Source organism: Felis catus, chromosome E3 (assembly GCF_018350175.1).
Source record: "Felis catus isolate Fca126 chromosome E3, F.catus_Fca126_mat1.0, whole genome shotgun sequence".
In the NCBI taxonomy this organism is placed as follows: domain Eukaryota; kingdom Metazoa; phylum Chordata; class Mammalia; order Carnivora; family Felidae; genus Felis; species Felis catus.
This window is the reverse complement of record NC_058383.1, coordinates 3,006,371-4,145,809: the sequence shown is the minus strand read 5'-3', so window position 1 is coordinate 4,145,809 and position 1,139,439 is coordinate 3,006,371. Positions and strand designations below refer to the sequence as shown.

At 51.1% G+C, this 1,139,439-nt stretch overlaps 9 protein-coding genes, 13 long non-coding RNA genes and 1 pseudogene across 37 annotated transcripts; 11 read left to right on the top strand and 12 right to left on the bottom strand.

The window, feature by feature from the left end:
- Nucleotides 1-2,124: 2,124 nt before the first annotated feature.
- On the bottom strand, nucleotides 2,125-30,215 carry SLC29A4 (solute carrier family 29 member 4). 5 transcript variants are annotated; one of them, XM_045047427.1, is made up of 11 exons: nucleotides 29,872-30,215; nucleotides 14,245-14,429; nucleotides 11,092-11,223; nucleotides 10,695-10,808; nucleotides 10,095-10,223; nucleotides 8,333-8,407; nucleotides 6,710-6,957; nucleotides 6,002-6,143; nucleotides 5,596-5,783; nucleotides 4,529-4,769; nucleotides 2,125-3,327 (listed from the first exon to the last, which is right to left on the bottom strand). In XM_045047427.1, exons 2-11 carry the CDS (start codon nucleotides 14,417-14,419, stop codon nucleotides 3,170-3,172), a joined length of 1,602 nt encoding a protein of 533 aa, XP_044903362.1. In that variant the 5' UTR covers nucleotides 14,420-14,429; nucleotides 29,872-30,215; the 3' UTR covers nucleotides 2,125-3,169. The 5 variants fall into 5 exon arrangements, with proteins under 5 accessions (XP_044903362.1, XP_023102590.2, XP_023102591.2 ...); XM_023246822.2 differs by lacking the exon at nucleotides 29,872-30,215 and adding an exon at nucleotides 18,106-18,154; XM_023246823.2 differs by lacking the exon at nucleotides 29,872-30,215 and adding an exon at nucleotides 18,106-18,150 and having other exon boundaries at nucleotides 2,125-3,309.
- A 458-nt stretch (nucleotides 30,216-30,673) lies between these two features.
- LOC102902601 lies at nucleotides 30,674-37,534 on the bottom strand. The gene is made up of 4 exons (XR_442113.5): nucleotides 35,089-37,534; nucleotides 33,642-34,660; nucleotides 31,992-32,118; nucleotides 30,674-31,031 (listed from the first exon to the last, which is right to left on the bottom strand). It is a non-coding gene; the product is annotated as an uncharacterized LOC102902601 (long non-coding RNA).
- Nucleotides 37,535-52,398: 14,864 nt separating this feature from the next.
- WIPI2 (WD repeat domain, phosphoinositide interacting 2) lies at nucleotides 52,399-91,862 on the bottom strand. Of its 3 annotated transcripts, none has more exons than XM_023247106.2 (12): nucleotides 91,607-91,862; nucleotides 84,509-84,591; nucleotides 65,789-65,958; nucleotides 63,390-63,486; nucleotides 62,648-62,745; nucleotides 62,127-62,219; nucleotides 59,389-59,459; nucleotides 56,999-57,106; nucleotides 55,894-56,058; nucleotides 54,929-55,036; nucleotides 54,010-54,107; nucleotides 52,399-53,098 (listed from the first exon to the last, which is right to left on the bottom strand). In XM_023247106.2, exons 1-12 carry the CDS (start codon nucleotides 91,678-91,680, stop codon nucleotides 52,986-52,988), a joined length of 1,278 nt encoding a protein of 425 aa, XP_023102874.1. In that variant the 5' UTR covers nucleotides 91,681-91,862; the 3' UTR covers nucleotides 52,399-52,985. The 3 variants fall into 3 exon arrangements, with proteins under 3 accessions (XP_023102874.1, XP_023102873.1, XP_023102875.1); XM_023247105.2 differs by having other exon boundaries at nucleotides 53,977-54,107; nucleotides 91,607-91,859; XM_023247107.2 differs by lacking the exon at nucleotides 84,509-84,591 and having other exon boundaries at nucleotides 53,977-54,107; nucleotides 91,607-91,623.
- Nucleotides 91,863-91,960: 98 nt separating this feature from the next.
- LOC123382496 lies at nucleotides 91,961-107,151 on the top strand. Its single transcript, XR_006590937.1, has 4 exons — nucleotides 91,961-92,061; nucleotides 92,827-92,897; nucleotides 95,056-95,139; nucleotides 106,650-107,151. It is a non-coding gene; the product is annotated as an uncharacterized LOC123382496 (long non-coding RNA).
- Nucleotides 93,585-94,176, bottom strand: LOC123382495 (NADH dehydrogenase [ubiquinone] 1 beta subcomplex subunit 1-like). Its single transcript, XM_045047412.1, has one exon. The coding sequence runs from the start codon at nucleotides 93,847-93,849 to the stop codon at nucleotides 93,598-93,600; it is 252 nt and encodes an 83-aa protein (XP_044903347.1). The 5' UTR covers nucleotides 93,850-94,176; the 3' UTR covers nucleotides 93,585-93,597.
- A 902-nt stretch (nucleotides 107,152-108,053) lies between the features above and the next one.
- LOC109495095 lies at nucleotides 108,054-112,858 on the bottom strand. The gene is made up of 2 exons (XR_006590902.1): nucleotides 111,962-112,858; nucleotides 108,054-111,385 (listed from the first exon to the last, which is right to left on the bottom strand). It is a non-coding gene; the product is annotated as an uncharacterized LOC109495095 (long non-coding RNA).
- Nucleotides 112,859-112,928: 70 nt separating this feature from the next.
- Nucleotides 112,929-240,258, top strand: RADIL (Rap associating with DIL domain). The gene is given in 20 exon segments (XM_023246444.2): nucleotides 112,929-113,110; nucleotides 123,425-123,542; nucleotides 140,787-140,868; nucleotides 142,219-142,379; nucleotides 145,232-145,306; nucleotides 176,703-177,301; nucleotides 215,515-215,747; nucleotides 217,388-218,026; nucleotides 219,991-220,028; nucleotides 226,222-226,382; nucleotides 230,670-230,782; nucleotides 231,904-232,141; nucleotides 232,687-232,859; nucleotides 236,322-236,472; nucleotides 237,387-237,577; nucleotides 237,753-237,959; nucleotides 237,961-238,078; nucleotides 239,074-239,213; nucleotides 239,553-239,692; nucleotides 239,962-240,258. Coding segments are annotated over 20 exon segments (3,744 nt in total). The 5' UTR covers nucleotides 112,929-113,049; the 3' UTR covers nucleotides 240,068-240,258.
- MMD2 (monocyte to macrophage differentiation associated 2) lies at nucleotides 151,489-162,189 on the top strand. The gene is made up of 4 exons (XM_045047349.1): nucleotides 151,489-152,343; nucleotides 152,554-152,655; nucleotides 153,337-153,406; nucleotides 157,801-162,189. Exons 1-4 carry the CDS (start codon nucleotides 152,225-152,227, stop codon nucleotides 158,002-158,004), a joined length of 495 nt encoding a protein of 164 aa, XP_044903284.1. The 5' UTR covers nucleotides 151,489-152,224; the 3' UTR covers nucleotides 158,005-162,189.
- Nucleotides 171,301-172,844, bottom strand: LOC111558230. The gene is made up of 2 exons (XR_002738849.2): nucleotides 172,479-172,844; nucleotides 171,301-171,608 (listed from the first exon to the last, which is right to left on the bottom strand). It is a non-coding gene; the product is annotated as an uncharacterized LOC111558230 (long non-coding RNA).
- Nucleotides 188,981-191,747, top strand: PAPOLB (poly(A) polymerase beta). The gene has a single exon (XM_011290434.4). It carries the CDS (start codon nucleotides 189,180-189,182, stop codon nucleotides 191,103-191,105), a length of 1,926 nt encoding a protein of 641 aa, XP_011288736.2. The 5' UTR covers nucleotides 188,981-189,179; the 3' UTR covers nucleotides 191,106-191,747.
- On the top strand, nucleotides 198,929-201,113 carry LOC123382480. The gene is made up of 2 exons (XR_006590903.1): nucleotides 198,929-199,062; nucleotides 199,143-201,113. It is a non-coding gene; the product is annotated as an uncharacterized LOC123382480 (long non-coding RNA).
- Nucleotides 233,814-241,227, bottom strand: LOC109495094. Its single transcript, XR_002150298.3, has 6 exons — nucleotides 240,683-241,227; nucleotides 239,902-240,116; nucleotides 239,066-239,443; nucleotides 236,634-238,603; nucleotides 235,463-235,759; nucleotides 233,814-235,199 (listed from the first exon to the last, which is right to left on the bottom strand). It is a non-coding gene; the product is annotated as an uncharacterized LOC109495094 (long non-coding RNA).
- A 2,134-nt stretch (nucleotides 241,228-243,361) lies between these two features.
- AP5Z1 (adaptor related protein complex 5 subunit zeta 1) lies at nucleotides 243,362-256,757 on the bottom strand. 2 transcript variants are annotated; one of them, XM_045047348.1, is made up of 17 exons: nucleotides 256,405-256,757; nucleotides 251,876-252,013; nucleotides 251,425-251,611; nucleotides 249,862-250,006; nucleotides 249,551-249,663; nucleotides 248,977-249,145; nucleotides 248,495-248,635; nucleotides 248,176-248,213; nucleotides 247,936-248,098; nucleotides 247,278-247,456; nucleotides 246,506-246,648; nucleotides 246,087-246,227; nucleotides 245,367-245,478; nucleotides 244,990-245,087; nucleotides 244,411-244,543; nucleotides 244,118-244,332; nucleotides 243,362-243,908 (listed from the first exon to the last, which is right to left on the bottom strand). In XM_045047348.1, exons 1-17 carry the CDS (start codon nucleotides 256,566-256,568, stop codon nucleotides 243,638-243,640), a joined length of 2,550 nt encoding a protein of 849 aa, XP_044903283.1. In that variant the 5' UTR covers nucleotides 256,569-256,757; the 3' UTR covers nucleotides 243,362-243,637. The 2 variants fall into 2 exon arrangements, with proteins under 2 accessions (XP_044903283.1, XP_023102218.1); XM_023246450.2 differs by lacking the exon at nucleotides 256,405-256,757 and adding an exon at nucleotides 254,887-255,043.
- LOC123382481 lies at nucleotides 255,160-259,838 on the top strand. The gene is made up of 2 exons (XR_006590904.1): nucleotides 255,160-255,566; nucleotides 256,111-259,838. It is a non-coding gene; the product is annotated as an uncharacterized LOC123382481 (long non-coding RNA).
- On the bottom strand, nucleotides 259,739-329,747 carry FOXK1 (forkhead box K1). The gene is made up of 9 exons (XM_023246698.2): nucleotides 329,088-329,747; nucleotides 282,582-282,767; nucleotides 272,522-272,678; nucleotides 271,834-271,980; nucleotides 270,983-271,176; nucleotides 268,874-269,040; nucleotides 268,502-268,786; nucleotides 267,456-267,680; nucleotides 259,739-266,994 (listed from the first exon to the last, which is right to left on the bottom strand). Exons 1-9 carry the CDS (start codon nucleotides 329,717-329,719, stop codon nucleotides 266,726-266,728), a joined length of 2,262 nt encoding a protein of 753 aa, XP_023102466.2. The 5' UTR covers nucleotides 329,720-329,747; the 3' UTR covers nucleotides 259,739-266,725.
- Nucleotides 329,748-330,683: 936 nt separating this feature from the next.
- On the top strand, nucleotides 330,684-330,868 carry LOC111558297 (annotated as a pseudogene).
- A 7,640-nt stretch (nucleotides 330,869-338,508) lies between these two features.
- Nucleotides 338,509-351,469, bottom strand: LOC109495093. 2 transcript variants are annotated; one of them, XR_002150294.2, is made up of 5 exons: nucleotides 349,922-351,469; nucleotides 345,521-345,804; nucleotides 344,390-344,491; nucleotides 340,310-340,680; nucleotides 338,509-339,180 (listed from the first exon to the last, which is right to left on the bottom strand). It is a non-coding gene; the product is annotated as an uncharacterized LOC109495093 (long non-coding RNA). The 2 variants fall into 2 exon arrangements; XR_002150293.3 differs by lacking the exon at nucleotides 338,509-339,180 and having other exon boundaries at nucleotides 339,433-340,430; nucleotides 340,633-340,680.
- A 15,210-nt stretch (nucleotides 351,470-366,679) lies between these two features.
- LOC111558256 lies at nucleotides 366,680-478,371 on the bottom strand. 5 transcript variants are annotated; one of them, XR_006591021.1, is made up of 9 exons: nucleotides 478,208-478,370; nucleotides 477,531-477,679; nucleotides 470,619-470,750; nucleotides 450,007-450,131; nucleotides 405,817-405,891; nucleotides 384,150-384,375; nucleotides 376,656-376,745; nucleotides 376,158-376,306; nucleotides 366,680-368,136 (listed from the first exon to the last, which is right to left on the bottom strand). It is a non-coding gene; the product is annotated as an uncharacterized LOC111558256 (long non-coding RNA). The 5 variants fall into 5 exon arrangements; XR_006591019.1 differs by having other exon boundaries at nucleotides 376,158-376,745; nucleotides 478,208-478,371; XR_006591020.1 differs by lacking the exon at nucleotides 376,656-376,745 and having other exon boundaries at nucleotides 478,208-478,369.
- On the top strand, nucleotides 369,570-374,299 carry LOC102902364. Of its 3 annotated transcripts, none has more exons than XR_006591018.1 (2): nucleotides 369,570-372,037; nucleotides 373,297-374,299. It is a non-coding gene; the product is annotated as an uncharacterized LOC102902364 (long non-coding RNA). The 3 variants fall into 3 exon arrangements; XR_006591017.1 differs by having other exon boundaries at nucleotides 369,570-372,910; XR_006591016.1 differs by having other exon boundaries at nucleotides 369,570-373,209.
- Nucleotides 475,061-476,996, top strand: LOC102902335. The gene is made up of 3 exons (XR_442111.4): nucleotides 475,061-475,501; nucleotides 475,822-475,985; nucleotides 476,755-476,996. It is a non-coding gene; the product is annotated as an uncharacterized LOC102902335 (long non-coding RNA).
- A 54,739-nt stretch (nucleotides 478,372-533,110) lies between the features above and the next one.
- On the bottom strand, nucleotides 533,111-1,086,343 carry SDK1 (sidekick cell adhesion molecule 1). 2 transcript variants are annotated; one of them, XM_045047350.1, is made up of 45 exons: nucleotides 1,086,319-1,086,343; nucleotides 1,061,617-1,061,776; nucleotides 1,050,516-1,050,622; nucleotides 1,048,166-1,048,313; nucleotides 887,807-887,940; nucleotides 770,775-770,886; nucleotides 769,865-770,055; nucleotides 761,472-761,555; nucleotides 757,606-757,800; nucleotides 753,997-754,113; nucleotides 752,311-752,478; nucleotides 750,347-750,449; nucleotides 747,814-747,990; nucleotides 738,217-738,353; nucleotides 715,529-715,676; nucleotides 714,430-714,570; nucleotides 709,868-710,049; nucleotides 687,933-688,048; nucleotides 685,979-686,171; nucleotides 679,119-679,217; nucleotides 673,123-673,314; nucleotides 670,268-670,389; nucleotides 645,999-646,108; nucleotides 644,205-644,355; nucleotides 643,365-643,602; nucleotides 635,910-636,025; nucleotides 634,424-634,613; nucleotides 631,596-631,694; nucleotides 617,447-617,641; nucleotides 614,771-614,972; nucleotides 608,096-608,199; nucleotides 605,825-605,895; nucleotides 598,222-598,357; nucleotides 596,655-596,714; nucleotides 594,662-594,763; nucleotides 573,422-573,537; nucleotides 571,688-571,874; nucleotides 570,130-570,267; nucleotides 564,495-564,656; nucleotides 563,463-563,588; nucleotides 554,152-554,316; nucleotides 551,118-551,255; nucleotides 548,195-548,315; nucleotides 547,659-547,788; nucleotides 533,111-535,504 (listed from the first exon to the last, which is right to left on the bottom strand). In XM_045047350.1, exons 2-45 carry the CDS (start codon nucleotides 1,061,658-1,061,660, stop codon nucleotides 535,253-535,255), a joined length of 6,219 nt encoding a protein of 2,072 aa, XP_044903285.1. In that variant the 5' UTR covers nucleotides 1,061,661-1,061,776; nucleotides 1,086,319-1,086,343; the 3' UTR covers nucleotides 533,111-535,252. The 2 variants fall into 2 exon arrangements, with proteins under 2 accessions (XP_044903285.1, XP_044903286.1); XM_045047351.1 differs by lacking the exon at nucleotides 596,655-596,714.
- LOC123382482 lies at nucleotides 642,243-644,286 on the top strand. The gene is made up of 3 exons (XR_006590905.1): nucleotides 642,243-642,616; nucleotides 642,835-643,002; nucleotides 644,149-644,286. It is a non-coding gene; the product is annotated as an uncharacterized LOC123382482 (long non-coding RNA).
- A 34,728-nt stretch (nucleotides 1,086,344-1,121,071) lies between the features above and the next one.
- Nucleotides 1,121,072-1,136,087, top strand: LOC123382483. Its single transcript, XR_006590906.1, has 2 exons — nucleotides 1,121,072-1,121,804; nucleotides 1,133,770-1,136,087. It is a non-coding gene; the product is annotated as an uncharacterized LOC123382483 (long non-coding RNA).
- The last annotated feature ends 3,352 nt before the right edge of the window (nucleotides 1,136,088-1,139,439 follow it).

Genomic DNA, 1,139,439 nt, shown 5'->3' with positions numbered 1-1,139,439 from the left:
CTCTGAGCACCGGCCGGGGTTGGGGGGGGGGGCCTGGCCTCCGCCCACTCAGGACGGCCTGGACGGGGCGAGACAGCCAGGTGCCAGGCGGGGGGTGGGGGGGCTGCCCTGAGGGCCCCTCCTCCTGGTCCAGCCCCTCACACTACAGACAACCCCAATGGTGCTGACATCCTCGTCCCGGCCACACCCGGCCCTCCTGCCCAGGCCTCGGCCAGCCCAGAGGGCGGCGGTAGTGGGTCACCTGTACAGTTTTATTGTACCAAGAGACTCTCCTCGCCCCTGTATCATACGCCTTTAAATGGAGTCCACTTTTTAATTATATATATAAAGATAAATATATATAAATATATATAAATATAAACTTTTTAAAACTGTGAAAAAATAGCTATGAAATTATAAAAAAAAAAAGCAAACATTCTGACGTGCAGAATATTATTTTTTATTTCCTATTAGATTGTGTCTAGCACCCAGCTTCACGCCCCCCCCTTTGTCCCAAGCACACCCCACCTGCCCACCCCGCCCGGCCCAGGTGTACTGTACTCGCCCCCAGAACGGAGAAGCGGTTAGGGAGAGCAGAGGCCAAGGGAGGGAGGGAGGGAGGGAGGGGGCCGGCAGGGCGCAGTGACCCTGCTCCCGCGGTCGGCCCCGGCCCCGGAAAGCACTTACCAGCCCCCGCGCCTTCCAGGGGGACGGGAGGCCTCGTCCAGACAATCTTAAGGGAAGGAAAAGCCAGACTTCGGTTTTGTTTTTTGGGGGAATTATTGGTTTGGTTTTTTTTTAAGTTTCTTTTGGAATTTTGTTTGTTGGCGAATTCTGTGTGATCTTTTTCATAAAAAAAGGAAAAAAGAAAAAGCTATAATCGGAGAAATACCGTTGTCTGGAGTGGTTCATTTCAAGGGCCGTGGGGGTGGCGGTGCTGACCTTTCAGGGCCGCGAGCTGGGTGTCCCCCTGTACAACGGCCACTGGGCACATGGGGCTGTTTACATCCACGCTAACTGAAGGGAAATGAAAAGTTTCTTGGTTGCCCCGGCTGCATTTCCAGTGGTCAACAGCCAGAAGTGGCCAGTGGCTACCGCAGGGTGGCTGGGATACAGAACGTGTCCATCAGGGCGGAAAGTTCTCTAGGCCGGTGAGAGGCTAGAGGGCTTGCACCGCCTGTTTCTTCCTTAAAAATGCCAAGATGAGCACTCCCGGCCGCACCCCTACCTGAAGACCACAGAACGAGGACGACGCTGAGGGTCTGAGTGGCCCTGAGCAGGTGTGGAGACGCAGGCACGGCAGGGGCTGGGGGGAGGCTGGGCCCTGCTCCTGGTGCTGCTACCCACTCCTGCCCTGAGGTGAACTTTCAGCTTGACCCCACGGGTACCTGCCCAACCACCCACCAGAGGAAAGGTTCTGATGGTTCTCCTGCTTCAGAGAAACGGAGTCACACAACAGGAGGAACAGTGAACTGGCGCCACCTGGCGGTCCCTGTGGTATCGCCTGGGGTCTCGGCTCTCCCCACAGCTGCCCAGGACGCCCACCTGGTTCCCAGAGTGACGGCTGCCCACTGGGCCCAGCGGGTGGGTCCCGGAGGCTGCAGGGCTGGAGAACAGCCCCTCGGAAAGCCAGCTCCCCTGCCCCAACCCTCCTCCAAGGGACCTGCATCAAAGAGTGGACCAGCTCCGCTCCTTGGGGGAAACTAAGGCACCAAACGGTACAGGAAGTGGTTCACATCACACGGATCGGCTGCACGGCTAGGACTTCGGCCCAGAACACGCAGCCCCCAGGTCCCAGCTCTGAGTCCCTGCAGGCAGGGGGCAAGCTGCCCCCCCGCCCCTGCCATGCAAATGGGTGGGATGCCGCCTTTTTCCCTGACCTGACCACCAAGGCGTCAAAGCCCAAATGCTTCCGGGTCCCGTGCCGCCGTTCACCCCTACCAGGTGCATGGAGACCCGGCTACGAGACTGACCCACCCCCATCCATCCCCTACGATCTCCCCCCCCCCCCAAGCCCAGGCAGACAGGGCCACTTTCCAGGTAAGAAGAGGGACGTCCCAGCCGCCAGGACCCCTTCCCCCACGATGGACGAGCAAGGTCGGGAGGCAGCCCCCACCCACACAGACACTACTCTGAGGCAGCAGCTGGGGAGTTTCTGCCTTCATCTTTTAATGGCCAGTGCGGTACAGTTAGTGGACAGACCGGGGGGTGAGGGGGAGACAGGACACAGGGGCGGGTGGTCACAGCTGTGCCGTGGGGGTGGCAGGGCAGACTCCTCTCCCCTGAGAAGCCTGACTTTGTCAAGACACTCCAGAAATCCCTCCGCTCAGGGCACCGGGCCAGCCTGGGGCTTGAGGGTCCCGGCTGAGGAGGGACCCCCACACCTCCCTACTTGCCAGGGACTCACGTCCCTCCTTGGGCCTCCCTGGGTGAGGATCAGTGTCTGAGAGAGAGACTTCAACCAGAGCGTGCCCCCTTCCGGCGTCACAGACAGACGGGGTGGCCAGAGAAGCAGACGGGGTCTCGGGGCAGACACAGACTGCCAGGCCTGTGGCATCAGGTGGGCGCCAGGGTGCACAGAGGGGGATTTCGGCGTGGGGTGGGTGCACCCAGACCGGCGCGGAAGCTGTGGTCATAGACCGGCGTGGACCGTGGCCTGAAACCATTCAGACCCAGGGCTACGATTTCCTCCCGGCAGATGCGTTTTGTTCGAAAGAAGCAGTGTTTACGAACAGACGGAGGGGGACAGGCCCTCTCCACTGAGGACCTCTCGTGTTCATGAGGAGGGCCCCTGGTGGAGGAGGGCTGGGGCCCGGGTCCGTGGGTGAGGGTCACCAGGAGGGGATACCGGCTGGCAGTCTGCTCTCCTGGCCGGGAACGGCTGTGACCCCAGAGAGGGCACTCATCTGGCGACAGCTGGGGCCACCGGACACAGACAGAGGGTGAAGGACAGGCCGGAGACACGACACAGAGCACAGTGCTGGGTGGCTCTGGGGGGCCGGAGGGCTCGGCAGAACCCTGGGGCCGGCGTGACGGCCGGCCGGACCCGGAGGGTGGCGTTACTGGCACGGGGGGGGGAGGGGGGGGAGGCCGGGGCCCCGCAGGCACTGCAGGCAGGGGCGGGGAGGGGGCCTCGGGCCTCGGGGCCCCTAGTCCAGGCCAGAGTGGGGGGGGAGGGCCCGGGCCCGGCTCAGAGGCCGGCGGGGGCGGAGGTGTTGGCGGAGGAGCGGAAGCAAGTACTGTAGGCGTCCCGGGTGAGGCTGTAGGTGCAGTAGGCCACGGCGGAGCCCAGCGTCAGCCCCGTCATGTAGGACACGGTCATGGTGTTCCCTGCGGACGAGACTGGACCTGAGGGAGCAGGTGGGGGCGGGGCAGCAAGGGGCGCTCAGAGGACCGCGGTGGCCAGACCCATGCGGACCAACCCGGTGGTCTCGACAAAGGGCTGCTGGGCAGCAGCCCCGGCTTCTTGGGTCCGAGGCAGAGACCGGCACCCGCTCCCAAAGAGGCGGCCGTCTCAGGGCTGTGAGACACCCCGATGGGAGCACGTCGGGTGCCCGGGGCCTTGCCTGCTTCTCCACCTCCAGCCCCCTGTCTCCACGTGCTTCCTGGTCACGGACCGTCCAGGGTCTAACGGCGTTTCTGGGACCACTGTGCACAGAACAGACTCCAGGGCCCCTTCCCCCACAAGCCCCCACCGTCTCAAGAGACGGCAACCCAAGCTTCTTGCAACAGCCCCAAAGTGGGGGCTCCTGCTGGACTCCCGTCCCCTTCTCACACCTGCTCTCCCAATCCATCAGCTGGCCCCGTGGGCTCTACCATCAAAACAGATCCAGAAACCACCATTGTCCTCCAGAGACAAGGCAACCTCCTCTTGTTGTCAGGGTCCCCGCCCCTCACGCTGTCGACGGACGGGCGCGGGACCCGTCACTCCTTTCCTGCCCCCGTCTGTTCCCTCCCCGCTGTCCAAGCAGCACCAGAAGGGGTCTTAAGACACATTAAGGTCCAGTCTGTCCTCGGGCCTCCCACTGCCTGCCCTGGCGCCCCCCCCCCCCCCCCCCCCCGCCAGCTCTGCCTCTGGGCTTTCCCACCGGCTAGTCCCTAGCACTGTCACGTGTCCCTCACCGCTCTCTCCAGGTCGGCTGTCAAAAGTCACCTCCTCAGGGAGCCTTCCCAGACTGCTCTGCTTACATGGCAAGCTCCCATCCCAACTCCCACATGCCCCTTCTCTGGTTTACTTTTCTCTGTCGTACTTACCACTCAACGTATTACATGCCCTGTCACCCGTCACCTCTGCACTGTCAGCCCCACGAGCGCAGGAAGTGCTGTTTCGTGGCCGCCGAGTCCCCAGCACCTAGAACGGCGCCTGGCCCACGGTAGGGGCTCCCCACGTAGTTGTGGAACGAAGGAACAAACGACCGACAAACACGCTCGCACTACAAACTCCCTGAGATCGATCTGATCCCGGAGCCCAAATGCACCTTCTCGCCGCGTGGCAGGGATTTCTGCGGGCCTCGATTTCCCTGCCGGGCAGAGGGGTGCCGGGCCTTACCCGCCAGCTCCCGCTGCTTGGGGCTCACTTTGCCCGCCGCCAGGATCATGGGCACGCTGCCAAAGTAGCCGTTGCTGATGCCCATGAGCAGGGAGAAGACGCAGGGCCAGGCCGGGTGGCGCAGGGCGGGCGTGCCGCTGGGGTAGACGCACAGGATGAAGAGGGGGATGAAGACCACACGCAGGCAGGAGCAGGCCAGCAGGTGGGTGCCCCTCCAGTCCACGGGCAGAGCTGCCAGGATCTGCGGGGAGCGAAGCACGTCGGCCCCCTCCCTCCACTGACGCCACCACCCCGCCGTCTCCACCGCGGCCCCCACACGCGGCCCCTGTCTCCACACGCTCCGGCTCAGGCTGCGTCCCTGTCCTCACCCAGCCGGGACCACCAAATCCACAAATCCCGTGTCACAGTGACATGCGGTCCTCGCCGTGTGTCCGGAATCCTTCCAAACACCGCACAGATCCCTCCTGCTCAATCCTCACCGTACCCTCGCAGGACGGGCTCTTGACCCCGCTTGAAAATGACACCCGAGGCGCCGAGGGTCACCTGCCACGACTCCCACAGCAGGAAGTCGCAAGATCTGGAGCTGAGCCCGCTAACTAAACCTCGTTCCCTCAAGAACCAGACTCCCTGCTGTGTGACCTCGAGCAAACGGCTTTCCCTCTCTGAGCCTCAAGTTCCCCCACGTCAGTCCTGTCCCAGAAAGGGGAGCCTTGATCTGACTCCAGCCCTGACCCCCCAACCCTGTCCTGCACCCGCAGCACAGAGCACTCTGCCCAGATTCTCCTCCCCCCGGAAGTACTTCCTGTGCCGTCTTTGGAGGCCTGACCCGGGGCCCTGCGGGCTGAGCACAGACACAGAACGACGGTGCCGGACTTTGTGCGCACGGCCGACAGGCAGTTCGGAGCCGCCCTGCAAGGTCGCGGGGCCGCGTCATTGCTTGGCCAGCGCCCTCCCCACTCGGGAGACACGGGCGTGCTCGGCTCGGGGCCTGCCCCTCCCCCGGGCCTCCCGGCTCTCGCGCCCCCACCGCCTCTCCCCCAGACGCAGGGAAGGGGCTCCGGGCCTACCTTGCCCACGAAGTCGGAGAGGTTGAACACGGCCATGATGAGGATGGGCAGCCACTCGCCCAAGACGCAGTGGCGGACCTCGGACTCGAGACCCGGGAACAGGCACAGCGTGATGAAGTAGGTGACGGCGATGGACAGCATGTCGGCCCAGATGGCGCGGGCCACGGCGTAGCGGTGCAGCAGCAGGGCTGCGGGGGACGCGCCAGGGGTCAGGGCGCAGCGTCCGCGCCGGCACCGCACGTGCGCGCAATGAGACCCACGGCGCCGGGGCGTCACCGGACATGCGCAGAGCACGGCCCGACCGCCCCCGCCCCGCCCCGCCCCACGGAGCCGCGCGCCAGGCCCACGGGGCCGGGACATGCGCGGAGCACCGCCCTGGCCGCCCCTGCCCCGCCCCCACCCCCACCTCTGAAGGAGGGCCAGCTGCGCGCGACTCCCAGCTGAGGCACATCGAAGCGCGTGTAGGCCCCCCCGCCGTGGCTGGTCACCTCGTGGGCCGGGCTGTCCTTCGGGGACCCGCTGTTGGCCAGGCCTGGGCCTTGGTGTTCCTGGAGGGAGGACGAAGCAGCGGCCGGTGGGGTTTGGGTGGGGGCCCCTCGAACACACCGAGCCCCATCCGCCTCTGAGCCCCTGCAGACGCATTTCCCTCTGTCCCCAATGCCCTTCCTGTGGGTCTTCCCGTCTCCCCTCCCCCACGGGCCAGGTTTCAGCCCAGAAGCCACTTCTTGGGGAACCTCCTTGGCCACCGGGGGGCCTCGTTCCCACTGTGGGTCTTATCCCAGCACCGTGACACGGCATGTGGCCTGGTGGTCCCCGTCCGGAGCTCACGGCAGCGATTCCCACGCAGAGCCGGGGGTGACCCTCTGGACCCCGTCTGGGGGGACTCCGCGCCTCCGCCCCACCGGCCCCGCTGCCGCCACCAGAGGGCGCCCCGCCCCCCAGCATGGCTCCGGGCGGCCTGCCCGCGGGGACTCAGGCCACAGACACGCGGTGCCCCGGAGGGACGCAACCTGGGTCCGCAGAACGAAGGAGGCCCCGCGGGACGCAGCCCGAGGCCACGGCGTGGCGGAGACCGCAAGCGGGACTGGGCGGGGGCGGCGCCCGGCAGACTCACGAAGTGGACGTCCCCCGCGGCGACGTCGTGGTGCACCCGGTAGCCGGCCCTGCAGCCGGGGCGGCTGTCGCGGGGCCGCGCCGTGTGGTAGAGCACGAAGCGGCTACGCCGCACCAGCAGGTGCAGCAGGAAGCAGAGCAGCTCCAGGCCCGCGGACACCAGGAAGAAGATGAGCGTGCTGGCCCGCTCGTCCGGCAGCAGCAGCTTGGTGAGGATGCGGCTCAGGGACACCATGACGCCCGCCGTGCCTGGAGCCGAGAGGGCGCCGTGCTGGGCCCAGGCCTCGGCCCCCGCTCAGCGCCCCCAGCTCTGCCCTGGCCCTGCCCGGCCCGGCCCTGGCCCGCTCTGCCCCTAGCCACGCACCTGCCCCGGCCCTGCCTGGCCCTGCCCCCACTCTGCCCCTGGCCCTGCACCCGCGCCTGCCCCCGGCCCTGGGCCTGGCCTGGCTCGGTCTTCAGACATGCAGGTAGCGGTTCACAAAATGCAACCACTCAGAACATCCCTCCCTGGCACTGCATAGTCACACGCAGGGGCATTTCTAGAACGCTTGCTGTGTATCTGACACCATCCCGCCCTGAGGACACAGTGGGGACAGAGGGGACATAGGCCCAGCCCTCCCGGGGCTCGGTGGGGAAGGCGGCAGAGAAGTCGCAGAAAAATGCCAACACCCGCGCACGATTCTGCGGGTAGGCGACGGCCGGGGGCGGTGTCCCCGGCAGTGTGGCTGTGCTCGTGAGGTCACGAGGGAGGGCAACGGGGTCATGGCAGGCAGGAGGCCTCAGGCAGGATGTGGGTGTGGGCTGCTCCCAGAGCGTGGGGCTCCTGACTGCGTAAACCACCCCAAATCCGCACCGCTCCGGCAGGTGCCTTGCTCATCTCCGCGGCAAAATATCCAGAAGTGATCTGCTTGTCCAGTGCTTCCTGGAACCAAACCCCACAGACCTGAGGCCTGGCGCCCTGGGGCCATGCGGTCACCACACGGGAGGGGGCGCAGAGTACCTCGAAGACGAGAAGTGGGCCCAGCTTCCTGCCTGGACCTCGGCCCGTCCAGGTGCAGAAGGAAGACTGGGAGCATCTGGAGGAAGGTGCTTCAGAGGGGGTCCTGACGTGTGGGCAGGGGCGGCAGGGCAAGAGGGGAGCTGGCCCCCCCGGACCAGGGCTGGAGTGCGGGGCAAGTCTAGGTGCTGCGTAAGTGCCCGGTGTGAGCAAGGGGGGGCCATTCGCTGACCAGGGGCGGGAGGACAGGGCAGATGGGCTTGGGAAAGCGGGTCTGAGAAGCCAAGCGGGGGTGCCGGGCGGGGGTTAGCTCAGGGGTCTGGGGCTCCGAGGACGGCATGATGCTGGATGTCACGGTTTGGACAGGCTTACCCCCACACATACACGCACACACAGACACACGGGCACTCCAAGCCACCACAGACCCCCGCTGGGAGACGTGTATGCTTCTCGCGCAAAGGACTGCATGCTTGGAGAGATGTGCACACATCAAAGCCACGTCCCTTCCCGCCAGGAGTCCCTGCCCCCCACCAGCCAGGCACGGGGAGACGGCGGTCAGGGTCCCCAGCGCCGGGTCCATGGCATGTCGTGGGGGGGGTCCCCTCCAGGGGGCCTGCTGCTACTTACTCTCCCCGGTCATCACGCCCTGCGTGTACCTCTTGGGCAGCATCCCCGTGTAGCCATAGAAGCTGGATTGCTGCACTTGGGGGGACAGAGGAGTAACCGTGAGATGCCACCCATCACCTGTCAGCTTGGAACCAAATTCACAAGTCCGAGAGCACACATTGGTGAGGGTGCGGGGAAACAGACGTGAACATCGCGGGCAGCACAGAGATTTGGTCCCAGCGCCCTGTCCCCCAAACCGAGCGTGCGCGGCCAGCCGGACCCCGTGACTGGCTCCGGCCAATGAAACACATGCAGCGACAACGTGCCCCGCGTCTGGCCGAGGCAGTGAAAAGCCCACGTGGACTGGGGGTGTGTCTTTCCCCCAGCAGCAGTGACCACAGGGAACCCGTGTTACAGTTACCGCTGCGGCCCGACTCCCAGTGACTGTGGAGCACCGCCCGCATCCGCGTGTCAAACGCGTGGCAAGAACCAGAAATAAGTCTCGCTCTACAAAGGCACCGAGATCTCGGAGCCAGCTGGTTTCTAGAGCCTCACTGCTCTCGTCCCAACCAGCACCGGGTCTAAGGGGGTTAAAGACACTGGCTCGGACCCTGCAGGTTGGCGCATCCGTGGTCTACACGGACACCCTGGAGCGGTCACACTGGGAAAACATCTGCTTTTTAACCAAATGGAACAGAACAAAACAGACCCGAGGACACTGCCTGGAATGAGAACACTTTCCAGAAGCCTTGATTTCACTGATAAACAGGTAACTCACACTGGCTTGTAACAGGAAGTGTGTTTCTTCCCGCTCAAGAAGAACTTAAAGAGCACAAAACAACAGGCCTGGACCTTTCCAAACGTCACGGCCGGCCGTGGAAACCTGAGGACCCTTGGGGATTAAAGGGGATTAACGACGAACGCAGGACACGATCCTGGATCGGATCCTGGATCAGAAAAAGAAAACGCTAAAGACGTTCCCAAGGCGATTGGTAACACGCGCATATGGGTTGTAGATAAGGTACCGTGGGGATCAGTGTTCAGTTCTCGGACGTGGGCAGCGTTCAATTCCCAGACTCGGGCAGTTGTAACCCGGTTACAGATGAAACGTCTCGGCTTTTAGAAAATACACCCTCCGGTGATAGTACGCAGGCTAGACACGTAATGACGTCTGCGCGTAACCCCCGAACGGTTTAAAGGGAAAACGTAGCGTATTTTATGTTGATGTGCATTCGGGGGCAAAATTTATACGCACCTATGTACGTAAACGGGGGGGACAGTGGGAAAGCCTATCCGACAAAACATTAGCAACTGGGGGTCGGTGTATGGGAATTTATTATACTATTTTTGCAACCTTCCCGTGGGTTTGAAATAGTTCTAAAATTAAAAGTCAGAAATACAACTTTGAAAGCCAGTCTCCAAGAGAAACACAGTGGCGTGGTCACGTGGGCAAGATAGTTCCTGAAATGCAGTCTCCATCTGAGAAAGCCAGGGAACTGCCTCCACGTCCACAGGGCATGCAGGGGTGTGCAAACGTGTGCCCAGCCTGTGTGTGCGTGTGCGGAGCGTGCACGGGGATGTGGCAGGCGCTGTGCGTGTGCACTGTGTGAGCACCCGCATGGGGCACGCACGGGGGTAGGTGCCAGCACTGAGTCCTTGTCACCTCGCGTCGTTACGCTCCCAGCAGGCGGACGGGGTGGGGGTGGCATGGCCAGCAGTGGGTACTCAGGGGCTCGGCCCCCGCCCTGCCCGCCTCCCCCCCACCCCCGGCCCGGGCTCCTACCTGTGCAGCCTAAGGCCACGGTGCCCACAGCGGCCAGGTTGATGGCGTAAGCCTGGTCGTGAGAGAAGAGCTGCAGCCACACGTCACAGATGCTGATAAAGAGGAGGGGGCCCAAGGCCAAGAGGTAGCCTGAGGGACGAGAGGCCAGAGACGTGGGCACATGAGGCTGGGGGCTCCCCCCGTGCCACCCCTCCTGCAGAGCCAGGTCAGAGGTGCCCTCTCTGTCTGCCTTTTCCCCTTTATGCTGGGAGGGCCGAGGGCACCTTAGAGGGCTCAGGAAGGGTGCCTGGAAGGCTTCCTGGAGGAGGCCCCATTTGAGCTGGGCCTTGACACCGGATGTTGCCATGAAGAGGAAAGGGACAGGAAGAAGAGATTAGGCCCCAGGACGCCATGTGGGGCGCACAGAGCCTCCCCAGGTGCAGGTGTCACGCTAGCACGTGGTGCACCCGCCACAGGCCTGACCCTACTTTCATACGCTGAACTCTGTAACAGTCCTAGGACATGTGCCCACTTCATAGATGGGGAGAGTGAGTCGCAGGGAAATTGGGGTGAGTGGCAGGCCGGATGCGTGAGAGCTGGGAGCCCCGGTGGGCAGCGTACCCGCGGTAATCCTGGTGTGAAGGTTCAGTCTCTCCACCAGCACGTTGTTCAGGAGCACGGCCACCAGTGCCACCAGGATGTAGGTGAGGCTCATGTCGAACACGATTGAGGTCCCTGCAGGGGGCCAGCCAGCAGCAGGTGCTCGGGGGGAACCCCGCTCCCTGCACCCACCCTCCCTAGGGGCCGCTTCCTTGCGCCGCCCGAGACTGGCTGACAGCCCAGAGAGGGTGAGCGGGCGCTTGGAGTCGCTCCGCGTTCGGCAGCCGAGTGAGGATCTGAATAAAATGGGCTTCCCCGAAACCGAGGCCCGCTTGCGGGGGTCTCCGGAGGGTGGCGGGCCAGAGCTGAGTGCGCCGGCCGGCCTGTGGCGGGCGGGACACGACCGCGGGGGACCCACCTGGGTACTTGTGGTGCAGGTAATCCACGTCGGTGATGAAGCTGTTGTAGGGCAGCAGGAAGCCCACGCCGGCCAGCAGCATCGCAAAGTAGATGGCGTGGTAGCGGTCGTCGGGCACGGGCTCCCCTACCGCTAAACCCAGAGGCGGCAGGTTAGAGGCGGACAAGCCCCTCGGAGCCATGGCCGCCGTGCCAGGACCACAGTCTACCGTAGCACCGCCACCCCCACATCCACGGGCCATCGACACCGTGGTCACCGCCCCCACATCCACCAGCATCGCGGCCACCATCCACCTTCGTGGCCAGAGCTGCCCCAGTCATGGCAACCACCCACGGCCATCACCATCACGGCCACCAAGCAGCTGGCTTGACGGGATGGAGGAAGGGCCGTCGGAAGACTCAGCCAAGGTGGAACCCTCCAGAAGGCTGTGTATACTCTAACTCAGTGTCTAATACATGGGGTGATCTTCCCTTCGGCACCCAGGTGTCCGGGGAGCATGGGCGGCCGTGGGAGTAGCACCACTCACGATGACCTTCAAAAGCCCACGAGCAACATGTCTGCTCCCCACCCCTGTGCCTCGAGGCTGCCGGCCCAAGGGGACGGTCCTGGTTGCGACAGGAGAAGTGCTTCTACGCAGAGACACAATGATCCCATTGACCTGGGAGCGAGACGGCCACCAGGCACTCTGGACACCTCCCGGCCCTGAATCAACGGGCAGAGGAGAGGGCTGCCTTCCTGGCTGGGGTGGGTCAACCCGACTACCAAGGGGAAATCAGCTTGCTGCTGCCCGTGGGGACAGAACAGAATAGAACGGAAGATGACAATGTCCGGATTGCAAGAGGTTCCTTATGGCATCTCTTAGGACTTCCAGTCCCCGGGACTGAAGTCAACGGAAAACAACAACAATCCAACTGTAGCCTTTAGAAGTGAAGGTCTGGGGGCGCCTGGGTGGCTCACTCGGTTTGACTTCGGCTCAGGTCATGATCGCGTGGTCTGTGGGTTCGAGCCCCGCATCGGGCTCTGTGCTGACAGCTCAGAGCCTGGAGCCTGTTTCAGATTCTATGTCTCCCTCTTCCTCTGACCTTCCCCTGTTCATGCTCTTGTCTCTCTCTGTCTCAAAAATAAATAAATGTTAAAAAAAAAAAAAAAAAGTGAAGGTCTGGGTCAGCCCACCAAGCAAAGAACCAAGGCCAGCTAGGTGCTGAGGGTGGAGAGCACGAGGAATGGGTAGTGGGGAAAGGGGGTCATAAGTGCCAGCTAGGACCACGTGGCCCGCCTCAGAACCGACAAATGCCATTGTCACGCATGTTTCTTCCTTGTCTTGACATGAATGTTTGCATATGTGTATTAACCGGGAACTCGTGTTTTGTCTGCTTTGTGACCTTAGTGTCAAACTTAAGACACGTTCACGTGTTAACCTCCCATCTCAGTATTTATGTTACGAGCTATCAAAGGAGAGGTGGGAACGTGGGAACGTGGGCTTTGCATCTTCCTGGGAAAGGATCAGCGTGTTTTTGGTTAGCTGTGTCACCCCAGGCAGCGGTATGACTTTGTTGGTGTCTTTATTTGGAGATTAAGTGTGGTTTACAGAGCCGTGTATGGGAGCCAAGTGGGCAAGGGGTGGACTGTGGTGGTCAATTTTATGGGCCAATGTGGCAGGCTAAAACAGTCCCTCGTTGTTCAATCAGACACTGACTGAGGTGCTGTTGTGAAGGGATTTTGTGGATTAAAGTCCCTCCTGAGTGGACTCTAAGTTAATCAAAAAAAATTACCCTGGGTGGGCCTGGCCGAATCAGGCAAGACATGTAGGTCTTCCCAGAGCTGAGACCCTAAACAGCTCATGCCCCTGGGGTTTCCTGAGCACCTACCTTATGGACTTCAGACTGCTGTAGCTAGGCTCCACTGTGGATACTTATTTCCTGTAATAAATCCATACACGTGTGTATATATCTACACCTACATACCTACATCTCTCTGTCTGCTCTCTCTCTATGTGTCTGCTACTGGCTCTGTTTCTTGGCTGAACCCTGACTGACCCAGCCACCGTCACCAAAGCTACTATAGTCAATTTTTTTTAACGTGTGTTTATTTTTGAGAGAGAGAGAGAGAGAGAGAGAGAGAGAGAGACAGAGCAGGGGAGGGGCAGAAAGAGAGGGAGACACAGAATCCAAAGCAGGCTCCAGGCTCCGAGCCGTCAGCACAGAGCCTGGGCCGCCATCCACGTCTCTGGCCACATGCTATCTACCCGGCTGGCGGAAGTCTGGCACCTGGGGGATGGGCCGGGAGCTGGCCCTGCCTAGGCACAGGGGAGCAGCGAGGTTACTCCAACCCACTGCAGGGCTCGGCCAGCAGGACCTCTGCTTCCCATCTGCAGACAGAGCGGACGGAACCAGAGAATAAGCCCCTATTTCCGAGCCTGGGCTGGTGCCAGCATAAACTACAGCCACCCCAAACGAACTATCACAGGGGCCTCCTGAGCGCGGGGACAGCCCTAAGCGATGTTCTGGGGCTTCCACTGCAGCCACACGGAGGGTGGTACCAGTCCCCTTCCTCTTCCCTAGAGGACATAACCCAAGCGCAGACAATGGAAACTTGCCCACGGTCCCCCAGCTGGCAGAGAGACGGGGGGCTGGGGCTGAACCCAAACCTGTCCAGGGGCAGCCCTCTACCCTGCAAGTCTGATCTCAGAGGCAGCCGGCCTGGTTCCTCCATGTGGGGAAACAAGCTCAGAGAGGTTTAGGCCCTTGCCCAAGGTCACACAGCCAGGATGAAAATCAAGTCTTTGAACCTCACATCAGTCCTTCTTCCAGGCTCTTTCCCATCTCCACTGAAGGGAGGCCACTGAACGTGACCCAGGCGACCCATGTCACTTCCAGGCGGAAGCCCTACGGGGCAGACTCACCTTGCGCCCCCTGCAGCCGCCCAGGGGTCAGGAAAGCCCATGTTAAGACGAAGCCTCCTCAGCCTGGCTCCCTGACCTGCGCTGGATGCAGCGTCGGGGCGTGGGCCCTGCGACAGCGGGCTTGCGTGTCCCCGTGGCAGGCGTGACCCATCCCAACACCCCCTGGGGCCTGCGCTCGGAGACCCCCCCGCCAAGGCGCCCCTCCCCCAGGGCTCCGGTCCCCGCGGGGCCAGGCTGGCACCCTCACTCACCAGAGTCCGTGAAAAGCGGGGCGCCCCCGGGCCCGCCATCCTGGCCCCCAGCTGTCCGCACGGCCACCTCCTCCTCCAGCTGGCAGCCGTCGAAGCCGAAGCTGGTCACCACGGCCCTGTCCGGCGTGCCCGCCACGCTGGGCTCCTTGAGGCGCTGGCTGCCCACGGAGCCCATGGCAGCCGCGCTGCGGGGAGAGGCGGGGAGGCCGGCTGAGCCAGGGGGGCGCCCCCGCCCCCGCCGCGCCCCTGGGTCCTCGCTGCCACTCTCCCAGCCGCTCTGCAGCAGCACGGCGGGGTCCGCGCCCCTGCGCGCCTCGGGGAGCCCGGGACAGGGGCCCGAGTGCAGCTGGCAGCAGCGCGATGGGAGGGGAATCGACGGCGAAGCAACGGTCCGGGGCTGGAGCGCCGGGTGGAACAGCCAACGCGGCCCAACGCTGTGCCCCGTGTCCCACGCACGGCTTCCCTCCGCGAGGGGGCGCCCGACGCAACTCATCCAGGGCGGTGTGCGGTCAGAGGGGGACACCTGCCCCACCCCCACTTGCACTCTCTCTCAAAAGTAAATAAACCTTTAAAAGTTTAAAAAAAAAAAAAAGAAGCATGGGGCGCCTGGGTGGCTCAGTCGGTTAAGCGTCCGACTCCGGCTCAGGTCACGATCTCTCAGTTCGTGGGTTCCAGCCCCGCGTCGGGCTGTGTGCTGACAGCTCGGAGCCTGGAGCCCGCTTCGGATCCTGTGTCTCCCTCTCTCCCTGCCCCTCCCCTGTTCGCGTTCTGTCTCTGTCTCTCAAACCAAGGATTAGAAAAAATTTTTCAAAAATGAATAAACATTAAAAAAATTCTACAAGAAAGGAAGAAGCCAGTTGATCCATGACGGAGAGGCACCCCCTGTGTAGGTAACGCTGTGGGCGCAGCTGGGTGGGGGGAGTCTTGTTTTCTTTCCCTAAGAGAGTTACCAAGTTTTCCTTCTTTTTCATTTTTAAGATTTTTTTTTTTTTAAAGTAATCGCTACACCCAGCGAGGGGCCCGAACTCACAACCCTGAGATCAAGGCTTTCATCCTCCCCTGACGGAGCCAGGCAGGCGCCCCAGCAATTTGGTTTTGTAACAACTGTTACTCATTTATCTGATCGCAAGCTCGCCTCAGAGAATCTGACACAGAGGTGGGGCCGGAGCATCGGGCACTGAGCGCGGCATCTCGGCCCGCACCAGCGTGTGGGAGAGCCCCCAGAAGCAGCCAGGGGAAGGCCCCCTTCCCGAGGGATCCCACGTGCCGGGGACTACTCCAGGCTGCTCTGAGGTTGGCCTGTCACCACCCTCCACCTCTACCTGCCCTCGTTTCGTCTCGCTTCCGCCCGCTCTCCCGCCTCAGTTTACCAGCTCTCAGCCTCCAGTCACCGAGCGCCTCCTGCTGGCCCCATGTTTCCACCTTTCCCAGCTCTCCATAGAGTTTCTACTGGGGCCTTGGAGCCCGGAGCCATCCTGCCTCCAGGCTGCTCCGGGGACTGGGGAAACTGCCGGGCTGATGGGCACCCAGGAGTATGGAGGAGAGGGTCACCGGCTTCTCCGTCCGGAGGCCAGAAGCAGGTATAACCTCCCTACAGGCTCGGTGCTTTTCCTGAGTGCCCCCCAAGTCCCGGGCCTCTGGCCACATCTGGAGCCGGGAAGCCCAGTAAGATTTAGGACAGAGTTGGGCCTGGTGTGAATGACCATGGCCTCGCTCCGTGGCCTTGGGCAGGATTCTGCACAGGAGGCTCGAGACCCTGGGCTCCGCCTTCCCAGCCTCCCTGGATAGGGAGGCCAGGGAAGGGGCCAGCGGCAGAGCGATGGAACACTCAGGATGGGAGCCCATCCCCAGAGGACACCCGAACCCCGAACTCCTGACCTGTGTTCTGCAAAGCTTCCCAAGACGCAGCGCCCTGGCCACGCCTGGCCACGCCACCCGGGAGGGCGGACGTGCTCAGCATCAAGCCGGGAGGTGGCCCCACTGCTCCCTCTGGCTCCTTGGTGAGGCAGGCAGCTGCCACCCACGATGCCTGCCTCAGCCACCGTCCCCATGTGCTCCTCCAGGCCCCTCTTGTGGGATCCCCCTGTGGCGGCCCCATGGCCCCTGGGCATGACCTCACCGGCCTGGGCACGGGCCAGGCCTCACCGGGTGACAGAGTGGGGGGGGGGTGCAATGAGATGGCTCATCTCCACCTCTCCTGGCCTACGTCTCCAACTCGTCCCTCCCTGGCCCCCTCACCCACACCAACAGCCTTGGAGCCTCGGATCGTCTCCGACCCATCCCTCCTCTTCTCCTGTCCCTCTTTAGTTAAAATTTAAGGACACGCATGTGGATTTAAAAATCTGAGACTGCCCGGGTTCTTCTCTGCTCCCACCGCACCCCCCCCCCCACTCCTGTCAGAAGCCCTTGATGTCCACCCCTGGGGAGTTGAGAAGACACGGTTCATTTCTTTGGCCATCAGGTCACTAGTCACTGCTCAGTGGGCCACCCTGGGCCTCAGTTTCCCTACCTCCCTATTGTGGATGAGGATGGGGAGAAAGAACTTCATAAACTGTGGGGGGGGGGGTGGCGGCTGGATTGTCAAAGGCTTGGTGGCACACGGGAGGTGCTCAGAAATCACACAAGCCCCCGCATCAGGACACTGCGGCAGGCTGAGAGGGATCTTGACCCCAGCGGTCCAGAAAGCCTGGCTCATGCCCCTGCTTGGCACAGAGAGCCAAGGCCAGAGGCCACGAGGGTCGGATCCGAGCCCCGGCAGGGCTGACCACCTTTGGCGCCCTCATTTCAGCTGTGACTGAGCGGACACGGGTTCTGAATGGGCTCCCCGGGTGCTGTGAGGCACTGGGTGTCTGGACCCCAGGGCCAGGCTGACCCTTCCCTCCCAAGGGCTGTGCTCGGCCTCCAGAGGCGACGAGGAACCTAAATTCTATTGGGAAAGCCAGCCTGCTGGCCCTCTCAGGCCTCACGCTGGTCTGGGCCAGAAGCCCCAGCTGGCTGGCCACCCTCGGACGGCCCCGGCCCCCTGTGCCCGGGCCCGCTTGAGTTCTCTGCTGCTCCTCCACAGGCTTCCAGACTGCCCCAACTCCTCCCTGTTGGTTCTGCCCACAGAAAAGTGGGCTTCAAGGCTCCCCGGCCGCCCCCTTCCTACAGCGGCTGTTGGAGAGGTGAAGGCACTGGCCGCGGCGCTGGCTGGTGACTCGCTCAGCCCAGACCCACCTTCTCCTCCCTGGCCTTGGTTTCTGCAGGTCTCAGGGCTGACAGCACCCTGCACCCCCCAGGCTCCTTCTGCCAGGCCAGCCCTATCAGCAACAAAGTTGGCTCCCAGGCCTGTGCCCCCCAGGCAAAGGGCAGACTCCGCAGGCTACCACGAGGTGACCCCCCCGGCTCAGGCCCTGCCTCTTACAGCAGCTTTTCCAAGAACTAGGAGGCAGCTGGCTGGGGGAAGAGGTGTGATGGGGCAGAGGGGGTCCAGGGAGGAACTTCAGGTGGAGGGACCCTTTGGGCCTGCCGGGGAGGCAGGGAGGTGGCTCCCAGATCTGGGCACGGCCTGGGGCCACCGGCCACTCTCCCCTTTCCCGGGTCTGGGTCCTACGCTCGCGGCGGGGGAGCCGGCCCGGTCCAGACGCTGGATGGGGCAGGGCAGGAGTACCCTCTTCCTAGGATGAGGGGGGGGGGTGGGAGATTCGGGGTCCCCAGCGCCACGTGCCCCCGCCCCTGGACTCAGCCGCCCGAGCCGGCGCGGAGGGGGAGGGGGCGCGGAGTGGGGCCGCGCGCGCCGCAGACAAAGGCTCCGACAGGTCTCTGCGCCCCAGCCCATCGCCGTCCCCGTCCCCGCCCGCCACCTCCGCGGTGACCGCTTACCTCGGCACTGCCCCGGCCCGGGGGTCCTCGGCGCGCCCGGCCCCGCCTGTGCCCGCCGCCCCCGCGCCGGGACCCCTGGGCGCCCGCGCCCCACGCCCCGCGCTTCGGGCCCGGCGCAGCCGGCGTCCTCCGCGGGTCCGCGGTCCGCGGGCCCCGGGTCGGCGAGCGCGTCCGGGGGGCGCAGCGGCGGCGGCGGCGGCGAGCGCGGCGGGGGCCACCGCGCTCCGCCCCGGCCCGCCCCCCTCCCCCCCTCCCTCTCGGAGCCCCGCCCTCCCCTCCCCTCCCCCTGCCTGTCTGCCCCGCCCCCGCCCTCCCCAACCCACGGCGACCGCAGAGGCGGGACCGGGGCCGAGGCTGAGGTCGTCTCCCCGGACACCCCGGGGAGGGGCGTGGTGGCACCGGGCCACACCCCGGGTGACCTGAGGTTGACCTAGCCCGCCACCCCCAAGCCCACCTCCCCGCGTGGATGCCCAGGCTCACTCATCCCCTTCCCCACTCCTCTGCCCTGAGTCGGCCGGGGAGGGGAGGGGGGGCAGGCCTAAGGTGCCCAGGTCAGTGGGTGGGCCAGCTCACGGGGTGGCCAGACTCAAAGTTTTGAAGGATGAGTAGGAGTCCGTGGGCTGGAGACCTTGAGGTGCGCGGATTCCAGCCAGGTCTAAGGATGGCTGCTGCCCCCTGTGTTGCTCCCTCGCTGGGTCCCCACCTCGGTCCCGTCTCTCCTACCCCCCAGCTTGGGAGCAGCCCCTGACTAGGTAGATGGAATTATAACCTTCTCTCAGGGCTGAGGGCCCCAGCTCCTGTGCCTCTGTCTGAGCCTCGGTTTATTCTTCTGTAACGTGGTTTTAAGAGAGACCGTGGAAGCTCAGGGGACCTTACAGAGGGGAGCCCGCTGGGGCCCTGGCACAAGAAATGAGCCAGCGATGGGGCGGTTCCACATGCAGGGAAAGGGGTCCTGCCTCAAGGTGACAACAGGAACCGGCTGGGAGGTGGTCCTTCCAGGGCTGGGATCTGTGTCCTTGGGAAGTAGGTGACCCCCTCCCCACCTGGGAACCAGCCACCAGGATGGGATCAGAATACAGCACCTGCCAGAGCACCAGCCACGCCCCTACCCGGATCCCTTTCCACCAGACTCGCTGCTCCTCCCCCTGCCCTGAGACCCACCTCTGCCGTCCCACAGGAAGCCCAGAGCCCACACTGTGGTTGGCACCTGTTCTCAAAGCCTTGTCTCCCTCTAAAAGACTAGAAGTCCCCTGGGAGAAGGCCCTGCTTGATTTCTGTTTGGATCGTCAGTGCCCGGAGGAGTGCATGGCGTGGGGTGAGAACCAGATATTTGTTTGAAGGGTGGACTGAACTGAGCGCTGAATAAGGCTGCACTGAGTGAAGTGACAGCGTGCGCTGAGGGTGGACGCTCCCCCTGCCCTTCGTCCGGTGCCGTTTGGACCAGGGGAGATGGCCAGCTGCTCTAAGAAACTGACCTTAGAGGAAATGAGCCTCGTACTTCCCATGGGTCTGGAGCTTTGAAAGCTCTCCTCCTGGGGGGAAATAAAACTTATTCGGGGTGGGGGGCACCTGGGCGGCTCAGTCGGTAAAGTGTCCGAATCTTGGTTTCGGCTTGGGGCATGATGTCACAGTCCAAGAGTGCGAGCCCCATATCAGGCTCTGTGCTGACAGCACGGAGCCGGCCTGGAATTCTCTCTCTCCCTCTCTCTCTGCCCCTCCCCTGCTCTCTCTCTCTCAAAATAAATAAATACACTTTAAAATTTTTTTACAAAATTACTCGGTGTGTGTGAGACGCTGTTCTAGATACAGAGGACACGTCAGGGTCCCTGCCCCCGTGGGGTGTCAGTCCCCAGCAAGCAAGCAGTCACTTCAGGAAGTGTCAAATGCCTGCAAGACAACAGGACAGAAGGATGGAATAGCGTGTGACTGCGGGGATGGGGTGGGCATCATCGTCTAGTGGTCAGGGAGGGCCATTCTGGGAAGGTGACGCTTGAATTGACTGATGGGAAGGAGCCCATGTGGGGAGGTTTGTGGTTAAGGGTGTTTTGGACAGAGGGAACAGCAAAGTCCCGGAGCCAGAAAAAGCTCATTATATTCAAGACCAGAAAGAAGGTCAGTGTAGCGGGAACAGGGGAGGAAGAACCTTCCGGTGGGAGACGGGAGGTGAAGTCAGGGCAGAAAGCAGCCTGAGGGGGGCCTTGTTGGCAGGGGGAAGGTCGGGGAGCCCCAGAGGTGTTTCGGTTGGAGGAAAAAGCGTGAGGTGATCTATGTTTTTAAAATCCTCCGTCGCTGGTGGGAGTGCAGATTGGAACACCCTTCTGGAAAGTAAATGGGCCCCCAAAACGTGCCTACCCTTTGGTCCGGAAAACCGAGCCCAAGGCAGTCATTCTAAATACAGAAGAGGCTTGTAGAGGAAGAGGTGCATTGCACCATTGTTACACTTGAAAAACTCAGAAAGGCCAGTGAAGGACCACGTAACCACACAGAGAAATCCTGTCACCACTAGACGGTATGGTTCTGGGGTACTTCCAATATCATGGAACCGCCAAGGTCAAAGTGGTAAGTGACACAGAAACAGGAAACGGGAAGGAATACAGAAGACATTTTGCATCGAGGCCCCAACGTTAAAAAGACAAAACAAACCCAGAAAACGGGTAAAATGATTCTCTGGGAACCTATAAATGAGCAGACCACCTGCTATCAGAAGAGAAAGGAATCTAAATAGAACAATCACTCGACGGAAGATAGAGAGTTCCTGGGTTTGTTCGTTTTTTTTAATGTTTTATTTATTTTTGAGAGAGAGAGAGCCAGAACACGAGTGGGGGAGGAGCAGACAGAGAGGGAGACACAGAATCTCCCAGCACAGAGCCAGACACGGGGCTCGAACTCACAAGCTGTGAGATCATGACCTAAGCTGAAGTCGGACGCTTAACCAACTGAGCCACCCGGGTGCCCCAAGGGATCCTGTTAAAGAACAATATATTACCCCTGTGCTCAAAAACCCAGGCTTGGTTGGGCAGGTTCACAGAATTTCAGAATGTTACCAAACTTATATAGAAGTTACTTACAGTAAACTTCACTGTTCCGGGGCACAGGAAAAAAATACAGAAAGAAAGAGCTTCCTAAACCTGACAGATTTCTCTAAGAAAAGAACACATCAGTCTCACCTCTGAATATCAATATAAAATCCTCAATAAAATAGTAGCCAACGAAATCCAGCAGCACATTGAAATCAGCAAGCTCTACAACAGGGAATACAGGGCAGGTCTGATGGAAACTATGCTATTAACATCGTGGCTCGTAGTTAACAGCTCAAAGAGGAAAACACGGTCATTGATACAGATACGAAAATGGCAAAATAGGGCACCTGATTGGCTCGGTTGGTTGGGTGTTAAACTCTTGATTTCGGCTTGAGTCGTGATCTCACGGTTTGTGGGTTCAAGCCCCATGTCAGGCTCTGTGCTGCCAGCACGGATTCTCTCTCACCACCCACCCCCCGCCCCTCCCCTGCTTATGTGCTCTCCCTCTCTTAAAATATATAAATACAAAATTAAAAAAAAAATAATAAAATGGGTGAAATACATTTGGTTGGCACTTGGTAAAATGCAACCTCTGTTCCCAATGACTTGCAAAGTTTAATAAAATAGGAATCAGTGGATTTTTATGTGGACAGCAAGTCGAAGGCACATCTCTTTATTTTTTTTTTTTAATTTTTAAATGTTTATTATTTTTTTTGAGAGAGACCACAAGCAAGTAAGGGGCAGAGAGAGAATGAGACACAGAATCCGAAGCAGGCTCCCGGCTCTGAGCTGTCAGCACAGAGCCTGATGTGGGGCTCCAACTCACAAGCTGTGAGATCATGACCCGAGCTGAAGTCGGACGCTTACGTGACTGACCCTTAAATTTTTAACATTTATTTATTTATCTTGGGGGGCGGGGAGGGGCAGAGGATCTGAAGCAGGCTCTGCCCTGACAGCAGAGACCCGGATGCCGGCTGGAAACCACGAGCCCTGAGGTCACGACCTGAGCCAAAGTCAGATGCTTAACCCACTGAGCCACCCAGGTGTCCGTCTGGAATAATCTTAATTAGAAATGTTCAACACCTATACAAAAAACTTGTAAAGGGACATTAAAAAAAGAAGAAGAAAGAAAAGAAAGGAAAATCTTTGCGAGGAAGATAAATAACCCAGAGGAAGATAAATAAACAGAAAGGCCTGCCCCGTTCTTCGGCAGGAAGACTAAAAGTGTGACCAAGATGTCATTTCTCTAAATCGATCCTCTGATCTCACATCATCCCAGTAGAAATAACAGCAAGATGTCCTTCCTCTGGAATCAGACAAACTGATTCTGCAATTCATATGGGCAAATGTAGTCGCGAGAAGGATCCCAGAAAAGACCGAAGAAGAAGGAGAAGGAGTCGAGACGAACTTGCCGGACACCAAGGCTGAAACCAAGCTCCTGTACCGAGAGTGGTGTGGGCTAGACTCTGATGAGACGAACCAATCATGGGGACAGAGCGTAGTTCCGGAAGTCACCCGAATGTGTGCACCGATGAAGGTGGCCTGACGTGTCGACGGGAGGAAGATAGATTATTGTGTAAGTGTTGCTTGCGCTGGGGGGGGGGGGGGCAATCTGAAAACAAAATAAAATAAAATAAAATTGGGTTCCTATCTCACGCCATATACCCAAGCGGAAACCAAACCCTACCACCAACAGAATAACAAGAAAACACTCCAGATTTTTGGGTTTTAATCATCTTATAGGAAGAATGTTCTAAGGAAGGCCCAAAAACTCAGAAGCCATTAATGAAAAGACCACTAAAAATAAAATGTGTGCGTGGAAAAACCCATTATAAAAAAATGGAACAGTGGGGGAAATATTTGCGACACATATGACAGGTATTACTTCCTTAATATATAAAAAGCACCTGCAAATCAAAGTGGAAAAGATCAAATAACCAATAGAAAAGATGGGTAAAGTCCATGAACTGACAATTTACAAAAGAAAAAACAACAACAACAAAACCAAAACCACAGTGGCTCCGACATATGAAAAATTGCCCCAGTCTACACCTACTAAGAGAAACACAAATTAAAGCTATGATGAGAGGCTGTTTTTCTCTTATCAAATAGGCCAAAACCAAAGTTTGAGGCAAGAGGCCCTCACACCCATGAGGGTAGACCGTAGACTTGTACGTCTCTGGAAGGAAATCCGCACCTCGGTCAAAATCTTTTTTTTTTTTTTTAAATCTTTTTTTTTTTTAACGTTTATTTATTTTTGAGACAGAGAGACAGAGCATGAACGGGGGAGGGGCAGAGAGAGAGGGAGACACAGAATCGGAAGCAGGCTCCAGGCTCTGAGCCATCAGCCCAGAGCCCGACGCGGGGCTCGAACTCACGGACCGCGAGATCGTGACCTGAGCTGAAGTCAGAGGCTTAACTGACTGAGCCACCCAGGCGCCCCCCTCGGTCAAAATCTTGAATGCAGAAACCATTTGATCCATTAACTATCTTTTAAGAATGTGTACGTGATACTTGCATATCTGGTCAAAGCTATGTATTCAAGCGATATTTGTTGCTGTTTGCTAACACCAGAAGATTAGAAGCAACCTAAATGCACAACAATATGATGGTATACTATGCAATCGCTAAGAAGAATGAGGCAGGTCTACTTGTATTGATGTGGATCCGTTTACAAGATACACTGTTTAGTTAGGCAAAAACAACACCAACCAACCAGATAAAAAGTTGCCGAAAACTATGATGGCTAATTGTATGCATCAACTTTAGGCTGGCCCATGGTGCCCAGGTATGGGTCAAACGTTGTTCTGTATATTTCTGTGAGAGTGGTTTTGGATGAGGTTTACATTTAAATCGGTGGACTCTGAGGGAAGCAGATTGCCCTCCGTAGTGTGGGTGGGCCCCGTCCAATCAGTTGAAGGCTGAATGGAAGGGGAAGCTGATCAGCCCTGAGCAAGAGGGAGTTCTGCCAGCAGACAGCCTTTGGACTTCAGCCACGACGTCAGCTCTTCCTGGGTCTCCAGGGAGCCGACCCACCCTGCAGATTCGGGGCTTGCCAGCCTCCATAATTGTGTGTCAATTCCTTAAACTAAATCCCTGTGCACGCACACGCACACGCATCCTGTTTCTCGGGAGACCCTGACTAATACAGTGTGCAGAATATGAAACCGTTTGTGTTTAAAAGGGAGAGCATAGGGCCCCTGGGTGGCTCAGTCGGTTGGGCATCTGACTTCGGCTCAGGTCATGATCTCAGGGTTTGTGGCTTCAAGCCCCACATCGGGCTCTGTGCTGACAGCTCAGAGCCTGGAGCCTGCTTCAGATTCTGCGTCTCCCTCTCTCTCTCTCTGCCCTCTCTCCCTTGCTTGCACTCTGTCTCTGTCTCTCTCGAAAATAAACATTAAAAATAAAAGAAAAAGAAAAAAAGGGAGAGCATAGCTGGGAGTGCTCACCGGCCCATAGGTTGTTCTGGAAGGATGCACCATAGGCAGGTGATAGTGATTGCCTTGGAGAAAGGGGCCTGTGGGGCTGGGGTCAGAGAAGGGACACTTATTTCTACTGTGGCCTTTTGCACAAGTGGAATTTTTAAAGGGGCGCACGCAAGATACACAATTGTGCACACGGTATATCCACTCCACACAGAGAAATGATTATAACGAAAACAACATTGGTCGTCACTGAATATTCCTCTGTGCGTCTCCACCTTTTCCACGGTAAGCCACGGTCATCTGTAACGCTTTTTGCCACACACATGCTTATCATGGAAAACAAAACGTGTTTATGTGCAGGGACGCCTGGGTGACTCAGTCGGTTAAGCGCCTGACTTCGGCTCGGGTCCTGGTCTCACCACTCGTGGGTTCGAGCCCCGCGTGGGGCCCTGTGCTGACAGCTCGGAGCCTGGACCCTGCTTCGGATTCTGTGTCTCCTTCGACGCACAGCCTGCCCCCCAGAGATGCCCGCTCGCGGGAGGTGAACGCCGGGCCCCGTCCCGTCTTCAGCGCAGCGTCTCCCGCGAAGGGCCGGCAGACTCCTCACCGCGGCACTCTGCACGTGTACTGGGGACTCGGTGACTCACGCTGGCCACGGGGATGTCGCTGGTGGTACGGAAGCGTTTTCACCTCAGCACCGCCGCGGAGACACGGCCGGCCGGTCCCCCGAGAGACAGGAGACGGGTGACGCGCAGCCACGCGGCCGAGGCTGCCCCCGGAGCCCCCGACGGCCTGTGGGCAAGCCGGTCAGGGCGAGCAGAGCCACCTGGCCTGCCACCCTGTTGCGTGCCGCTGGCCCGTCCGTTACGTGGCAGCATTGCGGCCATGGAGAGTGGAGACGCCGACTCATCGATGTTAGCCGTGGCTTTGAGGGCTACGCTGTCCTGTGCCTGGGGACAGATGTGTGCGCCCCGCCTTGCCCCATGCCGGGGGAGGGACTTAACTGCACTCCTGTTCCGTCACCTGGGCCCGGGGAAGTGTATCCAGCTTGGTGCAGGGGGAGGCCGTGGCGGGGTCCGCCTCGTGGACAGAGTGAGCAGGGGCCTCGCTTGGCAAGTTCCAAGTGCTGTTGTAAATGGCCTCAGATGCTCCCCCCCCCAAAAAAAACAGGTCATCTTTCAGTAGGATGGCTACCAAGTCCTCCTCCGTGGCCTCTCGGCTTTTGACTCTGCCCTCCAGCCCACCTTCCCCGACATAGTGAGCTTTCGAAAAGGCGTCCTTCTGCTAATTCTCTCCCGTGCTTCCTCAGCGCGGCAGGGATTGAAACCCAAAGCCCGAAGTGTTCTGACCCGGCTGACTGCTTCCGACTGTTTCCTTCCACTTGCTGACCCTCGAGGAGAGGCTGAGAAGGGGGCGTGGGCTCCGGGTGGGCTCGCTGTGCCTCGGGGCCCCCCGGCAGGGGGGTTCCGCTCAGCTCCGCTCAGTCCAAGCTGGTGTGATTCCTTTGCAAACTTTGTGGGCTTCCTGCGTACCTGACTGCGCTATGCTCCGTCGGGCAAAAGCCACACACGCGCGTCTGTCGGAGACATCTGTTTGGGGCCATGCGACAGGCACTTCAGAGTTTGAGGAGCCTGCTCGTCGAGCAGAGAGAGGCTAAGTCTCCAGATTCCCAGAAGCCTTTCCATCTATCGAGAGTTTCGAGAGTTTCAAGCATGGCCTGGAGTGTTTCTTAGCCACGACTTTTACTGTGGACAGTGGCACCTTTGAGATTTTGCTCGACCTGACACTGTGTTACGTCAGCAATACTCTACATTTGATCTTTGCCTCAGGTGAATCCTTTCCCTGGGGCCCTGGGGTCTTTCTTCTTCTTCTTTTTTTTTTAATTTGTTTAATGTTTATTTATTTCTGAGAGAGAGAGAGAGAGAGCAGGGGAGGGGCAGAGAGAGAGGGAGACACAGAATCCAAAGCAGCTCCGGGCTCTGAGCTGTTAGCACAGAGCCCAAAGTGGGGCTTGAACCCACGAACTGCGAGATCATGACCTGAGCTGGAGTCAGATGCTTCACCGACTGAGCCGTCCAGGTGCCCTGGGTCCGTCATTTCTAGTGGCCCATCCAACCCACCCTCCAGGTGCGAGTCCTTGTGCAGGAACCTCGAGGGAGACACTGGCCCAAGCTAGACTTTCTAGAATAACTCTCACTGTTGCAGTGACGACAGCCTCCAGCCTGGCCATCCATCGTCCATCCTTCCCAAGAGGCAGGGGCCACCGCAGACCTGACACTCAGTCTGGGTGATGCGCCTCACCAAAGACCAGCGGGCGACTCAAAGCATCATCCTACCTCCTCCAGCCACAGAGTGGGCTTGTCTCGTTTTGGGGGAGAGAGGGACTCAGGATGAGCTTTAAAGTAAACTTAACGCCTGGGTGCCCGAGTGGCTCAGTCGGTTAAGTGTCCGACTCTTGGTTTTGGCTCAGGTCACGATCTCACGGGGCATGAGTTTGAGCCCCGTGTTGGGCTCCGCGCTGACAGCATGAAGCCTGCTTGGGATTCTCTCTCTTTCCTTCTCTCTCTGGGCCTCGCCTGCTCGCATTCTCTCTCTCTCTCTCAAGATAAATAAATAAATGAACAAACTAACTTAATGTCCGCAAGAAGATCCATAAGACTTGTATTCATAAGGGTAAAAACCCGGCCACAGCCCAGGCATCCATCCATCCAGCAGGAGACGAGTCAACAGACCGGCTCCTTCCGCACCACGGCGATCTACGCAGCAATAGAAAGGAACATACCACTGATACCCCAGTAACTGTGAGGAATGTCAAGGGCGTTGCACCCACCGTGAAAAAGGCCGACCCCAGAGGGACTCCTATCCACTCGCACGAAGTTCTAGTCTAGGCAACACGGATCTAAGGTAATTAACATGGTGACCACCGTCGGGGAGGGCAGGGGCACAGGGCACTCTCCGGGGCCAGCGCAAAGCTCTCTATCTCGGCGGAGCTCCGGCTGCTGCTGCAACGTGTGCATCTGTCACAACTCCCCAGGTGTCCGTTTTAGATTTGTGCCTTTCACTCTTTGTGAGTTTTGCCTAAAAACAAAAACCAAATAGCAAAACAAAAACAACCCCCTCCCCCCCCAAAAAGAACAAAAAGCAAAAAAAAAAAAAAAAAAACCACAGAAAACAAAGCCAAACCCGATACTGACCTCTAGCTAATGACCTGCATGTTGAGGGGTGAAGTTCACTGATGTCTGCCACCGACTCTGAATGCACTAAAAACAACGTGACGGGTTGGTGGCTGGCGAGGGGGACGCGGGGACGGGCAGCTGTCCCAGAAAGCCAACAGAGCAAATACAGACAGTGAGCATATGGGTGATCGCTGCACAATTCCTTCGGATCTCCTTTATGTTGAAAACTTTCATAATAAAATGTCGGAGGAGAGAGAAGGATCAAGAGAGCCCAGCGGCGCCCCCCGCCTGGCCGTCGCTGCTCCACGGGGGCTGTTTCAGGCCACGGTGGCTGTGCCATCTGCTTCCTACGGAGCTCAAACCTAATTTAGTCCCAACTTATTAACTTAAAGCCCATTAGAATCTTCCCATCAACTGGTATTTGCAGCCAACAGCCAGACAGAGAGAGAAGCGCGGGGCCTGCCCAGGACACACGCGGCCAGGGAGGGAGAGGGAGCCTCCCGGGGGCAGAGGGAGGGACGCCGCCTGGGCTGCCGTCCAGGGCCAGCCAGCTGGACGCGCCGGGCACGGCCGGGCTCCGCAGATCGCCGAGGGGCGGGGGTCTCCACCCCTCAGTATCGCCCCTGGTGCAGGGACGGCCTTCACCTCTGTCGCCTTCTCTAATTCTTGCGGGGACTGGGGCACCCCCACCCCCGCCGAGCCCCTTTTAGGGATGAAGAAGCCAGCAGGTGTGTGGTGGGGTGGGAATCCCCCAGGGATGCTGGGTCGTAGTCATACATGCACCGTTCTTCGCGCTCACAGCCACCCCCGGGGACGCAGGGATTATTGAGTCACCTTAGGGCAGGTCCCAGGGACCAAGGCATCAAAGCCTGTTTCTGACCGTGGGCAGAAAAGGCCCCTGGGACTGCCAGGCCCAGAGAGGAGAAGGCCCTTGCCCCGCGTGGCCCGCCAGGACGCAGAGTCAGCCCCGCCTCTGCCCCCCCCCCCCACCCCACAGTGACTCCGGGAGGGGAGGCTGAGGCTCGGAGAGGCGGGAGGGCTTGGCCCAGCCACACAGCGAGGCCAGGCAGACACTCGTCCCTCGCTTGTCCCTCCCCCGTCTGCCTGCCCTGGGTTATGCCACGCCCTGGAACGCCACACCCTTAGACCTGGAGATCAAAGGAGTGGCCCTGGCCAGGGCTGTAAGCGGCCTCCTGGGTCTCCCCGACTCGATGCCCCAGGCCAGCCAGCAGGGTCCCAGGGCTCCCAGGGCTGCTGGGTCTGGCCCCGCTCCAGGAGCTTTTAGTAGGAAGAGCTCTTTATTACGGCTGCTGTGGATGAGGCTGGGGGGGAGCCTTGGAGGGAGCCTGGGACCTGCTGGGAGCCCTGACTCCCCCTTCCCTGCCATCCCCGCCCGCCTAGACCCTGCACAGCCTCTGCGACTCCCCAGCCACATCCAGCCTCCTGTGGCTCCCCCTCCCCCACGGTCCGTCCCAATCTCCTACCCACGTGGCTCCCTCCACCTGCAGGGACTGCCCGTCCACACACACTCGCCACTACCCTTCGGCTTCTATTCCTCTGTCCGCAAAGCCTCGGGGAGCCTCCCCTGACTTTGGCGAGGTAGGAATGACCCTGAGCACTCACTGGGTTGTCAGGCATCGGGGAATCTTTACCTGGACCACAGCCCGAGTTACAGAGGGGGCTGAGGCCCAGAGAGGTGAAGCCACTTGTCCAGCACCACACAGCTCAGAATCTTGAGGACTTAGCTCCTCCCTGGGTCTCAGGGCAGGGCTGGGTCTCGAGGAGGGCTCCGTAAGTGAAAGGGAGGATTACCGTCAGGAGGGTGGGGGGCGCAGAGTGATGCCAGCCCAGCGTCACCAGATGAAGGTGACCAGATTCTCGTAGACACCTCCGTTCCCAGAGCACCTACACGATGTCTCACGTTCTGCTCTGGAATCAGCACGCCCATTTCACAGATGAGAGGATGCCAGAGAGTCACAGAGGCTGGCCCAGGCTCTCCCGGCAGCCTCTGCGGGAGGGGAGGGGAGGAGCAGGTCCGGGACGGGAGCGGGTGTCCCGCTGGAGATCGGCCGGCCGCACCTGAGCCGCACCTGAACCGAACCTGAGCCGCACCTGAACCGAACCTGAGCCGCACCTGGGCCTTACCTGGGGCTTGTCTTGCTCAGTCGGAAGCCTTACCGGTGCAGTTAGAAATTGCTCGTCAGACACGCTGTTCGCCGGAGGCTTTGTACTCTCTATTTACAAGAGGAGGCTTGTGAGCAAATTAGCAGGGTAACCAGGGAAAATGTTTGGCTTCCGTGGGTGGGAGTTGGAGCCATCTGTTCCCGAGTGCTGAGCAAACACTGGAGCCGTCGCGGGAGCCGGAGCGCCCGGCAGAGCCGCGGAGAGAGCCACCTGGCCCCGGTGGGCTGTGTGACCCAGGGCGGGGTGCTCACCCTCTCTGGACCTCAGGGTCTGCCTCGGTGGGGCCGAGGGGCTGCGGCTCCACAACGCGCCCTGCCTGCCTCCCTTCTCCTCCTGCACACCCCCCCGCCCACTGTGGTGTAGACGAAGCCCCTCCCAGGCGGAGGAAGCCTGCCGACACACAGCTCTCTGGGCCTTCCCAGCACCGGCCTTTGAGGTTTTAGTTGCCATTGGATTTGTTTTGTTCCCAAGCTGCCGAAAATAGCTTTATTGTTTCCTCTGAATATAAGGACGATATTTCGCCAGCCCAGAAATGTAGGACATAAACCAAGCGAGAGCCCCCCCCCCCACCTTGGACGGACACATCCGTTGAGCAGAACGTCTCTGTGAGCAGTCTGGGGTCCACGTGTGCGGTGGGATCGCTGGCGAGAGATTGCAGAGACCGGGACGGAGGACGGCCACCCCCGGCCCGCACCCTTTCATCCTCCCCTCCCCTCCCCCCCCATCCCCGTCAAGGTCCCTGGAGCCCGCCTCCCCTCCCCTGGTCCTTTCCCCCACTCGAGAGAGCCTGGCCGCCGGGCAAACCTGAGCTCCCCCCGAGCCTCTGCCTCCGAGCTGTGTGCTGCTGACTGAGCTCACTTGTCTCATCTGTAGAAATGGGGTCACAATGGTAGCAACGGTGTCACGGGATGGCCGCTAATTACATCAACAGCGTGTGACAATCGCCGGGCCCGCGGGCACCGAATCGGTGCCCAGCGGCTGTCAGCGGCCATCAGCAGGATCAACAATCAAGTGTCCGGGGCGTCTTGCCAGTCGGTGACAGTCGATCCCGCAGGGTCCCCGCCAGGTATGCAAGGCTTTGTGGTGAGGCTGGACCGTCCAGGCCGCTTCCTGCCGGCTGCCTGGTGGAAGGGACCAGCTCGGGCTGCAGAGGGGCCTGGATGCCAGGCCAGCGCCTAGGAAAGTCTCAGCCAGGGACGCACCCTCAGCCCGCTCACGACCAGCGCGTCTGCGGGCGTGGTGGGCATCTGGGGGTCAGGCTGTCCCTCAGGCTGGGAAGGGGGCTGGATGTGGCCCTTGGGGTGGGGGTCAGTGGGCACCGTCCTCATCTCCCTCCACCCCGTGGGATTTAATGAGGGAACGTTCTAGATGCCTCAGCTCTGCCTTCCTAGGGCTGTGCCGGAGAACACAGCTACCTCTGGAGAGCTGGTTGTTACATTCTGAGGAAATTCTGCAAGACGGGAACTCAGCCATTATGAAAAATTAAATGAACATACAAGTCTGCTTGGGATTCTCCCCCTTTCTCTCTGCCCCTCCCCTGCTCATGCTCCCTCCCTCTCTCTCAAAATAAATAAGCCTAAAGAAAATTGAATAAACATACAAAAACAATACATTTAAAAACTCATCGCTTCTAGGGGTGCCTGGGGGGCTCCTTCGGTTAAGAGTCTGGCTCCTGATTTCAGCTCAGGTCTTGATCTCCTGGTGGGGGATCGAGCCCTGTGTCGGGCTGTGCACTGGGAGTGGAACCTGCTTGGGATCCTCTCTCTCCCTCTCCTTCCGCCCCTCCCCTGCGTGTGCTTGCTCTCCCCTCTCTCAAGAAAACCAAAACACAGGGGCGCCTGGGTGGCTCACTCAGTTAAGCATCCGACTTCGGCTCAGGTCACCATCTCACAGTTTGCGAGTTCAAGCCCCACGTCGGGTTCTGTGCTGACAGCTCAGGGCCTGTAGCGTGTCTTGGATTCTGTGTCTCCCTCTCTCTCTGCTCCTTCCCTGCTCTCTCTCTCTCTCTCTCTCTCTCTCAAAAATAAATAAATACTAAAATTAAAAAAACAAAACAAAACACCTCATCGGTTCCTGATTACCTTGCTTTTTTAATCTCTGCTCTGGAGGTTGTGTCCGCTCTATCCAGCTGGTGCCACGTGGTGATGTGCTATGGCGTTTCTCTTCCCAACTCTGTTCCCTGACATCCTGTTGGCATCCGGACATCGGCTACAGTGGGAATATTTACACCATGGAAACTGGTCACTGCTTCAAATCAGGGCTTTTCCCACGTGAGAGCCGGTGGTTACAGCACTTACCCCCGCACACTGCCACTTTTCCTCACCCCTGCTCCACACGGAGCGGGGGCAATCCTCCCCTCTGGGGGGTCCCTCAAACGCATCCCAGACAGTCCGTGCCCTGGACTCCAGCCTGGGGACACCGCTGTCACGGATCCTGCTTGGCCGCTCAGCACGTCTGTGCCCCCTCAACTGCCTGCCCGCGGTATCCGGAGCCCCGTCTCCCAGCACAGAGCTGCCCGTGTGCCCGCGGCACCCAGTCCCCTCAAGGCACCACCCCCGAGCTTCCCAGCCAGGTTGTGAGGGTCCTGTGGGACTGGCCAGGTCTGTCTACTTCACCGATCACCCCCAGGTCCTGCCAAACGCACCGCGGCCTGGGGCCCCTCTGGTCCCCTGTCGGAGCGGCCCTGACCCCCTTCTGGGGTCTCTGGGGACTTTTCTCCTGATGTGTGGATTAGTGTGTGCGTGGCCCTAGACCAAGGGTGACCAAGGGGAGTGTCAAGGGTGCATGTGTGGGGAGTGAACCCACGGCAGGTGGGCCTTTGGCCACTGGACCCTTGCCCCAGGCTCTGCAATTTTAGGGGCAGGGCTGACCCCAAGGCCCAGCCTCGACACCTTCACTCGTGTGGCTTCATCCACCCAGAACACCCATCTGTGCCTCTGGAAGGCTTCCTGAGCTGTGAGACGACACCAGTGTTTGTGGTCATTATGATCAGGGGCTGCGGTGCTATGAGGTGGGGAGGGGTCCTGAGGCCCGAGGGCGTTTGCCGAAGGGGCTGCTGTCTGCCCTCCAGGGGCTGCTGCGGGCTCAGGAGAAGCACAGTGCTGGGGGCAGGCGGCTGTTTCGTCCCGGGAAGGAGTTTAGCTCGGCTGCATTTTCCTAATCCCCATGGAGGATTATGGAAACTCAGTGCATGTCCCTTGATAATGCCATTTAAGGATTTAATAGGCTTCAGGCTCTCTGAGAGAAAGCCCAGACGGCTTTGTTCCCGACTCACTGGGTGACCTTGATCTATGGCTCTGTTCCTCTTTCTGTAAAGGAAAGAGGTTGGCGGTGGTCAGCGGTCCCTGAAATGTCATGTGTCCAAGGGCGTGGACTGTGGTCACCACAGTTAGTGTTGGTTTGAAAAGCTTCCTCACCCAATCTCCCTCTCCCATGGGGGAGGCGGGGCTGTCAGTCGCCGAGCAGGAGGCCAGCCACGAGACAGGACCCACGGGGACACAAGTGGTTGGTGAGGGATGGGCGTGTGGCTCACATGTGCCCCCCCCCCCAGAACTTTCCTCAGAACCTCCGCTGGGTGTAGCTGGTGGGTTTCTTCCTTGAGGCTTCCTAACTTGGGGGCATAAGCTCAGGCTGCTGTAGCCAAGCACTGACGTGTTGAGATGACAAGCAGAACACAGAGACGGAGAGAGAGCCAACCCCCAGCGGTGTTGGGACCCTGGATCTACCCTTACCTGACACCCGCTCTGTGAGACGGTCAATTCCCTTTCTGGCAGAAAGCTGTTTCAAGTGGTGTTTGTGCTGCTGGGAACTGGAGGCCATGGGAGCTGGAGGAACAGGGGTTCCTCCCCGATTGCTGCGAGGAAACCCTGGATTTTATCAGATCTTCGGTGGGGCCCCTGCTTCCTCCCCAAGACTAAGAAGCCTCGGGGGAGGTTTCTTCCAGCCCTAGATGCCCAGATTATCTCAGCAGCCGCTGACAGGATGACCTTGGCGGGTTCATCGTCAGACTTCCCTGGACGTCTCCCCGGGCTTGTCCCTCTGCCCCTCCTGTCTGCCTCGCGCCCTGGGAGCTGCCCCGTATGGGCCACATCCGTGGGGTCTCTGCCTCTGGCTCCCGGTTGGGTTTGCTGGATGGAAGGCCCCGATTCTCTCTCTCTCCGCCCCTCCCCTGCTGGCTCTCGTTCTCTCTCAAAATGAATAAATAAGCCTAAAAAAAATGTCGCGCGTGGTACCGCTCAGTCGATGCGGAGGGTGAGGCAGGACGGAAGAGGCGACCCCGGACTTGGCTGGGGGAACGGACAGCCGGTGGCCTTTGTGGAAAGCGGGACAGGGCGTGCGTTACCCGGTGCCCCCCAAACCGGTGGTTCGCGCAACAGCGTGGCTCCTTCTGCTTGCGGGTCTGGAGGTGAAGCGGGATCCGCTGGCAGTTCCCGGGCGGCGTGTCGAGCGCGGTCACGGGCGGGTGGTGGCTCCTCCCCCCGCCCCGCCCCGTCCGTCTGCTGCCTGGGCCAAGGCTCCAAGTGCGGCGGATGGAGCTGCCGGGCCTCTGCCCCACGTGGCGGCCTCACGGGAGCCGGACTACGTGGGTGGCGGCATGGTGTGGCTTCGACGGTGTCCAAGGCCCAAGCCCCAGTACCTGTGAACATGACCTTGTTTGGAAATAGGGTCTCCGCACAGGTTCAGAGGAGGTCCGAATGGATTCCAGGGGGTCCTAGCCCAATGGCCGGTGTCCTTAGAAGCAGAAGGAGACCTGGACAAGGACATATCATGTGACAATGGAGGCAGAGACTGGGGACATGTGTCTACAAGCCCAGGAATGCCCCAGGGTTGCGGTCATTCAGCAGAAGGCGGGAGAGTGGCCCGGGACAGACCCCCACAACCCCCCCCCCGGCCCCCACTCGCCCCTGCTCCTGCAGAGGGAGCCAGGATCAAGGTGTGGGCAGGGCCGTCTGGTCCTGTGTCCACCCCCATGTGGTCATTCCTCTGTGAGTGTCTGTGCCCTGAAATCCTCCTCTTGGAAGGACCCCAGGCCTCTCGGATTGGGGCCCACCCTTGTGACCTCATTTGACCATAATTACCCCCTTAAAGACCCTGTCACATTTTGAGACGCTGGGGGTTCAGAACACAAGGTGAATTTTGGGGTCACAATTCAGCCCACATGACGATGCTCTGAGTTACCCGGTTGTGGACTTTGTTGCAGTGGCCACGGGAGACGGGGACATAACTCAGGGCTCATGGAGCAGTTTTCCCAAGAGACACCGTGGCCTTTCTCGACACGGTCACTGCGTCCTCGTCCGCCCGTGGTGGTGGTCACGAAGGTCTGCCCGGGCAGAGCAGCTAAGGGTTTGCAGACGCCCACCGAGGGGGGCCTGGGCTGGGAGGAAAGGTGGGTGGTGAGAAAGAAAAGAGGGACAAGGGAAGTTACTAGAAATAAAGATTGTAGTCAGTGGAACCATATGCACAATATGACGTTCGGGGGGGACGTGCAGGATGTGCGTTGCTGGATAAAATGCACGCGGGCCAGGTTTCTGGGGGGTAACATGTTCACGGGGAGAAGAGCTCAGTCCTCAGCCAAAGGTTCGCCCCCGGGTTCTCCAACATTTGTCTATAGAGCCCCGAGACGTGCAGGATTCGGGGGTGCTGCTGATACCCGGGAAAGCACTCCCACGCCCCGGCCCCCAGGATGTCACAGGGGCGACACCTGCCTGGTTTGCAAAGTCCTGTCCCCAGAAGGGCTGTCATTCTCCCGGGGAGGCTCCAACACGGGGAGATCTCGGCCTCTGGGGCCCGCGGTTAACCCTGCCCCCACACATCTAATTGTCCCTTTTTAGCCAAAGGCTGTGAGGAGCCCGATGGCTTCCCCATCTCAGCTTTCCTGGGCTTGGAAGGGACATTTAATGATAACTGCGGCTGCCTTGTTGAGCCACTGGTTGCTGCGGGCGACTGGGATTTTTCCGTTTTGACCCAAGGAAGGAGGGAAGCTTCTCTGGGACTCTGTGTCCCTGCGCCCCAGCTGCGTGGCCGTGGGTAGGTCGCGCCTCCCTCCTGGGCCTCTGTCATCACGTCCACGAGATGGGGATGCTGCTGGGTCAGAGCAGGGGGCAGTCCTGGTTCTGGCACGGGGTCGCCCACCTGGGACGCGCCTGCCGGCCAGGCCCATGTGTGCGTTTGGCGGAAGGCCCTGGGACCGGCTGCAGTTAGCGACCTCGCTTCCCCAGCCACCAGGCCCCCCGAGTGCCCGAGGGCCCTCCAAGCCACCGCCCCCTCCCCCGAGGGCCCCGCCTGGGCCTCCCTCTGCAAAGCACACTCAGGACCCCCTCTCTGTTCCCCCGGCCCCACCTGAGCTCTGCCCCAGACGCTGCCCTGGGGCCTGGCCTGGGACTGTCTTCTGCGTGCCTGTTGCACGTGTCCCTTGGATGCCGGCAGCTCCAGACCAGAGCTCCAGCCCCGCTTTCTTCTCGGCTCCAGGGACACAGAGCCAGATGCCTCGTGGCTGGGAGAGCATGTGAGGAAGTGGGCCTGGGGGCGGGGGGGGGGTCAGGGATCCCTCCGGGCCTTACTTTCTGCTGGAGGGACCCCGTGGGGCTGGTGGAGGGACGAGTCACAGAGGCCCGGTGACATCTCCGATGCCTCACTCTGGTCCGGACGCCCCAGGTACGCCGGCTGTACGTTCGGATTGGGTTTCTGAAACTTGACCCTGAAAGGGTCCTGACTGATCCAGCCGTATGGGTCCCTGCCGGCCGGTCGTTTGCAGTCATGGGGGGCGGGGGGCGGTGATGACAGGTGAGATGCCCTCCCCACGTACGTCACCGTTTGTGACAAATGCGAACGAGGGGAAAAACGAGGGGCCGGCTAGAGAATAACAGGGGTTCACGTAGGGGGTGGTCGGGGCAGGTCTCTGAAGAGGTGATGTTTAAGCGGAGACGCGGTCGAGTGGCGGGGAGGCAGGTGGTCCGTCCGTGGAAGGGGCCTCCTCACCTCGGGCCGCACCAGGAGCAGGGCAGGGTGGGGTGTGGCGGGTGAGCTCGGGGCCTGGATGAGGACTTGGAAATGGCAGGGGCCCCAGCTCGTGTAACCACACAGGGGCTCCAGCCAGGGTGGGGCAGGGGCCCGGAGGCACTGGAGCCAGAGACCAGGTCGCAGAGGGGGCCTTTGGTCTTTGTCTCTGGTCGCCCCCAGCTCCTGGCTCACAGCGCCCCACCCCCGCCTCCCGAGAGGGCCTGACCCTCTTCTCTCCATCCCCGTGGGAAGAATTCTGATTGGCCCAGCGTGGGTCACATGACCACCTGCTGGTGAGGAGCGTGGGTGGTCGGATGGTCCCTGCATGGCTGGGGGAGGGGGAGAGGGGGGCTTATCCCAGGAAGGGGGTGCTGTTCCAGGACAGCAGAGGATGTGGCATTCAGAATGACGGGCGGTGGCCACATGACAGCATCTAGAATGTTCTTCAGGAGAGAGCCAGAAATTTAGAAGAGAAAGAGATTCTAAGAGTTAAGTGGGAACCAGCCCCTCGCATCTATTCTGGTCCCTTTGATCCTTATCAGTATTGTCAATTCCATGACAACGAGGGACGAGCGCTTTTAGGCTGCGAGCGATTTTTGTAAGCAACCAAGCTGATATTTTTATCACTACAAACTCTCCCAACGGCTGCTTTCTCGAGGGCTGCGGTCAGGGCGCGGAAGGGGCTCTGGGGCCCGTGGTGCCGCAGGGCTGGGGACGCTCCGCGTGGGCCTCAAGCGGGGGGGTCCTGTGACTTCATCCCTGCCGCTGGGCCCTGTCTGGCTCCTCCGGCTACCAGGCCCCCTCCCCTCTCTCCCCTGCAGCCCGTGTCCTTTGCCTCCTCAAGGACATTTGCAACCAGAGAGTGTCATCCGTTCACTCAGTCTGCATTTCCCTCGAAAACACAATCTTCAGCTTGAGAGGCCGCGCGCGCACGCGCACACACACACACACACACACACACACACACACACCCTCCCTGTGCCGACCAGTCTCTCTCCATGCCAGTGTCAAGATGGGCCTGGATTGAAACCTCACTCTGCTGTGTGTCTCTGGTCACATTTGTCAACCTCTCTGAGCCTCGGGTTTCTTATAAAATGGGAAGAGCCATCCAGAGCGGACGTAAAGGCCAGGGCTCACCTGGGAAGGCCCCGCAGGGAGCCTGGTGCCTGGTGGTCCAGTGGCCAGAGGCCCAGGGCCGTGCCTGGCACATGGTGGACCTCGGCTGTTCTTGAGCGGGACTGGGGCCACCTCGGGCCAGCGGCACAATTTGGGGCAGTGTCAGCCTCTGCAGCCCGGTCTCCTCCCTCACGGCCCCTCACGCTCCCCCGGTGGCCCCAACACACCAGCGATTTGCACCTGTCTGCCTGCTCACCCCCTCCCGGACGTCAAAGTCCTGTCGCCTGCAGCTCCCCGTGGGGATGTCCCCTGATGTCGCCTGCTAACCTCAAAGCAGGCCCTCGGCACAGGTTCATGTGTCTTGCCCGTCTTCCCGAGAAACGCCAACTCCGGGGGACAGAGGCTGCTCCCGGCTCTCATCCCCGAGCCCCGGCAGGACCACGGTACTGTCAGGTTGGACCGAAGGGGTCCAGAGGCTCTGTGAGCCTTAGGACAGCAGCGCGTGGCTCCGAACCGCCAGCCACAAACAGCGGCCAAGCCTCGTCCTCCAGTCGCGGACGTGAGGACACAGGGCGTCCCGGGCTCGAAGGGTCCCGGTGCGTCGGCCAGAGGAGTCGTTTGCTCGAAACTGTGCTCCGCGGGCCGAAGGCCCAGGATTCCGGAGAGCCCTGCCCCAGGTCCGCAAGTGTTCCAGACGTGTTACTAGTGTGCATCTCTAGCGCTCGCCGCAAGACCCCGGGGCCGGGTTTCGGCAGCGCCTCCAGCCGCCGAGCTCGCACAGCGCAGCCTCATTCCCCCGAACCTCACGGCCACTCGCCCAGACCGACTTGAGTTCCTGCCAGCCTGGCCGGGGGCCGAGGCGTTAAGGGCGGGAGTGACCAACCTGCGTCAAGATGAATAACGTTGGCGTTTTCTGACCAGGAGAAAAACAAGAAAGGTCAGTAGGCTGGATGTAAAATGCTGTCACTTTGGAAGAGGGTTTGGCTGGTCCCTAGGAAGACGCACCATCTTTCTACCGTACAATCCAGAAATTGTGCCCCTTTAGCCCCCAAAGGAGGGAAAAACTTAGGTCCCCACGAAAACCTGTACACAGGGGCGCCTGGGTGGTTCAGTCGGTTAAGCGTCGGACTTTGGGCTCAGGTCATGATCTCACGGTTTGTGGGTTCGAGCCCCACGTCGGGCTCTGTGCCGACGGCTCGGAGTCTGGAGCCTGCCTCGGATTCTGTGTCTCCCTCTCTCTCTGCCCCTCCCTTGCTCATGCTCTCTCAAAAATAAATAAATAAATGTTAAGGAAAAAAAAAAAGAAAAGAAAATCTGTGCACAGATGTTTACAGCAGCTTCATCCATAGTTGCCCAAACTTGGGAGCCACCAAGATGTCCTTCACCAGGCGATGGATAAATAACACCGTGGTCCATCCAGACAGCGGGATATTATTCAGCCCTAAAAAGGAATGGCCCATCAAAATGTGGAAAGACATGAAGGGGCCTTAAATGTGGATGTTTACGCGAGAGGAGAAGAGCCAGTCGGAAAAGGCTGCATACTATATGCACATAGTCCCAAGTATATGACGATCCGGAAAAGGCAATTAGAGGCAGCACCAGATCAGTGGTTGCCAGGGGCTGGGGGCAGGAGGGGTGCAGAAGATGTGCAGGGCAGTGAACTTGGTCTGTATGACATTATAATGATGGCTGGGGCTCATCATACATCGGTCCAAACCCCCAGAATGTGCACCAAGAGCGAACACTCACGTCAGCTGTGGATTTTGGCCGATTATGTTGTGTCCACATAGTTTCAGGGATTGTAACAACATGCACCACCCTGGTGGCGGATGTGGGAAATCTCTGTATCTTCCTCCCAGTTTTGCTGGGAGCATAAAACTGCTGTAAAAAATTTAAGTCTTGGGGCGCCTGGGTGGCTCAGTTGGTTAAGCGTCCGACTCTTTTTAAAAAAAAAAATTTAATGTGGCTCAGTCAGTTAAGTGTCTGACTTCAGCTCAGGTCGTGATCTTGGGGTTTGTGAGTTGCAGCCTTGCATCAGGCTCTGTGCTGACAGCTCAGAACCTGGTCCCTGGACTCTTGATTGCGGCTCAGGTCACGACCTCATGGTTTGTGGGATCGAGCCCTGAGTCAGGCTCTGCACTGATGGTTCTGAGCCTAGTTGGGATTCTCTCTCTCTCTCTCTCTCTCTCTCTCTCTCTCTCTTTCTCTCTCTGCCCCTTCCCTGGCTCTTTCTCTCTCAAAAACAAAACAAAACAAAAGACTTAAGTCTTAGAAACCACTGGGAAGCCAGGCTTTCTGCTGCTCCGACGACCAAGCAAGTATTTGTTGAGGGGTTCAGGCAAAGCCTCTGTGGAGGTTTAAGACACTGCCTCAAGTTCTCCGACCCCCTGCCACCGAGAGGAAGGTCCATGTCCCCTCATCTTGCGTGTGCATGGGTCAGGGGAGTCGGGGGGCGAGACACTGGGTCACGGAAACTTCTGGTGCTTCTCACTGGGACATCGGCTCCTTGGGAGACGCCCCACCGCCCTGCAGGGCACTCGGTCACAGCCCTGCCCCCTGCCGATCTCCTGCAGGCTCTCGGAGCCCTCAGGTGACCCCTCAGGTGACGGCAGCGCCTGGGGACATCTGACTGCAGCCTCAGGGGAGACCCCAGCAGGGGACGGCCCAGCAGAGCTGAGGACCTGCAGACGGAATCCTGAGCGAAACAAAAGATGTTTCAAGTATGTTCTGTGCAACTGTAACCAGAGTGGGGAGGAAGCATTTAGCCAGCTGGGCCCCTGCCAGGTCCTGGCGCCCTCTGAGATAGGTAGGATTAGTACCCCATTTCACAGATGGGACAAGTGAGGTGCGGGGAGGTTGGACACCACGACCAAGGCCACACAGAGAGGGGATGTGAGCCCAGGGCCGTCTGATTCTGAAGCTGGGGCCCTAGGCAGAGCTGCCTCTGTGAATGAGCCTGCGATGGTCAGCACTGTCCCTCCCCCCAAGCTGGCCAGCATGCTGATGTGGGCCCTGGGACCTGCGGCACTGGGACCTGCGGAGGGTCCCTGGCAGTGTCCCCTGAGGACGCCTGTGTCTAGCCTTCACCCACTGCTCTGGAGACCCCGGGTGGAAGCCAGGGAGGATCGTCCTGCCCCGTCCCGCCAGGGTCCTAGAGGACCACAGCCTGAGGGACAAGGCCGCCGGCTCAGAGATGCCAGCTGGGATCTTACCACCCACCGGCTGGAGCCATCTGTCCACCTGCTGCGCCCCTACGTGCTTTGTGAGCGGTTCCTGGCTCCCCCCAAGTTCATCTCCCGGGGGAGAGAAGAAGCCTCAGGCAGGTGGAGGCGCACCCTCCTCCCTCAGGGCCCCGTGCTCCCCGCGTGGGTTTTGAAGGGTCTGTGCGTGTGGTCTCCACGACAGCGGCCTCCAGCCTGGTATCAACCCCGAGTCTTTGGGTCGTTCTGGTTCACACGGTCCTGGCAGGCGTGTGGCAGCCTCCGGGGGTCGGTGATCCCCAAGGGCAATCGTGGGGGGCAAACCAGCGGGCTTGGCCGCTGAGCGTCCTCCCTCCCTCCCCCAGGTCGTACCCCACCCCCACCCATCTCCTGCCAAGTGGCCTCACCCCTGCTGGCACCTGCGGACTCAGGAGCCTGTGGTGCCCAGAACAAGAACCGTTTTAATAAATGGAAGGGTCTGGACGTAAACCAGGCACAGAGAGCAGCGGGTGCTGAGTCAGGAGAGCCAACACATGCCAGCCCCGAGGCCCAAATCCAGCCACTCCCAGGCCCCACGCGCCATGCAGGGCGACATCCCAGGGCCCTCCCGGCAGGTGAAGGGGCTCACATGGGTGCTTTAAAGTGGATCGTTCAAGTTGTAGAAATGATGCAAGCCAGCGGTTAAAGTCGCCATTAAGAATTAAATGACATAGGCGTATGATTAAATAAATAATACTCAAAATGATGGTTAGTTAGGTTTGGTGAGGCCACAGTTAGGAGACGCCTTTTGGTGGTTTCACACAGCTTGTTCGTGGGCTCGCCCAACCCGTGGGGGCCTCCTGGGTGCCAGCTGGTTCTCCTCCCGGCCGGCCTCGGGCCCGGGGCGGGGGCTCTGGGTGCGCCCAGTGGCCTTGGCCTCCTTCACAGTTTCCAGATACTCAGCAGGCAGAAATGCTGGAGCGGAAGTGATTTCTTCTGAGATGTCAGAGGCGAAGAGAATTCTCACCTTCCAGAGGGCCTCGTGGAGGAAGGCGGGAGGGAACGGGCATCTCAGGCCCGGGAGGCCTAGTTGGAGGCACACGATGTGAGCCCCAGCTTCCCCAGTGACGGGTCCCCGGGGGTGGGGCGCTCAGGGGAGGGGGTGTGGCCCCCCCCCCCCACCGCCTTGGGCAGCTCCTCCCCCACAGCCCCTCTGGGGCAGCTCCCGTGATGAGGAACCACCGTTCGGCTTTGCCCCCTGGAGAAGCCGAGAGGCTAATAATCTTTCTCCAAACACTTCACGCATGATGCAATCCTAGACTCTCCGAGTGCAGGCCTCACAGCCGGGCGAGCGTGAGGTTCCTTGGCAAGTGCTCTTTGTAGACTCTGGAAGAGGTCCCTGGCTTCAAGGAGAGCTTCTTGAGCTCTGCCTTGGAGGAAGAAAATGTACGCGTGCCGTGTTTGCAAATGGCCTCTGCTCTCAGCGCCTGTCCGGGGTGCGGCCTGGGAGCGCAGGGGTGAGAGGCCGGGCCCCCGCTTTGCCATTATTCGCCCAGCGGACGTAGGCTGTGGCTCAGCTCTGCAGGGGAGGTTGGACTAGGCCAGACTGGATGTGATGAGGTGGGTTAACGAGGCTGGTGCGGGTGTTTGCTACCTCTAGGTCCTTGGCTCACTGGAGGGCAGGAGGCGTTCAGCTGTGCCCGGGGGCCCAGGGAGAGAACAGCAGGTTGGGGAGGAGGGGTCGGGGTCGTTGGGGGCTCTGGCTAGCCCGACTCCAGAAAGCAGCACTTTGTCGTGGGGTTTGGGTGATGAGGGAAAAGGGCAGGACCGCGGGCGCTGGGCTGGGGCGCGGGCGAGGGTGCACTGTTTCGTAGGGCAGACTGACAACCTGTGCTCCCCTTCTTTCTCTGTCCCTCGTCCCCCTGCTTACCCCGCTTCCTCTCCGCCACCCACCCTGACCCCTGCAGCTGGGGCACAGCCGGCCTCTAGGTGCCGGCGACCTCCACCGGCGACCTCCACCGGGAGGGCCAAGCAGTGCTCGAATTTGCCGAATTCCTTCAACTTCCCAACTTTTTATGATGAAAAGGGTCGATCTTACAAAGTGGTTGAAAGATCAGTAGAAACAGACCGTCTCCTGGATTCACTCTGCCCTCCTTCCTTGCTGACGCCCAGCGTTTTCGTAATACGTATACGTCACTTTAGCATCCCAGACGGGTCATTATTACTGTCCTTACTTTTTGGTAATAGCCTGCATGTCTTTGCTCATCATTGCTTCTCCCCCCCCCCCCAACCCCCGAACAGGATACATCTTTTCTTTTATTCGTCTATCCCTCTGCGCAACGGGTAATTATTCATTCATTGCACAAGTGTCACGGGCAGCTCGGACAGTGGAGCTCTTCACGGAGCCTGGTCGCTTGGTCAAGTGCCGTTACTCAGGTCTTAGCGACGACCCTGAGCGACCTCCTTCACCTCTGTATTCTCTAAGCTCTGCTGGCACAGAGGACTAGTGACTTGTGTTGCCTTCACAACCAGGCACCGAACTGAACATTCTTTTGTGATCCGAACACATCTGCATGGGTTTTCTTGGGCTTTCCAGGGAGACAATCAGATTATTTGCAGACACCGGAATCCTGCCTCCTTCTTTCCAGGATTTTTTAAATTTTGCTTTTAATTGTGTACATAGGTACACCATAAAATTTCCTGTTTTAACTGGTTTTGAGTGTAGAGTTCAGTGGCATTAGGTACACGCCCAATGCTGCATAGCCTTCACCACTATTTCCAAAGAGAAACTCTGTTCCCATCCCCCAAGCCCTCTCCACGCCCCTCCCGGGCCCTGAGCTCGGCAAGTGTCCTGGGTCTCCTTCAGGGCTGGTGGCCAGGGCCATCCTGTCCCTTTTCACTGGGCAGCTCTTCTGTGACTTATGTTTGGAACGTCTCTGTCCTGATGCCATCTCAGATTCAGGGTCCCACCCGAGGCTGCCGTCTGGATCTGGGGTCCCCACGCCAGGCACCTGGGCCGTGAGCCTGAGCTCACTGGTTTGCTTTTTGTTTCTCAACCTGGGGATTTCTCCGTCTTTCTTTGGAGCATTTATAGCTGGAGTGGGGGTGGTTCTGCGTCCGCCAGGTTCATTCCTGTTGCTAAAACCCTCCACGTTTCCCTACCAACCCACACAGACTCCCATGGCAATCCTTCCGTTTATGGAGCAGAAACCACGGTGCCTGCCTCCCCCGTGGGCTCCCGGGTGTCTCCTTTGAAAAGTGAATACTGGATCTATCCAACGATCAGTTGAAACATAAAGTCAGGCAAACACTGCAGAGGATTTGAGGGCTGAACAGGAGTTTGAAATGACAGCTGGGTAATCACATCTTCTCTTAACTGGCCTGTTTCTTTACCAGGTTTTATTTTAAACGCCTCCAGCATTTGTGTGGCTATTGCGAACCTCTGCTCAGAGCTCTTTGGCAGCCAAGCTCTCCCCCGGCTTATGCAAATAGAAACCCCCCAGAAGGCAGCCCCCCACGCACACTGCGCAGCTCTGGGTTTCTCAGGCAGTGGAGGGACCGGGCCTGGGCATCGGGCCAGCAGCCTCTCCACCGCCCGCAGGGCCCCCAGTTCAGCTCTCCTGCCGTGGAGCTGGTGCATCCCTGTGGACACGAGGTGCTGGGAGCGCCCTTTCCCTTGGTTTTAAAGACACAAATGCAGGGGCACCTGGGTGGCTCCGTCGGTTGAGTGTGTCCGGCTCTTGATTTTGGCTCAGGTCATGATCTCGTGGTTTGTGGGTTCAAGCCCAGCATCAGGCTCCGCGCTGGGGGTCCTTGCTCTTCCTCTCCCTGCGCCACCACTCCCCCCTCCCCCCGCCCCGCCTCTTAAAAATAGACAAAACTTTAAAGACACAAGTTGGAAAAAAAGACATTCAGTGTCCCATGGGGCTGGGGAGGGCGTGAACTGACTGAAATGCTCACAGGCTGCCAGTGGAAGTGAAAACCGGTACAATCTCGGGCAGTCTCCGAGGATGGCCGTCCCCCCTCTCTTCCCACTGCTCCACATGCAGAGGTAGAGCTGGTCTCCCCCTCCCTTAGACCTGCCCTGATCTTCTGACTCGTCCGGGTCAAAGGAACGAAGTCAACAGGACAGCATACCAGTTTTTATTTTGAAAAGAAAGCCAGCAGCCTCCACGTTCACTCTTTGCAAGTCGGCCACCGTGTAAGAGGACTGACCACCAGCAAGCCACCATGCTGCAAGGAAGCCCAAGCAGCCACCTGGGGACGCGGCTGCCCGCGCAGCTGGTAACAACTCCAGCCACGTGAGTACAGAGGCCTTTTGGGGGTTCGAGCTGATGGAGAGCGGCTGGGTCCAGCCAGATTGCAGTCGTGATGAACAAATGTTTCAGGCCGAGTTGTGGGTGATGTGCTCTGCAGCAGGATCTCTGTTCCGCCATAACCATCTTGGAAGGCTGGTGCCATCTTCTGAGGCTGCACATTGGTATACCTCATGCTCCGGCCACCCCGCTTCTAGGGAATAACCCCACAGGAGTGTCCCCAAATACGTATACGAGAATGTTTGTAGCGACGATGTTCGGACAGCCCCAACCTGGAGACGTCCAGTAAGACCCACACGTCCAGTAAGAGAAGTACGTGTAAACAAGTGATGTCAATGTCACTTCCACACAACGGAAAACTACACGGCCACGATGACACGTGGGAATTTCCTGAAAAGCCAAGAGAAAAATGTACGTAGATGTCCTCTTGTAAATATATCCTCTGGGACAGTGGGGCTGTCTATAAAACCCAACAGAAAGTCTTTTCATTTCTTCCTCCATTCATGGGTCTGTCGAGTCTTCATGGATCCTAAGTGAAATGCTCCGTACTAAAGGAAGTTGCAGGCTGCAAGTGAGGTCACCCGGCAGGAGGGGGCTGTGGGTGTGCAGCAGGGGTGCCCAGGGAGGGGAGACCTCCCGCCAGGCCTGAGGACCTGCCTGACGTCACATCCGGCTGCCCACGGGAACCCGGAAGAGAGTCCTGGTGGCTGGGACATCGGAGGTGACCTTTCCCCTGCTGTAGGCTGAATGTGCCCCAAATCCATAGGTCAGATCCTAACTTCGGGGTGCAGCCCTCGCGAATGGGATTAGTGTTCTTATAAAAGAGACACCCGCGGAGCTCCCTTGCCCGTCCCGCCTTGCGAGGCCGCAGTGAGAAGACGTGGTCTGCGAGCCAGGAAGCAGCTCCCTCCAGACACAGAACCCGTCAGCCCCTCGGTCTGGGAAACCCCGCCTCCTGAGCTTCGAGACACGCACACGCCACGCACGCACGCAACGTCACGCCCCTGCCGTCTGACACTTCCTGGCCGTCTTCTGGTTGCGACCGTAAACCTTCGCTCGGGCGGCCTCTGTGCCACACACACAAATCCCTTCTTAGAGAGCAGATTCCAGTGTGGGGACTGGAAAGATAAGACCCCCGTTAATAGTTGAGGGAGAACACGGTGTCGCGGCAGAGCTACGTAATCATGTAAAGAGATCAACTTCTAAAATGCCGTCAGAAAAGCAGCTGGAAGGAAACACACCAAAACGTTAACCCTGCATCAGCTCAGGGTAGGGGTGGAGGTGGCCTCGGTCCTCTTTATCCATCCCTATTTTTTTGGAATCGTCCGCACGGACCCTCTGCGTTTATGATCGGAAAACCGTTACCAATGTTTATGTTGAACACAGAGCGGGTGGGAGGGGCTTCAACCTGGAGGACCCCACCCCTGTGTGCCAGGACCACCGCACGCCGGCTTCCCAGGCGGGAGGCAGAGGGAGCTCCCCCTCCCACACCGGCCCGCAGGCCTCCTGCGTGCTGCGCCCAGGAAACGGGGCCTCTAGGCCCGCACCGCACAGATGCCTGCACGGCCCCGCAGCTAAGACAAAGAGGAAGACGGCCGAGGGCCCCCTCTGTGGGCCTGCTCCCCACGTGTCACGCGCTGTGGGGCGGCTGGGAGAGTGGCCCAACCTCACTGAAGGGCCGAGGAGAGGGACCCACAGTGTCAGGGCGAGGTGGCATGTCCGGGTGAGGCGGGACAGCCGTCCACCCCATTATGAAAACCTTACCTCGAGGGATTCCAAACAGTCTGCCGCTGGAGCGTAATCGCAAACAGACCATGTTTTATTTGCATTTTTTATTCAGAGAGGAGCCCAGCAACCGTGGCTCTCACCCGCCACTGCAGTCGGTGAGCGTTAACAGAGTAAGCCGGAAGGTCTAAGCCCCGGAGGCACAACAGGGTAGCTACCTTTAAGTTCAAATCCAGCAAGTTAATGACGGCGTGTTCCCGCCTGTCACAACCGCGCGGACGGAACGGATGAGAAGGCAGGTCCCCTTGGAGCGCACGGCCAGCAGCGACAGAGCCCCGTGTGGTCTGTCCCTATGACCTCCCAAACCCCGTTCCCTCTGAAGAGCCTAGCTAGTGACACAGCCAACGTGGCCTGGCATTTCCTTCCCCGAGAGGCTATGCGATGAGCATGACCAGCCCGGGGGGAGCCGGTGACCGGCCGCAGCTGGGAAGTCATGTAAATGGAAGGGAGCGCTCCATTTAGAAGCCACCTAACATCATCATCCCCCATTACTACAGGTACTGCAGTGGTGACCAGGGCAGGCAGGGCGAGACTTCTAAGGGCTTCTCTTTAGAAACTCACTTTATCTTACTTAGGAGCTAGCTTGTTCATGGGGCTGGCTCTCTGGAAAGCTGGTTTGAACAGGGCATCCCAAGGGCATCATTTGAAAAGGTGGTTGGAGTTTGTAACGTTCCCCATTTAATATGCACCCTGCCTTCTTGTTTCAAGGGCTTCAATCCCTACAGGACCCGCGTGCCTTCGCGCGACGCCCGTCTCGGCGTTCCCGCCGCGTGGACACGTCTGAGCCCGCTCGTGTCCTGGGCCCGACAGACTCCGACTAGACTGGGGAAGGTCAAGGGGTGTCCTCCGGGGAGAAAAGGGGCAGCAAAGAGCCCCAGCGCTCTGCCCCAGCCACCCCGCCTCATGCTCCCTTGAGACAAAAGGCCCAGACGCTTCTAAAGATACATCTTTGTGTCAATCCGCTGAAATAAGCACAGGAGGAAAAAAAATTACAAATGTTCTCTGTAAAAAAAAACCACGACGACCGTGGGCGCGTGCAAAGACTCACGGGGTCTCGTGTGCCTCCCCGCAAACCGAACTGCTGCGTCGGCGCCCTCACACAGGACGGTGGCTGCCAGACCGACGGCATGCGGTCCCAGCAGGGACGCGGCCCCCACGGCTTCGGGCAGTCGCCCCCTCAGAATCTCACCTGCTGGGGTCCCGGCACGCCTTTTCAGGACATTAGACGTGTCTCCGCCTTCGACGTAAAAAGGAACAAGTCCTCCAGCCTGGAGGGAGGTCTGTGACACAGCAAACCGGTGCCCAGGAGGAGGCGCTGCCGACAGAAGCCTCCAGACTAGCGCTGCGCCCCGGTGACAGCGGGGCCCAGGCAGGGGTGCGGGCGGAGCTCCTCCCGCCACAGCCTCCTCCCCAAACAGAACCCCACGGCCTCGGGGGCGGGTCGAGCGCACCGCACCTGCTCAGCCCTGCCCAGCCCGCGAGGGGCGGCGTCCTGGGAACACCCGGCAGATGAGGCCGAGAACACTAGTGGACAGGAGCGTGTCGTCTGTTCCACAGAGGACAGGAATCAGCTCCGGAGGAAAACCTTTATGAGATGTCACCTGGGCTTCAGGACTCTGATATTCTGCCCAAGTGCTCGAGGCAGAAGGACAGCGCATTGAAACACGAGACAGATGAGATGGAGGGCCAGTGAGGCGGCAACGAGGCCGCGAAGAAAAGGACATCGCAGCTTCTAATTTCTTAATGCAGTTATAAACGCTAACAGCAAGGGGCCTTCCGCTCGGATGTGGAATCGGTAAGTACGTTTCCCCACGGCGTGCGCGTGCGCACACGCACACACACACCTTCCCCCCTCGGCCCCCTCATGCGCACGTGCACCACACACCCACCCCCCCACACACACACACCCTCCCTCCCTCCCCCCCCACCCATATACACTGGCAGCACATACAACGGCTTCACCTACAAAGGAAATGTAAGAAGGAACAGAAATTACAACTCAGTAAAGAATGATACAACATAGGAGTGAGGAATCGAAACAGTTCCTTTAAATTCTGAGCTTTAAAAAGATTTAATTTTTCCAAATTAAAGACTTTCCTGGTCAGATATCGGGGAAGGATAAGAAGGGTTGGCCACGCCTCAAAATCCAATTTTTTTTGTGCTTCACAAAATCCACAGAATGAAAAGGTACAATACGGGCCAAGGGTCAGGACCTGGTAGGAGCCCAGATATACATCGGTGAGACCGGCTTGGCAATGAGCTGTCATTGTACGTTCTCAGTAAGAAAGCAGTCATTCGCAAAAGAGAAGTCTATAGAAAGCGCTCCTCCCACACAGAATACCAATGGCTTGAACGCACTCTTTTTCGTCTGACACCACAGAACCCGATCCAAAACCTTTCCGCCCGTCCACCGTCAGTTTAAGAATTAAGTACACTTGTAAAGTAACATATTTGGATTTTCAGCTGCACTAGCTACAGAGTCATACACGCATGTTAGCCGAGGGCTCCTGTCATTCCCCGCATGCACAAGACAGGACCTACAGACACACAGGGCAGGGGACAAACAAAACCAAACCAGCAGGGCCCACGCACACCCCGCAGACGGCCGCACAAAACCTCGGACGACAGCGGGAATGAGCCCGGAACTCAGCTCCCACCACTGACTGGCCTGTGACCTGAGCACATCTAGTCTTTTCTGTACGTGACTCACCATCTTCCCCATGGCTCCCCTAATGGATCTGAGTAGGCAGCGCCCAGGAGCCCCTCCTTGGCGAGCGGGGGGGGGGGGGGGGGGGGGGCGGCGGCTGCAGGGGAGTGGGACGGACGAGGCGCGAGCTTGTGGCCTGTGCCGGCGGAAGGGAGTCTGCTCTGGGGTGACCGTGGAGTCTCCCCCAGCAACCCTCCTGCCCAAGACCCACTCCCGCAGCTGCTCAGGGTCCTGGAATCCGGGAGTGGGAAAGGCAGGGACGACAGGGAGCCACGTGACCTTGACTGGGCCTTATACTCACACTGTTCTCGTTTCACCTTTCCCACCGGCTCAGTATTCAAACGAGAACCGAAGAAGAACCATCGGTTGCATTTGGTCAGACGAATTTCTGTTTCAAAGGTTAACCGGGCATTTGCAGCATGCATGTCGCGTTTAGGCAGCGGCCCCTCGGGGCAGGGACAGGAGGAGACCGAGGCCCCAGGCCCACCCAGGCCAGCTGACAGTACGGTGCCAGGATCGGGGGCTGCCGCAGGCGTCTTCAGCTCCAGCTTCCACCTGACTGTGGCTTCCGCTGCTTTAGGAAACACAAAGGGTTTGGTCCCAGTCCACACCGCTCTATGAAGCAGGCTTCCAGGTTTTGTTTCCTACCCCGTGATTCTTTCGGAAGTTTGGAAAGTGAGGACATAATAAAGTTACTATCTGCGTACGGCTTGGAGTTCAGCACGTCAGTGCCCCGTCTGGGTCGGCTGGGGTCCCGTCTTGTTTAAGCCTCGGGTGTGGCAGCAAGAGTCCTGCTAATGTGCGTCTCAGCGGCTTCTCCCAGATTTGTCCTCTCCAGCGCCCCCCGCATGCGCCTCCGGCCTGCTGATGCCCAGGCACAAAGAAGCACCTGGCCAGCCCTGTCGTTGCCCCTTGGGACAGGGCAGGCAGTGACAGTCACAGCGACTCAGGCCACCTTTTCTAAGCGTCCGTCCCCCCATCGAGGAGATGGCGGCTGACAGGGCCACCAATCCCAAAGACAGACAAAGCCACGCACTCCCGGCCAGGAGGAACCACAGAGCAGACGTGACTCCTCACGTCGCCACAAGCGTGCAGGCCGACGCAAAGGTACCCAGCTCGGCAATACTGAACACACAACAGGAAAGGCAGTTTCTCTCTTTGGTAGTCAGGAGACCCTAGCTGAGGGCCCCACGTCCGCTACGCAGCCTCTGACACTAGTTTTCCCGTGAACACTCACCCTGGCCAAAGGCACCACCAAAGACATGGAGTGCAACGCCTTGCTCCGGAGGGAACAGCGAGTGGGCCTTCCGGGTCTGACTCGGGCAGGCCGTGTCCTGCGCGGGGCCTCAGCAGACGCACACCCTATCACCCCCGTGACTGCGGGTCACGCTGGCAGGCGTGCCCGCCTCCAGCCTCCAGAGGAAAGTAGAGTATATTCTGCCCTCACCTTTGACTAATACGGCACGTCCACTCGTTGCCACAACCGGCGTTTCTGGAGATTTCTGCCACAGTCAGAGCTTACTCTGGGTGCCCCCTGCACCTAGGCTTTCTACCTGAACCGCCGGGCACACAGCCGCAGGCACTTGGAGCAGGTGCCTCTCCCCCTTCTCCAGGCCGCACGACTGCCGAGACCTGACAAATACAACCCGGAGCAGATGCCTCTGCTCCTCTCCCGCCTCGGTTCAAATGCCCGACAAAGGGAAAAGGGAGGGCAGACACATTTTTGCTTTTTCACTTCTATCCTTAACTGTCACCATTCCACAGAATCCACCACGATCCTTTATGCCGCTAACTCCGTTTGAACGGCCTCAAAGCTTTACCTGCTAGGTGTCTTGGTTTGGAATGCAGAGTTTGAGGTATCTGCGGTTGTTTCAGGCTGTGAAAACGAAAAGGGAAGCTGGGCAAACACTGGGACCTGTGACCACAGCCCCGCGTCACTCTGCCGGACAATTCCTAAGACTAAATGGAAAAGGCACGTATCACACTGGAAGGCAGGCGCTCAGAGCCAACCTCCCCGTTTCTAGCTCTCTCTACCACTTCTGACGCAGGTGAGGAGAGCCCCTGACAGTCAGCGGGGCTCAAGGTCAGAGGACAACTCGGGTAGCCACCACGCTGTAATTCTGTGCTCTGTGGGTCCAGGGAGCCGCTACTAAATTCCCTAAAAACAAACAAACCCCCCACACAGTTATTCAACAGGAAAATTAAAGACCAGATAATTTAATCACACAAACCAGACCACTTTCCTCGGCGCTGGCCTTTCCGGGTGCTCTTTCAAGTTCACGCGCTGTCCGAATACAAGGTTTTTAATGCCAGAAAGAATCGCTCTCCTCCAATACCCACGTGGAAAATAAGGCCAGAAACAAAATAAAAGTCCAACAAGCAAGAATTCCCAGAGTAATCCAATCTGGAAAGAATTTAATTAACAAAATAAAACGGGGAAAAGGGCCCGGGAGGGGCTCCGGGGAGTGAGCACTCCTCCCCACGGCTGACGCCCCAGCCTGGCGAGCCCACAGAGGGCTCTTGGACCCGCCGAGCAGGTCCGCCTGGACACCCACAACCACTGCGCGATGCTGCCGTCCCCCGAAGACGCTCCTCACTATATACAGATTTTAAAAACCAGACAACTGCGGGTGTCGTAAAGTGGCTTCTAGCTCTCCTCTCCTCTGCTGGCTTGGCACATTAATGCATGCAAAGCAAGGAGGTTTCAAGGGCTTCACTGAACAGTTAATTTTGGCAAAAAGAGAAAACAAACGAAAAGCTAAGATTCCTAAGCGGGATTAAAAGCCACTGAAGTGAAAACAATGTATTTCTCGACAGTATGGAATGACACTACGGCTACAATCTTTTTTTTTTTTCTTTTGAAGTCTCTGCCGTCCTCTCCCCAACTCAGGTCAAAGTTCATAGCAGCATAACACAAAGTCCTCTGTCAAGCCAGTGTCCTCTGCTTCAGGGGTCAGAGTTCACAGGTCAAGTTCAGTCCGTCCGAAGAATCATAGGGGGGTGCTCGCTGTCTTCCTCCAGCCGCAGAGCGCTGGCCTCCTCCTCCAGACATGCGCCGCCCGCGGCTCCCAGCTCGTCGGCGTAGGCTGCAAAGAGACAGCGCGGCCACGCTCAGGGGCTGCGAGGCAGGACGGCGGCAGCCGGCGGCCACGGAGGCCGCGCGGGGACACGGCCGTCGGCGTGTTTACAGGCCGCGGCGCACACTAAGTCTGAACTGTCCTCCCTCTCTGACTACCAGCCTTTCGCGGCCTTGGGCAGCCCCAGGTGAATCAGGTATTTTCCAAAATTCATAAACGTCAAACGAGATGGCTACACAGTAAACGGGGCTTCCCGACAGCCAGGCCGCAAATTTTCCTCCACAGACAGAGTGGGAACAGTTCTCGAACTGGTGATGCGGGGTGCTCGTCACCAGACACCCAGGGCCTTACCCAACAGAAAGGGCCGCTTCACCGCAGAGAGCAATGGTGACACCTACAGTCTCCCGTGGGAGCAAAATGACAGGATCGCCCCCCTGAGGTCAAGGTGGTTTTGGGGGTGGGGGGTGGGGTGGACGCCTGCATGGCCTCCCCTGTGTCTGTCCCGCAGCAGGAGGGGCCCCGAAGGCAGGCCGACAATACCATCCTCCCAGGGCCCCAGTGCCTCCCAGTGCCAAGGGGGTGCCGCACGCTCGCCCGGTGAGCGATCACACAGGACCAAGGGCGCCCCCTTGGCAACGTCAAAATTGAGGGTAATATTTTAGCAGCAAGCCAGGAACAATTCACACGCACCCAAAGCAGCCTGAGCCATCATGACTACTCCTTCGAAAACGAATACAAGTAGTTCAGCCTCGAACCACCCCCCCCTTGCCAACAGCTTGCCTCAGGGCACCGCCTGTCCCGGCCCAGGGGAAAGGGCGGGGGGGGGGGGGGAAGGCAGCAGCACGGGCCGCACACATCTACCTACGTGCCTGTGGCACAGCCCTTACCAAGTCTGGTCGGAGACGAAGGCACGTGAGTACCTGTGGCGACAGCTGTGCCGTAGGTCTGCGTCACTAGGGGGCAGTCGTGAGAGGCCGAGTCCAAGATTTCATTGGTGGTCTCCATGCTGCCGTCCAACCTGGAGGGAGGGAGGAAAACAGACGGCGAGGCCGTCAGGAATCCTCACAACTCAGCCTCGTGGGCCTGTGGGGCCAGAAGTGCCCAGAAAACCCAACAGGCTCACCCAAAATGGACACACGTGTGCGCTCCCTCCACTGTGCTGACTAGAAGCTCATTCCCTGTGTTCACTCGGATTTCTCACCAAGATTTCTACCTGGGAAATCTGGTGAAAGTTACACCCACTGAGATAATCTCCCATTTTTAAGACTGAGGATCATAAGTAGAATCTGCTATAAAAAAAAAAAAAGACCCCAGTTATAACGTTACAGTATTATAGTATCATTGTTAGGGGAATTCCTGCGTAATTCAGAAAAAGCAAAAGCAACAGCAAACTGCACTCTTCCCAATGAACAAATATGAATTTCTTCTTTTCGAAGAGAACACCTGTGTCCCACGTTGAGGCAGCAGGCGCTCCAAGAACGCTCAGTGTACCGTGGACGACACCAAGAGCGTCATCCCTTTCCTGGAAAAGGCTAAGTTCCCGCCTCAGTCGGCCCGGCCCGGCCCGGGGACGGACGAGCACAGCGCCGGCCGCCTGTCCGATCTCTACACAGTCACCGCACTGGGCCACCAGCAGAGCAGCGCCGAGAGCCGGGGCCCGCGCCCTCACCCAGTTCTGTCTGCGCAAGGGAGTCTCCTCAGCGGCACAGGCCAGCCCCGCGGGCACATGCCCGTCTGTGTCACTGGCTTTGGGGAACCGGGCAAACGCACGGCGGTGGGGGGGGTGCCTGACATCACAGTACCCGCGCTGGCGGTGCTGGCCGGCTGAGGCCCACTTACTTGTGCTGCTTCATCAGGGTGCACTCGCCTCCCTCCTGGGGGTCCAGGTTGTACATGTACAAGTACCCGTCGGAAGCTCCCACCAGTAGCCGGGGAATCTTCTGAATTCTAGGAAGAATCAGAAGGAGCCCGATTCTAGGACCTCCGCTTTCATACAACATTCTTGGTAAACCAGGAGCCTCGCCTGTGGCACAGCCAGGAAGGCCTCTCGCCCCCCGCCCCAAAGGAGCAGAGTTAGTTTCGTGTGCTCCACTGGTGAGAAGAGAGATGCTGCCCGCCCGCCGCCTGAGGCCACAGCACGGGGGCTGCGGGTGCACTTCGTGCGAATCGACACCCAAGCCCACAGAAGAGCCGGGAACAAAACCACTTCCGTGGCTTCTCTGAATGCTAAGCGTAGATATTTCAACTACGTTAGTTGGACAAAGAGGAGGTCAAGTAATGTTTGTTCCGCGCACGGAACCACGAAGACGTGCTATCGCGGAATTTTCAAGACAGTATCTCCCTGCGTGGCTACACTCTGGACAATCCGACGAAGCTCACCAGGCGCCTTGTGCATTCTGAAGCCCCACTCCAGAGCGACACAGACAGCCCTGGACTAGGTCACACTGCAGGTTCTGTAGGTCCCAAGAGGTTAACTATTGGCGGCCTCCCATAGTTCAGATTTAGGCGGTTTCTTTAGTAACACGACCAATATTCCCAAAGAAACAGAAAGAGGAAGAATTTTTGGATCAGAACAACGCAGGGGAAGCATTTCAGTCCAGTAACGGTGAAGAGGCACTTGGGGGTTCCCTCCACTTCCACCTAGCTCTTGACCAAGCTTTGCAAAGGCCTAAGTTCCGGGCTGTTCCCGGGCCGGGAGCAACTTAACGGGGCCACACCTCCACCGTCTGCAGTGATCCGAGACCAGGCTCCTGACTGGATGTACCCTGGCAGGAGAGCGAGAGGTGACCCCTGTCCCTACTCACGTGGCCAGCGAGCAGATGTTCTTGTGGCCACAGAAAGGCAGGCGGACTGTGGCAAAGGCTCTGCCCTGGTTGAACATTTCTGTTACTTGGGAGGGCAAGTAGCTGGTGGACGCCATGAGCACTTTCCCGAAGTACCCGGTCCAGGTGGTGGGCTCCTCCTGAGGTCTAGAAGGAAGAACCATTATCAGATACACAAAGGCGGACTCTCCGCCAGGACAATGACCAGGTCCCACTCACAGAAGCAAGTATCAGCCCTGAAACCGGAAGAAGGGTTCCCCACACCTCGGTAAAAAGGGGCGTAGAGAACGACGAAGTCTCAAGAGACTGGGGACGCTGTGGGCGCATCTCCTGAAAAGGGTCAGAGGAGGCCTGTCAAGTTTCAGAACCTAGAAGAGCTTTGCTCCTCCCAGGGGGCCACATGAGACGGTGGCAGACGGGCAGGCTCCCCACTTTGCAGAAGTGAAAATGCACGGGGCCAGATTCACGACCCGCCCTCCGCCCCAGAACTTTTCAACAGTAAGTCTACTGAAACCTCATGAGCACACATCTCAATTATTTCCCCAGGGCCCGATTTTGTTGTTGTTCACCTGGATGTATTTGTTAACTTATCGTAAATATTCCTTTGAGTAAGACAGCACGTGAACTAACAACACTCAACCTTGCGGGTGTCTTTTTAAAAGTTAAGAAAAGAACCTCTCCTTCGCTGCGCACACCCGTCAGAGTAACGCGGAATTTAAATCAATTGCTTTAAATGCAGAAACCACCTGTGGGCAGGCTGGAGCCAGCGCGCACTCCCACGTCTTGTGTGGGTAAAGGCAGTGGTACGAGGGGACGTGTGCACAGACCCCAGGACGTCCCTCTTCACACCACCCCCGTCCCCCAACCTCCTGTCCTGCCTCACTGCCTCATCTTTCAGGGAAGTCATTTCACCACTGAGCCCACATCTGGTGACACTTACACGAGAGGCAGCTCCGGGGTGTTTACTGGCAAAAATGTCTCAAGGCAGGACAACATCCGTGCTGGAATTTCCACCCAGTCAGTGGAAAAAGGGCTTTGTATTTTTTTTTTTTTTTTTAAACAAACGTGCCTCTGCAACTCAACTCACTTTTCTTTCACAGTCTCAAGTTTGAAGATGTGCACAGTCTCAGTGTTGCTGGACGCGGACAGGAACAGGCTGTCCATGCTGAAGGCCAAGGAGCAGATGCTCACACACCTGCGGGTGAGCAAAAGAGGCCTGAGTGACGCGGTCGCCCGCAAACCTCCAAGGGGCGATTAGCAACCTTTCTCCAGGGACTTTAAAGTCAGAGGAGAAAAGTTCTCGGAATTGGCATACTTGAGTCTACGGACATCTTTCTTATTCCTCTCCAGACGCTTTTTCAAAAACTTTTCTGAAGAAAAGAAAATGTTTTAAAGATAATAAATTAAGAGCAATTCTTTACCATACTGCTGGCTAGTTTTCTTTGAAATTCCAAATAACAAAGGGATTCAGGGCTTCACTAAACCAGTTTTAGCTGAATCAGGCAGGATTTACAGCACTCAGGTTAATAAAACAAAGTCCAATAATTCAAATCCTCGCAATTCTTAACGTGCAAGGCAGACTGGCAACCTTGGTGGTATCTAAGAGGAAAGCAGAACTTTCAACACGCTCAGACTCTCCAGTTTATCTTAAAAACCGCTGTAAAAATCCCAAAGCCTCAAATGAACCTGCACTTGCTCCTGATACTGAGAAGTACAAGATGCGTGTGCCCCGTCAGGTCAGTACGTGTTTAACGGGTGCCTGTGAAGTGCCGGTGTTGGGCCAAGCTCTGGGGATGAAGCGGGGAAATTGGGAAGGGCTCTTGCTTTCACGGAGCTTCGGTGAGCCGAGTTCGCGGACAGTAATCTGCCGCAAGAAAGGAGAGCCGGAAAGTACGAGTGGGCGGCGCTAGAGACCCGTGGAGGGAAGGGTTGTTGCCACGCGAGGGTCAGCAGTCGGCCGGGTCACAGACTGACACCCAGCACAGGAGACCGCACAGGCGAGACCCGGTGCAGAGAGTTCCCTCTGAGGAGCGGGCGTTCAGTGTGGCCGGAGCTGGGAGTCACGGGGCCAGGGCAGCCGAGCTGGAAAAGCAGGAACGGCAGGCCTCACGCACCACGGCTGGGGGGTCGGCCCTGCCGGCAGGAGGCACGCCTGGAACTCCCCCAACGGGCGTGTGCTTTACTGACACTGACACCCTCAAAGAGCAACCTGGGCCACAGTCTGAAGAATGGACCGAAGGGGCCGACGACAGAGACCGAGGCACACAAGAGGTCAGACGGCAGTGATTCGAAGTGGGAGGGCAGAGGCGGAGGGGACAGGGGGTTGGTGGGACTGAACCAGGGTGCCGACACCCCTGCCACCTGACTGAATGGGAGAAAGGAGCCAGTGTGGAGCCCCTCTGACCCAGGCACCAGGTCGATGATGGCGGTGTTCACCAAGATCAGGCACGTGAACGATGAAGGGCAGATGGGGGGCACCTTCTGGTGGGTCACCGGGGGTCCCAGCATCCAGCAGGCAGGAGAAATACAGGTGCGTGTCAGGAGAGCAGCCTGGGCCACACACACAGGTGGACCCACCAGCACACAGACAACCCGGTTTAGGAGCCTGTGGGAACCTGTGGAGCCGCACAGCACAGGAGGAGAGGCTCCAGGGCAGAAGTGAGACACAGGGAGAGGAAATGGAGAAGCAGTAGCAGTAGAAAAATCGAGAAAGGTGAATGTAAGGAAAACCAAGAGAAAAAAGGCAAGAAACCTAGGAAGCAGTAATGGGGAGGGACTGAGGCATCTGGCTTTGGAGATGGGACCCTAAAGCACAGGTGTGCCGTCTCTGGGAAGGACCCCAGGGATGAGAGGGAGCGCTGATGCCCAACGCAAGGTTCCCAGAAGTGGGGGTGGCCAACAGCTGCAGGTTCTGGAAAACCTCCCGGCCCAGTTCCCGCCCTGGAGTGGGCACTATCGGTGGCCCCTTCAGGACAGGGACCAGAGCCCTAGAGCCAGTCCTGTGGAAGAGGACCCAGGGGGTGCCAAGTACAGACCCGGCAAGGTGTGCAGACGGACAGGGAGATTAGTGGAGGGAGCACCAAACGCTGAGGGGTTTTCTGAGTAGAGGAGCAGGACAGGAGCGTGATGAGCAGGTCGGGAACTCACGGGCCTGCCACCTCAGAGCAGGCCGAGGAAGCCACATGGCTCCAAGGGGTCCAGTCAGGCCGCTTCCTCCTCATTCTTGGGCTGCCTGGCCATTGCCCTCCGTTCTGGGGGGGTGGCAGACAGAAGAAAGCCAGCTGGCGTTATAAACGTGCTCCTTTACCCGTCAGGACGACTCCCAAGTCCCCTCTGACCGTCTGGCTGGGTTGAGAAACACTTGTGCATTGAAATGGGGCTCTCAGGGCTGCTTTAAGTTTCCACTCGATCCAGAGAACACACACCCAAAATCCAAATGTCAACTCCAAAACCAGTTCTGGGACTTCTGTATCTTACCTCTTAACTCCTCTCCGGAACTCAAAGAGTTTCTGTCCCTCTGGAATGGAAAACACCCTAATCACGGTCCCCTGTGACAGGTGAAAAAGGAAAGAAAAAGGGATTTTAACCGAGTAAGCCCAGCCTTCTGTCTCCTTCACATCAGACTGTGAAGGAGACACAAGGGGCGCCACTCACCAGCAGCTTCCACACGCCCCCCGCAAGCCAGCAGCACCCCACTCTGCCCACGGGAACATTTCCCGCTTCTACTGCGTACTCAACGTTTACGCTTCTCTTCAAATGCGGCCGCTGTAACTCCCTGCTTGCTCTAAACCCCGATACCCTTGGAGTCAAGTGTGCAACAGTTCTGGTCCTTCTACGTGACGTGAAGTTTAAACTCTTACGGGCCGACCCTGCTGCACATTAGGAAGCATCACCTCACTCGGTGGTCTGAGAGGTTCAAGGACCGCCCCCCAGCCGGACAGCCTCTCTTGCTGCTTCAGGTTGAGTTACTGATCAAGGGAACCACTGGCTGGAAATGCTACTTAATGGCCTAAAAACAAGTAAGTCCCAACTTATACATGGTAGGACCAACACTAAGAAAACCCATATGACTCAGACAAAGGAGCGTATGAACGAGCAGTGAGCGGCCCTACTTCCCCGTGTGGGGATGAGCCATTCTCAAGATGCCAGTTTCCCGCCGCTGCCCTGGAGAACGGGGACGTGTGCCTGGAAGGACAGGACTTGAACATCTGAGAGAGTAAGACAGAACATCCAAGAGAGTGAGCACGAGTAGTGCTTTTGACATCCAGATGTTAAAAGAATACTAACAAGCTACGGTCATAAAACACACAGGGAAGAGACTCCTAGGAAAACCTCAAAACAGGTAGTATCTCAAATGTGCGAGGGCAGGAAGAATTACTCAGAGGGTCACCTGACACCAAATGCGTTTTGGAAGGTTCAAACTCTTTAGTGTGAAAACCATTCTATGATATCTGACGTGTTTATAAATAGTAAAAATAAATAAATAAATAAGCTATAAGCAACCTCATTACAGAACACCAGGAATCGTTTCCTTCTGGAAAACGTTCTTTAAATATAGTGATTCTCTCTGGATAAAAAGATACCAAACGAGTTTGCCATTCTTGAGACTTGAAAAGGATAAAATAGCACACTCATCTACAACAACAACCACAGCAAAGGTTTTGTCCTCTGTAGTCTAAATTTTCGGATGTAGAAATTTATTTTAATGGCATACCTATTGCACAATACTAATTAACGGTGAGCTGGTAAGGAGCCTCGCTGTGCCCACTGAATGCAGGATCAAGCATATAGCTGGACACGGCCCAGCGCCCCGCGGGACGGGATGCCGCCAAGGGCTAACCCCACGCACCAAGAGTATTCGGGCTAAAAGCAAATCAGAAGATTGCTCTTCATTGTCCAGAAAGCTCCAGTTCTGTTTTTACCGGCCTTGAGGCTCCACAAAATGCTTTAGGGTGCTTCTCTGACCCGATGAGAACTACGGAGACGAGACTTTATTATCCAAGGGGTGACAGAAGCTCACCGCCACTGCCCTAGAAGCGAACAAGGTGACGACGCAATCGTCCAGTGGTGTTTAAAAGCAAAGCCAGGCTTGGAGTCCGAACCTCTGCTGCCACCCAGCTTGGTGACCCCGAGCAAATGATTAATCTCTCTGAACCCTCGATATGAAATGAGAATATGTGTACCTTGCTGGGGGATGGGATGGAGTCATGAACATAAAAGACCTGTGTCCTCAGTGACTAAGGGAGCCACAGATGGCAGCGCTGTTGTTACTGAAACTGGGGGACCCTTGCGGCAGAGTTCAAGCGGACTTTTCTCAAATCTTACATGGTTGGCTGGCTCAAGGGGAGAGGAGACAGGAGGCAGGCTACCTAGGTTGTCGGTGAGCAAGCATCAAAGCACAGCTAGGCAGCAGGGAACTGCACAGAAGAAGCCGGAACAGAGGAGAACGAGATTAAGGAGACCAGAGGAGCCGCAAAGGAACAAGACATAGCAGCCAAGCTGGGAAGACAGTGACGCCCCTCCGGTGTCAAGAAGGGGGGGGAGGGGGGAGGCCCAAGCAGGAGTCGCCCTGTGCTGTGTGGGGAGAACCTTACAACAACCACATCCTTTGAACCCAGAAAGTCTGCTCATTGGAATCTCTTAAGTGAACCGAGAGGCACAAAAAAGATCTGTATGTAAGACACACTATTATCTATATTCCAAATGTGATCATTCCAATCTAAACAGTAGGAAGAACATAAACGTCCCCACAGGGTGACGTCTCGGTAAAGCACAACCAAGTGCCGTACGGCCGTTAGAAGGGTTTTTAACTCTGCGAAATACGACACACACAGGGCGAAAAAGGATGTAGGTGATACATTCGGCATGGTCACTGTCTTAAGTGAGCAGACACAGAAGGAAAGGAAAGAGCGTGCACCGAAATGTGTTCAGACCCGCCCTGGGCGGAACATCGTCCACTCCTCACTGCCATTCGAGTTCCCTGGCACCGCGCCCGCCAGCACCGTCTCAGAGGAGGACGTGGGGCGTGTCGCCCACACGCTCCCACCGCAGTCCGGGCAGCTCGTCCCACAGCCGCCGCGGGGGCCGCTGTCCGTGCTGGTCTGGGAGCCGGTCGACCCAGAAACCCATCTGGTCGCTTGACTGTGTGAGCGGAACCGAGAAAGTGTGCCAAAGCCCCCAGACCGGGTTCCCGTAGGGCCACGCGGCAGACGTACCTTCTCCGAGGCGGTGGCCAGCTTGGTTCCACTGGCGTCAAATGCCAGCGCTGCCAAAGGGCTGTCGTGAGCCGGGATCATGTTCGCAGCTCTCTGGAAGGCAAGACCGACGTGCCGTGGCCGCCGTGCGGCGAGACCACACTCCCCGCCACCCCCCGTCACGAGGCTGAAGCGCTGACTGGCTGGGCCTCCGACACCACGCCAGCTGACACCAAGGCCATGTCCACCTGATTTACTGGGGGTGGGGCCCGAGGCAAGGTTGCTCCAAGCAGGCCGTCCACGAAGTGGCTACAGTTCCCTCCGGCCCTTCCAGCGGCCAGTCTGCCCGAGCTCAGCACTGCGGGCGAGACCACGGGGATCCATCTGCAGGGAGAGGTCACCCGGACCTGCTGTGCCCCCAGGAAGGCGGCAGTGAAACCGCAGGGCCGAGCCACAGAAACGAGGAGGCTGAAGGCTCCCCGGCACCCGGTTCGGGGACGAGGACGTTCGAGCGAGTGACCCCGGCACAAAAGGAGCCTCACCAAGTTGATGGTGTCGAAGACCTGCACCTCTCCGATGGTCGCACTGCCCGGGTACGCCAAGTAACAGTTGTCGTTGTTTATCGACAACGCACACAAGCCTGTGGAAACACACGGAGGCCCAGGAGAGTTAGGACGAGAGGGTTTTCTGTTCCGCTGTTAGACAGAAGCTGGCATTTACGTAACAAAGAACGCAGACAGCAAAGGGGACCCTGAGCCAGCCCTGGCGGCTGCCGAGCGGGCTTGCTTCTAGCGCCATAGCCCCAACCACCTCCTTCAGTGACAAGATTATAAAAACAGACTGCAGGCCTTTGCTTGAAACCGATCAGTAACCTCAGAACTGGAAGCCGACGAAACCAATGGTTTACGTGGTCACAAGCCCGGCAGCAGAGGGAAAGCAGCTTGGTTTAAGATCACTACTTTCCAAAGCGGTCTATCCGGGTAGAAGCTATATGGACAAAACCGCTAATCTTTAAAAGGCAGAACCGAGGGCACTTGGGTGGCTCAGCCGGTTGGGCGTCCGACTCTTGATTTCAGCTCAGGTCGTGATCCCAGGGTTGTGGGACCAAGTCCCGCATGGGACTCGGCACTGAGCGCGGAGCCGGCTTAGGAGTCTCTCCCTCTTTCCCTCTGCCCACCACCCGCCCCCCCACCCCCACGTGCACACACACTCTCTCTAAAATAAAATCAAAATAAGTGAGAGGCAGAATCAGGCAATGACACTTTCTTCCCGCAACTCGTTTACCTGCAGGGTTCGGAGGGGTCTCCCTGATTGTGTGCAGTACCTTCATGTCCCGGATGTTGTGTATGTAGAGAGATTCCTCCAGGCACACTATCAGCCGCTAGGGAAGGGACGCAACAGAAAATCAAAAATAAAGACACAACACAGTGCTTGCTCCCCAGTCTTAACCGCCTCCTGGATACGGAGGCTCCCTGTTCCTTCCGGAACACCAGGCGGACTGGATGCTCGCGGCACAGAGGACGTTGGCCGTGACCGGGCGGCTTTGTTCCTCATTTACCACTCGTGTGACGTCCAAAGCCAGCAGTGCCTGCTCCCGTGACCATTTCTGCCGACTGTACCAGGACCTCTAACCGTGACATTTAATTCACTATTACAGTCACTGGTGAACTACAGCTAAGAAGAGTTCATTTTGTGTTTTTGGTTTGTTTTTGTTTGGCTCACTCCTCCCCTCATGAAAAGCAGAGCAGGTGCCTTGGACAGGTCTGGTAAAGGTCAGCTGCTTTCAAAAACCCATGCTGGGGGGTGCCTGGATGGCTCAGTCAGTTGAGCGGCCAACACCTGATTTCGGAACAGGTCGTGGATCAAGCCCCGTGTCAGGCTCTGTGCCGAGCATGGAGCATGCGTGAGATTCTCTCCCCAACCCCCTTTTGCCCCTTTCCCTGGCTCGTGTGTGTGCACATGTTCTCTTAAAAAAAAACAAAAAAAAACCAAAACAGAAATAAAGCATGAATAAACGAATAAAGCATGGCAAAACAAGAATAAAAGCCTAGGGTTCTGTTTTTTTTGTTTTTTTTTTTTTTTTTTAACGTTTGAGAGATGAGGAGCAAGAGTGAGAGAAAGAGAGAAAGAGCACACTCGTATGGGAGGGACAGAGAGAGAGGGAGGGAGAGAGAGAGAGGGAGACACAGAGAATCCCAAGCAGGTTCCATGCTACCATCAAAGAGCCCGACACGGGGCTCAAAGTGACGAACCGTGAGATAATGACCTGAGTTGTAATCAAGAGTTGCTTAACTAAGTAAGCCACCCAGGTGCCATATCTATCGATCTATCTGGAGCAGGGGTGGGGGCGGAGGGCAGGGATAGAGACACAGAGGGAATTCCAAGCAGGCTCCGCCCTGTCAGTGCAGAGCCCCACACCGGGCTCGATCCCTTGAGATCAAGACTTGAGCAGAAACCGGGGCGCCTGGGTGGCGTAGTCGGTTAAGCGTCCGACTTCAGCCAGGTCACGATCTCGCGGTCCGGGAGTTCGAGCCCCGCGTGGGGCTCTGGGCTGATGGCTCGGAGCCTGGAGCCTGTTTCCGATTCTGTGACTCCCTCTCTCTCTGCCCCTCCCCCGTTCATGCTCTGTCTCTCTCTGTCCCAAAAATAAAAAAAAAAAAAAAAAAAAAAAAGACTTGAGCAGAAACCAAGAGTTGGAGGCTTAACCGACCGAGCCACTCAGGTGCCCCAAAAGCCTAGGGGTTTTTAAAAGCATGAAAACTCACTCTGCGCCCTCATTATTTTGCAGGTGCAGTTCACACCCCGCTCTGAGGAGAATGACTGCTTGCAGCTGATGCGCCAAGGGACGATTCACGCAAGGAAGACGGCCCGGCTCGCACAGTAGCTGGTGCGTGCACGTAAACTTGTATGTTTTAGGTTCAAAAGCGTTCAACAGGTCACGCCTTACAATCCCCCGCTCCGACCCACTTCCGCAGATCACAGCCCCCCTCCTCCCAGTCTGAATCGCACCAGCGCGCCCCCAGTGCGACCACTCCACCCGGTCGGACGCTGCAGACCCCAGCGCGGCGACGTGCGCTCTGCACCCGGCAACATCGACAGCTTTCCCTGCGAGGAATACGTGGTTGTCGCGGAAAAGCTGAAGGATCTTCAGGACGGTGCTGCGTTTTGTAGGGAAGCGAAAGCCGTGAGGTGGTCTCACGAAATAAGCTCCGGTGCCAGCCACCAAGCGCACACTCTGGGCCAGATGTTTTTGGGAGTGTGGGGAAGACAGTAAGTTTAAAAGAGAAAAAAGAAGAAAAAAGGAAGAAGACGCCCACAGATGTATTTTTTAAGTAGCATCTATGAAAGTGAAAGGAGGGACGAAAACCCTGACGCCACTCGACGGCCGAGTGCGCGTTCCGGGGAGCGCTAGGCTTGTGTCTTGACGAGAGTAGAAGTTAACCCGGCGGAGCCCAAGAACGTGCGCAGGGACAGTGTGCTTGGAGCAGAACCGTCGAGGCGACGGAGCTGCATCGGGGAGGCGGCCCGGGGCGAGCAGGGCCAGGGCCCGGGGCTGGGGCCCGGGAGCGCCAGCTCTCCCAGGCCCCGGGGGAGACCAGGTGGCGGCAGGGCCGGCTGGAAGCTGCGCGGGAGCGGCGGGGCGGGGACGGGGCGCCTGGCGGCCTGGGCGCGGTGTCGCTCACCTGCCTGTTGAGTTTCACGGCCAGTATGGTGTTCGAGTAGCTGTAGTTGCAGATCTCGGTGCCTTTCTTGAAGTGGCAGACTTTCAGCTTCCTCGGGGCTTTGAGGCTGACGATGGCCACTAGGCTGCTGGAGAACAATCTTTCTACGATGCACACATCTTCGGTATCAGCTGAAAGTACAAAACACACACACGTACGTATTCGTCGCGACGGGCGCGGTCTGCTCACACACGCGGATGCACGTCAAAGTGCACACGCACGACCAGTGGAGCAGCGCGGGCTCACAACGGTGGTCGTGTGGCGATGGGACGGGACTGCGGGGACAGTCCCAGAACACAGCGGAGTGGGAAGATGAGCTCGGGGACAGACTACCCCCCGGGTCCGCCCCCCTCCTCCCAGGAGGCCCTTCTCTCTCCTCTCTGACACCATCCTGCTCACTCCCGCCCCACAGCGGCTCACAGCCGGCTCCCCGGGCACACCCCGGACACACCCCGGAACGTGAGCTCCCATGAGGACAGAGGCTTCACGTCCCCGCTCGCAGCTGTGGTCCTGGAACTTCCCCATCAGTGCCTGACAGGCGATGGGCCCCGAATAACCGACCTCTAGAGGACTCGATCTTTCTAAGTCTCATCTCCTCACACATAGGCTGGGGACCACGGCTCCTCTGTGGAACTGTCGGGGGGCAGGGGGCCTGCAGATACCGGCCCGCAGCTGGCGCTCTACACCGTTATCTGCCTGCGCCCACTTCAAGTGGGGATACCCCCCACCCACAAGGTGATGTTAAAAGTAAGCACACACGTCCTGCACAGAAAGCAGCAGATGCAACGGACCCTCCACAGATACTACCTCACACCCACCCCATCTCCGCTAACGCCCACATGGACCCCAGTCTCTATTTCTGCGCTTGTGTTCTTAGTAGATCCCCGGGTCGGTTCAGATCTAGGAGCAAAGAGAATCCTGAACCGTAGAAAAATCACAGAAGCAGCAATCCCCACTATTTCCAGGGGCGGCCTGTCTGTGTCTGTCGGGATGCGGCTGCGGTGGGTGCTTCGAGCTCGTACCCGTCCATCAAGCCAGCAGCGACCCGGGACCTACCTCTCTGGACCTGAGCCGGGCACACAGAACAGAGATAACCTGACAGGCGCGGCCCGGGGGACCCGGAAGTCCTGACTATCTGAAGCCTCAGCGATGTTTCCACTGTAACTAAGATGCCCTTGGGCGAAAATTCACACAGAACACAAAATACAAAGTTACCCCAAAGGACTCCTCTCCATTAGCTCTGACGCTGGATTTAAATGGTGTAACAAAGGCACACTTAAGTTTAGAAACCCAACTACTAGAAAAAATGAAAGAATAAGTTCCAAGGGCCCCTTTATGAAGACACACTATTTCCAGGAAAGCGCTTGGAATCAATCATTTCCATACGGATGCGACGGCCCAACGTGCTCAGCACGACCAGGCGCTAACAGACCCGGCCGGCGGCAGCCAGAGCCATGTGTGTGCAAAGTGACGTCGTACATGCCTGTGGGGGGAACTACAGGCTCTTATGACTTAGAACAGGCAGTGAAATCAAGTGCCCGATTCGCAGTCCCTTTTTTACCCAGAACATCACTTCTTCCCCACAGCAGCGGGCTAACCTTTATGCAAACAGAGCAGGGGTCCGTCCGCAGCTCGGAGAAGCTGCTGATCCCGTCCAGGACCCGACTCTCACCTGGCCGACCAAACTCAGACGAGACCCATCCGAAGCCAGAATGCTGATCGTGTGCAGCAAGAACTTCCTTCAGGGCCCAACACTTGAGTTCTCTGACCGGCCCCTTCCCTCTGGAAATTGGTGGGGACGCCGCGTTAGGACCACAAGCCTGCTTGGTGAGCAGACGGTCCGCTGGGCCAGGAGGAGCTGGGAGGGCGCCTGGCGCCACACTTGCTGTGCAAGGTGTTCCGGCCCGGGGGCCAAGGGTGCTCCCTCCATCACTGTCCAACGTCTCCCTCTCCAGGCTCCCCCCACCAGTTACCCTGCTCCTTCTTCGGGATTGAGGGACTGTCTGGGGCGCATCTAATTGCGTTCTCTACTTCTCCCTTTGGCGGTTATCACGTTACCACTGGCCATCTGGTGGTGTCCCCCGCCAGCTCGGGCAGTACCCCCAGGTCTGGCACCGCCCGGCACAAGTGCAGCCGGTTTTACATTTGTTGGATGATTGAGAATAGGCCTAGGATTAGATTTTGGGGTGTTTCTCAAACCTTTCAAAACACCACCAAACAAAACACAAAAATCTCTCGAATTGGGTCATATCTAAAAAATGGGCTAATCTTACCCGTGACATCTGCTTCAGTGGTGAAGTGGTCCACCCACAAGAGCTACCTCTAAGGGGCAAAACTCCTTGGTAATGTCCAAGCGCATTCACGCTAACCTAGGCACAGGGCGATTGCTCCCCCTCAGTACGTACCGGGGGTGGATGCCAGGGACCGGGAGAGGCAGGCCCCTCAGGAAAATCAGACTGTAGTCTCGATTCTGTTGTTTACTAGTTACAAGACCTGGTACCCATTTCTTCCATGATGAAGTTAAAAGCTGGAGCCTCAGCTTTATTAATCGTAGGACAGGGAAATAGTGAAGAGAAGTTGGCATACGCAACACCAGCTTCTTATCAAACAAGTAAATATTGAGGCACCTGGGAGGCTCAGTCAGTTAAGCGTCCGACTCTAGATTTCAGCTCAGGTCATGATCTCAGGGTTGTGGGATCGAGCCCCGTGTCGGGCTCTGCGCTGAGCCTGGATGGAGCCTGCTTGGGATTCTCTCTCTCTCCCCCTCTCCCTCTGCCCCTCCCCTTGCTCGTGCACTCTTTCTCTTTAAGATGAAACAAACAAAAAACCCCCACAAAACTTACTATTAACTATTATTCTGTGTTTGTAAATTTGCCTGGTTGCTCAAGTTTCTGCGTCACCACCCCCCTGCCAAGTGAATACTCGTGGTCCCTGCACAGCCATCCTAGACATGCACAGAGGGGCCAGAAAACGTGGACGTGACTGACCCAACACCCCCAGCGGAGGCTGGACGAGGTGACACACTGCCTTCTTGTTTTCAGCTCATTCTGTGAACCATCATCCTTCTCATGGTCTATGTTCTCGTATTTTGTGCTTTTGGTTGGTGATGTCACTGTTTAAAATGGTCCCCAGCCACAGTGCTGGCTGGTGCTCCCAAGGGCAAGGAGACTGTGATTGCCTTCCGGAGAATCATGTTTGTCAGATAAGCTTTGTTTAGCACGAGTTACAGTGTTGTTTGTTGTGAGTTCACTGTTGACAAATCAACAATACGTATTAAGGTAAGATGCCTTTAAACAGAACCTCCCATAAAGCAAGATCGTGTGTTCATTAGCCGATGACAACATGGTGACCAGAGCCGCACGGGAGCCTAGCCCCGGGAGTGATCGCTGGGTATTCACAGCGTGTTTCCAGAACATGACCACAACGGGAACTGACTGTACTTCCCTTCGAAGAATGGATTTTCACTCCTGTCTGACACAACCTCACTGACTTCACCCATTCCACACGCACGATGAGATGCGGGCCACAAGCTGTCCAAGGCCCCGAGGACGGAGCAGGGAACAGGAGCAGGCAGCACCCCACGTGGCACGGAGGCCGAGGAGAGGCAGGCCCAGGGCCCCGGGCGGCACGGAGACAGCTGAAAGTCAGGCAGAGGAAGAGAGCCAGTGAAGGAGACCAAGTGAGACAGTGGCAGCGGCTGTACGACCCGGGGGACGAGGCCGCGGGAAAGCGGCAGCAACCGCGGGCCGGCCGGCACTACCAGAGGCGGAGGTGAAATGAGAAATAGTCACTCGCTCTGGGCCCAGGGATGTTATTTGGTGATCGTGACCGATTTTGATGGGGAAGTGGAGGCAGCAGGAAACGTGGAAGGGAGGGAGGAGGCGGAGGAGCGCAGGGAGGACAGTGGCTGCAGGCTCACCCGCAGGGGCCTAGCGGTCAGGCCACGCCTCTGTTTTGAAATAAAGGAGCCACGGGATCTATTAACAGAGAGACTGAGGACGCAGTCAAGCCAGGATAAACGGAGAAAAGAACTACTTAAAACCTGGGAGGTGGGCCGTGACAGAAGAGAGGTCACACAAGACAGACCCAGAGCTAACACCACACTCAAAGGTCAAAAACCGAAAGCTTTTTCCTCCAAGTTCAGGAACGAGACAGCGACGTCCTTTCTCACCACTTTTCTTCAACAGGGCGTTGGAAGTCCCAGCCACGGCCACAGGAAAGAAGAAATAAAAGGAAGCAAGAATATCCAATGGAGGAAAAGAGCCTCTTCAATAAACGTGTTGGGAGAACCGGACGGCAACATGTGAAAGAATGAAACTGGACCAAGTCCTCACACCATACACAAAAATAAACTCGAAACAGATCAAAGATCGAAATGTGAGACCTGAAAGCATAAAGCTCCTTAAAGAAAACACAAGCAGTGAGCTCTTCTGACCTCAACTTTGGCAACATGTTTCTACACGTGTCTCCTCAGGGAAGCAAGACAAAAGCACAAATAAACTACTGGAACTGCTCCGAAATAAAAAGCTTCTGCACGGCAAAGGACATCATCAACAATATGAAACGGCAACCTACTGAATGGGGGAAGATATTGGCAAATGAGATACCCGATAACAAGTTAATATCCAAAATATGTATAAATAAAAAAACTCAGCTAAACACCAAAAAACCCTAATAATCTGACTTTTAAATGGGCAAAGGACCTGAATAAACATATTTCCAAAGAAGGCAGACAGATGGCCAACAGACACATGAAAAGATGCTCGACATCACTCATCATCAAGGCAATCCAAATTAAAACCACAAGGAGATATCCTCTCACACGAGTCAGAATGGCTAGTACCAAAAAGAAATAACAAATGTTGGCCAGGCTGCGGAGGAAAGGGAACCCTGGGGCACTGGTGGTGGGAGTGGAAACTGGTACAGCCATTTGGAAAACAGTAAGGAGGCTCCTCACAAAATTAAAAATGGAAATACCACCCGATCCAGGAATCCCACTACTGGCTATTTACCCAAAGAAAATGAAGACACTACTTTGAAAAGATGCACGCATCCCTAGGCTTACTGCAGCACTGTTTACAAAAGCCAAGATATGGAAGCAATCCAAGCATCCGTTGATGAATGAATGGATGGATAAAGAAGACATGTACACACATACGTACATATGTGTACACACACACACACACACAGAGGAATATTATTCAGCCGTGAAAAAAAGTATGAGATCTTGCCATTTGCAACAACATGGATGCACCTAGAAAGTTTTGTCCTAAATGAACTAAAGACAGAGAAATATGAATACCACGGGGTTCCAGTTCCTATGTGGAATCTAAAAGAAACACACACAGAAACAGACTCCTAAATACAGAGAACAAAGTGGTGGCCGACAAAGGGGAGAGAGGTGGGAGGATGGGCAAAGGTGGGTGGAGGGGAGTAGGAGGCACCGGCTACTAGTTGTGGAGTAAGTCACGAGGATGGAAGGAACAGCACGGCGAACGTAGTCCGTGGTGCTGCCGCAACACCGTATGGTGACAGATGGCAGCCACACTTGCGGTGAGCACAGCACCATGCAGAGGTGCTGAATCCCTAGGTTTTACGCCTGCAACGAACGTAATGTTGTGTCAACTATACTTCAACTGGAAAAAAAAAGGTAGGTCAGGAGATAGATAAAAACAAAGATACGCAGGTATAAATCATTGCCATGCTAGCAGCATTTCCCAGTTTGGAAAGAAAAGTCTGTCCTGGTTGTCCAGGAGACTGCCTACTGACACAATCTCCCTGGGATCTGTTAAGAGCTCCACTGGCCTTGTGCAGAGCAACGGTACTCATGGGATTCTAACACAAGGGGTCCTCATGCTTCTCCATGTGACCAAGTGTTTTCTGAAGGCCTTAGGAAAAGGGGAAGGGAAGACACATCCAAACTGGAAAGGAAGAAGTAAAATTGTCACTCCTTGCAGATGACATGATACTGTGAATGGAAAAACCTGAAGACTCCACCAAACCACTATTGGAACTTATAAGCGAACTCCGGAGTCACAGGAGACAAAATGAACATTCGGAAATCAGTTATGTTTTATACACTAATAATGAGCTATCAGAAAAAGAAATTAAGAAAACAATCCCGTTTATGATTGCATCAAAGACTATCAAAATACCTAGGATTTTTTTTTTTTTTTTTTTTACACAGAGAGTGAGAGAGCATGAGCAGGGAAGGGGGCAGAGGGAGAGAGAGAGAGAATATTAAGCTGAGTGTGGAGCCTGACACAGGGCTCGATCCCACGACCCCTGGGATTGTGAATTAACTAGGAATAAATTTATCCAACATGGTGAAAGAACTGTACTCTGAAAACTGTAATGATGAGAGAAATTGGAGAAGACACAAATAAGTGGAAAGATATTCCATGTTCACAGATTGGAAGAATTAATATTGTTAAAAGGTCCATACTATCTAATGCAATCGAGAGTGTCAACTTAATCCCTATCAAAGTATCAACGGCATTTTTCACAAAACTAAAGAATCCTAAAATTTGAACAGAACCACAAAAGATTCTGCACGGCCAAAGCAATCTTCAGAAAGGACAAGTAGGCTGGAATTATGCTCTCTGATTTTGAACTACGCTACAAGACTACAGGAAAACAGTATGACACTGGCACGAAAACAGACACACACATCAATAGAATAGACCCTGAGAAAAATCTCATGCATGTACGGTCAACCGATCTATGACAAAGGAGGCAAGATATACAGTGGGGAAATGACAGTCTCTCCAATAAACGGTGCTGGGAAAACTGGACAGATACATGCGAAAGAATGAAACTGGATCACTTTCTCACACCATACAGGAAAGAATTAAAAATGGATTATGGGGCGCCTGGGTGGCGCAGTCGGTTAAGCGTCCGACTTCAGCCAGGTCACGATCTCGCAGTCCGTGAGTTCGAGCCCCGCGTCAGGCTCTGGGCTGATGGCTCGGAGCCTGGAGCCTGTTTCCGATTCTGTGTCTCCCTCTCTCTCTGCCCCTCCCCTGTTCATGCTCTGTCTCTCTCTGTCCCAAAAATAAATAAAAAACGTTGAAAAAAAAATTTTAAAAAAAATGGATTAAAGAATGTAACAGTGGAAACCATGAAACTCCTAGAAGACACCGCAGGCAGTAAACACGTTGACATAGGTTTCAGCAACATTTTCCCGGACCAGTCTCCTCACGCGAGGGAAACAAAAGCCAAAATAAACACCCGGGATTATAGCAAACTAAAATGCTTTTGCACAGCAAATGAAATCATTGACAAAATGAAAATGCTACTTACTAAATGGGAGAAGACATGTGTAAATCATATATCAGGTAACGGGTCAATATCCAAAGTCCATTTAAAAAACTTACATAACAACACCAAAAAACCAAATACCCCAATTAAAAAATGGGTAGAAGACTAGAACAGACATTTTTCCAAAGACATACAGATGGCCCACAGGCACACGAAGATGCTCAGCATTACTAATCAGTAGGGAAATCCAAATCAAAACACAGGGAGGTATCTGTCAGATTTACTATTAACAAAAACACAAAAAATAACAAAGCGTGGGCAAGGATGTGGAAAAAAGAGAACCTTCGTACACTGTTGGTGGGAATGTAAATCAGAGCAGCCACTCTGGAAAGTATGGTGGTTCTGCAAAAGATTAAAACAGGACCACCGTATGACCCAGCAATTCCAAGTGTGGATATTTATCTTCAAACAAACAAACACACAAAAACAACCAAAAACACCAATCCACACAGATGTATGCACTCCTATGTTCACTGCAGCACTGTTTGCAATAGCCACGATCTGAAAGCAGCCTAAGTGTCCATCAATGGATGAAGGCATAAAGATGTGCATACACGCACGGACAGGTGAGTATTAGCCACAAAAACAAATGAAATCTTACCACCTGTGACACGAATGGACCTAGAGAATATCAGGCTAAATGAAATAGGTCAGAGAAAGACAAATACCGTATGATTTCACTTGTATGTAGAATTAAAAAACAAAAACAAAAAACAGAACAAACAAAACAGAAACAGACTCACAGATACAGGAAATAAATTGATAGTTACCAGAGGGGGAAGGAGTGGGTGGGCAAAATAGGTGAAGGGGATTAAGAGGTACAAACTTCCAGTTACAAAATAAATAAGTCATGGGGACGTGACGTACAGCACAGGGAATACGGTCGGTAATACCGTAATAACTCTGCACGGTGACAGATGGCAAATGGACTTACCGTGGGGATCATTTCATAATGTATACAAATGCTGCCCCGCTATGATGTGCAGCTGAAGGTAATACGATATCGTACGTCAATTATACCTCAAAAAAAAACTGGCAGGGGCGCAAGGGTGGCTCAGTTGAGCATCTGACTTGGGCTCTGTCCCCACTCTGTCAGCGCAGAGCTCGTGTCAGATCCTCTGTTCCCCCCCACCCTCTCTGCACCTCCCCCACTCACATTCTCTCTCTCTCTCACAAATAAAGAAAACACGAAATAAACTTGGAAGGTGGTGAGATCCATTAAGAGGGCTGGTTTTAACAAGACGGGAATCCCTGCTTTGCCATCTGAACAGGCGGGAGATGGGAAGATGGGAGGGTTGCAGGTAGACAGACCATCAGCTGAAGGTCAGATGAGGGAAGTCCGTGCTCAAAGTACCGGTTTATCTCTGAAGCGTGAGCAGTGGTTAGGAGCTTTGAGGGCCATAGTGGTGGGAGGTTTAATGAGTGAAAACAGCCGGAAACAACCATCTCAGAGGGCAAGCAAATACAGTTATTAGAAAAATGCAGGACCATCAGTCTCCACCTGAGGCTGTGATAATAAATGCAAGTTCAACTAGTCAGAGGAAAAGTACATCAATTCAATAGATGCAGGAAAAGCGTGACAAAATTCAATGCTTATTCATGGTAAAAACTTAGAAACTTGAGACAAGGAAGAAACTTTTTCAATCAATAAAGGACATTTATGAAAAATCTACAGCCATACTTAATGGTGAAAATACTGAATTCTTCCTTTTAAATCTGGAAACATGGCAAGAATGCCAATTCTCCTCACTTTGTACTAGAGATTTTACACATTGCAATAAGGCAAGAAAATGAAGGGGAAAAAAAAGGCAAAAGGACCAGAAAGACGTCAAACTATCTCTACTGCAATTGTAAGGCATCTACAAAGCAACTATTAGAACTAATGAGTAAATTCAGCAAAGTCACAGGATACAAGGTTAAAATACAAAAGTCAACTGTATTTTTACAGACTAGCAGCAAACAAATGAAAAAATGAAAAAAATCCATTTACAACATTGTCAAAACCCAAAATATGAGTAATAAATTTTAAAAAAGATACATGACCTCCATGCTAAAACCCACAGAACATCACTGAGAAAAGATAAAGAAAATTAAGAAAATTAAAAATAAATGAAAATCTATATAAATGGAGAGCTACACCATGTTTATGGATTGGAATACTCAATATTATTAAGATACCAATTATCCTCAAATTGACCTCTAGGTCCAATGCAGTCCCAAGCATGATCCCAGGTGACTTTTTTGTAGACAATGACCAACTGACTTTAAACCAGAAAGGCAAACTATCTAGAATACGCAAGTCTACCTTGAAAAAGAACAAAGTTGAAGGCTTACACTGTGGTACTTCAAAATTTTGTATATAAAGTTATAGTAAACCAAGCAGCGTTACTGATACAAAGACTCACAAACAGATCAATGGGAGAGAATAAAGAGCAGAAAATAGATCCACACTTACAGGGTTGTTTTTAGGCACCAAAACAATCCAATGAGGGAAGAAAAATCTTTTTGACAAATGGTGGAAGCTACAGGAATCCATCAGCGGGGTAAAAAAAAAAAAAAAAAAAAAAAAAGGAGCCTCGACTCACACCACACACCAAAAGTAATAGATGGACCATGGAACTAAACATAAAAGCTGAAACTATAAAGCTTTCATAGAAAATGTGGAAAATATGGAAAAACATCTTCATGACCTGATGGTAGCCAAAATTTGTTCAGGAAGAACAGAGAAAAAATCATAAATTAAAAAAAAAGAGGGTAAATCAGATCTTACCAAAATTCAGAATATTTGCTCAAAAGATAAGACAAGCCCTAGACAGAGAAAAAAAATTCATAAAACGTGACAAAAAATATCCAGAAATTTAAGAACTCTGACAACACAATAATGAAAAGACAAACAATGCAATTGAAAAGGGACAAAATATCTGAACACACATTTCACAAGAGATAAGCAAATGGCCAGAGTACCAGTTTGCCTCAGTCAGGTAAGCGTCTGACTCTTGATTTTGGCTCAGGTCATGATCTCACGGCTTCGTGAGTTCGAGCCCCGTGTCAGGCTCTGCATAGGCAGCGTGGAGCCTACTAGGGATTCTCTCTCCCTCTCTTTCCCTGCCCCTTCCCCACTTGCACAGTCTCTGTCTCTCTCAAACAATAAAGAAAAACAAACTTAAAAAAAAAGATGCAAATGGCCAACAAGGGCACGCAGGTGCCCAACGTGATGAATTATCGGGAAAATTCAGATCAAAACCACAATGAGATCTCACATCACATCAGCATGGCTAAAGTGAAAAAAGACTAGTTAACACCAAATGGTGGTGAGGACGCAGAGCCACCAGACTCTCACACAGCACTGAGGGGGGGGGGGGCGGGGGCGGGGCAGCGGATACAAAATGGGACAGCCTCGTAGGAGAATCTGGTGGTTTCTCATAAAACAAAACACTCTTTCCATCCCTAGATATTTAGTTAAGATAAATGAAAACGTACGTTCACAAAAGGATTTGTACAACAATGTCAGTAACGATTATATTCGTAATTAAAAACTGGGGAAATTGTGGATGTTCGTCAATAAAACAATGGACAAATTCACATATTTATATACTGGGCAACAGAGATGCGTTAACAGTATGGATAAACCCCAGGAACATGACGCCGAGTATAAGAAACCTTAGCGAAAGCACGTGCCGCGTTCCCACAATGTCTGTTCTATTACAGGCAAGTCTAATGTATAGCAGAAAACCCCAGAACACTGCTCACCTCTCAGAGGGTGAAAGGGAGTTGGAATGGATCGGAGGGAGGAAGTAGAGTAAGAGGGAACTTTCTGGAGTGATGGTAAACCTTGATCGGAGATGTCCGATTTGTCAAAACACAGAATGTTTACTTTAGATTTATACATTCCACTGTATGTAAATATTATCTCAGAATAAAAGAGCAAAAGCAGTAAACTCTAGTTAGTAACATCCATGCTTAAGTATTTAAGCAAGTACATACTGATGCCTGAAACGTGCCTTGAAATGCACACAGGTAAGGTGGATCGAGGGCTAGATGCGTGACAGCATGAACACAGTACAGTGTTAACAACAGACTCCCAAGCGGTGTATGTACACGTGCAGCTGTAAAATACTTTCAACTTGTCTGTGTTTGAAAATTTCCATTAACAAATGGTGGGAAGCAGACATGGTATGTTGTGCGTTCGCCTAAATGCAAGAGCAGGAAAGCGTGCGGCTAGTGCGCTGGGGTGTTTGCTTGTTTCTTCCATCAACTACAAGCTTGGAACTTTTGGGGAATTTTAAGAAAAAAATGCAGGTATGATTTTAGAATTTTTTTGGTGGTGGGAGGCCATAAAGCTATTTTAAAGAAGAACAATTTTAGGTTCATTTATTTATTTTTGAGAGGGGTAGGGATGAGCAGAGAGGGAGACGGAGAATCCCAAGCAGGCTCCATGCTCTCAGCCCAGAGCCGGACACGGGGCTTGAACTCATGAACTGCAAGATCGTGACCGGAGCTGAAGCTGGATGCTAAACGGACTGAACCACCCAGGTGCCCAGTACTATCTTTTTTAAGGGCAACTTGGCAATATCTACCCACTTAAAAATGTTCTTCTGTTGAGTCTATCTTCCCGACTCCAGGAATTTACCTTATACCCTAACTCACAAGTACGACAAAGATGCTCACTCGGCAATTCCACTCCTACAGGTAACCATCTACTCAAGAGAAATGAAAACCTATGTCCATACAACAACCTGCACACCAATGAACGCAACAGCACTATTTACAACAGACAAAAGTAGGAGGGACCCAAGTGTCCACCCACAAAACACGGCGGAGCCACGTAAGGGAATACTACCGAGCAATAAAAAGAAATGAAGTGTTGGCACGCTCTCCCGCACGGATGAACTCTGCAAACGTTCTGAGTGAAAGAAGCCAGTGGCATCCGATTCCATTTATCTGAACTGTCCAGAGCTGCCGACGTGCAGAGGCAGAGAGTAGATTAGCGCTTGCCCAGGGCTGAGGCGGGTGGAGGGAAATGGGCAGTGACTGCTAATGGACTCAGGGTTTCTTTTGGGGATAAAAATGCTTTAAAATTAGATTATGGCAGGTTGTCCACCTTAGCAAATACACGAAAATCCACTGACTTGTACACTTTAAACCAGTGATTTGTATGGCACAGAAATTACATCTCAAAAAAGCTGTTAAGCCACACAGACTATGGGCGAATTGGCATCCTAAGATGTTAAGAGCCGATGTAAGAAGCGTAGGGCATCAGGGACGGAGGGTGGACACGAGTTGTCAGGCGGAGCCTCTGAGGAGGGGGGTCTTCTGGGAGACCCCGGCGCCCTGAATCCTGCCACGCTCACGCGGGCCTCGAGGTCTCTCAAACCACCCGCTCACATACGAACTACTGGGTTTTCTGGGGGAAACCGCTGCAACTCATCAGACTACCAAAGGAGCCAGGAACTAGGAACGGCCGAGGCCCCGCGTGCAGGGCTGACGCACCAGGTCACCCCGCAGCTAACGCGTGTCTGGCACCACAGAGGAAGCGGCAACACCCCCAAAAGATCCGCTTCAGGGTCAGAGTTCCTTTACGTCCACGGCACCGACGGCCTGCATCTTGTTGGGAACGCAGCCACCGGTCTTCACGGACTGTCGGGTGGTTTGGGTCTGTTAATTTTCTACCGTGCGGTTTCAAGAAGCTCTTTGCCATTTTCACATGACACCACACTCCCTAGAGCACGTTTCAACGCGGAAAGATGCTCAGAGTGCACGTGCCCAGTGCGGTCACCTCCCGGCAAACTCAAGTCCACACAGCTCGGCCCTCCACGAAACCAGGGTGCACACGCGTAGGGCCGGTTACAGGGCGCTGCAACTGAATGAAAAGCAAGAGAAACAAGGCCAAACGAGGCTGAACATTTGTAATTATTGGAGGTGGCCTGTTAAGGAGACAATGGCACCGATGAGCACTCGAGCCACCACTAAGAAAGTGTGAACTCGATGACCTCAAGGGTCACGGAAAGCTTTGCTCTCAAGGACCATTCTAGGTGGCCTTGGCCACAGTTTTTGACAAACATTCTTCCTAGAGATACCCTGTACAAAATTTAAGAAACAAATTCCTTGATTTAAATTTTTTCTTAATGTTTATTTTTTTTAATGTTTGTTTATTTTTTAGAGGGACAGAGACAGAATATGAGCGGGGATGGGACAGAAAGAGAGGGAGACACAGAATCTGAAGCAGGCTCCAGGCTCCGAGCCGTCAGCACAGATCCTGACATGGGACTCGAACTCACGAACCGTGAGATCATGACCTGAGCCAAAGTCAAACACTTAATCGACAGAGCCATACAGGTGCCCCTTTTTCTTAATGTTTATTTTATTTTTTGAGACACAGAGTGTGAGCAGGGGAGGGGCAGAGAGGGAGGGAGACACAGAACTTGAAGCAGGCTCCAGGCTCTGAGCTGTCAGCACAGAGCCCAACGTGGGGCTCGAACCCACAAACCATGAGATCACGACCTGAGCTGAAATGAGATGCTTAACTGACCGAGCCACCCAGGCGCCCCTAGAATTACTTGATGTGAAAAAGAACGCTAGGGACATCCGATTCTTGACTTCCGTTCTGGTCATGATCCCAGGGTCATGGGATCGACACCCTGTTGGGCTCCATGTGGGGCATGGAGTCTGCTTAAGATTCTCTCTTCCATCTGCCCCTTCCCCTGCTGGTGAGCTACCCCCCCCCCCCCCAAAGAATGCTGTTTGCTTCTGCTGGCACTACTTAGAACTGGCAATGAGAACACCTCTAAAGCACTAAGAAGCGAAGAAGAAACCATGAAACAAGTGACATAACACACTTGTAAACGAGGCGTGTCTGTCGGATGCCTGCAGCTCTCAAGAGAGGCAAGAGCCCAAACCTCATCACGGCAGATTTACGCAGAGAGGCTACTGGACCTCTCCCCTTAAGATCCAAAGCTATACGGCCCACTGAAATTGACACTCGAACCAGCTGTGTGTCAAATCAGAACGATCTCAAAAAGCACCGTTTCTCAACCCGTAGGACGCAGATGATGCCTGTCCGGTCAAGAAGGGTTGGCCTCCCGAGGAGACGCGCTCTAGGTCTGTGGAGGCGCCGCGGATGTCGAATCAGGCTCTGGTCACTTTCGCTGCTTATGTTCGATTTCACAACCGAGTGCCTCCTGACGCATGTTTTCCTAGCTCAGAAACTTACAAATGCAAACACGCACAATATAGAATGTAAAAGAGCCAACTTTTCCTCCCAACCTAAGTGATATTTTACAAGTAACGACCACACACCCTTCACAGGGAAGGCAGACCACACATGTGCACATTATGCATCTTCACACACACAAAGGACAGAGAGAAAGAGAATGACAAAACAAACAGGCAGGCACAGACAGCGGGCAAGGCGTACACGGGAGCTCTTGCAACTCCAGAGATTACAATAGTACGATAGGAAAATATCTTCCACTGATTCTGGGCAAAAGGCTTTCTGTTGCTGTTGTTTGAACAAACAGAGAAACAAGCAGTTGTCCATCTTGCTCTTCCCAAGACCAGTTCTGGCTCATTTTTTCTGTAACAGCAACAGCGACCGAGAGCAAAGATCTGAGTTTGTGATGCATGCTTGAGATTATGAGGGAAAGGCCAACGCTGGGCCTGCAGCAAACAGCGAGGCCAGGCATCAAGTGTGTTCTTTGCTCTGGGTCTATTTGTGGAAAAACTCCAGAGAACAATCTCGGTTCAGCAGTTAACCTGTTTTTGAAGGGACGTTCTTTTATCTACTCCATAAAAGTGTATGTGAGGGGGGAAAGGCGCAGAAGGCTCCAGGAGCAAAAGAATTCAATCACTTCCAGTTTAAAGTATTAACCCTCGAAAAATTCTTTGTCCATTTCATCATCTATTTCTAAGGGTCCAAGTTCACTAAGAACAAAGGAGCCTATGTTCCACCTCACGGTGTTGGTCAGTAAATACCCACTCTTTGCACAGTATTATCAAGACATCACGTTTTGTTTTTGTTCCACCAAAAACCTTTAAAAAACAAGACACCAAAAAATCAGTAAATAAACTTCAAGGAATCAGGTGACTCATTAAACTGATTCAATTTGAGAAGTAAAGACCAGGTTTTGGTCTTCTTACCCCCTTTCTAAGCACTGGGTTCCAAATGGCGGCGTGGCGGGGGGTGGATTCTGTGGATTTCAAAGCAGATGGCCCTACTCATCACAGCAACCAGGTCATAGCACAACTCGGGCTCCCCTGGGTACGGTGTCAGTAAAGGTTTCAGTCATTCACAAAGGCCCAATGGAATCCAGAGACCGGCTACCCTTCTTTGAAGAAGCCCTATCGGGAACAATCCTGCGTGGGGCCACGGGGAAGTGGGGAGGTGGCCAGTCTGGAGATCTGCACAACTCCTGGCCCCACTCGAGACAAGCAAGCACACTAGCTCACAGCTATCTTATCACCCACATCACATCTTCTGGCTCCATACTAGAAAGAAAAGCTTTCTGGAAGGAAGATTTAGTGAACATCAGCAGGCCAAGTCTGAGGACAGAGGAGGAGCAAAATCTAAGGCAGCCCACAGGAAGCGTGGAGTCAGGGCCGCTGATTACGTCCCTAGGAAGGGCCTGGCTGTTGGCCTTTGGGCAGTAACAAACAGCGGACTTGCAGGGGGTGGGGGTGGGGGTGGGGGTGGGGGACACACCCTCCCGATGGAGGCGAGGGGGCACCCGAAGGCTTACCTGCCTGCCGGGAGGAGGCCGAAGCCTGGGAGGGGCCAGGGAAGCCTCTGACCTCCCAGGGGACCACGAGAACTTCCTATTGCAAGCAATTGGCAGAAGAAACGAGATCGTCCCCCCAACATCTTCATCTTAAGTTAGCAGGGGCGGTATCTGGGTCTGTGCCGGCTGCCATGTGCCCGGCAGAACGCTGGACACGAATGTATTTACTCGTTCTTGGTCTTCCTCCATTTCAGCGCGAGCGGCAGGAGAGCAGGGGCTGCTAGCGCATCGCCACGGGCGGGGCAGGCTGGCACAGAGCAGGCCCTCTGCAAGCGCCCCCGGAGTGGACGGACCCAAGGGTGAAGGACACGCCTATCCCGCTACTCGATGAACCGCCCTCCTTCAGAGATCTGGAAGGCGAAGCGGAATTCCAAAGTGGAACGCTCACTCCGGAGGGAGCAAAGCGGACGACGCGGGGCCAGTCGCTCGGAACGGAGGTGCCGACGCCGTTCGGAGGGAGGAGACCCCGCTCCCCACAACTGTCCGCTCACTCAGGTACGTGAAACGGCACGTGTTACATCTCTCCCCGAATCCAAACCCCAGTGTGACTCATTACAAGCAGGTCGTGAGTACGGAAGCCCTAATTCTCCCACAAAGATTCTTAACTGAGGTCAGGCCACGGGCAGCCTTCAGGGCTGCTCGTTACATACAGAGAAAATATTTACAAACCACATATCTGACAAAGGACTAGTACACGGAATATTTAAAGAACTCTGAAAACCTTACATTAAAAAACCCCAAATCTGCCTATTAGAACACAGGCAAAAACACGGACGTGTCACTGAAGAGAACATACACGTGGCAAATAAGCCCACGAAAAGATGCTCATCATCAGCCACTGAGGAAATGCAAATCAGAACCACGATGAGACAACACTGTTCATATCGACCAAGGTGGTACAATGAAAAACAGCGGTAACATCCACCGCCAGCGAAGATACAGAGGAACCAGATTCCTCAGACATCACTGGTGGGAATGTAAGATGGTACAGCCACCTGGAAAATACTTTGGCAGTTTCTTTAAAAAAAAAAAAAGGGGGGGGGGGTCTACCATATGACCCGACAATTGTATTCTTAGACATTTATCCCAGGGAGGTAACAACTTATGTTCACACAATCATCTCTATACATGACTGTTCACAGCAGCTTTATCTGTAATAACAGTCACAAACTGGAATCAGCCCAGATGCTCTTTAACAGGTAACTGACGATACACTATGGTCCATCCACACCCCAGAATATTTCTCAGTAATAAAAACGAACTACTGACACATCCAACCGTTCAGATGAATTTCCAAGGAATGATGCTGAGTAAAAACAACAAAACAAAACAAAACAGAACAAAACAAAAAACAAAACAAAACCCAGTCCCAAAAGGTTACATATTTCCATTTCCATGTCATTTTTGGAATGACAACATTTTGGAGAGGATAGATTAATGGCTACTAGGGATTAGGGCTGGGAGGTAGAGACAGGTGTGGTTATAAAAGGGCAGCGGGAAGGACCCTGTGTTGTTAGAACCAACCAGCATCTTGGCCGTGTGTGGGGGAAACAGGAATCTGCAAGGGCGTTAAGACCATACAGAACTTAGGAAACACAAACGCATACAGGTAAAACTGGGAAAACCTGATCAGGAGCAATCAACTTTGCTATCCTGGTTGTGGTATTATACTGTGGTTTTGCAAAATGTTACCATTGGGGGAAACCGGGAGAAGGGTATATGGGGTCTGTATTATTTCTTACAACTGCGTGTGTATCTACAATCACCTCAATTTAAAGTTATGTTTTTAAAAACAAAAATAAAAAGCAAAACATTACAAGCTCACTTATATAAAACAAAACCACACACAAACACAAAAGTATATCTTTATGTGTATAACTACATACATGCACAGAAAACAAGTTATGTATGCAGGAAGAGCCCAAAGCTTTCTAGCAAATTCTCTCTGGGGAGGAGGACTCTAAGCTTACCGTTTACTTAGCAAGTCCTACTGCACACACACATACACACACACACACACACACACACACACACACACACACACAAGAAAACCAAAGAAACTGAGATCCAAGATGAAGTAATCTATCTGAAGTCACAAATAAGTGACCGAACAAGAAGTCAAAGCTCATATGACCCTTCTACAAGTCCATATTGCCTCTGACATGTAGGCCACTCGAATGCCATAAGATGTCAAATAAATCATTCCTATGGGGGCTGTGAAGTTTTCAGTTTTCTGGAAGTGGTTTATAACAGAAAGATAAATGGTTTCACTGGCATTTAAAATGGGGAGAAATTACAGAACACTACACACAGCATGATATCGTGTATTGAAAGACAACCCATAAAACAAGCGTCTCCGCAGTACATTTATAAACACGCAAACACGCACACCTTGGAGAACACGTACCACCCGTTCACAGCTGTCATCCCAGGAAGCCCAAGGTCAAGGAAGAGTACTGGTCAAGGGGTGTCTGGACTTTAATCACAGTGTTAGAATTTGAGAATGCATTCCAATTCAAGTATACTTTGTCTATTTTTTTGTTTTGTTTTGTTTTTAAGAAGGGGGAAAAATAAAGCAAACACTTACTGCATTCATAGATCTGTTCCAGCTTATCCACAGAAGAAAGGGAGAAAAATTTATAACCGGACTTACTACCAACAGCTAGGGACCTGCAAAAAAGCCAAATCAGAAATAAGAGCTGATACGTGTAGACAATGATAATGCAAAAACAAGCTCCATGTTACCAACTAGTAACCATCACCTCTACTGAAAATTAGCACGAGTAATTTCACAGTTTGTAGTGGGTGAGCGCTGGCTGAGCAGAAAAGAGGCAAGGGGCAGAGCCAGGTGCCCCAGCTCGCAGCCAGGAAAAGGTGAAGGTCAATAAAATACAGACCTTATTCTTACTGAAAACCTACAAAACCTTAAAGATTACTTTGACAAATAAATGGAAATAATCAGCCCTTAATTAACGATCCCCTCAAAACAAAGTGGGGCTCCTCAGGTGATCTGCTCTATGTGTGAGTCCAAAAGCGAAGAAGGCGGATGCTCCGAATTTTAAACAAAGACATTTACGATGGTGGACGATGACATCCTTCTGCCTCGGCAGGGCCACGGCAAGCGCAGCTCAATCACCTATGTGAAACTATAGCTGAGCAGTGGCGTGGAAATAAAACAGACGGAAAAGATAACTTGGAAGCTGGCATGAGAAGACTGCACAGCTGACCTACAAGGAAAAGATAAAATCACTCACACCTGACGCCAAAGCCACGGCTTTCGCCAGGAGGCCTGAAGGGAGCTCACGGGCTCCCCAGCTGCCACCCCCGACCCTGTACAGGTGCAGTGGCCACTGAGTGAAGCAGTTCCCCACCGGAAGATTACTACTCTCCAGAAAGTGACTGACCGCAGGGGGGCTGGGAGGGAACAAAAGGAAGTCCAGCTCTGAGAAACAGAGGACGAGCCAATCAAGCAGGATGCGTGGGGCGTATGAGGAAGCAGCGACTGGATGGTTCTGAATCTAGTGTCTGGAAAAACGTGCAGACAAGTGGAGGCAGAAGACAAACCAGAAGACTAGAAAGACTGAACACCGACGTTTCCTAGCGGGAGTATCTGCACACCAAGACAAAACTTAGGGCTACTTCAACGGCTATTTCATCTATTAAAAACTTGAGATTTCCAACCCTTCTCTTGCCCATAGGTAGAAGAAATGTATTCCAAGAATGGAGCTACTGTAAGCACTATGAAATTTTTAAGTTGTAATTGGTTCATCTTAGAAGTATAAACAAAAGCAAAACTCTTTGGGGCACCTGGGTGGCTCAGCCGGTTAAGCGTCTGACTTGATTTCGGCTCAGGTCATGATCTCATGGTTCGTGAGATCGAGTCCTGTGTTGGGCTCGGCGCTGAGAGCGTGGAGCCTGCTTGGGAATCTCTCCCCCCCGACCCCAAAATATGTAACTAAACTAAAAAAAAAAAAAAAAAAAAAAAGCAAAATTCTTTCTACCTTTTTTTTTGCAAAAATACTTCACTGTTTTGAATTAATTGTATCAATGAGGTAATTAGATATTTTTACCTGTAAATAATTTGAAAAGCAATAAAGAAGCCAACAAAAACATAAATATCCAGGAGAACTAAAAATAAGACAAAAATCTCAGCAGTCTATAACTTTTGGGAAATGTTTTCCAGATAACTAATGGTTGCTATTTTAAGCACCGATATTCTTTCTCACTATTTTTGCTTAAAAAATGAAAAAGGTGTTCTTGTATATGCTTTCCTGTATGCCTATCACAAGGGGGTGGGAGATTCTTAACATTTTCCTGGAGTCCTATGGGAGTGATCATTAAACCTACTGTACTATTACGATACGGTGACCCTCTCAGACCCTACCAAGGAGATGAGGGTTTTGTGTGTGTGACCACAAATGGTCAGACTGTAGTGTTGAGCTGCTAAAAATATTTTCCATTTATTCTTTCGCAGAGAGGTGTCACTTCCTTGTGACCCTCTCCCCAGGATTAACAGCTCCTCTCCCTTTCTAATTTGTTGACTTAGAAACCCAATCGCCAACCTTATTGACACTATATATAAAACAAGCTTAGGGAGGGCTTCTTTCATGGGCAAACTTAATGAGCTTTAACTGGTTTATGAGAAACTAGATTTTGATTCTATGCTCCGGACAAAAGAATCTGTCAAAACTGGACTTTGGTGATCAAACATCAGAACTTTGATGTCCTTACAAATATTCAGAAACTGCTTTAGGATATTAAATACCTTAGCTACAATTTTAATTGCGTGGTTTGTAAAACTGCTGTGCACCTCCATCAATAAGAAATACAAGCACAAATATTTCAATTATTTTTCCCTATATATCCATGGCATAGTTCGAGTATGTATTTTATCAGTAAAAATGGATGTTTTTATTTTTATTTATTTTTGAGAGAGAGAGAGAGGGGGGGGGGGAGGGGCAGAAAGAGAGGGAGACACAGAATCCAAATCAGGCTCCAGGCTCTGAGCTGTCAGCACAGAGCCTGACACGGGGCTCGAACTCAGGAACAGTGAGATCACGACCCAAGCCGAAGTTGGACGCCCAACCGACTGAGCCACTCAGGCACCCCCTAAAAGTGGATGTTTATAAAGGGTGGTAACACCAATGATCAGGTTCATACATCCCTCTTTGGGACTGATCCTGCTTTTAATAATTTCTCATGATTTGCCTGACCATACAATGGCAGACATATTAATGGGAGAGGCACAGTAACAAGGAAGTTTGAAATTCCCTTATTAAATAACCTTATCCCCCAATAAATGTTTGTGTAGTTTTGTTTTTTTTTTTAAGGTAACACAATGAGATCTTTTACTGCCGAAGGAAAAAAACCAGCTTACTATCCTAGAAAAAAGGTTATATTTACTCAGTCCCACGTTTCAACACCACAGCCCGGCCTTCAACCGTGCCTGGTGTCAAAATCCAGAGACCCTGTTATATAGTCTTGAGACGAGGCCTAAGTCCTTTGCCAGGATGGGAGAGTGAGTGCTTGTGAGACATGCTGAGGGCCAATCCTCTTTATTTTCACCACACCCCCCTTTATTCCACTTCTAGAGCTTCCCTAGGCTGCCAATCCTGAGCCTTTTGGGGATTCTGCAGTTTATGCCAGGTTGGCTCTCTGCTTTCTCCACCAGCAATCCGGGATCACCTTCCTGTACTACTTGCTAGCTTCTAGAATGTTGCTAGTGACTCCTTCCTCATTCTCCCTATCCTATGGCTTTCAGTCTCTTAAAATATTTTTTGAGGGGCGCCTGGATGGCTGTCAGGCTCAGTCGGTTGAGCGACTGGCCAACTCCTGATCTTGGCTCAGGTCATGATCTCAAGGTTCCGGAGGTGGAGCCCCTCGTCAGGCCGGTGTGGACAGCCTGCTTGGGAAGCTCTCTCCGCTCCTTCCTTGCTTCCCCCTCTCCCCACGGTAAATAAATAAGCTTAAATATATATCTTTGGGTAATTCGTTGACTGACATTTCAGTAGGGTTTTGGGAGGGGCCAAAACAAATGCCTCGTGTGATGCACCATCTTTAACTGCAAGTCTATCACTGAATTGAAACTTGAGCGCTCAATATCTACAAGATAGTGAATTTCCACTAAACAAAGCGTGAATCAGATCTTTCTCTTAACTCCTTTTTCTTTCGTAAACTCTTACCAATAGTTAGTCCCGAAAGGCTTTCCCTTCCTACTATCTTACTTGATTAGAGTGAGGTGGCAACAGTCCACACGCATAAAAAGGAACCCAAGGAGGACACCTCGTAGACCCTGGGGCCCTACTTAGTAAGTCTGCTCCACAGCAGGCTCTTCCCGCAGCTCCCAGCATTTCCACCGCAGGCCTCCAGCTGGTTCGCCCTGATGCCTTGACAACTCAATAGCAGCCGAGCAGAATTCATCTTTTGCCCCAAACCGAGTCCCCATAATGGAATCACTGTTCACACTAGACCCAAACCAGAGACTTGGGAGTAACCTGAACTTCCCTGCACCATGCCTCTCCCACGGGTCACACCAAGTCCTGATGGCTGACTAGTCTTTTCTCCACGGGCCACTGCTGTTGGACAATATCCTCCTGGGTGACTGTCCTGCCCTCCTCCAACACTCCCTCTAGCTGACAGAATGGCCTAAAACTTTAAGGTTGAAGGATCCTTAAAGACCATCTACAATCAAGCCTCTCGATTTACTGATGAGAAAAAAGTGGAGAGAAGTGACTTTCCCAGAATAACAACTGTAACTGTAGGAGAAACTCAGTTAAACAAGCATCTCTATAATTTTCTGGACACTAACAACTTCAATCCTGTCAACAGGAGACTGGGAGAATCAAGTCCCTTTCTTTCTTCTACCCCTTTTTGAAGTGTAGTTTAAAAAGGACATCGCCAAATCACAGATTTCCCACTAGACGAGCGGCATCCACTGGAGGAATTTAGTCCTTGACATTTCCATTTCAGGGATACTCTTACTAGTTTGTTAACTTCAATTTCAAAAGCCAAAAATTCCTCCAAAGTAAACCGTTCAAACGGTTACTTTCAGAAACCAGCATTGGAACTAACCAGTTAATAGCGAGATGACTGAAAACAACTGTTCTCAGTGCCTCTTTCACTGCTCTAAGTAAAAAATAAACAAACAAATAGTAAAAAAACAAAAACAAAAACAAAAACAAAGCACTTCTTCATACTTTTAGGATGAGAATCCTAGGAAAATTAACACAATATTTGAAACCATATTACTAGTACAAAAAGCAGGACAGATAGTTTGGTGTACAGGGAATATTCTTTTGTTAAGCATTATTGTGTAACATACATGTATTCTATTAAGTGAAATTGCTTCCAGATTTTCTCACTGAACACAGTGAATGTGGATCCTAGACCGACAACCTTTGTCTTGTGAAAAACTGTGTTCTTCTATTAAATTCTGGAGACGGGTAAAGGAGACAAAGGGGTAAACTGTACAGCCTTTCCTCATAAACATGTCTGTTTCTTCAAGACAAATTAGTCATTTTAATCAATGATTAAATCCTATCTTCCCATTTCTTAATAATTTACTATAATCCTATCCTACTATTTCTCAACAGTTTACATTCATAGTATATCAAGGTTTCTGGCAAATCCAAATTATGACACAGAAACCTCCTGAACTTTCAGACTCACTGAGGAGTGAGGAAGCACGTGACTTCCAAGTGTGAAAAGGTCTAACTTCAGGCCAGACTGACATTTTCTATTGTGTATGTAATTTGAAAGCCCATTTGAAATAACAGCCAAAGAGAATATGTTCTCATATTTGATTTCCTTTCAGCATAAATGATAAATAGTGAAAAGCTGGAAAAAAAAAATGGTAGAAAACGTTTTGGAAATTCTCTAACTTATACAAGACATAAAAACCCAGAAAGCTACCGTTTCTTAACCGATCTCAAAACACTAAGGGCTTGGGGCACCTGGGTGGCTCAGTCGGTTGAGCGTCCGACTTCGGCTCCGGTCATGATCTCACAGTCTGTGAGTTCGAGCCCCGCACTGGGCTCTGTGCTGACAGCTCAGAGCCTGGAGCCTGCTTTGGATTCTGTGTCTCCCTCTCTCTCTGCTCCTCCCCCACTTGCGATCTGTCTGTCTCTGTCTCAAAAATAAAAACATTAAAAAAAAATTTAAAAACAAAAAACACTAAGGGCTTAACAATCAATCTCAGTTTGAAATGTTCTATTCGCTTCCTGGGTTCACATAACATAGTCTATCCCGGTCACAACCACTGGCAACAGGTTATTCAAAATGCTTTTGCTGTGCTGGTTTTTACTCACGTGGAACACTAAGCGTTTGGCAGTTTTAATCTTTAAAGACTGCTACAGTATGATGCCTAGATTCACCATCCTCAAAATCCTACTTTTTAGGTAGAGAAGACAGTGGCAGAGTGGGAAGGGCAGGGGAAGACACTCGGGCCTGCCCACACTCCACAGTAACCAACTCTAGGATCCAGGCACAGCTCTGAGCCTTTGTGAACTTCAGTTTCCTCATCTGCACGTGGGAAAAGGTGATCTGCTTCCTTCTAACCTCAGCGCAGTCCCACTGCCGGGCCACCCGGCACTAACCTCACAATTCTGGGGAGGCGCTACCGAGTACCCGCTGCATGCCACGGACTTGATGCCTGCTTGCCATTCTACAATGAACTCTTCCATTAAAAAAAAATAAAAAATATCTCATTTTCTACTTTGCTGACTCCATTCCGCCAGCAACAACTCGACCAACTACTTACTATGAAGCCAATGACCCATTCCTCCTCACTTACATCACTTCCTCTTACTCACTTCCCAAGATGGCTCTCCTCCCTTCCACAGCTCCTTCCTTCTCCAGAAACTTCATCTAGTAACTATCCTCACAGGTCACCGAGACAGCCTCTGAAGAATCAGCTTCAAACCCATAGGCGTTTGGACAAACAGCGTTCCAAATCCATGGGTTGGCATCAGTGGGCCTCTCTTTCCCTAAGGATGGGCCCGTTCCCTGAAGCACCAAGACTCCTCAGGTATTTCTCTGCCACATCCCCCTTGACTCAGTTTCTCCCCAGATCAGAGGCCAGGATTAAGGCTAAGTTTGTTTCTTGCTCGGGCAGGACATCGAAGTTACCTAAAAAAAGAACAACGAGACAAGAAGAAAGGGAAAGAAAGGAAAAGGGCACTAAGATAATGAAGAGACAAGGAGAAGGGCCTGAAGAGACAAGAAGGACCTGAAGAGGGGAAAGAGTGGGGGGAAGAGGGCCGAGGGAGAAGGGCAGGTGGGATACGAGGAAGAAACCCACGCTCACTGCTCCAGAAGCGGCTGGGACAACAAGTCAAGGCACAAAGTTCTGCCCCAACTTTGTGAGAAGGGAGGTCCCAAAAGGTAAAGCAACCTATCCGTCGGTGGGTGAAAAGCCTCCTTATCTCCATCACTTTCCCCGCCCAGGGATCGCAGCTCCAGCGCAGAGCCCGGAGGGTCCCCGAGGGCAGCGCCCCTCCCTCCACGCTCCAGGCCCGCCCCCGGGGACGCCCCCGCCCGCCCCGGCCTCCACCCCGAACCTCCAGGCCGAATCTCCGGCCCTGAACCCGGCCTCAGGCTCCCGCCCGCCCCGGCCCCGGCCCCGGCCCTCGGACCCGGCCCCCCGCCCGGCCCCAGGCCTCGGGCCCCAACCCCCGCCCGGCCTTACGTGTTGTCCTGGTTGAAGTTGGCGAAGAGCAGCTGGCCGGCGCCGGCCTCGCCGCTCTGACTCGCCAGGTTCATGGTGGGCGCGCGGCGGGCGGGCGGGAGGGTGGCCCCGGCCGAGGGCTCGCGCGCGGGAGGGCGAGTCGGGTGCGCTCAGGGTCGGCGCCTGGCCCCGCTCGCCGCCTCGCTGGCCGCAGCTGGCTGCCCGGGGATCAACCGCCGCCTCATCCCGTGCCCGCTCTTGTTTATGCTCAGGAGCCGGGACGCCCTGCGCGCCGGCGCGGCCCCGCCTCCTCGGCGCACGGCCTCTCAGGGCGCAGGCGTATTGCGGAGGTCCCGCCCCTTCATCTCCGGCCAGGGCTGGGGTTCCGGTCGAACACGCGCACGCGTGGGGACGCGCAGGGGCGCGCCGGGCAGGGCTAGCTGGCGTACGGAGGACGGCGCATGCGTAAGGGAAAAGTGAGTCCCTATGGTTTTATTAATATTAAAAGTGTCCGCTGTGCGCCTGTCCTTGCGCTAAGGATTTATGTGCAGCATCTTATTTGATGCTTCTGGCAGGCCTACATAGAGACTATTGCGTCCCCACTTTACAGATTTGAAAACTGAGGCTCAGAAGTGTTAACCTATTCGCCAAGTGTTCAATCTGAGAATTGTAACCCCGTTCTTTCCCTGAGGCGCCCGCTTTCTGGATCCGTGACGGGTTCAATCATATTTACGAGACACCTTCCATGTAAACTAAATGGGCCTCCCTCCCCTCAGAGAAGTTACCCCGGAACACAATTACAAGCCGGAGTACAAGAGAGCACATGATGAGGTCACTCAACCTAGACTTAAGGGACAGGGAATGTGCAGTCAGAGAAGGCTTCCTGGAGGAGGTACGACCTGAAGTTTGAATAGTAGGTAACCTACAGAAGCATTCTGTATGGCAAAGGTTCAGAGGTGAGAGTGTGTCCAAGGGAACGCTCTGCTCAGCGTGTCTAAGCTTAGAGTGGGGTGATGGACACAAGATTGGGCTTGTGAAACTGGAAGTGGCCAAATCGAGCGGGGTGTTGTTAAGATACATTAAGCAAGAGCCTGAACATTATCTAAACAACGGGTTGCCATTGAAAACACTTAGGCAGGAGAATGGCACAATTCAATCTGTGCGCAGGGAAGCTAATTTTTAGCCCAGAGTCAAGAATGCGTTGCAAATCCTTGAGGAAACAATGGTCCTTTCCTTTAAAGGTGCTGGCTCTCCTACCTCCCACCGAACTCAAAAACTAGTTTGAGATGGATTGTGGACGTACTCGTGAAAGGTAAAACAGTCAAGTTTCTGGAAGAAAACGTAGGAGAATGCCTTGATGGCTCTGGAGTAAATGAAGTCTCCCAAATGAGTACTTTAAAAAGTACTAACCACAAAATAAAACGTTAATCTTCATCAAAACGGAGAGCAACTGCTCAGGGCGCCTGGGGGGCTCGTCAGTTAAGTGCCTGACTCTTGGTTTCGGCTCAGGTGGTGATCTCACGTTATTGAGATCTAGCCACCCTGCTTGGGTTTCTCTCTCTCTCTCTCTCTCTCTCTCTACCCCTCCCCAGCTCACTCGTGCTCTCTTTCTCTCTCTCTCAAAAATAAATAAACTTTATGGGGCACCTGGCTGCTCAGTCGGTTAAGCAGCCAACTTCAGCTCAGGTCATGATCTCGCCGGCCGTGAGTTCCAGCCCCGCGTCCGGCTCTGTGCTGTCAGCTTGGAGCCTGGAGCCTGCTTTGGATTCTGGGTCTCCCTCTCTCTCTGCCCCTGTCCCACTCATGGTCTGTCTCTCTCGCTCTCAAAAATAAAGAAACAAATAAATAAACTTTAAAAACAACTTCTCGTCAAGACAGGTCAAGAAGGCAAGCCTCAGAATGAGTGGGGTACATAAGCTTTCAATACATACACTTGAAATACATTTTGAAAATAGTGTGTTTTTATTTCCTAATTTTTTTAAGATAAACATTCTTTATTTCAGTCACAGCCTTTATTTCCAGGTGACTTCTTCACTGGGTCTCAATTCCCTTTTAAGCAACACACTCTTGTTCTGGAAGGCAGTTAGTTTTTCATCATTCTTTTTGTCTAGATAACATCCAAGGACAAATCCCACGGGTACAAGTGTATGTACCCAGTGGTCACAAACAATCTGAATTACGTTCATCACGGATGCTGCGCCCTTGGTGCCAAAAAACGGCTCCACGGCCAAGGGCAACGGCGAGCTCAGCCCTGTTGTACACATTGTTGACAAAGGACTTCTTTCCAGAACGTTAGAAGAATTTCTACAAATCAATGAGGAAAATACCAACTCATTTTTGGGTACTTGAGCATGGTACTTCAGAAAATATCAAAACGGCTAATGAGCACCTGAGAAGGTGATCATCGTTAATACTCATCAAGAAAATGCAAATTAAGAGCAAATGAGATACTACAAGCATCCACCTGTTAAAATCAAATACAAATGGAGACCAGACTCGAAAATTCTGAGTTGACAACGCCAGTGTCGTCATACAAGCAAAGCTTAATTTAGCTTATTTTGCAAGACTAGCAAAAGCTAACTTGACCTTGCTTGTGCCTCTGAAAATCACAAGCGAAACCAAAGTAGTTCCCCAAAGTTGATGTGAGGCGACCACCAGCAAATTTCCTTTTAGTTCAGAAGATTCTAATACTGTACCCAATCGCTAAAGAGCAGTCATTGCTTCCACGCTCCACACTCTAGCAGCTGCTCTATGATGCTATACCTCCGAGCCTCATTCTGTGTTTTGGTGTGAGTGCTCCTCGTTTGCAAACTGTCTTTTTGGTGGGTGCACCATAAACTTCTAACTATTACTTCAGCAATTCACTGATTTTCTTTTTTTAAGTTTATTTATTTTTGAGGGAGAGAGACAGAATGCGAGCAGGGGAGGGGCAGAGAGAGAGGGAGACCCAGGATCCGAGGCAGGCTCCAGGCTCTGAGCTGTCAGCACAGAGCCCGACGTGCTAGAACTCACAAACCCCAAGATCATGGCCTGAGCCGAAGTTGGACGCTTAACCCACCCTGAGCCACCCAGGCACCCCGATTTTCTTTTTTGGTTCTGAACTTTTGACATAATGTGTCGGCTAAAATTAAAATGATCGACAATGCAAAGTGTAGACAATAATTGCAGAGCAACTGGAACTCTCATAACACTGTGAGGAAAAGTCTTAAATGGCTAGACTCCGCGCCCCTGGCTGGCTCAGGCGGCAGAGCAGTGACTCTTGATCTTGGGGTTGTAAGTTCGAGCCCCACGTTGACTGTAGAGATCACTTCAATATAAAATCTTTTTTAAAAAATGAATTGTTAGAATCACCTTGGAAACCCCATTTGACAGTATTTACTAAAGTTAAACATACATATTCCCTGTGACTCAGACAGTTCACTTCTAGGTATATGTACTCAGTGGTAACTAATGCATATTTTCCCCAAAAGGCAGGTATAGGAACGCTCACAGCTGCTTTACTCGTCATAATCGCAAACTGGAGATAACCCAAACATTCATCTACAGCAGAATGAGTAAGTAAATGGTGGTACATTCATACAGAAGAATACTACAGACCAATTAAAAGGCCATACGCATATGAGTGAATCTCACAGATACAATACTGAGTTTAAAAAGCCAGATGCAAAAGAATATATGAGGCCCTGTGTGGCTCAGTCAGTTAAGCGTCCGACTCTTGATTTCGGCTTAGGTTATGATCTCATGGTTCATAGGATTGAGCCCACATCAGCCTTCATGCTGACAGTATGGAGCCTGCTTGGGATTCTCTCTCTCTCTCTCTCTCTCTCTCTCTCTCTCTCCCCCTCCGCTGCTTGTGCTTTGTCTCTGAGAATAAATAAACTTAAAAAAAAGGGGGCACCTGGGTGGCTCAATCATTTAAGCATTCAACTTCGGTTCAGGTCACAATCTCACGGTTTGTGAGTTCGAGCCCCACGTCAGGCTCAGTGCTGACGGCCCAGAGCCTGGAGCCTGCTTTGGATTCTGTGTCTTCCTCTTCTCTTTGCCCCTCCCCTGCTCGCATTCTGTCTTTCTCTCTCTCTCAAAAATAAACATTAAAAAAAAAAGGATATATACTGTATGAGTCCATTTATATGAAGTCAAAAATAGGCAGAGTAGTGGTTACCTCTGGCGGGGGATTGGGTCGGAGGGGACATGAGGGGAACCAGCTGGAGTGCTGGAGCTGCCCTATGTCTTGATTTCGGTGGTTGGCTACATGGGCATGGACATGTGTAAATGTATAAATACACGTATGTGAATGCCCATATAGCCGATCGCCAATCACCAGAAGTCAAGATGTAACACAGGAGCGATGTCTTTAGTGGTGTATCTATCAGTTGGCACAGTTTCCTACGGACCATTATTTTTGAACAGAGCCACATAAAGAGGTGCCTGAAGAAATCTCCTGGGTTCTCGACACAGTTCTTGGCTTCATTTGGAAAAGCCACCCGGTTTCCCCTCGTTCATCGGAATCTATCACTTCATCCAGGATAGTAACTTCTATCGGTTCAGCAAGTGAGGATTTCCAAATGGCCAGAGGGTCGACTCAGTTTCCAATCTACCTGAACCATGAGTCTGTTCCCTGGAGTAGTAGCGGTCCTTTGGGTACTACAACCTCAAAATCCAGTGAGCCCAGGGGTGTGTGGATGGAAACAAAACATTTTCAGTGGATTATTCTTTGTCACATGCAAGAAGACCCTACCACCTCCACTCCCAGTTTGCAGGCATGTATTGCCTACTGTGGAATGACAACCCAACCCCACAGGGTGTGGTCTCTTAGCTGGTGCCACAACTAAACCTTCAGTAAGCCATTCTGCCATCTCTCTAGGCAATAGGGCACATGATAAGGACGGTGAATTCCAAGGGCATGAGCACACTGTCAAAGCTTCCTCACCACCGTGTGAACTTCCGGTCAGAAGAGATGGGGTACGAACTGGATAACCCTCTTAAAAATGGTCACCTCCCTACTTTCTTCTATTCCCCATCCCTCTCCTTGCTCTCTGTCTCTAATAGTACTTATCACTTTCCGATGGACCACAAAACGCCCCCTCCTGACCAGAACATAATCCTCCACTGAGGGAGGATTTTTGTCTGTATCGGTCACTGTGCGATCCCATTCCCTAGAATGCTAGAACTTGGTCCTTGAACAACTCAGCTCTGGGCTTCCGTTCCTGCGGGCCAGAATGGGCTGGCGCTCAGGGCTGCTACCCACCCGCCCAGATTTTGATTCCCTGCTCTATGATCTGGGAGATGTTGGGAACCACGGACAAGCGTTGCTGGGGAGCAGACTGGGATTGCGCCAAAGAGCTTGACCTGCGTGTGACTCAGAAATGCACCCTCGTGTCCCAGCTCTCCTGGGGAGGACATGAGCTGACATTCCTGATGGCAGACAGAGCAGGAAGGATGCTCTCCTGAGCTTCTGTCATCGCTGCTTCCCTCCCTCCTGTCAACCTTAGAACAGAACCATCATCTGCCGGTGCTCAAAAAACTCCCCAAGTATTCTTCTTATGTGCAACGTTCAGAGATGAGCAATCCTCCCACAGGCGAGTTCCTAAATAAACCCGTGGGTTAAACAGCTGGCACGGAGGAGGGAACTAAGGGCTGAGTGAAAGGGTGCTGGAGCGCACCTTGCATGAGGTGAGGCAGTGGGAGAGAGGTCGGGATACGCACCACACCGAAATCGCACAGGCATACCGAGATTCGGATCCTGGTTCCGATTCTCACGAGCTGCGCCTCATCAGGTGAGCCACGTAACCTCTCCGAGCATGTTTCCTCAACAATAACAAGGGCTAGAATAATTCACCTCTGGAGAATGCTGTGGGGGTTGAATGGGTGGGAAGGAAGCCCTTCCAGAATAGTGGAGCAAGAATCTCTGAAAACCATTCCTCCATGAAGGCAAAGAGAACGCTGGCAAAAATGATCAAAATCAACCTTTTCGGAACTCTGGAAATTAACAGCAAAAGGCTTGCAACCATCTAAGAAGCTTTCGTTCAAACAAAACAGCCGCGTCTCAGCGACAGCAGTGAGATTTGTGGCTTTTTAATTTTCCCTAATCTCATCTCTCTATCCAAGATCCATGGTAGCCTTAAAGATCAGCAGCCTTACAACTGTGATGGATGTAAAAACAAACAGCCTAGTGGTCACTGGAGGCGGGCAGAAAGGGCTTGGAGCTCCCCCAAAAGCCCCATCCCCAGAGAATGGTCACTATTTGACCTGCCTGATAGTTTGCTGAAAAAGTCCCTTTCAGAGCTTGTCTTCATTTGATCCAAGAGTTTGCCAGCTCATCCCCAAGACATTTGACCGAAACAATCATTGGCAATTGTATTCTATTGTATTGCAACTGCCTTGAGGTTACCAGTTAGGGCGAACAAGGGACTAAGCAAAACCAAAACTGAAACACACAAAAAACAAATCCTTGAAAGGAACGTCTGGGGGATGAGATGTCCATAAGAAGCTTTGAAATGCTCCTGGCATATTCCTGAGAGTCCACAAAAAACTGTGAGATGCACAAAGAAACGGGAAAGTATGGCCCCCGAACAGGGGGAAAAGTTATTGCCTTTGAAGGGACCCAGAGGGTAGGTTTAGTGAACAAAGATTTGAAAGCATCTATTACAAATAAATTCAAAAAACCGAAAGAAACCATACTTGAAGAATTATGAGACGGGTATGATGACCGTGTCTCACCAAAGAGAATCTCAATAAAGAGACAGAAATCATAGAAATCTGTTCAGAAAATACTAGAGGCCGTCAGGCTGAAGTGAAGCCATGGAGGACAGTAACTCAAAACCACATGAAGAAATACAGAGCACTTGTAAAGCTACAACGGAGGTAAATACAGAGATAGCCTGAATGTATTGCGCTGGTAACTCTTCTTCTATTTGACTTGAAAAACAATGGCATAAAAATAATTAGAATGTTGTATTGATGGACTTCACCTGTATAAAGATGTATGAAGATGATGATTCAGTAAAAAGGTCTTTTTCTTTTAGCACTGCTCAACAGTTTTCCATATAGAGGCCTTGCAGTTCGTTGGTTAAACTCATTCCTTAGTATTTTATTCTTTTTGATGCAAGCATAAATGGATTTTTTGTTAGTTTCATTTCAGGTTACTCATTGCTAGCATAGAAAAACTCTTGATTTTCATATATTGTTCTGGTATTACCCCAATAGTTTTGTTTCAGCGGATTCCTTAAAATTTTCTGTATACACTAGCACATTATCTGCAAATAGGTTTTACTCCTTCCTTTCTAATATGGAGGCCTTTTATTTCTTTTACCTTGGCACACGTCTCTGGCCAGTTGTCCCAGCTAAAACCCTTAGCAGAGTGTTGAAGAAAAGTGGCAAGAGCAGACATCTTTGCTTATTCCTGATCCTGGAGGGAAAACGTTGCGTCTTCCACCATTAAGTATGAGGTTAGCTCATGAGTTTTTTGTAGATGCTCTTTATCATGTGGGTGAAATTTCCTTCTATTCCTAGCGGTTGAGTTTTATCACGAAAGGTGGTTAGGTTTTGTTAAAAGCATTTCTGCAGCTATAGGATGATCATGTGGTTTCTGTTCTTTATTCTATTAACATAGTATATTACATTGATCAGTTATCTTTCTTCCTTTCTTCCTTTCTTTCTTTCTTTCTGAGAGAGAGAGAGAGAAAGAGAAAAAGAGAGAATGTGTGCACAAGGGGAGGAGAGGGGCAGAGGGGGAGAGAGAGAATCTTAATCAGGCTCCTCATAGGGTCACCCAGGAGCCCTGACCAAATGGAATTTATCCCTGGAATGCAACATAAGAAAACTGATCAGGGGCACATAGGTAACTCAGTCAGTTAAGCATCCAACTCTTGATTTGGGCTCAGGTCATGATCTCACGATTGTAGGATCAAACCCTGAGTTGGGCTCCAAGCTAGATGTGTAGCCTGCTTGGGATTCTCTCCCTCTCTCTCTCTTTCTCTCTCTGCCCCTCCCCTACGTGAGCACCCTCTCTCTCTCTCTCTCTCTCTCTCTCTCTCTCTCTCTCTCTCTCAAATAAAAAAAAAATATGTTAAATTCCATTTGGTCATGGTATATAATTATTTTAATTTTCTGTCAGATACGGTTTGCTAGTATTCTCTTTTTTTTGAGAATTGTATACTAGGAATATTTTTTTTGTAGGGTTTTCTCTCCTTTTGGTATTTTTCTCTAGCTTTGTGGTAAGATAATGCTAGTCTCATAAAATGAGTTAGTAAATGTTCCCTCCTTTTCTATTTTTTGGAAGAGTTTGAGAAGAATTGATGTTAATTTGTCTGTCAATGTTTAGTAGAATTTTCCAGTGAAGCCTGTGTATAGGTCATGCTGTCTTGTTTCTTTTCATGTCTCACAATTTTTCTCGAAAACTAGACATTTTAAATAATATATTGTAGTAACTTTGGATACTGGTCCTCTGCTCCTGCCTCGGGAGATGTTATTGTTGTTGGCTTGGTAATTTGTGTATTTGTTCGGTGACTTGGTTGAACCAATTCTGAGAAGTCAATCCCACCCCTGCATCCCTCAACTCTCGGTACGCAATTTCTGATCTCCCCACTCAGATTTTTTTCCTCTCATTTTTGCCTTAAAGTTTTTTTTAAAACGTTTATTCATTTTTGAGAGACAGAGAGAGACAGAGCTTGAGCAGGGGAGGGGCAGAGAGAGAGGGACACATAGAATTGGAAGCAGGCTCCAGGTTCTGAGCTGTCAGCACAGAGCCCAACACGGGGCTCAAACCCGTGAACTGCGAGATCATGACCTGAGCAGAAGTCAGAGGCTTATCTTTCTGAGCCACCCAGGCGCCCCTTATTTTTGCTTTTTAACCTGCCTACCTGGGGACATCTCTGGCTCCGCTTAAGCGACCGATGGGTCAAAGGTTCTGTAAGGCCCTAGGTCAGTTAGATTTTTACCTGCTACTGTTGTACGTGTGGCCTAGAAGCTACTATCACAGTTCAGAGAGTTTGTTTCTGCCTTCTGTTCGGCCGGAAACTAGTAGCTCAGAGTTCTTTCTATGGTCTCTCCCAATGGGGTGGAGCCCTGGGCTTGCACACAGTCTTTCAGATGGCCAGAGTTGACTTGGATAGCATTTCAACCCCTATGGCTTGCTTGGAGCCACCACTGAGGAATAGTAGCTACTGTCCAGTATGTGTGGGTCCGAAGTTCTGGTAAGTTCCTTGTGCCATTGAGGCATCCACCTGTTTCAGCGAGAGCTGGGTGCGGCATGGGGAATGCCTTGGAGTTTACCCTGAGTGCTGTTCTGAATGCCTTGGAGTGGGTACAGTCTTCCTGATTCCCAGAGCTGTCTGCCATCCCGGGAAGGCCGTGGGAATCTGCCAGATCTCCCTCCAAGCTTGGAGTTTTCAACTCTACATGACACCAGTCTTCTCCAGCATAGCTGCTCAGCTCCTCCTCCTGGAGCCTGCCACTTCCTCTGGGCAGGACCCTGGGCCACTTCACCTGAGCCGGGTGGGGACCAGATTTTCTGGGAGTGATGCTCTTGCCCTATGAGTGAGCAGCGGGGCAGGGTGGGGTGGCCGGCCTGGTCTTCGCAGCTTCCACTGCTGTGAGTGCAGAGTGAGCTGGGATGGGGGCGACTGGGGCCCCAGTGTTCTCAGCTGTGCCCCAGAGTGAGGGCTGGGCGGAACAGGGACTGGGGACTCCAGGCCAGTCACATGGCCTGGACCAGAGTTTCTGCAGTGCGGTTGGGTCGGAGAGTGAATCTGGAGCCCTGGACTGAACTGGGGGGTGGGGGGGAGGAGAGGGAGCCCCTTTCCTTGGCTGCACCAGCCCTGGGAGGGGCTTCCGGAGCTCCATGGCTCCAGGGTGGGTGAGCCAGGGGGCGTGGCTTTTACAGAGATTTAGTAGATTTTCTTGAATGAAAGTTTCTCTATTTGCCATATGCCCTTACAAGCATTTCCAGAGGCTTTGAATGATTGGTTTTGAATATTGTCATCAGATGAATTGCTGTTTTGCTGGGGAGAGGGTCTACAAGTCCCCTTCCTCCAACATCATAGAGTTCTACAACATACCTGGGAGATATGTCCAACTTCTCCAGGGTGACAGCCTCCAATCAGGCCACCGAAGACTTTCCTCCCGTCACTGTTGAGCTCTCCCACCCTCCTGCCTGCCTTCCAGTCCATCAAACAAGTGACAGTGGCCGACCTCCTTGTTGTGGAAGCACCGAATAGCCTCTGCCTGCCTGCCCGGTGGTGGTCTCGCTCACTCCCATGGAGAGAGCATGAAAGAGAAACAAAGGACCGCCCGCCGAGGTGGGAAGGCCTTGGAAGGGAGTGGTTCCCTGACCTGCTTTGGGTTTTTCCATCACAGGAATAGTTGACCCTAACCATCTGGAACTCAGGGGAGAGGTCTAGACAGAAGAAATAAATCTAGGAGTAAAAAATGTGATGGGAAGAGAGAAGCCACAAAGTGGGACATTCTAGATACCCATCAACTGGGAAATGCTGTTTTAAAGATGGTAGGATGGCCATACAGTGGAATCCAGTAGCAAAGTGCCTTCAATCCCAGGGCCTGGAAATGTCCCCAGGGTATGCATGGTGTTAAGTGAAAACGCCAGGCTCACTTTGTGACTGGTGAGGGGAGCATCACCGGTTTTCTCTGATTGGTTCCAAGTTGGAAGTGGGGACAAACAGGAAGGAAGCTGTCAGTTATCGATGGATCCAGTGTGGCATTTGGGGCCAATGGCTACTGGGGAGGTTGTCTGACATCCTGGACTGGTTGCTGTGGGTGGTAGGTCAGAGTTCGATCCTCATTTGTGGACTGGCCACTGCCCGTTTGTATATTCAGTCTCCCACATCCTCAATGAACAGCGTAGATGCTATCTCCAAAATACAGTTAGGAACTAACCACTCCCCCTCCCCATCCCCATCAACGTCTCAGGCACCATCATCTCTGACCTTGCGGTGAGAAAAGACTTCCTTCTGGTTTCCACGCTTTCACCCTCGCCCCCTTTCAACCAATGGGAAGCACTGCTCAGAGGAACCCTAAAGGCAATGGGGTCATGGACACCCTCTCCACCCCAATACCCAATCAAATCCAATTTCTTCACCACGGTCTACAATCACCTGTTCTGTGCAATCTCTGCACCTGCTTCCATTTCACCCGGGACCACCTTCCTTCTACCAGCCCCGTCATGCTTCTTCTAATCTCTCTCTTCTCTCTTTCCCACCTTGAAGACTTTCCCTTTGCTTCCACTCTGCCCCCACCCCTGCCTCCCATCTTTCAGGTCTGAACGGAACTCAGACCAGTGCTGACCAACATCCCTGACCATCCTGGCAGCCAAATGGCCTTAATGCCATTATCCCCCTTCACAAAATGAGCAGTCATCCCTTTGTATCATGTATTCCGCTGCCGGGAATCCGTTTCCCATGATTATCTCATAGACGTCTTTTTACCATGGTTTCCTTTGAGCCAGGATCCAAACTACAGCTCTATATTATATTGGATGTATAATACATTGGATTATATTGGCTATATTATATATCCTCTGATCTTGGAAATCTCTTTTTTATCAGAACAGTCTCCCCGCTCCCAGTTTTTATGCCAGGCCATTTTTTTTGCAGGGACAGGATCTGTTGTCCTACAGATGGCCCCACATTTTGGATTCGGCTGATTACCTTCCTGTGGTTTCATGTAACACGAGGATGAGAATGTTCCTCTTATCTCTTGTACTTAGAACTAGAGGAAACACATTTTGGCAAGAGGGTATCATCTGTGATTTCCAGAGCTGGGGTCAATGGGTCAAAGCTCCGTGCATTCTACATGTTGACATGTATTGCTGAAAAGGTCGCTCTAAGTTATACCCCCAGGAAAGTGGGTGAGCAAGCTGGTTCTCTGCCCCCAGCTACTTCAAGATTGAGCCCACTCCCAGATTTGTCATTTTTAATGTGTCATGATGTGATAATTCTGCTTCTGGCCACAAGAGGCCAGCAAGGCCCAGCCATTGGACCCAAAGGGACCCTCCAAGGCCGGATCCCGGGCTTTGAACCCTCTTGGGAGGCCTGGGATCAGGGGTGCCCGGTCATCAGGGGCTGGGTAAGTGGGACAGGGATGGACGACAGCCTGGGCATGTTAGAGAAGCCCCAATGAGAGAGGGGCTGAACGTCAGAGCTGGTGATCAGCTCCTAGAAATTTGAACACTGGGTGTGCCTGGGTAACTAGGTCGGTTAAGCATCGGACTTCGGCTCAGGTCATGATCTTGTGGTTCCTGGGTTCAGGCCCCGTGTCGGGCTCTGTGTTGACAGCTCAGAGCCTGGAGCCTGCTTCAGATTCTGTGTCTTCCTCTCTCTCTGTTCCTCCCTCACTCATGCTCTGTCTCTCTCTCTCTCTAAAATGGATAAACATTAAAAAAATTAAAAAAAAGAAAATTTGAACACCGAACATTTCTAGTGTTAGTTAAAGCTTATAATCCTCACCTCTAGCAATAACTGGGCCTACGCACACCACACGCTTGTTCTTTCTCTCTCCTCCATATACGCACCCAGGTACAAACGATAGAGCCTTTTAAAAAAATTGTTATGTATATTGTAGGTCTTTTCAATTTAACTGGAAATGTAATATATTATTTAAAAAATGTTTGTAATATTTATTTATTTTTGAGAGATAGAGGGCAAGCAGGGGAGGGAGACACAGAATCCGAAGCAGGCTTCAGGCTCCGAGCTGTCAGCACAGAGCCCGACGCGGGGCTCGAGCTCACGAGTCGTGAGATCACGACCTGAGCTGAAGTCAGACGCTTAAACCGACCGAGCCACCCGGGCGCCCCCAAAATGTAATTTAAATATAGCAAAATTCACTCTTACTGAGTGTACAGTTGTGTGAGGTTTTTTTTTTAATGTTTATTTATTTATTTTTTTGGGGGGTAGCATAATTGGGGGAGGGGCAGAGAAAGAGGGAGGGGGAGAGAGAAAGAGAGAGAGAGGGAGAGAGAGAGAATCCCAAGCAGGCTCCACACTGTCAGTGCAGAGCCTGACGTGGGGCTCAAACTCACAAAGTATGAGATCGTGACCTGAGCTGAGATCAAGAGTTGGACACTTAACTGACTGAACGGCCAGGCGCCCCAGGTGTATGAGTTTTAACCGATTTATACAGCCATGGAACTACCCTTCCAAGCAGGATATAGACGTTTCATCATCCCCCCAAATTCCTTGTGTCCCTTTGTGGCCAGCTTCTGCCCACCCCTGCCTCCCAGCCCCTGGAAACCACTGAAGCCTGTACAGGGTGTGAGAAAGGAAAAGAACAATTTTCTGTGGCATATGAATTTCAGATTTCTCCAGCACCATGTGTTGAAAAGACTGTCTTTTTCTCCATTAAATTATCTTGACGTCTTTGTCAAAAATCGAAGGGCCTATTTTTAGACTCTTTACATTTTCTGCAGCTAATCTATGTGTTGCTTCTTTCCCAACGTCCGTAATGTCTTGATTACGGCAGCTTTATAGTCAATTTTGAAATCATGTAGTGTGATTTTTCCAACTTTGTTCTTCTTTCGGTATTGTGATATATATTTTTTAAAAGTTTATTTATTAAAAAAATGTTTTTAAGATTTATTCATTTTTGAGAAAGACAGAGACAGAGGGGGAGGAGCAGAGAGAGAGGGAGACACAGACTCCGAAGCAGGCTTCAGGCTCTGAGCTGTCAGCCCAGAGCAGAGGGAGACAGAATCCCGAGCAGGCTCCACCCGGTCAACACAGAGCTCCATGTGGGGCTCAAACCCACAAACCGTGAGATCATGATCTGAGCCAAAGTCGGCCGCTTAACCGACTAAGCCACCCAGGCACCCCTTGGGTTTATTTTTATTTATCTATCTATCTATTTATTTTTGAGAGAGAGAGAGAGAGCAGGGGAGGGACAGAAAGAGAGGGAGAGAGAGAATCCCAAGCAGGTTCTGCACGGTCAGTGCAGAGCCCAATGCGGGACTTGAACCCACGAACCGTTGAGATCAAGACCTGAGCAGAAATCACGAGTCGGATGTTCAGCCGACTGAGCCACCCGGCGCCCCGTTATTGTGATATCTTAATTTACAGCTTTAGAGCTGGAATCCCTGTCTTTTAGAGGTGAAAAACCTGAGGCTCAGGTAGAGGGTGTGAGTTGAGGTAACACACCTGACAGAAGCAGGAGCAGGCCTGGGCCCCCAGCCTCCTCCTTCCCCATCCAGGTGCTCTGTGAGTTGGCGACATTTAGATCAGTTGTTCCAAAGTCATAAGCCCTGGGGAAAGCACAAGCAGTACCTGTCTAGAGTTACATAACAAAAATTCAACGGAGTAAAATTCAAACATCTAGTTGGCTTTCAGAATCGATTCATGTCTCAGGCAGTATCCCCTCCAGCAAGTAGAGGGGGGCTCCGAAAGGCTCCAGGAAAGGAAAGGCGTTTAAAGACAGGGGGTAGAAAAAGGAAATTATTAGCAAAGAATCCTTTGTTTTCGGCAAGGTCACCTGGATGGGGTCTGTTCAGTAAATTTCCTAGCGCTGACTGAGAAACTCGCCACGTTTGAAAGGGTTAAAGGTTACAATTCTGGAGATTTGAAAATGCAGTTGGATATTAGGTACTAAGTCTTGGTTTACTCACTTGAGGCTCTTAACCTAAGTGATGCCATTTTTGGTCCCCTGTCTTTTTAACATTAGATTAAGTTTTGTGTTTCTTGCACTTATAAAACAAAGACAGAGTTTTGAAATCTACTTACTACATCACACCAGATTTTGCAAATATTTTGAAAATGATATTTTCTCCTTGGTGCCCCAGGGAAACTTTTTAAATGAAAAGCCGGAGGACAGTAACCTAACGTGGGGGAGTCACCTCATCCTCTAGGAAAACATTTGGTATTCCACTGATTCTTCTCCTGCTGACTTAGATTATCAGTACTGAGATTACCTGCTTGGTTGTTTTTTGTGTGTGTTTGTTTTCGCTCTGGGCTCTCCAAGTCAGTGGAGGGCCTGGATTTGAATCTGGCTTCATCCTTTAAGAGACTCTTTCCAGCCCTAACCAGTCCTTTGAACGATGCCCTTGGGCCTTCTGCAAATGCAGGTGTAACTTGGGAGCCTTTCCTCCTCCTCCGGGATTTGGACAGTCACTCCTGGGCATGCAGTGCTGAGATGAGGGGTGTCTGCAAGGCAAAGAACAGACGACCCGTGATCTGGCCCCCGCACACCTCCTTCTGCAGTCAGCTTCCTGCTCTCACCTCTGCTGCTTTGGAAGCTCAGGATGTCGATTCCTCGCTAAGTCATGAGTGGAGCAGACGAAAGCAGGGTTCGCTTGGAGGAGGTGAGAGGCTGGGACCAGAGTGCAGGGGACCCAGGGAGAGCCCGGACAGTTCAGAGCAGTGAGGCCTGGTCAGAGGAGGCGCTGGCCTCGCCCACGCCGCACCCCTTTCCCGCAGCTGTGCCCGCTGACCGGTGAATGGGACTCCCCTCTGCATCTGCTGAAGCCACTGTCCAGAGAGGCAGGGAGGGGCCCAGGGACAGGCTGGGCCCCTCGCCGCTTCTTCCCTCCCTGCCGCTGCTGTCCACCCCAAGGATAGTCACCTAATCAATCTCCTTGCGCTTAAACTCCTCTCAGAGCCTGCTTCCCGGGAACTCAAGCTGGAACAGGCTGGTTCCTGGGAACTGCTCCTTTCCTTCCCGGGAACACGCGAAGCTGGCTCGGGGGCAGCAAAGCTGGAAAGGAGCCTCCCTGGCTGAGCAGTGACCAGGACAAGTCCTGTATCCCCCAGGCCCAGGCACACCGCAGGCTGAACGAAGAATGGATGGTCAGAGTCCCAGCTCTGAGGGAGGACAGGGCACAGGGGACCCTGGTGGGACAAACTCCCCAGCAGCTACACGTACCTTGTTAAAAAGAAAACCACAGGCCCCAAATGGCGTCATTTATGTGAAGAGCCCCAGGTCAGCACGCCAGGACTTAATACCTAACCTGACTGCAGTTCTATTCTCTCAACTGCCTCCCCGCCCCCCCCTCCCCGAAGTAACCTTTAACCCGTCAACCTGGAATTTCCTGGTCAGCACTAGGAAATCTACTGATAGACATTTTCCATTCCCCTGAGGAGGGCAAACTTGTCTAAAATAATGCATTCTTGGCTAATAATGTCCTTTTTTCCATTCTCTCTCTGCCTGTAAAAACCTTTCCTGCAGCCCAGCGGAGCCTCCCTCAGCTTGCCGGATAGAATGCTGCCCGGTCCGTGAATTGATTAGTGAAACCAATTATATCTTTAAATTTTACTAGGTTTTGGGGCGCCTGGGTGGCGCAGTCGGTTAAGCGTCCGACTTCAGCCAGGTCACGATCTCGCGGTCCATGAGTTTGAGCCCCGCGTCGGGCTCTGGGCTGATGGCTCGGAGCCTGGAGCCTGTTTCCGATTCTGTCTCCCCCTCTCTCTGCCCCTCCCCCGTTCATGCTCTGTCTCTCTCTGTCCCAAAAATAAATAAACGTTGAAAAAAATATATATATAAATTTTACTAGGTTTGAAGTTTTGTTATTTAACACCATACATCACATGTAATCTGGAATATACATTATAAAATCTGAGATATACACGTGTATATAGAATACACAAGTGTCTGCATATACACATACACGTATATGTGTATATATACACGTGCATATATGTATGGATAGATTACAGCTAAGCTACAGATACAGGTACTATTTGAAGGTACAGGGAGTGGCGAGAGCCCAAAGAAAGTGGAGGGCGCCTTGAAAGAGTGACGTTTGCAAACTGGTGGCCCCGTGCCTGAAGACGGCTTCAATGTGGAGATCTGAGCTTTCATCATGTTTCCATTTCAGAGAGTTGCCCCATCCCTAGTGGCACAAGGGACTGATGGAGGATTTAAAAATTGTTCCTGCCTGTCTGCAGAGTGCACTCCACTTTCATATTGACCCCTAAGGTCTTTTTCCTTTTTTTTTTTTTAAAGTTTTATTTATTTTTGAAAGAAAGAGACAGTGCTAGTGGGGGAGGGGCAGAGAGAGAGGGAGACACAGAATCCGAAGCCGCTTCAGGCTCCCAGCTGTCAGCACAGAGCCCGATGTGGGGTTTGAACCCACAAACTGCGAGATCATGACCTGAGCCGAAGTCAGACGCCTAAGTGACCGAGCCACCCAGGCGCCCCCTGAGTGTCCAATAAAAAGGAGGGCCTCAGTAAAGTGACGCTACCTTGAACTTCCCTAAGTACCTAAGGCAAGTACAAATTCTGCCGAAAGTCCTTCCTAACGGCCCTCATGGAGACCCCTCCAGTTCCCCACATTGGGCCCTCCCCCTGATTGCAGCCGATTGATAAACCTTACCACAGGCACCGGTCCTGGTAGTCCTTGGCTGGTGGGTACCTACGAGATGATCCCGTGGGGCCCGGACGCTGGTTCAAAGGTGGCATAAAAGGGGGGAGAAGCCATTTCCCCTAAAGGTCCAACAAAGGAGAACTTTAAACTGGGTCTGGAAGAATAAATAGAGATCTGCCAGGCAAACTAAGGAGGAAAGGCCTTCCAGGCAGAGGGAACAGCATCTGTGTAGCCACAGAGCACGAGAAAGCCATGCATGTTTGGGGGGAGTTTGGATTCATTTACTGCGTGTGCACAGTGGGTGAGGTCGTTTTTCTATCCTGACTCCATCCTGAAGGCAGTGGGAGCCACTGAAGGGTTTTAGGGAGAGGGGCTTCGTCAGACTTGCGTTTCAGAAAGTCACTCTGGTAGGGAAGATTTGTGGCTTTGCCAGAGACAACGAGGACTTTGCAGGCAGACACTGCTAGGCGTATATAGGGGCCCATGTCGTAGGTACTGATCGGGGATGGAAGTCGCTAGGAGGGAGGAGAAGGATCACATCAGAGGGTGCCATTGGGTCCTGGGGACAGGTGGCAGAGGTCGGTCGTGTGGGAGGAGACTGGTGACGTGGTCAGGGCTCTAGGGAAGGGATGAAAAGCGCTGGTGGTTGGCGGGCGTGTGGTGGTGGGGGGTGTTATCTCCCTACCTGCTTGCCACTCTGCGCATCTGATGAGCCGGGAACACGGTAGGTGTTTAATCCGTGCCCATGCAGTGCAGGGCACTTCAGCACAGACAGATGTGCTGTGTGGCTTGTTGTGGGACTTGGCCTGCCTGAGCACGGCTCCTTGTCCGCAAATTAGGAACGGCACCTCCTACCATGTAGTGCTACAGAGGGGACTGAATGGGGAGACACATTGCCAGTAATAACATCGGGCCCAGGTGGCCTTTGTTCCTTCAGTAATCCTGCAGGGTGGGTGCTGTTAACTTCCACTTTACAAGTGGGGAAACTGAGCCTCGAATGGGAAGCACCTGGGTTCAGGGCACAAAGCTAGGTGGAGGTGGAGGCCGGCCTCGGATCCTGGGAAGGCCGCGTTCAGAGCTTCCAGCCACGGCCAACCGGGCCCAGGGGGTGGTGTGGGGCCGCCTTCTGGAGAGGGGGCTGGAAGAGGAACGGCAGAGGGAAGAATTGGGTTTTGGCCAGCAGGGCTCGTGGGGCTGATCGCTCAGATGCCCGTGGTGCTCACTGTGGCGGGGGTCGAAAGCTGCATGTGGAGATGAGGGCACAATGACCCCCCCCCCCCCAGGAGCAGTGAAGGACAGGCTCGGCGACAAGGCCGGGGGAGCCCGAGACCACACAGCCAGCAGGAGATGGTGGGCTTGCACCAAAGGGAGAAGTTGCCAGGGGCCACTGGCCAGTGTTATATGGGCACAGGTGGCCTTTCGTCACGGCGGGGGGGGGGGGGGGGCGCAGAGCCAGGGGCAGGGGTGCCAGAAATCCCACAGTCGGTAGGTAGTCCAAGGCTCGTCCGGTGGCTGCCACCGCTGCCCCTGGAACCCACCTCATCTCCTTCACTGGCGGGCCAACCCTGACTCCCTCGAGGCCCTCAGTTACCATAACAACCGGATCCCAGCAGTAAAAATAGTAACTTATTTCTTATTCAACTTTTTTTTGCTCGTGGAGAAAAAGAAAATCCATTTCGAGGTTTGTGTTTCCCTTCGGGGGTCTCCTCTGGGGCCTTGCTGAGTGCCTTGCCAAGACCCGCTGAAGGTCAACAGCAGGCTGGGGCCGGAGGAGGCCAGCGGGCCTGCAGCCTGGGGAGGTCTGGTCCCACACCTGTGGCTCCCCTCAGCCTCAGGGCAGCTGCAGTCAACAGCTGATGCCCCAGGCCAGGGAGGAGGGGGCCACGGGGAGGTCAGGCCTCTGGGGCTTTCTCTTTTATAAAGACTGAAGGGACCTTTTTGGGAATTGAGGTTGAGGACTGAGGAGGAGGTATGGCTGACCCGGGGACAGGTGTGCCCTGGTGGGGCTGACCACAAGGCAGTCCTTTATTGTATGTGTGTGTGTGTGTGTGTGGGGGGGTCATAACAATGGTGATAGAGGTCAAGGTCAGGGAAGAAGCCATGAAATGCAGGCTCAGAACTCAGAGCCTGGGAAGCTGGGCTCCAGAACAGCTCCTCTGGCTGTGTGACTTGTGGGTGGGTCCCCTGGTCCCTCTCAGCCTCTTTCCCTCCTCCACCAAGGAGACAGGAGACTCTGGTCACTATAGCCTCGAGCCTCGCCCATTCCTCACCGTGACTCCCAGTAAGAATACATTTTCATGCCAACCAGGACACAAAATGTACTCAAACAACTGAGACAAAAGTTGCCTGAACGTGAGTTAGTCTTCCCAGCACAATGCACTCCGGACCAGACGTCTCTTCTCTTTCTGCTCGCTGCCCACCTGGGGTGACTTCCTGGTCTTCTGGGACTTGCTTCCATTTGGAAGTGGTCTGATACGGCAGCCACTGGTCACATGTAGCTGTTGAGCATTGGAAATGTGGCTCACGTGAGTAAAGAACCGCGTTTCAAATTGCATTTCATTGTATTTAATGTAGAAATAAACAGATGCAGGAGGCTGGTGGCTGGTAGGTTGAGATGAGCGATTCGAAATCTGCAGATCCAAGGGGCCTTCCAGCTTTGCCCTCCCAGCTCCTCCTCGCCGGGTGGGCTTGCCGCCCTACTGGACCCTCTGGCTCACCAATCTAGCCCTTGACCTTATACTCATGCCCACCTTGACCTCAAACTCACCTGGCCAAAACTGAGGTCACATCTTCCTTCACCTCCCTTCCCTGCTGCTTCTCCTCTGGTCTCCTCCCCCTGCCCCCACACCCTTAATGTCATCAGTACCCACTCAGCAGGGCCAGCCAGAAGCCCACTAGTCGCCCTCCACTTCTAATCCATCAACAGGGCCTGGTGGATAAAATCCATCTAGGTCTCATAAACATCCCTATACCCCTTCTCTGGTCCCCACCTGCAGCCCTGCCTGCCCAGCCACACTCACTGCCCTCCCCCCCCCCCCCCCCCGCAGCCCTGCTGCCCCCTGTGAATGCATCACCTGTAACCCTTCTTGTCCTCACCAACACTGGGTATCTGAGCCCGTCTCGCGCCCAGCATTTGGAGTGCAGAAATGAATTCCGTAGGGTGGGATTGTTTTCTGGATGTGTAGCAGGATCTCGAATAAAGCGTTATAAAAAGTAGCAGGGAGCTGGGGTTTGTGAGCATAAGGGAAGGGCGAGGAGGGGGAGAAGGAGATGCCTGCCCTTCAGTTTGGGCACGGGTCCTTTCAGGTTGAGGGCTGTTCCGCCTCCAGCAGTCCCTTCCTGTAGGTGGTTCCCCACAACCCATCACCCGGGCCAAGGTCTCCTAAAGGAGAACACTGGATTTTGTAGAAGAACCGAGGCGGGTGGGCAGATTCCGGGTACGCTGGAATCCGACAACCAAATGCATGTACCCCTGTCTGGGGGATCGTGAGGGTCCCCAGAATCACAGTCTCTGGGAGTGGAGAGCTTCCCCAGAGACTGCGGCCATTCCCGGGCGGATCCCTTGGGGCCGTCGCGCCTCGCAGGCGCTCAAAGAAAGGCAGGAGGCGCTGGCCGCGGGGGAAGCGTGAGGTACAAGTATACTCCGGGGCTAGCGACGCCAGGGGCCTGAACGGCTGGCGCGCCATCAGTGTCCTCGCTCCCTTTCCAGCCCAGCCCCGGCCGGGAGGAGCGGGGGAGACAGCGGGGCTCCGTCTAGCAGGCCGTCACCTCGTTCTGAAAACTACCGGCGGAGGGGACACCGGGACAGGGAGAGAGAGAGAGAGAAGGGGCTGCAATCGAAGCCCCCATCCTTCCCCATCTCTCCTCCTTCCCCCAGCGAAGGCCGGAGGGGTCCGCAGGGCACGGGGAGGGGGCCGAGGCCGCGGGGACTAAGGCGATTGGCCCGGAGCCCCCCCGCCCCGCCCCCCCCCCACCATCTGCTCGGGATTTGGCGTCGGCGTCTCGGGCTCGGGCTCGGCTCGGCTCCAGCTCGGGCTCCGCGCGCCCCCCGGCCGCCCCCGCCCTGCGCCCGCCTACCTGCTGCTCCCGCGCCCCGCGCCTCCTTCCCTCCCTCCCGCGCTCCGTCCCAGCGCCGGTTGTCGGAGCCCCGGGCTGGGTGCCGATGGAACCGCCGCGATGTTCGCTCCTCGGCTCCTGGATTTCCAGAAGACGAAGTACGCGAGGTGAGGGCGGGAGCGCGCGGGGAGGGGGCGCGAGGGAGGGGGGCGCGTGGGGGATGGCAGGGAGAGGGGGGCACGTGGGGAGGGGGCGCTCCGGAAGGGGGCGTTCGAGGAGGGGGCGCACGCGGAGGGGGCGCGCGCGGGGAGAGGGGCGCGCGCGGAGGGGGCGCGCGCGGGGAGGGGTGGCCAAGGGTCTCTCCCGGCTCCGCGCCGCCGGGCTGGCTCCCCGCGCCGCCCGGAGAATTGGAGTTGATAGATGCACCCTAAGCTCGGCCGGAAGAAACCAGAAAGGAGACTTCGTGGTCTTTGTGAGCTTCTCGGCGCCCAGCTGTGCGCCCCGCACCCGGGAGCCGCGCGGCTTCCCGGCGGCGCCTCCTCTCCTGGCCGCGAGTCCTGAGGCGAGTCGCTTCACCTCCCTGAACCTCAATCTCCAGGTCTCCAAAACGGGGATAATGAACGTCCCATCCCTGGGGACCACGTGAGGATTAGTGACAGGCGCTCTCGAGAGCACTTTGAATGGCGCCCGGAGCAGAGTAATCGCTCAATTTCTCTCCGGCGTTTTTGTTAATGTGAAAGGTGCTGGCGCGCACCACCCGTGTTCCCCCACTACCCCCTGCACTGCCCTTGTCCCCCGCACCCCGCCGCCGTACCGTTCCTGTCAACCCCCCTCCACCGCCGCATCACACCTTCCCCCCCCCCCCCCCACGCTCGTAGCAAGCGGGAGGAATGAATTAACTGCTCTTTTTAGGTGGGGAAACTGAGGCCTAGGACCCGGGAAGAGCTGCTTGTACATCTTGGCCTTTTCCCGGTGTGAGGTTTGTGGTCACCCCTGAGCCTCAGTTTCTCCTACAATGGCGAGGACAGATACTCCCACCCAGTTGCTGAGTGGGAGTCAAGCTCCTGTTGGACTAAGTACGCATTGAATGGGGAGGTTCATAATTCTTAAGTTGCTCTAAGATCTTGTGGGGTCCACTCGCCTTAAAGCTGGCGCGAAAACCCTTTCCTGCAGTTGCCTTCCGCCCCTGGGGGTCTTGAGGAAGGGCAGGCAGTTCTGGGATCGCAGCCCCCAAGGCTTTTGCCTCCTGCCTGGGCACCAAGAGGGCGCCCACCTGATGTGTTGCCCTCCCCCTCAGGTGTCCTGCTTCTGGGTGGAGGGGAAGGTGGTGAATTTGAGACGGGTTGGCGTCAGTTTTGATACCCACATCCACGTGGCTCGTCGTCTCCTGGCACTTACCGAGGGTCCTCGTCCCCATGAGGTCTGTACCCATTCTGGTCAGACAGCAGAGCGTGATCACAGATGTCCAGGCTGAGCATGGCATCGGAGGTGGGGAGGCAGGACTAGGGCTTTTCCCGCTCAGTCTCACCCTCCATTTCCTGGGGGGGGGGGGCGTTCCTTTTCTCCTTCATAAAGTTGGGGAGTCCTACTAGGAAAGACGGATGCACGGGGGAGTTCCTGTGGGGTTGGTTTTTGGGTTTTGGTTTCTTTTGGCTGGAAGGTGGGAGGCACTGGCTGCTCAAATCCATGGGATCTTCTCTGATACGGACGCTTGGACTTTCAAAGGCTTGTTCTCGAGGGTCCTTTTTTGCTATGGTGAGGTCTAAATTGGTGGAGGGTTCCTCGAAAGGGAAGGGGGAAGCCTGGGACAGGAGGCCACATTGGCAAACATGCAGGGAGGGAGCTGTAAAGCCCGTACTGTGGGCCTTCACCTGTCGTGCAGCTGCTGTGTGGTCTTGGGTAGGTGTCTGAACCTCTCTGGTTGATTTGTGAGAGGAAGGGAGGCTTGGTCGGAGATGTCTGGATTTGGACACTGGTGCAGCCCTCCCTAACTGGGATAGAGCTCTCCAGCTGGGTCAGGGGCTGGACCATGAGCTTTGTTCCTTTCATGCTTGGGCTGATGCCATTTCTACGGGTGAGGAGTCCAGTGGGGAAGTAGAGCACATCAGTTAGAACTATTTCTGTTCCCTTCCTCATTGCATGGCCCTTACTGTGGTGCCGCCTGCAAGTTAAATCCCTAATGCAGGCTTCTTGATTGAGCAAATTTAATAGCGTGACCCAGTGCTATTCAGGAGAAACGTCATACAAGCCACGTATATAGTTCTACAGTTTTTAGTAGCTGTTCCGTTGAGTGTGTGGCTGATTTTCTATCTCGCTGTCATAGAAAGGTAGAAGACAGGTGAGATGAGTTCTTAGAATATGTTGTTGTTAATCCTTGATACGCAAAATGTTATCATTTCAACATATAATCAATGTAAGTGAATTATTCATGAGACTTTTTACATTCTGTTCTCACCGCAAGTCTGTGACATCTGTTTGTGTCTTTTATACTTAGGACCCACCTCACTTCGGACTAGCTATATTTCAAGGGCTCAATAGCCACATATGCCTGGTGGCTGCCATATTAAATAGCACAGGAATATCTTCCAGGGTGAGAGATGGGTGTTTGTCTTAGTCATTTTGGGCTGCTGTAACAAAGTACCGTAGACTGGGTTGCTTATAAACAATAGAAACTTACATCTTATAGTTCCGGAGACTAGACGTTCGAGATCAGGTGCCCGCGTGGTTGGGTTCTGGTGAGGTCCATCTTCTGGGTTATAGACTACAGACTTACTGTATTTTTATGTGATAGAGAAGGAGCTAGCTCTCCGGTTGCCTCTTATAAAGGCACTAATCTCATTCAGAAGGGCTTCTACCCGCTGGACCTGATTATGCCCTAAGGGTCCCGCCTCCAGATGCCATCACACTGAAAGTTAGGTTTCAACATACACATTTTTTTAGGGGGGGACACAGACATTCAGCCCTTAACAGGGTCCCTAGTTATATGCTGTGTGATACTGTAAAAGATGCTTTCCCCCTTTGAGCCTTTGTTTTTCAGTGGATGGTTGGACCAGCTGATCTTTAAATTTCTAACCTGGAATCCTTAAATGGTTTATCTAGATCAAGAAATATATTTATCATATAGCTATAAGAATTAAAGGCTGTGTAGTATTGGTGCAGGGCTAGGGAAATTGACCAATGAAACATAATAGAGAGGCCAGAAGCAGATTGATGCATATAAAGACATTTGATTTTTTTTTTTTTGAGAGAAAAGAGAGAGAGAAAGAGAGAGAGAGAGAGAGAGAGGGCATGCGATTGAGTGGGGGAGGGATGGAAGAAGAGGGAGAGAGAGAATCCTAAGCAGACTCCATGCCTAGCGTGGAACCTGACAGGGGGCTCGATCTCACAACCTTGAGATCGTGACCTGAGCAGAAATGGAGAGTCAGATGCTTAACTGACTGAGCCACCTAGTCACGCCAAAGACCTTTGATTTTTGAGAAAGGTGGTGTTGCTGATCACCGGAGGCAAGGATGGTCTATTGAATAAATGGTACCGAAACAATTGGCTATCTAGATGGAAACAATGAAACCGGAGCCCTACCTCACACCATACAGAAAAAAGCATTTCTAGATGGATTAAAATTTATAAGTGAAGTTAAAAAGAAAAAAACACTTGAAAACTTTTAGAAAATAGAAAAGAATATCTTTTGGATTTCAGGGTGGGTAAAGATTTCTGACAGCATGGAAAGTTAAAACCATTAAAGAAAAGGTGGATAAACGAGACTACATTAAAAACTATGAGTTTCTATTCATCAGAGAAATGCCATGAAGGAAATAGAAGAGGTGCTGCAACCTTGAAGGACATATCTGCAACACATTTAACCACCCCATTAATTAATATCCAGGGTGTATAAAGCCCTACCGTAAGAAAAGGACAGATAAGAGAACAGAAAATACAGAAATGCAAATCGTCTTGCAGATGCACACAGAGAAGGGAGAACACAAATGAGCTAAAGGCTGCTCATTTTCACTGGGCATCTGCCCTGGAGAAAGTGGTGTGCACGTGCATCAGAGGACGCGGACATCTTAGCATCTTAGTTGTTCATGATGAGCAAGACATCCCAAGTGTCAATGGTAGAATTCATATGCTGGAATAATATCCTTTCGTGAGAAATGACCTCCGCTTTCAGGCAACAGAATGGATAAATCTAGACGTCGAGAGTGGTCGCAAAACACGAAGTATGAATGCAATCGTTTAATGCTCAAAAACAGGCAAACCAACTGTGTCGTTTAGGAGTGCAGAGGAAGGTATGTGGAAAGCCAGAAAATGATTATTGCAAAATCAGCTTACTGGCTACCTCTAAGAGAGGTGGGGTACACAGGGTGTTTCTGGGTCCTGGCAGTGTTGTAATTAGTGACTTGGGAAGAAAAACAAGCCGGATTCTATGTGCCCTATAAGATAGCTCCCATTCCCATGGGGAGACTCACCCATGTGGCCACGCCTCACTGCAGGGGAGGCTGGGAAGTGTAGTCCAGCTGTCTGTGTCCATTGCTGCCTCCCTGGGGCTCAGAACAGCACCTGGCATCTGAGAAGGTACCACTCAAATCTGTTGAATTAGTGGCGGTGTGACTTTGGACAAGCAAATTAACCTCCCAAGACGTTGGTCTACTCTCTTGCTTTAAAAATCTGACGTTAAAAGGGGGTCCTTATAAAGCAACATGATGGTTATAAACGGAGCATGTGCTCCTTAAAGAACAGTTTTAAATCATGGGGAGTAGGTATAAAAATGAAAGCAGTCGGGACACCTGGGTGGCTCAGTCGGTTAAGCGTCTGACTTCAGCTCAGGTCATGAGCTCATGGCTTGTGAGTTCGAGCCCTGTGTCGCGCTCTCCACTGACAGCTCAGAGCCTGGAGCCTGCTTCTGATTCTGTGTCTCTGTCTCTCTCTGCCCCTCCCCACTCTCTCTCTCTCTCTCTCTCTCTCTCTCTCTCTCTCTTTCTCTCAAAAATAAATAAACATTAAAAAAAAAAAAAGAAAGCAATGGGTGCCTGGATGGCTCAGTTGGTTTAAGCATCCAACTCAGGTCGTGATCTCACAGTTTGTGAGATTGAGCCCCACATTGGGCTCTGTGCTGATGGTGTGGAGCCTGCTTGGGATTCTCTTTCTCTCTCTCTCTCTCTCTCTCTCTCTCTCTCTCTCTCCCCCCCCCTCTTTGTGTCTCTCTCAAAGTAAATAAACATTACACAAAATGAAAGCAACGGTCACCCTTCATCCTGCCATCTTGAGATCATCGCTGTGAAATGTGTTTTTTGTTTATTTGCAGTCTTTTTTCTGCAGATACCGTACCTATAGCTAGCATTGTATCCTAATTTTAAAAGTGAGACCTTCTGCAGTTCTGTGTCCTTGTCTTTAACGATTATTCACCAGCTCAGTTTAATGTGTGCCTAACACTCCATCTCATCATCGCACCCTGCTTTATTTTATTATTTCCCACCTTCGGGTGCTTAAGTTGCTTCCTGGAATCCACTTCTGTAAGTAACGCTGCTGGGGACGTCTCTGCAGCGGGGTCCCGGTGTTCAGGAGACTTAACTGATCCGTTGTCAAACCTGGGCACTGGCCACGTCCCGTGGGTCCCAAGTTCCAGGTGATGTGCATTGCCCAGTTTACAGTGACCAGGTCATGGGCCGCCCCCAGGAATGGCCCCTGTAATGCAATTCTTACCGTGGGTCTTGAAGTTGCTCCTAAGGCCCCACAAAGGTCAGGGCCCTGCTCTTCCTACAGCGGTGTTCTTGGAGAGTGGAAGGAGCTTGTGTTGTGATTCTGCTCATCTCTTTGCTGGCTTCTCTGGAGCAGGCTACTTATTCATTAAGCCTTGCTAGCCTCTCGTACCTGAGGCTAATGTGGGGTTGGTTAAGGATACGGTGACCCCGGTAGGCTCTCTGTAGGTTTAGATCCTGACGTCCTACTACTACCCAGCGTCCCTGCAAGGCCATTTAGGACGAGCCGAGAAATTCTGAAGGTTATGGGTTTCGTAAACATTTTTTGTGGTTGTTCTTGAGGCGATCAAGATATGTATGAGAAGCATCCAGTACAGGTATACAGTTGGCGCTCCAAAGTGGTGGTTATTTGTGTAAGTGATTGTTACTTACAATCTCTTTCTGGGGAGGGTTTGAAGCACTCTGTAGGAATCAAGCTTCTCAGGAGCCATGGGACTGCCCCGGAGAACCCTTCCCTCTTGGCAAGGCTTGCTCTGATGTCAGCAGGTCTCTGTGCCTGGAGAAGGGATGGCGAGGAGGGGCTTCCGGGTCCTCTGTCTTGCTGGGCGGCCGTGGGCGGGCCAGTCCTGGGCTTCGTGGAGTGGGAACCACATGCCAGGCTCGTGACAAGCATCTTCCATTCACCATCTCATCTAGTCCTTAGCTGGATCTTATTTATTGTTGAGAGAGAGAGAGAGAGAGAGAGAGAGAGAGCAGGCATGAGCAGGGGAGGGGCAGAGAGAGAGGGAAACAGAGAATCCCAAGCAGGCTCCAAGCTCTCAGCACAGAGCCCAACGTGGGGCTCGAACCCACGAACCGTGAGATCGTGACCTGAGCCGAACTCAAGAGTCAAGACGCTCAACCGACCGGGCCACCCAGGTGCCCCCAAGGTACCATATTCTGTCCCTGTTTGGTTTGCTCTCCGTCACGGAGCCCACAGTGAGGTTCACATCTGGACTGTCCTTGGCTTTTTTGCCTCCCACACCACGATGGGGATAATAATCCTCAAAGTCAGGTGATTTTCCAGTCCCCGCTGGACCCAGAGGCTAGAATCCGGAGTCCTCCCCGCTGCACGTGCCGTTGCACGGCCTGGCAGGGCTCTCAGAAGACACCGCCTCCTTCATTCATTCATGGACAGGCCTGCCCCAAGCATCTGTGGGGACGGACCGAGTGTCCCAGTGGAAGCCCACACACCATATGTCTGAATGTTTAAAGTTAAAAATTTAGCTAACAAGCTTTTCAACGAAACGCGTTCCGTCCTCCTCGGCAAATACGCTTCTACGATGACACGGGTTGAACACTCTGTAGAATGGTGGCCGTCATATGAATGAAGACTGGCCACTGTCAAGTAAGGAAGTTGAGTTTAGTTATTTTTACATGTGCCGCGGCCTTTGTGGCCAGGCCGGCGATGCCTGGGTGAGCAAATAAAATAAAGGCGTGCATAACTTAGTAGTTTATAGATTTCATACGATTTATTTTTGTCTTCGCTGCAGCAAAATCATTAATTATGTTATTTTCAAGATTTTCATGGAGATTGCATTCTCTTCACAGTGATCATCTAAAGTTGTGCAGTCCAGTTTAGCACTAACCACCTGTGGCTATTTAAATTCAAGTCTAAATTCATTAAAATTAAGTAAAATTAAAAAGCTAGTCCCCCAGTTGCAGAGGCCACATTTAAGGGCTCAGGAGCCCCAGGTGGCCAGTGGCCACCATATTGGACAACACAGACCTACAACATTTCTGTCACTGTGGAAATTTCTCTCAGAGAGCACTAGTCTAAAGGATGAAAACGCAAAATGTAATTTAAAAAATATCCCGCAAAGGTAAATTAAACGAGATGTAAAAAACTACCTAAAATTATTTGTATTCTAGGATATCCGAAATTCTCTTAAATTTGAAAGGCAAAATACAAATGAAGATTGATAAGTATAAAACTTAAAAAGTATTTACGTAGGGGCGCCTGGGTGGCTCAGTCGGTTAAGCATCTAACTCTTGATTTCAGCTCAAGTCAGGATCTCACGGTTCGTGGGATTGAGCCCCAAGTCGGGCTCTGTGCTGACAGCACACAGTCTGCTTGGGATTCTCTCTCCCGCTCTCTCTCTGTCGCTCCCCTGCTCATGCTCTCTCTCAAGATAAATAAATAAACTTTAAAAAGGAGGATGAGGACAAGAAGGAAAGGAGGGAAAAGGAGGAGAAGTAAGGGAAAACCAGAGAAAATAAACTTGTTAGTGTTCAGAACTGAAATGTCCAGGCATGTCTGAATTCAGGTACAGCTGGATCCAGGGTCTCAAAGGAGTCCCATGCCGTCTCTCTTTGTCTTCGGGCTTTGTTTCTTCTGCTGGCTGCACATCTGGACTGCTCACAGCCCTTGTGGACAGGGAGTTTCTCTTTCCTGGCAGGATCACCACTGTCCTGGAATCGAGTCTCTGTGTCCTGACTTGGATTGCATGCATACCCTTGAACCAGTCACCAGGGTCAGGGGAAGGGCTATGCCAGTCTGGATCTTTTGGAGCATGGAGTTTGGGAGTCAGGCATGGCTGGGGGGTGGAAGGGTGTGGCTCCAGGTGAGCCCAATGGAACGAGAAGGGGAATGTGTGGCCAAAAACGAAAGTGATTTACATTTTATACGTGATCGAGGGGGGTAGATGCTGGATGGGACAGAAGCCTCGGAGACCTTGCGGCTTTGGGGTGGGTCGTTCAGGGTGAACGGGAGTTCTGCAGAGGCTGGAAGCGGGAAGGGCACCGGAGAGGGCTGCAGGGGAAGCACAGGAAGACAGGGAAGAGTCTGAGGCTGGACTCAGACTCTCTGGAGGGGAGGATGTGGAGTCAGGTCCCCAACTCCCCGGGCGCGCCCAGCAGCTGGCCTTTGTCCCATGGGCTCCGGGGTGCCATTGAGGCTTTTAGGCTAAGTAGCAAGGTTTCGTTTCCCAAAGGGTGGTTGCCATCCAGATACCACAGCAGCAGTGGGGGGGGGGTGGGTTCCTGGGGCCCCCAGGGGCTGGGGAGCTGCAGCGGGTGGGGTCTGCCTGTTCATCTCCTGGCAGTGGGATTGGCCACTGTCAATTGATTGGTCAGTTACTTGTCAGTATGTCCCTTTACCCCAAAGCCTTCAGTGCGTGTGTATATAGCACCAAGTACTCTCTTATGGAATGACATTTAAGAACAGAGACTGACCCTTAAAAAGGAAGGGGGCGCCTGGGTGGCTCAGTCAGTTAAGCATTCAACTCTCGATTTTGGCTTGGGTCACCGTCTCGTGGTTTGTGAGTTCGAGCTCCGTGTCAGGCTCTGCCCTGATGGTGTGGAGCCTGCTCAGGGTTCTCCCTCCCTCTCCGCCCCTCCCCCCCCCAAAAAAGAAAAAAGATGTAAAAGGAAGGAGACGCTGATACGTGCTGCACTGTGCACGAACTGTATGAGGACAGTATGCTAATAAGCCGACGGACAAAAGGACAAATGTGTGATTCCGCTTCTGTGGGGTCCCCAGAGTTGTCAGACTCAGAGACAAAGAGCAGACAGTGGAGCCAGGGGCTGGGGCGGGTGTGGGTCAGTGTGTAATGGGGACAGAGTCTCCGTGTGGGAAGATGGAAAGTTCTGGAGACTACAGCGGTCACGGTTGCACAGCCGTGTGAATGTGCTCAGTGCCCTAGAACGGGACACCGAAAAGCGGTTGAAACAGTGAATTCTGTGTTGAGAGTATTTCACCACAATTTTAAAAAATATGAAAAAAATAAAGTCGAGCTGAAAACGGTAACAGAAGCGGGTCGTTGATTAAATGTGAGAGGCAAGACAAGAAAAAGGGACTTTAGTGTTGAGGCACTATTATCTCACAGTGAGTCCGTATGCAGATTTTACCAACTGCCCCCTCACTGCCCCGGCTGCCAGGATCCGCTTTGGGGTGCACCACGGTTTCCTTAGCCTCCTCGAGTCCAGAATTCATCTCTTGTCTTTTTCTATCAGGCATCGGTGTTTTTGAGGTGTCCGGGCCAGTTCTGTAGGCTGGTTCGTGTGGGGTCCCTGGGCTCGGTTTGGGGTCTCACAGTTAGATTGAGGCTTTGTGTTTTCTTTCTTTTTCTTTCTTTTCTTTTCTTTCTTTCTTTCTTTCTTTCTTTCTTTCTTTCTTTCTTTCTTTCTTTCTTTCTTTCTTTCTTTCTTTCTTCCTTCCTTTCTTTCTTTCTCTCTTTCTCTCTTTCTCTCTTTTTTTTTTTTTTAGTATTTTTGAGAGAAACAGAGACAGAGAGCGAGCAGGGGAGGGGCAGAGAGGGAGGGAGACACGGAATCCGAAGCATCTCCAGACTCTGAGCTGCCAGCATAGAGCCCGATGTGGGGCTCGAACTCACGAACCGCGAGATCGTGACCTGAGCCGAAGTCGGATGCTTAGCCTAGTGAGCTGCCCGGGGCCCCCCGCCCCTGCCCCGTTTTGGTAGAAGCGATGCTGCTTTTTTTAGGCTCCTTGAAACCGACAACACGTGTCAGTCTGTCCTTCGGTGTGATGTCTTCCGTGATCGCTCGCTCACGTGGGGGTCTTCCTGCTTTTCTCTCTGTAAAAGTATTATTCGTTTTGGTAATCAGTTAGCATTTGTGGGGAGGGAGTGTTTTGAGCGCATGTGCGTATTCCAGTCCTCATACTATGAAAACTTTATCTTATAGAAGTAGAGAGAATAGCGTAATGAACTTACGATTAGCTTCAACTTAACAATTAGTAACGTTTTGCCAAATTTGCTTCGTCTCTGCTTTTTCTCTGTCCTAAAGTATTTGAGGACAAATCGCTCGGTGGTATGGGTGATATGACTTCAGTGCGCATCTCTGCCTGGCGAGGACTTTCTTCCTTAACCACACTAGACCCCCAGCCCACCCATCAGCATCGGCAGTAAGTCCTAGCGCTATTGAGCACTTGAATTGTAAGTTCTATTTAGTTTAAAAAAAAATTTTTTTTAATGTTTTATGTATTTTTGAGAGAGAGAGCATGAGCGGGAGTGGGGGAGGGACAGAGAGAGGGGGGAACAGAAGATCCGAAGTGGGCTCTGCGCTGAGAGCAAGGAGCCTGACGCGGGGCTGGAACTCGCAAATCGTGAGATCATGACCTGAGAGGAAGTCGGATGCTTAACCGACTGAGCCACCCAGGCGCCCCCGGGTTTGTTTTATTTGAGAGAAAGCCCGTTTACTGGACCACATGTAGCTGTCGGTTGCCATATTAGATAGCACAGCTGTAGAGGCCGGATTTGATTCAGGACCCACGTTCCAGGCAGGAAAGGCCAGAAACTTCTCGTTGCATCTCTCCAGGGGGCACGGAGGTCCTGTTTCCGGTGATGCGAGATGGATCTTGGGACTCTCAGCTCCTTTTATAGGAGCCGGTTGCTCGGCAACCTGTCATCAACCGTCTTAGTGTTTGTTGGTTACTGTTGTCGGAATGAATGATTTCATCAAGTCTTGGGTTTTCAGAATTCCCTCTTAGTGAAGAAGAGAGACCCCGCCCCCAAACTTCTCTGCACTTAGCGCACCAAAGTGGTGGGATCTTTGTTATTATCCGACATAAAGCCGGGGTTCATTTCTTTCCAAGAAAGGCCTTGCGGGAAAGGACTGGATGAGTCTGTGTAGACATTCTTAGGATGTGTGGACGATGTTTCGGGCTCTGTGAACCCTTGGGATGGCGTGTTCAGTGTGTGCGTGCGTGTGTGTGTGCACATGCATGTGCATTTGGCCCTAGAGAGGTATAGATCTTCCATCAGGCAGCCACTTTGCCGCAATCCTGGTTGTAGGGGACGGAGTTGGGCCCAAATCTGGCTTCAGCATATCCAGTAACCCTCTGCTGTGGAGTTTCTGTGGCTCTACCTGTCTCGGGATGTACTCTGGACCCTTGGCCGTTGGCGGAGCTGGGCTTTGCCAGGGCACGTGGCGCTGTGTTGGGAGGGATGGTCGTTCAAGGCCTCTGCCGTGTTGCACGGCCAGGGAATAGCACGAGCCTGGAGGACACTGTTCCCTGGGAAAGGGTGGGCCACTTGTGGTGGCGCACAGCCTGGCAGGACGTGGGCTGTGAGGGTGGCCCCTCATCCTGTATCAGAGCCCCCCGGCCTCTGTGTCAGAGTCAGGGGCCAAGGGCTCCCGGGGGCAGGGGAGATATTAGCTGATTTTCTTCACAAATTCCTCCCAGTGGATTCCGGTTTGGGACACGCCTCTGAAAAGGTGTGGATTTGGGAGGAGTGCTCTCCGCGCCGTCGCAGTGAGGAGGAGGTTTTCCGTGAGCTCCCCGGAAATGTTCTGGAATTGTGATCCCGTCATGACATCGGGGAGGGTAAAACAGCAGAGATGGGGATGTGGCAGGGAGGCCAGGGCGCATGGGCGGTGGCCTGTCCTTCTAGAGGTGGCTGGGAGGATGACAGACCCCAGTGCCTGGGGTGGTCTTGTCTGGGCGGGGGGCTGTGGGTCATTCATTTTAGCGGTGGATCCCAAGAGCAGTGGTCCCCGAGGAAGCCCTGTGCCCCCGCATCCCTGAGTCAGGGGCTGGCTGTACTCAGCTGGCTACCTTTAGGTGCCTCATTTCCCCATCTGAAAAATGGGCTAGTCAGCCCGCAAGCTTCCGAGGGCTTTGGAGGGGAGCTGGGGAGTGACTTCAGATTCATTTCAGGGCCTGCGCCAGGGAGAGCTTTGGCGAACGGAGCAGATGTGGGTCCCAGGCTCAGCGAACTGCAGCCCCGAGTGGCCCGGGAGTGTGAATGAGCCTTGCAAACTGTGAAGTGCTGTACAAAGAAGCCTTTGATATCAGCACTGTGCCCAGATGGGATAGAGGCATTCAGAATCGTGCCGCTTGCTTGCCCAGGGGCCTTGTGGCTGCTGTCTTCGGAGGCCAGCTCGTACTTGGAGATAATCTGCCTTAGTTTGGGTTTCCCCAGAAGCAGACCCCGAGACAAGGACCCAAGGGCAAGCGGTGGGGAATGAGCACAGGGAAGGACACGCAGCCACCAAAGGGTGTGTTAAGAGGCGAGCTGGGGGCGCCCGGGTGGCTCAGTCGGTTGAGCGTCCGACTTCAGCTCAGGTCGTGATCTCATGGTTCATGAGTTCAGGCCCCGCATCGGCCTCTGTGCTGACAGCTCAGAGCCCACTTCAGATCCTCTGTTCCCTTCTCTCTCTGCCCCTTCCCCGCCGGCTCTCTCGCTCTCTCTCAAAAGTCAATAAATGAGCTTTAGAAAGAGGCAAGCTGGTTCTGCTTGGGAGACAGTGTGGAGCGCGTGTTGGGCTCTCCCTGCCGGGCCCAGGGGCCTGGCTGATTCCGCAGCTCGCCGTGTCCTGGCAGAGGCTGATTGCCGTGAGCGTTAACTCTCAGAGCCTTAACTTGGGTGGGGGATGGGCTTGCCCCCCCCCCCCCCCCCCCCGTTGCAAGGGTTGCTGAGATGCTGGCCCCCCGCCTCCCAGGATTTCTGGTTCAGAAGGTCTCTCGCCGGTGGTCTTCCAGTAGCTTCGGTGAGGCAGGGGGCAGGGTGGTCACTGCTTCAGAGATGGGGATTCTCATTACCTCAGAGGGGAGGAGGTTCCCCGGGGAGCCACAGGGAGGGTGCAGAACGGGGGGCTGGGGTCTGCCCAGGTCTGCCCGGCCTGCACTACCAGATGCACACCTCCCGGGGGCACCGTCCCCGTGGAATGCCATGTGAAGCGAGGCCGTGGCCCATCTTCCCTCCAGACTTCCTCGGACCTGGCACGGGGTCCAATCTCTGTCCTTCCCACCCCTTCGTCAGTTTCCCCTTCCTGTTTCCGGCCCTCTCCCTGCTGGGATTTTGATCTCCAGACCATCGTGGAGTGGCACCAGCCCAAAAACTGCTTCCCAAAGCCTGAGCCAAGATGCTGTCTGCACCCGGGAGGAGCCTGAATTCATGAATGGACACAAAGAAGTATCCTGGGGCCAAGCTGGAGGAGGGGGAGGCTCTCAGGGCCCGGGGCCAGCTTGGCCCTGCCTGGGCTGTGCTGGCCTCTGCGGGACAGACAGACAGACTCCCTTTGTGTGGAAGCCAGGACAAATCTCTTTAGTCCTCTGTCCTGGGGACCCAGGGCCGCCACTGCCAGGCACGGCCCAGTCGGGGAGGGGCGGCCGCTCTCGTTGTCCTGGGTCTGGGCTTATTTGGAAGAGGAGCACTTCTCTCTGGGGGCTACCGCCCTGGGTCCAGGCTCGGAGGACGGAGGAACCGCAGAAGCCCGAAGGCTGGGCCTGGCCCCTCCAGCGTGAAGGGAGGGAGCGGGAGGGGAGGCGAGCAGCTGGGATGTGTTGGGGGCCAAGGCGGTGGGGACCCGGCAGGTCAGCCACTTTAGACCCTGCCTGGGGCAGCCGTGTTGCACCTGCTGCCTGTAGACCCCAGGGCAGGTGTGATGTAGAAAGCATACCCTTTTAAAAGTTCTTTTTAAAGATTTTAATTAATTAATTAGTTAATTTATGTTTATTTATTTTTGATGGGGGGGCAGAGCGGGAGCAGGTGAGGGGCAGAGAAGGAGGGGTTGACCTAGAATCCGAAGCAGGCTCCAGCCTCCCAGCTGTCAGCACAGAGTCCGATATGGGGCTCGAACTCACGGACCTTGAGATCATGACCTGAGCCGAAGTCAGATGCTTACTGACTGAGCCACCCAGGTGCCCCTTAAAGATTTTATTTTATTTTTTTTTTCAACGTTTATTTATTTTTGGGACAGAGAGAGACAGAGCATGAACGGGGGAGGGGCAGAGAGAGAGGGAGACACAGAATCGGAAAGAGGCTCCAGGCTCTGAGCCATCAGCCCAGAGCCTGACGCGGGGCTCAAACTCACGGACTGTGAGATCATGACCTGGCTGAAGTCGTACGCTTAACTGACTGCGCCACCCAGGCGCCCCTAAAGATTTTATTTTTAAGTAATGTCTACACTTGACGTGGGGCTTGAACCCACAACCCCTGAGATCGAGAGTTACATGCTCCACCAACTGAGCCAGCCAGGTGTCCCCCCACCCCCCCCCAAAGCATACCTTTGCAGACCCCACCCAGACCCAGCCCTTAGGAGCATGGCTGCTCTGTTTGTTAGCCTTTTACTTAAGTCTAATGTACAGGAGAGCCTGCCTTTCGATTTCAGCTCAAAAACTGGGGAGCCAGCACCCTAATCAAGATGCTAAACATTGCCAGTTACCAGAAACCTCCTAAATACCCCTTCTAGTCGCTGTCTCCCAGTCCCAAGGGTGTCCCCTGTCCTGGATTTTATCATCAAAGACTCGCATTGCTGATTCTTGAAGTTGATATAAACAGAGCCAGAGAGCGCGTCCCGTCATTCGGCGCCGTGTCTGAGATGCATCCCGGTTTCTGTGCTTGTGTGTGGCCAGTGTGGTGTTATGAGGCGTGGCTCTTTCGTGGTGTATTCCCATCCTGCGCTGAATGGGCATTTGGGTAGTTTCCAGCGCTCCTGTTGGGACCAGCCCCCCTCCCTCTCCCAACTCCAATGCGGCAGGTTTGAGAACGCCTGGTCTCAAGTTCAAACATGGACATTGGTTAGAGTTTTACAATTGACTAACGTAGCAAATGACCGTCGCAGTCAGTGAAACGCTGCAGAAATCTCAAGAAAACAATGGCGCGTCCCACCCTTGTCCGCAGTCTCTCCTCTGGTGCCCCCCTTTCCTACCTTCTGCTTTTCCAGGTCAGCTCACTGGCCCTGCCTCTTGGGTGACCTTGGGCAAGCCCCTTATCCTGGCTGGATTGACTCATGTCTCAGGAGACTGTCTGCTCCAGAATTTTTGTAAGATCTTAAAAGGCTGGGACCGTTCCAGACTTATTATCTCAAGTCTGAACGACTTCATAAACGCTGTGAGTTGATGGATTAATCAGTTATTTGTCAGGCATTACCTGTCGCACGCCTGGCTCTGCATTGGTACCGAGAAGACAAAGACGAATCGGGGCCAGCGTGCAGTCTGGGGGCCAAGACGGACCCAGAAACACCCAAATACGTGTTGCGTGCCCTGTGATAGGGGCTCCACAGGCAGTTGTGGGAGTCCAAACACTCCCTGCCTAGGAGTGCTCCAGAAAGAGAAAGACGGAAGGCGGTCCACATAAGCAACCGCTCGTGCGTTGGCCTAGAGGTGAGAGAAGGCTTTTGCTCTGCAGTCTGGTTGGGACTGTGAGGATCAAGCAAAGCTCTTCAGAGGGGCCTTTTCACCTGGGCTTTGAAGGCTGAATAGGAGTTTTCCAGCTGGGGAAGAGGGAAAGGGATTTTTAAGCCGAAGAAAAGGTATGTGGAAGGCCCACAGCCGTGATGACTGTGGGCCATGAGGAGAGCGTTCGTGGGGTGAGGAGAAATTGCAGGGTTTGAGTCAGGGATAGGAAACAAAAGAAGCAGGTTCCCCTGGAACACAGGCTCTTCTTTTTTTTAGTTTGAGAGAGAGAGAGAGAGATCAAAAGCAGGGGAGAGGGGCAGAGGAAGATAGAGAATCTTAAGCAGGCTCCACAAATGGCCTGGAGCCCGAGGCACGGCTGGATCCCACGACCCTGGGACCATGACCTGAGCTGAAATCAAGAGTTGGACGCTCAACTGACTGAGCCACCCAAGGCGCCCCTGTTCTTTTTTTTTATTCTCAGTTTGACACGGGCTCTTGTGCTCTGGGTCTGCCAGAGGTTTTCCCTGACCCCATGAGACCTGAGAGTCTTGGTGTAGGCTTTCTAAGATGGGAGGGACTGACTAATTTGGGGCTCAGGGGGACTGGGGATCACGGGCCACTTGTGGCCAGGGCTGCTCTGACCACTGGCCAACGAGGCAGTGATTTCATGAGCTGCGAGAGGGCTCTGTCCCTTCCCTTCTTTGCCTCCCGATTCTCCATCCTGGAGAGGATGCCCAGATACATTACGCTATAGTGTAAAAGATAGCAGAGCCTTTCCCATCAGAACCACAGACAGGGATGAAAGGGGAAGTGAGTGCAGTGGAAAGAATAAACCAGGAATCAGAAGGTCTGGGGTCATATCTCAGCTGTGCCACTTCCTAGCTTGTGGCTTAACTTCTGTGAATCCCTGTATAAAATCACAGTCATCATCTCCGCCTTGCTCACTTTGCAGCAAGGTTCAGAGAAGAGGAGGGAAGTGAAAGCATTGGGTACCTTTTTTTTTTTTTAATTTGTGGGTACCACTTAATCTCACCTATATTTTGTTTTGCTTCTAAATGTTCACAAACTTTTTAATTTTTGTAAGCTTATTTATTTGTCTTGAGAGAGAGAGAGAGGGAGAATCCCAGGCAGGCTCTGCGCTGCCGGCAAAGAGCCAGACACGGGGCTCGAACTCAGGAAACCGTGAGATCATGACCTGAGCTGAAACCGAGAGTCAGATGCTTAACCCACTGAGCCGCCCAGGCGCCCCTCGTTGGGCAACTCTTAAGCCTGGGATGGCTGCCTCTGGCCTGCCCAGTGCCTGTGGCTGACACTGCCAGTTCATCGCCGCCCCCCTTCCTGCCACGCGTAGACTCACGCTCCGGGGCCTTCGAGATACGACGCTCCAGGCAGCCAGCACGAGCCCATGGACTTGGTGTGGGGGCTGAAGCCTGTTTGCTGTCTGTGCTGAGCCGGGTGTCTGTTCTGTGGTCCTGGGCCCCTGTGGCATCCATGTGTGGCACCTGGTATGGTCCCTTCTCCATGAGGCTCTTCCTCCGGCCCGCTGCTAATCCCCTGGGAAGTTTTCAAAAATTCCAATGCTTGGGTCCCTCGCCTGGCAGTCCCATTGTAATTGTTGGGGATGAGGCCTGGGCATCGGCATTTTCTCCGTCTCCCCCGGTGATTCTCACGCGCAGCAACATTTGCTCTGGCTCCTTCCTCCGACCTGCCAGGTGGTGATACGGCTGCGTCCCCGGTGGCCCAGGGTTTCGGGGAGGGGGTGACGATGGCACAGCCCAGACCCAACTCCTGTCCCTTCCCTGCTGGCATGATAGTAAGTCTTCCTATGTACCTAGATGTGCCAGTGGCCTCGTTTTTTTGGGGTTTTTTTTGTTTTTTTTTTGTAAAATACAGACATAAAACTTACCGTTTTAACCACTTTTTAAAAAATGTTTATTTTTGGGGCGCCTGGGTGGCTCAGTCGGTTGAGCGTCCGACTTCGGCTCAGGTCACGATCTTGCGGTCCGCGAGTTCGAGCCCCGCGTCGGGCTCTGGGCTGATGGCTCAGAGCCTGGAGCCTGCTTCCGATTCTGTGTCTCCCTCTCTCTCTGCCCCTCTCCCGTTCATGCTGTGTCTCTCTCTGTCTCAAAAATAAATAAACGTTAAAAAAAAAATTAAAAAATAAATAAATAAATAAATAAAAATGTTTATTTTTGAAGGAGAGAGAGAGAGAGAGCGCACGAGCAAGCATGAGTGGGGGAGGCACACACAGAATCCAAAGCAGGCTCTGGGCTCCGAGCTATTAGCACAGAGCCTGATGGTGGGGCTCGAACTCACAAACTATGAGATCATGACCTGAGCTGAAGTCGGACGCTTAACCGACTGAGCCGCCCAGGCACCCAGTGTTAACCATTCTCAAGTGTATGCTTCAGCGGCATTAAGCATATTCACATTGCTGTCACCACTGCCTGTCTCCAGGCTGACTTCCGTTGTCTCAGACTAAGACGCTGTCCCCGTTCACGCCGTCCCCTCCCCCAGCCCCAGATACCACCACCTTCTCTCTGGCTCCATGGAGTTGGTGACCCTGGGGATCTCCTTCCTATACGTGGAACCCTACGTTATTTGCCCTTTTGTATCTGGCTTGTTTCATTGAGCGTAACGTCCTCAAAGTCCGTCCACATGGTAGCAGGTGTCATAGTTTCCTTCCTTTTTAGGGCTGAATAATATCCTCCCGTTGTGTGGCCGGACCACCTTTTGTTACCCGTCCATCTGTGACGGACACTTCGCTTCCACCTGTGGCCTCGTGTGGACCGTGCTGCTGTGGGTGTGCAGGTGCAATTCTTGTCCCAGAAGCGGAGCGCCTGGATCGGATGGTAGTTCTTCGTGTGGTTTCCGGGGGAGCCTCCATCTGGTGTTCCGCGGCGGCTGCACCATTTACGTTGCCGCCAACTTCTCGTCCTCGCCAACGCCGGTTTTCTGGTTTTGGGGGGAATGGGTGTGGAGTGGGGAGGCCTGACGTTTGAAAGCAAGCCTTCTTGCCTCATTTCAGCACGTCACGGCACCTGTTCTGGGGGTGCTGTGGGAGGCAGACAGGGATCAGCTTGTACTGAGTGCCTACTGTGTGCAGGGAGCTCACGCGGCACGAGTCGTCCTCTGTGAGGCAGGCGCCGTTACTCTCCTAGAGCGCAGACGATCCTGGGCAGAAATACCGGCCCTGTCTTTATCTAGCTGTCATGCCTTAGACATTTGGGGATTTGCTTTTTCTGGGCCTCAGTTTCCCCAGCTATGAAATGGGGCCAGCAGTAGGGCGTGCCTCATCGATGGTGAGGATTCACAGTAACAGAATCATTCATGTCGGTCACGCGCCTACAGATGCTGAGTTGCTGTGCACAGATTAGCCCGGTTCATCCTTTTATTATCCTCTGTGGGGGGTGCTGGGGTTAATCCCACTGCTCAGATGAGAAAACCGAGGACAGCTTTAGCAGCTTGCACATGGACTCGTGGCTAGAGGGGAGTGGTGCCAGGATTGAATCTGACCCCCGAACTCCCAATCTTAATTATAAACTCTGTTGTGTGCTAGGTAGGTGATGAAGGAGGGTGTAAACCAAAGCAGAGGCGTAGGCAGGAGATGAGGAGACCCCCAGGCCTGGCTCCACCCCATCTGAGAAGAGCAGGGGGCGAATGGTACCTTACAGTGTGGAACACACTCCCTTGCGTGCTGTGAGTGTGGGCTGGTCTCCTAGCAGCCCCCCAGCAGGCGGGTACCTCACACGTGACCAGTTCCACGGACGGCCCCGTGACTGCACGTAGGATAGAGGGGGCAGGATGGGGCTCTGATAGAGGAGCTCTCTCCCAGTTGCTTGGAGACCGTTGTTGGAATCAGTGGGTCGTAACAGCGCCTGCGTTTGGAGTGTTTGCCGAGTCTGATCTGAATTGCGTCCAAAGGCTGTCCTCTTTCCACTGTGCCCCACTGCCTGTCCAAACCCTAGAAACCCAAGCATTTGCCACTTTGATAAAGGACTGGGACAGGCATCTCCCAGATGCCAGTGCTGTATTAGCCAGGCCACCGAGCTTCAGCAAAGCATAATTTACTTGAAAGTGTTCTGGTATTCATCTTGGGAGGAGGAAAGGAAAACAAATTTCTGCCATCAATCCTTCCATCCATTCAGACTTCTATTTATCCACTTACCTCTTTATGTTTCTACCAACCTACGTGCCTATCTCTCTACTCACATACTCATCCACCTACCCCTTCATCCATCCCACCCATCCATCCCATCCATCCATCCCCCTGTCCATCCATCCATTCCATCCATCCATCCATCCATCCATCCATCCATCCATCCATCCTATCCATCCATACATCCCCCCATCCACCCCTCCCCCTGTCCGTCTGTCCATCCATCCATCCATCCATCCCATCCATCCATACATCCCCCCATCCACCCCTCCCCCTGTCCATCCATCCATCCATCCATCCATCCATCCATCCATCCCATCCTTCCATCCATCTGTCCATCCTTCCATCCATCTCTCCATCCGTCCATCCATCCATCCTTCCATCCATCCAGACATCTATTTTCCACTTATCTATTTATGTTTCTACCAAGCTACGTGCCTATCTCTCCTAGTCACATACTCATCCACCTACCCCTTCATTCATCCATCCCATCCATCCATCCCCCTCTCCATCCATCCATCCCTCCATCCATCCATCCATCCATCCATCCCATCCCATCCATCCATACATCCCCCCATCCCCCTGTCCGTCCGTCCATCCATCCATCCATCCCATTCTTCCACCCATCTGCCCATCCTTCCTTCCATCCATCTCTCCATCCATCCATCCATCTATCCATCCATCCTTCCATCCATCCAGACATCTATTTTCCATTTATCTATTTATGTTTCTACCAAGCTACGTGCCTATCTCTCCTAGTCACATACTCATCCACCTACCCCTTCATTCATCCATCCCATGCATCCATCCCCTTGTCCATCCATCCCTCCATCCATCATTCATATGCCACCCATCCAACCAGCCATCCAATAGCTCATCCATCCATCCATCCATCCATCCATCCATCTATCCATCCTTCGCCTCTGTCCATCCATCCCCCATCCATCCATCCCCTCCACCCATCCTCCAGACTTCCCATTTATCCATTCATCCATCCATCCTTCCAGACAAATATTTACCTAACTAGTTATTTGTCTGAGAAGGCATTTTCTTCTCTTTGGTCTGCTTACCTACCCACCTACCCACCAGCTAGTTCCACAGTCAGTTAATTGGAAATGTACTGGAAAGGATCGCTGTTGTCCTGTGGACAGTGGGAGAGCCAATGAGAAGATTTCATAAAGTCACATTATCTTCTGCTTTTCACGATCAGTTAAAAGTGGCCAAATTTGGGGAAAGAATGTTCAGATTTGGGGTCTGTAATACCAAGGTACATCCATAATGTCTTTAGGGAGCTGTGGGCATAAGGCAACGTTTCGCAGGTGCCGAGACAGCTCTTCCAGCTCTGTGATAGTTGGGTGATGTGGGAAGACAGCCGAAGTCCACACACCGTCCTTCAGTGCGTTCCTTTGCTCTGGGCAGCCATGTGCTGAGTGAAGGGTCAGGGCTCCCGGAGAATGAGGTGGGGATGGTTCTGGAGGATGGCAATGACTCGGTTCACCTGCGAGACACAGAGAATGCTGGAACACTAGGGATCACCTCATGACCCCTGCCCCGGCTCAGCTCCTACTCCAGCCGGGTGGGCTCCCTGCCTCTGAACACCCCTCCTCCTTCCTGCTCCTCCTCTCCTCGTGTGCTTCCGTCTCCAGAAATTCCCTCTGCTGTCTCTGGTGTGACAATCATGGGTGTGAGATCACGCCCTGGCAGAGGACTGGTCTTCGTTGTTTAAGTCTTTACATCATAAAAGCATTGGCATCAGAGAATTTCCTTCCAACCTTTTATTTTGAAAAGTTTCAAACTTGTAGTCAAAAGTTGCAAGAAACGTTCCATGAACTTGCCCGAGTGCCATTCACTTAGAGTCACCGGCTGTTAACCTTTTGCTGTGTTGGCTTTATCACTTCCTCTTGGCGCTGAAGCTTTTGAGGCTAAACTGCAGACATTCGGACACTTCATCCTCAAGCACATCGGCATGTATCTCAGGACACCCTTATCTCGCCCAGAAATCCAGCCCTTGGTACAATGCTGGGGTCTGACAGGCAGTCAGTCCATCTTTATCTTCCCTCAAGACCCTTAAAAGAATTAAACAAAAAACGTTTTAAGTTTATTGTTCTTGAGAGAGAGAGAGAGAAAGAGAGAGAGAGAGAGACAGAGAGCATGAGTGGGGAAGGAGCAAAGAGAGAGGGAGACACAGAACCTGAAGCAGGCTCTGGGCTCCGAGCTGTCAGCACAGAGCCCGACGTGGGGCTCAAACCCACAAACTGTGGAATCATGACCTGAGCTAAAGTCGGATGCTCAACTGACTGAGCCACCTAGGCGCCCCTGTAATAGGTGATTTTTTGTATCTGGCTTCTTTCACTCAGCATCATGTAGTTGAGGTTTGTATGCGTAGCAGGTATCAATATGTCCTTCCTTTTTATGGCTGAGTAATATCCTGTCATATGCATGGATCTACCCATCCATGTGCAGCCAAGATTGAGAGCCACTGACCTAGAATAAAAAAAAAATAGAGGCCAAGATGGCGGAGCAGCACGGAAATTCTCTGCTGCTTTTATCCCTGAAATGCAGCTAGATCGGCCCCAAACCGTTTTGCGCACCTAGAAAATTGATCTGAGGACTAACACAATAATCTGCATAACTGGAGCCACAGAACTTGGCAGGTACGCAGCGTGGAGAGGTGAACTGGGGGAGAGAGAAGCCGTGGAGGGTGGGCAGCTGTTTTGTTGGCTGAGGACAACTGGCCTAACCTCTTATAGCTTCATCTCCGAATTGGAATAATCGTATCTACTTTGCAAGGGTGTGGTGGGCTTTAATGTGAGGTACTGGGACGGGTCAGCTGCCAGTAAGAAAATGGTACCTGGGCTTTCTGGGGGCTTTCCAGGAGGAGGCAAAAAGAATGTCCATTCCTCGAGCACCGGTACGTGTCAGGCACTCCCGCGTGGGCTCTTGAGCCGTATTATCTCATGGTATCTGTAGGATAGGTAGTAGTTTCTCTTTATACATGCAAGGGAGCTGCAGCCTAGAGACATTAGGTAACTTCTCCTAGGCCTCAGAGCACCTCAGTGACTGTGCAGAGATTTTCCACCCAGCTGTGCCAAGCTCCAAAGTCCCTGCTGTGTCCTGTTCAGGATGGGAATTCAGCCTGTGCCCTTGCCTCCCTGCCAGCTCTGACTCGGGGAGCTTTCCTCCCCACACCCCACCCTCCCCACACCCTCCACCAATGTGGAGGATTTGCCCTCCCCACACTCCACCAATGCCATGCCCACATGGTTATCTAAGCAGTAGGGCTGGCCGCAGAATGGGGATTGTGTTCTCCAGAGGGGAGGAAGAAAGGCCTCTTTCCCTCCATTAGTTTAACTAGTGACAGCCTGCTGGGGATATCAACTCTTTTAAGAGAAACTTCCCCCAATCTTGAAGGTTGCTATCTGACTGTCAGCTCTGTTCTAGAACATTCTATATTTTATCTGTGTTTCCTCTGTTAAAAATGACTCCCTTATCCCTCTCCTGGGGAACGGATAAACAAGCTGTTGTACGTCCAGACAGTGGAATAGTGCTCAGCAGTGAAAAGTCTATACAGAAGGAAAAAGAAAAAAAGGATGGAAGTTTTGAAAATAATTTGCCAAGAATGGGAATACACCATCTAGGAGGGTCTGTTTTCTTCTTGTATAAAATGTGTTTGTCTTAGACACATTTTATTTATTTATTTATTTTTTTAATTTTTTTTTTCGACATTTTTATTTATTTTTGGGACAGAGAGAGACAGAGCATGAACAGGGGAGGGGCAGAGAGAGAGGGAGACACAGAATCAGAAACAGGCTCCAGGCTCCAAGCCATCAGCCCAGAGCCTGACGTGGGGCTCGAACTCACGGACCGCGAGATCGTGACCTGGCTGAAGTCGGACGCTTAACCGACTGCGCCACCCAGGCGCCCCTGTCTTAGACACATTTTAAATAAATAAGTAAATCCCTGCTTGTCATGGAAAGTTTCCTTCCATCTGGGAATGTGCTTTGACTTTCTAAAATAAATTCTTTCTGGGGTGCCTGGGTGGCTCAGTCGGTTGAGCGTCCGTCTTCGGCTCAGGTCATGATCTCATGGTTCATGGGTTCAAAAACCAGATCGGGCTCTGTGCTGACAGCTCGGAGCCTGGAACCTGCTTTGGATTCTGTGTCTCTCTCTGCCTCTCCCCCACTCATGCTCTGATACTCTATCAAAAAAAAATTTTTTTTAATTAAAATAAATTCTTTTTAGATATTAAAGTAAAAAACATAACAACACGCTGTGGTATGACCGTGTTGCTACATTTACACGACATTCTGGAAAGGCAAAGCTGTTGGGGCAGAGAGCAGAGCAGCAGTAATGGGGCCGGGAACAGGTGTTGGGTCCCCGGGGCGTATGAGTATTTTGAGAGGGACGAAGGGGTCTGTTCTTAATCTTGATTGTGGTGGTGGTCACACGGCCATCTACATTTGCCCAAAATCATAACACAGAGTAGCAAAAAAAAAAAAAAAAAAAAAAAGGGAAAGGAAAGAAAGAAAAAAATTAGGCCACAAGGAGGGTAAAGAAAAAGTTCTTGGTTCTGGAGGGTTGTGGGAACTGTTTCTTGGGTGTTTGCCCCCGGCCCCGGGGCCTGGTCTGCCGGCCTTTTTCTCTGTCCGCCTTTCTCCCCATTCAGTGGCTGCAGCGCGGGGCAGAGACAAGGAGGGTTTTGTGGAACCCAGAAACAAATAAGGGATTGCCCATCATGGGTCACCGCGGCAACGCAATGTCGCTCTTGGACCCGTGAGGCTGGCACTGTGGGCGGCTTATTGGTGTTTGTTAAAGTCGGCGACAGGTGGACGGGAACTTCCTCAGCCCCAGACCTGGTTTCCCACCTTGGAGAAAGGCGTCAGCTGTGTCCCTGCCCGGTTGACCTCTGCCCGCCCCCTCGCCCAGTTGGCACAGCGCCGTGGGGGGCTTTGGGGCAGAATCTATCAAAATTAACACCGTGCAAAATTAACACCGTGTTCGTGTCTCTGGGGCTATAGTAAATGACCATGCGCTTTGTGGCCTTAAACGTATAGAAATCTGGTCTCCCAGCTCTGGAAGCCAGAAGTCCAAAATCGGGGTGTCAGGAGGGTGGATTCCTTCTGGAGGCTCTGAAGGAGGAGCCTCTGTGTCTGGCTCCCAGCTTCTGGTAGCTTCAGCAACCCTCAGTGTCCCTTGGCATGTGGACACGTCACTGCAGTCTCTGCCATCACCGTCACGTGGGCTTCCACTCTGTGTCACCCCTCCTCCCACGGGGACCCTAGTTGTAACAGACCGGGGGATCGCCCTCCTCCAGGGGAACCTAATCTTAACTGATAATATCTGCAATGGCTCTGTTGCCAAATGCGGTCACTTTCTGGGGTGCTGGGGGTTAGAATCATCAACGTAGGAATTTGGGGGAGACACAGTCCAGCCCGTAACACTGCTTTTGTTGTCCTATTAAGTATCCCTTCTTGACCCACTCTTGGCCACTGACAGCTTCTTCCTGGAGAAGGTGAGCTGATGGGCTGGTTGTTTCGGCCACCTGGGGAGGCTGTGCTTTTTGGGGGGTCCCCAGCTGCAGGGGTGAGTCCACCCTTTTCTCTGTGACCCTGAGCCCAGAGACTCAGCTCCGGGGTCGAGTCTGCCCCTGCATGGGTGTCAGACCCTGTGGGGGTTGGCGCCCTGGAGCACCGAGCTCTGCTCAGATGCCTGGCCCCGGGGCTTGCTGTGTAAGGTCTTGGTTTTCTCATCTGTGTAATGGGCTCAGCAGGACGCTGGCCTTGTCACAGGTGGAGTGACCGCTGGCTGATGCAGGTGGAGAACAGCTGTCAGGGCAGATGGGTGGGGGGCGCAGCCGTGGACCCCCAGACTTGTCCAGGCACCGAGGGGCCAGCACGGGAAAACCAGACGCGGTGCGTGTCAGGCAGATGGCAGCGTATGGCAGTGTCAGCCCCTGGGAGACACCCCAGCCTTCCAGCCTCCACACCCGCTCTGCACACTCCCGTCTGCCAGTCCCCGGGCCAGGAGCACCCTTTCCCCTCCGCCTAGTGAACTCCTCCGTCATCCTCAACATCTGTTTGCGGTGTGCGCTGCGGAGGCAGGTGCCTCGGGCGTCGTGCTGAGCCTGTGCCCTGGGAGCCCTCTCCCCTCTCCGCAGCCTTCACCCTGTGCTGTGCTGCTCCTCTAATCCCAGCCAGCACGTAGTAGGTGTTCTCCAGTGTTTCCCGAAAGGACGAGAAGCATTAATCACGCGGTGTCAGGATTTCTGCCTGGATCCCGTGCCTTCTGGACCGTGAGCTCCTTGAGGAGCTCATCTCAACCCTCTGTCCCGTGTTCTGAGTGTAGACCCGGCATACAGAAGGTGCTTAATAGGTGCTCTGTGGTCCGTATGGCGGAGGAGGCGCTGGCACATCCTCAGTGAAGTGTACTTAGCGTGGGTCCAGCCTATGGAACGTGCTCCATAAATGCCCTGTGAACTTCACTGGCATAGGTCCAGCCCCCAGAAGGCATTCGATAAATGCTCTGTGATCCGCACTGGTGTGGTACCGGCATGTAGAAAGTGCTCGGTAAAGTCTCGGTGAGCTGTGCTAGCACGACAGCTGCATACAGAAGCTCGGTGCGTGAGTCTGAGACGAACGGGGGAACTGCCCGTTTTCCTGATCCTGAGCCCGTGTGGGCCAAGGAGGTGACCCCTGCCAGGCTGGTCCAGCTTGCCAGCCAGGTGCTTGCAGACCTCACCCCCCGGCTCTCGGACGCTCCTTCCCCGCCCTGCCAGGCCTGCCTTCCCAGCCTGATTTGGATACCCCGGTGCGGAGTCCTGCCTGCGGGACCCAGGCTGAGTGCCGGACCCCCTGGGGGTGTCGCTCCCTACCCTCATCGCGGTAGCTTTCCCTCCGTGAAATGGGCCCCTTTTGTGCTTTCGGAGCCCAGTGCGGAACAAAGGAGAGACTGGAGGGGCCGAGGAGTCTCCCCAAGGACTCTGGAACACCAGGAGTGCATATTGCTTAAGACAGTCAACTGGCTGTTCCACGTGTGCATCTGCGTCCGGCAGAAGTGAGGGCAGATGGTCACTGAGGATGTGCACACGGATGGTCACGAGGCAGAGTTCCCCACGATGGCCCCAAACTGGAAAGTCCACGTCCAGTAGATGGGGGGCATAACTGTGTGTGGAATTCCGTACGGCGATGAGCACGGTCCATCACCGCGTCCAGCGACATGAATGAGTCTCGCAGCCAAAGCAGCCAGACAAAGAAGGGTCTGTGCTCTGTGATCCCATTGATGGGAAGTTCAAGAGCAGGCCAAGCTAATCTATGAGGACAGTGTCAGAGGGCGGTTTCCTTGAGGGAAGAGAGTCACTGGGAGGGGGCCTAAGGGCGCTTTCTGAGCTCGGCCCCCTCCCGGGTGGTGGTTATTCTGGTGGGTGTGCGAGTAAGAATGGGTTGGGCTGTGCCCATGGGGAGCTGTCTGTGTGTCAGTAAGGAAAATGAGCAACAGGAAATGGAGAGAACGCTGTATTTAGCAAAGTTGTGCACCAAATGCCACACTGGGGATTAGGCACAAAGTATTGGGTAGTCCAAACAAAGTGTAAGAGGAAGGGAGGGGGAGGGGGAGGAGGGAGATGGGAAGGCGAAGAGGGAGGGGGAGGGGAGGAGGAAGATAGGAAAGAGGGGGAGCAGGGGGAGGAAGGTGGGAGGGAAAAGGGGGTGGGAAAGAAGGGAGGGAGAGGCAGAGGAGGGGCGATGGGGAGGGGAGGGATCTTTTTTCCCACTAGAGGGACCTGGTCTTCAGGCCTCCTGGGGATCCTGTGACCACAGCTGCTCCCGGCTTCCTGGCCCAGCTTCCAAGAATTATGTCTCTCCTTCCAGGTTCATGAACCACCGAGTCCCCGCCCACAAGAGGTACCAGCCCACCGAGTACGAACATGCAGCCAACTGTGCCACCCATGCTGTGAGTTGGCTTTTGGGGGGCCGAGAGCTGAGAGGGGGACGCTTCCAGGTGCAGGGGGAGGCAGGCTCTTTGCCCTTGGCGAGACTCAACATCTCCATTCCACGGTGATGTCCCCGCTGACATCAAGTCCTCTGTGGCCCTTGGAAGAGTGAGTGGGATCTCGAGGGAAGGCCATTTGGGGAAATTGGACTGTGGTGCTGAGCAGGCCTCCCTTTTTGCTCTTCAAACCTTCAGTGGCTCCCTAGTACCTGTACGGCATCTGGACTCCGTTACGAGCTCCCGGGCAGGTCTTAGCTCATGTGTTGGCCCACCTCCCACTGCCACGCTCTTCCCCTCAGGTTCCAGCACCTGAATGCGCTGTTTCCTGGATAGAAGGTACACCTCCATGCCTTTGCAAACGATGTTCCGTCTGCTTGGAATATTCACCGACTCCACCCCAGCCTCGCCTAAGAAACCCTCTGGGCAGTGGATGCCTTTGAGAATAACGAAAGACCTAGACCTCCCCTGTCCAGCTCGGTAGCCACTGGCCCCGTGTGGCTGTTGCGCGCTTGACGTGCAGCTCGTCTGATTGGAGACGTGCTGTGCGTGCGACATACGCACCGACTCGGGAAGACCTGGCAGGAAAGACAGGATGTAAAATGTCTCCTCAAAATGTGTATGTTAATTACGTGGTCTTGTGGACCTGTCGGGCTGAACAGATAAAGTATTGACATTAACTCGACCTGTTTTTCCTTTTAAAAACGTGGCTTGCCAGAACGTCTCAAATGACCTCTGGGACTGGTGTTATCCTTCTGTTGACTGGTGTTGCCAGAGACCCTTTCTTTAGAAACAGTGCTCCCGGCACACAGAATTGGGCGCACGTTCTGGGACTCCCCGCCCCCAGTGCTTCGGAGAGTTCTAGACTTCTCTTGGGAAGTGATCGATAAACCCGGATGTGACGAGTGAGGGGTTTTCCAGGCGGACCTGGTGGGGAGGGACGTTTTCTTCAGGAGGCGGGGACTACGTGTGTACCGTGACCTTCTCTAGGGCTGTGCTGCCCCATGTGGTGGCCGCCGGCTCCGTGGGCTGCTGAAACAAACTGAGATCGATCGCCACGAAATAGAATTAAAAATTCGCTACCTCACTGCTGCAGTCACGGTTCAAGTGCTCAGTGGCCACTGGTGCCTGGTGGCTCCCGTATCGGATGGTGGGGGTCTGGGACGTTACCACCACGGAGGGAGGTTCCGATGGGCGGTGTGGATCTAGAGGAAAGGGTGGGCGGCGTGCCCGAGGAGGTTCGGGGTCTCCGTCCCTCCCCGGATTCCACACGGGAGGCTGTTCCTGCAACACCTGTTTCCACTCTGCTTCCAGCTCTGGATCATTCCCAGCATCCTTGGCAGCTCCAACCTCTACTTCCTGTCGGATGACGATTGGGAGACCATCTCTGCCTGGATCTATGGCCTCGGCCTCTGTGGGCTGTTCGTGGTGTCCACTGTGTTCCACACGATCTCCTGGAAGAAGAGACACCTCAGGTGCGTTCCACCTGGCCCACGGGAGGGGTGTGTGCCAGGTGGGGTGGCCAGGGCAGGGGGCGCGGCTGGCTGAGCCAGGAGGGGCCCGGGGCGGTGATCTTTGCCTCTGTGGGCTGGGTCCGGATCCCACCTGGGCAGATCACCTCACCCACATGAGGCTCGTTTGCTCCCCTGTGGGCACCTCGGAGAGCCAGCCCCCCGGCTCCCAGGGTCGTTCCAAGAGATCCTCGGACCATCAGAATGACCTTTGACTCTTGTGGGCACCACCCCGGGTTCTGGGTCCTGTGCAGACATCACCCCTGATCTCTTCAGTAGTTCTGTGGTGTAGGCGTTAGTCTGGGGTTTGTATTTATTTTTATTTGTTACTCTTATTTTTTCTTCTTCTTCTTTTTAATTTTGGAGAGAGAGAGCGCGAGTGAGCAGGGAGAGGGACAAAGAGAATGTTAAGCAGGCTCCAAGCTCAGCGCAGAGTCCGATGTGGGGCTCAATCCCCTGAACCGTGAGATCATGACCTGAGCTGAAGTCACAAGTCAGATGCTCAATCGACTGAGCCACCCAGGCACCCCTCTTTTTTTTAATGTTCATTTTTGAGGGACAGAGAGCACATGTGGGGAGTGGCAGAGAGAGAGGGGGACAGAGGACCCCAAGAGGGTTCTGTGATGACAGCAGAGAGCCCGATGCGGGGCCTGAGCTCACGAACCGCGAGATCATGACCTGAGCTGAAGTCGGACACTTCACCGACTGACCCACCCAGGTGCCCCTCTTTGCTTTTAATTTTTAAAAACACTGTGGTGAATATACATAATGTAAATTGACTGTCTTGACCAGGCTTAGGTGTCCCTCTCAGGGGCATTAAACACAGTCACATGGTTGTGCAGTCACCACCAGCATCTCCAGAACTTTCTTCATCTTCCGGAACTGAAGCTCTGTCCCCTTTAAACACTCATTCCCCACCCCTCCGCCAGCCCCTGGCACCCCCCATCCTGCCTTCTGTCTCTGTGAATCTGACTCCTCTGGGGACCTCATATAACGCAGCCATACTGTGTGTCCTCTTGTGTGTTGAAGTTACTGCCCGCATAACCAGTGGTGTCACTGTGTTGCCCGTGGCTGTCCACGTCTGTCACGGAGTGGATGAACATAATAGTACCTATCTTCTAGGCGGGATTAAAGAGTTATTGGTCATAAATTGCTCAGACCAGTGCTCTGCTTATGGTCCCTGCCCTATACGGACTAGCTGTTGTTACCGCTTTTATTTCTAGGGAGACGTGAAGTTAAACCATATATATATATAGAATCACTGGTCGGATTTATTGAGAGCTAAAGTTTGCTGGACAGAACCACGCCTTGTATTAGTTACCTATCGCTCTGTAACGCATGACCCTAAATCACAGAGGTTTTGAGTAACTGGAAACCTTGGCTATCTCTCAAAGCTTCGGAGTCAGGATTTCAGGAGCTTAACTGCCTGCCTGTGGTTCTCGATCTCTGGGGGAGTCAAGGTGCTGGGCTTCGGGGCTGCTCTCATCTGAAGGCTTGACTGGGGCTGGAGCCGCTTGCAAGGTGGCTCCCTCACCTGGTTGGCAGGTTGCTGCTGGATGTATACGGGGTGTTCAGTGCTTCCCACATGGGCCTCTCCACAGACATGTGGCTCATTTCTCCCAAAGTTAGTGTTCCAAGAGGACAAGGCAGAGGCGATAATATCTTTTAGGATCTAGACTCAGAAATCACACGCCATCCTTTCCGCAGCCCCCTGTTGGTTACATGTGTTTGCCTTATTCATTGTGGGAGGGGGCTACACATGGGTTGGCTTACCAGAAGGTGGGGCTCTTCGGGCACCATTTTGGAGGTTGGTTACCACACCGGGCAAACATATGGAGGACTCCAGTTTGCTCCTCAACGTGAGGTCACAACAAAAACAGCCAGTGTTTGTTGAGTACTTCTTCTTAGGCGTGCAAAGTACCAACTCACTTAACCCTCACGGCCAGCCCGTGACAGGCTGCGGGTATCCTCCCTGCTTGACAGATGAGAGAGCCGAGGCTGAGAGATGGTGAGGAGCTAGGTCAAGGTCATACAGTCCATAAGTGGTAAGGTTGGGACTCGAACCCAGGCCTTCTGGCTCCAGAGCCTGGATCTGAACCAGGATGCCAGGACCCAGAGGGTCTTTGAGGTTGGAGGGAGCACATAGTTTTCGGCGGGGGGCACGTGGTTTTGTTGGTGTTGCATTTTGTTTTAACCACCAAATTCGTTCATCATTTGAAATCTTTTGAAAAGCCCAGTGTATAAAGCCAAAATGCAGGGGCGCCTGAGTGCCTCAGTCAGTTAAGGGTCTGACTCTTGATTTTGGCTCAGGTCATGATCTCGTGGTTCATGAGTTCGAGCCCCACATCCGGCTCTGTGCTGATGAACCCAGAGCCTGTTTGGAATTCTCTCCCCCCCCCCCCGCCTCTCTCTGCCCCTCCCCTGCTCACCTCTCTTTCTCTTTTTTATGTGAACACACGTGTGTGTGTCTCTCTCAAAATAAATAAACTAAAAAAAAAAAAAAAAAAAGCCAAAATGCAGAGTTGCCATGATTCAAGTGCAGGTGAGGGGGTCCATCCTTACCCTTCAGGAGAAGGGGGGGGTCCACCGAGAGACCTGCAGGGGTTCTCCATTCAACCCCCAGGGTCATGGGGAGCCTGGTTTGAAAACCTCTGGTCACTCACAGATGGGGAACCGGAAGCCCAAGGGTCGTGGCTGGGTAGAGGTGAGCCTGCCCCCAGCCGGGACTCTTCCCCACCTGCAGGGAAGCATGTTTGTCCAGGGCGTGGCTCTGGGGCCCTGACCCTGACCCTGACCCTGACCCTTCTCTGCTCCAGGATGGTGGAACGTTGCCTGCACATGTTCGACCGCATGGTCATCTACTTCTTCATAGCGGCCTCCTACGCGCCCTGGTGAGCATCTGTGTGCCGTTCCCGGGAAGGGCTGGCTTCTTCTCTTTTCTCTGAATTTCTTTTTGTATTTGGATGGGTGACATGCTGGCTCGGCACAAAAGGGTGTGGGTAAAAAGATGCCCTCTGCCCATTCTTCTTCTAGAAGCAACTATGTATTACCAGTTTCTTGTGTGTGTTTCCAGAGTTACTTTGTGCTAAAAGAGCAAATGTGTGCACACGTACATACGTGCGTAGTGATATTGTAAATTTATATGTTTATACTTCTATTTTTCCTCCAACTTTTAGAACAAAAGGGAAGGATACCATACAAACTGCAAATTGCATTTGTTCTCGGTAATGTTGCCAGGGACACCTCTCTACATTAGTACATTGAAGTGCGGCCTTTTTTTTTTTTAACGTTGATTTATTTTTGAGAGAGAGGGAGAGAGAGAGAGTGAGAGTGTGCGAGCGTGAGAGGGCCAGAAAGAGGGAGACAGAGGATCCAAAGCAGGCTCTGTGCTGTGATCGCAGAGCCAGACGTGGGGCTCGAACTCATGAACCGCGAGATCATGACCTGAGCCGAAGTCAAGAGTCGGCTGCTTAACTGACTATGCCACCCAGGTGCCCCAAGATTTTCCCAATCTTTTCTTTTTTCTTTGTTTTTTTTTTTTAAGTTTTTAAAAATGTTTATTTATTCTTGAGAGAGAGGGAGACAAAGCGTGAGTTGGGGGGGGGGGCAGAGAGAGGAAGACACAGAATCGGAAACAGGCTCCAGGCTCTGAGCTGTCAGCACAGAGCCCGACGTGGGGCTCGAACTCACAAACCGTGAGGTCATCACCTGAGCCGAAGTTGGAGGACGCTTAACTGACTTGAACCACCCAGGCGCCCCTTCCCAATCTTTTATTTCTTTCTACAGCAGCATACTGTTTCCTGGCCGTCCCCTGTATGTGGGTATTTATGGCAGGGAGACGGTCCACCCCTTTGCCAAGAGAGACAGAACCTCAGTGAATCTTGTTGTTTGTGTATCATTTAGCACACACGCATGGATATGTTGGCTCAAATCATATGAATTGCTGAGACGCGGCCTTTTCTGACCTACAAAAACAGCAGCTTTGTGTGGTCAAGCCTGATCTTTGTCTGATAAATGCGAGACTTGGACTCCTGGCCAGCAGGGAGTGAACCTTTGTAATTTGGTTAACTATTGCCAGATCACCACACATTGTATCAGTTTTAAACTCCCCCAGCGAGTGACCCGGGGTTTTCCACCTTGATTTAGTAGTAAATCCGGAAAGTTCTGAAATAAACACTAAGCTTCAGGCCACACCCGGGGCGCCTGAGTGGCTCAGTCAGGCTAAGCAGCCAGTTCTTGATTTCCACTCAGGTCATGATCTCATGGTTGGTGAGTCTGAGGCCCACACTGGGCTGTGCGCTCATAGCGTGGGCTTTGGATCCTCTGTCTTCCTATCTCTGCCCCTCCCCTGCACACTCTCCCCCCTCCCCCCCACCTTCTCTCTCAAAAATAAGTAGACATTTAAAAATTTGGGGAAAAAGCTTCAGGCCATGCTCTACAAGTCTGGGGAGGCGGCTGAGCCATTGCACTCATGGTTGGTGAATGCGTACTGTGTGGCCGGGTGACGGTGGGCGTTTGGACCCCGAGGGTCTGGCAGGTGGATGGACATCTGGGACAGGACAGTGATGGCGTGGTAAGACAGCCCTGTGTGTGTGCAGCTGTGGGAGCTCAGAGGAGGTGTTGCTGTGGCGTGGGGGCCTTGGGAGGGCTGCCTGGAGGAGGTGTGCCACTCTGAGAACGTGCGTGTGGGCTTCTGAAGGGTGGGGAGCCACGGGAATGTTCGTTCTGTTTTCACCTGGGAAATTTCTTTCTTTCTTTTAAAAAAAAATTTTTTTTAACGTTTATTTATTTTTGAGACAGAGAGAGACAGAGCATGAATGGGGGGGGGGGGGCAGAGAGAGAGAGAGACACAGAATCGGAAGCAGGCTCCAGGCTCTGAGCCATCAGCCCAGAGCCCGACGTGGGGCTTGAACTCACGGACTGTGAGATCGTGACCTGAGCCAAAGTCGGACGCTTAACCGACTGAGCCACCCAGGCGCCCCTCTTTCTTTTTTTTAAATGTTTATTTTTTTTTTTATTCTGAGAGGCAGAGACAGAGCACAAGCAGGGGAGGGGCAGAGAGAGGGAGACAACGAATCTGAAGCAGGCTCCGGGCTCTGAGCTGTCAGCACAGAGTCCCACGCGGGGCTCGAACCCACGAACCGTGAGATAGATTGTGACCTGAGCTGAAGTCAGATGCTTAACCTACTGAGCTCCGCTTGCCTAGGAAACTTCTATTTTTTGGCCGTCATAATGAGGCGCTCTCTTTCGTTATGTGTGCTGATGAGTGGGTTTTGTGTGTGTACGCAAAGGCTGTTGCTTTAGGAAACACGTCTCGTGCAGGTGCCGTGCCTGCAGAGTGTGCACCCGTGTCCCTGTGCAAAATAAGCCGATTTTCACACACAGCGGCCCGCACCCAGCTGAAGCAGACCACGTCCAGCGCCCTCGTCCCCTTCCAGGTTACCACAGCCCCGACACCTGTTGCCATACGATAGTTTTGCCTGATTGCTTATTTCGCGTCAGTGGCATCCTCGTCCTTTCGGATCCTGCTTCTTCCACGGAGCACGTGCCTGGTGAGACCCACGGAGTCACGGTTGCCGCCCACCCGCTACTCTCCCTGCCGGACAGGGTTCTGGGGGCCGCACCTCAGGTGTCCATGCTCCTGTGGCAGGCTTTGCGTGGTGCCCAGGTTTTGGGGAGATTACGGAACCATGGTTTTCTGGCTGTTCTCATACCAGTGTGGAGGCAAACGGAGTGTAGATGGGAGGCTGCTCGGGCTATTCTCCGGGGTGATGGGGGTTTGAAGCAGGGCTTCGATGTGGTCTTATCATTTGGACCGAAGGGTCGCTGTCTTGGGAGCGTGGAGGTGCAGGGGAGGCTGACCCAAGGACCTAGGGGAGAAGCGGGGGTGGCCTGGACCCCAGGCGTGGCCATGGGGGTCGAGTGGAGAGGACGGACAGATTGAAAAGACGCTTGCAGGGCACTGAGTAGACAGACTCGCCGAAGGTGGGTGGGGGTGCAAGTGCCAAGGTTTCCTGGGCTGGTCTCCCCGCCCCCCCCAGCTGCCCCAGCAACCAGCCCCGCTGCTGCCTGCCTGGGGACAGCGCAGACGGTGCCCCATGACCAGCTGGGCTTCAGGACAGGAGGGGACCTGCTTCTCTCCCCAAAACCAGTATGCTTCTGACCGTCGGATGCTCAGGTGGGCAGGCATATGTCTGGAGGCTTCTAGAATAGGCACAGGTCCTGGGGGAGGGGCAGCCTGCTGGAGCAGGCCAGGAGCAGGAGAGAGACCCCAGGAGCCACAGGAGGAGGGAGCTCATTCCACACAGCCAGCTGTGGTCAGCCCCGGTGTGCCCGGCGCACCACCTGCGGTTGCCGGGAACCAGGCGATGTCAGGTTTCCTTTTGGATGCGGCCGAGTGGAGCGGAGCTAAGTTTGGTGCTCGGCCGCAGCAACTATCTTTGACGTGGATTTCTAGAACGATCCGTGGACTGTCCTCCCCTCTGCTGATTTAATCCCTGCGTTTCTCTTCTTTACCCCCGGCTGCGGCTGACTGGGCCCGGGCTCTGTCCCGGTCCTGTGCCGGCGGCTGAGGATAAGGCCGTAAGCCAAGGTACCGGCTCTCTCCCCTTATGGGGCTTAGGGTCTCACAGAGAACACAGACGTGGGCTGTCCCAATACCGAGCCAGGAGATGAAGCACAACGGTGGTTAAGTGCCACGGACGAGGGGAGCGGGTAACGTGCCTTGGGTCTGCGAGCCGTTCGGGAGGAAGAATGAGCAGAACGCGGGGGTCGATTGGATGGGAGCGGGGAGATAGAGAAGGTTGGTGACCAGTTTCCCGGCTGGAAAACTGACCACCCGGGTGCCTGGTGAAAAGGGGACGTGGGGCAGGTGGTGTACATTCCTTTGGTGGGAACTTTTTTTTTTTTAATTAAAAGAAAAAATTAAGTTTACTTATTTTTGAGAGAGACAGAAACAGTATGGGGGGGGGGGGAAGGGCAGCTAGAAAGGCAGAGAGAGAATCCCAAGCAGGCTACGCGGTGCCCGCACAGAGCCTGATGTGGGGCTTGAACCCGAGAAGCCGCGAGATCATGACCTGAGCCGAAATCAAGAGTCAGTCGCTTAACCGACTGAGCCACCCAGGCGCCCCTGGTGGGTACTTTTCTTTGAATTGCTCTGGTTCTCAAACTGTTTTCTGCGGAGGCCTGGAGGTACCCAGAGGACCGCGGGGGGTGGGGGTGTGAATGACCGTGGGTTCCCCCCATCCTTGCCTCAGTCAGGAAACCCCATTTTTTTTGTGTTTGTTTTTGATAGCTTGGATGTAGGTCCACATGTGAGATTCCTGCACACAGTCTTTACTTAAATAAAGGTTGTAGAAGATGGTTGAAGGGCTCTGGCATGGCGGAAAGAGAAAAGCAGAAATATTTGTTGGAAGTTCAGCACATTTTTTTTTAGGCGGGGGAAGGGTTCATTTTCTTCTGTTAAAGTCAAGTTGAAATTCTCTGTGATATTTTAGTAAAAAAATGTGGTTGATGCTCACTCCTTCCTTGCCCTCGACCTCCATACTAGCCCATTCTCCTTCTATCCCTTCCTCCGCCCACGCCCTCCATCCCATCTCTGCTCATTCTCCTACCCATTGGCCTATGTTGTGTCTGTTTGGAGATCTAGAAAGATCTTCACTGACGGTTCTTTTGGGTAATGAGTCCAGTTATTTATTTATTTTTACCTTTAAGGTTTTTAGTATAACTTCTTTTTTGCTGTTGTTTATTTATTTGAGAGAGAGGGTAAGCGGTAGAGGGAGAGAAAGAATCTAAAGCAGACTCCGTGCCCAGTGTGGAGCCCGACTGGGGGCTCAATCTCACGACCCCGAGATGGTGACCTGAGTCGAAGCCAAGAGTCGGATGTTTAACTGACTGAGCCACCCAAGGTGCCCCGACTTAACTTTTTTTTTTTTTTAATTTAAATGTAAGTTAATATGTAGTGTAGTAAGATTTCAGGAATAGAATTTAATGATGTGTCACTTACATACAACCCCTGGTGCTGATTCCAACAAGTGCCCTCCTTGATGCCCCTTGCCCATTTAGCCCATCCCCCACCCCTCTCCCCTCCATCAACCCTCAGTTTGTTCTCTGTATTTAAGAGTCTCTTGTGGTTTGTCCCCCTCCCTGTGTTTATCTTATTTTTCCTTCCCTTGCCCTGTGTTCCTCTGTTTTGTCTCTTAAATTCCACATGTGAGTGAAATCGCGCATGTGTCTTTGTCTGTTTCGCTAAACATAATACATACACTCTAGTTCCATCCACGTTGTTGCAGATGGTAAGATTTCAGTCTTTTGGATCTCTGGGTAATGTTCTTGTGTATTTACCACCTTTTCTTTATCCATTTGTCAGTCGATGGACATCCAACTTAACTTCTTTATAATGACAAATGGACTCTGAGCCACTTGCTTTTTTGTGGGGACAGGGAGGGCAGAGGTTTTACATAAGGTATTCTCACTCAAGAAATTCACTCGAGAAAAAAGTGAAAGGACCCCTCCGCACCTCCCCCCCTCCACCCCCCCCCCCCCCCCCCCCCCCCCCCCGCCAAATCACAACAATCATTGACTGCCCCTTTCTAGATGGAGCTCCCGCGTCCCCGTCGACAAGGGACTCGGGTCAGTGTCTGTGCATTTACAGGTCTGTCTTCACATGTGCAGATAATACAGCCCTGCTGTTCTCCACTCGCTCCCCGCCCCAACACCTGCCGGCATGCCTTGGAGATGTATGCACCTAGTTGCAGATGGTTCTATTTTCAAACCGCTCTGACGGATAATTTGGTATAAAGAATTAATAATAGGAGATTGGAATAGTGGAGAATTGGTTAACCAGCGTCAGTGACAAATCCAGAGAAGCCAGGAGCGGCAGATACAAGGGACAACTATGGACCTGTCCCTCCGTCCAGGGCAGACCTCCCACCTCATTGGAAAGGGTCTGGTCTTTTTTTTTTTTTTTAATGTTTATTTGTTTTTGAGAGAGAGAGAGAGAGAGTGAGCGAGAGCACAGGCAGAGGAAGGGCAGAGAGAAAGAGGGAGGCACAGAATCCGAAGCAGGCTCCGGGTTCTGAGCTATCAGCACAGAGCCCGACGCAGGGCTTGAACTCACGAACCATGAGATCATGACCTGAGCTGAAGTCGCTTAACCAACTGAGCCACCCAGGCGCCCCAAAAAGGGTCCGGTCTTTGCGCACGGGATGGCAGAGAAGCTCCTGAGGGGCCTGTGGGTGCAGCTTGCTGGAAATCAGCCCTCTGGGGTGCCGGGGGAGGCCAGCTACAGGAGGTACCGAGCTTTAGCACTTGCTCCGTGCTGGGGAAGCTGCTGTTTGCTGGGTGCTCCTGGAACCAGCAGCTAGAGAGGCCCCTGCAGGAACCTAGAGCGTTTCGGTGCGGTTCAGTCGTGCAGACAGCTGCTCAGGGTGAAGGTCAGACTGCTGGACGGGAGTCCCTGACGGGGGAGGGGGCCCCGTGTGCAGGTGTGTGGGGCTGAAGACAGGGTGCAGGGAGCAGCCCCCTGGCCTGGGCCGCGGGCCTGCAGCATCTGGGACCTGCCGCTGTACCGCCGGCACCCAGGTCAACACCTGGAGAACAGCTGAGGCCAAGTGCTGGAGAAAGCCGTGCCCCGCCAGGCAGCTAGCCCCGGGGAAACAGCCTGGCCGAGCAGTGGAGAGAAAAGCCTGCTCCCCAGGGAATGTGGTGGGAGGACCGCAGGGGTCCGGAAGGAAGAGCCTTTCCTCCTGCGAAGCGTCTTCACTGCACTCCCCGACAAAGCCCAACATCGTGCCTGCGGCCGGGGAAGAATGGACTCGGTCCGGCTCCCTTGTCTCCGTTATCTCGGAGCAGGCAGAAAGCGGGGGTTTGGAGCTGAGAGGCAGGAAGTTGATAACCAGTCCCCCTTCCCCTCCTGGCAGACATTTGGGTACCTTCTGGCTCTTCCTGTGTGGTCCGTGCTGTGATGAATGTCCTTTCTGAGCCGTGTGCACGTACCAAACAGCGTTTCTCGGGTTTTTCCATGACAGCCCATGGCCCTTCTGGGGAGCCTTAGGGCACAGGCTTTCTCCGGGGTCAGCCTTCCTGTGGCAGGGAAGGGAGCAACCCCCCTCAGGCTGTGCCCTCGGCTCTCTCCCAGGTTGAACCTTCGGGAGCTGGGCCCCTGGGCCTCGCATATGCGTTGGCTGGTCTGGATCATGGCCTCTGTGGGCACCGTCTATGTTTTCTTCTTCCATGAGCGGTAAGCCAGGGCTGGGGGGGTGGGGGCGGGGGTGGGAGTGGGAGCCCAGGGGAGGCGGGGCCTCCTCTCTGCCCCTGGGGAGATGAGACCCCCCAAGATGACTCCGAAGCGTGACGGCACTGCTCTGCCTGACATCCTGGGGCTCGGGCCCGTGGATGGCCCCAAGGCCACAGCCTGTAGGCTCAATCTGAAGAGGTTTTTAAGGCCCTGTGGGTCACGTGTTACCCACCTTCCCTAAACCTGGTTAGCAGATGACGGGGACTCCCTTTACTTCCGTCCTGTTGTCGGGTGAGGAAAGAAACAGAGAAGCAAAAGGGAACAGCTGACTTCCTGGCACGCAGGTGTCAGTCGATGTGGCCACTCGGGTGGATGGAAGGCGGCTGCTTGGGCCCAGCGGGAGGAGGTGCTCAGATGACATGGTAATGACCGTCCGGGCTGGAGCGTGGCAAGCGCCCACACGCGTGCCACACTCAGCATTGGCAATCCTGGCCTGTCCTCGTGAGGGCGGAAACCAGGACCACCCAGTTCCGCCAGCACCTGCTGCGTGTAGCTGGGTGGCATCTGAGCCGAGGGGTGCTGGGCAGAGAGTGGAGTCCTCCTCACTCGGTCAGGGGTCCCCTCCTACCCAGCACGGGGAGCCTTACGCTGTCCCGAGGCCCAGATGGCTTGTCTTCCCGCCAGGTACAAGCTCGTGGAGCTGCTCTGCTATGTTATCATGGGCTTCTTCCCCGCCCTGGTCATCCTCTCAATGGTAAGTACCACCCACCCGGCCTGGGGGCTCCCGGCTGGCCGGAGGGACCCGGGGTGACTCTCGGGGTTGTCCAGTCGGAGCCCCTCCTCTGGCACACGGGCAGAGTGAGGTCTAGAGGGGCCGTAGAGCATGTAGCTTAATCCTGGTGGGGGGCTCGACTCCTCGGCTCTGCAGCACCGACTCTGCCCAACCTCCAGTGAGCTGTGACCCTCCACGCTTCAGCCCTGCTGTGTGTTTAAGGATTAAATCCCACAGAGAGGGATTAGAATGGTGCGTGGGACGTAGTACCCAGTTGCTAAATTAAATCTGTATAATAACATCCCTGGGCACGGAGGCAGAGCCGAGGCTCAGGACTTAATGATTACTCCCTTTGGTGTTGCCACATCCTAAGCTCCCAAACCAAGCCCAGAAAGGGCGACCAGGTTCCTTCACTGCACACTCTCTGAGCCCATATGGAGCGCGGGAGGCATACCCACAGGATCCAGCGTCCTTGCCCCGGGCGTCACTGGAGATGGACACCGAGAGGGGATGCAGCCGGCAGCGCTTTTGTGGCCCCTGAGTGGCCAGGCCAGGGTTTACCCCCATAACCTCAGACTGTGGGGCATAGGATCTCCGGGTAGCTTTGCCCAGCCTGTGAGGGGCAGAGCCTTGCAGGGAGAGGACTGAGGCCCCCGCCCAGGAAGAGAAGAAGCTGGTGGCCGTGCATGGACCCTGTCTCCTCCCTGACCCTCAGTTGCCCCATCTGTGAGGTGGGCACAGTAAATTCAGCCTGCCCGGTACCCTCCCTAGGCCAAGTAACAGTTTATTATTTTTATACTGTTATTGTTGGTTGATGTCAAAAGGATATTCCGTGAAATCTCACAGGTTGGTTTGTTTGTTTTTTAAGTTGTATGGGTTTTATCCTAAGCGTTACGGTTAGGAAGGTCTTCCTTTCCCCAAGTTGAGGGATAACAGTCACCCGTATTTTCTCCTGTTTCTTTTGTGGTTTAACCTTTAATAGGTAACTTTTCTTCTAACTCTTGTTTCTCCTGTACGTGGTGATTCCTCCCCGAATACTTAGCCAGTGACGTCCATTATCTGCCGTCGAAAACCACTGTGTGAAACTGTTAAATTCACGCATATGTGTGCGTCTGCTTCCGAGATTTCAATTCTGTTTCATCAAGGGGACTGTCTCTATCCTGGCCCCAGACCATTTTACTTAGTGTAGCTTAATTGCGTTTTAATCCGTGGCCCCATTAGTCCTCCTGCTCAGCATTTTCCCGATGATTTGTATTTATTCTTACAGGTTGCTTTTTCCCCCCTCCAAGTTTATTTTCATTTAAGTACGTATGTTTAAGTTATCTATTAAATATTAAATTATGTGATTCATATTAAATATTTTTAAGTTTCTAAAGTTAAATTATTTAAATTGCTTTTTAAATTTAAAATAAGTTTATGAAGTGTATTAAATTAAATATTACACTATATAATTTATATTAAATAAATATTTTTAAAGTTTTAAAAATCTTAAACGTACTTTAAATGTATTCTTAAATTTTTAAAAATCTTATGAAATATATTAAGTATTACACTGTGTATTTTATATTAAATATTTTAAAATAAAAAAATTTAGTATTTAAACTTATTTAAAAAATTTTATGAATTAGGGGTGACGGGGTGGCTCAGTCCGACTCTTGATTTAGGCTCGGGTCATGATCTCCTGGTTGGTGAGTTTGAGCCCTGCATCTGAGGCTGTCAGCACAGAGCCTGCTTGGGATTCTCTCTTCTCCCTCTGTCTGCTGTTCCCCTGCTCATGCTCTCTCTCTCTCTCAAAATAAATAAAAGTTAAAAAAAAGTATGAATTATATTAAACTAAATATTACACTGTATAATTTATATTACCAAAAAAGTTTTTGAATTAAAGAAATTTAAATTTATGTTTAAAAAATGGGTGATGGGCATTGAGGAGGGCACGTGTCGGGATGAGCATTGGGTGTTTGTTGTATGTAAGCAATGAATCGTGAGAATCTATTCCTGAAGCCAAGAGCGTGCTGTATACACTGTATGTCAGCTAACTTGACAATGAATTATATTAAAAAAATAAAGAAAAATTTAAATTTACTTTTTAAAATTTTTAAAAATTTATGAAGTATATTAAACATTACATTTTTATAATTTCTATGAAGTGTCTTTTAATTTAAAGCTACTAAATTTCTTTCAAAATTTTAATGAATTTTATTAGATTGCATTGTATAATTTATATTCAGTAAGTATTTTCAAAATCAAAACGTTAAAAAATTGTATTTGAATTTATTTTCAAATTCTTACAAATTTTATGAAATATATTAAATATTACATGATATAATGTATATTAAATACATATTTTCAAATTTTTAAAGACTCATTTAAATTTATTAAAAATGTTTTAAATTTTATGAATGACGTGGGATAAAAAATTATACGGTATCCATCAACTTATGTATTGCATATTTAAGTACATGTATACTTGCATACATTTAAGTACTTATATACTTGTATATGGTAAGCATATATTTAAACACATAGTCACTGCAAAAAATGAGTCTGAAAGTATGTGGACGAGCCAAAGCCGCCTTCTGCCTTCTCCCAATATCCCGCCCCAGCTGCAACCCCCATTCTGGTTGCTGTGTGTCCTTTCTATTTATTTACATGCAAGCCCACGTGGCTTTGCAGACACGCTGACTTGGCTTTCTTCTAAAAAGACGAGGTGACACGAAATGTGCTGCTCTGCAGCGTGCTTTGCTCGCTTACCACGTGTCGTGGGCGTGTTTCCGTGACCGCCGTATAGAGTGACACCCGCCTCATGAGGACGTTGTGAAGGTGGCGTCAGATAACCCACCGAGGCCGTTCGTGCAGTGCCCCGCACGTGGCAAGTACTGGGAGGCACCACACGCTCGAGGACTGAGCACGTACGTTGGCGGACGTGCATCCCCCGGGATGCTCCGCAGCGGCTGAAAAGAATGGAGATGGCTCCCGCTGTGGGAATGCAGACCGATCCCCAGCAGAGGAGTGAATCCAGCATGGAGTCACAGCATGGTGGGGATGGCATGAGCCCGTTTATCTGGAATGATCGAGAAAGATCCGTTCCTGTGCATAGTACATACGTATGAAGTGCATGTTGCGTATTGCACGTGGAGAGAACGTTTCTGGAAGGATACCGTAAAGCACTGTTAACAGCGGTAGCCTGTAATGCGTGTAAAAGTGGACCCAGGGGCCTGGGGGGTGGCGTGGCAAGTTCTCACGCAGTCTCTGCTGTTCCTTTAACCACGAACGACTCCATTGTTAACAGTGCTCATCTCTGAAGGCTGGGACTACTACTTTTCTTTTTCAGTTTATTTATTTTGAGAGAGCGAGAGAGAGAGCACACGCTCTCTGGGGTAGGGGCAGAGAGAGAGAGAGGGAGACAGAATCCCAAGCAGGCCCCGTGCTGTCCGTGCAGAGCCCGGCACGGGGCTCGATCCCATGGACCGTGAGATTATGACCCGAGCCGAAATCAAGAGTCAGACGCTTAACCCACTAAGCCGCCCAGGTGCCCTCACTACTTTTCTCTTCGTATTTCTGGTTTGGTTTCTCTAAAATGTTTCACCATGGACATGTATTACTTTTAAAAAAATTGTGATAAAATATACATAAAATTTATGATTTTAGCCATTTTAAGTATACAGTTCAGTGGTGTTAAGCACATTCACGTTATTGTGGATCTGTCGCCACCGTCCATGTCCAGAACCTTCTCATCTTCCCTAACTGAACCTCTGTCCCCGTTAGACACTGACTCCCTGTTCCTCCTCCCCAGCCCCTGGTCACCTCCATTCTACTTCTTGCCTCCATGCATTTGATGAAGTCCTGGGACCTTATATGCGTGGCATCCTGCAGTGTTCGTCCTTCTGTGTCTGGCTTATGCCACTCGGCATCACGTCCCCCAGGTTCATCCATGCGATAGCAGCTGTCAGAGTTTCCTTCCTTGTTAGCTCGGAGTGAGATAGTCCATTGCATGAACTGACAAGAACAGTGGTTCCTTTATCCATTCATCCGTGGATGGACGTGTGGTTGCTTCCACGCTTTGCCTGTTGTGAACCTGGCTGTACACGTATCTGTTCAAGTCCTTGCCTTCACTTCTTTTGGGTGTATACCCAGATGTGTTAATTTTTAGAAAAGATAGACTGTAGAATATTCTTTGGGATTTTGATAGAACAGAGTGACATTTGAGAATTAATCTGGGGGGAATTGACAGCACATGTGGGGACACCCTTCCCGGGAATCTGGGGAGGCTCACCATGCACGTCTCTTTTCGTTGGGTGGGAGGGGGGATGGTGGGGTGCTCCCGGCCCTGCTGCCTGCTCTTCTGACCTGCGCCCCACCCTTGTTCTTGCCGACAGCCCAACACCGAGGGCATTTGGGAGCTGATGACCGGAGGGGTCTTCTACTGCTTGGGCATGGTGTTCTTCAAGAGTGACGGGAGGATCCCCTTTGCCCACGCCATCTGGCATCTCTTTGTGGCATTTGGTGCTGGCACCCACTACTATGCCATCTGGAGGTACCTCTATCTGCCCAGCACCCTGCAGACCAAGGTGTCCAAATGAGGTGGCCCAGACTGCACGGGGCAGAGCATCATGGGAAGTGTTTCTGTGAACGTTGGTCCAGAGCACAGCGCCCAGGCCCGTCTGCGTGTCCACGGGCAGAGCTTTTGATGGGTCTGAGGCTACTTCTGGTTGGTAACAGCCAGAACGTCCTTAGGGTCCCAGGTGAGAAAGAACACATTTAGTCATATTTACAGAGGAGAAGTTAACCCTGTAATGTGTTTCTATTCTAGGCAAGCGTTTCCTAATACAGACAACATTAATGTCTTCAGAAAAGGGAGCAGACATTGTCCTGGCAAACTGGGGGGGACCCTGGGCCAATATGTGCTCCTTACGGTCCTCAGAAATCTGTTAGGGAGTCAGTGGGTTGTTTGTACCCGGCCGGCCAGGGCCTCCTCTGCTACCAAAATCCTGGCTGGGGAATCGCGCCCTGTTCAGGGAGTCACCCAGCTTTAGATCAGGGATGGTGAATACCTGTGACCACAGCAGACATTACCAATCAACTGCGGCATGGTGCGGCATCAGAATTCTCCTCCAGGCGGTGCTCAGGGCAGCTCAGCACTCATGATGGCGCCTCTTAGCCTTTCTCGCCTGGCGTGCTCTGCACTGGGGTCTTGGCCAGACCAGTTAAATGTCTGTCTCCAGGCGGGGGAGCGTGCTTGCCTCCTGCACTCCTTTTCCCTTGTCCCTTTCGGGGAAGCCCCTGGAGTGGGCGGTCTGGGGGCAGTAAGGGGAAACTAAGGCACGCAACCTGAGCATACCTGACCTTGTGCTCCCCTGTAGCTGGTTCTCGGTGCAGAGAACCTCAGGGCAGGCGTTCTCTTCTTATGCTGACAAACCCAGAGAAGTTATCAGCCATTCGTTGGGGGGTGGGGGGGGGGCGGTACGGCGGGCCTGGAACTTGCTGGCCTGCTCCATGTTTAGGGCTCGTGATGCCAACATTCGGTGATTCTTGCTTGTTGCCAATCAGTGGCCCTGAGAGGCTCCTCCCATGAGCCCCAGAGGGAAGGTTCCATAGGGATCTGGGCAGAGTGTCTCCAGTGTTGGGATACTCCCACCTCTGAAGCCCCCAGCAGCCCAATGTCAAGGCCTCCAGGGACCTGTCCTCACAGCGTCCTCTAGGGGCTGGGCTGGCCGCTCTGACCTGGCGCGTGGACATTTACTCCGGAGGGGATCCAGGCCCAGCCCCCGATCTGAATGGGAATCTCAGAATCTCTGGATCAAACCTCTGTCTCAAGGTAGACAGGCCTCAGTCTGCGACTCCCAACCAGAGTTGGGTGGGCAAAAAGACAGGATGCCTTATGCTTCGTTCTAGTACATTCCAGGATACTTCAGGGTCCCAGCATCTGGAATCCCCGTGTACCGAAGCCAGTTTTAAATCATCCAACACATTCCTGAGATAGGCGGGTTCTGAGCCAGCAGATGCTTTGGGGATTTTTTTCCTCTCGGGCCTGTGCGTGGGTGTGTGCGGGTGTGCACACATGCGTGCATGTCTGTGTGTCTCCGCTGGCACTCCCAGCCTCTGGAAGCTGCCTTCATCTGGTCTGCTCGCCATCAGTTGGGGTCAGGGTTGGAGGTTGGGGATGAGGAGAGGAAGCTTTGTGGGGGCGGGGCCCTGGGGAGGCCCTCTTCCCTGAATGGGGGCAGGGACGCAGTGCTGTGATCTCTGCCTGGGCCTGAGGCAGGGGGAGGGGCTCGCGTTAGCTCTGGGAAGCCCATCAGGAAACCTCCCAAAGCAAGGCCCCAGCCCCGGGCCAAGCTGACGTGAAAGTCCTGTCACAGCCAAAGCCCCGTTACGGGACCAGGCCTGGGTGCCTGGGACCTGGGACCTCAGTGGCTCTGCAGCTGAGCTCTTTATGTGATACCTTCATTTCCTGCCCCCTCCTCCTGCCGTTTTGGTCTTGCATCATTCCCCCCCCCCCCCGAGGCAGCCTGCCCCTTCGTGCCCCACACCTTTTGAGGCGCGGGTTCACCCCTCCATCCACCCGTCTCATCCCCACTCCTCCTTCAAAGCCCTGCTCGGGCGTCAGTATCGAGGGACTTCCGGCCTTCCTCTGATGTGGGGGGCTCCCTCCTGCTTCCCAACACCCCCCGTGCTCACCTGCACCACAGCTTTGATCTCTGTCCTTTGTCACCCTGGTCCTTGCACCTGCTCCCCAACCCGGGAGCTCTTTGAGAGAGGCACTGTGTCCTGCTGGGTCTGACATCAAATGTGGCATCTTCTGTTAGTAAGGGCTTGGGCCAGTTCCTTAACCTCTCTGTGCCTCAGTGTCCTCAGCTATAAAATGGGTATAGTAAGGCGGCACTTTGCAGCGTTGCTTGAAGGTTCAGTAGGATAACGAATTAAACTCCCAGCCTCGTATCCTCATAGCTCTCTTAGTGGTCCACGTGGGAACCAACCTCTGATAATGAAGGTGACACCCTTCTAGGCGAGTCAGCGGTACTAGCCAGAGGAATGAATCACTAATGGTGGAATTTCAGACTGTGGACAGGCTGGTGAGGACACCGCTCTGTAGGGCCTTGACCACATTCCTTCCCCTTATTCCACTTCAGGGTGTTTCCTGTGAACCCTTTCTCTCCCTCAGCATCGTTGTGAAAGTGAGTTTCCCAGCATTCCATTTCATCTAAACCCAGACCCTGGACCTCTTCCAAAATGTGTCACAAACAGTGCAGGAAAGGACAAGATGTTGCTCAGGCCATCCCCTCCTGTGGGTAAGCATTCTAGTCTGTGCATTGGACATGCAGGGGTGGAGAGGGCGGGACACTGGGAATTCAGAAGCCAGCCCCCTCTTCCTGGCCACCTTTGAGGCTGTCGTATGCCAGGACGACCCAGCAAAGTGACCATCGTGCCCCAAGGAGCCAGGGAGGCGGTTTGCAGACCTCTTTGACGTTCTGGGTGCTTCAGCAGCTGTTCCTGAGTTAGGCGGACACTGCTGGGGTGGGTGAGGGGTGGGAGTCGATGAGCAGGGAGGGATGAAGGCCGGTTGGGGAGGCTCCCGCCGCTTGGCCGGGCTGGGGGACAGGCCTGGAGGTGACAGCCTGCTGACTGAGTCCACTGGCGGTCGTCTGGGCAAGCCAGAGCAGGTGCGCTTGCTGGTGAGGCCTGCCTGCCAGCCGGTGGGACCCCCCTGATGGGTCCTGGGCAGAACTTGCCGAGGGTAGTCCCCGGGGCCAGCAGTCTCTCGGGCCAGGGGTCTTTAAGCCAACGCCACATACCAGACCTGCCTTTCTTGACTGGAAATTGCACGTGTGGTGGGAACAGGACGGAGCGTCCCTTCTCCCCGTCAGCATCGGGCTCAGGCTGGCAGCACCCTAGGAGGGCACCGGTCACCGGTGGGTGCGGGATGGGAGTCCCAAGTGGGTCTAGACTGACGGTGGGGGTGGGGGCCCCGCACAGTGGGGTGATGTAGAGGTCTTCCCCAGAACGTGGCATTCCTAGGTTTTCTGGGGTTTTCCGCACACCAAGCTCTATTTTCCATTTCGTCTGCAAAAGCTGAAGCGCTGGGAATGTTTTCCCAGCTCAGGCCTCCTTTGGGAAGCAGGGGCGGGGACAGCTCAGGGGCTAAGAGGGGCAGGGAGAGCTCAGAGGTCTGAGAAGTGAGTCTAGTGACTTAGTGAGAAAGGCACCGCCTACCGTGCAACCCGATGGCGCAGGGGGTGCTCTGGGGACCTCATCGTGGGGTCCTGAAAGGATAGGTCCGGCAGCCGTTTCCACGTGAGTATGTGACAGCTACACTCACAGGCGTGGTGCACAGCGGGTCTGAGGGGAAGGAGCAGGAAGCTGGGAGGCAGAGGCCTCCCCAGATGGCACCCCTCTTGGGGGCCAGCCTTTGTGCTAGTGGCTTCATAGACGCTCTTCCATTGACTGACACAGTCCCCTCTGTGGGATGAAGCTCGATCTTACAGAGCAGGAAGCCAAAGCACAGAGAGGTTTGGCAGCTTCCCCAAGGGCACCCAGCATCTCACCAGCAGAGCAAAGCTTTGAAGCCAGGACTGTCTAACCTCCAAATGTCAGGGCCCTTGGCCAGATCTCCTATTTCCAAGGAAATGCACTACCCCCAAGTCTGGGCTGAGCATTTAAAAAAAAAAAATTTTTTTTTTGATGTTTACTTAGTTTTGAGAGAGAGAGAGAGAGAGACAGTGCAAGTGGGGGAGAGGCAGAGAGAAAGGAAGACAGAATCCGAAGCAGGCTCCAGGCTCTGAGCTGTCAGCACAGAGCCCGCTGCAGGGCTAGAACTCACGGACCATGAGATCATGACCTGAGCTGAAGTCGGACGCTCAACTGACTGAGCCACGCAGGCGCCCCTGGGCTGAGCATTTTTAATGATTGAGAAAGCAAAACAAAGCACTAGTGTGTAGCATTTGCTAATTTCCCTGGTGTAAATGCTCCCATGGCCAATTTCCAGCTACCACAGTGACACCACCGAAGATGCCTGGGGAGGGGATGAGCGTCTTTGACCCTCACAAGCCCGCCCAGCACGCCGCTGCCCCACCGCTTCCTGACTGTGCCCCCTCACGCACGGAGCTGGGCCGGCCCGGGATGCCAAGTTGTGAGAACAAACCAGCTCTGAAGGGTCCCCGTGCGGGGTCAGGCATGGCATTGAGATGCTCAGAAACTCCCCCTCGGGAGTCTGGAACCGGGAGCCGGTGGGACCTGATCCAGGTCCGGCCCTACGCTGGCTGGCACCCAAGACTTTCAGCCACGTCCGGCATCTCACGTGCGGGATGGAGATTGCGGTCAGCACACGGAACCGCTTTCTCTTGTGAACCGGGGGGGCAAAGGCCATGCCTCTGCTGGAGGAAGTCAGAGCAGTGATCATGACCCCAGGGCTTGGCCAGGGAACCTCCACAGGGCTTAGCTGAACCACAGATCCAGCCCCCCCCCACCCCGGGGACCGCTGAGCCAGTAGGTCAGGACGGCACTCTGGAGTCTGCACTCTTCTGGGTGGTCTGGACACTGTTTCTGGAAGCCCTGCTCTGGAGCCCATCCCCTTTGAGGCCGTGCCCTGCACGTTAGTGATGGGGTCATAGAGTCAGTCTCCAGAGGACAGACACGTGTCCGGGGTGGGGGGCACCGAACCACTGCTCTTGCTTTGGGTTCTTTTTCACTTAGTTTCCCAGATTCGCGGCATTAATGCCCCTCAGCAGCCTGTGTTTATGCACAGGCCATTCCTGAAATTGGGCTCTGTCACTGACGTTTTGTATGCTTTGTCCCAAGCCCTGTGATTTATGTCGTTTTTACAAGCACTCTAAGAGGTGGGTATGAGCCCATTTTACTGATTTGGAGACTAAGGCTCAGAGACGTTAAGTAACTTGTCCAAGGGCACACTGCCAGTATGTGGCAGCCATGGGCTCTCCCCCACTCCACTGTCTGCTCCCTAAAACACTGGCAACCCCATTTTTGGGTTCCCAGCCCGTGGATAGGAGCACTTGAAATCGTGGTAGGCTCCGTGTTTCTGTTTCAGCCGGTTCACGTGCTCTGAACGGTTATTGCAAAGGTGTGAGGCTTCATTCAGTAGCCCCGTATTCAGGCCAGTGTGGGAGACACGGGCAGAAACTCCCAACCAGTCTTTGAAAGGACGCTCATTTGGGGGAGCGTGCAGCCATCTGGCTCCTAGTGGCCGGGTGGCTGGAAGGGGCCGTGCTGTGTCTCTCCCTAGACTTACTCTGAAGACACTCTGGCCGGATGCCGGCGCTCACCGCAGCAGCCGGATTCCCTGCGAGGGCTCCGAGCCCCAGGCCCCGATGGGACACCTGCCTACGCACAGGTGGCTGGCAGGAAATGTGTGGATCCCAGACCCATCGGCCTTTCTGATTGCCTTACCTGAGGTGAGATGAGCAAGTCTGGGAGCCTGAGCAACGCTGACCTTGAACATGAGCCAGAAGGGGTGGCACAGCTCGGTTTTGTCCCCGGAGAGTGAGGATGAGAGCGGGGCAGTGATAGGCCCGAGGCACAGAGCCAGGTTGGGCTGGGGCCAGTGCCTTTCCATCCCATACTTTTCTTTTCTTCCCTGGGTCCCGCAGCCCATGCTCTGGGTAGAAGGCTGTGGCGAATCCTGAGCCGTCCGGTGACTGGATGTGCAGCCCTCTGCTGCCTCTCTCACAGCCTGGTGGCTCAGGCGGCGTGGCTCCCCCCGGTCTGGCAGGGAGGAAGCACCAGCCCTCCCCCGTGGCCTTGCTTTCCGTGCGTGGATGTGAAGCTTCCCGCTTGCTGTGTGACTTTCGGCAGATTACTTGCCCTCTCTGGGCTTTCGTCTGGTCTGCTGTTAAAAAGAGCTGGTTGGTCCTACTCAGCTGATTGTAAGCTGCTGCCGGTCCGTTTCCAAACTGTGCACGTCAGGGATGAGCACAGAGCCCAAACTGGCGGGCTGGCTGGCTTGACTCCGCATGGCAGACCCTTCCCCAGATTGAGGAGAGGTCCCCTGGGGGAGCAGAGGGCTGTGGACCCAGCTCCTCCCGGGAGTAACACTGAGACCCTCCTCTGTGCCCAGACGCCTCTGATAGATACCGCGCAGGGAAAATAAAGGGAACCCCAGGGGACGGAGAAACACCATACATCACGTAGAGAAGCTCTGTGCAGTCTGGTGTCGACACGGGTGGCTGTTTACGCGTAAGTCCACTAAAATTAAATAAAAACAGAAATTCAGTGCCGCAGGGGTACTAACCACATTTGAAGTGCTTACTGAGTAGCCACGTCTGGCTAGTTGCTCCCAGCGCAGGTAAAGACAATCTTCATCATCCCAGAAGGTCCCGTTGGACAACACTAGTACGTCAGTGGTTCTCAAACTTTTTGGAAGCCCTTTGTGCCCTTAAAAATCGTTGAGGACACCAAAGAACCTGTGTTGATGGGCTATCTCTAATATTGACATTCATCACCCTAGAAGTTAAAAGGGACAATATTTGAAAATACCTATTCGCGTAAAGATAACCTCATTTCACATTAACCTAAGTAACATATTTTTCTACTCAAAGTAACTATTTTTTCCAAACAAAAGAGATTCGGGTCGAGGCGTGGCATTCTCACGTTCTTGCAAATTTCTTGAAATGTCTGGCTTAACAGAAGACAACTGGATTCTCGTGCTTGCTTTGACACGAGCTTGTGACCATTGCCTGTGATGTAGCCTCGGGAAACCTTTGCATGAAGGACGCGGAGGGACAGATAAATAATGTAGCGGTAGTATGAAAACAGCTTGACCTCGGGCCTTGGGAGACTTTCCCCTTTGTGGTACAGTTGGTAACAAATGTTGCACACACCAACACTCTCCCAGAGCTGGAGCTGGAGAGGTGGGCGGGACTGGGAAGCAGAGGGGTTGTGAGCAACCGTCAGGGACACTGGGTTGAGGGCAGGCCCTGCATCTTTACCGATCATGCCCAGTGCCCAGCACAGCACATGGCACTTAGCAGGTGCTCGGCGCACATTTGTGGGGTGAGCGGGGTGAGCTCATTCTGTGTCTCCTCCTCCTCTTCTGAGGTTGGGAAGGTGAGGCTTTGGAGCCTCCTGTAGGCGTCGGCCCTTCGCATCCAGGCTGCAGACCTGAGCTTGGTATTTTTGGAGAGCTGGTTTAGCAGCTTCCACTGCCTGCGGCAGCGTTCACCTTTCTCGGTTCCATCCCCCTCTTTATCAGCGTAACAGGCCATATACACCCAGCTCTAGACATGTACACATTTTGTTCTTGTATCTTTCTTGTATGTTTCTCCCGGCAGCACCTGGCAGGAGGGAATTACCGTTTCCTTATTACATGGGGAGCCTGAGGCTGTTGGGAGAGGCCGCCTGACTTGCCCAAGGTCATCCGGTGGTGCAGGGCAGGGCTGGAACCCAAGTCATGGCCCTGGGGTGTCACACCCTCCTCCTTCCGCTGGCTTGCTCCCTGTGAGCTGAGCTCTGGGGCAGCGGATGAAGGCCTCTCCTTGAGGTCCTCGTGGGGCCTCGTTCTCCTGTCTTTAGCAACGCCATCCCTTGGCTGCTCAGTTCCTGAGCGGAGTCCGTTTTACCTGAGCCCCGAGAGGCTTGAGGATGCTCCTGCATTCTCTGCTCCTGCCTTTGGGAACTGGCAAGGGCTGGGACTCTCTGCAGGGGGCACGGACACTGGAGCCCAAAGTCTCTCACAGGGCCTGGCAGCCAGTGAGCCCCCTGAGTTGTGGGACTGCTGTTCGTTACCGGGGCGCGGTGGGCGGTGGGCGGCGGGCGCAGCCCTGATTGGTTATCCCGGGTCTATGTGGAGTCCCTGTGCCCATCCAACCTCCTGTCTCCTGACAGCCTTCTCTGTGCAAGCTGGCCTTGTGATGGGCTCTCAGGACCGGCCTGCGCCCTCGTAGTGGTGTTAGGAGGGGAGATGCATCACTCCGGCTGTGGCCCGTATCAGGAGGGTCACCTGTGCGTCATGGGATCTGCCTGGCGTGGGTCAGCGGTCCTCCTCCGTTTATTCCCAGATACCCGTCTCCCAAACCTTTTTGATTACTACCCATCAGGAGAAATGCATTCCACTTTACACATCCGTCGCCGACGCAGCCCCAGCTTGTGTGATGCGCTACCTGCCCTGTCGGTCCTACCCCTAGTCATTGATTCAGGTTGCTGGTTGTAACCCACCAAGTGACTTTTTACGCCGCACAGTGGGTCTGAACCATCAGCTCTGGGAATCGTTCTGGGTGGTACTGTCCTGCAAAGCCGTGGGCATTGGTACTGGGTGCTTAGTGCCTGTTCTGCCGTGATTGGTGGGGATCAGCGCGGTGCCATACCTCGGGAACGTGCGTGCCCAAGGCCAGATGGGGACAGTTAAAGAGAAAGAATTTAGGAGCCTCAGAGGATCTGGCAGCTCAGAACCCTGACCCCACTGAGAGGAATGCAAGACCAGATTTTTGGGTCTTTTATCCTGGTGATGATGGCCCCACGTTCTGGGGGGCCCTGGGGCTGGATGGGTCATAGAAATCTCCGGCGGGCTGAATGCGTGTCCGCCTGGATTCAGGCAGGGCTGGGAAGGGAGACAGTGAATCTGTTTGAAACGTGAGGGGACCCAATTTTGCAAGGGCTGTTTTGCCTCCATAAGCAATTTCAAATTTCGGGCCCTGACCCCGCTGAATGAATCGCCCGCCAGTCCTGTTTACATTGCCGGGTTTCACTACGAATCTGTCCGCTTCTGCGCAGGAATGGTTCCTGTTGCTTGTTAAGGCCTTTCTTGGGGGGGCGGGGAGGGGGGAGCGGGAGCTCTGACTGTCTTTTACACTCGTCTTTCTAGACCTAGAGTGTCTACGGCGTCGGGGACTGGCATCTGTGGCATGACTTTTTTAAAATGTCCTGCTGGTATTGGGCCCTCTCTGTGTTTGTGAAATTGCTATTTTGTATTAACACAACGTTTGATAAACATTTGTAGGAAGAGGAATAATCCTGTCTGTGAATGTTCTTGTTCCCAGTGGAGTAGAAAGAATTTAAAAAAAATAAAAATTCAAGATGCCTCACTCTGGCCCAGTTGTCTTCTTACAAATAACATCTGTCCATTCTTTTTATAAAAGCAGTCTCTGTTCACTATAGAAAACTTGGAATATTTAGAAAAGCATGAAGTAAACTAAAAAGCTTGCATTAGCTGTCTGTTGCTGTAAAACAAATTATCCTAAAATATAGTGGCTTAAAACATCCATAATCATCAACATCTCTCATGGCTACCCCTGGAAAAGACAGTCTTTTTCCATGGTCGGTAAGGTTCCAGCTGTGAAAACATCAAAAGCAAAGACATCTTTTGTTTTCTTTTTCATTGTTTTTAATGTTTATTTTTTATTTTTCTTTTTAATTTTTTAAAAATGTTTATTTTTGAGAGAGAGAGAGACAGAGTGCAAGCAGGGGAGGGGCAGAGAGAGAGGGAGACACAGAATTCAAAGGCTCCAGGCTCTGAGCTGTCAGCACAGATCCTGATGTAGGGCTGGAACCCACGAACACTGAGATCATGACCTGAGCTGAAGTCGGATGCTTAACTGACTGAGCCGCCCAAGTGCCCCCAAAGACATCTTTCTTTTTCTTTTTTGTCTTTTTGCTTTTTTTCCCCTCCCCTCCCCTTCCCTTTCTTTTGTTAGACAGCACGAGTAGGGGAGGTACAGAGGGAGAGAGAGAATCTTAAGCAGGCTGCATACCCAGCACTGAGTTCAAGGCGGGGCTTGATCTCACAACCAGGAGATCATGACCTGAGACAAAATCAAGAGTCACATTGCTTAACCAGCTGAGCCACCCAGGTGCCCCAAGCAAAGATATTTTCATCCATACCCACAAGTGACTTCCCTGTTGGTCTGGGTTTCCCTTTACAATGTGGCAGCTGGGTCCCAAGGGAAAGCGCCAGGCAGGAGACATAATGTTGTTCACGACCTAGCCTTGGAAGTCGTGTAACTTCACTTCTGCCTGCCGTGTTCTACTGTTGGACACTGGTAAAAAGTCCTCACAGGGGGGGACAAAAAAGCCCTCCCAAGATCAAGGGGAGTGTGTTTTCTCGAGACCACATGTGGTCATGTTTGTGATTTTATGTTGTGATCATATCACAGGGTGATATTTTTGGCTGATGAAATTGATTCTAACTCCTACTTGGGATTGAAAAACAACTTTTCAACATGTTCCCTAGTCCCAAGACCGGGACTAGAATTTCCAGAGGCTTCACTACCTGAATAGTTGATTGATTAACTGGGGGGGGTAGATTATTTAAGTCCCACCCAGACTAAAATCTTTAACAGTCAAGTAAATGTTCAAGTTCTGTTAAACACTCAAGAGTAAAGTGACTTGACATCACTTATTTTAATGGCACTGAACCCTTTGAGCTGAACACATCTATGACCTCTGGCTTCATTTCCCATATATATGACTTGAATTCCTGTTTTCCAGTTAAATATCTTACCTGAGCTACATCAGGTAAGCTTACTAGAGCTTACTGAGCTTACTAGAAATCTACATCAGAATAGACGTATCAACTTTAAATTGAATAATTTCAAATATCATGTGCTTTCCCAGGGCATACATTGTTGACTGGAAGTTGCTCAGCATATGATGTGCCAAGAAAAATAACAATCGCTGAGTTTTGACTGATGAGTGTACAAGGAATGGCCCAACCCAGAGCACTGCTATTTATGGGTTGTGGCAGTGAGTTCATCAGGAATGGGATCCCGGGATTAAGTGTGGCCAACCCCTTCTAGTGATGCATCCAGAAAGAAGGGCCGGGATCTAAGGTTCTCCATGTGCCTGCTGCCACCTGTCCTTGTCTTCTGGTCCCCTCAAGAGCCCTGGCTTTCTGCCTCTAGACCCATCACCCCTGGAAACCTGCACTTTGACCTTAACCAGATGCTTTTTCTTTGGGCTCCTTTGCCCCTTTGGTTGATTGAGTCCCGGGACTCTGGTGCCCTCTGGTGGCCACAGAGGGCAGCTCAACACTCCATTTCATTTGTGGATTTCCAAAGGCCTTCAACCCTTTATAGTTTAGACTTGTTTTGCTCACCTGCCCATGGGCCTGGAGCAGGTATACAAAGATGAATAAAACTCAGTTCTTGTCCTTGATAAGCTTCCAGTTGAGGGGATGCAAAGGAGATGGTGGGAATCTCTTCATCCCTTTTGTTTACTCATTTAACCGCTACTGAGCACCTACCTAGTAGGTACTGAGTATAGCAGTAAAGAAGGCAGTTGGAGTCCCTCCCTTTACAGAACACAGACGCCCGTGGGCGTTAAATACTCCAGAAAATACATTTAGATAGTATACATGCCTATGAATGAAATAAAACAGGTAATGAGACAGAGAGTGACCACAGGGATGACCGTCAAGAGAATGGTCTGGAGACAGTAATGGAGCTGAGTTTTAATGAGAGGAAGGTGCCAGCATTCAGACACAAAAGGAGGAGCATTTTAGGAAGAGGAGACAGCAAAGGGAAGAAGGCTTCAGAGGAGGGAATGAGCTTAGAGCGTTTGAAAGCAGGAGTTTGGTATGGCTGGAGCCCTGTGGTGGAGGGAGCAGTGGGCCGGTCAGCAGGGCCAGCTGGGATAGGGTTTGAGCCCTGCCTGAGTCTCTGCAAAGGGGAGTCATGGGGGAGCGTGGGCCGAGGAGTAACATCTCATTTGTCTTTAAGAAACATAGTTTGATATGATGTGAACCCACGGGAGCCCAGGGGAGGCGTCTAGACCCAACTCCGGCAGTCAGGGAGGCCTTCCTGGATAAAGCGTATTAGTTACCCATTCCTGCATAGCAAACTGTCCCCAAACTCAGTGGCTTAAATTAATAAGAAACATTTGTCATCGCACAGTTTCGGGGAATTGGGGCATAGCTTTGCTGGGCGGTTCCGGCTCGGGGTCCCTCACGAGGTGCCGTCAGCGTCTTGGTGAGGGCTGCATTCATCTGAAGGTTGTTGAGGCTGGAGGGCTCACATCCAAGATGGCGCACTCATGTGGCTGGCAGGCTGGTGCTGGCTGCCGGTTTCTCACCATGTGGATCTCTCTAGGGCTGCTAGCGTGTTCTCTCAACACAACCGGCAGCTTCCCCCAGAGCGAGGGATCCCAGAGAAAGCAAGGAAGCCACGCCTTTTATGGTTTAGCTCCAGAAGTCACGATGTCATTTTGGCAGATCTCGTTGATTACATAGGTCGGGCGCTATTCAGCACGGGAGGGGTGTGGACGCCAGAGGGTGTGAATTGTTGGGGATCTCCTTGGAGGTCGGCTGCCTAATCTGAGTCCTCAAGGAAGAGTGCCAGTTGGCCAGGTGATGACGATTAAGGTTCGGGGCTGAACTGTGTCTCCTTGAAATTCTTAGGTTGAAGCCCTGATTCCCTCTGCCTCAGAATGCAACTGTCTTTGCAGTTAGGACCTTTAAGAGGTGATTAAGGTAAAACGAGGTCATCGGGATGGGCCCTAATCCAGTGTGACTGGCGTCCTTGTAAGAGAAGATTAGGACACAGAGGGGCACACAGGGAGACATCCATGTGAGGGCGCAAGGAGAAGACAGCCATCTGCAAGACAAAGACAGAGGCCTCAGGAGAAGCCAAGCCTGCGGACGCCTTGATCTTGGCCCTCTAGTCTCCAGAACTGTGAGCAAATAAATATTTGCAGTTGAAGCCGCCCAGTTTGTGGTATTTGGTTATGGCGGCCCCAGCAAACTAACAGAGTGGAGGAAAGGTGTTCCAAGGCCTGAGCCAAATAGTTGGCATTGCTAGATCCTGAAGAGCGGGGGGCCGGCAAACTCTTTCTGCACAGAACCAGAGAGTAGTATTCATTCTCAGTTATTCCAGGCCTTAAGGTCTCTGTTGCAAGAAAACAGTTATAGACAATACATAAACAAATGGGTGTAGCTCTGTTCCAATAAAACTTTATTTATCAAAGCAGCAGCCCAGAGGCCATCGTTTGGCAACCCCTGCTGAAGAGGGGTGCAGGGAGGAGTGGGAGATGAGCCTGGGTCATGGTGAGAACCAGGCTCTGCTTTCAGCCCTGATACCTGCCTCTTGAGGGTCAAGGTTGAGCGTGTGTATATGTATATGGGGAGTCCTATAAAGGTTCTTACATGTATGGGGGGAGTCCTGTAAAGGGGATTGTTCGATCACATGGTCTCAGGCTCAGTTCTTGGCTCCACCTGTCCGGCCTCTCTGAACCTTTATTTCGTCATCTGCAAAGTGAGAGCGACAACATCTGAGTCACAAGAGTCGATGTGAGCTCTGGGGCCTTGCTAGAGCCCCTCACATAGGGTCTGGCACACTGTAGGTAGGTGGTCTTATAAATATCCGTTCCCAGCCTCCACTTTCCTCCTGCATATATGCAATCGTTACTATAAGAATTTATACCCCAATAGCAAGATGGCAGCAAAAAGCTTCACTCCCAGGGGTAGAATTATGCATCGACACCCAAGACCACATGAATCCCCCATGTGACAAAGGGGCAGTCTTTCACCAAGTGGAAGTCTTTCCCCCAGCCGGAGGGCTGTTGCCAAAGCGAGTTTTAAGGACATGAGCTTCTTTTAAAACACCTTATCCAACGAGGTTGTTGGGCCAGAGCCCTGGAGCTGACCTGGCCCCGTTTTGCATCGTTTTAAGCAGAGGCGTCATGTTTTGATTTGTCATTTAAAACTCTGGCTGCGGGGTAGGGGACAGATTATAGGGGAGATGGAACCTGCCACCCTTGTCTCCTCTCAGTGTCTTAGATGCTCATATATTGGGGCCGCCCCACTTTTGGTAAGCGTTTGCTTTACCCTTGTCCCTCCTTTTCTTGGTCCTGTCCATTGGGGGACTACAAAGTGGGGACACAACAGCCCACCGGTCTCCCAGAGCCTTAGATGAGCAAGTGGCCTCTGAGCTTAGTGTGGCCCCGCCTCTCCTGCAGAGGCCCCACCTCTTGAGCTGGAGACAGGGGTGGGCCGCCTAGTCCTGTCTCTCCGCAGCCAGCCCGCCCTCATCTGGAGACCCCGCCCCGATCTTGGAGGCCACGCCCACACCCATTAATTGGCCGGCAGGTGGCGCTGGCGCCCCGCCCAATATCTCACCAGCTCCGCCCCCCCTTGAGGCCCCGCCTTCTCAGGGTCTCGTCCTCGTCCATTGGGTGGCCGGCGGGAGGAGACACCGCCCCGCCCGTCGGGCCCCGCCCCAAAAGGCCTCGCCCCGCCCTAAGGTCCCGCCCCGTCCGTTGGGCGGCCGGCAGGAGGCGCCGCGCCACGCGCGGGCGCGGGGCGAGGGTCGAGGGCGCGGGCCGACGTTGGTGTGGGAGCCGCGCGGGAACGCAGCGGCGGCGGACTGTGTCGGAGGTGAGTGCGGGGTGCGCGAGGAGCGGCGGCCGGGGCGCCGGGGCGCGGAGCCGGCCGGCGGGGAGGCCGCGGGGCGCGTGCTGGGGCAACGGGGCCCTCACGGGGCATCTCTTGGGCAGTTCTGGCCAGGCTTGTCCGGTTGCCATGGAGACCGGCTACGGTCGGGCTCCCGGGCGCCGTCCCGGGGGAGGGGGGGTGGGACCCGAAGCGGGGCGAGCGCGGGTTCCAGGGTTCGCCTGAGGCCACTATCCCCTGAGACCCGGGAATCTGGCCCCCCCACTGCAGGGGACCCTGGGCCTCAGCCTCCCTGGTGCTCCCTTACAGGGGGGTCTGGCATTGCGGGCGTCGCGGGGGAGCAGGGCGCGGGGGTCCGCGCCCTCCCTCCAGGGTCGGGTGACATTCTCCCCCGCCCCCCCCGCCCCCGCCCACAGCCCGTCCCGGTTTTCCTGTTCACGCAGCAGCGCGTTCCCCACTCGTGTGCCAGCCGAAAGCATTGTCTCCCAGCTATTTCTGTACCACCTCCGGCCCCTCGACAAATACTGCATCTAAGAAAACAGATGCTGAGCTGGAGCTCCTGGGGGCCCCGCGGAAGAAACTGGTTTATTTCCCGTCAGGGAGCCGGTTGGTGGGACCGCGGGGGGAGCTGCAGACGCGCCGGCTCAGCGCACAGGCCCCCCCCCCCCCGCCCTCAAGTGTTTGCTTAATCTGAATTGCCCGAAAGAATTTTGTCAGTCGCCAGTGATTACAGGTGTCTCCAGTTAGCACGGGGCCACCTCTCGTGCATTCCAGAGAGGAGCCAGTCCTTAATCCCACTGGTGGAAAAAGCCCCCTCTGAGGCGGGTAGCATGTCAGAATCGCATCTGATTAAATTCTTTTTGTATTTGAGAGCCTTGCTTCGGCTGGAGCTGTCAAGGTAGGGTTTATGGATGGTGGGGATAAAGCAGAGCCTGAGTCTGCCCTCTTCCTTCCCTGTCCTGGTGGAAATTCTAATGGGTTCCACATTGTGTTGTTGGGCCGGCCGTGCGCCTCCACCCATTTCGTCAGCCCGGCACTGACCTCGCTGGCTTCACTCGCTGGTGTGACTTACGCTTGTTTTCATCAGAAATCGGATTCTTCCTTGAGAACAAGAGAAAAACATTCTCTAAGAGAAGCAACAGCAGGTGTCCTGCACCCTTGGGCCCGCGTTTCCCCAAACATTTGTATGGAAGAGAAAGAGTAGAGCACGGGGCAGAAAAGGGTAAGGCAGGTCACGCCTCCCCAACCCAGGTTGGGTTACCCCGGGGGGCGCCTGCCCTCCTGCCCTTGCTAGAAACGGGTCCGGCACAGTGTGACAGACAGGCTGTCCTCCGCGTTCTGTCTGTGAAGGACGCTGGCGAGGGAACACGTGGCCGCCACCAGTGGCTGCTCTCTGAAGATGGCCACCAAGGGAATGCCCGCGAGGAGAAGAAGGCTTCCTTGACAACACAGACCACACAGTCCGGGGTCTGTGTTCGCCGGGGCTCCTTGGGGCTTAAGGAGGGGCTCTTGAAGAGAGCAGATCACACCCTCTCTTGCATTTTCTCTCGTCTTGATGTGATTTTGCTGACTTTGCTTTGGAATCCTGCTGAGGAGAAGGGAGGGGAGCTCACTTCTGAGGCCCTGGGAGGGGACCTAGCAGTGTTGTAAGTTGTTTTTTTTTTTTTTTTTTTTTTTAAGTTTATTTATTTTGAGGCAGAGAGCATGAGTGAGCAGGGCAGGGGCAGAGAGAGAGGGAGAGAGAATCCCCAGCAGGCTCTGAGCTGCGAATGCAGAGCCCGATGTGGGGCTCGATCCCACAACCTGAGAGATCGTGACTGGAGCCAAAATCAAGAGTCAGACGCTTAACCGACCGAGCCACCCAGGGGTCACTCTAGTTCGTTCTTTCTTTCTTTCTTTCTTTCTTTCTTTCTTTCTTTCTTTCTTTCTTTCTTTCTTTCTTTCTTTCTTTATTTTTATTAAAGTAGAGTTGTATATGCTTCAGACCTTGCAGAACCCGGACCCACTGCCAGACGCACAATAGCCGTTGCCTTCTCCGCAGTATCTGGGCGTCTTTCCCGTAGTTTACGGCGTGATATTCAAGTTTACGTTCAGACATCTTGAAAGGCAGAGGCTTCCAAGCCCCTGGGCCACTTTGGGTTTGGGCCGAGGCCCTGGGGCCTGTGCTTGAAGGAGGAGGCCGGCTAAGCCAAGTGTCCGTGGAGGGTTCAGGTCCTTTGAGAAGGTGCTGGCCCAGAGGCTTCTGAGCCGGGGTGTCCTGAGAGGCAAGCTGTGTACGTAACTCGCGAGCTCCAGTCTTCAGAAAGCTACTGCATAAAAAAACAGCTTTGCGGTGGTAAAGCATAAATGACAGGCTGTACAACACGAGGAGGGTCCCCCACCCGCCCCCCCAAAGGGCAGACGTTAGTGTTCGGAACCTAGTCTTTGGCGCGTGAAGCTGTCAGCAGCAGCTTGAAGACTTCAGGCTTTTCTGAGGGTTGTATGATGGCGGACAGATCCCGGATGGTTCTAGAGGACTTGAGCGGAGGGTCTGCTCCTGAGCTTCCTTCACAGCAGCCCTGGAGGGAGGGACACACTTAGCGCATGTGACCGAAGCCGGGGTGCACGACTAGCAAGAGGCCCAAGCACAGTGTCAGTGTCGCAAGCACCTTACGCTTTGAGTTCCCTGGGCGGGGGGGGGGGGGGGGGGGGGGGGTTGCAGTGTGGGTTCTTTTGTTCACGAGGCTCCCTGGTGACTCTCTCCTGCCCTAGGCGGACAGCCTCACTTCCTGAAAGCCTTTTCCAGAGCTGCTGGAGCCAGAGGTGGGTCAGGACTGGGGACGCTGACTTCAGCTGAATGCGTGCTGATGTTTGTCACAGTGGAGGTGGGACCCAGGCCCCTGTTTCCAGAGCCTTGGGAGAGTAGACTTTTCTTGGTTAGCCTGTCTGGTTTTGTCTTTGGCGAGGGCAGCAGCATAGAAGTGGGGTGCAGCAGTTAGGTGATGGGTCTGATTTTCCAGTGTCCCCCACTTGCTGCAAAGCCTTGGTGTTTATGAAGCAGAGACCCTTCTTTTTCTCGTGCCTTCCTGCTCCCTACAGTGCTTGCGGGAGAGCCTGGCAAATATCTCTTTAGAATTCTCAGACCCTTCGAGCTCTAGGGGCTTTGGATGGAGGATTTTTAGACACACCGAAGTGTCCCAGAGCTGTTTTCTAATTTCCCCAGCAAGATTGCATCTGTGGCCTGGACAGGGCCTGAATACCAGGCTGGATGCGGTGGGTGGAATGCATACATTCCAGTCATGCCTCCCCTGGTTCTGGAAGAGCCCTTTTGTGTCCCCTGTGGTCGTGTGGACGTTGTAGGGCCAGGCAAGGGCCAGTGAGGGACAGCATTTTGGGGGGGGGGTGTCTGTGTTTTGCATGTCTGATCACTTACCACTCTGTTAACGTGCCTGCGACTTTGCCTGTTTTCCCATATCCACGTGCTTGCGATGAATTTCCCGTGTTAGACGCTGCGGTGGCGGAGAGGCTGGGCTTGGGAGATCAGGCTTGCTGCCCTCCGTGGGCTGCCTCCCACGAGACCTGGCCAGCCCTGTGGCGATTCTGCCAGGCAAGCAAGCGCTCTCATCCCCACGCCCGCTGCCCCTCTTTCTTGGCTGCCTACCGTGCAGGACGCATGTGCCCAGAACCCTGCAGCCGAGTGTGTCTTACCTTTTGGTGACCTCATCGTGCTTCCTGGAAACGGCTTTCCTTGAAGGGTGCTTCGGGCCATTCAGACCTGCTTAGTTCCTTGCAGTCCCTGCTGGTTGTGGTCATATTCTGCCTCAGGTGCTTGGTGGGGGGGTGAGGGGGAGACTTGGCCGAAGGTAGCATGCCCTCGGCTCCGTTGCGGCCCCGGGCCCCGGGTGGCCGAGCCTCGCTCCCTCTTGTCGCTCATGATGGTTGATGCTAACCCGCCTTACGTTTTTCTCTCAGGACACGGCCTTTACCCTGCCATCGGCCAGAGCCGTCGGTCCTTGTCCATGAAGGCTGGCCCACCATGTTTTATGGGACCCACTTCATCATGTCTCCACCCACCAAGAGCAAGCTAAAGCGGCAGAGCCAGCTGCTGTCCAGCGTGCTGTCCCGGACGCTGAGCTACAAGTACCGCGACCTGGACACCACCTTTTCCAGCCTGGGCGCCAGCGACGACCCCGCGGAGCTCTCCACCCAGCTCTCGGCCCCCGGGGTCCTGAAGGTGTTCGGGGACAGCGTCTGCTCGGGCACCCACTACAAAAGCGTCCTGGCCACGGGCACGTCCAGCGCCCAGGAGCTGGTGAAGGAGGCCCTGGAGCGCTATGCCCTGAGCCCCGAGTGCGCCAGCCAGTACGTGCTGTGCGACGTGGTGGGCCAGGCCGGCGACTCTGGGCAGCAGTGGCGGGCCGAAGGCTTTCGGGTGTTTGGGGACAACGAGAAGCCCCTCCTGATCCAGGAATTATGGAAACCCCGCGAGGGCTTGTCCCGGAGGTTTGAGCTGAGAAAGAGGTCAGACGTGGAAGAGCTGGCAGCCAAGGACGTGGACACCATGACGGCAGGTGAGAAGGAGAGAAGGTTCAGGAAGAGCAGGGGCTGGTCAGGGGAGAATGAAAAGGCAGAGGCTCAGGATCCATTTGGGGGAAAACTCGTCTGTCGTGGCGTCTGAGGACTTTTTTTTTTTTTTTTTTAATGTTTACTTTATTTTTGAGAGAGAGACAGAGTGCGAGCAGGGGAGGGGCAGAGAGAGGGGGAGACACAGACTCTGAACCAGGCCCCAGGCTCTGAGCTGTCAGCACAGAGCCTGACGCGAGGCTCGAACTCACGAACCGTGAGATCATGACCTGAGCGGAAGTCGGACACCCACCGACTGAGCCACCCAGGCGCCCCTTGAGGACTTCTTAATCAAAGTTGCTGTGGAGACTGCAGTTGGTCTATACTGCGGGACACGTGCGCGTGCTGTGGTGGCTCCTGATGGAGTCTTGCAGTGTCATAGGGCAGGTCCCTCCTTTGTTCCAGCTCCCCAGTCATGTCCTTTGGTGCAGACAGCCGTGCACAGCTGCGCAGGTGGCCGAAGGGTTATGGGAAGTCCCACGGTGCCCGAGGTGTGGGGTGAGTCTTTGGAACAGTCCAGTGAAGGGACAAGGAGGTGTGAAGGGTCTCCAGAGGTGACGGGGTGCCTGGGGCACTTGGAGGCCTGTGGGCCAGGGCTCTGCGTCTGTGTTTGGCTGGTTCAGCTGGTGGAGAGGAACTGATTATCTTAATAGGTAAACGCCATAAAAAATCATTTTCTTCCAAAGCCAGAAGACTCTTCGGTGTATCTCAGATCATAGTTGGCTTTTTCTTAATTTCTTGTAGAAAATGGTGGCTTTATGCAGAAAAGGGGCTTGTCTTCTGTGGTCCTCAGCGGAAGGATGTTTAAGGGCCTTAGGAGACTTGTCATTTGATTTCACAATATCCCAGGATCGAAAGAGGCCTTGAGCACTCCTGACCTGTTGTGTGTGCCCCCGAGGGGTTGCAAATGCTCCTTTTCTCTAGTTCTGCTTCTGGCGTGGGGCCTGCTCTGTGCCTTCAGTGTGGAGATGAGCCGTGGAACTCCAGGGACCGGGGTCACTCAGGCCTGATGGGGACCTCCGTGTCCCACAGTCCAGGGCTGTGCCGCGGTTGGCATTCAGCAGCAGCGGTCCTCTGTTACCTCGGGCAGATCACTTCACCCGTGTGGCCTCAGTTTCCTGATCTGGACAATGGGGGCGTGACTTCCCAGTCACGGGCGTTAGCGATGTACGCAAAGCACTTAGCATGGTGCTTGGCAGACGCTCAGGGAGTTAGAGTTGTGTATTATTGTTGACGTTTCCTGTACGTGGTAAGCAGTTTGTCCTGTGCGCTTATAGGCAGAAGTTGGGGGTCCTACTGACAGGGGGGACATCTGATCGCTGATGCCATTTGGAGTTGCTGGCACGGGGCGGCAGTAAAAAGCTCGCCAACTGGAGTTGACATTTTTGCAGTCAACTCTCCCTGGCCCGGCACCCTGACGTCCCCACCCTGTGGGCCCAGGGCCTGGCGTTCCATCCGGCCCTGCCTTGCCTCGATCCAGCGCACTCTGGCCCCGTCATTCAGAAGATGCCCCAGGAGGCCAGGCAGACCTGCTGAGAGGCCGCTGGTGTTCAGCTCGTGGTCATTGTCCTGCTCGGTGTTTGTTCTGCGGGAAGGAGGGCAAAAGCGCGTGGGTCTCTGGGCCCCGGGTGTCGGCTAGGACGTTGGAAAGCTTGCTCTGTATTGCACAGGTGAGGGGACCAGGGGCCAGAGGCCATCTGTAGGAAGGGGGTCTTTATCTCCTGTTCACCAACCCCTTACGGACGGTGTTCCTTTTACATCAGTCGAGGCAAGAGAAGGCCGCATTGCCCACGGCCTATTCAACTTGGCATTGGTTTTGCAAAACCTTTCAAATAAAGAGTCCATTGAATGGGACCGGTCTCACGGACACACTTGGCCGGGCCGGAGGCGGGTTGTGTTACCTGCCTGAAGCAGGCCTCCTGGACCCCAGGGAATCACCCTTTGCTGCTGGCTTTCCCTTGGGGCGTGGTCCGGGACTGCGGGGCCTCCTGACCGTGCTGTCCCCCTGCCAGCGACGGTAGAGATGGTGCGGTGAGGCCTGCAGAGGCTGAGCTGTCCGAGCGGACCCCGAGGAGCTGAAGGGGGAGTTTGGTGTTGACCTGGTGTTCCTGTGTCAAGTCTGATAACGAGAAAGAATCTCCAGCTTGTGGGTCTGCCCTGCTCGGGAGACGCCCCCAGCGCCTGGCCGTCCTCTGGGAGCCCGGCTGGCCTGTGTGCCGCGCCGAGGCTGTGTGGTGGCATTTGCAGTGGTGAAATCAACGCCCACAGAGGTGGAGCGTTTTAGGGCCTGGGACGGTGGTGATTCCACCGCAGAGCAGCGCTCCAGGGCTTCTCTGTGCGTCTTTTCCCCCAAAGAGCGGGGGAGGTTGACCCTACAATTCTAGTGAGCCATCTGGAAAGAGTGGTGGTAAAGGCAAGGGACTGCCTGTGTGTGTGCGCACGTGTGCAGGCGTGTGCGTGTCTGTGTGCAGGTGTGTGTGTACGTGCGTGCGCGGGAGTTAACGCTGGCCTTCTCTGGCTTCAGGTGACCGAGCACTGTCGCAGTGAAGGACTCCTCCGGTCGCTAGTGAGCCAGGGCTCCCTAGTCCTGGTTCGGAGTAAGCCGGAGCCGACGCCCCCTCCGGGCTGCTCTTTGGAGCTGAGGAGCTGCTGGGAGCGGGTGCGGGGTGCTGGGGACCCCCCACGGGCCCCTCTCCTGCAGGCTCGCTGGGGTCCGCTCACAATCCCGGGGCGAAGGAGGGTGTGCCAGAGGTTTCCCCGTGGCGCCGGAACGAGGATCCACGGGCTCTCCTTCCCCGTTCGGACCCTTGTCACGCACCCGTAGTCACGCAGTCGGACACTTTGGGTTTCGTTTTCCATAAATACTGTCTTTTTGCAGCTGCCGGCTCCCCTGATTTCCAGAGTCTCAAAATACTGTGTGTCTGCTCTGGGAGGGGGCGGCTGGCGTGGGGGGCGCCGCGAGGCCCCTCTTGTGTGCGTTTTCCCGGAAGGCTGGTGTCCAGGGCCGGGAGCACTGACAGGCCTCTGTGTCTCGTCACCGACAGAGACAACAATCCCTTCTGTGCGCTTCGGGGTGGGGTGACAGCCGGGCCACGTGGTCTTCGTCAGTGGCGTGGGGAGGGCGAGAGAGAAGGTGCGTTTGCGTCCCCAGGGCGGAAGTGTGTGTTCAGCTTCGATTTCTCAACCTTGGCCTCAGGGACAAGTTAGTTCAGTAGTTTGCTGTGCGGGCCAACCTGTGCGCGTCGGCGGGGATTCGGCGACGTTCCAGGCCTCTGCCCGCTGGATGCTAGCAGCACCCCTGCCGACCGTGACAACCAAACGTGTCTCTGGGCATTGCCAGGTGGCCCGGGGGGGCAAACTTGCCGGGACACAGAGCCACTGAACCGGACGGAGCGGCTGCACCGAGCGCCTCACCGTTGGGGCCAGCGGCCACGTGCCTTTGTGACCCTCAGGCCGCACTCTCCCTCCCGGGGCTCCCTGAGGACTCAGCGCCCTGAAAGCCCAGTGTCTTGAGGGTGACATATGGAGCTTCTTTTTCTGTCTGTGGATGCCTTTTCTGTGTGGCCTGCGTGGCCCTCAGAGGCTTGGCATTGTTCTGTCCCCTGCAGGCGGTGTCTCCTTCTCTTCTTTGGGTGTCCTCTTAGAAGAAGGCCAGCTTGGAGCATTTCTGAAGCCACTGTGACTCGAGGTGTGCAGGCCACGCCATTCCAGGCATCTCTGCCTCTGTCACTGGGCTTGTGACTAACCGTCTACACGGTATGGGGGCATACAGTAGGTGCTCATTAAAAGCCCACTGAAGTACTAACGCACGGAAGGAGAGCCAGCTCCCAAGTTTCACTTTCCACGTGCATTCAAGACTCCAGAGTTTGGCTCCATTTTCTTTTCTTTTTAAAATTTTTTTAGTGTGTGTTTTTGAGAGAGAGTGAGCGAGCCAGTGCGAGCAGGGGAGGGGCAGAGAGAGAGAGGGAGATGCAGAATCCGAAGCGGGCCCCAGGCTCCGAGCTGTCAGCACAGAGCCTGACATGGGGCTCGAACCCATGAACCGTGAGATCGTGACTTGAGCCGAAGTCGGACGCCCAACCGACTGAGCCAGCCGGGCGCCCCATCCGTTTTCTTTGCTAGGGGTTGGAGACGGGGCGGCGAGAGGGTGGTGTTCCGACGGCGTGGCAGTCCACTAGTGCCAGCTGTGGCTTCGAGCGACTGGGAGTGTGTCCCTCGGGTACCTGAGCGTGCAGCCCGCCACACTCCTTTCTCCTTTAGGCCCAGCTGGAGTGGCCGGGGGTGGTGGAGAGGTCGTCTCTGAGCACCTGACTCTGAGTATGTGGTTCCTCCCACCTTCTCCTCCATGGATGGGCAGGCAGGGCCTCGGCTCCGGTGACAGACAGGGATGTTGAGGCTTCAGGGGGGCCCTCTGCTGTCTCCACCCACCGATTGTGCACTGTGAATTCTGTCCTCACACGTCCCCCGACCTCTCTGTGCTTTTGACGTTTTTTCTTTCGCCGTGGATCTGATCTTTAATAACTTCTCTCAGGATGAAGGAGGCGATCTGGATTTTCTTCTCCTTTTATTTTAGGAGGAATCGCCTTGTGGGTCTTGAGTGAGACTCTTTGAGCGTATTTGAGGTGATGGACTCATTGTGGGCAGCATTTATCTTATGTGGTTTGGTAGAAAGCGAGACAACCCCTAACTTTCCTCATCAATCTAAAAGTAGAAAAGTAATTGAGCTTAAAAGACATTTTTGAGGATTTTTAATTCAGAGAGAACATAAAATTGAATGGTTAGCTGCTCACAGCCCATCTTATCCTTTAATTCACTGCATAGATTTTTTTTTGTTTTTAAGTTAAGTCTTCAGCATCACAGAGAAGCGCAGCGGCAGAGGCAGCTTCCCGGCCCTGTTCCAGGAAACTGGGTGGCGCCCCCCCCCCCCCCCCCCCCCCCCCCCCCCCGGGGCCTGGCTAGCGGCACCACCCCCTTCCCCGGGACTTGCCACCTCGTCCTACGAGGAGCCTCCCAAGTCAGGTGCTCCGTGCTTCCCACAGCAAACACAGGGGGAGGGCAGAGCAGGCATAAAACATTCGGAAGATGTGACGCGTAAGAGGAACCGGCTGGGGAGGGCCGGTGTGGACGGGGCAGGGAAGGGATTTAGCCAATGAGGGAAGTGCGTGCCTGTGGGGGGTGCAGGCCCTCCTGGGGGGTTGGGCCGGAAGGGATTAGGTGTCAGGTTGAGGGGATGAGAGAGAATACCAGACACCTGTCAGCCCCTCGGAGCCACAGGCCTCCACCTTTCTTCACATTTGGCCCCCAGACGGGATGCTCCCAAGGTGAGAGCGGATGTTTATTGGTTGGCACGAATAACTAGCGATTCCGTGAACTGAACAGCACTGAACTCAGATTTCCTAAAACCTCTTCATAGTTTTGGTGAAACTGATTTTAAAAGTCTAGAAGTAGATTTAAAACCACTCATTTAGGGGGCGCCTGGGTGGCGCAGTCGGTTAAGCGTCCGACTTCAGCCAGGTCACGATCTCGCGCTCCGTGAGTTCGAGCCCCGCGTCGGGCTCTGGGCTGATGGCTGGGAGCCTGGAGCCTGGAGCCTGTTTCCGATTCTGTGTCTCCCTCTCTCTCTGCCCCTCCCCCGTTCGTGCTCTGTCTCTCTCTGTCCCAAAAATAAATAAACGTTGAAAAAAAAAATTTAAAAAGAAAAAAAAAAAAATAAAACCACTCATTTAGCCAGCATTTGCTGTCTAACTAGTACAACAAATCCACCTGGTTCTTGAGGCCCTTCTGTGTTGTACCAAACCGCAGTAAAATGAATCAGCCTCTTGAAAGTGGTCTTGAAGGAGGCAGGTATAAAAGCAAAATTTTGCATTTGGTTACACGGCAAGAGAGACCTCACTTGGGTTAACCGTGTGAAGCATTTCCAAGAAGTATTAACATATTAACCACTATGTTTTATTACCACTTAAACCGTGTTCGTATCTGTTGGTTCCCAAAAGTGACTTATAATTTTGGGGAAAGATTTTGGGGGATATATTTAAATCACATATATTTATATCACATATCTCATGGATTTATTTATTTGTTTGTTTGTTTAGGGAGAGAGTAAGCGCAGTTGCAGGAGGGGCAGAGGGAGAGGGAGAGAGAGACTCTTAGGCAGCCTCCACACTCAGCATGGAGCCTGACAGGGTGGAGGGAGGGCCTGAACTCACGAACCGTGAGATCGTGACCTGAGCCGAAATCAAGTGTTAGACGCTTAACCCACTGGGCCACCCAGGCGCCCCCTCTCAGGGTTTTAGATGATATACTCACGTAAACAGAGAATGCTAGCCAACTATCTTTTCTTCCTTCTGAAGGTTGACGTGGCAGAAATGTTCGCTGAGGTCTGGGACACACATTCAGATGTGTCCAGAGTGACAGCAGTAAATGAGGCCCAAGTCCACCTTCTTTGCTGTGCTGTCCTTGCAGAGACTGAGTCCATCTTTGTGAAAGAATACCGGTTCTCGAATGCCCGAGATAGGTCTGAACAGGATGAGCAGGGTAGGGGGTATTGATCTCCTAAGCTCTGAGATAGGTGATAAAGTCGTGGTAACTGAAGGCATGTGGTCTGTGGACAGGAACATCCAAGCCGACGGAAGGAACAGAGTAGAGAAGGCAGAGGCAGACCTGTGTTGACTGACCCGGTGGGAATTTGGCACAGTGTAGATCGCGTCACAGATTGTGGGGAAAGGGTTTTATAAACGGTGTTGGGATGACTGGCTTCAGCCAAAAGAAGAAAGATTTCATAGAGAAGGCTTAAAAGGCACAAACCATAAGGGGAAGAGGTAGATGGATTTGACTGTATCAGAGCTTAAACTTTCTCTTCAACTGAGGACCGTGTATAATAAGATTAAGGTCTACCTGTGGTGCTGTAAATTTCACTCAGACCTGGTTTTCCATCGCCTACATAAGCCACCTTATCCACTCCCCTAATCACGGGCACTCAGGTCACATCCAGCTTCTTCCCACTACAAACACTGGCGCTCCCACCCTGTTGAGGGTCTGTGCAGAGTCCTCGGAGGGCATTCTCCCGGGAATGGAATTTCTGGATTACAGATGTATCCACTAAGCGCTGACGGACAGCAGCTTCTCCAGAAAGGCTGCCATGACGATGGTGTGCTCTCTTGTGTGGTCCTTCCGCATCCTTAGGCACGGAGTATGAGCCCCCGGCCCACAGAAATCTCCCTTGGAATCGCTCTTAAGTCAAAAGGTGCTGTAGTGTTAATGTAGCAAGGGTCCTCGAGTCACACAGCTGTAGAAAGTCCCTGTAGCCAACTGGTCTGAGTAACTGTGAACTGAGTCGCACGATGATTTCCCAGTGTGTACGTTTGAAACCGGCCTCTACCTAATCAAAATTCAAGAACTGCGTCTTCTGGATATTGATCAGCCAGTGACTCGAAGGAGAAAGAATTTTATTTTTTGTGCTCATTCACTAATTTGTCAGCACATATTTGTTGGGCGCTACTCTGTTAGGTGCTGGATATATAGCAGTTGACAAAACAGAGAGGTTGTGTTCTCATGGAGCTTAAGAGTCTAGTGGGAAGTAAAGACCAAGAAATAATCACACGAAAACCATACTTACACACTGTGGTATGTGCTACGGAACAAAAGCACATGAGCTAATTTCGCACGAAGGTTAGGGAAATTCTCACTGAGGAGGTAAAATGTAAGCCAGTCTTAAAGATGACGACACATTAACCGGGTGAAGGGCAGCAGATACCTGGTGGGGCGGGAAGAGCTCTCTGGGCAGAGGGAACAGCTGTGTACAGACTCCAGGAGGAGAGAGAATGAAGCAAATTCACGGCACTGAAAGGAGGCCCGTGTGGCCGGAGCGTGGGGGGAGCCGTGGGCAGTGGGGCTGGGGAGATGGTCAGGGGAAAGACAGACAAGCTTGGGTCGTTGGGTATTTTAGATTTAGACTAGGTATAATGGGAGGCCCCGAAGGGGTTAAAATACCACTCTGGCTCCCAGGCAGAAAATACTTGAGGGGCGCCTGGGTGGCTCAGTCAGTGGGGCAACTGACTTCGGCTCGGGTCACGATCTCACAGTTCGGGAGTTTGAGCCCCGCGTCGGGCTCTGTGCGGACAGCTCGGAGCCTGGGGCCTGCTTCGGATTCTGTGTCTCCCTCTCTCTCTGCCCCTACCCCGCTGGCACTCAGTCTGTCTCTCTCTCAAAACGAAATAAATACTAAAAAAATATTTAAAAAAAGAAAATACCTGAAAAGGTCAGTAATAGGAGATGATTAGATTATTGTAGGAACCTAGATGAGAGTTGGTGGTAGCCTCCAGTAGAGTTCGGAGGGAACACGTAGAGAGAAGTGTATGAATTGCAGATATATTCTGGAGGCAGAATCACTAATATTTGTAAAGAACTAGATGTTGAGTGTGAGAAAGAGGGAGATGTTGAGAATGACTGCCAGGTTTCTGGTATGCCCAGTTGGGTGGATGGAGATGCCATGCCCTAAACGGTGACTACTGAGAGAGAAACAAATTATGGAGGGAGGACTAAGAGGTCTCTTTGGACTATGTTAAGTTTGAGACATTCAATGGAGGTGGTAGACAGGAAGTCAGATAATATGCATCTGCAGCTTAGAAGAGAGTCTGTTACAAAAACTTGAATTAAGCCGTAAATAGTTGATATTTAAAGCTGTGAAAACTGAGATCATCTAGGCAGCGAATGTATATGCGATAAGGAGAAACGAGGGCTTGATACGGAAACTGGAGTGACACCAACTCTAGAGGCTAAGTCATAGCCTTATAGGCTGAGGAGAGGCCAGAGATGCACAAGGCGGGACAAAGAGTGTGGTGCCATGGAGGCCAAGAAGAGGCCACCATAGACCAAAAGAATGTAGACCATTGGATTCAACGACATGGCCGTCACCAAAGACCTTACTGAGAGCTGTGCTGCTGGAATGTGGAGCATGCAAGCCGTATTGAAGTGGGCTGAAAACCAGGTACTTCTATTCTTGTAATACGTGGGATTACTTACCCTAGAAAATCTTTCTGTATAGAGTACCTGGAAGGGTTGGTTGAAACATAAAAAAAAAATTCTCCTTTAAGATGCCAAGCCGAGTGCCTAAGAAAATAAGGTAGGTCAGCAGGGTTGAAAGAACCCCCAAAGAGGTACTTTGAAACCTCAGAAACTTAACTGATTCTAAAGCTCTCATGGCTCTGGAGGCATTTGCCAGTCCTTGTAACCAAGAACCTTTATTTTAGCAGCTGCCCAGGAAAGAGGCAGAGCTTCGGGACCTACAGAGGTAGAGAAATGGAACTGAAACCCCCAGATATGGTTGCAACTCTCAAAGGGTGACACGCTGAATGAAAAGATGGGGTAGGAAGAACCTGCTACCTGGTGAAAGGAGATGACAAAGTGTTATCTTCCTTCCTCCCTCCTTCCTTCCTTCCTTTCCTCCTTCCTTTCTTCCTTCCCTCCCTTCCTCTCCTCCTTCCTTACTTCCCTCCCTTCCTTCCTCCCCTCCTTCCTTCCTTCCTCCCTCCCCTCCTTCCTTCTTCCTTCCTCCCTTCCTTCCCTCCCTGCCTCCTTCTTCCCTTCCTTCCCTTTCTTCCTTCCCTCCCTCCTTCCTTCCTCCCCTCCTTCCTTCCCTCCCTTCCCCTTCCTTCCCTCCTTCCCTTCCTCCCTCCCCTCCCTCCTTCCTTCCTTCTTTCCCTTCCTTCCTTCCTTCTTTCCCTTCCTTCCTCCCTCCCTCCCCTCCTTCCTTCCTTCTCTCTCTGTCTCCTTCTTCCCTTCCTTCCCTCCCTCCTTCCTTCCCTCCATTCTTCCACCCCTCCCTCCCTCCTTCCTCCCCTCCTTCCTTCCTTCCCTTCCTCCCTCCTTCCTTCCTCCCCTCCTTCCTTCCTTCCTTCCTCCTTCCCTCCCTCCTTCATTCCCTATTTATTTATTTATTTATTTCTTTATTTATTTATTTACTATTTTAGAGGGAGACAGAGAGCACACAATGGGGGAGAGGGGCAGAGGGAGAAAGAGAGAAAGAGAATCTTAAGCAGGATCCATTCTCAGTATGGAGCCCAACACGTGGCTCAAGCCCACGACCCTGGGATCATGACCTGAGCTGAAATCGAGTCGGACGTTCAACCGAATGGGCCACCCAGGCGCCCCTAGAGTTCTCTTTCTTGACCTGGTGTCTGGGTGGGGAAAACTCCCCTAGAATGGAAAAATACTTTTCCTCTCACATGTGTTCGGGGTTCAAAATCGCACTACTCTGGTAATCTGGCTAGTCCTTGGAAGAGGAATTAAATTACACTGTACAATTTGATAACGTACAAAGACATCTGATAGAAACAAAGCAAATCCTCTTTGAGAGGACATCCACACAGGCATCCCAAGCCTCACCAGAGATGAGCTCACAGTCCCAAAATTACAAGACACGTGAAATGATGTTGGCCTGAGTTGGTAGAAAACAAGCTAGAATCAGATTATCAGGAATATTAAGAGTAGGAACCGTTAGTTATAGAATATTAAGTAAGGTTAGTGTTCAATGAATAAAAGGTAGGAAGAGAACGGGAAAGAACAGAATGTCTTCCAAAGAGGCTGGAAAGATTTGGAAAAGAACAAGATAATGCTTCTGGTGATTAAAGATGTTAAGTATTGAGGGGGACCTGGGTGGCTCAGTTGGTCAAGCACTGGCCTCTTGGCTTCGGCTCAGGTCATGATCTCTCGATTCATGGGTTTGAGCACCACATGGGGCTCCATGCCATCAGCCCAGAGCCTGCTTGGGATTCTGTCTCTCTCCCTCCGCCCCTCTCCCACTCGTGTGTGCGCACTCCCCCCCCCCCCCCAAAGTAAATAAACTATAAAAAAGTATTGAAATGGATACTTCAGGGACGGCTTAAACAGCAGACTAACTGCAACTCAATCAGAGAACTGAGAGGTAGACCCGGCATCGCCCGGGAAGAAAGGGGAGGCGGGAGACATGGAGAGCCCAATGAGAGAGTCCATCACGTGTCCGCATGAAGCGCATCGGTGGTGGGGAGGGCATACTCCAAGGACATGCCTGAGAATCTTCCTGGGGTCATGAGACGAAAACCGCGCATCTTACGGTTCGGATATCACCGTGTACGATAAGATAAGGGAAAAGTTTATCCCCCGACACCCGGTGGCGGTATCGCAGGACGTGGAGGGCAGGGAAGATCTGTATCGCTGCCAGAAAGACAGGTGAGCGGGTCGGCCGGACTGCAGACTTCTCAACAGAAGCCGTGGAAAGCAGAGGCGGCGCGGAGGACCTTCAAGGCTGGAAAGAACAGAACCGTCGACCCCGAGGTGCCGACACCGCTAAGCCCCCAGGCAGGCACCTGGCCAGGGAGGACGCAAAGGGACGCTTGGCAGCAGCAGACCCTGACCGCGAGGCGTTTCCGAAGGACGTGCGTTAGGGCGGAGGCCCCCCGGAAGCTGCTCCTGGAGAGGAAGTAGATCTGAGGTGCGAGGCACTGGAGATTCGGGCGGTAGGTGGTAGGTGTGCGTAAACGGTACTGACGAGGCGCTGCCACCCCCCCCCCCCCCGCGAAACTACAACTCCCGTGGGGCTCTGCGCGCGGCGCAGGCGCCATGGCGTGCGTGGCCTGCGCGGCCGTTCTAGAACGCCGCGCCGAGGGCCCCGGCGCCATGTTGGGGCTGAGGGGAAGGCAGAGAAGCGCTTGAAGCGGCGGGAGCGGAGAGGGAGCGGGAGCGGGTTGGACCCGGGCCGGCAGGAGCCCCGCCCCTCCCGCCTCAGCGGATCATGACCCGGGCGGAGGTCGCGGTGGCGGGGGAAGTGGCGTGGCGGGGCCGGCGCTAGAGATGATGCCGTTTCCGGTGACGACCCCTGGATCACAACAGACCCCGCCGCCGCCCAAGCGCTGTGGCATCTCCTCCCCCATCAGTTTAGCAGCCCCCAAGGAGACTGACTGCGTACTTACCCAGAAGCTAATCGAAACCCTGAAGCCCTTCGGGGTTTTTGAAGAGGAAGAGGAACTGCAGCGCAGGATTTTAATTTTGGAAAAATTAAATAATCTGGTGAAGGAATGGATACGGGAGATCAGTGAAAGCAAGAGCCTTCCACAAGCTGTGATTGAAAATGTTGGCGGGAAAATCTTTACGTTCGGCTCTTACAGGTTAGGAGTACACACGAAAGGTGCCGATATCGATGCGTTGTGCGTTGCTCCAAGACATGTTGACCGAAGCGACTTTTTCACCTCGTTCTATGATAAATTGAAACTACACGAAGAAGTGAAAGATTTAAGGGCTGTTGAGGAGGCGTTTGTGCCAGTTATTAAACTGTGTTTTGATGGGATAGAGATTGATATTTTGTTTGCAAGGTTGGCGCTGCAGACCATTCCAGAAGATTTGGACCTAAGAGATGACAGCCTGCTTAAAAATTTAGATATTAGATGCATAAGAAGCCTTAACGGTTGCCGGGTGACAGATGAAATTTTACATCTGGTACCCGACATTGACAACTTCAGGTTAACTCTGAGAGCTATCAAATTGTGGGCCAAATGCCACAATATCTATTCCAATATATTAGGTTTCCTGGGAGGTGTTTCCTGGGCCATGCTAGTGGCAAGAACTTGCCAGCTCTATCCAAATGCAATAGCATCGACTCTTGTACGTAAGTTTTTCTTGGTGTTTTCTGAATGGGAGTGGCCAAATCCAGTGCTACTGAAAGAGCCTGAAGAACAGAACCTTAATTTGCCTGTATGGGACCCAAGAGTAAATCCCAGTGATAGGTACCATCTTATGCCCATAATCACACCAGCGTACCCACAGCAGAACTCCACATACAATGTGTCTGTTTCAACAAGGATGGTCATGATTGAGGAGTTTAAACAAGGGCTGGCCATTACACATGAAATTTTGCTGAGTAAGGCAGAGTGGTCCAAGCTTTTTGAAGCTCCAAGCTTCTTTCAAAAGTACAAGCATTATATTGTACTTCTAGCAAGTGCACCAACAGAAAAACAACATCTAGAGTGGGTGGGCTTGGTGGAATCAAAAATCCGAATCCTGGTTGGGAGCTTGGAGAAGAATGAATTTATTACTCTGGCGCATGTGAATCCTCAGTCATTTCCAGCTCCTAAAGAAAATCCGGACAGGGAGGAATTTCGCACGATGTGGGTGATTGGGTTAGTGTTAAAAAAGCCGGAAAACTCTGACGTTCTCAGTATTGATCTCACCTATGATATCCAGTCTTTCACGGATACGGTTTATAGGCAAGCAATAAATACTAAGATGTTTGAGGTAGATATGAAAATTGCTGCAATGCATTTAAGAAGAAAGGAACTTCATCAACTACTACCTAATCAAGTGCTTCAGAAAAAGAAAGCACATTCAGCGGAAGGTGTCACTTTGACAGCTTTGAATGACAACAGCCTCGACTTCTCTGTAGACAGTGAAGACGGCATGTCTGTGCCTTCGCCTACTAGCATTATGAAGACCGGCCCGACGACTGGCAGCTGTCAGGGCAGAAACAGTCCTGCTCCTGCCATAATGGTGGCATCTGTGACCAATGTGCAAGTTACTGAAGTTTCCTTGCAGCAAGCGAATCCCAGTGAAAGCCTGGGTGCGTCGGGGGAAAGCATTCCTCAGGCTGCCTCACAACCAGCCCTTTGTCCACCACCAAAGCCCACAGTTGCCAGAGTTGTTTCTTCTACACGTCTGGTAAATCATCCGCCCAGGCCTTCAGGGAGCACTGCAACAAACATAGCTAATCCTCTAGTGGGAGTCTAGCAGACGTTCTCACCTCAGAAAGGACCAAAGCGACTAAAAGAAGAGGAACAGTCTCCTAAAGAGACAGTATAACTCCACTAGAAACCATTCAGATAGTGGCTGGCCATCTGGAAAACATCCAGTACAGAACTTTTCAGTATCTCTGCTCTTCCTGCAAATCCTGCTCCTGTTACCAAGAATTCAGTAAGACGGACTGAACTGACAAAAACAACCTCCAGGGTCCGTAAACAATATCTGCCAACTCAACCTGTTGTCTTCAAAGGCCACAGGAAGAGAATGAAGGGTACCAAACGAGATTTGACTCAAAATAGATTTAGCCTTATTTGGTAACTTCCTTTACTTGGCTAATCTTGATCAGAAGTCCAGGTTAGTAGGTGAAGCTAGAACTGTTATTAATGTGTCAGCAGCAGTTGTAGCAACTACTTTAAAGGACTAGTGCCCATAAAGAGAAAAAAAAAAACAAAAAACAAAAAACCCCTTCAGCTGGCAACCCCGTGCCTCACATCTGGACTGGATTTATGTTTGATGCATTGTTGGGGAAAAGTTGCAATACAAATTGGTATCAGAATTCCTTATACTGATGATGCACTGTATGTATATTTCTATTAGAAAGTAGAACTAATTTTAAGTTTTCCAGCTTGATGAATTCTAGTTTTTTCCTGAAGAGTTTTCTTCATTATTAATCGTCAGATGGGATGCCGTGGTGCAGTGTGTACTAAACTTCAGAAAAAGTGTAAAAGTACATCTAATTCGGTCTCTGTGAGGTAGCCATAACCCTTTAAAAGTGAAATGTCAACGCACAGGGTATATATTTGACGTTGAAGCAGTAGATAGTCTTTGGTTTTGCTGGGACACAATCAAGAAATGATATATTGGTTTTATCTGTACAATTGTTTTAGAGTGCATACAATCAGCAAACGGCAAATACAGTCTCAGAGCTAACAAAGCTCCCTAGTCTCTTGCCCTTAATCATTTTTCCTCAAACAGAAAAGTTTTTTGCCTCTCCCCTCACCCTGCCTCTGTTCTCTTTGCTTGTATGCACAAAGCATGCTTGTATGCAGATTAATGAAAATACCTGGAATGCTAGTATATTCTTAGCCGTGATATGAAGCCAACAGTCCTGTGCCCTCGTGGCACAAAACACTGGATTTTGGCTCCATGGCTAATATTTTACTAAAACTTTCCTAAAAGTAGCGAATTGGGAGACACGTTATTGGCCCTGGATGGCTCAAACGAGCTCTACGTATGGGAAATTTTCTTTGCTCCACAGACTATCTGTTTGTGCTAAAGTTAATTTCCAATTTTAACATGTAAGCGAAAAGCCATTTCCCCCAAATATTTAAACCAATTTTTATTTTTAAAGGACTCACTAAAATTCATCAGTTAATTTTTACATGTTAAGATGTAAAAAATAATTTCTAGCAAGCACTTGACATCTAGTCAGCTTTCTGTTTTCGTTTTATCCTATAAGAGATTAGGAATACCTTCCTTAAATTAAAAAAAAAAAAAAAGACCACTCATAATTAAGCAGCAGAACATCCATGTTTGGGAAACATGAACAGGCCAGATGTAGATGAATGGAAACGTAGTCTGCCTTAATCTGGACACAGTGAGCCTGACAGGTTTTCCAGTTAGCCTGTCCTGATTCCGGCCTCCCCCAGCCATGTCCCTTTCTACCACACGTGCATTTTTCATACTCAACTATAATTTCTTACGCCCTTCCCCTGTCCTTCTAGATTCACTTTCCAAGGTTGGATTAGTCTTCCCTTTAGGCTCTGCAGTAACTGAGGATTTCTTTTCACCCTTACTTTGTGATGTCAAGTACACAGCGTTCCTGGTTTCCACGTCTGCCCTGTCAAGTCCTTTACCCTTCCGGCACCCTAGGTCAGGTGGAGTGTGCACAGTAACTCTGTATTTCAGGTAGCTGTGGGGTCAGGTTGGAACTGCCAGGCGCGAATTTTGTCTTGTCATTTCGTTAACACATAGGGGAAAAGTAGTTTATTAAGTGTTTCACGTAACTATAATTAACCAAGCTGGAAACTGGGAACTTTCTAGTTTTCATTACCTGAATATTGGACTAGTTTTTTTTTTTTTTTTTCTTCACATGATGTACGTAGTGTCTCACGATGGGAGTTTGCTTTGTTTTATAGCACCTGTACCCCTTGTATTTTTCGAGCACTATTTTGAAAACAGATGATGTATTTCTCCATTAAAAACAATAAAAATAAATAGCAAAGAAGCAAGCAGAGGGGTTGAAATCTGACAGAGTTCAGATGCTCTTACATCGTTGCGGAGGAGGGTAAAGACACTGAGGAGATTTTTTTACTTTATTAAGGCTAGAATTGATGTTACAACGTGAGGGGAACATTTGAAAGAGTTAAAACTTCAGTCAGGTAAAAAACGGAGTGAAAAAACTCTAATCAAAAACAGGCAGGAAAGGGGCGCCTGGTTGGCTCAGGCTCTTGATAATAGGCTCCGGTTGTGATCTCACGGTTGTGAGATTGAGCCCCGCATCGGGCTCTGAGTGGGGCCTACTTGGGATTCTCTGTCTCCTTCTCTCTCTGCCCCTCCTCTGCTCTCTCTGTCTCCCTCTCTCTCAAAATAAACTTCAGAAAAAAAAGGGGGACAGGGGAAAGAAGCGGGGAGGAGAAGTATAGAAAAAGATAGGTAAAAAGAACATACTGTATCGTCTAAGGTGGTAGAAATGTAACCAAATCCACATCGCCGTATATAACAAATGGACCAGACTTTCTGACTAAAAAGGTCAGGATGCATGGGAAAACCGAGTGCAGCCGTGTGCTAGTTATGGGAGACACATCCAAAATATAAGACATAAAAGAACGGGAAACAGATATGCTAACAACAAGAAACTGTTGTAGTGATGAGATCATCCACACCGATTTCAGAGAAGTAATTACTAGGGACAAAAGTGACCACTGCTTTAATGATGCTGATACACTTAATTAATAAGTCATGTACCAGGAAAATAGAGCAATTTAAAACTCATTTGCGTCTAATAAATTCGCCTTAACGTAAAGTAACATCACAAGCGAGGATTGGGAGAAATTGCCAAAAGTGTTGTTGTCTTAGATTTAAAAATGGCTCTTTCATCAATTGATACCAAGCAGACCAAAAAAGAAAACAAAAACAAAAAAAAAAGAACTAGGGAAACCGTTCTGAACACAACAGAGGCTGGCAAGCTTTTCCTGTAAAGGGCCAGAGAGTAAATATTTTCAGCTTTGGGAGGCCATATGGTCTCTGTCTCACCTACTTAACTCCGCCGTTGTGGTGTGAAAGCAGCCAGAGACAATATGTAAACAGATGGCCGGGGCTTGGATTTGTTACCCATCCCCCTGGCCGGCGTCTGTCATTCCTTATCTGTTGGACATTTATTCCAGCACCCTCCACCCAACAATTGGAAAGTGCATCTTACTCTCAAATAAACACTGGGATGTGTAAAAGTTACCCTCCTACTGGATCAGAAAGTAAGATTCAGCATATTGCAAATTACCTGATTCATAGAGCATGTTCTCTGACTACAAAACCGGTTTTTTTTTATTCAATAACAAAAAGCCTAGAGAAGAACTTCCTGAGGAAGGCACACAAAAAGCTCAAACCACGAAGAGACGGATGGATCTCTTTAATTGTATCAAATAATGAACAGTGAAAAGTGAAAAATAGGCTAACGTGGGAAGATTTTATAATATATACAACTGACAAATGATTACTGTCTGGAATAGATCAAGGATGCCAGGAACAAGCTGTTTAAGAAAATCAGCTCGATAAAACACGGGCAAAAGAGGCGCATAGCCGCCTCAGAAGAGGAGGTAGGAATAGACAGGAAGTACAAGATACCCCATCGCATTAGCAGTGAGGAAACGTGAATTAAGAGCATAGAAGGTAGGTCTAGGGGCACCCGGGTGGCTCAGTTGGTTCAGCTTGGGTTCAGCTCAGGTCACGATCTCTCGGTTCGTGAGTTTGAGCCTTGAGTCGGGCTCTGTGCTGACAGCTCAGAGGCTGGAGCCTGCTTCGGATTCTGTGTCTCCCTCTCTCTGCCCCTGCCGCCCCCCCCCCCCGAAATAAACAACAAAAAAAGAGAGTCTAACAACATCCAGGTTGTGGAGGAGGAGGAGGGGGGTGCTCCAAGAGCACCGTGAGAGCCGGAAGTACCTTGTCCCCCTTGGGAGCCGTGGGAGACCATTTGGACTCATCTGGCACCATTGTCCGGCTTGCGTGCCTCTGCCACCATACTGTGGGGCACCAATGTGCTTCATTTTACTGGTCCCCCGAGCCTTCGAGGAGCCATGCTCTGGGCCCCCTCTGCAGCTGCATGCAGAACTGTGCACCCCTCCACGTTACCTCCGGTGTGCACGTAAATGTCACGGTCTGCGTATGTCATGGTGTCAGAGGAAGCCTTCTCCTGAAGACTCTGTCCCATGGGTCACCAGGAAACGAGTACAGGGGTGTCGGGATCAGCATTTTGTAATAGCTTAGAGCTTGAAATAACCCAAAAACCAAAAACGGAGGGACGGATAGTGTTGTGTTTGTGCAATAAACGGTACGGAGCTGCGAGATTAAATGAACCACAGCTACGAACATCAACATGGGTGTGTCTCGTACGGTTGAGGAAAAAAGCAAACAGCAGAGAAATAGTGTGATATAAGCAAAACAGAGCAGTGTAACTTGGGGTTACCAAAATGTGTGGTCTAACCACCAATGAAAAATAAGGGAATGTTGAACACAGAATCCAGAACAGGGGTTCCTTTTGGCGGGGTGAGAGCTGGGGAGCAGGCGGGGAGGCGTAGTTTCGAGAACACAGGGAGCCCGGAAGGGTTCCGCCTTTTTCAAGTTGGATGGTGGATGAAGTGGGGTGCATTTTATTATTAGTCTAAGTTATAAATGCTTTCGTATAGGTGAAATCTTCCACGATCAAAAAACCGGTCCCAAGTGGGGTCTTGGCAGCCTCTGTATTAATTAGGAACTGCATTTGGCCAGGTAACCGACGCTGAACCCAATGCAGGTTTCTTTTCTTTGGCGATACAGCAGTGGTAGGTTCAGGGCCCATAGGGTGGCTTTCCAGGTCACCGGGGACCCGTGACTCCTTCCGTGGCCAGCCCTCCCCGCCATTCCAGTTCACGCCTTCAGGCCGGAAGATCCCCTCAAATGCAGGATGCTTGCGGGGCCGCTGCCATCACATCTGCCTTTAGGGCAGGAAGGCAGGAAGAGGGGGCCAGGCAAAGGTGTCCCCGCAAACCGTGTGCTCCTTCCGCGGCGCTTTCCTAGAAGTCCCAGCGGGAACACTCCCTCATCTCTCGCTGACTGCGCCTTAGCCGCATGGCCACGCCAGTCTGCAAGAGAGACCCGGAAAGGTGGTTTTTGTGACTGGGCACATTGCCTCGTCGTTCCTCACGTCATGCCGTTAGGAAGGCGGAAAGAATGGATACTGACAGGCAGTGATAGCCGACTCTTACACAGCCCTCAGATACATACAACTTCAAACAAGTCCAAGCAACTCAGGGATCCAAGACTTGAATGTGAACCAGAACTTGGGGGAGGCAGCTGATCTGGGATTTAGAGGAGGGCTGAAGCTTTAAATGCTCATACGAGAAAATAAAGACTGAAAACCAATGAGCTACCTGCCTACTTGATTAGGTCAAAATATATAGCTAATGAACTCCATGAGAGAAGACAGGAAACAATATAGAGCAGAACACATGCAGGAGACAGGATCAATAAAATGAAAAGTGGTATCTTTGAAAGGACTACCCAAAACTGGCAAGACTGAGGAGGAAAAGTCAAGATGGTACATGAACAATCTCAGGTGTAAGAGGGGATAGCGACAATTACACTAGGGGTATTTAAAAAAGGGGGTGCCTGGGTGGCTCAGGTCATGATTTGTGGGTTCAAGTCCTGCATTGGGCTCTGTGCTGACAGCTTGGAGCCTGGAACCTGCTTTGGATTCTGTGTGTGTGTCTCTCTCAAAAATATATTTGTTTTAAAAAAGGATCTTACAGATAGCTTTTTGCTAGTAAATTAAAAAACTTAACATGCAACGGGCAATCTCCTAGCAAGGATACAGCCTACCAGAACGCACTCAAGAAAGGCCAAAACTTGAACAGTCTCCTCGACAGTGTGTGTGAGCCATTCAAGCATGCACCCAAACCAGACAGAACCGTGAAAACACCAGCCCCGAAGGCTGTCCAGGCCAGTTCTTCCTCATGCTCAAGGACAGATTATTCCAACACTGCACCTCAGACTATTCCAGAGAACAGAAAAAGCAGCAGCAGTTTATGAAACCAAGAAAACTTCGTATCAGAACCAGAGAAGGGAAGGACGGGAAACGAGGGAGGGCCTCCCGTAGGCTCTCGTGCGTGGCGAGCCCAGGGCTTTGATTTCTCGCGGTACCACGGTTCTCTTTCCCCGGAACCAGCTAGGGTTTTCCCAGACAAGCACAACTCCTACCTCTGGGTTCTCTCCTTTCAGATTTTGGCCTAATGGTTTCTTTCGCTGTCGTTTATGCCTCATACGGCCAGTGTTGGTTGTTTTCAGTGGGAATGTTCAGCTGACTAATCCTGATTAGACTGCTGGATTTTAGGGAACGAGCACTTCTCTTAACCTAACAATACACTTGCATTTAACTTTACGCAAATGAGTTCATATGATGCAAACATTTTTTTCTTTACCACGGCGTTCGGCTCTCTGCCATATCAGTGCCTCTGCCATTCTGACCCCTCCTGATTTCGTGTTGACATCCTAGTACGTGCGTGTATTAGTTTCCTCTTGCCATGTGATAAATGACCGCAAACACAGCAGCTTTAAACGACACACACTGCTCAGCTCACGGGTCGAGTCCGCGTGGCCTGGCTGGAGTCTCCGGGTATCCCAAGGTTGAATCCGAGGTGTCAGCCAGGCCGAGTTCTTGTCAGGAGGCTCAGCCTTACTGTTGGCAGAGTTCAGCTCCTCGTGGTTAGAGGACTGAGGTTCTTGTCCCCCTGCTGGAAACCCTAACCACCCCCCGCCCTTTCAGGCCAACAGCGTGGCATTGGCTACTCCCTTCCGCGAGTCTTTGACTTCCTCACCACTCGTAAAGGCTCATGTGCTTAAAGTAAGCCCACCTGGGTAATCTCCCTTTGACCCCAAAGCGAACTGATTAATGAAACGAGTTACATCTGCAAAAACCTCTTTTGCCATAGAAAAACAAAGCCTCAACAGCGGCACAATGGCTTCCACCTTGACAGGTCCCTCCCACGCCCTGAGGAGGTGATTACATGAGGGCCCGGTCACGGGGGCTGGCTCATCCTGGGCCGGGCTGGCCGAGATCCACAGCTACGTCCGTGGGCAAAAGGCTCCAGCCATCTCCAGGCCCCGCAGTCTCGTGCCGTTACGTATCCGTTCACGTCCAGATGCTCGTCATGTACAGAATCCGAGTCAGGTGTGGGGCGGGCGCCTGCGTATATCCATTAAGTGCAGCTCAGCTCTACCGCCGGAGGGCACAGTGCTCCCCACCCGCGGGCCGGTGGGACGGTTGGCTCCCCGCATGCGGCGGCCGGCCAGGTGCAGGACAAGAGTCGTGGCGTTCGGGGTCAGAAAGGGGGCAGTGGACGGCGAGAAGGAGTCGCTGGTGCAGGTGGATTTTGAAATGCGGCCAGGCGAGCCTGGCTGGGGGCCGTGGTGAGATTTCCAGGCCTGGGAACACTCTGCTGGCCGTCCTCTGGGCCCTGAGCCACTCTTTGCTTTTCCCGAAAGACGGGACTCTTCTGAGTGGCTTCTTCTGCCTGCTGCCTGTGGAGAGCCTCTCTCCGTGCCGGGCTCCCTCTGTCCCTGCTCCGAGCTGTTCCCTTCCGAGAACCTGCCGGCTGGGCCAGGTGTGGATTCCAGGGGCGGCCGGCCGTCAGACACGCCGCACCCAGGGACGCTCCTGAGATGGCCCTTCTCTATTTGCGGCTTCTGCTGAGAGGTGAGGATGCCCTTAAGCTTCTCCAGGGCCCCTGATTTGGTTAAGAGAACCGACGAGCAGCACCCTTGGTCTCTTGAAAGGGTCTTTGGCCCGGCGCTCTGGCCTTCGGATCTTTCTGAGGCACTAGGAGAGGGTTGAGCAGGACACCGGCCCCTCTCTGCGCCACCCTCCGACTCTTGGCCTCCTTTGTCGTCCGGAGACTGAGGATCTTCAGTCATCAGTCCCGGTTCCGTTCTGATTCACAGCTCCTGGTGTTTCTCTCCCTCTTTGCCTCCTGGGACAGGTAACGGGAAAGCGGGTGGCATCTCCTGAGGGGTGTGCTCAGGCACATCAGTCACAAGTCCTGCTCCCGCACGACGGGCCCCCTTCCCGGGGTTTCCAGAAACACGCCCCCGTGTCCTCCTGAGCCTTTGCCGCAGCACCCTCGAAGTCCACACTCCCGTGACACACGATCCTGGTGTCTTCAAGGCGAGGTGCTCCTCGCCTTTTTCTGGGCCCTGCCAACAGGCACACGTGTCGTGGCTTCAAACCACACCCTTTCAGTGTCTCACGGATTGAGCGTGTCGGGAGTCTGGCATGCGGTGGCTGGGCCCTCCGCTCACTGGGTGGCTGTGGTCCCTACGGGAGCACGGGGCCCCTCAATCCCACATGATATTGGCAGCGTTTGGATCCTTGGGGTTGCAGGACTGAAGTCTCCATCTTGTCTCTGCCTTTCCTTCTTGTTCCGCTGTATGTGGACCGCGGGCCCCTCCCAGCTCTGCAGCGTTCAGACCCTTGTCACACATCAAATCTCTCTGATTTCTGTGACCAGCTGGAGAAAACTCTCTGCTTTGATGGCACTCGTGTGATTAGGTTGGGCCCCCTGGATTGTCTCCGTATGGTAAGATCAACCCCTCAGGAACCTTAATTACATCTGGAAAATCTCTTTGCCCTTGAACATAGTCATGGGAGTAATCCCAGGAAGCGGAGATTGTGGGGTGGGGGTGGGGCGGTCATTTGAGAATTCTGCCTACCATAGTGACCTTGTCTAGTTTGCCTGCGCTTGGGTAAGCCTGGACACACCTCAAACGTGTACTCACACAGGCTTTGATCAAAGTTTGTTGTTTTAGAAATGGGGCCACATACTTCGTGTTCCTACCAAGCTCCTTTGGGAGATCTCTCCACATCTGTCAGAGTTCCCATTCACTCGTTTTAGGGATTATGGAATATTCCATGGTGTGGATGGAGCACCATGTATATTTTGGGATCATTAAGAACACTTTTGCAAAACCTATTGCCATATATAATGTATTAACGCCGAATGTGTTAATAATCGCAAGATGGCCAGTACCTACTTTCGACTAACGTAAAAATCAGTGTTAAATTGAACACCGTGCCTTAATAATTACTTAGGATTCTTAGTTTTGTACTTCCCTGAAGAGCTCTCATAAATGGAAGGGTTTATTTAATCACGGACTTTCATCTCTGTTAGTTTCATGCATACATGAAAAGACAAACACCAGTGAAATAAATCCAGTGTCTAATTCCCCTTCTCCACTCCGGGCTGTCCGCGCCCACGTGCCCTCGGGAACACCCGGACGCACCCTTTCTGAGGAGAAGCCTCCGCTGTTAGCTCTGCCATTTTCTTCCCAGCCCGTGGGCATGAAATTCTGCGAGTTCGCACAGAGCAGCCAGAAGTTACGTTCGCTCTTCAAGTAATCCTTAAGTGACTGAAAGACTGTAGCGCCGCCCCCTGCCACCCCCTGCCCCGCCCCCGGAGGGAATAACAATCCAGTTTCCACCTCACGGCCGCCACCCGGCTGGCATCCATATGAATGTGGGATGCTTTCCAGTTTGAAAGATGCAAATAACGTCGGGTATTTAAAATGTAGAGGACGGATGACGTATCCCCCCTGCGTGTGCGTGTTCATTCATTCCTTCCTTTAGTAGCTGGAACAGGATGCACATTGAACGTTTACTTTTCACCAAAGTCACATGGGTGCACAGCTTCCCGTCACTAATTAAAAACAGCCAAGCCTCACGCCGGGCCCCAGCCTGCGCTTCTTCCCGATTTTTGCGATCCTCCGAGGGAATCGTTTTCATCTGTGAATGATTTTTTTTTTTTTTTTTGCCATTGATTTCCAAAGCTTAAAATAAGAAGCTTACCCTACAACGACTTGATTTGGTAAATTTCGGGCGGAGCTAGTGATGTCCCACCATGGGGATGGGAATGGCCCTCGTTAAACCATCCAGCTGTGGTGGCCCGTGCTCTCCGTGAGCTTGGGGCTGGGGCTGGATTAGGCAGGGGGTGTACGTTGTTTCAGCCAGATGTGGCTTTTCACAGCTGAAGGTGGGTCTGTACAAGGGTTACTTTTCCTAGCGGTCCGACCTTTAGTTTCTTGGGAGTGAATTACTGTTATCATTGTTTTCTCTTTCTGTCGGTGCTTCTCACGAATCCAGTCTTCCCCAGCCCTCTGCCAATTGTCCTGCTTCAGGATGCTCAGCTATATGGTGTATTTTATCAATTCCAGTGTTTTTGGGGTCCGCTGCCTCGCTTCAGTCTGGGCTGGCTGCCCCTGAATACTGCTCTTAGCTGTCATTCCCTTGGCGTCTCTCTGGGGAAGGAGCCCCTGGTTTTCGCTGTCCCTTCCTCGTTCTAGGTTCCCCCCCCTACCTCCCATCCTGGTGGAGTCTCTCCCTGGTGGCTTCCTGAGAAAGTGCACCTGGGAATTAAAATTGCTCAAGACCCTGTATGTCTAAAAAGATCTTTATCCTACTTTAACGCGTGATTAATAGTTGATCTGGGTGTGGAGTTTTAGAAGAAAGCAACTTTCTTGTTAGAATTTTGAAGGCGTTGGTCCGTTTCCAGTAACTTCCAGCGCCCCCCCCCCCCCCCCCGGGGGAGCTGCTAGATGTTGTGCTTCCTCACCCCTCATGTTCAGTCGCTTTCTTCTCCTTCTGGAAACATCTCATTTCTCTGTGCTGCTCCCTCCCAGCCTCGCTGTGAAGAGCCAGGCTGTGTGCCTTGGAAGGGGTGTGTTTCCACTCTGGTGTGAGTCTTGCCTTCTTATTTAAAAAAAATTATGGTCGTATCCGTTACCATATTTATTCAAATTATACCCAATTGCATATTTTGACCCTTCATGCGTTTTTAAACTCTCTTGTGTGTTGGACTTTTAATGGGCCATTTTAATCTAAAAACTCAGGATCTGAAAAATTTAGAACTCTGTTCTGAAAAATTGTTATTCCTTTGACGATTTCTTCGGGCTCTTCTGTTATTCAGGTTCTGGATCTATTTTTCTGATTTTTCGGTCTCCTAGTTTCTCTTCTTTGTCGTTTTGGTCAACTTGCAAAGCAGTTTCCTCAACTGCCTGTTCCAACCTGCGGGGTCAGCGTGGGGACCTGATTCCAGAGCAGTGGCGGGGGAGGGGGGTGAGCCCTTCTCTGGGGTCAGGATTCCTAATGGAAGGTTAAACCTGAGACCGCTCAGCTCTGGCACGAGGATCGCCTTCTCCGGCTGGACCCAGGGGATGCCCACCTGGCGGGCCTAGAGCAGAAAGTGGTCCCCGGGTCTTTCTTGTCTCTGTGTGCTGTCTGTCACTGTGCGTGCCACGCGGTCCTCCCTGCAAAAGGGCTCAGCGCCATCTCGTCGTGTCGGGGGAGCCAGATAGGGCCTGGGGTTCAGAAAGTTCTTACTTCTGCTGCCACACTGCTCTGGCTTTGCTGCAGTCCTGGGGGCTCTGTTTCTTTCTGTGACTAACAAATGGCTTAACCATTTTATCCACTCAGTTACCCGTTATCTTAATGAGGCGATTCCTTCTAGAGAGGGGATGTTCTTTCCTGACCGAGGCTCGAATTAACGTGAGAAGGTCCAAGGTTTACCACAGAAACAATCCTGTCAGTGCTTTAAAATGTCATTTCTCTCCACTTAGAAAAACGACATTCCCATTGTTGAAAATTTGGAAATAGGGAAAGTATAAAGAAGAGAACAGAAATCACCTAAAATGTCCCCTTACTATTCCAGTCTCTTCTTCTTATTGGATTTCCTACGCAATTTAAATCAACCTACATCCACGTCCTCCGTTTTCTTTAACTTAGTATATTTATTCATATTAGGAATATAATTTTTTCTTTTTTTAAGGTTTATTAGAGTGCAAGTGGGGGAGGGGCAGAAAGGGAGAAGGGAGGAGAGAGAGAGAGAGAGAGAGAGAGAGAGAGAGAGAGAGAGAGAGAATGAATCCCAAGCAGGCTCTGCACTATCCATACAAAGCTTGATGCAGGACTTGAACCCATGAACTTTGAGATCATGACCTGAGCTGAAACCAAGAGTCGGACGCTTAACCGACTAAGCCACCCAGATGCCCCTATAAACATAATTTCTTTTAATGTTTATTTATTTTGAAAGAGGGAGTACACACACGTGAGTGGAGGAGGGACAGAGGGAGAGGAAGAGAGAATCCCAAGCAGGCTCCACACTGTCAGTGTCTCGGGGTTTGAATCCACGAACCAGGAGATCATGACCTGAGCCAAAACCAGGAGTCGGACACTTAACCATCTGAGCCACCCAGGCTCCCCTATGAACGTAATTTTTAATGCCATTTGATCATTTCCCTATTGGATTTTAAGAATATTTCCCATTTTTTGGTGTATAAATAATGCTTATGTAAATAAACATCCTTGTACCTAAATGTTTGATTCCTTTTTTGATTATTTCTGTAGGACAGCAACTTAACAGTAGCATTCCTTTCTGGAAGAATGGGGACATTTTAGATACTGATATATCTTTATCCAATACTTGTGTAGATGGCCTATCTCGATAGATTTTTTTATTTTTATTTTTTTCTTAAAAATAATTTTTTAAGGGTTTTATTTATTTTTGAGAGAGAGAGAGAGAGATAGAGACAGCAAGCAAGCAGGGGAAGGACCAAGAGAGCGAGACACAGAAACTGAAGCAGGCTCCAGGCTCTGAGCTGTCAGCACAGAGCCCAACGTGGGGCTCCAACCCACGAACTGTGAGATCATGACCTGAGGCGAAGTTGGACGCTTAACTGACTGAGCCACCCAGACGCCCCTCGCTAACTGTTTTTAAAACTGGGGGCAGATTGGTGCCACTTTCCGTCCCACCAGCAGGATGTCCATTTCCGTATCTTAGCCGTCACCCGATTCCATCATTTGAAATACTGACTTGAAAGAGGGACGTCGTCTCTCCCTCCTGTAGGTTGTTTCCTGTAGTATTTGTGAGGTCGAACGGGTTTTAGGATGTTTGTGAATGTTTAGATTTCTCATTCTGTACCGGTCTCTGCTTTCCTCTTGATCGTGAAATACTTGAAGCCCACGAAAAGCAGATACAGAATAATACCGTGAACTATTTGTGTACCCGCGACCCAGCTTAAGGAATAGGCTGCTCCGGACAGAGCCCCCCGGGGGGGACGTTCTTCCCTTTGAAGTTTTCCTGGGTACCTGGGGAGAAAGCTGGGGAGCTCAGGACATTTGCATTTTGCGTGGGAACCGAATCCCCGGGTCGCTTTCAGGAAGGAAGCCGTTCGGCAGCTCCTTGGGCGGAGCTAAGGGGTGTGCTGTGGAGACGGCGCAGGGGCAAGTGGAGGCTGCAGGGCCGGCGGTGGGTGCGGGTGGCGCTTGCCCGCCTCGGACAGCCTTCGAGTGACCAGGAAGGAGCCAGCAAGACTCCACTTGCCCCGGCAGCGCCCGGCTTTCAGAACCGCTGGTGTAGATGGTTACCATGCGTGGTCTCTGCGCCGTGTTCCTGGTTCCTGGTGTCCCCAGTGTCTCCGGCCGGCCTCTCTGCCGGCCAAGCCGCGTCCCCTGCGCCCTAGAAACGCAAGGCGGTGTGGTCGTGAGGCTGCGGCCGGGTGCGTGGAGCTGCCGCTGTGAAAGGGGCTGCGTGCGGGAAAGGGCGTGGAGCGCCAGTGCTGTAGGGTCAGTGGGAGGGAGATCGCGAAGCGAGCTCGGCCCGCTGAGCTATGCTCCTAGCGCCTGTGCTTCCCGCTTGCTTTTCTTGGGTGGACACGGATGGTCGCCTGCCCCAGGTCGCCCTGCCCCAGCCCCCCCACCCCCTCCCCGCAAGCCACCACTGTCCTGATTTCCTAATGCTCATCTCGTCCCTTTTCTCTGAGTGATAACACCCGCGTGTTTGCTCCTACACGACGGTTTCATTTCACCTGTTTGGAGTATCGTTGGTCTTTGGGAAAAGGATTCCCTGAGACCCTTCCTCAGCTCTCGCACGCGTCCTGAGCTCTCTACTGTGTCCGCTGAGATGCTCGTGTGGTTTGGTGTCTTATTCTACTGATTTGCTGTATTACAGTGATTGATTAACGTAGGTGAAATCAACCTTGTGTTCCTGGGATAAATCCCACGTGCTCTTGGTGTATCATCCTTTTCCTGTCTTGCTGGATTTGGTTTGCCTGTGTCTTGTTGGAGACTTTCATGTGTTTTCTTGTGATGTCTTTCTTCATTCTTTTATTGGACGTCACGAATCTGTGAACTGGATTCTTCAGTCAGTCCTAGAAAATTCTCAGCTCTTTTCTTGTCAGATGTTGCCTTTGCGCCATTCTTACACCTCTCTTCCTGGAGCTGTCTTTAAACCCGTCAGACCTTCTCACTCTGTCTCTTAGCCCCTTTCATATATTTTCTCTTTCTTGTCTCTTTGCACCACTTCCTGGGTAATTTTTTCCGACTGGTCTTTGGGTTCATCGGTTCTCCTTTCTGATATGTTTCGTGTGTCTGATACATTACATGGAAGCGATAGTTTCTGTTACTGAATTTTTCATTTCTAGAACTTGCAGTTTGTTCTTTTTGAAATCTGGCGTCACTGTTTATAATTTACTGTTCTCTCCACATATTTCAAGGTGTGTTTTACGTTTTTACACAGGGCAGGCGTGGTTGTATATTTTGTGTATGATAATCTCAACATCTGGGCTCCTTTTCTTGGAAGGACACTTGTCATTGAAATAGAGCACACAGACAGAAAAGTGCACAGATTGTAAGTGTGCAGCTCAGTGAATCTTCAAAAAGTGAGTGGACCGTGCAGCAGGCACCCAGGTCAGGACACGGGGCGCTCCTGGGACTCTAGCAGGGCTCCCTCCTGGTCCCTCCCGACCGTGAGGCACCGACCCAACTGTCTTGACTCCTAACACCAAAGTTGGGCTTTTCTTCTTTTTGTATTTCCTACAAATGGAATCCTGTAATATCTACCTTCTTGTGCTTGGCCTTAATATCACCTTTGAAAGATTCCCTGATCTTGTTGGTTATGGAAGAGTTCATGATCATTGCTGTATGCTATTGTGTAGTCACATGAATACACTCCAACTTGTGTCTCCATTCAGTTTTTTTTTTTTTCAATGTTTATTTATTTTTGGGACAGAGAGAGACAGAGCATGAACGGGGGAGGGGCAGAGAGAGAGGGAGACACAGAATCGGAAACAGGCTCCAGGCTCTGAGCCATCAGCCCAGAGCCCGACGCGGGGCCCGAACTCACAGACCGCGAGATCGTGACCTGGCTGAAGTCGGACGCTTAACCGACTGCGCCACCCAGGCGCCCCTCCATTCAGTTTTTGACGGACACTTGGGTGGGTTCCAGTTGGGGCTCAGTAGGAATCACGCTGCCGTGAACGTACTTGGGTCTGTCTTGTGGTGACGCGTGCATTTCTGTCAAGCGCACAACTGGGGGGTACAGTCGATGGGCCAGTGAGTGTGCGTATGTGCTCGTGTAGCAGATCCTGCTAACCGTTTCTCCCCTAAGTGCGTGTGCCTGTTGACACGCCCACCACCAGTGTGTAAGAGTTGTGACTTCCGTTTTCGCTCTCACACTTGGTGCTGCCTGTCTTTTCACTGTGGCTCTTCTGACGGTTGTGTAGCAGTTATTTGTGGTTTTAGTTTGCGTATCTGATGATGAGTGAGGCGAATCACGTTCTCGTATGTTTAAACACCATTTCGGACGTTCTTTGCGGCATCTGTTCAAAGCCCTCGCGTGCTTCTCTGCTGGGTCGTCTGCCCCGTTCCTAGTGATTTTGGGGACGGGCCCTTTTCCTGAGGGCTGTACCACAAATATCCCCTCCTATGCTGCAATTGGCCTTCACACGTTTTGAAGAGAAGTTCCCAGTCAGGGAAGCAGAAACCACACCCGTGGGTGACGGGAACTCAGGCTGCGCCGTCCTGTGATGTCACCTCCAGTTCCCACCGGGCCCCAGTGACGGGTCAGGAGATGTTTCTAAAGGAAAGGGGAAGGTGCGCTCCAAACCGCTGAGGCTGGCCCCGGGCCCGTTGGCGCAGCTCTCCGGGGGTCTCGGCTCCCCGGGGCCGGAGCAGCGTGCCCGCAGCCCAGACTTGCTGCCCATCTTACTCTTGCTCTGGTTGCCACTCAAATTTGGCACCCGTGGGCTCAGTAGTGCCCTGCGGGGTCACCAGGGTAGGGGTTCAGGGAAAGAGGCCCCCAGGTGAAGCTCGTAGGTTCTTAGAGCCGGGGAAAGCGAGTCCCTTCAGACACAGCAGGACAGGCTGCTCCTCTTGGCAGGTAAGGCTCAGCTTGGATCAGGGGTTCAAGTGGCACGGCTTTGTCGGAGCCCATCCTGATGGCACTGTTCCAGGGTTTAGGGTCCTGCTCTTTCCCCATCAGGGCAAGTTTTTCCCAAACTTTCACCTGGGGAACTTGCTGAGGCTGTGAATTCAGTTTTCACTGTTATTCAGCAAACCACACAGTTAAATTTTAGACCTAATTGTTAGGTTGACCACGTGTATGCAAGAGTCAAATTATTTTAGGGTCCCTCTAGACACTTCCTTGTTCTCTGACCAGTGCAAGTATCACACTTGAAGAGTTGCACTTGTCAGTGTCAGTAACCTCTGCAGTGCACCCAGAAGCATCTGTGGGAGGTCTTCCCTTTGTGAGCAGCACCTTCCCCCCACGTAAGAAATCTCTGTGTGCCCGAGGCCATGAAGATCTGTTCCTGTGTTTTCTTTTAAATTCTTTATTGTTTTATCTCCACGGCTAGATCTATAGTCCATCTGGAGTTAATTATTGTGAATGGCGTGAGGTAGGGGTCATGATTTTTTTTTTTTTTTTTCCATATGGAGATGCATTTGACCCGGTATCATTTACTGAGAAGACCATCCTTTCTGCGTATGTGAGATTCGGTTCCAGGACTCTCGTTTCTGTTCCAATGGTCTACTGTCCTTATAGCACCACCACATTCTCTCAGTTACTGTAGCTTAGGATAGGCTGTTATCTGATAGTTCGAGTCTTCCAGCATCACAATTGATCTTCAAGGTTACCTTATACCCTTTGCATTGCCATATACACTTATCAATTTGTACACACACATCTGCTGAGACCCTTCCAATGTGGGATCGCATTGAGTTTATACATCAGTTTAGAGAGGACGGATACCTTTACAATCCATCAACCTGGTGTATCCTTCTATTCGTTAGGTCTTTAATTTCTGTCCATGGCGTTTTGTAGTTATCAGCGTTGGGGTCCTGCACATCTTGGGTAGACTTGTTCCTTAGCTGTTTCGTGTTTCTTGACACGATTATAAATGGCACCATTATTTTTACCCTTTTCTCACTGTTTCTCCCACACGAAAATGGTGAATGTGCACACTTGCCATGTCTAGTCACCTTGCTAAATTCACTAGTTAGTTCTGATTGCTTGTTCATAGATTGTTTTGCAGTGTCTTTTATTTATTTAATGTTTATTTAGTTTTGAGAGAGAGAGAGAGAGAGAGAGAGAGAGACCGACCCACACAGAGTATGAGTTGGGAAGGGGCAGGGAGAGAGGGAGACACAGAATCTGAAGCAGGCTCCAGGCTCTGAGCTGATAGCACAGAGCCCAGTGCAGGGCTTGAACTCACGAACTGCAAGATCATGACCTGAGCCAAAGTCGGACACTTAACCGACTGAGCCATCCAGGTGCCCCTCTTTTGAGATCTCTATAAACACAGTCAAATTGTCTGCAAAATAATTATAATTTCTTTCTTTTCAATTCTTAGACTTTCATTTGTTTTTCTTGCCTTAATTGTACTGGCCAGGACCTCCAGTGCAACGTTGAATGGAGGTGGTCATAGCAAGCATCCCCGTCTTATTCCCAAGGGGGTGATGCTCCATATAGACTTGGTTTTGAATTTTCTTCGCCAGTAGTCAGACTGGTCCTGTAAAGCTAGGCTAACATATTCCCATCCACCCGCAGTCCCTTTATAGGGTTTGATGTGAAAATGAAGTGGAATTAAATGCAAAATGCCCAGAGTAAGGCTGGCCAGGCAGTAGACAGGTGCTCACCAAATTATCTGTAAGTAGTTCCTTTTTGTGCATTTCGAATACAAAAAAGTTCACGTTAACTTCAAGGATTGCTTGGTAACTCAGAGCACTCCATTCTGTGTCTTTGCTAAAGTAGAAAAGGGTGTTGCAGTTAAAACGGACTTGCTCGAGGCAGGTGTCCCTCTGCATTTTGCAGCAGCTACTGGAGAGTGTATTCAGCAGTGTATGCCCAACTTACTAGAGATCACTTAAAAGTAGTCAAATTCCCCCAATTCTAATAAAATTCCCTCACGCAGGACCATCCGTTGCCCCATCAGTCTTTAGTCATCAATCAAAACCACATCTGAGAGACCACCAGCCCTGCACACGTGCGGAGGGTGTAGGCAACACAGATTTTCCAAGTTGTACGTATTGTTTCAAACTCTGAATCCCGGAGGGAAGAGCAAACAGGATTCTGAGGTAAAAAGCTACAGGTTAAATTTGTTGTCCTAAACTTAGTGACGTTCAGGAAAGAGCTGTGTTTTTCTTTCCAGTGCTGTCCTGGAGCCAGCATCCAGCCCATGACCGGAGCTCCGGTGACAGCTACCAACTGTTTTCAAAATTAATTTTGCCACCCCTGGTATGCACAGAGTCCTGCCCTCTCCACCAGCAGAGGGGACGTCTGCACCAACCCGATGTGGAGGGAAGAGGGGCTGCATTTAAAAGAGTTTGTGGCCCAGGGTGTACCCCATACCCCTTCTTCCCCTGCCCAGATGGCTGCCTCACCCAGGAACGTCTGATCCAGGGGATAAGGAAACCACGGATTCCTGTACTGCAGAGCCACCTGCTTGTGGGTTTAGTTCTGGGCAGGCGAGGGAGCTAGCTAGGGCCAGCGGCCAGGAAAGGGACGCGCCGAGCTCCTTTCTGTCACCGCGTCCACTGTGGCCGATCTCTGCCTTCTCTCACTGTCCCTATCACGGCCACACCTCCTGCAGGTTAGGAGCCCCTTCCCGGTTCCCGGGTCAGAGCAAAGGGTGCAGGAGACGCACAGGGGACTCTGTGTGTCCCATCAGGGCCTGCGATTGACTTGTGATTCCGGTCGTTTCAGAATGTCCTTGAGTTGATTTATCCTCTTAAAATGAGGAAAGTAATCGCTTGGCTTCTGAGTCTGGTGCCTGTGTGCATTAACAAGTGTTGGGAGGCACCATGGTTCCCGCGTGTGTCCTGGGGAGGGGGGCGGGGCAAGGTGGTCCTGCGTGTGTCCGGCAGAGGTACAGGAGGCCTCCGCAGGCGGGTTACCCAGACCCCGGCTTCCACTTCTCTTGGGCCGTGTTTCTGCTTTTTCACCAGAGCAGCTATGTAAGGGTGGAACAGGGAGCCCCGTATCTGCCACCTTTCTGGGAGCTGACAAACACTTACCTAGAGAAAAGAATTAGAAATCCAAAACTCAAGTTAAATGGGTAGGTACTCAAGTAAGTTTAGCAAGTGCTCGGCGCATTTCTGCACCAGGGGCTTTGTCTGGGGACGGTGGAGGGGGAGTGCCTTGGCAGCAGTGGCCAGAACCTTCTGGGCGCTTTTACAAAGTACAGACTCCTGGGTGTCCCACAGACCTCTGGAATCAGGCCAGAACCTCTGGCCCCACTGAGCTCAGTTGCACCGTAGCAGGAACAAGTGTGGATCGGCACACCCGACCCATCGTGGGGGGAGTGTGGTGGCAGACGGGGTCTTTTCTGGCCCGCCAGCCTTGAAGGGCATCTCCTTCACCCGTGGGCAAGGCCTGGCACTCTTGTGGGATGAATAGCTTCCACCTAGAGTACCGTGCTGTGACGGGCGTGCACCCCATTGCCCATCTATTTCATTAGATCTCCTCTGTTGAGTGAAATCCCCGCCTGGGGGTGGTGGGGCTGCTGGGATGGCCTTGCTGGTGGCAGAGACCCCAGCCATCCCCCACCCCCACCCCACCCCCCATCAGGCTGCAGACCCGGCCGGCCTCTGCACCGCAGGCTCCTTCCTCTCTGCTTCTCGGCCACATCACACCTGGCCCGGGCCCCTGATCCTGCAAACGCCCACGCTGTGCAGGCCAGATCCACGCCACGCGTGCCTTTGAAGGTTTCTGGGGTATGTTTGCAAGGACTCTGCCCAGCTGTGTGCCACCTGTCACCCTCCACCCAGAAGTGAGGGCCTTCTTTCCAAGTTGGGCAGATCTGTCCCGGTTTTGCATAGTGCTCAGATGCCTGGATCTGATGATGGCAAAGCTGAACTAAAATCAGCTGGCAGCAGGGGAAGGTGACTGTCCTTGTGAGCACTCTGGGAGCCACAGGCCTCCTCGGAGCCTCTCGCTGGGGACGGTGCTGGGCTTCACCTCTAGCGGCCTCGTGAGGATGGGGCCAAGCCTGGAACTGCACCTAGGGCCACAGGGGGGCCGTGGTCACGTGCCTGGTGGTGGTGGGGGTGCCTGCAAGGTGTTTATGATTTTAAAAGTATAAAGAATGATGTAACTGACGCCCAGAATTGACGTACAATTTATTCATGTTGACTTGGAGTTTTCTTATATAAAAGACACGGCATATATACAAAGTTACATATAAAAATACACTCTGAGCCATTATGTTCTTTGTATTATATATATCCCCAGGCTCATTCCGTCCCCACCTATGACAGCCATTTCTCGACTTGACTGTGGGTCTTTTCTTTAAAAAAAATTTTTTTTAACGTTTATTTATTTTTGAGAGAGAGAGAGAGACACAGCAGGAGTCGGGAAGGGGCAGAGAGAGAGGGAGGCACAGAACCCGAAGTAGGTTCCAGGCTCTGAGCTGTCAGCACAGAGCCCGACGCAGGGCTTGAACTCCGAAATCGTGAGATCATGACCTGAGCCGAAGTCAGATGCTTAAGTGACTGAGCCACCCAGGCGCCCCCACCCCCCATTTTTTTCTGAAGTTTATTTTGAGACAGCAAGTGGGGAGCAGAGAGAGGAAGAGGGAGAATCCCAAGCAGGCTCCAGTCTGTTCTCGCAGAGCTGGTTGTGGGGCTCAGTCTTATGAACCCAGACATCGTGACCTAAACCGAAGTTGGGCGCTCAGTGGACCTAGCTGCTCAGGTGTCCCTTCAATGATGTTTTATGTGCTTTTTAAGTGTGTAAAGAAATGGCCTCATACCTCAAGTGTTAAACTCCAGTCTGCTTTTTCCACCCACCTCGGGTGCATACTTGGCTCCCACTTTTCCCCCGTGGCACCTTCGTCCTGTGAACACATAGCTCCCACGGAGGTCGTGTGGCCTGTCCAGTGGCCGTCCTTGCACAGATGTCGATGCACGTGCGAGGGTTCTCCTGGTCTTGCTGTGAGCACGGCGTGTGTGGGGTCGTGTCGGGGTCGTGTCCGTGCAGGTGCGAGGGTCCTCCTGGCCAGGGGCGCTTCACCCCTGACAGACTCCGAGCCAGCGTTCCTCAGCCCCCACCCTTCAACACTCCTGTGGCCGCCCCCGGACCCAGTGAAGAGACCCGGAGGCCAGACCACGCTGCAGTATTTGAAACTCCCCAGGAGGGTCTGTGTGTAGGCGGACAGTGGAGGGGGACTGCCTTGGCAGCAGTGGTCCAGAACCTTGTGGGCGCTTTTACGAAGTACAGACTCCTGGGTGTCCCTCAGACCTCTGGAATCAGGCCAGAACCTCTGGCCCCACTGAGCTCAGTTGCACTGTAGCAGGAACCGCTACCTTCTGCAGCGAGGCCAGAGAAGCCGGCCCTGGGCACTGGGGTGTGGTGAGGCGAGTCTTGTGCTATGGCTCCATCCTGGATGGAGGAAAAGCTTGGCGGCTACATCATTTTGGATTGGTTTTTAAACGTTTCTCCTTCCGAGTGTGGCCCGTGGTTGTGCGAGTGCTGCCACAAGCCCTGGGGTCTGTGGTGCTAAGAGCAGCAGGGGGGCAGGGCAGGTGGGGGGAGGAGCTGGCTTCCACCGGTGCCCACCAGCCCCCCGCCTCTGTGCTCCCTGCCCCTCCTGGCCCCCAGGTCCTTCTGCCTCTCGTACCCCCCTGGCTCCCCACCCTTCCTCCACCCCCCCTTCCTCCCCCCCCCCCCCCCCCCCGCCTGTTCCCCCTTGCCCCCCTCCCCCTCTGCCCTGTCTCCTCTGGCCTGCTCTCCTCATCCCCCCTGCCCCCTGCCCCGCTGCTCCCCCGCTCCCCCGCCCCACCTCCCCCTCTGCCCGACCGCTCTTGCCTGCCAGTCGCTGGCTCCGCAGCAGGCACGGAGGAGCAGCGGGCGCCGGGCGGACAGCCTCGCACTGCGGCGCCGGCTGCACCGCCAGCCTGGCCTCCCGCAGACCCGGCCTCTTGCGGGCTGCAGAGAAGCAGGCTTCGTCCTGGAAGGGCTGCTCTCGGGTAAGGCGGCACCCTCGCTCCAGCCGGCCTGCCTCACTTCCTCGGGCTGCTCCGTCTGGTGTGCCTGGAACGGTTGTAGGAAGGCAGGCTCCAAGTGGGGGCGGGTGGGCTGTGTGTGTGTGTGTGGGGGGGGGAGTCGGGAGAGGGCTCAGAAAGAAAGCGCCGGGGTCAGCTCTGCTCACTGGCCTCCTGGGCTCCAGTTGGCTTCTCAGCTTTCCAGCAGCGTTGGTGGCGGAGTGCCTCCTGTGTGTAGAAGAGTCTTTGGTGGCGGAGGGGGCGCAGGTGCACGAGTGAGTGTGTGGGCACGTGCGTGTGTTTGCACGCGTGTTTGTGTGCATGTGTGTGCTTTCGGACCTGGCCGTGTCGGGGGCGGGGGTAGCCTCGGAAAGGAGCAGCCATGCTGCTCTACACAGAGACCAGCCAGCTCAGGGGACTGGAGGTCGAGGGCACACGGACTGCTTCCTCCTTGTAAACGGGGGGGGGGAGGGGGGGGAGGCTGTGAATATTTCTTGTCTCATCTAATCACAGCACACACTGCGGTACACATGCACCGTCCCCTCGCGCACGTAGGCAGCCCCCGCGCACGCAACCACCCCCAGCGCCCTCCCCCCCTCCGCACACACGCATGCTCCCTCCCCCCTCCGCACACACGCACGCGCCCTCCCCCCCCCCCCGCACACGCCCTCCCCCCCGCACACGCCCTCCCCCCCACACGCACACTCCCTCCCTGCCCTGCACACATGCATGCGCCCTCCCCACACACAGGCGCACACACCCTCCCCCCCCCCGCACACGCGCCCTCCCCCCCCCCCGCACACACGCACGAGCCCTCCCCAAGGCCCTCCCCCCACGCACACGCACGCGCCCTCCCCCCCACACGCATGCGCCCTCACCCCCCCCGCACGCACGCGCCTTCACCCCCTGCATGCGCCCTTCCCCTACCGCACGCACGCGTTTTGTCCCCCTCACACATGCACGCCTCTCCCCCCGCACACCCACGCACGCGCCCTCCCTCCGTACACACACGCGCGAGCCCTCCCCCCCAACGCCCTCCTCCCCCCACGCACGCGCCCTCCCCCCACGCACGCGCCCTCCCCCCACGCACGCGCCCTCCCCCCACGCACGCGCCCTCCCCCCACGCACGCTCCCACTCCTACCGCACGCACAAGCTCTCCTTTCCCCGCACACATGCACGTGCCCTCTGTCCCCTGCACGCGCACTCCCCCCCCCCCCGCACACACTCCGCTCCTGCACACGCACCCTCCTCTCCCGAACACCCACGCACCTTCTGCCCTGCACGCGCCCTCCCCGCCCCGCACGCGCCCCCCCTTGTACACATGCACACACGCCCTCCCCCTCGCACACGCCCTCCCCCTCCCCGCACACATGTGCCCTCACTCCCCCGCACGCACGCGCCCTACCCCCCCCCATACACACACAGAGGCATTCCCCCTATACACACGCACCCGCAGGAGCCTGGCTGTACATACACACACACACACACACACACACACACACACACACACACACACGGGTGGCCTGGCAGGGCTTTAGGGACAAGCCCCTCAGTGGCCCAGGGGAAGTGAAGGTGGCAGTGGGTTTGGCGTCCTGAGGGGAGGACTGCCGGGTGGCTGGTCCAGGTGGGTCACTGGATTCCCATGGGCGTCTCTGGACATGGACGGCTGGCCCGTCTCCTCTCGGGGAGCCTCGGAGGTGCCCCGGCCTCACGAGTCTCGCGGTCTCCTCTATAGCAGTTGACAAAACAGCGACTGACCGGCGTTAGAAGGGGACCCAGGAGGTCTCATTTCAGAAGGCCCCGGAGGCTCTGTTTACCTAACCGTGCTGCTTCCGTTTCAGGGATAAACGCCCAAGCCCGGAGGCTGCAGCGGAGCCGCGCCAAGGGGACCCCGGCCCTGGCTTCGGGCGCCGCCCAGAGCCCCCCCACATCCCGGCTGCGCCGCACCGTCAGCGAGACCAGCCTGAGCTCGGCCACCGCCCAGGGCGCCGAGGACCGTGGCCCGGACGCCATGCGCTACTCCCTGTACGAGTCGCCCCACCTGCTGCTTCTGCAGGGCTACAGCCAGCAGCATGTGAGCCGCCCCCCGCAGCCCTGCCGCCCTGAGCTGACCGAGCGCCCGCCGGGCGTTGTCGCGGCGGACGGCCTTCTCGCACGTTAGCCGCGTCGGCTGGGAGCTCCTGCGGCTACGGGCGCTCGCGTGATGAGGCTGGAGAAACGGGGTGGTGGGGACCACCACGCAGGGCCGTCCTGGATTCTGGGGGAAGCAGAGGCTTCCTCTGTGCTGTGTTTCCAGAGCATTCTATGTCCGGGCTCCAGGAGGAAGCGGCGGGGGAGAGGGTTCACCCGGTGCCGGGCCTCTCGGTACTGCTTGTCTGCCTCCTTCCGTGTGTGTCTCGGGCCGTGCCCTGCCGTGCCTTTGGGGTCTCCGACACAGGTCTGCCCACCTGTCCAGACGACGGTGGCTGCCTGGCCAACAGCTGTTGTGTCGTACAGCCTCGACTGTACCGCGAGCAGCTTTCCCCGAGGAGGCAGGGAGATGAGCCACCCGGCCCCGGCCCGCATGTCCCACCACTTCTGCGGGAGCCCTCGGCCGGAGGGGTGTGGCCCTCCGAGGTTCCTCGTCTGCTCCGCACCGCACCGTAGGCTCTCCCTTCCTGCTCTCTGGCTCGTGCCGATTTGCCCGGCTCCCTCCCGGCTCCATCCGGGTGCCCGCCGTGCAGCGGTGGGGCTGGCGGCACTCAGGTCTTAGCGACGCCAAACCGGGCCTCGCGCTGTGCGAGCAATAGGAATTGACGAGAGGCCAGACGAGGGTTCCGGGCGAGGCTTTCCCGGGGCGTGTGCTCCAGCACGAGGGCGGCAGCTCAGAGGAAGGAGTCCTCTGCCGACTCTGCACCTAGAGGTCCGGGAAAAGTTTCCTCGAGAAACAGGTGGGGAGAGGGTGGCGGCGAAGCTTTAGAGGCGAGGGTTTTCTTGGCACCCGTGTACTTCGCGGTCGTGTTAAGTGTCCGTCCCGGCTGTGATTTTCAGCTTGTGAACGAGGGGAAGGTAAGTTGGGGGCACGCCTGGTGGGCCCCGCGCACACGCAGGCCAGCGTCGGGGGCCCATCGTGGCACACACCAGCACGGGCCGGATGTCGCGAGTGCCTTCGGGCGCCGGCCCCTCCTTGAGGTTGGTGTCCTCCGTTCTGCACTCCTGTAGGGCACGTTGCTCTAGGAGACAGACTCCTGCGTCTTCTCTTGGGGAGGTTTTCTTACGGCAGCGTCGCATCCTGTTCCGGGAGAGGCTACAGTCCTGTCCCTGTTCCGTCTCGTGAGAAGTCGTCGGCCCTCGCGAAGCCGGGGCCGCAGAGGAGGGTGCTGGCGCACGGCTCGGCACAGGTCACGCCGGGGCCTGGCGGCACGTGGCTGTGCCTGTAAGCCACCGTCAGTGCCCAGCTCGGCCCCGTCTGGCCTCTGGCGTCTCGCATCTGGAGTCCTCCCGGGGTGTCCGGTGTGCCCTGGAGGCAGCCCCGGAAGCCCTCCTCCCGCGGGGACCGTGGGTGCCCAGCGGGGGGCGGGCGGGTGGCAGGCAGCAGGTTAGGAAGGGCTCCGGGGCAGGGGGGGCCCAGGATGGCTAGCGGCCACCTGGAGCCGGGCCACCTTTTCGTTTCTTCCCCCTGAGGGGTTTGCCCGAGGTGTGTCCCGCCCTTGAAGTCTTGCCTTTGCGTTTCAGGACAGCCTGGTGTACCTGCTCAACCGGGAGCAGCACACGGTGGGCCAGAGGACCCCTTCCAGCAAGCCCAGCGTCAGCCTCTCGGCCCCGGACATCCTGCCCTTGCACTGCACCATCCGCAGGCACCGGCCTCCGGGCCCAGAGAGGCCAGGGAACAGGCTGGTCCTGGAGCCCGTCCCCGGGGCGCCCGTGTCCGTCAACTTCTCGGAGGTGGGGGGCCGGGCCGTGGTGCTGCGCCACGGGGACCTGCTCTCCCTCGGCCTCTACTACTTGCTGCTGTTCAAGGACCCGGCGCAAGCCCAGCCCCTGCCCGCCCAGGCCCTGGCCCGGCTGCGGGCTGGGCCGCGAAGCTGCAGGATGTGCGGGGCCGCGCTCCGGGCCCGGGGCACCCCCCGCTCCGGCTCCACGCGCGCCGCCTTCCCCCGGCCGAGGCCGCTGCACCTGGAGTTCGAGCCCGAGGTGGAGGACGCGCTGCTGCAGAGGATCATGACGCTGGTAGAGCCTGGCGGTGACGGCCACAAGCTGGCCCCCGCCTTCCTCCTCTGCCTCTGCGTCCAGCACTCGGCCACCCGCCTGGAGCCTGGCTCATTTGGGCCGCTCCTGCTCAAGATGGCCAAGGCAATCCGAGAGACAGTCTGGGTCAGTCACGGGGCTGCTGTTTGCTGGGGGGGGGGGGGGGGGCGTTGGCTGGGGGCGGAGCTGGGTGAGGGCTCTGGGTGCCTGGGGGATGTCACGAGTCCCTCCTCTGACCGAAGGCCAGCTTTACTGTCTGTCCACACCTAGGGAACCCGGAGCATCCCACTGTGGCATTTTGTCCTCAGGGTTGGGGGGGGAGGGCGGCTGGGGGCTGGCCACGGCATCATGCGCTCCGGTCCCACGTCCGTCCCCCAGGCCCAGCCCAGCCGTGATGTGCCCCCTGAGCCCTAACCCATTAGGACTGAGTGCCCTGTGCTGTCTGCCTGGGGCAGTTCGGGCCTTGGCCAGCACTCGGCTATGGAGCCCTTGTCAGCTCAGGGCTGGGGGCCCCGGGCGGGTCGACTCTTGTACACCGAAAAGCGTGACTCCCTTAGGGTCTCGAGACCACCCACCTTTGGGCAGAGGTGTGGGGCCAGCCTGTGCCCTGTCAGAGGCTGGTTCACATCCCTGGGCTCTGCCCGCCGCCTGCCAGTGGCTCCCCTGCCCTCACAGAGGCGGCTCCGGGCACTGCCAGGCGTCCCTGCAGGGCCAGGGCAAGCGCTGCTGCGGGCGGCCTGGGTCCAGAACTCAGGGCCCCTCGCCTCTTCCTGCCCCTCCAGGACCCAAAGCCTGACCGGTAGTTACACACAGTCTCCCAAAGAGATGCCCGTATATCTGGGCCCAGCTCACTCTGGCTTTGCAGAAACTGGATAGATTTTTCAGATTAAGATGCACGTTTAAAATAATTGAAACCTTTTAAAAGCAAAAGCCAACATGGGCTGTCACCTCCCAAGGTTTGTACAAGTAATCCACGTGCATTGTGGCTATCCGAGGCCACCTCTGACGGTTCCCATGTGGATTGATGTTGGTATGGCCCTGGTTTGGTCGCTTCCCTCCGTGCGGTCAAGTGCATGGTCAAGTGCAGTCTGTGCGGGCCAGGTGAAGTCCACGAGGTACATCAGCCTGAGCACACTAGGGCCTGTGGTGACTGGGGGTCTGAGGTCATGGGTTGTGAGTTTCTACACAGCTCGCTGTCCTGTCCTAAGCCTGCTCTGGGCCAGACACTAGTAAGTCAGACGCTACAACGCCGTATCCCACGCACCGCTGAGGAAACCGAGGCCAGGAGGGTGTAACTTGGCTTGTGATGGAGCATAGAGGCGGGCGGGGAGCCGTCTGCCAGCCTGAGCCCGAGTGCTGCCCGTGGCTGTCGGAGGTGCTCCTGGGATTAGCCTTGTCCCCCACCGTACGGGCGTGGAAGCAGAGGCTCGTGGAGGTGAACTACCTTATCCGGGGTCGGGGGCTCACGAAGGAGTCAGAATCCGGGCTACACCCTGCCTGCTTCCCCCGTCTGTCCACACACCTCAGCCCTGGTCTGGCGAGAGCCCCGTACGTTTTCGTTGTTCATTTGTCTGTCGGGCAGCAAGAACCGTCTGTCCTCCGCCACTAGAGGTGGCGAGCACGTCTTGGAACACGTGGACCTCCGCTCTGTCAGATGACAGCTTGCTACTAAAGCAAGAGTAACTTGTCAGTTAAAAGTGATGGAGGATGTTGGCTAACCCGTGGCCGACGTCGAAAAGCGTATGTGTTAGGCTGGACGGTACGAGTGCGCACAGAGTCTTCATTCTGGCGTTTGTAAGATGCCTGAGCTGCTTTACTGTTTCTGAAAGGGCCGCGTGTTAAGTCAGCTAGATGGTTGTAAATGATCTCTGTTGCAGGAAGCACGCAGGTCATATCCGGCAATGGAACGAAGAGCTGTCACATCCGATGGAAAACCAGCCTTTCCGGCACGGCTTCGAGTAAACAGTCCACACAGTAGTGCCGTGTTTTTACGCGGACGGTGTGCTGGGCGTTTAGTGGCGTTCTCGCTGAGCACATCCTGTGCTGTCCTGTCTTTTCTCATGCTTGATTTTTTTTGTCTCTGATTGTAGGAGAAAACCAAAGAACTGGCGGAGAAGCAGGCGCACCTGTAAGTATGGCCCAGCCGTTGCACCTGTCCCGTAGGGAGCTAGTTCCCCAGCAGACTTGCACCTCCCTGTGGAGCCTGGGGGGCCCCTGACGTCTCCGGGGTCAGCTGTGTGCTGCTGTCCAACTGTCCTTCCGCCTCAGAGTGGCTGTTTCCATTTCTGCGCTCACCACCCCAGGAAGCACTGTATTCGGGGAGTTTCTCCACAGCACCTGTAAGACCGAGGGGGCGAGGTCCCCTCTGCAGCCTTGTCGTCCCCTCACTTCCCTGACGACTGTGCCAAAGCGAACCTGCCGCTTCAGGAAGTTGTGCAAACCTGATTTTGAGAGAAGGCGGCACGTTTCTATTCTCCCACGTGTGTTTTCCCAAAGAGCGCTGTTTATGCTCACAGCACTGCTGGGACTTGGGAAGCTATTTGGCATTAACAGCGAAGACGTGTATATGCTGCGACCCAATAAAGCATATTGGGTCTCCCAAGCGGGCACCACGGAGAAGGCTTCCCACGCAGGGCAGGAGGTGTGCTCTCAAGGCCTTGTTTGTAAGTGACCAGGTGGGCAGAGGGCCGTGTATTTGTACGGCGGACGCTTGGCGACGGTGAGAGCGAACGCACTATGTGCTCCGTCCGTGTGTCGGAATCTGAAAACCGTGTGGAGCAGACAGGGCACCCGCACGTAAAGTCCACGGCGAAGCCGTCTGGCCAAGGAACGGACACGTGTGGTAACACCCCAAAGGAGAGCCACGTTGAGGGGGCTGGTCACTGCCCGTCGTCAGGGAAGGGCACACGGGACCTTAAGTCACACGTCGGTCCGCTCCCGTTGATGCCTCTGCTATAAAGACCATCTGTCAAGCATGCCGTTGGCGGTACATGTCAGCTCAGGCGTCCTCCGTGGTCCCCGGAAGGGAAAGGAGCAATCGTCACCGCCCCCCTTTCGAAGGGAGGGATGCAAGCCTGGGTCAGGAGCGGCATAGGTCTGGAGTGGCCCGGCGGTCCCACCCGAGCCGGAAGTTGAGCACAGGGTTCCTGGCGCTCGGCGGCGTGCGCTCTCTGGCTCCCGTTGACATCGGGAAGCTGGAGCGACTTCTGCGGAAGTGTTTGCTGATGAGCGATGTGCCTCTGAGGCGTGAGGCGGCACGGGGTGCCTCGGCCCGGCCCTGCCACCCAGCTCACCAGGGCAGCGCTCAGCATGGCCCGGGCCCCACGGGGGAGTCCGGCAACAGAGGGTGGCGGCTGGCTCACCCGCGCCGGAGGGAACGGCACAGGCCTAGTGCACTGGGCGGCCCGTGTCGCGTAGGTTTCCCGTGCGAGGGGCTGGCCTTGGGGGCCCGGTGACAGGTGTGGCGGCCTCACCCCCAGCCCCTTGCTTTGCTCCGGGACAGCCGGGCTTCCGGGGCAGGGGTGGGGTGTGGAGGTGATGGAGCTGAGGTTTCAGGGGCTCGTGCTGCCCCTTCCCTCCTCAGTGCCGCCTCCCACATGGGTGCCTGTGCTGTGGCACCCTGCTCACGGGGGAACCAAGGCCTTCCCTGCAGCAGCTCGTGCCCATTTTGGGTTCCAGAACTTGTGTTGTTAGGGCCTAAAAATGCCTGTGTCCATCGGCAGGGATTGCTCCTTCTCCCTCCTTTTTAAAAAATTACGAATCAGGGCACCTGGGTGGCTCAGTTGGTTGAGCGTCCGACTTCGGCTCAGGTCATGATCTCGTGGTCCGTGAGTTCAGGCCCCGCATCGGGCTCTTGTGCTGACAGCTTGGAGGCTGGAACCTGCTTCGGATTCTGTGTGTGTGTCTCTCTCTCCGCTGCTTCCCTAGTCACGCTCTGTTTCTCTGTCAAAAATAAACATTAAAAAAAATTAAAATTAGGAATCTCCTCCAAAATACAGAAAAGCACAGACTATTAACCACCCAAGAATCCATACCTGAATTTCACATTAACATTTTGCCTCGCGGGTGTCAGAGCTTTGTGCGGGCTGGTTCTGTTTAAATTTCGAACGACTGTGGACTTTCACTACACGCTTTTGCTGCCCCCGTGATCACGCCTTTTTTTCTGGGAATGCACAAATGTGGGTGCTGCGTTACCAAGTTTTCTGGACCACGACTGAATCCCTGGGAGTAAACCCTTTGTGATGGCTGACTTTTTAGGAGGGCGAGGTTCAGTTGGTTGATGTTTTAATGAGGGTTTTCCCATCTGAATTCACAGGTCACGTTAATCTGTGATTTTTTATTCGTGGCCTTTGTCTGTAATAACAGGGTTCGCAGAGACTGAACCGGGCCACCCTGTGTGTTTTCAGTTCCCTGCATTGGTTTGTCTGAGGTGTGGACTCAGCTCTCACAGGTTTGCTCCAAGTACGAAGTACTTCCCTGTAAAAGTGTCTGGACGGCCTGGTTTTGCTGAACCCATTTCTTCGGTGATTATTGGCGTATCTAGTTTTCTGGTTCTGCTTACACTGATTTCGGTAATTTTTACTTTCGTTTTCAAAGTTATTGGAATAAAGTTGTTCGTTCTGTTCTCTTTGGAGTTTTCACGTCTCATGTATCTCCTTCCTCTTCCATCCCTTTGAATTATCTTCCCAGGGATTCGTCTGTTGTCGTGTGTTTAAAAGGGCCAATTTTGTCGTTTCTGCTTAGGTTTTCCTCGATTTCTATTCCGTGAAGGTCTTTATCGTTTCCTATTCTTGCATAATTTCTGTTTTAATTTTCTCTTTGATTCGTTAATTATTCAGAACAATATTTGAATTTCTTAAATTTGTATTAACAAAAACGCTTTCGATTTTGTTGCCAAGTAATAATTTCCCTTCGATATGCTTCCCATATGGATTAAAAAAAATTAGATCGCGGGCGCCTGGCTGGCTCCGTTAGGTGGAGCATGTGACTCTTGATCCCAAGGTTGTGAATTCAAGCCCCATGTTGGGCGTGGAGCCTACTTTAAAAAAAATTGTATCAGAGCAGTGATTGATTTGATCCGGTTTGGTTTACTTTTATTGTGGTAAGAACACTTGACATGAGCGTAGTACCCCTTAGCGTTTTGAGGTGTCGGTTAGCCATTTCTGGTTTCTCCGTCCCCGCCCCAGCCCCTGGCAGCCGCTATTCTGCCCTCTGGGTCCATGAGTTGGACTGTTGACAAATGTCATCTGAGCGACATCATGCAGTATTTTTCCTTTCGTGATTGGCTTATTTTGCTTAGCATAATGTCTTCAAGGTTCATCCGTGCTGTCGCGTTATTGCAGGATTTCCTTTATTTTTCAGTAATTTTTTTTTTAACGTTTATTTATTTTTGAGGCAGAGAGAGACAGAGCATGAACGGGGGAGGGGCAGAGAGAGGGAGACACAGAATCTGAAACAGGCTCCAGGCTCTGAGCTGTCAGCACAGAGCCTGACGCGGGGCTCAAACTCACATACCGTGAGATCACGACCTGAGCTGAAGTCGGCCGCCCAACAAACTGAGCCACCCAGGCGCCCCTCCTTTATTTTTTAAAAGCTGAATACCATTTCATTGTGTCCCGTACCAGATTTTCTTTGCCCCTCCCTCCCTCGGTGGACGTTTCGTGTGGCTCTGTGTCGTCCTTCTTGCGCCTGGTGCTGTGCTGAGCAGCGGGGTGCAAATACCTCTTGGAGATGCTGATTTTAGTTCTTGCGGGGAAGGAGGCAGGAGCGGAACTGCCGGGTCCTCAGGCCGATTTTGAGGAGCCTCCACACTGTTCTCCACAGCGGCCGCGCCGTTCCTGGTCTGCACTCCCGCCGACAACGCAGGAGGGTTCCACCTTCTCCACACCCTCACTGACGCTTGTTACCTCTTGTCCTTCTCACGATGGCCATTCCAACGGGGGTGAGGTGACAGCTCATCGTGGTTTTGGTTTGCGTTCACCGGGTGGTGAGCGACGGTGAGCGCCTTTTCACGAGCCTGTCGGCCACCTGGATGTCTTTTTTGGAGACCTGTCTGTTCGAGTCTTAAACCTTTTCTTGAATCGGGTCGTGAGTTTTTTTACTTTCGAGTTCCAGGGTTTCCTTACGTGTTTTGGAAATTAACCACTTAGCAGATGGATGGTTTACAAATCTCTCTCCCACGCTGTAGGTTGCTTTTTCACCCTGTTGGAGGTTTTCTCTGCTGTGCTGAAGCTTTTCAGTTGGACGTAGGCCCACTTGTCTATTTTTGCTTTCGGTGCCTGTGTCTTTGGAGTCCTATCCGTGAAATCGCTCCCACTCGGTGCTCACCTGAAGGGATAGGCCGGACCCGTTGCCCGGTGTTTGTGCCCCAAGCGTGTGGCCTGCGGCTGGCAGGTGCCGTGCCTTCGGGGCCACCTCGCCGGGGTTCGACACCGAAACTCCAGCTGCCAATACCTGGTGGTTTATTTTTCGGTAGAGCCCGTCCGTCCTTTAGAGTTCTGAGAAGGTGACATCGAGAGGGGCAGTGAACGTGGAAAACAAAATGGAATCAGGCTCTGAAGCCCCAGCTTAATCCTTTTCTAACAACCCCAAACTCTTTGCGCTACGCGCCTGCCTGCGTATGCAAATGGGCGCGGAGCACAAATGTGGAGGAAGAGCATGGGGAGCACGGGGAGCACGAGCGTGCGGAGCACAGACGCGGAGGAACAGCGCGAGGAGCTGTGCAGGAGCCACGGCAGCCACAGCCCCGAGCAGTGAAAACGAGGAGACGGAAGAGAGGTCGCACCGTCGGGGGCACAAGCGGAGTTGTGTCGGAACAACAAAACCAAAACCGCAGGCACGAGAGGAAGCGCGACAGGGAGCCCGAGGCCCCGCCGCCTGGACCCGTGGTGGCTGCCCCAGGGGACGACGCAGCCTCGTCAGCCCGCCACCCGTAGGGCCCCGTGGCTTTGCCCGTGAGCCTCGTTGGCCGGACCCCGGACGCCACCCTCATGAACGCGCGCAGCTGCTCCGGCCCTGCCCCTGGGACTGCGGGTCAGCTTGCCCCGTGTCACCCCTACCCAAGCCCGAGTCACAGCTGGGCGGGGCGATTTGCCGGCGAACGGATCTCTGCTCACCCGTCAGAACAGTCCAGCGGGTGTGGTGGCGGCACCAGCGCGATATCCTGGCTGCGGGCGCCTCGGGGGTGTCCTCACAGGCCGTCACAGGACAACCCGCGGAACCTCTTCCGCACAGCGGGTGGGGCGACACGAGGGACTGTGCCCAGGAGGATGGCCGTCGACCTCTGAAACGGGAAATTTCCCGAGCTCGGCACAGCCTCGCCCCGTCCACCCCTCAGAGTCCTCAACCGGTGGTTGAGTGGGGCCGGTGCTGGGGAGCTTCCTGTCCCAGCCGGTGCCCCCAGACACAAGGCCCTGCATCCTAGGGGCCGCGGTGGATCTGCGCTTGGCGGGAGCCCACCGGACCCCGGGGGCGAGTGGCCCGGAGGAGCCTCTGGGTGCCGGCCTGGGAGAGGAGCGCCTCTGGGGCCACCTCCGCCCCAGGCTGGCCGTCCCCAGGCTCGTAAGGGGAGCAGAGGGACGAGGAGCTTCTCGCCCCGTGCCTGGCGCCTGGCGGCTTCTGTTGGGACCGCCGCAGGGACACGTGCTTGGCCCTGGCGGAAGAGGCCGTGCGACGAGCGTGTGGCGGCTCCGGGAGCCGCGGCCATCGTGGAGTCCTTTTTCTAACAATTCCCTCTCAATCTTCAAATGACACGCTCTGATGGCTGCTTTTGGATGCACAGACTTCAGGCATCGTCGGGCTTTTAACAAGGTAGTTCCCAGCTAGTCTCGCCCGTGCGCCTCCCGGAATAGAGGCGTTACCGTTCGTTCAGTTCGTCACGTGAACTTAACACGCGAAAAGTCCCGTCTCTCGTACACGAACGACACACTCGTGCTGCTCATCCTGACAGCCGTGTGCCCCATCTCTCCGAGCACATGCGCTTGCACGCGCCCCCCCCCCTCCCCCCACCACTGAGCTCCTTCATTATCTCCTCTGGAAACCAAAGATGTGAAAACAGTTTTGTTGACGAGAGTCACTGGCACCGGCCGTGGGTGCTGGTGTCCTTCCTGCGAGGTCGGAGGTTTGTAGACGGGCCTCTGGCTGTCACGGGTCGAACTGCTTCTATTTGTACCTCATTTCCCAGCGTGACGCCGGGAGGCCGACGGGTCACGGCTGGTTGGGGTGGCGTCCCGCTGAGCAGAACACCCTTCCGTGCAGAGTGTAGCGCGTTCGGCCTCCCTGGGTGGCGGCCACGAGTAACCGTTCGTCTTGTGTCTTGGCAGCCAGGAGCCCATCTCTCTGGCCGGCTTTACCATGGCTGGCCTGGTTCCAGACCTGCAGCACATCCTCTTCTGGATGTCTAACTCGGTCGAGCTTCTGTACTTCATCCAGCAGAAGTGCCCGCTCTACATGCAGACCTGGGAGGAGGAGCTGGATGTCACAGGTACCGCCGGGGAGCGGGGCGCGCGCCCCGTCGCCTTGCCGTCCGGCCGCTAGAGCAGAGGTGGCCTCGTGTCAGGGCTCCCCAGGCGAGGGGGTGACGCTGGCGGTCGGGCCAACCCGGCTCTTCGCGTCGTCCCTTCACGCACGGCGTGCTGCCTGGGGGGCGGTGGACACAGGCCTCCCGTGTGCCCCTGCGGGAAGAGGACGGTGCGTCGGCCCTGGGCCGTCCCTTACGGGTGCACCCGTTTCAGAGAGCAGACACACTGCCGTTGGGGGCCGCGACTGTGACCGTGACTTGCTGGCTTTGGGGCCTCACCTGCCCGGGGAGCCCGCGTTAGGTTGTGTGAGCCACAGCCTGAGGTGCTGAAAACAGAGACCGAAGGGGGCAGTCCTGGCGGGCTTCACAAAGAAGGTGGCATGGGCCGGGCCCCGAGGCCGGGTGGGATTTCAGCGGCTGTGTGTCTGCACAGCGGGTGGTGGAACGAGTCGCAGGGCCGTCCCAGGGGCTGGACCACAGCCTCAAGTGCGGGAGCCTGGTTTCGCCCCACACTCGCTCGCTCGCTCCTGTGTGGCAGAAACAGAGCCGCTCCCTTCCCCGTATCCCTGTCGTGGGGCTTCGGCAGCAGAAGCTGCAGGGGATCCCGGGTAGGCGTGGTTGGCAGCCGGCCTCTGGAGGCTGCACCCAGAGCTGGGAAGGAAGCCAGGCAGGCAGGCGGGCCGGGGCCTGGCCAAGGCTCCCCCGTGGGGTCGGTCTGCCAGGCCCTGCACGGTGTCCGTGTGCTCGGCTGTGTCTCCAAGGAGGTGGCCGCGGGTTCCCGGTGAGAGGGCCCCGAACCCCGCTCAGGTGGCACGGGTTCCTGCCGTGCCCCTGCCAGGAGGGGCTCCTGGAGGTGACGGTGAGAGGCCGCGGTCTGTGTGGCACGGGCTGTCCTACCCCGTGCCAGGCTGGTGTCTGGCCTCGCGAGCCAGGTGAGGAGGCCGGGCTGGCAGGTGGGGGCCGAGGGGAGGCCGAGCCAGCGGGCGTGTCTACGTGTCTTCTTGTTAGATGTGGTTTCTTAGTGTTTTCTGGTCCCCCGCTTCACAGTGTAGGGGACACCGGGAACGTTCTTGGGCTTCCGTGGGTATGCGGAGGGAAGCACCGGATCCTTCTGCGTCCCAGTGGGCATTCGGGCCCGCTGGCCTGTGGCCTGCAACCCTCGTTGCCCTTGGGCGGACGTTGCGCCAGATGCGCACCTTGACCTCCCAGGGTGGGCTGCTCTCTGTGCCCAAACCTGTGGCAGCTGCTGACCCGGCTTTTCCCCCGAGCGTCAGGTGAACAGCCGCCTCTGTGTGTCCCCAAGGCCAGGGCAGTCGCTCTGCTCCGGCGGCCCGGGCCGTCCCGAGCTCAGTGCTCCCGGGACCCAGGCCCCTCTCTCTCCAGAGCCTGCTTGTCGTCCTTGGGGGCCCCAGCTTTTCCGAGCAGAGGGGCCTCTCTTCTGGACATGGCCCCGGCCAGTGAGCACCCGGGCCTCCGGCTCGTCTGTAAGCGCCTGTGGTCCTTCTGTACCGGAGGTTAGGCGGTCGGGGTGCAGCCGGGGCGCCCTTCCTGCTCTGGCTCCAGCCGCCCCCTCCACGGCTCTCTGGCACAGCGTTCGTGGGCGGGTCCCGCTCACGCCCCTTCTCATCTGGCCTAATCTCAGACGCTGTGGTCTTTGGGCCCCACCGGGCCTGCCTCCCCAGGCCAGGGACCCCGCATCGGGCTGATTTTCATGAAAAAAGCTATTTGGGGTTGATGGGGGCTCTGCTTCCTCAGCTGCCGCCTCTGCTCTCAGAGGAAGTTATTTTTGGTCCCGGGCCTGGGTGTCCTGTAGCCCAGTCGATGCTGGGAGAGCAAGGACAGGACAGGGATGGCCGGGGTCCCGCCTCCACCCGCCCCTGGGACCGCTCGGGGCCGGGGGAGCCACGGCAGGATCTGAACGTCCCATAAACAGCGTCCTGTGTGGTGCAGGCGCTGGAGAGCGCTGAGGAAAAAATAACATCACCAGAGGGCAAAGGCAAGGTTAGAGCCGCGTCTCGGCCTCCTGACCTGCAGCGGGAAATTTCTGTGGGAAGAATTCTGAAAACAGATGTCACGTCCTGAACGCTGGAAAATCGCCTTTTCGTTCCGCAAACAGTCTTTGTTGTCTGAAGCTCTTACCCAGGACGCCTCGCTCACGCAGGCACACAGAAGGTGGGCCCCTCGGGAGGGGATGTTTTGAGAGTCCTTGGCGAGCCCTTGCGGCTCTGCCTCAGCACCTACAGATTTGGGGGCGTCGAGGCGTGGGCCCCGTCCCCTAAAAGGCTGAGGGGGGCCTCTGCTTAGCCTGTAGTGTTTCTGCTGGCTTTCCAGTGATGTGGGAGGGACGGTGGCGTCATCTGTGTCTCCCTGTGGCCGCCGAGTCCTGGCTTCCTCTTCCCGTCATCCCTCCTCCTGCCAGAGCCCCCACACCCACACGGGAACAGGCCGGGACAGGATCGTAGCCTGCAGGGTGGCGCCCAGGCCCAGCTATGGTGGAAGGGTCTGGAACTGGTTTCTTGGCCTCGTTCCTACTGGCTTTGAGTGGCTGTGAGTGGCGGATGGTCTGCGGGTCTCGGGGGCAGCAGTGGGCAGCCTTGCGTGTTCCTCTCGGCCTGGGAGGCTGCAGTGGGTCGGGGAGCACCCGGGGACCCTCGCGGTGTCTGGGTTGCCTCTCCTCTGAAGGCCAGTGAGGCCGCAGGAGCATCCAGATCCCGTGGGGGTGGGTCTCACGAGACCCCACAGGCTGGGCTCTAGGGAAGACCCCCGGCAGGCGAGGCAGGCGTCTGGCTTCCCAATCCAGACGGGTTCCTGGGGCGTGAGCCCTTGGGATGTGTTCTGTGGGTCCAGGGGCGGGAGAGCCCCGAGTCCTAGGAGAAGTGTCTCGAACAGTGGTGCATCCAGGTGTTTTAGGGATGGGGTCTCTGACGGACTTGTACGCCGTTTCCATTCTGTTTGTGCAGCTGTGGGCGGCCTGGGCCCCCGTGCTCCCGGGAGGGCCGCTTCAGTGCTCGGAGCGATTCTGGGCCCCATCGGGCCCAGCACCTCCCTCCCTGCTCTGAGAAGAGGTTCCTTTAATGGAAAGGCTGTAGCAGGGGCACCTGGGTGGTTCTGTCGGCTGAACATCTGACTCTCGATTTGGGCTCAGGTCACGGTCTCACGGTTTGTGGGTTTGAGCCCGGGGTTGGGCTCTGCCCTGACAGTGTAGAGCGTACTTGGGATTCTCTCTCTCCTCCCATCTCTCACTGCTTCTCCCCTGCTCATGCCCTTTCTCAAAATACATAATAAACGTTAAAAAAAGAAGAGGCTGTAGCAGAATGAACAGTGGCCGAGAGCCGCGGGTCTGCACTGGACATACCAGTCCAAGCTGCCCGGCTGCAGCTCCTGTAAAGAAGTGAGGATCTGAGGGCGGCGGAGGCAGAGGCGGGGCCTCCAGGCCCCGGGCAGTGCTGCTCGGCGCTGGTGGGACATGGGGTGCCTCCTGCATTTGGAGGCCCTTCGGGACGGTTCTGCCCTGTTGGGGTTCTCTGGCGTTGGCGTCCCTGTGGCCGATCTGGCGTCTTGACTTCACGGGAACCTCCAGAAGCAAGGAATCACCTGGCACCCGCGGAGCCCCTCCTGCCACGCTGGGCGGGCCCCCTGCCGGCCCCCGGGGCTCAGCTCCAGCTACGGTCTGGGGAGGCCCACCCGCTGGGGCCGCCTGGAGCCGGGCTGCCTCCCTCCGTGGGGCTGTCCAGCAGCCGGGCCTCGGCTGCGTCTTCTCTGTGGTCTCTCCGGGATGCTGGGGCGGGGGGGGGGGGGGGGGGGGGGGGAGAATGGGGCTCGTAGGCCATTTGGATTTCTTTCTTCTTGGAAAAACGTCACAATTCCGTGGAGTGCTGGTCTCCTTAGGAGCTTTGGCCAGGTGTTCCTTTGACCTGTGGCCGGAGTGGGAAGTGACCGCAGGCCCTTGGGTCAGAATCCGTATTGCTGGGGCCGCTGGTTCTACCAGGAAACGTGTCTGGGATCTCTCCGTCAATGGGCTTCAGAATCCCTTCGCGTGACGCTGCAGCACCGATGGGCTCGGAGTCACGGTGCCCGGACCCCTCGGCCACCTGGGCCGGCGTCTCATCCCTGGGCGCCCCGGGGAGGGGTGGCAGTCGGGCCGGGGGTCAGCCGGCGGCGCGAGGCGGCCTCCCAGACCCGAGATGGGACGGGGGCGAGTGCGGTCCGGAGGTAAGCACGCGGTGACCGTGCCCCGCTGTCTCCTCGCAGGCTCCAGGGAGTCCCTGCTCTCCTGCACGCTGACGGCCAGCGAGGAGGCCATGGCGGTGCTGGAGGAGGTCATCCTGTACGCCTTCCAGCAGTGCGTGTACTACGTCTCGAAGGTATGGCGTGGCCAGGGTGTGCGCCTCACACTCCCCTGGGCGGGGAGGGCTGGGGCCCTGGGAAGGACGGAGGTGCTTTTGCCACCGTCACCCGAGGGTTTCGAGCTCCGACTGCCACCTCGGCACACCTGAGCCCAGCTTCCGGGTCCTCTCCCTCCTGGCCCGCGTCCCTCTCATCCTGGGAGCCGGTGGCTGCGCAAGCGCCAACAACGTCAGGGAGCAGGAGGGGCGGCTGCTCGGGGACGCGGACGTTGGTGCTCATTGTGGCGACCAGAGGTGGTGTTAGTCTCCGGGTCCGGAGGAGTCACTTACCCTGTCCCAGCACACAGAGCAGGGTGCAGGGGGGAGTGGAGAGAGCAGCAGCCCCTGGGGCAGGTGGCCCCAGCTGGGGGATCCAAGGGGACTTGCCGAGACCGAGCTTTGACTTGGATTCTGTGGGGGACGTGTCCGCGGAAAGCGAGAGGGGCCCGTTGGACAGGGCACTCTGGGGACAGTTCCCCGTTTGTTCTGCGTGGAGACCCGACACCCGAGTCCGCCAGCTCCATGGTCAGTTGGCGGCGGCTTGGGACCCTGTGTGAAGGGTGTGAGCTCGTGTCCTGGCCCAACAGGAACGAGCCCCTGCCCATGTACTCACATCTGCCCCAGGGGTCTGAGCAGGGCTGCGTCCCGCCCTTAACCGGTCTGTCATCCCAGGATCCCCTTGAGGGGTGGTGGCTGCGAGGACCCCCCCTCCCCCCGGAGGGGATGCCTTCGCTCGTGTCTGGGGAGCAGCTGTTGATGTTGCCCCGCCCCACCACCCCCCCCCCGGCCCTCGATGAGTGTGGGCGCCCGCAGTGCTGCCCCCCAGGCCTTCAACCAGGACCCTGGCCGTAGCCCCCAGGCTGTTGCCCCTGGCTCAGCTCCCCGGGAGGGGGTGCTCCTGGTGCGGGGGGTGGGGCGGTGGTCCTGGGCCAGCCAGCAGACCCCCCGGCCCGTTCTGTCTGACGGATCAGGACCCGTGGGCTGTGCCAGCAGTCCTGTCAGGCTCCCTGCACCTGTGAGTGTCACCTGCCCCTGGTGCCCAGAGCTGGAACCGTGTGCCCGGGGGCCAGACGTGCTTGGTGTTTCCCTCTTGCCCCCAGTCGCTGTACGTCTGCCTCCCGGCCCTGCTGGAGTGCCCCCCTTTCCAGACGGAGTGCCGGGAGAGCTGGTGCTCGGCGTCCCCGCTGCCGGAGGAGACGCGCCGGGTGGTGTCCGTCTACCAGGCCACCCTGGATCTCCTGCGACAGTTCCAGGTGCACCCCGAGATCGCCTCCCAGGTGCTGGCCTACCTCTTCTTCTTCTCCGGCACGCTGCTCTTCAACCAGCTCCTGGACAAGGGTGAGGCTGGGGGGTGGGGGCCCGCACAGGCCTTGCCTGGTCCTTTCTACCCCCGAGCCCCGTGGCTGGGAGCGGAGGGAGGGGCTCAGAGAAGCGACGTGGTCCGTGACCCTGCCTGCTGCCCCCCAGACTCTCCTCGCTTCTGGTGCCAGCTCCTTCCGGCCGGGGGCCCTGCCCGGACTCGGGGAGATGAGAGTGGTGTGAACTTGTGGCCCTCGTGTGTCGCCCGTGTGGCTTTCTCGGGCTGGTCGGGGTCCACAGGCGGGCTCTAGGCCTGACCGGGCCTCGCCGTAGGGGTGCACTCCTCTCTGCTTTCGGGACTCAGTGGCTGTCACAACCCCTCTCTGTTCCCCCCCCCCCCTTCACCACCCCGCCCCCTCCCAGGCCCACCCCGCCCTACCCAAAGAGGGGCCCAGAAGCGGGCCAGTTGCCTTGGAAACCAACAGCAGGTGCCGAGGCCCGTTGTCAGAGGCTCGCAGGTGGAGAGGACAGGCCCTCCCTGGGAGAAGGTGGCCAGCACGGCGTCACCTTCCCGCCCCCTGCAGGCCCCTCTCTGAGTTGCTTCCACTGGCCCAGAGGTGTCCAGGCCTGTGCCCGCTTGCAGCAGCTCCTGGAGTGGATGAGGAGCACCGGCTGTGGGGAGGCCGGGGAACACTTCTTCCGGAAGCTTTCCTGCACGCTCAACCTGCTGGCCACTCCCCGAGCCCAGCTCATCCAGGTAGGAGGAGCGCACGAGGTGTCACTTCTGGGGTCGCCAGCTCACAGACCAGGCGTGGGCCATGGATGTGGCTTCGGGGCTTCTGAGACCCTGCAGTGTTGCTTCCGTTCCGCTTCTGGTCCCACCTGCAGGCAGGATGAGGCCCCCGGAGGTCTGTGTCCCCAGTCCCCGACCCCACACGGCACGGGGGATCTGCACGGACCCCGAGATGGGGAGATCACCCTGTCCGGTGGGCCCGGGCTAACCACGCCAGTGCTTAAAAGGGCAGACAGATGGGTCAGATTGAGCACAGGAGGTGGGCCCCGACCACCTGGCTGCCTCTGAAGATGGACCGTGGGGCATCGTGGCCTCCGCAAGCTGGGAACAGCCCTCAGCTGCGGGCCAGTGCCGAAAGGGGAACTTCCGTCGAATGGTCACAAGGAACTGAATTCGCACGACCCACACCAGCCTTGCTGAGTCCCAGGTGTGGGCCCGACACCGGCTCGGGGTCTGAGCCCTCCAGAACCGCAGAGGATGCGCGCACAGTCATTTGTGGGAAGAATGACAGGAAGCGAGTACGGCACGGTGCCCTCCCTCGGGAGCTACCGGACGGTTGTCACCGATGCTCCATGAAACCAGTGTGTCCTTCCCTGCCTGCAGGACGCCGCGTGTGCCGAGGGGTGATGTGAGTCTGGGGGGACGGTGGACCTTCCCGTCTGCTGTAAAACCGGAGCGCCTCCCTTCCACTCAAGGACGCAGCACAGAAATCTGGGTGTCGTCACTGTCGCTCTTAGTAATGGTGGCCGCGGCTGCCTTGCCGAGCACTTCCGAGGTGTGACCCGCGTAGCGCGTCGTCTCATTTCAACCTCCCGTGACCGCTGCTTCCTGCTGGCTAAGCCCCGGTCCCACGGCCGGTGATGGTTCGGCAGAGACAGAACCTGCCACGTGCTGGATGCCACGGCTTGTTCCAGTGTCTTTTGAGTTACTTGATTTTGTTCTTTTAATTCTAAAAGTGCAGCAGGAACTCACTAGAGACAATGCAGAAAACGGGGACCTCTGCATACAGATTGCAACCTGAACCTGTGCTTTTGGCCTCCTCCCCAAATACCACCCCACAAAAGCAAAGCGTAAGCCCACAGGGACCGAGCAGGCCCGGGGAGGAGAAACACCGCGGGGGCCGGTAAGCGGAGGCCGGGGGGTGACTGCCCACGGAAGACGCGGAGCCTCGAGAACAGGGCCGGCGGCGACTGAAGGTCCGTGGAGCGTGCGGCTCTTGATCCTGGGGTTGTGAGTTCGAGCCTTCGGCCCGCGTATAGTAAATACTTGAAATCTTGAAAAAATCGAGAAAATTCCTTGCAGCGCAATTCCACACAGCAGCGTGAAGGCCCAGGCCAACGTTAAATACGAGGCTGAGCCACAGTCGGGCCCAGAGGGGCACAGGTGGTGATTCCCGGGGTCTGGAACGCAAGAGCGGGCCGAGCGGGGCCGCGGCGGGGGACAGGCCTGCCCGGCAGGGGCCTCCTCGCGCGGCCACACGCTCCCCGCTCTTGCCCTGCGCTGGGAACACAGGCTGTCGTGCTTCACGTCTGTGCGGTTTCTGTGTGCGCTTCGGATCTCAGCGGCCCCTTCCCGCACGGCCGGGCCGGCCCTCCCCCTGCGCTGGCCGAACACCTGTGCTTACTGCTGGAACATTTAAGACAGGGTGTCATCCTGACACCAGAAGTGTCATCCTGAAAAGGAGGGCTTCTGAGGGAGGACAGAGAGCCTGCTGCGTGCGGGAGGCCCCGTGCTCTTTGTCAGAGGGGGCTGACCGGACAACGCTGGCGTCAGTGACACCCAGGCAGAGGCCGGAGGACGTGGCCCTCTGTCCCACCACGAGCCAGCCTGGCAGACTGAGCACCCGCTCGCTTCCCGCACGAGAGCCGGATGTTGGAGGACGCAGATCCTGGGGGGACAGACTTCCCTGTAAAGGGCCAGGGGGTAGATAATGTAGCCTTTGTGGGGCACGTACAGTTGCCGTCCAGAATTATTCTTCGTTGTGTTAAGCCCTTTAAAAAATGTGAACACCACTCTGAGCGTGCAAAACTTTTCCGGGAGAAAAAACTTAAAAATGTATATTCTCCTAAAAATAAGAGAACCAAAAGGATTTTTGGAAATTCGAACCCTGAGAGTAAAGAGAAAGGGTCCAGTGGCAAGACTGGAAGACCGTCCGGGAAACTCCCAGACAGCAGACAGATGGTATGAAGGACAGGGGAGGGTGCTGGGTCCCTGCCGGTGGCTTCTGGGCCTGATGGCTGGCTCCCTCCTGACACCAGCCCCAGACAAGGAACAGCCCTGGGAAGGAAGTCTGGATTCTAGGACCTGGGAGAACCAGAAGGAACGGAGCCGGTGTGGGGGGATGGGGCTCCCAGCCGTGGCCCTACGTTCCCCCCCCCCCCAAAGTAGCCTTAGGAAACGGTTGTTCCTCTGCCGGAGGCGCTTGCCCCCCACGGCCCAGGCCTCGTGACCTTGGCAGTAAAGTGAAGCTAGAGGGAAGCCGAGGAGAGGAGGCCAGACGGGAGGGGAAAGAGCGGGGACCTGGCAGCCAGGGAGTCCGAGATGGCCGCGCCCACCCCCAGACCCACCTGCCCCGAGGTGCTGGCAAGCGTGGCCGATGGCTGAGCAGTTCCGTGGCTGCACTTGCACAGAGAAGCCCAGGGCTGCCGTGTGGAGACCGTGGGCCAGAGGAGCCCGTGAAATTCCCACAAGAATAAAGAGTGGATGCGTCCCGAAGACTAGCCCTCAGCGTGGTTTCCGACTTTCAAGAGCAACGCCAGAAGCCGGGGATACCCGCCGTGGAGGGCGACGGCGTGGGCCGGCCCGCCGACTGCGGGGTCCGCAGTGGTCCTCGGGAAACCTTGGTCAGGAAGCTGCTGGAGCGTCTGTGTCACAGAAATGGGGATTAGCTCAGAGAATTGGAGAGAAGTTTCCAGAAGACAAGGGAGGAGGGGCATCCCTGGCCAATGGAGAGCAGGGTCACGGGTAACCGTGCCCATTTTCTTTTGTGGAGCACGAGTCCACCCTTCTCCTCCCCTCCTCCCTTGTGGGCTGCTCGTCCCCCTCCAGGAGGCCTCCCCGTCCTGGAAGGCTTTGCCTTCCCGTGCGTCTTCGGCTCTAGGGGTCGGATCTCTTCATACTGTGAGGCCGGAATCCCCAAATCCCCGGGCTCTTTTCCTGGCGTCTCAGCCCCACACGGTGCCGTGGGGGGAGGCACGCTCAGGGGACCCAGCCCTCGGGGTGGTGCCTGCTGGCCGCTCCCCAGAACGGCCGTCCCACCTGGCACTCCCCCGGCCACCCACCCCTGGCCCTTCAGGGGCCACGGCCCGGGGTGTGCCCGTTGGGAGCTTGGACCCTGTACCCTGGCCCCCAGGAAGAAGATCCTCCCTGGGCGGGGGGGGGGTGCCGCGTGGGGCCTCTGACCACACGCTCCTTCTTGTCCCCCAGATGAGCTGGGCCAGCCTGAGGGCTGCGTTCCCCGCCCTGAGCCCAGCGCAGCTGCACCGGCTGCTGACACAATACCAGCTGGCCTCCGCCATGGGCCCCATGAGCGCCTGGGAGCCCGATGCCCGGGACAGCCCCGAGGCCTTCAAGTCAGGTGAGCCTGATCAGAGGCGGGAGCAGGGGAGAGCCTCCTGGGGGGACTTCCAGAAGAGCTTACAGAGCCTGTCTCCTCCACCCTGGTGGCTATCACAGCTGGAGGTCAGGGAGCCCACAGCCCGGTTCCGACTTTGGGGTCAGGTCCAAGGTCCTACCTACCCAACGTGGGGACTGATGGCAGGGCCTTGCTTGGCACACACAGCCCACCAGGAGGAGAACAGGGTCTCGGCGTGGAGTGCCAAGATGGTGGGCAGGCCCCGCACCCATGTCTGTTCACACGCAGCGTACGTGTACGTGCACGTAATGTTACTCACGAACAGATGCACGTCTCGTCGTTAGCATGATGCACGTAATGACAATTAACAGAAGATAGAAGATACGGCTAGAAACAGGGCCTCGGGCTCGGTTCTCCCGTGCCCCGTCGCCCAGGGCATGGCCGGTGGAAGGGACCACTTGGAGCAGGACTCTGGGCCCCGCTGGCCCCTAGCGCCCCTCCTCACTACCCCTGGGGGCCTGTCCCCGGGTGGGCTCTCTGCTCAGAGCTGGTGCAGGTGTTGGCCTTCCCGCCGTCTGAGCATGCCCATGTTCTGGGACTCAGGGTCCTGGGGACCGTGCGGGATGCAGTCACCACGGGCCTTGGGAGCACCAGAAGGACAGGGGGGGGGGTACAGAGGCAGGGGGAGTTGGGGGCGGGGCAGTGGGGGTGAGGCAGCTCGGGCCTCTTCCTGGGTAATCACTGGGACGCAGAAGGGCCCAGAGTGTGGTTGGGGCGGGTTGCCTTCTCCCGAGTCCCACGCTCGCGTGTCCCCGGTACCTGCAGTGTCAGGAGGGGGGGTGGCTGGTGGGCCCGGGGAGGGGCCGGGCGTTTCTTCTTGGCCAGCGCGGTCACACCGTCCTCCCCGCCGTCGGCAGAGGACGTCCTGGAGTCCTACGAGAACCCCCCGCCCATCGTTTTGCCGAGCGAGGGCTTCCAGGTGAATCTGGAAGCGGACTGCCCGGACGCCGGCGTCTACCAGCAGCTTCTGTACCTGCGCCACTTCCTGTGGAGCCTGCGGAGCAAACCCAGCCCTGGTGCCGGGCCTTCCCAGCCGGGGTGCCTTGAGGTACCCGGGCTGCTCTGGCTTTGACAACGGGGCTGGTGAGGGCAGCCAACACGGGGCCTGGCTGCTGCCTCTGCGGCGCCTGGGGGTCCCCAGAGGCGGGGGTGGCCCCTGGGGTCTCCTACTGTGGCGGGCTGCTGGGAATCTGAGGCCTTCGTCCCTGTACCCCCACCCCCAGGGCCCACAGCACACCCCCGAAGGGCCCCCGGGGGGCCACAGCTGCCCGCTGGTTTCCAGGGGAGCTCGTGAAGCCGGCCAGGTGCGCCCTCCTCCTCCTGCGGGGGCTCCCCGCGCACAGGGCCCTCCAGGAAGGCAGAGCCGCGGGGGCCCCCAGGCTGGCGTCCTGCACGTGGACTCCTCGTGCCTGCTCACGCCTCCCGGCACCCCCGCTCGGCCTCGAGCCCGCTGTCCCCGACTGGCCAGAGCCCGGCGGCACCTGTGGGAAAGCGCTCCCGGAAGGGAGGCCGAGCGGGCAGAGTGGCCCCCGAGGTGCAGCTGGGGAAGGTAAGACCTGTCCCCAGGCTCGAAACAGCCCCCAGTCCCCCCTCCTCCGCCCCCCCCAGCACCTGGGCGGGGCCCCTTTGGGTCACTGCAACCGTGTGGCCCTAGGGGCACGTTGGGCCTGGGCTTCTGGTACCTGTCCACGAACACCCGTAGCCCGTGCTGGGCAGGCTCCAGGGGCCACGTGAGGCGGGCGCAGGGTGGTTCAGGGCCCCGTCGAAGGGCACAGGGTGCACGCACAGCCGTCTGTGGGACGAAGTCCCTCCCCCCAGGGTGGAGGAAGGGACGGCTCAGGTGGTGTGCACCAGGTAGGAGGCTGGGGGGAGGGCCGGGGGGGCCATGAAGTGCAGGGCAGAGCAGCCCCCGGCAGTGCCGCCCCCGGCAGTGCCGCCCCCGGCAGTGCCCCTGCAGACTCTGGGTGTGCCCCAAGGCCAGGGGTCACCTGGGCAGATCCGGGCCTGAGGCAGGGCACCTGCTTGCTGGTGAGGGGACTGCAGCCACATGCTCTGCCTGAAGGCCTGATCTGACCTGTGGGGAGAGAAGGCACAGGACCCTGGGTGGGGGGACGCAGAGCTGAAGAGTCCCAGCTCCGACGGGGGCGGGGGGAACAGAGGCGGAGTCACCGTTTAATGGGTAGAGGGAGGGGAAGCCGTGGGGGGACCTGGAGCAGAGCCCACCGTTCAGCCTCTAGAAACAGCCAGGCTCTGGGAGGGGCTGCCGTCCCAGGGCCGTCACGTCAGGAGGTTGGAGGACGCACACCCTTTACAGGCACGTGGGGGTGTGGCCCACAGGCGGGGCCGGGATCCATCCCCCCCCCCGGGGGTTGGAGGGGACTTGCCCCCCTTGTGCCCAGATGGGCATCTTGTCGGAGCCGCGGGAGCATTTCCCTGTGGAGGAACAGCGGAACCCGCTGGGTGGGGACAGGGCGGGACAGTACAGTGGGGACGGCACGAGCCACCCTCCCCTTCCACCCGTGGCGTCTCTTCTCACCTGCCCAGGAGACGGCGTGGCTCCGGCAGATGAGCCCCCGCCAGCCCTCTCCAGCCGCAGCTCCAGCGCCGAGGACTTCTGCTACGTGTTCGTGGTAGAGCTGGAGCGGGGTCCCTCTGGCCTGGGGATGGGCCTGATCGACGGGATGGTGAGCGGCCCCCTGGGCTCCTCCTGCTCAGGACCGCCCCACGCAGGCCCACGGCTTGCACGGTCACTGGGAGACCACGGGTGGGCGGGACAGGGCAGGGCAGGGCCGGCCACGAGCTCGGGACCGGGCTCAGTGGGGCAGCTCGGTGGCCCTTGAGAGAAGGGCCCGTGCGGCAGCCGGTTCCCTGGCCGGCCATGTACCCTCTGTCTTCAGACGTCAGGGTACCGGGCCTGTGGGGGGGGGGGGGGGAATGCTGTCCGTACGGACACGCCGGAGGCCACGAGAACGACCCCCCACCCCCGGGGCCCGCCCAGCCCTGAGCTGCTACTTGGCCCGCAGCACACGCCGCTGGGCGCCCCCGGGCTCTACATCCAGACGCTGCTCCCGGGCAGCCCCGCGGCAGCCGACGGCCGGCTGGCCCTGGGCGACCGCATCCTCGAGGTGAACGGCAGCAGCCTGATGGGCGTCGGCTACCTGAGGTACGCCTGCCCTCGGGCCCGGACCGGACCGCCCAGCCGTTAGGGGAGCCCGGGCCCCTTAGCCCCGGCCCCCATCTTAGACGAGAGAGCGCGCGGGCTCGGCCCCCAGCCCACTCTTCGGCCTCTGACAACACGGCAGCCCCAGCGGGGCCCCTCGGGGCCGCGGGGGGGGGGGTCCCCAACCCAGGCGCCCCGGGAGCCCCACGCACCCCGCGGCTAGACCCGTGGCGAGTCGGCCACACCACGCGTCTCCCCTGGCCGGCTTTCAGGGCTGTGGACCTGATCCGACACGGAGGAAAGAAGATGCGCTTTCTGGTTGCCAAATCTGACGTGGAGACGGCCAAGAAGATCCGCTTCCGCACCCCACCTCCCTAGGGCGGGCTGGAGGGACAGCTGTGGCGGCCGTGCCGTGTGGTCGCGTCCCCTGCCGTGGATAATGTACATCTTAGTGTATATTTTATTTATATGACAGACGATACGAAGTTGTGACGTTTGTTACAGAGCTTTTATGTTTGAAAATTTTAACGGAAACGTATAGATTCAATAAACTATCTTTCGTACTCTGAGAGGCTGGTGCTGGGTGCAGCCGGGGGGGGGTGCCGTGCCGTGGTCCCCAGGGCCTTCCCCCTCCCCGCCAGCTTGGGAGAGACCCTGGGAGGACACGGGATCCCGGTTTTAAGGGAGTCTATCTGCCCCCGACCCTGCCCAGAAACGAGCAGAGGGGAGGGGCAGTGGGCACGCCGGGGCGGGGCCCTCCTCGTAATCACAGGCCCGGCACCCGTCCAGGAAATGGTCTAGAACCTCCCTGAGAAGGTTACAGTGAGGGGCTTTACCCACCCTGAGTACCCGGATCTCCTCCCCGCAACTCACGACCCCTCCCAGTTTCTCCTCGGATTGTGGAAGCTGAGGCTCGACCCTCGTACCAAGCTCTTAATCTGCCGTGGGGCTGGTGTCCACTTGGTCACCGTCCCTTCCCGACAGGAAACTCACCTCCTTGGCTACCAGGCGGCCGAGCGCGTGCGGGGGTGAGGCCGGGTTCGCGTCGCGGTAACAGCGCGGCTCCGACACGTCCACGCCGGGCGTCTTTAGCAGGGTCCTGCGGCCAATGTACCCATGGCTCCCGTGTCGTCCTCACCAGTCAAGGCTGGGCTCTGGGTCCGGGTCCTCATCTTTGACAGGAACAGACACCTGAGGGAGAAGGGGTTCCCGGTGGGTCAGTGGCAGACCCGCCCCTCACGTGGAAAGGGGTCTCCTGGAAGGTGCACGGCCACCCGAGTGGTGTCCTAGGTCTGGCGCGGCTCCCTGCTGCCCTCTGGTGGGTGCAGAAGACAGGCGCGCTTGCGTCTGCCCCGGGCCCTTTCAGTGAGGCTTCGAGATTCCGCCTGGTTGGAAGCACCACCCTCTCCTGAGTGCCCCAGACGCCGGGTAAGACGTACTTGCACGAGTTTCATCTTAGGGGCACCCGGGTGGCTCCATCGCTTTCGTGTCCAACTCGTTTTCGGCTCAGGTGGTGATCCCAGGGTCAGGGGATCAGGCCCCACATTGGACTCTGTGCTACACATGGAGCCTGCCTAAAATTCTGCCTTTCTACCCCGCTTGCGTGCTCTCTCTCTAGACAAAAAACACTTGAAACGTATGATTGAACCCAAGAGATCAATTCTGAGAGCCCCGAATTGCAACAAGGGCACCAGTTCAGAGAGGCCAGCGGCAGCCTACGACCGGCAGGATTACAGGTCTCGGTTCCTCACTGCTCTGTGCAGAGGAGGTGACGGAACGTGGAGCCACGTGGCTGTGGGTCCACATACCTCAAGGCCCCCAGGGGCCGGTGCCCGGGGAGAGGTGACGAAAGCAGAGCTCACGGCAGGCTGAGCTCCCCGGGCCCCTTACACACAATAGCTCACAAACTGCTCCCAGCCACACCGCGGTGGGACGATCAACACGTTTTCCAGACGAAGAAACGTGTGCAGGAAGACCGATTTTCTCTGTCTCTAGCCGTTACCCCAATAACGCTCTGGGGGAACAAATGACAGAGCTCCGTGTCTCCAAACAACGGCACCGACTCTCAGCTCAGCCGGAGGTACTTCCCCACTCCAGGTGGGGTCCAGGTCTGCCCCATGCTTCTCCCGCCCTTAGACCGACAGACCAGCCAGGAACGTTCTCCTTGCAAAGCAAAAGCCAAGAGGCCGAGCCCAGCTCCCAAGCACATTTCAACCCCCATCACTCCTGCCCACAGTCTGCCAAAGCAGGTGGGACCGCCAAGCCCACAATCAGCGGGCCACCCGCGGCCCACCCCCCACTCCCAATCAGGCCACAGCAAGGGTGTGGCCACCGAGTCAGCGTGCCCCTCCAGAGCCAGCCGGGATAGGTACTCGGGTAGTTTGTCTCCAGACGCTTAGGCACCGCAACAGTTCACCCGGCCGAGAACACGCGAAAGCAATGTCTGGGTTGCCTGAGCTCTGTGTGCAGCAGGGAACCCATCTCCTCCAAGTCTGCACTCACCAACTAGTTAGTACGCAGGTTTGGGACCCACACTGTGTGCGGACGAGCTGCGCGCTGACGATGGCACCGCAGGCACCTTGCAAAAATAATACTTTTCTCTAAAACATATATTCTCAACCCTGGCCTTCTGGCCTGGAGCTCAAGGCCCACGTGGGGTCGGCGCGGGACGGGGAGAGGTCCGCGGACCCCGGCCTGGAGCTCGCGGCTCACGCAGGGTCGGTGAGGGGTGCGGGGAGCAGCAAAGCCGGGTCTGCCCCATCCCGGGAGGATCAGGGTGCCCCTTGGTGCGCCCCGCCCCATACCCGGCGCTCTGCTCCGAGGGCGCGTCACCTGTCGCCTGCCGGAAGTCATCCTGAGGCCGACTGTCGGAGCAGAAGCGGGCACCCCTTGCCCGGCCAGTCCCGGGTCCGAGACACCCCACCCCAGCATCCACCCACCTCCGCGGCTGCCGTTTCTACAGGTGCCCGAGCGGCCAACCGGCAGGGTCCGGGCCTGGGGGCGTGGTGAAGGCGGAGCCGGAGCCGGAGCCGGGCCTGGGGGCGTGGCCGGAGTCGGGGGCGGGGCTGGCCCGGAGACTCGCGCAGCAGCAGCACCACCTGGTGGCCCAGGGGCCCCCTCGCACCGGGTGGAGCCGGGGAGCAGCCTAGGGAGCTGGTGTGCGAGGTGGGAAGCTGACCTCAGTGGCGCGGGGGCAGGAGGCGCCGAGGCTGGGGGCAGTTTCTCGCCCCACCACACCCAGCGTGTCTCCCCCACTTGCTCTAAGGCTCCGAGCAGCAGGCGGGCGTCAGGGTCCCCGGGAACCACGGCCGGAGCCCCCTCTTAACGGCAGGAGGCTGTAGGCCTGAAGTCGCAGCACCTGCAGCCCACCTGGCAGGGGCCCCAGGGCCCATGTAGCAGGAGGAGGGGGAGAAAGGACGCCGAGCCGAGGCCCTTCCGGGGGCAGCTGCACTTCTGGGTCACCCTGCTTCCTCCCTGCCGGTATTCGGGCGGTTCTTTCTGGGACCTCCGGGACGCTGTGGGGACGAAGCAGGCAGGAACGGCCTCCGGTGTCTGGTGTAGCTGCACGAGGGTCCCCAGGGCCAGGTCTCGCAGACCAGCAGTGCACCCCCACTTCTGGCCCTGCCCCCCTGGGTGGAGGAAAGCGCACAGCCCCTGCCTTGTGCACACAGATACTTGCGGAAAGAGGTTTATTTTTGCTGTACCTTTTCTTGCCCGAAACCAGGAACAGCCCGAAACAGACCAAGCAGATGCCATCCAGCCCCAAATCATACCTGTGTTACCACACGGCCCACCAGGGTTGGAGAGAGACACAAAGAGCCACCGACTGAGGACGTGACGGTCCTGGCAAGCACTGAGGGACCCAGACCCACCCGGGCCTCCTCACGTCCCCTCTGATCACGGAAGCCGAGGCCCGACCCTCACGCCGGGCTCTTCGTCACCGTCCTTTCACCCCGGCAGGAGGCCCGTCTCCTTCTCCACCAGGCGGCTGACGGTGCGCAGGGCCAGGGGCAGGGCCGTGTTGGCGTCGCGGTGGTAGCGGGGCTCGGACACCTCCGTGCTGGGCGTGAGCACGAACTGGGCCACGCTGGGCATCTTCAGCAGGGTCAGCAGCTCAGCGGCCCGCGTGCGCACGGCTCCCGCGTCCTCCTCGCAGCTCGTGGAGCTCGGGGCTGGGCTCTGGGCCGGGGTCCTCATCTTCGACAGGAACAGAGAGACCCTGAGGATGAAGGGACCCGGGTCCGCTGCAGACGTGCCCCGCACGTGGAACGGGGCCCCCAGCTCGTGGGGCTCGAGCTGGAGAAGCGAGGCGGCGACGCCAGCAGCCTTCCCCCCGCGGAGCGGACATCAGGGACCGGGCAGGCATCCGGGGCCCATTCCCTTACCCACGGGAAGCCTGCGGGTTTCCCTGTCCGGCCGCGACCGTACCTGGGAATCAGGTCTTGGCTCCGGGAGGCCAGCTTGGTCAGCGTGGTCATGAGCACGGTGACGACCTGCGGGGGACACCTGGGGAGGGCGGCCGACGGGCGGGACTGGGTGACCTCGAACAGCACGGCCTCCAGGGCCTCGAAGAACCTGTTGATCTGCTCCACGGTGCACCGCCGGTCCCACGACACGGACAGATACTCGCCGATGGCCCACACCTGGGTAGGGACAGACCTCAGCCCCCTGCGGGCCGCCCGCCTCGGGAGCGGGGGTGCTGGCAGGGAGGCCGGCCTTACCACGGAGGCGAGCATGGCCCCTCGGCCCTGGATCCCGCTCACGCTCCCCACGAACTCCAGCAGCTCCTTCGCCAGCTCCACCACCAGTGACGGGTGCAGCGCGCACAGGGCCAGGAACCGCGAGCTCAGCACCCTGCCCGGGGAGGACCCAGGTGGGCCGTGGCCGCCCCCAGGCCCCGGCCCCTCACCCAGAACCACAGCCAGGGGACAAAACGGAAGGCTCTGAGCACCAGGTCGGGGTGCAGATAGTCCCGGCCCCTAAAGGAACCCGCAGCCCCTCCACCCCCGGGGAGGAGGCCGGGGCTGGCGAGCGGCCTGGGCACAAGCCCGTGTGCATCGGGCCCTCCGAACGGAGAACGGGCAGCCCAGAGGGCTCCATGGAGAGGGACCTGGGCCAGCACGCAGATCACAGACCTGGGGGGAGGGGCGGACACAGGGACGGAGCGCTGGCCCGGTAGCTGGGCCTGGGGGTGACGCTAGGTGGCAGCTGGAAGGAGGTCAGCCACAGGGGGAGCGGGGACCCGGAGCTGGGACCTGAGAGGGGACACTGAAGCCGTGGGGTGCGGGGTGCGGACCCACCTGTGCACGTGGGCCTCGTACTGCGGCACCTGAAAGAGGGAGTCGCTTCTCTCCAGGAGCAGCAGCGCCAGCTGTTTGGTCAGGGCCCCGTCGGCAAACTGGGGGTCAGGAGGGAGAGACCGACTCAGTCCCAGTCCCGGTGACATCACCTCACGCCACGCTCTGCTCCGGTCCCAGCCGTGTGCGCCAGTCCCGGGCAGGTCCCAGGGCCCCCGTTCTGGGGAGGAGGACGGGCCCCACCGCGGCTCCCACCCTTCCCCGTGACTCTGGCTGAGGCAGGCTCTGCAGAAGTCCATTGCGAGGATGCCATCCCTGGGCGCGTGTGCAGCCCGTCCTCCCTCCGGGCTGCCCCGGGGCCGCGGGTGTGCGAGCCTCACCTGGGTCACCGCTGAGAAGAAGGCCTCAAGCAAGGTGGGCACGGCCTGGGCGCACTGGACCACACGGGCGCAGCTGGCCAGGGGCTGCAGCAGCCGGTGGAGTGGCCCCAACCTGGAGGACACAGCGTGGTCCATTGAGTCTCCGCCCACACGCTCCCCAGAGCCCACACACACGCCCTCAACACATGAACGGTGGGCCGGGGCCTGAGGGAAGAGACGGCGGTCAGAGCGCCACGGCCCGGGCCACGTTCTGTGACACCGGCCTCCTCGGAGCAGGGCACGTGTCACCACGAGCGTCTTCTACCGCAGCTCTGCCCCCGTCACCAGGATGGAACACAGGGAGGGCTGGACTGGGGCCAAGCTGCGAGGGATCTGCAGTCAGGATGCCCTGTTCTGGTCCCCAGGCTCCTCCTCCTGGGGCGTGCTACGCCTCAGTTTCTCCATCTGTGCAATGGAATCTCCACGGCACGTACCTCACAGGGTCACGAAGACTGACCCAGGGAGCCGGCAGGGAGCTGAGCACGAGGCCCACGTCCAGGGAGCACCCATGATGTGGCCACTGCAGGGTGGCGGGGCAGGGGGGGTCGGCCGCGCCTGCCTCTTCGCGTCAGGAGGCACAAGGCCCAGGGGCAGAAGCAGGGTCCCACCATCCCTGGAGCAGGCTCTGGCCACACACAGCAGGTCCCAAGGCCTCGGTGCCGCACCCCAGAGTCCCCCCACCTCTCCGTGGTCCCGCTGGCCGTGGCACGCAACAGGTACTGGAGAAGACCCTGGAACTGGGGGTCCCGGGAGGCCTCCAGGCAGCTGGGGATCTTGAGGGAGGGGTCCCACAGCGGCCTCTCGGATGTGGCTGGCGACAACCTGTGAACAAGCAGGTGCCTGAGGCCGGGCTTAGCTCGTGGAAAAACAGAGCAGACGTCTCCGGGATATCACCGCACCCGAGCCAGCGGGCCTCAGGGTGACGGGAGCAGGCCGGGGGCACGGTGTCTGCAGGGCGAGGCTCCACCTGCGAGAAACGGGCTGGGGGCTCCAGGGCCCGGGGATGGCGCCGACGGGAGGCAAAGAGCCAGAGGGAGGCGCTGTCATCGGGGCAGAGCAGCGGGGGCGGGGAGGGGCCGAGGCACGCCCCCGGGGCTCACCTGAGCTGAAGGTCCAAGGCCGCAGTCAGACAGGGCAGGTCCAGCAGCGCATGAAGCACCTCCACGGCTGTGTCCGCGTCCACCAGCGACGGCAGCAGAGCCACAAACTCGGCCGTGAGCGGCGGGCTGTTCCAGGCCAGGAGCTGCAGGGACAAGCGAGGCGGCTCGATGGGAACGGGAGGGCCCGTGTGGGGTGCACAGCCCAGCAGCAGGGCCGTCGTCTGGGAGCCCACGGGCCGCCGTAGAGGGAGGGCGCCTGGGTCCCGGGTTGCCCATCGGCAGGGGTGAGGGTCCCTCCTGTGATCCTGGAGCCTGAGACGCTCCGGCCTGTTTGCCCTCTGTCCCTGCTCTGATTCTGCGTTCGCTTTCTCCCGACAATCAACGTCATCTCTTTCCACCTGCCGTGTTCTTTTTTTCCCCTCTGATGAAAGGACGGTGTCTCTAGCTGAATTTGCAAAGACCACGCAGTGACCACGACCGGTCACAAAAGACATCGGAAGTCAACAGCACCAAAGGGCTGGGCACAGCAGGCAAGGCTCCTGGATGAAGGGCTGACCGGATGTGACCATCTGGACAAACCCGTGAGAATAAACCGCCGTCAGGCCCCCCGTTCCTCTGAAGGGGGTCAGCACAGGGCTCTCCCCCCTGGCGTAGGTGCTGTTTCCATGTGACGCACGGACCCCCAGGCCGCCCCACGGTTCACCCTCCGTCCTATACACCCCCCCCCCCCGGCCCCCAGCCCCCGGCTCTGGCCGAGGACGACAACACGTGCCTTGAAGAGGTTGGGGAAGCTCCGTTTGAGAATGTCCAGGTTCCTGCCAAACAGGGGAAGGTTGTCTCTGCAGAAGCACGTGAGCTCGAAGGCCAGCATGGGGCTGTGGAAGAACTCGGAGGGGGTCCTGGTGAGCAGGTGCCGGAGGACGGCTTCCGAGTCCACCGCGGCCGCCTCCCCTGAAAGGCACCAGCAAGGTCAGGGCCGGGGCCCCGGCAGGTGCGTCCCCACCTCTGCTGCTGGCTGGGGTCCCTCGGGGTCACGGGCCAAGCCTCCGAGGCCACACGTGTCTCCAGGACACCAGGGGCTCTGGGGTGTCCACCCCGCACGAGAAAAACCGGCTGAACTACGTTCAGCTCTTCCCGAGAGTTTCTGGTTACAGACCGATCCTTCTGAGGGACGTGATGCGGAACGTTCTTTGGAAGGTACTGGGTTCCACGGCCCCTTCCACGAAACTCCGGTGAACCCTCACGGCCAGGAGTTCTGAGGTCAGCGTAAAGTCGCTACCTTTTCATTCGCTACATCGACCCGCCGAAAAACGACACTACCTGCTGCTCACAGTCCCTCAGAGCGCGAGAAGAGACAGGCTGTCCCAGGCCGGGAACCGGAAGGTTCTCCGGGCAGCCCCCGGGAGCCCAGGCTCAAGGCGGAGGCTCACCGTGGTTCAGAAAGAACTGCGCGATGGGCAGCAGCGTCCGCACCCGGGCCGGGTCCCCGCAGAGGCGCGCGTGCAGGGCCTTCAGGCAGGACAGGGTGCGGTACAGGAAGGAGGGGTCCTGCCTGCAGAGCACGTCCAGCACCAGCACAGCCTCCACCAGGCACTGCGGGGACGCGGGGACACGGGGTGGGCTCGGGTGGAGCCGGGGAGCCCCGCGTGCCCCGCCCGTCCTGCACTTACAGCTTTCTGTAGGTCTGAGTCCCCCTTCCTCAGGGCTCCTGCAGAAGGAAGACGGTCCCCCGATCTGTGTCAGTGTCACAACAGTGAACGAGGGGTACACTGTTCTGGAAGCTCGAGGAGAGGGCGGGGAGCCATCCGGGAGCAGAGAGCGGCCCCCGGGGCGGACGAGACATTGGGACAGATGCCCGGGAGGGCCGGGGACAGCTTCTGTCCACTGCCCGGCTCCCCGGGGTCTACGTCTGGAACACAAAGCCCCCAGGGAAAAAGAGGCTGCCCCACGTGCCCCACGGGCAGCCTGGGATGCGGCCCTGGGACTCACGCCGGGTGCTCTGCTCCGCCAGGCGCTGACAGTACTCGAAGGCTTTCTCCCGCAGCCGCTCCCGCGGGGGCAGCAGGCGGCCGGCAGTGGAGCCGGCCGACAGCACGGACAGCGTGGAGCCCTCCAGCTCCGACCTGTCGTCTGGAAAAGACAACGAGGCACTCGAAGGGCGCCCAGGCCAGCCCGTCCGGGGGCGTGAAAGTCACCGGGGCCGGTCTCAAGCTCAGCAGACGCTCCCGTGGAGCGGAGGTGTCCCCGCCCGCAAGTCCAGCCGGTCTACACCGCCGGTCAGACCGCAGAGGAGAAGGGGCTCAGGGGAGCTCTCCGGACACCCTGATGACGCCCGCCCTCCGTGATCACTCCGGATCCCGCCCCAGACCGGGCAGGGCCTCTCGGTGCCGCTGAGGCTCGGCCGGGGCTGCCGGCGCCGCCTGGAGCCTCCCCCAGGCCCCCCTTCCCGTGGCTCCCCCACCACGTCCCACCTGCGTCCGGGGCGCTGGGCCCCTCGGGGTCGCTGTGCAGCAGCCAGGCCCGCAGCATGGAGAAGGCCTGCACGTTCAGCCACTGGTCCTCTGTGAAGTGCTGGCCCGTGGACAGCACCGTGAAGAAATCCGTGGCCACCGCCCCATCCACCTCGGTGACAGGGCCAGGCTGCGGGAGGCAAGGAAGGATGGGCAGCGCTGTGGGGACCCGGGCTGGGGAGGGCGGAGACCATGCGGGAGCGGGAGGGAGCCCCGCCTTCACACCGGGTGTGGCCGTCCACGCTCGAGAAGCGGGGGTGGCCCCCGGAGATGCATAAACGCTAGCGCCCGAGTGGACGCGGCCCCGGCAGGTAAGCGATGCTCGCCAGCGCGTTTGGCACACGACGTCCCGGGCTGGGGGGCCGTGACCCTGCGAGACCCAAAACTCCCTCACCCAAGTGGAGACACAGAGGGATCATTCTGGAACCAAGGCGGGTGGAAAGATGGGAGGAGCTGAAGGGACCCCGCGGGCGAGGCCGGCCAACGTGGCCCGGGGCCGCCCAGGGACAGGAACGGTGGGAGTCCCTAGGCTCACCTGCCGGGCTCTGGGTGTGGAGAAGAAGCCTCCGGAAGTGTGCGCGACCCCTTGCTGGACGCTGGCGTAGCGGAGCCAGTCCACCAGCCGCTTGCTGAGCTGGTTGGTCTGGTCTATGGGTCGGTGGGGGGCGGGGGGGGAGCGGGGATAACAGGTGGGAAATACGTAAATCCCCAGATGCGGGCTGCAAGGGCACTCGTAGGTCTTTCTCGAAAACAAGCAGCTGCTCCCGAGAGGGTGCTGTGCCCCAGGCCGCCCCGGACCGCCTCCCTCTGCGCCGCCCGCACGGGCCTCTCCCGGAGGACGAATACCTTCGTGGAGGGTGTGCGGGGCGAGGTGGGTGATCTTGGACACGACTGGGAGCAGGTGCCTGGGACTGGGCCCCTCGGGCTGCCGGCTCTCGAGGATCCTGAAGACACGCTGGCCCACGCTCCTGACCTCCCCCTTCGGGTCACCCTTCAAACAGAACACAGGTGGACCGGAAAGCGGTGACTTACGTCGGCGTGAGAGCGACAAGTCATTTTGGTCTGAAAACTTCTGGAAAAGGACCGTCTGGTTCTGAAGGCTGCTGCTCTACTAGCATCGTTCTTTCGGTGACGTCACCTTTTACCCGTGTCCAGGACTGGGGCCTGGATTGGCCTTCACAGAGCTCTGCTGCTTCCCCAGAGACGAGAGGAGACAGGAGGAGATGGGGGTAGATAGGAATGGGGGCGGGGAGGCAAGAGAAAGCGGTAGGTGGGGGGGTGGGGAGGCAGTGGTGGGGGGAAGCAGGAGGCCGTGGGGGGGAGGCAGGGGAGCAGGGGGGTGGGGAGGCAGGAGGGGGAGGCAGGGGGAGGCGATGAGGAGAGGCAGGGGGAGGCGGTAGGGGGGGTGGGTGGGGAGGCAGGAGGGGGAGGCAGGAGGAGGCAGTAGGTGGGTGGGTGGGTGGGGAGGCAGCAGTGGGGGGAAGCAGGAGGTGGTGGGGGGAGGCAGGGGGAGGCGATGGGGAGAGGCAGGGGGAGGCGATGGGGAGAGGCAGGGGGAGGCGGTAGGTGGGTGGGTGGGGAGACAGGAGGGGGAGGCAAGAGGAGGCAGTAGGTGGGGGGTTGGGAGGCAGTGGTGGGGGGAAGCAGGAAGCGGGGGGGGAGGCAGGGGGAGCAGGGGGGTGGGGAGGCAGGAGGGGGAGGCAGGGGGAGGTGATGGGGAGAGGCAGGGGGAGGCGATAGGTGGGTGGGTGGGGAGGCAGCGGTGGGGGGAAGCAGGAGGTGGGGTAGGAGGCAGGGGGAGCAGGGGGGTGGGGAGGCAGGAGGGGGAGGCAGGGGGAGGCGATGGGGAGAGGCAGGGGGAGGCGGTAGGTGGGTGGGTGGGTGGGGAGGCAGCGGTGGGGGGAAGCAGGAGGTGGCGGGGGGAGGCAGGGGGAGGCGGTAGGTGGGTGGGTGGGTGGGGAGGCAGCGGTGGGGGGAAGCAGGAGGTGGCGGGGGGAGGCAGGGGGAGGCGGTAGGTGGGTGGGTGGGGAGACAGGAGGGGGAGGCAAGAGGAGGCGGTAGGTGGGGGGGTTGGGAGGCAGCAGTGGGGGGAAGCAGGAGGTGGCGGGGAGGGTAGGCAGGAGGAGGCGGTGGGGAGAGGCAGGGGGAGGCGGTAGGTGGGTGGGGAGGCAGGAGGAGTGGAGGGAGGCAGGGTGGGTGGGGAGAGGTTAGTGTTTCTGTCGCTTCTACAAGCACACAGGTGTCGGAGAACTGGTACAAGAGCGACAGCCGGAAACATGGCCAAATGGAGGGGGAGGCCAAGCCGAGCCCGCCTGTGCCGCAGGTCGGTGCCCGCACAGGGGCCGTGCGCCGGCACCCCAGGGTGACCTAGGGCAGGGAGGCCCACTTAAGCAGGGACGGCCACATTACCTGGGCCAAGAGCACAGAGGCCACCAGACTCAGCTGCCGGGTGCTCTGGATGTGGTCACAGGACAGGGTCAGGTCGTCGCGGGGCGACGTCTCTCTCAGGATGGAAGCGCACAGGAGCTGGAGCTGCTCGGGGCACTTGGGCGAGCACAGGGTGGCCTGCAGCAGGTGCACGCAGGTGTCCTCCAGCCTGGGGGGGGGGGCAAGGCCGTGTGAGCAGGGGCCATGTCCCAACAGAAGCCCCCCTGGGGCCACCGCCCCGGACCGTCCGGCAGGCAGAGAGAACGTTCTGGATCCGAGGGCCTTCAGCACTGGCTCAAGTGGACATAAGACTCAAGCGCCAAACGCGTACGTTTGCGCCAAGCTGCCCCGCGCTGACGGGTATCCGCCTCCGGCCTCTCGTGTCGGGTGCCTGGCCCGGGGCCCGCAGCACCCCAGAGACCATCACACTCACTTCCTCTTGTATTTTGTGGCTGACACGATGAGGAAGAGCCTCTGCAGGGCGTCCACGGCGTCGGGCCCCAGCTCGTCCTTCTGCAGCAGGTTAACGACCCGGGAACAGAACTTCTTCAGCTCTTCGTCCCGGATGTCCCTGAGCAGAGAGCGAGGTCAGCCACCTGGTGTCCTGGCAGAGAGCCATGGACAGAGCAGCTCTCGCACGGGAGGAAAGGCCCATCGAGCAGGGTAGGCCGGGTGTGGGCGGGAGAGCGATTCTACCATCCCGTGGCACCTCTGCCTCTCGTGGGGACCCACCTGATTACCCGGCCTGGTTCCTCCCTCCCTCCCTGGGGCCCAGCCATCACCGGGTCTCCTCCCCCCTCCCCTGGCGGGCAGGGCCGTGGGGAGACCACCAATCCCGACAGCAAGCCCCGATAGAGACCACACGCATTCGGATTTGGTTGTCCCAGGAGCGGAAGAACTAAAACCGATTGGTTTTAGGAGTCTGTATTAAGGGAGGTTTAGTTTGAAGTAAGTTGCTTTTCAAAAGATCCGCTCAACGAGCCTTGACCTTCTGGGACAAGAGCAGAATCTCATGTATTAAAGGACAAGTGTAGTGACACGTAAGGTGTGACTACCACACACAGCTTCTTATTCCAGGGTTTAATCTGCCTGGTTAAAAATAGTATCTGTTGAGCGTTGACAACTGGTAAGACATTGAACAAAGTCTCAAAATGGAAAGCCGGTTTTAAGTTCTGTTTCATTCCAGAAGCTAAGAGAAGATAACATGCCAAGGAGACGCGGTCCTAGGGACCTCCGGGGTGGCTGGGGGGGGGGGGTCTCGGAGAAGGCCCCCATCTTTCCCCGAGCCATGACTGAAGGCCACCGAATCCCCACTGGACCCATGAGATGCTCGAACTCGGGAGAGTCTGGAAATTTGAACCACTACAGATGGGGCATCTCCAGACTTGGGCTGATGAGAAGGTTAAGCAGACATCGGGAGCTGGGGTCCTGGGGTCCTGGGGCTGCATCTCGTCTTTCCTGTTCTTACTTGGAGGCTGGCGGATAAATCTCAATGAATCTGCCACCACTTCAGGTCTCCCTCTCCCCTCCCAGCCCATTTTCATTTTTGTTTCCCTTTGACGTAGCCAGAGTCGGATTCGGTGACCTACCACGTAACCGGCGCTGTGGGGGGAGGACACAGAAAGACAAGAGGCCAGGCCAGGTCGTTTCTAACCGGGTTAATGGGACTGAAGCTACCAGACCGTCTCAAAATAATATGGGAGGCTCCTCCTCCCAAATGAATCCTTTCCAGCATGTTCCCCATGTGGCAGGATGCTTTCTAAAACCCAGTCTGCTCCAACCCCTCAGTGGCTCCCCAGGGCCATCAGAGCCAAGCTCCTACCGACCCTAACAATGAGTAGAGGGTCCCTGGCCTTCCTTAGTTGGTCTAAGAATCCCACAGTTCTGTTTCCCCTGCTCTTGCCCCCGCCCGGGCATGGACCTTCTGCCTGAAATACCCCTGACTTTATCCCTTGCTGGTTATCTCCTCATGCCGAGCCTCCGGTTGGCTGGAGCTTCTGGAACCGCCCCCTGACTTGCTGCACTCTGCACACCCGTTCTCAGAGCCCCTGTCCTTCACTCAGTCTTCAGCTCACAAGCGACGCTCCTGGCCGCTTTGTCCACCCTTGCCTTCCAGCTCTGAAGAATTCAGAAACAAAAACTCACTCCAAATCCTAACTCCCGGACATCGGCAACTTAAAGTGCTCCCCCAAATCACCGGCTTCATTAGAGCCAAACAGAGTGAAAACCAGTGACACCTGATAGGGACTAGCTTTCCTCAAACGCTGAGAGAGAGGAATTGCATCACACGTGTATTTCACTTTTGGATATCGAACCGCACTCTACCTTCAAACCACCCACACTCACCCGCCAAGTCAGCGCGAGAGAAATATTTAGATGGTGAGGGCTAGTCATCCTGCCTTTCATTCCACGAAATTTATGACCAGGAGCAGAGGGGAGTTGGGAGAAGTAAACCCACTGAAGTTCTGAGTGGGTGTCTGCTCTTAGTGTCGTCTGGCAAGAACGTGGGCGTGGCCATGTTGCATCTTGAGGGAGAGGCTAGTATTTAAAGATACCTATTTTCACTTCCTACAACCCCTAAATTCAAGTGAGCAAGAACCATAACATTGGAACTTGAATATTGGAGTATCTGCCCAACAGTGATGGAGACATAGACGGGGCCACAAATCGATGAGGCACTTTCCCAGCAGGGTCATTTTGGCCACATATTTTTGCCCCGTTCACAGCCTTTGGAACCTAATATACATTCAAGATCTCACTTCACTAAATTACAGCGGCTTCAGCGATCCTAATCCTTCCCACCAATCGGTCCAGCGCCAGATCGAGTTTGGGGTTTTTTTAAAAAAAAGTTGACCACGGGCGGTTTTTTGGATACAAGTAGCTTCAAGTCTTACACCATCTGATGACGGTGGCGTTTTAGCCCTGGCCCCCTTTCTGCTTTGTCTCATGACTGGTTAGTTGGCGGGCAAAGGGCTACCGATGAGTTAGTGGCGATCCAGGGCCAGCTGGGGGCCAGAAGCAGGTGGGTAATTTCTCCACTTATCTAATCCCTCCGCAGGAAGGCGTCTTTCTAAATCGCAAAATCCTCCCTTGGCTCCCCCACCCCTCGGATGGTATCAAACTCCTGAGCCTGGCGCTGTGCTCGCTGCTGTGGCTCAGTTCCACCAGGCTCTCCAGCCTCTGGGTGGCTCTGTGCTGCTGACCCCAAAGCATGTGGGAGCTTCTGGCGTGGGGCGGGGGTGGCTCTCACCCACAAGCCTTCGCCAGTCCGCGGGGCCCCATCCCGGGCCCCCAACCCCAGACTTGGACGGCGTGGCCTCCCCGTCCCCCTGGTCGCTAGAGCGGGTCCAGGAGGGCTGCTTAGAGTCGTCACGCACGGGTCGCCTGAGACAACCTCCCCCCCCCCACCCCCCGCCAAGAGCCCCCAGGGAAAGGTCGGGGCACCTGGCCTGGTGGAGCAGACTCTCGGCCCCCGCCGTGAACATGTCGCCGCCGCCGCCAACACCGGCGACTCCGGGAGTCCCGCCCGCAGCCCGGCCCGCGGCCCGCCACTTCCGGGTCGCGTCACGTGTCGCGTCACGTGGGCGGGGCGGACAGGCCGCCGACCAATGGGCTTTGGTGGAGCAAGTCCGAGGGGGCGGGGCCGTCAGCGCTCGCCCACGGGCCCAGGTGGGTTCGCGGTTGCCTCAGTGGGCTGCGGACCCCGGAACCTTGCGACCTGGGGCCCCGAGACCCCGGAACCTCGCCCCTCCCCCGCGACCCCGCAACCCCCAGCACCCCGTGACTTCAGCACCTCAAGGCCCCAGGTCCTCCCCGATGGATTCCGGGTGCCCGGTGCCCTTAGGAGGCGGCCTGCCTCCGGCCGCAGCGCCGTTGTCCCACTTGTAGGCGGTTACCTGACCACAGACGACACCGCCTTCCGCGGGTCCGCTGCTCACTAGGACCTGAAACGTGAAACAAACTGCGGCGTGTGGCAGTTTGCAGGGAACAGCCGAACGCCTCAGCAGTGTTTTCTTCTGAGGCTCCCCTCTGTGTGGCACCGATCTAGGCTCTCATGGTGCTTTAGAAAGTCTTGCTCGATGCCCACCACAGCCCCGGGCTGCGGGCAGCAGGCCTAGAGAGGAGTAGTTCTGGGGGAGGTGTGGCCACAGTATTCCCACCTGCAGACTGGGTGGAGGCTCAGGGCGATGCCCCGGGCGGTGACCATGGTGGGTGGGAAATGCTGGGCTGGGCAGGCAGGGTGCTGGCGGAAAGGGTTTCCAGAGGGACTGGAGCCCAACGTGATCCCAGAGGCCCTCGGGCCTAGGGGTGGGGAGGGGCAGGCCTACTTCCTGGGGCTTGCTGCACCTGAGGGGGGACTGATGTCGGGCAGCAGGATAGAGAGTGGATGGGGTGGCCCAGGAGACAGGGAGGTCGCCCCAGTGAGGCAAAGGCCACCAGGATGGCAAGTAGGCCGTTTCAGCAACCGTTCACGGGGAGGATTTGTAGGACCTGGGGGCGGATTTGGGGACAGGAGGGCGAACAGGGAAAAATCATGGCAACAGCAGGATTCTGGCTTTCCGGGAGGTGCCATTCCCTTGGGATTGGGGCAGAAGAGGTGGAGTTTGGGGAGTCATTCATTCAATGAGCGAGCGAGCGAGCAATGACTGAGTCCCTTCACTGTGCTAGTGTTTCAGGTTCTGGAGAACAAGGGAGCAGGGGAGGGGGGGCCTTACCCCCCCCCCCCCCCCCCCCCCCCGGAGCTTACAGTCAGCAGGTGGTCAATGATCGACTATGCAAATGCACAGCTGCCTAGCAGTGGTAAGTGCTATGGAGGGAAGATAAAGCTGAGTGAAAGCAGGGCGCTGTGGGAAGTCGGGTATCTGGGCAGCGTGGTGGGGCAGGGGGGCCTCTGAGGGATGAGCAGTAAGGACACACCTGATGCCGGAGAGGGGGCGGAGGGAGGACCAGCCAGGCACTCACCTGCCAGAATCCCGGACGTGGAGGTCTGAGATGCCGCGCCGGCACCCAGGAGGTGCTGAGGGCGGCTGGTGCCGGGGACCTGGAGACGGGGCCGCAGAGTGACGAGGAAGGGAGCTGGCGGAGGGAGTCTGTCCTGGGCGGTCTTTACGGGAGGCCTGCTCCATGCCCAGCACCGCAGGTCAATGATCTCCTCGAACCGGGGGACAGCTCGAGTGGTTTTATTACCACCATTTGAAGGATGGGTGGACTGAAACTGGGGAAGGCACCCAAGGTCACACACCTGTCAGTGGAGAGGCGCTCGGAACCGGGGGGGGGGGTCCCCGGGGCAGCCACACTGTGCGCTGCCTGCAGAGGAATGGCCAGAGAAGTAGCGTCTGGGAGAAGGCGGGGCCGTGGAGGTCAAGTCCTGAGAGCCGCTGAGCCTGCGCGCGGGGCAGGCACGGACTCGGCCCAGCTGGCACAGGTCGGGGCCAGTCGGGCGAGAAGCACCTGGCTGTTCTGTTCGATCCCGTAGGCACGGGGAGTCGCAGCTGCTGCCGGGAGTGGGGAATGGGCAGCAGGTGGGGCGGGGGGGGGGGTGGTCCCAGAGCCTGGAGGGGAGGAGGCACCTGCGGGCGGCTGGCCCCGGGCCGGGCTGCAAAATCTAACTGCAATCCACTGCCCTGCCGTTGCTGGAGCGTTTGCTGCAGGAAGCGGCCAGGAGCAGGAAGCACCCTCCCGCCTTGCGGGAGCACCCGTGTTCCGTGTTGAAGGGAGAGGCTGGCGCCGCGGGGCCGGGTCTGCAGAGCCCCAGCCCTGGAATCACGAACACACACGAAGTTGGGTGTGAAAATACCGGCGGATAGCTCACTAATGACCCGTGGTTTTGGTGCGAGTTTACTGGCTCATTGGGCCACCGCATAGACATCAGGCCCAAAGGTTAATGGCATTGGGGAGCCTGGGTGGTTCGGGCAGTTAAATGTCTGACTTCGGCTCAGGTCGTGATCTCGTGGTCCATGGTTCAAGTCCCCACGTCGGGCTCTGTGCTGACAGCTCGGAGCCTGGAGCCCGCTTCCGATTCTGTCTCCCTCTCTCTCTGCCCCTCCCCTGCTCGCACTTTCTCTGTCTCTCAAAACATGAATAAACGTGAAAAAAATTTAAAATTCAAAGGTTAACGGCATTTAGACCTACAAAATTGGAGACCTAGAAAGGAGTTCAAGTACTAATTTCATAGCTTAAAAAAGTGTTTATTGAGGTAAAACATGAGGAACACCAATTCTGAGTGAACTCAACGAGCTCTCTCATTTCTATTATTCAGTGGCACGAAAGTAAACGTTCAGCTAGCTCGTTGGGGGGCACAAGGGCTGGCTCGTAGCGTTTGATAATTTCCGTGGTGTAAATACTCCCCAAACGGTGGAATTCCAAGCTGCCAACGCGACGTCACTGGGCAGCCGGGGGAGCCAGTTACGGTCGGACGGTCCACCCGCTGTACAGACGCCATGGGTGGGGGTGGCCCAGGTAGCAGCGAGTGACGAGTCGAGTACTCACTACCTTTGTTTCCAATGTAATTTAGAGAATTAAAATTTTTACCGATGGCTTTAGCAACGGGCTCACAAAATTCCTGGAGGTGTGGCAGGCGGCTCTCACGAGCGGACCCCGCACACCAATGTGAGGCCACACGGCCGCCGCCCCACTGGCTCGCGGTGCCTCGCTTTTGTCACTGTGCCTTAGTGCTGCCTGCTCACGCTTCCTACACGTGCCAGCCGACGGCGTTTAGCCTTTGCCGTGGCTCAGCCCGACGCCCCGAGAGGCGTCCGTGTGGCGGTCTCGAGCCGTGTTGTGTTCGGCGTGTGACTGCAGGGCGGGTCGCCGCTCGCCATTCTACCGTCGGCGAAGAATGACTCGGTTGGTTTCCGGATTCTGGCAGTTGTGCACGCAGCCGGGACGCAGTCTGTCGTCTGCGGGGGGTGCGCCCGCTGGCTTTGGCACGCACCCCGCTTCACGAAGCGGCTTCGCCTGCACCGAGAGCTTGGCCGTGTGCCGGGGCCATTCCCTCCCTCTCCGCGCACACACACCCCAAGCACCTTCCCAAGGGTGATATTTGACTGCTTCTTACAACAACGTTTCCATTTGTGTAAACTGGCATCTTAGGGTCTTACTAGTGAGAAATGGTCGTCTTGATCAAAACTGAAACTTGGGGCGCCTGGGTGGATCAGTCGGTTAAGCGTCTGACTATTGATTTTGACTCAGGTCACGATCTCATAGTTTGGGAGTTCGAGCCCCACATGGGGCTCTGCACGGACGGTGCAGTGCCTGCTTAGGATTTACTCTCTCTCCCCCTCTCCCCTTCTATTTCCCCAAATAAATCAATTTTAAAAAACTTAAAGAAAAACAAACTGAGACTTAAAAAGCTACACGTTTCAGAAGGACGCTAACTAGCCAGCGGAGCTCACAGAGCTTATTCTCACTCTTGCTCGTCATTCGGCTAAAATCCTGAAATGTCCCGACTCTGTTAAGGTTGAGCTCAGGCTTACAGTTAGCATCTTGCGGTGGCGGTGGGGTAAGGTGAAGGAAAGCAGGGTTCAAGCTTCAGTTACAACCGCAGGCAACCGCAAAACCCGAGAGAGGCCAGTTGTTTGGCTCCACGAGGGGACGGGGTCACGTGCCCAAACGCTGGAGAACCTTGACCAAAGATGCGTCTGTGACAAATGCACGTTTCTATGAAACCCCAAGTCAGGACTGGCACCCTTCTTACGACGGCTGAAATCGTAAACCCGGCCGGGCTCTGCAAAGGCGGGGGGGGGCTCTCACCGCAGCTGACGTGCACGATGGCCTTTAATGCACAGAACACTGTGAGGCAGGGGCCCCCATTTTGCAGATGAAGAAACAGGGCTTCTTGGAGGCGGAAGCCCCCCCCTGCTGAACTGTGAACCCAAGTCTGTCCAGGCTCCGCCCCTGGTGGGTGCGAGGGCCCACCCGCGAGGTGGCTACGGGCGTCGGTGGGCTTCCCCAGCTTCGCGGTCGGTGCCTGGGAGCCGGTGGAGGCTCCGCCGGCCCCTCTCCGTCCAGGGGCAGATGTGACTCGTCCTCCCGTCCCTGGAGCTGCAAACACGCACACTCAGGGAACTCCCCGGGGCCCAGGCCAGGCCAGGAAATCACAGGCACCGGTCCATTGGCTTCTTCCCGGGAAAGGGCTACCGGGCACAGTGGGAGAAAACACACCTTCCCCAGGAACGGCCCCCTGGGGTCAGGCACCCCCCCCCCCCTCCGCCCCGTGCCAGGGAGCAGACAGTGGCTGGGTGTCCACCCGTCTGTCCCTCAGCAGTCACTCACAAGGACCACACAGAGCCCCGGGTCACTTCTGTAATACATAATTTTATTTCTGGTTATAGAAACAAATGCTAAGAGGAGAACCAGAACTTCCCCATCCACATACAACAATTTAATAGATAAAAGGACAGTTAAAATAAATGGAAAACAAAAAGTAGAAATTTGCAACTTTGTTATAGCTTTAAAACATTAACGTCTGATACAATTAGAAATCACATTCAGATCTCAAACTTTAAAAAAAAAAAGTATGGCTCCTTATTAAAAAAATACTGTATCCCATTTGAAACGAAAACGCAGGCAGGCCCAGCGAGGTGGGCCTCTCGTCTTTCCGAGGACGGGAGCGGACGGGACCGCGGGCCGTCTGCCACCTGCCACCTGCCGGGGCATCTGGGTCCCTCCCGGGAGGGCTTCCCGCAGACGGACGCCCGCCGCGGGCCCAGGGAGCCGAGCCCTGCAGCACAAGCCACTTTCCCGTCCAGCGTGCCAGAACCCAAGTCTCCACTGCGTGGGCAACCACCGCTTTTCAAGCACTGATGATGAAACATACGGTGAAAAGATACTTCAGACAGCCACTGTACAAACACGCTCACGCGTGCACTCACCCCCAACACCCGCCCCCCCCCAAGTCACTTTACAGGGAAGGTAACAAGCCTCTGTACTGGTTTAATCCCTCATCATGCGGGCCGTGCTGCGGGCACGGGGTTTGCGGGGCTGATCCGGGCGAGAGTCTGGGCCCCACTTTTGTCTCATTCCTCCTTCACCCCATCCTGAAATACAGACTGAGCCGCGTAAATTAAGTATCCGGGTATCCAGAAAGCCTTCCGGGCAGGGAGCTGGGAGGGAAGCAGGGAAGGGCCAAATTTAAAATGCTTGATTTTAAATCCCATATTTGTGGATTAAAAAAGGAGAGGAGGAGGAATGTGGGTCAGTTAACACAGAAACTTAGACGTGATGAGCTTAAGAGGCAGCAGGCACAGGTTGACATCCTTCACGCCAGTTAACTTTGTGCGGGGAAAACCCACCCGAGTCAAGGCCCTTTTGCAGTGCGGCCAGCTGGCTCAGGGCGACAGGTCACTGGGTGCCTCGGGACTCTGGGAGACAGCTCAGAGGAACGGCCCTGCCACTGCAGCTAAGGAAAACATTGTGCAACGTGCCAGACGATGTAACAGCAACCCAGGGCATGTGGCCTGTCTACACGGCCACATCCCTCCCGGGCCTGGCCTCCCCAGCACTTTCTACTGTTTCTGACGCGGAGTAAACCACCAATAAATATTTAGATGAATCAAATGAGCAAACTATTCCAGAAGAGATTCCCGAAGAGAATAAGCCAGAATTCTTCCAATCATCATCTGAGTCCTAAAATACCTGGGTTGGAGCAAAGAGGAGAGAGCCGCCTGGAGACTCGCCGGCCCGCCTGGGACGAGACCAGAACCTGCGGAGGGAGCGGCGGACGCAGCTCCGCCTCCCGCCGACCCCCGGGGCCTGCCCCTCATGTTCCCCAGTGCACCCAGATGCCAGCAGGTGCCAGGAACGGGGACAGACATGCCCAGAAATGAAGTCACTGCTCCGTTCACTCTTTGCTGAATCCTCACGGCCAAAACCAGCGGTTAGGAGAACTGAAAGAGACGGGGTCCCCAAGCCTCACTAATGCAAAGAATTTCCTCCCAATCCTGTGTAGCAATGCAGTGCAGCCTCAGCCCCGGGCGGCGGGCAAAGCTTCAGAGGAAGCCCCGATTGGGAGCGACCGGCAGGAGGGCCTCCAACCACTAGCTGGCTGCGCTCCAGCGTCCCGGGGACCAGGCGTGTCTGGGGGTGGAGGCAGGGGTCGTTTTCTAGACGGGAGCCGGGCCTCCCGCAAGCAGCCGGCACGGACACTCGCTCTTATGCGGCGGAGGCACCGTGGGGTCCGTCAGGCTCGCGGAAGTGATCCTGCGGATGTCTGACCTCCGTTTAGCTGTCCTGTGTCCCCCCTCCTGGGGGGAGCAGGCGCAGGCAGCACCCTATTTTCTTCCTGGGGCCCTGGGGCCTCTGCGAGGACCTCCTAGGACACGGTGGAGAGGCAGGTCGTGGAGCGAACCTCCAAGTGGCCGCAGGGCCGAGCCGGGGTTGCCGAGCGCCTTGGCAGAGACGGCCCCACACGGCTTGGGGCCCCTGAGCACCCTGCGGGACAGGCGGTAGCCTCGCTCAATGCAGGAGGAAAACGATTTTCCTTAAACGCAGTCGGGCAAGCGGGCCTGTGTTATTTCAGTTTGGAGAACGCGCCTGTGGCTGCGTCACAAAGTCCCGTCCTGGAGCCGGCACCGGGGACAACAGTGGAGATCTCGGCCAGCTCCTGGGGCTGCCGAGGACCCACCCGGCCGGGTCCTGAGCATTTAAAACCTAACGCGGGAGGCGAGGCCTCGGGACAGAATGCATAAAAGGAAAGGACCGTATAAAACTGGAAAACAAGCTGAAAACGAGGGACAGACACCCTGCAAGAGACTGCGGGCGCGGCCACCCCTGTGGAGGCCCGTCTGGAGGGCGGCCCCACACGGGCATGCGGACAAACTTACATTCTTCTCAGAAAATATTGCTTCGAGGCTGAGGTATCACAAAGGCGGCTTGCGGGGGGGCTGGGAGGAGACGTTCTTTGCTTTAAGCCAAGCTAGCAGTGGGGCTGTGGGTCGGGGGGACCCGGCGGGGACTGTGGGTCGGGGGGCCTAGTGGGGACTGGCGGCCACGTGGCCGGGCTTCCTCTTAGCAGCTCTGCCTCTTGGGACCCGCAGAGAGTCGCGGTGCCTAAAATAAGCAGCTCACGATCCCCTCAGCATCTGTGAGCACAGCTGCCCTTGACCCCTTTTCTGGGGGAGCTACCGCCTCTCAGGGGCGCGGGGGGCGGCGCTGTGTGACCCCGAGATGGCCCTGCGTCCCGCACGCAGTCGCTCGAGGGCAAAGCGGAACGTGAGGCGTTTGGAGAAACACACACCCACGGGACTCACTTCTGGGCTCTAAGAGCTCGGGGAACATTGTTTCTTCCCTGACGCTTTCTCACGTTCAACCACACGTTCAACTAAGCATCTTTTTTCAAAGGAGGCCTGTTTTTGTCTCTATAACGAAACTGACCCCAAGACCGAAGGCCCGCCTTCTTCTCCTGAACTCTGAATGGAGCGACCTTGTGCGCTCCCTCTGGACGCTCCGCGGAGACCCAGTCGCAGAGGAAAGAAGGGCACTGATCGAATCATGCCCGCGGCCCCAAACTGGTCTTCCGCCAGCCCCGGTGAGGAGCAGGACAGGGACCGGGAGGTCCCCGCTGAACCCATCGGGGCGCGGCGGGGCCCCCACCCCCCGGCCGTGGCAGCACGCCCACCCCGCCAGCTCGAGAATCACAGAATAGTCATTTTAGTGACTCAGAAATCCCTCGTCACCTTCGCGGTTTGGCCCGGCTGTTAAACAGAGAACAAAGGGAAGACCTCAAGCCTTGAACGTGAACCCACCAGACCGAGAGTGGGGAGTTGACGGGAGCGGCTGTAAGCACGCAGACCTGTTCCCCCCACCCGGCGCGGGGCTCAGTGCACCCGGCCATCGGTCCTGCGGTCCCCAGGGCGTGGGCCGAGGCCGAGAGGGCTGTGTCCCAGGACAGGGGTGGGGGCAGTTCTGGCAGGTGTCTAACCTCACCGGGGGATGTGAGCCCTGTCGCCTTTACGACTTTACAGAGAAGGCGGAAAAGGACATCTGCCGGAGCCCCTGACGCTCTGCCTCAGCCCGTCCTTGCACCACTCGGGACAGTGTCCGCGGCAAGAAAGACGCTGACCGCTCGTGAGGTCCACCCTACGGTGGCAGGGACCGTGCCTCTGTGGCCTTCTGTGCCCCGCACCGTGGCACTCACTGGGCCCTGTGACACGGCCCGTGAGCTCTGGGTACAGGCCTTTTCCTTCCATTGCCCACCAGACCGTCCAGGTGGGAAACGCTCAGCTACTGAGTAGTTACTTCTGTGACTTCCTTCCTGTGCAGAGAGGGTGTTTTCCTGCATCTGGTGCCGGTCGATGGGGCGACAGGTCAAGCAGCAGACAGAAGGGAAGCCGGGTACCAGGGGGAGAGGGCCCGAGTGCCCTGTGTCACGACGCAGGGGAGGCGGGCCCTTCCCAAAGCCCGCACACCTGCCTGGCCGCCCCCTTCACACGCACCTGGGCCCCCGGGTGACCAAAGAGAAGGTTCTGAGACCCCTGAGACCACACTGACACCAGGATGGTGCCGGGATCGAGCTGTTTCCGCTTCTCCCCCACTGGTGGGGGCTGGCCCACCCTCTACAACCCACACCTGTGGCGGGTCACACGTGGCCAAGATTCTGAGGGTCGCGGTTCCTTGGTCATTTATAGCCTGGCACTCTTGCTTCCGGCGTGGGGGGGAGACCATCACTCGGTCGGCTCTGGGGGCACCGAACGACCTTTTCGCTCTAAGGTGCATCTGGTCCCCAGGTGCAGGCTGCCCTCAGCCTTCTGGCCACCAGTCCCAGGCCAAGGGTGGGCAGGAGCAGGCCCGCTCTTGGGTCAGAGGACCGTGAACCCACCCAGACGCCCACCGTCCGTGAGCCCGGACGGGCAGCTCCCCCAAGGCCTAGCCCTGCCCCTCTCAGTCCCGTGAGCTCCCCACGAGGCAGAACCCACCGATGGACACCCTGCCCTCTCTCGTCTTCCCTCTCCTGGAACCACTGCCCGAACATGGGGTGGGTCATCACCAAAAATGAACGGAAACCAAAGCGTCTCCAAAGCCGGGCAGGCAAAAGGTCGGTGCCAGACTCACCAGACCCGGCGAAGGCCCGACGCTCTTCCGTGCCCACACTGTCCCGTGTCCGCGCCCACGCTGTCCTGCGTGTCCCGTGCAGGCTGCCGGCCCAGCGTTCCCACGGGGGCAAACCTGGGGCCGTCCTGCCGGCCGGTGAGCAGATACAGTCCCCTCGGCAGGACCTCCTGACAGCCGACCTGAAGGCAGGCCCTGGGTTCGGATCCTCCCAGGTGAGGCCCTCGCAAGGGGCAGACTGCCTGTGCAACGCCCACCACCCCACCTGCCCTCTCACGCACACACCAGACGCTGCGGCAAAGGACAGAGTTTATGAAACAGAAATCGCCAACGCGGAACAGAGTGCGGTTTCCCACCACCGAGGATGGCACGCCCGGCCACTTCCACCCCAGTGTCACCGGAGGCAGTGGGTGGGGACTTCACAGAAGAGCTTCTCTCCCAGTTGAAGCTGGCGCCACAGACACGAGCGGTTTGGGGCTTGAAGAACGTCGGACCAGGTGTCACAGGCCGGACGGACGGGAGGACGCTCTGTATTTGTCCTCGGCGACTGACGACCACGGCAGTGAGACAGAGCCCGTCCGCCCGCCCCGGCCACGGCCCGGCCACGCTCGGCACATAAGCCCGTCTTGCCTGAACGGCCTCGAGACTGTTCTGCGGTTTCTCCTTCGCTCCGAGCTGGCGCCTGACCCGGCCCACCAGGCCCGCTCCTTCTCTCGGGGGCTTTAGGGGCCGAGCTCGCTCCCTGTCGCTGCCGCTGGGGTGGCTGGGGGCCTGGGGAGGCAGCTTTGCTGGTTGGAGACCGATGCTGAGGACAGGCGACTTCCAGGAAGAAAAACTGTTCCTGCTGGACTTCTGTGCAGGGCCCGGTGTCCACTGTCAGAAAAACCAGTGCTGGGGCGGCCGGCCGAGTTCAGAGTCGCTTTTCACAGACCACTTGACGTTTCCTGAGAAATGTTCTCCGAGAGGAGCTGAAGAGCTAGAACGCGGCCCCCAAACTGGGCTATAAACCAGGAGTGCGGCGGCCTCACCTCCGGCTGTGGTGACGGCTCCGGGAGGCACGGGGCGTCTGTGAGCGCAGGGCCTCAGTCCCGGGGAGCCTGGCGTCACTCGCTGGTCACGCGGCCAGGTCGCAGGCAAGACCGATGGAGGCAGCAGGAGCCGAGCACAGGGGCGGTGCGGCCCCGGCGCTGCGGGCACAGGACACGGCCTGACTTACAGCAGGAGGTACGTGTCGAGTGGTAAAGCGACCGCCACTTGCGGACGGTATCCGAGAGGCGCCCGCCAGCGCTGTGCGTCCCACGGCGTCCAGGCACCGGGGCCTCAGGCCCGCGGAGGACACAGGGCTCGCCGGTTCCCGGTTCCGGGGCCTCTGGACGAGGACCCTCGGCCGCTCCCGCCCACACGGCTTTCGGCCCTGAACGCCAGTCTGGGAGGCCGTCGATCTTTCTTGAAGTTAGCAGACAGAGCGGCAGGACTGACTCGTCACAGGATTGATGCCAGTAGGAAGCCCAGGCCTACGGCCGTCACGCTGTCCACAGACGCAGACCTCGCAGACACCTGCTTCCTTTCGTGCTTATGTCAGATTTGAGACGAAGCCTGAATCCCACCGTTTCAACAAAATAGGAAAGCCGAGCCTGAGCCCCGCACCCCAGATTAATGCCAATGCTTTCTGTGTCGCTACTTTAGGGAGAAAACCCCACGGGACGCTCCGGGCTCCGGCAGCGCCTGCCTCTCTCCTGCGCGCTCCCAATCCGCCGCAGAGAGGACCCGTGCCGCTGCCGTCCCCTCCCTCGCACGACGGCCTCCGTCTGGGCCTCCGGGGGCCACGGGTGCTCCGGCAGCCTCGCCTCTGCTCGCGGCTAAGTCTGCCCGTGATCCGTTCCTCCAGGCGCCGGGCCGCGGCCTCGTCCCCCACGCCCTCGGCCACGGGCCCAGGAGAGAAGACGGTGCAGGAGAGAAGGAAATAAAAACAAAGAATTCCCGAATCATACAATCAGCGGTCTGAACTTGTTTATGTGTTTTGTTTTAAACCACAGCAGGGGCAGGAGACAGAACAGGGAGGACGAGTGCATCCAGGTGCGGGTGGAGGCCGAGACCGTCCTGTCCGTTTGGCACGTGCGCAGGTCACCGTGGAGCCTTCTTGTCGCGGTCCGCAAGCGGCAGGGGGTCGGCGGTCAGGGCCTGGCTCCAGAATCCCTTATGGCGAGCGTCCCACTCGGCCCGTAGGCAGGCATCTTCACTCCCCGGTTCCGGGTCCCTGCGGGCCGGCGGCCGTGATCACCCCGGCCTGCGCGGTCACAGTCCCACTGGGCTCCTCTACGCGCGACCTTTTGACCTCGGGCTCCCCGGTGGAAGAGGCGGCGGAGGCAGCGGTGGCCGGGGCGGTGGCGGTGGTGGCCGCGGCCGCCGCCGGCTCCTCGGGCCCCACCTCGCACACCCGCGTGACCACCACCGGCGTGGATGAGCTCGCCTGGGCCGCCAGGAGTTGTAGGGGGCTGGTGAGGGCTGGGAGCGGAGGAAAGAGAGGTGCGCGTTGGCGAACGGCCGAGAGCGGCACACGGGGAGCCGCTGCGGGAGGGCCGGGCCGACCACGCGGGCACCCGGATCCCGGCCCCTCGCCGGCTGGGCCTCGAGGGCCGCGCCCTCCCCGACCTGACCCTGCTCTCGCCTGGGGGCCCTCCTCTTGCTGATCTCTGCGGACGCCCGGGGCCCCCGTCCCCTCCCTGCAGCTGCACCCCTGCTTCAGTTCCCGCCGGGACTCGCCGCCCACCTCCATCTATTTTCCGACCCCATGGGTGTGAGCGCTGGGCCGTGAGGACTCTGCCTTCGGCAGGGCGCCGGCCCCGGCCTGACCGGCAAGCCCCCCGCGCCGAGGGCACAGAGGGATCGAACGGACGTTCTCGCACGGCAGGCGCTCCGCGCAGAGCGACCGGGCGCAGAGGGGCAGGGGCCGGGCAGGGCCTCACCGTAAGTGCTGCCGGCTAAACTGTTGGTGGGGACCGCGTGCTTCCCGTTCTGAGTGACGGCCCGGACCGGTAGGTGGTGCTGCCCGATGGTCACCGGAGTGGCTGGCTGCAGGATGGTGACCGTGTGGCCGGGGACCCCCGGGGCCATCTGACTGGCTACCGTCTGGATGACGCGGCTAGCGGCGGGGATGGTGGCGAAGGCGATGGTGGGCTTCTCCTCCAGGCCTGCAGGAATACAGTGTGTGCGAACCCCGCGGGCCCGCCACGGCGGCCCACACCCATGCCCACGCGAGCCGCGGCAGGAAGTCTGTTTACGGGGGGGAGTGGACTGCGGCTTTAAGGCATCGGCGCTGGGGAAAACACTTTTCTCAAAAGAAAAATCCTACTGACGAAATACGTTTGAAACGAGAAAAACGATGAATAGGGTTTTAGAAAAACACTGCCGGAGCCTGAACTTTAAGCAACCCGAAACATAAAAAAGACGAAGAGACGGTATCATCTGGAACGAAAAGGTTTGCATCTGGAGTCACAGACTTCCTTCCCCAAACGCCTTTGTCGTTAGGATGCGATCAACAGGCGTGGGGGCCGCGAGGAGGCGGCCCCGGAGTCAGGCTCCCTCCAGCATCTTCCGTGCCACGGGCTGCATTCGCGAGCACCCGTTATTCCTTGGGCCCAACGTGCCTCCCGTAGGAACCTGTAGCGGTTTTTAAGCGACTTCCAAGGACTCCCCACCGGGGGCCCCAGAGCAATGCTCCCCCCCACCCCCCCCACCCCAGCCACGGCCTCAAGCCCCACAGCCCCGCACCGTTTCCTCGGGGTCACGTACACCCGAAGGCACGACCGCCGAGTAGGGTAAACAGCACGGATTTACAAGGACGCGCTCCCCAGGAAACCCGCAGCAGGGAGACAAGGAGGAGCAGCCTGAGAACCCTCGGCCCCCGGAGGGAGCGCGTGACCCCAGCACGCGGGCCTTCAGCCTCGTAGCCCGGGCTGACGGGCGACCTTCCGGGCACCAGCCCGGCCCGGGGACCACATCACTGCCTCACCTCTTGTCTCGCTTCCCAGGTCCAGCACGGCTGTGCCCGCCGCTTCGTGGGCGGCTCCCGCCGAGGCCTGGCTGGCGAGGATGTACCCGTTGGCGGAGCTGGCGGACGTGGTGACCACCCTGAGCATGGTGACAGGGGGAGCCTGCTGCACGACGTGGATGGCGTGGCCGGAGGGCTGCTGCGCCGTCACTATGGACGCGGGCATGTAGGCGACGGGCTTGGCAACCAGGCTGGGCGGTCGGGGAGGCACGGTCATGATCACCGGCTGGGCGCTGACGGGAGAACCTGCGCGGAGGAGGAGCACGGCCGCTGAGCCTGCGCACGCGAGGCCCACTTGCGCCACGTCGCGTAAAGGCCCCAAACCACTCTTACCGGGTGCGCTTTGGGAATACCGATACTCTGGAACAGAAGCTAACTTTGACCCGAAGTCAGGGTCGTGTGGAACGGGCGAGCCCTCTCGAGACAGGCACTCTGGGGTCTGCAGGCCGCTAGAGCGAGGGGACATCAGCCCAGGGTGGGTGGGCGAGGCTGGAGCACTCCTACGGAAGCAACGAGAGAACGGAGCACGGCGGTAAGCACGCGGGGCGAGGAACGAAGACGGCATCTGAACGTGAACGTCGGCGCATCCGCGTCTCACACGTCACCTGCGCCAGCTTTTCCTGACGCTCTTCTGTTCTCGCGGAGAGTTTCCAACACCAACAACGATGCTGTCCGATACACGGAAAGGCAACCGGGCCCTGAACCCAGCGAACGGGAGGACGCCGCGTTATTCGTGGCTTCCCAGCAAAAGCCACGCTCCAGAGCATTTACTTCCTGAAAGGGACCCGCCAGGCTTCCGCAAAAGTGGCTCAGTGTTCCGTGTTAAAATCACGAGCTCTGCTGGGATGGGCACAAAGCCCCCACCAGGACAGAGGACACACCTACAGGCTATTCATCTCGCAGGAAAGGCTGCTCCCTCCGCCACCGTTCTCTTGGTTCGAAAACGGCGATCCCGTCCGGCTCCTGCCAGTGAGGCTGGCCCAGGACCGGCTACGCAGCACGGGGACTCACGTCCCGCTAGCTGAGTCACAGGGTCAACACAGACCCTCAGAGGCAGGACGACGGGACTGCCTGGGTGCAGCTGGGGGACACAGTGGCCTTCACTCTGCATTCGTTTATCACCATAAACTCCCTCGTGAGCGGCACCCTGGTCTCCCCGGGCACGGACCTGGCACCCTGTCCCCCGCCCCCGGGCCCCCAGTCTTCCTTGCTTCTCCCATCTGCCAGCTGGCTCGTCTGACTCCAACCCAGGCCTGGACCCTGTCTGCTCATTCCCATGCTCCAACTGGTAGTCGGCCTGGGTCCCTCCCAGTCCCCGAGCCTGTGACGGTCATCAGCCCTCTCTAGCAGGACCTTACCCTGCACCAAGCGCACCCTGCTTCCTGCCCGCCTCCCACCCAGTACAAACACACCCGCTGCCTCCCTCCTCGGCCACCCGGGCTCTGCAGCCACGAGAGGCCCCCCTCTCCGTAACACACAGCTCACGCGGAAGCCGTGCTGGGCTGCCCTCCCGGCCTGAGGGTTTCCCGCCTGCCACTCCCCTGTGCCGTGTCACGAGATGGCGTCCCTAACTCCCAGGGTGACCCTGGGGCAGGCCCGCCCCACGCCCTCCCACAGACACTCCTTATCGGGGTTTCCGGGCAGTGCTGGGCGCAAAAGGCCAGCCCCGTAACCACTGCCCCAGCTGGCGGACAGGCTCATCTACAAGTGAAACGTAGCGCTGGTCACCGCTAGGGTTTGAACTGTGTCCCCAGAAACCACCGGTGCCTCAGAAGGGGGCCTTGCTTGGAGTCAACTCTCTACGAAAGTGACGGAGTTGGATGAAGTCACTAGGATGGTCCCCAGCTCAGTGACCGGAGCCCTCCAAGGGGCAGTCTAGACGCACGCGCCCGGGGAGAACAGGGCGGGATGATGCAGGCGGAGGTCGGGGTGATGCTCCCACAAGCCTGGGGGGCACCGGTCGTGGCCAACAAGCCCCGGAAGCCGGGACAGGCCTGGAGGAGAGGACGCGCCCAGCCGCCCCTGTGGCCTCTGGCCGCGGAAGCGTGGGACAAGGGCGGCTGACGTTTCCGTGGCCGGGCCTGTGGTACTCTCCCCACAAACTAACCCTTGTCACTCTCACAGAATTTCTCTCCACGTTCCTACCAAGCAACGTGGGATCCGGAAAATCTAAGCTCCGTTCAAACGTCCCGAATTCCGACCTCACCAACGTGACCATCGCCTTTGTTCCAATTTCTACTTCGGTCACAGTGTTGGCTGCTGAGAGCTGACAGGTCAGAGGGGCAGCGAGCTGTCCACTCACTCTGCTGTTACAGACCTCACCGGTCCTCAGACGGTCTCGCTCGAGAAATACAGGTGACAAGTTTAAAGTACCCAAAACGCTACTGTGACGAGCCGTCTGTGGAAGCTGGCCTCTGACCGAGGGGCAGCCCAGAGGCTTACCTGGACGACAGCGGCCCGAAGGGGGTGCGGAAGCAGGAGACGCCCCTCTGCCTCCGTTTCCGGAATGCCTGTTCCACGAGCTTCGCTTCTGAGGCGGGGTCTATCCGCCAAAAAGACCCCTTCCCAGGCTCCTCCTGGGAACGAGGGACTTTAATAAAGTAGCGGTTCAAAGAGAGGTTGTGTCGGATTGAATTCTGTGGACAAGCAGAGACATTTGCCAGTTAGCACGCGGCAAAACAAACTCTGTATGTGAACGCAACAGGCACGAGACCAAAGATGACGGGGCGGCCCGGAGGTGATGCCAGCGAGGGAGCTCCACAGGCCGGCAAGGTAACTGTGTTTTACTGGCAAGTGCAAAGGCACGGTGGTAGTTTTTTTTCTATCAAAATCGAGCACAGCATTCTTTCCAGAAAAAGTGGAACAGAGAGACAAGCCATAGGCCAGGCGTATGTCAAGTTTGAAACCCGTGCTAAATCAAGTAGCCAGCGGGAAACAGCGACCGTGGGCAAAACAAGTGAGACACAGCTAAGTTAGGTCTGACAGTCCCCGTGCACGCGGGCTGCCGTCTGGGCCCATGTGTGCGCCCATTTCCAAAGTAGCTCGGGACTACCAGGGACGGTCAGCGTGAAAATGTAACAAGGCATACGTATCGCCCCTCCCTGCTCTGGCCGTTGGAGGGACAGAAGACTATTTCGACTCCCAGGGGCTGTGGCTCTTTGGAGACAGACCACAGGTCACCGACGAGGACACCCCTGTACCGCTTTCGGGCGCTCAGAACACGACCCGCCCGTGGGCGCCCTTGTTCCGGGGCAGCGGACCCAGAGCCCGGCTTCTCGGGCTCGAGGCCTCACCTGCCAGCCTTTGTCAGCCGTCCGGTAGTAAGGGTAATGCTTGGTGATGTGGGCGTAGATGCCGCTTAGTGTTAGCTGCCTGTCCTGCGCGGACGAGATGGCCTGCACGATCAGCTGAGCGTAGGAGTACGGCGGCTTCGACTCGTCCTGAGGAGACAGGCAGCACGTGGTCAGCGCGTCGGCGGCTCCAGAAGGGCGTCCACGCCCCGGCCGCCCATGGCCCCTCCGGCAGGGCGCCCTTCCCACACGGACCGACGGCTACGGCGTGCCCGCCTAGCCCCGTCCCAGCGACCGCCACCCGCTTCCCCGACGAGCGAGCAGTGCCCCGCGCCTGCCCCACACAGGGAAGACGCAGAAATCTCTCACTTCCTCTACAAAAGGATTTCAAAACAGGTATCAGACGGGAATGAGCCAAGATACACAGCTGTAAGGAAAAACTTGTCATTTTTCCTCAAAGACTAATTAAGTTAACACCCCAAAGCCATCCCATCACGGGCAGACGGGACGAGGGTGAACAGTAAGGGGGTGCAGGGCGGGAGAGAGCAGCTCCCACGGTGCCCAAACGTGCCGCCAGCAAGCGGGCTATTCCCGCAGCGTCCCGTCCCCCCCGGGGGCGCCTCGCTTTCACGCCCGCTCCGTGCCCCGCGCCCGGCCGCCGCGCGGCCACATGCGCCGTGAGTCCCGAGACCTTAGGGCTGTCCCCTCCGGACGCGTCCGCCTGCTGCTCTGAGGCGGCCTTCGCGGCAAACTCTGCGGCCAGCTGCAGGTCTGAGGTCACGTTCTGAACAAAGCGGTAGCCGGAGGACCCCGCTCCGCGTGGACTGGCCGGGCAGGAGTTGGGAACGCTGCGGAGAGAAATGACACGTCCTAAGTTCTTGACCCCGAAAAGGACGGCTGGCGGTGCAGGATCTCAGGACCTACCTGGGTGATGCAGGGGGACAGAAACTCTGACCCCCTTCTTCTCTATGTCATGTGACACAGCACCTCCCCTTTGATAAAGGCTGGACCAAGTGTGACCAGAGACAGTTCGTGTCCACGCACAGTCAGCGTAGCAGTAGTTTCTGCTTGCGGTGGGCAGCTGTGGGCCCTGATGGGCAGGTTTCCAGGACGGCCACCGGGTGGCCCCCGTCCCCACTGCAGACAGCTGGGCTGACCCTGCCCGTGGTTGCTGTCGGGCGCTCACGGGCCCACACGAGGGCGCTGTGGGCAAAGGCTGGGGAGCTGTGGCGTTCAGAGAGGGCGTGAGCACCTCTCGGTCGGGCCCTCCCCAGTTCCTCCGGAGCCACGGCCACGGCTTCGACCTCTGTCACTCACGTTGGCTGTGAGTGGAACCACCTATGGTCCAAGGCCACTCTCGTTCCTGGCGGGTCCCGAGTGGCTTGCAGGGCCCCCGGCCGCTTCCTTGCTGGAGCCCGTCCGGCCCGGCTCACCGGCGGGCTCTGGTCTAGTGCTCTCATGAACAAGGTGGACTTTGGTTATCAAACTACAACAACATTCTCATTTTGAAAACCAGTTCTGTTATAAAATTTTCAGAGGCAACAAATGACACTGGGAGTGGGTGACAAGCCCAGGTAAAGGTGCCCCTGCTGGGACCTGACCAGACCACGGACGGGCCCCCGGCTTCAGGAGAGCTCCTGCAAAGCCAGTACCCCAGTAGGAACCATCCAGGAGGCCCCAGTTTTCTGAACACACACCATGTGCTCTGCCCCATTTCCCTGCCCGAGTGTCCTGCCCCTCAGTGTCCAGAACCTTCCTCCTCCCCCCGGCCCAGGACAGCAACCACTGGCTTACGGGTCTGTCTCCCTTTGGTAAAGGCAGGAAACAATTAAAAAAAAGCAACTTTTTCTTAATTGAATTTGGAACCAAATACACAAACCCCAAACTTACAACATGAGGCGTGAGGGGAAGACAAAGGATGTCACTGGTGCCACGTTCACATACTCGAAACCCAGCTGCTCAAATACAGTCACCCCATGTGGCACCAGGCGGTGGTTCAGCGGTCACGCAACCCCGACGTGAGGACTTTTCCCGAAGGTTCTGCCCTGCACTCTGCCAAACGGTGCGGCAGCACAGAAGGCACCCGCCAAAGGCAGCCCCATCAACCCTGCCTGCGTCATTCCCAGACACACTCCACGCCCCGTCTGGACCTGAACGCAAATAAAGCCAAACGGTGCATCTTCCTCCAGAGCACGAGGGACGAGACCCGGAAACATACCTCCCGGACACAGATTCACACCCGACCGGGTGGCTGGTGGACCCATAACCGCGTGCCGCCCTCACAGCGGAGAGGACACACAGTGGCCCGTGGGCTTAGGCACACGGGCTCCCGCCGCCCGTCCCAAGTCACCGTTTTGTGAAAGACTATGGAAAACTTGCATTGAACTCACTGAACTCAGAGAAAAGGCTGGCTGTCGTTCACCAAAGAATGACTGCATATGGAAGTGACGTATAGGGTAGCAAAAGCAGGCTCACGGAAAGGAGAAGTGGGGGTGGCCCCGTAGCACTTTCTACGGCGCCCGGCGGCTCGTGCTGGCCAGCGCTCCTGGGGGCACGCAGAGGGGCAGGTTTTGGCCCGGAGCTGCCCAGCAGGCCCGTCCCAGGCGGACGTGTGTTTGTGTGCACAGCCCTGCGGCCTCAGAGCAGCTAGCTTCTCCGTGAGCCCCAATCAGCTGTCCCCGCAGGCCGCCTCGGCCGAAAGGGCTGTGCCTGGTACCCGGCCGCCCTGATCTCACACCGCCATCTGAAGGGAAGGACGACAGAGAGAGGCCACGTGAGCCTAGGGAGGCCTCAGGCAGAGCAAAGTTCAGTTCAAGGATAGGTCTCAGAGGGGCAGGTGTGGGGTGGGGGCCTGGGGGCCTGGGCTTAAAGCAAGGCTCCCGCCCTGGGGAAACCCACCCAGACATTCAGAGCCCCATACCAGAGCTGGAGCCTACCCCACTGAAAATCTCCCTGACTACTAGCAAAATCTGGAAAGCATTCTTCTTCTTCTTCTTCTTCTTCTTCTTTTTTAAGTAGGCTCCGGGCCCAACATGGGACTTGAACTCATGACCCCCAGATCAAGAGTCGTGTGCTCTACGACTGAGCCAGCCAGGGGCCCTGGAAAAAGTTCTTAAAGTATAAACACACTTGTGTATCTCTAGAGGGGACGGGACAGAGAGGACACGGTGGGGCCCTCCTCGGATGCCAGACTTCAGCAAAGAACTGCTCCCTTGGTGGGGTGGGGGGGTGTCCCCAACTGCCCAGGAACCTGGGACATCTGAATTTGAGCACCAGAGAGCAGCAGCGGAGTCCCAGCAGCCGTGACCTACCAGGCGTCACGTAAAACAAGTGTCTGTTGGTCCCGAGATTAAAGGTGGAAATGAAGCTGAACGTCCATTTCAGTCCACTGCTCATCGACCCCCCTCTTATGGGAAAAGTGCTCCCGAGTCACATTTTTGTCTCAGGCGAGAGAGACTTAAGGTGCTGAGTGGCGGCCACCCTGGACTGGGGCCACTGTCTCGCCAGGGCAAACCCAGACTGGCTCTGACAGCCCAGGCCTGGAACGGGACCTCTGTGACCACGCAGGTCACAGCTGCCGGTGACACTGCGTCCTATGTTTACAAATACTGGAAAAGAAGGAACAGCCTGATGGGAAAATACATCTTACTGTGGCGATAAGAATTCAAGCTGAGAAAGACCAATCGGACAGGAGGTCAGCCCAGGATGTCCGCACATGGAAGGATGTGGAGTGTGGCCTTGACCTCATCCCCAGAAAGGCACAGACCGCATTTACGAGTGGTGGGAAGGCTGCTAAGGCACTTTCGAGGGGCAAGGAAACGCTCTTAAAATCTTAAAAAGAGGATAAAAGGAAGTTCAATAAAGGATGGGAGGGGAGAGCCTTCCAGGAAGCTGGCGGGAGAGGCGGGAGAGGGGGTAAGGACACAAGCGGAGGCCCCCTGGAAACAGTAAGGTCGTCACGGACCCAGGGACTCTTGCGCTCAGAGGGCAAACGTCAGGTCTAAAAGGGTCAGCATCCAGAGGGGCACCGGACTCGTTAACAGCGACACTCAAGGCCAGAAAATGACTTTAAATTCCGAGGGAAGAATGTGTCCCACTGAGAATTCTCCACGTAGCGCAACCAAGAAAAACGATGATTTCCTACATTTACTTGTCCTGTACCCCTTCCCAGGAAGCAACCGGGGGACGTTCTCCACTAAAACCAAGGAGCAGGTTGGGGAGAACTGCTGGGCACAGGGAGTCAAGGTCAGAGGTGCCCCAGGCTGGGTCCAGGCGGAGGGAGCCCGGGCTCCCGAGGAACAACCCGGCAGGTGTGAGGGCCGCGCGGGGCAGAGGGTGGCCGTGCTGGGCACAGGGACGTGGAGACAGCACCAGACACAAACTCCCGGCAGAACCGCCAACGCCCAGACAGGGCACGGTGGGGGCTGGAGCCGCCACCGGCCCACTCGGAAAGCACCGCTGCCCACTGCACCCACAGCCCTGGTGTCATCTTCTCGGGAGCACGGGGCGGGCAGGCACGACAGAACCCCGATTTCCAGCTAGGAGGTCAACGCGGCACACGCCGAAACCCGAGAAGCCAAGAGAGCCGCGTCGCGGACCACGCAGAGGTAAGCAAACCGGCAGGGCGCTCGGGGTGGGGGCAGGACGGCCACGACGGTGCCACCGCGGTGGGCCAGGCCAGGCCAGTGCTCCTGTCACCACGTGCGGAACGCTTCAGCTCGTCTGCCACCTCAAGTCCTCCCCGGATAAAAACCGGCTTTTTGAAAGCTTAACGGAAACCAGTTAGTGCCGGCACCATCCCTGCGGGCACCAGCCAAACACCATGCTCGCCCGCCGTACACAGTCTGCTGGGCCTCGGTTTCCGATCGGTGAGCGGGGACGGCAGCGCCTGGGTCTCCCAGCGTCATGGTGGACACGAAGGGCAGACGCGCGTCCAGCCCTCAGACGCCTGGCGTGAGCGTCGGTAACAGTTCCTGTTTTCATTACTGTTCTTAAAATCTCGTGGCTCGTGACTCTTAAAGAGCCTATTTTATTTCACTTTTTTTTTTAGAGAGAGAGATGGTGTGCACTCAAGCAGGAGAGGAGCAGAGAGAGAGGCAGAGAGGGAATCTTAGGCAGGTTCCACGCTCAGCACGGGGCCTGACGTGGGGCTCGATCTCACGACCCTGGGATCATGACCTGAGCTGAAATCAAGAGTCAGATGCTCAACCGGGGCACTGGACGACTGAGTCAGGGAAGCGTCTGACTTCGGCTCCGGTTCACGAGTTCGAGTCCTGCATCAGACTCCGTGCCGACAGTGTGGAGCCTGCTTGGGGTTCCATCCCTCTGCCCCACCCTCCCCCACCCTCTCAGAAATGAATAAACATAAAAAAAAAAGTCAGATGCTCAACCAACTGAGCCCCCCAGGCACCCCGAACAGCGTACCTTAAACAAAATAACCAAATCTGAGAAAGTCACTGCCTCAGCGTAAGATGCGCAGATGACTCGGAACGCGAGACCACTGCGGTGCGGCCCCTGAGAGGAGGACACCGGAAAGGGCTCGGATGCCGCCCAGGAGGGAACTCACAAAACAGTCGTGCGGCCACGGCGGCGTGGCGACGCGGAAAGGCTCCCAAGACCCGGCGCGAGAGGGGAAAAGGTCGCGCGGAGGACACTGGGCCGCACGGGGCCTTCGTGGGGAGGACCGACCGACAGCAGCCCCCGTGAGACCGACAGCAGCCCCCATGAGACCGTCTGGAGCAGGTGCACGCCGCGCCCCCGTCCTGGGAGCGCCGGTGCGGGGAAGCTGCGCTCCCTGAGATGTCTGAGCTCCGCGTGACGCTTACACGGCATTGCCGTGATCTGCAAGAAGCGAAAGAACCGGCGAAGAAAATCCACAGAGGCCAGCTTCTGAGACCTGTCTCAGCCATTAAGGTAAACGCAACGCTGTGAAGTCCTGGGAGGCGACTTCAAGGGCCCGCCTGGTTTCTGCGGTGCGTTTTGCCCTGGTGCCCAGTCAGCGAACCGGCTTGAGTTGCTCCTCGGCCGGGACTTAACCAGGTGTGCACGTCCCAGGGGCGGCCCGGTTCGAGCGGACCTTGCAGGGAGGCCACCCCCACGTCCCCCTCAGCTCCAGGCCTCCAGGTCCTTCCCGCTTCCTGCTTCCCAGCATGTGAGGCCTGGGCAGGGCCCTGTCCCCAGGTCACGTGCCTGCGGGAGCAGCAGCGCAGCAGGCGCTTATGCACACGGCCCTTATGCACACAGCCAGCCTTTATGCACACAGCCGGCTGGGGCCGGGATTAATGTGAACCTTCAAAGGGCCCCCCCCCCGAGAACCGGGAAACGGCCACCCTGGGAAAGACAAGAACTTTCTCTCGACATGTTGGAGCCCAAACACACCCTGGCCCGGATTTCGGCAAGAGGGAAAACATAAAGTACGGGGAGGGCCCACCTTTCTGTGTGGATGAACCGGTTTTATTTCCCTGGAGTTTTCAGACAGGGAAAGGTGGGGGTGTGAGGTCCACAGGTACAGGTGCTCGGAGGTCAAGTGGCCTCCAGATGGGCCACAGAGGACAGGGCTCCCCGACCGGCGGGCCGGGATCCCTGCTGGCCTGAGTGGAGAGCCACACTCATCCGCAGGTCGTGCCGGAGCACGTGCAAAGGCTGTGGCGACAAGCCGTGACCGACTGTGACCCTGACGCAGGAAACGTCACCCCAAGGAAGGGCCCGAGTCTGCCTCTCTGCCGGGGACGGAGAGCGGCCGAGCTCTATCCAGTGACGAGGTGGACTGGCGATCGAAGACCACGGTTAAAGGTGGTTTCGTTCTGAAAGCAGCAGCGCAGACTCCACCAGACTCCGCAAAACAAACTGCTCTGGTTTCCGTCTCGACCTTGAAAAAGTTCAAGAAGCGCCTTCTTAAAGGGACAGCTCCTGAGGCCGGCTCTCGGCGAAGACTAGCCCCTCTCCTCCTGCGCTGCCTTTTCTCTGGCTTCTGGTGGGCACGTTCCCCAAAACTCAACTCTGAGAGCCTTTTTTAGATTGGTCTCTCGCTTCGTAAAACCCAGAAAATGATTAACCAATTTCTCCTGAAAACACCACTTCTTTGCAAAGCAGAAAAAAAAGTCAATAAAATGTTGCTGAAGACAGCAGAATTTATTTCAAAGAGCTTCATTCATTTTCTGGGTGGAGTACATCAGCACAAAAAAAAAAAAAAAAAGCCACCCCACACAACACAAACAAACGCCCAAAAACAAAGCAAAAACCCAACCACAGGCGCACCACACCCCCTAGCCAGCAGGGGGGTGGGGAGGGAAGCAGAAAAAGGCCAAACAGAAAGGAAGGCAGGCGGGGTCCAGAGGGCGGGGCGGGGGCTGTTTATTAGCAAGAATCGAGAACGTTCCTACAGGGACTGCCTCTCGCCACTCCACTCGGAAAACCCTGGAGGAGACAGGGGCTCTGGCTGGGCAGGGTGCTGGAAAACCAGGTCCAGGGAGGAAAGCAACCCAAACAGAGGCCCCCAGGCGGCCCGGGCGGGCGGGGATCCAGGCACACAGGCCAATGGCGCGAGCGGGACACAGGCACACCAAACTAGGAGAAGAGGAACCTCTCCTCCCGCTGTGCTGTCAGGAGGGACGGGGGAGGGGGGGGGCTGCTCACTCGGGGCCCCAGGCTGACAGCCCCCAGCCTCGTCCCCTCCCCCTCACCCCCCCCCCCGCAGCTGCAGGGAGGGGGCGTCCCAGGGAGGAGGGGAAGGGTGGCTGGTGTTTGTAAACATGAGGCTCCACCCCGGCACTGGCCAAAGTTGAACAGGATCTTGGCTAGCAAAACCACAAGGGCCCCAAGGTTTCTAAACACTCCATTGGATTCCGCGGCGCTGAGATAAATGAATGTAAACAGAAATCCTTTGTGTGATACTTCATAGGCCAAAAACGGAGAGGGCCAGTCCCAAAGTGACTACTTTCTCCCCCAAATATCCTGCCAGATGAAAAAGAGAAGCAGTCTCTCCTGGGGGGTGGGGACACAGCCACCGGGGCCCAGCCCAGGACCGGCCCCTCAGGAGCCTGTCTTAACCGCTCCACTGCTCCGGGAGGGACCACCTCCCTTCTGACACAGAAGCAAAGTCAGTGCACGGGTTTGAACAGCTTCCCCGGGTGGCTACTGCGTTCATGTGGAACGCTACTGGAAAATACATCTATTTTCTGAAGCCCTCCAGGTACAAACCAGCACATTTTTCTTCCTTCGAAAGCATCCATTTGGCTGGCTTATGAACCGATTATCAACAACCCCACGCCCACCGCCTGCTCTGGTTTTGCCGGACGCCCAAGGCCCTCCGCGGCCCGACCCCACGGCGGGACCAGCCTTCAGCTGCCAGCAGCGTGGGCGCGAAACACCCTCGGCCGCCGTGCCCACTGCTGCGTCAGGGGCAGCTGGGTGGAGGTGTCAGCCCGTGTCACGTCCCCGTATCAGCGTCAGGGAGACGTAATTCACCCGTCCGGAGCGTACAATTCAGTGGTTTGCGGCGCTGTTCCCACGCTGCGCAATCCTCACCTTTCTCCGATTCCAAAGCACCTCTGTCACCCCACAAAGGACCCCCGGGACGGGTGGCAGGCCCCCGGCAGCCCCCCGTTTTCTCCAGATCCGTCCGTGCCAGACGTCTCCTGCCAATGTTGCATCTGCCTGTTTTCGCGGGCCACCCGCGTCATACCAGCCTATCGGTCCTTCGCTCCTTGTTTGCGGCCAAGCAACGCTCCGCGGTAAGGACCCTCCTCGTTGTACTTGTCCACTCCGTAGCTGACAGACAGCTGCGTCGTCTTCCCGTTGGGGCTATTATGACTCACGGTGCCCTGAGCCCTCGTGTGCAGTGTCTGCCCGGACCTCACGCTCCACCGAGTCGCCGGGTCACGTGGTACGTTGTGAGGCGGAGCCAGTCTGTTTCCCAAAGTGGCCACGTCACTTCACGGCCCGTGACCTTTTCAAATCTCGGTATGAACTACACACGTACGAGCAAGCGTAGGAACGTTTTCGTAGTGGGAGCATAAAACTCACATTCTAGGGGCGCCCGGGGGGCTCAGTCAGTTAAGTGTCCGACTTCGGATCAGGTCATGACCTCACGGTCCGAAAGTTCAAGCCTCACATCGGGCTCGCTGCTGTCAGCACAGAGCCCGCTTTGGATCCTCTGTCCTCCCCCGTTGGCTGTCTCACTTTCTCTCTTTCTCCCTCTCTCTCTGCCCCTCCCCTGCTCATACACTCTCTCTCTCTCCCAAAAATAAAACAACTTTAAAGAAAAAAAGCCCACGTTCTAGGTTAAATTCAAGTGAGCTGTCTGAAAGAGCAACGAGATCACGCGCTCAATGGTGGGTTTTAGAACGGGGCCATAGGGCCATTCTAGAAAGCTGGAAGGAGAGGAAGAAGAGGCAGCCTCCTTGTAGAGCTGCAGGACGAGGCTGAGACGGGGCAGGTGTGGACGGAGCTAAACACAGGACCCGACACACACGTGGTTCTCCCGAGCCTGCAGATCTGGCCTCAGCGACTCCCCCCTCCCGCTGCTCCCGCTGACTGGATACATGGCCAGAAGCAGAACTCAGGTCCCAGCCTTGGGTTCTAGGCCAGGCCAGGTTCAACGCTGCCCCTACCATCCTCTCTGTAAGAGAAAGACACACCTGCTAGCTGGCCCTGCAGGCAACGCACTCGACGCCAGCTCAGTGCAAACGGTTCCCAGCTTACGACCGACACGTCCCAGCAGGAAGACAGAAGGCGCGAGAGGGGCATGATTCTTACACGAAGGCCGAGTGGCACACGGCTCCAGAACCCAGGCCCCCCAGAGTGTGGCTGCGTGGTGAGGGAAGGCTGCCGGGACGGCAGAGCGCCCGCCCGTGCCGTGGCGGTTTGCAAAGCGTGGCTCAGAGGCACCCCTGAGGATCCGAGACCCCGCCGGGAGGCCCGTGAAAGCAAAACCATCTTCGCGGCAAGACGAAGCCACAACCTGCCTCTCCCAGGGCTGACACAGTCACCGAGGCGGCAGCCGCAGGGGAAGGTACCGGTGCGGGAGCCGAGGCACGGCACCGAGGACACGGGGGTCACTGCACCCCTGGGGCCACACACGCAGCGAAGAAGAAAAAGAAAGCGAGTTTCGCTGAAAATGTCCCTAATGAAGCAGCAAAGTACTTCATTCAACCTGTGTTAAACGGTGACCCTCAGACACGTCTTTCACTGGGCTTTGCGACGACACAGCAGAGGGCAGGACCTGAGTGGCACGGGGAGTCGAGAGCCCAACCCGCCCCCCTGTGCGTGATCCCCCACGGCCTCCCCCCGAGGGTCCTCTGTGCGCCGCGCCAAGGACGAGAATCCTGAAACCTCACCAATAAAATTGAGAAACACAAAGTTCCAATCCTGGTACGCACAGGCGACTTCGCAACGTTTTCAGTCTTTAAAGAACTCACACCTGTGCCTGTTTTCACGCAAGCCCCGAGTCCACACGGCTGCCGCCTGAAAGAGTGAGTCAAGAGGCAGTGACTCCTCCCTCACCAGACGAGAGAATTCTCCAGAGGGTTCTGTGAGGAGTCAGGTCCCTTGGACGCACTTAAAATACTTTCAAAATTTCCATCCACGCCCCGCTTTCCAGAGAGACACAGGATGCTGTAGGAGACCTGGGTGACCCGCGTCACCTTGCTCTTTCCCAGACAGACTGTCAGGGCGCAGGGACCCTGGTTCTGTGGCGGGGACCGCGTGGCAAGGGCTCACGGCCCGCGGACAGGCCAGGGCAGGCCGCTCACCTGATGGTGCCGGTCGGGGAAGGGACGGGGCTGACCAGGCTGCGGAGATCCGGCTCCGGAATGTGAATCTTCAGAGGGGAGATCTGCGGGTAGAGGGGCCGGAGGGGAGACGCCGGGGCCTCCTCCTGACGGTACAGCGACGTGAACTGGATCTTGATGGCCGTGCTAGGGAACCGAAGGGTGCACCTGCAAGGGAAGGGGGAGCACACGTCAGCGCGGGAGAGATGCAGAGGAGGGCGGAGAGTCGGGGGGGGGGGGAGGGTTCTGGATCGCCAAGCAACGGAGCCCCCACCGTCGGTCACTCTGGGTTCACAGAGCGAACCAGAAATCCTCTTTCTGTCGCGGTCACGGACACGGGTTCTTCTTTCCCTGCACGTGTGAAGAGAGACACAGACCCCGACGGGTCCCCAGCAGAGCTTCAGACACACAGAGCCACCTCCCGTCCCCCGGATGGCCGCGGGGGACCTGAGGGGGGTTCACTGGCTCGCAGACGACGCCCGTCTGCAAACTGAGAAGCCATGGTCACCGTTCACACGGCAAGCTGACACACAGACGCCCATGCTGCGGCTGCGAGACGCTACGAAGCGTGACAGAAGAGGCAGGGCCCCCTCCCCAGGCTGGCGGGAGCCTCACGGAGAAACGGGACCGTGGGCCGGACTTTGGGCCCTGGATCTCCTGCGGGCAGGTGACTGCGCGCAAGCAAACCCAGCCTCGTGCGTCCCAGTCAAACCCCGCGTGTCCCCGCACGTGTGTGTGTCACAGGAACCCAGGGTGGCCTCCTTCCGAGAAACGTCTGCCTTTAAAATCCGGACATCACTCATCCAGCGCGCCCTCTGCCTTCTAGACGGACGGGCCCTCAACAGGTCACAAACAGAAGCGAAGACCCAAAGGGCCAAAGGAGAGCAGGCTGCCCGCACACCCCCGCGGCAGTCTCGCCGGTGGCAACGGCTTAGAAAAGGCTCTTTGGGAAAAGTGGGGGGTGCGGCGGGGGGCTGGAGGCGGCACACGTGAGCTCCCACCCCCGACGCGCGCGCCACAGTCTCAGAAAGGCGCTCCCGTCGCGCCAAGCGAGTCACAGCTCGGGCGCGGGTCAGGGTCGCCCCGGGGGGCAACGGTGCCGGGCCACCGCCAGCCGGCTGCTGGCCCCCTCCTGCCGTACTTCCGACTCGGTACCGGTGTTTACCCAGCAAATACACCTCCAAACTGCCATGGATGCGGCCAACGCCCCCTTTTCCTCTCAGTCAAGTAGTTTTTAAAAAGCGAGATTTAAGAACAGGTCAACATAGGTCCTGAGACCACGCGAGGCCGTGAACGGCCCGCTGCGAGCCCACAGGTACTCCTGAGCCTTGCAGCGGGAGGACGGCTTCTCGTGAAACGACTCGGCTACGTAGGCAGGCATCTGCTCCGACGGCCAAGCTGCCTGCGCCTCACGGGGAGACCGGCAGCAAACCGGCCTGACCGGCCAGGACCCATTCTTCCAGAGACACCTGAGCGCAGGGGCTGGGAGTCTCGGCCAAGGCGGGGGAGACCCCGCAGCCAGGCCGCAGACTCCCAAGGCTCTGACCCACAGGCGCCAGGTCTGTATTTCCGAACCTAAAACCAGACGAGGGGATTCTGACGCTGTTTCCCACTCCCGGGCTGATCGTGGGGGATGCGGTCTAAACGCCAGCACGTCAGGGTGGGGGTGGGGGCGGTCTGTCCCGTCACGTCAACATCGCCCCCGCGGTTCTGCCTAAGGCCACCCGCGGCCATTTCAAAATATTCTGTAATCTTCTCCTTGCAAAAGCCACGGTTTGAACCGTTTGATGTCGCTTCCACGTCCCTTAGCTCTCCCACAACCCAACAGACGTTTCCTTCGTCGGTATTTTGGCCAGGAAGGTACGTCACGCATTTTTCTATGACGATGAGGTCCGTGGTGTCTCCAGACCTGGAGGCCTGTCGGCCTCTGAGGGCACAGAGCCCACATCCGTCCCAGCTCATGCCCGAGGGTGGGCCGCCGTCCCCGAATCAGAGGGGGGAGGAAGGAGCTGGAACCGGGGATGTGGCCGAGGGCTCCACACGCGCACACCCCTGTCCTGCAGGGTTGGCAACGGAAGCGATGATGAGGAGCGTTTGCAGACAGCTTCTCCGTCCTCTCCTGTCCCTTCCTTCGGCAGCTGCACATCCTCACAGCGAGGGGCTGCCACCCGCCAGCAGGGCGCGCGGACGGAGTTCCGTGCCCCGCGCTGCGAAAGCCCCCACGCTAACAGGAGATCAGAGCGAGATCAGAGTGTACTAGAGTCGTCCAGGCAGCCAGAGGGAGGATGTGGCTTTGGCCCATGACAGAGGTCACAAGGCAGAGGGCGATGTCAGAAACAGGGCTTCGGGTGAACACAAGAGCTGGGGGTGCGGGATCCCTGGACCCGGAATAGGAAAACCAGGCTCCGGGGAAAAGCCAGGCTCCGGGCGGGAGGGTCTGGCCCGGGGCTACATCACTGCAGGACCAGCGGGCGAGTCTCAGCAGGTGATGGAGGCGCCCAGGGAGGGCACCGCTTCCGGTCCGGTGCAGGAGAGGTGTCGGGTGGTGGGCTGACACGCAGGGGGCCAACGCGAAGGAAGAGGGTGATTTAGGGCCTCACCTCACCTCCAGGGAGCTCAGTGCCCTAAACTCTACGGGGTTCGGTGTTCTTGGCTAACAAAAGCGGACGCTTCGAACAGAAGAGATGATCTCTTAGGCACTTTCCAGTTCAAAAACCAAAGATTCCAGATAACGACACGCACACGGGTGGACTTCTCAGTAAAACAAAACACAACATTTCGTGGGTCAGGGATTTCGGTCAGCAAATTCGTAGCGAAATCGAACACCATCCAGAACTGATTCAAACAGGGCAATTTCCTACCGGAAGAGTCATTTCTAATTAGAGTTTAACAATAAACATTTTCATATTATTTGCTGTAACAGCTATTTCAAAAGCAGCTCCTGACTCACTCTTCCAAAAATTATCCCGAGGCAGACTGTCTCCTACCTGGGAGAAACACCAGGAAGCTACATAATTTTAAACAGACATCTCCCCAGGGTGCTCCCGGGTTCGCCAATTACTTCTCTCCCTACAAAACTTTCATTCTGGGTTAGGGCCCTAGTTGGAGTTTTAATGAGCATGTTTTGTAATTAAAGCTATTCTCTTGGAGCTGTTTCCCTTTCGGTCTCACCCCAACCATACGCTGCACACCTGCCTTCAGTGTCCGGGACCCCGAATGCAGGTAAGCCTGTGTGTCTAGAACTCACTAGAAATCACCGCCCTGGCCTGCAGCACAGCTCTGCCAGGGAAGCGCCTACCTGGGAGGGCCAGCCCCTCAGATCTCCCCATAGCATCCTTGTCCTGATGGACAGAGACAACGTGGGTGGGTGGCGGCCTAGGGCTGGGGGGAGGGGTGGGGCGGGGAAGCTGGCTTGCAGGGGTGGTATTGATTATGGCAGGAGCTGCCCACCAGACTAACAACCACTGAACCGGACAATTTAAGCGGGTTAGTTGCGTGCTATGTGAATTGTATCTCATTTGAGCTCTTCTGAAAAGATGTTCTTGCCCTCGAGCCCTCAGGCTTAGGGTCTGCCCCAGGCTTGCAAAGGTCCTGGGGCCATCTGGATGCCAAAGGCTCCTGGGTGAGGCCTTGGTTCCCCGGAAGCGGCCCTATTCAGCATCAGGTCAAAGATCACAGCATGGAAGTCTGGCTCTGCTGCTGCTCAAGCTCGAATGAGCCTAAGTGATTTGGGGGGCCCGGGGTGCTGACTTACCCTCACTTCCGCCTGGGCCTTAAGTGGGAATCCCACTGCTTGCCCTAACAGCCAGGAAATTGTTGCAGATAAAAATGGCTCATTTAATCCTTACCGATACAAATGTAAGTACCATGGTCTTCATTTTAGACCCAAGAAATAATCAGAAAGAGAAGGAAGTACAGGCGAAAGCTTCCAGAAAAGGTTTGTTTTTTTTTTAATTTTTTTAAAGGCAATAGAGATTTCATCTCCAGAGCTGTTACTGCCCCCACTCCCCGGGGCCCGCCTCTCGCCCCACCGCGTCCCCGCAGAGAGGGTGACCCACAGAAACACTCCTGGGCATCTCACAACGAGCAGGCAAGGACATCCCACACTGAAAATGAATGACTGAAATTCTGCACGCCAACCAGGGCACCCCCAACCTTTCTCACATCCCCCAGCGGATGGCACAGGGGGCAGACCCGGCGTCTGTGGCCCTCGTGAAGCCCATCGGACAAGGAACCTGCCAGCCGACCAACCCGGCACTCGCGGCAGTGGTCAGCGGTCAGCGTGAGCACCTCGCTCTAAACGTGGACAGGGAAGGACAGACATCTGGGAAGCATCTGCAACAGGAAGCCCGGGACCAGACAACTGGGGGGCCCAGAGGAAGCAGATAACTCAGGAGCAGGGGGGAAGGCAGACCACCTGTGTCTCCCAGCTGCCCAAGGGCTGAGGGCCCCAAAAGGCACCTCCTGGACAACCAGACGTACACAGAAAATAAATCTTGGGAAGTAAGGCTGGATGAGACAGGAAGTCACCTCCCGAAAAGACAAAGAAAACTGGTGGTTCAGGCCGGGAGGTTCACATCTGGACAAGACCCACTCCTCAGAGAAGCCCTTTCAGGAAGCTACGGGGAGGAAGGCTCCGGATCCCACAACACAGACCGTGGCCTTCGAACCACACCTTGCTTCCCGGCCATCACGGAACCCAGAGCTTGCTGCAAGGCAGCTGGGGACGGCCCCAAGTTTAATTCCAAACACAGGCGCTGTTTCACCAGCAGGAAGTGAGGACATGAATGTCAGAAGCTGGAGGCTGTGCACCTTCCCCCGCGGCAGCGGACAGCGGGCCCCGTGCGACGGAGCCTGCCACCGTGACCGGACATGTGGGGATGTGCAGTGTCGGTGTCCACGGGGACGCCCAACGTACGGGCTGCAGCACTGGGAAGGGCCCAGGCTTTCTCACCGGGCTAGAGAATGGGGAACCAGGCTGCTGAGCCTCGAGCTTCGGGGGCCCCGGGATGGAGCAGATAGGCCCACGCCTGATACCAGTAACTGAAAGACCCATTTTCCAGGATGAAACCTGGCACCGGAGACCCCTGCCGTGGTTCCTGGACGCGGACAGGACCCTGAGCAAGCAGCCGGGGCGCCTACCGGGCTTCTGCGGAAACTGCAGCCCAACAAGCCACAAACCCGGTCGGCAAGGTGTGACCTTCCCACCCCGCCCTGCATCAGGTGGGACGGGCCACTAGGAAGCGCATCAGCTCCCGGGCCCGCTGCAGACGAGGCCAGGGAGGCTAGTGGGCAGAGATCCTTCCAGAATGCAGATGGAGGGATGGGCCCTGTGGGGCACAGGCTTGGAGAACGTCCGTGACCAGTGAGTGGGTTTCCTGCTCTTCTCTTTCCCAAATAAGAGCTGGGATCACCTGCCCCTGCTTCTGCTGGGCTCAGCATTGCAGCAGGACCACCTGGAGCGCCCTGACAGAGGGACGCGCTTGTCACCAAAGATCCTGGATTTTACGGGCTGCAGTCACCGAGGGGGGCTTGGGGTTGCCTCCTGTAACGATGGGGATGAGTGTTTTTATGTTGGAAGAAGGGACACAAGCATGTGGGTGGTCAAAAGGCGGACTATGACAGCGACAGCCAGTCCCCTGGACACACGTCCTCTCTTGCTCTTACGGTGAACTAGCTGGACAGCTGTGCACACTTCTCTGCCTCTCCTGCAACCAAGGGACCGTGCTGGTCAGTGGGATGTGAAGACTTAGGCCCTGAATAGGAATAGTGTCGCCACTTCTTTCTTTCCCCTTGGCCACAATGCCAGTGTGATGGCAGGAGCTGCGGCAGCCGTAATGGGCCATAAAGTAAATGGACATCGGGTAACAGGACAACATAACGGAAAAGAGCCTGGAGCTGCTGTGTCAGCTTAGATTAAGACTGTTACGTGCAAAAAATAACCAGCTTCACCCTGGGTTTTTTTTCAATGTTTAGTTTTGAGAGAGAGAGAGAGAGAGAGAGAGAGCACAAGCAGGGGAAGGGCAGAGAGAGAGAGAGAGAGAGAGAGAGAGAGAGAGAGCACAAGCACGGGAAGGGCAGAGAGAGAGAGAGAGAGAGAGAGAGAGAGAGAGAGAGAGAATGAATCTGAAGCAGGCTCCGGCTCTGACCTGTCAATACTGAGCCTACCGCAGGGCTCGAACCCAAGAGCCCAGAGATCATGACCAGAGCTGAGGTCGGATGCTTAACTGACTGAGCCACCCAGGTGCCCCAACGTAAGTTTAATTTTAAACTAGCTTATTTATTCACTCTTTTAAAAAGTAATTTTTAAGAGATTTTATTAAAATATTTAAGTTTATTTACTTTGAGAGACAGAGAGAGAGAGTGAGCGAGCATGGGGTAGGGGCAGAGAGAGAGGGAGAGACAGAATCCCCAGCAGACTTTGCACTCAGAGCCTGATGTGGGGCTCAAATTCACAAACCATGAGATCATGACCTGAGCCGAAGTCAGATGCTTAACGGACTGAGCCACCCAGGCGCCCCAGCTTCACCCTGGTTTTTTGACCTTAGTTAAAAAAGCCAAAACTACACCCTAACTCTAAACAGCTAAAGAGCTCTCTAATAGGAACCACTGTGCAAACTATGCTGTGTACTCATGGACGAACGTCACGCGGTCATTTAAAAGGACGCTTTTCATCACTGCGCACCTCTGGACAAATCTCGAATGCATCCGCCTGTTTTCCCCATCGAGGAGAACGGGGTAACTACAGAAAATCCTTCGTAGGGTTCTTTGGAGTATTAAGCAGAACGGTCCAAGCGCCCACAAAGCACTGGCCCATTGTGAGACGCGGTGATAGGTCAAAGCGCAGAGACCAGCGGCTCAGAGTGGTGGCGAAAGGTGTGGGATCCGAAATCAGAGAGGCCTGGGTTGAGAATGGGCTGCGGGGATGGCGTCGGGGGGCCGGGGAGGTCTCCGCGCAGCGGCAGCCCGGACGCAGGAACGACACAGAGCATGAGGCCCGGCACGCGGCCAGCCGCCAGCGGCACGGCATGTAGGTGGTGGTGCTATCAGAAGGGCCGGCCGAGAGGGGAAGAAGCAGCCCTGGGTGGGGGCGGCCTCCCAGGACCCCCCCCCCCCCCCCCGCCACCCGGTTTCGAATTTTCCTTCAGTGTTACCGTGTCCTTTCAGAAATGAGACATTCAAGAATCTGGGGGTGGAGGGAAAGTAATACTTGATAACCAGCCCTTCGGGATGTTGCGAGGTGTGACGGGTCTTCTGGAAAATTCACAGGGGACCGACCCCGGCCCAGTTCTGCTGTGCGGTCTGGCTCCGGGGGCGGGGGTGGGGGGGAAGGTGGACACACGGCCGGGCCTCGAGGTCTGAAGGGGAGGCCGGGAGGCCGGCCGAACGTGACTCCACAGACAGGCCCCTCCCTTCCCGCCCTGCCCCAGTGCCGCGGGGCCGGCAGACGCGATGAGACAATGCTCATGGGGTGGCCGCGGTCTGCGGCGGTCCCCACGTGCCTCTGTCTGCAGTGACGATGCCAGAGGAGCTGGATCGTTGGAGAAACACAAGACCGTTCGGGAAACGGTTTTGAGACACTTTTACGTATAAAATCCCCATATCAAAGGATTCTGGCAATCTTATTTTTTTCAACCTAAAACATCTGTTTTTCCTAAAAACGAAGCACATTTTGCTAGAATACCCAGAAGCGCAGAAGGGAGGCTGTGGGACACCCTCGTGGCTAAGCTGGGGCCGTCGGTGGGGGCTGCAGAGCGCAGGCGGGTCGGCAGGGCAGGAGCGACAGGGCAAGCCCGGGCCAGGAAAAGCAAAGGGGAGCCGATGGCCGAGGCCTCGGGAAGGCGGGAGGACCGCGGTCCCTGACCGGGCGCCGGCTCTCTAAGGCCCCCGACGCAGCGCCCAAAACTCCAAGCCCGACCCCCTGTGTTCAGTCTTGGTCCCTCTTCCACGAATCAGGGCTGCAATCTCCACTCTGCACCAGCCTGCCCCACCTTCGAAGTGACCCCTCAGCCTTGCTTTCTTGGGCTGGCCCGGCCACACGGCTGTGCCCTTGGCCGGCTGCTCCCGGGGAAACAGGTGGCTACCGACCCGGCTCCGATCCGGGTCCCTGTCTGCGCAGCAACAATGCAGGTGTGGGAATGAAATACGGCGGATTTAAGCATTCTGGTTTAGAAGGAGCTTTGTTTTCTTCTTTGTTTTCTTCTTCTTTATATGTTTTCCTATGATCTATATATTTTTTTAAATAAGGACAATATATTTTTATAATCAGGTCAAAAAAAATCTACTTTTATAGGGAAAAAAAAGAAAAAAAAGATAGGATATTTAAGCCTCTGTGGTAAATCAAAAACGCAGTAACAAATGCAGCCAAAGGCCTGGTGAAAGCCAGGGCTCCTTGGTACAAATGGAGGCTCAGCCCCCATGTGAGGAGCCCCCCGAGGAGAGAAGGGGCAGGGGACCCCCGAACTAGACGGGAGCCCCTGGAGGCCCACCCTCGCCTCCCACGTCCTGCCAGGTGGGCTCACGGCAGTCCCGGGGACCCCCTGCAGGAGGCGGCTAGGGAGGCCCACCTGGGGTTCATTTCACCCACGCTTCTGGGGAACAACGTCCTGCTCCCAGGAGACCCCTAGCAAATCGGGACGGGTTCTCTGGCATCACTCGGAGGATTCCTGCTCACTTCGACAGTGTGACTTGAAGAGTGTGTGGCCATGTGTACAGTGTCACTCGGCTGAGGCCCACTGAGTCATCTGGGAGGGCGAGGGCCCCGGGATCCGGGCTCTCAGCGGGCGCCCCCCCGGGGGAATCTTACTCCCAGGGAAGCCTGGTGCTCAGGCGTGTTTGGGAAACTACCTAAGACCCCAGTGAATGCAAGGTGAGGGGCCAGGCACGCCTGCTCTGTCCCCTGGCCCCAGGGGAAGCCCCCGAAGCGACCCACCCCCACGTGGCCATTTCTATCGCGCCACAGAGAAGGGGCCTTAGACACAGACCTGCCGGCAGCGGAGGCTCAGGGTCCCTGGGGGAGGACCCCGGCCATCTTCTCAGGGGCATTCTTAGCCCTTGGTGGGGATGTGTGGGATTTAACACAAATCAGAAAAATCACCGTGTAAGGCGAGCTCCCAAGCTTTATAGTTTGGAAAATCAACGGGACAGAAAGTCCAATATACCTCCCAGACCTGCCTAAAAATCACCGAAGACCCTCCAGCTGGGTGAATGGAGGAGCCACAAAGGTCAGAACTAGCACCTCCACTGTCCCGGCTTCTTAAAGGTCAGTGCCAGACCGAAGAGGCCGCGGAGGGGCCGTCCCGTGCCGCAGGCCACAGGACCGGACCGCACGCACGGCAGTCACGGAAACAGCACCGCGGCTCCCTGGGGGCGACGCGGGACACAACGGGGCCGTGGGCACGAGCACTTCGAGTTCCCTCTTCCCTTTCCCTCCGCGCGGATCCAAAGAAACGACTCCAGAAGTTTAAGTGGCTTGACCTACGGATCTTGCAACGCAGCCACAGTATCTCCACGCCACCACTCTTTCCCGGGGGCCTGTGTTCTTCCAGATTCTGTCCCCTCGGTGCCCGTGCCGCGGCCGGTCTGCTCTCCTGCCACACACAGAGCACACACCCGTCAGAGCGCACGACAAGTTCCCCACGATGTATTTCTGGAATCGAAAGTCCATCAAGAGGTAAAGGTATATAAGGCGGAGACAGGAGAAGAGAATTCTCATCGGGGCGCCGCACGAGCCACAACACGGAGGGCAGCGGCTACATCTCGGCCCCGGTGGAGTCGCCGAACCACAGGGAAAGGACTAGAATTTTCTGGTCCTAGATTAACGTCGCAATGATATGGACAACACACCTTCACTGTGCTCAGTGGAGTCAACTGGCGAGAGAATCAGACGAGGTTCGGGGCAGCGGGGGGCCATCGCTTCACCCCCGGCCGAGGGACTGGGGCCGCCCCAATCCGCACGCACACTTTCCTGAGAGAGTCAGGTGGATATGGCAGTGCTCGCGGCGGCCCCGAGTCCTCTGGCCGGGATGCCACGGAGATGGGGGGAGGGGGGAAGTCTGCACAGCCACCAGCACCTGCCTGACCTACACCCATGTGACCAAGGGACGCACGCCCGAGGGCCCTCTGTACGCACAGCGTCTCCGCTGCTGGAGCACAGGGCACTTGTGCAGGAAAGTGAGGACCCCCGGGAGGCCCAGGAAAGCATCATAAATCACCAAAAAGTAAGTAATCATCACATTTACGCTTTGAAATGCGTTTCAGAGAGCACCAGTAACGCCCCCTCCTCGGGTCACGGACCCCCACCCCACGGGGCACGACATCCAGGTGACATTCAGAGTTTAGGACCAGTCGGGTAGGACACTGCCGGCCGCTGGGACGCTGCCGAAGGAGAGACGTTCCGCGTGAGAATAACGTGAAAAATCAAAGGTCTTTTGCCTAAGGCTTAATTAGCGTGAAGTTCCCTAATGATACAATAACAGTTAAAACAGTGTGCCAGGTATCGGCACGTCGAAGGCTCTAAACACGTTAACGGCCCAAACACCCTGCTTTTCTGGACACTTTAGTTTTATTTAAATCTGCGTATTTTGAGAATATTACAAAAAAGCCGCCGCGTTATCATTGCCCCCCCCCCCCCCCCCCCCCGCACTCCCAGAACAGAGGAGCGAAGGGAAAGATCCCGGGCCGCAGCCGCCGTCGAGCTGTGGAAGGAAGGGGAGGAGAGACCGACAACGGGGCAGAAATCAACTCTGTGTGTTTATTTTCTGGATTCTGGAAACTCAAAAAGGCCCAAGTTCAGTTTGGTTAAACTTGGCAGAGGAAATGCCTTCAGAAGCTGCAGGCAGAGCTGGGAGGGCCGGCCAGAACGGCGTCACCACCACGACCGCCCGAACGGAAGGTCTGTAGCAAGGCCCGTCCTTCCGCAGAGAAGCGTGAGTTCGCCCAGAACAGGGCCGGCCCAGGCGAACCCGCGAGGCCCCGCGCCCCCGCCTCCCACTGGCAACCCTGTCCCAGTCGAAAGTGATGTTTCAAGGCCCTCCCTTCTGGTCCCGTCCCCAAGGACAGCAGCAGAGCTCAAGAGAGAGCCTGAAAACATAACTCCAAGTTCGCCTCCACCGAGAGCAAAGAGTCTGCGCCGGGCTTTTATTTTTTTAAAGTTCCATTTGTCAAAACACCACAGGGAGAGCAGAGCGCCCCGGGTGCCCGAATGCTGTGACAAATCACGTCCTTGCTTTATCGAGGCCCAGCTCAGCTTACTTTCCTAATTTGGAAAACGCAACAGGCGCAAACCGAAACCTGCACGGAGCTGTGAGGGAGGGACCGTGGGGCGTGTGCGGCTCTGCCCCTGCTATCTGGGAACCGCGCTGGCGTCCGGCCACTTTCCCGGGGAACTGAAGGCCTGTGACAGGGCCCGGGAAGCGCTCACGGTTGGCAGACGGGGCGCTGCGCCGACGTCTGAGCCCGGGCGGAGTCTGCTCCCAGCCCCGCGCCCCGCAGCCCGTAGCACGGGACAGGGCGCGCTGGCACCCGGCCGCCCGGCCCCCAGGGACAGGGAAGGCGCTCTCCTGCTCTCCTGCGGTGACACCCCGCTGATACCTTACAGAGCAGCACCCTCTAGTTGACCTACAGGGACCCTGCAAGCTTGCTTCTGTCCTCTGCTGTGGCAAGAGGGACACGGGGTGGCGACCTCTGGGTGTTCCTGTGAGCAGAGCTGAGGACTGTCACCCTCAAGCGGCAGCCCCCAGCCTCCAGCGGCCTTCAACGGAGCCCAGTCACAGAAGGAGCCCGCACGGGCAAAGCTAGTGTAGGAGGTTCCGCGGGGGCGGCAGGGGGAAGGGTTGTGCTGGGTGGGGGTGCGCACGACGGCCGCCCAGGCAGGTTTCTCCCGGGGAAAGTGCAGAAGGCGGGGCGCCCACTTCCCTTATTCCTCCCCCAACTTTTTCCTCCGTGCCCAGGCTCCACCTAAAAGCCTATTTCCCAGCCATCTCCACAGTGGGGGATGACCCAACGAAAAGTGAGCGGAACCTCATGGGCAGGCCACGCAGAAAGTCCCCGAAGAGGAGGACACACAGCTACCGAGTGAGCACTAAGTGCCCATCATCTCTTCCTCCACTTCTCGCCTAGGACAAAACTGTGATGACCGGTGTACCAGCAACCACCCTGCACAAGGAGGTCACTTGAATTTTTTTTTTTTTTTCAACGTCTTTTTATTTTTGGGACAGAGAGAGACAGAGAATGAACGGGGGAGGGGCAGAGAGAGAGGGAGACACAGAATCGGAAACAGGCTCCAGGGTCCGAGCCATCAGCCCAGAGCCCGACGCGGGGCTCGAACTCCCGGACCGTGAGATTGTGACCTGGCTGAAGTCGGACGCTTAACCGACTGCGCCACCCAGGCGCCCCAACACAAGGAGGTCACTTGAAAATGAAAGCCTCTTGCTAAGAATGGTGAGACAGAAAAACAGAAGCAGCCTTGATATGTGCTGAGCCCAGCCCGGGCCTCGACTGCAGTCTGTGATGGAGGCAGCAGAGCTACCCTGAAAACACACACACACACACACACACACACACAGCAAAGCACCAACCTCTCATCCTCTGCACATCCTTTATACAAAACAAAAGCGCTTGGCTTTAGAAAGGAAAAGAAGCCAGGGCTTTCTGCTGAAGAAAAGACTGAACTATTGTCCACACAGCAGACCCCAGGAGGGTGGGCCACGTTTCAAAAGCAGTTTACTGCACAGCACGGCTCTGGTGAACACACCAGGAGCTCCTTTTGCAACACCATTATCATCTGGGCTCACACAAATTAAGAAGCCAAAATGCCAAGGGCCCTCGAAAACCTAAGAAGCAGAAAGACACAAGGTCACTTAAATTTCTTAAAAATTAAAGGTAATTATTTTGAATGATTATCTGCCCGAAAGAGAGAAGGGGAGGAAGAGCGTGCTTCCCGAATTCCTACAAGCACCCACTCTTTACGCCGTAGCCATGGCGACCCTGCCATGGCAACCAGGAAGCTTGTCTGCAGGGAGCAGGGGCAGATCTAGGGACACCAGACAGGGAGAGGGAGGTTCAGGCCCGCCCGGCACAGCACGGCACAAGCTTTACCTTCGCGTTCAGTATGCTTCTGACCAGCGACATTATTCAAAGGCGGTCCTGGAAAGAAGTCAGCTTGGCACATTCAAAGATAAACAAAGCGAAACAGCTTTGAGAAGACGAACTAGGCCCACGTTTTCAGGCGTCTGCCGAACAACAGGCTCTCCCACATTTACTGCGTTCGCCTCTCGGGGGTGGGGGGCGGGCAGCACCCACGTCCTGCAGGAACGGGGGCCACGGCCAGTGCCGGCTGGCGCTTCCAAGCACCAGACACGAACTCCCACGGCACCATTTAAGACAGGCCCACCGCTGTCGTCCTCGTTGGGACAGACGAGAGAACCGGGCTCAGGGTCACCAAGGTGAAAAACGGCGGGTGCGGAGGGCACCCGGGGGTTCCTGACGCAGACTGCCGTGCTTTTGACCGCACACCTCCAACAGAGAGCGCCGCGCACGAGGCTTCGGGACAAGACGCTGGCGTTTTGGGGGCTGGACCCAAACCCAGCAGAGAATGGAGGAGGAGCGGGGACACGGTGGGGGGCTGGGCAAGGGGGGCCGCCTTGCCCTCCTGGCTTTCCCGGGGGCCAGCTGTGGCTGCGTAACATTCTTGTAGATCATGCTCCTGAGAGAAAGCCCACTGGAGACCCCCCACGATGTACACGAGAGCTTACCTGCCGCGTAACAAGTGAGCCCTGCCTGTCTCTGTGGCGGCGAAGCCAGCCACGCCCGGCAGCGCAGCAGGACCCCCGCTCACCTGGCACCATCACCAGTGGGGGCTCCGGACGGCCCCCCGGCCAGATGTGCGACGCCCGTTCACAGAACGCTTCTTTAACTAAGGAAATGCCGCCAACAAGCATCAGAAGCGCAGGAGAGATCTGGGCAGCACCCTGGAGACGTTCTAGACGAGAGAGTGTGGACGGTTCCCGGGGCAGCAACACCTGGGAAGGCAGCAGGGGAAGGAACAGCGAACATTCACCGAGACACCGCCCCCCTCAGTTCCCTCAAGTACTTGGGGCAGGACACGACCCCTGCCTCCGGGCGGGCGGGCGCGAGCACAGGACGTGGGGCAGGACCCCCCGGGTGCAGGGCCGCCACTCCGGGGCATGGCAGGGGGTGCTGTGCCTGGCTCCTGAAGGACACAGGCTGCCCTGAAATTTAAGAAGCCCAATTGTGAAATGAAAGCAGTATGGATGTCTCCTGTTTCCCCTATTAAAAAAATTTTTTTTAATTTTTTATTAAAATTTATTTATTTTTTACTTTACATCCATGTTAGTTAGCATGTGGTGCAACAATGATTTCGGGAGTAGATTCCTTAACGCCCCTTAGCCAGTTGGCCCATCCCCCCCCCAGCCCCTCCAGGAACCCTCTGTTTGTTCTCCATATTTATGAGTCTCTTCTGTTTTGTCCCCCTCCCTGGTTTTATATTATTTTTGTTTCCCTTCCCTTATGTTCCTCTGTTTTGTCTCTTAAAGTCCTCATATGAGTGAAGTCGTATGATTTTTGTCTTTCTCTGACTGACTCATTTCACCTAGCGTGATACCCTCCAGCTCCATCCACATGGTTGGAAATGGCAAGATTTCATTCTTTTTGATGGCCAAGTAATACTCCATCGTATATATCTGCCACATCTTCTTTATCCGTTCACCCACCGATGGACATTTGGGCTCTTTCCATACTTTGGCTATTGTCGATAGTGCTGCCATAAACATTGGGGTGCATGTGCCCCTTCAAAACAGCACACCTGTATCCCGTGGATAAGTGCTCAGTAGTACAATTGCTGAGTCATAGGGTAGTTCTATTTTTAGTTTTTTGAGGACCCTCCATACTGTTTTCCAGAGTGGCTGCACCAGCTTGCATTCCCACCAGCAGTGCAAAAGAGATCCCCTTTCCCTGCATCCTCGCCAATATCTGTCGTGGCCGGAGTTGTTAACTTTAGCCATTCTGATTGGTGTGAGGTGGTATTCGTTGTGGTTTTCATTTGTATTTCCCTGATGATGAGTGATGTTGAGCATCTTTTCATGTGCCTGTTGGCCATCTGGATGTCTTCTTTGGAGAAGTGTTTATTCGTGTCTTTTGCCCGTTTCTTCACCGGATTATTTTTTAGAAAAACATTTTAATGTTTATTTTTGAGAGAGAGACAGAGTATGAGCGGGGGAGGGGCAGAGAGAGAGGGAGACACGGAATCCGAAGCAGGCTCCAGCCTCTGAGCTGTCAGCACAGAGCCCGACGCGGGGCTCGAACTCATGGACCGCAAGATCATGACCTGAGCCGCAGTCAGACGCCGAACCGACTGAGCCCCCCAGGCGCCCACTTTCCCTATTTTTCATTTGTTCCGCATTTTCCTGTGCTTCTCACTGGAAATCTAGGGGATCATCTAACTAACTTTCCACACAGTGCAACACGGGGTGCCGTCATCACGCGTCTTAAACTGTGTCATGTGGGGTACCTTGAGCCGCGGTCACCAATCGGAGGAGGAAATACCGCATGACACGTGGAACCCACTCCAGGTTCGCTGAGAACACACCATTGAAGGAGCAAAGCCAACCCTCGACAACCTCATGAGACACCTAAGTCGGTGCTGAGCAAGTTTTCTTTTTTTCAGGGTTAATTCGGGGAAATTTTAAGTACTTCCAGGCCAGTTTTTAGTTAAAAATTAAATTAGCATGAACTTCCACCAAAGCCTGAACATTCATCAGATGCCAGGCTGGAGCAGGCAGGCCTGCCCGTGGGTTCTCATCACCGAGCTTCCTGGAGTCTCCTCCCACACCCTGCCCTGTTCCGTGGGTGGCTGGATGGCCCCCAGGGCTCCCTGTGCCCTGCCCTCTCCATCCCATCCCCTGCCCTCCACATGCCAGCGGGACCGTCTTCCTGAAGCCCCTCGTCAAGTCAGGTCCTTCCAAAGCTTAGAAACTGTTCACAGCTCTCGGAAGACAATGCAAACTTCTGGGCCCTGCAGGACCGGCCCCACCAGCCTCCCCGATGCCATCCATGCCATTCGGGGCCCTCCCTCGGCCTCCCTGCCCCGGGGCCGCCCTTCTGGGCACGCTTGCACCCGCCCCTGCCCTGAGGCGGCGCTCGGCAGGGTGGCCGCGCTCAGTGAGGACACTTTGGTCGTGCACGGCAGCCCCACACCCTCCCTCCTCTGCAAGCACTTGGCTCTTGTCCCCCCAGCACACGCTGCGCTTTGTGAGAACACGAGAGCTGGGTCCGTCTCTCTCCCCTCTGTCCTGCCCGCTGGCCGGCCGCCTCCCCAGGACAGAGCCGGGCCTTGCCCATTCACCGTGGTATCCGGGGCTTGGCACGCACGACAGGTGCGCCAACGCTCGGCGAAATGGAAGGAAAGGAAACTGTCCCTGAGCTGTCAGCCCAGGATTCTCCTGGGTGGAAGGCTGGAACCATTCTCATTCCCAAAGTTTAGGAAAACTCTTGCTGTAATTTGGCTTAATGACTGCCGACAGCTTCAAGATTAGAATTAAGACCGTTTTCTAGAACTACCACCTGCCTACAGGAAACAGGCCTGGTTGTCACAGGGAATGCCACCTTCTCACCAAGGCCATGGGCGGGGGGAGGGGTGTTACATCATCCTCAGAGGCCGCAAGGCCACAGGAGCCGGCTGGGAAATTCTGGGGGGTTTCCATCCACTTTGACTAGAACACACAGTGCAAGGCCCCCAAAGCCCCAGACCCTGCGTGAGTCTGCACTCCTGTGTAATAAGCCACAACCAGATCTGGACGAAAACGGGCCGTGAGGAGCGGCACCCGAAGGTTCACGGCAGAAAGTTAATCACGTGGAAGGTCCCAACAGCAATGGTAACAACAATTACACACATGAACCGAAAGTCAGAGACGTGCGAGACTTTCATGGAGAAAAATTACAAAGCGTATTTGAAGGACACACAAGACCTACACGTGAGTTTGTACAACACGTCTGAGTCTAAGGAAGCGTTTGGCTATAGGGGAGGAAGGACAGACACTGAGCCAAGAGGCAAGGAAGAGACAGCATCACAGAGAGACAGACGGTGAGGCTGGGGACACACGAGGCCTCGCTCTGCTGAGGCCCAGAAGCAGCCACAGACCCACGGTGGACGCGAGTCCCTGCAAAAAAAGCTACGTGCACTAGGGCCAGGGACACGAGCCATCCCCACCATGGACAGGGGTACACACCGTCCCCTGAGGACTTGGGGACAACAGGCCAGGGCAGAGCTCGTGAGGCAGGCCGGCCCGGGCTGGGAGCGGCGCATGCGCACAGGGCACGCCCTCAGTGTCCATGCAGGGGCGATCCCCACTGCGCCCACCAGCGTGGTATCGGAGGCCTGATAAAACACAGGATTAGGATGAGACCCCGAAGTCTTCGAACATCACACGCCAAACGTCCTGTTTCCGTAAAGACCACCTGTCATACCAAGAATGGGGAAGATTGCAAATGAGAACAGACACCAGCACAGGACGACACTCATGCCAGGATCCCGTGACGAGGATTTTAAAGCAGCCACCGCGAGAACTTCATGCAATTACAGACGCGTATAGTCATGCTGACACAAAGAAAGACCCAGAGAATCTCAGGAGAGAAGGCGGATGTGGAAGAGCCGGTGGGATTTCTGAACAAAAGCAAACCAGTAGCTGAGGTCAGGGCTTGGTGGAGAGCTTCCCGCAGAATGAAAAGAGCAGAGAAAGGAATCGACAACCTGATGCTAGAAGGACAATCACCCCCGAAGAACAAAGAGGAGAGGGGCAGAAAATCGGCGACTGGAGTCTCAGGGACACATGGCACTTTGAGTAAGATCGAACGTTCAGGGGCGCCCGGGGGGCTCAGTCGGTTGAGCGTCCAACGTTGGCTCAGGTCACGATCTCATGGTTTGTGGTTCAAGGCCCGCGTCGGGCTCTGTGCTGACGGCTCGGAGCCTGGAGGCGCTTCGGATTCTGTGTCTCCCTCTCTCTCTCTGCCCCTCCCCTGCTCACGGTGTCTCTCTCTGTCTCTCAATAATAAATTAACGTTAAAAAAATTTAAAAAAAGAAAAAAAAAGATCGAACACCCACGTCGTGCAAGGCCCCAGAAGAAGAGAACATTGGGGAATAGTCAACAAATGGCTGACATTTCCCCCCAAAAGAGGTAAACCTACATATTCAAGAACGCGAATGAATCCTAAGCGGGATAAACCCAAAGAAATCCATGCCGACCTTTTAAACACTGATCTGTCTTGAAAACAGTCACTGGGAAACAACACATTCTCTACGGGGGGAGAAAGTCAAAATTCAAAAAAGTTTTGGGAGCTAGAGCTTGGACTTCTTAGACACAACACCAAAAGCACGGTCCGGAAAAGAAAAAAAAAAAAATCAACAAACCGGATTTCATCACCGAAACCATCGGCGTGCGTCTGCTGGAGCCGGCAGAAGGTCCCCAGCACCGCACGCGGGGCAGAGGCTCACACCTACGAGCGTCACAAGTCTCAAAGCTCAGCGGTAAAAAGCAAACCACTCAGTCAGAAGGTGGACAGGAAGCACGAAGAGGCACGTTGGTTGAAGGGGGACCACGGACGGCAGACGAGCCCACAGGAGGCGAGCACCGATGCCGATGCCGTCAGCGACTGCAAAGCAGGGACCCCGCCCGGCCGTCGCCGTGCACCCGGCGGAACGGCTGCGATACGAGCCGGCGCCCCCCAGAGGCCGGCGGGATGGCGAGCAGCGGGGTGTCTTCCGCACTGTTGGTGGCATGAACGGAAAGTGGCCGTGTCTTCACCTAAACACACGCCGACCGGTTCGCAGTTACAGCCCGGGCCCCCGTCCAGTCCAGCCCGCGCCACAGCCTTACTGGCGACCCCCACGCTGCAGACGTCCCTCAGCGGGTGAGGGTTAAGCAGAGGGGGGAGCCGCTCGGCGGGACTCAGACCCTCGGCGGCAGGGGCCACGGGCTGCTGGGACACGTGACAGCTGCACAGAAGGCGTGATGTGGTGTCGGAAAACGGCCTAACCCTAAATGACAAACGCCGGCGCCGGAGAGCGGACGTGTGGCTGCAGGGGCGGCACCAGGGACGGCCGTGTGGTGCTGGGACAGTCGTGCGTCTCGTGGAGGTGGCGGTCCCACAGATCTACGTGTGTGGCCACGCGGCACAGCCACGCGCACGCCGTGACACATCCGCTTCCTGGCTCTGATTCTGTCCCATGACCACATACGACCTAACAGGTGGGGGCAACCGGGTGACGTACACAGGGGACCCCCCGAAAGCACTCACGATTTCCCGTGAACCTACTTCAAAAGCCAAAGCGAGCCCGCGGAGCCGGGACCCGCTGTGGAAGGCCACGCCCCGCTGCCGACGGGGTCTCCCCGGGGGCAGGACCCTCAGTCTCCTTCACTGCGAGACCGGAACACCACGCAGAGGGACGTGAAGCACGTACAGCGGCACGTCCACGCACGACGGTCCGCACGCGTCAGCAGGAAGAGGCGGTGAGGAGGCGCAGATGCCTCTCGCTCCACGGCTCTTACGACAGAAGCGGCAAGCCCGAGACCAGAACTCAAGCACGGCACCAGCTCGAGGGCCGCGCCCTCCACGACCTGCGCAGGCTCCGATCACTCTCGAAGGGAGCGTCGCCCCGCTAAAGCGAGAGCCACGGAGGCGCAGTAACACGTTAGAGCGGGACTCGGAGACACGGCTCCAGCTCTGCCGGTCCCAGACGAACACACAGATGCCGGGGCGACAAAGGGGCGCCGGCGGGTGTGGGGGGCAGGTGCAGGTGCAAGATGGTCCCGTGCCCCACGCAGCGCACGCCCCCCTCTTGCCCGGAGATCCGCGTCACCTGGAAAACCGGACACAAACCAACAACTGGTTTCAACTTCCATTAAAAAAAAAAAAAAGACTCGAGCCATCAGCTTAAAATAACTCACGAGACCACAACGTGCCCTCGTTGCTATGCGTCCTCACCTGTGTCAGCCAGCTCCGGGTCTGTAAAGTGGGTGCTGAGGCGCTCGTGGGCTGCTGGCGGGCTAAGCCCGCCCGCGTGGCGTGCCCGACCCGAGCCCGGCTGGCGGCGGCCGTGCCCCGAGGACACGTGGGCTCTCGTGGGGGGAGGGGCGGCTCCCCTTCTCCTTCCCTCCGGGCGGACCGGCCTGGCCCGCGTCTGTGCTTTCTTACGACGTGGACGGCCTCGGCGCCCCGTTCCACTGGGGACACGGCCGCCCGCAGACTCTCAAGAGAGGCACCCGATTTCCCGGCCCTTATTTCTGGTCCTTTACTGACAGATTCCGGGGGGCGGGGACCAGGGTGAAGTCCGGCAACTCCCCTTCTGGGAACAGCCTCGGAAGGGCTGTTTTTGCCTGCTGTTGTCGTTGTTGTTTTCCCCTCCGTGAGCCCTCCTGTCGGAGACCCCTGCGGGGCCGGGCCGCGAGCTGTCCCAAGACGCACAGGTTACTACCAGGCCCCCCGAAGCCGCCTGGCCAGACCCAGCTCCTGTCGGTCGGTTACAGAGAGAAAAAAAGAACTTGCGAAGTTTCGTGTTTCACAACACCAGAGTGTTTCAAAATATCCTATTCATTCATTCCAAACTTGGCTCTCTCTGCCCGAGCCCAGAGCCGACTTGATAAACAGAAGGCTTCTCATAGGTTAGGCATTTCAGCCTCTGCCACCGGCCAGAGGGCCCGAGTCCCAGCCGGTCCGCGGGAAAGCAGGACGGCGGGGCAGAGTGGGGTGCGTGGACTGCGTCACCGCGAACTGTGCCCGGGCCTCGGCCGGTGCCTCCACGTCTGGGCCCCACGCCACGCCTAACCCTGACCCTGAAACAGCAGCGTCCCTCGGACATGCGCTTTGCCATCAAATGGAAGCTACCGTTAGGATCGCGCCTCGAAATGAAACGGCCACACGCTATGGCACAATTCCACCTACGATCCCTTTGGGGATTCTCATACAGAGACATAGACAAAGTCGAGAAACTCAGTTGACCCGAAGAGCGACCTTTTCACCCCTAGGCAGAACCCGATTTTTGTTGTTGTGATTTGGTTCCCGCAGCCGGGAAGAAAGACGCGGGACAGTGCTGTGCGCCCCGCACAATTCCACGTGCACACAGACTTTCTGAAAGCGCGCATGAAAACATTATGCTAATCATGGCTCCGTGGAGAAAAGGAAGTCAGGGTGGAAGGGACACCTACTCACGAAGAACCAGAAACGGATTATCTGGGAGGGAAGCCAGGATGAAAGAGAAAAAGATTGTGGACTGTGTACTCTCTGAGTTTTTTATTAAAAAAAATTTTTTTTAATGTTTACTTATTTTTGAGAGAGAGAGAGCAAGCAAGCAGGGGAGGGGCAGAGAGAGCGAGGGGGGACACAGAATCTGAAGCAGGCTCCAGGCTCCGAGCTGTCAGCGCAGAGCCACACATGGGGCTTGAACCCACAAACCCTGAGATCGTGATGTGAGCCTAAGTCGGATGCTCAACAGACTGAGCCACACTGGCGCCCCTGTTTGTTTGTTTTTAAGAGTTTACTTATTTTTGAGAGAGAGACAAAGAGGGAGAGAGCACGTACAGGGGAGACACAGAGAGAGAGAGAGGGAGACAGAGACTCCCAAGCAGGCTCTGCACTGTGAGCACAGAGCCTGATTCAGGGCTCAAACTCACAAACCATGAGATCATGAAGAGCCAGACGCTCGACTGACTGAGCCCCCAGGCGCCCCTGCCTTTGAGTTTTGAACTGCGGGAACATATCACCTTTCAGAAAACCTTTAAATCAACATTGGTAAAATGTTCCTTTTTGCAAAAGCGAAGCAAGCAAAAAAGCAGCCTACTTTTAGACACAAATGTAAGACCTGGATCTTATCTTGACACCCGGGCCGTGTCTGGCGGACAGCGGAGGCCAGGGGAAGGTCCGCACCAAACTCCACGCGTCTCCTCTGTCCGCGTCCTGTCTGTGTGAAAGTGACGAGACCCGGGAGCCACAAAGCAAGCGCCTGTCAGTATTCAAAATTGGACAACTGCAGAAACCTCTTGCAGATGAGCAAGAAATCAAACGGACGGTGGCTATCAGACTGGAATCTTCTGTCTGGGAAGCCGCCCCCTCACGGGCTCTCCCGGAACAAGCGGCCACATGGGCCACATGGCCTGGTTCTCTCCCCCGTGGTCTTCCCACGGCCGAGCTTGGTCAAGGCAGGAGCCCAGACAGCCTGCACCCCCTGGGCCTAGCTCAGGGCCTGGCACACAATCACCCCGAAATTATTATGTAAAACAGTTGCTTTTCACCACTTGAAGCTCATACGATGGGCTGTGAACAGTTAATAACTTTCTCTGCTGACTATTTAACAAAAGTAAGTAACTAGAGAATTAATAGGACAGGAAGAGAATTTTATTTTTAAGTCACAAATTCACTTGGATAAATTACCTAAACCAAGGTTATCTGATTGTGAACCTGGATGTACAGTTCACGAACCGATGGGGACCAGGGAGAGCCCCACCCCTCAGAAGTACCGACTATTATCCTTTTTTTTTTTTTTTTTACCATATTTTATTCTTTTAAAGTTTATTCATTTATTATTCCTGAGAGAGAGAGAGAGAGAAAGAGAGAGAGAGAGAGAGAGAGAGCATGCACAAGCAGGCAGAGAGAGAGGGAGACACAGAACCTGAAGCAGCTCCAGGCTCTGAGCTGTCAGCACAGAGCCTGACGTAGGGCTCGAACTCATGAACTCTGAGATCATGACCTGAGCCGAATTCAGACGCTTAACTGACTGAGCCACCCAGGCGCCCCCCCCCGCCCCATTTTTATGTTTTTTAAAGTTTATTTTGAGACAGAGAGGGTGGGGAGGGGCAGAGAGAGAGAGGAAAAGAGAGAGAATCCCAGGCAGGCTCTTCACTGTCCGTGCAGAGCCCAGCAGCACATGGCTCAAACCACGAACTTTGAGATGATGACCAGAGCTGAAATCAAGAGTCAGCCGCTCAACCGACTGAGCCACCCAGGCGCCCCTCTTACCATAATTTTAAAATGAAATCTCGTTTGGAGTTCTACAGAAGTCACAGAGCTATGAGCACCGTGTAAAAATAAACGCCATGTCTTGTCAACTGGAAATACACAGAACAGAGAAATGACTCTCCTTCCCCCTCCCCGAGCACTCCATCCACATCAACCCTGCTCTGTGTCAATAAATCTCACCCTGGCTGTTTGAGCAGTGTTTAATCATAAATGGCTCCGAATGCACTCACAAGTATAAACAGAACTAAATGTCACCTATCGGAGTAGCAGATTAGCAAGGAAGAAGACGGAGAGCCCGAGCCGTGTGTACAGAGGAAGCCAGATGGCCGGGACGTTTAAACTGCAGACAGACAGGGCCATTTTCAAGGTTACAAGAATAAATCCAGAATTCAGAGAGCAGTGGCTTGATTTTGTCAACTCTTAGCACTCCTTCCGAGGAAGTCTGAGGCGCCAGGGTGCTCAGTGGCTCGTTAGAAATGCGAATTCCTCCTCCTCCGCGATGCCCGTCAACAGCATTCCGCCTCCCCCGTCTGCAGAGATCATTCTGTCAGGTGAAAGGCGCCGGGGAAGATTCGGAAACAGTAGCCTCCGCTCGTCAGAGGAGCGGGCTGTCCTCAGGGGGGGACCACGCACTCCACACCACCCGCAGGGCCGACGGCGGTTTACGGCGCTCGGCTGGCTCCTGTCTGGAGAGCCCGTCTCCGCAGGTCTGCGGACGGACCCGACGGCACAGCGGCGGGTCCCCGGTGGGCGCTCTCGCTGCGTCGCACTTCAGATGCCGCGCTCGCACCTCATCGGCACTCTCCGCGTCGGTCTGCGCGAAAGGGCAAACGGACCCAGGAACTAATAACAGGCGCGTACGATCCACCTTAAACATCAAGCCTAGTTTGGGACCTGGTAGGAAAGGACTCCTGAGGCACCCCGATCACCCGCCACCCTCCCTCCGCGCACGGCGCGCACACCGCCCAGCGTGTCTCGCCCTCCTGCCTCCCTCCAAACGCGCACCTCCTTTCCCGGCCTGGGGGTCGGTCGCCCGCTGCCTGGAGGCCCTGCCCCGCTCCCAGGCTCGGTTCCTCTCAAACCCAACTTGACCTCGCTCAAGGCCGCCTCGTGTCTTGGCATCCCCGGCGTGCTTCTCCCGGAGGCTGCGGCCCTCCGAGGTCATCTGCACATCTGAACGCTCCCTTCCTGTGGCCGTGCACGGGACCTGGCCCGGCGGGCTGTGTGCCCCCGGGGAGGGACTCCACGTCTCGAAACCGGGCCCCTCCTTCGTAAAGCGTGGGGGCACTCACCCGCCGCACGAGATTAAGCCGAGAGCTGTCGGTCGGCCAGCGTGCCCGCCACGGGCGTCATGTCTGCTCTGCTGCAGGCCTGTGGCCACCTCACCCCAATCCCCCCGCGGCCGCTGCCGACTCGGGTTCCTAAACGTGCTGCGAACCAACATCACGTGCCTCCTTGAAAAGCCTCCAACAGGCACCCGCGGCCACAGAATTTTCAGCACCTTCCCAGCCGCTCCACTTGCCAACGTGTCTGAGGTCCACTAAAAGCACCACACCTTTCGGCACTCCGCATCCAGATGGGCTCTCTCGCGCTGGACGGACCGCTGGCTGCTTGCCGAAACCGCCTCTGCCATTGGGGCCGCAGCTAAGCGACACTTCCGGCAGCCCGTGTGGTCACGTGCGCCCCCGGCCCAGCACTCCTGGGCCAACCCTGTGCAGACAGGGGTACGCCTGCTCCCTGCCGCGACCCCTCCCGCGGGCTGGGTGAGCGGCCTCTGTGGCCCCCGGGGAGAGGCTGTCCTCACCGCCTCCGGGAGGGGCTGGCTGCTGCTACTTCCTCTGTTTCGGTCGCCGCCGTGCACCGGTCATCGGGTGTGCCCGCTACTCTGCCCCAGCCCCTCTGACTGACACATCACGCACGAGCGCATGAGCGCTTGGCTGGTGCGCCTGCTTTGCCGGGGCTGCCCTACGGAGGAAACCTTCCCGGCGCAGGAGCTTCCCGTCCTTGCGTTTCTGGTGGCCCCGGCGGGACAAACATCAGCGCAATGCTTCTGAAGCCGAACCAGAATGAACCCTGCCCCGGGCCGGGGCCTTGCGGAAGCGTCTGTTTCAGGAGCAAAAGCAGGTGCCGATCAGGGATCAGGAGAGGCGGGACCGAGTACCAGCTTCGCCGCACGCCAGGTTCTCCGTGCCCGTCCCGGCTCGGAGCCCCTCTCGAGGCTGTGACTCATGGTCTGGTTTCCCTGAGCACCTAGCGGCCGGGACGGAGTCTCACAAGTGCGCCAGAGGCCACACTGACGGAGGCCACGTCTGTACTGAGGAGGAACCACGCTGAGCAGGGGGAGGAGCACGGAGGACAAGCACGGTGACGAGAACCAGCAGCAACACCGTGGCGACCACGAAGCAGGACAAGCCAGGACGTGCAGCGCCTAGCTGCACGCGGAGCAGCCCGGGGTTCCATCTGAGCTCAGTCTCCATTAAAAGAGTCTCAACCTGCACAGAGTGTGGGGACAGGCCTGTATTACACTGCCGGGCGGCCAGCCCGCCCCCGGATGTGGCCCTCTCTCTGGAGCACGGGACACACGTCCTGCTTAGCGGGAGTCAGACCTGGTGGCACAGCTTCTCTGGAGTCCACGTGATGTGGTAATTAAAGTCTAAAACAGTCCCCTGGTTCAAATCCCCAGTTCAGATGTCAGTTAAAACACGGACCAACACCACTGGTCCTGAAGCCAACGTGTACGGGTCTCTGTCGACGAAGCCGGTCGAGTGTGAAGATCCTGAGGTAGGAAACTCAGTCGTCCAGGACTTTCCAAGGCTTCCACCGTCCCGGGAAGGAAGGTGGCATCTGCACTGGTTTACAGATGAGGAAACTGAGGCCTAGGGGGGATAAGTCACTTGTCCAAAGCCATCCAGTCACCAAGGCAGCAACCGAGAGCTTCTAGTTAAACCCTGGCTTTCCAGCTCCTCAGATGCAGAAATGGAGAAACCGAGTTTTGTTAAAAATGTCAACAGCGAAAACCACCAGAACTGCCGCTGAGTCAGCCGAGCGCCTGGCAACTCGATCTCACACGGCCGCTTTCTCTCGCCTGCTGGTCTCTCTCTCCTCCAGCTTCAGCGTGACATGGGGGGCACCGGGCACCGGTCCGCGCACCTCCCTGCAGGAGCCCACGCAAGCCCCCCGCTGCGGGGACACGGTCCCGCCAGTCCCGCCACCATGCAGACCAGGGGCCGCAAGCTGTCAGCGAGCCGTGACGGGGCGCGAGGGCCGCACCAGGCCACTCAAGCCGGGAGCCGTCACTACGTGTGGAAGCTCACGCCTCAGAAGTTCAAGCCGACGGCACGATACGCAGTTTGGACTTTTTATTACGTGAATGAAGCTTCACCTTTCCCTGCCGGCCGACCACACACGCCTGCCACGAAACTACCAACCGTGCCCACGTGTGGGGAAGACACGGTCTGTGTTCCCGGATGACAGCCCGAGTTCCAGGGTAAAGCCCCATGTTGGCAGAAAGGGCCGCACTCACCAGGTCCCCTTGGGAGTCACCACGGCCCGCCCAGAGATGGCCCAGGCCGTGGCACACCCCTTCAGGCTGTGATTCACCCACAAACACTCGTTAGGTGTTTGTTAAGCACCCGGCTCTGTGCAGGCCCCAAGAAGAAACATAAATGACGGTTTCTCCTGGGAGGCAGGGCCTGTGACCTAGTCAGGGGGGCAGATAAACAGCCGTGTGACAGGTGCTGCATTAGAGCGACAAAGACAGGAGCCACGGTGAAGGGCTGCACCCCACCCTGGTACACAACACGGGGAGGCAAGGTGTGCATGGCCAGAAGGGGGGGGATGTCCGGGATACGGGTGGAAATGGCACTCGAGGCCGTGAACAGCACGGAGAAGACACCAGGGGACGTGGGGATGGGGCTGCTGGGTTCACAGCCACCCGGTGCTCGACTGGCCACATTCACAAGAGACGTTTCCCACGAGCCTCCTCAGGAGGCGGCCTCCGATGCCACCCCTGCCCACCAGCCCTCGAGCCCACGGGGCAGCCGAGGCCAGACCACACCCCACTGTTCGCGACACTGTGGCTTCGCTGCAGAAACATTCAGAGCAAAGTCCTTCCCAGGGCACACAAAAGAAGTTGAAGCTTCCATCATTTGGGGCAAATCGCTATACTTTTATCACACAGGTTTGTTGCACCCCAGGCCCCTCGTCCTCGCTCTGCCACGTCAAATCCCCTACTAAACCGAGAAAATCACGTTGGGTAATATAAGGTCGAGTTAGATTTCAACATTTCCAACCTTTCCTAAGGGAATGGTCTCCCCCGCCCCCCCCAACCCCCAACGTTCCCCCGACCTCCCCCCACCTCCGCAGCCCAGATCCAATTCCGATTTACCCAAGGCAGCAGCCGCTGATGACCCAGCAGCCTGATCAAAGAGTCAGGAAGCACATCCGTTTTCCGAAAGGAGGCTGGGATCCTCTCCAGCAACCAGATGATGCTTACAAAGCAACCAGCCTCGTTTTAGAGACCTCCACACCGGCCGTCCTGCATAGAGCCCCAAACAAAACGGGGGAGTGGTATCCTCACCAAACAGAACCTGAAAAGGCCTTTATTCCTTTATTCTGCTCGGGGCGGCCCTTGACAGGCCCTTCAAAGGGCACATTCCTACCGCCCGGAAAAGCCGGCCTTGTCCTTGCAAACCGGTCCTGACCCAGGGGCCTGTGCAGGGCAGCCCGTTCTTCGCCCCTGTGTTTACTCAGAACCGGGAGAGCGTGTGAAAATCCGAGGATCGCTAACAAAATAAGCTTCCACACTCGTGAGTCAGAAGGACCGTGTGGCACCAGGGGACGTATGGATGGGAAAGACGAGTGACGACGGGCCCTTCCCAGACGGAGGGGTGCTGGCGGGGCGCAGGCGGGGCGCGGAGGTCATCCCGTGGGCCGCTCTTGCCGCCACCCGCCCGCTAGGGCAGACCCCGTGTCTCTGAACACGTTTAGTGCTGTGAAGAGAAGAGATGCGCCTGGGGAAGTGGGTCATAAAGCAGATTAGCACCGTGGAATAAGGAATCACCCCGCCGAGAGAGGCCCGGTTTCAGCCCAGGGTCTACTGAACTGGCTTCATTGTTATGTAAATCACACCCGAGGTCACGTCCATTTATCCCCACGGTCTGGTCTACTCATCCGCAGTGTTCTCTGAAATAAAAACTGAGCAGACCCTCTTTCCCCGCCCAGCACGGCTTGCCTCCGGGTCCTAACTTCCAGACGTTTCTTTCCTTGAGAGTCTGTGCGGCACCTGCCCCCACCCTCCTGCCCGGGCGCCCGACACATGAATGGACACACGTAGCATCACAGGAAACGGGAGGAGGGAAAGGCATCGTTCTTTCCCTGCCGGCCGGCCGCTGGTCGGGCCCTGCCTGGGCTGCTGGAGCCTCTTCTCTCTCCCGCGAAGGCAGCAGATGCACAGGCTTGAGTCTGCACTTTTACAAAGAAACCGCAATGGAGTTCAGTCAGGGTGTAAAGCAGCTGAGCCGTTTCCAGGGCAGAGCTTTTCGTGAGCCGCCTTATCCGTTCGTTTTCCATAAAATGATCTGCCGGCCCTGCAAATCCAAAGTGCTGGGGAAAAACGGCAAGTCTCTGCAGACCCTGGAGAGCCAGCAGCCCCTCCTGCCCTGGGCTCCAGGGGGACTCGGCCGGGCCGGCTCTCGCTGCGGAGGACACAGCCCCTCGCTCGCCCCCCAAACACAGCTCTCTCGTGAGAAGTCTGCAGCCCGGAGCTCCAGGCCCTCTTCTGCACCACCCCCGACTCTGAAAACTTTCCAGAAAAAACTAGCAATCACATTTTGCGTTGGGTTACCGCAAGCGTTATCTGGTCCAGTCCGACGAGGACGGTGGGGAGGCCCCTTCCTGATAAGAGGGAGGCACAGGAAGCAGGACCAGGAGCCAGGAGGCGCCCGACACGGCCTCCTCTGGGGCCGCCCCCGCCAGCCTGGCCGGCGGACTCCCCCCACCTCCCCCTCAAGCGTCAGGCCACAGGGACAGGCGAAGAGGCCAGAGGCGGACTCCTAGCTTGGGGGCGGGGGGGGGGGGGCAAAGCGGCCCTAACCTCCTCGGTTAAACAGACATTAACATAAAAAAGGCGTCTTAAGGTCTGACCGGTGGGATTGGGATCCCCAGCGACAGTGAAATTGCAAATCTGCAATTTCAGCAAAGCTCCTGCTAAGGCTCTTTAAAAAGGAAGCAAGGAAAATCGGCCTTAGCCGGTGTCTCTGTGGAGAGCTCTTCACGGCTTCTTTCCACGTTTCCACATTTTCCAAGTTTTCTATAAGCATGGATTGCATATTTAACACCAAAACGTCTGAAATAGTAAAGGTACGGAACATAAAAGCTAAAAAAGGCACTTTTCTTTGGCTTTCTGGACAGAACGCAGGCTTCTAAAACAAACTCCCAAATAAACTTTAGTATTAAAGATTTTTAGCTTTCTGTTTATTACCATATCAGCAGTCTGGACTCCTCCGGAGAAAAATCACTTTGGATAGATGAATTCTCTGAAGAGACAATCATCTGCTCCTTTAAAAAGTTACCGACTTGAAAATTTTTGCCCATTTTTTTTTTTTTTAGTTATCTTGTTAAAAATACATCTTACCTCCCTGGCTTCGTAGGTGACAGTGAACAAAATGAAATTAACATTCTGAAAGCCATAAAAGATGAAGGCTACACGGAGTTATAATTTTTTAAAAATGACAAAATTACGATGAGAAGAAGTAAATTTGAGTAAGCGCAGCAAATCCCCACACGTCAGAATTCCAGTTCAATCCCTTAAAGGCTAGAAGGCAAGAAACTTGAAAGATTAATTATCCCCGAACATGGGCTGCACGCATCGCTAGAGCTCCCTGTACGGCCGCGCACATAGAAGGTGCCGGAACCGGAGAGCACAGAGACGCTAAGCCACGCATGCACAGGGAGGAGGGAACCAGGGCACGCCTGTAGGAGCCATCCTGGCAACGACTATCCAAAGTGGGGCTGACCAAGTTCTGAGAGCCTCCCCACATCACCTCCGGGTCAACAGAGGCGGGGGGGGGGGGGGGTTACTCAGGTTCTCCTCTGCCACCACACGTTCACCAGCAAAGAGGCCCACATGAACCTTACGACCTGGTGAGCCACAGCAGAAACACCTGCGTGCATGGTCCTCACCGTCCCAGACCTTCCAGCTTAACGGGGCAGGCAGGGGGAGGGGCGGAGGGGAACGTGTCCTATAAAATATGTGCCCAATTGTAAACAACAACAACACCCTGAAGAAATGCAGACCGCAAACAATGCGTGCCCTGCACGGAAGAAGGTGGACGGTGCTCCAGGCAGGGGACAGAGGGGGCTGAGGAAAGGCCGGCAGGACAGGAGGGCGGCGGGGACGCGTGCATGAACACGTACGGTAAGGGGCGCACGTGCTTGGACTGGCAGCCGAGTGAAGATGACAGACGCGGAAGGGGGCGCGGGAATAGGCCGCTCCAGAGACAGAGTGGAAGGGGAGCGCCCGGGGGGGACACAGCTGCGGTTGGGGAAGACGCACGCGGTCGGCGGCTGGCCGCTGGTGACAGCAGCGTGAGCGTACCGGATGCCCCCGAACCGGACACAGAGATGGGGACAGCGGCGGGTTTTACTTTATGTGTCACCACGATTTAATGATGAGCTGGAGGGAGGGGCTCCGGCAGTAGCTGACTTGGGGCGAGTGGCTCCTGGGCCCGGGGTGCTGACAGGGGCACCTGTCCCGGCCGGACACGGGACGGGGCAACTGCCTCCCGGGCCCACTCGGCGGCCCAGGCTGGGCTCCCACTCCCGCTTGACACCGCCCGGGAAGGCCCATCTCAATCTCACCGGCATTTAAAAAACCAAACCGATCTACTTTAGAAAAATTCAATTCACTGGACACAGGGTCATAAGTCGAAATAAGTATCAGGGAGAATCTTACAAGAAAGGGCAACACGTAACGCAGACAAGCTGTTCCGCCTCCGCCTGGCCCCCTGCCCTCCCCGAGGCACGAAGCCGGACGGCTCCCTGGGACAATGTGTGGCACGTCGGCGGCTCAGTGAAGCGTACCCCTCGTGTGTTAGCGGAAGCGCCCCTCCGGCCGTGGACACTCGGCCTTGAAGAGGAGGGGGCAGGGCGCCCCGCACAGGGCACACCTGCGGGGGCCCACGGAGCCCCCGAGAACCTGAGGGCGCAGCAGGGGGAGCCGGGACAGCCCCTCCCTCCTTCCCCACATCCTGGGCCCGTCCCCAGACATGCTAGTCTGGCCCTGTCCTACCGGCTGTTCCCGTGGCATTGGTCTTGCCGCCGGTCACCCTCAGAGGGCCCCACGAGTGCCACCCTTTGTGTGACTCCAGCCTTCAAGCCCCTTTAGCCTACGTACCCTCCCGTCCCGGTGGCTGTCCGCCTGTCTTAGCAGACGGTGACCGGGGCTGAGGACAGCCCGGGTACACAGAGGGCTCTCAGCAGCTGGCGATACGTTCTTCGGGCTCCATCTGGAAGTGGTGCGATGGGCCAGCGCCCAGGTCCCCCGGGTGCAAGAGGGGTCGGCAAGGAGACGTTCAGCTTGTCCGAGGTCACCCTGTGTCTCCAGGGCCCTCGGGCACGCAAGCCGGGCCAGGGAAACAGCACGCACGCCCTCCCCAGCAAGCCTTCTTCTGGCCTCTCCTCCGCCTTTCACAGGTCCGGGGAGCAGAAGAAAACGCGGACCAGGGTGTGGGCTGAAGATAAGCAGGTGCTGGCCCCGGACGGTTCCACCGTGGCGTGTGCCTCGGCTTCTCGGTCTCCCATCAGGGACGGGGTACTCACAAAGTACTCGGGAATCTGTGCTTTCGCCAGGGCTCCAAGGGCAGGGTCCCAAGCAGGCACCTCGAGCTGTCCGAGTAATTGTTCCCACGCTATTTTATCAAGCAAGCAGTAGCCAACCTTCCAAGCATACGGACGCATACTCTCAAAACAACAGGCGCACGCACACATTCTCCCGCACCGTTAGGTGTTCTGCACTCACGGAGACGGGCAGGGATTAGCGCACAGACGTGACGTCCGTGACTCTCACCTCCCCAGATGAAGGCGTGGCTGGGGTGGTCCCTCTAGCGTTTCCAGCAGGCCGTGGCTCCATCTGCAATGTTACCCTGAAGCAGTCACAGCACAGTCAGCAAGATGAGCTGGAAACGCGGCCAGAGTCCGGAAGGGCCTTCCCGCTGTCCAAACAGCATTCTGAGTCTCAGGGAGGAGCCAGCCCCTGCCTGGAGCTTCCCTCAGGTCGTGTGGTTTCATGACTGAAGCTTTTCGTTTTGCCACACAGAAGGAAACCATCGTTCTCAGCGACATTCTGTCCCCAGCACGCGGGTGGATAAAATCCACCCTAGCCCCCCGGGCTCCGGAACTTTCGCGCACGCTTCCTTCCTTCCGCACCATGAGGCCAGGCAGCGCTGGGGACACCTGGGGGAGGTGAGGACTCCAGGCCCTGGACAGGTGGCTCCTCCTGGGTGCTTTAGGGACCTGTCCACACGCACACGCACGCACATACACGCACGCACCGCTCCCACGTCCTCAGAGCCAGCCCAGCACTCGGCCCTACAGACCCTACTGACCGCTGCCACGGTGGCCCTGCTGGGAATGTCACCGCCCCCTGGAACCTTCCAGGGGCCTTGGGCCCTTCCGTCTCTGGCCTCCTCTGTGGGTGCACCGTCCGCCCCCACCCCAGCCACTGCACCCACAGGTCCCACCGCTGGGAAGTCTCTGCCCTCGATGCTTCCAGTCAGCAGCTTCTGCTCGTAACGGAGATGCCAAAATATCACTTCCCCACCCACCTGACAGTCTCCGTTTGGCTTCGTCACTGCACCCCGCACCCCCCAAAATGGTACCACACGCTCACGCTTCACGACCGTGAGGTCTCCCTCCTGACCCGGCCCGCACCGCGAGCACCCACGTGTGGACGCGGGTAGAAGCGAAGGCCTCAGTAACCACCTGGCAGGGGGCATGCGGGCCGGGGGGGCTGAGGGCGGTCTTCCCAATGCCGTCTGCTTTCAACGTGGAGATAATGGGGCCACCGCGCAGGGCTGCAGATGAGCCCGGGGACAGGGCAGGAGCCCAGAGCCACCCCGGAGCAGGTGCGAGCAGAGCAGGCACAGGTGCTCGAGCCGAGACACGGAGGGGCTCCCGGTAGCCAGGCGCAGGCGGGAGCGCTGGACGTGCTGGACGTGCTGCACGGGAGCCACCCTGGCCAGAGCCGAGAGAATGGGGGACAGGTGGGACAGCAGGCTGCAGGACGGGAAGGACGGGGGCCCGAGCAGCAGGGCTGTGAAGAAACAGGAGGCCTCTGTGTCTGATGGTGTCACCGACGAACCAGTCTTCTGGAGAAGCGGAAAATACACGTAGCGTAACGGGCAGATTTGTGAGGCCACTTCTATACGTCTGCCCCCATCCCCTGCAACAACTGAAACAGGGGGAGTGAGACAGATCCGGAGCTAAACTCCGGAGGGTGGCTGCCTCCGGAGAAGGGACAGAAACGTGGTAGGAAGGGGGACTCGGGGCCTGCTGTCATCTGCAGGGTGTTGTTTCTCTATTCAAAACAAGGCCTGGGGCGCCTGACCGGCTCAGCTGGACGAGCGGCCACCGATCTCGGGGTTGTGAGTTCGAGCCCCCATGCTGGATGGAGAGATTACTTAATAAACGCAACTAAAAAATATATATATAGGGGCGCCTGGGTGGCTCAGTCGGTTAAGCCTCGGACCCTTGATCGCAGCTCAGGTCTTGATCTCTCAGGGTCACAAGTTCAAGCCCTACGTTGGGCAAAAGTAAGCAAAGAAAAGAAAAAGAAAACAAAACTCTACAAAGCCCTGAAAGCACGTGACACGATGTGGACGAGTGCCAATTCTTCGTGGGTCACAAGCACACGTTCCGTCATCTTCCATACTTGTCCGTATTCGTAAATGCCTTGACGTGCAGACCAATCACCGGATCAGATCTGGGCTTCCGTCCCCAGCTGCCCGCTGGTCCTCTGCCGAGCGCCCTGTGTCCCAGCCAGGGGCCGTCAGACCGCTGCACTGAGGCTGGCTTTGCTCTCAGCGTCCCGCCCCAGGGCGGGCCGGTCTCTGAGCCCCACGAAGGCGGTTCAGCTGATCCACGGGAAAACCCGAGTCTGTCTTTTCAAATCCCCACCCTCTGCGCAAGCAGCTCAGAGAAACACAAGAAACAAACCCTAGTTTGCTCTGATTGTACCGCCTTGGGAGCCGCGAGGGATCCCGGCCCACCCAAGCCCAGTCTCCAGCCAGCACAGACCGGAGGCCATGCTCCGTGACACCCTGCCAGTGACTGGCACCTTTGCTGGAGGGCGGGGGCCAGACTACCCCACCGAGACGGGCTCCAGGCCCTGCAACAGCTCTCCCACCACAAAGGAGATCTCGCTTCGGACACCTGGACGCCTCACAGAGCAACAAAGCCTCTCTTACACGGTCACAGTGACAGCAGCGATGGCAACGGCCTAGGCACGTGGAGAGGGCACCCGTACACCAGACACTGAGGTGAGCACTTTGGCCCACCGCTTGTAGTTCTCGTAATTCCCCAGCAAGTGGGGAGTGTGCCCATCTTACAGATGGAGCTTGAGGTCAGGGCACCTGCCCAAGGGCACCCAGCTGGGGGGTGACGATGCAGACCTTTTAGATGCTAAGCTCCTGTCACCTCTGGTCACCGTCTTCTGCCAGGTTATTTCTGCAGTCACACCTTTCCTGTTTGCTTTTTTATTCATTCTGCCAACAACTTACAAAGCGCCAACTATGTGCCCAGCCCGGGGTCACTGGTTGGTACTGGGACGACAGCAGTAGATGAGGAAAGCACAAACCAGCGCACCCCCCACCCCCACCAGATCATGTCAGATAAACACACTACCGACCCTACAGTAACAGCGGGATGGCCAGACCAGGGGTGCCGTGGGTGCGCAGCCCTGGGCTCACCTCAGCGAGGTACCAGGAAGACTGCCTTCGGGAAGCAGCTTCGGAGCAGCGAGGCTGAGCAGCGAGGCTACATTTACTCTGAAAGGCCCCATAAGCCTTCCTGGTCCGGCTCCAAACGAGAATGGAGCCCACCATCAGGGTACACATTCTGTGTTATCTGGAGGTTCTAGCAAACTCGACAAGATGCAAGAAGAAAGGAGATAAAAGGTAGTGGAAGAAAGACACAAAATAATCATCATTTGCGGATGAAAATTTGACCTAGAAAACGCACGCAAAACGTGAATTTAAAAACTGTTACAAGGAACGGTAACAGCGACTAGATACAAAATAAGCATTTTATTCCAGCACTGAAGGGCAAAAATTACTTGTTAACTACAAAAGGAAAAACAGTAACTATCGGGCAGAGAAGCGCAGTCAACACTTCTACCAAGGGATCCTCGTCACCTCCACCAGGAGGGACGCTAGCACTGGAGTCGCCCTGGAGAAGGGGAGTGCTCTCGCTCGGGCTGTGGAGATGCCTGACCCGAATCTCATCAGGACTTGGTCTTAACCAGTCAAATCTAATTTGAGAGGCATCCGATAAGATGACTGTCCTATTTTTTTTTTCTTTTTTTTTTTTATGTCAAGGTCAACACAAAGAAGGCCAAGGAGCTGTCACAGAGCAAGGAGGCCAGAGAGACAGGGCACCCAAACACAGGGCTCCACACTGGACAGGACCCGGGACACCGTAAAGCGTGCTACTGGGGCACCTGATGGCGCGGGCGCACGGGCCGTGGACTGGAGGGCGGGCCACGAGGTCCCCAACTCGGCGACCAGACTGCGGCTACGGAAGATACCCCTGCTCCAAGGGAAAAGGAGGCGTCGTATGCGTAACCTGCCCTCAAGCAGCACCGACACATGTAGAGAAAATACTAAAAGCAAACATGGCAGAAAGTTAAACATTGAATCTGGGCAGAGGACAGGAGTTATTTGGACCGGTCTTAAAGCTTTTCTGGAAGCTTGTTTTTAAAATGTAGAAATCTAAAAATAAATTATTATAAAGTTCGTACCAAAACAACAAGAAAACACGCACAGAGCCCTCCTTTCCTACATGTCAGCACTCACCCTTTCGAAAATAATCAGGGAAAAAAGATCCCATTGTTGACAGTGACCATCCCCAAGACAAATATACAAAACACCCAGAATTAAACATAACACCTCAAGAGACACAGGGGCTCCACGTAGAGAAAACCGGTAACGATCTCGGCAAAACGTATCACTGAACGGACCGGGCTGCCGAGTGTGTGCGCTGTTTCCGGAAAGGGCCAGACGCCGAATCTGTTAGGTTTTCGGGCCACCCCACCTCCGCCTCAAGCAAGCAGCCGCAGAAACCACGTCAAGGAACGGGCACGGCCGTGCCCCCGTAAGACTTCATTTACAAAGACAGGCGTCTGGCGGGACTTGCCCACGGGCTGCGGTCTGCTGCCAGGGTCCCGAGGCGCTGAGACCGGCTGACCGGCCACCGGGGCGCTTCCTCTTCTTCCCGGACACACACACGGCCCTCCCGCGGAGCGGCCCTGGGCCGAGCTCTGGTCGCTGGCCGAAAGCCGGGTGCAGACACCGCCACGGCCCAGAGAGCCGAGCCGACGACGGCGGGTCCCCGATTTCCCACGTGGAGCACGGGGCTCCTGACCATGAGTCAGAAACACCAATTCCGGGCTTTCCGTGAGCCAGACGTTGGAATTTGTCCTGTACGACAAGCAGCAGGCCACAGAAGGTTACGTACGTAAGTAGGTGTTTCGTGTTTCGTGGCCTCCAAGCGCTAAGTGCAACGCTAAGTGCAGGGAGCTCAGCCCTGCCCTCGTGGGCTCGCGGCTCCCTGCGGGGCCGGCGGGGGCGGGGGGGGTCCACGACCAACAGTCACACCAGAGAATGACCAGCCATACTGGTCATGGGCGTGAGCAGGCGTCCGTGCAGGCGGCACGCACACTCATTTGTTCACAAAGGAACTTCAAAATCTGTGAGCGTGTAATGTTCACATCTGGCACTGGACTCACAAGCACTCTGTCGACGACCAACGGGCACAGGAAAGCCAGGGCCGGAAAGGGCCACGGAGTTTCAGGAACGCTGCTTCCCACACCAGCAACCGTGTGTCTTCTCTCTATTACCCACAGGCATCAACTTTGGGTCCCTCGCTTCTCTGCTCGGCCCTCGGGCTTCGAGAACGCGGGCAACAGGCGAAAACGGACACCGTCCACGCTCACGTGTCTGCGGAGCCGAGGAGCAGAAGCCGACGAGGATGTCCGGCCTGTGCAGCCACAAGACGTTTCAACGTCCTTCCGGAAGGCCACGGCTGGCGGCCGCCTCGCCTCACCCCCTGGAGCCGCAGGGAGTCCGCCTGAGCCCCAGGCCCGGGCCACACCTGTGGGGCTCTCTCACCTCGAGCACCCTGCAGAAAACAATACGCGCACCTCGGGGGTGACGGGTAAACTGAGGCAGCGGCCACGCCCGCCCCGGGGACCCACAGACCGGCCACCTCTCCAGGCCAGCGGCACGTGCGGCTTTGTAAACGTGAACGAACTTAAAGACCAAACAACTGAAACCTGAGTTCTCCACTCACTTCGGCCACATTTCAGACGCTCACCAGCCACACACGCCTCGTGCTGCCATCTTGGATGGCGCAGACACAAAACATTTCTATCACTGCAGAAAGTTCTAGACTCTCCGTGAGACCTCCTGTGGGCTAACCCAAGGGGTCAGCAGGTCTGGAAAACCTGCTCACACCAGTCTGCAGAGAAAAACACAACCGCTAAGAAAGCCCAACATTCAGCAGTGTCCTCGCATGCTAGCAGCCAAGGCAGGGCTATAAATGTTCGCAGTTGATACGGAATCCGACCAGAGGGAGGTGGCTATTCTTGAGGGAAAGATGTTTTCCTCAAGCTGTGATGAGTCACTGTTCCCAGCTTCAGGGGTGTACCAGCCAAGCAGAACGGATATATTTATGTCCCCAAGGGTGGAGGCAGACAGACACAAACTTCTGTTCACGGAGCTTTGCAGCCTCCAAGCTGCCTGCTTTGCCACCGGGACCATCAGACTCCACTGTCACGCTCTTTCTGAATCAGCTCCGGAGGGTTCCTAGGCTTACAAGCTATTTTTCACTGCCTGTGCTCCCCCCATGGCTCCACGGTAGCATAGAGAAGGATCCTTAATTTCACCGGTAAACTGTAACCAAATCATGTGATAGGAGGGAGCTTTTCTGGGCAGGTTTCTGATGGACAGCTGGCCCCAGCCACTGCCCGTGCACGTGCCTGAGCCCAAATCACTCACGTGGCTCAGCAGTGTCGGGCGGGAGGGGTCCTGGTGGACATCTTCCCGAGCAGCTCGCTAGGCCACCGATCGGCTCGGGCGTCAAAGGCACAACCACCACATGACCCCAAACCCCACAACTATGAAGTTTATAAAACCCAGAATAGCTGTGAAAGGGGGCAGTGCGAGTCTGTGGGAAGGGCCCGGGAGGGGTCAGAACGCACTCGGCGTTTCTGCTGGTCCGTCTGGAAAAACAGTGAGTACCTTTTGTTCTTGTGCTACAAACCCCAGAAAGCAGAGTCTCTTCTGAGCAGACAGAAGGTCAGTGCTGGGCCCTAGGACACTGATTTACTGCGAGGAGGGAAGAGAGATCTAGGGGGGAAAATACGAAATCAGGGAGGGAGGGAATGCCGGTGTTTATCGAAAGTTGGCACAGTTTTTTAGAAGTGTGCTCAGAAGGGTTTCGAAAGAAATCCCAAACGGGGAGTTATTTCCATAAAAACACACCTCCTCTGTCACTGACACCCCGTGAGGACTCTCACAGTTCTGTGTCCAGACCCTTCTCCCTGACTTCTCCTGGTGGCCCCACTCCCGTGGCTGAGGGGGGACAGCAGGACCACCACCCGGGAACCAGGAAGAAGGGCGAGGGCCCCCATGCCCTGCCTGGTTATGGGAAGACAACAGAAATAACTGACAAGATGGGAGAGCCCCAAATGAAATCATCAAGAATTGACTGTCCATACAAGGGGAAAAAAAAAAAAAAGCCACCTAAATTTAAGCCTAATTAGGGCATGAGGTGCTAACAAGGCCAATGACTAAATTATATGACTTTTTTTATTTCTATAAAAATACACTGTGTCGCTCAACTTTTAAAGCAAATTTTACAATTAAACTACATCAAAATGTCTGATCCTTTGGAAGATTTCTATTTTCCAAACATATGACCTGCTGGGTTCAAGGGGGCTCAAATTTACCGACCCAACTTAAGACAAAATATGCTTTTATGTGATAAGACATACTGACATCAGAAGATCTGCACAATTCAATCGATACTTCCCCCAATAATCAACCAATGCATGAGGTCACAAAACCAAGCCGGGTAATGAGAGATTTATTCTAGATGTGAGACAGAGCAACAGGTTTTAATGTAACGGAGAGAGGACACGGCCACCGATGATGTGTCAGACTCCATACTGCAAGTGACCCTGAAGAAACTACCACCCGTCAGGTTCTGCGGAGGCGTCGAGGAACGACGTCCACAATCATCTGAAAGGCGCTAGGATACCCCTCCCTCGTCCAGCCCCCTCTCTGCGTGAGGCTGAATTTCCTTCCCAGCCTGAACCAAAGCCACCTACCCCCACAGACGAGAGGCACGGCAGCCAGGACATTCCAGCCGTCTTCGATCAAGCCAGACCTTAAGCCTTTTCCAAACACCAAACACCCTACTCTAAATGTCTGTGTTTGGGGAAATAGAGTGGTTTTGTCATGAACAGCGATTCTTGAGATACATTTATCACTGCTCTTTCTGAGCAGGTCAATAAACACGTGTATTTGAACTTCTCACTTCAATCGCTAATACGCCGAGGGTGACGGACAGTCCCACGTGAACGAAAGCTCTCCGGGGTCCCCAGCGACGTGTGAGGGTGTGGAAGGGCCCTTGGACGCAACATCTTGAGTCCTGCTGGAGAGGACGAGGCAGGGGGAGGGGGGTGCCCTGGGGAAGAGGGGCAGGCCAGGGGAAGCCCTTCAGCAGCGCCGGGCCGGGGCTCAGGGGCAGGGCGCCGGGCGGCCGCTGTGGCTTCCAGCAGGAAGGTGACGCGGTCACAGCCCCGCTCTGCGCGCACACGCAGAAGAACCAGAGCCCCGCTTGCCGAGGAAACAAACACAAGACACGTGTGGGCCTTTCTGGGCACGGCGGAACACGTGACAGATGACGAAGGGGAAAAGGCGTCTTCTTAAGCAGAGCACGTAAAAATAGCCATTTCTTCTCTGCGTGCCTCCCGGAAAGTATTCGTAGGAGAGAGGATGCCACACATTTGCAATCGGCTCACGATGTAAGGCTGGAACCGTTGTGTCCGAGGAAAGCAAAACCCGCGCTAACACATCTTCGGCCTGTCATCGGGCTCCTGGAAGGGGGTCTGGTGAGGCCCCAGGGGCACGGTGGCAGGACCAGTCAGCACGAGGCCGGCGGGGACCCGCTGTGCTCACGGCCTCTGTCCAAGACTCCTGGGCAGTGCACAGCACACCCTCACGGCTTCCCTTTCTACGTTTATGAAATACACGTACAGCCAGAGATTCCATCTGCTTTCCTTTAAATCCACCAGGAACCTTTGCCCAGAAAACCGGAAACTTGTGAAAAGCGACAGCGGCGGCGAACATTGCCCACAAAACCTCCTTGCAAGTCACGATGCAAGGGCCCATTTCCAGGAAATCAAAGTAAAAGCATTTATATAATCCTCTCCTGTTAATATGAAATGCTTTAAATGCAGGGTAATTATGGAAATGAGGCATTGCTGTAATTTGAGTTGTCATTAATTTACCAAGTTTATCCCCTGACATTCACAAGATGCAAAAACAGCAAACGGTAAATTGCTGTATCTCCAAATCAAAAGCTTTCGTTTCATTTCAGCTCATAATTGTAAACATAGCTGTCTTTTTCGAAAGCACTGACTATGAACGTCATTAAAACTCTACACAATACCCTTTGGGCGCCCACCAACCCTCTCCCTCTCCCAGTGACAAAGGCTTTTGTAAAGTTATTATAGATTCGATTTCAGCACACGCTCCATGATAAGGAATATCCTTCTCACAGGCTCACTGCTAAAATACTACATACGTCCTCCTATGTGGGTGACAGGCCCAAAAAAGTCAGCGTGAACTGGAATGCTGGAAAGGGGCACACGTTTTCATTAGCAGGGATTCCGCGTCCCGGCTCCCAGTGGGTTACGCTCCCAGAAACAAGCCCTTTCCAAGCGAACGTTTAACAAGACGACAGCGCAACTTTGAACAAACACCCACAGCAACCGCCCAGGGCAAGAAAACCAGAGCGAGGGGCGTATCAGAGAAAATTCCGGCCCACGCCGTGCGGACACCATGCGGCCGAACCCACAGCTTGGTCTCCTGAGCGGCTCCTCCTTCCACGGGCACGTCTGAGTCCGGCAGCCTCCACACCCACACCGTCTCTTCCCTCCTGGGCGGCCCCGGACGGGGACGTGTCTTCCTCAGAGGCCCTTCTGGCCACCTGTCTTCTCTCCAGTCCCAGGCGCGCAGTCTCCCTTCGCGGCGGCTGGGAGATGAGCTGACACCCTCTCCCGTCCCGAACCCCACGCAGCACACAGTTCCGGCCACGACCCAGGCTCCGGCTCGCGAGGGGATCCTGCGGCCGCAGCGGACAGGGAGGCGCGGCGTCGAGAGTGAGGGAGAAAAGCAGTTTCTGCTGCCTGGGATGCTGCTGTCTGCAGCACATCTGGGGCATTTTCCGACTACTTTCAAAATGACTTCAATCTGATAACTACTGCTATGACGGTTAGTGACTGATTCCATACTTTTCGAGGGACCACGGCGGAACAGCCCTGGGAAGCTACAGGAAACGATCTCGTACGTGCTAAAATGCTCTGCTGGTCACAGTCAGTCACCTTCCATCACGGTCCGTGTGCGGAAGCTGAGAGCCCTCCCACGGGCCGCTCACAGCATGTCCTTCAGAGGGGGGCGCACGCCGGCACGGCCAGGCGCTGAGATCACCGGCCACGGAACAGGCGGTAACCAGTCTACGGGCCTAGGCAAGGACCATCCAAAGGCGCGAGGGGAGACAGACAGACATCTCTGCTTCCTGACAGACACACGCCCTACCGCCTAAGAGGCAGCTCAGGCAAAGCAGCATCAAACCCGCGTCCGATCAGATCTTAGCCCCACTACTAACCTACGTAAGGGGAACCATGGGAATCCAGTCCACAAACGCAGGCTGTGGAAACGATATGGGACAAATGAGCCCATCTCTTCAGCGAGGGAGACAGAGACGGATGGAGCCTACAGGTGACAAGAGATGTGAGTGACACCAGCCAAACAGGCTGTCTGCACCTGATTTAGTTCCTGATCCAAATAAGCACAGTGTAAGAACAGAAATTCACGAGACAGCAAGGGGAACGCATACAGTGGCCGGAAGTTTAATGACCGTGAAGAAATTATCATTAATTTTTAAGGTGTGATAACATTGTGCTGAAGCTTTTTAAAAAAGGATCTTTGGGGTGCCAGGGTGGCTCAGTCGGTTGGGCGGCCGACTTCGGCTCAGGTCATGATCTCGCGGTCCGTGAGTTCGAGCCCCGCGTCGGGCTCTGTGCTGACAGCTCAGAGCCTGGAGCCTGCTTCACATTCTGTGTCTCCCTCTCTCTCTGACCTTCCCCCATTCATGCTCTGTCTCTCTCTGTCTCAAAAATGAATAAACGTTAAAAAAAAATTTTTTTTGAAAGGATCTTTATCTTTACTGAAGCATTGACACACAGAAGGAGATGACATTTGTGATTTCCGTCCAGATAAGTGGGGGCCGCAGGAAAGCTGAGTGGGGACGAAGGAAAAGTAAGCCAGGTCACGGCAGGCTACCCCCGACGCTGGTGACGGGTGCATAGAAGTTCACCGCTCTATTTCCAAGTTTGAAATGTTCTGTCATAAAAAGTGTCAGGGGAAGAAAAAAAGACCCCTGCTCGTCCCCAAAAGGTTGGAAAACACGGGAAAGGAAAAAGGGAAAAAAGGACCCTGTGATCTTACCACTCCCAGAGGCCATCGCAAACAGAAGTCTTGTTTGTACTGTAATTAATCAAGTAGCCCATGTTTATTACAAACCTGTTTTTTAAAGAAAAGAAGGCTGGAAAAGAGGGGGCAAGAGCACGTGGGGGGCTGCGTACGGGCCTTTCTCTGTGTGGCTCACACATAACGTCAACGTCAAGTTCCAAATCTGAGGGCGTAAAGAACTAGTCACACGCACACCGTACCCACCCGCAAAACCAGGGAACGGGGTCCACGCGGCCCCGGGGCAAGTTGACTCTCCACCTCAGAAAACCGCGTGAAATCAGTGCCAGTGCTTTCCCCACGGACGCTGCAAATCCCTCCAGTTACTCATGAGTTCATTCAACAAACACAACTCAGCTCTGTGCACGCACTGCCCGCCAGTTCCTGCGCTGCGTCTCCAGGGAGGGAGAACCGCGTCCGACCCAGTCGTGGGGAGAAATGCTGGACCCGCGGCTCGGGAGGCCCGGCAGAGTCCAGCGAGGTGCGCGCTAACTTAGGGGCGTGTATAACTTAGCACAAGTCATAACGGACGCGCTTCCCTCCCTGTGCGTCCCCGCGCACTCATCGCGGTGGAGCCCCGCAGCCGCAGGCAGGGCCAGCTCTCAGTGTGTCACAAGGAACTGTTTTCCCACCAGTCATTCAAAAACATGGAAGTTTTGGGAAAACGTACCTCCAGAAATAAACTGGGGTACATTCTGGTATTCCTCTTAGCCACATGCTTTCTTGAGTGGGGAAGAAGAGTGAGGAATGCGCAGCGGAACCTGTCCCCGGGATGGGAGGTGCGTGTGACATCCCCCATCGGGAAAGGGTGTGTCTATGACCACAGCGCAAAAACAACAACAACAACAACAAAAAAACAAAAACAAGGTCCCAAGGCTCATGCACCTGCACTCCATGAAATCCAAGCATCGCCAAATCAACGAAATGCCAACACGATAGGAATTTTAAATTTATGGTAAAGAAATTCATAGCTTCAAATACTAAAAAAAAAAAACCACACTGTTTTAATACTTAATTATTTTTGAGACAGAGAGAGAGCAGGGGAAGGGCAGAAAGAGGGGGATACAGAATCGGAAGCAGGCTCCAGGCTCCGAGCTGTCAGCACAGAGCCCGACGCGGGGCTGGAACTCACAAACCGTGAGATCATGACCTGAGCGGAAGTCGGACGCTTAACCGACGGAGCCACCCAGGCGCCCCCAGAGCTTCAATGTTAATGGCAGAACCATGTACCAATGCCTGAGAGGAAACAGACATTAATTACTACCTTTCTTTAAAAATAACGAATTTCCTATTTTGGGAGTGACAAAAACGTACACATTCAACTTCCTTGCACCGAATTCATTAAAATTTCCTGAGTGCTTTCGGTGGGACAGGCCAGAGAGCCTAGCTCTGAGAAGCTGACAACAGCCATTTCATACGCGGGATTACGGAGTTAGTTTACGATCTCTAAAACAGAAAAAAACAAAACAAAACACAAAACAAAACATAAACCCACTCAAACTGCCAAACACGTCAGTCAACAGGCTTTGTCGGTTTTCAGAAGCAAACGGGAGGGGAGACACGGACGTCCACTTAATGTTTCTCCTTCTGCCCGTTTGTTCTGTTCTTGTGATTTTTACATCACTGCCTACGTGGAGATTGCTCAGAAGCTCGTCTCGAGTCAGACCCAGGCACAGCGGGGCAGAGAGCCTGGTCAGCCACAGCACAGCGCTCCAGACGCGCCCACCAAGGAGGCAGGCCCCTCGAGGGCAGACCTGAGATGCACCACGAACACCCACCGCGCGTTACAGGCCACAGACCTGGGAATGGCCCATCCTGAGGCTGGTCTGAGGACTCGGCGGGCTAACACTCCGTCCCTTCGAGTTCCAGAAGATACCGTGGGCTCTAGATTCAGTAAGCTAAGCCCTAGTTAGTGTACCTATTGAACAACTGGGCAGGGCGCTCTGAAAATCAGCCTCCAGTATACAGACGGGCATTAGCAGAAACAGGCCTCTAAGAGCCCCAGGGCGGGGAGGGGAAGGCGCTGTTCTGCCTGTCACTCTCCCAGGCCCTGAAATGTACTGAATGGCCCAGAACAGAGAGAACAAAGTGGTAACAAACACAGGATAGAATAACTTTGTGACTCGCCAAGCCCTGATTTTACCCAAATACATACCTTTCAAGTTTGCAAAATAAAGGTCTGTTCTCACACCCTAAGCAGGAATGAGTCACTGCTGGTGTTGCACTGGGAAACTATTCAGTGCAATATTTACAAGCCAGCACGCCAAGACCCTGGGGAGGGGAGAAGTTTACAGAAACAAGCTTTGGGTGCCGGGGATCACCCCAGCAAAAATCCCCTGAACTCTCTCTTAAAGAACACTTAGCCCATCAGAGACGACTGTGCAACAGGAAGCCGGTTGGAGAAATATAAACACTCCGTGAGGAGTTAAAGGCAATTACTACACAGAAACAGAAAGTGCCCTGAAGAGGAAGCGGGGCAGGTAAATAGGCTTTCTCCTCATCAACAGACCTTGAGAAAGCAGGGATCGCAGGAGCAGAGCCCATGGGGGAAAAAGTGGACGTGGGAGCCAGAAGACAAGGGAAAGTGAGTGAATGTCGCTAAAAGCACGCTTGTGACAGTGGCCGTGCCACCCCTGGAACCGCCTTCTCCCTGCCCTGCCCCCCCCCCCTGCTGTTTCCCCTTTGGGCTCAGGAATCCCAGGCTGTGCTACAAATGCTCTAAGTGCTGGGTACCACTGCCCCACCCAGGAGCAGCGCATTCAGGGGCACTGAGGACCCAGCACTTCCTGCCCTGTCCCTCCGCCCTGGGAATGGGAACGTCCCTCACACGCCCAAAGTCACTGCCATTGACTCGGCCCCTAGCGCGAGGGGGTGAGGGGCGCACCTCCCCGACCAACACCTCCCGATGCAATCCTTTTCAGGAGTGCGTGCAGGGGCGACCCCCGGACTCAGGCTGGGCGGGGGTCAGGGTGTCCTCCGGTCCAGGCCTGGCAGAGGCAAGGGCGACCCTTACGGTTCAGGCTCGGTGGGGGCGGGGCGACCCTCGGAGCCCAAGGCCCAAGCAGGGTGGGGGGGGGGGGGGAGGGTCAGGAGTGGACCTTGTGTCCCGGTTGAGCACAGATCGGACCTGGGTTGGAGAACGTCCCTGAGGCCCAGGCTGGGCGGGGTCGGAGGCGTCTCCGGTGTCGGGCAGGGCGGGGTCAGGGCAAGGTTTGGGGTGACCCCAGGATCTAAGTCAGGCTGCGGATCCGGGGCGGTGGTCGGGAGTGACCCCGGGACGAGGCTCGGGCCCCGGGTCAGGGTGACCTCTGGGTCCGGGCCGGGCCAAAGGCCGAAGGTGACCACGAGTCGGGAGTCGGGCCGAGGGTCCGGGTGACCCCGGGGTCCAGGCCGGGCGGGGTGGGGGGGAGCGGGGGCGCGGCAACTCACTGTTTGGGCAGCTGCAGGGCGGGCGCGCCGCGCCGCTGGAAGGCCCCGTCCACGAAGACGCCGTTCTTGCCGAGGCAGCGCAGGTAGAAGTGCGGCTCCTGGAAGCTGAGCTGCAGGTGGCGCCGCGAGATGAAGCTCGACAGGCCCATGCTCAGGTCCACGGAGCCCTGCGACGAGTTGCGGCCGATGGTGACGCTGGGCTGCCGCATGAGGAACTCGAACTCGCGGCCCTCGAGGCGCGCCAGCGCGGGCCCGGGGCTCCTGCGCACCGAGGCGGCCGCCGCGGCCACCAGGGCCTCGCCCGACGCGGCCCCCGCGCCCGGGCCCGTCGCGCCGCCCGCGCCGCCCGCGATCGCGGTCCCCGCGCCGCCCGCGCCCCCCGCGCCCGCGCCCCCCGCGCCCCCCGCGATCGCGCCCGGCGGCGGCGGCGGCGGCGGCGGTGGCGGCGGCGGCGGGGGCTGGGCGGGCGGCGGCGGCGACGGGGCGGCGGGCCCGGGCGCGGGGGCCGCGGGGGCCGCGGCGGCGGGGAAGGCGGCGGCGGCGGCGGCGGCGGCGCACAGCACGGGGCTGCAGGGCGCCGAGCGCAGCGCCAGCAGGGCGCGGGCCCCGCTGTCCTCGCCGACTTCGGCCATGTTCGCGCAGCTCCGAGCGGCCTCCGGCGGCGGCGCGGCGGCGGGGGGCGGGGCTCCGCGGGGCGCGGGCGGGCGCGGCATCCCGGGCCGGATCGCGGGCGGAGCGGAGCCGGAGGCCGCGCGCGCTCCCGGGGCGGGCCGGGGCGGTGTCCACGCCGGCGGCGCGCTGCCCTCCCCCCGCCGGTCTTCGGGTGGGGTGGGGTGGGGTGGGGTGGGGTGGAGGGCCTAGCGAGGGAGCGCTGCCTTCCCCGCGCTCGCGTCCTGGGGGCGGGGGCGGGGGACGGGGACAGGGGAGGAGGGGACAAATGCCCTCCCACTCCTGGGGTGGGGGTGGGAGAAGACCGGGGAGGGGGGACGGCTGTCCTGCCCCAGTTCCTGTCCTTGGGTGGGGTGGGGGGTGCCGGGAAGGTGGGGACCGTCCTGGGGAGGGGGGAGGGACGACTGCCCTCCCCCCCCCAGTCCTCCCTTGGGGTGGGAGGGCTGAGGAGGGGAACCCCTAAAAGTCTAGCTGGAGAGTTTTGCTCCTGGGTCACTGGGCAAAGGGACAAATGAGCTCAGCAGTCTCTGGGGCCCACACGCTCCACCCCCCTAGCCTAAACTGCCTTCACACTTAAGCACCTGAATTAAGGGTTTTCTACTGTAAATGGAGTTTGCCTAAAGATGCTTGCGATCACTGATGTCTGTGTTCCTTTTTGGAATCATTTATTCAATCAACTAACAGCTAGATCAAATATCCTGGGACCCAGGCTAGGCACCGGCTTCAGGAAGGCAGACACAGCTTTGCCCTTCAAGCTGTTTACCTGCTCATCCGGGAAGAACATGCCTGGCCAGTGGGGCACTAGGGGTCAGACCCCTCTAGTACCCCTCTAGTACTACGGAGGACCCCCATATGCCTTCCTAATTCAGCCAGGCCCCCTAAAAAGGTGGCAACGTTCCCACATTTCCATCATTTAATAATTGTCGATTACTTACCTGGCCTGGGAGATACCATGATCATGAAGGTGGTTTTCCTAGGATGAGGCTGGTCCATTGCACTCCAGATGTGCTGACCCCTGCGACCTCCCCAACTGCAGAAACCTCCACTGCATAATTTGGGATAGTGGGGGAGGAAAAAAAAATGATTGTCAAGTGTCAGAACACAGACCCTCCCTGGTGGAGCTAACAATTCAGTGGGAGATGCAGACGTGGGTCAAATGCATGTGCTAATAAATACAAAATCACCACCATCAAAAATCCTGTGAGGCATTGCTGGGTGGTGACCTGAGAATGTCTGGGGAGAAGGGGCCCCCCAGGGTGAGAAGTTTGCCTGTTTACTCACTTTCCAGCCTGGACGTGCAGGACGTATTAACCAATCATCGTCTGAGCAAATACAGAGGTACAAATGGAGATAGAGAAGTTTGTGGTGCTGGCGGGGTGCGGCGGGGGCGGGGGGGGAGGGTTGTAAAACATTTTTATGAAAAGCTGTCACAAGAAAACATACTTGGCAGAGGGAAGAGGACAGTAAAAACAGGGTCAGGGATCTCTTCCCTAAGGAATGACAGTTGATCTGAAGTCCAAAGATGATTTGGGGTGTGGGGGGGGGGTGGGAGTCTGGGGGATGGGATTCTAGCCAAGGAACAGCATGTGTTAAGGGAGCGTGGCACCTTCAAGGGACTGACAGGTCACGAGGATGGAAGAGAGAGTGACCACGTCAGCTGGGCCCAATTAGGCAAAAAAGCCTAACGGGCCATGTTGGGTCATGTAAGGATTTAGGTCTTATCCCACCGGCCATGGAAACCACTGAGGGGTTTTCGGCAGAAAGGCACACGTATTTGACCCACGTATTTGAAATAGAACCACTGGCTGTTGTGTGGAGCTCGAGTCCGAAAGGGGTCAGTGACTGTGGGAGGCCAGTAAGGAAGCTGGTAAGTCAGGCGAGGGGGCAGGGCGGGGGCCGAAGGAGAGAGGTGGACAGAAGTTGGGGCAATTCGATTTCTAGGTATAAACCCCAAAGAATTGAAAGCAGGGTCTTGAAAAGATGTTTGTCCATCCATGTTCACAGCAGCACCAAAAGGTGGGAGCCAGAGTTCCACCCACATGTGTGGCCAGACAGCCAATGGGGTATCAGTCACTCGGCCTGAAAAAGGAAGGAGGGGCGCCTGGGGCGGGGGGGGGGGCTCAGTGGGATCAGCGTCTGACTTCCACTCAGGTCACCATCTCTTGGTTCACGCATTCGAGCCCCGATTTGGGGTCTGTGCTGACAGCTCAGAGCCTGGAGCCTGCTTCGGATCCCGTGCCTTTCTCTGTGCCCCTCCTTCTCTCTCTCTTTCAAAAATAAACATTAAAAAAATTTTTTTTACATTTATTTAAAAAAAAGGAAGGGAATTCTGACACCTCCTCCCCCATGGGTGAATCTCGAGGACACTGTGCTAAGAGAAACCAGTTGGTCACAGAAAGTCAAGTATTGTATAATTCCCCTTATATAAGGTCCCCAGGGTCGTCAGGTTCTTAGATACAGAGAGTACAAGGGTGCGTGCCAGGGGCTGGCGGAGAGAGAGGTAATGGGGACACAGTTTCAGTTTTGCAAGATGAAGAAGTTTTGAACACGGATGGTCGGGATGCCCGCACAGTAAGGTGGATGAACTCAGTGCTACCAAGCTGAAGGTGTTTAAGATGGTAAAATTCACGTGGTGTATTTTACCACGATTTTTTTTTTTTTTTAAGAGTGAGAGATTTACATACAACCTCCAAGATTCTTTCTTCTGGGTCATCTGAGGTGACTTCTCGCTTTTCGATGCCTGGTGTGTTGGATGACAAGAGGCACGTTGTGTATATCCAGGCCCCTCCGGCTGAACTTACCGTCCAACGTGAAGGCTCAGGCCCAGACCGACAGAGCTCCACGAGTCTTTTCCCAAGGAGCAAGGCCACGCGTGTTGGTAACACCAGCAGCTCGTGGGCTGCGTCACGGTGACCCTGCCAAGTCCAGACACCCACTGCATTCCTTCCTCCAACAGCAAGCCACTGGATATCCTGACAGCTTCAACAGACGGCGCGAGCAAAGGGCCAGTAAAAGGCCATTAAAGAAGCAAAATGCAAGACGCTGACTTCTTCTCGCTCCGTCCAGGTCTGGAGGGCACGGAGAAGCTCCCTCACGAATCGGGCACTCGGAAAAGGAGCAATAAACAGCTTGCAAGGGCGAACCTTGTCAACCTTTCGGACCCTGTGACCGTCAGCCTCTTACCCTGATAGAAGCTCCTGGAGCTGGTTGCAGAAACAGAAAGAAATAGAACTAATACCAAGACACTAAACCATCAAGAAGAAAAGTGGGCTTTAGTGGGCTTTATTGGGAGGGGACAAGACCGTGTTAAAAAGAGGCAGTGCACAGGGGCACCTGGGTGGCTCAGTCAGTTAAGTGGCCGACTTCGGCTCAGGTCACGATCTCACGGTTCGTGGGTTCGAGCCCCGCGTCGGGCTCTGTGCTGACAGCTCAGAACCTGGAACCTGCTTTGGGTCCCGTGTCTCCCCTTCTCTGCCCCTCCCCCGCTCACGCTCTGTCTCTTTCTCTCTCAAAAATGAGTAAAAAACGCTAAATTTTTTTAAAAAAGAACAAAAGAGGCAGTGAACTATCCGGAGAAACACCCCATTTAAGAAAAAAAAATAAAAGAAAACACAAGACAAAACATGAACAGATTATTTATCAAAGAAGATATATATGGATGACAGACAAGCACAGGAAAAGAGTCTCGACATCACCCCTTGTTGGGAGTGAGTTGAAACAACGAGACATCGGTAGACACCTACTGAAGTTACTTAAGGAAAATGACGATACCAACTGTTGTTGCAAACGTGGAGCGGCCGGGGGCTCGCTGACCTAGCTGGCGGGATGTGCACGACGACGCCACCGCTTGAGAAGACAGTTGGCGGTTTCTTATGAAGTTCAGCAAACTCACCTTCTGGCTGGCGGCCCCATTACGTGGCTTTAACCCAAGTGTAATGAAAACTTGCGTTGGTACAAAAAACCTGTATGCAAATAACCACCAAAAAGTGGAAACGCCCCAACGATCCCAATGCACCCCAACTGGGGACCGATTAACAAATTGCCGTACAGCCACGCGGTGGAATACAACGTGGCAACGAAAAAGAGCCAAGTGCGAATCTGCAGAAGACGGGTGAACCCCAAAATGCCCCGGGTAGGCTTTCATCTGCAGGACGTTCCGGGAAAAGCAAAACTATAGAGACAGAAACAGGTGAGCGGTTGCCAGGGGCTGGAGGTCTGGGGAGAGGCTGACCGCAAAATGACATGTGGGAATTTGGGGGGCGGGGGAGGGGATGATCGTGGTGGCGATTGCGTGACTCTGTGTATCTGTCAAAAGTAGCAAAACTGTGCACTAAAAAAAGCAAATTTTCGGGGCGTCTGGGTGGCTCAGTTGGTAGAGCGTCTGGCTTCGGCTCAGGTCCTGATCTCACGGTTCGTGGGTTCGAGCCCCGCGTCGGGCTCTGTGCTGACAGCTTGAAGCCTGGAGCCTGCTTCGGATTCTGTCTCCCTCGCTTGCTGCCCCTCCCCCACTCAGGCTCTTTCTTCTCTCTCAAAAGTGAATAAACGGTAAAAAAAAAAAAAAAAAGGTTTAAAGCAAAATTTCCTCTATGTAAATAGTGCTTTAATTTACAAATTAAAAAATAAAAATACAACTCTACAGAGCCTGCGTTAGAGACCCCGAACGTGGATAAGAGCCATGCCGCCCAATTCAGAAGCCACTAGCCACAGCTGGCTATTTGCATGTATGTTCTAATTAAAGTGAAGTAACATTAAGCATTCCATTCCTCAGTGGCATGAGCCACATTTCGAGTGCTGGATGTGGAGGTCCTTATCCTGTGGCTACTGTCCTGATCGCTGCAGATAAAGAACATGCCCATCATTGCGGAAAGTTCTCCCGGCCCAGCCGCTCTGAGGGTGGGGTGTGGCCGGGCTCCTGCCTCCGCTCTCTCCTGTCTTTACCTGCCAAAGTCGGGAACCGTGCCAGGCACACGGTGGCTGTACCAGACCTGCAAAGAAGCGATGCCTTGGGCCCCCGACGGCCCTCAGGGGTTTTCACCCTCGGGCCGGGGTGGGTACGTGCAAAGCAGTAGAACAGAGCCCCAGCAACAAGAAAGGGTGCTTCTGGAACCCTCAGCGTTAGAGCTGGCTGAGTCTGAAGGCAGGTAGATGGGGCCGAGGAGGAGAAGCCTCAAAGTTCGGAAGCTCCTGGTCCCTACCTGCATCCTCAAAGGGTTGGAACTCACTTAATATCTGTCAAATGCCTGCAGAACCCAGACCTCTGTGTTTGTATCGTCTTCCCTTTCCTGTCTGCTGAGTGTTACTTCCTGCTGCTGCCCTATCCTTCTGGGATGCTTCCTGTGGCCCCAGGACTGCTTCCTGCCTGTTCGCGGCGTCCTGAGGGCTTCCTGTCATGCAGCCACGGGAACTCTGACCACTGTGGAGCAGGACTGCACTTTTGTACAGCTGCAAAAGACAGCCAGAGAGAGAGAGAGAGAGAGAGAGAGAGAGAGAGAGAGAGAGAGAGAGGCTGTGTTGCTCATCTGTTGCTGGGCGGTAAATGGCTCCAACATGCTGAAAACACAAGAACACGTATCACCTCAGTTTCTGTGGGCCTGGAATTGGGGAAGGAACGACTCAGCTGGGTCGTTCTTGCACGGGGTGTCTCAGGAGGTTGTGTCAATGGGTGGGTCGGGGCCGCATCTCCTGGAAGTTTACCTGAGCCTGGAGGGTCTACCTCCCAGGTGACGAGCTCCGGCGAGAGCACACGAGGAAGCCCCACCCTGCCGTTTCTACAGTGTCCCTGTGGTTACGCGGTCACCCAGTTCAGCACGGGAGGGGCCTCCGCAGGAGTGTGGCCACCAGCAGGGGAGTTGGAAGGAGTGGGGGGTGGCGCCTGGGTGGCTCGGTCGGTTGAGCGTCTGACTTCGGCTCAGGTCATGATCTCACGGTTCGGGAGTTTGAGCCCCGCGTCTGGCTCTGTGCGGACGGATCAGAACCTGCTTCGGATCCTCTGTCCCCCTCGCTCTCCACCCCTCCCCCATTTAGCAGCCAGACAATATGCTGGTGATGATATGCCGGCTGGCGACGTAGGACAGAGCGAACTGCGTTGAGTCGCCACAGTGAAGTCAAAGCGGCAGGAAGGTGTGCTGGAGGGGACACAGGCTGTGGAGCCCGCGCCTCTGTTACCCAGTCACGTGACCTTGGGCGAGTTATTTGGCCTCTCCGGGCTTCAGAGTCCTCGGCTATAACGCGGACTTAGAAGGGTGTTGGAGGGCTTAAAAGAAATAATGTCGATGGGGCTCCAAGACACTCGGAACCTCATTCACATTGCTTCCGGAAACGCAGAGCGCTTTACAAGAACAGGCTGGGAGATGAGGAGAGCCAGACTCTTAGCCCAAAGCCCACCCCGCCCGGCAGGCCTTGCAAAGCAGAGCCCCCTGGACGTGTTGCAAGACAGGCTGCTTCCCCTCGCCCGATGGACACCCCAGGGGATGTTTTTCCCTCCTCTGTTAAGACCTGATGGAGACTCGGGGCAAAGCTCACGGAAATGTGGGGCGGACCCCTAGGGCTGAGAGGTTTTCGTTCTCACAGCTTGTCCTCGTCGCGAGGCCAGCATCCACCGCGTCCACCCTGGGGGGGCTTCTCTGGCCCCCGCTGGGTCTCCCGGTGCCTCCTGCTCTCGGACTTCTGTTCTGGAAAGCTGTCTCCCCCACTTGGGCACCGAGGTTTGCCCCGTGGCCTCCCTTTTCTGGCCGATCTAGGAGTTGTTGATTTTCAGCGTGTTCGTTCGGCTTCTATCGTGTGGCGTGGATCGGGGGGCAACGTGTAAGCTCCGGGCACGAGGGACCGGGCGCGGGAGGTAATCGTACGTCTCCCAGTAGCCGTTTCTGCTTCTTGGTGAAGCTCCGTGCATCCTCTCCCACCACTAACTGCTCAATGCCCCTCTTCCTCTGCCCCTCCCCTGCTGGCGAGGTCTCTCCTCTCTCTCTCAAAAATAAATAAACATTAAAAAATATTATTAATATAGTAATAGTTTCCACAGGGGTTACAGTTTGAAATGATAATATTTGGGATATATTGGCTTAAATAAAGTGTATCACTGAAATTAATTTCACCTATTTCTTTTTACCACTTTAATGCAGCGCCTGGAAAATTTAGAACTTACATCTGTGCCTCTCATCTGCGCTTCATATATTTCTGCCCCACGGTGCGTTAGAGGCCAGTGAAACTTTTCTGGTCCGGTCAATGTTTCTGTCTTCATGACGATGCTTTCCATTTGTGTTAGAGCAGGGCGAGGGCTCCTAGCTATCAATTCGGTGCCTCTGTGTGGTGTGTTTTCCTTCCTGTTTTAGTTGCCAGGTCGCCTTGTGCAACTCGTAGCGTCCGAGGGGGTCTGCGCCTGTAGCTGAATCTGCCCGAAGGAGGTGCAGAGACGGAAGGAACGTGCAGACTGTCCGGGAAGCTGTGCCGTGTCTGCCCCGGGGTGTTTTGGTTTTCGGCCAAGGAAAGCGACACTGGCCAACTTAAACAAGAAGGGAATTTATCGGCGTGATGCTGGACGGTTCACAGAACCAAAGAAAGCTGAGATCCGGGTTCCCGAAAAGGGTGGGAGTCAGCTGCCGTGGGGATTAATAGCAGCAGCACCCCAAGGCTGCTCTCTCGGGTGGGGGGGGGGAGATCAGCTCTGGCTTCTCCCCTTTTCACACCATCCCACATGAGCTGAGCGAGAATGTCCAGGAGACAGCGGCTGACTGGCTCCCCGAGGCTCCGGGCCCGGGGCCTGGATCGAAGGTGGGCAGACCACGGAAGACGCAAGCAGAGGCTGGCCCTTAAAGCAAAGTCTGGCCACTGTTAGTAGAAGGGGGAGGGTGTGCCGAGCAGGCAGAGACAACAGACGTTCACTGCCTCACTCCTGCCTAGTGTTGTCAGTGGCCACTGCGGGACGTGGCCAATTCGGCTTTTTTTCTTTCTTTCTTTTGAGACTCTTAAGTTCATCTTTTCAAACTTTAAAATATGGAAGCATGTACCAAAGAGGACAGAATAATAAAATAAATCTCCGTGTATCCATCCATCCCCCGGCTTCCACAACGATCAACTTATTGGCAGGCTTGTTTCATCTATAAGCCCACCCAGATCCTCCTGTATTATTTCGAAGCAAATCTCAGGCATTATATCATTTCCTGTAACTCCGTATGTATCTCTAAAAGACAAGAGTTTGTTTTAAAGAAAACATAACCGTGGGGCACCTGGGTGGCTTAGTCGGTTAAGCGTCCAACTTCGGCTCAGGTCATGATCTCACAGTCCGTGAGTTCGAGCCCCGCGTCGGGCTCTGTGCTGACAGCTCAGAGCCTGGAGCCTGTTTCAGATTCTGTGTCTCCCTCTCTCTCTGCCCCTCCCCTGTTCATGCTCTGTCTCTCTCTGTCTCAAAAATAAATAAACGTTAAAAAAAAATAAAAATAAAAAAAATAAAGAAAACATAACCGTGATATTATCACCGGTAAAAGACTCCCAACAATGTCTTAATATTATCAGATTTCTGGCCAGTGTTCAGATTCTGATTTTTTTTTTTTAACGTTTATTTATTTTTGAGAAAGAGAGAGACAGAGCATGAGTCGGGGAGGGGCAGAGACAGAGGGAGGCACAGAATCCGAAGCAGGCTCCAGGCTCTGAGCTGTCAGCACAGAGCCCGTTGTGGGGCCTGAACCCACGAACCCCGAGATCATGACCTAAGCCGAAGTCAGACACTTACTGTCTGAGCCGTACCCCTAGCGTCTCCTTTTTTAACAACTTTATTGAGGCCTGACGTTTTCCATATTAAATTCACACAGTTAGTGTATGGTCTGATGACTTTTAGTCCTGTCCAGTTTTCAAATGTCTTAGAACGTTTCCGTCACCAAAAATGCTCCCTTACCACTCTTGCAGCCAAGTCCTCACAATCTTTTCACAATCTAGCGAAAAGTTAAACATACACTCAGCGTGCAATGCAACGCATCCACCCCTAGGAATCTGCTCGAGAGAAGTGAAAACACATGTCAAGGACTACTCCGTGAATGTTTAGAGCAGAATTATTCATAAAACCCAAGCTGGAAACGATCCGTATGTCTATCATCTAGTGGGCTCATTGAAAAGAAAACGGTATTTTCGTACAATCAAGTATGCTCCGCACGAGCAGGGATGGGTAGAGGATACGTGCAACAATACAGATGAACCCCAAACCTTGTGCTCAGTGAGAGAAGCAGACAGTGGACCACACGAGGAGTGACTCCAGGCGTAGGAAAGGGGTAGAAAGAGGAAATTTTAGAGGAGAAGGCGTATCGGGGCTGGCTGGGCCGCCCCTCCTGGGAACTCTTCTCTCTCTCTGTCCTTCTCGGAGGCTCTCACTGGAAACTGGTGCTTTCAGTTCTGCAATCCCAGCTGCCCTAAAACAGGGGCACACGAGGCCCGGCTACTTCCAGAAATAAACGCAGAGAGAACAAGATACAAATTTAGATATCGGGAAACGTCCTGCCATGTGCACTTTAAGCATCATGCCTTTATGTCTTGAAACAGTGATACTTTGGGGGCGCCTGGGGGGCTCAGTCGGCCAAGCGTCCGACTTCAGCTCAGGTCATGATCTCGCGGTCCGTGAGTTCCACCCCGCGTCGGGCTCTGTGCTGACAGCTCGGAGCCTGGAGCCTGCTTCAGATTCTGTGTCTTCCTCTCTCTCTTTGCCCCTCCCCCCACCTCAAGAAAAAAAGTAAATAAAAACTTAAAAAAAAATAAAATCAAGTAAAATAAAATACAGGAGCAAAAGCTCTCACTTAGTCCTTCCTACAAAACGCTTTGTCACCCACACAGATGACAATATGCTTCCGCCCCTAGGTTAGCAGAGCCGACGGCACACGGGCGCCGTGGGTGTGGGGACAGGCACTGGAACCAGACCCCCTTAGGCTTCAGGTGTGACTCCAGCACTAACTACCTGTGTGACCGTGGGGCTCCCCATGCCTCAGTTTCCCCACTTCCTGTAAACCTCCGGACTAAATGAGGGTCATGTGTGTAAAGGGCTCCGGGCAGCGCCCGGCAGGAAAGCGACATCCCAGTCACGCTATTCAGCATTGGGTTGACGCGCCCTACTGCCCCTCAAGAATCGTCAAATCTGCTCAACGGCCACTAATTTCTCCTGTTTCAACCTAAAATTATAACCGGGACTCAAGTTTAAAAACACAGGCCCAAGTGTGGGAGCGCAACCAGAGATCCCCGGAGGTCTGCTCGCGGGAAGACTCGGAACCAAAGGCCGTGAGACTAAATGAAACTGGTCTTTACCAACTCCACGCCACGGGGGCGGGGGCTGCTGGTCTCATCCTCCCCCCACGCACAGCACCGCGTCCCCGTTGCGAAGCGGGAGAAAAGGGAGAAACAAACGCAGCTTCCCACATCTGTGAAGACGTTTGTATCTTAGAGAAGGAAATGGAATTCGAGAAGTCTAACTTCTGGCCTAACTCCCAGCCATTTACAAAAAAGCGTGGCTGTGCTAGACACAGTTGGTGCTCCGGTAATTGGAAGCAGCTGAAATGCAGCCTCTCTTGTGCGTGTACCTTGCGGATGACGTGGTGTGGGGAGGCCACGAGATGCGTGTGAAAAGTGCACGGCCCGGCGTCCCTCGGCTGTGCAATACCTGCCGATCGGATCTCCCCTCTACGGTTTATCCTGTTAAGGCTTCAAAGGAAAAAAACAAGCTGGCTGAGAGAGTCTGACGAAGTTTACGGTGATCGAAGAGATGAAATCTATAAGACATAATGCTGCTCATGCTTTTACGTCTATCACTGCCATAGAGAATGAGCAACCAGCTGTGGAGTTTGAAGTGAGCTGACACATTCGCTTCCAGGTTTGAAATCCTCCCTGGCAAGCGTTTTCTTACCGTGCCAACAGCAGCAAATATAGGCCCTGAAGGAGATTTACAACCCACCTAGAATAAGAAAATAAGTAACGTCTGAGAAAAGGATCAAATAAATATAAGGTTAAAAAAAAAAAAAAGAGTACAGGACCCCCAAGATTCCTGAACCTCTCTCGAAACCAAAAACCCCTGATTCCCTTGGAATCATGACTTGGAAACAGTCATGCTTGCCCCTAAGCACAGAAAGACAATGGCAGTTCCTGTAACACCTCCGTGTTTCCCTTTGGTGACGGTGGTCACCCAGCAGCGACCCGCTACGGGCGGGCCAGATTCACCACCCAGTCCCTCCCCTACAGAATGTAATTAGCCATCGAAGATTCAAAACGTGACAAGATGGAGAACATTCTCCTCTGTAGGATGCCGGAGGTGAAGCCGTGTTCGAGCGAGGAAGGCGGGGGCGCTTGTCCTGCAGGTGACCGCCGTCAGGAGTCCTGGCTTCTGGTGGGTGTGACCCAGGCGGTGTCACAGGGTGGTTAATGATTATCGTCTGCAGTTAAAAGGGCAGAGCCTCCTAGCAGCCTCCTCCATATCCATTCTGCACTTCCTCTGGTTAGTACAACTCCGGTTTTGCCCAGGAGGGTACGGAGCCCAGCTAAAACACAGCGTGTCTCAGCCTGCCTTGAGGCCAGGGGTGGCCACGCAACGTTCTGTGGCTGACGTGCTCAAACAGAGGTCACAGAGCTCAGGATGACAGACTCGCTTACCCTTAGAGTTTTATCACGTTATGTGTGCAACCTTGAATAATGGGTTGCATTTATTTGTTTTTACGCTTTTTATGATTGGAATGATACTGCATAGGCCTTCTTGTTTATTTTGAGTCGGGGGAGAAGATGCAGAGAGAGAGAGGGAGAGAATACCAAGCAGGCTCTGTGCTGTCAGCACGAACTGCGAGATCACGACCTGACTCACGATCAAGTCGGATGCTTAACCCACTGAGACACTCAGGCACCCCTGTGTAAGGTTTTCCTTCTGTGTCTGGCATTTTACAATCAAATTGTTTGGACCATGTGTCCATAGTTTGCAAGTGGTCCATTCATTTCCAATGCTTTCTAGCATTTCCCCTGTATGAATATGCCATACTTTGTTCATTCAACTGTAGATGGACATTTTCAGCAATTACTCTAAGAACACTTCCTGTCTGTATATCCCGGAGCACAGGAACGCACATCTCTCCAGGTGCTTCTCAAAGTGTGGTTCCCGGATCAGCAGTGTCAGCATTACCTGTGGACTTGTTAGAATGCAGATCTGGGGGTCCACCCAGACCCTCAGACTCACATTCTGGGAATGGGGCCCAGAAGCCCCCCAGGAGATTTGGACACATGAGAACCTCTGTTCTCGGTTATATATCTAGAAGTACACTTGGAGTCACAGGATAGGCAAACTTCAGATCTCCTAGATAATGTCAAACTATTTTCCAAAGCCTTTGTCCCAATCTGCACTTCTGCTTACGGTGTATTTCAGCCCCCCTTGCTCCATATTTTTGCCATCACTTGGCTCGGTCAGACTCTTAAATTGTCAGCCTGGAAGCTATGAAGCTGCCTCATCATAGTTTTAATAGTGTGTGACATAGTTTTAATAGTTTTGTGTGACTTCTGATGAGGTTGAACCTTTCCTGGCCATCCAGATAGGCCCTTCCATGCAGTGCCTGTTTCAGTTTTTTACCCATTTCTCTCTTGGGTCATCTGTTTTTGTTTTGTTTTGTTTGTTTGTTTTGTTTTTTCCTCATTGGTTTGAAGATCTTTAAATATTTGGAAAATGGGTCTTGGTTGGTTATTCCTGTGCAGGTTATCTCCTTCCAGTCTGAGCAAAGCTGTTGCTACACTTTGAGGAACAGCTTCTTGATTTTAATTTAGTCCGGCTTGCCCCTGTTTTCATTTATGATTGGTGCTTTCAATGACTTGTTCAAGAAGTTATTCCCTACCCCTCAGTCATGAAGATGTTCTCCTACAGTGTCTTCTAAAAGATTGTAGCTCTGCCTTTCACATTTAATTCTTTGATCCACCTGGAATTGACTTTTTGCATACGATGTGAGGTAGGGGTTCCATTTCTTTGACAGATGTGTACGTACATAATTTTCTTGGTATCATTGGTTGAAAACTACGTCTTTCCCCCAACAGCTCTGCAGGGCCACTCTGTCACACACTGAGTGCTCACATGTACACAGATCTGTTGCTGAGCATTCTGGTGTCTCCTCTATGTATTTGTGTATACTTAGATCAAGACTACACAGTATGGGATGCCATCCCTCCTCTGCTGCTTCCCTATAGCAGAATTCCTCCTCTCAGAGAAGCTTTAGGTGCCTTGGGTCGGACTGTTCCCTTGCCCCCATTTCATAGGGTCAGGATGCCTTAAGAGTTGTCTGTAATTTTGCCCTGGCTCACACATTTCATGCCCCCTCTCCACACACCATCCCTGCCTGTTGACATCTCACGTTTCCTGCAAGGCTGCCCTCAAATGCCGACACCTCAGATCACTGGCAGCCAGAGTGATTCCTTCCTCTTCAGACAGAGCCAGTGGGTAGGATGACTGCATGAGAACGCTGGGGTTGCTGTAACAAAGTACCACAAACCAAGTGGCTTAATCCACAGAAATGCATCGTCTCTCAGTCTGGAGGCCAGAAGTCTGAGATCGAGGTATCAGCAGGGCCATCCCCCTTTTTATGAGAACCCCAGTCACTTTGGATTAGTGGCCACCTACTCCAGTATGGTTTCACTTTAATGAATGACATCTGCAATGACCCTATTTTCAAGTAAGGTCACATTTGGAGGGACTAGGGGCAGGGTTTCAACATGTGACTACTGCAGGGACACAGGCTGACCCAGAACAATGACCATATAATTGATCATCTGAAACTGGGACATTTTGGAGAGTAAAATAGGGCAGTAGTAACTGTACCAGGCTCAGTGTAAACTGTGAGTTCTCTGGATAATCCACAACACGAGGGCCACCCTACGGAGACGAGGGGGAGGTTCACATCATGCAAACACGTCTAACTTCGGCACTGGCTCAGTTAGCAGGTTTTAACTGCAAATAACAGAGAAGCCAACCCAGTGTGGCTCTGACACAGAGGGGATTTATGACCTCACGTGTAAGAACTTAGGAGAAAGGACAGGCCTAGGATGTGTGGATTCAGTGACTCCGTGGTGCCATCAAGGACTCCATTTCTCTCCACCATGTGGCACCTGTGTCCTTGAGGTATTGATTCTTGCACTTTCGAGTGCCTGAAGGGGCCTTGGGCCCCGTCTTCCCAAACCAGGATCCAGAGACCATTTTTGCTTCATGCGTCTCTCTTTAGGAACAAAGACTCCAGCCCACTTCCCTTCATGTCTTGTCGGCCCAAATTACACTCCCCACCTGTGCCTAAGCCATGGGGGACGTGGGACCACCACACCCTTCCTAGCTTAGTCGTGATCCTCTCTTAAGAGCTGGGCCCCACTTCTCCTGCAGCAGATAGCAAGTATGTATCTGGACAAAATCTGGGATCTCTCTGCAGGAAGAGAAGGGTGGGCGGGGGCTTCTAGCTAGGCAGCAAAAATGCACCTGCCACAACAGGGCACAGGGCCGACGGTGAGGACCGGCAGCGTGGAAGGACAGGTAAAAGGAGAGATTCTCACAGCTGCGTGTGGAAGCAAAAAGTAGGCCCCTCGAATCTTCACCATGTTAATTCTTTCTGGGACATTTATGAAACCCAACGTTTTGGGGAGCCGGCAGTGGTACTCACGTCTCGTAAGGTGGAAGGTGTGATGATTAAGGTTAGATGGTTTTGTTTTGTGGCCCTGGACGGAAGTCACTTCACAGGGGATCGCTCCGCAATGTGGCATCACTAGAGAGTACCAATGAGAAACAGGCAATCAGTGAAAATGATGGTTACCAAGCAACAAACTAGCACAGCAAGAATGGAATAAAGGGGACTTAAAAGGGCCACAGAAATCAATCAGCAGAAAAAGGCGGCATACGCGAGAAAAAGCACATCGGAGAGCCAATCCAGTTTCTGCTAAATTTCATTTTTAAAAATGACACTTTCCCTGATTTGAAATGCAATATATGTTCATTGTAGAAAATCAGGAAATACTTATAAAAAAGAAACTAGTCGTGTGCCTAATCTCACCACTGACTACTTTCAATAGTTTGGGGCATTTCCCTGAGAACATAGGCACACACGCACACACACGCTCACACTCTATCTCGTATCTTACCTTTTTCATGTCACGTTACTTTGTATGGTATTTCCCCGTTCTTAAAAGTCCTCAGTCGACATCATTTTAATAACTGCCTAGCACACACACTGATCAATCACTCTGCAAAACACCATCACTTTGTGCTTTGGAATGACTATCACAGGGGTGTGGGTGGTGGGGAGGAAACGGGGAGATGAGAAGCTAAGTGCCAGCATTACTCACGTATCCACTTGTTGGATTGTGAAGTTAAGCCAAAGGCTTAGCCTCCTTCTGATCTCTTCTTCAGTTTGGGGAAAAGAAAGCCTGTGTCAAGGACGGGGTGGGAGGAACGTCTCTGATATGTGTGTGTGTGTGTGTGTGTGTGTGTGTGTGTGTGTGTGTGTGTGTGACAGGGGAACCCTGTGTGTTGATGTGTGCTGTAAACCATAAAGCAAAACACAAAACTTTCCGATTATTAGTGACATTTTTCAAAAAGATAAGCCATTGAGCGCCTGAGCCCTTCCTGGAATAATAGTGAGCTAATAGTAAGGTACAGTAAGGTACCCAGCTGTACCTTAAATTTCCTCCCTTCACTGGTGTGATGGATCCTTAGGAAGCACTGAAGAACCATTATCCTAATCATCTCTCCTATTAAGAGTGTCAATTTTTTAATAAAAAAACCCAACCAAACTCACAATGGCAAGGCTGCAGAAGTATTTTTTTTTCACTGTCCTCGTAGGATTTCCCTGCTATTTGACAGTATGTATTAGGCCAAATGACTAATTTCCAGTCATTTTATTCTGTTAACCTTCGAGGAGTGATCAGGCCTGGTTGGTCACAGATCAAGCCACATCATCTGTTTCTCAGGTTTATTATTTCGGCAAGAAGAGCATCTGCCCTCTTGGGTTGAGACGTCATATTGATCTCCCAGTGTGATGATGCTATGTGTCTCCCATCCTTCCCGTTGTCTGCGCCATACCTGTTAAAAAAATTTTTTTAATGTTTATTTTTTGAGAGAGAGAGAGAGAAAGCAAGCAGGGGAGGGGCAGAGAGAGAGGAGACACAGAATCCGAAGCAGGCTGCAGGCTCTGAGCTGTCAGCACAGAGCCCGATGTGGGGCTCGAACTCACGGACCGTGAGATCATGACCTGAGCTGAAGTCGGACGCTTAACCGACCGAGCCCCCCAGGTGCCCCATGCCATACCTGTTTTAGATTCATGGGACTAATGCTGTATCCAAAACATGCCAGATTTTGTGTTTTGAAGTATACCTCCCGTGTTGAGGCCTTTACAATGAATTGCATCTTTATCCATCTGACTTCCCAAGCTAAGAGGATGTGATTGTTTTGATACACTTCTGCCCTCATGGGAACGGATGGCCCTCAAATGTTCTCCGAGCCAGCTTTTTCCCCCTTTTTTTTAAATTAAATCTTTATGGAAAGGAATGTGCTTCCGTTCAGAGGCATAGAGGCCGCTCCCCATCCTGATAGGGGCCACAATATCGGGACAAAGAGGCTGTTTCTCTCTGCAACAGGACAGTCCAAAAGGCAGGCCCGCGGATATCAGGCTTGGTCCCCAGGAAATGAGGGCTTGTCTTGGGGAATGATGGCTTGGTGTTTCTGTTCAAAAAAACAAGCCAAACTCACACTTACAGAATGATGCTTAAATGCAAGATTAGTTATTGGTTAATGCAGAGTGGCAACATCAGAAAAAAAGAGAGACACAGGAGTTAAGAGTCAAGGTTGTGTCAGAGGCTGGAGTAAAATGGGATTTTTTTTCTCTTTCTCATCTTTTTCGTATGTGTCTGCTTTCAAAAAAAATCATTTAATTGGGTCTTTTTTGCTTTTTAAAATAAACAAGGAAGGGGCGCCTGGGTGGCTCAGTCGGTTAAGCGTCTGACTTCCACTCAGGTCATGATCTCATGGTTCATGGGTTCGAGCCCCGCGTCGGGCTCTGTGCTGACAGCTCAGAGCCTGGAGCCTGCTTCGGGTTCTGTGTCTCCCTCTCTCTCTCTGCCTCTCCCCCACTCGTGGTCTGTCTCTGTCTTTCAAAAATAAATACATGTTAAAAAATTTTTTGGGGGTGCCTGGGTGGCGCAGTCGGTTAAGCGTCCGACTTCAGCCAGGTCACGATCTCGCGGTCCATGAGTTCGAGCCCCGCGTCAGGCTCTGGGCTGATGGCTCAGAGCCTGGAGCCTGTTTCTGATTCTGTGTCTCCCTCTCTCTCTGCCCCTCCCCCGTTCATGCTCTGTCTCTCTCTGTCCCAAAAATAAATAAACGTTGAAAAAAAAAATAAAAAAAATTTTTTTTTTAAGTAATAAAAAAGTAAATAAAACAAGGAAGGGGCCATATGCGGGCGAGACCCCTTACTCACCACCCCTGCCTTGTCTGTGGAGCACACAGACGGACTGGTCACATTCCAAATCCGCCCCCCGCCCAGCTATTCTTGTTTGTGTGAGTCCCAGAGGCCCCAGCATCTTGTTAGTGTCATACTGGAGAGGAGTTGGGGAATCTTTCTGCTCAGGCCTCTGGAAAGCTCCTCCTGCTTAGAAAAGAGGTTTTGTTTGAGTCTTTTTGGCCTCTGAGGCACCAGAGGGAGTGATTAATAGGGAACCACCTCGAGATTTCAATAGAGCGGCAGCGTGGGCTCCCAGGGCGGGCAGGGCCTTTGTTTGGCAGAAAAAGCGGCCGATAAAGCCGAGAACGGCTGTCCGCCGGGAGTCCGGTCCTCAGGCCTGCTCGGTTTTGTCCCTGCCAGGCCAACCTCGAGCCCCCACGCCGGTCTGGGAAGATTCATCTGTCTGCGTCCTGGGCAGGGTGATTAGTAGGAGCTTTCTCCTCTGGGGAGGGGGGTCAAGTCTGGCAGGCAAAGGGGGGACCCGGGCCTCACGAAGCGCTCAGGCTGGGCCGGGGCCCAGAGACCCTGCTCTCTTTTGTGAGCTCCCGCAGGCAAGAGAAGGGCAAAGGCACAAGGGCGGTGATGGTGATGGTGGCACGCAGGCTCGCGGGGCAGGGGTGCGGGAGGGCTCCTCGGCGGAGGCGGCAAGATGGCCGGGCCTTTGGGCGTCTGTGGCTGGGGGAAGTGTGCGGGCCTGGGACTGGGGACCAGCCTCCTCTGACTGTAGGAGAAGTGGGAGGACGGGGACGAGGCCCAGCGGAATTAAAGCAGGAAGCGGAGCAACAGCCGGGAGGCCCAGGCCCGGAAACCGTGGCCGGTGCGGGTCCCACGCTGGCTCGATGCTTCCTTGTGTGCGTTTGCCCGTGAGCGTGAACGGGGGCATGAGCGGGTAGTTGTGGTCACATCGGAGTGAGGGGCAACGGGGTTGTCAGAGCCCAGAATCCCCACCTTCGTTCTAACAACTGCCGAGGGGTGGGCAGGACGGCAGCATCCCGTGCGGATCCCAGAGTCAGGCGCTCAGCATTCGAGAAGCCTCTGCCAGCTCTGAGCAGGTGGGGCCCCCACCCCGCGCAGGCCGCCGATGCTAGCGTGCCCGACGGCGGCTTCTCTTTAGCACAAAAGTGCCTCCCGACGAGGCCTCAGAGGCCAGGGAGCGTGCGGGCAGGTGTGGGGAGTGTGTTCGTCAGCTCAGCTGCCGTAACGAGCACACCACAGCCCGGACCACTGACAGACAACAGACGCTGATTTCTCACGGTTCTGGAGGCTGGGAGTCCAAGGTCAAGGTGCTGGCAGATGGTAGCCAGCACGCAGAACGCCTCACGGGGATTTAGCTATGACAAAATGGGAGCCAACGGGCCCCGCCCACCTTGCCCGACTCCAGGAGAGCTGCAGACACAGAACCCAGCATCCACTGTCCGTTGTCCCTCGTGTCCACAACCCCCCCCCCCCATCAATGCAACAGCTTTTACATGACAACCTAATCAGGAGGCGAGCTCAGCCGTCAACTACCAGAAAGCTCAACTCAGAATGGTCTGAACGATGCCCAGTGTGTCCGTCCACATGACCAGGATCTGGATATAGGGGGAATTTCGGGGTGGCTCGACCCCATGGTTCCAGCCGCCTCAGACAATGCTATCTGTGCTCCTCCTGTGGCAAGTCCCACGGCCGCCACAGCTCACGCTCTCCCGTGGCGTCTGGAGAGGGAAAGGCCTTCCCTTCTCGAGGCTGTAGCTTAGGAGGTAAGAACCCTTTTGGGGAAACTCCTATCAGACAGACACCTGACCTCTCCCGGAAGGCTTGGGGGATGGTAGACAGTGACTGACTTGGGTTCCTGAATCACTCACTATGCATGGTGTAGACCCATCCGTGCCCAGCTGGAGTCGGTCCCCCTCCCTGCCCCCTGACGGCTCCGTAGTGGGTGAGGGCAGCAAGGGATGATGGCCACTTAACACGGTCCACTGAAAATGGCGGCCTCACCGAGACCTGTGCAGCTGTGCCATGAGGCAGGTACTGTGGTCACCTCCACTTGAAAGGAGAGGACAGGGAGGCCTGTTGGGACACACAGGTAGGCAGGAAGCTCTGGCACAGAGGTGAAAACGAGGCACAGGAGGGGCGCCTGGGTGGCTCAGTCGGCTGAGTGTCCGACTTTGGCTCAGGTCATGATCTCTCAGTCCGTGGGTTCGAGCCCCGCGTTGGGCTCTGTGCTGACAGCTCGGAGCCTGGAGCCTGCTTCACATTCTGGGTCTCTTTCTCTCTCTCTGCCCCTCCCCTGCTCACATTCTGCCTCTCTCTCTCTCAAAAAATAAATAAAAACATTAAACAATTTTTTAAAAAGAAAATGAGGCACAGGAGTCTAGCTCCCGACCTCACACCCACCGCACAGCTCGTGGACTCAGGACAGAGTCATTGCGGGGTGCGGGGGTCGGGGGGTGAACCCATCCCAAACGGAAACCCACCTCGAGTTTCCTCACAGTGACACCACCTGAGAGCATTCTGGGCCAACACGGAGTACAGTACTTGCCTGCTACTTTCATTGTGCAATGTTTACATTTCTCCCCAAGTTTTTAAAATGGGGAAATGTAACATTTCACACATACACAAAAAGGTGCATAAATGTAGCGAATGATGACATAGTCACTTTCTGATGCAGTGTAACAAACGAGCACACATTTAGTAACTGACAAAGCACAGGTTGGTTACCTCAGGTTCCCCAGGGCAGGAGTCAGGGGTGGGCAGAGCCGACGGCTCAGGGTCTCCCGCGTAATCCAGGTGGGGGCTGGGCTTTGCTCTCGTCTGGAGGCTCCACTCTTTCCGGCTCATTCAGGCTGCTGGCACACGCGTGTCCTCGTGAGCACACGACCGAGGGCCCCAGCTTCTTTGTGGCGATTGGCTGGAGGCCACCCTCAGGTCCTGGAGGCGGCCCACCGTCACCTGCCACGGGGCCTTCTCCAAGGGCTGTTCACGTGGCTGTGGCTCCTGCAAGGCCGGCAGGAGACTGTGTCTCCAGACATCATGGGATCGTGGGCGTGATGGGTGTGACATCCATCATCCTTCACATGTGAAGGGACACAGTCAAGGGAACGAGGGCTTACCCCACTCAGCAAACTCTGCTGGTCAGAAGCACATGATGGGTCGGGCTCAGACTCAGGGGGAGGGGATGATACAGGGCACTGACTCGCCGGGGGTCACCTTGGGGGCGTCTAAGTGGAACCCGGGGGAAGAAACTGAACATCCAGGACCAACCCAGAAGCCTAGCTTACACAACCCCATCTCCACTTGGAGGTGACACCCGTGCGAGCCGGAGCTGGGGCAAGAGAATCAAATGTTAAATTTTCAGGAATTCTGTGGGCTTGCGGTTAAACAGACATTATCAAAAATTAAATTATAGAAGTTTACAGTGAAACCAGTACTCTTGATAACAAGGCCTCAAAACACGTTACTTCTCAATTATTCTACCGTGACCTACGTGCCTTGGGTTACTTCCATTTATTGGATCCATATGCTGGAAAGAGGGTTCCCAAGCCTCATTCTGACACTCCATGTTGGTTCAGGCACCCCACATTGGCCGCTTGAAATCAGCCATCAGAGAAACATTTATATTGTGGAAATCTGAACATGCTACAGTTCAGAGCTGGAAGGTTGAATCTGCCCTTTGCTGGAGCTAAGAACAACTTTCATGTTTTGAAAGGGTGGTAAAAAAACAAAACAAAAGAAAAAATATGTGACAGACACTACATGTGTCTGGCAAAGCCTAAAATATTTCCCATTTGACCCTTCCGGGAAAAATCTCCCAACCTCTAGTCTAGACTTAAGAAAGTAATGGAGAAAATTAACAATGTAGTTTAATTTAAAATGTTGCCAAGATTTTGACCAAAATGTGTCAACTCTGTATCCTTTACATTGTAACCGGCAGAAAACACGGAGGAAAAACTGTATTTGTGCCCTATGGGAAAACCATGATCCAATTTGGCCAAGAAGTTGCTCATGTCATTGATGAAATTCTTTTTGGCTTCAAAGTTCGTATCACATATTAATTACATTTAATGACAAGTTTTTTGGGAAGCAACTCAGTTTGACAGATCATGGGTGAATTTCAACTAGAGACTGGCTTTGGGTTTGAGAATTACTGGGGGGGGGCACCTGGGTAGCTTCGCTGGTGGGGCATCTGACTTGGGCTCAGGTCATGTTCTCTGAGTTCGTGCGTTCGAGCCCTATGTCCGGCTCTGTGCTGACAGCTCTGAGCCGGACCGGCTTCAGATTCTGTGTCTCCCTCTCTCTGCTCCTCCCCCACTCACCTGTTTTCTCTCTCTCAAAAAAAAATATATATTTTTTTAAAAAAATTACTCAGGGAAGAGAGGGGCACCTGCCTGGCTCAGTCAGTTAAGCATGGGATCCTTGACTTCAGCTTGGGTCATGATTCCAGGGCGATGGAATAGAGCCCCACGTCCAGCTCCATGGGTGTGGAGAGATTCTCTCTCTCTGACCTTCTCCTCCGCTCACGCTCTCTAAAATAATAATAAAAGAATTCAGCAAAAATAAACAAAAGCATTCTCTGAGCATCAGTGGGCTCTAAGAGATTTACAAGAAAGAATACTGTTTGTTTTATCATTCTTTGTGGAGGGGGCGCTGCCCATGCTTGGTTTCAGCTAAATTTGAAATAAACTCATGTTTCTGCACATGAACCCCGCCCCAACCACTTGTTACAGTATCATCAGCCTGAGCTTCAGGGTAAGTACTTCCTGCCTTTCCCTGATAACTTAACCAGCTTTAGAGCTGCCTCTTCCCTACACGTGACCCAGGCACCTTAAAGGCTGCAGCAACGTCCAGCACACAGTAGGCATCGAATAGATGTTGCTCAAGTGGGCAAACTAATTTTGACAGAGCAACCAGCAGCGGCAATGCAATGGTGAGCCTTTCCGATAAAATGGCAAAAAAAAAGTAAGTCGGGGGAAGTCGGCTTTCTAACCTCTGCAAGCCTCCTCAAATCTTTTTTTTGAAGCAACAGGGCATAAAATCAAAGGCGGGCGGGGAAGCGACCGCTCTAACAACAGCACAGCCTGGGGGCTCCGCGAGCTCCCAGCCAGGTGACGGGAGAGGCCAGGCGCGTCGCCTCTCGTTTGCGCGGCCCCCTCGCATTAAGCGCGCACGGGGCACCCGGAGAGCGTCCGCGGGGCCGCCGCGCACGAGCACGAGCGCAAACTCGGGCTGGGCAGGCAGCGGCGGGGGCCGAGCGCTCCGCCACCGGGGCCACGTGGACGCCGCAGGCCCCGCCCCCGCACGGCGCGGGGTCTTGGGGCCGCCCCGGCGCCGCGCGTGTGACCTTGGGCGGGCCGCCCCCAGCTTCCCCTCGCCGAGACCCCGGGCGGGCGGGAGGACGCGCGGTTGTCGCAAGGACGCAACCGACCCACGCCCGGTCGCGCGCAGACCGGAAGGCGCGTCGTGACGCTTGGTGCGCAGGCGCGACGAGCGGTGCGGCGCGCGGGGCCGCCACCAGGGGGCGCTGCGGGCCGTGGGGGGAAGGGAGGGTCCGCGCCGGGACCGGACCACGTGCGCACCACGTGGCGCACCCGGCAGCCCCGGACCGCGGTCGGACGGCCGGGCCGGCCACGCCGCGCCGCGCCGCCAGCAGCCGGCAAAGGCTAAGGGATCGGTCTGCCCCTGGCGCCCCTGCTGACCTCTGACCTCCGACCCCACTACCTTTCGGGTTGCCCCTCGCGGGTGGCCGCGCGGTGTGTTTATAAACAGAGCTCTCGGCGGCGCCCAAACCCCGGATCGCGGATCGACTCCCGGGGAGCGGAGCCTCCTGCGCATGCGCCCCGCGTCTTCCGCGGGGCTCTTCCTGCGCAAGCGCCTTGCCGGGCGGAGGGCGCCGCTGCGCCGGGCGGGGGACCCGTCGGGAGCGGGAGGGCGGCGGCCGGGACAAGCTGGGTTCCGCGGTTGCGGCGGCCCGGCTGGGCCCCGCCCGCTCCTTCCCGGGCTGCGTTCCGCGGTTGCAGCCCGGTGTCCTGAGGCCGGGCCCCGTGTGGGAAGTAGGGTACAGGCGGCAGGTCGGGCAGATGAGCTCCTGATCTGCCCCCCCCCCCCCCCCGGCTGCCCTACATGGCCCACGTGGCCCTGGGGCCGGTCCCCACCCAAGAGAGCCTTTAAACCCAGCAGCCCCCAGCCTCCCCCCCCCCCCCCCGTGCTGATGAATGGGTGCTCATAAGGTGTTTACACACAGTGGGATACTGCTGAGCCTCAAAAAGCAAGAAAGATACTGTGTTAGCTGTATCTTGTCTCGATGAACAAGGAAGACAGCTCTGACCCAAGCCACGAGGGCCACGAACCTGAGGCTGAGTGACAGAAGCCAGACACGGAAGGACCACTACTGCATGATTCCACTCACAGGAGGGCAAATTCGTAACGACAGAGAGAATAGAGGTGCCCAGGGGATGGGAATTCTTTGATGGGGACGCAGTCTGAGTTTGCGAAGATGAAAAAAAGTTCTGGAGACGGATGGTGTCAGCGGCTGCACAGCGATGTGAATGTGCTTAATGCCCCTGAATCCTGCACTTGAGAATGGTTAAAATGGCAAAGGGTGTGCGGTGTGTGTGCTTTACCACATCCTCCCCAGTCAGTATCACATCAAGTTCTGCCAGGCAAGATCCTTTCTATGTTCTAAAAGGCCCCGACCTCTCTCGTCCCTGCCCACCTCATCTCGAACCCCTCCGGCCCCAACCGGTCGCCTTTCTTGCCTAGAACGCACCATTTTTGCTGCTCCTTGCTGTTCTTGCTGAGCGAAATGCTTGTCCCTCTCATCTTCGCACGGCTGTTCCCTTCTCGTGGACTTGTCCATCTCATACACATGCTTATTTTCTGCCAGGCATCATACAAGACCGGGCGATGCACAGGTGATCAAAACAGGTTAGGACTCTCCTCTCATGGACTTTATAATCTGGCAGAGGGTATAAACGCAGAAAAACGTCAGACGGTGTAAGTACCGTTAAACAAAAGGCATGAGGCAACTGTGGACCGGGGATCTAAGCTAGATGGGGTAGGCCTGAGCGACTCACTGAGAGCTGGTGGCCTGAGCTGAGACCCTGCAAGATTGGGAGAGGGGGAGAGAGGGGTTTCTCGGAGAGAGAGGGCAGCTGGGGCAAAAACCCTAGAGGCCAGAACCATTTTCGTGTGTTTGGGGAGCAGAGAAAAGACCAGGTGGGAGGAGTATGCGAGTGAGAGAGAGGTTTAAGAAATGAAGGCAGACCCGGGGCACCTGGGTGGCTCAGTTGGTTAAGCGTCCTACTCTTGACTTTGGCTCAGGTCGTGATCTTGGGGTTCGTGAGTTCGAGCCCCACGTCAGGCTCTGCACTCGTGGTGTGAAACCTGCTTGGGATCTGCTCTCTCTCCCCCTCTCTCTGCCCCTCCTCTGTGTGCACAGTCTCTGTCTCTCTCTCTCTCTCTCAAAATAAATAAACTTAAAAACAAAAAAGAAATGGAGGCAGACAGGTAAGTGCTCCTGTTACTTTCTGGGAGGGAAGGACCGTCACACTCGCTTGGGAAAAGCAATTATTTTGTTTGGCCCGCAGTGTGCTAGGTCAAGAGTTCACTTAGGGCTTAGCTATTCTGGTGTTCGCTTGGGGGTCTCAGGCAGTTACCATCAGGTATTGGTGGGGGTATGGACATCTCTTTTTTTCTGATTTTAGACATAAAAAAATCTATTTTACGGGCATGCGCACACATGAGCGTGCATACACACACACACACCAGGTGCTATGTAACTTATTGAGCCACGTTCCTGTGTTTCCCATAATCACTGCTGGTGACTTTGCAGTAATAAACAGAATTTGGTAACTGGGCACAGAGAAGGTCCTAGAGGTGTGGAATTGCCACATCTAAAAATGTTAGAAAAGAGGTCTAGGGCGCCTGGGTGGCGCAGTCGGTTGGGCGTCCGACTTCAGCCAGGTCACGATCTCGCGGTCTGTGAGTTCGAGCCCCGCGTCGGGCTCTGGGCTGATGGCTCAGAGCCCGGAGCCTGTTTCCGATTCTGTGTCTCCCTCTCTCTCTGCCCCTCCCCCGTTCATGCTCTGTCTCTCTCTGTCCCAAAAATAAATAAACGTTGAAAAAAAAAAATTTTAAAGAAAAGAGGTCTAAACCAGTGATATTTGAAGTGAGGTTGTAGACCACTCCTGATCTGCCCACTGTTTCCTGGTCTGTGACAAGAAAGTGCAGACATTGGAAATAAACATTTAGAAAGTTCTTTAGGGGGCGCCCGGGTGACTCAGTCAGTTGAGCGTCCCACTTCGGTTCAGGTTGTTATCTCGCAGTCTGTGAGTTCAAGCCCTGTGTCGGGCTCTGTGCTGACAGCTCAGAGCCTGGAGCCTGCTTCAGATCCTGTCTCTCTCTCAAAAATAAATAAGCATTACAAAAAAATTAAAAAAAAAAAAAGTTCTTTAGGAATTTGACTCTTTTTTTAAAAAAAGTGTTTATTTATTTTGAGCAAAAGAGAGCGACCAAGCACACTCGATCAGGGGAAGGGTGGAGAGAGAGAGGGAGAGAGAGAGACAATCCTGAATCCCAAGCAGGCTCCAAGCTGTCCGCACGGAACCCGACACGGGGCTTGATCCCACAAGTCGTGAAATCATCACCTGAGTCAGAATCAAGAGTCAGATGCCCTTACTGACTGAGCCACCCAGGCGCCCCTAGGAATTTGACATTTAAAAATTTTTTTTTTCAACGTTTATTTATTTTTGCGACAGAGAGAGACAGAGCATGAACGGGGGATGGGCAGAGAGAGAGGGAGACACAGAATCGGAAACAGGCTCCAGGCTCTGAGCCATCAGCCCAGAGCCTGACGCAGGGCTCGAACTCACGGACCGCGAGATCGTGACCTGGCTGAAGTCGGACGCTTAACCGACTGCGCCACCCAGGCGCCCCAAGGAATTTGACATTTTAATGACATCCGAGAGTGGATCCCATGGACTCATCATCTATTTTGTAAAACACATTGAGAAGAAGACCACAGTCTGGCCCTTCACTGCACATGGTTTGGGGAGGACTGGAATCAGTAAGTCGCCTAAAGTGTGCACGGCATGAGCCGTATCTAGAAACACAAGACAACTGGAAAACTAAGATGAGTGGATATGAAAAAAAATCAATAGTATTTCTATGTACAAATAGCAGCTCCTCAGAAAATACAGTGGAAGAAAAGATCCCTTTTCCAGTGCAAAATAAATGGAGACACCCAGAAATAAAGCAAAAATGTGCAATGTCTGTATGAATGATTTGCTCCCTTTGAGAGCTGGAAGACGCAAGAGGTTTTCTGGACAAAATTGAGGTTAAGAAGGACCTTCACTCACTTTGCAATAGGCCTAGAACACATCCAAGGAAGCCACGGTGTGGTTCTGGAAACTTCATGGTTTCTCGAAGGCACGGGCGAACCCACGTCTGTCTCCTTGAACCTGCCTCGTCTAGATACTTCACGTAAATGGAACCACACGGTATTCTTTTCTGTTTGTCTGGCTCCTTTCACCGGGTGTCGTGGTTTCAAGGCTCGCCCACATCGTAGCAGGTGTCAGCCTTTCGTTCTCTTTTACAGCCGAATAATATTCCATTGTGCGGACAGACCACGTTTTGTTTCTCCACGCATCTATTGACAAGCACTTGTTGATGAACATATTCCTTTCGGCTCTTGTGAGTGATGCCGCTGTGAACGTGTACCTACAGGTATCTGAGGCCCTGTTTTCAATTCTTTCGAGTATACAGCTGGGACTGCCACTTGCTGGGTCGCGTGGTGATTTCCGTTTTACTTTCTGAGGCACCGCCGGCCTGTTTCGCACGGCAGCCGCACCTTTCTGCGTCCCCACCGGCAACGCGTGAGGGTTCCAATTTCTGCACATCGTCACCTGCCCTTGTGAATTTCCGTTGTAAACATTACATCCATCCATGCAAGGTGGTGTCTCACTGCATTTTGATTTGCACTTCCCTAGCGATTAATGATGTTGAGCATCTTTTCACGTGCTGGCTGGACATTTGTGTTTTCCCTGGAGAAAGAAATGCCGGTAAATATTAAGAAGTATATTAGTTAAATTCAAGAAAATATTTTTTCTGTGTTTTTCAGTGACACCCCAACAAACGTAATTCAACACGTATTTCAGCAAACTTTATGAGCAAGATCGAAAGAGAACAGGAACCTAGACAAATGATGGTTAACACGCAACACAAAGAAGGGCCTAGAATCTACAACTCTCCAGTAATACCATATCTAGCACCCAGAACTTGATCTCTTTTTAAACAAAATATTGAGAAAATATTCTTTAAAATTTTTTTTAATGTTTATTTATTTTAGAGAGAGAGAGGGCATGAGCGCGCATCAGTGGGGGAGGGGCAGAGAGCGAGAGGGAGACACAGAATCTGAAACAGGCTCCAGGCTCCCAGCTGTCAGCACAGAGCCCAATGCGGGGCTTGAACTCCCGCCTGCGAGATCACGACCTGAGCCGAGGTTGGACGCTCAACCGACTGAGCCATGCAGGCACCCTGAGAAAATATTCTAATATAAAGCAAAAGCCCTCAAGCTTGGTTTTATGTTGGAATAACGGGGAAGTTTAAAAAGAAATTAAACTGGGGTCTCTAGGAATGCTCACATCAGTATTTTTTTTACAGCCCCACAGGTGGTTTATTTCAACATGCAGATGGCCTTAAGACCGGCATTCTAGAACAGAGCATCTCAGACTTGACCGTGTCTGTCTGTGAATCACCTGGGGGACGGGTTCAAATGTGGATTCTGATCCAGGAAGTCTGGCGTGGGGCCGAGCTCTGGGGTATTGCGGATGGAGTCAAATGAGGACCACATTTTGAGTCGCAGAAATCTCCCAGGTGCTGCTGATGCGGATGCTGTTGGTCGCTGGACCACGTTTTGAACATCAAGGATCGACTGGGGCCTAAGAGCAGCGGCCGCTGGGGCTTGCTAGAAATGCAGGCTCTCAGGCACCACCCCCGCCCGCTGCCTCGGATGCTGCATCTGACGAGGTCCCAGGTGCCTGCTAGGCATGTAACCCTGGGATGAGCCCCGGTCGAGGGTCCTCCCTGTCTTGGCCCTGTGGTCTCACCAGCTCATAGCGGAGGGGACGGGCCGTGAGTGTCTGGGCTTCTGGCTTCTGTCCCTGGAGAGCTCTGAACAACTCCCTGCCCCCCACCTCCGCCCAACCAAGGGAGAATAGTGATAAGTGACTGTTTCTCAAGTGCCCCGACCTTTCTTGGATGGAAAGCCCCCGGTTAGGAGGAGGATTTCGTGTTTGCGGGCCGAGTTGGCCGCGCCTCTTGTCATCCTGGAGAGGGCAGTGCAGGACGGCAGTTGAACAAGGCCGTGGCCGCAAACCCGCAGCAGCTCCTCCCAGACGCTGCCATCATCCCTCCCACTGTGGTCGCCAGAACTGGCCCCGGTTCTCCCCCGGGGTCCCAGCCCTGAGCTCTGGTTTCCCCACGGCGGGGGGGTGTGAGGCAGGCGCCCCGCCCCGAGCCTGGTGGGGGTGGGCGGGGTTCGAGTATATCTGCCGCAACAGGAGAGCGTTGGATATTCCACCGGCATTTCATTGACTGCCTACTGTGTGACATGCAGCCTGCTACGTGCCGGGGACCCAGAAGGCAAAGCGAGCCCACAGTGCTGGAGCCTGCCCAAAGCCACGAGCCAGCGCTGCCGCGGACAGCTGCCCGGTGCTCGGGGCGGGTATAAGGAGGGTGGTGACCTCATCTGGGAGGTGAGATCTAAGGGACGGACAAGGAGCCAGGCAGGAAGCACACGTAGCGACTTTGAGGCAGAAACCGCATGCGTGTCAGCACATCCGTATAGTTTCCAAAGATCACTGGTACAAACTGGTCCCAGGCAGTCAAAGCTGGGATTTACGGGCCATCCTGTTACTCAGAAAGGGCACGCGCTTTTCGGCAGGAATGGCCCCAAACGGTGAGGAAATACCTGTCCTCAAAATAATGAGCGCGTGTTCCCAGAGTGGGGGCCGTGAGCAAGATGTGGCCCTCGGTCACGCGGAGAAGCGACGGCCCGGCTCTTGTCTGCAGAGGACTGCTGGTTTTACTGAAAAGGTTGGAAACCGCACGTGTAAAGGAAAAAACAAAACAGGAGGCCAGCGTGGTTTATGAAATGGCAGACGGGTGATGGAGGGTGTTGGGGTTGCGTGATGGGGGTGGAGCGGAGAAAGTGGGTGCAGGGGGAGGACGGGGGCGGTCTAGGCGGGTGAGAGGCGGGGGGTGCAGGTGAGGCCAGTGTGGGTGAGTTCTGAGGGCCGGGCTGGGGGGGAGCCCAAGCCTGATGCTGTAAGTCGGGGCCGTTTATCCCGGGCTCGTCCAGCCCGGTACCCGGTACTCGGAGGAAGAGAAAGAAGTCTTCTAGGGCTCGTCCTGCTGAAACTCCCCGGAAGCATCCGCTTTATCTTGCAAAATGCTCATACATTTTGGATTTGACTCTGTGACAGAGGCAGGTTTAGCATAAAAATAATGTTTTGAATTACTAGCTACAAGATTTGTATTTTCTTCCTTAACACTTCCCGACAGTCTGAGGTTTTAGGAAGGCAGGTGCTTCCCTGTTTCCCCGACCCACTCCTCAGCAGGACACAGGGGCTGTCGAGGAGGCTTCTTCCCCGGGAGGGCATCAGGGTCTGATGGCCTGGGGTCAAATCCCGGCATGGCCTCCCCATGTGACCTGGTGGGGGAGACCCTTCTCTGGTGGGTGCCTGGGCTCCCTGAGAGGGGAGGAGTCTCAGGACCCACCTCACAGGTTTGGGTGAGTACTGAATGAGTGAGTACCCATAAAATACTTAGCACAGCACATAGCAAACAGTTGATCAACGTCAGATGGTAAGATACTACGTTAGTCAGTAAATGGGAGATGTTATGGTCACCAGCATCACTGACAGGTCACGGGCATCTTGAATGGTTCCCACTTCAAAAAGTGTGTCCAGGTCTGGAGCGGGCAGTCGAGGTCCTACGAGTTAAATTGTGATTTTGGGGGCCGGTGGGGGTGGGGGGGCACAGTCTGATGCATGAGGACCTGGCTGCCTTTGGCTCTTGGAGAAACCACACCGCACCACCAAGTTCACCAGCTAGAAAGACCGGGGAGGGGCCCTGGCGAAGGGGGCAGGTTGCCCACATGTCCTGGAAATCAATACGGGAATTGGATCTGGATGAATCTTTGCCCACCTGCCCGTTGGGTCTGGATGAATCCTTGTGTCCCTCTGAAATTCATCTGCTGAACCTGGGCCCTCGGGTGTGGCTGCATTTGGAGGCAGGGCCTCTGAGGAAGTAATTCAAGTTAACTGAGGTCCCGAGGGTGGGGCCCTGCTCCCACAGGATTAGCGTCCTTATTAGAGAGCTCGCTGTGGTCTCTGTCACGTAAGGTCACGGCGAGGAGGTGGCTGTCCGCAAACCAGGAAGAGAGGTCTCACCAGAAACGGCCTGTGCGGGACTTGACCTCGGACTTCCAGCCTCCAGAACGGGGAGAAAGTATATTTCTGTGGTTTAAGCCGCCCAGTCTGTGGTACTTTGTGACGGCAGTTGGAGCATAGCTGGTGCAGGGAAAGAGGCCATCATTTATTAGACACCTACTGTGTGCCATGCCCAGAAGGCTCTGCACAGATGATATTTTTAGGCTCAGAGAAGTGTGTTCTCACCCCTTTCTCCAGCTCTCTCCCTCACTTTGTAATTATGCCTTCTTCAGCCTCTTTCCTCATTTTAATGGTCTGTATGTGTGTGGGCCTTCTGCCGGACTCCCAGCCTCTCACGGAATACTTGGAATGAGCAGGTGGTGGATGGAGGCACCTGAGGTACACAGTGGGTCCTCACGGAGCCCTCGAAACAGGCAGGGGTGGGGTGCCTTGTGACAAATGCACACATTTGGACAGTTGTGGCTGCGGACGGGAACCGGGTTTGACTGGCTGCCAAGATCCCGGGCCCCCCACAAGACCCAGCCGCCTTCAGTGAGCTCGCGTGTAGACCTGGTGAGCTTCCCAAGACGGCGGGGGTCGGGGGGTGCCGCCCTGGGGTCCCGAGGCTGCTCGTGGACGGGAAGGACGCTCGGTTTGGGAGGGACATCACCGCGCCCTTCCTCCAAGACTGCGCTCTGGTCTTCACGGTCACGGAAGGCGGTCACCGGGGGCTGCGCCCACGTACCTGCTGATGGGACCCCCCGCCACAAAGGGTCTACTGGACCTTTTTTCGGATCGTTTAAGTTCTTCCTCGTCCTGAACTGATATCTATTTCCCTTGTTTTTTTTTTTTTTTTTTTTTAAAGGTACACAGGACAGAGCCGTGAGGAGAACCTTGAGGTCTCGAGACCTTTCTCTTGCTTGAACAGCAGCCCATTAATCAAAGCTTTGCATTTAGTTTTTCGCCTCTCCTGAATCTGTCTCACTCCACTGCCCTCAGCCGGTATTTGTGGAACCCGCCCACGGAAGCCGCCTGAGGACCTCCGCCAAATGTCTGGCTGCACCCCAGACGCATCGTCTCTGGAGTCTCCCCTCTCAGGAAGGGAGAGCTTCCTCTCGCACGAGTGGTCTCTGGATCCAGGCGGTCCCCAGAGGACCCTCCGCTCCTGCCTTGTTCTCCCGGGGTTTACGAGACTTCAGGACTGTTGCCCAGCCAGACGTGGAGTTCTGAAGCTTCTGGAATCTGCCTTTTTTGGCAAAGAGGCACAGACGTTCGTCTCTCCTCCGCTGGCACCTTCCCACTGCTCGGGGCTCTGTGAGGGCGGGGGCTACATCTGTCACGGTCACCGTCCCGCTGGCCCGCCGCGCCCCCAGAGCCTGGCAAAGAGGACGTGTGTCCTCGGTAGCTGTGTCGATCTGCCCCGAGCTGAGCTGACGCCGGTCCGACAGTCTCGCTCGTAGGCTCTGTCGTGTCCGTGATCCTTCCGGCTTCCCAGCTCTTCTCAAAACACGAAGGTCACGAGTACCAACGGTTCCGACTGTGGCATCCACTCACCTACTGCATGTTTCTGCCAGGGTGTCTCTAACGCATCTCAAACCCTACCTGACCCCAGTCGGCCTTCCCGTCTTCCCCTTCACACTGCTCCCGAGTTCCCAGATTGGTTCACAGCATCGCAATTCACCGCATTGCCCAAGACAGAAGTCTTACGTTACTTTCCACTTCACCCCCAACATCCCATTATTCATCAAGGCTCGCCCAGTCTTGCTCCCCGGAATGCGGCTTCTCATCATTACCGCAGCTTCCCCGGACTCTAAAACAGCCCCTCATCACTGCTCATCTGAATCATCGCAGCCGCACGCTTACTGGTCTCCCGACCTCTCCGGCCGGGGCGACCTAATCTCTCCAGTGCTGCTGGGATAAGACCATATTATCCCTCTGCTCAAAAAACGTCAGAGGCGCACCGTTTTCCACCGAAAAATCCAGCATGACATTCAAAGCTGTGTCTTCATCTCCTATCTACTCAAGTGTCACCTCCTCCAGGAAGTCTCCTCTGATCTTCAGGACCAAAATTAACAACCCCATTTCCCTGTTCTCCCATGGTGCTTTCGCTGGGTGCCTTTAACAGGTCTTACCCATCATTTCATGGTTTGTCACATAAATCTCTTGCTCCCTCTCTGGACTCAGGAGCTCATCAGTACCAGGGACCACTCCACTCACCGTCGTGTGACCCGAGAGAATCACAGTATTGCTCGGGTGGATTTCAGCACAGAATTCACCTGGACATAGAAACTGGAACTTGAAAAGCACAGATATGCAATCTGAGTATCACCTTAGTTCCCTGGCACTTGTGTTTTCTAAGAGTTTTCAGTTAAAGCGTTACATGGATTTTTGTCTTTCAAAAATTTTTTTTTAATGTTTATTTATTTTTGAGAGAGATAGAACAGGGGGGGTGGGCAGAGAGAGAGGGAGACACAGAATCCGAAGCAGGCTCCGGGCTATGAGCCATCAGCACAGAGCCCCATGCAGGGCTTGAACTCATGAACTGTGAGATCATGACCTGAGCCAAAGTTGGACACTTAACTGACTGAACCACCCAGGCTTCCCTGGATTTTTGTCTTTTAAACACTGAATTTAGATTTTCTCTATTTAAAGTTAAAATACATGTATTTCCCAGTTACCCATTTCCTCTGATTTTGCTTGAGGAATCCCCTGTCCCTTTCCCATTGGGTACAGTTCAATGGCAGTGAGTGGGGTTTATAATCAGGAGGGAATCTGCCCTCCACCCAGCACACAAGGCATCACACGGCCCAAGCTAGACCCAACTGGATGCTTCTTCCTCTGGAGCTGAGTCCTGGGCAAAAGAACAAAGGGGCTACAAAATGAATGGAATTTTTTTCCACGCCCCAACTTGTGGGATGTGCCACAATCAGGGCCTCGCCCCTTGTGGGCTTAGGTGACACTTACATTTTTGACAATTACAATGAGATGGAACTTTCAGGGCTCCAAAGGGTTTTGCCAATAATCTTCTTCCTGGTACTCCCAGCTCTCTGTTGGAGGCAGGTCTCATCACTTCCTGGACCTCTGAGCTGGCAGGGCTTACCTGGCGTGAGGGGTGGATGCAGGCAGCCCCCCCCCACCCATGCTTTACAGCTTGCCGTGGTGGGGAAGTCTTTTGTGACGGAGAAATGTGGGCACAGATATTCATGACTTATGTTTTATTTGAGACACTGAGAAGGTAAGTTTCTCCCCGGAAATAGATAAGAATAAACCAGCAGGATCTCCAAAGAGGGACTTCTAGAAGGCAAATGGATAGACTTCTCTGTTTTTTTTCTTTTCCCAACCTAACGCTTGGCTTCCAGGAAAGGATGTGGTTTGCTTTCAGACACAGGTGACTGTTTACTAACCCAGCTGCTGCTCTCTCGAGAAGGAGGATTACCACACGCGGGTGAGGAGGTCACCCATAACTTTGTGGGTGTGGTTCTTGCTTCTTAACCCTCCAGCTGCCTCCATTCTTGCCCGTTTTTAAGCCAGGTTCTCCAGTTTCTTGTTGGTCCTGTGAGCCCTGGATGGCTCAGGGATGAGTTTGCAGGCAGTGGAAAAAGAGTGACTTAAATATCAGGCAGCTGGTCCGGTCTGTGGCTCCAGAGAGTCCCTAATGTCACAGACTATTCTTGTCTCTCTGCTCTAACCATCCTCAGCATGGCGCTTCGATCGTTAAGGTCACGTAACGTCATCATTGCTGCTGCGGCACCAGCCATCATGTTGATATTCCATACAGGAGGAATGAGGAAGGAGGAGGGTCAAAAGGGCATTGCAAGCGCAGTCAGCCACTTAAAAGCAAACAGACAAACAAGCCAAAAAAAACCCTTTCCCAGGATTCCAACCCATTGGACTTCCATTTATATCTTGTCTGCTGTAATAATGTCACACAGCCACACCGAGTTTTAAGGGAAGCTGGGCAGTGGGGTTTAAATGGACATGTTCCCACTGTGACAAAGATCAGGCTTCTTTTAGAAAGGGAGAGAGAGAGAGAGAGAGAGCGAGAGAGAGAGAGAATGTTGGGTGGGCAAGTCTCACTCTTTGTTTTGCCTCAGCCCCCAACATCCTTCCTAGGACTTGTTTTTGATTAGGTTAATTTGAGTTGCTTTCTGTGACTTGCAACCAAAGAAGACTGAAGCCGTAACTTATTTATCTAGATCTGTCGTGGGGGAAAAGGGAAAATACATGAAAGAAAAAAAAATTAAAATCACCTGTAATGCTACTATCCAGGGATAAATATCGTCAATAATATATTAATAACAGTAAATATTCTACTAACTTGTGGTTTTTCTTTTTCTTTTTTAACATTTATTCATTTTTGAGAGATAGAGAGGGACAGAGTGCAAAGCAGGGGTGGGGTAGAGAGAGAGGCAGACACAGAATCCGAAGCAGGCGCCAGGCGCTGAGCTGTCACACAGAGCTCGACACGGGGCTCGAACCCACGTATTGTGAGATCATGACCTGAGCCGAAGTCGGATGCTTAACCGACTGAGCCACCCAGGTGCCCCCCAAATAAACACAATCTTAAAGAAATGCGGCCTTCCCCGCCACATTCAGCACCTCGTTTTTTCGGTTTCACCCTGGGGTTTGTGTGCAGCTGACGGGCCACCGTTATGGGGCTGGCCACGCTGGTTGCTCGTGGCCGGGCTCTGTTCCGACCGGCTCGTGCCAGGCCGTACTGACCGTTCAACATTTTTTGTGAATAAATGACCTATTTTTAAAACGCTTTATTTGGAACAAATTCTAGATTCTCAAGAAGTTGCAAACAAATATATATGGGGAGGTCCCCTGAACTGTACCCAGTTTTCCTCAATGGTAACGTCTTGCATAATTATAGTACAATATCATACCCAGGAAAGTGACGTTTGTATAATCTGTAGAATCTACTCGGATTTCACCAGTTGTGTGTGTGCGTGTGTGTCCGCGTGTGTGCACATGCAGTTTTGTGTCATTTTTTTTTTAATTTTTTTTTTCAACGTTTATTTATTTTTGGGACAGAGAGAGACAGAGCATGAACGGGGGAGGGGCAGAGAGAGAGGGAGACACAGAATCGGAAACAGGCTCCAGGCTCTGAGCCATCAGCCCAGAGCCCGACGCGGGGCTCGAACTCACGGAGCGCGAGATCGTGACCTGGCTGAAGTCGGACGCTTAACCGACTGCGCCACCCAGGCGCCCCTGGTTTTGTGTCATTTTATCTCATGAGTAGATCTGTTAACCAGCACCACAATCCACACACAAGGAGCCCCCTTAGGCTGTGTCTTTACTCTGTCACACCCACAGATTGGCTTTTTTCCTCCACTCAGCGTGATTCCCTTGAGATTCGTAAAAGTTACTATGTGTATCCACGGTTTGTTCCTTTGTATGGCTAAGTAGTATCCGCGGTGTGGATGTAACGCTTTCCTTGAAGGGTACTGGCTGTTTCCAGTTTGGGGCCATTATGAAGAAAGCCACTATGAACAGTCGTGCACAGGTTTTTGTGTGCACGTAAGTTTTTATTTCTGGGCGAATATGATAAGTGCATAGTTTTGTAAGAAATCGCCAATTTTCTAGACGGCTGCGTCATTTTACATTTCTGTCAGCGACGTAGGCGGGATCTAGTTTCTACGCGTCCTCACCGGCACAGGGTGTTGTCTGTTTCTTTTTGTTTTAGCCACCTTGGTAGGCGTGTAGCGATAGTTCACTGTGGTTTCAATTTGTGGCTAATATTGTCGAACTCTCTTCATGTGTTTAATTCCTGTCTGTTTATCTTTTTCAGTGAAAGGTCTTTTTATTCCTTTTCCCCATTTTCCAACTCGATTTTATTTCTGCTATGGATTTTTGAATGTTCTTTTTAATACGTATGTATTCTAAATGTAAATCCTTTGCAAAATAAGTGGTTTGTAGAGGTGCCTGGGTGGCTCAGTCGTTAGATGTCTGACTCTGGATTTCGGCTCACGTCGCGATTTCGCGGTCATGAGATCAAGCCCAGCGTCGGGCTCTGTGCTGGGCCTGGAGTCTGCTTGAGAGTCTCTCTCTCTCCAAAAAAAAAAAAAAAAAAAAAAAAAGTGGTTTGCAAATATTTTCTCTCCGTCTGTAACTTGTTTTTCATCCCATTAACAGTCTTTTTTTTTTTTTTTTCCCTATTGAGATATAAATGACACACTGTAATTTCATGCTTTTAAAGTGCACGGTCCACTAGTGTTTAGTGTGTGCATAATTTTGTACAACAGTTAATCACTATAAAATTCCTGAGCATTTCCATCACTCCAGAAATAAACTCCAGACCCATTAGGCAGCCCCTCCTCATTCTTTCCCTCCCTCCAGCCTTCACATCCACTTTGTCTCCGGATTCGCCTGCTCTGGGTGTTTTGCACAAGTGGAATCACACCACACGGGATCTTGTGGGTCCGGCTTCTTTCTCTGAGCAGCATGTTTGCAGGCCTTACGTTTTGCAGGCTTTCCATTCCTTTTATGGCTGGACAGCATTCCCTTGTACGGACAGACCGCATGGCGTCGGTCCATTGTTCGGAGCTGATTGTGTCCTCCAAAAAGGAAATGTTGAGATCCCAGCCCTCCGTACCTCAGAACCTGACCTTATTTGGATACAGGGTGGTTGCCCATGTAACTAGTGAAATACAGTCATACTGAGGATCAAGCCCTTGATGACTCGCGTCCTAGTAAGATACACAGAAGACGGCCACGTGACAACAGAGGCAGAAATTGAAGTGACACAGTCACAGCCCAGGAAATGCCGAGCTTGGCAAGAGAGGAGCCCCCTGCAGCTCCCGGAGGGGCGAGGCACCTCCGACACCTTGGTTTCAGTCGTCTGGTCTCCAGAGCTGGGAGACCGTACATTTCTGTGGTTTGAAATCACCTGGTTTGTGGCCGTGCCTTTCGGCAGCCGGAGGAAACTCACGCATCCACTCATTAGGGCCGTTTGGATCGTCTCCACCCGTTGGCTGTTGTGAATCATGCCGCTGTGAACGGTCCTGGACAGGTTTCTGTGTGGATATTTGCTTTCAATTCTCTTGGCTCTGTACTTCGCAGGGGAACTGCTGAGTCATATGGTTACTCTGTATTTAATTTTCTGTGTGTGTGTGTGTGTGTGTGTGTGTGTGTGTGTGTGTGAGAAAAATACACGTAACATGAAATCTATCATTTTAACCATTTTAAAGTGTAGGATTCAGGGGCACTAAGGAATCTGCAAATTGCGCAACCATCACCATGATCTAGGTCCAGAACTTTCCCCCCACAAACTGAAACCCTGTAACCAATCCCCCTCCCCCCTCCCCCAGCCCCTGAAAATCACTACGCGGCTTTCTGTCCCTATGGATTTCCCATCCCTAGTATCTCATCTAAACGGAGTTAGACCATACGTGTCCTCTCGTGTCTCGTCCTCTCGTGTGTGGCTTCCTTCACTTCCACCTTCCAGTTCAGCCACGTTCTGGCCTGTGGCAGTACTTCCTTCCTTCTGTGGAGGAGTGGTACCTTTGAGAGAGAGAGAGAGACAGAGCACGGATAGGGGAGGCGTAGAGAGAGAGCGAGGCACAGAATCCGAAGCAGGCTCCAGGCTCCCAGCTATCAGCACAGAGCCCGACGCGGGGCTTGAACTCACAGACCGCGAGATCGTGACCTGAGCCGAAGTCGGACGCTTAACCGACTGAGCCCCCCAGGCGCCCTGAGGGTTCTGTTGTTTATAAGCCACCCAGGCTGTGGAACTTTGTTGCAGCAGCCGGAACAGACTGAGACAGTTTTGCCCCGTTTTAGAACATAACTGGGCTCCCGTGCTCAGCATAGCGTCTCCCAGACTCCCAGATACTATGTTGCCAGAGACGGGACTTGTTTCTTCTCACTGCTGTACCAGGTTCCATCACCAGAACAGACCACAAGCGACCACCCACTCACTGTCGGGGGACATCCGGGTGGTGTCCGGCTTTTGCCTGCCACAGATAAGGCCGCAGGGGACATTCTGGAACGCGTCTTCGGGTGCGTCCGGGCTCTTGTTTGTCTTGGGGGACGTCATGGGGCACGTACGTAGCTCTAGCAGGTGCTGGCAGATGTATTTCCGAGGTAGGCGTACCATGGGGTGCTCCCGTGTAAAGGAGGAGACTTTGCTTTTGCCCAGCCTCTTATGGAGTTGCCGTTTTTCTTTGCATTTCTTCGATGGGTAATAATGTGCAACAACTCCTGGGGCACCTAGGGGGCTCCGTCGGGTAAGCATCCGACTTCGGCTCAGGTCATGATCGCCTGTGACTTCGAGCCCCGCGTTGGGCTGTGTGCTGACAGCTTGGAACCTGGAGCCTGCTTCGGATTCTGTCTCCCCCCCCCCCCCCCCTCTCTCTCTCTCTCTCTCTGCCCCTCCCCACTTATGCTCCCTCTCTCTCCCTCGCTCTCAAAATAAATAAATATTAAAAAAACATTTTAGGGATGCCTGGGTGGCTCAGTCGGTTGAGTGTCCGACTTCGGCTCAGATCATGATCTCATGGTTTCTGAGTTCAAGCCCTGCGTCGGGCTCTATGCTGACCGCTCAGACTCTGGAACCTGCTTCGGATTCTGTCTCCTGCTCTCTCTCTCTCTCTCTCTCTGTGCCCCTCCCCACTTATGGTCTCTCTCTCTCGCTCTCAAAATAAATAAATATTAAAAAAATATTTTAGGGGTGCCTGGGTGGCTCAGTGGGTTAAGCGTCCGACTTCGGCTCAGGTCATGGTCTCGTGGTCCGTGGGTTCGAGCCCCGCTTCGGGCTCCGTGCTGACAGCTCAGAGCCCGGAGCCTGTTTCGGATTCTGTGTCTCCCTCTCTCTCTGCCCCTTCCCCGCTCATGCTTGCTCTCTCTTTCTCTCACTCTCTCTCAAAATATAAATAAACATAAAAAAAAATAATGTGGGACGCCTTTTCATATTCCAACTCCCCACTTAATGCTGTGTTTGAACAGCACTCGCTATAATCCTGAGAGGGTGGCGTTCTTGTGTCGTTGACGGATGGGGACATTTGGAGGGCAGAAGGGGCCGGCGGCTTGCCTGAAGAGGAACAGCTGGTACATGGTAGATCCCGGAGAAACTCGGACGACAGGGCGTGAGCTCCTACCCGCTGAACTGCAGAGAAGCCTCGTCCTAGGACGGGAACGAGCTCTTCTCCCTCTCGAACTGGAGGAAGACGGGCAGAACTCAGATCAGCCCTTTATTTATTTTCTTCAGATCAGCACGTGAATCACTGGAGCCCGGCAACACACGGGTTAAGAAGGCTCTTTGGGGAACAGGCTTTGCTCTCCCCCGCGTTAGCCCCTGCTGTTATTTTTACGGGAAAGCACATTCTGAGTTTCAAGCCCGGACGCCAGAGGGAGGCCCGGTGCCTGGCCCGTGGGAGCCTGTCTGTGTTCCCAACGAACCCATCACGACTTGAGTAATAGCGAGTCCTGGAAATGATGACGGCCGCTTCCAAGCTTGTTGCTGGCCTTTGCAGAAACCTGAGACGCAGGCATGTGTGTAGGGGTGGCGGGAGGCGGGAGTCCCCGCCAAGGAGTCTCAGGTTGCGCAATCTCCACGTCGCTAGAATCCGTTTTCCCCTCCCGTCTCGGTCAGGCTGCCCGGGAGCAAACCTGGAGACGGAGATTGGTGTGCAAGCCGTCCGCTGAGGTCACGGTCCCAGGGTGGTCTGCAAGGGGGGGGGGGGGAGGAGACCAAGAAGCCAAGGGGGGTCGGGGTTTTCTTCGGCGAAGTCTCCCCGAGGGTTTGTCCAGGCTCGGGCGGAGGAGCTGGGCCTTCATATCCAAGTACCTGCGTGTCAGTGACCAAGGGTTCACCTGGGGACAGAAGCCCCGGGCAGCTCTCAGCATCCGCGTGTGCACGCGAAGTAACTGCAGGTGCACGCCGTGTGAAGCAAAGCACCCCAAAGACCAAGGAGGCTGGAAAGAATCACAAGGCTTCAGGGGAGCTCCCAGAGCACACTGGGGGCCGCCCGTCTTGCTGGACTCACACCAATCAATCTCATCGGGCTCCAGCCGTGTGATAAGTTGTTCAGTGAGGTGCCGATACCTTGTAACATTTTCGTTGCTTCCAGAAAACAAGAGGCCAGTGATACTTGCCAATGGCAAATGCCAGAAACAATGTGAGCCGCAGCCAGAGGCAAGGATTCCTGCTCACCAATCCGGGAGGTCAGCCTGTTGACACAGCCGATCCAAGGAAGCTGGCCTCCTTCTGCAACCACACACCGTCTGCGATTCCCGGCAGCCCGGGAAAGAACGTTACTCCCAGAGGCTGGGACGGCGGCCCGGCGGTTTTCCCTCCCCGTCTCCTCCGAAGCCTTTCCCTGCCCGGCGACGCGTGGGACCATCTACGGTGACACCGTTGATCGAAACTCAGCATGCTGATGGAAAAGTGCAAACGCGTGAGTGTGTACAGACGGGTGGATTTTCCCAACGTGAACTCATCCGTGTGACCCCCTCCCAGGAGCCCCTCAGGACATCGGGAGATCCCCCGGGCGCCCTTTCGCTCCCCTCCCTCCCAGGGAAGGTGCCATCCCGACGTCCGACCCCAGAGGCTCGCTCTGCCCGCCACGGACATTCTATACGAGTGACATCACGCGGGGTGTGCTCTTTCGCGGCCGGATGCGTTCACGCAGCCCCACCTTTGGGAGGTTCGTCTCTATGACGGTTTGCAACGGTGGCTTGCTCCTGTTCCATCGTCGTCTACTGTGCCGCAACTTCTGGATCCTTCCCATCGCTGACGGGCATCAGAGCTCGCTCCCATTGGGGCCGTTGGAAACGGTGTGCCTGTGAGTGTTCTAGAACGTGCTTCTGGGTGCGCGTATGTGTGCATACTCTTGGGCGCACACCCAGGGGAATGCCTGGCTGTCCGGTATTTGCATGTGCAGCTTGATGAGGTGCAGCCTGTTTGCAAAGTGCACTGATTTACACACTCGGAAAAGTGCAGCCGTTCTGGGGCCTGCACCACCTCGCCAGCACTTGGTATTTGGAACTTCCGTTTTGCTTGCCACCCGGTCATAATGCAGGGAATGACACACGTTGATATTCTCCACCCTTACGACTGCGGCTGGTTTTTATAACATCTTTGTGGGAATCGCAAAAGGACCCTCCTGCCTTAAGACCCTTCCGCCGGATGAAAATGTGATGGAAGCTGGTTTTGTCAGAGCATGGCATGTGACTGCCCTCTGCTGGAAGACTGCTGAAATTCATAGTACGGAGCCTGGATGCCGGCGATGGAAATGGCAGCCTCTTAGGTGTGGTAGCCTTGGGCAGTGCACACCCTGGACAACCACACATGGTGACCCTGCCACTCTTCACTCTTGTTCACACACACTGGAGGTGACGGTCAGGACTGGGCAGAGGCGGCCCAATGAAAGCTCACAGAATGATGGCCTGGGGACTGAACCTGGTCTGCTGTTTTTATTCGACCCGCAGAGGGGGGAAAAAAAATGGAGCTAATATTTTAAAATTTGGCAGATTGTGTCTAATGATCTGGAAAAATCTGAGAAATCAGAGAAAGTAGAGAAACTGGGCCCTCACTCCCAAATTATAACACAGAGGCTGCTCTCCATGTGTCTCCAGTTAGCCTTCGTCTCCGCCAGGCCCGATTGTCCCTCAAGCCTTAGTCAATGGCTATAGCGACATGAAACTATACTAATGCAGCGTCAGATGCCTTCCCCAAGTGTCTTCCCTTATGTATCAGCAGTCTTCACTGCTGCTGGAGGCCTATAAATTTGTGACCACTGGTCTTGACACTGATGAAAAAAACCCCACCCCAAGCTGATCCTTAGATCGTAAGATCAAGTAACCCCTATATTCTTTGTGCTCTAGTGAAAATCCCATCGGACAAGGTTTCGGTGGAATCATAGGGTCGAAGGGCTGGAGTTTGCCGGCCCCAACCCCTGCCCCAAGGGGTTGGTGCTTCACCAGCTGGTGGCCCGGGAAGGGGGGAGGTGGGGGAATGTGGCGGGAGGGCTGGGTGAGCAGGTGAGGGTGAGGCGGCTGCATCTAGAACTTGCTCGGAGGGAATCCGGTGTCCCAGGGATTTTGAGGGAGAGAGAGAGAAAGAGAGAGATAGTGTGGGGGAGGGGGAGAGAGAGGGAGACACAGAATCCGAAGCAGGCTCCAGGCTCTGAGCCGTCAGCATAGAGCCTGACGTGGTGCTCGAACTCATGAGCTGTGAGATCGTGACCTGAGCCGAAGTCAGATGCTGAACCGGCTGAGCCACCCGGGCGCCCCATTATTGGGCACTCACTATGTTCCAGGAACTGCGTCACGTCAGGTAGCCTTCACGACGATGCTGTCTGCCCTACTGTGTGTCCTCTGATAAGCCCTGTTTTGTAGACAAACCGAAGCCCGAGGCCCAGATCACACTCAGGGGTGGCGGGAGGGCGGGTTTGAACCCAGACCTTCCTGATTGCGGGGCTCCAGCTTCAGACGCCTTTTCTCTTCTGCTCAGAGAGTGTCTGATTTAGAAGCAGAACCTCTTAACTTGTGGCACCAGGTGGAATCTAGGCGGGAAGACAGAACTTTGTAATAATCACAGATGTGTTGGTCTGGTTTTGCTGCTCTCTGGGAGATGTGAGTCCTTTTGATTTTCGATGTCACGAACTCTGAGCGCCCACAGGCTGAAAACCACTGATGTCCTACCTTATCTTTCTCTTGCAGGGCCTCCCAGAGTGACCTGACGCTTTGCACAAGGTCACACGTCCCGTCTGTGCCACAACCGGAATCGGGAGCCCGGGTCCTGACTCACTGATTTTTCTCCACCCGACGTGCAGTCTGAGTTTCCAAATCCGGCAGGCATCAGAGCACGCTGCTCTTTAGAAAGATGAGCCAATTTACATTCTTCACCGGCAGGCCGCGGGCTGCCCCCTCTCCCGGAGAGGCCTTTTTCAAACTGACATCTGTCAGCAGCCTTGATCCGTGCGTGGCTTTTTCCAAGCGGTGGTCCTGCTCGGGGACCTCAGCTCAACTTTGATTCCAGCCGCGGCACACGGGCAGCCCCTCCCGGCTCCAGTAAGATGGGTCGTGCCCTGGCTGCGAGGGACAGCGTGGGGGCAACCGGGCCCGCGTTGTGCCCTTGCAGGGGTGGGGGGAGGCTCCCATGAGATGCGGGCGCGCAAGTGTTTGGAAGAATCATGCGATGTTGGGCAAAGGCAGAGCGTTAGGATTGCGGTGGGTGGGGGAGCGGGCCGGAGGAGGAGGCAGATGGGTGGGTGCCGCGTCCTCTTCTGGAGTCGGGCCCGGAGCCCAGGGCTCCCCTCCCTTCCCTCTGACAGTGCAGGGCTCGCCAGGTTCTGTGCCGGCAATCGAGGGAGCGCCGGAGCTCTCTGACGCTGTGGCTCGGCACTGGAGCCTTCCTTTGGAGACATCTGCCAGCGAGATTGGAGCAAAGCTTCTTTGAGGCCACGAAGAGGTGATTGTTTTGCATGGTGTAGGAGGAGCCATCCAGGGAAGGAGAAATTTCCCTCCGAGAAATTCAAGAGGCGATGCCGGAATCCTGTCAATTCCACGACTCACGGAGCGGGGTCTTCGCCTTTGTAGGGACGGGTGCGGAAGATGGGCAGGGGGCCGAGACGTGTGTGGGGTCCTTCCTTAGCGGGCAGAAGTCAAAACGGGTGGGATGTGTTCATTCACGTACTTCCTCATTAAAAAATAATTTACTGGATACATGCCTCGCCTTCTGTATGGACCCAGCCCTCGGGGCCCAAAGTGCAGGCAGAAATGGATACCCACACGAGTGACTTAGGAGGCCACCGAGGCGGGAAGCTGCTGGGGAGGTGGGTGTCAGGGGATCTTCTGGAAATGTGGTGACATTAGCATCTTAAAGGATGCATAAGATTTTCCCAATTAGACAAAGAAGGGAAAGGCATTTAAGGTGGAGGAATGGCACGAGCAAAGGCCCTGTGGCTGGAAGGAGCAGGGAGGTTTTGAGCATAAGGGATCACCTGGGGTGGCTGGAGCATGAGGCGCTTGTAGAGGAGGGGGAAGCCCAAATCAGGCTGTGGAGACCCTCTGATACTGTGGTGGGGGGCTGTTATCACTCCTTGCCTCATATTTCCACGGGACGGAGGCTGTCTCTAGGAAGGAAAAGCACCGTTGGAGGACTTTGTCTGCCTGTCTGTCGCCAGAGTGACACAGTGTGCTCAGAGGCACAGCAGACCTGTGGCCCTGGGTCCCCTCTCCCACCGTGTCCCATGCGGACGGCCGGGGAGGTGTGCCTGTTGAGATCCAGACCCGTCCACGGCAGCTAAGCTCCCGGGGAGGCTGGATCCTGGAACGTCTGGGTGGAGGACAGCCCCCAGCCCATCAGGAACGGCCCTGCCCGGGTCTGGTCCAGGGATGAGAAGGGCATTCTTGCTGCTTTAAGCCCCAGCACATCTGGGGTTGGTTACAGCAGGTAGCCCGAGTCTGATACATCAGGTGTCGGGAGAAGAAAGGGCAGGAGGAGAGGAGCGGAAGTGACCCACGAGAGGGACTCCTTCCTTGGGGTGCCTGCAGGGTAGCCATGAACATGCAAGCACGCAGCAACATACTCACCACTAGGGGGCGCTGATTCACCCTGGGCACCAAGAGCGGCTGAAACTAAGCTTTAGGTAAAAACAAAGTGCACACACACATACACACACACACACACACACATCGTGGAAAATGAATTCCAGTACTGCCTGTAATCTACAAGTTTTGTATTTTTCAAAGAAGGTAACAGCCAATGATTTACTGCCCTAAAACTTGAAAATAGATTATTTGGGCTTTGGGCATGCTGACACACACCGAGTTGTCTCTCCTATTTGCATAAAATATGTGATTTCCTTGTCAGTGGTTGCGTTCCGTCTCCAGACAAAACTCTGAACGTGCCAAAGTGATCTTACACACCACACCACACACGCTCTGGATAAACCGCTTGTACTCAAATCTACATCTCAGCCCTGCCTCTGGGAGGACCCAGATGAAGACAGCCAGCTATGATCGCCAATTACATAGAAAATGGTGATAAGAAAACCCTTGACATTGGGGCTTTAGTTAAAATTGCGTTTCCAGGTCTGGGGCTGTACGTCCACCATAGACCTTGAAACGTGTGGATGTCTGATCTTATCTACTCAGGCTTCCGTGGAAACTGCCCCTTCTCACTCAGCCCGCCCCTCCAACAGCCGTCTGATGGTCGCAGTGGGAACCGCCATGTTTGTTCGGCGTCTGCTGTTGACAAAGTCCCTTGCTCTGGAGGCGGCTTCACCACAGCTGATCCAGGCAGAGACTTTCCTGGTGCTAAGAGACTCCAGGTTGGCTGGAATTGGGCACAACTCTCTCGACCCCAGGTAGAGAAACCCTGAGTGCCTTTGGCAAAGACCATCTTCTCCCCGGTTGGCCGGGCATGCCAAGAAGGCAGAACGGATGCCTGGGTTCCCTCAGGTGCTCGGGTTCCTGGCTGTGGTCCATTCTGGAGCCGACACTCACATTCTTACATCCCTAGTCTGAAACTCCCATCTGGTTTTGGTGGCGACCCAAAGAAGCCAACGAAGTCCTACCTCACATGGAAACGGAGGCTCCCAGGTGTCCACAGAGGCTTGTCATCAACGTGGGATCCAAGTGTGTTTCGTAGCGGATACTAACGGAGTCTGCAGAGTAGAAAGCTGTACAACAGCAACAGTCAGAGCAGCATGGCTTCGGCTCGACTCTGTCAACCAGAAACGCAATTAATCAAAGCCGTGCATTTCCCAAGCTCCCCGTCGGCCTGACGCGTTACTGTGTTGGGAGATGATTTAAGAGGGAGCCGATGCTACAGAGGAAGGGGACAGGCGTGCATTAAATACAAGCAAACAAACAAACAAACAAACAAGGGAGGAGAATGGCTGGTCACTCTGATTGCCCCAGGCTCCGTGTATGGTTCCGAGAGTGACATCGGATCTCCTATAACCCGATGGGGAGTCTAACGTGGGACGATTCCTTCCTGCTGCAGCATCGACACAGCACAGAGTCACAGGGAAGGGGGCAAGGACGGGGCATGAATTCAGTGCTGGGTCCACCTGGCACCTTGCGAGGCACCCCACTGGGTGTTCATAGGCGGCTTCTTCAAAGCAAACCAGGGAGCAGCTGTCGAGAGAGGAATTTCTCTCCTAGAAGGCAAAGGTGGAGTCTTAAGTATTTACAGTCTGAGCGAGGATCTGGGCCCATGGGCGGTGCTCAATACATACCTATAAAATAACGAATGAGTCCGTGAAGTCTAGTCTTCCCAAAATGCCCAAGTTCAAGGGGAGGGGACACAGGTCCCATCCCTCCACGGGAGGGGTGTCAAGCTAGAGCAGGTGGGATGGGAGATGATGTCTGTGGTCCCTTTTGGAAAACACAACCTGCCTTAAGACTAGAGGGAGACATGGGGCGCCTGGGTGGCGCAGTCGGTTAAGCGTCCGACTTCAGCCAGGTCACGATCTCGCGATCCGTGAGGTCGAGCCCCGCGTCGGGCTCTGTGCTGACAGCTCAGAGCCTGGAGCCTGTTTCAGATTCTGTGTCTCCCTCTCTCTGACCCTCCCCCGTTCATGCTCTGTCTCTCTCTGTCTCAAAAACAAATAAACATTAAAAAAAAAAAAAGACTAGAGGGAGACAGTGGCACAAGGGAACCAAAAGATTTGCAAGAACCTTCCGCCAATCCCACCGAGGATCCATGTTCCTGGTTTAGATAAAGGAAATGGGGTAGAGGGAGCGTGGTCTGTGGTCCAACCTCGGCCCATCCACTTATTCCCAGAGTGACCTTTGACCTGCACCTCCCTGCACCTGTAAGAGCTGGCGCATGTGATGAGCGGTGGCTGGGATGCCTGTTGGCGTCACCGCTACCGGTTACAGCGGGTCGGATCTGTTGCAAGGCCCTTTGCCCTCTTAGTCACTGGGCATATGGTCTGTGTGTGACATGCCCTACATCGTTATGAAGACTGACACGATCTGGCCCTGACTTTGTGTGTTGGGACAAGGCGGATTCTGTGTGGGGGAGGAGTACCGCCAGACGAGGAACATCTGGGGAGTCCAACGACACAGAGGTCCGGTGTTTGTCGAGAGAATGGCATGGACCCAGGGAGCCTGGGGAACAAGGCTGGAGGGCAGCCTAGTGGGTTGCGTCTTGGCTGGGGACCTGCCCCGGGGGGGCTGTGTGCTTGCAAAATCGGAGTTAGGGGGATTTAGCGGGGGCGGCCTCTGGACTCAGAGAGATTCCACGATTCTCTCCAGGTGGGCATTGCAGGGCTCTCGTCTTCATTTTTTATTGTCTTCCCATCCCAACCTCCAGTAAGAGTCTCTGGGTCAGGGTCGGGGTCAGGGTCAGGGTCAGGGTCAGGGTCAGGAGAGGGCAGATTTTGTGTCCCGCCTTCTAAAGGGAGGTGTCCAGACTTGGCCTCCACCCAGAGGCTGGGCTTGGGCTGACTCTAGATTCCCCCAGGCAGTGGGGTGGGGACCCCTGCCCCTCTCTTGGGAGACGAAGCTCTGCAGTGAACTTTGGCCAACGCTCAGCGCCGTCTTGTGTGAGCAGCACACCCCACACACGTCTTGTGCCTGCCTGTTTCCATCCGCAGTCTGTCTTCCTTCCCTAACTCCCTCACAGGGATACAAAGTGCCTGCAAAGTACTTTTTTGTTCGTCAGACAAAAAGAAAAAAAAAGGCACTACCGAAATAGAAGATATTATTAATACCTCACGATTGTAAAAATGGTGATCAGGGAATTGAATTAAGGCATTATGGGAGAGCTGTGGTAGTGAATATTTTAGAAATAAAACACACATGATAAAAGAATTATCAGAGCTACTAATTATAGAGCGGGGACTATTAAGGGAACAGAGGAAAGTCTGCGCTGAGGGGAAAACGGGAAGAAAATTGGTGAACGGAGAAATGGAACAGAAGCAGGAGAGGAATATTTACGTGCGTTGCCTTTTCTGTTAGCGTCATCTGAGATGTGATGTGCAGAATCGAAAGGAGTCGTTTAAAGAGGAAAGCGGTCATTTGTTAAGAACGATTTATTTTATATTTTTACGCTGACGTCAGTTTCATTGAGGTATAATTTACACCCAGTGAAATGTCCCTTTTCAGTGTGTGGTTCTATGAATTTTGACAAAGATATTGTCATGGACGTTCCCCTGCAATGAAGATCTAGAATATTCCATCGCCCCACTCAGTCTCCCACAGTCTGCCTTATGCCACCGTCTCATGCCCGGAGATGTCCTGCTCCAAGCCAGGAAGGACTTCTTGATGACTGAATCCAGCAGACATCTTTGAGATGGTTCAGATGTTCATTCAACTGAGTGGGGCCGGGACGAGGGTGTTCACAGAATGGAGGCACGGGTGTGTGGGGGGAGTAGAGGGGACATGGAGGAACCGAGACCACAGGGTCTTAATCCTCTCGAAGGGAGAGGCCAGACTGCCCCATCAGAGTGTTGAGGTTGGGACACTGGATAAGGTGTGAGGGGGGCCAGGAAAGCCGGGAAGCATCTGGAGGAAGAGGAGGAATGAAGAATGTCCTGCTTCCTTGTCATCAAGGGGACGGGAAGGTGAAGGGAAGGAGTGAGGCAGGGCTGGGTGTTGGGACAGAGGCAGGGGACAGGTGACGAAGACGCGGCTCTGTGTCAGCCTCGCCTACCAGATCCTGGGTCGTCGGGGACTTTCTCAGTGCAGCGAGGAGCTTCAGGGACAGGACTTCCAAAACACCTGGCTACAACCTCTTTCGTTTCAAGATGAACTTGAGCAGATGGTCCAGTTAGATTCCCTCCGCACCTGTCTCCTGCCACTGTAGGATGGGGTGGATGTGGGCAGCCAGCTCGGACTAGAAGCCTTCTAGTATATCCTGTCTCCAGAGCTGAGTGTGACCTTGCACTCCAGGACAGCTCAGATGGCGAGACTGAGTGGCAGAAGCCAGCCTTCTGCCCTGATGTCCTCAAGAGTCAAAGAGGACACTTCTCAGGGCTCAGTCCTCGTTTCTTCCTGACATGCTCTCACTTCCTTGGTGACCTTGGCTGGACTCAGAGCAGATGTCCAGCTGGAGCTCTGTCCCACGCAGCTCCTGGGACCATCCTCTGAGAGTCTGCCTGGTACTCTGCTCCCACCGTGCCCTGGCTCCCCTCCGTGTCGCTGTCACACCTGTCCACCCCCCGCCTGGGCACAGGCCCCTCTCCAGGAACACTGTCCCCTTCAGGCAGATCTTTGTTGACATCGGCACCTTCCTCAGCTATCGGGCGCCCTCCCGGCCACCTGAGCAGAGAGAGCTCACCAAGTGTCCAGGGGCTGGTGGGGTCACAGACCCAAGGTCAAGACAGAGCTGGCTCTCCGGGCCTCATCCAAACCAGGTCAGGCCAAACAGAGCCAAACTGACGAGCCAAACAAAGCCACTTCCTGTAATTCAGACTCCGTGGCAACTGGCTTGTGCACGTCTCTAAGGGTGTCTGTTTCGTTCAGCCATTGTCACGGCCAAATGACTTAATCTAGAACATTTTCTCGTTCGGTTTAAAACAGATCGCTCAGTTTCTTTAGAATTCAGAATACGAAACTCAAAAGTAGTTTCCACAGACTCAGGAATGCTGTACCAACGGTCCTCGAATCTCACAGAGGGCGACCTCGCCTTCTGACTGCAAACAGTTCACACCCCAATGCAAAGCACTTGAAAAAACAAAACAAGCCAAACAAAACCCCTAGACCAGCCCACAGAAAAAAACCAAAGATTAAGGATCTTTCATGCATCCTGCCACCCGGAGATAACTGCTACTTCTATTCCACTAGTTTTTATTTCCACTGTGGCTTTTAAGTACATGCCTACACCCGCACATACACACATACCTCACACAGACTTACAGGCTGTCCGTGATCTATGGATGATGAAGTTCTATATTTGTGTAAAAGCACGAGTACGCGTGTTTCCGAAGCTAATTGCATCGTCGGCAGCACATCTGAATGTCTCCCTTTTCCCTTCTGCAAGGGGTTATGAATTTCTTTTTGCATTGTAAGTATTCTTTCCTCAGTATCCGTTTCTATAGCCCTATGGTATTAATTGTCCAGGTAACTATTATTTTTTTCATGTTTATTTATTTTTGAGAGAAAGAGACAGAGCACGAGCAGGGGAGGGGCAGAGAGACACGGAATCCGAAGCAGCTCCAGGCTCCGAGCTGTCAGCACAGAGCCCGACGCGGGGCTCGAACCCACGAACCGCGAGATCATGACCTGAGCCGAAGTCAGATGCTTAACCGACTGAGCCACCCGGGTGCTCCAATGATTTTTAAAGGAGAAGTTTCTTGTGCATACTTTCGATCCTTGGGCACGTTCCCAGTTTCCATCTCATTTAGCTCTCCAGGCCACTGGAAGGGAAGTCTTTGGGCCGTTTTGTGGGAAACTGGGCCAACGGAGGCTCAGAGACGCTGTATGGTTTTTTGTTTCTTGTTTGTACCTGGAGTTAGAATTCCTCACCAGGTCCTCTTTAACCAGCAGCCTCTTTCACTGTATCTCAGCTGCCTTTAACTCAGAGATAAATTAAAATTCTCCAGAAGTTATCTCTAAGGCGATTTTCACTTCTAAAATGATCTTTTAATAACTTTGAAGGGCCTAAGCGATCTCTCCAGACTTTAATGTACATTTTATATGCAAACGATGCTGGGATTCATAAAGAAGCCTGATGTGTTGTTATGACTTAAATCACTGGTTCTCAAACTTTGTTCCTTGGAGCTGGGGTGCCCTGGGGCCATCACAGCGCAGAGCACAGGGTGAAGGGGGCACGTGGGAGTGTCCTCTGCCCATGTGGGCTTGGACCATCCCAGCTCTGACTGCCTGTGACTGTTCGTACTGGGGGGGGGGGGGGGCGGTCTCTGACTGTATGTGCAGGGACGGCCTTTTTGAGAGAAGCATTTTGCTGCTAATAAATCAAATATAACAGACTAAGATGTTCTCTGGGAGTTTAGGACAGAATTGAAGACCTCAGATTCTATAATGAGATGATTGCAAAGGCGTGATCCTGTGGTCTAGCCGTACAGCCAGGCTCTGCTATTCAAAGGAATGAAGCAGAGAATTTGGCCCACGTACGATTTTAGGTGGCTTAGAAGAAGAATGTGTGTTAAAAATAGGAAAACACACATAGATTAAAATCCGCCTCAGGGGACAGCAGAGGAGAGTGTGGCCCTGGTGAAGGGCTGCCCCGGGAGGGAAGAAAGAGCAGAGAGGGCAACATGGGGACAGGGGCATCCACTCTAGCAGCCACTGGCCACACGTGGCTCATGAGCACAGGGAAGTGGCAAGTGTCAGCAGGGAACCTCCGTGGGGGCTGGGGACGGGGAGACAGGGGTGAAGCTGGAGGGGGTGGTGCTGCTCAGAGGGGTGGGGCTTGGTAGCCACGGTTAGGATTTTGGACTTTGTCTTAAGAGAGATGGAAGCCACGGGCGGTAATAAGAGGACAGCCAGAAGGACGCAGTGGGAACAGAATGTGCATGCAGAGAGCAGTGCAGAGGGCGCAGGGGGCCAGGAGGGAGAGGAGGAGGAGGCGGACAGCTCGGGCTCAGGCACGGCTGGGGAGGCAGAGGGACGTGGATGGAGTCTGGAGGTCTTTGGGAGGTGACGCTGGCAGGTCTCGGGTTGGGTCTGGTTACCCCGATTAAGGGACACAGCCTCAACCAACAGCATTGGGCAGAGAGGCTGCTGTGTGAGTCTGGAACCAGGGCAAAGAAACACGTGCACTCCCACCTGGTTCTTGTGTGACACTCGCTCTCGGATACGGCCACCGCGCTGCAAGGAGGCCCAAGCACCCCACAGAGACCACGCGGGGATGCCAAGTGTAGGTGCCCGGGCGCCCTGGTGAGGTTGGGGCCTGTGGGCCAAGTGCCAGACATTTGAGCAAAGAGCTCCCCTCCCAAGTCACCTCTCCCTCCTTCCGCAATGCCAGCCCCTGGCCTCCAGACGAGGGCCCCAGGTGGGAGGGCAGCAGACCCTTCTGTCCCCGCTGCGCCCGGCCCAATTCCAGACTCACAGAATCCACGCACAGAACGACGCCATGTGGGCTCTCGGGTCTGGGGGGGCGGCGCCTCCTAGGATGCCCCTGACCTCTCGGCCTCTGACGCACAGCCTCACCTCCTGGGTGGAGGCCTCCCTTGGGCCAGGGAGCCTGTGCGGGCGGCTGCCGGGAACGGCTTGCTTTGGTTAGGCCGAGCCTTCCCGTGTTTTTATCCCGAGAGGGTCTTTGGGACCGTTGCACACCCTCTAAAACTCAAACTAATTAAGCTTCAAATTAATTAAAAACGTAAGGCAATTGATCTGAAAAGCCGTATACTGAGAGCAGAAAGGAGGTGGAACCCGAGCCTTAGACGGAGGGCTGGAGGCTGCTCTGCCCACCAAGTGGCTCCTGTGGGGGATGCGGCCGTTTCCAGTCAGGGCCCCTGCTGCTTTCCTCTGCGTCAAGGGGGCCTCGGTTCTGGAATGTTCCGCCGCACCACCGTGTGCATGAGGTCCCCGCTGCTGCTTCTCGGAGCCTGACAACCAGCCCATCTGTTAGATGAAGGCAAAGCCGGCCCAGACGAGGCCCCGGGAGTGACCCTTGCCCCGATGCAGTTGGAAAAGGTCCTGATAAGGAGCGCCGCTCCTACGTCTGCAGGCCCCCGTGTTCCCGACCCATCACATGTGTGAGCTCGTTCTGCTGTCAGAGCGACTCCGTGCCGGGGAAGGTGCTGGGGGTGGGGGACTCACCCCTGGAAGGGCACTCAGTGCCCCTGAATGGGTCAACTTAAAACAGTTCACTTTATGTGACGCGAATCTCACCTCCATAAATGATGGACACATCAACAAAACAAACGCCTCCACGGAGCTGACTGTCACAAGCCATTGGACGAGGAAGGACTTTGGGCCCGGAGGTGACTGGCTTGGCTCCCAGCAAGTTCATGGGGGACCCGGGACCTAAATCCAGGTTTTAGCTCAGAGTCTGAGCTTTTTTTTTTTTTTTTAAAGTTTATTTATTTATTCTGAGAGAGAGAGAGAGAGAGAGAGAGAGAGAGAGAGAGAGAGAGAACGCCAGAGAATGGAATCAAGGCAGGGGCAGAGGGAGGAGACAGAATGCCAAGCAGGCTCCATGCTGTCAGCGCAGAGCCTGATGCAGGGCTTGAACCCATGAATTGTGAGATCACTACCCGAGCGGAAACCAAGAATCACTTAACTGACTGAACCACCCAGGTGCCCCAGCTTTTGGTTTTCTTTTAAAGGTTCCCCCACCTCTGCCTGTCCTGATCATTTCCACACTACCTCAGTTACAGTCGCTGTATGATAGGCCCCATCGCGGGTCTTACTCGGTAGCACAGACCCTCCGACTTTCTCCTCCTCCTGAGTCTTTCCCCTTCTCCACCATCGCCCTGTCCATGTCCAGCCTTCTGCATTTCCCTGTGAATTTTGGTGAAACTCCCCTAGAAGACCGTTTGGCAGGACCTCCCGGAGCTGAACCTGTTCGCACCCCACAGCCCGGAAGTCCCACTCGGGGCCACACCCTCGAATGAAACGCAAGCGCAGGTTCACCAAAAGACACGTACCGGCACGTTCCTGTTCAGCGGCACAGCTCAGGGAGGCCCCAAGCCGGAAACTGCGTGGCCGCCGGTAGGGGGACGGTTGAGTGCGTTGTGCACAGTCACACCTTGGAATGCTGCCCGGTGGTGAAAATGAAGGAGTTACCGCCACACGTGGATGAATGTCACAAACGTAATGTTCAGGGGGTGAACGAAGGCAGACAGAGGAGGAGTCATCCGTGTGATTGCATTTCTGCAAAACACAAAACCAGCCTCAGCTCATCTGTGCTGTGGGAAATCGAGAGAGAGAGGGTAGCATTTGGGGGCATAGTTGACCGGAAGGGGGCCCGGGAGGCTTCTGGGGTTCCCGTCACGTTCTCCTCCTGGATCTGGGTCCACGGCCGGATGGGGTTTGGGAAAATACACTGAGCTTCACGCTTGTCTTCTGTTTACATCTGCACGTAGGTGACGCCTCGGTAAAAGGTTTTTAAAAATAGGGGTGGGGGTAGGGGGGGCGTTTCGCTGCTTTCCAAAGGAAGGACGGCTAGTGAACTGTCCCTTAGAAGCCTCCTGAACGGTACAGACTGGCGGCCCTGGGGGTGGACATTCTCTGGTCCATGTGGCTCCTCCAGGTCCTCGCCCTTAATGCCCTCTTCTCTCCACCTCCTCCCAGCCGGGAGTACCCTATTCATCTGTTTCTCCAATCTCATCCACGTGTGAGAGAACATTCTAGTTCTCGGGGCCCAGGCTTTTGAAACTCAAAAAGCCAAGAAATGACTGTCTCAGTCTGTTCAGATACCACAACAGGGAGGGGGTGGGGTAGCTTTTCTCACTGTCCTGCAGGCTGGACGTCCAGGTTCAAGCCACCTGCACGGTCATGTTCTGGTGAAGGCCTTCCTGGTTCATAGATGGCGGCCCGTCCCGCTGTGTCCTTATGGGGGGGGGCGGGGCGGGGAGCTCTGTGGGGCCTCTTGACGTGAATCCCGTGTTGTAAGAACCCTCCACCTTCACAACCCGAGCACCTCCCAAACGCCCAACTTCCTAACACCATCACCTTTGGGGGTTAGGACTTGAACACGCGAATTTTGGGGGGCCAGTCTCTCAGAGGGTCGCTATGACTCACTTTCTTTCCACATTTCTGCTTTGCCATTTATTTACTGAAGCACGACCGGCAAGGTCGAAGGAACTATCAGGCACGAAAAGGTAACCAGTGAGGTTCTGAAATCAGGCGGAGGTGATGGCTCGATCCCATTGTGAATGTGCCAAATTCCACCAGACTTCACCCTCTAAAAAAGCTCGTCTTATGTATGTGAATTTCAGCCCAATAAGAAAAAGAAAGGCATTCGTTAATAATTCAAAGACGGTATCGCATCGCATTACGGCATATTCTCTGAGCCAGGTGGAGGGGTGAACCCTGCACCTTTAAATCTATCCTTGTTAATTGCGGTGAGCTGAAGCTTCTGGCTGTAGCAAAGCGACTTTATGTGATTAATTTAGCAAATGTCATGGTCAAGAGGACAAGCTGTGGGGCAGGCTGAATGGGGTCGAGGCTCGGCTCTGCCACTTACGAGTTCTGTGACCTTGGCAAGATTTTTGATTAAAACAAAATTGTTCAATTATTATCAACGGCCCGAGAGGAAATGCCTGACTATTCTCCCACAGCCTGTGTTTAACTTGTAACGTCTGATGAACTTTCACCCGAAGAAATGGCGAGTCCAGCCACGAAACATCCAAGAAGGAAGAGGGTAATCACAAGTCATAACGTCCCCCGCATGGTTCCAAACGTTAAAAAAATTAACCACCGGCCGACGAAGAACGCTTCTGGGAGTCACAGATCCTGAAATTCTTTGTGCTTCTGTCTCTTTATCAGTGAATCGGGAAGTGATAACCCACCCCGTCTCGGGGCAGGGACAAGGGGGTTCGGCGCCCGTCTCGGCAGAGGGGAGCTTTGCTGCTATTGTTGTGACGATTATTACTATTAATTCATCTGTTGGTTTTGAGCGAGCTCTGTGAGGGCAGGAAACTTGCTGGTTTTCTAGAACTGGAGACTCCGCTTTTTTTTTTTTTTTTTTTTTTTTTTTTGGGACAGAGAGAGACAGAGCATGAACGGGGGAGGGGCAGAGAGAGAGGGAGACACAGAATCGGAAGCAGGCTCCAGGCTCTGAGCTGTCAGCCCAGAGCCTGACGCGGGGCTCGAACTCCCGGACCGCGAGATCGTGACCTGGCTGAAGTCGGACGCTTAACCGACTGCGCCACCCAGGCGCCCCGAGACTCCGCTTTTAATAGAGTGCCCAGCACTTGATAAATAGTTCAGTGAGTAAGTGGATGAATTATGTTAATGTTAAAATCCCCCAAAGTCTACGCTTTTATCTCTGAGGTTGGAGACTGAACACTTCCGTCTGCTATGCCAGTTCTCAAATTCTTTGTGGCCCCCTCGTGGTGCCCAGCAGGGTGCCCAGGAGGCTCTAAGAACACGTTCGTTGAATGAATGGTCACATCACGATGCACACTTTTTTTTTTTTTAAAGTTTATTCATTTTTGAGAGACAGAGAGAGACAGAGCATGAACGGGGAAGGGGCAGAGAGAGAGGGAGACACAGGATCCGAAGCAGGCTCCAGGCTCCGAGCTGTCGGCACAGAGCCCGACGCGGGGCTCAACTCACAAACTGCGAGATCATGACCTGAGCCGAAGTCGGACGCTTAACCCACTGAGCCACCCAGGCGCCCCAACGACGGACACTCTTACGGCTCTTTGCATACAGAGATTTTGATGAGCGTTACTTTGTGGTTGGAGAGAAGTATCCCTTGGGAGTCGAGCCTGGTGCGTAGAGCCCCTGATGCTCTGGGTGAGTCTGGGGAGTGTCAGCTGGTGGCACCGGCCAGCTTCGTCCCCGGCAGCTGGGGGAACCACGCAGCTCCGACCGGCTCCCGTGTCGTGGACCCACCAGCAGGGCTGGCTGAGCTCAAGAGACGGCCTGCGTGTCTTTTCCGTGGACGGCTCATCCCTGCAGCGGGAGTCACTCCTTACACGTGGAATCCTGCCAGGACTGGAGGGCCGGCCTCGGGGTGGGCAGTGATTGCTGTCCGGGGGCCCCCTGGGACTGCAGAGCTCTGCGGGGTTGGCGTGGGCCAGTGTGCGTGGCTGAGGCTGCAGCAGACCGTGGCTGTGAGCGTCTGAGGCCGGAGAAGCTCCCGAGAAGACGAAGCCGGCGATCCAGCAGGACCGGCACGGGGAAGCGGCCAGGGTGGTGGACACAGGCTGTCACCTTCTGCTTGTTGACAATGCTCTACCCCTGGCTTCTCCTGCCATTTCCGTAAGGGACGCTGGCTTTTGCAGAACCCCACTTTGGTGCACGACTCACTGGCGGCCCTGATGGCCCTCCTCTGTTTCCTGAGAGGGAGAGAGGGAGAGAGGGAGAGAGGGAGAGAGGGACAGAGGGACAGAGGGACAGAGGGAGAGAGGGAGAGAGGGAGAGAGGGAGAGAGGGACAGAGGGACAGAGGGAGAGAGGGAGAGAGGGAGAGAGGGACAGAGGGACAGAGGGACAGAGGGACAGAGGGACAGAGGGAGAGAGGGAATCCCAAGAGGGGCACAGGGGCAGAGAGAGAGAGAGAAGCGGGGTTCACCCGAAGCAGGGCTCAAGCTCACCCAATGTGGGACTTGAACTCAGACAGTGAGATCATGACCTGAGTCCGGGTCAGATGCTCAACAAATGGGCCACCCAGGCGCCATGTCCTCCTCCTTTATGGTGACCCATCTGTTCCCCAGTAGAAGGATGCTTCGACCTCCTGGGTGCCAGGGCCCGGCCAGGTCACCATGGGGAGCCCCACGCCACCCTCACGTTCTGATGAGCAAGTCTTGTCTGCCCAGTTACCTGAACGCTTGACTGCATTTTGCCTTCGTCTTTCAAAATAATACTCTTACAAATGACCTACTGCTAAAGCTGGGAGCTGGGGGGCTTCAAACAGAAACGTGTTCTCCCGCAGTTTCAAAATCCAGGCGTCCACAGGCCCATGTTCCCCTGAGGGCTCCAGGGGAGGATCCTTTCCTGCCTCCTCCAGCTTCCGGGGGCTCCTGGGCTTCCTTAGCTTGTGGCCGCGTCACTCTGATCTCTGCCCTCCATCTTCACACAACCTTCATCCGTGTGGCGCCCCCTGTCTCCAATCTCGCTTCCTTCTCTTACAAGGACACTGGCCATCGGGTACGAGACCCAGACGCAGGATGAGCTCATCTCAAGATTCTTCATCACGGCCTCAAGGACACGGTCTCCAAGTAAGGTCACATTCGCGGGGGCCTGCAGTGCGGGCTGGGGCGAATCTTCACGAGCGACACTGTGGCCGCCGAGGACGAGGAAAGCGCTTGAACGGATTCTTCTCTCAGTGCCTGGCAGACAGCGGGGTCACGTAGCCTGGAGAAGGAGGTCAACTATTCCCACTTAGGATTATGCCGGTAATTTCCGTCTGCTAATGTGTTTTCCTCCCAACCTGGGTCGTCCTATTTTTGAACTTACACACACCTTTACAGAGAAACTTCTCAAGCGTTAGCTCTGGGCTCCCAGCTGCAGATCCGGGGGTTGGAGGTCCGATCGACTGGCCGCTATCCTGGGTGGGGGGAACGGGAAGGGACAGTTGGGTTGCGTCCAGCGCCTGGAACTGAAGGAGGCCTCGTATGCAGTAGACAGGTACTAAATTCTTAGCGACGGCTATTAAAATGATATGAAAAACACAACCGCACCGGGAGGTTTGGGATTCCTGTCATCCACGCGTGAATTACCATCTGGCAGGTAGAGGGCGGTATCCAGGAATGAGAGGGAGCCCGGGGGACAGATGTTGCAAGGAGAGATATTTATACATTCCCTTCTTTCGGCTAAAAGGTCGTTGGAAACCCGGAGGTCCCCTCCCTCCCTCCCCTGCTTCTAAATTGGGCGGACTCTCCTATTTAAATCTCAGCGAAAGTTTTGATTCTTTATGATAACATCATCCCTTACGGAAGGCCTGATTTGGACATCTAGGGATGGCCGCCACCTGCCTTGTAATTTATCCGCCTTCGCATTTCATTTGGGATTTGGAAGGCCGAGATAGGTCAGAAGCTACACGCTTCTGCCTTTTTCGGTTTGGATTTACTGTCAGATGCAGCAACAGAGAATGAAGGCTGCGAATCCCCGCTCTCACCCCTCGGGCCCTGCAGAAGACTTTGGAAAATTCCTTATCAAAAATCAGATGCAGACATCCCTTCTCCATATTCAAGGACAGAGGCCTCGGGCAGGCCCATCATCTGCTTTCACAAGGCTTTATCGAGCCCTCAGACTCGGAATATTTTTCAGGTTGTAAACCTAACACTAGGCCTAGTATGAAAATACTATGTCCCTTGCATCAAAACATCATTCGTGTTTATAATTAGCTTCCTACCTGCACCCCTTTGTTCCCACTTTCCTGAGACGCCCTTATTTCCCAGGACCGCACGGGTGGACCTCACGTTGTGTTTCCCACTTTCCCCCTCCTCCCTTCCTGTTTCTCGTAGTGTGGCCTTGATCACGTTGGTTCTCCTCTTGAATGTCTCACAGGCCACGTCGTGGCCACGATGCTCTGAGCATCTGACTCCCCTTCTTCTCCCGGTTCCCCGTAAATGAGGCTCCCGAAACCGTTTCTCCAGACATGCCTTGATGGCTCTCTTTCGTGCAAATTTTACTAACTGGCTCCCAAAACCGTCCGTCGTGAGGTGTTTGTGGGCCCGGCTTGGAGACTCCCAGGGAGATAGTAAGACCGCTTTGAATAAGAGACAAGTCCAATAAGATTATGGGAAAAGAAAAACGAATCAAAGCCATGAAAAGGAACAAGTAAGATTCCTCAAGGACTAAGCTACTGTGATTACATTTTAAAACTTGCACCGGAAATGGGGCGCCTGGGTGGCACAGTCGGTTAAGCGTCCGACTTCAGCCAGGTCACGATCTCGCGGTCTGTGAGTTCGAGCCCCGCGTCAGGCTCTGGGCTGATGGCTCGGAGCCTGGAGCCTGTTTCCGATTCTGTGTCTCCCTCTCTCTCTGCCCCTCCCCCTTTCATGCTCTGTCTCTCTCTGTCCCAAAAATAAATAAAAACGTTGAAAAAAAAAATTAAAAAAAAAAAAATAAAACTTGCACCGGAAAGCCTAGTGGTCTGGGCAGTGAGGGAAATAGCACTGCCCGAGTCACGTTATTTAGTGGGGAATAAAGCTGCTCGTTTGTCATTTTCTGGTTTTAAACTATAAAAAGACTTTCTCGGTGGATGTCATACAAGGGACGATGCTGAGTAACACAAAATGCAAGACAGAGACGATCTTGACCTGAAAGATTCCTGCCCACCCCCCCACCCCCCGGGACCCGAGACATCCCTCTTTGGGGACACTGCTGTGTGCCTGAACTACAATGCCCCCCGCCATGGGACTGAACGGGCCGACCACCCGAGCACAGGGACAGAGGTGCCCGTTCCTTGTGGGGCAGCACCAGCCGAGCTCTGGCATAGACTCTGCTCTCCAACTACCTTCTGCTCCCTGTTGGTGCCGCGAGGGGCGTGGGGTGGGCTCCGGGCCGACTGCTCCCTGGAGCCACTCTGGGTCTCTGACGATAAGACAAGCTCATTAATTTTACCCGGGAAAGCGGGCAGCAAGCGGGTTTTTCCACAACCCTGGCTTCACCGCTGGCCAAAAATCATTACCTGGCCCAAGGGAAGGCCTCAAAAATGATGATGTGACGTCCGCGACCAATCAGCAAAGCTCAGCCTCACCTTGGTTTACCTGTCCCTCGACCTGGGGGCTTTCCCTTTCTTGGTTTCTTCCCTCGTGTTGGTAGAGGGCACCTTCTTATTTTTATTTATTCCCAGGCTTACTGAGATGTAACTTACAAAGGACACTGTGAAGGCGTCAGGTGCACAACGCGGCCGCCCAGCTACGTGCATACACGGCGGAGTGCTTCTCACGGGAAGGTTGCTTAACTCACCCTTTGCCTCACGTCTGGAGCTTTCTGAGAAGAGATGCATCATGGTACTTTTTTTTTTTTCCTTTAAGAGCTTGCACACCTGAATGTGATTCTGCTCGGGGGCTAGTTTAAGCATACAATCGTAGGAAGGTCTGTAGGCTTGTGTAGAGCTCATCGCTCGCCACGGTGTGGGGGTGGGGGTGCTCATCTGGCCAGCTGACCAAAAACTGGGCAGCGGCTTGGCCAAGGGGACCCATAAAATTAACCATCACAGGAACAAAAAGACATTTCCCCCCTTTTTGCGTAGAAGAGAACTCCCCCTGGGCTATTACTGCTGGGTGAGTGCTGTCTGAACCCCCTCTTTTGCTGCGTATGGTTGCAAATCCCAGCTTAGTTCCGTAGTAAAAATGCTCCCTTTCGCGGGGGGAGGTTCTGGGGTTTCAGACTTTCCAGAAATGGTGCCGGAGGCCCCACCCAGCAGTGGCCAGGTGTAGCCCAGGGCTCTCTTGTCTGCTGCGAGGAGTCTCAGGTGTCCCCTCAGCTGGCAGCCCGGCCCTCTGGCTGCTTTAGCCCAGGACTTCCTCTTCCAACTTGTAAGCATCCTCGAGAGGCTTTTTTCTTTCCTGGCAGGTGCAGATTCCCAGGGAGGCACAATCGTACTTGGGATTGGGAGAAGCGCGTCCAGGGGGACCCTGGTAGAGGCTCGTTAAGCTCGGTGTGCTCGAGTCAGGCAGTTCTATTCCTGGCACATGCTCTTAAGGAGCCTTGTTGTTTCCCTGGATGGTTCTGGAACTTGAGTTTCCCGGGCAGCCCGAGATTCACCTTTGGGGAGTTTGCACACACTTGCAGTCTCTCAAGCATTGCCCCCCCCCCCCCCCGTTATTTCCACGGCTCTAACTCACCCTCTGGCACCTGTGACGTCTTTTGGGTGTTGAGAGGTTGAACCAGGGCTCTCTGCTTTACTTCGGGCACCTTCTCAGCAGGCGCCCCGGGGCTGACTTGAGCAGGGAGGGAGTGTAACTGAGGTGAAATGGTGCTTGTCTATTGATTTCAAGTCTCAACCTCCCAATGAGGTGTGTGTGTGTGTGTGTGTGTGTGTGTGTGTGTGTGTGTGTGTAACACAAAGGGAGAATCACTGATACGCTAGAAAAGAGATGCTTTGGCAAAATTACTAGGAAGTTAATGTAACTGAATGCAATAGACTCGCGGACACACAGACGGAATGCTGGTGGGGCTGTTGAGGCTAATCCAGCTGTGATCCTTCGCCCCAGGCCGGGCCCCTGCGCAGAAGGTTAGGCGCTCGCCACCAGAAGGCCAGCAGCCAGGGTCTCTACTACAGGAGGCTCTAGGCTTTGGGTTTCCTTTCCTGCAGACCTGACCTGAGCCTTGTTTCTGAAATCCCGCTTCTCCCGCTCAGGCCCTCAGTGCCCAATTACCGCCTAAGAACTTCCTGGACTTCCTTACTCCGAAAAAAAAACAAAAAACAAAACAAAAAAAACCCGACAACAATAATTTCCTTTCCATTTTTCCCAGATCAACTCCTTCGTGGACGCACCCCCCACACTCACAATTCTGGGGCCCTGTTTTGCACAGTGAAAACATCAAAATCACAGCCGGAACTCAGCGACGGGTAGTTTTGTTGTTATTTATTTAAGTGACAGAAGTGAACACTCGGAGCAAGTGTTTTATTTATTTTTAAAATAACTGTATTCTTTTTTTAAGTTTATTTTGAGAGAGACAGAAACAGTGTGAGGGGGGGAGGGGTGGAGAGAGAGAGAGAGAGAGAGAGAGAGAGAGAGAGAGAGAGAGAGAGAGAATTCTAACCAGGCTTCATGCTGTCAGCACAGAGCCAGACCGGGGCTGGAACTCATGAACTGTGAGATCATGACCTGAGTGGAAACCAAGAGTCGGACGCTTAACCGACTGAGCCACCCAGGCGCCCCAGAGCATGTGTTTTAATATTAGCTCCATCTTTTTTGGAGAGGTGACACTGTCCCCTCTTGTCCGTTTGCGGTGGACGACTGGAGGGCGTCTCCCTTGTCATTCATTCATTCACCCGTCCATCACTTTCTCAATCAACAAACACGTCTCAGACTTATGGAAATCTGCTAGACTGAAAGAGGTCACTGGTGTCTTAATTTCCTAAATCCCCTGGAAATCTAGCAGGGCTCCTGAGATCAGTGAACAGGGTGGTAACTGGGGGTTCAGAGCATGCAGGCCACGCTGGCTTTCCCTCAGCATCCGTTTTCCCACGTGGCCCTGGAGGTAAGAATTCAGACGGTTATGAGATTTAGACAACCCACGTCCCACCAAACACGTCAGAAAGAACGGGGTTATGTGGTCTTCACAGACAGGCTAAGATGTTCGGACTCTACGGTACTCGCAGACAGTTCGAGAGAGACTTGAAATTCTCCGTCTCAATATTTCCTCTGTCCTCTCTCCTTTTCCGTAAGACGTCACTAACCCCTGTGGTGACAGGTAGTAAGTCGCATTTCATCTGCTCCGGGTCAGTTCTGTCCTCATTAGGGGCAGGGCTCGTTACATTTAGATTAGTAATATGTTTTCTTTCTTCTCCCAGGGATTTTGTGATTTTGATGCAAAATGTTTTATAAAGCAATGTGGGGCTGAGTTCTGGAAACTTCCACCTGACAGGCTTGCTAGGATGAGGCCCCTGTGGTGTGGACGGTCTCTGTCGAGAGCCCCTTGGGATGAAGCCCTCTAGCGAAAGCCTCTGGAGCCTTCCCTTCCTGGATCCCATGAGTCACCAGGTCGAATGTGAGTCAGGCCGGGAGACCTGTAGGGCGTCACTGATCTGCGGCCATCGGTGTCCAGGGACCCCCAGCATGGCTTTCTGTCTCGTGATTACCCTTCTTCTCCATTTCCCCTCCTTACATCCCCTTTAACTGCATAAAATGCATTATTTCAAGCCCTTGTAATGTTTGCCCATCAATGCATGTCATTACCTCTTTCCCACGTGATTCACTTTTCATTAAAAGCCCCAAATCCCTTATTGAAATTTTGGATTAAATATGTCATTTTGAAAAGTGGGCTATGGGGCCATCGGTGGGGAAACCATTTCTGTTCAACTTTTCTTACTTTCTCTGCAAGTGTGGGGTTTGTTTGTTTTATGTTTTAACATTCAGCCAAGATTTTTCTTTCAGTAAAAAAATACAGAAGAGGGGCGCTTGGCTGGCTCAGTCAGTTGAGTACCGACTTCAGCTCAGGACATGATCTCACGGCTCATGAGTTCAATTCCTGTGTCGGGCTCTGCTGACAGCTCGGAGCCTGGAGCCTGTTTTGGGTTCTGTGTCTCCCTCTCTCTCTGCCCCATCCCTGCTCGTGTTCTGTCTCTGTCTCTCTCAAAAATAAATAAACATTAAAAAAAATTAAAAAATATGCAGAAGATTGGGGAGCCTGGGTGGCTCAGTCCATTAAGTGTCTGTCTCTTGATTTGGGCTCAGGTCACGATCTCATGATCTGTGAGTTCGAACCCACATCAGGCTCTGTGCTGACAGCATGGAACCCGCTTGGGATTCCCTCTCTCTCTCCCTCTCTCTCTCTCTCTGCCCCTCACCTGCTTGGCTCTCTCTCTCAAAATAAATAAACGAACTTAAAAAATATTTATTAAAAAAAAGTATACATGAATATTTCTGTACTCCAGTCTATGGACTTGAAGTCATGTAGGATATTTCTAGATCACGGTGGTTACAGATGTGCTGGGGTTTGGTGAGGCCGAGGGAGGGGTGGAGTGTGGGGCTGGGCTGCTCACAGCCAGTGGGGGTGCCCCTCCCTCCACCCCTCTTCATCTTCTCTCAGTGGCCAAAGAGAGGAAAGTTGAATATATTCACACAGAACTGATATAAATAATAAATAGAAATATAAATAATAAATAGAATAATATAAATATTTCTCTATCTACCCATATCTAGTGAGGTAAAGCAACGTTGTCGCTCTCTCAGAAAAGACCAGATTTATCGTGTATTTCTGTGACATAAATACTCCCATTGTGGTCCATTTCAAGCTGGTTTGGCATCCAGCTCACAAAATTCCATGGTGGTGGTGGTTGTGGTGTGTGTGTGTGTGTGTGTGTGTGTGTGTGTGTGTGTGTGTGTGTCCATCCAGGTGAGTGTTTGTTTACAGGTGTGTGTGTGTGTAAAAGGGTGTATGTGCATCATGGGTACGTTTGTGTATAAGTGTGTGTGTGTGTGTGTGTGTGTGTGTGTGTGTGTGTGAATATGTACGGGATGTGTGCACACACATTAAAGGGCAGGATCCCAGCAGTTGTGTTGGGACATCGAGGTTCCTGGCGCCAGTGGGCTGTGCTCGTTGAGGGGCAGAGTCTCCCTGGATTCATTAGCCAGCTCGGCCACCTGAAAGCTGGGGGATCTAGTTATTCAATGCTGGGGAGCCTCAGTTTCCCCATCTGTGATACAGGGATGATAATGGCACCTATAGTGGGGTTTCTGTGAGGTTGAGGACGTTAATGCAGTTGACGCTCTCCTGTGATATGAGACACCACCGAGCCACCTAGAGTGCTGGCTGAGATTCGTACTTGCTGCGCAGGCTCTTGTCGGCTGCAGAAGTGACGCAAGTTGCCTGGTTTGGCACAGATCTATTTTTTTTTTTAAGTTTTTTTAAACGTTTACTTATTTTTGAGACAGACACAGAGCATGAGCAGGGGAGGGGCAGAGAGAGAGGGAGACACAGAATCTGAAACAGGCTCCAGGCTCCGAGCTGTCAGCACAGGGCCCGACGCGGGGCTCGAACGCACGGACCGCGAGATCGTGACCTGAGCCGAAGTCAGACGCTCAACCGACTGAGCCACCCCGGCGCCCCTAGCACAGATCTATTTGCTGAAGAGCCAGCTTGCTGAATGACTCAGTCCCTGGATTCCTGAAGATACTTTCTGGGGTTCAGTTCTTCCCCCACGCCTGACTCTGTGATGTGAAGAAGACGGTTTTCCTGGAACACTCTTTACTAATCTGCATCAGGACGTATGTCCTGCTGTGACACCTGCCCGTCCCTTGCATTGTCCTTTCTTGGGCCCCCCTCGGCCCCCATTCTGTGGGCACACCTTAAGTCCACACTACCGTCCTATTTTTGTGGAGGGATGTCTCTGTCTCTGACATTGAGACGAGAGTGATGGAAGTTTCTGGGCCTCGTGTCTTGCAGTTTTGGCGAACAGACTTATCTTGAGTTAAGAACGAGAAGGAAACGCTGGGCTTAGAGCCAGACCACGTTGTCATGGCCGCGGCCACACTGGCCAAAGCTCGACCCTCCTGATCCCGGTGGCTTTCAAGAAGCTTGCGTCATTAAGCCAGAACTGGAACTAATGATTATTTAACTGGCCTGTTGGCAGAGTGGCGTGGCCTCTGCACCCGCACCTGCCTCCGCGCACGCTGGCTGCTGCAACAAAATGGCACGGACGGGCCGGCATATACACAGCAGGCGTGCATTTCTTCCGTTCTGGGGCCAGACGTCGAGGATCAAGACTTCGGCGGATTCGGTGTCTGGCGAGGCCACTTGCTGGCTCGCCCCCTGGCACCTCACGTGGCGGGAGCAGAAGGGAGCTGGCGGGGGCGTCTTTTCTAAGAGCGTGAACCCCAGTCCTCAGGGCTCCACCCTCACGGCCCTCCTCTTAGCACCACCACTGTGGGGGTAGGCTTTCAACCTGTGAATCTGGGCGGAGGGGACACGAGCCTCCAGACCACTGCATTAGAAGGTGGCCACGCAGAACAGATGATTCCTTCATTCACGATTCGTTCAAAATCAGCGTGCTCGCGGCGGTGCACCCAGGGCCCAGGAATGCAGAACTGAGCCAAGTGTGTTCCTACTCAGGGGGTCTCGTTATTATTATTAATGCAACGTCTTTAGTGTATATACAGTGTGACAGATGTCCCCATAGGCACTTTCATGAGATGCCGCCAGGTTTTGGGAGGAGGAAGTCAGGAGAGGGGGCATGAAGCCGTGCCCTCCGTGGTCCCATGCCACCTGTGTGGGAGGTGCCCTGGTGAGGGTGTTCTACTGGCATTTCTCCAGCTGGATGTCTGGCCCGCGGGACCTGCCAGTGTACGGTGACAGAATCGACAATCTCGGTCATAAAAAAGGTGCTTTGGGACGCCTGGGTAGCTCAGTCGGTTCAGCGTCCGACTTCGGCTCAGGTCACGATCTCACAGTTCGTGGGTTCGAGCCCCATGTCGGGCTCTGTGCTGACAGCTCGGAGCCTGGAGCTGCTTCCGATTCTGTCCTTCTCTGCTCCTCCGCCGCTCACACTCTGCCTCTCTCTCTCAAAGATAAACATTAATTTTTTTTTAAAAACAAAAGAGGTGCCTCAGTGTTTGGAAGGAGGTTTTGAAATATTGAAAAACAAGGGCAAAGGTAGCCAGCACCACACCCTACTGCTCAGAACCCAGAATTTAAACCATTAATGTGTTGTTTTGATTTCAGATCAATATTTTCTAATATTTAAGGGCCTCAGGATAATGCGATAGAGACAAAGTACCCTCTGTACCCTTCCCCAGTTTCAATCTCTCATTTTTGCTCCCCGGAGGCAGTATCATCATAAATTTGTTATGTGTTTGCCTACTCTATTTAAAATGATTTCATCACGTTTCAATGAATATGTATTTCTATACCATATTGCAGACTATCATTTCATGCATTTTCAACTTTTACACAAGTTATTCGTTATGCATAATATCCTAGAGATTGATTTCTCATTCAATGTTGTGTTTTCCAAGCCACAGACATCTTGACACATATATTAGCTTACTAATTGTAAATGCTGGACGGCATTCTTCTTTCTGTCGAATGACTATTCTATGATTTATTTATAATTTTTTCCCTACTGATGGACATTTAGGTTTCCACTTTTTTTTTTTAATTAATGTCTATTTATTTTTGAGAGAGAGAGAGAGAGAGACAGAGCACAAGTGGGGGAGGGCGGAGAGAGAGTGAGGGAGACACAGAATCTGAAACAGGCTCTAGGCTCTGAGCTGTCAGCACAGAGTCTGACGCAGGGCTCAAACTTGGGAATCGAGAACGGCGAGATCGTGACCTGAGCCGAAGTCGGACGCTGAACCGACTGAGCCACCCAGGCGCCCCGTCCACTTTTCTGTTCTTACCAACAGTGTTGCAAAGATGCCTGTACATCTCCTGGTGGAAGCCTGCAGTTTTGGACCGCAGCGTGCGTGTGCCGTACCAGATCAAGCCACAGCGCTCTCCAAGGCGCAGGACCAATTTACAGAGCTTGCACGTTTTAATGCATCTTTCTATTAAGGCCCCGGTGTCGTCAGGCTTTTTGATTTGCCAGTTAGAGGTGCGAGACGGTAGCTCGTCGCCAGCCATGTGCTGGAGCTGGTCTGGATCCCAGGAGAGCCGATCGTGGCCGGGCTCGGGGATGTCACGATGTCAGCGTGGAGTCGGCTCTGATGGGAGCACCGGCACCATGGAAGCCGGCCAACACCGCCAGTCAGGGTTTTCCTCTTGGGGGGCCAGGCGAGAAGCACTGACCAGCACAGCGCCGAGGTCCGCTTTCCTCCCCGAACCCCGTCTCCTTGACCCCCAGGTGACGAGGTTGAGGAGACTCCTCTTTTTGGTGGCCGTAAGTCTTACACAGGGAAGCTGTGACAGCCGTCACCGTCACAGAATTTAACAAGGTGGCGGCCACCCCGCCGTTCCAGGCTGAAGGGGCACCAGCGAGAGGCTCTCCTGTAAGCAAATTTTAAAATACATACAGACTGCACAGGTCTCTTTACCGAAAGGCTAGGCAAACACATATTTAAATACGTTACTACCCCCTGTTCTTAGACTCCTCTACTATCGAACTCTTTTACAGCTTTATTTTTCTCAGTTAACAGTATTTTTGGGAATTTGTTGTACAGATTATGTTATAATCCGCTTCGTGCCTTTTTACAGCGTCCAAATGCTCCATTTTAGGGGTCTACCACAGTAGGACTCAGTCCCCTACTCATGGACATTTGGGTTGTTTCCAGTCTTTTGCGTATACAAAAAATGTTACAGTAAATAGATTAACGCATGGCCATTTTGCATTTTTGCTAAGGTGTATTAAGGATCGATTGTTGGGTGCAGAGTTTCTGGGTAACGTATAGAACATGTTTGTTTGTTTTTCAACAGCTTTATTGAAGTATAATTTATATACCATAAAACCCAACTGTTGTAAGGGCAGGCTCAATGGTTTTTAGTAAATTAGCATGTTCTGCACCCACCCGTTATCCTGTTTTAGAACAATTCTGTCACCCCCCGCAAATTTTCTTGCGTCTGTTCCTAACCTCAAAGTCAGGCAATTATTGGTCTGCCTGCCATCTCTGAAGCGCTATCCTTTCTAGAAATTTCATATAAGTGAAATTATACAACATGTAGACTTTCGTGTTGAGCATAATGCTTTCGAGTTGCAATTGTCCTGTTTAATATATTAGCAATTTCTTCCTTTCTATTAGGGAGTCAGAGCCCAATGTGTGGATGTATCACTTTTTGCTTATCTATTCACCAGTTGATGGACCTATGGGTTGTCTATTATGAGTCATAATACCACGAACATTCGTGCACAAGTCTCTATGTGGACATATGTCTTCATTTCTCTCGGGTAGAGACGTACGAATGAAATTGCTGGCTTATAAGTGTACGCGTAACATTTAAAGGAAAGTTTTACATTCCTACTGACAGTGTGTGAATTGAAGCCCCTCCAAGTCCTTGCCAACTGACAGTCCTCTCGATTACAGCTCCCTCAGGAGGTGTGATGGGGTTCCACAGTAGTTTTAGCACGCGTCCCCTTGATGACTAATAATACCAAGAATTTTTGCTTGTGCTTATTAACTATTTTTTGGTGAAATGCCTCTTCAAACCTTTCACTCATTTCTAATTGGGTTGTCTTCTTATTATGGGCTTCCTAGAGGGGACTTACATATCATGCAGGTTCTTTGTCAGATACATGATTTGAAAATACCTTCTTGGGGCATCTGGGTGGCTCAGTTGGTTGAACGTCCGGCTCTTGATTTTGGCTCAGGTCATGATCCCGGGGTCGTGGGATCGAGCCCTGCATCAGGCTCTGTGCTGAGTGTGGACCCTGTTTGGGATTCTGTCTCCCTCTCTCTCTCCCCTCTGCCCCTCCCCTCTGCTTGCATGTTCTCTCTCTAAAAAAAAAAAACAAAAACAACAACAAATTTTCTCTGTGGTTTGTCTTTTTGTTTTCTTAATGGTGTCTTTTGGAAAGCAACAGTTTTTAATTTTGATAAAGTCTCATTTATCCCTTTTAAAAAGGATTGTGATTTTGTTGTCACACGTAAGACAATTTGGCCTAACCCAAAGTCACAGGGCTTTTTTCCTCAATGCTTTTTTCCTTCTAGACATTTAGGAATTTAATTCTTACATTTAGGCCTAGGATCCATTTTGAGTTTGCTGTTGTACACAGTGTGAGGTAAGGATATCGACCTGTGCCATCACTGTTTATTGAAAAGGTGATTCTTTCCCTTTCGGTTGCCTTGGAGTCTTGGTGATAAATCAACGGGCTACCCATAGGTGGGTCTGTGTCTGAATTCATTTCTTGCTTCTGTATATCTCTCTCCTTTCAATAGGCTTTTAAATATTCTTTGGACGGGATCACTTTCTTTTTCTTTGAATTGGTCTTTTTTTACTGTTCACTGTAGGGCCTCTTCTTCTTGGGAATCTGGCCCGGGTACCCTTAAGGTTTGGGTCTGGTGAGGTGTTCATGGGTGTCTAAGGCTGTCTTTTGAAAGCATTTTCATTACTCAGCCCACCATTCCCAGTCCTGGTGGGCCCCTGCCCCATGGGACACAGTACTCAGCTGGGCCAGGAACCACCCATCTCCTCCGGTTTGCCTTTCCTTGGAGTCTTCCTAAGACCTTAGAGATGCCTAAAGCCTAGGACCCTCTGCTATACACACCACAAAGTCATGAAGCGTGCATGTTTATGGTCATTATATGCCCACTGGGATACATTCCATCTCCAAATATTTGGGTCTTTGCTCTCTGCCCTGGATGGCTGAGAAACTGCCCGGTTACCATCATTCCTTCATGCACCCTCCCCACCACAGCCCTGGCCTACCGGGGAGACACATGTGGACCAGCAAACAAGTCGCCATAATAGTACTTGAAAGGATGGGGCATCTGACTGGCTCAGTTAGTTGAGTGTCCAGCTCTTGGTTTTGGCTCAGGTCATGATCTCATGAGCTCATGAGTTCGAGCCCCCATCCAGCTCTGCACTGACAGCGTCGGGGGGGGGGGGGCGGCTTGGGATTCTCTCTCTCTCTCTCTCTGGCGCCCTCTCTCTCAAGATATGAAAGGACAACCACAGAAATACGGACAGGGCAAAGGGGTGGCTTCCAGAGAGACTGGTAAACTCTCCCAGCACGCTGTAGGTGGTCAGATGGGAGAGCCTTTGGAAAGTTGACGTGCGAACTGGGTTTGGTTAATAACTAGGATAAGGAAAGGAAGATAACCCCGGGGACAGGAAAGAGAATGGTCTACCCTACTCTGGTGTAGACCAGCAGAGTGTCACCAGGGAGTCAGGAATCGGTGGGATCGTGACTTAAGTGTGTGACTTCACCCCACTTAAAAAGATGTTATAGACTGTGATAAAGTACATATAACAGCTTAGCCGTTCTTATGAGGAAGACTCCGTGGTGCTGAGAGCATTCGCACTGTTGTGTGGCCATCACACCATCCCTCTCTAGAACTCTTCATCTTGCAAAACTGGAACTCTGCCCCCATTAAATATGGACTCCCCACCCGCCTCCCCAGCCCTGAGGACCCACCCTTTCATCTTCTGTCTCTCTGAACTTGACTACTCTGAATCGAGGGGCACTCCGTGATAGAATCACACAGTATTTGTCTTTTCGGGACCGACGTTTCACTCAGCACAACGTGCTTAAGGTTTATCCGCATTGGAGCGGGTGTCAGAATTTCCTTCCTTTTTAGGGCTGAGTTCTATTCTTTGGCACGTAGGTATAGGCCATATTTTGCCTATCTGTTCATCCGTCAACAGGTACTGGGTGGCTCTCGCCTGTAACAGTGTCACCAAGTAACACTGCCATGAACATGGGTGTGAAAATACCCCTTCGAGGCTGTCGTTTCTACTCTTTAGGGTGAATACCCAGAAGGAGAATTGCAGGACCGTATGGTCATTCTCTTTTTAATATTTTGCGGAAGCATCATACTCTTCCCACAACCACGGTACCAATTTCACATGCCCGCCTGGAACGAGGGTTCCAATTTCTTCACATCCTGGCCAACACTTATGGTTTTCTGTGTTTATTTTTCTTTGGGTGGAAGCCATCCTAACAGGTATGTTCACCCCACTTTTGACAAGAGACTCATTTATCTCTGAGCCACTGGATCGTAAAGATCAGCTACAGTTAATGAATTTAAAAAAAAAAATTTTATGACCAAGGACTTGAGTGAGGTCAGTCAAAGCTTGGTTCTTTGCATATCAACAAGTCAGTGAGGGTCATTTCTGGATCGTCAACCACCAGGTGGTATTTTCATTGCAAACCTTGCCAGACAGGTTCTAGTTCACCGGCCGGAGCTCTGACTGACCCCTGCTGCTGCCAAGCCCTGTGCTCTGTGAACATGAGCTGCTCCTTCTGGAACAAGGGAACAGGGCAGCGTACCGAACACAGGGAGGAGGAGAGAGAGCAGGTGAAAGTCAGGGAAACAAGGACTTATTTCTGAGCATTGCCACTGAAAGCTGGAAAAGGTTACCTTTTGGTCTCTCCTCTTTCTTTTCTCTAAGTGAAATTGTGTGAGTCCTTGGCTCCCTTTAATCGGATGAGAGAGTGTTGGATGTTCTTGACAAGCTCACGGGGCTGTTATAAGGATCAAATGAGATTGTAGATGAGCAAGCACTCAGGTCTGAAGTGCTACATCAATGTACGGGATTATTATTAATCTCCCACTGATCTCTTAATACAGAAAAAAAATGTAAGTCTCATCCCTTGGGGTTTCCATGGCAAAGAGATGGCTGTGACTCTCCTCGCCCCGGCCCCGCCTCCCTTTGTCTGCTGGATCCAAAGTTCCGGCCCTGGAAATTTAATCGCCTTTGTGCATTATTACCCATTAGACTTCACTGAAATCGGAGGTTTCGAGTCTGTTCTGAATCGGGCACATGTATTTGTTTTGGCTGGCTCGCAGAATGTTTAAGAATCTTTTTGTTTTGTTGGCAAATTACAGAAGTCAGGAGAGTCCCCGGCCAAAAAGCAAAAATCTGGGTTTCCGACATGTTGGGAAAAATGAGAAGACAGGGCCACGTCGGGACCGCATTTCTACCTGCTAACAAGGGTCCTTTCCCCTCCTGCCTGGCTCGCTCTGGGGGATTGAACGGCAAGTCTGAGGTGAGCCAAGGACCTTGGTGAGGATGGCAAGCTTGAAACCGACCGGCAATCTCCTTGGGGAAGTTGTGAACAGCACTGAATGGGTTTGGCGAATGTCTGATTTTGATGTGTCGTGGTGTGTGTGTCCTTCCTGGGGCCTGGATGTGGTCCTCGTCCCCGTCTCCTGGTGACTTAAGTCCCTCCGAAATGCTGGGAAGCAGTGTCAAGGCTCAGAGTGATTTTCAAAAACTCACTTTCAGGATAAGCCTACATGACGGTTCGGTTTTAAGAAGAAACACATCCTAGACAAACTTGGAGTGTAATCGGATAAGGGGATCTGGGATGATGAAGGCGTCCAGAAACCAATGTGTGAAATAAAAAGTCCTGGGGTGATGCCAGCAAGGTGGTCGAATAAGACGTTCCTCACCCCCAACACGTTCACTCCCCGCCCCCAATATTCACGGACAAACACGTCTTTGTGGGAGCCCTGGAATCCACGTTGGAGACTGGAGCCTCGGCACAGCCCGAGACCAAGGTGAGGATTTTGTGAAGGAGGGGTCTGAACCCAGGCAACTGGTTTGCCAAATGCAGTCCTTGCCACAGCCCCAGAAAGAGCTCTGTGCCCCCAAGAACTCGGCCACGCCCCACTGGGCTTGGCCCTGTCATCGGCACCGAGGGCACGGCACTGGTAAAAACAGACACGTAGACTGACGGAACAGGGTCGAGAACCCAGAAACAAACCCATGCGCATATGGTCAGCTAATATTTGACAGGGAAGCCAAGAATACTCAGTGAGGAAAAGACAGTATTTTCAGGAGCGTTGGGAGAACTGGGTGTTCACGTGTAAAAGACTGAAACTGGACCCCATCTCACACCACTCCCGAGAATGAACTCAAAATGGGTTGGAGATTTGGATGTAAGACCTGGAACTGGTCTAGAAGAAGAAAAGGGGGAAAAATCCCCTTGATATTGGACTTGGCAATAATGGGATGATGTTTTGGATATGATACCAAAAGCATAAGCAAAAAATAAAAAAAGGAAAATAAACACATGGGCTTCCATAAAACTAAAAAGCTTCTGCCAGGGGCACCTGGGTAGCTCAGTTGGTTAAGCATCTGACTCGATTTTGGCTCAGGTCATGACCCCAGGGTCATGAGATTCAGCCCCACATCAGGCTCTGTGCTGAGGGGGGGGCCTGCTTGAAATTCTCTCTCTCTCTCTCTCTCTCTCTCTCTCTCTCTCTCTCTCCCCCCCCCTTCTGCCCCTCCCCCACTTGTGCGTGCTCTTTGTCTCTAAAATAAAATTAAAATAAAGTAAAATAAAATAAGCTTCTGCACAGCAAAAGAAACGATCAACAAAGAGAAGAGGCAACCTACAGAATGGGAGAAAATACTTGCAAATCATTTATCTGATAAAGGGTGAATGTCCAAAATACATAAAGAACTCATACAACTCAGCAGCAAGTTAATAACAATAATCAAGAATAATCTGATTAAATAAAATGTGGACAGAGGACATGAACAGACATTTTTCCCAAAGAAGGCGTACAAATGACCAAGATGTACATAGAAAGGTGCTCAACATCACCCACCATCAGGGGAATGCAAGTCAAAACCACAGTGAGGTCACCTCACACCTGTTCCAATGGGTGTCCACGGGGATGTGGGGAAAAGGGAGCCCTTGTGTACTGCTGGTGGGAATGTGAATTGCTGTAGCCACTACAGAAGGCGGCATGGTGGTTCCTCAAAAAATTAACAACAGAACTACCACATGATCCATCAATCCCACCTCTGGGTATATATCCGAAGGAAAGGAAAGCACTATCCCCAAGACGTGTCTGCACCTCCATGCTTGTTTTAGCATTATTCACAATAGCCAAGACACAGAAACAACGTAAGTGTCCATCAATGGATAAATAGACAAAGAAAATGTGGTGTGTGTGTGTGTGTGTGTGTGTGAGATATGTGTGGTTTATATATATATATATAAAATGGAATATCATTCAGCCTTAAAATGATAAGGCACAATGCCATTGGTGACAACACGGATGAACACTTTGAGGGCATTGTGCTAAGTGAAATAAGTCAGACAGAGAAAGACAAATATGATACGATCTCACTCACATGTGGAATAAAAAAGAAGAGTCAAACTCATAGAAACGGAGAGTAGAATGGTGGTGGTCAGGGCTGGGGGTGGGGGAAATGACCCACTGGTCAAAGGGCACAAACTTCCAATGATGGCATGGCTACGTTCTGGGGATCTCGCGTTGAACATGGTGACTGTAGTTAACAACATCATATTATATACTTGAAAGTTGCTAACAGAGTAGATCTTGAATGTTCTCACCGTCCCCCCCAAACACCATCATAATTATGCGATGTGATGGATATGGTAACTAACCTGGTCGTGGGAATCCTTTCGTAATGTATACTCGTACTTTCCGGGTTGTTGGTCCGTTGTCTTCTAGCACCAGTGCTGCCAATGAGAAGATAGAACCCAATTTGACTTTTGTCAAATTGACGAGATTGTAGGCAATGGACAGATTGTAGGCAATCTGTTTCCTTTTATTTTTGTCTGCTTTTTAGGACTTCCCTTTTATCTTTGACGTTTTGAAATTTCCCAGCGGTGCTCTGTAGGTGCTTATGTGTTTCATGCATTCTGATCAACTTCCAGTGAACTCCCTCAACCCCGATACTCATGTGTTTATTTTAACTGTGGATAATTTTATTAATTTTTTCTCCCCTTCATTCCCACAATTCTCTGCACGTGAAATTCATATTAGGTGGCTCTTGGAATGGTTTGATTATCCAGGAAGGAATTCGTTTTTAGCTGTATCAGTGTACTGGTCACCTGATCTATTGAGTTTTGAGGTTTTAATATCGTATTTTAAACTTCTTTGACTTGTGTTAAGTGTCTGATTCTTGGCTTCGGCTCAGGTTACCATCTCCTGATTCGTGGGATTGAGCCCCCACGTCGGGATCTGTGCTGAAAGCTCAGAGCCTGGAGCCTGCTTCGGATTCTGTGTCTCCCTCTATCTCTGCCCCTCCCCTGCTTACGTGCTCTCTCTCTCTCTCTCTCTCTCTCTCTCAAAATAAATAAACATTAAAAAAAAATAAGTTTCTTCGACTTGTAATTGGTCCTTTTGTAAAACTCATTCCCCTTCCACCTCCACTTCTATGCACATATCTGCTTTACTCTCACAAGGTGTTCTGTATCTGGGGCAACAAAAAACTTTATGAGAAAACAGAAACATTTTCAGTGTTACCCAGTATTTCAAATAGCTTGAAAATTATGCATCCGCAGTTGACCTTCACCCTGGTCAAGTGCGGGAAGATCTGAAGGAAGTAACGCAGCCAGAAGCGCTGCTGTCTGAAAAAAAATTACTCCTGTCAAGGCTAACGTTACCGATCTTGAGATTCATTTTAAGCTGAAGCAGCATGGGACTTACTCTAGTCCCCAAAGAGGGACAAGGAAGCTAAGCAGACATTGTCTAAAAAGATTCAGGAACTCTGCCATTGCTATTCCGACTTGTCACACAGCCCTCTCCGTAAGCCTAATTTTAGAAGCGCTCCTTGTTACAAAACCAGGACATGCTGTTTTCGTTCAAAAAGGAATGACACACAAGTCAGTTCAGCTGCTTTTAATTCATAAAACAGATTTAAATTTAGCTGAGGAAATAGAGATGTTAATTACGGCATTATTTATAATAGCACACATTGGAAACAACCCAAATGGTCAAAAAGAAGGAAAGGAGAAAATAGATCATGCTACATTCAATCAAAGTATATTATGCAGACATCAAAAATGAGAGCTATGAGGAGTCAGTGGCAAGATGAAAAACACTTATATAAGGTTAAGTGAAAAATGGGACGTAAAATTGTATATGTCTACAAATTATACATAAAAATGTATCATTATGCATATGTAAAATACACTTGAAAGTAAGGAAATACAAAAGAAATATAAAATATAAAAGAAAAGGCAATGAACTGGGATGCTTTCCTAAGAGGGAATCTTTTTATTTTTATTTTATTTTATTCATTTTAAAAGATTTTATTTTTTATTTATTTTAATGTTTATTTTTGAGAGAGAGAGAGAGAGAGAAACAGCATGAGGGAGGGAGGGGCAGAGAGACACGGAGACACAGAATCCCAAGCAGTCTCCAGGCTCTGAGTCATCAGCACAGAGCCCGACGTGGGGCTCAAACTCACGGACTGGGAGATCGTGACCTGGCTGAAGTCGGACGCTTAACCGACTGCACCACCCAGGCGCCCCTGAGAGAGACTCTTAAACAGGCTCCATGGTCAGTGCCGAGCCCAAGTTGAGGCTCGATCCCACGACTCTGGGATCATGACTTGAGCCAAAATCAACAGCCGGATGCTCAACCAACTGAGCCACCCAGGCGTCCCATATCCTGTGAACTTTCTATACTTCGAAAAACTTTCTAAAGTTCTGCTGTAGTACTATTATGTGTTTATTTTCTTTAAATTATATCTTCTGCCATTTTATGGGATTTGGAATCACAGGACAGTGACACTTCAGTGTGTCATTTTGTTATGTCTCCATTGTTTATTTTTCATAGACTAATCGCAGTCTGTGTTTTTCGAATGGCATTTCTCCCATAAATCTTTGTTTCTTTTAAACCATAAAGCCTCATTCAGTTGTTTCTAGAAACTTAACCTGTGAAGCCAGGCATAGGATAGTATATGCTATTTGTAACTCAACTTTAAGATTTATTTCAGCCTTTAGTAATTTCTCGCCTCTTTGAGTTAAATGAACGTCCTATTGCTCATGGTATTGATTATGGATCTAGATTCTGGCTCTTGGTTCCACACAGCCTGGGTAGGAGGAAATGTTTAGCACTGATTATGTGACATCACACGGAAAGTCACAATGCGTGGGCTCTGCTTTTAGCTGAGGCTCCAGCTTACGGAGCAATTTAATCTCGCCGTATCAAGTTTGGTTTTACTTGACACGTATTTCACGATGAACCACCCCCTGTGTTGGCCAGCCCGGGACCCATTCCTTAAAAAACAAACAAACAAACAAACAAACAATGTCAGTGGGTAAATGTTCATGGGACTAAACTGTGGGTGATTAAGATGGCGGTTCCATAGCGGTCCGCTTTTGAAAATGTGGCTACTAGAAAAATGTAAAATCACATATGTAGCTTACATTTACATCTTGCGTTGTATTTATATTAGGGCTGAAATACAGAACCCAGAAATCGATCCATATGCATATGACTGATTTTTTTAGCCTTTTAAAACAATGTTTATTCGTTTTGAGAGAGAGAGAAGGAAAAAAATAGGAGTGGGGGAGGGGCGGAAGAGAGAGAATCCCAAGCAGACTCTGTGCTGTCAGGAAATTGATAAAGTGGACTTCAGAAGACATTTAAAACTTCCTGTTACAAAACCATTAAGTAAACAACAGGGATCATTGGAGGGGTTTTTCATTTGTTTGCCACATTTGTAATATGTAGATTTTACAAAGGGCTCTGGTGATACATATCTTGTTACAGCTCGATGATAAGAAGATGAATTGCCAAATATTTGAAAAGACAATTCACAAAAGGTGATACTGTTGGAAGACAGCTCCTCACGGGTTTCTTGTATTCCTGCACGGTCCAGGCCACCTGCACAAAGAACGCGCTGGAATAGCAAGCCCGTGCTGGAAGCGAGAGACGCTCCCACCAGAGAAATGTAGAGAAATACCTCCCTGGTGATGTCTCCAGATAGGAAAGATAAAATCTCCTTCCCCTTCTTGAAATAATTTGCTTACGTTCCGGGGGAGCGAATAATCTTTCTCTTCAGAGAGGAGGACAAGCAGGTACGCCAGCAGCTTCACGAAAGTTCAGAGGCTTTTGACTTTAGAGTCCTGTGGCGACTGCACCCCACTGCACGTACGGATCACCTGGCCCTCGGTGCCTGGCCCTGTGGGGATTAGGGAAGCACACAGGATGCTGCTCTGTTTATCGTTCTTGCTGTGAGTAGTAACCCCTCCCTGTCTCTAACCCAGGGGTCTTGTGTCCTTCTGCTAGGATATGGATATAAAATTCTGGCAAACCAAGCACTTGGGATGCAAGTTCGGTAAAATCCCAGGCCCTTCCCAGATTCGGACTTAACACTTTTGGCAATGAGGCTGGGGTGCTGGGCTTCTGGACGAGGCAGATGAGGGCCCTGAAGACCAACTGGGGGGACCTGAGGGAAGTTCAGGAGAACTGGTACTTGACACAGTGACCATCCTGTATGGTCAGGCGGGTGACACGGTGTCCTCTGGTTTATTGCCCGCAGATAGGATGGTTTGGAGGTGGCCGTGGCGTGGAAGCAAGTAGCCCACATGGGGTTTTGGGTGTTGCCCTCTCCTGCAGGTAGAGGGAAAGGGTTGTACGTCCCAGGGCCGGCAGAGGGCTTTGGGTGGATTGTGGACATTGGGAGACCGGTCGGTTGAGCCACAAGCGGTGGTCGTGCTGTTGAAGCCTGAATGCCAGAGACTCGTTCTCCACGTCGCCCTCTGCCCCTCGGTGGCTTTCGGGGTTCAGGGTGGGGCCGAGGTCTCCTCGTGCCAAAGGAGGACTGGAAGCCTGGACATTCTGTGAGGAGAGCATCTCAACTTCTCTTTCTCTGTTGGCCACGGGTACCTGGGTCACCGCCGTACCTGGTCCTGCGGGGGAAGGGGCACCGGGCGTGGTGGGGGAGGAGGGAAGGTACTGTGACGGTTTATTTCACGTGTCACCTAGGAGGCTGGTTTTGGATGAGATTCACATTGAAAGTGGTGAACGCTGAGTAGGCGGGCCGCCCTCCAAATGTGGGAAAGCTGTATGTGCAGAACCGAAGCGCGTTAAGCCCCTGCCGTTCGCTGCCATCGATGGATCGGCATCTTGCGGGAATGCCTTCAGCTGCAGGGGACAGACCGAGCATGAAGACATTGCTAACTGCGGTCCCTGGGCTCCAAAGGGAGGCAGGCTTCCCCAGGAGGACCTTTGGGGTTTTGGACTTGTGGCTTTGGCTTGCCTACTGGATACATGACTTTTGAAAAGCAGCTATTAATACCTTGCTACTGACCTTTTTCTGAAACTGAACGTCTGACCTGTAGATGTCTGGGATTCTCTGCCCGACATTCCTATTTTGGGGGGAGTGAGGAGCCCTGAAGACAGCAGACGGTCTTGCATGAGAACGTGGCCGCCGGTCTCCCACTCCGCTACCTTTAGCAAAGGAGTCGCTGGCTCTTTTGGGGCCGTTCATTCACAAAATTTCCCCCAAACACCTGTGCTTGGCTAAGCTGACACCCGCCAGTGTCTCACAGGGGAACACGGCCTCGGCATGGGCCGTGCAGGCTGAGCACGGACAGGTCTGTTCCACCAGCGAGGGGAGCTCAGACTCTCAGACCAGGGCAGATTAAGGACACCCCGATTTCAGGTCATGAACTGTGGAAACAGATCATGATTGCTGAGTGAGCTGGCTGGGTCCCTCCCGGAGGTGGGACAGGGCGGGACAGGGTTCCTGCCGTGGATGGTAAGGTCTGCGTTCACCGGGCACTCGCTGTGTTCTCCGAGGAGACCCACGGGAAGCACGTGGTGGACGGGGCTTGAGACCTGTCTTCAGTATTTCACAAACAAGGCCGTGTGAACATCCAAGGGCATGACTTCTGTGCGTGAGGGGAGGTGTGCATCCAAAGAGACAGAGCTCTGGGGTTGCAGGGTGTGAGAATTGAAAACCTTTGGAGACGCTGATAAATTACCTTCCAAAGCAGGATAAAATGTGCTCTTTTTCCTTGTGCTTTTCAGCCTATGGCTTAAAATATATTTTCCTAAAACGTAGAGTGTCTGGCTTATGTTTCATAACAGTGTTTTCATTTGAAAAGCTCTAGTGCCGCCTAGCACCTGATACGTCGTTTTCCACTCGGAAACACTTCCCGAGCACCTACTCTCCGCCGGGTGCTGTCCTAGATGTGAAAATGCAGCCGGAAGCAAAACAAAGCCCCTCTCCCTCGGAGCTCCAGATGGGAGTGGGTCAAGTCAGCAGCACAACGCACACTAGCGGAACGGAGGTCAGGCAGTGGCGGGAGCCAGGAAGAGAAGTAGATGCGGTTGAGGGGGTGGGGAGTGCAAGGGGGTAGGGGGCACAGTCTTCTCTAATGTGGTGCCATACGCACTCAGAGCAGTACATGTCCGGGAGAGTCCACATAAGTGGCCCCAGCCAGAGGCCGTGGATGGAGGACCATGGATTTGGATGGACCCCAGACCCCTCCTGGACCAAGCTGACGAAAGTTGCCAGACCAGGGAGCAATAGGGCTTTTTTTTTTTTTTTATGCTTATTTATTTATTTAGAGAGAGCGAGAGTGAGCGAGAGCATGTACGCAGGGGAGGGGCAGAGAAAGAGGGAGAGAGAGAATCCCAAGTAGGCTCCACTCTGTCAGCACAGAGCCCGACGTGGGACTCGACCTCACGAACCATGAGATCATGACCTGAGCCGAAATCAAGATCGACGCTTAACCGCCTGGGCCCCACAGGTGCCCCACAATAGGGCCTGTTTTAACCAATGGTGTACACACCGAGGGGATCATTCTTTCTGTCCACGGCAGAAGTTGTCAATTGTTTATCAGCAACCCCCTGTCTGGGATTTAAACCTTGCCTTTCCGCTCAGGGCTTTTCCTCATGGGCACACTCTCCTCTGCCTTTTGAACAGACTCGACTTTGTGCATTTTATTTAAGCTCTGATTAGTCTTTGTTTTCATTTTTGACGGTATCCATGCCGATCTAAATAAAATAAAGACACAAAGAGTCAAAGATGTGAAAGGGTCAGAAGTAATTTTTATTCATCTGCAAAGCCTTGCACGGAGGATTAGCTTAATTTCGGTGTCTTTGTTGTCTGTGGCCTCTGAGTACTCAGCGGCTGATCCCTGCTGAAACGTGGTGCCCCGGTGGGCTCCCACCCCGGCGGCCGTGCCATCAAAGATGACCACCAGCAGAAACTAACTCCCCAAAGGCTTTCCAAGCAGGTCTCTCAGACAGTGGAAGGCCAGACAAATGTCTCCATGACACTCAGGAAACCGGAGAGAATTTACTTTCCAAAAGAGCAGGTGAACCGCTAGAGGTTTGCGCTGGGCTTCCAGCTGTCTGGGCTTCGGAGGCACGTCATTCTGGTGCTGACGGAGCCTCCGTGAGGCTACTCCGGATGCCCGGTGAGTGGAAACGCACGGAGCCAAGAGCTGAGCCATGATTCGACAACGTTTGCTCACGACGCTGAAGACGGCAGTGAACGTAGTATCACTTGGGGCACAGATGGTGTCCTCGTGGTCTCCAGTATTATACTGTGCTCTTCAATAAGGTACGACATGGAAAATACTGTCTGATGCCTCGTACTTCTAAGTGGAATGTATATACTATGCTGCACTCTGATGTTACTTAATTTTGATGTGTTATGTTATGTTTATAACTTGATGATGTGATATAACGTGACACAACATGGCACAACATAATATAATATGACACAATATGATATTCGTAGGATTACTTGGTTGTTTGGGCATCTCGATCCTTGGAGGAAGAGCTTTAAATCAGACAGAAAGAGCAGAAATCCAATTTGATTGTTAAATAGCTGGGATTTAATCCACCCAAACTTTCCTCGCTAATTAGGCTGGAAGTGTGCTTCTTGAGCTCTAATGAGCACATAAATCGATGGTGATCCTGTTTAAGATGCGCAGTCTGGTTCAGAGCGTCTGGGGCGGGCCCTGAGAACCTGTGTGTCTGACCGGCTCCCGGGGGGGCCGGATGCCGCGGGCCCGTGGACCACATGCTGAGCAGCAGGGACTTGTGCGTCTCCGTGGCCAGCCCGGAGACGCCGTGTGCCTGGTGTGGGTCCTGCGGGTTGAGATCTCTCTCTGCAGCCAGGCAGACCCTCTGGAGCCAACAGCAGCCCCCACTGTACTCCAGCTGTTCTGTTTTTCTATGCGTTACACCAGGCCAAGAACCAGCGGAACCATCTGTATCGTCAAATTCTTTGGATTTCAAGGGACAGAAAACCACAATCCAAGATGATTTTGACGAAAAGGAGGCATGGGTTCCTGCATTTGGAGTGTCTGGGAACAGGCCTGGCTTGAAGCATTTAAGTGGTGTCACCTGGACCCAGTGTTTCCCCACATTCTCCGGGGTCCACGTGGCACCAGGAAGGGGCTGGCTCCCTTGTGTCCACACGAGCGTGGGCTCCTATCCTTCCGTGACGGGCCCCAAACAGCTGGCCACGTCGGACCTCACGTCCTCCGAGCTCCAAGCTCTGACCCAGAATCTTAGCGGTGTGTTGTTGCATCTGATTGGCTCCTGTTGGGTCACATGTGCCCATGACTATACAAATCACAACTGTCAGCGGGGTGCCTGGCTGGCTCAGTCAGTAGAACATGTGACTCTCCTTCTTTCTTTCCTCTTCTCCCTTCCCGTCCCCTCCCCTCCCCTCCCCTTCCCTTTCCTTCTCTTCCTTCTTTTATGTTTATTTATTTATTTTTGACAGAGAGAGAAAGAGAGCCAAGTGGGTGAGAGGCAGAGAGAGGAGGACAGAGGATCCTGTGCTGACAGCAGAGGGCCCGACGCGGGGCTCGAACTCAAGAACCTCGAGATCATGACCTGAGCAGAAGTCAGATGCTTAACCGACTGAGCCACCCAGGCGCCCCAGAATGTGTGACTCTTGATCTCAGGGTTATGAGTTCGAGCCCCACGTCGGGCACAGGGATAACTTGAAAATAAAATCTTAAAAAAAAAAATCACAATTGTCAGCGATGGTGATTGAATTGTGTCCCCAAAGAGATGTCGAAGCCCTAACCCTTAGTAACTGTGAACGTGACCTTATATGGACATAGAGTCTTTGCAGATGTAATTAGTCAAGACGAGGTCTCGAGGGTGGCCCAATGACTGGTGTCCTCATAGAAAGGGAAGTTTGGGCACAGGGACCAGAGGGCACACAGGGAGAAGGCGGAGATGGGGGGATCCCTCCACAAGCCCAAGAAGGCCCAGGGTTGATGGCAAACCACCCGCGGCAGGGAGAGAGGACGGAGCAGATGCCCCTCGCAGCCTCGCAGGACCCAACCCCGCCACCCTGCCCTCAGACACCCGGCCTCCAGACCGGGAGAGGGTAGGTGCCGCGGAGCAAGCCACAGGCTCCGTGGCCTCTGTTTTGGCGGGCTCAGGAGACCAATACCACGGGGCAGCGCGGGACCCACCACGCTTTCCCAGCACTGTCCTCCGCTCCGTGCCCACCCCCGTGCCCACCCCGGGCGGCCCTTCCTTCTCCCCTCTGCGCGCTGCCCTGCTCCTTCAAGCGGCCCGTGAGGGACGCTCACCACGTGCTGATTGTCCACCCGGAATCCCCGGGGGCCAGGGGGCAGCTAGGACAAGTGCCTTGGAGGCCCGAGTCTCGGGAAGCCGGCCCGAGCCGTCCCGTCCTCAAGCCCCCCTCGTTTGGGGTGCTCAGCTCGAAACCTTAGCACTCGCTCCTCGCGGCACTGCCTGGACCGTCGCCTCCTCTCATGGCGGCTGCAGCCAGGCCTGGGAGCGGAGGGCCTCCATCTCGCTCGGGCCCCATAGGCGCACCAACTGCCAACTGGGGTCTAGATTTGGGAGGAGAAAGCTGAGAGCTCCTCTGTGGCCTGTGTGTCAGGAGAGGGACCCGTTGACCCACGACCTCTTTCCTCTCCACATCCCGCCACTGTTCACGTTTGTATACGGCCCGACGTGCCTCGGCGCGGTTCCCGAGAACGTTAGGAGGCAGAACCGCTCCTGCTTTTCCGAGAGGTTTAAAGCGAGGAGTTGTTAGCGGGAGCGCCGGCTGTTCATCAGCCAGAGGGAAGTGCGGGCACCGCTCCGGGGCTGGTGCTGTGTGTGACAGCTCGCCCGCCAGCCCCCTGCCTGCTGCCGGCCACAGGCCCCTGCCACGGGTCTTCTCAGGCTGAGGGACAGGGGCTCCGGTCTTGCTCAGCCCGTAGGACTCTGGCCACCCGCGTGGCTGGCGAGTCCCTCTGTGCAAGTCCCAGGGCTCTCCCCCGGCTCCGGCTGCCAGGACTGGGAGACGAAAAGCTTACGCTAACGGTGGGGAGGGCCCTCCCTCTCCAAAGAGCCTTGAAACAGGATAAGAACTCGGTCAACGAAACGTCAGATCGGCGTTTTATTTGCCCAAAAAGGACACCGAGCTTACCACTGAGGCAAGGCTGGCTTTTTTCCTCCAGGCAGAATGGGTGGCTAGATAGGGCTGCGTGGGAACAGCGGGGGACTCAGGAGGAGCGTAAGTGGTGACAGACACCTGCACAAGCAGCTATCATTGCTGCCCTCGAGAGCCCCCTTCTGTGGGCTTCCCCAGCCTGCTGCCGTCGGCACTGACCCTGGCCCAGGGGGTGTTGGCGGACATGACGTGAGCAGGAAGTTGAAGCGTGCTTGTGTGACTGAGCATACACTCTTGACCTTGGCCTTCTACCCTGACAGAAGAAGAGCGTCCCCTAAGTTGCTTCTGTCCTTTAACCTGGACCCCAAGTGAATACACGGAATCCCAGAGGAGGACGGGGAGAGGCCAGACAGACTCGCAGCTTGAAGAAGCTGGGACCCCCCGACTGAGCCCAGCACAGGCCAATAAATGCATGTCATCTTTCTCTGCCACTGAGATGTTTGTGGCTGCTTGTCAGGCAGCAACAGCTGACTGGTACAGGGGGCAAAGGCCCCGGGAAGGAGTTGACAGGCGAAACTGTCTTCCGCAGGGGCCCTGCTCCCGTATCAGAGACCACAGGCCCACGCGTGGGTTTTTCAAACACCGAACTCTTCTCGCCTCCCTCATTATGATTTGCGGGATAATGATGTCATTAAACAGCTTTTAGAACTTTCACATTAGCCAAGTGATGGGATCGTAACCAACACTTTGGCGAGATTTCAAAACCGAAGGGGAGTTGTGAGGTGGGTTCGTTTGTAATAAAATGAAACGACTCAAAGGTTTTAGTTTTCAATTATGAAAAGTTCTAGTGCCAAAGGCTCAGCTATGCAATCTGGTCCTCAGCTATTTTCACTAATATCTCTTCTGTACCTGACACCCAGATACTCAGTCAGTCAGTGGCCATCAGGGAGCTCTTATCGTGGGCAGGGCTGTGTGTGCAGCCAGGGGGTGGGGGGAGGAACAGAAGTGAAAATCCTCCCCACTCTTCGGGAACTTACAACTTAGAATAAACCTGAGCTGCCAAAGAGATCAATTATTCATTTAAAATGCTAAAAGAGCTTTCACAATGGGCTCTTTAGGCACCTTTTTCTAAACCATCATAATGATTTGTGTTTATTTTAAATAACTTACCAAACATAAAAAGGCACAAAGAAAATACAGATTGCCAGTAATCCTAACACTCAAATAACTGTTGTTAACGTTTTGATGAATAACTTCCCAGGCATTTTTTTCAAGGCATGAACACAGTAATTTTGTACACGCGTTTCCTTTTTTTTTTTTTTTTTTTTTTTTTAAGTATTGTATTGTTCTTTTCACTTAACAAGGCATGGCCATCTTTGCGTATCAGTGACCATCGATCTGTAGCATAATTTTAATGGCTGCAAAGTAATCCTTTGCACAGATATGCCACGATTCGCTTCATCAATTTTCCATCAATTTAGATTGTTTTCTGATTTTCTGGTTATAAAGAGCAATGCAGTTAACACCCTCCTACCTTTGGGTATGTGCAATGGTCCCCTTATGACCTTAAGACAAGTTGTGATGCCTAGAATTCTTAGGTCAAATGTAAGCTTTTTTGTATCAAGCATTGGATATATTTGGGTACCCTGACTTGCAAGGGCTCAATTGCAAATGTCTTCTCTCAACAAAGTTAGTCATCATGATTAGATGATTATGTCACAACCCAAACATATCATGGGTCTGAGTCTGTCTCTTGAGGTCCAAGGCTGTTCTTTTCAAGTTTATAAGTTGGTTCTGAAAGCCTGATGCCCTCGTGACTCCGTCAAAAACTTTGAGGGTTGTTCCTTTCAACTAATGTTTGTTAGTCCTTCTCTTCCCTGTGGTAAGGTCCGGCCCGAGGTAGGGACGGCCATGCACGCGCATCCACGGAGGGACTGTCGTGCACGCGCACCTGCGGGAGGGACCCAGGTGCTACTCATCTCTGCTGACTTCGGCTCTAACTTGCTCTGCACACTTTATGCTTCCCCTCCCAGCCCACTGACCCACGATAACGCTTGTTTTCAGCAAACCAGTGCTGCTCTCCCATCGCCACACACCTCTTTTTGAGCTGGGAAATTGTGGGTGTTGAAAACGCGCAGCCTGTAGACTCACACATCCCCACTGGTCCGCGATGGTTAAGGCTGCTGGGTTCACCCACCTTCGCTCCCGCCTTGTTTCTGTGGGTACATGGGCGTCGGCTCTCCTGTTTCCCACCCTTTTCCACCCGCCTCTTGTCTTTAAGAGGCACATCTAAAGCATAAGGCCCACAGAGGTTGAAAATAAAGAGGATGGACGAAAAGGCCTATCACAGTAATACACCACCCAAAAGACACTGTACTCGGGTAAACAGTAGGCAGAAAGAGTTCAAGCCAGAACGCGTGGGAAAGCATGAAGCCAGTCTCTGTGCGACGGCACGGGCTCTGTTCAGTGAGAAGGGACGGCCATCCCAGATGTGGAGTACCTAACAAGACAGCCCCATACAGAGGAAGCCAAGAATGGACAGAGCTGCAGGGGAAATGGATAAAGCCACCTTTCCAATTATTCCAATTATTGGAAGTAATCAGGCAGCAAACAAGCAAGGCTATGGGAAACCTGCACGGAGCTGAGCATTGGCCTAACGGGCCCGAATTCAGCCTGAGGGCTGTAGACCAGCCTGGCGCCCACGGGTGGTGAGCGGAGTAGGGGCCGTTGGGTAGCCCCTACCTGTCTTGACGGGATGGCTTTCAGACAGCCCATGTCGTCCGATGGCATCGCTGTGAAGTCAGAAGCTAACACGGAAAGACAAATTAAAAAATGCACACTGTGGGGGGGGTGCCTGGGTGGCTCAGTTGGTTAAGCGTCCAACTCTTGGGTTTGGCTCAGGTCATGAGCTCAAAGTTTGTGGGTTTGAGCCCCACGTGGGGCTCTGCACTGATGGTGTGGAGCCTGCTTGGGATTCTTCCTCTCTCTCCCCCCCCCCCCACCCCTCCCCTGCTCAAGTTCTTTTTCTCTCTCTCAAAATAAATAAACTAAAAAAAATGCACACTGGTTGGGAATTTAATAACATATGTGGCTGGATAACTTGGGGGTTAGAAAAGAATTCTGGATGGAAGACTAAAAAGAGCCAAAAAGTTGATTATCTTCGGGGGGAAAAAAACCCAAACTAAGGATTGCAGACAAGTTTCTGGAGACACTGATCAAGGCCCAGATAAATCATGTTTTATATGAAGAATTATAATTATGGATGAGGTGGAGATTCAAAAAAATAGAAGAACACTATTAACAGACACCGTTGATTTTAGTTCTTCCAGCAACTGCATTTTAAATTTTTTTTTTTAACGTTTATTTATTTTTGAGACAGAGAGAGACAGAGCATGAACGGGGGAGGGTCAGAGAGAGGGAGACACAGAATCTGAAACAGGCTCCAGGCTCCGAGCTGTCAGCCCAGAGCCCGACGCGGGGCTCGAACTCACGGGACCGCGAGATCATGACCTGAGCCGAAGTCGGACGCTTAACCGACTGAACCCCCCAGGCGCCCCCCCAGCAACTGTGTTTTAAAATCTCCTTAACCTTTATTTATTTTTCAGAGAGAGAGAGTGAGAGAGAATGTGTGAGCAGGGGAGGAACAGAGTGACAGGGAGACACAGAATCCAAAGCAGGCTCCAGGCTCCGAGCTGTCAGCACAGAGCCCGATGTGGGGCTCAAACTCATGAACCGTGAGATCATGACCTGAGCTGAAGTTGGACGCTTAACCACCGACTGAGCCACCCAGGCGTCCCCGGTGTCTGTGTTTTATAAAGTCACCACGAACTCTGAGTTAGTGAATGCTGAACCGTGGCTCCCGGGCTGAAGTCGGGTTGTGTCACTGCCAGCCTCTCTGGTCACGACATTTTCATCAGCCGATCAATACATCACCTTGTTTTATGTGCATTTCTGTTTAAAGACACCTTATTGAATATATATTGTTGATTCATTAACATTGAACCCACAGCCAACAGCGCTATAACTCATGCCTGAATCAAGCTTAACTAAGTCGCGTATTTTCTCTGCAAACAGCCTCCTGGCACTTATGAATCCTAGAAAGCATGCTAGCACTGTGCTTTGGGGGCCTTTTAAATAGCAAAAAGCACAAAAATGCAAAAACCATGGCACCAAATAGATGCAGAAAGGACACTTGTTTGCATAGCAAGAACTGAACTAGAGGCCAAGGGCTGCCTCCCTCGACCGTAGCTAAGAACGTGTGGACTGTGCGAATCCAATCTTTCACTGCTCCCCCCATGTCTGTGGATGACCCCCCAAACTCTGCAGGTGTTTACCTTGAGGTTACAAATAGGTTTTAGTGTGTACGCAAAGTCAGAAATTTGGAATCTGTAAATAAGGAGAATCAACTCTATGTGCCAACACTTTTTTTTTTTTAGAGCAGTTATAAGTTCGTAACGAAATTGAGAGGGAGGTACAGAGGTTTCCCGAGTGCCCCCCAACCCCCAACACAGCGTCCCCACTGTCAACATCACTCACCAGGATGGCACATCTTTTACAGAGGATGGACCGCACAGACGCATCATAACTCGAAGTTCACGGTTCACCTTCAAGTTCGTCCTTGGTGTGGTACGGCCCGTGGGCTTGGACAAATGGATAGTGACACTCGTCCGTCATTATAACATGACACGGGATGTTCGGTGCCCTGAAAACCCTCTGTGCTCCGCGTATCTCTCTCTCCCCCCTCCCCCACCCAAGAAACCACTGATCTTTCTACTGTCTCCGTAGTTTTGCCTTTTCCAGAATGTCATATGGCTGGAATCACACAGTACGAAGCCTTTTCAGACTGCTTCTTTGACTTCAAAATATGCATTTGAGTTTCCTCTATCTCTTTTCGCGGCTTGACGGCTCATTTCTTTTCAGCACTGAATAATATCCTGCTGTCTGGATGGACCGCAGTGTATTTATCCGGCACCTACTGACGGGCATCTCGGTTGCTTCCAAGTTTGGCCGTGGTGAATGAAGCTGCCGTAAACATCTATGAGCAAGCTTTTGTGTGGACGGACCTTTCCCGTCGGTCTGGGTAAACTGCCAAGGAGCGGCACTGCTGGGTCCTACGGTAAGGGTGTGCATGGGTTCGTAGGAAACCACCACACCGTCTTCCACAGCGGCCGTCCCACCGGCCCCGAATTCGAGAGCGCCTGCTGTTCACATCTCGACAGCGATTGGCGGTCAGTGTTCAGGGTTTTGGTCGTTGCCACGGACGTGCAACAGAACCTCTGTTGCTTTAACGTGAGTTTCCCTGATGACGCCTAATTTGGCCAAGGTCCACTTTCGTTGAGGCAAAGCACAGAGCTGAGATGATGTGGAGAATTTTACCGAGTTCCTGGACTCAGCCAGACTCCAAGCTGAACGAGGGGGAAAACTGGTGTTTTAGTCACCGCTGACTTTCTGGTACTGAGAACGGGGCTCGTCGGATGATAGAAGCCTTATCTGCTGAGTGGATCCTGTGCGTTAAGCAAAACATTAGCACGGATGTGTTCAGGAGTCAGCAAATGTGGCCTCGGTCTGTCATTATAAATAAAGTTTTATTGGGATACAGACACACCCGTTTATTTCCCTGTCGTCTAAGGCTGCTTTTGCACTAAATGGCGGAGTTAAATAGTTACAGATAAGACTGCCTGGCTCCCAAACCTGAAGGCTATCTAGTATCTGGCCTTTCGCCGAAGTTTACCTGGCCTCGGATTATCTGCCAGGAGGGCAGCATTTTGCAGAAGGGACGGGGCACCTGTTTCGATTCCTCAACACTTCCTTTTACTTTATTTGTCATCGGTTTAGTCACACGTTGTACCGAGGCCTCAGATTCTACGGACGGCCAGGGAGCCAACATGTCTTTGCTGGTGTTCAGGCTGGTGGGGTGCAAAGATATGTAAATGTCTTTTATGTTTTATTTTATTAATTTTTTTTCATGTTTATTCATTTTTTGACAGACAGAGACAGAATGCAAGGGGTGGTGGGAGGAGGAGAGAGACAGGGAGACACAGACCTCGATGCGGGCTCCAGGCTCTGAGCTGTCGGCACAGAGCCCGATGCGGGGCTCAAACCCACGAACCGTGAGATCATGACCTGAGTTGAAGTCGGATGTATACCCGAATGAGCTACCCAAGTGCCCCAAGATATGCAAATATCTTTTTTTTTAAAAATTTTTTTTAACCTTTTATTTATTTTTGAGACAGGGAGAGACAGAGCATGAACAGGGGAGGGTCAGAGAGAGGGAGACACAGAATCCGAAACAGGCTCCAGGCTCCGAGCTGTCAGCACAGAGCCCGACGCGGGGCTCGAACTCACGGACCGTGAGATCGCGACCCGAGCCGAAGTCGGCCGCTCAACCGACTGAGCCACCCAGGCACCCCGTAAGATATGCAAATATCTTAAAAGTCCACGATCCTCACATGTAACTCCGAAATCCGGAAGTTCTGCACATGGAAAGAGTTTTGAAACTCTTTTGGTGGCAAAACCTGACCTGAACTGATGAGACACTACTTATAATCATTATTTTCCCCGCTTAGTCTGAATATTCATGTGTTTTCCTACAGAAATATTAATGGGTTTGATTACAGGGTGCTGTCCCCCTGGAGCCTTCGGGATTTTTAATGTAATACAGAGCACATGCATGCATTATCTTTCGGGAGCTGCAAAGTTCTGAATTCCCAAACACATCTGGCCCAAGGGTTTCAGATAAGGCACGCGGGCCTCTCACGGCACCATGACACGATGGAGTTCTAAGTCAGTTGTAATCAGTGCTCAGCTTTGAGCTGGAGGCCAGGTGCGCGCAGTTGGGGTTTTGGGGCCTTGAGGAACTTGGTGGGTACCTGGCAGCTGAACCCCGGCCGTGAGCGCACCTGAGGCACTCAGGGAAGTTGGGGCGAGACAGAGGAAAGTTGGGGCGAGACAGAGGAAAGAAAGACAGTTCTGACTGTTCCTAGGACTCATCCACCTCCAGGCGAAGTCGTGATGTTTGTGTTGCCCTGGTGTGCTGTCCATGCTCCCTCTCCCGGGCACCTAGTGGTCTTGAGCTGGAGAAGCCCTGCCCCCCCATCACACTTCGGAACGGGTTCCGCCAGGACTGTGTGCCCCTGAAATGATAGAGAGCCCCCCTCCCTGGCTCCTGACGTCACTAGTGCAGGAGTCGGTGCGGGCAGCGCGTCTGGGGCTGAGCCTGAGCTGCAGGTGGTCGCGGAGAGTGGGCGCCCAGCACTCGTCCTCAGCCCTTCCCCCACCACTGAGAAGCAGGGCCTCGTCGAATGTTCGGGGGCCGAGATGCTGGCTGGCAGGATGAACGGCGGGGCTGGAGTGTGTCGGAGAAGGGGGATGACAGGAGAGCAAGACGGAAGCAGAAAACCAACGAGGTTGTCCGCTATCCCGCGGTACTGGTTTCCTCTTCTTGTCCACGCCCGTCTTTGCATTTTCGCCCCTTCTCACTTGGGATCAAATTATGCTTTCAAAAGCTAGTCATTTTTTAGGGACTGATTGAATGACTTCATTGACTTGAAAAGAACTTTCTGCCAACTGGCTTTAATTGCTTTTTTTCCTTTAAATCAAAGGTGCTTATATTCAGTCCTGGATCTCCTCCAAATTAAGTGATTATACGTTGTTGCCTCGATCCTCGCCTCTAATTTCCTGCAAGTAAATGGACTATTCACATCCCTGCCTAAAAGTAATGACCCATTCACAGAGGGAGCACCTGCCCGTGTGCGTGATTGCCTTCCCGGGGAGAGGTGAATGTGCACAGGTAGGAAACTCCCTCAGAATTCTGATAAAAAGGACCAAACTAGAAAGGCAGAAAAAGGTCAGGGGAACGGTCGGGCACCAGGATGACAAATTGAGAAGCACGGTGGCCGTGATCAAGTTGTTCTCCCCTTGGAGTCGATTCATTAAAACGCGGGGAGAGACAGCGCTCATCCTGCGAGCACGTCCCTGCAGGAATTGTCAGGGGGACTCGGCGGCGTCGTTGAGGAGGACGGTCCAGGAGGAGACACAGCTCCAGCACAGACACAAAGGCAGCCGTGAAAAGAGGCGTGATGGGGTATAACTGTGACGCCTCAGGCAGCCGACGCCGGGTCTCCGGCCCCACGTCTGTTTTCCCAGCCTCTGTGCCAGCAGCTCCTTGTGTGACACCAAACCCCTTGGAAAGTCAGTTTCTGGGGCGCCCTGCAAAGCACCGAATGCAAGTTGCTATCATGAAATATAATCTCGTTAGAACAAATTGCCCAGGCATGAAGGTGAATTAGCTAGAGAAGCCGACTGGTGGGGAACTGCCTGATTTGGTGATTGCCATCTGCTCAATTATCAGGGTGATAATTATTTGAAATGACCTCTCAGCCCATCTCTAGGATAGCACAGGAATAAATATATTCCCCGACACATTAACTGGTTTTATTTATTTTTTTTCCTTCTCACTTTTGTGTCTTAGCTCAGTTTGAACGCAGGGAATTTAGGACAAACTGACACTAGATAGGGGCACGTGGGTGCCCGTGTGAGGTGGGGGAAGTTAGGAAATGCACCCCAACAGCATCCCCAGATGGGAGGCTTCTGCTATGGGAACAAAGGAGGGAAGAATCCAAGAAGCTATCACAGCTGAGAGAAGAAAGAGGAAACGAAGTTCCTGCCTCGTGAAAGTCACTCTCTACTCAGCCTGTCACCTCCTGCAAACATCGCCTTCCTTGGTGGCCTCTGTGGACATTCTTGGTGGCTCAGTCTGCAACGTGGGTGCCTTCGCTAACCTTCCCAGTGTCTCTCTCCTCCAGTGTTTCCAAGAAGATGCCACCGCGTGAGGGGTCAGGAAAACAGTGCTGAAAAGCAGACACGGTCCCCTCAAGGCCTCCAGTGTAGAGGAGGAGACAGAGGAAGCCTTCGGGAACCATGAATAAGTCATGGAATTACAGATTCTGAATGGCCACAAAGGAGAAAAGGCAGTGGAAGAGAGAAGCAGATGGAAAATGAGCTTAGGGAGGGTTTCCCAAGCCAAGACCTGGAGGAGAAGGCATCTGCTTTGCAAAGGAAAGATTGTTTTGAACAGGACTACAAAGGTCCTGAGGCAGATTGCGGCAGGGTTGTGTCCAGTAATTTTTTGGAATTTCTCAAATAATTTGCTAGAGAAAAAAAAAAAAAAAAGAAAGAAAAGAAAAGAAAAAGAACAGACTGGGAGTGAGGAAATCTTCATGGAAGGAAGTTGTCAGCACCTTCCCAGAAACTCGAGGTGTGTGTCTTCAAAGGCTGACAATCCCACCTTTGGCTTTGCCTGCGGGTGAATTATTTTTCTTGCTCCCGTGTTGGCAAGAGAAAGAAGTAAATTAATAACCCCTAAAAGAGCATGTCCGGGCCTTACGGTTTATGTTTAAAGATTTAACATCACCCATTTATAACATCTTCATTAATTTACGAGGTTACAATGCTGTAAGTTACCTAAAACTCTTGTAGAGGTGTCGTAGGATGGGAATAAATACGTAAGTAATTACAACGATGATGTCTTCTGAGCCTGGGGTCGGAGAAAATAAGCCATCAACGGTTTCGGGCTATTTGCTCGACTGACCGCAGACTGCTGCTTTGTTGTTAATAAGTTCAGTAATGGAGAGCTTTGGAAGCGTCAGGAATAAAACATAACACTTGGAGAAGAATTTCATATAAATTAATGACATCATGCTCGAGGTGGCAAAGCGATCGATAAATACACAATAACAATACACAGAGTAGCCAGAGGCCAGTCTCATGCGGTGTTGGAAGCTGGGCTCCAGGGGCAGACCCGATCGCTGCCACGCCACTCGTGACTGTCTGACCTTGCGGAGTCACTCAAAATCTATGCCTCAGTTTCCTCATTGATGCAGGGGCAACTTCGCTGTCACTTACCTCACCATTTTTTTTTGGGCCCTCATGTAGTGTAATCTGACCTGACACTTTGTATGGGCTGTGAGCTGAGAATGGCTTATACATTTTTTTCTTCTAATTTTCTAATGTTTATTTATTTTTGAGAGAGAGCACGAGCGGGGGAGGAGCAGAGAGAGAGGGAGACACGGAATCCGAAGCCGGTCCGGGCTTTGAGCTGTCAGCACAGCTGACACGAGCCGTGAGATCGTGACCTGAGCTGAAGTCGGACGCTCAACCGACCGAGCCACCCACACGCCTCTGTACATTTTTCAATGGTTGCGAAAACGAAACAAAACAAAAACCCAGAAGAATACTATTTTGTGACACGTGAGAACTATGTGAAATTCAAATTTCAATGTCCGTAAATAAGGTTTTGTTGGAACACAGCCGCGCCCACCGGTTTAGGTACCACCTTGTGGCTGCTTTTGGCCACACGGCAGCGTGGGCAGTCAGATCGAGACCACACAGCCGGCAAAGCCCAGGGTGTTTTCACCAAACCCAGCTGCCCAGGGGTGTGGGGGTGCTAACCAGCACCTTGCCGTCGGAAACGCAAGCTGGACTGCGACAGACAGAAACCTGGTTTTGTGCCAAAGATACAATAAAGGTTACAATCATGCCGTGAACATTTAATGGTCAAGTAAATGAAAGGTAAGAATCACACCAGAAAAAAAATGAGTACACTTGAGGAAAAAAATATATATACATATATATATACACTCTCTCTCTGTCTCTAAGTATGGATTTCAATAGAAACACAAATACAAGTTCAGTAGGACATCTAGTTTTCAAGTTTTTTTTGAGAGAGAGGGAGAGAGAGAGAGAGAGAGAGAGAGAGAGAGAGAGGGGGGGGGCTCACGTGGGAGAGCGACACAAGGAGAGAGAGAAAATCCCAAGCAGGCTCCACACTCAGCACGGAGCCCGATGCAGCGATTGATCTCAAGACCATTGAGATCACGACCCGAGCCAAAATCAAGAGTCAGCCACTCAACTGACTGAGCCATCCAGGTGCCCCTCAACGGTTGATTTTTAAAATTTTTTTTTCCAAACGTTTTTATTTATTTTTTTGGGACAGAGAGAGACAGAGCATGAACAGGGGAGGGGCAGAGAGAGAGGGAGACACAGAATCGGAAACAGGCTCCAGGCTCTGAGCCATCAGCCCGAGCCCGACGTGGGGCTTGAACTCCCGGACCGCGAGATCGTGACCTGGCTGAAGTCGGATGCTTAACCGACTGCGCCACCCAGGCGCCCCTCAACGGTTGATTTTTAAATGTGTATCCGGTTAATAAAACCGCCTTCTTTCCTGAACATCTCAAAATGAAACTTTTCATTGCCTCTGAGCCCAGCTTTCCTTCTAACCAGCCCAACCGGCTGTTTACGCGGCATCATTTAGCAGCTGTGTGTTCCGTGGAAGTCGAAACCTTATCTTCCAATTACCTTCCCTGCTCACTGGGCTTCAGGTTCCGGCGGAGACAGCGGTCAGTTTTGGCATTTACGGCACCCGCGTTTGGGAGTTTTCCGTGACGCGACCCTTTCCCCCAAGGATGGGTCTCCCGGCACGTGTTCCTGTGACACAGTCTGAACCAAGATGGGGCATCAACAGTTAGGGCAGGACGTTTCTCCGCCTTTCCCTGAAACATCTGCGGGAGGTAATTCACGGCCTTCCTCTGAAAGTTCGAAGTTCTGTGCTTTCAGGTTTTCCAAAAATAGCCTCATGGCCTCTGCCTGCCAGAGTCCCAGGCAGCCGTCTTCAGGATGCAGAGCTCATCTCAGAGAAATAGTAGTCACGCTGCTCTGGGGAGTTCTGCCCTTGGAATGGATACTTCCTTAACGCACATTCTGTCCAGGGTCTTGGCACAGATGGGAAAATCGCTTTAGCATTTCGGAGTATTCCTAATCGGCCAAAACTGTTTAACTGGCGCTCACAGTTATGCAATTCCAGATGCTAGAATTTCTGATACAGGGGAACCATTGCCCCTCTTCCTACATAGCTCACAATTCAGAGGAAGAGCAAGGACAGAGATGGACTTTATTCTGAAGAGTAAATCACACAGCTGTCACAGGACGAGGACACGGAAATCTCCTGTCTCCAAGTGGGGCCGGAGATGTCTGGTGGTTCCATCAGCACTAGACTGCTTGGAGAGAAGGCAGAGAATTTACATGGGGCTTGAGAAGATGGGGAGAGGAGGAGCCCTTTGGAGCAGGAGCGGGTTGGGGTGCCTTTGCGAGAACCCTTGGGGTAACGTGACGCGAACTGTGTGGAGCGGGTACCGGGGTCCCTCCTGAGAAATGCAAGGTGACAGCGGTGTGGAGAGCCCCCTGGTGGCAGGGCAGAGAATGAGGGCTCCTCGGGAACAGGCTACACCCCGTCCGTGGCGATGGGAGCGAATGCACTTGCTGGTGGTGGTGAGCGGACGGTGACCCAATGTGGACTCAAGCACTGAGCCGCTCGAAAGTGACCCCATCCTATGAAGACTGCCTGGTGGGCTTGGCGACTCAGCAGATGGGTGGACTGCAAAAAGCCTGGGGTTGTTGGAAGCAGTCAGATGGAGGAGGCCCCACTTGGGTCGGGGAACTGGAGTGAGATTTCCAGCAGTGAGTCCCTAAGGGGACCCCACAAACACCTTTCAGAGCATCTGCCGTATCCTGGATGCTCCGACCTAGATCACAACCATACCAGCCAAGCAACAGCTTCCTTCTCGTTCCTCCCCTTCCCCCGACGGAGCCTGACCCTGGGGGACCGATGGTGACAGCTGGTGAGTGCGGGGCCCTTCTTCTTCACACAGAGGTTGTTTCTGTTTTTGCTTTTGCTTTTTTTTGTTTTTCGTTTTTGTTTTTTCCTAAAGGAAAAAACAGCCCAGCTGATGGAGGAAAGATGTTTCAGAGTTAATGAAATTAGAAAACTTTTACGCTTTATCTCTGAAAAACAAATGCTATTTGTTGATAGTTCCTGGAAGTGACCCAAACCGCTTTGTGATCTGCCTGAGATTTCACGAAGGGGTGAGAAGAAACGGAGTTCCAAGAGCCAGTAGCAGGAAAGAAGGAAGGTGCTTCTGTCTGCTCCTCTGAGGCCAGCTCCATGGATCAGAATCTTCTGTGGGCTTCTCCAGGAAGGACAGAAAGGCGTAAGCCAAATGAGGGATTCATTGTCCTAATTCAAGACAGCCCATCCCTTCCAGGCCGTATGTGGGGATTCGCGGCTTATGGTGGCTCCTCAAACATCCACCCTAAGAGGCAAAATGTACAGGCACATACAGCTAACAGTGCCCCGAGTCCGAGGGGCTTACGAGAGGTGTCCTCAAGCTTGGGTGAGGGCAGGGGTTTAGCCCTGGGGCCGTATCTCTCAGGGGCACATGGGTGGGCTTCAGAGGCTCTCCAGACTCCACAGGACCGCGGGCAGAGACCGTACACGCTAATGTACATTTTTGTGGGGGGGAAAAACGTAGCCTTCATCATTTTCGCAAAAGGGTGTTGAAGTTTCTAGGTCCGAGATGGAGCTGCTCCTGCCTGGGATGCCGCGTCCGCAAACCCAAACGCTGGGGAGCGCTCGCGTCCCTGTAAATACTGCGCTTGCCCAGACACGCACTACCAAGGCAGCCAGTCCCCAGCCTCCATGGTTTGCAAGGAACTCCATGAGTTCCTTACTCATGGTTTCCTCGTTCTAAATAAGGGCGGATTTGCAACCCCTCCAGTCGGCTAAGGACACACGCACGCTCCTCATTCCCTCGACTGACCTGCAAAGAAATCCCTGGCCTTCTGGCCAATCAGGCCGGTTCCTCACTGTGCTTCTAGCGCCCCATAAAACTCGCTCTTGCCCGAACCCCCTGGGGAGGGGGCATGTTTTACAGTTCGTGGGGCACTGCACTCCCCCACCCCGTGATTGCTTTCCCTGGAATGAAGGATGTCGCCCTCACTACACAATTGCTTTATTTTTGTCACTTGACAAGGGTCTCTGACCTAAAAACGGTAGCTCTTTTGGTGCCAGGAGCCATTTGAGCCAGAAGGGACAAAAGCCCCACCCCCGTGGCCAGGGGGAATGGCCTGGGGTCTCCAGAAGCAGACACAGTGACGAAGTGTGGGGCAGGATGGTCACGGCAGCCCCCAGCACCTGCAAAGGGAACCGGAGGAAGCAGGAACAGTCAGGTGGCCGCCGTGCGAGCCCAGGGGCCCTGGAATGAACAGCACCCTGTCCCCAGGCTGGGGTGGCCCCTGGGGTGGCCCCAGGAAGCGATGGCCTCTGCAGGGGAGGCTCCCTAAGCTGGGGGTCCCATGGGCACAGCCCAGTATCCCCCACGGGGGTGCTGCCTGTCGTTCAGGATCATCGAAACCAAGCCCTCCAGAAAGACGGTCTCCCTTCCTGGATTTGCCTTCCTTGCTCAGAGCATCGGGCGGGCACCTGTCCCTGCCATCCGGATAGCTTAAGCTAATGGCCACAGGCGGCTCATCTCGCACGTGCTCTGGAACGCTACTTCAGAAGGCACCCAGGCTTTTAAAGAGCGTCACGTTTGATGTTCAACTTGGTACCTTTCCCACGAGAGATGCACCATTCCAGTTTCCAGAGCGTCTCCACCGCAATTTCTAAAGCGCCCGAGAACAATCGGAAGAATCCAGAGAACGCCAAGCAAGGTGCCCAGAAGGGGCATCTGTGGCTCCTTCGAGCACCAACCTGCTCCGCCTGGCGTGTCCTCCCTAGGACGGAGCGCCCGCCTGCGCCGGCTCACGGCCTTGTGGGGAACTCTCGCCCCGTCAGACTCAGCGTGGACCCCTCTGCTGGAGCACATGTCTCACGCTGCACTTGGCCAACCTCACTTCTCTATGTGTCCTCTTGGGGTGAGGGGACAAGGCCCTCCAGTCTCAGCACGAGAGGGGCGTGGGTGGGCCACTGCCCTGCATCGGCTGCCGGGAGGGACCCGCGGGCCGTGGGGACAGACGCCCATTGCTGAGGCTGCTCCCGCTAAGCCTCTTGTCTGTGTCAGCAGACCGTTCCATCCAACGGTGGACTGTGTTGTGTTTTCCTTGGCAACCCCGATGCCAAGGTGCAGTGGGCGAAAGAGCTTGGATGTCCACGCCTGGTGACCGGCAACGGGTGCCCCGTGCCCAGAAGTCTCGCCCCGCAAAGTACTGGTGTGAGAACCCCCCCTAGGACAAACGTAAGGAGGAGTATATGCAAAAGAGCTAGAGTACATCGGGTTGTACCTGAGTAAGCCGTTCGTCATGATATCATCCGTGGCATTTCAAGAGTCCTAGCCCAGTTGTAGGAGACACGGAACTGCTTTCGTTTGCCCTATTAAGTAAGTTCCAGGGCCGTAAATTTCATGCAACTGTCGCTGGTATGGAGATGAGGAACCATTGACCAACATGGCTGAGATGAACTCACAATTCTGAGATCCGATCTGATGTACCGCCCAGAGAATCGTAATCCTTCACTCCATCCCCGCCTTGGTCATGAATTTAGATCAGGATGCCGGGTCTGGGAGGGGGGGATGTCCGGAGGCTCCAAAGGAAGCGAACTCTGCGGTTTTGATTCACCGTCACCAGAGCCTGTGGCGCCTACAGACATAATGACCAGCATGTGACCGGTGGGGGCATGGGGGCAAATACTGATCCCTTGAGTAACCCAAGCGTTGGATGGAAAACTCATTTGTATATTAGTTATCATTCTTAGAAAGTCGCTCTTAGAAGTGAGACTATATCGCTGCCTTGCTGTTGCAGAGAAGGAGAGAGACCACTGTTTCCGAGGCGGTGGGTCCGGGGCCACATGGCAGGCACCTCACTGAGGACTTCCGCATCCCTGACCGTATTACCAATACCTCTGATTTAGGGGAAACCAGCGCTGCTCACATCCAGCTTCCCGGCACCCTCATTGTGGCTGAGCCCTGAGCCCTCTGCGAACCTAGAGGCTGGGGAAGCGCAGGCTCTCCCGGGAAGCTAGGGAAGGCCCGCGTTTGATGTCGTTCCCTTTCAAGAACTTTAAAGGCGCCCAGCTCTGCAGGTGTGGGAGACAGAGATGTCACCTGGCAATATTTTTTGTGGAAAAGATCTGTGAGTTCCAGTTAACCACAGGCTTACCTGGAGCCAAAGCAGCAACGTTCCTGTAAACAGACGGATAAATCGGTTCCCAATCATAGGAACTGCCACCACCAGTAAAATGTCCGTTTTCCAGAACACATTGGGGCATTGGGTTCGATTTCTCCATCGCAGGTCAAGAGAGACGCTGACGGGGGTGCCTGGGTGGCTTAGTGGGGTGAGTGTGTCTGACTTGATTTCTCAGGTCAGAATCCTGTAGTTCGCAAGATCAAGCCCCAAGTCTGTCAGCACAGAGCCCGCTTCAGATTCTCTCTCTCTCTCCCTCTGCCCCTTCCCTGTCGTGCTCTCTCTCTTTCAGAATAAATAAATATTGAAAAAAAAGAGACACTAGCCAATTAAAGAGAACTGTGATGTCGGGAGGGGTGAGTCTGGAAAGCACGTCGCAAGAGAAGGGGACGGGAGGACTGGAGATGCTTGTTGCTAAAGGCTAAGGCGCCTGCAGGCGGTGATTTGGTAGAGGAGGGTTCGTTCAACACCTGCGAGGAGACGCTTAGGGCGTGCTCTCCTCTGCTCTAGACGCCAGCATGTAGCAAGAACCAAATGGATAGGGTACCCACCATCAGGGACCCGGCATCTGGGGGGCAGGCAGGTAAGGGGACACATACTACAACAAACTAACCAGTATGGTGGGTCGGAGGGAGGTGGATAGGGCCTTGGGAGCGTGGGGTGAGGTTGCAATTTTAAACCAAAGGGTCAGGGAAGACTCTAGAGATGATGTGACGTCGGAATGGCCCCCGAGAGGGGAGCCCGGGTGCCATGTGGGTGATGCAGGACTAGCACGCCAGGCAGAGGGACAGCTGGAGCAAAGGCCCCGAGGCACGAGCGGTGGGAGAGGGGATGGGGACTGGGTCAAGGAACTCCCTGTGGAACACTGAGCTACCTCCTAAGCTGGGACCTTGGAGGGTGCCGTCAGTGCTGAGGTCAGCGTGGAGGCCCGAAGGGCAGCCCAGACAGCAGAAAGGGGCTGTGGGCTGGGTCCAGGCCAGTGGCAAGGAAGCGTCCAATTCTGAAGGGGCCTTGCGGGCAGAGGGACGGCGGGTCCTGATCAGCCCTCACTCCCTGGGCCTGAGCGTTGCAAGGACGGGGCCGTATTAGCTGAGCCAGGAGCACGGAGAGGGCCCGGGCCGGTGGCAGTGAGGAGGCCTGTTGGAACAGGAGGGAAGGGAGTGGGAATCTGAGTCTCAGGGGTGGGGGGGACTCGGCTGGGGCCCCACCAGCATGGAAATGGAACCGAGAGTCCCCAGCGCAGGTGAGGTGGCCACCCAGGCACAGAGCTTATTGGCAGAGGGACCAGAGCCTGTGCCTGCCCGACGTGACAGGGAGGCGAGGATGGTGGGAAGTGGCAGAGGGGTCCGGGAAGGAGCCTCTCCCCTCCCCCCACCGAGAGCCGGCAGGGAAGCCCAGGGGGCTGGTGTCCTTGTCCTGGGAGCCAGAGAAAGCGGCCGGACAAGAAGAGCGGGAGGTGGGGAGGGGACCAGTGATGTACGTGTTGCTCCTGGGAGCAGCGAGACACAGGCTGCAAACAGAGCACTGCTCAGGGCGCCATTCTGGTGAGTCCACAGAGGGCGGCTGAGCCGCAGTGAGCCGGGGAGACGGGAGAAGGGGAGCCGGCCGTGGTTCCATGAGCAGCATCAGGACCCGCGCTGGGTGGCATCTGGAACAAAGAGCGTATGACTGCTAGGGTGGCCCGCGGCGGACACTTATCAACAGGAGCCCCTGTACCGGACCTGGTCCGCCCGAAACCCACGCGCACATTCATCAGGAACATCGTGGCAAGGATGTCTGCAGCACGTGGAAGGTGGCGTGAGATGATCTGGAAGGCCACCTGCAGCTCTAAGGCTCTGTCGTTCACTCTGTCGTGGGCTCCGTGAAAGTCACCTGCGGTGGCCACACGGTCCGCGGGAGTGAGAACATCTCGTCCCGGTGGCAGCATTAAGGCAGACAGACGCTCTCGCAGGAAGCCTCTGTTTCCGCCCTGCGTTCTTTTCTTTTTTACACTTGTATTTATATTCCCAGCTCCTCTTCTTAAGCTGCTGAATGATCCAACTCCCCAAAGAGGACGAGGATCCTTCGTCGGATCAATAAGCAAGATTGAAAGAAAATCGTCCAAAAGGAACTTGCACAGTAAGCAGGGCCTCCCAGCAGAGAGGGAACAAATGTTCTTAAATTAAAGATGAGAATGAAAGTCTCTCCAAGATGGCGCTGCATGGGGTGTTCACAGGCCGGGCGCGTTGTTTCCCTGAAAGGAAGGTTTCCAGGAGCCGCAGAGGGGCCGGCTGGGCAGGGAAGCAAAGTCACGCCGTCACTTTCACTAAGAAGGCGGCTGGAGTTTTGAAAAAGGTGCGTGGTGCTCAGTGTGGCTTTTCACAAACGTTACTCTATGTTTTGGCCCGACTGATTCACGTCTCTGGCATCACGACCCCGTCGTGCCCTTTTATTTTCTGCGAGGGTCTGTCACAGTTGAAAATGATTACGTGTCTCCTGCCGATGTATCCTCCCTAAAATGTGAGTTCCACGAGGAACCTCAAAAACCGTCTCTGTCTTGTCGATGGCTTGGCATCTAATGGACGCTCACTGTGAATCTGTTTACTAAATTTGATTCTAGGTGGTCGAGGCGATGGCACCAGCCTACTTCCCCAGGGTTGGGAGTAGGTGAAGCTCTGGGATGGGCCCTAATTAAAAGAGATGTTCACTGTCAGACAGCAACCATTCCCAGCTCCCTTCTCTATTGTTTACCTTCCACTTTGAGAATGGGAAATGGCCAGATGTTGGCTTTCCAGTATCTTGGTTTTTCTTTTTTTGCCACAAGGGATTGTCACATGTCACAATCCTAAGGGGACGCACTGATGGGCTTCAACAAAAGCTCTTCCTCTGGTGTTTATAAGAGAGAACAATTACAGGAAATAACCTTTGGCCACTGCCCCTATTGTTTCCTGCTTTTGAGGTCATGACGCCCGGAGCTGCAGCAGCCACCTTGTGACCATGAGGCAACAAGCATGAGATCAAAAACTCACATCTTAGAGATGAAGGAGCAGAAGAATGCAGTGATCTTGGATCTTTGACGACTCTTTTAAGCTAAGGGCAGCCACCACATGTCTCCTTGCCAAGTGAGTAAGGCTCTGTTAGTTGAATTTTCTGTTACTTGCAGCTAAGCGCATTTTATGTGATATGACAGCTGGCACATGGATGGCATCTGTAAGGTCAACGCTAGGCTCTCTAGTCAGTTCCCAGGATGCTAATGAGTCAGGTTCTTGGTTGAGTCTTGAGTTCCCTATGTCTAGGACCACGTGGATGCGTGGCCATTGGTGACCGACTTCTACAGAATGTTGGAGAGATCCTCTGCCTGCACCAATGGGTCTGCTGTAGGCATCTCTGAGGCTTTGTGTTGTCACTTTAAAAATTTTTTTAAATGTTTATTTTTGAGAGAGAGAGAGAGGGGGGGGGGCACGAGATGGGGAGGGGCAGAGAGAGAGGGAGACACGGAATCGGAAGCAGCTCCAGGCTCTGAGCTGTCAGCACAGAGCCCGACGCGGGGCCCGAACCCACAAACTGCAAGCTCATGACCTGACCTGAGCTCATGACCTCACCTGGTGACTGAGCCACCCAGGTGCCCCCGTGGTGTCACTTTATACAGGGTTAAGATTTCGGGTGGATCCCTGATGGAGGTTTGGACCTTCCTCCTCTGAGTGTTTCTTGCTTCAGATTACTGACAACAACTTAACATGTAAATGCAGATATAAATTCAACTCTGCTCCTCCTGCATCAGAAACACCAGAAATACACATGTGGATAAAGGACAGGCTCTGCCCTTGAGATGGGGTGGGCATGAGAGCACAGAGGAGGGAGAAGACAGAATCGTAAAATAATTGGGATATCAAGTTACTTATCATAAAAGCATGCATAAGGAGTGGCGCTATCATCGAGTGGAATGTTGATGAGCTATCTTTAACGGCTATATTCTACTCGGCAACGAGAAAGAACAAAATCCTGCCATTTGCAACCACGTGGATGGAACTGGAGGATATTATGCTAAGTGAAATAAGTCAGTCTGAGAAAGACAGATACCATACGTTTTCACTTATATGTGGAACTTGAGAAACTTAACGGAGGCCCATGGGGGGGGGAGGGGAAGGGGAAAAAATAGAGAGGGAGGCAAACCATAAGAGACTCTTAAATACAGAGAACAAACTGAGGGTGGATGGGGAGGAGAGGGGCAAATGGGTGATGGGCATTGAGGAGGGCACTTGTTGGGATGAACACTGGGTGTTGTATGTAAGCGACGAATCACGGGAATCTACCCCAAAACCAAGAGCACATGTTAGCTCACTTGACAATAAATTTTAAAAATGAGTTAAAAAACCCAACTATATTCTATTTAATTCTTAGAATATTTTTGAAATAGGTGTTATTACATTTTTTGACTGAGGGCACTGGGGCACAAGAGTTTACTAACGTGTTTAGCCGTACACAGTGGGGAACTGGGTCACCAGAAATTGGCCTCAAACCTGCATTCCAGTCAATTCCAATTTCCCCCGTACTTTCCAGCCATTGGAGGTAACGGAGGAAGCCAGTGCACACGTAGTGGGTTGGGTGTGCGTGGTCTGTGACACCTGTGGAGGGGCTGTTTCCGAGGTGATGGCTTACTCCCCCCCGGTTCTCTGGGGGGGGGGGCTCACTCCTGGAACCAGCTGCCATGCGATGAGGGAGCCCAACTAGCCCCTGCCCAGGGACCGCAGCGAGGTCACAGGTGGGGATCCCGGCCACCAGCCCAGCGCGGGTCCCGGCGGCCAGCTGGCACCAGATGCCGACGCAGGAGTGAAACTGACTTTGTGCGTGGGCTGTCCACGTGGTAGCCATCAGCCACGTGAGGCCACTTAAAGGTAAACTAATTGAAATTACGTGAAGTTTAAAATTCAGTTCCTTGGCTGCACCGGCCCTGTTTCAAAAATGCTCAAAGGCCGCATGATACTGTGTCACCCCAGCTTTCGAGTTTGCCCAGCGGAGGCCTCAGACCTGGAGGAGGAGACATAGGCGACAAGCCGCGCCCAGTGACCCGAGTCTGGATCCACAGAACCCGGGAGCATAAGAAGGTGGTCGCTTCCTGCCTCTAAGTCTTGGGTGGCCTGCTGCGACCCTGGGGAAGGGCATGCTGGGATTAGCGCAGCTGGGTGTGCATGGGCAGTGCGTCTGGACCCGAAGCCCATCCCGGCCACCCTGCATGTCGGTGTGGGAGCTGGAAGGGACCAGAGTCACGCGGCTCCCGTGTGGAACCTCCTGTTCTTGGGTGCAGGTTACCCGGAAGGTTTGCATCCTGGCCTCGTTTTGGCGTGGCCTTGGAGCCTCGCCGTGAATCATGAGAGGCTGGGTCGCCTAAGAGGCGGCATCCCGTGGACAAATTGCCTCGCCTCACCTCCATTTTATTCCCTATTTGCCGTCCACCAAGGTTACCGGTGATTCCTTTTATCGTGACTTTTGGAAAGTGATAATAATAATAATAAAAAAATATATATATATAAATTTCACCTTGGGTGTAATAAAAATCACATATATTTTATAAATAGGAAAGCAGCGGCTATGACCAAGGTGTTCCTTGGGGAATAAGAATGAATGTGTTTGGACGCTTTTTTCTCTACTTGGCTGTCAGAAAATCTGTCATTTGGAGTAAAAATCAGCAACAAGAGTGAAAAAAGCTGTTGGTTTGGAGTAACATTTAAGGTGTAGGAGACAAAGTTCAGATCTATTAAAACCATGTCTTCGGTAGCGATTTTTCTCTGTAAGATCCCTCCCAGATGTAAGGTGCGGAGGCGTGGAAGGGGGTGTCTCTGGACAGTGGCCTGCAGGCCTCGCTCCCTCTGGTGTGGGCCCCACGCTCTTGCAACACAGAGCCGCGGGCTCTCACTGGCCTAACAGTCACTGTCGCGACTGCTGTCTTCTCCGCAGAGAAGGCCGAGTAGGAAAACAAACCAGGATGGTGGAGATTAGGCACTCGTTTACCAATATTTCTTCCTTTCTTTCTCCAGAATTGTTGTCTGTTGTAGAAAAGTCAGACAATGAACTCAACCAAAAGATACAAGAGGAAAGTTGCCCAGAACTCTGTCCGCCCACCCCGGAGCCCCTCGCCAAGGTCTTACACCTCGACTTATGTCCATGCAAATGTGTGTGCAGTGTTTACAAACCCCGGGTGACGCTACATGGGTATGTGATGCTGTGATCTGTCTTTCTCGCTTGAAAATATATGCTGCTTCCCATGCAGTGTTCTTCGAATTCAAAAGAACTTTCTAACCTGAGTTGAGGAAAACAGGATGAATAATCAATGCCTTTTAAGCTTATTTGCCGGTTGAAAACTTTAAAGATATGGCCTCTTGGGTCACAGGATACAAATATATGACCTGAAAAGATGTTATTAACTGGAGGACTTAAATGGGTTCAGCAAGAAAAGCAACTGGCGATACGCATCTCTAAAGGGTGCTGCCTGTGGGGCTGGGCCAACTCCAAAACAACTCTTTTGGATGCGAACCGGGAGTACTGAATTTCGTCAATGGAAGCAAGAGGGTGGTCTGTTCGTAGTAAAAATTCTCTCTGGGATCTCTTTGTAAACATTTAGGGAATTTTGGCTGGATCCCGGGGGTTAAGGCCCTAGCATTTCGGGGGGAGGGTGAAGGTCCTCCCTGGCTAGTGGTTGCTATGGACTCTGGGTCTCCTCCAAACTCCTGTGCTGAAGTCCTGGAAGTGATGGTTTCAGCAGGGGCCAGGAAGGTGGAGCCGTCCTGAGGGATGAGTGCCGAGCGGAGGAATGCGGAGGAGATGGCTTGTCTCCGTCTCTGCCCTGGGAGGGCGCAGCGGGAAGGCATCTACGTGCAAACCAGGCAGAGGACCCTCACCAAGAACCCGCGTATGCAGGCACCCCGATCGGACTCTCAGCCTCCAGAGCAGCGACAAATAAATGTTTGTTGTTCAGGCGTCCAGGGTAGGGTAGTCCTGTTAGGGCAGCCGTAAGGTGCGCTGTGTGCTGTTGCCGTCCGGGCGCCTCCCAGACCACCCCCAGGCCCAGCAATTCACCGGAAGGGCTCATGAACGAGAGAAGATGCTACACTCACAGGGAGGGTTTATTGCAGCAGAAGGATACTGGCTAAAATCGGCAGACAGCACCCGTTTCTCCCAGCAACGACCCGTGACCATACGTGCGGAGTGCCGCCCACCGGGGACGTTCACTCACACCTCGGTGTCTACAGTGCTCGTTGGGGTCCGTTTCGTAGGCGTGGCTGACCACCCACGTGGCTGAACTTAGTCTCCGGGCCCTCCGGAGGCCAAGCTGATACTGTGTGGCCCAGGGACGCCACCATAAATCACGTCGTCAGTGTTGACTGTGTGGCCTGGCCCGGGGCCCCAGTAGACAAAGACACTTGTGTCAGGCAGGATATCCTAAGAGCTTTAGCAGTCAAGGGCAAACCTTTCATGTGCGGCCTTTGGACAACCCAGAGCTGCTGCTTAATCCTTTACAGGCACAGGGCCCCTCTCACGAGTGGCCACCTTATCCACGCGCACTGTGGTTTAGGCTTCTCCAGTGCCGTCCCTGCCCTTGACTTGGAGTTTGTCCGGGGGCCGAGATGACAGACGATGAGTGCGCTGTCAGGGATTCCCTCCTGCCCAGCTCTCGCCCTTGAGTCTAATTAAGAAACTAAGAAAGGACTTAAAAAAAAATTTTTTTTTTTTAATGGCAGGTGGTGAGGTTCTTCCTGATGTGTCGGTAACCAAAGAATGGTTGGATAAAAAAGGAATGCCAGCTACACAGAGCCGGGAAAGCTCGGACTGTGGTCAAAACATGAGGGGGCTGTTCAGAATCTCACGGGCCCAGGTAGAGAGCTGGTAGTGTTTAGACTCCCCGGGGCCTCGGGCGGTTTAACGAACACAAATGTAGGCTAGTGGTTCGAGGGAAAGCGTAGTGGATGTGAAGGAATCGTGATGTGTTTTTTTTGGGGGGGGGCGGGGGGAGTAGGGCTCTCTTTTTATCAGGATGTTATTGTTTATACGTTAGTATTCCAGTGGTTCACATCATTACTATGATCTCCCCATTAAAGGCACTTTTAAGTATTTTCCGTAGATGACTTTTTTTTTTTGCTTGAAAAAATCCTCAAGGTGAACAGAGAATCCACACACACACACACACAACCCTCCCCATGCCGCACACATGGGTTAAGGAATCAAGCACTCAATACCAGACTTTTGCCGCAAAGCATTCAGTGGCCAACAGGCACGTCCTCGTTAAAGACGATAGAAATGCAAATGACAGGCTTACTTATCACTGGCAACACTTAGAGACACGACTGTAGCAAAGGCTGGTGAGGACGTGAATCGGGAGGAATATTCATGAACCCGCCAGAGACCGCGGCAATCGATGCGATGACCTTGCAGGTCATCTGCCGATACCCAGGGCTGGAGGGGCGCCCACACCCGCCTGAGAGCCACTCCAGCACCCGGGGCGGAGCCTGGAGGAAATCCGGCCCACGTTTGCAGGGACTTGTTTGGGAACATGCAGCACAGCAGCATCACGAAGGCAAAACCACGGGAAGAACACAAGTGTCTGTCACCAGGAGACTGGGCCACACGACGGTACCCGTGGGTATGGCCCCTGCGTCCAGTCGCAGGGTCCCGTGACGGAGCACTCATGCGGCGGGACTGGAAGTGCGGGGTGTCAGCAGCCCCCAAGAGCTGTCCCCGATGTCGGCTGCTGGAGGGTGGTGGCTACTGAGCTCATGGGCCTGTCCTGTGTCTCTCGGAGCCCCCGCAGGGTGGAGCCCCATGCTCCAAGCCTGAGCCAGGTTTTCCTTTCCCTTGTTTGTCTGCAGTGATCCCAACAGGCAGGGGTGCGGATTGTTATTTTAAGAGTTGTCATTTATTACTACTATTTTTATTTCCCTCCAAAGAAACGACCTGGCCCCCAATCCCCGTCTTAGGGTCGGCCTTGGGGGAAGGGCAGCCTAAGACGCGGCTGGCAACAAGCTGTCTCTGGGAACATTCCAGAAATCCTCTGCAGATGTCCTGCCGGCTCCACTGCGAGCAAGAAGCACTAATCGTCTCTACTTCCCTCATTTCCCTCTGCTGACTCCCCGTACCCTCTTCTCTGTAGCTGCCCCCCCTCAAACCTCGGGCAGGAGAGGGAGGCTCTGGCCCCTGACCATGCCCTGTGTTGTTTCTGGACGGGGGCACCAGCTCGGAACTTGCTAACCACACTCCCCAGAGAGGTTTATCTCCATAAAATTCCTCCGGGAAATCTCCGCAGCTCTCGAGTGCAAAAATCTCTCTTCTGCTCTCAGACGTTCAGATACCCGAGAACAGACTGACTTGTGTCCAAACAAAAGCACGCGGTTCTGTCCGAATGTTTTCATAAAGGACCCTGCTGCTCACTGTGTCCCCTTGTCCTCATATTCTGGATGCTGGCTACCCCGCAGACTGGGGAGGAGTGTTCCTGCTGGAGTGACTGATTTTCAAACGGAACATGGACAGAAGCACCTGAAGATTGTGTCCTCTCGGTAGTGAGGACAAGTCTGATAAATGATTAAGGATGAAATAAAAGAAAAACTACTCAGTGATCCTAATTTTATTTATAGTAACAGCTCATCAAGTCCACGTCATTCTAGCTTGAAACTAGTCATTTTAATGAAACGCAGGACGAAGACTGGAGAGGGCTCTGGGCCCCCAAAGCTGAGTTAGTGAGGCTGAAAGCCGGGGTGGCCGAGGTCTTTTATGTGGCCTCAATCTCTGCTGGAACAAGAAGGGTTATACAACGGGCTGACCACATAATTGTTTTTGGCCCCAACTGGGAAAATTCTGAAATGAAAAATCAATGCTAAAATGGAGATAATGTGAAAAATACTTATTTTTTGGCTGACAAATTCGTTTCATTATCTTGGTGGACCTACAGTGCTTTTCAAAAACTGTTTTCAAAACATATATATTTTTTAAAAACCTCCAAAATCTATGTGCATTAAAGGAAAAACAATTTAAAATTCTTTCTATTTAAGAACATATCTATACCATAACATACTTAAGATAGTGTTCATCTGAACACTGGATAATCATGTGGGAAGGATAATGATCCCTGACAGCTCTTCTCTTGACATATTTCTGTTTTTACCCACATCTTCTCCTACTATAACATCACTGATGTTCTTCTGAAAAACAAAGTTTTTTAACGTGTTCTAGTTTATTTTTCATCAAATTGCCTGCAGACTTCTTCAAAGTGGTTTTTTTATGGTCCATGAATTTGAAATCCTCGATACCTTCCATCAGTTTTTTTTCCGTTTTTCATATTATTTAAAATTTTTATTATTTATTTTTGAGAGCGCACAAGTGGAGGAGGGGCAGACAGAGAGGGGGGACAGAGAATCCGAAGCAGGCTCTGTGCTGACAGCAGTGAGCCTGACGTGGGGCTCAGACTCACAAACGGTGGGATCATGACCTGAGCCTGGGTCGGATGCTCAACCGACTGAGCCACCCAGGCGCCCCTCATAATATATTAGATTGCAAGAAGGCTTCCAGAAGGCTTCCCCATGCAGGTGCTGAAGTACCTGTAAGCTCAGGGCAATTTCAGGGAACAGAGACTATTGTCAACTCTAGAAATTTTGTGTTACAATGTGTTAACATTTCAGTCCAAATTTTTACAGGTCCTTTTTGCTTCCATCCAGAATACTTTCTGCTGACAAATATTTTTATGAATCAAAATTCGTGAACTAAGTTTACTCTATTTATGATTCTCTTGGGTGTCTCGCCGACCAAGGATGCTGGGAAGTTGTATGTACTAAGTATCAATGTATCCAATAAAAAATAGAAGCTTCCTCAAAAGAGTCTTCCTGTAAGTCTCAGTACTCCCAGACACACTTTTAGAATTTTAAAATTAAATCTTGTCGTGGGTTGAAGTCATATCGTGTAACGTGTTTACCTCATGCTTGCTTCTGTGGGAACACATTCAATACCTTCCTGATTGCAGACTTTATTTTCAATAATTGCATTTTGCGAACATCTTCAAGTGCTGAAGATCTTTTAGAACTCTGTGATTACTTTAATTAAATATTTCCAACTGATTTTTTTTTAACTGCACGCAAAATTTGGAGGATTCATGTATTTTTTAAGAAGTCATTTACCACTGTAGGATACTTCAACAGTTTTCTCTAAAGCTTCAGACATTTCTGAAATGCAACCACGGGAAAGCAGGGGAGAAAGTGCCAAGTTTTAAAAAAGTTTGTCACTGGTTTCATTTCAGGATTTTTGTAGTCAGGTTCCTCTATGCCTAAGTAGAATATCGTAAACTGTGACAGGCAGGGTTTCTGTTTCTGTGGGCAGAATATTGCTGCATATTTGGAAGTAACTGTGTGTGTACCTTATATGGGCATGTTTTTGTCCCGCAGATCTTAAAATTTAGTGCGAATGCTGGGTTTTTTTTAAAAAAAATTTTTTAACGTTTATTCACTTTTTTGAGACAGAGAGAGAGAGAGCATGAATGGGGGAAGGTCAGAGAGAGAGGGAGACACAGAATCTGAAACAGGCTCCAGGCTCTGAGCCGTCAGCACAGAGCCCAACGCGGGGTTCGAACTCACGATCGCGAGATCATGACCTGACTGAAGTCGGACGCTTAACCGACTGAGCCACCCAGGCGCCCCGTGAATGCTGTTTTTATCTCAGTGTTGTTCTCCATCAAATGTGTACCGTACGACCACCAGCCCCCACTTTTTAACTCTAACGTTGAACTTTTTAACTGAAGTTTCAAAGGCATTCATAATAATTTTAGACATTTTACCTTCAACAATATGATGCATTTTCTTTTTTTTTTTAATTTTTTTTTTTAACGTTTATTTGTTTTTGAGGCAGAGAGAGACAGAGCATGAATGGGGGAGGGTCAGAGAGAGGGAGACACAGAATCCGAAACAGGCTCCAGGCTCTGAGCTGTCAGCACAGAGCCCGACACGGGGCTCGAACTCACGGACCATGAGATCATGACCTGAGCCAAAGTCAGCTGCTTAACCGACTGAGCCACCCAGGCGCCCCAATATGATGCATTTTCAGAGGCTTTATTTTGATCATAGGAATTGGATGCGAGAAAAAATCAAACTCTAGTTGGAATGAACTGATTTTCTATTATAAACATTTCAGGGTGTCTGGGCAGCTCAGCTGGTTGAGTGGCTGGCTCTTGATTTCGGCTCAGGTCACGATCTCACAGTTCAGAAGTTCGGGCCCTGTGTGGAGCTCTGTGCGGGCAGTGCGGAGCCTGCTTGGGACTCCCTCTCTCCCATTCTCTCTGCCCCTCCCCAAATTGCACGTGTGCATTCTCTCTCTCTCTCTCAAAATAAATAAATAAACATTAAAAACAGGAAAGAAACATCTCACGACTCTGATACAAAAGTGGCATCACGTGGCTGCTTGTGAAATTCGTCCGCTAATGAAGTGAGCGCATTGGCAGCTACTCCTTCACTTCTGTGCAAAAGCGATGAAACCCAGGAGGAAAGATGAGCGACGCCAATTTAAAAGAGCGATCGTTTGATCCAAGGAGGAAGCCATGCTTGGAAGATGACTATGTGAACGTCACACCTGCACACGCGGTCACGTGGTCGTCTTTGAGCAAAGTTCAACGGCAGTGAACTTCTGCAGCGGATGCTAAGCTTCTCTGCCTTTTTCCCATTTGCACACGGGGCGGCGGGGGGCGGGGCTATCACACAAGCCAGTTGTTAGTTTGTGCTAAATACGCACTTCGCCTTTTTATCTTCAGTTTATTACTATTTTAAGAGTTTGCTGCTAAATAACAAAAGCATCACTGAACCACGCGCTACACAACTATTTGCTGACTTACTCCGTGCAATCAACGTCCGAGCTGATGCAGCAGGAGTATCCGGGTTATTCTAACACACCCGCTGGCCGGGCTGCCTGGGCTGCATTTCCCACGCGAGTTTCGCACGCTTGTCTGCCTTTCTCACCGGCCTCGCCAAATGGGCACCCGGCAGTTAAAACCTTCTGCAGCCAAACCACAGCCAGCCAGGCTGAGTTCTTTCCCCCACCCCCACGCTGGACGGAGTTAGCTGTGTCTGGCCTCTCCTGTCCGAGGTCCCCCCCTTTCATCAGCAAGCCTGCTTTGTTTCACCAGCGAGACCCTCACTAGGAAGAGAGGCGACTGTTTGTGCCGGAAATACGTGAGAAGCAAGGGACGGGTCATCACCACGGGCGCTGCACGCCTGTCTGGCGCTCGGCCGGACCGCCGGGTGGCCCGGGTTTTGCGCACACAGAGCGTGCCCTCCGCACGCGGCCATTGCAGCAGGTGTTGCTCCAGGTGGGGAATCCGAGATGAACGCCAACCTGGGACAGAGGACGTAAACGGGTACTGTTTGAGGCACATCGGGAAGTGTGGCCACCCTCGTGATGATAGATGAAGAGACAGACAGACGGATGACAGAGATGAAGGCAGGGTAGCTGGAAGGTCGATACACAGGTGACAGACGGCACGGAGACAGGACAGATGACAGGTAAATGCACAACAGACAGACAGGTTTGCTAACGCTCAATTACGTCTAGAGCCAACTGTGCGTGAGCTGGTCGCTGATATTTGGCAAACTTTGCTCTTTTGTGATATGGGTGGTTTCACTGTGCGCTGAGAAGGCGTCTATGCTAGGAATTTGTAACTGAATTCCTTCCTTTTTGGTTTCCTTATTTTGTAACTGAAGATAAGACACACTTCCTGCTCATAACATGAAGGTATGACATCGAATCGGACAAGGTTTACGAGCGTGCACTGAAAAACGTGAACTAAAATCATTCTCTTTTCCTAAGAAAAGGATGTAAGAGCTCAGTCATTCCAGACTGTATCCACAACTCTGCCAGTTCCGTGAGGGGAGAAAAAGAAGGGATTTCTCATGCTGGTGAGATGGGAGACATGGGGTAGAGATGGCTGTTTTTCCACATTCTTAGGTGTGTTTCCTCTTCTTCCAACTAAAAGAGATCACTTACTGTGCTTGATTTTTTTTTTTTAACGTTTTACTTATTTTTGAGACAGCGAGAGACAGAGCATGAGCCGGGGCGGGGCAGAGAGAGAGGGAGACACAGAATCGGAAGCAGGCTCCCAGCTCCGAGCCGTCAGCACAGAGCCCGACGCGGGGCTCAAACTCACAAACCGTGAGATCACGACCTGAGCTGAAGTCGGACGCTCAACCGACTGAGCCACCCAGGCGCCCTGTGCATGATTTTTTTTTTCAACATTTGTTTGTTTGTTTGTTTGTTTATTTATTTATTTATTTTGGGACAGAGAGAGACAGAGCATGAACGGGGGAGAGGCAGAGAGAGAGGGAGACACAGAATCGGAAACAGGCTCCAGGCTCTGAGCCATCAGCCCAGAGCCCGACGCGGGGCTCGAACCCACAGACTGCGAGATCACGACCTGAGCCGAAGTCGGACGCTCAACCGACTGAGCCACCCAGGCGCCCTTGTGCTTGATTTTTTAATTGAAATATTTATCCAAGTATTATGGACGTGTGGTTAAAAAGTCAAATACGTAGTATCACAAGGCTTACCCTGAAAACCAGTCCTCCTTACGCCCAGTCCCGCTTCTCACAGATAACCACCCGGAACGTTACTATGGCAAGAGACACTAACATAAATTTTACCATCATAACCATATTTCGGTGCAGGGTTCTGTGGCGTTAAGCACGTTCACACTGTCTGTCCGTCCCCACCGTCCGTCTCCAGAACCCTTTTGTGTTCCCACACTGAGACCCTGTCCCGATCACATGCTACCCCACCCCCCTCAGCCCCTGGTTCCACCACCAACCTTCTGTCTGTGAATCAATGTCTCCTGGAACTCACAGAAGCACAATCGTGCAGGATTCACCTTTTGTGCCTGGCTTATTTCACTTACCATGTTTTTAAGGTTCATCCATGTGGTGGTAGCAGGTGTCAGAATTTCACCGCTTTTGAAGGCTGAGTAATCTTCCATTTATGTATAAATATATGTTTAAATGGAACATACTATTTATAAAACAACATATATAAAACACATATACCACATTTAGTTCGTCCATTCCTCTGTCCCCGGGCACCTGGGTTGTTTCTACGTTTTCTACTGGGAACAGTGCTGCTGAGAACATGTAGGCCCCAGAGCAAGTGGTACATTTAAAACATAAGTTTAGGGGGGCCTGGGTGGCTTGGTCGGTGAAGTGTTCAATTCTTGATTTCGGCTCAGGTCCTGATTTCATGGTTTGTGGGATCAAGCCCCATGTCAGCATCTGCGGTGATCATGGAGCCTGCTTGAGATTCTCTCTCTCTCTCTCTCTCTCTCTCTCTCTCTCTCTCTCTCTCAACACCCCCTCTTTCTCTCCTTCTCCCTCTCCCTCTCTCCCCAACCCTCTCTCTCAAAAAAAATGTTTTAAACATTAAAAAAAAAACACAGACATTTACATTACAGACCACCCAGCTGCTGACGGACGAGAGAACTATTCTTTAAGTCTTGACCAAATCTGATGCTGAGAGATCGCGGCACTGCTCCTTCGGTGTCCTCTGCACGTGTGGAAAATTCTCTACTGTGAGCAAAGCCACGTGGTGGGAAAGTAATCGCGGTCGACAGGTTGGTAACACCAGGAATGTGACTCTAAGTGGAAACTCACGGTAGTCTCGAATGACGGCACGGGGCGTGTCGGTCCTCGAGTTCTCTCTTGGGTGTTAGGATGTCTGGGGATACAGAATCCAAGCGATGCTGGAAGGCTCTGCCCGGCCCCCCGCCTGCCAGAAGGGGAGGCCCGCCTGTAGGAGTGAGGGGCTCGGGGAGACGTGATTCAGTACACCTGTCAGCACACCTGGTGAGGAGCCGCCCGTGGTTACAGATCGGAGCAACCAGAGATGACGCGTGAGGTCGTGGCGGGATCTGGAAGCTCTGGGGCCCCGGAAACTGCTGACTCCACTCCGATCCCTCCACCAGGGATCTTACAAGTGCCGTCCCGTAAGTAGTGCTTTGGTGACGGTAATCATTTTGCATTTCTTAGCAACGCAAGTGAGAGGCCAGGCAGATTCGAATCCTTTCCCTTCGGGACGCTAGTTTTGGGGGAGACACAAAGTATGCAGGACAGTGGCCTCATCTCCAAGCACAGTCTTATTAGATCTGTAGGCCACTCCAGCTTTGGACACGGGATAAAGGGATGTCACCAACCCTGCCCTTTTGCCCTCTGGGCTCCAGTAGCACTCAGGGCGACACCATGACCGTTTCTCAAGATAAAGCTAAGTGGGCAGTGGTGACACCGTTCTGCCTTTCCAGAAAGAAATCCCTGTGGCTGATGAGCCAGAGACAGTGGACTTGTAAAGGCCAGACAAGTTCTAATGCTCCCAAGACCAAGGGCGTCTTGGGCTGGATGTGTATTGTCCAAGAGGACAAGGACAGAGAGTCTCTGGGGAAAGTAGAGAGAGGGCAGACGCGGGGCAGAGGGATGGCCCAGGTGTTTTCCAGAACACTGCGGAGCTTGGGTTACCTGCTCCAGGGAGCCATGGTCGCTGCTGGTGGAGCAGGGAGGTGATGCTCTAGGGTGCCTTCTGGCGAGCCTGGAGCTTCCTAGTCTGGGCGCTTCTCAACACCATTTTCATGGTGCATCTTCCACCATATCTCCATCTTCCCCCCAAGGAGGCATCTGTGGGTACAGAGACGTCCCCACCCAGGGCACTGGGTCAGGGAGCGCCCTGGCCTCACTCCTGCCGGGCTTCAGTAGGAGGCACTGCCTCTCCCTATGTGCATTTTCTGGCTGGCGTCCACTGAGCAGTGGTCCTTGTCCAGATCCCAGGATTCGGTGGGCATCCGCAGGTGATTCCCAGCTAGGATAATCACAGCCTGGCCAGTGCCCTTCTCAGAGGGGACGCTCCTTGTTGGGGTTGGTGTTGAGACCCCATCTCATGCCCGATGCCAACAGTGTCTTGCTTTGGTATCGTTTGCTTCAGGAACGCCTCCAAAACCAACTTATCTGAACCACAGATTTCCCAAACAGACTTTTTCCAAGATATGAGGTTGCTCGACCGGTAAGACATTTGCTTATCAAACAACTGTATTCACCAAAACTCCTTCTAGATCCTTGCCTTACTGTGCCCACCAAACCTAAACTATTACGTCGAGAACTTTGCACAATCCCAGAGATGAGGGGGCCAAAGGCGAGGTGGGGGCAAAGCGCAAGCTAGCAACCTCCCCCCCCGCCCCGCCCCTGCCAGGTGGGGTATGTGTGACATTCCTCAGATACTCGCAGCTGTCCGAGGACAAAGGAAGGGAAAAACCAATGACTAACTGTCAGAGATCAGTCATCCAGGATATGAGCTTCCGTCAGTTTACAAAGGTCTTAGTACATCACAAGAAAAAGGCAATCTTACCAAGAGCCGAACCTCCAGAAACCCACAGACTCAATTTCCTGGAGCCCCCACATCATCCTCCCCTCCACAGTGATGTAGGGGACAAAGGTAAGACGAAAATAAAATAAAATAAAATTTCTTTATAACCTGCAGCCCACTGACAAACATTTGAGATAGGCAGAGTATAACATTCCTCCAATTAACTCCCGACTGTCTTGTCTCAATGTTAATGCTTTACTAGAGGGAAAACAACCTTAGCTTGACAATAACAAGGCCTCCAGTATCTTGTACTAAACAGACACATTTGTAGTATCTCTGTAGCATATGAAAGTTCTTTTGCAAACCTCCCTTCTTCCTTACCTCCCCCAGCTCCCAGGTCACTCCTCACAACCCCAGCACAGCTCTTTTTGCCCAGGGGTCCTGACCCTGTGCTCTGATGACATCAAAGTCCTTCTGCACCAAAGACGTCTCAAGAATTCTTTCTTGGCGGTCAGCTCCAGACCCGCCCCCACCACCCCCAAACCCCATCACCGGTACGGTCTCCCTGTCCAAAGCCCCACCCTAAACCAGTGAAGATGAGTAGTGGGCTGAATGGTGGCCCCCAAACAAACGTCCACAGCCTCATCCCTACAATCTGTGAATGTGGCCTTATTTGGACAAAGGGTGTTTGCAGATGGAAAGAGCGGTCTCGAGATGAGGAGATTCTGCCGGGTTATGTCGACGGTGCCTGACTTCGGTGACAAGTGCCCTCTCAAGGAACACGGGGGCGGGAGAGGAAGAAGCACTGCGGCCACGGAAGCAGAGGCTGGAGTGCCAGCAGCCACGAGCAGCCGGGGGACAAAGACCGGATTGTCCCCTAGAGCCTTTGAGGGGAGTGTGGTCCTACCAGCACTTAGTTTTGCACCTCCGGCCTCCGGAACCGTGGCAGAAGCAATCTCCATTTTCTCTTAAAGCCACCCGGTGTGTGGCGGTTTACTACAGCAGCCACAGGAAACGGATACAAGCCTCTCACCGCGCAGACCCCACCCACGTGGGCCCCGGACCCCGCATCCGAAGCGCGCCTACTGCCGACGAAGGGTCGACGTACCTCGGTTCCGGGGGTCCGACGCGCGGCTCTGCTGGCTCGGCAGTTACACGCGGGCCTCTGGGGGGCCGACGGCCGATCACTCTCTTCCCTCGTCCTGCACGCTGTGTCTCGGGGCTCTCGAGGCTCTACAAAGAGGACCAGCGATACTGGTGTAAAGACACGCGTGAAAGAGAGAGAAAGGCACATGGAGGGGGCGTCGCTTCACGCGAGGATTCTCGCTTTGGAATATGTTGCATCTGTCCCGGGGCATCTCGATCCAGAACACCGGTAAAGTGATTCACTTGTTGTACCAGTCACACATTTACTGGGTTTGTGTGTTCGTTTATATGACATTTTACCAGGGACCTTGGGAAACTAGGGTTAGAACAGAAAAATAGTTAACGGCGTGCAGAGTGGAGAATGCTTAAATAAAGTAGATTAAGTGGGAAGAAAACACACATCTAAAAGGTGCATTATGGATGCTTAATGGGCTATATTGTATGAGTATTGATGCTTCGCCCAGGACGGGCCACTTCCTGCTAACAGCGGTCACTGCGCACAACAGGAGAATCACAGCATGCTTGAAAATACCCAGAAAGGGAAGGAATCGCAAATTTAGTACCACTCAACGTGGCTGCTTAAAGACGTGCCATTGTGTCGGTGTCGATACAGATCAGCGTGGCACCCACATGCCCAGATCGTCCGTAACAGTCCTGCTTTCAAATCCTCGTCCTTCGGTCAGATCCTGTGTTGTCATGTGAGCACTGGGTTACAGGGAGAAGCCCAGCCAACCCTGGGAACGATCTGCTCGTCTATTCAAGAAATATCCAAGTGACACCAAGTGGAAAGTCACAGATCTTGGACTCTGGTATTACATGACCTGTGACCTCGGGCCAGTCGCTTCGGCTCTCCCTGAATCTGTTTCCTCCTCGGTAAAGGAAGGTTGGTAACTGGTACGGAATAAATGAGATTACTCGTGTGTAGGGATGACTTTGTGGAGAATTCACCGGGTTCCTCTTCTCTGTCCCCGAACGTTGTCACTTATAGCCCGAGGACTCCGCACCCCCTGCCTGCCCCTTGTGGCCCTTGGCTCAGGGGGACAGGAACAAATCAAATCATCGGATTTCAGGTTTTAAAGAATTAAAGCCTGGAGAGAAGGTGGCGAAATTTGGTGTAAGTACCGTGGAGTCAGCATCTCCAAACTGGTGTCACAACAGGGGAAATATATTTCCGAATCTGGGGTGAGAAGCCAGTTGGAAAGAGGCTTCTGCACCCCACGTCCTCCACCGGGTGGACGAGAAGAGTAGAATCTTCTGGAAAGTTCTGGATCTGAGCATAGAGGGGATGCCTGCCTTCCTTCCAACCTGGGAGGGGTCCTCTTCATCACTGAGGTGTGGGGACAGCAGAACAGAGGCTAAGCAGGTGGCTGGACACAATGGTCTGAGGCAGCTTCACTGTGCTTTCTGCGGCCCCTGAGTAGGAGGGGCAGCAGCCAGGTTTCCTTTGCAGTAGGCTGTGTGGAGAAGGCAGCAGAGTTCTGTGAGCTCAGAGACCCGGTGGGAACACGGGGCTCCCAGGGACTTCCGAGCACCCTTTGGAGCCATCTGGAACCCTCTGGAACCTTCTGGAAGCTTGTAACGCCCAGGAAGAGGCAGAGTCTGTCTCCTCTCTTGCATCTGGGTGGGCTCTGACAGAAGAAGGGACAGCTTCCACCATGCATGCTGGAACGCTCGATCTTCAGAGCCATGCAGGGAAGTCTGATTGTCCTGAGGTCACCATGTGGTGAGGAGGCCACATGGAGAGGCTGTGAGACTGTGTGGAGTGGGCCCTGCCCCATCCTGCTGTTCCCGGCCCACATGCCATGTGGGAATGAGAGACCTGTGGCCAGAAACGCCCAGCCAGACCCCTCGTGACTTTGTGACCCACGAGAACTGCAAAAAGTAAGAAATAGATGTTTTCGTTTTAAGCCTTTGAGTTTTTGGGTGACTTGTTAACGTCGCAATCGAAACCTAAAACCAAGGCTGAAACCACCGAGGACGCCCAACACTGTGAGTAAACCTCTCACTGGAGGGAATGGAAGTTGAAGAAAAGCTCACTTTAAATAAACTTGTATTTTATTGTTTGCATGGTGGTTTTGAGCCCTGGAAGTTTATACCCACGCTGCCTGTATCCTCGGCAGCTAGCAGGGTCCCGAGGGCCCCCCAGTGCTGGGTGCACAAGGCTGGGTGTGATCCAGGCTCGAGGGCCTCACGCTCGCCTGCCTGGAGCTCTGCTGAAGAGGTGGGGGGAGCGCAGCCCCGGTGGTCCTTCCGGAATTTATTGGAAGAGGAGTGTAGAGAGTGCAGCCCATGAGTGGTCTGAGGGCAGCGTGACGTCCCAGCACCCCAGGGTCCTCTAGAGCCCATCTCCGGCTTGGGGCCCAGCCCATAAGGGAACCCAAATCAGTAGCCCCTCAACGGGAGCCCAGCTCGACCCAGCCCTGAGTGTGGTGTGGGATGGGGGCTGGGGAGGGGACTCCGCAGCCCATCCCAGGCGGGTCTCACAACTTTGCCTTGTATCCTCACTCCTGCTCCCACCACCCCAGCTTGACAAGCGTGAGCTCATTCTTCCCGGGAGCTGGATAAGGAGGAGGGCACGACATCACGGCTTACCAAAGCCTCCCAGAGCACGCAGATTTGAGTTTCAGTATTGCCTTTACAAGATACTCCCCTGTCCTGCAAAACGAAAATGTGGCCGCGTGTAACAAAAGGAATATGGTCACTGAAGACAGGAAAAGGGGAGTTCGAACCCCGTCTACGGTGGCCAGCCTCCGAGCAGGCCCCTGATGGATACCGTCCTGGTGTTCACAGCTTGTGTTGTGCTGGGCTGGTCCGTGTGACCTGTAGGACACAGCAGAGGTGACGGCTTGTTTCTTTCTACATCGGGTTATTGAAGACACTGCCCATCTGATGAGGAGCTGAGGCCTCCTGCCAATAGCCTATCCTCCAACCCAATCGAGCCTTCAGATAACGTCAGCCCTGGCTGACAGCATGGCTGCAGTTTCCCGGGAAACCCCAAGCCAGGACCACCCAGCCAAGCCATTCCTGAATTCCTGATCCTTAGAAACCACGGGGCATCATCAGTGTTGCTGCTTATATCTTCTAAGGTGTGGGATAATTTGTTACACAGCAAATGTAACTACTACACCATCTCTCCCAGTTATTGTTGGGTAACCTTGAGCACGTGGCTTCCCGTTTTTCATCCATAAAATGGAGACATCAGTGCCCCACCCATATCCCCTTGGCCCTACCAGGGGGTCCCCACGGGGGTCTTACCCCACCAGGGGGTCTTACACTCACTAGCAGCTCCCCGTGTCCCCTGCCCAAGTCCATTCTTGTGCCACAGGCGTGTCCCTGGCCCACGCACGTTAATGCCCCGGGAGAGGCCCTCCACCAGTGCAGACGGGGTGGTGGGTGGGCACCCCAGCTCCCTTGCTCCTGGCGGGAGGGCACTTCCGGATGCCGTGCACAGCTTTTCGGAGGGCCTCAGGGGACATTCGTCACATTCACACACCGGCTATCCGTCCTCCTTGTCTGTCTCGCTGGCCCACTCCCTGGCTGTGCTCCCTGGGGTCGCTCTCAGATGAAATACTTGTTCCCAAATCCTTGTCTCAGGCTCTGCTTTGTGGACAACCCAAACTAAGACGTCCTGATCAACTGAGGTGTCGTGGGTGATGGGTAGTTCTCTTCCTTTCAAGGAGCCTGGCCTGGAGCGCTTGGGGCAACGGTGTGCTGCCCCTGAGACACCTTATTCAGAGTGCTTCAGTCATGGTGCGGCTAAGTCGTGGGTGACTTCCTGTGTATCGAGTCCCTTCCTCTCCCTCCTTTCTCCTTTCCTTTCCTCCCTCCCTCCCTTCCTCCCCCATCCCCCCATCTCCGCTTGCTTGCCTTCCTTCCTTCCTTCCTTCCTTCCTTCCTTCCTTCCTTCCTTCCTTCCTTAACTTCCCAACTTCCCAACTTCCTTCCCTCCCTCCCTCCTCCCTTCCTCCCTCCCTCACCACCTCCCCTCCTTCCTTCCTCCCTCCGTCCATCTCCCCTTCCTTCCCTCCTTCCTAACTTCCTTCCTTCCTCCCTCTCTCCTTCCCTCCCTCCCTCCCTCCCTCCCTTCCTTCTTCCTTCCCCCCTCCCTCCTCACCTCCCTTCCTCCCTCCCTCCCTCCCTCCCTCCATCTCCCCTTCTTCTTTCTTCCCTCCTTCCTAACTTCCTTCCTTCCTTCCTTCCTCCCTCCCTCCCTCTCCTGTCCCTCCATCTCCCCTTCCTTCCTTCCTTCCTTCCTTCCTTCCTTCCTTCCTTCCTTCCTAACTTCCCAACTTCCTTCCCTCCCTCCCTCCTCCCTTCCTCCCTCCCTCACCACCTCCCCTCCTTCCTTCCTCCCTCCATCCATCTCCCCTTCCTTCCCTCCTTAACTTCCTTCCTTCCTCCCTCTCTCCTTCCCTCCCTCCCTCCCTCCCTTCCTTCTTCCTTCCCCCCTCCCTCCTCACCTCCCTTCCTTCCTCCCTCCCTCCCTCCATCTCCCCTTCCTTCTTTCTTCCCTCCTTCCTAACTTCCTTCCTTCCTTCCTCCCTCCCTCTCCTGTCCCTCCATCTCCCCTTCCTTCCTTCCTTCCTTCCTTCCTTCCTTCCTTCCTTCCCTCCTTCTTCCTTCCCTCCCCCGTCCCTCCATCTTCCATTCCTTCCTTCCTTCCTCCCTCCCTCCCTCCTCACCTCCCTTCCTCTCTCCCTTCCTTCCTTCCTCTCTCCCTTCCTTCCTTCCTCTCTCCCTTCCCCCCTCCCTCCCTTCCTTCCTTCCTCTCTCCCTTCCCCCCTCCCTCCCTTCCTTCCTTCCTCTCTCCCTTCCCCCCTCCCTCCCTTCCTTCCTTCCATCCTCCCTCCTCCCTCCCTCCCTTCCTTTCTTCTTCTCAATTACATTACGTGCTCTTTCTTTCTTTTACATGTAAGAAACAATACCTAAGCATAGAAGGCTCAAATTTGAATGACGAGTTGATGCATGAACAGAATGAACTCAAGGAACAGTTTCTAAAATACGTGTAATTAAATTCTTTCTTTCCTTGGTGGTCCCTCTTCTAAAGAAACAAACTGTACTGTAGTGATTTTTTAAATTTGTTTTTAATGTTTATTTTATTTCTGAGAGAGACACACACAGAGTACAAGCAGGGGAGGGGCAGAGGGAGAGGAAGACACAGAATCCGAAGCAGGCTCCAGGCTCTGAGCCATCACCACAGAGCCCGACGTGGGGCTCAAACCCACAAACCGCGAGATCATAACCTGACCTGAAGTCAGACGTTTAACCGACCGAGCCGCCCAGGCCCCCCGTGTAACCTAGTGATTTTAGGAAAGCCTTTGTAAACTCCATAAATGAGGTTGTGCAAACATCTGGACACTCAGGCTACGAGTGGTGAGAATTATCTGGGACCAGGGTGGGGGGTGGGCGGGCAATGAACGAACTAAACAACCCGAAAGGCAGCTCAAGGCGTCTCCTTCATACTGAATGGGCCGAGCCAAGCTTCGGGGGTTCTCGTTATTCGTAGCTCTGTCCTATGAAGTGACTGAACACCCAGCTGGCGGATTCCGGAGCGACTTCTGCGGGGAAACGCAGGGCTACGTTCCGGCCGGCCCCCGGTCACACTTGGGTCGGTCAGTCAGGCCAGAACGTGACTTTGTGCCGTCTGTGTCTGGCTGGTGCATCTTGGCCAGTATACGCTGAGGACGCGGGAGCTGAGCCCAGGACGGACAGCACCACGACCCCGGGCTGAACGGCGCTCAGCTCTCCGCGCCTCGGCCGCGCAGCTCGCGGCAACCTGAGCTTGGGGACACCAGCCGGCACCTCCGCGCCGCGCCCGAGGGCCACTGTGATGGCAAAACGCCCAACAGAAAGCACACAGAGGTGGAGTGCGTGCGCTCCACGGCCCGTGAAGGGGACACTTGTCGGCAGCGCGGGAGCAGCCGTGGCAGGCAGAGAGGTGGCCTCGGCCAGCCTCGGCTAGAAGCGAGTGTGTCGGGCCACCGTGAGGGGCGGGACGGTGGCCCCTCCGCAGGTCCGCGCCCTGAAGGGAAGGGGTGACCCCAGCGCGGCAGGATCTGACTGTCGGGACTCAGGCCTCTAAAGAGGCGGTTCGGTTAATGTGAGGTCATGGGGTGGGCCCCCGCCCAAACCGACCGGGGTCCCAGGAGGAGCCCGGGACGCACAGAGGGACCCCAGCGGCCCCTGGCCGCAGAGGAAAGGCCGGGCGAGGCCCCCCCGGCGGACCGACGGAGACCCCTGTGCTGGCGGGACTGCACGTGTTCCCAGGCGAGCACGGAGGCGCCGTGAGCACCGAGGGTGGTTTTGAATCAATCTTAGTGGGGACGCGGACCCCCGAGTGCCGGGTGCACGCACCGCGGGGGGTCAGCTGGACCGCCGCCCAGGCCGGCACCCGGGGTCTCTGTGCAGCCACCATCGACTCTGACGGCGCCAGAGCGCCCCGGGGAAAACAGGCCGGGACCTCGGAGTCCCACACGAGTGGGTAAAATGGGGGCCCGTCGGGGAGAATTTCTCACCAAGAGCCCGGCTCAGCGCTCTCTGGGGTCTGTGGTTCCCCAGCGCAGTTACACTTGGTGTTCCCTCCACAAACGTCGTTCACTTCGTTTTAAGTGCTGAACATCGTTTAGGGGCCAGAGCCCGAGGCAGGGGACACCCCAAACCCAAGGGGCCCGCGGGCTTTTCCCGCACACCGACACCACGTGGACGGGTGCCTGGCCGTGGACCCTGGGCAGCCACAGCTGGGCACCGAGTGCTGACCACTGAGCGCTGGGTACTGAGCACTGACCACTGAGCACTGACTACTGAGCTCTGGGTACTGAGCGCTGACCACCGAGCGTGGGTATTGAGCATTGACCACCAAGCTCTGACCACCAAGCACTGACCACTGAGCACTGGGTACTGAGCACTGACTGCTGAGCTCTGAGCACCGAGTGCTGACCACCGAGCACTGGGTACTGAGCTCTGACCACCGAGCACTGACCACTGAGCACTGACCACTGAGCGTTGGGTACTGAGCGCTGACCACCGAATGCTGGCCACTGAGCACTGGGTACTGGCTGCTGACCGCTGAGCTCTGACCACCGAGCACTGATCACTGAGCGCTGGGTACTGAGCGCTGACCACCAAGCGCTGGGTACTGAGCACTGACCACCAAGCACTGACCACCGAGCGCTGGGTACTGAACACTGACCACCGAGTGCTGACCACTGAGCACTGGGTACTGAGCATTGACCACCGAGCTCTGACCACCGAGCACTGACCACTGAGCGTTGGGTACTGAGCGCTGACCACCGAATGCTGGCCACTGAGCACTGGGTACTGGCTGCTGACCGCTGAGCTCTGACCACCGAGCACTGATCACTGAGCGCTGGGTACTGAGCGCTGACCACCAAGCGCTGGGTACTGAGCACTGACCACCAAGCACTGACCACCGAGCGCTGGGTACTGAACACTGACCACCGAGTGCTGACCACCGAGCACTGGGTACTGAGCATTGACCACCGAGCTCTGACCACCGAGCACTGACCACTGAGCGCTGGGTACTGAGCGCTGACCACCGAATGCTGGCCACTGAGCACTGGGTACTGGCTGCTGACCGCCGAGCTCTGATCACCGAGCGCTGATCACTGAGCGCTGGGTACTGAGTGCTGACCACTGAGCGCTGGGTACTGAACACTGACCACCGAGTGCTGACCACCGAGCACTGGGTATTGAGCACTGACCATTGAGCTCTGACCACCGAGCGCTGACCACTGAGCGCTGGGTACTGAGCACTGACCACCGAGCACTGACCACTGAGCGCTGGGTACTGAACACTGGCCACAGAGCGCTGACCACCGAGCACTGGGTATCGAGCACTGACCACTGAGCTCTGACCACCGAGTGCTGACCACTGAGCGCTGGGTACTGAGCACTGACTACCGAGGTCTGACCACCAAGCGCCGACCACCGAGGGCTGACCACTGAGCGCTGGGTACGGAGCACTGACCACCGAGCGCTGGGTATTGAGCACTGACCACTGAGCTCTGACCACCGAGTGCTGACCACTGAGCGCTGGGTACTTAGCACTGACTACCGAGCTCTGACCACCGAGCGCTGACCACTGTGCGCTGGGTACGGAGCAATGACCACCGAACACTGGGTATTGAGCACTGACCACTGAGCTCTGACCACCGAGGGCTGACCACTGAGCGCTGGGTACTGAGCACTGACTACCGAGAGCTGGGTACCAAGTGCCGACCACCGGGACAGCGCGTCCCACGGCCACATGGACACACCTCTCGGCTCCTTCCCAGCAGTCATCAGGGATTTGCACGGACACATCTGCCCTTTTAGCCCGAAACCCCTCAGATCGCTGGCTGGGACTTAAAGGGTGACTGCAAGGGGCGAGCAGTACTTCTCATGATTCCCCCCAAATACTGACCCTGTGACACTGGCCCCCTCGGCACCTGCCGCAGCAGCAAGGCTACGGCCCAGGTGGAGGCCCTCCTTAGCAACAAGTGGCCGTTACCTGCCCAGCTGCGGCGAAGAGCCTCTCCCTTTACTCCCCAGGCACACGCCTTACTCCGCGTTTTGACCAAACGGCGCCATGCTTCACGGACTCCTGCGCGTTTCAGAGAAGCTCTCAGCGCCTTAGCGAGGACCTTGTTTAATGAAATGTGTGGATGTACAATAATTATTTTTAAATCATGGAGACGACAAAACTCTGTATATCCTAAAATTAGATTTTTTTCCTCTTCAGAGTTGATCAATTAGCAATCTTCCAGATAGAAAATACATTTGTGTGGTTCCAAGTTCGGAAGATACAACACGATCCGTGAGGAAAATCTTCCTTCCGCCCCTGTGTCCTGCTACCTACTTCCTCCCTAAAGAGGAAACCGATCTTACGGGTCCTCGTGTATCTATACGTTTCCACACTCTTGTTACGTGCAGGTGGCTAAATAGGTGTGTGCGTGTGAGCACATCTGTGTGTGTGGACACATGTGCACACACACACACACGTGTGCTCGGAGTCTAGCACATTCGCTGCTCCATTTCTTGTTTGCTCGACCACTCTCATTCCTAGGTTCTGAATTTGGGGATTCGCCTGCTTGCTAAAATCTGTTTGCACCCTGCACATCAACGCTCATGGTGTAGACGCTCCTCGGAATAGGGAAAATCCGAGTCTCACCACTTCCACGCTCCCAGCTGAGGTCCAGCAAAGCTACGCTCCACATTCTTGTCACTGTTACTACTTTTTTAGAGAGTGATTTTTGGTCACGCATTCGAATTAGCTGTTGTTTTATATGTTCAGTATTTTTTTTTTAACCTGTATTTATCTTTGAGAGACAGAGAGGGACAGGGGAGGGAACAGGGGAGGGACAGAGAGAGAAAGAGACACGGAATCCGAAGCAGGCTCCAGGCTCCGAGCCGTCAGCACAGAGCCCGACGTGGGGCTTGAATCCACCAACTGCGAGATCATGACCTGAGCTGAAGTCGGACACTCAAATGACTAAGCCACCTAGATGCCCCTGTTCAATCATTTTTTATATATTGATGTCTTCCTTCCTTCCTTCCTTCCTTCCTTCCTCCCCTCCCCTCCCCTCCTTCCCTTCCCTTCCCTTCCCTTCCCTTCCCTTCCCTTCCCTTCCCTTCCCTCCCCTCCCCTCCCCTCCCCTCCCCTCCCCTTCCTCTCTTTCTTCCTGTGGTTTTACATAAAGCACAAATCTCCCCTCCACTTGTGACCCAATGTCACCCCACTTCCACTGCTGATTCTCAACAATCACCCTTCACTCCCAGGGGATTGTGTCTCCAGGGCTGGCATCCAGCTTCTGTGGTTGTGGACAGGCCAAGGCCCTCCTTTCCCAGAAGTGACCTTTATAAAGACTCTTTCTGATAGGTGCAGCCACAGTTGGTCACATTTCCTGTTATTCACCAAGACAATCCCAACCAATAGAGAAGACAGCATGGTGACAGCCAGACCTCAGCGATGGGGCGGGGCTGGGCTGGGCCTGAGGACATTGTTGCACCTGGGCTGGGGTGAGGTCGACCTTGGAGGTTTTAGTTACACGAGCTGGTAATGCTGTTTGGTGAGAAGCCATCCGGCCCCTGCACCAAAAGCTTCCCCAGTGACTCAGGAACGACCCTCTGTTCTTCCGTGCGGCTGCCATTTGCTGGGTGTCCTTTCGTGACGGGCATGTGTCCTGGCCTGGGGATTTCTATCGTCAGATAGCTGAGATCTATCTTGTTCTTTGGAATGTGTCACGTTTCCCTAATTCTTCACGTTCCTTGTAGCTTGGCATTGGTGTCTGTGTATTTAAAGCAGCAGCCCTCTCCCAGGTTTAATGGACTGGCTTTGACTGGGACAGACCTTCACCATCAACGTGGCCTGACGTTCTGGGTCGTTCCTGGCCGCCCCAGATGTCCAGTCTTCCCGCCTCCCCTCCCCGGGAGCCCACAATCTCTTGCTCCTTCTGGTGTCCGACTATGCCATGTCCATGCGGGGCAAGATAGAAACCGGCCCCTCGGGTACGTATTGAGCGAGCCCCCCCCCCCACCCCGGCCAGCGGAGCGAGTAGGACCGTGGCCATCTCGACAACTCTCCTCCACCTGTCCTGTCACTCATGGAACGAATGACTCAGGCCACCGAGGTGGGTTGGACCATTGCAGAGTTTAAAATGGCTTTCGATCACACAATTTGAAATGGTTGCCTTTAGCCATTTAATCTTCAGCCGTTGCTTCGGGCAGACACGGAATAGGTCACTGTCCAAAGGAGAGACACATATGGAACCCCGAATTTTAAATATAAGCTAAATAGAGTAGAAAAAGGAGTCTTTACATTTGACTCAGGTGGAAGCCCAACAGCCCTTTACTAGGTCCGCGAGCTACGTTGTATAGAGAATGGCACAATGAGCTTCCTTTGTATGTTAACCACTGGCATTACGAAAAGACGTGCAACCCTGGAGTCAGCTGCCTGGACTTGCGTGCCGTCCGTGGGGAACACGGTCTGGATTCCGTCGGCCTCTGCCCTGCCATGTGCAACTTGTGACAAACCCCTGGCGGCCTGAAACTCTCTCTCTAATCTTTTCACTTAAAAGTAAAACACGACACTGATTTAAAAACAATCATTTGAGGGGCACCTGGGTGGCTCGGTCAGTTAAGCGTCGGACTTCGGCTCAGGTCATGATCTCATGGCTCGTGGGTTCGAGCCCCACATAGGGCTCTGTGCTGACAGCTGGGAGCCTGGAGCCTGCTTCAGGTTCTGTGTCTCCCTCTCTCTCTGCCCCTCCCCCCACTCATGCTCTGTTTCTCTCTCTCTCCCTCTCTCGCTCTCAAAAATAAACAAACATTAAAAAAAAAACAGTCCTTTGATTGTTTTGAAAGTAAAGATTCAGGAATTTCAAACATCAAGGCAATTTATGTCCATTTTTAGGATGTAATGAATAGTTGAATTTCAGTTTATATTTCCATACTCGTTTACTTTTAATTTTTTGCAAACAAATCAAGCCTTTTGTACAGAGTTTATTGGAAAATACCTGTTTCTCTAGATTTCATGAAATAAATATGGTTGCAAAATAACTTGTGTTTAGGTAGACTTGTGAAATCACAGTGCCTAAAATGAAGTATTTCGTCTTACAATTCCTTCTTCGTCATACACGGTGTGTGCACAATTATCTGCTCATCTCGGCTGGGGCCGAGGACTGCCCTTCCTGGGGACCCCAGCCCCTCACGCTTCTGGCTAGACTTGGTGGTGGAGACCAGATGAGGAAGCAGTGACAGCCGCTGTTCCCAGAGGAACAGCAGGTCAGGTCGGAGGGGGATGGACAGAGCCGAGGGGCTCCGGGGTCCCACTGCCCTCCTTGCCTCCGCTCTGCCCGGGGCTCCATGTTACGGACCCTCCACACTCACCACCTGCACACCCTCGGCTGCCTGGCCGGAGGGATGGCAGCCACACAGGATTCGTGGTCCTGTCCCCAGCCCTCCCGGGCGCAGCCCACTGAGGTTGTGGCTCGTACTGGGCTTCCTGACGTCCCCCCAGGAGCCGCTCGCCCTGTGCTTCAGGGGGACGCTGAGTGACTTCTCCGGGATCTCCCAGTTCCGCCCTCTAAGTGTTCATCTCCCCAGCCTACCCCACATGTCTGTAAGTGTCCAACGCCTGTAATGCACCCCCCATCCTGTCACACTTGGGGTGGCTCTGCTCGGCTGGCTGAACCCTAACAGATACACTGAGAAAAAAATTTGTGAGATGGCTAAAATTCCCAAGGTGGTTCCCGTGATTCAGAATAGGCTGGAAAGCCCTCGACTCTCAGGCCTGCCACTTGACCGGCCCACTCTCCAGGAGCTGTTACTGTCGTGCACGAGACAGGGTGAGCAGGGGACATCTTGCCCTGAGCGTGGAAGCTTACATTTTGGTCAAGTGACGCTTCGGTGGGTTTTTTTCTTTTCTTTTTTTTTTTCTGCCTGCGAGATCTCAGCCCACTTATAAGATTTTTATCCTTCTGCTTTCTTCTTTTTTCTTTCCAGTCCTTTGTGGGCTTGCAGAGCCCGTCCGTCTGGATGATATTGTCTGTTTCTGAGACCCTTGGTCTGTCTACGGCAGGCAGCGCCTAACGAGCGGGTCTCATCCGGAGGTTCCAGCATTTTCCAAGGTTGTGATTTCACTCATTGTTGTACGGATTTCAGGTCAAGTTTTTCTTTAATCATTTTCAGGTTTCCATGGCAGGTTCTTCTGCAGGGATTTTGGGGCGGTCGACGTCACACTCTCGTCATAAGGGCGTGCAGGGTGGTGCAAGCCCCCCGTTGTAACCCCATCCCTAGTATTCCTTCTCCTAGCATTCCACGCTCCAGCCAGATCCACGGACATTGCACACACTTCCTTTCCACGTAAGCCTTTCCCTTCCCTGAGCCGCCTGTGGACTCTCAGTCTGAGCTGCCATCTCGGGAAGGTTCTCTGGTCTCCCGGGCGAGCGGAGCCCTCCACCATGTCTCTGGGTCTCTGTGGCCCCGGCTCATACATCTGTAACGGGACCTAAGTGTTTTGTGCATGGGGCACAAGTCTGTGTTTATTTCCGGCTCACACGTCGGCTGGTCGGCTGGGATTTGCTCGAGGCCGGGGTTGGCACTGCTTGGCTCCAATGTGAGCTCAGCTCAGGTCTGCTCTGTGTGTCTCTTACTCTTCTAGGATCTCATTCAGGGGCACCTGAGGCGCGTTCCTCACACGGGGACGGCCTACGTGCAAGGGGGCGAGTCCGACTGGATGAGCGTATTTTGACCCTTTGGATCTCACCCCACTGGCCAAAACGCGATGTACGGCCCAGCCCTGTATCCAGTCGTGGGGAAATCCTCTGCCTGCCATGAAGCAGTGGCAAGGACGTGGATATACGATCTAACTACAAGAGAGCAAAGAATTCACGCCAGTGATTCAGTCTACCCCAGCGCACTTAAATATGGGTTGCGTCCACAAATACGGAATGTTCAGGACATCCAGGAAGATTCCTCATGGTTGTATAGAATTTAGCAACTGCTAATTTACCCACATGCGAGACTAAGCTTCTTCTCACCTGTCCCCAGCACCACTCCATCCATTTCTCTTTTTTAATTTATTTAATTAAAATTTTAAGGTTTACTTATTTTTCAGGGAGAGAGAGACAGAATGTGAGTGGGGCAGTGGCAGAGAGAGAGGGAGACACAGAATCTGAAGCAGGCTCCAGGCTCCCAGCTGTCAGCACAGAGCCCGATGCGGGGCTCGAACCCACGGACCGCGAGATCAGGACCTGAGCCGAAGTCATACACTCAATGGACTGAGCCACCCAGGTGCCTCCCCACCCCATCCATTTCTAAAGCAGCAACGACTGCCTCAAATCAACCTGGCGGTCAGCACCCCAGGACTCAGTGTCATAAGCTGACAAGAGCCCCTTGACTGGGGTTGTCCAGCCGCATCGTGAAGCCACACCACACAGCGCCATCTGGGTAACCCTACGTTCAGCCCTACCTTTTTCTCTGTGAACATTCCCTCATGCATCAACAGGGAACAAAGGGCTGAAACCATATTAAATTTTTGAAGACCATCTTATTTATTAGCTCATCGTGGTAAGACGAGTTTTGGGGTATGCATGGCATTATTTTTTTTTTTTAATTTTTTTTTCTTTCAACTTTTTTTTTATTTATTTTTGGGACAGAGAGAGACAGAGCATGAACGGGGGAGGGGCAGAGAGAGAGGGAGACACAGAATCAGAAACAGGCTCCAGGCTCCGAGCCATCAGCCCAGAGCCCGACGCGGGGCTCGAACTCGCGGACCGCGAGATCGTGACCTGGCTGAAGTCGGACGCTTAACCGACTGCGCCACCCAGGCGCCCCTATGCATGGCATTATTAACAAAGCTTACAAAAGAGCAAATATTTTGGCTCTTTATTGTTCTTTTCTTAATGTTTGTTCTTTGGATTATTTGTGGAATTCTATTAAAGAAAACCGAGGGAGATGGGCCCTTTCCTGCTTCTGGCCCACTGATGTTAACCTGAGGGATTTTTTATACAGTGAAATTTGTTTTTCAGGTTCGCTTTTGTCATGTCGGTGCTGAATTTTCCATCACAATTTGCAGCGAGGCAGAGGTCAGGAATAATATGCATAAATATTTATTTCCTAAAAAGTTAATTCTTACTCCTAAAATGATTTTGGAAAGTTGAAGGGAATAAATTTTCATTATGTAGCAGAAAATGCTGAATAATTCAGTCGGCGTTTTCAAACACCTGCCCACGAAGTAAAGGAAGGCGCATTAAGGGAAGGGATGTTTGGGGCTGTTCAGACGGGGAGATCGGGCGGCGGCACCGAGGGTGGGAGAGGGACGGGAGCGACACAAGGGATCGAACCAGTGAAGGACGCAAAGCCCACTGATCTGGTTCCCATCACTTGAAGCTGGAGAGGAGAGCAATGCCGACACTGTCCTATCGTTCATTACTGGCACTGGGGCGTCCTGCCCGCCAGCCTGCCTGTGTACCTCCTTCGAGAGGGCAAAACTCCAGTCTCGCGGAGGGGAGGAGGTTCCGCTGGGAAGTGTTTCATTATCATCATTTTCTACAGAAAGCACATGAACTGTTTTAGGGCGATGTCTCACTGTCATGGTACCGTGGCAATGATGAGTTTTATAAAACACCTCATCTGCGTGGGCGTCTTAGCTTGGGCAACGTTGACCTTCTTTGTGCGGCCGTGCGCTGCACCACGGAACGTGTAGTAGCAGCATCCCTGGTCTCTGTCCACCTGATGCCAGGAGCTCTGCTCCCCCAGGGGGACAACCAAAAAATGTCCCCAGACATTTGCAAATTGTTCCTCGGGGGGGGGGGGGCGGGGGGTGCAGGCAGGCTCGCCTCTGGTTGAGAACCACTGCTCTCATCCAATCTCAAAACAATTATGTGGTTGGTAATCAGGGACATGCAAACCAAAACAGGAATTAAATACTATTTCCCCCACTAGGTTTGCAACCATATCGAGCTGGATAATGCAGAATGTTGGCCAAAGGACAGGGAACAGGTTGTTCCTGGCAGGAATGTTAGAACAAGTATTTAGGGGGAGGGCATTGGTAGTTTCGATTGAAATAAAAAATGCACATATCCAATGACGGAGACTTCTTTCCAGTATCAACCAGGAGAAATAGCGACACTTTTAGATAAGCATTGAAGCAACATTCACTGCAAAATTACTTGCTATAGGGAAAAATGGAAAGCCTACGTGTCCGTCCACAGATAAGTAGCTAATTAAGTCATTGTGACGGGTGCTACGGACTATTTCGCAGCAGCTAAAAATAATTAGGTACATCTGTCTGTACTGACACGGAGTTCGACAGAACATCGAGACACAGCATTAAGAAATAAAAAGCAAAGTTACCAAATGAAAGGTACTGAATAATTTCACCCATGCTGCTCTCTGTCACGCACACAAACACCGCATTTTCTTTAGGTGCACGTTTCTGTACGCAAATAGGAATACGTAAAAAAAAGATGTAGAAACACTGGGAGTGGCAGGGCCACTATGACCCCCATCTCCTTTTCCTTAGGGATTGGTGAGGGCTTGGTGGCAACTATGCTGGGAGCTTGGAAGGAGAAGGACGGGGAGGATGAGTTGGAGAAGGAGAAGGAGTTGAGAGTCTGCCTTTCAGAGCAGTGCAGACATTGAAGAAGCTGAGGTGGGGGGGCGGCTCTGGGGAGAGAGACGAGGGGGAGGCATCGGGGGAGACAACGCAGACCAGCATTTGTGCAGAGGGCATCATAAGCGCGTGTTCACAGCAGCATCATTCACAACAGCTGACATCTTGGAGGAAACAACCCAAGTGTCCACCAGTGGATGAATGAATCAACAAAATGGAATCCGTCCAATGGCTCTTATTCAGCCACGGAAAGAAAGAAATCCTGACACCTGCTAGATTAACCTTGAAAACATGATGCTGAGTGAAAGGAGGCAGACACTAAAGGCCATATACCGCGGGATTCCATTCATGTGGAATGTTCAGAGTAGGCGGATCTGTAGAGGTAGAACGCTGGCTGGTGACCGCCAGGGGGTGGGAGTGAACCTCATCATCAGTCATTGGTAAAAGTAATTTTTTTTTTTAAAAGTAGGCACCACTTATTCTGAGAACTAGGGAAGGAAAACAGGCTAAGCAACTCTTCCATAATACCAGAGCCAAGAGCAAACCCTTTACGGATTCACGTCTGCTGTCGGGGATGTGGAAATTTTCACCCTGTTAATTGACAGAAGGCAAATACTTGGATTCCTGGCAAAACACCAAGGTAGTAACTCAACTTTGCCAAACGCTTCGTTGAAAAACATGGAGGAGGCGTTGGCCTGGTCCTCAAGGCCTCGGCCAGTAGAAACGGTCACGAAAACAATTATGTGACAGACTGAGTGCCAAAAGGACGTTTCTCGTTTAGGGGAACACAAAGAAGGAAATTCTGAACTCCCTGGGAAGCTTGGAACAAGAGGAAAACTCCTGAGGGAGGTCCTCAGTCTTGCTGGGGGGAGAGGGCCGGCAGGGGAGAGCCTGAAGGTACCTCCAAGGGCACACAGCACCCGTTTGAGATGGCAGGAGACGAGGTTTACCTGCAGGTGGGCCTCTAGTGTGAGGGGAAGGCCGTCCGGACTCCGGCACGTCCGTTAGGTTCCCGTCACCTGCTCCTTTGTCCGCTATCCCGTGAGAATTTCAGCTCTTTTCAACCCATGTCCACATCCCAACTACTCCTGCCCTCATTTTAAGAAGATGACTCTGTGTCCTTCCCCACGGAGAAAAGGGAGGTCACCAGCTTGAAACGCCTCTTGACTTCCCAGTCTGTGTCTATAGGTCTCCCTTCCTTCCACCTGCTATGGCGGGGGGGGGGGCGGGGGGAGGAGGTGTTACCCCAAGTTAGGGCCCGGCCCCCCCTGGGCCCTAGAGCCCCTCCTCCACAGTCTCCCTATGGTTTACATCTCACATGGTGTGGCACAAAAGGGGCACCTGGGTGGCTCAGTCGGTTAAGCATCCCACTTCAGCTCAGGTCATGGTCTCACACTTGGGGAGTTTGAGCCCCACGTCGGGCTCTGTGCCGAGAGACGGGAGCCCGGAGTCTGCTTCCCATTCTGTGTCTCCCTCTCTCTCTGCCCCTCCCCTGCTCATGCTCTGTCTCTCTCAAAAATGAATAAAAGTTTAAAAAAATTAAAAAAAAAAGGAAACACTGGAAGGCCCCGGTTGCTTCTGCCATCAGGCTGGGGGTCTCTGCAGCCACGGCCAGACTGAGTCTGGCCCGCTTACGCTGCTTCTCGGGCGCTGCCCGGTCCTGGGTCCCTGCTCACCTGGCCCCGCCGCCCCATGACCTTGCGGTCCTGCGTCTTTTCCTGCGTGGCGCCTGTCGCGGTCTGTGAAGCGTCTCCGTTCTGGCTTCACTGGCTCCTGGTTCTCTCACGAGAGCCTAAGGTCCAGTGGAGTCACGCCCCGCCCCCCTTACTTCTGCAGCACCAAGCACCGCGCCCGCCTGGCGAAGATGTGCTCAGTACACGCTAACCACGTTTACTAACGTTAACGGAAACGCTGATTGGCTTTCACACACCTGGGAGGCTGTATCAATACTCTCCAAATGCGTGCAAAAATCATCACAATCGCTCTCGTCCTTGTTAGCCGAGAATAAATTTCTCACTATTGCCCATCTTTTGAGCTGGAAGGAAGTTTGGAGGAGACGCGGTCATTGACCGTTTTAGGCTAACCAGCCCACAACCGAGCTAACCTTGTCGTCTGCAGGCTCCCGGTGGTGGGGGAGGGAAGGGTGTGTGGTTAAGTGGGGACTCGCACAGAAACCCAAGCTGGAGCCCCGGAGTCCCCTTCATTTCCCTGTGAAAGGCAGGCCTCTGCCGGGATCTTGACGTGAACTTGGCAGACTCATTCACTCACGTCAGTCTTAGGTTTCAAGATCTTTATTGTTTCCCGAGAGCCTGTTATAAGAAGGTCACAGAGAAGCATGAGAATGGGGGACTGATGTCAGGGCAACAGATTTTCCAAGGATAAAGTCGCACAACACTTAGCGAAGATCTTCTCTGACGGGGCCCAGCCTCCTGTCCAACCAGCAGCCCGTTACCGGTCTGAGCGGGCCGCCTAACAAGGCGCCACAGGCTGGGCGACCTTAACTACAGACTTTGGTTTCCTCATACCTCTGGGGTCGTAAAGTGCAACACCAAGGTGTCAACAGGTCTGGTCTCCCCTGAGGCCTCTCTCCTTGGCATGGAGACAGCCACTGTCTCCCCGTGTCCTCACGTGGTCGTCCCTGTGTGTGTGTGTCCTGATCTCTTCTCGTAAGAACTTCAGTCCTCCTGGAGGAGGACCCACACTAATAACCTAATTGTAACCTAATTACCTCTTGAGTAGGAGACGCTGTCTCCCGATGCAGGCACATCCCAAGGCCTTGCAGGTTAGGACTCCAACATGTGAACTTGGGGCAGGGCGCAATTCAGCCCATCTACGTGAGTAACAACGGACGAGGTCAGAGAGGACACAAGCACATACAGCCCTGTCCCGAGGAGTAAGGCCAGAATTAGATATTCTTCGAGTGATATTTGGATCAAGAGGAGAGAAAGCCCACCATGACTCGTAGAACACACACTTTTTATCAGCCTGACATGTTTACTTATCATCTAAATAAATTTGGAGAGCAGCCCCCACAATGTCAGCAAATCTGACAACGCAGTCACGGGGTACGACACAGATGGGGAGTAAATGTTTAAAGAATTAATCAAAGACGTTTTCATCAGCGGGTGGCCCGTGCTACTGTAAACAAAGCCCGTTTCCCATCCGATGGCAGGGCCGGGTACGGTCCTCTCCTCTCCGGGCATCTTCACACACCTCTGGAGACAATCCCTCTCCCCTTATTTTTCTATCCACTGCCTGGGGAAAGTGTTCAAGCTGCGCAGGTTGGAGAAGAGGTATTTTTAGGCAAACGGAACCCGTGGCTCTTCCTTGGGTCTTTTCTCACCAAGGGTCCCTGATGGCGCATCATCTGACGAGGGGCTGGGGCTAAGCTATCCTATACTTGACATCTTTGCTGGTTTTTGATTTCATAAACAAAAAATATTTTGCCTTTAGGGTTTTCCTTAGCAGAAGACCTGGGAAAAAAAACCCATTTGTTCTGCTCATAATGCTTGTGGAGCCATTAGTATTTGCCAAGCATGAAGTAGGGTGCTTGCCTGAGTGGACCTGCGAGCTTGTCTCTGCCTTGGGGTCGAGTCTCTCCATTCAACAGTAAAAAATTTCTAGATGTTTCCAAAAGCGTGGCCCAAAGATTTCTTTTGGTCAACTGGGACACTTGTTAAAAATTTAGATTAGAATTCCCTTATGAACATATCTGTGAAACTCCCATCTCCTCTATGCTCCAAAAAAAAAGAAAAGAAAAGAAAAGAAAAGACTAATAGAAGAAGCAAACTTTGTTTTCGGCAATGAAAGTAAACTCCACAGAAAGGGAGATGCTCCCGAAAGCATCTGCGTTGTGATGAGAGCTAGTGCAAGGAAACGGAGACACGCTGAGGACAGATCTAAGGGGTGACAATCCAGATGCCACAAAGCTCAGAAGACATCAGCAAAAACACAGTTCTATAGGGCCAGAGACACATCCTGACGGGCACAGCTTTCATTTGCTGTTCCATTGTGGGCGGTGGGGGGGGGGGGGGGGGAGAAAAAAAGCATCGACAAATGCCCCCACTGGAACCACGCGGGTTTAGAGATGTCAAGAATCACGAAGACAGGCCATACAGGAAGCTGTCTGTTCTGGTTGTGACTCGCAAGTAAGAGCTGGCATCATGAAGGCTACAACCGGGTCCTCCCTGCCCTGACTCATGCAGTAGTAAGTAATATATAGAGAGAGACATACGAATATGTCTTCTTGCTTATGTTACTACATTTACGTCTACATATGTCTGTCTCTACGAATACATATACACGTATATCTACATGATGTACTAAAAGAAAAAAAAACAGCAGCGAATATTTATAAAGAATACTCAGATATTTTGCAAAGTGTATTAGTTTCCTATTGCCACTGCACAAAAACTGCCACTACATCAGTGGCTTTAAACAACACAAATTTATTATCTTACAGTTTTGGACGTCTGCTGAGACTGGAGTCGCTGGGCTGTGTTCCTTCTGGGGTCCCGGGGGACGACTGTTTTCTTGTCTTTTCCAGCGTCTGGAGGCGCCTGCATTTCTGGGCCCACGGCCTCTTCCTCCAGCTGCAAAGCCAGCAATGGCCAGTTGAGTTTTGGTTCTATTTCACCACTCTGACCCTCCTCTTCCACACTCCAGGGTGCTTGTGATTACATTACACCCACCCAGATAATCCAGGGAAATATCCCTGTATTAAGGTAATCTGATTAGCAACCTTAATTCCATTTGCAACATTTATTCCCCTTTGCTACATAACACAGTGTATTCACAGGGTCCATGACCTAGCGCGTGGATATTGTCCTTGGGGGCGACACTATCCTGCCTAGGGCTCCACAGCATAGAGAGGAAAACGGCAAACAACCATCTCACCGTGAATTTTTAAAACCTTAAGAAAATGATCTCAAATAAAGGAGACCACAGATACAATGGCCAAAATATCAGGTGAGAGAGAAGGGGGATAAAACAAAAGTTGACAGAACTCAGGAAAAAGAATAAAGAAAGAAAGAGAAAGAAAGAAAGAAAAAGAGAAAGAAAGAGAGAAAGAGAGAAAGAGAGAGAGAGAAAGAAAGAAAACCATCTCAGGAATGCAGAGAGAGTCGGAGGGAGCAAAAGGGATGCCACTGAGGCCAAAACTCATACAGAACAACAAAGCCGTAGCCTGCCTCTCATTAGAGGAAAGGAAAAGAAAAAAAAAAAAATGAAAAGAGACACAGTTTTAAAACGGAGTGCAGAGTGGATGACACAGAAGCTGTGGGAGAAGAAACCACACATGTTGTAACTGGAGTCCCGGAAGGAGGAAACCAGAATGGGAGAGAAGAAATATTTGAAGACATGGTTCAAGAAAACGTCTTTGAAAGAAAAGAAGCCTGAGCCTGCGGAGTGAAGGAGCACGTCAGGGTACGCGGAGCGGATAACGCTGGAACTAGCTGGTCACTACGCTTCAAGGATAAAGAAAAACTTCCTTTGGGCAGCCATGCAAGAAAAGGGAGACAAACTGAAGAAAAACCCAAGCAGGTCTCAGATGTTTTTATAGCAACATTTAAAGCAAAAAAAAAAAAAAAAAAAAAGAAAGCAAGCAAGCAAGCAGAGAAATCCTTACAACATTCTCACGGAAAGAGGTTGTGAGCCACAATTTTACATCCATCCAAACTCTACATAGAGTGTAAAGGCTACCCACAAAATACCTCTGACGTTAAAGACTAAGAAAACACCATTCTATGAGGTCTTCTTGGGGCAATTACCAGAGGATCTACTCCAGCCACGCAGTGTGTGCCCAGAAAAAGGAGGAAATGTTTCAAATTCCTTTTATGAAAAGAACATAACCTTGACATTAATACCCACCAGACTGCGGTGGGAGCAGACACAGTGATGGCAACAATAAAAAAACTCTCACTCACGAATGCAGATGTAAAAACTCTAAATAAAATATATTAATGGCAAGATTTCATTCTTTTTTTATGGCTGAGTAATGTTAATTATACTTCAATGAAAATGTATTGAATGAACTAACCCAGTAACATTTTCGAATCCATCATGACCAAATATGTTACGTGAGGAGTATAGGAACAATTCAATTTGAGGAAATCTAATGAAATAATATATTTCAAGGGAAATGGAAAGATCATCTTCATTTTATGCTAAGGGGGCATCTGAAAAATTTCAATATCCATTCCAATTAAAAAAAAAAGTACTCAGAGAAACAGGGGTAGATTCATACTAGCTTATCCACCATGGATACATAATAAAACATTTATCCTAGCTCAAAACCCAGCGTCATTCCTAATGGCAATCCCCTAGAGGTGTTTTCACTAGAATCAGCAACATGAAGACTTTATTATTATTTAATGTTGCACGGGGTGGGGGTGGGGGGTTCTAGCCTATGCGAGGACACGAGAGACACCACCTAGAGTCTCACCAAAAGTATGATACACGGGCCACATCAAGCCTTTGGATTCAGTTGCCAATTAAGCGAGGGTCACGCTGAACTGTGCTGTGGGGTTGCAATCAGCCCCAGACACCCCAGAACTTTCCACAGGTAAATTGCAAGAAAAAAAGGATGTAAGGGAAATGGCGAAATTGAACGTAACTTAAGAGACATAGCACGATTTTTTAAAGTGGGCGAGACTGAACCGTGGTGTCCTAGGGATACGCACTGGGTGACCTATTCAGGAATGACAAGAGGCGATGGCCACATAGCTCAGGAGAGTGGTCACTTTGTGCAGAGAGGGGAAGTTGCGACGGGAAAGATGGCGATGGTTTCTGAGGCTGTTCCCGTCCCAGGCGTAGTTTACAAGGGTGTCTGCCTTAAGACCACTCATTAAGCTAGACATCTCTCTTATGTGCTTTCCTGTACAGAAATTTTATTTTACAATAAAAAGGTTCTAAAAGTGCTCAGCTCTGCACAGCATAAACCACCATAAAATACCAAGTCGGAAGACAAATTGCAACACTGTGTTGGCAACTTCGATCAGAGGCAAAGCACCGAAGACTTTCTTCAAATTAACAAGAAAAAAAACCCCCCACCAGTTTATTGCAAAAACTGACAAAAGACATGAACACGGGGCCCCCAAATCTACAAAAGATCTATTTCTTTTCGCTTCACTTGAGGGGGTATCCATGATGGCGCTTGTCAGGATTTCTGGTTCCCCCTCTTTTCCGGCCCATGTGCCTTTGAGGTCATGTGACTGGCTCTGGCCAATGGCATGAAGCAGAAGGGAAACGTGTTAGTCGTAGGTGGAAGCATTTAAATGCCCGTGGAAGAGGGTCTGGCACTCCCCTCCCTCCCCTCCCTCCTGCCCAAGTGGTCCTGGGAGCGCGTTTACTCCCAGGAAACAGAAATGAACCCCTGCACGGAGAGCAGCTGCAGAGACATCGCTCAGTTCCGCCAGGACCTCAAGCGAGCAAGACACAGACCATTTCTGTTCCAAGGCACTGAAATCCAGGGGCAGTTTGTTGCACGGTGTCACCTAGCCTATCTGAGTGTTACGGATGTCCTAGGCGTGCCCTGTGACAATTATTATCTTGGTCCAGACTAGGGAGAAAAATGCCACTGTTCCCAGCGGTGAGCCATCGGCTGCATTACAAAGTGGCGAGGCTTCTAAATGCAGCTGATAAGACGAAAAAAATGACAGCCATTTTCGTAAAGCGGAATATCTTCGTATTTCAAAATGCTATGCTGCAGACAATACGTTTTGATGACCACACAATTTCATTTCCTTTGTGATCTCAACAAATGCACTCTATTATGAAAGAAATAACCGCCACTTTCTTTATTTCACTTATTTACTCAACAAATATTTATTGAGCGCCTACTCTGAGTCTGGCACTTGGCTGGGTGATATATCAGGGAATAAAGGAAGTAAAAATGCCTGCTGGCCTAGAGTTTACACTCTGGTGGGGAGACATGGACACTAAACACACATAGTACATAAATAAAGGGCACAGCATGACACAAGGCGTTAAGGGCTGTGGAGTAAAAATAGAGCAGGACAAGAAAGATCGGGAATGCTGGGGGAGGTGACGGTATTTTAAATGAATGGACAAGAGAGAACTTATTGAGAAAGTGACCTTCAAGCAAACATCTGAAGGTGGAGAGATGCCGAGCCATACAGCTGTCAGGGGAAGGGTGCTCTAGGGAGATGAAGCAGTCTGTGCAAAGGCACTGGGGTATTAGAGGAACAATGAGGAGGCTGGAATGGAATGAATGATAATGGGTGAGTGAGAAACAAAAAGGGTAGAGAGAGAGCAGTTGGAGGACCCTGCAATAACCCATCATACGGAAGCAGGGGAGGGGACGGAGGGGAGCTCAGATTCTAGGTTCATGCTTTCAAGGTGGAGGCTACAAGATTTCGTGACAGTTTGACTGTGAAATGTGCAAGAGTGAGAAATCGAGACTGTCTCCCAGATTTTAGCCTGAGCAGCTGCAGGAAGGATACAACCGACTGGGGCAAGATCCTGAGTACAGTGGCCCGGGGAGGAACCCAGAGCTCGGTTTCTGGCACGTCAACCATGAGACGACTACTAATCACTGTGTCCGATCCCTGTGCAAACTCCCGTGAACTAGGCGGTCTAAAACAACAGAGATTTCTTCTCTCACAGTTCAGGGCACTAGTCCCAAATCCCACAGGGGGCTCCAGGGGAGACTCTGTTCCTGGCCTCTTCCAGCTTTGGGATGATCGGTATTTCTGGGCTTCCGGTACCACACCAAACTCCACCTCTAGGGTTACGCTGCTTCCTCTCCGTCTGTGTGTCTTTCATAAGGGTGCTTGTCATTGGATTTAGGGCCCGTTGAGATAAATCAGGCTGCTCTCGTCACAAAGTCCCTCAGTTACATCAACAAAGACCCCTCCCCAACCCACCTTTTTTTTTTTTTCTAAATAAGGTCACAGTCACAGATTTGAGAGATTAGGATGTGGACATATCTTTGGGGGCCCCCATTCAGCACCCCCCATGTGTCTTCAGTGGTTTAGGGAGGGTCTTTCCGTGGGGAGACTATCTGGGGATTGTGCAAAGCTCTCGACATAATGGTTTAGGTTCGGTGGGCACAATAAGGCAAGGATCTAGAAGGAGATTTGAAAAGTACACAGTTGTCTGCCAAGGAAATGCTTTGACCAGTGGAACAATCTCGAGTCCCAGAAGGCTTGTTTTTGGGAACTCTACGGTTCAGATAGATTGATTCTGAAGACGTTCCTGAAGCAAAGAATAAAGTCCTTTACTGCTTTACAGCTGTAGGTGCCTGAGTGAGAATGCCTAGTTCTCAGCTCCGGTAATTAAGCTGATGCTTAGGAAAGCTGGACTCGGAGCTCAAAGGGGCAAGGTGAATATCCTGACCTCCCTCCCTCCTCTGGCCCAGACGCTTGGAGCAGATGCATGTTATGGGCCAAGGAGAAAGCGGACCACAGAGAGCCTCTGCTGGGTCCACTGCCGGAGCCCTGGGTCAATGCTGCTTCTCCATGGGCCCCGCGCGTCCCCCGGGGGCACGGGCCCTGTGGCAGGGGACAACGGCACCACCTGTCCACCCAGAGCCGTCGTCCAAGCGGAGACACCAAGTCCCATCACGTGGTTAGCTACCATGTTATCATGTCTTCAGAGCTGGGTGAGGTCTTCAGGTCATTTGCTGTAACTCTTGCATTTTAGGTGGGGAGCCCCACAGGCAACGGTTAAGAATCTCACCGCGCTTCTCCAGGGCCCTGATGAGAAGGCTGGCTTTCGGATCCCAACTCCCGTGCTCTGTGTGACATCTTTGCCCTGGCTACCTGCAGACCCAAGGAACTGATGCTCAGAGCGCAGCAGCATCTCGGGTTAGGAGTTTTTGTGACTAGCAACAGAAACGGAAACTAGTTAATTAAAGCCGAAAAGGAATTTATTAAAAGGATCAGGGCGCTCACAGACCTCCAGGAGGTCTCAGAGTCAGGCGTGGAGGCCGCTTTGCTGTGAGCCGTGCCCCAGTTCACACCGGCTGGAAGACGCTGCGGCCCCCACCCCGGGGCACTGACAGATCTGTCCACCCCACTGGCCTTTCTGGTCCCTAACACTGGGGCTCTGGACACTGGACACAGGGGCTCTGCCGCGGCCACTCCTGGCGGACCGGACCGGTCCCGTGAGGTCTCTGCTCCTTTGCCTACTGGCTCTGAATCCAAGCTAGAGCCACGAGCCCCCGTCTGGCTGGTTGGGAGGCGTGAGGGTGAGAAGCCGGCACTTCCGGCCTGTCTGGCGGGAGGTCTAGGGGCAGATTTCCGAGTCCCCAAACACAGAAGGGGCCCAGGGGCATGACGGCCACAGTTGACAGCAATGGTCACAGCAAGAAGCTGGGGTGTGCCCACTTGAGACAGTAACAAAATAATCCTACCTTCCTAAAATGCAATTTGGGTCACGTCAACTTTCAGCGCATCCTATCTAGTGGCCAAACAGTCCGGTCACCTGCTCAGGGCTCGGCGGTCAGCTCCGGGCTGTCTGACCAGGCTAGCTCTCAGCACAGCCCCCACCCTGTCTCCGCTTGCCTACCACAGGCCACTTACTCGCCCCACCTCACCCACTGGGTTTCTTTTTTCTTTTTTTTTTTTTTTTTAGGTAAAGTGTGCATACGGCAAAACGCACTAGTCTGAAATGATACGATTTGATGGGTGCTGACAAGTACACACACCTGTGAAAGCCAGACCTTTATCAAGATCTAGACCTTTCTATCACCTGGCTCATTCTCTCGTGCCCCCTCCCTGGTCAATCCCTGGAAACAACTGCTGATTTGCTTTCTGTCACTACAGATTTGTGTGTTCTAGAATTCCACGTCCACGGAATAAAACAGTACATCCTTTTATCGTGTCCAGCTTCTTTCTCTCATCAAGATGCTTGTAAGCATCATTCAGGCCACCGTGTGTGTGAGCAGTTAGCCTAGGGTTTCTGCCCAGTGTGACAGAATGTAGCGGCCCATGGCAGATCGCAGAGAAGTTGTGACCTCTGCCGTTTTCATTTGAATGAGGACGGTTCCGATCCCTGAGACCAGCTGAGAAAGGAGGAAAGGGGGTCGGGCAGGTTCAGAACCACCTTTCCCAAGCACCACCGGCAGGCCCTCTCGTGTCTCCTTAGACACTGACGCTTTTAGGTGAGTTTTCGTTTGGGGATGAAAAGAAGTTTCTTGTCTAAACGTCATCTGGGGGAGCGTGGGCTGGTAACCTAGGTGAGCTCACCGGCATCTGTTCTGAGAACTGAGCGCACCTCCAGATAGAAACCACTTTCAGTCGAGTGAGGTTGAGATTTTTAGAAAGTCAGTGAACAGACATTTGGCTGCCCGGCGTGGGCAAAGCACGTGCACGACTCCGTGGAAGATTCCCGAAACCTCTAGACTGTACCTGCAGTGGTCCACAGCCTCACTGGCGAGAGGAGCCACAACACTTGTCAGGAGCCCTTGCTGCATTTCCATCGTGAGCTACACTCGGTCCCGTTCAGAGAGCGCAGGCCTCGCAGAAAGCCTAGGCCCCTGACAGGCCGTGGCTGAGCTCTGAAATAGAAGGAAAAGAGGAGAGGGGGTGACATGTGCCATATGCTCACCGTAGGGTTGTTGGTGACACATTTTTGTATTTCTGCACAGGTGCAGCTTTTTGGGCACATGCTCCTGAAACGGGATCCTGGATGAGGACCAACTTGGAGAGTTAACTGCAGGGGGTGAGAATTCCGGAGAGATTCGCCGAATGCTGCGGGAAGAGGCGGGGCGCAGTCCTGGGACGCCGGGCTTCCCTGGCCCCCAGAGAGGCTGATTTACACCCAGAGGGTTGGGGCGAAGATGCCCCCGGGGCCCCTCCCAGGCCACTAACTCACTACAGCTTTCTGTGTTGGCCACATCTCGCTTCTAGGTGCCAATTTACATAAGGGCACAAAACAGAGCCTATGGGTTAAGGACACAGAACAGAGGCCGACCTGTCCCACGCGACAGCCCTGCGGTCCTGCGTCCTGGCCGTGGGGTGGGTGGGGCGCCACACCACACGAAGTCACCCGAGACCCAGGTCCCTTCCCTCCTGCGCTCTCTCACCCCCTAGACTCCTGTCCACACGGAACACGGTGGAAGCGGCATTGCTCCCGCGTCTGCTTTCCAGCCTCCGAACAGAACGGAAAAGGGCAGACGTCTGAAACAAGCCGCTCGCGCTTACGCCTGACGCTGCTCACTTCTCTTCTCACACCTCATTGGCCCCTAATAGTCACATGACTACAAGGGGCTGAAAAGGAGGCTGGGAGAGTCCTTCTGCTTACCTCCCATTGGCCCCTAATAGTCACATGACCACGTGTGCTTGGGTGGGGGGAGGCTGGGAGCTACCCTTCTGCTCACAACCCTCTAATTGGCCTCTAGTAGTCACATGGCCACATGAAGCTGAAAGGGAGGCTGGGAGATGTAGTCTCCAGGTTGGTGGCCCTGTGCCTGGCTGAAAACTCCATTAACATGGAAAAGGAGAGGGAGAATTTGGGAACACGCTCAGGCCTAAGTCCTTGAGGGATGGCAGAATTAATTCATCAACCTGGGTGGGTTTTCCTTCTCCCCTGCCAGGGTTAGGCTATAAACACAGCTCCGTTTTTTACAGCCCGGCCTCCCCTGCATCTCTGGACCAGATGAGGAGCTGGCAGGTGCGGCCGCCGGGTTTCAGGGCGAACCCCTCATCCTGCAGGTTACCCGGTGTGCTCCTGGGCTGCCAGCGGCCTTCCCGCATTCCTCCACTCCCCATCCCGCACGGTTCTGCTCCCTCCTGCCCGGTTGTCAGTCCGTACACGTACTTTGAAGTCTGTGGGCTGTATCTATTTTCTGGTTTTCCCGAAAATGGAGTTTATGGGGTTTTTAAGTCCTCCTTGTTCTTTATGCATGATTTCCAGGAGGAGACGTAGAAAAATGGTCTTATGTGGCCACGTTCATTCCGAAAGGCAATGGACTAGTTTAACGAGTCACTTTATTCTGGTTAGGAGTCAAGGACTTAGCCTCTCTGGAGACGGTGTTAAAAGGGATTTCTCTGTGGGGCGAAGAGACTGCGGCAAGTAGCAATTTAGGCTGGCGACAGAAAATCGGCTTGATTAACGACGACAAGATCAGACAAGGAGGGGAGAATGCATCTGAGTTAGGGTGGAAAGCGGAACAACCTTGATAACATTGCTCTGGGCAAGATGTGAGGTGCTTTTCCAGCTCGGAAATTGGTCCAGATGTGCCTCGGGTAGGATCATAGGTAATGATCCCACAAAAAAAGTAAGAAACTACAGGAAGAGAATGTGTAAACGCCACTGAGTAAATGCAGAGAGATGTCCGTGGGCCCCGGCATCCTGCGTTGAGGGCAGGAACCAGCTTGTAGAGTTACCGAGAGCAGAGGTCAGGGAAATGTGCTGTGCGGGCCACACTGACTACGTCCTGTGTCCCCGACCCATTCCGGCGCCACGTGACTGTGCCTTGCAGCACATTTTCTCCACAGCATCCAGATTTTCCTTCTGAAGCAGAGTGCTGGTCTCAGAGCCAGAACCATGAACACTTCTGTTATCATAATGAAAACCACCACCAGGTTAACTCTAGACATTTTGCGATGGATTTGGACAGATAAAAGCAGCATGGCTTTCTTCCCGGAACGTCTCCGTTCAGGACATCCTCGGGAAGCCAGGTGCCCTGCGGGATGCTGGGGACGTGGTGTTCCACTTTACAGGTAAGTAACTGAAGCTCAGAGGCCTCGCGTGTCTTGCTCAAAGTCACTAGAATATGCAAGCGGTCAGGTGGCTTGGGTGGATACCACTAACTTGTCTGTAAAAATCCTCATGCCTTTCTTCCTTGCTAACAGGAACCCGAGTGTAAGGCTGCAATGCACCTAGCCCCAGATGATGACTTATGATGCAGACAATCATGACAAAGCTGTTTCCCAGTTCCTCAGTCCCTTCTGCAGCTAGGGGGAGCCATAGGAAAACACTGTTACCTGTGGCTCTGAAAAGCTTTTTGGTAAAAAAAAAAAAAAAAAAAAAAAAAAAAAAAAAAAGAAAAAAAAGATGTGGCTCACATGACTTTTTGCACTTCCTTCCTCTCACTGCCTTGTTAGCAGATGTGATATCTGGTGCTGCTGCAGCCATCTTGTGACCATGAGTGGGGGAAAAAAAGAAAGAAAGAGAAAGAAGGAAAATCCTGAGTCTCAGGCTTAACATGGCCTGGGTCCCTTATGGTATTATTAAAACAGGTAAAGCAATGCCAGCAGCTGCCTACCTCCAGATTTCTATGAGAAAAATAAGCCTCTCTTTTATTTATTTAAAGTGTCTTTATTTATTTATTTAGAGAGAGAAAGAGAGAGAGACAGAATGAGTGATAAGGGGAGGGGCAGAGAGAGAAGGAGAGAGAGAATCCCAAGGAGGCTCTGCACTGTTAGTGCAGAGCCTGACGTGGGGCTTGAACTCACCAACCACGAGATCATGACCTGAGCTGGAGCTGGATGCTCAACCCACTGAGCCACGCAGGTGTCTCAAGCCTCTTTTAAAAACCCACGTTGTTTGGGGTGCCTGGGTGGTGCAGTCGGTTAAGTGTCCGACTTCAGCCAGGTCACGATCTCGCGGTCTGTGAGTTCGAGCCCCGCGTCGGGCTCTGGGCTGATGGCTCGGAGCCTGGAGCCTGTTTCCGATTCTGTGTCTCCCTCTCTCTCTGCCCCTCCCCCGTTCATGCTCTGTCTCTCTCTGTCCCCAAAATAAATAAAAAACGTTGAAAAAAAAATTTAAAAACCCACGTTGTTCAAGTTGTCTCTTGATTGTAGCCAAATGCAAAATTAGAATGTCTTCAGAGCTGAGCCTAAAGTCCTGTGGTTTCCACTCTACCGTGGAGGCTGCTTGGCCAAAGACGCATAAGCAGGTTCTCAGACTCCCAGCGAGTCTGGCAAAAATGTCATGCAAGGTCAGGCTGAACGAGTCACGAGGCTGAGTCTCACCTTGCTGGATGACAGTCACCCCGGTCCTTTCTTCCTAAGGCCTCACTCAGCCCTTAGTGGAGCCTGCCCACATGCGAGGTCTGCAGCGTGTGCGAGGGCGGGGCAGGTAGCTTTGCCGGCTGAGGACCAGGGCACTGGGCAGGGAATCGGTGGCCGGTCTCGTCCTAGAGGAGCGTTTGGAGTCTCCACCCCAGGCAGCCCTGGGTAGGCCAGCCTGCTGTTAACGCAGCACCGGCCCTTCCCGGATCCTTTGAAGCGACTGGCAAATTGCTGTTTTTCTATGGAGAAATACAGTTTCCGTTTTTTGCAAAACAAATTACCCTAAAACTTAGGGGCGTGCAACGATACTTTTCATTTTTCTCATGATTTCGGGGACAAGAAGGTGAGGAGGGTTTCAGGCAGTTCTCAGTTGGGCCACTCATGCTGCGGCCGCCAGATGGTGGTTGACATTCAGCTGTATGAGGACCTGGCGGGACGGGCATCCGGGATGGCACGTCCGGTGGCCTCCCTCACTCAGGCTGGCGGTTAATGCGGCTGGTGGCAGAGCGTCTGTGGCGTGGCCTCTCCAACAAAGTAGTCTCAAAGCTGCTATATTTCTTTTATTTAAAAAATTTTTTAATGTTTATTTATTTTTGAGAGAGAGAGATGAAGCGCTAGCGGGGGAGGGCAGAGAGAGACAGAGACAAAGAATCCGAAACAGGCTGCAGGCTCCAGGCTCCGAGCTGTCAGCACACAGCCTGAAGCAGAGCTCGGACACATGAACCGTGAGATCATGACCTGAGCCAAAGTCGGATGCTTAACGGACTGAGCCACCCAGGCGCCCCTCAAAGCTGCTGTATTTCTAACATTGTGTCTGGTTTCCTCCAGATGCCTCCAGAGCAAGCATCCAAAGAGAGAGGGCTTTTTCTGACCTGACCTTGGAAGTCATACAGCATCACTTTTCAATTCACCCTGCTGGGTCACGAGCAACACACTGAGGTCAGCTTTGCTGTGGCAGGAGGGACATAGCAGCAAAGAATTCTGTGGATGAGTTTTTAAAACCAAACACAATCATCTGGAAGGAAATTCTTTCTGCTGGGGAACCATCTAGAAGGGAAATGCGCTGTTAGCCAAGAACACGGTACTGAAGGCAGAGATGTCCCTACACTGTAGGCCATTTTTATAATTGTTCTGTTATTTTTTTAATTTTTTCAACTTATTTATTTTTAACTTAAAAAATTTTTAATTTTTTATTGATGTGGACTTTTTTTTTTTTTTGAGCATCCATTGCCTCTTTCTGATAGAAAATCATATGTGTTAATTGTGGAAGCTCTGGAAAGCAGAAAGTTAAAATCATGCCGCATGTAATCTTATCAGAATTTGAACCACTGGTGACGTTCTGACAAGTTGCCTTTCAGCACTGTTGTCCCCAGGATGATCTCAGATCACATGTAGTTCTATGCAGGCAATGAAACGGGATGGTGACTGGAACAGGTCTGGGGACTGGGGAGTCACTGCCTTCGATGTTGTCAGGGAGGCCTCTCAAAGGGGGTTTCCACTGAGACCAAAATGAGGGGCGACTCGGTGGCTCAGTCACTTAAGCATCTGAGTCTTGATTTTGGCTCAGGTCACGATCTCACGGTTTGTGAGTTCGAGCCCCACTTCGGGCTCTGGGCTGACAGCTCGGAGCCTGGAGCCTGCTTCGGATTCTGTGTCTCCCTCTCTCTCTCTGCCCCTCCCCTGCCCAGGCTCTGTCTCTCTCTCTCTCTCTCTCAAAAATAAACATTAAAAAAAAATGATAAAAAGACTTGGGCAAAGAACAGCCAGTGTAAAGGCCCTGAGGTAGCAGACGATCTGGAAGGTCTGTGGATGAGAAGGGGGTCCGGTGAGCTTGGAGGGCGCTGCATTTCGGCAGGAGGCATAAAGCAGGGTAGGTGTCGTCAAAGACTGGGCTACGCAGGGCTTGTCTGCCTTGGTAAGGAGGGTGGATTTTATCCTAAGCGTGATGGAGAATTTTAAGCAAAGTGGAGAAAGCGTCCAATTTAAAAACAATCTCTCCGTGTCTGATAGTTTGCTGGGGCCACCATAACAGAACACCACAAATGATGTGGCCCGAATAACAGAAATGGGTTGTCTCACCATTCTGGAGGCCACACGTCTGAGGTCAAGGCGCCTGTGTGGTGGGTTCCTTCCGAGGCTCAGAGGGAGGGTCCGCTGCAGGCCTCTCCCGCTCTGCTTCTGACGGGGCTCCAGCAGCATGTGGCACTCCTTGGCTTGTAGGGGCATCGCCCCCATCTCTGCCTTCGTCTTGATGTGGCCTTTGGTCGTGTGATGTCTGGGTCCAAAGTTCTCTTTTTTACGAGGATGCCTGTTGTATTGGATTCGATCCCGTCCTGATGACCTCATCTTTAGCTGATCGCCTGCAAAGACCCTATTTCCGAATCAGGTCACATCACAAGTACCGGGGGTCAGGGCTTCAGCATCTTTTGGGGGCTAGGCGGCACAATTCAACCCACAAAATCGGTGTTGTGTGGGTAGATGAGTTTGGGAGCGAGGGTGCAGGGCAGAAGTCTGACCTCATTTCCTGAGCTTTGTTCTCTATTCTCCAGTGGTCAGAGGCCAGAGGCAGGCAGAGTCCCTGTGCTGGGCTGACCGTGTCCCCACCGGCGGCCTACCCCTGGCCCGCGGCTGTGAGGCTCCTGTGAAGAAATCAGGCTCGTGAAGGTCACCAGGGCCAGGCCGAGCAGGCCCCCCAGGACTCAGGGTCCAGGCTTCTTACCAGCGTGAGCCTCGTTTTGGCCCCGCTGTGGCGAGGCCGCTCCGTTCTCTCCCGTCCCATGACTTTCGTGGGACAGGGTGACAGACACCTTGCTGGCAGGTCTGCTTTGTCTGATATGCTCTGTATCTTTGTCATTATCATGGGCCCAGACCTGGTAGCCTGATCCCAGGTCTGATTAGAAGAAAGCTCTTTCTGCTTACACTTAAAATTCAACACAGTAACTCTGAGAAAGGAAATATTTAAGATCCCGACGTCTTGAGTTGAGATAGTAAATCCATGGGGCCTAGCAGGCGCTTGAGGGATGGGACTCATATGGGCTGAACTGCACATTAAGCCACATTTTACAGCCCTGACGGCCGGTATCTAAGAAGGGCTTGCGTCTGTAAGTGGTACCTTGGAAAAGGAAGGGGTAATTAAGGCCAAATGAGGTCCTGAGGGCGGGCCCTAATCCAGTCTGACTGGGGTCCTTCTAAGAAGAGGAGATCAGGACACAGACGCGCACAGAGGGACAACCACGTGAAGCCACGGGGAGAAGATGGTCATCTACACGCCAAGGAGATTGGCCTCAGAAGGAACCAGCCCTTTGGAGCCTTGATCTTGGACCTCCGGCCTCTGGAAGTGTAAGAACATAAATTTGTGTTGTTCAAGCCCCCCAGTGTACGTGCTTTTTTTTGTGTGGGGACCCCAGCACACCGATACGGGGACACAGGATGGAGATGTGTTGATAGGGAAGGTGAACAGAGGTTTAGAGTATGGGGACCGTCCCTTCATCCAGGGATTCCACATTTACAAGTTTGCCAGCTCCTTTAAATTTATTTGTGACCCTGAGATGAACACCCATGGCGCTTTCGTGGTCATTCACAGACCTGTGCACGGTGGTGACAGATCTGAGTCACCCAGTGGGCATGTTCCCAGCTACGATGGAGACAGGCCACCCTCTGCCTTCTTGTTTCAGCTCATACCTTTGACTTTCGTGCTTTTGGCTGGTGACTCCACTGTTTAAAACGTCCCCAAGCTGAAGCCAGGAGTCCACGAGTCCAGCGGTGATGATTCCACGATATATACAGGTGAGGTAGGCTGACCTTAAGCAGAAACGCACGTACGCAAGGTTATGTATTGACCTGTTCACGAAAACCTTGTGACCAGAGGCTCCCTCGGGAAGAGTGTATTTCCCCCGGGAGCGATGATTCTGAACTGGAGATTCAGCTTTAGCAGCGGCTTCATAGAACACTTTACGGAAGGGACGTATCTTGGCTGCTCGTGCGTGAGCGAGGCGCTTTGTGTTCACGTGCGGACGTCATCCACCCATCCGTTTCCATTGTTTCCGTCAGCAGAGATGATAACTGAGTGTTCTTTCCACATGGGTCGGTCCCGATATCAGCATTTTTGAGTCACCTACCGGCCTTCATATTTAAAAAAGTTTTTTTTTAACGTTTATTCAAATTTTTTTGGGGGGGGGAACAAGTGAGGGAGGGGGAGAGAGAGGGAGACACAGAATCCGAAGTGGGCTCCAGGCCCCGAGCTGTCAGCACAGAGCCCGACATGGGGCTCGAACCCACAAACTGTGAGATCATGACCTGGGCCAAAGTCAGGCGCTCAACCGACTGAGCCACCCAGGTGCCCGTTGGCCTTCATTTTATATCAATGAGCGTTAGGAGAGAATACGGTTTGTGCCAGGCTAGAGGCTAGAATGTCTTCATGTGCACATGGCCACGAGCCCAAGTGCCACATGGTGGGTTTGTGGAATTAACACCTTCAGTTCTAGTAAGGTGGGGGCGCTGGCATCTATTCACATTCTAAATTGGACAACAGGGGTACCTGGGAGGCTTAGTTGGTTAAGCATCTGACTTCAGGTCAGGTCACGATCTAGCAGTTTGTGGGTTTTGAGCCCCGCGTCGGGCTCTGTGCTGACAGCTCGGAGCCTGGAACCTGCTGCAGATTCCGTGTCTCCCTCTCTCTCTGCCCCTCCCCTGCTCGTGCTCTGTCTCTCGCTCTCTCTCGAAAACAAACATTAAAAAAAAAAAAAAAGTAAATTGGAGAACAAATTCGTTTCTCTTTGAGAAAAGGTTTTCTTGGTTTTATTTTATTTTTTTTAGTTCTTAGCTTGAACTTTGGTTTTACTTTTGATCACCTGGGGGCAGAGCTCTCTTTCCATCAGATGAACCATAGAAATTTCCCAGAAGGTAGACGAGAGAAATTTAGCAGATTTCTAGAAGGGAGGACTATTTTAAAATAAGGGGTTGAGACTGCATTTCACTGGAAAGGGAAGGAGAATAAAGTCCTTTTATCCCTACATTAACTCTGGATTCTGAAGTCTGAAAAGAAAGTACCGCCAGGGTCTCCCCATTTCTCCCGGATAAAGGACCCAGAGCCACGTGACTATTGATTACAGACCTTGGAAAGGCGGAGAGGGAGCTGAAAGTCAAAATGAAGGGCCATCAAATAAGGAGAAATACTTTTTTCCTCTATTGAGATATGCTCTATATTTTAGCCCAGCGCCCATCGGGAGATATAATTAACGTTGGGCAGGCGGACAAGACAAATCACAGCAAACTGATTCAGCAGAAATCATATCGGAGCTGGTTACTGACCTCAGCAGGGAGAGAAAAAGCAATCAAGGAGGCTCCTAGCTGCCAGTAAATGAAATGCACGCTGCCCCTCCCCCCCGGCAACGCAGCCCTCTACTCGGGATGAACGATTGGTGATCTGCACGCAATAAAATAAGAACGGCGCATAAACAATACTCAGTGTCTTAAAAAATGGAACCATTAGTGTTACTGCATATGCGGCCCATCCTTTCCCTCCTGAAACGTATGAAAGATTCCTTCACCAGGGCCAATTAGGATCTTCCACCCCGTGTGCGAGAAGGCCACTTATTATGGGTGACAACATAATGCTCAGAAGATGCTTAGAAATAAAATCCAAGCCGTAATCATTTGCCTGAGTAAGAGTCCCTGGCTTTGGCAGCCTCCTGTATTTGCTAAAAATTCTCCTTTCCACAAAGGTTAGGTCTCTGTTTACTATTTATTACTGTGCGTGTGTGGCTGGTGGGGGGTGGGGTGGGGGGACGGACGGGAAACTTGGTCCACAACTTGGGTGTGCCAGCAATGGTTTTACGTCTTCCGTGTCTTTAAATCTGCGTAATTTTATCTCTGCTTGGCCGGTGGGAATACAAGAGGCATTTTTACGACACTCTCCCTCTGAAGCTTCTAGACTGAGCCTCGCCTTTGGAGTTCCAGGCAGGGCAGAGGCGGCTGAGAGGGTGCTTGGGGTCATAGATGGGTGAACGCAGGGACCCCATCGCCAGCTCCCACGGACCCTGCGAATCTGAAGCTTTACTGCTGCCTCGGAGCTAGGTCTGGGGTCCTGGAATCTCTGGTAAAGCCGGGAGTTCAGACTGAATCCACATCCCTGGGGACAGCTGTCTCTGAGGTCTGGGCACAGTTTGGCAGAGGTCCCTGTCTGTCCTGTGGCCTGTGCTCCACACACCCAGGAGATACTCCTTTTTTATCTAAGAGAAACTCTCTGCCTCCACATTTCCCTCAGGAGCTCACTTCTCTCTTCAAACTTGTCTTTCCTGCAAAAAGAGTGGATTCATATTAATCCGCGTTTCTCTTCTCCTTTTGGTTTCTAAGATCCCATTCAGGTCCCGGTTCTGGGTAAGAACCTGTGTTTTCCCCTGTATCCAATGACCCTGATTTAAAGCATTACCAGTGGCGATGCCAGCGGCTGCCATGTTTTCCCTCCAGCCTGGGTTTAATGCAGCTGGAAACCCAGACGTGAGCTGTGGGGCACAGGCAGGGAGTGAGTGCTCAGGGGAAGCTTCTAGCCCTGGCTTAAAGTTGGAAAAAGGGAACCCTAGTACCCAGAAAGCACAGCAGTGCCCTGGGCTTCCTTTTCTTCCTTCCCTCTCAATTCCCCCATTGTCTCATCTCCCAGCCCCCGGACAGTCCCAGGGACAGTGGCTGGCGAAGGGGCCAGTGGGAGCCCAAACTCAGAGAGGGGCGCTTCCTTCTATGTTCAGTGGAGCTGGGACCCTCAAAAGGGCACCAACCCTGGGGACTTTTCTCTCCCTGTCCTCCCTCCACGTGGGCCCAGGTGCAGTCCTGATCGCACAGGTGGCCAGCAGACCGCAGTGACCGGGGCCGTGAGCCTTGGCCGGAGGACCATGAAGGGGAGCCTCAGAGATGTGGAGAAGTTGTACGCTTAAGGTTGAAATGATCCTAAATACACTTCCCAACGACAGTTGAATTACATGAGGGATTAATGGCGGGAGACAATTTGGGAACCTCAGAGAGACACAGAACCAAAAAAACACACTCCTAAGTAACCCATGGGTGAAAGAAGAAATCACACAATTAAAAAGTATTTTAGCATGAACGAAAAAAAATGCAACATACCAAGATTTACAGAATGCAGGCAAAGATGGCTTAAGGGACATTTATAGAAATTAAACAAAACAAAACACAAAGAGGGAGGGATGGTTCAAACCAATCACCAGCCTTTCCACCTTAAGCAACAAGAAAAAGAAAAGCAAGCAAAACCCAAAGCAAGTAGAAAGAAGGAAGTCTTAAAGATGACAGCAGGAATATGATGAAATAGAGACTAGAAAATCAGTGTAGAATAATATCAACGGAACAAAAATGGGTTCTTGAAAAGACCAACAGAATTGACAAACTGACCAAGAGAAAAAACCAGAAGAGTCAAAATACTAAAATCAAGACGGAAAGAGATGGCGTGCTTAGTGACTTGACAAAAATAAAAGAGATTATAAGAGAATTCTATGATCAATTACAGAGATAACTGTGGTAACAGAGGAGAGAGACAAATACCTAGAAATTTGCAAACCACCAAGAGTGTCTCAGGAAAAAGTAGAAAGTCTGAATGGATCTACAACAAATAAAGAGATTGAATTAGCAATAATAATAATAATAATAACAACAACAATAATAATATAATATATTATATATTATAATATATAATATATAATATTATATATATAAAATATAATATATTATATTAATATATTAAATTATAGAATATATTATATATATTATATAATATATAATATATATATTAAGTTATATATAAAATATAAAAATATAATATAATATATATAATATAATATATATATAATATATAATTATATAATATATATATTATATTATTATGTATTATATAATATAATATATATTATATAATATAAATAATATAATATATATAATATATAATTATATAATATATATTATTATATTATATATATTATATAATTATATATTATATAATATATATTATATATTATAATATATAATATATAATCTAATATATATAGATTATTATATATAATTATATATATATAATTATATTATATATATTATTATTATATTATATATATATTATATATATATATAATTTATATATTTATATATATAATATATAAATATATATTTATAAATTTATATTTATATATATAAAATATATAATTTATATATATAATATATAAAATATATAAAAATATATATAAATATATATTTATAAATTTATAAAAATATATTTATATATATATAAAATATATATATAATATATATATTATAGATATATAATTATATTATATATATTATATAATTATATATTATATAATATATATTATCTAATATATATTATATAATTATATATTATATATTATAATATATATTATATATATATTATAATATATAATATATAATCTATAATATATATTATAATATATAATATATATATATAATATAATATATATAATATATATAATATATATTATAATATATTAATATATTAATATAATAATATATAATATTATATATAATAATATAATATAATATAATATAATATAATATAATATAATATAATATATATTATATATAATATAATATAATATATATAATATAATATAATAATATAATAATAATAATAATCCCATGAAGAAAAGCCCATAACCAAATGGCTTCATGGGTCAGTTCTGTCAAACATTTAAAGAAGAATTAACATTAGTGCCTAATGAACTCTTCCAAAAAAGAAGAGGAACAACATTTATGAACTAATTCTGAGGCCAGAATTACCCTGATACCAAAACCAGACAAAGATATCACAAAAACAAAAACACCCCAACACTACCCATCAATATCCCTTATGGACAGTGATAAAAAGGATCCTTAACAAAATACTAGTAGATGAAGTCGAGCAATATATGAAAAATATATATACTATGACCAACCGGATTGTACCCCGGAAAGGGAGGCTGGTTTAAGACATGAAAATAAATCAATATAGTAAAAATATCGATAGAATAAAGGACACAAACCATCTGATTGTCTCAATGGACACAGAAAAAAGCATTTGACAAAATCCAATACTCTTTTGTAATACATTCAACAAACGAGGAATAGAAGGGAACTTCCTCCACCTGACACATAGCATCTATGAAAAACCTGTACTTATCACAGTTAATGGTGAAAAACTGAAAGATTTCCCACCAGGATCAGTAACAAGACCATTATGCCTGCTTTTACCACTTTTGTTCCACGTTGCACTGGAAGTTTCAGTCAGTGTAGTTAAGGAACAAAAAGATATAAAAGCATCCAGGTTTGAAAGGAAGGAGTAAAGCTCTCTCTATTTGCAGAGATGTGATCTTATATTTAGAAAATTTCAGAATATACACTAAAAAAACCCTATTAGGACAAAGGCTGAGGTTAGCAAGGTTTTCAGGATGAAAGACTGACACACAGAAATCACTTGTATTTCTCTACACTAGCAACGAACAATTCTAAAATAAAACGAAGAAAACAATTCCTTTTATAATAGCATCAGAAGAATAAAATAATTAGGAAGAAATTTAAAAAAGGAAGTTCAAAACTTGTACACGTTAAACTAGGAAGCACTGTTGAAAAAAAGTTCAAAAGATCTAAAGAAATGGAAAGACATCCCATATTCATGGATTAGAAGACTCATTTCTATGATGGCGATGCTCCCCACATTGGTCTACATATTCAATGCAATCCCTATCAAAATCCCAGCTACCATTTTTGTTGTTGTTGTTGAAATTCACACACTAATCCTAAAATCCATATGGAAATGTGAAGGACCCAGAATAGCCAAAAAAAGTCTTGAAAAAGAAGAATAAAAATGAGTACTAACATTTCCTCATTTGAAAGCTTGCTACAAAGCTACAGTAATCAAGATAATATTGCACTGGCATAAGGATTGACATTTGGATCAAGGGAATGGAATTGAGAGTCCAGAAATAAATGCTTATATTTATGGTCGATTGATTTAGAAAAGGCTGCCAAGACAATTCAGCAGGAAACAACAGTCTTTTCAGGATATGGTGCTGGAATAAGTAAATAGCCACACGCAGGGGAACAAAGTGGGCCCCTTCCTCGCATGATACACAGGTATTAATTCAAATGGACTGTAAACCTAAGGGCTAAGCTAACACTACAAAATTAGAAGAAAACACAGGAGCAAATCTTCATGGCCTTGGGTTAGCCAAGGGCTCCTTGGATATGACATCAAAAGCACAAATAATAAAAGAAAAAAAGAGAGAAATCTGACTTTATCAAAATTACAAACTTTTGTGTTTTCAATTAAAAAAATTTTTTTTTCATGTTTATTTTTGAGAGAGACAGAGCTCAAGCAGGGGAGGGGCAGAGAGAGAGGGAGACACAGAATCCAAAGCAGGCTCCAGGCTCTGAGCTGTCAGCACAGAGCCCGACATGGGGCTCAAACTCACGAACTGTGAGATCATGACCTGAGTTGAAGTCTGATGCTTCACCAACTGAGCCAGCCACCCAGGCACCCCTTTTGTGCTTTAAAGGAAAACATCACGAAAGGGAGAAGACAACCCACGGACTGGGACGAAACATTTGCAGACTCGTATCTGATAAGGAACGTAAAACCTCTTAACAGCTCAGTGATAACTGATTTTTAAAAAATAACCCAACTTGGAAAAATGCGGGCAAAGGATCTGAACAGATATTTCTCTGGAGAACACATGCAAAGAGCCAAAAAGCACAGGAAACGATGCCTCACATCCTTACCATTAGGGGAATGTGATCAAAACCATGAGAAGCAACCACTCCCTCCCCCGCCCTCCCACCCACAATGGCTGCCGTCACTAAGACAGAAAGACGCAAAGCGTGGGCGAGGACGTGAAGCAAACGGGACCCTCCCGCGGTGATGGCAGACACACGGAATGGACTGACCACGTTGGAAAGCACTTTGGCAGTTACTCGAGACGCTAAACACAGAGTGATCATCTAGCCCGGAAATTCTGCTCCTAGGTACACACCCAACAGAAACGAAGACACACAACCTTGTACGTCAGTGCGCAGGCAGCATTGGGATAAAAGCTCAAAAGTGGGACGCAACCCAAGTGTCCATCTTCCCTGATGAAATTATGTGCTATATCCACGCAGTGGGATCTTTTTCAGCGGTAACAGAGAACGAATTACTGACACATGCTGCCATATGGAGGGGCCTCGAAAACGTGTTAGATGAAAGAAACAGTGACCAAACAGCACATACTGTATGATGCCCTTTATCTCAAATGCCCAGAAGGCAGGTCTTTGGAGAGAACGTAAATTAGTGTTTGCGTGGGGCTGGGGATGGAGGTGACGTGGGGGGTGAATCCTAAGGTACAGGGTTTTCCGCTGGGGTGATGATGAAACTCTTCTAAAATTAGATCCAGGTTGGTTGGTGTGAATATACTAAAATCCACTGAATTGTGCCCTTTAAATGGTGAATTGTAATGGCACCTGAATTCTCTCTCTCCATCTCTCTCTGTCTCTTTCTATACATATATATATTTAAAGAACCAGCACAGAATTCTGGCTGATTCTTATGACCTCTACCGCTGACATCAGAGTTTTTAAGTGTTAAAATATCGCAGTATTCTGGGCTGAGGTCTCACTGGTCAGCCTCTGTTTTGGCATGTGAAATGGCACTGGGCTTTGGCCCGGTGTACTCATCAGGACGGAAGCCTCTGTCAATCTGGGCGAGAGCTAGCAGGTCTGTGACGCATACGTTCAGGTCCTGAGCAACCCCAAGCCCTGTCCTGGTTAGAACCTCCACCTCTAGAGACGGCCATGGGCACAGAAGGGCCGCTGAAAAGGTAGAAGTCCTACCTTAAGGCGGCCCTGGTGCACAACTCCAGGGGGCACTGTTGACTTTGCGATCTACGTAGGGGGCGACCTCTCGTGTGAATGACTGCACCTGCCGGCTCACAAGCTGTGTCCTGACACACTCTCCGTGAGTTCTCAAAGCCAACGATTGCAACCGGGGGATGTTTCTTTCTTTCTCCATGTTCCTGTGGTCCATTTGAACCTGCAGAAAGGAAGACAGGACACTATACAGAAGCTCATGAAACCACCCCAGATTTATGACTCTTGCAGCCTCAGGTGGCTGCCTGAGGAAATGACACAATGTGAACGGGTCGCCCCCGACAGCAAGCCACACGGGGAGTCACTAAGGGAGCCCTGAGGAAGGGGAAAGTCTGGTAGTAGTTGTGTTTTCAACAACCTCTTCCTAGTTTAACTTTTATCCGCCACCCCCCCCCCCCTTATAGGATGGGCGTAGCGAATGACCTTCAGGCGAATGCTACAGGTGCCACACGGTTTTACCTTTCCCCAAATATCTAGACTCTGAAACCATAGTTTTAGGACCATGAGTATAAATGTGAATGAACAACAACAAAATCTACTGGAGTAGGTGGTGGGATAAACCAGACAGGATGACTGGGTTCATAACGCAGCTGGTTAATCCGAATCACATTATTTTGTTTGGCTCCAAAAATGACACTCAATCTTCTTTATTATCTGTGCCTCAGCTGCTCTCCAGGAACGTTTCAGTAACTGTTGTTGACAGATTATGAGACGGCCTGGCTCTCCAAGCTAAGAGGGTTTTTGGATTTCAGGGTTACACTTTATTTTTTCAACTCTCTAGAAATTTGGGTCACCTTGTGCATTATTAAGGACGTTTCACCATCCGTGTTCATTTGCGGTGGCCAAGGATGGAAGGTAAGCCAGGATTCTGCACAGCCAAATTCAAAATGTGGAGGAAGAGTGTTTTCCATGGGAGGCAAGTGGCCTTGAAGGACCAGCACCTGGTCCTGGTGTCCACAGGGACGTGCGCGCCTCTGAAGCGTTCTCCTGGTTTCTGACAAAACACCTGCCGTGAGCCAGGAGTGACAACCTCTTCCGATGAAAGAGATAGTAGATTATCGACTGGGAATCAAAAAAGGAGAAAGCAAACCCAATGACATGTTTTTGTTGTTGGTAACAGTTCAGTTTTTTGTTGAACGCAGGGGTCCGGAACGGAAAATTAAACCCTGATCTCCTTCGTTAGAAACAAAGAGCCGTTTCCTTATCCAGGTCCGACATCTGTCTGTTCTGCTTTTGCTCCGTCAGGATTTGTATTTGATTGTTTTCGCCTACTTGTGACTCATGGACAACTTTCAGTCTTTTTTTTTTTTTAATTTTTAGTGTTTATTTATTTATTTAAAAAAAATTTTTTTAACGTTTATTTATTTTTGAGACAGAGAGAGACAGAGCATGAACGGGGGAGGGTCAGAGAGAGAGGAAGACACAGAATCCGAAGCAGGCTCCATCAGCACAGAGCCCGACGCGGGGCTCAAACCCACAAATTGCGAGATCGTGACCTGAGCCGAAGTCGGACGCTCAAACCGACTGAGCCACCCAGGCGCCCCTAGTGTTTATTTATTTTTGAGAGACAGAGAGACAGAGCACAAGCAGGGGAGGAGCAGAGAGAAAGGGGAGACACAGAATCCCAAGCAGGCTCTAGGCTCTGAGCTGTCAGCATGGAGCCCAACGAAGGGCTCGAACTCACACACCACGAGATTATGACCTGAGCTGAAGTCGGATGCTCAACCAACTGAGCCACCCAGGTGCCCCAACATGGAGGCTTTATCTGAGTTGACATCACTACAGACTTTTATTTAAAAAAAAAGGTTTTTTTTCTTAACGTTTATTTATTTTTGAGACAGAGAGAGACAGAACATGAACTGGGGAGGGTCAGAGAGAGAGAGGGAGACGCAGAATCTGAAACAGGCTCCAGCTCTGAGCTGCCAGCACAGAGCCCCACGCGGGGCTCAAACTCACGGACCATGAGATCATGACCCGAGCCAAAGTCGGATGCTCAACCAACTGAGCCACCCAGGCGCCCCAACATCCCTACAGGCTTTGAAAACTGAATCACGTGATTTTCTGATTATAAGGTCAATTCACGTTAATGGTAGAAAATTGGGGAAATGCACAAAGTCAGGGATGCGACAACAATCACACCTCCCAAAAGCGAGCGTTCCAATCTTTCTGTCCTCCTATTTCCAAGCAATCCTTGCACGCTATTACCCAGCGCTTGCCATACGTCAGGCACTGCTCCGTTCAGTATTTTTTTCTGTGCACATTTCTCTCTGTATTTACTTACTTTAGATTCGGATCTTGCTCTCTCCCCCCTAACGTTTTATCGGTTGCATTTCCCCAGGCCATTTGGTAGCGTTCTCACTGGTACGGAGAACTGCTTATGGTTTATTTAACCGTTTACTTATTTTTACTTATTTAGGAGATTTCTCATTTCTGGGTGTTAGTAACTCATATCTTCACCTAAGCTTTTGTGTGTTTATTTAACCGCTACTTAAGCATAAGTTGCTAAGTGAGACTCGTAGTCAAAGGTATAAACATTGTACACGTTGTGAATGCTTATGCCCCAATGGTGCTCCAGAAACATTGTGGGACTTTTCTCTTCTGTGAGCAGTTGAATGAAAACATCCATTTCATTGCACTTATACTAACGCTGTATGCTTTTTTTTTTTTTAAATCTTGAGGCTTCAATTTTTAAAACTTTATTTTTGCATTGTTTTATATTTTTGATAAATATATCAAATATCGTACATGTCTGGTAGCTATTTATTTTTTCTAGTTTCAGAACTTGCTTTAAAAGTCAATTTTTTTGAGGGGGAGCCTGGGTGGTTCAGTCGGTTGAGCGTCCGACTCTTGACTTCGGCTCGGGTCATGATCCCAGGGTCGTGTGTGGGATTGAGTCCTGCATCGGGCTCTGTGCTGGGTGTGGGGCCCGCCTCAGATTCTCTCCCTTTCCCTCTCCCTGATTTCCTGTGCTCTCTTTCTCTCTCTCTCTCTCTCTCAAGAAAAAAAAACAAAGCCATCATTTTTCATACACACTGCAAATGTTTCTTCCCACTTTGACTTTCCTCTTTTAATTTTGTTCGTGGTTTTTTTTTTTCTCCCTGATATCAGCATGTTAGTATAATTTCATTCATCTCTGTTGCCATTTCGTTCACGTTTTTATGCCTGGAAAATCCTTTCTACCTTCCTTTATACTCCCTATATTTCTTGTTACATGTTGGCTTGGTTTTTTATATTTAACTCTTTAGACCATCCATCATTTATTCTGGCACGTGATCCAAGGAGGGAAACCAACAATTTTTGTCCGTTAGTCACCCATCTAGCTGCACGTTGCCAGCGAGTCGTGGGTGGTGTGAAACGCCCTGGCAGATACGGACGTAACGAGGCAGGATCTGGGGCCCCACTGCTGGCCTTCATGTCCCCCAAACCTCTCTGTGCAATCCCTAAAATGCAGAGAATAGCAGACTTGTTTTAAACATCAAATTACTATTTTTAAATAATTCTCCTTTGAGATGTAATTCACATACCTACGCATTCACTGATTCAAAGTGTATAATTCAAGGGCTTGTAAATATATTCACGTGGTGGCATGTCCGTTACCATAATCGGTTTTAGAACATTTTTATTACTCCCCAAAAGCATCCTTGAACCCTCAGGCGTCACCGTTCAATTCCTCCATCCACCCCAGCCCTAGGTACCACTAACTTACTTTTCCGTCTCTATAGAGTTGACTATTCTGGCTTTTTCTTACAGAGGGAATCACACAATAGGTGGTCTTTTGCGGTAAGTTTCTGCCACTTGGCATGTTTGCAAGGCTCTTGTGTGCCCCCGCACGTACCCATACTTCCTTTCTTTGCCTGAATTCTGTTCAACTTCGTGGCTATACCGTGTCTCACTCACCCATTCACCAGCTGACGGACATTTGAGCCGTTGCTCCTTTTTGGCTCTTATGAATTACGCTGCTGTGGATATTCCTGATGCATTTTTGGGTCATCGTTTACTTTCATGCCTCGTGGGTGCACACCTAGGGATGGAAATGCTGGGTCATACGGTGACTCTGTTTAATTGTTTGACGAACAGCCGGACTGCTTCCGAAGTGGCTGTACCAGCCTACGTTCCCGCCGGTAGCGTGTGGGAGTTCTGATTCCCCCACGTCTTGGTCAACCTTGCTATTTATCTGACTTCTTTAAAAATTTTTTTTTTTAATTTTTAATTTTCTTAACGTTTACTTATTTTAGAGAGAGACAGAGTGCGGGCAGGGGAGGAGCAGACGCACACACACACACACACACACACACACACACACACAGAACTTGAAGCAGGCTCCAGGCTGCCAGCGCAGAACCCGATGCAGGGCTCAAACTCATGAAGGGCGAGATGATGACCCAAGCCAAAGTCGGATGCTTAACCGACTGAGCCACCCAGGCCTATCTGACTTCTTGATTACAGCCATCCTATCTGATGTGAACTGTGGGTGTGATCTGCATTTCCCTGCTGACTAAGGAAGCATTTTTTCACGTGCTTATTGGCCATTTGTGTATCTCCTTTGGGAAAAAAAAAACAGAATACATAGACAACCATGTCCTTTGCCCATTTTAAGTTGGGTTACTTGCTGATTATTGAGTTGGAATAGTTCTTTATACATTATAAATAGAGTCCCTTGTCAGATCTAGATTTATATATAAGCACAGTCCCAATCAGATATAGGATTAGCAGTTTTTTTCTTCCATTCTATGGATTTTCTTTCCAATTTCCTCATGGTGTCCTTTGAATCACAGAAGTTTTTAATTTTGATGATGCTTTACTTTATCTATTGGTTCTTTTGTTGCTTACTGTTCTGGTGTTGTATCTAAGAATCCATCCTGATATAAAGTCACAAAAATTTACACCTACATTTTATTCTGAGAGTGTTATACTGTTAGCTCTTACGTTTAGGTCTTTGATCCATTTGGAGTTAATTTTTGTATTTGGTGTGACGTCAGGGTCCAATAGTCTCAGCACTATTTGTTGAAGAGACTATTTTTTTCCCCAATGAATGGTCTTGGCACCCTTGTGAAAAGTCGCCTGACCATAGATGTCTGGGTTTATTTCTGGACTCTCAGTTCTATTCCCTTGATCTTTATGTCTAGGCTATGCCAGCACCACACTTTCTTGATTGGCACAGCTTTGCAATAAGTTTTGAAATCTGGACACGTGAGTTCTCCAGTTTCGCTCCTTTTCAGGACTATTTTTGCAATTCCGTGTCCCTTGAATTTCCACGTAAGTTTTAAGATCATCTTGTCAATTTCTTCAAAGAAAGGGATTCAGGAGGAATTTTGAAAGGGATTGTACTGAATCTGTAAATCACTCTGAGGAGCACTGCTGCCTGGGAAACATTAAGTCTTTTGTTCCATTAATATGGGATATCTTCCCATTTATGTAGATCTTTAATTTCTTTCAACAATGGTTTGTAAAGTGTGAACATTTTATACTTCTTTTATTAAGTTTATTCTAATTCCTTCCGATGCCATTGTAAGTGGGACTGTTTTCTTAATTTATTTTTGGATTGTTCAATGCTAGTGTATAGGCTTTTAACTGACTTTTTGGATTGATCGGTCTTGCATCTCGCAAACCTGCCGATCAATTAGTTCACATTTTAACCAGCAAGTATCTGGCCCCTAGTAAGAGTAACATAGCTGCTGAAAATAATGAAGCAAAATAATACAGTGAAATGAAATGAAACTGTCATGTGACACCACAGAATGGTCCCCACGGCTTTTCTTTGTGTCACGGTACGACTCAGACCACTTTTTCAATTTCTTCGACACCTGAGAAGGTGTCCTAAATGTCCGTGAGTTAACTTTGGCCCCTCACAGTTACCTGAGAAGTCATTTGTTTCATCTAAATATTCAGATTTGTTGGTTAATAATTATTCATCCTAAATCCAGAGTTATTCCAACAAATATCGGGAAGTGGGAGACGGAATGTGGACAGGGAGTGAGCTCATTTCTGTGTCTCGTGTAGCAGGAGCCAACAGAGAGTAGTTCACTCTTACTAAAAAACAACGGTTCAAGGTTTTCTTTTAAACTCAGCAGTAGCCACTAAGGGATAATTAAAAACTGTCTTTTGTGGGGCGCCTGGATGGCTCAGACAGTTAAGCATCCGATTTGGCTCAGGTCATGATGTCTCAGTTCGTGGGTTCGAGCCCCGTGTCGGGCTCTGGGCTGACAGCTCGGACCCTGGAGCCTGCTCCGGATTCTGTGACTCCCCCTCTCTCTGCCCCTCCCCTGCTCACACTCTGTCTCTCTCTCAAAAGATAAATCTTAAATAAATTTTTTAAAAAGTTTATTTTTTTAATTTGAAATTTGAGTGTGGTTGACACTAAGGGAAAGTTTCTGATTTGAGGTGGGGTGAGTCGGTCATGGCATGGTGTCATTCTCGGTCTGTGCACTGTGCTCCTGTGTCGCGCTCCGCTGTTCACGCCACCTTAATGCCTCGTCCCGCTCCCGTCGCCTTCCTGCACCCCCACCACGGGCAAATATTCTTTCAACGCCTATCTTTCATTTGTGTTTTTTGCGAAAAGTGTTTTGTTGCTTTGTGTGGCTGGGTCTTTAATTTATATAATTGTTTTGTGCCCTGTTGTCATTCTTTTTCCATTTTTACATTCTTCACCGGGCACCATGAATGTAATTAAGATCCATGTTTCTGTCTATATGTCTAACCCGCCAACTCCCAATGCGTGCATTGCGCCATATTGTATGATCCACCGTGTTGTGCCCATCAGCCTCCTGTGCTGATGGCCCAGCTGGCTTCTATCTATTGTATGTGCCCCGCAGACTGTGAGAGAAGCACCCTGGGACGTATTACCTGTGGCGGGACTGCTAGGTCATCGTGGGGATGGATGATGGCCATTGCTCTCTAGACTGGCTGCTCCGCTCTGTATTGCCACCACCAATCTACGAGGCTCCTCCACCTCCCCGCCCCCCCATCCCACCCAGTAGGAAGGATTTGATTCACCAAAACACCCTAGCCAATGGATCTACGGATCCCTCACTGTGTCATTAAAGACACAGCCCAACAAGGGGTCTGGCCCTTGCCCTGTGGCTTTGGGAGGTGATCTCAAAGCCCGTGGGATGTCATGCTTGATAGAAGTACGTTTGCTTCCCCAGGGGCCTTGGGTCACGCCGAATAGTTGCATGATGTGAATTAGGGTGGGGGCCGTGGGTGTTGCAACATCAGCGCGACCTCCAGGGGGGCCTGAGGTCAGCCACCCGGAAGTCAGTCGAGGTTACACCCCAGGGAAAGTCGAGGGCACCCCAGGGAAATTCCTGGCTTAGAGGAGCCTCCTTGGCTGGCGATGCTCTGCACGCTGTGTGACATCATTGCAGGAAGGTCATACTGTGCATGGCTCCGCCTGGAAGGGGGCAACCGGAAGCCCCAGGCTTGGAACCTTCTGGGACCCTTCCCTGAGCACCACTTTCCTGGGCCTTTCACTGTATCCTTTCGCTGCCTGAAACAATTACCATGAGCCCAACAGCTTTCAACAAGTTCTGTGGGTCTTTTGGCAAACCACTGAAGCTGAGGCTGGTTTGGGGGACCCTGAACTTGTAATTGGTATTAAGAGTGACGGCGGTCTTAGGGACCGTTCCCTGACAGCGTATTACCAAACCAGCCCGGCTTCTCGTGGACACACCCCAAAGCCCACGGGGACGTCCAAATCAAATCCGATGAAAAGTAAAACAGTGCCGTGTTGTGTCAGTCTCTCTGCAAGGCTCCCTGAGAATGGCCGGGGACGGGCACGACCGGGGAGGAACTCATAGGTCCTCATAGTGCACACCTCCCTCAGGGCGGCACCACAGGGAGGGATAAACCGGGGGCTCCAGTTCCCCGCTTCCTGCACAGATCCGAGGTCCAGGCAAGGAGAGCATTAGGACCAGGAGAGAGCGGAACATCTTTGCTTTTGGACACTCATGTAAATTCAGATGATGGAAGAAGGCCAATGAGTGCTTGGCTCACTGCTTTCCCCCAGTACCTGGTGAGTACAGATGAGGCCATACTGGTGGCTCTCAAGTCCAACGTGACCGGTGTCATCATACGAAGAACGTGGCATGAAGAGACAGACACGTGGAGAACGCCATGGGAAGGTTGGAGTGACGCCATCACAAGCCAAGGAGCCACCAGGAGCTGGGACGGAGGAGGACAGATGGGAGGCGGGGCTTGCGACGGATCCTCCCCCCGCGCCCGCACAGTAGTGTGATTCTGCCGACACCTCGGTCTCAGACGTCTGGCCTCCACAACCGTGAGCCGATACTCCTGATGGTTAGGCCACTGGGTTGGCGGTACCTTGTTAAGGCAGCCCGAGCAAACTCATACAGCGGAGAGTGGAGCCGTCGTCCAGGACCCAGGCTCGCAGCGACCGCATAGCCGCACGGCGGCTCTGAACGGGCACGGACGGGCTTTGCAGCAAAGGCTGGGCCTGCCTGACTGGTGACATTCTTACTCCAGGTGAGTACAGAATTAATCCCTGCTGTGCCTGACTTGTTGTGCAAAGCGATTTAGTTAAATAGGTTCCAGGTGATTCCCCTGATTGTGACCAAGAGGCTTTATGCGAAAAAGGACGCAGACTTAATATCCTTCTTTGAGGCTGTGCTTGTTATGGATCCAGCCCACACGCGGGGCTGCTAAATCTTCCTTGGTTCGCTGCTCGCCTGGGCTTCCGATGCCTCCATGCCTGCCTCATTTGTTAGGCTGTGACCCCACAGCGAAGCCGGAATGTGACTTGCTCATAACCACAGCTGGAAAATTAAATTTTATTTTCAACACATCTTTACCCTTCTTGCCGCTGATTTGTCTGGCTCCAAGCCAGTCTCCCTATGGCTTTGGTTTTAATATGTGGCCATAAACCCCTCAGTGTTACAGCCACTATAAGGTGGTCGTCACTTTTTCTCAATACAGTTAATTAAATTCCAAGCACAGTGTGCAGACCGAGATTATAAAACTCCTTGGCTGGAGAGGGTTGGCAGGACACATCCAGGCGAACATTCAGATTATCTTTTTACAATGGTGTCAACGCGGAATGGGAGGAGGCCATCTGTGACCGGACGGGAAGTGACGCTTTTAAGGTCCTTCCAGAAATTCCACGAGGCTCCCACCTTGAGATATCTACCCAGGAGAAATGAAGACACAGTCCCCGAAAGGCATTCCCGAGAATGACGACAGCACTATTACTGGCTTTAGCCCCAAACTGGAGACAGTTTAAACGTCTGTCACCAGGAGAATGGTACATTGCTCGGTAATAAAAAGGAACAAACAACACAAAAATACATACTGGATGATTGCATTTTATGAAGTTCAAACAGCCAGCGAGACTAATCTATAGTCACAGAAGGCAGGACAGTGGTTCCTCATGATGGGCGCAGCTTGCCTTGGGAGGAGCACACGGAAACTGTCTGGGGTGATGACCATATTCCATGTCTTGACATGTGTGCTGATGGCCTTGGTACGTGTGTTTATCAAAGCTCAACTGGGGCGCCTGGGGGGCTCAGTCGGTTAAGCATCCGACTCGATTTCGGCTCAGGTCATGATATGAGAGTCCTGACACTGAGCCCTAAGGGAGACTCCACAGTGACAGCACAAAGCCTGCTTGGGATTCTCTCTCTCCCTCTCTCTCTCTCTGCCCCTCCCCTGCTCACGTGCGTACATGCTCCCTCTGTCTCTCTCTCAAAAAAAAAAAAAAAGGTCAATTTATTAAGTGTGCTCTTATGACCTGGGCATTTCACTATATGCAAATGTCACCTTGTAATGACAAAAAGGTGCATGACTATAAAACCCTGAGTTACCAGAAATTTGAGTGCCCCGCCCGCTTACCTCTCAGGACAGAACTCCTCGGGCTCCGGCTAGTGCTTGGGACGGCGGTGTAGACGGCAGGTGGGGATGGTGGTATAGACGGTAGATGGGGATCATCACCAGCGTTCCCTTGGAGGTAGTCACCCCTTGAACTCTGTGGTTTTATTCCAGACCCTTCCAGACATCCCCCTGGGGATAGAGCCTGTGGGATTCATTCACACCATATTTAGATTCTCCATCTGAAGGAGGACCTCACGGGCAGGGTCCGCCAGCTGGAGAGAAGGGTGTTTATTAAGTAGCTGCTGAATGAGCCTGGCGTATGTGGCTAATAAGGACTTCTATCTTTCTGATTTCTACGAGGGCGCGTCTGCCCGCTCAGATCTCTAGAGGAGGTGCTGTGAGCTGCAGGTGACACTGGGTGGAACTGTCCACAGCTCACTGGACGTCATCATGACACGTGTATGTCTCTTCCAGGGGGTTAGGGGTGGTTTGGCTGTGCGCTGCAGGCCCACTGACTGCTTGTAGGGTTGGTACAACCTTTCCTTTCTCAGAATAGTCTGTGTCTACGTGTATATGGACGTCTGGTGGGCACTCGCCGTCTCCCTGGGACGGCGGACTCAACGTGGCCTAACTTCTCTGACCCCGTCAAAATGTTCTTCCCGACTCCCCCCTTTTCTGTCAGTGGTCCAACCATCCACCCGCTGTCTCAGGCACAAAACCTACATGTTTTCCTTGATTCTTTCTTTTTAAATTTTTTTTTCAACGTTTTTTATTTATTTTTGGGACAGAGAGAGACAGAGCATGAACGGGGGAGGGGCAGAGAGACAGGGAGACATAGAATCGGAAACAGGCTCCAGGCTCCGAGCCATCAGCCCAGAGCCCGACGCGGGGCTCGAACTCACGGACCGCGAGATCGTGACCTGGCCGAAGTCGGACGCTTAACCGACTGCGCCACCCAAGCGCCCCGATTCTTTCTTTTTAAACACACCCCGTCCAAGCCATCAGTCCACCTCCCAAAAGTGTCTCTGACCCAATCGGTTTCTCTATATCCACCGTGGTCTTCTTCCCCACCTGGACCTCCGCCTCCTCACTGACCTCCACGCCTCCATTTTTGCCCCCTGCATCTATCCCATCACATCACCCCCTGCTCAGTGCTTGTCACGGCAGTGAGGTCAGAAGCCCCACTCCATCCCATGGCCTACAAAGCCCCTCGGGATCTGGACCCTGCCCTCTCCCCCTCTGTACCTCCTTGTCCCTCCACCCAGAACTTTCCTTGGTAAGGCTGCCTTCTCAGGATCCTCCCGAACACTGGCTCTGAGGGATGCCCTGCACCCAACCCCAGCCCCAGCTCTGCCCCCTCCCCATTCTCTAACCTGCTGTCCTGTTGTATTTTCTTCACTGAACGTATCACCATTGCCTTTCTCTTGCTTGTCACCTGTGTGTCTCCTCCCCATCCAGGAGCATTTATGTATTTGCAGGGCTCAGGGCCAGATGGAAATGCGGATCCCCTCGTCTAAAAATTAAGAATTTCAAGATCACGACGGTGGAACGTTAAACCCAGTGTGGGACTCTTATGTTTGTCTGGGTGTTCCCACCCACGAAGCCATCCCTGTCTCCACCTGTCACACCTGGAAGGTGAGCTCCTCGAGGCCAGAACCCTTGTCCTGCTTGACCACCACCAGACCCCTGCGGCCCTCCACCTGGCCTGCTCAACAAAGGTTTGCTGCATGCACAAAAGTCAGGCTACTTTGCGCACACTGGGTAATTTCAGCGTATTCTTAACTATATTTATTCTCTCAACACATTAGTGCTGTTGAGGCAGGATTCCCACTCTGCACCGTTCTGTGAGATCCTGGAGTCAATATCTGGCATCATCTAACACGTAATTATTGGTTCAATGGTGTCAGCGTCCCCCCATCTGAGAACATTCTAGAAGTTAGGCTCACACTTAAAACATGAGCCTTCCCTATGAAGGCTCCCGAGCCACTTGACCTTGTTGGGCAAGGCGCTATTTCCTCCTGAAGTTTCTCTCGCCCCTCTGGGTGAGTGGCCAGGTTCCGGGAAGCAGAGACCCTGGCCAGGCAGGTGGCGGCTTGCAATCACCCATCCCATGATGTTTAGTTGGAAGATGATGGTGGGGGGAAGGTCCTGGAAGGGGAAGGATGACGGATAGATGGCAAAGGCTCATGGAATTTTATGAGCTGGAGGCAAGAGCCCATAAAAGCCAAGCCCCTCGAAATACAAATTGAAACCACAATGACATATCCCTTTACACCCATTAGGATGGATATTAAAAAGAAAACAAAACCAACACACACACAACCTAGGCAGAAACAAGTGTCGGCAAAGATTTGGAGAAATCTGAACCTTGTGCCCTGCTGGTGGGAAGATAAAATGGTACGGCCGCTGTGGAAAACAGTATGGCGGTTCCTCCAAACGTCTAGAAAATGACCACAGAACCCAGCAGTTCCGTTTCTGGACAAATACCCCAAAGGACTGAAACCAGGGTCTTATTTGCACATCTGTGTTCACAGCAGCATCACTCATGATGGCGAGAAAGGAGGAAGCCACCCAAGTGTGCACCGATGGATGAACAGATGGACTGGGGACTCACACGCTCACACACACACACACACACACACACACACACACACACACACACACTGGAATGCCACTCAACCTTAAAAAGGAAGGAAACTTTGACACCTGCTCCATCATGGGTGAACCTTGAGGACGCGATGCTGAGTGAAAGAAGGCAGACCCAGAAGACATTACGGGCTGAGTCCACGTCTGTGAGGTCCAAGAGGAAGCAAACTCACAGAGAGGGAAAGTGGGATGGTGGGTATGGGGGGCTGGGGGGTGGGGAAATGGGGACAGAGTTTCCATTTTACGAGACGAGAAGTCATAGAGATGGAGGGAGGTGATGGCTGCACAAAATCCGTGCCCACCACCCCTGAACAGCACACTAAAAACGGTTAACACAGTCAGTTTTATGGTTTGTGTATTTTACCCTGATTTATTTTTTAAAAAAAAATTTTTTTTTCAACGTTTATTTATTTTTGGGACAGAGAGAGACAGAGCATGAACGGGGGAGGGGCAGAGAGAGAGGGAGACACAGAATCGGAAACAGGCTCCAGGCTCCGAGCCATCAGCCCAGAGCCTGACGCGGGGCTCGAACTCATGGACCGCGAGATCGTGACCTGGCTGAAGTCGGACGCCCAACCGACTGTGCCACCCAGGCGCCCCTTTACCCCGATTTAAAGAACAAGCCAGCTCTCCGTTCGGGAGACAGGCTCCTGGGCGCCTCTGGGCCGTTACCTTTGGGGGCTTGGTCGTCCGCGCCGATTCCTGGCCGGCCTGGGCGTCCGTCGATCGTTTGCCGTAGGAAACCCGTCGGGTCCGGGCAGAGACTCGGGGGCGGGGGGAGTGACGATGGCGAAGCTGACAGTGACCGGTGTCCGGACGCCCCTCGCTGCTCCCTTGGGGAGGGCAGGGAGGCTGCCGCCTCGATGCCCCCAGCCTTCGGCCGTGTCACATCCGGACCGTCCCCGCAGAGCCAGAAACTGGCCACCTCCTGCCCTTGTCTCCTACCGTCTGCAGCCCAGCGCCCACCTCCCGCCCTGCCTGTTCCCTTGCAGAGCGCAGCCTAAGCAAAATTAGTAAGCAGGAATTTCTGCCTCTGTTTTCAGGTGAATTATTTTTTAGGTGTCTGTAATTTTTGGACATTCAAAACTATGAGAAAAATTAATTGTAAGGCAATTGCTAAAGATACATGCTGTTGTGCAGTTACGTGTTTCTTCCCAGGCTTTTCTCAAGCAATGTTTACGTGGATAAGCTGACATTCCGTGCACCATCTTCTGTTTTGGTGTTTTCCACGTAGCATTACCACTTTGGCCTTTTCTCGTGCCGTGAAAGACTCTTCTGCGTGCAGCTAACGGCACCGGGACGAGATCCCACCATGTGACCATGCCGTCTTTTCTGTCACTCTTGCTGTGTCTCTAATTTATTCCATTTTGCAAATAATGTTCCAATAAACATATCTTCTTGAGAATCTTTTTTTGGGGGTACACATTTCCAACTGTCATATTGGAAAAGACTTCCAGATTTTCTTTTGAAGTGGAATCAACAGGTTAAAGGTGGGAATTATTTTATTTTATATTTATCTATTTTTTATAAGCATTTTTTCTTTTTTTCCCGAAGTTTATTTACTTATTTTGAGAGAGAGAGGCGGGGGGGGGGGGGGAGGGAGAGAGAGAATCCCAGAGCCTGATGTGGGGCTCGAACTCAAGAACCATAAGACCATGACCTGAGCCCAGATCAAGAGTTGGACGCTTAACTGACTGAGCCACCCAGGTGCCCCTATTTTATTTGAGAGAGAGAGAGAGAGAGAGGGAAAGAGCCTGCATGAGCTGGGGAGGGGCAAAGAGAAAAAGAATCTCAAGCAGGCTCTGTGCTGTCAGCGCAGAGCTCAACGTGGGGCTGGAACTCAAGACTCTGGGATCGTGACCTGAGCCGAAATCAAGAGTGGGAGGCTCAACAGACTGAGCCACCTGGGTGCCCCAAGGGTGGGAATCATTTTAAAACTTGCCCCACATGGTGGCCCCACTGTGTGGCTACCTGAGGAGGCTTGGTTTCCATATATTTATTTACCACTGTAAATTTGTACAGAAGCATGGTTTATTTTCCTGACAGTAGTATAAGGTTCAGATAATTTCCTTGTAGGAATGTGAGCTGAACACTTTTTACTTTTTTCATTATTTATTTTTTCATTGTTTTCTAGGGACTTTCTACCAATGTATAGTTTCGCTGAGAGTGTTCATGCCTCTAACACTTCCCACATTTCATATGTATACTTCATGTATATGTAACGTGTACATATTATATGTATGTACATATATATACACACATACATAATATACACATACATATAATATGCGCACACATATATGTATACGTATACAATACATATGATAATATATAATTATAATTATAATAATTTAAAAATTCTAATTTGTTAGTAAAATAGAACACAGCGCTTAAAAAAATCTCTATATTTTCGGTTACTAGTGAGGTTGAATGTCTTCCCACACGTTTATTTACAGCTGTATTTCTTCTCTTATAAAATTTTTTTAACATTTATTTATTTTTGAGAGAGAGAGACAGACGGAGCATGAACAGGGAAGGGTCAGAGAGAGGGGGAGACACAGAATCCGAAGCAGGCTCCAGGCCCCGAGCTGTCGGCACAGAGCCCGACGCGGGGCTCGAACTCGCGGACCGCGAGATCATGCCCTGAGCCGAAGTCGGACGCTTGACCGACGGAGCCACCCAGGCGCCCCTGTGTTTCTTCTCTTATGAGCGTCCTTTGAATGTCCACCTGTGGAGCCTGGGATTCTTCTCACTGATTCACACAAGCTCTTTATAAATTCAGTCTGGGAACACCTCGTCATATTTTTGCAGACTTTGCCCCCCTTGCTGTTTGCAGGTTGAATGAACTGGTGTTCTCGGGGTTTCTCTCTCCTCCTCCTTCCTGCTCCCGGGGGCTCTCTCCCACTTTCCCGCGAGGGTCAGCGTGAACAGGTGCCGTGTGGAGGCGGCCTGGGCGGTCGGGGGAGCCTCGGGGGCCTGGGGTCTCCGCGTTCGGGCAGCTGCTCACCGTGGGGTTCGGGCAGATTCTGTAACTTACATGAGCATCAGAGAAACGTGGGACGGGGTCAGTGGGACGGTGAGGAGAGAGACCACTACGTGAGAACACCCAGCCCTCGTAAGAGAGCCCCGCTCTCGGGGCGCCACCGCCTCCTCCGCCAACGTCGCTTTCAAGCCCCATTTCTGCTTTCGTGCCAGAGGGACAGCACGGCTGCGCTCAGAGAGGGTGGAGGCGAGGTGAGAACACACAGCAAGAGGAGAAGGGCCGTAAGCAAAGCAAGCGGGTCTGCCCGGAGGGAGATGCGGCCGAGGAAAAGCTTTCTCTGTGCCACGAGCCTTGCCATTAAAGAGAAATCTGAGAGGGGCGCCTGGGTGGCGCAGTCGGTTAAGCGTCCGACTTCAGCCGGGTCACGATCTCGCGGTCCGGGAGTTCGAGCCCCGCGTCGGGCTCTGGGCTGATGGCTCGGAGCTTGGAGCCTGCTTCCAGTTCTGTGTCTCCCTCTCTCTCTGCCCCTCCCCTGTTCATGCTCTGTCTCTCTCTGTCCCAAAAATAAATAAACGTTAAAATCCTTTAAAAAAATAAATAAATAAAGAGAAATCTGAGAACAGAGCGGGCGTGCTGCGTCTGGGGACACGCAGAGCAGTCTTTGGGAGTGCAGAAACCGCTTTTGAGACTTCTCTTTTCATTATTTTTCGTTGATCCTTCAAAAAATGCCAATTTTGGAGTCTGCTTTATTATGTACGTAATATATTCTCACAGAACTACATGTGGTGCTTCATAAATAAATAAATACACGCACATGTGCGAAGCTCAAAACGTGGCTGCTCGCACGGGTGTGCGGTCAAAAGAGCTCAGAGCGCCCGGAACACACGGGGCGTGTGGATAAAGGCTTTGCTCTATTCTAATCGACTCCTGTGAAACCGCACTGCGGCACGTGGGGAGTCGTTCCTAGCCATGTGGAGCATTTCTTTACTTCTTTATTTGTAAGCCGCAGGCTGGCAAACCGCTTTCCCACACTTGAGCTTATTAGATGCCCACAGCAGCCCGGGGAGCGGGCGGGTTTTGGGTTTCTTCCAGGGCAGCTGCGGGGAGGGCAAGGTTCCCCAGGGAGCACCGTGTGCTTCCGGGCGGGGCAGGGAGGCCCCCGTGCTGCATTTGCTGGGAGGAGCTCTTTCTGCCCGGAGGAGGACCAGAGGGCTCAAGAAACGGCACATGATCTCCGCGGCAGCAGTGGTGGGGAAAGTCACCCCTATTATTGACGGGATCTGTGTCCACACCGCAGGAGGTGCTGCTGAGGACTCCAGACTGTGGCCCCCCAACATCCGGAACTCAAACGGGACTCAAACTCTAAGGGAATAAAGCAGAGGCGGCAAAGGGGTCAAGAGTATCCGGGGACCCCCTAGCGCACCTGTTGGCCTCCTCGCTGGTCCCGGAGCCCTCGCTCGGAGCTCGGTGGTGTCGGACTCACCCGGCAGATCATGGGAATAAAGGGCACCGTCCTCCCATCACACGTGTCCGTGGCGTAAAGGCTCTGCCCGGGCCAGCGAGCGATGTCACGACGTGGGCGCAGGAGAGTCTATGAGGGGACACCCACGGTCTCCCCCGCAAAGCTGGCCGTCTGCCTCTCCGCAGAGGGTCGGAGAAGGAACGAATCATGGAGGTCAGCGTCGCAAGGGGCTTCGCGGAAAAGGTGAGCTACAAGATGAGCCTGGAGAGTGGGAGAGAATTTCAGTAAGCAGAGCAGAGCACGAGTGGGTGAACGTGTTCTGTGTTCGGGAAATGCACACGAAAGCCACGATAGGCGTCCTCTGCGCCCCCGCCAGGATGAGGAGCCGCTGGGACGCACAGACCTCGTTGCTGGACACACAGAGTGGCCCTCGGGACTTGGGAAAACAGTTGTGCGGCTTCTCCTGAGCACAGACAACGTACACGCTCTCACGACCCAAGAAAGCCCCTCCCGAGTAGGTCTCCGGGAGAAATGGGTGCTTACGTCCCTGAGAAACTACGTCCAAGTATCTTTGTAGGAGTTTTTGAATTATTTTTAATTATTATTATTTTTTTTTTAGAGAGAGAGAGAGCAGGAGAGAGGGGCAGAGGAAGAGAGAAAAAGATGGAGGGGGAAGAGAGAGGAAGAGAGCGAGAGAAAGAGAGAGAGGAAGAGAGAGGGGAAGGGAGAGAGAGAATCTCAAGCAGGCTTCACGCTCAGCATGGAGCCTGACTCGGGGCTCGATCTCACCATCCTGGGATCATGACCTGAGCCCAAATCAAGACCTGACGCTCAACCGACTGAGCCACCCAGGTGCCCTGTTTGTAGCAGTTTTAATTATGAGAGTCCAACCCGGAGATTCCCAGCCCTTCGTGAACCGTGGGCTGGAGATGCCTGGCGTATATTCGCAGCGAACTGTAGCCACTCTCTGAAACAGTTCTCTCAGACCCAACACGGAGCAGAGGAGACCGGACGAATGAGAGCCCCAGAACAGCCCTAGGGCGTCACCACACGTGCACGAAGTTCAAACACAGCCGAACCTCGTCCACAATAAAGAGGATGAACAGGCAGAGAAGTAGGAAACTGGCTGGGGTTTGGGGCACGGGTGGGGGGGGAGAATAAGGGGGAAGGACCACGACGGAACCTTCTAGAAGCTGGAAATAGTCCATATCTTGATGTGGGCGATGGTCACACAGGTGGGAACAGATATAAAAATGAGGCCACTCTACACTTAAGATTTGTATGGTTACTGCATAGGAGTTATATCTCAATAAAAGCGGTTTTAAAAATAACCGAAAACAGCAGCGTCTGGGTGGCTCAGTTGGTTCAGCGACCGGCCCTTGATTTCGGCTCAGATCACGAGTGATGTCACAGCTTGTGAATCTGAACCCTGCATCAGATTCTGCACTGACAGCACGGAGCCTGCTCGGGATTCTCTCTCCCCGCCTCTCTCTGCCCCTCCCCCTTGAGCGCACTCTCTCTCAAAATAAATAAAACAAACAAAACAACCAAAAATAATCATCAAACTAAGAAAAAAAAAAGGCCATTCAGGTAAGGAGAAGAAACCACATTCCAGTAATTCACGGGAGAGGCTTCTTCTGTCTTTTTTGGGAAACCAAAGTCTGATCTTTTGAGTCATTTGTCCCCCTCACATCCTTCCCGAAGCAGAAATCCATACCTTTGCAAAAACGTTTGTCCAAGTCATTGCCTGCTCCGGTCCTCGTCACCGAAGGCTGTAACGTGTCACTCGCCCGGAGCTGCAGGGCAAGTGCTTTGAAACGCATCAGTTTCCAAAGCAAAATGGTCCTTTCCTTGAAGCTTCGTTGAACAAGACGTGTTTCGGAGACTGGAAACATGCAGATTTATTTCGTTTCTGAGAACGACACCCTGTACTTGACGGCCGCTGAGTGAGTCCGCTGAGGGAGACGGGCGAAGGCTGTTGGGACATTCGGAAAACCGTGGGCGGTGGCTCCTCGGGTCGCCCGTCGGCACCGGCGGGGGTGGGGCAGAGACGGACGAGGGCCCAAGGCGGGCGGGCGGGCGGGGCGCCTTTCCTGGTACGGGTTTCCCACGGAGAAGAGACTTACAGGGGATCCGGTGGGTGGCATGAAACGTGCCCGTGGCAGGTGCCCAGCGAGTACTCGGATGTTGAACGAATCAAAGAATAAACAGAAGGCCCGAAGTCTCTCTTTTGCTAATAGCACAGAGCCGGCTCCAGAAAAACCATCCAAGTTACCCCCTGGCTTTCCAGTTCTGTCCCCTCGGCCTCCCTCGAGTGCACCCCCACCCCAGGCCCCCACAGGTGCACCTGCCCTTCACCCAGTCTCCCCGGCAATTGAGCCTCGAAGACACCTCTGACCCATCTTCACACTGAGGCGCCGAGTTGGGCCGGGAGGGGGTCATGGATGAGGTGCAGGGGAGGGGGATCTGCACACTAATGGGGATCAGCACTGGAGCCTCTGCCCCGAGTGTCCGTTCCCTGGCGGAATCCCGGCCACGAACCCCGGCAGCTCCACAGGACGTGCATTTGCACAGCACGATGTGCCTCTGGGTTTCACGGCCTGGCCCGCAGGTGCCGGAGGCCTCGGGTCATAATTTCCAGCTCCAGTAAAATCCTCACATATCTTTTTATACCTGTTCTAAATTCATTTGGGCTCTGGGCCTTTTAGGCCTCGCTAATAATGTGCAGGACTGGGACGAGGCAAATGGGGCTCGTCTGGCCTCGCGCTGTCATCTATAAAAAGGGGAAAAGAAAACCCTGAATATTTATGCCTGGGCGCCTGGCCCCAGACCCCCCCCTCCATCCATCTTTTCCAGTTCCCGGATGCCGTAAAGAGCCAGCGGCCGCCCCCCTCCTCCGCGAGGGCCACACCACGCGATTCCACGGATGCATTCCCAGCCACTGCTTTCCTGGGATTTTACACCAGAAACTCTCTGCAGCATTTGCTGCGGGGAGACATCTGGGGGCACAAGTGACATCAAAGCCATTTGGCATTTGGTCACTGATGTGCCCGTGGGTGACCGGCGCGGAGAAGGACATTTGGGTGCTCAGGGATGCCCTGCTTTCCGGGAGTTCACTCAATGCCACCTCGCTTTTACGAAAGGTCAACAGCAGTGCCTGCACTAACCGGAAGAAAGCTGAAGAGGGATTTTGGATTTTACGAGAAAAGCTGGTTTCCGTGCTAATGAGGGTCTTTTATGAACGGGCATGGCGGACTGTGGACTTTCAGGAAGCAGGGATGCTTTGCCGTACGTCATGGCGGCTTAAGGAAGGTTTTACGGACACGCTCTCTCTGGGTTACCGGGGGAAGCCTGCATCTAATGTAAGCCCTCTAATGACCACAACTGTTGAAGTCAAGGGGTTTCGGGTGGATGAAAAGAGGCATGACATATTCTGATTCATTAGCTTGAGCATGAAAAGGACTTTAACTTCACTGCGGCTGTTCAAATGTTTCTGGAGCCCGAACTGACTTCCCTGCTTTTGCAAATCCTGTCTGTGAATATAAATCTTCCTAGGACATAAAGATCATCTTAGTTGAAGCGATCACCACGCTGGAGAGGCAACTGGCCGGAATTCTAGATGGAGGGATCTCGTGGGTGTGTTGGCAAACATTTACCGACTGGCTCCCTCCAAGGGTAGACAGTCTGGTTCGTGGTGTTTCCCAGTTTCATGATGCAAATACTCGTGTGTGGCTGACTTCAAGTTACCAGCTTGATATCCCCGCACGTCAGTGGGGTTGACGCGTGTATAATCGGCTCTCACAGCTGATTCCGGCCAGTGGGCGTGCCATTTCCAGAAGACTTTTTTTTTTTTTTAATTTCAACTATGAATGTATTTTGCCTAAAAGCAAGTGCACATAAAAAACAGAGGGCTGAAATGGTACCATAGGGGTCACCCCACTGTATCCCAGTCTGGCCACATTGAGGGTTTGGGTTCGTTTCTGGCTGAGAAAAAATGTTGAGACGGTACAACCTCTGTCCTTTCCTTTAAGGCGCTGTTAGTCGAGGGGCACTTGGGGGGGGCGCAGTCGGTTAAGCGTCTGGCTCTTGATCTCAGCTCAAGTCAGGATCTCACGGTTCGTGGGATCAAGCCCCATGTTGGGCTCTGTACTGACAGTGTGGAGCCTGCTTGGAATTCTCTCTCTCCTTCTCTCTGCCCCTCCCCCGCTTGTGCTCTCTTTCTCTTTCAAAATAAATAAATAAACTTAAAGATGCTAAATAGTTGGATAGGAACTAGTCCAACAAAGCTCATTGTGGAGCTTGGCTTTTACATTTCTCTCTGCTGAGAGACTGGTCTGGACTGGAGAGCACGCCTCACACTCACCCCCCTTCCCCCCGCCCCGCCTGCCCCCCACGCCTTGTCCTTGAAGAAATCCTCCCCATCCCTGGCTCCGGGGGAAGGGAAAGCCATGTGGGTTCTGCCGGCTGCTCCTGTATCACTGCCCTCCACCTGCAGAATTCCCAAGACATCCCTGGGTCCCCTGGGTTGGGCGGATGGGGACAGAAGACACAACGGAAAACAATGGCATCGCCATACTTACGTTCGAAAACTTGAGTCCTGGATACCTGCTCCTCCCCTTCCCTCCACCCTTCTTAAAAACACAGATTCAGGTACGGCTAAACCATCCTGGTAGCCACGTGTAGTTTCTCCAGCGGAGAGAAGCCAGAAGGAGGGGTGTGCTGCCTCCTCAGGGAGACCCCCCTGGACCCGGGTTACCCAGGCTGGTGGAACGGGTTCCTTCCCTTCGGTGCCATAGAAGTCTGCCACTACAGTGTGAGTAGCATGGTTACAGGTGCCATTGTACCGTTGGTGGCTGGCTCCTAGCAAAGCTGTATCGGGGAGAGACAAGCCGGATGGGAGAGGATGACAAGGACAGAGGAAGAGAGGAAGGGAAACCGATGATGGAAAATGAAAGATGTTTCAAGACCCTGACTCCCCCCACCCTCCCCCTACCCCCGCCACAACAGTTCTTTGGGACCGGCTGACTGGCCAGCACTTACCTCCTGGAGGTTTCTGGGGGCGAAGGGTGGGGATGTGACAGTTCTGAGCTGTTTTCATTTGTCATCCTTGGCGAAGATGAGGCTTGATTCCAAACTTCCATTTCAACCTCGGTTCTAAAGCAGATTAAATGAATGAAAACAGGTACAGCTCAGGGTCGAGAAATGGCTTGGGAGTTTCTCCAAGGAAGGATTAGATGCATTACCGAGAAAAGAAAAAATAAATGGGCTCAGATGATGTGCGATGCTGCCTCTTTCCAGGGCATTCTGAAGGGGCACGGAGGCAATGTGGCAGGCTTGGGCGCCGTGTGTGGACAGCCACGACCGAGCTCCGCGTGCGCCCGAGGCCGACGGACCTCTGTTATCCTCGTCAGGGTCTCAGACGCCTCCCCTCTGCTGAGCAAGCCCGTCTGCTTCCCTGCTGGGAGTCCAGCTGGGGGAAATCATTAGGCATGGATGTTTCTGAGTGAATCGTTTTTAATCTAATGTAGCTCGCCCGAGGGAAGGCTGTTGAAATCTTGCATGAAGAGTAGATAATCTCTTGGATGGTCATCCTTTTGGAAATGTGAAGAAACCCGGGTGTCTAGGGGACCTGTGGCTGATTTAAGCCAAATCTGAGGCTGCAAACTGGGACTTTGGGACTTTGGCCACTAACAATACGTTCAAAAACGTGGGCAGGATGGTGAGGGAAGGGATTCACATGTGGTCTTGACCCTGAAGTCCCCACCTAACTAAAGCCCAGTGGTAGAGATTTGGTTGTGACGACCAGTGGTGGCGAGACAGATTTTTGGACAGAGGCCTGCCCAGGACCTCTCGAACTCCCTGTCATGGAGACTGCCGCTGGTGAAGGCTTGTAATCCACTGAAAGTGCTCAGATCCCGGCTGCCTTGACATATGGCCATGTTAAGTTCAGCAAAAGGATAAATTGTATTGTTCTGGATGCCACCATTGGGCAGATCTAGTCATTTTACATTAACCTGCCTTCATTTTCCAAATGTGGCTGCCAATTCACGACGACCCCTCCACATCTTAGATGCTGGTGCGGTTGCCAAGAGCCACACCGCCTCTTTCAATGCCATCAGAGTCTGAAATGACTCCAAGACTATGAAAAGGAGCTTCAAGCCTATCATCTGATGATTAATTCCTTTCTCAGGTTGAGAGGGAGGGAAGGGTTGTCAGCAGCCCAGAAAGCTCAAGTCTAACTAGCTTCTGGTCGGAAACAGGCAGGGAAGAAGCAACCCCAGGCTCCAACCTACCCTTTGGTTGGGGAAAAGGGTGTGAAAGTCCTTCATCAGAACACGCATGATGAGAACAGTGTCCAGGAGACCAGGACGAGCTGTCTGCCTCCAAGATGCTGTTGCACACACCACGACTGCCAACGAAACAGGCAACGACGTTATTTAAGAAAGGTGGTTTGGTGGGGCACCTGGGTGGCGGAGTCAGTTAAGTAAGCGTCCGACTTCAGCTCAGGTCATGATTTTGCGGTTTGTGGGTTCGAGCCCCGTGTCAGGCTCTGTGCTGACAGCTCGGAGCCTGGAGCCTGCTTCGGATTCTGTGTCTCCGTCTCTCTCTGCCCCTCCCCAACTTGTGCTCACTCTCTCTCTCTCTCAAAAATAAACATTTAAAAAAAAAAAAAAAAAAGAAACATGCCTCAAGCCAAAACGTCCTGGTTGGCTAGTCTGGCATTTTGATGATTTCTTTTCTGAGAACATCAGTATTATGCAAGTTCCTATCATTTCCCCCTTTATAGCATAAACAATCTGAGTGCTTAATTTTCAAGATAACGACTGATAGGATTTCTCTCCCTAGCTGGTTCCATCCACCTCCCATTTTATCAGGCATCTTATGCTCCAGCCGGGTGGAGAGCTTTAGTCTTCACTGTGTCCAGAATATGCCAGGACCCTTCTTCCTCATTCTGCTTTGGGACACGTAATTTTAAGAGGTCAGTTTTAAGAGTTTTGGCAATTGTGATCACCGGCGTGCAAACTAAGATGTACACATGTCCACCGCCTAGAAAGGCATGGTCGATTTGCTACCCACCTCCCATCCCCCAAACCACCTTCTGGTTTCTACCACCACAGGGTTGGGTTTTTTTTGTCTGTTCTCGGACTTCATGGGATGACATCCTATTATCTGTATTCTTTCCCGTCTGGCCTCCTTTGCACAACATAGTGGCTTGGGAGATTCGTGCACACTGTGTGTCAATAGTTCGTTTCTTCTTACGGCCGAATAGGATTCCATTGCATGGAATTTACTTATCGACTTTCCAAGCAGATCCACAATGTAATCCATTTCGTGTTGACGAATGTTGGGATTACGCACAAGGGTTTGTGTTTGACACATTTAAATTTTTCTCCGGTGAACTCCCAGGTAAAGACTCTCTGGGTCACGGAGTAAACGTGCGTTTCATTTTATAGGAGGCACAGATCTTCAACGTGGTGGAATCACCTTACACGTCCAACAACAATGCGGGAGTTCCAGTACCTCCGTCAACCTTTTATATTGTTAGCCATTCCAGTGGGTGAGAAAACAGTTCTCTCCTTTCTGTTTGACTAACTGCTCTTATCCTTCGAGACCGCTCGGGCACCACCCTTTCCGTGTGGCTTTCTGGCTTTCTGCTGTGCTGAATTTTCATGGCCTCAGTGACGAGTTTGAACCATCCGTGAACTGTCTCTTACAGCCGTGAGCTCCCTGGGACGGAAGTTGTGCTTTATGGGTCTCTGCCCCCAAACAGTGCTTAGCAGTGTTCCTGGCCGGTGGCAAGAGCCCAAACGAATGTGATGAATGAGGAGTAGAGACGGAGTTAGAAGCTAGTTTCTGGTTTTGAAATCTTGGAATTTCTGATTCTTTTAAAATGGGCATTTCAAGAGATGTTGAGGTTAAATTGTATAAAGTGTGATCAATATACTGATTAATGGTTTTCTTTTTTTTTTTTTCAAAAAATTTTTTTAACATTTATTTATTTTTGAGACCGAGAGAGAGCATGAACAGGGGAGGGTCAGAGAAAGAGGGAGACACAGAATCCGAAACAGGCTCCAGGCTCTGAGCTGCCAGCACAGAGCCCGACGTGGGGCTCGAACCCACGGACCGTGAGATCATGACCTGAGCCGAAGTCGGACGCTCAACCGACTGAGCCACCCAGGCGCCCCTATGGTTTTCAATACCATCTCCCCTGTCCTCAGATTCCTTACTGGATCACAGTGGGCAGCAGCACTAAAATCTGTTTTGTTTGAAGCCCATGACGGTAGAGGGAGATTGTGAAGGCCGGGCTGCACTGTCCACAGCACAGAGTGTCTGCCTAGGTTGTGTCTCTCACGTGAGCCTGTTTTAAAGAAGTCAACCTCCATGCCCACGGGAGAAGGTGCCCGTCTTGCTACAGGGTAGTGGTGGCCTTCTGCTTCACCCTCATGGTGACCGCTAGTGCCCTTGAGGCCACCTGCGCCAGCTGGGTCCCCGGTGACTCTGTGTCCTCTGTATCCTGCCCCAGCGTGTTGCATGTGAATTGATCCACATCTCACCCACAGGACTCCAAGCTTCTCACGTAGCCAGCTCTGCTCCTACACATTTCTCAAGACCCCACTCAGGTCTCACCCCATCCGAGAGGATTCCGGAAATTCTAGTCCTTGCCCCGTGCCCGATTCAGGGCCCTGCCCACAACGGAGGTCCGAATATTGGTTGATTAATTTTCAAGGTGATGAAGCTATAGCAATGCCTCCAAATCCACCACATGAGATGGGGTCTTCTACAGCTGACATGACAGCGGGCACTGTGTCGGCTGCCATATTCCCCGAATTGGCTGACGGGCGGGCTTTTGTACCGCATGGCGGAGAGGGAGAAGGCCCAAACTGCCTTACCTTGAGGAACATTCCAGTTCACATTCCAAAATGCCCTGGGGAAAAAGAAAGCCCTGTTCCAGGTGATCTACTGTTAAGTCAACACTGCTCAGACGCTCAGGGGCCCCCCCTTCCACCTTCCCATCCTTTGTGTCTCGACGTGGCCCCGCGTGATGGCTCGGGCAGCACACGCACAAACACTTGTTAGGTCAACAGGAACTCTTTTTTTTTTAATTTTTTTTTTATTATTTTTTTTTTCAACGTTTATTTATTTTTGGGACAGAGAGAGACAGAGCATGAATGGGGGAGGGGCAGAGAGAGAGGGAGACACAGAATCGGAAACAGGCTCCAGGCTCTGAGCCATCAGCCCAGAGCCCGACGCGGGGCTTGAACTCACGGACCGCGAGATCGTGACCTGGCTGAAGTCGGACGCTTAACCGACTGCGCCACCCAGGCGCTCCTAAAACTTATTTAAAATGGTCACAGATACACAGGGGGTTGCAAAGTTACCACAAAGAGTTCCGATATACCTTCACCCTGTCACCCCCAATGGTTTCATCGTACACAGTGATTGTACAACCAGGAAGCTGACACTGGTACAATGTGCGTGTGAGTAGTTCTGTGCTCCTTACCGCATTCTGGATCTGTGGAACCACTGCAGCGATCGAAACAGAATTATCCCATCACCACAAAGCTCTCCCCCCTGTATCTTTTCACAGGGACAGCCACCTCCCCACCACCTCTCTCTGTTTTCCATCTCTATAATTTTGTCATTTCATGACCGTTACATAGATGGGACCGTACGTTTGTCTTCATGTTCACGCAGCACGTTGGTGAGCAATTTCCTTTTTTTTGAACTGTGCTCCTCTGTAGCATCAGCCTAGTACTTGCTTCATAAAATTGGCTGGGAACAGTTTTCACCTCTTCTATTTCCTGGAATAGATTCTACAGAATTGGTGTTAATTTTTCTTTAAATATTTGGTAGCGCTCTCCTGTGAATCCATCAGTGCAGAAATTTCTCCATAGCAATCTTTAAATGATGAATCAATTTCCTTGATAGCTATAAGGCTATTCAAATGATCTATTTCTTACAACTCCAGTGAGTTGTGGTAGTTGATCCTTTTCAAGGAATTCATCCATTTCGCCTAAGTTGTCAAATTTATGTGTGTAGAGGTATTTGTAGTATTCCCTTATTATCCTTTGGATGTTTGCAGATTCCATAACGACGCCCCCAGTTTCATTCATAATAACTGTGTCTTTTATTCTCCGTCTTGGTGGAGGTTTGTCCATTTTCCTCACTTTTTCAAAGAACCAGCTTTTTGTTTTACTGATTTTTCTCCGTATCTGTTTTTAATTTCTTTGATTTCTGCTATTATCCTTAGTATTTACTTCCATCTCCTTGCTTTGGTTCTATTTTTTGGTTCTTTCTGTGTTTCTGGAAGTGGAGGCTTTAACTATTGGCTTCAGAATTCCCTCACTTCTGATGTAAATATTCAGTGCTATAAATTTCCTTCTCAGAGCTCTTTTAGGTGCTTTGCATTTTCATTTAAATTCAGTTATACATATCTTTAAAATTTTTCCCTGAGACTCCTTTGACCCACGGATGATTTAGAATTGTATTTTGTGGATATCAAATATGGGGAGAACTTCCTGTTATCTTTCCGGTATGGGTTTGCAGTTTGAGTCCGATGTGCTCTCCGAGTATGTATTATGTACAATTTCAATGCTTTTAAATACATTGAAATGTGTTCAATGGTTCAGGATATGATCTTGGGTAATATTCCATAAATACATGAAAAAAATGTGTATTCTGCTGTCTTTGAGTGGGTTTTCTATAAACGTCAATTCATCCTGATGGTTGATGGTGGCACTGAACTTTTTATGTCACCTCGTTGTTTTTTTTTTTTTGTCTAGTTGTTCAGTCAACTGTTGTGAGAACGGTGTTGAAGTCTACAACTGTGATTGCAGATTGGTGTTTTTCTCCTTTCAGTTCTATGAATTTCTGTGTCATATTTTCAGTTCTGTTGTCTAGTGCGTACATATTTAGGATTGCTGTAACTTCTCGTCAGACTGACCCTTTAATCATTATGTAATGTCTCTCTCTGTCTCTGGTAATTTTCTCTGCTCTGATGTTTACTTTATCAGATTTTATATAGCTCGATTTTATGTTCCTTATCTTTTTATTTCTATTAACTTTTTTCTATTCTTTTACTTGCGATCCACCTATATCATTATATTTGAAGTAACTTTACTAGAGAGAACAGTTTGATCGTTTCCTCCCTGCCAATCTCTGCCTTACACCTGGCTTATTTAGATGATTTACATTTAATGTAATTATCGAAGTGCTGCCCCTGCCATTTTGTTTTTTGTTCTGCCGTTCATTCTCCCTATGTTCTGTTTTTCTGTTTTCCCTGCCTTCCTATGGGTCATGTGAGCATTTGTTTTAGAACTCTGTTTTTATTTGTCCAGAGTGATTGAGTCTCTTTCAATTTTTTAAATCATCGATCTATAATTATATATGTAAAATATAAATATATGTATATATTAAGAGTCATAGGCATCTGAGGCACGTTATGTGTCTCACACGTACATAACTTACCACAGTCTATTTGTGTTGACATTTTATGAGTTCAAAGGAAGTGTAGAGACTTACATCTCTTTTCATCCTTTGCCCTCTCCATTTATAAAATAACTGTCCTCAATATTTCTCCTACTTACAATGAGAACATATTAAAAAGTGTTATTTGACTTTTGCTTCATAATTTGGAAGCCTCAGAAGGGAAGGAAAGGCCGTCATATTTACACATGTTTCTGTCTGCTGTCCTTCCTTCCTCAGGGTTCCAGTTTTTTTTTTTTTTCTGGTTGCATTTCCTTCTTGTCTGAAGAGCTTCCTTTAACAATGTTCTTTTAGATCTTCTGGCTATAAATTCTAGTTTTCCTTCATCTGGCACTGTCCTTATTCTCCCTTTATTCCTGAAGGTTACTTTCTGCTGGATACAGAGTTGTAGGTGACAATTCTTTTCTTTCAGCACTTGGAAAATGTGTCACTTTTTTTCTGGCCCCTGTGGTTTCTGATGAGAAAACACCATCATTTGAATTATTTTCCCCTAGACTTAATGTCCCATTTTCCTCTGAATGCCCTCAAGATTTTTCTTTTCTCTTTAGTTTTCAGAAGCTGGACTGTGATGTGTCTTTCTTTGAGTGTATCTTTCTTGGGGTCACCCAGCCTTTTGATCTTGTACACTTATATCTTTTCCCAATTTTGGGAAACTGCAGCCACCATTTCTTTCAATACCTTTTCAGCCACACCCTCTTTGTTTTCTCCTTCCGGGACTCTGATGACCCAAATCTTGTTACGGAATTTTGTTGTAGCTTCGAATGTCTCTGAGATTCTGTTAATTTTGTTTTTCAGTCTGTTTTCTCTCTGGCGTCTGGGTTGGGTTATTTCTGCTGTTTTACCTTCGACTTCCCTGCGTCTTTGGTGTGTCCTCCCTCTTCTGTTGGTGAATCCCCCACCGTGACTTTTTGTTCGGGTACCGTGTTCTCCATTTGGTTATTCTTTATAGCTTCCAACTCTGCTGCATTTTTAAATTTTCATCATGTTTGTAATTGCTTATTTTCTTTTTTTATGATGGCTGCTTTAAAATCCAGGTCAGATAATTCTAATGGCTGCGTTACCTTGGTGTTGGCATCTGTTCACTGCCTGTTCTCATTCAGTTTATGGTCTTCCTGGTTCCTGGATCTGGATCTTATTTAAACCTGACACCAGTCCAGAGGGGGCAGAGGGACGCTACCTTGTTACCGCCGGGCGGGGGCAGGAGTTCAGGTTCTTCATGGGGCTTCCATGGTCTGCTGGGTGTGGATGTTTCTCATTACAGTCGAGCGGAGGGGAGGTTGGGCTTTCAGGCTCCCTATGGAATCTGTGGGTGGAAGGGGGACAGACATCTCACTACTGTCATCCGAATGGCTTCTACTGACACTGGGTGGCGGGAGGGGCGGGGCTCTTCCTACCACTCAGTGGCGGTAGAAGCTCTGAGTCTCTGCCACACTCGTTTAGCACGACCCACCCCCCCGTCGGGGAGGTGGAAGGAGGCCAGGTTCCCTCCGGGTGATGGTGGAAGCCCAGGTTCCCCATGTGATCTTGGCACAGTCTCAGCTCTCCCCTTGGCCTGATCTGGAGCCACCAGGCAGCAGCAGGAGGGGGAGGAGTGGGGACATCTTGTCACACACAGCCTGGCGAGCTGTGAGTCTGAACTCTCTGTCTTTGCTGGCAGGGGTAAAGCCACTGTTTTTGTCTGTGGCATTTGGCTGGAGTAGAACGGGCATCGTCTAAAATGTTTGTTCTGCTAGGTTGCCTTTTCCTGGGCCTGTGGCTGGGGAGAACAGGCTTTCCTCGGAGCTTTTTAGTCTGTACCTGGTCCGGGTTACTAGATTCCCACCTGGGAGCTACATGAGGCCACAAGGAAACCCGGAGAGTCACTGCCGTGTCCTTCCTCGGCTCCTGAGGTCCTTGGCCGGTCTTCCATCTTCTCTCCATTCTCCAGTCTTTTGTTCGTTTTATCTAAATATCCGGGATTTTAGGGGCGCCTGGGTGGCGCAGTCGGTTGAGCGTCCGACTTCAGCCAGGTCACGATCTCACAGTCCGTGAGTTCAAGCCCCACGTCAGGCTCTGGGCTGATGGCTCAGAGCCTGGAGCCTGTTTCCGATTCTGTGTCTCCCTCTCTCTCTGCCCCTCCCCCATTCATGCTCTGTCTCTCTCTGTCCCAAAAATAAATAAATGTTGAAAAAAAAATTTTAAATATCTGGAATTTTAGCTGTAGTTAGTGGGAGGAACAGAAAAAAACAAAAGCACACCTACTCCATTTTTTTCGGAAGCAGGTCTCTTTTCTGGGTCTTCTTTCTAAACACTTGTCCTCCCCTCGTCAGACCCTCTGTATTCTGATCCTTCCCGAGATATTTCTCTTGATTCAACGCATTTCTTCATAGACCTTTCCCCCTCTGTATTTACCTACACACATTCACACACAGAGAAAAGTATGATTTTGCCTTTCGTAAAGAGTCAGATGCTGTATGTGTTATTCTGTAGTTTGCTCTGTCCATTTAATATGTCTCGGGAATCACCCCATGTCAATACACAGCATCGTCCCCATTGATTTTAGCTGTCATAAAAAAAGGGAAGTGTCTTCCATATTATAAATAAATGTAATTTATGTGACTACTCTGCTACTGAAAAACTTCACGTTACCTATAATTTTTTGTTACTATAAACAGCAGTGGTACTAATATCCTTATTCCTGGCTGTTTGAGCACAACCCCAGATTGGGAGAAAATATCTACAAATCGTGTATCTGGCGAGGAACATGTATCCAGAACATATAAAAAGCTCTGAAAACTCAATGATAAAAAGATAAATAGCTTAATGCAAAAATGGGCAAAGGGTTTCGAGAACCATTTCTCCAAAGGCGAGAAATGAATGTCTATCACACACGCGGAAAGATGTTCCACAGCATTAGGCTGCAGGGAAATGCAAATTAAAACCACAATATACTACCCTACGCCCACTAGGATGGCTGGGGTAAGAAAGACATACGATTACAAGCGTTGACAAGGACATGAAGAAAAGCCCTCATCCGTCCATGACGGGAATGCAAAATGGTGCAGCCACGTGGGCAAACGGTGTGGCGGCTCCTCGAAACGTGAGCGTTACCTACGGCCGAGCAATTCTGTGTGTACACGTCGTACGTGTGGACATACGTACTCAAAGGAAATGAGAACCTACGTCCACACATTTTTACGCAAATGTTCATCCAGTATTATTCACAACAGACGAAAAGGAGGCACCATCCGTGTCCGTGGACCGCCAAACGGACGGACAAAATGCGGTCTAGCCACACAGTGGAACGTCACCGGGCGAACAGACCAACAAAGAACAAGTTGCGGATTCACGGCGCATCTTGAAAACCTGCAGCCCGGCGAAAGGAGCCAGTCCTAGACAGAGGCCGTTTGTGGTGCGATTTCATTTCCGCGAAACGTCTGGGAGACGGACAGTGGTGGAGACAGGAGGTAAATTGGTGGCGGGTCAGGCCGGGGGCGGGGGGGGGCGGCTCAGGGACACGCGGTGAGCGGCCGTTAGCGGCTGCAAGGTTTGATTTCGGGATGGCGAACACACTCTGAAGCCCGAGTGAGGCGATGGTCGCCCAGCCCTGGTCGCGCGCAGGTCGGGACGCTGACGTGGAGGCTGCCGGCAGGGGAGCCACGGGGCCCGGCCCGCAAAGCGTCTCCCGGTAAAGCTGCCAGGAAAGCCAGAAACCCGGCGGTGGTCTCACGTGGCCCGTGGCCGTGGTCTGCCAGCCCGCGATCTAGACCGACGACCCCACCGGCCCCGCCTGGCACCTGCCTTCTGGCTCGAAGCCCCAGGGCCCCGCCCGCGAGGCCCTTTAATAAATTCTCGGCGGCCGTCCGTGGCACAAACCAAACAGCGCAACGGGCCGCGCTCTGGATTTTCTAACGTCTTCTCAGAAGAGCTGTGTTTACCGTTTTCTCCGCCCGCGAACCCCGTATCTCGCAGGACTTTGCGAGGTTTCATCCACTTGGCAAATCTCATCCCCCCTTCCGCAAGTGACAGTGTGGCGAGGTCCATCGAGTTCCTGGTGGAAGGGCCACCTTTTCTCTGAGGCCTCAGTCCCCCCCCCCAACCCAACCCCAGCTCTGCTCCTGTTCCTGTTCCACTCGCCACCCTGGGCAGCCTGCATGGTTTCTGGATTATGTTGACTGTTCATTTCTGGATCCCCTTCCCTGAAGGGCAACTCCACAAGAGGGGGGTGTTTTGTCTTCCTCACCGAGGAGCCCCGACTACTGAGCCATCGCACAGAGCTGGGGAGAGGTCCGTTCAGTGAGAGGGCGACTGTTCTGTAGTACTTTTCTTTTTTGTTACATATATATTTTTTTTCCAGAATCAGCTATCATTTCCTGAGTATGCCAAGTGTCCCCGTTTTACAGACGGGAAAACTCGAGCTCAGAGTCAGTAAGACCCCACCCCAGGTCACACAGCCAGTAGGGGTGGGACCCGGTGTGAATCCAGACAGTGGGCCTCTGGAGCCCACCCTGTGGTGCCCGCCAGCCTGGGGCTGACCCCTGCGGCCACTCTGCATGGCTCGTGTTTCGGCCCCAAGCAAAGACACCTGCACGTCCTACGAAAGGTAAAGGAGAGAACTCTCTGTTGGGCATTTGGAAACACTGAAGGCATCTTGTGAAACCCCCTCACAGGATCTCTGTGAACCCCAAAAGGGAGCGGGCTGGCCAGTTTAGAAACGACTCACAGACAGTGAGAGCGTATGGCTCCGGAAAACAGGAAGTGACATGCAGGTCCATCGGGATTTAGAGACACGGAAACAGACGGTCCACATGCTCGCACACCGCCGTTGTAATCCGCGGGGGCAAGGCTGGGAGGGGGGCCGCCCCAGGGTGGTGTCGGCAGCTGCCGTGGGGGTTCGGCTCCTGGAGACCCCTGAACTGGGAAGACGGCCGTGCAAAGGCGGAGCCTCTGGGGGACAGAGGCAAACACAAGTCTCTCAATCCGGGCATTTTGCAATGTCATCGTCCCCCTTGCTTAGCTGGCTCCTGCGGCCTGGCTCTTTCCTGACCCCTGTGCGGCAAGGGGTCTCTCTTCCCATTCGCTAGATGGCAGCGGGGTTCCAAGGGGGCTGCACAGACCGGCTGCTGGTGAATGTGGCAGACACGGGCACCGGGTGTTTTGAGTATGATGACTTCATCTAACCGACTGCTTCACCCGGCCCGGCATTAATCTTCCGGCTTTCCAATCATCTCTGCTAATAGCCGCCAGGATTCTCTGCAGCCTCATTGAGATTCCAGAGCGTCTCCAGTTTTAGTCCGAGCTGGATTCTGAGTCACTCAAAGGCCACAGAAAATTCAGACCCCAAATTCAGTGGTGATTGTTCTTGGCATCATGGAAGACAATCGTTGAGTAGAGGCCACTCAGGAGGCCAGGACAGGGAGGAGGTGATGGGGGGGGAGAAGAGGGAGCAGGGCAGGAGAGCGGGACTTGGCCACCTATGTTTTCAAGTCACGAGTTACATATGTAAATATGTCCAAAACTTCATTAATAATTTTAAAAAATGCATGACAGTCTGTAGTATGACAGAATTCTAAATGGAAGCTGGGACTGACCGAAGGTACAATTTCTTCGCTAAAAGTTGTTCCAGGACAAAACGCGCACCGCAGTCCTGTTCCAGGGTGAGGGGCTGAACCAGGTGGCGGATCTGGTTTGGGATGGTGTGGACGGTGTGGTCTCGGTGTGGCTGGCATGGGGCAGGTGGGCCCCCCCCGGCAGAGCGGGTGCTGCGGTCTTCCGCGGTGCGTCCTCTCGCGCACGCCTGGGCGGCCAGGGCGGGGATGGCTCGCGCACCCGCTGTGTGGAGGCCCCATTTCTTGCTCACGGTGCCCTGAGCTGGCGGCGGAGGTGACCACGGGAATGAACGGACAGTCACGGATCTCTGGAGTCTGCAGGCTGCTTTCCCACTCACTTGTCCCCTAAGTCTCAAAAGAGCTTAGTGTTTCATTATAGCAAAGCAATAAATCAGAGAGGATTAGCGAGTTTCCCAAGACCACATAGCTGGACGTCTTCGAATCACATCGATGTCCGGCACCCAGGATGCCCAGGAAGGACGGGCACTGGGGAGGAGGACAGTGGGCATCTGTGCCCTGGCACTGCTCCATTTTCCTCTTTTCTGTTTGAAAAGATAATGGGGAGCCTGGGTGGCTCAGTCATTCGGGTGTCCAACTTCGGCTCAGGCCGTGCTCTCACGGCTCGGAAGTTCAAGCCCCGTGTTGGGCTCTGTCCTGACAGCTCAGAGCCTGGAGCTTGCTTCGGATTCTGTGTCTCCCTGTCTCTCTGCCCCTCCCCTGCTCACACTCTGTCTCTGTCTCTCTCAAAAATAAATAAAACGTTAAAAAAAAGATAATATGTGTGCATGGCAAAAAGTCCAGACAATACCAAGGTCGGAGGCAACCACTGTTACCAAGGTCTTGCCTGTCTTTCCAGAGATGGTCTCCACACATGCAGACGTGTGTGTGTGTGTGTGTGTGTGTGTGTCTATGCACATGCGTGCACACGCATGAGTGACAGCATTCTTAATTTCGCTCACAAGGGCATCACTTGAAGATTGCTCTGTGCCCACAGATGTGATTGCAGTTCATTCTGCTCAACAGCTGTGTGGGTCCCAGTGTGTGCAGATAGCAGAATTCATTTCCTGCTGCGGTGGCCTGGGGGTGGCCTGTAGTAGAGGTGGCACAGGGCCGGGAGAGCTCACGCGGGGGGGTGGTGAGTCGGTGCTCCGGAGGCAGATGGTGAATGGGGGGGCTCCCCTCACCGGAGTCCCCAGGAGGCTGGGTGGCCTCTATCGGAGATGTGCCGGAGGCCTCTGAGTGGCTTGTCTGGATTTCTGTCTGGCTTCTGTCACACATCTTCTCTGGAGCAGCCAGTCCCCAATTTCCTGACCCTCAATGTTCTTGAAAAAACATTGCTTAAGACCGAGTGAGCACAGGACCCCAGCTGCAGCTCTGGGTTTCCATCAGCCACATGGGATTTTCCCCTTGGGCTCCCTTTGGGGACCCCACGGGACTCTCTGGGCCCCCAAGTCAGCAGGCCAATTATGCCGTCTGCTGGTTGGAGAATCCCACGGAAACATCTCAGGATGCCTCAGAAACATGAATTTGTTATTAAAATATCTGAACCTGGGGCGCCTGGGCGGCTCAGTGGGTTGAGCTCAGATCATGATCCCAGGGTCGTGGAGCCTGCTTGAGACTCTCTCTCGCCCTCTGCCCCTCTCCTCTGCTTGTGCGCCCACTCCCTCTAAAGTAAAAGAAAAAAAATATTGAACCTGGATCACATTCAATCCCATAACATAGCGGTGTGCTCAACGACTGTAGAATATTGTCTCGTCCGAGGAGAAGCAGGACGTTTTAAGACCGCAGAGCCCAGAATTAACAGCTTGGAATTTTCGCCCTTGCTTGGCTGCTAATTGACTTCAGCCATTAAAGGGAAGGAAATTCTGGCAAGTCCTGAGGTCCTTCAATGAGCAAAACTGCAGCCGCGCCATCGAATCCCGGTTTCCTCGGGAAACACGGTGCAGCCCTGGCACCAGCCTCCAGACCTGTCCTCGAGCTGCCCTTTCCTCGGTGCTGCGGGTGTCGGGGCCCAGGCTGCAGGCGGAATCGCCTTGGCGGGATCACCTCGGCATCGTCGGGCCGCGGAGGCCGCGGGGTCAGGGCCACCCCCGGACGCTGCCAGCTCCACACGCACAGGGCGTGTCCAGGTCACGCCCTCCCCCTCCCCCTTTCCCACGTCCTGCGCGGTACGTCCACGGGGCCCACAGGGTCCCCCGCCCGCGGCTCAGGTCAGAGGCGGCAGCTCTGTGGACCAGAGGCCACGAGCAGGCAGCAGGGCTGTGGCTCCAAGTCCCCACCTGCCCGAGTCAGCCCCGAATAATCCTATCGGGTGCTCACACCCGTCGAAAAACTGTCTTCTTTTTTCTACTGTCCCCCAAATGCCTCGTTTTGCAGAGAACGCACCTCAGGCTTCCATCCATAGCTCACTGGGAACCAGCCCCCGCCCTGGTCGGTGCATCTGTTCTGTAAGGACAGTCCATTGGTCTGGCCCGAAACCGTGAGCTCAGGCAGGGTGGCTGCGGCACCCGGGGCCGAGGGACCCTCCCTGGGCTTGGCCGCCACGGCCTCCCGCGGTGCCTCTGTGGCCTCCCGGGCTGGCCCATTGGGCAGGGGTACCGCGGGCGCTCAGAGCTCAGGCCCGAGGGGGACGAGGGCCCCCCAGGGGCGGGAAGCGGGGTTCTCCCCCTGCAAGGAGGTGGACGGTCTCAGGCTCACCTAAGCGAAGAGGACTCATGGCAGGAACGCCGGGAGCTTGCCCAGCCGACAGGAACCCAGTTTGGAAACTGGCAGAGAGCAAGGCAATGTCCCAGGCGAGATTCAGAGGCGCCCCTAGCTCGCTCGTCTGCTGCCAGAGAGTCACGTTCCCACGAGGGGGCCGCAGGCCACCCCTGGCCTTGCCTAGACATTTGTCGCCTGGGAGGTCGGCCTGGGGGAGAGGTGATGCCCCAGAGGCAGTCGGGGTGCGGGCGGGCAGGGAAACACGTTCTACGGCCAAAGCGCTAACGACCCGTCTCTGCTATCTTGCTCCTGGGGCCCAGCTCTGCTCAAGCACCCTGGCAGTGCCCTGGCCCCCCGTGTCCCATGCACACGCCTGTGGGTGAAGGAGGGGAGGACCCGGAGACTCCCTTTCCTCAGCGGACGCCTGATTCACGGTGTGCAGGTCCTTGTGGCCCCCATGGCCCCCGCTGCTTCCGGGCCCACCCTCTGGGGTCTGGGGGCCTGGGGCCTGGCTCTGGAGGACCCGGGAGTCCTGGCTCCTCCCAGCCAGGCGGGGGGACCCAGCATGCGGCCGCCACGCTCCCGCACCTTCCCCGTCCTGTCCTCAGAGCAGAGAAACCACTGTCAGGGCTCTGTGCCTGGGATGCTCACCCACGTCGCTTTTCCATCCCGAGACGGTCCACCTACCTGTCACCCAGCAAGGGAGTGGGGTTCTGTTCTCCGTGACGGGTGCTGCCTTTGGAAGGTCCTGCCTTTAACTTCCCAACAACAGTGGTCATCACGACGCGGGCCGAGCTAACGAGTCCGCTCTCTTCTTGTCAGCGCTGGAGGGGACGCCGGGGAGGATGAGGCCGCCCGCGTGCCCGCACACTCCCGCCAGGCTCTGGGCCGTGCCCACCAGCACCCGGCTCCTCCGAGGCCCTCCGTCCCAGGCTCCCAGGAAGGCTGGGGGAAGCAGACCCCTCCTGGAAGGCAGGGCGGTGGCTCAGGACCCCGGCTCTGCGGCCCCCAGCCGCCTAGGTTTGGACCGCCCCCTGCCCCTGTGCCAGCTGGCTACCCTGGGGCGGATGGCTTCACCTCTCTGGGCGTTTCCTCATCTACAAAACGGGAGCCCTGACTGTGCCTGCCGCACGTGGATCGACAACGTTGAAGGACACGGAACGTGCTTGGCAAACGGTACGGGTGCAGTAAAGGCAACTATCTGGGACACGGAGGCTGCAGTTTCTGAAAAGCGTGTAGGTTTCAATTTCACATTTCTGGAGGGTGGGAAGGAGAACAAGGGAAATGTTCTTACCTCTGGCTTGTCCACGGCGGTGCTGGCTTCTGGAGCAAAAGGGCGAACTTGGGACCACTGGCCCCAGTTCTCCTGCGACCCGGACCCCCATCCTCCCTGCGGCCGGCAGCCCTGCCCCTCCCCCGCACAGGTCTTCCTTGCCTGCGCGTGGGAACCGCCTGGGTAGCTTTCGGAACCAGAACCGCATGTCTGGGCCCAACCCCCAGAGATCCCGCCTTAGCTGATTTGGGTGTGACCGGAACACCGGGACTCGTACACATTCCCGGGGATTCTGAAACCCATCACGGCCGAGAACCCCTCTCTGAGGCTGGTGGGACGTGGGGAGGCGGGAAGCCAGGCCTCTCGGGGTGGGGGGGGCCTGCACGGAGGGGAGATTCCTGCATTGCCGCCAACCCAGGCTACATTCCGTGGGGTGCAGTGTCTCCTCCGGGCTCTGTGGAGTCTGGCGGGGGGGGTGCTGGGGCTGAGGAAGGCCACTGTTCACAGGATCCGTGGCTACGTGGTGCCCCTGACGTGTCTCTCCCCGGGAGCGCTTAAATCCTTGTGACCTCAGCGGCGCCCTGTGTGTGGCATCTGCGTCTCGACAGGCGTGGGGCCTGGGACGGCTGTGCGTGTGGTTCAGGGCCGCACTGGGGCTGAGCCTCAGAGCCTAGTCTTTACAGGCCTAGAATTCAGGAGGCATCTCGTCAATGCTTGAAGAAAATCACGAGCACATAAGGAACAAAACGATGTTTTTATTAAAAATCGTACCCATAGCACCTCTCTGTCATCCTACATTTTTTTTTTTTTTTTTTTCCAAATGAGATCTGGGATTCTGCACAACTCCAGAAAACATTGCCGGGAAAACTTCAGGACTGACCTAAGCTCTCGATAAACCGGAAGGCGACGCTGAGAGGCATGGAGAGGAGCCTCAGCAGACTAGCTCGGGTCACGGGTTGCTGCGGTGTTCCCGCCTTCCGGACCGGATCCAGGCTACTGGGATGCCGAGTTCAAGAGAGCCAGATTTGGATACGCGGGTGGATTGCTCATTGGGAGAACGACTACACCGTGTGCCGAGAATTCGTAAAAACTAGAGACCATGCTACGATCCGTTACGCAAACACCATGCTGCAGCCCAGTCGTGGTCAAATACAAGCACAGCATCAAAAGAAGTTTACAGCGTGCGCGCGACCCTTCCTCCCCGCGGCCTGGACGGATTCCCTGGCCGAGGGCCTCTGCCGTCGCTCGCGGCGCGGGGGACGCACCCCCACGTTGCCCTACGTCACACCGTCCTCTGCTACGACGCTGAATCGAGTACGCCTTACAAGCACGGCGGTGAGTGAAACGGAAGGCAAGGCTGGGGAAGGACAGGGTTCGCTCCGGGCCAATTTATTCAGGAAGGGGTGCGTGAGGCCTTGCTGATGTGCTTAATGCCCGTTGGGTGCGGGGACCGCCCGCAGCCGCCCCCGCCGCTCACCTGCCTGGAAACCCGTGCCCTGGTGCCCGGGCGGAGAGGGCCAGCCCGTCCCGTCCCGCCAGCTCTGACAGAGCTCGGCCCCGCCTGGCCGCTTTGCTGGCTCACCCTCACACAGGAAGGACAGCTCATCGCCCGACGACCTGCCCGGTGAGGGATGAGGGAGTGCACGGGGGGGGGGCTCAGCCACCGCTCACTGTAAGGCACCCGAATGATGTCACTACAGAAGAAGGCAAGATGAGGACATTTCATCTGGTCGTGGTTAGAGAAACGTTGCTTGTTCTGTTCTTAGGACGGAGATTAAAATCCAATCAATACCTATTCTCCTATGGTGTGGTGTCTGTTTTCCTCCCTACAAGGTGAGAGGCTGGGGACTGATGCCCGCGGACGCCCACACTGCCTGGGGAGGCTGAAACCTAACTGCGGACGCCCAGTCTGTTGCTTTGGTGCAGGTGTCTCTCATGGGCCAGGGCCCCCGAGGGACAGGGCGGGGGGCGGGGGGGAGGGGCGCAGGTGCTAACAGTCCGTCAGCAGCCACGGTGCCAGCAGAGCCTCAGACAGACGATCCCATACACAAAAAGTTCAGTAAAAGCAGAGAAAGAGAAAGTACAGGAAATACAATGAACCTGAAAAAAAGCTTCATGTTGTCGCAAAAACCCCAAAGCAAAGAACACACCTCCAACCAAAGGGTCCTCATTCTGAGACGTGACAACACTTTCCCCCATATTTTAAAGCGAAGTCCGTATGGCTTAGAGCTCGAAGTGCACAGAAGGCAGTTTGTCCGTGTTCTCCACCAGGCATCTGTCTTCCAAGAAGTTCAGCTTGCAGCCTGTCGCCTCGCACGGGTTCCTGCCCCCTCGCCGGCCGTCCTGGGGCCGAGAGGACGGAGTCGGGCTTGGGGCCCCGAGGTGCGTCCTGTCCGGTGAACTGTTGGGGGTGATTCTGACGCACAAGTGGCTTTGGGCAGAGCATCTAGGATTTTTGGTTTAGAATATTTCTGCCTCCGCTCAGAAAAAGAAGGCAGGAAGGAGAGAAGGAAGGGAGGGAAGGAAAAGGAGGGGGGAGAGAGTGAGAGAGAGAGAGAAGGAGAGAGAGAGGAACCTTTCCACACCGTCAACTGTTGGAAAAACTGAAAAGGGGCTTTTCACCCAACGCAAAGCTCTCCTTGGCCTCCGGGGGCCACAGGTGGCCGCTGGGAAAGCAGAGGGCCCGACAGAAGTGTAGACGGACTAGAGCCGAGGAGATACCACACGCTCTATATGGGGCCACAGGACCGGCTCCCCTACCGTCAGGGCACTGGCAGGTCACAGGTCACCCCTGCTCCTTGGGGGTGTCCACAGGGTGGCTGTGCATTGTCACGGCCACCCTCCTGCTAGCGAGGTGGGGACGCGGGGCCCTCCAGGAGCTCTGGGCGCCCGCCGGTTACACCTGGACCTCAGCTCTGGCCTGGGGGGTTGGCTGCCGGCTCCTCAGTCACCTCGGCCACCTCTTGGAAGAATAATGTGATGGCTGGAGCCACAGGTACACTTCGGGCTCTCGAAATTTCAAAGTAGTTCATGCTATTCTCACGTAGCTACAAGATGAAAACTAAAGTAGCAAAGGGGGAAAAAATAGTTTCCAGAAAACCTGTTAAGGCTGAAAGCTGGGCTGGGCTGGGGGCAGGGACAGCAGCACTGGCGGTCAAGGCAGTGGGCAGCGGGCGGGACAAGGAGACCGGGGGGGCCGCGCTCGCGGGAGGCCTGGCGGGGAGGAGGCGATTCGGGGCCCCGCTTTCTCAGAGCTGTTTCGCTTTATTTGGAGACACCGACGCTTTCCGTCTTTCTCATGTACAAAGCTAAACGATTAATAAAAAGGCACCTGGAGACAGCAGAGACTCATTCATTTCATGTGACATAGTTTAAAAAAAGATAAAAAGATTTAAAAAATCCTCTGGTTAACAACGCACGCCTCTTACACAACAAGCAATTCTGAAAGCGCCGTCTTGCTCTCTCTGGGTTCGCGGGGTGGGCCGTGTGCTGTTCACGGGAAGGACACGCTCGAGAAGGGAGGGCCCGCGCCCACTCGCAGCCCTGGGGGTGGGTCCCTGCTCTGCGCCGGTGGCTTCAGGCGAAGAAAGGAAGAGAAAAGCCCCGGGGATTTCACCACTGGAATGATGCAAGGTGCGACCGCTGAGCCGTCAGCCGGTCAGAGGACCCCCCCCTCGGAATCTCTTGCCCCCTCGCCAGGAACCTGAAAGCCGATCCCTTGCCTACAAACTGCGGAGTGAGAATATTTCGGAGATGGATGGGGTCGGGCCGAGAAGCGCTCAGCCCGGGGCACACACTTCGCTCCGCAGGGGCCAGGAGCGGGCGGGAGCAGGCTGGGTCTCCGGAGGCACAGGAGGTAGAGAAGAGGAAGGAGCGGCCTGGACGTGGGCGGACATCGCACTTGACCCCCCGCTCCTCCTGCCCCCCACCCCCCGCAGCCTCCCTACTTGGCGTGGGATGGAGACACCCAGGACTGGGGGGGTCTGGGGTCCCCTCGCCACCGCACCACTGAAATACACCTTCTCGTAAAAAGAAAAGAAAACAAAGAAACCCGCTTCCTGCAGCGATGTTACAAAAAGCCGTTAAAAAAACCTTTCTAATTGAAATCTAGTGTTCACAAGTAGGTAAAATCATCACTTATCAGAATTCTTGTTTGAACAAAAGCTTGAGCTCAGTTACTGGAGTTGATTGTCTTAACAAAAGGAGGCTGGAAGGTGCGCGGAGGCCCCGCCGCGGCCGTCACACGAAGGAGGAGAAGCCGGTGAGCGGAGTCCGGGCGCCGGGGCCCGCGGGCGCGAACACGGCGCTTTGTGTGGTGACCACCGTGTGCAGGTGCGGCCCCGCCTCGCCGCCCGCCACCGCCTCGTACCTGTGCGGGGCGCGCCCGCCCGGGGCTCGCCGCTTCCACGAGTTGTAGTAGGTGGGGTCGCTCATGTAGTGGTTGACGAAGGAGTGCTGGGGGGGCGTGTCCTCAGATTCGGAGTCGGTGCCCTGGGGAGACAGCCAGGTGTGAGCGGGCCTTGGGCGGCAGCAGGTGCCAGGGAGGGGGTGGTGATGGGGGAGGGCATGAGTGGTCATGGGGGAGGGGGAGGTCAGCCACAGAGGACGGTGGGCATGGGGAGGGGACGGGGTGGCCGTGGGCGAGGGCAGGGGGCGGCCTTGGTGGGGACCCGTGGCCACGGGAGAAGGGCAGGCACAGGGGGAGGGTGGCCACGGGCAGGGGGGGCTGAGCTGGAAGCAAGGGGTGGCCAGGCGGCCACACCAGCGAAAGCCACCCAAAGTGAGCTGGCTTGTGTCCACGGTGTCCCACCCTCTTCCCTTCTCCCGCCCCCCAGGCCACCCCACACTCCACCCGAGGTACGCCTCCCTCCCCCGCCCGAGCTCAGCACCTCCACTGCCCTGAGACAGGGACCACGTGCTGTCCCAGCTGCCCAAGTCTGCGCCTGACCCCTCAGGGTGTGTGAGCCCGTCCCAGGAGGGGTCTGCACTGCACTTCTGTCCCAAGACAGGTCTACACTTCATCCTCTGACCCGGGAGAGGTCTACACAGCCTCCAGGGGGTGCTCTGTGCCCTCCCAAGGCAGAGCTCCTGCCAGGGGGTGGGGGTAAGAATGGTCCAGGGTCCTCGGCTTGCCCAGGACTACGGTGTAGGCTGCACTAGACCGAAGGGAGCCGGCCCTGAGCACACATGGAGGTGAGGACAGGGTGACCTCTGTGGGATACAAATGTCCGTGTGATGTCACATCCGTGCAGATCTCAGAGGGGAGGCTACCGAGGACAGGGGCCCTAGGGAGCCACGACGTCTACAGCGGCCGTCGACTCCTCCCTCCCCAGGCCCTGAGACCTGACCCCTCCGGCCACACACAAGAGCCAGCCTCGTTGATGGGTGAAGGCCAGGCTGAGGGGGTTTTCTCCCCGTCTTTATAAGAAAGTATATCAGCAGATTCCACTGAGAACATTTAGTCCACGTAGTTTCTCTGTTCACGTTCTTAAAGCAAAACCCTGTTTTGTGGTTTGGGGACTGATGTGAAGTCACTGAGGTGCCATTAACAGAGACAGGGAAGACCGTTTTCCCAAGAGGGTGGAGGCTCCCACCTTCCTGCCCCAGAGGAACTTCGAGTACCCCCGGGGGGCCCTGCCGCCTGCCCACAGGCTGGCCGGGTCGGCTGCTGGGCCCCACACGAGACACGCCCCCCACCCCCCGCGTTCGAAAACACAGTGGGTTCCTCCCTGCACCACCGGGGACCTCGCAGAGGCCACTGACGCCTTGAAAACGCCAAATACGGGTCTACAGACATGCAGCCATCTAGCCTTTCGAGTTCAAGGCCAGGGCGGGAGCCTGCGGCTGGATAAAGGGTCTCCATTCCAAGGTGCCCTGCCTGGGCTCCGTCCCTGACACGGCCACACCCGCCCTTTTTTCTCTCTCCAGGAGGGTCTCAGGAGGCCCGGCTGGTATGAAGGTGTGGGACACCCCCAAATGCTGTCTCAGAATCAGCAGGAAAGTTTTGGGAGAGCACAGATTACTGGGTATGCTTCCTGACAGACTGGGCCTGGGCTAGGGCTGGGGACTGTGTGTTTCTCAGAAGCTCTGGGAGGATTCCTATCAGTGGCCAGGCTGGAGTGAGGGCAGGACTCATTCGATGTGTCGGCTGTGTTGAGACTGAGGGAAGGCAGAGGGTCCCTTGGTGCTCTGAGTCACTGTCCCTCATCTGATGGGGAGCGAACGGCCCACGTCATGCTCCATCTGGGGGACTGCGTCCTGTCAGCCGGTAAGAGCAGGTGGCACCTAGGCTGTGCAGAAGCCCCTTGTGGACATGGGGGGAGCCGGACTCCCAGGAGTTTCCAGACACCGACTCGAAAATCAGGCTCTCACTGGAACATTTACAGGAAAGTAATGGTAAGTCACAGATTTGGGACTTCTTGGGACCTGTGCGTTATGGCACAGTCAGCTGTCGGCAGCTAAACACCTCTGTGGTTCCTCTGCTTTGTACGGAGTCAGAGCTCACATAAGTGCAGGTCTGATGACTGCCCTCTCCCGACACAGCCCGAGATGCAGGGAACATTAGTTCCTCCATCACTGGGCGGTGAGGGTGACAATAGACCACAGACCTAAGAGTAGCTTCTTTTTAGGAGACACGACTACATACAGATTAACCCCTGCGGAGTCCTTGAAACCGCATGGTTCCTTTTGTTCCTATTTTACGGATGAAGAAAGAAGCTCAGAGAGACGGGCCAGTTGCCCAGCATCCCAGGCGGGGTGGGAGCCGAGGGGGAGCCTTGCAGCCCTGGGGCCCCTGCTGGTGCGGAACCGGTTCTCTGCTCCGGGGTCTCCTTCGTGTCTGCTGACCCGACTCACAAACCCCCGCTCGTGATTCCAAAACCCTCCGTGCTCTGAAAATCAAAAGCGGTTTTTGTAGCTCGCCTGGTGGCAAAGTCTGACCTACGTGGAGCTACTTTGGCAGCTATGACCCTGAGCTGAACTGACGTGCAACTATTTAGCGTGGATATTTGCAGATTCTGCTGCGGAAATACTAACGTGCTCGTAACGTAACGTGCCCTGCCGGGGATGCTACGTAACATACGATGTATATATCCCACCCCTGAGAAACGCCGAATTCTTAAACATATCTGGCCTGGAGGGCTGCAGGTGAAGAGATACGGCACGTGTACTTCTGGCGGCTAAGGTTTATCCTTCGTCTGTTTTCCAGAGGCCTCGAGGGGCTTCTGAGGCAAAGCTCTGTGTAAACCGAGACAGGCAGGAACGACAACAAGGGTCACCTGAAGGAAGCTGGCGGGATCCGTTATCGGTCCCTGAGTTGGGTCCGTCCCTTCTGTCGACACCATATCTTGGTTCCAAATTCCTGACTTAGGAGAAAAGAGCTCATGCTGAGCTATGTCGGGGGTGTCGTCCTCTTGACAAAGTCACAGAACACTCAGGATTGAGGCTTCACGCACCGGGGTCAGAGGTCATGGTCATCTGACGAGTGAATGTAAGATTCAAGGTTTTCTCCCTCTTCACCCTGTACCCTGTGGTGCTCGGGCCGCCCCGTCCCCCCCTCCCCTGGTTGTGCATGAGGAAAAACGTGAGCAAGGGCACTTAGGTTCAGTCTCCTCGCTTTGTGTCTGACACTGGCCAGGGACAGGGCGGGGCCAGACCCAGCGCCGTATCACAGCCAAAGGTGGCAGAAATGAAGAAAGCCTTTCTAGTAACACTTTGGGACACCTTCGAGCACAGTCGTATGAAAGGTTAGAAGGACACTTTATGTGCTCGGTCTTCCGTCAGGTCTCCGCGTCGGGGGACATCACCACACACAGAAGTCACCCGTGCTGGCGGTTCCACTTTGGCAGACCTGTCGGGCACCCAGGTGGTGACCCTTCGGGCACCTCTCCCTCTTCTTGCTACCCCTGTCTGCCCCTCCTCCTGCAGCTGTTTGGGCCATCGAGAAGCCGGGCTCCCAGTGGCCAAGTGGCACTGGGTGGGAGGGGGAGGGGTGGCAGTCTGGTCTAGAAGGCACTCCAGAGTTCTTGCAGGAGGCAGCCTTTCTACGGGCACGTCCAACCTTGCTCAGGTATGAATGCCTCCCGTGTTCCACCCCGGCGTGCTCACACGGTTTCACTGGACATGTGTTCAGCTGTTACATCATTCCGTATTTTCCCGGCCACGGACCTAAAGGTCCTATAGCATGGAGAGAGGGCTCGGTGACATGCGGGTGCTAAGAAGAGGCCCGGGGGGGCTGTCTGGCTCACAGTGATGTCCCAGGTCTGGGCTTGGACCTTCCCGAAGGAACCTCAGGAAGTGAGCCTTCTCTGCCTTTCCTTGTCACATGGGCTGAATGGCTCCTCCCCGCCTTAAACAGTGATTGGCTAGTGGGTATACATGTGACTTAAGCTGAGCCAATCAGAATCCTCTCTGGGACTCTTTGTGCTGCATAGGAAGAGCCCCGCCCTTGAGGTGGCTATGAGCCCTGAGCGGGCAGGGCCCACAGACCCAGCCAAGAGCCCCCGGGAGAGGTTAAGACCATCCTGCAGAGAGACAGGAAAGGCAGGAGCCCAAGAGCAGACGGTCACATGACACACAGGCCAGGCTTCTTGGAGCCTGCTCAGCCCTCCCCATTACCTCCACAAGAGAGCAGTGACTTAAATGCCATCCTCCCCCCTGCCTGCTCTGTTTATTGTTTATATGACATTATTATTTTTTAATGGGGATGTATCTTAGTGAGTTAGAATTACTGACGAAAAGGCAATGCTGCAGGGTCCTATTTTTTTTTTTTTTTTTAAGTTTCCTGTGTGATCCAAAGTAGCGATGTGTGTTGGTTTCCCCGGAAACCACAGAAGGACAGCAGGTGATTGGATGTGGTGGCAGTTTCTAAAGGTGCACAGATGCCTGGCAAGAAGCTAAGAAAGATAATCTCAACACTCTTGGTATTATATTTTCAAGATGAAAGAGTCAAATAATATTAGGGAATTAATTAGGTACGGGGGGGGGTTGGTCTACGTTGGAGCGGGAGAGATTTTGAGAACTGTTTCTTGGGATCTTGAAAACGATTTTTATAATGCGACTTGAACAGCAGTCCTGTGTGAAAGACAAAGCCTCTCATCCCTAACCAGAGACAGACAAAGGGCCACGGCTCATGCCACGAGACACTGACGGCCTAACTCACAGTGGCTCTCGTCAGGTTCTTGTGCTCCCATGATCCCATTCACAGAATTTCCACTTCAAGCACTGTTTCTGAAAATAGTTAAAAACGTCCTGGGGAGAAAAGGACGGCATCGCCGTTTTCGTGGTGAAATATTAGCTTCGCAGAAGACCTCTTCCAGCAAAGATTGCATAGGGTTTCTGTCTCCTTACTTCCCCGGGCTCTGGAGAGGAAGGGGGCCGGGAGGAAGGGCATTACCTTCCTCACTCCTGAGCCACATTGCATCAAACCATTGACTAAGTCCAGGGCCAAGAACGTGTCTTACTTTCCACTCCTGACATCTCAGTGTACAATGTTTTAAACCCAGACGCTGCCTCTGGTAGGGAGGATCAGTATCTGAAATCTGAATGCACGGGGCTCCTGGGGGGCTCAGTCGGTTAAGCATCCGACTTCCGCTCAGGTCAAGATCTCACGGTTCATGATGAGCCCCGCATCGGGCTCCGCGCTGACAGCTCAGAGCCCGGAACCTGCTTCAGATTCTGTGTCTCCCTCTCTCTGTCCCTCCCCAGCTCTCTCTCTCCCTCTCTCTCTCTCTCTCTCTGTCAAAAATAAATAAACTTAAAAACAAAAACTGAAATCTAAATGCAAGTTCAAGTCACTTATTAGGTGGTCCTCTTTGAAACAGGTGCTAAGCATATGTTCTGCTGCCCCACCCTGGGTCTCTTCTCTCTGGGACCCTTGCTCATCTCTCTGAGGGCTCTGTCTGCAGTTTGGCAATTTGCCTCTATTCCTGTGAATTTGGGGTTAAGGGGCCAGGCCAGAAATCATCACCATCTTTAGGAAACCTTGGCCCATGCTTCTCCCCTCTGAATATCAGAACCATCCATTACAAAGGCAAAAGGTGCTTCCAGAATGGCCGGTGAGGAGCCAGCAGATTGCCTTCCAAGAGAGACAATGATTTAACTGGAGAAAGTTATTTTATAAACAGGCCTCTAAAGTCGCTGGGAATCGTGGCCGGGACAGAGAACAAATGGAGGAAGTTTTACTCCACCAAGAACAGCAAGAGTCTGAGGCACTCGAGCCGTGACCTGCATCACCCCCCCCCCTCTGACCCCCAGCTCCGTGTGACAGCAGCTCGGCAGGTGTGGTCGAGAGAACCGGGTTCCCTTCCCTCACCCTGTCTTTACCCCTGGGCCGGACGGTCTACACCACTTGTGGCAGGTTGAGAATACTGAGCCCCAACGGCCCCTGCCTCACCTAGCTTGTAGGGAAGAAGTTTTATACCAGAGGGGCAAGCCCAGAAGATCGGGGACTGTCGTCTCCACCCAGTGCCCTACCTGCACGGCAGGTGTGTCCCTATGGGCGAAGAGGGCCACTGTCCCCACCCCCAGCTTTGGTGCTATGACACAGAAGTCCTGCACGGTGGGGAGAGACAGTCCATTAGAACAGAGAGATCCCAACTCTCCTAAAGGGAATGGCTTTGTTTGGAACAAAGCATGCCTAAGGGCACTGCCGAAAACAGTGGAATCCTTCCGCATAAGACATTAAGAGGAAGCTGGTAGTTCTGTGATTGTAACAAGCGAAGCAATAAACCAGCCAGAAGTTTAACAGAGAGAACCACGGAAATAGACAGCTAAGGAGAGCCTCCTTGGGGTCAGAGCAAAATTCAGATTGATAACATCCTGCTACTGCAAGAGGGCTGCCCCTTAACTGGAGCAAGCTATAGCGTAATATATAGCCCAGGGCATCGTGAAAAATAATCGAGCTAGCAAGTGGTAAAGGTTAAGAGCTGGGTGTGATACCAATACCAACAGACCATCCAGAATCTTAATAGGGGGTGAGAACAAGAGACAAAGAAAGCCTGGCTGGGACCATCGTCATCCCGGGTATTCAGGGGTCCTGAATGTGTCCCTAAGACTGCACTTCTCAGGAGTGTGGCATAAGAGAATCCACCCCTGGGGGAGACAGTCTTCCACTGAACTAGTCCAGCCAGCCCACTAAACACGCAAACAACGAGAATGATCCTCGGGGTAGAGGATATCAGTATTCACAGTTGGCACAATACATTAACAAAAATGAACTGTTTTCAGCAAAACAGGACAGTGTGTTTCACACCTGCAGCAAAAAGCAGGCCGCGTCTGAGGAGACTCGAGTGTTGGCAAACAAAGATTTTGAAAGCAGCTATTACAATCTAGTCCTAGAACTAAAGGAAGCTAAGTTTAAAGAATGGAAGATGATAATACTGTGCCAAGTAGAACATATCAATAGAGAAATGATTTTAAAAGAACCAAATAAGAAGTTTTGGCATTGAAAAATACAATGGCCAAAATAAACAATTCATTGGAGGTGCCCGACGGTACGCTGGGTCTGGCAGAACAGAGTCAGGGCACGGGGACGTATCAACAGAGATTATGCACTCTGGAAAAGAGAAGAAAAAGCGTGAACACACACAAAGGAGAAGAACAATAATGAAAGAAAAGAGCACCTGACATATGCAGGACAACGCTGAGCACACCCACACACGAGATGGTCATGAGAGCACCAGGACGAGAGCAGAAAGACAGAAGAAGAGAACACAGGGGAAGAAATGGCTTACGACTTCCCAGATTTCCTCAGAAGCATTCATCTACATGCAGAAAATCTCCATAAACACCAAGTAAGTCCACACCCAGACACCTCACAGTCAAAAAGACAAAGAAATTCTTCAAATCGTGGAGAAGGGAACTCAAATGATGGTAAGAGTTGGCTTCTGATCGGAAAAAAAAAGATGGGGGACAGAAGGCAATGGGGACGTGTATTCAAAGTGTTGAAAACTGCTAACCAAGGATCTTGTGTTCAGCAGAACTGCTTTCAAAAATGAAGGTGAAATAAGGGCATCCCTAGGTAAGCAGAGGCAGGAAAACTCATCACTATCCAACCTGCCTTACAAGAGATACTACAGGAAGCCTGTCAGGTTGAATGCAGGCGACATAAGCAGAAGTGTAAAAGAAAAGGCGATGACCAAGATGATCACACATGGGTAATTACGAAAGACAGCATCTTTCTTCTCTTACCTAAATTAAAAAGCAATTGCATAAAATGATATGTATATAATTGTACTGTTGGGCCTGTGATGTACAGAAATGTGACATCTTTTTATTCAATTTTTTTTAACGTTAATTTATTTTTGAGACAGAGTGTGAGTGGGGGACGGGCAGAGAGAGAGAGGAAGATATGGAATCTTACACAGGCTCCAGGCTCTGAGTTGTCAGGACAGAGCCCGACCTGGGACTTGAACTCATGAACGGTGAGATCATGACCTGAACCGAAGTCAGACGCTTAACTGACTGAGCCACACAGATGCCTCAGAAATGTGACATATTTAACAAACAGAACAAAGGAAGCAGCTGAGTGAAGAAATGACGCCCAATGGTAACTTGAATCTGCTGGAAGAAATGAATAGTATACAAGAAGGGTAAATGGTAAACTCCAGATATATATTTGCTCTCCTTTCTCATCTCGACTTCCTTAAAAGATGTAGAGTTCTGTAAAGTAGTAACTATAAAAATGCATCCTTGAGTTTGTAACATTATGGATTTACAGACATCATGTATAATAATAAATGACAGCACAGAAAGGGGAGGAGGCCAGAGAGCTATATAGGAATAAAGTTTTTATACATCACTGAGATTTAGCATAAATCTTAAGTAAATGTTGATACTAGAGCAATCACTAACAAAAATAACTGAAAAAATAGAGTAAAAGCAAAAAGAAGAGAATTAAAGTGGTACGCTGGAAAACTTTCACTTAAAAAAGAAGAAAGTAAGCAGGAAAGAAAGAGGAATAAAGACATGAGACATACAAAAGACAAATATCAAAACAGCAGATGTAAACTCTACCTTAGCGGTCATTATATTAAATGTGAATGGATTAAACAATCTATTCAAAAGGCAGAGATTGGCCGAAAGAAAAACCACTCCAGCTCTATGCTACCTGTAAGAGATACATTCTAGATTCAAAGACACAAATAGGTGGAAAATACAAGAGTGGAAATAACATACTATGGAAATAACATACAATGACCAAAAGAGACCTGGGATGGCTGACTGGTATCAGACAAAATAATCGTGAAGGCAAAATTGTTACTAGGGCCAAAAAGGGCCATGCTATTCTGATGAAGGGGCCAATCCATCTACAAGACAGAACTATTATAAACATACATCTAAAACAGAGCCCCTGAAACACACGAAATTAAAGTGGCTGAATTGGAGCGAGAAATCGAGAGTTCAACAATAGTAGTTGGAGACTTGAGTACATGAATGGACGGCAGAAGATCAGGAATCCAGGTGACTGCCACAACACTGTAAATCAGCCAGCCCTAACAGACACATCCAGACCATTCCACACAACTGCAGAATAACACTTTGTTTTTTCAAGTGGATATGGAACATTGTTCTGGCACAGACCATGAAACAAGACTCAATACATTTAAAAGGAGTGAAAATATACAAAGCATGTTCCCAGACCCCAATGGAATAAAATTAAAAAAAAAAATCAATAACAGAAGGTCATTTGGGAAAGTCACAAATATGAGAAAATTAAAAAAACACTCCTAAATAACCAACGTTCCAATTGAGTGAACTGTGTGGTATGTGAATTATATCTCAATCAGGCTGTTTAATAAATGCGGTTCACAGCAAACTCTTCCATCTGAGCTGGTGCTTCCAAGATGACGGAAGTCCCCAGGTCCCTCTGTTGGGACCCTGTGAATATCTGGTTGCTTACACATCTCCCAAATCCATAAGGTTCACAGATAGGACCCAGCAAGATTAGAAAGCTAAGAACTCTGGAAAAAAGATGGGCCTCACTGTGTCTACCCGAGGACCCAGGAGCAGACAGGACACAGGCACGGGAGTTCTCGGTGGACTCCATGGGACCTCAGCTAGAAATGACCGCAGAGCTTCCTGGGGGCCTGGCCCCCAGATCATAGGAGAAATTCTGCATGTACATCGAGCGTCCACACCTCTCGTCAGCTTCCTGATAGAGCCCTTGACCCCAAAAGCACTAGGAACCATGAGAGGCATCTGTGGGAATTATAAAAGGAACCCCTTCCTCCTGACACAGGGCTCGCCAAGAGGAAGGCAGGCCCCTCGCGCACTCAGCCACAGCCGTGGAGCTGGGACGGCTCAGTTCTGGGTGTCGGGTCTGCTGGGAGGGACAGCACTGGGAGTCTGGCTCAGGCCGGCCGCTCCAGCTCACCCCACCAGCATGTATGCAGGGAAGACGTAAAAACTTCTGTAAGCTTCAGCTTTGTCCTCTATTATATGAGGATCACGGCTACCTCCCCGCAGGGCTTAGTGTGAAATCTACGTCCCTCTCTCCTACGCCTGCCCTCCTCCCCCACTCCCCCCATCAGCTCCTTCCCTCCCTCCTTCCTCCACCTCTGGACGTGCGTGTTTGTATGTAGGTATACGGGCGTGTGCACGTGTGCATACGACTAGCTCGGTGCCTGTAAACGTTTACTAACTGTCTGTAGAAACCAGCTGAATTGGCATCTCCAAACATCCCACAGGCACGAGAGGACAAACAGACTGCTGCCCGTCTACCCGTTTTGAGAACGCTCCCATGAACACAGAGTTCAGAATTTGTGCCTCCAACTCTGGCCGCTCTCGACACGGCCGCTGCCCCCAGGGGTCAAGAGGAGCCGGTGGAGGCCAGGGCCTGGCTGAGCTCTGGATGACCTCAGACTTAGTCTTGCTGGCTGGCCAGCGAGGAGAATCGCCCTACCTCATGGGACTGGTGTGAGCATTGACAGAGCACGCCTGGGGCGCCTGGTGGCTCAGTTGGTTAAGCGTCCGACGTCGGCTCAGGTCACGATCTCACTGCTCGTGGGTTCGAGCCCCACGTCGGGCTCTGTGCTGACAGCTCGGAGCCCGGAGCCTGCTTCGGATTCTGTGTCTGTCTCTCTGCCCCTCCCCTGCTCGCACTCTGCCTCTCTCTCTCTCTCTCTCTCAAATATAAATAAAACATTAAAAAAAAAAACAAATAAAAATGGAAGAGCGTGCCTGGACCGTAGTGATGCAAGTAGTGCCTAAGCCCCGTTGGACCGTTGTTCACTCCACCCGCAGGGTGTGCTGGCGAGAACTGAGGACAGACGCCCAGCACAGGCCCCGCGAACGCATCTCGAAGTTGCTGGCACACGCAGTGCCTGCCGCAAGGCCGTCGTACCCCCTTCCAACGTGCTGCTTTTGGCGCAAGCAGCTAGAGGAAGCTAGACAAAAGCTGCTGTTTCCTCCTCACAAAGAGCCAGGTCACTTCTGCAGCATTTCACTTGAGAGCCCTTGACTTCAGACCAATGCAACATCGGCGGCTGCTTGCTGTTTGCACCGTGCCCAAGGCAACGGCACAGACGGGGCACCCGGCGTCCTCTGTAAACAGGAAACTTGAAGCAGAGCGGACCCGGTGTCACCTCGACAGCCACCTGCCGTCCGTCTCACTTGGAGTTCACATACTAACCACAACTTCAAAGAAGCCATTTTATTGAGCCCCGGGGCTTGATAAGGCCTGAATTCGGGTCCAAATGAAGGTGGGACTTATTTTAGATTAAATATTGATTTAGAGTATGGATGTCAAGAGGTGGGGCAGGCGTACGTGTCTAGCAAACAGCTTGGTGATTTTCCTCCCTCTCAACACCGGGCACGTCTGAAATAAAGACGTTTAGGACTGATAGGGACCCACCCCTCAAACTGTCACTTCAGCTGGCTTTGCTCCTTAGGGTCAGACGCTGTCAGACCCTGAGGCGGCACGCTTGTGGGGAAAGGCACTTCCCGGGGGGCAGGGAAGGCTGACCCCTCCTGGAGTCTCCCACGGCTGCCTCCTCTCCGGATGACGCCCTCCCCGGCCTGCTCCCCGACGGAGGCCTCGCACTGTGTGCTCAGCTGCACGAGTGAGCACTCAGACACACAGGACGCCTCGCAGATGCAGGCCCACGGGTCCCGGGTGGGGGTCACATCCGCGAGGGCAAGACCCCCCTGGTCCATCTGCTCAGTGAGGACAGAGACAAGCCTCAGGTCAGGGCTCACCAGACCCTGTAACTGTCCCTGAACGGCGGTGGCTCAATCCCGCTTCCGCACAAAGCGGGGCGGGTGGGAGGGGAAGGGGCTGCCGGGCACGGGGTCCCAGGTTCTGTGGGTTTTGGGGGCTCAGGCCGTCTGCCACTCCAGCCGGGGTCTAGAGGGCAGGTTCTACGGTCACCACCAGAAAACACAGTTTATTTACAAAAGCCAAACGGAAAGTCAAGTGGCTTCGGTACCGGAAGCCACTTTGGGCGAGGTGCTGATGTGAGAGCTGGCCCGGGGGCAGTGACCTCTGGGTCTGAAGGAGTCCCAGCATGTACTTTCCTCATCGGTCAAAGGGACTCATTTGCCCCTGGCCCTGCTGCCCCTCAACTCCGCAGGGACCATGGGCGCAGCACCTCGGGAAGGCAGAGGGCTTGGCACAGAAGCGGGGACAGAGGCCATGGGCACTGACCTCAGATTCTGAAGCGTCCACAGACTTCTCCTTGAGGTTTGTGCTCTCCGTCAGCACGGCGCTGTTGTATTTGTTGCAGATGTCCTCGTCTGAGTAGTGCAGCCCGCCGGGGCTGGGCCGGGGTGGGGACCTAGGACAGGACGCCGCCCACGGGACGGACACGGGCTCAGATATCCGGGCCGCAGCTACCTCCCCGGGGCCCTCCTGACCCGCCCTCTGGCCGCTGCCCTGTTGGGATGGGTGGACGTCCATTCTGGTGGCACCGTCTGCCCGAGAAGCAGGGACTCCCTAACGCTCAGCCAGCCTGCGGGCGCTCGGCCTCCCGAGACCACGCCCCTCCGCGCCCGAGACGGGCCTTCTTTTTGCATCTCTGGAACGGGAGGAAGGATGCTCCGGGCCCCCTGCCATGTGCGCCCCCCTGAGACTCAACACGGCCCTGTTGGGTTGTGGCGGGTGCCCGTGGGCACAGCGACATGCCCGCGGCCAGACCGTTGGGCAGACGTGGCCCAGGTAGGTTACGGGTGCTGCGTCCCTACCTGGTCCCGTTCTTCTTTGAGAAGGTGTTCTTGACATTGAGGTGGCGGCTGTTGAGCTCCAAGGCGGCAAACCCTCCGTTGTCCAGGGTCACGGTCTCCTCCACGTTGGAGATGTTCTTCCCTAGAGCCGGGACGGGAGAACGGGTTCATGTGCTGCAGTCAAGGGCTCGCTGCGGGTCTGCGGGCCGCACAGGCGCTCGGCCTACAGGTGTGCGGAGTTCCCGCTGGAAGCAGGGCCCAGAGCCCGGCCAGACCCGCCTGGGCGCGCGGGGTGGGCGGAGGCTCGCCGGGGAGCCGGCAGCGTATTAATCGCAGCGCTCGGAGCACTGTGGTGTTTGCTTTGTCTGACACCAAAACACCAGCCTTCCTATCAGAATTGACGGAGGAGCCCTCAGGATGCATCGGCGTTTTTTTTTTTTTTTTTTAAGTTGAGAATTAAGTATTTTATACATTTCAAAATGACGACCTCACGACCACCTTAATAAAACAGTAAGTGGAAAGTAGATTTGCAGGGGGTGACAGTCCAGGGGACATGGGGTCTTTCTGGGGTGGTGAAGATGTTCTAGAACCGGCTGTGCTAATGTCCGCACGTACCTGTCAACACGCGAGAAGCCACTCAAAAAAACAGGTTTACAAATACACGTGAAAATGTGTTCTAAACTATGTCGGCAGATCAAACGAATAACCGTGAGCTTGGGAGAAACCACGGGAGATGCCGAGAGTCCCGTGTCTTCCTGTCCTCAAGGCTGTCTGTCCCCTTCCCCCAGAGTCCTCCTGGCCCACCGTCCCCTTCTTTCAGCTCACAGCCCAAGCGTCACAGGACCAGAGAGCATCTTCCAGACCACCCGAGACAGCGACCCTCCTTCCCCCTCCCCCTCTTCCTCCTCCTCCTTCTCCTGCTCCTCTCCCAGAGATGCGTAGAGCTCCCCCCGTGGTGCTCATCCCCGCAGCACTATTTTTCACCTGCTTGTGTGTTCCTTACCGTCCACCTCCCATCTCTCCTGGCCAGACCACAGCCCTTGGAGGCAGGGACCCCACCTGTTTTTCTCCCGCTGTCCTCGCCTCCAGGACAGGGGCCGCTTCCAGCTTTGTTAAAACCCCACGGCACCCTCTCCGCTTTGAACCAGCGCCCGCCCCCCCCTTCGCGAGGGGCCGGAATGCTCTAGGTGCACGCAACAGGAAAAGCCGGCAGGACAGAGACCTGCAGATCGTGGGTCATTCGCCGGCCAGTAGGGGTCTGGGGCTGACGGATGAGCGGGTGGGCAGGTAAAAAGCAGTATCGGAAAGGAAATCCAACGAGGGTGGTGTGTGAGGGAGGCTGTCGGGCCGGAACGGTGAAGGTTTAGGGTCTGCGTGTCTCCCGGCAGGAAGGTAGACATTCGAGTAGACACGTATTTTTTTTTTTTTCTAGGCTTCAATTATGATGTTAAATTAATACTCCAGAGTGAGGCTGAGTATCAGAAGCTGGGGTCAGGTCTGGCTTTTCGGGGCTGTTTTCCAGATGCAGAAGGAGAGTGAAAAGCGGGGAGATTTTCTGTGTGTCAGACACAGGATTCTGGAATAGCATTAACTCAATAAAATGACATGCCATTCATACATAGTAAATCCCATAGGAATAAAATCTGATTTACGAACACTTGTTAGAAGTGAATTTATACAGAAAAAAATAAACCCTTTCTTGGAGGGATGAATTGCTTAACGCCAGGAAAGCAAACGGTGAGGCGCCTGGTTGTGTTAACCCGTTAGGCGCAGGGACGGATGGAACTGGGAGGCTGAGGCTGGGGAAGCCGCTCAGCCCAGCCCCTTGTCCCTGAGGGCTCACGGGCTCACGGGCCAGCTCCTTTGCAGGAGGACCCCACCAGGGAGCCGGCCTCCTGGGGAGCAAAGACGGAGGAACGGTGGGAATAGCTCCAGCTATGGGGCCTGTCCTGCCGCCCTGGTGACACCAGGGAGCTGGTCACATTCTCGGCCAAGCTACAGCTGTGATGAAACAGACAGCCGTGGTTGTGCCAAGAAGGGGTCTCCTAGGTTATTAGGAGAACTGAAGACAAACCGAGAAGAATAAATGCATAAAGTGTACTTATCTGACACATCCAGAGTGACTTGTTTGCTACGTGTGTAATTGCCATGGGCGTAGAGATACGGAGCCCCATGAACCCCGAGGGGCTCCCTCACCTGCCAGGGTCCCAGAACCCCGAGGGGCTCCCTCACCGACCTTCTCTGTTTATACTTCTCTCCCAACAGGCAACCACTATTCTGTCTTCTGGAAACTCCCACTCATTTTGGTGGTTCCGGACCTTCCTATAAATGGAGTCCAGCTTTGCCCCGTGTTCGTTTGTCCATTTCTCTGATGGGGGCGATCCACTCAGCAACAGACACTTACTGAGAACCTTCTGTGTGCCAGGAGCTCATACTGGGGAGGCAGAGGTGAGCCGGGCGTCAGAGGGCGCGGAGCTGGGACGTGGGGTTTAAGGTGAGGTACAACTCAACCGCTGTCTGGCTGAACCCCGCACCTTGTTTCCATCGGCGGCTCCCTGAGCCTCACCGATGCTTCGGAGACGTGCCGAGCACTGCGTTCCCGTGACACTGAATAGTCTGGTGATTCATCTGGTCAACGCTTCTGGCTAACGCGTTATAGATCACGTTCAAAAATACCGCTGCATCTGGGAAATGGTGCTTATGGGGAAAACAGACGCAAGGAGACCAAAATGACCCAAGTGATGGACAGGAGACACAGCTCATTTGCGGGCAGAGCCAGGGCCAGAGTCCGGGCCGCCGAGCTCTAGGACACCTGTGCGCTGCACCCAGCCGCCTCCCGAAGGAAATCCGCTGCGCCTATCACCCGCAAAGGGGATGCTGGCCCCACAGACCCTGGAGAGATGGGAGAAAACAGTGACGGGGGGGAGGGGGGCAGATGCCTCACCTGTGCCGCAGTTCTTGTATCTCTTGTTCTGCCCGTGCAAGACCAGAGCAAACACCACCAGAAGCAGGACGATCAGGCTGGACAGCGCCATCACCAGGAGGAACCACCACTCCCCGTAGAACGGGGTCTCCACTTGCGCTGAGGGGCACACCAACACAGTCACACGCGATGGAGACTCCTGCCTCCTGTCCAGGAACAGGTGGCGGGGCTCCGTGCAGGGTGGGGGCGGGGAGGGAGGAGGCGATGAGCCCCGAGTTATGGGGAGGACGGAACCACGGGCTGGCGTGGGTTCCAGCTTCCCAGACCCAGGCTCGGGCGTGACGGGCTCTGCGGCCGCTGCTCCTTCCCTGCGGGAACCGGGCTCGGGGGCCCCGTGGCACCCATGCTGCCCTTTCCCAGAGCTCGCCCTGCCCTTGACCATCTACACCGTCCTTTGCGCTACTTCCTGTGACCTCCACATCCACCTGCCCGCGGATGTCATCCAGGGTAAAGACAGGAAGGATCGGAGTGCCTGGATGCCCTCCCCTCTTCTAGGGCCCAGGCTTCCCTCCCGGATGGCCCCGCGGTCCCCTTACCCTCTCCACCAGGGCCACCACCCACCCCTGCCCGCCACAGCCTCTTCTCAGGGGGCTTCTCCTCTACTGGACTCACCCCAATCCACTCCCTACACTGTCACCAGAGAGATCTCACTCAGATGGAAACAAACCATCCCTTCCTAAAAGGCTTCAGTGCCCCACGTTAGCCACGGGGCACAGTCCAAGCCTAGGGGCCCCGTGGTCTGACTCCTGCTCACTCCCAGGGCTAGATCCCATCCACAGCTGCACAGAAGCCTCCCCGCTGGCCTGTTCTGCCACACCAGGGCTCCCCAAGGGCCGCGGTTGTAGTTTATTTATTTTGCGCCTCCAGCAAAACTGAGCAGAACTGGCCCATCTTTCCCTATGTTTTTTGAGGCACCGAACAGAAAAGGTTCATTTAGAAGTTGCTTTGAAGAAGGATACCCTTCTGGATCATGTTTTATTCTGTTTACTAAGAAGAGAACAATGGGCACTGTTTCTTGTAGGTGCCGGATGGCCTCGGGGTCCTCCCCTGAGAGCTGGTTCGGAGGGAACAGGAAGCCTATTACGGGTGAGGCCAAGGTCCACCTTCCAGCCACCGAAATCCACAACAAACACATCTACCTTGTGTTAAATCTCTCACTGGGCAGGTGAAAAATGTGTGCACGCTGGGGTTGAGAAAGGGGGATTGACTTTGGATAATGTAACAGCACAGGGGTTCCGGGGAGCTGGCAAGCATTTGGAGTCCAGACACGGTAAGTGGTTTTCAGGCTGCACGTTAGGGCCCCCACGTAATGAGCCAACAAACCCCAGCCGACCGCCCAGCGGAAGAGGCCCAGGTGGGCCTGGAAAGGAAAGGCCTCGGTGCCCGCAAGATTCTCACCCGGGGCAGATCTGCGGTCGGCCCCGCCTGCTGGCTGGTCTGAAGGGTGAAGGGAGCCGAGCACAGTCCTGCCGGTGGCCACGGTGGGCGAGGGGGTGCAGGGGGTTTCAGAGAAACAGCACGGTCACAGACCCCATGAGCAGCAGGGTAGGAGCGCTGTATTCTCCTGTAGGAACCAGCTTTTGCCATCGGCCGTGTGTGTGTGTGTGTGTGTGTGTGTGTGTGTGTGTGTGTGTAACCAGAGTCTCTGTGCGTTTGGAACCGCTTCATGTTGACTTTCCACAGGTGAACCAAGAGAGGCTTGAATTGGGGAACTGGGGTGACAATGTCCAGGGATTCCTTATTCTAGTCTCTCTTTTTGGGGGTGTATTAAATTTTTCACGAGGAAAATGAAGGAAATGAGAAAAATTTGGTGTGTTAAAGTCTGATTTGTTAAACAAGCCAGCGGTGTGCCATGTCTCCTCCAGGCAGACCTCCTCACGGGCCACCGGGACTTGGGGGGCCCGAGTGCGCCCACGGACACTATCCTTGTCCAACGGCAAGTCCAAAGGCAAAACACGAGAGGTGTTTTCAGTGACACAAGAGCAGTCAGTAGCTTAAACAGACCTACGTGCAGGGGAAGTGAAACACGTTTCTCTTACTGTAGGGATGCCCGTCTGGGTCTCTGGCCTTGCCGGTGACCCTGCCTGCAGGGGATGGCCAAATTCTTTTCTGAATCGTCCTCACCTGGCTCCCTACTATCCCTCCAGAGCGGGCTCCCAACTTGGGCTGCCCGGGACGGGGCGGGGGGGGATCCGCTGTGGAGCCCCCGGGGGGGGGCGTTCTCCAAGCAACCCCCTGTAACCCTGGGGCTGAAGGCAGCTTCCCCCCCACCCAACCTGCCGTCTGAGACTTTGTGCTGCCTCCTTCTCCTGTGCCCTCCCCACTGTGCACCCTTCACCACCCAGACCCCCTCTTCTGAGAAGCCCTTCCTGACTCCTGGCGGTCACTTTCTCCCCATCTGTTACACCCCCGGCCACAAGGCTGGTGACGGTGGCTAGTCTGTCCAGCTCTGGGAAAGAAACCTCACCTCTCCCATCCAGAGTGGAGCCGGGGCCTCACCCTACAGGGTGGCGACCAGCACGGGCTCACGTCCCCGAGGTCCCCCATCAGACACAACCTATGTCTGGCACTAAGACACTCCCCGGGGGCGTCTGCTGGGGCGACTTTTGCATTTTAGGCATCACACAAGTCTGCACCATAAGGGGCCTGCAGCTCATGGGAGGGCTCAGGGTGGCCTTCACCCCCGAGGGCACTGCTCAGCCCAAGTGGACTGCTCTGACTCCTGCACAGGCCTCCGATTAGGGAAAAGTGAGACAAAAACTGAGGCTTGCTCAAGCGGAACATGGTAAGGGCAGTCGGGGGGCCTGGTGGTGGTGCCACGGGCTCCCATGCACACCACTTCCCCAGCACCGAGTTCCCTGGGCCCTCGGCAGGGCCGCCTACACGAAGCACGGTGTTGTCCTCTGTCTTTTCGTGACGGCCCCATGTCTCCCTCTCCTCCCTCTGGGGACAGGGTTGTGTCCTGAGATTCCCCTGCTTGGGCAGGGCTCCCTACCTGACACGGCTGTAGAGGGGCTGCTGGGCTCCCCGTAGCCCGCCTGGTTCACGGCCACCACTCGGAACTCGTACGTCACTCCCTGCCTGAGCGTGTCCAGGCTGACGGTGTAGGAGGTGGCACTCCGGGGGATGTCCTTCGCAAACATGTCCCACAGGCCTTCATCTGAGGACACAGCACAGGAGCAGAGGTTAGGGTTTTCTCCTGCCTTCGACCTGGCGCCCGCCCCGCGGCCGGCTCACCGTGGCCCTCGCGCAGTGCAACTGACGGGAGAGCCAGAGCCCGGGTGGGTTGCACGGGGCCAGGCTGGGGACGAGGTCAGCCCTCTCCCCGACAGAGAGTCCCCTGGGGTGGTCATGGCATGTTCCTGAACATTCTCCTCGCCCTGTCACATTCCCATCGGATTCCAGGCCTCGTCTCTGCTCTCTGACTTGATGTTGTCTCTAGTAGGATCTCTGGCGTATGTAACAGTGCCTCACAAGGAGTGCATTATGTGAGGACACATACGGAGGCTGCTTGGTAAAAAGTGGGCTCAGAGCCCAGAACGTTCATGAATTATAATTTCCTTTGCAGGCACAGGTATGTGATCCTTTAAAGAGAGCAGGAGGTCCGGAGAGGAAAGGCACGTTTGAGTGTGCACGCACACGTGCGGACAGCTTTGCAGAGAGCTGAGGGTTATCTGGCACCAACCTGCTCACGCACCTTGGAACGCCAGATGCGCTCGAGTGGATTAGCCCAACAGCACACAGGAAGAAAAGTGCTGGCGTATAAGTCTGTGTTTGCATAGGATTTAGAGTTTGCACCGATTAAGCCCTTACAGCCACAGGTTAACGAAGGCACGGACGTGAATGAGATTTTAAAGGCACAAATCTCTGGACGGGCAGAAAAAGAGCACAATGATCATTTATTCCTCAACTTTCACGTTTACACTCATTCCTCACCGAGGTGCCCGTTACAGCTAATCACGTCAAAATGGCCAGCCGGCCACAGCTCCAAGTCCCACCCCCCACCACCGACACGCTGAAGTTTGCACACGGGGTGGCTGTGGGCTGTGGTTTTCGTTCTGAGTTTGCATGACAATGACCAGGAAATAATGGGCACCGAGAGTGCCCCCTGCTCTATAGCCCTGCTCTGCCCCGGTGGCCCCTTCCTCTCCCTCCACCGCCTCCCGTTCATTCACGTGTTCATTCCACAGACACTCGCGTGCTCACTCTTTGCTTGGGCTGTTCCGCCCATCGGGGAATCAGGTGAGATTTCTGCTCGCACGAGCAGCTCCTAGTCTAAGGGCAGTGTGCGGAGGAACATCAAGTCATTTCACCCTTTCAGACTCGTCTTGACCTCACTCCTACGCTTTAGCAAGGGGGTTGCCTCCACCAACTGGCTTTCTGAGCACTCTTTCACATTTACCTTTCGGCACCATGGTGCCCTCCGAGTCTTCAAGAGTTCAATAAATATCTGTTGGGGTGGTCCATCCTTCCATCCATGCACCCACTTACCTCCCCTTCCTTCCTTCCTTCCTTCCTTCCTTCCTTCCTTCCTTCCTTCCTTCCTTCCTTCCTTCCTTCCTTCCACCATCAATCCTTCTACCCACCCATCTACCATCCTTCCTTCCTTCCTTCCTTCCACCCATCTATCCATCCTTCCTTCCTTCCGTCCATCCATCCACCCACTTACCTCTCCTTCCTTCCTTCCTTCCTTCCTTCCATCCATCCACCCATCTATCCATCCTTCCTTCCTTCCGTCCATCCATCCACCCACTTACCTCTCCTTCCTTCCTTCCTTCCTTCCCTCCTTCCTTCCATCCACCCATCTATCCATCCTTCCTTCCTTCTGTCCATCCATCCACCCACTTACCTCCCCTTCCTTCCTTCCTTCCTTCTTCCCTTCCACCATCAATCCTTCCACCCATCCATCTACCATCCATCCATCCATCCTTCCTTCCTTCCATCCATCCACCCACTTACCCTTCCTTCCTTCCTTCCTTCCTTCCTTCCTTCCTTCCTTCCTTCCTTCCTTCCATCTACCCATCTATCCATCCTTCCTTCCTTCTGTCCATCCATCCACCCACTTACCTTTCCTTCCTTCCTTCCTTCCTTCCTTCCTTCCTTCCTTCCTTCCTTCCTTCCTTCTTTCCTTCCTTCCTTTCCTTCCTTCCTTCCACCATCAATCCTTCCACCCACCCATCTATCCATCCTTCCTTCCTTCCATCCATCCATCCACCCACTTACCTTTCCTTCCTTCCTTCCTTCCTTCCTTCCTTCCTTCCACCATCAATCCTTTTATCTATCCATCATCCATCCTTCCATCCATCCACCCATTTCCCTTCCTTTCTTTTCCTTTCCTTCTCTTCCCTTCCACCATCCATCCTTCCTTCCATCCATCCATCCATCCATCCATCCATCCATCCATCCATCCATCCTTCTATCCATCCATCTTTACCTTCCCATAGCACTTTGCAGGGCCTAGCACAATCAGCTTTTCAGTAAACAACCACCACCATTTTATTTAGCACTTACTATGAGCAAGTCACTATTCTAAGCGCTTTAAATGTTGACTGAATTGTTTCTTTTCTTTTTTGTGTGTGAGAGAGAAAGGGAATGGGGGAGAGGGGCAGGGGAGACAGAGAAATAGAATCCTAAGCAGGCATCAAGCCTGAATCGGGGCCTGATCCTGTGACCCTGGGATCATGACCTGAGCCAAAATCAAGAGTAGGATGCCTAACCACCTGAGCCACCATGGTGCCCCTGCAGTGTTTTTCTTCTAAAAGGGAAGACAATTTTATGCTGTAAAAAAGACAAGCAAAAAAAAAAAATATAAGCTCTTTTAAACTGGATGTTGCTTGAACCACTGCAGTGCAGGGACTAAGTGTGAAAGGAATTCTCAGACTGTTAAGAGCAGGTCTGAACTCTTCTGGAATGACTTCTCCAAGTGTCTTTTGCATTAATGTTTCTGTAATGCTTTCCTGCTCCCGAAGAAAAAAAATTATTTCCCCTTCCTCCACCGTCACCTAAAGGCCACATTTTATTTTAAGCGCTCTGTCACAGCCCCAGGAATTGTGTGCATTTTTCATAAAAACATTTTAAAATATTGATATAGAATCTCAACACAGAACAATTTATATAGCAATCCATTTACACTGAAAAATGTTGGGGGAGGGAGAGTCATGCCGAGAGAATTTCCTTCTGAACTACGAGAAGAAAATGTTCACATTTTTATTTTGCTTAATTCCTCCTTGCCAAAATTAGCACATTTTGCGTTTTAGAATTTGCTTCTAATTCACAGGGCTATTTATCTGTACTGATCTTTACATCGTGATCATGAGTGGGTAAGAAAACTTGGCAGCTGTTAACGCGTCCACTCTCTTTCCCTACCGTGGATTGTTTTTTTCTCGTTTGTATTGTGCCGTTAAGTATCTCAATAAATCAATGATGGAGAAAAGTATCTCTACAAATTAGGGGGGAAAATAACATTACAGAACTATTAGCCATAATGAGGTTTGTGCAACTGATTTTCCATGCATAGGGATAATCCCCAGCGTCTGGATTTCCATCTCAATCAACACTTGAGAGCAGCGTGGGCCTTCGCTCGTTCCAAAGGCGGTTCTGGGGGTCCGATTCAGCCAGCCCTCAGACCCAGGTGGGACTGGCCCCCACTGGGATGCTCAGGGGGCCCGAGCCTGCCTTCCCGTCTGAGCTCGGGGAGCTCCTGTGTCCAGATACCTTCCAAAGCTGCATCCCTGAATGGCTGATGTCCCGTGCTGTGTCCTCTGCGGGCTCCGGGGCGTTGGACTTCCTGTGGGCGTGGTCTTGATGTCTGTAGGAGGGGGGCCCGTGGCGGGGAAGTGAGCCCAAATCACACTGGTGTGCGGGGCCTGCCCCCTATTCCTGGACGCCTGGGGGAGCACCTCCCTGGACTCTCGCCACTCAAACACCTGCCAGGGACAGCAATCCTGCCCCCACCAGCTAAGCGGGGGGTGGGTGGGGGACACCGCTGAGAGAGAAACTTTGCAATTATCCCTAAAGACACCCCAGGTCCCACCAGCCTCGGGGGAGGTGGTAAGAAGCCACACACACGGTCTGGCTCCTCAGCGGGCTCATGTTTCGGGAAAGAACATGAACTCTTTGTCTTTGCCGCCTACAGCGCATTATCTGTGCGTCAGACACGGGGAAGCAGCCGATGGTCAAGGTCCTTGTGGAAAGAACCCTCTTCCGGTCTGAACAGTTTTGCTGCCTCACGACAGGCCTAGTTGCGGCTCACAGAACGGGCAGCCCGGCCTCTCCCCCGCCCCGGCAGCGGGAGGCACATCTGCTCCCAGACGATGTCCTAATAAACGTGGGAACACGAACACCTCTCTTCTGGATCGAGACGGAGCCCAGCTCGGGCACATCTGCGGGTCGCTCGATTTATCCCTCGAACGCCCAGAACGGAGCTGTGTGCCGCAGGTATTCAGGCGGATGCCAGGCCAGCACGAAAGTTTGATTTCACGGACAATTAAACAGGGTCTCCGTGCTGAATGAAACTGTCACTCACGGGCCCGAGATTTCTGGTTCCACTAACTCATGTCACCAACAACGTGACTGTCAGGCTGTGGCTCGGAGCAAATGGACGCCTGTCGGCCGTGTGTTTCTTAGACGCTGCCATTTCTGTCGTATCCGTGGTCAATCTCGGTCCGAAATCTGACTGAGGCAGGTGGGGCTCAAACATGAGGCTAAATACCTCGCAGGGCAAGAAAAAAAATTCCCTTGTAAGGCAGGAGACAAGCGGGGACGAATGTCTAGAAGCAAAGGAGGCCTGTGACAGGCTGAGCCCAGCGGGCGGCAGGGCGCCCGGGCGGGCGGGCGGTCAGCGGACGTGGGTGCGAGGAGGCCGGGAGTGGGTGCCAGGCCGGGCGCCGTCGGACCTGTGCCTGCAGCTCCTTCCCCCTGCTGAATTTGCTGACTTGGGAATTTCCATGGGTTTTAAAACCTTTGGGAAAAGACTGATTTTGTTCTTTGTTCAACTGAAAATCCCTCGGCCAGAGGCTGACGGTGGGGAGCGGGGAGGCGGGTGGGGGGCTTCCAGGGGGACTCCGCGTGGATGAGGCAGGTCCAGATCGGGGATGGGGACGAGGAGGGACCAGCTCTCATCTCTGGGCTAAAGATGCTGCTTGTGAAAAAGGCAATACAATGTCTGTCTGCACCGGGTATGTCCTAAGTATGTATTTCACGGCTGCTTCGGAGAGGAAAATATATTTATAGTTCCCTTACTGCCATTCCGGTCTATTGTGTAAATATGTAAATTAGGCTTCGTGATCTACACAGTAAAATGCCTTGGGATAATTTGTGTAAATAAATCATCCGCCTGTGCCCACTGCATAGTCTCCGTCGCCTTCCAGGGAACTTTGCAACGCGGATTCGGAGCAAACGTGCACGCAACCAGAGAGAGGTGTCTCTGGCCAGGCTGTCCTCGCGCCCGCACTCCCTGACTGTCCTTCCCCGGAGTAAGAGGGACTCTGGGCTCCAGCCCGACAGTAATGTCACGGCCGTCGTCTGGTTCTGTCTCCACGTTAGGGAAGCAGTGAGCTACTCTGCAGAGATTGTAGGGGTGACAGTTGAGGGTACAGAAGGGTGAGGGGGGCTGCCCGAGCCCGCTGGCCACCTCGAGGTGCCAGCCACCCAGCTGATCAGCCACCTGCCTCCTGGGGGTTGAGACAGAGACTCAGCTGGACAGGAAGACGGCAGGCCGGGCAGACAGGTGGGGGCTCCAGGGGCCACCTAGTGCCAAGGGGCTCAGGCTTCCCAGATACCCAGGGGTGTGCCGGGTGTCACCTGTGTGCCGGGTAGCTCCTGCCCTCCCCACCCCCAATAAAAAATAAGGCCTCCTCACGAAAACCCGGGCCCGTCCACCAAATCCCCACTCCCTTTGACACCCATGCCCCTGCCTGGAGAAAGTCTTGCCAGAGAGCTTCGGTGGAGAAAATAAGATAGAGCGTTTAATGTGTTGTGTAATGAGGCCTGTAATAGATGGCAGCTGAGATCCAAAGCCCTAAGGCACCAGCAAGGTGTTTAAATATTGACAATCCATAAAAGCATTTCATTTGCCTCTGCGTCGCTGCTGGCCTGTCACGGGAGGGAGGAGGCCTTTCCGCGGGAAGACGGCGAAGCCCTGCAGCCGCTCTGCTTGGGCGGACGGTCTGAAAGGGGGAATCGGTCGCAGGACGCCAGGGGAGGCAAAATCTCTCGCGCCCGCTGAACGAGACAGCGTCTTGCAGGCCAGCTTCCCGTGGCGTCTCAGTCCCTGGGGGTTGGTTTCCACGTGGCGGCACGACCCCCGGGCCTCGCTGGTCTCAGGAGGCGCCCGCTCGGCCGAGGACCTCCGGGCGGGGGGCTCAGTATGAGACCTGGGCCGGCACCCCGGTCAGCTCTTCCTCACACACCCCCTCGCAGACTCCCTAAAGCTGCACTTCTGGCCACAGGCCACCGGCTTCCTTCGCTACGGTGGACGCGTGAGCATCTGATAACCTGATGAGAAATTAAACGGCTCCCCAGGCAAGTCTGAGGATCAATACCTTCTCTTTCCTCAGAAGGGGCCGGAACGTGCTCTGCACTGTTAGGATTCCGAGCCCTTGCGCCCGTGTCTGGCTGCTGCTGTGGCACATTCCCCACGGCTGATCTCTGACACGAGAATGCTCATTTCAAAGACGTGCCGTTGCACTTGACTGAACAGGACACCATCCGTGGGATACACGCAGTATTTTAAAATCTTGAGTGGAGCTTTTTCTGTTGAGATAACTGTAGAGCCCCACACGGTTATGGGAAATACTACGGAGAGATGCCACGCGTCCTGTATCCGGGGTCCCCCGACGGTATCACCCCTCAGAACAACAGCGAGACATCGCAACCAGGAACTGACGTCAACGTGGTCCAGACACAGAGCGTTTCCGTCGCCCCAGTGACCCCGCTGTGGCCTCTCACATCTATACATCCACTGGGGTTTTTAACACTGTCGGGGAGCAAGCGTGCGGGCCGAAGGAAATGACTTGGCAAAGGTCTTGCACTTGTGTCACCGAGGACAAGCCTTCTTGTCTCCTCCCGGTGCCACGGACCCCTCCGGCAATCTGCTGACTCTGAAGGGAGCCCTTCTCAGAACGGCTTTGGATGCAGAAAATAAAACTAAGAAGGAAGCCAGCTATGCTGCTAATGACTGTAATTACCCAGAGGGAACTGGAGGTTCACAGCAACCCTGTGTCCCAGGGATGCTGACTGTGTGGGTCACGTGTGGTTTTCGATGCGCCTGTTGGGCTCCGTGGTTCTTTGGAAGATGGGGTGCAAAGGCTTGGATTCCTCCAGGGCCGCGCTGGAGCACAAGTTCCAGGGAACGTCTGGATGGCGAGGTCTGCCACCTTGTGAAACACCCACCCCAGCTGGGTCGGGATGGGAAACAGTGTGGTTTCTACTGCTGACAATTCCACAGGTTGTGAAACTACAGTTTCAACCCAACTGTTGTAGGTCGAATTGTGACCTCTCAAAATTCACGTGGTCGAGGTCCTATCCCCAATGTCTCAGAATGTGATCTTATTTGGAAAGAGGGTCTTTGCAGATGTAACTAGTCAAGGTGAGGTCTTGGGGGTGGGCCCTAACCCGGTATGACTGGTGTCCTCATAGAAGGGGAAGTTCGGGCACAGGGACCGGAGGGCACACAGAGAGAAGGTGGAGATGGGGGGGAGGGGGCGGGAAATCCCTCCACAGCCCAAGAAGGCCCAGGGTTGATGGCAAACCACCCGAAGCTGGGAGAGAGGACGGAGCAGACCTCCGCTCACAAGCTCACAGGACCCAACCCCACCACGCCTGTCCTCAGACACCCGGCCTCTAGACCGGGAGACAGTACGTGCCGTGGGGTAAGCCGCCTGGTGCGGGGTACGTGGTCATAGCAGCCAGAATACACGAACACGCCTACGTTCATAAGGGAAGAAAATGCTGAAGGTCAGCTGGTGGTGAGCGATGTCCACAGATCTCCCGAATTCTCTCAGGAGCCCTTGGTAGCCTGAAAGGGCACAAAGGAACCTTTGCAATGAACGCTCTCCCTAGATTCGGGGAGAAAGGGTCGACTTCCTTCCTTGGGGTCCGTCCGTGCAGGCTCCTCAGCCCTCAGCTGGGCCCAGACCTCACCAGGCCTGTATTCGAGGCTCCCGCCAATCTCTGAAGGTGCCGTGGGATCAAGTGTCCTCGGCGGAGAGCCTGCTGTCTGCTCTCGGGGCCGCCGGCTTTCAGAGGGACGGGGCGGGGGAACCCAGTGGCCGCAGGAAGCCCGTCGCCCATCTGCGACCCTCCGTTTCCAGAACAGGCCGAAAGCCTCGCTCAGCATAAGCTCCAGGACCCCTCGGGGCGGCACGGTGAACATCTGAGTTCAGGGGCTGAAGAACTTGACGTATTGCCTTTCACGGGGCCTGTTTGGGTCTCGGGCGCCAGATTTCTACCTGGAAGTTTCTAGGAGGTGCTTACAACGAGTAACCCCTGAAAAGCACTTTGATGGGGGAGGGGCATCTGGCACAGTCCTAAGTGACTTCACAGCCCTTCCCTCTTGGTGTGATAGCTTCTTTAAATATCCGGCTAAAATGACGCCCGGCGCTGAGGGTGGGCTCTGGCAGAGGGCTCTCTGCCCGCAGCCCTGGTGCACCCTGTATTTTCGTGCTCAGGTGCTCATGATTGAACGTGCAACCACCTGCAGGCCACAGTGGACGTGCTCAGTGTTCTCTGCATTGGGTGATGCCCCCATGGCTCCAAGGAGTAGTAGCCGACTCCACGCAGCAGAAATTGATCTTCCAGCAACGTCCATGCTTCGTTATTACAGCTGAACGGGAGGAAGAGAGCGAAAACCCTCCTTGGGCAGATAGGGTAGGAAATGGCCTGAGACCTCATTTTCGGGAGCCTAAAAGATGGGGCAGAGGGCGTGGACAGGAATCTGCGCCCTGATCGGGAGCGAGCGGGACTCTGTCTGTCGGGGCAAACAGGCGGAGCCTGAGGCGAGCATCCGAAAACACTCTTGGATCTTCCCGAGGAGCCGCAAGTGTCTGTAAGCGTCCCTGTGTTTTCATGTACATGTTTCTGAGGATGACGACGACCGGGCTCTGAGGCACGTGTACTGTGGCCAACCATCGAGAATCTCAGGCCCGCGAGGTTACGGCGGAGGGAGGGACGTGCCTCGCCCTTCCTCGAGTCGCCCTCGTGGTCTCCGCATCTTTAGAGAGAGGCCAAGCGGAGGCCAGAGGGCCCTGACACTCGCCTCCGCTAGGCTGAACAGGCTCCTTGGCAGGTGCCCAACCCCCTCCTTACCTGAGGGCCTGACCTCGATGACGTAGCCCGTGGTGGGAGTCCTGCCCACGCTTCCCTCTGTCCACTGCAGGGTCAGCTCAGAGGCGGACTTGCTGACCGAGACATCTCTGGGGGACCCCGGGGAGCCTGCGGGATAAAAGAGACAGGGGAGGGTGGACGTGGGCACTTGGGGGCTCCTCATCCCACAGGGGGTCGGCGGCTCTGGCCAGGTTCTGTCTCCTTCCCCAAGCATGTGGCTTAGCCTCGCTCTGTCACAGTCTTCTCATCCTAGACGTGGGAAAGCCACCCTGGCCTCCCGGGTTGACCGGACGTGAGCAGAGATGGGCCGTGCAACGGGCCCAGGATCGTGCCTGGCGTGGGGCATGCACCCTGTGAACCGAGGTCCTGTCACCCTCGCCTTGCTAAGGATGTCAACAAATGCCAAAACCATTTAGGTGGGTGGGAAGCCACGTGGCTCCTCTTCGTGACGTGAATGCTTTAAGATTTTCTTGCGTATGGGGGCGCCTGGGTGGCTCAGTCGGTTAAGTGTCCAACTTTGGCTCAGGCCATGATCTCGGTCTGTGGGTTTGAGTCCCACATCGGGCTCTGTGCTGATAGCTCAAAACCTGGAGCCTGCTTTGGATTCTATGTCTCCCTCTCTCTCTCTGCCCCTCTCCCGCTTGTTCTCTCTGTCTCTCTCTCTCTCTTTCTCTCTCAAAAATAAACTTAATAAAACGTAAACAAAAGTTTCTTGTGTATCTAATTTCAAAAATTCATTTTTCCCACATTTTTCCAGAAAACAGCACCAAACTTGACATGCTTAACACCGAAGAGTTTGCTGGTCTGCACATAACAAGCCTGTCTGTAAACATTGCTGCTAACACAGGTGTTGGGAGACACCCATGCTGCCAGAACATTCCTGCGTTTATGGCCGCTCTGGGTGGGCCAGAGCTGCTTGCCGGGCAGCGAGGGGGGACCCTCTGACCGGACGGAGCCCAGGGTGGGCCTCTTGTGCTGCACCGGCCGCGGGGCCCCCTGCGGAGCTCCACTTACCCTCGGCGGGCCCGGCCGTGACGTTCGCTTGCAGCTCGGGCCCATAGGCGATGGTCCGCGCTTGTACACGGAAGAAGTAGGTCACTCCTTTGGTGAGATCCCGGACCTTCAGCCAGCGCTGCCAGTTCCCCTTCACGTCCACCGTCACCACCTTGCTCACCCCTGGAACCACCGAGAGCAAAGGTCAGGAGGTGGCCAGAGTTAGAGACGCGGCCGGACGCCGCCTATTCCACCGCGACCACAAGGACGGCGTCCCCAGCTTGCTGAGGAACTATTTCTTGCAATTAGGAGGAGTTTAAGTGGTGGTGATAGCCAATTTTCAGCACAGATCAGTGTAATTAGAGTTTAAGCCTGATAAGTGGGGCTGACAAACCCAAGAGGCAGCCTCACGGCGCGGCGCAGGGAGGTGGCCCAGGTCTCCCTCACCACACCGGGGAGGACCCCGTGCTCCTGCCCCCGGCCCGGGCCCCCCTCCCCTCCCGCTGCACTCCGAGCCGCATCAAGCTCTGTGTCACCTGTGCAGGTGACCTGGAGCCTCCTGACTTGGGAGGAGAGAACGGGGAAAAAGAGGCAGGAACCTTCATCATAGCTAAAAGCTGGGCTCCTCCAAGTGGGGCTCTCCAGCCTGACTGGGCTGGCTAACCAGTGGCCTAGAGGCCTCCGGCCCCTCGTGAGAACTTTCTCCCGGACTCCGAAGCAAGGACGGAGAAAGGCTGTCGCTGCAAATATCACTGCCCAGGTTCAGACAACTCTGACCACGGAGAGACAACGTTTACGCTCATGAACACGCAGACGGAGAGAAAGTGTTGGTTGTACTCGGTGTAGCTGGAGAACTGAGATTCCACTTTTCGGGAGGAAGACGCACAGTGAAAATCATACGAACGCAGCATTTTCCAGGACGGAGATGGGGCTCCCTGGTTAAGTAAGTTGGAAGATGACGTATTACAACAAGGCCTTGTAGGCTCTCCACTCGGGATTTCTGAGAGCTTTCAACATATTGGTGTCTACGGCTCATCCCCCGGAGGAGCAGGAAGAGGTGAGGTGGCCCCTCTGACACTGGTCAGCAGAGCCCGCCAGGAGCACCGCCCGGCACCTGCCGTCCGCCCCCAGCACGGCCCGCATGCACTGTGAACACGCCAGGCCTGCCCTCAGTGCGAGCAGCCAAAGCCATCGGCACCTTCCATCCCCGTGTGGCCCTGACCTCAGAAGAGCCCAGCCAAGTGCGTCCTTACTACGAAATGGGCTCATCCTTCAAACTCATCAAAGCGAGTGTCTCTTAGCCTACAGCTCTCCAAGTACCTTCCAGTCGGCTCGCCGTGTTCATATCGTGCCTTTTATAGAACACTGATTCAGCTAAATGACTCCCTTCCAGATGATTTCAGAGTGATCCTGCCTGCGTTTGAGTGACCTCCAAATTTGAGCTTTTCTGTAGAGAAACAGGGCCGTTTCTGCCCAGGGAGCCTGGCCCTCACCCTGCATGGCTCAAGGAAGGGGTTTGGGATGCCAGTTTGCACACACACTGCCCATCATCAGCAAACGGATGGGGTCCATTTGGATGTAAAATTAATCTGGAGAGCACCCCCCCTCACTTTTTTTTTTTTTTATGTTTTATTAAAAAATGCCTTCCTTTTCCCCAGAGCAGAAACAAACCCATGTATGGATTTTGTGAATTCTATCCCACTAGGACGTACAGCTAGTCTGGCCTCCCCTGCATCTCAACCATGTCAGAATCTTATTTATTTAGTCCATTTGTAAACCGTGCCCTGCAATACAAAGCCCCGGGGTGCAATCGCATAAAATACTACCGTTTAAAACATCTTAAAAAACATAAAAGTAACTCTGCCATAAAACCCACTCCCTAAGAACACGGCTCCTGCTCCGTGTGGCTCGGTGCTCCCCACCGCGACCAGGGCACTGGCGGGGGACGGCGGGGGAGGAGCCGGGCCTGTCTTCTCCGTGGAGGGATCGCAGGCAGGGTCTGCCCGTGCCAGGTGGGTGTTCTGCTCTCGAGGAACGGCCGGCCGGCCAGGAGGCAGGAAAAACGGCCAGCAGAATGGCCAGCGGGTGAGACGACCGTTTGACGGCCTTCCTCCCTGTCTTTGCCGCACAGACAGGCCCTCCATGTCCGTGACCACCTTCACGGGAGGGCTGGCGTTACCGCAGAGTTAGTAGGATTCCAGCCCCAGATGTTTTCACCACACTTGCAACCACATCTCTTGGAAATGCAGCGGTTCTGTGAGGCATTTTGAAGAACTGGAAATTGTTCGGAGACCTGGTTGCCACCCCCGCGATTCCCTGGTGGAAATCCGGATCCAACGTGAAGGAGGCAAGGGTTGGGTTCCTCCGAGAGACCCCCACTCGAGAGGCCTGCACGCTGATCAGACCGGCCAGCCGATGCCCTAGGGGAGGGGACAATACACTTCTCGGGGAGACAAGGGTCTGGGAACGGGGAGGCAGGACAGCAAGGGCCGGACGCTTTGACCTCAGCCGGGCGCAGGACGCCGCGCTGTGTGTGCTTCCCAAAGCTGCCTTCTGTTTAGCCACTCGGAGCGTCTGGTCCTTTTGCGTATGTGACAGCATGGCCTTACTTTCACCTGAAAGATCCCCTCCTCCCCTCTCCAGCCTCAGGTCAAAATGCCCCCGACGGGCCTGGGGGCGGAGAGAGGCCACAGGAAAGTCTCTCCTGCCCTCTACCGGCCTGCGTTCCTCCTTTGGCCTGTGTGGCTGCAGAGCGTGGCCAGCTAGAAGGCCAGCTAGAAGGGGTCGGATCTGTCGGCTGCTGTCTGGCTAAGCCAGGGGCTCTGGCAGATGCCATCAGACCAGGCAGGCACATGGTGGGACCCGGAAAAGCAACACTGGTGTTGGCCAGTGGTCAGGGACACCCCCTGACCCCACAGGGTCAGGAGCACTCAGGAAGAGGGCTGGTGGGTTCTGCTCACGGGGAACAGGCTGTTTGCTGGGTTCCAGGCAGGGAGGACGGGCGGTTTCAGGAGGGGGCCTGCGGCTGAGAGGAAGGACCCAGCGGAGGCCCCTCCGACTCCAGCAGAGTCTGCAGCTTAGCGGCAGCTGTGAAGCAACCATCCCCAGCCCCAGGCCCGGACCAGCCGCACGACAGACGAGCAGGAATCAGGGGGTCGGGGGTGTGCCCATGCCGCCTTCAGGGCCAAGGTTTGGGGGTCTGGATGGTTGGGTCTCAAGCGCCCAGGGACTGCACCCCGAGCTTCTGGAGAGACCTGTGAGCTGCTGACTGAAAGTACCTTCTCCTGCCCGGTTCCAGAGCGTATATACTCACTGCCAAAGACAGGAAAATCCAGGCAGAGGAACCAGCCCTCCCGACAGACAGGAGGGCCAACGGAGTGACAGAGGGTCTTACTACTTGTGAAAAGAGGCGAGATGCTTGCAACCAAGAAGGTCTGCCTGTTGTCACCAGAGAGAGAGGGAGACGGGAGGGAGGGAGAGGGGAGGGAGGGAGGGGGAACAAGGGGAGAGGGTGAGAGGGAGAGAGGGAGGGAAAGGGGGAGAAGGGGAGAGGGAGGGAGGGGAAGGGAGAGGGGAAGAAGGGGTAGGGAAGAGAGAGGGATAGGGAGAGAGAAGCAGAGAGAGGGATGGAGAGAGGAAGAGAGAGAGAGGGAGGGAGGAAAAGAGACAGGGAGAGAGGGAGGGAGAGAGAGGTGGAGAGGGAGAGACAAGCCAACAGAGGGAGGGAGAGAGGAAGAGAGGGAGGGAAGAGGGAGGGAGGGAGAGAGAAAGGGAGAGAGGGAGGGAGCGAGAGGGAGGGAGGGAGGGAGAAAGAGGCAGAGAGGGAGAGAGAAGCAGAGAGAGAGAGAGAGGGAGGGAGGGAGGGAGACAAGTGCCATGGGCAGCTGTGACACGCTGATGACCACTTCTGCTCCCCGCTGTGACGTTTGTGGCACGTGTCCCCCCCAAAGCCCACGTGCTCCAGACATTTCCCCATCACGGACTCTCAAACCAGCCCACCTGGGGCCAAACCCCACGTGGGTCCGCATTCTCCACCTGCAGGCCCTGGGCGGTTGTCTTAAGGGCTCAGAGCCTGATTTCTTGTGAAATACGAATAAAGGCGGCCCGGCCTCCGCATGAGGACTCAGAGAGAGCGTGTGCCCTTGCTCGGTGCCGGGCGTCTAGACGGCGTCTGGTGAGCCACAGCCGTGCTGCTGCAGAGGCCACGTGACCATGGCCCCGACAAGGCCCGGGGAACCAGATGTGCAGGGTCATCTCCCTGGAAGGTAGGAGGAGGCCGTGGGGACAGATGTGTGGCGAGCCGGCAGGACTCCGGGAATTCGGAAGGCAGAGATCGGGGGGATCACGAAGCAGGGCCCACCGTGGCTCCCGACCGGGCAGAGGCCACGGCCACGGTCTTGCCTGGATGGCAAGTACTTCTTTATAAGACGAAGGCAGCCAGCCTGGAGGTCGAGGCGTGCATGCCACGGAGTTTCTAGAGAGATTCTACAAGCCCATCGATGCAGAATAAGTCACTTATTTGCAAGGAAAACCCATACCTTGATGGGGAGGGGCTCCAAGGTGGCTCGGGGCCATGATTTTTGGCCATCCTTTCCCCGTTGCGTGTGGCACTAGTTAAAAGGCATCTGCAACGCCCGGGCCACCTGGTCCCCACGCAGGCACTGGGCCCTGAAGAGGACGCAGCGGGTGTGGCCGCGCCATCTCGGGCCGGGCCCGTGCCCTCCGCCATTTCACACACCGCACACCCGTACCACCTCTACTGTTATGTACCAAAGCGCATCCATCGCTTGTCTGAGACTCTCTCCCCTCACGTGTTTACATCTCTGATTTGGGATTGATGATGCCAACACACTGGGCTGCGGTTTACGGCCGGCCTTTTTTCTTTCTTAGCACTTCGTAAAATAACAATGAATCTTAGAGTCGATAATGGCATTTTAGATTCGATGAAATGAAATCTGGTGCTTAAATTTTCCTCAAATCAGCCCCCCGTTTTACTTGAATGTACTTATTTTAAAAGGAAACTTTTATCACGGCTTTAAACGGAGCGCCAATATTATTTGATGGGTCGGTTATATTTTCTCCTCCTAGGCATTAAATAATCTACAACGTTTAGTCTGGCCGCGCGCGTTTCCGGGGGAAGCCCGCCCTGGGCCGGGCGCCCTCCTGTGGCACCGGTGCCGGGCACAGAGTGGGCGAGAAAAAAGTGCCCGCGGAGCCCTCTGACAGCGGGGCAGCGGCGAGCGGGAGGAGACAGACGCGCCAGAAATCACAACGGCACCAGAGACAGGCGGCAAGGCAGCAGGGGCGGATCAGCACCTCCGGGACCAAGGGGCGAGGGTGCGCTCCCGTCTCTGCCCCCTTCCCGTGCAGCGGGCGGGTCCCCCGGGCTCCGCCGCGAACACGCGCATCCCCGGTCCCCGCCCCACACCCCCAGAGCCCAGGCCCCGAGCCCCTTGCTAGGCGCTGCTCGGCCGGCACCCCCTCCTGCCCGGAAGCTGGTTTCCTCTTCTGTCCCCCCCTCGTACTGGGCTTTACGCCCTCCTCCCTGTGCCTCTGGCAGGCAAGACTCCCCGCCCTGCAGACGCTGTGGAGTGCCGTGCCCTCCCCATGCGCGCCCTGTGGGGCCGGCCCTCCCCATGCGCCCCCCTGGCCTTACCTTGCACGGGCGCTAAGGGCTCGTAGACCACTCGGTAGCCCTGCAGGACGCCGTTGGCTGCCACCGGTTCGCCCCACGAGACGTTAAGCGTGGTAGAGGTTATTTCTGAGAACGCCAAAAAGCTGGGGGTCCCCGGAGCTGGAAGAATGGGATGTGAAGGGACTGTTGGTAAAGCTCCTTTATAGACCATTTCCACACACGTCTGTGCCTCCGCGTACAATAAAAGCGCTACTAGATGTTATTTTCAACTCCGTAAAAGTCTCAGCGTCGTGAGACCACCTCTGAACTTTCCAGGATCAATCAGACACCTGGACTCTCCCGAGAAGAGGAGACAAGATGATGGGGGTTTAAACACAAGGAGCCTAAGGGACGCGGTGACAAAGGCAGAAAGATGAGTAAAGAATGAAATGCAGACAGCCCCGTTTTCTAGCAACTGCTCCCATCCCGTTCCTCTGGGGACAGCAGGGGCTCTGAGGCCGTTGGTGGTTCTGCCCACCTCTCCTGGCCTCTCCCTTGGGGCCCAAGCCAGCCCTCCTCTTAAACATCACAGTGTCCGCCCTCGGGCTGGGGACAGGGGGGCCCAGTGAGCCCCCCGGGTGGGGGGAAGCTGCCCGCAGACAGCCAGGCGGGTGGCCGGGTTGCTGACCCCGCTCGCCGCCCCCTGCCTGGGCTCCGTGTGGGGGTTGGTGCCCGGAGCAGTCCCCAGTGCTCTGGTAAGGAACGGGTGACCCAGCCTGGATTCCAGAAACGGCCCCTGTCCGGCCGCTGGACGAGACCCAGAGGAAAGAGTCCCGGCACGCTGGCCAGTCCTCTCTCAGGCAGGACGCAGGATGCCTGGGAGCCCCGAGCGGGACGGGTCTCCCTGACTTCCCCAGCCTTACACTTCCTGGGTCCCACAAAGTGCATCCCAGGTCCGCGGGACCAGGGTTAAGCTGACATTCCCTTGGAATCCTGACTCACTTCCTAATGTTCTCTAGGCCGCCGGGGAGCTGGCACTCATGACAGAGGGAGCCACGTGCTGTGTGTGTGTGGATGTGGGGCCACAGGCGGCGAGGCACGTGGCAGTGCAGTGCTCTCGCCGGGCTGGTGGCGGGTGTCTGAGAAGCGGCTGCAAGCTGTTGCGGGTGTGGCCCTGAAACCCGGCGACCCTGGAAGCGCCCGACGCCGTGGCCTGGGCTCGGCGTACAAAGAACTCACTTCCCCCGGGATCTGGACACGCCGGAGCCGAGCCCCAGCAAGAAGCTCCCCGAGGGAACCGGAAGGAGGCCTGGGTGCGGAGGCGGAGCCCTCCTGCCCTCGGCGACCCGGGAGGGTCCTCGGGAAACAGGTGCCGTCTCACGGGCGCCGCCGCGCAGCAGGCCAGGGCTGGGCACTGGGGAAAGCAGCTGAATGCAACCCGGGCCTTTCTCTCCAGAAAGCCCCGGGCACACGACAGCCGTGCGCCACAGGCTGGGCACAGCAAAGGGCTGTGGGGACAGGGAGGGGCCGCTCGTCCAGCCTGGCTCGGCCACCCGCGGTCGTGGGGAAGGGGCCCCCGCGGAACACGCCGCTCTCCTACCGGCCTGGTGGGTGCGCCCCTGCCTGGGGTCACTCCGGGGCCCGTCTCCAGCCGCGTTGAAGGCCGAGATGCTGACCCGGTAAGGGGTGTGACCGGTCAGGTTCTTCAGTTTCAGCACGGTCTCCGGCAGGAACAGGACCTTCATCTTCTCTGTTTCGTTCTGGCTGTCTGCCTCCCAGTAGTAAACCTGCCGATAAGAGCCAGAGGTCGGAGGCGGGCCACGGGGCCACGGGGCCACGGGGAAGGGGTGGCAGCCCTGGTTTCTAAACTGGTGGGGGAGGTGCCCAGTGAGCGCTGGGCAGGACTGGACCTCGGCCCGTGTTTCTCCTGGGTTCACTTTGCCCCCCACCGCCCGGACCGCACATGCTCGCGGGCGGGCTTGAGGCCCAAGCACAGAGGCTGGAGGAGGTGGGTTGGCAGGGCCGTTTCCTGGGACAGCCGGCCGAGAACCACTGCCCCGAGCCGGCGCGAGCCCGGCCGCCCAAAGACAACACCCACCTCGGCTCCGGGGGTGAAACCCAGCCAGGCCACCAGGGCCACTGGCCCACAGGGCAGAGAGCCGCAGAGAGCTTAGGACAGGTTTTCTGCCCCCACGTGGGCTCCCGGCCACGAGCACTGCTGACTCCCGCCCGCAAGATACGGTCCGGTCCTGCTCTCGGAACTGAGCAAATCTGATCCTACGCTCGAACAGGCCTTACTGACTTGAGATCAATACTCAAGTTCAATGTCTTTATCATTAAGGAAATTAGAAAACATATTTTGGACATACATAAATAGCATCTTGCCTCCAAGCTCGTAAGACTTCCCATTACCTCATTAATCACTGTAACGGCCCTGCCGTGGAGGAAGGTATTTATTTTCATAAAACACCGACCAAAATCATTTTTAAATGGACATTTAATTGGCCCAATAGTCATCAGGGCAGGCTGGCCCACAGAAGCTGATGACTGACCAACCTGGGCTCCGACATACCAGTCGGGGAGAGTCATTCGGGAGAAGGAAGGGGGAGTTTTCAAGGGACGGCCCCGGGGTGCTTTCTTCAGGCTGTTTTTAGCTGATCCTTCTGACTTCTCTGCGAAAACGTGGCCTTCCAGGCAGGTGTGCGAGGAGCTTCCCGCCCCCAGATGAACCTACTCTGGGTAAATACTCACTGGCCTCCTGTCTTTCCTTTGCCCCATCTCCGGAATGTTGAGCTAACGTGGAACCTTAGTGTGGTGGTTCTCAATGTGGGGTGCCTAGGAACCACACCCCCGGGGGAACTTGCGAGAAATGCAAATTCTTGGGCCCCCTGCCCTGGGCCTCATGAAATATTCAACAGAGATCCAAGGGCAGGGTCGGGCTGGAGAACCTATTCTCTTCAGCCAGATCTGTTCTGCTGTCAGCAAAGATACTGGAGGCTTCCAGAGCGGGTGCAGCAGCAGGAAGGGTGCTGGGCGGGGCCTGGGAGGGAGGGGCTGCCGGGCACAAGCCAGCTGCACGGCGAACCAGGCCGCCACCCCCAGGCCGAGAGGCAAGGTCAGGCCGAGCCTGCCCCAGCCGCTCGGCACCGACCCCGGCTGTCCGTCCTGACGGTCAGCTGCGCGTGCCGGGGCAGGACGGAGTGAGCCGGGGGCAGCAGCCGTGGCATGCAGCCAGGGTTCCAGCGAAGCCGCTGGGAACTCTGTGGATTTAGGCCACTCTCCGGGCCTCCAAGTGACCTGGAAGGAAGAGCCAAACCATGCGAGAGAGCATTGCCTTGTAGCCCTGGATGTTCCCGTTCTGGCTCTCCGGTGGCGGCGGCTCCCACGTGACCTCCAGCTGGCTGGCCGTGAGCGGGGTCACCTGGACGTTCTGCGGGGCCATGGCCGGGGCTGGGGAGAGAGCAGCACAGGAGAGGGGCTGAGATGGCTGCTGGCGCGTGCGGGGCCCCTGGCTCCAGGGTGGGCGGCCTCAGAGCCTGCCCCGGGGCCGTGCAGCTTTTAGGCCAGGGAGCGCCACACACGCCCTTCCCGGAACCACGTTTTCAGTTGGCATAAAATGGAATCTGGAGGATTACGAAGAAAATTATATTAATTATAATAATTATATTGAGACGCGGTTGGCAGAGTGTTCAGAAACAAAAGCGTGATCTGGTCATCTGCGTGCGTCGTGGGTGGGCGCGGGACGTGGGTGGGGGCTGTTGCTGAGCGAGCTGCGGGTCCCGCTGGCCGTACGCACCATGCTGCCGCGTTCACGGTGGAGGGAGGCAGTGCGTTTTGGACGGAACGCGGAGAAAATGAGGCACCCACGTGTCCGTCCCAAGTTCAGGAATCTCGCGTCGTGGAGCCTGGCTCCCGGGTCTGGGCCGTCCTCCAGCGGTGACAGGACCAGCCTAGGCTGGTCCCCGTCCCCTGCCCTCTACCCAGGCCCCTTATGGCTCGAACTCTGAGGACCCAGTCCTCGATTGCGACCCTGCCCTACCGCCCTGGGGACCACGCTGTGCCCGGAGAGGACACAGTGGCCGTGGCCCGGCAGGCGGCCCTGGGGAAGCTGGGATGGCACCGAGAGCACGTGTGCACACACAGGACACGTCTCCGCTCCGTCTCTGCATTCCTTGCCGGGCATCTGTGCGGGACGCACTTCTCTCTGCCTCCCGGGAGTCCTTCCCTTCTCCCGCCTGTGTGCACCCCAACAGGGCTGTGCTGGGCTGGACCCTGGAGCCCTGGGAGCCGTCTGGGGGGGCTCGGCCCGCGGGCCCACGAGCAATGCCTTCCGACTCAAGCACGTTCCCGGCCACGCACGGAGGCCACGCACGGAGACCACGCAACAGCCGCTGTCTGTGGGTGACAGCCCAGCATGCTGGCTCTCGGGAGAGAACGACCTTCGAGAGTCACCCCTTCCCCTCTCCCCCTCCAGTGTAGAATCAAATAGTAATTAACACCCACTCAGCCTGACACCGACTATTTATTTTGTTCTAACTGTGTGGTTCCCGTATTATCACTGCCCACCCTGCCGTTAATGGAAATGTTAATAACCCACACCAGGTTGTTGTGACAGATGCTTGGCCTCATTATCAGAAATTCTTATTTACCGCTCCATTAAACAACAGAATCACACAAAAAAACAATTCAATCAAAACTAACTGGAGGAATTTTAACAGCCACATTAATAATCCAAAACATAAATAAAGTTAATGTCTTTTGCATGTTTGCCATCGGCAACTCTATCGCAAAATTACTGTTGTACAATTAAAACGTGAAAGGCGAAATTGAGCACGGCCATTACCCCGGTAGTCGGTTAGAACCGTCTGTGCGTGGTCTCCCCCGACCTCCAACCCCAAGGTTTCCTTTTCAAACCCTGGGCCCACGACCCTTCTCCGGACACGGAGGTCCACAGAAACCGGTGCTTCTGCGGGCTCGAGGCGGCTCCTGGAATTCAGGGGCCACGTGCCTGGACAAGACCCGCCGGTCGCGTGCGGGGCAGCTGAGCCACGCGAACTGCCGTCCCCAAGCGGAGATGCTCCGATGTGCCCACCAGCTGTCCTGTCGCACAGAGCTTTTGTGCCGTAAAAATGCCGCAGGGAGTGAGGATTTTTTTGATGATGACACAGGCAGGGAAGAGAGAGAAATGTGTGTAAACACAGAGCAGAGCGTGTCGGTTTCGAGACCTACTTTTCTGGCTCCCGGAAGCTTCTGGGTCTCCGTCCCTGCAGGATGACCTGACTGGGGAAGGTCCCCTTGTGTACGGCCCCAGAGGCAGTTCTGGTTTGGCATGGAGCATGTTTGGAGGGAACGGATGGAGCCTCTGATGAGCCCTTGTCTGATGGCTCTCCCCCGTTCGCCCCCGTGGTGTATAGAATGTTTTGGGAACATGCGTGAAATCAGTTTTTAGAAGCAATTTAGTGCAGCGCGCTCTGGCATTTGCTGATAGCGGATCGCCTGCAAACAGCACCGAAGAGGGGCTCACAAAGGTGAAGGCGCAGAGTGGAGATTCTCTCCGCACGTCTCGTGTCGGGGCTGACGATGCCGCCACACAGCTGTGAGCCAGTCCTTGGCAGCCACGGAGCCGCCAGAGACAGCACAAGCTTCTAGAGGCACCATGCGCCTGGAGATTTCTGGAATCTCCTGGGCTTCTGGCTGATTGTGTAGGGAGGCCCTGCAGGTTGGGTGCTGGGGGCTGCACGCTGGCAGGCAAGCCCCACAGAGCAGGACGGGCAGCTTACTCAACCCCCTAGGCGGACTCGCTGCCCCCGACGTGGCCACCAGCCATCAGTCACTGGGGAACAAACGGCCACTGGAACAAAATGGCTGTCCCTGGCTCAGTCTTAATTTGCTGGGAAGCAGGGAGTGCTGGCTCATGGCCACCTGGCTCCAGGCCCACTGGGTCACCAGAATGACCTGGTCACTTAACAGTCCTGAGCTACAGACCCTCCACCCTCCACCAAAACATCGTCCCCTCCCATGGGAGGGTCCTCCATCTGGCCCGCGGAAGTCTCTCTCTTGCAGGGACCCTGCGGACCCTCTGCCTCTGACTCTAGTTTGGTCGATGACAGGGGAGCGGTAGTGACATGTGGGTAGGGGTGACGTAGGCCACCTCCCAGCAGAAGCTTCCAGAGGGTTCCCTGGCCGGTTACCTCCTCTTTTCCCGCAACCACCTGACCTAGCAGGTCCTGCATGGGGACTGACCCCTCAGTCTGTGTCTTTGGAAGAAGACGACAGGAAGGTGAAGAGAAAGAGCTGGCCTTGAAGGATGGGGAAGGTGCACGAGAGAAGTTGCCCCTGGGGTTTCGGCCACACGGAGTCTGTGGTTATTTGTTGCCATGGCACAATGTGTTGGAAATTTCCGGAATGTCAACCGGGCCTCAGGCTTGGCGCTGAGGGGTAGGTGGATACAAGGATGCAGAAATAGGTGTAACAAGAGAGACAGGTCACGATAATCATGATACAGGGTGTAACGTGAGGGCAGGTTCCAAGGGCCACGAGAAGTCACTTCTGGCTGGGGGACACAGGCTCTTTCCTGGAAACAGAGTACCCTTCAAAAATGGGGCAGATTTAACATGGGACAACGGGCCAGGGAAGCACGGGCGAAGTAAGAGACAGGAATGGGAAGGGCGAGGGTACGGAGGTGACAAGGCAGGGTACCTGCTGGGGTCACATCAGACAGACAGTCATCAGATGCCAGTGCTACCTGGGGCCACACCAGGCATCTATTCATGCTGAACCATGTTAAGCCATGCTAGGCCATGATAAGTTATGCTAGGCCATGCTAGGCCATTCTAGGCTATGCTAGGTTATGCTAGGTCATGCTAGGCTATGCTAGGCTATACTAAGCCATGCTAGATCATGCTAGGCCATGCTAGGCCATGCTAAGCTATGCTAGGTTATGCTAGATCATGCTAGGCTATGCTAGGCCATGCTAGGCCATTCTAGGCTATGTTAGGTTATGCTAGGTCATGCTAGGCTATGCTAGGCTATACTAAGCCATGCTAGATCATGCTAGGCCATGCTAGGCCATGCTAAGCTATGCTAGGTTATGCTAGATCATGCTAGGCTATGCTAGGCCATGCTAGGCCATTCTAGGCTATGTTAGGTTATGCTAGGTCATGCTAGGCTATGCTAGGCTATACTAAGCCATGCTAGATCATGCTAGGCCATGCTAGATCATGCTAAGCTATGCTAGGTTATGCTAGATCATGCTAGGCTATGCTAGGCCATGCTAGGCCATTCTAGGCTATGCTAGGTTATGCTAGGTCATGCTAGGCTATGCTAGGCTATACTAAGCCATGCTAGATCATGCTAGGCCATGCTAGGCTATACTAGGCGATGCTAGATCATGCTAGGCCATGCTAGGTTATACTAAGCCATGCTAGATCATGCTAGGCTATGCTAGGCTATACTAAGCCATGCTAGATCATGCTAAGCCATGGTAGGCCATGATAGGTTAAACTAGGCAATACTAGACCATGCCAGATAATTCTAGGCTATGATAGGCCATGCTAGATCATGCTAGGCCATGTTAGGTTTCTACTTTCATTTTTTGTAACCCAGTGATTCATTATTTGGGTAGAGCAAACTTTTAACGGACACTTTGAGGATCATTGTTAACATTTTAATATAACAAGGTTAAGTATTTCTTTATATAATCAAAAAAAATTACACATTTCTCAGTTCACTTTAATTACATCAACTCCTTTCTGGCCAAACACTCTTCCTGATTTCCTGTCGAAGTAAATAGGAAACAGAATTCTCTAATGTAGTTTACCTTCTCAGCACACTTGGCCAGCACATCTGTTCCCCTAAGCCAAGATACCTGGAGACAGGCTCCAGCTCGGGGTAATTATCTAACCTCCGGGGCCTTCGCAATACATAAAGGAGGCTTAAACAGATCATGGCTCTTCAGCTCAGTGGGGGCCAAGTCAGAACTGGAGACAGAGCAATGACTCAGAGCAGGGAAGTCGGGAAGGAGCAGAATCTCAAAAGGTGAGCCGGGCCTGCAGACACAGAGGCTTCGCTCCCTTCTGGGCAGGGGTACAGTTCACAGGAGAAAGACAGGGGAATCACTGCCGTCGCCGAACATAAAGCCCGATGCCCGCGGTGCCCCACGAGGCCGCCAGCCCTGCCTCGAGAAACTCAGGGTCTGTCAACGACCATTCGGTGCGACATCACACGGTAGTTTTTTTAAAAGCCTGCAACAGACAGTTCAAAGTGAGAAGATGGTGTTTTATAAATCCGTGATAAACAGAGAAGACGAGGATCGCCCCTTCCTCAACCTCCAGCCCCCTGTCTCCAGAAATCTGCAGAGCCTTCTGTAGAGTGCTCTCATCTAGCCTGACGGCTGCTGGAATCCTAGCAGCCCATGAGGGGCGTGACAACGGCGTTGAGGGCGGCATTGAAGCTTGGCGTCTGGGCTCACTTCACCCTCATGGCCCGCAGAGGCGGGGGCTCGTCGCTGCCATTCATGCAGGGGAGGCCGGGGCCGGAGAGAGCAGGACCCGGCCCCAGGTCTCCACTCACCCCACACTCTAAGCCGGGCAGCTCGGCTCCCAGCACCATGCCTGGGGGTGGGCAGGGGATTCAAGGCCACGTTCCTGGGGTCCTGGGGCGGCCGCCTCGGCCCAGCGCCTTGTCACTCAGGCTGGCGCTCGCCCTCCAGCTCAAATGTCTGTCTTTGCTCCAATCACCTCACTGCTGAGCCAGAACAAACACAATTCTAAGGAAGCTTAACAAGAAAAATCAGGAAACTGGTCACAGAAAACCTATTTTTCAAAGTAATCAATGCCATGGACTCCAGGCTACAGAGGCTGCAGGCCGGAGGTTGCGGGAAACGCCCTGGATGGCGAGTTTTAGGATCCAGGCTCAGCCTGCGGGACCTCGGACACAGTGCGGTCTCCCCGAGCCTCAGTTTCTTTTGTAAAATAGGAGAAAATACCAGACTCAGTGGGTTTCAGAGACGAAACGAGCTAAGTCTTGAGAGGGTACAGATCAGCGGCCGGCAAGGAGGAGGCGCTCCGTAAGGCGGCTTGAACACGGTGTCTCGCTCCAAGCTCATTCCCCCGCACTCACCGACTGGTGAATGGCCCAGTGGGTGCGAATGGCACATTGGTCCTGCTTGGCCTGTGTCCCCGCTGGGACTGTCGGTAATTACGTCACCACGTGCTGACGCATTTAAACGTCCGTCTTTCCTCATGGAAACGTCCGTCTTTCCTCCTCACGAACCAGGAGCTGCACAGGCATGTCCTGGGCACTCTGCCTTCCACAGCCCTGGACGCCGGTACCTTGGATCACGGAGACACTCCGAGGACCCACCTTCTGCTCCCCGCACCCTCCCTTATGTAATCTCCTCTTGGGAACACTTGCTTCCGACCACGGAACATGGCAGACACGGTGGCCAGTGGCACCGTGACGAGCTTGCAGGAGACTGTGTCTCTCCACAGCTCGTGCCCCTCCTGCCGGCCCTCTGTCCTGCCCCCTCCCGTACCCGCTCTGACGAAGCCAGCGGCCATGTCGGGAGATGCCCCATGGAGAGGCTCATCAAGGCCTCCGTCCAACAGCCCACGAGACACAGTCCTGCCAACGACTACACCAGCTTACAGATGGACCCTTTCCCAGTCCAACCTTTGGATGAGACAGCAGCCCTGGCTGGCACCTTGGGAGAGACCCAAAGCGGGGGACGCAGCTAAGCTGTGCCTGGATTCCTGGACCCCACACGCTGTGAAGCGGCACAGGTGTGTTTCAAGCAGCTGCGCGGGAAAATTTGTTACGCAGCAGTAGCTAACCAATACACCCAACAGGCAGGAAGGCCCAGACTCTGCACATCCTGGGCTCTGCCAGACGGGCTCGAATCTGGTGTAGTACCACTCATACATGTGGGATTTCATGGTGTTCAAGCGAGAACTCCTGTTATGTCCAACACGTGTTCATAACTGGTCCAGACCCAGCTCTGGGCTTGGCACCGTGAGGGTGCAGAGGAACACCGCTCCGGGCCTTCTGATCGATAGACGTGCCACAGGAACTATGGAAGTCTGGAGCTTGGGGGGGTTTGAGGGGTTCTGCTACCGGTGCCTCCAGAGCAAGGGCGAGGGTGAGATCGGGAAGGCTCTGAGTCATGACCGAGCGAGCTTGGATGTGTGGCAAGGAGGAGGGGGGCCCAGACAGGGGACTCAAGCAGGGGACAGGGCAGCAAAGGTGTGCTGAGGACACTTAATCTTCCCCAGCTTGGGATGCGGGCTGATCTGGGATCACGTGGCAGCTGCAATCCCAAGATGCTGGTTTCAAAAACCGTGGCTTAAAAAGTTGCTTCGGGGCGCCTGGGTGGCTCGGTCGGTTCAGCATCTCTTAATTTTGGCTCAGGTTATGATCTCACGGTCTCTGAGTTTGAGCCCTGCGTCGGGCTCCGTGCTGACGGCGTGGAGCCTGCGTGGGATTCTCTGTCTCCCTCTCTCTCTCTGCCCCTCCCCTGTCCACACATTCTCTCTCCCTCTCAAAATAAATAAACATTTTAAAAACTTTTTTTTTAATAAAAAAAAATAAAAAACAGTTGTTGCAACAGGCAGGGAGGTTGAGGCCTGAGAGTTTCAAACCCGTAATCGCAAATGTGGCTCTGTCACCGCTATTTCAGTGATCCAGGTGAGCGCCGAACATCTGATTCCATCCAGTGACGTTCCCCGCTTTCCGCCATCATCGACGCTGTCCCCACCTGCCACCGACTGACTGCCACCACCTGCCGGCAGGAGATGCAGGGGTGAAAGCCGCTCAGACGAGCCAGCTGTGCACTGGCACCTGTTGCTGGGCTTTTCTCCTCGCCTACGCAGGGACCGTCCCGCCAGAGCAAGACCCAGGCCCTGCCAGGCCACGACTGCATTATAACCACTGGCGGTCTGTGTAACGCAAACCACAGCCCGCATCCTATGCGGACTGTATTCGCCAAACTCAAGCGAGAGGAAGGATGTTTATCCTCACGTCACACCTTCAAAAACCGAGCCTGAAGGGGTTAATTTGTTTGGCCCGGAAGGGGCTGGATTTGAACTTGGGTCTGCATAACCAGAAGGCTGTGTTGCCAAGGAAAGGGCTTTGGGAAGCTTTCTGTGAAGGGCCAGACAGCATTTTAAGTTTTGAGGGACACAGGTCTCTGTTGCAACAACTCACCTCTGCCTCTGAAGGGCAAAAGCAGCCGCAGACAGTAAGCAAACGAATGGGCGTCTCAATAAAACTTTATATAAAAACGGGCACTGGCTGGATTCGGCCCCTGGGCCTGGTTTGCAGACCCTGCTCTGAGTCAATACAGAAAGGGCAGGGATGGGAAGGGGGTCCTCGCCTGCCAGCTTTGTCATGTATAAGGAGTCGTGTCGTGTATAATGAGGAATGTCCCCGGCCACCAGCCTCCCGAGCTTGTCCCCGTGACGTAACCCTGGACCCGTCAGGTACATCGGGAACAGCCACCAGGTTCTGGCCACCGGGGACCCCTGTGAGGGTGGAGGGACGGATAAGTACGCGTGGGCCCGGGCAGGCAACGGGGGGCCCGGGAAGTCTGGAGAGGCAGGTGACACGATGCAGGAAGCCCCAGGGGGTGAGGCTGCCAGAGACTGGCTTTATTCATGGTGCTCTCATTTCTTTTAAAGAATGGATAAATCTTTTTTTTTTTTTTAATTTTTTTTTTTTTTGGGGGGGGAGAGAGAGCACAAACAGGGGAGGGTCACAGAGAGGAGGACAGAGGATCTGAAGTGGGCTCCGTGCCGACAGCAGCGAGCCCGATGTGAACCTCACGTGAGATCGCGACCTGAGCCGAAGTTGGACGCTTCTCAGCCGAGCCACCCGGGCGCTCCCGTGGTTTCTCAATTTTTGAAACCCCATGTTCTGATTTTGATTCCAGAGGGCCTTGTTTTCTAAGAAAAATAGCTTCCCTGGATGAGGTGGCTATACTGATGTGTCCTGCCACCACTGACCAGCTGAGCATTCCTGGAGAATTCTCCGGAAGCTTGGGTGCTTCCGTTTTTCTCACCTGCAAAATGAAGGTAACCTCTGAGCCCCACACCCACTGGGACGTGGCAAGTTTGAGCCAAGACAAAGGACACTGCAGGCAGGGTCGCGGGGTGTCTCCCCCCAGTTCCTACTCTCCTCCCACGTCCCACTGCCGGGACCCACTGTGCCCGACGCCAGGTGACCTCTAGGCAAAGCTCCAGATCAAAGGAACCGGTTGAAGAAGTCCGTGTCCGAACGACTACAAGGCACGTGCTGGGGAGGTCAAGGCACAAGAGAGGCCTGGGGCCTCGGGATGAAACTTGGGGCATCCGTCCCCAGGCAGCAGGTGCACCTCGTGCAGGATACAGATGTCCGTTCCTCCCTCCAGGGTGAGCTGCAGGCTGTGAGCTGTGGGGCATGCAGGGGGCCCCCACCACGCCTGGGCCAGAGGCAAAGAGGCAAGGAGGGCTTCGTGGAGAAGGACTTGAAGGCTGGAGAGAAGAGTCAGATGGGGCCAAGTCGGTTTTAGCCATCAGACGTCTCTCCAGAAAGGCTTTGTGAGCGGGCAGGGAGCACCGTGGCCACAGTCGTACTCTTGGGGATGACAGGGCTGCACCCGGGGAGGGCACTGGCCGTGAGGACCGGCTGGGCGACTGCTATGACGCCACAGGCAGGTGAACGAGGGCGGTGGCCACAACAAAGGAGAAAGTGACACAGTGTCTTTGATGTCGGGGACTGCGAGTCAACAAATGGTGACTGGCCGACGGGTCATGGGGATCGAGGACTGGGAGGAACCAAGGCCATCACCCGAGGGGCCGCGTGGGATTTGGGGATGGATGGAGGCATTGCTCCCGGGGCCACACACAGGAGTAGACTCGGGAACCGTGTGGCCCCTGAGGATGTGGGAAGGAAGGCGACTGTCCTGAGAGAGCGGACCTACAGAATGGAGTGAACGGCACCAAAGAGAGGGCCAAGGCGGAGCCGGGAGCCAGGGTGCCACCGAGACCGAGCTGGAGACGGCCGCAGTCAGAGCAGGTCAAGGGCAGAGCTGGAAGCAGCCTTAGAATTTCCAACAGCAAAAGGGGCTGAAGCTGCTAAGTCTCGAAGTGGAGGAAGGAACCGAAGGCGGAGGGGAGCTAATCCCCCGGGAGCCTGTGTGCTGACTGCATGCTTGATCACGTGAAGAAGGTGTTATTAATTTTTCTAGATCTGATAATGGCTTCATGGCTATACACACACACACACACACACACACACACACACACACACACACACACTATATACGTATGCACATATGTGTGTGTTTAAGGAGTTCTTTTAGGGATACGCGCTGGGGAAGTTTTTGAACGAAACGATACGATGTTTAAAAGAAAGGATAGGGTGTCTGAGAAATGCTCCTGAGCCAGTGGGCAGAGGGCACAAGTGCAAGTCCTGAGGAAGCAAGACCCCGCGTCGGTGCCGCGGCGGAGCGGGTGGTGGGGGCACGGGGGCGCGCGTAGCTGGCCCGTCTGCTGCTGGGTGTGCCGCAGGCTTCCCTGCTCAGCGGTGACACAACAAACAAAAGGGAGAAGGTTCTTGAATTCAGGAAGAGCTTGGCCGGGAAGGAGAGGCACAGGCAAGGCCCCGGGCTCTGGGGAGAGACATAGGGTTGGAGCTCTTTCAAATCCACCGTGTGGGGACGACGCCTCCCTCCCCCCAGGGGAGGACCCGTCGTCTATGCACCCAGCAAGCACGCCAGTCTCTGTAAGGCATGAAGACCACGCAGCCAGTAAGGCTTGACCCTGAACAGCCACGCCCCCTCAGAGGTCACAGGCCAGGCCATCTCTCTGCCCAGAGTGTGTGCTGCCCAAGGGCAGGGCCTGCCTGGGCCTTTCCCCAGGCCAGGCCATCTCTCTGCCCAGAGTGTGTGCTGCCCAAGGGCAGGGCCTGCCTGGGCCTTTCCCCCTTCAGTGGCCTCTCGAGCTGCTGAGCGAGTGGGTGCTTGGCCGAGAAGTCTCAACCCATCACCAATATGGTAATCAGACAAATCTCCCGAGAAGCTGGCCGAGGACTTGGGACTCCGGATTGCACGATGTTTGGGATCCTTTCCAAATACAGCATTAGGCATTCAAATATTCTCCATAACCTTCCTACATTGATGGAAATTAGGTTATTAGAAATGTCATTTATCTACCAACATCTCCTGGGCCTCACGTCTGCTAGGAAAGGCAGCAATCCAAGGCGGGGAGCTGCATAGGGAGCCCGTGGCATGGGAGAGAGGCGTCCGGGATTGGGGGGCCAGGAGATGCTCACTGTGGCCGGAGGGGTCCCAGGGGCCTGTCTCAGGAGCAGATTTTATTTTCCCCCTACAGACAGCGGGGACCCACTGAGCGGTTGAAACAGAAAAGTGATGGGATGAGGGTGGGTTGGGGAAGGATCACCCACGCAGGGGTGTGGAGGGTGGGGTGGACATGGGGATTCTGGGGGCTTCCACAAGTCCCTGCTGAAGGGCTTTCGCTCACACCTGTGGACACAGTCCGTGTCCCTCGAGGCACTGCAGCCCCGCCCAGGCTCTAGGGAGACTCCTTTCCTGCCCTCTGTCCCGGGGAGCTTCTCACTGCACAGTCGGCTTGGTCCTCACGGCCCTCCTGGCTCAGCCCTCCCCTCCCCTGCTCAGTACCCTATCCCCTGTGTGCTTGCAGTGGCTTTATAGTTAACACAGCTGCCTGGCTCGGTCATCTCACTCCCCTCATGGCCTCTGGACAGGGTTTCCTGGGAAAAGGGATGCTGAAGACTGCCTGGAGGAGGTGGCAGAGGGCCAGGACCATACTTTGCAACTCTCCCTCGCCTGGGGAGGGGAGGGGCAAGCTCTTAATGTCCTCATCAACATCTGCCCAGTCTGCCAGCGTCAGGCACGGAGACACTGGGGGAGGCCCCTTGGTGGGGACTCTCCAGTCTGGACTCGGAGGCAACGGCTCATCAGGTGTTTGTGCATCACGGGAGCCCCAGAGGCTGAGAAGGAGCCTACGGTGCCGCCTCCAGGCCAGGTGAGGAACTCTGAGCCCCTGCTGCTCATCTGAGAGCCACGACAGCGATCCTGCCCGGCGCGCGGCAGGTCTCGTGCCGCAGCTGACGCCCAGGCCACAGGTCATGACAGCCCGTGTGCAAGCCGTGCCTCCACCTACACACGGCCTGGCCGACTGGCAGACCGGCCACCGAAGCTGCCCGTGGTTTCCATGCCGTCGTGAGCCTGTGTTCCACGAGTAGTAACCTGGAGATCCCGCTGCACGAGGACGAGATACCGTGGGCCCGTGAGACGAGACCTCTGCACAAGTACCGCTGACTCTTGGCCGCACAACCCTCCGAGGCCAGGGGCGCTCAGAGCCTCCGCCTGTCCCCTGGGGTTCGAGACCAGCTCTGTCTGCCGCTAGGGGGAGCCACAGCAGCGAGGAGCCGCGAGATTGGGCTCCCAATCCAGCCAGCAGTAATTAAAAGCTGACAAGAAAGGTGGTTTGCAGCTAAGTCTCTCATTCTCTGAAAAGGAGCAAAGCAGTCGTTCCCAGATTCCCTTCAGTCTTGTGACGCGACACACAGGCTCAAAGCCACCGATGGCACCTGAAACAACCCAACGACTGCAGTGTGGGACCGACTGTTTTCCCTCTTTAGCAAAAGGTGTCGTGTTTCAAAGGTCCCACATGGGGCACTGCTGACCTGACCTCTCGTGGGCGCTTCCTCTCGCGGGCCCAGGAGAAAGTCCTGACTCCCTCTTTTGGAGACAGAACCTTGCCAGTCCTTCTTTTCCCAGAGGGACAACTGCGGTGCCTGGACAGCCAGGTGGGCCTGGGACTCTGGCTGCCGTGGGTACAGTGAGGACAAGCTACTGGGGTGTCAGGGCTCCCAGAGATCACCCTGCCCGGACCCAGTCCAGGTGACTCCCAGGGTGCAGCCAAGGGCACGGCCGCTCCAGGGAGGGAGGGGGGCGGCGAGGGGGAGAAAAGTCTGCCGAGGGAAGGTGAGCTCCGTGACTCCTCGGGGCACTTTTATATCCGTTTGGAATGTGACACACGTTCCGCAAAAACCCGGCAGAATTTGTCAAAATGATGGCAAAGTTCCTAAGAATGGCTGAGAAGTTCTGTAGGACAAAAAACAGGACGAGCGCCTCTAAACAGGAAGAACACGTAATAAAGGGGGGGCGGGCGAGGGGACGGCGGCACCAGGGCATCGGGAGGAGAGGTCACGCGGAGATGGTGGGATCGGAGCGACGTCTCCGAAAACCGACGCCTGAGAAGCTCACTTTGACCAGGCACCAAGGCCGATTCTGGAGGCGTTAGGGGGCGTCTGGGAGAAATGAAACCGTGAAAATCTGGAAGACAGTCTAGCTAGACGCGGGGCTCCTGGATGCAAGCGGTGGTCCAGCACGTCCAGGGCCCTGACACACAACTGGAACACAGGGAAATCAGCAACGAACAACAGAAAAGGGAAAGCGTGGGCCACCAGCAGGGTGGAACGTGACATCCCTAATGTAAACGGAGCCCTCACACATCAGCCCGAGAACAGGAAGCCGGTGCGAAACGGCACCGCCTACAGTCACGGGCAGTTAATGGCAGAGCAGTGACTTACAGGCCTGAGGACTGAACAACAGTGACATAGATTTTCTCCTAACAGACGAGGCAGGACCTAAACGTGGACGCAGAGAGGCCACGAGACCCACATGCTGGTCGCCACTAAGCGGGGTGTCAGTGTGTTTAGGTTCCTCCAAGCAAAAATCGCTCATGTCCTTTGAGCCAGGGGTTCTGCTTCTAGCGTTTTCCCCCAAGGAGAGAACCAGAGAGCTTTTAAAAGACTGGCAACAGTGTTCACAGAGGGTTTGTTTGAGACCGTGAGGTCCCGCACCCAGCGCCCCATGCCAGCGTCCCCCGTCGGCAGAACAGCAGGAAGAACCCGAGAGGTTGTTTGCGAAGGTCCCCTGCCAGCTGGACCCGGCCCGGGCCTGCCCCATCCGGTACCACCGGCCTCGTTCAGGGGAGGCGTCACCCATGCAGCAGTGAGCCCCGCTTGCCCCCTCCCCCAAACCCCTCGCACAAACACACCATTCACCAGATCCACACGTGACCTGGCCAAAACCACGAGTCCCAGCTCCTTTGAACCAGCTTGCAGGCCCCAAGCCTCTCCTGTGTGGAAATTCTGGAGTCCCCGCTGCTTCCAGCCCCAGGAGGGGGCTACCGATGCAATCCCAGACCCGGTCTGGAGCCACCCCTGCCGGACCCCGATGCAAAGGGCAAGATCTGGAGAAGCCTCGGGAGGCTGGGAGGGGGTATTTTGCCCCCCACCGAAGGGCTGGGCCCAGAGACCCTGCGACATCGGCTGGACCGGCGGGGCAGAGAGGACAAGTGCACTCTGAGCGTCTGAGGGCTCAGCGGGCGTGGAGGGGTCTCCTAGCCTGTCCCGAGCGGGAGCACGTGTGGGCTCCACTCAGCCTCCGTGGATGGGCAGGCGGCACACATAGGTTAATTCGCGCACGTCCACAGGAAGGTGCCGGGGCGCTCACACAGGGAAGGAGACGGAGCAGCCAGACTTGGGAGCGCATATGGCCTCTGTGCCGGGGCACCGGGACACAGGGGCTGCACCGGCCCGGCGGCCCCGACCCCCCGGGGACGGCTCTGCCTCGGGCCTTCGGTGTGCCAGGCCTGTCTGCAAGTCCACGGGGATGGGGAGGCTGGGAAAACCAGTGCTGGGCTCTCCACAGTTGAGGCAACGGAAAAGGAGGCCCAAGAGGAGACTTGAAGGTTTGGATGAATGTCCCAGCTGGGCCCCCGCTGAGCTACTGCCAATAGCCCAGCTGTGTCGTAGAGCAGCCCCCACCCCCAGGCATCACCAGGGCCTTCCCTTTCATCTCTTGTCCCCCAGCAGCGGGAGGGCCTTGGGAGCGGGCGGTGCTTCGGGCACTGGGGTCATCCCATTTTACAGGATGGAAAACAGAGACCGGAGTAGTAACCACCCAAGGACCTGCCTCGTGTGCTCCCCCACACGCGTGCCCTCCTGCTCTCCTCTGTGACACAGGGCAACTCCCGAAGGCCAGAGGGGCTGCTCAAAGCTCTGCAGGGTTTTGACTTTGCTCTTGGACCCTGGCAGAGAAGCGTCTGTCCGGGGCCAGTGACACCATGGTCAGGCCAGGGGAGGGTCCTGGACCTGGTGGCTGGACCCCTCCTGAGCCCGATGCCCATATGCAAAAGAGACGGGTGGCTTTCCCCCTGCAGGATGCCGTGGGGCCTGAGCTCCCGAGCCCACCCTGCCCAGAAGCCCTCGGAAGCAGTGACCCGCCAACATCTCTGCACGGCGATCTCTATGATGGCAGCTTTTCACGGCAGGAAGTGAAAGCTGAGGCTGACCTTGTGTTTCCTCCCCCGGAGCAGGGCTGCTTCCCCGAGAGGCCCCTGCACACGCACCCCTCCCCTCCACGGCAGTCCGCCTCGCCCCAGGCGCCCACGGCTCTCCTCCTCCTGCGTGTCCGGTGATGGCTGGAGCCCCAACGGGATCATCCGACCGCACACCCGGGTCACAGTGTCCGCCCGGCCTCTGTGGGCTCTGCAGCGTGCCCCGTGGTCCTGGAGCCAGACCGCAGTCTCCGGGCCCATGGCCAGGCCCTGGGCATCAGGTGTGTCTGGGCCGTCAGCTCAGGCCCAGGCCCAGCACTTGGCTGCCTCAGTCACTTTCTGGGCCAGAACTGCTCCCGGCCGACATCTCCCCGTCAGGGTTCCACTGGGTGTTCTCTCCTCTGCCATGACCAGCTCGGCGCTCTAGATGGGCTCGCGTGAGTTTGGAGAGGGACTGCGTTCTGTCTTTAAAACTGGGCGGAGGGGCGCCTGGGTGGCTCAGTCGGTTGAGCATCTGACTTCGACTCAGGTCATGATCTCGGGGTTCGTGGGTACAACCCCGTGTCGGACTCTGTGCTGACAGCTCAGAGCCTGGAGCCTGCTTGGGATTCTGTGTCCCCTTTATTTCTGCTCTCCCACCCCCCACTTGCGCTCTGTCTGTCTCTCAAAAATAAACATTAACAACAAAACGAAACTGGGCCGAGGCTCAGAGGGGAGGCAGAGCTAGAGGCGGTCAGGAGCGGCTCACCTTGCCCCACCGCTGAAGGGCAGGTGGAATGACAGCTGTCCATGCGTCCCTGGACCAGGGCGCCAGGCCAGGAACCTCTCGTTCTTCAGTCTCACCGGATCTTCACCATGACCCTGTGACAGAGGCCTCAGGAAATCTAACCCCAATCCACAGAGGCTCTCGCAACACCCCCTGCCTCCCAAATAAGGCGGCTCGGTTAGAGCCCACCAGCGGCAGGGACGGGCTGCAGCAGACAATAGCAGAGCCGAGCGGGGGCTGCTGGGCTGGCGGGTCGGGGCAGGTGCCGATGGGCTGAGGGGTCCCCACACTGTGAGAATGAGTGCCGTCATCCCCCTTTCCTGGCTGCAGGAGTGGGAGGGTCCTCTGCTTCCACGACCCCCACCATCACAGGGGGAGCAGGTGCTCCGGCCCCACGGGTCACCCCCAAGCATTCATGATGGGATCACTTCTTGATCAGAGTGGAAGAGGATCTGAATGGAAAGCCCTGGGGCTTGGTTTGGGGCCAGTCAGGTCTGCTCTGCTGAGTTTTGTGAGAAGCCCTCACAGTGTCAGGGCTCCTAGGCTTCTGTCCTCCCTGAACGAACAGCGGCCGCGGGGCAAATGGGAGCTGGGGCTTCCCAGGGGAAGCCTCCCTCTGGGACCTCCACGCGTGTCCCTGACCCAGGGTCTCCACCCTCTGGGGTGCCGCCTGCTGTCATTTGTCTCTGGTGTCTGTGCCTCTGAGCTGGGCTGCTGGCTTCCCACTCCCCCCACCCCCACCCCCGCCCGCCCACAGTGCTCCAGAGTACTGCTGTGTTCCAGGCAGAGTCCTGAGGACGTTGGGGTGAATCGGGTGGGTTCTCCGCTCCATGGGGTGCACAGACACAACGCAGACGGGAAGTGCAGGAGGCTGTGTGTGCAGCATGTTCTGGGACAGGGTGGGGAACACGGGGTCTGCCCACAGAGTCGGGGAGGCAGCTACTCCCCCGAGGTGCAAGCCCCGAGCCCGGGCTGTAGGAAGGTTGGGGTCTTCCCGGGGATGGGAGGCGAGAGCAGGGATTCTGGGAGGCAGAGCTGGTGTTCGCTCCAGGGGAGAGTGGCCTGGGAGGCCTGGAAATACAGGCAGGGGCTCATGTGCCCGGCCCTGGCCCAGGGCAGGAGAGCAGCCTGATCCCGCAAGTGGGGGCCCATCCTTGAGTGCCATGTGTCTCGGAGGCCAGGATGTGGGCTCCTTTCCGGAACCGAGGACACAGAGAGGGGCCTGGACGACGGGAGCAGCAGCCATGCCACGGCATCCCCAGACAGGGCTCTGCACCTCTCCCAGGGAGAGTTCTGGCCGCTTGGCAAACTCTGCCACCAGTGCTATGCACCCTGCTACAGTGAGCACCCATTCCCCTGGGGATCCTCCCTCCCCTTCGGTCCCTGTGCTTCAGGTACAGATGACATCGCCGGCTTTGCGGACCTCAGGCCATTGGCCACAGCGTCTGGTATGCAGATGGGTCATAAAGGCAGGCTCGGGAGGGCCAGGGGGTTTCCCCTGTGGGCGCTGTTGAAGGCAAACTCCCTTCCTGCTGCCTGGAGCTGCAGGGCCACTGAGATGAGAAGCCTGCCCAAAACAGGAGCAAACAGGAGAGTAGAACCAACAGGGGACAGCATTCCAGCTTGTTAGGATGCTGGATCCAGCCATGCCTGAACCGGTATCCGGGCTCTTCAGCTGTTTTCTGTTATGTGAGTTAATAAATGATTCTTTCAGCTTAAGCCTGTATGCCTTGGGTTTTTATCTCCTGCAAACTGGAGTCCCTGCTGATGTATTATCTTTATCGATTTGTAATGCCCAGACTCAGAAATCAATCTCAACGAGAAATTTCCTCAAAATCACCTTGTCTCCGTGAAATGAAACAGACTTGAATATTATACATTTGGGCTAGACTGAGACCTTTTGACTCAAAACACCTTGCTTTGCAGATGAGGCCCGGCAAGTCGAGTGTCTGATCCAGGGTCTCAATCATCTGTTCACAAATACTGACCGGCCCTGTCTGTCACATTACGCACATTCATCCTGTGGGCGGGACAGACGAGTCAGGGGCAGAACCGGCACGAGGACCCAAGTCGCCTTAGTCTTAGCTCACAGCGTTCCCCTCTGCTCCGTGATACCTCAAGGCTGGGCCCAGAGCGGTTAAGTGACTTGCCCGTGGTCACACAGCCAGGTATAAGGGACGGACTCCCCTGCGGCCCCAGGGCAGCTAACATGAGCACCGAGAAGCCTGCTTCCCTGTCTTCTCCACCGAAATACCAAATGCCCTCCCGTTTCATCACCTGGGGCCGTGGTCCTGCTCCTTCCCGAGTCCCGAACCTTAGGGCCCAGACCCTGGTCAGTGCCCGTTTCCCTCCGACACAGGCAGGCAGGTCTCACCCTTTCTCCCCCGGGGTGCACGGCACCCCCTCTCCTGGTGTCCGCCCGCCCTCTCTGCCTCTGTGTTGTGTCCTCGGGAGGCTGGAACCCACATTATGGTGGAAGCAGCAAACACACAACCTCCCTCCCTGCCGTCACCCATCCGAGGTCGTGCGGGGAGAGCAGACCTGTGGGGCCACGTGCCTGGGGGTTTTCACGTGTGGCTCCGAGGGGAATCCCCTGGCGCAGAGCCTGGACCTTGGCACTTAGCGGGCTCGTCTGGTCCCTGTCCCCGCTGTCTGCCCGGGGGAGGGAAGGGGTGGCCTCCCAGCACCCTGGCTGCCCGCTTCCCAAGGGTTCGCTCCTGCACCCTGCCTCGCCGCCCTCCCCTCCCTTGTGTCAGGAAGAGCGCTCCGTGGAGAAGCATGGCCACCGCACGAGGGTGCCTCGGGCAGCAGAGGTACGGGGGTCACGGCAGTCAGGGGCAGATGCCGCCGTCACTCGTCGCTTTGCTTCAGGATGAGGCATCACGGATTAGCCCTGCCCCCCACTTACTCCCGCCCGCCCTGAGACACGAATTCCATCCACTTCATGGCAGCTGATGTGGGCGCCTCCCGGTGCCAGGAGTCCCTGAAGTTGCTCTCCTGCCTCATCCTCATGGGCGTTTGGGGGCCTCTGTTCGCAGGACAGTAAAGGCGTTCAGGTCCCCTTTGGTCCTAAGCTCGGGACGAGGAGCATCTTGAGACGCGTGGTCGTGGTCCCGTGAAGAGGAAGCCAGGCCAGTCCCATCTGACAAGGGAAGGCAGAGGTATTCGCCGAGCGCCCAAGGACCCGGGCACAGAGGGAGAAACGTGGAACTCTTCCTGCGGGGGGTGTTGGAGAGCTTTCTGGAGAAGAAGCCGCTGGAGCAGGGTCCTGGGCGGCAGGGGGAGGAATCCAGGGCTCCGGGGGAGCAGTGCTGCACACACTGCATACAAGTCCGCTTGGGGGCTTTAAAGCCCTTCTTGGTACCTCCTGCAAGTGCCCTTGGCAAGACGGCTGGCTCTCCAGAGCGTGTGCGTGGGGCCAGATGGCCCTGGAGCCCGGGCTCGGTGGCTAGAGCCTCCCTTTCCTGGGGGTGACGGGTCCAGGAGGCTGAGGCCGGGCGAGGTGGGGAGACAGCATGGGGCGCAGGTGCGTGAGGGGCGAGGGGGGCGGCAGGACTGGCCTGGAGGGAAGAGCCGGGGCGGGGACCCCTCCCGGAGAGGGGAGCGAGACAAGGGGCCCGGGCCCCGCCTGCGGCCTCCTGCCCACCGGGGCTCGGCGTCAGCTCAGCGCCGCTGGAAAATCCCCGTGCGCCATTATTCACAGCGGCTCTTCTCCCAAAACCCAAACGGCGGCGACAACCCAAGTGTGCGTCAGCGGATGCAGAGAGAGAAAACGCGTGTGTGCACAGCGGGATACTCCACAGCCACGAGAAGGAACGAGGTGCCGACATGTGCTACGAAACTCGAAAACGCGTTCAGTGTAAGAAGCCAGGCACAGGAGCACAAACATCGTGGGATTGATTCCACTCGTATCAGACACTCCATACGGGCGAGACAGGCTTCAGTGGGGGTGGCGGCCGGGGGGGGGGGCAGAGGAGAGGGGAGGGACCGCCGGATGGCGAGGGCTCGGCTCTGGGAACACGGGGCTCCGCACACAGCATCGTGAATGTGCCCCAGGCCGCTGAGCGGCTGGGACGGCAGAGTTTACGTCGTGTACAGCTGACCACGGCCCAAGACAAGCCGATGGGCCACCGCGGCATAGAGCGCGGAGCTGGGCTTCCGGCCCGGGGTGACGTGGCCGGCCGACACGGCTCCCGGCGCCCACCTACCTCCCTCCCTGGCCGCAGCCCTTTCCCTGAGCATCCGCCCTGGTCTCTGGGTTTAAGGCTCTGCCTCTAGCGACCCCCGGCCTCGGGTGCAGCTAGAGCCAACGAGGGGGAGGGAGACAAGGGGCCCAGGCCCCACCTGGGCAGTTCAGGCACCACCGATCCCAGCTGGCTGGCCATGCCCTCCCTCTACCCACCCGCCTTGGTGACCCACATGGGCCCAGGTGCCAGAATGGGACTGGAGCCCCACGCTTACAGGCGGCGGGTGCCTCGTCCCCTCCCTGCCCGTGCTCCTGCCTGGCCTCCGTGTGCTCCTGGGAGGCCAGGGGCATCTGCCCCGAACTCCGACTGCCCAGCCCCCACACCGTCGGCTCTGAGGAACCCGTGGGGACAGATGTGAAGAGAGGCCAATGGAACCTGTGCTTCAAGCATCTCTTTCCCTCATCCCTTGCTTGGCCTTTCCAGAAAAAGCCTGCCAAGTTAGGCCCCCGGCGCTGCCATCTGCCATCTGCCATCTGGTTTATGACTGTAACCTCTCCGAATTGCAAAAGGTCACCTGACGCGTTTCTGTGGGCGGGCCCAGTGGCCGGACCTCCTTCTCCGAGCCTGGGGCTCTGTGCTCAGGGGAGTTCTGGTGGTTCCCGGCCCAGAGCACAGCCCGCTCACTGCCCCCACAGATGTGAGCTGGGTTCCCCCAGCAGAGGAGGAGGAGAGCGGGCAAGGGCCCTCGGGCCGGAGGGGAGGCAGGGGACGGAAGCCCGAGCCGATCTCAACGCGACACGATGCTTCTACGGAAGGGACAGCCCTTGAAACAAACTCAGGATCCACATCTTATCTAAAAGGGGTACAAGCAACGATCCGGGTGGCTTTCCGAGGCCTGAGATGGGGCCATTGCCAGGAGGTCAGGCTGAGGCCCAGCCAGGGACCGAGGGCGATAGAGTACAAGCATCCCCTGCAGATGCCAAGGTCCCCACATGCCCGGATGCCCATGCAGGCCGCAGCCTGTCTCCCCTGGAGCACGTCCTGGTGAGCGGGAGGGCTCCAGATGCCAAACAAACCGTCGGGCCTGGAAGCAAGACTGGGAAGCATCACCCCAGCCGTCGGGACTTTCCAGCCCTTGGCAGATCCCGACTTGCCCAGCGGTGACCTGGAAACCTCCTGTCCTCCAGCATCACGCTTGGCACCCGAGAGCGCCAGGCCAGGCCTCTCGGAGCTCAGGGGCGCTGGGAACTTACCGGCCTCGCCAACAAAGACCTCGACGGGCGCGCTGGCTGGGCTCTCACCGATGATGTTGTAGGCTGTCAGGACGACCTCATAGCGCCGGTATTTCTTCAGATCTACGGGTCAAAGGAGACAGCGGTCAGCTCGCCCGGGCCCGGGCCCATCTCCCCGCCTGAGAACCACACCAAGGGGGCGGTGCCACCCGGGAGCCGCGGGGGCACGTCACGAGCGTTTCCTTCCTCCTCCTTCCCTGGCCCGGGACTAAAGGTCACCCTGTGCAGCAGCAGAGACCCGTCCCACTTGCACTCAGCAGCAAGGCCCCCTTCGGAGGAAAGAATCGAGGTGACAGAGTGTGACGTGGGCTTTGCCGCTGGGTCCAGAATCTCTCTGTAAGAACTGACAGAGTGAGACCCTGGTGGTTAAAAAGGAAATACGTTGGCCTCGGAGTCTTTAACAACCACATCCTGGGAAGAGAAGGGTGTGCGAAGCCACGTATATAGGATTACACAGGGCACGCGGCAAAAGCAGCCGACCTTTGAGCCAAAACATTCTGGAAGGTTCTCCCGCTGGTGGATCTTGTTTCGTCACAGCCTGGCTTTCCTGAAGCCCAACGTGCGGGTCTGACCCCCTGAGTGGTGACTCGCGCCAGGCTTCGCAACGTGCCTCCTAGCGAGCCGCCGGTCAGCAGAGGTTCGGAGCCTCAGGACGCCGAGTTCCTTCCACCCCAGCCTCACAGAGGTGCCCACCGGGCCCAGCAGGGGCCTCCCCCTCACTCTCAGCCTTGCCGAAGCCCTGATGCCTCGGAACCCACCGCCGTAGCTTGTTAGTCTCCACCCTGGGACCGTGGGGCTCTTCAGTGTTACCTGAGACAAGCCAGGGCGTATGTGGACAGGGTGTAGTGGGGCCCCTCTCTCGCTTCAGAACCCAGACTGAAAAGGCCGGAGTGAGGTCCGGCCGGGAAGCCTCATCTCTGGAACCTGGGCTGCACCTAACCCTCTGAGCTGATCCTCAGCCTGGGATGTATTACGTGCACACAGGGAGCCAGGCAGTAGATGGGGACGTGGGGCAGATGACAGACGATGGGGAGTGTTTGGGGCGCAGTGTGGAGGAGGAGAAAATGGCTCGCCTGAGGCCTGCCTGGGCACTACTGGGATGCGATGGGATGGCACTGGTAAGCCCTGGGAGAGCACCCCCCTTGTACCCACATTCCAGTCCAGGGAGGCTCCCTGCACGGAAGGGGGTCCCATCGGGGGCCCCCTTGGCCCCACATTTGGACCGTGAGACCCTGTGAGGACCAGGAACACAAGGACAAGTGACGTGGTGCCACCAAAGGGAAGGGGCGATGGACGGACGGATGGCCAACATGGGCTGAGTGCACGCAGTGGGGCGCCGCTCAGCCTTGGGAAGGAACAGTGTCTCGAGCAGGCTCCAGCAGGGACCGAGCTCCAAGGGGAAGAGGACAAGGGCTGTGTGGTTTCGCTCGTATGTGTCCCCGAGGGCTCAGACGCAGGGACAGAAAGTGGAAGGTGGGCGCCAGGGGCTGGGTGGGGGGACAGGGTCTCACTATGGGAGAGAAAGGAGCTCTGGGGGCTGGCGGTGACGGGCGCATGGTGGTGGGAGCAAGCTTACGGCTCCTGAGCCTCGCGTTTCCCAACCGCTAAGACGGTAAATTTTATGGGTATTTTACCACAGTCAAAAAAAGAGGAACAAGAAAAGGCCACAGGGAGCCAGACGGGAGATCTCGCTCAACCTGACTTTCCTTTCCGTCCCAAAGTCAAAGACCCGCTGTCAGGAAAACCCCTTCCCAGCCTCAGTTTCTAGAAGTTTCCTTTCCTGTCTCCCTGATGGTTTTAGTGTGTTGAGAACAGCGTTTGAGAGGGGAAATTCCAGAAATTAGAGGCGTTAATCCAAGCTGCTTTTCACTGGGTCCACCGAGAGGCCAACTGGCGCTGGCCCCGGCCTGCCCCACGGTCACAGCGCCTCCTGCTGAAGGCGGCGTGCACTTACGTGTTAATTCATATGTCGTTAACGTGGAGCTGCTGTTCACGGTCTTGAAGCTGCTTTGGGCTATTAGGGGCGAGCAAGGCAGAAAGGCAGTTAGCACGCGGGGAGCGGTTATTGCAAACGATGGGCCGCGGAGACGGAGGGGACGGCGCCTCGCTCGGCAGCCGCTGTGCCTCCCACGCTGCCCGTCCAAGGGCCACAGAGACCACGCCGCCGCCTGAGCACTTCCTCGGGGCTCACCAGGGCAGGGGGCGGTGGGGGGGGCTGCACTTCTTCCTGCGACAGCCAGGCGCCCGGCCCGTGACGGGTGGGGCCTGCGCTTACCCTCTGATTAAACGCATAGGATTAGAATCTGCCACAACAGCACAAACAACACTAGAGGAGACAGGAGACGGGCTTCTCCCAGGGTGCCGACTCTTCCAGACGCCCCACAGCAAGTACGGCTGTCGGCCTGCCTGTGCTCAGGTAAGAGCCCCGCTCTGATGTGGGCCGGCAAGCCACAAACCAAGAGCACAAACCAAGGACCCAACCACATCCTGGCTCCTTTTATTTTGTTGTTTCGAATCTGCTACAAAGCCCCGGGGGGGGGGGGGGGACGCTGTCTGGCCATCAGCAGGGAACACCTGTGGGGTGGGGGCGGGGTGGCCAAGAGCCTGGGCAACAGATGTCACTTCTTCCTGTCAGCACCACGCCTGGGGCGGGCAGCCTCGAGCCGCTGTGGGTCCGCGGCCCTGAGACCCCTTGGTGGTCGGTGGCAGACAGCGGGCATGTGGTCCCCGAGCGGCACGCTCTGAAGCCACAAGGAGGTTGAGGGGCCAGAAGTACCTTCTGGGACACCATCTGGGGGACGCCTTCTGACCCCCTTCTGAGAGAGGAGGATGGGAGAGAGCAGCGGCCTTTCCAGAAGTTCCAGAAGCTGCCTCTGCCGCTGTTGCATCCAAGTCCTAGCCCGAGCCAGGGGTACCAGGAGCAGGGGTGAGCAGGCGGATGGGCCCCGGGAGAGAGGAGGCGCCACTCCACGCGAGAGCTGTGCGTGCACCGAGGCCGGGGAGCCCCCTGAATGGACCCCATCGGGCAGCGGCCAGCGGCGCGATACCCCCGGAGGGCCCGGCCGGTCTCCTCCCTCCCGGCCACACCCCACCAGCCTGACGCACCAGGGGCTTGGGTGAGGCCGTCCAGGAGCCCCTCAGCTCTTCCCGCCTAAGGGCTCCTGACCATTTAGCTTTGCAGGGGCCCTTGTGAGTCACGCCTTCCCTGGTGTCCTCGGTGAAATCCGTCTCCGGGGCAACCTATCTCCCGGGACTCCTGCTCTGCAAAGCCTCCCTGGTTACCCGCCCCCCACCCCGTGTTTTCCACGGGCCAACACCTCTCTGCATGCCGGGGCTGCTGCAGGGACCCGTCCGCCCCAGTGGCTGCGTTCACCGGAGGCAAGCGGCATCTCCCCTGGCCCTTCAGGGCATTTCCCACCATGCCTTGCATGCAGAAACATGCACACTGGTCTCCCGGGGCCCTCGCTGCCCGCCTGGGAGCACGCGGCGGTGCCTCCTCTGGGAAGGGGAAAGCGTCTCACCTGTGAGCTCGGCCCGTAGAGCCGAGGGCGTTTTGAGAGTCTTGGAGGCCGTGGCTGCGGAGGCCTCGGACTCCAGCTCCCGGTAGTAGATCCGGTATCCCTGGAGGAGGCCGTTCAGGCTCTCGTCTCTCGGAGGCTGCAAATACATCACGGTCAGCCCACCGGAGGGGTCTGGCGACCTCTGCTTCAAGTTGAGTCAGCCAACAGCACGGGGGGGGGGGGGGGGGGCGTCACTGATTCAAACAGGCGGCTCTTGGTTATTTACGAACAAAAGGGCCAGTGCACATTCACACAGAGGAGCACAGGGGACCCTGAGGCAGAGGGCCAGGCTGTGGAGCCTTCTCTGAGGGCCCAGGTTTTCTGGTGTCGGTGTGTGGGCACCGGGCCTCGTGACCCGCGTGCAGCCTGTAGGAGCCCCCGTGGGCAGGGGACCACGCCCAGGTCGCAGAGGGGCGAGGGAGCTGCCCGTTGCCTGGTGAACCCGGGACTCACGAGAACTATGCATGCAGCCCGGCTCTGCCTCATCCACGGGCTGACCCCGCCCTGTCCCTGATGGCCACCTGGGCTTGTGGCAGCCTCACTGCCCCCCACCACAGGCTGCTCTGCATGCCAGGTCGGCCCCACTCTGCCCTGACTCAGATCTAAGCTGGAGCCCCTGGGCGTCCCCCCCCCCCCCCAGCGTCTGCTGGCATGTGACGGGCCCAGGGTAGGCTGGGTGCCCATCGCCCTTCAGACACCCCGTGGAATATGAATGGCGGTAAGACAGGCCCTGGGCTCAGAATTTCACCCGAACTGGGATCCGCTTCTCAGCCAAGGCCCAGCCCACATTCTCCCTCCCATCAATTTCTGTTGATTAACGAGTATGGGGACGGCTGCAGCGGCCACATGCCAGCCAGGGGGCCAGGGGCTCTGCTTCTGGTGTTTCCTCTGGGATACTCAGCAGATAAGGACAAGAACCACCCAAGCTGTGGCGAGACAGACGGACAAAGGGCACCCCAGGACCCCTGGCTGCAGGGTCACGAAGTCTGTCTGGGGACAGGGACGCAGGGCGATTCCCCGTGACCCCTACACAGGCACTGTCTATAAGATGTCACCAGCGCCTCAGGAAACACTGTCCTGGTCCCAGAGTAGAGGCTTTGTTGTAAGAAAACCCCATTGTTGTGGTGGGTTGAACTGTGTCCCCCAGAAAGACACGTTGGTATCCTAACCCCCATTACCTGTGGATGCCGCTTTCTTTGGAAATAGGGTCTCTGAAGATGGTGAAGGTGAGAGGAGGTCATATTGCAGTAGGGAGGGCCCCAATCCAATGACTGGTTTCTTTTTTGGAGGGCACTTTGGCTTTACTTATCAAAGTTTTCAATGCACTTGCTTTTTAATCCAGCGATTACGCTCTTAGAAATCTACCCTACATAAATGTTTGCAGATATGTAGTCCTGAGTCCTACAGATACAAGCTAAGGCTACCAGTCCCCCCAAACCCCAAAACAAAGTATCTCTGGGTCTTTTCAGTGACACCCAAAGACAACAAGACGACCTTCAAGCCTGAAGGTCACTGGCAGCAAAACTGCTTGCAGATGTAATCGTGCACTTTGGACTGATGAATAGGTATTACGATGGTTAATTCACACAGGGAGCCTGAGCGTTCAACATTATCTACTCGGTAAAGTTGAAGACAAAGCATATTTTAGGAAGCAATTTAGAATCCAGCAATCATTTGATAAATACTGAGACGACACAAAGGTCCTTATAAGAGGAGAGAAATTTGGACACACAGGGAGAGCCTCGTGTGTGCAAGGAAGCAGAGACTGGAGTAGTGTGCTGGGATATTGTGACCCTCAAGAAAAATATTTGTTCCTTCAGGAGGACAAAATCTGCTTCTCATATACATGTCTTTGTCCAGAGCGAGAGAGGTGTCTTTTGTCATATGAATGAGGTGACACTTGGACCTCACCCAGGGAAGTGTGATCAGAGGGTGGGAACTTTCCGGGGGGAGCAGGGGGGACCTTTCCCCCCGACTTCCGGGGAGGGGAGAGGGACCGGAGGTTCAATCAGTCACCAATGGCGACTATGTAACGAAGCCTCCATAAAACCCTAGAAGATGGGGTTCGGAGAGCTCCTGAGTCAGTAAACATGCTAAGATTTGGGGAGAGGGGAGCACGTGGAGAGAGCCTGGGAGCTCCGTGCCCTCCCCCACACCTGGCCCTTGGCACCTCTCCCACCTGGCTGTTCCTGAGCTCTACCCTTTCACAATAAACTGGCAGCTCATAAGTAAAATGCTTCTCTGAGTTCTGGGAGCTGCTCTAGTCAAACCCGAGGAGGGGGCTGTGGGAACCTGACTGAAAGCCGACAGGTCAGAAGCACAGACCATCACCTGGCACTCGTGACTGGCCTCGGAAGCGGGGGACAGCCTTGTGCGACCGAGCCCTTATCTCGTGGGACCTGATGCTCTCTCCAGGTAGCATCAAGTTCAATTCCAGACACCCTGCCGGTGTTGGAGAATTGCTTGATGATGCGGGGAAGCCTCCACACACACGCTCCGGAACTGGATCCAGAAACGCGTTGGTACATCTACAAGCTAAGGACCGCCAGAGGTGTCGGCAGCAACCGGAAGCCAGGAAGGAAGCTGACGCCTTGGCTTTGGCCCTCTGGCCTTCAGAACCGTGTGAGAATTCGTTTCTGTCATTCGAAGCATGCGGGGTGGAGTAACATGTTGCGGCAGCCACAGGACATTAGCACATCCTTGCCCCCGAACTCTCTCAATGCAATTCTTACTGTCTGAACCCAGGGACCAGAGGGATTCGGATGCTCTGATAATCCTGTTCTATTTCAACCCTTGCTACCCACAACCCAAAGAAACCAGGCAGATTTGGAAGATGCAGTATCCTGTTGTCCAGACTCTCCAACGGCATAGCTCACGTAACTCATAATGATGTAGCTAGCCACGGCATACACGCAGGCCTGTACCAGAGGGACACGGCGTGCCCGGTATATTCAGGATGTTTTTGAACACGAGAAAAGCTCGCGTTAATTCACATGCAGGCTGCCTCCCTCACAGCCCCAGTGTGACAGTGACAGCTGACAGCTGCAGGGGTAATCTGGCCTCTGACCTCTGCAGGAAGGCTGCAAAGGCCCCAGGACCTGACTGTGCAGGTGCACAGGCCAGAGGCACAATTGCTTGAGGGTAATTCGCTTTTCATGGAGAGAGAAGCCGGGGTTTAGGGAGACTGGCTTTCACTTGCCACAATTATCAACGAGCAGGAAGTTGGGAGTTCGGGAAAATAAGTGTCCTCCCTGGGGCCCAAATGGGGTTCTCCAACAGGCAGCAAATACCCCGCCCACGGCATCTGTGTCCACACACATCCCGGGCTGGAGGGAGGAGGGGAAGGGCCAAGGCCACTCATCCTGGGCGCACGAGCATTTCTAGCCGAGGAGGAGAGGGTGGTCTTCAGGTGCGAGGAGAGGGAGCCAAGCCCACGTCCTACAGGCACAGCCGCTACCCGCGACCGGGCAGGACCCACGTGTGGCAACAGACTCACTGGCGGCTGCTCCCTGCAGGAGCCATCTGGGCTTGGGGAGGGGACAGGTGACCATGCAGCCCGGAGGGTGGCCTCCTTAAGGCTGCAACAGGTCCTGGCCGCACAAAGGGCAGGCTCCATGGAGACTCCGGGGTCTGCCGCACGGGATGCTGAAATGGGTTTAACCACATTTTCTATTCCTGGAGTCTGGAGCAAACCCATCTGTCATTTGTGAAAGAGGCCTCTACGACTCTGGATGTCCTGGGAGGCATCAGTAGGGCAGCTCCATGCGACACACAGAAAGTTCCAGAAGCCATGGGCTGAGTTCAGGCTCTGGAATGGAGTCTTGGCTCCTAGCAGTGTGGGCCTGGGCCGGTTGCTCAACCTCCCAGGCTCAGTCCCGTATCCCTAGCAGGCAGAAGCCTGGCTAGACTGTGTAGAGCCTCCTGTGACTCTGGCCAGAAGGTTCCCTTTCAGCCACAGACCTGCTTTTCCAGCCCTCGGCCCTGACCACACCGCGCCTGTACTTTGCGATTCCACGCAGACTGGAGGCAAGGCCACGTCTGCGTCTTTTCCTTTCTATTTCCCCGCTGCACCTGTGGCGGGCTCTGGTCACAGCAGGTGCTCGCTCCGTGCCTGTGGGAGCGAGCGGGGTTTGCTGACGTCCCAGATGACCCCATCGATGGTTAGTTTCATCCTGGACTGGCCGCCTGTCTGGGAGATGCTTGGGCCCGGGAGACCCTAGAAAACCTGGTTCCGACACGCCTCCCTTTGAAGCCTGGTGCTGAGTCCCGGTGGCTGTCACACCTCTGAGCCTTTGCTCTGTCTGTGCGTGATGCCCGGATGCCCATCCCTCTGCCTTCTACCTGGGGTGGGGGCAGGGAGCGTTCATCCTGCAAGACACAGCCAGAAGCCCCCTCCCGGCCCCCCTGATGAGGGCCGATTGCCCCCCTCCACGTCTTCCCACGAATGCGTCATAGGGCTCAGCCCGGTAAACAGAAGGTCCTCGAGGTCTTGACTCGGTCTTGTCCACCCCTGAGGGCTCAGTACCCTATGCAGGAACCGGTCCTCTGCAGGTGATGGAGAAAAGGAACAAAGCCAAGATACGTCCTGAGGAGGCCCCACTGCCCGCTATCCAGGCGGGCTCACTGTCCTCTTAGGAAGGCGCCTGTTCCGGCACCGAATCCACCATGTGCTGAGTCCAACGTGCACGATATGATCTATGGCCTAAGAGGGTGCTTTTCTGCTCAAAAATGGCCTCGACCTCCACTTAGAGAAGTCTGCGGCCACACAAAGCCAACCGCATTTGAGTGACAGACTGCAGGAGCCCCCGGAAGTTTCAGAACAGCCAGCCTGAGTGCTGCGACCGATTCAGAAGCGTTTCTATTATGAGCTGCACTCGGTGTGGACACAATACCATCGCTGTCTAGAATAGATGCTCAAATCCTTAGATTTCAAACAGCACTGGACCCCATGAAAGGCAGAGATCGATTATCCTACCAGGAAAAATGAAACCTGACAGATTCGACACAGGGGCCACTCAAGTGGGTCAGCAGCCTTGAAATTACAGGCGGCGTTCGCATTTTTAAACAAATTACTGGGGGAAAAAAAAGGGTTTACAGGTGAAACGTTTCATTTGGAATGCAAATCTATATTTAAACGGAGTCTCTTTGTTCTCTTCGCTCTAATTTAGTAAATTACTCATAATTTTAATTATACTTCAATTGCCTGGCAGTTGACAGGCATTTATTTCTACAATACATCGTATTGACCACCTCCTGCTCTGGCTTCTGGCAATTAGTTTGTTCTACTGGGCTCTGAACAGGGACAGCCGATGGCCACACATGCCAAGTTCCTTTGGTGCAGCTACCCACCATCCACGGAGCCGTCCAACCGCAACTGAGGGGCGCGGAGCCCCGCGCGCTCGGGGGTGGGGTGGGGGGCAGGGCGGGGGGCCAACAGCCGCTGTGTAGAGGTGAGGGTGCACCCCAAGCCTCAGCGCGGCCTCGATCGTAAAGGAGCCCACCTAGCGCCTGGCAAGCCAAATGGCGCGTCTACAAAGAACAATCTCATTTTCTGGTAGAATTTAGCACAGTAGACAAGACCCATCTTTTGGCTGACTGAGTCAGTGGAGAGTGGGACACAGAAGCTCCCGGGACCTTGCGCTGCCATTCTGAACGTCTCCCCCCACCCACCAAAGGCCCTGCTGCAGCCAGACGTGTGGACACCTAACGGGGCTCGCATCAGAGACCTCGGAGGTCACCTTTGACCTCCCAGTGTTACAGAGGAGGGGCCTGGAGCCAGAGACGCCTGTTGGGGTCACGGCGGTCCCCCCCGTGAACTGGGGTCTGTAGACCAGAGTCCTTTGTCACTTAGCGGGGGCTCCGTGATGCGGTCCAGGGAAGCAGCTTCCCAGAGGCAGGCCCTCCAGTGAGGCTGGAAACTACAGAATGCCACAGCGGCCATTTTCCACTTTCACCGGATGACGTCTGGAACTATCTCCTGATCACCTTTAAGGGTTCCCTCACCCCTGGGAGGTGTCACTTAGCAGCAGAGAGTGAAGAAGGGCCCACAGCCACTCTGTCAATCCCTGGAGACTACCGCGTGCTTACTGGAACCCGGGCTATGGAAGTCCGGCTCTCGTCCGGGGAGAGAGGCTTGCCAAGTTCCGCCTGCATGGGTCTCCCGGCTGTACTCCTCAGTTGTGGCCAACGTGCACATGGGTGGTGCCGAGTGGCCGCATGTGGGGAGGCAGCAGGAACCTTCGGCGGTCAGGAGCCACCACCCGAGAGTTCGGGAAGCCCCCTCGCGGCTGGCGCCCACCCCCGACCCTGGTGTTCCGGGGCCTCCCGACTCGGTGCTTCTCTCCCTCTTGCTCCTTACTGGGCTCCAGCGTGCCCCGTCCCGGCTGCTGGAGGCCGTCCACTTAGGACAGGTTCCCCAAAGGTCACCTCTGCATTTCCCCTCTCCCTCCCCACCCCTGCCCTTCGTCTCCACCCTTTCCAAAGGAATCCCTTCCAGCCCTCCCTTCGTGCCAGCCTCTGCCCCCAGCAAGGCGCGGCCTCTCTCTCTCCAGGGCCACACCCAGACCATGGCCTCCTCTCGGTTCCGGCGTCACCTGGGTGCCTTCACCTCCAGACCCTCACACCGGCCCCTCTCCTCCTGCCGGCACTCTCCTGGACGGTCCCCTCAAGGAAGAAGCCCACGCCGCACAGACCCCCTCTGCGGCCCACCGGTCGGAGGCAGACCTCACCTCACTGCGGCCACGAACACAGACCAGGGCACCGGGCCCCACCTCCCTACCCCACGACCCCCGGCTCCAGGCACTGCCCTCCCCCTCCTCAGGACAGCCGCCCCATTCTGGCCTCAGGAACCTCCTCGTTGGCCAGAGCCCCCACGACGTGCTCACCACTGCCCTGGGCCCCTGCCCGGCCCGGCTCCAGCCCGGCTCGTGAACCCGACCCCCTGCCTGGTGAGCCCTCTCCCTCAGACCTGGTCGGTTCCTCGGCACTTCTGCCCCTCTGTTATTTTTGTTCTCGATGCATGGTATTGTTAGCAAAAGCACCGAAATTTTCCAATTTGGCATAGAGAGGGCACAGTGTCCTTTCTATGTCCTAATACAGCGCTGTTTAGCAGCCCAAGATTATTTGATTATGTAGGATAGCGTGCCTTCATTTGACTCACTGCTCACTGAAGATTCAGACCTGGGAGTAGGGACGACTCCCCGCGGGTATCTTGTCTGGTTGCAAATGATTCTTGTAGAAAAGACACCTCCACAGGCTATGGTTTCACTGCCCTGTAGGACGCCACCCAGTTCTGTACGTGCCATGGAGGCCTCGCTGGGCCACCCTTCTCCAGATGCCTGGAACATTCCGCCCTGACGCTGGGCACCAGCCCTGCCGTCCTGCTGGCCCTCCCCGGTGAGCTGCGTTCAAGCTCATTCCCACACGCGTGGCCATCAGGGAGACCCGTGCACTGCGGCCCCGTCTGCATGCCAACCAGGCTGTTTCCTCTGACCGGCGACCCTGACGAGGGGCCCGGGCCTCCGACAGTGGCGTAGGAAATACCCTGTGATTCCCTGGCCCTTACCTGCCACTGGATCAGAACGGAGGAGGTCGTGTGCGGTGTCACCGAGACGGAACTGGGAGGCTCTCCTGGAACTGGAATCCAAGAAAGAAGAAAGCCAGGGTTAGCTGGTCCGGGCTGTACTTGGCCACTGTCCTGGAGCCAGCCCTCTCCTGGTGCTGGCGAGGACGCAGGGCCGGGGCCTGGCCGGGGCTTGGGAAGCGGGCCAGCCAGCAGCCCCACCTCCCTCCCTTCCCTGCGGATGCCCTTCCCCACCCAACTGCAAACGGGAAAGAAGGGACCGGATAGTGCCCTGCCCTTACCCCCAGGCGGACCCACACAGAGACGCAGGGCGCGTGAGGCTCTCTTCCTTGGGAACCCTGCCCAGGGAGCCTTCCTGCTGGTTCCACATCTTCTCAGGGGCCCACAACACCTCCCTCGGGGAGAGCCATCAATTTTTTGAGGTGCGTAGGTCAGAGTGGCTCTGAACAGGACAAAAGATCGGGCCAGGCCAGAGTGCTCCCGTGCTCACGCGCGAATGTGACTGTCACGGAGGGGTGTGACTGCTAGTGGCTGAGGGTCGTCTGCCCGTGGACGTGGCCCTACACGCCGGGAACTAAAACCCTGCAGCTGTCCGCCATGTCCACCGCTGTGAGATCCTGAGGCCGTGCGTTAAGTGTTCACGAATGGTCACTGACTGGAATGATTTAGGCTGTTGTCCCCACCCCGTCCCACGTGACTAGCCAAATCTTGGTCCCCGGGTCACCTGCTCTGTGAGCCTGCTCTGTACCTGCCGGGGCACCCAGCCCCTGGGACATCAGCCACACCTCCAGCCCCCCATCCTGCCTTCTGGGGAGCTCTCTCCACCCTGCTCTCTGGCCTCTTGCTGGTCTGTCTTAAGTCGGTGGTGACCCTCATCCAGCTTTCTGGATCACACCCGATTACAATTTCGGTGGGGGGGGGGGGTGCTCAACAGCCCAACCACCAGAGTAAGAAAACGTTTCTCAGCAAACCATCCACATGTTGAAAACCCCTGCCCCTGGCCCAGGGCTCCCAAGCCCTCGAGTCTGAGAGTCTCAGCAGATCTGTGGTTCTGGAGACAATACAGTGCAAACACAATGCGAACCAACTGCAAAGAGAAAACTGCAGAACTCAGAAGAGGAAGACAACAGGACAGGTGCCTCAAAAGAAATGATTTGAATATCAAAGGATTGAAACAGGCCTTCGGGAGCCTGGGAGAGGCCCCTGAATGTTTTTTTCTTTTCAGAACAGGCCAGTTCTGACTGAGCCCCGTAAGGGAGGCCGCGGGGTCCTGCTCACTGGCTTGCAATTTCCTGAGACTCCCTACAAAATCAGCTTGCTCTATTTGCTTCTTTTTGCCAAGAATCAATGCTTCGTCTCAAATAGCACCTGAGTTGTGTTCAACGTAAGATTAAAATAGGAGCCAGAGAGATGACCAGCTTTTTGAGGGGCCTGTTCAGGCCATGGGCCCCCTGGGCGTGCTTCCGGAAGGGTCCCGGAACGCCTCTGCCGGTGCCGGTCCTCCAGGGCACCGAGGCCGCATGCCGGTGAAGCTAAGCTCCCAGGCCATAAAAGAGGAAGACAGAAACTCTGGGAAGGAACCCAGCGCTGCTGCTGGGCGAGTGGAGAGCTCAGGCTTGCGGCCTGGGACGAGGGCTGCAGCACTGAAAGCGGGCCTGACCGCGGGGGCGGCGCCCCCGGCGGGACCTACACCGATGCCGCGGCTCTGGCCGGGGCCCGGCGGGATCCGCACACAAAATCACACCAGCTCTTCAGCCCCGCTCCTCCGAGGGGGGAGGGAGCGGGTCAAGACCGCCTGGAGCTTTTAGGGGACCTCGCCCCCATCCGCCATGGCTTACCGGTGTGCTTTTGCCAAATGGCAAGACTGGGGAGTGGTTTGTGGATGAGAAAAACATGGGGACACCTCCGAAAACCCAGCCGCCCTGCGACATTTATTTTTAATGACTCCATAAATTATTCAATTTCTGGGTTGCTGATGGGTCGAAGAGGTTTGGAAGCCAATCAAAGAAACCCCCGTTCCATCTGGAAGCCCTTGAAGTCGGCTTCACGGCCACAGGCTGTACGGAGAGCTGGGAGCCGCGTGTTGCTGACTGAATTCTACTGCTCCCGCCACCGCCCTCCCTCCCGCGGGTGACCCCTTCCTGGCTCCAGATGAAAGCGGGGCCTCTCTCTGCAAGCCCGTGTCTTGGTGCCCAAAGGTGGCAGCCGGGAAGGGGCCAGCGTCCGCACCCGCCGGGGGCCCGGCCGGCTCACCGTCTTGCAGCGTGGTGACGGCGTCCGTCTCCGCACTGAAGTCACTGTCCCCGATGTCATTGGTGGCTTTCAGGCGCAGCTTGTAGGAGGTGAAGGGCCTCAGCCTGAAACACGGAAGAAGGCTGAGTCCTGAGCCCTTCCCCTCTGCCCCCTGCCCCGGGGCTCCGGCCGGAGTGAGTGGGCAGCTGGAGCAAGACGTGCCGGGGACCAGGGAGTGAGTCCTGCCCGGGGAGGGGCCCTCAGACTGCAGCTCTGTCTGTCTGGGAGGGATTTCCAGACAGGAGGGGAGCCCGGAACTCCCTGGCCGGGAAGGCGGTTTTGCTTTGGGCTCCTCCGGCGGGGGAGGGGGGGAACCACCACCTCCTATAATTAGACCCTCTCCTGCAGAGGAAACCAATGCTCTCTGAGGGACTCGGAATTCTTCAGGAGGAGCTAATTACCACATCCCTCACACCATTCAGAGCGTGAAACCGCTCCGCCTAACCACATCCTTGCTCACCCGTACGTGTTCCTTTGTGCAGGTCGGCGCTGGCCGGGCCCCCCCTCCCCGCCCCTCATCCCTGTTTATGCAGCCGGACGCGGCACCAGCTTCGCCCCGGTTAACTGCACGGCAGCCCTGTGGGGCGCATTCGTGGTGATTCCCGTTTCAAGGATGGGTAAATAGAGGCCCAGTCCCGTTAAGTCCCTTGCCCGCTGCCAGAGGGCTGTAAATGGCCCGGCCAGGGCTGGAGGAAGACCTTGTCATGAGGCCACCCCGTCCACTGCACCTAAGACCGAGATAATGCCAACTGTCCAAGGCGGGGAAACGTCCCCTCCCAGCCCCCGGCAAGGATTTACGGCACACTGCTGGCTGCCACCTCTGGACCACCACCGTCCTTTCTTTCCTCCTTTCCTTCCCCCACATCGAGCAGTTCCGTGCTGACGGGGCTGGTGTGCTGAGCTCCGTACGTCGCCCAAGACTAGGACTCAGGACAAACTTCTGTGCAGAGGACACTGTCTTCGTCTGGTCCTCGGCTGGACCGCTCCTGTGGATGCCCTGGTGTCTGTCTCCCAGACCTGGAGAGTAGTGTGACCCTGGGCTCTGCCCCTCTCGTCCCTTAGGAGGGGAGGTGTGGCCCACTTCCTCCGCTACTAGCAGGCAAAGCCCTCACCGCCTCTGAGCCGGTCCACTGTCCTCCCTCCCAGGCCAGCCTAGAAACCTGTGGGCTTCAAACCAAGCCCCGTGGAGCCTGGGAGGCTCCGAGGGGCCCTCTCGGAGGCCGGGGTCCCCACACCCCCTGCGTCAGCCAACAGCGGCCCCACTTCCGTCCGGCTCGCGAGTGGGGTCTGGGTAATGATGCCTAGAGGAAGGATTCTGCTTGTTCTGCGAGGTAACTACTGTTGGACCCACGGTCAGAAGAGTCTTCCTCTAGCCCTGTTTTCATGTTGCTCTCCCGCTGAAGATGGTGGGACGGGATGACACTGCTTCTGTCGGCCGGCACAGGACACTCTTCCTTCAAGCCCCGCCGAGACGGGGGCTCGCCCTGCTGTGGCTGGTCCGCGACTGCAGGCCTGTCTCCCGGCCTCTCTGCACCCTGGTTCCACAGCTGGAAAAGTGGCGGGCGACCCTGCTGTGGCCCCGGCTGTCCTGGGGGTGCTCCTTTAATTTTAAGGTTTTGTTTTATTTCTTTGAGAGACAGAGGTAGAGACTGGGCAGGGGAGGGGCAGAGAGAGAGGGAGACAGAGAGGGAGAAGCAGGCTCCAGGCTCTGGGCTGTTGGCACAGAGCCCGACGTGGGGACTGAACCCATGAACGCGAGATCATGACCGGAGCCAGAATGGGATGCTTAACCGACTGAGGCACCCTGGTGGCCCAATCCTGGGGGTGCTTCTAAAGTGCCACCCTTAAGAATGATCTTTGCTCCTGGATTCTGGGGGAGATCTCCTCTATTAAGTTAAAATAAACAAGTAACTTCTCATCTGTTCTTAGCTTCCTAGGAGCTATTTCATTGAATTCTGGTGCCAACCGTGAGCTTTTCTCCTGCTTCCTGCCTCACTCACCGGAGGCCCCCGTGTTTGGATTAGCTTCTCCTTCTTGGACTAGAGGGCGGTGGAGGGCCAGCTGCCAGGAGCGTGCACTCTGGAGCCAAACTGCGTGCACTCTAACCCGTTGTAACCTTGGGCAGGGTGACGTGCCGCAGGGGCGCCCAGGTCGTGAGGTGGGCGTGTGGATCACACTCAGAAGAGGCACGTGGAAGAGACTCTGGCACCCGGTGCGTGCTCACCCAATACAGGCTGTTCTCCTTATCATCACCGCCCTCTGGTACCAGCATACGTGGCCCCAGGAAGAGCCCGTCCCACCGTGCTCGATGCCCATCTGTCTCCTCATCTCCCCCGCCGTGATCTGTCATTAGCCGTTTCTTCCTTGACCACCGTCTGCCTCCTCCACCTTCAGGACTCCGTGCGGACAAGGACCGAGTTGACCTCGTTTACTGCTGTGCCCCCAACACCAAGAACAAGGCCTGGCACCTAGGAGGCGTTCGGTGAACGTCTATGAGTGGATGAATGAATGGATGAGAATGAAATAGTTATCTCCAAAGCACCCTGGGAGGGTTGAACGCGTGTAACCATCAGCACGGCGTCCGGCACGCAGGAGATGCTTGGGAAATGCCCCTTGTCACCGTATGCAGAGCTTATGTTCACTCGGCGTGTTATATTTAAGTGCTTGGGTGGGGGTGGGGGGATGCGGCTTACAGTCCGGGTTCCTCCCACTGACCTAGAGGCAGCGTCTCACACACAGAAGGAGCTCCCGAGATTCATTCATCCATTTCGGTTGTAATAATGAAGCACGAGTCCTGAGAAGTTTAGACGTCACCTACCACTGCCTCTCTGTACTTAATACTACCTGTAAGGTACTGAAAACACCTATTAAGAACTCAGGATTTGCATCACAGAGAGCAAGGAATATCGAACCCCTGGATAATATCCTTGGCCAAATTTACCTGACTTCTCACATGGCTTTAGTTTTAAAGATCACACAGAAGGAGGAGGAGGAGGAAGAGGAGGGCAAAGAGGAGGAGGAGGACGATGAGGACGAGCAGACCAAGAACGCAGTGGACATGAGGCCAGCGCACTGACTTTAGCGGAATCCCTGGTGCTTCACACCCTAATCCCCTCTGGTCGCGGTAGTTTGGGCTGGGTCCACGGTGTCCCCGTGGGGATGTGCAGAGGGATGGCAGGACTCATTATCACTGGATACGCAGCCATCGCTTGAGCTCACGTTGCCACCATCCCACCCTAGTGACGTCCAGAATGTCCGTGTGGCTCTGGGATCGCGGACCTTCTCCTCCTGGACGGAACTGCATTTCTGTGGGCGGCAGTCACCCACCAGGGACCGACGCTGCCTCGGTGTGTCCCTCAGCCCAGCGCCACCCCTCCTGCTCCAGAGCCACGTCCTCTACATGTGGGGACGGCCCCTCGATGCAGATGGTTAAGCTTTTTGCTCAGAACTTTTGTTGAGACTTTCAGGTCTTCCGGTCATTAGCGGATTTCATGCGATCGGCACAAGTAACATGTCAAAAGAATGTAAAAAAAGGAAGGAAAACGTAGCTACGAGAACACGTGCCACGGGGCCGCGCAGGGCGCTGCTCTCTCAGGAAGGGGCCGGTGGCTTGCTTCTGCTGACGGGCGGAGGGGGCCCTTTTGGGGGCTGATGACCGCTTCTCCCACGGCAAGTCCAACTGTCCGGAAACACGGGCCCCCTCCTCTCCAACACGAAGTCCCGTGCACACCACTGGTCTGTTTGATTTCAGGAGATTCCCTGACAGGAAAGGCCGGTGGATTTTACCTTCCCCCTTTCTCCGGGATGGTCACACATGGAGGTGGGGTCGTTTTTATCCGCAAGCACATTCTAATTAAGCCGAGCACCAGCGCAGCACAGTGGAGTTTACGAAGCAAGCTGGGCTGGCTCGGCCGCGCCCTCCCGACCCTCGGGGGGACTCAGGGCCCTGGGAGGGCGGCAGCTAGGATGCTGTCCTCCGAGGGGCTGAGAGCCGCGCCTCTCGGGTTCTGGGGCTGTCGCTCCAAGGGTAAGTGGGGTGTTGGCAGAAGTGGGGGACGGAGTGGGACTGCTGGGGACTAATGGAGGCAAATCTTGGGGTCGCAGAGCTGAAAGGAACAGCGAGATCACCCCTCCGTCTCTGTCTTTCACACATGAGGCAACGAGGCCCAGCGAGCCTGTGCGGCGGACCTTCCCAAGGCCCCGGCGCTGCTGGGCTCGGCGGACTTCGCGGGCTCGGCGTCTGGGTGACAAGACACCAACCGCAGGCCCTCGTGCATTAGCGGGACAGTCTGCGGCCGTGAGCTTGGAGCTACAGACCCAGCTGGCACCAGAGCTGAAGGGCCCGAGGGCCTCCCTCTCTCGTGCGGAGAAGCGCGGCTTGTGTCTCCGCCTCTGCTTCGTCATCTGCCAAGCGTGGTCTGGACGCCTGCGGGCCTGCGACGGACACCGTGCGGAGCCCCGAGGAGGACAGAATGCCGTCTGGCGTGGGGACGACAGTGCCAACGACAGCGGCTTTGATAGTGACCGCAGCGAGGAAGACCCCGCGGGAGCCCTGGTGGTCTGAAGCCTCCAGACGAGGTCCCAGAGGTGAGCACCACACGGATGCCACTCCCGCCTGCTCTTCCTACGATGAAAAGTGTAATCACAGCTGTAACCGTATCTAGTTTTCTAGACGTCAGCTTGCCAACGCGCACGTCTGAGCCACCGCCGACCCTTCCGTGGGGGGCCAGGCCGCGCCTCGGGCCCCGCTGGACACACCCCTGGTGCTGGGGGCTGTTCATCCTCCCTTCCGGACTGATCTGGTGCTGCCTGCATCATGTGACGGGGGGGGGGGGGGGGGTGTCACTGGGCCACGAATATCATTTGGGTCACCGGCAGCTGGAGCTGTAAGCTGACAAGCCACCCTCCTTCTCAGACTACAACCCGCCCTGAAGGCCGTCTGCAAAGGGGACATTACATCTGGGGGCTACGACAGAGATGCTGGGAGACCCGTGCCACCTGCTCGGGGCAGCTCATGGACGTGCGGGGAGGACACACGCTCCCCACCACTGTCCGGGCCCAGCGCTGCCGGGACCCGCGTGCCACTCGCAGCCGCACCACAGCGCGGAAGGGGAGCACTGAGGAGCTGCCCAAGACCGCCCGCGTGGCACCTGCACCTGGACAGCTGAGGCCTCAGTCTCTGCTTTCCTGCGACGCCCCGGTGCTGACCACGCCCCCGTGCGCATCACACGCCACCTCGGTCATGTGCTCGCTCCCCAAACCCTTGTCTCCAGGCCTTGCTGTTGCCACCTGCTGGAGGCGGTGACGGAGCCACGCTCCAGCCCCCACGGCGCCCCGCAGCCTGCACTGTCCCTCCGGGGTGGGGGGGGTGAGGGTCGAGACTGCCGCAGGAGCCCCCACCCTGGCTGCTTTCCCTCCGCTCGGGTTCGGCCAAGGGCGGGAGCTGAGCCCCGCGGCCTGGCAGAGGGGGCGGGTCAGGACGCCATGGCAGATGCTGGGGCCGCAGGCAAGAACGACTCTTCAGACCCCGGCTCTCACGCATAGAATGGGGACGGCGGTCTCCCCCCACCGGTCCACCGTGCGGGTCTGATGAGAAACGTGCGAAATCTCCCGGGACGGTGCCCAGAGCCGGGGTGCGGGGGCGCCGAGGACGCGGTGTTGGGTCTGAATGACGGCCAGCCTGGGAAATAGCATCTGGCCCTCCTCTGCCCTCCCGAAAGGGGCTGGCCGGGCTCCTGGAACCCTGGGAGCCCGTGGGACGTGTTCCTCAGCGGCCCCCTCGTGGCCAGATGTGCGCTTCATGGAAAGTGACCGTGGCCAGCGCCACAGAAGGAGCACAAGGAAGATGTCGGGCCAGCTCCCTGGACAGGCCTGCCCCCCGATATCCCGGGGCTTCTGCAGGGCGGTGTGAGCAGTGCAGCCCGGGCCCACCGTGGGGACGTGGGGCCTGAGGTCACTTTTGAGAACCCTCACCTAGACGGCTACGGAGCCTTCCTCCCCTGCCATAGGGGGGAGCCCTCGTCCCTCACCATAGAGACGGGTGTCCTTGACCCCACTGTAGAGGGGGGAGCCCTCATCCCTCACACTGTAGAGAGGGGTGGGAATGGGAGAAGGGTCCTAAACGAGGCCATGGGAGCCAAGAGCTGAGCTGTGGTGGTCAGTGCTGCTCCCTTCCCCCCTTGCCTGGTGGCTCACTGATAACTGGATACATGCGGGGTTCTCATCGTGCAGTGGGGACGCTCCTCCCACGCCCCTGATCAGCCATCGCGAACGGTTGACCGGGGTGGGAGCCGCCTGCCTTGCTGACTGCGAGAGGGAGCACAAAGAGAAGGTGCGACTCTTTCAGCCCGCAACACCCCTTCCCCGCGCCTCCCCTCCTCCACACCTGAGTCTTAGGGGGTAAGGCGCGGGGCCCACGCTTCCGGGCTCACGTCCCCGTCATCTGTGCCTCTTCCGTCCCCGGGGCCTGGGCTTGCAAACCACCTGCGCAGGGCGTGCGTAGAAGGCCAGACCCGGGGAGGCCCGAGTGGGCTCCAGGACGCGGAATCCTGGTCCCTGGCGGAGGGAGCGTGCGCTAGGAGCAGAGACGAGAGCAGGCGCCCGTTCCCCGGGGAGGGCCCTCCCGGCTCTGGGTACCTTTCGACAGCACAGGCCGTGGCCTCGTGGCTGATGGACGAGGAGTACGTGTGCCACTCTCCCCCCGGCAGCTCTCGCACCTGCACGGTGAAATAGCGGATGGGGGAGGCCCCGTCGCTGCCCGGGACCCACTGGAGCCGGAGGCTGCGAGCCGTCACTTCTGCCTGGGGCACCAGGAGCTCTCTGGGGGGCGCCGGCCGCTCTGCAACCCAAAGAGAACAGAGCAGGGGCGGTGAGAGGGCGCTTCTCCGGGAAGGCTCCGCGGGAGCACAAGCCTGGGGACTCGGCTCCCCACGGGATCAGACAACGTGGAGATGATTCCCGCACGTGGCTGGAGACCCCCGCTTGCTCCCGGAACGCGGCACAGTCAGCGCAGAGACAGAGAGAGGTGAGCCCACACGTGCCCCCCACACGACCACCTCCGAATGACACCTGGGCTCTTGCGAGCACCTCCAGGCCCCTCTGATCTCGGGCTCAGCGCGTCTGTCGTGCAGAGGCCGACCCGAGCCTGACACACGGCGGCGTCCAGCTCAGCCTCCCCGGGACCGGTCATTGCCGCCCTGCGCAGCGGCGACAGGGAACGCAGGGTGCACGGGGCCAGGACCCCGCTTCGGAGTGTGGATCGTTACCGTCCCGCGCCTCCTTGCCCATCGATTCCAACAGGGCGACTCCACACAGGGAGGAATAATTGTTTAATGGTTTATCATGAAGATTATTGATTCGGAGGAGAGTGTGTGGTGGGTAATAAAGCAGCGACTGACTGCGGGCCCTGCAGCGACGGTCTGGAGGAGCACTTCCGTCTTACCCGGTCAGCAGTCCTCTCGCAGGGCTGGAGCTGGGGCTGCCCGCTTCCTCATACCCCCTTGCCCCTTGAGCACAGCTCCCCTGGGCAAAGCTTTGCTGGGCCCCCTCTCTCTGAGCCTAGAGCACGGAGGGCCTGTGGGCCCTGGAGGAAATCCGCTGAGCTCCGTGGACCCCAGGCAGGTGGTGCGGGGGTTGGGGTAGGAGCTGGGGTGTGGACCCCAGGCAGGTGGTGAGGGGGGGTTGGGGTGCGGGCTGAGGTGTGGGTGAGGCAGATGGTGCTGGGGGTCAGGGCATGGGCTGGGGTGTGGACCCCAGGCAGGTGGTGGGGGGGGGTCGGGGCATGGGCTGGGGTGCGGGTGAGACAGGTGGTGTGGGGTGTCAGGGTGTGAGCTGGGGTGTGGGCCCCAGGCAGGTGGTGCGGGGGGGGCAGGGCACGGGCTGGGGTGTAGGTGAGGCAGGTGGTGCGGGCAGGGGGGCAGGGCACGGGCTGGGGTGCGGGTGAGGCAGGTGGTGCGGGGGGTCGGGGTGCAAGCTGGGGTGTGGGCCCCAGGCACGTGGTGCGGGGGTTGGGGCGCGGCTGTGGTGTGGGCACACGTCTCCCACCCCAGCAATTCCGCTGTGAACCAGACCAGGGTGCCTCGTGAAGGGCACCCGTGTTAATGCCTCCACTTGGATTTAAGTCACATCAGACCTTTAGCAAACCTGTGTCTTTCCCCGTGACTTAGAAAGTGCTGGATTTCCCTACAGGGCTGCACGGATTCTGAGGAAGGCGAGAGGCTTTGGGAGTGGCCCTCAGGGCCCGGGCTGCTTCCCTGGCACTGAGAGCGCTGGCCGGACCGCGTCCCGGACGGGATGAGCCTGTGGACCTTGGCCGCAGCTGTAGGAGGGGTTCTCCCGGGGCCCGTCCTCTGTCCCAGGGCCCCGTGCTGGGGGCCATCGGATGGACCGCGTTTTGGGCTGAGGGCGGGGCCCGCGTGTGCGTGGCCGTCTCCTCCACCTGCTTCACGCTCTGGAGGGCGCTCTGTGACCCTGGGATTTCTGTCCTCCAGTTAATAGCAGAGATGCTCGTGGGAGGAGGGGGCGAGCATCTCGGGGAGGCTGCAGCTGCTCTGGGGTGGGCGTCGTCATCTTTGGGGAACTGAGGCTCAGGGTTTGGGGTCACGGGACTCACAGACGGGGGGAGGGTTCAGCCTTCGAGCCTGCAGCCAGAGCTGCCAGGGTCAGAGGCCCGGAGCGGTGGCCCCTGGGGAGGAGGCTGCTGAGGCAGATTCCAGAGCGAGGCTCGAGGGCAGGGCCTCGGTGAGATGGGAGCCCGCAGTGGATTTCTGTGTCCACGCAAACCACTGGATCCGTCTGGGCCCAACTTCCTCTTCCACAGAATCGGGGCTTGCAGCGCTCTTGCCCCCAGGCTTGGTGAGGACAAACCAAGACGGTGCTTGGAACGGAGGAGGCGCCCGTCCAGACAGATCTCCCTAGGAGTGCTGGACAGGAAACGTGCTTACCGAGCACCTGCTCGACTGGGCACGTGGTTTTGAACATCAGAGACCAAGCGCCTGCCTTCAGGGAGCTGCCCTTAAACAGGGGGGACTCAGTGCAGCCCTGGGCCAGTGACACAACCTCTCTGAGCCGCGTCTCTCTCGTTAAAGCTGGGACATTCGTGCCTCTCTGGTAAATGTCAGGCCGTGTAGGCACCCCATGGTAATGTGTCCGGCTACAGGTGCAGCTCAGAGGGTGCTTGATAAATGCATGGGTCCTGGAGCCACCCAGGGCCTGACCCAGGAAGCCGTGGACCCAGCAAGTCCCTGGCTCCCACGCGGGGCCGTCTCTCCCCGCTGTGGCACCAGGACAGCAGATTCGGGTCTCAGGTCTTACCTCTCTTCTCAGTGGTGATGACGGTGGCCTCCAGCGGCTCCCCCCAGCCCTGCCTCGTCTTGGCTGACAGCCGAAAGATGTAGGCCGACTCTGGGGCCAGCTCCGTGGCCGTGAACTGCCTCACCGTGGCGCCCACCTCCACCGTGGTGAACGTGTTGGGGCTGCTGCTGGCCAGGCGGTAGGCGATCTGGTAGCCTGCGGGTGGGGCAGGAGGGCCACCCGTCAGTCACGCAGGCTCGCGGGGACCCCGCTTTCCCGCCACCCCACCACCCCCCGCCACCACCCTGCTTCGTCTCTCCCGCTTTCTTCCTCCTCGGCCAGCATCTGACAGGTAGATGTGGTGACACATGGAGCCTCTGAGCGCTGGGCCCCATGACTCTCTTCCCCCTTCTGCCCTCCGCCACTCCCCTCGCAGGGCCAAGGGCCGTGCCTCCTAGAAAGTTCTTTCAAAGGCGCCCTTCTCACATCAGTGACTCGTCACCCTCCCTGCCGCCCGCCCCTCCTCTGTGCCTCCCGCCCCAGGAAGTGCCAGCACCCCACCCCTGGTCTAGGGGCTCCACCACACAGAACTCTCCTGGCCGGGGGGCAGCGAGCTTCAGCGGCTCTGAACGTCTCCTAAAGTTCCCGGTTATCAAGGGATTGTGGTCGATCTGATGGTATTAATGATCACACCTCCCAACCAGGCTGCGCCGGGACTGCCTCCACACGTCCGAAGAGGCCACCTGTCGGACCCGGCCGGGGACCCGGCGCGCCCCGCCTTCTCTCGGGCACCGACGGCTGTGCGTCCGTTTGCACTGGCGAAAACCAGAACTGGCGGGCGGGGCGTGGTGGCATCCACAGGGCAAAGCCCTCCTGGCAGTGGGGGGGGGAGGGCAGCCAGCAGAGCCCAACCCTGTGCCCGCCAGCCCTGCCCTCCCTGGCCTCCCGGGGGTGGCGCGGCCGCCAGCGACAAGGCTGCGGTACTCGCACAAGACTGCCTGCCTCTCCGCGAGAGACACCCTTCCGCCTTTGTCTTCCTTCTGGCGCCTTCTTTGGCTCCACTGGAGACCGAGCTCACCGGCATCTTCCCGGTTCCTGCACTCGGTCTTCTGTGAAACCACACAAGGAGCCAGTCTCGGGAGGCCACACGTGAGGGGGGGACAACTCTGTGTGATCAGCCAGAGAGTGCCCCTAGCATGAGGCCCCTGACCACGGCTGGCCACAATCATCAGCACACACATTGGGGGATAGCACCCCCCCTGCCCTCTTCCCCCTGCCATTCACGGGCCTGGTATCTGCAGGGCCTGGAGCTCGGGCCCCTGACTGGCTGTCACGGCTGCGGCTCTGCCTCCGATGGCGCCTTCTCCTCGCTGTGACGACCAGCTGTCCCCAGCTGCCCCGGTGGCCTCCGGGCTCTGGCCAGGGTGTTCTGCTAGACGCCTGTCCTTTCCCATTCAGTGACTGACAACCCAGAGGGGCCAAGCCCCCCTTGTCCGTGCCCTGCCCCCCCTTTCTCTCCCTCACACGGTGTAGGTGGGGAGCCTGGGGTTCGGGTGCCGTGGGAGCCTGGTCCCCGTCCTTTTGAGTCTCCTAGGCACCTAGTATCCTGAGGGTGAGGGCACCGTGGTCACTGCAGCCCCCTCATGGGGCTCTCCTGCTGACTTCCTGGCAGCCTTGCCCCTCTGAGCCCTCGCGACGGCCACAACAGGTAGCCTTCGTACGCTCGCTGGGTCACGAAGCAGTACAGCTCAGACGGGGTAAGTGGTCTGCCTGAGGTCACACAGCAAGTGACCAGAGGGGGTGGGACTGGAGCCCTGAGTCTGTCTGGCTCAGCCCACGCTTTCCACTGAGTCGTATACTGTTCCTGTGAATAGAAAATCTCCACCCCAACCTTCCAGCAAAGGGAGAGCGTCCCCTTGCCAAATCCTGGCTACTCGAGACCGCGCATCCCGAGCGCCGGCAATACATGAGCATGTCTCCAAGGGAAAACAGCGCGCTGCGGCGTGATGAGCACGTGCTCTGGGAGCGCACCTGCCTGGGCTGTGGTCCAGGCCCTGGGAAGTCTGTGCTGTGTGACTGCGAACCAGTATGGTGCCCCCTCTGGATCTCAGTCTGTTGGGCGACGTGGGGCGGGGCGGGGGTGGGCGGGTGCTGTCCAGGTTGCCGTTTGGTGCGTGCTGCATACTAAGCCGGGCACAGAGTGGGCACCGAGCGTGGCCCCTCCGTTATCCAACGGCCCCTGCTTCCTGGGCCGGGACTGTGCGTCTAGGGCCTGCGTCTCTGGCTTGCTGCCTTGTGGCTGGAACTCGTCCTCTTGTCTTGGAATTAACATTCATCTAGGAAAACTCCGAGCGTTAAGCTGCCTTTTTTTTTTTTTTTTTAAACGAAGGCATTAAAATGTTATATTGAAACATTTTGTCATTACTCTTCGGGTTGTATTATACTCAACACGGCTCACGAATAACACAGGAGTGCAAGGAAGCACTTTCAAGACAGTCACCTCCCACCCAGGCCCCAGCTGGCAGGTCCCCTCTGCCGGCTCCTCGTGTGTCTTTCCGGTGAGAATCTGAGAGCACGGAGACACGAGCCCTGCCTTGCTAACGAGAGCGCACGCGGTAGTGCAGGGCGCATCCGGGCTCGCACCCGCCCGTCCTCGGTGGCACCTCTGTGGTTGGCATGTGCTCTGTCAGAGGTCTGGTCCTTCCAAGGTTTTCTCGTCTGTTTGTGGTTCTTCTAATATGCATGCCTGACGGTCACGATTTCCACAAGGTCAGTCCCTGGTTCTTCCTAGACTCACGGACCCCGTGGACGGTGGTGAGGTCAGCACACCTTCCCCTCTGGCCTGTGGGCCACGCGGCGTCTTTTAGTCACGGTACCGCTTTTGTTTCTCTTCTGGTCTTGACCCTCACCCACTGCTGTGAAAGTTATGTAAATCAAGGCTCTTACCGCACCTCTAACCTCGGTGTGTCCCCCTCTGGCTCTTATGAGTCGCGTTCTCATTTTTATCTTGTCGGGATTTGCAGCGGAACTACGGGTGAACAGCAAATTTAAAGCGGCACGCAGGGTAGATCAAAGCTCGGGAGGAAACCAGGCGCCGTTCCAAGGCAGTGCTGCCCGCGCGGGGACACGCTTCGTGTACGGAGGCTGATGTGAACCTCGCATGAGACCGGGGTCAGCCAGGGGCCTTGGTGACGACCCCTTCTTTCCACCTGACCACCGGAGGAGAGTGTGCGCCCAGCACAAAAAGCACCTGACCGATGTCATTAACGTACGCGTATTCCTAAACTAGAGAGAGAAACTAAGGGAAGAAGGGTATCTTCCGAAGACAAACCGAGCTCGACAGTGAAGCACAGAGGCCACTCTGGCAGCCACAGACATTACGCATAAGAACACGATCAAACATGATGTTTTCAACACCTCCGATATCCCTGCTGGTGATGAGGAGTCACCAGCCCTCCTCGAAGGAACAGAAACTGACTCTGCATTAAAAGCAGGCTTGGGCCCTGCCCAGGTACACACTGGATTTCTGTGTAGGATGAGCTGGACAGCTTTTGTCTTGACGGCGTGAGAACACAGGCCTGCACCTGAGAGAGTAAGGAGTGGACACGGCCCCCTCCCATACACGCTCTCCCAGCGTCCGTATGCAGAGCGGGCAGACAAGTGGCCACGGACGCACACGTCTTGGGAGACTCCCCAGGCAGCCCGGAGCCCAAGGCTGCCCTCAGCCGCAGCAGCGGCCTTCACTCTGCACGTGACACCTCGGCTGTCCGGAGGTCCTGAGCCAGGCTTCAACACCAACACGACTCCCGGCTCCTCATTTTCAGCCGCTATGCAGAGCAGCACAGGTCACTCCCAAGATGCCGTTTCCGCATACTGATTACTTTGGGTTAAAGTTACCCAGGAATAGCCAGTGCGGGAAGGACACCGTGACCCTCCTCTCTCCCCCTGAGAGCAGGAAAGAAGTCTCCCACGGGGAAGGGGCCTTCCCCACAGCAGGAGGAAGAGAGGCCCCCTTATCCCGGACGCGGGCAGTCTAGGGCCTAGATGGCCGCATGAATAAATCTCGTTACTTCTCCACTAATTTACTAGCCCAAGCCCAAACCCTGTGGTCTTGTCAGTTCTTCACAAATTTATTGTTTCTTTGTCTCAAAGGCATTAAAAACTGCTGCTACGGTCACATTTGAGCCTCTGATCTTTGGGGCTCATACACATATAAAATTAAATTTTTCTCTGTTTCATCTGTCTTTTTAAAGAATTTTTTAATGTTTTATTTGATAATTTTGAGACAGACAGAGACAGAGCACAAGCAGGGGTGGGGCAGAGAGAGAGAGGGAGACATAGAATCCGAGGCAGGCTCCAGGCTCTAAGCTGTCCGCACAGAGCCCGACGTGGGGCTTGAACTCACAGACTGTGAGATCATGACCTGAGTCGAAGTCAGATGCTCAACTGACGGAGCCTCCCAGGGGCCCCTCCTGTTCATCTTCCTTATGTCAATTTAATTCTTGGATGTAGAGCCCAGAAGGGAAGAAGGGAGAAGTCTTCGCCCCTACGCTACGAATAAAGAGAACAATCAGCCCCCACTTACTAGAGCCAGTGTATTTCAGGCACAGGACACGTGTCACATCACAGCGGTCAGTGTTACCCCCGGGGGCAAGGAGGGGGCACAGGAGCAGAGGACGGAGCTGGGCCTTCAGCGTTAGAGCCACATTCTGCCCGGGAGGCCCTGCTGTTTCTCCTAGCTCCCTGCTCTAAAATGGTATAATTCTGGGGACTGGAAGAAAACGGAGACGAATGGAAAACACTCTGGTCACTCTACAGGCTACCGGCAAGGTGACTGTGACAATCCGGTCACCTGCAAGGTGACTGTGAGGGACCGGGGAAACCGCAAGGTGTTCTGGACAGCGAGAGGCTGACCCCCGTGCCCGGGCAGGGGGGAGGTGATGCCAGCAGAGTGGAGAGGCAGAGACTTCCAGGGCCACAGCTCCTCCAGAGAGGAAGGGTTGTTTCGGAAAGCAGCCAGAAAAACGGGTTGTGTGCAAAAGCCCCGACGTGCCTGCGTCGGGAACGAGGTCAGGGCGGTGCCTCAAGTCCCTGGCAGCAGGGCCCGGGGTCAGAGCGGCCGCGAGGTCCGGGGGGAGCGCGACAACCCACCGGGAGCCGCCCTGGCCCGGCCGCAGGTCGGCAGGTGACACGAGGACCAGGACTCTCCGGATGTCACGTTCCACGGGCGGTGGTGGGCACCGCTGGCCACACCGGTCAGGGGATGGGCACAGAGCTGGCTAAGCAGGGCAGATGCCAGAGGGACGCCCGGGGGCTCTGTGCACGCAAGACACTGTCTATTCCAGGGGTGCCGCGGCTTGAGTCCTGAGAGGCCCGGTCGGCTCCAGCCTGGCCTGGAGCGAAGAGCTTTTTTGGGAGGTGAGCCCAGGAAACACGGGGAGCGGACGGCAAGCACGAGGAGGCAGTCGCCTTGCGGGTCCCCAAGGCTCTGCCTGATGGGAGGTGTGGAGAGGGCTGCTGCGTGGTCCCCCCGACTCCCAGCGGTCACGGGCTGAGGGCTGCTGGCAGGCAAGTCCCCCCCAGAGGACCGGTCCCAGGGCAGAGGGTGCAGCCCGGCGGGGCCCCCGGCAGCTAAGGCCTGGGCAGCTGGCTGGCTGCGGGTGGGAGAGCCTAGGCTCTGAGGGCCGACCACGCCCAAGGCATCTGCGACAAGGCGACCCTGCCGCCCAGAGGTCACTGATCTCAGGGACCGCTTCTGGCCATCATCCTTCTATGCATAGGGACTTGAAACAGAACTGATTTTTCTCCAAATGCAGGCTTTTTGTGTCTCCTCGCCACATCCCAAAAGCCTCATTTCTTTTTTTCCCTTCAGAAACTCAAGCTTTAGTGGCTGCGTAATATTCCCCCGTGTGGGCCGGCCACTGGAGGTGCTACCAGGACTGACTGGGACGGGGGGGGGGGTGCCCGTGGCGGGACCGCCCTGGGCTCCTCTGCCGCTGAAGCACGGAGGCGACGATGCCCCCCTTCCCACCGCCACGGCGACGACTCTGGCACATCGCGTGCGAACCGCAAGGCACAGCGTTGCCACCCGTGTGCAACTGCAGGGCACGTGGGCTGGTCTGTCTGGGACCCAGCTCCTACGCGAGCCACTGGGGAAAACCCCCAGCCCGCGGGTTACATCCGTCCTTTCCCGTTATTCGCCCTGAAACTGGGCTCGTGCCCTCTCGTCCCCGTTCTGTGGCCTGGTGAACTGAAGATTGACACCTGTGTCTTACGCTGAAGTGTCCTGAAAACGTCCTAGACTCAAGGGACACCAGAAGAGAGGCTTCTGTGCAGAAACGGCGAGAGGAAGCGGCTGAGCATCCGTTCTTGTGTTTGCGGAGAATAACGAGCTAGAGTGCTGCGGGATGAGAGCTTTCGGTGGGAAAGGCTTGTTCTGTAATTACAGCTGCAGCGAGGTCAGAAACATCAGTGTGTTGAGTGTCACCGTGCAAGGGCAGAAGGCTGCGGTGGGTGTGAGGAAAAGAACAGAGGAGCCGGATCAGTAGCAGGAGTGAAACGCGGCCCGAGCAAAGTCTGATTTTTAAAGTGCTGGGTGAAAAAGAATACAGGCATCCAGAGGGGCAAGGCCAAGTACGAGCCACACTGATCCAAGGCTAAGATGAAAACCCCAGCGTGAGAGACGCCCGGGCGGTCTCTGATTATGCCCAGAAGGCGGAGAAAACAACGTGCATCTAGAAAATCACAATCAGAAGAGGGCGTGTGCCTCATGCTCCAGACAAGTTCTAGAAGCATCAGCTGCACGAGACGCAAGAGGAGGTTCTAAGATGCTGCTGTCGCGGGGAGCCTCCTGGGGGATCTCAGCCGCCTCGCTCGGACGGGGTGACTGCAGGCTGAGACGCAGAGCCCCCTGCGGGACTTGCGTGTCACGTGGCTGGTGGTCACAGGCTTCCCGGGCAAGCGAAAGGGACCAGTCTGAGAGTCGCCTGCTCAGTGACACATCCCTGGGCCCCGGGAGGCACCCTGCCCAGAGGCCGCGGGGCTTGTTGGTTTTACGGCTTATCCGTGAGGGCTGGGGGCAGACAAACGCAGCCGTGGATCAAAACTATGTATTTGCAAACATGGATTATGCTCACTGGCGCTCCTCTCAGCAGAGCCCTCGCACACCCTTCTGTACTAAGCTGAAGGTAAATGTTAGGCCCTCGGTCGGCAGGTGGAGGTGGGGGAGGGCGCCGGGGTGCCTGGTGGGGGGGGGGCAGACCCCGTGGGTTTAAAGAGCACACGCGTCACGTTGGCTTCATGGCATTTAAGGGAGCGCGGAGCAAGCGAGGGAGGGTGGCCGTGCCCAGGGTGGCTCTCGCCGCATCCCCCGAAGGCAGGCTCTAAATGCTAAAAGCTCTCCATGGTAAAATATTTACGCAAATAAGCAAGCGTTTTTCCCTGTAGGCGCCCGGTGGTGTTTCGTGCCGTTAATCTTTTTTGGAAATGCAAGAACACGTTTTGCTACAGATTACAAGAGCGCGGGCTGCCTCGGAGGCTCTGTAGTCGGAGGGCCGTGCCACCCGAGCATGAGCATTGATTCAAGGTCTCTGGGAGCCAGGCCTGCAGACAGCCGTTTCCCTTTCTCTCCCTTCAACACCAAGCCGGACCTTTAGGAACTGTTTTCTCATCTTCCCCACAGCACCTGCAAGTTGGTGCGCTAGCTGTAATGATATCCAGGTGACGGGTTGCCCAGACAACATTTGTTACCGTTCAGCTGAAGGCCATTCTGACGGAAGAGGCTCGAATGTGGCGTTTTTCTGCACGAAGGGGGGACGAGGCACCGCCTGGCCGTTCGTCCGCTTTGCCGCGGTTGGGATGCTCAAAGCATTTAAACACGACCCTCTCCTTACCTGGACTTTTGTGACCGTTAGTGACCCCCAGGGCCTCGGGGGTCACAATGCCGACTTCTGAATGTACTTTAGGAACACTGTATAGCCTGACTCCAACCTGCCTTTCCTGATTCTTCTCCCTATCTTGTCGGCACGAGACCTCTGTTCCCCCCCCCCCCCCCACCAGGGCAGAGGAGAACAATGATGCGACTCCCGCTGGTGAGCACCAGGTAGATGCTGGTGAGGGGGGATGGCTTGGGTGACTGGAAGACACCCTCTGGTCCAGGAGACATGATAAAATACCGAACAGCCACGCGTTCGAGCTGACATCCGTCGGGTGTTTACTACATGGCAGGCGCTGTCCTAAGTTCTTCACGCACAACTCACTCGACGCTACGAGGGTGAGTGCTATTCCCATTTGAGGGATGGGGGCACTGAGGCACAGACAGGCTCAGGAACGTGTGCAAGCTTACCCACGCTGCCACTCGGCCTGTCCGGAGCACAGTGCTTACAACACAGGGGAGAGTAAAGCAAGCAGCCCGTGATCCCCAAGTTTATGGCGCAGACCGCAGCCGGCTGGGGACGCAGGGGAGGGTGAGTCACGCCCGCCTGGGGCTGTCTGAGAAACTTCCTGAAAACAGTTGGCTGAGTCAGATCCCGAGAGACCGTGGTGGCTCGTGTTGCTGTTCGGCCTTTCCTCTCGCTGGGTCTTGCCCTCTGCGGCCTGAAGAGGCCGAGCCCCGTCAACCCTCCCACGTGTCCCGGTCCTGCCACCACGTCCCCGGTGGACACGGGGACCAGGGAGCGCTTCCTGAGCACATTTCACATGACACGCCTGCAAGTCCTGGTTGGGAGGAGTCCTGCCACTCGGAGTGAGGGACAGACGGGAGACAACAGCCCTGGGGAGGACCAGGTGAACGCCGACCCCACGTGACAGCGGGGGCCACGTGACGGCACCGGCTTCGCCCACCACGGAAACGGCAGACGACTGGAAGACGCACACGTTTGCGGTCTGTGAACGTCCCTGTGGCCAAAGTTAAAAGAGCAAGTATGTGGCAGATAATATCGTTAACGATCGTACTGGCTGGTATTTACCGGGTTAAGTTGTCTGACCCCGTGTCGTGGCACAAACACAGCAGGGCCAGGCCTCCGAGCCAGACCGGACTTCAGGGTCTGGGCTCTCGCTCGGCCATTTGGTACTTCGATGCGGCCAAAGTGTCAGGCACGGAAAAGCCAGTGAGGAGAGGGTTAATCCCCAAGAGAAAAATGGTCAAAGGGGGTGTCAGGGGCTGAATGGCAATCCCCCCAAATTCTTAGGTTACAGTTCTAACCCTGAGCACCTCCAACATGACTGTATTTGAGGACAGGGTCTTTATTTTTGAGGACAAGGTCTTTAAAGAGAGGATTAAGGTAAAATGAGGTCCCTAGGGTGGGCCCTGATCTGGAGTGACAGGTGCCTCTACAAGAAGGGGTCAGGGGGATGACGAGGTGAGGACACCGGGAGGAGACGCCGTCTGCACGCCCAGGAGAGAGGCCCCAGGACCCGCTGGCCCTGCCCAATGCCTGGGTCTCTCACTTCCAGCCCCCAGAGTTGACAGAAAATAGATTTCTGTTGTTCTGTGGCTCTCGATGGGAGCCCCAGCAAACTAGTACAGAACACAAGCTGGGAATTCCCAAAAGGAATAAAAAAAAAAAAAACCCTGACGGCTAATAAACTGTGAAAATGACCCCCATATAAATTTTACATTTTAGCTATTAAACTGGCCAATACATAGAAACATTAATGTAGATGTTGGTGAGGGTGGAGTGACACGGGAGCCTGCGTGAGGGGCACTGATGAACGGTGCTTCTGGACGGAGAGTGTGAAGTACAGGTGAAGAACCTTAGAGATGTTCCAGCACCTTCTCCGGGTCATTCTGCTTCTGGCCTGTACCCTCGGAGATCATCGGAAACGCTGTGGAAATTGACCTCTAAAGATGTCACTTGCACCTATTATTTACGATTGCTCAATTTGGGAGAAGGTCCGTGTTTTTAAAAGTTTCAATTGCAACGTATCTGCACGTAAACGTTACGTCATCTGAATGAGCGTGTTCTCGCTGCGGACCCCCCAACAATACTGGAGCATATAGTGTCTGCTTCCGCCAGTGTGGTCAACCTGATGTCCCGAAAAACCTTCCTGCGAGGACAAATTGATAAACATGACGTCAAGAAAAGAAAACCTTCTAAGTGCGTGGCTGAACCAGCAAGCGAGAAGGAGAAATTACAGAGATGGAAAAGGAAATGCCCAGACCCGCAAGGATGGGCACGCACATCTGGCGTTGAGGAAGCCATTGGGGAAACCCAACGTAAAACCACGACAAGCCACCATGTGAAGTCTTCCAGAATGGCAAAACATTTAGACTCTGGGGCTGTCGAGCGTTGGCACGGATGTGTATGGCGGTGGGGGTGCTGGTGGGGGTACAGACTGGTGTCACTACCTAGGAGAATGGTCTGGCGTCATGGGCGTCACCGTGCAGAGCTTGGAAGGTGCAAACTCTGTGGCTCAGCGAGGCCGTTCCCGGGGGGTGCCCCGGGGGACACTCCCGCGCACGCGCCAGGAGGGGAGCACCAGGCACCCGTGTGTTGCAGACACGCTGGGGGCACTGTGACCATCCCGGCCGGGGGATGGCCGGGCAAGCTGCTGTGCGCGCACGTGGACAGCCAGTGTATTTGTGACGTGGGAAGAAGAGAGCGAGGTTGCAGAAAAACCTGTCATTGGAGTTTGTATGAAGTCTAAAGACATGCAGAACTAGTATTAGATTTTTAGGCTTAACTTCAGCTCTGGGGAAATCACGTGGGAAACCACCGGGGAGATAAACACAAAATCCCAGAGGGGGCCTGGCGGGCTCGCCATCTCACACTGGGCAGCAGGGATGCGTGTTAGTTTACTGCCGTCACGACGTAAACGCGCTAGAACAAAGAGGTTCCTGTGTAAGCGTGAACTATTTCATAATAAAAATATCAGAACAGCGACTGGAGGAAACAAAGATACTCACATTGTTTCGGGGTGGTGGAATTGTGGGTGATTCTCATTTCTTCCTGTTCCTTTTTAAAATTTTGTTTCTTTTTTTAAAGTTTATAGGGAATGTGCCATTTTTGTTTTCGAGTTGCCCTTTTTTGTCATGAATATTTCAAGCATACAGAAAATACTGGAAATGCTATCGAGCGGACACTCATATATTCATCAAACCAACTGAAGACATATTTTGATTCTTGCCAAATTGGACTGTTTGTTTTCATATTAGACGGGAGATGAGGCAGAAAGAGTTGAAGCCGTCCGGCGGCCCTACTGGATGTTCTTCCTCAGCGTGACCCCCGTCGCAGCTCAGGGTATGTTCCTGCCCATGTGTTCACACCTTCCTGTACGCGTGTACCCGTAAATGACGGAAAGTAACGTTTACACAGTTTCTGAAGGTGCAGCAATGTTCTCAGGCTGCACATATCCTCCCGCGACTTCTTTTTTCCCTGAACAAATGTTTCTGAGACTCACTTCTATTGACTTGTGTAATTTCATTCATCATTTTAACTGCTACCGTGTTTTCTGCTGGGTGAATATCCCAAAATATACCTTTTTATGGTCTTACTGATGGACACTCAGATGTCCGGTTCTTGGTTTCCCCTGTTATTCAAAGCGATATTCAAAGCCAGGAGTGTCCCCGACTGTTTCTCCTTGGGTCCCGGTGTGAGACGTCCTCCAGGGTTTAAGACCTGATGGGCTCCCGGGAGGTAGAGCGCAGATGTGTTCACCTCGCCAAGACGTTCCCAGATTCTTCTCCAGAGAGGCTGTGCCGGTTCACATTCCAAACAATTGCACGTGAGTGTGTCTGCTTCCCCACATCTCTGCCTCGCCTGGGTGGTACCACACTTTCTATGGCTCTCCATCTGAATAATGTAAGATTCTATTCCGTCATGGTCTGAATTCTCCTTTTCCAAGTGCTCTTTCAATCAGAGAAACAGATGTTAGAGAGACCCTTAAAAATAAGTGACAAGATTTTACTTTTGGACGGCGAGACTCATGTGATTGTGGTCGGTGCAGGAAGGCAGGGACGGGCGTGGAGAGAACGTGCAGGTACAGGTGACATCGAATGTGACGGTAAAGGCAGAGAAGGGGCAGGGGTCTTCCCTGGCAGAGGACCAGTAAACACAGGGGGCTGGTGCTGGCGGAGGCCAGAACCTCCCCAAAGAGGAGCCCGGATGAGCAGTTCAAAGTCACGGCTACAAAATCAGAGCGCGGGTCTGTCTGCACTAAGAGAGAAATACACATGAAACACTGACTGGCCTCCCCTCCATCTCCCGTGGGGTCCCCCTGTCAGAATGATTCTTATCAGTCCACGATGGCTACAGTGAGTGCGGAGGTGGGCGCAGAATTAGCACCAGCCTTGGGACTGGAGCACGGGCGGAGGGCAGAGCCGAGGGGGGCTGCCAGGCCCAGGCCCGTGGGGCCTCCCTCCCCCAGCAGGCAGGGGAGGCTCTGCTTCTTGGAGACTCCGGGTACTGTGACAGGTCGGAATTCACACTTTGTGCTCCAGACATGTTTCCTGTCTCACAGCAGGCTGGGGACGTCCCCTGGGTAATCGGATACGCTCCATCCGGAAGAGGCAGCAGTCTGCGCCCTGTGTGGAGGGCTCCAGAAAGCCTCTGCCGTAGCCTATGCCCTGCACACCACCCTCCGCCCCAGGTCTGGAGCTCCAGGCGCAGGGCCCAACAGGTGTCTGAGATCCCGTCTCATCTGGACAGGATCCGAAACACATACTTCAACAGGGGCTTCTTCGTCTGCTCATTGTGATTTGAGTAGCAAGAACCTATAGTTCCCAAGGTCACCCAATTCAGAAATACCGTGCTCATAGCAAGACGCCCCATCTAGTGACTCCAGGCACCGCACAAGGAAGAGTCAGACCGAGGAGGGCCACAGCCTTTGTGCAGGCGACTGAGGTACGCCCCAGGCCCCGTCTCCATGAAACAAGAACTCAATAAATATCTGCCTCTCCCTTTAGTTATTACCTAAAAGACAAATCTGATTATGTCACTTTGCTGCTCCCAAGTCCTTGGGTGACTCCCTACTGGCCTCAGCACACATGAGAAAAAAAAAAAGTTTTTTAATGACACGAACCCTTCTTTGAACCAAATCTTAGAATCCTGATGTCAGAAGCAGGTAGACGTGGTGAATTTTGCTACCTGTCTGTAAGCAGAGGGCTGGCCCCGGTCTGGAGAACATACTGTGCCTTTCGATGCCTGATTTCACGCATCAAGGCCTAGGAGCACCCCCTGCCTGGTGCAGCCGGCCATCCCCAGCAGTCCCCGGCCCGGCCCACATCTCCAGGCCTGGGTCTGTCTACGCAACCAGAGGCACAAGACATTCCGTCTGGCTGAGTGGATGACCCTCTTCCCTTCCTCCAGGGCTCCGGAAGCCACTTCTTTGCAAGATCCAGTTCCAAAGTGGCCTTCTGTCCACCGAGAGCCCCTCGCCCCGGGAAGATGTGCTTTGGGGCATTTCTCGAATCTGTGTCCCATCACCTATCATGTTGCACTGCATTTGGGCCTCTCCCCAGTGCTGCCCTGGGCACCTCACATCTTGAGGACGGGCATATCTTATTCACTCCTTACTGCCCACCACGGACACGACGCCAGGCATATAGGAGGCCCTTAATTCGTCATGGCGAGAACATGAATAAATAAGGGACTGATGATTTTTTTAAAAATACAACTTGCTGCCTTGGGGGAACAAAGAAAAATTAAGGCTTTTCATCAATGTTATCAGAGTTGCCCTGCTAAAAGTTAAAAGCAAACAAATTTCCGGGGGACGAGGGCACACACAATTCACTCCGGAAACTTCTTCAAAGGATTAGGCGCAAGCCCTGCAGCAGGGGATGTCTCCTGGAACTTGGGAGCAAAGGCCAGGCCTCTGGCTCCCGTGAAAAATGAGCCTGTTGTATCCCAAACACACATGGAAACAGCCAGCCTCGTGGCTTCGAAGCTGAAGGAAAGGCCAATTACACACGGTACCGTTGTGAACCGCGAACGAAACGAAGAGGTTCTGGGTGAACAACGTGGAAATTCCCAGCTGCAAGGAAACCTCAGCGCTCAGCTCACAGAGCAGCCCAGGGTCCCATGTTTCTCAGTGCGGAAAACGCGCGGCCACGGCGGGCAGGACTTTGTCTTTTTCCCCCAACCTCTTTGATGTGTAAAAAAACCAGATGAAATCAATCCAACTGCTGTTTCCCTCCGAGCTACGACCTGGTACATCGCGGCCGCTCCCTCACCCAGGATGATGCCGTTGGGCTCCTCCGGCGGCTGCCACACGATCCGCACGGACGTGAGTCTCACTTCAGGAAACACGAGCCTCACGGGTGGGCCTGGGGCTGGAGGGAAGAAGGGAGACCGTGAGCCAGGTGCCGCTACGGTGCTACGTGGGTACGTGGCGAGGTTGCGCGCGACTCTGTGGGCCAGCACGGCGGCTCTGATCACGCACGGGACGCTCTGAGTCTACGAGTGACTTTTGCAAACTAGCTCGCTCTGCGTGGCCCCCTAATGGTTCTGAGAAAACAGAACCATTTTGAATCCTAATCATTTTGAATCCAGCTCATCTGCTTTCTAACTTCCGGAAGAAGTGCTCACAAACTGTGCTGGGCGTCCCCTGAGCGTAAGACCTGCTCCCAGCAGGTCAAGCTGAGTGTCGAGGTTTTGCCAGTCTGGCCCGAATCCGGTCTGGGGCTCGACACCTGCTAGCAGGGGCTGGATAAACCAGGTGGCCTCTAGTCCCTCCCAACTGACAAAGTAACATGTTGACAAACACTGATTTTTCTCTTACGCACACCACCCCCTCCTGCACCGTCCTAGAAAACGGAGAGTTGAGGCTCACAAGCACATGTAACTCTTCGGTGCATCATGACTGTGGCGCCGTTTAGTAACGGGGTCATAGCCTGCGTAAGATACATTTACTTAAACGGACAGGCGAGGAAGTGCGTGGCCTGTACCAGAACTTCTGGTTGGAACTTAACTGATTGATTCCCAGGTAAGAGGCCATGGGCACAGAACGATCGATACAACAGGATGATGTGTGTTACGGTCACGCGGGGCTGTGGGGTTCTGCCTCTGGCTATGAAGCTGAGAAGAGCATTTAAGATTTTAAACCTGTGTTCAAAAATTTTTTTTAGGGGCGCCTGCGTGGCGCAGTCGGTTAAGCGTCCGACTTCAGCCAGGTCACGATCTCGCGGTCCGTGAGTTCGAGCCCCGCGTCGGGCTCTGGGCTGATGGCTCAGAGCCTGGAGCCTGTTTCCGATTCTGTGTCTCCCTCTCTCTCTGCCCCTCTCCCATTCATGCTCTGTCTCTCTCTGTCCCAAAAATAAACGTTGAAAAAAAAATTTTTTAAATAAAAAAAATTTTTTTTACTGTTTATTTTTGAGAGAGAGAGAGAGAGAGAGAGAGAGAGAGAGAGAGAGAGAGAGAGAGACAGTGGGGGAGGGGCAGAGAGAGAGGGGGACACAGAATCCGAACAGGCTCCAGGCTCCGAGCTGTCAGCACAGGGCCTGACGCGGGGCTCGAACTTACTAGCTGAGCCGAAGTCGGACGCTTAACCGAATGCGCTACCCAGGCATCCCTAAACTTGTGTTTAAATAAACCTGTGTTTGGGAACACCTGGGCAGCTCAGTCGGTTAAGAATCCGACCCTTGATTTGGGCTCAGGTCATGATCTCACAGTTTGGGGGTTCGATCTCTGCATCGGGCTCTGTGCCAACAGCTCAGCCTGGAGCCTGCTTGGGATTCTCTGTCTCTCTCTGCCCCGCCCCAGCTTGTGCTTCCCCTCTCTCTCTCTCTCAAAATAAATAAATAAGCTTAAAAAAACATTAAAAAAAATGAACTTATGTTTGGCAAAATAAACATAAGAAGGAGGCTAAGGGCTCACACGCCACGGCCAATTCATACATATGCAAATTCTGACATCAGCCTTGGTGGCACGGACCCCCTGTGCTGTCCCCAAGGCAGATCACATAGATCACACTGAAATGACGGGGTAGAAAACATGCTTCAATTCCGACTCTGAGAGAAGGAGAATCATTCCTTGACTTCCAACCTATACTCTCGCAAGCAGCACCTGTAACTGACCGAGTTGTGAGGCCCATTTTCTCACATGCCCCTTTTACTTTTCGTCTCTGAGACTCGGGACGCCCTGGCTTCTCCTGTCACGCCCCAGCCCCCCAAGACTCCGCGTCCAGGATGGGATGAGCATGACAGTGAACCGAGCTCCTTCCTGTCGTCAGCTGAAGCCCGATGCCCGCCCTGTCCCCCTGCAGGACAGGAGGCCTCCGACCCGGCAGCCCGAGTGCCGTGGGGGCTCATTTAATGACTTCAGCAGACACGTGTATGAAGACCTACAGCTGGTCCAATTCCGTGAGAAACTTCTGATCCCTGAGGTGAGTTTGGGGGGGGGGAGGAGATTGGTGTTTTCCCCCAGAACACCCTCCCCCGCCGAACATTTGCCACAGTCAGCTTAACAATAAAAATGTAAAAGAGATAACCTTTAAGTGTTTGACATCTGCAAAGTGGAAAACCATATTTACTGATGATTTAGACTTCCATAAAAACAGAGCCGTCAAGAAGCGCGTGCTGTTCCCGCCTGGAGGCAGGCGTGCCGCCCCCCCCGCCCCCCCCCCCCCCCCCCCCCCCCGAGCCTGGGAAGAGCTCTACCCAGAAACTTCTGGCAGCCTCTTGGCACACCACGCAGGGTCTCCTGGAGCTGGGGGCGCCGCGAGGGCGGGGGCACCCAGGTTGGGCTCGGAGTCCTTCACCAGATTTGTGCACACAGCCCCGGGAGAAGCGGCCGCGGGTTTTACGGCCCCAGCCCACCCGGCCTTTACTGCACTGCCTGCTGCCAAGTTACGGCTGAAATTCGCACAGCTTCATAATTAGGCTGTAAAAATTCACTCCGGGCTGAAATTGGCCATATAAACAGTGACTGAAAAACAATTCTGTTTTGTTTTTCTCAACTGAAAAAAAGGCAAGGAGAAAAAAAAAAGGGGGGATCTGAAAATTAAGTTACAAATGACAAGCATCCAAACTGTTCGGGCCGTGGGAGCACCCGGCGACCGTACCGTCATCCTTGGTCCGCTCCAGGAGGAGGGGAGAGCTGGGGACTCCGTTCCCGATGCGGGTGAACGCCAGCACCTGGAGCTCGTACAGCACAAACTTCCGGAGACCCGTCAGCAGCGCCGACTGCGTGTGGTTCCCGCGCACGACGTGGCTGCGGGGCTCGGGGTCCAGCTCTTTGGCCCGGAACAGGATCTGGAGCATCAGCACACAAGTGCACGGTCATGAGGGCGCGCGGTGCCAGGAAGGGGTCTCAGGGGCACCGGGGCTCCCAACCCCAAGGCAAGGACCAGGCGACCGTTGCCTCCCCTAGGACGGCCGCGTTTTGGCTTGTGGACCCAGTTTCCACGTGCGGTGTTCCGTGGGGGCGAGCGGCCCGAGACGCGCTTTGTGAGATCTGGGGCACACGGCGGGAGCCACAGCAGCCACAGCCACTGAAACGAGGACTCGGTCACGAACACAGAGACGTTCTGCCTCCTCCAGGAGCCTGCACCCCACTCCGTGTCCCAGCTTATTGGGAAACTGGGCTCTTGCCTCAGGAGAGTGGCTGCAGTCTGCCTGAACCCCAGGCCGCAGCTCCCCCGGGGCTAGGTACTGCTGCCCCCACACAGACTCAGCACCCCGGGACGCTGCCCTCCACGGCCCCGCCTGCTCCTGCCCATTTCCTAAGTCCTTCCTCAGAGCTCACCCTTCTGGAACTGGCCCCTCAGTGACCGGAAAGCCACAGAAGATGGGGATCCCCAGTGAGCAGAGTGAATAGAGGACAGCAAGCTCTTTTCTCCAGGACCCAGGTATGTGGCATGGAGCGTGGCTCACTGGACCCACTCCAGGGGACCGCCACGTCCCGTGGGGCCCGAGGGAGCAATCAGAGCTCCCTGAAAGGGAGACTCGGGAACAGGTGGGGAAAGACGGAGACTAGGGATTGAAATCACGGGACACCCGCAGGCGACAGGCAGAAGTCTGCAGCTGGCCACGTCTGGGAGAATTCATCCTGCTGCCTGGAGGAGGTGACGGAACAGAACACAAGCAGCTGTGAGACTACACCCAGCAACGGCTCCCAGAGAGGCTGGAAGGCGGTCAGCCCCTCACCCCGATGCCACCGCCTGGACTTCCCGGGGTACTGGTGTGCAGGCACGTGTGCACGTAGCTAAGGACAGGGACCTGACACACACACCTAGAAAACACCGGCTTCCGTCCCATACCTAACCTCAGAGGCAGCTACGATGACGACTCCCATTTCACAAAGCCTGGAAGCAGAGGTTCAAGGCTAAGTAGGTGGCTACTGTGTGTGCCTTGCTTTGGTCTATGGTAAGAGGTCACGGCCACACCGAATCCCCAGAAGGTTTAGATAAGTTTAGATAAGACTCCAGACAGGAATATCACAAAATGGCAGGTGCAGTCGGTCTGGAAGAAAACACAAGCTCCCTGGTTTAGGGGAGTGGCATGCAGTCCCATTACAACTTACGCGAGGACGGTCACCTGAACGCGTACCTTGTAGCCCAGGATGAGCCCGTTCTGGTCCTGTTCTGGTACCGAAGCCCATGTCAGTAAAATCTGGGTCGAGCTCACAGCCTCGGCGGACACATTTTCAGGCGCGGCTGAAGGAACTGCCGGGGATGAGTTAAATAGGTTGGTACCGAAAATCTAAAGGCTTCTATAAATAAAGGCCCAACTTTTACCCAAACAATCAAGTTGTCCTTGAAAGAGCAACGAATTCTGAGCCTTTTGGAGTGATCAGATTAAGCCTGCAGAGATATAACAGAAATGTAAATCTCTTTAATATTAGCAACAAATTCCACAGATCCGGGGTATTTAGATGCTCAATTTTACCCGAATCCGCCCAGCAAGACAATATGCTTGGGCTGTTTTCATATTAACTTGTGGGAGCTACAGGCTTTTCTCTCCAGGGGGAAATCCTCACTTCCAGACCCCGGTTCAGTGATACCTCTAAATGTGGTATTTTGTGAGGGCGGCAGGGGTGCTGGAGAGAGCAGGTGACATTACCATGCACATGACAGGGAGGGGAAGGAAGATCGCCCATGTGCTCAGTGCACATCCTGTGCTACGAGGTCTTCGGATCCACACTCACATCTAGGAGCTGCACGAACCCAGTGAGGCAGGGGTGAGCAGCCCCGTGCTGCAGGTGGGCAAACCAGGGCTGGAGAGCACGCCATCCAGTCCGGTTAGGTGAGTGCTCTTTATACAAAGGGATGGGCCTCCGGAGGCAAGCTGTGCAAATCTTACCCGTGCACCTGCAGGATAAAGTTTGACTCTCTCCTGTTTACGGATGTCACTAAACTAATTCTATTTATTTATTAATATTTTAGAGAGAGAGGGAGAGCGTGCTTGTACGAGCAGGGCAGGGGTGGGGAGGGAGACAGACAGACAGAAGGTGAGAGAGAGAAAGAATCCCAAGCAGTCTCACATACAGCCCAACACGGAGCTCAATCCCATGACTGTGGGAACGTGACCCAAGCCGAAATCGAGAGTTGGATGCTTCACCGACCGAACCACCCAGGCCCCCATCACTGGGAGCCCCATCACTGAACTAATTTTGTCCTGTATGTTTCCAGTGGTTCAGAAAGAATGTGTCTTGAGACAATCATCAAACTTTAAAAGGCGAGTCTTTATTTTCTAGATAATCTCTCGGCTTTGATAATTTTCTCGTGAACCCATTTAAACTGTATTCAGATGGAAAAGGCAGGTCTAGCGTCCCCCAGCAAGGTCATGGCAGCATTCAGGATCACAGTGTCACCGGATCCACATCCCACCAGGATCCAATCCGCCGTTTAGTTACAAAGTATTTGAGTATCTTAAAGTTGGTAAAAATAAACCAGTAACTAATCTTACCCTTTCTCTATTTTGAGGCAGCTTCAACTCCCTTTCCAATCTGCCATCTTGAGTTTGGGGACAGTCCTAGAAATTCTTTTTCATTCAAAACAATCCCGATTACAATGCTTCTTTTCTCCTTCATTTGCTCCCTCTCCTCCACAGGATTTCTCACTGCTCAGTCTTGATTTTTAGGGCCTCATTTATCCTTATAATATATCATAATAAATCATAAGATGTCACGAAACCAGTCAGATCGTACTTCAAAATCGGAAACGTCATTTAAATGTGCTTCAAAATGTTCCGCTCCGTGCTTCCCACACCGGCTCTCAGTATGCCTGTGGCCACACCGTATGTAAGTGCCCACGTGTGGCCACCCTCACGAGGCACGGTCTGAAGTGTATTCTCCCCCTCAGCTCCCTCTGCTCCCTCCCTGCCCATCAGGTGCACTCCACCACTGGGCTTTGAGACCCATACCCCCTCCTACCCACCCTCGAGGGCTAAGCGGTGCCTGGCAGGGTCTGTTCTTGGAAGGGGTGGATTTCTCTGTTGGGAGGGCACGTGTTCAAATTCAGCAGGACCAGGGAAGGCAAGACATCAAAATGCTGCAACAGGAACTGGGGGGCGGGGGGCTGCCTGTCAGAGGTGAGGGGCTGCCTCCGGCAGGAGGTTCTGGAAGTACCATTCAGAGGTGGAGGTGCCAAGCTCCAAAGATCCAGCAACACTGGAAGAGAATGTGCAGGTTGGGAGGGCCAATATGCGAGCACTGGTACTCTTGCGGGGAGGGATCGGCCTAAGAGGGGCTCTGAGGACCCTGCTCTTCCACCATGAAGAGTGTCTGAGGTCTGGGGGTGCCTGGGTGGCTTAGTCAGTTAAGCATCCGACTGTGGCTCAGGTCACGATATCATGACTCATGGGTTCGAGCCCCATGTCAGGCTCTGTGCTGATAGCTCAGAACCCGGAACCTGCTTTGGATTCTCTGCCTCCCTCCCTCCCTCTCTCTCTCTGCCCCTCCCCTGCTCACTCTCTCTCTCTCTCTCTCAAAAATAAAATAAACGTTAAAAAATTTTTAGAAAGTGTCTGAAATCTGAATCATCACATCTTGAAATGAAGATCAAAAACCCTATTATTCAATTTGTGATGAAGGCACCTTCCGAACCCAAACTCTTCTAACTGAACAAACATCCCATTAAAAACTAAAAAAAATTTTCTGTAAGCCAGAACCCTCAAAAGAAGAATGTGGTAGCATAAAGCAACGCTTAGGTGGCGAGAACAATTCTTACTCTAGATCAAACACTTTCTCAACAAGTGAACCACAAACGTGGCAATACTGAAACGGATCCGGTTGGTGCCGGGGGCTGCGTGTGCTTCTCCGTGATACGTACACACACGTGTTGTTGTTTTTTGCCAACCAAGACAAAACACAAATCTGTTATGCCTTTTTTTTTTTGTTTGTTTTGATACAAAATCTGTAGCCCGGTATCACCTGAAACGTGGAAATCCCTACAAAAATAAACCAAATCGCTCAAGAAAGTCTACTCAGAGTTACCGGGTAGGAGGTGACACAGATGGTCTGAAGAGGACAGAGCGAGAGGAAAGCATCTGGAGTGAGTTTCCACAGATGCTGACAGCCTCAGCATTCTCCTCACTATCGTGAAGGTAGCTTTGCAGCAGCTGAACAGAGTTTTACAAAAATATAGTCTCACTTCAGCAATTTTGACGTTGGTTTACTTCGTTTTTTTGAGAGCGTTCTTTGGAAATGTAACAAAACAATATTATTTTCCATTTTTATTACATTTCATTCATCTTCACGTATCATTTATACTTTTCTGAACAGAATCCTTGAAAAGTAATTTAGCTGAGTGTAAAACTCGAGGTTAAGTTACTTTCTCTTAGCTCCTTCAGGATTGTTATGATTCCATGATTCCACTGCCTTCTGGCCTCCACTGTCCTCGAGAAGTCGGCTTCAAATCGTCTTGCCTTCTGCAGGTAAGATGCCTTCACTCCAAACAGTTTTAAGATTTTCCCTTTGGCTTTCAGGCTTTACACTTGCAGCATAATGCATTTTGGTGTGGACATATTTTATTCTGCTCAGGAGGCGTATTTCTTCAGTCTGATAAAATATCAATTCTGAACCTTCTCAGCCGTTATCTCCACATACTTCCTCACTCTCTTCTCCTCCCTCCTTCCCCTCTGAGTCTTATTAGATATATGTCAGACACTGTCATTTTATTCTTTATGCCTTTTAACCTATCATGTTTTCAACCTTTGTGTCTCTGTACTGTATTTTATTTACTTGTTAGAGTTACAGTTATAGATTACTCATATCTAGCTTTCAGTTTGAGAATTCTCTCTTTAGCAGTGTCTAAACTGCTTTTCACCTCAATTGTAGTGTTTCGTTTTCAGTGGCTGTGTCCTTTTTTTTTTCTTAAAAAGTGCTTTCAAAATGGCATTTTATCTTTAAAGTTTCAATGCTTTCTTTTCACAGTTTAAGACTTTAATATTTATTCCACCTTTATTGAGATATAACTGATATACAACATTGCATAAGACTAATGGGTGCAACATGTCAATTTGTGGTATTTATTGCAGAGAGATAACCACCATAACATTAGCTAACACCTCCTTCGGTCAAATAACTATTGTTCCTTTTTGGTGGTGAGAACGTTTAAGATATATTCTCTTAGCAACTTTGTTTTATGTTTTACAAAAATTTTTTAATGTTGGTTTATTTTTGAGAGAGAGAGTGCAAGTGGGGGAGGGACAAGAGAGGGGGACAGAGGATCTGAAGCAGGCTCTGCATGGGCAGCAACAAGCACCCAACGCGGAGCTCGAACCCACAAGCTAGGCATGACCTGAGCCAAAGTTGGATGCTCAACCAACTGAGCCACCCGGGTGCACCTCTTAGCAACTTTAAAGTAGTATTATTAACTATAATCACTATGCTGTACATAAGATTGCTTAGAATTTATTCATCTTGCAACTGTAAGCCTTCAATAATTTTAAACATACTTATTACATATTCTCTTTCATACTAGTATGTACTTTAAAGTAATCAGGTCCTGTTTCCTTCCTTCCCTTCCTTCCTTCCTTCCTTCCTTCCTTCCTTCCTTCCTTCCTTCCTCCCTCCCTCCCTCCTTCCTCCCTCCATCCCTCCCTCCTCCCTTCCTTCCTTCCCTCCCTTCCTTCCTTCCCTCCCTCCTTTCCTTCCTTCCTTCCTTCCTTCCTTCCTTCCCTTCCTCCCTCCTTCCTTTCCTCCCTCCTTCCCTCCCTCCCTCCCTTCCTTTCCTCTCTCCTCCCTCCCTTCCTTCCTTCCCTCCTTCCTTTCCTTCCTTCCTTCCTTCCTTCCTTCCTTCCTTCCTTCCCTCCCTCCCTCCCTCCCTCCCTTCCTTCCCTCCCTCCTTTCCTTCCTTCCTTCCTTCCTTCCTTCCTTCCTTCCTTCCTTCCTTCTTCCCTCCATCCCTCCCTCCTCCCTTCCTTCCTTCCCTCCCTCCCTCCCTCCCTTCCTTTCCTCTCTCCTCCCTCCCTTCCTTCCTTCCCTCCCTCCTTTCCTTCCTTCCTTCCTTCCTTCCTTCCTTCCTTCCTTCCTTCCTTCCTCCCTCCCTCCCTCCCTCCCTCCCTTACTAAAAAGGATCTCATTATTACACATGACAGAGTATTCCATTGTGTGTTTGGCAAAAATTGTGAATTCATCTTTTTCATCTTTTAAAAGTTGTTTTTTATCTGGGTCAATTTGGCTGTGACAGTATCTCTCCATAGAAGTTTCCTTCTTTGGTTGCCCAGAAAGTCTGGCCCAGGACCACATTTCTTTCTTTCTTTTTCTTTTTCACTTTTTGTCTTAAAAAAAATTTGTTCTGTTTTTGAGGCCAGTGAAATCGCTCATTGGGTTGTAACACACAACGTTTCAGGAGGAGTGGATCGCTGTCTCCCCCGGGGTAAGAAGCCGGTCAGTGAGGATGTTCCTCAGGGCCTTCCGATGACACACCAAGTGTACCGTCTCTGAACCATGCTTATTTTAATAACAGCACTTGTTATTGTCCATCTTGATTTTAGATTTTATTTTAGCCACCTCAGGGGTGCGAACTAGCCACTCACTGCGGTTTTCATCTTCACTTCCCTGGCAGTGAATAACACTGAACATCCTTTCGTGTGCTTAACTGACCATTTGCATGTCTTCTTTGGAACAATGGATATTCAGATCCTTTGTACAGTTATTAATTGGGGCATCTTTTCATTTGGAGTTGTAAGAGTTTTTATATGTACATCACGGACATAACTCTCTTATCAAATGTATGATCTGCAAATATCTTCTACGATTGGGGGACTGTGTTCTTTTTTTAACTCTCTTCATGGTAGTCTTTGAAGCACAAAGCTTTTAATGTTAATGAAGTCAAATTTTTCTTTTTTTGCTTGTGATTTTGGTGTCTGGAACCAAGTTTTACATTAATTTCTTTTCTACAAGTCTCTGGGACAGTATAAAGGCGGAGCCCCAACCTGAGTCGGGCATGGGACCTAGAGTTACTTCGCTTCTTCCCATTCAGCGTCCAGGTAGACAGGTAGATGTGGACAAACTTCCTCGGGCAGAGCTTTTCAGTCTCTTCTTTCAAAGATGGTACAGTGTTCAGGAGCCTTGTCTGTAGGCAAGTGTCTCGATTCCAACACCCCCCGCCTTGCAGAGACTCACGGTTGAACCTCCTTTTCCTGGATGGGCACCATGTCCTGAGTCCTGCAGCTCCCAGGATGGATGTCCCCTCCCCGTGCCAGCCCCCTGGGGCAGCCACCGCACCAGCTCACCACCTAATGCTTCCGTCCCTTCGTGTCTCTGACACATGGGGATTTCCCCTGTTTTTCTTATGAGGACAACCAATAAATTCAAAATCCCCCCTAATTATATTTTGTCCACAATTTTCTAGTTAGTCACGGTGACGCGTTTTTTTTTTTTTTCCTAATATTTTCTTGGTCTGCCTGTTACTGGAGTTAGAACAGTCCCTTAGAATGTTTCAAGTTCTCTTCTTTGTCACAAAGACTCAGACACTGAATAGAGCTTTTTAAAAATCCATGTGATCAGACAGCCACAAGCTGAGCATACAGTCTCAATCTTTTATCGCTAACGTAATAAAACCTACAGCCGAAAAGAAAGCCAGGAAGGCATCTGAGGCAGCCCCGGCTGTTGTGGCAAACCCCTCTTTAAATGTCGGTCCTCTTGGAAGAGGAACGATACATTTCCACCCATTCAGGAGAGAACCTAGCCGTTTCAGACCAGGTCGAAGGAGCTGGTCTGTATCACCATACCCTTTCAATAGGACAGCAGCCCTTTTCTGGGACTCCATAATCTCAAACTGGGCCAGTGAGGGTCCCCCAAACCACAGGTGAGCCCACAAAGCCCAGAAGGTTCAGGGAACACACTAGTCCTTACCAGACCGCAGTCCACATTTTTGCCTGTTGACCCGACACTTCTCCCTTCCTCCCTGGCAACCGGCGGCAACCCCGAGCCAGGTGGCTCTGCCCAGAGAAGTGCGTACCGTTTCTGGAAAGATTCTAAGGGTCAGGCATGCCCGCTCTTTACTCTTTCTTCTCCCTCTGGTAGCTGGGCACAGATGACAATTAGTCTTACGGCACAGCACAGCCTGGGTCCTTGAGTCACCTCGAAGACAGCCACCCCCTGAACAGGAACAGTCCTACTTGGTGGCAACTGAAAGTGGATTTCTATTGTGTTAAAGCCACTGAACCTTCGAGGGGCTCTTTGTCAGTGCAGGTGAGACTATCTTAAGACGCCCACAAACTACTTTGTCAAGAGGAGGTCCTGGCGGCCTTGTGCTATAAAGATCTCCCTTAGGAACTCTGTACACTCTTGCTTCTTATCACTGATGGTGAGAACCGTGCCTCACTTCGCAAATAATACCGTGAATCCAGCCCCCGGTAAAATCCGTCATTAATTTCAGATTAGTGGCATTCACTCTAATGACGTTCTACTTAAGTCACAGTCGCAGTTGACCTGATTACCGGGTTAGGAGAGTGTGGACATAGACACAGGTGGGGACAGAGCCAATGGGACGTGATGACTGGGGACACGGGTGGGGGCTGAGCCCCGGGGCGGGAAGAGCCCCCCCACCTCACCTGACTCGCGCGTGCGGCCCCGCACCGCCTCGCTCCAAGGCCCGGCGCCGATGGCGTTGAACGCCTGCATCTGGAGCTCGTACTCCGTCCACTCCTCCAGCCCCTCGATGGTGAACTCCCTCTCCAGCCGGTCGTTGATGACCTGTGCCAGTGCCTGGGGCTGGAGGTCGGGGCGCCAGTACTTAATCCTGTAGCCCACCGACTCGGGGTTCCCGTTGTACTGGGAATCGGGCAGGGGCTGGAAACAAACGACACCCGGGGTGAGCCGGCATCTCCGAACTGCCACCTGTCCAGGCCGCCAAGCCTGGGCCTGTCTTATGAGGCCAATTCCTTGGAAAATATTTCCCGCGGGGAACACGCTTGGAACCTTTACCGCGTTTTGTCCCCCCAGAACTTTTCTTCCGTTAATTAAATGAAACCCTATCAGTAACTTTGGCTGGACGTAATTTCTTTTAATACATCTTGGCTTAATTTTGTGGGGAAACGTTCTGAATAAATATCAGGCTGGCTCTCGTACAAACATTGAGTATTGGCTTCATGTTGACCCAGCTTAAGGACTTACAGGTCCAGCTTATGGCACCACTGGTTTCCCTCCCCCAGAGAATATTCCTCAGTTCCAAGAAGCCAGTGAGTGATGCTGCTAATTAATTAACAGGGTCTCCGGGGCTGGTCTGTGACCCAAGGCCAACGGGAAAACGCAATACTTTTTGGTTTCACCAAGAGGTTAGCTGTGACTAGGACAAAGCCGTGGCCAACGCATCACTAAGCTCTGGTTTCACGCTAGGTCCTGGACACTGGAGATGACCGTCCCTGCCGCCAACTTCCGGCCCCCCAACTCACCACCCAGCGGAGCCGCAGGCTGGTCTCACTAGCAGTCCGCACGGTGATGCTGGTCGGAGCCACGTCCGGGGGCGCCTGCAGGGTCTGGATGACCCGGGAGGACTGGCTGAAGGGGCTGGCACCGACGATGTTCACCTGCCTCATTCGAAATCTAGAGGCAAATGGCAAAAGGCAATGTGGAAAGATGGACAGAACAAAAAAACCCACAACGTTCTCGGAAGGTGCAGGCGTGTGTCCCTCTGTGGCATCAAGGCTGCCGCTCAAGGGCACCTTCTTTCCACCTGGTTTCATTAAAAATGCAAATTGCGTATCTGGTCCTTTTCCCCAAAAACCTCCAAAGAATGGTAAATTCATTGAAACTCAGAGATGCTACATTCCCGAGTGCAGCGTAATGGAATGGGTTTCATGGCCAGAAATCTGTGTCGTCAGATGCCACCGGCTGATTCGAGTTTGGGGTAAGGACAGGGGGTTGGTGTTCAAAGAAGCAGTTGACAGAACTGGAGTGTCAGGATGTCACGACCAATGGTGGCCTCGAGAGTCTGGTGTCTTTTCACCAGAACGGATGCCCACACCCCATCCTCTGTCGGCTCAGGAGAGGTGCACTGGCCCCAGAATCCGCACCCCAGGACCCGAACCCCATTGGCAATTGGGACCCGAGGCAAATCAGACTCGTCTCCATTTCCTTGCCTATAAGAGGAGGGTGGGGGCGGATGTGCTTTAAAGCTTGGTTGGGCTAATGTTTTCAGTTCTCTGTGATTTGCATGTCGATTACTTGGAGTGAACTTTTGTCCAATAAATGTACCCTGAGCAAACACGCATCTCTTACAGAGTCTGGAATAGGACATGGACAGGGGTCTCTAATCACAGTTTCTGGCCTTCGAAGCAATTGTACAACTGACATCAATTTCACATGGGAAGCCTGGAGGCCCTGCAGCTCACGTGCGGAGAAAAATATTTCTCGAAAAGCGAGTGCGTGGTGCCTTGATTCATCTGCTCTAATCTGAGGGAGGCTGTTAAAACGAACAGAAGCTTGAACAGCATCTCTCATTAGGCATTTAGAAAAAAAAAAAAAGTAATGTCGGTATTATACTCAAAAAAAATGTTCTTTACAAAGATGCAATTTCACCTTTTACTCTCTGAATTAGTCATTCTTAGTCTTTTACTCCCCGATCTTATGAAAAGTATCCGTCCTGGCAGAACAGTGACATTATCAAACTCAACATCTGGCGATAACTGGAAATTTCATCTTGGTCAATGATCTTACGGGAAGTTATAACATCTCTAACGGCTTGTGATCACGCTACCCTTTGTTAAGGCCAAGGATTTACTGCCTGGATAGGTTTCAGGATCAAGAAGCAAAAGGTTAAATGGCATGTTAAGTGCTTGATTAGTGAGGCCCGCGGCTCCTGGGCGTTGCAACGGGAAGCAGAGGATGTTCAGTGGAAGGTGCTTTGTTTATACACAGACTGTTGACAGGCACAAGGGGTCACTGGGCTTTGTGAAGAGCCACGTCTGGGCTGCCTGGGGCTTTTGGTATTAAGCCTAACTTAAGAGTGAGCCATCGCAGCTGGTGTTGAAGGAAGCAGAGCTGCTAATCTGGCCTCGGGGATATACTCTCTCTTGGAATCCTCCTGAGGATTCATGTAATGTGAATTCAGGTAACATGGACTGTTACCGCTGCTGAGAAATGCTTCGGTCACATACACAGAGCTGGGTTTTGGTCTTGCGGGCTGAAGCCACCCGCTGGCCTTGCCAGCCCTCCTCCTGTGGCAGTCTAGCACCCGAGGTTCTCACCTGTAATGAGTGTAGGGTGTGAGGTTTGGGATCTCCAGCGTCTGGGCGTCAGGCTCATTCTCCTCCTCGTAGAGGCTGACCCACTCCTCCTCCTCTCCGATGGCTCCAACCTGTGGGAGAGAAGATGGTGAGAGGGGACGGAGGAGCCGCAAAGTGGATGCTGCCATTTACACCGTGTGCAACTGCCTGGTGCGAGTCGCACTGGGCAGACCCACCCCGTGTCCCGCACACGGGCAGGTTAGCTGAATCTTGCACACACCTTCGGTCTAAGCCTTGGAGATAAGGCTCCTGCCAAGTCCAAGGTCCTGCCAGGGTCAGGACCCAGAGGGCGGGGCCTGAGGGTGAAGTCTCTGGGTACAAACGTCACGAACCTCACACCCTCCTGTCCTCCCTCCTGCTTAACAGGTGAGGATGCAGAGACAGGCCCAGAGAGAAGACCTGGCCAGGATCCCACGTGACCCCACGTGGCCGCGTGTCCTCACTTAGGGTCCAGAGCCATTTCCACCACACGATGACCGGGGGAGGGGTGGAGTCTCCGCCCGCTTCTGTCCCAAACACACACTCTTCAAAGAACTGGTGCTTCTTCAAAGAACCTTTCACGGAGAAGGACTGGTCGCTGCCTGGGAGCCAGACCAGCAGGCCAAGTCAAGAGACACCATGACCTCACACCAGCCAGGAAAGCCCTGACTCCACATGCCTATGTCAGGCACACTCAGCCTTGTGCAGGCTGTGTGGCTCTGGGGGACCCAGCGGACACACGTGGAGGGAAGGCTGGAGCACAGAGGGAGTTTCAGGCCAAACGTGCCGTGCCGAGGTGGGTCATTCCAGGGCCCTGAGCTTTTAACACTTCATAAAGGTGTCAAACGACACAAATGAGCAAAAATGTGCTCGTTAAGCTTGCAAGTGGCCAGGGGGCTGGGGGACGGCACAAGAACCCGAGATCTCGGAAAACCGGAGGGCGGTCCAGGAGGGCGAGGAGGAGCCTGAGCAGACACAGTGCCGACAGGCCCGCTTCCTCCAGAAAGCTAAATGCAGACTCGAAGCTCTAAACACCCCATGTTGAAAGCACGGAGAGTCTGGCCGTTCCTCGAGAAGTTAAACAGAGGACGACCATATGGGCCAGCAGTTCTGCTCCCAGGGGGACGCCCGGAAGCTGGTCCTCTAGCAGGTACACGGGTGCACGTGTTCACGGCAGCTCTGGCCACAGGGGAAGGCCACACAGGGGCCCATGGGCGGACGCGCGGATCAACAGCTACAGTGCGCCCACACCGTGGACTGTGCAGCTGTAGAAAGGAACCTACAACCTACAAGGTGGGTGAACCTCGAAAACGTGATGGTAAGTGAACGAAGCCAGACCCCAAAGGCCACATATCGTACGACTGCATTTCATGCAGTTCCCAGAAAAGGTAAATCCAGAGTCAGGAAGCAGATCGGTGGGTGCCAGGGGCCGCAAGGAGGGAAGGGTGAGTGACTGCTTCACGGGTACGGGACTTCCTCTCGCGGTGATGAGAACGTTCCGGGACCGGGTGTTGAGCAACATCGTGAACGCACTAACGTGTGAACTGTGTACTTTGACACGGTTAACTTTATGTTACGTGAATTTCAACTCCGTTTAAAAAATCAAAAAAGTTAAAATAAAAGGTGGGATGACTGGTCAAAAACGTGTGGTGGAGAAAGATCCGGAGGTCAGAGTCGATGCACGGCCCGGGAGTCAGAAAAGCAGCAGGGCAGCCGAATGGGCAGTGAAATCAGGAAAAGATGATGGAGTCGGCACAGCTGGGGACAGGTGGGTAGCCTCCAGGACCCTTGGGCCGGTGGAGGCTAGTCTCCCCCAGTCATCAGCACGGGGGCCCCCACCGGAGCCCGCAGAGACACAGAGGTGAAAGAGGGAGAGAGCAGACGTACGTCGACGATGGTGCACAGAACGCCTGTGTTGGAGAAGGGAGGGTCTAGGCTAACCTGGCTTGGAGGGGCTGCAGAAACAGACAGCACTAAGTGCCCCCAGGGCCCAGGGCCGCCACCGGCCTCCTCCTCTATGCCCGTGATGTGGAAGGGGCCCAAAGGGGAAGACTGGCCAGTACTGACCATGGCCTGGGTCCGTGCAACGCGGCCGGGCAAACGGAGGCGAGCCCCCGCCGTGTGGTGTCAGGGAGCGCACCAATGTCCGCTCAGGAGCCCTGCCCGTGGCCCGGCGTCCAGCCAGGGGCAGACCCTGCACGAATCCGGGGGGTGAAGGAGGGGAGCTGGCAGATGAACTACAGGGCGGGAGGAAAACCACAGCTGTGCCCCAGACTTGGGAGGGTCTGCCGCGGTTCTGCCCCGCGTAGAGGGGACCACACGGAGCGGCAGGGAGGGGAGGCGGGGGTGGCGGGAGGGCTGGGACCACACTGTCTGCTCAGCACCGTTCTAGACGTTAACAAGATGTAGGCGCGCCTCAAAGTCAAAACGCTAACAGTTCAGCCGAACTGTACTGAGTGTCAGGGACCCCCCTCGATCTGGGCCTCACGGCAGGGTGTCGTGGTTTCTGAGTCCGAGGTGACAGGTGAGCTCCTCTCCGTGAAAGGGACCCTCGGGAGACTGAACTGCAGCACTTGTACCATTTCTTGTAAGACAAGTTTAGGGGGAAAAACGGAAAGGAGGATGAAAGGAAAAAGGGAAGAGATGACTTCGGTTTTAGGAGAGTCAGTTCAAGACCTTTTATCTCCTGTTTGAGCCCCTACGGAGACGCCTCAGAGGGTGCTGGGGAGCAGGGCGGCCGGCGCTCGGGGCACCGAGTGACAGAGGCAGGTGTGGGCCGTGGGCACCTGCTCACCACCACCAGGAACCGGGGCACGAGTGCTGCCCCGGAGCACTGTTGTCCTGACGTGTCTGTGCGCATGGAGGGAGGACACGCACGGCAAGTGCCATTTGTGGACCAAATCCCCAGGCCCCACCGTGGGGGCCCCTGTGCTTCTGCGAAGGCACTCCTTCCTGCTATCTCCCTGTGTCCCCAGCCCCACCCCTCCATCCATGGCTGCTTTGTCTGAGGTCCTGGTGTAGAGAAATACCCCGGGCTAAGAAACGACAGGGCTTGGTGGTGGCAGGCTTTTGGCCTCAAAGTCTGGCGTGTTTGGATTCCATCTGTCTGGTTGCCTCACTGGCCTAAAGCGTTCATCTGCCGGCCCGGTGACTGCCCTGACCCCGTGGACGTCACTGGCCTGAATGGGCACCGGGGGCTCGGAGCGTGCCCTTGGCCATGCAGCCACCGTGGTTGCCGGGGCTCAGCACACGGCCTCAGCGGGGTCAGCAGGGGTCGCCTGCCCTGGGTTTCTAGCCTGTTCCGCTCACATGATTGAGAAGACGGGAGAGGAACTGGCAAGGCCTCCTTATACGCTACTGGAGAAACACTGCAAGGCATCCGTGGAGGTTGCAAAGGCAGGAACCGGCTGGCGTGGTCCCCCGGGGGCCCTGGCCCGCAGCTGCATTAGCCCCACGGCTGGGAAACGTGAGGGGCCGGCAAGATGACACCCGCTTAGCGTTCCTGGGAAAGAATGCCACTCCGCACTGGAGAGCCTCTGCAGAGAGAGCTCCCAGGCCCTGCCGCCATGTTCCCAGCCATGCCTAACACGCCTTCTGAGAAGGTCACTGTGGGTCGAGGGCAGGGCTTCTGTTTTGCGGAGGGGAGCCTCCGGCTGTAGGGCTAGGATGAATGGATGGGGACACCCAAGGTCACAGTTCCCTGCCTTCCCATGGAATGCTCCGTCTCCTTTTTAAACCACCTGGATTTGAACGGGTGCCAAATTAGTGGCGAGCCCAGGTGGGCGCCGCGTGGCTCTGTTTGGCTCTGCCCGCCACTTCTCCCTGCAAAGCCAGTCTGTCGTTACCCGGAGGCGTCACTTAGTCGCAAACACCTGCACCTTGCAAAGGCTCTTCCCGCCCTCGAAAGTGTGCCCCCTCCCCATTCCTGTCCTTGCAGCCCATGAGCTCCTCTAGAAGCTGCAGAGCATCCGGGCCTTTGGGAAGCATCCAGGAACGCCCCTGCCCCCACGCCACTCATTCTGCCCTCTCAGGGCATCTTCTGTGTCCCTGAGATACAGCGTTCCTCCTGCCTGTCATATCCTTTTAAAAACATGACTCTCCTATGAATACACAGTACAGGTCAAAGATTCCTTTTGCTTGTTGGTGAGGGAACCAGCAAGGTGCTGAAACTGGTTCAGAGAATACCAGAGTCAAAGCGCAAGGACTCCACCAACGAGGACACACGTTTTGCCACAAGATGGCAAAATTAGAAGTAAAACCGGTTACAAGAGCACGGCAACCCTAACCTCTGGGTGCGGAACTTTCAATCTTCTCTAAGTTCTAACTTAGAACATCTAACTTCACAGAGCCTGAGCCAAATCATAAATAGTAAGACAAACACAATCACAGTCCTGAGGACAGACGAGCCGTAGGCAAGCTCATGAAACCAGACCCCAGGACAGGGACCAGCCCGCTACGGCCCGAGGGCCAAATCCGGCCCACCTCCTCCCGTTTTTGTCAATAAAGTTTTATTGGGACACGACCACACTCGGTGGTTTGGTTCCTGCCAATGGCTGCTTCTATGCTGCCAGAGCAAAGCTGCTTGGTTACAGCGGAGACTGTCTGCCCGAAGGCCTAAAGGATTAACTATCGGGCCCTTCACAGGAAAAGTTTGCCAACCCCTGGTCCAGCGCTTCACCGAAAGGACAGGCAGTGCCCCTCTGCCTCCTTACTGAGGTGACTTGCCATGTTTGTTTTCCCTTTTGTCTGCATGAGAGCCCCCAGTCAGGTTCAGGGTCTCACCCCTCCCGGCCCCCCCCCCGGGCGTCACCCCCAGGAGCCGTCCCAACCTGTTGGCTTCATATACAAATGTGCAGGATTTCAAAATCAGTACTGAAACGAGGTTGTCTTGCGCTGAGCTCCAAAAGCAAATTATTACCGAAAATGTAATTTTACTTACGGATCTCCGAAGCAGGGGAGGAGGAATGCTTAAGTTTCTATAATAAAGGGTTTACATTTTGATCTGAAGCGACCAGAATTCTTTTTCGCGAGGAACAGAAGTCTTTTGCTTGCTGGGCTCCTCCGGCTCTCTAGTGAGATTTCAAAACCATCACGACGGAGTGTTCTAGAAGTAACTAGCTGTTCACTAATGATGTGCTGGACATACAGTGTGGCAGTGCTCTTTAAAGATGAAACAAATCAGAGCTCCACGGGGAAGCTGGGATTTTGACGGTTTTCTTCTTCTTCTCCTTCTTCTTTTAAAGCTAACAAATAGCACTTTACAATACTTAATACAAAAGCAGAAATGCCACGCATTTCAAACACCACTCATCAGGGGGTGGTCGTGAGGATCCATTAAGGAACTGCTGTCCTTCCAAAAGCCACGTTCCTCCTGGAGGGCTCTCACTGGCTCCTCCGCCTCCCTGTCTGGCTGGGGGGCTGGGCTCCTTGGGACACAGGTGCTCATTTAATGCCTGGGGGGTCCCAGAGCCCACCGCCCTCGCCAACTCGGGTTTTCCATCAGAACGGGAGCCGTCTGCCCTAGGACAGCCTGCAGCCAGCGGGCCTCTGAGAAGTCGAGCGGAAGCCAGCCTGCCCGGGCAGGACCCCCAACATCCCGCTGGGGCCCTGGAGGCCAGAGGAATGGCTGCTCCCAGGACGGTCATTAACCTCATCCTCTGAAACGTACCGGCAAAGGGAGAGGACGCATAGGAACGGGCGGCTGTGCCGGGAGAGGTGGTGGTGGGGGGGGGGTTGGTGGCATGAGAACACTCTCCTTTCACCTACAGCTAAGAGAGGGAAAAGACTCTTCAAGAATTCATTCCAGGGAACTCTGCCAGGCCAAGTGCACCCTGCTGGCTGGAACTCTGGTGTCAGCAGGAAAACTTGCGTGTCCAGCAACTTCCACGGCTACCAAGGCCCCTCTTGCTCTGAGCGGCGTCCCCCGCACCCCAGCCAAATGAAGCGCCCCGGTGAGGACGCGGGACAGACGGGGCATCTCCGCATGGCTCTGCTGGCCAGTCGCGCACGACCAGGAAGGGGCTTAGGCCGTCCGTCCGTCTGGAACCCTGATGAGTCCTTGGGGGGGCATCGTACCTGCACTTGACCGAGGAGGGTTCAGGCTCTGCAACAGCCCGAGCCGGGATCCCCAGTCCTCCCTCCTGTTCACAGCTGTGCCCGCTGGTTACTTATTTATTCTTTTGTAATTGTTTAACATTCCCTCCGTCTGCAGAAGCAGGGCTGTGACGTGACCGCTGGGTCTCCTACCATGTGCGGCCTCAAGGACGCTGGGTTCTCCTGCCCCCCCTCTGGCTTTCCAGCTTTGTCTTCTCTGGTTCCTCCTTTGCCCCAGTGACACCCAAATGCAGTGTCCCTGCAGGTGTGTCCCGCCCTCCTCCTTGGCCTCCCTCGGCGTCGGTCTCCTTCCTCCTAGCGTTCGGCGTCCCTGCTCGGGTGGCTCAGACCCCTGTGTGTGGCCTGCCTTTGTCCTGACTACCGGGTGGACGTTTCTAAGTTCTGCTCACGTCTGAGCTAGCGCCTCAGACCTGACCCTCCTGCGACAGCACCTGTTCTGCCCCCACCCCGGCTCCCCGTCCCGCTCCCTCCCACCCTGCCCGGTGCTCGCAGGCAGGCCGCCCTGCAGCCTCTCATGGCTGCTTGACTCCAGGGACGGGACCTGGCATAGAAACTCCTGACCTGTTGCTCGAACTACTCCGATAGGTGGTATAGTCAGCGAACTGAACACAGCAGAATGTGCTTGCTCGTAAGAGCCTCCCTGCCTTAAGACCAAAGGTTCGGGGCTGCCGACGGCTGGGCGCAGGGTCTGCGTGCTCACTGGCCTGGGGAGTCGCATCCCTGACCGGCGGTTGGAAAGCCACCAATCTGGCGGCGCCCTGACCTGCCTCTCGGTGAAAGAGCTGGCTCCTCGTCAGTCACCCTGTGCAGAGCACCTGGGTATGTCCCTCAAGTACAGGCCCCCAAATGCTGCAGCCGTGACAGGGCACTCTGCGCGGGGGAGCTCCAAGGTCATCCCTGCTGCTGCCTGCTCCTGCCCCTCGTCTGTGCCTCGTCCCACCCAGTCCTCCCTGTGTTGCCTCCTGTGGCCCCCCCCAGGGTTCCCCCACTTTATACACAGTCCCCAAATGTGCCCCCACCTGAAAGAGCCTTCTGGGGACGGTTTTCCCATGAAGCCTTCCCCTCCCATGAAGAGGCTTCTCCCGTAGGCCATCTGTGCACCCAGGACAGTCCCTGCTCTGGAGCCCGGGTTCTGAGCTCGGCTGCCCGGGGTCTGGGGGCCGGTTGTATGCAGCCTGGGGACCGGGCCATCCCCCCACAGTCTCTCCCCAGCCCGTGCAGGTGGCCTCCTCTGCATCTGTCCCTTCTCTCCCATCAGATACAACCCCTCTCACGGACAAACGGGACACCCACACCTCCCTGTGCCACTTCCCAAGATCCTGAAATGCCGGCGAGGACTTGGGCCCCCACTCTCCGAGTGGCGTGCAGGGGGAAGGTCGCGAAAGGCACGGGGGCGTGAGAACCGGCCTGCTACCTGCCGCCTGCTTTGTGATGCGGGGACCTCAGCCTTGCCTGTAAAGTGAGGACGGAAATGACTCTCCCCCGGAAGTCATCTCCGAGGCACCCTGCTCGGACACCAGGAGGTGCAGTTTCCCATGATGCTTTCACTGCAGAAACTCACCAGGCCGTTCACACGAACCCCCGCACCCCTCACCCCTCCCTCCCACTGTGCCTGGGCACACCCCTTCCCTGCAGCCGCCCCCCGCAGGTGCACCAGCCACGTTTCCAGTTTCTGCATCTGACCCCTGACCTCTGGGGCCCTGCGGACCCTGGAGCGGCTGCCCCAGGAGGCACGCAGCCGAGGCCTAGAGAGAGCAAACAACTCGCCTGTGACACAGCTTTGGGTCCATAGCCCACACTGTATCCCCTCCTCCAGGGGGCTCCCGAGTTCTGGGCCACCGTCCCCCTGCCCTCATCACCCAGGGCCAGGGACCTGTGCCCCGGAGCCTCTCGCATTACTCAAGCTGGCCAGGCCTCAGCCCGCCCTCCCGCCTCCCCACTCCTTCCCGCAGAAACCAGAGTAAGGCTCTCGCCCAAGCGCCACCACCCCTGGCCTCCTGACCGGCCCTGGGGCTTCCCCCTGTGGCCCCGTGTGGCATCCCGTGCCCCCTCCTCTGGGAACGGTCAATAAAGACTGTTTTTTCAGTGAGTCATCTCCTGACCTGGTGGCCTCGCCACACCTGAATAAAAACTAAGTTTGTATTTTAAAACAAGAGGTGCCACGTAATTTTCCAACTCTGCCTTTTGCGCGGCTGTTGTCTCTGCTCAGAACGCCCTTCTCACCCTGCAGCGCCCGGCGCCAACCTCGCCTCCGTGGAGCCCTCCTCGGCTGTTCAGGCCAGGCCCCCATTTGCTTTCGGGCTCTCTCTTAACAGCAGGTCTCATCCGCGTGAACCAGATTACGTGCCCGCCGTCCCGCCCATGCCCCTACCCCCACCCCCACCCCGGGCTGTGAGGTTCTGGAAGTCTTTGTAACTTGGAGTTGGGCACCAGACCGGAAACCTGTAAAACAGGAGGTGCTTCCTAAATGTCTGCTGGATGAACGGGTGACTGAATGACACAAATATAAAACCTGGGGCCTGAAAAAATGGAATATGGGTGAACCTAAAAATCCAACAGGAGAATTAGGATGAAAGGTTTAGAGCGGTCCTCAAGATGAGTAGAAAAATATTACCCTCGTAAAACTTAATTTGGTTTCACAGTTGTGATTTCTATACGTGTTGACCTCTCTTTCCGGAAAATGACATGATAAAACATTTCCCTAGGTCCCTACCTGCACTGTCACTGATGCCATGATATGTGCTGCTCTGTGGTATTTTTAAAAGTCCCGTAATAGGACCTAAAAGGATCCGATAGACTAATGAACAAGAAGGCTGGTTCAAGCCGTTCATCTTGTATGGATTTCCCAGGCTGGTCAAGAAATAAGGGAGAAAAGTCATTGTCAGGGTGTCATCAGGCACAACCAAGCAAACAATAAACACTTTGAAATATCCGCGAGTGACGTCGCAGTCACCTAGCACGGCTGTGCCTCAACGCTGAGCCAGACACGTTGTCCCGGAACAAAGAGGAGCCCACCTTGGCACATTACGCAGGTGACCGCGTCATCATTGAAGGAGCCATTAGAACTGGTGACAGCCCTCCTTTGCATACTCTACAGACAATTTAGAACTAATGTCACTCTTTTTCTTCCTATTATGAGAAAGAAATTCAACTAGTCAGAGTTTATTACAGCTGAGCTGCTGACAGATACGCCTGAGAAGGGCCACAAACGGCTCTAACCTCCATCCCTAATGAGGGAAGGGGGAGATATAATTAGTGATTACAAGTCCCCACCTATAGATCTCCGAGTGATGAGGCAAAAAACGTCTGGCCTGTGACCCTGCTGCAGACGGGACACGCTGGAAGAGGGGACAGGAGCCAGGTGGATGGTTAGGAAAGGACAGGAAACGCTGCGAGAACACGGAGGCTCGCCCACGAGTAGGCGCTTGTGCAGTGACCTGCCCCCAGCAGGCTTTCCGGGCACCCTCCTCCCACACAGCCAGCCTGCCTGGGTCCCAGGTGAGCGGCCACAACAGGACAGACAAGGTGCCCGGTCTCGCCGAGCTTACGTTCGGTCTCTGGGGACCCTGTGACCGCGTAACAAACCAAGAAGAACCTTTCTGCGGGAACGGAACAGGGGGAGAGGCTCTGGGCCCTCTTGGCCCGTCTGCCTCACCCCCCAGTTAGGACTTGGAGCCCGGTATCCCGGCTGCGTTGGATGATGGGTGCGGAATAGGCAGTCCCTCTGTGCGCTCAGGTGGCCTGTGCCCTTCAGGCCGGGGGAAGCTGGGAGCCACCAAGGGCTGGTGGGGGAGCTCTGTTGCCATTCGTGGCATAATTTATACCAGGAAAAGGAGGCCAGGGATTGCCGGACTTAACATTTTTCAAGCGTGGATTTGGGTTGCTCCTGAGTGAGTTCTAAGTACCGGCGGCTTGACCCCCAGCTGACCCTCTGGGCGCTCGAGCCCGGGCTGCCTGCCAACGCCAGGAGCTTGGGCCTTTTCCCGACTGCAGGCCCCACGTCACAGGGGACCCAGCCCTCCTCGGTTCTCTGGGCATGGAGTACCTCCCGCCCTGAGCTCGCCTGGGCCCTGGGCCCACTCTGGCCTGGGCCTGCCTGACTTTCCAGGTGTTTCCGGGTGTGGCCCTGCATCCTCACCACGGGCCTCCCCAGGAACACAGTCTTTCCTCAAACGTTTGCCTTATTTTGATTATGCGCTTCCATTTATTAAGTGCTTAATACGTGTGAGTGCCATGCTTTCAATGCACTGCTACTCCCACCATGCAGCAGGGTGCCGGTGACCACAGTCGGCCGCCAGCCAGCGCTGCGGACTCCCCTATGCCCATCAGCCTGGAGCCTGGCTTGTCAGCAATGCGCCTATGCTCCTGCTTTGGCGCTGTGCTTTGCCAGTCGGCCTGTCCCTTCCTGGTCTGGCCTCCGGCCATACGGACCCCACAGGTCCTTACCCGTCCTGCCCATCCTACAAAGGTCAAGGGCAAAGCTGCAGCTCTAAGTATTTTATTGCAAAATCCTAGTATCTCAGCCTCCATATTTCCAGGTTTGCTCTTTAACATTCGGGTGGGCTCTTAAAGGGAAGAAGACGCTGAAAATAGTACACAACTCCTACTTTCAAATGCAACGTCTTCATAAATTCAGCCTCCTCCAGGCGCCTGGGTGGCTCAGTCGGTTAAACATCCGACTTCGGCCTATGTCATAATCTCGTGGTTCATGGGTTTGAGCCCCGCGTTGGCCTCTTGCTGACAGCTCAGAGCCTGGAGCCTGCTTCCGATTCTGTGTCTCCCTCTCTCTCTCTGCCCCTCCCCTGCTCATGCTCTCTCTCTCTCTCAAAAATAAATAATCATTAAAAATTTTTTTAAAAACCTCAGCCTCCTCTGAGGCCTGCAGCCGTCTGCTTCCCCTGCACGGCTGGACATCAGTCTCTCTCCTATTTGTCAGAGGCAGGGCTGTATCTTCCCCAGAGGCTACGGTTTGGCAGAGCACGGGCGTGGCAAGGACTCGACCACAAGGAGTGGCCAAAGGTGCAGACGGGAGGCACATCCAGCTGAAGGGAGTGGCGAAGAGCTACGGCCCCAGGATTCTCAGGTCACGCTTGGCCTAAAGCCCCGGGCAGCGTGGGCACGAAGGGAAACACCGGGGCTGCGCGGGCATCAGCTTAAGAGAAAGTCGACGCACTCGTCCACCTGGACATTTTCCCTGCAGCTCGCCGCTGGCAGAGATTCGCTGAGAGAGGCCGTGGCTCGGCAGGCTGGGATATGCTTGCCGGGGAGCCGCGCTCACAGGTGAGCCCGCCAGCCAACGGGAAAGAAAACGAAGCCTGGCCGTCCCCTCGCCAGCCCGAGATCCAGTCCCTCGGCAGGAAGTGCCCCGGGAAGCAGAGAACCTTGCTCGGCACCTCAGATTCTTCCAGGAAAGTCTCTCCACATGCCACTGCCGTGGACATCGGGGCCACCTGGGGCATCCCTGACGCCCCACCTGTTCCGTCTCCGCTACTCTTTAGTTACCGGGAGACCTCAGTCGGCAGGCGTGTGCTTTATTTTATTAGCCCGTAACACGCTCTACAAGAGTTCCTTTTAAGAAAATGGTACTATTATGCACAAATAAGCACTAAGTGGGCTCTTCTCCCCTCCCCGTTTTCGGGATGGAAACAGCTTTATCTGTATCACCAGCAATCTTCAGTACAGGGGACCTGCTCGAAGCAACCTTTTGAGAAGACTAGATGTTATTTTGGCTATTAGAGCACAGCAAATGGCTGCAGACGGCAGGGGTCGGCAGGGGTGCCGAGAAGGCAAGCAGGAACGGAGCGGCAAATGAGAACATAGAACATTTGCATTTTCCCCTTCTATGCGTGCCATAGAAACAGGGGAAGAGGTGTTTTGCTCGCTCTATAGTCAAAGGTTACTAATTAAGCAAAGCGTTACCGAACGAGAAATACCTATAGAAGCTGCTTTCTACAACTTGAACCCACATCTGAGCATCAGCTTATCACGCGGCCCTTCAATGCATTGCTCCGAGGATCTTTTATCCCATAATTCACTGAAGATAACGCCAAGTAATACGAGCCTCCCGGTGCGCTTTAAAAGCAGTCAGAATCTAAAGGAAACTTTTCTGCAAAGACCGTATGATTGAGAAGTGGGTCAAAGGGAAGAAAACGATGCTCTCCTGCCACAAAGCGTTTGGTAAGACCCAAAGCCTCACACCTGGAAGGCCGCTCAGCCATCGCCTGCCACGACCCACCTTCCTGGTTCCTCGAGTCAGGGCGCAGACGCCATCTCCTTCCCGGGCCTCTGCCACCGCCTGAACCGGTGAAGTCTCTCCTTCCCGTGTTCTGCTGGCACCTGGGGCCCCCTGGGAACTCGCCCCCTGCTTCCCGTGTGGTATGTCGTTGAGTGGCCGACTTCTCACTGGACCCAGTGTTCCTGCGTCTCTTTCCTCTCTGAACTCAGGCCCCCCGCCAGGCACAGAGCAGCTGTGAGAGGGGATGCTGGAGTCTCACAGCATAGAAAGCCTGGGCTCAGCTTGCATCCGTCCAAAGAGAATTAGGTGAAGAATGTTCCAGAAGCTTTCTCCTATTCCAACTACAGTCTCAAGGGCCCTGTTGTTCTGAGTTTAGGAAAGTTGGAGCCTGGCTGGCCTAGGGAACCCACGGAGATGTTTTCGCAGAAGCAGCTGGGCCAGCTGAAGCGAGGCTTCATGGAGGGAACACCACATGGGCGGGCAGTACAGACGAAAGACAGGGGCACAGGTCAGGGACACGCCTGCAGGCTGGCAGGTACCCGGAAGAGATTTCATTTGTAAAGTGCCTCTTGCCTAGAGAGCAGAGGCACGTGTGTCTTAGAGAAGTAAGTATGACAAAGCGTTCGAATTCTCTAGCAACCCCTCAAGATGGGTAGGAATATCTGTTTGACAGACAAAGAGCCAGCGCTGGGTGGCCTGCCTGCAGCCGCCGGCTGGGATGGGTAGAGCTAGGATTCAAGGTCCAGGCTCTCTGACCCCCAAGCCTGTGCCATTTGTCCTCAGGTCACCGACCATTTCATCTGGGCACCACGTATTCTTGGCGAACTTGTCCGTGGACTTTCCTGGGGGGTGAGTCGGAGGTGATCCATGAAAGGTGGTGAATGCCCAGGGTGGCACGAGGAGAGGGTCAGGATGGGGTTTCTGGAAAGATCTCGTGGCCAGAGTCCTGGCCCTGAGAGCGAGAGGAGGGTCTGCAGACCTGCTCTTCCCCTGGAGGGGCCGTGCGAGTGTTAGCAGGTGATGTGGGTGGAGTGGAGTATGTTCTGCCTGGAGCTCCCAGAAAACTGGACCCTGGCCTAGCGGTGAAGCGCCTGCCAAGGCATTTAAGGAGATGCTCATCGGTTCACTTTTCAAGGCACACCCTCTGCTATATGCCTCCGAGGTTAGTAGGAACGGGTCGCAAATAAAAGTAGGATTGGTTTGGCCAAAAGAAAAAAAAAAAAAAAGGATATTCGTGCTAACCTTTGCCGCACCATTATGAAATTTTCTTGGGATAACTCAGTGTAGGTTTGGAACCAGTCCAATGCGTTCAGCCCAAACTGGATTAGTATGACATAAAGCTTGGTAGCGGGCTGTTGATGGAGTCAATCCAGGTGTTTGAGGAAAAGGGCATCTTCTTCACGTGGCCAAGTGGTCACTAGAGAAGGGCACGCCGGCTCTGTGACAGAAGCGATGTGGGGCTCCCGGCGCACAGAGCGGTAAAATGCTCATCGCTTGTCTTCTGTCCTAAGCAGCCCAGGAAAAGTCTTTAATCTTTACCTTCTGGGGTGTGGAACGAGGTTTCTTTATACAGATGAATGTTTACAGTTTAGGAACACTGAAACACAAGCAGTTCAGATAATGCACTTTAGGGGGAAAAAATTCTCTTTTGGTTTTCAAGTTTCAACCATCTGTACCACTACCAGAATTGTTAGGCTTGCTGAGTTAATTTTAAGACACCTTAGAGAGAATATTTGTCAGGAACTTCCCGTTCGAGCAGTATGGCAGACTAGATAACCTTTAAGGTTAGCCTCCCACCCCCAAAGCCAGAGCAGGGCTGGATACGGCACAAAAGCTGTCTTCTTAGATGCCCGGCCAAGCGCTCGGGGAGCAAGGGACGTATCTTGAGGCCCATGTCAATGTGACATGTAGCTGTGGCCAAACCCATCGCAAAATCTAAGCAAGTGCTGCCTGTGGGAGGAGACGCTCATAATAATTACAGCCTTTAGGGATACAGAAAAACATGGTGGATGTGAAATACTGGACATAATAACAAGTACAACTGGCTCAGAGTGAAGGGATTTTAGAACCCTGCACCACCTGGAGGAAGACGGAGATAATGGCTAACTGTAGATTTTGATAACTTACATTCGCACGTTACAATTTTAAAGGCAGCTGGTGGGGGGGAAGGGGGTCAGGACCTACATCCAGGCAGCTGGCAGCCGACTCGGTTGGGAGGAAGGCCCACATCTAGGGGGATTTGGCAAATGAGTAAATAACTGAAGTCAGTGGGAGCCAAAGAAGGGCTAGTGTCAATGTGGAAAGGGGCGGCCTGAATACACAGGGGGCTCTAAACTGTATTTGGAGGTGCTGGTGGGAACTAGTGATTTTCGGCATATACAGACAGACGCAGAAATAGACTGAGGTGTAGGTGTGTGTGCACCTGAGCATGTGCATTTCCTAGCTCTGGGCACTGAGGAGGCCTGGACACAGTGATACCCAGTGGCAGTGAGCCCACGTGGTGCCCAGATCTTGGTTTCTAAATACCACTCTCCACTGAAAGGCCCCAAGGTTCCTTGGAGAAAGGGCTGAAAACAAAGAGGAAATAGTACGATGAACCTAGAACACCTAGTTTTGCCAAAAAGCAAGGGTGTACTTCGAGCGGCGGGGGCTTATGGGGAGAACATGAAAACCAGGGGGGAGGGCCTCCCCCCGCCGGCGCGGGAGAGCCGGGGCACCGACCAACGTTAGCAATGACAGCAGATTACAATCTGTTAAGTAAAGTAGGAATCCACGAATCCATTCTGATGTAAGCAACTGAATGAATACATAAATGAGGAGAGAAAAACTGTCTCCTACAGTAAAAAGTCCAATCAATAAATGGAGAAGAAATTACTGAATTAGAAAAGTCACTATTTGGTGCCCTCATTGTACTAATTAATTCAGGCAAGAAATTTCAGTGGATGACAAAACCGGTGGGTATGAGCAGGAAGGGGAATGAGATTTTCACAGAATCTCTAAATACCTCCACACAGAACACTTACTCACTGTGAAGAGGAGGAAAGCGGCTCTACCGTGGAGAAAGCCGGCAGACCCCATTTTAATCGTGTGAGCTAAATTAACTCCACCAGTCATGGGGCCTATCAATGTCTTGTTAAACCCAACAGGACGCAGTGGGAAGAACCCAGCACCACTTCTGCGACTATCTGACCAAAAACGGATAACCTGATTCTAATCCTAAAGAAATTTACAAACTCGAATTGAGGGGTATTGTAGGAAATGAATGGCCTGTAACCTTTGACACTCCTAAGGTCATGAACATCAAGGACTGGCTGAGGAACTAACACAGGTTGAGGGAGACTGGAGACTGTGTGACAGCCGGGGGCAGAGTGTCATCCTGGGCTGGATCCTTTCCCACCGAGGACATGTTGGGACAACGGACTGAACTTGTATGGGGTCTCCGAGTGAAGGGAGCGCTCTGTGGTGCTCTTACAATTTTTTAGTAGTGCTGCAATACTTTCGAGGCCAATGGCAAACATGAACTTCAGGGAAATCTCGAACTCCAGCTAAAGCTTTTAACCGACAGCTACAAACCGAGCCAGCGAGGAGCACAGCAGTGCAGGGCGCACACCCGGGGAGTCCGCCTTCGCCACATGGGATGCTCTCAGACCGACCTGGGGGAGCACGGCCCCTGCGGAAAGGCACAGAGCCTGCCCAGACCATGCTGCCCTGGGAGGAGACATGGAGAGGACGGATCACTGCGTCCCCTTTGGAGCCCAGCGCCCAGGGTCCCTGCGGTCCCTGTAGTTTTTAATCCACCTCTCCACCCGGGAAGTTATCACCCACACAGCAATCCCCTCCCCGCCCCACACTCCACTCGCTAAGGCTCAGCCAGGACTGGGAAACCAAGAGGGTCTTGGCAAGACGCCCCTGAGGCTCTGGTCTACGCCCAAGTTCAGAGTCAGCAGCCCTGCCTCTCACATCCCTGAAGGGCAATCCAGTCTTTGTGAAAACTGTGGAGAAAATAAACTATTGATCTTAAAAGCCAAACCAACCACCAGAAAAGGGCCAGGTTCACTTAAGAACAAGAATACAAAAAATCCTGGCTCCGGACTAAACCAAACGGAAGAGCCACCGTGATCAAGTCGTGTTTATCCCAACGCTGGGATGGTTGACCATTAGACTATCAGCACACATTGTTACCAACAGACGACAGAGAAAAAACCACAAATGACTCAACAGACGCAAAATAAGATTTTGATAAAAATAAACTTCTTAATGATTTTTTTAAAATCCTAAAGTACCAGGAAACAACTCCTAGCAAACCAGGTTTAGAACAGAACGGTCTCAATGCAATACAGCTAGCTATAAAAAGGGATGACTGACCAACCATAAATGTTTTCACGTCGTAGTTGATAACACCTTAACAGAATTTCTTGAAAGGTAGTAATAATATAAACGTTGTTCTATCACTGCTCCAATTCAATACACTACGGGAGGAGCTCCCCTCCCCCCCCATCAAGACAATAGATTAAGTACATTAAAAGAAACAAAAAAAAAGAGAAATGAAGGAGATAAAGATTTCTAAAGAAGAAACAAAGCTGTCGCTTTGAACAGATGATAGGACTTCTCTGTAGAAAACTGGAATAGAATTAATAAAGTAAGAAGAGAATTCTCAAAAGTTTCTGGCCATAAGGCAAACTGGCGGCTTAGAGCCAGTCATTAAAAGAAGAAAAATATTCAAAAATCAATTGTGATTCTACAGGCCAGCAGAATGTCAAAAAATGTAATTAAAATTACACACACATTAATTAATCTTCAGGGCGATCTTGTGAATAGTACTACTGTCCTCATTTCACAGATGAGATTAAGGCTCACAAAGAACTTAAGAAATACGTCCAGGATCACAGAGCAGGGAGAGAGGGTGAGGAAAAGGGGGGCGTCAGGTCTGCCTGATGCAAAGCCTATACTCTTTCCACCGCTGTTTTCAGGTGCACTCACTGCCCTTGATTTTCCTGCCTTTTTCAGAGCAGAGCGAAGGTAGGAATAGAGAGCCCAGGGCTTTTGCCAAGGAGAACACAGCCGAGAAAAGGAGATTTAAACAAATGGGAAGACGTATCATGCTCCTGGACGGAGGACTCACCATCGACAAGAGTAGCCAGAAAGATCCGAAATAAGTCAAGTGGTGCGTGTGCAGTGGCGGGGGTCAGGAAGACCTTATCAGATACGAAAATGCATTTTAAAGCCTCTATAATTAAAGAATGTGGGATTACTGCATGAGTAGCCAGACTAAGAGAATAAAAAGTTCAGAAATGAACCCAAGCGCATATGGGAATTTAATATTACAAATCAGGAGGAGGAAAAAAAAAATCACAGGAACTTTTTATTAAACGGCTTTGAGATAATCACAGAGTTATTTGCAAAATTATAAAAATGGATTCATACCTCACTCCACACATAAGGACAAATTCCAAGCGCTTGGGGAGCTAAACGCGAAAAAGCAAGTCGGACAGTGGCGGCAGAAAGTGAGGTGAGTTCCTTTATCACCAGAGGGTGGGGAAGACCCTTCTCTGACGGGCAACGCAAAAGCATGCAAAAAATGATTGATAAATTAGACGCGGTTTTTTCTTTTCTTTCTTTTTTTTTTTTTTTTGGCATGGCGAAAATTTATATACACAGCTGACGGGAGTACAAACTGTCCCAACAAAATGTGGCAATTTGCTAATGTCCAGAAAATTTACACAGACAGTCACTGTCTGATGTAGTAAGTCTGCTCCCAGGAATCCACCCCCCAAATTCAAGATGATTGTGCAAAAGGCTGAAGACCACCTTAGTGCAGAATAACACCCCCACCCCGGGGAATCCCACACCGTCATTCCTGGGACCTGTGCGTATGTTACCTGACCGGGCGAAAGGGACTCTTCGGATGTGATTAAGGTTAAGAACCTTGAAATAGGGAGATTATCCTGGATTATCTGAATGGGTCTAGTCTATTCACCCGAGTACTTACAAGTGGCAGAGGGGGACAGGAGGGTGGTCACAGTCAGGAGATGGGAGGAGGAGGAGGAGGAGTCGAGGAACGAGAGAGCCTGGACCGGTCACGGTTGGCTGGGAAGGTGCAGGAAGGGGGGCCTCGGGCCCAGGAACACGGTGGCCGCTGGAAGCCGGGGGTGGTGACGGTCAGCTGGGTTCTAGGACCACGAGGAGGTGGACTCTGAAAACCCCTGAACCGGAAGGACACGGATCCTCCTCTGGAGCCTCTGGACAGGGACGGAGCCTTGCCGACATGCTGATTTTAGCACAGGAAACCCACACTGGACCTCTGGCCCACGGAACCGTGACAGAGTGCGTGGGTTTTGGTCATCGCTTAGGGCAGAAAAGGGAGGGCCCCGCCGGCGGAGTCAGCCAGCGCTGGCACACCGGCACCGGGGACAGCTGCGTCTGCGCCAAGGCCCGACGGTGCACGCGGCCTCCTGGACCTGCTCTTAGGGGGACAGAGCAGCGTGCAGCCTGCTGCGTTTGGAGTAAGAGGGTGGGGCAAAACGCGTGTAGCTGCTTATGTTGCGGAAAACAGAAAAGGATAAACCGAAACCTAATATGGGGTTTTGGGGGGACAGAAAGAGGAACGTAAATTTCTCCGAATATACCTTTTTTATGGTTTTGACTCTGAGCTCTTGCAAATGAGTTACACGTTCAAAAATAAAATCGAACTTAGTGTGTTAGCAGATTTTTTAGAAAATGATTTTTAAAGAAAATTTAAAGAAAATATTGAAGCAAAAAGAACAAAGCCAAACCAGACCTTGAAATGAGTGAACCTAGTTTTGTATTAAGTTGATGACTCGACCAAACAGAGAAAATAACTTAGAATTCAGGATTTTGACTGTAATCTGTTGTAGCATAATCCAGTCCAAGGACAAATACTTCAACTGCATTCGGGACTCTTATTGCGAGTCATACCGTTGAAATTCTATTTTTGAAACTCTTTATACAATAGTAGGATAAAGCAAGTAAGTAATGATGCTAATTTTTCTAAAAACAATTTTATAGTAAAGCTATTTCAAGTGTAAATTCAAAGTTAAAGTAATCTTACATTTGAAGTGGAAATACCAGTATGAACTCATAATGCTTCCTTTCTCTGTACCCTGAAAAGACCCAGAATGCCCAGCTGGAGGCAATGAGCACCCCTCTCCCACCCTCGGTGCCCAGACTCTCGTCTATAAACGCCACCTGACCCTAAAGGAAACCAGGTAGGGATGACTCCACCCGAGCTGGAGCTGTGCGGCAGGAAGGCACAGGACGATCCCGGGACATCCTGCTGTACAATACCATCAAGGACTGGGATCTCCAGGTGAGGAAGCTCAGAACAGGAAGGGCTGCCCACTGGCCAAGATGCGTCAAGTTTAGGTTCAAGAAGAATAAGGGCTGAAGGCGACTGAAAGCGCACGGAATACAGTTTTAAAAATTATGCTTTCATATTGATAATTCAGGAAAAGTGACAGCAGGGGGAAGGAAGGAAGGAAGGGAGGAAGGGAAGGAGGGAGGAAAGGGGAGGGAGGAGGAAGGAGCGTGGAGGGAAGGAGGGAGGAGGAGTGGGAAAGAGGGGAGGGGGAGTAGAGAGGGAGGAGAAAGGAGGGGGGAGGGAGGGAGGAGGAAGGGAGGAGGAAAGAGGGAAGACGGGAGGAGCGAGGGGGAGGGGGAAGAGGAAAGGAGGGACGAGGGAGAAAGATGTGTTTCACACTGGGAGTAAGCGGGGGACCAGTCCCTTACTGAGACTGGGTTCAGGAAGAGGACTAGGCACTTATCCTGCATTCAGGGTGACAGACCTGCCCGAGGGACGGACAAGGGACGTGCTTCTTTTCAGATGAGAGAAAACCGTTAAAGATCTTAATGGAATACTGATTTCAGGGCAGGCCCTCGATGGCTGAGACTGCTAACTAGGAGGCTGACAGGGACGCACAAGCACAGGGACAGGCTGCCCGTCAGTCTGGTGTCCCCGAGGGCGGGACGGGGGCCACTGTGTGTCCCGGCTGCCATGTGAGGTGACCGGCCGCACAAGGGGGAATCCACAGCAGTCTGCCCTCGTCCACGGTTTCGCCTGGTCCAGAGGCGGGTGACCCTCCCCCTGACTGACACACGTCACAGACACCGTCATTCCTGCTTCCATCCGGTCCTGGGGCATCTTACACCTCCCGTGACCACCCAGAGTGGCGGGGGCGGGGGGGGAAGGTGGGTTGGTGCGGTCAAGTGTTTTGGGAGACAGTCCACATTCACATGACTTTTCCTTCCTGTTATAATTGTTCAATTTTACTGTTAATGTTGTTCGTGTCTGACTGCACCTAATTTACAAATCAGACTTCATTGTAAGTATGTACATCTAGGGAAAAACACAACATATACAGGGGTTGGCACTGCCCCGGTTCCAGGGGTCCATTGGGAGTGTTGGAATACATCCCCGAGGATACGCTGGCCAGGGTTTTGGGGTGAACTTCCAGTGTGCAGGAGACATGGGGCCAAGGAACAAGTGATAGCACAGGGAGGTGAAGCGTGTCCCTCCAGCGTGAGACACCCAGGCGACAGCTGCCTGGGACTCGTCCACGAGGCACTGGCATGGTACCACAGGAGGGCTCTAGATGAAGGGTCCAAACCTGCAGAGACAGAAGGCAGACTCACCCTTGCTGGGGATGTGCAGAGGGGAGGGGGAAGAGTGCCGGGGGTCATAAAGGGCACACGGAAACTTCTAGGGGTCATGGGTTTGCTCATCAACTTGACCATGGTGAGGGTTTCGTATTCAGAAGAATACGTACAGCTAAGTCAAAACTTACCAAACGGTACGGTCTAGAAATATCCAGTTTATTGTATGCCAATTAAACCCTGATAAAACTGTTAAGAAATTTCTTTAAACAATTTAAGAGTCATGACAACCAAATGCATACTGTCAAGTCTGTGTGGATCTTGTTTTTCATCAAAACCATAGTAAAAAGATATTCTTGGGAAATTTGAACGTGGACTGATTATTAGATGATAATAAGGAATTTTTAATTAACCTTATCAGGTGTGATAACTGAATTATAATACTGAAAGTATCTATATTTTACTTTTATTTTTTTAAAGGCTTTATTTTTCTAAGTTTATTTATTTATTTTGAGAGAGAGAGAGCGAGAGAGAGAGAGCGCGAATAAGCTTGCAAGAGCTCCTGGCAGAGACAGAGGGAGAGAGAGAATCCCAAGCAGGCTCCATGCTGTCAGCAAAGAGCCCAATGTGGGGCTCGATCTCATGACCGTGAGATCATGACCTGAGCCAAAAATCAAGAATCGGATGCTTAACTGACTGAGCCACCCAGGCGCCCCACAAGTATCCACATTTTAATGTAAAGTTTTTATCAAAGGAAATACAGACACGCACACAAGTGCACCAAGCACGGGCGCACACACAAGATGAACACACGTATGGAGCCCAACTCCAGACCGAGCAACACCAGCAGCATTATGGGGGCTCCAGCCCTGCCGTCCCCCAATGGAACTGTAAGACTCCAAGGGGAGCCAGGATTCCAATCCCAAAAAGTACTTTTTCTTGTTCTGGAACTTTACATATGTGGAATCAAACAGTATATACTCGAAACACAAGTCTGGCTTCCTTTGCTCAACATCATGTTCATGAAATTCATCCACATAATAGTTAGATGCACCTACACTTTAAATTTTTTTTTTCAACGTTTTTTTTTTTTATTTACTTTTGGGACAGAGAGAGACAGAGCATGAATGGGGGAGGGGCAGAGAGAGAGGGAGACACAGAATCAGAAACAGGCTCCAGGCTCCGAGCCATCAGCCCAGAGCCTGACGCGGGGCTCGAACTCACGGACTGCGAGATCGTGACCTGGCTGAAGTCGGACGCTTAACTGACTGCACCACCCAGGCGCCCCAACGCACCTACACTTTAGAGACATGTGCTAGAAATCTGGCGGGGAAACGGTGTGTGGTCTGAGCTTGCTTTAAAACGCTGTGGCTGAATCAAATCAGCACATTGTACACCTTAAACTCAGACAGTGACACATGCTAATTACATCCCAATGAAACTGGGTGGGGGGTGATGATAATGGATAGATATGTGTGTGTGTGTGTGTGTGTGTGTGTGTGTGTGTGTGTGTGTGTGTGTAATTATGTATATGTGTATCTATGGGTATATAAAGTCAAACTGCCTAACCAGATTAGCTGCTAACATTACCATTCCATACACAAACGTGACCACATAATTCTGCATAAATGACTTCACATAATACAACTCCTACTACCTTTGATCTGCTTGTTTGCATTAAATAATATGTACGGGAACACCTTTCTATGTCAGTAAGTCAACAAACGTAATCTTTACCATTATTTTTCATAGCTGCATTTTATGACATAAAAGCATTAAAAAAAAACAGCTCAGCAACAATAAAGAGGGGGACTAGATGAATCTAGGTAATAGAACAGATGAGTCTAGGTCATGGGTATATGGGAGTTCACTGTGTTACCGTCTTTCCTCTCCGGTATGTTTAAAATTTTTTATGTTAAAATTAAAGATGTGGTCGTGGGACAGCAGTACTGAGCAAATGTCCTGTGGCAGAGAAACTGCTCTGTGTCCACCACGTCGTTTCCTCCTCTCGGGCACACTGAGAGCCGTCCCAGACCCCCTCACGTTAAACTGGAGCCATGCGACTGAATTCTGGTAGACAGAATATGGACAGAGCACTGCGATCCCCGCTGGCCCCAGAGGCATGAAGCGAAGCCTCCGTCCGGTGAGCCACCACATCCCTGTGGCCCCGCCGAGCCTCACGCGCAGGCCTAAAGCTGGGAGACCTGCATCCGTGGCGTCCCCGGGGTGCAGCCCTCCCGTGGGCAGTGATACAGAGGGCACCACGTGCTCCCGCAGGCCTTGCCCAGCTATTTCTGAGGGACCTTGAGACCTAGAATTGGTTTTCATGAGATAGAGTGATTTTCTCCCATAATTTCTTCTGCGTATTTTAAAGTTCGCTTTCATCATCTTGATTCCCATTCACTGGGGACCTGCTATTTTCAACTTGATGTGGGGGGGGGGACTTTATTTCCTAAGGAAATAATTGTTGTGGTCTCATTTATCGATGAGTCCCAACGAGCAGGTTTGGGCTTCCAGAATCCTGCAGAGGTTTTTGGAAATAGTTGCTTAGTGAAAGCTTTGAGGATCTGAATAGAATCTGTTCCCTGATCGACAGCCAATTTGCAGGAGTGACTTATCTCGCAAGAGGGCAGAAGCACAGCTATGAGTGTCGCTGGGACGTTCCTGCAGACAAGAACGGTCCAGAGACGTTGCTGTTCCCATCACTTGTCTCTTTAGCTTTTTACCTCCTGTTCTTGCTGGGACATGGAACCGTGGCCCGTGTGGCACTACCCCCGTCTCCGGGACCCCGTGGGACCTGCCCTCAGGCCTCCCTGCTGGGTCCTCCACTGCGATGTGCACGTTCCTTTCCCAGCAGCCTGAGCGTCTTTCTCCCTAGACAGAAACCCCTCCTTTTCGTTTTACTGCCTGGGACAAGCATGCTGTCCTCACGGCACGTATTCACGCACGCGTACATTTGGTGGCTAATTGTTACACGGAATTAAAAAGAAATAAATCAAGGATGCTATCCAATTGGGTACCTATTTGGAGCCAAAACTTGAATGTGAGCACTAGCCATCACTCCTTCTGTGGCCCGCAGGCTCACGTCCCTATCTCCCATGTCCGTCCACATCCTGCCCCCAGCAGCCTGTCGTCTCCAGTCTCTTGTCCTGCAAACACGACCACCTCCCCAACCGCTGTCCCGAGGGTCACCGCGCTACTGACCGGTCATTCTTCAGAGTCTCCCACCGCCACACGCAGGCCCCCGTGTGGCTCTCTAGAAAGCCCTCCGTCCGCTTCCGTGAGCGCGTACCTGTCCCTCTACGATCCACCTGGAGATGGACGTCTTCCCGTCGTAGCCGGGGCGGAACTGAAGTGTGGCTGAGCGGGGGCTGATGTTGGAAATGACCAGGTTGGATGGGGCACCAGGGAGCTCTAGACAGAAAGGACAGAAAACATGGAGAGGCGAGGTTCTGAGAGCTTAGGAAACGCATCAAATGTGTCAGCAAGGACACGGTCTCAAGACGCCCAGATTTGCTTTCAATACCCCTAAGCGAGAGGCACTGCTTCCCCGGGACGTGACCCCAGCACTATCCTTACTTTCCTAGGGCCGTCCGTCAGGCCCCACGGCCTCTGCAGTGGGGCGAGGACACACGCGGCCCCAGACGATAAACTCGGAAGGTGGGACTTCCTCGTGTCTGTGCACAGCCGGTAATTAACAGCTACAGGCTGAGGGAAGTAAGCGTGAGCGGATGTCATTCTTCCTGGCCCCAGAAAGAGCACAGAGACCAAACACCCACCGTCTCTCTGGTGAGGACCGTGAAGCCGGGGCAAGCGGAGCGGGGCGGGCAGCAGGTGCCGTGTATCACTGCCAGGTGCGCGGGGTCCTGGGCCTTAGGCTCCCGGGTCCGGTTTCCAAGACAACCACATTCGGGTGAAAATGCAAGGCTCTCCCCACTCTGCCTGAGTTCAGTTGCTCCGGCAACGAAATGGCAGGGGGTGGGGGTGGACACACGCCTACCCTGGGAGGTTACATGGGTCTTTGGCCTACTCACCGAGTGGAGACCCTCGGGCAGGCTGCTCCCCCAGAGAGCCGGTCCCGCTCAGAAGCGGGATACCGTGAGTCTGAAATATGGGCTCTTATCTTGGCAGCACAAACGGGGAGGATAGGGGGATGGGGTGAAGCCGGCAAGGACGCCGTGCAGGCAGCAGAGGTGGTGGGCAGCCCGCGCCGTGTCCAAGGAACATGTTGCGCCGGGGGGGGGGGAGGGGGCAGGGGGCTGCAAACCGGGACGAGCATGGGGACAGTAAGGCCGCGTGAGTGGTTAGGACAGCACTGGCACAGGCAGGGTCCTCAGGACCTCAAGGGTCCTTCCCGCGTCTAGTTTCATGACTCTGAAGCAGGAAATGTTTAAATCGAAGGACAAGTGACTCTTGTCTTTGTATTTCTCAGCTCGCTGGACTCTTTATGTGGTGCTCCAGACATTTAACGGCTGTGAGCTTGAAGTGCAGGAAGCGGAGCACAGTCCTCCAGCGTGATGTGATGGTGGGTGTGAGTTTGCTTCCAGACAGATCTCCAGGCCCTGGACCCATGTCCAGCTGCAGGTGAGTTCACCAAGGTGAACTTGGCACAGCGGGGCCCTCTCCCCCCGAGTTCTCTCTCTGTGGTGCCTCCGGAGGTCCGTAAGGTGCCCGAGCCGACCCAGGGGGACCTGGTTACATGTGGTGATGCTCCCCAAGTCGCCGTCCGTCGCTGAGCGTGAGACAATTCTCACACATCCAGCGTCCCGCCATCATCGCTGGTTATTAGGGCGTTAACAGTATCTTAAACGTGTGCTGTGGGAACGGGCTGTTGATGGCAAAGAAACGAATCTTTCTGGAAGTCAAAGACTGCTCTCTTTCAAAAAGCAAACTCATTTTGTAAACGCCTTTAACAGACACCGGACTGCCTGGAAGCGTGGTCCCCGACCACCTGAGCACCTGCTGCAGAGGCAAATCCTCCAGTCCCGCCCCGCATCCGCAGGCCCCAAAAGTCCCTGGGATGCGCTGTGGGTGGCCGTGCCGACCCGCCACCTCGGAGAGAGGGTGCGGTGATCATGTATCTGGGGACAGAGACTGGCTTGGGGACACCTGCCCAGCTGGCAGAGCGGGTGGCCACTGGCCTCTAGAGAGCATCCTACTACGAGGTCGCGCTGCTCAGAGGAGAGGAGACACCGTGCTCTCCTCCTTCATTGCACCCAACTGGGGGTGGCGGCTGCCGAGCTCTCTCGTGAACGTGGCCCCTGTGAGGAGAATGCACTCTTTCCTGGGCGGATTTCTTTTTTTACTCTATCCATTTTATTTGCTTTGCGTCCCTTCCAGATTGCGTGTGTCCCCCTTCCAAGAAAGCGGCTGGGTGTGAACACGGAGTGGGAGGCAGAGGGAGGCGGAGGGCACGATGGGGGGACGTGCAGACTTCAGAGGGGGCTTCAGGGCCTAACCCTCGAAGACCAGCCAACACGAGGCAAACTGGCATCTTGTGAGTGGCCAGAGACTGACAGCTGGAATTACAGTCGAACCGAGAGCCCACAGCACTTTCCCGCGTTCACTTGTGTTTGTGAATTCCCAGGAAAAACATGTATTTTAAACAGAAACTTTAAGATTAGAGAGAAAAGAGTTGAGTGCCATTCTCCAAGGCTGGAGCGAGCGTGCTGCATGTTCGGGAAGATAATTGAGTCCCCGGCGCCTGGGGACGCGTCTGCCTCTCCCTCTGTCTGCAAGATCTTTCCTCCCCTGCCACCTCCTCCAACTCCTTCTTCTTATCTCTACCCGTCTCCATTGTGTAGTTCGGGGAATGAAGTTTCATGCTTCCTGTTCTCGGTTTCCACACCCACATCTCTCACCGTCTTCCCTGCAGGCCCCGACTGCCGTCTCCCTGGAGGGCCGCACCCCGCGGCCAGCTCGCTCCCCGGGGCGGGATCCCCCCCACCCCGCCACCCGACAGCAGGTGCTGGCGGACGGGGCTGACTCAGGCCACAGGGCCCACTTCCCACCCCACCGCCAGCAGGAAGCGGACACCCCTCTCTTGAAGGTCCCCGGCGGCCGGGACACGGAGCTGCCTTCAGCCCCGGGCGTCGGCGTTCTCTGAGGGCAACGTCCTCAGACGAGCGGCAGCTGGGCTCTACTGACCTGGCGGCACTCCGGAAGAAATGGTGGACGAGGTCGCCAGGCCGGCCCCCGCCGCGGTGACGGCAGCCACGTCGATGGTGTAGGTGGTGAGCGAGGACAGTCCTTGGATTTTGTATTCGTGAGTCGTGCTGTTGAGGGTGTGGGTGAGCCGGGAGCCGTTCCTGCCGTATACCTCCCAGGAGACCTGGTAGCCTAGGAGCAAGAACAGAGTTAGCCGGGCCTCCCGGGAGCCGAGGGCACGCCAGATGCGCTGTGTCTGAACATCCGCCACAGCACGGGGGGCCGGGAGGACGCGCAGCCTGCCCAAACCCAACTCGGAGTCGGGCCCCTTCTTCTGCGGCCCAGTGCGCACCCCCCCCACCCCGGGCCCACAGTGCCGTCCCGCCCCCCCCCCCCCCGTGGAGACCCAGAGGGCTGCCTGGGTTTGGCGACCTCAGCCCCCGAGCCGGGTGGGTGGCGGAGAGAAGAGTGATGGCCGCCAGCCTGCTGCGCCTGATTTCAACTCTTGTCAAAACGTGGATGCGTTTCATCAATATTTCCATTTTCGTAGGCTGGTATTTTCATTATACCCTGCTCTAAATCAGGAGCTAGCTCCTGGGTTGCAACTAATTTGTGGAAACACTGCCACTTTCTCCCTCATGAAATGATTGATCGACGCTCTCTCCCGCACAAAGTGCTTTGCCTAAAAAGTTCCTCTGGGCCCGGGCGCCACTTCTACTGCTCCCCACCTTCTGAGCCTCCCGTTTTCCTGGCGAAATTTCTCCTTCCCCTGGACGCCGTTCCGTGTGGGGCGGGGGCCGGCGGGGGGCTCGAGATTACAGTTTAGTCAGCCTCGGATTCCACCGTGATTTTAGGCTCAGGGAAACAAAGCCTCAGCAAGATCCTGAATCGGCCCCCCGTGGAGGGGAGTTTATGTGATTAGGGACCCTTAAGAGCGGCTCCTGAAGAGGGAGACAGTGATGGAGAGCGCTCCCGGGCCCCCCGGGGAGGGGAACCACCGAAAATGCTTGCTCTTCTGTCTTTCCAGTCAATAAACTCGGGACACCGAAGCACTGAGAGGAGTCTTAAAGCTCATTCTGATGAAGGCAATAAATATAGTTAGAAACTTGTGCTCGCAGGTAAATAAGAATTTAGAGAGCATCTTGGGACTGTAATATTTCGAAAAAAAAAAAAATTAATGTCAGAAGCTGCTGCCTGTCTGCAGTCCCACAGCCCGGGGGCTCCGGGGCACAGACACCAGGCCCCCCGGCTGGGCGGTGCCGATCAGGCATCCGGGGCAGGAGGGCAGCAGAGGGGTCCCGGCCGCTGGCCGCTGGGTGCCTCTGCGTACATCACCTCCGCCCGGGCCCCTGTGCTCCGCTACGCCCATCTGGGCTGTGGGCTGCCTGCCCGCCTCCCGCTAGTCTCCCCTGCACAGGGCCCCGCAGGTGACGCCCCACCGGCTGCCCTGCTCCCCCTACACCCCAGACTCTCCCTCCTCACCTCCCGCCCCACATCCTGCCTCCCTCCTTCTCAGCGCGCCAGGCCAACCCGTTCTTTTCATTTTGTCAGTTCGGAATTTGGATCTAATTGTACGATTAAAAACCAAATTACTGGCTTCAAACACACAGTTCCTGGTGTTCGGGGGCGTCCTGAGCACATCAGTTCATCTAATCCTCACAGCGGACCTTCCGGGTCAGAGCCGTCGCTACCCCCTTTACGGCGGGGGAAAACTAAGGGGCAGAGAGGTCCGTGGGCTTCCTGGGAGCGGCCAAGGGTTTCTGGGGCTGGCCCGGGGCTGCGTGCTTCCCCACAGAGCCCCCCGTGCACGGCCCTGTCGCCGAAGCCCTGACCCTGGCTCCACCTGGCACATCTCTGAGCAGTCTGATGGCCGCGTCTTCCCTGAACGTACAGCAGGAGGCGTCGCGAAATGCTACGGGCTTGGCCGTCAGACAGTTTTATCCGTTTCAAAGCTGTCCTTCGTCAAACTTCACGGAAATATGGCATGTTGCTCGTCATGGCAACCTGGAGCCCAAACCCGATTGGAGTCCTCAGTGGGGGGGCCTTGTCGGAGTCCGTCAGCATCACACCTGGTCGCCGGGTGGGCCACGACCCTTGCGGATGCAAACGAAACCGAACGACACTCATCTGCTCAGGAAGGGCGCGGGAAAGCTCGGCTGTGCCCGGCGGCTCTGGCCCGGGGGCGTTTCACCTGCTCCAGCCGCGAGAGGAGGCAGGAGGGGCCGCCCCTCCGGCGCCCGGCGCCTTCAGCGGGCCTCCTACCTGCTCCGGATGCCGCCTAACGGAGACGAACGGCCGCAGGAGCTTCAGAAATAATTTTCTGTTGATCTGAAGTAAATTCTCTACAAGAGAGCAGTACATCCAATCACAAGCTGTCTGTCTGCATCCTGGCCCTCATAAATCAGAGTTTACGCAGGGAGAGTGGAAGATGCTGGAATTTACAATAAGCGCAATGGGCAATTTGCTCGGCGGGCAGGCCGCCCCTGCTCGGGGCTGCCTTCTCTTTCTGGCCGCGAATTGACTGGGAGGCAGATAAAGAACGGCTTCCTCCGGGCGTCTCGGCCACCGAGCGCCCCATGCAGAGGATCACACCGTGCCGCTGTCGTCGGCCCCAGTAGCAGTTGCACTGACAGGGAGCCTCCAGAAGGATGGTGGGTGGCTTTGGAGGCCGGGTTTGCCCACAAACCAGGCTTTCCTTTTGCTGCGCTTGGCGAAATCCTCCCCCCGGAGCCCGGGGCAGACTCTGTGTTGCTGCTGGCACGCCCCCCGGGAGCCCGGTCGAGGGAGGGTGCTGACCTGTCAGGGCAGCGCCGCCTGGGCCGGGGAGGGCCTCGCCGAGGGCAGGGGTCACCGGGAAGGTGACTGGGGGGCCCGTGCAGTGAGGCCAAGGAAACCACGGCCGTCGGGCCTCGGCTCCGCTAGGCCCTCTTCCTCTGCAGGCCTCCCCAGAGCTGCAGGGACCCGGGCACGCTGTAGAGTTTGCGTGGGAAAGGGGACAGCGCAGCCAGACAGAGCGAGACGGGGACCACGTGGCTGACAGGGGAAGCGGGGTCACGGCGGTGCCAGAAAGCACCAGGACGCCAGCAGCCAGGAGCTCCGATGGCCAAGCTCTGTGCTGAACAACACGAGGCCGCTGCGTGTAACCACAGGTATTTGTTTAAATAAAATACGAAAATGAGTTCATTAAGCCCTATTAGCTGGCGAGAACAGATGATCGTAAATCGCGAGTACTGGCAATCACGGCTCAGCCGGGGACGCCGGCTCTGCTCGGTGACTTCGTGCGCCCGCCGGAAGATTTACACCAGGAGCGAGGTGTGGGGTGCGTTCACAGAGGACGGGGCGGGGGCCAACTGTGTCTCTGTCGGAAGGGAAGTCTCTGGGTCCATACGTGTCCACCACGGAGCCCTGGCCAGACTTCTGAGACACGGCGGTCACGGGGCCCAAGCACGCAGATGTGGACGCCTCGCCTCTGAAGTCGGCGCTGAGCACAGCCTCGTTCCGGCCATAGGACTGGAGCCGACCCTGAGAGATCTGAGCTGGATGCCCTTTGCTTCCGAGGGCAGTCGTCCTCTGTGCGCTTCTCCCCGGTCCTGCTTGCTTTGCTTTTTCCTCCCTCTGTGTGGCAGAAAACAAAGTTCACCTACACCGGCTGCTGCTGTCTACGAGGTCCTGCTCTGCCCACCCACACTCTGTTCAGTTTCTTCGCTCCAGGCAGCAGGAGGCCTTTGTCGTTTCGCAGTCACACCTGTGATCTGATGGATGCTGAGGGGACTGCCGGATACACAACGGATCTGGGCCCTGCTGTCCAATTTCAATAGTGACTCTTCCCTTTTCCTGGAGTGACAACGTTGCTGACAGGAGGCATTTCAAAACGTTAGCTCCGAGGGCAGAACCAGACCTACAGATGTACCCTGGTCGAAAGTCAGGGTTAGAGGCCGCATCGGGGCCCGTGTGCCCTCTGGGACGTGGTCTAAGCACACCAGTCTATAGGGGCCTCTGGCCGAGCTCAGGAGACAAGGTAGTGTTTTGTGGACAAGCAGGAGAGGTTGGCACCAGGAAGTTTCCCGACTAACGGAAGGAAACAGAGGAGTTTAGGGTAGGAGGGCAGTCCCCAGGCTATGCCTTAGGGCACCCGGGACACGGCCTGGAGCCCCAGAAACAGCGCGAGGACACAGTGATGCTGGGTGCCTCCCACCTATGTCCACAGGGGACCACGGTTCTCAATTTCAGGACCACGGCATGCCACACGTCTTTGCCCACAGAGCTGGGTTTGCAGAGCTGGGTTTCTGGTGGTGTCAGTGATACAGAGGCAGGTAGGCTTCCATTAATTTCAAATTCAGCTGTTGAGTTGTTTGCATATAATTAAGTTTTTTGCACCAAGTGACCTCATCCAGAGAGCTGCCAGGTGTGTGGAGAAACTTGGTGGGAGCCCATGACCCCAGGAAGACGTGAGCCCCTGGGTCGGGGTTGGGAACATGGTGTGAACCCCACCGCCGTCACACTGAGGAGGGAGAGGCTAGAACACAGACACTTGTCCCCCCGTGCCGGCCACGTGACCCTGGGACGTCGACACCAGGGTCTCAGACAGGGGTTGTAAGAGGTGCTCTGTGTGCTTGTTCCAAACTAAACAGGATCCTGCAATGCTGAGGTGCCTGCCTGTGGTAAGTGCCTGGGGTCGCCACTGCTGCTGTCTAGGACGTGGCCCCGAGGCCGGGCAGCGGGGACGGACGTCACTCCTGGTCTCTCCAGTGCGCGGCTAGCATGAACGGGCTTCTGGAGTGTCGGGCACAGGAGGGCCTCCGTGGGCTTCTGCAGGCGGTCAGGCTATCCGCTGAGGGACAGGTTTGTCACAGATGCACAGGAAGGATGGACACCACTCGCTCAGGAGCTGGGTACCCCTGAGGCCTCAGGGTCCAGGCTTAGAGGGCTGAGGCAGGAGCCCCAGACATGACGGGAGATGCTGCAGGCAGAGTCCCAGGGCGCGTGGCCGTGCTGTGGGGACACGGGTGGCTGGCTTGACATTTCACAAAGCGCTCACTAAACGGAAGGGGCCGGTGGCGGCCGCAACTCTGGATGGTACTGCGCGCAGCTGCCCGGGGCCTCCTCCCTACGGCCCCACGAGGGCTGTACCACTGTCCAGACAAAGAAACGGAGGGTCTGAGAGGTGAACTGAAGCCCTCAGAGCCCCTGAAACAGTGGGACACGGTCCTTCCCACCTTTACCTGAGGCCGAAGCCTGCATGGCTGTTAACCAAACCCAGAACTGTTTTTTCAAGCCAAGATTTAAATTAAGCCTGAACCTAAAAGGTGAAGCCTCTTCTATACGAAAAAAATCATCAAAGCCCTACAAAAGACAAACCGCTCCCCAGAGACGCCTGAAGTCAGAGAGGAGCCTGTCTCCTGGCCACCCCGGTCAGCCGGGGTCCCCCGAAGGCCCTGTACGGGGGGCCAGGGGCAAGGAGCCCGAGCCAGGACACCCAGGCCTCCCCGTGGGGCTCCCGGGGCCCTGGCCGCTGCCGGATCGCAGCGTTTTAGCAAAGGGTCCGCACACAGTGGACGTCTGGTGCATGCCTGCTGAAGGAGGGCCCTCTGGGCCTCAGCGTCCTCTGAGAATCCGTCATGATATCGGCACATACTTTGCCGCATCGCCTCGAGAATCGAGGGGGACGGTGTGCGTGAAGGGATGTGCCACAAAATGCCGATTCTCCCTGATCAAAGGCTCTAGAGGTTCCTTAAGAGAACGCACGGAGGCCTGGCCTCTGACTCGAAAGCTGTGGCCCACAGAGAAATACCCCAAAGGACGTGGGGCCCCAGGGGCATGATCGCGGGCGTGGCGACCAAGCCCTCTGCCCTCTGCCGATGGCCAGGTGGACACGTCCGCTACCCGAAGAGGCCGCCAGTGCACGTCTACCCGGAGGGCTGTGCGGGGTATGACCAGGCCACCTCCTTGCTGGGACACAGTCTGCATTTCCTTTTTCAGAAGACAGGGACACTAACCTGTAATAACGCCATTTTTTTCCAGAGGCTCCTGCCAGCTGACCTTGAGGGATGTGTCCAGAATCTCCGTGAAACTCAGATGTCCCACAGCTCCTGGTTCTAAAAATAAGTTAAAAACAAAGTCGCCTGTTAGCACAAGAGTCCCTTCTCTTTGGGTCAGATTTGTGTGGAAAGTTCTAACCCGGCAAGGGCAGCCCGCAGGCCAGAGCCGAAGGAATCACCAGTACAAATCCTGCGGGGGTGAGGGATTTTGAGGTGGAAGGTGTCCGGGCTCTGGGCACGTAAATTATTTTGCTCAGCTTCGTCCCAGCCACGCCGAGAACCCAAGCGACGGGCCGCGGGAGAATGCCACGCTTCACTCTCCTTCTCCTCGATCTGATCTAATGAGAACCACCAGGCTGGCTGGGTCCCGACAAGCAGCCCCAGGCACCCGGGCGTCCGGCCTGTGAGGGGCCCTGCCCTGTGCAGCCGTTCTCCTGACACCAGAGGGCCGCAGGGTGGAACAGCGGCTTAATGAGCAGCCGGCCGGACTCGAGGCCTGTCCCCGACGCAGTTCCTCACACTCTCTAGTCTTCGTTTGCTTCTCTGCACAACGGGGACAATAAAAATAACTCCCTGGGCCAGGCAAATGTGAGAATAAAGCTGAATAAAACAGGAGAGCAGCTTGCAGGGCCCTGGCACAGAAATGCTGCCTGATACCGGCCACTGTTCTCAGCTCTGCATTGTCCTAGTATCCCAACAGTCATTTGTGAGAGGCACCGGACAAGAAGTCCCGGAGCCCAGCGTGAGGTGAACAATCCACGGTCATGGACCCTCAGGGCCAGGGACTCCTCGCCCACTCTTTAGGGGCTGTGGCACGCAAGGCCCGGAGAAACAGGAGGGGAGCCGGGAGGAGCTGAGGAACCCAGTCCCCCAGCACAGGCCCCCACCCCCGGGGCGGGGGGTGGAAGGCGGTTTCTACTGAGCTCTCTGCCCCACATGGCTCCTCCAGTCAGACCCTGAACGTGCCACACTGAGATCTTTCTAGTAATAACACAGTGCAGTATGTCAAGCTTAAAATAGGAGAGCGTGAAGTCATGGGTGATGTGTGTTGGCCGTCCGGCCAGAGAGCAGAGGAGGCTTCCTTCGGAGAAGCCTCACCCCCGTGCCGGCTACAGCCAGCCTCGGTTGCAGACGGCGGATTCAGAACGCGGTGCTCGGCTGGTCCTGGACAAAGCTTCCTAACACAACTCGTAATTTAAAAAAAAAAAAAAAATGGCAACAGCCTCGGCAGATACACTTATCTGGGTGGAACTTTCAAAAGACTTTTTACGGATAAGCTCAAACACTGACAAATGCCACTCTCTGAGCAGGGAAGACGGTAAAATAGAACGGTTGTTGAAACGCGCACATCTTCCTCCAGTTCTGAGTTTCCAGAAAGACATTCTGATGGATTTCTGAACTGACTTTTTTTTTTTTTTCAATCGATAGAGCAGCAAAGAAAGCTTTTTGCTCCTTTTATATTCTCAGTGTTTCTGCTTCTTGGATTCCTGCCCAAATATGCTGTCCTCCAGCTCTGCTGGAAGCAGCTGGCAATGTCTAGGCTTAAAATTTATATTCTGTTTCCTCTTTACTGTGTTCCCCACCCTCCCCTCCCCAGCCCCCGAGTTCCCATCGCGTGGGAGCTTTGTGGAAGGGGGCCTGCTGGCTGCTGAGCTAAGGGAGGTGCCGTCAGCCAGAGAGCAAGGGAGGCTGTCCCTACGGCCCCCACGGGGCCAAGCTAGCACCCGACCGCCACCTTTCCGTGAGACAGTCCACATTCTGAACAGGAAAAACAGGCTCCTTGCCTGCCTCCCCCCCAAAAATTGAGACTCCATTAAAAAACTCTCAAAGATGGTATCACTTCCAGTTTTCTCAATTCCCAAGAAAGAAATGTCCAATTTTTCTTTTTACCTGCTAATGGTGGGTCTAAGTACATTTTGTGTTCTATTTCCTGGCCACAGAGCTTAATGGGATGTTTCCCGACCATTTCTGTCCACTAACCAGCAACAATTGGGCTTTCTTTCTTTTCTTTTTTTTTTTAAGTGAAGAATTGAGCCAGGAATTTTCTCTCTTGTTTGAAAGGAGTCATCTTCTGCCACTTTGTGGGTTTTTTTAAAAATGTTTTTAAATTTATTTTTGAGAGAGACAGAGCATGAGGGGGGAGGGGCAGAGAGAGAGGGAGACACAGAACCCAAAGCAGCTCCAGGCTCCGAGCTGTCAGCACAGAGCCCAACGCGGGGTGTGAACTTGTGAACCATGAGATCGTGACCTGAGCCAAAGTCAGATGCCCAACCGACTGAGCCCCCCAGGCACCCCCGCCACTTTGTGTTTTTAATGAATATTCTCTGAGAAGAGAGGTCTGCTACCCAGCTGGACCTGGCTGCGGCTTGAGCAGAGACAGTGCCTTGCCTCTTCTGCCAAAGAATGAAAACACGCACATAATGGAGAGCTACAAGGGGGATTCTCGTAAAGTGTTTCCCCCACTAGCTCCCCACCCCCCCCGACACTGTCTACAGACGTGAGGGGGCTGTGCTTTCCTACACGAGTGCAGAAAGTACCCTTCATCCAGGCAAGGCTGCCCTCCTTCTCTGAGACCCCACACGGGTCCCCTGCGTGCCCCCTCTGTACCCTCAGTCCCCAAACCTGCAGGTCCCGCGTGACTGGGCTAGAGTCCAGTGGCTTCCCCCTTGTCTTAACCCCCGCCCCACAATCTGCCCACCCGATCCTTAGAGTGACTTCATGTGCTTAGGTGGCTTTAACTGCCTGGGATCTTACAGCACAGACTTCTGGGGTAGAACTGATTTCAAATGTTTCCATCTGTGCTTAGACCACATATTCAGTTACCTTCCCTAACTCTTTCTCGGAAAGTAAGGTCACAAGTGCGAACTGCCAGCCCTCCCCAGTCCACTTCAGATGCCCCTCCACTGCCCATCGGCCACATGGGCCCAGATGCTCCACAGCCACTGCACACCCGGTGTGTCCCAGTCCAGCCCCGCGTCCTCACCCCAGACCGCTTTTCCACATCTTCACTGCTGGCTTCTTCATCGACAGTCACATAAACCTCAGCATGTTAGGCCATCCTGGGTGATTCTTTCCACCCCTCCATTAACGAGTCCCCCCTGTATTAATGAGCACCCAAACTCCCCATGACACGTCTTCAGGATCCATTGCCTCTTGTCTCCACAGCCTGGAGGTGGGCTCTTGTAATTTCGTGCCTTCTTCCCAGCATCCTTCACCCATACCTCCAGTCCAACCATCACAAAACCCCCAGACAGAGCTTCTAGAACTACAGATCTGTTCAAATAGCACCCCTAATGGAGAACCTCCTGTGGTTCCCCAATACCCAGAATGTCTTTGTCCAAGTGCCTGAACTTAGCGGTCGAGACTCTTCTGGGTCAGCTCCCAGCTAGTTTTCCCAGCTCATTCCTTCCCCCACCCCCGCCCCGTGCTACACTGCAGCCACACCCAACATGTCATACCCTGTCACACTTGCACACTCTCCTTACCACTGTCGGTTCTATTCCTCCTCCCTGGAGTGGCCTCAGCCATTCTCTGCGTGAAAAGCTCAGCTGTCAAACTGCCACCTCCTCCACAAGACTTACCCCACACCCCACCTATTTTCTGTCCCTCTTTGCTGGGCGGCTGCAACCCCTTCTCCAGACCTCCCTCCTCAGTGGCACTGGCCTCAGCCACGTCCCTCATGTCCTATTAGGCCGTAAGCTCCAAAGGCAGAGGCTGTGCTGACTTATCTTTGTAACCCTTGCGACACCCAGCTGGCTACCTCGCACAGGGCGGGCATTCCACAGACACGTGAATGTTAAGTGTGCAGACTTGTTTCTGTGTGGGACAGATGGATGAATGAACCAGTCAATCAGCATTTAATTATGATATAATTACAGTAGGAACAAGACTTGATGAGATAGGCACACATCCTTTTTTTAAATGAAAGAGCTAAATGCGATCAATGTTCTCCTTTAATCCTAAACTCTGAGGGCGGGGGAGGGGCTGCATAACATTCGCAGCTGAAAAGCAGGTTCCACAAAAGAATGCACATTATTCTTTCCAAGCACTTGCGATGAAACATTTACCAAGACTGACCGTGTGCTGTGCCATAAAGCAAACTTCAATGAATTTAAAGGAATTGAAACTGTACAAAGTGTGCTCTCTGACCATAATGGAATCTAGCTAGAAATCAGTAGTAGAAAGGCAACAGGAAAATCTCCAAACACAAGGAAACTAAATAGTACACTTCTAAATAATTCGTGGGCCAAAGAGGAAGTCTCAAAAGGAATAAAAATACATAGAACTGAATGAAAATGAAACACACTATAGCAAAATATGAACACGATATATCAAAGTATGTGGGATGCAGCTAAAGCAGCGTGGGGAGGAAAATTTATAGCACCAACTGTTTATAATAGAAATGAGTTTAAATCCATAGTTTAAGTACCCACATCAAGAAATTTAAAAAAAAGATCAAAAAATAAACCCAAAGCAAGCAGAAGGAAGGAAATATTAGCAGCAGAAATCAACGAAACCAAAAATAGGAAAACATTAGAGAAAACTCGATGAAACAAGAAGTTGGTTCCTCAAGGAAAAAATCAACAAAATTGATAAATCTCTAGGAAGAATGACAGAAATATAAAAGGAGAACACCGCTATCATAAATGAACAAGGAACACAATGATATATCCTGCAGCCATGGAAGAAGGGACTACCGCCAGGAGTGTGACATCCACACACGTGAAAATCACAGATACTGACACCAAGCCAAGATTAAACAGACGACTGAACAGTAGTATAACCATGGGAGAAACTGAAACGCTCCCCCAAAAGAAATTTCTAGGCCCAGAGGATTTCACTGGAAAATGCTACCAAACATTTAAAGAAGGATTGACACCAATTTTATGCAATTGCTTCTAGAAAGTGGAAGAGGGGGAGAACACAACCAAATTTATTTCATGAGGCCCACATTTCCCTGACACCAAAACCAGGCAGACATTAAGTACAGGAAAATAAAACTGCAGACCAGTATCTCTCATCAACTTGGATGCAAAAACATCACCCACAAAGTATCAGCAAACAGAATCCAACAACATAAAAAATAATTACAAACTGTGACCAAGTGGGATTTACTCCAAGTGTGCAAGCGTGGCTCAACATTTGCAAATCAATCCACCGTTATCTGTCCACTCGCTGAAAAGACAAATCCCATAATCCTATCACTCCATGCAGTCAAGGCACCTGCAGAATTGAACCGGCAAGGTAGTCACAGTCACAGGGTGGAGCGAGAGCCCGGTTATGAAGAGTGTGACAGGTTAGGGGCCCACGTAATCGTTTACCTGGGAAGGAAATGAGCTCACTGGGAGCTCAGTGGGTCAGGGCAGTCAGGGAGGGATGAGGGAGATCTGAGAAATGGTCAGACTCTTCACCCTCCGAGAGAAGAACTGGGGTGTGAACAGGATTCTGAGATGGAAGCTAGGAGGAGGAAGCTCATTTTGGATGGCCTTGACCCCTATAAATGCTGCCTCTGAGAACTGCAGAGGCTGAGGTCACAAGGAGCAGGGAGGTCAGAACCCCACCGCCACAATGCCCATCGGGGTCATCGGTGGAATAGGGGGCCGGCCACACCCTGAGCTGGAGGACAGACGAGTGGCAGCCCTGGGTGACACTGTCTTAAATGTCTACTAATTTCAACTGTCCTTATAAGCAGAGGACACACTCACTGTAGAAATGAGATATGTGGCAAAATCCAAACAAAAATGTAAAATAAACTCCTAATCACACCACATAGAGATAATAACCGTCAAAAATGTGACATATTGGGTGGCTCAGTCTGTTAAGTGTCCCACTTCAGCTCAGGTCACGATCTCGCGGTCCGTGAGTTCGAGCCCCACGTCGGGCTCTGTGCTGACACCTCAGAGCCTGGAGCCTGCTTCGGATTCTGTGTCTCCCTTCTCTCTGACCCTCCCCCGTTCATGCTCTGTCTCTCTCTGTCTCAAAAATAAATAAAACATAAAAAAAAAATGTGACGTATTTTCTTCAAGGTCTTTTCTTATCTCATGGAGTTTTATACAAGTTTTATACAATGTTTTTATAAAATTTGGATCTCATACAGTTTTGTATATTATTTTTTCACTTATCATTAGATCATGACCATTTTCTCTAGAAATTTTTTTTAATACTGACGAAATATTTAGTATAATATCATTCCATAAGTTTTTCAATTACACCCCTCTGGAATATCTGAATGTTTTTCTTCTTCTTCTTTTTTTTTTTTTTTTTTGCAGTTGCAAATAACTGCAGTGAGCCTCCCTATGTCGGTGTCTTTGTGCACACGTGTGGTCATTTTCTCAGGTGACTTCTCCATATAATGCCTTCCGCAGTGTCATCTGGTCTGAGGACAGAGCAGGAGCTGGTGTGAACTGACTAGATAGAGACAAAACCGAGTCAAGGCGCTCAGAGGGGCCCAGGGTGAGATGCCCCGGGGAGGCCTGGCAGGGCATTCTAGAAGATAAGGGGGTTGGAAGTTGAGATCTGGGGGAAGAGAGGACCAGCAAGATGAAAGGCTGACCACAGGGCTGAGACCAGACTGTTTCTTTTTCCCTCTGAGCTCTGTCCGCCTGCCAGGCTTCCAATCCCAGGGACCGCCTTCCACCACTCATTACCATTACTTTCCACTGACTATCTCCCTAGAGCACACGCACCCCGAACACTGAGGACGTGGAGGTTCCTGACGACCCTCCGCGGGCCCCGCCCAGCGCTGGAGGAGACAGCGGTTGGGCCTCCTGGAGGGCTGACTTTGGCTGCTGGTGCAACCACAACAGATGGGTACTCACTGTCCTCATGAGTCCGTACGAGCTGAGGCGTGCTTGGAGGCCCGTCCCCTGGAGTGGTGAAACACAGGACTGACGTGAAGTAGGCAGTGAACTTCTTCAGGTTCGTTATATACCCGTGGTGGGCTCCATGGAAATCTGGCGCAATGGTGACCACAGTGATGGCCTCCGGGATCTCTGCGGGCCATGCCAGAAGCTGGGACGGGACAGGGTGAGAAAGAAATCCTTTTTAATTGTATGTCTTCATTCTCAAGTCTGTATCAGAATCTTATTTTGTGGTTGACGTAACTTCAAAGAAAGTCACGTCACCATCAAGAAACTCTGTAAGTCTAACGTTTTAGAGTCCCACTTAAACATACTGACTTTAAGAGACATCTCGTAGATTGTTGAGATCATATATTTGTATGTATTTGATACATGTCCATATAAATAAAATCTCTACTTTAACTCAATTTGAAATAACCGACATTCCTCAAACTTTCACTTACGCTTCACTTAAAGATGATGCGGGATGTACGTGTTTTCAGACGCTAAGCAATAAAGACGACACCATCTTTCTTCAACTTAATCAGTACAACGAGACACGGAAACAAATATTATTTCCAGATAGTCACCTACTCTGGCTCAAAAAGAAGCCCCCTGATTCAATAGGAATGAATCTTAATTATTTGTGATTTATGTCACACTGCTTTTCTGAAAAGAATTTTAGGAGGTTGATTACAGTTTTAAAGAAAAATAGTGCATCTACATATTCTAAGGGATGTTGTTTTCACATGCGGGCAACATCATGTATGAGTGGGACTTCTAATTCCTGTGACGCCAAACATTTGCAGGGCTAATTAGGTCTGAAGGCTGACCTGCCTCAGGGCACAAAGCGTATTTATAGAGATCAAACCGACGTCGAGCCATCGAATGAACGCTCTGGTGTTGCCAATAAGACCTGACAGGAAAGCCAAGGAGGCAAAATCATCTTGGTTGATCTGATCATTATGATTTTCTTTCAAAAAAGCTTCTGACTGTAGATTCTTCTGGGGAATCAAAAAGAAAAGAAAAGAAGAGAAAAAAGAAAAGAAAAAAAGAAAAAAAAGAAGAAAAGGCAGGACAAATTTCTAGCTACATCTGCCACGTAGTGAAAACCAAAAAGTGTTTTTGTAAGTTGAATCCAAATGGGGAAAAAAAGGGAACCATGTGTCTAAGGAACTAATACCCTCCGAATCTGAAATTACCAAGAATTCGAGTGGACTAGGTGGAGTCCCTTCCCCATGAAGATCTTCTGTAAGTCTACCTTCTAATGCAGAACATCTGTGAATACGTTGTAGGTAAAATTAACACAGGACCCCGGGCCAGCTAGAAGCTGATCTAGTCGGCAAGATGAACTATACTTTGGGAAGTTATGTCCAAATACACCTGTGAAGGTAATATATTCTGGTAGCTAAGGACAGAAGGAGGTTGGATGGTGGGGATCGGTCTGTGTCTCTACTTCAGTCCAGGTAGGTGTCCTAAATTCTCTGGTCTCGGTTCTATAAACAGAACTCTCCCTTAAATCCAGAGGGGGAAGGAATAAATGCCCTTACTTGATAGAAATATCATTCACTTGCGTCCAGTGCCCTTTGTTCTTCTGAGAGGACTCCTTGCCGGGAAGAAGTGGTTTGTACAAATGCTGATTCTAATCAATCGAGATAGGTTTTCCACTGGTAATTTTAAAACGAATGGCTTTTCTCAAAAGAAATTACTCTGTTGCATCTGAAACGTCCTCTTGAAAACTAACAATTTGAGTTCCTGAACCAGTAGAAGTGATAAGACCTTGGATAAATGCTGACCACCCCCCAGCCCCGACCAAGGTCGACATACACTGTAGCTTGGTGCAATGGGTTCTTGATGAGACGAGGGGTGGGCAGCCCACAAGACCATAACACAGCACGACAGCCACCCAGGGTTCTGAGCTAGGTCCGGGTACCTTGTATCCCTGGTTGATGCCATTGATGAACTGCTGAGGTGGAGGGTTCCACAGGAACTGGATGGTTGTGGAATTCACAGCGTCCGTCTGCACATTCTGGGGGGGTGCGGTAGGCACTGTTCCCGGGCGGTCGTGGAGGACAGCAGGGCAAACAGCAGGAGCACAGTAGGGAGAAGAGAAGAGAAAGACACCCTGAGCTGCCGTTCATGATTCACAGGCAATTACGCCATCGAGAAGAGTGAAGTGTGATGAATGTTTTTGGAGGCTAATAGTGGCATCACAAAGAAAAAGAACTAGGCTATTTCTCATTTTCTTCTGGAGAATTCTTTAAGGCATAGGCGGAGAAGTGGACTGGATCATCTCATTCCACGGGTGACGCTTTCCCAGGAATCCCGAGATAAATAGCTAATGAAAGCTTTCTCTGGTTTCTTTTTTGGTTACTTGGCATGTGAGACTCAGGCAAGGTTTCATCTAGAAGCCTCTCCCCCTTTAGACACCACTATGTTTCAAGCCCATTTATCCTTCGTATCGAAAAAAAAAAAAGGCATCCCTTCCCATATGGATTATTCATTCATTTGGAGGCTAAATCTCTCTTGGTCTGTTACGGGACCACCATTTTTAAGATTTTCCACTCTTGCTGTCTTTCTGTTATTGACCAGCTATATATGTGCCAAATGGCCTGCCTTCCAGGAAGTCACATTCTAGGGGAGATACTCATTTGACGGATACAGGCAAATCGCTCCCTGGAGCAGGAGACTCACGGGGCAGACTCCGTCCTAGGAAAGCTCGGAAGCCTTCAAGTCAGGAGGCATCTGGACTAGGTCCAAAAGGACGGGCCTTGAGAAAGGCACTCTCCACCTGGAAAGTGGAGCACGCAAGGCCTGGTGTTTATGAAATCTCTGGTGCACTGTGAGAAAACAGTGAGCGTGGTGAAACATGGGGTGCACAGGGGCAGTGTGGCTGAGGAAGTGGATTAGGTTGCTTTGGGCATCGCCTCCTGTGCCGAACCCAGTGGTTGATCACATATACAGTAGGCAATGGGGGAATCAGAAGTGTTGTGGAAAAGGCAGTGATGTGACCTGGCGAGCCGGTGGAGGATGAGAACCCCAGCGGCCTCGAAGGAGGGGACTAGCACCCGGGGGGTGACATCCAACTTTCTGCAAAGGAAGGTTGCTTGTTTCAGAAACAAGACACAGAAACTGAAAGGATCTTTTGGCTCAAGGTAAAGAAACAGAGACCACAGTCTCCTGGCCCAGAACATGTGGGAACAGAGCATGGTCCTGTTGAAAGATCATCGTGATCTCTCATTATTCTCCTCTTGGAAGGCTCATCTCGTTAGGCAGAAATAAAAACGCATAAAATTTGCCCAAGCCCCTCAACTGGGCTCTACAAGTCACACTCTCTTCCCATCTGCTCCGGACCCTGGCTGCGCTAGACCTCAGACCCTCCCTCCACCAGCCACCGAGTCCACGGTCCCGTTCCCCACTCAGCATTTGTGGATTAAAAGTGCCCAGGGGGGTCGCGGTGCCTAGGAAGCAGAAAGCTGGGAAGAACCTCACACCCAGGAATAAGAAAAAGCTGAACTAACTACAAAATCTTAACTTTCCTTGAGCCCACAGAAAGCCGAGGTCGACAGGACAACCCGGTGGTCTGGAACGTTAAGAAAAGACGGGCTTCTTGACGGGTCAGAGCGTGAGGGCCGGCTCACCGGTGACACAGCAGGGCAGCACCATCGGGGACACCGTACAGCCGGGTAAGGGAAACTCAGCTAAACTTCCTAATGAGTCGCCAGCGGCCAGAGGACGGAGGGCTTGGCTGGTGCCGATGCTCAGACAAGTTCAATACGGACAGACAGATACACGAAGGAGAGAATTGCAACGGCCTTCTCGTGAGCCGGAAGGCAATGGAGTATGATATGTTTAAAGTACCGATGGCGGGGCGCCTGGGTGGCGCAGTCGGTTAAGCGTCCGACTTCAGCCAGGTCACGATCTCGCGGTCCGTGAGTTCGAGCCCCGCGTCGGGCTCTGGGCTGATGGCTCAGAGCCTGGAGCCCGTTTCCGATTCTATGTCTCCCTCTCTCTCTGCCCCTCTCCCGTTCATGCTCTGTCTCTCTCTGTCCCAAAAATAAATAAACGTTGAAAAAAAAAATAAAGTACCGATGGGAAAACCTATCGTCCCGGGGTTCTTGTCCTGTGGAAGCATCATAAAGATGTCTTCCGGAAGACGAAAACGGAGAGAATTCATTACTAGCAGACCCGGACTACGAGAGATGCTGGGGGAATGTGCTGTCCAGCGGACACCCAAACCGCACGTCTACGCGGAGAAATGATTTCCAGACACGGTTCAAATGAAGGTAGATCTATTTCTTTCCTTGTTTTGACTCACTCTCAAACAGAGTTGACTGTTTAAAGCTACAAGAGCCGCGTGTTCTCGGGACTTGTAACGTGGGTAAGAGTGAAGTGAACGGCCCCGACGGCACGAAAGGTGGGAGGGTGGCGCCGGAAGCATCCGTTGGTGAAGTTCTCACGTTATGCACGGGCCGCACTTCAAGAGAAGCTGTAATTCACTAAGGATATAGATTTTAAATTCCAGAGCAATCACTATGTGAGTTTGAAAAGAGATACAGAACAAGACAAGAGGGGGAAAATAATGTAGATACAAAAACAGCTAATGAATCCCAGAGCAGGCAGGCAAAAGAAATAGAAAAGGAGGAAATAGAAAGAGGGGACACGTAGAAAACAGTTGGCAGGGGATAGATTCTAATCTCACCTGCTGAGAGTCCCATAAAATGTCAACAGTCTGTACGGAGGGACAAAGGACAGACTCCCAGATGGGTGAGGAGGAGGGAAGAAAAGGAGTGGCTGGGAGGAGAAGAGCACCGAGCGACGGCGCTTTTCTCCCAGAAGCCGCGCTCTCTGGACGCAGGCTCAGTGCTGAGGTTTCGTGGACCGAGACTCCATACAGCCTTCCTGTCCAACACTGTGATGTTCTCTAGAACGTAACACTTGGAAAGAACTGGGATTTTGCATAAATTAAATGAGCAATGAGTTCCTGGTGTCCTCAGAGGACATCTTGCGTCTTTGCAGTGCTTTGGGGACAACATGATCATCGCCCCGAGAGGCTCAGGCTTTCCTGGTTTGGGCTGGTCACCCCAAGGTCAGCGTGTCTCTGGGGTCCACCGTGGTCTCACCACCACGGGCCCCGGGGGCCCTGGGGTGACCCGATCAAGGACGCGGTTCTGTCTTGCCCAGGCTCTCTCACCTGGAGTCACGCGAAGTCAGGAGGTAAGGATGGCTCGTGCCACACCCTTGCACCGAAGCTCACGGAGCCGGACGCCCTTTCCACCCCAAAGTCACGGGACGGAGATTCTGGAGCCTCAGGTTCCTTCTTCTCGCCCACCCCGGGCTCCATCCACAAACTCAGCAGTTCTCCTGGGCATCCATAGGCTCCCTGCCGCCCTAGTTACTGTCGCCGGAAATGCCTCACACGTTCATGGAAAGTAAAATAAAAAATCCTCTCAAGTGAGAGAAAGAGCTACAGCCAGAAAATCTTTCTCGACACAGCTTCCAATAGAGGCTGAAAGACCTTCCGGGTGGAGGGCGGAGGGCGGCGGCTGGGACCTGTCTGCAGGCTTCACAGGAGATCTGAGGGGAGCTGTGGCCTCCCACTGCTCCCAATAAGGCCTCAGGGGCATTTTCTCCCCAGATAATTAGCATGTGAAGTGTCCTTCTTTCCTGTCCCTAACTGCAGGCCTTGAAGAGGTTTGGTAAAGTGACAAGTGTGGTTTTCCACACTTCTTTTTCTTTTGTGGTTTTCCTTGCTTAAAAAAAAAAATACATTTTCTCTAGATGATTTCCCCAGCACTGAACCCAGTATGTTCTCAGTCTTCAATTCAACACGGCTTCAAGCTGTTCAGCACTGTCTCGATTCTCACAGCCAAGGACGAGGATCTCTGTCGTGAGCACCCAGCACCCAAGGGCACCGAACGACTCCGGCATGTGAAACAAAAAACCACAGGAGTTTTAGAAACAGGAATTTATCCGCTATGGAAAAGTCTGTGGTGGGATAACGCAATGGCGGGATGGGGGGGGGGGGGGTATGGTTCTTGGAGTGGGCCAGCAGGAGGCGCGGCAGGGCCCGTCAGGCGCCTGGGATGGGCCACACCAGCGCCCAGGTTACTGCCGTCCGTCAATTTTTCAGAGTGGCAAACTGCGGTCTGCAGCCACTGAAACACTTACAACTGTTGAATTACACTCGAAAACTATACCCATGTATGCATTGCACGTCGCTAAGTGAAAAAAGCCGGTCTGAAGAGGCCACATACTGTGTGGTTTCAACCGCGTGACATTCTGGAAAAGGCAAAACCACGGAGGCAGTCAGGTCGGCGCTTGTCAGAGGGGAGGGAGGGATGTGAAGAAAGTGGAGCACAGAGGATTTTTAGGGCAAGGAAACCACTCTGTGTGAGGTTGTAACGGACACGGGTCACTATACTGTCATCAAAACCCATAGAGTGTATGCATCGAGAGTGAACCCTAATGTGAACTCTGGGTTGTGGGCGAGTGATTGTCAGTGAAGTTCACTGACTCACAAATGCACCACCCTGGGTTAATCTTAAAGAAATTTCCTTCTCCCTCCTTCCCTTCCTTTCTTCCTGGTTAGTCATGTAAATTCAGCAAGAGTGGATTCTTGATGGATTTCAAAATGAGTCTACTAATTTTAGAAATCGAAAAATGTTTTAAAATAATAAGCTATATAAATAAATCAACTCATTAAAGAAGACTACAGAGTTTTACTGCTCCAAGTAATTGACTTTTTGAAATATTTGGGATAGAATACACAGTTAATATTTATATGTCATGAGTTTTTCAGATTTTTAGTTCTTTAATCAAATAGAAATGAATGTCAATACTGCCTATGCAGGCTTTTTTTTTTTTTTTTTGATTTTTCAACTCAGTTCATTTGCAAACATTCCTAAGAATGCATGTAACAAAACTTTTATGAAAAGTTGATTTCTGAAGTCATTAAGACCTACAGTCCATTTTATGTACTTTATATTTAAGTATATAATATTTATTACAATTGTTCACATCTATATCATTAACACTATTTTATATTTACAGAGACATACTTCCCCAGCATAACGAACAACTTTCTGGTTAATGGGAGTCATTAGGTCCACCTACTCCGAAAGTAAAAGAACTTTCTACCCGAGGAATGTCATGGCAATGATTGGAAATTGAGATGTGTGCTGGGATAATCTCCTTCTTCAGCCGAAATTTAGTACGTGATGGGAAAGGAATGTGATGAAGTGACAATACCAGGCAGACTGCAGCAACCCCTTTCCCCAAAGCACTGACCTTACACAGAAAAGATCACAAGTGGGAAATTGCCTGTAGCTACACAATGGGAAGGAAGGGTATTTATGAGTTTGGTTGCAACCGTATCAGATCAAGTTCAAGAAGCTGGTTACGTCGTCCCGCACTTGAGAGCGAAAGCCAACAATTCTCCTGCAACCCCAGAATCACTCTTCTTGCCAGACTGAGTGCAAACTGTCCGCAACGAGTCTGAGACCGATGATGCACGGGGGACAGGAAAGGTTCTGTTCTTGAATGGCACTGTGAGAAGCCGTGGATGATATGTCGGATGACCCAGAGAGAGACAAACTTACTCCAGAACATTATTAAAGCAAAACGTCCCGAGTGACTCCTTCAAAAGAGATGGGTAGAACGTTACTTTGTTCTAAAAATACATACTCGAGTTAGATTGAGTGTCCCTGTTTGTGAAGAAGCATTCCCTGTATTAAGCGTTATGGGAGCTCAGAGGATACACCTAGAAGGAGGTGAGGAAGTGAGGACAGCTCACGAGAAGATGCTCTTCGAGATGGCGGCTAGTGAGGCCTCGGCTGATCTAAGCTGTTGTCCCAAACTGAGGCCAAGGGACTAGGCTTTCCCATGCCCAGAGCATCGAGCCATTAGCCCCAGGCTGACCATGGGAGGGGGGTCCTCTTGAGTGAAGCAGTGGGCAGTTCCAGGAGGGTCACAGCAGTGAGCCCTGAGCCCGTTGGGTGCCGGCACTGGTGACAGGCGTGTCCCCCACAGGAAGTGATCTGGGCGGGGGGCACCACAGTATACCGCACACATAGCAGACATGCTAGGAAGGACGGAATGGTCACAGTTAAATGGATGCTAGGAATAAATGTGCATTTATATGTATCAAAGAACACATTTGTAAGCGATGTATACCAAAGCCAAAAGAAGGGTATAAAGATTTTACTGCAAAATTCAATCTGAAAAGCCTGAGATTCCAGAAATCCGTTGTTTCATTCACAGAGAAATTCTCCTCTGTAAGTGGTGGCCTGTAGGCCCCCCCGAATGCCGCATTGAACGACGCTGTCAGAATGGTAAATCTAATAAAATTCAAGCATGCTACAGTCCCACCTTTTTTTTGTCGTTGCTTTGTGAAAGAAAAAAAATGGCATCCCTTTCGACAGAAGCTTTCCTTTCGAGGGATTCAAGATAACGCTACACGTCAGGCGAGGTTTGAAATATCAGCACTCATCAATCTGTGACGGAAACTTCTCTGGTTTAATGACCTGGGCTAAGTCTGTCTCTGGGCCATCTGACATGCCATCCATTTGTCCTGTGATAGCATTCCTCGAAAACGGGGACTTCCCTGTTTCCCGTTTCAATTCCAGGTGGAAGCCTATGGGCTTGTCCGAAAGAAGGGTCTTGCAAGAGTGTGTGAACTGAACAAAGCAGTTATGATCACTGTCATTAGTTTTACTGACTGGGCCTCCCTTTGAAGATTTGTTGAAGGATGAGTTATGGGCCCCAACAATGGCGTAGTTGACTGACATTTTTGAGCACCTGAGCAGACGGACACAGTGGAGAACTGCCGAGATCTTGCCGAAGTATCCTGACACGTATGGGTTCAAAGAAGAAACTCCGCGTGGTTACGGAGTTAAAAACTGTGCACTGGCGATATGGGATCGATTTTATAATTCTAAAGGAGTCAGCGTTTGAACTCTGAAGGAAAAATATTAAGACTGGCAACAGCTTCTGTGTAGATCCATAGAAATGCCCATTATTTTGAAATACTTGGTATGAAAAACATTTGCTCAGAATCCAATCCGTTCACCTCATCACAAAAAAATGTTCAACATTATGTCTGTCAAAGAAATAAAAGGAAGAGCTCTTAGCCTAAAGAAATTATGCCCGTAAAGTGCAATTTAAAGAGGCTGAATTATCTGCATTCCGGTTAATGGCAAGGAAGAAGTTTCTCCTAACTGGGTGGAGAGAGTAATAAATTATCTTCAAACATGTGCGACCACCTACTTGTACAAATACTTCTCGTCAACGGTAACTTCCACGTGTTTGAAGAGGTTAAAAGTCTGCACGCAGTCTAAATGGAGCCATCCAAAGAGTAAAACCAGATATTAAAAATGTTACGTTCATCCATCAAGGTCAAGTATCTCACTATACATCCTGAGATTTTTGATCGGGAAGGTTTACACAAATTCACCACATAATAGTTTCCTTTACATTCTCCAAAGGTGACCAGAGAGGCTTTAAAGAAATACTATTAGGAATCCATGGACTAAAATGTATTTGAAACCTTTCATTCACTTCACTGCAGTTTTATTATTATTAATTTTCATGATTTTCATATTTTCCCATGTTTAACTCGTGGGAGTCTCGCCAGGTGGGCCTGAGTCTTTCTGACAAGTTCTCCCTGGCATTTTTTTTCTTTTTCTTTTTCTTTTTCTTCTTTTTCTTCTTTTCCTTTCCCTTCCTTCCTCTTTCTTTCTTTCTTTCTTTCTTTCTTTCTTTCTTTCTTTCTTTCTTTCTTTCTTTCTTTCTTTCTTTCTTTCTTTCTTTTTTTCTTTTCTTTTTTTCTTTCTTTCTTTCTTTCTTTCTTTCTTTCTTTCTTTCTTTCTTTCTTTCTTTCTTTTTCTTTCTTTTTTTGCTTTTTGAGCTCTCAAGATCTCACAGGCTCACCTTATGGGCTACCTGCTGGATAACTTACCTGGAAGCATCCATTTATTTATCCAAGAAAGCCCATTTATTTTTGTGGTTCCTAGGAAGCTCAGTGCGAGGGGGTTGGTTCCTATTTCTAGGCCTTTTAAAAAATTCTTTTTTTTTTTAAAGGTAAAACATCATACTACTATTTCAAACTCAGTTTCTTTGATAAAAATCTCCATTCCCAATAACATCAACATGATACTTACTTGCTTTACCTCGTAATGCTCATGCAATTGCCTTAAAACCCAAACTCAACACCACCACCACATGACTGCTGAAAACAGTTGTAGACCTTTCTCCTTCCCTTCTTCTTTTTTTTTTTTTTTTGCACCTAGAGTATATCCTGCTAGGGACATACAGTCAAATGACCATGTTTTAAAGAGACCTGAAGTCACTGCTTTCTGTTTGGTTATGCCACCAATTCAATATGCGCTCATATTCATTTTTTAAATTTTTGCCTTCAGTTTTTTAGAACTTTTTATAAGTGTCTTAAAATTGAGTTTTATAAACGGATACAATAGATACATGGTGTCAAAGTTGATGGAAGCCCGGAATCTATTTCTGTGCCCCCTCTTTTCCCTGCAGGGGCTGTTCTAGGAATGCCCGCCTTCCTTTCTTACGGCTGCAGAATGGCTTCCGTGCCCGGTTTGTTCCCCCAGGACGCTGCTGACAGACGTTTGGGTAGGTCTGGTCCTTCCGGAACCTCTAGCGCTGAGGTGGACCGTCTCAGGTACGTGCTGCTCCAATTTTTTTTTTATCTGTCTCACTGGAGTAACTTTCTACAAAGCGGAGAGTGGACACTCTGCCAGTTATTGGCACCAGAAGTCCCACCCGTTTGGGGTAGAAGACGAAAAGGAATTCGCAATAGTTTTAAACGAGACAGGTAATTTCCATTTTGAAATGTCTGACGCTTTCAGAGATTATACAGAGACTTTTCAAAATCGTTTCATAGCGAGCTACCAAGGTAAGCCCCTCCCCTCCCCAAATCCGTGCCGTGTGGCTCCCGGAGACGAGGACACTCACCACCTCACCGCCCTACAGCCACGGAAACCCAGATACCAGAAGCGTACCTCGTCGTCAGGTCCTCCGGCTTCTCCCGTGAGGTCCCCTGCGGCAGTAGGGTCCGGTCCAGATCCTGCGCTGCCTTTACTAATCCTGTCTCTTCAGTATTCAGCCTGGAGCTCAATTTCTCCTCGACTCTCGCGGCCTGGACATCTTGGGATATTTATTGCAGGCTCATCTGTCACGTCAGTTTGCGTTCGTCCGATGTTTCTTCTCGGTTAGGCTCCAGCTATGGATCTTAGGAAGGAGGAGCACAGCGGTGTGCTCCGTTCTCCCGTCGAGTCCTCTCTGCACGATTGTGATCTGTGCCATCGCCGGGGAGGTTCCCTGTAACCACCTGCTGCCAGGTTGGGCCTCAGCAGAGTTATCCTTTCCCCCTGTAATCCATACACGCTTTGGGAGGAGATACGGGGACCCTCCTCCCACTAGTCGCGGCATCCAGGGTCGGGCGCCGATCGACCTCTCCGTGTTTGTATCACGCTGCATTCTCCGTGAAGAAGTGTGCCCCTCTTTCAAGCCTTATCACAGAATATTGTCAAATGTTCACATTTTGACCAAAATGACAGGCGAGAAATGGTGTCTCTGTGTAGCTTCACTCTGTGCTCCTCTCATTGGTAGAAGGGAGCATCTTCTCACGGGGCTAAGGGCATTTGCACTGCTGTTGATTCTATTTTCTTATTTCTTGACTTCTTTCTTTTGCATATTGGTCTACTACTTCTCTCTTTTAGAGGCTCTTGACAGAGCTTAATGTGCAGCTAATAACTTGTCTGGGAGATAATTTTGTCTGCTCTGTATCTTTCCCCCCTCTGCTTATTGTATTTCTTGGTATACAGAATATTTTAGCTATTTAAACATTTTATGTAGTCAAATTTATCATTTTTTTCCATTTATTGCTTCCAGATTGTGAATAATAGAGAACTCCCCCCCCCCCCCCCCTTCTAGGTCACAGGGGAATTCGCTGGTTTTTCTTTTCTGGTACTTCTGCGGGTTCCGTTTTTAATATGGACATCTCTGGTCTGTTTGGAATGCACCCTTGAATTCGGTGTAGGGAGTGGACCCAGCTTCGTCTTTTCCCACAGAGGAATCCACTTTTCTCAATACTACTTATCAAAAAGCTGGTCTCTGTTTACTCTTGCAAGATGCCATTTCTACTGGGCACTAAATTTCCACGTGCAACCGAGTCCATTTCCGGATTTCCTACTCCATTCCATTCACGCACCAACCCCACACCTGGGTAGGCACCTGAGGAGGTACCGAGGCATGGACACGTACTCCAGGACATACAGTCGACTCGGCATCACGGTTCTGTTCGATGACATTATGACAGCCGGAGTTCTGTCAAAGAATCCTTCCTCTGTGAAGCTTCGTAGAGGCAAGGGCCATACAAATGGCCCTACTGGCGGTGCAGACAGAGGAGGAGAGGAAAGGGCCACCGAGGCCACGTGGTTCACCCACGGCACCCAGATGGGTGGCCCCTCAGCTACCGTCGGCACAGCTTCCAGCTCCACGTTCCCGCCGTTCAGGTCGCGCTGAACCCCTGCCGTGTGTGGCAAAGAGAAAGCTTTCCCTCATGCTCAACTGAAACCTCTCCTTCCACAACTTCTGACCAGTGATGCCCATCTGCCTCCTGGGTAAAGTGTCCCCCCCCCACACACACAGCTGTTAGACTATTTGAAAATCACAGGGATGTCCAGTTGGGCTTTACTACTATGGGCCAAGTGGACATCCTGTTTCTCTGTTTCCCACGCGGCAGGATTGAGGGAGCACTCACTGCCCACTCTATACCGGTCTCCTCCTCCGAGAAGCCTAGGTTTTCTCCCCACCGCTCACGTTGAGGCACCTGGAGCCGATCTCAGTGCTCCAAGTGCCCAACTGGCATCCAGCCAGACAGGATTCCTTGGCACTGTGATCTGCCTTGATGCGGAAACATACGGTCTGTACAGACGAAGATTATGGTCTCAGTCCTCCTTGGGTCTGCGCTCGTCTATCCCCTGAGACTTTCTATGGTGACTGTTGGCAAGTCCTGTCTCCCCGTCTTGTTGTCACATGACTGGGGTGTGTGTGCGTAACTGAAGTATTTTCCCTCATACCTTTCATGTCCCAACTTGATTTCTTTTATGTTCGGTTTGATTTCAACCATCAATCTAAGAAAGCAATTTATGTTTTACTTCTGATCTGGGGATAGAATACACGAATTATCCCCTCTGAGCCATGACCCCTGCATATTTGATGCGCATGCCATCTCTGTTCCCTCCAAGTCGCCAGTAGAGGTGCTGACCAAGAAAAGCCCAGAAGAATGATGGGTTTTGCGTCTGGAGTTATCCTCCAAGTGGTGGTGTATCAGGCAAGTTACGCTCTTTGGGTGAAGCCAAGCCCTGGGAACCCATCGAATTATTCTGTCCTCCAATCTGTATTTCCCCATCTTGGCCACAAAGGTGCTTAGTGAGTGAATTAGAAAATGAATGAATGAGTGGGAGTCAAGCTACAGAATGACTATAATCTTTGGATCTATCAACTCAGTAACCCTCCTCCAAAAGGAAATGAGGTTGGCGGGATGTGGTTCATTCTGAATGACCAAAGGGGACTCCCAGTGACTGCTTCCTGACAATTATAGACTCAGGTCTCTCGATTCTTCTTTGAAGTGGAACCTGAAGTCCTGTCCTCTAGCGAGTGTTTTTATAGCTTCGTGTACACATCTCCTCTCTACCCTTAATTTCTCAACAGAATTTCTGTTGAATGTGTTCTTCCTATCCTTTCTGACATGAAACTCATCCCTTGTCACAGTCTATTGTTCGAACACAAATCCCATTAACCTTGACAGGGAACAGATCAAGCCACAGGAAAAAGGTTACTAAAACATGATCAGCTGCTTGACTTGACTGAAGCGTAGCCTCACCTTCTTAGAAAATGTTGAAGACACAAGTGTGGAGGAGAGGCTCTTCTAGATTCTGGTCTCCTCCAAGCACCCGTGCATTATTCTCGGTGGCTGGTCGTGGTCCACACAGCTCACTCACCCTAATTTGCCACTGACCACTGCCTGTATCTTCCTTTCTTTTCCGAGTCATAACCTTTATCTTAAGGAAGACTTCAGCCTCCTACCCAACCATCAGAGTTTCTAAACCACAGCTGAGATTTCCTGTGAGACACACCATGTTCCTGCGTTCCCCACAGCGCGTGCCCTCGTTCATGGGAAGAACCACTTTTCTCCAGCTGACGGTACTGACCCTCCCCGGGCACGATCCCCCTTTCTTCGAAAATGCCAGAGACATAAATATGGAGAGACTCACAGGGTTCGTGGTTTCGGCCCTCTGCTACCTACCAACCTCTAGAGAAGTGAGTCTCAGATCAGAGTCACCAGAATCATCTGGGGGCTTCTTGAAACACAGACGGCAGGCCTCGCCCCCAGACTCTCTGATCCAGTGGGTCTACGTGGCCTGAGGATTGCATTTCTAACAAGTGGCACAGGGACCCGACTGAGAACCACTGCTCTGCGGTTTCTTTTCTGCCATTTTCTCTTTCCTTCCCTCCCCCCATCCTCCCCGTGACGATCACCTTTCATTTCATTTAGAGCCGGTTAATTGGTTGGCAGAAGACCCCACTCCTGTCCTCACGAGCCTCTTTGCCACCTTTCCTGCCAGGAAACGTGTACTGTTATTTCCAGCCCAGAGAACCTGAGATTATGCCGGGCGAGCAATTTTCCCGAACCATTCTCTGCAGCTGAAAGGGTATGTTTCATTCAAGTATTCAAACAATATTATGCAAATTACGCAAGCTGATGTGCAACACCCTTGAGTAAATTCCAGCCTAGCGTTACAATTCATCTTGGCTTCCGTCTACACAAATGGCAGAATCGGTTTAAACTAACGGTCATTCTAAACAAAACTCCGCTGACCATAGAGCTATCTGATGTTTTGGAGACGCACAACATGTCAGATCAAATGAAGAAGGTGACACCGGGAAGTACCAGCTCAGAGATTCACGGCGCCTCGTGGGACAGGGGACACGGGCGTCCAGGCTTCTGCGGTGGGAAAATGACTGACTTCTGCACCCTGCTTGTTAGCCCCATCAGACTGACGTAAACCCAAGCGAAGAGTGCCAAGCATCCCAGTGACAATGCTGTAAAATTAGCTGAACTTAGCACGGAATGAAATCACAGTGCTTTGCCCAACACAGTTTTTATCTATTAAGGTAGCACCACCTTATCTGTTAGAGATAAACTGTGAAACGCAGTGTGTTACTGCAATAACGGCTCATCCTTCAATGCCCTCAAGAGCGCCGTCGGTTTTCCCAGTCGGTGAGCACCTGGCGTGAGGCCATGCGGGGCCCGCCTTGCCTGGGAAGGAGTCTCCTCACTTTGGATCCGCTGGCCGGGGCGGGAGCTCCCGGCAGTGCCTCTGCGCCGTGCAAGGGCACACGGGTCTTCCGTCTTCACCACAACTGCACACTCCCTTTTTCATTATCCTTGGAGTAGATGATATCAAATCCTAAGGGCTGCAGTGTCTAGAGCCAGAACTTGGTGGGGATTCGTGGGCATTGACTCTTCTGGGCAATTCCCCAGAATTAAATGCACATGCCTCTCAAAGAGGGGGGCCGCAAGCTCGTTATGTGGAAGAATTATTGGCTACGCGGTGCTGCACGGATGTCTCTATTGCAATCTTTGTGGCGGGTGTGATGGTTAATTCCAGATAGTTACAGGCCGCGGACAAATTCTTGGGTTGTTATGGTTCTTGCTGTTTTGAGACACCGGAATGTTCTCACTGCATTAAACGTTTCTAATGCGTTATCAGGGGGACAGATCTTGGATAAATAAGCTCAGGTCTCTTTTAATGACCTGAATAAAAAATAGTATTTTAATACTTTAGAAGTTGTGTGTGTCCCTTTCTGAACTTATTTTCCCCCTTATTTATTTCGGGACCAGTTTTAGGCTGGAGGGGCACAGCGTGTGAGGTCAAGCAGGCAGGCACTGGGCTTTCCTTCGAGCTCCTGAGACCAGAAGAGGCAGGAGGGGAGGGAAGGCATCACGCTGGATATGGAGAGTAAATTGAGACAGCGCCGGAAACTAACATAGAAACAATCAGCATCTGTCTTCAATCAGACATACATTTATGCCTTGTCTATTTACATACCAGGCATTGTGCTTGGATTTGGAGATACAGACACAGACCCCGCCCTCGAAGAGCCCCAGGCTTGTAGGGAAGGCCAGTCTGTACGTGACCAAACAATATGCTGGTCACAGCAATTTAAGACCGGTTCGATTTTTCCCTGTGTCTTCCTGTGGCAACTGAAGGCCAAGTCTTACCCTGGGAAGCCCTCCTCCCTCACGAGGTCATCCGCGCAGATCCAGGGGCTGGAACCCTCCTACAACCCCTGGATCGTAGCTCTGTGCCCAGGCCTGTTGCCTGCCGTATCCCCGCTCGGATCCCTGTTTGGGCTTTCATCGTTGGCTGCGGTGGCCTCTCCCTTGGGGACCCTGGTGCGTCCTACAGGCCACTGGAGGAGCCTCTTCTGAAAGGGACACAGGTTCAGCTCAACCAAACGCCCTGTGTTGCTCGAATTCAGTGGTTTTCAAACTGCAGGTCTCCCAACGCACTAGCAGACCAGGAAATCAATTTAGTGGCCGTGGCCAGCATTTATTAGAGAACCCAAGAGTGAAACGGAATGAAACGGGATGGCAAATATCAAAGAACACCACACAGTGTAGGGGGGACTACTGTCGCATGAGCCTTTTGTTTCAGCTGTGTGTGTGTCTGTGTGTGTGTGTATTTGTTCACGTGTGTATCTGCGTGTGTGTGCATGTGTCCTGGGTTTCAGTGTGAAAGACATTTTCTCTTGCGGACTACACACCCACCTGCCACTCATCCACGAGTGACGTGAGATCTTGCTTCTTTTCTGTATTCAAGCTGCACCGGAAATCTGGAAGTAATTTCTGTCCATGGGTGATATGTGCAGAATGAGAAAAGGAGTGCTAGGTTTTCCCCAGCATTTCCCAGCCATGTGACTTGGGGAAAGTGAGTTACCTCTTGGAGCTCCCGTTTTCCTCTGTGGAATAAAAACAGACACCTATCTCTCACAGCCGTCCGGGGGGCAGGGTGGGTGGGGGGCGATGACCAAGGTGAGGCACGGAGCACAGGTGCGCAGGATAAGACAACAAAAACTGGTCGGGGGCGGCTTCCTCCAAAATGCTAGCTTCCTCTTCTTTTCTTTCCGGAAAATTCTAGAAGACTGAATTAAGCCCGATCCTGATGGAACATCCCACATCATTTTGTTCAGTTCTTAGTGTTTTAGGTGACTCTGGGAGAATCTGGAACATTATCCTATTCTGTAGGCACAGCCTGCGGTCTAGAAAGTCTTAAGGATTGAGAAACAAATCTTTTGTGCAATGTCATTTATGCCACATTGAGAATTTCCCAAGAGGAGGTACGAATGGAGCTTGCAAACAGAGTGTTCATTTATAATCCTCACTTTAGAAAACCCTTCAAAGCCCAAGTGAACATTTAGGGGCTTTTACTAATGTTTTAGAAATGTGGATAACCAAATGTTTTTTCCATTTCTCTTTAAGTGTGAAATATTTCCCTTTCATTAGAAGGTAATGTTCCAAAACCAGGATAAATCATTATAGCGCAAAAATACCTGTTCAAGGAAGAAAAATGATAAAGAAATAAAACCAGAAAAAAATTAAAACCTGGGTGTGTTCAAAATGATGATGTATAGTATCATTTGTCTTTGGACCCTTCATAGAAAAGCCGCATCTGCATTTTTATGAACACGGTGAAGAAACGGACGGAAGTTCGCGGGTCTAGGCTGGCACATTTTGGGACCCAGCCAGAATCTCTCATGCTCCAGCAGCGCGTAGGATTCCACACTCAGGGTGACCTGAGGACTTCATGGTCACACAGTATCTTCACGGGGCTTTCGTGGGTAGTTGCAACATTTTTAACAAAGCCTGAATTTGGGAACCAAACATCGCGTGAGCCTTGAATTTGGACCACTCACTGCTTCAAGTGACTACAGTACTTTCCCTCTCCTACTAAATGATGGGAAGGTTGCTGAAGTTGACATTGGCAGTAAGAACGATGCTGGTAATTACACTGGGCATTTAGTTATGCAGAACTTACACGCTAAGGCTTTTTCTCCTTGCAACCGAGAACATATTGATTTCTGGAGCATTTTGAAAGAAATTCCTGAGTCAATTTAAGTTCTCTTCCATTTCATTTTGGGTAATCACACTGGAAATCTGACGAGCGGGTTCCGCGTTTGCTGGATTTTCGGTCGCAGCTACTGGGACAGGAGGGACCTCTCCTCTCACCCCTTGGAAAGTTCATGTGGCTGTGACTGTATCAGAATTTTGCTGCCCGATTGGTAAGTTAATATGTCGCATTTTAAAATGCCTGGAGCAGAAAAGGTCACGGAGGCACTGCTAATAAAATCTATTCAGTGGGATTGGCAGACAGTGGATGGGGTGTGAAGAGCAGGGGAAGTGAGAAAGTTTATATTAAATAATCCCTGTGTGTCCAAGGTGTTTTGCCCATGCTGAGAATAGAGACAACCAAGGTGGACCCCAGACATTTTTAGCAGATCTCAATAATAAACGGGATTGAAAAGAAAAGGGGGCACGGGACAGGGGAAAGGTGGGTTCAAATTTCTTCAAGGATCCATACCACATTGTGCTGAACTCAAGGCACAGATGACTTATTTTCCTTCGAGAGCTTCCATAAAGAAGAGAGACTCGAGACCAAAGACGTGTGCCCAGCAGCACGCGGGTGCCTGCCCCCGGGGCAAGCGCTGGCCGATCTTTTCAGGCCGATCTGTGCGCCCTTGACTCTGCTCCCTGGGGCCGAGGCTGCGACATTTGGGAGTTCTCTTCGAGAATGACTGTGCACCGTGTCACATGCAGCCTCATGTCGGTGAGCCGCACCAGCTCTCCCTGGCGTTCTGATGCCTTCTCAAGAGGAGCGAAATCCAAAGAGCTTATTAAAGTCGGGACAAATTACATCTCATTTCCCCTGACGGGTCAGGCTTGCCGCTTGGCTGAGGGGAGGAGGAAGAACCAGGCGGGCTGGCCGGAAGCCTTATTCTTCCCGAGGTGGGGCGTTTCCAACTGTTCCCATGGCGTCCTGACGGACTCCAGAGTTATGTGCGTATACGTTCCAATAACTTTCCAAATTAGGCTGACAAATAATTAATTTTATGAGTTATTCTCTTCCCCTCTAATATGCAGACATTTAAATTATTCTCTTTGCAGCTTCAAGGGCCAATTCAGGCCTGCAGGCTTTCTCTACACGCGGCACCAGCAGCCAGGGGCACCCTAAGCCCCAAGCTCACCGACAGGGGCTCCCAGGGGCAGCAAGCATGCTCAGCTGGTGCCCAAACAGACCAGCTGAGTCTGAGGGTCTGAGGCCAAGGACCCGGGGAGCTGTGGAGCCGCTTGCTGCTAATTCTTAAGTGGGGGGTTCCCAAGGATCGTGGGGCTCTCTGCATGCGGCTGGCTGTGAGACAGACGATCGTACAATTTTATATCTAGAACTTGCATATCCTCTGGGTTTGACTCCGCAGCAGGAGTCATTGCAAAGAGGGAGAAACCGCCAGCTACCCTCTACTATCTGTCCCCCCTTCCTTTCTTAGCAACAGACAGAAATGTATCTGGCGGAAAGAGCACCTTTCCGGGCTTCTGGCATGGAGATATTCCGTGAATTGTAAGCATGAGTCACAGCAGCAGGTAGGACTTCTAAGAAAGTTCGTCAAAGGCAAACGTACTTGCATATGTGGCCACAAGGTGTACCCCTGTGCCTTCCTTATAGAATGTGGACGCGACCGCTGGCATCCCAGCAGCTCATATGCAACCATGAGGCAAATGCTAAAGATGACAAAGTGAAAAGAAGGAGCCTGACCGTCTGGTGACCATGGAGCTGCCGCTAAGACCCTGTGCAGCTGAATGCCCACTCTTGGGGAGAGAAAGATAAAAACCCACCTCTATTTTGTTTCAAGCTGTTATTTTGGGTCTGTTTCTAGCAGCTGGACTCCATTTCTAAGCACTACAGACAGCTGAGCCCCAACGCCTCTGATGTGGCCCTACCATGTAGATCCCAGTAAAGCCACTCTTTACGTCCATGGCATCTTCCTCTGTCTCGACTGCGATCCGAAGCATGCTCCCAACATGGGTCTTGTGGATGAATGGGGGTGAGCACACATCAGTGATGCTGCTTTCTTCTGCAGCTCACTCTTATTTCACAAATGTTAGTCTCTCCTCGCTGCCTCGGCCGCAAGTCCCAGGTTTGACTCTGTGTTGGGTGTGTTCCCTACTCCTGCTCTGTGCCACAGCCCATCACTGAGCACACAGTAGGCACACGCATCAGTGCCACAGCCCGTCACAGAACGCTGAGCACACAGTAGGCGCACAGATCGTTCTTGAGATTTTACTATCAGCAGAGAGATTGCGCCCGTTTCTTTCTGAACGACTGCGGCTGCAGAAACATGCAGATACAGTAGGTTCCAGGCACTGGGCGTTGCCACAGAAGGAGGAGCAAGAACAACCTGAGCATCCAGGATACTGGCTAAGAGCTCAGGGCTCTCAAGGCCTTTCTCTCACAAGGAGTCAGGGCAGATGAGCTTGAGGCTCAGAAAGGTTGATGTGCTTCTGGAAGGCAGGTACGTAGTAAATGTGGAGTCAGGCCCTGATGGACTAGAAGAAGGGGCTGTTTCTGGGGGTCAGCAGACAGACAGATGTGTGAGAGGACAGCTCACAACCCTAAATTATTCACGGCCCCTCACTGTGGCGATTTTCCTTTCTGATGCGGCCCCTCCCAATCAGATCACTTTCCCTCTGGTTTATTCTGCCCCCACTCCAGACCAGCTTCCCCACCCCCACTCCCTGGTTCTTTCCAACTGCAAGTCTAAATGCTCTCTTACTTGTGTCCTGTCTCAGTAGGAACATTGGTTCCGGGACAGAATTTACCGGTTCCCTTTTGTTCGGCTGGGGGTGGCTGACCAGGACGCTTCCGACGACGGGGGCCGAACGGGTGCAGTGTGAGTGCACGTGCTGTAGGGCCGCTGCCTCCCCTGCTCGTGCCCTCTCCTGGTACCTGACAAGTGCCACAGCCAAGCCCAAGGGACAGTTATGCCAACACTGTGGTCAACAAGGGCTCCACCCTGACTTGTCCTGGGGCTGAGGCTTGCCCCTCACAGGAGGGTCAGGCTCAGAGGCTGTCGAACGCCTGAGAAGCTCTGTCCAGGGACCAAGGGACAGACGTAGGGTTAGGAGTCGGGGAGGGTCTGGAAACACAAGCATAGGGTCCTTTCCCCAGGGCGTTAGTCACGTGAAGCACACAGGAAGAGTCGGGACCACACGTAGGGAAAGGGCTGCAGGCCCGAGGGAGGACAAGGGCGCCGTGCTGCCTGCGTCCATGCTGAGGTGAGGAGGGCACAACATCAAAGCAGAAACGCCCGCAGCGAGGGGAGGTGTGAGTCACGACCATGGCCCCTGGGTGCCCTGTGACCTGCAGGGGCTCCGGGCTCTGGGCTCCAATGCCAGCCATCCAACGCCCAGGCGAAGAGAAGAGGACCCAGCTGCCAAGCCAAGATACAGACGGGAAAACTGCACACGGCATATTCAGGAACTTGGGCTCAGCAAGAGTGAAGAAAAAGACGGACATTGGGAACCACTCTTGCACACAGAGCTAATGGGAGTCCCGCTCGCACCAGGACGGGGAAAGCCACTCCTTCCAGGGAGCTGAAGCAGCCTCAGTCAGCTTCTCCATCCGGACGATCACCGCATCCAGAGGTGGGAGCCTGCCCCGCCGGCCCCGCGCCCCGGCATTTCAGACCAGCTACATCGGAGCCGGCCAGCGTTCAGCTTGCTTACGCGTCAGTGGTTACATCGGACCTGCCCTGTTCTGTCCTATCCCCGCCAGTGAGCCGAGGAAGCAGCTGCCCCCCCCCCCCCCGTTCACACTCCAGCGACCCAGGGACAGGTGCATCGCGTGAGCGTCCTCTGCCCCGCTGTCTCGAGGCACACGGAGGGAACAGAGGCAAAGTATTTTGAAAACTATGCAGCACCACCCGAAAGTGCCAGCCACGCCCTCCTCGTGGCCTGCGTCACAGCAACAGGGAACTCATCGGTTCACAGCCAGACCACGTGCCCTTCCGTCTGGAGTTGCTGAGGCCGCGGGGGGCCCCCAGCTCGCGCGCACAGCCGCTGACGGGTTCGCCTTCCTAATACAGCATTTTGCTCATGTCGCTCCTGGCCCTCAACCTTTAATGGCTCCCAAGTACGAGCCAAACTCTAGGGCCGAAGCTCTCCTCAGCTCGGTGGGGATCTGCCCCTCCGTGCCAAGCACAGGACCCGAACACACCAGTAAGAAAATGAAGCAGCCCTAGTTAACAGTAATAGGCGATTCTTAATAGCAAATTCATTATTTTAAGTATTTCCAAATCTACTGTCATTACGTAGGCAAATTAAAGCAAACATTAATTGTCCAGGTACTTAGCCGTCTCCATTTTCCGGTGAGTAATCGAGACTCACGTGCGGACGAGGAGGTCCTTCCCGGCTGTCTTGCATGTTAAGTATTTCCGCCAGGCACATATTTCACCATGGAGACAGAACTGACTTAATTTATAAAGGAGGCTTTGTGGACTTATGGATGACGACAGACAGCCGATCGATCAGGGGTGATGATAACGGTATGCAACATCAAGGAACGTGAGGTCTCAGGCATGATTTGGGGAGAGAAGTGGGCAGTTAGGAATATCATCATTTGAAAAAGGTCAAGGCCTGGCGGCAGCAAAAATGCCTAAGCAAATAAACCCACACCTGTTGAGTCGGGAGAGGCTAAAAGTGCAGAATGGGAAGAGCTGTCGATTTTGTGGGGAAACTGTTTTCCCCGGGGCAGGGACCAGGGCGCCAAGACAGGGTCCATTTTCTCCTGCTGGGAGCACCGACAGTGGACGGTGCTTCCAAATGCTAGCGCTCCCTGGGGCTGAGACCCGGGTCCTCTAGAAAACAGTGGGGCGCTCAGCCATAAAACGAGGGGGTTGGGTCGCAGCATATGAAGGCAAGACCCCACTGGCTTTACGACATCCTGACTGGCCGTTTTCGGAAGGGTGCTGTGGGGAGGAGTTTTTACCCACCTAGTAAATTATTTGGCTTGTATAACAGAAAAAGAACCCCCCCCAAAAAAAGGCACACCGAGTTGCAAATTCCATTACCAATAATCATAGTGCATTACTAAAAACAAAATTCTAAATAATCGTTCTCTTGGGAAAACGCTCTCGGTATCACATGGGACTCCACGGCCAGCTTTACCATGTAATATACCATTATTCCATTTAGAAAAAAGCAATTCCACAGATCTTTCTGAGAGTAAGTGGACTAACTAAAGGATGCGTGTGGATACTCCCTGGCCTAAGTGCCCAGAAGAAAGCATCTGGAACGTTCTCTGTGTCCCTTCTATAGTATTGCGATAGTTGAGGAATAGAGGGACTCAATGACAGGTGACGAATTCCCTTCTACCTGCCCCCTGGAGGACCAGGTCCTTCATCTTTATTTCTAATTTTTTTTTTTTACACGTATTTATTTTTGATAGAGACAGAGCGCAAGTGGGGGAGGGGCAGAGAGAGACAGAGACCCAGAATCCGAAGCAGGCTCCAGGCTCTGAGCCGTCGGCACAGAGCCCCACGTGGGGCTTGAACTCACGAGCCGCGAGATCATGACCCGAGCTGAACCCCCTCATTTTATGGCTCAACCGACCGAGCCGCCCAGGCGCCCCTTTCATCTTTACTTCTAACGTGCTCTCGTCAAACTCGACGTGCCCTGCTCCCCGACAGAGACCGTGCAACCTCGCGGAAAAGCAAGCTTACCTCCTTGTAGGGTGTACTCCGTCACGGCCCTGCTGAAGACTCCCAGGCCCGCCCCGTTGTAGGCTGCCACCTGGATTTCATACTGGGTCCAGATGATCAGCTCGGTCACCAGGCAGTAGTTGACCTCCGGGCTGGTGATGTTCCGCTGCTGGTGCTCCCCGGGCAGGCCGGCCAGGCGGTACCTGCATCGCAATGTGGAGAGACGGCTGGCACCAGGACGCGGGGGTACCTGCGTGGATTCCACGCGGTTGGAGGGAAACGGAGTCAGGGAACAAGAGTGAAGCCAGAGGTCAGCCCCAGACAACACCGCTTCCTAGGCCAACCCCTCAGACGCGGTGTCACTGAATCTCACAGCGATTATGAGCTCTGGTCAAAATGGAACTGACTGTGTTACTGTGGAATGCAACTGTGTTACGGTTAAAGAAAAATTATAGCTTTTTAGTGTAAGTCGCCTGGGGGGCGCGGTGACTTAGCACCAGAAATTCCTGGCACAGCTCCCGTGTCGGGTGTTGCCGTAAATAACGATTGTGGAGGGACAGCTTTCCTCCCGTGGTCCTGAAACGTGGGGAAAAGCAGGGAGGCGGGAGGCCCGCTGCCTCTCCCGTCCAGGGTTTCTAGGTTTGTTCACGCAGCCCCAGAACCAGAACAAGTGGCTTTCGGTGGTGTTCCCACTTCTAAAATACTGGTCGCATGCTGAGGTGGATGGGCTGGGCTGTTTGTTAGGGGGCCATCATGGACGAAACGGGCGCAGGGTTCCGTGTACGGCTCCCGATGGCGGCGGGGCTGGCTGCGGTCGTCAGGCTGCAGCACACAGAGCGGAATTGTTGCGGCGTGCACCTGACCCTAATACAGTGCTCTACGCCGATTTCACCCGTGTTCGAGAAGGAACTGTGTGGAGCAAGCGGAATACTTTTCACGCTGTATCTGCGTTCCAAAGTCACATGCACGACTCGGGACTTAGAAAACATATAAATTAGGCAATTGCCACGTGTACTACCCAAGGGCTATTGTGGCATTATTTGGGGTAGCGAATGCTTTTCACAACTTGGTTTTTAGAAGTGCACTGGTTCCCCAGGGTGGAGTGCGGGGGCGGGTGGCGGGAGACAGTGCCTTGGCCGTCACACAGCTCCCGAAGCCTCCAGATCCTGTCCGAGCAGCGGCTCTTGGCTCGGGAAGATGTGGCTTTGTCTGAGGAGAGGGAGAGGGTGAGGGCCGAGGGGACACAGGGCGAGAGGACTCTTGATGGCAGGTTGGGGCCACGGGCAGAGCGCCTGGGCACAGAGGGGAAGGCCCAGCAAGGCTACTGCCGTCGGTGGGGGAGGGGAGAAGAAACCCCGAATTGAGGCCCTTCAAGGGAAAACAGAGCTCTCCAAAGAGGACGAAAGCACAGAGACTGCAACATAAGGTCCTTCGAGAAAATCAGGACTTTCCGAGGGCAGCCTTTCAGCCACAGACCACGTGTGCAGGTGAGGCCCGTGTGGTGGGAAAAATACAAGATCAAGAACAGGCAGAACCGGAATAGTGAGAAGGTCCCAGGCCACCTCCTGCCTTCGCCTGAAAGGAGGTGCGGCTCGCCTGGCCGGAGGCGTGGGGGACGGACAGTGCTCCCGTGACGGGCAAAAACAGGGGCCAATGCCTCACGCCACATTTCTGCTTTCCTATTCCATCCACTTCTGACACCGACTGACTTGATATTCCTTTACTGAACTACCTGCGTCCCAGCGGGGGTCAAGTTCACTCATGTAACATCACGGCCTTCAAGGCAGCGGCCCATGGGGACACAGGCGTGGCGTGGGATAACCCGCAAGCCAGGTACTCCCACTCAAATTCCCCATCTACAAAATAAACAGCACCGAGACGGTGAGAGAGCCATTTGGAAGAAGGCAAGGATTGGCCCCACGGCAGCACCAGGGCGCCCTGGCGTGTGAATGGCGCCCAGGACCACTCATAATAACCAATATGGCACATACCGGGCAGTCACTTGAGAAGGTCTCGTTAATGTGGAGGCATCTCTACGCATGACACATTCCGGGGAAAAGCAAAGACGTGAGCTCCAGAAGGAGCTGGGAAGACGACTGATGAGCTGGGCGGCCTCAAGCAAACTCTTAACTTCTCCGAACCTTGGTTTAGAACTCCCGGGAAGGACATAATAATGGCCTTCCGCTGGGTTTTCGCGAGAATAAAACCAAACGATGGACACAAAGGAGACGTGACAGTGTGAAGCACCCTGTAAGTATTTCTGGTTGTGAGAACACTGCTCATCCAGGAAGGACGTGAAGCCCGTACGAACCGTATCTCCTGGACCCTTGTTTATAGGATCGTGTGGAACAGACCACAGGATTCATGTCTTAGAAGCGGCCGCCCTCCTCTCCTCTCTGCAGCAGGCAGGCTGGCCCATTCCGACCCGCGGCTCGGGTGCTTTTGTAACATTCACAGGATGTCTGGGAAGGTCACAATTAATAACAGAAGCACAGGGCATCGCCCTCTCACTGGTGGGATACGTTGCCTGGGAGACTGTCTCGCACAGAACAAGATCATTTTTTTATATGGAAATAAACAGAAGAATGTTTTTAAAGGACATAACCCCTATGCTCCTCTCAAAGAAGCACCCTGCCCATTATTATAAATATTTTATTACTGTGCACACATCCTAACTACTTCTCACGGCCAGAGCCGCGACGGTGATTTATTTCCATTTTGTTCTTCCATGGGCTGTGCTAAGGCTCTGACACAGAGTCTTGTGCCCTGGAGGATGCACACTTGCACAAAGAGCTGATTTGCAGACCGGAGGATTATTCGGAAATGTTTCCAAGCAAATTTGTTTTGGCATGGGTCTTTAATTTCTGAAAACTTTGATATTCACAGGCCTTGGATAGTGCACCCTCATTTTAGGACTTCCTTGATTTAAACCCCTACAAACACAGATGCCCTCCTTCCCAGCACTCGACTCTCCCAACATATCACAGAAAATCCTTTTAACAGCGGTAATCCCACAAAATGGAGAAATGTGCAGTCCCCGACGGGGACTTGTAACATCAGAGGGGTTTCATTATTAAGCCCCACGCCCCGAGCCTGGTTCTGCAGGCTGACTTTTAAAGTCCTTACTTGGCAGCTGGAGCCTGAGGAACCTTTTCTGTGTGCTCAAGAAAAGAAAGAGGCGGCCGAAATGACAAGCATGTGAAGGGCCGGGTGGAGGGCAAGGCAATGATTTTCATTAGCTGATGAGCATGGGACAAGAGTGACAGCTGAAGTGAGGGCCCAGGAGCGGGCAGGAGACCTGGGTGGGGGGTGGGTGGCCAGCTAGTTTTCTAGAGGGATCTGGGAACCGCCCAGAGCCCACAGGTGCCCCTGTGCCAGGTCTCTTGTTGGAAGGGGGAGGACACTTGGAGGCACAGTGACCAGAGAGACCCCGAGTGCCGACTCCAGCCCTCCAGCCCCCGTGGGCCCCTAGGGGTCACACTTAAACCCCTTCAGGTGGATAATGGCCTAGCTTATGTTTAGAGGACAATTCACATGCTTGAGGAAGACTTGAGAATAGCAGGAAGTGTTGGTGATTGGCTAATTATACGTGCACGTGGATAAAGGTGTAATAAATGAATGGATGATTACATAAATATATACTGGAAGGAATGGTCCTCCACATGCAAAGATAACGGAGCTAAAAAAGCTGTACCTTCATAACTTCTTACATTTGTCTAAGAAATTACATTTAGCCCCCTGAGACCTTTGTCCACCCATATTTTCTGGTCACATGCTCAGAATGGGCGCCAGAGGCCTGGCATTGGGAGGAAGGGAGTGGCGGACACCCGCTGGGGAGGCTGGGGAGGGACAGGCGGTGCATGTCGGTGAGCAAACGCGTCCGTGGCTGCACGGTCTGTTGGAAGTGATTTCATAATTACCCTCTGAGACTGCTTTTCTTTTTCCTGCTTGCTACTGTGTCAACAAACCACTGCAATGATCACATCTGGTGCAATTTCAAAATTAGCAGTAGTTTTGGCAAAAGGGACTCCTCGTCTCAAACCCAGCCAAGATCTGGGGGAGCCCTCTCGACATCCTTAGAAGCCTGGCCACCCTCACAAGGCAGAGAAAACAAAGCGGCCACAACGTGGGGCCACATATGGCCTGCAGAAGAGTGAGCTCGGCCTGCACTGTGGTCCAAAACGGGCCGACTTCATTTCTGACATTTAAAAGCTGTGAGATCGCATGTAAAAAGGTAGGTTTTTAAAACATTTCTTTGAAACACTAGAGGGCCTGGCAATACTGAACAACGTGCTAGCCAGCATGGGAACGACTGGCTAATGATTAAATCGGTTGCACTACTGTTAGTTAAAAATTATTACAGTAAATAATGTGTGCCCCTGGATTCACGATGGAAAGCACACCCTGACCCCGACTCATCACGTCCCCCTTCAATCTTCTACCAAATGTCACCATCGGTGCGGGGTTCTGGTGTGCACATGCTAGGCCGGATATGCAGACGCTCTCTGCAAGGCCGCCCCCAGCGAAACAGAGCCCTGGCTTCGTGACCACAGCCTCGAGCCGGCCAAGCACAGGCTACTCGCCTGAGGATGTACCCGCGCAGCACCCCGTTGTGCTCCGTCTCTGGGGGCGGCTGCCACTGGACCATGATGGACTGATTGGTACGCCCGCTGGCCACGATATTCTTCGGGGGAGCGCTGGGCGGCTCTTCGGGTAACACCAACCTAGACATAAGATATGGGCAGGGAGAGACAGATCGGCATCCGAAACAAAGGGTCCCCATCTGCATTCTCTGTCTCACTGAATCTGGAGCCCAACTACTTTAGAAAATCGAGGGATGAACCGAGCAAAGCACACGGCCGATCCTGCTAGCAGGACAGTCAGGAAGCGGGTACAGCGAAGGCAACGTAACGGAAAACCGGCTACGCGAGCACCGGGGCAGGCGCAGGAGGTGACCTGACTCTGTCTGAAGGAGCGGCACCTCCGCCCGGGAAGGGATCGCAAGCCCGAGCGGGCCAGTCTGCAGGCCCACAGCCCGAGACTCCTTCCACATTGCTTTTCCTTTGGCTCTTTCGACATTTCTCACATCACACTCCCACATTTTGAAAAAAGTCATTGAGAGCTCAATCATGCCATGATTCGGGCCCCGCGAACGCTCAGGCGGGTTGGGGAGGGCACGCAGGAATGTGTGGATGGGAGGAAGCCATTTTCGCAGGTCACATCTGAATGGGCTTCCACAGCAGCCGCCCCAGGGCCGGGGGAGCGGCAGGGCCACTCGGGGATGCGACGAGCCCGGCCCGGTGTTTACTTGTCCCAACAGCGGCACCAGCTCCCTTCGTGCTGGTGGCCGGGGTAGACAGAGGGCGCAGAAACACCGTCGGCTGTGCACTGCATGTATGCAGAGGCCTGTGCGATCTGGGATGATCTGTGTCGGCCCCGCCAGGGCACCACGGAAGTCTAAGAAACTTCCCTCAGAGCGATTAGGGAGAACCCCGCTAGGCCAACACACGAGGGACTGTGTTTCTCTCTTGGTTACAGTAATTCCTGCCTACGTTGTGGCCAACGTCGCTAAGGGGGCAGGGTGGTTACTTGGATCTATTTCCTCCTCCTAACTGGATGTTCCGTCTTGTTTTCAGGCCCGAGCTGCCCCTCGTCACCACGGAGGGCCGCGCGCTCACACACCTGCTCGTCTCTGCGCTGTACTGACCCTTGCCCACTTGATTCACGGCACACACCCTGAACTGATAGGTGCGAGCTGGAGTCAGGCCGCGCACGGTGACGCCTGTCATCTCGGGGCCGACGTTTGACAGATGCACCTTCCACGGAGAGTCTGAAAGAATGAGCAAAATGAAATCAGAACCATACGAGCACATGTCTGAATGATAACAAGTGAAGGCGAAACGCGTCCCCATAAAGTTCTCTCATCTGCTTTCCTGGGCAGAGAGAGCAGACAGCCCCGTGTGACAGAAGTGGAAACCAAGGCTCGTGGCCACATGGCTAACAGCCGGTAGCCTGTGGGCCTGGCGTGAAACTCGGGGGCCCACTCCAAGCCCAGCATACCTCCCGTCGTCCCCCATGCTGCTGTCCACAAGTGAAGGAATTTTTTTGCTCAACCTGCATGTGGCAGTTTAAACGCAACCAAAATATTCCTCGCTCCTGCGCTCTCTGTCAGCTCACACGGTTAGGCAGATTGCAGACTTGTCTCCCAGAAAAGGATGCCGCACATGTCACCAAATGATAAATAAAAACTATATTCATTAACATTTTAATAAAAGAGGAAATGAGCATGATAAAGACAGATGGGCTGTGCATTTTGCAACCCATCTGCGTGGCGGCCCATTACAGCACCGCACCCCTGAGTGGCTTTGGCTGGAGGGAGGCGTAATGAAATTCGCAGCGAGTTTAGGATATCTTTGCACCCAGCCCGCGGGCAGGTGCGCAAGAGCGACTCCGTCAGCCAAATGGGCCCTCGCCTGGACGGCTTCAGGGGATTCTGCTGGGCTCCTACACCTTCGTAGGATTTTTTTTTTTTTAACAGAGTTTAAACACGCTTTTTGGCCCCATCGTTTCACAGAATGATGCCCCGGAATAAACAAGACCTGGCAGCGAATTTGAACACCCACTGTCGCTTCTCATTTGGAATCATCAGGACGCCAGAACTGCATTTTCAAGTTATCAGTGAAGTGAAATGGGAGGTCAGAGAGGGGGCTTCTTGCGGAAATCAAATTGTCTGTCTTGTTCCTTGGAAGAGGTACCAAACTCCCTCCCTCTCACCCACACTGGAGATGGTCAGAGAGGCGAGGCATGATTTCCGTGATGGCGTCAGGCGAGGCTCACGTTGCCGACGCTGCAGGCTGTGGGCATGCTCCACACACAGCAGAAGAACCCAAGGACGTGACGCTCAGGACTCACAAGTCCGTGCCGGGAGCGCATCGGGAATGCACGCTGGGTCCTTGGGAGTCACCACGAAGTAGCTACAAACCGCTTCACAACGAAATGAGGCTCTCGAGGGCAGTCCGCGTGGACGCTCACAGGGAGCTGTCTACTGCTAAGCTGGAGTTAGCTGATCCCCCAGCAAAAAAGTTACGCTGCTCTGCAGCACGAAGCCAGTTGGGCTACAAAGGCTGAATCTTTTTTAATTATTTCAAATAAAGCTGCTTCCAAAAATGGCTTTCTGGGAACGCGGTCCTCACCACCAGCTGGGCATTTCAGTGTTCTTGGCCTTTGATTCTCAGTGATATAGGTAATCTATGCTTGATGAAGGTCCCCCTCTCTTTATGTTTCCTTAAAACTGCCACGTGTGCATCCCCAGTTAACTCCAGAAGACCTCACACCAATTTGCCTTTTTGCTTTGGGAGTCTGAGACCCTTCTAGAAGCACCAAATGGCTCGTGGTGATCTGGTTCGCTAAGCAGGCTCCTGTACAAAAAACAGCCATTTGTCCACACGGCCCGTGGAAGAGGCTTCTGTCGCATCCACGTAACTGGACTTGGTTGGGGAGCAGGGCCCGTCCCTGCCAAGTCACAGTCCAGTGGAGATAGTTTTCATTCTGAAGACAACACACACAAGTGTCCACGGCTGGCCACCACTCTTTCACGTACAGGTGTCTATTTCTGTTTGAGTTTCTTCTGTAAAAAGGGGGGGGGGGGGACAAGTCAAAACCACAGTGAGACCCACCTCCCACCCAGGGGACGGCCACTCTACAGAAAGCAGAGAATGGCCTGGGTGGGTGAGGACGGAGAGAGGCTGGGACTCGTGTGCTGATGGTGGGATGCAGAATTGTGCACCTGCTGGGGAAGACAGTATGGAGGCTCCTCTAAAGACTAAAAACAGAACTGCCATTTGGTGCAGCTGTTCCACTTCAAAATATAAACCCCAAAGAGCTGAAAGGAGGGGCTCAAAGAGCTATCTGTTATGAACCCATCTTCACAGTAGTATTCACAACAACCAAAAGGTGGGAGCAGCCGTAGTGTCTGTGGATGGATGGATGGAGGGATGGACCAAGCGTGGTCTCTTCGTGCACTGAAATACTATTCAGCCTTGATAAAAGAAAGAAAGGAAAGAAAGAAAGAAAGAAAGAAAGAAAGAAAGAAAGAAAGGAAGGAAGGAAGGAAGGAAGGAAGGAAGGAAGGAAGGAAGAAAAGCAATTCAAACACACACTCCAATGCAGTTAAGCCTTGAAAATAAGGCAGTCACGATGGACACACAGTGTAGGATTCCACCTATATGAGGTCCCTGGAGGAGTCAGATTCGCAGACACAAGGTCGAACGGCAGCTGCCAGGGGTGGAGGGAGGGGGAGACGGGGAGTCCTGCTTAATGGGTACAGGGTTCCAGTTTTTCCAGATGAAAACAATTCTGGAGATTGGCGGTACAATGTGAGTGTACTTTAACGCCACTGAATTGTGCATTTAAAACTGGTTAAGACAACAGATTTTATGTTATGCATATATTACCGCAATTAAACATTTGTTTAAATGGTAAAAAAAAAAAAAATGGGGGAATAACACAACTCCCAAGACAGTCATGGTGAAGAAGAGACGCGCACTGATGCCTCCAGCACAAAGCCTGGCCCGCGGTGGATCCCAGTGCTGGACATTGGGTCCCCCTCCCACCGTCCCCTTCACCCCTCCCACCTTCCCCTCCCTGTCCTGTGCCCCCGACGACCTGCCTGGCAGGGCTGGACTCTTTCTTACTCATGGGGCGATCCCCCTGTTCTTCTCATGGGGGCAGCTCTAGGCCACCTCGCTGTCTGGACCCTGCAGCAACCCTTGCGTCTGTGTCCTGAGTCACAAGGCTCCACACCTGGGCAGACCTTCCCTTTGGAAATTTCCTCCCGGACTGCTCTAATTCGAGAGTGCCGCCTACTCGAATTAGAGCGGCACCTGACTGACGCGGTGCTCGATAAAACATCCTTTCTCTCCTTCTTCTTTTTCCGTAGAGCCTGTCAGTAAGCGGACGGCTCACCTGCTCGGTCAGGTAAACCGTATGGTGCAGGTTCAGAAGGGGGCAGACTCAGAAGGACGGTGGGGGAGCCCGCGGACTGAGACGGTGAGTGTCGGCATGGGGGGCAGGGCAGGGGCACCCGCTGCCTTGCCCGCCCAGGTGCCTTCCCTCCCAGATTCTGCCCCGTGGGATCTGCTCCTTCACTCGGAGTATAAACAACTCCTCAAAGTGTGTAACCCCATCCGGGGGATCTGCTGATGATAGGCAACAGGGCCTATTAGTCTGCCCTGTACCCTGGGGTCCCGCTCAGTCTGCGGGCTGCATCTACAGAACTCTTTATTTATTCTTTTCCTTCTTCCTACTAGAAGATAAAAGGTCTGGCAGGAAGAGAGATTAAACCGAGCACTAATACAAATGAACCTGATCCATCTCACAGGCACTCTGATTTGTACCAAAAAAAAAAAAAAAAAAAAGTAGTTTGGGAAGGATTTGCTCATTCACAAGCCTCTGAGCTGCAAGCTTGCCGAGACTGTTAAAATTTAAATAGCAGGTCTGCTCCTGACAATCCATAAGCAAAATCCCTTTAAAAGGTTCTCCTCCAGGTCCTCAGAAAAAAGTACTACAAGATGCTGTCGGAGGGGCTGGAATGTAGAGGATTCTTTTGACAAAGGAAACCATCCCATAAAAGTTTCAATAGCTTTTTCCTCCCCTTCAGGGACGCCTCCTGCCCTCTGATCTAGAAGCCTAAGGAATTTCAGTCTTCCCCAGTCGGGCTATGAAACAAACCTCTGCCCCACAAAGAGCGTCACTGATCTTCCTGTTACCTTCAAGTGCCCAGAACCCCCGAGGAGGTCACCGCTCCTTCGCCCTGTCTACTGGTGAAAAAGCTGGTGGCTTTTGACCTTCACAAATGTACTGGGAGCTTTCTCCAATAAAAAAAGAGCATTATCATGTTCTCAATCAAAGGTATCTTAGGAAGGGAAATACTTTTTCAAAGAAAAATTCAATTGCCACAAGAACCATTATTATTAATGCCCGAGGTCTATATGGCCGCTGGCGGTCTGGAAGCGTGTTTGCATCTGTAGGCACATGGATCTTCTTGGGGAGAAGGCATCATCTCCTCTCTGACAGTTGAGGAAACCAAGACTCAGGGACACAGAAACAACTCCTCCCAAACCTTATAGGCTGTCACTTCCCAGACATGGGGACGGATCAAACACCACTAAAGGCAGAGGAGCTGGGCTTCCAGCATCTCCTTGTGAGTGAGTGGGAAGTACCCAGCAAATGCCCAGGCACCCCTGACACACACACACACACACACACACACACACACACACACACACTCTCTCTCTCTCTCTCTCTCTCTCTCTCTCTCTCTCTCAAAGAGAATGCACAAAGCCAAAAGCCGAATGCAAATTCACTCCAGTCTCTGGGCAATAAAAGAGATGCAGGAACGCATTAAATGACACCACACGGAAGCAATCAGCCAAGCCCCGGACTTGGGACATTCTACAGGACAGACGCCCTGGCCTCTGTACCAGGCAAGGGCAGGGGAAAGGGGGGTGAGGCTCTTGTTGATGAAGCAATGGACAGACCTCATTTGGATCTGGATTTGGATTCAAAAGAATCAACTGTGAAAAGTCATTAAAAAAAAAAAAAGCATTTGAAGATGACAAAAGGAAATGAAAATACATTCCATGCTCATGGATTAGAAGAACAAATACTGTTAAAATGTCTGTACTACCCAAAGCAATCTATACATTTAATGCAATTCCACCAGCACTTTTCACAGAGCTAGAACAAACAATCCTAAAATTTGTATGGAACCACAGAAGACCCCGAACAGCCGAAGCAATCTTGCAAAAGAAGAGCAAAGCTGGAGGCATCACATTTCTGGAACTCAAGGTATATGACGAACCTGTAGTGATCAAGACAGTACGGTCCCGGCAGAAAAACAGACACAAAGATCAATAGGACGGAAGAGAAAACCCAGAAATGAACCCACAACTCTATGGTCAACTGATCTTTGACAAAGCAGGAAAGGACATCCAAAGGAAAAAAGGCGGTCTCTTCAACAAACGGTGCTGGGAAAACTGGACACAACATGCAGAAGAATGAAACTGGACCACTTTCTCACACCATACACAAAAATAAACTCAAAATGGAGTAAGGACCTAAATGTGAGACAGGTAGCCACTAAAATTCTAAAGGAGAACAAAGGCAACAACCTCTTTGACCTCGGCCGCAGCAACTTTTTACTCAACACGTCTCCGGAGGCAAGGGAAACAAAAGCAAAAATGAACTACTGGGACCTCATCAAAATAAAAAACTTCTGCACTGCAAAGGAAACAATCAGCAAAACTAAAAGGCAACCGATGGAATGGGAGAAGATATTTGCAAAAGACATATCTGATAAAGGGTTAGCATCCAAAATCTATAAAGAACTTACAAAACTCAACACACACAAAAAAACCCAGTTTGAAAATGGGCAGAAGACATGAATAGACATTTTTCCAAAGAAGACATCCAGATGGCTAAACAGACACATGAAAAGATGCTCAACATCACTCATCATCACGGAAATACAAATCAAAACGACAATGAGATACCACCTGACACATGTCAGAATGGCTAAAATTAACAACTCAGGCAACAACAGATATTGGCGAGGACGTGGACAAAGAGGAACCCTGTTACTCTGTCAGTGGGAAAGCAAGCTGGTGCAGCCACTCTGGAGAACAGTATGGAGGTTCCTCAAAAAGTTAAGAATAGGACTATCCTATGGTCCAGCAATTGCACTACTAGGTATTTATCCAAAGGATACAAAAACACTGATTCAAAGAGATATACGCACCCGAATGTTTACAGCAGCACTATCTATAATAGCCAGATTATGTAAAGAGCCCAAGTGTCCATTAACTGATGAACAGATAAAGAAGATGTGGTTTATATATACAATGGAATACTACTTGGCAAGGAAAAAGAAGGAAATCCTGCCATTTGCAATGGCATGGATGGAGTTAGAGAGCATAATGCTAAGTGAAACAAGTCAGTCAGAGACAAATACCATATGACTGCACTCACATTGTGGAATTTAAGAAACAAAATAAAGAAACCTAGAGCGGGGGAGAGAAAAACCAAGAAAAAGACTCTTAACTATAGAGAAAAAAACAAGGGTTGATGGAGGGAGGAGAGTGAGTGGGTGATGGGCTAGATGGGTGACGGGGATTGTGGAAGGCACTGGTGATGAACACCAGGTATTACGTGTAAGTCATGAATCACTAAATTCTACACCTGAAACTAATATTACACTTTATGTTAATGAACCGGAATTTAAAGAAAGACATTTAAAAAAAGCAACTAGAGACATTTAAATATGGACTGAGTATAAGATGATATTAAGGATTACCACTAATCTTGTTGGGTGTGATGTCATTTACTTGAGCTATGTAGTGAATCACTTAAGGTTGAAATGACATAACGTCTGGGATTTTCTTAAAAATCCTCTAGCAAAACAAACAAACAAGGTGGGGACTTGATGAAACAAATATGCAAATGGTACTGACAGTGAACACAGGAACGAATATCCTGGACCTTTGTGTATACGCAGCACTTTTCATAATAAGAAGTTCCTAGAAAGTGTCTGTTTTGTCACAACATTGCCAGCACTGAGCACTGTGACCGTATTAAGTCAGACATTTGGTAGATGAAATATGTGATCTCACTGATGCTTTGCCTTGTAGTGTTTCATATTATGAGAATGCGCGTTCTTGCATTAAAACAACTTCCCCTAGGTCACAGAGCAAGTTAAGTGGAAGAATTAAGATGCAAATTTTATTCTTTTCCTAATTCGAATTCCAGTGCTCTTTTGGCTGCAACAGTCTGAGTATTGTGTCTCCTAAAATATAAGCTTCAGGTTGGAATAAGAATGGCTACCCTTTCAAGGAGCCGCCCACAGGATGAACTCCACCAGAATCCGTTTTGCTCATTGGTAGATCCTGGGCACTACAAGAGTGCCCCACATGAAGCAGGAACCCAATAAATATTCGTTCGGCGAAAGCACCTGCCACGTCCTGGGCACGCTGGGTAACCGTGTAACACACTGAACCTTCACAGTAACCTCATGGCATTTATGATCATCCTCTTGCTGATGCAAGGAAAGGAGGCACTGACCCACGGATCACGATCTGGTCCTTCCACCGTGGGGGCAACTCCTAGACGGAGGCAACTTTGTTCTTTCGATGTCTCTCTACTGGTCATAATGAGTGTTAAAGCTCGCAAGTCAAGGGCTTGGTCACAGAGATGACCCAGAAGCAGAGCTATGCTCCTGGCCCAAAGCCTTCGAGGGTTCAGTCATGTGGCTCTCCTTCCCCACACCGGGCTGTTTAGACACTAAGTGGAAGTTCTCTGGGCTTCTTGGTAAGGTACCGCACTCTCGGGGCGGGCGCTTGGATGACGCTGCACTTCCCGGTGCTTAAAGCTTTAGCCTCTCCAGCACCCACAGCGATAAGGTGTGTTGATGCCCCTCCCCACCACGTGAAGGGAAAGGAATGGCACTTTGCTTCGTGCTCTTCCTTCCGGAACCCCAAAATGCTGGTCTAGTCATCAGAAAAATATCCACAAATCCCAACCTGGTGATGTCCTACAAAACACCTGAGCATCAGTCCTCAAGGCTGTGAAGGTCGTCACAAGTCTGAGAAACTGTCCTGCTAAGAGGAGGCTAAGGAGACACAGCGGCTAAATGTGGTGTGGTGGCCTGGACGGGGCCCAGGGACAGAAGAAAGACATTCGTGAAAAACTGAAGGAATCCTGAATAAAGCACGGACTTTAGAGGTAATGATAATACGTCAACATTCGTTCATGAATTGTGAGGCAGGCACCACACAGATGCAAGATGTCATAATAGGGGAAACAGGGCATGGGGCTTTTGGAAATTCTCTGTCTTCACAATAATTCTGGAAACCTAAAACTCCTCTAAAATAAACCGCAAGAGAAGAAAAGGCCTGTCAGAGAGTTGGTGAGAACCAGGAAGCAGAGGGCAAGCTGTGGCCCACGGCGCGGGGCTCGCGTGGGAAGGCCCTGTGTGGCGTGCAGGAGAAGACAGCCGCGTGTGTGAGTTCACACGGGGAGGCCCGGATGGCGGACTCAGAGCCTTTGCAGAACAGAGTTTCAGGCCACCGCGATCGTTCCCGACACTGGAGCCCTGGAGGACGGGCCGTCCCAGATGTGGCTTACTGGCATCTCTCAGTGTCTGGGGGGCCTGCTGGCTTTGGGGGTTAGTGACAACAAGGGGCCAGGTCCCCCACAGCTGTAAACAGTCATCACTGAATGTGCGCAGGGTAGGAGGCTGGCGTCAGCTCTGGGAGTCGGAAGGACGGAGGGACCTGGGGCTCGGCCTGCACCTGCACTGGCCCTGCCCAAGGCCCGCAGAAGCCCTTTAGGTTTTGAATGGATTACCATAACAAGGGCTCCAAAATTACTGAGCCATACAAATCCTGAGACCACCCAGGGAACCGTATGCCCAGGAAGTAATACAAAAAGGTGGAAAAAAATACATACGTATAAAATATGTACTATGTTAATTATATATAAATTATATATACGTGTATAAATTATGTATATAATTATATACGCATATATAAATTATACATATATAATTATATATAAGTTATATACACACATATAAATTATTTATATAATTATACATACGTATATGACACATAATTATATACAAATTATATGTACATATATAAGTTATACATAAATTATATATGTATATATAAATTATAATTATATACGCATATATGAATTATATATATAATTACATATAAATTGTGTATATAAATTATATATAAAAAATACATCATAGAAAGTACGAATTCATTAAGGAAAATCTGGAAAAGAGAATAAGAGAAGAAAATGAAACAAAATAGGCATAGATCCATTCTACAGTCTTTTAAAACTGTTTTCAAGATTTTTTGAGTGCTTTGTGCAATTATTTTCAAGCTTCTCGGAGAGCAGTCCGCCCTACGTGTCGGCGTCCAGCTCACTGAGCTGCGGGATCGAGTGTGGCGGGACGGCTACCGTTTGCTCCCCTACGTTGAAGCTCCCGCCGTCCCGCGAGAGAAGCGTGGTTTCAGGGCCTAGCCCGGGCCCAGTGAGCTGGCACCCCAGGCCCCTCTCCCACTCAGGAGGCAAGCATGCCCGGCGTCAAGCAGCGGTTTCTCTCGGCCTATTCAAAGGTCCTGTGGACACCGGGAGAGAGGCAGGGACGCTAACTAGTCCTGCAAAGGTCAGGAAGATCCTTGTGCGGGGCTCTGGTTAGAACTGGTCGCCAGAACGGCAAGACTCGAATCAGAGGGGACGCCGCAGCGGCCCGTCTGTGTCAGTTGGTGGAGAATCTTCAGCACGGACACTCTGGAAAGGACACGACCAGGTCCTCGGGATGGACGGGACTCCACCGAGGTGGCACACATCTAGCACAGGTGTCAAAGAACGCTGTGGCTCGGGCCTGCCGTGGCGACCCCGGGAGATAAGGCTGAGGCCTCGGGAGGGCCGGCCATAATCCGCCAGGCTTGGCCGGGGCCGAAAGACACAGACCTGAGTCAGGGAACTTCACTGGACCGGGACAGGGCGGGAAGCAGGCGGCTGCCGCCCAGCCAGGACGAAACCCCAAGGAGCAGACAGGTCAAGTACGGTGTGGTTCCCCACCTGGGGAGGGTTCCGTGGCAGACGTCCCCCGAGAAACAAGCAAGCGTGTGGGGCTGGATGGGAAAAAATGCACCGAGTTTGGCCTTCGAAGTTAAGAACAAAAGCACCGAGCATTTGGGAAGTAAATGAATCTCCCTTCCTCACGAGGGAACATGGCCAAGGCAATGACAGGAAAGGCTTTGGGACCTTACATGGTTCACGCCTGAGGGACTGGGGCCTCTGAACTGTGGGTAAGACCCCAAATGTGCCTGAGGCTCGGGTCCACAAGGGGACGGGACACACACTCCCGGCGAGGGCCTGAACTGGAGAAGCCATTTGCTTCGGAGAGGTGGAAAGAAGCCAGGAAGGCTGGAAGCAGGGACTGGACAAACCCAGAAGCATAGGGGGAACCGAGCTGCGGGCAGGAGCCATACCGTGACGGTGGCAGTGCACCCCCCATGACGGACAGCTCAAACCCTGGCTGGCAGGTGACAGGGTGGAACTGGGGGGCCCTCTCCGCATAAAAGGGGCCCCCAGCTTTAGGGAAGACACATCCTAGGGCCACTGGTATTCTGCACTGAGTGGTCACAAGGGGCAGACCTGTGCATCGATTTGCATCGGTGTGGGACAGGCTTGGGAAGGGCCCCCCACGAGGTGAGCAGAGGCTGTGGGAGCCTCTGTGGGCTCCCTGCCCACCTCCACATCTTGCGGAGTACAGAGAGAGAGAACCCCCAAGCCCTCCACCTCAGCCCCTCTCTGGGCCTATGACACAGCAGGATAACAAAGATCAGTAAATATCTGGGACACTGGGACAGTAAAATCCTGCATGGATTTTAAAATGGGAGCAAATGCCCTTAACGCGAGGTTCCGTATGCAAAAGCCCAAAGAAAAATGAGCTGAGCCATAAAATACTTCCTAACAACCCTGAGGTTGTTAGAAAATACCTGTATGAGCTACGTTTAGAAGACGGCATTCAAATCATTTGAAGCACAGAGAACAAAGTCTCAGCAACTTGGGCACGCAAAACAGCACAAAGCCATCGGCTTTTAAGTGCGTCATCGCAAGCGGGGATGAAGATGTTCGACATACTGTGTAGTGACAGTCGGGAGCGGCTTCCACACGGAAGCAAATGAGCTCGTGGGGAGCAGTGCGCAAGACAGCTGCCCAGCCCTGCCTGAAAAGACTTTGTGGCCACAGAAGAAAGAGCTGAGCCACACGGCCTCGAGATCCTCTCTGCGGAGGAAGAAGGACCCTTTCCGCCTCTCCTAACGATGCCGGGAAGGGGCTCGGGAGAGGCCCCGGGCCCCAGGGAATGCCCTCCAAAAGCTAGTCTCCGACCAGCCGTGGACGTGAGGTGCCCCACTCAAGAAAGCAGTGGCCACTAGAACGTTCTCTACTCAAGAAAAGACACGCCGCCTGTGGGAAATCGCCACCTCAACCCCAAAGCATCATCTCAAACCCAGCATGCTCCGGCCAGGCTGGCCGATCATCCCCCCAGACTGACGCCTCAGTGCGGGCTTGCAGCCCTCCGGCTCAGGCCCGGGGTTCCCGGCCGCCCTTGGCTCCCTTCCTTCCAGGGAACTCAGCCATCAGTTCAGAAAAAGCAACCTCCCTGCTCTCTCCTTCCGCCTCTGAACCTCACACCACCACAGCCAGGTCCATCCACCAGCTTCTAGATGCGCTCACATAGCGTCGCTCAATGACTTTGCATGGCTCTCTGTGGTTTAGGACTTTGGTCTGGCATCACTTGGTCCCTCTGTGTGCGGGCGTGTGTGTGTGTGTGTGTGCGCACGCGCGCACACGTGTGCAGTCAGCTTTTATTTTTTTTAAGTTTATCTATTTATTTTGAGAGAGAGAGCATGAACAGGGACAAGCCAGAGAAAGAGAGAGAGAGAATCTGAAGCAGGCTCCACACAGAGCCTGAGGTGGGGCTCAAACTCACAAACTGAGATCATGACCCGAGCCCAAACCAAGAGTCAGACGCTTAACCGACTGAACCACCCAGGTGCCCCTGGAGGTCTGCTGCTTTTAAAGATTTAAACATCGTTAAGTGAAAATACACATAAAATTGGATATAAAGTGAAAATAAAAACACAAATCCAAAATCACGAAGGAGGGGAAGACAGAGGGATGCTGGGAGCACCCGGGATGACTCAGGTATCCAGCTAAGCACTCAGTTTAGCTTCGGGCTTCCTGGAGGCCAAAGGAAAAAGCGCTGCGCTGGATGGCAGAGTTTGAAAAGAAAGCTGCGGAATTGCTCAGGAGAAACAGACATGTCTTCACGGCAGAGACGCCGGCCGCAGGGACGACTCTGCCCGAGACCCAGCGAGAGACGCGGAGACCCAGATGTGTTCTTCCAACCTCATGTTTCTTCTGGCACGGTTTTAGCAAAGAGCAAGTACGGTATTAACTTGAGGGAGACAGTGTTCCTTTCCAAGTTAAGGAAAAATACATTAACTTTAACCCTGAGGCTCAGGCACCTCATGTGGTGATGGTGACCAAGTTCCCCACCGCGTCACCTCTGAAAGGCGCATAGAGGACGGTCCTCCGGGAATCTGTGTCAGGGCCGTGGAGCTGCGGGATGCTCGTGTGTGGAAGGTGTAGGGCGTTGCTAAGTGGAATGTTGGTATTTTAGGAATAATTTGCCTAGAAAGAATACATTTCCATAAAAGTTTAAAATATCAGAAGAACCACGAATGGGAGGAGGAATGTATTAAACGATGAAAAACTTGTTTCAAATCAATATCATATTCATTTCTACGAATTTCAGGAAGAGGCCAATCCAACGTATGGAGGAGGAGAGCTGCCGAGTGCCTGCCCTTGCCGGAGAAAGACTGTGGAGAAGGGTCAGGAGGGAACCTCCCGGTCTGCGGAAACATTTCGTATCTCATACACAGCACGAGCTATGTGCTGTGTATGCATTTGTAAAACTCGCTTAAGATCTCTGCATTTCATGATATGTAAATTATGCATCAATAAGCAACCAAAAGTCAATATCATGTATAACAATAAAACCCTGGTAGATATTCCACTGAGATCAGAGACTGAAAGAGAGGCACTACTGTGCTGATTATTCTTTTAAATTATTCTGACTAACCCTGTAAGTTTTGTTTTATTTTATTTTTAATTTAATTTTATTTCAGAGAGAGAAAGGGAGAGAGCATGAGTGGGGGAGAGGGGCAGAGGGAGACAATATCTCAAGCAGGCTCCACGCTCTGTGCAGAGCACAAGGCAGGGCTCGATCCCACGACCCAGGGATCATGACCTGAGGTGAAATCGAGAGTCGGATGCTCAACTGACCGAGCCACCCAGGCGCCCCTACCCTGTGAGATTATTTTTTTTTAAAAACAGGAAACAGTAAGTTTCTATTACTTGGAGAAGATATGATTGCCTACCTTGAAAACAAAGAGGACCGATTGGAAAATCATTAGAATAATAAGAGAATACAGAAAGTGGCTAGATGGAGAACAAACACTGGAACCAGGGCTGTAGCCACAGCCCAAAATTTAGAACTAGCTGACAGAATAGAAAGGAGATCCCATTCTCAGCAGCAGTAAGACGGAATCTCAGGATAACCTCAACAAAAAAGTGTCAAACCAATGGGTGCAAACCTACCAACTTCCCTAGACGATTCAAAAAAAGAGCTAATGCAACAGAGAAGCATGTTATTTTCTGGATGGGAAGACAGAATCTCCAAGAAGTCAGTTCTCATCAAACTTCTCATAAGCTTAATGTCACTAAAAAGTCAATGGGACTATTTTTGAAACCTGACAAAATAATTCTGATTTTTTTTTAAAGAAAAATAAACAGGCAACAAGAACTAGCAAAAATCTGATAAGACCAAAGAACTTGGCTTTATCAGCAATTAATACACATTTTGGAACTAAGACAACTAAAATATCAACCAGGCCAAAAACCAGATGATGAATCGATGATCCAAATAAACCCCCCTAAACAGACTTTTATATAAACAGGGCCTCTTAATACATAAAAAGGGAAACATTCATAAATAAATGGATTATTCAATGAACTGTGTCGGGAAGATGAGGGTCCTTTGGAAAAAATAAAAATTCCAAGTTCAAACTTATATCTAAGTTCAGATGAGTTTTTAAGAGTTAAATGTGTGAAAAAGTAAAGGTTTAAAAATCAGATGAGAGGAGCCTGGATGGCTCAGTCGATTAAGCATCCGACTTCAGCTCAGGTCATGATCTCACAGTCCTTGGGTTCGAGCCCCGCATCGGGCTCTGTGCTGACAGCTCGGAGCCTGGAGCCTGCTTCGGATTCTGTGTCTCCCTCTCTCTCTGCCCCTAACCCACTCACATTCTGTCTCTGTCTCTCTCAAAATAAATAAACATTAAAAAAAAATTTTAAAAAACCCAGATGAGAACTTATAGAACATGTATTTTATGCTTACAAGTGTTGAAGTATCCAAACATAAAAGCAACGAAATAAATCGTAAACGAAAATACCAATAGGTTTAACTATATAAAAACCAAGTACTTCTGTATGTCAAAAAGTAATACACAAAAATCAAGAGTAAAAAGTAAATTGAAAAAATACGTGTCACAAATGACAGGAAAAAAACCCTAAGGCTTTGATACAAAAATAGAGGAAAGAAATTGACAGATCATAGAGACAAAGCACAAAAAGCCAAGGAGCTTGGAAAAATGTGTTCAGGAGGATCAGTAATCAAAGGATAGTGCGAAGTAAAAATCCTCTGAATGAAAACATAGGAGAATATCTTTGTAAACTTGGGAGGAGGAAAAGTATTCTTTAGTGTTTCCTTCTGGATATTTTCACGTGCTGACGTCCTGCCTTTGCTGGAGACCTAAGGGCCTGGTTTGCCTATCGGGTGATTCGATATGGCTGCTAGTGCTATTTGGAGCAGGAGACTGGGGACAGCATCACCCACCCCCAGGAGGAGATCTGGGACAGCGTCCCCTCCCCCTGGGAAGAGACCTGGGACAGCGTCCCCTCCCCCTGGGAAGAGACCTGGGACAGCTTCCCCTCCCCCCAGGGGGAGACCTGGGACAGCGCCCCCTCCCCCTAGGAGGAGACCTGGGACAGCGCCCCCCTCCCCTAGGAGACCTGGGACACCACCCCCACAGAGGGGGAGAACTGGGAACAGCACACCCCCCAGATGAGGAGATCCCCGGAGAGGACACCTGGGGGCAGCTCCCCTCCCAGAGGAAGAGACAGGGGGCACTGCTTGGAGGAAATGCTACAAGGGAGTTGACCTGAGACAGAAGGTAGGAATGGGGAGAGAATTCCAGACAGGCTGAGCGAGGGGCAGCGGCACCGGGAATTAGGCGTGTTCAGGGGTCTATGAGCCACACCTTGTCGCTCAAGCATAACCAGCGAAGTGAGCGGCTGGAGGTAAACCTGGAGAGGCAGGTGGCAGTTGGACGGAAACAGTGCTGGATACCACGGTCATCGGCTGAGGATCTAGACTTTAAGCGATGAAATCTCTACGTACGAAAGAGGGCTGGCTATCTGGCTAGAAGACGGGCTCGGGACTAGTGTCTGAGCTGTCTGGAGCCCCACGCGCTCTGGGGGCCCTGAAGCAGATTACGGAGGCAAGCCAGGCTCACGCGCAGCCCTGCCGTGGCGCCTTCTCTGAGGGGCCACAGGGTTTCAAGCGGGGAAAGGCCTTCGCTCGGGCACGTGTGTGTTTGGAGGGCTCCCGCTGGCGTCTCGGTGAGGGTCGGCCTGAGGAGGCGACGTGGAAGGACTCAGGTGATGGGGAGGCAGCCAGTCGGGGCAGAGGTGGCGGGAACGGAGAAGGGTCACGGGCTGGACAGACACGAGGTCAAACGACAGAAGTTACTGAAGATTTGTGGAGGATGGGGGACGGTCTGTGTTTCTAACTTGGAGAAGAAGCTACTTGGGGGAAATGTGATGAGTCCTAGTCTGACAGTTTGAGTCTGCTGAGCCCGTGGGTCAGCTGGGCATGAGTGTCTGGGGCCCAGGGCCAAGGTCAAGGTCATGAACACGTATTAGGGTGGCAGCTTGGGGGAGACAGGTGAGCCACGGCGGCACGGGGGTCACTGCAGGGGGCGGGGGGGTGGGCACAGGTAAAGACCTGTGGGCTGAGCAAGCAAAGCAGAGAGTGCCAGCATTTGCGGGGAGGAGAGGAAAACGTGGGCGGGATGGCCCGGGAGATGGAAGGATAAGGGTTAAGAACCAAGAGAGGGGCAGGAGTCGAGCCAAGGGAGCCAAGTGCTGTGAGCGGCGGGGGTCCAGAGCACAGGTGCACCGCCTTTCAGGACGACCACAACCACGACCGCCCGCCGCCCATCTTTCAGGACAGCGATGTTATAGCTTCTGCGGGAAGAGCGGCTGGTGTGAATGAGAGATGAGGGGGTGTCTCTCCGGTGAGGAGGGAAAAGCCCGGAGGGAAGCAGAGCTGGAAGAGAGAGGGTGGACAGGCATTAAGTCCCGGAGGACCTGGGGCAGAGGGGCCAAGGGCGTGTGTGGAGGGCAGGAGTTCAACTCGCAAGGGACTGTAGTGATTGCTTTCACTCTGTGCTTGAAGTAATTTCTCAATTTTTTAAAGATTTATTTATTTATTTTCAATGTTTATTCTTGAGAGAGAGAGAGAGAGAGACACAATGCGAGCAGGGGAGGAGGAGGGGAGGGGCAGAGAGAGAGGGAGACACAGAACCCGAAGCAGGCTCCAGGCTCTGAGCTGTCGGCATAGAGCCCGATGTGGGGCTTGAACTCAGGAACCACAAAATCCAGACCTGAGCTGAAGTTGGACGCTTAACTGACTGAGCCACCCAGGTTCCCCATTTTCTAAATTTCTTTTAAAGAGAGAGAGAGAGCATGTGAGTGGGGGAGAGGGGCAGAGGGAGAGAGAGAGGGGGAGAGAGGGGGGAAGAGGGAGAGGGGGGGGAGAAGGAGAGAGAGGGGGAGAGGGAGAGAGGGGGAGAGAGGGGGAGAGGGGGAGACACGGGGAGAGGGAGAGAGAGAGGGAGAGGGGGAGAGAGGGGGAGAGGGGGAGAGGAGGGGAGGGGGGAGAGAGGGGGAGAGGGGGAGAGGAGGGGAGGGGGGAGAGAGGGGGAGAGGGGGAGAGGGGGGAGAGAGGGGGAGGGGGGAGAGGGGGAGAGGGGAGAGGGGGAGAGAGGGGGAGGGGGAGAGGGGGGGAGAGGGGAAGAGAGGGGGAGAGGGGAAGAGAAGGGGGAGGGGGAGAGGGAGAGAGAAAGGGGAGGGGGAGAGAGAAAGAGAGGGAGAGAGAGAAAGCGAGAAAGGGAGGGGGAGAGAGAGAGAGAAATTGAAAGAATCTTAAGCAGCCTCCATGCTTAGCATGGAGCCCCACATGGGGCTGAATCCCACGACTGCAATCACGACCTGAGCCTAAATTAAGAGTTGGATGATCAACCGACTGAGGATCGACTCTGTCTGATCCTCGAGCTGAGCCACCCAGGCGCCCCAGTTTCTAAATTCTTACCAGTGAGCATGCCTAAGTTTAATAATCGGAGTTACAAAGTTATTTTATATTTTAATTAACTTCAAATATTTTAAGGCGTGATGGCCAAACCGTAACTACAAATACCCACGTCTGTTAAAAAACTGAGAGAAGAACTCAGTGGAACGACATAACCTGGATTTTTTGTATAAGTGGGTTTGTCACCCGCGACTACGTGCCGGGGGACACGAGCTAAGGCTGGGAAAAATTCACGGGAAAGGGACCATCTCTCCAGTTGGCGAAAGACCTCAAGTATTGTATTCGAGCCGTGGAAGGAGGGCCTTTGTCCAGTCCCGTTCACGGAACACACGAAGGGCTCAGCTTGGGGCACAGACTAAGCCAAGTGCCGCCTCTCCCAAATACCCGGGTTATCACGGAAGCTCAGGGAAACCCTTGCAGGGCTCTCATCCAAATACCAAACGAACACATCCTAAAGGTTCTGGGTAGCTCATTAATTCACGAAGGAGCCATTGAGACACTACGAATGTATCAAGAGGGAGTTCAAACGGCGCACCTGTGTCAACAATCAGCAATGCCGGAATGAATTCACAAACAGGTGCGAGCTCGGTGGGTCACTATCTCCAGGGCCACAACTAGTGACTCCGAGAACCACTGATAACCAGACGCGATGTATTTGCACTTCTATGGACAAGGATGATTTGCATTACTTACGTTTTCTCCGCGGCCTAGGGAGCCGTAACACAGCTCGAAAGCAATGAAAGGTGCCGGCCTCTACGGAGTCAGAGAGCCCCGCAGCCTGCTGCAGGAGCCGCGTGGTAATCTGTGTTTGATCTGTCTCCGAGTCCACTTCAAAGCCTCGCGCAGTGCCTTCCGGCGCTGTCCCGCCTTATCGTCATAATCTCAAAGAAAGATTACTCTTGATCCAATTCAACGAGCACTTAAGAGACTGGGCCAAGCGCTCTCGCTGTTCCCCGCAATTCTCCACCGGTTTACGGGGTCCGTGCTATCAAGCCGCAAGAATCCCTGTGCCCTCGTCACGCAGGCCCCCCAGGCTCCCTTGTCTCCCACTAGACCCTATGTGTTCTCAGCACCCCCCCCCCCAGTCATGTACCTCGAACTGGGTCTTGGGACACTGCTGCCCTCCTAGAGCCCCGGCTCGGCAAGGAGACGTATCAAACTCTGCAGAGCGAGGCGATCCACAGGACGCCCGTGAGGGCCCAACACGATCTCTGTACGGGGTTTCACCTCCAGGCAAATGCACAGACAAAGGCTCAGCTTAAGCTCCAGAGTTCCATAGAAGCTCTGGAGAGACCTCTCGAAACGGCTGGCATGTGGTGAGAGCAGGTGCTGCAAGGGGCCTGCCCCCCCCCCCCCCCCCCCCCCCCCCCCCCCCCCCCCCCCCCCCCCCCCCCCCCCGCCTCCACTAACCAGGCCAGTCTGGCCCCTGCAGGAGGCCGGGTTTCCAGGAGAACAGCGTCCCAATCAGCCTGCCAGGGGAAGCTGGCTGCAGACGGTGTCCCAAGTAGCCGGATGGATGGACTGCTGGATGGAGTCATTTAGAATCGCCCACTTGCACAGCGTGGGGTGTAGGCCAAATATAATTTCCATTTTACCGTATTGCTGCTAAGCTGTTCTTTCTGACCATAATTAGCTAGCCTGTTCGGCTGTTTCTTAAGGACACCGCTTCCTAATAAAAATCCAAACCAGATCCTTGGCCCAGGGGACAGTGCTGGTCTTCCTACTGGCCGTGGCTGGAAGGCAGACAACAGGGTGGACAGCTTCCACATAGCCCGCACTCGTATCCCGTGCAGTAGAAATCAGGATCGGCCCAGAGACGGACCACCTAATCCGCTCTAGATTTTTCGTGTAATGATAATAATGCTTGGGGCAAAAATAATAATAGTGTAGAATACTCTAGATTCTTCTATATCACATGCTCTGGAAGAAAACCAGATGGGAGTCTCAGCCAGCTCCAGAAAGGTCCAGGCAGGAGAGTCAGAGGCTAATGAGGGACTAGTGATGTTCTTAGGACCCTCTGCAGTGACGTGAAGGGACTGGACGCCCACAGAGTCATCCCGTCTGAGCCAGGCTCTCTGTTGGCCATTACGGGTACAAGGAGTATTGGGCCCAGTCCGCCCTTAAGGGGTTCAGTCTTGGCAGAAGGCACACCTGCAGACCAGCAGCTATTACATGTGGGACTAAATAGTCAAGGGGAATACATGGAGTGGTGTGGGGACTTTCGGTCTGGGCACGACGGGGTCGTGGGTCAAGGAGAGGTTTAGAGGAAAGCCATATTTGAGCTGGGACATGAAGACCGAGGAAGAGTTTCCCCCCCAGCAGACGCTCTCGCACGACCCGGCGACCTTCCGGCCCAACCCCTCTGTCGTAGTCCCTGCGGAAGCTGGCTGCCTCTGAACGTGCCTTGAGCCTCACGCTTTGGGGCTGATGCTGCCCCTGTCCTCGGCCCGGCCCAAGGGTCGAGGCCTGTCCCCTTTGGAGGCTCTCTGATTGACCTCGCACTCCCCCAGCACCGGCGCGTACCTCGGTGGGAGCTCGTTATGGGGCAGGACGCGGTGACGAGCCTGGCCTTCCCCCTGCCGTTAACCAGCAGGGACTGGTCACCTCGGCTCCGCATCCCGGCCCGCGGCAGAGTGCTCCGTGTGAAGCAGGTGCCCGACAAGGACCTCGTGTGGCGTGAATGGACAGATGGGTGGAATGAATGACTGCGTGTGAAGCCCGTGCCCGATTCGAGCAAGATGCCCGACTGGCAGAGCCGAGAGCTCCCGCAGTTTGATGAGAAAACAGCTGGTGTGGGCATTTTGAGGCAGTGTCTTATTTTAGTAAATCGAGGATGGTCAAGCACCTGACTTCCAGGAGGGGGTCTAGGACTGTAACCTGAGTCCACCACAGGGGGTGCTACCGGAGAGACCCGAGTCAGTTCACCTGCTGAGTGCCTACCGAGTGTTAGGGACCCAGGACACAGACACGAAGGACGCCCGGGCCTGGTCTCTGCTCCTGTCTCACTCTCTCCACGCAGACCATCGTCCGGCCCCACGCTTCTCACAGGTCGCCTGACCAGAACACCCTGAGGAAAACCTTACCTTCTCAGGTGTTTTTAATAAATAATGCCAATGACTCCCCTCTCTGAGCGGACAGCGGTGTATAGACAGGTCCCCATTCGCACCCTGACCCCCGATGGGAAGGAAGAGACCACATCGGCCATCAGAGAAGCCTCCGGCAAGGGAAGCAGGGCCTGGGCATCGGGCACCTCGTCCTCAGATGGTGCTCAAAATGGAGGCCATCATCGCCAAGGGTGTAAATTTAGAAACGCAGGAGTTGGGACTAAAATGCCCCTTCTGGGACATCCCTCCATGGACTGGTTTGGGAGGTGCCCAACGCAAGTACGGGCAGGTTCACGGAGCGGCTCCCTTTAATCTCTACACAGACCAGAACCCAAGGCCACCAATGCCTTCACCTCTGTCATTCGCCACCGAGGTGTGAGAGAGAAGCGTCTGCCCCATGAGACTTCTTTGTAAATGCCTGATACTCATTAAGAGCAGGGCCTCCGGAGGCAGACAGCCTGGGTGGAGTCCCGCCCTCAGCCACCGCTAGCCGTGTGACTTCCAGCCAGTGACTTACTCTGCACGTCGGGCCCCTGAACTGTGAAATGAGCATCAACCAGTGCCTTCTGGGGCATGGGCACGTGATGATCTGAAGGAGGATACAGCATCAGGACGGAGGGGAAGTACAACAGATAATTAGCAGAAGCTCGGTGAGTTAAGTCAGCAATTACAGAAGAGCGTGCGAGCTGGCGAGCGCCTAGGAAAAGCGGTCACCAAGACCGTAGGACGTCTCTGCCTGCAGAACTGAGCGGGCCAGCGAGCCATGTGGACTTTGGCCAGGCTGACTCAGGTTTCAGCAGAGGGCACCCCGAGAGAGAACCATTCCCAGCTGTCCTGGAACAGGGACCCAATTATAATGACAAGGTCGCGATGAGACAAGCCAGGGGCCCCATGATGTTGACCGTCACAGGAGTCCAGCTCCTCGTGGTCTGGCTAGCTCCTCGCTGGGGGAGGCCCAGGAGGAGTTTGGAATAACGGCCGAGGGAGGACGCTAGCTTGGATGGTGAAAGCTTACACTGAGCCAGTGTGCTGGAAAGCGTCTTCAAGGAGGTGGCAGTGAAGGGCGATGGTCCAGCCCCGTGAGCATTCCAGACGAGGGAAACGGGGCCATGCGGGCAGCCCATGAAACCAGCGTGCCTGGCACATGCCGGGCACAGAGCAGAGTGGGAAGGGGGAGGGAGGTGACAGTGCTCAGGCTCTGAGGAAGGTTTCCTTCTAAGCCCTGTGGGGGCGGGGGGAGATGTTAAGATCAGTGTCCCTGCCTGGGTGAGAATGCTTTGGAAGAGAAGAAGAGTAGAGGCAGGGGCACCAGTTGGAGGTTGTCCTGGTGACAGAGACCGGGCCCTGCAGAGCTGTGTCCGAGAACGCAGAGCGCGGATGTGGGCGTGGGGTCGGGTGAGGAAAAAGGGGCCCGGGGCCATTCGTGGCATTCATCACCAAGGAGGCCTTGGGGCTGGAATGGAGATTAAAAAGGCCGCACCAAGGCACTGAGGATGGTCAGGGTTCAAAGGAGTTGAATTCACTCTGGAGGAGTGTGGGAGACCACTCGACAGAGACATGGAGGAACGGGGCCCTGAGCGTGACTCTGGAGATTAGGATGCTGGAGAACCCAGATGTCAAGGAAAAGATGCCCCTTGGAATCACAGGGATGCCCTGACTTCCCGAGAAGAGAGTGGAGGGGGCAGGAGAGGAGCCGCTGGCCCACGGAGAGGAGGGGAGAACGGTGGCAGGGCGGGGAGCAAAGCCAGCTCCTGCTGGCAGAGGCCAAGGCGTGGGGGAAGGGAGAAGGGGAAGGCCCAGAGAACACTTAGCCCGCGTCCGAGCCAGAGGAGACAGGCAGAAACGCTAACTAGTGCTGTTGTTGGCTCCCAAGCAGCCCCAGGGGGCGGCCCTATTCCCCGCGTCCAAGTTCACCCTTGGGACGGTCCCAACAGGTGTGCGCACAGCCTCCCTGTGGGGCTCAGGCCCAGACGGGAAGCTCCCTGTGCTTCCTTCTCGTCCCTCCCAGCCTCCCACGGCACCCTGTATCTTTCCCAAAAGCCAGAGTGGGGTTTTTCATTTGGAACTCCGTAAAGCATCATCACATCTTTCTACTGGTTTGGGGTCTGTGCCAGAAGTACAGGTCAAGGACACGGAGTGCGCGGAGAGAAATCCGTCCACGGCAACAACTCTGCTTCAGCACTTACTGTTTTCAGACAGCTCCACGATGTAGTAGAGGACTGGGCTGTTTCCGTCAAAGGGTCGAACCCACGAGAGCGTCACGGTGTGGCTGTGGGAAGAGTTCAGGCTGGCCAGGAGGTTCTGAGGTGAATGAGGCAGTTCACTTGGGCGCAAAGGAACAGGAAGAAAAAAAGGGTGCACGTCAGAATCGACGGTTAGCCTGGTTCTCACATCGCACAGTCCCGGTGGGGAATGTTTTGAAAACGGAAACATAAACTATGCCCCGGACACAAATTCTGACCACCTCTCCGCCCGAAAACCTTCTCCATTCACAATGTGGTTGTTTCGCCAAAGATATTTGATTTAATCCTTCTGGTAGAGATTAAAGGGATGATTGATGGCTATGGGATTAGATGGGGAGGGAGTGCCAAGTTTTACACAGTATAGTATTTAATTGAGAAAATTCAGTCAGCAATTTGTTCTTACAACCCGAAGCTGTTAATGGGAAGGCAGAGAGCCACAGAAACAGGAAAGGGCCTAGGAAGTAAGATTTAACTTGGGAAATTTTGGAACCTAGTCATTTGGGCTCATTTGCCAAAATGCCCACAGGTATCCCCAGACAGTGGCTGCCTCTTCTTTGACCACATGACGTTGTGGCGTCATTCTGTCTTCTGCGAGATAACGGGGTTCGGGGGAAGAACTCAGGGGAATGTGGAGAAAATTCGAAAACCCCATGGAAATAGTAAACAGAACATCAGCAGGGCTGTAGAATGGAAACACAGTTGAAGCAAATAAATACAGAAAGGGGTTTACTAATAGAAAAGGTCTTTACTGGGATTTACTGGTAACAAAGCTTCAAAGTCCAATTGTATGGTTTCTCCTCAGTCTGCAACCATACAATCCCTTTCTTTCCCTCCCTCCCTCCCTCCCTCCCTCCCTCCCTCCCTTCCTTCCTTCCTTCCTTCCTGAGAGTAAGTGCAGGAGGGGCAGAGAGAGACTGGGAGAGAGAATCCCAAGCAGGCTCCATGCCGGCAGCACAGAGCCCAAGGTGGGGATTGAACTCACGAACAATGAGACCATGACCTGAGCCAAAATTGAGAGCCGGATGCTTAAGTGACTGAGCCGCCCAGGCGCCCCTGCAATCACACCACCCTAAGTAGCCCTAGTCTAATGCTTAACCTTCATGTCTCACAAATCTGGGAGCAGCACCCTGTTTCGTGGCCGTCGGGAACAGCTTTCTCTATAAACGTCCTCAGGTGGTACTGGGAGAGGGGTGCCATGTGGACCCGTTTCACCCACTAGCTAGTCTGTGGTCTCTCTGAGACATCAATTACTGCTGACCCACATAGGTCAGCACAAAGAGCCATAATTATACTTGATATTTTTAATTTAAAAAGCGTACTCATTACACTTTGAAATTTATTAAGCTGTTATGTGTGTGCAGCTACCTAAGAAACACAGCTCTCTCTAACCCAGGCACACGGTTAATAAACAAACTAATATTTCCAGTGTAGACGGAGACTTTAAATTAGTACAATAAAGAATCAACTTGAGCCTGAAATGTTGGCTTGTTTTCTCTTTAGTTGTGAATTAGGTTTTAAATCAGAAAGGGAGCTTTTATTTCTGTTGAGCTCTCCAGTAACTGATTCTTCCTTAAATTCCCAGTGAAGACGCCTATGAAGGACATGCCACGAAAAAATATCTCGTCTCCTTTCCCTGTGCCCCATTTTCCTACTGGAATTGGGTTGTTCTCAAACTAAACCACAGTTGTTGAAATCGTCCCAACCTGAAAACAAACTGAGATAAACTTGGGTAAGTATTCCAAATAAGACTGTGGTATCATAAAGAATTGGTCTGGTCTTTGCCCCAGCTCCCTGGGGTGGAACTTCTAAGCCCTTGGAATTTCCTGAGGGGCTGTCTTAGCTGTTCATGGTGGGCCCGTCAGGCCACATCTGTGTTTTGCCAACAGTATCACTCGTGGAGGGGTGCCCTGCAGAGTTCCAGGAGGGGGCTCGCCTGCTGGAGAGACCAGCCATGTGGTTAGAGGGCTGGGGCGTCGAGCCAGTGAGATCAGCCAGACCTTCTGATCTCCTGGAAATGGAGGGGCGGGAGCAGGGGCCCGAGCCAGTGATAATGACGCCCCAGCCAGACTATGGACACCAAGCTCAGCTGAGCTTCCTGGTCGGGAATCAGACACGTGTGGAAGCTTTGTGTTTGGGACCCTCCCAGACCTTGCTGTTGCCTCTCTTTGTATGTCTGGTCCGGATTTTATCCTCTATAATAAGACCGAAATCAGGCACTTAACCGAGTTCTGTGGGTTGTTGTAGGGAATTACCCATCCTGCTGGGGTGGCGGGAAGCCTCAAATGCTAGGGGGTCGGTCAGAACCACAGGTGGCCCGGGGGCCGCGGAGCTGCGGCTGGTGTCTGCCGTGGGGCACGGTGCCCTTCACCTCCGGGGAGTTGGTGTCAGGACCGCACTGCAAAGACTTGCCCAAGCCGGGAGGTTGGCTGACGTGATCAGCACTAACTCAGAGGACTGACAGGGTGGGTTGGTGCCCGGGACCGTTGTTCATGTGCGGACACTGCCCCACATGGGCCCGAGCCCCCCCCCCCCCCCCCCACCGACTCACCGCCAAGTCGGGAGACGTGCGGGTGGCCCGAGGCCCTGGAGGCAGACGCAGCCCCCGCGAGAGCCTGAAGGGGCCGGGGGGACGGAGAAGAGGTCCCGGGAGGCCCTGGGCGGCATCTTACAGTGGGCAGGAGGCACTTCCAGTGACAGGCTGCAGAGGGATTCTCTCTGGGGGTTGACAGGCACGGATCATTCTCCTCACTGAAACTGGGGTGTGGGGCCCTTCTTTGGATCGGTGGTTACACTGCAGAATCTCCACTCCCACCACCGTCCCCCCTTCACACACACGCGCCTCTAAGTAGTCACCACGTCCTACCTACCCTCCTTAGAAACGCCCGAAACGCCAACCCGTCTGCTTCGTCGCCACTGACCAGCTTCAGCCCACCCGACACGAGCTGTCCCAAGGGCCACGCCACATGGTCCTCCCGCCCGTCCTGCCTGCTGCCGCTGTACGGGGTCCTGCCATGTGCTCCCCGCTGCGCCCGCGACGACTCCCTGCTACACAGCTCAGCCTCTAGCCCACACTGGCTGCTCTCCTGAGCGTCATGCTTCCAGCCACAGTGAAGGCCTTGTGGCTCCCCGAGTCCAGCCACCCCGTGACCTGTGTGCACTCACACGGGACGTCCCGTCGATGGGAGAGTCGTGCCAATCAGAAAATCCATCTCAGCCTCCGAGGCTCGGCTTCCCTCTCACCCACGACTAATTCTTGAGCAGAACCAACCACTTCTATCTCACTGCAATCTACACATTTTTCAGTTCAGGAAACATCTTGAAGCCCCACGGGAGCAGGAACCCTACTGCATCCTGCTTGATTATGGATCTGCCTCCCTTCTCCAGGGAAGGAACATTTCTCTTCTCCCTTCTCTGCCTTTTTTCCTTGATCTTGGCATCGCCAACGCTGGGATAGAGTGGGCACACAGTAAAATGTGGGGCGGACGGATGGACCAACCGATACAGGAGTGAATGGGTTAACAAACGAACACTCCCCAAGCCAGGGGCCATATGTGGAGTGTAGGGACACGGAGGGAGAGGCTGCTCTCAAGAGCTGAGATGCTGAGGAGGAGCACGAGGCCCGTATACAGGCTGAGTCGAGGCCAGGCATCGCAGGTCAGGAGCCGTGGGATGGTTCTGGAAATAACGGTGGGCGGAATGCAGGGCGGAGCTGCAGGAAGGGCCATCTGTGGAGGAGGTGGGGGTCGCATGGCTGGGAGGGGTGTGGGTGAGCGGAGGAGGAGGGAAGGCTCCCTTGGGCACGGAGGACAGGAAGGAGAAGGGGCTGCTGAAGGTGCGGGTAAGACTAGGGGGAGGTTTGGAGCAGCAGCGGGAACGCAGGGTTTGCACTGAGTCATGGAAGAAGGCAAGTAAGAGACACCCGTATTCAAAATTTCTGGGCTATCTGTGTGACGTTGACTCTCCAGGGCTACAACTGGGACCCCAAGGGCGACTCACTGGAAAGTGTCTGAGAGACACAGGAGGCAGTCAGGAGAGGGGACAGACCGGGAGACAAAAGCTGGGCTAGAGGTTAAGGAGCCAGCATCCACGGCCGACATATACATCCGGACTCCAAGAGGAGATCCGGGGAGCGAGAGGTGGGGGCACACGGCAGGCTGGGGACAAGACTGGCCATTGTGGACCCGAGGCTGTGAAGAGACAGTCTGCTCTCGTTCAGCCCGTGGCCCCTGAGAAACTCCTGTGTCCCCACACACCTCGTCTAGGGGCCTTAAGTGGCTGTGCAAGATCGAATCCTAAATTCTGAAAGTACAGCTTTCCCACAGCTGGGAAAATACGGGGCTTCTCTCACTCGATGTCAGATCATGCTTCTCTTAGCCTAAAAGGAGGGCCAAGAGAGGACCGATCTGACCAGGGACCAGACAGCTTCTGTTCTGGGGGGGTGGAGGGTTTACTACTACTCACAGCCACTTCCTGTGCGAGGGGACACTACTTGAGAACTTCTCTGTGGAGGGTTCTCACCACAGTCCCTCTGTCTGCCCCTCAGAGCTTGCTGATTCTCACTCGGCATGTGATTCTCCTAAGAGGGGTTTGTGATTTCCCTCTTCCCAGCTGATCAAAAGCCACCTACAAGAAGGCCCTAAGGTCTGCTAGAAGTAGGCACCCTGAACAGCAAAATGGCAGCCAGGTGCCTGAGACGGAGGCGACATTGAGAAGACCGTGGAAATGTAAAGGCAATGTAGCTTTGGGACATTTAGTGTAGGAACAGGGACCTAAAGCCCAGCGGTGCCCAAAGACATGATGTGACTCATCATCAAGAAATAATGAGCCCTCGTCCACCGCTGCCCCACAGTCCTCTCCATGGGCTCATGGTCACATCCAAGATGGTGGCCCAATGCTCAATGTGATGTTTTACACACTGCAGAGCTCAGAGTCAGAAGGAAATTTAGACCTTTCCTAGTTCCAGCCTCTGTCCTATAGGAAAATCCCCTCTGTGATACCTCTTGTGTTCAATGTTACCTGTTTCCCAATGCAAAGAACTTTATAATATACATTGAAGACGTAAACTGTTTCTTTGAATGGTGAGTTTTGGTTATCGGGAAAATTAAGCTTTGCGCAATACTTGCCTGACCATCAATAACTGATAAATGAGGCTTTAATATATTCTGAGTCCATTTCAGAGAATCTGATCTAATAGAAATAGACTATGTCTTGGCGTTTCTCTGCCAACTTTGAAAGGAGATAAATGATCAGCAGAGCAACTCACAGACAGGGATCTGCAGACAGGGTGACAAATGAAAGAAATCTGCGAACAATAGAAATGAGGCCGGTGCCGAGTCACTTTGTGATTTAAAGAGAACTTGGGGGTGGGGGGGAACCCCTGTCAAGCCAATTACACCACAAGACTACCAGACACTAACAACGAGACACGGGGACCGTAGGGAAAGGGGATTAAGCCAGGTGTGTTTGGGGAAAACAGCTTCGAAAACGACGGAAAGCAATTGGCAAAATTGTGGCTGTAGCCGGCCTGCTGTGCAGCAGAGGCTCAGGTAAGTATTTTTCTATATGGAAGCACGGCCCCTTTAACGCACAAATGATGACCTGGTCAAACCCAGCTTCTCCGACTTCACTCTGAGGGTGAAGATGACGGGGCGGGGGTGGGGGGGCCTGGCAACTCTCGAGAAATGGTGTTAAATTGTTCACTCCTTATGATGGCTTTGTGAGGGTTGGCTTTACTGAGAGAAATCTCTTCCCTGCCTCAGGGTCCAAGTCTTGCAGTCGGCTCCATAAATTAAGTTTTCTCTGTACTCCAGACTCCTAAGAATTAGTCTCTGATCTCGGAAGGAAAGATGCAAAGCTAATTGGGTCTTTAAATGATTAATAATCACTCAATCCAGAAAGCCCTAGGAGCCTAGTTCCCCTGGTGTGTTCAATGCAGCAAGGTGCTCTGGGATGTGGGGCGTCCCAAACCAGCTCCTTCCGAGAGGAACTAGCTAACTAGCAGGAGAGGCACGCCCAACCGACCAGTCGGGGACTGGCCGTTTCGTGATGCCCTGTGGACGGTTAATTTATAGGGCACAACCCAGGACCACGTGGATTTGTGGAAGCCTCTCCTCTCGGGGAGGCGATGAAGGCAGACCCCTCAGAAATTACTCCTCCTCTGTGATCCCCATTACGCAAGCCCAGTTCAGCATCATGGGGGGGGGGGTGAGGCTCACTCTGACATTTACTGGACATTTATGTACCGGGCACCATTCCAGGCATCGAGAGCTCAACGGCAAACAGACATACCTAGTGTGTCCGAGGGTCACGGAACACGGTCAAAAATAAAGCAGGATAGAAGAGAAGCTTCCTGAGCCCAGGTGTGGGAGGATGCTTTGGTGAAGGAGCGATGGTGCTTCTCGTGGGACAGTGAGCAAGGAACAGGAGCCATGCATGACTGGGTGAGCTGGGTTCCAGGCCAGGGTGGTATAAACATTGGTTCGTTCAAACCTCACAGTGGCCTTCTAAGGTAATGGTAACGTGCCCATCTTGCAGTTGAGAAAACCCAGGCTGAGAAGTGGGCTAAGCTGCCCCAAGTCAGGAAGAGCTGGAGAAGGGGGTCCGGTCCGGCCTGGCTGGTGGAGGGCACCTCAAAAGGTACCTATAGCCCTGCCAGGACCGCGACTTCTCCGGCAGTGTCCTGGGCGTGACGGGCCAGGAGTCCAACCAGGCAGGCACAGAGGATGGAGCTAGAACACGCAACACACACACACTGAGAGCAAACCGACGGATGGTCTGCTTCTAAAAAGCCCACTTCTGATGCTGCTAATTTCTATATTTAACTAAGTAGCTTTTAACTCAAGTGGGGAGGCAGGGGAAGCAGGCTTTCAGCCTCTTTTGAAGGACACTATTTAGCTGTAAGTACCTCTCAGTCACTTCTGCAGTATGAGATTTTTTTTTTCTTTCCTCTTCTTTTTTTTTTTTTGTCATCAGAGTAAATCACAGAAATGTTACCGAGCTTGATTTGAAAGTTCTCCGAGAAGCACAAAATGCCCCTCAATCGTGAGTTACGACTATTATCATTACTATTGTCATTACTGATGTCGTACAGTTAAGACCTATCTGGATCTAAAGACAGACCAGGCTATAACCTACAACTTCCTCAATTCATTCAGATTTGCAAGAGTGGAGTGTTTATTACACTCACAATTCATAAGGAACCGCTGTCTTCCAAATCAGTTCTGTAACCCGCTGTACCTCAATTGGTTTGAATCACAAATCTGCAAATATTTCTATATTTAGAGATGAGGTGTCTTACCATTACAGAAAGCCTATTATTTTATAGATATGGCAACATTTGCTGAAAAATGTATTTTACTCAGAGGAAATCAAATAAGCAAATAGAAGGGAAGATATGTAAATCAGTAGACCATAGAGGTAGCGCAGAATAAAAAGCATGCCCTGCATTGGAAGCATGCAATTTTGGCTTCTGCTGACAGAGTCCTTATGAAATGCTAACACTCATTTATTTGTTACCAATGACGGATGATCTAAGAGTTCTCATAGGTAGCTTTAAAAATGTGAATAGCACAGTGGATCGTGTGAATGTGCTGGATGTGTACTCCCAATATTGTCAAAATTAAAAAAAAAAAACAATTCCCAACATGATGGAAGGAGGAAGGACACAGGCCCAGATCCGACAGGGGGTTTGGGCGCCGGGCTGGCTCCCCGCAGTGGAACATGAGCCTGTGTGCCCGGAGGGAGAAGCCCCGGGCATGTGAGCATCGGAGGGAGGGCCCCATCGGGAGGAGCCCCGCCGGTGGCTGGTAACCTACACACATTTATTCGTTCAAGCATGCGTGAACCACCCGACACGGACGTCGGAGCCCCTGTGGTGTCCCAAAGCATCGTGAGCCACTCAAAATGCAAGGCCTGCCATCCGGGTGTTTTTGCTTCAGCAGTGAAAGCATCGTGAAAACAGGCTCTTCCGGTGCACAGGCCCAGTGAACACGGGCACTTGCAGCCCATGCGATCAGTGCTATGACAGAAAGTCCAAGCAAATGCTGGGAAACCGTGAGGCACCCTGGGGTCCCCACGCAGGGGTGACCCTGTGGCTGAGCCCTAAAAGAGGTAGGGGCCCTTCAGACGGCGATGGCAGAAAACACGGCTGGAGCAGCCCGAGGCCCTGGGTGGAGGACCAGGTGAGCCCAGGAGGGCAGAAAGGGCCCAGGGCTGGCAGGTCCAGCGGCTAAGGGTGGGGTGGGGACACCTGGCACTTCACGCACACTCACAAAGCTGCAGGGCCACAGCACCTGACCCCCGCAGACATCCCGCCCACCCGGGGGCTGGGGGCACCTGTTGTCTGGTGACTAACCGGGATGACCTTCACTCCCAGCAGGTGACCCACCGTACGAACAAGAACAAGGAGTCGCCCTGCAGATGCCAACTAGGCAGGAGAACAGGCCTTTCCGGGTACTGGAGGCACAATTCAAGGCTCTTCTTGACCAGCTGCTAAACACCATTAACCCGTGGAATCCCAGAAACAGAGCTAGGCCAGGCTGCCATCTGTTCATGTGTTCACACGTGTGTGCAACACACCCAGGAGCCCATGTGCTGAGCCCTTAGCAAGTATCCTTCTCCCGTGAACCCCCTCGGCTGGAGGCTTGGCTCTGTATGCAGACTGTTCATGTTGTACGTTCAGGGAGTGGCTTCTGTCTATAGACTCCTTCCTGGACTGAGGTGGGCAGACACCAGTAAGAAAAACCTCTGAAACGGCCTTTTCTAATGGCCTTGCACGGCCCACGTTAGCCGGGGCTGCTGGCCTGCACCCCTGGAGCCCCTACCCTGCTGCTTTGTTTGCAGATCTTACTTTGGTATGGTTGTGCTCAGGGACTATCTGGGAGGCACCATTCTTAAAGAACAAATAACTACATATTAGAAAAAGGAAATTTGTCAGCAGGCTCTTTAGCCCCTGCCGGGGAACAGAGAGGAGCTGCATAAAGAGGCCCAGAGACGGAGGAAGGCAGTGGTTTCCCTCCTGGGCCCTCGGGACCCCCAGGAGGTCTCGATCAGCTGCTTGCCATTTCCAGGATTTCCAAAGACTTCACGGAAAGCAGCTGTTTACCCACAGAGAGGCAGGTGGTGCTGACCTCAGCGCGCCACATACCTGGCTGTCACCGAATGGTGTGGCCTCAGTGGGCTGGCCTGACATTCCTCACCGAGTTCTGTGGGCGTCACGTGGCAAAGTAGGCTGTTGCTTACGGGCGCTGCGGTAAATGGGTGATATGGTGCCAACGGGGGAGATAAGGTAATAATAGGAGGGTGAAAACCAAGTACCAAACCATCTGAACCAAGAGTGGAATGTTTTCATTTCCAGGTTCCAACAAAACCCGTAAGTAAGCCTGTATGCCTGTGAGGCACGAGGCCATGGCCTCTGACGGCTGGCTTGGGGACCCAAGTGGCATCACACGCGCTAAAAATAGCCACTTGGACTCGGGATGGCTGACCATAGCGCTGCAAGCAATCAGGAGGTGGTTAACGCTCCACGGCGGCAACACTCACATCACCTCCAGCCGGGCCGTCCTGGAGTCATTCCCCCCTTCCGAGAGGATTTCACAGGTGTAGTCTCCGATGTCACCCGACCACGTCTGGCTAATGACAAGGGACCCGTCCTTCTCCACCACGATCCTGGAACTGCCAGATGGGGTGATGATTGCATTGTCCTTCTTCCACACGTAGCTGTGGGCCAAGCAGGGAGTCGTGAGTTAGGAAAGCTCTCCAGTTAGGATCAAGCCAGAGGGTTAGGATCTGGGCCGTGAGCGACCGACGGCCTTGTGACTGAACCAGAAGCCACTGAACTGTGTGCTCTTTAGATGGGTGAATTTCATGACATGTGAATATATCTAAAAGAAAGAATAAAGAAAAGCAACCAGATATCTTGGCCACAAGACAAAAACAGATGCTGAAGTTAAAAATGGGTCTGTGAAGATCACTGAGAACACCGAACTGGCCTTTGGGTTTCGAGACGGGAAGTCTGTACAGTGTCATGATCACACATGTCACTTACTAACACTGTACCTCGCACTTTGCCCAGGAATGTTCCTGGAGGACAGGGGTGCTGCCTGGATAGGGGGCAATGACCGTCCCAGAACTCCTCAGAGTGGAATTACCCAACTCCTGGAAAAAGATCACACCCCATAAACTTGTTTTCTTAAAACTGCACCTCTTTCTCATTTAATGCTTTAGTTATGACAATTTTAGCACATTTTTCTTTTCAAATGTAGAATCAATTAAGAGCCTGGCCGGCCTTTGGTGTCAGTGGTCAGGGGTCACCACTTACTGCTGGACAGCGGAACATAACTGGCTTTCCTTTCCAAAATAATGTGCTCAGGTTTGCAAAATGTACCCAGCTCTTTAAAGGTTTAACATGCACAGAGCATAGACATTAATAAACCGCTTATCTGAAGTTACCCTGAGACAGAACAGACGTAGTCCCCCAAGAAGGAAATGAATAAATCGTTCGCTCTGGGGTATGACGTTCAGCTGAGATCATCCCTTAGGGGCGGTGCTCTCAGAGCAGAGGAACCCTGGGGCGAGCGGTGCCCCAAGAGTGAGCCACCTAAAACCCCTCCGGAAGGAGGCTCCGGTTCTGTTTACTCACACATATAAAGCTACGAGAAAACGGCAAAGGTCCAGAGGGATTCCGGGTGAGCTCTTACAGTTGCAGAAAACCAGCTTGTCCTTCTCCCTCCTCTGGAATCCTGCTCCCAAACCATTTAGAAATGAATGTGCGCTTTTCCAGGCAACATCTTTAAGACGGCCTCCATGGACTCTCTCGGTAATCTTTGGCCTGTTCGTTTTTGTTGGTGGGTTTTCCTTTTGACATTCTTGCAACTAAACCAAACTTGGTTTTTGAGCTCTCGGGAACTCGAGAGAGCCGGGTGAAAGCACAGAAACTCACGATCTGCCAAACGTCTGCTCAAGAAGAGTAAGCAAACAGCTCAGTCTCTGAATCCAGTTAATAACGTATGCGGCAGGGGCGCCTGGGTGGCTCAGTCCATTAAGCGTCTGACTTCGGCTCAGGTTATGATCTCACAGTTCGTGGGTTCGAGCCCCGCATCAAGCTCTGTGCTGATGGCTCAGAGCCTAGAGCCTACTTGCCATTCTGTGTCTCCCTCTCTCTCTGCCCCTTCCCCGCTCATGCTCTGTCTCTCTCTCTCTCTCAAAAATCAACATTAAAAAAAAAAATGTATGTGGCAGCAGGCCCCTCCCTCTGCTCACAGTGAGGTGTTCAAGAAGGAAGGAAGGCATCTTGAGTCTATCCATTTGGCTAAATGTGTGCCTTCTGGCTGGGCTAAGGCCAGACTGAAAATTCTAGGATGACCGTATCATTCTCTCTGGATTTATTTTCAGGGCTGGTTCTGAAAATTAAAAACTATTCTGAAGGTGGCAGCTCTTTGGGAAGAAGCTCACCACCCAGTCACCTGTGTCTGCTGCCCTGCATTTCCCCAGAGGGGCACAGTTTTCATCATTACCCTCCTGCCTGAACTCGGACAAAGACGGGATATTACAATCCCTTCAGTGAGGCTTCAAGGCATCTAGTTCCCGTGTTTACGCGCATTTTCCTCTACATGCACGAGGTGACCGTGGCCGCCTTTCCTCTGGGTACAGGTCTGCCTTACTCCCCATCTCACCATGAAACCACTCTAGAGCAGAGGGAACCCCTCTCAAGTCTTACACAGCCCAGCATAAACGCTGCTGAAATCCTATTCGATCTGTCCGGATTTTTCTCTCATTAAGTATCAGCCCCTGACAAGTACGTTTTACAGATAGTGTATTAACCTTGGCAGAAAAATCATGAAAAGCTGTACTGAAGCCACGGAGTGGAACATAGCTCACTGTAAATAATACATAAGGCTGGAGTGGAAAATGGGATTTGTGTGATTAATGATGGAGCCCAAGACCGTGTGATGCCGTAATCAGGGATCTGCGGCTGAAATCAAAGTTGCCCAAATTCTCCCTTCGCATCTCAACTTCATCTCCTAAGCTCCCAGAACATGAATGAGCCCCAAACGCTGTGAGTGACTGAACTGACCGGAGAGTGATCCGGGGGTCATGAGTGGCTCCGCAGTGCAGAGTGGCCGTGGTCCCCTTAATCACCACGCGGTCCTCGGGAGGGTTAACGATGGACGTACGATCTGGGAAAACACAAGTCACAACTCAGACAGAATTACATGCTTGAGACTTTCCTCCCTCAGGGGGGAATGAATTGGTCACCTAACATAAAAGCCTCCAAGTTTTCTCTGATCTTGGCAAAACGAACGTAAATGGAAGCACTCAGGGAATTGGAAGCAAGCTCTCCACGGCGCGGCCAGGGCAGTCAGGCCTCCCCTCCCCTCTGGGGCTGCTCCCCAGCCTCTCAACCCTCCTGAGGAGAACGCAGACCGTATGCAAATATTCATTAGGTTCTGCGGTCTTAGGTTAAAACCGTGGTTCTTTCCCAAGATTATTAACATTCTGGTCATTTCTGCTGTCTGCATAGCACGTCATGACTTTGCAAAGTGCTTCCATTTGTATTGTTCTATTTAATGCTCACACAACCTCGTGGGGTCTGTGACAGCACCACTCCCAGCTTCCAGGACTAGAGAGTGGCGCTCAGAAGTGCAGTGGCTCGCCAAGAAAGGCCCGGCGACAGCCCTGTGGCCGGTGAACCCCCCCACCGTGCACCTGTGAGTTGGACCCTGCTCTGGCCCCAAGGAACAGAGCCCAGAACATGGGAGTCCTTAGACTAGGTCGGGGCCCAGCCTGACCGCCTGGAGCGCGGTGTCCCAGAAAAGACCTGAGCTTTAAACTGGGTGTCTGCGGAAGGGGGAGGGGGGAATCCCCCGCAACCGCACAGAAGAGAGTAGGTAAAGGGTGGGACGTGCTCTGCAGGCTCCCCGAGAGCACGCCCATCACTCTAGTGTTGCGAGGTTTTGAATCTTAGCAGATCTACAGAACTTTCTGGAGGGTGACCTACAGAGACGCAGACATAGTTCTTCACAAGCTGTTAAATGTCAGGTTCACATGTTAGGGACGCAAGACAAATCAGAAATGGTCAACGGAGTGTGCCACGAGATGGGACAAGACCTCTTTTTTGGTACCGGAGAATATTGGGGGAATTCGAATTTGTGCCTCTTTAAAAGTCCTGGTGTTTTTATAACACCTAAATAAATTAGAAGGGGTCATTTCTCAAAGTGGACACAAACTGTACCAGAGAGAACCAAGTGGACATGAAATAAAGCACGATAGTTCAGGTTCTCTTTAAGGACGGTGTTTGGACAAATGAGTCACTGATGCCAGTTAAATTTTTCTCTCTTCATAGAGATAAGCTTTACAAAGATCAGTGAGCACTATCTTTTGCTTTTTTGAACAACGATTTTTTTTTTTAGTCCTATAGATTATGGATGAAGCAGAGATGAAAAAGTACACCGGGAAGTGAAGTTAAAGGTGGGGCAGAGATACTTGGTAATGAATCCTTATGTCTGGAAAACAAATCATTCTCCAGTTCAGAAACCTGTGTTACAGATAAAGACAAAAAGCTGGAGAAATCAAAAATTTTCAATTCACTCCTAAGATATAAAAAACACTCATGTTTAATATACTAAGAGTGTTTTAGTTGGTTAAAATGATATTACAGAAAAAACATACTTTCTATAAAATGTTATCTCTTGACTCTTAACTGTTAATTCTTACACAATGCTTATAAAATTAATCAACCTATCAGTTTTGTTGTTTGGGCTAGTTTGGGATAACATCTCCTACTCCACTGACTTTAAAAAGTCAATCTTTAATCTCTCCTGAAATGTCCCATTAAATCTTTGAATACATTTTCTAATTATTCTTTTAGAAACTGAAAAATTAATTACTCAACAGATTTCTATAAATTAGTTGTAAAAATAATCATTATCTTTTGATTAAATTAGAGAGTCCAAGGGCGTATTGACATCCCCTAAGCACAGCTGACATGATGATTAAGCCATAATGAACAGAAGGTTCCACGTGGCCTGTGGTCCTTACTCCACACAGTCAGTGCTGCAGACGCGCTCAGGGACCCCTCCGTGTTGGTGGCATAGCAGGTGTAGTTGCCAGCATCCTGGATGAAGACGGGGGTTATCTGCAGACCCCCGGATTCCAGAAGCATAAACCTAGGAATGCGCACAGAGCCACTGGCCAAAATATGTTTCCCTGAAGAAAAGTAGAGAAACGGGAATGTCAGCACCAAAACCAAGAAAATAACTTGAAATAATCATAACAAGGTGGAAACCGTATGTGCAAAAATAACCAAAGCAGTTTCCTTTCGCATTATTTAGGATGACGGAGACCAAGAAAATCTTAATTGTGCAATACTGAGAAAACGGGTTAAACCAGTTACGTCCGTGTATGTGTGCGACTGTTCTTTGGTGGCTGACTCTGACTTTTCTTTATACCTGTATACATCTGCACATTTTCTATACAAAGCTATCACACATTCTAAATTGGGAGAAAAAATGTATACATAAAAGAGAAGAACCCCCTCTTGCTTACTGACCTGCATGTTTAACAGCTCTGGTCTGGGTGCAGGAGTCACATGCTGGGAGAGGTGAGAAGCCTCTACGTGGTTCACCCAGAGGAGGGCGCTCCGAGCGTGACCAGCTCATTTGTGTGAACCCACACAGGTCAGCATATATTTGTTAAGAATGGATCGTGTGTGCTGTTCACTGAGGGACATGTGTGCCTTCGTGTGGAAGGGCCTGGGAACCACAGAGAAAGCCCATGACGTGATGCCCCTCCTCATGGGGACGGAAAACAGGTAGAATGGAGAGGGTTACGTGTCAGATGAGCCTGTGCTAGAACCATCTTTCCCTCTCTCCGCTTTTCTATTTTAGTAAAGCTCTCTGCCTTTGACGTCACTCTGCTAAGTTACACACAGGGAAGGGATCTTGGAAGGTCCTTCTGAGTCTTGGTGTCCATGAATGCTTCAGACTTTGAGCCTTGGCAGAATCCAGTCTCTGGTTTCTCTGCTTTTTTTTTAATGTTTGTGTTTATTTTGAGAGAGAGAGGGAGAGAGAGAGAGAATGCACAGGGGAGGGGGAGAGAGAGAGAGAGGGAGAGAGAATCCCAAGCAGACTCCATGCTGTCAGCGCAGAGCCCAACATGGGGCTCAATCCTGCAAATGGTGAGATCATGACTTGAGCCGAAATGAAGAGTGAGATGCTTAAGTGACTGAACCACTGAGGCGTCCCTCTCTGCCTTTTGTAAAACCAGGTACAAATGGCATCCATATCCTGTTAGTTTCAGGTGTGCATCCTAGGCACCTTTCTTTCTTAAAGAAACAAGGGTATTATTCTTCATTTCGAATATTGCCTTCACTTCATAAATGGAGAAACTGAGTCCTGGAAGCACTTCTCCAGATCCAGTACCTATATTTCAGGCAGCCCCTCACACGCCTAAGGTGGCCTGTGAAGGGCTTAGGCAGAACACAGCGATATTCACACATTTTGGAAAAAGTCTGTTTGCTCTTGGAGACGTAAGCTCTGTGAAGCTTACAGGGCACTGTCCTTCTTACTCACCCGGCACCCGCACCCAGCAGGTGCTCGACAGACGGCTACTCATCCTTACTGACTGAAGGCAGGCGGTGGGGGTAGGGGGCTGAGAACACGAGCCTTGGCCCAGGGGCTCCTTTCCCAAGGTGGCCAGGCTATGGGGGCCACGCAGGCTACCCACCTCTCCTCCACGTGATGGCGGGCTTGGGCGCCCCGGACACCTCGCACCTCAGAGTGGCTGTCATCCCGTCGGTGACCGTGGTGTCCACTGGCAGCTGCGTGAACGCCGGGGCGACATCTAAGCGGGAGCGAACAGTGACATTCTCAGGGTGTGCCCCCTGGACGAGCCCAGACCCGCCTGCTGGGGGTGGCCCATATGGACTTTTATAGGACTAATTACACAGAACTGCAGCGACAAAAGATGAAAACCTTTCAGCAGTGACTATAACCTTCAGTTACTTGTCCCTCAGGAGCTGCCGATCTGTGTTTATAACCCAGAGAGAAACCCAGTCCGTGATGTAACGGACACGCGGTGGCAAAGTGCCGGGGCCCAGGAAGGGCTGTTTCAGAAGAACAGTAATGAGACGAAAGACATTTATTTAGATAAATCTAACAAGCTTGCCTTCGTTACTCTTTAAAAAATAGAAAAAGCTAATTTTTGACTATTAAATATTAACCACAAGATGACACTTTCACGAAATAATCAGATTTGAAGCCCTTCGGTAAAGGATTTCCAGGAAGTGTTGTGGGCCCAACTGCTGGGGGGCCTTCTTGTCCTGGGGGGCCGGCACGGGTCTCCAGCTCTCAGGAGCCCGGAATCGGACCGAGACAGCCAGGGCGGCTCAGGCCGGCTTCAGCGAGGGCTCACCTGACTGTGTACCACTTGGAGAATGATTAAACTGGAAATCGCCGAAGAGCAGGGATCTGTGTGTCCCAAACCCTGGGAGGGCCCAACAGGAGCCTGGGCTGGGGTTCCCCGGGGGGAAGCAGATCCTGCTGCCGGCCCGCCTTCCCCCAGGCGGGAGTCCCTACGAACCTCATAGGTGCCATGGGTGCCATCCCCAAAGCGTAGCCTAGAGCCCTCTGCTTCCTTGCACCTGTGGGGCCACCACCTGGACAGTGCAGCGGCCTCCTACCTGGGCTCAAGCCTTCCGCTCCTCCCTGCGCTGGCCGCTCTACACCCAGCCTTGGGTGCCCTTTGGGACCTATGAAGGATACCCCACCACTCCCTGCCGGAGGCCCTGGAAAGCCTCCCGCTGGGCCTTGGCCCTTGACCCCTCCAGCCTACCTCCTACCATGACCCCTGGCTCCTGTATCCCCAAGCTTGTTCCTCGAAGGCACTTGCAGCGTCCCCTCCCTCACCCCATGACACGCACATCCCCCAAGATTTTGCACCTTCGGGCCTCAGCTCCCGCACCGTCCCGTCTCAGGGAATGATCCCTGGGCGCCCTCAGAGGTGCCTCCCGGGTCACCATGGGCCTGGCCTGTTGTCTCCTCTCATGGCCCTCATCCCTGGCTAGACGAGCTCCTCCTCTCCTGCGTGTCTCCCCACTTCATGACCTCTGCCCTGGAAGGGTGAGAACCTCGTGTGTCTTCCTCAGAGCTCCATCCCCGAGCCTGACAGACCCAAGTGCCTGACAGAGATGCTAAATTAAATGTTTGTGAAATGAACGAATAAATATTGATTGCTTTACCTACTATATTTTCTTTTCACTAAAAGGGTTTTAATTTGGAAATAAAAGCCTATTTTGCAAAACCGTGTACTTACAAAACAGAGAATGTAGCAGTATCATTATCATGTATTTATTGTTCAATCTCCAGCTGCCATGGTAACCAGTTTGGTAGCACTTTTCATCTAAATTTCCCATCTGATCCTTGGAGGAACCTTGTGAACTGGGCTGAGATGGTTCAATTTTGGTGATAAAACTGAGGCTGAGAATTAAGGAATGTGTCCTAAGCCTCTCGCTAGAGAAAGGTAGGCAACGACAGCCTGTTGCCTGCTTCTATAAATAAAGTTTTATTGAAACACAGCCAGGTCCATTTGCTCAGTACTGTCTGTGCCGCTCCCACGCCACTACAGCAGAAGCCAGTGGCTGTGACAGAGACCACGTCCCTCCGAGCTGAAAATACTATCTGGCTTTTTACAGAAAAAGTTTGCTCCAATCAACAGAACCAAAAGACAACCTACTGGATGGGAGAAGATATTTGCAAATGACATAACTGATATTTTGGTTAGCATCCAAAATATATAACGAACTTCTACACCTCAACACCAAAAAACCAGATAATCCAATTAAATTAAATTAAACAAATAATCCAATTAAAAACACGGGCAGAAGACATGAACAGACATTTCTCCAAAGACATCCAGATGGCCAACAGACACATGAAAAGATGCTCAACGTCACCGATCATCAGGGAAATGCAAAACAAAACTACAACGAGGCATCACCTCCCACCTGTCACAACGGCTAAAATCAACAACACAAGAAACAAGTGCTGGCAAGGATGTGGAGAAAAAGGAACCTTCTCGCACTGCTGGTGGGAATGCAAATGGTGCAGCCACTGTGGCAAACAGTGCGGAGGTTCCTCAAAAAGTTAAAAAGAGAGCTACCCTGTGATCCAGTCATTCTACTCCTGGGTATTTACCCCAAGAATACGAAAACACCGATTCAAAACAGACTCTCAAGGACAGAGAACAAACTGGTGGTTGCCGGAGGGGAGGGGGGCGGGGGATGGGGGAAACAGGTGACGGATGAAGAGCACACTCATCGTGATGAGCACGGAGGATGGAACAGAATCGTAGAGTCGATGTACCGTATACCCGAAACTGACACAACACTGTATGTTAACTACACTGAAATTAAAATGCAGGCTAAAAAAAAGAAAAAGAAAAGCCCCACAAGCTCCCGGCTGGCGCTTTTAAGATGTGCTTTAAATAATCCTAACTGATCAAAACTCAGCTTCTGGCTTAAGTACCCACTGTTATTTCCACTGTTACAGTCGTCCAAACCAGAGGATAAACTTGACCCCTGGGCAAGATTCAAGGAAGTGGTCCCTACCGTACCAAAACAGACACACGATTCCTTAAATTCATTCGTTCTGGCAGACAGGAGCCATCTGCGTAACTGACACGATTTGCTTTCTCAAATGGCTCTCACACCTGAGGATATCAGCATTTTGCCTCCAAAAGGGCAAACGTGAAAGGTATGATCCCATCATCACTAAATTCCGCTTCATTTTAGAAGAACAATATTACAGCTGTGGAGATGAAAAAGAAAACCCACAGATACAGTGAAAGCCTTTACCTTTATCTTATTTTTCAAAGACAGAGTGCCAAAGTATTTCTGTTAATGGGCTAATAAAAGAAACTTACAGAAGAACTATAATTGTTCAATAAAACTAAAATAGAAAATGGATATAAAAAATGGGAAAGCGATCAAAAGAAAAAGCTTGGGAATGAGCTATTCACTGAAGAGTTCTTCCAGTTCTGTCCAGAAAAACGCACATTGTTCTTTTCTACTTCTCAGCGGAGAAGACGGCTTGAGCGCCGAAAAATCAAGGTTTGTGTAAGAGCAGGTTGGGCACCAGGATGTGGGGGCAGGGTGTACCTGCTGGGGCTGCGGAGGGGCTTAGCACATGGGCTGCTCTCCGCCTGAGACGGGGCCCCTGCCGTGGCCACTGCGCCCTGCCCGCTGACCTGAGCAGATGCTACTCAGCCAAAAGTCGGGAAGCCCTGGCCCGAGGGCGCAGCCCGGATGGCCTGTCTTTCCCGACGGGCAGTACTCACTGGTGACGTCCAGGTACGTGTAGGTCTGGATCTCCCCTCCTTCGTTACTGGCAAAGCACTGGAAGATTCCGGAGTCCTCTGGACGCAGATGCTGGATGCGCAGGCCTCCGCTCGCAAGCATCTTGTATCGAGGATTGTGGAGCTTGCCGATGGAGACGGCATCCTTGTACCACTGGAGAGTGGGCAGAGGGACCCCTGTGTAGGAGTAGAAAGAAGCAGGCATTCGAAAAAATTAAATTCCAAGCACTATACACGGGGACTGAGGCAAAAATGTCTCAAAGGCTGCATGGCGATAGGCTGGTAGGCATTTTTTCATCTCTTAGCCCCTCCGTCCAACTCGTATGGTGTTATTTTTCTCATCTCTGTGAAGACGCGGACACAGAGGGGCACCACAAGGAGAGGAAGTGGACTCCTGATGCTGGGCTGCAGATGGTTCTGGACTCCCGGAGCCTGTGCAGGTTTGTGCTCTGGTCGGGAGGGAAAGGGATCCCAGCTGTGACCGCCCTCCGGACAGAAAGGGATGGGGAGAAAGGCCCCTGTCGCTCCGCAGGGCTGACGCTGCCCCTCGAGGCTGGGGGTAGGGTCACGGGGGCCGGAGACGCACTTGGGAAGGAAGCGGCCCTTGCAAACTCCGAATGTTGCTGCGAAGACGGATGGCGTCGGTACACACGCATCTCTTCGTGCCCGGCAGGTGGTGGGTGCACAGGGGCTAGAATGACTATTACTACAGCCAACAGCCAAAAACGTGCCCCGTGTCTTCACCCCTCCCCCGCCTAGGGAGCTGGGCGTCACCCTGATGGAAGCGGAGGCCTGCCGTGGCGGAGGGGCGATGGCTGACGTCAGTGCCCGGCGCCTCAGGTGCAACTGGTGTTTGACCGCGCACAGGGGAGAAGTCGCTTGGCCCCTGAGATGCATGTGAGTCCAGCAGGTGGCAAGAAGGGGCCGGGACGGCACCATCCTTGCCCCTGGGAGCTAATGGCAGCCTGGGCGGGGCCAACACTGACCGGGGGACGGGAGGGTCAGTCTGAGGCTGAGCGTCCCTTCCTCACCCTGGCGATGTGACGGAGACAACCCAGGCCTCGGTCAGAGGGACCGGAGCTCCGCGCCATCTGATGGAGGGTGCCGTTGGGTTTGGGAAGGGTCTACAAGGAGGACAAAGGACAAGCTCACAAGGGCAGAGCCCTTGTTGTACACGAAGGGACTGTCCTTGGCCGAGAGCATGAAGCCCCCTGCCGCTCACCCCCCACGTGGCTCTGCTCAGCACACGGAGCCCAGGCGATGAGGGTGCGCACAGTGCGTCCCCCTTTCCCCCCCCCGCCCGGCGCCTCGCTGCACGGGACAAACCGTGACTGGGCAGAGGCCACGTTCCTTCCCTGGGCAGCTGCCCTGGGAGGCTTGGGTGACTGACAGTGGTGGCCACCGCTCCCTGGCCCTCCCAAGCCGCCCAACACGGGTAAGCTGGGAAGACGCGACAGGCTGTGCACAGAAACTCCACCACGGCACCAGACCACGGCATCCCGAACCGTGGTGGGCACACGTATGCTTGCCGTGGGCCCGTGGGAAATGCGCAGAGATGTCCCGGCTGCTTCCGTACCTCAGTTTCTCTACGCGTGAAATTAATTTAAGTAAAGCACGTGTCGGCAGTGATTCATGGTGAAAAGCACACCAAAATCACTTGATTTCAGATGCTATGTAGGTGTAAGATGTCTTCTTTAATAAATAAAGTTAACGTTGTGAAATATTTCAAGATAATGTATTCTCAGATTCTGTTCTTTGCCTTAATTATGTTTCCTGTCACTTTTCATTAAATCAGGAAATTAAAAAAAAATCCATTTCAAGGTAAAAGCATAACCAATTCATGTAAAATCTCATAATAGCAATTACACGATGTAGCTTTCATGAAGAATAACCACTTCGCATACTGCTATCGTTTCATTGTCAAAATTAAAAGAAAGCAGTAAATTATACGATGGCAGCGTTGAAAGGCCTGTTCGATACATATTTACAAGTCTGTATGATAACAAGCAGTTCACCCTGTAGAAATCATGCAAAAAAAGCATTCTCTTGTCAAGGGAAGAGCTTAAGATTGTCATTTATCGAAAAATAATTGTTAGGATATGGGGAACTCAGTGCCTTTCTATTTTAGGGCAATTTAGTGGCATAAAAGGAAATCTTATCCCCTGCAGGATTGCAGACTCTGCCTTCTAAAATCCGAGCACCCTAAATACTGCATAGCTTCACTTTCAGACCATCGTGGACCTCAAAAAGATAGGTTTATGCGAAAAAAGAGAACAGGGGCGCTCAGTCGGTTGAGCATCCGACTCTTGATTTCAGCTGAGGTCATGATCTCGTGGTTCACGGGATGGAGCCCCACGTTGGGCTCTGTGATGGCAGCATGGAGCCTGCTTGCGATTCTCTCTCTCTCTCCCTCTCTCTCTGCCCCTCCCCTACTTGTGTGCATTCTCTCTCTAAATAAATAAATAAAATGAAAAAATAAAAATAAAAAAAGAGAGAACAATACAACCCGTAGCTAGGGAGAGCTTTCCATGTCGCTCACATCACTCTCCTCTGCCCCTCCCCAGGAGGCCTGGGCAGAGCCAGACCAGAGGAGGGCACGAGCAGGACAGGTCAGCAGGGCTGCTGTGAGCTGACCAGGGGCTGAGAACCGAGCCCCTCAGCCAACGCCCTCTGGGCCGAAGCACGGTGGGTAGAGGTGCCCACGGCAGACACCGATCACTACAGGAACCATCAGGGCTGTTCACAGGACACCACTACTTTTCAGAAACGAAGAACGACATGCCTGGACCTGGGGACTGGTGGACATGTGCCCTGGGTCCCAGGACCTCAGCTCTTTGGGAGAAGCTGGCCAAAGCCCTTGCTTTGGTAGCTGATGGGTTTGGGTTTGGATCCTGCCTCCACTGCCACGTGACCCCCAGCAGGTGGTCCAGATTTAATGAGATGCTCCTGCATGCGAGATGCCGGGCCATGATTTTATAAGTAGCTCATTTCATCCCCCTGGCTCTGTGCCTTGAGCACGTTACTTACCCTCGCTTTCTAAGGTCTTGTTTTCAAATGTGTACTCTGAGATAATAGTATCTCTTTTATGAAGCTGTTTTGAAGATTTACAAAATCGTGAGCAATCCTTACTCTCCGAGCTCTTAGAATAAAATACCCAGCCATAAGATGGACAGGTTTAAACATTAAAAAAATGTCCTTTTTCACTGACAGTTTCCAGAGCACTAGCATAGCTATTGTTAATGAAATTGCCTTTAAAAAGCTTGTCTCAGTTATGGGTTTTAGTATAATTATTTGTGCTGCCTGACAGGCAATGGAGACTATGGACAGCTCATAATCAAGGCATGGGGACGAGGGGGGAAATTACTGGAATAACAAAGAAAAAGTCAACCCAAAACTGGAAAGGCAAAAAAAAAAAAAAAAAGGAAGAATTTCCTGTGCAAAGAATTTAAAACCATCTCTCTTACTAAGGAGAACACATAGGCGTGAGCCTCAATCACCCCACGGACGAGAAAGAAGTTCTTGCCCCAAGTCTTGGGGGGCACACTGGTGGAATCAGAGCACTGGAAGACAAGACTGTCTGTCTCTGTCGGGACGGATGGGGTTAAGGCCTCCCTGTCGCTCCTGTGGGTGACAGGTACTATCTCTGCTCTGCAGGGGAGGAAGCAAAGGCTCAGCAAGGCCAAAAACCTGCCTCAAGGTCACATGCCCAGTAACAGAGGTCTGCTATGTTCCAGAGGCCCTGTGATTGACGTCACTGTCAATATGTGTCCCCATAACGATGAGGATCCCGCCCTGGAAAATGCCCCTCCACGTCACGGCTGCGTGGGGAGCAGCCTCCCCACACTCACCCATTGCTCGACAGACGATGTCCACGGTTTCTTCCACGTCCACTAAAATCCGACGCTCGGGCTCAGCGGTAAAATACGGTGGCTCTTTAAACAAGAAAAAAAAATACCCCTAAGCAAAAGAGGTGTATTTCAGATGACCTGTATAGCCTGAAAAAGCTTGGACTCCTTTTGAAAAGTATTTCCAAAAAGTTCATTAGTTACCATCATGCACATAGACTCAGAATTCGGCGAGCACAGGCCAAAGGCAATTTATATTCTAAGGTTTGAGAAAGCAAATTACTACTCAGGGTGATGGCTACTTTTTCGTTTATGGGCTTGAATCATGGAATATCTTAATTCACGTTTTAGAAGGACGATCCCAAGAGGTTCATAAAGGTTTATATTTACAGCACAGTATTTTATAGGCCAGTTTGCTTCAGTATCTAAACTAAGCACCAACGCATGAAGCATGTCAAATAAAGTGCCACAGCCAGGCATCCGGCCTGTGTCAGGGCCTCTGTCATGACAGCCTATTAACATATTTCTTTAAAGTCTTAGCAGTTCTCTTCTCCAAAATATAGATTTACTACTTCAATGGAAGGCTAAATAATAGGTAAGAGAAGAAAGAAAAAGGGCCCCTCATCCATCTTTAGTTGCAGAGGAAAGTCCACTGCTTGTATATCTCTACATACTCCCCTCGCTTATTCAACAAAAAATAGTGGGTGTATTAAACAGTGAATCTCCTTGGAGAGTACACTGCAATATTTTTCTCGGTTTATTCAGCGAAACTTCAACAGTGGTGTGGCCAGATTCATCCAGTATGAAGGCGGTAGTGATTTCATTATCACGATAACAAAAGGCTGTAGCATTCATTTGCTGCGTGATAATTAATTTCTGGGCACGGTCTTCCCAGAGTGTATTATTTTCACCGTAACTGTGTTGAAGGTAGACAGTACAGCTTGGCATGCCTCCTATACCGTCGGGGGCTTCGAAACAGAGCGGAGCCTAAGAGAGGGAAAGGAGAAGGGGAAACACCCTTTCCGAGAAGTGAGCGAGGGGCAAAGACCGAAGGTCTCTCAATGAGGGTAAAGTGTGGCCCCAACTCTGCAATCACCGGGGCCACTCAGGCGGCCACAATTTGCCCGAACACCTGCTCTGGCTGAGGCCAGGGCGGCATCCTCACTGGAGGACGCAGACCCCTTCACTGGGCTTTGGTCGTGTGTAGACCGGGCCTAAAGACACACCGCAGAGATTTACAGTCTCTTTTCAAGGCGGTCTTCACTGCATACACTCAAATGTTCACATTCAGCCGCATTTCCTCCATCAATAATCATGACAGCAGCAATATTTGTATTCTAACGATGCAGGAGCAGCGTCCCGTCAAGGCCCTTGTGTGTAGGTCATGCCCCATATTCATCAGTGAATGTTAAAGTCGATATCTACCTCCATGGTCCGATGGAAGGGACGTGAGGGAAAAGGAAAAAAAAAAAAAAAACGACCAAGTGAAGAAGTCAACATTTGCCTCTGGTTAATTACGGTTCTCCTTTTTTAAATTAAACATCGTATTTTGAGGTCATTGTAGAGTCCACACCATTGTGAGAAATAGTAGAGACACCAGGCACCTTCTACTTAGCTCGCCCCAACAGTGACCTCTTGCAAAAAACTACAGTCCAACATCACACCCAAGGTACTGACAGTGACACAGGTGACCTGGCCTCCTCCCACCCTCCTCCCGCCCCCGGTCTTGCTTGTACATGTATGCGGGAGCGCGCACGCGCGGGTGAGGGTTTAGCCCTACACGATGTTACCAGGGTGCAGGCCTCTGTATCCGCTGTCAAGAGGCAGAATGGGTCCGTTACCCCAGGGTCCCAAACACTGCCCTTTCACGATCATGGCCACCCAACATCCCATCCCTCGCGTCCGGCAACCACTCCTCTGTTCTCCGTGTATAATTCTGTCATTTCAAGAATGTGACAGGAACGGAATCACACAGCATGTGACCTTTGGAGCTGGTTTTTTTCACTTGGCCCAAGTCCCGTGAGATTCATCCAAGAGGAAGTGCACTTTGATGATAGAAACCCACACAAATGAATGGTCAACGTGTCCAGGACCAGACAGCCTTCCCCAGGTACCGGGCCAGTGTCCTGGTGTCGCCCCTCTCTCCTCCGCGACGCTGCAAGGCTTCCCCCACGTGCCAGGGAAGCACCCAGCCCGGGCTCAGAGACCTGGGGTGCTCTCCACACGGTGGCCCGAAGCTGGCGGGAGCTGAGCAGAGGCATGGCTCTCAGGCTGGGGGGCATCAGAGGCCTGGCCGAGGCCACTCATCTGCGAACACTGCCATTCCCGACCCCACACAGTTACCATGGGTGCCTCGCCCCACACCCTCTGCAGCACCAGCGGCATGGCCGTCAGGCTCCCCGGGCACAGTCTGCAAGGGCGTCCGGCCAAAGCTTGCAAAGCGCTGTCTCTCTCCTCTGAAGGCGATGACCAGGGAGGTTTTAGAGGCGGACAACGAGGAAGGCCAGGAATGGCACGGACAGAGCGTGTTTGTTCATTTACTCTTGCCCTGTTCCTGAAACTTCTCCAGGTGGCTGAGCAAAGCAGAGTGGGTGTGCAGTGGCCAAGACTCTGAAAAGGCCTGCACAGCTTCTGATTGCGATGGTCGTGCCTCCCCCACCATGTGCATGTGATGATTTCTCTCACTGCTCACCCTTTGTATCAGCATAACTCAACAGGTGCTCAGAAGACCTTTTTCTCTGGACTCCTGCCTACTCTTACACGTAGTCAGCTGTATGGGAAAAAGCGGGGGGCATAGCGAGCATATTCACAACCAAAGGGCTGTGGGTTGAGTACTGGGGAAAATCTGTCGTGAACGAGTTGTCTTGCGCACAGACTCTTGCGGCCACTTAACCTCCGAGGGGCAGGTGTGTGTCTCAGCTGATTGGTAGCGACCCTTTCTAGAAAGGGCACACTGCCAACAGTGGTGCACACCGGAATTTCAAAACTTTGCCACGACTGCAGCCAATAAAACTGGGGATGGCAACTAACACTTTCCTCTCTCTCGAAACCATACGAAGACATCAAGGAAACGGTCCCATCCCGGGTTGAGAGATGGCGGCCACGCTGATCGTCCTCCACATCCGCCCAGGGACCCCCACTGCCCAGTCTTGGACCAGGAGATGGGAAGTCTCCCTGGAAGCCTAAGACCGGAGTCGCTGTGAAATTCTCCACCCTCCAAAACCTCAGGGACTTCAAGCACTCATTCTGGCCTCGTGGAGGCAGCTATGGCAGACGGTCCGTGTGCACCAAGGATTCGTCACACTCTCCTGCCAAAGCTCCCAAGTGTGATCTGCAGGGCCGGTCCTGAGTAGGGCTCACAAGACCCACGCATGCCCCCTGTTCTGTCTTCCTCTCAGCTCCAGAATGGCCAACTCACTCCACGGTGTGCCCTTCTAGTACCATCGTCCACACCTGGTGTCTCTGTCCATTGCAGTGGGAAGAATGGCCCCAAGGTGTCCACCCCCTAGTCACCAGGACCTGAGAACATGTCACGAGGGCTACATGGCAAGATGGCCTCAGCCGGTGTGATTAAGGCCGTCGACGTTAGAGCACAGAGCTGGCCTTGGATTAGCTGGGTGAGCCCAGTCCCATCGCCGGGGCCCCTAAAAGCAGCGGCTTCCTTGCCGTTGGCAGAGGAGATGAACTGGCTTGTGCTGCTGGCTGTGGAGAAGAAGGTGGCCCAGGCCAGGGGGAGGGGCTCTGGAGCCTAACGGTGACCCCGAGCAACAGCCAGGAAGGATGCGGGGACTCCAGTCTCACAAGCCACGCACAAGCCCACGCACAAGACTCCGCCCACCCCAAGGGAGCCTGGAGGTAGATCCTCTCCCAAAACACTCAGGAAAGAGCCCAGCCCACTCAAAGCCTTGACGCTGGCCTCCTGACACCAGCAGCAGAGAAACCGGCTGAGCCCGTCCGCGGGGACTAGGGGACCCGAGCAGCCCCTGGGCTCCAGCTTCTATGCAGGAGGCAGCTGTGGACAAACGCCGTGTCAGTCGTGAGCTCAGCCCTAGCACCCTTCTTCTGCACAGTGCCCCCGACCTCCACGGGCAGGGTCCCCCTCCACACTGGAGCTTCCGCGGAGAGGGACGGCGTCCTCCTCATCGCCGTCTTGGTAGCGCCCGGCACAGTCTCAGAGGAGACGCAAAAACTGTCTGCTGGAGAGAGATACACTGGAGGTTACCAAAGACCTTAAATCCTTGAAGTCCTTCGGGGAGCAGGCGTGTCCTATTCATCTTGGCAAATCCTCCCTGTTCGCGCTTGGCCCACGCCAGTGCTTCAGCCCAGGGGCTCGCACACGCTGTGCCCTCCACGAACGGCTGGTGTGTGGGCAGGAGGGCAGAGACGGCCTGGGAGCCCTGGGGGACAGACGGTCCCCAGAGGAACACCCTCCCTGCTCCCTCCTGGGGCATCATGGCCAGCCCGCCAATCCTGCACACAGGGCAAACGACCCAAACACCGCTGGTTGTTCGCCTTGTATGAATTTTCCTCGCTTTAGAAACAGCTCTGTAACAGCTCTGTTTTCTGAGCTTCATTCGGCCATGACCTGTGCTACAGAGAAGTTCTAGCTGTGACGGGGCACCAATGATTAACGTGGGTATTTCTAACACAGGCCATCTGGAAAACCAGAAAGGAGACATCTTGAGTTTATCCTAAACCAACGTGAATGAGTTATAGGGCAGCGCGAGAGGGTTCGGCTCGCTGTAGGATTCTGTTCTGGCCACATGCCAAGACAGCCTCTGCCCCCTGCACCTGCCGTGTGAGGGTCAGGGCGCCCCTCCCCACAGCCTCGCACTCACTGTGCTGAGTTGTGAGAGCCTCGTGAAGGGGCTGCCTCCCGCACGAGAATCCCTGATGCCTGGGAGCATGGCTACCTCTCCACCCCTCTGCCCCCGGTGCTCCATACGGTGTCAGAGATGGAGACTCGATACATGGAAGTGGAGGAAAGGAAGGAAGAGAAAGACGGGAGGAAGGGAGGAGAGGGGGAAGGGAAGATTTTATGTTGGGGTTCGGACATTTGAGAGGGGCTCGCTCTCAGTTCGGTACAGGTAGAACTTCGCGACTGTGGTACTGTTATCAGCCAAGAGACGTTACGTGTGATTTGTGATTCTGATGACAGTTACGGTATCGGAGTTCCTGGATGATCTGCGTGTGCAAACCAGAGACCGCTCTCTACTGCACCCACCCTCCCCAACCCGTGTGTGAGCGCAGCGGGGGCCGGCGTGCCAGGACGCCGGCGCTCACTGGAGCAGGGCAAGCGCGTGAACGGTGGTGACAGGAGAAAGCATCGGTCTGCCGGTCGGGACCGGAAGATGGGCGCAATATGTCTCACCGCGTCTGAGACGTTGCAGTCGTAGGTAAGAGGCATCGCTGTCTTATTTACCACCAAGAGAGGAGAAAACGCTGCCGTGGACTGTGAGACACATCCTGCTTTCAGAGACACTACTTGTGGAAAACGTGTGCCACGTGACCAGCTGCTGGTAAACAACCAGCATCCCCCGTGCTGTGACAGAGTTGCACCACCAACCAACAAAGCCACCGTTTTAGTGCTTCTGTGACCAGCACTGCCTTTTACTGCTCACGGTAGGAAGCGGTACGATCTCCTACCTTGTCTACGTGTTACAGATGTGGAAACTGAGACCAACAGAGGCAGGGGGCCTCGTTTGAGCCAGTGGGTGGTGCTGGGAGAGTGTGAGCCCAGGCCTGTCCCCACAGCCCGCCCTGTTACATGCAGTGCCCGGCTGACCCACCAGGATGCCCGCACGCACGCTCTGGAGCAGGTGGTGACCTCGGGGAGGGGTCTCGAAGGACACACAGACTCACCACCAGGTGAGGTGGGGCCTGGGGCGGAAAGGCATTCATCCCGAGCACAGGTAGGCACAGGTGCTCAGAGTCTGTGGGCGCAGAGTGCTGGGCCGGCCTCCCAGAGACACAGACAGGGAGACGAGGTTCACGGCCACGGTTTACCTGGGAGGTGACAGAAACGCCACCGGGAGAGGCAGGGCAGCTGAAATGAGGACGTGACCAAGTCGGCTCATCTACTGGGAAAAGCCAAGATGGAGCACGGCCTCCAAATGATATGTCCATCACAACAGAGAGGGAGCTCCACTGTCCACCCAGCGGTCTGTCAGACCCGTGCTCCAACCTGCTATCCACCCGGCAGTCTGTCAGATCTGTGTTCCAACCTGCCACGTGGTGAGTGCCTGGGCTCCGCGTGGTACGTGCCTGGCCCTGTGCAGTGGGCGGCTGGACTCGGGGGCCAGGGAAGGCCACACGAAGGAATGGCGGCGCTGGCGGTCAAGGCAGGGAGGGCGAGGGGACATGCCGGCGGACGGAGGCGTCTGCCTCACCACATGGGGTGTGAGTGGCAGGGAGACGGGGGAGGCTATGGAGGAGGCTGTGGAAGGGAACATGGACCCAGGAGGCCGGCGTTCCTGGTCACGCAGAGTCACCAGGACCTCCGGCAGGTATGACACTGCCCGCGGCCAGACCCCCGCGATCCCCTTTAAACCTCAGAGATCGAGCGACACGCCAGCGAGGCTGACAGGCGGAGCAAAGAGCGGCCACTGGTCTGTCTTGTCTCATCAGTGCGCGATCAAAGTGACCGAAAGCCAGGGCGCTCCCGCCTTCTTCCAGCTGCCTGTGCAGGGACACCTCCCTGCCCGGCCCCACGGGGCCTGGGGACCCTCCCTCCGTGATCTCCCAAGCCGCTCCGGATTGACAGAGGCACTCTTCAGGGCTTTTCCGGGGTGATTCAACCACAAAATCCTACCTGTCACAGCAAATTCTTGTGAATAAAAGGGGATGTAAATCCACATTTACATTCGCAGACTGTATACCTTTAAAAGCCAGGACATGCAGAGAGACGGGAACTCTAGAGAATACAGAGCAATCTGCTTCGGAATTCAGCTGTAAATGCAAAACCAAAGTTCACATGATAGACTTGAATATTTTTAAAAGGAATTATGATGGAAACAAACATTCTGGTTTCTAGGAAGATAAATTTCTTCTCCTGTTTAAATTACCTTAAAATGTTTTAACACAATCTAGGGCTGTCTCCTGGAGACTTCCATGCCGCAAATTTTAATTTTGGTTCGCTCTGTGCTGTCTGTGCTCAGACAGCTACACACAGACCCTCGTGGGGAGTCCTCGCAGGGAAGGGGGCTGTGGTGTTTCTGCCTCGAAGGCACAGAGAGCGAGCCAGCCAGAGAGCCAGCACAGCCCCCAGCATGGAGTCAGCAGCGGTGTGGGTCTCCAGGCCTGCTTTCCCGATACTTTAAAAATCTCTGTGCTCCGCTCGGAGGGGCTGAAAGGTTGGCGTGTATTCGACAGAGTCGTTCACAGGCCGTGGAGCCTTTTCACAATGACTTAAAGGAACGTGATGCACTCTGGGCAAACGGCCTTTTCTGTAGGATTTCTCCGTACTCTGGCCAATGTCATATGAAAATAGGAGCTTTTATTTTTTCTTAATTTGTGAAGTGGTAAACGGCAAAATATGTCACGTGAGGAGCCACTACCCTGCCCGGGGCTCTCTGCGGATTTGACCCTTCTCGTTTCTGGCTCTCTTCTTCCCGAAGAGGAGAGAGGAGGTGGAGATCCCCCTTCCTGGGGTCGGCCTCCAGGGGACCTCTTACCTGTTGCGGCTACCACTCTGCTGCACAGGTCACGACGACAGTGACCGCAGCCACTAAGAAGACCAGAAAGTGTTACAGGAACTGAAGAACGTAAGAAATAAAGGACCTGCCTCACAATTCAGTGTCATCTTCTCGCAATCCGAAAATAAAGCGAGGCCTCCCTCTGCCACCGCACCAGGCACGCCTCCCGGGCACCGATGCTCGCCAGCGTGCACCGCGACTCCCGTGTGCCTCATTTTAACTTCTCGCTCTCCTCGGCTCAGGAATGACACTTGGCACACGTTCTAGGGGGAGCGGCTCTGTTCCCACTTTTTAACCTCATGAAAGGTATTATCCAGAAGTTTCTTTTTCTGGGTCAAAAGATCTCTGAAAACTGATCATAAGAGCCCGGTGAGAGTAACAGAGGAGCTCAGTGGTGCAGGGGCCGGCTCAAGATCTACGCCACAAGGACCTCACCCCCCATCCCCCATGCTTTATGATCGGAAGTATCCAGAATACCACTTCTAGTAGGTACTCAGAATATCAGCGCTTTGGATTTAAGGGGTTTATGTTCTCAGAAAAGGAAGAGCGGGGTGACTTTGGAAGCTCATCTAACTGCGCCCTCATCTCCTGAGCGAGAAAGAAAGCCGGTGAAACGCGGGTGTCGCTGTGCCATTTCCCAGGACGTGCCCGTGTGGGACTGCCACCTGAGGCTGCGGGTGATGCTAGGCGGCTGAGCATTACCTATGATAGAAAGAAAGGCTTTCGCCGTGGCTGGTTCGAAAGTGCTTCCCGTCAGTGTCGCCTCGCAGACGTACGCCCCGGTGTCCGCGGACGTCGGGTTGCTGATGGTGAGACGTCTCCCAAAGCCGTGGAGCCCACTGGTGACCCTCACCCCGTTTCTCTTCCAGTTCACGCTCAGCGACTCAACAGGCCTGGGAGAGCATTAGTGACGATAATTGTGAGTCACGCAGACGGCAATAACAATAATTTGAGGCATTCAGCACAAGCCTGACAAAGCTAATTCTACCAGGAACCATGGCGGGCTGAACAGTGGACATTTAAAAATCAATCCAGACACAACTGTGCTCCCTTGCGGCATGCGTCAACAATACACTGCGCTCAAGGGCTACTGAACAAGGAGAGCTAATTGCAGCAGCAATGGACCATAAGTGCTAACGACTCCATGTGCTCGGGAAAAGAATGTTTAAAATAAATACTACTAGGGGACACGGCTACACGGGAGGCATGATCACGGGAACTCGATTCTGGAGCCACCACGAGCCAGGCCGAGAGCACCTCGGACTGCGGAGGAGAGGAGGGATTAACTCTTTCCAGTGCCCCCGTGGGATTTCACTCCTGGCTCGCCCTCGTCTGGAGTCTCCGAGGAGGAGGATCTCCACAGTCCCCCACGGCTAAACTGAAAAGCGGTGCTTTCCGGCACGAACATCACCGTCAACGTAAGTACTGTGGCACCAGACTTGGGAATTCGGCTCCCTGTCTCCCCGGCCCGCTGTGCTCATAGCCCCGCTGGACACACAAGGCCACCGTTGCTACAAGGGCAGAGCACGCGTGTGGTGCGTCCTTCCACTCCAGATAAACCTCACGGCAGTTATATGGGCTCTGTAGGCCCAGGGGGCGACCGGCAGCATACCTGGCGTTGGCCACGCATTCCAAGGTGATCTCGCTGGACCCGGCCACCACACTTCTGTTGCCTGGGGAGATCACAATGACGGGAGCCACGGTTTCGGGGGCGCCAGCATCTCCTGTGGCAGAGAAAGCAGAAGACCATGGGACCCTCCGAAGTAGGGAGGATGTGGAGACTGGAACAGGATGAACAGGGGGTCTTGTCGAGCCACGGAGACGGGACGCCCGGGCGTCAGGACCCTACCCCAACCTCCCCCCGCGCTCCCCGTGAGAAGCCCTTGGGCGAGGACACTGTCACTGGCCTTTATCCGACCGTGGGAGCCTGGTGTGAAACCCACGGCCGGTAAGGGTACGTTCTGGCAAGAAATCGAGGGAACCAGAGCGTCACAACGCCGCCTGGACGTCACGTGGCTCAGGACTGTGAAGTGAGGAACGTTTTCCGAACTGCTTGCTGACTTTATTTTTTTATTGACTTAAGACTTTGCTTATTGAGTCACCTAGTCCCCCCACTACTTTCAAATCTGCTCAGTTCCACAAATATTCCACGTGTCGGGCACTCTGCTGGGCACGTGTGGTGTTCGAAAGTGGCCGGCTCTCGTACTTGGGCCCAAAGGGGACTCCCCGGAGCAAACACATTCAATCAACAAAGGGTTCTATTCTGCCCGCGTACTTTCAATCCCTTTTTCTTCTCGGAGAAGTAAATATCCTGAATCCACCTCTGTTTTGCGAGTATCAAACTATAAATAATTTAGCTCCTACTTCTGGTGACAAGGGAGAAAAAAAACCCGCACACGTTTTTGCCACTTTTCTCTAAAATCCATGTAGCATCGAAATCAAACTACCCACAGTACACTTTACCGCTGTTTATTTAGGGGAAATGATGACGGATCAAACATTTCTAGAACAGGAATTTCCATAAAGGGTGGAGACGGCAGAGACTGGAAATAAAAATAAATGTAAGTTCTGCGAATGTGAAATGTTTCATCTAGCGCTTGACGCTGGAGAGCCCCGGCGAGCGTGGGGGGCTCTGGCAGGGACCAGTCCTTGGCCGCCCGACCGCAGCGGGCTGGCGCCACCGGGAGAACGGTAGGGAAACCGAGGACTGGCTTTGTATCACCACTAATTCTCCACAGCTCTGCGTCCTGGTTTCATTGCTTAAGCGGTATGTGAGTTTTGAATGAAAGGTTCGCGTCAACTAAAAACAAAACTTGATGCAGGCAGGGCCAACGAATTAATTTTTTTTAACCGAACACCGATGACATTGATGGAGGCCGGCTTCCCAGTGTCCCGGGGCCTCCTGGAAGGCTGAAGCGGCCTTCTCCTTTCCCGGCCTCTTTGCCTCCCAAGTGAGCCCCGCAGGGCCTCTCTGACAGCCTCCTCCTGAGGCTCTCCGCTTCTAACTGCAGAGAGACCGTTGGGCTGGTTACCAGATTCCTGACGACACGCCGGAGTACAGACACTTTCGTGATGGGGCAAAGGACAGGAGCCGACTGCCAATCAGATTAACAACCTGCCTGTCATCTGTGAAAGTTGCTGATGAGGAGAAATGACCTGAGAAGCTAATATTTGCAAATAGTTATGTGAAGTGAAGAAGGGCAGCAGTGAATGCTGAAAGGTCACCGAGCAAGGTGCTAATTTGGCATTAATCACCGCTCCGCCTCGGCGGCAGAAGAGGAAACCCGTGCTCAGCACTTGTCACCGCCCGGGGAGGACGGGCCCCAGGCCGGGCGGCCTCGACTGCACGCTGACCCCGGGAGACCGTGCATGGGACAGAGAAGCACCAAGGCCGAGCTCACAGCTCCCCGGGGGCGGGTGGGACAGAGCAGCGCCACTCTGTCACGGGTCGCGGCCACACCGAAACATGGAGCGGCCCCTAAGTGTGCTTCAAGTGGGGTGGTGACCATTTCCACAAAACCCCTTCGCGCACGCCCACGCACCTGTCTCGGGAGGCCCTCACCCTGCGGGGTTGGCGGCACAAGTCCAGTGACTGCTTGGATTTGATTCGGGGCACAGGACACTGGCTGAAGGAGTGGGTGTGAGAGCTGCAGGCTGAAATGCGGTCGTTCCTAAACGGAGCATCCGTGACACACGCACGGGGCCGCCGGCGAGGTGTCCTTGCCTTACGGGAACCACCACCAGCAAGATCACAGCACGGTCTTCTGGCTGTAACGCTATGCATTTGCTGTTGAAGCTGCCGTGACCACTTTTCGGCAAAATTTTACTGAAGTGCCCAGAATCCAGATCTCGCAATAACAGCAGGGACGGTGCTCATGACAGAACACAATGCTAGAGCGCTCTCTTCTTTTAAAAAAATGTCTTTAAATTTCAATCGAATCTGACTGGGCACGTGGATTAACAAGGCGCAGAAACGCCCCTGCCCCCGTGTGACCATCTGGTGTGGCATGTTGGAACTGTCTGAAGACACCCTGAATCCCAGAGAGCAGAGGTCTCTCCCCTGAGCCATGTGTCCCATGTGTCCTCTGTGGAGGGGAACCTCACCCTGTGTTCATGTCTGTCCTGTTTGGCTGCTGAGAATTCTGCATACAGCAGCGGGGTACGAAGTAGATTGTTCCAGAGACAAACTGTTAACTCCTCCCTCTGTCTCCAGCTCCGTGTCGCAATTAGCCCCTCCGTGGTCCAGCGCCAGGTGTCCCCAGGCTGACACCTCGTCCCCTGTGGCCACCGTCCTAACATCTGACAGCTGCTCTCGGGAGCTGGCTTCGTCTCCTGCCTGCGAATTGTCCTGTCTCTTTTCTTCTGTCATTGCGCACCTCGGTCTCTCAGTCTTTTGCTGCTTTTTAGAAGGTTTTTGCCTCTTTTTTAAGTGACAGGAGTATTAGAGGTGCTTTATCTGCCATTTTTAGCCTGTCACGCAGACTTATCTGCCAATTTTTTCCCCACATTCAATTTTTAGAAAAAAAGATGCAAAGAAGAATATCCAGCATTTTAAAAAGAGGAAAGCGACCTCTTTATTTCTGCTATTCCATAGTATCTGAGATATAAAAGCACCTGAAATCCCTAATGATTGGTTATTTTGTCATAAATATTCCACAATAATGAGTCACTGCTGCCTCCACTGGGAATATTACCCTCTCCTTCAATGCTCTACACGAACACGGGACTTTTAAACGCCATATGCCGACGTATTAAGAATTACTTCCGAGAAGAATGAAAACAAGGGAAGAGGGAAGGGAACCATCCTTCCCCACGTTCCCAGGTAGCCACCGTCACATCACTAAATGACTTATAAACGTCTCCCCATTTGATCTAACGAGACCAGAAAACACCTACGACTGCCCCCCGTTCACAGACGAGGAAACTGAGGCCCAAAGTCATAGGAGTTCAAATGGCAGAGGAAGGATTTAAAAAAAGGAAAGGCTCCACCCCGAATCCATCATCTTCCTTTCACGTAACGCCGTTTACTCCTGATAAAAACTCTGGTTGTGCTAAGTTAACCAGAAATTAAGTAACTAGAACACGCCTTCCCCCAAGCATTTCCTTAATGGAGACTTTACTGTGGTGTTTTCAACTGAACATCTCCCAGGCTGGTTTTAGGTGGTTGAGGTGAAGGTGTTGACTCAGAAGAGGCTTTCTGCAGAGGTCAGCAGAGGTCAGCAACGGACGGGCACCGTGCAGCCCCAGAGGCAGCCGCTTTAGACGGAGGCCTCTTTGTGGCCACCGGAATACAGCGCCTGAGCACCGAAACAGCACCTCATCCCAGCCGGTCTCCCCACGGAACCCCTGAGTCACTACAGAGCTGACGAGGGGAAATGGTCCAGGCTGTGTTTAATTAAAAAAGTGCATTTAGGGGCGCCTGGGTGGCTCAGTCGGTTAAGCTTCTGACTTCAGCTCAGGGCACGATCTCGTGGTTTGAGAGTTTGAGCCCCGCATCGGGCTCTCTGCCGTCACTGTGGAGGCCGCTTCGTATCCTCCGTCCCCCTCTCTCTCTGCCCCTCCCCTGCTCTCTCTCACTCTCAGAATTAAATAAATAAACATTAAAAAAGCATTAAAAGTACACTTCAAGAACATCAAATGTCTCAAACAACAGGAAGGTTCACCTGAACTACTGACCCGTAGAAAGGCAGCGAATGAAGCGGGGTAAGGGACAAACACTCTGCTGTGCCACTTTAGGGGGGAGGGAAAGTCCTAGGAGAGAGACGCGGGGTTAGGGGACCCAGCAGCGGTGGTGGTGGGGCGCGGGGAGGAAAACTGGCGTAAAGACACCTGGGTGCAGGGTGGTGCAGGCACCCACTGCCCGGGAGGTGGGGGGGGTTGTTAGAGGAGCTACTGGGGGTGCAGGCTGGAGCCCCGAGGGCACGGGGAGACGTGTGGGGTGAGGGGTCAGATCGAGGAGGCCTGTGGGCAATATTCTAAAGGAGGATGGGAACCTCTGCCCACTCCTCAAATAAAACTTAAACGACAACTACCACGGGATCTGGCAATCCCACTTCTGGGTATAGACCCAAAGGAAACGACAGAGCTATCTCAAAGAGGTGTCTGGGCCCCCACGCTCACAACAGCCAAGACACGGACACAAATTACGTGCCCATCTGTAGACAGATTAAGACACTGTGGTATATTTACGGAGTATAAGTCAGCCATTAAAGAAAGAAGGAAATCCTGCCGTTTGCTACAACATAGATGAGCTTTGAGGGCATCGTGCCGAGGAGATAAGGCAGGCAGAGAAAGACAGTATTGTACGATCGCGCTTACACGTGGAATCTGCAAAAGTGGAGCTCCCAGCCACAGGACACATCGGTGGTTGCCAGAGGCAGGCGTGGGGGAAATGGGTAAAGGCGGTCGAAACCGACATATTTACCTATAAGAAAAACAAGATCTCGGGATGTAACGTGAAAAACAGAGGTCTCTTGGTATTGCCAGACATCCGCCCTGCGGTAAAAGTGTCCCTAGCTGGGAGTCACTGGTTCTAGGCCACACTCCTAGTCACTGGTACGGGCGGAAAGAAAGAACAATCCTTCATAGTTTTTAAAAGCGACAGAAAAGCCACTACTGTTGCGCCGTGATGGCTGCACAGACTTTCCCTTACTGGGGTCGCCGTTTCTGCCCGGATGGTCTTCCCGGGGCCCAGCGCTGCAGCGTGCGGGCGAGTCCAGACGCCGCGTCCAGATGGCTGCCCGGGGACACGAGGCCCCTGAGGGCGTGCACCCGGCCCGCACCTCAGACACCAGGGACGTTCTGCGCACACCCACTTCTGGGGCCGCCGGTCTTCCATCCCTCCCGGCGCCCGCCCCCCCAAACCTCGCTTCCCCCACTTCCTATCTCCCCAAGTTTCTCTGTGAGGACAGCCCATCTTGAGGGCACGCAGTGACCCCACGCTTGCTGCTGACTGCCAGCCCTCGCTTCCGCTGTTCGACCCGGATGCGTGGGCATGGTGAGTAGGTGCCTGCCCGGTCCCTGGAAGCAGACCCCATCAGGCTCCCCTCGCCCCGGCCCCTATCCCAGGTCCTTCTGCTCCAAGCTTCTCTCCCTGCCCCCAACCGTCCCCGCTGACGCTCCCCTGTGCCCGGCAGCTGAGAGGCGCAGTCCTGATGAGGACAGTTTCGAGCCCAGTCAACCTGGAAATACCACCACGGCTCCCAAATGTTTCGGAACAAGTCACCTAACTTCTCCGAGCCCTACCTTTTTCATTTGTAAAACCGTGAGCACATCACGAGGCCGTTATAAGTGGGGGCCTGCATGTGTACGAATGTGGGTGTGCATGTGTGTGTATGCCCGTAGGTGTGTGCGCACATGTGGTGCCCGGCTCACAGAAGGCGCTGCATGAACACGGGGGGTTCCTTATTAACGCGGGGGCTCCTTATTAGTCCTGGGAATTGGGAACAAAGCCGTCACCCCCTCCTCTGCCCCAGGGCTCCACCCATCTCTTCCGCCAGCACTGACCTCTCCACAGGTGCCCTGGAGGTGCTCGGGCTGATGTCCTGGCTTCTCACCAAGGACGTGTGGATGAATGTGCGAAACCTCCTTGAAGCCTTGAGAAGGTTGCGGCTCCATTCACATTCGTAGCCCGGAGGCAGAGCCCGCGCTAAGGGCTGCGAGCACTCAGACATTTCCCTGCGCCCTCCTTACACAGATATCAACATCTCATTAAAAATGTAGACTTCTTTCCAAAAAGAGCCTGTGCCCTTAAAGAAGTGGAATTTTCCAGGACATCTGAGAAAGCGAATCCTGCATTTTGGTTCTTCTCTGTTAGCACCACAGTCTTGAATTTCCTGATTCACAGAGGATGTTCGTGGCAAATAGGCCTCAGGAAATCTTTGCAGCAGCCGGCTCAAAGGTCGTCGGTCCACTACCTGCACAGCCCATGTGCCTCCCGGGGCCACACCACAAAATAATGAGCCACAAATGCTGCCCTCAACCAAAAGGTGCCGAGTCACATCTGCCCTGAGATATGAAACCCGTGCATGACTTCATGTGAACATGTACGAAATGAGCAAACCGAACGTCCTTCTCACACAAGAGCAGACGTTTTCCGGGAGGAGTGCCTGTGTCAGAGGAGAAACTGGTGTGATAGCTGTCGCACAGCCCAAGGATAGAAAGACTGTCTGGCTCTTCAACTCCTCATGTGTCTCCAGCAATGGGGTTTTGATTTTTGTAAAGACAGCTCCCACCAAGGAGCCAGCAGGTAATGGGAGTCTACAGGATGGCTCGAAACCTCAGAATCTCCCTGCTCCAAAAAGAGCTGGCCCCAAATTTGGAGGAACAAAAGAGAAAACGGGGTCGAAAACAAAACCGGAGTAAAAGACAACGAAGGCTCCCCGTGCCGAGCGGCACGTTCCCTGGTCTTCTTTGTTCAACGCCAATAACAACAGCAACACGTATGGGCTGTGGTGTGCAGATGACACGGCGGTTACAGAAATGCTTTAACACGCAGGCAGCCGGCTATCCGGACGCAACAACAGGGAACCGCCCCCCACCCTGACCCCCCCGGCCCGAGCCAGCACAGTCAGTACCCTGGCTCCTTTACCACGTGGCTCTCATCTCACCGCAACATCAGATGTGCGCGTAGGTCTGCCCGCCTTCTGGAATAAGGAGGGACGTACGCGTTATTCATCTTTGTATGAACGAAGTGCCTTGGCCATACCAGCCCTTCTGCAGGTACTCATTAAATGAAGAATTACGTCTCGCCCAAATAGAACAGGTTGGCTACTGTTAGCAGAGGATTACCACCACAGGGCAGGAGCAACACTGATAATCTCTTATTTCAGGCCCGCTACGGCCAGGCACGGCGCTGGGGATTCAGTTTTAACTGCACGAGGTCAGTGTCCTCAAGGGGCTGTGGGTTTAGTGGAGGAAGATGTCCCGTTAACAGAGCAAGTCCTACTGGGTTGTCTGGGGTAGGAGAGGTGCAGGGAGGGGGACAGCGGCACACGGTGGGTGTGAGCCGGTGAGTTAATTCTGCCAGGGGAATTAGGAAAGCCTGAGTCATGTCCTTGAAAGATGGACAGGCAATCAGCAGATAGAGGAGGAAAGAAAGGCATTTCAGGAACGGAAGACAAAGAAGGCAGAAGGCAGTCCAGACTGTTTTGGAAAGGTACGAGTTGCTCTGGAGGGTGAGTGGGTCTGGGTGTGGCAGGGACGGACCCGGAGGTGAAGGCCATGGCCCTGCTTGGTGCTGGGGACTTGATCCAGTGAGGAACGGAGTCACTGAAGGACCCAGAGGAGGGGTTGAGACGAGTAAGGGATGGTGGGAGGCCAAAGGGAGGAGGGAGAGAGAACAGAGGGGCCTTGGGCGGCTGGTTTATATGAAGTGCTCCCAGTTGCTGGCCTGAGTGGTTCGGATGGACGGCACGGCGACTCAGGGGTGAAAACACGGAAGAGAGAGCAGGACTGGGGGTGATGACGTTGGCATGTTAGGGTGGAAGAGCACGAGGGGCCGTACTCCCCTCAGGTGCCCGTGGGGCGTGTAGGGGGGCAGGTGCAGAGGGCATCGGTCGCTCGGCTCGCAGACGGTGACCGAAACTCTGATGAGAAGACGTCTCTGTGAGAGTAGGAAGGGCAGAGAGCAGGCCCGGGACAAAAGCCTGTGGAGGGCGGGCACAGAGGTCCACAAGGGACAGCAAGGGGTCAGAGAGGGGAAGAAAGAGGAGATTTTACCACACGAAGGAAATTAGAGCTCAGGCTATGGGTTCTTCCAAGTGGACAGGAAATCCCACGTGTAAAATCAAGGCTACTTCTCAGTTTTTGAAGACGGATCTTTGTACCTTGGGGGACAGCTGCTAAGGAATGCAGGGCTACATACGGGCGAAAACCCCGCCCTCCGCCGACCAGGGCTTCACCGTAAGCACAACACAGCACAACACCGTGGAGCTGGGGGGCTCTTTTGTTCAGTTCTGCAGCTCGGTTTCTGCAAACAGGCTGGCGCGGGACATCCCCAACCTGCTTTCTGACAGAAAAAAGCGTAATTTAATTAGTCAGTCTTTCATGATTCTTGACCTTCTCCCATGCATAGCAAGGGATGTTGGTGCTCCTCTGGGGGATGGGTGGAAAGCACTCCAATATATTCCACTTCAAGAAAATCAGGTGGCTTCTCAGTTTATCAATTGCTTTTGCAACCCCTTGGCGACTGTCATCTTTCTCCGCATTATCAAAATCGCTCCGCAAAGGGATTAGTGCCTGCCTGCAAGAGCGTCTCAACAGGTGTGTCTGACCTCTGGCCACCACGGGGAGCCAGCCTCTCAACAGCGCGAACCCTGCCATGCTGAACCCCCGGGGTACATATTTTTAAGAGACTGACAGACCCCCAAGTCTCTCTCTACGATTTATGTGCATTTGCAAGAACTCCTAGAAATCAAGATTATTATTTGTTTCATTAAAATGTGCTACAGTGAGGGGCGCCTGGGTGGCGCAGTCGGTTAAGCGTCCGACTTCAGCCAGGTCACGGTCTCGCGGTCCGTGAGTTCGAGCCCCGCGTCGGGCTCTGGGCTGATGGCTCGGAGCCTGGAGCCTGTTTCAGATTCTGTGTCTCCCTCTCTCTGCCCCTCGCCCGTTCATGCTCTGTCTCTCTCTGTCCCAAAGATAAATAAACGTTGAAAAAAAAAAATTAAAATGTGCTACAGTGAAAGGTATGCCAGCGGCAGGCAGACCGGGTCATTCCCGAGGACGTCGTGAGGTGATTTTCTCGCGGCAGAACTTGGGCCACTGTGACAAGTGAAATAAACAGCACGCCATGTCTCCTGACAGAAAAAAAATTCACCGAGCAGAAGGTTCCTCCCACCTCTTGCCTACCCCCAAGTTCGTGTTTTCATTTGTAGTCACCTCCTGAATTTAATTTCTGGGTTACTAATCTGTTGTGTGTGGAGGTGTCTAAGGACACTTTCCTTTCCTTTTCTTTTCGACGCTGCGTCCCCGGTCCCGTCAGCCGGAGCCCGGTCAGGGGCCGCGTGGGCGTCAAGGTGGTGCAGCGAGACGGAGGCGGGCGTGCGGGGCTGGGGGCGAGCACTGGGGCAAACCCGATCGCAAACGCTCTCGCGGTTCCCTTGCGAGGACGGGGTGCCAGCTGACCCAATTCCTGTTTACTGTCCAGCGGTAGGAGGGAGAGAAAATGGGAGGAAATACAGCAGTCTATCCCATTTACAAGTTTATCTTTGTGTGTCCTTCCGTTTTTATCTCAGTACGCTTCTGGGCCCGTCTATTGACAAGAGACGATAAATAAAATAATATGACAGTTTGACAAACAATCTAGCAGTTTCTTTTCTTCTCGTTTATGATATATTTGAAAACACGCACATTCGGAAATGCACGGACCGTACCACGGTGCGTATTTTCATCAGCTTTTTACTGGGTGGAGGAAAATGAAGGTGACAGAGACTATGGCACAGCGGGCCTATTTCTCTATTTATTTGGGGATGCGCACAAGTGGGTAAACACAAGGCAGGATTTAGGAACTGCGTGACTGGGGACTGGAGTGATCCAGATCGCACCAGATCTTTTTATTTAAACACATGTGAGCATAATCTACCAGGTAATGACAGAAAAGCCATCACCGACAGAAAAGCTGGACTACAGGCGGTTTGGGCGGGCCGGGGTGGGGGGGGTGGTAAGATGAGGGATTTTTCATGAGTTGACGTCACTATTCTGAATGGCATTCTCAAATTATTGAGACTGTGATGAGGAACAATAACAGATCACTTTTAGTTTTAATTAAGAAATTCCCTTGAATAAATTTGCCAAACATGCAAGTCTGGGCATGAGCCCAAGCCCACCAGGGCAAGTGACACCCATCTGAGGCCATTAAGCCAGGACAATGGGAAAAGGCAGGACCTCTTGGCAGGGGACCCTGAAGGCCTGATCCTCCTTCAACCCCAAGCTTGAAGAGCTCTCTGGAAAAGAGTTCTCCTCCAAGTTCAAATGAGAGACACAAAATATTTAGCGGTTGGTACATTTAGTAAACTGTAAGGGAGGGATAAGAACCACATTTGATTTTTCTTAATGGCCATCAAGCCATCATTGTGAAGACACAAGCTACGGCGACTGGTGACCCCTGCCTCTGCAAGCCAGGGGGGGCTCCGCAACAGGGCCCACCCTCCGCCCTGCTCTGCTTTTCCCCTTACTTAAAAAAAAAAAAAATAATGTTTTATTTATTTTTGAGAGAGAGAGAGACAGAGCACGAGCAGGGGAGGGGCAGAGAGAGAGGGAGACACAGAACCCGAAACAGGCTCCAGGCTCTGAGCTGTCGGCCCAGAGCTCGACGCGGGACTCGAGCTCACAAACTGTGAGATCATGACCTGAGCCGAAGCCGGACGCTCAACCGACTGAGCCACCCAGGCGCCCCTCCCCTGACTCTTAACACCATCTGACGTGCCGCTTGCTGGGCTTGTTAGTTTTGTTTGTGTCTGTGTCTCTGCACGAGTCCACAAGACCGGGAGCATGGGCGTTTGCATTTGCTCTGTTCTGGCTACACTCCCAGGCCTCGGACAGTGCCTGATGCTTCATCAGGTGCTCAGCCGGTGCCTCTTGAGTTAACACAGAGTGAAGGCCTTGGGACAAGTCTGTCCTTCCTGTGTCTATGGGGGAACTCCGGATGTCACAGAACGAGGAGTAACCACCTTCAGATCATGAGAGCGGTCTCACTGAGAACCATCCTGTTCTGGAGCCCCTGGCCACTCCCCAGAGAGCCTCCTTGACATGCCAGCCGAGACCAGGTCCCAGGTGACCACGGTCGCCTCTGTCATAGCGTCTCTTCCACGGCTCGATATTCCTGAGCTTCAATCGCACCGGACTACGCGGCACTCTGATGCATCCCGGCTGTCCCCCTCGGACCCGAATGCCCCCACTTGTGACAACTTTCTCTATTCCTACCCCCTGCCCCCCTCCGCACTGCTTCCTCCTGAATCCCACCCACGCATCCAGGCCTGGGACTACTTCCTCCATGAAAGTTTCCAAGGCCCTCGGTTACGATGATCTGCCCTCTTTGTACATGTGGTGGACGTTTTAAAAAATTATTATTGTGGTTACATCTACAGAACATGAAAGTTACCAGTTTTAAGTGCATTAATTCACGTTGTTTTGTAACCACCCCCACCGTCCATCCGTGGAACTTTCTCACCTTCCCAAATGGAAACTCTGTCCCCATTTAACACTACCCCTGCTCCCAACAGCCCCAGCCCCTGGCACCATCATCTACTCTTTATCTCCAGTTTTACTCTAGGTATCTCATATAAATGGAACCATACAGTTTTTACCCCTTTTGTGACTGGTTTATGTTACCTCGTACAGTATCTTCAAGGCTCACACATGCTGTAACATTTGTCAAAATGTCCTTCCTGTTTGAGGCTGGATAATATTCTGCTGTCTGCAGGGACCACATTTTGTTTATCCAGATGATGAGCGAGTTGATCATCTTTCCATGTGCCTTGTGGCCGTCTAAACGTCATGTGTGGAAAATGTCTATTCAAGCCCTTTGCTCGGTTTCTTAGATCAGGTTGCTTGTGTGTGTACTTGGTTGCTTGTTGAATTGTAGGAGTTCTTTATATATTCTGGATATTAATCCCTTATCAGACATATGATTTGCAAACACTTTTTCCCTATTTCGTGGGTTGCCTTTTTACTCTGTTGGCGGTGTGCTGTGATGCAGAAATGTTTCATTTCGATGGAGTCCAATTTGTCTATTTTCCTTTGGTTGCGTGTGCTTCTGGTGTCATAGCCAAGAAGTCATTGCCAAATCCAATGTCGTGAAGCTTTCCCCCTGTGTTTTCTTCCAAGGGTTTTACAGTGTTAGGTCTTTGATCGTTTTGTTTTGTTTTTTTTTTTAATTTTTTTTTTAACGTTTATTTATTTTTGAGACAGAGAGAGACAGAGCATGGACGGGGGAGGGTCAGAGAGAGGGAGACACAGAATCTGAAACAGGCTCCAGGCTCTGAGCTGTCAGCACAGAGCCTGACGTGGGGCTCGAACTCACGGACCGTGAGATCATGACCTGAGCCGAAGCCGGACGCTTAACCGACTGAGCCACCCAGGCGCCCCTCTTTGATCGTTTTGAATTCGAATATGCTGTACATGGGGTAAGGCGTGTGGTACACTTTCTACATCTGTTAAAATGACTGGAAGCGGTTGCCGCCCATGTCCTGCCCATAGCCTCTGTCACTCACCCCTCATGTGTGAACCCAGGGCTTCCTGCCAGTGCCTGACGGGGGGGGGGGGGCCCGGGGGGGGGTCCCACCTGAGGTCGTTCTCTGGTCAGGGCAGTGGTTGGTCGTTCATGCTGGTCTCAGCCTGTCAATAACCAGGGTAATGACAGGGCCGGCTGTTGTGGTCCTCATGACAAGTGGAAGACACCTTCTAGTGTCTTCTAGTGTCCATCGGGAAACTTTGAAAAAATGCACGCTTAATCTTCACAGGCTTGGGAATTACACAGCATACCTGGGGTCACACGGGGCGGCCTCAGGTACGGAGGGAGAGAGAGAGAGCACTGCCGGGGTTTCTGCTTTTATTGGGGTTGACGGTGGGGGCCTGGGTTTTGCAGACTCACTCCTTATTGGTGAATTTAAGACATAAAAGCAGGAATTTAAAGTGGCCCAGGTGGTCAGTTATCAAGATCAACTCGGAGCTCTGAAATAAAGGAGACTCCATGTGGGAGGCAGCGGGCTCTTTATCCAGCTCCGCAAGGTGGGCCTGTGTTTATTCCAAGATAGCCATCTCTGAACTGGTGCCTGGGCATCACAGCTGAAGTCAGCCACTTGCATTACAAAAGGGAAAAACAATAACCTGTCAGGGCTTTCCACTACACTGGCCTACAAGGGCGAGGCGGATAGACAGGCCAGGATGCCAGCAAATTAATGTCCCTGGAAGCTGTTCCCCACCACTAAAACATAAGTGGCATGAAAGTGGCTTTTCATCAGCCTCCCGAGGACTCCTGGGTACCGAGGACAGGTGCTCCCAGAGGCGATGGGCTCCCCGATATCCCCGTAGTGGCATCTTTCTCCCCACCCCGTCTCCTTCACACACCCCTCTACCTGTACCTCCTGGGGCCACATCGAAGTAAATGAGTGCACTCGTTCCCGGGCTCACACATCGTTTCCGGGGGAACAGGACGATGGGAACCTATCTCCTTCGGACAAGGGCATTCACATGAGCAGATGTGCCCTGTCCACTGCAAACTCCTTGAAGGCACGTGATGCTCAGAAACCCCCTTATGCTCACAGCCTCTGGCAAACAGTAAGTGCCTACTAGACGGTCGCCAAATTGAAGGAACCTAACTTCACATTTTCCACATAGATGTCAATATCTGTTCCTAAAATATCAACGTCTCTTCCCTGGATGAGTTTCACAGACACGTGTCTGGAGCGTAGCACAGCTCGGCTCCTGGGGTGTGTCTGTGGCTATGTGCCAGGCTCAAGTCCTGCTGAAAATCAGATGTTCTTTACAAAGCATGCGGTTCACAAACAGAATCTGTAACTAGCAAAGTGTCTCTAAAAGATAAAACCAAGAACAGAGAAATTCAATCCTGAGTCCCTGGAGAAAACAGAAAATTAACTTAACAAATGCTTTGAGCACATGAGAGAAGGAAGAAAGAAAAAAGGAGATAAGAGAGAAAGGGGTCGCAGTCTGTTCAGTGGTATTTATCTTGAAAATCACAACTGCGCCCTCCTCCTTAAAATACAATAAGGATCTTTAAAAAACCAGCCTAAATTGAAGGTATTCTCCCTTGCTACGGATACTACCGTTCAACTCACAGGCTAGAAATTATGGCAATTGATGCTCCAGGTAAATTCATAGTCTGGTTATCAAGAAGCCAGCTCCGGAAGCTATGCCGTTGGTGAGCGCTCCTGGGGCTGTTACGTTTTGAGGACTTTGCTGGATCGGAACAACACAAAATAGAAAGCTTCATATATTACGTCCTTGCCCAGCCGTGTGAAAACATGTAGAGCTGAGGGCCAACATTGGGAGAAACGGGTTTCTCGAGGCTTTGTCTCTTCCTTACCAGAAGGGGCACCTCTGGGGCAACAGACGACCCTCTTTTGATCTTTCCCTATAAGGCTGATATCTTAATTAAAACCAGAGCTTCTCAAATTAGAAATCCAAAGCCAAGTAAAATCTCTCGTTTACATATTTAGTTGTTTCACAAAACTAAAATTCTGAAAGGTGGTTATACACAGGACAAAGATTTTATCAACCATGTGGCATTTTCTTATGTATCCCCACGTTCGACACAAATATATCGATGCACCTTTCCTCTGCTGTGTTTTTAGATCATCAATTTCTCCTTTCTTTCATCCTAGAGGAGGGCAGACTCTGAAACAGAAAATCCTGCAGGGTTTCTATCCTAACCATCTTAAAGCAACTGCGAAATCTGAATGTTCCCAAACAATAAACAGTGAGTGACAGACAATCGAGTCCTCCAGCCCTATGCCTTCCTAAGTAAGTTCAGGAATAATAGAACAGCACTCTGTTTCCTGATATCAGGATAAAGGAGCATTTCTTTCTGGAGGAAGGAGTGGGGGCTTCACCTTACCCCATCTCTAGGTGGGCCCGGCAAGGGCTGTCCCTCTACCAACATGGTGGCACTGACTGTCCCCGGTGCACCAGGGCAGATCCTGGGCATGGCCTCATTGGCTCCTTCGCATCCAGACTAGAGAGCCCTGACCCTGAGCAGAGTCAAGAGTCAGGCTCAGGATCTGGCTGTAGAATGTGCCACATCCAATCGGGGCACACAGGTAAGACAGGAGGAGTGCGAGTCTTGGTTTTCCTCCACCACCACCCCTACCCCCGCCCCCATTCACGGTGTGCACTCTTTTTTCTCATCTATCATCTCTGGGAGTTTGGTGGGTCACTGTCCTTGATGAGGTGCACAGCAAACAAGGCCACACAATGAGCCAGGGCACACGGGTGCTTTGAGAATGAAGAATGAGAACTCATAACCGGAGAGGTATTTCCCCTTCTGTTTTCCTATCTCTTTTCTTTTGTTGGAAGTTGCTATATCAGAATTACCCTTGGGTGTCACAACACAGGTACAAACAAATCAGGAAATCTTAAGAGAAGAAAATATTTCTTTTCCTGTCTGCCCTAGCTTCCATTAAATGAATAAAGTCAGTCCCACAGTGCAAGAATAGAGTACTCAGCTAGAACAAGACATTTTCTGATATGACCCAAGGTTATCTATTTAAACCAACTGGTTCTCTACTCCATCTGCTACGAAGCAAGGTTTTTTAAAATGTCAACACAATCTCATTTATATTTTGGCGTAAAATCAACACGAACAATAAATCTAAGGTTGATGACAGAGACAGAACACATAAAGCGGAAGGCGTGTATATAAAGAATTAAGTGTACAAAAACAAAGTTGAGATCCCTCTTAAGATACACACTTATAAATACATTATCACAAGTGTTACTGAGAGGGGAGTGTATTGCTGGAAGAAACATAAGAAGTCTATTCACAGAGACAGGAAGGCAGGTGAACAAAAAATAAAGTCCTAATCCCATTTATGTGGTTATTCAAATACATTAAGAAAGAAGCTGGTCAGTGTGGGCCTATTTAAAATGTGGAGGGTCGATGATTACTCAGCACATCTGGACTGTGCAAACTATCAGTTCAAACAAACGAACACTACGAGCACATTTCACATACTGAGCAGTCTTCTGTAGTTTTAAAGCAGCACGGGTACTCAGCTTTCTGTGAGGCAGCGTGAGTAACGGACTTATAGAGAATTTATACGAAATCCAAAAGCAATTATGGCAAATCATTAAACAACAGGCACTTCTGCCAAACCTCTCCCAAAGCTACCGATAAGAGGATGCCATCTATTTATTTAAAAATTCGACTTAGTCTCTGTTCAATCCGTGAGACAACTCATCGATAAGCAGTAAAATGCCTGATAAGCCTGCACACGGGGAGACAGAGAAAGGGGCTGAAGCCAGGATGGCAGTCTCTGGGTAACCAGAATAGGGTCAAATCAGGCTGAAGATGCTTGGTGAAACTGAATGAGGAAGACGGAGCAGTATTTTAAGGAGCCTGGAGGCGACAGCGTTTGACTGAACCTAAGTCAAGAATTCTCTGCGATCCACAAGTGTATGGCCAACCGGTCTTTGACAAAGCAGGAAAGAATATCCAATGGCAAAAAGACAGTCTCTTCAGCAAGTGGTGCTGGGAAAACTGGACCACGACATGCAGAAGAGTGAACGTGGACCTTACACTGTATGTAAAAATAAACTCAAAATGGATAAAAGACCTAAATAAATGTAAGACAGACAACCATCCAAATCCTAGAGGAGAAAACAGGCAACAACCTTCGATCCTGGCCGCAGTAGCTACTTAGTAGACACGTCTCCAGAGGCAAGGGAAACAAAAGCAAAAATGAGCTAATGGGACCTCACCAGGAGAAAACCTTCCGTACAGTGAGGGAAACAATCAACAAAACTAAAGGGCAACCGACACAATGATATACAGATAAAGGGCTAGTATCCAAAATATATGAAGAATTTTAACAAATTCAACACCCAAAAAAACAAGTAATCCACTGAAGAAATGGGCAAAAGACATAAACAGACACTTTTCCCAAGAAGACATCCAGATGGCCAACTGATACATGGAAAGATGCTCAACATCACTCATCATCACGAAAATACAAATGGAAACCACAGTGAGATACCACCTCAGACCTGTCAGAGTGGCTAAAATTAACAACTCAGGAAACAAGAGATGTTGGTGAGGAAGAGGAGAAACGGGAACCCTCTTACACTGTTGCTGGGAACGCAAGCTGGTGCAGCCTCTGTGGAAAACAGTATGGAGGTTCTTCAAAAAATTAAGAACAGAACCATCTTACGACCCAGTAATCGCACTACTAGGCATTTACCCAAAGGCTACAAAAAAGTGCTGATTTCAAGGGGGCACATGCACCGCAGTGTTTATAGCAGCACTATCAACAACAGCCAAATTATGGAAAGAGCCCAAATGTCTTTTGACTGACAAATGGATAAAGAAGAGGTGGTATATGTTTACAATGGAATATTACTTGGTGATAAAAAAAAAAAAAAAAAAAGAAATCTTGCCATTTGCAACAATGTGGATGGAACTAGAAGGTATTTTGCTAAGAGAAGTCAGTCAGAGAAATATAAGTTATCATATGATTTCATTCATATGTGGAACTTAAGAAACAAAACAGATGAATATAGGGGATGGGAAGGAAAAATAAGATAAAAACAGAGAGGGAGGCAAACCATGAGAGACTCTTAAATACAGAGAACAAACAGTTGTTGGAGGGAGGTGGGTGGGGCTGGGCTAGATGCATGACAGGCACGAAGGAGGGCACTTGTTGGGCTGAGCCCTGGGTATTACATGCAAGTGATGAATCACTGAATACTATTCCCGAAACCTTCATTATACTAGGTGTTAACTACCTTGGATTTGCATAACATTAAAAAAAAAAAAAAAGAACTGTCCCCGAAACTATTTCCCCAGAAAGAGGGAACTGCCTTTGGTGGAGTCTTTGCAAAATGTCCCAAAGAAAAAAATCCTTCTTTATTTTGAAATTTAAGTACTGTTTGGGAGAAACACAATAGCCTAAAATAACAACTTGTGGCGGTTCCTTGAAGGACTCAGTTTTTGGAAGAGGCGTAGAAATTTGACATGGATTTAGTAATTATTTGCTGAGGGTGTGACCTCTTATGGGTAAGTGGTGGTTCCTGTCGTGTAAAAGACTTTCACGTATTGTTTGAAAAGCAAACCATGAGTGTGGTGCGGCCACTTTTCTGGATGATAAGGAGCCATGAAAGATGAGAAAACTTTTCAGAGAGCAACACAGGTTTCTCTAAGATACACTGGTAAGTGAAAAAAAGCAAATTCTGAGAAGTGTGCATAATGTGTTGCTTCTGAGGTAGAAAAGGGGGCAGAAATAAGGCTATGCATGCATATTTGCTGTTATTTACAGAAAGAAAAACAACAAAATAACAAAATAAAAATAACTGAGACAGATGAGGAAATCGCTATGCTTTTACAACCGGGCTTTAAGAAATGGCTAACGATAAGATGCTCTATATGATGATAAAAGTAGCCAGTTTGAAACACGTTTATAAATGCACCTTTCTTCTCCCAAACGTGATCCAAAATCTATCTTCCTCAGAGTCTTTTCTGGTTAATTAATTTCAACCCACTCACTAATTGGCTTAATTTAACATCAGTATTTTCAGTTTCCGGAGCGCTGAAAGCCACATATGGTTTCACAAATATTCTTAAGATCTTTTTATTTGTATCTTCTGAGTCAGTGCTTCTCACACCTGCAGGTGCACACCTGGGGACCGCCTGGGTATCCTGCTCACATGCAGATTCGAAATCAGAATCTGCATCTAATCAGCTACCAAGTGATGCCTGTGCTGCTGGCCATGCTCTGGTCGCAGGGCTCCTCCCGGTTCCAAGGGAAAGATCGTGCTTTGGGGCACGTGGGGAGCACCCAATACACTCAATACAAGGCAACCAACCCCTTGCTCCTCAAAGCGAGCTGGGACGGGCAGCACAGACCTCCCCTGGGAGCGGGTCAGAGGGGCAGGGCTTTGGGCGCCACTCCAGACCTAGTGAATCAGGACCTAAACGCGAACAAGCTTTCGAGGCGATGTGTGTGTTCGTTCGATTTGAGAAATTCTGTGCTAGGTGATGTTACTCTTCAGTTAGGATTCCATGCACCTGTTCCCCAGTGAAGTAAAAGGAAACACATGAAGACACTATGTTTTCACGGATGTGACTTATCAGGAAATAGTCCCGCTGGGGCGAAGGAGGCAAGGCCTGAGACAACCACCAGGGAAAAGAGGCAAGAGGAAACCTGAGATGCACCCAAGGATTTCTGTGCAGCAGGAACGTGCCCAGAGGAGGACACCACCAGTCTGGTGGGACTTGAGTCCTGCAGAAGAGGAAGCAGGTAGAAGGCCGGCTGGGCCTTAGCAGGCTGGGCCTGCTGGAAGGTCAAGAGAGGACTGATAGGCACAAGGAAATAGTGAAAATGTGGACGCCACGGTGTGGGGGAGGGACGGTTGGGTGAGCAGACACCAATGAGGATGGATGAGGCACAGAGGGCAAAGGTCAGGGAAGGCAGATGGGAGGGAAACTGAACAGAATTAAAGATCCCATAGGTGGAAACTTTTTGGAGATCGTAAGAATTACAGCAAACGCTCGTTAACTGCTTATGTGGGCCGGACACTGTGCCCGTCATCTTGCGTTCATCCTTGTGTACGTTTTCTATTGCTCCCATTTTGACAGAAAACTGAGACCGGCAAGGTAGCTCACCTGCCCAACGTCCCACGGCAGAGCTGGGACACAAACCCAGGGCTTTATGGCTAGGAGTTGTGCTCTGGACTACTACCCGTCCTGACTCCAGTGAAAGGTCCAAGCAAGGTGCGGCCGGGCACGAGCAGCAGAGGTAAAAGCCCACAAAGGAGACAAGACCAAGAAACTCCGCAGCCAGAGCCACAGTTCAGAGCTGACCTCAGCCTACACTCCCTGGAGCACCAGCCCCTCATCCGCAGACCCCGCCACCCGCCCCCATACCTGCCGATTCAAGATTCGCCCTCAGCTGGGGTGGGACATGTCACCCTAGCGATGCTCACCACCGTTCTGAGTTCTCCCCTCCCTCCTGGCACCCCGTCCCCTACGAGTTAGGTGTGGCGATGTGACAGGTCTTGCACATTCAAGGAATATGTGAGTCCCCCATGCCCTGTGCAGTGAGCCTAAAGTCTCCTGTGGAGGTGGCTGCACCGCAGAACAGTGACACGTGTGACAGCCGGGTCTGGGCACCTTACGGCGAGCGGACCCCTGTCCCCTACAAGACCTGCAGTGCACGGGTAATGAGTGAAAATACACTTTGTTGTCTAAGCCACTGAGTCTCCAGGGCTGTGTATTCTGAGGACCCCCTGGGCTCCCTCTCGCGCCTCCCTGCACCCAGATGACCGGCCCTATTCTCCGCTTTTCTCTGGTCCCCCTCCTCTGGCTACACCTCTGCTGCTTGCCTCGAGGGTCAGTCTGCATGGACCGCTGCTTCCCAGCCACCGGGCAGAATCAAGGGTACACGCAGTCAGGCTCGGGATTTCACGTCTCTTGACCTGAACTGCGCCGTGCCACGCTGTCACAGGTGCTTTTTTATTTAAAAAGTTTCATCACCATAATCAAATAATATTTGTACATGTCGGTAAAACGTGCAGATGTTAATCAAATTCACTTGAGAAAGGTTCCTGATGATGTCATAGAATTGAGGCATCTTAAACTAAGTAATATTATTAGCTCACCACAGGGAACTATATGCTAGAAACATAACGAAAAGATTTGTTCAATTCACTGGAGAATTCAGACCAAAAAATCTACTGGCCCTTTAATCAACTGGCTTGGCAGTCTGATGGTTCTGGATACAGTAGATAATGACTATAATTTATGTTAGCCGAGAATTCGATTAATTTTCCTATACCTTTTTTGAAGTTATATCATTAATTGCTATTAATGCTTCCTAATCAATATGGAGCCAGTCACCAAAACAATTAACCTATTTCTGAAGGTGCAAATAGAAAGATAATTCATCAGTCTCCCAGTTTTTCCCCCCTGCCGCAACACTCTCCTGGCTTTTGTCACTAAATATTCTTCTACTCAGAACTCACAGCGGCCGCTGTCAGCCATCAGGAAAAAACAAAGAATGCGTTCCTTTGTAAGGGTCGCTCCTGCAGGTTCTGTGCGAGGAACAACCGTTTGTTAACTCACGTAGGAACCTCAGTCTCGACCACAATTTCCTCCATCTAAAGACATTCAATGAGCTAGGTTCCCGCAAGGAAATACACCTGAAAATTCAATCTGTGTATGCAATTAGAGGCTATTGTTTTTCCTGCCTTCTCTGAAGTGACCTCAGGTACGTCCAGACAAATGAGCTGGACCAGCCAGCGCGGGCTGAGGCCGAGGAGTCCTCTCCTGCAGCGGCTGGGGGCTGAGGGTGCTCTGGGGATGCCACGTGGCTCTTTAGAGACGGTGCCGGGGGTCCAACGGCCTGGGGGTCTGGCGTTGCGCCTCACCAGCTCCTGTTTACCCCTTTTACTATGGGAGAAGTGGGTTATGCTGTGTGAGGACTAAACGAAAGAACATACGTAAGGTGATTATAATACGTCATCTGGCACACAGTAGGTACTCAACAAACCTAAAGCCCCAAAACATCTGATTAAAAACATCAGGATATCAACTAAAGATCCCAGCATTTACTGAATGAAAACAAATTCTCTTTCAATAAGTCATGTGATTGCTTTGGAATGGCATATATTTTTAAAAGGGTTCTTAATCGCCAATATGTTAATAACCTTTGACGTATATGTAATGTGTGGCTCAGTTAACGCCCCCAAGTCCATACTGGAATCTAAGGAGAAAAAGAGTGTCGGCCCCTACCAGCCCATCATGCGAAACGAAGTGAGCCAACGAAACCTACGGGTGAGTGGATCAGGAATCCATCAGTGCTCTGAAGCCCAGTATCAGGTGTCCTGGGGGGCCCCAAATTAAGCCCTAAGGGCGACCAGGTGACCCAGGCCGGCTTTTACTTACATTCAGGTTCCCGTGGGTCCTGCTAGAAATCTGGCTTCTGCCTGTTCTCTCTGGTAAGCCAAAGGGATTACTGTTCCTGTTTTACACGTAAGGAAACTGATATGTGGAAAGTCCAGCAATTTGGGAGCCCAGATCCACGTGACCCAGGGCCTGTGTGCCTAACCACCACGCCTTCCTGCCTCTCAGAAACCCTCCACCTGCAGGGACAGCCTGGGCCTAAGGCGTGAATCTGACCTCAGTACCAGGTCATGACCCTTCCCCGCAGCCAACCCCAGAGAAAGCTGGGGACAGAAGACAGCGACAGATCCACATCTGTGGCACCTGCTCTGTGCCAGGCTGAGCGTGCACACCTTGTGGTCATTCTCGTTGCTCCCAACGGCCCAGAAGGCCAGCTCTCGGGGAACGTGGGGCTTCTCCTGGCGGGAAGGCCCATGGGCAGGCCTGCTCAGCACGGCGGCCGCTGTCCTTGCCACCGTACTTGCCAGTCCGGCTCCTGGCCCTGGGGCCTCCACCCTCCACTGGCGGAGGGGCCTGCTCCGGCCTCGCAGGGAGGGGCTGTGAGGGCTCCTCACGGCCCCCTCCTTCAGCCGGCCCCCTTCACGACAGGATGCGAATGGGGCAGAAGGTTCGGAGGGCTTGCTCTTGTAAACTCCCACTGGGGGACATACAAAGGTGGTTCAACACCCAGTTCCTAAAAGGCCGTTCCCATCCCATCAGTGGGGGAAGAGCGGAGTGGTGGCCAGCTCACAGTTTATTTTCCACACATCAGGGAAAGCTGGGTGTCTCCCCGAGCAGGTCACAGAGCGCAGCCTCAGCAGACATTCCCAGAGCATGCGCCCAGCGCCAGGAAGCCTGGGGCCGGCCCGTTAAGCGTGCCGATGGGCCCAAGACAGTGAGGCGCCCAGTGAAGCATCCTCTGCGCATTCGTTCACCCGCCTTCTGTTTCTGGATTAAAGCTCTTTGCTTTGGTGACTAGAGATCTGACTTCTGGTCTCTTCTGACGATAGACACTCCACGGCTTTTGCCAATAACAACCCGGCCGTTGGAACAGGTCGTGCACACGGCTAACTGCAACTTCTGTGTGGAAACGTGAATGTGCTTTGTCATCTAAGCAACCTTAGAGCTCAGGGTTATCTACTCAGCTTCTCCTCGCTGCTTTTTCTTCTTCTTCTCCTCCTCCTCCTCCTCCTCCTCCTCCTCCTCCTCCTCCCCCTCCCCCTCCTCCTCCTCCTTCTTCTTCTTCTTTTAACGCCAGTTGTGTTAATAGAAAGTAAAAAGTTCCCAAGCTGTCGAGCGTTCTTTGCAGGTAACATGGTCTGCATTTCCGCCTGCTTTGGTGATCGGACGGTTCCCTGGCAAGAGGGTGCCCGGCACGGACTCTAACCCAGGTGGTGGTGAATCCTGAGGGACACAGCGGCTGTCCCGTTTGCTTTATCCTATGCAGTGTAAGCAGACAGACCTTAAGCTACAACGGATAAAGAGAAAGAGGGGAAAATGAACGGACAAAATTAATTGTCAAGGGTGAAATTAAGAGGCCACACGTAGCCCATCATGGGGCACTTGAGCCTCTAGCTGACGTCCCCACACTGCAGCCGGGCGAGAGTTACCACGGCCAGGGTCAGGAACGAGGATCCAGGAGCTGAAGTACCAGACAAGAGGGTGGAGGAATCACGGCAGACAGGAGGAGGGTCATGGGTGAAGAAATCCATTATGATCTTCAGTGCCACTTGGTAAACTTGAAAATTAACATGCCAGACTCTCTGAGGGATGGCCCGACAGAAAGCTTCACAAGGGGAGGGAGCGGAGGGAGCGAGCCTGGGGACAGGCGGGGTTCTCTCGGGAGTCTGGGAGCGTCCTGAGCCCTGTTTTCATCAGCGACAAATGGGAATGTGAGAGGCCCGGAAGGAGCTGTGGAGGCGCTGGTCCTTCATCTGGTTCCTGGCGCTCCAGGCCCCCAAGGGATGCACCTGAGCCCACAAGGCCACAGCTCTGTCACCATGACAACGAGCACCTGCTCCTCCCTATGACCCAGCCGCGTCTCCCGTGGTCAGGGATGGTCTCTTCCTCTCATTTCCACGGCTCGGGCCAGCCTTCTGCCCCAGTCAAGTCCAGTTTGCCTCTCCTCCGAGGAATCATCCAGGGGCCACGTCAGGAAACAGTCCCGCTCACCTCTGTCCTCTCGCGCGTCTCTCGCCGCTGGTTATCAGCTGAGCCCCGTCCTCAGGAGCCCACGGGAGGCCGGCTCCTCCCTCTCCCCACACCACTCACCCCGCAGCTGAGGACACAGCTTCCCATGGGCCTGCGAGTCTCTGGGGCAACACTCCTCGGGTCACCCTAAATGCCCTCATTAAAAAGACAAAATCCAAACTTTTGCCCCTAGGTGATCTGCACTCGCTCATTTTGCACTTCTTAAACCCACCACAGAATTTTTAAGAGGGCACGAATGTGCCCCATCTGAGGCAAAGGCACTCTGATCTGAAACTCCCCATCTGCAAAAGGAAAGTCAGAGGGACGCCCCTCGGGCCCTGCTGGACAACCACCCAAGTGCCACTCAGGTCAGAGCAGTCCCTGGGGCTGGAGATGGGGGAGGGGAGCGCCCTTCCGTGGCCTGCTCCGGACAGCCCACAGGTGTTGGCACGAAGGGCTGAACATAAACTCACACTTGTTGTGAACCTGCTGTGGACAGAAATCAGGTCACAGTGGATGATCCGCTCCCCAGCCTCTGAGGGCCCTCGCGTCACCGGAGGGCTTGTGAAGGCACACATTCCCGGGCTCTGTCCCCAGAGTTTCTGATCTAGTGAATGGGGGGTGGGGTCTGACAACCTGCACCTCTAACACACACCCAGGTGATGCGGCCGAGGTACCCCACTTTGAGAACTTCCTGAGCACAGGTGCGCACGAGGGAGAGAGAAGCAGATCCCCGGGAACCTGTGGATTGTTAAAATGGGGAAAGAATTCCATTAGCCCTGAGATAAAACCACCTTCATCCCATCAGGGTGAAGTGTAGACACCTCACTACAGGCTACACGTTCATTAATGTGGCAAAATAAAAATTAAGTAATCCTAATAATAAAGCCCATAATGGAAAAAGTCCATAATAAAGGGGTCAATTAATTTAAAGACTATGAAGAAGTATCCCCTTTATGAAAAAGAACACTTCGGGAAATTTCCGAACCATATTGATTCAGATGACTCAGAAAGTCTGAATCAAATAAAAGTGCCAGTGAGCGGGGTTGATAACATACTGTAGATATGAAAACAGAAAGATCTTAGACCAGGAAAGATGGCTTTTTGACGAGCATACAAACTGCCAAAAGTAAAGATACAACAGAAGCTCCAAAGTACAGACTGGGTAGTGCCTAAGATCAGATCAGTGAATGTGGCTGGAATTGAGAGTTTTCTCTGGGATCTCGAGACAGCAGGTAACTGAGCTGTAACGAGAAGATGAGTGAATGGAATGCCGATCCAGGAGGCCCCGTGTGGGCACAACAAGAATTCTAGAAGGTGAGAAGAGAGTCTGTGAGAGGCCAACGTCAATCAAATTAACAACGCAGACAGATTGCCACACGCGAAGAAGGCTCGCTTGCGTCTTCTAAGGGCTTCCTGCGCACCAAGAGGGAGAGAGCCCCTGCGGTTCGGTCCCAGCCGAGCGTCCGAGCTTCAGGACAAAGAAGTACAACTTACAAAGAAGCCAGAGAGGGAAAACGCGCTATCAACCCAAAGAGAACAAAACCCGAACCCCACACCCTCCGGATTTCTTCTCCACACCATGAAACGCTAGAACAGAATGAGGTAACATCTACAATGTTTTAATGGAATCAGGTTGTCAGAAAAAACATTCTGAAGATGTCGACCACTGGCCATACCTTTTCTAAAGGACTCTGACAGTGTTCTTCCATGTGACACCCCGTGTTTTCCTGATAAACACCGGACACGCGGCCCTGACGCACAGGGCACGCGCTCCCGCCCACCTTGGGGGCAAAGGGAAGTAAGCAGGGAGCAGAGGTGAGAGGTCACAAGGCTCCTGAGGGGCCTCAAAGTGCTCCGGGTCCAGGGAGTCTGTAGCTCCGGCTTCTCCACCTGGAGTACCTTGTACCTGAGCTGCAGGAGACACCTCGTTTCCTGTGGTTCGCGTGAGCCCCGGTCCCATTTTTAGACTGGAGCTCGCAAGCATGTGTGGGCGTCTATTTCTAATATAACTCAACAGCTGGACCACAGCATCCTTCAACAGGTCAGTTCCACTTCCAGGAATTTATGGTAAAGAGATAATTTTGATGTTCACACAGATGTGGCTAAAAGGATATTCACCATTCTGTCTGTAACGGGGAAAATCGGGAGACCGTCTGAACGTCCGATGGTCGAGAGCTAGGTAGATAAATCATGTTTGTTTAAAAAAGGAAACTAGGCAGCTATTTAAAATGACAGTAGGTAGTTAACATTGTATAAATAATGAAATATTCAGTAATAAATCTTACAAAATAGAATACATGGTATAAGCCTGTTTTGCTAAAAATGTTTCTTTTTATTGCAGGAAATATGTATGAAAATGTTAACCATCACGAGCCTGGGCTACAGAGTTGCAAGTCATGGACATCTTTCTGCTTATCTATCTTTTCTCGTCTCTACAGTTAACATTTATTACTTTGGTAATAAGAAAGAGAAAACTTCTTTTTTTGAGAGACAGAGAGAGCGCGGGGGAGAAGGGCAGAAGTAGAGAGACAGAGAGAGAGAGAGAGACAGACAGACAGAGTATCTTAGGCAGGTTCCACACTCAGTGCAGAGTCCGACCCTGGGATCACGACCTGAGCCGAAATCAAGAGTCAGACGCTCAGCCGACTGCACCACCCAGACGTCCTGCAAAAAAGAAACTTTCTGTTCCCACACCCTCTAATTTACATCTGAGTAACAGGAAGCAGAGAGTCGATCTGAAATTTCTCTGTCTCTGCCTCCTTCGCCTGAGGACCCGGGTAATGCTTGCGCACTTGTGTCTGCAATGCCGGGGAACGCCACAGGGGCCACTCAAGCTACCGCCTGCGCCTTCCTTACTTCTGCGAGGGATTTTCCGGCCTTTTCATATGGTAGCTCAGCCCTGCTTTAGGCTGTGGCTCGCTGACACTTTACCACCTCCTCTTTCCACTCTTATCTGTCCTCCCTCTTCACCATTCGGTGCTGGTTTGTCCTTCAACACCCTTCCACTGCCCAATTCTTGGTCATCAAAACCACCCTAAAGTAAGACTCCCAAATCTCCATCTCTAGTCCCAGCCTGGTAGCTTAGGTGCCTATTTGCCTTCTGGAAATTTCCATGCTGGGATCTAAAACGCAGTGTATCAAAGCAGAATCCATTATCTCATTTCTCTTCCTGTTCTTCCCCCCAGACCTGCTCCTGGGTCAGCCAACCCCTGGGAACATCACCATCACCCAATCGGCCACTCAGGCCGGAACCATAAAAGCCACGGAAGACACCTGTAAATTAACACGTGTGGATTCTGCAATCTCCCCCAAACTCACAAGTGTGTCCCTCTCTTCACCGTCACTGCCACTCTCTTAGCTCAAGTCCTAAGACATCACATCCGGCATACTGCAAAAGCCTTCATTCAAGCTGGCCCACATGCTGCAGCCAGAATGATCTTCCTGAAACACCCCTAGTTTTGAAATCCTTCCGGAAGGAATTACTGTAACCTGTAGAACAAAGTGCAGGAGCCTCGGATACATGGCACATTCTTCCCCTCCTGCTCCAGACCCCTCTTCCAGCCACAGGGCGGGGCGGGGGGGCAGTCATCGCCGTCCCTGGGATGCTCCCCATCTGCATAGGGTTTCCTCTGGCTGCACTGTGCTTTCACCCAGCCCTCCCTGCCGCACCCCTGCATCCCAAAAGGCCGGCTAATTGTTGTCTCCACTGTGAACCTTTCCCAGACCTGGTGACTCCCTCGGGCTAAGGAGGAGCCCCTCCTCTGTGACCCGAGAGCCCCCGTGCTTACACTCGTGTCACAGCACTGTCTCTAAGTGTAGTTTTGCTCTCCTCCCCTCAGAGGACTGTGACCTGACTCCGGTGCAAGTCTGAGAGGCGAGGTGTGGGCACAGCCCGTGTCTCGTGCAGCCTCAGTGGAGATGGTCCTCACGAATTGCATGTATGGTCCCCAACTAGACTGGCGGTCCCTTCACGCCCCACGGGCTCTGGCACAGCAGACAATTGCTAAATCGGGATCTTTAAGTGCTCAAGATGCTGGTGCTCCTAGAAGCACAATCTGCAGAGCACAAAACGCGTGGCGATATTTTGGCCACACTCCACGAATTCTCAGTTTACCAGGAGGAGTAAGGAGTAACTCTGGTCCCTCTGACGCCCCCCATCCACCCCTCCAACTGCCATCGGTCATCACTGGAGGTGGGGCGGCGGGCACGTGGCCTCTCGATTCCTGACCTGCGGCATCAGGGGGCCTTGTGGCCCCGGTGAAGGCCAAGTCCGACTCAGAGACAAGCGCGATGCTGGGAACGCCGGCACACCGCGTGAGCATCAAACCCAGCAGTTCACCCCGCGTCTTGCCTCCGAGGACAACGAAGTGTTGCTTGGTCACAGGCACTCTTTCACCCTGGCCCAGGGGGAGAAGCCCGACTCCTAGGATCTGCGGGGACCGCAGGCGGGGAGAAGGTGAAGGGACACAGAGGGAGACAGGCAGCAAAGACGGATTACGTGGAGAGGAAGTATCGTTAATAACAGTGATTATATTAGTGATAGCATGAATTATTCATATTTAGTGAGTGGCCACGGTATTAGCAATGATAGTAATAGTCATGAGTTACTGGGCTAACGAGGATGGCGCTGAATGTTGTAATAATAATGGACAGAAGGATAATTCTGTGCCCACAGATCAATCTGAAAAGAAGTGAAATGTGACAGTGTGGGTGCTGAGGGTGTGTCCGTGGGAAAAAGGCGGCGGGAAGCCACACGCGCGGACACACGAGAGGGGGGACCGGGCAGGAGAGCGGCCCACCCGAGGCCACCCCCAGAGGCCGACTGGATTGACGCACGGGTCCCCGAGGTTCTCAAGACGCCACAGCGTGGAGATGGAGGGCACGGGGCCCTGACCTCCCTTGTGTTTGGGGTAGGAAGGCAGTGCCCTCGGCAGCGGACGGGTCCCGGTCAGAGGAAATGTTGCCGCACGGCCTTCCCAGACGAGGGGGTGTCTAAGAGCCATGAGTTGCACACGAGGCCCACAAAATGAGCTGCCCTGGGCCCCGCAACAGAAAACAAGAATTGCCACAGAAGCTGCTTCGGCTTTATTGGGACTTTGACCAGAATCTCTGAGCCCTAAACCTTCCTCTCTTCCCTCGGTGACAATAAACCCTGAGCGCGCGAGAGGGGGGTGTGTGCACGTGCGTGAGCGCGCATCCACATGCCCGTGTGCACAAGCAGGAAAGGAAATTTGAGAACGTCTGTTAGAGATCTTAGTCTCTCCCTCCTCCAGAGCCGTGGAAACAAGAGGCAAGACTTATGTTTTGAATTTGATAGCTGGCCGTGTACAAGTTCCCGTAAGCCTCATTAAGGAGTTAGGCAGTGCTCACACATGAGCCTCGACTTCCTTCTCACCGCCTCCACCCACCCCTCAGGGTCCGGTTCAGACGCTAACTCCTGGTGCCCCCAAACACGCGAGGCTCTCTCCTCCAGGTGCCCAGAGCACCCCCGCTTCTCCCCTCGGGAAGCCTGTTATGTGCCTCTTACACTCTGGCTGGAAGGATGCTCCCTGTCGTCTGCCCTGGGACAGAAGCCCTCACAGCTGGATGCCTCCTGCTGGAGCTGCCCTGGGGTCAGGCACAGCTCTCAGCAGAAAGCAGAGGTTCAGTAAACATTAGCTGAACACTGCGCATGATGAGTGGTGACTTGGAAACAGAGACACTTGCCCGCGAGACAATGGATAGAAATCAGAGACTTAATGCTATCAAGGGATTGATTTTCATTTAGTGCCAAATTAGATTCAAAATGATAAGCCTGAAAATAGTTTTGAATATGTGTGGTCCATGCAACAGACAGACTCTTTGTATTTTCTATACCACTTGAGGATTCATTTGATGGAAAACAATCGGTGATGCAGAATTATTTTGTTAAGGGATGACAGGAGAATCTTAGATGGGGATCTGCCTTAGGCTTGTGAGCCTTTGGGCCCAGGAGAGTCACTGAAAGGGAGAAATGGCGTCAGGCACTGGGGTCTGGTGAGAAATTTGGTACAGTGAGGGTGTACCTGTGCCTAAACCAGGAAGTTCTGGAGAGACGAACACCCAATGTCTGTCTGCCTTTCTACCTACCTTTTCCTCTTCCATCAAATGGCAGATAATAGGAAGTACTGTGTATAGAATTTGGCAGGAATGTTGTTAAATTTCTCTAATACCCAATAATTCAGTTAAAAAAAAAACTGGTACTCAGCGCTTTTCCTAGACATAGAATGCACATGTATACGCGCGCGCGCGCACACACACACACACACACACACACACACACGCAGAGGCAAAGTGTGTCATACAGGAAAATATGAATAAGCCAGAGCCAGTCCCTAAGTAATTGTTGGAGGCCATGTTAAACCTTACCGGGAAATTGCTTAAAATGACTGATTTGCCTGTAGCACACATGAGCAGTCAACTTTCCTTTGTCTTTAGAGACAAGGCAGCAGGAGTACAAATAATCCTTTTTTCTACCAGAACATTAAAAAGTAACAGGACAGACTTCTCAGAGTTTAAGCTCTCCTTTCATTTAGTGGAGATGGTAAAAAAGGATAAATAAACGAACAAACAGTAGGTTGCAGAATAAAGATAAAAAGTAAAATATCTACGTATGTACCAAATGAATGATCACCCCAAATACACCTGGCCGGGCCGGGCTTTTTGATGGAGAGCTCCTGGTAGAAGGTGCATACAGAGTATAAGGACCAGTAAGTCTCTTGCGGCTCAGCACTGAGCACTGAGGGCCCATCATCAACTTCTGTAACTTGGAAGTGGCTGCAGGGATGGGGTGCCTGGCTAGGATACATGCTCTCGCGCCCCCCAGTACTAGGACTCCCTGCTCCACCTGGGTCCCTCCTTCACTGCTACACTCACCAGCTTTGCCAAAGAGACAGCGAGAACAGGGGAGACCCGAGGCTCACCCCACCCCCTGCCACTGCCAGAATGTTCATTCTGTTCATTTGAAAACTATCCTTGACCCCTTGGGCTCCCAGGGCCACCTAGGCACAGGGTCTGTAAAGGTGAGCAGTCAGTGACTGTGAGGTTTCCAGGAGAAATGTGCCCCACAAGCTGACTGACAGACGGAACATGGTTCAGGTCTGACACCTGCACCCACATTACCAACACCCACGCAACACAGGTCCAGTCTCACCAGGCACTTAGACCACAACATGTGTGCACTTCTGGAAACTTTGGAAATGATTTCTTTTTTTTTTTTTTTTAATTTTTTTTTCAACGTTTATTTATTTTTGGGACAGAGAGAGACAGAGCATGAACGGGGGAGGGGCAGAGAGAGGGAGACACAGAATCGGAAACAGGCTCTAGGCTCTGAGCCATCAGCCCAGAGCCTGACGCGGGGCTCAAACTCACGGACCGCGAGATCGTGACCTGGCTGAAGTCGGACGCTTAACCGACTGCGCCACCCAGGCGCCCCAAGGAAATGATTTCTTTTTAAAAGTTGAAACGAATGCAGGGGTCTCATTGAAATTCTCAAAAAGCACATCAGTTGCCTAAATTGTGTGTACGTTTTCTCATCATCCCAGTTAGCTTCCAATTACCAGAAGGGCTGTCACGGCCCCTCTGGAGCTCCTGTGGAGTGGCCCACGCCACTGTGGCCGGCAGATTCCCCCCCGTCTGTCCTCACGCAAAACACGTGTGTGCAGGAGCAAACCTCCGAAGCCCCTGCCTCCGCCATCTGATCGTCCCCTGCAACGCCGCAGCAGCAGGTAAGTCTGTGCACGGCAGCCGCCAATACACCGTGTCGGCTGCAAACGCACCGTTTCAGAGTTGTGGGAGCACGAAAACGGTGTTAGCCGTTAATCTCGTGTTACCCCGTCTCCGCTCAACCTCACTGTGACCTCAGCACCGTCTCCCTACGTGTACACGTACGTATGCACATTTCTTCATTTCCCCGAATTATGGACATACTTTCTGCCCTGCCATTGATCTCAGAAAGGAGAATACGATAACCATTTAAAAGATTTGACATGAAGCCACTAAGACAGAAGAGCATAAGAAGATAAAGAGGAATGGAGAAAAGGCAAACACCATAATAGCTCAGACAAGCAACTTACGGCAGCAACTTGCTTGCTCCTAATTACGATAAAGGCATAAATGAACTGTGTAATGTGCGCACTTTAAGCCACGTATGAAGAAAAACTGCAAATGGGCTTGCAGCAAATGCAAAATAGGAAGCTACCCCCAGTCCGGGCCCTTGAAATTGCTCCCTACCTTTCCTCAACATCTGGAAGGGGCCTCTTGGGTCTTTATGGAAAGTGGGAAGCCTCCGGAAGAGCAGACACCGTCAAGGAAGGAGGGGGGTTCAGCAGGATGAGCACTTGGCTGTGGCCCCAGCACTGCCGTGAACCACATGGGTCCTCTGTGGCAAGCCAGTCACCCTCCGGGCCTCCTTCTCTCTGGCTCCCGTGATTCTCAGACAGCACACCACGAGATCAGGGAGACAGATGACCAGGGAGAAACACGAAGGAAAATCAAAGAGAAATGGGTAAAGGGCAGCATCGGTCTTGCCCCAAATCAGTTTCCTTATTTCTGCTGCACCCACAGTGACCAGAACAGATGAAGAGGTAACCTTGGGCGAACTTACGCAGGCAGGAGGGTTTAATGAGGGAAAGGCCGTTGGCAGAGCAGGGCTATGTTCCAGGGAAATAAAGGACTGGAGGCAGGAAGCAAAGGTAGAGGAGAAAGGCCAGAGGGGGAAGAGTAAAGGAATGGATCCAGAGGCAGCCAGAGGCAGCCAGAGGCCTGGAGCTGCTAGGAAAAGGGCTTCCCCTGAACCAGGGGGGTTTCCAAGTGATGCCCCGAGGGGCGGCCTCACCCTCATCTCTACCCTTTTCCCCCCTAGAAGCCCCCTAGTTCACAGATCCCAGGGTTAGAGGGGAGGGGGAAGACAGGAGGCCACGCCCCTCTTCTGGCTGGGGCTCTCCCCTCTGAGGCTTCTCCGGTGGGGACACAGGGAAAGGAGTGACTTGTATGTGTAAGGGGAGCTGGCGCAGGGGGAGGGCCAGGCTTCATGTACTTCTCAAACAAGTGGGTGTCTAAGGGAGGAAGCAGGTTTCCCTCCTGTGCCGTCGTGTGGCCCGGGGTCCCCCCGGAGCCCGGTGGGGCTGTGCGTGGGGCTGGGGGCCACGGCGGGCTTTCTGTCTTCAGCCAGAAGCTCAGTGCCAACAACGCGGCTTCCTCCCTGGGGAACTCACAAAGCCCCCGCACGGCTTCCCCCTGCGAGAACGCGGTTCTGCGCATACTGGTGTCACGCCTGTGCATGTGTCCACGCACAAACATTGAGGGCTTACCAGGTGCCAGTTGCGGTGACAAAGAGGCTCTGTGGTCAAATGACCCAACGGAGGAGTCCCCCTCTCCTCGGAATTCACCATATGCACATTAGCATACGAACGAAAGCAAGCAAAATCTGCCAGCAGCCAGCGCGGGTTCACTCCCCTAGTGGAGGAAACACATTTCGGAAGCTAGGCCTCCAGCTTCCCCTCTGCTCGAGAGACTCCCCATCCAGAACACAGCTGTCGTGTCTCCAAGCCCTTCCCTGAGGACACGGAACAACCTCCAAGCTCCTGGGTCACCTGGCTCGTCCCACACACCTGCCTCCTGCCCTTTGTTCCAAGTAAAAGGCCCTGCTCGCTGCCCCTCCCTCTTCCCTTGCGGGCGCCCAGCCTTCAAGGGGCGTCTCATTCGCATCCCCAGCCAGATGATCTCTCCATCCCAGCCCCCAGGGCACTTGTGAGCAAGCTGCACCAGATGACGACCTTCGCACGACCATTGCACACCACCGTGGGGGAGTTCGCACAGTCCCCACGGGCTCCGGGGCCGGGCCTGCTCCCTGCGGGGTCCCTGACTCACTGTCATAGCCCTGTGACCTCTCCTCCCCAACACCTCATAAGGCTGGGGAGAAAACAACGGTCCGGTAGGGAACCGGGCGGCCTGGGTCCTGAGCAGCTAGAAGCCCTTGGGGAGGTCACCTGAATTCCTCTTTCCTTAATTGTGAGGCCAGGCAGGCGTGGTGCCAGACGAACACGGGTTTGAGTCGAACACTTCCAAGGGCAGCCACGGTGGCCGTATGAGGGCACGTCCCTTCACGCTGACCCATGTTTTACGTGTCATTTCCACTTCTGTCCCAGCGAAAAGAGAAAGGCTCCACAGAGCCTCCCAGCTGGGCCACTCTGGCTGGCACACAACGGAGCTGGCGTAGGGTCAAGGGCGCCATCTTGCCAAGGCCCTGCAAAACCATCAGGCGAGGAGAGCGGAAAGCCAGGGGAGCCGTGAGTGTGAACTTGAGGAAGGAGGAGCCATAGGACACTGAGGAAGAAGCCCGCTGTGCCCCACAGCACGTGTCACATTTATGGGATACAATAGGTCGTCGATTATCCAGACTAATTGGGGATTTAACGATCCGAATAATCAATTTTTCTGGGTAAGTGCTTACGATGGATTTGAGAGGAAGAATCATCAGCTGTTCAGGCAGAAGGGTCAAAGAGTGGCCTTTCAGGTGACCTGCTTTCCACAAAGTTACACCGCGGACGACTTCCAACAGGCTACAATCGCAAGGCAAATGCCAAATAAAGACGCTCGCTTCGACACCTTTCGACTGGGCGTGCCCAGATTGCATGCTTGTACACGGAAGCCCCTCTGGGGTCAAGGGCAGGCCCTAGAGGCTTGAGAAGGCTTCTGACCGGGACGGTAGCACCAATGTAACAGAATGGTCTTCTAGCCTGTTAATACTTCCAGTGACCTCGGAGAGCTCAGGCACCTTCCGGAACGCTAAGGAAACAGACTCCCTGGCCAGAAGAAAGTGGCCTCTTTCGGCAATATTCTGCAACACGCAGCTATTTTCCCTGCACGCGCAAATCTTCCCACACAGACGGGCTTTGTAGACATAATACGGCTTAAAAATGTGCCTCACAAGAGATGCTTTTGAACAGAGGATTGTGCTGTCGTGGTGTGGCGGCACAGCAGAATAATCTGTTTGTTTCATCCCTCTCAAATGCTCTCATTCTCCCTCTGCTGTGGTTCTGGGCGTTGGAGAGAGAACAGAGGTGCAGAGCACTGCACATTCCCCCCAAAAATAATGGGACCGTCTGCTGATGCAGCAGGAGGCAGGGAGCCAGTCACACACTGTGTCATTGTTTTCCCCGTGAAGAAACAATGCTCCCACATCAGCAGCACCCAAAAAGTGAACGGTCCTTTCAGACAGTCTCTCCATCCGTGAGCGCCCGTATTATTTTTATACATTTTAAATGAACCCTACCCTTGGCCACTACTTCTCGCATAGAACAGTCACTTCCCTCGGGGTGTAAATGCGCAAAGATCCCTCCTGCTCATTTATGCCTTTGAGGCTGTGTTGCATTTAACTCTTAGTCGAAAAGGGCTGATTTATGTATTACAAGGTATCTTACTTTAAGCAAGTAAGGTACACAAAGAGATAAAGCCATAGATCATGGGAATTAGGAGAGGCCGCTTTAATCACTGAGCTTCTCTGTAGTGAATTTCAAAACATACGTACCTAGAACACGTGTCTTTGTTTATTCTTAGACATGATACAAGCTCATGTTGTGTAGCACATAGAGACAAAATCCACTTATACACACTAGATAACTAGAAGACAACGCACCAGGCACCGTGGGGACCACTCACATGGCCCCCACCCTCTAGATGCTTCCCGAGCCTGTCATCTTTGGGAGGGCTGGGACACACTTTGCTATAAATGTGCTGCAAGGTGGCCATGCCAGGCTAATTGGAGGCCAGAACGGGAGGATCGGGGATGCTCCTTGGAATGGGCCCACCGCACCTCAACCCACCCTTCCCCTGCTCTACCGGGCACTCCTCATGCTGGCCAACAGCATCACCCACAGAGCAGATGGGGCATGTGCCCTGTGGCAGGGGCAGGATGTAACACTGGAGTTACTGGTGGCCATAACCCGAGACTTTGCTTGAGAATGGAGCCACGCTGGAGGACAGACGTGCCCGATTTGGAAAGAAACCCAGTCTGATGAAGTGAAGCATGTGGGGCTAGCCGTGTCTGAAGACCGCCTGTCCCTGGACCCTTCCATTACCCGTGACAAGAAATTCCCTAAAGCGCATTCCAGGAATAAATAAACTCAGGGCAACCAAGAGGAAAATGGGCCAAAAGCACAGCCAAAGGGGCTGCCTTCCAATCTACTCACCACCCCTGTCTGGCTGAGCAGAGAAAGGCCATGCGGATGAGCCTAGGTTCAGTTCCTGACGGACCATTCCAGAACTCCAAAATGACCTACGCTGGCAGAAAGAACATTTACAGAAGCAGGAGACTTCAACCCATGTCTCTCAAACGTGGCTTATTCCTTCTTCACTGCAAGGCATCAAAAAACTGGTTTCTTTCCCTCCTGGATCCCCCAGAGGATGCTGTCTTTTCCTCACACCTGCTCTATGATACCTGGGAAGACAGGGTACATTTATTACATATTCACTTGAAAAGAGTATGATTTCCCTTTTGACATCAAAAAATGTATCAGAAGTGATTTAGAGGAAAGAGACAGGAATCTAATGTCAGCTTAGGTGCGATACGAGTGTGAATGGCCAAGCGTCAGAGGACTTAAGGGAGGGGCTGTAGTGGGTGCTTGGGGCGGCTGGAACAAGCATCAGGATGTCCTGGGAGCAGGTGCCCCACGTGAATCACTAAGCTACGTCCACATGACCCAGCCGTCCTGGTCACAGCTGATTGGACCTGGGTGGGCATATAACCGGCAGCCTATGAAGGGACCTGCCAACCGTGGCCTTGGCACGGGGGTTCTGGCAGGTAACCAGACAAAGCGCTGTTCCACCTGGACTGAACAGCCTTCCCTGCAGTCCTGCCTTCCTACGGCCCTGTGCTTGCGCAGTGGGTTCTCCATCACTTGCCGGAACCAGTATGAGTGTTTGTGTTTTGCAGCCCAGTGTGCCGGGCGTTCCAGACACACACCTGGCGTCCTCTGGGTAGGGAGCTGGGCTCTGTGAGCACCACCATGCACGGCTCTTCCACCACCCTCCCCACACTTTCCATCACCTTCCCTCTGCCTGCCTCACTGACCAGGACCCGTGTCTCACTGCACTGCTATCACAGGAGCAAGCACGTTGTAGGGGCTCGGTAAGTGCTTGCCAAGTGAGGGAAAGCTGAGCAGGTGAGAAAGACGCAGACACGGTGCATCGAAGCAGGAGCGAGTACAGTGCTGGGGCATCGCCCCAAACCCCAACAAGCGCCCACAGGAAGGGACAATAGAAATAAGCAATACACACGACAACCCTTGCTCAAACTTTTGTAGTCCCATCGAAAATCACACTGGATGCACCTGGTACACACCACTGAGGAGTCATCAGTAAGAACTGGGCAATTCAGGGCTGAGAAACATTGGCCCAAACCCTGAATACCATGAAAGTTAACCGAAACAGAAGATGACATAAGACCTCCACTCCCTCTGCTGCTTTGCTTTATCTCTGTGATTTACTTTGCCAAGAACATATTTTTAAAACCACAGCATCGCCATAGGACCCAGCAATTCCATTCCCAGGTGTACACCTCGAAGGACAGAGAGCAGGGACTAAGACAGATATTGGTATGTGAATGTTCGTTACAGCACTAGTCACAATGGCCGAAAGCTGAAACAACCCAAATGTGTATCAACAGGTGAATGCATAAGCAAGTTCTGGTACATTCATACGATGGAATATTATTCAGCCATAAAGGGAATGACATTCTGACACCTGCTAGAAGGTGGATGAACTTGAAAACATGCCCCGTGAAATAAGCCAGACACAAAAGGACAAGTATCATCTGATCTTACTTATATGAAAGATCTCAAATATGCACATTCATAGGGACAAAAGGTAGATTAAAGGTTATCAGAGTGGCAGTGGAGAAGGGAACATGGAGTTATTACTTAAAACACACAGGGTTTCTTGGGGTGCCTGGGTGGCTCGGTCGGTTAAGCGTCTGCCTTTAGCTGAGGTCATGATCTCACAGGTAGTGAGATTGAGTCCCGTGTTGGGCTCTTTGTTGCGTGTGCAGAGCCTGCTTCAGATCCTCTGTCCGCCTCTCTCTCTGTCCCTCCCCTGCTTGTGCACGCACTTGTGCGCTCTCTCTTTCTCTCTCAAAAATAAATAAATAAATAAAAACAAAAAAACCCACAAAGGGTTTCTATCTGGGGTGATGAAAACGTTTTGGCAATGGATATTGGTGACGGTTGCACAACATGGTGAATGTTGACACCACTGACCTGTACGCTTAAAATGCTTAAAAGGGTTATATGTATTGTACCACAATAAAAAAAGAATCTCAGTAGATTTCTGATTTTAGGTACATGACAGAATGAGCTATAATGAGTCCCATTCCTGTTATAAGCACATAAAAATCTGGGTGAAATACAGGAAAGACAATTTTTTTTATAGTTAAAAAAAATTTTTTTTTAATTTAATTTTGACACAGAGACAGAGCATGAGCAGGGGAGGGGCAGAGAGAGAGAGGGAGACACAAAATCCGAAGCAGGCTCCAGGCTCTGAGCTGTCAGCACAGAGCCCGATGTGGGACTCGAACTCACGGACTGTGAGATCATGACCTGAGCTGAAGTCAGACGCTTAACCGACTGAGGCACCCAGGCACCCCAGGAAAGACAATATAAAAGCCAGAGCTAAGCTTGGTAGAACAAAAAAGGATGATTAACATGCATCAGAAAATAACAAAGATCAAAAATACAAAGAAGTACCACCTGTGTTCTGTAGGACTCCTTAATCTGAAAAATTTCAGTTCCGGACCAATAAAACCATTGAGACGATGGCCCAAAGAGACACAAAACCATCCCACAACAACACGGCTACAACCCACGAATGTAGGGATTAGTTACATGAGGGTGAGCTGACACACGGACAAAATACAGCCACTGTCAGGAAGAGTCGCCCTAACAAAAAAGCAGGTGTGATACCCACACCCTGAATTTGAGAAGATGGAGTCATCTGAGAGATGCTGTAAACTAAGGAAGTTTGAAGCTATGGAGAATAAACGAAAACTGGAGATTCTAACCCAAACCAGAACGACATGAAAGAGAAAAGGCAGGTTTTGAAAGCGGCAAACACAACTTCTGCAAATGAAAAACACAGCCACTGGAATAAAAAAATTCAAAGGTGAGGAGAAACGTCAGATAAGACAGAGCTAAAGTGAAAATAATTAACTGGCAGAGAGGTCAAGGTTTCCCAGAATGTGGCAAAGACAGATGGAGAGACAGACGCTACGGAAATGAGGCTAAGAGGAAGCAAGGTGAGATGAGGGAGTCCAAAATACGTTTAAATAGGAGTTCTAGAAAGAGAGACAAGCAGAGAAAGAAAAGCAGGGCTCTGAAGAAAGAACAAAGCTAAGAATTCTGGGACTGATAAGACGGGATTCCCCAGACTTAAGACTTAAGAAACAGGGTGATTCCGAGGCAGAACATAATCTACGCAGCAAAGCTAACGACAGCAGAGACGAGGAGAAAATTTTAAAACCACCAGAGAGAAAGATGACCCACCAAAGAATAATGCAACTGGCAGCAGGTTTCTCATCAGAAAAACAAAGCAGGGGGAAGAAAACATCAAGGGGTTGAAAGCAAGCCAACTGTCAACCTAGAACTCTACACACATCTAGACCATCGCCCAGGATTTAGCGTGAGATCACCTCCCACGGTACACAGACGCGTGCACAAGTCTGTGGCGTTACTTGTAGTTGGAAAACACCGGAGGCCACCGAAATGTCCACACGGAGGGGACGGGCAACACGGCCTGATTCCGGAACATTTCACCACCGCAGCACCCGTACCTTCCAGCACCCCCTCCCCACGGCCCCCCAAACCCTGGAAACTGCTAATCCACTTTCTGTCTCTAGGGGTTTCCCTATTCTTCACATTTCATATTGAGGGGATCATAGAGTAAGCGGGCTTCCTTCACGTAGCATCATGTTTTCAAGTTTCGGCCATTTTGTACGATGTAGCAGTATTTCCTTCCTTTCTGTGATGATAATATTTCACTGTACGGATATACCACACTTTGTTTATCTGGCCATCTGTTGTGGACGCCTGGGTTCTTCCCACCTTCTGGCTATTATGAATAACGCTCCTGAAGACGTTCACGTACCGGCTTTCGGCGGAACGTATGTTTTCTCTTCTCTTGGGTATTTACCTAGGAGTGGCGTTGCTGGGTCACATGGTCAACTCTAGATTTAACTTCCTGAGGGAATTTAAAAGTGTTTTCCGTACAGCTGCACCACTGAGCATTCCCACAAGCGTTCCACTTTCTCCACATTCTCGCCAACGCTGGTGCTGGCCATTTTCCATTTAAAAAAATCATGATCACCAAACTGCTGGGTGTGAGGTGGTATCTCATTGCACTTTCATTCCCATGTCCCTTACGACTCATGATGTTAGGCATTTTTCATTTGCTTACTGACCATTTGCTTATCTTCTCTGAGAACTATCTATTAAAACTCTTTGTTTTTACCTTAGATTGTGTTTTTTTTTATTGTTTAGTTTTATGAATTCTTTATACATTCAGGACACCTGGGCTCAGTGGGTTAAGCATCCAGCTATGGCTCAGGTCTTGACCTCACGGTTCATGAGTTGGAGTTCAAGTGAGCTCAAGCCCCACTTCGGGTTCTCCTCTCTCTCTCTCTCCCCCTCTCTCTCTGCCCCTCACTCACTCACCCTCTCAAAAATAAATCCTTTATATATCCTGGGCAATAAACCTTACCAGACATTAAGACTTGCAAATATTTTCTCCCATTCTCTGGTATATACTTATTTCTGCAAAATGAAACATAGAAAGGATATACCAGAAACGTATGAAGCTGCCTGTGTACGTATGGGGCATGGTTGAGAATGAGGAACAATGTATAGATAGAGAAGGGGGTAGGTAGAGCTTCTCTGAGTGTATCTTTTCACGTAGTTTGGACTTTTGAATTATGCTAATGATTTACATTTCCAAAAATATATTACTGGATAAACAGGAACCAAAACTTTTTCCTACAATTGATTCATACAGAAATGAATGAACCCAGTGGGTGGGAGATGGGCTAGATGGGTGATGGGTATTCGAGAGGGCACTGGTTATTATTTATTTATTTCTTAATATAATTTATTGTCAAATTGGCGAGTATACAGTGTGTAAAGCGTGCTCTTGGTTTTTGGGGTAGATTCCTGTGGTTCATCCCAGTGAAGGAGGGCACTTGTTATGATGAGCCCTGGGGGTTGTATGTAAGTGACAAAATCACTGATTTCTACTCCTGAAACCAACATTGCCCTGTATGTTAACTAACTAGAATTTAAATAAAAATTTGGAAGGACAAAAAGAAACACTAATATATGAAAAAAAAAAAAGAAAGAAATGAAGCTAACAGTCCATCAAATAGATAACGTACAGAAGAAAAAGAAAGTTTAGAACCCAGTATCTGACTGCAAGCCTCAAGAGGGTATCCTGCAAGCACACAAAGGATGAGAAAGAAATGTTGAATTGTATTCAGTGACTTTGAAGCAGGTAGCTGTACTGGTGTGGCAATTGGGAAACAATCTAGTGTGAACTATGGGATTGAAAAAATGAATAAATAAATTAATGCTGTTGGAAATCAGTGTTCTCCTTGTGGGAGAAGTGAGATACAAGTAGGAAACAGGGGAAGGGAAGAAAAATTCCTATGATGTCAATATTTAACTGGAATTTAGAAGTGCCAGTATAAACTATTAAAAAAACAAACAAGAACTGCTTACACACACACACACACACACACACACACACACACACACACGACACTCTGAGAAAGATAAAAATATATAACATGTAGTTATTATATATGATATACAATACCTCCCGTATATTATATACACATCCTTGTCCCATCCACTGAAAGAGCCTAGAAGCAGTAGTACCTCATTAGTAATGAACACACCCAGTTCTGAGAAATTAGGTTCTAAAGGCCACATGCCCCTCAAAGGAATCCCAGCTTCTTGGAACAATGGCCGATTCCAGCCTTGGAATGATGATTGATGATAATGTTAAATCAAGGCCGATTCCTGTGGCAGGGAACATTCAAGGTGATCCCGGAACACCCTCTGTTTTGCCAGAAACTGAGAGATGCTCCGAACCAGGTAAGAGCGTGTTGAGAAGACAGAGGAGACGCTTTGCACGGACTCCCACCGGCCAAATGTGGAACAATCCGGGCCTCAGAGTAACCGAAGGCTTACATTACAACACTGAATTACTGACAAGAACGCGCGGTTCCCTTCTAAAAAACTTGAAGGGCGGAGGATGGAGGAGACAGTCCAGCTCCTTGCACAAGAACGCTAACCGAACACACAGACAGATGGTGGAGGTGCGGAATGTTGCAGAAGCGCACCCGTCACGGTAGGATCAGACTGGGGCGGGACGCTTCAGCGGACTCGAGATCACTGGGTGCAGACTACGCTGGGAAACAGAACGGTTACGGAGCGTCAAGGTTTTACCACACAGGTTTTTGACTAATTACAAAGGGAAAACGCACCTTCCCGTTTGGAGAAATCTGCTGGCCTCCCCGTTCACCCAAATAATCACTTCACGAAAAGTCGTCAGTAATGAGACCAGCTGACATCCTGCAGTGCTGGGGTGGAGCGCGAGAGGGGCACAGTATCACCAGGATGTTTAACCTGAACCTAATAGAGGAGAAACAATGAGACACGTTCAAGACTGAAGAACACTCTACAAAAGAGCTGATCTGGGCTTTTCCAAAATGTGCATGTCAAGACAAACAAAAGGTCAAGGACTTCGTAGACCAGGGACACGAGAACTACCGCAAAGGATGATCCTTAACTGGACGCCAGAGCTGAAAGCAAGCGCCGAAGCTCTTTATTGTTATAATTAGGGACATTTGGATGTGGGCTATACATTTGATGATAGTGCTAAATCAAGGCTAAATTTTAAAGAGTGATCATTCTACTGTGGTTATGGAGGAGAATGCTTTCGTTCATAGTCTACAGATGCTGAAATATTTAGGGTGGGAAGTCTACGACAAATTCTCAGAGGCATCAGTCTAACAAAAATGTGTGTGTCAGGAGAGCGAGAGCGACAGAGAGACCAACACAGACAGACACAGACAGATAGACAGACAGAGCGAGAGCCGAAGTGGCAAGAGGCTAACCATCAGAGAACCTAGATGGAGGGTATAAAATATACATTTTATTCATCTTACATTTCTGCAGGTTGAAATTTCCCAAAATAAAAGGAGGACATGAATCAGGTAAAACAAAGATATTTTCAGTTTTTCCATAGGAAATGACTTCTACGGGAGGTACTTGTATGAGTGGGAGGAGGGGGTGTGAAAGCCATGAGGAGTAAAAACCATGCTGGCAAATCTAAATAAACACTGTGAAAAGTAATTTTGTGCATTATTATAACTAACCTGGGGATTAAAAACAAGATAGATCCAACACAGAAGACCACAAAGATAGGAAATACAGAAGACAGGTTGATTGGTGTGGAAGCTGGAAAGTCCATTTATATTCAGAAAGTGCCGCCTCATTTTAGACTCCATTAAGTCAATTGTGCACGATAAATATTTGAGGGTAACCACTATAAAATGGAAATATTTATGTAAATTAAAAAACACACAAGTGATATTCTATAGAATTACGGGGATGGAAATGTATAATAAAACAGGAAACGCCGGGTGAGGAGTCGCATCAAATTCAAGTTAATGGCTTCCACTGCAGAGAGAGAGGGGATGGGAGGGGGCAGTTTTTCTGTAAAAGTGCTTCATTTAAAACGTTCTTTCTTCTTACACGTTGGTGGGGTACATGCTACCAAATTACAGCTTTCTACATGTCGGAAATATCTCACAGTTAAAATTTTTTAGGAAGAATCCCTTGGAATACTTTCTAATTCATACGGTCAGGCAGAATGTGAGCGAGGGAACCAAAACCCAAGGGGAGAACTGCAACTTGCTCTGACAATTCCTTGCAGCTCAGATTCGCAGCAGGCCCTGGGGGAGCATGGGGAGTAGGGCACTCTGGTCAGAGTAGGGCACATCTGGTCCCTGGAGGAGTGTCAGCCTGCCGTGACCCCTGAGGACACCTGACAGTGGAAAAGGACATGAGGGCAGGGAGAAGGTAGCAAAACCAGATGTGACACAGAAGGGCACTCAGACCCGTGCCGGGGCAGGTAGGGCAGGTGTCCGGACCGGACCGTCTGAGGGTGCAGAAGCTGTGGCTCCATTTCTGCAGAGCTTACCTGACCAGGAGTCAAGGCGAGGGCTGTACCTGCATTTGTGCTCAATCTCCCCAAAGGTCCAAGGGAGCCACACTGCTCCCATTTCAGAGACAGGGAGACTGAGGCACGGAGAAGCTGAGTAATTCTCTGCAGGTCACATGGGACCGGGAGACACAGGACTCGCACAGAGGTCCTTTGGAGCCCAGCTCTCAAATGGGCTGTAACCTGTAGGCGATGGCGAGGTATTCGAGAACCTTCACCAGAGGAGGGCGTGGACAGATGTGCCTCAGACACGCCCAGGGGATGCTCTGTGGCAGAACACCTCTGCGGGGACTGAGCGCGAGCGATCAAAAATCAAGGCCAGGCCAACCAGTGCAAGCGCCTCTGTTTTCTAAGACAGTCCTCAGACCCTGATGTCCCACCTGACCCTGGGAGGATTACAGGAAAGACGGTATTTAATAAAGTTCTCATAATTAAAACTGAAACGAGAAAGAAACTCAGAATCATGCTGATATAATAATAAAATAAGGTATATACGGACTGGATCACCTTACTGCATAATTAGAACCACTAATTCACAATTTGTTATAATTCACTTAGGGACTGGGCTGAAGAAAATCTACATTTGTATAAAGAGAAATTTTTCTCTCAGCAAATCAACAACATAAGTGACATTAGAGAGTTGAGAATGTCTTTGCACTTATAAATGAAGTTCACTGAAATAACATCACAATCTGTTTATTAAAACATGTTCCCAAAGAGCTTTAATTGCTAAGACTTAGTTTGACAATCAAGGGCGACAAGGTGCCTTGAACACAAAAGAACTTAAATTAGTCATTCACACTTTTTATGAATTCAGATGACTTATCATTAGTCAGATTTACTGAGCGGCTGCTCTTTTGTTTCAGGGGCCATTATTTTCTTAAGGACATTAGGAGGTAAAAAGCAAAAGACAAATGATAAAGTTGGAAAACACATTTGCAATACACAACATCTAAAGCCAATCAAAAATGGGCAAGGTACACGAAAAATAAGTAACTTCATTTTCATTGTCTTATGTTCATTATCACATGCACATATAGTTTCCCATATTTTATCCTGAACCTTTAAAAGCTGGTTCAACACAAGTCTTGGGGAAAGAGATGGGAATGACAGAGTGACAAGGGCTCCAGACAAGAAGGCGGAAAGTTCCTCCGGGCTCTGCGTGTGCTCGCGTCACTCGTTCCACCCGGGAGCCCTCTGCGACCGCGGTGAGCCTGACTGTGCCCAGCTCTGGGGCCGGGGCGGCTGCCAGCCCTTCATCCAGGCCTTCCTGGATCGCCCGGGCCGGATGGAGCCTCCCTAGAAATTACCGAGGAACCCCAGCCGGGCTTCGCCAGCGCCTCCGGCTCCCACCGTGGCCACAGACGCCCCTGCGCCCACTGCACGCGCCCACCCTGCCCCAGCACACCGCCCACCCACGCGCGCTCACCCCGTGGGTACGCAGGCCACCCTCGTGCGCTCACCTCTCCCGCACGCCCACCGCCCACGCTCAACTTACAGCCCACGGAACCCCCCCCCACCCAGTGGCCCCCCGGTTGGCACACGTGGCTACACGCGGTAAACACAGCACTCACGCTCGGGAGCAAGAGGGGAGAGGAACGGGCTGAGAGGGGCAGAACGGGAAGGAAGGGCAAAGAGTGGGGAAGAGAGGAGAAAGGAAAGAGAAAGAGAAGAGAGGAAAGGAGAAGGTGAGAAAGCAGGAGAGGAAGGAAGGAGATGAGAACGAGAGGCAAGGAGATGTGCGCAAACGTGGCCAAGCAGGTGCATCCATCGTCTCCTCGCCCTGTGGGGGGCTCCACGTGACCTACGTGCGGGCTCACAAAAACCTGCAGACACGGACCAGACAACGTGGCCATGTGGCCGCCAACAGTTGAAGAAATGTAACACATTTGTGGAAACTAGCATTTTTTCCCGGTAGCCTAAAGTTGGAAGCACTCCACTGGCTACTCTGACAGCTGCATGGAGAGACAGACCGTGGTACACGCGCACAGTGGGGCTTCAGCCTTCAGAAGGAGGGGATTCTGACACATGCCAGGCAAGGACGAACCCTGAGGATGAGCTGGCGGCTGCCGTATGCTTCCTCCTCTGTGAGGTCCTCAGAGGAGTCACATTCATGGTCAGAAAGTAGATGGCCGTGTCCAGGGGCTGGGGGAGGGCAGGTGGGGAGTCGGTGTGCAACGGGGACAGTCTCAGGTGGGAAGAAGAAAAACTTCTAGGGACGGATGGTGGGGTTGGATGCGCACGATGTGAATATGGAATACTACTGAACCGTATACTTAAAATGGTTAAGTTGGTAAACTGTGTTATGTGTGTTTTACTCCAGTTAAAACATTTTTATTTAAAAAGACAGATGAAGAGGACTTTTGCTTTCAGCCATGGAAGAGTAAGAGGAATCTGACTTACTCCCCCACCTTAAACAGAAAACCAAGTATATGCAACAATGATGTTTAGACACTGGACCATGGGCCAGCACCATCTCACAGGGGTTTCCAGGCAAGCAAGGGAACCCAAACATCCCAGAGGGCCTCCTGAGTCGGGAAGACAGAGTTCAGCATTTGGGGGGCAAGGAGGCTAAAGCTTGTGGGGCAGAACCCAGGCAGGAACCCGTGTACGCACAGCCCCAGAGATCTGCAAGGGAGCCCCCTCCGGTCTCTGCTGATGCTGAGCTGTACATCTGTGGTCTGTGTAAGGAAGGAAACCAGCAAGGTATCCAAGGGAGTGGGCGCTGAGACGTCAAAGGAAAGGTACAGAGAATACAACACCAGGAGCCCAAATGACCAGAGTTTGTGCTCCCGCCACACCAGGCAGTGGATAGACTTTACCCCGAGCAGACCAGCTGCCCCAGAAATGTTAAAGCGGTGCCTTCAGGCAGAAAGAAAAGGACACTAGATGGAAAGTTCGATGTACACAAAGGAATCAAAAGCACCGAAAATGGTAAATATGTGAGTGAATATAAAAGGCTTTTTTGTTCCTCACTGAAAAAAAATTTAAAAGAAAAGTCAGAGGATCGGTAAAGATACAGCAGACTGGGACAATTTTATGACCAACTTGACCTGATATTTTACAAAACATTCCCACAGCAGTAAAATACAAATTCTTTGTAAGTGCACACAGAACATTTGCCGGTATATTCTGGGTCATAAACAAATCTCAATAAGGGTAAAAGGACTGAAATCATGCAAAGTATATTCCCTGACCACAAGAGAATTAAATCAGCAGTCCACAACAGAAAGACTATCTGGAAAATCCCTAACAGTTGGGAGCGGAACATCACACTTACAAATAACCCATGGGTCAAAGGAGAAATTACAAAGGATATTAGAAAATATTTTGTCGTGAACGAAAATGAGAAGCCAACGTCTTAAAAATGCACCTAAATCAGTGCTTCGAGAAATATGTATAGCATCAAGCACTTATGTTAGAAAAGAAGAAAGGTCTCAAGTCAGGGATAAGAACCCACTTTGTGCCACTTCAGAAACAAAGAACACTAAGGGTTGGAGGGAGATGGAAGGCGAGCAGGCATGCCTGGGTCCTTCGGGGCACTGGCATTTGTCCTCGTGCTCACTGCTTCTAAGGGGCAAGTGGCTGCACTCTCCCCAGTTTTACGTGCTTGTTCCAGGCGGGAAGAAGGGAGAATGGCCAAGTGGTGCTAGCCACATCTTTATCCTAAACAGAACACTTTCCTGGAAGTCCTACCCAGTGGCCTTCCCTAAATTCTCATTGGCTAGAAGTCTGTCACGTGGTCACGTCTAGCTGGGGGTGCCTGGGGACTGCACCTTGGGTCAGGCAACCTACAGGGTTGGCCACGTAGGTGAAACTACCTGATTGACCGTAAATCGCACACAGAAGTGAGGGATTAGCCTAGTTACGCCCAATAACCAAACATATGAATCAACTTTTGCAGCCATCATGAAAGTGAACCTACGGGTACCAAGCTCCCGAATTACTTTTGATCACAGTCTCTTTCTTCAACTACAATGGTTCCCCCCATCCTTGTTGGGCATTTTGTGCTATTCTTCTTGTCCTAGAATAGAAACTTTGTTGCAACCATATTCAAAGGGAAAGTACCAAGAGACTTAGAGGAACTAACGAGCAAAACACTACCAGGGCTATGTTGCTAACTGGTAGGAATGACGTGAAATTGACATCATTCTGCCTCTGCCGCAGCACACAGGCCGCATATAGTGAAGCGCACCTATTTTTGGTGGAGCTGAGGCCCTGACAGTGTAGCTGTCCAGGGAGGTGCCCCCACGGATCGCCAGGAGATCCTGCTAAGGCAGGCACACGTCCCTTTCGGCGACTGGGCCCATCCGGGGAGGCCTGGACACCCCGTAAAGGCAGTGGGGGAAGGGAGCCTCGCACCCCACCCCTGGGGGCTGGTGCCAATGCTCCGCAGAGGCTATGAGCAGGTTTTCCGGACAGACGCAGAAGTCGCGGCTTTGCACAGTCACTAAGCTTCCAGGTGCAGGCTGTGAGGCCCCCAAGCCCAGAAGGCTAAAGGGAAGCTATTAATTTATCAGAACCATGCACATTTTAAAACTGCTCCTGATTTAAGTTGCACGGAGAGGTAAATTAAATTTTATGAAAGCTTTGACTTTTAATACTATCGGCAGTATATTAAAGTGTTCTGAAGATTATTTATGATACATATTTTCTCAAACTGGTCCGACTCCAATGATGGAAAGCATGAACATCTCCAAGCAGGAAGTACTTAAAACGCTCTTTGCCATATTTAGAATGCGGGACCTGGGAGATGTTGCTCAAGAACTGTCCTTGTCTTTCGGTGAATTTATTCTCGTACCTTAAACGTTGCTGCAGGGGTGACCACTGTGGCACTGGCCAGGAACGCTGGCAGTCACGCTGAGAGAGGCGCAGGAAGGAGAACGCGGACGTATGGCAGCTGCCGGAGGTGGTGCTCAGGGCAGGTGTTCCCCTGACACCCCTGCTCATGTAAACCCTGTGTTCCCAGAATAGACCATGCTTCCCTTAAGGCAGCTGAGTTTTATGTACATGTTGCGGGAACTAGCTCTTCATTTAGGATGCTACCATAGTTTGCTTGATATCTAAAGACAGTAATTTTTTTAAAGAAGTCTCTGTTGACTTGATGTGTGGGGGTAAAATGCCGGGTTGTCAAGCCCTGTTTTAAATATAAGCGAAGAAGTGAGTATAAGTGACCGTGTCATAAATTTCAGAAAAATAGTGTATTTGCCCTCGTACTCCACTTGACAAGAGCAAGAAACTAAGGGGATTGTGAAGTTTCCTTCCCTGTCTGATTCGGTTAAGTCTTGCAGGGACCCACCCAGTAAGTGAACCGCTCCACGTCCTTAGGGCAGAATGCTGGCCAGTAAGAAACGCGCCCTAACGCAAACAACGAATATATGGTTTACGACACTAGAAGTAAGGTCCGTTGAAGCTAAACCTGTAAAATCCTTAATACTTGTCCAGGAAGTCAGAGTTGGCAAACAATGTCAACTGGCAACTGGGTGGCCCAGGAGCCAGGGTCAGATAAGGAGGGGATCGGGGCCAGGTGAGCCGGCTGGGGTGGGAGCGGGCCACAGGGGAGAGCTGCGGGCAGATCGGGAGGGCCTGTGGAGATGTCCGGAGTCACCCAGAGTGCGGCCGCCCCTGTGGGAACGAACTCCAACTTGGACCGCACCCTCTGTTCCTTCACGGCAACCAGAGCGGCGGAAGCACGTTCACGAGAGGAGAACTAGGTCGGCGACGAGGGCTGAGACCTGACGTCCACGGGACTCTGAGGGACTGAGGTGGTCCCACCCGGAGGAACTCGGGAGGCCGGGAAGGCCCGGGGGCTGGGTTCAGGCACTTACAGAGCCGCCTGTGAAGCAGGGACGGCCCCTAGCACTGGCAGGCACTCGCGCGTTCGTCGTCCCGAGAGGACTGCGGGGCGCCCGGGCAGCCAGCTGTACCGAGGGAAAGAGGCACAAAGCCCCCTTCCCACGGCCACACAGACCAAGAGCGGCAGAGCTGGCTTCGGCCCCGGGCGGTCTGGCGCCCATGCTCCTGACTGCTTTGCTTTGCTGTCCCTCGACACCGGGGGAAGGGGGGCCAGAGCTCACTGGTTAGGGTCAGATTTTGACTCTCTGTAACGCAAAGTTTCTTCACAGCGAGAACTGCAAAATAATAACCCTGACAACAAGCCCGGGAGTGAGGTTCTGCTGTGCTCGTTCCGAAGACAAGGAAACAAACCCAGGGAGTTTAAGATGGCCTCAGTTCCATACCTGGTACATGGCGGAATGCGGTTAAAACTCACGTCAGCCTGGTTCCTAAACCTCTATGCCTCCTACTGCTGCCCCGACTCCTCATCACCTAGCACGGTCCCTGTGGTTTGGCAGGCAGTCACAGCGTCGTCCTCAAAAGCAACCCCAGACTCCCTCCAATCGAACCCTTTGCTAACAGCTGAGAGGGACGTGGGATCCAGAGGAAAAGCTGCAGGCCTAACGTGTACACGTAAGTGGTGGCGGAGCTGAGGCCGGAACTCGGGGTCTGTAACTCCCCAGAAGGTTCTCTCCGCTGCCCTGAGCGGGATGCACGCTGGATGACCTCCCAGGCTGGAGGTTGTCTAGGTCCGTGGGTTTTATCACACAGAGGATCCTGACTCAGAAAAACGCAATCCAGTGGGTCCGGATGATCCTCCACCAGGTTCCTTTACGGAGTCTACAGCTAGGAGACATTGTATCACTTGTTCGAAATTGTTTGCCTCCACCTGGCCTCATCGTGACTCCCCAGAGGCTGAAGGACGCACCCACCCCATTAGCTCTGGGCCTGCCACATGCCTTGCAGGAGGAGGTGACGGCGTGCCAGTGCCCAGCAGAGGCCTTACCAGGTGGCGTGGGTTTCCACCGGCCCTCCGGGGACCCTGTCCCTCCACCGCTAGAGGAGCGCGGCCCAGATGGGGGCTGCTCACCTCAGCCCTGGTCTTGGCACGAGAAGGCTCGGGGAGCAGGGCCAAGCTCCACGGATGGCAGCTGAGTCACAGGATTCTTAAGTGAGAAATAGATGTTGGTCGCTGGATGCCACAGAGAGTTGGGGGCTGTTAAGTCACTGCAGCGAGAGCTGACTAATGCAGAAATTGGCACGAAGTAGGGGCTGTCGTAACTAAAACCCTGATATACAGGGCATTCGTTTTGGGTCTAGGCAATGGGAAGCCAGAAAACTCTTAGGGGAGGTTGGAAAAAACGGCAACCCAAGGCATGCGGCACTGGAACATTTGGCAAAAAAAGATCACCTGTGCTAGCTTAGAAGGTAGAAAATGTACCTACTGAACCCGTTTTGAAACAGCATGTTACCATGTGAGCTGGGTGTTGTGGGATGTCTCTGCATCCTGTATAGGATAGAAATGACCCGCCTCCTTAAAAAAATAATTTCACTGCTTTGCAAGCGCAATTGAAAGGGAGTATAGAAAATCCTCAGATTCCAGGACTTGCAGATTTGAAAATGGAACTATTTCTCAGCAATCAAGGGTGGCCATCAAGGCACAGCCTGTTGGCAAAGACCAATCAAAGGGATGGCTGTTACCTGCCTTGTTGGAACACCCCCACTGGGTCAGGGTGGCCCCGATGAAACTGCTCAGTTGCACAAACTGGCCTAGAGAATGACACCCAGACTTTGGTCTCACAGAGGCATCGGGAACTCAAAGTGCCTGCGCCTGACTCTAGAGAGAGACCCGGGGCTGGAAACGACTACGAGTGCTACATGCGTGTGAAGCTGCCCGGAGCCCCAGATAAAAACAAACGCAGTAGTTTTGGGAGGCAATAAACACACTTGAGGCTGAATTAAAACAGACGGTGATTATCTGAGATCTACAATGACCCTTGGCTTCCCTCTTTTTGTGGGTAGCAAACAGGTTAAGAAATCTGCTGGGCTGTGAGGGAGGGCCTGTCTCCTAGTGCCTTCCTCGGAGGCAAACAGCAGACGGAGAAGTTCTCCCAGGGGCCTAACAGCAGACCAGTCCCCACTCCCTGGTCCCTCGGGGACCTCCAAGTATTTGCCTAGTGGGTACTGGGACACACATGGATCGTTGTGGGGCTTCCTCCCTTCTTTCTTCCAAATGTGAGTGCTACTGAGCCAATCCTGACTTTGTTCTAAAAATGAATATGGGGCGAAGGGGGAGAGGGGGTGGGAGAGGAAGGGTGGGAAAGGAAGGGAGGAAGCAATTAACTTGCCTTTTTGGTTCATGAGAAGTTAGGTCAAGAGAAGCTATATCTGGACACGCTGTGGATCTCAACGGCCTGGACTGTGACACCGATGCCATAAATCTAGGAGACTTCTGGGCTATCTTGAGGCAGGGAGGACTGTAGTTCCATGTGGGAGGAGGGTGAATGAATATGCATGGCCAAGAGGGCAGAGTGCGGCAGGCTGTATCACATGCACGCCAACACCCCTCACGCCCCTGCTCATGCTGTTTTCCCAAAGGGCCGGGGATGCCTCCCTGCCACGTTTCCTCTGGCCTCGGGCACGTGACCTGCTTTGACAAATGGAACAGGGGAGGAAGCGACGGTGGGCCAACCGGCCGCAGAGGTTGCAGGAGGCACTGTGTGCTTCTGCTCACCCTCTGGAGCTTCTGCACCGAGGAACACGTGACCCAGACAGTGGCTGCTCCGCCAGAGCCTGGGCCCCCAAACAAGAAGCATGGGCACCGGCCGAGCTGAGCCAAGCTGACCGGGAGAACCACAGTGAGAAATAAAGCTCATGGCCGTGAGACCCTGAAATCGGTAGAGTATTTGTTACCAAAGCAAAAAACGACACAGTATTCACATAACAACCACAGGCCCAGTGCTACCTGTCGAGGCTCAGGGTCATCTTCTCATGAGTTTTTGTGCAACAGCCTTAGTCAACAGAAATATCATCCAAGTCAGACACGTAACCTAAATCTACTGGTAGGCACAATGAAAACATAAACAGAAGGTTTACAAATGTATTTTATCACAGCCGACGTATCTACTATATTATCACTTGAACACGTGATCAACAGGAAAACGTAAGCATGCGATGGCTTCCGTGTTTTGGAACTAAATCTTCAAAACATGAACCCGCTGTGTACTCGTGGCATACTGCAACTTGGAAGGGCCACGATACAAGGGCTCAGCAGCCACGGGTGGCTGGTGGCCACCGTGCCAGGCAGCAGGGGTCCACACCTTCCTGACCACAACTTCCACAAGTGAAAAGAAACACAGGCACAGAATTCCAGTCTGAGGTTGCTGCCAACGGTCTACAGGACTCTTGGCGGACAGGGGTGTTGCGGCACAGTCTCAAAATTAGGGACGAAGCTCTCGCCCAAGCGTCTTTCCGCTTTGAGTGCTCAGGCAGTGTCAAACCAACACAGGCTACCCAATCAGCCAAGGATTCTTGGTTGTAAATGGTAGAAACCAACTCAGACTATCTTAGCACAAGCAAGGAAGAGGAGAGGGGGAGAGGGGCTGCCTGGAAGGTTCTCAGGAGCTTACAGAACTGGTCATACGCTAGCTGGCCAGTCTTGGAAGACAGGCCAGCAGGAGCTAAGGTATCTCTGCAACAGCACACTGCCTTCTGGTGGGAACAGTGTGGCCTGGTTACTGCCGGAGGACCTGTCACCTGCAGAAACCACCACGGTGGGCTCGGAAGCAGCCACAGCTGCTGTAAAGCAACCCAGCCATCCCTCAGTGTCTGTCGCCCGTGCTGCCTCCTGGGTCCTGGGCGCCCAGGGCCAGGATGGGAAGAATCGCTTCCCTTTCGTGATGACTCACTGCCATCTTCACCCATGTGAGGGCTTGGGGACACGAGGCCCTGTCCTAGCAGGAAGAAGTACACGGGATTCACCTACATACTGTTATATCCTCCAGGGCCCTTTTATATTTGGCTGGATTCTGGAGGCAGTGATTGGACATCACTTTCAGTCTCCATTCATATCAGACTTAAAGGAGCTAAGAGCAGCTTGTAGGCTTAAAAAAATTTTTTTTTGAAAGTATTTACTTCTGAGAGAGAGAGAGAGAGAGACAGACAGAGCATGAGCAGGGGAAGGGCAGAGAGAGACAGAGAGAGAGAGAGAGAGAGAGAGAGAGACAGCATCTGAGGCAGGCTCTAGGCTCTGAGCTGTCAGAACAAAACCTAATGCGAGACTTGAACCCACAAACCATGAGATTGTGACCTGAGCCGAAATTGGATGCTTAACCAACTGAGCCACCCAGGCGCCCCTTGTGGACCTTTTAAAATTTCAAGGTCCATAGGACAATAAGGGCTATGAGTGATTTTTGTCAGGGTCCTTTAAGTGGCATCCACATGTCTCATTTAAAAATTAATAGCAACAAAATCACATTATTCCCTTATCTCCACTTAAAAGATATCAAATTTCATAGTTTCTTCTTAAAGTTGTGGCAAATTTCCGAAGAGCTCATAGATTCGTTTCTAGGTAAAATGAAAAGAGCTAAAGTGAACATAGCTTATCAAACAGAGTAACAAGAAAATGACTCAAAAGAGGTGAAAACCTTGCCAATTCTGCACCCGTAACTTACACTGCTCCTCACAACGCGTGCGTGCTTCCTGCCAGGATTTTTTGTTCCTCCGTACAATGCGAAACCGAAATCTACTGTTCCACAAGTACTGATAACCCCAAATTAGAGCTACACCAGAATTCAAAGACCCTATTCGTGTATAATTTATCAAAGTCATTTCTGCTGTGGTGATATTACTATTGTTTTGTGATGATATACTGTACAAGATGCCATTATCAAGGAATTACATTCTGTGAACAATGACTACAGTAGCAGTCTGTTAATGCATCACCATTGATTTATTGGATACGTTTTCTCTTGGGGCTTTCAAAAGCCTTTGGAAAGCGGTGCTGCACCAGGGCACAAGACCAGGGAGCCCCCCGGGGTGGGGGCAGGTGCAGCGTGTGTCCTGTTTTGCTCTCGGCGGAGGCTGCAGCCAGTTCCATCCCAGGGGCCAGAGACTAGACTGTGGGCAGGCGGGGCAGAGTTAGGAAAACGGCGTCAGATTGAGGGACAAGTCATCGTCATTCGGAACGAGGACTTATTTCCACAGTCTTCACAACAAACAGCCAAGTGAGGACAACCTGGGAACAGCCATAAAGGTAGGATTTCCTCCTTTATCACCTGGAATCTGTGCAAGGCAGGCAGAAGGCACCTGTTATCACTGAGGAAAGAGGGAAGTCCAACTTCAAGCATCCGTTTCAACAGAACATGTCCAAGGCCTTCCTAAGTCACCTCTTGGCTGAATCGCATATTTTTTTAAATACCATTTGGAAAACACCTGTACATCTTTCGTGTTAAGGTGGTAAGAACCACATGATTGTCACTTCCCCCCCCTGGAAAACAACAAGACAAAGGGAGAGATGGCCAAGTGTAAATGACAGCTTGCAGACCTGCCATCAGTTGCTGGAGGAAGAAGGGAGGATTCACGTGCATTTTCTGGTTGTTGAGGTTTCAAAACACCAGTGGGAATCAACAACTGTTGACTGCTACCCCACGACGGTGTTTCACGCCGAGATCGAGTCCCAGCTAGAGCTTGGACAGAGAGAAAAGAAGAGGTGTTGTAACTACTCTGACCATGTATGAAACGGAAGGTATTCGTCTGCTTCAAGAATCACCAGGACCAGGGGAAAATGACAACATGCTTTTTTGATTTGTTAAATAAGCAAACAGATATATCTTATTAGTAATAGCAATCTTGGCTCTGGGCATTTCTGACGAATTAATGAGCAAATAACATTTACAGCCCAAGGCCAAATTCTTCTAGCCTTTCAGAGATCCCTAGGAAACGCCCTAGGACAGCCTTGATCAGGACTACTTAATTATCATTCCTTCTCTGAGAGGGGAAGACAGTTCTGACCCTCACTCGTGCCTGGTGTCCCTCCATCACCCCCTCTGGGCACTCAGGACTGTACTCCTCAACCTCCTTGTGACTCCTTGGAGCCATGTGACAAGGTTTGGCCAAGACAATGGAAACAAAAATGGCATCATCGTTTCAGGACTGTATTAGTGACAAGCCCAAGCAGAAGTCTCCGGTCACTCTTTTGATCAGGTACTGGAGAGCTTGGGATAAGGGACACACGAGATGGGGACTGCCCAATCCCCAGGTCCCCACGCGGGCCCGGTGTGGGCTCCATGAAAAATACACCCATGCGTGAAACCACTGAGATTATGTGTGTGTTTGTAACAGCAGTGGAACCTAGCGTATTTATTGCTCAAAGTTGGAATCACAAATGCATCCCTCCGGCAAACACATTGGCCTAGACTAGCTGGCTTCCCTTCAGAGTGGGCTGAAGTCTACTCCTTCACGGAAGCTAGCTGGCTCGGTGTCTCAAGAGCCAACTTTTGGGGCAAGGGCAGGGGCAAAAGACGTCCAACCCGGACAGAGGCAGATACGAAGCTCACAAACCAACTGCTGAACTGAATTCCAGGTTAGATATCCGGACTGGCAGGAAGGAGGGGAAGTTGCCACAGCGCAAAGAACAGAGGTACCTCACAAGTGTTACCTGAAGCAAGTTACTTAGCCCACTAGACTCAGATATATCGTCCGTCAAGTGAAAATACCGTAACGCCAGCCTACACCCACCCTCCGCAGCCCCGCCACACGGCGCACGCTGGCCAGCCTCTCGTGGCCAGCATCTGGATCACGACGCTCGACGGCTCTATGGATCACGACAGCCAGCATCTGGATCACGACGGCCCAACGCCGGAGCCTGCTCTGCCTTCATCCACAGAGGCCAGAGGTGCCAGGGGATCAGCCTCCGCTCTGCGCAGCTGGGACGGGTCGTACGAACACCGCGGTTCCCTACCTCATCCCTGGGGTGGGGTAACTACCCCGTGTGAGGTGCACACCGGCTCCAGACTTCCAGGGAGGCACTGACCTCTGGTCTCCCAAGTACTGCCGTGGAGATCATAAACCTCCGACGGGCTGCCTCACCTTCTCTGTGTCACATGTCACCCCTGTCCTAGGACTGCCTCCTCAATGCACTACTTGCCCGCGATCCTTGTCCCGCGGGAAGCCTCTGGGACATTAAAAACCCAGAACTCAGCTCAGGGTCTAAGTGGGAGAATTCAAAAGGAGACAGCACGCAGAATGCACTCCTGTGCCCTGTCTTCAGAAAGAGCTTAATAGATGTTAGCATTCGTTACTGTCGTCGTATTTATGATGAACTCTGGGAGGAAAGTAGAGAGGAGAGGCTTCAATGAAACCATATGCCTAATGAAGGCTGGCATTGCGGTGTGAGGGGAAATGAGGTAGACCAGGGGTCAACTAAATAATTAAGCAGCATCCATCCTGTTTCCTGAGAGATACCACAGCATTCACCCACGCTGGAGACAGAACGGGCACCCATGTCCTGCCCAGCACCGCCAGCAGGTGAGGGTGAAGGGCTGGGAGTGCAGGCAGGACGAATGGCCCGGGATGCTCGACCCAGCGGACCCGGTACTAGAGAGCCATCCCGGGTTCTTGCTACGAGATGCAGACATAAGAATCAACACCCCGCGTAAAGAGGACAATCGTCAGAGGCCTGCGGCGCACTCTGTACAAAATGTGAGAACGTGTGTCACGAGGAAGTTCCACCCCCACTCCCCGTGCGGTTGGCCCCACGAGTCTCTATACTCAGGGACCCTGTCCCGCAGGCAGCAGCCGGCTGACCTTCGTTGGTTCACAAAGCAGCCGGCCGTGAGCGAGCGCCAGTGCATTTACAGCTCTGCCCGGAAACCAGCCGTTCTGGGCTGTCAGGACCCAGCACGTCAGGCCACCCTCAGCCAGATTCCTCGCGTTGTACACGCATTCCAGTCCAGCTGTGGCAGGCGCAAGCGGGCAGGTTCAGGCTCAGGTACGCCTGCCCTGCCCCTCCCCCCGGGCAAGAGCAGTGCTACGGGGCTGGCGTCGAGAAGCCCTGGGCCGGGGCAGGTGGTCGAGGGAGATGGCCTTCCTTCCCACCCTATCCCTTTCCGGTTTGTCCACCCCGAGTGCCAGGGGCCAAGGGTGAGGAGAGGGGGTAAGCTCTCTATGCCGCGCCCCCTCCCCCCCCCCCCCCAGTCCAGGCTTCAAGGCCAAGGCCTGCTCATCAGCAGAGACACCCCCACTGCCTACTTTGTACTGACTACGGTGCAGGCAGGGTTGGGGGGGGTGTCACTTTTTGTTTTGCAAGTTCCAAGGAGCCACATCACACGTGCATTCTAATTATGGAGACCATGTTGTTCCACGAGAGGCAGGGAATGTTCTGTGTGCTCCTGCACGTGCTGGGCTGCCCCTACTGCAGCCCCTGTCCCCACCCTCCCAGGAGCCTCCTGAAGCGGGGACTGTCCTCCGCCTCCAACATCTGTGTTCCCAGCACCGAGCCTGGGCTTGGCACACAGTAGGCGCTCACAAACTGCTTGCTGGAAGGATGTTCAATAACCACAAAAATAAGGTTAGGCAAGGCCCGGAATCTCTCTTGAGCCTCAAATTCCTTATCTAATCAGTGGAATTAACTATTCCTTCTCTTTAAGGTTGTCGTGAGAGTTGAAAAGAAGTGTGTGCCCACGTGCCACACGCCTGGTGCGTGTAGGGACATCAGTAAACGCCCAACAGCAACAACAAAGTAACAAGGCCAGTGGATTCAGCTCAGACATACCGAACACGTTTTACGTGTTAGGAACGGGGAATTCAAACGCAAGAGGCCCTCAATGAGCCTGAGTCTGGGAAAGAAATAAGCACGACCATCAAGAAGCAGTAAACAAGGCACTTAGGAGACTGTCGACCTGGAGAGGAGCTGTGCACGCCTCGTTACAAGGTCTGGCCTTTACCTTCTGGCAATGGGCAAGACCAGGGATTATCTGTGGGGGTGGCCACTCGATCGCTCCTGTGCAGGGATCCTCCAGAACCCTACTGGAGGCCGCGTGGGGCCTGAGGAGAGGAAGGAGGCCTGCGGTGGCAGAACAATGAGACAGCACGTCAGCGAGGACGACCGGGTCCGGGGCGGCAGCGGGAGGAGAGCAGGGCCGCATTCAAGACGCGCCGTGTCAGACCACCAGGCAGAGTGATCGCTAACTGGGCCCTCGCTGGGGAAGAAGCCCGCAGAGTGACTCACAGCCTTCTGGTTCCGTCTTCACGGTCAAGTCTACATCTCTCAGAAGGGACATGAAAGGCCTTAATACCGTGGGGCCATCAAAGTCCCCCTGGCCCATGTGTCTGGCTCTCTGATTACCCCTCAGGGTGAATTTCTGGAACTCAGCTTTGCGACGAGGCAGCTTCAGATGACACAGAGTTTCTCACACGGGTGTGCACGTGCACACACATGCACACGCACACAATGTATGGCAGACACACTGTGACTGCCCCGAGAACTTCCCCTTTCAGATATAACCTCTTACCAAGGAGACCAATCTTCTTTTAAAAGTTCCCTTGAGACCGAGCAGACTCTACAAAAAGGGCCATACAAGTCCTTAAGCTTTGAAGAAACCTTGTTTTTCCCCAAAAGAAGAGTTAGGAGAAACTTCGATGTGGAAAACAGAGAAAAGTAGGGGCCACCTTGGATAAAGTGTGCGTGGGGGCGGGGGGGAGGGGCACTCCTGGACCCCCGCCCACCAGCCAGCCAGCCAGCCAGCCAATCTGCTTAACCCTTGGTGGGTGGGGGGCCTCTTGGCACCTTCACGGGACCCCCAGGCTCTGGAGAACCCTGCAGAAAAGCCTCCCGGAGCCAGAAATCATGGCAGTAACTCAGACTGAGAGCTCCTATGTCCCAGTTTCCTATAAGGCTCACATCTGTGTGGCCCTTGTAGCCAACACTTGTACTGATCTATGGAAATGGGGCATATGCTCCATTACTGAAATTACATTTGAAGGGAACAAACGCCAGAACGGTCTCTTAGGTATGCATGACTAAATTGTTTTCTGCATCCATACAGGACAGTAATTCAGAGGAAGCAGAAGAAGTCTAAATTATAGAATATTTTTTAAAAATTCAGTTTCATTCATTTTAACCGCTCAAATGAATTGCAGGCAAAGTGGTTCCAAGAAGACACCCTGCCAAGCCTGCTTTAATCAAAAAAGAAGGTTCGTTTGTAAATAGTGACATCAGCGGTTATCGGGAGTCCTTAAAAACAGTTTGTTCATGTAAGTAGGCAGAGCGTGCCCCCGACGATGCTTTTTACATTCTAAATTAGCTCCATGCACACCGTCCCCGTAGAGCAAGGGTAAATTTCGTTCCAGGCCAGGCTAGATGATCATAAATTCTCAATGAATAGAATCCAAGTGGAGGTACTAACTGAATCCAAGCAAAAATTCTGCAAGGACAGAATCAGTATTTGGGGTCAGATTACAAAGGAGAGAAGAAAGATCAAAGTAAGCCTGACAGAGAGGCACCTCCGGGGGAAAGAGGGTCTCCTGGTGAACCCTGGCCTTGACCTTCACTCCCAGCATCCCAAGGTCAACTTGCCTGTACCATCCCAGTTGGAAGGGCATCACGGGGTCTTCTCCTGCCACCCTTACCTGCTAATTCCTCTGCCCACCCCTGAACACGGAGGGAAACTGCACAGTGGCCACTCAGGAGAAGGTAAATCCAACACATTCTTTTTTTTTTTTTTTTTTTTTTAAGTATTTACTTATTTCTTGGGAGACAGAGAGACAGAGTGCAAGCAGGGGAGGGGCAGAGAGAGAGGGAGACACAGAATCTGAAGCAGGCTCCAGGCTCTGAGCTGTCAGCACAGAGCCTGTCACGGGGCTCGAACCCACAAACCGTGAGATCCTGACCTGGGCCAAAGTCAGACACCCAACCGACTGAGCCACCCAAGCACCCCTAAATCTAACACATTCTTAGAGACACTCGAATAAAAACCATTTACATGGAGAAGCCCCTCCAGGGGACGGGCTCACTGCGGACCTGCCCCTCTCGACTGTACTGAAACTGAGTCCTCCAGACATGAAGCTCCTCTTCTGTGCCCAGGGGCGAACAGCCAGCCAGTTACTGTCTCTTCTGCCCATCCCGTGGCCGTGTGTCTCTGAAGTCTGTGCTCAGTGCCTCCTGCGGCCCCATCTTCCCGGGACTCGATGGCCCCGGCCGCACAAGGTTTGCTAATGAGTCCTGCCTTCCCTGGCTGCAGCTCAGAGCCGTGACCTGTGGTGCTGCAGAGGCTGGGGCCTCCACGGCGCTGGCGCTGGCTCTCAGCCTTCCTGCTTTGCTACGTTCTGTCGAGGCCATGTCAGCTCCCATCACGTCACCCTGACCAAGAGAACACGTTTTGGGGGAAACCAAACAAGAGGAGATGGATAGACGCAGCACAAGCAGCCATCTGGGGGTTCGCTCAGGTGCTGGTGAGCCGAAAGATTTTTGTTTTTCACCTGTCTCCATGTTCTTAAAAAAAAAAAAAAAAAAAGACAAACCAACCCAGGGCATTGTTTTAAAATGTCACCACACATCTGTGCATCGGTGCACTTGTATTTTGATCTTGGCCACACTCCAGGGAGGCACGAGTTCACGCAGGGCCACGGTCCTGCTGCTGTGGCCGCGGGCAGCCGGCCGTGTGGCCAGAGTGCTAATTGCAGGGGCAGGCCCTCCTCGCCTGCTGCCCGCTGCTGCGGCTCTCTCCCTGATTCCTCAATCTCTCATCGCCACGTGTGGCTGGGCTGCGGCCCCAACCAGCTGTTAGGAATTTATTTCTAATAGAGCTAATATTTTAAAATCAATCCTGCCCGAAATTGAGGCACGCCTGACCGTCCCAAAGTCGTGGGACATACCCTTCTCCCTGCAGAGCATGGCGAGAATTGCGTTCGTTAAAAATCTTTTCGTAATGACATCCTTACTATCAAAGGGCACAGAGATGATTGACCTTGGCATCTAGGATTAAGGCAGCATTATTTTTCTTGATTACCAGCAGCAGAATAGAAGGGAAATTATAAAGCCATTGAGAGGATTAATACAGCCTTGATCTCTCTCTCCTGGCTCTTTATCTCAAGTGATTAAAATTCTGCAGGAAGAAAAGTGGGCATGTAGCATACGCCGGCTGCCACAGACAGATACAGTATCAGCTCCATGCATCAGCTCACTGTGACAGCCGCGCAAAGGTTAATTATGCATGCTGTATATAGTTTTAATCACTTTAATCAGAGCACTGTTCCGCTACAGACCAGGCTATAACTTTTCTACAAGCAGGGGAAGCACTTCAGGCATGGCGGTGTTTGTGTAGGGGAAAAAAAGAGGAGAAAAATGGTACATTAACCACAAAAAAGAAAGATAATGCAAAAGCTATTGACTGAACAACAAGATTAAACCAGGTGTCCATCCTGAACACGCACGGAATGGCTAAGTGAGCTGCAGGGCTGGCCTGCGAGCGGGGGCCGGCTGCCGGCTGCTGGCCGGTGAGGCCGTGATGAATCTTCTCTGTCCAAATTCCGAGGCACAGCCCAGCTCCCAGGGGCGGGGGCGGGCGCGGCCTCCAGGAGTCAGGGGGGCTGTGGCCTCTGCATCCAACCAGTTCTGTGGCCGCAGGCAAGCGTTACCCCAAATTACCTTACAGGCACTTCTACTGCCCTGCACGGTGTTACCGCACCTCCACTGTTACCTAGTAACCGCAAGGTCGGCACCAGGTAATGACAAGTGCCGAACATTCGTATCTGGATTCTGACCCAGGTGCGCCATCACAATCTTGCAAGATCAACACAATCTTCCTGCAAGATCAACAATCACACACTGTTGCAAACTGCCGCGTTTGCCCTTAAAATATCGTGGTTTGGTTTCACTGTCCAAGGCTAGAACTACTAAAAGCTTTATCAGTGCTGTAGATACTCCAAAACCTAGGCAGTTTATTATTACACAGAGAATATTGAGAATTCATTGCCCCTGGAGAAAGAGAGAAGAGGGGAGACCAAAGGGCATGTTCTCCCAAAGAAAACTCACTGACTATCTGATATAATAGTTATAGTTGAAGGAATTGTTGGGACGGCTTTACATTTTTCATTATGACCACCTGTGTTAGAAAACGTTACTAAGTATTTTTCTGATCTTAACCTGGTGGCAATGACACGGGTGTGTTTGCTTTGTAATAATTCACTCAGCTAAGATTTTTATACTTTGCCGTATGCATGTTATACTCATTAAAAAAAAATAATTGTCACAGGGCAGCCCTGAAGTTAGGAGAAGACTAATGAACCCCCCAGGACTTTCCAACATAGGAAGGCAGGGGAAGGGGAAGTGGTCGGCAGGACCCAGGATACTCTTCCCGTCCACCCTCTGACCTGATGCCTCACTATGTGCACCTCTAAAGGAGCGGCCGCCCAGGACCCCAGGATTCTGGAAAATCAGTTTCCATAGTTGCTGTGAGGGGAGGACTTGCTTTATAAAAGCTATGTTTAATTTTTAAATAAGCGAGGGTTTTTTTTAACTTTAATATGAAGGCATTTTTTTTTAAAGATACTATTTAATTTTAGGGAGAAAATGGTCTTATCAGAGAACATACAAAGATTTTATTTTATTCTAAAACTCCCAAATGTGGAGATGTGGATATTACTTATGCTTTAAGGGGAGTATAATTTAGAGCCGCCTTTCCCACGTGCATTCGGTGACACGTTTCATTACTTAAATACATGTTCTCTCCGTCCGGCAGATCCACATCTAGGATACGTTCTAGGAACATAACTGTGTATGTTTTAAAGATGAATGTTGTAAAGCAGTTCCCTGCAAGTCCATTGATGGCCACTGACCCAAATTTATTTAATTTGGGAAGCCCATATACTGGCATTCTGTGATGATTTACTTACTGACGTGGAAACATGTTTGCAACACAGCAGCTGAGGGAAAGGGAGGCTTCAGCACATTATGTTTAGCACATCCCCATTCTCGTCCACGTTGGTATATTTTTACAGGAAGGAGTCTGGAAGGATAGAACTCAAAAGTTGACGGTAGCTGACCGCACGATAGGGTCACAGGTGACTTTGCACTTCTTTTCCATAATTCTTCCGTATTCTCTCATTGCTCGATACTTTTACAAGAAAAAATGAAAGGGGGAATCACCTAAAGATTTTTAGCTGGGAAAGGGAGAAAAGTCTCCATTAGATACAGTTCATATCTCTATCAATTAACCAATCCCCAAAAGAAGTGAATTCAAGAGGAGGCAGCAAAGGAGGGAGTATGCTCTCTCTCTCTCTCTCTCTCTGCCAAGTCTGACACCTAGCAATGTCATAACAGCAGCTGCCTTCTGCTGAGAGGCTACTAAGTGCCAGGAACCACTGTACCTTGGTCAGTCCTCTTAACAACTCTGCACGACAGGGACTATTTTACCCACACCAGGAAGAAACTGAGGCTCCGAGACGGTGGCCTCTCCATGTAGGGGGAGTGCAGAAGAAGGGTAAGTCCGGGCGCTCTGGGCCAGACATGGCTCAGGGGCTCTGACGGGTCAAGTGGCCATTGTGATTAGTCAGACACTCGTTCTGATCGATCAGGTGCCGTTCTGATTGATTAGGGGGCTGTTCCTGGCCAGAATCTGAATCTAGAGCTCTTGATTCTGAAGCTGGATCTTCTAAGCTATGAACGTGTTCCCTCTGAATCTAAGAATTAAGATTTATACATAAGAGAGGGAGGGGTCAGAGGGAGACAGGCTATTTACTTAATTAAAAAAGTCTTTGCTTTATGAAAAAAAAACGTAGAATTCATTTAAAAGGAAAATCTCCATTAAGATATATTTCAATTCCACAAAAATAATTTTAGAAACACTGAATAAAGTATGACAGAGCTGTACTAAAATGCCTAGGTTTACACTACATGTTAATTAACTTGAATTTCATAAAATTAAAAATAAAAAAAAAATAAAATGCTAAGATTTGGTGAATCGGCTCCACGTCTATATACTGCCTTAGCTATAAAGACCTCACGTGGAAGTGTGGTCACATATCTTGATTAAAAGTGTCACCAGGACAAAAGGAAAGACAATAGTATCTACGTCCCTTCAAAAAATCTTTCCTTTGGCCACTTGAGATACACTATAGCGTTGCGTTTTGAGTTCTGAAATCTAAAGTCTCAAATGTAATCTTCAGTATCTTAAACTTGAAATATCTTAAGACATTATGAGCTCTGTATGGCCCTCTGACTTTTCACATCTTAAAATTATAAAAATAACACCCAGAGAAAAAGCTCTGTTCTGCAAACAGTTACTAAAAGCATCTATTCGCTTAAACAGAACATTGGTAAGACGACGCTTACACCGGATTCTTCCTGTCCTGTTGAGAGCCTAGGAAATTTAAGTAATGATTCCGTCCACATCCCACCATGCGAGATCCGCAGAAGAGGATTTGTAACACTCGATGTCAAAAATGGGTTTTGCAATCTTTAGCGGACCACAAATTCCCAGCCTCAAGGAGACTGGAGAAAATGGCACCAAAAAAGCTAGAGAGCAGAAGAAAAACTGGGGAGAAAGTTGTCATAATGCTGGGAGTCTGACCCTTCCCCTCATTCACCTCAAGTCAAGGGACAGAAGCTCTGGGGACCCTGGGAGAGTGTGCACGTGTCCCTGGAGGTTTGGGGCAACAGCAGGCTGGTATCCCACGGCCTGGAGACCGGCTCCAGTGCCTGCGGCAGGGGACCTGCCATCTGGAGTGCAGCTGTCCTCCTCCTGTGGCAGCAGGGCACAGGGCCACCAGGGTGGACGTTCCCTCTGGACCATGTAAGAGCTTTCACAAGAGAAATCCCTGGAGAGTAAGAGGGGGGAGAAGCTAGAAGCATAGCGCCTGCTGGCTAGGGGCTAAGAAAGGAGATACAAGGACCCACAGGTTGAAGACAGGCATTCCTCCACGATAAGGGATCCCAGGTGCAGGTTCCCCGGCACGAGTGGATCTCGGGAGTACGGCTGGGGCTCTCCTAAGAGACTGTCACCTGAAACACCCGTGCAGGTTCACGAACATGCATCCTTTATGTCCCCTTCCCTCACCCCAACCTCTAGCCAATCTTGGCCGCTCTATCCCTAAATCTCCAAGCTGAGGGGTTCATTCGGTAAAAGGCATGGCTAGCTGGAAGGGACAGAGTATAAACAGAGGTGGGGACCAAGGAGACGCCGGTCACCACCCCCGTTCCCACTGTAGTGAGTCTGACACAAGCCTGAAGGCGGGGGAGCGCAAGTAGCTCAGAGCATTTCCTGTATGTTTGACCACACGACTTGCTGTCTACACAGAGATTATCTAGAGTATTACGGTGGCGGCGGGGGAGGGATGTTCACTGTTCTGACAGTGACTAGAAACAGAAAAGGCAGAGGCTGGATATGGTGAATTTCTGCCTCTATCTCCTCCCTGTAGAGACCTGGAAAGAGCCTCCCACTGTCACAACGAGCAAAACACTGGACAAAGTGCAAACTAACAGCTTTTCTTGAACCTGTCAGAGAACAGAAGTTGAGGGCAAACAACCCCAAATCTGGAAAGAGATAGGCACCTCCACGGAGAACCAGGACCCAGGCATTTGCTAATATGGGGCAGACACCACTGAATACAACTAGGGCCCAGAGGAAGGTTCGGCTAAGTTCTAATGATTTGCCCAAGGCCAAGAGAGGGCTAGCGAGAGTGTGCACCATGCCAGGGCTCACAGGCAGAAAGGGGTGAACAGCCTAGTGCAAGGTTTTCCTCCAGGACCCCAACCAGGTGCTCACAGGGAAGACCAATGGAAATCCTAAGGAGGCTCCGCTGTGGTGCTGGCTGGGGCCAGGGAACAGCAGCCGCGCTGAAACTCTGACCAGACTTATTTCTTCTATCCCCCTAAAAACAAAAACCATACTCTATAGGGGGGAGAACAGCACAACATGGCCTTAAGGCACTGCTAGCCACCTGCTGCAGGTGGGAGAGGGGAATGGTAGTCATTACCCAAACTGCCCGTACCCTTCTCTCCTAAATCCCCAAAGGAATGAAAGCCTTAACACACAGAAGAAAGAGCAACAAAACTGTAGCCTGAGGACACTAAGCACTCCTTGTAAGGCCAGGCTGGGAAGTGGGGGCCGGGGGAGGGGGTTGGCTCTACCCTAGAAGGAAGACCGGAACGTGCGCTGGGCCAGCAGGATGCATAGAGGGGGAACGGGAACACTTAAGGGCCACAACCCCGAGCACAGGTTCACAGAGCCTGCCTACCAGCGAGACCTAATCAGAACACAGGAGAATGCCCTCTGTCCCTGGACCCCACCCAGCACGAAAAAACAGTGAGTGAAAATAACTAGGGATACAGTGGGGATTCTGCCAGAGACAGGATCCCTCAGGAGTGACGCACAGAGAACACTCAAAGACTCATTGGGGGACTCAAAGACAAGTGGGAACAGACAAGGGGGACAGAAAAACCCTCTGGAAAATTAGCCTACGCTGTAAATACAAGATATCACGAGAGGAATCTGAAACCTCCAGGCGAATGAGGGCCACCATAACAAGGCCAAGGCCAACTTGAAATCCAGCCTGATGCCTGACAGAATTAACATACCCTCATATTAAAACACTAGCAGAAGAAAAGGCAGGCTTATCTCTGAGCATAAAAAAAATATTTACCTAAGTATCCATCATCCATGATGTATCTTTCAACAAAACCTATGAAGCATGTGGAAAAGGCAAAGAAAAACACTCCATGGAGAGAGAAAACAATCATCAGAGACAGACTTACGACACGATGTTAATGGTGGAACTATCAGACGAGGAATTTAAATTAACTACGGTGAATATGTTAAAAGTTCTAATGGAAAAGGCACATAATATACAAGATCAGATAGGTAATTTTACACAGAAACAGAAACCGTAAGAAAGAATTAAGTGGAAATGATAGAAATTAAAAAACACAGTATGGCAATGAAGAATGCCTCTGATGGACTCATAAATACCTCTGAAAGAAAAGACTATTGAACTTTAAGAGAGATCAATAGAATAGCAATCATCCAAACTGAAATTTAAAGAGGAAAAAGAAAGGTGCATAAAACAGAAGAAAGCATGCAAGAATTATGGGAGAATACAGTCTAATACACACATAATTAAAATCCTAGACAGAAGGAAAAGAAACACTTGAAGAAATATTGGTCAAGAATTTTCCAAAATTAGTGGCAGACTCCAAACTACAGATCCAAGATCAGAGAACACCAAACAGCATTAAAACGAAACAAAACCTCTAGAAATCATATTCAAACTGCTGAAAGCTGAAGACAAAAAATCGTGAAGGGAAAAAGGGGGGGGGGGAAGATATTACTCACAGAGGAACAAGATAAAAAATACAGAAGACTTTTTGTCAGACACCAGGAAAGCAAAACAATGATGGAATTACATCAAATGTTAAAAGAAAAATATCAGTATAGAATTCTATACCCAATGAAACTCTCCTGCAAAAGTGCAGAATAAATAAAGACCTTTTCAGGCAAAACAAACAAACAACATTCTCTCCCAAAACTCAGGGAATTTATTGCCAGGAGACCTGAGCTACAAGAAACATTAAAGAGAATTGTTTAGGCAGAATATGACATAGATCAGGAATGTTGATACACACAAAGAAATAAAGAGCATCAGCAAAGAAAAAAGTGAATTTAAAATAAAATAAGGTACATTTTATTATTTTTAAGTTACCTAAATAAGTACTGACTAAGGCTGTAATAGCAACATTATATTGTGGGTTGACAGCATATTTAAAATTAAATATGTGACAATAATAGTAAAAGAGATGAGGGAGAGGAATTGAGAATACTCTGTTATAACGTTTCTCTACATGTGAAGAAGTATACTATTATTTGAAGGTTGACACAGATTATTTTAAAATTTATATTGTAAACGCTATAGCAGCCATGACAAAAGCTTCCAGAAAACAGAGCTAAAGTCAATGAAACCAAAAGCTGTTTTTTAAAAAAGGTATTAATAAAAGTGATACACTTCTAGGCAAGCTGATTGAGGAAAAAGAGACAAGACTCAAATTACAAATATTGAATGAGAGAGGAAACATTGTTGATACCATATACATTAAAAAGATAATAAATACCAAAAATAATTCTATGCTAATAAATTTGACAACTTAGAATTTTTAAGAACAAATTCCTTGAAAAAAAAAAAAAAACTACCAAAACTCACTCAAGGAAAAAAAACCCTGAATAGTCTTAGATCTATTAACAAAATTGTGTGTGTAGTTGCAAAGTTTAAAAATGAAACAAACAAAAAATAAAATTCAAGACCCAGATATACTGTCACTGGTGAAATCTCTGAAACATGTTGATTCTCCTATGCAATCTCCTAGAAAAAACAGAAGAGAAGGGAATACTTCTCAACTCATTTTATTAGGCCAACATTATTCTAATACCAAAATTAGATGAACACATTATAAGCAAAGAAAACTACAGCTAAATGTACTTCATGAATATAGATGTAAATATTTTCACAGACTAGAAAATTGAATACAAAATATATAAAAGTGTACAGAAGAATAATACATCATTGCCAAGTGGAGTTTATCCCAGTATTGGAAGGTGGGTTGAATATTAAAAAAAACAATCAGGGACACCTGGGTGGCTCAGTCAGTTAAGCATCCGACTTTGGCTCAGGTCATGATCTCACGGTTCATGAGTTTGAGTCCCGCATCAGGCTCTGTGCTGATAGCCCAGAGCTTGGAGCCTGCTTCAGATTCTGTCTTCAGATTCCATCTCTCTTTACCCCTCCCCATCTTGTTCTTAGTCTTTCTCTCTCAAAAATAAATAAACATTAAAAAAATTTTTAAAAAACCCCAATTTTACTTACCATATTAATAGACTAGCTAAGAAAAACCATATAACATCTCAGTAGATGCAGAAAATGAATTTGATAAAATTCAACATTCATTCATGATTAAAACTCTTAGCAAATGAGAAATACAAGGGAACTTTATTAGCCAACTATAAGATAGCCCCCCAAACCTGAAACTGACATCATACTTAATGATTAAACATCATTTTTCCCTTGAGGACTTTTCCCTTAAGATTAGGATCAAAGAAAGAATGTCTTCTCTCACCACTCCTACTCAACATCCTATTCAGTACACCAAGGCAAGGAAAGGAAGTAATATAGAGTGGAAAGGAAGAGACAAAACTGTCTCTACTCACAATGTCTACGTGGAAACCCTGAAAGGACTTATGAAATGTCTATGTGGAAACCCTGAAAGGACTTATGAAAAAGTTCTAACATTAAGTGATTTTAGCAAGAGAGCAGGATACAAGGTCAATATATAAAAGTCAATTGTATTCCTGTTATGCCAGCAAGTGAACAAGGTGAATCTGGGGGAAAGGAGATAATCCATTATTTACACTAGCACCAAAAACAAAAAAGACAAGAAAGGCTTAGATATAAATTTAACAAAACTTGTGCTGGATGTGTATGCTAAAAACTATCGATACTGATGAAAGAAATTAAAGAAGACCTAAATAAATGGAAAGGTATACCATATTCATGGATTGCAAGTTGAATGTTGTGAAGACATCAAATTCTTTCCAACCTGATCTACAGATTCAATTCATTATCAGTCAAATAATTTCTACCAATACCTGACCAGTACCTTTCAAAAATGTCAAGGTCATGAAACACAAGGAAGAAATCAGAAACTATTACAGATTGGAAAAGACTATGGAGACATAACAACTAAGTGCAGCATGATAGCCTGGAGTGGATACTACAACAGAAAAAAAAACATAAGTAGAAAAACAAGTGAAATCTGAATACACTCTGTATTTCAGTTAATGGCAATGTACCAATGTTAATTTTAGTTTTGAAAAATGGGTTAGGATTATGTAAAATGTTAATGTTATGTGGGAAACTGGATAAAGAGTCTACAAAATTCTCTGTATTAACTATGCAACTCTTCTGTAAATCTAAGATTACTTAAAATTAAAAGTTTACTTTCTTTTAAGGGGCGGCTGGGTGGCTCAGTGGGTTAGGTGTCTGACTTTTGATTTCAGCTCTGGTCATCATCTTATGATTTGGAGCATTGAGCCCTGTATCAGGCTCTGTGCTGACAGTGAAGCTCTCCCTCTCTCTCTGCCCCCCCCCACTCTCTTTCTCTCAAAATAAGTAAACTGAAAAAAAAAATTAAATGGCACTTGCTAGAGATTTCCCCCATGGGGTCAGGGAAAGACTAGTCTAAACACAGTGTTTCAAAATGATAAGAGACCAGAATAAAAGCTATTTATCTCAAACTGACATCCTTCTAAGTCCTGCTTGTTCAATGCAACAGTTATACCCATATTGAAAACTTATTTCATTCCTGATAACCATCATTTTCCCCCTGGAAATTGACACACAAGGCCAGCTGCCTTAGCTCAAAAGGGCCAGAGAACTGTGAAAATAATGAGAAGTGGCAATTACTTGATATATTAGAATGAGAGAGTTAAGTTTAATATATCAAAAACTCACAGAAACTCTGGTTCCTAGATCATAATATCTTTAAGAAGTTTTCAAAGGTGAAGTATTAAATAGTTTTACATAAACTTCTCTGAGTGGTGACAAAGGCTTTGTATTAAAGAATAATGCATTTTTAAATGCCTTTTATTATTTTGATCATTTTTACTTCTCATGACACAATGACAGTAGTCCGTTTATACACAACCTTACATTACACTTAGGTGGATGATCCAAGATAAGCCCCAAGATGTTCAAGTTGTAATACTGAGGGAACAATAAGTATCAGATGGCATTTCTTTGGAATAAAACTATTTTAACAGCGTTTTCTTTTTCTACCCTGTGGGAACAAAAGGAACCCCTGTGTGATTTGTTACAGGCAATGTGTTATGTTGGCTTTTAATTCAACCGTACACTTTAAGCTCCTCCCTTTTGCTGGGCAGAATGACATTCCAACGCCCAGGTGACTGCCTGAGGGAGCCGATGTCCTGCTCCAGGTGAGGTCTCAAAATCTTCAATTTCAAAGAGTTAAAAATAGTGTGACTACATTTTCTTATCAGCAAGGAAAATCCACGTGGCCTGTGGAAACCGACTGTTGCATGTGCGGGGGGAGAAGCAGGGGAGGGGTTGCTAAGAAGGGGAGTCAGTGTATTGGGTCAGCAGCCCAGTGACTTCAGAAAGCTAGAAGCCACTCTGACTCCTAACCACCCCACTGCCCTCTGGGCTTTGCTCCTCTGATTGAGATCTTAGAAAAATGAAAAATACAGCTGTTCCCACTGTACTCGTTTCCACTTATTTTTTTACAAGAAATCTTCAACTGAAAGCATTCCGCAGCCAAGTAGAATGCCCCAGAATGACCAGAAGTAGCTTTGTTTTTCCTGAATGAGAAATATCAACTTCATATTTCTGTTTTGTATTATTGCTTTCAACAGTGTAACATGGTAATTTACATTTTCTTATATAGAGCAATGATATCATACATGTCAATTATTCATCTCAGAATATTAAGCAACAAAAGAAAGCTATATAGATGTTTCTCGTCCAGAAAGCTAAAATGATGCTAAAGGAAACACCTTTTTTATAAACAGCAGCTCTTGAACATAATTTCTTTTGTGTGTAAGTTAACAGAGTATCTGCAATTTAACTTTTGTTGTGAAGAAGGTGCATGCTATTGTACATACAACTTCTGCACTGGAGGTTCCCTTAGTTTCCAGAGAAATCAACAATCAACAAGAGTGTGGGTTTCCATTTGTGCTAGTCTGACATTAGGATGTAAGTTTAGACTGTTTATCATGGGAGAATGCAGAATTAAAATATGGGCAAATACTTGTGGAAGAAAAGTACAGATGAAAGAATAGGGTTTGACCGTAGTAGCAGATCGTATTACATTATCTGGTTATGAAGACCTCCACGTGTATTTTTTTAATCTAGTAGCAATGCAAGTTACGTTTTCAACAAAAACAGCAAATTTATTAACCAGATGTCACCCAGTCTGTAAAGTCAACTTTGATAAGGCAGTTTTCTTTCCCTATTTCTTTTTTAATAAAGTCTGGTTCCTCTGTACAGACAGTTTTAATCTCATTATATCAAGAGTCTGTTGGATGGTATTTAATAATCACTGAGCCTCCCTGACATAAACCCCCTGCTCCGACGGTACCAGTCAATGGAGTAGCTAAGCAGCACATTTTCCACAGTCAATGACTGGTGGCAGGTTTGTTTACTGTTCATTAATAAACAATAAACAGTAACGCTCCTAGTGGGTAATGTCAGGTTACGTGATTGTATTTCCTCCCAAATTATAAGGCTAACCTATGACTCACAAGTTTGGGCCTTTCTCCTGAACGTGCCAGGCCACCCAGGAGCAATCCTTCATCACAGCAGCTAAATATGCCAGGATTAACATTCTGCTAAACATGTGAACCGAAATTACTCTTCAGTCATGAAATAGGGGTTGTTTTTTTTTTTATGAGAAGTTTTATGTAATCTGTGAACTCTGAGCATCTCTAGAAAGATATAAAGGGTAAGTAATGGGTCTGCCAAAAAAATATTTATCTCTTCCATGAAAGAAAGAACATGTTAATGCAGTCGTAAACCACACACAGCCAATGGATGATAGCTAAGAAATATAACACACCATCATTTCTAAAGAAAATCATGATTCAAATGAAAAACATTATCTCAAAGATGAAAAATTACCTAGAGATCAATAAGTATATTTTAAGTCTTAAAAATGTTTTAATCAAAAGGAGCTACACTTTTATATATCCCCAACATCAAAATAAGCAGATTCTAATTCCTTAATGTACTTGCAGAAAATTTGCTTTCAGTGAAGAGTCTATTTTTTCTCTGCTGGGTTGAAGGCCTTTTATTCTTCAGCCCGTCTGAACTCATGTCCTCAGACAGACTGACCAAGGCCAATTCTTATTTCATTTGAATCTAACATGATACGATCACTAAACAGGCTTTTTCTTGTGTCTGGTGGAGCCTTAATTTGGCTTCCTTCTGTGTTATCACTTGAAAGATCACAACTTTACCATCAGCTCTCAGAATGAACTCCCTCCAACCCCACACACACGTACTAGCCTGTCTACACTCTCCTAGTGTCTAGCCCATCATTCTTAACTTGCCCTAAGGACAGAGGAAGGAGGCGATGGCCGTGTCCTTCCAGTCTGAATCCCTGCAGGGAACCCATAGCGAGGTCACCCCACTTGGGGAACACTCGGTGTCTTGGTGACCCAGCTCTCATGACCAGCGGGATCACGTTCAAAGTCTTCAGCTTTCTCCCCGACTGTTTCTCCGTTGTCACTACCTTGAAAACAGGACACGTTGTTCCCACACACATGTAACCATGACGGGCTTCCCCAATCTAACCAGCTTGGTTTCTATAGGAGCCAAAACCTAAATTCAACTTCCCCCTTGAATTAATCTGTGTTCATGGATTCTGAGTGGAGGGAGCCCATAACGTTGCTCGAATCATATGGAGCATCATGTATGTGTTGGTTTGGAGAGTCAGTCCACCGTATCCACCATCTCAGACCACACTCCCCCTCGGTAGCTACCGTCCAGCTACTCCGGCTTTCTCTCCTCAAAGCTGACAAATCTCTTCCCTCCTGGGGCCTCTGTCCTTCTCTCTATCCGTCTTCATCATTCAAAGCATGGAGCACTCTCAGGAATGACTGCCGTCAGGTACTTGTTGACTTGCTTGTCATCTTTCTTCCCCTCTGGGAGTCCAGTAGAGCAGAGCCACCTATGTCCTGCTCACCACAGAATCCCCAGATCCTGACACTGGCCACAGTAGTGAGATGCTCAATCGATACTTGGTGGATTAATACGTGAATGAATCAATCTTTCAAAGTGGCTTGAGATCTAAGAAAAGCTCTCATTTGGTTGTTTCACATGATGGAAATCAGCCTCCCAGTAATCAAAAGGACTGTATGTCATATATTCTAAAATATCTTTAAAAATCAACTAACATAATACAATTACAATGTTCTATTCTGTTTTCTGATCTATTCTTGTGGCTTTCTTCCCTTTCAAATGTGCCTTGTTCGCTGTTGTTCTCTTTGCCTTTCAAATGCAGATTTAAAGTTTGTTTAAAGTTTGTAGCTTACTTATGACTTCCCTTCCTGTGAATCCCAACATCATTTCCGGAAGAGTGTGAGTGGGTTCTTGGGATCTTGGGTTGTACCTGGGTCATGGAGAAGAAAACCTATAAAACTGGTGTGTTAAGAACAGAGGGGAAGGGGCACTTGGGCAGCTCCAATGGTTAAGAGTGACTCTTGATTTCAGCTCAGGCCATGAACTCATGGCTTTGAGATTGAGCCCTGCATCAGACTCTGTGATGAAAGAGCACAGCCTGCTTAGGATCCTCTCTCTCCCTCTCTCTCTGCTCCTCCCTGTGCTTGCTCATGCGTGTGTACTACGTCTCTCAAAATAAGTAAATGAACGTTAAAAAAAAAAAAAAAAAGAACGGAGGTGAAGTGGTCGCCTGGGTCCAGCTGGCTGCTGTTCTGTCATTACTTCCCGAAGGCAGAAGTTTTTGTAAACGGCCATGTGACACCTCAAAAATGTTTTGAGCTTGTGGTCCTATTTCTACCACATTCCGACATCCCTCCAAAGAAAGATGAATGAGATACCTACCCTTCTGCACTCTGTCCCTGTGGAGCTGACTCACCCTTTCAAGCCAATTCCACCCTCACTCTTCCAGGAGGTTCCACACATCCACCCAAATCCCTGCTTTTACCACCCTCTCACCTCCCCAACTTCTGCCCGCTTTTCAGTGGCTCCGATACGGCTTCCTATAATCTTGTCTGCTTGGACATGCTGTACCCCCAAGACCAGGGGCAAAGACATACTCTCCTCCCCACTCGTCAGTAAAACATGCGGGAGGAAAGAGGGCTGGAGTCGAAGGGAAGAAGTTTGAGTAGTGGGAAGCTGCATACACGTAGGGAAAACGTGGCCATGGCTGAACCCCAAGATGCCAGTAGCTGAGATCCAGTTCAAGCAGGGACAAAGGAGAGTCTGTTAAATATGGAGGATTCCCACTGGAGAAAATATTTCTTATCCACTTCTGTTTTCTTTTTGGTGGAGAGAAGTCCATCCCTGATCTCTCTCTCTCTCTCTCTCTCTCTCTCTCTCTCTCTCTGTGTCTCTTCCTCCCTCACCATCTCCCTCACTGAGGAAAGAGATGTGCCTTTAGCTAATTAGTGAATTTGGCAAAAACAAATGAACAAATGAGATATTTAGCTTAGCTCCTCCTTCCTCCTCTTTCCTACACAGGCTGTCACCAGGAGACAGATCTGCTCTGCTCTGTCACCTCCTTGTGGGCCAGCACATGTGCTATCCAGGGCCATCTAAGACTCAGGGACTGAGTTCAACACTCGTTTTGGTGTTAAGAAACCCACTTTCCTGTAGATCTTGGCCACATTCACAAACTCTGCTTTATTAGTTATAAAGATAATATTTTACTCTCCTATCCACTCTACCCACTTGTCTTATTCTTCAATAGATTGAGAACTGGGGCTGGAAGGAGAGGGCACTGTTTATCGGGCTCCAGAAACTTTAACAATTGTTAACATATGTTTACTTTCTCTCCCTTCCAAAACCCTACTAAAATGACAGTAAAAGATTTTTAAGTTATTGGTCTGTACAAAGCAAAGCAGAAGAGGAGCTATAATGAATTTTTGAAGGAAAAAAAAATGATGGGAAGTTATAATTCAAATACCTGTTTAAGATGCCTTTAAAAAGTGAGGCAATTTATACTGTAGAACCCAGAAAAGACTCAGGCCTTGTAGACTGCAGTTATCACAGGAGGTTTGGCTGAGTTTGAGGCTGGAAATGCTAAATATCTCTATACAGAGTTATTGGCGCCTTCTTCCCAAATGTTACATAAAAAGAATCTCTTTGCTGTATGTAAAGATATTAGAGGTGAGCCAGCTCTAGACAGAATTGTGTTAAAAACGGACCGGTCAAAAAACAACAGTGTTGGTGAGGATGTGGAGGAAAAGGAACCCTAGTGTGCTGTTGGGGGAATGCAAACGGGTGCAGCCACTGTGGAAAACAGTCTGGAGGTTCCTCAAAAAATTAAAAATAAAACTACCCTGTCATCCAGTAATCTCACTACCGGGTATTTACCCAAAGGATACAAAAACACTAATTCAAAAGGATATATGCACCCTGATGCTTATAGCAGCATGATCTACAATGGCCAAATTACAGAAGCAGCCCAAGCAGCCCTTGATAGAAGAATGGATAAAGAAGATGCGGCGTATATATACAACAGAGTATTATTCAGCCACAATAAAGAATGAAACCTTGCCATTTGCAACAATGTGGATGGAGTGAGAGAGTATGATGCCAAGTGAAATAAGCCAGAGACAAGTACGATATATTATTTACATGTGGAATTTAAGAAACAAAACATAAGGACAAAGTAAAAGCAAAAGAGAGACAAGGCAAGAAACAGACTCTCAACTGTAGAGAACAAACTGTTGGTCACCAGAGGGGAGGTGGGGGGGAGGCGGGGAGATAGGTGAAGCAGGCGATGGGGATTCAGAGCACACTTATCGTGATGGGCACGAGGTCACGTATGGAAGTGCTGAATCACTATTCTGTGCACCTGAAACTAATATGACGTATGTTAATCATGCTGGAATTAAAATGAAAAAAAACCAATAAACAACAACGGCAACAACGTATATTGAAAAAGGAAAAGTGGACCAGTCAGCTACTTCACACCCATTGGAATGTGCACTGTGGCTAAAATGAAACAGAAAACAAGTGCTGGTGAGGACGTGGAGATGTTGGACCCCTCCCCCCACCCCCGGGGTTGCTGGTGGGAATGCAGCCATTGTGGATGGCAGGATGGCAGTCCCTCAAAAACTTAAACACAGAATGATCACATGATTCAGTAATTCCACTTCTGGGCCTACGACCCAAAGACCTGAAAGCAGGGGCCGGAACAGGAGTCTGGGCAGCCAAGTTCACGGCAGCATGATTCACAGCAGCCGAAGGCGGAAGCAACCCATGTGTCCACTGACGGATGAATGGATAAACAAAACGTGGTCCATGCATACACAAGCGGGATATTACTCAGCCTTCAAAAGCCAGGAAACTTTGGCCTATGCCACAACACGGATGAACCTTGAGGACATGATGTGAGTGAAGCAGGTCAGTCACAAAAGGGCGAATCCTGCATCATTCCACCTGTATGAGGTGCCTCGAGTCGTCAAGTTCATAAAGACGGCGAGTAGAACAGAAGTCAGGGAGAGTGCGGCGAGGGGCAACAGGGAGTTATTTTTTGTAATGGGGACAGAGTTTCTGTTTGGGAAGATGAAAGAGCTATGGAAACGGTAGTTATGATGGTTGCACAGCAACGTGAATGTGCTTAGTGCCACTGAGTTGTGTACACAAAAAAGGTTAAAATGATAAATTTTATGTAATGTATATTTTACCACAATTTGTTTAAAAGAAGGATTTGCCAGGCAATCAGGTGCTGAAAAGGGCACTAAGCCATCAGCAGAAATGCTGAGGAGAGAGAAAAAGTTTCTTCCAGAACTCCTGTTGGCGAAAGTTGTCTGATTAAGACCGTTTATGTGAGAAGCAGGGCGCTCAGGGGACAACATCTGCTCCTGGCATTCCTCCAGAGGTGTTTGCAATGTTTGGCCAAGTAGAATATTCCAGAAGCTCTAGAATATTGAGCTCAGAGAAGATGCCTCAAATACACAACCAATTCCTCAAACTCCAGTTTTGTCAGAAGGCGGCTGACATTTCTGATACATATGAGGAATATTACTCACATATTACGCACTGATATTGCCGAACAAATAATTCAGATGATGACCTTTTCCGAATCAAGAATTAGGAAGCATTACCTGAGAAGGGATCTTTCTGATTTGTAAATATGAAACGTGTGATACAAAACACAATATCTGATAAGGTTGCAAAAGTTGTCTTTAGTTCTACATTCAACAACACATAGCTTTATTGAAAAGAAGTGTCAAAAAACAATCCTATTCTAAAAAGATACAATCACCACATCCAACCACACAGTCAGACAGCACTAGCCTGGAGAAGCTCTCTCAACCATGGGTTCTCCATATTTTCTTTTTGAAAGTTTATTTTTTTCGAGAGACAGAGAGAGACAGAGAGAGAAAGAGCATGTGGAGGAAGGGCGGGGGGGGGGTTGTGGAGACAGAGGATATGAAGTGCACTCTGCTGCTGTCAGCACAGAGCCCGATGTGGGGCTCGAACTCACGAATTGTGAGATCACGCCCTGAAGAGAAGTTGGACACTTAACCGTCTGAGCCACCCAGGCTCCCCCAAGGGTTCTCCATCTTGGCTGCAGACTGGAATCATCTGGAAGCCTAACAAAGCGCCCTCCTCGCCTGGCATCTTCCCCTGACATTCTGATGAAATCGCTCTGGGAGGGTTCTGGGACTTTCCAAAGCTCCCCACGTGGCTCTAATATGCAGCCGTGGTGCAGAGCTGGTCTAAATAAAGGAAACCAATTTCCTGATTATTGTGCAAGCAGACAGATCTGGAGATGCAGTAATTCAAATGAGATGTTTGTGCAGGAAACTCCCACCGTCAATGGCAAGGGGCTTTTCGGAAACTTGCTCTCACAAACATTTACATGCAATAACTGCCAGGCGCCTTTGTTTTCTGCTGGGTCACTGAAAGCCGACAGCTAGAGCCTCGTGGGTGACACTCCCCCTCACGCCCGGTGGGCCTGCGGAAAGGGGCCCGGGAGCCAGGAGGCTCCAGCTCCTCAACAGCTGCTTGGATTGTTCTCTGAAGATCCCCACCTTTACGCCGGGACGGGTAAACATAAACTTCTAATTCAGTAATCAGGACAGATAATTGCATCCTCCTAATTGTTTTCTTTTTTCAGCTTAGGTTCACATTGATGGGAGACGGTAAAATTAGTCCACAAGCCATGTGAAGTTTGCTACTTTGCTGATTAAAGCTTTAATTGATTCGGAATGTTTTACAAATCAATCTCTGTGAATCACTTGAGGCGCATGAAGGCATCTTATAAAGAAGTGTTAGCCCCAAATAGGGTTTTGAATGAGCACCAAGTTAACAGACAGCCCTTCTGGTGGAGGCATTCGAGTTCTCCATGGTAGGAAAATGAGTCTTGCTTTCTCCCATTTGTGTTCAAATTACTCTTTCCATTTCTTTTTGGTGGTACCCAAGCAGCAGGGGGGTCAACTAAACCTCTTCAGTCTGAAGCACACAAGCACTCCCCATACCCCAAAATGTCTACCTAGTGATTCCACCCCCCCACCACGCCCCGCAAGGACCGGAAGGCGAGCAGTGCAGAAAGGATGGATGGAGATGCTCTGACGTGACAAAGACATCAAACGAAACGGGTGGATTTTGTCTCAACAAAAAAACTGCATCACTGGAGCAACTATCAGTGTCCTTTCCCCATCTTTAGGCACAGGGTTGCACGGACCTGGGTGCACAGTAATGCCGCATGCTGGACGTACAGCAGGCCACCTAGCCCTCCTCCACTCAGGAGCTGTTTCCAGTTGATGTTGGTACAAACACCCTTCTGTACGCTTCCTTGCGATCACGTGCACGGAAGTATTTCTCAGAAGTAGAGAACTGAAGACGTACAGAGCCTGAGAAATAATCTTCATTATAACAGATATTATCTAATTGCTTATCAACACGGCTGCATTAATCTACACTACAATTTACAGCAGTTTGAAAGTTTCATTTTCTTATACCCTGCCCAACACTGGATATTACCCAACTGGATACTGGAGATCATCAAACTTCTTAAATGTTCAACAATGTGATGAGTGAAAATTTACAGTCTATTTTAATTTGTATTTCCTAGATTGACAGAAAGACCGTCCATCCTTGCATAAGCTTACTGGAAATATGCATTCACTTTCTATCAACTGCTTCTCCTGTCCTTTGCCTATTTTTTTTTTTTTTACCTTGAGATATCTTTTCTCATGGTGATCGCTTCTAGAATATTAAGTCTTTGTAGATTAACTGTATTGCAAATACTTACTTTTAGTCTGTCTCTTATCTCTTAATTTTGTTTACAGCATTCCTTATTACACAGAGATTTTAGATTTTGACGTAGGGGCACCTGGGTGGCTCAGTCAGTTAACCGCCCGACTCTTGACTTCTGCTCAGGTCATGATCTCAAGGTACGTAGGATCGAGCCCCGAGTCAGGCTGTGCTGATAGCGTGGAGCCTGCTTCAGATTCTCTCCCTTTCTCTCTGCCCCTCCCCTGCTTGCATGCACGTTCTCTCTCTCTCTCTCTCTCTCTCTCTCTCTCTCTCTCTCTCTCTCAAAATAAACATTAAAAATTTTTTTGATGCAATAAACTATTTTACCAGTTCTCTTACTGCTTTACATTTTTGTTTCTTAGAAAGGTCTTCCCTGTACCAATATTTTCTAAGAATTTGCAATTTTATGTTTTACATTTATTTATTTGGAATTTATTTTGATAAGTACAGGGTGAATGAGAGAGGTGTCAAGGACACTGTGGTTGACTCATCAGTATTGATCCAACCCCTAAAAACTGGTCTAAGCCAATGACCATCTGGTTCTCCCCTGGTGACTGTAACTGCAGTTGATCTAATAAGATGAAAGAAAAGGAACTTTCAAAAGAAAAGGACTTTCTTTCTCTCCTGATGAGGAGGCATGAAACCCACACTGCTACCAGCAGTCACTCTGATTTGGGATGAAGCCAATGCTGAGGATGCTGAGGACAGTAAAGCAGAAAAGGAAGAAGAATCTGGGGTCCTGGTGACATCACGAGCTATGTGATAACAGATCTGCTTACAGTTAAAGCAAGTTTGAACTGAGGTTTTCTGTTGCCCGAAGTCCCAAGCAACCTAACAGGTAACTAACGGGTAAGTGGATCTCCCTGCATACAGGGGCCCCTACCCTGAACTGCCATAAATAGAGGCCACAGAGAATGAGACATCACAAAGAAAAGCCACCTGAGAAGGAGGCCTCCAGCCCGGCGTCCCAGCGGACAGGTGGGTCAGAGATGGACCTCCCAGCTAAGACCTTCCTCAACTCATGAACCACAAAGTTGTGAGCAAAAAAAAAGAGAGAGGTTGTTATAAACAATTAAATATGGGGGGGGGGTAGCTGTTACACTAGATAACCAAACAGTATTGTGCCTGCCTGCTCCAGTGTGACACATTTATTACTTTATGATAACAGGGAAATTCTTTCGTCTTTTCTTAGCACTTGTGAAACTCGTGCTGGAGACTTGCGCTTCCAGGAAGATGGCATAGACGCATTCCCCCAAGGCTTCCTGCTAAATGAGCACACCTGAAAACCCTGGGCTTCACGTAGGAAGCAAACCCACGGAGACTCTGAATGGAGGCTGAGATGTCCCTCCGAAATTTTTCTGTTCTGTCCTCATCCTCCCTCTCCAGCGAAAGCCATCATCAACGGTTCAGCATGAGTCTTTTCTGGATCTTTTCCAATGCATTTATCCGTATGTACATGTACTAACAATGTGTATAAAGGACTGTTTTGTGTTTTTTAAAAAAAAATAAGTTAATCATACTATATGCTTTGTCTTGGAACTTTCTTTATTGCACAGAAACATGTTGTGGAGTTTGCGCCATAGTCTATGTAACAATCTACCTCATTACCCTGAACGGAGCCATAGTATCCCATCATATGGACGTACTGGGGTTTAGTAAGCCATGTCCTTTTGAAGGTTTCCATATTCATCCTTAAATAAACTTGGTAAATCTCATCATTGTGCTGACTTTATAGAGTCATCTGAGCGGAGTTGATATCTTCCCATAACTGAGTTTTCCATCCATGAACATGTTATACCCCTCCATTTGATCCTTCTTTCAGAATCTTCAGGAGAGTTTCCACAGATTCTTATATATTTCTTGTTGGATTTATTTAAAAAATATTTTCAAAGTTTAGCTTACTATAGTGAGAGCATGTTTTAATTTTTGTTATCTATTATTTTTTATTTTTGAGAGAGAGAGAGAGGGAGTGAGTGGGGGGAGGGGCAGAGGGAGAGAGAGAATCTTAAGCAGGCTCCACGTTCAGCATGGACCCAACAAAGGGCTCAATCCCAGGACCCTGGGATCATGACTTGGGCTGAAATCGAGAGTCAGACGCTCAGGGTGTTGGGTGGCTCAGTCGGTTAAGCATCAGACTCTTGATTTTGGCCCAGGTCATGATCATGTGGTTCCTGAATCAAGCCCTGTGTCTGGCTTGCGCTGACCGTGCAGAGCCTGCTTGGGATTTTCTCTCCCTGCTCCTTTTCTGTCCCAGCACAGGAGCCACCCAGACATTCCTATTAAGGTTTTCCAAGTAGTTATTCCTGATGAACAGGAAACTGTTAATTTTCTTCCATTTAATCTTGTATCCAGGCATCTTTTAGGGCTGTTTTATAAATCCCAATCCTCAATAGATTATTTTAGGTTTTCTGTGTCAGCCATTACATTGCCTGAAATATTGATACTTTGGCCTCTTTATGGTTATCTACACCTCTTTTCTTTCCTGCCCTTCTGCCCCTCCCATCTTCTACTTCACTTCCCTCCTGTTATTTCATTTACTGTCATCAGGATAATGTAACAGCTGGCATCCTTGCCCACATTCAGACTTCAAACTCAAGGCTTCTAATAATTTACCACTAATTTGTTTCCAGTAGATTTTTGTTAGATCTCCTCTATTGGGTTAATATGCTTTTCTTCTATTTCCCCTGGCAAACCTTGACCATAGATTGGAGTTTTTTCACAATGTCATTCTGAACATCCTCCCATTTTTAGGTGCCTAATCCACCATATTAATTACGACCATCAGAGTGTCTTGTTAGATCCCTTTGAAGCATGAAATATCTGTTATTTTTAATACCATTTGACCTGAATTCTAATTTATCTAATATATTTTACAAAATATTTTTAAATCAGATTTTGATTATGGTTAACATTTGTCTGATATGTCTTTGTGTCTTATTTCCACCTTCTTACATTATTTGAAAAAAATATTTCCTGTAAATAGCATATAAGTGCTTTTTAAAAATGCAATCTGAAAGGCTTTGTTTTTTATAAACATGAGTTTAGTCACATTTACTGAGACTTCTCATCTGTTTGTAGTAATCTTGCTATCTTGTTTTATATATTTATGCCCCACGATTCTTAGTTGTTTCTTTATTTTTTTTTAAATCCTCGTTTCCTGTTCTCTCTTGGATCGATCGGATCCATTCTTTTTTTCCTCCAGTAGTTTGGAAGCTACACATTCAATTCCCATTCTTCTACTGGCTATCCTTAACATTTTAACGTTTACTTAAACGTACTTTTTCCTTCTGTCTAGACTTAATCCGTAGGCATGTCCTTCTCCTCGAAAAGAAAATTAGTACATTTTTTCTTCATTTCTCCACTACTCCTCCCTCCCTCTCTTCTCTCCAGACCATCAATACCTCTCCCTGTTGATGACTCTTGGAATTTCAGTTCTGTCTTGATAGTACCAATAAAACACATTATTTAGATTTAAGAGTAAGGGGTAGCAATTCTTTATTCATTACTGCTTCATTTGTACGTGGTTTTCTTACTGCTGGAGTCGGTCTTTTATTAATTCTTTCGCAATGAGTAGGTGGCGAATTTCTGAGATGGTCAATGTCTGCAAATGACTTTGTGCAAATGTCTTGAAAGAGAGTAGAGAGCTTTATATGCAAAGCTATCTTCCCTCAGAATCTTGACTAGAAGTAGTCTCTTTTTCTTTCAGGGCTCTTCTAGGATGTTGTGTTGGGAGGTTTTTTCCCTTGCTTGTCCTGGCGCCCCAGGACATCTTTGTCTCTCTTCCATTATGGAGGTTCCCTGATATTTCTTTGCATATCACTCCCCCACATTCTCTAATGTGCAACACTTGTTCCTAAATGCCGGCTGCATTTTCTCTGACCGCTCGCTTTCCTTCCACCTACATAATACCTCACGGTCGGTGGCCCGTCCCAGGGGAGTTCCTAAGCCTGTTCTCCAATCGTGTCCGCTGTTTCCTCCATCTACCGCATTTTTATCTCGACAACCAGTCTATGCTTTCCAGGAGGTGCGGTTTTGACCCAGGAAGTGCTTTCTTGTATCTCTGCTAGATTCACGACCTGTCTCTGTTCTCTGTCGTTCTCTTCCACTTGCTCTCTTCGGTGCCTGCTCAGATGAGTCATCTTGGCTGAGTCTGTGTCTCTCTGCTGGGGCTTCCCGGTTGCCTAGTGGCCCTGGAGGTGACGCTATGTGTCGGAGATTCCACAGGAGAACACCGGCCGCGCCCATTCCCCCGAGGTGACAGAAGCTGCTGACCAGGGTGCTCACCTAGCTAGCTGATCTCCAGGAAGGCGCGCTTTCCCTTGCTTATGGAGGAACTGATTCCCCCCGGGGACACAGAGTACTCACCTGCAGGCACCCGCCCCTTCAGGACACACAGCGCTCACCTGCAGGCACCTGCATCCCTGGCTGAGAGGGCTGGGTGGGGAAGCACGGTGTTTGCAGACTCCTGTGGATGCAGCTCCAAGGCCCAGTGAAGCCCTCGGCGCTGGCACTGCCCCCCCCCCACCAACCCCGTCTCCCACCCACTGTCCCTGTCTCCCATGCCCTGCGCTGGCAGCACCCCCCCCCCCCCGTCTCCCACCCCCTAGCACTTTTCCCACCACTCGGAGGCTTCCTTTCAGTCACTCTAATCTGCCTGGCTTCATTTTTGTTTCTATTCTTTGGTGTGAGAGGGAAAGGCGATGGTAGATTCTTAGTCTGTCATCTGACCTGAAACCCTCAAATATTATTCCTGTATTTTCAGAAGAAAATATTGCAGATAAAGCCAAATTGTTGGTTTTATGTTTTCTAATAAATACAGGCACTCAAATGCTGTTGCATGACTCTTTTTATGTTTTTTTTGTTTGCATGTCTCTTTGTAAAATTTCATGAGCAAAATATTTCTTACCTCGCATTCCATTCCCACTGTCTAAGATCACCATCGTACCCCAAGATATCGGGTGATTCTCAGCACTTAGTAACAGGTCCCGGAATAAGTGCAGAGACTGCAGGCAAGGCGATGAGAGGGAAACATACTTAACACTTACTGAACGTCTCCATGTTCTAGGGGCTCTCCTTATGTAATCTGATTTAATTTGCACAAAAACCCTGTAAGCTATGGATTGTTATGCTTATCCACATTTTACAGATGAGGCACCTGAGGCTTCAAGGGCTGAGGTAATCTTCCCACGCTCACAGGACTGGGAAGCAGACTTGAGACCGGAACCGAGGTCAGAGGATTCCCGGAACCCTGCTCCTTGATGGGTAGAGAACTTGCTCCCGTGACCTGTCGTGCACTTCTGCCCAAAGCCGCACACACACACGCATGGGGGCTTCGTCGGCTTGTGCTCCATACCTGGCCTTGGGATCCCAACTGGCCCTCTGTTCCAGATGTCCAGAGGGGTCAACTTGCCTCACCATGTTGAGCCATTCCAGGCCGGCCCTCTGAAACGGATCAGGGAGGGAAGAGAAATATGCAGATGGCCGGGCTCCTAAGATTGCGAGATACAGGAAGAGACGGAACAAAACCTGGAGTGCTCAGGACTGCGCAGAGATCACACACGGGCAGCGTATATCTCGCCCTGGGGGGAACAGTTAGCTGGAAGCCTCAGCTGAGGGGCGGATGCTCTGCCCCGGACCCTCAGAGGGACTCAAGCCCCTGCAGGGGCTTGCCCAGCCGGGAGGGTGGATGTCGTGAGCACCCGATCTGATGTACGAACACTTCTCTGTTCTTCCCTGTGCTTCTCTCACCTTTATGTTCGCTAATTCTGTATATTCCTCCCCCTTAAAATTAATACAGCCTTCCTCCACGAAACAGTGTGCCTATCGTGAATTACTATTATTCAGAACACTTCTCCACCATACTGGACACTGGATTTGGCTCCCACGGGTCGCCCATGAAAGGGAGATTTACTATATCAAGTACTTTATTCCTGGGAGTTAGAATCTCTATTCTCAAATTAAGAAATTTATAAGGCTTGTGTTTAATATAAAATAAGTATACGTGTACATATTCAAAATCTAATTAGGACGTTTTTCTAGGGGCGCCTGGGTGGCTCAATTGGTTGTGTTGGACTCCTGATCTGGGCTCAGGTCTTGATCTCACAGTTCGTGAGTTTGAGCCCCACAATGGGCTCTATGCTGACAGCACAGATCCTGCTTGGGATTCTCTCTCTCTCGCTCTCTCTCTTCCTCTCTCTCTGCCCCTTCCTTCTCTCTTTCAAAATAAATAAATAAACTTAAAAAAAAACAGAAAGTTTTTCTAGCAAAGCTTTCAATATTAAAATAACTTGATTTAAAAAAAAAAAAACCACAAAGGCTGTGAAACAGCAGACAGAATGGGTCGTGAGGTCTCGGAGGACAGTCGTATTTATTGCTACATCCCCAACAACTGACACTCAATAAATGCCCTCCCAAATTGTTGAATAAACAAGCAAATAAACCCCAGGATCTACACGCAGGACTGCAAATGTTTGCAAGATTCATCTGAACAACAGACTGCTCCCCGTCCTTCCAACCAGCGAAGTCAGCACGCGCAGGGGCTACTCCAACCAGTACACAGCCCGGCCCCACGCCGCGTGTAGGACAGAACTAACCAGTGTAACCACAAGTTAAGGTTCTGCCTTCGTGCCAGGTGATTCCCTCAGAAGGACTGAGGGTGGTGATGACCGCGACAAAGGTACATAGTGTTTCGAGACAAAAGAAACATGTTTTTCTTTCCTTAAGTAGCATGTTTTAAAAGTAAATCTCAAGACACGAAAACAAACGGCACATCTCTGTCCTTTCTCACGACTCATACAACCGATGCGCTCCCAGGGGTGAGCCCTGGACCCCGCGGCAAGGCAACCACGGCTTCCAGGCACGCACGGCATCCTTCAAAGGCCTTCTGCCCTCGTCACTCTGCCCTGGTCATTTCTGTGCTTCCACAGGATTGGCCAGAACCATTTTTGTTAATAAATTCCAAAATGACTTGAATAATCCCGAGAAAAACCAAGAGCAGACCCCCTTCTCGTACGTCGTGCGCCTGGACCAAGCGGGGTGCCCAGAAAACGCTCCAGGAAAAGCAATCTTCCCTTCTCCTTTAGTTCCCCGAGATGAACTCCACTTGAACTCCACCAGCAAGCTCTCAGTGCACCAACAGCACTAACTGGGGTACGATACACCTCCAACACAAACCTCCAATTAGGACCCCATTTTTCTCTCAGTTGTCAAAATCTGCCAGGGGTGTGAGAACGAACTGCTTTACTTATACATCTCGTTCTTTAATAACAGAGCTTTAAATCTTACTTGTCTTCCTCCAGGAGGTGTCTGAAGCCTTTCGGCCGTTTAGTTTCACCATCCAGTCCTTCTCCAAAGGCCACTTCTTCTGTGTCCACCACGGCCGCCTAGGAGGACAGCATCCTGGGACACCAGGTGAGACCCTGCTGTGGCTTCCCGCAAATCACGTACACCTGCCTAATGCCAGCGGCTGTCACTTAGCAAACGGGGCCCTTTTTTGTAAAACACACATCTTCACAGCACTTGTGTGATTGGCAAGTTTTCACACCAAAGATATTACTTATCCCAATTATTATTTCCTCGGGATTGGTATTTTCACAATATGGCTCCATTAAAACTCACACTGACGACGAAGGCAGAGTGATACACACGTGAAACCAAGAAGCGCGTGATGCTTCTATCTTTATGGAAATATGAAGTATCAATTAGTTTGAACTGAGATTTTGGATATGTTAAATACTTATAACATCACTAACATGAAGCCGAAATTAAATATCACTTTCTTAAGAAATATGAAAAAAGGATAATTCCTCCGTTAAAATGTTAATATCATCCAAATAATTCAATTTCTAAAAAAGACTATATCGTGTCTTCAAGAAAGACATTGTCTCCTAATAGCTTATTATTCATGGCAGATAGCATCCTTGTCTGCTCTTAACAAGCTTTAAATGCATTTTCATAAAAAAGATAATTTTTACTCTGACAAGTGAAACTTCCAACGTGTATTGTATAATTTTGAGTTACTAATAATGTACACATGGGATTTTTTTTTTTTAGTTGGTCCATCAGACAATTTAGAAAAATTTTTAAAAGTGTCTTATTTTTGAGGGCCGTCTGGGTATCTCAATGGGTTAAGCATCCGACTCTTAAATTTGGCTCAGGTCATGATCTCACAGTTCATGAGTTCGAGCCCTGCCTCAGGCTCATTACTGACAGGGTGGAGCCTGCTTGGGATTTTCTCTCCCACTCTGTCTCTGCCCTTCCCCTGCACACGCTCTTTCTGTCTCTCAAAATAAATACACATACATTTTAAAAAGTGTCTCATTTTAATTAACAAAAACTATAAATACACAATAATTAGAATAAGATCACTGTACTCACTGCATCACTGTACTCAGTAATATGAATAATTCTATAAAAGCAATAATTAAATAACAATAATTCACATTAGGCCCTCTTACACACTTGACGTGTTCTTAACCCAGAACTTCACACATTCCTGTGATGTACCTGTCACTGCTCCCCCTGTGAGACAGATGACCAGCAGAAGCAGAGGGGATGCTAGGGGGCTCCCCCAGGGCTATGTGCCTGCCAGTAGAGCGGCCAGACTCAGGCAGGCGGCCTGGCCCCAGGGCAGGTGTCTCTCACCCCCAGGGGCCATCTCTGCTAAGGGGCTTTGGTTATAAGACAGCAGAGAGGAAGACAGTAAGTCAAACAGAGGAGGAAACGCCTTCCTTCCATATTTTAACTTGCCAGATACCATCTAAGAAACTCTGCCTTGTCTCCAGTTCCTACCCAACTTGTGAATTACTGGTAATTTCAACTTGTGAAAATACATATTATTATTCTTAACTTCTGAATTCTCTTTTTGTAAAGCTAATCTGTTACTGTGGTGCCAAGCCCAGCCTTCACAATTAAAGGTCTGCCTGCCTTTCTACCTTACGCTCCCTAGGTGAGCCTCAGAGCAGCTTTTTAAAAAAGATTTATTTATGATTTTTGAAAGTTACATAGATAGGTACAATAATAAGGAGAGAAAGGAAACAAATGATCCCACTACCCAGAGGACGGCGTGTTGTACTGTAGGTAATGGCCACTATCAGCAACATTCCAATCTATTATCAAAATAGCTGCCCTGGCAGAATCATCTGTCAAATGGATTCAACTTCCTGCTTTAAATTGAAATTCACCAGTCAGTATAAGGCTCAAGAGATCTTCCACATTCTTATTTTCTTGCCATATTCTCTCAAGTAAAAAGTTACCCTCTCAATGAATATAATATCAAACTGTGTAAACAGGTTTTCCTCAAAAATAATCTTCCTAAAGAATAAGTCTACTTTCTTGCATTTATTTAAGAAGTTTAATGTCTTGGCATCTGAAACTACCAATTCCATTCCAGGTGTACACTGGGCGTTGTGCTTAACCTAGGGATCCACGGTCAGAAGGGAGGTGAAGTCTGGAAAGGAGCTCAGGCCTTGCCAGGTGAAGCAGGTGCAGTGACCGCCGGGGTGGGGGTGGGGGTGGGGGGCGTTATGACAGATATATGAATGCGTTCAGGGCTGCACACGATTTCAGAAGAGAGAGAACATGTGAGCCATCTTGTAGATGTGTGGGCAGAAATAAAGGGGGTGAGGGTACTCTGGGCCAGGGGACTTGTTCAAAGTGCAGCAGAGCAGGACAAGGGTGAATTAATTTGGGGAGAGGTGGAAAAATTTGCAAAAACTGAAACTTCATACATAGGGTAGGACAGGTGTAAAGAGTCTTAAATACCAGCAAGAGTGAAGATTTTCAGATCTGGAGAAGGCAAGTGGCCTGTTTTAGAAAGAGAGCTCCGTTGTCATTACTGAGAGGTGCCCAGGGTAGGGCAGCTGCCATGGGCTAGTGGGGAGGCCACTGCAATAGTCCAGAGTATGATATTCAAGCCAGGGACCCCTGCCGTGGGGTAAGGTGACCTAAGGAACATTCTAAGCACAAGCACTTTTAAAAGAATCAATTTCTAGATACCCAACTTTCATACGTGTTTTCCCTAAAACCACCTGCCTGAGAAGTCTGAGCTCCAGGCCCTCCCCCCTCCTCCCCTTTCACTGCCACCCTCCCACTTGAAGAAGGAAGGCTAACCTGTCTCCATCCTGAATTGCAAGGACGTGCCATGTTGAATAAAACCCTCTGGCTCACAAACCGAAGAACCAACTTGAGTCGCTCTGATTATGGTACCAAAACATAAATACCCTTGAACCCATCTCATCGTCACCATGAGAGACGTTCTCATTAAAATTTTAAGTTTGATAATTATTTATGAAACGTGTAATACACTTAATGGTATTCTGATCAACCTTCGCAAGAAAGTATGATAGGGTGATCAATGACAAGTCTTGAAGCATAAAATAACAGTCCATTGGGATAAAATCCCGCAGGGGGGTGGGCAGAGTAGAAGTCAATGATGTAGCAACACCACCGTCAACTGTCCGAGAAAACATTTCTCACAGTCTTTGGAAATGGATGTCGATTATCAAACCACTATGGTAATTAGCTATTCCAGTGGATCTGTTCAGAAGGACGATATTTTACTTTTAAATGTGCATATTTACAATAATATCCCTTGCAAGTATTTACACGTGTGAAAACGGTACTAAAGGTGTGTGAGGAGGTGGACGGCTTTCACGAGTTCTTTCAGGAGGAAGGGGAGCAAAACTGCTGGAGACTTCTCCCAGGGTGGGGGAGGTGACGGGAGCCCGAGTGAGTGTGGGGATCGGGACAGGGTCCGGAAGCCTGAGGCACGCGGGAGCTCGAAAGAGGGGGCTTTGCAGCTTGTACATCAAGTTCAACCCTGCTTCTAGCACTTACTGGTCTTGTGGCCTGGACTAGCACCATGTCAGCAGGTTCCTCTGCAAACTGCCTCCCTCAGCGTAGCAAGTCATAGACCCCAGCAGACGCTAAATAAAGTTCCTACTATTTCAGAAATAGAACCGACAGAATTTGGGAACTTCAGGGAACTAGATGAGAAATGTAAGATGATCCTATGATTTCCATGTTTAAGAAGACTTGGTTACTAGTGAGAGCAATGGGTATGGGCAAGAAATGAGGCCCTGTGTTATGCAGACTGGCCCGAGGAGTCCATGGGACACCTGGCCGTGTGAGACCCAGTCGCGGCCACAGCGCACACAATCCCAAGAGCAGACTTGGGGCTCCAGGCCTCAGTGATCGACAGTAACAGGAAAGAGGACATTTAATGGGGGAAAGCGGCCAAAGAAGAAAGAGTGGAAGGCAAATCCCGAGCAGATGTGGAGTCGTACAGGTCACTTCTGACCCACTGGTGGCAGTGTCAGTGGAGACCAGACCCCAGAGGGCTGTGGAGGGTGAAGGCCCCGGAGCAGGGAGCCTGAGGGTGTCAATGGCAACCGGAAGTTCAGACACGAAAGTGGAGGTGGAGGCACTGAGCGTGCCTACAGATCTGCAGGGGAGGCTGAGGGGACAAGAGACAAGGCGGAGCCAAGCTCCTGGAGAAGAGGAGGTCAGGGAAGCGGACGTTTCTGAGCTCCGAGAGGAGCAGAAATGCCCTTCCAGGACTGGAGGGAGGCAGACAGAAGGCGTCAACACACACAGATCTGAGGGACTTTACACAGGGGCGGCTGGCTTCTTCTCAAAGGATCAGGGAGGTGTGCGGGGACCTGGGGCTTGCGGAAAAGTCATCTGAACATCAGCTCTGCTGGAAGGTGGGTGCTCTACATCATACTCAGAAACGACCTATCACAGGTAATCAAACTCCTTAAAGAAATGTCCTTTTCTTGTGAAAACCGGAGGGCAGAATTCCCTTAGCACAGAATTCATACCTTATGCTTTACCTATTTTTTTAAATTTGATGTTTATCCATTTTTGAGAGACAGAGTGTGAGCAGAGAAGGGGCAGGGAGAGAGGCAGACACAGAATCCCAAGCAGGCTCCAGGCTCTGAGCTGTCAGCACAGAGCCTGACGTGGGGCTCGAACCCACGGACCATGAGCTCATGACCTGAGCCGAAGTTGGACACTTAACCGACCGAGCCATCCAGGCGCCCCATGTTCTACCTGTTTTTATGCAATAAACATAACTTATAGGAAATCTTTACTGAGATCCCTTTAACCAGGATATTAACTGCATATCCAGAGGGATGTGCTGGCACGTTTTTCTTTTCATGGGTGTGTATGCACATGCGTGCGGCTGGGTGTGTGGCCCATGAGTGATGCTATTATTCAGTTCAGGAAAAGCAATGTCAATTATCAGCAACCTAAACTTATAGTTAACAAAATTTCTGGGGCTCTCTTTCCTCCTGCTATCGGTGAGTTACTCTCATTTACTTCAAAGAGAAACGCATATGTGTTATCAAGAAATACAAACCCACCCTTCTTCTTTAAGTAACTGGGAATATGGTCTAAAATTATTCAAGTGGATGGGGCGCCTGGGTGGCTCGGTCGGTTAATTGTCCGACTTCGGCTCAGGTCATGATTTCACGGTCCGTGAGTTTGAGCCCCGCGTCGGGCTCTGTGCTGACAGCTCGGAGCCTGGAGCCTGTTTCGGATTCTGTGTCTCCCTCTCTCTCTGCTCCTCCCCTGTTCATGCTCTGTCTCTCTCTGTCTCAAAAATAAATAAACGTTAAAAAAAAATTATTCAAGCGGATTTCTGTAAGGTTGCATATAGGAGAGCGGTTTAAACATCATTTCTACTGAACTTATTCCAGAAACCACAATTTCAATCTGTTTATACTGGTGATCCAGTCACTTCCTAAATGCATCCAGTAATTTATTTTATTTGTATTATTTTGAGGCTCGTACAGCAAGCAACCTGTTCAGTGTTAAATAAATACTCACTGCAAATGGATTTTCTTTTTAATTGACCAAGTTGCATTTGTTAAAGAGAAAAACAAAAAACAAAAACCTGTGTCGAGAGAATCCTATCTGGAATGCCGAGGGAGACCCACAGCTTAGGGGACCCTGAATCGAGAGCTGCGGTTTTTTTTAGGACGGGTTGGCGGTCCGTCTTCAAGTCCGAGCAGCGCGCCCAGCACATGCCAACGTGAGGCCCTCTGCCCACTCTATGACCTGCTCTGCCCTCCATTCTGCGGGTGGGTTTGCCCGACGACTCAGATGCAGCTTTACGTTCCTCCCACCCTCCAGACTGAGGTAGCTTGGTCTCCCAACTCTGCTTCCCTCCCGCTCTGCTGTCCCCAACGGGGCACCTCCATGAGCACTTTCTGGGTCACTGCTCTTGAGCCACCCTGGCTCTCCGGACTCCCTTCTCTGAGGGCTGTCCGGCCTCCCCTCCCCGGGCCAGGCCATTAAGCCCTGCATCTTGTGTGATAACAGATGTTCTGCTGAAGTATATATTCCGACTAATAAAGTATTATGTTAAAAGCCCTTCTCTTAAGACAACAACATTTATTTGGTAAGTAATGAAGGGATCAATTCAGGAGGTTCTACTCGTAATGGATTGTGAACACAGGATCACACGTTTTATTAAAATTAAGGCTCTTGGTTAGTCAAACCAAATCAGAAACGTGGTAGGTAAACAGATTTGACTTTCGTCTCCAAGGCCCGAGGCAAACAGTGACGTCATGGGCCAAGTGGAGAGCTGTAGTAAGTTAAGTGGTACTTTTGAAGGTGATTTTTTTCTCTAACTTCTTCATGATTGAAATTATAGTTAAGGAAGTGGACTTTTCTTTGGCTTCGTGAAAGATGGTTTCATAGCTGTCTTTGCAAAAGAGGTGAAGTTACAGGAAGCTGGCTGTCTGTAGACTTCAAGCTTGACTGTTCCCTGAAAACCAGGACAGCACATCCAGGCCCCTCCAGGCCGGCACAACCGGGGGCCGTCCTGGTCAGCCCATCCGAGCCTGCCCAACATCTCGGCAATTAGTTTGGGGTGGACCTAATACCTGAGTACCAGCCTGGAGCCCACTGTCCTCCTCTCATCGCCTGCCTCTCTGTACTTTTCCCTGTGCCCTTATTACTTACAATTGTGACTGGCACTCTCCACTGGGCTAAGAAAATGTTTCATCAGTATCACGTTTACGTAACTTCTGCGACGTATTCTTTATATACCTATTCCGTAGAAGTTTAATTTTGTTGGGCTCATAAAACACAAGTCGAGATGGAGTCCACCTGGTTCCAAGTGGTCATTTTACAGATGAGAAAACTGAGCCCCAGGCCCCCAGCGGCCAAAAAGCCTCCACAGCCGCACCCGGGGGGGAGCTCTCTCCGAAACAGCCTCGCGCTCCGGATCCTCAGGCCAGCTTTGTAATAGGGCCCTTTTGTCTAACAGGGTCTGAGCGCCCGTGATAATACTGTTTCGGTTCTTAAAGAAACTAATTAATTTTCATCAAAAGCACTATGAATAAAAAAATCAGATGTGCTTCAAAATGAACTAAAAGTAAGAAGGAATATCGCCCATTGAAAACAGGTTGATGTGAGTTAATTCGGGGAAGAGCCAAGTCCTACTTGTAGGTGATAGGGTTTTAACAATTTCTTCCTCACAATAAAAGCCCCCCCCTTTTTTTTTTAAATAGCCAGAGACAAAGTTAATAAATCACAGCCCGTCTGTAGTCCTAAAGAAGACCATTCGAAACCAGAATATTCAACTTGGTCCAGATCATAAGGCGATGTGAGCCCGTGCTCCGCGGGGTCCTGAAGTAAATTCAAGTCAACAGAAAGTGGGCTCAAGTGGTTCTGGTGTTAGGAAGACGGCCCTGCAAGCCCACCAGGCCAGCTAGAGCCCCGCGTCGAGGAGGTCAAGAGCGCGGGGAAGGCATGGCGGCCCTGAGCTGCACAGGTTCCTGCACTAAGTGCGGGAGGGCTGCTGACGAGACCCATTCCTTCCTGAGTCCGTACTCACTGGGGGTGTCGGCGGGTGCTGGATGTATCTTCACCAAAGAGGACTATGGGTTGGGCCACCTTGCCACCAATCGCTGACCTATGTCCTTCTGGGACTCCTTCTCCAAAGAGACAGGTTTGCCGGACCTCCACAAAAGGCACGGCACATTTCCTGGCTGCACCTCTGGTGACACATTTTCCTCCCGCACAGACTCGGACAGTCCTGTCTGCCCTGGGTTCAACCGCGTGAGGGAGCAAAATTCCAGGGGCGTAGAACGACGGGGCCAGCGCTTCAGCTTGTCCAGCGGGGTGACCCAGACCTTCCTCAGACCATGTAGCTGACTTGCCCCGGGCGCTACAGCCCTCCACTGCCTATTACTGTTGGGTGTGCAGCGGTGGGGACATACCAGAGAGTCGCCTGGGTTTCAGCTTCCTCCCTGCCCCTGTTGGGGGGCAAAGGCTTGGGCTCCTCATGGTCATTGGTGCCGACTCCCCAGCCAGCGCCTGTCTTCACCTGACTGTCCAGGGAAGCCTGGTGCACCCCCCAGTAGAGCACTGTCTCCCATAATGCAGGAACTCTGAGAGAGCAGAGTTTAGGGACAGGAAGCATAACCCCCGAACCGGGTCGGTGCGGGGAGGGGAGGACTTCCCTTCACCACGTCCTGATGGCCATTCGGAAGGGGTGCATGTTTCCGATGGGCCAAGGGTGCTTGGGACCCACGTGGGGGTCGGTCCCAGGCTTTCACTCCTCCATCGGTTGTTAGGACCCTTTCCCACAGAGGCTGGGGTCATAAGACGGGGCAGAGGTGTCGGTGCTGAAGAAGTGGGTGACACGAGGGCTTGGGGTTACCTTTCCTGTAATTTACCACCTTCTGTATCTGCACAGGCCCAGCCTCGAATGTGCCGCCCTCCTGACTTGGAGGGTCTCATGGCACCCAGCTTGTGATGGGCAGTTCTGGAAACTGGTCACTTGGTGCTCAGGGTCCACGAGGGCCCAGAAACTCATTAGAGCGGGATGTCTGTCCTTCTCAGTTAAGAGCAGTTCTCTCCCACAGAAGGAGTGAGCCTGCCTCCTTCTGGGGCCCCGCACCACAGCGCCACTGAGGCCACCACAGACGCGCACAGCACCTGCCTCCAGCAAGGATGCCTCTTGCCCACCAGATCTGCTGGATCTCAGGGTGTGAGCCACTGGGGGAGTGTGACGCTGGATCTGCCGGCACCCTCTCTGATCCGGTCCCTCTCCTCAACACCGACAGTCTTCTGAGTCACCCAATAAATGGCCGGCAGCAGTGTTTCCAAGGGCTGTTTGCCCAAGAGGCACTACCAGGCCGTGCCTGTAAGCCGCAGACAATCAGCCGTGCCACCAGGACCCCTGGCCAACAGGTACCTGGGGCTGAAGACCGGTGAAGCTTGCAACTCTCTCACTGAGCTGGCCCTCTTGGTGCTCAGCCCCTAGCCGTCGCCCTAAACTAGCGTGACGCTCAGAGCCGGTCTGTGTGGATTCTCTCCAGAGCGGTCCTTCTCCAATTGTGGAGAACACCAGAATCAGCCAAGATTCATTAAAACCCAGATTCCTGGATCCCACTCCCAGAGATTCTGGTCAGGAAGTCTGGGGTGTGGCCCTGCGAATCTGCATGTCTACCAAACATCCAGGGGCCTGTCCCCGGACTACCCTTGGAGCAGCTCTAGTCTAGAACTGCTATACCAACAGCAGCTGCACCCGGGGGCGTTTGTCAAACCTGAGTGTGCATATGAATCACCTACGGATCTAGTTCAGGTGCAGAATGGGACTCAGTAGGACTGAGATGCAGCTCAAAACTCTGCATTCCCAACAAGCTCCCAGGATGATGGTGGTATCCTTGGTCCAAGGACCACATGTTGACTTTAACCAAGTAATTCACAGCACTGCCTCTGTGTGTGAGTGTGTGTGTGTGTGTGTGTGTGTGTGTGTGTGTGTAGTCAAAGCACCTGTGTGGTTTTTTTGTTTTTGTTTTTTTGAGAGAGAGAGAGAGAGAGAGAGCGAGCGAGCGAGCAGGGGAGGGGCAGAGGAAAGGAAGACAGAATCCCAAGCAAGCGCTGCCATGTCAGCACAGAGTCCGATGGGGGGCTCGAACTCATGAACTGTGAGATCATGACCTGAGCCACGATCAAGAGTTGGACACTTAAATGACTGGGCCACTGGGCGCCCCTACATGCGGGCTTTAAAGAAAGGTCCTGAACCAGCCCAGGTGATTTTCATGGGCACCTAGGGTTAAGACACTATCAAATACTTAAAATATTTTTATTCCATTTTGTCACTTTTCCTATGATTACTGTTTAACTTACTGGCCCAGCACTTTTATAAATTTTGTGTGATTTGTCCTCTGTCTGTCCTTCCAGTTTTCCCACTGTCCTGGCATTACTGCCACGAACATTTGGGGGTTCTCAAATCCCCTCCCCCGCTTCAACTTTCATTCGCAAACGAAGCATACACTTTGCATTTACCACTTTAAGTGACAGAGTTTTCGGGTATTTTTGCCCATTTAGTGCATAAAAGAATTTTGCAAAACTCTATCTCCCTCACATAAACATTACATTTAATTCTAGTGTGTTTTAAATAAAACTTTAGATGACACTTTTAAATGTATCCAAAGGGACCTAGATACGATTGTGATTTCATACCAACTATCATTCATTCTAAAATCTTTTTAATACCTGGAAACTTTGCATCATTCCTTTTTCTCAATCCATGCATAGAATTTTATTTATGTAATATATATTATGCTTGAGAGTCTTTTATCACACTTCTCTACACAAGAAAAGATAGAGGTTTCATTATTTTTTTTTTTCAAATTCCATGATCTGAAAACTCTAAATGTTAAAAATTCTGGTTGGTCATCCATTATAATTATTATAAGTAATAATCACACCAACATTTATCATCACAAATTTTGAAAAATACTGAACATGAAAAAGTGTAATTTTATTGGGAATACATCTTTAGTGGATGAATGGGATTTTTAAAAAAATTAGTTCATGTATTCATGGATGAATATTACTTCCAGCTAAAATGAGAAGGTATTCAGCATCAATTTTATTTCTAGTTTTTGTTTTTACAAATGTATGCACTTAGAAAACTTATTTTCATAAACAAGCATATGGCAATGGAAGGAGTTTCATTAGAACACTGTCAATTCTTTCACATCATTCCAATGACTATGCCCAAAATTACACAGTAATTTATCATCACACATTATTTTTAATGATCTATTGGCCGACAACTTGATGGGGTCCTCTTTCAATTTTGCTGAAAGCGTGGAACTCTAGGCCACCTGACTTTAAACAGGATTTCTTATCCAGTTGTTACAGTCACCCACTTTCTCAGCACTGGCCTGTCTATGGAGGTGTCCTTTGTCTGGCAAGCAGAGGGCTTGGCCTTCTAGAATAACGTGGCGGGGAAAATCAGGAGATCCTGGAAGGAATGCCCCTCTGGGGTGAGGGGCCAGAAAGAGAGCTGTGAGGGAGGTGAGGGGCGCTCCCTTGGATGCAGCTGTCTGGGAGACGGGACGTGTGTCTGTCGTGGAGGCCGAGTCCCGTGGGCCATCCATCATGGAAGATCCTTGCAGTGATGAGCCCTGAATGGAGGTCCCTGATCTGGATTCCCCTTCCATTAGTGGTGAGCAGCGCTGACATGCTTTCGCCCACACGCCTGCCCGCAGGTACCAAGCTGCCATCGTGCGGCGTGCGATACTGTCCACGTTCCTCGTCTAACTTCTGTGTCCCTATTTTTGATAGAGACTGGGTACAGAAGATTTCTTTACAGTAAGAAACACCGTCGGGCGAACATGATGACAAATCACACCTGGCTGGTCTGCTTATTAGGGACACAGCCGGGGAGAGTTGGGGCGATGGCCAGAGGAGCAGACGTGCCACGGAAAGTGAACCACTCCTTCTCAGCTGGGGCTGACTGATGTCTTGAGGGGGCATGTGGGTCCAGGTCAACAGATCTTCAATGCTTATGTGGAATCTCCTGGTTTTTAAAGCATTGTTCATATTTCCAGTTATGTTTCGGCAAGCTCTTATCTCAGAAGTTGGTATGTCAAAAGTCTGTGAAGCTTCTAGAACCCACAGAATAGAGAAGCTTCTATTGACCCCAAGCAATGCTGTTTTCCCTTCATTGGGGTCATCTTCCTCCCCAGCAGTTCATCTGACTGCTCTTACTCGATCTTGAGGTCACGGTTAAATATCAGTTCCCTACGGAAAACCTCCCCAGTCCCTCTGACCTGGTGGGTGCCCCACACTGGGGTTTTCATAGTGACCTGTGCTCCTCTCCATCGTGGCTCACATGCCTTTGTTTCAATTATCTCTTGACATGACCATCTCACCCTTGGCTCCCCTAACTGGCCAAGGCCTTGCTCAAGGCTTGGTGCACCAGAGATATCCTATAGATAACTGTGGAACACAGAGATCAAGATTGCCATGTCTACCCAGGCAGGCTAGGCAGTGACCACCCACTTTTAGGGGGTGCCATTAATACAGACTCCTAGAGACCCTGAAGGTGCAGAGCAAGTGACTAACCAATCACATTTGCTCCCTGCACAAAGTGCTCTGCGGCCACAGACCTTCGGTAAATAAGCCTTTGTCATCTCTCCTGCTTGTATGTGCAACTGCTCTCCAGGAGTCCTGGGAGTCAAAATATTGCTGGTCATGACAAGCTCTTAATGCTTCTAGAAAATTCTAGGAGCACATACCATCAGTGATGGGCATTTTGTATATGAAGTGCTATACGTTCTTATAGAACTGTCTCATCCAACATGGTAGCCTCTAGCCACATGAAGCTACTAAAATTAAAATTAATTTAAATTAAATGGCATTTACAGTTCACTTCCGCAATTTCACTAGCCACATTTCAAGTGCTCAGTAGCCCCATGAGGCTAATGGCTCCCATACTGTGCAGTACAAACAGAGAACATTTCCTTCATCACAGACACTTCTACTGGATCACAGGTCACAAGTGAAATGCTTCGAGAGCAGATAGCTAATGTGAAAGAATAAGGCTAAGATTCAGAAACACTTCTCTCCGACGATGAGGCCTGTTAACACAAATACCCAATTCACCTCAAGAACAAAGAGACTTAATCCCTCACTCTAAAACACCTGCCCCTTACGTTGCTTTAAGTCTGCAGTAATTTAAAACCCACAATGAATATTTTCCCCCAGTATTGCACTCCACAGGCAAACGGAAGCCTCAGCCCTGGGAGAATGCACCCAACCACACAGCCTGCTGGACCTGGGAAGGTGGGGCTGGGGCGACCTGTTTGTCAGCTATTAGTTCTCCCTCCCTTCTTTTAATTAATTAATTAATTAATTAATTAATTAATTAATTAAGAGAGTATGAGTGGTACAGGGAGAGAGAGAGAAACTTAAGTTAGGCTCCACGGCCAGCACAGAGCCTGACACAGGGATCAACCTAATGACCCTGAGATCATGACCTGAGCTGAAACCAAGAGTCGGACACTTAATTGACTGAGCCACCCAGGTGCCCCCTGTCAGGCATTTTTTAAAACTGGAAGAGTTTCTCTTGATGTGTAAATACTGACTTGTGTCTTTTTACGGTATTGTGTGGGCTATGCAAAACACAGTAACGAGCAAACAGAGCCCACAGATGGCCAAAGTAGACATCTGATCTACAGCAGTGCTGTGCCTTAGCAAAGAAACCACAACAGGGATAGGGCAGTTATTATACACTAAATTGTGTCCTCCTAAAATTCATGTATGGGTGTCCTAATCCCTAATATGTATTTGGAGAAAGGGCCTCTAATTAATGAGGTAATTAAGGAAAAATGGGCTCGAAAGGACTGGGCCCTAATTCGATGGGACCGGTGTCCATATAAGAAGAGACAAAGGCACCAGATCTTTCTCTCCCTCTCTCCATGTGCACAGAGGAAAAGCCACGTGAGGACACAGGGAGAAAGCAGCCATCAGCGAGCCAGGAAAAGAGGTCAACTCTGCTGGCACCTTGTTCTTGGACTTCTAGCCTCAGGAATTGTGAGAAAATAAATGTCAGTTTTTTAAACCCCAGTTGGCGGTATCTTGCTAGGGCAGTTCTAGCTGACTCATGTTGTAGCTGTAACTTACACATCTAGGTTATTTTATGTAAATGTATAGAAGTTCCATATGTAACTTATATATAAGTTATAAGGAGATCAATTTTTACAAATCACATATTGAATGGCTTAAGAGATGAAGAACCTATATTAATAGTCCATTTGTAAAGCAACTCATCTTTTAAATTACAGTCTGACACCCTGGGCTTGCAGAGCACAGGCGTGAGCTGGCACTCTTTCACGTGGCTCAGTTACTTTTGCCCACAGAAGGGACCTGCTCCTGAGGATAATGAGGCCCACAGCGTGATGGCTGTAATTCTACTGGCTTGCCCTATTTCTCACACAATCCATCTTTTGAAAATTTTCCATATTTTCTTTATATATGCCTATGCCAATAGTCATACAAATAAGAACTATTATAACTCTTCCCCCCCAGAAGTGTTTCTTCAACATGCAATCTTGTGTATCTTTATATTTGCCAATTAGACCTTTTCCAACAGGCAAAAGATTAGACATGGAGGAGACAGAAGCCCAGGACGAGTGGGAAAATTACTATTCCCTCACTTAGGGCATCCCCTACCACATCAAACATGCTTGCTTGCTTTTCTGTCCCACTAATGCAAGCTGTGATGGCAGAAACCAGTCTAGCTCAATCACGGTTATATTCCCAATGCCCAACATAGTGCTGGCACTTACTAAGTACTCAATAAATATAGGCTGAGTGAACATATTAACAGATGAATAGATGGACAGATGGATGGATAAATGTTCTGAAAGAAGCAGGGGTTTAGGTGAAACGTTCAGGGGCAGCAAAGAGGTGGAAACGCAGAAAGGCAGTGAGGTGACTCTCCAGGGAGTTTAGGAGAAGAGGCTGCTGTGGACAGGAAGTCTAAGGAGACAGGCTCATCTAACTTCCAAGTGCAACTGTGCAGCAACAGCATGGATCTCACTCTCAGGCACCACCTCCCACAAACCACGTTAAACTGGGCAAGCTTTGCCCACTGCACTGCACGCAGCGGCAGAACTGGTAGAGAGACTGACCCACAGAGGGAAGCCAGACCCCAGGAGGTCAAGGGAAATCATAAAACAGGAAAGAAGTCAGTCAATAACTGAGGAGATGCCTGGGGGCGTGCCTGCCACTTCAGGCACCTTAACCGAATCAGACAAAGAAATTAAACAATTAGAAGATAATCAGAATGTCACAGCCATAGAGGACTTAAGTCATTTCATCCAGAGTTTCGCTTGAAGACCACATGCTCAGACTGGCATTCGGGTCTGGAGATAACGTGTGATCAAAGTGATACATAAAGTCACAAGAATGAAGGGGTTCTCCAAGGAGAATGAAAACTGCAGAGAAACAAAAAGAAGTATCGTACCAAAGGCCTACACAATGCAGCTCCTCTCATCTGGGGGCAATGAGAACCAGAAGGAGCTATGAAGAGCGAAACAGAAGGGGCAGGGCCAGAGGAAGGGCCAGGACAGGGCTGGAGGGAAGGCTCCTGCGGAAGTGGAAGCGGGGGATGCGGAGGCTGGGCGAACAGGAGGAGGCGCCCGTCCCTGTCCCTGGTGCTGAAGGATGAAGATGGGGAATAACGCGCTGGGGTGTCTAGCACTCGCTCCTTCACAGAACTAGCACTGGCAGGCCCTATGGATTCTCACGCGCTGCTGGTGGAATGAGGGGCAGCCTGCCCTGGGGGAACACGCATTCTGGTAAGAGATCAGGATGCTACACGTAACTGGAACGCGCGTCCTGGGGACACTGGTATGGAAAACGGAACAGACAAGAGGGCAGCACTTGTAACCGTCCTGAGTGGAATGGAACGTTGTTCCGCCCCAAACCTCCTGGTCTTCACCATCTCGCTGGGAGTGCGTGTCTCTGTAAATGGAGGCAAGGACCAAAGAGCTTGTCTGATGATGTTTTCCCAAGCTGGCAGCAGAACTCACCGGCCCCTACATCCACTCCACAGGGCATCCCCCACATCACGACCCTGCCATCTGCTCGGGGTCTGCCTCTCTGCTCAGCAAAGCTCGAGCTCATGAAAGGCAAGAAGGTGTGTGCCTTATTCATGTCGCTTCCTCAGCATCAAGCATCATGCCGGCACATATTAGATGCTCAGTGTTTTCTGAGTGAAATAGCAGACACGAAATCTCAATTTTTAAAAGGAGGGGTCATATACGCTGGGACAAAAAGGAGGCACACAGACTGTAAAGGCCCAGAGAAATCACAGGGCAGCCCTGCCCACTGCCCCTTCCATTCAGACGTGTGTGGAGCGATGGCCTGGGGGAACTCCAGAACAGCAAAGTACACGAAGTCCTTCCACAATGATGAGAGGTTTACTTTCTTATTCGTCCTTGAGGATTCTTCCAGGCTGGAGTGATATTCAGAATATATACTGATGGACATGCCAACGTGATGGTAGGGGCACCGGCCAGTCAGAACAGAAGCTGGCAGGGGCACAAGGGCTCACCTTCAGTCCAGCAGGTAAAACTTGAGTGATGGGTATGATCCAGCCCATCTTTTTTTTTTTTAATTTGTTAATGTTTATTTATTTTTGACAGAGAGACAGAGCATGAGAGGGGGAGGGGCAGAGAGAGAGGGAGACACAGCATCTGAAGCAGGCTCCAGGCTCCAAGTTGTCAGCACAGAGCCCGATGCGGGGCTTGAACTCACGGACCGCGAGATCGTGACCTGGCTGAAGTCGGACGCTTAACCGACTGCGCCACCCAGGCGCCCCACGATCCTGCCCATCTTAATGGGAACAGTGTCCAAGGAACTAGAGCCTCCTGGATTTCTATCCAGTACATGCTTACTGCCATGATTTTTTAAACACTATAACTAAAATGAACAAAGAAATAAAAGGCTCAGAACACTGCCTACTCATTTTATACTTCTTTATAACAGTAACATTTTTTGCATATTTTTTTTCCCCAAGACTATTTTCTCATTTCAGGAGAAGCTTTCCTCCATAGGCTAAAAAAGTGTGAAACCACCTCAACTTTCTGAAATCAACTAACAACCCAAGGTCGAGTCCTGTATATGGTCTTATACCGAGGTCATTTTGACAAGGGTGCTTCCCAAAGTCTCAAAGAATAGAAAGGGAGAAGTCTGAAATTGGAAGCACGTTTGTGCTGGAAACCTTCCCACCTGGGGGCAAACATTTGTGTAATTCCAGCCTGTCTGCATTAATATAGCCACAGAGTGACATCCTGATGGGGGAGTATACTGGAGTGTGCTGTGGTCTTTCCAGGAAAATGAAGGGAGTGCACAGCGTGGGGCCTACCATGCAGGTGGGATACAGCCCCCAAGTCCATTCCCAGTAAGATGAGCAAACACACAGCTAACCGTGCAGAGCCAGCCGAGTGGGTCGCCAACACGGCTGCTTTTCCAGCTCTGACGCCGACTGTCAAGTCCATGCTGGGGACCCACGTGGAAGAACAGCCGTACTTTCAGGAGTTCCATCAGTGCTTTGGCACCTGTGGGCTTGTGTCTCAATGCTGCTCCCTAGGAATATCACAAAACCATGACGGCCCACAGACTTTGCAGGTGGTCATTCAGGTGTGGAGCTAGGGTGAAGCAGGGAATTCTCAGCTCACGGTTTCCTCATCTATGCAGCCACTTAAAATAACAGTCTTTGGGCCGTGACCTGAAAAAGCCCCGCCCCCCCCCCAATACCCCTGGGCAAATAGCAGGTCACACTGAGAATTAGCAGTTATATGTCTCACAGGCTCTGTGACATCTCTACCAAATACAGAGCCATACCAGGCTCTGATGGTAGGAACTGACTTTGTGCCAAGGAGGATATGGCTGGAGATCATAAAAGGGGAGAGGGTATAGGCGGAGTAATTACCCGGAAGAATAAAAACTCACAGGTGGAGACTGTTGCTAAGAACTGGCTAATTAGAACATACAGTGTCTACATCTTAGTATCTATTTCTGGTTCCTCTTATTTCTGATACAAATTCCATGGGTTTTCACATCTCAGACGCACATGTTCTCGGCAAAGTGGGGAGTCCAGCTCTCTGGATTCAGTAATGGTCTTTAGAGCAGCTGAGTGACCTTTTACTTTAACAGACACTTTACCTGATTTTCTTAAAGCTTAATTTAATATTCACATGCATCCTGTAAAGATCTCCAGCTTTAATCACCCGCTGTAATTGCCTTCTATGAGAGCTGAAAGAACATCATTTACAGTGATCAGCCATAAAACATTATGACTTAGTTGTAAAGGCAGAACTGAACTGTTATCAGAAGGTGGCTGGTTGTCAGGCTGCAAACAGAAAAGCAGCAACCAGATTAAGAACTTTCAACGTGATTTTAAAAATCGAAAATGATCTGCAATATAAATAATGTCAATAAAGAAAACAGAGACCGTCTCTTTGGGAGAAGACAGACTTGGGTGGAAAGTAAGCCACGTAATTAACTGTGCGGCCTTGCACGTATTATTCCTTCCCTTTGTTTCCTTGTGTGTTAAATGGGGATGACAGTGACCTCCTAGGGCTTTTTTAAAAATGGGGGATGAAATCATGTAGAGTATCTGCATACTGGACCCAGAGCAGACTTCGGTAAATGACTGCTGTTCCTACTGTTGCAATGGACTGCATTTTGGGGTCCCCTCCAAGATCTTATGCTGACATCCTAACCCCCCAGTGTGGAGGCAGGAGGTGATGACATCAGGATGTGGGGCCTTTGGGGGGTAATTAGGTCATGAGAATGGAGCCCTCATGAGGGAGATTCGTGCCCTCCTAAAGGGACCCTTTCCACCATGTGAGTATATAGTAGGAACTCGGCATCCCAGAAGAAGGTTCTTCCCAGAACCTGACCAGGCTGGCAGTCCCCAGCCTCCGGAGTCGAGAAGAGTAAATGTCTGTTGTCCACAAGCCAACCAGTCTGTGGTGTTTTGCTACAGCACCCAAGCTAAGACAACGAGTATCACAGGCTTTCATCACATATTAAGCAACATCCTGTCTTCCTATCCTTCGGGGAAAGCCCGAAATGGATGTTAGCACAGGAGGGAATCGGGCCTGCCCTCCACGACACCCTGCAGTCACTGAGGCTGCTTCCTCTCTCCACGTTCCCTCCAAATCAGAAAACCACATATCTCATTTTTCTGAAGCACGATCTACAAAGACATTTTAGCCCAGCAAGTAGGACAATATGAGTTTGCAAACTTTGGAAACTCTGAAGAAAGACAAACTAAACATGTGTTTCTTAATCAGTGACTTCAGAACACTGAGCCCCTTCATAAAAGGCCAGGGGACAACATGAAAGTAAGAGTGGGATTATTTAGTCCAGGAAAGAGTAAAAGCTCCGACACTAGGGAACTAACCACGGTCACCATCTGTATCCAACTACTGAGTAAACACAGTTTTTCACAGAAAACTCTATTTACAACTAACAACTGGTTCTGTGGCCTCATCTTGGCTGATAACCATTACTTTGTTTAGGATTTCCCCAGACGAGATGGGTAATGGATGTATGTTAGATTTTATAAAAATGATTGCGAGGAAAATTCAATTTTCCATCCCCCTTGCTTGTGCCCTCTAAAAATTGCTTATCTTTTCATATCAATTATAGCGACAGGGAAAGCAGATGAAGTACTTCAATGAATGTGACATCCGAAGTGATCCAGGCTGGGAAGGTACTTACTGCATGAGTAAGTCACAATGTTGAGTCCCTCTCAATACATGACAAGTTTTGAAATGTTCTGTTTAATTATTAAGAACTTGCAATGAAAGGATGTCAAATTCTCAGTCACCTGAAAGCAAGCATGCAGCTGCTTGTTGGCTAAGGTTAAGAAATTAGATCCCAGGGTCAAGGGTAAAATTATTAGGGTTACATCCAGCTGCAGCCTTAGAAGCGCCAGTTAGAAGACTCCTGGGTCGAGATGTCTGGACAAAAGAATTTAAATTGATGTATCTCACAAGGGGACAGGAGGGGGGGGGTAGTTGTGAAAAACATTAAAGGTGGGCTTTGGGGGAGATTTAAGGTCTGATTACGAAGTCGCTACTAGGTGACAGTCTGTGCCCTTGGATAATCATCCTATCCTAGAAGAAGCAAGTGAATGTCGACACTCTGTCTACTGAATGCACCAGCTGGAGCAGCTGTGCTCCACCCTGCCGGCTGTGGCTTGCTCTGGGGGCAGAGTCCGCCAAGGCCGGTCACCAGCAATGGCTGGGAAGACGAGGATGGCCGTGCGCGTCACCAGAGCAGACCACGTCCTGTTCCACGCCCACATAGTGTCTACTGCATCCTGGGTGACAAGTGACAACACACCCTGCTGTTACGAATGCTCCGTCACTGAGTGCTGACTATCTCCTCTCCCACCACACACTTCGGCAAACCTGTGCTCACACTCTCACTCACGGCCACCCAAGTGTACCCCTGGCAGCTGCAAAAGGGTGCCAGCCTCCGAGCTGCATGGGCGTGAACAGTACACGGAGACTGAATGTTTATGGGGAGTGGTTCTGAGCTCAAAACAGAGCTTCCTTTTGAAAACAAAACCAAGCTCCTCTGAGGTTTGAGTGTGGAGAAGCTCTTAACAGAATGTCCAGTTCAACGGAAAGGCTGCTTCCTGAGCTCTCTATGCCTTCTCCTCTGGCCTGGACACGGGTTGGCCACCAAAGCACACCCAGTGTGCAAAATACATGCTGTCCCTTTTTAAAAGGAAAATCTAGGGTGTTGGGGGCTCAGAGAAACTTTGTATTGAGTCCCTAATCCCCTAGTCGCAATTCTTGTGATTTTGGTCGATGACCCCAACCTTTTTGGGGCCTTGGAGCCCTCAGCTCGGTAATGGTGTTGATTACGGACTCACAGGCTGTTGTGGGATTCAACAGGGAAAATGTCCGTGAAACACCTACCTGCAGCTCAAGGCTCATCAGGGCCCTGCTTCTGCCTCTCCCTTGGGGAATCACTTAACAGCACACTTATTTATAAATTAGCATCAGAGCTGCATATAGCTCGGAACAGTTTCTGCTCCTACATCACCTAGAAGAATTTTGCCAAACTGGGTTGTTCCACAGCTAACGTTAACATCTAACGCTTTTTAACACACATTTGAAGGACTACAGAGAAGGGAATTTCACATGTATTTTAATTTTGGATATGTTAGTGTATTTTAATAAAGTAGAAGTCTGCGGCCTCTTTTATATGTATCTGAAGGAATCTAGGCATTTGATAGAGCAGGTCTAAGGATTTGATGCACGTTGTCACCCATTTGAAAAAAAGACATCAACAAGCTTTAATTTTTAGTAGCCAGAAATCTGACCTCATTCCTTTTTCATCTTGAACCTGTACTTTCATTCTATACCTCCCACAGAATTTTATCCTAATTTATTACATTTAATGATTCCAAGTATTTTATTGATCACCCTATCATAGCCTCTGACAAAATATGCATATAAATTAAAATTTCCCAGCAACCATATGGCTCTGGGGTTAAAAAAAAAAAAAAGTTCTCTTGGATTGAGTTACTGTTACAATTGTTATTTGTACTCAATTAATCAAAAGTATAACCGATTTTGATGAATATTATACATAAAAAAATCACTGAAAATGCCTCTCTCCCAGAAATGGATAGCCGTGTATCCTGATTCTTTTTTTTTTTTTTCAACGTTTATTTATTTTTGGGACAGAGAGAGACAGAGCATGAACGGGGGAGGGGCAGAGAGAGAGGGAGACACAGAATCGGAAACAGGCTCCAGGCTCTGAGCCATCAGCCCAGAGCCCGATGGGGGGCTCGAACTCCCGGACCGCGAGATCGTGACCTGGCTGAAGTCAGACGCTTAACCGACTGTGCCACCCAGGTGCCCCTGTACCCTGATTCTAATCCTACTTCTTTTCCGTATATATAACTCCTGTGAAACTATGTTCGTAGAAAAGCAGATGACGGTGGAAGGAGTTTTGTTACCTGGGTTTCTCTCAGTTCTTTTAGCCCCTTCTGAACTCCACATGGTCATTTATTAGTTAGGATAGATCGTTTTTTGTTCCAGTAGCAAATAAAGCGTGGAATCACAGTGCTTGGCGCACAGAGGTGCGTTCCCCGCTCCCTAAGGCGTCATTCCACTGGGGGCTCTCTCGGGCTGTTCTTCCAGTATCTGGACAGCTTCCAGCCTGGGCTCCACCATCTCCAAAAGTGGCCTGGCCACAGGGAAGGGAGAGCGTGAAGGTCACTTGCTGCCTCTTAAATCCCTGGCCTGGAAGCGATGTGCTTCATTCCACTCACATTTCATTGACTAGTGTTAGGCGAATCGCCCCCAAACCACAAAGAGGCCAGAAATGTCTTCCTGTCCTACAAGCAGAGGCTGCACTGATATCAGCAATCTTCAAAAATTATTTGTAATAAAAAGTCAACCGACACTGCGTTTTGGTCCTGCCTCATTTTGCAGACAGCAAGACACCGAAGCACCTAATTTATACAATGATTTATTGGAGTCCTTCACTTTCTCAATCCCGATACTGACATTTAGGATTACCCCTTTGTTTGGCACCTGGACACTCACACCCTCACTTAATGCCTGTGTTAAAGAATCAGGATGAGTGTGATTTGTGCCCAGTAAGGGAGGCAACCGCGGAAGGAAGAGAGCTCCCCGAAACTCAGGCATGCTCAGGCAGATCTGGCTTTAGGAAGAGTATATGAAAGCACCCGGAAATAGATTCCACAAAGATTATGCGTGCCTGCTTACCCCCTTGGAAATGTGTGTGTGTGCCCTGAGAGGTCCGCATAGGCGCTTTGGAAGACTAAGGATACTTGGTTACCCTGAATACATTGAAAAGTTGAGGGCAAGTTACAATTTATGGTTTAAACTGACTCTCTCAGACTTGCCAATGGTGAGATTAGGCTGCAATCAGCCATAAAGGGGAAAGAAAGGCAGCATGGGAAGAGAAGACGGACGAGAGCAGGTAGGTAACAGAAATAACCCAGTTTTGTCTCGTCCGCCAGGCCTCATTGGTCTTTTTGTTGTTGTTGTTGTTTGTTTGTTTGGTTTTGTTTTAAACTAAGTCTGGTTGAGAATCACCAGTGAACTTGATTCTAAGCCTGTCACTAACCCATATAAACATATGCCTGGGGTTGAGAAACAAAACAGAATTAGCTTTTTTTTTTTTTTTTTTAATTTTAAGTAAGGGCTTGAACACAGGGCTTGAACTCACGACCCTGAGATCACAACCTGAGCTGGAATCAAGAGTTGGATACTCAACTGACTGAGCCACCCAGGCGCCCCTAATCTATGTTTTTAAAGCAAAGTCATAAAAAGAAAACTAACCTTTGATAATGCCAGGTGTGTTGGTGGGATGGCCCCACATCATACACTGTAATTAATGCACATTCTCTCAAGGGGAGAACCAAAAATGTGCATTTTCAAGGAGGTAGACAGGATGCCCTCATGTATCTGTCTGCTCTCAGAACTTGCCAATGGGCTGTGGTTTCACCTTCGCCCAGACAGACGTATTTGTGTCGAGTGGACCCTGGAACAACATGGGGGTTGGGTTGCTGACATCCCGCACAGTTGAAAATCTGTGTATAACTTTGACTCCCCCAAACTTAACTCCTAATAGCCTACTGTTGCCAATAATATAACACTCGATTAGCATAAAATTTTGTAGGTTTTATGTATTACATGCTATATTCTTATAATAAAATAAGCTAGAGAACAAACATCATTAAGAAAATCATAAGGAAGAGAAAATACATTTACAGAGCCATACTGTGTTTATCGGGAAAAAAACGTGCATGTAAGGGGACCCATGCAGTTCAAACTCGTGTTCTTCAAGGACCAGCTATATTTGGTTTTAACTAAACTAACTGTCACAGAATAGATAACCAGACACAAGCGTTCCTGGCAAGAGGCACAGATTGGAGTCACTCCACAGGCAGCACAGAAGAGGACGACGAACAGCGGCTCTGCATCGGCAATGATACTGGATACATAGTCTCCTTAAACAGAGGTTGCAAGAATTTGTCCAAAAAACTAAACAGCAGGAAGACGACGTAAAATATGGATTTCCACTCAAGAAGTGTCTATTGTGCCATGAGACACGAACTAAAGATGGAATGAATCTAAAAATTAATGAAGGGGAACCTCACTGAAGTCGGCTCGGGGGCTAGAACGGGAGGCTGGAGTGACATCACTCGATGTCTCTCACAGGAAGAAATGTCTATTACAGACCCAAGAGAAGAACAATCAACAGGAAAGAAACCTCAGCTACAGGGCCCGGCAGGCCAAGACAATGCAATGCGTGCCCTAAACAAAATCAACCACCCTGCAACTCAGCCAACCGAGGACCGTCACCACCATGAACCCTTGTTTCTCCCCAATGGATGTTTGTTCAATCCCCGCCCCGCCACATACAACTTCCTCCTTCTCCATAAAACAACGTTCCTCTCCTTTGTTTCTTGGATTTGCCTATGGTTTTGCCATGGTTTGCTTGTCCTGAATTGCAATGTTCTGTTATTCCTGAATAAACTCACTTCTACTGGTAAAATAACTACTTGTCTTATTTTTAAGATTAATAAGATGTTCAAGATTAGCAAAACACTAAAGATACCACTTATCTCTTTTGTATCTCTTATGCTTATAATCTATAAACAACTGAGTGTGCATATGTTAGGGTGAAGGCTCAAGGCTTATTTCCTGATGGAGTGCCTACAAACACGCTTTAGAGACCACAGCCTACACTCAGTTCTGCTCACGCCCAGCCCCAGGATCCCCGGGCCAGAGCACGTCTCATCACACACCCCACTTAGAAGGCTCAATCCGTCCTAAATGATTAACTCATCACTCTACCATAAAGCACATGACACTTGCTATATGTGTTTCTCAAAGTTCTGGCAGTAAAGGTTCCTACAATGTGTAAAGCTGTAGCAGGATTCTAAATTGATCATTTGTGGGAGGGCCACAGTCTCTAGACAGGTTTCCAGTAATATTTCAAACTGCTACTATTGCTTTGGGAATCCAACCCACGTCAGAGCACACTTGACAGGCTCATGCCTTGCCCCCTCTCTCCCTGAAATTTTAAGGCACAAAGAAAACAAGAGAGAATCTTATCTGGGCACACAAAAGTCAGGTTTTACCGGGCAGCTCTCTCAGATGACTGTTTGACTGTTCCTGGACATTATTCTCAGGAATCCGGTCTCAACTACTAAGCCTATATGAGGTCTGCAGTCAAATTAGCATTATAGAGGACAAAAGAATGTTAAGTGGTCTTCAGAATGAAAAGCCACGGTTTGTCAGCCCGAAGGAGGATCAGCTAAAATGATATGCTAGCTGAGGACTTTGTTTGAAGAGCAGGCATTGAAATGAAAGACGTGAAAACACGGGAAGGAGGCAGGCGGCCGTGTCTCTCTCCCCCTAAGCCTCCTCCCCGGCAGAGACTCTCATTACGCCTGGCGTCCTGCGCATCGGGTCAGAAGCGATGATGTGTCGAGGTGTGCAGGCGGCCGTCACACAATGATGGATTGATCATCGTGCGGAATTCCTCTCATCTCCTGACTCTACCCTTTTCTCTGATTTTAAGGAGAAGCTCTTATTCACATATTCATTCAGTTCAGAAGATCTGATCCACAAAAGTTAACTCAATGTAAAATCTTCAAAGCAAAAACCAAAAGCAGGTCGACAGGTTTATAAAAGCTTGCCTGGGTCTGACCTCAGAATAGAAACGTCTACTCTCGGGTGAGTTCAGCCCATTCTTTTTCTGGCGTGCACCTGAACTGCGGGAGCCAGCGATGAAAAATTCATGCAGGGCGCTTCAACGGTCCCACCTATGTCCTTGACATCTGCTGGCTTCACGTCACATCACAACTTCAAAGCAAAGCCACCCCTGAGACGGCAGCAAGCTTTCACGGGGGAGGAGAACGGAGAGTTCAGAGATGGCCTCTCCTGCAGGACAGGAGGTATCTGTGCAGCACATGCTGCAATTTATCTTCTTGGCCAGACAAAAGGGGGAGAAACGTGAAGAGATGAGAACCAACCACGCACCAACCACGCACCAACAGCAGGCGGCACCATTATGGGACTGCATTTCTCCTCTAATTGTCACGCTTTTGTCAACATTTATTTATTTCTATTTAAACCCTCTTTATCTTCTGCTTCCCATACGCTTCCAGTGTAGGTAAAGCGTTTGGCAACCGAAACGGTGGCGAGGTTTTGAACTCTCAAGTCCACAGCTGTTGGGGAAGATACAGCATTCTCCCTGGGGGGGCTGGGTGTTAGGGCATCACTCATTTAGATGTTTGGAGGCAAGGCCGGCCCCCCTGTGCTCTCCCACCTGACACTGGGCTGTCCTGCAGGGGGGACAGCTTATTCTTAGGATAGGGAACGAGAGGTGGGGCCGCCAGGCACCCTCCAATTTCAAATCAGCTACAGTACAAGGCACCAGGAACTCAACCTCCAGTTACCCCTACCAACCTCAGTCGTATTCACTACAGAAACATTCTTTATTTTACTCTCCTGATGCCGAAGAAAAATTTATCTTCGTTAAATGATAATTGGCGGTAGCATCTTTGGATTCTTCAGAAATGCTGGCTGGCAAGTTTTGAAAAAAAATTTCATCAATCTTGTTTGGTGTTTTTACAAAGCCTCCATCAGGAAAAAAAAAAAAGAAAAGAAACAAAAGATGTGTAAGTGTGCTGAGGACACCTCATCCCCAAGCAGCCTCCCCCGGTGCTGCAGGGAGTCCTGAACTATAGGTTCTGCCACTGTTCCGGAAGGAAGCGACATGTAAACACACAGTTCTGGGGTTTCTGCAGATTTATCAATTTCCTGATCTTTAGAGGTTTCAAAATAGGATTTTTAGTGAGAAAGCGCATAATTGAGTGCCATTTAACTTTCAGCTAAATCCAATATGTCAACAGAATGTTATCCTAAGAATCAAAATAAGGCCGGTTCCTCAACCTTCTCATTCTTCACATTTTACTTGGACCCAATAAAAAACAAAGACTATATAAGGAAACAGTAGGCAGCTTTTCTCCTGAGATTTAAAACAAGTCCGTCCGTATCACCAACCTCTTTGTAACCCACCTTCTACACATTTTACCCGGTGCCAATGAAAAGATAAAAATACACAAGGAGCAAAATGCAAGGCAGTTAATTATAATATTTATGAGCTACTCCCAATACACTTCTGGGTTGGAGTAGAAACTGAAATTACTGAAAAAGCATTTACATATCCCAATTACCTAACGCTACGGTATCCATTAGTATGGCAACTTGCAAAATCACTGTTTTAGTTTTGTTTCCTACTGGCCTTTCTACAATAGGCAATGTAGAACACCATGGGTTCAGACTATTTCATAACTCTTTGATGTTAGCATTACATTAACCAGAATATTTGTGGAATTTTTTTCTCTCTTCCAACAGACTGAGGCCAATTTCCTTGTTTCTGACCTAGAATTTTACCAGTTTGACCAATTATTATCCTGGTAGGTATATCACAATTGAGTGATAAATCTATTTTCTAAATAGAAGAAATGGCTGTAATTGTAAAACTTGGAAATCACTAAAGCAATCAATCTATTTAATAATGTGATTTCCATCTGTTGTTATCAATACTGAAAAAAATTCTTGAGAAGTCATATTTATTTCCACTCTGGTCCTTTAAATATCAGTACCTCCTGGCCTATATTTTGTGAACACCACACCTAGTCGATGTACATAACTCTCCAAAGCCTTAAAAAGGCCATGGGGACAGCCCAGTCTGTGCCCAGTCTATAATCTGGAGATCAGGTTTCAATTCCCAGGAACAAAGGGGCTGATGGCAGGATAATGGCCACTTGGGGGCACTTACCAGGAACGTGAGGGGACGTAGAAGCCGACCAGGTAACCCCGGGTTCTCCTACCCCATGTTTGCTACAGACGTTCCCTCGGCCAGCCCTACTTGGCTTCGTGCAATCGTATCCCTCGGGGAGCACAAGCAGCAAACGCTATGATCCCAACCCATGAATGAAAGGAAACTTTTCAAACCCGAGGGGGAAGCCACTGCTCAGAGACATTTCTCAAAAAGGTGACGTCTGCTACCATACAGACAAAATCACTTACTTCACTCTTGTCTGATGTGATCACGGAATTCTGAAGTCTACAACTATTTCCCACCTGTGTTTTCTCAACACAAAATCGCCTCATTTCATCCCATGAAGCTTCATGCTGCAAACGCCTGGCGACGGGCCCCGTGAGACGCACGCTTTAATCTTTTAGGTCAGAGTTTTTGCTTCTGGTCATTTTCCCCTTCTCCAGCAATCAACTCTGGGAGAATTCCTAGAGACCTCTTCAAAGGCCAAGTGTTTAAACTAAGTTTCCTCAGACTAACATTTCTGTAAATAAACTGCAGGTGTAACGGTAATTGTGCGTGTTCTCTTCACAGTTCCGTTAAATCAGGTAGAAAAATTGGTCAGCTCATTATGATTAAGAAACACTGCTAATTTGAACACAATATTTATGTTTTCTCAAGGATTTTATTTTTAAATTAACATAACCTGTGCCTAATCTAGTCTCAAATAAGGTTCATTGATGGAACTCCTTATAAGCCAAGATTTGTTGTTAAAAACAATACACGTTAAAAACGATTTTTGAAACCCCCAAAACGAATAAGATCTTGCAGTGGGCATCACCTGTTGTGTTCACATTTTACCCGTACAGCTTCAAAGAAAGCAACTATTGACAGCGGATCAATATTGAACCATGGCCACCATCCTAGAGACAGAAGATTGATTGCAAAGGGCCCCGTGAGACATGTATTAATTAAATCAAGACTTTATTGCTTTCAGAATTATCATGTGGTGTCTCAAAACTCACCTGCTACGCTCAGGTGAACGAGCGGGCTGGTCTTGCTGTCTCCGTTGCGTTCGTTGACGGCCTGCGCGTAGTAAACCCTGGCATCACCCGCTGTCGCTGCAAGGATCACCAGTTGATTTTCCAGTGTGATGGCTCTGTGTCAGACAAGAGACAGCGTCAGAGCCACTCCACAGCGCTTCTTGTTCTAAGGCAAATTAGTTTATCAGGCCAACGAGAGAGGCGTGTCCAGGGCTTTAAAAAGATCTCGAAGGACAAAAACACACAGGCCGAGCTGAGGCACATGGCGGTGGCTGAGCCTCCTCTGGCCTCGTCCACACTCCAGTAGGGAGGCTTTGAGCCCTCTGCTTCCCTACTGACCCTCGGTTGTGAGGCACTCACATATCCAGGGTTAGTTAAAAACTCAGAGCTTCCCCTGGGAACTTGTAACAAGTTCAAGAAATCCCAGAAGGGCTGGTCTTTTTCTTTCAGGCAGGGCCGTGAGATCACACCATGGCCACAAACTATAAACAAACTCTCAGATGGAAGGCGGAACCGCCCAAAACCTAGACCGGGGGGCAAATGAATTTGCTGCGGTTTTCTCCACCTCCCAAGGAACCTCATTAGAGTTTCTGTACCTCTATTTCTCAACTGGCGGGTAGAAGAAAAGTTGCCAGTGGGCATGGTGCTGGCCCTTTCAACTGCATTCTCCCATAACTGCTGATGCCAGGCCTGCTCGTCCTTCACCCCAGCCATCTCCCCGCCCCGCCCATTTCACAGTCTGACCCCTCCTCACGGAGACTTCCCATAGAGCCCAATTCTGCTGCAGGAAAGAACCTGGGAGACACATTTGACCAGCCACCCTCTCTTCAGAAATGAGAAAACTGAGGAACAGGGAGGTTAAGTTATTCGTTCAAGGTAACCTAGCAAGGTAACAATACCAGAGGGAGAACACGCTCTTCCCACGTATGAACAGATGCTCTGCCAAGCAGATCACACCTAGACTCACCAGGTTATTCAAAAGAAGAGGAAGAAGAACAACAAAGACACAACTTCCATAAATCCAAGCAGCTTTTAATTAAAATAAGCTGTTCTGGTATCCTCTGCTCTTGCTAGCATTTGTAGATTTTGCTGCAAAACACAAAATACAAAGGGCGGCCTCCCACTGAGAGTAAGACACATTCTGAGCACCAAAGGGCTCTTAGTTCCCAATGCTGGGAGCACCTTGGGACCTGAAGTGAGTCCCACGGCTGCACACAAGTTGTCATTCTACAGGAAATACGTTTATTTGTTCATTTTGTTTTATCTTGATTAATTAATCCATTTATCTATTTAAGAGAGACACAGAGCAAGTGAGCAAGCACGCGAACGGGGGCAAGAGGCAGAGCAGGCCCTAAGCTCAATGTGAAGCTCAACATGGGGCTCGATCCCACGACCCTGGGATCATGACCTGAGCCGAAATCAAGAGTCGGACACTCAACCACCTGAGCCACCCAGGCGCCCCTATTTGTTCATTTTAATCCTAGGCAGTCGTAGCCCTTCCAAATCCAGATAAGGTCTCCATTCTGGTAACAGAAAAAAACACAGAAACTGGGTGATCTGTCACGGGGAATTTTACTATAATAATAATTTTTTCCTTCCTGCTACCTTCTGCTACCTTCTTTTTCAAAAACTCTCAACTTTTATACATTATGCAAGATTATCTTGAGAAGTTAACTGCTTATTCAGGGTTCCCATACGATATATTGCAGCTTGAGGTCTCTAAGACTAACTCACCTCTTTCTCACAAAAATTTCCCTATTAACACGTTTTCAATTTTTACTCCCATAAAAATACCTCAAAGAAGCTTTACTATAATTATTTATGACTCCTTTATAGATTCCTTTATAGAACCACAGAAATTGTTCCATTTTATTTTAGGGCACGTCACACCAGCACCTAAAATTAAATATGAATATTTATTACACCTGAAGTTACACCTTAATAGTATAACTTTAAAAACTGAGTATGTCATAACTTTTTTCCTTAACATCTGATTTTTGCCATAGTAATTTCAAATATGTCTATGATTTCTCAGAATTATTCTGCAAAAATGCCTATTAATTCTCTATATTATTTATGACATTGTCTCAAGGCTATAAAAATAAAAAAGTACATAAAGAACAAAAATATTAAAGTTTACATCTATGATAATTTGTATCTTTAAGCCCATTTTTTCTTCTAGTTTTTAATTTCTAGACCATTTTAAGTCAAAACTTATGAGGAAAAACTTGTCTATGCCAAAAAAGACACCGCAAAAATGCCAAAGCTTTGGAGAACATTAGATTAATGAGGACTTTATTCTTTCTTCCTCTCCAACTCTTTCTGAACAGAGCATGTCTAATGAAGAAACTGATTTTTTTTTAATGAAAATTAAACTATCTAAAGACAGTTATCTTAATTTCAGATAATTCAGATAATTGTTACAATGGTGGCGAAAAGAGAAATTTTTAAAAATTTTTTTAAATGTTTATTTTTGAGAGAGAGACAGGGTGAGTGGGGGAGTGGCAAAAGAGAGACAGGGACACAGAATCCGAAGCAGGCTCCAGGTTCTGAGCTGTCAGCACAGAGCCCGACGCGGGGCCCAAACCCATGAACCGTGAGATCATGACCTGAGCCGAAGTCAGACACTTAAACGACTGAGCCACCCAGGCGCCGCTGAAAAGAGCGATTTTTAAAGACAGTAGAGCAGGTACCACACGTTCATTCTTCTTCCCCAACAGACCTTGATTCTGCTGAGCCCACACCTTGTGTGGGGCACCACACATGCGGGCAAATCGGCCCATTCGCAGCACCAGGCGTGTCTCTTGGTCATCGGAGGCCAGTACAGGTACCGGTGCCACGCTCAAGACCATCAGGGGCTGGTCCGGGACCCAAGTTGCCCAGCGGCTGAAGGAGGCGGAGCTTGCTTGGGGGGGAGCTCTCACCCCTCCCGGAGGCCAGGCAGGAAATGTGCTCTCCTGAGCTGCAGGCAGCCACCCTTGCAATGCAGAGGAAAGGCGGTGCGTAGATAAGAGCAGGAGGAGGGACAGAACTTTGAGAGTCAGAGCAACTTAGTCAACAACCTGAAGGCAAAGATGAGGAAGTATGCTGAGTGATCCTTCAACATGACTCTCACATGTGTCCATAAAATATTCTGTGAAAACGTCTGGTTACTGAGGTGGGGGTTGACTTCCAACATTGATTCCACATCTCCAGCATTTTACACTAGCAAAGTGGTTTGCAGAATTGACCCCAACTAGTCTAAGCTGATCATCGTAATCCAACCCCTCTTGCCAGTGACTGACAAAGGAGACCGGGCTTGAACCAGGTGGCTTTGGCATGTATGTGGTGACTGTCCCTGCTCTGGGGCAGCTGCCTCTAGGCCCCTCTCACCAGATGGAAGGACAGGGTTTCCAGGGCTGGGCACCAGGGCTTTTCTCCCTCCACTAGATGCGAGCAAGGAAGCGTGTTGTCCAGATGTTCGCAGTGGCAATGGGGTGACCACGAAGAGAGCCACCTTAGTGTGACGCTTATGACGTCGGCAGCAGGAGAGAGAAAAAAGAAAGAACTGGGGTCTTTCACCTTGCCAGCTGCCCCAGTCTATGAACCACATCCTGCAGCCCGTCCCGTCTCTGGGCTTGCTATTTCGGGGAATGAGGTACTTCGTTCATGTTTGAACTTGTGTAAGTTAGGGTTTCTGTTACCAGAAGTCACATGAATCCAGGTACAGCATATACAGTAGCGTCCCTTTAGAGTTCAAAAAGAGAAGAAGGCATCCTCAGGGCATAAAATGTTAATAGATCCTGTTGAGTGGTACGATTATAACTTATTTTCTTTCGATTTCTGTGTTTTAAAATATTTTTCCAATTTTTCCAGGATAAATCACTTTTGTTACAGAAGAACAACTTTCAAAATGAACGCAAGGGCACGCACTGAATACTGTGCCCATGATATGGACTACTTGGCTTTTTTATCACATAATTCCGAAGTACTAATTTAAAACTTACATGGACTCTGCAGGAAAATTATAGTATTAAGCCAGAGAGATTCTTCCTTTATTTTAACTTCATTAAAATAAACGTATGTATGGTTTTACATAAAACTATTTCCTTAGTCTTCCCCATTTTAATTCTACATTTCAAAATGAAATCTTGTAATTCTAATTCTTTGGGATAGTGATAAAGATAAGAATACACTAACTTAAAAACGTAATCCAGTATGGGTAAAATGCACCACAGCTTGGGAAACCAGAGTGTCAGACTCATGAAGGACAAGTTAAAGGGTCACCTGCTACTGACTATAAGCACAGGGAGTTTTCAGAGAGAAACCTATCAGCTGTCCCTCGTCGTGGGGCTGCCCTAAGGAGGAGACGCTAAGGTTCACAAGAGAGCTCACTTTAGAGGGCACGTTCCAAGTGCCTTTGACTCTGCACTTGATTCTCCCAATACTTTCTTGAGGCAGTAAGCAAAATAAGAATTCTCTATTTCGGGAAAGTTAAAACCTCAGAGAGTTCCTTGGGGTCTCTGACCGCCAGCACTGATCAGAATCCCCCTTGAGGGAAAAACGCCCCTGGGCGCCTAGACCCAAGGGCTTATGCATGTGATGTGTGGGGTGGGGGTGGGGAGCCAACCAGGGGGCACAGCTACAAGTGAGTTTCCTGCCACACCTGCCAACGTCCGAGGACGTCACATTCTGGACGCCATAAAGAACACCTGCTTTCCACCCTGTGGCACAGATACATTAATTACAGAAGTGCCCTTGGTGGTGGAAGAAAACAGCCCAGCAGGCGCCTCACCTTGGAGCTGCAGGAATGGAAGGGCAGATGTTCGCGCGGACTGCCATGGGAAGAGACGTAAGTAACTGTGTCCACTGTTCAGTCAGCCTGGAGTCCCCAGGCCTAACTCAGAGTGGAGGAGATACGAAGCGGAACCAAGTGCACACTGCCCATATCCCAAGGAGCTCAGATTCAGTGTTCCTTTTTAAAATTTAACTTAATTAAAAAATGTTTATGTAGTTTTGAGAGAGAGCAAGCTGGGGAGGGGTGGAGAGAGAGAGGGAGACAGAGAATCCCAAGCAGGCTCTGCACCGTCAGCACAGAGCTGGATGCGGGGCTTGAACTCACGAACCACGAGGTCATGACCTGAGCCGAAATTAGGACTCAGACGCTTAACCGACTGAGCCCCCTAGATTCAGTGTTTTTACAAACTACAGGAAGTAATAGGAAACACTTTATTAACTTTCCCCTAAGAGTGGCTGTGGGCCCCAAGTGGCAGTCCCGGGGGACATCCAAAAAAATCTCCATGATGTACCTCAAAACTTTCAATGCAACCCATCCTTGGGCTTTCAAAAAAAGATAAACGGTATTCGATTATCAGTAAGTTTTTTGATCCTTGACACCGTTCACACAAACTGGATGGTGATACATGCATTGATTTATACATTATGATAAAAATTCAGTGAAGGGTTCAGTAAAATAAGAACTGTGCCCATAAAACATAAAAGTATAACTTGGGTTTGTGGTTTTACTATCACAAATGGTAAGGCAGCATTTGATTAAGCTTGTATTGATATTCAAGTACATTTTTTTAAAAACTTTAGAGCACAAGGAAATGAAGGACATTATTTTTAGGTCCTTAAAAACACAAACATCTAAAATGTTCTCCATGTTAATTAAACAATTAAGTTTTGAATGGAATGGTTTAAGGCTTATTGTTCTGAGTATAGCCTGCATCTCAAGCCTTACAGCCTCACAGCTACTTCAAGGCAGACAACTTCAAAATTAATGTACTCCCATTACTGGTATAGTTATAAGAACTAAGATTGCTTTCGAGTAGTTTTGGCAATAATGGGTCTCTGGATATTCAATAAACGTTAAGGCACCGGAACGTCATGTGTATTCAGCCACAAAGTAAACACGTGCTGCTGACCGTTTGCGGTAGGTGCAGGAAGAACATTTTGAAAGCAAGGGAAGAATGTGAGAGGCCTGTTTCTTAGAATTTCAAGCCAACAGAAAGGACGAGGTGAGCTGAGAAGACAAGAATACTCAGGATAGATGGCGGGAAACACTGGGTACATGGGATGGAAATTCAGCACCATTGTACCGGGAACACAGCCCCCAAGGAGAAAGGCAGCCATCGAATGTGAGAGGGGTGGCTGTCCGGTAATACACACACTGTCCTTCTGTGGTAGGAGAAAGACCACGAGAGATGGAAGAAAGAGACAGGGAGGGGCTGGGCCAACTTTCCACCAGCTTAGTTACCAATGTGGTCCACCCTTTGCCAAACATTTCAATTTAGTCCACAGAGGGACTCTTTTCTATAGCATGTATAGGTACTTTCATAAGGGCAAGTATATGGGGAAATAGAGGTAAATTTATATAAAGTCTTCAACGTAACTCTTCTATTCTATATGAAGTGTCCACTCTTAATTACAGATACAAGTGGGAGTACATTACGGGACAGGATGTCTGAGATGATTACCACCTTAAAACTGTTTGGATGTGAGGTATATTCAACACTCACATGTTCTGCCTTATGCACACTTGTCCCCCAGTATTTAAGCACAGAGCCTGACTGAAAGGATGTAATCAACACATACATGTTGAATGAATAACAAGAAGAAAACATACAGGTATTCATTTTTCTCTCTTCACGCTTAAGCTTTCAACTCCATCTTGGTGCCAGAACCCAGGCCAGGAAAGAGATAATCCAATCACCCCATGAGTCCGTATGGAGTGACTGCTGTGTGAACGACACTGTCCAGGGAAGGTAACCAGGGAATATGGTCCCTGAACACAAGGAGGGAAGAACACATCCAAAAGACAGAAGAAGAAAATGGCAGCCGTATGAAGTCCCCAATGCGTACTGTATAGAACGTTAAAGGAGGAGGAGCCAAAGAGTCAGCCAAGCCACCAGAAAACGTGGAGATCTGACATCTATCTTCCCGGTGACAGCTCCTTAAGAAGTAAAATGCAGATGTCACATTAGAAAGACAGGCCAGGTCCTCTAGCCCAAAACATACCTAACACCTCAGGAACAGGGGGGGCTGCCCCTGGAGGTGACATGGAAGGAAGGACCGGTTTCCTACCCACGCGTCTGGCCTTCGACCCAAAGCTCTGGCCCAGGGCTCCTGTGAGACAGCACGTGTCCCAAAGGACAACGCGTCCGAGTTTCTCCCAACCGGTGGGCCTGGCCCGCGGCTTTGCAGACTGCTTGCCAGCAGCACGAGCACGGGTGAGCATCCCGGTCAGTAGGCCCAGCCGTGGCTGAGAAACTTCCGGGTGCCATGAAGAGAAGCGGAGAGGACACCCTCCTGGGCACAATGTCTGTCTCTGAATGAGAGCAGAAAGGACACCAGAGCTCAGAGCTTCTTCACCTTCTCCAAGAGCAGCTCCTGGCGGCCCGAGATTAAACACGGCCTGCCTTCAAGGTAAAATCTCCAACGGTCTCCAGAGAAGACGCCCCCTCTGTCCGCCAGTACGAGATCACGGCAGATGATAGGCAGGAACTCCGTGGATAAACCCAGGCTGAGGTAATCACAATACTCTGTGTACACGCAGAAAGGTCCTTGAAATGACCAGGCAAGTGTGGCCCATGTGGATGGACAGGCCCAGAATCAGGTCTGGCTCAGGTTCACTACTTGGTTCTTCCATCTGCGCAACAGGAGTGACCATACTCCCATCAACAGGACCTTCGTGAAGTACCAATCAGGCAACGACGTGAATGAGCCTGACACGGCGTCCTCACTCGGTGTTTGCTGAACCTGAATCTGGCTCCTCAGTCTATCAGGCGCGCTGTGTAGGTAGTGATGCATTCGAATACTAAATGCAGTCAAATGTCCTCCTTCCAGGGTGAGATATCAAATACTTGGTAGCATTCTAGTTAACAGACTGCGATACAAACACGGCCGAGTCGCTGAATTACCAGATTCACGTCATAAAATGATGCAGAGCTGCTACTACCTAAAGCCATCCGCGCAGGAGCTGGACCGACGCGGCAGCAGGCGGGCCTAGGAAACCTCATTTCCAGGCCTTTCCATCCATCAACTGCCCCAGCAGCAACACCCACTGTACAAGACCTTAATGCCAGAAAATTCCTGGCCTCCTCTCGACACATGTTGACGTGTCGTAAACAGAATCGATCCTCCTCCTCTTGGAAAGATGCCGCGTATCAGCAGAGACGGAAGAGAGAGGGAAAAATTACAGGGCAACTTGATACAATTCCTGGAGGGTGTATTTCATCAGGGGTTTTTGCCCAGGAGAAATACATCTATTTACAGCAGCGCTTCTTAAATTTTCTAGCTGCGTTGATTTATTTACTTATTTATTTTTCTAGTTCATTCATTTTATTTTACTTTTTATTCTTACTTCTAGCTACTTTAAAAAAGCATTTTAGTGAATGTATACTCGATCCAGGGCCTTTTGTTATTTTAACTAATTGTTCCAGCTCTAGGCACAAGGAAGTGACCAGGAGCAATTTCTGGTGTGGTCATATGCAAAAGAGAGGAGTTGGATGAGGAAGGTTTAAAGAGTACTAAAGTTTAGGCATAAACATTTCCAGGTACACTTCTCCCCTCCCCCCACTAAAACAAACAACCAAAAAATTAAAACAAGAAAAAAAAAAAAAACAAGAACATGTAGTCTTGAGGTCCCCAAACATGAGACCTTACCCAGACGTAAAATCTACTCAAACCAGAAACCATCAACAAGGATTCCAGAAAGATGGCTAAAACCCAGGCAGGCACCAGTGGAAGTCTCCCCAGAGGGGGCTCTCCTGAGATCCTCCACATCAGTGGACAAGTCTGAAATGAGTTCACTTTATTTTTTTCAAATGTTTATTTTTGAGAGAGAGAGAGAGAGACAGAGTGTGAGCAGGGGAGGGGCAGAGAGGGGGAAGACACAGAATCTGAAGCAGGCTCCAGGCTCCGAGCTGTCAGCACAGAGCCCGACGCGGGGCTCAAACCCGTGAACGGTGAGATCATGACTGAGCCGAAGTCGGACGCTCAACCGAATGAACCACGAAGATGCCCGTGATGTTAAGTTCACTTTATCTTATATATGGCATAATAAAAACAAGACCTCAGTCAGCCCCAAAGCCAACGGGCACTGCCATGGTCAAGTGACTGAGCGAGTACGCAGAGCGGGTGTGTGCCCTTATGTGACCTCTGTGACAATCAGTCTCTCCCAGAGCAGTGAGCAAGTGAGGCGGACCCAGCCACTCCCACCTAGTAGGTTGGGTCAGGAGGCTGAGGCTGGCGATTTAAGCATCAGACAAGTCAGTTTCTCTCCGCCTCTCCTTTTCTTCAGAATAGAGCACAGGGAGACTTTCTTCCTTCTGCAGAAGGGGCACTGGGCGGAGAGCACCTGACCCTGGCTCCACGGGGGCGGCGCCCGTGGCGGGGTGGGTCCTCCTGGCGGGATCAATCACAAGGAGCAGCTGCCATGAAGAGGGAAAGGTAGGCGGGGCCGCTGGCGGACCCCCGGGGGACACGGCTCCTGGGGATGCTCTCCCCGAGCAAGTCAGCCACCATCACTCCTCCTAGAGAAACGTAATTATCACAAAAAGGTTCTACTCTTTGTTAAAGTCTGTTTGACGACTAAGGGACAAGGCTGTGCCCGCAGAGCACAGGTGGCCTCAAGGACTACAGCTGGTCCTCAGCGGCCCCGTGCGCCCCTGGAAAACGCGAGCTCCCCAGACTACAGGGCAAGATCTTCGTGCGCAAGGACAGAACTCTGTCAGCCAGGAAGATGGAAATAAATCTAGAAGAATAGCCAACTTTCTCTTAACGACTTTCCTTCTGGACACCACGAGTAGGGGCCATGGCATATGCGTGTAAACAGAAGGCGCTTACGCACACAGCCTGGCAAACAAACGCGGGAAACGGTCAGTCCACAGAGAGAAACGGACTTATACACAAAGCTGGGAGGTACTTAAACCCCGGGCTGCTGAACTAAACCCTCAGGAACCATTACCACCTCCCTTGCTACCGTGACATGAAAATCTCTCCGGGGAGAGCTGCAGCCCCTCACGGGCTGAGCTGGGCCCGGGCGACCTCGTATTACTGCCCCCCACCCCGCGCTGGGGAACCCGGCACAGCCGCCGGCTGGGAGACAGCCAGCGGTGTTTTCCCCTGAGTTTGGACGGACTCCTCTGAGTTCCATTTCAGCGGCGGTGAACCTGTTCGTTTGGAGGGGTCTCCCTGAGGACGGACCCCCCTGGCCACCCCCAATCGTCCCACCAGCTGGGGCTGCTTGCAGGTGTGGGGAAGGAGCAGTAAGCCCCTTTCGACCATCCTCCTCCGCAAAGGTGCTCTGCGCTCCTCACGGAATGAGAAGATCCAGACTTTTCTGAGCATGTTCTATGGGCCTGGCATCGTGCTCAGCACCCTGCACGCATCACTGGCCCCACCAGGCTACGAACACAAAGGAGGCTGCTGGTCTGTCAGTGGGGGGTAACACAGGCTGGGGTGAGAAACAAATGGGGTAGCAGAAAAAGTGATTGGCCCAATGCCTGGCCTATGCCCCAGACTCAAAAACGCTGAGCTAAGTTCTCATCCCCATCCTACAGACAGGAAACAGAGGCTAGAAGAGATGAAGTAACTTTCCCGAGGAAGGTTGAAGAATCGAGACTCTAATCCAGTCTCCTCCACCCCACCCCAGACAAATTCCCAAAAGTTCCCTCACCTGAGTCTCCCTCGACCCAGTTAGGCAAGAGGCCAGGAACAGTATTGGACACAAACTCTCGTCCTGGCATTCAGCAGGGTTGAGGCCCCGGGGGTAAGCCCCTCCCTCCCTGTGCTATCTCTGTCTCTCTCTCTCCCCCACTTCTCTAGGACTCATGTCTGGCTCCTCAGCAGCTAAGACAGTGCCCAGCATGCGGCGGTGGCCACGGAGCCGGTGTTGCACTTGGGTTTGACAAAGTCCCATGGGTGGACATCGACCAGGAGGACAAGTGCTCCACAATATGCCAGATCTTGACAGAGGAGCACCGTGCCTCTGAGGTTGAGAAGCTGGAGGTGAGGGTCCCTCTGAGGGTCAGGGCAGAACACCAAAGCCGGGCCTCCCTGAGAATTCTGGTAAGAAGTCTCTTCCCTACTAGGTCCAACCGTTGTTCCTACTAACAAGAGGCAGAAATCAGAGGCGTGGGGTCGGCTATGAAGATTAGTGATCATTTCCTTTGGAGACAGACAATCTTTTTTCTCAAGAACTACCCACTTCGGACTTGCCCAGGAAAAGCTTTATAAAACCATTTGATTTGGACATTAGGATGGGTCTAAAATGAGAAAATAGGCAGGCAACTCAGATTTGCGAGGGTAAATGGTGATAGGCCCAAAATACAGCTGTAAATAACTTAAAGAAGACCATTTTGGGAAAGTCTAAGCATATTGAAACATTATTAACCATGACAATGCACCCGTGAGATAAGGACAGCGTGCAAATTTTAGGTAGTAACACTCATAGTGCCTAGATACCCCCCAGGAAAACACAATGAGGGAAATGGATAAAAATAGTAAAAAAGGGTAAGAGTCACTTTTCCCAACTGTCTCCACATCCTGCCGCAGTTAATGACCATGCAGTTCATCTCCATGACAGACACAGCCCAGTAACATAAAACAGAATTGCCTCCACTTGTCTTAGAGACACGCACCGTTGTCCATCAGGCGCTGGTGTGTTTGCTTGCGGTCCTTGGCCACATTCCTCAATTTTCTGTCTGCCACAAGCCGTGTGTAACTAGCGCCCTGGCCCAAAATGATGAAAATGAACCAGGCGCTAGGTGTGAACACAGTGAAAGACCACAGCCAACTGTGCCAGAGCTATCCAGAGGTAAAGACCTCCAAGACCTCCCCAAGGAGCGTTGGGAAAAGGCACGACTCAACTCTTTGCCTCCGTGTGCAATGCATGCAGCTGCTCCAAGGCTACAGAATGGCCCCCAAGATGGCCTCGTCCTCACGCCCAGAGCCTGTCGATAGGTTATGTCACACAGCACAGGGACTCTGCAGATGTGATTAAGGATCCCGAGATGGGGAGATGATGCTGGACCATGTGGGCAGGTCCAAACAATCACAAGGGTCCCCAAAAGGGCAGGCAGTCAGGAGAGTCAGAGCCAGAGAGAGCGCCGGCTCCGAGGGTGGCCGAGGGGCCACGAGTCCCAGAGCCCGGGAGCCTCTAGAGCTGGCGAGGTGAGAAACAGATTCTTCTCCACACCCTCCAGAGAAACGGAGCCCTGCACACATGTCGATTTTAACCCCGCCGGACACACTGTGGACTTCTGACCTCGAGAATGGTAAGAAAACAGATCTGTGTTGTTTTCAGTCAGCAACGTTGTGAAAATTTGTTATAGCAGCCACAGAAAACTCCTTACGAACTAGTTCTTTGGGCTCCGTTTCTTCATCTCAGAAATGAGAGACCTCTACCCAGCTCACAGAGCCATCATGTGTATTAAAAAGGTAAGTCTGAAGTATGTGCACGTGCTGAGCACGGGGCTAGGGCCTGTCAATATTCAACAGCTCGTGTCCCACTCACACACTGTAGGGGGATGCAGCGCTTCCTCTGAGTGTCACCATTCGTGCACTCATATTTGCGATGAGTGCATTTGTGATGTTCCAAACATGAACATTTGCAATCTCTTCTCCCTTTCCTGTGGGGCCTTATCAAGCAGTTTGGCGGGGGGGAAGCGGGGGGGAGCAGAGTCTAGAGAGAGAGGAGGGTCTTGGGAATTCACACCAAGGAGAGAAACACAAAAGTCTGGAAAGGATCCAGAAAGGAAGGGGGAGAGCAAAGAGGCCAGGCCTGTGGGAGGTCACTGTGAGGGAGGACAGAAAGACAAGTTTTATGGTTCACAGGAGTTTAATTCTTTGAAAGACTGGTAGTGATCTGAATTGCTCTGACCACTTCTTTCTTGGATGGGCCATATTATATTTTTTTGTTTTGCCATCATCAGAAACTAGCTCAAGATGTATTTCTTTCATTCATTCATTCACTCATTCATTCATTCCCTCATCTGGTAATTAATTATTGAACCGCTCCTGGGAACTTCTCTGCTAGATAAGGGAGTACCAAGAGGTTTCATCAGTGGCCACATTCCAGTAGAGAACTGTGAAGTCAGGCAGTCTCTCACAGTAGTTAAAAGTGATGTTTCCAATTTCTGATGCCAGAATGTGGTCTCTGCCAGGGAATGTACAAGATGAGCCTTGGACATCATGTATCACATAGGCTGGAAACGATCAAAGCCTAGGTCACACCTAAAGGGCTCAGGATTCAACAGAGGAATTTTCCAGGACCCTGAAAGGGCGTGATTTCGGCATCATAATAAGGCATAGAAATCAGAAAGGAAGGTTTCAGGGTACAAGATAAGCACACAAAAACCAATTGTATTTCCATGTAATGGTAATGAACACGTGAAGACAAAAATTGAAAACATAATATCATTCGCGATTGCTCAACAAATGTGAAAATTATACTTATGTGAGTATCTGGAAAGTATGACTAGGACTTCTACGTGAAAAAGTACAAAATCACTGGAGAAAGAGACCGAAGCTCTGAATAAATGGAAAGCCATATCAATTTCATAGATTGAAAAATAATAAAGGTATCATTTTTTTTCCAAACAGGTAAATAAATTTAATATGATACCTACCAAAATCCCAGACATGTTTTTGTAGATGCAGGGGAGATTTTTCTAAGATTCATAAAACAGTATGATATTGGTAGATAAACAGACACGAAGATCAATGGAACAGAATACAGAACCTAGAAACACCCATGGAAAAACATCCAACGGATCTTTGACCACGGTGATGAGGCAATTCAACAGAGGAAGAAAAGCCTTTTCAACAAAGGTGTGAAAGCGAATGGACACTCACAGGGAAAAAAATTATCCTGGACCTCAGCCTTATACACCTTAAATGAAAATTAACTCATAATAGATTCAAGATTTCTATGTGAAAGGCAAAACTATACAATTTCTGGAAGAAACACAAGACAACCCCTTTGGGACCTAGAGCTTGGTGCGGAGTCCTTAGACAGGACAGTGAAAGCATAACCCATAAATGAAAAAAAATCAATAAACAAGATGAACAAAATAAAAACTTCTGTGAAAAACCCTGTAAAGATAAAGGCATGCTACAGATGGGGAGAAAATACCTGTAAACCAATATTCAGGACTGACATAAGGACACATATCTAGAATACAGAAACAACTCTCAAAAGTCAACAGTGGAAAAAAAAAACAAACCCAATTAGGAAACAGACAAAGGACTTGAGAGGCATGTCACTGGAAAGGATATACGGATGGCAGAGGAGCCCATGAAAAGTTGCTCAATATCACTAGCCATGAAGGAAATGCAAATTAAGACCAGGATGAGCTCCAAGTACACACTTATTAAAACAGCAAAAATAAAAACGGTGACACGGAGAACCTGCAGCTTTCATTCACTGCTGGCAAGAATATGAAATGTTAGAGCCACACTGGAAAACTGGCAGTTTCTTTAAAAATTTAAACATATACTTACCATTTGACCCAGCAATTGCACTCCTGGACATTTATCTCACATAAAAGAAAAATTCACATCCACACCAAAGCCTACACACAAACGTTCACAGCAGCTTTATTTGGAAGAGTCCAAATCGCGAAGCAACTCCAATGTCCCTCAATGGGCGAAGAGTTGGACAAAGTTTGCTGCCGCCCTACTGCGGAACACGACACCGGCAGCGAAAAGGAGCTACCTGTTGATAACACACAGCTCGGATGGACCTCCAGGGCGCTACCTCACTACTGAGTGAAGAAAGCCAATCTCAAAAGATCACACGCTGTAGGACTCCACTTATATCATCATTCTTGAAATGACAAACTTATGGAAATGGAAAACAGGTTAGTGGTTGCTGGTAAGGATGCTGTAAGGGAGAGAAGTGGGTGCAACCACTCGGGAGATCTCTGAGGTCGCGGGGCGGTTCTGTGTCCTGACGGCAGTGCTGGATACACAACGTACACACGTAATAACACAGCACAGAACTAGACACACACGCGGTACCGGTGCCCATCTCCTGGTTTTGAAAAGTGCACGGCAGTTATGTAAAATATGGCCACTGGCTAAAGGATACGTGGTGACTCTCTGAGGAAAGATAACAATTCTTACAACTTTCTATGAATATATAATTATTTCATAATAAAAATTAAACAAAAATAAAACCAAAAAAAAAAAAACCGATGCCAGAGAAAAGCAGAAGGAACACTCCGAACTTGTTCCATGGGACAGAACGGTGGGGAATTAAAACCAACAAGCTGTTCTACCCTCCTAGAGCACTCCAGTGTCCAGGGTTCTTGCCAGTTTACTAGGAGAGACAAATGCTGGTGTTTGGGAACTGAATCGTAAAACAGGATGTGCCACATGAAACCAAGGTTAGAGGATCCAGACAGCACCAGGTGCAAAAGGCCCTGAGGTGGGACAGGCGTGGTGTGATACAGGGGGTCTGTGAAGCCAAGGAGGTGGGAGCAGCTACATCATCCAGAACCTTCCAGATCTTATCAACAGGAAGTCCACTTCCTGCTTTGGTCAAGCTTGAATACAGACAGTCTGGGCTCAGGAGGGAGAATGAAGGAGAATGAAGGAGACAGGGATACTGACAGCACGGTGACAATCAACAATGGGCGTAAATAAGGTACATAAATGTAGTTACAAGAACGCAAAATGCATAGCTGAGGCCAGTCGGTAAATCTAAGATAAAAAAGGGACTGAACAATTCAGTAGACTCTCAGGGTCATGAAACAGGAATTTATGCTTTTAATTATAACCTTGCAATGATATTGAAAAGAGCATAAATTACATGCACTGTGCTCCAAAGAAAGGTAGAGACACATTAGAGAAGTTTTCATTAAAGCTACCACAAAGAAAAAAAGTTACGGTGATAAAATATTATTTTTGGCTATTAATTAAACCCTGTAACATATGCAACAGCTAATTACACACTAAGGCCTCCTAAATGAAAAAGCACCTCTGTCTTCCTTTGCTCAAAAACTATCTGCTTAGTATAGCTAGTTCAACTGTGCTGTGGGATATACTAGTAAAATAAAGAAATTTGCTAAAAACTACATTTGACTGTACAAACACCTGAGTTTGGGACATTTCCGTTATGGTAGGAGGAACAAAGGGGCTGATACGAAGAGAAAGTTGAAGGGAGTTAGTCACCCAGAACCCAGACTCAAGATGAGGACAAACGTGCTGAGCCAAGAAAAAGCGAGGCCAGCCTTCTGGTACACCTGGGCTTCTAGAACGCCTCTGCGGGCGGTAAGATATCTCAGAGGACACAAAGGACTTTCCTCTTTTGATGCAGGAATAAGCTGTGTAGGAGTGATGCTAGTAACTCTGAATACTGTGGTACTTTATGAATTATCTGGTATGTGACAGCAGCGTGAACAGCAGTTTACTTTGCAAAAAGAAAAGTACTAGTTAGTTAGGAGCACATCAACGTACCTGGACACTTTAACCAACGAAGAACAAGAATAAAGATATGCATATGCCATTACTCAAAGGCCAAGCTGACTAACAGATGATAGGACAAGATTTTTTTTAAAAGTAAGAAAATAGAATTGCTCTCTTCCCTTCAGTTCACCTACCGTCCTGAAGGCTGCTCATAAAAGGTTGCGGATCGAGTACTAAATCCACACCCCTGCTGGAATCTAGCCAAAAAATATCCGGTTTTTACTGTACGTACTTGAATGTTCAAATGAAGCCTGTGTAAAAACCTTACTAGCCACATCATTTTGGGAAAGGTGTATTGTTCCATCTCAGAGACAATGAACCAAAGCTTCACCCGGAAAAGGAAAAGAAAAGTGCAGAAGTTGGGAAAAAAACATGAACCAACCAGTCATGACATAGCAATTTAGTCAGTAAGGTAATTTCTAAATAGATGCCAAGAGCAGAAAGCTCCAAATTCGCCGTGCTCAAGAACAAGGAAATCCAGGCAAGGGCAGAGAGAAGTTACGGAGTCTCAGCTGTCAATCTAGAACACATGGTATCGAACACAGTCCTGTGCCTTCCACCTGGAGAAGCCAGAAGAGGTCTCAAGAGAGTAAGGGGGAGAAGTGGACAGACATGCCGTGCTTCCAGACAAGACAATTACTGGATCATAAAGATAAAATGTCTTTCTAGATTCAGTTGAAAAGTTTAATAAGATTTTAAAAAACACTCCAGTTGAACTTTCTGAAAGTGGAAAAGAAATATTTTTGAAGTTATGGTAGATGATCGAAGGAGGAAGGACATATTGTCCTGACCGGAGAATCTGGATTAATAAATATAGAAAGAATGGGAAAAGTAGCACAGCCACTGCAAGAAGTTCACAGAAACAGTTCGCGCAGACAAGAGCCACTGATGAATGGCAGAATGAGCAAGCAGAATTTTAAGAAAAACAGGATATCTGTAGGACCTCAAAGGATCTACCCCAAAGTATTTATTGTTTGTGGTGGTTTAAATTACGTCCACAAATTCTCTCCGGTGGGTGGGGCTTGCGTGTGGCTGGACTGAGAACACAACGTGGGGAAGAAGCAGTGCCTTTGCAGGGGACGCGCCCAGCTGACAGCACCTGGACCAAGTGACCACGGCTGACATCTGCAGCCGTCACTGGGGCCAGTGTCACAGGCCCCGATCTGATGAGTAAGGAGTTCACCCTCTGGGATGCTTCCTCCTTTTCTACAACACAGCCTCAACATGAGAAAACTCCAGACGAGCCCAAATTGTGGGACATTTTATAAAACAACTAGCCAGTGCTCCTCATCAAGACTGCGAAGGTCACACAAGACAAGAGAAGACAGAAAAGGGTCATGGGTTGAGGGAGACCAGAGACATGAGGACGGAATGCCACGTGGGGTCTGGATTGGAACCTCGGCCGGGGAAAGGGCATGAGGAGAAAAACTAGGACAATCTGAACAAAGTCTCTAACATAGTTAACAGCATTGTACCAAAGTTAATTTCTTAGTTTTGATAAATACACAATAGTTATGTACGATGTTGATGTTAGGGGAAGCTGGGTGAAGCAGACTTCGAACTCTCTTATGGCTCTTGGCTATCATTCTACAATTATTCAAAAATAAAAAGGTGTTTTAAAATGAAAGTGAATAAAACAACAAAAAGGGGACATCTGTACAGAGTAGAGAGCCTCCAGGCAGACCATGATACACACACAAAGTACAGGCATAAAAGGAGGAGCTGGAGGTCAACAGAATGGGAAGAGAGAATTCAACAAAACATCAGGGAAATGCTAGCCAGCCACTCAGGAGAGAGAAGGAATTAGATACTTACCTCACGCCACACAGCAACATGAAACTCCAGTGAGATTTCCCAGTGGAAAAGAAATTATGGAAAGAGACTTTGTAAATGAAGATGTTGCACATATCCCACCACCGTTTAGAAGACTGAACTGTAGAAACTCGAGTTCAATGACCATTCTGTATGTACCGCTGAACAGGAGAAGGTAGGGAAAGACATAGAAAAGCATATAAAATGGGATCCCATTTTTACAAATGGCGGCTGGCAATAAAAACTGTGTGGCTGTGTCTTTGTGTGTGCACGTGCATATCGCGGTTCTACAGGACTATGCAAAGAAAAATAAGAGAAGATACAGTTTAGGTTACCAACATGGACTGGATGAAAAGAGACAAAGGAAGCAGCAAGGAAAGGGAGAAAAGATGAACAGAAAAACACATACATGAGCATATTTCTGCACATTTAAAATTATAATGTGCACGTGTTTGAAAATATTAAATTTTAAGAATTAAACATTATAAAACAAAAATTTACTATCTAATTGCTGAAGGTTTCAGTGTAGTTTTCTGAATGTAAAAATTACATAACATTTAAATTACAAGAGATTAATAAACCTGACTACGTAACATTTGTAATTTTAGTTTATCTTAAAAACAAGAAAATTGAAAGGCAAACAGGTAAAAATGTAGAAAACAGGTACAAAATTCATTAAACAGTTAAAAATGAATACTGTGCGTTTGAAAACTGCTCAGCACTATGAATTACCACAGGAAAGCAAACAAAAACAAGGAGGACCACTACTGGCTGTCCAGTCCAGAGGCACACAGCGCAGTCCAGTGCTAGGACCCAAGGGGCCACGGGGAGACGGTGAGGGGCCGTTGCATCCTGGGAGTCTGTGCGGGTGGGGCCAACGGGGGTGCTCTGGGCTGGGTGTCAGGTGTAAGAGAGAGGGGGGCCCAAGATGAATGGAGCCGGCACTGAGTTGGGCGGGAGGCACAAAGTTGTATCCGTCTTCAGGGGGGTCTGCTTCCGGCGAAGGACACCGACTTGCAAACAGGAAAGTAGCCTCAAAGTCTCGCTCTGAGACCCACTTCTATCTTCCGGTACCTTCTTGAGTAAGAAATGCTTGTTCACAGCCAAAGCACCCTCTCTCTATTTGAGCCTCATTCATTTTTATCTGGTCTTCCATTGGGCATCCCACTTGCTCATACTTAAAGATCTCATTCACCTTCCCTTTATTAGCCTATACTGATTAACTGCAGAACTATTTTCTATCCCTTTACTCATTTTTCTTCCTAAAATATCCCAGGAAACAGAACGTAGGACTGTAAGAAACCCAGAGAGGGAAAGAAAGGCCGCACAAAGCATACGGTTCCGCGTTACCGGCCCCAGCCAGCTGCCTGGGCCTGCAGAGCAGTCCGTGAGTTCTAAAGCCAAAGGTTATGAATTCTATTTCTTCGCACTCTCGTGATGTCTGTGCGTGCGTCCGATCATGAGTCATTACCTTCGCAGAAACACGTTTTATGAGAGCCACAGCTAGATTTATTGTCTCTCTGATATTATGCTGAGTGTAACCAGTCAATTCCACATTCCAATTGACTCGAGGAAAAACTCAAATGGGTACAAACCCACGCTGTGACTTTATCGTGGAGCCAGGTGGCATGGGGAGGACACCTGCCACTTCCTAGAGGTGACACCTCAGAAAGGGACATTTCATGTCAGGACTCAGCTCTCAGTCTACTGTGATGGGTTATAACACATCAGTGTCGCTTTTCAATTTACTGTGATTTAACTTTTCCTCACAGAAACCAGAAAGGAGAGGGTGCTGCTGAAAGACAGACATTTAACAACCAGCTGCCCCCAGGGAAGAATTTCCACGAGCGCAGCCTGTGCTCCTCCCGCTGCTCTTCACAGACACTGATGCCCCTCTCGTGCTCCACTTCCTTTTCAAAAAAAAAAAGTTTTTTTTAAGTTTATTTATTTTGAGAGACAGTGCATGAGAGTGTAAATGCAGGAGGGGCAGAGAGAGGGAGAGAGAGAGAATCCCAAGCAGGTTCTGCACCATCAGCACACAGCCCAGCGTGGGGCTCGATCCCACAAACTGTGAGATCATGACCTGAGCCAAAATCAAGAGTCGGAGGCTTCACTGACCGAGCCACCCAGGCGCCCCTCAGGGCTCCACTTCCGAAGGAGTTCTGTGAATTCTGTATTTGTTTCTAGGCCCTTAAACTGCTCCCTCTGTCATAAACTCACAAAACGGTCTGTAAGACTTGACTGGCCCTTCCTACAGGCGGGGCAGGGGTGGGGAGGGTGCACTGACCGGCCCAGTCTCGTTCGGCCTGGCACGCCAGGTGACATCAGTTTATGAGACACCATATCCAATATTCCTGTATAGAAAAATAAAAAAACCCCGCAGCACGGCATGTCGTCCGGTGGAGGTATGACGTGGGGCCGAGGTGGCCGAGTCCCCACCGATGGGATCCACCTCACGTGCGAGGACGTCTTGCTGTGGCCAGGAGGTTCTGGAGTCAGTGAGCTGTAGGCTCACCTCGGGAAAGTTCCGAATCCCATCAAGGCCCCACCACCCACCTGAGAAGAGGAACGTGCATGGCCCCCGGGGCAGCCGCGGGAAGGGCACGAGCCACCACCAGCCACGCTCCCAGCGGAGTGTCTGACACACAGCTCACACTTCGCAGAAGAGTAAGGACAACAGCGATACAATCCCGCCATTGTCTTTTATGATTAGCCCAGTCATGTTTCCTTAAAGGACAAATTGAGTGCCTGAGATTTCACGTAAGGCAACAGAGGGTCTAAAGCAGGTGTCTGCTGGGCCAGGCGCGTGAAGGGGCCAGGCTGGCACCTGGACCCTGAATCCAGAGCTCGCCTCCTTGCTACATAGTGTTTTCTTGCCTTCTTTCTTTTCTTTCTTTCCTTTGTGAACGTCTTCCAGCCTTACTGAGAAATAACTGGGTATTGAAATCTTTCTTTTATTTAAAAAAAGTATCGTAAAATATAAAATAAAATTCCCATAATGGGCATGTTAGGTAGGAAACTTGGGCCAGTGTGTTTGACCTGAGGCTGGGAGACCTCACATGGGCAGCGCTTTATGCCTTCAACTGCAAGCTGGGTGGTGGGCATTCGTGCCATTCTCCTTTAAGTATTTTTGTAAAACTTAAAAATAATTTATAACATGTTTTTTAAAGAAGATACAATTATAATATGTAAAATGAACTCAAGGAACATACTAGAGATGCCCTATAAAGGTACTATGTTTATATAGAGAACAAACTGACGGTCCCCACAGGGGAGGGGATGGGGGGTGGGGGATGGGTGGAAGGGTGCACTTATCATGACAAAATAAAATGGTACAGAGGTAACGTTTATTAAAACGAAGACAACTGGACCAATGCCAAGTCCGGGACCCCACTCCCACACGCAGGCACTTCGGAGTAAGAGGCTTCAGGAGTGGAGATTTTAGCACTCTCCCGAGAGCACGGCAGGGAGGGGTCCTCACCAGGCTCAGGCTGACCAAGCTCCGCTCTCCCCGGGGACTACAGCTGTGTGAGAGTGTGCACCCCCCCACACACCCCTTCCCCCGGCTCAGCCCATGCCCTTTTTGTGATACCGGGATAACAGCGCTGCCCAGCTATTAAAGAACCAGCAATCTGAATGCTGACACCCATTTATACTTTAAATCTCGCTTCCAACAGCTCCGTAAGGGGCAGAGGAGTGGAAGGTTAAAAAAGATGCGGTTTATAGCTTCCCAAATCTGAAGTAAAAACAAGATTGCTCAGTTGCTGACAAAAGCTACAGAGCAGACAGATGAGAAGGCAGCAGAGGCTGAAAGGGCAGAGGCTCAAGGGTCTATTTAAAAGTCTGCACGAACAAAGAAACCAAGACTATCGAAAGCACAAGGAAACCTTCATAAGCTCAAAGTGACCATCATTGTGTGCGGAAATATGCAGTGTCGGTCATGTCAACGGCTGGGCAGGATTTTCTTTGTAGAGCATGAAGATCTTCAAGTACACAGCTTTCCTATCCATTAGAAAACACATCCTATGTGTAGCTGATTAATCTATTAATAATGCCCATGTCTTTTCAAAGAGGAGTAGAAGACAAGATTTGAAGCTAAGTGAGCGAATCACTTCTAGGGTCTTAACAATAGTGAAGGGTTGCCTTCAAATCTAGAAATGTTATCTTTCTTTTATAGAAACAGACCACAATATTGAACCTATAACCCTTACATGTTACTGTAACTTTTTTTTAAAGGACACTGGGTAGAGAGTTTGCTAACAGGACATCGGTCTTCTTAATAGTATGAATTTTATCATCATCCCATTTGTAGGATTTCAGCCTTTGACCGTTTTTCCATTATCTCCTACACAATTCTGTATATCACTGTGAAGTGAATGTTTTTCCTCCCCGTGTATGAAAGGCTTGAGGAGTTAGTGCAATGTTAATATTTCAGTGTTTCAAAGCTACAACTAAATACATTCACTAAGCTTTGCTTTCTATGTTAAAAGCTAGGCTGGAATGAATGCTGGAAGTTACAATGTATTGGAATCTAAGCAGGAACGACAAAGGCTCTGATGCTAAGTAAACAAACTCAGAGTGAGATGTATAGAGAACCAAATAGCATGGATGGATGGATGGATAAATAGGTGAATGTGTGTCTGGATGGATGGATAAACGAGTGGATCGGTGGGGGTGGGGGGATGGATGGATGGATGGGTGGGTGGATGTGTGTCTGGATGGGTAAATTGCTGTGCCGATGAGTAAGTGGATAGATAAATGTATGGATGAATGGGAGAGAGAGAAGAAAGGGACATTCAGTTGGACAGTGGGAAAGAAAGTGAGACCATAAAAGGCTGATATGTGTAACCGATTTATTCATCAACAAACACGGGTCAGCTCTTTGCTGGGCCTGCTTGGCAGGGGAGCACTGAATATAAAGACGTGTAAGATACATCTTTAAGATGTAAGAACATAATATTAGCAAGGCAAATGAAAGCATTAACCCTTCAGCGTTTACTAGAAATGACTCAAGAAGAAAGGGAGCAGCAACGCAAGAAGGGAAGGAGGAAGTGGCACTCAGGTGCCCGGCTCCCAACCCCCGCGGCAGCTGCAGGTCAGGAACCAGCCATTAGGGGCACAGAAGTGGGGGTCCAGGATGGTCTAGAGCCAGGCAGTTCTAAGAGGCCTACTTCAGGTATAAGGGACCTTTGTTCCATATCTGGCCAAAGGATCCAGAATTGAATACACCCTCCACACCTTGCACTGATCACGCTTGACTAAGGTCTATTTCAAAACGGATTCTTTTCAAAGACAGGGAACTGGAGGCTTCCTACAGCTGAGAGGGCACTTGGTTTGAGTCCCTGCCTTCCCCAGTGTCGGCATCATCCCACTCAGCCTGACACGGGGTCTGGAAGGAAGGAAGGCCAAGCAGGAGTCACATCAGCAGCCTTGTTCCGTTAGTAGGATCTGGAACATTGTACTGCTTTGGACTCATGACCAATGGGCCTGGAGGAGCCTTCGAACCAGAGCTGCCACAAAGTCTTTGCTCAGGTCTCTACCATGACATGGTCCATGTGACACGGTTTCTGCCATATCCCTTTGTAATATCTGAAGCCCTGACATCTAAATCATTCAAACCTCTTCCCAAGGGCCAAATCTGCTTCCAAACTCCCATCTTACTAGCTGTAGTCCTACAAGGTGGGCTCGTCTAGAACTTTATGCTCCTGTTCGCCTTAATTTTGGGTTTCTTTGTCTAGCAGCTCAGGACTTAACAGTGCAAGCCATGGTCTGGGGGTTTCCGCTTAACCAGCAGTAACGTTAACTGCATATCAGACATCGTGCAATCCCCCAAATGTGAAATACTCCACAAGACAGGCTGGGAGGTAGGCACTGGTACTAGAAACAGGCTCAGAGAAGTAACTTGTCCAAGGTGACATAGCTAATGAGGGGTAGAGCCAGGGTTCAAACCCAAGCAAAGGCTCAGGGGCAAAGCTCCTCTGACCACTGTAAAAGCTCTAGCTAATTTCCCCACACTTTTGAGACTCTCTGACCCCAGCGGTCCCCTGTCCCACTTCTCACCAGGCCCCCGGGCCCACTCTCAGAGACAATCACTTTCAAGCCTTTAGCTTTGGCAAATGTTATTTGCCTCCATATGGGCCAGTTGCCAGTGACCCCAGCCCCATACCTACCCTGGGACAGCCCCTGGCCCTGGGATGCTGGGCTAGGGCTCTGCAGACTGGTTTGCAGAGTCCTGTGATGGCCAAACAATCTACTCAGTCAATGATCGGCCCGAGAGACACTCGAAGGCAGGAAGAGACGGGACTCCTTCCCCTAGCCAACTGTTGGGGCTCTTGGCCATGACAGTGTGCCCCAGGAGCCCACCGTGCTCCCGGAGCTCGGCCCCTCCAGCCCCTGGCTTCTTTCGCAGCCTGTGCCCCAGGCCTTGCCCCCAGGGCTGGAGGAGGCCCGTGCAGCCTGGAGATGCAGGCCCAGCTTCTATGCCTTCATCTCGTCCTGGGAGACACCATGTTCTCATAAAGCAATGCTTTCTGAGGGGCTTTTAGAGAGCACTGCTCAGAACCGCATACAAATAACCTAAAGGTAAAGAAATGATGACATGAAAATAGTGCAGCACACAGAATTCTAATGGAGAACATTATAAAATATGGCTTATTTGCCTATAGGAGCTAACTGCATTTCAAACGCAGACAGGGTGGCCGACAGCACAGATGGCCGCTCAACTCCATCCCATCCCCTGTGGCCGACCGTCCAGCTCGGCAGGAGCTAGAAAGCTCAAGACGACATTTGCAGATTCCGGCTTTCACGCGTCGACTGCACGCACCGTTGCAGGCGGTGGAGGAGTGAGGGGTTCACATGTCTGTTTCTCCTGAAGAGCACAGACATGGGGTGTCCCCTTGTGGGCAGCAGCGATCGCAAAGCTTCCGAGGACTAAGTCTTTTACTTCCTGGGCGGCAGGATACGCTCCTGCAGACGTCGACACCTGAGAGGCTCTATTCTGGAGCCAACGGGCCACACAGACGTAGCTTCCTGCCTCCTGGCCCAGCAGAGGGGGTGTGGGGCCAGCCCTGGTGGCACAGCTTTGGGACTGCCCGCCTCCTGCTCTTCCCGGGAACCCCACTCCCCAGAGGGGGCCAGGCCCTTGCACTAAGCTGGGAGTCATTCCCAAGTCATTCCCAGAGCCAGCCCCGCTGCTGAGGGCTCTGCGAGCATGTAGCTCCCCCTCCATCTGGCGTCTGCAGACAGGACTGTCGAGAGTGGCTTCTGTCTGTCTGCCTCTGACGATGGCAGCGGCAGAACTCCGGAGGTCCTGAGGAAGGAGCGGCCCAACAACGCGAACTCTTAGGTTTGGAAATGCTTTTATGCAGAGCTTCACAAAGCGTCTACACGTCTAAGGGACAGCGGAGACAGATAAGTTACATTTCTGACAAGCGGTCAGCTTCACTGTGGTTTGGGAGCACGTCTCTGAGTTAGCTGTTTTATGGTGAATTGGCCATAAAGAAAGGACGACTGGATAGGGCCAGCCTAGGAAAAAAGGAATCATCATCTAGAGGAACGAGACTTACTATTTACAAAAAGGTACTTGGGGAATCTCTGAGATACAGAAATTGGGGGAACCAGAGGAGATTTTGCACCAATGCCTGAGAAAAAAACAGTATTTTAAAACTGGTGGCTGCATTTATTTCTTCTGCTCGTATAGGTTCATGTCTAGGTGAAGAAGATGCTCTTCAGACCAGTGAGGGAGGAAGGACACAAGAATGTCTTCAGTGAGATCATTTTTACTTTGTTGCTGGGCTTTGGCACCCTTGCTTTTCTGCAAATGAAAACAGTATTTTCTTCGTCCTCTCCCAAGTTAATCAGAATTTAGATGCACATAGTTAGAAAAAAGAATCTTGTCAAGTATAATTAGTATTCAAACAATGCTGGAAAATTTAAATTAAGTGGGCAACAGGGAAAGAAGATTAAGGACTACGCTACACGCAGAAAAGTTTTCTTTATGGGATTAAAAAAAATGATTTCAATAGTAAGTCTTCTCTGGGATGAGAGAATTTTAATGACAATGAATATATTGTCCAGAGAAGTCACATTTCCTATTTGCAACCTGAAAACAAGCGCAATGTTACGTCAACCACCACCACAGCGAAAGGGAACCGATGTCCATCAATTCGCTTTGAATAAAGGGAGAGAACAATGTTTCTAACCCACCGATTCTCCTTCCATTGTCATGTTTTAAATAAGATGATGCAGAGCTCTGGTGATACATTTGAGATGAGCTAGTGCGTTTCGGGAGGGGAATGAGAAGAGCCGGAGGGGCCTGTAGGGCCCCACATGTAGGGTAGCACTACTTACGCACATTCGAAAAAAAAAATTTAAAGGAAGCGCAAACTGTGAAGTGCCCAGGAACAGGTGGGCTCACCCCTTCTCTCCCCGCAGCTCTGACGCAAGCACTCGTCTTATGGCAGAGAAGCAAAGACCGTAAAGAGCATTTATCGGGAAAAGTTCACGTGTTGTCAGGGCAAAGATGGCACACGGCTTCCTTCCATTCCTGGGACACGGACGCAGCTCCGCTAATCACAAGACATCCATCCAGGGGCATCCTCTGCATTTTTACCTGCATCCTTCTACGTGGAGAGGCTCGTAAAGGCACAAACTGGAATCCTGTCTCCCTCTTTTGTGCTCCACGAACATGACTGTCATTTGGCCAGAATTTAAGATCCAGAACCCAAAACCACCTGGTATGTTTTTAGGTGGAAAAGAAGAGAAGAGCTACTAAGTAGAGGCTACAAAACCGGTGATCTGCTCCAACTGCTCGGAGCGTTCCTCCCTTCCAGAGTCACAGTCACGAGAAAACACCTTTCGACCCTGCAGCAGCACACAACACAGCGACGGATTCTGCACGAAGATGGCAGCTGTACAAGAGGACCGAGCCCCAAGTCAGCTTGGACGTGCTTCTGTGAACCTCGCAAATGCTACGCCCCAGAAGGAGGGAAGGGAAGGGGGAGAGGGAGGAGAGGGAGACCACCAGACAGAACCCCAAGAAAGAAGCAAAACGCAACACGGGAAACAACGTACCCGTGGGGGCTCCAGTACACAGCAGCCTTTCCTTTCTGGAACTGATCCCATGTGTGCGTCACATACGTGAGCACAACCGTATTATCTGACAACGTCAGATGACCAGATCCGCAATCTGATAAAAGGAGGTAGTTCACTAAAACTGTGTTCAGCTGAGATTGATACCATATTTACTCAATATTTACCTCATGATTTACATAGGCAAACAAGCGCGGGGTCATTTTAACAGGACGGTAATGTGAGTCACAGGGGAGCAAAAACCGTGGGCGTGGGCCTCAGAGTCTGGGACGCTTTAGGACATTTGTGAAAAACTGCCTCCTCCCTCCTTCCACCCTTCAAATGCGGAGCTTGGGAGGGCGCTCGTAATCATGGGCAATTGTATTTTTCGAGCTACACGCCTGCACTCATTGACTAGTTTTCCAAATATATTCGGTTTTCTACCCCCTTTCCCTCCAGCAGACAATTACGTTATGAAGCATTTACAACAATATTCTGTTAACAAAATTATTTAATTTGCAATGCTTTCCCATATTTTCTTTTCTGTTTTCACATTTTCTAGGCAGACTGGCCTCAGCTGATTAATTATGTAATTTTTCCCCCAGATCTTCAGTTAGATTATTCGTTTTAAGTGGCATTAGAGGAAAAGAGATACAATATTAAGATCATCATTCATGGATGTTTACACAGAACCACGGTGGACTCAGCTGACTTTGGCCTTGACCGTAACATGTATGGGACGCTTGTTTTTGCAACACTAAAAGAGCGTGACTTCCGGAACAAAAACCAGCTGTTGTTCAGGGCCTCCCATCTGTCCTTAGAATCATTTGTAATTCAGGTGGCTGTGGCCCTCACCCGCTCAGGAATGGGCATTTGCTGCAGGCCGTTTTTAAACTCTGCTGGTCCTAAAAGAGTTGCTTTCCCAAGCTCAGTACAGACAATTTCCGTAACTTCAACTCCACACCCAACACTAGGCAGGAGTTCTTGGACCAGATGGTACGTACACCTAGTCTTAAAGACAGTGTGTTTATTTTTTATATCAATCAATTTAAAATAATACAATTACAAAGGAAACTCTGCAGAATTCTTAGCCAAATGATAAAAAAGGAACATCCATAATTTAATACTGTCTTTGTTAATTTCATTTTACTCTAAGGCATTCAATTAAAGTGTCATGCATAAAAGCTGCTGCTTCAACGGATCCCAAATCCTATTAAGTGTCAAGGATGTTAAACGTACAAAACTAACAGATTCTTGAGTCTGAAACCGTCCAGGTACTTTATGGTGCTGCCAGCTAGCCTCCCACCTGAACAGCGCTGGACTGGAGAGGCGGTTCACGATGTGTAATCATTGAAGCCCTGGAAATAATCGACCCCACGGGGCCCTTCAACCTTACTCAGTTTACATTAAATAATTATGAACTCATCATTTTGTTCAAGCTTGTGTTTAAAGCCAGCCACTCCACTGAGTCTGCTCTGTTAGAGTGAAGTATGTTTTAGCTTATGGATCATGCTAGATTCATGTTTGATCTAAATACACTTCAGCCTCCTAGAGACATACAAAAATACACACTCGTGTTGTCAATGCATAAATACAGGTACATGGGGGCCGTCTGTTCAGATGGGTGGGAATGACTAGATGAAACAGAAACATTCTCTGGCTATTTTTGTCAGATACGACAAGATAAAGAACGTGAACTCTAACCCAGCCAGTTAAATCGAGTTTCTCAAGGAGGCTTTTGTTCCAAGTCCAAAGCACTTAACAAAGGAATTATTTTTAAAATCTAAGCCATGAAGCCTTGTTCTACTATATAGGGTATCACCTTGCTTTTTCAGGCTGACGTATTTCTTTTAGGAAAATGCTATTAAAATGTGGACTCATGTTAGTACAGAAAATTCTGGCTTCAGATTAACCTTTCTTAATAGGAAAAATGAAATGCACTTGAAAAGGTAGAAATGTCTTTCATCTTGTATGCCAGTGGTCGTTACCAAGATGGTGGCCACGTCACAGAAAATGTGTGGCACCATTTGAGTTCTCTGAACACAGACCCAGAAGGTCCCCTTTGCCTGAAAGGGAAAGGAGAGAATAATCCAGAAAGACGTCAGGCTACTTATGTGAAATAAAATCATGTCTGAAAATACTAGCTACCAAATAACAATGCCCATCGTCCTCCGTGATCATTTCTCAGCAGGCGGCTAGAGTTGGTACTATCCAGAACTGACCAGGTGGGGGACCGCATCTCCTTTCATAATCACCTTAAAGTGGCAATAACTTAAGGATTTCCGTGAAGTCCCTAAGCTTAAGACAATTACTGCAAGGTAATATGTGAACACACATTATAAGATGGCACGAAAAGCTGTGAAGCGATGGTCGGTCAAAAATCTCCGAACAGCCGCGCCGGGCTCCAGGCAACGCGTGACACGGTAGCTGCGAGAGCGGATACAAGTGGCAGAGAGAGGACTCTGGCTCCCGACAAGTCTGCCGTGGCAGCGTCAGGACAAGGACACGGGTCTCAGTTCCGGGCCGGCCCTGCCACGAATTTGCTAATCCACATCGGAGGACGCTTCCTTGCCTATAAAATGACAACCGTACTACCTGCCCGGACTACACACAAGGTGAGGATCAAGTTGGATTATAGGAGTAAACACTATGACAGCCATAAAGTCGTAGTTAAACATTAGACTATTGGTTAAAAGACTTAGGGATATCTATTAAGCAGCATACTAATAAAGGCAAATTAGGGCACAGCCGTCTGAATGTAAACGGTGGGACAAAAGTCACTTGAAGATCAGACTTGTGTTTCATTCAGGTCCGCAGTTAAAACATTCATTTTATGTCTCAAGTGTTTTTATCATAATACAAAGTTTACAGCCCTTCGGTGACACCTTTATCTCATCCTACATAAGTGCCAAGGGTGTGGAGAGCAATACTGGAAAGGGTGAGCTATGAAACAGATTTCAGACAAAAATATCATCATTATTAGCAATGAGGAGGCAGGTGTCTGAGGCACTGGAAAAGCACAGAGATGAAAATGAGCCCTCGGTGAGTGGGGAACGGATACAGATCTCTTGCCGGATCGGCATTCGTGCGGGTATACACAGCTCTCTGTGATACAGCTCTCTGCGTGTTACCATGGAGACTCTGAGAAGTTTTACTACACGGTTTTGCAAGACTACTGCTGACATTCTTAGGTCTCTGTGACAAAACCAAGGTTGGTTTCCATTGTGTGTCCTTTCTGGATTTATCCTTGTCCGGGAAAGCATCTCATGGGTACATGATTTAGGTCTCTGGTTTCATTGTTCCAGAAAAAGTATGTTAGCCAACTATCTCCTTTTCTAGTGGTTATTTCTCAAGTTATTTATTGTGGGCCATTAATAATTTGCTATGGTCAAAAGCTATCATACGTAGTAAATGCATCCTAGAAATCCCCGCCCCTTGCTGGGTGGTTTACACCCAGTCCTGTATCGTTTCCATCCAAGCCTTGCAGGAACTCTGTGAGACAGGTGAGGGGGCGGCAGGGTGGAGAAGGGTCACACAGCAATCGACCTGGCCCAGCTCTTCACATGGGGCAAGAAATGTCAAATGAGATGCAGAAACCGATCCTATTTGTTCAAGTGATAGAAATAGAGGCCTTAAATTATCCAAACATGAATCTGACAGAATATGTTTTCAGGATGTAACTGGGAAGCAGAACAGGGGTACAATACAGATAGGAAAAACAAGTGTCTCTTCTGTGTTCCCAAAGCCCCTTGTATGTACATCTCCAATAAACTGTCCTTTACACACTGAATTGAAACTGCCTGCTTATGAGTTTATCTCCCCTGAGAACAGAAAGTTCCTCCAAAGCAAATACCTTTCATTCATTCCCTCACTCTAATATGTTTATTCATTCAACACACACTTACTGAGCACACACTCTATGTGTTTCCTAGAATATTCACGGCCTGAGGACTGTGGCCTGATGCACACAGCAGGTGCTGAATGAAGGACACCGTGGATGACACAGGGTGGGAAACAGATTACAGTTGACTAAGACAGCAACAAGTCAATCAGTGCAAAGACTGGTAACAGGCGAGGAAGAATCAAAGACATTAATCAAATAATTACTTCATTTAAAAGGTAATAATGACTAAGCATAGGAATTAAACAGGAAAAAATGAGAATAAAAATGTTATGGAAGGCTGAAAACTACTTTAAAAACACCAGCCTGTAATTCATAGGGGCACATGTACTCCAAGGTTTATAGCAGCGTTATCAACGATAGCCTAATTATGGAAAGAGCCCAAATGTCCATCAACTGATGAATGGATAAAGAAGATGTGGTTTATGTATACAACAGAATACTACTTGGTAATGAAAAAGAATTAAATCCTGCCATTTGCAACAACGTAGATGGAACTAGAGGGTATTGTGCTAAGTGAAATAAGTCAGAGAAAGACAGATATCATATGTTTTCACTCATATGTGTCAATTGAGAAACTTAACAGAAGATCATGGGGGAAGGGGAAAGAAAAAGACAGTTACAAAGAGGGAGGCAAACCGTAAGAGACCCTTAAATACAGAAAACAAACTGAGGGTTGATGCGGGGGGAGGTGGGTGGGGGGATGGGCTAAAGGGGTGATGGACATCGAGGAAGGCACTTGTTGGGATGAGCACTGGGTGATGTACGTAAGCAATGAATCGTGGGAATCTACTTCTGAAGCCAAGAGCACACTGTATACACTCTATGTTAGCCAACCTGACAATAAGTTATATATATACAAAATAAAAACATAAAATAAAAAATAAAATATTTCCTCCCTAAATAAAAAAAAATAAAATAAAAACTAAAAACATCAGCCTGAAGGCCAGGACCAACCTGTATGTGTCCAGGACGGAAAGACGTCAGGCCTGGGACAAGCCCACCTGTGCACACTAAGGGAAGCTTCCTTGGAAGGTTGGGAGGCTATCCAAGCAAAGCCACAAACAGCTTCAGGGAAAACACAGAGCATTAGGTTGAACTGTATGCAACTGCCAACATTCAATGCCTCTGACCTGGGAAATGGCAGCTGCACATGGTTCAGCCCAGCAGAAATCAAGAAGGCCTGAAGAAGGCGAAACAGTGAGGAGACACTGTTAGGAGCGCATAAGAACAAACACCTAGAACTCTTTCTAAACCTTTAGTTTCACCTGTATTTCCTGAGAACCAGCACATGAAGAGCAGCGGCCCAGGTAACTCCACAATAACTGGGACGGAACACTCGTGAGGGGATTTTCTCCAGGAACAGTAGTGGAGGCATGGGAACAGGACTGCCCACGGAGCTGAGCTTGCCCACCAGCATCTGGGCACTCCAGCCTTCACGAGCCTTCCACTGGTGGACCCTCCAGAGAGGAATTACCACAGAGGCAAAAGGCTTCCCTAAGATGGGAAAGCCTGAGTTTGACAATTTAATAATCTCATTTAGTGGCCCGTCATGGTTTGTTAGACTCTGAGGATCAGAGTTACCTAGATATTAATACCACAAAATAATTTTAAGAGCTCAAAGAATAGAGAGTTTAGAGGATTAGAAACCCTGGAAAAATACCTCCAACTTTGAGAACTAGTTTTCAGATTATAAAATCGATGTGTAATTCTCTTAGAAAACTTGGAAAATACAGAAAACTGTCAAGAAATAATCTGGCAAAGATACCAATTTCTGAGAAGGTAAAGCGTATTGCTTTCCATGGTGGATGGCTGAAACTGTATTTGTTTGAAAACCAAATGCTTCCCATGAAGCAAAGAGAAATGCCACAGACGTCAGTCTCTGTCAGCATCCCCCAGACAGGTTAAAGGGATTCAGAACCCAATTCAGTCATTCATACAGGTGATAGGGAGGACGAGGTAAACTTATTATTAATAAGAATGGCCTTGATTCTTCCTCCTCCCCTGTCTCTACAGTCTTTGCAATGACTTTGAAGTGCCTCCCAATGTAAGATGGGGCCTACCTCCCCTTCTTTGGATCTGGGCTGGTCCTGTGACCTGGCTCGGGTGACACGACGCAGGGGAAGGGGTGGTGTGCCAGTTCCGAGCCAAGGTCCACTCTCCTGCAATGCTGTAACCGCCACGCACACGGGCTCCGGCTGGTCTGCTGAGGGGTTGGAGACCACGCTTGGAGGAGGGCTGCTACCTCCCACCCTTGATTGGCCCACAGCCAGGCAATCCCCACATGTGTGCGGAAGCCAGTCTAGATCAGGAGAGCCACCTGCCTGACCTCCCGCTGACCACAACCACGCGGTCAGCACGTTTGGGCTGACCCGGCCCAAACCAGAAAATGCACACAGGTGACCCAGACACGCATGAGCAATAAGAAATGCTAACAGTGAACAGGGAGGCAAACTGGTCAGCGAAAGATCACATGGGGCATTTATCACCTGCCCAGCCAACAAAAGAAAGTGACCCCCCCGGTGTTCCCCAGCCCCCAACATGGCAGAGAAGGGAGTCAAGGCAGGCTCCTCCCTCACATGAAACAAACAGAGGTCCTCTCAACAACAAAAGGTGAGCCCAGCAGCTCCTATAAACAGGCAAGGGGTCTATCAGTCAGGAGCCCACTGAGAATAAGCAGCCCAAAGAAGGGCTTTTCTTCCTTAGCAGGCCTAAGATCCCTTTCCTCACCAAGACATAGCATGTGGCTGGTAGCCTAGACAAGGGGACTCTCTCCACAAGGACCCAGGGGGTTCTCACAGGTGAGACCTCCCCACATAGCCAGGTGTCCTGAGCCTGGGAAGTGCTTCCCACCCCCCACAGGCAAAGGAACCCAACCAAAACAAGAGCCTGGTATCAGAAGCTCTGTCTTTTCCCTCAAGCCTGAACATACTCTCCCAACCCAGAGGCACCAGGCAGCCCTGCCCAGAACTCTTTCTGTCCCATCAGACAGGAGGCACCAGGCAGCCCAGCCTGGAACTCTTTCTGTCACATCAGACGGCAGCAGAAAACTAGTGGGAAACCTGGAGGCACCAGACAAACCCAGCAGACTGAAATAGCATCACAAGGGCTCTGAAAACTAAATTATCATTGTTGTAAATTTGACAGTGCAAATGAAATGGCCCAATTCTTTGATCACAAACTATCCAAGTTCAGCCCAGATGAAACAGACAACCTGAATAGTCCTACGCCATTAAAGAAATTAAATTTGTAAAACCACAACAAAACTTGACACTCCCAAAAACAAAGTTCCCAACCCAAATGGTTTCACTGGAGAATTTTACCAAACACTGAAATATAAATTAACACCAACTTTATATAATCTCATCAAGAAGATAGAAAAGAACACACCAAACTAATCTTATGAGGCCAGTATTACCCTGATACCAAAACCAACAATGGCACAAAAAGGAAAACTACAGATAAATATCTGTCAATAACTCTGATGTACAAATCCTCCAGAAAATATTAGTGAACTGAATCCAAGAGTGTATAAAAAGAATTACATACTTATGACCATGTAGGATTTATACTGGGTGTGCAAAGCTGGTTCAACATCTGGAAATCAATTCATGTAATCCATCCTAAAGACAGGCTAAAAAAGAAAAATCACACAATATCTATTGATACAGAAAAACCATTTGACAAAATCCAATATTCCCAATAAAAATTCACAGTGAGTATACAGTGGAATTATCTCCACTTAATAAAAAATATCTACCACAAACCTACACTGAACTTGATACTTAAGGGTGAAAGACAATGTTTAGCCTTAAGTTTGAGAGTAAGGCAAGGATGTCTGCTCTGACCACCGTTATCCTGTGCAGTAGTGGAAGTTCTAACCACAATGGCAAGGAAAGAAGGTGGAGTAAGAGGCATGCAGATTGCAAAGGGAAAAGTGAAATCATCTCCATTACAGATGATATGATTATGTATGTAGAAGATTCCAAGGAATCTACGAAGAAAAACCTCCTGGAACAAATGCCTTAGTTGAGCACAGTCACAGGATACAAGACAAACACAAAAATCAACCACATTTCCATACATCAACAATAAACATGTTGAAATTACAATTAACGACACAATACGATTTACACTCACTCCAAACAAAATGAAAAACTCAACTATAAACTTAAAAGAGTACACACTCTGTACACTAAAAATTACAAAATGTTGATGAAAGAAATCAGAGAATTAAAGAGATGGGGAGACACACTGTTCATTGAATGGAAGATGCCTCATGGTAAAGATGTTGGTTATCTCTAAATAGGTCTGTAGGGTTAGTGCAACTCCAGTCAAAATCCCAGCAAAAATCCTGTAGATCTACACAGACCATTCTAAAACTTATATGGAAAGCCAAAAGGCACGAGACTAGAATAGCTACAACAGTTTTGAAAAAGGATATTAAAATAAAAGGAATCAGTCTACCCTATGTTAAGACTTGATACAAAGCTACCATAATCAAACAATATGGCAGTGGCAGATAGACAGACACACAGATGAGTAAAACAGAAAAGACAACCCAGAAAACCAGACATATGAAGAATTAACTTTTGACAAAGGCACAAGAATAATTTCATAGAGGAAGGATAGTGTTTTGAACAATTGGACATTCATGGGGAAAAAGAAAATTAACCTCAACCTAACCTTCACGTCTATATAAAATTAACTCAAATCGATTATAAATGTAAATGTAAAACTACGACACTTTTAGAAGAATACATAGGAAAAATTCTTTGGGGCTTAGGACTTGGTGAAGAGTTCTTAGACTTGACTCCATTAGCGTGATCCAAAAAAGAAAAAAAAACACAATAAATGAGACCTCATCGAAATTTAAAATCTTTGCTCTGCCAAAGAGTATGTTAGGTGGATGAGAAGAGAAGATACAGACCGGGAGAAAATATCTGCAACCTACACATCCAACAAAGGACTAGTATCTAGAATATATAAAGAACTCTTAAAACTCAATGCCAAAAAAAGTCAATTTGAAAATGGGGAAATAATATGAAGACATAAATGGAGTATGTGGATAGCAAACATATTCACATTATTAGCCATTAGGCAAATGCAAACTAAAACCACAATGAGACAGCACTGCTCACCTATCAGGATGGCTAAAATACAGTGACAAGACCAAGTGCTGGCAGGGACACCGGGAAACCAGACCGCTCCAACGTTGCTGGTGGGGTGTACAATGGTACACACAGGCATTCTGGAATGCAGTTTGGCAACTTCTTATACAACTAAACATACGGTGACGACACGATAACCTCTTGGATATTTATCTCTAGGAAATGAAAGCTTATGTTCACATAGAACTCATACACAAATGTGCACAGCAACTGTATTCATAATAGCCAAAAACTGTGACTAAACCAGGCGTCCATCAATGGCTTAATGATTAACAACACTGTGCTACGTTCACACCATGGAATGCTACTTAGCAACAAAGATGAATAAACCACTGATACGCAAAACAACATGATGGACATCAAGGGACTTATGCTGAGGTCCAATCTCAAAACCATTATCAAAAGGTTACAGGCATGCCACAGGATGCCATTTCTACAACCGTGAAATGACATAATCACAGACTGTGGTTGCCAGAGGACAAAGGAGATGAGGTGGAGTCAGTGTGGGTGGGTGTGACTGTAAAAGGGCAAGAGGGTCCCTTGTGGTCTGGCACTATTCTGAATCTTGACTGTGGTAGAGACACACGAACCCACACATGTGACAAAATCACACAGCTCTAAATACACACACAACGAGCACAAGTAAGTCTGGGGAAATCTGAACCAGATTGGTCAATTTCTCCAATGTTCCTATTCGGGTTGTGATACTGTAGCACACATTTGCAAGAAATCACCACCGTGCAAAAGGGGATAAAGGGGACAATGGGATCTCTGTATTATTTCTTACACGTGCATGTGATTCAACAATTGTTTCAGAATCCAACGTTTCATTTTCAAAGCTGTACTGCTCAGAAGCCGGTGGAAGCCACAGACAGGGCACCGACAGAAAGCAGGGTTACGGCAGCCATTTCACAGCTATCGCTCAGCACAGGGACGAGTTGTGGTCATGACAGAACACAGCCCCTGGGGACTTCTGGCTCCCCAGGGAAGTGCTTCACCCTGCTGTGCTCCCACAGCAGGTGCACCCAACGGGATGGAAGGGAAGGGCAAGAGGAAAGCGGACAAAGGACACCTTGTCACGGGAGAGGGTGGAGGAAGAGAGAGAGCAGGCCTCAGAGGGACGGGCACGGGAGGTTCAGAAGACTTGATCGCTGGTGACTATTTCTAGTCTTCAGGATGCCTACAGCTGTGCACCGCGGCTCCAGGCTCTGCAGGGGCAGAGTGTAAAGACTTCCCGTCAGCACGCGAGAACATGCATACACTTCACTGCAGACCTTCGGCGGCACTGGAGTTTTCAAGAAGCAGCTCGAGACATTCCGCATGCAGAACCCACGCCCACGTGATCTTATCAAATTGTCAGATGGCCTCAGAGACTGCCGCTAGGCCAAGAAGTACGGAAGAGTTTAATAATAAAGACTTGCTTATTTAATGCAATACTGTCTTCGAAGTTAGGGATTTTTTATTTCATGTCCTTCAAATGTAAGGGACAAGATGATAATGAAATATTTTGTCAGCACGTTACCTCTGCTGTCGCTGCCCATTACAATGTTCTCCTCGAATGTGGGGGCCGTTACGCCTCTACTTTACGTCCAGTACACCGATCTGCCACATGTCCTTCAAAGCAAGTGTCTGTTGAAACTTCCATAGGGGAGAAATAGTTGCTACACCTGCAGCCACAGCCACCTTAAAGAGAAGGGAACTAACAACCCAGAGAATGGATGGACATTATTGAGTGCCAGCATGGCAGTCAGGAGCCTGGGACGGCACCAGCCTTTTGCCTCCTACTTGCTGTGCATCCCTGGGCAGATGAGTGCTTTCTGGTTTCCATCTGTGTGAACAAGGGTGAAGTCAGCAGTGCCAACTGACACTGACCCTTCTGTGTTGTGAGGCCTGGAGGGGAGAGTCATGGAAATGACTCAGAAAGGTAACTGGCCCCAGATAAGTGCACAGAAATTATCTCTCCTTGCTTTGCTAAGAAGCCAACCCATGACAATGATGACCCTGAAGGAAGAAAACCATCACTTTGTCTTCCTAGACTGTTTGTTTCCTTCTGGAGAATTCCAAAGTTGTTTTTTTGTCTTGCATTGTTTTGTGAGGCAACCCATCCTAGTTTAGAGCCCAGAGTCAGGCCTCGGATTGCCTGGTTCCAGTCCAGCTCCTCCGCCTAACCCTGGTGCCTGGGCACCTCAGTTGCCCTATTTCCTCATCTGTAAAGTGACGAGGAGGAGAGCGCCTGCCTCTTATGACTGCTGGCCGGTGAAGGGAGCTCACATCGTTAGCCAAGAACGGTGCCTGCATTCGGGAGGCGTTAGCTATCACGGATTTCATTTTGTGTTAACATGAATAATTACGATGAAAATAATGGGGATTTAACAGGAGGAAACCTGACCATACCCTCACCCTTGTGGGTCTCGTCCCAGTAGGCTCTCGGCACTGCCCTGCACTTTTTAAAAAACATCTTTCTGGGCTGCTGTGTTCTCCTTCTTCCCGGCAGTAATTTCGAACCTTCTTCACTGAGCCCCCAGGTCAACTCCCTGATGCCAGTCCCAGAGCATAAGTGGGATTCCCAGCCTCAGTGGGTCTCCTGACCCCCCACGGGCCTCTCCAATCTTTTCTCCATAGCACCTCCATGGCCACCCCACCCCTATGGCCTCTGCCTTCTCCTCTCCCATCCTTACCAAGGGGCCTCCTTGATGCTGTTCCATTCCTTTCCAAACTTCCCCAAGTGGATATACTATTTCTACTTCCTCCCTACCCCAATTCTTCTGGCTTTTCCTACTAAGACTACTAATAGGCTCCTCATTTCCAAAGCCAAACAGGACCCCTGGGACCAGACACTCTGCCTGATACTGCCACTTGTCTTTGATGACATTTAAATACAACCACCTTTGGGTATATTATTGGAGAGGCATTTACCTGAGCTTGCCCCAAGGAATAATCATCATCCCTTCATATCTTCAATTCCCCAGTGTCTTCACATAATAGCTCAATATATACTTGTTGTCTACCAAGAAAACTAATTCCAAAAAATTTATCAGAGCAACACAATTCCTAATTTCACCATTAACTAGTATTTCTAAGAAAAACTAATAACAACCAAAACCTACTTTTTATTGATCCTTTAGTAAAAGTCAGGCACTATTCTAAGTGTTTCATGTTATATTATTCCATTTAATAATGACAACTCTATGAAGTAGGTACAATTACTCTCACTTAACAGATAAGGAAACTGAGGCACAGACATGCCTTGTCTGCTAGAGCCAGCATACAAATCAACCTACTGTGGCTTCAGAGACCTCACTTGTAGCTACCATTCTTCTTATTTCCCAAGGTAAAAAATAAGATAACACACTTTGCAATTCATGGTGGCTGGATCATTTTCTTGGAATAAAAGAACTTCCTAAGGCATGAATTTAGAAAATGTTCAGACTGAGAAAAAATGGATAACTAGTTTTCCTATTTTACATTAACCAATGCAAATCAGATACCAAGGAGATAAATATTATAATCATATACAAGAATAATGCCCTCTATAAATTAATATTAGAATTTTGCACATAATTCGAAGAAATGCCAATCCTCAAACACGACATTTCTATCCATCACAGCAAATCTTGCCCAACTGGCCAGAAATGTCACCTCTTGGAAAACAGCCATTTTCAAATAAATGATGAACTTATTAAAAACAAGTTCTTATGAAGCAAATGATTAATTTTTTGCACTGTGATCTTATTGCTACTAGGTTTTGTCTTTCAGTGAGGATGATGAACTGAGAAGGAAATAAATAATTTAAAATGTGATCCAAGAAGTATTCTCAATCCTGTTGGACCCAATGTCTGCCCCCTTTTAAAAACAAATATTTAACAACGCCAACTTTACTCTTCTGAAATGAAATTCATAGATAAAGCAACCAGCCTTCACATATAATTTCAAGAAATCAATATTATGCCCCAACCGCAATAGAAAGGGTGGAAAAGGGGAAACAATGTACATTGACCATGCATTTTAATCTGTAAATGTGTAAGCCTGATGACACTGGAGGCACTGGATGCCTGTACCTTTTTGGATGAATATGTCTGTGTGTAGAAATATATGTTTAAAAAACCATTCAGTAAGACGGCACAGGAGGACAAGAGAGTAGAGGTATATACAGGTGGACACCAGAGCAAGACCCAGCGTTAAAAGTAAGGAGAGTACACACACATCAACGCAGCAGAAGCTCCCAAGCAAGGGCTGTGCTAAGGAGACAGACATAACAGACAGAATTCATTATGTTCCATTCACATGGGATTCCTAGATGTCAGAATAATAGTTACCTTTGGGGGGTAGTTCGTCATGGAAACATTTTACATTCCCACCGAGATGGGGCTTTCATGGATGTATTAATATTTGAAAATTCATTGGGTATGGTACATTCACACAATGGAATATTATTTACCAATAAAAAAGGAACGAACTACTGGTATACCAAATGACATGGCTGAATCTCAAAACCATTATGTCTAGTAAAATAAACCTTACCCATATACAAAGCATCAACATTCTGTAGGATTCCATTTGTATGAAGTTCTAGTATGGACTAAAGCAACGACTGTCAATTTTTTGGGGGCTAAGTGTTGTCATACAGTCCTAAAACTGTAATTCTGAGAACCCCCAAAAGCTCTGACTTATGTTGATACCTATTTCTATTTATCATATTAAATTTTAAACTGAGACACTTACAAATATTTAATTCATTAAAGATGGTAATAACAAACCTTACGTATTAACATATATTTTATGAAAGATAATTATATTTTCTAAAACAAACAGTTAAGAGAATGGTCGTGTTTTACATTTTTGAAAATCTCTTTAATGTCTGGCTTAATAGAAGACAGCTGGATTCTCATATCTGCTTCTGCATTCAATTTACATATTAAAATACATATTCATTATGAATTGCTTTCTTTTATTTCTCCATACTATCAAGGCTGCCACATTATATTGATTTTTTGAAATTGTATGTGTGGCTTTTTTTTTTTAATCTATGAATTTCATTGCAGGAGAGTGAGGAAGCATGATTAAATATTTGGTATAAAAAGGGGGCGGGTATTTTGTTCAGGAGCATTGAAGATAGTGCCTTAGATCATGTTTTAAGTATTGATTCCTCCCTTAGCTCATCATCCTCACTGAAATATAGAGCCCGCCAGCAAGGGCACAACCACACAAAACATTACTGTGGAACTGGGAAACCCCACTGGCCAGTCATCAGAGAATGAGACGGAAAAGGGCAACTAACATCTAAATGCGACAAAACTCACGTGGACCCCACGGTCCTCCTTTGAGGGTTTGACGGTCACCCACGCGTCCCAGATCAGAGCTAAGCTAAGCAATGACAACAAATATCCAGAAAAGTGGTATTCTCTGGGGCTCAGGACAGTTTGGCCGGAAAGGGGCATCAGGGAAGTGATCAGGGCGATAGTGATTTTCCATAGAGTCGGGGCCTGCTGTACACGGAAGTATGCAGTTGTAAAAGTGACTCGAATGGTACACTTACATTTTATGCATTTCACTGCATGCAAAACTTACCTTAAAAAAGATAAACAAATGTTGAACACTAGTTAACAGTATGTGTGGTGAAGTGTTTAGGGGTAGAGTGTACTAATGTCTACAACTTACCCTGACGGACTGGTGGAAAAATAGAAGAGTGCACGGGTGGACGCGCGATGAAGCAAATATAGCAAAATATTAATTGTGGAATCTCGGCAGTGGGTGTAAGGGTGTTTACTTTATAATCATTTCTATGTTTGAAAATGTTCATAATATAATGCTGAAAAAAATTCATCAAGGTGTATACTTAAGATCTGTGTACTTTATTATATGTAAGTTATTTCTCAAGAAAAAATTTTAACTATTAGACAATTAAAAATACGAAGGTTAAGGTAAGTAATAATGGACTAAGCTTATCTGTAAATGATGAGAGAAAGAGGAAATAATATTTATTGAAATAAAGCTCCTAGACACATTACACATTATTAAAGTGAAGAAAAGGAATATGGATAAGGAGGATTACTTTTAAACGCAGTGTTAAAACAATCTGCCGTGCTCACGCAGGATGGGGTACCGACATAGTATCTCAGAAAATATACCTCACGTCTTGAATCCCCATCATGTGCCAACCAACAGCTCCGATCGGGCCTCCGATACTAACAGGACAAGAACTGAGGGGCTGTGACACAATGGACGGAATGACACTGTGGACTACTGGGGGCAAGCAACCCCGGGGGGAGATGGAAAAAAACAGGAGGCAACCCCCGAAATCAACCGTCCAATTATGTGATTCTCTAACCTATTTCATAGGATCATATTGCAAAAATGAACAAAATACAGAGGATGACAATAACATCTTCACAACTTCTGTTAGTACAGGGATTTAAAAAAAAAAAAAACCTTTAAAATGTGATCATCCTCACACTTCACGTTCCTCTACTAAGTAAAAAGCATTTGGTTTGAAGTCTATTGCCACGGAACTCAGACGCCCCGTCACACGGTTGCACGCCACAGCCGGGAACGAAGGTGGGCACAGGTGTGTTTTGCTGGCAGCTCAGACTCTACAGGGCCTTGCGGAAATGGTGAGTGGCTCCTGGTACAGTTCCCAACAAAACAAAGTACAATTTTCCCTGTATTTACTCAGTAATTGCATTCGTGGAGAATTTCAGTCCATGTTAAGACACTGCAAAAGTGCTACTTTTTATTTAAAAAATGGGAGAGTAGGCTCTGTGATCAACAGGGTGTGTGTGTGTGTGTGTGTGTGTGTTTAACCTGTGTAAACATCCAAAGGGACACGTGAAAGACGTGAGGACACAGAAATGTCTTTGTCACGGAGGCCCATCCTGGGCCCTGCAGGTATTCTAGCCTGGCTCCTGTCCTCTCGATGACTGCCATCACTGGGACAACCAGAAATGTCCCCACAAACACCCAACGGGAGGCAGTACTACCTCCACCAAACACCAACCTGAGAGGGATAACGGACTGTTTTAGAAACATCTAGATCTTAACAGCAGAGACATCTTCCCCGAAACAGAATTAGGAGGCCAGCATGTATTCACTCCCAGCTCATTTCGTGTAGAAACACTTTCAATCTCTTTAAACAGTCTGTGGCCAAGTTGTGGTCGAAAACAACACAACCCCACAAAGACCTACTCAGGCACACAGTCACTACTGATATTTTGTGACTGTAGTTGGCCACAAAAAAAGCATTTCAAAGAGCAGCTAAAGAACTGTCTGTCATGTGAGGGGCACCTGGGTCGCTCAGTCGGTTAGGCATCCGACTTCCGCTCAGGTGGTGATCTTGTGGTTCGTGGGTTCGAGCCCCACGTCGGGCTCTGTGCTGACAGCTCGGAGCCTCCTTCGGATTCTGTGTCTCCCTCTCTGTCTGCCCCTCCCCCTCTCATGCTCTCTATCAAATATAAATAAACAATACACAATTTAAAAAAAAATTACTGTCATATGAAAACAGTATTTGCTTATTCCTGCCTCGGGCTGGATTTAAACCCCTGAGCTGAAAGTGAAAAGCTCCACATTCTACTACTCAAAACTTAAAGCAAATACAAAAACTTCACATTTGTCTTTAGACATTACTCTTCTGATTTTGTTTTCAATTTTCAGAGAATTCAACCTCAGTGTTGCAGTGCCACGTGATCTCATAATGTGACCGTTCCCGCCGCCACGAGTGACTTCGCAACTGCTGCCAGGCTACATCCCACCGTAATCAAGTTTGTGTCAAAACTCCTGAGTCATTCCTATGTCCTCTCCATCCCTCCCCAACATTCTAGATGTTGTCTGCCTTTGGGTGTGTCTCCCTCTCTCTCTCTCTTCTCCCCACCCCCATCATCCCTGTACAATGATTACACCTAGTTTTTTAAGGCAAGAAAGGGTGCAATGGTCCAAGAATTCGTTCATTTAGACGAGCTTCCACCAAATAACTAAATTGATCACCAAGTATGGATCAAGGATCAAAAGAAAACTGTGCTTGATGAATACAATAACTACTGGGCTTTTTCAAAGAAATTACAGACAAAAAAAAAATCTGTCAGCCTGAAAAAGCCATATGCAATTTGGCAATCAAAATGCCCAGGGAGGAAAGGTGCTATTCCTTTTTATATTTTTATATGTTTATATTCTAGATTTATTGTCTACATTATCTACATATAGACTATGTATATATTCTAGATGATGTTTACATTCTAGATAAACAAAAGTTCTGCAAATGCTTACATTAAAATGAAATGTGTAACACGTGACCCACTCCTGTGTATCAGCCCAAGTGAACTAAAAATGTAAGTTTACAAAAGATTATGGAGGCAAGTGTTTGTAGCGGCTTTATTTATCATCACCCCCCAAACTCAAACATTCATCCAGATGAATATAGGAGCGTATCGCGATACATCGAGACAACGCACTACTACTCAGCACTAAAAGGGATGAACTGTTGATTCACACGAGGGCGTGAATCAATTTTAAGTGCACTTTGCCACACAAAAGACTCGAAGATGCCATTTAGATGACACACACGAGAAAGGCAATACCGTGTGGTCAGGAGCAGAGCAGTGGTTTGCCGGGGGCTGGAGGGAAGGACTGGCTTACAGGGAAGACACATGGGGTTTCGAGGGCGATGCAACTGGTCTGGCGGTGGTGGTGGCCACACAACTCTAAGCTTCTGTGAGTCTCATGGAAAGGCTCCCCATGGAGGGGAGGTGGTGGGGGGGTGGGAGGAAGGCACACACTGGTGATGAGCAGCGCGCGAGGTGTGGAAGCCTCGAATCACTGTCCTGTCCACCTGGAGCCAGCATAACACTCTACGTTAACTGATCGGAATGAAAACAAACAAACGAGCAACAACAAAATCAAGAAAGGCTCGCCACAGAAAGAACTTCGCTGCTGACAAAGAAAAGTGAGTCCGGACCGGGGCGGGGGGTGGGGGGGGGGTGAGAGGCAGGAGGGACACAGGCTGTGATTGGGGAGTGGCCACCGAATGAAATGCACCTGGGCCACAGGGCCTCGCGGATGGGGACGGGGCTGCCGGGACAGCTTTGCAAAACAGGGTCTGGTCCCCGGAAGGCTGGCCCAGAAAGGGGCTCCCTACAGACGCGGCTTAGGTGGTGCCTTTGTTTCTCACAGGGGTGTGAGTTAGCGATTCTGAAGCAGTATACATGGATGACAGGGCTGAGTGAGTGAATCGTAGACTTCTTGCTGTCAGAGAAAGAAAAGACAAATGGAACAGAGGAAAACGGAGTGAACCCGTGGTCCTCCGTTACAATCAGAGATGCCTGCATGAACTCGTGGTTTTTGAAAGATGTGCACACACAGGGGTGCCTAGGTGGTGCAGTCGGTTAAGCGTCTGACTCCAGCTCACGTCATGGTCTCATGGTTCATGAGTTTGAGCCCCACGTCGGGCTCTGTGATGATGGCTCAGAGTCTGTAGCCTGTCTTCAGGTTCTGTGTCTCCCTCTCTCTCTGTCCCTCCCCTGCTTGCACTGTCTCTCTCTCTCTCTCAAAAATAAATAAAAACATAAAAAAATAAATTTAAATGTGCACACAGACAGCTAGGAAAAGAGACTTGCACGTTTATGCAGGTTAGAATATGCTCGGTCTGTGGAGAAACCTGGAAATGTAACAGTCCAGCAGTGACCAGAACCCGGCACTCAGATCCTAGTTTCTAATCTCACTTGCCAATAAAAGAAACCAGGGATTTGGTTAATGAACCATTAGAAACTGCTGATTCTGGGGCTGGTGCAGGGGATACATAAGAGAGACCTAGAGAACCTCATGGTGCCAGAGGGTGAGTATGTTCCTAGGAAAAAATCAAAGGGACAGAGGAGCCAATCCAAAGAAGCTCCAAGGTCAAAGTTGAAACCATGTGAGCCACAAATTAAAAACAGATGAAAACCCAAGGAATAACATAAATGTCCACATGATAAAATAAATGACTGAATAAAAAAAAATAGATGAGGAAAGGGACAAATCTTCATTACAGAAGAATTTCAAATAATAACTGCGGAAGAAATAAAGGAAACAGAACATAACCGTGATAACTGCTACAAGCAAGACCTGCTGGCAAACGCGAGATTTGGTGGATGCGAGTGTTAGGAGACACAGACGTGTGCACAGCCTCCAAGTGCCTCCCCTGGAATGCCTACCGATCAGCATCTGCCTGCAGAGGACCGGATGCTCTCCCCTCCATTGTGGAGCACAGCTCCCCTCCGCCTGAGGGTGGGCTGGACCAGTGACTTGCTTCTAAGGAATTACAGCATAATAGGAAACCTACATCTGCTCTCTGTCTGGGGTCCTGGCATAGATTTCTTAAAACCCTTGGAATTTTCTGAGTGATAAGGGTGACAGGAACATCTTTGGCTCCAAGGATGCAATTTTTGGAGGGCTCCCACATAGCTTCAGAAGGCAGAGGTTGGTTGCCCCAAAGGCTGAGCACTGACTGGAAGCTTAGAACTTGTCCTTCAACTCCCCCAGCCTCTGGGGAGGGGCAGGAGACTGGAGACTGAGTTAATTACCAATGGCCAGTGAATTCATCAATCATACCCATAAAATGAAACTTCCATAAACACCACTAAGCTAAGGGGTGTATCGAGCTTTTAGGCTGGTGAACACATGTAGGTGCTAAGAGGGTGGCATGCTCAGAGAGGGCATGGAAACTTGGCACCTCACCCCCACCCAGTCGCCGACCCCGTATCTTTGCTCTGTGCCCCTCCTCCTGTGGCTGTTTCTGAGTTGCATCCTTTATAATAAGCCAATTATGACAGATAAATAAAGCACTTTCTCAGGTCATTCTAGTGAATTATCAAACCTGGGGAGTGGGGTCATGAGAACCCCTGAATTTGCAATTGGCTGGGTGGAAATGTAGGCAGTCTTGGAACCCCATTTGTGGTTGGCACCTGAAGTAGAGGCAGTCTTGTAGGGTCTGTGCTGACTCTGGAAGTTGGTGTCAGAGCTGAATTGGAGTGTCAGAGAATTGGAGAATTGGTGTGGAAAAACATCAAATATTTGGTTGGTATAAGGAAAAAATCTTTCAGGAAGAGAATGTTGGGAAAAAATAGGAAGTGTACCCTGGAGAAACTTGTCAAACCCTACCTTCACCAAGTGATCAAAGTTCCTATCACCAGGAGTAAGTCATGATGATATGCATCCCCAGAGACGATGTCATGGAAAGGGCACTTCACCTCTGTGGTATTTTTCCCCCAAACCCATAACCCCAGTCTAATCATGAGAAAACATCACACAAACCCAAGGGGAGGAATTCCACAAAATATCCGACCAGACTCTTCAGAAGTGCCAACCAAGGTCATAAAAATAGGGGAAGACCGAGAAACTGTCACAGGTTGGAGGAGACTAAGGAAACATGACAACAAAATGAAACCTGAGGCCCTGGGGGGATCCTAGGCCAGGAAAAGGAAGTGAGGAGAAAAAGTGGTGAAAGAGAAATCAAGACTAAAGTTGTTTTTTTTTTTAAGGGTATGAACTACTGACATACATATGACAATGTGGATGTGTCATATGCCTTGTGCTGTGTCAAAGAAGCCAGCGCAAAAGCTCCATTTTGTAAGTTCCATTTATAAGACACTCTGGGAAAGGTCAAACCGTAGGGTCGGAAAACAGGTCCATGGTTCCTTGGGATCAGGGGTGAGGGAAAGGCTGACTACAAAGGAACATCAGGGGAACTTGTGGAGGTGACATTCTGTATCTTGATTATGGCACTGGTTACTAGACTCTACGTCTTTCAGAAAGAGTGAATTTTACTAGATACAAATTAAAAAGTAAATTTTAAAAACATCCAATTATCTATCCTTCTTAATTTAAAACTTCCTGAAGTATATATTCAATTCACACTTTGCTAGACTTATTTCTCAGTACAAAGTAAGAGAATGAATACACAAAAAGCCCCTGGCCAGGCCCTGGAGGACAAGAGACTCCAGGCCCCGTGAAAAGTCCGGAAGACAAACACAGCCTCTGTGCCAATGGCCCAGGACTGTTGGGACTGGGTCAAGGACCATGACTTCTTTACTTTCATCCCCCCAAACCCTTTCCAGCTCAGGACCAACCTAGAAAGCCAAATATGCTCCCCAAAGCAGCCCTTGGGATGCCCCCTTCTAGCGAGCTGCCTCCAGCTTCCGCAGGCCAACAGCCTCCAACCAGACACCCAGCCTCCCCTTCTCTCCCTCCTCAGCCCTGCCTTCCCTTGGCCTGCCTCTGTGTACCCCCAGGAGCAGGGCTCCCCTGCTAGAGCAAACTATGAACCAAAATAAACCCAGAGTTTATTTTCACAGAAGCAAGACCACATTATAAAACAAAAGCCTTATCAGAAATTGGATAGAACGTCACCCAGGCACCACACAGGCAGCAGGGCAGGATGCTCTGGGCCACAGCTGAACAGGAAAAAGGACGCTCCCTGTGCTGCCATCCACTTTCAAAATCACCAAGTCCTTTGAACTCCTGTATTTCCCCAACTAACGCTGCCATTAGGTGCCCACTAGCTGTCCGGTGAAACCCGTACAACCTCATCAAATGAGGCTTTCTTTCATCACGTCGAATTTTTCACTGAATGTTGTAACCACCGAGAGGGACTGAGAAACCAGCTGGGGCTGCGGCTGCTGTCCACAGTGCTGGACGACTTCGAGGCACCAGGAGACAGGAAGGAAGGATGGTGTCAGGGAAAACAGGGAAAGAGGACGAAGGAGGAAAAGGGAATCGGCTTTTTTAGTAAAAGTTGACTTTGCTTGAAAGGATATAACGGAAGGACTGCCTCCCAGGACTGATAAAATGATTTCACTTCACAATAATTTAACATTTTAATGCTTCCTATAAAAGAGTTTTCTTCCTCACCACGTAAAACAGCTTGCCAAGCTATCTGAATTTCAGGGGAAATATTAATATGAGCTAAATTAGCTGATGTAAAATTAAATTATTCTGACAGAACAACACCAAGCAAAATTCGCTGAAAGAAGCAATAAATTAAAGAACCTTCTTAAAAATGCAATATTCAATTATAACTTAAATATATCCCTGGGGTATGAACCAAGACAATTGTATTAAAAAGTAATATGAATTTCTCAAAGAATTTCAGTTTGGTTGAATAAAAACTCTCCAAGAGGCAACTTCATTAGCCAGCATAATATCAATGTATGTGACGTTCCAAGACTCTTGGAGTGGCTGGCTAATTTAAAACATCTTTTACAACCAATTTCCATATGGCCTAGTCATTTATGCTTATACTTTGGGTAGAACTCTTCAATGGAAAGCCAAGAGGAATGTTAGAAATAGCAAGTTTTCTTTTAGGAAGATATTCCTCATCAAATCATGTGGTTGTTTTTTGTTTATGTTTTTTTGTTTGCATTTTACTCTTCTTCAGAATTTTATTATGTGATGTTGAATTCTTACCAATTTACCAGTATACCAGTATTTTATTGACTATAGTATAAAGATAAAAAAAAAAAAAAGACAGCAAATAGCAAAGGGTCCAGTTCTTGCTACTTCAAGGCATGCCTTTTAGGAATGTGCTATTCGCAAATCACAGCCATATTCAGCCACAAAACCCACTTCACGAACCTAGGAGTGTCATTTGAGGATCTCACTGATGAGAAAAACTCCACTATAGTCAGGGTCCTCAGAGCCTCTCTGTGATAAACAGGTCTACACATGCTCCAGCTTTCTAGAGGGAGGGTCAAGAGCCAACTACAATAATCTGTAAGAACTTTTCCTGTCTCGGGGTGGCTGCAACCCCACCACGTTTATTCCTGCTTCTCTCCTGCAAAAGGCTTCTGCCGAGCATTTCTCTTCCTTTGCTATAAAGGTTAAGTGGCACTACCTCTAGTTTAGAAAATTTTCACTCCTTGTCTCTCTTACTAATAGTGATGGTGATGTTTCTGCTTATTTACTGTCAATGATGTTTTACAATAATGAAATATGGCTTGGACATCTAAAGTTTCCTGGAGAATTCAGAAATCAAGTTCACAAAAGGACAGAGTTTATACTTTTTATGTCCATAAATTCAGGTTATAAAAATAGTAAAGAAATTGCTATAAAATTACTACCAAAATTATACTAGACTATTTCCAGATCAAGTAAATCATAAACTAGTTATGATACCTAGTTATGAATTAGTATATCTGGAAACAGTGCCCCCCAACCCTTGGGTTCTCCACATTTTTGATCATCTCAGACATCCTATTGATCATATGGCAACAGAATTCAAAGACCACTTGGGAGTTCAGTTAGTTAGAGAATTAGCAGCATCAGCGTTGACCTTCATCTTTTTGGGTAGGGGGACAGAAATTAGTAAAAGTTGGAATTTAAAGCTGAGATAACAAAACTAGATCAAAAAATATTCAAATATACTTCCTATTTCTTTACTACAAATACTGTTGTAATTTCAGGGGGAGAGTAAATGTAACAGACTGTGAAGACAAATAAAGTCAAAATGGAGTGGGGAAGCAACGAAGGGAGGGTTACCATGCACACAACCACACCACGGCAACATACCTTATATACTCTGCAGGAAGAAGCAAGATTTTCTCCTGGCCCGGCAACAACACAGCCAATTAGAGACCACGGCCGATGACAAAGTAGAACTCAGCCAATGAGAAGCCATAACCCAGCCAATGAGAAACAAGAACTTGGCCAATGAGAAGCCACCCCAACCCCAAACTCTCAGTCTCCTCCAAACTTTGTTCAGAACAACCCCTCCCACCCCCACCCCCTGCTTTATTACAGAACCCTCCCTTCCTTTGCTCTCTAGACTTGCTTGCGGTTTGCCTCGATCTGTGCTGTCCTTAATTCCTCTGCTCTTCCTGAGTAAACTTGATTTTGCTGGCTAAAGTGCTTACCTTTTTCTTGTAAAGGTTGACAAGACTCACTACTTATTTACAGGTAACAAATCAAAAGTTTTCACACATTGTTTCCAATAATAAGGTTTTTGCCTTGGAAGATGAGTCTCTTGATTTATAACAATAAAAATGCAAAGAAAGAAATGAACCCTATACAGACCCAGATGATATAAATTCACGCTAGAATTCTAAAATCAAACTCTCAAAAAAGCAATTTCTGTAAATGCCGTTTCTGAAGGCGTCTCCTGGCATATTTTTTTTATTTCTTAAACGCAGAAATGCACTTTGACCAAGGTTTAAAACTTCTCCCAAAGCTCAGTCACAAATAAAGTTTCCCCATGACCCTTATTTTCTCATCTTGTTTGCATTTAATTCTATTAAAATCCTAAGGTCAGATGACATTAAAAGTATTGGGAGCTCTTGCAGAATAGTAATTATGTATCAAAGTGAAGGCACTGGAACTGTGATGTTCAGGAAATGATTTAAATGAAAGAAAACCAAAAGAAAAGAGTCTTTGAAGTCCTAAACATGCATTAAGATAAAAATAATTGATCTAATAAATTCATTACATAAATTGCAGTTCTTAATAACAGTGAATAAAAGCTTATGGAAGACAAGTTAACAAAATCAGTTCAGGCTCAACCATCAGGCCGGGTAAGATGAAAACAAAAGTTGCAATATATATTCTATTCATTCACATATGCAGCAACTTAGAAAGCGTTTAATTAGTTAACTTTCTAGCAAAAGGTTGTTATGAAATGTAAATCACACAAGGTGAAAGACACACTTTTTCCATTGGTAAAGAGTTTATTTCATCCTCTGCTCAGTGGGAATATGCCTCACATGAAATACTGTCTTAGTCTCTGGCCCATCATTTGTGGTGTTTTTTGTCTGTTTGTTTTTAAATTAGATATACCCACACGGATTTTACAAGTGAACCAGGAGAAGAAATGGAAGTAGGAAACAACTTTCCTGAGGCTTTCAGGGGACAGCGGTCATCAGAGGGAAGTGACCAGGAGGGCTGTCACAGCTCAGGTGTGTCCATCGCTGAATAAGGCGGCTCCAGGGGCCCCAGCACATGTCCTGTCTCGGACCCTTCCCAGAACCCGTCAGCTATGTCCGATCAGAGCTCGGCACCATCATCAATGAAGTGTTAAATAATTTTTGAGAAAAAGGACCTTTCAAGAGGAAGTCTGTATGGCTGTCAGCGAATCCTCACTGGACGAGACTCAGGCCTGTGAAAATAGTCCATGCTGGACAATTAACGATGGCTAAGTAGGCTTTAGGCTTTTGAGAAGTTAGCCACACTCGCCACCCCTTGCCCCCCAAGCTCTCCTTTCTTGCGGCCGGCATATCTGGCCCTGCCCTCACATTCTGTTTGCTATGCGCAGCATCGTGAGGTGAGACGCTTTGGGCACGGCAATGAATTATGAACACAGGCACCGAATTCAAGGTTTATGGGACAGGAAATAAAGAGGGCATCATCCTAGTTTTGTAGCTTTTTATTTGATACCTTGAGAAATATCAGACCTTCAGAAGGCTGAAATGCACATGAAAACCAGTGGCTGAAATTTAAGTTTCATGTCAGTAAGGGCCCAAAAGTCCTGGCATGTCAGAAACGCTAGCCCCCAGGGGTGGCAGTCAGGCAGGGACAGCGGGAATGCTATGGACCCACACAGAGAGGGGCTCCCACGGCTTTCTCCGGGACAGCAACGTGGAGCCTCGAGGTATTGCTGTGCCTGCAGGCCCATTCTAGAAGGAAAAAGTAAATTCTCAGGAAGAAAAGGTTCTGCACGTGATTATTACACAAAGAAGCATAGCCTTGACACATCCCTCGTCTGTCTGCTCTGCGGTCACCGCCATCAGGCATCGTCACGTGATTTAGGCAGAAAAAGGTGAAGAAGAGAAAGGTGTGAATAGATGGTAAAACAGGAATCTTTTATCCCATTTGACTCCACCAAGTATCTTTTATTTCATTAGTATACCTATACACAGCATCGCCTATAAGTTGCACATTTAAATACTTTTACACTTGTAGATTTGGACCATGAAAGGAGACGTCAAAATTAAATGGTTTGCCTTATTACTCACTTGTCTGCAATGCAATTAACACCTCTTTCACATTCCTTGTGGTCCATCTACTCACTTTTTTTTTCTTGAATCAAGCATCTTCCTTTAGAGATGCCTGTAAGATCTTACTAAATCTCCAGTCCTTCTTGGCCATGATAAACTGATACTATTAAGTGATTTTTAATTGAAGCAAGGCAAAATAACCATATATTCTGAGAGTAAAACATCTTTGCCAATTTTATTCAATAGATTAGGTCAATCTCACGCTAGACAAATAAATCCTGTGTTGGTCCCTAAAGACACATCTGACCATAGTCTGTAAAGGCCCGCATGAGCTTTGTATTAAAGAGTGTGAAAAAAAATCCAGATGCTAGCAACAACTCATATTAGACTAAGGTACGCTGGAACACCCAGCTGGCAGAAGGGAGATTTTGTTTTCACTTTGTTTCTTTAGAGCCCTGTGTCCGAATTAATGTTTTTTGCTGTTTTTTACACCAAGAGGGCTCCAGCCTGGGGAGCTGTAGGGCACGTTACTACCGCTGGCCCGTGGGAGACTGGAGCTCTGTTGCACCAGCCCCCCGCGTCAGCCCAAGAGGAGCGCAGGCCATGGCTCCCGGCATCTTACAGTGGGCAGAAGGGACGCGACGTGCCTTTCCTCTTGCCGCGCTGGGGTTTAGCTGTGAGCAAGCTGGTGCAGGGGAAGGGGCTAGACTAAGCAGCAGGGCCACTTCTGTCATTAAATCAGAACATTGCTCTCTTTTCTTATTTCAGATCAAGAGGCGGTATTCTCCCTCTTTAGTGCATTCATCCATTTGACTGTCCGATTAGGTTCCGGAGGCACGGAATAGTGAGAATACGATCTGTCAAAAAATTCCCATTACTGGCATGTTTCGTCTACATAAGGTTTGTGCCTTTATTCCCCACTATCCTGAAATTTAACCTAAACCAGAATATCATTATTGCTTTTTAAAAAAAAAAATTTTTTTAAGAGAGACAGAGAAAGACCACACGCAAGGGAAGGGGAGACACACACACACACACACACACACACCAAGGATCCAAAGTGGGCTCTGTGCCAACAGCAGTGAACCCCATGCAGGGCTCAAACTCACGAACTCAAGGTTATGACCTGAGCCGAAGTCGGCCGCTCAACCTACTGAGCCATCCTGGTGGCCCAGAATATCATTATTGTTCATGAATTTCTGTACAAAAGGAAAAATTTATCTAGATATGACAAATCGGATATCCCTGAACTGTAGCGATGCTGTGAATAACACTGAAAATAAAAGCATGCAGTAGTTGGGCTGAGCTTCTTACGTACAGTAATTATATGGTTGCACCACGTACTTTTGAATTTTAAGATTTGTTTTTGCTCCCAGTCAAATAAAACAGGAATGAGACTTAATTCACCCTATGATTTTCCTATGGTGACAAAACCAGCATTTTTACAGTTCAATACATGAAGCATGAAGAAAGTGAACATGTATTAGAATTTCTAAAGCTAGCCCAGGGCTAGCTGGTTTCGGTCTCTCTCAGATCCATATGATTGAATAATACAGTTCAATAAAAACGTCGAAGCTTCAGGGTCCTTAATGGGAAAGCGTATACTGAAGGAGACCTCAAAGGGACAAAGCCAGCATGAGCCCAGACTCTATGCCATTTAATGGGTGTTTGCCTGTATCATGTCTTAAGCCCATTTTAATATATACAGACCACTCATTTAACTTTTCCAAGATAAAACCAAAAGTATTTTCCTGAAACAATACATATTTTTCTAAGTAAACAGTAACACCTATCCATTTAAGAGAATTAAGAAAATAAAGGAGAATATGAAAAGCACCTTCATCCCAGCACACAGAAAACTCCGGCACAGCCATTAGGAGAAGTTTCCGTTTTTGCATGTATAGGCACACAGTTTTCTTTTTCAAAACTGAGATTAAACTGCACCTGCTGTTTGCATCCATTTCATATCATATTAAATATAGTAGCATTAGGTGTTATTAAGTATTATTAGATAATATTAACAATTATACGCTTATCAAATGATATTCAATACAGTCATAGTCATTATGATATACAATATCATAATGACCACACACTTGTATTAAGACATTAAAATTATATACTGTAAGACTGAATCAGTGTCTTTTTTGAAAACACTGTTTTTCCTATCAGTTTCCTGGGTCAAATCTTTAATGCGCATGGAAAGCCTCACGCAGTGTGACCCCTCCCGCCTTCCCAGAGCCATCACGAGCCCTTCCTCTGTGTCCTCCCTGCGCCACTGCTGGCCTTCACACACGACACCCACCCCCCCCCTCTTCTCCCTGACTCTTACTACTTTTTCGCCTTTCGGCTTTTACAGCTTCTCCAGGGAAAACTGCCCGATGGCTGTCCCCAGCACACACAGGTACTCACACCCAGGCCAGGCTAAACCCTCCGGTGGAAGGCGCTCATTATGTCTAGCACTTCCTCTTTGATCACTTAATTTCTCTCTTATTTAGTTCATGTTTGTCTTCCTGTCTTCATCAGCATGTAGCCAGCTTCCTTCCGTACCTACTTGAGCCCCGGGACCAAGCATAATGTCTTAGCACACAGAGTCCATAGCATGTTTGAACAGCTTTCAGAATAAATTCCTAAGAAGAGAATTCCAAACGCTACCTAAGTTCAAATGCCTTCAGTAAATAGTGGCCTGTATCCCTCCAGAAAACAGCACAGCAAACATTGTTACTCAAAGTACATGTCCTTCAAAGTACACACAAGCACAAGGGGCGCTGGGGGGCTCAGTGGTCAAGCGTCCGATTCCGGCTCAGGTCATGATCTCACGGTTTGTGGGTTCAAGCCCCGGGTCAGGCTCTGTGCTGACAGCTCAGAGCATGGAGCCTGCTTCAGATTCTGTGTCTCCCTACCTCTCTTGCCCTCCCTGACTAGTGCTCTTGTCTTTCTCTCTTTCAAAAAATGAATAAACATTAAAAAAAAAAAAAAGTTCACATAAGCACTAATGACAGTACTGGTATTTTCTTTTTTTCAACGTTTATTTATTTTTGGGACAGAGAGAGACAGAGCATGAACAGGGGAGGGGCAGAGAGAGAGGGAGACACAGAATCGGAAACAGGCTCCAGGCTCCGAGCCATCAGCCCAGAGCCCGACGCGGGGCTCGAACTCACGGACCGCGAGATCGTGACCTGGCTGAAGTCGGACGCCCGACTGACTGCGCCACCCAGGCGCCCCAGTACTGGTATTTTCTAACTGTTGTCTTATTTCAAAGTAACAATGGTACTATGGTTATTGATGTTTTAAACTGCAACTTTAATTACCAACGAGAATGCTTTTTTCCATACATCTACATGCTACGGGCAGTTCTTGTGCGACACCCTGTTTGTCACCACACCTGCATCCCCCATCCCCCAAGTTTCTATAGAACATCATTTTCTAGGGACTTAGCCGTCTGCCTCAATACTTACTGGAAAGTCATTTTTATAATCACCGCTTTCTTGTTCCACCTTTGTTGCTCTTAAAGCAAGGGTCTTTTATTTTGCTTCAAACTTTTGTCTTCTTACTGCTAAATTATTTAGCATCTTCAGAACTTAAGTATTATTTTATCAAAGTGCCACAGGTATCTTCTAGGAGTTTGAAATTTCATTAAGCCCATCTATTGATCAGTTTAGAGGGAAACAGTACCCTCACAGGGTTGAGTTTTCCCAATCAGGAAACGGGATTGCATAGCCAAAGATTTTATTTCTATTCCTTTGTAAATTTAGACTTGCCTCACAGAGGTCTTATACACAGCGTAGTATACCTTCTCCAGACATTACAGTGCTTTGCGAATTTCCTTCCAGATGTTTTCTAATATGGTTACTGCGAGTTATACAGGAAAGCTAACTGAAAAAAATTCTTACATTGTGCAAGAACACATATAAAAAAGTATACAAAATAAAAATAAATGGAACTATGACCCAGATCAAAATACAGAACCTTGGAACATTCCTGCCTGAGACCCCTGCAAGAATCACTCCTCTTCACATCAAAATGAAAGGCTCCCAGGTGTACTGATGCATTTCTTGATACATCTATGTGTTCATCTCTGCACATAAGTTTTGCCCATATTTTGAACAATATAAAAATGGAATTATAAAACAGCTATTCTAAGATACTTACCTTTTAAATTAAGAATACAAAAAATACTGTGTTTCACATTTATTCCCTCCACGATGCTCTTCCATTTTTTAAAAAAATTCTTTTTATTCTTTATTTTTGAGAGAGAGAGAGAGAGAGACAGAGACAGACTGCTAGTAGGAGAGGAACAGAGAAAGAGGGAGACACAAAATCTGAAGTAGGATCCAGGCTCTGAGCTATCAGCTCAGAACCCGGCGCAGGGTTCGAAGTCACGAACCGCGAGATCATGACCTGAGCCGAAGTCAGACACTTAACCAACTGAGCCACCCAGACACCCCAATGCTCTTCCATTCTTTATGTTGACCACAGTTATTTTCCTTGTCTCCTAAGCGCTCCTTTGAACATTTCTTGCAAGGCTGGTCTGCTGGCAATAAATTCTTCAGTTTTTGTTTGAGAAAGTCTACTGTTTGTCTTTTGAGAAAGTCACTTCTGAAGGAAAATTTTTGTTGGATATAGAATTCTAGGTTGCTGTTCTTTTTTTTTTTTAATTTAATGCTTTGAATATTACACTCTGCTCTCTCTTTGCTTGAATGATTTCCAGCAAGACTCCTAATGTTATTCTTATTCTTTTTTATAAATTGCTTTAATGTTTATTTATTTTTGAGAGACAGAGAGAGACAGAGCATGAGTGGAGGAGGGACACAGAGAGAGGTAGACACAGATCCAAAGCAGGCTCCAGGCTCTGAGTTCTCAGCACAGAGCCCAACACAGGGCTCAAACCCATGAACCGTGAGATTATGACCTGAGCCAAAGTTGGATGCTTAGCCAACTGAGCCACCCAGGCACCCCAGTGTATTTCTTATTCTTGTTCCTTGCTAAGTAATGCATTTTCCTCAATCTGTTTTTTCCCCCGATATTTTGAATGTGCCTAATAGTAGACTTCTTGGAATTTATACTAATTGGTGTTCTAGGAGTTTCTTGGAGTAGCTAGAGGTTTGGTATTTGTAATTAATTTGGAGAATTCTGAGCTATTATTACTTCAAATATTTCTTTTTTTTTTTTTTTGAGAGAGAGAGGATGAGTGGGGGAGTGGGGCAGAGAATGGAGAGGTAGAGTGGGGGGCGGGAGAATCATAAGCAGGCTCCACACTCAGCCTGGAGCCCAGTGTGGGGCTCAATCCCATGACCCTGGGATCATGACCTTAGCTGAAACCAAGAGTTGGACACTCAGCCAACTGAGCCACCCAGGCACCCCTCCTTTAGATATGGTTCTTCCTCTTATTTTCTTTGTTAACTATTTTGAGAGAGAAGAGACAACACACACGTGAGGGGGTAAGGGGCAGAGAAAGAGGGAGAGAGAATCCCAAGCAGGCTCCCTGCTGTCAGCACGGAGCCCGATGTGGGGCTTGAACTCATAAATCATGACTGCAAATTGGAATGCAAACTGCAAATTGGACACTTAACTCACTGAGCCACCCAGGCGTCCCATTCTTATAATCATATGCTACACTTTTTGTTAATTGTCCAATAGTTCTTGGATATTTTTTCATTGTGTTTTTTCTCCTTACATTCCACTTTGAGAAGTTTCTATTGACATATCTTCCAGCTCATTGATTCTTTCCTCATCCATGTCCACATGACTAATGACCCCACTGAAGACTTTTTTTTTTTTTTAACGGTTTTTTATTTCTAGAATTCCCTTTGATTCTTCTTTGGAGTTTCCATCTCTCTGCTTATACTACCTATGGCTGCATGTTATCTTTTTTTTTTTCATTAGAGTCCTTAAAATATCAATCATACTTATTATAAATTCTCTGTCTGGTAATTCCATAATCTCTGTCATATCTGAGTCTGGTTCTGATGCCTGATTTGACTATTAGGACTGATTTTTCCTGCTCTTTATTTAGCATGCCTTATAATTTTCTTTGAAAGCCAGGAATGATGGAAGGGATAACAGAAACTGATGTGAGGAGGTATTTAGTGTGAGGTGTTATGTTAGGCTGACTAGTTGCTGGACTGTATTTAACATTTTCTGTAGCTGTAGTACCAGAAAAAAGTTCCCTTGTTGTTGTCCCTTGTGTTCCTGTTGTCTTTGGGGTCCTAAAAACTCTTCTTAAATACAGTCTATGTCTTGCAGCTGTCCCAGTTGCCCTCCACAGTGGTTATATAGCAGCCCTGCTGATGTGGTGATAGATGCCTAGGAAGGAGAGTATTCTGTGATCTTCATGTTAAGTCCCAGTTTTTAGTGGGCCTGAGTCCTTGGGCTGAGACCTATAGAAGTACACTAGACCATTTTTCTCTTCTCTTACACGAGACAAGAAAGCTGGAGGATTCTGAAAGTGGCTAATTGCCCTGTTCCAAGGTCAGATAAGGCTCTGATGAGATAGTTTTCCTTACAGAGGTGGACTTCATAGGGAGAATGGTCTGGGTGTGTCTCAAAAAGGTTAATTTTTCTCTTCCCTGCCTGCAACAAGAGAGAACTTTTCTTCCATGTTTACAGTAAAAATCAGGTGGGATTCCAGGAGATAAACCCTACAAAAGCGGGGAAGCCCCCTAAGACCGAGCCTCCAGGAGTTTTAAATTTCAAGCCAGTGCAGAGTCAGCCTCCAGTAATACATCAAGACCTACCACTTAGTGTTCTGGTCATCTAGTGGTGTGGTGGCTTCTGTTTAGGTACCTGACCTCAGTTGTGATTCTCTGTATTCACCTCTCAGCCTCTGGGGTGGACTGCCCTGTGACCTTAATTCCCTGATGGATCTTTACCAGTGTGATTGGTTTTCTCATGTGGATTCAAATTACCTTCTAGCGTCATTTGCTTTTAGCCTGAAGAAGTTCCTTTAGTGTTTCTTATGAGGAAGACCTGATACCAACAACTTCAATTTTTGTTTAGCTGGGAAAGTTTTTACCTTTGTTTTTAAAGGATATGTTTATAAGATGTAAGGTTCGTGGTTGTCAAGTTTTTTCCTCTGAGCAGGTTGTATGTTATCCCACTGCTTTTTTGGCTTCTAGTGTTTCTGATGAGAAGCCAAATGTTAAGCTTACTGGATTTCCCTGGCAAGTAACGACCCATTCTTCTCTTTTGCTGCTTTCAAGATTTTTCCCGGTCTTTGACTTTCAGCATTTTTGTTCCAATGCATCTGTTCATGGATCTCTTTGGTCTTTATCCTATACAGAGTTCATTGAGCATCCTGGATGGGTGGGTTATTTTTCAATAAATTGGGGATGCTTCCAGCCATTATTTCTTCATATTTTTTTTCCTGCTCCTTTCTCTCTCTCTCTCTCTCTCCTTTCGGTATTCCCATTTTGCATATGTTGGTGTGCTTAATGGTGTCACATTTCTCTGAGCTTTTTTCATTTTTCTTCATTCTGTATTCTCTTTGTTCTTTGGTTTTCGTAACACTATCAACAGATTTTCAAGTTTGTATATTCCTCCTGCCAGTTCAAATCTACTATTAGCCCTTCTAGTCAATTTTTTTTTTTAATTTCAATTATTGTACTTTCCAACTTTAGAATTTCCACTTGGTTCCTGTATATAAATTGTTTGCTGATATCATCTATTTGGTACAAATTTTTCATTATACCTAACTTCTTTAACTGTGGTTTCCATTAGTTATGTGAACACATTTATAATGGTGAATTCAAGGCTTTTCTGATAAATCTGACATCTGGTCACTCTCACAAGCAGCTTCTGTGGACTGCTTCCCCCCACCCCTCCTCAATGTATGCCACACACTTTTCCTGTTTCTTTGCATGCATCAGTTTTCTTTTGGAAACTGGACATTTTAGAAAATATATTGTTGCAGTTCAGGGTACTGGTCCCCCCCCCCCATGGGGCTTGTTACTACTTACTTATTTATTGACTGGCTGCATTATTTTAGTAAAGCGTATTTCCCCCCAAGAATGATAAGCTTCCAATGTTGCTCTGTGGGGATACTGATGGTCACCCTGGCGTAACAGTGGTTTTTGTAGGGGTCTCTTCCTTTCTTTTCTAGAACATGCCCAGCTGTTAAACTCTACTAATTTCCACTTGACTGCTTTATCGTTTCCAATAATAGCCCAAGGCCTAAATTAGTCAACAAATGAACTTAATCACATTCTGGCTTCTCTGGAAGAGTTTTTTTTTTTTTTAATTTGTTTTATCTTTATTTATTCTTGAGAGAGAAACAGGGTGTGAGCAGGGGAGGAACACAGAGTGAAGGAGACACAGAATCGGAAGCAGGCTCCAGGCTCCGAGCTGTCAGCACAGAGTCCGATGCGGGACTCAAACTCACGGACCATAAGATCATGACCTGAGGCGAAGTCAGACGCTCAACCCACTGAGCCACCCAGGAGTCCCTGGAAGAAGGGCTTTTGAAGCCGGTGTCCGCCATTTGTTCTCACTTCACGAGGACCTCCCTCCCATTGCTTGCCAGGAAAAATTTCTTAGCCAGGGTACTGGAGCTAGGAGTGGGGACAATAGCAAATTTCTGAGCGTCATGCCCCATCTGCCTCTTCTAGGAGCTGAGCTCCAAGGGGAGGGGTAGGGTAGAAGCCTGAGGTCCTCTTAGCTTACCTCTCCTGGCATGGAACCACTGCCTTACAATCCAACAGGGAGCTGCAGCAGGATAAGAAACACTGATGTCCCGCCCTTCTTGGAAAAAAAAGCCCTCTAATGGGGATCTGGAGGCAGAAGAAGCCCTGTGTGCTTGGCCTTGCACTCTGGAGTGGACTGTCTACCTTGATGAAGCTGGGAATGATGGGGAAGGAGCAGGCTTGATTTAAATTCCACAGACTCTCACCTTTCTAAAAGGATTTCTGTAGCTTTTCTTCAACAGATTTTTATTTGTTGCTTGTGCTCAGGACAATTTCTAGAGTCTTTAAATGCTGGGGGTTTTTTATTATTTATTTATTTATTTATTTATTTATTTATTTATTTATTTATTTATTAACGTTTATTTATCTTTGGGACAGAGAGAGACAGAGCATGAACGGGGGAGGGGCAGAGTGAGAGGGAGACACAGAATCAGAAACAGGCTCCAGGCTCCGAGCCATCAGCCCAGAGCGTGACGCGGGGCTCGAACTCACAAGCCGCGAGATCGTGACCTGGCTAAAGTCGGACGCTTAACCGACTGCGCCACCCAGGTGCCCCCTGGGGTTTTTTTAAAAATAATTTTCATGGGGCGCCTGGGTGGCGCAGTCGGTTAAGCGTCCGACTTCAGCCAGGTCACGATCTCGCGCTCCGTGAGTTTGAGCCCCGCGTCGGGCTCTGGGCTGACGGCTCAGAGCCTGGAGCCTGTTTCCGATTCTGTGTCTCCCTCTCTCTCTGCCCCTCACCCGTTCATGCTCTGTCTCTCTCTGTCCCAAAAATAAATAAACGTTGAAAAAAAAATTAAGAAAAAAAAATAATTTTCATTAGTTTTACCGTGGAGTAGGTCAGTGGAGCTCTTCACACTGTGATGCTAGAGGTTGATATCATCTGATTTTTTAATATTCATTTTTTGACTAATCATTCTTACTGACTTATCTTACTGGTGGCAAAAATGCTAAAAAGAGAACATTTATACATTGTTTTTATTTTTAAATTTAAACTTGTTTTAAAATTCTATTAAGTACTTAAATTCCAGTATAGTTAACATACAGTGTTATACTAGTTTCAGGTGTACAATACACTAATTCTATAATTCTGTACGTTACTCAGTGCTCATCATGGTAAGTGTACTTTTTAATCCCCATCACCTAATTCACCCATCCCCCACCCACCTCCACTCTGGTAACCACCAGTCTGTTCTCTATAGTTAAGAGTCTGTTTCTTGGGGTGTCTCTCTGTCCTCCCTCTTCCCCAACCTTGTTCATTTGTTTTGTTTCTCTACTGCTTTTAGGTCAAACTAGACGAAATTGCCAATATCCAGCCATTTTGATCTACAAAAACAGCTACTTCATATTATTTAAACTGTTATGTGGTTAGTACAGTTCTAAATGCTTTTAAATATATATATTTAAATATATAAACATATTAAATATAAATATATTTATATATAAATATATAATATATACATATATATTATTTTCACTAATCCTTAAAACAACTTAGGTAGGTACTATTATTACCCCCACTTTACAGATGAAGAGAACGTTTATAGAGAGGTTGATTTGCTAAAAACCTCACAGCAGCACGTGGTTGACCTGGGATACAAACCCACACGGCAAGGATATACCTTCATAATCGCCACAATGCAGTGACGAGGAAGCACGTGGCACGCTGAGGGCAAAGTGCAGGCTAACAGCACCCCCGCCCCCCAGGTGGAACATGTGTGATGTTCCTTGGACACTCCTGTCCCCCAAGACCAAAGAGAGGGGTTTAAGTGCTTGCCCTGGTGATGTGAGAAACTAAGGCAAATGAAAAATTAAATTCCTTTACTGCCTACAACCCATTGACAAGTCTTGGAAACCAGCAGAGCGACCTCCCTCTAGGAGCTCAGCTGCCTGAATGATGACACTCTGCAGGGGCAAAAGACAATCTTGGCTTAACATTATCCTGATCCCCCAAGATCCTGTAAGTCTACTTTAGCATATAAAAATTCCTTCGGAAACTTCCTTTATCTCAAGCGCCCCAAGATACACGCTGGCAATCATACTCCAAGCTTATGCCCTCCTGATATACATCTGAAGGGTCTTGTGCCTGGGGTTTCACTAGACGGTAACGAATGGTGTTTTCTCGACAGTACCTAGCCCCTCAAAGTCCTGGAGTCCTTGATTCCAAAACACCCCAGAGACGGACTCTATCCCTAAACCCCTCCCAATCTGAGGACACATCATCTGTTACCCATCAAAGCCCAGTGCAGCTCTTCCTGCCCACGGGTTCTTTCCCTGTACTTTAATAAAATCACCTTTTTGCACCAAAGATGTCTTCAAGAATTTTCTCGGCTGTCAGCTCGGGACCCCCACCATCACCCCAAAAACTTCATCAATAGGAACTCTCAAATTAATAGGTTTCAATCAATTACTTTGGATTTTCTGGAGAGACAAAGACATCATTTGCAAACAATGATACATTTTTCCTTCTCTCTCTTCCTTTCCAATAGTGTTATTACTATTTACCAGGTCTAATTATGTTGCTGTTCCGTCCCTTCTATTTCACACACTAATTCTGAAATCACTAAAATACAGCACACTTACATATGCGCTACGGTTCGGGTACATAAACGGCAATTCAAGAAAATGAGCAGGGGCCGAGCTCAAAATCAACACACCCGGGTATTGGTGGTTTCTCTACGTCGGTAACTAGGTGCATCTCTGGGTAAGACACTCACTGTGTGCTCCCTGGCTTACACAGTAGTAAAGTTAAAATGATCAAGCATTGTCCATCCCAACAGTTTGATGTCTTTCTTTGTCGAATTAGTGACATACTGACAGGGGATAGATGAGATTGTAAATGTACATGCCAGGGCTCCTAGCTTAAAAGCTTTATATAATTTGCATAAATCTGCATGCTGAGTTCAAAAGGCACAAATCTGTAACATTAAAGTTAATTAGGGCAAACTACTAGTTAATATGAATCGAGTATTCAAGAATAACACAGACAAAATATACAGTTTTAAAAACCAATTGTTTTAATCATTTCCTGATTAAAATCACTAAAATAAGCTTCATTCACATATGGCACAGTCAGCGGGGTACACAACTCCCACACAGACCACCGCAGGAGAGCAGGGTAGAGACGAAGGGTGTCCCAGGGGCTGGGATGACGTGGGCTGTAGATTACTGCTTGGTGCTCCCGTGGTGTAGGTGGGGCTGAGGAGGGAGCATGAGGCAGGCTAGGGGCAAAGCAGGAGGTAGCATCCCCCCCTCCAGGTGGGAGATGTGTGGCATTGTTCACCACCACCATCGCCCCCCCCCCACCCCTACCGGGTGGGAGATGAGTGACATTGCTGAAGCACTCCTGGCTGATAGAGATCACAGTCATACAAGACATAGTCTCCATCAGTTTACAAATATCTTAGTAAATTACAAGAAAAAGGCAATCTTATCAACAGCCTAATCTCCAGAAACCTATAGCTCAGTTTCCTGGAGCCCCAACATCACCTTCCCCGCCACAGTGATGTGGGGAACAAAGGCTAGAAGGAAATGACAGGTGAAATCAAATTTCCTTATAACCTGCAGCCCGTTGACAAATACTTGCAGCAAATACAGAGTAGAACATTTCTCCAGAAACCTCCTGCTGCCCTGATGTTAATGCCTTCCTGGAGGGAAAACCACCTTAGCTTGACATTAGTGAAGCCTCAGGTATCTTCGGAGGCCTCTACAGCACATCACAGTCCCTGAGGAGGCCTCCCTTTTGTCCTTACCTCCCCAGATTCCACGGTGTATAACCAGTCATGCTTCCCAACCCCAGCGCAGCTCTTCCTGCCCACGGGTCCTGTCCCCATGCTTTCATAAAATCACCTTTTTGCAGCAAAGACGTCTTCAAGAATTCTTTCTTGGCCATCAGCTCTGAACCCCATGAACCCCACCATCACTCCAAAACCCCATCAGGTTGACAGGGTCTTTCCAAAGTTCTGGGTGCTCCAAAAACTCTCCTAGACAAACTGAAAACATTGCCACCAGTTCCCTGGTCAGTGGAGGAGGAACTGCCCGGCACTTCAGAAAGTACCTACTGAAGCCGGAAACAAAGGCAGAGGGAAATGGCAGATAAAACTGTATTTCCTTGTAAACTGCAGCCCACTGACAAACACTAGAGGCAGGCATGGTAAAATTTTCTCCAGGAACTAACCCTAACCCTATTATCTTAATGCTAATGTGTTGCGGAGGGGTGGGGAGGGGGGACCTTAGCTTGACAATAGCTAGGCCTCCAGTATCCTATAAGACTTCTTTAGCATATGAAAATCTCTTTGGAACCTCCCCCTTGACTGTAACCCCCCTCCCCAACTACCAAATGTATAACCAGTCTCTCCAGAGGGTTCCCATGCTTTAATGAAATCATTATTTTTGCAACAAAGATATCTCAAGAATTCTTTCTTGGCCATCAGCTCTGGACACCACCCCACCATCACCCCCAAAGCTTGATCTTCTGGAACCCTTTGGGGTGTACGAGGTGGTAGGGTGGGCTGTTCAATGAGATGTGGCCAAGGAAGCCAAGTGTTCTGTAATCTGCAGACATTCTACTCCCTGCGATTCCAGGGGGCAGCGGGCAGCACATTAACTGCAAGGTCAGGTTCCTGACAGCTCTTCTGTACACAGTGACTCTTCCTGCGTCCACACCCGACTGAACCACAGTTCACCTAAGAGGAGCGTCTCCAGAATGGCAGAATAAAAACTGCCGAAAATCCAATTATCCATTAAATTAACGACAACAGTGGCAAAACCTTTTTCAGAACTCTGGAAATTAGTCAGAGGCTAATCCAATGAGTGTTTATTAAAGAAAAACTGATGACCCTTGTTAAAACCAGCAAACGTGGGTGTTTTTACTTGTCCCATCACTATATCCCTCTCCCCACTTCCACAGGATCCTTGAAAACCAACAGCCCTGCAACCACAGCAGCCATGCAAACCAAGTTGCCTTGGAGCCACTAAGTGGAATAGAAGAGAGAATTGTTACTAGTTTGTCGGTCAAGAAGTTCCCTTGAAAAGCTCCATTCTTAGCGTTTACCTTTATTTGGCCTCAGCTCTCACTCTGTATGACAAGTGCTATCCCTTGTTTGCAACCAATGCCCAGCAATGGCATTTGTTGAAAATAATCCGTGACAACTGTTCAATATTGCAGTAGCCTGAGGCAGCAACACTAGTGGGAGCTATCAACAGACTGATAAAAAGCTTAAAAGGGAAAAACTGGGGAATGAGATGAGTTTTGAAAGGCTGAGACATTCCAGGAAATTTAGAAGGCCACATACATGGGCAGGACTTTGCACATATCTAGGAAAGACCTGACAAAGCCGTAAAATTTCACCTCTGCAAGAATGTTGGAATATATGAAAATTAATCAATATAGATACATTCACGAAATGAAGGGGAAAACTATGTGATCATCTCAACTGACACAGAAAAAGCACTTAACAAAAACAAATACCTTTTCATGATAAAAGCACCCAACAAAGTGGGAATAGAAGGAAATTATCTCTCGGGGCACCTGGGTGGCTCAGTCAGTTAAGCTTCTGACTTCGGCTTAGGTCATGATCTCATGGTTCGTGTGTTCAAGCCCCACATAAGGTTCTGTGCTGATGATGGAGAGCCTGCCTGGGATTCACTTGGTCTCCCTCTCTCTCTGCCCCTCCCCCCATCTCAAAAGAAACAAATAAACCTGGGGGAAAAAAAAGAGAAATTCCATTTAAAACAGCATCAAAAAATAGCATCAAAAAAGAAGAAAATACTTAGGAATAAACTCAACCACGGAAATAAAAGACGTGCACATTGAAAACTACAAAATATTGCTGAAAGAGATTAAAGAAGACATAAATAAATGGAAAGACATTCCGTGTTCACAGATTGGAAGATTTAATATTATTAAGATGTCAATATTACCCAAAGTAATCTAGAGATTTTAATGTAGGCACTATCAAAATCCCAATGCTGTTTTCGCAGAAATAGAAAAATCCATCCTAAATTTCACATGAATCTCAAAGGACCCCAAAAAGTCAAAATAACCTTGCAAAAGAACAAAGTCAGAAGTCTCACACTTCCTGATTTTAAAACTTACTACATATCTGTAATTAAAATAATGAGGTACTGGCATAAACACTAACATACAGACCAGTGAAACACAATAGAGAGCCCAGAAATAAACCCTTTCACATACATAGTGAAATGATTTTTGACCAGGGTGCCATGAACATTCAATAGGGGAAAAAAAAGCATTCTATTCAAAACATGGTATTAGAAAAAGTGGACATCCACATGCAGAAGAATGAAGTTGGTTGGACCATGAACTTATACCATAAACGAAATGAACTTGAAATGAATCAAAGCCCTAAATGTAGGACAAAAACTATATAACTCTTAGAAAGAAAGCAGAAGAAAAGCCTTATGAAATTGGATTTAATATGATTTCCTGATATGACACCAGAAGCACTGGCAGCAAAGGTGAAAACAGATCAGTTGGCCTGTAGGGAAGTGCAAATCAAAAACACGTGGGGCACCTGGGTGGCTCAGTCAGTTAAGCACCCGACTTCAGCTCAGGTCACGATCTCCTGGTTCATGGGTTCGAGCCCCACATAGGGCTCTGTGCTGACAGCTCACAGCCTGGAGCCTGATTTGGATTCTGTGTCTCCCTCTCTCTCTCTCTCTCTGCCCAGTCTCTCTCTCAAAAATGAATAAACATTAGGGGCACCTGGGTGGCTCAGTCGGTTAAGCGTCTGACTTCGGCTCAGGTCATGATCTCGCAGTCCGTGAGTTCGAGCCCCGCGTCGGGCTCTGTGCTGACAGCTCAGAGCCTGGAGCCTGTTTCAGATTCTGTGTCTCCCTCTCTCTCTGACCCTCCCCTGTTCATGCTCTGTCTCTCTCTGTCTCAAAAATAAATAAAACGTTAAAAAAAATTAAAAAAAATGAATAAACATTAAAAAAAATAAAAAAAACCATATCGAGATCACCTGACATCCACTAGAACGGCTGCTATCAAAAAGAGAGAAAATGACAAGTGTTGGCGAAGATGTGGAGAAACAGGAAGCCTGCTAAATTGGTGGGAGTGTAAAATGGCATGGCCACTATGGAAAACAGTGTGGGAGTTCCTCAAAAATTAAAAACAGAATTATCCCATGATCCAGCAATGCTACTGGGCACATACCAAAAGAGCTGAAAGCAAGGTGTCAAGAAAGTATTTGTACTCCCATGTTCAGAGCAGCACTATTCACAATGGCTAAGAGGTAGAAGCCATCCAAGTGTCCATCAAATGATGAACGGATAAACAAAATGTGGTCTACCCATACAATGGAATATCACTCATTCTTAAAAAGTAAGGAAATTCTGACATATGCTACTGTATGGATGAACCTTTGGGATGTTTTGCTAAGTGAAAGAAGCCAGTCACAACAAACACTGTGTGATTTCACTTACATGAGGCACCCAGACTAGTCAAACCCAAAGAAACGTAAAGTAGTACAGGGGTTGCCAGGGGTTGAGGGAGGAAAGGACCAGGTGGTTGTTTAATGGAGGTCGAGTCTTGCAAAATGGAGAAGTTCTGGAGACTGGTTGTACAACAGTGTGACTATACCAAACACTACTGAGCTGTACGCCTAAACATGGTCAAGATGGTTAAATTATAAGTTATACGTATTTTAGCACAATTAAAAATAAAAAATGAAAAAGAAACAGAAACTGAGATGTAGTGAAATAAATGAGTGAAGTAAAATTATTAGAGGAACACAGAGAAAATCCAGAGGGTTTTCTAGCTCCCTAATCCAAGGCCCTCCTGAGTTCTAGCTGGACTCCGGCCCTAGGATTCCGAAGATACGTCTCAGAATCTAATTATAAATTCTCCATTGGGCTTAAAGCACTCTGAGTGGTTTTCATGCGACTACAGGAGCTCTAACGAACACGGGCACATAAAGGAAAGTGGGGGACACTTGACGCGAAAGATGCATTGCTTACTTCCTAATTCTGCCACGAGCTTGTTTTGTGCTGAACTTGGAAAATACGGACTACTGGGGATGAAACATTTTGCGCAAAAAAGGCTGATCCCAAAGATATTATAATTTGTCTTCGAGAGGGAGGCTGTTCATCTCAAAAACCACACAGCAGATTAAGTGGCTTAGACACACATGAGCCACACTTACAAATGTCCCATACATCTCAGAATTTGGCCTCCAGCCTTTGATATTATACATTCACTTCCTCCAATTGGAAGAGACCTAGTGTTTAATTAATGGGTTATTTCATTTGACCAAGTTTTGGAAAGGAAACATTATAGAAACTGCAAACGCTAACTCATCTCAGGTAATACGTTTAGCTGATACATTTAACCCTCTTACTGAATTACGGACTTAACACTGAAGGAGCAGTTCCATTAAAATTCTAAAATGAATCTATTCAAGTATCGTTTTTAACATCATCTATAGTGAATCAAAGTCGGAAAGCAGATTTCACAACCTTTTATTAATCTGGATAGATGTGTGAAGACAAACTTAACATTCTTTTTCATCTAGTTATGCCGACGTTGATTTATTCTCAAGCAGGTCACAGAATTCAGGCATCCCTCCCCCGCTCCTTACAGAGCACCAACTGTGCATTAGGCTGGTGCTCTAGAGTGGCAGAGTCTAATGATAGAAATAAATAAATTTTATTTAAAGTTTACTTATTGAGAGGGAGCATGTGTGGCACACTAGTGGGGGAGAGGCAGGGAGGGAGAGAGAGAATCCCAAGTAGACTCCACACCGCCAGCATGGAGCCTGATGTGGGGCTCAATCTCACGAACCGTGAGATCATGACCTGAGCTGAAATCAAGAGTCACATGCTTACTGACTGAGTCACCCAGGCACCCCGACTGGAATAAATTTTATGACAACTATAGTTAAACACCAGCATGATCTCACAGGTAAATGAAGAGAGCTATTGCTCCTTAATTCCAACCACCTGTCATGAAGATAAAATGGGTTCTAAGAGCCTTCGACTTACTGGGAACTTGGGCCACAGCAAAGGCGCTTTCACTACGGGCACAACCAGGGCACGTGGCAGGTCTGCACCAACAGTTCCGGACGTGCTTTCTCAGGGTAGGTGATCTGAGACGTTCTGGAGTCTTATGAAAATTAAACTCTTGAGCCCACTCCTTGGAGAACCTAACTCAGTAACTGGGGGGTGGGAGTCCACGCCAAGGGTCCAAGGTGATCCTGATGGCATTCAGATTCGAGAGCCATCTGTCCTGACAACAGTCACTGTAGGGCATGAGAACTGGGGTAAACTCCGTGCAGAGAAGGCTGAAAGACAACTGGTTTCCGAAACACCAGTGAGGGGAGCCACTTCTAGCCCCCCACGCTCTTCCATTCACTCCTTCATTTCATAAATATGTCCTCACCACTTTATTGTTAGTCACTGCACCAAGGGCTAGGGAAGCAAGAGCCAAAGAAGACAGACATAGCCTTGGGCACTCAGGGGCTGAGAGTGATGCAGATATTAACTGCCCTATAAAATGGGGTGGGGCTCGAGAAGGCAGCCGGGGACAGAAGCCACAGCTCCACAGCCATTCACCTGTCAACACTCTGACCCCAGAGCAGGGAAACTCAGAAGCTGCAGTTCTGAAGAAAGAACCGAGTGAATCCACTTGAGTTAAAAGGGATGCTTCTACTGCTTGTGATCTCTGTGTATCAAGGGTGAAAACTAACTCATGAGACAGTCTCTATCGAGTGACATATTACAAATAATTCCTTGGGCACAGCCACCTAACTGCACACATTCAGAACGCTTCCCAATGTAGTAACTATTCTCATGCCATCCTGTTCTTCGGACCACGTATCCACTGGAAAATCAGAATTTGACTCAAGTGGCCTATTTAAGACACCAGGTGATAAATTTAAAGACCTTTTAAAGACCAAACACATCACAAAGTTAGACATTCATAGTGATATATGATATAACACCTTCTTTTTAAGAAACTTGTCAAACGCTTCTATGCTTATCACTGAATTCCATAGGGTCCATTTTATTTAATTGGGAAAAAAAAAACACAGAGTCCCAGGGATGGGGTGCTTGCCAATGTATAGACCAAAAGGCAAGCCCACAGCTCCTAAGATTACTTCCTAGAAACTGGGCTGTCCCCTTAAATCTCATTGTTAGTTTCTAGAAACAGGGTTGTCCCCTTAGATCCCTTCCTAGAAATGGGGTTGTCCCCTTAGATTCCACTGCATGGCTTCCAACCAAAATGCTCCCTCTCCACAGCAAGAATGGCCACTTCAGGAAACCGTGAGCAGCTCCTCCGAACAATCTAGTCACCACCCTTATAGTCCAGCGAGGGTTAAGCCTTGAGCTGTCTCACGGGCTCTGCCTTATGATGCTTACTGTAGCAGCTATGGAATCCTGAACTGAAGGCTTCATTCGCATCCTCTCTGTTGCTAAACTCCTAGGCATTTCAGTGTCTTGATTAAACAAATAAAGAAGACATATTGCAAGGATTAATTAGTGTTTGCCTCTCAGTCTCAGAACATCCCACGTGGAGAAATGTGTTGCCAGTAAGAATATAAAAGTATAATTATTAGCATCGAACAAAAAATCTGCAAAGAGAAATAGTTAAGATTGAGAGAGGACAGATGGGAATGAGTAAATATGAATGACACAAAGTAGAAACTTACCGTGTAAACTTCAAGAAAAATCTTCCTTATCTTTACCTTGGAACGTTACAAAGTTCCACTTTATTCTATTTTAAAGAGCTCCAAGTAACATGGTATATCTCTCCTCCCAAAGTGCAAAAATGCATTTTGATATTCATATATATTTATCAATCCTTCTGTACCCATTTGATCACAACAGTTCAAAAATCGGCAGTTTCCCCATGCCCTCCCGACAAAACACACAGACAGCTGGAGGTCCCAGTTCGCGATTCTGCACCGCCTACTGCTAGAAACCAGAAAGCCAACTGGAACGCATACGTCTTCCTTCATCATTTCATCTTAAAAATAAAATTAGCAGGAGGTTCTTCTCCATGGGGATTCCATTCTGTTTCTTCATAAATCTATACCCTTCTTTTATTCAGTTCTCTGAACAGGCTGCATTAGAGTAGTGCTTGCATTCCTGGGGTTTCTGTCATCATCATGTAGGTGATAGAATGATCACAGATGGAACAGGTTAAGAGACAGAAAAATTACCAACTTAAAATGTGTAGTCAAGATGTCTGCTGAGGTGGATCTCAACTAGCAAGCAGACTAAAATCCATAATGTGTTTTGCTCCAAAACGACAATACCAAAAATAAAAGAATCAGCAGGAGAAAAGTCCTTCTGACAACTAGCAGGTATCAACTGGCTTGCTTAGTATTTCACCAGTTCTAGAACATCTCCGCCTCCCTGTATCCACTTTCTGGAGTAGCGTCCTCCTGCGTGGAGGCTGGACTTGGTCATGTGACTTGCTTCACAGTGGTTCAGTAGCAAATGTAACACAAGTGGCAGTTTGAAAAAGCATTTGTGAATTCCTGCTTTCTCTCCTGGACCCTTTACTGTGAAAACACGCCCATTTGAGCCTTATGGAAAGATACAGGAGCCATGTGGAAGAGAAATGCATCCATGTGAGGCCATCCTTTATCAGCCATTCCCAGGCATCCTGCTCTCTATGGCCATGGCTGTATAAGTGAGCCCAGATCAACAGAACACCTAACTGACCCAGAGACTCATGAGGAATAACAAAAAGTTATTCTTTGAAACCACTAAGTTTGGAAATGGTTTGTTACACGGCAATAGCTAACTGATACACTACTCAAAAGACAAGTAGAGAATATAAATTGAGAAACAAAACTATCAAAATAAAAACTATCCTAAGGTTCATCTGGGACCTTAAGCCTGATGCTGTATTTCAAAGACTGATGGCATAACCATGAAAATGCCTCCGGTTTGGGAGCCAAAGTAAAAATCTTCAAGGCTAGAGTGTGGTGGGTACAGTTGCCAAAACAGCTGATTATACATCCTCTCGCACCCTCCATCCTCTTACCACATCTGAGGCCCTTCCACTTGGCTTGCCTTTTGATCTGTTTGCTCTAGCTACTTTCCTGGAAGGAATGTGGACCTTAATTTTGTGAGTAAGGGAAAATGATCTAAGATCTGGAACCCAAGCCACAACTCTCACATGCTATTGGCTTCTGTCCCAGAGAAAAAGGCCATTTGTCACCTCATCCTCTCAGTCCTGCTGCCAGGACACTTAATCTTCTGACGGGCTCTTCCTGCTGGCACCAGTTCCCTCTCTGCCTTCCTGGAGTCTTCTCGTTCACATCTCTATTACCCCCCATGTCCTATGTTCCTGTCATTTCACAATCTGCTCTTTGAAAAAGTGGACACAGATGGTCCCAGAAGATTCAGAGCCTTGGCAATAGTTTCTTCCATCCACTGGCTTCTCTCCAGAGCTCCTACTCTGACTAGGGATAAAGAAAGCAGCCCGGTACCTCAGCTGCCAGATTCCCTTAATGACAGGCGATAAGGCGTGAAAAATATGTTAGAATCCCCACCTGCATTTGCAGACATTTAGTAACCAGTCGCTGCCTGTGGGGTTAAGATGTCTCTCCCATCTCCTAGGCTGACCACTTGTTTAGCTACTGATGTGAGTCTTCTCTAGGTCACCTATGTCTCAAAGGAATCCTCATTAATTATCCTCATTCCCAAGCTGTAAGCCATTTTCCCTTGTGAGGACAAGGATTTTCTTCCAGGGACCATCAAATCCATACGTATCCCAGCACTACCTATAGACTGAATACGAAGTGGGTCTCACACAGACACATATGTAGTATTGCTTTTCAGATGTTCTGATTAATAGAAATCACTACAAACATTGCACTAAATCCGTGGTTTTTGTGTGTGGGGGCGTGTGTGCACACAGCCCCATTATACGTTTTCTTACTTACTGAATAAATAAGAGGTCAATGATTACGTGAGACTCCTAGAAAGTTTTGGTCATTAAAAAAGGTCTTCAGGGGTGCCGGGGTGGCTCAGTCTGTTGAGCATCTGACTTCGGCTCAGGTCATGGTCTCGCAGTTCATGAGTTTGAGCCCCGAATCAGCTAATGGCTCAGAGCCTGGAGCTGCTTCAGATTCTGTGTCTCCTTCTCTCTCTGCCTCTCCCCCACTCGTGTTCTCTCTCTCTCTCTCTCTCTCTCTCTCTCTCTCTCTCTCTCTCTCTCTCAAAAATAAATAAATAAATATATATATATACATACATACATACATACATACATAAATAGGTGTTCTATTCAAACATGCTGAGTGGTAACCACTGTTCTAGAAGTCATTCCACAAGTTCCATTCTTAGGTTGACCCAGGGTCACAGATGTTCTCTGGGATCATCTAACATCCTTTACACCAAACCTAATATAACATGTCTCAGGGTCTAGGCAAAGGTGCACCAGAAAAAAACTGGAGACAACATAAGCAATCGTGTGTTTCTCAACCTGGGCACTACTGACATTTATGTCAGAGAGTTATGGTGGATGGCTGTTTGTGCATCGTAGGATGCCCAGCAGCGTCCCTCACCCTTCACCTGGCCTTCACCCACAAGATGTCAGTAAGCACCCCTCTACCCAGTGTGACAACCAAAAATGTCCCCAGCTGTTACCAAGTGTCCCCTAAGGGATAAAATCCTCCCCCTGCCCCTGAACCACTCATCTAGACTGCCAGGAATATCTGAAGACATTACCACCAGAGCAAACACTTCCAATGTCAACATCAGCAGTGAAGAGTCATGTTGACAGGGCGTGCCCTTGATATCATGCGATGAGAATGGCACTTGACTTCTGTGATACTCTTCCACACACTTATTAAGGCCTCTGTCTAACCATGGAAATAATATCAGAGAAAGCCCCAATAAAGGATGTTTTACACAGTACATGACCAGCACGACCCTACAATTGTCAAGGTCATAAAAAACAAGGAAATCTGACAAACTCCCAAAGATTGGAGGAGCCTAAGGAAAAATGGGGCCTAAGTGTTAACAGTGGGATCCTGTATGATATCCTGGGACGGAAAAGGAACATTAAAAGTTAAGAAATTCTGAAAAAAGTGTGTTCTCTGATTAATATGCTTTGTTCTTGATCATTCATTTCTAATTGCTGTCCCTGGGAAAAACAGAAGGATGGGCAGGGCAGAACCAGCCTCACAGAGAGAGCACAGAAATAACGCAGAGGGTTTCGGCGCCGGTTCGTGACAAGCTGGTGGTAAACGTTAATGGTAAATTCAGCATCACACTTTCCTTCCAGAATACAGAGCAATGGAATGAAACCATTTCCTATTTAGGGATTCTGATTACACATTAGATCAGCAGACACAAACAAATAGAACTCTGATTAAATCAATATGGCAACAAGGTTGCTTTTTAAACTAGAAGTAACTTGCTTCTCTATCTGCCATGTAAACAATCAGGGAGGCATACTTTCTCCAACGCCTCTTTATGATGCAGGTGAAATTTTTAAAAATCAATTCCCTTCAATAGAGGGAAACATTGTTGTCTCCCTAACAGCAAGCCTGCTTTCTTGTCACAAGCATGTCATGGCTGTAAAGACTGAAAGGCACGTCCCCGAGAGTGTCACTTCAGAGACCTACCTTATTCATGATCTATTTATCACGGAGACAGGCAATTACAGTTTGATTAGCATGTAATGAATGGCGTTTCTTTCCAATATATCTAGCAAAGTGGGTGAGCAAAAACCTTTTGTTGTGATTTACACCCCTCTGGACTACACAGGAAAGAGGTGGTTAGTGACAAGACATTGGGTGAAGGGGAGACTGGCTCTGGTGTTAGACCATTTCCTACAAACTTGGAACCAGGAGGTCTGCTGGCTCTGTGGTGAGCTATGACTTCCCCCAGCTCCCGATTCCAAGAGAGAACCCAGAGTTTGATGTTGCCCACTATCAACATTTTAATGTTTCTGAAGCATTAAAAGCTTACATCCTTTAAAATTTCATTTGTAATCTTGGAAATGATTCAGTAACAAAGAATAAAATCAGAAACAACTACAATGCAGTGGATTAAACCCAAATAAAAACAAATATTCTGGAAAACTTACAAACAAAATATAAAACAAAGAATTCACTTACTCCCTTAAATGAAAACATGTAAAGAAGTGACTAAAAGGCAATCGACAGAATGGGAAAAGATATTTGCAAGCGATGTATCAGATAAAGGGTTAGTATCAAAATCTATAAAGAACTTGCCAAACTTAACAGTCCCCCCAAAATAACCCAGTGAAGAAATGGGGAAAAGACATGAATACACACTCCTCCAAAGACATCCAAATAGTGAAGAGACACGTGAAAAAATGGTCAACATCACTCATCATCAGGGAAATACAAACCAAAACCACACTCAGATACCACCTCACACCTGTCAAAACGGACAAAATAAACAACTTAGAAACAACAAATGCTGGCAAGGATGAGGAGAAAGGGGAACCCTCTTGCACTGTTGGTGGGAACACAAACTGGTGCAGCCACTCTGGAAAACAGTGTGGAGGTTCCTCAAAAAATTAAAAACAGAACTACCCTATGACCCAGTAATTGTACTACTAGGTATTTATCCAAAGAATACAAAAATGCTGCTTTGAAGGGACACGTTCAACCCAATGTTTATAGCAATACTATCAATAATAGCCAAATTATGGAAAGAGCCCAAATGCCCATCAAGTGATGAATGGATATACACACATCCATACACACCTACACACACACAATGGAATACCACTCGGAGATGAAAAAGAATGAAATCTTGCCATTGAAACAATGTGGATGGAACTGGAGTGTATTATGCTAAGTGAAATAAGTCAGAGAAAGACAAATATCATATGATTTCACTTACATGTGGAATTTAAGAAACAAAACCGATGAACATAAGGGAAGGAAAGGAAAAATAAGATAAAAATAGGGAAGCAAACTATAAGAAACTCTTAAATACAGAGAACAAACTGAGGGTTGCTGGAGAGGAGGTGGTAGGGGTGGGTTGAGTGGGTGATGGGTATTAAGAAGGGCACTTTTTGGGGAGGAGCATTGGATGTCACATCTAAGAGATGAATCACTGGGTTCTACTCCTGAAGCCAAACTACACTGTATGTTAACCTGAATTTAAATTGAAAAAAAAAGTGACATTTAGGCCTTAGAACATGCCACACGGCTACCAAAAGCCACCATTCTGTAAGTAAGAAGTACCTAGAGCAGAGTTACCATTTCCAGTTTCGCTGTTCGCATATACTACCTATCTTAACATCCAGAAGCATTAACTTTATATTCTTCACTGACCAGAGTTCATGGATTTTAGTAAGCATACCTCTCAATTCAATTCTTCAAACAAAAGTTTCTGTCACTCGAGGGGCCGTCACATTTTGCTTGAAGTAGCGTGAAGATCCTTACAAACCAGATGCTGGTATTAGGCTGAAACGCTCTTGGCCAAGAACGTCTCAGATACCAAGACTCTTCCTCTTGCAAGTAGGAACTCCTGGTCCGTCTCACTGGGATGCTGGGATGGCGGAAGGTGATGGGGCTTCAAGCAAACTACGAAAATCAGCAATTTCTTTTCCCCTGAAGAATTTTAACGGTGTCCCTCTTGCTGAGATACTGGTGCCTGAATATACCCTCATTTTTCTCAAAACGGTCATTATTTGGTGATGTAAGCATGTTTTAGCTCAGAATCAATTGACTGTTCAATACAATTGAGTTCCTTCTGCAGTAATTTCAGAAACTTTATTACAGTAGTAAATTGTGGTTTCAAATCAGATGTCATTCATGACCAGGCTTACAGGGGAGAAGACGACAATATGCTCTACTGCTGGCTCTCACAAGTTTCTTCTCTCCAATGGTCTTGGTTTGGGCAACAGCAAAGGTCAAGGGCATAGGCTAAGTGTGCCAGGAACAGAGGCTGCTTTGACTGCTTCCTCGGTGCGGCTGCCCTCTCTGTTCCTGGGGCTCCTGTATCTCTCTACTTGTTATTTATGTGAGACAGTGGAAGGTAAAAGATGGGGGTTTTGAAATCACAGTAGTGTTACTGATAGTATTAATGTTTACTTAAGGGGATTCTTAATTACAGATTCTTCTGTAATTAGAAGACTTTTTCTAATGTGAAATTTGTCAAAACCTAAGTCATCTTCTGATTTCGAGGAGAAAGACCAGAGGGTTATTCTCCAAACAGTACATCTGTGGACCTGTCCCTGCCCTTGGCCATGCAACAACATTTTAACATGCTGAGGTCATGTGGCCCTAGTTGTTAAGGTCCAGGCATTCATTGTAGATCTTCACTTGTGAGACTCCCTTCCTTGACCCTGCGGTCTCCTACCTCTCTGGTAAAACTAAGTACATTTTCTTGGAATTTTCAGAATGCCCCAGAGAGTATTCTTCCTTGACTGAACTCTAACCAGAAAAATCAATTCCTCGGGGCGCCTGGGTGGCTCAGCTGGTTGAGTGTCTGACCCTTGATTTCAGCTCAGGTCACGATCTCATGGTTCGTGGGATGGAGCCCCACGTTGGGCTCTGTACTGACAGTGCGGACGGTGATTGGGATTCTTTCTCTCTCTCTCTCTGCCCCTCCCCCCCACACGCTGTCTCTCAAAATAAACTTAAAAAAATTCCTGGGGTGCCTGGGTGGATTCCTGGGGTGCCTGGATGGCTCAGTCATTAAAGCCCCCAACTCTTGATTTCAGCTCAGGTCATGATCTCACACTTTGTGAGATCAAGCCCCGCATCAGGCTCTGTGCTGTGCAGAGAATCCCAAGAGTCTGCTTCGGATTCATTCTCTCTCTCTCTCTCTCTCTCTCTCTCTCTCTCCCCCTCTCTCCCCCTCTCTCTGCCCTACCCCCTGCTCCTTCACTCTGTCTCTCAAAAATAAATAAAACTTAAAAAAAGAAAGAAAAAAAGAAAAACCAATTGTTCTATCAACTGAAAACGAATTCAACTTTCTGGAACTTTCTTCCAAGTACTTGTCTAGGCCCCTATTTGGGGAAAAAGAATGTGGCTGAAGAGGAAAGTACAAGCAAGCGTGGCTGCAAAAAGCTTCCGTGGCAGCTGGGCTGGCTGCCCACCAAATTCCATTTTTGTTGTTGTTTCTAAAATGCAATTTATGTCTAGGGAAGCAGCTGTACCAGAATCTGTATTTCCAAGCCCTTTTGCAGGTAGATGGGGCCACATGACAAGCTCCCTTCAGTGAATGTTGGCAGGAATGACATGCGCTGCTTCTAAGCTGAGCTCTTACTAGGGAGGCCTGCCTCCTCCTTGCCAGTCCCCGCCCCCCCCAGCCCAGACCCCCTCCAAAGGCTGGGGCAGGGCCAGCAGTGACTGGAGCTACAGGATGGAGCAAGCCTGTGTCTCTGAATCACCTTGAGGAAGACAGCAATCCAAGGACCAGGAGCGCCTATCCCGAGCTTCTCTGTAGGAGAGAAGGACTTCCCTGTGTTTAAGTCTATCTGTCACCATAGTCTAGCCTGACAGAGTACACTACGACGACCCTTGGAAGGTACAGACACAACCGCATGACAAGTTTTCACCTGACCTCACCTCTCGGCACCAAAAAATAAAATCTGCTCAGACGTAATAAGCTGACGGTGCAAGAGAATGACTTGACATGCTCTGCTTTTTTCTGAAAGCATGAAACGTCTCCTTACAATACTCAAACTTCAATAATGGAAAGAGTGCGGTTGGAAATTCAGGTTTTACAATGACAAGTTATACTATCATTAGCCCAACAAGCCAGATATAAGTCTCTCACTTCTCTCTCCCTCATTCTGTTACTAACGTGTGAATAGAGAAAACTGACGTAACCTCCATCAACTTCTGTGCTCATTAAAATCAGCAAGACACTGTGGCAGCCCTTACAAGTTTATCTTAGCAACAAGTACACTTTGCAAGAGCTTATATTTAAGATATAAACATTTTTTATCCTAGTATTTCAGGAAAGTACTCTCTGATTTCTCTGGTAATGATATAAATTTATGTCGATACCTCAGTACGCAAAGGTAACTTATTTATTTGGTCTAACTTATGTAGTGTCACATTTTAAATTCTTAATTTATTACTCAACAGGGACAGTTAACTTTTGAGTTCAGAAGCTTTTTACTTTAGCACACACTTGAAAAAGGCCTGAGACCAGAATTATATAGTCACAAATTCCTTCCTAACGGATATGCTATCTGGCCTTGCAAAAGTTACTTAACCTTACTGTTTCTGTTTCCCAAGTGTGAAATTGAATATTATATGTTACCTCTTTCTTCTCCCAAAGAGTATAGTGAAGTTTAAAATTTGTAAAGCAATTTCAAGGTGAAAGGAGTTTATAAATACTAAGTACTCAGGCTGCTTCTCCTCTCTGACTTGGGGAAATATGTATTTCTTGAGAGTGGAGGAGAAAAGTCCAAAAGGGGAATGAAAGTGTGGCCCTGGAAGCCAGAAGCCCATCCACTCCAGTGTTGGGCATGCCCCAGTGAATGGCCTTGGGGACATGTGACGATTCCCATCTCCAAGGACCCTGAACCAGGTGTGGGGCACACTTGCTTCCCCAGCACACGTTTGGGCATCGTGGGGTGTAGGGGTGCTGTCAAATACGTTATGGCCCTTTGTAAGCACCCCCTGTGCGCCCAGCACTGGGTGGCGTGCTATGGAGGGTATGGAGCATTCGTAAGGAGCTTGGGGTTCTTCTGAAAACAGCACATAGACACAAATACAGGATGGAGGCAACATACAGACAGGGCAAGGTGCTCTGGCATGCTCGCCCCCTAGTGGTGTCCCCGGCAGTGACTGGGAGAGCCGGGCGGATTTTGCAGATTAAAAGCTTTGTATAGGCTCCTTACCCAGAGCTGACTTCCTGGGAGAGCCCCATTCTTGTGGCTGCCGTGTCAGGGGAGAGAGATGGCCTTTTGATTGTTTCTCACTTTTAGCTCAGCCATTCTCTCTGTTCTGGGGGTTCTTGTTTCTAACGGTCGCTTTGGAAGCCTACCCAGCCAGAGCTTTCTTTTCACATAAATCCTCTTAGCAAGATTTACTGCAGATAATTATGAGAAAATCATTGGGTAACAGACATAGGAGGGGGAAGATGAAAGGATGGCAGACGGTCCACGAAGTTATTCTGCTACATATTCCTGAGTCCAAGTAAAGTGACGCAGAGTACGTTTCCACAAGCTCCCAGCCCTGGATTCTCTTTTCTTATGGGGAGTATCTCCTCTTCTCTCTTCTTCCCCTTCCTCAGGAAGAACACAGCACACGCTCGGGCCCCATTCCAACTTCCTCTAGAAATTGCAGATTCCATATAGCAGATGTCTTGTTAGAGCAGAAGTGACAACAGGGGGTGACTTACATCATAAGGGGACCAACAGAGGTGTGAGCCAATCACTGCAAGACCGTCTCCAAAATTTAGAAGCTTTTACTTTGAGAAACTTATTGTTATTTGATTTTTACATATTCAAATTGTATTTTTAATGTATTTTTAAAACCCTGAACTTGAAATAATTAAAAAGTTGCAAAGTAACGTATTGGAAGTTACTCCCCCTAACCAGGTCGCTGAGAATGTTTACAATGAAATCATGTTGGATTTTTTCAAATGCTTTCTCTTTCAAATGCATCAACGGATATGCTCATAAGATTTCTCCTTTTTAGCCTGTTGATATGCTGGATTACACAGATCAATTTTCAGATATTGCACCAGCATTGCATACCTGGAATAAAATCCACTTGGTTGTGACATACAATTCTTTTTTATACTTTGTTGGACTCAATTCGTCAACGTGTTAAGGATTTTTGCGTCTGTATATGCAATGGACACATTTTTTCATAGTTTCTGCTTTTGTTCTTTTTTACCTATTTTTCTACTTACTGGGTGAGATTTTTCTTCTTTAAATGTTTGGTAAGTATCTCTGATGAAAACATCTGGGCTAGGAGATTAGGGAGGAGGGGGTTAATTACGAATTAAATTTCTTTAATGTCAGTGAACTATTCAGAGTATCTATTTTACATAGGTTGAGTCTGGATACTTTGTAGTTTTTGAGAATCTTGTCTAATTAATCAAAAATATGAGCATGAAGTTGCCTATAGTATTGTTAATAGCTGCAGGAACTATAGTGTTATCTCCTATTTCATTCCTAATATTAGTGATTTAGGTCTTCTCTCTCTTTTCCTTCTTGTAGGTTCTTAAGGTTGGCACTTAAATTATTGATTTGAGACCTTTCCTCTTTTCTAATATAAACACTGAAATGCTATAAATTTTCCTCTCAGCACACCTTTAGTTGCATCCCACAATTTTGGTCTTTTCTACTTCATTTTCATTCAGTTCTATGCATTTATTTCCTTTAAGACCCTTCCTTTGATCCATGAATTATCTAAAAGTATGTCGTTTAATGTCCACATGCTTAGAGATTCTCCTGTTATCTTTCTGCTCATTCACTTCTAGTTGGTTCCACTACGTTCACAGAACGTATTTTGTATGATTCTAATCATTTGCAATTTGTACTGAGGTTTGGTTTTATGAGCCAAGACATGTTCTATTTTGGAGAATGTCCCACGGCCCCTTAAAAGAATGTGTATTGGGTAGAGTCGTCCTACACCTGTCAATTAGATCCTGCTGGTTGGCGGTGTTGTTCGGTCCTTCCATATCCTTGCCATTGACTGTTTCTGTCAACTGGTAAAGTCCCCAAACAGAACTGTGCTGTGCCTCTGTCTCAGGTCAGTCTCTGTTTCCCGTGCTCGAAGTTGTGATGTCAGACACAGAATGGGGAAGCCTATGTCATTGCGGTGGAGTCATGCATCCATCCTTAAATAGTGGCCGGTTCTTCCCTTTGTGGTTGTCTTTGGTCTGAAGTCTCTTTCATCAGATATGAATGCAGCCAGGGCTGCTTTTTCTCAAATTAGTGCTTGGGCGATACAACTCTCCACGTGCTGCTTTCAACCTGCACGTACATCATTATGTCTGAAGTGGCTTTTGTAGTTGCATAGTTTTTCAAATCTTCCCCGCCAATCTCAGTCTCTTAATCAGTGTATTTAGACTGCTTATTCACTTTGTGCCTTGTTCTTCTGTCCTCTTCCGTTGCCTTACTGTGGGCTAGCTGAAGGATTTCTGGGATTTCACCTTTATTTAGAGTGGTTTCTAATATCTCACTGTGTGTAGTTTTCTCAGTGGCTGCTCTAATTGTTTCAGTAGACACAGGTAACTTGTGTCAGCACCCCGCCTCTTCAGATGAAGCGGAGGAAGCCCCCTCCTCTCCCCACGGTTCAAACAGAAATGTCTCAGGCATCCCCTCTCCGTGCGCTTAGCACCACTGTATGCAACATTATAACATCTTCAACTTCCAAATATGACGTAAGGAACTCGTAAGGAGGAGGACAGCCTGTTTGGTTTACTTTGATCCCACCTACCTCTTCGCTCTGCTTTCCTTTCTGCGGTCCGAAACTCCCCCTCTGCTCATTTCCTTTCTGTTGGGAAGGCCTCCCTCAGTCGTGCCTCAAGCACAGGTGTTGTCATGACACGTTCTCTGAAGGGCATTTCTGCCAGGCAGGGATACAGAATTAGCAGCTGGCAGTGCCTTTTGTCAGCCCGAAGAGTTTTAATATTTCTTTACTACTTATAAATTTAAGTATGATGCATCCGTGAACAGATTTCTTTGCTGTTGTCTCCTTCGGTATTCACTCAACTTCGGGAATCTGCAGGTTTGTGGGTTTTTTTTTCCAATCTGGGAAGGTTAGGGGCATCATTTCCTTGAAGGTCTTTCCAGCCCCACTCTCCTTCCCCTTTCCTTCTGGTGTCCTGGCAATTCGGACGTGAGATGCTGGGTTACAGCATCACAGATCCCTGAGGCTCTGTTCTCTTTTTTTCTTTTCTGTTTTTCCTTTGTTGTTCAGACTGAGTAAATTCTGTTGATCTGTCCTCATTGTTCCCTATATTCTATATCCTATCCTCGTCATCTCCACTCTGCTACTGAGCTCATCCACCCAGCTTATTTTGATTATGGAGTGTTTCAATTCTCTAATTTCCTCTTGATTCTTTTTTTCTAATTTCTTCTCAGCTGAGATCTTCTAATTCTTCATTTGTTTAAAAAGATTTAATAATTTGCCGTTGAAGCACTTTTATGAAGCTGCCTTAAAATCCTTGTCTGGTAACGCCAACGTCTGGTTCATTACAACACAAGCTTCCGTTGATCGTTTTCTCATTCAGGTTAGGGTTTTCCTGGTTCTAGGTACAGTGAGTGATTTTCGACTGTATCCCAGACATTCTGGGTATCATGCTGAGACTCCTAATCCTATGTAAATATTTTAGCAGGCAATGCTAGGTTTCGTGGATAGGATCTAGCCTACTTTTGCGTCTGTACTTCCAGTGACAATTTATTTTTCAGAGCTATTCAGGTCTCCTCCACTCTGTAGGGTGTGCTGAGGCCCCTGCTCTATCCCTAGTACTACTGTCTGTGGGGACAGAAGGCACTTCCGTGGGCTGCCCTGTGTCACTGGCTGTGAGGTGAAGGGTGCCTGGCCCCGTGGACCGCAGAACTTCTCTGGGCCATCAGGCGCAAGGTAGCTTCTCACTCAGTCTTGACTGGTGCCACCTGAGGAGGAAAACCCACCGGGTCCACCCTCTTCCACTGGAGATAGATCAGAAAACGCTGGGTCAAATAGGTTTTAATTTAATAAAATTTCTGGTAATGTTGCATACATTAATTCATTTATAGTCTGTAGTTCATCTGCAAAAAGTAAAATAAAACCTTAAGTCTGCGATTATATTGGACAATTTATGACAATCCAGCATATTTGTGAGTCGTGTAGTTTAATATCTATCATTCACTGATGCTAATTACTTGTGCAATTATTTAAGAATATAGTGAACAATAAGGACAATCACAGTTTTAGCACTTAACAGATTTTAAGTCATCATCTGAGAGGCTGAACCAACTGAGAGATAAGCATTCTCCCTACTTGATTCTCCATTTATGTTTTATTTAATTGAGTTTTAATGCTACGTAATATTGATTAACAACCTAAAAGATTAGAATTATAATCAATCTAAGCCCACACTGCATTCTCCCAAAGCCCATTTTAAAGTCTAAAAAACGGTGTCATTTATTAATTTCGTTATAATCTGCACTTAATTAGAACCTCTCCCCGTTTGAGACACACATAAAGCAGCTCATTCTGGCACAACTGGGAAAGAAGGTAGCTCACAAGAGCAAATTTCTCAGATATGTAATGCCCAATGCTTCAAGGATGGAAACATGTTTTAGAATCACTGTGTAGACAAAATTTTCTGGAATTAACTGCACAGCAGGGCTCTTCCTTCTTAAATAAAATGTACTGGTGACATTTAACCTTTTCTTGATGTCTCAGGACCATTTCCACAGTCTGTATGCCGCTCTGTAACGTGATAATGACCCCAGGTACTTACACGATGTGTGCAGAATGCACGGCCCTTTAAGGGCACTGTCTTACTGGTATGAAATGTGGAAAGAGAATACAGTCATCATTCTCAATTTGGGAGGAAACCAAGTCTCTGGGAAGGTAAACGACTAGTCAAAAATTAAAGAGCCCACCAAAAGGCAGATAAAGGGGTTCAAAAAGCTAACATTCACAGTGTGCTTTTATAGAGCCAAAGCCCTTTTCCTAAATATCATTTCATTTAATTTTTATAAAACTTATTATTATCCTCCATGTTTTATGAGGAAACTGAGGCCCAGAGATTTTAAGCAACTGTCTGGTCACAGAGGGAGCAAGCAAAGCCCTACGTGCAGATCCTGAGCTGTCTGTAGTTCGGGGGTTTTTAAAACCCTTTGGATCTAAAGTCCAGAGCTGTTTCTGCTGCACCGTATCTGCAGGGTTATTCACACCTTCATGATGTGGCTTCAAATGCGTGCGCTGTGTGATCCTCGGTTCCACATTTCGCATTCTTCCGTCCGCTCTGCTGCCACGGGCTGCTGGCTCACTCTGCCGCCGTCTGTATCCCGGCTTCTCACTGTTTCTGATCTGACATTTCAAATGTATTTGTGGACCGAGATGAAACGGCCTTTGAATTAGGGTCTGAGGAGCTCTCCCTTTTAAATCAAGCCATGAATTACTGTGACGTCTATCGTGGCTGTGTAAAACCCGTTCTGCTGATTCCCGGTTCTCATTTATGTTCCTGATGGCAGTGGTAACCAGGTATTCGACTCATCAGCAAGGGACAGGCTGTGACTATGTCACCTTATAAGCGATACTACACAATAATTAGCTAAATATTAAATTGTGGGGTTTGCTTTCAAGGCTAGCGCATTCTCCAGATGAGAACCCCAGTTCAAATTCTGTGACTTAACGATTGAACATTGCGACAGAAAGCTGTGGAAAGGTATCTGATGAGTGATTGGATCTTATTCTAATAGAGTTGACAGGGGTTTGAAAAGATTCGTTTTTGTACTTTCTGTTCCAAATACCGAAGTCTAGACCAAGCCTAATTCAATGATGAAAGACCGTGTTGGGAGAAAGAAGTAGGGGATGTCTAAGATCATGAGAACGACTGCCGCCGAGATTCTGGAGGGAAAGCAGACAAGTGTGATCATATAGTCCTTCCCTCTCCAAACCCTTTCTCACTTTCAATGTTTGGAAACCAACCTCCCTCCCTCCCTTCCTTTCTCTCTCTCTCTCTCTCTTTCAGAACCAGATTTCTTGAGGCATAGAGAGACAAACAACCACAATCGTACTTCACATGGAGCCTCAGGCCTCGGTTCCTAAATGATTTTTTTTTTAACATTTATTTATTTTTGAGACGGAGAAAGAGAGCATGAACAGGGGAGGGTCAGAGAAAGAGGGAGACACAGAATCTGAAACAGGTTCCAGGCTCTGAGCTGTCAGCACAGAGCCCGATGCAGGGCTCGAACCCACAGAACGCGAGATCATGACCTGAGCCGAAGTCGGCCGCTTAACTGACTGAGCCACCCAGGCGCCCGGTTCCTAAATGATTTTGAAGTAAAATGTCACTCTGTCTTATCCCAATGGAGGAAGACAACGTCTCCACCATCAGTGGCTTTGCTGAGCAGACAGACGCAGCTTTGAAGCAGGTGTTTACGTCAAGGGTGCGCTCCCACTGCCCGGCTCGCGGGGGGGTTCCCTGCACCCTCTGTGGCCTCTCCCTGCCTGAGATCCCCCGGTCCCTGGGCGGACTCCTGCCACGGCCCAGGTGGCAGCAGGGGTCCCCTAGCCGCACAGGTGTCCCCTCGGTTGTCTCTCTCCCCTTCAGATGGGCTTGGGGCTGACACAACAATCCGTATCCTGGGTGCCCAAGTGTGTGGGTCTGCACCTTCTCAGAGGCTTCTGGAAATGTTCTAACACAAAGAGCGAACGAGCGGTACGAACAAAGGGGAGATGTTGGGAGGCCCCCGGGCCCTTCGCAGGGCCACTCGCTGCATATTCAGCCACAGGGAGACTCCACTCTCTCCGTAACCTTTCCTGACCCTTTCCCCCTGAACCAATTTTCCCTGGTGGGCAGGTGTACTCCTCGCGGTGTGTGTGCCCACAAGGGAACTACTGCACATCTGCTTTCGTGCCCACTGCCGTGTAGGTCACGAAGCCAGCGAAATCTTACTCATCTTTATAACAACGGGGGGGGGGGAGCGGGTGGCAATTATTGTTAGGACATGACTGAGCACCTGTTTTATTCCAAACGGAAGTCTTTCACACACATTTTCTCACAGAACCCTCACAACAACCTTCTTACGTAGATACTGTCATTAGTCTCAACCACAGAGAAGGAAACTGAGCTTTCCAGAGACTAAGTAACTGGCCCAGGTGGACAGCAGCCCGAGAGAAGTCTCCCGGAGGGTCACCCGTGCCCGTCCCACCCCAGGCCTCTGCCTCACACAGCAGCCAAGCGCACAGGACCGGGCCTGAGGAAGCTCAGAGTAAGCACTGTGCTCAGGATTGAATTCCAAATGACATAAATGGTCCAAAGGGCCCCAAGGGGTCCGGTCCCTGCTTTTTGCCATCCCTGCCGCCGGGACTCTTGCCCTGACTTATCACACTCCCAACTCACTTCCTCCTGCTTGTGTGGTAAACTCGGCTGTTCTGCTTTGGGGTCTTTGAACTTGCCAGGTACTTCCGTGGCCTGAAACGCTCAAACCCCAGGTATTTGCTGGCTCGTTCTGAAACTTCAGGAATCAGCACGAATGTCACCGACACAAGAAGCAGCTTTCCTTGACCACACGCCAACCCACCACCCTCATTACAGGAAGCCTTTTCCTTCACATAATTTCTAGCAAAGTGTTTATTTGTTAACTGCCTGTCTGCCCCCATGTAAATCATATGAAGTCAGAAGTCTTATCTGTCTGATCTCTGATGCATCCCTGGAGTGTAAGCCCAGAACTGAATGACTATTTGATGACAAAATAAATGAGTCCTCAGCAAAGGTGAGGGAGACTACAGTCTCCTAAAGTTAATGGAGAACATTTTCAACTTAAAAGAAAAAAAAAAGAAAATTTAAAAAACTATTTAGAAATATTTTTATGTTGTCCAAATAAGTCAAATCATACCATTTCCTATGATAAAAGAGACAGCATATCAACTTCCTTAAATTCATAATTCGAACTTTTGGACACAAAGCTATTCTAGCTTCTGAACAATAAAAACTGCTATCAAATTACAGTTGATGAGATCACAAAAGCACCTGCTGAGAGTTCTCTGGAAGTAAAATTTAATTTTAAAGTCTGAAAATGACATGAGTGTAAAAGAACAGCTTTCAAATATGCTTTATATTTTAGAGACAAACCTCTCTATTACAACACGAAGCCACAGTGATAAAGGTATCAGCCGGGCACATATTAATGATACACATTCAGTATGCTAGATAGCTGTATGTGGCAATCTGAAGGCAGAAATAATCAAATGCCAGTGCAAACATTCCTGGGACATTTCCCAAGACGTGGATGAAGGTCGGCTGCTGAGACTATCGGTCCATCACCCTCTCTGTTGCTTTCTCGGTGAGCCGGGAGCCCCTCCCGTCCAAGCACTAGCACAGCCGCGGTTAACGTGGGGCGTGAAGCACCCCACTTCTCTGCCTGAGGCCATTGTTCTGTTTAACATTTGAGAGGAGACAGTAGGTGAGTGAAGGCTGTTCATGTAAAACTATGGACCGAACAACTACTGTGAAGGACTGAGACAGACTGTTCTCATATCACAGCTAGCAACAACTCCAATCAGAGCTCTGTCCTAAATAATTCCAGCATGTGGGCTTTAATAAAAAAAATTCTACTTGAGCAATGGATGTTTTTCTGGCCTCGTTAAAATGGCACGAGATAACTGAACGACCAGTGAACAAACACGTTCCCGCGTGTCCAGTATGTGATGATCCAGCATCGAGCTGGTCGTGCAGGGGTACTGCTCATGGCCCGTCTTATGAGAAACCCAGGTGGGAAGACAAGATTGCAAACACGGGAAACAACAAAACAATTCATTAGAGCACACCAATGGCTGTAAGCATCACAGAATCTGTCACTGAAAAGACAGACAAACATCAATTGCCTGTCTGTCCTGAAGGGATTGAGAATACAAAATGCATTGTAAGCAGTCTCTAAAGTTCAGTAAGAAATGTTTAGAGTTTTAACGAAATCTCTTTCTCTGAAGTCAAATAGTATATCAAATAATTTAAAAATAAGTTACCCAGTGATAACAAAACTACAAAAAGGCAGAGAACATGGAAGTCTGAGGCGGTCCGGCACACCTTCGATCCCTGGTGCTTGCAGTGGAGCTGGTCACCAAGGTTCCGGGAGGCAAGCATTGAGAGGAGAAAACCTGGAATTTCTAACCCTTGTCAACTCTAGTGAGTCAGATTCTCCTTTGATCTTAGAAGCTGAGTTCATCCCACAAAGTAGCCATGTGTTGATGCAAATCAACCAGCACAACAAAACTACACACAACGAGGCAGCGACCAAGGCACCAGGCTTGGGATGGGGGACAATTCTCACCAAGACCAAGAAGACTGCTTTTTAAAGACCAAACACTTTATTTTGAAATAATTACAGATGCACAGGGAGTTAGAAAAATAGTACAGAGAAAACCTGTGCGCCTGTCACCCAGATTCTTCTAACGGACACTTCTTAGGTGCAATATGGTGAAAATCCTACTGCACTTAAGATGATTCTATGATTTCATTCTTTCTCATCACCAAATAGTATTCCATTGTATATATAAACCACGTCTTCTTTATCCATCCATCAATTGATGGACATTTGGGATCTTTCCATAATTTGGCTATTGTTGTAATATTGTCATTTCAAGAATGTTATGTAAACAGAATCTTGCAGCATGTGACCTTTGCGACAAGCCTCTTCCCATTCAGGATAACTCCCCTGAGATCCACCCAAGAGGTCACCCTGTTAATGGTTCATTCCTTTACGATGCAGACTAGCATTCTCTGGGACAGACGCCCTACACTTTGTTCAATCGTCAGCCACTGAAGAATGCACAGGCGAGTTCCAATTTTTGGCCAGTACACACACTGCTTCTGTGAACAACCAGGTGCACATCCTGTGTGGACACGGGTCTTCATTTGTCTGGGATGAACTGCTAAGTCTTACCGTCAGTGTATGTTCAGTTGTTTGTTTGTTTTAAAGAAACTGTCAAATTACTTTCGACAGTGGCCAGAGTATTTGACCTTGCCACTAGCCATGTATGATCGACCCAGTTTCTCCAGATCCTCAGGGGCATTTGGTATCGTCACTCCTTTTTATTTCAGCCATTCTCGGAGCGACTTCGACATGCCTCCCCATGGTTGTGACTTGTGGTTCTCCGACGGCAGGAGGGTCGGACACGTCTTCATGTGCTTATTTGCTGTCTGCATATCCTCTCTCATGAAATGTCTCCTTGTGTCTTTGGCCCATTTTATAATTCGATGTTTTCTTGAAATTTCGAGAGGCCTCCATGTGCCCTGAACATGAGTGCTTTGTCAAATATGTGGCTGGCAAATATTGCATTACAGTCTATAGCTGGTCTTTTCATTCCCTGACAGGCTCTTCAGCAGAGCTGAAGTTTTAAAATATGAAGAATCCCATTTTATTGCTTTTTTCTTTTATGGACCGTGTCTCTGGTGGCCTGCCTAAGAACTCTTTGCCAAATCCTAAACCCCGGAGATTTTCTTCTGAAAGTTTAATCATTTTACATTTAACATTTAATCCAACACATTTGGAGTTAATTTTTGTAGCAGGAATAGCGTTTAGGTCAAGGTTTATTTTCTTGCCTATGGATGTTCAATCACTCTGGCACCACTTGCTGAAAAGACCATTCTTCTTCCTTCATTGAATCTCTTTGTACCTTTGTCAAAAATCGGTTGGCTGTACCTGTGTGGCTCTATTTCTGGGCTCTCTGTTCTGTCCCATTGATCTACATGTCTGTCCCTATGCCAGTACCACAGAGCCTTTCTGACTTCAGCTATCTAGTAAGAATGCAAATCGGGTGGACTGAATTCTTCCGCTTTATCCTTCTTTTTCAACATTGATTCGGCTCCTTTGCTTTCCCACATAAATTTGAGAATCATCTTTTCTATACCTACAAAAAGATCTTCCTAGGATTTGGAGAGGAATTGTATTAAACCTACACATCATTTGGGGGAAAACGGATTTCTGTTACTCCACGAAAATGCCACGTCTCCCCATATATTCAGATTTTGACTTCTCTCATTGGTAATTTATTGTGTTCGGCATCAGGCCCTGAACTTGTTTTCTTAAATGTACACCAAATTATTCATTTTTAAAGCAATTGTAAAAAGTATTGTGTTTATATTTCAACTTCCATATGTTCATCATTACTACATAGAAATGTGGTTGATTTTTGTATGTTGATCTTGTATCTTATAGCCTCACTAAACTTATTCAGAGTTTTATTTTGAAGACTCCTTGAACGTTTCTAGGTAGACCATCATGTCAACAGCAAATGCAAAGTTATTGTTCTTCCGTTCCTATCTGTATGCCTTGTATTTCTTTCTTTTTCCCACTATCGAGCTGGCTAGAATCCCAGTACAATGGTGAAGGGGGGCTGTGAGAGTGGACATCCTTGCCTTGTCACCAAGCCCGGGGGAAGCACTCAGTATGTCACCACTGAATAGGATGTGAGCCATAGTTTTTGTACATGTTACTTATCAAGTTGAGAAAGTTCTCTCTATTCCTAGTTTACTGAGATTTTTTAGGAATGGGTTTGAATTTTGTCAAAGAATTTTTCTGCATCAATTGATATGATCACATGATTTTTCTTCTTTAGGCTGCTAGCATGCTTGATTGCATTGATTGATTCTGAACAGTGAGGCAGCCCTATATAACCGGCATAAATCCCATGTGATCATGATGTATAATTCTTTTAGATATATTGTTGAATTCTATTTGCTAACAATTTCTTAAGGCTTTCATGTTCATATTTATGAGGGATATTGGTCTGTAATTTTCTTTTATATATGTGTATCTGTGTATGCTTTTTTCTGGTTTGGGTATCAAAATAATACTACTGATTCATAAAATTAACTGACGAGCATTTCACCCTCTGCTATTTTCTGGAAGAGACTGGGCAGAACTGCTGTGTGTGCGTATGGCGGGGGGGGGGGGGTGTCAGTTTGCTTGTTTGTTTTTGTTTTACTTTGTTTTACAGTTTGGTACAAATCTCCAGTAGAACTATCTTGGCCTGGAGATTTCTTTTTAGGAAGGTTTAAAATTATGAAATTGGGGCACCTGGGTGGCTCAGTCGGTTAAGCATCTGACTTTGGCTCAGATCATGATCTCACATGCCGTAAGTTTGAGCCCCATGGCGGGCTCTGTGCTGACGGCTCAGAGCCCGGAGCCTGCTTTGGATTCTGTGTCTCCATGTCTCTCTGCCCTTGCCCCACTCATACTCTGTCCCTCTCTCCAAAAAATAAATATTAAAAAAAATTAAAATTATGAAATCAATTTCCTTACTAGTTATAGGGCTTTTCAAAGTGTTTAGTTCTTACTGGGTGAGTTGTAGTAGTTTGTGCTTGCTGGGGAACTGATTCATTTCATCTAAACTGTCACATTTATGCATGCAGGGTGATTCATAGTGGTCCCTTATTTTCCTCTTGATGTCTGCACTGCCTGTAGAGTCATCCCATTTCAGTCCAGATATTGGTAATCTGTGCCCTCATCTGTCGGTTTCATTAGAGGTCTATTTTATGGATTTTTTTAATTAGCTTTTTCTTACATTGATTTGTTCTATTTTTCTGTTTTCAACTTCATTGCTTTCCTTCTTTGTTCTTTTCCTTCCTTCTGCTTGCATTGGGTTTACTTTGCTCTCGTTTTTCTCGTGTCTTAATGTCAGAGCTTTGGTGGATTTGAAATTTGTCTTCCCTTTCTGATGTAAGAAGTTAATACTATAAACTTCCCTCAATCTGCTTTAGGTGTGTCCCACAAAGTACATTATGTTATGTTTTAATTTTCATTGAAAGTACTTGTTTTGTACTTTCTTTGACCCATGGATATTTTGAAGTATATTGTTTCCAAGTGTTTGGACATTTTTTTGCTATCTTTCTGTTATTAATGTCTGATTTGATTCCACTGTGGTGAGAGAACACACTCTGTGTGATTTCAGTTATTTAAAATGCTTAGTTAAGGTTTCTTTTTGGCCTGGCACAATGACTGTTTTGGTATGTGTTTAACGAGAGCTGAAAAGAATGCATCCTCAACTGTTGCTGAGTGAAGAGTACTATAAATAAATACCAATTAGAGCCTGCTGGTTGATGGTGTGGCCGAGTTATTCAAATCCTTGCTGACTTCCTGACTAGTTGCTCTAATACTGAGAGAGGGCTAATATTTGGGTCTCCAAATGGAAGCGTGGACCATGATTTCTTTCACTTCCATCAGGTTTATTTCACATATTTTGCTACTCTATTGTTATACATATTTAGAACTGCTCTCTCATCCTGGTAGACTGGCCCTTTATTATGTCTTTGTCTTCAGTAATCTTCATTGCTCTAAACTCTATTTTAGCAGGTATTAATCTAGCCAGTCCTGAATTCTTTTGATTTATGTGTGTACGGCCTATCTTTTAGGTCCTTTTACTTTCAATGTACCTACATAATTATTTTGAAGTTAGTTTATTGTAAACTATATAACTGGGTCACGACTTTTTTTTTTTATTACACTACCAATTCTTTGTCTTTTCATGGGTATATGTTAACCATTTATACTTACTGTAATCATGGATATTTCAGGGCTTAAGCCTACCATTTATTTTTTGTTCGCTGTTTGTTTTCTCTGTGTTTTAAAAATTTTCTCTGATTTCTTTTTCTGCCCCCTTAAATGTTACTTGAATATTTTTGGAAATTTATTTTGATGTATGTAGTGTTTTTGAGTGTATTGTTTTGTATAGCTTTTTAGTGGTTGTTCTATGTCTTACATTTTATCCACTTAACTTATCATGGTGTATTATAGTCAACATTTTACCAGTTTGGGTGAAGTACAGAAACCTTACCTCACTTTAAATTCCTTATCCTACCCCATGTATAATGTTTGTCGTAAACATTTCCCCTACATTGCCTATAAGCATTTTGCGGTGTTATACTTTTTCCTCCAACCATTAAACATAATTTAGATAATTCACAAGGATGCTCAAACTATTCCAGAAAACAGAAAAGGAAGAAAACTTCCAAAATATATCCTATGAAGCCAGCATTACCCGGATACCAAAACCAGGCAAAAGCACCACAAGAAAAGAAATGTACTGGCCAATATCCCTGCTGAACACAGATGAAGAAGTCCTCAACAAAATATAAGCAAACACATACAAAAAGATCATTCACCAGGATCAAGTGAAATTTATCCCAGGGATGCAAGGAAGGTACAATATTTGCAAATCAACGTGATACACCACATCAGCAAAACTAAGGATGAAAATCATATGACCATCTCAACAGATGCAGAAAACGCATTTGACAGAATTCGACATCCACGCATGAAAAAAAACTGTCAACAAAGTGAACTTAGAGAGAACATACCTCAACTCAATAAAGGCCATATGTGGAAAACCTGTAGCTAACATCCAACCCCCATGGTAAAAAATACTGACAGCTTTTCCTCTAAGATCAAGAACAAGACAAGGAAGCTCATCCTCACCATTTTGATTCAACATAGTACTGGACGTCCTAGCCACAGCAATCAGACAAGAGACAGAAATAAGAGGCATCCATGTTGGTAAAGAAGAAGTTAAACTGTCACTATTAGCAGATGACATGATATTATACATAGAAAATCCAACAGACCCCACGAAAAGACTACTAGAAGTAATGAGTTCAGTAAAATTGAATGATACAAAATCAATATCCAGAAATCAGTACCATTTCTATATATTCATAAAAAAGCAGTAAGAGTGATTAAGAAAACAGTATCATTTACAACTGTACCAAAAAGAATAAAGTGCCTAGGAATAAAATTAACCAAAGAGGTAAAAGACCTGGACTCTGACAACAAAAAAACACTGATGAAGAATACCAAAGATGACACAAACAAACGGAAAGGTATACCATGCTCATGGACTGGAAGAATTAACACTCTTAAAATTTTCTTACTACCCACAGCAATCTACAGATTCAGTGCAAACCCTATCAAAATACCAACAGCGTTTTTCACAAAACTAGAACAAATAATACTAAAGTTCATATGGAACCACAAAAGACCCGGAGTAGCCAAAGCATTCTTGAGAATGAAAAACAAAGCTGGAATTATCACAATCCTAGATTTCAACATATACTACAAAACTGTAATAATCAAAACAGCTTGTACTGGCACAAAAACAGATACGTAGATCAACAGGAAAAAAAAGAGTGCCCAGAAATAAATACGTGATTATATGGTCAGTTAAACTATGACAAAGGAGGAAAGAATGTACAGCGTGGAAAAGACAGTCTCTTCAATCTTTTCTGGGAACAGTCTTGCTGGCAAAACTGGACAGCTACATGTAAAAACATGAAACTGGACCACTTTGTAACACTTTACACAAACATTAACTCAAAACGCATTTGAAGAACTAAATGTAAGACCCGAAACCATAAAAAAGCTAGAAGAGAACACAGGCAGTAATTTCTCTGATACCAGCTGTTGTAACATTTTTTTCCAGATAGGTCTCCTAAGGTAAGGAAAACAAAAGCAAAAATAAACTATTGGGACTCTATCAAAATATAAAGGTTTTGCACAGCAAAGGAAATCATCAGCAAAGCAAAAGGCAACCTATTAAAGGAGATATTTGCAAATGATATATCCAAAAAGAGGTTAATATCCAAACTATATAAAGAACTTAACTCAATGCTAAAAACAAACAATACTTTTTAAAAAAAATTTTTTTTAACGTTTATTTATTTTTGAGACAGAGACAGAGCATGAACAGGGGAGGGTCAGAGAGAGAGGGAGACACAGAATCTGAAACAGGCTCCAGGCTCTGAGCTGTCAGCACAGAGCCTGACGCGGGGCTTGAACTCACGGACCGCAAGATCATGACCTGAGCCGAAGTCGGACGCCCAACCGGCTGAGACACCCAGGCGCCCCAAACAATACTTTTTAAAAATGGGCAAAGGACCTGGGGTGCCTGGGTGGCTCAGTCAGTTAAGCATTCGACTCTTGATTTTGGCTCAGGTCATGATCTCATGGTTCGTGAGTTCAAGCTCTATGTTGGGCTCTGCTCTGACAGAGCCTGCTTGGGATTGACTTTCTCCCTCTCTCTCTGCCTCTCCCCTGCTGGTGCTTTCTCTCTCTCTCAAAAATAAATAAAATAAACATTAAGAAAAATAAACATTTAAAAATGGGCAGAGGACATGAAAAGGCATTTTTCCGAAGAAGACATACAGATGGCCAAGAAACATGAAAAGATGTTCAATATCACTAGTCATCAGGCAAACACAAATCAAAACTACAATGAGATACCACCTTATACTTGTTAGATGGCTAACGTAAAAAAGACAAGAAATAAGTGTTGGTAGGGATATGGAGAAAAAGGAACCCTCATACACCACTGGTGGGAATGCAAATTGGCACCGCCACTGTGAAAATCAGTATGGAGATTCTTCAAAAAATTAAAAATAGAAATACCATATGATCCAATAATTCCATTATTATTTATCCAAAAGAAGATTAAAAACACTAATTTGAAAAAATGTATGCACCCCTATGTTTACTGCAGCATTATTTATAATACCCAAGATATGGAAACAACCTAAGTGTTCATTGATAAATGTATAAAGTAGTTGTTATACACAGACACAAGAATATTACACAACCATAAAAAGGAAGAAATCTTGCCATTTTTGACAACATGGATGGACCTAGAGGGTATAATGTGAAGTGAAATAAATCAGGCTGAGAAAGATAATACCATGTGATTTCACTCATATGTAGAATCAAAAAAAAATGAATAAACAAAAGGCAGAATCAATCCAGTTAATACAGGGAACAGAGTGGTGGTTGCCAGTGGAGAGGGGGTCTAGGGGTGGGAAAAATGGGTGGAGAGTGGGAGATACAGGCTTCCCATTATGGAATGTATAAGGCACAGCATGGGGAATAGAGCCAACGATGTTGTAAAGCTAGTATGATGACAGATGGTAGCTACACTTGGGGTCAACAGAGCATAATGTATGAACTTGCTGAATTACTATGTTTTACACTTGAACATAATGTAACATTGTGGGTCAACTACACTCAAACGAAAAAAGAAAATTCCCATGGAAAGAGAAGTCTATTGTATTTATCCATTTTGCTCTGCTATTTCTTCCTGATGTCCTAAGATTCCGCCCAATCCCTTTTTCTCCCTTTATCGTTTCTTGTTTTCGGAGTGCTTACTTTAGCTACTCTTTAATGGTAAGTATTATAGCAATACACACTCTTATTTTTCCTTCATCTGAAAATGGCTTAACTTTCCCTTCATTCCTGAAAGATAGTTTTACCTGATATAGAATTAATGGTTGACGGTTCTTTTCTTTCAGTATTTGAAAAATGTTCCGCCACCTTCTTATAATCTCCATGGTTTCTAATGAGAAATCTCATCACAGTTTTTCCCCTACACGTAAGGTGCTGTTCTCCTTGGCTGCTCTCAAGACCTTTTCTTTAGTTTCAGAAGTTTATTATGTTTCTTGGTGTGTATTTTTTTTGGATTTATGCTATTCATAATTCACTCAGCTTCTTAAATTGTAGGTATGTGTTGTGCCAAATTTGAAAATTTTCAAGCATCATTTATTTGAATACTTTTTTAACCCCACCCCTCTTCCTTCTCTCCTTCTCTGATCCAGATAACATAAATGTTACATTTTTTTTGTTGTATTCCCAGTAGTCTCTGGGGCTCTCATTTTGGATTTTTGTTTTGGTCTATTTTCTATGTTGTTCTATTTCTATCTTCCAATTCCTGGATTCTTTTCTCTTCTCCTCTCCTTTATGCTGTTAAGCCTATCCACTGAAATGCCTTTTAATTTAAATTATTCTGTTTTTCAGTTCTAAAATGTTCATTCTGTACTACTTCCTCTCTCGTATTTCTTTGCTGAGACTTTCATGTGACCTTCTACCCCTCCCTATTTCTAGTGTGTTTGTAACTGCTCATTGAAGCACTTTTATGAATGTTGCTTTAAAATGCTGGTCAGATATTTCTAAAATCTGTGTCATGTCAGTGTCTGTTGACCCTGCTGTCATTCAAGTTGAGATACTCCTGGTTCTTGTTATGGTCACTGATTTTCAATGAAAACCTCGGCATCTCGAATATCATGCTGGGAGATTCTGGACGCTCCTTCACTCCTCTAACCTTAGCCAGCCTCTTCTGTCACCGCTTTGGTAGATGAAGGGTAGCCTTGCCCTCAATACTGCCAGATGGGAGTGGAAATCTAAGATTCCTACCTGGCCCGCACTGACATTCAGGTGTGGGGGTGGTGGGCTCCTCATTAGGGCTGGGTTGGGGTGGAGGTTCAGGCTCTGCTGATACCTAACACTGTTGGGGGGGGGGGGAGGGGAGCCTTGTTACCACTGGTGGAAGTGAAAGTCTCCTCGGCCTCCTCTGACGTGACCCAGTGAGAAGAGAGAAGGGCACTGTGACAGCACCAAGTGTGAGTGAGCAAAAGTCCAGGCTCCCCACGTGGTCTCCTCTGAAACAGGGAGGGAACTCATTACACCCCAGACGGATGTAAGCCTTGGCTGCACACTCAACTTCTTTTTTAGCGCTCTGGTCAGGGGTGGGGGGTGGAGAACCTCATGGCAGCCTGTCAGCAGGACTGGAGTCTCGACTCCTCACTTGGCCTTTGCTGCAGTAAGGCGGTTAGTGTCGAAAAGGTTTCTGTCTTGCTAGGCCGCTCCCTTTCTATGGTCCTTTAGCTAGAAAGAGCAGGGTTTCTTGGAGGCTTTTTCTTTCTCTGTGCATGTCGGCATCTGGGCTTTTGGCTTCTCTGGCATCCTGGCTAATGAATATGAGGCAAAGAATAATCTCAGGGAATCCACCGTGTGTCGTTCAAGGAGTCTCAAGGCCTCTAGGCAGCCTGCCTCCTCCTCTCCACCATTCAGAGTCTGGTCATACATGTTTTTTGTACAGAATGTTCAGGGACTTTAGCTGTACTCTGAAGGGAGGAACAGGGAAAAGTATGTCCACTCCATCTCTCCAGAGGCATGAATTGAGAAGATTCTTTCAACAGTTTTTCTTTCTTTTCCACAGACTAATGATCAGCAAAATAACATTCAAGGATCATTAGCACATGGAAACGCCAGAGGAACAACAACACAAAAACCTACATAGGAGTGAAGTAGGAAGAAGAAATGAATAAATTATGAACTTACACCAAGTTCAGAAGAACAAAACCTAGCTGCCTCATCTGTTAGCTCAGGGCAGAAGGGAACGACTGAGAAAGAACTGTACGGGGCATATTAAGAAGCCAACAATCATTTAAGAAAAAGGGTGGAGGGGCACCTGGGGGGCTCAGCCAGTTGGGTGTCCGACTTGGGCTCAGGTCATGATCTCACAGCTTGTGAGTTGGGGCCCTGCGTCGGGCTCTGTGCTGATAGCTCAGAGCCTGGAGCCTGTTTCGGATTCTGTGTCTCCCTCTCTCTCTGCCCATCTTCGGGTCACACACGGTCTCTTTCTCTCAAAAATAAATAAACCTTGGGACGCCTGGGTGGCGCAGTCGGTTAAGCGTCCGACTTCAGCCAGGTCACGATCTCGCGGTCCGTGAGTTCGAGCCCCGCGTCAGGCTCTGGGCTGATGGCTCAGAGCCTGGAGCCTGCTTCCGATTCTGTGTCTCCCTCTCTCTCTGCCCCTCCCCCGTTTATGCTCTGTCTCTCTCTGTCCCAAAAATAAATAAACGTTGAAAAAAAAATTAAAAATAAATAAACCTTAAAAAGTTAAAAAAAAAAAAAAAGTATGGGGCACCTGGGTGGCTCAGTCAGTTGAGTGTCCAACTTCAGCTCAGGTCATGATCTCACAGCTCATGGAGTTCGAGTCCCAAGTCAGGCTCTGTGCTGACAGCTCAGAGCCTGAAGCCTGCTTGGGATTCTGTGTCTCCCTCTCTCTCTCTCTCTCTCTCTCTCTGCTCCTAACCCACTTGCATCCTGTCTCTGTCTCTCTAAAAAATAAATAAACATTAAAAAAATTATTTAAAAAAAAAGAAAAAGCATGGATTTAAAGTATGTGAATATCGGGGCACCTGGGTGGCTCAGTCGGTTGAGCGTCCGACTTCAGCTCAGGTCACGATCGCGCGGTCCGTGAGTTCGAGCCCCACGTCGGGCTCTGGGCTGATGGCTCGGAGCCTGGAGCCTGTTTCCGATTCTGTGTCTCCCTCTCTCTCTGCCCTCCCCCATTCATGCTCTGTCTCTCTCTGTCTCAAAATTAAAAAAAAATAATAAAGTATGTGACTATCATGTGGCCTTAGGAAGGAAAAACAGAAGCACTTTAAGATCTCAGGTCAACACTTAATGCAGCAAAGCGGGAGAGCAGTTCTCCGTATCATTAGCCAAGTAGCACTCGATTCCATTAGATGAAGATGAAGCCCAACTGCTGAGGAAAAGCAGCGCCAGAAGTTCCAAATCAGTGACTGACACCCTAGGGACACACTGTGAATTACAGCAGAAAGAAAGGAAGGAGTAATTAGCACGACACAAATTTCAGTATCGTGGCTTTTCTCACAATTAACAGACACGCAATTTAAAAACCACCTTGTACAAAAATCACTATTGCTATTTTCCAAAGGTAACAGAAAGAACCTAACAAGGAATGGTTGACATTCCCTTCATTCAGTCCACCTAGCTTTGTTATCAGAGTTGGTCAAAGACACCTAGAGAAAGAAAATCTAGAAAATAAAAGGTTTCTTTCACATTGCAATTCTTATTCAAAAACCAGAGAGAATACATCCCTTCAAGGTCCTCAGAGGATTTCTAAACTACAGCTTCAGTCAGCGCAGCTGTTCTATATACAACAGGAATTTATTGCACATGCCATGTTATTTATGTTTTCTTTTAGGAATTGCAACGGTAAGTATTAGAAGTCTCCTAGCTACTGGTGTCGACACCCTGTGGTATCACAAACAATGAAAAGCCCGTCGTTTACAGTGAATCAGTTTTTATAATTACATTTCAGTCTCTAATAAACAATTAGACTAAATTCAATAAACTATTTAATATAACAATTAGACAATCAATGTTATGAAATAATTAAATCTGTTATTTTGTATTAAACACAAAATAACGTATTTAATGTTGTTTTATAAGTTAGCACCTGGGAAGGAAGAATTTTTGAATACCCTTAAATCCAGATGACGACGATGCAAAGGAAGAGAGAAAAGTATGCTCTCTGAGAAAAAGAAAGTTGGGCTACATATTTCGGAGCATCAACACCCAGTCCTAGGTCAAGAAAATAAGAATTACGCTGGAATCAGTGAGGGAGGATTTTCATCATCACTGGCCTGTGATCCCATCAGTCATTTGATCATCACTCACTCGCTGTCTATGCCCCCAAGGAGGCAGGCTCAGCCAATGTGTGGGCGTGTCGCACAATCTGCATAAACAGAGATCCTGTTACCTGAGGCATCTGCAGTGAGAAGGCTGGCCAAGAGGATGGATTGGAACCAGGACCACAATGAAAGGCACGTGTTATTTGTGAGTCCCAAGGCAGAGAGAAGAGGGTAGGATGTGACTGAGGCCCTTGTGTCCCTAAGAGGCAGTTAAGGACATGAGAGCAAGAAGGAAGAACCCAGGGAGACTGGTCTGAATGGAAAAAGGAGGCTCAAATTGAGAATGCGCACGGACACCAACATTTTGGCGACAAGTCAGGAAAGTAATGGAGAGAAACAAAGGAAGACACACAAAAGAATAATGTTGAGAAGTCAGAAGAGATATGTGGGAAAGGTGAAAGTGGCAACGGTTCGAGATACTGCAGAAGGCAATTGAGGTAAAAAGTGGAAACCGTCCATTAGCTTTGATAACGGGGCTGTCACCGAAGAACCAAGAGAAGGCAATTTCAGTGGTAACGTCTGGGGGTTAGTGCCAATCTTCCACAGTGTCCCCACTGCATATACTGGCTACTGCCTCATATCTGCTTCTCTGTTTATATTACTCAGATTAATAAACACATTTTACAAAGGAAATCGGGAAGCGTATACATGACAGAAACTGCAATTAAATACGCTTAGTCGAAACACATAATGCATTGGAACACATCTCCATGTTTTATACCTCTGATTTTGCAAGGATACTCACATCTAAGTCTAGACCTCACATCTAAATATGACAAACTATTATTTGGCCATTACAATGATTTTTTACCCAGTTCTTGATTGATGAATGAAAATGTCTATGATACAATCTTAGTTTGAAAATGTTTACAAAAGTTGATCAAGTAGGATCTCAATAACAACAACATACATAAAGAGAGTGGACATGTGACAAAATGCTTGTAATTGTCTACAGAAAGTAGCATTTGGGGGACTTACCCCGCTGACTTATATTCTTCGGTATTTACGTGACGTATCACAACAAGCAGGCATTTTGAGTAATTTCCCTAATCATGAAAAGGAATAGTTAAGTCCTACTATAAGGACAGAATCAATTTCCCGTCTTCCCACAGGTATGTTTGGAATGTAGGCTCTTTGAGGGAAACACCATTTGACTTGTGTGAAGCAGCTAGAACAGACCACACTGCCTTGGAAGAGAGCTAGGTTCTAACGACTCTAAGATTATGTGCCGGTAATATTCTTCGTCATCAGCGAAGTGTGAGTTCCACAGTACTACAGAAAAGCTGCATGGCACAGCGTCCCTCTGACTCTAACATGCGGAACAGCCACCTCTGGGCCTGCTTTCTTGGGTGAAGGATCTGCCTACTGAAACAGTTTCAGAGTTTGGCTGATGAGCAAGACACAGAGAGACCAGAGCAGTGAAATGCCTATCATTACAGGGTGTGCTTGTATGTCTGTACGTGTGTCTGTTAACTTTTCCTAAAAGAAATGATTTGCAAGGTTTCTGGGGGCTCAGTCAGTTAAGCATCCAACTGTTGACTCCGGCTCAGGTCGTGATCTTATGGTTCGTGGGATCGAGCCCCACATTGGGGCTGTCAACGCAGAGCCTGTTTGGGATCCTCTCTCTTTCTCTCTCTCTCTCTGCCCTTCCCCCAGCTCACTCACACACATTCTCTCTTTCTCTCTCTCTCTCTCTCAAAATAAATAAACTAAAAAAAAAAATGATTCACACAAGACTTGCGTGTTGCTACAAAGAATCCTATTGTTCTAGTGCACTGTTTCACAAACTTGCCTGGCAATACGAATTATCAAGGCAATTTGTAAAAATGTAGATTCCCGGGCCCAAGCTCCAGAATCAGAATCTCAAGAGATGGCCTAGAAATCTGGATTTCTTTAAGTTTCCCAGGACACTAACTACACCAAGATCTAAGTATTATTTTCCTGAGAGTATTCTAGGCCATCTACTGAATCATTCACTTTCCCAAATTCACCTTTTTCCCTTTGCAACTATTCCCATCAACTGATACACACCCATTGCAGAGGAACCTAAGTGCCAGCGATAATCAGAGACTCCCAGGTCTATAGCTGTAGTTTCCAGTCTGACTACCTGTCAGCCCTCCTTCCATGCATCCTGCAAAATCCGCCAGAAGTTGGCGGCTGTTCCCCTTGTCAGGACTGACCACCCACTGGCTTGGTCTAACTAACAGGGTCCAAAATATCTACATCCTTTCAGCCACTGACTCCAATTCTGTAAGTCAGACTGATAATCAGAAATGTGACGAAGATTTACACTTTCATCATCACATCAGGTAAAAACAAACCAAAACCAACACAAAAATCACAGGACATAACTGAAATGTGTCCAAATAGAGAAATAGTTAATTTATGGTACATGACTCAAAAATTGTTCGGTAAACCTAACATATGCTTTTAAAGAATATTTAACAATAGGAGAAATTCTCACTATTTAATGATCATTTAAAGGAAATAGCAAAACTGGACATGTAACATGGCCCCAAACGCACACACACGTGGGCACACACGCATGCACACGTACATGCACACACAAATGGAGACAAAGAAGGGGAAGAAAATATATCAAAATGTTAATGCAGGTATCTCAGGAGGGTGGACAATCTTAGACTATGTTTTCTTGTTATATTCCTATATTTTCTAACTTACCTGTAAGATTTTAGAATCAGAAAGAATTTTTTAAGAAAAAACAAGAAGTCAAATTGCTTGGGGTCTCTGAATTGTAATTATAATTACATTAAAAATTATTTATACAGTTATTTATGTAATGTTTGTCTCCCCCACTCAACTGTACGTAAAATCAGAGTAGGAGTCATATACATCCATACAGCTATATTCTGGGTGCCTGGCACATTGCAGGAAGTTAATAAATATTGATAAATGGATGAATAATAGAAAGAAAGGAAGAAAACCAGGAGGAAAGGGGGGTGGGTAGGAACTGGGACAGCAAGGCCTAGCGGGTCTGACAGACAAGGAGCCTGTCTACCAACTTCTCCAGAAAGCCCCCCTGCCCAGCTGCTGCCAGGTATAGGATACCTGCTGAACATGTATACGTGAACAAGTGGGTACACGGAGATTTAATTCTTTTCAATTTCTCTTCAGCTTTGTTGAGGTATGACTGACACACAGAAACTCTAACATATTTAAAGGGTATACCATAGTGACTTAATCTACATGAACGTCGTGAAAGGACACCCCCATCTAGTTAATTCATGCATGATGACTCATTTTATGTGTCAGCCTGACCCAGATAAGAGATGCCCTGATGGCTGGTCCAACATTCCTGGAGGTCTGTGAGGGTGTTTCTGGAAATGTCAGCATTTGAATCGGTAGACTAAGGTCTGCCCTCCCCAGTGAGGGTGGGCATCATCCAATCCGTTGGGGCCCCAACAGAACACAAAGGTGGAGGCAAGGTTAACTCAGGCTTTCACTTCGAACTGGGACACCCCTCTTCTCCTGCCCCTGGACGTTCACGTCCCTGGCTCTCCGGCCTTTAGGACTGCAGTGACCATCGGCTCTCCTGGGTCCCTGTTTGCAGATAGGACATCATGGTGCTTCTCACCCTCCAAAATTGTGTGAGCCAATCCCTCGTAATAAATCTCCCTCTAACTATCTCTATATATCCTATTGGTCGTTTCTCTGGAGAACCCTGACCAGCACACCCAATTACCCCCAACACCAACCCGTGGCCTCTGCTCTGGGTTTGTTCGGCGCTGATACAGAGGCTTGGCATCGTCATGGTCTCAGCCCCAAATAACCGTTGCTTTTGTCAACTCCGTATTGCATTTCTCACGCAACTGCTACTGACTTCTCCTGTGCTTCATAAGCCCTGCTCCGCCCCCAGCCTCTCGGTCTCAGCACTGGGCCCTCTGTTTCTTCACTGACATCATTAAGTACAACGTTCCCACCTAATTTTTCATAGCCTGGACGACGCTGTGGATTAGATGTTACATCATCTTAGGCTTCCCTGTGCCTTTCCCACTTTATCACAAACGCAACGGCAACATTATTCTGTGGCTACCCACTTAATGACTGTCTTTTCCGCTTTGTCATCAGCGAGGCAAGAGCGGGGACCACGTCTTCCTCGCTCACTGCTGTGTCCCCAGACCGCAGACCCCAGGGCCGCAGCTCTGGGTTCTTATGTGCAGGGAATGAGCCTGGGGATCAGGTCCAGCAGGAGAGGGCGGAGGGCAGTGAGCCTCTGAAATGGGCACCCTTTTGACACCCTTCACAGGCCTTGCACCCTGCTGCTGCTTCTGTCTCTTCCTCACTCCTAGGCATCACCACACGAGCATATTACCCTAAAGTCGTTGAAAATATTCCACTTCAGGCAATGGCACAGAGGGTGCAAGTGCCCCCCGCCCCCACAAGCCCCAGCTTCTGCCTTCTGTCTGCACCACGCCTGCAGTCCATCACTTGCGGTGGGAACGACAGCATCCGGTACACCCCCCACCCTCACCTCTCGGCAGGGCCCCTTTCCTCTGCCCTCACAGGCCCCCAAGGCCTCCGTGTCATCCTTCTCTCCTCCTCAAGGCCACCCTCCCTTGCTTCAGCTCCACCCCTCCTTTCCCATTTCCAGTCAGGCCTCTCTGCCCCCCGCGCGGCAGCCTGCACACACGTCACTGCCACTGGGTGCTTCTCCGAGGCAATATTCTAAGCAATGGACAAACATGTTTGCAAGAGCATTTGGCAAATATGTTTTACAACTTAACAGGTCAAATACAGAACGTTCATTTCCACACAGATGTCAAAACAAGTATTTCTAAACCCTCTTGGCCGGGAAGGGCTGGGGAGAGCCCCCCGATCCCTCCTGACTTTATGCCTCCCTTCAGCACCACAGTTCCGGAAGACGAGTCTCCACCTGTGGCATTCACTTCCTCCCCACCCGCACGCTTATTAGGCTAGTCGCTCATTTTTTCAATAGTGAACATGTGCTCACGGCACGGAAGTCACGACACCCCCAAAGGTAGCGGGAAAGCATCTTCTTGCCATTGGTGTCCCTAGCCCCACACCCCCCTCGCAGGCAACCCCACGGTCAGTGCCTTGCGTATCTTTCCAAAGGGCATATGCACACGTACATTCTCATTTGTACTTTTTTTATTCGAATGGAGGCATTTGTGCACATTTTTCACCCTTTGCTTTTTTTTCCACTTAAAATATCTTGGAAGTATCTCACATCAGTATATCCAAAGCCACTTCCTTCATTCCTTTTCCCTTTAATTGAAGTATAATTGACATACAATATCCCACTAGTGTAAGATTTGCTTTGTAATTAAGGCAAGAACTAATATACAAGCACCTATTGCTTTCTTCTCTGACTTTAACGCATCCTAAGCACAAGTGAAACCAGACCTGACAGGCACGGATACGCCTTCGTGTTGGTGCTGAACGACCAAGGTCATGACAGGAAAATCAGTAAGATTGGTTCACATGGATCATGTCAGATAATAATCTTTTTATTTCTTTGTAAAGTATCATACCACCAGAGAACATGTGTCTCCTACTTTTTGTTGTGAATACCGCCACCTCCTTACACAGGTCCCTGAAAAGAGAAGGGGACGTTCCACTTTCCGAACCACTTCCAACATCTGGCAGTTCCGTGAAACTGCTGTTTGTGGATTTCCACAGCTGAAGCGGGGAAATCGCCCACTCTAGTCCAAAATTCAGCCTGTGATTCACCTTGCACTTCAGGGACTAGCCAGATGTCTTCACATCATTAGACATTCTTGTCATATGGCATTTTTACTCTGCTTTGTGATAATGCTAAAACTTAAGAAAAATCCGAGCCACTTTTTTCTCTCACTAGTCTGAAATTCAGAAAGCCCTAATTGGTTTTCACATACATTTGAATTTATTCATGTTGAAAGGTAATTCTAGGTACAAAACGTTGGTGTAATGGCCTGAAATAAATTGGTGAGCTTCCTGCTAAATAATAAAAAAATGAGAGACGAGTAATTTTTTTTCAATTTTCAACCTCACAAGTTGAGGATATTTTCTTCCAAATAACTTCCTTGAAGAGGAAAATCATCTGACAAGGACAAACACACTACTATATTTGAGTATTTCTAGCGGGTCACAGTCTTGTAAGGAAACATTAGCTCAGTGAAATGCCTCTAAGTCCAAGCTAACGTATTAGTGTATTTTATTTCCAAAGTGTTTTGAGACCACACATTATGAAAGGTGTTATATAAATGCAAAGTACTAGTTTTAAATTAAATTTTCTTGGAACTCAAAAGACAAGTCATATGGCTTTTATTAATGTAAAGTTTATCTTGACCTTGCAGTGGAGAGTATAATCAAGTTGAAAAAATATTGGTATAATGTTATAGGGGTTAAAACTAATATGGAATCTTAAAAAGAAGAAATGTTTTCCTACTTTCCAAACAAGATTGACTGTGTGATGCTGGCTTGGTGATTTATCTGTAAAAGTTATACTGTGATCTCATAATTCAATATCGGTGGGGCTGCTCAATGCATGATTTATTGGGTTTCTCTTTCTCCTAAATGCCAGCGAAAGACATAGGCTATCCAGTGGGCTTACTTTTTCGCTTACTACATGTAAAATAGAAGCTAGAGGAGAATTATAAAAGGACAAACCCTTGCCACTATAATTGAACATTAACAATTAGCCTCAAGTGAATTATTACAATTTGGACAAACAAAAAAAAAATGATATTTACCCACAGCCCTCAAAGGAAAAATAATCATTACAGGGAAGAAAAAAAAAAGTCACTATTGTCTGGTGCTTGAGGCCTAAGTGTAATGTGTCATTTCACCCTGGATTCCTGGTGACCATCCACCCAGGCGGGGCTGGCCCAGGCGAGACTGGCCACGACGTCAGAGCCACAAGGGACAATGTGCATCGCTGCCCTGAGAGCCACCAAGCTCTCTGTCTCAGCTGCCATTCCTAATCTGTTCCAAAGGGTAGACCTGCTCTGGGTTATAAACCGTAAACCCCTCCAAAGTGCTGCTAGGTGCTTCTCCGAGGCAACATTCTAAGAAATGGACAAATATATTTGCAAGGGCATTTAGCAAATATATTTTGTAGCTTAACGGCTCAAACATAAAACCTCCATTTCCACATAGATGATCAAAACAAGTATTTTTACACTGGAAAATATTTTTGTTTGCAATAGAAACATGTTCTGGCTGTCAAAACATTTCTAAATAAAACATGATTCTTGCAAAAGGTATTTAATTTGGCAAATATGTGCTTGTGTCTACATAGACTCAAAGTGCTTTAAAATTATGTATGGACTCATCAAAAATAAAAATAGCAACTTCCAATCGTTTGCTTAATCTATGAAAACAAGTGAGCAAAAGCTTCTCATTGATCACTAATCTAATCCTTGTTATAATTAAATGTGAGAACCAGGTAAGAAAGCTGAGGCCTGCCCGGAGAAGTTAAGTAGTTTGTCCGATGTTTGACTAACAGGAAAAGAGCAGGACTGCACTGCTCACAAGCAAGAACAGCGACACGTTTGAGAGATTGTCAAACAAAAACAGTTCATCTTCTCATGTAACAAAATCCCCAGAGGTGGGGAGCCGGGCCAGCACACTTGTCCCTTCTATCTTTCTACAGACGAAGGCGGGATAGGGGACCAAGGGGCCGGATTGGCATCATCTTCCTAGAGGGGGGTTCGGCCCACGTTTTCCGTAAAGAGCTGGACAGTAACAAGTTTCACGTTTGCGGCCACAGGGTCTCCGTCACAACCACCCGGGGAAGCTGGAAATCCGTCGCTGGCGACCAGTCTCAGGGCGACGGGGACTCAGCACAGGGGAGGGCAGGTACACAGGGTCGGAAGAACAAAACCAGGGTCTGGCTGGGAAGCCAATTGGCCGCCTGGCCTGGTACCCACCATGGAAGAGAGGCAGAGCTCACATCTAGGTCCAGAAGACTCCGCCGCCCACACTCCGACCCACTGTATGATTCTATCATTTTGTGTCCAGAAAGTGCACCTCAGAATCCACACGCGTGACAAGTGGAAGGTACCCTGCATGCCGTGTACTCCAACATACTACGATTCTAGAGGAGGAAACTAAGGCCTGGAGCGTACGTGACTTTCTAGAGGTCCCCGGGCGAGTTGGCAGCGGAGATGACATGTGCCTCCCGATTCCCCTGCAGCACAGCTAATGCTCCTGCTTCTCATTGGAACAGGAACACTCGTGGGGCATTTGCGGGGCGGCGGGAAGCGCTTCACGTCCTGCACTTCCTACTTCACAACACCCTTCGATACGCGCACAGTGATCCCAGCTCAGTTTGGCGTGCCCGAGGTCACACCGCCAGGAAGCAGCAGAGCCGCTGCGCTGAACTCGCAGAACTCGGGCCGGAGCCACAAACCGCCAGGCTGTCCTGACCACCTCCTGTGCACCGCACTGCTCTCCGGGACTCCGGAAAGGCTCGGCACACTCCACAGAACGCCTCGGGTGCTATAAATAGCGGTAATACCATTAACTCGGCTTTACACAGCACGCAGAAAGGAGGCAGGAAGCAGCGGCATTGTGACCACAGCGAGCACCGGTTGTCCCGAAGTTCTTGACACATGGGCTGCCCTGGATCCAGTTAAAAATGGCTCCCAGGGCAGTTTCCTCTTGGAAGTACTCTAACCTTTGGAGTAAAGCCTTTCTAACAATCTTTGAAGGCGTCACGGCTCCGCTCTCATTCCCTTAATCTGAGCTATTACGGGCTCTCTACTCTGATCGTCAAGGTGCGGCACCCAGCTCACAAAAAGAAGAGGGTGGTCCCCATGGTGTTTTCAAAGAAATCTGAAACTGGAAACTTCACTTGGGAAAATTACTACTTTTTCCTTTTCTCCCCATGCATCCTGAGAGGCCAGAAAAAGCAAGACCCTATCCCCTTTCTGTCTCTGTCATCTAGAAGAGGCAAAGCTCCTTCCCGTACCTTCCGAAGCCTCCTCACAAGTGACTGCACACATCTTGAGTTCAGGGCACACCTCGGGGCCCCATCCCGTGAGCATCCCTTCCTCTATCTGCTGGAGGAACGCTTTAGCAAACTCAGCCTTTTCCAGAGAAAGGCTGACTCCACGGCAGTGGTCAAAAACAGGGTGACACAGGCATGGGCACAGTGGAGATGCAGGGCATCCATCCCCACAGCCCCCAGGACCCCCTGTGCTGGCCCTCAGAGTCACTGGCACTGCCCCGCAACCTCTAATCTGCCCGCATGCCTTTAAGTTCATCACTGCCACAGTGTCACAGACAGAATCACACAGCATGTGGCCTCTGGGATTGAATCTTTTCACCACCTTAATTCCTTGAAGACGCACCCGAGTTGTTAATTCCTTTCTGTCACTAAGCTGTATCCCACAGCTTAATTAACATCACCCAGTCCAGGGACTCTGTTTTTTTGCGGGTTTTTTTTTTTCAGACTTTAGTGATTAGGAACAGAAAATGCTATGAATATTCATGTACTGATTTTTATGTGAACATGACTTTCCATTTCTATGGGAAAAAAATGCCCATAGGAAACCGTTTGTTTTAAATGCTGCCTTGATCCAGTTTTGAGGCCCTGCCTGGAGGCCAGTCAGCTGCCCTGGAGCTTCGGGCAAGTCCACACCCGGCCTCGACCCTCACAGGGCTCTCCTGCCACAGGACCGCACTGCACTGGCCCTCACTGCTCTGGGGCCAGGCGCCAGCAGCCGAGGACAGCCTCCAGACCCTGCAGCCTGCTGGAAGAACTCTCACTAGCCAGTCCCCAAGGAGCCCAGGAAACCTGGACAGTAGCCCCACCCTGCTCGCCGCAGTATGTGCCCCCCCACGGCTTCAGCCCGCAGCTCCGTGCGGGGCATGACTGGGGCCTGGCCTGGCCCCTTGGTGTTCCGCGAACAACCGGCTCTGCCCTTCCGCCTACACCGGGGTCAGTGAGCTGCATCTGGCCGACAATCTAATCGTTAAACCTTACCAAACAGTCCAAGAGTTCATTCGATGGGTTGTATGTAATCGCACGCTTAGTTTTATTTAAAAAACTGCCAAACTGTTCCCACGGTTGCTGCACCACTTTACCTTTCTGCTGGCAAGGTGTGTGAGTGACGGTACTGGGTTTTGGGTTTTTGCTTTTGATCAATTTGAGGAAGATCCCCTTGATTCCTAGTTTCCTGGGAGTTCTTAGCAGGAATAAATGGTGAATTATCTCACAAGTTTTTTTCTGCATAAATTAATATGATGTTTTTTTCTTCTTTAGAGTGTTGATATAGTGGATTACATGAATCGATGTTCAATGTTGAATCAGCCTTTGATAGTTAACTGAAGCAAATCCTACTTAGTCATGACATGTAATTTGTTTTATACATTGCTGAAACTGATTTGCTATTTTCCTGAAGACTTTTATGACTAAGAGTGTGAGATATTGGTCTATAGATTTTACTTTTTTTTTTTTAACTGCCTTTATCTCATTTGGGTATAAAGGTAATACTACTCTTCATAAATTGTAAAGTGTTTTCTGCCCTCCATTTCTTTGGAAGAGATTGTGTGAAATTGGTATTCTTTAAAAATTTGGTAAAATTCTCCAGAAACTCACTTCAAATGCAGTGACATTGGAAATTGCATGGAAATTCCTTCCTCGGGCAATTTTTCTTTGCAAATTCGATTTCCTTATTGGTTATGAGACTATTCAGGCTATCTACTTCATCTTGGTCGAGTTTTGGTGGTTCTTCCTTTCTGAGCTTCAGTTCAGGTCACCTAGGTGACCAAATGTTTATGTGTAGACTTGTTCATATTATTCCTTTTATTTTTTGCAGGGCCTGTAGTGATTCCTTTCATTTCTAATATTGGTGATTTGGTTCTTTCTTGACTGTTCATCCTGCTATACAGGTTTGTCCACTGTACTGATCTTTTCAAAGAACCAACTTTTTTAATATTATTTTTTCCCCATTTTTGTTTTTAATTTCACTGGTTTCTGCTGTTGCCTTTATTATCCTCTTCTGCTTCCTTTGGGTGTATTTTTCTCTTCTTTCCCTAGTTTCTTGAAGTGGGAGTTTATACTTTACTGATTGAGACTCTTCCTTTTTTCTAACGTAAGCATTTTAGGCTATACATTTTCCTCTCAGCCCTGCTTTAGCTGCCTCACAAAAATGTTGACATTTTGTATGTTATTATCATTTACTTCTCTGCATTTTTTAGAAGTTCCTTTGTTTTCTTTTTGACCCAAAGATAATTTAGAAGTGTGCTGTTTAATTTCCCCATGTTTGGGGATTTTCCTGTTGTTTTCCTGTTACTGATTTCTACTTTGATTCCACTAAGCTCAAAGAGTATTTCTGTGTGATTTCAATTAATTATTTGATCCTTGTTTTATGGCTCCAGATAATGCCTATCTTTGCGAATGTTCCATGTGTGCTTGAGAAGACTGTTTACTCTGTTTTTGTTAGGTGAAGAGTTCTATATACGTTAGTCCTATATGTGTTGATTGTGTTTTCAGTTGTGCTGCATCACTGCTGATTTTAATTGGCATATTTATATCAGTTACATTTAATATAATTTCTGATATTATAGGGCTTAAATGAGCCATCTTATTACTTGTTTCCTATTTAGTTCATCCAATTCTTGTTACTCTGTTTCTTTTTCTTATCTACCTATGTGTTATGTAAACATTTTTTGGAATACACAGTGATTTATTTCTAGTGCTTTTCAATAGCTTTATATTGTTTTCTTAGTGGTTGATGAACATATCATAATATACATATATAACTTACCGCTGCAAATGAAGTTTAAAGACCTGACTTCCGCTAAGGTCTCTTTACTTTCTCCACTTTTTCAATGTAATCGTTTTAATGTTTACTTAAGATATACTAAGCGCCATATTAGATGATGTTATAATTTTTGAATATATGATTACAGAAATTCAAGAAAAGTAGGATAATCAATTATATTTACCCATATTTCTATGTATTCCAATATTCTTCCCTTTCTGAAGTTCCAAGTTTTCTTCTGTTATCATATTTTTTCTGTTTAGAAAATTTCCTTCAGCTATTCCTTAACGATAAGTTTGCTAACAACAAAATTCTCTTAATTTTCAATCACCTGAGTATGCCTTGATTTCCCTTTCATTCCTGAAAAATGCTTTCATCAGATATAAAATATGCTGTTGACAGTTACTTCCTTTTAGTTTTGAAAAATGTTATGCTACTTCCTTCTAGCCCCATGGCTTCAGATGACTACTGTCATTATAATTCACATTTCCCTATGAGTAATGTGTCATTTTGCTCTCACTTCAAGACTTTTCCCTTTACTTTAGCGTTCAGAAGTTTAATTATAATATGTCTTGGTGTGAGTTTTTTTGCATTCATCTGATTTGTGGTGTTCAACTTCTTAAATTTGTAGGTTTATGTTTTTTGCCCAATTTGGGATGTTTGCAGACGTTATGTCTTCAAATACTTTCAGCACAACCCTCCTTCTCCTCTTCTATGGGTCTTGATGATATGAATATTAGCTCCTGTTATTGTCCCACAGATCTTTATGGGTCTTTTGGTTTCTTTTTTCAGGCTATTTTTTCTCTGCGGCTCAGACTGGGCAGATTCTTGATCCGTCCTCTAGTTCACTGATTCAATCCTCTATCACCTCTCTTCTGCAATGGAGCCCATCCAGTGAGTTTTTATTTTGGTTATTGTTATTTTGGTTATTTCTCTGTTCTTTAATTTCCATTTGGTCCTTTTTTTGTTACACTTCTTTGCTGAGCTTTTCTATTTTTCTCATTTCTATGGAGTTTTTATGTTGGTTATTGTATTTTTCAGTTCTTTGATTTCCATTTGGTCTTCTTTTTGTTACACTTCTTTACTGAGCTTTTTCTATTTTTCTCATTTCTATGGAGAGAATAATTACTTGTTGAAGTACGTTTATGATTAGCTCCTTTTAAATCTTTTCTAGATAATGCCAACATCTGATTTCTCTCTGTACTAGTGTCTTTTTACTGACTTTTCCCATGAAACTTGTTATTTTCCTGGTTCTTAGTATGAGAAGTCATCTTCAGTTATATCCTAGACATTCTGGATAGCATGTGAGGACTCCATCCTATGTAATCTTCTCTTTTTAGCAAGCATACCCATGGTTTATGTGTAGCATAAAGGCCAGGTGAGTGTGCATGTTCAGCATTGTACCAGCTCCTCCAACACTGCCTGGGCAAAAGCGAGGCACTGACTCCGACTACGTCATTGCCTCTGAGTGAGTATAAAGATCAGCTCCACTATGGGCCCCAAAGCCACCAGGAAGTAGGAAAAAAAGGCTGGTTGCTTTCTTGCAGCACAATGGACCCGAAACTCCTGTCCCACTGGGTGCAGCTGAACCCAGTGTAAGGTGTGAGGGCAAATGGTAATGAGCCCACCTCTCACCAGCTCCTTAGGTCTGTCTGCTACTGACCTGGAGGGAGGCTCAGCTCTGGTGTAGAGCCCACTGACAGAAGCCTGGTGGGGAATCAGAGCACCACCTGTTTCTGCCGGGCAGAAAGTGGAGGACTGGTTCCATGCCCAGTCCCGCCAACACCACCCAATGCGTCGAGCAGGGAACCCACCTGTTTTGATGGAATGGGGAATGGGCAGAACATCAACTTTCACAGGGTGAAGTGATGGAGAGGGGAGGGATACCTTTTCCATTCCTTTGGCTAGAGTGGCACAGAGGTTACCAAAAGAGATTTTGTTGGTAGGTTAGCCTCTTCCTAGACTTTGGCTAGAACGAATAGGCTTTTCTTGGAACTCTTGTGTGTGCGTTGGTGGTTCAGATCACAGTGTCTGCGGCTCCTTGTCTAGGATACGTGGGCAGCAAGAAAACTGGGGGAACCCGCAAACACCTTGATCCTTAAGTACCCAAGTCCCCAGGTAAGCCTCTTCCTTCTGCCTTTCACAGATGTTCTCTGTTTATGTGCTGTGTTGTGTCCCTGGAATTCTAGTTGTAAGGTGAGGATCTGGGGGCAATGGGGCGGCTCCACTGTGGTAGAACTTGAGGTCAATAAATGCTTTCTGGATGCCTATCATGTGCCAGGCACACATGAGATTCTTGCCCTCATGAAGCTAACTAAATCTTAATAAAAGATTACACAAAAAATGATAAGAATAATCTGTGAGGAATGCTTTCTTAAGGCATGCCAAAATCTACCTACTCCTCACAAAAATGTATCTACTCGTTCTAGTCTGAAATTGTTTTTTAACTGGTTCAAAGGCATGTATCTCTTAAAGATAAAAGGCATATACGATCATTCATTTAGTAAACAAATATGACAAGTGTAGAGTATATGCTGGGTCCTACTGTAGGTATCGGGAAAGCACTAGAACAAAATAATAAAAAGCCTTACATTGACACAGCTTACTTCTACTGGAGGAGCCAGGCAAATACAATAAACATAACTCGTAAGACATCTGTAATACACATTCATTCAATCAATTCGCTCACTGTCAATGCCTTGCCAGGTAAGACCTTGCCTGAAAATCACCCTCAGTAAAATTTGCTATTTAATTTATAAATCCAGATGCCTTATTTCAGATCCTCCTCTGTTTTGAGAGAGGAGGGGAGGCTGAGTGTAATGGGAGGCACTGTGGAGCTGATGTGGGAAAAGGATTCTCAACCAAGTAAGAGAGAGCACAGGAAGGGGGGGTTGGCGATGCTGAAGGCGGACATCCTGGCGTGCAGGGGTCGGAACCTTTACCGCAACAGACAAGTGAGGGCTGACCCTAGACAGCCCAGTGTATACATGCGCGTCGGTGGGAACACTGCCGGTAGCTCTGTTCCAGATCTCAGGACAACAGTGCATGATTTATGACAGCTTCATTAGGAGGGAGCTTTTTCCCCCTCTGGAAATGCTAATTTATGAATCACAAAAACTGCCACTTTCATCAATGAGAAGCAGCTGTGGCATTGTTGAATAAGTATTAGAATGAGAAGACAAGATTTGCGTTTTAGCTCTGCTGTTTAGTACGACTTGAGGTAAGATCCTTATTTTCTGGTGACTGAGTTGTCTCATCTGTGAAGTGAGTAAAATCATATCTACGCTGTCCATCATCTCCCAGAGTTGTCGGGAAATCTCAAATATTTTTGAAAATTTTGATGTTTATTTTGAGCATCAAAATCTTCACCAGACGATGTGACATGCAGATCCTTTGCAATTCTATCACACAGTTGGGGCGCCCAGGTAGCTCAGTCGGTTAAACGTCCCACTCTTGATTTACAATCAGATCATGATCTCACGGTTCCTGAGATCGAGCCCTGAGTTGGGCTCTGTGCTGACAGCACAGTCTGCTTAGGATTCTCTCTCTCCCTCTCTCTCTTCCCCTCCCCTGCTCATGCTCTCTCTCTCAAAGTAAATAAATAAAAGGTTTTTTTAACACATAAAATTCTATTAAACAAGTGCTTTAACTGATATAAGGCTATTTAGAGCTTTTCTGATCTCATTCAGCGATTGTCATAGCTTCACTGCAGAGACACTAATACATCTGATTACAAGATGCTCTTAGAAATCATACCATACCCATGGTAATTAGGTAATATACAGAATATAGACTATATTATCTTTCCAAAATTTGAAAAATAAAAATTCTGAATTCCCAAATATGTCTGGTCTCAAGGGGTCCAGCAAAAGGATTACAGACCTCTATCCATTTTAACCTGATTCAAGTGAAAGGAGGGTTAATCAGTGAAGAAAAAGCTATCATTTATATGTAACACCCATGGATTCAATTTATTCTTTCAACGAACAGTTTTTAAGTGCCTACTATGTCCTGTGGTTATAGGTACCGGAGATACAAAAGAGAAAACAAAGCAAAACAATATCTTGGGAGATTATACCCTAATAATGAAAGACATAAAATAAATATCATAAATAAGTATATTAAAAGGCAATTAAGTGTAATGGAAAAACTGAAAATAGGCATTTTCTCATAAATTTGGGAATGTGCTTGTCTTTATGACCCAGCAATTCCATTCCTAGGCAAAACGCAACAACAGCACGTGCACAGGTACACCAGGGGACACGTGTGACAATGGCCATAGAGGCACTGTTTCCAGTAGTCTACTTAGGTAACAATTCAAAAGTCTATTAATGCTAGAATGGATAAGCACACTGTGATGTATGCATACAACAGAATATTAAGTAGCAATAAAAATGAATGTGTATTTTCTAGAACAAGTATAAGTTTCATAAAAATAATGTTGAGGGAAAGAGGTCAGACACAGAAAAGTATATACAGTAAACTTCCATTTATATAAAGCCCCAAAACTCAACGAAAGCACTTGGGGGGGGGGGGGCAGGAAATTACAAGCAATCACAGAGCCGCTAACATATATAGAAGTCAGGAGGGCTGCTGCCTTTAAGGGGGAGAAAGGGCAAACCTGGGGCTTCTCAAACGCTGCAGTGATCCATTTCTTGACACTGCTTCTCCAAATATTTAGTTTATAATAATTTGTTAAAGTGCACAACTCGGTTTTAAAATCATAGATTTCAAACGGTAACGGATTCAGAGAAAGATGCAGGTATTGGACCGAAAGGTCTAGTGTGCCCTTCACCCAATCTCCCCAGAGGCACAATCTTCCATAACCACAGCACGCTACCAAAACCAGCACAGGTGCTGTTAAGTCCCCAGCCCTGGTTTGGATGTCACCAGCTCTACAGGCACTCATTTGCGTGTGCACACAGTTCTACGCAAGTTTAGCACGTGTGCACCATCCGTGTGACCACCACCACAATCAAGATACAGAAGAATTCCTCTCCCCACAAGGATCCCTCGTGCTCCCCCTCTCTCTTGACACCCACCCGTCTTCCCTCCACGGCCCTTCCAAGCCCTCCTCTGTCTCTAACTCCTGGCAACCATTCGTCTTTCCTCCATCTCCCTGTCATTTTGAGGATGTTATATAAATGAAATCATACCGCACATAACCTTTTGTGATTGCATAGTTTTCACTTGGCACAACGTCCTTGAGATCCACTCAAGTTGTTGTCTGTAGTATTAGTCCATTCCTCTTTGTTGCTGAATAGTGTTCCACAGTATAGACCACAGGTGGTTTACAGTCACCCACTAGAGAACATGGGGTCATGTCTAATTTTCGGCTAATTACAAATAAATTTCTAAATTTGGCTATTACAAATAAAACCGCTGTCGATTTTTTTGGATGCTTATTAATTTTTGAGACAGAGACAGAGCATGAGTAGGGGAGGGGCAAGAGAGAGAGGGAGACACAGAATCCAAAGCAGGCTCCGGGCTCTGAGCTGTCAGCACAGAGCACGACGTGGGGCTTGAACTCCTGAACCATGGGATCATGACCTGAGCCAAAGTCGGACACTTACCCAAGTGAACCACCCCGGCGCCCCACAAATGAAACTGCTACTCATGTTTGTGTGCACGTTTCTGTAGGATCCTAATTCTTCACTTCTCTGGAATAGGCACCAAGAAGTGTGATCACTGGGTCATATGGTAAGTGTATGGTTTTCAGACCGGCTGTGCCTGTTTACGCGCCCCCCAGCGATGCATGGGTGATTCAACCTCTCCACATCCTGGCGGGATCCGGTGCTGTCACTAGTTTTTATTTTGGCTCTTCTGACAGGCATCGTGAAATCTCATGGCGGTTTGAATTTGCATTTTCCTAATGGCTCATGATGTTGGACATGCTTACTTGGTAGGTTATTTCCAGCTGGATACTTTCACTGTTGAATTCTGAGCATTCCTCACGCATTCCCGTTGCAAGTCCTTGACAAGAGCACGGCTCGCCCACCCCCCCCCCCCCCCCCCCCGCCTGTGCACAGCGTCTCACTGCATCTTCTTCACAGCAGCTGGCACGCAGCACAAGTTTTCGGTGCTGATGAATGAAATACAATTTACTCATTTATGAATCATGTTTTTGGTGCCATGTCTAAGAAATCTTCACTAATTCCTAGGTCCTGAAGATTTTCTTCCACATTTGTCTCTAGTGTCGTAGGCTTACATGTTATACTTTCACCTAAAGTGGGTTTTTTTTCGTTTGTTTTGTTTTTGCAGGAGGGGTGAGAGTTAGGTTGAGGTTCATGGTTTTTGCCTGCAGACGTCCAGTTTCTCCAGCAACATAGGCTGAAAAGATGATTTTTCCCTCCATTGAATTGTTTTCTTTAAAATTGTGGTAAAATACACATAACATAAAATTTATCATTTTAACCATTTAAGTGGACAATTTAATAGCCTTGAGTATATTCAAAAAGTTGGCCAACCATCACCCCTATTGACTTCGAGATCTTTTTCAACATCCCAATTGGAGATTGTGCCCATTAACCAACCATCCCAATTCCCCCGTCTCCCAGCCCCTGGGAACTGCCACCCCACTTTCTGTCTCCAGGAATTTGCCTGTTCTAGATACCTGATATTTTGGCCCTTTTTTGTGTTTGGCTGTTTTCACTTCGCATGCTTTCAAGATTCATTCATGTTGTAGCAGTTTTCAAAAATTCATTCCTTTTTACAGCTGAAGGATTCTCCACCATATGTACAGACCACATTTTGTTCACTACTCATCTGATGACCACCAGAGTTGTTTCTGCCCTTTGCTATTGTGAATGATGCTGCTGTGAATGAGTGTGCAAATGCCTGCCTAAGTCTCTGCTTTCAACTCTTTGGGGTCGATACCCGGGACTAAAACTGCTGGATCATGTGGTAATTTTGTTTAACATTTTGAGGAACTACCAAACTTTTCCACAGCCGCTGCACTATTTTCCATCTCATCAGCAATACATGAGGGCTCCAATTTCTCCACCTCTTCCCAAGGTTTGTTATTTCTTGATTTTTTTCCTTTCTTTCTTTTTTTTTTTTAGAAATAGCCATCCTAATGGGTGTAAAGTGGGTATCTCATTGTGGTTTTGATTTGCATTTCCCAGATGACTAATGATGCTGAGCATCTTTTAATATGCTTTTGGCCATTTGTGTATTTTCTTTGGGGAAGTATCTGTTCAAATAATTTACCCATTTTTTAATTGAGTTTTTTTTTATTGAGTTGTGGGATCCTTTAAAAATATGTATATTCTGGATATTAATTTCTTATCAGATTTGAATTTGAGGTATCTATTAGATGTCTAGCTGAAAATGTTTTATAAGCATGATAAAGTTTCTAATAGTAATTGGCAAACTACAGCCTGTGGGCCAAATCCATCCCAGCCAGGCCTGTATATGTGGCCTAAGCTAAGAAACCTGAGGTCACTGTGCCTCTATCCACAGAGGTCCAAATGGATACCAAATGCATCCTATGCTCTACCACTCACATTTTTGGCCCAATTATCTGCCTTGCCCACAAGGATTAATCCAAACATACCCTTTCTCCAGTGAGGGCTGTAGCCAACTTCTTTTGGCTCACAGGTGCCAATTTTGTGCTTTTCTATCCAGCTCCACAAGAGATGATGCTGTGGTGCTAGCTGAAATCTGCTTTAGTGGGAGTATTTACACCATGGAAATCGGCAAATGCTCCCGATTAGAACTCTTCCTTGCCAAAAGCTAGTTATTAAACATTAAACAGCACATCACTGCCTTTTCCCTGTTTATGGGTAAAGTCCCAGAATCTCCGCTCATCTCGCATCTCCTGCACTCCCATCCCTAGACACCCCTGCACATCTCTTGCTCTGCTGCATTCCTCAGCAGTCCCATGCTCCTCAACCTCTCTCACCATGCCATGGGGGCTCACAGCTGAACCCCTGCAAAGGCTCCTGTCTGGTCCACCTCTTCTACAAAAGCTTCTGGCTTCACCTTGCTCCACTTGGAACCTGGCTCTCTCCTACTGACCCTCTCACCCCTGCAGCCCTCTCTAGACTTCCTGTGGCTGTGTACCACCGGACTTAGAGCAGAAGCAACTGTCCCCCTAGCTACACTGCTCTGTTTAATCCTCTCTACCTCTTCCTTACCTGCCTCTGTCTCTAACATCACGTGATCTGACTTGATTTCCACTATCCCTCATCTTGTAGTCAATTTCTGATGCCGTCTCTACCTTATTTTTTATGATCTCTTGACTCACAATTTCCACATGCACACTGATAGTCCTTTAATCCACGTGTGACCAGTCTGTGCTATCCAGAGTATTTCCTCATTCTTTCCTTTTTGCCTTAACAGATGTCCAAACTTCAAAAGTTCTTAAAAACTCTATGATCATGGGGCGCCTGGGTGGCTCAGTCGGTTAAGCGGCCGACTTCGGCTCAGGTCATGATCTCGCAGTCCGTGAATTTGAGCCCCGCGTCGGGCTCTGTGCTGACAGCTCGGAGCCTGGAGCCTGTTCCAGATTCTGTGTCTCCCTCTCTCTGACCCTTGCCTGTTCATGATCTGTCTCTCCCTGTCTCAAAAATAAATAAAATGTTAAAAAAAAAAAAAACAAACTCTATGATCAAAGAAATTGCCTTGTTATCATCTATTACAACTCTTTGAAAAGAGGCACCTGGGTTAAGCATCCGACTCTTGATCTCAGCTCAGGTCTTGATCTTGGGGCTGAGTTCAGACTCTGCATTGGCTCCCTGCTGGGTGTGAAGCCTACTTAAAAATAAATAAATAAACAAAAACAAAAAATAAATAAAAAATAAACTCTTTGATACAATCCATTGTTCTCTAAAAAATAAATAAAATAATCTCTTTAAAGGGATAAAACTACTGTGCTCCTATTTTTAAGATTGATTTATAATCATCTTACCAATAATAAAATCAACATTCAAGAAAAGGTACTTAGGACTGAGCTTTATCATAAAATACTCAAATGAAACCAACACTTGAGGCACGTTTTCCTATACTGAGGTGAAAACTATTTTGGCAATAAATGAAGTGACCCTGCCAGCAACCACATACGCAATACAACAGGGAATACAGTCCTGAAGAGAAGCTCCAAGTTGATGACAGACTTTTTACCTTCCCACCGTCAGACAAAACTACCTACTACGTTAGGAGAGCATAAAATTCAAAACAACGTAGGTCAGAAATTAAAGAAGAAAACTGTACCAAGGCATCTCACAAGGGTTGTGGGTCGACTCCTCTGGCAAATCCCAGCAGGACTGCAGTCTCCCAGTAATTTTACTTTAACATCTTAAAATATTTGATTATAAATTATTAGGGGTTTTAAGGTTCTCATGTGAGCTAATAAACACAGAAAAAGGACAGGATTCTGGAAATAAGAGCCCATTAACCAAAGCCATATGACTCGAGGGAGAAGACTCTTCCAGAAAGCAAATGCTTTCATCCCATCTTTCTTCCCTATTGACACTGTCCAGCTCTCAGATAGTTCCATCCAATGAATGATTCTGTTGATCAGGAACGGCTCCCACAGGATTGATGATTGCAATGCTTCCTTCTAGCTACACACTTCCATCCTATCAAATGTCATCAATGCCCCGTCTGCAGGATGAAAGTATTGCAGATAGGAATCAATCCCCTTTGGAACTCATTTTCTGAAAAGCTCGGTGTATCATTAAAGTTAGGAACCACTGCCTTTCGAATTGGTCAAGTACTACAAAAAGGTATCTTAGTACTTTAAGTATTTATTCACTACCAGCCTGAGCTGCCCTATAGCCAAAGAAAGTTTAAAAAATAACAAGTTTATCCTCTCAAAATGATAGAAAAAAGAAAATGAAGAGGGAATCATTTGGAATCCTTCCAAAGTGTAGTGAAAGATGCACCTAGGAAACGTTTCACTGTTTTCAAAGTTGGAATAGAGCTTTTACCCCCAACTCACTGCAGATACTCAAAGGCGGGTCCCTCAGGCTGGGGATCTATTCGGGCACAAGTGTGTTCCCTGCACGCTTAGAGTGCTCTCACGTTTTCTCACTCCTCTGTATCATGTCCTTCATGGAGGCAGTGCTAGAGTCCATGGAGATCACTCCTGGACTTACCCAGGCACTCATTTCCAGTTCATCTTCCTCAGCCACACATCCTCTCTTGATGCCTCAGTTTTTGTCTCAAGAGTTCACAGAAGCATGAATTCAGATGTAGTTTTTCATAGTGGCCTACCTTCAATATGGCCAGGAAACAGGAAAGTACTTCTAGGTTTTGTGGGTGGGGTGGAAAGCATGAACTACTGGCCACAGTGTAATAACACATGGCAGGTCCATTCCTGTCCTGCCTTGAGGACATTTCTCCTCTCACCACAGTCACAGGCCTCACCTTTACAATTCTCTGTCCCTCAATCCTACAACCCTTCAATTTAGACACATAGTCACTGCACTGTGACCCACCACGCTTCAGAGTTACCAAAAAAAATTTCTTAAAACCTTCAGGAGACTTTATATCCCAAAACATTAAGTTGTCCCAGAAGCCACAATGACTTCGGAGGAGCTATTTCCCAGTTTCCAAGGTCCCCCTGCCTTTAGCTGTAAGCAACTGCTGTGTTAGGGGTCATATCAGCTGTGAGGGTGAGCATGCTTCCTCACATTATGAAATAGAAACAACCCGCGAGCAAGCAAACAAAAAAAAACCTTCCCAACCTCACAGACATGTGAGAGCCAATTAAATTAGAAGAAAAAAACAAAAACCTTATAAAATGTTTCAAGATTTCCCACTAGTGCTATAGATTTCATTGCTTGCTCTTACTTTCTACCTAATTTCATTATAAAACTCAAGAATGCTTTCGATTTTTCATGACACTCTCTCTTCAAGGATTGTTTTTTTTGAATGACAACAGCAACAATAACAAAAAATGTCTTTGATTGGTTAACTACCTAGAGAAAGCCAAATTTATTTTAAATAATTTTAACTTGGATATTTTTTTCCTATTAGCTCAGTTTTCAACTTAACAGGTATAGTAATGATCATGCAATCATATAGACTATATGTTCTTCTCAAACGTATTGAGAAAAACAGATAATATTGCAGTGTACATTTCAGGTGTTGAAAATAAGAAAAGGTAACAATCAAAGCTACATTCACTGGGTAATATAGAGATAGTATTCTGGTTTTGGGGGGGGTGGTGTCTAAATTGATTCCATGTATTTCTTAGAATTTATGATTCTAAATATTAGAAAATAGGTAAAAAAGTACTTTGATGTACCTATACTCATAATGTAGAGTCAAAGGAGCTTTAGAGAACATCAAGTCCAACTTAGTCATTTTTCAGGTCGAGAATGAGGCCCAGAGAGGGGATGTGACTTGACATTTAATGGCAGAAACAGCAGGAAAGGCCAGATCAGATTCCTGGCTTAGTGTTTCTTCTTTCCTCTAGCAACATTTAGTGAGCACTGACTCCAAACAAGACCAATGCTGTGGAATCAGTGATGAGGCAAAACAGCCCATCCTCATCCTCAGAGAGCTCACAACCCAACGGGAGAAATAAACAAGGAAGTCGTTACACAATGACCCGTGTTCGCTGTAACTGTCATAACTACTGCAAAGAAAGATGCAGGATGTGCTAGGAGAACAAGTAATAAGGGGCTGGACTTGGTGGAATCAGGAAAGTTCCATAGAAAAAGCCACTTGTGAACTGAGCATGGAAGGGTGACCATATAATTTACTACACAAACCAGTAGTAAAGGGGATGCCTTAAAAATAATTAATAGGTGTTAAGTGATCTACAAGAGACATGCACTGGGTCTGTCCCGGCCCAAGGAGGATGGAAGGTCCTACCTGAACAGGCTAAGTCCTTATTAACCAGGTGACACGATTGGAGCATCCTGGCAGAAAGAAGCGCCAGTAGGAATTCCATGAGTCATGAGGAATGGCAGTTTCCTCAAGGAAATAAGTTAACATCTACTGGGGCCTTCCTAAATGTTAGGCAATATGCTACCACTTCACATATTTCTGCATATTTAATTCACAACATCCCATAAGAACTTGTCCAAGATCACAGCTAGAGTAAGCAAAAACAACAACAACAAAGATTCAAATTCAGGCAGTCTGACCGTAGACACTGACCATTACACAAAGTGGCTTGGCGGAGCTTCTGAGACAGAGACACGAAGCTGAGAAATTAGGCCGGGTGAGGAAGTAAGGAACCGTAGTATATAGACCTTGTAGGTTACATTAGGGATTTGGTTACTTGGACCAAGATACTAATGGACGTTAAGCACGAAAGTGGCATCACATTCACGTTAACCAATCATTCTGTCGACAACATGACGAATGGATTGAGAAAACAAAAATGGACATAGGGATACAAGTTACAACACTCAGGGAGAAATTTATGAGAGAAGCAGCAGTTCAGCCAGGGATGGTGGCAGAGGTGGACACAGAGATGTGAGTGGGTTTGTGGGATATGAGGTGGCACAATAAAAAGAAAATGGTGATTGACCAGATGTAGTATTGGAGAAAAAGAAGTCTCAAGGACAATTCCTTGGTTCTGGCTTGGACCACTGTTGGATGGTGGTGTCATCTAGATGCAGAAAGGAGTACTGGAGGAGAACCAGCATGTTTGTGGGGTGAAGCAGGACAGAGGGAAGACAGGATCGATGTACCTTTGAAGAAAATCTAGTAAAATACCATGAAGAGGACACTAAATATATAGGTTTGAATGTCAGAGCAGTGGGTTGGGCTGGTGAACTAATTTGTGAGTCGCTGGCAAATACTATAGCTGGTATGTGAACTATGGACTTACGTGAGATTGCCAAAGGAGACAGAATAAGGTGGGGGGTAAGAAATCCTACGACCAAAGACTGAGAAAATCCAGTATTTAGAGGAAGGTGACCTGGCAAAAAAAAAAAAAAAAAATCCAACAGACAGGGAAAGCAAACAGGATGTATCATTTTACGGAATCAAGAATAGACTTCTTAAAACAGAAAGAGAAAGTGAACCAAAGAGTCAAGTGAACTGGCTAAGCTTAAGCAGGATAAGAACAGAAAATGACTCCATTGTGGTGGGAGCAGAAGCAGAGTGTCATGAGTTGATGTGTGAAAAGGAGGTGAAGAAACACTGTAGAGCCTGTTCATGTCCCAAATATTCTCATAAACAATTCTGTAATATCATACGTCACATACACCTCAAAAAGCTTCATTTTTTTTTTCCAAAAAAAAAAAAAAAAACTATAACAAAGTCCAGAGTCACTAAGTATCTATATCATTTCATAAAACAAAAAGAGAACCTACACAAGCTTTTTCTTCCCTCTCTTCCTATACTTTTTTGTGTTATCATGAGATTTTGGTCCCACATTTTAAATTTAAAAAAATTCAGCATGCAATTAAGACTAATCAATACATTTTACCACTTTACTTTTCATTACCACTCCTTATATTCTACTTTTCCCTTGATTCTTTTTCTTTTTCCTAGAATGTACCCGTTTTTAATACATTCAAAGAGATTTGGTAAGTGGTAAACTTCTTGAGGCATTATGTGGCAGATTTTAATTTCCAAATGAGTCACAACAATATTTCCCACAAGACATGCTCGTCCAGATCCTTGCCACCTCTCTCATTAATAGATGAAGTCTCTTCTCTTGAACCAGGGCAGGCCTGTAGGACTATCTCAGCTAATAATATAACTGTGAAAATAACACTGTCTGACTTCAAAGTTAGTCATAAAAGGCAATACAGTTTCCACATGGCTCTTCCTCTTGGGACATTTGCCTTTGCAATCCAGCTATCATGCTCTCAAAGAGCCCAGACCACATGAAGAGGCCCATGTGAAAAGGAACTGAGGCCTTTGGCCCTCAAGCCTGGATAGACCACCCATGCAGAGTCAACATCAAGTTGCAGGCATGAGAGGAGTCATTTAAAAGGAGGAGTGTGCTGCCACTAGCTCAGCTACCCTAGCTGACAATATGTGGAACAAAGAGAAGTCTTCCCATCCCTGCCCAAATTGCAGATTTGGGTACAAAATAAGTAATTTTTTTTGTTTTGTGCTAAGCTACTCAACTTCAGGGTGGTTAATTAGGCAACAACAGATAATAAGGGCATGCCACAGGTCTTAAAATGCCATTATCCCTCCTTCCTCATGGATAAATGATAGGTTAGCTAGGTATAGAATGATAGGTTTCTGATTATTGCCAATGAGAACTTTGAAATTTCTTGTAAGTTTCTTAGAAAGGTAAACATACAGTTACCTTAGACGCAGCAAGCCCACTCTAGGAATTTAACTCAGTTAAATAAAGACTATACTTACAGAAAAACTTTTTTGTGGCCGTTTATAGTAGTTTTATTTGTAATTGGCCCCAACTAGAAATATCCGAAATATTTGGTGAGGAGAATAACAAACTGAGATACATCTGCACAGTAAAATACTCCTAAGGAACAAAAAGGAAATGTGGGCATACCTTGGGAATACTGCAGGTTCAGTTCCAGACCACCGCAATACAGCAAATATTGCAATAAAGCAAGTCAATGAATTTTTTTTGGTTTCCCAGTGCACATAAACATTATGTTCACCCTAAACTGCAATCTATTAAATGTGCAGTAGAAGTATGTCCAAAAAACAATGTACATACCCTTGATTAAAAAATACTTTATTGCTAAAAAAAAAAACGCTAATGATCATCTGAGTTGCAATCTTTTTTTCTGGTGGAAGGTCTTGCCTTGATGTTGACGGCTTCTGACTGATCAGGGTGGTGGCTGCTGAAGGTTGGGGTGGCTGTGGCCATTTGTTAAAACGAGACAGCTTTGAAGTTTACCACATGGACTGACTCTTCTTTTCACCAAGGATTTCTCTGTAGCTTGTGATGCAGCTTGATAGCATTTTACCCACAAGAGAACTTCTTGGGAGTCAACGCTCTCACAACTTGCTGCTGCTTTATCAACTAAGTTTATATAATATTCTCAATCCTTTGTTGTCATTTCAGCAGTCTTCACAGCATCTTCACCGGGAGTGGCGTCCATCTCAAGAAACCACGGTCTTTGCTCGTCCATACCAAGCAACTCCTCATCCCTCACAGTTTTATCATGAGATTGCAACATTCAGTTCCATCTTCAGGCTCCACTTCTCATTTCAGTTCTCCTGTATTTCCATCACATCTGCAGTCTCAGGGAATGGGAGGGTCCGAGGAGAGAGACGGGGGAACAGCCAGCTGATAGAGTGGTCGGAATACACACAACATTTATTGATTTCGTTTGCCATCTTATGTGGGCACAGTTCATGGCACCCCAAAAACAACTGTAATAGTAACATCAAAGATCACCGACCACAGATCACTATAACTAATAACAATGAAAAAGTGTAAAATATGGTGAAAATTACCAAATGCCGTTAGAAAAATGGTGCCGAGAGACTCGCCTAACGCAGGGTTGCCACAAACCTTCAACTGTAAAAACCGCAGTATCTACAAAGCATAATAAAGTGAAGCACACACTGAAACAGGATATGCCTGTACTGATGCACACACAACAACGCACACGAACCACAAATGTATTATGCAGAAGGAGAGACTCCAAACTCAACAGCCTCCAGTATATGCTCTAAGATTCCGTCTGTATGACATTCTGAAAAATTCAAAACTATAGGGGGACAAAAAACAGATCAGTGATTGCCAAGGGCTGGTAGGGGGAGAGTTCAAAGCACAGGAGAGTTTTCAGGGTGACGGAGGTATTTTATACCTTGATTATGGTGGTGGATTAAGAACTTCATGTATTTGTCAAAATTCACTGACCTGTACACTGAAGAGGGTGAATTTTATACTGTAATTTTTTTAATTTATTCTTTTTAATGTTGAGAGACATAGCATGAGCGGGGAAGGGGCAGAGAGAGAGAGAGACAGAATCTGAAGCAGGCTCCAGGCTCTGAGCTGTCAGCGCAGAGCCCAACATGGGGCTCGAGCTCATGAACCACGAGTACATGACCTGAGCCGAAGTTGGACTGTTAAGTGAGCCACCCACGCGCCCCTCTACTGTAATTTTTAAAATTAAGGAAAAAAAGATGTTACCTCTGCGCAGAAAAGACTCAGGGCTGGAAGAGGTTGGGAGAAAGACCCGCTTTATTTACGCCACATACACAGCACGAGGACACAGATCTGCTGGAAATGAAGCACAGTCACATGCAGGGGCAGCAGCACCGTAACAGGAGGTGCTGAGCCACCCGGGACGGATCCAGCATTCTGTCTTCATCTCTCCCTGGGCCTCATGCCTCTCATTTCCACTTCCCTGTTAGTACCTGTCGCACATCACCCTTTGGAGGAGTGCGTCCTCTGCTTATTGTGGCTCCCCTGTAACCCTCTAACTCTAGATGATACGTGCCTTTGGTTTTTCCAAGAAACAACTGTACAGGCTTTATGGTGTCCGGACTTTTTTAGTTCAGCTTTCTTTAAAGATTATGATTAATCAATAACAAGCCGATGGACTGATTGCTGTTTCAGAGGAAGGACTCATGTGGTTCAAACATGGTCCACCAGTTTCTGCCCTTCAGCAGGAAATGTGATTGTAAGGCACTTCCTAGAGGAAGAGGAATGAGCTGGAAAGGTTCACTACAGGTCAGCAAATGGGATTTTTCAGAAGGTGTAGATTTAATGGAGCCAGGGACAGGGTAACCGAGACAAAGAAACGACATAATTAACCAGAGGTAAAGACAGGAGAAACAATAAGATGTTTCAAAAATTGTAAGGGATCTAGTTCTGCCTAAAGCACAATACTTTTTGGAGCAGGATTAAAAGGGATAAGCTGGGCCAGCTCAAGGAGATGTCCACGGGTGGACAGAGGGACCAGAACATGGGGGGAGGAGCCAAGGGAACAGGAGACATGTAGTAACTCAGAAGAAAAGGCTACTTGCAGTAGCACAGTGGCCAAACTTGATTTAGGTGTTCTCTGCTCTTCCTGAGGAAGGACTCTAATTAGTGAGGGGGGCAGGGTCAGGGCAGGCCATCAAGCAGGCTGGAAAAAAGAGCTTCAAAGAACAAAGATTTGGCTGTGTTTCTCTGGCCCAATCCAAGAGAGAAAAAGAGATTGATGTGGATGCATATAAAAAAAAAACCCAGGTAGACTGCTGTCAAGATAGAACAAAGTGTCTAGCCTCTCTGTGGCTCAGAATAAATATTTTGTTACAATGTCCTAGCTCCTTTTGTCTGCACAGAAAGCAATTGTGTAATACCAACTTGGCTTCCTAGATACTGTGATACTGGAGAGAGGGTGGCCTAGAGAACAGATACGAATGTAAGTCATTGGAATGTGCTACCCCACATTGTAAATGGGTGTTTGGCTCTCACGTTACTCTCCCTCCTCTGAGGAGGATCCATTTCAAGAATTCAGACAAAAATGCAAAAATGAAAACACAACACTTTGGGATGTGCAGAGCTCAGGACTGATTCTGGACGTGGTGATGAATCACTGTAAGAGCCGGCTAATCTTCCCTGGTAAGATGTTATCTCTTCTTGGTGAAACTACAACAACAACAGATTTCTGAGTAGCTCTGAATACCAGAAAAATAGACGAAATTTAATCATGAATGAAATAGGTAACGCTGAGGGTTTTCTTTTTAATTCAGTATGTAATCACCAGAGTGAGCGATATTTAGGAAAATCTACTTGGTGAACCGGAAGACGGAAGCAGGAAAGTAATAAGCTGACAGCCAGACAGAAGGTAGTAAGAACCGAAAATGATGGTGGGTATGCAAAAAAGGGACAGACAGGAGAGAAAAGGAAGAACATACAGGGTTTCACACCATAGCTGAAAAACACCAGTAGGTCCTTGGATTAGGGACTCGACTGGGAACGGCAAAATCATAAGGCTTTAAGAAAATAATTTAAGAGAATATCATCATGCCACAGGACAGGAAAAGGTATCTTAAACAGTTACCATACAGGAAAAGGTTGATGAACACAACTGTAGTAAAAGTAAACTCTTCTCATCAATAGACACCACAAGAGGAGTGACAGGACAAGCCAAAGAGATGTGGACTTATGCCCAATATCCATAAAGAACGAGAAACCAATGAGAAAAAGGTAACTTAATACAGAAAGTGGGCAAAAGATCTGAATATTTAAACAGACACTGCACAAAAGAGGAAATGCAAGTGACAAATGGACGTATAAAAATATACTTAACCTCATTAAGTAATCAGGAAATGACAATTAAAACCGTTGTGGGGCGCTTGGGCGGCTTAGCTGGTTAAGTGTCCGACTGGCGGCTCAGTTCATGATCTTACAGTTCGTGGGTTCCAGCCCCGCATCAGACTCTGTGCTGATAGCTCTGAGCCTAGAGCGTGCTTCAGATTCTGTCTCTCCTTCTCTCTCTGCTCTCAAAAATAAATAAATAGGCACTTGAAGAATAAAACCATTGTGAAGTGTGACTACACACCCACTTGACTGGCAACTATTTAAAAGCCGACATTCCACCTGTTGACAGAGTTGGAGGTTTTAACTCCTGTGATGATAGTAGGCATGTAAATTGTTCGACCATGTGAAAACTGTTTGGAGTATCTAGAGAAGGTAAAGATAGGAAGACCCAATGACCCAATAGCCCCAGCATCAGGATGCATGTGGCGGAATATCCCATAGCAGGTCATTCACTGTAACCATAAATGCAACCACGATTAAGGGAATCACTAACAGAACCATAAGTTATGGCATATTTGAGCAACAGAAAACCATACATCAACGAATGTAAACAAATCACAGTTACAAACTACAAGGTAGATGAATCTCAGAAGCATAATGTTGAATTTAAGAAGACACAAAAGAGTATATTCTGTTTGATTCCACTTGTTTAAAACGAAGATACTAAGTGGCAAAACTCTAAAGAACAGCAAGAAAGTATGACCACAAAGGTCAAGTCTTCTGGAAGAGTGCAGGGTGCTTGAAAAGGAGCCCACGGGATGGTGACGGGTCATGTTCAATGTGGGAGTGAGAGGTGGTCACGAGGGTGTGTGCCCGACAATCACGTTTCACTCTCTACGCTGACGTTTCATGCATTTCCTGCATCGATGCATATTTCATAACTAAAGCACCCCCCAGTAGGAAAATCTACAGGATTGACAGTGAATGTAATGTGGGTAGTAAAGGGAAGAAGGAAGGAGCATGTGTAAAACCCGTGTGACTGGGAAAACATTGGTGGCATAGTTGAAACAGGGATACCAACAGTACGGCTGGAAGAGGACGGTTTACAATGTAATGAGCTGAAGGTGGTAACAATTTCATACTTGCAGAGACACAGCAATGTTGAAGGAGAAGCAAAGGTAAGAGCTACGACAGTGAAAAAGACAGGTTTAATTTTTTCTCTTAGTATTGCTGTATTGTGTTTATCTTAATTCCACAGAAGTGCCTTCCTAAAATAAATTAGCGTATATAAAATGAAGAAGGGACGGAGGGTGCCTGGGTGGCTCAGTCGGTTAAGCACCTGATTCTTGATGCCGGCTCCGGTCAGGATCTCATGGTTTGCGGGTTTGAGCCCCACACGGGGTTCCGCGCTGACACCGCAGAGGCTGCTTCAGATTCTCTGTCTCCCTCTCTCTCTCTCTGCCCCTCCCCCGTGGGTGCTCACTCGCACGCGTGCTCTCTCTCTCTCTCAAAATAAACAAATAAGTAAACTTAAAATAAATAAAGCGGTTAAGGGACACTTTACAAGTATTGGCTGTTAAAATCTCAATGCAATGTGCCTCTAGGTCTTAACCAAACAAAGCGAGAATGAGCGCTACGGCTCTCGTTGTGACAACGGTACAACCTGCGAGTTATTTTCTCATGTGAGGCCCCCAAGTTACTGCAGGGCACGATCCTGTCACGCAGTCAGTGCTCACCAGAACTGCCAGGCCTCGTGGGTCGGCTACTTACTGTTTTCCACTTAGCCCCAATTTTTCAAAAATTAGCTCTAAAAACTGATTTTAGGCCAAAATGTCGTTCTATAAATCACTCATGTAAAAAAAAAAAAAATAAACGTTATCATTTTAATAATGGAAGAAACAGAAGCTGCAGAGTCCCAAAGATGCATTTTTGATAATCACATACTTATAATAAAATTACCTCTGAACAACTGCATAACCTTCATGATATGTATTTCCCAAATGCGAATTTACCTACAATGAGGTCAGAACAACCGGGCAGGGTACAGAGACATGCACAAGATGCTGCAAAGGTCATAATTCACTGGGATTTTTATTTCTGGTATCATTTATTTTTCTTCTAGGAGCACTTAACAGAAAAACAAATCCCTACCATACAATTTCCCAAACTAACAAAGCACAAGTCCTTAAAAAGAAGAGTAAATTAAAAACCCATTTCAATTCCAAGTTCAAAAAGAGCATGATGTGATCCCGCCAGCAAACCTTGCTAGTGACTCAGCAGATACATACAGGTAGGAGGACACATAAGATTTATCCCTCATTTCCAGCCCGCAAGACCGCAGACGGGAAAGGCAAAAGTCAGCTTACCTCTCCAGTGACACTGTTAACATGTGCTCTCTCTTGGATTTCTTAATTTCCACAAATGTACTTTAACAGACACACAGTATGAAAAGAAATCTAATATTAGACATAAATAAATACCGATTACTTGCTCCACACCAGGAACTCATTTAAGGCTTGGGGACACACAGGGGACTAAAATGTGGTGCTCCTATCTAAGAAGGTCACAACACAGAGAGAAACCAACAAGCAAGGCCATTCCATCATATAGCTGACGGGACCAACGACGGAGGTAAGTATGGGTGACGCTGGACCACACAAATCACTGTGAACCTGGTCTCAGTGAGCAGTCAGGCTGAAGGAAGTGGCTTGAGAAATATTCTCAGAGAAAGGGATATGGAAGATGACATCTGAAGCCGAAAGTAAAACCCAGTGAGGAGAGTGGCATTCTAGGCAGGAAGCAGCATGTGCTGGGGAGCAGGTGGGTGGCAGAGTGTTTGGTGTGGCTGTGTTGTTAATGGTAAGGGCGGTGGGGGGGGGGGTGGACATGAGAGGGTCAGAGGCAGGCAGGGGCCAGACCAGGAGGACCGCGGCTCAGACTTCAGCTAGAAGCAAGGGGAGACCACAAGAGTCCTTTAGAGAAAGGGGGCTACGGGTGACTAGCCGAAGAGCTGTCTAGCCTCCGGGGCATAGGCTAGACTGGCGAGGGCCTGCGGTGCACAGGACAAAGCTGAGGACCCGGACATCAGTTGTGGGCATTTGCAGGAGCCCAAGCAGAAAAGCTGACGGCCCGAACAGAGGTGGTGGCAATGGAGGGAGAGAACTTTCTGACTAACTGGGACCCAGAAGGCGAAGTACCAGAGGACTCCAAGGAATGTGGCAGAAAGTGGTCTGAGTTTTCTGGCCCCTTCATTAATGAAACCACCTGAGAAACCTTTTTATCTTTATCTAAGAGAAAGAGAGCACGAGTGGGGGAGAGGGGCAGGGAGGGAGGGAGAGAAGGAGGGTCCCAAGCAGGATCCACGCTCAGTGTGGAGCCCGACGTGGGGCTCGATCCCACAACCCTGGGATCGTAACCTGAGTCAAAATCAAGAGTCAGACGCTCAACCACCTGAGCCACCCGGGCACCCTGAGGAACCATCTTCATCACTAAAAATGAATTGACGTCTGTTAACAGAAGAAGGAAACACAAGGCACCAACGCTCAATGTTTCAAACGTGAGTAAAACGTTTATCATTTTTGTCTCCCACTCTGGGGCAAGGGGAGCGGTCGACAGACCACAGACTGCTGCGGGGCCAGCGTTGGCGCAAAGATCACCTCTCCACGGTCCCGCTCCTCACCCCAGAACAACCTCACACACCACTTCGTGCCGCCTTCTGCTGTAGCCTGATGCCCCTGCCACAGGGAGGGGAGAGGGAGGGAGGGAGGGAGGAAGGAGAAAAGACTAACTCATACGATATCAGGCACAACACCAAGCCTCCTTCCTTCACACATTCACTCATGCGCTAATTAAACCCATAAATACTTCCCAAGGACACACATGCGTGGTCGTCGTGATGTACGCGCAGGACACGCAGAGTGAAAAAAAGGAAGCCCCTGCCTCAAAGAATTCCAGCGCAGCTCGAGTCAACGTGGTGCAGCGGGGCTAAAAGCAGTGGTACTCACTTCTGTAAATGCTGTATACATGCACAGGAGCTCTCCCTCACGTTAAAGAAAGCTCACAGAACTTGCTCGAAGCTTTCCACGGGTCAGGCTAGGAGTTGTGAGGGGCGGTGGAAAGGGGGCTGAGGCCCCATGACCAGGTGGAGAGGAGACCGGAGGCCTCCGGGGTGCACAGAGACGGTGTTCCGGCACGCGGGCATGCGTGAGCAGGCACAGGGAATTCACACCCGAAGCCTCCTTCACAGATGGGGGCCTGTCTGACAATTTCATAGGTTTGGGGAAAGCAACAGCACAAAGTCCACTCATTTGTAGACACCTGTGCCATCATTTCTCTACTTTTATGTAAACTCCAGGATTTCTGAGTCAAAGAACTCCCTCGAAGTTCTAAAGGTCCTAATCCTGCTGCTTTTAATATGGCTCCTATCGCCTCTCCCTGAAATGCTAGACTGTTCTTTAAAGCCACTGCTATTTTTCCAATACGAAGACACACAAGTGACATTCTGTACTTCTCGGAGGCAGCCCTCCTCTGTCTGGGAGCCACAAGCAAGGTGTCAGGTCGTTAGAATTCATGCTGACCACACCTGCTCCCACAGCCAGGGGAAAACGTTTCCCTGGAAATGAAGAGAAGCATACCAAAAGCTGAATCCTATGGCGTCTGTTTTCCAAATTTATCGGCCCAGGAGCACGGGCTCTGAACGACCCCAATCAAGTGGGCACGTGAGAACAGAGGACAAACACTACATTTTCTCATCCTACCTTTCACAACATGACGGCATTTTAGCTGCAGCCGCCCTGAGCCGTGAGGGCCATCGACAGCCTGGCGTCTCTGATGGTAACAGTGGCTGTGACTAAGAGTATCCCGGAGACACACCCTGGTGTCACCCCTCTGACTTGCCTCGTATTTTGCATCTCCTTCAAGGCACGCGTGTTTTCGCCAAGCGTTCCGCCAGGAAGAAGGAAGAATGTCTCCCTGTGAGCCTGTGGGAAACCCTCCCTGAGCTCATGCCAACGGGTGTGCTTCAACAAGCTTGAGCGCGGTTCAGGTGGAAAATGCGCTAGAAGGGTGTAAAAGGCGTGACTAGTCACCAGCCACTCTGGGAGCCCGAGATGAGACACCGGGGTCGGGGAAGGCCACACAGTGAGTTTTTCTCAAATCTGCAACGCGCAGCATCCTATGCAGCCTATCAAGTTTGTCCTACAGGGACAGTGATCTATTCGTCAGCAAAATGCCGTGAGAACAAATGAGGTTCTGTCCGTGAAACATTCCTGCCCTGCTTACCTTCTACAGGAGAGCTGCTAATGTCAGATTTACTTCTCTTCTCTCTGGGCTTCCTTACAGACGCAGAACCTTTGACGCTAGTAGGGAAAACTAGCAGGGAAATGGCAACTCTTACACCCACAGGAGCCGGGAACGACAAGCGGTGTGTGTCTGAACAAGGACGCCAGCGAATGTGAGCGCTGAGCTGGGGCAGCCCTGGGCAGAGCTGTCACCTACATGTCACACACGCTCGCTCGCTCGCCACCTGATGTATACAGTATCTCTATTTCCTCACCTGATCCAATGTTTTCCTGTACAAATCCCTCAATTCCAGCACCAAGCTCTAAGAGGACAACTTCGCAGAAAGTAAGCAAACAGAACCAGGAGAAGGAGAGCCGAACCAAGATGTGGCTCGGGCATAAATTCAACTTCCCTAAATATCTTATTTAGTTGAGAACTTGAAGAAATAATATGCGTGAAATGAGCCTTGGTTTTTCTAAGATCCCCCCAAATTTAAGCCGTCTGAAGACAGAAACGTCTCTGCCTCCTGTTTCCTCAACAAAAGAAGGTGTGTCCCTGAAGGGCGTCATGACAGGTTCTGATCGCATCTTTAAAATCCGCACGAATGGGGCGCCTGGGTGGCGCAGTCGGTTAAGCGTCCGACTTCAGCCAGGTCACGATCTCATGGTCCGTGAGTTCGAGCCCCGCGTCAGGCTCTGGGCTGATGGCTCAGAGCCTGGAGCCTGTTTCCGATTCTGTGTCTCCCTCTCTCTCTGCCCCTCCTCCGTCCGTTCATGCTCTGTCTCTCTCTGTCCCAAAAATAAATAAAAACGTTGGGAAAAAAAATAAATAAAATAAAATAAAATCCGCACGACTTCGTTACACCCCGCCCCCTAAGACCGTTTCCCCGCTGCCCCATCACCTCCATCTTACCTACTGCTACTGAGAACTTGGACTTCTGTTCACATAAAGGATTAAGGAAATCATTTTCACGCCTCCAGATAAGATGAAAGCAATCAGAAATACAAAATGCAATTTTGCTCTGCAAGATTTACTTCAAGAGAACTAACACCAAAAGAATAATAAGACCATTGACTCTTCCTCCATTTGGAACATTCAAATTAGTAAAAATACTGATGAGAGTAACCAGAGCTCCTAACAGTCATGATGTCCTTCTGTGATCCAGGTGCTGGTCTAAGCCCTCTAATTTCGCAGGTGCCACAGACAGGAGAGCCTCACCATCCGATGAGCCAAATATTGATATGGTTCCAGCTTCATAGAAGAGGAAACTAAAGTAACAGAGAGGCTGAGCACCTTGCCCAAGGTCACACAACTATTAAATGGCGGAATCAAGGGTGGAATTCAGGCCGTCTGATTTCAGAGTTCCTACTCCTAGCCACCATTTTATGTTGCTTCTTTGCAAGTTGTATCTATTATCCTTCTTAAAGATACGAAGCAGAACAGAAGATCATAGAAAATACTAAGACCAGGGCATTTTCCAGTATTTAGAAACATCATTTTTGTATTTTAATCATTAGATGCTTTTCAAAATTTTTATGATTGCCACAATTCCTTATTTCATCATTAGATCAAAAAAAAAAAAGACTAAATTTTATCCAGGGCATTTACCATTTATTTAAATTCGTTTAGAGTTTGTTAGACAAAAGCCAGGCACTAAAGAGCCAGACAGACATCATACTCCCAACCAAGGGCCAGAGATCCGCCAGCGGCAGCCTGCCGGGTCCTCACACCCCAGCTTCCATTAACACAAGTACTGGTTCACATTCATTTCTCTGGACCACGTTCTTAATTGTAACTAAATGTCATTCAAGAATATTAACCCACAGATAGCAGTTTCAAGCCATATTATGAGTTCTTTGTTCACACCAAGTTTGAGAATAAGAGAAGGGTAATAAAATTATTTTTTATACAGTCAATTAGTTATTCAAAGAACCTGGCACCACACAGGTTTCAGACAGAATGCCAAGCTCAGCAAAGCACGGGTACTGGTGATCTGCATCGTCAGAGTAGGCAGTCATGGTTTGGCAGTGATCTCACTGAACAAAAGGTATGTGTGAACATGACGGTGAGCAAAGGTGGGCTTCATGAGGGTAATTTCTAAACTCCCGAAACTACTCAGCAGAGGTAATTCACAGAGCTGCTGCGTGTGTTAAACTATTAGACTCTGATTATAAAAGCGAAGGACGCACATTGCGTGTGTGACTGAAGCTGGATATGATGATTTACCTTGTCTAATAATGAACGGGCACATCTAGACGCAAGAGGGAAGGTTCACAAATGAGTTCTAAGGATGCCTCCCCATGTATAACCTTCCAAGGTAAAACAGTACAATTCCATCAGCAGTGATAAACACCGAGCACAAAAACCTGAACAAACATCATCCTGGGTGAAGCATGAACTAGTGCTGTTATGGCTCTTGGATCCCAACTTCTAATCTGTCCGCAACACATTTTATCTGGAGGACCTTCTAGCCTATGGCTGTGGCAGAGAGCGAGAGCGGACGTTTTCCCAACCAGGCTGTGCAGCTGAATCCATCGTGTACGGGTTTCCCAAAGGGCTGCTGAAAGCTATCGAACAAAGGGGCTTCCCCAGATCTTCTTCTCTGCTTCCCCCTCCTGCACTTTGCTGATCTCCTCTTCCTAGTCCTTTGTCGGTGCTCGACTTCAAGACCACATGTGGGCTGTAACCAGGTAAAAAGCTCTCTTCTTAGCGACTCCATGACATCGAGTGCTCCTGGGTGCCCCCTCCCCCTCTAGTGGGCTCTCTCTTTTTGTGGGCACCTTATGTCTCCAACCTTCACTAAATGTTGGCGTTCTCAGCTTGCGTCTCTTCTGTCTAAAATCTCTCTCCCTAGAAAGGCTCGTCTACCCCTGCGGTTTTCAATACCACACGTACACCACCCGCATATGGATGGGTCCCAGTTTCATATCCCCAGTCAGATTCCCCACTGGAGCTCCAGGCTCTAGACTCCCAAATGTCCAGTTGATCTCTCCACCCACACTTTTCACAAGCATCTGAAACTAAACGTGCCCCCAACCCATCCTTACCCAGTTGCCACCATTCTAGGACATATAAACCCAAGGACTCAAATCAGAAACAAGGAGCCTGACTCCACTATACACGCACTCCATGGTAAGTCCCGTAGATTCTACTTTTTACGTATCCCCACTTTGCCATTATTTATTCATACCATAACTACTGGTTCTAATTTAACTTATTACTTTAATTCGTCCCCATTTCCTCTTTCCCATCTTAATTCAGGCTATGTAAGCGCCTCCTGCCAGGATGTTTGCAAGAGCCTCCTAAGGATTCTGGCTCTCCTTCTGCCCTCCCTTATGATCCATTCTTCACAGAGCAGCCAGATTTCCTTCAAGCCAATCCGATCATGGCATCCTCCCTGTCTTTCGACCACACTTAGGATAAACCCGCAACCCACCTCCAGAAGCACCAGACAGGGCCTTGCTGACTTCAGGTAGGCCTAACCCCTTACTCCCCCCTCCCCGGGGCCACAGCCTTGCCAGCTTCCTTTCAGGCCACCCACCCCACCAGGCAGGTTCTTTCCTGCTTCGGTTTCTTTGTCACTGCCGTACCCAGAATGCCCAGCCCCATTCCTTCAGATTACTACTGCTTCTCCTTCCTAAAATTTTGTTCTACATATTATATCCTGGGACAGGGCTTTTCTCATCACCAGATCCTTTTTATGTGTTTGTTCGTGTGCCCATTTCTTGGTCTGCTTCCCCCTTACGACTGCGAATCCCATGAGAACAGGGACCTGTGTGACATCATACGAGTGCCTGCCAGAGTGCCCAACACAAAGGAGACGTCGGACAAGCGTCTGGTAAAGAAATGAAGGACGTCTTTTCTTTACCCAGGTAGAATTCAGCTCAGGAAAGGTCCCCCCCACCAAAAACAAAAAACAAAACAAAACAACCATTGAGATATTTAATGACGATCAGTAAAAAAAAAAAAAAAAAAAAAAAGAGAGAGAGAGAGAGAAATCAACTCAATAAAGACCACTAAGTATCAAAGGGCCACAGCGTATTATTCCTTTGATATGAAATATCCCAAACAGACGAATGCAGGAGGATAAAAAGTAGATGACCACTGTCAGGGCCTGGGGGTGGCGACAGGGGCTACAAATGGGTCTGGGGTTCTTCAGGGTGGTGGGAATGCTCTGTCACACGGTGGGGACAACTGTAAGCTCTGAATATCCTTAAGACCACTTTAAAAAGATGTAATCTTCAGGGGTACCTGAGTGGCTCAGTCAGTTAAGTGTCTGACTCTTGATTTGGGTTCAGGTCATGATTTCCCAGCTCTTGAGACTGAATCCCATGTCGGGCTCTGTGCCATAGCACAGAGAATCCCGCTTGGGATTCTCTCTCTTTCTCTATCTGTGCCCCTCCCCTATCTATCAAAATAAATAAATAAACTTTAAAAAAGATGTATTCTTTAAAAAGAATTTATGATCGGTGAATTACAGCTCAATAAAGCTATCATATAAAAAAAACAGGGGTGCCTGGGTGGCTCAGTCGGTCAAGCATCTGACTTCACCTCAGGTCACAATCTCATGGTTTATAGGTTCAAGCCTCGCACTGGGCTCTGTGCTGACAGCCTGGAACCTGAAGCCTGCCTCAGATTCTGTGTCTCCCTCTCTTTCTGCCCCTGCTTGTGCCCTGTCTCTCTCAAAAATGAATAAACATCAAAAAAAAAATGTTAAAAAATAAAAACAACAAAGAGGCTACGCAGGATGAACTACGAAGAAACGGCTACAACCCTCTCACTAGGTTACAAGCCCTTCAGAGCCAGGATTGTTTTATTCATCTTTTTATCCCAGAGTCCAGCACAGTGCTGACCAGCTGATGGACTGAAGGGATGAGAGACGACCTTGACCTTGAAATAGGGACTGTCACCTGGACGCAAATTAGATCTACCTAGTCTTAGGTCAGCTCTGATTACAGCAAGGAACAAAAACCCTCATGAGAAAATGAGTCCACGTTACACAGATAGGACACTTCGTAACTCACACTGTATCTTTTATCTGGTACCATATTTGATTTTTGCAAACAAAAATAAAAGTGTAAAAGTGCTGTGAGGGGGGCAGGCTGCCTTATCATCATCTGTATTTTACACAGAAAAGTTAACCTCACAGAGGCTGTGGACTTGCCACTGGGCACCGGGTGCACGTGGCACTGTGGGGCCGAAGCATGGGCGCCGATGCCCAGCAGAGCACCCCTTTGCCGTATCAAATCCCGTATGGGCAACCTAAGATCAACTGTGTCATAAACACTCACAAAACTAACCAGAAAGGCATCATTCAGGTGCTGAACTCAATCCCAGCTCAATCACTAACACAGTAGTTGACCTTAAATCACATAACCACTTCCTTCCCCCATTCAGTCATCCACAAAATTGGTGTGATAAGGCTTCCTCGGCTTCCTTTGCTCGAATGCCACGAAGATTTAGAGCAGTCTTGCGGAAAGACGAGGCAACGCGTGACCCTCCACAGCATCTGCGCTGGCCGCACATCACTGACCTGCCACTGGGAACTTCATCCTGAGGACGGCCAGCTCCTCCCATGGCTCATCAGAGCCCCAGCCAACACACTGGCAACGTGTTTCACACCAGACATCCACCGGAACTGCCTTCACCCCGTGTCCCACATGAAAAAGCGGAGCCCCTCAGTCATTAAGTTAGGCCTGCCCAGAATCAGAAAATGACTGAAGAATACAGCTGGCTCCCACAGTCTGCCCATCTTACTTAATCCTGTGCTTCCCAAAGCCTAAGCTTTCATCACACACTCTCCATTTGTGTGGGGACGTCAACTCACAGTCCACGCTCCTCGATCGCCTTCAAAAGCGTGACCTCCAGGACTCCGCAGGCTGTACTGTACCCTCCACCCCCTGGAAATGCTTCTCTTCCTACGTGAGGACACAGGTCGCCGAGGGCAACAGCACCCCCTGCCCAGCTGAGCTGGCCCCCCACTTATCTGTTTGCCTTTCTTGACCCTCCCCATGCCCACACCGCCTCAGTCTCTGCACGTCACAGCCTCCTGCCAGTCCTAGCCCTCAAGTGCACACGGGCCCAAGAAGGGGACACAGCATGTGACTTTCCCCAAGCTCTGAGCACATCCCTTCCTTCCTAGTGTTCCTTTCCCTCCCCTTTTGTGGGGTAGAACTTCACTTTGGTATCCAAGATTTCTGCCTAAGGACTCTGGGACAAGACCAGATGAAACGAGGCTTGCCATGGCACAGAGCCCCCAAAGTGGCCATATAAACTGAACTGCACTCTGCCCACTGACTCCCCATGGATAGACAAGATGATAGGCACCCTGGAGCATCACCAGAAGCTGCCCATAGGGACCACGCCCCATGTTTGGGTCAGAAATGAAACAAAGTTACCAAATCTTCTTGACTTCTTAACTGTAGCAGTATCCCCTTGGCCAGAGTCCAAAGCATATTTCCTTCTTAGGGAGTTTGGTGCTTCAGGAGTAACTTTCATGGATGATGCCAGGGCAGTTAGGTACTTGTTAAATAAACAGACAAGTGAATGAGTAAGTGACCCGTATTGGGGAGAGAGTAACACTGACAATGATAATCCAAAAGAGAAGCTAATAAAAGTCACTTAAATTTGACTGTGTAATGAACTATCCATTAGACGTACGGGCAGTAATGCCTCCCTAATTACGCAGCTAGTATTAAGACTGGCTTGAATTTCCCAAGGACATTATAACCGGGGGGAGAAGGAAAGTGGGGCGGCTGAAGGGGCAGATCTCCTTATATTCTATACTACCAGCGGCCACCTGACCAAGGATCAAAAGTTCATCATGAAAACTACCTAAAAATCCATAGCTCCAAATGAGGTGATAGTTGACTTTCAATACTAATCCGAGTTTATGTATATGGAGAGGATGATGAGCAGAGATGGAAATGTTAAGAAGAGTAGCACGGCATTACACTGACAGGTTAGCAAGTGTTTTCACGTCTGTGATTTTATCCACCAAATACATGTTCCCTGTAATAACTCGAAGAGCTTGATAGGCTAGCTGCTACTTACCATCTCCAGCTCAGAGATCCAACTACATTACCTTTGTTGGGAACAGTTAAAGGACTTGCCCAAGGTCACAGGGCTCCTGAGTGATGGAGCTAAGACTGGGACCCTGGTTTCCCGAACCTTAATTTGACGTACATGGTCCCACACCATCTCCCCACAATGAGCCAAGTACAAAGAGCCATGTCCTCATTCATTCAGGAGATATTCATCCACTCATCTAAGAAGCATCAGGAGGGCCAAGCGCTGTGCTAGTTGCCAGGTCCTCAAAAACAAAGAAACAATCCATTTCAAAATGGGCAAAGGAACTGAGTACACACATTTCCGAAGAAGATATTCAAATGGCCAGCAGGTACATGAAAAGGCGCTCAACATCACTCACGAACAGAGAAATGCAAATCAAAACCACAATGAGACCCCACCTCACACCTGTTAGGGTGGGTATTCTCGAAAAGACAAGAGGTAACAGGTGTTGGAGAGGATGTGGAGAAAAGGGAACCCTCACACACTGCTGGTGGGAATGTCAACTGGCACAGCCACGATGGAAGACAGTTCGGAGATTCCTGAGAAATGAAAAGGAGAACCGCCATACAATCCAGCAACTCTAGTTCAGGGTGTGTATCTACAGGAAAAGAAATCATCTCAAACACAGGTGTGCACCCCTGAGTTCTCTGCAGTATCACTCACAGCAGCCAAGACACGGAAACAGCCAAGTGTCCATCAACGGGTGAACGGATAAAGAAAATGTGATCTATATTTATGTACATACGTATGCACATATACGATGGAACGATGTTCAACCTCAATAAAGAAAACCTGTCATTTTGTGACAACATGGATGAACCTTCAGCACGTTATGCCCCTTGAAAAAAAGCAAGACAGAAAAAGACAAATACAGTACGATCTCACGTGTACATGGAATCTAAAAGAACTAAATTCGTGGAAAGAAAACGGATCAGCGGTTGGTTGCCAAAGGTGGGGGTGGGGGCGAGGGGTGAAGGTGGTCAAAGGTATAAACTTCCAGTCACAAGACAAGTCCTGGGGATGCAATGTGTGTGGTGAGTAGAGCTAACGACACTGCATTGCTCATCTGCAAGTTGCCAGGGGAGTAGTTGTAAAAACTTCTCAGCACAAAAAGGAGGTTTAACCCTGTGGGGTGACGGATGTTAACCAGATTCATTGTGGCAATCGTTTCGAAACACACACACATATATCAAATCATCATGGTATACACCTGAAGCTAATACACTGTTACAGGTTAATTATGTATCAATAAAGCCGGGGAAGAAAGCCACAAGGAAAAGCTTTTCCTTCATTCCAGAGTTTACAACCAGTAGCAAACAACCTATACACGCAAGAGGATGGGCAGATATATGACAGCCACAAAGAAATACATGATTTGCTAGTATACACTATTACCTACGATTAAAAATGCCTCTTGCTCAGACTGTTGCCATTTCGAAACATAATGTGGATACCGATTGAAGAGCTAAAAAAAAAAAAAAAAAAAGAGCAGGTATGATTCACATAGCACATTCCAGGCCTGGCAACTTCAGAATTTATTGTTCATTAAAACTGTATTTTAATTATCCTGGTTTTAATTAAAGTATTATGTAGAGTTGGTGAAATGCAATTATGTGCAACTGACTTGAGATGTATAATAGGCTAATATTTGTAAAGAAATGCATTATTGTCACTAGATCTGCTCTTGTAAAATGAAGTGGTGTTTTATTTTCAAATGAAAAATTGGTACATAGAATATTAAAGTCTTGTCATTAAACACTACACTGGCAACTCAAATGGAACCAAGTAACTCTAAGACCCCCACCCCTGCCCTTCGGCCACTCACGCTGCTCAGAACAGTTCTCTGCCTGTGAGGTACCCTTATCCCAGAGCAGCAGGTAGAGCAGAAGCTTCCCACACGTGCCACACGTGCCACACAAACGTTACTGAACAGAAGATACGTGACAACCTTCGTTCCGGCCGTGCGCATCACGGGATAGAGCAGGCCTCGAGGTCGGTACCCGCCGCCACCGGCTGAGGCCCCAAACCTCATCTAACAGCGTTTAAAGGGTGACCTTTCATCCCACAGTGTCAAACTACCTGCCAACCTGAAAGAAAGGCTGAACTTCTCACGGCAACCTCGGCCCTCCTCCCACGGTGCACAGTGGACGTGAAGCACGGCAAGTGCAACCTCAGTCAGCGCTCTGCAGGCCGTTCACTGAAGCAACGTCGCGCTGCCCATCTTTCTCTGACCTGCTTCTACGGACACTAATATGCCTGCAATATCATCGGCTCGGACAACGGGACTCCTCCTGGATGTGGTCGGAACGACAAAAGGAACTTTCTAGGGGATGAACCAGCACGTGGAAAAGCCCACAGGACACACCGGGGCAGAGCCCATTCTCTACCCCGGGGTCCCTCTCTCCCAGCTAGCATTCGGTTCCTGGAGACAACTACATACACAGCCTCGTCTACACAGGGCACCATTATGGTAAGCACCGGGACGTAATCTGGGAGGATGGGTGACAGATAGTACAGGTCATCTGTCACTTCCTCAAACATGAGTTGGTAAATCACTTCTCACTCTAAATCTCAGGACAACTCAGGAGGAACAGACGAGTCTCCCTGCTCCCTGTAGGAGAGGCACTGTGAGGCTATGTGACCTGTCCCAGGATAGACACCTCCTGGGTGGGTGTCTCAGTCCATTCATGTTGCTATAAATACCACACATGGCTTATAAACAAAAAACATTTGCTTCCCACAGTTCTAGAGGCCAGAAGTCCAAGCTCAAGGCACTGACGGATTTGGTGTCTGATGGGGGCCCTCTTCCTTGTTCACAGCTGGCTTCTTGCTCTGTCCTCACAAGGCGGAAGCGGGGAGGGAGCTCTCTGGGGTCTCTTTTTAAGGGCATTAATCCCGTTCACGAGGGTTCCGCCCTCGTGACCTAAGCACCTTCCCAAGGCCCCACCTCCTAACACCATCACACTGGGGATGAGGATTTCAACCTATGACCTGGGGTGGGGGTGGGGGCGGGAGGGCATAGACAGTCAGTCTCTAGCGGTGGGATTCCAAAGTGCCAGATGTTGGAGCCAAGCACCCAGAGGAGCATTTCCAGAAGGGCTTCCTGGTGTCCAGTCTATGCAGAGCAAGCGCCACCAGAGCCATCAGTGGGCACTTTTATAGTGCCCATTTCTCCTCCTTCCAAACCCTAGCCCTTTGCCCCCACGGGATGGATTTACACCACCATTTACTCTCCACACATCCCCGCTTGGCTTCTACTTGCTCGCTCCATTTGCCCAAGAAGGACTCTCCCGGTTCTGCTTCTCCCTTGGACTCCTCCTCCTGCCGTCATCCCAGGTGGCTGAGCACCCTCACGCTGCGAACGTGGGTGTCTAACCCTCTCACTTCTGCTGACACTGTCTTGCATGCCATGTCAGCCCCGCACCCAGGGTCACTCCCTTAGCCTTGCCAAGCCTTATGAAAGTTCCATTCATCATCATTCAACCTCAAATCCCTCAGGTCCTAGCCCAGGTCTCCTGGGGAACAGAGTCATTCTGCAGCAGCTTCTGTGTGGCCTCACTCCGGGTGGGTGAGGTCACAGAGAAGCAGGAAGGAGGGAGGGAGGAGAGAGCACAAAGGAGGGTGGGGACCCAGTGGCCTCAGCTTTGCAACTGTGGACTCCCAGGATGACTTCAGAGAGGCCGCTGGAAGCCGTGTCTCATCGGACAGTCCAGCGGACTTATCTGTTGGCCCACCCTCTCTCCCCCCCACATACCATTCTCGGGGTCCCAAAGGGCCGAAGTTCACGCCACAAAAATTTACCTCTGGCCACCATTTGGATAGCACCACCCGGTCTCTCCCTTCCAGCGGGAGGAGACACCAGCTGTCTGGGGCTGGAAGGAATAGCCAAGGTGAAGATGAGAGGACCTGGGGGGCCCAATGCAGCACTTCCCTCCGTTCTCCACTCATTTCCACTACTTCACAGACTCCCACAGCCCTCTGACTCTGCCATGCATGACCACCCGTCACTTCTTCCCTCAGACAGCTGAGGGCCATCAAATCTCTGCAAACTACCCTGGACATCCTTATTTTTACTCCCATCTGACAGGCAAGACTTCACCGTCTCTGAATCCAATCAGCCATCTTCTGTACAACTACACCAGAATTACTAAACGTTACTGAAGAGATCCATTCCCGCAAACCACAACTACACATGTGCGCTCAGAGGGTCCCATGAGCCTAGCGAGTTTCTCAGTTTGCTTGGACTCGATGGATGGTTATCTTAAGCATCCTCACATCTCTTCCTGTGCCACACTTCACTCTAAACTTAAACCTCTTCCCAATATGCAGAGAAGATAAAAATCCACAAGCCCTCAATTTCCCACATCAGCCAAGCCACATGCATCCACATCCACATAAGGTGTCTGTTGTGTTACAGTGGAAGCTGCCCTTCACTCTACCGAAGGCCCCCCTTCCGGAAGGGCCCCCGCACACAGGGCACAAACCTGCGGACCCACCCTGCCGAGGCCTTCCTTCTCATGCCCCCTCTGTGGGTGCCCAGGCTGCCTGGCCTCTCACCTTCTCCAGACCTTGTTCCTCCAGCCACACTCACACCCCCTTCACTCTTCACATTCTCCTTCTCTAGTGGAGAATTTCCACTAGCATACGGATTTTCTCTGGTACCCCCCCACCCCCCCCAACCATCTTTTAAGAGAGAAAGAGAGAAAGACTGCATGAGGGACAGAAAGAGTGAATCTTTTTTTTTAAATGTTTATTTATTTTTGAGAGAGTGAGAGAGAGAGAGATACAGACAGGGAGGCACAGAATCTGAAGCAGGCTCCAGGCTCTGAGCTGTTAGCACAGAGCCCGACATGGGGCTTGAACTCACGAACTGCGAGACCATGACCCAAGTCAAAGTCAGAAGCTCAACCGACTGAGCCACCCAGGGGTTCCTGAGAAAGAGAGAATCTTAAGTAAGCTCCATGCTGAGCACAGAGCCCAACACAGGGCTCGATCCCAAGACCCAGAATCATGACCTAAGCCCAAATCAAGAGTAAGATGCTCAACTGCCCGAGCTACCCAGGAGCACCTGGTATTTCCCACCTTAACGGAAAAACAACCTGCTTGATGTCAGGAACCCATTATGGATACTCACCATTTCTCTACAGCCATTCTTTTTTTTTTTTTTTCCATGTTTGCTTATTTTTGAGAGAGACAGAGTGTGAGCTGGAGGCAGGGCAGAGAGAAGGAGACACAAAATGTGAAGCAGCTCCAGGTTCTGAGCTGTCAGCACAGAACCCGACACGGGGCTCGAACTCACAAACCGCGAGATCACGACCTGAGCCGAAGGCCAATGCTTAACCAAGTGAGCCACCCAGGGGGCCCCCTTCAGCAGCCATTCTTAAAAAAAAATCCCAAAGAATCATCTCAACCTGCCCTGCTTCATTATCTTTTATTTAAATATATTTAAACTACAATTACTAAACATTTCCTAACTAGAAAAAAATCAAAGACCAACATTCCTAATATTCCATTTCCTTCTAGATTCAGCATCCTTTCTCCTCAAGCCCACTGATGGCAGTTCTCTTAGCACACGTTTCAGAAACATCAACTCCCAGTCTTGTCTGAAAATATCCTCAGGTCTCCCTCGGTTTGGGAGAGCAGATTAGCCGGATGTGGGATTCCATGATTAGAGTTACGTCCCTTGGAAGGGTGAAGCTATTATTCCGCTATCTTCCCTACTCTTGCTGTCAGCTGAGATCTAATTGTCGTTCCTTTGAGGCAGCCTGAATTACACGTATGGTTGCTGTTAAGGTTTTTTCTCTGACTTTGAAGTTCCACAGTGACACTCGAACACGTCTAGATTTGGATATATTTTCATTTATCCTAGTTGGAGCTTCATCTGCCTTTTGACTCTGAGGATCCATCGTTTTAGGAAATACTATGACAATTATCTCTGAACATTATCCGCACCCCGTTCTCTCCATTCTTTCCTTCTGGACCCTTCTTAGAGCTCAAGTGATTATTCTATCCTCTTCATCTCTGAGCCTGTCTTCTATATTTTCTGTCTTTTTTTATCTCTGTGCTTTATTCTGAGTTTCTTCCTCATACCTATACAGGATAGTATTTTTCACTTCAGCTGCATATTTTCTGCTCTTTCATCCATTCAAATGACTTTTTATTTCATTTATTTTTTAAAGTTTATTTATTTTGAGGGGGGAAGGAGAGATGGAGGGAGGGGGAAAGGGGAGGGGAAGAGGGGGGGGGGAGAGGACGGGTGGGGGAGGGGCAGAGAGGAGAGAGAATCCCAAGCAGACTCCACGTTCAGTGTGCAGCCCAACATGGGGCTCGATCCCATGAACTTTGAGACCATGACCTGAGGTGAAACCAAGAGTCAGACACTTAACCGAATGAACCACCTGGGTGCCCTTCAGTGGACTTTTTAAATAAATGATTATAGGGGCGCCTGGGTGGCGCAGTCGGTTAAGCGTCCGACTTCAGCCAGGTCACGATCTCGCGGTCCGTGAGTTCGAGCCCCGCGTCGGGCTCTGGGCTCATGGCTCAGAGCTTGGAGCTTGTTTCCGATTCTGTGTCTCCCTCTCTCTCTGCCCCTCCCCCGTTCATGCTCTGTCTCTCTCTGTCCCAAAAATAAATAAATGTTGAAAAAAAATTAAAAAAAAAATAAATAAATGATTATATTTTTCCCTTCGAGAAATGCAGTTTTTTCCTATTTGGTTCTTTTTAAAATCCACACATTAAAAGATATTCAACATCATTAGCCACTAGGGAATGCAAACTAAAAACACAGCGAGTTATAATTGCACACCTATCAGGGTGGCTAAAATAAAAAACAGTGACACCAGTGAATGCTAGTGAGGAGGCTGAGACTAGATCACTCACACGCTGCTGGGAGGAATCTAAAAGAGTACAACCGCTCCAGAAAACAGTTTGGCATCGCCTTACCAACACTAAACATCCAGCTACCACATAGCCAAGCCACTGCTTTCCTGGGCGTTTATCCCAGAAAAGCAAAGACCGTGTTTACACGAAAACCTGTACACGCACGTTTACGGCGGCTTTACTCACAATGGAGGAAAAATGATACCACGCAGCTGACCTTCGGCAGGTGAGCGGTGGTGCGGGCGGTGGCACCTGGACCCGCACCAGGCCCACCACACGAGAAGGGGCCGAACACCCACACAGGCGATGAGCTGACTGAATCGGAGGATCACAGTGAGTGAAGAAAGCCAACCCGAAGACAGGCTGCAGGATTCCATTGGCACGACATTCTCTAAGTGACAGAACTAGAGAAATGGGGACCAGATCAGTGATTTCCAAGGTCTGGGGTGGGTGTGAGGGCTGGAGCGAAGCGGTGTGGCTATGAACAGGACACAGAAGGGACGCTTCGGTGATGGGAATGTGCTGTGTTTTGACTGTATCAATGTCAATAACCTGGTTGTGAAACTGTCTGACAGGATGGCAAGAGAGCACCATTTGGGGAGACCGGCTAAAGGGACCTGTGTTCTTTCTTGCTACTCCGTGTGAATACACAATCAACTCAACATACTACGTTGATTTAAAAGTGGGGGAAAGGACAAATGCTGTATGATTGCAGTTACAGAAGGACCTGGAAGAGTCAAAATCAGAGACAGAAAGTAGAGGGACGGGTGCCAGGGGTGGGCACAGCGGGGAGTTATTGCTTAACAGGGACAGAGCTGCAGCGTGGGAAGAAGAAATGGTTCTGGACGAGGATGGTGGGGACAGCTGCACAGCACTGGGAACGTACTTAACGTCACCAACCTGTACTCAGAAACACAGTTAAGATGGTAAATTATACGTTACGTGTATTTTACCGCAATTTCAAAACATTTTCCAAAAAAGCACCAACTCCTGCAAAGACTTCCTACTGCGTGTGGAATAAATCCAGGTTCTTTCCCAGACCCTGGTGACTCCAGGTCCCATGTCCCATCCAGTCTCTTCCCTTTGCACTCTCCCTGCCCCCTTTCCTCCTCCCTGACCACATGACAGTCCCTTCAGCTTGGCAAATACAAACTCTTTCCTGGTTAGACAAGTAATCGCTCCCAAGAATATTCCGGGCTCCTCACTCTCCCGATAGAGGCTGAGAAAGCAGTGAGCACAGGGGGGACAGCGTGGGCTCTGACACGACCGGCCGCTGGCCTCTGTCCACCTCAGCTCCCATCAGTAAGCGGGGACAGTAACAGGACGGTTCATTCGGCTGCTGCGAGGATCTCCTGAATTATTACGTGATTACATGGAAAACACTTAAAATAGCGCCCAGCACTCAAAAATGTTAATAATTGTTGTTACTATCACCTTGAGAATGAATGCTGAAAGAAGCAAGACACAAAAGATTGCATATTCTATGGTCGCATTTTACAAGAAATTCTAGAATAGAAAAACGATCCTGTGGCAATAAAAATTAGATCCGTGGGCAGGGCTGGGGGGCACAGGAGTACTCAGTGTCCCAGGAACGTGACCGGGAAGTGCCTGGCATCTGTCACATATTTGTTAAATTCATCAACCTGTGTGCTGGCAACCTGTGCCTCGCGCTCTACGTCACTCTCTCCCACACTACGTCACGGCGAAAGTGTCCCGTTTATTAACCTGTTTCCACGTGAGGCCACAGCTCACCGATGGCAGGCCCTTCGGTGCCTCACCCCCCTTTCGACCCCTGGCAGCTAGTACAGTGCCAGCGTGAAATTAGCACTCGATAAGCACGTGCTGGAGGCATGAAGGGAGACGGCGGGAGAGGCAGAGCCGGCCCTGCCCTTCCTTCCGCGAGCATCGCTTGAACGTGAGCACCAGAAAGGACCTCAGTGGTCATCGAGCACACCTTCCTCATTCTGACCTGAGAAAATGGAAGCAAACCAGAGTAAGTTATCTGCCCAAGGTCAGAATTAATGGCGGAAGCAGGTCTGGAGCCCACATCTTCTGGTCTTTTTCACTAACACCAAATATGGCTCAATTCACACGTATAGACATACTCTATAAACATTCACAGAATGCTCATAAAATATAACATTTTTAAAGGCATATTATTCTGAAAGCCCCGTTAACTATAAAAATATTTTTACAACCAGATCTACTTCATTCAAGCATTAAGTTGGGACTTGCACCGCAAGCGCTAATTTAAACAAATCTTTCTTGACGCGATTGAAATGAAATGGTAATAAGTTAATGGACATTCAAGTGTGTGAGCACGGACAATTATGAGGCAGGCTGTTTCCCCATCGCCCGGGATGCCGTTTACTGCCCGTACTTCACAATTCAGATCACTGCTGCCAAGGCGTCCCGTCCTGCGAAACTGACCGGAGGTTGAAATATTGAACCTGTGAGCTTCGCATTCCCTGCAAAACACTTGCGAGCACGCCGTGTTTCCGCATTCCCGTCAGGTAGGCTACAACACGCAATCCGAGCACGAGGGCCTGCAATTAGGCAGAAGAATGGCACCACACAGAACAAGTTTCTGCGTCCTAATCTGATAACTGCCGACGTAAATCACCTCCTGGAGGTAAGAGAAATACTGCACGACATCGGCATTCACATTTCGCGTTGTGAGAAATAAAAGGAAACAAAGGACATATATCAAAACCCAAATAACACAGGACAATTTTATTATCAAATTAGACTGTATTTATAAGACAAGGCTATACTCATCTTTGACATGCAGAGATACCAAACTAACTGTGTGGATTCAGTAAATCAGAAAAATAAACATGCATTTTTTTTTTGCAGCTTCTCAGATAAATAAAACCTGTAATTGCCTCTTCAAAATTCTGAGTATAACTTACTCTCAATTCTTTCAAAGTATTTTTGCCTTTCGAAGATAGCCCTTCATCAATAACATTTTGCTCAAGGTTTGCTATGCTCCGCCCCTCCGCCCCCCCCCCCCACTTTCGGTGAGGAAGTTTGCAGATATCACATGACTTTCCTTCACACTTCCTCATTCACCCAGACATTCCAGCAGTGTGTATCTGCGGGGTCAGACCCAGTTCTCAGAACAAGGAGGGCTTAGCCAGCCAGCACCCAGGGTAGGCTGACACTGTTGGAGGAGACGGTCGACACATGCCACACGGGGTCGTGACTCTCACCAGCTCACGGCTGAAGGTGAGACGCGAGAACGCTGCTGGCTGCCAGCCCGTGCCGTGTCAGGGGGCACTGGCACTGAACCCGGGTGCACCAGTCATGAGACTTTGCCTTTTCTTCTTTGTTCCACCCCCCACTTGCGAGTGCCCTCTTGCTTCTGCAGCTCCACTGCCCCTCTGCTGTGTTACCTGACACGGTCACAAGCTCCAGCATAGGACCTCACATCCTGGGAAAGCCATTCAGGTGCTGACTCACTCCCTGCTCCTGGGCAACATCCTGGTGCCACCCCGTCCCCTCCTTCTCCTGGCTTGGCTCTGATACTCCAATGCACGGTCTTTGAACTCAGCCAGAGTCATCCTCTGTGACCTGCGGCCACAAGCATTTCAGAGATACGAGGGAACCCTCTGGGTTTCGCTCACTGGCTTGTGTGTGTCACACAGAGCTGCAGAGAGCTTTAAATGTCACGAACGCAGAGCCTCTGCTTCTTTGCTGACCTTGAGTCTGATACATCCAACCATCTCATGAGTGCATCCTCCTGACCATCTACTGTGCGCCTCAAACGCGTACAAAACAAATTTCAGACGCCATCACCAACCTCCCCCCAACATACACAAAACTTGTTTTGCCCCCAATCATCTCTCCAGTTCAGGAAACGGTAACTCCATCCCATTGGCTGCTCGGGCCAGAAGTCTTAGATTTTCCATGGTGTCCCTCCTCCTCCCAGACCTCACATCCAATCTGGCATAGATCCTATCGATTCTATGTTCAGAAGAGACCAGCATCTGACACTTACAACACCACTCGATCTGAGCCACCTCAACCATTGCAGCAAACCCCTAACAGGCCTCCTGGTCTCTGATTCTGCTGCCCCAGAACTGCCCTATTCTGAACATAATTCTTAACAGAAGGGTCACAACGAAGAGTGCATGGCTGCTCCGCTCAGATCCTCAGAGCAAACGCCAAGATCCTCACTCTGGCTAAGACAACTGTTTCTAGGACTCAGGCTCAGCCACTTCCAAAAGCTCACCTCCAGCCCTCTCCCTGAGGCCACCCGGGCCACGCCTCCAACGCACCGGCCATTCTGCTCCCTCACCTGCTCCTCTCCCTGATTTACTCCCAGGCCTCCTCCCTGACTCCTTCCGGTCTCTGCTCCAAGGTCTCCGGTTATTATCAGAGAGGGCTTCTCTGAACGCACATCTACAACAGCAACCCACCGGAACCCCTCTCCCCACTGCACGCTCGGCTTTATTTTCTCCTCTCTGTTATCACCAGCTGGCCTATCACGTCTCCTTCCACTTGGAGACGGGCTCCCTCAGGACAGGGCGTTTCTTTGGTTTCCTGCGGCACAGCCGGTGCCTGGAACGGTGTCTGGCAGGTAGTATGTCCTCGGGACATATTCGGTGAATGAATCGGGAGAAAAAGCCCGAACTGCCATCAGAACTGTGTGAGTTTTTCATTTGGCCTCGTTCCCTGTGAATGCGAAGCAGCTCACGTCCACCTCCGGGACACTCACTTCAGCTCCTTTTCCGGGATGGTGATGAAGTTTTGCCGCTCCTTTTGCTACACGACGGCAGCCTCCTCACTCAACAAGTACGCGGTGCAGGAGCAGAGAGGCTGCTGGTGACAGGGTGCTGGGCTCGGCACACGGCAGCGGCCCTCCGTCTCCCGCTGCCCCTCACCCAGGGCTACACAGACCTCATTTCCACCCCATCATCCCCCGCTAGGCCTCGTAATGTTGTAAAGCCCGTACCTTAATTGGAAAACCATGTTTGCCTTGTCTTTTGTCAAAAATTTCTGAAGTTAGCGACTTACAGCCCCAACACAAGGGAATACATATAAATAACACCCTCACAGGCACGCTCAGGGCTACGTGGGCACGAGAGTTTGTGTGGGCCTGTGGCTCATGCCGACCTATAGTGTTTCACACTGAAGGCTGACATTCTAAAAGGGAGAAATAGGAACAAAAGTAGCATATGCAAAAAATACTTCAAAAACACAAAGAGGGTTTGGCAAGACAAAGTGAAAAGAAGGATCAGCCTAGACAGGCCTGGCGCAGAAGCCAGAGGGCCACCAGTCAGGTGTGTGCCCTTGGGAGGGCCATCGAGCATCCCGTCTGCAGTCTGCGAGCTCCAAGCACAGCTGACGGCAATGGTGAGGATCAGGGAAGACGTGTTTCGAGGAGGTATCCAATAATTAACGACCGCTGTTAAAATTGTTACTAGGCCATCCAACAAACTTTTCAAGTCAGGAATTATCATTAGAATTGTTGTTTCCCTTAAAAGCAAAAAAAATTAAACTGTAAGCCGGAAGCTCACATTTTGAAGATCCCGCGGTAATGTTAACAATAAGGGGGTGGGGTTGGCGAGACCAGGCTCCTCCTCCCTGTGGCCAAGGACCACCTTCCCCTCCCCCCCCAAACCCATGTGGTGGAACGGACCACAGATAATCAGGTTACAGCAGGTACAGAAGCTTGACCTGTTTCAATATGAGTGAAACGCTTTGAGCCAAACATTTGTTTTTAAATGACACCTTTGGTGGCACAGAACAGATCTAACACCATCTGACTTTTGTCTGCCAACCATCCAGACAGGGGCCCTGCAGAAATGCCCTTCCAACTGCCATGCAAAGCCGAACTTTCTATCTCAGAATGATGTATAAACTCGCAGAGAAAACCACACACATGCTGATTTATGATGTCCTGCACAGCAGGTACTTAATAAATACGGGGGTGATGATGAGGTAGAAAATATGAAACTTGAAGGGCCTTACAAATGTGTAAATATCCCTAATCAGCCTCATCTCATCTCATCTCCTAAAAAAGGGATCACCGGCATATTATTCTACTGACATTGGAGATTCATCAATAGCTTCGCAGGCCATTTGTTTGATGTGACACCAAATTAAAACCTACTTAGCATCTTTACATCATTAGCTCACCAGGAATTCAAGAGTCTTTGGCAAGAATCTGCAAGTAAAACAAGAAAAGCTTATCAAGTTAAGACTTGTTATTTCACTCTACCTCCTTTCATACTTCTCGAATAAATGCCGACACCTAGACCACAAGTCAAAAACGAATTGCCAGACGGCGACCACCGTGGGCCGTGCCCCCATGGACGTGAAGGGAAGCTCCAGTGTTGGAGAAGCTTAATTTGATCCCCTCATGCTCCCTCACACCTCCTCTTCCCCAGCATTCTTCCCAAACTGGCCCAGCCATGCTGGGCTCAATGCTAGAACTCTCCAGAATATTTTGCCGGAGTCCATCTCAGCTGCCTTGTGTTCAACCTAACAGGTTTCTAAAAGAATGAAAAATTGATCCCTGTTCTTTGTTTCACCGACCTGAAGAGACATTGCTATCAGTGGAAGCAATATAAAGTTGGACACACAAGCAACTCTTACCAAAATAAGGAAAAAGGAAAGCAGGTTCCCATTTTCTAAGGTAATTAGAATTTTTACTAACATTTTTTTTATTTAAAAAAATTTTTTTAGGGGCGCCTGGGGTGGCGCAGTCGGTTAAGCGTCCGACTTCAGCCAGGTCACGATCTCGCGGTCCGTGAGTTCGAGCCCCGCGTCAGGCTCTGGGATGATGGCTCAGAGCCTGGAGCCTGTTTCCGATTCTGTGTCTCCCTCTCTCTCTGCCCCTCCCCCATTCATGCTATGTCTCTCTCTGTCCCAAAAAAAATAAATAAAAACGTTGAAAAAAAAATTTTTTTAATGTTCATTTATTTTTGAGAGAGAGAGACAAACAGAGACAGAGCTTGAGTGGGTAAGGGGGAGAGAGAAAGGGAGAACAGAATCCAAAGCAGGCTCCCAACTGTCAGCACAGAGACGGATGAGGGGCTTGAACTCAGGAACTGTGACATCAAGACCTGAGCTGAGATCAAGAGTCTGATGCTTAACTGACTGACCACCCAGATGCCCCATTAACATTTTTAAATGTTGTGTTTATACATTTCAACAGTCTTCCTGTTTCCAATAACAAGAGTAAGAAACATTTGTTAAATGGGATTCAGAATGGCCTAAGGTCAAGCAGGTTCAGATGCCCGGCTGGGAGAGCATGACAGCTGGACCAGAGAAGGGATCCCGTGGATGGGCAGGCAGGAGAGAAAGCAAGTCTACACCCCACAGTGACTTTCAGAGTTACATTTAAAACCTACTCAGCAAACTGTGTTTTATATGTATGTATATAAATATATAAATATTTATATATAAATATAATACACACACACACACACACACACACACATATATATCCTTTTTGGAAAGAACAGAATAAAACAAAAGCATTTTCTTCTCATGAATCTTTGTATGAGTGCAACCATCTGATGGTGTAAGTACTGGACTTTTAGCCCAAGCTTATAGCATTTCAGGATTCTTTCAGAAATGCTCATCCCTGCAGTGTTTATATTTGGTATAGTAACTTTAAATTGTATTGCAAAATGCCCACTTATGAAATATATATGAAATGTTCTCTTTTAATCACTTAAAGCTCTAAATGAAGAAAATCTGTTTGGCATTAGATAAATACCTTGAATGCGGGATAGGCAGGAACACCTTGAAATAATGCTTAACTAATCACAAAGCAGTATTCTGCAATAGATGCCGAACCACTAATTAGACGAAGGGAAATAAAACTGTCACGGCAGGATAAAAGGATAAAGAGAAATAAGCAGTAATTACTGTTTTATCGTCAGAGAAAGTGGTATCGAACATGGTTCAGTAAAAAGAGGGAAAAAACCCCCACAGCTCTCTAAGTAAATACCGGCACTCATTAAATTAGCACTCGGAGCTAAACAACTCAGGGGTGACAATATCTTACAAGGCGCATCCAGAAAGGGAAAAACGGACCACAACGACCAAGTAAGGATGCTTTACTCAGGGCGGGCGGCACTCTGCAGACTAACTTTACGGGATGACGATTTCCTCAAACTGCTGAAACATTTCCCCGCCAGGTCCTCAAAGAGCCACTCACCACGGCCTGGGGAAGGACTATGAGGCCACATCATTCTTCTCAGGGCTTAATCGATACAGTGAACTTCATTAAATGATACATAAATGGTGCCAACAAGCGCGAAGAGTTGTATTTTAAAGTTGGAGCAACTTACATTCTGCTGCTGGGAACGATCTTGTGCCCTTCTCTAAACCACGTCACCTGCGGTCTGGGGCAGCTGCTGATGGGCAGGAAGTCGAGAACTGCTGCGTGTCCTTGAGAAACCGTTTTCCTCTGGTCCGTATCCATGAAATTTCCCATATCTGCAGAGAAAAATCAGACCCTTTGAGTTCTAGAAAACTACTTTGTGTGTGTGTGTGTGTGTTGGGGGGGCGGTGGAGGGTCCAAGATGGAAATAACCACGTATTATAGCAAAGTCACCACCGGTGCTTTAATTAAACTATAAGACAAGAAGAGACTGAGCAGCAGTGCTGACGAGGGCAGATCTGGTGGGGGAGTGAAGCAGGAGGCAAAGCCACATGCCTCCAAGGTGCCCACGAAATGCATTCATCAGCAGAACTTCGTGGTCTCTGTCGCTGCAATAACGCGATGAAATGTTTGCAACTGATTTGAATTCTGGAATAAACTATGGAGAAGCATCCTACTGCCACAGAGACCTTACAGTCGCCCTTAGCTATCCGCCAACTCCCCAGTTTCTCAAGCTAGTTCCGCCCAGGCAGCCACCACTGCCCGGTTCACTTTCTCCTTCTTTCCGTTGCTGGGGTGACTGTCTCCCTAACAGATCTTTTGGAAGAGACATTTTTTTTTCAACCACGAACTTGTTTTTACAGGGTTCTCCAAACCCCATACTGTTGACTTAATTAGGGACAGGTAGGCTCTGTTGCAGCCTCTTGTGCTGCTTAACATTTTTGAGAAATGGGGTCACAGGAAAAAACGAAGTCATTAGAATGTGGGCAGAGGACACCAATTTTTAAATTAGTAACATTTGAAACTTTTGAAAATGTCTATGTTAGGATTAGAGACAGATATATGTGTATACACACAGATTTGACTTATATGCTGTCTTTTTGTCTCAATGTATTTAATTTGGAATAGTCCATAGCAAATCTATATTATCAATGGAATTTTTATTCAGAGGAAATTATTTCCTATGTAATAAACAGCATTTAATATTCTAGGAGATGAAACAGATGAGGTGAACAGTCGCAGTTATTTTTAAAGTGAAGCTCGTTAACAAAAAGGAGGAGAGAAGAAAGAAAAAAATCTAAGAGCCAAAGATAAATTTCTAGAAACAAGGATATAAATAATTAACCAAGAAAAAGTCCAAAATTTAATTTTATTCAATAGAATTTAATACATTACCATAAATTCCAAGCTGTTAACTTATTCAAATATGTTTGGGGTATTGAACTGAAATTCATATTTATTAATTATGTTTTCAATTATTCAATTGAATACAAGTTCCAAATTATCCTGCAGTAAGATTTAGCCGAGTGACTTCACCACAATTCAGAAAAGTTAAGCCTTCCTAGTAATTAAAAACATAACTAAATGTGTAGAGACAGAATAGACGAGTAACTAGAAATTGTTTTCTTTGATACAGTGACACTGAAAACTATAGGCCTTACCTGTGGTCAAAATAACAAAGAGAAAATACTGTCTTTTTTGGTTGGCACAGCCCAGTTTAGGATCTCTCGAGTTCTCTCAAATCCGTTATAACGTATTAATACGTAATTTAAAGTAGCATAACACTTTCTGCTTCCTTTTAAATGAAGAGACATTTCGGTAGTAAATTCAAAATGTAATAAAGCTGACAGGCCGTTTTAGAAGGACCCTACCTTGCCAGGTTTTGGACTAGAAAAGTATTAAGTGCTTTGTGCAGACCAGCTTGTCTCTCCAATTCCTGCTAACGACGTGCAAACTCCCTGCATTCTGGTCTCTCCCCTTCAGTTACTTTCAGAAGCTGCATTCTCTAAAATGAGTCTTGCCCACAGAGGATGCATCAGGTCCCCAACAGTAATACCGTCTAGGACATTACTATCCGTGTACTTTTTATCGTGGAGCTAAAGGATTTCTAAACAAATTGCTGGAAAGAACTAATTATGAACTGAAGAAATTTTATCTAATTGGGTTTAATTTTTTATTTGAAAAACATTTGAATCTGAACATAACAATGATAATAAAAGCCACGAGCAGCTAATTCATAAAAGAGAAGGCATCCTTTTCATTTTTTATGTCTTTTTGTCCTCCACAGTGCCTGACAGAGCCCCTGACGGGTGAATTTTACACAAGTGCTGTTTGCCTCATTAGCCCCATCACCATCACTGGGCCAGCTACACTGGCTACCTGTCTCCCAACAAATTTTAGCAATGACCCTATCCCAAAGAGAATCTAAGACACAGTCTCAATTCCCACAACAGGTAATGGTGATTTTGATCGGCATTCCCCAGAGACACTTCGTTTCTGTGATTCATCACTTGGGGACTTTTCCAATGCACACATACATGCGACTTGAACTTCTGATCTTCTCTGCAAGAGAGCTCCCATCCTGTTTCGCACCACACAGCGGTAAAACCCAGCGTCAAGCCTCTGTAAGGACGGGATAATGTACCTGCCGAACACCAAAAAGAAGTGTTAATGGTTCTGTGTCTAGAGCAGTTCTGGCACCACATGTTGCAAGTGTTCAACAAGCACTTTTGGTGAACCGTCTATGCAATCCTTCCGTGGCCAACATGCTTACCCCAAATGCAACTTATCTGTGACATTACATAATCGATGTCTGTCTCCCCAGCTAGGCGGTCAGTGGCACAAGCAACCAGCCTCTAGACCTGCCTGGTTCATGACTGTGCCCTGGCACCCAGCACTATGCCATGCATGGAGTACTTATCACTCACAACTAGCTGAACACATGACAAATGTGAAACAGCTGAAGGTCATTACATGTAAACTAGACCTTTCAACAAAAAGTGTTATAATTCTATCAGAATTTCTAAAAGTTATATCTGGGGCGCCTGAGTGGCTCAGTCGGTTAAGCGTCCAACTTCAGCTCAGGTCACGATCTCACAGTCCGTGAGTTCGAGCTCTGGGGCTGATGGCTCTGGGCTGATGGCTCAGAGCCTGAAGCCTGCTTCCAATTCTGTGTCTCCCTCTCTCTCTGCCCCTCCCCCATTCATGCTCTGTCTCTCTCTGTCTCAAAAATAAATAAACGTTTAAAAAAATTTTTTTTAAGTTATTTCTAGAACTGGAAACCATCTTTATATAATGTGTTGTGTCACTCTATATAAAAATTCAAGCAACACTTTCAGGATGAGACACGGGTGTCATCAAGGCAGAGAGCAGGGACACTCAGTGTTGCAAGACCACCCCCCCAACATAATTCACACACTTCCCTTGCCCACTTCCCCACACACGGTCTGACATTAACTTTAAAAACATTTTGGATAACTGAAAGGTGGTTTCAGTTGTATTTTCCATTGTTGTGGCTGTAAGCAATCGTCATCCTTCAAAGTCTTTCTAAAAACTTCAGTAACATTTCATAGTAGAAAAAAAATGTACTTAAAAGATACAGTTTCCATAAAAGCCCTGCTTTAGCTTTATGGTTAGTTTTATAACTTAGGATGTTTTGAAATCCATAAGCAAGTAAGATTTATAACCAAGGACCACTTGAAGTGAGTTTTACAGCTCTGGAGCCCCAACCTTTCACAATACCTGAGAGAGTACACTAACTGGTTTCTAGGCCATGTTCACAAACAAACCAAGAATGAGGCTGAGTCCTGGCTACTTCGTACACGTGGGAAGGTGCGTACTACAAAAAAGAAAACTGAGAGCTAAAACCCAGTCTTAAAGGTAGCTATCTTCCGAAAAAGAGAAAACTGAGTGATGCTATCCTTCATTACAGAGAGGTTCTGTACATAATTATCATCAATTTAAAACTACTTCTCCTAACAAAGGATAACCAGAAACTTTTAAAACTCAGGTAAAAAGCACCACGTATGGTAGGCTTTCTTGGCTCAGTTCCTAAGCATAGCTTGAAATCACTTATATTCAACTGATTGCTCAACTTTTTATTCAAGTATGTCCAATTAGTCAACCTGAAAAAGGAACTTAAAGGCCTAATTTTTAAGTGAATAAAACACTTGGACAATATAGGTAATTCAGCACTAAGCAAATATTAATCAAAGTATGTTTTCCCTCTGATAACCATCTTGACAGTCCCATGACAAGATTAATAAAATCTTTTATGAAAAAATATCACTGAGTTTTAATCTTCAAAATTTTATTCTATTCTGAGGAATGGCTCATCTCAAACACAAAATTAATTAGTGTGGATAATCAGAGTAAGATCAAACTGAACACAAAGAGTCAACGCCATTTATTTAAATGACAAGTCAAGACTGGAAGGATGAGCAGCTTTGATGGTTACATAACTGTGATTATAATAAGGAGGGGTTTTGAGATTAAGTTGACACAAAGCCAACATGGGTGTTTTGAAATGAAATAACACGAGTCACAGGAGCACGTGTTTGAAAAAAACCACACGCACAGTGTCACCTCTGCAACATGTCCGCGATTATATAATTGTTATCCATTCCATTTTCTCTCTCTTGCAGGGTCCTAAATAGATTTTAAATTCTTATGAATTTCTACAGTAATCGTATGTACTAATGCATGAAAATAGCAGTGTTTTCAAACCACAGGGAGGAGCAGATACAAAATTGAGTATTAGGCATATGCTGTTCCGTACCAACTCTTTAGTCTCATGTCTCGCCAGGGAAAAAATATACAAAAAGTTGCAAAGTACTCCACCTATTACAGGAATTCCTACACAAATTATGTTCACCTAACAGATGGGAATATTCACTGCAAGCCCATTGTTTATAAACACACATTTTTAAGCAGAGAAAGTTTCCTGGCTCTTTAGAAGAAAGTATGATAAAATCTTAGCACCATATGCCACCAAAATATAGAAAATGCCTGCTCCTATTTCAAATAAACACAGCAGGGAATGTTTGTATTCACTGGATAAAGGCAGAGTTTCTACTAGACTAACAGAACATTTTCCAGGGCCAGTTCGTTATCAGGAAAAGCAAATTAAAGAAAATCAAGTACAAAATCACAATAAAACCAAGGGTTTAAACGTCCATTTCTGCTCCAGTAGGAGAATACCTCAGTTCTGAGCTGCCTCTCAGGATGGGCCACATGAACCACCTCAGGGTTTCTCTAACAAGCAACCTGAGCTCCATTTCGGCCCGTAAACAATGGCCTGACTAGCCCTGCCTGGAGTGAACGTGTGACCTAGTTTGGGCTGCCTAGGATCTAGAGCACTGCCCTGTGTTTGGAGAATTTTCCACTCTGTGGGTCTCAGTGGAGGCAGACCCCTGGACACACGTACTCTGGGTCTTTAGACCTGAGGCTGAGAAGTGGGGCTAACGGAGAAGCGGTCGGACGGCATTGGTGCCGGGGCTCAGCAGAGCCCTGGACCAGGGGCACAGCGCGGTGTCCAGTGCCAGTCGGGGCAGAGGCTCAAACAATGGCATCCCGGGCTCAGTGGGAGCAGCGGCAGGAGCCCCGCGGGGAACGGCTCCCGGGCCGATTTGGCTCTGAAGGCTCCTTCAGTCTGCCGGTGGTTCGGGGACCAACCCGGCGTCCAGGCAACAACTTCCCTTTCCATTTCCGTCAGAGAGAGTTTGCCCCCGTGGCTCGTCCTAGAACCCCCGAAGGCCTACCCTCCAGAGCACAGCCAAAATAACCGCAGCTGGAAAATCTTTTCACGTTACCAGGCACTCACAGTGGTCACAGAAACACCTAAATAATGCCTCTCGGAATCCTCTCTTTTAGAACTCATGGCTTCCTGGTAAACCACTAAGAACCATTGGGCGATAAACAATCCCCCCAAAACTGGGACAAATAAACCTGTTCTGAGTTTTCCTGAATGTGCAGCGCTAAAAGCTTAGAAAGTGTCTGACAAAATGCCGCCTGGTTGTAGACTGGCTACTTACTGTTGAGCGGTTCTTCCAACAACAGCGAGCTACTCTAAGGACACAGGTCTAACAGTCCCACCGTGGTTCAGAATAGCGAAGGCACATCCGCACTTCTCCCTCTGAAGTCAGGTGACATAATTCAATTCACAAAACAGAACTCTCATGCCCATTAAAACTAGATCTAAGGCACAGGGCACTGGCATAGCTCAGTCAGTTAAGCATCGGACTTTGGTTCAGGTCATGATCTCACAGTTTGCGGTTCGAGCCCCACACCAGGCTCTGTGCCGTCAACTCAGAGACTGGAGCCTGCTTCGGATTCTGTATCTCCCTCTCTCTCTGCCCTGCCCCTGCTCACACTCTTTCTCTCTCTCAAAAATAAACAAACATTAAAAAAAAAAAAAAAACCAGATAGGAGGCTCTTTTCTTTGAATGGGGGTCTACATTCATTTCAGGCCACTTCAGATAAGACTATACCCCACAATTTGATTTTTTTATGCTGATATAAAAATATCTATTTTGCATGAAAATAAACAACCAAGTTCTATAATAAACTTCCCTATCTTGGCCCAAAGCGCAATCTTATTCAAAGTGGGAAAAAAAGGTTATGAAAAAAGAAAACTGTAAGCCACTTATACCTTTCTTGGGATTACTTTCATTCTTCTTTTGTGAGAGAAGATGATAAATAATTAGACTTTCAATTCTATTTTTTATAAATTTCCTATGTGACATTAAAAAATAATAATCACAAGTGGAAAGAGTCTATAGCTGGCTTCTTTCACAAGCAAAATACTGAAATGAAAACCCCAGACTGAAATACGTTAAGGAGATCTTAGGACCCAGAGCTGTAAACAGCATGGGCCTATAAGGGATTCTACTTCTCGGAGCCAAACTGTGTAAGACTAGTTCATTTGAGCCAAAATATAACTGTGATTATTGTGAGCTGGGCAGTTCAAAGAGGACAGGACCAGTGGAGAATTAAGCAGCAGAAAAGAGTGACTATAAACCAAGTCGGGAAAACTGAAACCAGACAGCTGGGGGCACCACGCCCTTGCGCAAAGACACGGGTGGGTGTCGCGCTCAGTTCAGTGAGATGATGGAGAAACCAGTGGGTCATCACATGTCACCTAACGGAAGAGTTCTGTTAAACAGACCTTTCCTCTTGGTGACTGGGGGACACAGCAGATCAAAAGCAAAACAAAACAAAAAACATGTAGAGGAGTCTTTTCCCATGGTGTAGTAATGAAGCCTAATTAGCTGCTTTGTCTCAGGGTCTGAAGATTTCTGAACACTGATCTTACGTCTTGGAACACTGCTAAGCCCACTTACTAGTTTTAGCAGCTTGTTTATAGATAATGTCACATTTTCTACATAGATGATGTAGAAATAAAAGACCTTCAATAAAAGACGTTTTTATGTCTTACAATCTAGATGCTATTTCTTTTGTATTTTTCTTCCTTATTGCACTGGCCAGTAACACCACTACAGGGACCAGAGGAGCTTCCCGCACTGGGGGGGTTGTAGGTTTCATCAACTGGAGAACATCTGCCATCTGATTTCTTCAACCATTTTTCCACTCCTGCCTCCTTTGGGATTCTAAACACACTCACATTAGACTCTCTGAAGTTGTCCCGTAAGTCACCAATGCTCTTTTCGTTGTGTTTGATTCCTTTTTTTTTTTTTTTTGTATCTGCCTTTCATTGTGGATAATCCCACTGCTGTATCTTTAAGTTTACTAACATTTTCTTCTGCAACATCTACTCTGCTACTCTCCCATCCAGTGTGTTTTTCACCTCAGATATCACAGGTTTCATCCTCAGGAGTTTGATTTCGGCCTTTTAACATCTTGTATGTATTTAGCTTTGATCACAGGGAATACAGTTATGATGTTTCAGTGCCTTTCTCTGCTAATTCTAACATGTGTGCCAGCTTTGGCTCGATAGATTAATAGATTGATTTTTGTCCTCCTTAAGGGTCATGCTTTCCTTCCTCTTTACATGCCTAATAATCTTTGATTCCATTCTAGACATTGTGGATTTTACCCTGTTTGGTGCTAGATATTTTTGTATTCCTATAAACATCCTTGGGCTTTGCTCTCTGATGCTTCAAAGATACTTGAAAGTCGTTTGATCCTTCCTGGTCTTGTTTATAAAATCTTAGGCAGGATCAGAACTGCATTTGGTCAAGGGCTAATAATTCCCACTACAGACCCAAGATACTTATGAATCCTCTATCCCATAACCCCATAAATTATGAGAATTTGGGGTACGGCTGGTGAGAACAGGTCCTCCGCCCAGCCCTGTGGCGAGCATGGGAAGTACGGCCATCACTTCTGGGCAGCCCTTTCCCTGGCCTTGGGGAGTCTCCTCACCAAACGTGCTGATAAATATTCTGCCAAACACTCAACACAGAACCGCTGTAGACCTCTAGATTCCCTTTCTCGGGCACTCGGCCTTGATCCCTCTGGATTCTCCAATCTCTTCAACTCAGGAGTCCTCCGGGTATTAGCGCCCCCCCGCCCCCCCCCCCAAAGCCACAGCCTGGAAATCCTGGCACAGAAGAACAGCTGGGCCAGTCAGAGGGCTCGCTTGGTTTCTGTCTCTGGTTTCTGTTTCTGGTTTCTATCTTGGATACAACTGTTTCATATACTTTGTCTAGTTTTACGTTGTGCAGATTTCCTATCTAGGATTCTCTTTTATATCTCCCAGTGAGGCTTTCCACTTTTCTTCGTGTAGGTTCTTATAAAGGTTATTCCCAGGTATTTAATAATTTTTGTTGATACTGTGAAATTTTTCTTCTTTTTATAAGACATAAGAAAAAGTTACTTTGTCCTTAACCACCCCTATTTTCTTACTGGAATAAAAAAAAAAAGAATCATCCATCAAGTTTCTATTGTTTATACTGTCACAGAAACTGAACCACAGAGACGGGTCACGTAAGGAGATATAAGATTTTTAGCACTTCACAGTATCCAATTATTCTTCCTGGTATAAAATGAATAGTACGCCTAGCACTAAGAAATTATTGGCTTAGACATCTATCTACCTGTATCCGAGTGTAATTTTTTATCTCCAAGTAGAAAGTAATTGAGAATAAATACTTTCTGGGGGGAAAAAAAAAGAGACCCATCTGCCTTTGACAGCTATGCAAACCTGGTTTAATGACCTAACTATTACAATTGTGGCTACAGGATCACCTATGCCTGAATGTGGATATAAGCATCCATGGGAATAACATTTGCGACTCACTGAAATTTTGGGGGCAGTTTGTAACACAAGCAGCAAAGAAAATGCTATTTCCAGTCAAAGCTGGAAAAGCTGAGTTTATATTATTTTCCTTTTATAGGATTAGCATTTTCATACTGACATCAAAGGGGGGGGAGAGGGACTCAATTTCAGAGCAAAAACCGCTACCATTTTCATAAAGTAGCCATGTTTTTCAATTTGAGACTTAGAATGTCTAATGAAGGTTAACATATGACAGCTGAAGGTGCTTATTGGAAGGAAGTAGATGAAAGAGTAATTTGAAAAAAGAGCATGAGCTTTTTGGGCAGCGTTTATTTCTTGAAAAAAGGGAGGACAAAATACTATGGATCTTTGACAACCCATCTGGGTGTCTGAAGCCCTCAGTGAACAGAATATAATTTATCACATTGTTCCAAACTGTTGGTGCTTTAGAACCACCCATTTCTTCCTACTAAGTTTCCAGGGAAATGGGAAGGAAGCATCTACCCCACTGTAATGGTCCACGTATAATGAGCTGCCCCTGCAATCCTGCCTCAGTGACCCACAATGCTTTGCCTTCCTGAGGATTATCCAGGGAGTGTCAAATTAACAGGTAAAATTTCTAGTGCAAAGAGCAACGCCAAAAAACCTCCATCTCCTTGCACATTTTCGAGTGGACACCAGAACTGTTTTACCCTAAGTCTCAGCAGCTGCACATATAATAGTGGCATGGTGTGTGGTTTAGCATTTTAGAATAAAACTATTACACCGCTGTTTTACATGGATCCAATGGAATATAAATAATATAATCATTTTGAAACACACATCATCCTTTCTTTAATAATGAACTCTTTAACAGATAGGAACCTTCATACTGCTCCTTTTTACTCTTTGAACTTAATTAGTAAGTCTATTTATCCCATAGAATTTTATTCTTATGTAATATATTGTTATGCTTCAAAGATACTTCTTGATTATCCATCATACTTCTCTGAAATAAAAATACACATACAAATGGCAATTTAAAAAGGATGTCCTTTGATCAAAACATTCTAAGTGCTTAAAAAAATTCTTCTGTATTACAGGGTCACGGCAACTATTATTATTATTACATAGTTTATCAAAAAAACATAAATGTATCACAAACTTTGAAATATAATTATTAAGCATTAAAAACTTAGAAAATGTGTCTCTTCATGGGAGGATAGTGGCTGGTTTTTTTTTCAATTACTTTTTATTTCATTGAATGGCAAGTTATTTACTGTTAGAATAAAATTGGATAGAAATTAACAACAAAGAGAAGGTACTGACCACATATTTGCATACAGTTCATTTAAATCTAAAGAGAACACGGAAGAAGGGAATAAACTAGAGAAGAGATTGAAGCATAGCAACAATCAAAACACAGGAAAGTAATGAAAAAGGATATGGATTTAGAAACTCAAATCATCTTTTTTGCAGAAGTTAATGAAAGTGTCTTCTGAATAAATGTATGAGAAAATACAAAGCCCTAACTTTCCTATCATGCATGTTCTTCGTACATCAAGATACAACATGGATCTGATGGAAGTAAACAGAACTTTCTTCCTCCTCCTCCTTGAAATGTGCCACTGAGCCCTCAGCCTCATTACAGAGGAGGGTGAAATGCAGACACAGTGTGCTTCATTAAAGAGTATTTCACAGCTTGTTTCTTCTTTCCAACAGCTCTGGAATACTCTGCTTCTGCTATGTGTAAGTGGACACACCCCGGGGCACCGCTGTGAGCATGCTGCCCGGAGAAGACAAGGTGCCCTCGCCATGGGGATCTATCTTGCACGTGCTCTAGAGCCCTACTTTTCCTTAAAAGGAATATGTATAGACTAGAGGCCAAGTAGCTCTTCAGGGGTTGTTTAAAAGAGCCCCTCATTTTGTTCAAGCCAAATATTTGGACCTAGGCACTCGTCCTGCACCTGAGAGGCAGTTCCACAGGAGGACTCAGATGGGCAAAGTGAGCCTTCCTTCTGCGAACTGGGGGAAACAGCACAAAAGGGCAGAATCCCGGGTGTCTGCAAAAAGGCATGTTCTCAGTCAGCTCAACCTCAGAAAACACACATATGGAAACTGAACATCTAGAAAGCAATTCCTTTGCCACTATCCATGACCACATACCCCAATCTGAACACCATCACTATAGATCATCCACATTACTGTTTTTTATACGGAAGAACAATCTGGATTCTTCTGAGACTTCATCCCTTTCTCCCAGGGGCATACAAAACATTATGTCATTTCATTTTTATGAGAACCCTCTGAATTGGGTTTTATTACACCCATTTTACAGATGAGAAAAGCAAGATCAAACTGGTTAGGTAACCTGTCCAAAGTCACACACATAGTAAATTGAATAGAAGTATCCGAATTCAAGGCACCTGCTGTTAAAGCCCATTACTCACACATGCTTCTCATTTCTAAGCTTACTTTTTGTCTTTTTCTTTCTTATGCCCCTCCTAACAAACCAAGTACCCTAACGTCTCATTATGATGATATACAGTATCACCTAGATTTATTAGCAGATTGCTTGTGGGCCAGAATATACACTGTTTTACCTACATTAGAGCCTTTTAACTCTCACAACACGACAAATGAGGTACGATCAGCCCCATTTTGCAGACGTTAAAAGTGGAACTGATAAGTGGCTTGCAGGAGATCACATTGCTAATGCTAATTGGTAGTGAGCTGGGATTCAAACCTGGGTCTGTTGATGTCAACATGCTCGTAACTATTACGATAAATTGCTCCTACAACAGCAGATACTCTGACAGTACAGGCCTGATCATGAAAGAGGAGGTCACAAACTCTTATGTCTACAAAGGGCAGGGGAAGAAGAGAACTGAGCAAAGCAAGTGTGGCATCATACAGATGATGTGGGGACCAGAGCACTGAGAGCCAGAAGGGCTGTGCCCTTCCTGAAGGGGAGCGCTGGCCAGCACCTGCTTCTGTGGGGGGGGAGGGGGGAGGAGGGTTGCGGAGGCCAGGGCTGAGTGGCCAGGCCTTTTGACTGGTCAACAGGGATCAGAGAGTGGATTTTTATATGAAATCTTACAATTTTATTTTATTTTATTTTATTTTATTTTTTTCAATATATGAAATTTATTGTCAAATTGGTTTCCATACAACACCCAGTGCTCATCCCAAAAGGTAAATAGCAGATAAGTTTTTATTTTTTTAAGCTTATTTATTTTGAGAGGGGGGAAGAAAGAAGGAGGAAAGGGGGAGAGAGAGAATCCCATGCAGTCTCTGTGCTGTCAAAGCAGAGCCTGAGGAGGGCTCGATCTACTATGAGATCATGACCTGGGCCAAAATCAGGCATCGAACTCTTAATGGACTTAGACACCCAGGTGCCCCTCTTTTATTTTTTTAAGTTTATTTAAGTAGTCTCTACAGCCAGCATGGGGCTTGAACTCACAACCCCTCGATCAAGAGTCACATGCTATTCCGATAGGGTCGGCCAGGTGCCCCAAACCTCTGACTTTTCAAGAGAGTGGGTGATGGGTTATGCCCCACGTTGAGAACTCATTACTCTATTTAAAACACCTCTGAACAGCCAATTCTCTTAAATAAGAGTATGACATTGCTGATTGCGCTGATCTGGGGACCTTTTGGACTTTTTAGGAAGTCACTAGTTCTCCATCCTCCTCAGAACTGTTGCATCTGGTATAACCAGCCCACACAGAAACGGAAGCTAAAGCTGAGATTCGAACCTGAAAGACCTTGGCACCACAAGGAGACACGCAGGCTCAAGAGCTGCTGCCACTGGTGCTGGGTGAAGCCACACCTCCCATGTGGCTGCATCTCGTCCTCGTCCCCGCTCACTACTTGTTCTCTGCCCCGTGTTGGGCTCACTGCAGCCACACCCAGGACTCGAGTGAACATCCTTGCTGGATGAGATGCTGTGCTCACGCCCCTCCCCCACACTTCCATCCTCCCTGTCCTGACTCTGAAAGTTAACCGGGTAAATTTTCTGTTGACGCCTCAGTGCTCCAGAAGCTCCAGATTTAAAGATCTCTGTCTAAATATTCATGTTCGTTGAATACGAACGACACTGGCGGGTGGGGCCGTTGCCACAAGAGTGCAAATTTATCACACGAAACCTGTTACCTGCATCCCTCTGTAACTACAACTTTTTTCAGTCTGGTAATTTCGCTAACAGACTTCCTTTTACAAATATAATGATACACCTCCTAGGTATAAATACAATGTCGATCAGAATATTAAATCACATTCTAATTAAATCTATCCCTTTAATCCTAATGCATTAGAAATTCAATCAAATATTTTCACCTCTTGTGCTATTATGGCCCAAAAGGCAAATACTCTAAACACATCAGCCTGAAACGGAATCTTATTTTCAAGCAATCAATTACTTATATTCGCTGCTGTAGGTGGTGAGCTCACTGTCATTGTGCATCCACTTGAACTCCAAAGGCCAGCTCCCTTCAGCGAGGCAAGTGAGAACAAGGCGGTTGCCTTCCAGGTGAATCTGCGGCAGGCCTGGCTCTGTCTTAAAATACGGCACGACATCATCTGAAATATTCAAAAAAAAAAAAAAAAGAGAGAAAGAAAAAAAACTGAATGAAATACACATGAAAATGGCATACATCCAATTAATCAATCACTTATTTAAAGAGACCTAATTTTAACAAGTATAAATGATGGCTATTTGGCCCAATTAAGTAGCCAATCATCCTTGACCTCCTGGAAGCATGTAATACCCTAGATAATATTTCAAAAGGCTGAAAAGCTCAATGATCAGCACCATTTGAAAACGTGACAAATTCATCCAACCTATTTCCATTTATGATTAATACCTCTTTAACAAAGGGGCACAGTGGGTGATCTCTAGTCATGCAAGTCTGGGTTTCAACCAGGCATTTTATTTTCAAAGTGACCAAGGGATACCCACTTGGTATCAAAGTGGGCTCTAAAAGAAATGTTTCCATAGAGACTTCAACTGGTTAAAAAAACAAAAGACAAGCAAGATTAATATGCACACATAAATGACAGGAATCACAATCCATCTTTCATCACACACACACACACACACACACACACACACACACAAAACCTGTCTCTTTAGGGACTTCCGGTGGGCGAGTAAACTGGAAACCTCCGTGTATTCCGACAGTAAAAGACTACAGAGCAGTGGGAACGCAGCAACTACTGCCACGCATACCCCCACACATGAATCTCAGACATGTGCAGGCCAAGAAGCCAGACAGAAAGAAGTTACTACAGCATACACTTCCATCCAAAAGTTCATAGCAGTTCAAAATCAGGCAGGACTAATGTGTGGTGTTAGAGGTCAGGACCAATTTACCTCTGCGGGATAGAACAGTGGAGGGGTGTAACAGGGAGGTGTAACGGGCATGGGGGGGGGCGTGTAACAGGGGGGCTCACTTTGTGAAACTTCACAGAAAATTGTTCTATGTAACATGTGTGCAATTTTTATACATATGCTTCAATAGTTAAAACGTGTGTGTGCACATGTATGTATATATACACACATGTACACACACACATGCATATATGAACATGGGACACTTAGCTTCTAGTTCCAGCCCCATCACTAATTTTCTACATGACCCTGCTCAGGGCACATGGCTTTCTGCTTCTTCAGCAGTAAATTAAGGAGAATTAGATGGCTTGTCATTTTTCTATACAACCCCCCCCCCCCCACGTACCTGCCTCATCTGCTTCCTGTCTCTATTAGGCCCCCTACCCTCTCTACTCACGTATAAACAATCCAGCCATGCTCACTTTTTAACTGTTAACCAGGCTAAGCCCTTTCCATCTCGGGGCCCTTTCTCTGTGCTCTTTCCCAGCCCTACACTGCTCCCCAGTTCTGTGACTGCAGACTCAACCTTCAAGTGGACCCAACTCCTCCCCACCAATGTGCCCCAACAAACCATGACATTTATTTCACTCAGGATACTTCTCAGACAATGAAATTGAAGTATTAATGGATCACACCCAATGCACAATATGCCCTATCTTGATCACATCTGAATTCCCAGCACCTAGAACAATGCCAGGAACAAGGCAGATATTGAATAAATATCTCGTAAATGAACCAACAGGGTAACAATAACACAGATAAGAGTAACAGCTAGTAGTCACTCAGTTTCTCCTATGTGCCAAAAATTGTTCTAAGTATCTTGTAGGTACTACCAGATTTGATTTTCTTAAAAGCCCTATGAAATACCAGATGCCATTATTATATTCATTCTACAGATGGGTAAAAGGGAGACCCAGGGAAACTAAGTAACTTGCTCAAGGCCACCCAGACAGTGAGTGGTAAAATCATTTAAAACCCAGATCATCTGTTCCAGAATCCACCAATTCTGTATATTATCACTCGAAATGCCAAGGGTTTCTCACTGAGGACAGCCTCTTCTCACGAACCCATGTTTTAACTTCAAATTTTGGGTTACTCTGTGGAATTACTAAAGTGGAGCATTAAATTACTGTATTTTTAATAAATTAAGAAACAGCATATTAACAGTGCTAAGACAGAGAATGTATTTTTACACTAACCTGGAGTCCATATAGCCAGTTTCTTTTGTATTTAAAATACAGAATTTAAATATACATTTGGCCCTTGAACAACATGGGCAGTAGGTGCACCCAACCCCCCCCCAATAGTCAGAAATCCCCACACAACTTCTGACTCCCCCCAGAAGTTAACTACTGATAGCCTACTGCTGACCAGAAGCCTTACTGATAATATCAACAGTTGCTTAACACGTATTATATACTGTTTCTTGTAACGCAGTGAGCTAGAGAAAAGAAGAGGTTAGGAAACTCACATGAAGAGAAAGTATGTTTACAGTTTGGCACCACAAAGAACCCACAGATAGGCGGGCCCACAGCTCAAACCCATGTTGGTCAAGGGCCAGCTGTGTAGAGGTTGTTTTGCCATTGTGCTGACCGCTGCATTCTATGACTGGTGTATCGATAATACAGTATCACCAGTCTATTACTAGTATCCATTCAAATAATTAAATGTTAAATTGTACTTGTCACTGTGGCAAGAACATATAAAAAAGATTTAGCCTTTAGCCTACTTAATGAGATGCCATGCAGAAGCTAAGGGCTAAAAGATCAGTAGGAGTCAGACACTTGAGTGATGTCAGGCACAAAGGCCCTGTGGTGGTAGCAAATATGGGGAGTGAACCTGAAAAGTACAAAAGACTGAAAAGCAAGCAGATGTGCAGGTGCAGAGAGAGTGAATGGAAGCAGGGTGAATATGGCCCAGGCCTTACAGGGAGTTGCAGACAAGGCAAGCGAACATCATGGTTTCCACATCATCGCTGTGTGATTTTCAACGGTGCCACTTCACGTTCAAAAATATCCCTGTATGGGGCGCCTGGGTGGCTCAGTCGGTTAAACATCTGACTTCGGCTCAGGTCATGATCTCACAGTCCGTGAGTTCGAGCCCCGCGTCGGGCTCTGTGCTGACAGCTCAGAGCCTGGAGCCCATTTCAGATTCTGTGTCTCCCTCTCTTTCTGACCCTCCCCTGTTCATGCTCTGTCTCTCTCTGTCTCAAAAATAAATAAATGTTAAAAAAAAATTTAATAAAAAAAAACAACAAAAATATCCCTGTACGCATGATACTCTACATGGAAACCCCGAAAGACTCCACCAAAAAACTCCTAGAACTAATACATGAATTCACCAAAGTTGCAGGATACAAAACCAATTTACAGAAATCAGTTGCATTTTTATATGCCAATAATGAAGCAACAGAAAGAGAAATCAAGAAACTGATCCCATTCACAAATGCACCAAGAACTATAAAATACCTAGGAATAAATCTAACCAAAGATATAAAAGATCTGTATGCTCAAAACTATAGAAAGTTTATGAAGGATATTGAAGAAAACAGAAAGAAATGGAAAGCCATTCCATGCTCATGGTTTCCAAGAATAAATATGGTTAAAATGTCAATATTACCCAAAGTAATCTACACATTCAATGCAATCCCAACCAAAATTGCCCCAGCATTCTTCTCGAAGCTAGAATAAGCAATCCTAAAATTTGTATGGAACCACAAAAGACCCTGAATAGCCAAAGTAATGTTGAAGAAGAAGACCAAAGAGGGAGGCATCACAATCCCAGACTTTAACCTCTACTACAAAGCTGTTATCATCAAGACAGTATGGTATTGGCACAAAAACAGACACGTAGACCAATGGAATAGAATAAAGAACCCAAAATTGGACCCACAGATGTATGGCCAACTAATCTTTGAGAAAGTAGAAAAAAATATCCAATGGAATAAAGACAGTCTCTTTAGCAAACCGTGCTGAGAAAGCTGGACAGCAATGTGAAGAATGAAACTAGGCCACTTTCTTACACCATACACAAAAATAAAGTCAAAATGGATGAAAGACCTAAATGTGAAGCAGGAAACCATCAAAATCCTAGAGGAGAAAGCCGGCAAGAACCTCTTGGACCTCAGTCGCAGAAATTTCTTACTAGACACATCTCCAAAGGCAAGGGAGTTAAAAGCAAAAATGAACTATTGGGACCTCACCAAGATAAAAAACTTCCTTACCGCAAAAGAAACAATCAACCAAACTAGAAGGCAACCAATGGAATGGGAAAAGATATTTGCCAATGACGTATCGGAAAAAGGCCTAGCATCCAAAATCTATAAAGAACTTACCAAACTCCACACCTGAAAACAAATAATCCAGTGAAGAAATGGGCACAAGAGATAAATAGACACTTTTCCAAAGAAGACATCCAGATGGCCAACAGACACATGAAAAGATGCTCAACGTCACTCCTCATCAGGGAAATACAAATCAAAGCCACACTGAGATACCACCTCATGCTGATCAGAATGGCTAAAATGAACAAATCAGGAAACTAGATGCTGGGGAGGATGTGCAGAAACGGAACCCTCTTGCACTGTTGGTGGGAATGCAAACTGGTGCAGCCTCTCTGGAAAACAGTGTGGAGGTTCCTCAAAAAATTACAGATAGAACTACCCTACGACCCAGCAATAGCACTGCTGGGAATTTACCCAAGGGATACTGGTGTGCTGATGCACAGGGGCACGTGCACCCCAATGTTTACAGCAGCACTTTCAACAATAGGCGAATTATGGAAAGAGCCCAAATATCCATCAACTGACAAATGGATAAAGACAACACGGTTTATATATACAATGGAATACAACTTGGCAATGAGAAAGAATGAAATCATGCTGTTTGCAGCAACATGGACGCTGAGTGAAGTCAATCAGTCAGACAAAGACAGATACCATATCTTTTCACTCATATGTGGATCTTGAGAAACTTAACCGAAGACCGTGGGGGACGGGAAGGGCGAAAAAAGAGTCACAAACTGAGAGTGAGGGAGGTAAACCGTAAGAGACTCTTAAATACAGAGAACAAACTGAAGGTGGATGGGGGTGGGGGAGAGGGGAAAGCGGGTGATGGGCACTGAGGAAGGCACCTGTTGGGATGAGCACTGGGTGTTGTATGTAAGTCAATCTGACAATACATTATATTAAAAAAATAAACAAAAAATAGAGAAGATATTGCTAGAAAAAAAAAAGGCCTTGTGTGAACAGTAAAGTATGTGACCACCCCACCATCAGCCTTGGTCAAAGCACTGCCAGTGTGATGGTGATGAGTATGATTAACCATTATTATAAAAAGGCAGCAGACAGACTTTGAAGGAGCTGTACTGTTAAAAGTTCATCTGGCCGCTCCACAGAGAAGGAATTAAGAGGGGCCAGAGCAGAAGGGGTAGACCAGTTAGGGCCGCTGTGGTGATCCCGGCAAACGCATTCAAAGGAGACGGTGGTTTGGGTCAAGGTAATTGCAGCGGTTGTGGTGGAGACGGACAGAGATGGGCGGCTTTAAAACAGCATCTAGGCGGCAAGAGAAATTCGTGATGGACTGAATACGGGAGTAAGGGCGAGGGAGAAGGAGTCTCAGGTCTCCGACTTGCCTGATTTTGTGTTCCACGCCCCCCCCTCCCCGATTCTGTTATCAGTGCCGAAAATGCAGTGAGAATGAGCCCTAGCTGCTGTCCCGTAAGAGGTTACGTCTCTGCCTGACGCGGGGACAGAAGCGGCAAAGCGTCAGCCACCGTGACCGAGATTGGTGACTGTGAGACAGGAGAGCGGCCGATCCTCGCCGCTCCAAGGCTTCTGCATGCCGCCTGCTCTGAGCCACGCCGCAAGTGTGTCCTCCGGCTGTGACCGCCAGCAGTGAAAGCGTGTCCGGCGTCCCTCTCTGCTACGTACTTTGGCTAACGCCGTCCACTGTCATGACCCAAGTGGCCTCGTGAAGCTGAACTGCAGTGACTGTGGCTCTGGAGGCTCAGAATGGACCGAGCTCTGGGCTTTAATGCCCTGCCATCTGAGCCATGCTTAACAAAAGAGAAAGAAATGCCACTTCATACGGGTCCTGTGTCCTACAAGAATGAGTCATAAAAAATAAGTCTTTTGAAAGAAAAAAGCTTGAAAACAGACACTCAAGAATTTGAATTCGGTTTTTACAACTGATGGAGCATCATCGATTTAATATATTATAGGACTGTTTTGAATGTAAATGATTCCATAATTCAATTTTTCCTGGAATTCATAGTTTACTAAACATGCCTATACTCCATGCAAATTATTCTGTATACTCGGGTCTAGCAGGAAAAGAAATCTTCATGAAGAGTAGTTTCACACAGCAGATGAGCAAATATCTCGTGATCCAAATGACCACAGGAGTGTGGTCAGTGCAGACACTAACACTTATGACAGAAAGAAGGGAGGTATATATGCCAGGGCTCTGGGCTCTATGTGCCTAAATTACCTTCATTACAAGTATTTTAACACAGATGAGCCGGTGTGCAGAATAACAGAGTTATCTCTGAGCCCAGCACTGTTTACCACTGAAATATATGCAGCAGATCATGAAACTAAGAGGGCATGAAGGCAGCAGAGCACAAAAGCTTTGGAAACAGAAAAGGATGCAGAAGGGTTGGTATCAGGTCTGCATAGACTCTTTAAAAATCAGGTAATCTTTATACACCTTAAATGCAACAGAGAAAAGTCTGAAGAGATCCATAAACACAAAAATGATTACATTACCTCCTAAATACCATCATCAAACTCTGACCTGGGGAGAAGTCAATGGTCCACCTGATACTCTTTGAGGGGTGAGTGTGTGTGTGTGTGCGCGTGCGTGCACGCGCACGTGTGTGTTTTCCCAAATAACGACTAACGGTTTTCCCTTTCCTTGAAAAAAATGAACATTAAGTATGCTTCGGTATTCTTACAATGAACATTATAAGACTCTGGAATAAATTACTATGGAAAACTCAGAAATTTCCATTTTCACAAACTTTTAAATAGAACATAAGTCATTTATGAACGAGAGTCTCGTCTGCCTGGATAATACAGATTTAAGGTCCATCCAAAGGAGAGAAACGGACATAACTTTCTCTCAAGATAACATCATAATTTTATGATGTAGAAGTCACTTCCCTAAATGGACTTTCAAGGTCTGATTTAATGGAAATGGATTTAACTTTACCTGTTCAATGTGGAGATAATCCTCTGCTCATCTACAAAGGGGCCACAACCCCAACCTCCACAGTAGAAATCATCCACTCCTGTGGGAAACTGGCGGATGAGAAGCCCTGAAGAGAACCAGAGACTGTGGTCACGGGCCCACCTACCATGAAGAAGGAGAGCTCGCCATGGGTTTTAATCATCTGCTCTGTAATGGAAAATCATGGCTCTACACCAGAAACTCTGTCGTGGCAGAGCGGACAGGAATCAACTACCACGCGGCGAGAAAGTCCAACTTCAAGGTGCTCAGTGACTCTGCCGACGAGAGGTCAGTTGGCATCATCATAATCGGTTCAGGGCCTCACCTTTTCTCTCCCATTTAAAGAGATGATGAATAGAAGAAGTAATAACCAACTTCCACGTGCACCACAGACGAGGCGGGTCCAAGGCGGACGAACCCCACACATTCTGGACAAGCGACGGGGAGTGCTACTTGGCAGTCGTCACCAGCAGCGTCAGTTGGCCGAGGGTCCGGTGGGAAGGATTAGGGATCGCAGCGTGAATGGAGCAATCGGCTGGAGCAGGACCTTTTATTACTGAACTCTGCTCTCTCGATAGCTGAATTTCCCAAGGCAACTAATCTTTTGCTTTAAACCACTAATCTTCCTTTCAAAACTTCTTTTATATCAAATTCAAACATTTTCCTGCCCTAAGCTTATGAATTTACAACTAACAGAAAGTTTTATTTTTCAAATCCCAGTGAGAAACAAAAGCACAGGGCATAATGTATCATTTGTGAACACTTATTCTGAAAAATATGGGTAGAAGATCCTTTTCTGGTAAATATAGTCATTCAAATCCCAGCTGCTGGCAGGTCATTATGTACACCTACTGAAGCCGGGAATTTAATCTCACAGTGTGTTGTGCTTTTTCGTAATAGTAATATTAATCTTTTTAAAGGCAACAGTTGTGCATTTCAAGTATATTTCTGAGGTAAGATGTGAACATGATCAAATATGTTCTACTAGTTAAATATGCACATATGGAAAGGTTGCCCTTGAATGCTGTGAGATGACCCTAGAAGATAATCTTAGACCAAGTCCTCCATATGCTTGAGAACAAGCTGATTCAAGTTGCACTTTTTAAAAATATTTTCTTTAATGTTTATTTATTTTTCAGAGAGAGACAGAGCACAAGCGGGGGAGGGAAGAGAGGGAGACACAGAATCCAAAGCAGGTTCCAGGCTCTGAGCTCTGAGCACAGAGCCCAACGTGGGGACTGAATCCATGAACCATGAGATCATGGCCTGAGCTGAAGTCGGACGCTTAACCAACTGAGCCCCCCAGGGGAAGCTGCACTTCCTGTGACCACCTACACCGACTGAATACCCCCCCCCCCAGGGGAAGGCACACTTCCTGTGACCATGTACACAAGTCGTGTGGTGGTTACAGGTGGAATGGAGGAGGAAGAGGAGGAGGAGGAGGAGGAGGAGGAGGAGGAGGAGGAGGAGGAACAGGCAGCTCTGTCATCACAGCTAACCTTCAGGCTTTATTCTCCTAGATTATCAGAAATATCTTTAAATATTTTCCAGTGATATAGGCTTTCAAATAGAGTAGGAAGGTATCATCATTTTCCATGGGTCTAAACAAATTAGCCAACCTCTCAGTATGTTACTTTATATATTTCTACTACTGCCTGATATAACAGGGCGCCTGGGTGGCTCATTAGGTTAAGCGTCCGACTTCAGCTCAGGTCATGATCTCGCAGTTCGTGGGTTCAAGCCCCGCGTCAGGCTCTGTGCTGACAGCTCAGATTCTGTGTCTCCCTCTCTCTCTGCCCCTCCCCTGTTCATGCTCTGTCTCTGTCTCAAAAATAAATAAACGTTAAAAAAATAAATAAAATAAAACACAATAAATGAGTATCAGAAATTTCAGGGCAAAAGGCAGCTACAGTTGAACAAACATAACATTTATTTTTTTAACGTAATAAAAACCCCCTCTTATGATCGCTACAACACAGCGTGTTTCCACATCTAACCTCTCCAGCATGAGTGACATGGCAGGACCCGAAGTGTCACTGGAAGCCAAGAGGCCACTCTGCACGGCAGCATCTCGGATCCAGAGCCCGAGATCCTGACCACCCTCCCATACCCACACAGCCACGCACAGAAGAGGCGCAACGGAAGTCCGGATGCTGCTGTCCCACACTCACAAAGGCCCTTCTCCCCCCCTTCCCGGAGCATCCACTGAGTGCCTCCTGGCTGCTGGGCCCCGGGGATCCAGTGGGTCCCTGCTCAGAGGAGCCTCGGTCCAGGAAGCCAGATGCTGGCCAACCAGCGGTGGGAAGGGGTACCGGTGCGCCAGAAGCCCAGGGCAGGCTGACTCGGGCTTCACCGGGGCTAAGGCACCAAGGGTCACAGAAGCCTAAAGACCCAGGTACATGTCCCAGGCTGCTTCAGCTACACAGCAGCTTTCCAAGGCATCTGGGGCTGGTTGAAGAACCGGCCCGACCTCGAAGACCAATGAGAATTTCCTTAGATGCCCAGACTTCTCCACCCAGGGAAGAAGTGGACGGGTGCAAACCTGTGTGTGTGTGTGTGTGTGTGTGTGTGTGTGTGTGTGTGTGTGTGTGTGTGTGTGTGTGTGTTTAAGAGTGGGAGTGCGTGCGCGCACACATGCACGGCCTGTGAAAGGTGAGTGGTGCCGCGGAAGCATCCTGGTGGTCAGGAAAGGCCTGGGGGGCGGGGGAGGGGGTGTGGCGGCAGCAGCGGCGGTGGAGCTTGGTTGGGGACTGCGTTTCGGGAGCCAGGGGCCAGGATGCCTGGGCGGACGGTATGAGTCCTCTCCCAGGGCTCCATCCCACTGTCTCCTGGAGGCACCACAATCAGAAGGGAGAAAAGCAGAAGAAAACTCACATTTCACATTCCCAGATCTCACCGTCAAGTCATCATTTTGGACTCCAAAGTGTGAGCAGCAAGTGTGAGATTTTCTGAGTAGAGGCCTGCGTCTGCAGAACCATCTTGGGATGTGATCTGTGCAGGGGAAATCCCGAGAGGTGGGGGGCCTCAGGTTCCTGTTAAACAGCACTGCCGACAGCTTGATGACACATTCAGTCAGGGGGAATCAAACTCTCTATTTTCTCTGAAATCAATGCGAATGAACAGCATATTTAAGGGAACATGTGGGGCGAACCTCCCCATCGAGTGTTTTCCCCTAAGAAACCACTCACGCTTTCACTGAGATTAATCTTCTGTGAAGCTTGTGGTAGAAACATAAATGGTGGTATTTACGTACTGCTTTGATCCTGCACTATTCTAATGTATTTCAGCATATAAATTCATAAGAGGAGGAGGCAGTGGGATAACAACAGTTTCCCCACTTCTCCAAACTGAAAGAAGCTTCCAGCTCTCCGATATTTTATTTCAAGGTAGAACTGCACTAAATTGTCATTTCTATGGTTTGTAGTGAAAAAGGATGACCAACCAAAATGAGAGAAGAGTTATCAGAAATAACCAACATTTTTCTTGAATATGGTACAATATTTCTTTCTAATATTCTTTCAAATAATCCTAAAGTACAACTCAGATTAAATAGAAGGCTGAGAAGGTCAAGAACAGAAACTCAGAAGTGACCTACCCTGCCCTGCTTCCAGGTTTACAGGGGGTTTATGCCTCACACGTACTGACATAAAAACCGGGACTCAAAAGATACCTCGAATTTTAGAGCAAGGAAATTACATGGGAAGAGAACTTAAGGATATCTAAACTCAAATAGATAAGGTCTATTGATTTTAGCAAAGTTACAAACCATAAAGTCTTCTCCAGGAGCTGCACGGGTGTGTGGCTGCGGCTTATAGCAAGGCCCTGGGGCCAGACAGCCGGGGATCAAAGCTCTGTCGGTAGCTTCCGAGCTTGGGGAACCTCCCACCTCCTATGTGTGGGATTCTCAATCAACAAAGTAATAAAATCAACCTCTTTTATAGCAGCAGTGCTCAGACTTTCTGGTCTCAGGACCCCCTGACAACTTAAAAAAAAATTATTAATAACCCCAAAATTCTTATTTATTTGAGTTGTATCTTTCTGTATTTATCATATAGGAAAACAGTAACATCAAAGTTATCGCACATTACAACAAGACAGCTATGAAAACTTAATTTTCTCAAATAAAAAAATACTATTGAAAAGAATGACATTGTTTTCCTTTTTTTTTTTTTTTTTTCAAATTTCTTCAATGTCTGGCTTAATAAAAGATGACTTTTGCATTTAATCTCTTGCAATCACGTTGTTTCCATTGAAGGACATGAACAAAGTCCAGCCTCCCACAGACATGTAGCAAGTGGCATATACAACAGTTCCAATTTCTAATTTTTACTTCACAGTTCAGTTTTTATTTTTAGCAACCAATCCTGTCCATTGTTTTTCTTCATGCAACAACATTTTCATCATACTCAAGAAAATGTACCAATTACCCAAGTATGAATTACCACGGTTTGTCTCTTAGTCACAATTTCAAGTAAAAAGGGGGGACCATGAAAAAAGCAGCTCACAACACGAACAATCCCACAAGGACGTGGCCTCGAGGCAACAGTCATATTTCAGTACAGAAAAGCGTTTTATGCAATTCCCATTTTTGGGGATACTGAATATTAAAAGGACGTGTGTTAGACTCAGAATTCAGTGAAACTAATGACTTTTACTACTCCATTAAGAAGATTCTTAAGAGAACTAGATTTTCTTTTTTTCACCGCACGTTTGTGATGGGGAAGAACGCCACGTCAACCACGAAACTTGGGTGCCACCACCATGATACACCTGCTCAAGGTATGGGAATTTCCTCACGATTGCTTCTGTATTGTCAGTAAACACAAACCAAAGTCTCCATGTTATAAAATGTGTTTGACTTCTTGGACGCCCTTGAAAGGGTTTCAGTCTCAAAAACCAGAGGTTCTTGGACAACAGTGGGAACTGCCACCCTAGAGAGTTCCCACAAAGATGAAATTAGCCAGTGTGTGCTTAGCACAGTCCCTGGTACAGAAACACAATTTTTGTGTTAGCTTTTATTAAAACATACTGTCAGAGAATGAAATTGCATGTTCCTACGGAATTTTGAAACTTGAACTTCATTCAAAGTACATCTACTTCTGGCGTTCAAAATAACACACATAAATCAGGTTATACTCTTAAAAGTCAATAACTATTAAGCTAAAGAAGCTGTTTCAATTTACAGAAAAACAGGTGTTCACATTTTCAATTATTTCAGAATTCCAACAAAACCTAAATATTGATCTGATTATTTATTCTTTCATTCAACAAATATTTATTAAAGGCCTACCAGGACTTCCATGAGATGGGAATACAGATGTGAATTTTAAAAAAGTACTGAAATCACATCTTCACGGAGCTTATATTCTAGTTCACGGAGATAAACAAAAAAACAAATGAGGAAAATACATAGTACAGTTTGTGCTGCTACAGCTCCTATTTCTCTTACATAAATTATGTCGTAAGTGGTTGATAAATAAGGAAATGATATCAGTATAACATGAAAGTTGTATTTATTTATGCATGATTTTTTCCCCAGGATATTAATGCTACAGTGTGATCACCATCTTTAGCATTTAGTGAAGAATAACACTTAGAACTATAAGGAAACAATTATCAACAACAACAACAACAACAACAACAACAACAAATAAAACTACCCTGAAATTAAAGAACGACCTTCCTTAGTTTCGTGCTAGTGGCTGGTTTGGGGGCTCTAAGAACCAGCACGTTACACTTCTGAGAGAAGTAAACGCAGATAAATAAGCTGGGAAGGCTTTTTCCTTTTTATCAGAACAATAAATCAATGAAGAAAGTCAGGAGTATTATTGTTTATTAGTGTGCTGGTTGTAAAGCTCTATAGGTTTGAGTGGTCTGCCCTGAACACTACTTTTCCCATAAGTTCTGTTATTTTAGTGTATAATTTTATAGAATGCAGAATTTTTTTCAGGAATAGATATATGAAATAATAAAAATACCTATATATCAGATAGTGATAAATGCCATAGAAAAAACGTGAGAGAGAAGAAGAAAGAATTCAGGGGAAAGGGCTGCGTTTTTACATGTGGAAGATAAGATCAGTGACAGTGAGTTGGGATCAGAAGGAGCTGGGGAAGGAGGTCCTGCACTTAGGAACGGAAAGAGCATTCCAGGCAGTAGGAAAAGTGAGTACAAAGGCCTGAGGTGGAAGTGAGCATGGGGTGTTGCAGGAATGCTAGGAGAACCGATGGGGGGTGAAGAAGAATGAGTGAGGGCACTTTAGGGACAAAAGAGGCTGAAAAGGTAAGGGCAGGGGAGCTCACAGGCATTTTAAGGCCTCTGGATTTTGTTTTATGTGTCATTGGAAGTCAATGGAGAATTCTGAGCAAAAGAGGGATATGCTTTGCTTTAGGTTTCCACTGGTTCATATGAGTCAGTGTTGGGAAAAGGCTGGAAGGGCAGAAGCTGGGCCACAGCTCAGGAGGATGTTGTGTGAATCTAGAGGAGAGACAGTGGTAACGTGGTCCATGTTGGTTGCAGTGAAGGCAGGCTGAACCAGACTTAGGGTATATTATAAAAGTAAAGTTAACAGAAATCACAGAAGTAGGAAGTGGGGTATGAGTGAAAGAGAAGAATCAATCACAACATCAAGATTTCAGCTCAAACAAACAGGAAAGATGCCATTTCCTGAAATGGGGTGAAAAGAGGGGGTTTACAGGGCTCAATGCCAAACATGTTAAATAGGGAGTTTGGTTAATGCAGTATATGTGATTTTCACACAAAAATGCAAAATTAACACTTGGGACTCAATAATTAGATAATTCCAAGTTACCAGTTTTATAGAAAAAACTGAGCTGCCTTAAAAAATAAAATTTTGCCAGAGATATGAAACGTGTAAGTTAAATAGCCATTGAAACAATTTTAATTTGGTAAGAAGTTAAAATTCAAATATCCTAGATTCTTTTAAAATGACAAACCAAAAATACAACTTATCTTTATTATCTAAAGATTTTAAAAAGCTCCAAAATAACTTTATTCTGAAATAGATGAGTTCCCATTTTTCCCATCAAGAATACCTAGTTGGTATGTCAAATTTAACTATGCAATCAGACTTGGAGAAAATGAGTCCAGACAGAGAGGGAAAATTGTGCAGTAGTTGTATCACACCTAATTTATCTGTTGTTTTTTTTTTTTTCCCAAGTGCCCTTAGACTGTTCAAGATGCACCATATCCTGGACCATAAAACAAAACTCAATATATTTAAAAGAAATGAATTCACAAAGAGTATATCCTCTGACCATAATGGAGTCAAAACAGAAATCAAAACCAAAAAGACAACAGGATTATTTCCAAATTCCTGGAAAGTAAACAACATTTTAAATAATCCATGAGGCAAAGAGAAATTCTAAAAGGAAATATAAAATCTGTGGAACTAAATGAAGGTAAAAATACAACATACCAAAATACGTGGGACACAGCTAAAGCAGCAGTGAAAGTAAACATGTCATTAGAAAAGAGGAAAAGCCTCAAATCAAAAATAATATATTACCTCAAAAAAAGAAAAAGGTTAAAGTAAGCCCAAAGCAAGTTAAAGGTATAATAATGATAAAAGCAGAATCAATGAAATTGAAAAGAGAGAACACAGAAAATCAATGGATCAAAAACCAGGTTTTTCAAGAAAAAAAAGGGTAAAGCTCTGGAACGATTGAATGAAACACAAAGAGAAGACACAAAGCACCAATACCAGCAATGGAGTAGGGGAGAGAGCACCTCAGATCTCACCATCATTTAGAAAAGGAACACAATGAGCAACTTTAAACTCACTAATTTGAGAACTTGGAAGTCGTGAACTAATTCCTTAGAAAATATAAACGACAAAAATTCAACCAAAATGAAATCTACAGCCTGAATAGTCCTGTAACCAATTAAAGAAAGTGAATTTGTAATTAAAAAGCTTCTGAAAGAAAAATCTCCAGACCCAGATGGTTTCACTAAGGAATTCTATCAAACATTTAAAGAATTAACATCGACTTTACACAATGTTGTCCAAAAACCAGAAGAGAAAGAAATGTTTCCCCACTCATTTTTTGAGCCTAGTTTTACACTGATACAAAATCTTGGCAAAGATAATGCCAAAAAGTCCATTATATACCAATCTCTACTGAACTCAGACACAAAAATCTTCAACAAAATATTAGCAAGTCAAATAAAGTAATGTATTAAAAGAATTATATGCCAAGATTGAGTGGAATGTATTCCAGGTATGCAAGGCTGGTTCAAAATTTGAAAAATCAATCAGCATAATTTACCATTTCAATGGGCTAAAAAAAAAATTCTGTGATCTATCAATTGAGGCAGAAAAAGGACTGGACAAAATTCAACGCCCATTCATAAATTTAAAAAAAGAAAAAAAAACACTCTCACTAAACTGGGACTAGAGAGGAACTTTCTTTTAAAGAACATGCACGAAAAACTTACCTCTAATAACATCACACTCAACAATTACAAACAGAATACCTTTCCCTTAAACTTGGTACCCAGTCAAGGATGTCTGTTCTCATGGGTCTTATTCAGGGTCTAGCCACTGAAATGAGGAAGAAACTAAGGAAATCAAACACATACATATTGGAAGGGAAAAATAAAATTGTCCCTATTTGTAGATGACATGATTGTGTCTGTAGAAAATCCCAAAGAAGCTACACACACAAAGACACAAACAATTCTGTTTGATTTTGGTAAAAATTTTAAGTGACTTTAAAAATGAAATCAAATGTCACAGATGACCTGACCTAAGCCAGCGGCTATGCTTGAAGTTTTCACCTGAAGAGTAGAATGCTACAATCAGGTTAGATTGACCATTTAAAAAAATTTGTTAACATTTTTGGGGTGCCTGGGTGGCTCGGTCGGTTAAGCATCTGACTTCGGCTCAGGTCATGATCTCGCGGTCTGTGAGTTCGAGCCCCGCATCGGGCTCTGTGCTGACTGCTCAGAGCCTGGAGCCCGTTTCAGATTCTGTGTCTCCCTCTCTCTCTGCCCCTCACCTGTTCATGCTCTCTCTCTCTCTGTCTCAAAAATAAATAAACATTAAAAGAATTAAAAAAAATTTTTTTAAACATTTTTATTGATTTTTGAGAGACAGAGGGAGACAGAGCAAGAGAATAGGAGGGGCAGAGAAAGAGGGAGACACAGAATCCCAAGCAGGCTCCAGGCTCTGAGCTGTCAGCACACAACCCGATGTGGGGCTCGAACTCACAAACTGTGAGATCATACCCTGAGCTGAAGTCGGACGCTTAACCGACTGAGCCATCCAGGCACCCCAGAATGACCATTTAAAAAAAAATAGAGAAAAAAGCCAAAAAATAAAAAGAGAGAGAGAGAGAGAGAGAGAGAGAGAGAGAGAGAGAGAGAGAATGAGCATGGTGTTGGCAGAGAAACTCTACTTTAAATCAAAGAAACAAATAGTGAACCTAGAGAAAGCCCAACACCACAAGTACAGCCAAGTAAGTTTTGACAAAGGTGTAAAACAAACTGAAGAGAGGAAAGATAGTCTTTAAACAAATGGTGCCAGAGCAACCAAAACATCCAGAAGTCAAATAAAATGAACCTCCACCTAGCCTTCTTACTGCATATAAAAATGAACTCAAAATGGATCATGAGTTTAAGCATAAAAGTACAAAACTGTAATAGAAAATATTGGAGAAAATCTTTAAAATCTACAGTGAGACAACGAGTCTCAGACCCGACCCCAAAAACACATTAAAAAAAAAAAACAACAATAAAAAAAAACCACATTGAATCTTACAAAATTTTAAACTTTTGCTCTGCAAAAGTCCCTGTGAAGAAGATAAAAAGACAAGCACAGATTAGGAGAAAATATGTCCAAACCACCTATCTAAAAAAGGACTGGCATTTAAAATATATAAAGAACACTCAAAAATCAACAGTACAAAACAAACAGTCGAAACAGAAAACAGACAAAAGGTGTGAATAGACATTTCACTGAAGGCGATCTACAGACAGCAAATAAGCACATGGAAAGATGTTCCAGAGCATTCATCATCGGAGAAATAAGAATCAAAAGCATACTAAGTTATCAGTGCACACCCATCAATCACAACGGCTAAATTAAAACACAGTGACCACACCAACTGCTGATCACATAAGAAGCAGACAAAACTGGGTCGCTCAGAGCATGGCTGGTGGACGTGTGGAGCCACTCAGTCACTCTGGAAAACACCAGGACGGTTTGTGATAAAACGAAACATGTATCTACCATACAGACCCAGCAACTGCACTCTTGGGAATTTATCCCAAAGAAATGAGGGCTTGTACTGACATGGTAACCTGTCCGAGATGTTAACAGCAGCTTTAGTCGAACCAGCCAAAACCTGGATGCAACCCAGGTGTTCTCCGAAAGGCCAAGAGCCGTACCAACCACAGCACACCTGCTAAGGAACACGAGGGGCAAGCTCCTGGTACACAACAGCCTGGCACACTCTCCCCAGAGTTCTGCTGAAACAACCGAATCCCAAAGGGCATATGCAACATGACCGCTTTCGTGGAACACTGCTGACATGACAAAATTATAGAAACGGAGAACAGATTAGTGGGTTGCAAGGCCAGAAATGGGGGCAGGGGGTGTGGCAATGGAAGGGTAACACCGGGGACTTTCTACGCCCACCGCACTGATGGCCGCAGCCTGGTTGCAACACCTGGGCAAGACACCGCCACGGGGGAGCACTGAGCAAGGGGCAAAGGGGCGCACGCGATCTCTCCGTATCACTTCTAACAACTGTGTGTGAACCTGCCATTATCTCCAAGTAAAAGTTTGATTAAAACAAATGCACTGTTAAGTGCATTGTTAATGAATGAATATGAAGGCCACAAAGTGGAAGACAATATTCTGGTAAAAGTGGTACCAATTACATAAAAATGCCCACAATGCAGTGATGATGGAAGATGACACACAAATATAGGAGCAAACGGCCTGAACGTGGACTTCGCAAAGGAAAATGGACAAATAGCTCAGACGCACACAGGAGGTGCCTGGCATCACGGGACACTACGGACTACGAGGGCGAAAACCGAGAAAAACAAACAGCAGTAAAGGTGGGCGAGCTCTCCGCTGCTGAAAAGACTGTAAAAATGACACAAGCGCTTGACAAAAAGGTTTGGCAATTTCTTATAAAATTAAATACCTACCCAATGACCCAGAAATGCCGGGCTTAGATATTTCTCCAAGAGATAACACTCAAAGAATTGCCCACACGAATCAGTTGACCGTAGCATTATTTATAAAGCCCTGAACTGAAAACAAGAGACATATGTCCATAAAGACAAACAAACTGATCAACCCAACACCGTGAAGGATTCCAGACCTCATGCCAGGTGAAAGAAGCCAGACGTAAAACTGCCCACCTCACGTGACTGCCGTTGTACGAAATTCAAGCGCAGGCAAAATTAACCCGTGTGGGAAGAAATCAGGAAAATGGTTGTCTACAGGGATGGAGCCCGGTTGGCAGGGGCGTGCGTGAGGAAGTCTGCGGGGGCGACGGAATCGTTCTCCATCTGGACGGACGTGGTGGCCGCGTGAGGCCACACATCTGTCAAAACTCAGGGAATTGTACCTGACTATCCGTCAATTTCACTACTGCCAAACTCCACCTCAGTCACAAGTCCTGATGGCGTACATCTATCCACCGTTTCAGGACAGAGACACACGTTCCTCAGGCCCTGCCTCAAGTGCTCTAAGGCACCGACTGCTGTGCGTGACAGCGGCCGCTGGCACAGTAACATGTACGCTCCCGTGCGATCCTGCTAAGGAGCCGGCTGCCTGTTACTGCACCTTCAATCCCCCGCCACCATTTAATGCTTCCTGTGCATCTCATCTCCCAGGTAGATGGAGGAGCCAACAGGATTCGAGTTCCTATTTGTACTACTCATGCTACTGTCGGACAATCATTGAGCATTTAGTACGTACCAAGGGAGACATGTTTTAATAATATTGCAGGTATTGCCACAACAACCGCATCACCGAGAGGTCCTATTTTTATGCCCATTATACAGATGAAAAAACTGAGAAAGAGTTTAGGTAACTTGTTCAAGACCACAGGATAGTAAGTGGTAGAGTCAAAGTCAAACCTTTGTTGCCTGATTAATTCCAGGACCACACACTCTGCCCACCGGCCCTCTGGTTCAGAATGTAAACTAAAAATGAACAGAAATAGGTGCGTCTGGGTAGCTCAGTCAGTTAAGTGTCCGACTCTTGATTTTGGTTCACGTAGTGATCTCATGGTTCATGAGGTCAAGCCCCACGCCCTACGTAGGAGTCTTTCTCTCTTTCAAAATAAATAAAATAAAACTTTAAAAAAATGAACAGAAACATAACTGCATGATGAAATACTAACATCAGTGCTGGCGAGTTTCCTATCACAGGGAGCGATTCATGCTTCTGTTTCAAAAACCAGAAAATATGCACCAAATATGCCTCTTACCCAAGACCAAGCTATGTGCAGATCAACACCATTAGAAAAGCCATCAAGGACAGTCAGCGCTGTAGCTATAGATTCCGCGCAGGTAACAATGGCTAGGGTAAACTGAGGCATAAAGATGAATAGAGGTAATCTCCCACAAGCAAAATTACATAAACCCCAATACTACAGAAAACCACTGTTAAGTGCCCCGTGAATAGCTTATATAATTCATGCAAGACGAAAATTAAAAAAAAAAAAACAAAACTTTAAAAGAGGGAGAAAAATGGCTGCATCTGACTGCCATCTTCTAGATGCTGAGAACAAATAGGAACTCACTGTGTGGCAGAAAAGGCATTTTCCATGTTGCCAATTTAATTTGTTAAAAATTAAAACACACAAGGAGAGATGAAACCAAATGAGATGATCCCTCTACACATAAAACTATTAGGAAACGATTAAACTCTAGACACTAATGATGACTCACTTAGCTTTGTCTAGGGCCAACATTTTCTTACTGTTAATGAGACGCACATAGGACTAAGTACACTTACCTCAAACTATCTTCGCTCTCATCATGGTTACAAACTTTATAACAAGTAGGGGCTGATATTTCTTGTATCTTTTATCTTATATCTAGTTTTTTTTTATATAACCAATAGTATACTCAGGCTAATAAGCACATGAAAAATGTTCAACATCAGTCATTAGAAAAATCAAAATCAAAATTACAATGAGATAACCCATGCCAAACCACCTACCTGAAGGGCTATAATCAAAAAGACAGTCACACGTGCTGGGAAGAGTATGGAGGAATTGAAAACCTCATTTGTCGCTGGTGGGTATGTAAGGTGGAAATAGTCTGGCAATTCCCCAAATTGTTAACACAGAGTTACCATGTGACCCAGTAACTCCACTCCTGGGTATGTGTCCAGGAGAAACGAAATGTGCGGGTTTTGTCCACACAAAAATCTGTACGTATGCATTCACAGCAGCATTATTCAGAACAACCAAAAAGTGGAAGCAATCCAAATGTCTGTCAAGAGGCTGGATAAACAACATGTTGGTATATCTATGCGATGTAATCTTATTTAACAGTAAAAAGGAATTAACACATGACCCATGCCTTGAACCATGTTGAATGTAAGCAGCCAGTCACAGAGGACGATATGTCATGTGACTGCATCGGTACGAATGTCCAGGACGGGCAAATCCATACAAAGTAGATTGGTGGTTACCTGACGGACAGGGAAGCAGAGCAAGAAGGGGGGTGGGGGATGGCAAGAGACTGCTAGTAGGCTCAAGGATTATTTGCATTAGAGTATGGTTATGTCTGCACAACTCAACGTACTGAGAACCTCGAATTGACACTTTAAACAGATGGACTTCATGGTTATACATTCCATGTCAACAAAGCTGTTAAAATAACATATTTGGGAAATAATGATAGCTATTTGTGCTACGCGTGGTAAGTACTATTATTTTCACTTTCTTACTGATGGGGAAACTGAGGCACAGAAGGGTCAAGGAATTTTCCCAGGGATACAGAGCCGGCAAGTGGCAGAGTCAGGACCTGTGTCCACAGAACACGTCTGCAAAATTTATTCTCTTGCTCACTGTGCCCTGTGTCCTTTTGAAAAGAGCCAACCATGAGTGTTAGCAGTGGCAGCGAGCAAGAGGAGGGACAGGGAGACTGGAGAGGACACAGGAAAGATGACAAGAGAAACAGGGAAGGACAGCTGGCTAAGGCTTTCCCCCGGAGCTGGGGTTACCTTCTTTTGGATCAGGTCCTTAGGTGAGGCTGACCAGAGCTATCTGGGGACGGGTTGGAAAACCTTATGAAAAGGTATCCCCAGAGTTTTCTTCAAAACAATCATGTTCCAAACAAGCAGAATTATACAAGGATGAGGTAAGTACTTTCAGAACCACCAAGGTCTCCAACTGAAGCAACATTTGAGGGAAGGTGGGAAGAACGCCACCTTCCTGTGAACGCCAGTGCCCCCTGTTGGAGGCACCGATTGCTGAGTCAAGAAGCATTACTAAGAACATTCTTAATGTTGAGAAATAAGCCTAAAGATGAGTAAGACTTCTTAAAAGAATACTTAAACCCTACCTTGTTGTCACAGATACTAACTCAAGTCAAATACCTTCCCCCACAGGTCGTTGGAGGCAGGCTCTCTTCCGTACCCCCGTTAAGTCCCATCTGCAACGCTACTTTGCATGGGGGTCAATGTTTTTACAGAGGAGCTCTCTTTCCTAGGTACATGTCTCAGCTCCTTGTCAGCCAGAAGGGAGGGGGGCAGGGGGGCAGGAGGGCACGGATGCCACGTTACTCATCCCCAGCGGCTCCTTTCCACCTTCACCCCAAGGATATTCACAAGCAGCGCACTAAAAACCCTACAGCAAACCAGTCAGTGCTTCAAAACCATACAGCAAACATAGACCTGAAAATTGTCAGATAAAATGTTTAAGATGTGGCGATCTATATTTTCTGTTTCTGTATTTGTGACTCCACTAGGCCAAGTTCCTCTTTGTCTAAAGCGGTGACATTTACCCAAACAGGGCTCCCGCAGCAGGAGTCCCCGAGCCCCACCTGCCCGCTGTGCCTTACACAATGGCATGGAAAGGAATGTCTCGTGGCAGCTCAGAAAGGAAACACAACACCGAGATAAGTAAACAGAACAGAATCCGGCTCAGGGAAAAATAAATAAATAACGTTCGCGGGGCAGAATTCATCAACTACACTACACAAACAGCATCATTAAAATGTGACAGGAATGACCAGGAGGTAGACAGAAAGAAAAGGGCAGTAGGTGGAGTAATAATTATCTAGACTATTAAAAGACTTAAAATAGAAGGCAGTTTCTCAAATTTGCAAGGCTCGAACCTTGAACGCTCCTTCTCATTACACAAGGATTCTGTTATTCTGAAACGTATCGACGTAAAGGGGAGTGGGGAATGGCAATTATATTTTTAAATGGCGTGTAATCTTTTTACCAGAGATAGCTGACATTTTATAGTAAGACATCATTTTCATTTCAAACTGTTGGGTGATTCTTACAATGACTCGAGGAGCTCTAAAGAAATAAAGTACCAGCAGGTGGTCAGTCAAATACTAAGAAATTCCTCACTCCACAGGCAGTAATCAGGTTGAAATACTTCCTCTATTACTTCCAAAAATAGAGCAGATAGTTACACACAGGCCTTCCCAGTTTCAAAACTATTATTTCAACAAACAGTAAAAATATATTGGTTTGTTTCTGCATAGAACCATCAATAGCCTGGTTTGTAATCTGTATCAGGGAATCTAAGAAAAGTAGCTTTGGGGGGAATTTTTGACATCTTTGCCTCTCAAACTTTAGACCCCTGATATTGATATACCTGCAAAAGTTTGAGAATCACCAGTTTAAAGGTTTTCTTCACTTTGGACAAATTTTGCAAGCATTTAAAAAACAACCGCTCACCACCACCACCAAATATGTTCAAAGATTTCAGAGAGTTCCAGTAGCAGTGGTTCCATCATAATCATTAGCCCTTTTCCATCAGTGCACCGCAGGCCCATTGCAAATTCTACCAAGAAATACACCAAAGGCCCCGGTGCATGTTCTTTCGAAGGAGGAAGCCCCAGCCATTACTGTGATTGCTTTTCTGTATGCCAGGGTGAGCAGCCAGGACGAGGGATTTCTTTAATTTTATGACTTTCACAACGTACCCAATGCCAAGGCCTCTGGGCAGACACACAAAGGACATCCAGAAAGGAATTAATAATGGTACGGCCTCCCTTAGGTGGCCAGTGATCCTCCCCACGTCAATCAGATGCAAGTACTGAATTAACAGCTAGGTCCTGCCGTACCCTGCAGGCTCAGAACAGTTGAAAACGGGTCTATTGGGAGGTTTCAGAAACTTGGGTCCTGGCACTCAGTATTATGATGCTGCAAAAGGAAAAGGGTCATCCTTACAGTAGCTGCCCTCTAAACATAAAAACTTAAGAGGTAAAGGTCAGCCCTTTAAATCGCCAGTTGATCTCAGCTGCCTGCCTCACAAGAGGACACTCTGAAGTCAAAATGCTAAAATACAGAGATCTACAAAGACATCACCAAATATAATTAAAGAATGATTATAACATAAACAGTGGTTTTTAACTTTGGATGCACATTAGAATCTCCTGAGGAGTTTTCTGGTTTTTTTAAAATGCTGTTTCCCAGGCTATACCCCAGGCCAATTAAATCTTGAGAGTCTGGGCGTGAGGCCCAGGTATCAGTATTTTTCTCAAGTTTCTCCTGAGATTTCTATGTGAGGCTGAGGTTGGGAACCCCAGGAAGGAGCTGAAGGATATCACACACAGTTAGTTGAAATTAGCAATCTCCCCTAAAATATGTTGACTTTCGACTGTAATTAATGGAACTCTGTTGCATAAAGCAAGAAATTACTGTGATTTAGTGATTTCATTATTTAACATTCCTCTTTTAATTTTTACTTGATTTTATTTTTATGTGCATGAGTGGGGAAGGGGCAGAAAGAGGAGAGAGAGAGAAAATCTCAAGCAGGCTCTGAACTGTGACAGCGCAGAGCCCCACGTGGGGTTCGAGCTCACAAATTGTGAGATCATGACCTGAGCCGAAATCAAGAGTTGGTCAGTCACCTAACCGACTGAGCCACCCAGGCGCCCCGTAAGTATTCATTTTTTTAGAAGCTAAACAGCATATTTTCAACTGTCAATTCACCCTTTGGTACAGTTTACCTAATTAAATTTGTTATATAATTTTATTTTATTATTTTTTTAATATGAAATTTATTGTCACATTGGTTTCCATACAACACCCAGTGCTCATCCCAACAGGTGCCCTCCTCAATGCCCATCACCCACTTTCCCCTCCCTCCCACCCCCCGTCAACCTTCAGTTCATTTTCAGTTTTGAAGAGTCTCTTATGGTTTGGCTCTCCCCCTCTCTTTTTTTTTTCCCTTCCCCTCCCCCATGGGTTTCTGTTAAGTTTCTCAGGATCCACATAAGAGTGAAAACATATGGTATCTGTCTTTCTCCGTATGACTTACTTCACTTAGCATAACACTCTCCAGTTCCATCCACGTTGCTACAAAAGGCCATATTTCATTGTTTCTCATTGCCACGTAGCATTCCATTGTGTTTGTTCCACAGACTTTGATTTTCCAGTTATTCCACATCTGCCCCAATGTCTTCTGTCTACAGCATTATCCATTTACATTTCGATCAAAGGACATGGAAACAAAAAAGGGGGTAAAAAGTCTAAATCAATCTATTCTTAACTTCACACCATGCGTGTTCCTCGTTCAAATCCACTGAACTGCAACTCTGACCTGGGAGCACCCATAACAGGTGATGAAACTAGACGGGTACCCCCAAAGCTCTGCGGGCACAGCCTGAAGCCCGCTGCCACAAGCAACGTTTTTCAATTTTAGTTTTCAGTTTTCCAAACCCATGCGTAGGGTACCTCTATCCCTAACATTTGTGATTGTGCTGACGTGAAAACCGACTTTCCACTCGTTACGGCTTTTGCGTCTGTCCTAACCTAGCACCCAACACCTAGCTGAGGAAGCACACAGTTCTGGTTACGTAGAGACTGTGAGGAACACAAATACTGAGTCTGGATAATGCAAAGACCCCATTTATCCACATTTCCGGGTGGCTCGAATAGTATTATTTGTATTTTATTATTGTAAGACATTATTATGCAAGTAATATCACACTGTCTTTGAAACACCGTAGCCACGGAAGCTGACACTAATAATAAATGTAAAAACTGAAGGAAGACACTCAGCCCCGAGAGACAGTGCCGATGAGCAGCGAGTTGGGACACCGACGTCCAAGGACCCACACACCTGTGCCATCAAACCCCTCTGAGTCTCAGTTTCCACAGCCACAATGTGGGGGTAAGAAGGCCTGCCCCCACCAGAGAGACAAGAACCGAATGAGTTGGTATTTGTCTGTACAACCGCCGTTAGCCAGTACCGGTACCAATTAACTCCTGCCCCTCGTATATGATTCGGTGTTTCGTGTCAAGAAACTAAAATCCCAAGCGAAAAGGAAGTACCTCTTGTGGTGAATGACAACTTCAAAATCATTTTTGACAAGCGGAAGTCATGTGAAAACGCCTATCAAGACAAAGGAGAGCAAATCAAACGCACATTTTGACTCTTTTCTTTCTTTTGTTTCGATCTTCCAAAAACAGTAACCCAACGCAGCTCTGCTTCTCAAGTTTCTCACATCTAATAAATTACTTTATTCCAGAACACAGCAAGCAGAAACTAAATCAACCCAATACAGATGTTGATAAAACCCGATCAATTTAAAATGAATAATTCAATCAGTGAGGTGTCCAAAAGGTTTCACTAAATCTTTTCAACGTCTTTCTTACGCGTAACACGGAGCTACCGACTGAAGAGATTTTCATCTCCTCCACAATGAATCTGGGAGCGCACCCTCAGGACCCCGAGACTCGGCACCCACCCAGCACATTCATCATTCTCACACAAGTCACAGAAGAAAAACTAAATGCTTTGAGCCAGGCTCTTTTGTAAGTGATTTTCTCAGCCAGGAGCTTCTTCCGTTTGCATGTTCCTTTGTCCTTCGTTTTTATTTCCTAAGCTGCCATAAACTGCAAAACTGTTCAGTATAGACAACAGTCATTAGTATATTACTGAAATAGATTTGTTTCAATCAACACATTAAGTATCTGCAGATTAAAATAAATCCTGCTAAAGGTATGATGCTACTGATCTGACATTATAAAGCCTACAGCCAGGCTGTTCACCTAGTCACGCTCTTCCTAAATTAACAGGGATATTTGCCTTCATAAACCTTAAATTTGACCAACAAAACAGATTGTAACAAGTCACTTCGTTTCTCTGTAATTCACCTTCTTTTTCTTTAAAAAGTGAAAAACAGAGTGAAGGACTCTTGGGTTCCCAAAAGATTCACCTAGCATCCCTTTAAGTGCTGAACACCCCTGGTATATTTGAAATAAGATTCAAATTACAAAGAATTGATTTACCCATAGCTTTTCAAGAGCAATTCCGTATTGGCACAGACATAGGTTTATTGGATCAATGAGCCGTCCAACACATTTTTATTGAACATTTAGTACATGGAAAGTACTGTGCCAGCTACAGAGAACACAAAAAAGAAGACAGGGTCTCTGCCCTGGAGAAGCTTAGGACTTGGATGTGGAGATCTGACGAACACATGGAAAGCTAGGTAATGACCCAAGAAAGGTCATGGAGCCCTGTGCTGGTTAATTTTATGTGTCAACTGGACTGGGCCAAAGAATGTCCAGATAGCTGGTTAAACATTGTTTCTGGACGTGTCTGTGAGGGTGTTTTGGGAAGAGATTCGCATTTGAAAGGACAGACTCAGTAAAGTAGATAGATGGCCCTTCTCACTGTGGGTGGAGACCGTGCAATCCACTGAGAGCCTGAATAGAACAAAAAGGCAGAGGGAGGGTAGATTGCCTTGCCTCTGACTGATGAGTGGGGACACTGATCTCCTGTCCTCGCTGGTCCTGGTTCTCGGGCCTGCAGACTCTACTGGAATCTCCATCATTGGCCCTTGGGCTCTCAGGCTTTCTAAGTACCACGCCAAGCTGGGGTCCAGCATGCTTCCTGGGACTTCTCAGCCTCCACAATCATGTAAGCCAGTACTTATAACCAATCTCCCTCTCTCCCTCTGTCTCAGATGGACACACGCTGTGGGTTCTCTCTCTGGAGAGCCCCGATGTCAGCGGCAAATGCTCGAAGTCGCAGACCCTCTAACCGGCGATCCCAGTCCCCTTCCTCCCATACTCTCACACTCCTGTCTTTGGCATCAGTGTGACAGCCACATTCTCAATTTTTCCCCCTTGTGTTAGGACTTAGCTATTGTGTCTGGACCCATAACCAGCCCTCTCAACAAGATCTCACATACCCCCAAGCATCCCTCCCTGACCTACCCCCGGTCCATGCCCACCATGCCCAAACCTCCGCACCGTGCCCACTGCCCTTTCCTCCTCCTCCAGCCCTCAGTTACACCGACTGCTTCTCCGCAGGGCTAGCACACCATTTGGACCCTGGCTGCTTTGGAAACAATCTCTTATGGCGTCCTTATCACAGTGGCTCTCTCACACTCTCCGGCGGGTCACCTCTGCAGAAGTGGCAGTGTCTCTGTCTCCACGGAGTGCTTTCCTCTCGTCTGCACAAACATTAAGAAATCCCCCATGACATCCAGATGACAGTTAAGGTTATTTTGTCCTTGGACAGTGGAATAAAATTGCTTCTCTTGTCCTTTCCTACATCCTGTGGGAGGTCCAGAGCCCTCCTCAATTTTGCTGCTAATCCCTAAAGGCATGTTCTTGGGGTCAAATCAGCTGGCCACACTTGCTCAGCTCACAGCTGCTGGCCCCACGCCTGGGTTCTTCTGCTGGTCCATGCTGACCCAGAAGAACTTAGCCTTCCTGCCCGCTATTTTTGGCACGACTTAAATTCTTCCTCTTCGCTCCCTCCTGCCGAAGACCCTCATCTGTGCGTGGCCACACTCAACTGCAAGACGGGACAACTGAGCGGCTCTGCCCTCCCCCCTAACAACCGCAGACCTCTCTGCCCCTCTGCTGTCCCAGGCCACTCTGCCCCGGAAATCAATCTCCCCACTTTATAAAACACAACCATTCAGCTCTCTTCTCCCCCCGCCCCCAACCCACCCACTCTGGAGCCACATCTGCCTCCTCAAACGCTCGCTGGTGCTTCTGCTAAAACAAAGAGCCACAAGCTCTGTCTCCTTTAGCAACACGGGCATGGCAGACGCCCTGAAAATGAGCCCCCCTTGTACTCCCTTTGCCACCAGTCGTGGAAGACAGAAGAGACACAGACGTACCTCCCCATTGACAAAACAGCACATCTTTAGAGGTGAGAGTGGCTACCACCCCCTCTGCTTTTAGGTTTTTCTGGTCTCATCTACCCAACCCTTTTCTCATCCCTGACGTACCTTCTAGCTCCCACCCCACCTCCCTCCAGTACCGAACTTCAAATCTTAGCACCCCCAGAGCGACCCCCTGTCCCAGCGAGAACTCGCTAGTGACCATTTGCTGAGTGTCAGCCTCTTCTTTGTGACACCTGCTGCCCCACATGCTCAGGGCACCACCCCTGTCATCGGTCCTCACTCTCTCCAGAGCTCGTCCACCCAGCCATCGTGCCTACATGTTCCCGCTGCTCGTCTTTTCCTACTCACCCGTCAGCACACGCAGCCTGCGCCACCACCCACTCCCGGCCATCCGCGACAGACTCCCCACAAACCTTTCCCTCCGGCTCCTCTACTCCCAGTTCTGATTCACCCCATCAACTCCCTACCAGGCGTCTTTCCTCTCCTTCTTGTTCTCCCGGCACTACTGGGAAGCTGGCCATCCTCAGCGCTCAGTGCCCCAGTCTAGCCCATGTATCCACCAGACAGCAGCCGCCCCAAGTGAGCCCAGGGAGACATCAGCCTCAAAGGCTCAATGGCAAAGGGATTTTGCCTTTGTCCAGGTGTTCCAGAAAGCAGAGCCTGAGGCAAGGACTACACGCTGACACTTACTTTGGGAAGTGTAAGCTAGACAGAAAGATGTGCAGGAACAGACGCTCAAGGTAAGGAAAGACACGAATTAGGGGGTCATCCCATTATGGCCACGGCACAGACTCCGAGACGCGTCATGTCACTTGCCAGACATGTCCAAGTACATGGGACGTCTCTGAGAAGTTCTCAGAAGCATGCCTGTGCGAGTCCGTGGAAGGAGAAAGGATGGTAAATCTACCAGCCCAGTTCCCTCCCAACTCCCACTGATGGAACTTCACCTCTGGAGGAGCTAACACCCCCAGGAGCTCCAAGTTACACCCTCCAGCACCACGGGTGCTGCCCTGGGATCACTGTGGATGTGGCATTTCATCCAAGTTCAGAAGTGGAGGGGCACCTAGAGCAGAATTACGTCGCAGTGAGGGTCCAGGCGGGGCTGGGGCTCTAAGTTAAACAGGGCAGGGAGTACTGGGCAGGTAGCACCCCAAAAAGGAAGAGGAGGCCGAGGGAACCAAACAAACAAGGCACACCCACTCCAGTTCCAGGGCCAAATACTTCTGAAACAGCACATAATGTATCCCCCTCCAAGAAGTCACAAAGCATAGTATAGGCTCTAAGAAGCCTTAGAATAAAGACCTGTTTATTTCCAAAACTTAATTAAGCAAGAACCCTTTTTGCTCACGACACTCCAAACGTCTGTAAAAAACACATTTTATTTACTTTTAATTATTATTTACTTCAAGAGAGAGAGTGCACATGAACACAGGATGGGGGGAAGAAAGAAAGGGAGAGACAGAATCCCAAGCAGGTTCTGCACTCTTAGTGAAGAGCCTGACACGGGGCTCGAACCGGATCACGACTGGAGCCGAAATCAAGAGTTGAACTCTCAACCGAATGGGCCGCCCAGGCACCCCAAAACATACTTTGGGAAGACGATTCAAATCAACTTACTGTCCTGGCTGTAGAAACTTTAGAAACTTCTCCCCCCTCAACAATCTTGGTTCGCATTGCTTCGTCTTGGGATGGTGAGGGGCAGGGTGGTATCTGACCCCACACGGGGGTTCTGGCCGTAAGCCGTGGGCATGTAACCTTTACCCCAACAAGGCTGGCCCTCTCACTGCTCCACAGTCCCCAGGCTTCCCTCTGCTGGTAACACTCCCGCCACCAGAAATGCCTACCACCTTCCGTCTACTGCCGAACTGACATGCTGTCACGGACACAGCCTTCCCTGCGCGGGTTCCTCGGACCCCACAGGTGGAGGTCTCCCCCCTCGGCCTTCCCCTGCGCACCAACCTCTCAGAGGGCACTTAGGACTCTGCCTTTTATTACTGATCTTTTTTTCCTTTTCAAAATTTAGAGGCCAAAAAGCCGGAGGTGAATATGTTATTCATTTCTGTATCTCAAGGAGACCCCCAAGTCGAGGGTCTTGCCCATAACAGCTACTCAGTGTATGATAAAAACAGTAAGTGCTCTGAACTAGATAAAAACAACCTCTCGAAGACATAAATACAGGTGTGGATTCCGATGTTCCAGCTGCTCACATATTTCCAGTGATAGATTGCTGACTCTTCTTGTGTTTTAATACTGTTCTAAGTAGAATCGGATTTCAAGGCAAATAAAATATTCTTTACGAATCAGTCACCTTTAAGAGCAATTTGGCACCAGAATAAGAAAGTTTCTAAATGGTAACATAATAAACAGAAAATCTGTTTACTAAGAAAGCAGTTTACTCCCGGAAAGAGGGAGAATGTTATTTTAGAGCAAGAACTGCCAAATTTACATACTCTTGGGCATAAATGATAATCCTCATTAGTCTGAGAGCTGTAAACAAGGGCCTGCTGATATACGGCCCACATGGCTACCACCAGGGCCTAAATGTAAGAAACAACCAGAGGCTTGAAAAATGTTTACACCAGCTGGTCCACAGTCTCCAATTTGCTTTCTTTAACAAAATGCTTTCCTCCCCCCCAACCCGCCCCCATCCTCCTATAGGCCTGGGCCTGAGTCACAGAAGGGAGGACCGGAGATGCGGGCTGTTGCGGGCTGGTGAATCCTTAGATATATGCCCATCACCCGTGCGATTCCTTTATGGCTCAATGCAGTCCAGCCCTGCACACGGAACTCCTCTCCACAGCACCCCGAGGTCCCAATTAACAAAGTCACAGGCCACCAAACTGGGCGGAGAGAAGACGCTGGAAAACTGCGGGAGGCCTGGGAAGGCGAGGGGCTTGCCCCAGAGACCAGGGTGAGCTCTGGTCCTGGAGCGGTAAATCCAGAGCGAGGACTAGCCCTCCAGTCCGTGACTTGCATAAAACCCCCTTTTCCTGGGAGAAGTAATGATGCTGCAGGGACAACACTTGGGGGGTGGGGGGGTCAGAAAAGGGGAGGGAAGCCAGGGAGAGATGCCACCTAGCCTCTTGGGCATTACGAGCTGGATGGCCACCTCTCACCACGGTCTCTTCGTCCATTTGGTCCCAACAGCTGCAAATCTCCTTTAATCTGCATCAACCGAGGCACTCACTGCCTGCCTCTCTGGTGTGTGGACATACTGGGGACGGCCTGAAAACCCAGGAGGTAAGGGAATTCCATCTCTGCCCTGAAGAAGCTTATAACGTGGTCGGGGGATAACATGTCCAAACAAAAACCTAATGCGAGCCAGTTCCCTCACTTGTGCAAGGCAGAAAGCTTTCCTCACAAAAGTGCTGAAGAACAAAGTTCTCGGTTTATTTCACTTTCACTTAACACACGTAGAGAATGCTTAGCAGTGTCTGACACAGACGGGACTCGATAAATAGCAGAAACGTGAGAAGTTCCATGGGATTCCACGGAAGGAGGGAAAGCCCTACTACGAACCTACTGCAGAGGGGGCTGCCCTAGAGCTGGGGCAGGGGGGCAGCTCAGAGAGCCCATCCTGGGGCGCACAGAACCCCAGAAGCACACCCAGTCCCAGGCGGCCAGCCTAGCTGAGAGCTCCACAGCCAGACGGTCGGGATCAGTGTGCTGCTGTGACCCACCTGCTGGCCCTGGGACGCTGGGCTGGGCGCGTCCTTCCCCTGGTCTCCTTTTCCTTGTCTGTAAAACGGTGTAAATAACAGGCCCCACCCTGGAGCACTGTTTATACTATTACAGTTACTGGCCCCAGACGATGTGTAGAGAAGCTAAAGAAGCGCCAAGCCGGGGAGGTGGTGCTACCGCAGCGCGTCTGGGATCCAGATCGAAGGCCCCGATGGAATTCCGAGCGGGCTCAGAGGCGGAGAGAATGCTCCGGCACGGTCAGCCTCCAGGGGCATTCGTGTGCGGCCCTGTCTCTGCGAGGCGGACCGACCGGACACAGGGGTCAGTCAGCAGGCTGCCACCAAGGCGCGGGGGCAAGATGAGGAAAGCTGGCCCACAGTGGCAGAAGGGCAGCCAGGCGCCCGCCAGCCAGCAGGGCAATGAAACCACCACTCCCCACAGGTGGCTTTAGCTGTCTGAGCAAAGGGGCAGCTGACTTCTGTAATTCCCAGGTACACACCTTCCACCTGAATCAAGGAAGCATCAGGAACAAAAGGTAGAAACTCCAGTTTCCGGGACAATAAACGCTCTTTTTAGTTCATGCACACGGGCTTAACAGGCAGCACACAGCCACATACACGACCCTGTGTAGATGCCACAGGGGTAAGTAAGTAACGTCTGCTACACTGGAGAAAGCGGAAGACTTAACTACCACTGGTTTTTGGTTCTGTTTTCTTCCGGCAAGGTAAAGATACTGCAGCTTCAGTACAGCATGACTAAAATATTCAAGTCGAGAAGTTATTTGCTGGATCGTGGGGGGCATGACGCCCATGAACTCCAGCAGTTCCTACCGACCACACAGGAAGGTGTGGGGATCTCCAGCCGTGACCACAGCCATGTGGCTGCACTCAGGGACTGCTTTCCGGCTGGCTCCCCGGCCCGAGGAAGGCCCAGGCTTTCTCGAAGGGAGGCCTGTGCTGCCTGCCTGCACGTGCTTCCGGGTGGTTCAGTCACACTGCAGTGTCTGGTGTAGTTTCCAAAGCCCTCATCTGGGGCAGGCCGCTATCAACCTTGCAACCAATGGTGACCCCAGGGGACCTACTCAGGGGTGGTGGCCATAAAAGAGATGTGTGAGTAGCATAGCATTACCATTCTACACCGTGTGTGGTGATCCATTCGCAAGAGATCGACGGAACCAGTGGTTTGCTGGAAAACTTTGTTGAGAGTCAGACATGGTAACGTAGCTCTCTCTAATTACAACTTTCACTCTGTTCTAAAACGTGAAGTCAGATTCATCATTTTCCTCATTTTCTCCCTTTCTTTCCTCCTACCACTGAACATAATGCAGGTAAACAAACACATTCCTAAGAGCAGCAGGGACACCGAATCACTGCTGACCTGGGTCACGGGGCAAGAACTGGGCCGAGATGAAAGGCCTATTCCTCTATTCATCTCCTATTCCTCTGTTGGCCATTCACGGGCCTCGCTCTGGAGCTTACACTTTTAATAAAAAATAAATAATAGATTTACAGCCTCCTGGTTTGTAACAAGACAAACGCTATTGTGTTTTGGGTTTCAATGATACATGATCGACTGGGAAGCTTGTTTTTAATTCATTCCCGTAACTTTAAAAGAACAAAGAAAACTTGACGGGCTGGAATGCTATTAATAAGTTGATCCCCAAAACTTTCTCCAAATAGATTTGCTGCCTTTACCAAGATGGTCCCTTTGAAGCTCCCACTTAATGGAATTTTATTGCTTATCTCTAGATTTATTTTGCTTGATCTTTAAAAATCAAAAGCCAGTTGAAACCACTATTTATAGCCAATGTGCTTTTTCTTCCTCCAGAAAATGTACAAATGTATTCTTTTAGCTTAAATATCAAATGAGATGTTGGTCTGGACTGAATGTTTCTGTCCTCTGAAAATTGACATGCGGAAGCCCTAACCCCCAAGGAGATGGTATTTGGAAATGAGGCTTTGGGGGATAATTGGGATTAGGCTGAGTCATGAGACTGGGGCCCTCCTGCTGGGATTAATGCCCTTATAGGAAGAGACTCCAGAGTGTTCTCTCTCCTCTCTTTCCCCACCACGTGTAACAGAGCAAGGAGATGGATGTGGGTAACCCACGAAGAGAGCTCTCACCAGAAACCAAACTGGCCAGCACTCTGATCTTGGCCTTACAGCCTCCAAAACTGTGAGAAATACATTTCTGTTGTTTAAGCCATGCCTGCCTCAGTCTACGGTATTTTGTTAAGGATGGTCCAAGCAGACAAACACAGATGTCAGTTCAAACCCTATTAGGGCTGGTCTTCTGAGAAGCAAAGGAGGTTTCTCTGGCTCCTCATGAGAGCAAAGCAGTAGTAACTCGACAACTGGAAGGGGCTGGAAGGAGACACTTAAGAGAATTACTCCCTTGCATTTGGATACACCAAGCGGCCCTAACATGACAGCTCACACCCATACATCTACAGTTCAGAGGAAGTGCCTTTTACATGGTTAATTTGTGAGCCTGTCAGTTACTTCTTTTCTTAATCCGGAAACTCTAACGTCCTTGTTCCAGGAGGTTTTCTTCCCAACTTTCCCCTTGTTATCACTTGTTCCTTTATTCCTTTATTTGGTTTGGCACCGAGTATGCTTCTTACCTTTAAATGCACTGTTTTCCTTCTGAGCTTCAGGAAGCCAGGCAGGGCCGTGTTGCCACCATTTCTCTACACCTGACTTCAGCCGCACGGAACGCTTGTGTGGCGGGGAGGGGTGTGCGGAAGTCACCGTGCAAATGGCAGCCACCCTGCACGCAGCACTCACCAAAGTCAGGGGTGTGGGAAGGAGGCTGGGGATACCTCCCAAGTTTATACACTCTGGCAACAAGAACACGGGCCCCACTGGTTACTGAAACGCAGGTCTGGCATCAGTTAACAACAGCAGAAATGTCAATGCATGTAGCAGGTCAAATGAAATCAGGGACTACCTAGTCGGCTTTGGAAGGACTGCTGGGCCTCAGCTGCAAAGCCAGCCTATCCACATCGTCACAGTAAACCATTGGGACTCCTGCCCTATCTTCAGAACCAGCGAAAACACCAACTCTGCCAAAAATGATGCCTCAAATACAGCCCTGCCTTTAATAAGTAATCAACAAATGCACGCAGGATTGAAGAACCTGTCAGAAAACCAAACAAAACATAGTGTTCAGGTCTGGCATAATCACACACTCAGGTTTCCTTCCTTTCTTCCTCCCTCCCTGCTCTCCTCCCCTCCTCTTCTCCTTCTCCTGTCTTGATGAGCACTGGAATGAGAGAGCGGAAAATGGAAAGAACAACAGAGGCTTCAAGGACCCCAGTTGAGCCCTAGAACAGAACAGAAATCACAATGGGCACCTGGCCCCAGCACAGGAACACAGCCCAGTTCCCAGAAAACCTTCATTGTTTAGTTAGCTTTGGCCCAGAGCTAATCTTGATAACCCACCCAACCCCTGGGGAGGATCATTTGATCATTGTTCCTTCTCTTCAAAAGCTGGCTTTGGACAAAGCGCTCCCTAACCAGGCTCTGGGTGCAAAGGAAGACAATGCCACTGTGTCCTCCTGGGAGCACTGAGGAGGCAGCATAAGGCAAGCTGAGGACGAAGCACAAGCTAGCACACCCCACCCCCCACTGGGACATGTGTGATGTTCCTCGGACACTTCTGACTGCCCAAGGACAAAGGAAAGGACAGAAAACAAATGGTTCATTTGATAAGAGTCTCCGTCATTTTACAAAGATCTTAGCACAATTACAAAAAAAGGGCAATCTCATCAAAGCCTAAAGTTCAGGAATTCCCTACTGTCTTGATGATCATGCTTTGCTAGAGGGGAAAACCTCCTTAGCCTGACAAGAGCTGGGCCTCCAGGAATCTGGGAGTCTTTTTTAGTATGTGGAAACTCCTTTAGGAAACTTCCTCTTGACTTTATCTCCCCCACCCCCATAGTATAGAACCAGCCACTCTTCACAACCCCAGGGCAGCTCTTTCTGTCCCGTGCTTTAACAAAATCACCTTTTTGCACCAAAGATGTCTTCAAGAATTCTTTCTTGGCCGTTGGCTCCAAACCCCACCATCACCCCAAAACCTCATCAAGCACCGCTGCTCCTCAGTGGGCAGCTGCATCCACTGTCCTGGGGCACAGCTCCCTGACACCTGTTCCTCCCCGGGCCCAAGAACAAACAGATCCACCCCACTGCCTGTCACCGAAGGCTATATGGAACCCCAGGGCTGGCCCAGCAGAGAAGGGCCCCTCGTGTCACCTCTCCAGCTACCGACCGGTCCCACTGTCCACGTCGCTGGGGTCGCTGCACTCTTCTGGCCCTCGCAGGCGCAGCTCAGCACCAGCCCCTTCCAGGATCCTGGTCTGTTCTGCCCCTGCCTCTGCCAGCATAGCGGCTACTCCACCAACCTGGCCCAGCCTCCACTCTGAGACCTCAGAAACTTTCTACATGAAGGATTTTGTCAGAGCCTGGCAATATTTCATCTATAGCTCCCCCACTGCTCTGGGATAGAGCCCAGACTCCTTCAGAGCAGGTTCAAGGCACTGCTCGAGCGGGGCCTACCTGGTCCCACACCCGGGCTGCACATACAAGTTCTGGGTGCTTTGTTCTCTCCCTCACTTCCGGGTGCTCAGACAGCAGGCTGCTTCTGCGGGAACACTGCTTGCCTCACCTGCTGTCACCAGCTTCCACCTGTCAACGGGGCCCTCCTGTAGCCCTAGTTGGGAACACAGGCCAGTCCTCCTGTGGGCCGGTGGGCAGGACTTGTGGGCAGGAAGAGCTGCACTGAGGTTGTAAAGAGTGGCTTCTTCTATACCATGCAGTTGGGGGAGGGGGGTGGGTAAGGACAAAAGAGAGGCCTCCTGAGGGACTGTGATGTGCTACAGAGGACTCCTGAGATACCTGAGGCTTCACTAATGTCAAGCTAAGGTGGTTTTCCCTCTAGTAAGACATTAACTTTAAGACAGTAGGGGGTTCCTGGAGAAATGTTCTACTCTGTATTTGCTGCAAGTTATTTGTCAACAGGCTGCAGGTCATAAGGAAATTTAATTTCACCTGCCATTTCCTTCTGGCCTTTGTTCCCCCCATCTATGGAGGGGAAAGTGATGTTGAGGCTCCAGGAAACAGAGTCTATAGGTCTCTGGAGATTAGGCTATTGATAAGATTGCCTTTTTCTTGTAATTTACTAAGATATTTGTAAACTGATGGAGGCTCATGTCCTGCATGACTGTGATCTCTATCAGCCATTTTTTTTTCCTTTCCTTTGTCCTCGGGCAGCCGGGAGAGCCTGAGGAATGTCACACACATCCCACTCGTCGTGGGGGGGCGGGGGGAGGGTGCTAGCTCGTGTTGGGCCCCCAGCCTGCCTTACGCTCCCTCATCACTCCTGTAGTCCTAGTTCCGGAGAACACACGCCCGTTGCACCTTGCACTTCATCACTATCACACTTACACGCGGCTTAGCCCGTGCCCTTGCCTGAATGCCCCAAATAACTAAAAGTTCTATGGGGGCACTGAGGACATCTGTCTAGTTCACAATTAAATCCTCTATACCCACTATCATGCCCTTCACAAAAACAGGTACTGGATAAACAGCCACCGATGAATGGCTGTCCGCCTTCTCTCAACAAAGTCTGTCAGGATAAAAACTAGTAAGAGAATAATAGAATCCACCATTTATAGAACGCGTGCACTGTGAGGCATTTACGAGGCCCTTTTGTATGTCTGGCTTATTTAATCCACGCTCTTTCTGGCACATTCCAGTGGTCTCCCCTAGGGTCAATCAGTGATCTGTGTCTTTCTAGAACACACGGGAGGGATGAGTCCAGTCAGATACGGGGCAGGCAACATGTCGGTCCATCTAGCAGGAGGCTATGCTTTCTTCAGCCCCTTCTGTCAATCCCCTTAAAATACGGCAAATGAGGTGACTAACAGAGGCTGGACGCTTTGATTAAACACGAGAAGAGAAGCCAGAAACCAACTATGTGGACTGGCCAGCCAGGCAGGAACACGATAAAAACGGTGGGAAAATCCAGCGCTCCACGTGTGCCGGTGTAACCAGCTGAAGGAGGTGGTGTCTGACTTCCTTGCTCGGGAAGAATGTCTCCCTCTTGGAGCCCAAATCACCGACGCCTGTGCCAAGCCCAGGTTTAGACACCCATTAAGAACACGATCTCTCTACTCTCGTCCTGAAGGTCTAGAAGATACTAATCCCACATCCTCTGCGATGAGGCGTTCTTGCTTTGGACGGTCATAAATTAAAAATCGCTTACTTTACAAAAGTTCATGAGATACGATTAAACAAATTAAAGGTCTGTCAAAGGAACAGAAAAAAGAATGTAAGTTACTTGAAATTACGAACTGTTGACTTATCAGTTTTCCTATCATCCGTAGTATTCTGATAGTAAATACCCAGTAGATATGCATTGAATTGAATTAAAAAAAAAATCAGTCACTTCTTGCTGATCTGAAAGTTTAATTTAACAGGTCACTGCCCTTCCTTTGATGGTTAGGCAATGGTAGTTAGCCAATTAATCCTGTGTATTTAGACGTTCGATAAGGAGATTTTGAGGATTTTCCTAATAGGATAGCAAGTGAGTAATTTAGGTAAGAGAAAGGAATAAGAGAAGAAGAAGAAAATGACTGAGGGCTTTTTAAGGGAGAGGGAGAGGCAGAGGCTTACCAATTAGCTTAAAAAATACAGCAGATTTAACTTGACATTAAGAAAACAGGTCACTTGACACTTCCTTGTAACTCACGGTAGAAACTGCTTGTCCGAGTTAAAAATCTGATCACCAAGAAAGCTGTGTTCCATGAGCGCCTCACGTTTCTCCGAGTTGATTTTTTTACAAGGGGTTTTGGATGAGCTAACAATAACTTTTCAAAAACTGTACTTGGGAATTCCCGCATAACAAACTCTAAAAGAAAAAGTTATTTCATTAACAACAAAGATAGCCTAGAATAACACCAATAACATTACAAACAAGATTTTGCAGATTGATAATATAAAACAGCCGTATACAAACACGGGTAATATGAAATATAAAATATATTTGTATATACAGAGAGAGAAACTCCACCTGTCACATTTAAGTAAACCATCAACTTCAGTAACCCAACTCTAAATCAAATACCACAGGGCACTTAACTCCAGTATCAAAAATAAACATTCCACTAGGAAGATCCTAATTTCATTAAACAAATATAGTGGAGAAAAAATACAAAATATTAGCTACTTGGGAAAACTTAAAACAGATCTATGTGCTTTAAGTACAAATGTCTCCGTACATACTCTGACAGGGAAATTCTGACTACAAATGATAAACACATAAATCACCATAGATTAAAGAAGCATGCATGAAAAGCAAGCAAGCAAAATGCATTCCAGGCATTTGTGGATTGACAAAAATCACTGAACAAAATAAAGAATATTAATTTGTGTTAAAAGAATGCACTTTATGGCACGAAGCTTGAAATGCCTCTGGGGACCCATCCGTGCAAGTCACACCCGCCCGCGCCTGCCTCTGCAAGCCAAGCAGGGGGACGAGACCAGACCACTACCATCTGTCGACTATGACGTGAGTTACTGATCATGTTGTTATAAACAAAAGTATCATTAGAAAACAAGAAGTGTCTCCAGATAAGGCAGAGTTTGAGAGCGATGGATTAAATGGGAATCCTCACCATCCAGTGAGAGGAAGACAGTGGCTTGGGGAACGGGAACCATTAGTTGGGTGATACCAAAGCGGCAACTCGAGGCTTGTTCCAAACCACCTGGACGCTGCTACTACACCGAGAACAAAGCGCAAAGGCTTCTGGCCCCACGTCTCTCAAAGGATGGAGCTGTGGTGCCGGGTTTAGGACTGTGAGGAAAAGACAGCAATTAGCGGGAAATGATGGTCAGTGATGGTTCTAAGGCCACAGTTACAGACATTCTGAGGCTCAGCCAAGCAGCAGCAAAAGAAAATGGTGGTTTCTCACACTTAAGACACACCGAGGGACACACTTCCCAGTAAGATAGTCGGTGCCACCAAGTCTTAACCGCATGTCACAAAGGACAGACATGAACAAGTTTAAGGTCAAATTCTTCCTCCAAAAGTAACACATGTGTAAGGCAGGACGGCCAAGTTCAAAGATGAAGTTTCCTTCAATAAGTGCAAAGCAGAGGCCAATGACTCCCAGGGGCAGAGACACTGTGCCTCCCCTCTTGGGATCGCTGAGCTGTCATCAAGAGAAAGGTCTTCACTTCTGGTCCTGGCTCCCACGTCAGGGCCACCTCACTGCCCACATGGACAGGCAGCCCTTTGAGGAACCTCATAAGGCCTTATAATTGGGACACTGCTCATGAAAGCAGTGTCCTCTACATCAAACTTCCCACGAAAACTACCCTCTTGTCCCAGCATCATGAGTGACTGTGCTTCTCTGAAACAAAGAATTTGCTTTATCTAACGAGGCTTTGGGATGAGAACACTGGCTGGGGATTCCCTTTTCCTGGTGGCTGCTAGGCACTGTTATCACGAAAATCAGGAACTTTCATGGCAAAGGACCTAGTCTCCGCATCTCTCTATCGGCCTCACATCAGGTCCTAGCTTGTGGGCCTACTCTTGTTTTTTCTTGTTCTTGTGACTTCTAACTGATGTATTTTTTTGTACTCTGTATCACTGTCACCAGCATTTTTCAAGTAAGCAAGAGTGCCTCAATTAGCCATCCAACTTCAGCTCAGCTCGTGATTCCATGGTTCGTGAGTCTGAGCCCCGCATGGGACTCTGCTGTCAGCATGGAGCCTGCTTCGGATCCTCTGTCCTCCCCCATGCGCTCGTTTGCTCTCTCTATCGCTCGCTCTCTCTCTGAGCCTCCCCCGCCCATGCTAGTTCTCTCTCTAAAATAAACATTAAAAAAAAACTAAGCAAGATATAAATTTTAAATGAGTAAATAAATATAAAAAATACCAACTCATTAATTTTTCAAATGAGAAAATTAAGGTCTAAAGAACCATTGATAGTGACGTGTAGAAAAAACATGCCATGCTAAGTATTCAATAATAAATGAGAGCAGTTAAACTCAGAATAAATGTTCATCTGTATAATGAAAAAAGATGCTAAATCAATTTGTCTATAATTCCTTTGGGAAAATACTTTGTTTACTAACAACATAAAATGGCTATGTGCGCCCGAAGATGGAGCAGACCTCACTGCCATCTGAAGAGCCAGTGATCATCTGAAGGGATCAGGTGGTCAACAACAGCCATCACAGATGACCCAAGGTGAGTCAATGCCAGAGAAAACCACCTCCTATCAGGGAGTCTGCTAAAGGTGGAGTCACCAAAGGTATGTCACCAAAGGTAGTGTCATTAATGACAAAGGCTAGGTCTGCCAACAGTCTGCTCTTTACCAAAGACTGCTGGTACAAGTCATTTCTGAGGTCCTTTGGCTGTGGTAAAGAAAAAACTTGAGGGTCACTGAATGCATACAAGAAGCCCAAAGGACACCAGAGGAAAAGGTCAAAATTCAACTAGACAAAAACTCCTTGAATGTTAATCATTTTAGGGACTCACAGATGAACTACCCATAGTCCCTGACCAAAAGAATGTGAAGTAGAATGAGGAAAAACATATGTATACTCTATACAAAAAGCAGTGGTGATTACTCGTCTCACAGAGAGGTATGGAGTCATGGGAGCGAAGGAAAACATTTTCATCTGGAGGGAAGTTAGGGACAGCGAATCAGAGTCTAAGGTACCTAACAAAGATTAATACAGTAAATGAAGTGATCCATACATTATCATTAGTGACAGCGATTTAAACAACAAATCTCTTAACAGCCACTCTATTGAAAACACGTAGAATGAAAAGGTGGGTAAATGACCCAGATGCTGAGCACATCTGAATCAGCACACCATGGAAACGAAGCATGGTTTTACATGGTGATCTCTAAGACATTCTACCGTGTAACATATTTGTTTTTGTTTGTTTAGTTCCACCAAGGCAAGGATTTTTGCCTACTTTTTCTTTAAGTTTATTTATTTTGAGAGAAAGAGTGTGCACTGTGGGGGGGGGGGGGTGCAGAGATAGAGGGAGAGAGAGAATCCCAACCAGGCTCCCGCACTACCAGCACAAAGCCCCGACACAGGGCTTGAACTCACAAACCACAAGATCATGACCTGAGCCAAAGTCAGTTACCTGATGATTACCTGACTGAGCCACCCAGGTGCCCCTTACCTACCTTTTCTAAATGCCAAGACATACTCTGGACATTCAATGAATATTTGCTGAATGAACAAATGAATTGATACACCTTTTAAAAAAAGGTTTGTACCAGTTAAGCCATGCTCTGTTTCCACGAACAACCCTATAGTGACAGCGACCATTTACTGAGCATTTATCATATGCCAGGCGTTCTTAAGATCCTGTTACAGGTTCAAGTCCCTTAATTCTCAGAGCCCATGTAAAAGTCAGGCACGGAGGAACAGAGGTCTTGCCTGAGGTCACACAGTCAGCAAACTGCAGAACACCACTCTCCCTCTCTAGGCAGATAACCTGGAACGAGACCAGATAAATCCACGCAAAGATGTTCATTGCACCAAAGATGTTCATTGCACCGCTCCTTAGAACCCTGAGACCATCTAACGTGCTTTGTTGGGTCTCTCTTTTTTGAATGTGCTCTTAAAAATACATATTGTTCTGTGCACATGCACATTTAACTCAAATGAATCCTGGTGTTATCCTACACATCTCCCTCAGTTTCCTCCTCCCCACGCTGCTGTTTTGTGACACGTAACCTGGCTCTCTGTGGACAATACCGGGAGTCGTTTCCAATCACTCGCTGTATGTAGCTTCGACACCCCACCCAACTGCACTGCTAGAATGGCACCCAAGCTTCCTTCCTGCCTCTGGAAATCCACGTTGCCACCAACACCTCCTCTACATCCATTCATCAGTTACTGACAACGCCCTCAGATACATACCCAGGAGATTAATGCTGAACCAGAGCCTGTGTTCCTAGTTTGATTAAGAACTTCCAGACTGTCCTCCACTGTAGCCGAAAGAGTCTGCATTGCCACTATTAGTGTATGCGAATTCCTTTACTCATTTTTCAGCTTTCTAATGATTACTAGTTTAATAGTGATTATCACATTGTTGCTTCAATTCTCATTACTCTGATTACTAATGAGTTTGGTGATTTCCTCATATGCTGGCTAGCCTTCTGGGTTTGCTCTGTTATGAAATAGAAGCTAGGATGTCTTTCTCATTTTCCTATTAGGATTGCTATCCGCTGTTTTGGGGAAGTTTCTTGCAGTTCTAGGTAGTGACATCACACACGTCATCTCCCATCTGTCACCTGTCCATCTGTCTACGGATGGCTTCAGGGCACAGATATTCAAAACTTAATCAAATTTATCAATTTTCCCCTGCTGCTTTATGCTTTTGTTGAAGTTTATCAAATTCTTCAAAAACACACAAAATTTTGGAAGAGATTTAATTGAATTGAAAGGTTAATTGGGGAAGAACTGAGTGAGGCCTTCTTAATACCACATCCAAGAAAACAAAGTCTATTACTCACATAATCTTCTATTAGAATTAAAATATTTTATCTGAAGAGATATTGTGCATTCTTAATTCACACTATATAGTTTCCGTTATTATGAGTGATATGTTTTATGGTAATTGGATATTACTAATAGAGGAATCACACTGATTCTTACCGATTGATCATATATACCCCCATGTCACCGTACTCATTACTTGTAACAATCAGTTTATTATAGTCTGTTAATGAAGATGACCTTATTGTCCATAAATAATGATAATTTTATCTATTTCTTCCAAAACTAAGTTTTTACTTCTTTTTCTTCCTGGGTAGCATTCCTCGGGACATCAGTGCTAGGTCAAGCACCAGAAGAGACAGTGAGAGAACAGACAGAGATAGAGAGATAAAGGATACTTTTGACCGAATCTCTCAAGCTTCATTCCACTCTACCTCTGTCTAAATAGGTCTGGAATACAGCTACGTTTCTCAGGCTTCTTTGAAGCTAAGTTGTGAATGAACTTGGGATCTGCCACTGGAGGGGCCCTCTCAAGAGATGTGCAAGAGGGAGGCAACGCAGAGGACGCCCCTGCTGTAGTGGGTGCTGGAAAGCCAGCTGGGGAGTCGTGTGTCTCAGGCCAGGGTCTCCACCTGGGCGTCTAATTATCTGCTTGCAGGGGTCAAAGGCAAATCGTCAGGAAAGTGGCAGCAGCAACAACAGCCTCTTGCCCTCTGGACCATAACTACTGTGGGGTGATCTTGAACTCTGCCCCCAACCTGCTCCTCCAAGCCCTTCCCACAACTTAAGTACCTAATCCACTACATCTCTTTCCGCCTGAAAACACGCAAGGACTTGCTTCCTGCACTAAACTGCAAAAGACAGCAGGTCTGCTTGCCTCCTTGCCAGTAATAGAGAGAATTGTCCAAAACCCCCATTCAGGGTAGTCTGATACAGTTTTTGGTTGGTAGCCTGAAGGAAGTTCCCTTCCGTTCCTAAGATGTCAGCTGCGTGTGTCTCTAAAATCACAAACAGGTGTTGAACCTCATCAATCGCTTCTGCTACACCATTTGAGATCTTCGTACTTTTTCCTTAGTTCTTTTAATGTTACATTCATATATTTTCTGACACTGGCTTCAACAGCTTTAGGAGCTGGGCATCATGACCTGTCTTCTATTTTATGGAAAGACCTATAAAAGATACTAAGTGGTTTTTCTTAAAGGTTTGCCAGAAATCATCTGTAAGATTCTCTCTGGAGATTTTGGGAAGAAAGGTCTCTGACTACATGTCCCATGTATTGATGTGACATACATTGACCTCTAACCGTGTTATCCACTTATTCTCATGGCAATCTTGACATTTTATATTTTTTCTGGAAACATTAATTTTAGTTTTTTCTCCAAATTTACTAGTAAATAATATTTGTTCCAATATTCTTTTATCATTTGAAAATGTCTTTGATCTATAGCTATTTCCTAATTTTTTATTTCTTTTTCTTATTGTTCAGTCTGTCGGAGATCTTACTTATCTTTCAAAGAACCAGGTCTTGATTTTCTTAAATTTCTGTTATCATTTAGTGTTATTATTCTGTATTTTATTGTTTTTAGTACTTACCTTTATTTCCTTCCTTCCTTCCTGTTTCCTTGTTTTGTTGTTCTTTTTTACCAACGTTTGAGTTGACTGCTTAGCTCACTTACTTTTTAACCTTTCTTCTTTACCGATGAACTTAAGACTGTAAAATCACTTTAAGCATCACTTGAACTGCATCCCACAGTTGTGACATTTCATGACTTCATTATCTTTCAGGTCTAAATAGATCATCATTTCTATTTCCCTTTCAACCCAAGGGTTCTTTAGAAGTATGTTATTTACTTCATAACCACAGCAGTTTTATCGGGAGGGAGGCTGTCATTTACTGATAATTTCTTATCATATGGCACAATACCAAAGGACCCTCAAGTGTACCACTCCCGTTCTTGGGAAACCCTCGTGGCTTCCTGGATGGCACCATACATGGTTTGCTCTCTAGAACCATTCCATAGGAGCCCCCAAACCACATTCTGTTTGTTGATGCTACAGTTTTAGAAATATTGCTAATAGACTTACTAATCGTAGTGTCCAGCTCTTCTCCATGTCTGCTTATTTTCTCCACTGCAGGGCTTAGGTTTCTGGGAGCAGTGTTAAAACTCTCCCACCATAACTGCTGATTTCCTCTCTCCCTCTCTGTAGTTCTAACGTTGCTTCGTGTATTTTCAGGCTGAATTGTTAAGGGCCCGTATTTTCAAGGAGTACACCTTGTTCTCTCTTTTTATCAGTACGTAATATCCCTCATTCTCCCTCACCTTCCCGTGAAGTTGCCACTACTTTCTCTCGGTTCCTATTTGTGTAGGAGACCCCTTTTCTATCCTTTTATTTTCAACCTTTCACTGCCTTTCTTTTGAAGTCTGTTTCTTATACATAACTCATTTCTGTGACTTGTCCATCCAGTCGTAGAGTTTCTCTGTATAATGGATAACCCAGTAACCTGCATTGTAATTACTATCACATTAGATGCTGGCCACTCTTCTCATATTTTCCATTTAACGTGGTCCTTTCTCTTTGCTTTCTTCCCCCATCCCACTCCCTTTCCTATTTCTGATTAGACAGATTTTCCTGCTGGTTTCAAAGCTGTACCTCTGTTTTTGTATGCAAAGTGGCTGAATATAAGATCCTTTCTTATGTTTTCATGCCCCTGCAGTCACTTCCCTTTCATTTCCCCTCCACACCCAACAATGCAGATCATGTCTGGAATTTTAGTCCCAGATTACTTGGGCTATGCTTTCTCTTTTCTTTAGATCTTGACTTTTTTTTTAAAGGCAGTGATAAAGCCAATTCCCGTGTCAGGACCTACAAAATGGAGGCAGCCCCCATGGCCCTGTCCACAGCACAAATCAACTCCCAAGCCAGCCTGCACTAAGGGAAACACTTGTCAAGGAAATCTAACACGTAGCAGTCACAGTCCTCCAACTCCGCTTTACTTTAGCTAGCTCACCTTATTCCAGAAAACAGGACCTGCTGGCCTCTCCAGGAAATCCGTGGCCTCCCAGCACATCAGGCCCTGTTTCTGCTTCCCTGCTGCCCCCCAAACCCCTCAGGAACAGCGTTCCGCTTTGTCAACAATCCACGGACTCTTTTCCCTTGAATAAAGGACATCAGACCTGTTACTAAACTGGATTATTTTTTTGACATTTGACAACATCAGTCAGCTTTCCTAGGGGATCTGATCCTCCTCACCTCCCTGCCGGGTGTTTATTACCCCGCATATTTAAACGCTTCCTCCAAACAGACTTCAGGGTGGGTGTTCATACAGAAAGCTGTTAAGGGCTTGTACAGTTGAAAATACTTATTACGCCCTCACACGTGTGTGAAAATCCAAAGTAGCGGGGAAGGCGCAAGCAGAACTGAGTGTACACGTACTTAGGGCCGCTGAACTGCCCACGGAAGAGTCCGTAAAACGCGTTTATTTTATACGGCATTTCTTCCAGACTCTCATGACATGCCTGGCGGCCCCCCCCCCGCAGGCCGCAGCTGCCCACTCCCCAGAGCTACCCAAATCCCAGCCGGCTCCGGTCTCCGCGAGAGGCCACCTGTTCTTGTTGCGAGTTCTTAGCACTCAAGCTTTTCCACCTCCTCCACTTTATGAAGTCAGTGTCTAGGCTGCCTTATGATCTCAGTTCAAACTACAAGCCTACATACCACTTTTTCCCTTTAAAACCTACACAGGAGGAGCGCCTGGGTGGCTTGGAGGGTTGAGCACCAGACTTCGGTTCAGGTGATGGTCTCGAGGTTCATGGGTTCGAGCCCCACGTCGGGCTCTGTGCTGACGGCTGGGAGCCTGGAGCCTGTTTCAGATTCTGTGTCTCCCTCACTCTCTGCCCCTCCCCCGCTCGTGCTCTGTCTCCCTCCCTCTCTCTCTCTCTCAAAAATAAACATTAAAAAAAATTTTTTTAAACTTACACAGGAATATACCAAAGTATTTTCTACAATGATCAGAACTTACTTGAATACATAAAAAATGCTGTTCTAAAGACAGGGGTCAAAGCTGGTGATGGCAAGCTATTTTTGGAAACTGTACAATATGGTCTGAATTCCTTGGAGACAGGATCTGCCTTGCACTCAGAATCATTTTTCACTGGGGCACTGTGCGAGTTTCCCAAACACCCAAACTCTATTCCCCGGGTGAACCCGGGCTCTGAGACAGCATACCGTGGCCCCACGGCACGGCATCCTGTCCGAGATCAACTTTGCAAACATAGCCGCAGGATGTTGAAAAACAGAGACCTCAACTATTTATTACGATTGCATATTTTCTCTGTATTCTCTCCCACTGGCATTTTTGTTAAATTAATCTTCCTCAATGCATTTTAATAAGAAAATGAAAGCAATGTGAATTTAAAAAGAAAACTATGAAAACAAAGTGAAATATTCTTAACTTATGGGTTTCTTACAAAAACACGCTCGAAATCCAAGTCCAGCCCCATAGTGAATTCTGCTTAAATACATATTCAGAAAAACTTACTTAGCTTGCTTGTTAGACAAGGGAATATATGCTCTTCAGAGTTTGGCCTCTGATGGGTCTCCTGCAGCTTCAGCAGGCAAAAATGTAAAGGGAACAACATGGAGTCCATACAGAAAAACTAAGTAATCAAATTCAAATTTAGGAGACCAGCCTCGATTCAAAAACAGTTTATTCAACACTTACTATGTACCAGGCAGTACGGCTGGCCAGCAGCTACCATTGAAGGAAAACAGACCCGGATTAGCAACTCTCTTCAGGAGTGGTCTGCCCAGACTCTACAACATGCTCACAGTTTCTACTAAGCAGAAATGCACTGGGATATGCGGGAGTAAATAGGGGACCAGAAAGGAGACGGTGGTCTCCCCGAGAAGCTCTGACCCTGACGGGGAGAGCAAGCAGGAGCCACAGTCAGGAGGGGGAGTGAGAAAGTCGGCACGCAGTTGACCTAACAACCTAAGGAAGTAGGCTTTAGACTTCAGGGGTAAGCATTAGGGCTCTGAACCCAAGGAAAGAGCGAGGGACAGTTAAAAGACCCCATTCTAATACAACTCTGGTCACAGATCAGAACTAAACTAAGATTTCGTGGCCTGACTGGGACGTGTCCGGTGCCACCCTAGGCCACTCTGGTCAATCTTAAAATCTAGAGGTACGATTTTTGAGAGAAAGGGGGTCGGGGGAGGAGATAATTAATGCTTCCAACACATAAAGCAGATAGTACATTAGGTGTGGTGTCAAGAAAAAAGATAATAAAGGGGGGAAAAGGACATGTCTGGTAGTAGGTGTGAAATTTTATATGGGATGAATGTGGAATGACCTCACTGCCAGTGTGACTTGTGAGGAAAGACCCAAACGAGGGATAGGAGGAGCCACCTGGACCTCTGGGCAAAGAGCAGGGCTGGCAGAGGGAACAGCAGCTGCAAAGTCCTAAAGCAGCAGCGAGTCAGGGCACACTGAAGGCCGGAGTGTCGGGAACGGAGATCAAGGAGGCGAGGTCACGGCACGGGCTAGGCGGGACTCGAGCCTTCACTCTGATCAGACGGACCACGCACAGCGGCCGTGCAGGGCCCCACCCGGGCCTGACATGCGTGCTCCCGCTGCCACGAGGACACGAGACTGGGGCAAGGGACAACACGTAGAGATCAGTTACGAGACTACTGCACAAAGCTGGTGGAAGATGTTAAAAGCTATACTGAGGTACGTTAAACATTTTAAGAGTTTACTTGAGCAAAAATGGACTGGAGTGGGACAGCAGCAAATGGTGAGTGTCCAGGAGCCCTCTGCCACAGAAGCCGGGGGAAAGACCGAGAAAAAGTGCAGAAGCAAAGAAAGAGAATTGACTGGCTATAGCTTTAAGACTAGTTGGCTGTTTGTGATCGGTCCTGTTTAGCATTTTGACTTTGTAACCTTAAGGCATTTACAGGCTGAGATTTTAGTTTGCTACAGCATTGAAGCCTCTTCAGGCTAATGGCCTCCTTGTTTAATTAACTCAACAGAGATGATGGTGCCAGTCTGGTAGCAGAAGGGGCGATTGCAAGTGATCAAATTCAGGATATATCCTTAAAGTAGAAACAACAATATTTCCTAATAAACTGGATGTAAACTGAGAAAAAGCAACAAGTCAAGGATGATGCAACAGTTTGTGTGTGTGTGTGTGTGTGTGTGTGTGTGTGTGTGTGTGTGTGTGTGTGTTATTTTTCCCCCAACCAACTGGAACGGTAGAGTTGCCATTAACTAAGAGGATGAATTCAGGGGTAAGGAAAAGGTGAAAGGCATAATTTGGATGTCACCAGCATATACATAGTCCTTAGACAGGAAGTAATTGATTGCACACTCGTATTTCTCAAAAGCATAACAAGTACCCTAAAGATATGTTAGGCATATTCAGGATATGTACAGCACATTTTCCAGATGCCTATTATTTCAGGATAAATAACATTTACATTAAGTTTGTGATAAAATAAACAATTGTAATAGGAAGCAGAATTCAAAGTTTGTATGAGTTTTTAAGATAAAACACCAGACTTCAAAGGAATGTGCTTGTGACAGGTTGCTTTGAGCTACATTCTGGTCTCCTGGGGCTGTGAACTTCTCTCTTCTGCCAACACAAGTTTTTCTGTGTTCTTCCAAGTTCTGAGGAGTTCTGAGGTTTATTCAACATCAATCATCTTGAAACATTTATCAACTGTCAAGCACTGTACTGGGGGGTAGGGCCAGCATGGTGAACAAAAATGGAGTCCCTGCCCTGGTGAAGTCTATAGTCTGTGCTGGTGATAGTAAGTTCACCTGCTTCTTCCTCTTTAGGCAGGTTTTTAAAGGAAAAAGCACAGTGTCAACTTTGCACTTTGCAGGATTACCTTGAAGTTCAAATATTTACTATTGCAAAAACAGTTTAGAAGCTGGAAAGAGATATTCAAGTGACTTGAGCGGACACTGTTTTCACAACAGGGCTTCAGACGGATCAAGTGAAAGTTACAGCAAGACCAGAGAAGAGGACAAGTGATTAGCTCCATCCGAGGAAGCTGATTACTACATCTGGCCACGGAACGGGGCTCCTAAGTGTCCTGGCACCAAAGAAGACTTTGACATGTGCGTTTTCTTGTTGTTGCCGCTATCTAGCAAAAGTAACATGATAATTTTCTGGTAGAGAAAATACCGTTTTCCAGAAATGGACCCCAGCAAAGTTCACAGGGGTCTCGGTGCAAGCCACACTCAAGGACTGGGCGGACATTAACGTTCACTACCATTTCACAAAGGACAAAATTGCACTGTTCAAACAGAGGCTTCCTATGCTTATGAGCTATGAGGTCAGGCTGCACAGTAGAAAGTTACTAAATTATAAAACCCCTGCAAGAATCGTTATTTTGTACTGTTTGGGATTTTATTTCCAAGTGCCCATCTGACTCTTATAATAATAATAAAAATAATTACTTACACATCATAGTTCGGTTCGGCATCTGAGTTACAAACTAAAAGCTTCGAGGAAAATACCTTCAGTTGCAGAGGACAGGCTCTCTTTCTATTTTCAGTCTTAGGTTTTCGAAACACACATCCTGCGTGTCACAGCAAAGTTTAAAGCATTCAGCCGCTGCTTCTCATACCCATTACTCACACATCTGCCTTCAAACACTCTTCGCAACATCACCTCTAGTATGGCAGAAAAAAGTGACTGTATGAATTTGTAGTGGAACACATATTTGCCCATTAAAATGTATGGTAAATGTTTATACGTATGCCTTGTGTAAATGCTACCATTAGAAACATCTCGGTAGTCTCTGATTTTGACAGGTTTGTCATTTATGGGGGAAAAATTTCCCCGAACTCAAAAATCATTTTTACATTCATGATTCAACTATCACTTCGATGTCCTGATCACTAAAGACCCAGGCCGCAGCGGCAGCTCCTGGCTCCCAGGGGCCACCCTGTCGGCCACGTCTGGGTCAGCCCTCGCATGACTTCATACGGGAGCAATCTTGGGCTCCCCGACCACACAATTTGTGCTGCACCAAACATCGCCTGCCTGTCCCTCTCTACAATTCCTTTGATCCTATGACCTACTCTAAGATCCTTCCAAGAAATCCTGTGTGCCAGCAGTTTCTTTGAGCCCTATGAAACTGCCATTCCTCCAAGTCGAAATGGTCTCATTTGGCAGCCATACTGGCAGTTTCAACCTGTCCTCCCTACTAAGTCAGGTCAGGTTTATGCCACTTGGAACCTAAAGAGTCTTCAGTGAGTACAAGCGCCAGTACTTAATGGAACTTTCAAACTACGTGACAGAGACAGGAAAAATATATATATTATCTAATACTGGTCATTGCTGATAAAGATACATAGGCACGCACATGTATACATACAGGCACACACTTTCAAATTTACACATAGTATGATGCACACGATTGCATAAAACTACTAGCCGCGCAATGCGTCAGAGTAACATCGCAGCACAGCTGTGTCCCTGAGAACACAGGTTCTGGAACCACACTTTCTGGGTTCAACTCCTAAATCAACAAGTTATTAGCTTTCTTAAAAAAATTGAGAATTTTATAGAGATATTTGCAGATTCGCATGAAGTTGTAAGAAATAACAGAGATTCTGGGGACCCTTCACTCACTTCCCCGCAAATAGTAACATTTCGCAAAACTATAGTAGGACATGGGACAGGAACTGATGTGGAGATAACCCACTGCTCTTCCTGAGATTTAGCAGTTTGACTTGTACTTGTGAGTATGAGTGTGTGTGTGTGGTTCTATACAACTTCTGCACACGTGGAGGTTCATGTGTCCGTCACCACAAGAATCCTGGCCAATGCTCTTGTGTAGCCACAGCCACCTCCCCCATCAATTTCCTTGATGGGAGGAAACTCTTGCTTGCGTTTGGGTTGTTTGTAGTTGTACACAAACCATCCCTTTCTTCTTAGTTGGTAAATACATGAGAATAATATTGCCCCTCATTTTTCTTTTAATGGCTTTAGGATCTGTAGTGTTGCCCCATCTCCTTCCTGTGTTAAGTGATTTGTCTTTCTCAGTCTTGCTGGAAATTTATCAACTTGAATGATTTTTTATTTTTGGCAGAGCAGCAGCTTTTTGCTTTCTTGATGGTCTTGATTCGTTTCCTATTTTCAATTTCATCTATTTCTGCTTTTTATTATTTCCTTCCTTCTACTTGCTTCAGGGTTATTGTTTGTTTGGGTTTCTCTGTTCTTCTTTTCCAAATTTCTTAAGGTAGGAACTGAGATGATTGAGGACATTTCATCAATTTTATGTAAAAATTTAATACTATAAATCTCCCTCTCTGAACCGTGTTACCTGTATCCCACATATTTTGATATGTTGTTTTCACTTCCACCTGGTTCTATGTATTTTTATTGCCTTTAAGACCTCTTTGGCCCATGTATCATTTACAACTGTGTGATCTCATCTTACCTGGGGACTTTCCTGTTATCTTTCTGTTAGTGATTCTTCGTGTGAATCCACCATGTCCTAGAAATGCCAATTAAGTCCTGTTGGCAACAGTGCTGTTAAGCTCTTCTCTACCCTTGCTGATTTTCTGTCGGGGCCATCACCCTGTCTAGGTTCAGCACAAAGGTCCTGGCCTAGTTTTGTGGGCTGTGGTTCCAAAGACCGCCTAATTTTCAGAGTCTTTATAGCGTTCTTTGGTCTGCTTTGTCTGGGGCCAATGGGACACCCACAGGTCCTGCTGGTGCTGCCTGAGAGGCTGGAAAGGCTTTCCCCAGGCCTGGCTGCCTCATGGCTCTCACTGGAAAGGGGGTTGGTGATTAGGCCAAAGGCTGGAAGAGGCTTCCCTGGCCTAGTGCTTACCGTGACAGGATCCCGTTTGCCTGTGGCTCCTGGCCACCTAGTGTGTCTCGGCACGGGAGAGGAGTCTCAGGTCCATGGTGACAGAGGCTACTTGGCTCGGCCATTAGCTATGGCAGTGTGCTGCAGCAGGAAGTGCCAGATGCCCAGATGTCTGTCCAGGAGAAGAACCATCTGAGGCCCAGCAAGGATGGCGCATGCGTGCCCTGGCTGGTGAACGCTGGAGGGGCTCCTACTGAACTCTCTTGCTGCTGTGGCACGCGGCACAGCTTGCTCCTGTGTGACCCAAGGAAGGAAGGCGCCCACTGGAGCTGCCTTGTATCACTAGTTCGGGGGTCAAGATGGGCCAGGTCTGGCTGGATCTTCCTGGCAAGGGGAGTGTGGTAGGCCCTGCCATTGTATGGTTCCTCCAGTGCAAAGGTCCCAAAACATGTCACCTGCTTCTTCCCACCTTTCAGAGTTCTTTTCTGCTCCTGCATTGTTTCTAGGGTTTAGAGTTGCACTTAGAAGGGAGGGAGGAGGAGAAATAGACCGTTGCCCTCTCATGCAGACGAGATGTCCGAAGTTTCTCATTTTTTGACATGGAGCAAAATCTCCTAAGTCTCAGATTCATCACTGGAAAATTACTGTCTCATAGGTTGCAGAACATTAAATAGATACCACATGTAATGCTCTTAGCTCACTGCCTTCTATCAAATAAGCACTCAGAAACTACTAGCTACTGTTAGACAGTATAAAGCAATAATTAAATCAAATTAAACATATGAATAGAAAAGGCCAGAAGGAAACCCATTAAATAATTATACTTCTAAATGGTGACATCGTTGGTACTTTTAAATGTCCTTCTTTCATATTTCTCTGTATTTTCCAAATGTTCTACAATTAACAGGTTTGAGGATAAAAAACGTTATGAAAATAAGTATAACCTACATATGTACCTTATCACTCTTAAGGTACTTATTTAAATATCTTCCTCAATCTTCAGATACAGCAAGGAATATGATGGAAGCAACAGCAAGATCCAAACTTATCTTCCTTTTCTGGGTTTATGAGACAGAACAAAATGAGTGGGCTTTGTTCTGAGAATGCAATGATTATTTCAGTCCTTCACCTCCCTTAACCCCTAGACTGACCTAATTAGCCAACTGCGTGACAGCTAAGATAAATAGCTTCATAGGATTCACAGCCACGAATAAGGCTAAGATCCTACTCTGTGGTCAGTCTGGCTCACAAACACTGACCAGAATCAACTCAACAGAAAGGAGCTCTCTGAAATGTGATCCACCAAAATAAATATAATTACTTCCAAAGAGAAAAATACTATCACAAACTAACCTATCAGCAAATTCTGCCTTCTTTTCAGACTCTGTCAGCCTAGATGTGTGGGGAAAGAAGGCAGGTAAAATTCCAGCAGCCTCTGGAAGGGGGAGAGGCTCCATGAGCATACTCCCAACAGAGAGGTCCTGAGGCCCGGGGCCTTGGTTTCAGCTAACCAGAAAATCCGATCTGACCCTTAGGAGTTGTTTCAAACTAACACCTGAATGAAACCAACACTAAATTTTCTCAGTAAGATTAAGGTTTTGTGTTCTTTTGTAATGTTTTATTATTTTTGAGAGAGAGAGAGAGAGAGAGAGAAAGAGAGAGAGAGAGCGCGCACGCGCAAGCAAGCGGGGGAGGGGCAGAGACAGAGGGAGACACAGAATCTGAAGCAGGCTCCAGGTTCCTAGCTATCGGCACAGAGCCCGACGTGGGGCTCGAACTCACGAACCATGAAATCATAACCTGAGTGCAAGTAGGATGCTTAACAGACCCACACAGTCTCCCAAAGATTAAGGGTTTTTTTAAAGATTGATAAAAAGATTCAAAATTTCCAGGTTTAAATAATTCCATTGAGAAAATTTTTCTTTAAGAAAACTTTTAAAGAAAGTTTGTGTTATATAAAACTTCTAAATTTAGGGAGAAAGTGAGGTCGGCTAAATTGATGTTTCTGGCTTTATTTTTGGATAGCATTAATTCCAGAAAAAAGGACAGAAGAGGCATGCAAGCAAGCTGGAAGTTAAACTGACTCGAAAATTATTAGCATAATGATGTATAAATATATACATAATTATCCCATTTCTGAAGCAAAAAAATTTCACTGAGGGTTGTGTCCAACTTTAGGCTTGCTTGACCTATAAAGTGAGGGAGAAACACTGCAGCTGACTTACTATTTGGATTTGAAAACTTTTACCAGGATACTCTTGGCAGATTGTATTACATATGAATATTAAAAATTCATTTTATTTCAAATATCATAAAATAGCGCACAGATGCTCATTTTAAATAATTCACGTACCCATCAGGTACTGATATAGTAAAGTAATATGATCTATATTAATAAATATTGCATTATGAACACAGATGTGCTTTTTTTTTGGAGGGGTTGTAACTATTAAAAACATCTATTCCTGGCAAACAAATGCTACCAATAAATAAAATACTAAAGATCAAAAAGGAAAGAGATGTTAAAGCAAAAAAAGGAAATTTAGTTTGCATGATTTAAAAGTAGGTGGGGCCATTAAATCGGTGGTTCATTCCCCTACCTTGCTAAAATAAACTTACTAAAAGCTGGTTGAGTTTATCCAACACTTGTACAATTTTTTTTTAACAATCATGGATGACTGTTACCTCTTTTAACAATCATGGATGATGAATGAAGGTTCAAAATAAGCCAATATGTTCATTTCAGCTCAATACTGCAAAACATAAAATTATAAGAAGCTCATCTTTTCCAGAATAAAACACCTCCTAGAAATATCAAAACATGAAAACAGAAGGAAATATGACAAGAGCTCTCGCAAGATGTCTGTTCTTTCCTAAACCATTACTTGTCATAGTAATAATATCACACAAAGCATGCGAAAAGTTCCTGGACACACCTGTTGAATGGATATAATCTGTACAAGAGAATCCTGACTTGTTCTACGTGTTCTCAAAGTTCACCTTTAGTAGCCTTCTATCAAGTATAAGGATGGAGGAAAACAGAACTATTGCATCAGAGATGGGCAAAGATACTCTAATTAACACAATTCCAATAAAATCAAAGAAGGGATAACAGTAAGTATCCAGCAATAACAAGGACAGGTTTTGGGGGTGGAAGGCATGTGAGATCTGTGCTATAACCAACCGGTCCAAAGGGACTGCTCTAAACCAATCCCTGGTAACATGTGCAATACCTACGTAATTTTTACATTGCCGTACATGTTGATTTTGAGTATACTAATTCATCTGAAGGGAAGAAATAAAACGTAAAGGTTAAAAAGTTTCAGGCACTGAAATATTATGGGTTCATTTAAACATCACAAGATACCTAAAATTTGCAAATTTCCTAATAAATCACTGGTATTCTGTGTTATCTCAATATATGTTCATATATACTGAGATACATATATCCATAAATCTACTGAGAAATACATGTATGCACGTATATATATTTGTAGGTAAAGCTAAAAATTCACATTGACTTCACAAATATCTTCATAATTGTGATAGTTGTGCTGACATTTAACAAATATTATGTTTTTTATGTAACATATCTAAATATATATTTTTAGATGCACATTTCGGGAGACTGCAAATGGAGCTGCATTGTTTTATTTTAGTGTCACATGCACGGAAATAGGATTTTTTCCATTCTGGCTAAATTTAAACTAGGCTATCTATGCAAAGAAAAAGAAGTCATGATTCCAGGCTCTGTTTGCATATTAATTAGTTTACAGTGAATAGAAGGGCAATAGTAAAAAACGGTGCCTTTATGTGCATTAATAAAACTGTCTACACAAAGAACGACAACGTTATTGTTCATGGCCAACGTACACAATGCCTGTACTTTTCACCTCACGGCACAGTAGTCTAAGTCTGTGCTAAAAAGTAAAACGAAACCAAAACCCCCATTGCACAGGACCTAGGTAACTCTGATCTCAAGATGTAGACGCTCTAAATTCAGTCTGGAGTGCACTGTGATTGATAACACATCTCCACCCTATTTCACACGGAATACTGTAGGACATAAAACCCTCCGCTCTAGAAAGAACTTTCTTTCATTTTCCTTAGGCACAAGGGATAATATTTAGCACGATATATTATTTAAAAATTTTAAGTAAAATGGCAACTCACAAGGTACTCTATGTACATCAAACAATTCGTGAGACGTCATTATTTCAACTCTGCCTCTTGTCGGTTGCAGATGAAGGCACAAAAGGTATGTGCAAGAAAAATAAAGAATGTTGTACCAACCCTGTGGTGGCTTCCACAAAGAGAATGCATCCTCACAGGAAGACTAGAATTCATAGAAAGCACAGTTCATGGCCTTCGGAATTAACCCAGTAAATTCTAGATTCTATCAAAAAGAACTGTACACATGAAAGGTAACAAAACAAAGGAGTAAGTCTTAAGACAGGACACGTTTTTAATACAACTTGGAAATATAACGTACTTCCGTTGAACAGATAATGGAGAGCGACAGAAACCATGTTCACAGCAAGCTCTCTGCCAAGAGATGTAATTCCGAGACTGTAAGAGTGGAGGGGCTTCTGAGCACAGCACTGTTGGTATGTGGATATGCTGGAAAGGAGAACCCTACAGCTGCTGTCTCTTGGGACTGGATCCTAACAGAGCCCTCTGAATAATGCTAGAGAAGGAGACCTTTGGGATCAAAGAAGTGATATTTTCTTTATGAGCTTATTAACATGTTAAGTTGTAACAGATGATAAAATGGATAAAAAATATTAACTCCAGATTTCACATGAAGTCCTAAGTTCATCAGAAACTTGAGTGCAATACTTCTCTATAACAATGATCTATCTTTAACAGAAAAATAGTGAGATACTGAATGCAGCACAATAAAATCATTACATCCACACACACAACCTTTCTGAAAAGCAATTTCAAAATGCATTTGAAAAGCCTTCAAAATAGCCTTTAACTCAGTTATTTCCTTCTAAGAATTTGTTCTAAGAAAATACTCATGCATCCACTTGCCAATTTACATATGAGGATGTTCATCACAGCATTATTTATAATGACCAAAAAAACCCCCCAGAAACAATCAAATATTGAGCAACAGAAACGTTACTCCTTTAGGAAACATAACACAATGACATCTATCAACACTTAAAATGTACCATGTGGCTTTGGAGCAAGTCACATCTCAACTCGAATCCTGTTTCTACAATTTGTATATTTACAATGTTTAGCATGATAATTTATCTGAAATTAATTCTTGTACATAGGTAAAAAAGGTGCCTAAAACTATTTTCCTCCAGAAGAATGGGCAGGTATACCCATGATACTTATTAAATAAACCATCTTTTAAGTGATTTTTGTCAGCATTATCATACATCAGATCTTCATATATACTTGGATCTCTATTATCTTAAATAGTGAGCTATTAAATCACTTAAAGCAGAATAAAAATATTAATACTTAGCATTCAATATTAATTTCTAAACCTACTACTAAGTATAACTTTAAAACCTTAGGATTAAACTGTAATAAAAATATCTAAAACTCTACGAACAAACAAGGTCATGTGCCTTAGAAGAAAACAGCCAGTGCTGGTCAACTATCAACTCTATATACACTATATTTTTAAATCAAGACACTCAGAGATTTTCCTCAACTCATTTGGTTCGATCAGAAGGAGCCACCCCCCCAAAACGCATATATTGAAAACTACTCCCCTCTAGGAGGTTGGGGCTTCGGAGGGTGTTTAGGTCATAAGAGGGAAGGCCCATCCGAGAACTCCCTTGCCCCTTTCACCCTGTGAGGTCACAGTAAAAAGATGACTGTCCCTCAACCAGAAAGGGACCCTCACCAGACACCAAATCTGCCAGTGCTTTGATCTTGGACTTCCCAGCCTCCAGAACTGTGATAGATAAGTAAATGTCTGTTCTTTATAGACAATAATATGGTCTATAGTAGCCTATAAGGACTAAGAAAATGACCTTTTATATCTTTCTGATATTTGGATTTACAAGTCTATCTTGCTGAGATCATGAGTTTTAAATGCTGGCAAAATGAGTAATTTTATACTTTTATTTTACAAAACCCTAAGGTAAGTAAGCTAAGAATGAGTCCACATAAGGAAAGACTAGTCAAAACGCACTCACATGACAGACTTCTAGGTTTCAGGACACCACCTCTGCAATTAGACAGTTCTACAACACAGAAGAACCAGGGGCTTTTTGTGAAATGATGGTCTTTACACAGTACATTTTGGGCAAAGGCCACCGAGCAGCCCACTGCTACCTTTCCTTCCCTGAATTCTTCATGTCCCCTTCACATATTTGGTGCTGGGCCTTCGCCACACTTTTGCTGTTCTTTCCCTTTTCATATGCTGCCCTCCACTCCCTTGCACAGCACCCTGAATACACATGAATACAAAGTAACCATTCATGGCTAATACACAGGCTATCATAAGACAATGCATTTACAGAACCTTACTCTTTTTTTTCCATGGTTCTCGTACACCATCTCAACTGATGCTATGTGAGCTCCAACAGTCATGACCTTCATTTTCCACAGGAAAGAAACAGAGAACTAGGGGGGGTGAGTAACTTACACAAAGTCAAATATTTATTGGTAGCATTATGGAGCTGTAAACACATACATTTTTATCTCATTTCCAGCGCCTTTCCCGACACCACTGCTGGTCCAAGTGTGGTCCCCCGGGGCAGCAGTCTCCCACCTTCTGAGAACTTGCAAGATATGTGCATTCTCAGTCCCCACCCAGACCTGCTGACCAGGCTCTGGAAGCGGGATCCCTCAATCTGGGTTTTGGCAAACGCTCTAGGCTCCAGGCAACTCTGACACACTCTCTGGTTGGGAGAACCACTGTTTTACACTGCAAAGATTGAGGTTAAAGTGTTTGTCTAATTATGTTCAGCAATTTCATAAGAACAAAAATATGTTAAGACTAGACCAAGAATTGTTAAATTCTTTAAATAACTAGATCATACTAATTTAGGTTTCCCTCATCCTGATACACTCAGTGGTGGAAAGAACGAAACAAAAACATACAGAACAAAAAACCCTTATCAAGTACAAATTAACACAAAGAGCTTCTCAGCTCTCCAGCACTAGTCACGGCCACTCCTACTTGCACCGGCCCCACCAAAATGAGCAGGGCACAGGCGGGGGGCTCAGAAATGCCATCTTGCTTCAGCTGCCCCCTGCACCCAGCAACCCCCCCCCCCCGCCAGCTTGTGAAATGTTGCCTCAGCAAAGGGGCTGCAGCCCCAGGCACTGGGGGGACAGGGCCGCAGGCTGGCTCTAATTCACTCACCGAATAACCAGGTGGCGCTTGTGAGTATGTGCTAGGCACACAGGACACAAAAGTGACCCCTCGTCCTTGAGGAGTTCACATTTGAATGGGAAAAAAACCACGGCCAATTCACTAATATTTGAATTAAGCCTTGAAGGAAGAGGACTCACGGAGAGTTCCAGCAGGCAACAGCCATGAGGAAGCCCCACCTTGCTGGCATCCGCCCACGTCCACCTTTTCTTCCCCCAGATCCTCAGGCGAGTTCAGCTAAAATTGATCCTTACCACTAGGCCATCTGGCAATTCCACCCAACTGTTTACTTGGTGCCCAGCTACTTGCTTCAAATCCCTTCATTAATTCTCTGCTGTTTAAGTTGTTCCCCCTCCCAACAGCTTTGACACCAGTGGCTGTTCTCATTCTGCACAATGCGGAAACATCTCTAGCAAACAAACAAGCAAACAAGCAAACAAACAAACAACCACATTTACGGATGTGTGGTGCAATCCTGCTGCCCACAGAACATTCGGGGCCTTAGTGGAACTGCGCTTCCCGCCTGCTCAGGAAGTGACGTCACCTCGCGTCAGCCAATGAAACGCACACAAAACCACAGGGCTCACCCTGGGGCAGAAGCCTAGGGGCCCGGGAGCCACACACCTGCTGCACCCCCCTCCTCCCAGACAGGTATCAGCAGCATTTGACGCGGTAGCTCCTCCATTAGCCCAGGACAGACGGCACTGAGCAGAAACCCCCTTGCCCACCCACAATGGATGCGTGGCCTAAGCATGAAACATATGAATTTTAACACCTCAGACTCCCAGGCAGCGGTCTCGGGACACCCCGCTCTGGAAGGTGCTACAGGTGGAATGCTGCTTCATCCGTGCCACTTCCTACCCTGCCTCAGCTGACAAAATGCTCTGCATTAAGTTGCAAAGGAAAAAACAAACAAAAAAAAACCCGTGTTTTAAATTATTCTGGCAGTTACAAAGTGTTGGAAACTAAAACGGATACATATGGTCCTTGGAAGTGAGGGATTCTTACAGAACTGTACCAGAAAATTTATAAGCAGTCAAACATGTCTCCGTAGGCATTTAAAAATGAAATCGATGCTATAAAGGCCAGATAGTCAAAAGCATTTACTAAAAGAGAAAAGCCTTTAGCCAAGAATAACATAATTTATGAGCAAAATAATTCAAATACAAAAACTATACAATTGTTATGGTTGAGGAAAGAATGAAACAAGTTGAAAGGAGCACAGACACTTGGCGGTAACAATCTGTGAATAAAGGAGTGATCATTTCTCAAAAATAAAGTCCTTCTTGATGGTAAAAACAAAAAGTTTATAAAACTCATGCTGCTACTGGTGATTTTACTGTCCAGTAACCAATAAATGAATATTCTGAAGTAATTTAAAAGCTAACATTCATCAAATGCTCTGAAAGATGATCTTTTTGTACAGAATAATCCAAAAATGAAATACAAGCCATATGTACATCAATAGGATTTGAAATGCATTATAAAAATGAAGTTCTTAATTCCCGCCCATGTCTGTAAGCATACATAACACAGCCTGAGAAACATACTGAAGGACATTTCAAAGTTTCTCCCAGAATAAGCGAATGGCCGTCTTACGGATCTCCCAACCTGCCTTTGTGCGGCTATGTGCCCTCTGGATTATCTGCTACTAGATGTGGCTCCTGAAAGGATACTGCTCCTCAAGTGCAGACCATGGGAAGGGGAGGTCACCACCTGCCTGACCTGCCCAGCCCATCCTGCCTTGTCAGGATGGCTGCCCAACAGGGTGGGGGTCTGGCCTTGTGGCTTTACCTTCGCAACCACAACAGATAATGACTGTTCATAAAACATAAATTAAATGCATAGAGAAAACCAGGGAGGCCGAGGAGAAGGGGACCTACTTCTTCAAAACGCCAAAACCTATCACAAATGCCCCCTCGGTGACAACCCCTCTAGGCGAGATCTCCATTTTTCTTGCTAGGGGTAGAAACGTTACTTTCTCAATTTTTAAAAATTAAATTAAAACGAGGAATAACCTCAGTTACCTTGGAGACATAGCTCAACACATGTTGGCAGGAAACTTGAAACACAAATAGGACACGACTTCCAAGCTTGTCCCAGACCTGAGGATGAAAAGAGCAACAACAAATACAAACTCACCCGGGCTGGTCTCCCCCAAAGGAGGCTCCAGGCCCCAGAGAAGACGACAAGCACTGAAAGGTTGGAGGATGCTGGCCCTCCCCTTATTTCTGGTCCCTGTTCGGGGGGAGTTTCTGGGGCAAGGATAAAACCTTTCACTTTCCTTCCTAGAAGTCTTCCTTTGTCGTTGATGTTTTTTTCTCATTTCTCCATTTACTCTTTAAAAAGGCCCCTGTTATGGGGCGCCTGGGTGGCGCAGTCGGTTAAGCGTCCGACTTCAGCCAGGTCACAATCTCGCGGTCCGTGAGTTCGAGTCCCGTGTCAGGCTCTGGGGCTGATGGCTCAGAGCCTGGAGCCTGTTTCCGATGCTGTGTCTCCCTCTCTCTCTGCCCCTCCCCCGTTCATGCTCTGTCTCTCTCTGTCCCAAAAATAAATAAACGTTGAAAAAAAAATATTAAAAAAAAAAAAAGGCCCCTGTTAGAGCTCTACGCCTTCTCTGAAGGTACTTCTGGCAAACAAAGAATAAAAGAGCCTCTTAAATACAGCGAACCAACTGGTGATTGCCGGGAGAGAAGGCAATGAGTGAAACAGGGAACAGGGATGGAGAGGTACAAACTTCCAGTATAAAACAACTGAGTCACGGGTATGAAACGTACAGCATAAGGAACATAGTCAATGAGACTGTAATCATGCTGTAAGGCGACAGATTGTGACTACACTTATCATGGTGAGCATTAACGTACAGAAATGTCAAATCAACATGTTGTTGATAACTAACATAACATTGTATGTCAACTACACTTCTTCAGTAATAAAACAACAACAAAAACCCACCAAGCCTACCACATACCTTCCAAGAGAGGTTTAAAGAGAAACAATAATATCACACAGCTGAAAGCTACCGCAAGGTGTTTTTATAGATGAAAATAGCTTCTATTTTAAAGTTTCTGATAGTTGTATTGACTACAATATCAGTGCGACTTTAATAAAGCAATAGAGCAAAGATACTCGTGAAATGCCAACCTACCATATGCCAGGCCTGGCAGCATGAACTGGGCATACTTAAGCCTTAAGTGTTTCCCATCACAGTCCCTATGCACTGAGTCCTTCTCTCCTACAGACCCAGTGTTCTGCCCTGGAACAGGAGCAAGGGCCATGCTGGACACACAGGCCTGCACAAAGTAGGGCCATACTCATGATCTCTACAAAGCAGAGGGTGAACAGGATCTGTGTGATATACTCGATCACCCTTTCAACATTCTTCTTGGGAGAAAAATAATGATCCAAGTTGTTTTCTGTGAGACTTCCACAGTCAGTAGATTTCTGCATGATGGTTTTACTCAAGGAAGGTGTAAACTATGTAATATCAGGCTTTGACATAATAGAAATTTATCACAGATTATTTAAAAAAAACTCTCACTCTGAAAGAAATTTCTCGAGGCTGGCATTGTCCCTGACTACTTATCCATCAATTAAGTTTTTAAATCAATGTGAAATATATCTCAAACTATAAGTTAGTGTTGGATTTTTAGTTTATGAAGGCTTAAGTATCTACCTAGCCCTTATTCCCCTAAAGATTATTTTTTATTCCTTTGTTTGAATGATATAGTAACAATATAAGAACATTTAGTTCATCAGATTGTTAACCTAAATGGCTAATAACACATTGGGTTAATAGTTTATTTTCCTGAGTCTCACACCGGAGTGGTATCTGTCTGTCCTAATGAACAGATCCAATCTATGTCAACAATCTTTTGTTGAAAAGCTCCCCTATGTCAGATCCATGCCGCGATGCAAAAATTAATGACACACACTTAAGGAAGCTTGCAGTCTTACCGAGAAAAAAAAAAAAAACCCAAAAATGTTATTTGGTAAGTGCTGTCTTTATCCAGGGCTCATACCAAGGGTTATAGGAGTAACAATAAGGGGGTGTTAAGGAGAATTCTAGCAGTACTGACATTTCCAAGTATCCTTGAGGAGTAAAGAGGAGTTCACTGGAAAGATTAGAAGCAAAAGGGACTGGGAGTAGGTGGGACGTTCCTGGGCCAAGGCAGACACATGAGAAAAGACAGGGAGGCACAGAATGACCAGCATGTGGTATAGATTATACCCACTAATACCTACTGCAACACAATGATAACAGTGAATCAACCTATGTAGCTTTGAGCGTACCAAAGTACACGTAAGGAACACCCACGCAGCCTTGGGCATAGGAAAGCACATGGAAGGAACTTGGCAAATGGGTTTTGTTTGTCCACCCAGACAATTTCTAACTTGCAGGAAGCAATGATTAATTTACAATTAATTACAAACTTTTTACTTCAACAAATAAAAACGAAAATCTCTTTTATTAGTCCAATATATGAGATAGGATATATGCTTTATACTCAAGGATATACCTTGTTCAGTTTTGACTTGAAATGCATATGTCACTTGAAAAACATTGATCAAGTTTAGCAAATAGAAATAATTGTGCCAAATGTTTGAGAGATTTCGGAAATGTGTTCTTTGGTAGATAACATGACAGAAAATTAATACTGGGACTTTAACTGGGCTTCCCTCCAATAAAATAAAGCCTCCTGGATTAGGATCTCCTGTCATAATTCTCACCAGACAGACCAGATGAAGGCCCATCCTTTCATGGTGAAGATATAAAAAGAGTGGTTTCCTTGACACTTTCATGTAAATTCCTTGAAATATTTTAAATATGCCTTTAAGGTATTATATTACAGATGCATGAATAATGGTTTTCAAATGTCAAATTAATTTATATGAACTTGGGTCCTTTTTTGCCAAAGCTTTAAGGAAATAACTTTAAAAATAAGTTTGATTCCATTGATGTCTAAGTCGCGGTCTAGGCCTGGGTATTTAGGCCAGGCCAGAACCAGTGCTTAATGCTAATAATGAATTCTCTCTGTATTCACAACGGATTCACTGTGTTCTCTGATTATGTGATGTCTCCACACCACACATACATCAGAGCAATCTCCATCATCCTTCCCCAGATTTCCTGAAAGTCTTTCCTCCTTTTGATTCAAGTTTACTGCTCCCCTCTAGCTCTTTAATTGCTCTTTGTCAAGCCTGTGAAGGGACTCTTTCTCCCAACTGCCCCTCATATGCAGGTTCCCACCAGTCCGGTCCTCCTCCTGTTTGGTTTTCGAGAAGCCACAATGTGAAGGACCGCCCCAAATCTGACCCACACATGTTTTACTGTTTCCTCAAAGTACTACAAATGTGAATTTTAAAATCAGGATATTTCACGTTACCGTTTAGAGTTTTGCTTAAATCTGAACAACTGGGGGCTCTGTCACCGGGTCTACTGGCTGTGGCTGGACAGCAGCTGCCCCATCAGATAAGGTTTGCGCTCTCGGGCCAGCCCGGTCTATCCTGACTCTGAGCCACGCACCAGAAGCAGCTTGCCACCCTGAAGTGGGCACTCTTCACTCATTTGTGTGGATCCCACATGCCCTGAGCTGACAAGCCTGGCCATGGCAATGTACCCAATAATTTCTATAACCTCGCTCATGCCCATGACTCACCTCGGTGTGGATGATCACCATGGTGGTAAGTGCCTCATTTAATCAGTCTGTAATTGTTTATTGAGCACCCATACATTCCATGATTGTGCCACTTGTGACATATGAGTGGCAAAGACAAATGAGATGTGGTGCTGCTCCCGAAGAGCCTGCAATTCAGGGTAGGGAGCCAGGCAAGTACTTCGTCTCTGCTGAGCTCCAACCCACCAGTCTCCAGACCACAAGGACCTCTCACATGGACACTGATGCCAGCAAAAACTCAGCCTGTCCGGCTTAAAACTCCTGCCAGAAGCTCCCTCCTGGGCCCTGCAGGTGGCAAGGGCAAGGACCCATGGCTCCTCTGTCACTTTCCCTGTAAATCTCATAGAAATATGGGATTTAACAGTGATATGAGAACAAACAGTGTTCGCACCAGGCATATACCAAGTCTCTGAAGGAAATGCTAAACACAAAGCACCAACTCGGTGGTCTCTCCGGCCATGCTCCAGTGTCGAGGAGGATGCCCTAGCTACCGGCTCCCCAACAAGCCCTACCCGTGGAAAGAAAAATAAGCAGCCTGGGAACTAGGTGCCATGAGCGAAGAGGAGGGAACGAGTGGAAAACCTCTCCCGTGGGTCGTCTTCTTCCCCTAATGGTGGTGGGAGTTTTCAACACAGAAACAGCAAAACCAGAAGCCATTTCTTACCAGCTGAGCCACGCCAGTTAGTGACCGGGTTGAAAAGGCAGAAGGGAGATGATGCCAAATGGGGAGAATGGACACAAACAGGAAAAGGAGGGCAGCAAGAGGAGACCCCTCGAAGAGACCCCTGTGCATCCCGGCGCCTGCAACCATAAAATCGTGACAGCAGTACACATGTGTTTGGGCTTTGGGGTTTCTTTTTTCCTCTCTGGTTCCTTAAAACATTATCCAACTACCATAACAATTCCCTCTCAATTTCTCCTAAATTTCCCCTAAATTATTTAGGCCGTCACTCGAAGTTCATGCCATTGTGGGGTGAGGAGTGTCTTAAATTCCTATGTCCCAAACCCACCACAGGAAACCCTGGGCTGGCAGATACGAGGGGAGCTTGGGGACCTCATCAATTCCCACATGAAAGGTACCTTGGTGACACCCAAGGTACTTCACAATCTGGCACCACCTTCCTTCCCAGGTAAGGGGGATGCGCCTTAAGAATGAAGAAGGATACGTTGCTGACAGAGTAACAGGAAGATGCTTGGAGTCAAAATTACATGGATCTTCATAAATACGGAAATTCACCACTTACGAACTGGTCTCGGCATTAAGAGACAAAATTAACAAAGAGACCTCTATTCCTAGGACAATTTAACAAACTAACAAGCAGGACTTCCAACATAAAGACAACAGAACGGAAGTGTGTGTTTACTTCTCTTCTGAAACATCACTGGAACAACCGGGAATGGATTTCCAATTAAAGGTGAAGGGAACACAGCAGAGAACAAGACGGATTGGTAGAAAACGCTACACCTGAATCCAAAATTAGCAAAGGGGACACTAGTGTAAGATCCCCAGAGGTTCTCAGGGGGCCTGACCTACGCGAGGAAGGAAGGAGAAGGAGGAAGTAAGGAGCAGAACCTGAGAGGCTCTTAAACTGCCCCCTCCCCCGCCCCCACGCCTGGATGTCCTTCTCCACTGTGCACAACCAGTGCCTGCCCTCTGCCAGCAGGACGAGCACTAAGAGAGGACAACACAAGGGCACCTGGACTCAGAGAACTAACTCTGGATGAGCAGCGTCTGGGTACCTTCCTGGAAAGAGGGAGACTCTCTGAACTTATGCCAACATACCCCAACTCAAGCTCTTGGATGCTGGAAGCCCAGCTTCCACCCTCTAGACAGGACAGAGATAGAATCTTCTTCAGGGAAACTGGCCTGCTCAAGGGAGGAACACTTAAAAATGACAACATCTCAAACCAAGTTCCCTGACTCAAAGGTCCAGTCAGACCACCCCACAGCCAGAGCTCCGGCAGCAAATGGCTCAGTGTCTGATTCACAGTAGCGACTTAATGAATACTTGCTACAGGAAACGGGGAATTTGTCTGTTTCTGGTAACAAACTTGCAGTCTGTTGCACTTTTCAATCCCAAAGCATCAATCACAGTGCTGTTGTGGAGAACTCCTCACCACTGAGTTCCTCAGCATCACATTCAAGGTACATCATTCACAAGCGGAGGCTCTCTGACCTTGTTCCCTATCAGAAGCGCTAGGAAAGCAACAGGTACAGAGTCAGCGAAAGAGCTCCGGCTCACAGAGACCTCAGACCACGCTCTGGTTCTGGCACCTCCTGGCCACACCACTGATCCAGTTATTTAAACATGAAGATGAATAGAAAGCGTTTTTAGAGTAGTGACGAAGACACATAAATACTGATATGCCGTTGAATGAAACAGACAGAAAAGAGTACCCAGAGCGCAGTCCCATCCATATGATGCTCAAAACAAAACAAAAATGAGTGCATATCATCAGTATCAGGTTAGCAGTGGCCTGGGTGGAAGGGAGGCGTTTATTTAAAAAGGATTTGAGGGGGGCGCCTGGGTGGCGCAGTCGGTTAAGCGTCCTACTTCAGCCAGGTCACGATCTCGCGGTCCGTGAGTTCGAGCCCCGTGTCAGGCTCTGGGCTGATGGCTCGGAGCCTGAAGCCTGTTTCCGATTCTGTGTCTCCCTCTCTCTCTGCCCCTCCCCCGTCCATGCTCTGTCTCTCTCTGTCCCAAAAATAAAATAAAAAAATAAATAAAAAATAAAAAATAAAAAGGATTTGAGGGACTTTTACAGATTATTGGAATGTTTTGTATCTTAAGTACAGTGGGTAAAAACACTCATCAAAGGGTACTGTAAAAATCTCTTTTATTATACATAAATTATATTTCAATTAAAAAATAAAGAGGCTGGGAAAAAAACAATATTTTTCATGAGGTGTGATTTAATAGTCAATCAAGAATATGGTTTTATAATTCAACTAAACAACAGCTGATTGATAATTACTTCATAATAGCACAGTACTTTTTATTAAAATGGATTTCCACAATACAATGTCAATTCTTAAAAATATGAAATATATCTTAAAGCATAAAGAAAGGAAAAAACTCACTTCAAATTCACCACTCAATATATGCATTGTTAACATTCGCTTTACTTATTACTTTCGGACATTTTCTTTGCACAGATTTTTAAAAATCATTCTGCTAACATAACCCAAACATGCAGGGGGAACACTAAGAATTAAGAAATGAAGAACTAAAAATTAAATTTCTTATTAATTTGTGAATTAGGGGTGCCTGGGTGGCTCAGTCAAGTTAAGCGTCTGACTCTTGATTTCAGCTCAGGTCATGATATCATGGTTCGTGAGATTGAGCCCTGAGTCAGGATCTGCACGGTTAGTGCTTGGGATTCCCTCTCTCTCTGCCCCACCTCCCTCCCCCACACTTGCTCTATCTCTAAATAATAAAAACTTTTAAAAATTGTATAAATTATAGCTGTCAGATATTAGTTAGAAATAAATATGTTTAGCGGTTCAGCGAATCTGGAATAGAGTATGGCGGTTCTTCAGAAAATTAAAAATAGAACTATCCTACAACCCAGCAAACGCACTAGTATCTATTGAAAGGATACAAATGCTGATTTGAAGGGGCACATAGCACTATCAACAACAGCCAAATTAGGGGAAGAGCCCAAATGTCCATCAACTGACAAATGGATAAAGATGATGTGGTATACATATACAAAGCAATACCACTCGGTGATTTAAAAAAAAAAAAATCTTAACCATTTGCAACAACATGGATGGAACTATAAGGTATTAGGCTTAGCGAAGTCAGGGAAAGACAAATATATGATTTCATTCATATGTGCAATTTAAGAAACAAAACAGAGGAACACAGGGAAAGGGAAGGAAAAATAAGATAAACACAGAGAAGAAGGCAAACATAAGAGACTCTTAAATACAGAGAACAAACTGAGGGTTGCCGGAGGGGCACCGGTTGGAAGGGGCTAAATGGGCAAGGGGCATCAAGGAGGGCACCTTCTGGGATGAGCACTGGGTGTCATATGAAGGAGATGAGTCACTAGGTTCTATTCCTGAAGCCAAGACTACACTGTATATTAACTAACTTGAATTTAAATAAATAAAAAGGAAGAAAACAGTTCACCAATATGTGTACAGAAAGCCATTTCCAAGCATAAGGGGGAAAAAGTAAGGTGCTAAACAGTACATGTGTTGTGATTTATGTGTATGTACTGACACAGGCATGAAAACTTTCTGCAAAGACGAACAGGAAACGTTAGCAACGATGAGCTCTGTCACCGTAGACTTCTGTTTGCTGTTACTCTGTTTTGTTTTCAGTGGGGGTGGGAGGGAAGACTTTCATTTTTCATTTTATACAGTTTGAGAATGTCTGAGCTTTCCCCATCATCATACACACACACACACACACACACACACACACACACACACACACAGATCATTTCCATTAGTTAATTATATGTGTATTACTTCAAAACCAAAGACTTCTATAGACATATTTTGTCAAGTAATAAGGGAATATTAAACAGCTACGTGTGTAGTACAACTCAACCTGGAAACAATCCTCTTGGTTCTCAGGCCAGCTTTCTTCCCACACAGTAGCCACAGAATATCAGGGAATCAAATGTTGTTAAAATTAACAAGGAAAGTCTTCAGTTTATAAATGCACCTTTCAACCCTGTATATAATTATAATAATGTACATTTTACTATTAAATTAAACCAACAAATAAACAAGGGGACTCCTTCTAGCCCACCACAGTTTTAACGCAATATAAGAACTTCCCCACTTAACATAATCATACTAATGAAAATTAATGTCCAAACTTTTTAATTTTATTAGCTTCGACAGTTCTGAAATAAATTGGTCCATTTTATTAAACAATAAGGCTAAATGCATTTTTGTCACTTTACAAGACCCTGAGCATCTGTTAGAACAGTGGTTTGGGGAAAACATCTATCACTGCCCCTTCTACGAAAACGATGGGCTTGCTTAGTGATACCTGCCTATTCTTTTACACTGGTTTAAAACATTTTAATTATTTTACATGAAATAATTTCTCAACACTAAGTATTCGGAATGTAGAAAATGACCCATTCTAAGATCTTATCCTCATTAAGGGTCACAGTAACCAAGTATCACTTAGGAGGAGTTCTCAACCACAAGTGGCCAGCAGTAGCATGAGGAGACGTGCCACAACGTGGATGGGCCTTGAGGGTATCACACTGAACAAAGTCAGTCAGATGGAGAAAATACCGTATGATTTCACTCATACATGTAGGCTCTAAAAAAACAAAGCAAAGCAACAGAAAAACAAATTCACAGGTACGGAGAAGAGATTGACTGTTCCTAGAGGGTAAGGGGGTTAGGGGGGTGGGGGGGTGGGGGGACGAAATGGGTGAAGGCGGTCAAGTGTACGGCCACAGATAAAAACCAGACTTTTCAGAGTGATCACTTTGTAGTGCATACCGATGTTGCTTTACAATCAAACTTGAAACTTATATCCCAATTTTGCCTCCATTAAAAAAGAGATGCAAGAGGCGGCAATGAAGAAAGAGGAAGAAAATATCCTCCAAGAGCTAAGAAAGAAACATTGTGAAACACCGAACAGGGGAAGCCAAAGAGACAGACAACAGGAGAGAAAACCAGGTTATAAGAGGAGGACCGGCCCCAGCAAGCCCAACAAGAAACTAGCAAGAGCTCTGAGCTCTGAAAACATAAAAGACAAACAGGGAGGGGCGCCTAAGAGGCCCAGAAGGTTAAGCACAGCGGACTCTGGGTCTCAGCTCCGGTTCGAGCTCAGGATCTGGACTTCAAGCCCCGTGTGGGGCTATGTGTCAGGCTCCACGCTGGGCATGAAGCCTACTTCCAAAAGACAAAAGGAAAACTGTTGTCAAAGAATATGGAGTGAAATGGGAAAATGTACACAACGTATATTAAATAAAAATGTGGTTATCAGAAAAAAAATTAAAAAATAAAATAAAAAGACGAAAGGACAGAAAGGGAGAAAGCAACTATCAATGAAGGAATACCAAAGACCTCCCAGGACGTGAGCTTCCACATTCCGGGATAAGCAGATGACCTGGCACTGCTATTTTTCATCCTAACCTCACGGTGCCGACTGGCTTCCCTTATAGAGTACAGGCACTACACTGATAAAAACAAAAGCACTTAAAATGTGACCCCTTGCTGCCCGGAGAACATACAGAATTTATTCTGACACCACCTTCGGAACAATACCACTTGCAGGCTGAAGTCACACGCAAGCTCTCCCTTAACCTCTCCTTTTCAAGTCACACTAACTCTGCTTCCGTAAATCTCCACAAGTGGGTCTTCTTATTCAACTTTCAGTTTACGCAGTAGACTTCACAGCCTTCAGCCCTGTCTGTACTTGGAAATGGAATTCTCATCAGAGTCTGATCAGCACCAACATTAATCTTCAAGGAGGTGATAAGAGAGCACTGGCTGTTATACACCATACACATTCGGGATTTTCACTGTGTCATCCTCTATCTTTGTCACATGGTTTGGGCTGGCTGTGACACCAGAAGCATTTCCTTTCACACTTCTACGTGCATAATTCGACTATTTTCCACCTGTATTTGGGTGTTTTTATTTTTCTACCAACTGCTATGCATTCTCTAGGCCTCGGGTGCCCGTGTTTGTTACAGTCTCCCCATCTCTGTCTCCCTCTTCAGCCCCGTATTTTCTCCATTTCCTGAGTGCTTACATTTGCCAAGTGGATGGTGCCTTTGAGGACGACTCCAGAGGCAGGGAGCAGACAGAACAAAGAAGGAAAAATGGCAAGAGACGACAAGGGATTAAACCGGGACCATGTAACAGAGATGTAGAGGGAAGCTTGTAGAACTCTTTAGGTTGTAAACCAGGCAAAACTGAACGGAGACTGTGGAGAACATCAGGACCATTCTCTGGCTCTCCAGTCTAGGTAGGAGGGTGAACAACAAAAGACCCATCGAGAAAGAACAGTCTTTTATCCACCGAGACAGACGACCGCACTCTTGATCAGCAGCTGCAGTTAGCACCTCAGTCACAGTGCAAAAGCACCGGGCTTGGAGACAGGAGACTGAGTCTCAAACCCTCAACACTGACATGACTTGGTCTGTTAAACCAGGGTGATTCCCCGAATGCTCTCTTAAGGTTCTGTTTACTCACCTGTGGGGGAACGGTGAAGGTACCGGCTAGGACATCACATACCGTGAGTCAGTGACCTCTCAGCCACCAAGCTTTCAGAACAGAGCTTTATCCAGACCAATCCGGGGCAACGTGGACGCCCGACGCGGAAGGAGGAGAACGGCGCTACGGCAACATGCCTCCCTGGGCCTCACTCTGAACCTCCTGGGTTCTGATTTTCCATCAGCAGGAATTCCTAACAACTTGGGTTTCACAAGCCATGGAGAACAGAAAGCAAAATCATAAAGGGTGCAGGAGGAATTATCAGAGACACATACAACAGCCAGGGAAACAACAGCTTATTACCAATCCAAGGAGGAAAAAAAATTCAAAAGGAGGCGTAACGCTCAGCTATTTCATGTCAAGGTAGTGGTCCTGAGTCATCAGAAAAAGAGATTAAATTACACTGAGTACCCTCTGATTAAGAAAATGTGCAGAAGAAGGTAGAAACTGTATAACTTATTTTATAAAGATTTCCATCAAAAACAGTTAGATTTAGAAGATTTTAGTCCTTGAAGGTGTAAGATTCAGTTACCTGGAAAACTAATTTATGATCAGTTACCTGGAAAATTCCATCTTATTCTGGAAAATGACCAGATAAATGGGGTGTCACTGAATGTGCTACTTCGGTACAAATAAATGAATCAAGCTTAAAACAAAAGCTCCTTAATTTCTCAGCCTATTTTACCTGAGCTGCAAAGTATTTCCTATGAATTACTTGTATGTTTAAAATATTAATGTGGAAAACTTTACACTGTTCAGATAAGCATAAGTAGTAAACCAACATCATTTCTTTTTCAAGAATAAAGTCTCCCACATATTACTTCCATAAATGTCAGTACCCAGATGGAAGCAAGAAAAATAAGTAATGAAATTAAGTGAATTATCTACACAAATGGGGAAGGAAATAGTATGGATGATTCTGTGTGTGTGTGTGTGTATATACACACACACACATATTTATATATTTTTTTCAATGTTTATTTTTGAGAGAGTGTATACAAGCAGGGGAGGTGCAGAGAGGGGGGTGTGGGGGACAGAGAATCTAAAGCAGGCTCCGCAGTGACAGCAGATAGTCCAATGCCAGGCTCAAACTCACCAACAGGGAGATCATGACCTGAGCTGAAGTCAGTCACTCAACCGATTGAGACACCCAGGTGCCCCCCAAAAAATGAATATATTAAGATCACTTACATTTGACTATGTGAACAGTGACACAAATAAATTCCCTCTACAGTGCTACATTCCAGCCAATCTACATTCCCTCTGGCTAAACTAAGAATGTGGCTAGGAAAACTTGGGTGTAAAAAATCTGAAAGACAAATTAACTGCCCAAATTTCAGGTAGTTAAAATTCAATTTTTTTTTTAATTTTAAAAAAGTACAAGTTAAATTTATCCTCAATTTGGCCTTCCAAATATCCATTATTCAAATAAAGACTAAATTTCTGCCGCATTTCTCCTAACCCATGAATAACTAAAGTCAAATAATCATCAACAATTCAAGACAAAACTCAGGCTAAACAGAGGACTTGCACTAAGCACTAATATAGGGCACAGATTAAAACCAATCCAAAATTTGCCCCTGAATTATTCAAGTGAAAACACGGACTTAACAAAAGATCCACATTTAACATCAACTGAAAAGATCCACATAGTTCAAGGGTCATTTAACATCAACCAAAAAGATCCACGTAGTTCGAGGGTCAGTACCGTGGCCTGACAGTCGGGAACAGATCCAATATGCAGACTAGAGTTCACATTAGTCAAATCTTGTTAGACTCTTCAATGAATGATTCATTCGCTGGTACATGAAGCAGAGCTATTTTGGTAGAACATTCTAACAGCACAATTCCAAACATCAGCCATATCATTTCCAAACCAATGAAAATTTAACAGGGATGATCAACGGTACAATAAGGATGTTGCATGGAGAAATGAATTTTAGGAATATTTAGATATGACCTTCTGAATAGTTGTCTATGTTCTTACACACAGAGAAACAATACGGTAAGCAATTAATTCTTCCAGGAAAAAACTTTCTCACGTAAGTCTGTTGAGAGATGTAACGTCACAGACTCTCCAGTATTACTCCTCAGGAATTCAACGAATGCTGGTATTCCAGCTCTGACTTCAGCCACTGCGGCTTTCGTTTTTATTTCTCAGCCATGCACATATGTAACTCCATACTCAACGTAACACACGATGTCTTGAAATACACAATGTTACTTATATGCCAACCAAGCTATTTGAAAATAAGCAGTGGGTGCCTGGATGGCTCAGTTGGTTAAGCGCCCAACTCAGTTTCAGCCCCAGTTGTGATCTCACTCTTCGTGAGTTCAAGCCCCGCGTGTCAGGCTCTGCACTGACAGCGTGGGTCTCTGCCCCTCCCCTACTTGCTCTCCCTCTGTCTCAAAATAAACTCTGAAAAAAAAAAAGAAAGAGAAAACAAGTAGGACTCTGTCAGTAACACCACAAACAACAGGAGTACACTCACTCTTCCCACTACTGTTCATTCTATCCATACACTTCTCTGTAAAACAGGAGTGAATCTTTTAAGTTCTCTTCCCTCCTTCTCCTTTCTGGCTTGGTTTTTCTAGTTCTCTCATGGGTAATAGACATTCTAAGAACTAGTTTAAGTAAATACCTTCTATAGGTTATCACACAGACACAGTATGATAAAAAGACATTTCCTTTCGTAACTTGGAAAAGCCTAAAATTTTTAAAGTTTCTTTAAAACAAAACGTTTATTTATTTTGTGAGAGAGAGAGAGAGAGAGAGAGAGAGAGAGAGAGAGAGAGAGAGAGAGAATATCCCAAGCAGGCTCTACACTGACAGCACAGAGCCCAATGTGGGGCTCGAACTCACAAAGCATGAGATCACGATCTGAGCCGAAACCAAGAATCAGTCACTTAACCGAATGAGCCACCCAGACACCAAGGAAAGGCCTAAAATTTTAATACAATTAGCCACTGAAAAAAACATAACATTCATCAACTTTCTTCAGAAGGGTTTAAGCAGGAGAGTAATGAACATGTGTGAGAGATACCACAAAAACAGTTCTTGTACCAAAAACACCTAATTCCTACTCTTAGGCAAGTTGAAATGGGTCATGTCTAAGACTCCGTGGTGTACTGTATAATTATTTTAAAATGTATGTAAAGAAACTCATCATCATTTGAGTTGGGTACATAATGGGTACTTACATACACATCATTAGTGCAAGTATAAGTTGGCACTAGGTTTGAGGAATATAATTTAACAATACTTTTCAAAAGTCCTTAGAAGCTCTTACTCTTTGATCCAGTTAAGACATTCTTAGAACTCCACCCCAAGGAATAAGTCTTAAGTATAGAATTTTATCCAGAAAAGTATTCATCACATAATAAGCAAAGCTTAGAAATCTGAAGGTACGCAGTGTGGAATTAGGACTGATTTATATGATGGAATACTACTTTTTTACATTAAAGGGCTCTTCTAAGTAATGGTAAAAAGAAGGGGAAATGGCTATGAGGTACATTCTGTTTAAAAAAGCAGGATGCAGAAGTGTATATATAGCGTGATGTCCACTGTGTGAAACCACATCAGATGAAGAGTAAATAAATATGCTAATTACATGAGTGAATAATTTGCTTTCTTCCTTATACAATCTCTATGCGCACAGGTTTCTTTTAAAGCCGGGGCGGGGAGGGGGCTGAGGATAACGGTTACAGAGGGGGCTTGTGCTCTCTACTGTAGGTGTAACAGAGCGCCTGGGCGAGATGAGCTGAGCTCAGGCTATTTCACCCTGGCGTGGGGACATACCCTCAGGCATCTCTCCAGCCCCTCAAGTGCCTTCCCGGTCTGTAAGGGGAGGACCCCAGCTGGGGCCCGGCCAAGCCCTGGCGAGGGGGAGTGGCATGGTGGCCACTGCTACAATACTGCCTAGCAGACCGGCCCAACACAGGGATCAGAATGAGACCAGATCAGCCACCATTCTCGAGAGCGATCCCATTTTGCCTTAAATTCCT

Excerpts from the sequence above, each read along its gene's own strand:
- SLC29A4 (XM_045047427.1), bottom strand. The coding sequence starts at position 14,419 with ATGGGCTCCGTGGGCAGCCAGCGCCTCAAGGAGCCCAGCGTGGCGGGC. Across the intron at positions 5,784-6,001 it reads CAGCTGGCCCTCCTTCAGAG|CCCTGCTGCTGCACCGCTAC; the intron begins GTGGGGGTGGGG and ends CGTCCCCCGCAG. Across the intron at positions 3,328-4,528 it reads CAAGCAGCGGGAGCTGGCGG|GTCCAGTCTCGTCCGCAGGG; the intron begins GTAAGGCCCGGC and ends CTGCTCCCTCAG.
- WIPI2 (XM_023247105.2), bottom strand. The coding sequence starts at position 91,680 with ATGAACCTGGCGAGTCAGAGCGGCGAGGCCGGCGCCGGCCAGCTGCTC. Across the intron at positions 62,746-63,389 it reads GACCCCTCCGAACCCTGCAG|GCTTGTGTGCGTTGTCGATA; the intron begins GTAAACGAGTTG and ends GTGTTTCCACAG. Across the intron at positions 55,037-55,893 it reads AACATCTGCTCGCTGGCCAC|AATTCAGAAGATTCCCCGGC; the intron begins GTGAGTAGGGAC and ends GATTCTTCCTAG.
- LOC123382495 (XM_045047412.1), bottom strand. The coding sequence starts at position 93,849 with ATGTGTACAACAGGGCTGAGCTCGCCGTTGCCCTTGGCCGTGGAGCCG.
- MMD2 (XM_045047349.1), top strand. The coding sequence starts at position 152,225 with ATGGACTCGGTCCGGCTCCCTTGTCTCCGTTATCTCGGAGCAGGCAGA. Across the intron at positions 152,344-152,553 it reads CCCTCCTGGCAGACATTTGG|GTTGAACCTTCGGGAGCTGG; the intron begins GTACCTTCTGGC and ends GCTCTCTCCCAG. Across the intron at positions 152,656-153,336 it reads GTTTTCTTCTTCCATGAGCG|GTACAAGCTCGTGGAGCTGC; the intron begins GTAAGCCAGGGC and ends TCTTCCCGCCAG.
- PAPOLB (XM_011290434.4), top strand. The coding sequence starts at position 189,180 with ATGATGCCGTTTCCGGTGACGACCCCTGGATCACAACAGACCCCGCCG.
- AP5Z1 (XM_045047348.1), bottom strand. The coding sequence starts at position 256,568 with ATGGAGCAGGCCTCCCGTAAAGACCGCCCAGGACAGACTCCCTCCGCC. Across the intron at positions 249,664-249,861 it reads CCCGCACACCCTCCACGAAG|ACCAGACCAACCAGCTCAGC; the intron begins GTATTCGTCCTC and ends ACCGACCCATAG. Across the intron at positions 248,099-248,175 it reads ACTCAGACCTACAGAAAGCT|TGCCTGGTGGAGGCTGTGCT; the intron begins GTAAGTGCAGGA and ends GCGTCCCCGCAG.
- FOXK1 (XM_023246698.2), bottom strand. The coding sequence starts at position 329,719 with ATGGCCGAAGTCGGCGAGGACAGCGGGGCCCGCGCCCTGCTGGCGCTG. Across the intron at positions 282,768-329,087 it reads GCCCTGCAGCTGCCCAAACA|GTGCACCCTTCGGTTCCCTA; the intron begins GTGAGTTGCCGC and ends CTTCCCTTGCAG. Across the intron at positions 268,787-268,873 it reads GTATTCCCAAAGCGCACCCG|GTTCTCCCGTCAGCGCCCAG; the intron begins GTAAGAGTGGTT and ends TCCTCCGCGCAG.
- SDK1 (XM_045047350.1), bottom strand. The coding sequence starts at position 1,061,660 with ATGCACAATGACAGTGAGCTCACCACCTACAGCAGCGAATATAA. Across the intron at positions 714,571-715,528 it reads TACAGCGCAGAGACGAGCAG|GTTGGTGTTACCCGAAGAGC; the intron begins GTGTGTGAGCGC and ends TCTTATGTCTAG. Across the intron at positions 679,218-685,978 it reads CGTACGGACTCATGAGGACA|AACCAGGAGCTGTGGGACAT; the intron begins GTGAGTACCCAT and ends ACTTATTTTTAG.